The sequence below is a fragment of the Maniola hyperantus genome, chromosome 12, assembly GCF_902806685.2.
Source record: "Maniola hyperantus chromosome 12, iAphHyp1.2, whole genome shotgun sequence".
NCBI lineage: Eukaryota > Metazoa > Arthropoda > Insecta > Lepidoptera > Nymphalidae > Maniola > Maniola hyperantus.
This window is the reverse complement of record NC_048547.1, coordinates 14,059,319-15,087,531: the sequence shown is the minus strand read 5'-3', so window position 1 is coordinate 15,087,531 and position 1,028,213 is coordinate 14,059,319. Positions and strand designations below refer to the sequence as shown.

The following is a 1,028,213-nucleotide window of genomic DNA, read 5'->3' as shown; positions in this document are numbered from 1 at the left end:
GTTAAAGCGCTAGAGAATTTTGTATTTTTGAACCATAGTGTTCCAGAGACTGTGATTGTGGACAATGGGTCCCAATTTACAGGATCTGAATTCCGTAATCTCATTAAGCGTTATAATATTCCGAAATTACACTACACACCACTGTACACTCCGCAAGTTAACCTTGTTGAGAGGTACAATAAGGTTGTTATGACTGCTGTAGCCGCTTTTGTGAAAGATAACCACAGGTCCTGGGACGAAAACCTGTACAAGGTCCAGTTCGCCATAAACAGTGCGGTTAATGAATCCACTGGATTCTCCCCGTTCTTCCTTGTCCACGCTAGAGAACCGGTCTTAAATGGTTCCTTCTATAAGGACACGGATAAGGAGTACGAGGCCGGAATTCCAAGGGAGGAATACGCAGGAAAGTTTGGAACTTTGGAGGACATATTTGGTCAGGTTAGGAGAAATTTGTTTCAGGCTCATGCAGAGTATGCAACGCATTACAACTTAAGGCGTAGGTCTGCAAGCTATTCTGTTGGGGACATAGTGTGGAAAAAGACCTATCCACAAAGCGACGCTACAAATTTTTTCGCAGCTAAGCTGGCACCTAAGTATGAAAAGTGCAGGGTTGTCAAGGTTTTGTCACCTTTGGTTTATGAACTAGTTAGAGTAGCTGACAACCACCCAATAGGCACTTGGCATATTAAGGATATTAAGAAGTAGTTATTTGCCATTACTTAGTTTGGTCTAAACTGTTTGAATATTTAAGTTATCAATATTCAATTAGGAATTTGTATGAGTGTAGTGATGTTCTGAGTTAACAGTTACATTACCATGGTTCAGTTGAGGAGGAATGTAGTGGATGTATGTAGGGATGAATATGTGATGATTGGAATGCTTGTGGTAGACCAACCGGTTGAGAAAGTAAAAATGCAAATATCGTACTTTGGGGATAACGAAAAGGGGGGGGTTTTGTGTTTTGTTTTCGTTTTCCTTCTAGATAATGGATCATTTCTGTTATTTTTCCGATTCTGTTCCGAGATCTATTTTCTAGGAGAGTTATTCGTTTTTTTTTTTCTCATATTCCGATTTTGATTCGGTTTTATTTTTCCGAATGGGATAGAGAACGGTTGCCATATCAGATGGACCCGTTCACAACCAGTTTTTCCGTATTTGTTGAGTAACAAATATTAAGATGGTAGTTTAAAAGAGTGAACCACCGTAGGCCTAGACGCATTCTGTCAGTCAGCTGAAGAATGATGCCAAGATGGTTTCCACTCAAGTGTCTTAGACACCATGAAGTTTTTTTGTATATATTCTTTTTAGAAGTTAGGGTTGTGTAGTTAAGTATAATGTATAAAACCTTACACTGTTTTCAGTATATTTATTTTGTTAGACAATTTTCCTTGTTAGTAGTAGATGTGCGTTCACGCGTAACTTCTGTGTTTTTTTTGTTTGTTTGTTTCAGGCAAATTGTTAGTAGTTGTTGGATGACGCTGAGGGCAGCGTGGTTCAACCTGTTGAACCTTTTCGTAGGAGGGGAAGTATTGTGACGTTGTAAATTTTGAACTACTAATTAGCGTTTCGCTTTTAATTAAAATCTATTTTGTTCAAAGTATGTTGGTGCCACCTAGCATCAAGGTGCAGAACTACGCGTGGGTCGATGTTCAGAGTTCATTCGAGCCACAATAGATGGCGTTTGCTTCGTTGTCAATTGTCGTAAAAATAAAACAAAATAATTAAATAAAACCATAATATCATTTGTTTATTGTTAAGTCATTAACAAAACGGTTCTTATAATATATCCTTAGGTTCCGCAAATATTCAAAAATGAATTGGCTTCATGATCAAACTAAATGAGAGCGACCACACTCGGGTTGCGTCTGGCAACACCGATTGGTGAGATTTTAGAATTTTCCTGGAGTCAACATGTGAAGACGAATTTTTTTCGTTCCAGGAAAATCTCATTCTTTTCGCCCATGGCTTCGCCTGGGAAAATACAATAGTCATAAATTTTAGTCATCCTAACGTATTTTCAATGTTTCATCAGTTATGGTGAGTGAAAAATCAAGTAAAGTAAATTAAAATTATTTTTTTTCCTCTAATCTTTGTAAGGTGGTAGATTATTCCGTATCCGGGTATATTTCTATTCCGCCCAATTTATCACCCTTACAACAAATACCTATTAAAAATATATGAATGAAAATTGAAATTAAATCCCATATTACAAATGCGAAAGTGTGCTTGTTTGTTGGTTTGTCCTTTAATCACGTCACAACGGAGCAACGGAACGACGTGATTTTTTGCATGGATATAGTTAAAGACCTGGAGAGTGACATAGGCTAATTTTAATCCCGAAAAATCAAAGAGTTCCCACAGGATTTAAAAAACCTAAATTCCCGCCTACGAAGTAAATAAGAAAAGACAGTTTCGGCGGGATGCGGACGAAGTCGCGGGCAACAGCTAGTTAATTATAAAAGCAAGCGTGAATAGTCAAGTGCTCATCATGACGTCATAACGCACTACCTTCTCCTCGTAGGTCTACTTTGGAACTTCTCACAATCTTAGTGGGAGTCCAAGTTAAAATTTCGAGTTTTAAGACCAATTGTGCGTTGATATGTCAGTCAGTCAGCTTATCATTTTATACCACTTATACATACCTACTATAGATGATTGTAGTCAAGCGCAAACCTGTCTTGCATAAATAATGTATTTTAAAAAACAAATTATTTTATGTCCATAGATAAGATGAAGATGATATAAAGAATTTCCTAAAACTTGATCTGAGACAAGCTGCAACCCTTCTCAACAATAATCACAAAAAGTAAAAGAAAATCTCGTTTTCGTGATTCACCCGACCAGGAAAAGTACCAGAACTCGAAGTAAGGGTAGCCACAAAACAATGCGAAGAATACGGACGTACTCGTTGAATACAACGAGAACAAATAAGTAGAACACAAAAGGCGGCCTTACCGCTTAGCGGCGATTTCTGCCAAGGTTTTAGAATTAGGAATCGTAGAAATCAAACACACAAAAGGGTTGCCAATTTAATAAAGAAAATCGAGAACTTTTGTAAGCAATTTATTTTATTTTATTTGCAAAAGGCCGCATTTTACTGGAACATTTGGGTATTTTACACGACAATGTGTTTGAATTGTTGGAGGTCGCGGCGGGCGGCGGGCGGCGGGCGGCGGGCGGCGCGGCCGGGCGGGGCACGTCGCGGAACTCGCGATGAGATGTAAATTGGGGAAGATGCTGGCTCTGAGATATTTAGATGAGTAACACAAAGTTTGTGTCAAAGTCGCGTCCTCGGGGCTTAATATTCAGGAGCTACAAGTTTACAAAGTTAGGTAAAGAAGTAAAGATAATTGTTATGGTTTTGTGTTTTATCTATACAGTCTTTTTCCTTTGGACCATTTCACTGGGCGATTTTACATTCTGATTATGATAATATAACTAGTAACCAGTACTATCTTAATTATTTTAACAACTTTACAGGATCAAGCGCAAAAAATAGTTACCTTCAGCTAAATAGTGATTGTATACTTACGCCTGCCAGTGTTGGTGAAGACATGAAGTGTCGCTGGTGGACAAGATGTGGACAAGTCATATGTAAGGACGTGTTTTTCTGTCCCAAGCTAGATAACTGTGGTGAACTGTGACCCTGCGGTGAATGTACAATACGTCTTCATCCTGAAAAAAAGGTACCCACTAAAGAAAAGGGAAATAGAAAAAAATGTAAAAACAAAACGAAAACGGCTTTATTGCTAAATTCTATATCTCGTATAAAAAGATAAGACGGCTTAGATAAATGTTACGGGGGATGGCGGCGGGAGAGGGGTGAGGGGGGGATCAACTTGGGAAAATTTTGGGGACATGCAGTCCTTGCTCCAGTGAGCAAGTGTGTCAAGGACGATCTGCGGGCTCTGCGTCTGCATTGTGTGCCGTGAGTCGGCGGTTTGTTCGCGACGTGATATCATTGTGTGTCGATGTTGGATGCTGCCAAATCTCGCGGCAGTAGGTAGCTAGTCTAGCTAGCGAGCTATATGTGGCTGTCTGTTACGATGTGTGGATGTTGACCAAGATGTTGCAGATCTGAATGTTGGCTTTTGGCGAGCAGACCTGAGCTACGAGTGTTATAATGTTGCCATGTTACTTACTGCCGCGTACTGCACAATGTATACATTACATACCCAACTATGTATATCCTATACTAATATACTAATATAGAGCCTCGTTAAAGGTGCGGACTGAAGTTCTAAAGGCCGGCGGTTCAAACCCCACCCGTTGCACCATTGTTGTACCTACTCTTAGCACAAGCTTCACGATTGGAGATTGGAGAGGAAAGGAGAGAGGAAAAATCGTTTTCTCCAGGACCTCGCATTTATAGAAGACGTAGGACCTTCTTTTACATTACATTTTACATTTGTATTTAGGTACAGTAAGCCGTTGTTTCAACTAGATGATGCCCGCAACTTCGTCCGCGTGGATTTAGGTTCTTAAAAATCCCGCGAGAACACTTTCATTTTCCGGGATAATAAGTAGTTTATAATATCCGTCTTCCTCCGTACCAAGTAGATGACGCCCGCAAGCTCGTCCATGTCCATGTTTTATAAAATCCCGGGGGAACTCCTTGATTTTCCGGGATCAAAAGTGGCCTACGTCCTTCCCCGTAATAATTTTACATTTCATTTTGTAACGATGGAGCTGGCAAATATGGCAAAAACCCTTTAAAAATATCAGATGAAAAATCTAAGTACCTACTTAAAAATTTTGAAATAAAGGCGAGCGTCTCACTACTGTACCTACTCGCAGATCAACATACCCACTAATCTACAACGTATACGCAAGACAGCAGTATAACCCAAGTCAAGCAATTAGCACGAAGCGGAAGATCAGATAGCATCTCGATTTCCTAATGGAATTCCTTATCTCAGCAATGGGACGGCAAATCGTATTACGTATATTGACGTGCAATAAGAGTCGATGTTATGCTGAGTTCACTTATAGGTCGTATGATTAAATCCGGTAAGCTTCGAGTTTTCTAACAAAGTTAAACCGGGCCCGTTGCACCACAGAATGTTATCGTTATATGTAGTTAAATTTTCCCACCAAAAACAAAAGGGTGTGTGTGTTATAAATTCAGCAAACCACCACATTCCTACGATAAAAGTTGCACAATATAAAACACAAACACGTAAGTATTGCGATAGGCCGCCAGCAACGGCCGGGGTGCGGGGGGTGCGAGGAGGTGCGGGGGGTGCGGGGGGTAATTGCTCGGATACGAGTCGATGCAAGCAATCAGCGCCAGCGATCTGTTCTACTGTTATTGCATTACTGATTACACTGTTAGCACTAGTACAATTAGCAGATGGAAATATTGTAACTATAGTAGGTAAGCGACAGGTCGAGATGACAAACGGGGAGGGAACGCCCCGCACATCCGCACAACCCCCACGCTAACCTGGTGCGAACGAGCGCGGGTGACGTGCGGGGTTGCGGGGCATCCCCCAGCCTCATACCAAGGTTGCCATCTCAACCTGTCGCGTACTATACACGATCTGATGTATCGTTAACTACATTGTCTCCACAAAATTGAACACTCTTTGCCTCTTTTTGCATTTTTTTTAAATCGATGGCACATTAAATTGTGTGGATATCTGGCGGATGAAATAAATTTACCGTTATGGTGAGGAACTTTTGTCATCGAAAAACAAGCAAAGTAGGTTGTACACAAGCACAACTCAGTACCTATTATTTATAACCTTTGTGCGTAAATTGAAAGGTCAATGGTGCTCAAAGTTAACTTTAACAGTAATGTAAATTTAAATGCCTGTTGTGCAACTGGCTCTAAAACGGTAACGAATTGACTTACGAGGTGTATAGTATGATAATTTAACACTCAATGGTCAAGATAGGGGCTTCTTTAGGGGACCATTTAAACGACATAATATATTGTGTCATATTCAACCTTTATGCAATGAATTAAGGTTGAAGGTACATGACATATTATGTAGTTCGAATGATCCTCTGAAGAAGGTCCTATTTTGACTATGAATTCCAGAGAAAATTAACCCATACCTATCGATTCCTACACGACATCGTATCCGAATGCTAAATTGCTTGACGGTACGTCTTGGCGTAAGATAGTAACTAGCCACGGCCGAAGCCTCCCACCAGACCTGACCAGGCAACATTCGAAAGATGGGTCACGTAAAAAAATATTTGTAAGTTATTCTTGTGCTTCTAATGTAGGTTTTAGTTTGAAGTTTTTTATATGAAATATATAAATACTATCTGTCCCGGCTTACTCACGTGTGTAGTCGACGTTAGCCCGACTAGTTTCGAACCCATCCGGGGTCCTTTTTCAAGGGAGCGCGGACGGACTCCCTTGAAAAAAGGACCCCGGATGGATTCGAAACTAGTCGGGCTAATGTCGACTACACACGTGAGTAAGCCGGGACAGATAGTATTTATAATGGAAATCACTCACGGTAGTTTAAACGCTAAAATGAAATATATAAATAAATAGAATTTATCGAGATTAATTATTTTTAATATACCTAATATTATAGAGGTCATCAAAACTTTCACAAATAAACAGCAGTAAAGGCTTAGTGAGAAGTAAGGGCAAGGAAATACACGAGTTAGTAGTTGAGTAGCACAAATGAAGCGCACGTAGGTACGGTCGGCACAGGGCGGTATCCGCGTGTTTCAGCGAGCGTATCTTGTGCAGAGGTAATCACTCTTGCGTCCATTGCTCGGGGTCACGCCACCACTTCTGGGGAAAACGAAACGTTCATACTCAAACTAAACTAATTAAACAATAACAAACGCAGAAAGCTAACAAGTTGATCCAAACTTTGCGCAATCAATAATGACTGGTGACATAATATTATTATTTAGTTAATTTTTGGAAATTACTCGCCTGTCTCAAACTGTCGCGTACCTATATGTAGCTACTCTTGTACGGTTTGTGATTGTCAGTTGTTGGATTTGTAGTTGTACGACGATGTAGTGGTGATAATTAATTACGTAAACTTAAAACTAAAGCTACGAGGAGATATTAGGTATACTACGTAATAATTCAATGGTTTTCCTAAACATTCGTCGTTCGGTACCCGTAGTAACTGATTTTAATTTCGCAATGTTTCCGCTTGGAGCGCTGGCTGTAGAAGTGTAGACAAACTTGAGCTTTAAAACAAGGCACTTAAGATCCAGTTTACTGTAACGCGGAAGTATTTCGACTCTCGAATTTGGTTTGGTTTGGTGAGACGTAAAATCTTGTACTACGGGTTCGGATTGTTTTTCACCGATATTTAGCGGCAAGTGGCGCACGCTAGCTACTCACGTAGTTCCGCAATGTGTCACGTAGCGCCACAAAGCGCGCCGTGACGCCATAACGCAGCTACGAGCGACCTGTAAGCGTTGCGCCGCACGTTGTTGGCAGCCGCACAAAACGACACGCAATATTGTACCGCCATAAAATAACATAGCGATACTATACGCAGTATTGCGGAAAACGACACTGCTTTTCTGAAAGTTTATAGCGATACTTGTTCACCCGCCCCGGCTTCGCTCGGGTGGAATTTTTGAAAATCCTCAGTATTTACGTTACGTTATAAAGAAAACATCACTTGAGTTGAAGTTTCTAGACAAAGGGATTTGAACTGTACGCTAATATCTCAGCGATTGCGCTAGATATGCAATGTTGATCCGAGGCGATGGCTCCAAATGGATGGGTGACCGACTTTTGAAGTCCTTTGGCCCTTTCGTTGTCCCGTGCCTCGGAGAGCAGCAGAAAAGTGATGCGCCTACCACCAAGAAGTGTATATTTTCCGTATCCGTGAATAAAGCTGGTAGAAACTGCATATATATTGTGAACTGATATAGTTTCTTTCTTTAGTTAGAGTAGGTACTTTTATCTTCAACTACTTCTCCATTCAAGAGTTCCCTTGAAGACGAAAAGCGCTAATTTTATCATCAAAACTAAAAAGACAAGTACATAACATTGTATTGGTTGATACTTAGGTGTAAAAAAGTAAGTACTTTAGTAAAAAGGTGAATCAACAAATTGCTTCATTAGAGCATCGTTCAAAGCCTGTTTAGCACAAACATAAGGGGTCAGCCTCAGCGCTACAAAATATCTCAAGAACAACCAAATTGATACGAAATAAATGACATTTGAGAGACGTTTAAAAGCTCGAGTGTTTCAGCACTGAAGCGCTGAGCAGAGGACGGCGCACAATGAGCAGTAACGACCCGAAGCGCTGAGCAGAGGACGGCGCACAATGAGCAGTAACGACCCGAAGCGCTGAGCAGAGGACGGCGCACAATGAGCAGTAACGACCCGAAGCGCTGAGCAGAGGACGGCGCACAATGAGCAGTAACGACCCGAAGCGCTGAGCAGAGGACGGCGCACAATGAGCAGTAACGACCCGAAGCGCTGAGCAGAGGACGGCGCACAATGAGCAGTAACGACCCGAAGCGCTGAGCAGAGGACGGCGCACAATGAGCAGTAACGACCCGAAGCGCTGAGCAGAGGACGGCGCACAATGAGCAGTAACGACCCGAAGCGCTGAGCAGAGGACGGCGCACAATGAGCAGTAACGACCCGAAGCGCTGAGCAGAGGACGGCGCACAATGAGCAGTAACGACCCGAAGCGCTGAGCAGAGGACGGCGCACAATGAGCAGTAACGACCCGAAGCGCTGAGCAGAGGACGGCGCACAATGAGCAGTAACGACCCGAAGCGCTGAGCAGAGGACGGCGCACAATGAGCAGTAACGACCCGAAGCGCTGAGCAGAGGACGGCGCACAATGAGCAGTAACGACCCGAAGCGCTGAGCAGAGGACGGCGCACAATGAGCAGTAACGACCCGAAGCGCTGAGCAGAGGACGGCGCACAATGAGCAGTAACGACCCGAAGCGCTGAGCAGAGGACGGCGCACAATGAGCAGTAACGACCCGAAGCGCTGAGCAGAGGACGGCGCACAATGAGCAGTAACGACCCGAAGCGCTGAGCAGAGGACGGCGCACAATGAGCAGTAACGACCCGAAGCGCTGAGCAGAGGACGGCGCACAATGAGCAGTAACGACCCGAAGCGCTGAGCAGAGGACGGCGCACAATGAGCAGTAACGACCCGAAGCGCTGAGCAGAGGACGGCGCACAATGAGCAGTAACGACCCGAAGCGCTGAGCAGAGGACGGCGCACAATGAGCAGTAACGACCCGAAGCGCTGAGCAGAGGACGGCGCACAATGAGCAGTAACGACCCGAAGCGCTGAGCAGAGGACGGCGCACAATGAGCAGTAACGACCCGAAGCGCTGAGCAGAGGACGGCGCACAATGAGCAGTAACGACCCGAAGCGCTGAGCAGAGGACGGCGCACAATGAGCAGTAACGACCCGAAGCGCTGAGCAGAGGACGGCGCACAATGAGCAGTAACGACCCGAAGCGCTGAGCAGAGGACGGCGCACAATGAGCAGTAACGACCCGAAGCGCTGAGCAGAGGACGGCGCACAATGAGCAGTAACGACCCGAAGCGCTGAGCAGAGGACGGCGCACAATGAGCAGTAACGACCCGAAGCGCTGAGCAGAGGACGGCGCACAATGAGCAGTAACGACCCGAAGCGCTGAGCAGAGGACGGCGCACAATGAGCAGTAACGACCCGAAGCGCTGAGCAGAGGACGGCGCACAATGAGCAGTAACGACCCGAAGCGCTGAGCAGAGGACGGCGCACAATGAGCAGTAACGACCCGAAGCGCTGAGCAGAGGACGGCGCACAATGAGCAGTAACGACCCGAAGCGCTGAGCAGAGGACGGCGCACAATGAGCAGTAACGACCCGAAGCGCTGAGCAGAGGACGGCGCACAATGAGCAGTAACGACCCGAAGCGCTGAGCAGAGGACGGCGCACAATGAGCAGTAACGACCCGAAGCGCTGAGCAGAGGACGGCGCACAATGAGCAGTAACGACCCGAAGCGCTGAGCAGAGGACGGCGCACAATGAGCAGTAACGACCCGAAGCGCTGAGCAGAGGACGGCGCACAATGAGCAGTAACGACCCGAAGCGCTGAGCAGAGGACGGCGCACAATGAGCAGTAACGACCCGAAGCGCTGAGCAGAGGACGGCGCACAATGAGCAGTAACGACCCGAAGCGCTGAGCAGAGGACGGCGCACAATGAGCAGTAACGACCCGAAGCGCTGAGCAGAGGACGGCGCACAATGAGCAGTAACGACCCGAAGCGCTGAGCAGAGGACGGCGCACAATGAGCAGTAACGACCCGAAGCGCTGAGCAGAGGACGGCGCACAATGAGCAGTAACGACCCGAAGCGCTGAGCAGAGGACGGCGCACAATGAGCAGTAACGACCCGAAGCGCTGAGCAGAGGACGGCGCACAATGAGCAGTAACGACCCGAAGCGCTGAGCAGAGGACGGCGCACAATGAGCAGTAACGACCCGAAGCGCTGAGCAGAGGACGGCGCACAATGAGCAGTAACGACCCGAAGCGCTGAGCAGAGGACGGCGCACAATGAGCAGTAACGACCCGAAGCGCTGAGCAGAGGACGGCGCACAATGAGCAGTAACGACCCGAAGCGCTGAGCAGAGGACGGCGCACAATGAGCAGTAACGACCCGAAGCGCTGAGCAGAGGACGGCGCACAATGAGCAGTAACGACCCGAAGCGCTGAGCAGAGGACGGCGCACAATGAGCAGTAACGACCCGAAGCGCTGAGCAGAGGACGGCGCACAATGAGCAGTAACGACCCGAAGCGCTGAGCAGAGGACGGCGCACAATGAGCAGTAACGACCCGAAGCGCTGAGCAGAGGACGGCGCACAATGAGCAGTAACGACCCGAAGCGCTGAGCAGAGGACGGCGCACAATGAGCAGTAACGACCCGAAGCGCTGAGCAGAGGACGGCGCACAATGAGCAGTAACGACCCGAAGCGCTGAGCAGAGGACGGCGCACAATGAGCAGTAACGACCCGAAGCGCTGAGCAGAGGACGGCGCACAATGAGCAGTAACGACCCGAAGCGCTGAGCAGAGGACGGCGCACAATGAGCAGTAACGACCCGAAGCGCTGAGCAGAGGACGGCGCACAATGAGCAGTAACGACCCGAAGCGCTGAGCAGAGGACGGCGCACAATGAGCAGTAACGACCCGAAGCGCTGAGCAGAGGACGGCGCACAATGAGCAGTAACGACCCGAAGCGCTGAGCAGAGGACGGCGCACAATGAGCAGTAACGACCCGAAGCGCTGAGCAGAGGACGGCGCACAATGAGCAGTAACGACCCGAAGCGCTGAGCAGAGGACGGCGCACAATGAGCAGTAACGACCCGAAGCGCTGAGCAGAGGACGGCGCACAATGAGCAGTAACGACCCGAAGCGCTGAGCAGAGGACGGCGCACAATGAGCAGTAACGAGCCGAAGCGCTCCAGCGCTGCTTTTAGCTACATTATTTATTTAGGCCGTTTTGTGAGCTGCGGCCGCTCACGGGAATACGACTTCGCTTGAGGAGACGCTTACATTAAGCACAACTGCAACGTATTTCTCAAAGTAGGTACGTACTGTTGTACATAAAACATGCTACTTACTATGAACTTTTGAGAAAAACTAAAACAAAATTTCAAATAAACTTTTATAATTTTGGAATCGCCAGAGATCTGTTATCCGATAAGGCTTTTTTGCTGGTTATTTTAAGTACTTACAATCCCCGAAGTCCTCGCCGACTTGGGTGGCCTGCTAGGAGTTTGGAGTGAGTGATCCGACGGAAAGCTGCACCAGCAGTCTTCGTACAGCGGACAGCTATGACCTACGTCTAAGTCCTGAAAAAAAATCCAGCAAAAAAAGACGAACGTGAGATGCATGTTTCTTTCAGAAGTGGATTCTTCCACGGCCTAGAGCTAGTACAAAGCACTTAGAGTTTCCTATTCTAAGAGTGAGGCCGTCTCATTAGGATGCTGCCTCGTCTCGCGTCGCGATATGGCGCGACTTCTAAACTAATTTTATATCCAACCGGAGCTAGGAGTGATAATTTGAAGTTTCCCCTCTAACTGAAAGTACCTCATTAATTTTAGTATTAAGTTAGTTTGTTTTCTGCTTGTTTGTGAATTAGTGAACTTCTTTATTGTGATTTGAAACTCGAAACGAACAAGATCAATTAGTTAAAAACTAAGACCCGACTACGATCGTCTTAATAAACGCTGAAAATTATTATAGTTAAATTGGGTTTCTGTCGCTTGGTATATTTTAATAGTATTCTATATGTATATTTATGAACTTAGTTTTTTTTTCTTTCATTTGATATCCCACTCGATACAATCAGTACCCTTATTATAAATGCGAAAGTGTCTTTGTTTGTTGGTTTTATTGGTTTGTCCTTCAATCACGTGGCAACAGAGCAACGAATCGACGTGTTTTTTTTTCATGGGTATAAGACCTGACCTGTTTCATAGTTTAAGACCTGAAGAGTGACATAGGCTACTTTTTACCCCGGAAAATCAAAGAGTTCCTACAGGATTTTTAAAAACCTAAATCCACGCGCACGAAGTCGCGGGCATCAGCTAGTAAATAATGAGGGATTTACGTACAGTTAACTTGGAAAGGTACTACTAAGATACGAGCGACTGGAATCTGAACACCTACCCACATAGTTGGGCCACCCCGTCACTTCACGCGTTCCAATAATGTGCAAACTTCCCCTCGACGCGTCGATCGGCGTCGTTTGACCCCGTGCCCCCAGTGCCCCCCGTGCCCCCAGTGCCCCCAGTGCCCCACATCACCTGCTGATAAAGACTGACACTCCTGACACGCCCTGTACCCCGACACGCCGGTAAATTATCTTAGTATTGAACAAGATCCCAGGGCCGCCAGACCCTACTTATTTTCTGAGAAGCAAAATGTGTGAGATAGAGTGTGTACGATTGACGTAGCTATCTGCTAGCTTGTGCCGACGCGACGGCCAATTTATAGATATCAGCTGCTAATGGTACCTACCTAGGTGAAACCGTTATTCATTTTTCTGAAAGCTCAATATTTTTTACAGAATATTGTTAATAATTATTATTAATACTCAATACTACCAGATACTTCCCGTTGGTATCTATATGTACAATTCGCAATAAAATATCGTACTTATCTTATAATCTGGTCGCGGTTGAGACTGCGTGACTAAATACGTGAGTAAAGCCGGTTTGTCATACATGTATATATTCCACCATTGACTAATAATATATTACTTCGTAAGGACAGGGCCAGTGAACAAGCAAAATGGCACCGACTCGTTGGTCCTAAAATGTTTTTTTTTTTTTTTTTTTTTTTTTTTTTAATAGATATAGCGAGCAAGCGAGCAGGCGGGTCACCTGATGTTAAGTGATTACCGCCGCCCATGAACATTTGCAGCACCAGAGGAGCCGCCGATGCGTTGCCGGCCTTTTTAGGAATTTGTTGGTCCGCCCCTTGAATAACCCCATGTTATAATCTAGTGGGAACACCGCCGATGGGAGTTGGTTCCACAGTTTGCACGTGCGTGGAAAGAAGGATCTGGCGCAGCGGACGGTCGAAGTGCACCAGACACCCAGATGGTGAGGGTGAAATTCCTTACGGTGGCGCGCGGTGCGGTTGTAGAAAAAAGAGGGTGGAATGAGGTCAAAAAGCTCTTCAGAGCACTCCCCATTATACAGGCGATAGAACACGCATAGAGAGCTAACGTCTCTGCGGTGCTCCAGGCTTTCCAACGAGGCGGTTAGTTTGGGATCGTCCACAAGTCGAACAGCCCGCCTTTGGATCCGATCAAATGGAAGGAGTTGGTACTGGGGTGCTCCAGCCCAAAGGTGGGAGCAGTACTCCATGTGAGGGCGGACTTGCGCCTTATAGAGTAGGAGCCTATGCTCGGGCGCGAAGTACCGCTTTGCTCTGTTGAGCACCCCAAGCTTTTTGGAGGCTAATTTGGCCTTGCTTTCCAAATGATCGCGGAATTGAACCTCGCTCGAAATGTGGACTCCAAGGATCCCAATGCTGTTGGAAGGTGTGAGGGGAGTGCTCTGAAAGAGAAGAGGCAGTGTAAAAGGGGACTTCTTGGCGGAAAACGCGCAAACCTGTGTTTTAGTTGGGTTAAATTGCACTAGGTTTTGTGCGCCCCATTCTGACACTTTACCTAGGCAGGTTTCTATGTCAGACACAAGTTTGGCTCTACACTCCTCCAGCACTGCGCGAGAAAGCTGTGTATGTCCTTTGTACAGGGCATCACCCGTACTGTCATCCGCATAGCAATGGATGTTGTTGTGATGCAACATGTCATTGATATGCAGGATGAACAGTGTGGGCGATAGCACCGAGCCCTGAGGGACGCCAGCATTGATGGGTTTGAGTTCCGAGCAAAAACCGTCGACAGCGACCTTGATGCTGCGACCGTCAAGGAAACTGGCGACCCAATTACACAGCTTCACTGGTAGTCCGTAAGATGGTAGTTTCGATAGAAGTGCCTCATGCCAAACTCTATCAAAGGCTTTTGCAATATCAAGACTGACCGCCAGAGCCTCTCCCTTGCTGTCAATGGCTTCCGCCCAGCGGTGCGTGAGATAAATAAGAAGATCACCAGCTGATCGGCCGGTATTTATCACCAATGCAACCTCAGTGATGTCAGGATTTCAAACGGGTCGTTCATTAGTATCTAAGAGGTGGCGCTGATTTATTTGGTTCCAAAACCGTAAAAATTTTGTTCGCTTGGGCATATCTTGCCATTTTGTTTTTCAGAAAACAAGTAACGTCTGGCGCCACTGGGATCTTGGAGCGCTACGTTTTGTCGCGGCACGTACGTGTGACTGACAACCTTTATTCAATTATTGTTCATGGGAAAGTACGTGCTTTGTAATAAGTAATAGCACGTGAAGACAAACATGTTCCACCTTCTCTACGTGATCTAATCACAAATAAGGAGATCCCTTGAAGAACTAGATCGACTTTGATGCCAGTTTGTATTTAGATAATAAGTATTTCACTTTCCAAGCCTATCTGAATAGGAGTGCCTTTCCACCAGAGATGTGCTCAGCTATGCTGCGAACGTGGGAAATCTACGCTACGATAATATGTGACCGTTTCCACCAATACTAAGCTATGTAGCTGTGCGATGAAGATGCACTATGAAGATGCGCCGCCGCAAAGTAGCTGCGCGAGAAAGATGCGCAGCTCGAGCTATGCGATATCGATAGTAGGGAAGCGGCGAGGGTATTATGTTCTGTGGCGACTGGCGAGGGCTACACCACTTGCGACGGCCTACAGCAGGCATCCATAGCACGCATTCTTTCATATAAATTAATTGAATCCGTTTCCACCAGTGCTAAGCTATGTGCACCAATGAATATGATTGGTAGATATAAACGCATCCATAGCAACATAGCATAGCACATCTCTGGTGGAAAAGCACCCTAAGTGTCATCCCTGAGTTGACGCGGGAACAACTCTCGTTCAAGTACTTACTATAATTTATTCAGGTAGGTACTTTCTTATATTAATACCGAAATAAATGGTTTGGGAACAAAATTTGTAACTTACGTTTCTAAATGTACAACGAACACTGGGTCGTTGGAAACATTCGCCAATTTGCGTTTGATTTCACGAAAACCCCTCAAAGACTCCCGACCTTGGGAAATAACAATGTGGCGACAAAAACCTGCTTTGATACTAATATCAAAGAGAGAATACATACAAGAGACCAAGTATCCAGATAAGTACTACGACGACCACAACAATAACAATGAGTTGGAATAATGTGGTACCTACTTCACTTTTTTTTACCATGTTTTGACCACTGGGAAAGGCCCAGAGTTGTTTACGTCTCAATGGAATTGAAAAGAACATTCGACAGGGGTGGAGAAACCGTATATAAGCGATGCTGCAGCGCGACCCGGGAAGTTCAGTGCGATTCAGTTCTAAGTGCGATCGAAGTGAGTGATAAGTGAAAGCGATTGAAAGCGAGTGAAAGTGTTCTTGTGTTCAGTGCAAGTGTTAATTAGTGCTAATTACTTCTAGCGTTAGTGTTTGTGGACTTTTAGTGTACAGAGTGTGAACAAACGTTCTTGTTTCGGAAACTGGCATTTCAATCCGAACCTCTACCACGTAACAATTATGTTGTGTAAGGTGTACGCTGGCTAACTGCCCCGTCAGCGAAACGTGCTCTACAAGAGGAAACTGCACGCATTCGCGTCTGCGTCGCTTATATATCTAGCTTATTTTACCATGGAATTGACACGCGCAGAGATCGCGTCAGGTATCTAGCTTATTTTACCATGGAATTGACACGCGCAGAGATCGCGTCAGGTATCTAGCTTATTTTACCATGGAATTGACACGCGCAGAGATCGCGTCAGGTATCTAGCTTATTTTACCATGGAATTGACACGCGCAGAGATCGCGTCAGGTATCTAGCTTATTTTACCATGGAATTGACACGCGCAGAGATCGCGTCAGGTATCTAGCTTATTTTACCATGGAATTGACACGCGCAGAGATCGCGTCAGGTATCTAGCTTATTTTACCATGGAATTGACACGCGCAGAGATCGCGTCAGGTATCTAGCTTATTTTACCATGGAATTGACACGCGCAGAGATCGCGTCAGGTATCTAGCTTATTTTACCATGGAATTGACACGCGCAGAGATCGCGTCAGGTATCTAGCTTATTTTACCATGGAATTGACACGCGCAGAGATCGCGTCAGGTATCTAGCTTATTTTACCATGGAATTGACACGCGCAGAGATCGCGTCAGGTATCTTATTTTCAAGCCAACCGTTATTCAAGTAGGTATCAGAACAAAATCATTAACTAATTAATTATTTTATTGGTCGTTAATCCACTCCCAATTGTTCACAATGCAAAACAATACGAGACGAGAGCTACTCTAGAAACATCCAGAACGAATAGAATAACTTGAGTGTTCGATTCTATAATAACATCCGACCTATCAGTTTGTGAAGTAAAATGAATACTTGAATAATGGCGGCACGAATATATTAATCTACGATCTACAGGTCCCCTGGGCCCTGGGGGGCCCCTCGTCGGAAATAATGACTCCATCGGACTGTCGACAGTTGTTGACGAATCGTGTTTAAATTAATGGCGTAAGAGCCAGCGCGTGCCATACCTTCCTTCTTTTATAAAAGCTGAAAGTTTCTCTGCGTATTGTCACCAACACTGGCAGGAAAGTTTGTTTGAATGTTTGTTTGGATCATGGTAGCTTTGGGAGATAACAGGTAAAAAATGTGTAAAAAACCATATTATAGTCAAAGTATAAAGGCTCATTTTTGTACTTTTTCTTCAGAATAGTATTAGAAATCAGGTTATGCATTGCCAGACACTGTGTCGTGGGAACCCGCGCCAGACACCCTTAAACGTTAATGATTTTGATTGACCATTTGACCAAGTTATTGATTTCTAATACTATTCTGAAGAAAATATTATACAAAAATTATACTTTATAGGTACTTTGACGTAAGATTTTTTTACACCTTTATTACCTATTATCTCCCAAAGCCACCATGATCCAAACAAACATCCAAACAAACGTTCCTCCCAGTATTGGAGACAATACCTACGCAGCTCAGAGAAACTTAGAGCTTTTATAAAATAAGGAAGGTCTGGCACGCGCTGGCTCTCTCTATAAGATTCATCGGCGTTCATTATTGTAGTCGTATGCTTTCCATGGGTAGTTAATTTGCTACCTTGTTATTTTTAATGATATTTGCAATTATAATATAATTTTGGTTGTACTTACTTACTGCTGTTAGAGTTGTTGTTATGTTGGCTAGATATCATTTTACTAATTATTATCTTTTATCATTTTTAGGGTGCCAGCAGCCTCCGCTGACCGCTGCCCGTCCGTCTGTCCGTCTGTACGTCTGTTTGTCTGTCAGCGGGCCGAACTCCCTCAGGGATAAAATCTGAAACGTGGAAATTTGCAGAAGAACAAAAGCGACTGATGATAATATTATTATATAGTTCAAAGAATTAACAAGCTGAGGGGTCATGCCTGTCGCACAACTGAAGGCCGATGGGGCACACGTGTTCTGGAGTGGAGGCCACGTAATGGATGACCTCCAGCCCGCTGGACCGATGACCTGTAGAAGGTGGCAGACAGCAGGTGGACGAGGAAGGCAGAGGACCGTGCTTGAAATGAAATGAAATGAAATGAAATGAAAATGAAATGAAATGAAAATCTTTTTTATTCGTATAAACTTTTACAAGTACTTACGAATTGTCGGATGCATCTACGACTGGTTCGGAATGCCTTTCCTGCCGAGAAGAACCAGCAAGAAACTCGGCGGTTGCTCTTTTCAAATATTTGATATAGGTACAAGATTATGCCATGTATAAAATAGTATTTGCAGTCTTGTGCGTTGCTGGAACGAGCTGCAGGTCAAATCCACGCTCTTTTATCATTTAGATAATCTTCAATTGTGTAATATGCTTTTTTCAGGAGCATATTTTTAATAGATTTTTTAAACTTGTGCAAAGGTAAGTCCAAAATAGTTTGCGGGATTTTATTATAAAAGGACGACTTGACGAGGACTATGCCTAACCGACACAGCTCAGCGGGTGGCGAAGCTGAAGTGGCCATGGGAAGGGCATATATTAGTTCAAAGGTGTTGAAATGGCGACCTCGCACCAGAAAGCGAAGCCTTGGAAGACCCCCACTAGGTGGACGGATGACATCAGGCGAGTCGCAGGGAGCCGCTGGATGGCGGCGGCGCAAGACCGTGGCGTGTGGAAGTCCCTACAAGAGACCTATGTCCAGCAGTGGACGTCTATCAGTTGTTGATGATGATGATGATAACAACAAACATAACGTATCTGTTCATGCACGTACAGACGTAGCATAACTTCGAGCTATCAAATAGGTATTGATCAGAGACTATTATTGACTCTGCGATGAATAAAATAGTAGGAGCTTCTACATTTCCTTCAATTTAAGAATAGCAATTAGCAAAGTTTGATCACAACCTACTAGTTACAAGTTACAAGTGATACCCTAGTGCGGAGTGCGGAGTGCGGAGTGCGGAGTGCGGAGTGCGGAGTGCGGAGTGCGGAGTGTGGAGTGCGGAGTGTGGAGTGCGGACCGCAGGGTCAAGATAAAGATATTAGGATGCTGGGAAGTGGGAGCTTGGGGCCGCTCGTCGTTCAGGCCGCTCGTCCCTCCTAAGGCACGTTTATACAGAAGGGGTGAAAGTGAACATATATGTGACGCGATTTTAGCTTCTTTTGACGAAGTATGGTGCTATATGTACCTACTCCTTACTCCATAGTCCATACAAGAGTTACTCGAAAACGTAGTCTATGTAGAATCTTCAAATCCAATTCTTGTAGAAATGCGTAAACAACGCACTACACCATGAATGATCTTACCACAACCTGATATAAACCATCACTTTGCATTGTAGAGTCTGCTCCCTACTCAGCTCCTGAGGATGCTCTGGTGTCAGAGTGACCTTTAGATTTGTGTGATGGTAGTGCGTATTGCTTTTCCTACATATTTAGTAGAGAGAGGGCGGGTGGTGGATATTGCATGTGTTGTACCATAAAGTTTGTCTGTTTTTGCGGATTACAGAGAATGAAGCTTGTTGTTCCTTGCACATCCTGGTCTTTCGCACATAACTAAAACTACACACTAAACATAACTAAAAATTACATCTTTAATTACATCATACCTGGATAAAGGTGAAAAGTGTGTAGGTGTCTTCCTTGACCTTCAAAAAGCATTTGACACAGTATCAATACCTATTCTAATATCTTGCTTAGAAAAAATCGGAATACGTGGTATGCCACTACAATGGTTTACTAGCTATCTCTCAAATAGAGTGCAACGGGTACGTGTAGGAGAGCACCTAAGTGAACACTCAGTCTGTGACTTTGGCGTCCCTCAGGGCAGCACACTAGGTCCGTTACTCTTCTTAATCTACATTAACGAACTCTGCTTGAGTAGTATACCGAATGCAGATTTAATTATGTATGCAGACGATACTGTATTATTGTTCCATGATATCTCCTGGGACAGTGTACAAGTAGCGACTACTAAAGGACTATGTACAATAAGTCTTTGGCTGGAAAATCACTTATTAACACTAAATACACAAAAAAGTTCTTACATGTGTTTCAGCAACAGCAGACCCGGCGCTGTGGGCACAACATTTAGTATACAAATACACAATACATCCTGTAGCAGTCATAATAACAGCCTTATGACGAAATCATGTGCATGTCCAAATCTCGCAAGAGTTACAACCATAAAATATCTGGGAGTTATAATAGACGACCAACTCTCGTGGAAGCCTCATCTTATGGCAACAGCGCTTAGGGTAAGGAAATTGATTATAATTTTCAAAAACTTGAGACCCATACTGGACAAAAAGCGGCTGATACAAATTTACAAAACTCTTTGTGAATGCGTATTAACCTACTGCATTACATCATGGGGCGGAGCGCCTAAATCGAATTTCCTTCTAGTAGAACGCGCACAACGGGCAATACTTAAAGTGGCGTTAAAACTTCCTTATAGATACCCAACTCATTTACTATATCAAGAAGCTGAGGTTCTTAGTGTTAGAAAATTGTTTATATACAAAAGCATTTTAAGATATCACAACGAGACTGTTCCATTGCTACCAGCAAACACTAAAAGAGTTACTAGATACCCAACACCAGCAGTAAAAACTGCGCTGGCTCAACGCCACTTTGCCTTCTTAGCACCTTTATTATATAAAGCGATTGATAGGAAAACCACAATTAATAATATTAACAACTACTCGGCAAAAACAAAAATAATTTCCTACCTCAAGAACCTTAGTTATGTGAGTATTGAAGAACTTTTAAGCGCACACCACATTTCTACGTAAAAATAATACACACACTTACTTACACACACACCAACACACACACACACACACACACACACACACACACACACACACACACACACCCACACACCCACAAAATCATACACCCACACACATATGCATACACGCCATGTGAATTTTTATTTTATTCTATTTTATTTTACTTATTTATCTTATTTTATTGTTTAATTTAGATTTTATTATTAAGTAATAGTTAGATACTCAATAATTGTATTGTAAATTAAAAAAAGCTTATGTAACAGGGAAGGCACTGGCTCCCATGACACAGTTTATACTTCTTTGGGAGCCAGTGGTCAAAGTCTTATGTGTCAAACCTTTTTTGCAAATAAAGATATATGTTATGTTATGTTATGTTACATATCGCCTGCTTCTATCCAATACGAAAACATGAAACCATCACACGTGTGTGTGTGTATAATATTTGTTACTCTTTCACACAAAAGTATTCGGATTTGGCTGAAATTTGGAGATAGCTTACTATACCTTATACCCTGACTTGACATATAGGGTAGCTTACTATACCTTATACCCTGACTTGACATATAGGGTAGCTTACTATACATTATACCCTGACTTGACATATAGGGTAGCTTACTATACCTTATACCCTGACTTGACATATAGGGTAGCTTACTATACATTATACCCTGACTTGACATATAGGGTAGCTTACTATACATTATACCCTGACTTGACATATAGGGTACTTTTATCCCGAAAAATCAAAAAATCATGCGGAATTAAAAACCCTATTGCCACGCAGACGAAATCGTTGATATTTTCTAGTGTTACAATACAAGTGAAAGTTTAGACTTTTCTTGCAAACGACGGTTCTGTGTCACTACTCCCTTAGCCTTAGTAGTAGGCAGCAGTAGAGTAGGGACGGCCGCGATCGAGTGCACGACCGAGTTCATCTGTTTCACTGGAAAACTTAGTAACTACGAGTTGAGGGGCTTTGCCAAACTAAACCTTATTAATATTATTATGGATTTTCGGAAATAGCTGGAACCGGTAAGCGGCGCCAGTCGGTACGCCTCTCGTACTGAGAATTACATCCAGCCTCCAGGCCATCTCCAGTTTAGTACTAAGTACTATACTGACTCAAAATAAATTTACCTTCCTAGGTATGAGTAGTTTAATTTTTCATTTTCATAACTTGCCAATGCTTGTCAACGCAAAACGCTATTCATAATTTTTCATTTTCATAACTTGCCAATGCTTGCCAACGCAAAACGCTATTCATAATTTTTCATTTTCATAACTTGCCAATGCTTGCCAACGCAAAACGCTATTCATAATTTTACATTTTCATAACTTGCCAATGCTTGCCAACGCAAAACGCTATTCATAATTTTCAAAACAAAATAAAAAAACTAAACTAAAAAAAAATTATTGCACAAAACGAAATGAAAGTAGGTACCTACGCTATCAACTATAATCTCTAAAACATTTTATCCTTTCGACGGTAGTTATTAGAACGAGAGTTAACTCGGCGCGCCATTGTGCCCTGCGTGCCACGCGTGCCCCGCGTGCCCCGCGTGCCCCGCGTGCCCCGCATGCCCCGCGCACCCGCGTGGTGACGGCGCGGGTGCCCCACTATGGAAAAGCCCATTAAAATAATTAGAATAGAACTGGCGGCGCGGGGAAGTCTATTCTGTCGCTCGACGCTCTGTGGGCTGGTGTCAAAGGAAATTTAGGTTATTTCTATTCAAATAAGCGCTCTATGGAAATGAGATGGATGCCGTACTCAGAATCGTTTAATCGTTACTTAAGTTTAGTTATAACGAGACAGAGAGACGATCTCTCACATAAATCTGTCACGTTTTAACTCAATCTTAAATAACGATTAGCGACTCTGAGTACGGCGGTTAAACTACGAGTAACTCAAAATCTTACATAACTTTTGTAATGCGTATCACTAGTAACTTATAAATGCGTGTGTTTGTTTGTCCTCCAGTTAAAATTAAATCCATACTAAATATAATATTGCCTGCTGTGATAGCCTAGTGGTTAGAACGTCCGCCTTCGAGTCGGAGGGCGGGGGTTTGATCCCGGGCCCGCACCTCTAACTTTTCGGAGTTATGTGCGTTTTAAGAAATTAAATATCACTCGCTTTTACGGTGAAGGAAAACATCGTGAGGAAACCTGCAGGCTGCATGCCTGAGAGTTCCCCATATTGTTCTCAAAGGTGTTTGAAGTCTACCAATCCGCACTTGGCCAGCGTGGTAGACTATGACCAAAACCCTTCTCAATCTGAGAGGAGACCCGTGCTCTGTAGTGAGCCGGCGACGGGTTGATCATGATTATGAATAAATATAAAATTCATGCTTCCATACCAATTTTATAAGTCCCTTAGGGATAGAAATTTCCAATAATCCTTTTTTAAGGTCAATATATTATACTTCATTGAGAAAGGTCCCAAAATTTCATCTGAGTAAAGCCGGGATAATTTAGCTGCTGAGTTACAGAAACAAAGCGATCCTAAGCCATCCTTCGTTATACGTCCCGCAAATTGCTAGTGCGCCTTCGTATATTTTTTGTTTTTATATTTAAACCTCCTGTATTTACTAAAATTCAACCCCAACTGGGTAAAAAGAGGGTTTGCAATTTTTGAAATCCACACGGACGAAGTCGTGAGCATAAGCTAGTCTAAATATATAAAAAGAAAAGCTGACTGACTGACTGACTGACTGATGTCTCAATGCACTGCAATCGGGCCAAGAAAAGGTACCTAATGCAGATAGCTATTATAACTTAGACGTCCGCTAAGAAAGGATTTTTTTGGGCTTTGAAATACGTGTTGTAAGTCGCGGACATAAGCTAGTGAAGATATAACGTTTTGTAGTGGCACGTCGATGAACATTTAGCCTCGTGTGCGTGTCCTCGAGTCGCGAGCCAGCTTCATGCGACCGTTGACTCCTCGCTCCTCTCCGCATTCATATTCAAATGTCAATACGTCCTACCTATGGTAAATACGAGTCGGACTCGCACTCGAAGGGTTCCGTGCTGTCGTACAAGAAATAACACTTTTTAATTTGTTTTGTGATGTAACCACAGATTCACGATTTTCGAATTTTTCTCTTTATTTGAGACTAGCTTACGCCCGCAATCCCGTGGGAACTCTTTGTTTTTCCGGGATGAAAAATACGCCTATATCACTCTACTCTACTACGGTCTTGGACTATACCCATGCAAAAAATCACGTCAATCCGTTGCTTTGTTGCGACGTGATTGAAGGACAAACCAACAAGCAAACACACTTTCGCATTTATAATAAGGGCCAAATTTCATAATTCTAGGTCAACGGGGAGGGGAGTACCTATCCTATAGATTTTGATTCCTTTGACGAGTCTTGGTGGACAGACAGACATGGATCGGAGTGATCCTATAAGGATTCTATTTTTCTCTGGAAATACGGAACCCTAATAAAGCAAACTACCTAACGTGTGATCATTAAGATTGTGAATAAAATAAACTAGATTTTAATGTTGATGAGTAGAAAAGCGAACTTTGTATACGAATCTCTTGATGAATTCTAAACGTAGTAGGTACCTATAGGTAGGTACCTAACTACCTATAGCGGTTACCTTTTTACATTTCAAAAGAAATAGAAAAGGCTAGCGCTACTTTTGACTGACATCTTTATTTAGTCAAAAGGTTTGTCTGAATGAACGCTAGCCATCAAGACCCCATAAAAGAAATCTTGTTATTTGTAGGGACATGATGTTCTCTAAAACTTGAAATACACGCTAAGATAATTATAAGACGTTGGAAAATAATAATAGGTATATGGAAGACAATGTCCTCAAAAAGTTAGGAGAGCAATTCCTTTGTAACTTTGCTGACAGATGTTTGCTGGCTGATAGTTCAAAGGACTGTAGTTCATGCGCACAAAGTCCGAAATGTTAAATATTGACCTTTAGAAAGAGATCGTCGTCTGTTGTTGACACTGACAAATCGTCACATAGTTATGAGTGACAGAGACAACGCTCTACAAAGCCGAAATCTCATTCTAAAAGTCCATGGAGAATATTTTTTGCAGGCTACTGTGGATGACTTCAAGTTACTATAGGTATTACTTACCTACACAATACGAAACTTGTAATTCTCTGTTAATATTATAATTTAATTAGCTTAAAAACGTGTGATTACTAATTAACTATTAAGTAGGTACGTGTGGAAGTTGGCCAACGTCAACAGTTCACTTCGGTCACACATTATATATGTTCAATGTCAAAACTTGTTTTATATTGTGTCCTAGCCGGTATCTTAACGAATGCTACATCTTAGAAAACTAGTTTATGCACGTGTCATATTATTAGGATAATTTTTTATATCTATATTTATGCTAAAATTGACCCAATCATAAACTTGGAGTCTGAAATAATTATTTATAGTAATATTTTAAACGGAATCGTTATCCCGCGACATGATCCAACGTCAAATGTTCTTAGTTTACATACAGTACAATAGTGTAAATCTATTATTGTTTAATTTGATGTCTAGGAATATTACAATATGAAAAATAATATTATATAAATTATCAATACATGTTACTAATTATTCCTTAGATGAATGATTATTCATTGTAAATTAAATACTGTCAGTATACTAAGAGTGACATTATACTAGGCTATTATTGTAAATTATTAATATGTAGACCATCATCAGTTGTCACTAATTTGATTATTGTAAATTGGGTGTGTCAACATACCTTTTGTCAACAAACCTAAAATAAATAATGATTAATATTAAGATCACGTGATAGTCGACGTCCGGCTTGTTTGCGATGGCAATGTTTATAAAAAGAGCCTACCTCGACAGACGGGGCTCAGTCTCGTATGGTATTTCAACCTGTAAAGTCCAGCGCAGAACAGGCTAGGACGGCGGCTATACAAAGTTAAGTATTCTTATATTTTATTGTAATGTAATCACATGCCTTTTGAAGTTTTCTTGTTATAACCATGTACCAAATATATTTTAGACATTATGTCTTGAATGTTGTAATACTTCTAAAAAGATGTGTGTTGTGGAGTTTCTTTGCCCATTTCTTCTCCACAACTAAACACCTTTGTGAAACGGGTTGTATTGGTGGTGGTGTAAATCAAATGAATATAAATAGACCTATGCTGAAAATACAACAAAATACAGATAGGTCTATAAATATCAAAGTACTAAAGATCTTTCAATAAACCATTAATTATTATTCGACTTGGTTGGTTTTACTTCTGTATTTATGACCTACCCTCTTTTGCTATTTATTTTATGAGATAAAAGTAAACACTAGGTTGTTAGCTTCTAATTATTCTAGAAGCCTGTTTAGATGATTAGCATTCTTACATTGCAATAATACAGCAGGTGCTTTGCTTGATTTTTAATTACTTGGCCTTACTTGACAAAATTTACAACTACCTACATTTCAAATAATTGATCGATGATAACTTTTATTAGTCTTCTCTAGATTCTATTAATCATCTCTGTAACAGCCCACTGTTTAACGTCATTAAAAATCTCACACACGCGGTTTCAACCACACAAGTAGATATATAGGTTTCGGCTGCGTGAACTGGCGTTCTAGAAGACTGATTCCGAAAGTTCAATCAGTGTGTTCTTTTGTACTCGTACAACTCTGACTATGTAATTTAAACAGTGCAAGTTAAATCTTATTGGTTGATGGGTTTTTATATAAAGCATCAAACGAACAATACAATATTATGGTAGTAGAAACTTTATTTTAGCGTTTAAACTACCGTGAGTGATTTCCATTATAAATACTATCTGTCCCGGCTTACTCACGTGTGTAGTCGACGTTAGCCCGACTAGTTTCGAACCCATCCGGGGTCCTTTTTCAAGGGAGTCCGCCCGCGCACGCGCCGCGGTTTTGACCGCGGATTTGGTCAAAACCGCGGCGCGTGCGCGGACGGACTCCCTTGAAAAAGGACCCCGGATGGGTTCGAAACTAGTCGGGCTAACGTCGACTACACACGTGAGTAAGCCGGGACAGACAGTATTTATAATAGAAACTTTATCTTTATAATAACTACCTTAATTTGAATACTTAGGGCAATATCTCACTAGGACACCACGGCGGCGCCACCGCGCGCCGGTCGCGCCAGAGTAGTGTATCGAGCTACCAGCATCGATGTTTACATTAACGGTGTGCACGCGAATGAAAATAATATCTTCACGCAAAAGCAGTGTGCGGCCGGGTGTCCCTGTGGATCCGATGTGAATGAGATGGCTAGTAGCTCTATACATTGGTTGCGCTACCAGTGGGTGATCCTAGCCGCGGCCAGCAAATTGAAAGAAAGAAAGAAAACTAGTTTATTCATCTTGTGCATAACATAATATTAACAAACTCAAAATGAATGATTAGTAGGTAGTAGTTAGTGGTAAAGTACTTAATAATTACCTACTTACAATGAGTTCTTGCACCCACTTGGTACAGGACGAAATTGGTTGCACAACCAAGCGGATACCAGACGAAGTACCCTGTATAGAGTTGTACGTAGGTATACATTTTATTGGTAGCGTGACCTGGTTGCGCCGCCACTGGTGTCCTAGTGAGACAGGGCACTAACTGTGGCACCTCGTACAAAGGTCATCGTGCCAGGATGATATAAAGATATATATAGATATACTATCAATGGCAGTGTCATAGTATTCCGTACGCTAGAGCCGACGCGATGCTGCTGGAGGCTTTACTCGCTGTTCTTGTGGTTCTGGTGATTGTGATGGTGAAGATAAGGCCGAAGAAGTTGGTAGAGTTGCACGAACAGTTGAAGGTGAACTTCCCCTACATACCAGTGGTTGGACACGCTTACAAGTTTATTGGAACCCATGAAGGCAAGGAACCGACTTGTTAACCTCCAAATTATTTTCATTTTGAAAAACCGTCCACATATCAAAATGATTTTTGTGGTTTAACGACATATTGTATACTAGATGATGCCCGCGACTTCGTCCGAGTGGATTTAGCTTTTTAAAAATCCTGTGGGAACTCTTCAATTTTCGGGGATTAAATGTAGCCTATTTCCTTCCCCGGGATAAAAGCTATCTCTGTACCAAATTTTGTCAAAATCGGTTGAACGATTGAGCCGTGAAAAGCTAGCAGACAGACAGACAGACAGACACACTTTCGCATTTATAATATTAAGTATGGATATTGTATAAAACGGGTACATACCACGATTTTCTCATGAAATGTTTTGAATAAGGATGAAGTCTCATTGGAAACCAAAGAAATTTAAAATGAATAAGATAAGTAGGAGCCTTTCTGTAAACAAACACGGTTAACGACCTTCTTTTAAGTACTTTTACAAAGAAGAGAGATAAGATCGCCGCTATTTATCTATTACGAACTTTACTAGGCCGTCATCAACCGGTAGACGTCCACTACTGGACATAGGTCTCTTGTCTACTTCCACACTACACCCAGCGGCTTCCAGCAACTCGTTTGTTTTTTTTTTAACCGACTTCAAAAAAAGGAGGAGGTTCTCAATTCATCGGAATCTTTTTTTTTTTTTTTTTTTTTTATCTATGTTCCCCGATTACTCGAAAACGCCTGGACCGATTTTGAAAATTCTTTTTTTGTTTGAAAGGGTATACTTCAAAGTTGGTCCCATTTTGATTTGGTGAAGATCTGATGAACATCTTCGAAGATAGATACTGGAACTCCTCAACGGATAAGAGTAAATTGCTCGCGATCAGTGTAATATGTAGCTTAGTAAACAATAGATTTTTAACCAGTCATAGCATAATTCCATGGGGCCACTAAAAATTGTGAAATAAAAAATTTTTACAAAAAAAATAAAAACCGACTTCGTTACACAAACACTAAAAATTGAAAAATAATTTAATTTATTACCGAATATATTATGTATACAAGAGTTAATATAGTTCCATAATAATATTTTTTGGGGTCGGTGCCAATGAGGTGCCATTGTGGAGTCCCATAAAAATATGAAGTCTAGACGATTCGCGCTGCTAAAGCTAATTGGCACCGGCACCAAAAAGTATTATTATGGAACTATATTAACTCTTGTATATATAATATATTCGGTAATAAATTAAATTATTTTTCAATTTTTAGTGTTTGTGTAACGAAGTCGGTTTTTATTTTTTTTGTAAAATTTTTTTTCATTGGGTAGGAGGAAATCCTCATGGATACCAATTGGCATGCCCGACTTCACTGAGGCTTTCTCAGCGACCTACGGACTAAAACCTCCTCCCTTCGCTGGCCGTCCTTCCCCGGTACTGCAATACGCAAATCTTCAGAAAAAGGGCTGTCCAGTCAGGCCTCGTTTGCCCTTTGCCTGGACCATTCGTCGTTCACACGCTTCCTCATTATTTCCTGGAGCATTTTTGCACCCTTATTCCACCCCTCTTCATCGTTTAGCATCTGTGGCACCAAACTGTCCTTGGTGAGAGGTTCTCCGTTTCCACGTGCTTCGTTCTTTATTTCTGCGAACATGCTACACTCAAAAATTGCGTGGTGCGATGTGTCCTCCTCACCGCAGTAGGGACAGTTGTCGCTGGGTGCCTTGCCAGTTGCCGATGGCATGCAGGTAAGTGTTGAATACTCCGTGCCCGCTCAGTGCCTGTGTGATTAATTTATCGTCTGTCGAACTGTGCTTTCAGGGCCACAGCGTCTATTGGCTATTCGTACCTACCATGTGTAATGTGTCTCGCCTGTTGGCAGTTCAGACGTAATGTAAATAACAATAAACAAGTGCAACATGTGATGCTCGCAGATCGCATGCTGCTGTTCGACGAGCTGGGCCGTCAAGCACACAGCAGCCAGCACGGCATGGTGAGCTTCTGGTTCGCCCACTACTTGTGTGTCTGTGAGTATGTTACCAGTGCAACATGTGAAGCTCGCAGATCGCATGCTGCTGTTCGACGAGCTGGGCCGTCAAGCACACAGCAGCCAGCACGGCATGGTGAGCTTCTGGTTCGCGCACTACTTGTGTATCTGTGAGTATGTTACCAGTGCAACATGTGAAGCTCGCAGATCGCATGCTGCTGTTCGACGAGCTGGGCCAGCCATATCGGAGCCCGTGTCTGCGGCTGCGGTGCTGAGGACGTGCTTCGACAAGTGGCCCATCACATTTTGACTGTTGACTTTTACCTTGCCAGCTATATCGGAGCCCGTGTCTGCGGCTGCGGTGCTGAAGACGTGCTTCGACAAGTGGCCCATCACATTTTGACTGTTGACTTTTACCTTGCCAGCTATATCGGAGCCCGTGTCTGCGGCTGCGGTGCTGAAGACGTGCTTCGACAAGTGGCCCATCACATTTTGACTGTTGACTTTTACCTTGCCAGCTATATCGGAGCCCGTGTCTGCGGCTGCGGTGCTGAGGACGTGCTTCGACAAGTGGCCCATCACATTTTGACTGTTGACTTTTACCTTGCCAGCTATATCGGAGCCCGTGTCTGCGGCTGCGGTGCTGAGGACGTGCTTCGACAAGTGGCCCATCACATTTTGACTGTTGACTTTTACCTTGCCAGCTATATCGGAGCCCGTGTCTGCGGCTGCGGTGCTGAAGACGTGCTTCGACAAGTGGCCCATCACATTTTGACTGTTGACTTTTACCTTGCCAGCTATATCGGAGCCCGTGTCTGCGGCTGCGGTGCTGAGGACGTGCTTCGACAAGTGGCCCATCACATTTTTCATGCGTCACCTTGTTGGAAATGGATCAGTTTTCGGAGAAGGTAAGCTTAAAACAATAAGCTTGTGAGATCAGTAACTGCTGACTCGTCTCAGTAGAATTGCTTTCCGAACGGAATAAGAGCCCATCACTGGCAGCAAACGAACCGTGGCCTAGCGGTTAGGGCGTCGCGTTGGGCGCGATCCTGGAAGACACAAGTTTGAATCCTGCCAGTTCTGCAATTTTTGGTATGTATTTAAAAGTTATTTTTAATAAGAGTCATTGTCAGAAACAGTTGAATGCTTTTTACGTCAGCCAGTACCTACTGGTGCAGAGTCGATTAGCAATACAGGGTGTAACCAGAACGCTAGCAAAAACTTAGCGTTATTGTTAAACTACCTAAACACAATCCAATACCGATAACCATGGCCTCATTTTGTAGTTTTAGTGATTTAGTATTTTTCAACCCCGCAATGTATAGCGTGCAAAACTAAAAAAAAAAAGATTTTTTTAGATTTTGTCGCGTTTAGTATCAACCTGTCTTCGTTTTTGCTAGTGTTCTGGTTACACCCTGTATAAAATGTACCAGACTAAACTTTTGACAGATTTTGGTCAATCATAGTTGAAGATTTGAACCTCACAGTGCAACAATTTTCTAATTGTACTGATATAATATGACTGTATCACTGGTTTGTATTTTCAGAGAGAATATGGCGAGTTCGACGAAAAATTCTTAATCAATTATTCAGTTCTAAATATTACGATAATTACGTCCAAGTGTTCGAACGAAACAACAAAATAATGATGGAAGAGCTGGCCAGTGTCGTGGGGAAAGGAGAATTTTCCATGTGGAAATATTTCAGTTCCTATTCTATGGATTCTGCTTTTGGTATGAACAATTTAATGAAAATTGTTGGTTTTTAATTAAAAGTTAGTTAGTTGGTTTATTTGTTTGTTCCCCAAAACCACTGAAGGACTTAGTACCTACCTAGTAAGTTTAATGATTATAAGCTTATTTCGGGGTTTGACGACATATTTTAATGTAAGGGGTCATGAGGTCACCAAACTACAGGGCGTGTTGTATCGAGTTGAAAACGCCTGATGTCTGGCCAACCATAGTTTATTATGACTAAATACATTGTAATTATAAAGTATGAAAGTCATATAAAAAAAGGTACTTATCAAAATAATGTTGTGTCTAGAATCTAGATAGAGCTTTGCCTTTTGGACTTCTTTACCTATATTCTTAGTTGAAATTGACGGCAGTGACTCAAGAATAAAATTCAGTTATGAGATCATTGTTTGTTATAATTACTTAAAGTTGATGATGTATTTTAGATATGGGTTTTGGAGAAAATCTGAACGCGCAGAGGCACCCGAGCCACCCGTTCGCCGTGGCGTTTCAAGACTATTTCAAAGAGTGTGCAGTGCGGATATGTCAGCCCTGGCTGTTCAGCAGCGCCGTGTACGAGCTGCTGCCGGCGGGCGCGCGCCAGGAGCGCCGCAAGCGACTCATGTGGGATTTCATCGAGAGCGTAAATATCGATTCGATTTGGATTTTTATAACTATTTCCCCCCAAAAACAGCTTGACAAGTGAAAAGTTAAACAGAAAAGTAAATTAAATTAGGTAGGTATAATAAAAGTAAAGTAAAATTAAGTTAACGTAAGTGAAGACCACTGTAGAGGACTGGAGGTAGCAAGTTCAAATCGTCCTGTTGTGTTAGTTACCTTATTGGAAGACACTTTGTTCTTGTGTTCTTTAAATTGCACTAGCACTATGCTTTCACTTTGTTCGTGTGATCTTTGATTTGCACTAGCACTACACTTTCACTATAACTACACTAGCTCAAAAGGCTTAGTCCTCTTAAGTCTACGTATTAGGTCTGTGTTGTCGAGGAGCTGGATAGCCTCGACGTTAACATGTTCATGGAGCCTACGTTCGTGGGATTTAGCGTGTTTGCTAATAGCTGTGTCCACGAAGCCCATTTGGAGATCGCGATGAATGTCTACATTCCTGACGTACCAGGGTGCATTGACGATACCCCTAAGCACTTTATTTTGGAATCGCTGAATTATTAGTAAATTGGTCTTTCTGGTACAGCCCCACAACTGGATACCATAAGTCCACACTGGCATTAGGACTTGTTTGTATAATAGTATCTTATTTTTAGTTGACAGTGATGAGTTTCTGCCTATGAGCCAGTACAATTTTTTGTACCGTAACTCTAGCTCTTCTTTTTTCTTCTTGACATGTGCTTTCCAGCGTAGCTTACTGTCAAGAGTCATTCCAAGATATTTTGCCGTGTTAGCATAGGGTATCTTTTGTTGGTCAATATAAATGGGATAATATTTTGGTATTTTATTAGTAAAATCAATATGGGCAGACTTGGAATCGTTAAGTCTTATTCTCCATTTTTTCGTCCATTTATGTAGTTCATTTAGAGCTATTTGAACTTTTCCCGATGCCTCCTGGTGAGTATTACCCACTGCTATGATAGCAGTATCATCGGCAAAAGTAGCGATGGTATTGTGATCGGGTTGTGGAAGATCACACGTGTACAGGAGATAAAGGACAGGTCCCAGAACGCTTCCTTGAGGTACTCCAGCTTTGATCACCTTGAGTTTGGAGTAAGCTTCCTCTTGCCTCACTCGAAATACTCTATCAGATATATATGATTCTAATATGTTTGCAAATGGTTGAGGAAGTAATACTTTAAGTTTCTGAACAAGACCTTCATGCCAGACTTTATCAAAGGCTTGTGCTACATCAAGAAATACGGTTGAACAGACTTTCTTTTCTTCTAGTGTTCTTTCAATTATATTTGTTATTCTGTGTACTTGATCGATTGTCGAGTGCTTTTCCCTGAATCCAAACTGATGGTCAGGAATCAGATTTTTCTCATCTAATATAGGTTTCAATCTGCTGAGCAGTAGCTTCTCAAAAAGTTTTGAGATAATTGGTAGCAGAGAAATTGGTCTGTATGATGTAACCTCATTTGGTGGTTTGCCTGGTTTGGCAATCATAATTACTTCTGCAACTTTCCACAAATCAGGGACGTGCTTAATTCTAAATGCTGCATTAATCAGCGTCGTTAATTTTACGATTCCTTTTTTTGGAAGGTTTCGCAGGATTTCTGTAGTAATAAGATCATATCCTGGAGTTTTTTTTAAGTTCAGTTTATTAATCATACTGAGTATTTCCTTAGGCGTTACTAGTTTAATGGGAGAGTTTTCTTGATTTGTTTCCATCGTAGAAAAATCAATGTGCTCTCCTTCGTTTGGATGAAATATTTTTTCGAGATGTTCTGCAAATCTTTTAGCTTTTTGCTCACTATTTCTTGCCCACATTCCATTTTCTTCTTTAATTGGAGGAATATGCATACATGGTCTTTTTAAATTCCTAGTTGCTTTCCAAAGTGAATAGTCGGTACTCCTTTCACTCGTGAGGCTTTGGAGATAACTGTAGGTTGACGAATCATTAAAGTTTTTGATTTGTTTCTTTAGTGCCTTAGTCAAGTAATTCAGCAACCTTTTATCAAGTGGAGATCTCGAATGATGCCACTTTTTTCTTTGCCTTCTCTTTTCAATGATGAGTTCAAGGATATTTTTGGGATAAGCAACCACTCCTTGGGGCTTTTTCCTAAGCTTTGGTGTATTAGTCCAAGCAGCCAGCTGAATATCTAATACAAATTTTCTTACTTCTTCGTTCAGTTGTTCCGAGTTTTTAAGCGGCACATTTAAGTTAATATTGTTAGTCAAATCCATTTTGAAGCTGTCCCAGTCTGTATTTTTGTTTACAAGACCAGGATAGGTTTCTTTATATATGATTGTGTCACTTAGCGTTAAGAGAATAGGAGAATGATCTGAATTCATGTCGAACATTTCATCAATGTCTAGATATTTTGTTGATATGTTTTTATAAATAAAAAAGTCAATTAGGTCTGGTATTTTCATCGTATCTGTAGGCCAGTAGGTAGGCTTACCTGTACTTATTACATCGCATTTTAAATCTTTAATGGCACTTAAGAGTTCTCTACCTTTTGTAGTAGTCAATCTGGAGCCCCAAAAGGTATTTTTCGCGTTAAAGTCACCTCCAATAATAAATCTATGTCCAATTTTCTCGAGGAAGTTCACATAATATTCTTTTGAAATTGAATGCCTTGGGGGACTATATATAGCTACTACCGAAAATTCGTATTTTGTAGTTTTGACCTTCACAGCTACTGCCTGAATTTCCTGTTCCTCATATTGGAATTCTTGATAATGGTACAAATTTTCTTTAATTAAGATGGCACTGCCGCCTCTCGCTGTATTATTTGGGTGTATGGCATGGTACACTTTATAACTGTTAAATTTAATAAACGATTGCTTAGTAAAATGTGTCTCAGATATTAGACAAATATCAATCTTTAGTGTATCAAGGACTACTTGTAGCTCTTGTTGATGTTGTAGTAGTCCGTTTGAGTTCCATGCAAATATTTTAAGCTTATTATTCATTTTTTCGGCTTATTGGTAGCCTTATTAGCGCCACTTTCAAGTTTTTGCAATCTTTCGTCAAACGAGGACATGTATTTGAGAATTTCATCTAGTTTGCTCTCCATATTTCCCTGGGGCAGTTTTGTGCTTGGCAAATTTCTAGAGACTTTTTGAGCATAAGTTTGATGTTCACTTTTGTTCGTGTCTTCATTAGTTTTAATTATATGGGAATTAGTAGATTTCTCAGGTTTCGATGAACGCTGAGGATAAGATGAGGATGATTTTGATGATTTTTTAAGATTCTTATTTTTTAGGATCTGCATTTCTTTGGCAACCATGCAACCCCGATAGTTAGCAGGGTGCGCTTCACCGCAGTGTAAGCATTTGGGTTTTTCTTCTGCTGGCTTAGTGCAGTCTCGAGTCAGAAGTTTTCCTGTACATTTTACACACCTGGCCTCTCTGGCACAGTATTTCTGCGTGTGACCATATGCTTGGCATTTTTTACACTGAGGTACCAGTTTTGATGTTTTGATAGGGTGAATTTCAACTTTACACCCTAGAATGTGTTTAATGTCATAAATTTTATTTATATCTTCTACATTATTAAATGTTAGAGTAAACATATTAAGCGGCTCTTTATTCTGCCATCTTAGTTTGTTCACTGCATTTTCTATTTTATAACCCTTGCTTTGAAGGTCTTCAATTATTCTTTTGGGCTGGCATGAGGCAGGCAATTTTTTAGCCATAACACGAATAGGTCTTTCTTGTTTATTCTCATAGGAATGCCACAGAAATTGATTTTGAGTTAAGATTTTCGTCAAGGATCGGTAGGTGTCCTCATTGGTAACGTTTATTTTGACATTCTTTGCGTTCATCATTTTTAATGTAAAATCTGATGAGGCTTCGGGAAGATTTCCTGACAGTAAGTCAAAAAATGTTTGATAGTTTTCCACACCGGACACCATTATAGGCGGGGGTAGTGGTACTTTCTTAGTTTTCTTTTTTTCATTTTTACGCGTTTCTGTGTTTGACGTTTCGAATTCTCTACTCTGTGACAGAATGGGTGACGTGCTTAGTTTCCTTTTTTTCCTACTCTTCACTCTTATCCATTCTGTTTCTTGCGCAAGTTCCTCTTCGTCCGTATGATGTTGTGTTAGTGCTTATGGAAAATCTATGTGGTACACCTAACATAAAATACCTACGTCAGCTATATTCTTACATTTCATTAAATACTGTACACTTATCAAGTATACGATAGCAATGCACCAATACCTATCACCATGTTTAATTATTAAGTTTGGTAGGTACCATAGGTAGGCATAATATTAGCTCTCTAGTAGAGAGCTAATTTTATGCATTTCTATATGATTTATGTCTATAAATAAATAATGATTTTTAGATGATTATTAAAAAGAAAATGGAGTCCAAAGAACAACTTGGAAAGAATGTGGGTCACGAAAATAGTAAGTCTCATTACTTTATTTTTCACAAGTCTTTTACATTGTTTGCAATATTTTTGAAAAACAAGACGAACACCATCACTAAACGGACCACTAATGTGTGGACCAACCACTAACCATCGGAAGATAATAATTATAACAACCACATGTTGATTCGATGAACTTCATGCTAAGCTAAGCTAAGCTAAGAGCGGATGCTCCAAGAAAAGAAAAGCTTTTTTGTGCAAACGTACTTATGAACAATTAATTATGAATGTCCGGCATATTGTGCATATTGTGCATATTGTGCTTGGCAGTGTCACGTGCCACCTTGACCTGGTATAGTATTGTATTGATCAGGCACTTTCCCGCAAGTGCCAAGAACAAATGTACAAAGTATGACCTCAGGTGAATAATGCCCGAACGCATAGGTAGCGAACAGATAGACAAACAAACAATTTTTATTTATAAGATTTAATTAACCTTTCAGCAAATGAAGCAAATACCAATGATGATCAATTCAAATCATTTTTGGATCTGTTGATTGAGTTTTCTGGTGGAGAAGACGGCTACACCGACACCGAGCTGCGCGAAGAGATCCTCATGGCCATCCTGGGCGCCACGGACACCACGGCCACCGCCGCCTGCTTCACTACGGTGCTGCTGGCTAACCATGCCCCAGTACAAGACAGAGTTTATAATGAGTTAGTACTGCTACTCATCATCCCATTGCCGGTCCACTACTGAGCACTGGTCACCTCATAGAACGAAAATAGTTGAGGCCATAGTTCACCACGCTCGTCAAGTGTAGGTTGGATGACTATTCACACACTTATGAGAACAAAATAGAGAATTTTCAGGCACGCAGGTTTCCTCTCGACTTCACCGTTTAAACAGACAGACACATTAAGTTTTTAACAGATTCACAGTCCAGTCATAAAAGATATTCCCTGGTGTCGATGGCGTGTTTTTAATTAAACTTTTAACGACTGACAGTTAAAATCTATCAATAACGTGTATCTGTCTGATTTCAGAGTTCAGGATGTTTTGGGAAATGCAGATAGATCAATAACAATAGAAGACGTGCCGAAGCTCAAGTACTTGGATGCCGTAGTGAAGGAGTCCCTGCGCCTGTACCCGCCCGTGCCGGTGGTGTTGAGGAGGTGCACCAAGCATGTGGAGCTACGTGAGTGCCTCCAGCGGTTGTGGTTGTAGCTCTGTTAGTGAATGTTGTATAGTAGTGAAGGAGTCCCTGCGCCTGTACCCGCCCGTGCCGGTGGTGTTGAGGAGGTGCACCAAGCATGTGGAGCTACGTGAGTGCCTCCAGCGGTTGTGGTTGTAGCTCTGTTAGTGAATGTTGTATAGTAGTGAAGGAGTCCCTGCGCCTGTACCCGCCCGTGCCGGTGGTGTTGAGGAGGTGCACCAAGCATGTGGAGCTACGTGAGTGCCTCCAGCGGTTGTGGTTGTAGCTCTGTTAGTGAATGTTGTATAGTAGTGAAGGAGTCCCTGCGCCTGTACCCGCCCGTGCCGGTGGTGTTGAGGAGGTGCACCAAGCATGTGGAGCTACGTGAGTGCCTCCAGCGGTTGTGGTTGTAGCTCTGTTAGTGAATGTTGTATAGTAGTGAAGGAGTCCCTGCGCCTGTACCCGCCCGTGCCGGTGGTGTTGAGGAGGTGCACCAAGCATGTGGAGCTACGTGAGTGCCTCCAGCGGTTGTGGTTGTAGCTCTGTTAGTGAATGTTGTATAGTAGTGAAGGAGTCCCTGCGCCTGTACCCGCCCGTGCCGGTGGTGTTGAGGAGGTGCACCAAGCATGTGGAGCTACGTGAGTGCCTCCAGCGGTTGTGGTTGTAGCTCTGTTAGTGAATGTTGTATAGTAGTGAAGGAGTCCCTGCGCCTGTACCCGCCCGTGCCGGTGGTGTTGAGGAGGTGCACCAAGCATGTGGAGCTACGTGAGTGCCTCCAGCGGTTGTGGTTGTAGCTCTGTTAGTGAATGTTGTATAGTAGTGAAGGAGTCCCTGCGCCTGTACCCGCCCGTGCCGGTGGTGTTGAGGAGGTGCACCAAGCATGTGGAGCTACTGTTATAAATTAATAATTTTAACATGACGTGTTAATTCGCTGCTTCAGCATTTCAATTTATATAAAGCGAACAATCCGCGAGGCGGCGAAGCAGTCCACATTTCCATATTGAATAGTTAACACTGAAACTACTGTATTCGCGTGAAGTAAAAGTTCCGTGTGTGTGAATTTCCAAATTAAATTCGTTGGACATTTCTTGTGGTTTTTTTTTTCAAAAGACTGTCGAAGCGGACCTCCTAACAATTGGTGTCAGAAGTGGGATGCTGAGAAGGTTCACGCAAGAGGACCCTTAGCATCCAAAGAATCCTGAGGTCATCGCAGTCGTGATCGACGATAAGCCTCGCCCCCAGGGTTGAGCCCGCATCACAACCACTAAGCACCGGTTCTACTCAAGATCGACGATAAGTCTCAGCCTGCCAGACTGAGCCCGCATCTCACACGAAGAACGCGAATATCCTGGACTCACTCAAAAACATCAGTGAAATAAATTTTAAGCCTTCAAAATTACGAAATACAATTTCTTCAATATCTTCAGAAACCTACTCGATATCGTCGCCGCGTGAAATACGAGACGCATTCCGTACAGTTCAAAGCCTTCACGTGTCGCAAACGCATCGACCTAATTTAACTTTCAGTGCAGTGACATCAAAGTGAAAACCTTTTTGTGAAAAATAAATCGTGATGTTTGCCGTTATCCTGTAAGTAGTTTATATTAATTTTGTATAAAAAGCGTAAATTGTCTAAATTGTATATTTTCGTACTGTATTTTAAATTTAAATCCTTTTTTTTTTCTCTCCATATCTCAGTTTCAGTAATCAAAAATGAGTTTAAAGTCAGAAAGTTCGGACGCAAAAGTGACTCTCTCTATACTCACTAAATTCGTAAGGTCTTATGATGGGAATCGGGAAACTCTTGCCGCGTTCCTAACTAACTGCGATAACGCAATTAGTTTAGCTGCTCCCGACCAGCAAAATATCTTATGTAAATATATAATCTCCCAACTTGAGGGCAAAGCTCAATTAGCCTGCAGCCTTAAAAATTTCAATAATTGGGATGAATTAAAATCATATTTAAAAAGCACGTTTGGCGAGAAAAAACACTCGTCCCATCTGCTACTTGATCTCCAAAACTGTAAACAGGGCCAGTCCGAAAGTGTGACACAATATTCTATCAGACTCGAAGCATGCCTAACTCGACTTCAAGCTGATATTCAAAATTCATGCACTGATCGTAATCTCCTTCTAGGCAAAATCACAGCTATGGAAGAACTCGCCTTAAGCTTATTCCAATTAGGTCTTAACCCTAATATTTCTAATATTGTCCGCTGCAGAAACCCTTCGACACTTAATGAAGCAATTTCTCTAGCAGTCGAAGAAGAAAAAATTTTCAAACTTGTAAAAATTACTCAACCAAAACATCCAACTAAATTTTGTTCCTTATGTAAGAAGACCAATCATAGTTTCTCAGAGTGCTTTAAGAAAAAGCACGATTTCACACAGAGATCATCTTTCCATATTCCTCCCGCTAACCCTCAATATTCTGCAGAAACAAGTCAAAGTTCATCAAAGGACTCAAATTTCGTCAAAACCTGTGCCTATTGTAAACACAAAGGACATCTTATCTCAGAATGTCGTAAGCGCCAATATAATAATAATCAGCGTCGGATGAACTCTCACCCTCCGTCGGGTCCCTCTCATAGTAACAGTGCTAATGTTAACATGTATGAATACTCTGAATCCTTAAATGAAGTGACGAATAGTTACGTCCCTGAATCAAAAAACTTAAACTGATTTCGGATGCGTGCCTGCCGAAATCAACAATCCAAAATGGCACTCGAACTACTAAATCCTTTTATACTAATTCCCCCAAATCGTTTACATCTCGGCAATCGCTACATGACTGTCCGAGTCACACTGAATCTTATACCAAATCTTTTATATCCCGGCAATCACCAAAAGACTGCCAAAATATCGCTGAATCATATCCTAAATCCTCACTGATTCCTACAAAATCGAATACAAAGCATTCCAAAGAAGATTGCTCAAATAATACTATATCTCATTCTAATTCTTATACTAGCTCTTATACTACAAAATCCTTTAAATCTCAGTTTCCTTCAAAGGATCAACTGAGTCTTACAAATCTAAAGTCATTCAAATGACCCCCAAAGCAACGCAAGCAAAAGCTCATTGCCTCTTAAAGACGTCCCGATCTTCGAAACAAGCACCCTGAAAAAGTTGGTGTCCTTACCTCATGCATTTTTACAAATAGAATGTAATAAAAAACCTCTCTGTTTCTTAGTTGACACAGGCGCAAGTGTCAGCATTATTAAGCGCTCGTGTTTACCAGCAGAGCCCCAATTGTCTCAAGAAATTATAAAACTCAAAGGCATAAACGATAAGGATTCCTATAGCGAAACTTTAGGAACAGTTGTGCTTAACCTTATTATAAACGACCACACCATTTCTTTTAAATTCCACGTCATAACTGACGCTCTGAATCTGGAATCAGACGGTATCTTAGGTACCGATTTTCTACATTTTTTCCATACTAATATCGATTATAATACTAAATCCCTTACTATCTCAAATTACACTTTACCAATTCATTATTCGAGCCCTAGATATATAATACCGGCTCGCTCCGAAGCTATTGTTGAATGCACTGTCTCAAATGACAAGTTCGAGTTACGTCATTTAAAAGACGCACTCATATTAGATCACTCTATATCCGAAGGTGTATATATAGCAAACTGTATAGTGAGTTTGAAGCCTAATTATAAAGTCAATGTCTCTGTTTTAAATACCACTGAATCTCAAATAGAAATCCAAGACTTCAAGGTTCATTTAACTCCTATAGACTTCTCTGAACTACGCCAAGTGTCTCAATCCCCCGAAATTGTCAACCACGTTTCTAATTCTTCATCAAATCGACTCGATCGTGTTCTAAGTCTTATAAGACACTCACATCTTAACGATGAGGAGAGAAAAGTTCTCTTAGAGTGCTGTTCTGAATACTCTGATATATTTTATCTCGAAGGAGACACTCTAACTCATACTAACGCTATTCAACACTCTATTGACACGGGTAATAGCTCTCCTATTAATGTAAAATCTTACCGTTTTCCCGAATGTCATAAAAACGAAGTCGATTCCCAAATCCAGAAAATGCTACAACAGAAAATTATTAAACCGTCTATCTCTCCATGGAATGCTCCCGTTTGGGTGGTTCCCAAAAAAATGGACGCATCCGGGAAAAAGAAATGGCGAATAGTTATCGACTACCGCCGCCTCAATGACGTCACTGTATCCGAAGTATATCCTATTCCCTTGATCACAGATATCCTAGATCAACTAGGTCATTCCAAATATTTTAGCACACTGGACTTAGTCTCCGGTTTCCATCAAATTCCGCTGAATCCTTCAGATGCACCTAAAACTGGTTTTACTGTAGTCAACACAAATGGTTCAGCAGGCCACTACGAATTCACTAGGATGCCGTTTGGACTTAAGAACGCTCCCAGTACTTTTCAACGTCTTATGAACACAATGTTATCAGGTCTTCAAGGTTTACATTGCTATGTCTATTTAGATGACTGTATCATCTATAGTGCAGATCTCAAATCACATTGTGAAAAACTGAAAATGGTATTCAACCGTTTCAGAGATTATAATCTCAAATTACAACCGGATAAATGTGAATTCCTTAGAAAGGAAGTCACCTATCTAGGTCACATTATAACGGATAAAGGTGTCTCTCCAAACCCAGAAAAAATTAAATCAGTCTGTGATTTCCCAATTCCTAAAAATCCTAAAGAAGTAAATCATTCCTCGGTCTCGTTGGTTATTACCGCCGATTTATTGACAATTTCTCCAAGATCACAAAACCTCTAACATCTTTACTCAAGAAGGATGTCACTTTTCATTGGTCTATAGAACAGGACCAAGCTTTTAACCTCCTAAAGGAAAAGTTAACCTCAGCTCCTCTTCTCCAATACCCTGATTTTTCTCAACCATTTATCGTTACCACAGACGCCAGCAACTACGCCGTTGGCGCAGTGCTATCTCAAGGCCCTATCGGCAAGGACAAACCAATAGCCTATGCTTCTAGAACCTTAAACAAACAAGAAGGAAATTACTCGACCACAGAAAAGGAGTTAGTTTCTATTTTATTCGCCGTTAAAACTTTCCGACCATATCTCTACGGCACTAAATTCAAAATCGTAACAGATCATCGGCCCTTAGTATGGCTCTTCAACGTCAAAGATCCTGGTTCCAAACTCGTCCGTTGGCGCCTCAAACTTGAGGAATACGATTACGAGATTATTTACAAACCTGGAAAATTAAATTCAAATGCAGACGCTCTGTCTCGCATCCCAATTCATGCTATAAATACAGATAATCTTACTAAGCTTTCCTACGAGGCATATTTTAAGAAACAACTTACAAACTCTTTACCAGATTCTAACACAAAAATTGAAGAACACTCACAAGCTTTACATCTTTCCAAATGCAAAATTATTGCATGCCCCGTTTCTCTAGATTTCGACAACTCAATGCCACATTGTGAGGAATTATTATCTCAGATAACCGACACCGCTTCATTGTTAGAAGCCGAACGTGAACAATGTTCGGTAAGGTCAGTTACAAAAAATAATAAAACATATTATTTTCTTTTACCAAGGTTCATCATTACGATGAGACAACTTTTCGCTCCATTTACGACACTTTGATGATGCTTCGTGATGAACTTATATCACATCACCCTAGCATTGATGAAATAGCTATCTCCGATTTCTCTGAACCTTTTACTAAATTATCCTATACCAAAATTTATAATATGATTTCCTACGTATTTCATAACACTAATATCAAAATACATATTTATAAAAATCAAATAATATTTCCAACTCCAGCTGAAGTTCCTACAATTCTCAAAGAGAATCACGACACTCCCATAGCAGGACATCCTGGTGTGAATAGGATGTATAGTCGAATTAAAGCCTCATACTACTGGAAAGGAATGAGAACTGACATAGAACGCTATGTGAAGTCTTGCAAACTATGCCAAGTTAACAAACCTTTACGAGCCTGCATTAAAGCTCCTATGGTTATTACATCCACGAGCACAAAGCCTTTTGAACGATTAGCTCTGGACATAGTTGGTGTCTTACCTGAAGCAGGTTTCCAAAAGTTCAAGTTCATACTGACTCTGCAAGATGATCTTACCAAATTCCTATGTGTCTATCCTATGATTTCTTCAACAAGTGAAGAAGTAGCCCGTAATCTGGTCCACTTTATGTCCTTATTCGCTATTCCTAAAATGATCCTTACTGATCAAGCCATGACTTTTACATCAGAACTGTTTAAACAAGTTACCGATATTTTCAAAATCAAACCCTTACTTTCTAGCCCTTACCATCCCCAAACTAACGGTGCGCTGGAACGCAGCCACGCTACTCTTAAAGAATACCTAAAATCCTTTGTAAACGAAAATCAAAATGATTGGCATTGCTACCTAGCAACAGCTGTTCTCGCGTATAATACAACTCCTCATACTACTACTCAATTTAGTCCGTTTGAACTTCTGTTTGGACAGAAACCAACCCTTCCTAATTCTCTCTACGACACAGATAATAATGTTACATACCACGAGTATGTCCGTGCGCTTCAGTATAGAATGAAAGTAAGCCGCGAAAAAGCTTTAGAGTATATTAGATCAAGTAAAGAATCTTCAAAACAAATCTATGATTCAAGTTCTAATCCTAACATAGAATATAAAGTTGGTGACATGGTATATTTAAAATACCATCACAGACTTCGTAAAGCCATATCTCCAATATGGAAAGGCCCTTACAAAATCGTTAAAATAAATGGAAAACATAATGTTACTTTATTAATAAATAGAAAACATGTTAAGTATCATACTAATTTAATTAAGCTCGCTGTAACTTAAGCTTATCATTCGTTTCAGATTTTTCTCCTACGTCTCGTCTGAGCCAATGATTACACCCATAACGCATAGTCCTGGAATATATTTCGACCCCATTACTAAAATTTATTTCTACAATGATTATTGGAGAGTAATCACGCATCTCAACACCGTCTCATTGGAACCACAGCTTGACAAAGTTGACCGGTTGATTGTTAAAACCTCTCTAGTTTGTGCTAAGTTGCAACCAGAAGAGTACTCTAGCTGCAAAGATGTTTTTAGTCCAATTGAAGTACTTCTAGAATCCAATTATCTCAAGGCTCAATCTCTATCTCATATTATCTCAAGCGAAAATCCTGCTAGATTCAAAAGATCTTTAGAATTTGGTGGTGAAATCCTTAAGTTTTTCTTTGGCACTTTAGATGCTGAAGATGCCCGAAAATATGATGCTGCAATTAGCTCTTGTCAGAGATCTGAATCTGAGATATTTCATTTAATGAAAGATAATATTCATATAGTTAAGTCGTGTATTAATACTTTTAATTCTACTATTTCTAGGTTAAATCAAAATGAGATAAAGTTAAACTCTCAGCTTAATAAATTAAACGATATATTGTCTTATGTTACTAGTGATAATGAAAAATTAATGTATTTAACTAGATTTAATAGCTTAGTTAATATAATCGAAAGCTCTTTACTAGCTATCTCAAATTTTCTCGATACTGTAATAAACTCAATTTTGTTTTCAAAAGTTAATGTTCTACATCCTTCTGTTCTAAGTCCTGTAAAACTGTATGATGAACTGTCTAAACATAGAAACTCAATCAATAAAGGTTTAGATTTTCCTGTAGCACTAAGTATCGAAAATATACATACTATTATAGATATATCTAAGTTAGTCTCCTATTTCTATAACAATAAGATAGTATTTGTAATACAGATCCCTCTTGTCTCTCCCGTTAAGTATAACGTCTATAAAACAATCCCGCTCCCGACTCCTCACTACGAAGGACAATCCAAAAGTTTTGCCTTAATCAAACCTACTAAACCCTATTTAGCTATAACTGACGATAGATTAAATTACGTATTATTAGATACTTTAAGAGATTGTACTATTTTAAATAGTGAAAATTCCATCTGTAAATTAGAGTCAATTTATTCTGTAAATTCGAATCCTTCATGCGAGACAAAACTTTTAACTGAAGTAACTCTATCTTTACCAAGGGAATGTGAACCCAAAATCTTATATGGTCTTATTGACATATGGCATAAATTAAAAAATAATCAATGGATATTTGTACAGTCAAAAACAAGCAAACTAACTATCAATTGTAATGATAACTTTAAGGATTATTCTATATCTGGCACTGGAATATTAAAACTGAACAAAGGTTGCATTGGTTACTTTAAAACGATTCAATTTATACCGTCTACCATTTCAAATTTAACTATTGATAATAATAACTTTAATATTAATTTTGATATAACTAATGATAACTGCTGCAACCAAGAGATTGTTAACAAAACGATTCCTCTTCTATCACCTATTAACCTAAGTAATATTAATTTAGATTCCTTAAAAAATTCGATAAACCAATTCAACGATCTTGAGTTGCAAATCAACAGGATCCAAGAGGAATCTCATTTTATAAAATATAGCTCGTATTATTCTGCTTTTACTTATATAATTATTTCGTTAATTTTTCTATTTTTATGTTATAAGATTATCAGATGTTTTAAACAACGTAATTGTAACAAATTCTGCATTCAATTTTTTTTCCAATGTGATCGCAAAAAGATTTCGCATAAAGAAAACAAAGCCCAAAGTTCTATTGAAATGTCACAGATAACAGATGATGAAGATAACGCATCTGTAGACCTTCGAAATCTTAGTGCATCAGTGCAAAGAAATCTTTCAAATAATTAAATTATGTAGAATATTTTACCATTTCTCTCCTTTTCCTTTTCTTTTTTTTACTACGCTTTATTTTAAATTAAAGCTTCGTCTAAAGGGGGGAAATGTTATAAATTAATAATTTTAACATGACGTGTTAATTCGCTGCTTCAGCATTTCAATTTATATAAAGCGAACAATCCGCGAGGCGGCGAAGCAGTCCACATTTCCATATTGAATAGTTAACACTGAAACTACTGTATTCGCGTGAAGTAAAAGTTCCGTGTGTGTGAATTTCCAAATTAAATTCTTTGGACATTTCTTGTGGTTTTTTTTTTCAAAAGACTGTCGAAGCGGACCTCCTAACACTACGTGAGTGCCTCCAGCGGTTGTGGTTGTAGCTCTGTTAGTGAATGTTGTATAGTAGTGAAGGAGTCCCTGCGCCTGTACCCGCCCGTGCCGGTGGTGTTGAGGAGGTGCACCAAGCATGTGGAGCTACGTGAGTGCCTCCAGCGGTTGTGGTTGTAGCTCTGTTAGTGAATGTTGTATAGTAGTGAAGGAGTCCCTGCGCCTGTACCCGCCCGTGCCGGTGGTGTTGAGGAGGTGCACCAAGCATGTGGAGCTACGTGAGTGCCTCCAGCGGTTGTGGTTGTAGCTCTGTTAGTGAATGTTGTATAGTAGTGAAGGAGTCCCTGCGCCTGTACCCGCCCGTGCCGGTGGTGTTGAGGAGGTGCACCAAGCATGTGGAGCTACGTGAGTGCCTCCAGCGGTTGTGGTTGTAGCTCTGTTAGTGAATGTTGTATAGTAGTGAAGGAGTCCCTGCGCCTGTACCCGCCCGTGCCGGTGGTGTTGAGGAGGTGCACCAAGCATGTGGAGCTACGTGAGTGCCTCCAGCGGTTGTGGTTGTAGCTCTGTTAGTGAATGTTGTATAGTAGTGAAGGAGTCCCTGCGCCTGTACCCGCCCGTGCCGGTGGTGTTGAGGAGGTGCACCAAGCATGTGGAGCTACGTGAGTGCCTCCAGCGGTTGTGGTTGTAGCTCTGTTAGTGAATGTTGTATAGTAGTGAAGGAGTCCCTGCGCCTGTACCCGCCCGTGCCGGTGGTGTTGAGGAGGTGCACCAAGCATGTGGAGCTACGTGAGTGCCTCCAGCGGTTGTGGTTGTAGCTCTGTTAGTGAATGTTGTATAGTAGTGAAGGAGTCCCTGCGCCTGTACCCGCCCGTGCCGGTGGTGTTGAGGAGGTGCACCAAGCATGTGGAGCTACGTGAGTGCCTCCAGCGGTTGTGGTTGTAGCTCTGTTAGTGAATGTTGTATAGTAGTGAAGGAGTCCCTGCGCCTGTACCCGCCCGTGCCGGTGGTGTTGAGGAGGTGCACCAAGCATGTGGAGCTACGTGAGTGCCTCCAGCGGTTGTGGTTGTAGCTCTGTTAGTGAATGTTGTATAGTAGTGAAGGAGTCCCTGCGCCTGTACCCGCCCGTGCCGGTGGTGTTGAGGAGGTGCACCAAGCATGTGGAGCTACGTGAGTGCCTCCAGCGGTTGTGGTTGTAGCTCTGTACCCGTAGTACAAGATTTTACGTCTCACCAAACCAAACCAAATTCGAGAGCCGAAATACTTCCGCGTTACAGTAAACTGGATCTTAAATGCCTTGTTTTAAAGCTCAAGTTTGTCTACACTTCTACAGCCAGCGCTCCAAGCGGAAACATTGCGAAATTAAAATCAGTGGCATTGAATATTTGACTTCAATTCAAGGCTGTTTAGGTCCATTTTACTGTAATGCGGAAGTATTTCGACTCTCGAATTTGGTTTGGTTTGGTGAGACGTAAACTCTTGTAGTACGGGTACTGTTAGTGAATGTTGTCTGGCAAGTATAATTAATTACAGAATGACCGCTGTTTGAAATGGAGTGAATGAAAAAATATCATATTGGCCAGCGATTGCAAATTACTAGTATGAAAATGCATGAAAATAATATATGAAACTACGAATATAAAATAAAATACTCGTGTACATAAAGTAATATTCTTTGGCCACAGCTTCAGGGATAATCCTGCCCGAAGGCTGTGAGGTGATGCTGAACATCTGGGGCGTGCACCGCAACCCTGGCTGCTGGGGCGCGGACGCGGACGAGTTCAGGCCGGAGCGCTTCCTCAGCGCCACGCCGGACCAGCTCGCGGCCTTCATGCCGTTCGGCCACGGACCACGGAGCTGCACCGGTAACATTTATAAAGAAGTATATTTAACCAACTTCCAAAACCGAAGAGGTTCTCGATTATGATGATGACCATTCGTAGATATTACTAGCTGAGCCGCCCCGTTTTCGCTCTAGTGGAATTTTTGAAAATCGGTGAGGGAGGGGTATGTCCAAAATTCCTGCCACGTGCTTCTTCGTCTTTGACCGAAAGACCAATTTCGTTTTCTCTTTCTTTTCTTTCTTTTTTCAATTTTTATCTTTATTTAAATCCATCTCATTCTCAGAGGAGACCCGTGCCTAGTGCTGGCTGCATTGGGTTGATCATTATGAAGATGACATAAATATGGGTCTGGCCCCCCATGCATATTGATTTATAAATCCTATGATAGCTCCTTGAAATAGCAAAACGTTCACACCCACAGGTATGAGACTGTCCCTGGCTTCGTTGAAGCTGTCCCTGGCGGAGCTGACGCGTCGCCACCGCGTCTCGCCTGCCACCAGCTACGCCTGCAGCCAGCACGAGCCGCCACGAGTCACCTTCGAGCTGATGTTGAAACATGTACACGACTTTAAAGTGCGGGTGGAAAGTAGATTATAAAACCCACTCAAAATGTTTTATTTATCATCATCATGATGATCAACCCCGCCGGCCCACTAATGAACACAGGTTTCCTTTCGAAATGAGAAAAATTTGGGCCATTGTTCGCCATCGCTGGTCCAGATTTATCATACTTTTGATAACATTAAGAAGAACTCTCAGGCATGCACTCATGATGGTTTCCTTTACCGTTGAAGTAATATTGATTTGTTTAAATGCGCATAACTTCAAAAAGTTGGAGGTACGTACCGGGATCGAACCTCCGACCTTCTGTGATGTTCGGACCACGGCTTAGGATGACGTTGGGATGGGTGGATCGGTTGGACTACTGCTTAGTCGGTACCCCCCATGAGTGAGGCCACAGACTTCTCTAATCTGTGAGCGAAGCCATGACGTGAGTCCACGTCCGGGTGACGTTAGAAATCGGGGACTTCGTCTTCGCCGGCGAGGACGCTTTGTGTAGCCCTACGAGATAGGGAGCATTGTCGGCCATGATTTGATCGTCGGGATCGTTAAGGACGTGCTTAGGGCGTCTTTTATCGGGAGGTTACCTTGCATTAGATTAGTCGTCTGATGTGCATACTAGGGCTAAGCCGTAAGTAGCTACCTGACGCGGCCTCACGGAGAGTTCTTATACCGCGCTAACTTTCCACTCGGCCTCATCTCAAAACTCTTATTTGAATTCTTCTAGTTCGGACGAACTGCGAGCACTCTAATGATTTCCTTTCAACCTATACTAACTAACTACCTCAAACTACTTGCAACTTTTGACAGCTTTAATTCTCTACCAATTTTTTGCGAAATTAGTTTTCCAAACAAATTCATGCAAATCGAATGAGTTTTCATCGACGTTATTAGTTAAGGAGGTGGGGTCTAGTGGTTAGCAACTTTAATTGCGGATGAACACCGCGGTCCTGGGTTCATTTCCAAACCCAAAAGTAGATTTTCCTGTTAATAAATTCTCAATAGGTTCTAGCCACCGGAGTTAGGTGGTTGGCGGTATCTCACACCCGTACCTCGGAGAGTATGTAAAGTGGTCCTGAGCTCTTTCCGGTCGTGTCGGATTTCCGTTCCATCCTGAAAGGCGCAGTGTGGGAACACCACCACTAGCCACTAGGTAGACAGACATTCAGTCGGGAGGACATAATATTATTAGGAGACTCTGCGACTTTATCCGCGTGGACTACACAAATTTTAAACCACTATTTTACCCTGTGTAGTCTGATTCGTTCAGTACTTTGAGCTGTGCGTTGATAGATCAGTCAGTCAGTCAGTCAGCTTCACCTTTTAACTTAATATAAAGTTGAAGAATGGTCATCAGTTCAAATTCCGCCCTTTCGCTCGTACATTTACACGTTGCAGCAGAAGAAAGTAGTCGGAATTCCACTACAATCATTCCCAGCCCAACAAAGGCGACGACAGTGCCTGTAGACAACAGGGACGACACCACAAAGCTCATTAGCTATCTCATTTCCTGTCAGCACCAGTAAGCGGCCGGCCACTCTCCGCCGCCGCTAAAACAATGCGTTCTTGTGTCCCCATTGGCCTAAATAACAATGTGAATGCTGAAAGTAAAAGGAAATGGGACAGGCCGAAACAAAGCGCGGGAGAATGACGTGGTTATGATAAAGTATTGTTTGAAATACACGAGCTGATCTCAGACATCGAGATGTTAACAAAGAGGCGTAAAACGAAAACAAAATATAAACCAAAAACTACAACAGTAAGCACTTTGGTAAGTACCCAGTTCTGATATTCTGTACGTGTACAGATTACTTTTATAATTTTCATGATAGTGGTTTTATCTACTCACACTTCAAGGTTTCAAAATAATTTTGAAAACAATATTATTAAAAATTGCAGAACTGGCAGAATTTGACCTAATGTCTTGGAGGACCCCCTGACCTCCGACCAAATTATTCTTCGAGCCCTAGAGCTCACCCTCAGGCGGAGCTTCGTGCTGTCACCCAGCACTACCCATATTATAATGCGAAAGTGTATTTGTTTGTTGTTTGTTGGTTTGTCCTTCAATCAAGTCGCAACGAATCGACGTGATTTTTGCATGGGTTTAAAGACCTGGAGAGTGACTGAGATGCTATCTATCCCAGAAAAATCAAGCAGTTCCCACGGGATATTTGAAAATCTAAATCCACACGGACGAAATCACGGGCATCGGCTAGTAAGGTATCTACTCAATTTCCAAATTTGCAAAAATTCAAAAATTGCAAATCCATTCAAAATTCCAAATTTCCTTTTCACTATCGCTCCCACCGGGAATCAAACTCAGGATCTGCCACTTAAGTATGCAAGACCACAAAGCTCGTGTAAGAGCGTGGATCGTGATTAAGTGTATAGCGAATGGAGTTACACTACAAACAACCATTCAACAGCAGTCGGCCAACGCGTCGGGAACTGTGTAGTGTGCTGCAGTGATTAGCACTGGCCCGAATATTTGAAGTGCCTATAGTACAACGTGATGAGGTCTTGCAAGTTTTGCTACTAAAGCCTACTTTATAATATGTTATATAGTGTTGTGCCTACACTTCGGGCGCGATCCCAGGAGACGCGGGTTCGATCCCTGCCGGTCCCCAATCTTTGATATGTATTTAAAATTAAAGACTACGCCATTATTATGATCGTTTAAACTACTAATGAGCTCGTCTCTGTGTGCTTGAAAATCGTAAAAATATTTAATGGATTTTATTTAAATTGTTACCAATTTGATGTAGATTTAATATATTATTTTCAATTCAAAATCCACAAATGACAATATCCATTAAAATATCGAAATATAACTAGAGAAATATAAATTCTTTATTTGCATAAAGTATTACAAAAGATGATAATTGATGTTATTATAAATGATGATGAATTATTACTGAATCAAAATAAATATTCAAAATAATAGAGATCAGACGCAGGACCGGGCTTTCCGTGCTCTCCGAGGCACGGAGGCGGCACACCGCCGACTTCCTAACTCCGGCCTAGTTCTGACAATTTCTTAACAGAATTTAGGTACCTACCTATTTTAGCCCGACGCGGGAATGTAACCCGGGGCCTCGTCACCCGCAGTCGACTATGCTAACCGCTAGATCAACGAGGCAACGAGTTCATAATATTATTACGTCGGTATGGAAACCCTTTAACAATATTGGTCTTTATCAAAATATTATGCCATAATGCAAATATTTCAAATAAGGTAACGAAACATTGAACGGAATTATTTGGCGCCGCGCGCGCTGCTGCAAGGCCGACTCGACTGGTTCATTGCTAACAACCAATTCACTATTTTATTTCGACACAAACAGTAACACATACACACACTGTTGTAATTTTAGTATTGTATTACATTTATTCTAATTCTATTCTGTTAAAATAGCTTTCATTATAATTTTAAGTAATCTCTTGTGGCCTTCTGTTAAAACTAGATTTAAATTTCAAAAACAATTATGTAATTACGCTGTTGATTACTTTCAAATAAACAAAATTAAATTAAATTAAATAAGTATTAAGTGAGCATAGGTTACATTCAATCATACATCACTGCATTCAATAGTTCATTAAAGATATACAATCATTTACTCATAGGTGCCAACAAACGGAGATTATGGAAATGAGGACGCTATTGAACATGACGAAATAATTATTACAAAAGTAATGGACTAAGAGCCAGCCCGTGCCAGACCTTCGTTATTTTATAAAAACTAAAAGTTTCTGTGTGTATTGTCCCCAACACAGGGAGGATCGACCAGCGACTATAAAATTTGGATCATGATGGCTATGTGAGATAGGGAGAGAGGTCTAAAAAATCTTACGTCAAATTATAAAGTCAAATTTTTTTATATTTTCTTCGCAATAGTATTAGAAATCACGTCATGCATTGCCAGATACAGTATGGCGGCAACCCGCAGCCAGACACATTTTATGAAACTTTGAGGGCGACTCTGTAATACGGTTGTGTATTTTAAAAGAAAAATTGTAGACAGAACAAAATAAGCTTTCTTGATGCTGTGGAATTGTATGAAGAACATGAAACGCATGACACCTTCGCTCTTGGCAGTAGGGGAAGGCACAAGAGTTAACGAGACGCTTGAACGAGACATATGAATCCCAACAAGAAAAACCGCAATGAAATGCAAAATCAATATAATCCTTTCGGTGCAGTCAATCAAAACATGATCAAAACTCAGCGTCTGTTTTCCAACTGCACTTTGAACTGGTGCACGTGCTTCAGCATGATGTCGAAGGTGACTCGCAGCGGCTTCTGCTGGCTGTACTCGTAGCTGCTGGCAGGCGTGACGCGATAGCGACGCGTCAACTCCACCAGAGAATACTTGATTGATGTTAAAGCCAAGTGTAAGCCTAAAAATAAAGCAAAAGTAGAGGTGATGATATACAGCGTACAGTAACACAGACACGTAAGTTTTGTTAAGCCTAATCAAATTATATGTAGTATTTTCATCTTAGCAAAACACCTGATAAGATTGCTGGTGATGGTATAAATCGTTTGTTACCGGTGCAGCTCCGTGGTCCGTGGCCGAACGGCATGAAGGCCGCGAGCTGGTCTGGCGTGGCGCTGAGGAAGCGCTCCGGCTTGAATTCATCCGCATCCGCGCCCCAGCAGCCAGGGTTGCGGTGGACGCCCCAGATGTTCAGGAGGAAGTAGCAGCCCTCGTTGAGGACAAGGCCAGAAGCTGTCATTTGTAGTAGATACATATTAGACTTATCTATTGGCTCAACTCAAAAGTAAGATTTACTTTGGATACAGTACACACCAAATTTAACACCATAAAACTAACAGATCAATTAACGATCATACGCAAAAATTATAGAGAAGGTGTTTCTAAAAATAGAAACACAAATATTGGCGAAGCGGTACAGTTGTAGGTGAGATAAGGTCTCGAGCGTTCGTCTAGATGTTCACGTGCCTTCAATAATATGTACGATGTTATTCAGCTCATTCGACAAATTCGAAAGTGTGGATTTACTTGATGATTTTATTCGCAGATTTTACTATTGTTTAGTTGCTTATTTCATTTGGTTGCCTGGAAAAGATTTCTGTGAGGCAACAAGGTCGTCACATTTTACCTTCTACATTATTAACAATTGTTTTTTTTTTTGTTCTGTGGTTTATAACAAAACTAGCTTATGCTCGCGACTTCGTCCGCGTGAACTACACAAATTTCAAACCCCTATTTAACCCCCTTAGGGGTTGAATTTTCAAAAATCCTTTCTTAGCGGATGCCTACGTCATAATAGCTATCTGCATGCCAAATTTCAGCCCGATCCGTCCAGTAGTTTGAGCTGTACGTTGATAGATCAGTCAGTCACTCATTCAGTCAGTCAGTCAGTCAGCCAGTCAGTCACCTTTTCCTTTTATATATTTAGATGGTAATTCAAAATTCATCCTAAGTACTATTGGCTTACTAGCGTTGCACTCACGTAGCTCTAAGTCCTTGTCGCACCTCCTGATGGTGACGGGCGCGGGGGGGTACAGGCGCATGGTCTCCTTCACCACGGCGTCCAAGTACTTCAGCTTCGCTAAATTGTCCAGCGATCTCTCTGAATCACCCAAAACTTCCTTGATCCTGAAATGAAACATGTTTTTCAATATTAAGACTACTTGACCCACTTTGGCCTCGCTTGGGACAAATTTTTAAAAATACTTCTTCAGGACGGACATTTACTAAATTGTTTACTATGACGTTGTCTTGTGACGTGAAAGAGAAAACCTATGAAAAATTGCAAGTTCCTAGATTCAGTTGTTTAAAATGTACGATATTTTGGCTGAGTTTATTGTTCTTGTTGAAATTGTGAAGTTGTAGTTAAAGGCATTGGAAAACAATGTTAGTTGGCTTAAAAAAGACGGTGAATGATTTGACAACTTTTAGTGTTACGCTATAAAACTAAACACCATGATGAAGATGGCACCTATTGACAATTCCAAACTAAAATGTTTCCTTTTTTTTATTTCATTGGTAAGAAAAGGTAGGGAATTCACTAAAATTTAGTTCGTATCCAAATCAGCTTCTTGTACTAACTCTTGAAAAACCTTGTCTTGTACTTCGGGGTGGTTGGCCAGCAGCACGGTAGCGAGGCACAGAGCAGTGGCAGTGCTGTCAGTGGCCGCCAGGATCAGGACCAGCGTCTCCTCCCGGAGCTCAGTGTCTGTGTACCCAGCCTCCCCACCAGAGAACTCAATCAAGAGATCCAAGAAAGATTTAAATTGACCACCCTGGGTATCTTCTGAAAGATTATCTCAATTAATTTCAATCGTTTTACTAAAATCAATGCAAAGATTGAAACTGTTGATATTTACTGGTATCGTGTCCAATTGTGTTCTCGAGTGGTTCTTTGGATAGCATCTTTTTCTTTTTAATCAGCTAAAAATCATTTTAGATTATTATTAACGGCCAAGAATTTGATGAATCAATCTTTCTAACTTCAAGCTATTACAATCGTTTACTAAGCCAGCCATAAAAGGCACAGTTTTATTAAATGAATAGATTTTAAAGTAATCGGAAAAGATTGAGATTCTATGCTTGTCTGACATATCTGCAATCTGCAGACTGTATATTATATGTCAGAAGACACATGGATGTAGGAAAAGGTAAAAAATAATAATTCTTAGACAATCATAATAATCAGTCAAGTCATCAACGTGATACTTACGTCCTCGACACAATCCCAGATAACTTTCTTGTTGCGGTTCTGTTTGGCGCCCACGGGCAGCAGCTCGTACAGCACGTTACAGTAAAGCCAGGGCTGGCACACCCGCGCCGCACCGTTTTTGAAGTAATCTTGGAAGGCTACGGCGAACGGATGATTTGGATTCTTCTGAACTTTCAAGTTTTCACCAAAAGTCATTTCTAAAATAATTCATACATTTTCTTAATGCTACATAAAACCCAATAATAAGTAATATAATATTGTTTCTGAAATTCATACCAAAAGCAGACTCCAAAGTGTAGGCACTAAAATATTCCCACGTCGAAAAGTCACCTTTGTCTACAACAGCTGTCAGCTTCTCCATCAATGTTTTGTTGTTTCGTTCAAAGATTTTGACAAAATAATCGCAATATTTGGAATTGAATACTGGAATAAGAATTTTTCGCCGAAGACGCCATATTTCTTCTGTAAAAATATAACAAGTGGATATTATTTTATTTACGTGACTTCACTAAGTACTTAATCTTTGATTTTGACGCCATGTTACCAAGATCCTACGAATTTGATTTAAAGCTGATACGAGTGTTGTATGAAACTGCATATAACTGGGTACTAAAACAATACTGTGATTCTATTCAACATACAAGTTTGTGTTTTAATAACGCTCGTTGCGCAACAGTTCATAAACTGAACTATTAATAATGTTTTCAATCTAATGTTTCTCAACCGTTGTGATTTGAAACTCGATGAAACAAAAAACCAACACCAAAAACAGACAAACGCATACATCTATGGATTTAGCTTCGTAGTGGTTCCTATTATTTCATGCTTTAGTTGACATTGAAAACTTGGAGCACCGTTTTGCAATATACTTAATGAATAAAAATATGTAAGTAGAATAAATTTGAAATTTGGTAACAATACGGCATCTGAAATGGAATTATAACGTTATTGCTGTGAAAGTGCCAGAAGTGAAAGTGCCAGAAGTGAAAGTGCCAGAAGTGAAAGTGCCAGAAGACTTCGATACACCTAAATAAACAGGTATATCTTACACAATACACATCAAAGTACTTATTTTTACTCAAGGCCATGATAGCTCCGAATACCTATCTTGTTCCTAACTTTTTAGTTTATTTTATTTATACCTAGTTAAGTTACAATTTTTATTTGTTTCTATTTTTCCGTAGACGGATTACAGTTTTTATTAAGTAACTTTTTCTTTTCAATACAAATTCCAGCAAACCTTCCCCGAACACGGATCCGTTGCCGATAAGGTGCCGCATCGGCACTGTGATCGGCCACTTGTCGGAGAAGTTCTTCAGCACTACACTTGCGGTCACAGGATCTGATATTGCTGGAATAAATTGAAATTAAATAAAAATACGACAATATGTATTTCATCATGTTTCCACTAATATTAAACATGTTTCCAGATTGATTTCCACGCAATTTTAATACTTTGTCATTTATCACGATAAAAATAGTTTTGAAATGCCTCGGTATGAAAAAAGCTCATTTTTTTCATAGCAACTTTACGTGCTAAGAGCCAGCGCGTGCCAGACCTTCGTTATTTTATAAACGCTGAAAGTATCTCTGCGTATTGTCCCCAACACAGGGAAGAACGACTATGAAGTTTCGATCATGGTCACAAACATATTCACGCCCTTATTGAAGGGTGTCTGGCTTGGCAGGGGGCTACCACGATGATGTGTCCGGCAATGCATGACGTGATTTCTAATGCTATTCTTCTAAGGTCTTACTCTACAGGTAAGCAAGATACCTATCAAGTAGATATCACGTAATTGAACTCTTACCAATTTACTAATTGGCATGGTTATACTTTATACTCACAAATGCACAAGTAATTCTCTATCCAGAAGCTCGCCATGCCATGCTTGTTTGTGTACGCTTGCCGAGCAAGCTCGTCGAACATCATCATGCGACCTACAAACATTCGTTTTTAGCGGAACCATCTATTGCTTCGCTCGAGTGGATTGTTTTAAGTCCACTCTTTATTGGGGATTTGCGTTATGGAGAAAATAAACATGCAAAATGTCGAGTTTCCAGATCCAGTGGTTTAAGCTGTTCGTCCATAATATTGTCACAGTAAGTGTAAAGTCAGTTAATTGAATATAATTTATATTATACTAGGTGATGCCCGCGACTTCGTCCGCGTGAGTTTCAATCTTTAAAAATCCTGTGGGAACTGTTTGATTTTCCGGGATAAAAAGTAGCCTGTCCTTCCCCGGGATGGAAGCTATATCTCTGTACCAAATGTCGTCAAAATCGGTTAAACGGATGATGGAAAGCTAGAAGACAGACGGACGGACAGACAGATAGACAGACTGACACACATTCGCATTTATAATATTAGTAGGTATGGAAGTATGGATTGTGTAGACTTATTTCATCCCCAATTTTTACAAATCTCCTTTGTTTCAAGAACCATTGATTTCGATCTCTTTTCATCTAATTTGTATCTGGGGTTTGTTTCCGTGAATTTAAAAATGTTACAAAATATTTTAATAAACACACTTTAAAAAACTTTACCTTCATTATTTCCGATAAACTTATAAGCATGTCCTATGACTGGTATGTAGGGAAAGTCCACTTTTATCTGTCTGTGTAAATCCAACAACTTCTTCGACCTGGTTTTGGCCAGCACGACCACCAGCAGCACCAACAACACAAGTAAACACGCCAGCAACATTGTGTCCGAGCGGCACTTAAAAACGTAATAGTGAATATCTTACCTTTGCCTAAATCATTCTTCGTTATAAAAATTGTGATGACCTTCGTTCTTCAGTAAATATTCGAATGGTTTTACCCAAATTAGCGATACATTATGTTTACGCACCCCAGCGTCGCACGCTGTTAAGAAAACATGCAAAAAAGGTTAACGTAGGTATCTGTTATGAGCCATTTTCTTATTAGGAGATTCGAAGCTAGTCCTTTATCATGAACTTTTTATAGACATTTTTAGAGCTAGGTAGGTACTTACAACTCTGTAGTTGATGTACCGCCTCGAAGCTAGAAATCTGGGTATCTTTTTGGTTACGCAGCATTGCCCCTACATCAATGCATACTATTTAGCGCCCTAAGGGCGTTCCACAAGCACCAGATAAACTTTATCTAGCAGATAAGACACTTTGACAGAATCCCAATACAAAAACTGTCATAACGTCATATTTATTCGTTAGATAAAGTTAATCTGGAGGTGGAAAAACAGGCCCTAAATGTCTTTGTTTATCGTCATCAACCCATCGCTGGCTCACTACTGAGCATGGGTCTCCTTTCAGAATAGTTTTCGCCACAGTCTAGCACGCTGGCCAATTGCGGATTGATAGAGGGTGTCTTAAAAATCTACTTCTAAAATATCTACTTACTAGTTACGTACTACTAAATGGGAATATTTTATACGATACAAACCTCCTAATGATCTTTCAATGGTGGATAATGGCAAAAACCGCATTGAAATGTACCTATAGGAGTGTAGAAGTTTTTAGCGTAGGTATACGGTATACACAGACAAACGCAAATTGCAACTTTGTTTTATTCTACGAGTAGGTATCTAGGAAAGATTTAAAGTAAGTAACAAACATATTTTTAACACGTCATACCGGTTTGATACTAAATACAGGTTTTAAAATTATTGTTGCAATATTAGTTGACCCCCCCCCCCACGCCGCGGCTTGGCACGAGCCTTCGCTCCGGCTTTACTCAGCTGCGCGATTGCGGTAGGGCGATTGTCTAAAACCTGCATCAATCATTATTACAATCATCTCTGATTGGTTGACGCTCGCTCACTATTGGCTACAATGCGTTGTTGCAACGAGCATCGCACAAATTCAGCCAATCAGAAGCATTGAGATTGTAATAATGATTGATGCAGGTTTTAGACAATCGCCCTACAGGAGGCCTCTACATCACTTATGACGTGTTACACGTCATTAATCAGAACTTTCTTTGTGTTATTTTCAATGAATCCATCCGTAACAAAGCCGACTCACCTACTAGACCGTGTAGTGTAGAGCAGGCCTAGGACAGGACACTGCAGTCGGTGACGCAATGAATGCCTGTCACCACTCAATAGCCACAAGCGCCGGGCGAGGAGTCGACGACGACGACCTAATTGCTTACTTTACTGGAGTGCACAACGGAAATAATTGCTTCATTTCCAGTTCATATCATAGAGGTTCAGACTTCAGATTGACAAGATTATTAACAAAATCAAAATTATTAAAATAGTATTTATTTGTTTATAATTAGGTTACCCACATTAAATAGAAGGTTAAAGGACTAGGAGTTGGCAAGAAACTTGATATGAATCACGACTACTAAAAACCAAAATCCGTAAACTATTTTTGGCGCAATCAATTAACTCAGCGTCTGTTCTCCAACTGCACTTTAAACTGGTGCACGTGTTTGAGCATGATGTCGAAGGTGACTCGCAGCGGCTTCTGCTGGCTGTACTCGTAGCTGGTGGCAGGCGTGACGCAATAGCGACGCATTAGTTCCGCCAGAGACAACTTGATCGAAGTTAAAGCTAATTGTAAACCTGCAAAAAAAATATATTTAAAAAACTGATTTCCAAAACCACTACAAAGTAAAAAATAACTTTTGTTTCTACACGTGTATGTATTTCGAAGTCGGCCGAGCTTCACGCTTTGATTTCTAGCTTATTTTATGCTTTGTAGTGGTTTTGGAAGTCGGTTTTTTAATATATTTTTTATTTTAAACTTTTTAGTGTAAGTAGTAATTGCTTGGTACCTAAAATATCAATTCACCAACAAAACTTTCCAAATCCCCACGGCTTAGGAGTTCAGTATCCAAAGTTCAACGGTGTAGTCAATGCTTTGCACCAAAAATAATATTGTATCATCCGCAGTTCGTGAATCGCTATAGTTTAGAGGTGCTGTACTCTACATCATCAGGGTTGAGGAATTGGGACTTGGAGTTTAAACACAAAGTCGTTGCTTGTTACCTACAACATTAATTCACTATGAACACTTCCTCAATCTTGATAACTCAGGCGGGCGGTACCCCTGCAGCATCAGGATTGAGGAGTTGGATCCAGAATTTCTTATGGGACCACCACGTGTAACTAACCTGAGGTCCTACCTAAGAAAGCCCTACCCTACCTTCCTTATCGAACTACTTAAATATGTTCCAAACAGGCTACACCGATGTAGGTACTTACCTACACCAATTTCTCCATAGTTTCTAGACTGAATTGTAAAAACTAGAGGAGGTTTGCGAAAGGAATTGGATCCAAAAAAAAAATTGTATGGATCCTTAATCCTTATGCTGCCTACCTAAGCTGTGGAGATTCAGAAACGACGTCATGAGTGAACTCCAACTCAACAATGATGGTGCTGGGTACTGCATCTAAAGACGTGGGAGTTTAGGAACTGTTGATGTTTGAACTCCAAGTCCCAACGATTTCATGATTGAACTCCAAGTCCCAACCTTCAACCCTGATGATACAAAGTACCTACTTGTAGTCTTTAGCCACATAGCCGTGGGGATTTAGGAGCTGTTGATGGTTCATTGATATTGTGGGCAAGCATAGACTTCATGATTTAACTCCTAGTTACAATCCCTCAATTGTAATACTGCTTGAATCAAACAAATCATAGTATTTCCAATGACCAGAATCTTAGTAAAAACACCTAACGCGATGGGAATGGTGGGATAAATCTATTCTTACCGGTGCAGCTCCGTGGTCCGTGGCCGAACGGCATGAAGGCCGCGAGCTGGTCCGGCGTGGCGCTGAGGAAGCGCTCCGGCCTGAACTCGTCCGCGTCCGCGCCCCAGCAGCCAGGGTTGCGGTGCACGCCCCAGATGTTCAGGAGGAAGTAGCAGCCCTCATTGAGGACAAGGCCAGAAGCTAAAGTAAGTATAACCATGGCTCATAATTGAGGAGGTTCCTGCGGTAGTGGAGCTGCGCGAAGGGTGACAGTTGTCACAAGTTGACGAATCACCGAGCTGCGTCACGTCATCACACCCTCCCGCACCGCTCCACTACCGCTGGAACCTTCTCAGTTATGCGTTATGTGTTATGTCTGTAGTAAAAATGAACTGCGTCGTAAAGATTACTTTGGGAACAGTAGGTAAATACTTATTCTTACACCATGCCACTAACACGACATACACAGAGTCCGTGTTTCTAAGGAACGTGTGACCTAGTCGAGGAACATGTATGGCTTAGTTGTGACAACGCATTGCAATCGATTGGATTGTATTATAATTATGCGAGAATAATTATTAATAGAAAGGAGTCACAACCCTCAGCAATGAAAATACGATGCGCAAAGAGTGCTTCTATAAATGTTAGTAGAAATATTGGCATTTCTACTTTGTTCTCTTTCCTTCCTAAGTTTACTAATCATGTTTTTGGACTGTGGCTTATGACAAAATTATAATTCAAAATACATCCTACGGTTACAATTATTACAGATTTGGTGGAGTTGCACTCACGTAGCTCTAAGTCCTTGTCGCACCTCCTGATGGTGACGGGCGCGGGGGGGTACAGGCGCATGGTCTCCTTCACCACGGCGTCCAAGTACTTCAGCTTCGCTAAATTGTGCAATGATCTCTCTGAATCACCTAAAACTTCTTTAATCCTGAAATGAAACATGTTTTTCAAATATCTAAGACCTCCTGGCGTACTCAATGAATTTTTTTCTTAAAATTATTATTCGATAAAAAGAGAACCTACACAATAAATCTAAGGTTTCTGTCTAAGTAGTTGGTTCCAATTGAAATATTAGACGGTTCTAATGGTTTAAGATGCATTTTGATATTGAAATGATTGGTCAGTCAATTGTGATGATCAAAATTTTAATAACTTTTGATCATCACACTGCCGTATTTGGCTGATATAAGCAATATGTATTTTATGGTTCTCTTATTAAAGTTACGTATTTTACCAAAGGCACTATTTATGATGGTTAAGCAGTTTATGATAATCATAGAAGCTAGTCCTTGTTCCTGCGTCGCTGCCTCAACTTCGAGGATCGCGGTTCCCCTTTGATACGACTCTTACAATGATATCTTCATTTTCTCTCTATTTCCTACTGCGTGGATTGCAACGTAGATAGATGTGTCGGCCGCTTCTCTTGTTTACTTTGGTGTGAGCAACGCCTCGGGCTGAGCCCGCGGGGTCTCTTTACTTCGATCTTACCAGTTACTACGAGTTTTTCAAAATTGCTGGCGTTCTTTTTGCGACAGCACCAAAATGCTCGAGGGTCCTTCGTAGATAGATGTTAGATAGCTTCATTTTATTTTTAGTTTGTTTAGTATTGAGTGGTTCTACGTTCGGTCCCCGATGTTTGAAAAGCTAGTCAAAAAATAAAATAAAAATGTTTTAACTCACTGCCGATTGTTCAAATACTAACTCTTGATGAACTCTATCTTGCACTTCAGGATGGTTCGCCAGCATCACGGAGGCGAGGCACAGGGTAGTGGCGCTAGTGTCGGTGCCCGCTAGGATCAGCACTAACGTCTCCTCCCGGAGCTCGGTGTCCGTGTAGCCGCCAGAGAATTCAATCAAAAGATCCAGGAAAGATTTAAATTGTCCACTACGGGAATTTCCTGAAACATGCATTGAATTAATTTCATTTGATAAACATGAATTGAATTAATTTCGTTAGATAAACATGAATTCAATTAATTTCATTAGATAAACATGAATTCACTTAATTTCATTATATGAACATGAATTCAATTGATTTAATTAGATAATTGAAACAAATGCAAACTTCACCTGGTGGTACTTACTAGTATCGTGTTCCATTGTATTTTCGATTTGTTCTTTTGATAATGTCTTTTTCTTTTGGATGAGCTACAAAAAACATTGTAAATTATTATTATAAACTGGCAGTATTATGAACCAGCCCTCTAGTACTCAAACTATTGATTACTACTTAGCTGATGCTCGTCATTTCGCAGCTCTTTAAAAATCCCGTGGAAACTCTTTATTTTGCGGAATAGAAAGAAGCGTATGTCACTCTCCCAGTCTTCAGCTATATAAATGCAGACGCTGCCCCATTGCGCTGCGTTGCAACGTCATCGAAGGTCAAACCAATAAACAATCACACTTTCGCATTTATAATATGGGAAGTGATTATATAGCGTTCATGGCAAATTGTTGTTAATGTCTGAACTCAAGGTACTTTTGTTAAGTGGCTTTTGTCCAAAAAAAGTAGTAAAGTTCCGCAAATTGCTATTGACCATGTCTCATTAACAACGAAATGACGCTATTTTGACGTCAGCCGAAATAAAAGTATACCTACCATCAGCTTGAAACCTTAGTCCAGTGCTGACGTCACTAAAATGGCGGCCACGAGCATTAGCAATTTGCGGGACTTATACAAAATATGTACCAATTATTGTATCTTTTTTTATGGTAGAGTTATTATATCGCGCAGGGTTATCGAAAAGGATTTAGATTATAGCTTAATAGCTGCAGTTACCTTTCGAAACTAGGAATGCAGACTGCTTTACAGATATCTCACTCAATAGTCATAAACATGATACTTACGTTCTCTAGACAGTCCCAAATGAGTTTCTTGTTGCGGTTCTGTTTGGCGCCCACGGGCAGCATGTCATACAGCACGTTGCTGAACAGCCAGGGCTGGCACACTCGCGCCGCGCAGTTCTTGAAGTAATCTTGAAATGCTAAGGCGAACGGATGACTTGGATTCTTCTGGACGTTCAAGTTTTCACCAAAAGTCATATCTAAAATCATTCATAATCATTATCAACCCATCGCCGGATCACTACTGAGAACGCGCATCAATCACTATTACAATCTCAATTGTTGTGATTGGCTGAATTTGTGCGATTATTGTTACGTTCTAGCCAATAGTGACTTAGTGAGTGAGCATCAAAGTAAGTACAATCAGGTGATTGTGATCGCGACATCGTAGCTGTCCTTCTTCCGCAATCGAGCGGCAGGGTTTCCTCTCAGAATGACAAGAGTTTTAGCATATACCATTATCCACCACGCTCGCGCTGTTATGACGCTGGCCAAGTGCGAATTGACAGACTTCATATATCATCGAGAAAATTAAGGAGAACTCTCAGTCATGTAGGTTTCCTCCTATTAAACCAAATGATATTTTAAATGCTTAAAACATAAATAAGTTCTCCGAAAAGTTGGAGATGTGTGTCAGGGATCGAAACCCTTACCTCCCAAAAGGCTGTCAAAAAACATGTAGTTAAGCAAAAGAGTTTTATTTGAGATGAATAGCTCAAATTATACTCTTTTTATGTCAGATAGAACCCAATAATATTTTATTTATGAAATCCATACCAAAAGCTGAGTCCAGTGTGTAGGCTCTGAAAAAGTCCCACATAGAGAAGTCTCCCTTGTCCACAACTGCACTCAGGTTATCCATCATTATTTTATTGTTTCGTTCAAAGATTTTGACAAATTTGTCGCAATATTTAGAATTAAAAACTGGAACAAGAATTTTTCGCCGGAGGCGCCATATTTCTTCTATAAAAAATAAGAGAGAGAGAGTGTGTGTTTGTTAGTTATGAATATTTACTTATTTAAAAATTATAAGATATAACATACCTATATTAAATAGACGCATAATGCCCATACAATGCAATGATGTGCCATCTACTATTAGTTGATAATATAGTTCCCGGCATTTAAATAGTCGCGTCTAACCTACGATGCAAGTGCGAGCTCGCGCAGGTATTGTTGCACGCGCTCGTGTATTGTGTACGAATGTACCACTCACACTAATGCAGATGATGAACGCAGGGCGATTGCTGGCGTGTTCCGCTCGATCGTATCGCACGCCTCACTGACGCTTAAAAATGCTACTACGACGCGTCTTGCGGTTAACTTCAAGAACGACTATTTAATTGGCGCGGATTATAATATGGAAAGAAATAAAAAATTTAGTAATCAAACTTTATTTCGGTCTCCAATGGACCGAATTTTAGATCAAAATTGAGGTAATTGTTTACATTTTTTACTAATCTACTTACTAATTAGTGTTTTACGAGATGCGCAAACAAGTAAATAAATGGACAATTTACTAATAGTGTTGGAAGACCCCCCACTAGGACGGACGACAATGAGTCACAGGGAGCCGCTAGATGGCGGGGCGTCGCAAGACCGTGGCGTGTGGAACTGGAAGTCTTTACAAGAGACCTATGTCCAGCAGTGGACGTCTATGGGTTGATGATGTTTAGGATCATCATCATCATCATCGCTGGACATAGGTCTCTTGTAAGGACTTCCACGCCACGGTCTTACGCTGCCGCCATCCAGCGGCTCCCTACGACTTGTCTGATGTCGTCCTTCCACCTAGTGCCGGGTCTTCCAACGCTGCGCCTTGATGGTGAGGATGATGATGGCAAAATAAAATGTAAATGAACCTTCCGCAAAGACGGATCCGTTGCCGAGCAGGTGGCGCATGGTGAGCGTGACGGGCCACTTGTCGTGGAAACTCTTCAGCACCACACTTGCAGTCGCAGGATCTGACACGGCTGAAATGTCCAAATATCCATTACAAAACTTGTGATATAGCAAGTCTCTACATAGTACGCGACATGTCGAGTTGGCAATCGAGGTGGGGACTATCGCTAACCCGATGCGGGACAGTGCGGGTGACGTGCGGGTATGCTGCGCGTCTCAAACTCCGGTTGCCATCTCGCCCTGTCGCGTACTATACCCCTGGGTCGGACAGGTTGTGCCGAGCTGCAAGCAAGCTGCAAGACATACAGTAGTTACGTTTTATGAAAGGCAAAAGGGAAGGGGGAGGGGGGGGGCTGTGCGGCTGCGCGGGGCGAATCTACAGCACCCGGCAGAAAATATTGTACATCGAACTTTAGAAAGAGATAGCGGTGTCGTAGAGGCCGTAGAGCTTTGTCTCTGTCGCTGAGACCGACAAAACGTCACATAGGTATGAGTGACAGAGACAACGCGCGCTCTACGAAGCCGAAACCTCTTTCTAAAGGGCGATGTACAATATTTGTTGCCTGCTACTGACTACTGATTGGAAATGCCTTCCCGCCGGCAATGACATTCTAAGCCGGCAACAATAACAAATAAACTCAGCGATTGCTTTATTAAAACTCAATTCAACTTCCTACAATATATTTTTTTTACTTAGTATCTATAGTATATTTATAGTACATACCTACCATGTACCTACATACTAAGTAATTACATTTCCGCGTATTGTTTGTTGTAGGTTGACGTATTGTTTGTTGTAGGTTGACGTATTGTTTGTTGTAGTTTGACGTATTGTTTGTTGTAGGTTGACGTATTGTTTGTTGTAGGTTGACGTATTGTTTGTTGTAGGTTGACGTATCGTTTGTTGTAGGTTGATGTATTGTTTGTTGTAGGTTGACGTATTGTTTGTTGTAGGTTGACGTATTGTTTGTTGTAGGTTGACGTATCGTTTGTTGTAGGTTGACGTATTGTTTGTTGTAGGTTGACGTATTGTTTGTTGTAGGTTGACGTATTGTTTGTTGTAGGTTGACGTATTGTTTGTTGTAGGTTGACGTATTGTTTGTTGTAGGTTGACGTATTGTTTGTTGTAGGTTGACGTATCGTTTGTTGTAGGTTGACGTATTGTTTGTTGTAGGTTGACGTATTGTTTGTTGTAGGTTGACGTATTGTTTGTTGTAGGTTGACGTATTGTTTGTTGTAGGTTGACGTATTGTTTGTTGTAGGTTGACGTATTGTTTGTTGTAGGTTGACGTATCGTTTGTTGTAGGTTGACGTATTGTTTGTTGTAGGTTGACGTATTGTTTGTTGTAGGTTGACGTATTGTTTGTTGTAGTTTGACGTATTGTTTGTTGTAGGTTGACGTATCGTTTGTTGTAGGTTGACGTATCGTTTGTTGTAGGTTGACGTATTGTTTGTTGTAGTTTGACGTATTGTTTGTTGTAGCTTGACGCTGCACTGAACAATAACATCAATATTATTGTAATAATTTAGCTATCATTTTTTTATCATGAATACTTACAAACACACAGGTAGTGCGCCAACCAAAAGCTCGCCATGCCGTGCTTGTTGGTGCACGCTTGCCGAGCTAGCTCATCGAACATCAGCATACGATCTGCAAACATTCACATTTACTGACCCAACGAGGCAAGGTTCCCAGGTGTGTTCGGGTGGATCTGCAATGGTACGTCTGTCTGTCCGTCCAACCATTTCTCAGAGCCTTGAATTAATATTACTGTTATTTTTTTTAATATTACAATAAAACTTAAAGCTAGCCTTATCTAATTACTACATAAATCATGACCGCGTGGAAGGTGCCAAGAATACTGGCTGCATTTCCGCGCTGGACAGCCAGGCTGATCCGTTGCGCAAAAATGAGCCAGCCCTTCTGTTAATATATTTTATTATTATTAATTAAAACATATATGTTTCAAACTCGCAAAAACCAGGTAATTAATGTAAATCGATCGTCCAATGCCGAAAATTTCACAAAAAAAAATTTTTACATAAAAAAACCGACTTCGATACACAAACACTAAAAATTGAAAAATAATTTAATTTATTACCGAATATATTATGTATACAAGAGTTAATATAGTTCCATAATAATACTTTTTGGTGCCGGTGCAAAGCTTTAGCTGCGCGAATCGTCTAGACTTCATATTTTTTTGAGACTCCACAATGGCACTTCATTGGCACCGACCCCAAAAAATATTAATATGGAACTATATTAACTCTTTTCCGTTTTATCCGTTGAGGAGTTCCATTATCTATCTTCGAAGATGTTCATCAGATCTTCACCAAATTTAAATGAGACCACCTTTGAAGTATAACCCTTTCAAACAAAAAAAGAATTTTCAAAATCGGTCCAGGCGTCTTTGAGTAATCGGGGAACATACATAAAACATTTACAAAAAAAAGATTCCGACGAATTCAGAACCTCCTCCTTTTTTTGAAGTCGGTTAAAAATTAAAAAAAAACCTCTATATGGACCTCTACTGGGCACGCGCGGCCCCAACGGAAGCTACAATTTGTATTGGTTTTAGCGACCTACATACAAAATATTATAATGTTGAATCTGGTAGATACAATCTCCTAGGAGGATAGGACATATTTTACATTTTCGCTCGAGGCAAACCACTAATAGTTTAAGTACTTAAGTTATCTCATATCCACTGTTACGTTCATAAATACGTAGTAGATATAGTACATTACTGCAGCGGCCAGCCAAAGAGGCATTGATGGACGTGTAGGACGTAGGGACGGACATGTGGGCCGCTAAACCACGACAGATACCTATATATTTTCAAACAACTTTTCCCTTCCGCTGCTCGCAAGTCGCATGTATTTGGCCAGTACAGCAATTTCGATTTATCGCGAAGAATGTTGGCAAAATAATGCTCACATTTCCAAGCATGTTTGAGAAAATTATCTTTTCTATTTTAAGAAAACTAGTAGGTCTCGGTCCCCTTCTCCATTTCCCCATCGATCCGCAGACACCGAGCGGGTTTAATACGTTGTCGTTAACCCAAGTTACTTCCACGAAACGTCTTTTCTTCTTCATCCTTATTAATCGCTATCCATCTTTATAGTACGGGAGCCCAAAAAACTAAATAGGGATTTACTCGAGCGCGACCTATTGGGTTGTGAAGATTAGGTGCTAAAAAGTTATGTGATGTATGGCCTTTCACTGGTGGAAAGAGCGTGTACTTTTCAAAAATGTAAACAAATAGTCAGACTTAACTTCAGATATTAATAGTGTATGTGCCCCACGTGTTTCTGTTATCAGAAAAATATTTATCTGCCGGTCTGCATGGGCAGGTCTACGAAGGGGTAGAAGGGCGCCTTCCATCTTAGGCTGCATCATCACTTGCCAAGTTCTAATTGCAGTCAAGCGCGAGTCTATACATAAAAAAATATAGAATCAAAAATATTCATCGAGCGCGTCAGATCTTGAGGGCATGTTAAGTGAACCCTCAAGTAGCTCCTGTTCAAAAGACTGACGAAAGAAGCTCCAGCATAGACTTATTTTATGGCAATGTGAATAGTGTGCGCCAAAGTTTAATAAACTTATTTGCTAGCCGTATAACGTAATAATTATATCTAGTTTTAGTCTGTCACTGGGGCCGATTCTCTTGTACACAATCTCTAAACTAAACCAAATTTACAGGTCTAAATCTAGTGCTATCCTTTTCCGCAAGCAACATCATGTAAGGGATAGCAATATATTTAGAGGTGTCATTTTAGTTAAGTTTAGAGATTGTGTACAAGAGAATCGGCCCCATTGTGTTCATTTTTCTTTTTTAATTTAGTATTTAATTGTAAAAACCTTTTATTAGCTTGTAGTTACTTAAGTTTAAGATTATAATTTATTAAATTGATTCCTAATAAAATAAAAATAAAATAAAAATAAAATAAAAATAAAATAAAAATAAAATAAAAATAAAATAAAAATAAAATAAAAATAAAATAAAAATAAAATAAAAATAAAATAAAAATAAAATAAAAATCAAGTGTCGTCTGACTCCACAAGCCGTGAGATTATAGTCAAAGGCGAACAAGTATAAAGGTGGGTTTCATATCAGGCTTATTTAAAAATCGGTCAAGTGCGAGTCGGGCCTACACACGAAGGGTTCCGTACCATCATCAAGAAATAACACTTTTTTTTTATAATTTTCATGGCGGTCATTTTGAAATTTTTATAAAAAAAATTATAGTGGCAATACACATTCTGTCTATGTAGCGGTAGGTACCTACTACACTAAACTCCTTTCTTACTAACTTTCTTTCAACTGAACAGCTCTATCAGCTGATTAATTATTAGTTCATGACCACAATTAAATTTTTTATGTGTGACGTAACCACAAATTCACGGTTTTCTGATTTTTTCCCTAATGTCAGCTATAAGATCTACCTACCTGCCAAATTTTATTATTCTAGGTCAACGGGAAGTACCCTGTAGGTTTCTTGACAGACCGACAGACAGACAGACAGACAACAAAGTGATCCTATAAGGGTTCTGTTTTTCCTTTTGAGGTACAGAACCCTAAAAAGCTATAGAAATTAGAATATAACTTTAAGTGCCTACCTTCATTGCTTCCGATGAATTTATAAGCATGTCCTATGACTGGTATGTAGGGAAAGTCCACTTTTATCTGTCTGTGTAAATCCAACAACTTCTTCGACCTGGTTTTGGCCAGCACAGTCACCAGCAGCACCAGCAGCACAAGTAAACACGCCAGCAACATTGTGTCCGCGCTGCACTTGAGAGCGTTATACGAGAAACATAATATAATCTTTGTTTATTCAATATGATATTTTTATTACTTTAATGGCCTTCGTATGTAAATACAAAATGCGTTTACCTAAATTAATATGACTATGATCCGTGCCCTGGCTTCGCACGGGGCGAATTTTCTTAAGAATTGTAAAAATATTTAAATAAGTTACTAGCTTATGCCCGCGACTTCGTCCGCGTGGACTACTCAAATTTCGAACCCCTATGTTACCGCCTTAGGGGTTGAATTTTCAAAAATCCTTTCTTAGTGGATGTCTACGTCTGCATGCCAAATTTCAGCCTGATCCATCCGTTTGAGCTGTGCGTTGATAGATCAGTCAGTCAGTCAGTCACCCTTTCGTCTATTATATTACTTAATATTATAAAGAGGTAATGTCGTTAAGTTTGTTTGTAGGGGGCAATCTCTAGAACTACTGAACCGATTTTGAAATTCTTTCACCAATAGAAAGCTACATTATTCCTGAGTGGCATAGGCTATATTTTAAGACGCGGGCGAAGCCGCGGGGATCAGTTAGTTTTATATATTTAGATTTAGATGTACCTACCAATCGTTCAGAGTTTGTTGCTGGCTCTTCTCAGTAGGAAGAACATTCCAAACCAGTGGAGGTTTAACTTAGTAAACATTCGAAACACTTTTAAAATTAGGTTTGAATGAAAAAATAACCGGCCAAGTGCGAGTCAGGCTCGCGCAATGTGGGTTCCGTACTACGGTTGTATTTTTTCGACATTTTGCAGGATAATTCAAAACTATGATATATAAAAATAAAAATAAATCTATTTTAGAATGCACAGGTGAAAACCTTTCATATGATACCCCATTTGATATAGTTATCTTACTTAGAAAATTGAAAATACTAATTATTAGTTCATGACCACAATTTAATTTTTTTTGTGTGATGTAACCACAAATTCACGGTTTTCAGATTTTTCCCCAAATGTCAGCTATAAGATCTACCTATCTGCCAAATTTCATGATTCTAGGTCAACGGGAAGTATCCTGTAGGTTTCTTGACAGACAGACAACAAAGTGATCCTATAAGGGTTCCGTTTTTCCTTTTCAGGTACGGAACCCTAAAAAAAACACTTCTCATGCTCGTAACGTTCTTTTTTATGCCGAGCGAGCGTATAAGCGGAGTAAAACTGCTTTTTATGCTCTTGGGCATAAAAATGTTGTATGGTTTTATAGTACCTGAGCCTAGCCTCCTATGCGCCTATGTTCTCCTGGTACTCCATGTAAGCTAGTGCAGTTGGTGTCACGTCAAAAGGTGCTGCCCTTGAACTTGCGCAGTAGATGATTTTATCGATTTATAGTCATTCCATAGCCTCTCTCGCAGTCTCGCGGCAAAATAATCTACTATCTATATTTTCTATTTAGCCAGCAAGCCTTTTATCATTTACGACTAGGTCCCTACTTTATTATGAAATATCAAAATATACAAACATTGTTCCTGAAATTTAAATGAATAGAAGTGTAGTCAGAAAGTTTTAAGCGTATACACAGACAAACATGGATAAAGACTTTGTTTTATTCTATTTCGATTTTCACCTAATCATGCCTCATAAATTTAGAACATTAAGATTCAAATTGCAACAGGTACATATGACGTCACGGTGGTTTTTCTATTATTATTAACTAAAACTGCAGAAGTAAATCGTAGTAGTGTTCACGGCCCAGCAACTCTACATCAAAATATTCCATAGCGATTATATACCTACGGGTCTCTAGCTCGTTGACGGAAACACAAACCTGTAGCGAATATTGCAATGTAAGCGTGTTGGTCTGGCGCCTGGCCGAGTGCGAGTTGACGACCGAGACCTGGCGAGGACTTTTTCTGGACAGCTGTTGTAATACCTACTGTCCAGAAATGAAATTTTATACTAAGTACTTTTCTGGACACTTATAATACTGTCCGGGATGTACTTTCGAACCAATCTACAGGACATGAAATGTGCACATTTTCATATAATTTTTTAAACGAATTATTTGTCAGGGGGGCTCCCCTCATGAAAAAAACCGGCCAAGTGCGAGTCAGGCTCGCACAATGAGGGTTCCGTACTACAGTCGTATTTTTTCGACATTTGGCACGATAATTCAAAAATCTGTTTTAGAATGCACATGTAAAGCCCTTTAATATGATACCCCACTTGATATAGTTATCTTACTTCGAATATTGAAAATACTAATTATTAGGTCATGACCACAATTTAATTTTTTTTGTGTGATCTAACCCTAAATTCACGGTTTTCAGATTTTTCCTCTATAGCCAGCTATAAGACCCACCTTCCTGCCAAATTTCATGATTCTAGGTCAACGGGAAGTACCCTGTAGGTTTCTTGACAGACAGACGGACAGACAGACAGACAGACAACAAAGTGATCCTATAAGGGTTCCGTTTTTCCTTTTGAGGTACGGAACCCTAAAAATGGGTTCATCAAAGTTGACAGTTTTAGACCATTCTTGTGACGGGGTCTATATAAAAACTAAACTACTGTTGAGAACGGTACTTATAGTGTGTACCATATTCCTACTTACGTATTTAAACAACAAATACTGATAACAATTCATTAAGTAGTTTGTGAGTGTGACCAAAAACATAATTATGTACGGAACCCTACAACGTACAAGTTTATACGTTTGTATGGAGCCAGTGACGGAGCGACTCGTGTGACGTGTCTATCATATATAGTTGTGGTCATTGCAAATACTGGTTTGTATGTAGGTATTTGTTGATCGCAAATAATAATGATTTTGTTCTCGGTAAACCAGTTCCTGTGATCTAAAGTAGAGTAGGTATTTTAAGTGTATAGTTGGCATATCTAATAAAATAAAATAAAATAAAATAAAAATAGTTTAACGAAGCGAACACTTTGACCTTGAAATTTGAAATAGGTACATCTAATGATAATTTACCTAGTTACCTACATACTATATTAGTTGCAATATCCGATCAACTAAAACAATAGTAATTTAAAATAAACATAATTTATTTATTGTATTCACAGATTAGAGAACTGCGCCAAATAGATCGTCAAAATTACAACCTTTTGTCAATATTGCCGTATCGTACGGAAAGTACGGACGTCGTAATTCTGTCGTCGCTGAGGCAAGTTTATTCCCGCTATCAGTGTTCAGTGAGTACTGGATAGCCCGGCAGCCCGGCAGCCCGGCAGCCCGGCAGCCCGGCAGGTCGGCAGCCCGGCAGGTCGGCGGGTCGGCAGACAGGCGTGAAATGGTATCGCAGTGATAAATGATCCTGCCGCAGACAAATGTAACCGTTTGCCGATTAGGCCCTGAACTCACTGAAATAGCAGCGGTCGGCCGCGTCTATAGCTAGCTGCTAGAGTGTCGGCGAAGATGCGCCGTCACTGCCGCGCCGGCGGCCGCCCGCCACGTCGTCGCCGTTGTGCCCGGTTCAGTTCAGTTTACAATCTACGTTATAGATTCCTGACCTGAAGAAGTAGAAGAAGAAATAAAGGGCACTGAAGATTTTGGCCTACCGTCATTCATCAGTACAACAGTCAAGCCGAGTCTAGCCACCAGCTAATAAATTTGGTAGCTTATATTTCGGAATCGTGACACTTTGGAAGGTTTTGTCTCATGCATTAGTTTGTGACGCCAGCTATTGATTAATACAGATTTTATGCGTGGCCGCTATTTTAGAAAAAAATATAAATGGGGGACTACCAGGTAGGCCATGCTCTATAGAAAATATTCAAACCCCTTTAGCAGAAAGAGAAAACAAAAAAGAGCGCTGCTTTGACCGAAGGCAAGACCGCTGGTGGCGCCACTGCAGCGACCGTGGTGACCGCACTACTCTTTCCAGTTTACAGTCATTCAAGCGACACTTTGTATTTTATTAATGGAGATAAAGTTTAAAACACACTTTGAAACTAAACTGAAACCGCTCGCCGCTATCATTTCAGTGAGTTAGGAACCTAACGTCTGTTCGGTTATCCACCTTTTGTGCCGTTGCCAATTTTCAATCATTCGGAACAGAGCGCGATTTCACTATGTTTCTCCGATTCCATAGTTTCAGAGCACGTTCGAAGTCTCATCCATGTATTACATACCGTCAGAGCACGTTCGAAGTCTCATCCATGTATTACATACCGTCAGAGCACGTTCGAAGTCTCATCCATGTATTACATACCGTCAGAGCACGTTCGAAGTCTCATCCATGTATTACATACCGTCAGAGCACGTTCGAAGTCTCATCCATGTATTACACGACGTAGGTATAGTATTCTTATGTTTACTTCTCTCTTCCTTTTATAATTAACTAGCGTATGCTCGCGACTTCGTCCGCGTGGACTACACAAATTTCAAACCCCTATTTCACCCCATTAGGGGTTGAATTATCCAAAATCCTTTCTTAGCGGACGCCTACGTCATAATAGCTATCTGCATGCCAAATTTCAGCTCGATCCGTCCAGTAGTTTGAGCTGTGCGTTGATAGATCAGTCAGTCAGTCAGTCAGTCAGTCAGTCATTCAGTCACCTTTTCCTTTTATATATTTAGACTAGCTTATTACAATTTTCGTAGGGATCTCTAATTTTTTTGAAATAAAATATAGTCAAGTATAATATAGCTTTCTACTGGTGAAAGAATTTTCAACATCGGTTCAGCTGTTCCAGAGATTACCCCTACAAACAAACTTACAAACTTTACCTCTCCGTAATATTAGTATAGATTAGGTACCTAGGTACATTTACCTACCAACTTCCGCTGTTAAAGAATCGTACGCTTAAATGTTTTTAAGAAAACACGCGGACGAAGCCGCGGGCGTCAGCTAGTTTTTTAATATTTTGCATATTAATTATTAATATTAATTATGTCAGTGAAGCTAAAAGCCGCAATCAAATTCAAAAGCTACTCGTATTTAAAGAACGCAGACAAAAGCGGAATGCGAATTTGTTTTACGAATTTACGTTATGGTAGGGGAGCCCAACAGAGGATTTTGGGATTTACTCGAGCGCGTCAGATTAAGACAAGGTAAGTTAATTAGATGCAGAAAAGTGTGCATTTCATTGATCTGACAATTTGAGCGTGACCTAAGGAAATGGGAGAGTCCCCACGACGCTCGAGTAAATCCCTATTTAGCATCTTGGGCTCCCCACTATTACCTACCTACGTAATGTTTGAGATGTTTCATTTCAATGTTATGAAATAACTCCGACATGTACCGCAATATTTACTTTCAAACAAACTACCAAGTATTCGTCCGAAAAGAAGAAAGTCAGCAATATCTTAGCTTATACTTGCTGTTGTAACTTGACTCGCAGATTGCGCTCGCTACAGAAAAAGGTTCTCGAATGTTTTTCTTTGACCCGTAAAACAAAAGCTAAGGGCAGCCAAATAAATGATATTTGTTTCGTGATGTTCAGGGATTATGAGGGTTTACCAATAACTTGAAATATTTTTCGTTGCGTTTTTAATTAGGTTTTTAATTTAGTAAAATATACATCGCTTAGATTAATATGTCACATAAGTAAACAAGTGTTTGATTTTAAAAAAAACGGCCAAGTGCGAGTCAGGCTCGCGCAATGAGGGTTCCGTACTACAGTCGTATTTTTTAGACATTTTGCACGATAATTCAAAAACTGTGATTCATAAAAATAAATAAAAATCTGTTTTAGAATGTACAGGTAAAGACCTTTCATATGATACCCCACTTGATATAGTCACTCACTTTGAAAGTTGAAAATACTAATTATTAGTTCATGACCACAATTTAATTTTTTTTTGTGTGATCTAACCCTAAATTCACGGTTTTCAGATTTTTCCCCAAATGTCAGCTATAAGATTTACCTACCTGCCAAATTTCATGATTCTAGGTCAACGGGAAGTACCCTGTAGGTTTCTTGACAGACAGACAGACAGACAGACAGACAGACAGACAGACAGACAGACAGACAGACAGACAGACTGACAGACAACAAAGTGATCCTATAAGGGTTCCGTTTTTCCTTTTAAGGTACGGAACCCTAAAAACTGTAGAAAGAGAATATTTTATTAAAATTAGTTCCACCATTTTCACGTTAACGCAAATGCGATTTCACGGTAGAGAACCGTAGGTAGTAGCAAAGATAATATATACAAGTAAGATCGCTAACGTCATACATTCATTTAAAGCTTGCGTAAAACTCCTTTAAGTCGCCGGTACCTTGTAGGTCAACTCCTTATAGTGTGATGGCATTATTGTGCAAGCTAAAATGTGAGTTATCGAATTTATTTAGTGCCATCTATCGAACAGCTGATGAAACTCAATTTTATTTAGAGCCAACTCAAATTTTACTCAAATAATAAACGAAATCCAAAATCACAGGCAATCATAAAAGGGTCCGGTATCAAGCGTAGGTCAGCAGTTTGGCATCATCAAAAATCCAGGAGCAAGCACAAGTAATCGGGTTAGCAGAATTTCGGAGTTCATATAGCAGAAACAATTCACAAACGAAATAGGGAAAAGAAATAAAAGCACTCAGAAAATTGTAATACACCGTCAAATTCAACCGTCACCAATCCAAAGGAAAAATAATAATTTTATTTTCAAATAACAAGTCATTTTGTTACGCCATCTACTGGAATTTTGTAATACTACTTCAGCTATCCAAAGCAAAATGCTATGGATATCGTAAAGTTCAATGAGTCAATAATTAAAATTAAGAATTAGCTTTTTCCGATGGTGATGTTGTGAAAATTTTGTATTTTGTTACTAAATATAAATAAATTTGATGAACCAGACAAGTAAAATATGATATTTCGTCAAATCCATAAAAAATATATTTCATACGAACCAAGTGACGCCATCTAGTAATAGTCTTGAACTAGTTACAATTTTAAATACAGAGTGAGCGATCTGTACTTGTTTAATATATTATCTTTGGTAGTAGGTAGAGGTAGGTAGTAGGTACTCGTCGACGCAAAGTTCCGTTATAACGAGCTCAATGCCTCCTTTCTGCCGACGCTCCTTATATTGAATCACTCTGCACCGGCTTCGGGGAAAATACCCTTCATTTTAATTCTAAATTTTCATCAATCAAACTTGAGTTCGCAGAAAAATACGTCAATTATGACGAAATTATTTTTGGTTTTCTCTTTTGAATCAGGAATAGGCCCAGAATCCAGATCGATAAATGTATTCATGTCTCTGGGGGTGGGTGTGACTTTCATTTGACCTACTCTACTTTTCGCTGCTACTTAGCATTTCTCTATTAAAAGTCAGGAAAAGTTATCAAATTAAAATATTATCTAGGTAGAACTCTTGACGTGAGACGTCGCGTTGGCAGGAACAAAATATTAAAATCTTATTTCTAATACTCACAGACAAACCACAAAATATTAGACATCCATATACTAATATTATTAATGCGAAAGTGGGTCTGTTTGTCTGTCTGCTAGTTTTTACGACCCATTCGTTAAATAGATTTTACCTACAGAGATATTTTGCATCTCGGGAACTAAGATAGGCTACTATTTAACCCGGAAAATCCATTATTGCCATGGGATTTAAAACCCCTACAAATTCACTTGGAAGACGTTGCAGGCACCATTTATTTACAGATATATCCTCCATCTATAGACAGACACAGGCTTTTTAAAGACCTATAGTTACCTACGCGGACGAAGTTGCGGGTATCGTCTAGTTTGACAATAAAAACTTGTTATAAACATATTGCGTAGTAGAAATGCTCGTGGAAGATCGTAGGTATAGTGCGACGTCAGCGCCCAACTTTCAATTAAGTGCGTTATCTCAGTGATGTCCGATGGATGGAAATAAATTGATATCCGATAGATACATCGCGGGCAGCTGACTGGAGGGGTGGGGAGGGGAGGGGAGGGGAGAGGGGGGAGGCAGGCAGGGAGATAGTGGCAGAAAATACACCGTGTTTGATAAATCATTATAGAACTTGGCTTGACGCACTGGCCGTGTGTCTTGATAAAAGAATCCAACCTCAAGAGTTTATGCATATACAAAGCTCTGCTTGAAAATAAAAACATAAAATGTTAGCGGGGGACAGGGGAGAATGCTTTGTTGTGATTGGTGGACTCAAAAGTCACGTAATCAAGACAATGTGCGGAATGAGGGTATCGAACGGGCGTGGGCTGACTTTGATTCTAAGTCTGATGAACTATAGGATGTCCCTGTCCGGCTAGTAGGCGTCTATAGGTGGTGCTCTGTACTTGATACATATAAGTGTCACATGACAAAATAATGTGAGATATGTAAGTAGGCGTGTGGAAGTCCCTACAAGAGGCCTGTGTCCAGCAGTGGACGTCTGTAGGTTGATGATGATGATGTAGGTACCAAATAATTAGTGCCGTAGATTCTTTCGTTGTCTCTGCTACTTGACAAACGCTCAATGAGCTCAAAGATTTTTTGCAGGGTTGGGGGTGGTTCAACGCTGCGCTTTTCGGTGCGAGGTCACTGTTCTAGTATTTTGAGACTCCAACGTCAGTTTTTTGAATTAAGTATATGCCCTGCCCATTGCCATTTCAGCTTTGCAATCCTTTGAGCTATGTCAGTCACTCTGGGTCTCCTACGGATCCCTTCAATTCTGATTTGATCACGTAGAGAAACTTCAAGCATTACTCTCTCCATCGCCCGCTGAGTGACTCTGAGCTTTCTTATGAGGCCCATAGTTAGCGACCATGTCTCGGATCTATAATGCCATAACACTTGCAGTACGCGGCCGAAAGTAATGTACATCATTGTAATGTAATTAGAATGACATTTCGGCTTTGTAAAGCGTTGTCTCTGTCACTCATACCTATGTGACGTTTTGTCGGTCTCAACGTCAGAGACAGTGCTCTACAAATTTGCTATCTCCTTACAAAGGTCGATATGCATTACTTTCGGCCGCGTACTGCAGGTCAAATCCTTCACGTCAACACTCACCATCATAAGCGATCGGCTCACCCTCACTGGTTTCATTTGAATTCTCTGCTTGTACGAGTACCTTTAGATTTAAGTCTGCCTCTACAACTGTCAGGCTTGCAAAGGTGAATTTCCACCAACTCCTTTTCTAGGAGGGTGTCGGGTGAGGTGAGGAGGGTCGGGGGGGGGGGGGGATCGGTAGGTGAACGCCGCTCATGAATAATAAAGAACAATATTTTAGAAAGTGCCTCGCAAACTGTTTATGATGAACTTATCGGGCGATAAAACGCCCGTAAAATCCTCCATGAATTCATAAATTGCCCTTGCCTATGAGAAAATTGATAATATAAAATTGATAAAGGCCTACATCAACATAAAACGTTTCTAGCACAAACCGCTAAGTTGTTTGGCCTTGGCGAACGTATACTATCTCAAAAGCAAGGATGTCTAATTGTATAATGTACAATTACTTATACTTCTTCGAGGCAAGCGTGTTCTAAAGGCTAGCGTGGTGGACTAAGGCCAAATTATTCTTTTCGTTTACTTACTGCACTTCCTACTTTCGTCTTATTCCTAACCACTTAGTAAAATTATATCGTTTTCTTTTACTCTCCGTTTGACGAAACCTCTTTATATCGCAACTAGATGACTCCCGCGACTTCGTCCGCGTGGATTTAGGTTATATAAAATTTCCGTGGGAACTGTTTGATTTTCCTGTGAAAAGTTGCCTATATCCGGGAGGCAAGCTACCTCTGTACCAAATTTCATTCAAATCGGTTAAACGGATGGGCCTTTAAGAATCCCGTGGGAACTCTTTAATTTTTCGGGATAAAAAATAGCCTAAGTATGTCCTTCCCCGGGATGCAAGCTATCCTTGTACCAAATTTCGTCAAAATCGGTTGAACGGATGGGCCGTGAAAGGCTAGCAGACAGACAGACAGACACACTTTTGCATTTATAATATTAAAATGGATGGTACGGAACCCTTCATGCGCAAGTCCGACTCGCGCTTGGTCGGTTTTTAGCACATATGCGGCACCCTTCTGGTAATTTGCAATATGTTATCAAACCTTCGTATCACATACAAAGTAATGGACGCAATGATCGCTGAACACGTTCCTTATGTACGTCGTCGCATCTGCCTCGTGGCCTCACTACACACATACACAGACACACACGTCATACTGATACACATCATCTAAACAGTCATGAGTCATGTGCCACTACTGAGTATACGCTCTCTCTGAGCAAGCTCCTCTCAGATTGACAAGAATTTAGCAGACTTCACACACCTTTGAGAACATTATGGAGAACTCTCAGGCATGCAGGTTTCCTCACGATGTTTTCCTTCACCGTTAAGGCGGAACTATCACTTGCCAGCAATTTCAGCCAAACATAAGGCTATAATTTTTATTAAATCTCGATCTGAAATAACGAACTCTATAGTGTGCGACAGCTCAAGATGGCAATCGGGGTATGAGCGACTGTGCGGGTGTGCGGGCCGTCTCTACCCCGATTGCCATCTCGACCTGTCGCGTACTATATAATATGTACTCCTGCAACTAATTTTTGCTGACGTGATATTGTGTCATACAAAATATGTTCACAGCTCTAATGCACACGACTTCGCTCGAAGCAGCCGTTCCATACATTTAACTCAATGACCTGAAACTGTTTACCTCTCATCAGCCAATTAACCCCTAATAAGGCTAAATGTGATGGAAATCTTTGGAACATTACCTGCGTCGTTACCCGTCGTGCCAGTGTGTCGTAACGACCTCGTCACGACACGCACGCACACACACACACACGCAACACGCAAAGCCTATATCATGTTTGAGCTCAATTACACACAATGGAGCAATTTGCGTCGATATATTGTGGAGATTGTATCGAGATTATATCCACTGATAAAATGGAGTCTAAGAAATATTTAACAAAACCAAATACAAAATAAGTACATACTTATATAAATAGTCATAATTCTTAATTTTAAATCATTTTCATTCCGTGAAATTATTAGTTTTAGTCACAGGCGAATTTTCATGGAAAGTGATTCTTTTCAATTTTCGTACTTACAATAATTGTGTGTTACTAACTAGGAATTATGATCTCAAGATCAATAGCGAAAATATTTCGGATTTTTCACACTTATGTTTGTCAGTTTGAAAATTCGCTTTACATGAAACGTAGCAAACGATTGTTTGCTATTAATAAAATTGAAGTACCTACATGTTTTTCCATTTCTTACACGCAGGAATGCGAGTGTTCTCACTCGCGCGCTCCTTAGCAAATTCTTAACACTAAATCTAAACAAAAAGCGGGATTAAATGTAATTTTTCAACTTTGTGAAAATATTGCTTCGTAAATATTAACAAGCTACAATAGGTGTCAATGAGTAAGTCAGTGATGTGAGTCATGAATTTTCAAGTTAAGCTACGAGGGTTCCGAACGCGCCCTATGGTCTGAAAAGAAGCCCACAACAAACTCGTCTTCTTCGCAACAAACTCCAAACAAACTGGGTACTCTTTTTATCATCACCATCACACCAGACCCTCAGCGATGAAAAATACAACAAATGTTGGCCGCAAACACGTACAAGTGATGTTGACCACAAACACAGGTACAAGTGATGTTGGCCACAAACACAGGTACAAGTGATGTTGGCCATAAACACAGGTACAAGTGATGTTGGCCACAAACACAGGTACGAGTGATGTTGACTACAAACACTGATACAAGTGATGTTGGCTGCAAACACAGGTACAAGTGATGTTGGCCACAAACACAGGTACAAGTGATGTTGGCCACAAACACAGGTACAACTGATGTTGGCTTCAAACACGCAGGTGCAAGTGATGTTGGCTGCAAACACAGGTACAAGTGATGTTGGCCACAAACACAGGTACAAGTGATGTTGGCCACAAACACAGGTACAACTGATGTTGGCTTCAAACACGCAGGTGCAAGTGATGTTGGCTGCAAACACAGATAGGTACAAGTGACTCGCAAAGTGTAACAACAAGTGCGCTCGGGTCATTTTTATTTTAGTTCATCCATCGAGCACTTTAGTTTTGATCACGCATGAAAGCCGTATTTACTGCAAGTTGAAAACGAGCACTTTTCTATCAAATATATTCACAGCTCTTGATCCCGTTTCCCAATATAAACGTGAACTGTGAAAAACGTGGAAACGAGACGATTGCGCCCCAAACAAACTATACCTACACTGAACTTAAAATTGCATAAAAATGTAATTTCTGTATGAGCTTTATAACGTTTATACGTTTATAGCGTTTAACGTTCGAGCTGTTTAACGTTCGAGCTGTTTAACGTTCGAGCTGTTTAACGTTCGAGCTGTTTAGTTGGTGAATAATTGGAACCCTGTTAAGATTATTATGAGTGAGTTCGTTGTGAGTTTCTTCCTAGACTAGAACGACACCGGAGCATCCTCAGGAGATGTACACCTTACAGTCCACAATCCGTCCGGAGTGTGTTTTGGGACTTGTGTGTGCTGCATGGTGGTGGTGCGTATTGCTTGCTTGGTGGCTGGCTTTTCCTGCATGTTTAGCAGTGGGAGAGCAGGTGGTGCATATCGCATGCTGCATGTTGCACCATACAGATTTGACCTGTTTCAGCGGATTATAGCAAATTAAGCTTTTGGTTCATTCTATAAATGGTACAATAAAATTTCCAGCAAAACGTTCTCCATTAAAAGTAAGGGGGAAAAAGTAAGTATACTCGCTTTTACTTAGTTATGAAAAGTTTAATCGCATAGACAAAGTTCCCCACTAACGATAAGGATCAGGGCACAACTTTGAGCAAGTTTTGAGCAAGGAAAATTACGAGAGATCGCGTCAGCTGCCCGTGAGGCTGTGGAGGGTGCATTAAGAAGTTCCAACCCTGCAATTATAACTTGTGGGCTCTAACCAGAGTTACTTGCCATCAGCGATCTCTGTAGGCATCTATGACGATATCCAATCTACGCACGAAATGTTTTTGCTCAACTTTTTTTTTAAATAAAAATAGCGAGCAAACGAGCTGGCGGGTCACCTGATGTTAAGTGGTTACCACCATCTATGAGCATTTGCAGCACCAGAGGCACTGCCAATGCGTTGCCGGCACCGAGGAGTGTAAATATAGGTACCTATAGTCTCTGGTTGCCGGTTTTTCAGGAATTTGGGGGACGTTTCTGATATATTTTATTTGAAAATCCGCTCAGCTCCGCTCCGCCCCACTTACATAGTTTCCACTGATGCAGAGTGGAGCACTGTGGTTGGCCAATTCACGGTCCGCTCCGCTCGACCCCACCCAGCCCCACGTCAGAAGAAACGCACCCTAAGGCCCTTAGTTCTATTGGCTATACCCCTAGAATGTTAACTTGATTTAAGCGACCCGCATCGACCCAAGATTAAACTTTAATCTCAATACATCGATAGGACGAAAGTAAATTGGCTATCCGCTGGGTACGGGCAGATATATCAAAGGAATGGTGGGATGAAGAGACGCAGGGGATAGATGAAGGGGGGAGGGGAGAGGGATGGGGGGCCAGGTTGGAAGCGGACGTTCATGAATAATAAACAATAATATTTTAGGGACGGCCTCGGGACGGTTTAAGGTGATCTTATCGGCCGATAAAACGAAATCCCTCCGAGGATTTGCAAATACTTGTTATGTACCATGATTGTTATGGGAACCATGAAGAGATTTAGGGTGTATCCCGAAGGAACAGGCGATTTCAGGACATGCCAGGTATATCAAGGATCACTTGAAAAGAGCAACCGCCGAGTTTCTTGCTGGTTCTTCTCGGTAGGAACGGCATTCCGAACCAGTGGTAAATTAAACTAGTTGACGATTCAAAAGCACTTGTAAAAGTTTACTTGAATAAAAATATATTCTATTCTACCTATTTCTATTCTATTAATTATACTCTTTTTGCATTGCTACCTGCCACATTTCATTATTCTAGGTCAACGGAAAGTACCTTGATAGACACGAGTCACGACAGACATACAAACGAAGTGATTTTGTAAGGGATCCTTTTTTTTCTGGAGATACGGAACTATAAAATCACTCGTCATGGCCCCTTTGCACCCCCTGCACCCCTCTGCACTCCCTTGCACCCCTCTGCATCAAACTCTCTGTCACGCATTGTAAAAAGAAATAAAGGCAAGATAAATTCGAGCTTTTGTCCAAACTGAATGAAACGGACGGCTTTTGAATGAATTTCTCAAAATTCGATTTTTTGTGACTCTCTTCAAAATACGAGTATTTTTTACTGCATAGCGAATTCTATCATTGTCTTCAAATGGACTAAGAGCCCGCAAGGGCCAGGCCTTCGTTATTTTATAAAAGCTAAAAGATTCTCTGTGTATTGTCTCCAACATAGAGAAGAACGATCAGCGACTATGAAGTTTGGATCATGGTGGCTTAGGGAGGTAACAGGTAACAAAGGTGTAAAAAATCTTACGTGAAAGTATAAACTGTAATTTTTTTTCTTCGGAATATTATTAGAAATCACGTGACACGTCATGCATCGCCGGACACTTAGAGTCGTGGCAACCCCCTGAGAAACACCCTTGAACTTTGAAACTTTGAGCCACTTTTGTCCCACACGCCTTAGAAAGATTCCTCAGAAAGTATTTTAATTAAAAGCGGTATAATTCCCATCATACATGAATGTCAGCGAATACCTGACGAAGAATGGGACACGCGTGCGAGCGGAATGTCCTCTGCTCGTAAATGAACTTCGCTTAGGGCACCGATCCACTGGAGCGGAGCTGTCCTGGGTCGAGCCATAAGTAGTTCATGGTTGGTTCTTTCTGTCGAAAAATTCGAATGAGTTTGTTTGAGGTTTTTGAGATTGTATGAGGAGTGCAAGCAGGGCGGGGGATGGCGGATAATATAGCGTCATAATAGCTATAACTTTAGCGTATAGATCAGTCAGTCAGTCAGTCACCTTTTCCTTTTATAAAATATATTATATTATGCACTAGTCTCTACTCATATTATTTCAAAATGAATTTGGAATCGGACTATCTTGCCAAAGGAGCTCTGGTAGGCTATTTAGCCATCTTGCCACCATAGACATTCCTTCACTCACTGAGCCGGCAGGGATTAGTCGGGGCGAAGGCGCGAGCATTAGCTAGTCTTTTTAACCGACTTCAAAAAAAGGAGGAGGTTCTCAATTCGTCGGAATCTTTTTTTTTATTTTATTTTTTTATTTTTTATGTATGTTCACCGATTACTCGAAGACGCCTGGACCGATTTTGAAAATTCTTTTTTTGTTTGAAAGGGTATACTTCAAAGTTGGTCCCATTTAAATTTGGTGAAGATCTGATGAACATCTTCGAAGATAGATACTGGAACTCCTCAACAGATAAGAGTAAATTGCTCGCGATCAGTGTAATAGCTTAGTAAACAGTAGATTTTTAACCAGTCATAGCATAATTTCATGGGGCCACTAAAAATTGTGAAATAAAAAATTTTTACAAAAAAAATAAAAACCGACTTCGTTACATAAACACTAAAAATTGAAAAATAATTTAATTTATTACCGAATATATTATGTATACAAGAGTTAATATAGTTCCATAATAATATTTTTTGGGGTCGGTGCCAATGAGGTGCCATTGTGGAGTCTCATAAAAATATGAAGTCTAGACGATTCGCGCAGCTAAAGCTAATTGGCACCGGCACCAAAAAGTATTATTATGGAACTATATTAACTCTTGTATACATAATATATTCGGTAATAAATTAAATTATTTTTCAATTTTTAGTGTTTGTGTATCGAAGTCGGTTTTTATTTTTTTTGTAAAAAAATTTAATCAGTATAAATGCGAAAGTGTGATTGTTTGTTGGTTTATTGGTTTGTTGGTTTGTCCTTCAATCACGTCGCAACGGTGCAACGGATTGACGTGATTTTTTGCATGGGTATAGATAAAGACCTGGAGAGTGACATAGGCTACTTTTTATCCCGGAAGATCAAAGAGTTCCCACGGGATTTCTAAAAACCTAATTCCACGCGGATGAAGTCGCGGGCATCAGCTATTATACTTAATAATTTAATTGATCTGCTGAACACATCTCCACTACACTCCATGTCAGTGGACAGGTGCCCTTAGGTTGGTACTTCGGCGTGGAATGCCGGGCTTAATAAAGTGGGTATTACGGGCCATAGGTCGGTACTATCGGCCAAATGAGCCCGCACGGCCGATAACATCGGAGCGTGAGGCGAGGGCGAGGCGTGCCGCGTGTTACACGAGTACACTAATAACGTGATGTACCTACCGCTTTATGGACGTTATCGACTTTCTGCTAGTTTCTAACCACATGGTTTGCTCCTTTCATAAACGTTAACTTTCATACAAGAAAACCGAGTCAAGACGTGAAACAGAGTGAACTAGAGTGAGGGAACTCTCGGTTTAATCCTGAATCGACAGTACTACGTCAAATATTAGGGTGCGTTTCTACTGACGCGGAGCTGGGCAGAGTGTTGCGGAGCGGACAGTGAATTAGCCAATCACAGTGCTCGAAATCTCCACTCAGCATCAGTGAAAAATGTTGATTGGCCAATTCAGGGTCCGCTCCGCTCCACTTTGCCCAGCTTCGCGTCAGTGGAAACGCAGCTTTAGGCTATGGTGACGTCAAGAAAAATCAGGCTACATTAAGGCTAACTAGCATCAAATGTGCTAACATTGAGGAAGTAACGTGCGGAAACTTGCATGCCTGAGAGTTCTCCATAATGTTCTCAAAGGTGTGTGAAGTCTACCAATCCGCACATGGCCAGCGTGGTAGACTATGGCTAAAACCCTTCTCACTCTGAGAGGAGACCCGTGCTCTGTAGTGAGCCGGCAATCATGATGATAATTAATTATATCACTACTACATCATTGCATTCCTATCTGAAATCTGAATAATTTTGATTTGATTTGACTCACAGATTCAGCGGATACCATGACGGACGGAAGAGCCACACAGGTGATAGTGATTTATTTCCCAAAAGCCGACAAAGGGAACCGCCCGCCGCCGCAACAACGCGAGCGGATACAAATTGTCCCACACCCATCCCGCACAGCTCACTCTCACCCTCACCTCTGAACCCGTTCTATCCGACGAAGATATATTAGTACAGGAAACGTGTTAGTTAGGTGTGTTAGCAACTTTATGTTGCAGAGCACTTGTGTCTGCGATTTCCAGAACAGAATTGTCGCTAAACGATCGAAACACTATACCTTATTGTATACTAGCGACTCCGTACGGATAGCTTATTACAATTTTCATACGAATCTCTATTTTTTAAAATAAAATATAGCCTATGTAACCCAGGAATAATGCAGCTTTCTACTGGTGAAAGAATTTTCAAAACCGGTCAGTAAGTAGTTCTACTCCACAAACAAATTTACAAACTTTACCACTTAAAAATATTAGTATAGATACAATACATGGCCTAATTTCTTTTAATTAAAATTCTAGTTAGTATACATAGAACCACAATATTGAATTTATGTGTGGGTTTATTACCCGACTGCGGCGAAGCACAAAGGAGGGTTATGCGTTTGTTTTAATTAATTATCCGCCATTAGTTATCCGCCCGTAATTGCTAATAAATAATTCTCGATGCCAGATATAATTTAAAAGATACCCATAATCATAGTGTTAGGCTCCTATTATGTTTTATTTTTTATCGCAGAGAGTTTTTGGAGTCGCCAACCAAATATATTTGGAACCCGTAGTAAATTTTTCACGCACCCGAATTACAATAATTTACTGGCTGCCGCTTTAAATACGATCCTAAAAACATGAGAAATGCAGATATTATATAGGTAGGTACCCTTCGAGACAACCTGACGACCTCCCTGGCGCTGTGGCAAGCACTGTTGTCTTATTAGTGGGAGGTCCTGGGTTTGGAATTTTATAATCTCTAAATTTCTGGTCTAGTCTGGTGGGAAACTTCGGCCATGACTAGTTACCACACTGCCGGCAAAACCAAGCGATTTGGCGTTCCGGTACGATATAGAAACCAAAGGGGTGTGAGTTTAATAAAAACTGCCATACTCCTTCCAGGTTAGCCCGCTTCCATCTTACACTGCATCACAGGTGCTTATATCTTATCACAGGTGAGATTGCAGTCAAGGGCTAACTTGTATCTGAATAAAATAAAATAAAACCTTTTGCAGAGCGACATGCCGATAGCGTTACGATAAAATAAAAAAAAAAAAAAAAAAAAAAAAAAAAAAAAAAAAAAAAAAATACAATTTTATTTTCCGGTTGGTATGAACCTTGGGAACCTCGTCACGACGGAGTTGTCGGAGCGTCGTCTGCACACAACACGTGCTCCGATCAGAGTTGTCACGTACGACTATACGTGACAACGTCACAGTTTTTGGAGTACCATGTTATCCAATTTCTCAGTTGCTTTTTTTAACACAAAAAAACTTTTCAATGTATAATTTAGACTAGATGATGCCCGTGACTTCGTCCGTGTGGATGAAGGTTTTATAAAAATTCCATTTACCCGTCCAAGTAAAAAGCTTCGGTAATTATTTGGCAACTAGCTTATGCTCTCGACTTCTTCTGCGTGGACAACGCAAATTTCAAAACCCTGTTTTACCCCCTAGTGATTGAATTTTCAAATACCTAGATATCTGCATGCCAAATTTCATCCCGATCCGTCCAGTAGTTTGAGCTGTGCCGTGTGCGTTGATAGATCAATTATTAAAAAAGAATTCCGTGGCGCCACCCGACTCGGGGTTCCTACTGAAAACCAGCGTTGTATGTTTTTGTACCTACACGTGCAAGACATATAGCATTTATGCTGAGTCGGGGCCTTTTTTTCGGATTGTGCCACACATGACATAGTGTATACCGTTGCTTCTTCTAATTGAGGTCTTTTGACTTTACTGCTCATTGCTCAAGTGTTAGAGGCGCCGGGATGACCTAACTAGGTCTAACTGGTAATGTATGGCACAGCTTCAAAAAATAAACGTTTTTCTTTCTTTTCTTCTTCTTTTCTATCAGTCAGTCAGTCAGTCAGTCAGTCACCTTTTCCTTTTATATATTTAGAGTATAAATAAAGAGTGCATTACAAACTTACCAAAAATTATTACATTCAATATTTTGAAAACATGCAGTATTTTAGCCAAAGGTGTATGTGAAAAATTCCTAAGAAAAACGAAAGCAACCCATTAAAACCATGTTCACAATATAATCTGTCACAAACGGAAGGCGGCGTCGGGCACGGGCCGGGGCAGGGCCCCCATTTTGCAAACATTTTGCAATTTGGATTCCGAAACGTGCTTCAATTATGTTTTGTTTGTAATCGCCGCTTCCGCACCAAACGTCACCAGGAATAGAGATGGACCATTTCACAGATAGCATGTGAAAAATCCTGTGAAAAAGCTTTTCATATTATGTAACACTAATTGCTATTTTATTTAAAAAGTAGCCTGTGAATATTCACGAAGCAAAATCTATCAAAGTACATTAACAAAAGGAAAAGCTGACTGCCTCGCTGACTGATCTATCAACATTCAACATTCAACGCACAAACTTAGTTCGATTGAATGTAGCAAGCAATCATACGCTTTACGAAAAGCGAATTTTCGCACTTACAATCATAAGTGTGAAAATTCACTTTTCGTGAAAACCAACCTGCGAAATGTCAGTGCTATTGATCTTGGGCATACTTCCTAGTTAAATTAATTTAGCAAAAGATCGTAAGTGCGAAAATTGAAAAATCACTTTCCCTGAAAAATCGCCTGTGAAATCGCTGTGAAGAAAAATAATAATTTCACCGAAGGGAAATAAATTGAAATCAGCCATCACTGATCAAGAACATCGCAAATTGAAACTGAATGATTCGCTACACTCATTGTTTCACTCGGATTGAGTTTGCCTTTGTTTCATTTCCGAATAAACTCATCATTGAGTATTAAAATAACAAATACTTGAGTAAAACATCATTTCCGCGCTGGACAGCCAGGCTGATCCGTTGCGCAAAAAATGATCCAGCCCTTCTGTCACCAGATGAGGCTATTAATCGCGGTGAAATGTCTCTTAAAAAATTTTTTGCACTAAGACTCCATGGCCCAGATATAGATAGATTAAGACTATAGATTCATACCTAGCAGATATTTTGGATATTATGTACTAACGATACCATTCAGTATTTTCATTTTTTCCAAAATGGACTGATCATAGTATAGGTCTGCAGATATATACTTACCTAGCTTTCTAACGCAAGATAAGATTTTATTATCTTAAGTATTTTGCAAAATAATAAAAATACAGTTATCGAAAAGTAACTGAAAATGTATACCTAAGTAGGTACTTTACGAAGCATTTTGAAAATCATTTCTTAGATGTGAAAAATTTCCGCAATATCTACAAGGTAGTTTACTTCACAAATGAACCTCTGGAAGTATTCATCATCATCATCATCATCATGATCAACCCAGCACTGGTCTCTTCTCAGAAAAATAGTTTAGGCCACAGTCTGCCACACTGACCCAGTAATACTTCACACAACTTTGAGAACATTATGGAGAGCTCTCAGGCATGCAAGACTCCGAAAAATTAGAGGTGTCATCTCCCGAATAGAAGGCAGACATCTAGGTCATTAGGCGGCTATCACCGCTCTGAATAGATTCAATCAATCAATCAATCAGCCTGGTTGCGTCCACTGCTGGACATAGGCCTTCCCAAGAGCGCGCTACCACACACGATCCTCTGCCTTCCTCATTCATCCACTTCCCGTCACCTTCTTAGGTCGTCAGTCCAACGCACTGGAGGTCGTCCCACGCTGCGTTTGCTGGTACGCAATCTCCACTCCTGCACGTCTGCCCAGCGGCCTTCGGTTCTGCGGTAAACGCGCCCTTTGCCACTTTGGCACTTTGGCTTAATAGATTATTTGAGTCTAAAACTGGCATTTCAGCTGGTTGAATTGGTTGGCTGGTTGGTTGGTTGGTATTTGAATTCCAGGAAGCAACAATACATATTAAAAGTCATAGAAGTAGATTAAAAATAACTCTTTTCCAATAAACGACGCTACGTGTAAAGTCCGCGACAGATCGAGATGGCAATCGGGGTACGAGGTGGGGGGACGCCCCGCACAAGCGCACGTCACCCGCGCGCGCCCGCATTGTGTTCGCGCAGGGGCTGTGCGGGTATGCAGGGCGTTCCCGCCGCGATTGCCACCTCGACCTGCCGCGTACCTACTATAGGTGTGCAGACTGAGCCAGTCTATATCTATGCTAAAAGCTAGTATGTTCGTGAAGGCTGTTCGCTAAATGTAGGTTTCCCGGCGAGTGGGTCAGGGTCGTCGGGGCGCGTCACAATGTCCGGAGACGTCTGCCTCTACATAGCGTGTCACTTATTAACTCCGAGTGCTGTCCGTGACAAGGCTTGGAGTTTAAGAGTTTAGCTTTTAACTACAACAAGGTTAGTCTTATTTTGTTGATGACACTACACCTCAAGTCTTATTTTTAACCCCTGACGACGACGTTTTAAGTTTATCGTATATATCTATGTATGTGTGTGTTTTTGCTATTATAGTAAAGTGGTGGCTACTAAGTTATTGCCGCAACCGAAGTCTCTTGCCAGACCAGACCAAAACCAATTCAAAAATTATTCCCTGTGTGACAAAAAAGTAAGACCACATTGCACTTATCTTTGACCTTGTCTTCGCTCACGTCACTTCGCTCAGACCTCAGCCGTATACCATTGCCGCACATAAATCATATACGGACAGGGCGGTGTTCCGGTAGTAGAGTTTGCTTGTATGGAGAGGGCGTGTCACTGTACTCACCACGGCATTAGGAAAGTTGCGGTTTTTGTAAAAGAACAGAATAATGAATGTGTTTGGCGACGCACTCGGCCGTTGCGGGTAGTTCGCGAAGTTCTCCATTACCTCCGCCCTCCGGGAAGAGGGCAGCTTCACTTTGCGCCCGTTCGTCCTAAATCAACCGAACGCGACGTTGCGTCACAGGGAGAAATACCATAGGTACTAGCCGAAAAAACTACATATTTTTTATTCAGATACAAGTTAGCCCTTGTCTGCAATCTCACCTGGTGGTAAGTGATGATGTGGTCTAAGATGGGAGCGGGCTAACTTGGAAGGGGTATGGCAGTTTTTATTAAACCCATGCCCCTTTGGTTTCTACACGGCATCTTACTGGAATGTAAATCATTTAGCGGCACGGCTTTGCCGGTAGGGTGGTAACTAGCCACGGCCGAAGCCTCCCATCCCGCGATAAAAAGTAGCCTATGTCACTACAGGTCTTTGATCCATGCAAAAACTTTTTGCACAAACACACTTTGGCATTTATAATATTATGGGTAGTGATTTGGCCTGCTCATCTTGCAGCATCTGCCTAAAAATGCTGCAAGACTAATCTTGCATCTAAATCAACGTTGTCATTATAAAAGTAACAACCATTTTGGTTAATAATAATAATCGTTTATTATTCAAAAAAGTATAAGTATTCAGTACAATTACAAATTACAAGTCAAGGTGATAAGTGACTAGGTGTACCTACTATATATACCTACTTGCTTACTTGTACATTAAATAAACTTTTACCGGCGGATTCGATTGTTTGAATCTCTGAATCATAAAATCTGGTGGATAACACTAGATTATAACATGGGGTTATTCAAGGGGCGGACCAACAAATTCCTAAAAGGCCGGCAACGCATCGGCGGTTCCTCTGGTGCTGCAAATGTTCAACGGCGGTAATCACTTAACATCAGGTGACCCGCCTGCTTGTTTGCTCGCCATATCTAATAAAAAAAATAAAAAAAAACTCCTCGGTGACCTACATAACAATTTATTCTGTCGGCAGAATTAATATTTTGTGTTTTCCCAATTCTTAGAATTTTCCCCTTTTACCCCAAGTAATTTCAACATAGTTCGCGAGCCACGTCGTGTTCGATACACGATTATTTACTTACGACATTTTGATTGGCAGCCGTGTAGGGGGAAAACCGGCGTAGCAGCAAAAAGTAGCCTCCTGTCGGTAGCGGGGCTAGAGCGGCGTAGCCAGCCCGCACGTAGCGATCGACGGCTCCCTGACACCCGCTACTGAAACACCCTAACATTTTCACTATCTTTCTCATTCTTCTTCACATATACGATACATTGCTGCTTCTATTTTACAGTGCGTTTGCTCTGTGTCACCAGTCATGTCAAAAGTGCAGCCGTACTAAATCGCACTTTTGACACAAGGAATATGGCGAGTCCTTTCTCAAAATGTATGCATTATACAGTACGTTTTCAGAAGAGCTGCCAATCCGTTATCGCCACGGGATTTGCGAAACGATCATTCCAATGACATAAGCTGTGATATAACAATTATTAAGGGCTAAATTTTCAATCGCCACATAAACTCTAACTGACGAATAGGTTTGACGTATTGACAGATTTTCTATACAAAAACTGTCAAAACCTCAAATTTATCTCTCAGATAAAAATTATTTGATGATTGAAAAATCAGCCCTTATGTCATACAATAGGTACATAAGTCGTCTGTATCTCAATCTTTATCTCTAAAAAAGTTTACTGATATGAGCTATTCATATGAAAATCTTAGTTAATTGTAACATGCAATGTACAGCAAAGTGGCACGTTTCTCATGTAGCCAGTAGAGGATGTGGGGCGGGCAGTTATTTGTCTAGCACGTCCGGAAGACGCGGGATAACTCTGGAATGGACGTCGATCTGATCACGCCATTATTTACACACATTTTCTGGAAAAAAGATGTTCAGCATCATCATCATCATCGACCCATAGATATGTCCACAACTAGACATAGGTCTCTTGTAGGGACTTCCACGCGCCACGGTCTTGCGCCGCCTGAATGCAGCGGCTCTCTGCGTCTCGTTTGAAGTCATCTATCAGACTAGGTGGATAGACCACTCTAACTTTTCAGAGTTAGCTATGTGCGTTTTAAGTAATTAAATATCACTTGCTTTAACGGTAAAGGAAAACATCGTGAGGAAACCTGCATGCCTGAGAGTTCTCCATAATGTTCTCAAAGGTGTGTGAAGTCTACCAATCCGCACGTGGCCAGCGTGGTAGACTATAGCCAAAGCTCTTCTCACTCTGAGAGGGGGCTCTGTAGACTAAACCGGCGATGGGTTGATCATGACGATGATGATCTACTTAGTGGGAGGTCTTCCAACGCTGCACTTTCCAGTGTGGGGTCACCATTCTAGCAGTGGCGTGCACTGGAGCTCAAGCCAGGGTATGCATTTTGGTATGACCTTATTTTACGGCAGGTTATAATGAAAAATAAGCATTGATTTATTACAATGAGGGTAAGCAGTGCGTGTATGCCTCTATGAGCTGCACGCCACTGCATTCTAGCAGCTTGGGACTCCAACATCTACTCATAGTGTACCTTTAGCTGTGGTGCTGGTCGTGTGTGTTGCTTTCTTTTACAGCTTTTTTAGTACCTATTGGTTGGGTGGGAGGTTGTGCGGGTGATGTGCGGGTGATGTGCGGGTGATGTGCGGGTGATGTGCGGGTGATGTGCGGGTGTGCAGGGCGTCCCCCCACCCCATACCCAGATTGCCATTTCAACTTGTTCCGGACAATACAACTGAGTTCTAGGTATAACTAGCTCTCTTCCGAACTCGGAAATCTTTAACTTCTTTCAAATATAAAAGACAGCAACGGAATTGGGTGTCCTAAATAAAATTAGGTCACTACGGACTGCCGCGGACTGGGTACTGGGTACTGGGTACTGGGTAGTGGGTAGCGGGTAGCGGGTAGTAGGTAGGTAGTACGTGATGATTCGCTCGCGGACAGCTCGCTTTATTCGTGCGCCAAAAAACTTTGCTATTTCTTTTTCGTTTAAAAGGGTTTTGTTCTAATTTAGTTTTCTAAAGCTAAGTAGGTACCTGCTATACTCGCTCGTAGGGTATAAGGGTTCCGTTTCACCTCTTGAGGTACGCATTACGCAACCCTAAACAACGTGTTAAAGAATGCCGACGTCTTTAACCACTAGTCTACCACCGCTTTTTTAGGGTTCAAAGGGTGTAACGAGACCCTAGGTGCTATAACAAAGCCTCCGCTGTCCACACAGCGTGTGTGATATTCAACAAACACTTCATACTAAGCCGATATGGAGATTTAAATAAAATGAAGTGTTATTTCTTGTACGAAACCCTTCGTGTGCGTCTAACTCGCACTTGACCGGTTTTATTTAGATTGCAAACCCGTATTTCGCCTGACTGTAATTTGTGTACCTACAATAATTAACACTACGAAGTAAGAAAAGCGAAGCGTTCAAAATGAAATGATTCAACAGAGTAAGTAGCTAAGTAAGTTAGTGCCCGATTCACTTACTCTAGCACAATATTATTTCGGTCATAATGCCGCCGTACAATTTTCCTCTTCACGAGGCGCGAGCACGATCTTATTTACAATAATATGTATTCTTGGCAACAAAATGAGTATCTACTATAACTTATCTACGATTATCATACTATAATAGTATATAATGATTGTCTGTCTGTGTACTTATACATGCGAAAGTGTTTCTGTCAAATAAAAATAAAAAATTCTAATTGGGCATCATTGTACACTTTTTGATTGTCAGATTTTGGGATTTGTAAGATATAAATAATGTAATGATGATAATTACTTAGGTAGGTACGTAAACTTAAAACTAAAGCTACGAACTGTCTGTCAGTCTTTTCACAGCTCAAACTGTGAACCCATCGCCAGCTTACTCCTGGGTGCGGGTCTCCTCTCACAAAGGGAGGGGTTTGACAGCTGGCCAAGTGAGGATTGACAGACTTCATATACCTACCTTTGAGAACATATTATGGAGAACTCTCCGGCATGCAGGTTTCCTCACGATTTGTTTTCCTTCACCGTTAAAGCAAGTGATATTGAATTGCATAAATGCACATAACTCCGAAAAGTTAGAGGTGCGTATCCGGGATCGAACCCTCGACCTCCCCAACAGGAGGTTCACGTCTTAATCAGTAGGCTATCATCGAGACGTATAATTTGACACAACCAGCCAATAGTGAGAGAGTGTCAGCGCTGGCTGACACTCTCTCACTATTGGCTGAAATGCCCTGCTGCAGCAAGAATACTATAAATTCAGCGAATCACGATAATTTAAATTGTAGCAATAGGTATGATAATCAACAACTATGCTACGGGGGTTGATCTTGAAGAACATAATATAGCAAGAAGTATCAACTCTTTAGACTGCGACTAAACAAAATTAAACTAAAATAAAATAAACCTTAATTCTCGTGGATAAAGCTCTGCAAAAATACAATAATCTGCTTTCTGAATCAATGGTAAAATCTTAACTTAGCCACGAGGTAATTTACTTGAAATAAATATAATTGCGTCTGCTTTGATTAAGTAAGTTAATAAGTTAAGAGTTTCCCTCTAGAGAGTCTGTAACAATAAATTCGCTAATAAACGTAACGAATTCATTCATGAGACATAATCACATCACAAAGTACTGATTGGCGCTTATGGCCAACTTTACGGCGACGAACAACGCGAAGACGAGTCGTGATTTGAATCATAAACGTTTAGACTGCTCACACATTAGCGCAAATGCCACTCGCACAAAGCGCTTCAGCCTACTGATTCGTTGAGTAACTCAATGTCTAACACTGAACAATAGCTACCAAGCTCATTTAACATTTATTTTAATGCATTGAATATTTTCTACAAAAAATAATTATTTTAGTATCACTCAATGTAGCTGCAATGTAGAACCAACCAATGTCGAATGTGTTCAATGTTAGACACTGAGTTAGCGAACTACCCTGCATTTCTTAGCGCTCCCGTCGCTGCTAACAACTCATCCCTATGAGCCTTCTTTTTTAGCTTCCTTTGAATCGCTCGCGAAGAATCGAAACTATGAATTCTAGTGTAAATCTAATGCATTTTTATTTTTTACGTCATATCAGTGCTTAGAATTCAATTTCAATGGCTCGAGCATTTTTGAAAATTCTCCACTTCATTAATATACGAGCTGCACTGTATACCTCTTTATACATATTAGTGTGATAGCGTAGACATATGCGATTTGAATGAAGTGTAACAGAGACGCTTGAATTGTATTGGTCCTTCAAATAATTTCAGCAGCAGCTTCAGTAGCATTCAGCATAGATTGACATTGAAGCAATTATTTATTCGGCTTTTTTGCAATTGACCAGCGGCAGTAACAATGCGAATAGTTGCGAGTGCTGACATATTGTGCGTGCGGTGTGTTCTGGAGTGGAAGTGTGCGATCATCTTTACTATCCACTTCCGAAATTTGGATCGTTCGTAAAACCTCCATTCCTAACTCATAATTTGATTTCAATACAATATTTCCATTTGAATAGAGCTAATCAAATGATGCGATGTTTTCGGAATTTGTAAAGACCTTTTGAGGCTTTGGTATGGGCTCAAGTATTTTTCTCGACTACTTTGCTTATTTTATATAGTCTGGTATAATGTTGACATAATTATTATCATCGCATGATCACCCACTTGCGGCGTACACTGACATTATCTAAATATATAAAAGGAAAAGGTGACTGACTGACTGCCTGACTGACTGATCTATCAACGCATAGCTCAAACTACTGGACGGATCGGGCTGAAATTTGGCTCCTTAGGGGGAAATAGGGGTTTGAAATTTGTGTAGTCCACGTGGACGAAGTCGCGAGCTTAAGCTAGTTGTGTAAATAATCCTTTCGCGTCACAATCTGTGGCAATGTTTTTTAGAGTTTGATATGCTTAGGGTGCCATGGAACCCTATTACTAAGCCTCCGTTCTTCGTCCGTCTGCCTATCAGCGAGATCTATCGCATCAACCGTAATAGGTAGTGGTCAACCCTCCACCTCCCATGGCCCCACCAACCTCTCGGTTATATGGGCCGAATCGCGGGAGGGCGCCCGTTCGGTACTTGCTCTTGGCATTTTCCCGGGGCGTCTTCTTGACTCCCTACAAATTATTTTTGTCTCTTCCTTGTCCCTTATGCTCACTCTCCCCCCTTGGGGGCTAGACGTCACTAACACAGCTGTGATCGTAATAGGTAGAGAGTAGAAATCACAGAATCTGTATTTCTATTGCCACTTAAAAAAACAAATATTAAAAACCAAGATAGTGAATTTTAAAATGGCCGCCATGCAAATTTTAAAAAAAATTAGGCGCGGGGGCTGTGCCGGGTGTGCCGTGTGTGCCGGGTGTGTGATATCTTGTACGAGATGGTACGAAACCTTCGTGTGCAAGTCTGATTCGCACTTGACCGTTTTTTCAACGTATAGGCCAACTGACTAACAAAAGTTATTTTACTAAAATAGATCACTGGTATTATTGGAGCATCAATTTATACCTTCCCATGAGCTACGCTAGCTACATTTGTCTGCATTAAGATTACATTAAACTCCAAACACACATAGCTGTAGGTACATGGAGAGCTGCGGATGCTGTACGGCGCTGCGCGTACGACTTGGCGCCCTGCCCGTGACCCACTTCTAATCTTGCAAGTACCTAAGCACCTACACACATGCCGACTTCAACCCTAAGTTAAGTCGGCACCCAACTTTGACGTCCTAGCGATTTGTGCTAGTGACGTCTAGACTCTAGGCCCCAAGGTGTTGTTTCGGATTGATTATGCTGCGTAGGCCCTACTGGCCGCTACAGCGTCACGGGGGGGTTGCCTCGTCTTCGCTGTAAAAAGGTTGACTTGTGTAGCCCTACGAGATAGGGAGCATTGTCGGTCAGGATTTGGTTGTCGGAATCGTTAAGGACGTGCTTAGGGCGCCTTTTATCGGGGGGAGAGGGATTTGTAGGGAGTCAAGAAGGCGCCCCGGGAAAATGCCAAGAGCAAGTACCGAATGGGCGCCCTCCCGCGATCCGGCCCATATAACCGAGAGGTTGGTGGAGCCGTGGGACGTGGAGGGTTGTCCCAAGTCCTAGCGATTCAGGGTTTCGGTACGATGCCGCGTACAAGTTAGCCCGCTCCTATCTTACACCGCATCGTCATATCGCAGTCAAGGGTTAACTTGTAATGGAATAAAATAAAAACGTGTTAAAAGTGCACCTAACAGCCAAAGCTTTCTCCTAATGGTACCACCATTGTATATTGAGGTATGCATCCGACTATTCGTAAGCACTTGTAAAAGTTTATACGAATAAAAAAGATTTTCATTTCATTTCAATAAAAATTTTAAGGAAAATAAAAAATAAATAAATAAAATAGGTATCTTTATTTAACAAAAACAAGTTATTTTGGCGTCGGTTACTAGTGGTCTCCTGTTAAACCTGTCACGTGGAGACCATATATGAGTTCTTGTGGGTTTTAGTGGGCGGTGTGGGTTTGTGGGAAATCTGACTGACTGACTGATCTATCAACGCACAGCTCGAACTACTGGACGGATTGGGCTGAAATTCGGCACGTAGACAGCTATTATGACATATGCTAAAAACAAAATCTACGATATAAAAAGAAAAAGAAAAATACTTATTACATGAATTTCACGCGTACAGAATTTCACGTCTACTGCAAGTTTCTCGTATAGGTAATTATTATTTGACTTTTCAACAAACACCACAGTTTGGTGTCAAGTTGGCCCGACTCAGCTCCTAGAGGCGACACCGAACTTGTCGGCACGTGTATAGGAGCGTGTCGGAGTGCTGCATGCCGCCTGATCGTTACCGAATCGCCAGCACCTTGACACGAACCGCATCACGTCCTTCCTTTTATTTGTTACAAATTGTCGACAGAACAGTCTACAATAAAGCTTATTTCATGGCGTCACACTACGAGTCGATAGCCTTCTTTCGATCTTGTCCCCCCTTCACCATCTCATCACCGAACCGCAAGACGTCGGGCGAGTTGCCATCCTTATGTCGTCGACATCCCATCTACACGCACGAAACGTTTTGCGTCATCATTCCTCACACGCATGGCTTAGGTTTGGAATACTCTTCCACGATATGTGTTCCTAACAATTACAACCCGGGTAATTATCTTTAAAACAAGAGTGAATAGGCAAAATTATAGGTAAACGCGTCCCATTTTTAGGCCGCGTCATCACTTTCCATCAAGTGGGATTGTGGTCAAGCGTTTGCCTATAATAAATTTAAAAAAAAAGTTTGTAGGAAGTTTTTCATTCCTCATGTTTTTCATACTTACCTCATACTTTTCTAAAGATGACCTCTTCGATGTTTTTCGAAAGTAGAACTCGAAGATTAATGTCGCTCTCTCCATCGCCTGTTAAGTAACTCTCAACTGAACTGAAAAAAAACGAACTAAAAATTGTAGGTAAACTAGTAGTACGCGACAGGTCGAAAAGGCAATCGGGCCCCGCACAGCCCCCGCGCTAACCCGGTGCGGGCGAGCGCGGGTGACGTGCGGGTGTGCGGGGTGTCCCCCCGCCTTATACCCCGATTGCCATCTCAACCTGTCGCGGACTAGGCCGCGGCCGTATAATTATCAAAGTAGATACGAAGAATCAGTGAGGCTCACAATGAATCAAGCGGTTAGGGGTATCATAATGGGGATGAAGCTGGTTTGAATATGCATATCAGCGGCGGGGGATGGGGGCGGGCACGGGGGCGGGGGCGAGGGGGCGCTATAACTCTCCGCTGAGCCCTTCCGACTACACTCAATTACGGGGTGATGCCTTGCCGCTGTGGTCACACTGACAGCGGGGAAAACTAGGAAAAAGGGAATGCAAAAATGCTATTGTTGTGGTCAAATAAAACTCGTGATAACGATTTGATCAGAAGGTAAGAATTGGAATGGAATGTTTTTATTGGAAATAGCTTAGCCTAATATATACAAAGGTGGATCTTAAGATTACCTACGCTAACGAGTACTTATTGCTATTACTTATATCTAAACCAATGCAGGCGTCGCCGTGTGTAATGGATATGCGCGCATGCGCATTGCGTCATTACATTATTTCTTGGGCCGCCCCCGCCGCGCGGCGCCGCAGCTCACGCGCCGGCTTCAGTCACTCCTAGCCGCTGTGGCGTGCGGACGTCGTCGCGTGCTCAGAGCAGCCGAACACGTCACCGACGATCATGTGGAGCGATTTCGTTTGCAGCAGCTTGTGCTTCTGGAGTCTTCGTGCTAGCGTGCTTTGGATGTCATATTGTAACCATCAACAGTGTTCGTGATCATCACTGTGCATGTAACCATCAACGCTTCTAGTCATCACTATTATCTCCGAAATACGCTAGCCAGCTCGTCCGGTTGCAGGTAAGAAATCGTTGCTTATTTTCATAAAGTGTTCATGCCTTCCATGTTGTTTCATTTCTTCCACCGCTCTTGTCCATTAAATAAAGTATTTTCCTTATCCATGTGTTGTTTGTTGATTTTCTTGTTCCCCGGTAAACCCGAGGTAAAATTGCGGGTAAGGTAAGGTTGTTGGTGATATTCGACGGCAGCGGGATATTGCAGGAACGGCGAGCGTAGGTATTCCGTAAGTATGTAATGTAATATGGTAGGTACTCCCATAGTACCCCCTTTCAAGCGAAGCGTACTGCTCGTTTCACGACTCGACCGCTTCGTGTGACGTAGGGGCTAGGTGCAGGCGCTGGCGCTGGTACCGGCGAGCTTGTTTCCATTGCAGACTCAGGTTGCAAACTCGTCGATACTGATGTTTTCTTTTCCGCACTTGCAGTGCTTGCGCCTGTGTCTTCCTCGTTGAGCATGTAAGCGGGCTTGAGTCTGTCCAATGATACCACGGTTGTTCGAAGTGGTAGCTGGATCTGGTAGTACTTGTCGTGGCGCTTCAAAACTTGATAGGGTCCGTCGTATGGCGGTGTTAATGGCGGTCGTACGGTGTCGTTTCGTACGAAAACGTGCGTGCACGTAGCTAGGTCTTTGTAGATGAATGTTGATCGGGTCGCTGGCGAGCGTTCTGTCGGTGTTAGCGATGCCATTGTTTCTGTGAGACGTCGCACGTAGTCTGCGTCTTCGATTTTCGACTGTGTAGGTACGAGGAAATCGGATGGTACTCGTAGCGTTGCACCGTACGTCATCAGAGCCGGACTGAGATTGTTGTCCTCTCGTAATGCCGTACGTAGGCCAAGTAGTACTGTCGGCAGTTCTTCCGTCCAAGTTGCACTGGCACCGCGCGCCATGAGAGCCGCCTTCATTGTGCGATGCCATCGCTCGATCCGTCCATTGGCCTGTGGGTGGTAGGCCGTAGTCCGGATCTTTGTGACTCCCAATCTCTTCATCAGTGCGGTGAACAGTGCAGATTCGAAATTTCTCGCCTGGTCTGTGGTAATCCTTAACGGTACGCCGTGTCTTGCGATCCAATTGTCGTAGAGGGCTTTTGCGACGGTTTCGGCAGTGATCTCTTGCACTGGTACTGCTTCTGGCCACTTGGTGCATCGGTCGATGATCGTCACACAGTATCTGCAGTCGTTTGATAGTCGAAGTGGACCGACGATGTCGATGTGGATGTGCTCGAAACGCTGAGAAGGTGGGAACGCTGCCAAAGGAGTGACTACATGTCGATGGATCTTGCTGCGCTGACAGTCGATGCATGCTTTGGCCCATGTTGCTACTTCTTGGTTCATTGTTGGCCAGAAGAACTTCGATGCCATCTGCTTCCGTGTTGTTCGGACACCAGGGTGACATAGACCGTGTTGCGCTTTGAATGCGGCGTAACGGTATGTCTTAGGCAGGTACGGACGAGGAGATGCAGTTGAGAGCTCGCACGTGATTGGTCGATCGAGCCCTGGCAGTGTTACTTCACCGAACTTCAGATGGGGTTGTTTTCTCAGGTCTGCCAGTTCTTCGTCGCTTGCTTGATCTGCCGCCAACTGCCCGTAGTCCAAGACGTTTGGACACTGGATGTCTTCGATACGAGATAAGGCGTCGGCGACTGGGTTCTCTTCGCCCTTGATGTATTTAATGCGCGTGCAGAATTGGCTTATGAAGTGAAGTTGCCGTTCCCGCCGAGGTGTGTCGCTGCTGCTCGGCGATCGATTGAGTGCGAAAGGGAGAGGCTTATGGTCGGTGAATAAGGTAACTTCGCAACCCTCTATCAACCGTCGGAAGTGCTTCACGGCTGCGTACATCGCTAGTAGCTCGCGATCATAAACGGAGTAGCGGCGCTGCGTAGGGCTCATTGTCTTCGAAAAGAATGCCATCGGTTTCCAGACATTTTTAACCTTCTGTTGCAGCACTGCGCCTACGCTGTGGTCTGATGCGTCCGTCATGATAGCGAGTTCGCAGCCGGGCACTGGGTAGCTTAGTGTTGTCGCTTCTGTTATGCTTTGGCGGCATTTCACAAAAGCTTCATCAGCCGCCGGTGTCCAGTCTATTGGTGTTTTGTCGTTCCTCTTCTTGTTGTGAAGGTACTTATTGAGTTCGTGTTGCTGCTCCGCCTGATGGGGCAGGCAGTCGCGATAAAAGTTGAGCATGCCCAGGAACCGACGTAGCTCGACGATGGTCTTCGGTTTTGGATAAGTCGATATAGCTTCCGTGCGTTCCTTTGTAGGTTTGATGCCACCAGCGGAGACTTCGTAGCCCAAGAAGTTGATTGTTTCGACTCCAAACTGGCATTTCTCGACGTTAAGTGTTACGCCATATTTGTCAAGGCGTTCTAATACTTGATGAAGTAGCTTTTGATGCTGATCTTCATCTTCGGAGTATAGGAGAATGTCGTCGACGAAACAGAAGCAGTTTTCTATGCCACGGAGGACTTGATGCATGAACCGTTGGAATGTTTGACTTGCGTTGCGTAGGCCGAACGTCATGCAGGTGAACTCGTACAGGCCAAAAGGAGTGATGATAGCCGTTTTCTGTGCGTCTTCTTGACTAGCCATTGGTATCCAGTAGTATGCCATTTTGAGGTCGAGTTTTGAAAATATCCTCTTCTCATGCAGTGAGTACGTGAAGTCTTGAATGCGTGGGATTGGGTAACGATCTGGCTGAGTTACTGCATTCAAGCGTCTGTAGTCGCCGCACACGCGTAGTCCGCCGTCTTTCTTCTTGACTACGTGCAAAGGACTCGCCCATGGGCTCTTCGAAGGTCTGCATATGCCCAACTCCACCATGCGTTCAAATTCAGCTTTTGCAGCGTTGTATTTGTCGGGCGGCAGAGGGCGGGCGCGAGCAAAAAGTGGAGGCCCCGTCGTCTCAATGTGGTGAACTACGTCGTGCTTGGCTGGCTGCTTCAGTGACATTGGGCGTAGGACGTCTGGATATTGCTTCAAGATCTCGTGGTAGTCTTGGTCTGTGCTCACGATGCGGATGGATTCGGTGGATGTTGAAACTTCGATTGCGTCGACAGCGAGCTTCGTTACGTCATCGATCAACTTTTTCTTATGCAGGTCCACGAGAAGTTTGAAATGTCGAAGAAAGTCTGCGCCCAGGATGGATGTCTTCACGTCAGCGATGATAAATGTCCACGTGAAGGTTCGTCGTAATCCCAGGTTGAGCGTGATGGTCTTTTCGCCGTAGGTACATATCGGTGTATTATTTGCAGCGTAAAGCTTGTATGTACTTGTTGTATTTCTCTTCATCTTTGGTGTCGCAGCCCACACCGATATGTCTGCGCCAGTGTCCACGAGGAAACGTTCATTTAAGTCGCGATCGTGAACGCAGAGGCGATTGCTTGAGCTGGGGACACCGACGTCCGCCACCGTCGGTGTCGAAGTTAGTTTTCCGAAGGCTTGGTTCTCCGCGAGCAGGGTGATTGGCAGGATCTTGCGTGGTCTCCAAATCTGACGTGGTACCAGCATTCCGTAGTTGCATCGCCAGGCTTCCTTTGATGTTGGCGTGATGATGCTGACCGTGATCGAGAGTGGTGGCGTGCGTGACGGAAACGTTGACAACTTTGCTCGTCTTTTCGTAATTCTGCCACTTCCAGCGAGAGTTTCTCAATTATTGCCAGGATTTTTGAGTTTTCTGACTCGTAGCTAAATGTTGCCGCTACGGTGCCGGTGGAAGTGCTCCCAACGTATTCCATTTTCAGATTTTCCAGCGTCGGGGTAACCAAAATGTTGTGGTCAAATAAAACTCGTGATAACGATTTGATCAGAAGGTAAGAATTGGAATGGAATGTTTTTATTGGTTTTTTTGTGTTGTTTCGGATTGACTATGCTGCGTAGGCCCTATTGGCCGCTACAGCGTCACCGGGGGGGTTGGCGAGCGCGAAGCTCCGCCTGGGGGTGAGCCCTAGGGCTCGAAGAAATAATTCGAGAGGTCGGGGGGCAACGTCCTCCTAAGGGCGCCTCCTGTGAGGCTCGGACCACGGCTTAGGATGACGTTGGGATGGGTGGAGTTGTCGGTTTTGTTGGTTAGTACGTACGCCCCCGAGGCCGTGGCGTGAGCCCACGTCCGGGTGACGTTAGAAATCGGGGACCTCGTCTTCGCCGGCGAAGACGCTGTGATGAGGTTGAATTGTGTAGCCCTACGAGATAGGGTGCATTGTCGGTCATGATTTGATCGTCGGGGTCGTTAAGGACGTGCTTAGGGCGTCTTTTATCTGGGGGGTCGTTTCGGTCAGGGGTGTAAGTCGCTGCCTCAACTATTAGGGGGTTGGGGTGTCTAATGGCTTTCTCAAAATAATTTTTGGAAAGCTGTTTAAAGTAATGAGCTATTGTCGGGAGTTGGAGGTCTCTGTGGAGGTCCACGTTGCGCATGTACCACGGGGAGCCAGTGGCCGTACGCATAAACTTATTCTGTAGGACTTGGAGAGGTTTGAGAGAGGAGGGCGGCAGGTGTGCAAATGCAACACAGGCATAAGACATTATTGGGCGGATGCACGTTTTGTATAGCGTGACTTTATGTCGAAGTGACATTTTGCTCTTTGCGCAAATCATGGGGTAAAGACGGGAGAGCACATACGCTGCGTTCTTGCGGACTCTACGAATGTGCGCGGCGAAGCTCATCTTGTCATCAAAGGTTACACCCAAGTACTTGGTATTAGTTTGCCAGGGAATGGGGCGGTCGTAAAGAGTTATTTCAGTCTGTCGAAGTTTGTATTGTGATTTCCTTTTGGACTTTTGAAAGAGCACTGCTGCGCTTTTCTCCGGGTTAACCTCTATCCTCCAAAGGCGGAACCAGTGGCCTAGGCTACTGACTGCCTTTTGGAGTCGAGCTTTAACGTTCCGGTAGTTTAAGTCGGAGCTGTATAGAGCGGTGTCATCCGCGAACTGGGCTATATGAACATGAGGGGATCTGGGAATGTCGCTGGTGTACAGCGCGTACAAAAGTGGCGAGAGCAGGGAGCCCTGAGGGACTCCTGCTCGAAGAGGTCTTGGGGAGGATAGGGTTCCATCCAGACGGTAGCGGAAAGTTCGATTGGTGAGAAATTCTCGTAGTAAACGTACGAGTCTTTCGGGCACGCCTAGATGGTAAAGCTTGTAGATCAAGCCGGCGTGCCACACCTTGTCGAAGGCTTTGGCTACATCGAAGAAGAGGGCTCCCGTTGGGATACCTCTCGTTTTGAATCGGTTGAAACCGAGAAGGATGTGCTCCGTGAGGCGGTGCACTTGATGAACACATGAGTGTCTGGTTCGAAAGCCAAATTGCTCGTCGTTGAGGAGGTTTTTCTCCTCTACGACGGACCTAAGTCGATTAAGGATGACTTTCTCATACACCTTGCCAAGGGTGTTGAGCAAGCTAATGGGGCGGTAGCTAGTAGGGAGGTTCCTAGGTTTCCCTGGCTTGGGGATGCCTATAACGGTAGCTTCTTTCCACCTGTCGGGGAAGGAGCATCCCGCCATGAGGGTGTTGAAAATGACAACCAGGAGGTTGATTAATACATCGGGGAGTAACTTTAGTGTTTTGTTATTAATAGAGTCGGGGCCTGGGGCTTTTTTGGCGTGAAATTCTTTGATAATTTGACGAACTTCGCCGCTATTCGTCGGGAGGATTGGATCGCCACCTGGGGCGGAAGAGAAGATAGATGCTAGTTTGTTTTCGACTAGTTCTATGTGGGACTTGTCTACAGAGATGGTGCTCGGGGAGCATTGGGCTTCTAAGCTATCAGCCAAGCATTCGGCCTTATCGACATCTTCAAAGGCGGGTGGTTGATTGGGACGTAAAAGCGGAGGAGTGGCCGAGACAGGGTCGGCTTTGAGAGCTCTCGCCAGGCTGTAGTAGGCTACATGCGATGGCTTGAGCTCACTCAGCTTCCTGTCCCATTGTTCGTCGCGGAGTTCGGCAAGGCGAGCCTTTACCTCCCTCTGGGCTCGCCAGAGTTCTCTCCGGTTGTCGGCGTTAGGACATGCGTCATGGGCTCTACGTTTAGCGTTTTTGATGGTGATGAGCTCTCTGGCGTCGTCCGGCAACTGTCGACGGGTGAAACCGTTCGGCATCTGTCGGGAGCAGGCGCTTAGAGCATCGCGGATATGATTAGTAAGGTGCAGTGAGGCTGCATGCGCTTCATCTAGACTACCTATAATGTCAGGAATTTGAGAGATGTGCACAGAGTCTATAGACTTAAGATGCTCTGAGAGCTTCTTGAAGTCAATGACTGTTTTGGTCGGGGGGGCCGCGGTGGGCGGGGGTCCTAGCCGCATTAGGACGGGACGGTGGTCTGAACCTAGCTCGGACAGCACCTCCAAAGGACTCACCTGAAGGGCGATGTTCTTTAGAAGAGCTATATCGAGTATGTCCGGTCTGTCTGTTGAATTGTCGGTCATTGGGTAACGAGTCGGTGTGTCAGGTGCTATAACTATGAAGTTAAGATCGGGGCGGTGCGTCAGTCTTTCGAGTTGGCGTCCTCGTGTGTTCGGGGAGCGGCAATTCCAACTTTGATGTTTGGCGTTAAGGTCTCCGGCCACGATAACGGAGTCTCCTAATGAGAGAAGTGCGCGGATGTCACTTTCTAACAGATCTTTCGAGGGAGAGAGATAGACGGATGCTAGTATGACCGACGGATGGCCAGTCATACTCACCTGACATATGGAGGCTTCCATATTGGTTAGTTGTGGAGGATCGAGAGGAGTGCAGTGAAGAGCCCTTCTGTAGTATATGGCAGTGCCACCCTTAGCAGTGGCCCTGTCGTTTCTGACTATATTAAAATTAGCAATTCTGGGATTACTTCTACTAGGTTTCAAGAAGGTCTCTTGCACTAGGAGAATGTCGGTTTGATGTGCACATACAAATTCGCGGACTTCGTCCATTTGGTCGATAAGGCCGTTCGCGTTGTAGAACGCGACTACTAAGGAGTGGGGTTTTAATCTACCTTTGGTCGTACTATCCATTATGGGTTGCTTTAAGGTTATTAATGGAGATGAGCAGACCCAAGTGTTGGGTAATAGCTAATTTGGGATCCTTCCTGAAGGTCCGAGCGAAAACTTCCATCTCCACTATATCAATAGAGGCGAGGACAGTTTCGATTAAGTGGAGATTATCCGCAGCGTTAGTCGCCGCGGATGAATGGAGAGAAGGCTCTGCTTGGGGCTGGGGCGTAGGCGCGGAAGCCTTTACCGGGGCTGATTGGGCGGGCTTGGCCGGGGCTGGTTGGGCGGGCTTTGGCGCAGGAGGGTTAGCCCTGGGAAGGGGTTTTTCCCATGCGTTGGTGGCCGGAGCCGGCGCAGGGACAAATTTCTGGGCGGGTTGGGGAGCTGCAGCAGGTTTGCGGCCGGCCGGTTTGACCCTTCGCTTTTGCTCCTTGGGGGCTTTAGGGCATCCGCGATAATTCGCGGTGTGCCCTTGAGACCTGCAAAGAACACAGCTCGGGGGTTCCTCGGTAGGTTGCTTCCTGGGGCAGTCGGAGGTGCCGTGGTCCCCTAGGCACTTAACGCACCTGGGGTGGGCGAAACAATTCCTTGCGGAATGGCCGTACATCTGGCAGCGATGGCACTGGCCCATCCTGCCGCGGTTACGGGGGGGCTCTATTTTAAGACCCGTGAGGCGACACACCGATGTGATGTTATGGATTTTCTTACCCGCGGGGGTAAGTTCGAGGGTTACGAGCACCATCTCGTAGGGGGCTTTGGTTCTAGGATGGTACATCCTGTGAACCTCTAGTACTGGCAGCTCCTGGGAAAGGAGGTCTGTCTTTATGTGGTCGGTGTTCAGCTCCTTCGGAAGGCCGCGAATGACTACGCGTAAAACGCGTTCGTCGGGAAGAGCGTAGGTGTGGAACCCTACATTCTCTTGACGGAGAGTCTTGGTGAGAAGGCGATGGTCGCCTGAAGTTGGGCATTGAACTTTGATGCCCACTGCGGTCGAGCGGGCACTCGTGAAGGAGATACCCTGCTGGTCTAAAAGTGGCAGGATACGCTGCCAGCTCAGTTTCTCTCTAATGAAGAGAGGAGGGACTTTTTCCCTTGGCGGTTCCTCCATGGGGGAGTCTTCAGACTCCTCCTCGGAGGTCGCTTGGGAGGTCGTGGGTTGGTTACCGGGCCCTGAAGGGGCTGCAACGCCCACCTTTTTAGGTGGGTTTGCGTGCGACTTTGAGGCCTTCAGCTTTCGCTTCTGGGCCTTCGTCTGCACCGTCATGAATTCCTCTGTTTCAGAGGAGGCTGGGGACGTTTCGGAGTGAGGCTCCTTGGTCGGGATCGGTTTTTGGGCTGAAGGCCCGGCTGGGGTTTTGGAGTGAGGCTCCTTAGTGTCGGTCGGTGTCACGGTCGGGGTGTCGTCCTCCATGGCCGTGGCCGAGGGAGGAGATGCCGGGGGACGGTCGTAGCGCGTAGGCGTCCGACTCGCATGTACCTTAAATTTCTTAAGGTAGTTGGGGTCTCGGGTCGCGAGGTCGGCGATGAGAGCACTCATGTCGACGTCTTTGTAAAATGTCTGGGGGAACTCCGGGCCCTGATGGGGCCCAGGAGCGGGTTGGTCGGGGTGGTTGGGGCCCATAGTGGACCCGGTGGCGCTAAAGGTCCTCCCTGCCAAGGCAGGGAGGTGGGTACCTACGGTGTGGCCCTAATGTGAGTCCCCGCCCTTGGGTGACGGGGGTGTGAACCTATGCTGCGCTTAGACTAGTGTACTCACGGAACCTGGACCCTAGAACTACACTACACTATACACAACGCAGGAACAATCGAAGCACTGGCAATCCAGGGCACTTGCACTGACACAGGGCGAACTCGCGCGAGAGTCAGAGCGGTACCGAGAGGTAGAGCGCATGAGCGAACGTCCGCACGGGGCGGAAGCCGAGCACGGAATGTCCTGTTTTTATTGGAAATAGCTTAGCCTAATATATACAAAGGTGGATCTTAAGATTACCTACGCTAACGAGTACTTATTGCTATTACTTATATCTAAACCAATGCAGGCGTCGCCGTGTGTAATGGATATGCGCGCATGCGCATTGCGTCATTACATTATTTCTTGGGCCGCCCCCGCCGCGCGGCGCCGCAGCTCACGCGCCGGCTTCAGTCACTCCTAGCCGCTGTGGCGTGCGGACGTCGTCGCGTGCTCAGAGCAGCCGAACACGTCACCGACGATCATGTGGAGCGATTTCGTTTGCAGCAGCTTGTGCTTCTGGAGTCTTCGTGCTAGCGTGCTTTGGATGTCATATTGTAACCATCAACAGTGTTCGTGATCATCACTGTGCATGTAACCATCAACGCTTCTAGTCATCACTATTATCTCCGAAATACGCTAGCCAGCTCGTCCGGTTGCAGGTAAGAAATCGTTGCTTATTTTCATAAAGTGTTCATGCCTTCCATGTTGTTTCATTTCTTCCACCGCTCTTGTCCATTAAATAAAGTATTTTCCTTATCCATGTGTTGTTTGTTGATTTTCTTGTTCCCCGGTAAACCCGAGGTAAAATTTCGGGTAAGGTAAGGTTGTTGGTGATATTCGACGGCAGCGGGATATTGCAGGAACGGCGAGCGTAGGTATTCCGTAAGTATGTAATGTAATATGGTAGGTACTCCCATACTATCAAAATCATCAACAACAACCGATAGACGTCCACTGCTGGACGTAAGTCTCTTGTAGGGACTTTCACACACCACGGTCTTGTGCCGCCTGAATTCAGCGGCTCCTTGCAACTCACTTGATGTCGTCCGTCCATCTAGTGGGGGTCTTCCAACGCTGCGCTTTTCGGTGCGCATTCCGAAGCAGTGGTAAATTAAAACTACCTGACTATTCATAAGTACTTGTAAAAAGTTTACATGAATAAAAAAAACATTCTATTCTATTCTATTCAAAGTTTTCGAAGTACATGTACCCTGCTCGCAACCCGCTGAGCTATGTCAGTTACTCTGGCTCTCCTACCGATATCCTCATTGCAAAAGCGGGTGACAGCGCCATGGATGGACGAGGGATCGACTGGCGTAAAAGAGATTTTCCCGCGACCACTATGGCCACTCGTCTCAGATGAGGAACAATCAGAAGCTGCGCCGCTTTGTGAGGCGCCCTTCGCCGCGCCCTTCGCCTCCACCTCGAGGCCGCAGCAAAGCCGCAAAGCCCTGACGCGATCAGTCACGTTGCTGCAGCACGTCACAAGCAAAGCTCTTCCATCTTATCATTTATTACCGCGACATGCTGCAATTAACTTCCCCAAAGTCATTATGTTACTAAAATTTTCCATAATCATAATACCCAATCAACCAATCTATAGTCCGTACAAAATGACTCCTCACGACGTGCCTCTATGGGTCAACTGTCATGTCAAAAGTACTTTTGACAGTCACAAATAGTTAAAATGGCGCGTGAAAAGTTAAATTTTACGCGTTGAACTAGGAAAGCATAAATAATGCCAAAATCACAGTATCATTCGTCTATCCTGTTACTCATAAACTAATTTATGCTGACTAGATGTGATACAATCCAGCTAGGTAGGCCCAATATCGAGACAGAGGTTAGCCACTGAATCCAACTCAGCTGGGTAGCTTCGAGATGTTTTCTCGTCCAAAATACCTCAGTGCTTGAAAACCAAAGATGACATACTGATCCGAGACTATAATATGGTCGCTAACTATGGGCTTCTTAGGAAAGCTCAGTCACTCAGCAGCGGGTGGTGGAGAGGGCTACGCAACGGGTTGCGTAGCTGAAGAGGCAATGGGCATGGCACGTTGTTTGAAAAACCGGTAGACATTGAGGTTCTAAAGTGCTCGCACCGGAAAGGGCAGCGTTGGTCCCGTCAACAGGTAAATAGACGACATCAAACGAGTCGCAGAGAGCCGCTGACTCCAGGCGGTGGCGTAAGACCGTGGCGCGTGGAAATCCCTATAATAAGAGACCTATGTCCAGCCGTGAACGTCTATCAGTTGATTATGAAGACGATTTGATTGATTTACAAGCGTTTACGAAAGTAAAACAGCTGCAAGAGAAAAGTCAACACAAAACTCAATATAGGTAGGTACTTAGGTGTACCATCCATAACAACACAAAACTCAATATACTTAGGTGTACCATCCATAACAACACAAAACTCAATATACTTAGGTGTACCATCCATAACAACACAAAACTCAATATACTTAGGTGTACCATCCAAAACAACACAAAACTCAATATACTTAGGTGTACCATCCATAACAACACAAAACTCAATATACTTAGGTGTACCATCCATAACAACACAAAACTCAATATACTTAGGTGTACATAACAACACAAAACTCAATATACTTAGGTGTACCATCCATAACAACACAAAATTAGCCAGCCACTAAGTAGCCTAATGGTATAGCCTATATCAAATTTCTGATGGGAGGGCCTGTCCTCCCAGGAGGGCTTTACCACCCTACTAAGAGTCATATTATCGGATAAGTTGTTTAGGTTCCAGCAAGTGCAAGCCCGTATAGAGGCTGATAGCGGCCCCGCGAATATCCCTACTACAGTGCGCCGCAGAAAATAATGAACATCGACATTTGGAACGAGATACTTACCTGATTTGTAGAGCATTGTTTCTGTCGTTGAGACCGACAAAACGTCATATAGGTATGAGTGACAGAGACAACGTGCTCTACAAAGCCGAAACGTCATTCTAAAGGCCGATGTAATACAGATGTATTCTGTGGTAAAAAAGTTCTATACTAGCTAATGTTCGCGTGGGTTTCGGTTTTTTAAATCCCGTGGGAACTTAAGAGCCTCGACAGCTCAACGGTTAAATGAGCTTACTGAAATCGCCGGTTCAAACCCCACTTGTTGCACTATTGTCATTTGTCGTATCTACTAATAGCACAAGCTTTACGCTTAGTTGGAGGGGAAAGGGGAATATTAGTCAGCATAATAAACTTGGCTAATATTCTTTTTCTTTAGCTCTTTGATTTTCCGGGATATAAAAGATTAGGTACATAAAATATAAAACAAAACCTATGTCTATTTCTAGATCTTTAATTATATCCATTGAAAAAATCACGTCGATCCGTTGCTCCTTAAAAACAATCAAAATTCAAAATATTCCAAATCCTAAGCCTATACCTAGTAATAAACTAAAGCTGGTAAAGCAAAACAAGCTTGGATGAGGTTTTTAATTAAGACAATCAGCTAATGAGCCTCTAGAGAAAATGCATTGGTTTATCTGCTATTCATGTTACTAATTAATTAAAATACGTGATTGCATATTGTGTTGTTGTACCTAGAGGTAGACTAGGTGTATTGTTAGCAACAAAGTGCTCACACTGTGGCTCAAACTCAAATCATTTATTATTAACTAGCTGATCCCCGCGGCTTCGTCCGCGTGGAATTAGGTTTTTTTAAATCCCGTGGGAACTCTTTGATTTACCGGGATAAGCAGCCTATGTCCTTCCCCGGGATGCAAGCTTATCTGTGCCAAATTTCGTTAAAATCGGTTGAATGGATGAGCCGTGAAAGGCTAGCAGACAGACAGACAGACACACTTTCGCATTTATAGTATAAGTATGGATATCCGATGTATCCATTATCTCGACTGTGTGTATAACCATACCATTGATGTTGGAATCCTACTAACGTAAAGTCTCACGCTGAACGCACAATACAGCAATTAGCAGCAAAATGGAAACAATGATTGGAGCTTTGTTTGGAATTAAAATTACTGATCGTGAAATTTTGGATTGCTCCCTTTTAGATAGAACCTTCATTTATTTCGAGACTAGCGAAGCGAACTATTCTAAAAGCTAACAAAGCTGCGTTCATATAGGTACGCAGCTTTGTTAGCTTTTGGATTGTGTAATAATGTTATGTGCCTAAAGTCCTATCTCAATTGGCAATGTACAATTATTTCGTGAAGTTAACTAACAAATAAACGGACCCTGCATGCCTGAGAACTGTCAAGCATGTAGGTTTCCTCACGATATTTTCCTTCACCGTTAAAAAGTGATATTTTATTGTTTAAATTTAAAACTTTGAAAAGCTAGACGTGCCCAGGATCGAACCTCCGACTGAAAGGCAAATATCTTAATTCTTAACCATCAGCCTATTAAATTACCGTTCTAAAATTGGCGAATAAACAGTGATAAAAGAACAACTTCCAGAATATAATATGTAGATCTCGATTTATGAAAAGATGTTCCTATTTTCCTACGCGGGACATGTTTACGCTTTAAATAAGCCCGTTTTATTTTCCTTCCGCCCTGTATATATCTACAGTTATATAGGCACTTATTATATTTCAGCCAAATCCTCACAGTTGCTCTAATGGTACATGATTCGTGCGCGGAAAGATAATATCCCAAAATTTTACCATTCATATGAGGCTCTCCCGGGCTTAGGCCTTAAGGCGCGTTATTTATAACGTTTGTCGAGTACGAACGTGACGCCCCCGACGTGACAAGTAAACGAGGCTCGATCCAAATTCTATGGAACAAAAAATCTTATCCAGATTAATCTATACTTATATTTAAACCACATATATATGTATATTGATATATCACCGCACAGCTCAAACTACTGGACGGATCGGGCTGAAATTCGGTATGCAGATAGCTATTATGACGTATACATCGGTAACGGCACTTGACTCAATATCCGCACCAGCTAGTGAGACGGCAGCCTGAGTCAATATCCTGTGGGAGGCGGTAAGACGCCGCAGTCGGATATTGCCGCCCGTCGGGTAACCGCAACTCGTATCTACGCTCTCTACCTATAATACGTTTCACGTAAAGCATGCACTCTATAATTTTATTGCATTGGCGACCAAGCGCTGGTCAAGCCTAAACTTCAAAGTTTTATATCATCAGACATCAGCGCAAGATCGCCTGCCAGTCGGTGTTTACAGAGTAGAGTATTATTAAGGCTATTTGATCTAGTTACCCCCTTTCGTCATTTCACTATCGGACCGCGTGGCATCGTATAGCCTGAAACTTGATCCACATTGGTCGGGAGGCTCGAAGCTGTAATTCGTTTACGGCTGAATCCATTTCTATGATTCGACATAAAAGGGCGTTTTGATTGATCGAACGACGGCATCATGTCGTGGGTGCAGGTGAAAGGGGAAATATAAAGGGCCGGATTATCCCTTTTTTGTACCTTCTGTACCTTCGCTCGTTAAAACAGTTTGTTCAGTGACGTTTTATTCTTAGGGTTCCGTGGCCGAAGAGGATCTTATTACTAAGACTTCGCTGTCCGTCCGTCCGTCTGTCTGTCAGCGGCCTGTATCTCGTGAACCAGGGACAACCCTCCACCTCCCATGGCCCCACCAACCTCTCGGTTATATGAGCCGAATCGCGGGAGGGCGCCCGTTCGGTACTCGCTCTCGGCGTTTTGCCGGGGCGCCTTCTTGACTCCCTAGTCTACAAATAATTTAATGTCTGCTCCTTGTCCCTTATAATCACTTGGGGGGCTAGACGTCACTATAGTAGAGCTGAGATCCCCGCTGCTGTGTGATGTATATCTCGTGAACTGTAATAGGTAGAGGGTTGAAATTTTCGAAAAATTCAAAATGGCCGCCATTCAAATTATTATACTATTCAAATTTACAAATAAAATTACATGTTACAATAATTGTTGACTCCAGTTTAAGCCGCGTAGGTTGAATGGTTGTTTCTTGTATAACGCAATGGTGCGGATTACGGAACCCTTCGTGTGCAAGTCCGACTCGCACTTGACTAATTTTTTTATATCTTCTATGTACTTTCGCTCGTTGAAACAGTTTGTTCAGTTGTGTAAGTTTGCGCGTTAAGCTTATTGGCCTGCGAAGGGATACACTCGAGTCTCGAACCTTCCATTATGGATGTTAAGTTTTTGTTTATTTGGTAAAGCATGACTCTTACATACTTATATGCTTATCCAGTTAAAGATACCCCAAAATTGGTATATTCTGTCTTTTCTTTTCATTTTAATCGTAATACTTACCTAGTCAAATGTTATTAACTAGGTAGGTACCTACGTATAATTTCTCATAACCTTATACTTGTTTTAACAGTGAAGGAAAACATCGTGATCACACCTGCATGCAGCCTGAAAATCTTTCCATAAGTGTCAATACGCATCTAATCAGCATGATGGACTACGACCTAAGCCCTTCTTATTCTGTGACGAAACCCGTGTTCAGTAGTGGACCAGTGATGTGTTAATGATGATGGCATTTTGTTTGGAAAATGCCATAAAACCTAGTTAGGTTTCCTACAGTTTGTATGTTTACAAACGAATACAAACATTGCATTCATTGAACTGTAGGATTCTAGAACATAAAAAGTGTTTGAGTTTAGTGCGCAATAAAGTGGAAGTTAATGGAGAAGTAAATTCAGGTTAAGCGCCCCTCGCGGACAAGTTGCACAACTACAGTTGTTACTTGTTGTGATGGTGAACAGCTAACAGTCGGCTAGTGTGTTGGGGGACCTAATAACACCAAATTAGAGAAACAAGCCGCAAACTGACTGCAAAGTCTATCGTCATGCGACGCCTTAATAAATGAAAATTTGTACAATAAGAGATTAATCGTGTCTTCTTCTTCTTCTTCTTCTTCTTCATCGTAATACTCCTGGTAGAGTGGTCGTGGTCATCACGAAGTGAAGACGTCTTTGGAAGTAGATGTGCCCCGACAAAGCTCAACGGGTTGCGAAGAAGTGGCAATGGGCAGGGCACATAGTTCGAAAAACCGATAGAAGTTGAGGTCCCAAGGTGCTAGAATGGAAACCTCGCACCGGCACGCGTGGCATTGAAGCACCTAGAGTACGCGCCAGAAAGTAATGTGCATCGGCCTTTAGAATGACATTTCGGCTTTGTAAAGCGTTGTTTCTGTCACTCATAGGTACCTATAATATTATAACGTTGTGTCGGTCTCAACGACAGAGACAATGCTCTTCAAATCTGCTATCTCCTTCTAAAGATCGATGTACGGCATCGACAGTACGACAGACGACATCAAGCGAGATGTAGGTAGCCGTAGTAAGTCCCTACAAGAGACCTATGTCCAGCAGTGGACATCAATCGGGTGATAATGATGTGATGCGCCTCACGAGCATTCTCCACTTCTCCCTGCCAGCCGATAGCCTGGTACTTACAGTCGTGCAAGGGACCACAGTAGACTTAATTTGGTCGGTCCATCACATGGGCGACCTTGTAGTGAACGAATTCTCAAAAATTACGTGTCAAAAATGTGTCAGGTCAGGTGGTTCCGTTGCGCAATCATCCCCCAGATTACTGGCGGGGAATTGTTCGGCGTCCACACGCGGCAATCACGAGGGGCTTGTCGAAAGAGTAATAAAACGCATTAATTCCCAGCGAGCGGCTCGGGCGGCCCGCGTGTAATATTTACGTAATTTGACGCGGATGTGGAGTGCCGAAAAGCCGTTTATTGCTTCATCCTTTGTTTTATTGTGCAAATACAAATGTCATTTACTTGAAGCAGGCCTTCCTACGTAACGTTTATTTTAATCTGTGGTTTCGTTATTATATCATGACCAACCCATCGCCAGCTCGTTGCGGGTCCTCTCAGATGAGAAGGGGTTGGCCACAATCCACAAGTGCCGATTGGCAGACTTTGGACACCTTTGAGAACATTGTGGAGAACTCTCAAGCATGCAGGTTTCCTCACGATATTTACCTTCACCATTGTGAATATTGCAGTTATGGAATGACATAAGGTACCTACTTTTTGTCCCAGAAAGTCAAAGAGTTTGCACGGGATTTCTAAAAACCTTAATCCACGCGGACCAATTCCCTGGCATCAGATATAGTTATCAATAAAAGTACCTAGATAAACTTTCAAAGCAATTCAACAACTATAAAATATAAGCTAAGAATTCAAGCGTTACTGAAATGGTTTCATTCCAGCAATAGGTAGGTACTTGAATTTTAAAAGTTATGTACGTGTCCATAACTGCGCGGAGCAGGATAGCAACGTCCAGGATATAAAATATATAGTAAAATATCTGCTTCTTCTACCGACGAGCCAAACAAAAATAGATTCAATAACATTTCTATAACGCTCGATGCAATAGAGAATTTCATATCCGCCGTCCGTAGCCGCCTTTGTGTCGCTCTCCACGTCCCGATACTAAATCCTGGCTTTTGAATCACCACGCCAATCGCCAATCTATCCGCCAATATAACTATACCTAAGTATAAAACTGCGAATTTTGCGCTAGTCTGTAGTAGAATCAGCAATACTCTACCTAGTTTCAGAAAGTTGTGTCTGTCTGTCTGTCTGCTAGCTTTTCACGGCTCATCCGTATAACCGATTTTGATGAAATTTGGGACTGAGATAGCTGGCATGGGCTACTTTTTATGCTGAAAAATGAAATACTTGTCACGGGATTTTTGAAAACTTATCTACTTGGGCAAAGCCGCGGGCATCATCTACTAGTTAATATTATAATGTCATCATCATCCGCTGTCCACAACAGTCCACTGCTGCATTAGTGCAGGCCTCTTCTAACGATAGGGTTTGCCCGTAACCACCACGCTGGGCAGACGGGGTGGTGATCGCAGTGGATGGTAGGAGTGGCTCAGAGAATGCTGCTGCCCGTTCTCGTCATATATAATACTGGCCTCGTGCGACACCTGTGGGAAGAGGAGAGAGAGGTATACTTAGTATTTTCTCATGAAATCGCTTCTATCATAAATTGCATTGTATAAAACGGGTACATACTACATACTACGATTAATTAGGCGATTTTTAACTGCCCCGTTTTATACAATATGTCGTTAAACCACGAAATAAGCTTAATCGCTTCTATCATATGGCCAGCAGGCGGGTTATGAACGGCTGAATGCAGCTGGTACGTGCCGACTGCCGGCACGCGCGTCGCCGACACGGGCACACGGGCGCGGGGCGGCACGGAGCGGCCATACTTTGCGCGGCTCGATTTATCCCCGCGCCGCGCGCCGCAGCATCCCGGCAGAGATTACTTTAGACGCTGCACTGTAATGCGCTATCTTTAGCTTTTTATTTTCTCGCCACATAATACCTATACTGCAACGGAATAATAATTTGGAATTTGTTAGCTAATTTTTAGGGTTCCGTACCTCAAAAGGAAAAAATAACCCTTATAGGATCACTTCGTTGTCTGTCTGTCTGTCTGTCCGTCTGTCGTATCTGTCAAGAAAACCTATAGGGTACCTACTTCTCGTCGACCTAGAATTATGAAACTTGCCAGACTTAGGTCTTAGTACAAGTAAAGAAAAAATCTGAAAACCGTGAATTGCCACAATTCACGGTTTTCAGATTTTTTCTTTACTCATAAAAAATTCAAGGTAAGATAACCATACCAAGTGGGCTATCATATGAAAGGGCTTTATCTGGCCATTCCAAAACAGATTTTTATTTATTTTTGTGCACAATAGTTTTCAAATTAATAAACAAACACACTTTCACATTTATAATAACAACTAGCTGATGACCGCGACTTCGTCCGCGTGGAATTAGGTTTTTTAAAAATCCCGTGGGAACTCTTTAATTTTCCGGGATAAAAAGTAGCCTATGTCACTCTGCAGGTCTTTATCTATACCCATGCAAAAAAATCACGTCAATTCGTTGCACCGTTGCGACGTGATTGAAGGACAAACCAACAAACCAACAAACAAACACACTTTCGCATTTATAATAAGGGTTGAGGTACTGATTTATATGGGTACTGATAAAAACCAATCGTTTTCTGGATGGAAAGTAATTAGGTAGTATTTTTCCGAAAGTTTAGGTTTGTGACTGTGAACTCTGTGGGACTTGAATTGTTTGATACTTTAAGTTAATATTAAAGCGAAATCTCAAAGACAATAGAGAACAATTACGGCGGTCCCCCGCCACGACGACGACGACGACGACGACGACGACGGCGAGCGACGGCGACGCTAAACGTATAATATAAAACCCTTTTAAATAAGTTTAACTTTGCGCTGGGAACTGTTGGCTAAATTTGTGCTTTTCGGTCGTTTCTTTTCATTAATTCAACTTCTTACCTCAGCTTCCTTAAAATGTTTCACAATTTCGATGTTCTGAAGTTTTATTAAAACTTTTAATGTACCTACCTACCAGGTTTAATGTACCTACCTACCAGGTTTAATGTACCTACCTACCAGGTTTAATGTACCTCCCTACCAGGTTTAATGTACCTACCTACCAGGTTTAATGTACCTACCTACCAGGTTTAATGTACCTACCTACCAGGTTTAATGTACCTCCCTACCAGGTTTAATGTACCTACCTACCAGGTTTAATGTACCTACCTACCAGGTTTAATGTACCTACCTACCAGGTTTAATGTACCTACCTACCAGGTTTAATGTACCTCCCTACCAGGTTTAATGTACCTACCTACCAGGTTTAATGTACCTCCCTACCAGGTTTAATGTACCTACCTACCAGGTTTAATGTACCTACCTACCAGGTTTAATGTACCTACCTACCAGGTTTAATGTACCTACCTACCAGGTTTAATGTACCTACCTACCAGGTTTAATGTACCTACCTACCAGGTTTAATGTACCTCCCTACCAGGTTTAATGTACCTACCTACCAGGTTTAATGTACCTACCTACCAGGTTTAATGTACCTACCTACCAGGTTTAATGTACCTACCTACCAGGTTTAATGTAGGTACCTACCAGGTTTATTAATTATGAAAGTTTTATAATTTAGTCTCTATATTTTGGGGACGTTGGGGAGGATGTGTGTCGTGGTGTGTGTTGGTGGTTAGTATTGCTTGCTTTTCCTGCTGCAGTAGTGGGAGGGCGGGCAGTGCACATCGTTGTACCATACAGATTTGTCTGTTTTGGTGGATTACAACAAATTTCGCTTGAAGTTCCAAGACTGCGGCGTGTGGAAGTCAGTAGAAGAGACCTAAATGTCCAATAATACCTAGATATTAATATTCTATCGGTAGAGCGCCTTCTCGGTGTCATTTTCCCGCGCCACCGTGACGCGCTGCCATCGTGTATTCAGTTTGTTTCAGCCTTAAACAATTTGCTTAATGGCAAAACGATTAAGACACTTTATTTACCTACGAGTTCCGACCCCGTGCCCCGTGGGCGTGGCCCCGCACAGCGCACACCGCACACCGCACAGCGCTTTGCACTCGTTGCATTGTGCTGGCGCGGCTTTAAACAGTAAATGCAAACAAACTTCCCTCTATCGGACAACTTTTTAGCACAAAACAAAAGTGGAACGTTTTACACAGACTATGCAAAAACTACGTTCCATTTTCACCAAATTTTTGTACAGCTCTTGCTGCCTTCTTTTTTAATAAAAAATGTAGATCGGAATAAAATTGAAAGGGTTTGTGTTGTAACGTTTCACGTTGTATTGAATTGTAGTTGAAGGTAAATGATTGTTTTTCTGTGAGATAGGCTTGCTCTTGACGATAAATATAATCCTAAAAATGCCTAAAAACCCGGTCAAGTGCTAGTCGGACTCACTCACGAAGGGTTCTGTACCATTGTACACGATATAACACTACTCTACTCTACTTACTTTTTAAGTTTTTAAAATGCATGGCAGCCATTTAAAAAAAATTGTGATACACACTGTGAAAATATTCAGCCTATTACGGGTCGTAAGTCGTAAGATACAGCCCGCTGTCAGATACTTACAATAGGAAAACAATCTGAAACATTATAGCTCATGGATCTGTTTATTATACCTATGGATTACCTACTGGCTACTGGATCAGATACTTTAACTTAAAGCTTTCATGCGAAGCGTGCAGTTTTTACAGAGATTAGCGCTAGAGATGAGTCTGTGTGATGCTGGGGCGGGCGGGCGGCGCCGCGCCGGCAATCGATACGCGCTCCGAGTGGCGCCCTAACGCGATTTGTCACCATACTCACTACACACCTACATTCTGAAGTATACAGTACACTCAACAAAAGTATGATGTGATTATAGTTACCTATCTACATTCTACACGATTTTACCACACGAGTAGATACTCATGTGATTTTACCACACGAGTAGATACACATGTGATTTTACCACACGAGTAGATACTCATGTGATTTTACCACACGAGTAGATACTCATGTGATTTTACCACACGAGTAGATACTCATGTGATTTTACCACACGAGTAGATACTCATGTGATTATACCACACGAGTAGATACTCATGTGATTTTTAACCGACTTCAAAAAAAGGAGGAGGTTCTCAATTCGTCGGAATCTTTTTTTTTTTTTTTTTTTTTTTTTTTTTTTTTTTTATGTATGTTCCCCGATAACACGAAAACGCCTAGACCGATTTTGAAAATTATTTTTTTGTTTGAAAGGGTATACTTCAAAGTTGGTCCCATTTCAATTTGGTGAAGATCTGATGAACATCTTCGAAGATAGATACTGGAACTCTTCAACGGATAAGAGTAAATTGCTCGCGATCAGTGTAATAGCTTAGTAAACAGTAGACTTTTAACCAGTCATAGCATAATTATTCCATGGGGCCACTAAAAATTGTGAAATAAAAATTTTTTACAAAAAAAATAAAAACCGACTTCGTTACACAAACACTAAAAATTGAAAAATAATTTAATTTATTACCGAATATATTATGTATACAAGAGTTAATATAGTTCCATAATAATATTTTTTGGGGTCGGTGCCAATGAGGTGCCATTGTGGAGTCCCATAAAAATATGAAGTCTAGACGATTCGCGCAGCTAAAGCTAATTGGCACCGGCACCAAAAAGTATTATTATGGAACTATATTAACTCTTGTATACATAATATATTCGGTAATAAATTAAATTATTTTTCAATATTTAGTGTTTGTGTAACGAAGTCGGTTTTTATTTTTTTTGTAAAAATTTTTTACCACACGAGTAGATACTCATGTGATTTTACCACACGAGTAGATTACACATGTGATTTTACCAACAAAACCGAGCTCTCAAAAATACGTGTGCAGTCCACGTGGCGGTACAAGTGCAATCTTCACAAAATATTAAGTTTTGTCTCAAATGTCATGTCAAAAATAACTATTTTAGTCTTGGATGAATAATTTTAGTCGTTATTTTAAAGATGAACCGTACTTTTGGCATGCCAGTTGTCCCGCATAGAGTTAAAATGGCGCGTGCAAAGGCATTTTTTAGATAGCGAGCAAATGAGCAGGCGGGTCACCTGATGTTAAGTGATTACCGCCCGCCCATGAACATTTGCAGCACCAGAGGAACCGCCGACGCGTTGCCGGCTTTTTAGGAATTTGTTGGTCCGCCCCTTGAATAACCCCATGTTGTAATCTAGTGGGAACACCGCCGATGGGAGTAGGTTTCACAGTTTGCATGTGCGTGGAAAGAAGGATCTGGCACAGTGGACGGTCGAAGTGCACCAGACACCCAGTGGTGAGGGTGAAATTCCTTACGCGGTGGCGCGCGGTGCGGTTGTAAAAAAATGAGGGTGGAATGAGGTCAAAAAGCTCTTCAGAGCACTCCCCATTATAAAGGCGATAGAACACGCATAGAGAGCTAACGTCTCTGCGGTGCTCCAGGCTTTCCAACGAGCCGGTTAGTTTGGGATCGTCCACAAGTCGAACAGCCCACCTTTGGATCCGATCAAATGGAAGGAGTTGGTACTGGGGTGCTCCAGCTCAAAGGTGAGAGCAGTACTGCATGTGTGGACGGACTTGCGCCTTATAGAGTAGAAGCCTGTGCTCGGGCGCGAAGTACCTCTATTATGACTCTTAGCAGCTCTAAGTAGCTCGATCCTAGCAATGGCTACCTACTTAGAGTTTGGAAATTGAATATCTAAGGTCCCCAGCATCTAAAAGCGAGCAATAAAATCTCATAAGCAATCTAGCTTCGCGCAAAGAATGCTTTAGATATCAAAAATGTGTCTCGTATCCTGAAATACGAAGTCTGGAAAGCAATTTGGAGAAAGGTATGCACTTCGCAACCGCAAGCGGGCTGGGAATTGCAACGCAAATACTTAGTGCTTGCATATTCTGACTTATCTAATAATACCTACTGAATCGTACGTACCATTTTTTGGGTACAGGAGAGGTACAGAAGTACCTCAAAAGAAAAAAAGGAACCCTTATAGGATCACTTTGTTGTCTGTCCGTCTCTCTGTGTGTCTATCGTGTCTGTCAAGAAAACCTATAGAGTACTTGCCGTTTGACCTAGAATGTCCATAACATAGATTTGGTCTAACTAATATTTAGCTAGAAAGAGAAATGTTCGACATATATTATATTAAAGTACCTAAACGAACTTGAGTTCGGTTGATTCCTTTTCATGGATCCATTAACCGTGTATTTCCCCAAGTGAGCTGCGTAATTAATCTGGCGGGATTGTTTATTCAAGTGATTTCTTCAGGGAATATCTACCTATCTGCGCCGCTACCACCCGCTACCACCCGCTACCACCCGCTACCACCCGCTACCAGCAGCAGTCGGCTCCTCTCTCGCTACAATCATAAATTTCAATTTAGAAAGTTAATTTTCCCTGTTGCTCCGTTTGTTTGTGAATATTTTTCATTTAATTTAATAATATTTTTACTTAGGTACTGAACGTAATGTTTCTGTTTGCCTGAGCGCTGCGCTGCTGGAAAGATAAAACCTGTCAAGTGCGAATCGCACTCGCCCACGAAGGGTTCCGTACCATCGTACTTTTTAATTTACATGGTAGGTAGCTATTTTGAAATTTTTATTATTTGTTGTTACAGCGGCAATAGAAATAGGTACTCACACTTTGTGAAAATTTCAACTTTTTACGTACATATTGGTTCATGAGATACATCCCACTGACAGACAGACAGGCGGACGGACGGACAGCGGAGGCTTATAGTAATATAATAGGTAATCCCATTGGCACCCGTCGGGTACGGAACCCTGAAAACAAAGGTATGTAGTAAGGTAAAAGGTTTTAATTTATTAAAACAGATTTTTCAGATAATTTAGCGAAGTTCATGAGATTTAATATTTCTAAACTTTTAACAAGAATTCTTGTTTTCAACTTTAAGAAGGAAATTCTTCGAATAGATTTACATTCAACGCGATATTTTTTGGTGGTTTTACTATATTAATATAAAACTATAAAAAGTACATACCTAGTAACGGGCATAATAATATGATTGACTATGATTTCTATGATTATATCTATAATGTCTATGATTTCGTCGAATCTGCTGCGCGATTGCGGGAGAATGACAGCTACAATGTCACGATCGCAATCATCTCCGATTGGTTAACGTTCGCTCATTATTGGCTACAATGCATTGTTGCAACAAGAATCGCAAAAATTCAGCCAATCAGAACAATTGAGATTGTAATAATGATTGATGCAGGTTTTAGACAATCGCCCTGCTGATCAAAGGCTATTAGACTTTATATATTTTGAAAAGATATACAAACCGATTAAGAACCGAAGATCTGAACATCTATCTTCTCAAGATGAAGGATGGAACTACTCAACGGATAACAGCGAATCACTCACTTTCAATGCTTCGGCTTGGTAGGTATACAGCCACACAATTTCAACTCTCTACCTATTGACAGACGGACAGATATACAGACAGACGGACGGACAGCGGAGGCTTAGTAATAGGGTTCCATTGGCATGCTTCAATGAGGGACCCTAAAAAGTTATGCTACTTATTTTAAACGTACCTACCAATACATAGGACCACAGTTTTACGAAATCGTAAAAAAATGCGTAGGACCTAGGACCAACTCTACATCTCTTAGCGACTTAAAAAGACGATCATGACCATGACATGAATCCAAAACATCCAAACGTATAAAAATATAAGGATCAGATACTTGGTCGTGGGCGGGCGGCGGGCGGCGATCGAGCCTCAGGACTGATGAATCCATTTAATCCACAAGATATACCTAAATAGATTACTTTGTGTTGGACCGCGCTCTCCTTTGATCTCAGTGGGTTATGATGAAACAATATATTATGTAATATGGAAAATCTTTTCGCATTGAAATCCCACGCAAATCCTTTTTCGAATTATCATGAGACTGGTTTTATCTGATTGAATAATATAAAATGCCTTGCTATGCCTTCCTGCCTTGTGTACGTCTACCTTAAAAAAATAACAATTTATTGAAAATATTTTACAAATTGATTTACGAAACGAACGATTGATGTAATATTGAAAAAATATTGATTTTAGGCTTATTTAGTGGTATACCGACATTATGATATGAAACAAGAAAGCGGGTAGTTCGATATGTAGATACTGCCCTCTGCTCGAACTTGATCTCTTGCAGCACTGCAGAGTCCCGTCGTGTGTTGACCACGACTGTACAACTGCGTCTAAATATCGTTAATAATTCAAAATAATCTTACTAATCATGGTAGCATACCTACGTGTCGGAAATATCTGCGAACCTGGCTTAGTGACGTTGCAACGCGCTTGCGTTGGCAGTTGGCACCGGGACTGGATAAGTGAAAACGGGCGAGCTGCGGGGAAGCACATTCCAGCGAGGTGCGCAGATATTTCCGACGGGTTGTATGTACCTACAGTAGCTGGCAGACAACCTCCATGGCGCAGTGGTAAGCACTGTGCTCTTATTAGTGGGAGGTCCCGGGTTCGGTTCCTGGCAGGGGTTAGGAATTTTATAATTTCTAAAGTTCTGGTCTGGTTTCGTGGGAGGCTTCGGTTGTGGCTAGTTGCCACCCTAGCGGCAAAACCGTGCCAAGCGATTCAGCGTTCTGGTACGATGCCGTGTAGAAACCAAAGGGGGTATGGGTTTGATAAAAACTGCCATACCCCTTCCAGATTAGCTTGTTTCCATTTTAGACTGCATCATCATGATCATCAGTTCATCGCTTACCACCAGCTTCAGTCATACGATATCAATCAAATTACAGTCCGTACAAAATGACTTCTCACGCGCCGTTTTAACTCTATGGGTTAACTAAACTATAATGTAATGTCAAAAGTACGGTTCACCTATAAAATAAGGACAAAAATCGTACTTTTGACCTGAAATACTATGACGTGTGACTATGTGTATTGCGACGCGTGAGGAGTTAAATTTTAGGCGCATTTACGCGTTTTATATCTAGAGAGAAATGACAAATTAAAAGTGTCTTTAGGCTTGTTGCCATAAGTACAGCTCGCCGTCATGTACATAGTGCGTATGAGGCCTTAGTAGAGTAGCTTAGCTATCCCTGTAAACGCTCACCATAATGTCACCTCAATGTCACCAATGTTATTGGTCTGTGAATGTCACATTATGACATTGACAAGTGAAAGTGTCATTTGTCAAACGTGAGACTTCAAACCGCAACGCCAAACGTCAACACAAAGTTAATTTTAATCACAGACCAATAACATATAGGATACAGACCACCAACTCCATAGACGATGTTTGTTTCAGTAGTAAGGGGAAGTGGGAGGCAAGGAATTTATATAACAAATTGTCATTGTTGTAGTGATCGTCTGTCTCACATTTTATTGGTTTTTACTATGAGAATCCACAGGACCATCTCTTTCTAACTTTATATAATATATAGCAATTATATGCCCGGATTGTCGTAAATTAGGGATGGCGTGACAGCAGGAAAACCGTAACTTTTTAGTGATGTCCTTTTTACAGATTTTAACGGTTTTGCTATTAATTACCGATTTTCAGTATTTATCGGTAATCCTACTAATAATTTATTAAGAAATTTAGTTTTTCAAAAAAAAATCAATCAAATTTATCAAAATATAAAAACTTTATTTAGAATAGACAATAACCATGTTCCAGTTGTAGTTGACGATAAGTGTTCATCTGTATTCTTAAGCTGTGGGCCACATCTCTGCTGAAGACTTGCGCAGCAAGTTTCACCTGTAATGCATGGTTATTTTTTTATAGATAATTATGTTAATAAACTAAATTTGATAATGCAATTTAGATTTAAAGTAGACATTGGGTTTAAAATATAATTAAAGAATTTAAATGAGTAGTTTGGAAATTCATTAAGATTCAAATTTTTGTTCAAAAAATTATCTTTTATGCTCATAATTATACTATCCTAAACCTAATTATCCTAATCCTAATGTTAATATTATAAACTAGCCGATGCCCGCGACTTCGTACGCGTGGATTTAGGTTTTTAAGAATCCTGTGGAAACTTCAATTTTCTGGGATAAAAAGTAGCCTATGTCCTTCCCCGGGATGCAAGCTATCTCTGTACCAAATTTCGTCAAATCGGTTGAACGGTTGAGCCGTGAAAAGCTAGCAGACAGACAGACAGACACACTTTCACATTTATAATATTAGTATGGATGTGAAAGTGTGGATGTTTGGATGTTTGTTACTCAATCACACAAAAACAGCTGAACGGATTTGGATGAAATTTGGAATGGAGATAGATTATACCCTGAATTAACATATAGGCTGCTTTTTATCCCGGAAAATCAAAGAGTTCCCGCGGGATTTTGAAAAATGAAAATCCACGCAGTCGCTGGCATCACCTAGTATGCTCATAATTATCTTCGACACTATTGGGTGCCGACCCTGGTTATTGGTACTTCTTGTTTTTATGGTGTCTATGTGATCACGTGATGAGATTTTTGTAAGCTGAAACTTAAAATTGACCACACCGGACCACAGGGTCTACAACCCATAGTTTCAGAGACAGTGCTTTCAAAAACGTGATAACATAGACACCACGAAAACAAGAAGTTTTAGTACCAATAACTAAGGTCTGCGCACCATAGTTTTATTGGATTTTTTCCATGGCAAGGACATTATCACAAAGCTATTGTTACAAAACAAATGTTCAGTTACTTGCCTTCAACTTGTCATATCAATTTGGTTTCACATGCTTGTCTGTTAATTTGGTAGACCATCCAACACCTGCCACACCATCAACAGCAAACAGCTTCATGATGTAGTCCCACTGAGCACGCTGACTCCCGATGAGCAAGTCCTTCTTCTGAAAATTATTGTGGAAACATTTGAGTAAATGTGGGACATCATATATATGATATATTTATGACTCAGTGGTTGAGAGTAATGAGTAATAGAAGTTGTTGGCTCTAAAATAGAGTGCTGAATTAAATCTGGTGACTTCTGTTTGTCAGGAATCGGGATATTTGGCAAGGGATTTACTAAATCTATAGGACTTGAAATAACAGAAGCTTGCTCATTCCTACTTTGTTTGTCTGTTTGTGAAGTCGATGGGATATCGACTATGTTAACATCGAGGGGTTTACCAGTCTGTAAAGGGGATATCTCTAGAAATTTGTCAATTTTAAAATGTACTATACCAGGGTTTTTAGAAGACTGTGTAATATGCAAATTCAGCGTGGGAATTGAATCTTTTGTCAATCTATTATTTACGATATACCGAGGTAAGAAATGGGATTCGCAAATCCTGACATTTTTTAATTGCCTAAGGGAGTACTTACGCAAATATGTACAGTTAATCAACCATGCTGTCCATCTAGCTGTGTCGGTAAAAGGTACGGCGTGTAAATGTAGGGTGCTTTTACACTTAGGTACACTACACTGCCTCATATCAGATAAAAAGGATACTAGGAATTTAGAAACACTAACAATTATTACTAAGCCTAAATTAGGCAGGCAAGGTTAAAGAGCACATCCACTATATTATCTCTCAATTAAAACAAAAACATAAAAAACTGAAAATAGAAATATAAAACGAATATCCTGTTATAACTGCAGCACACTTCAAGGTTTAAACTCTCGCAATGGATTAAGGAGAAAAATTGAGTTTTTTAGGTTAGGTTATAAAATCTCTCAAAACCGACATGTTTTTATTTCGAAATTCTATGTAATGAAAGCTGATGAAAGCCGATTGGATCTAATCACCGACCAATAAGATTTGAGCAAAAAAAATATCATAGGTGTGCTGTATGTACATGTGCCTTTAATACTGTGTGAGTGGAGCGAGATAGTCCTGTGGATTTCGAAAGAGGAATAGAAAGTGCGAAAGAAATGGACTGATGCATCTTTTATGGCCCTCAGTTGACAGGGCGATTTTAATTTTTTGTAAATTTTTGATAATGCCTTCTTTGAATCTTAGATATTTTAGAGTTAGTTATAGTTTTTAAGCAAATTAAATAATAAAAGAAACACTACTGCTTTAAATAAGTTTACAAGTGAAGTGTTAAAAAATAAAATATGGCAGGCGACCACGACAGAAGTAAACATCGTTCCCCAGAGAGGCACCGAAGCAAAGACACAGAACGGCACAGAAGTCGCGACCGAGACAAGCGGGACCGCAGTCGAGATCGTCACAGGACCAGCAAGGACCGGGAATCCAGCAGAGACAAGGACAAACACAGGGATCACAATAGCAGAGAGAGGGACAGAAGCAGGGATAGAAGGAATCGCAGTGATAGGGATAGGTCGGAGAGGCCACAAAATCGTGATCGAGGCAGGAGCTCCTATAAAGAATATAATGGAGGAGGGTTGGGAGGCGGTATGTACACTTTGGTCATTCTTGTCAGTTATTTTTTATTATTTTTCAATTAATTATAATCACTAATCTATCAACAGACAGTCCTAATAAAGGGGCTAACTTATATCTTGGAAACCAGACACTTTGGAAGATTTTGTCTCATAAAATACTTGTTTGTATTGATGTCAGCTATTGATTGATATAATGTTTGGCCACTATTTTGGAAAAAAGAAATATAGTGGACTACTAGGCAGGCTGAAATCTTTAATGCCCTTTATTTTGGAATACCTTTCTCTACAACTTTGTCCATTACTGCTTTGAAGTTAATAACAATTTTTTTTCCAATATATCTATCTGCCATCAGCTTTCTAGCCATAATTAGATTTTGGATAAGTGTGGGTTTAAAATTTATGAGTTTAGACATTCCAGTAAATATCCTCCCCTTTTGTGTTGTATATTATTGAGTATGTTCATCTCTCGTCTAATTCTAGTATATGCCATCTTTGAAGCGTTTAGTGTTGGGGCTTACAAGCAATTTCTGTGCCAATGCATTAGGATGTTTTTCCAGTCTAAGCTTGTACTTTGTGGAATACTTGTTCACTTCCTCTTTGATTGCTGGTATTTCAAGGTATCTGTGGATTTCATCATGTATGCATTTCCAATTGCCAGGTCTGGGTGGAGGTGGTGGCGGCGGAGGAGCGGGGGGCGGCCGCTACAAGGCTCAGGAGGAGGAGTTCCTGGACGCGCGGCGCGAGGAGCGCGAGCGCATCGGGGAGGTGGGGGTGGCCTCCGTGTGGGGCAAGTCGCCCGTCAGACCTGAGTCAGTACTCATTTGTTTTCACTCATATTTCAACTTTACTATTATATCAATGGCCAGCGTGCATTGCAATGACTCATGTTTCACCTTTTTGTATGTTGATGGTACTATGTCGTAAAGAGCTGTCATACTCATAGCAGAGTGGTTAAGATGTCCACGCTGTCCAAATCCTATTCTGGAGTTCAGAGATTTGATCCAGATTCCAGAGCACACACCTCTAAATTTTGGGAATTATGATATATCACTTTTATGGTGAAGAAAAACATTGCGAGGAAAGCTGCATGCCTGAGAGTTCTCATTAATATTTTCAAAGGGGTCTTGCACTTGCACTTGGCCAGCGTGGTGGACTATGGCATAAATACTTCTTTTATATTTTAATGATTCTTTCACCATTAGAAAACTACTTTATCCAAAAACATCATAGGCATGCCATATGCATAACACAATGTTGTGTTGTATCAAATTGTATCTGAGTAAATTCTTAATTTTTGTTTTAAGCCAATATTTTTGGCACCATTCCACCCCGGCATGATTTGTATAGTAATTAGATGAAACTAGCTTTAAGTTTTATTGTAATATTTTCAATTTTAAAAAATAATTCCTAAAACTTGTTTTTCAATGTCATTCATGAATTTTTCAGATCTGATGAAGAAGAACCACCGAACAAATCAGAAGTGAGCAAAGAGAAGAAAAAGAGCAAAAAGTCCAAAGACAAAGAAGATACTAAGGTAAAACTAAGAAAGTTAAAGAAAAAGCTCAAAAAAATCAAGAAAGCGCGGAAAAAGGCCAAGAAAAAGTCTAGGAGTTCCGGCAGTGACAGTAGTTCCAGTAGTGAAGAGGAGATCTGGGTGGAAAAAGGAAGTAAGTATTGATCTATTCATTAACTTAAGGAATTACCTCATCTCATATTACCAAACAAACTGGTCAATACAATTTGTACTTGCACATGATTCTATGTCAATGGGAAGCGCACTATAGGTTTTGATTCCCTTTCAGGATCTTAACAGGCATGATAGATTAGCAGATTATGAAGTAGTAATAAGGGTTTTTGTTCTCTGGAGATAATTATGGAGCCCTAAAAACATGTAATTACTAAATGCTAAACTTAAAATAACTAGCTGATAATGTGGCTAATTCCTTTGTACACAATCTCTAAACTAAACTAAAATATCACGTCTAAATCTATTGCTATCCCTTTCATAATGTTGCTTGCGGAAAAGGAAAGCACTAGATTTAGACCTGTTAATTTAGTTTAGTTTAGAGATTGTGTACTAGAGAATCGGCCCCAATGTTCGTGTGGATTTAGATTTTTAAAATCTCTTGATTTTCCGGGGTAAAAAGTAGCCCATGCAAAAATATCTCGGCGATCCGTTGCGAATTGATTGAAGGACAAATCAACAAGAAACACACAGTTTTGCATGTATATATGGGCAGTGGTATACATTACAATTTACACATTTACAGAGGAACATGAAGTTCTAGAAGCATCGAGAAGAGCGTCCAGAGAGTCGGAGCTGGGCGGCGAGGCGCCCGGGCCCGCGCCGCGCTCGGCCGGCGCGCTGGCGCCGCGCGACTTCGGCCGCGCCTTGCTGCCGGGCGAGGGCGCCGCCATGGCCGCCTTCGTGGCGGAGGGCAAGCGCATCCCACGCAGAGGCGAGATCGGCCTCACGTCCGACGAGATCGCGTCCTACGAGTCCGTGGGATATGTAATGAGCGGCAGCAGGTGTGTATAGACCACCTAGACCTAGAGTAGAGACCAGGGCATACAATTCTAGCGACGACCTCCCTACGAAACTGAACGCAAACTAATAACATTCAATTTGTAATGTACACACATGGTTTTGTATTGAAATAGTTACCATAGCAACAACTATTACAAAGTTACTTGTTGGAAATTAGTGTGATTTCAATATACCTACTTTCTTATCGGTATTAAAAAATAACCTTTATCGGGGATGTGTTAGTAATTAGTATCTGTAGCTGTATATGGATGAAATATTGCTCGTAAGACGTGCGCGTTCGATTACCTATAATTTTTTATACTGCTATTAATTTGACAATCTTTTATTTGATAATTAAGTTTTCACTTATGTCGGCAAGTGCAATTCGCAAGTTAGGAAATGAATGAGTATACTTCGTTCGGCAGACATCGTCGCATGGAGGCGGTGCGGATACGCAAGGAGAACCAGATCTACTCGGCGGACGAGAAGCGCGCGCTCGCCGCCTTCAGCAAAGAGGAGCGTGCCAAGCGCGAGAACGCCATCCTCGCGCAGTTCCGCGACGTGCTCAGCGCGCGCGCGCACCGCCGGGAGGACTAGCACTGACCCGGTGCAGTCCACCGCTGGTCGAACGTCTCTTGCAAAGTCAAAGGTTTCTAGCGAGGTCAAAGGACGCGAGCTTATCTCGTGTTGGACCAGACCTTCGTTATTTTATTAAAGCTCAAAGTTTATCTGCGTGGTGTCCCCAACACGGAGAAAAGATCAGTGACTATGAAGTTTGGATCATGGTGGCTTTGGGAGATAACAGGTAATAAAGGTGTGTGGCGGTTGCCACAATAGAAACTAGATGGCGCTGTTCAATCGATGACGTAGTCCCGAACAAATGTACCGCCGATAGCAATCGCACTAACGGAGTTTTCTGCAATCTGGACTATATATAGAAGTTTCAAGACATAACCGTCGGCCCAGCTGGCGCTACCGAGCACAACCAACCGCTCGGTGGGAGATCTCCCCTTTGGTACGGTCGAGCCTGCACACCGCTATAGTCTTATAGTCTTATATTTTCTTTGGAATTGTTCAATATGCAGAGAAACTTTCAGCTTTTATAAAATAATGAAGTCCAGCACGCGCTGGCTCTCTCTATACGTCGTGTGTAAATAAATTATGTAAAATAAAAAATAAGAACTTTAAAAAAATACTTTTATTACAACTTCATTAACAAAATTATTGTTCGCATCTAAAAGTAACAGTTGCACTTATTAAAATTTTGCTAGTATCTTATTATTTTTTTAATTTAGTTTTTCTATGTACAAATGTATAAAAAGTTTAAAATAAAATAAAATTAACATTATTACGATGTAAAACTAAAATCACAGGATCCATGTCGTGAATTCAACTTAATAATTAGAAATACACAATATGCGCAAAGTTATATATTAATTGCATTAATATAAGATACCTACACGTTACATATAGACTTATCCTATATATCCTCTCATAAAATTATACTAAATCGCATGAAACTTTTTCACTCAGTTTCTGAACTGCCCATGAAACATATTATAATCATAATTGATAAACATGAATATTATTACATTCATGTATAGTAGGACTAGGAATATTTGAATGGGGCACGTAAACAAGGGACTATTTGCGGAGGACAAAAATGGGTCACTTAGGGCGATGCAACGCAAGTCGCAACGGCGAATATTTAAATGGCATATAATGCGTAACATTTAAATATTATATGGAAAACGACGACCGCACTATAAACTGCACAGTTGAAAAGTGTCTTAATTTGATCCTAAAGTGATATGAATTAACAAAAAAATATCGATCAATAAGTGCAATAAAAATGCTTTTAAATTTGACATGTTACAATGCATTTAATTTCGCCGCAAAAACTTTGTTGTCATGACGTCACACGGATTGATAAGCAACGGTCTTTCCTTAGTGAAATACACGAATCTATACTAAAACCGGATAGCGGACCTTTCACAAAAACGTGCCCGAACGAGAAGTCTGGAAGCGGACGGTGTCCTACTCGCACAGTTGCTAAATAGGGTAACCATATTTGCATAAAATAGGTTGCAGAGATTATCTTGAGCTATAGCTCAAGATAATCTCTGCAACCTCAGTATCCTCAATAGCTCTGCCAACTGCTGGACAAGAGTCGTTACATGTTCAAAGTATGCATTCATACTATGAAAGTCTTAATAAAGCTACATGTCTTCCAAATCCTTTATCTTCAAACACTGCGCTTAATTCATCCCAGGGTTGCTTAGCTGTGTTTGCATTTCGAATATATTGCACACATATGTGCTTCACAGCTAAACTAAAATATGAGCAGGAGCACGTAAATCTCTAGATGGGCCAAATATGGGCTCTGTACCTTCAATACATGACCATAAGTCATCTATGATCAAGATGTGGCGCTTGTTGAATTTCCAGATATTTGTAGTTACTAATACCTTCCAATTTCTCGAACGGTAGGTACATTGTGATGCCGATTAATTAACGCTCCAAAAGCCAATGTCCAATCTTCACGACGTACTTACACGTGGCAGATCGCTGACGCAAAACAAACTTTGCGAGATCCGCCGCGTCGCACACCCTCGTAGTCGTGACCAGTAATTGACGTATACCTTTCCAATTCCAGCGTGGTCAAGCCCCACAAGTTTTAGCCTTGGAAAAACAGTGATAGAAATCTGCTGCTGACTGTAGCATTTTTGCCCTTTATATTTCTTAAATTTACATTTTTTTGGATGTAAATTGTTCTGTAAAACCCAAAATCATGGTTATTCTAGCGTGCGAGTGGGACACCGTTGTACAGATTTGTGGCTCTCGCTCGGCACGTTTTCTCCAGTTGATTATGTCATAGGAAAATTTATCACAATGGTATAGTCTGTTTTTCTTTCGGTGATATCCTTAAGTACTAAATCCAGTTTTAGTATAGATTCGTGGTGAAATACATTACAATTTCAATCCATGTGACGTCACAGTCGGAATGAACATGGCGGTTACGGTATCATGCGTTTTGGATATCTGTAGAACAGATTGAATAATATTATAAAATTAATTATTAACATTTTCCGATTGCTTATTCCTTATACTATCTGTTTATATATTTTTAGACTTTTTTCTCGCTTGGTGTAAAAATACCGTATCGACAACAATATAGTCTCTACAAAGTCCGAGCTATCATTTTCCATCACAGAGTGATCTGATCACTGGTCGTGCCCGCCCTCGTAGTGCGCGAGGCGGGCACGACACGCACGCAGCTCCGCGCCCAGCGACGCGACGGCCGCGCGCGCCTCCAGCAGCTGCGCGCGCAGCGAGCCCCCCTGTGTCTCCTGCGGCCCCGGCGGCTCCTGCTCCTCGTCCATCGTGATGTCTATGGTGGTCGAGTCGCCTACGTCATGTATAATTTCGTTTACCACGTATGTTGGTGTGCTTGTCTGAAATAATCAAATGAACTACATCCAGTTGATATCTCTCCTCGGTCTCGTTTAATATAATTATAACAAAGTAAAAAACATTCGTTTTAGCTCAGTCAATTTAGACTCCAAGGTTACAATAATTCACACTTGGCTGAAAATTGGTAGGTTGTTCAAAACACTATTATAAATGAAATGTGTGTGAGGATGTGAAGTCCTCATCAATCCGACACCTGGAAAAAATATTTCTTATTGAAATGTGGAATGACCTCACCTGTGCAGCGACAGCGGGTGCTGCAGCCCTGGTGTTGGCCAGCAGGCGCTGCAGGTGCGCCTTGTCCAGCACTATCTTTAGCGCGGGCCGCGGCTTGCCGGGGACCTGTGCCAATGCCTTGTTGGCGGCCGGCACTCGCATTACTTTCAATTGCTGGAAATCACACGTAGCACTCAAAAGTTTGAGGGGGGGGGGGGGGGAGGTCTTACTGTTCCCATTACTCATTGCAATGGTAATACTGAGACGACGTTTTTCCAATCAGTCTCATTATACCCATTGCTAAAGAAACGACGAATGGAAATAGTGAGACTCATGTCCTCCTTCTCGGTATTCCCATTTCAGTATCAGTTTTACCGTCATGGGAAAGCTCAGCGGACATAGTGAGACCCACCCGTTTGAGGAGATTTGAGCGTCATAATAATGAACCGGATAGCTTAGCCGTCTAACTTCTACATGCCAGTGACAGCAAGAGGACATATTGGCCAGCATATCGACTGTGAACTGACAACATGCCCTGAGAACTCAAACTTTTGATGATTTCACTTTTATGAAGTTATAAAGCTTGAAACAAAACATGTCACTAACGAGGCTTCACCTACACTGATAGGCGTATTTAGGTACAATCGCTAATGTAGCTCAAGGTACCTAACAAGTTTTTCAAAGTCCGTCATTTCTCAAGTTATATCTATGAAAGACAAACATCTCGATTTGACATCGGTACATTGAAAATAATGGCATAGAGATACTGTCGATCACTGGCAAGATCGGAGAGACCCTGCGGGCCACACCCTCCAGCAATGCCTTCCGTACGGTCTCCAACGGGGAACAATGGCGCAACATCATGAAGAATTGATATCTCGAGGGAACCACGACCTTTAAAATGAAGGGATCGGTCCCTCTAGAAAAATCTATGAAAACTGGTATTTGGTCTTTCGGGCAAAATGAAGTACACGTTACAATTTTTTGAGATTCTACCCCCTCTTACCGATTTTCAAAAATCCCACTCAAGCAAAGTTACTGTACGTATTTTTATAAAGTTACACATAAAAGTATATTACCTGTAGATCATTCGGATGAATAACCCTTTTCAATGGCTGATTCTTGTTCAAGGTCACCAGTTTGACTCCCTTCCCGAACTTGGCAGGCTTCACCCTCGCCCCCTTGCCGAAGCCCTGCACCAGGCTCGCCTCCGCCACCCCCACACTATCCGCACTGTTGGCACTAGTGTTGGCACTTGCACTAAGGTTAGTGTTCACTTGGAGGATGTTGGCGCTGGTCACTGTGCGCGTGTTGGTATTGTTGGTTAGGATGTGGGGATCGTTCGTGACGGCGCTACTCTCTTTTAGCATTAGTTTGCCGGCGTCTGGAAAGTGACAGCGGCACTTATCAGCTCAATAGGAGATTAAGCAATTTTTCAGATTTTACTAATTTCAGTAACTTTGCAAGGAAAACATTCAGTGATAGTAAAAAAATTGTACCTAACCTAAGCATAAAACCTCCTAATTGTATTTAGGCACTGACTATTTGGATAGCTGAAGAGAACTTGGTTAGAAAATCATCCTCGTCTAGTCTAGTCCTTTGCTTTTGAGGAATATGTCGAAGAACACAAAATATATAGTCCGCGACAGGACGAGATTGCAATCGGGGTATGAGGCGGTGGGGAGGACCACCCGCACTGGTTTAGTGCGGGAACTGTTAGGGTGTGCGGGGCGTTCTCTCCTCGATTGCCATTTAAACCTGTCGCGTACCTACTATGGGTTAGGTTTAAAGACGTTTATATTCTCATAAAGACAAAGTCACTTACATGAGAACTTAATTCTAAGAATAAAGTTTACAAATATTCACCATTTAGGTACTCATTCAATAATGCATTTTTCGAAGTGATTCGCATTACTCATAATGTGAGCAGCTCATTCAGTTTTAAATGCATTGAATGAGTGTACATTTTTTATGTATGCAGGTATTTGGTTATAAAGTTTAGCTCCTTCATAGGTAAGGGTTTTTCTGCCATAATTTGTTCTAGTTTTGGGTAGGATAAGGTAACTGGCTCGACGAGTTTTAGTTTTAATTTTTGTAAATGTGATATTTGTGTAGATTGTTTTATTTATAGTTTTCCTGACAAAAATACATGTGTTGTATATATATAACTGATGAATGTTCATAATTTTGGTGTCGATGTAAAGTTTTTTAGTATGTTACTATAGATAGTTCAATCTACGAAGACGCGCCCCATTTTTTGTCCAAGTGTCGTATACGTCATAATAGCTATCTGCATGCCAAGATCCGTCCAACAGTTTAAGCTGTGCGTAGATCAATCAGTCATTCAGTCAGCATATCCTTGATTACGCCCCGCGACCCGCGGTTTCCACGCACGAATCACGATATACAGTGGCGGGCGTGCTCGTCGACTGAACTATCTATACTTACCCGACAGCACTACAGTACGTCCACTCCGCAACGCGGTGAGGGCGGTGGAGCCTCGGTCCGCTGGCAGCAAGGTGATGCCGTGCGCGCGGAGCAGTGCTGCGCCGACGTTTGTGGCGCTCGTCGACTGAACTATCTATACTTACCCGACAGCACTACAGTACGTCCACTCCGCAACGCGGTGAGGGCGGTGGAGCCTCGGTCCGCTGGCAGCAAGGTGATGCCGTGCGCGCGGAGCAGTGCTGCGCCGACGTTTGTGGCGCTCGTCGACTGAACTATCTATACTTACCCGACAGCACTACAGTACGTCCACTCCGCAACGCGGTGAGGGCGGTGGAGCCTCGGTCCGCTGGCAGCAAGGTGATGCCGTGCGCGCGGAGCAGTGCTGCGCCGACGTTTGTGGCGCTCGTCGACTGAACTATCTATACTTACCCGACAGCACTACAGTACGTCCACTCCGCAACGCGGTGAGGGCGGTGGAGCCTCGGTCCGCTGGCAGCAAGGTGATGCCGTGCGCGCGGAGCAGTGCTGCGCCGACGTTTGTGGCGCTCGTCGACTGAACTATCTATACTTACCCGACAGCACTACAGTACGTCCACTCCGCAACGCGGTGAGGGCGGTGGAGCCTCGGTCCGCTGGCAGCAAGGTGATGCCGTGCGCGCGGAGCAGTGCTGCGCCGACGTTTGTGGCGCTCGTCGACTGAACTATCTATACTTACCCGACAGCACTACAGTACGTCCACTCCGCAACGCGGTGAGGGCGGTGGAGCCTCGGTCCGCTGGCAGCAAGGTGATGCCGTGCGCGCGGAGCAGTGCTGCGCCGACGTTTGTGGCGCTCGTCGACTGAACTATCTATACTTACCCGACAGCACTACAGTACGTCCACTCCGCAACGCGGTGAGGGCGGTGGAGCCTCGGTCCGCTGGCAGCAAGGTGATGCCGTGCGCGCGGAGCAGTGCTGCGCCGACGTTTGTGGCGCTCGTCGACTGAACTATCTATACTTACCCGACAGCACTACAGTACGTCCACTCCGCAACGCGGTGAGGGCGGTGGAGCCTCGGTCCGCTGGCAGCAAGGTGATGCCGTGCGCGCGGAGCAGTGCTGCGCCGACGTTTGTGGCGCTCGTCGACTGAACTATCTATACTTACCCGACAGCACTACAGTACGTCCACTCCGCAACGCGGTGAGGGCGGTGGAGCCTCGGTCCGCTGGCAGCAAGGTGATGCCGTGCGCGCGGAGCAGTGCTGCGCCGACGTTTGTGGCGCTCGTCGACTGAACTATCTATACTTACCCGACAGCACTACAGTACGTCCACTCCGCAACGCGGTGAGGGCGGTGGAGCCTCGGTCCGCTGGCAGCAAGGTGATGCCGTGCGCGCGGAGCAGTGCTGCGCCGACGTTTGTGGCGCTCGTCGACTGAACTATCTATACTTACCCGACAGCACTACAGTACGTCCACTCCGCAACGCGGTGAGGGCGGTGGAGCCTCGGTCCGCTGGCAGCAAGGTGATGCCGTGCGCGCGGAGCAGTGCTGCGCCGACGTTTGTGGCGCCCGTCGACTGAACTATCTATACTTACCCGACAGCACTACAGTACGTCCACTCCGCAACGCGGTGAGGGCGGTGGAGCCTCGGTCCGCTGGCAGCAAGGTGATGCCGTGCGCGCGGAGCAGTGCTGCGCCGACGTTTGTGGCGCTCGTCGACTGAACTATCTATACTTACCCGACAGCACTACAGTACGTCCACTCCGCAACGCGGTGAGGGCGGTGGAGCCTCGGTCCGCTGGCAGCAAGGTGATGCCGTGCGCGCGGAGCAGTGCTGCGCCGACGTTTGTGGCGCTCGTCGACTGAACTATCTATACTTACCCGACAGCACTACAGTACGTCCACTCCGCAACGCGGTGAGGGCGGTGGAGCCTCGGTCCGCTGGCAGCAAGGTGATGCCGTGCGCGCGGAGCAGTGCTGCGCCGACGTTTGTGGCGCTCGTCGACTGAACTATCTATACTTACCCGACAGCACTACAGTACGTCCACTCCGCAACGCGGTGAGGGCGGTGGAGCCTCGGTCCGCTGGCAGCAAGGTGATGCCGTGCGCGCGGAGCAGTGCTGCGCCGACGTTTGTCGCGCCTGTCCCACTCGCACCCGCGGGAGTCCCACCCGTGGCCGTCCCGCTCGCTCCCGTCGCCACCCCGCCGACACTCGCAGCACGCCCTACGTTCGCACTCGCCGGGATTGGCTGTTTATTTAACCACACATTAGCATAGCTTTCTTTGACTTTGCTCAGACTTCAGCCATGGTTAAAAGAAGACAGATTTGTCTTTCAAATAAATGTCTCATTTTAGCACGCTCTATTTATAGACATATTATGACTATGAGATCTATAGATCTCAGTCGAAGTGCGGAAAATAAACCCAGGTCAAAAAAAAAGAAGAGTTTATATTTTCAAAATCTCAAGATCTTTGATTGATGAGACAACTAGAAACAAATTAAGTAAAGTAAAAAAATCACAATAATTCTAACAACTTACCTGTGTTTTCGACTCTATTATAATCTTTTTCTCTGCCTGAACCTTTACTTTAGTTTGTGGTTTGCTATCAATTCCTGAAAATATCAGCTCATGTTATTTTATTATTACCTATGTATAACAATTTACATTATAGTAAAAAAATATTATGTAATTAAATTTTAAGTATTAAGTAGGAACTCACTTCTAAATAAATGTTGAGGTTTCGGCCGCTCTTCAAATACTTGTTCTGAAATGAAAAAATATTCATGAATTACCGTAATTAAATACCTACTATGTAGTAGGTATAAACTTAAAACATTTTGATTTTTTATATAATAATAATAATTATCTATAAGAACTGTGGTCCTTTATCACTAACTATGCCGCTGGAATACCCTAAAATGCTTCAACGGTTGAAGTGAATCAGCGGAAAATTAAACGTCTATATAGAGACGAATCCAGGTGCAAAAGAAAAAAGATGATACTGATAAAATGAAAAGAAAAAGCTAACTTACCCGGCACGGTATTGGACTCTTCCTCATCAAGCAAGGCCACTAGGTCGGGTCTATTCGCACGCAGGGCGAGACATCTTGGAGTCTTGCGGAACTTGCAGCGCAAGCGCGGGTTGGCGCCATGTTTCAGCAGACACCGCGCCACCTCCAGCTGCCCCCTCGCCGCCGCCCAGTGCAGCGGAGTCATCAGCAGCATGTCGCGGCAGTCCACGGCGGCCTCGTACTGCAGCAAGAGATCCACCACCTCCACGTGGCCCGCGGTCGCGGCTAGGTGCAGCGGTGTGCGCTCCACCTTCGTTCGCGAGTCGCGACTCACGCCCGCTCGGAGCAACACGGCACATGTTTCCACGTGGTTGTTGGCTGCTGCGAGGTGTAGGGGTGACGTGCCTAGCTGTGAAGTATAATCATCATGATCAACCCATCACCGGCTCACTACAGAGCACGGGTCTCCTATCAGGGTAAAAGGGTTTTGGCCATGAAACTTGATCTACAGCCCAAGCTCAGCAAACTTCGACTCTCACGCCGATCCTCGCCCAATGCATCGCCCCCCACCCGGGCACTATTCACTCACCCAGTCTGTGGTGAAGGGTGACCCCTTGGCCATCAGCTCGAGCACCGTGTTGGTGTCCCCCGCGCGCGCCGCCAGCAGCAGCTTGCGTCCCAGCTCCACCCCGCCGCTCGTCGCCGCCGACCCCCGCCCACTGCTCGACACTGATGCATCGCCCCCCACGGCCACGGGAACTAGGGTCTCCGACTAGGATAACAAAAGACGCGACATGGAACTTCAAGTCTTGTCGGGCAATACACATCAATAACACAGCACAGCGTCTATGGACTTCGCCAGTGAAAATGACAGGTCTAAATGATTTCCAAAGTTTGTTCCCGTTTGAATTTCTCAAAATCCTTTAAGAGTGGGGGTCTACAATACAGATTCTAGTATATGCAACATTTTAAATCCACCAGTTGTACTGTGGTGCATGCTGCACGTTGCATCGTACAGATTTGCCTGTTTCAGCAGATTATAGCAAAGCTTTTGGCTCCTTGTATGTGCTATATCTGGCAGTTGGTTACAATACTGTTTTATAAATGTAGTTACTGATATATAAATAAATGAATTAGGAAATGTGCTTTCATATCTAAATATATAAAAGGAAAAGATGACTGCACAATCAATATATCAATGCACAGCTTAATCTACTGGACGAATTGGACTGAAATTAGGCATGCAGATAGCTATTATAACGTAGGCATTCGCTAAGAAATGAATTTTGAAAATTCAACCCCTAAGGGGGTGAAATACGGGTTTAAAATTTGTGTAGTCCACGCGGACGAAGTCGCGGGCATAAGCTAGTTACAAATATGTACTTACTGAGATAATTTGTGGGGAGGATGATAAGCGTACAACTACATCTTCACTGCAGAGATCTGTGCTCATGTTGAATCACCTACAATTATAATTGCTAGGTATCATTTACTTAATACTACTCTATACAGACAGATTCTCCTTAAGTATACATCATTGACAGTTGGGGATACTTATCACTATACTACCGAGCAGTGATAGCCTAGTTGTTAAGACATTGGCCTTCTATTTGGAAGATTGGGGGTTCGATCCTAGGCACACACATCTGTCTGAGTTATGTGTGTTTTAAGCAAATAATTAATATCACTTGCTTCAATGGTGAAGGAAAACATTATGAGGAAACCTACATGCCTGAGAGCTCACCATAATATTCTCAAAGGTGTGAGAAGTCTGCCAATTCGCACTTGGCCAGCATGATAAACTATGGCCTAATAATTCTGAGAAAAGAGTGTGTGCTCAATAGTGAGCCGGCGATGGGTTCGTCATGGTGATGATGATATATCATTGCATGATGAAAATTAGAAACAAAACTTAATACTTATTTGACATTTTCTAAATAAAACACTTTCTCTTTAGAAAATGGCATATTGGTATGGTAGCAGTTAAAAGTTACTAGGTCTTATACCTAAGAGTATTTAACAGAGATTTATATGACAACTGAAAGAATCATCATCTCTGTTAAGCAATCTGCACAAAGGTAAGATAAATCTTTCCTTTTTTAAGTTTTGCTACATTCGAATATCTATTCATGTTTATTTTTTTAGCGATTAGTTAGGTATAGAGCGCATATGTAGGTACAAAGATAGGACTAGGTACCTACCTACCTCATGATAATATCATGTTTATCATGGCCTTCCATAATTCTTGACATAGTGGATTCCCCTGTAATATTTCAACTTTCATTTCGCGCTTCGTAATTTACTTGTCAACTTTTCTATGAACTGTAGAAACAGGATAAGGATGTTGAAATCAAAGTGCTTTTCCAATGCACTTTCGATGACCGACCACACACTTCCTTTTCCTGTCCCGACGGAAGTTCTTCTATTTACGAAATTATTGTTTAATTCTACGATAATAGACCAACAGAACTCTTACCTTATTCAAATTTACTACGTAATTTAGCTAGTGAAATGGTGCATTACTATTTTAGTTAATGATGTAGATTGTGGACGTCAACAAATCTTCATAAGTTTACGATTTATGAGTGATCTATAGAAGCTATAGTATACCGCGAAAATAAAAGTCAAATTAATTGTTTCGCAAATATTGTGAAAACTTTCTTCTAGAAAGAAATTTACAAAGCCTTTTATTGGATTATTATATTATTCTATGGCTTGAAAAATGAGAAAATACTTTTATTGTTATTTTAATTTTTATAGGTTATAGGTATTTCTCTGAATGTTGGTCGACCTGTTAAAAAGGTATAGACATAGACAATATAAGTCATTACCCACTTAAGTAGTCTTTACACGAAGCGAGTAGACAGGTCATTATGGATTTAATATATGTTGACAGTAATAGTTCTAAAACCGAGCAACCGCCTCCGTGTTTTTTCAGCTAAGGCGCGAGTCGCGACAATGGCAAAGTATGCAAACACAGGTTTGTAATCACTACGTGTGTGCAAAGTCTCAACCTCTTGGTCTGGTGTATTTCTGTAGCTGGCAATCAGTAGAATAGTAGAATTAGAGTCCAGAGCCGTAATGTCCAGTCATAAAGAAACTAAAATGTGACGTCATTATGAAATATGCGCGTGTTTGTGCGCGAGCATATGACGTCATTACCGGATAAAATTCAATGAAATTCTGGTCGGTGATGAAATTCACCTTTTGATCTCGACTAGGTACCTATTTATTTAGAAACAAAACTTAAAAATGAAATTATCAATGCCAAGATACACGTTCTGTTTGATCAGCCAATTAACATTTATGTTTTGTGATCTTATTTTTAATTGCGTTAGTTTGTTCCCTAGAAGTCGCGATGGTTTATTAGTTTTATTTATGTGAGTAAAAAAAAATATTTTTGTTTATTTTATAGCAAATAGCAAGCAAACAGTGTTTAAATATAAAATTCCCTGTGATAAAATGGATTTAATTAGATTTCAGGATTTGTTCCTGATTCTATCTATCACAACAATGTTGATGACATTTTTTTCAACATATTTGTTTCAAGTAAGTTACTACCTTACTTATAATATAATTTTTAGTTTATTAAATACTAGGTACTTACTTATTTAATTTTCAGAACTTAATCAATTTAAACTTAGCAAGCTAACTTTAACGCAAGGTTAAAGTTAGCTTGCTAAGTTTAAATTGATGTTCCGGCTTTTATTCAAAGAAACTTTTATAAGCTTGTGCATTAATAAAGCGGTATTGCTGTATTTGCCTGCATTTTATACTCTTGGATATTCTGAGCTCGCAGTAATAGAGAAGAGGGTATAAAAAGTAACTTAAACTTAATTGTCAAGGCAGGTCTAGTAGAGGTGCTAATCCGCAAGTTCCGTGCTGCGGGTGCTGTGGTTATAGCGTACGTGCTGGCCAGTGTGGTGCTGCATGCCGCGTGGCTGCTGGAGAAGTGGGCCGACCCTGAGTCTGTGTCCACTCCTATGCTCATCGTGCTGTTCACTCTGCAGCGATGCTGTGAGTATATCGTCACTTCTCAGTGTCACTCGGTATGATGTAAGGATTCTAACGATACCCTATCCATTCAAGCCTGTTTAGGCTTTAGGTAGTCGAAAGTCCACGGACACGTACGAAGCGATTTGCCTCCTTGCTTCTAATTCGAACTGCTAGGATATGGAATGCCCTTCCAGCATCAGTTTTCAAGTAGAGATTGATTAGGCACCTTCTAGGCAAGCGCGCTCCATTTAAGGTTGCATCATCACTTGCCAGCAGATCTGATTGTAGACAAGCGCTAGTCTATAAGTTAAAAAAAATGTTTGTCATGTTCCCCAGTGTCGCCGTGGTACTACTTCTTCTACAAGCGCGCCGCGCTGCGCGTCAGCGACCCGCGCTTCTACGAGGACATCGACTGGATCAACCAGCAGCTCGCGGCGCATTAATGCTCCACTGCTTCGACAACTCCTACTCTACTGGATGGATGGATATTTTAGGTTGACTTATGATATTCTTTAGTTTTCCTTAGCTGACTTAAAAGATAAACAAATCGCAGAAACCCTCGAAGAAACACGTAAGCGACGCTATTTGCCCGGCGCTTCAGACCTTCTCGAGTTAGGGTTTTCACTCGTATAGCTACTTGTTTAGCTTTTAAAAGGAAAAGTACGGTCGGCCTCAGAATTCGAGTAGCAATTCCGCAAAACTATTGCATGAAAAAGCATTTATGACCTTTTTCCATAAACACGCCACACAGACATTGTACGCACGACCGTGCCGTGCAGTGCAAGTGAAATTGATATTAAGGTGCTAAACGAGTTTTGGCCTTTTGACTGTATACATACATATTATTTTTATGACGCCAACTAATTTGTATAGTAACTAACTACTTGGATTTTTTTCTTACCAGTGCAGTGTAATCATAAAAAGGAAAACAAAACTTTCTTAAATTCAAAACTGTCAAGCCAAAAAGCAAATAAAAGGTTTGAGTTGACAGTTTTAAAAAAAATAGGTTTGTTTTTCCTTTTCTCATTACATCGGTAAGAAAAAGATGCAAATATTTGAGAATTTAGCCATCAGAATCAACTTGAAGATCGAAACTAAGGACAAAAGTCCCTCGTGCTTTACTGCACCATGTGCAGTACATGTGTTTGTGTTCTATCGTGTACTTGTGATGCTGTTCTTAGCGACCCATTTTTGTCCTCCGCGGACAAGTCCCTCGTCTGCTGAGGCCGTTAAGGGAACCTAGGGCAATTAAAGTATTATATTTGTTGCATTCCGGTTATGGCAAATACTAAGTTATAAAGTATTTTAAAATATTTAAGGTGTCCTGAAATATTAAATGATGCATTTACCATACCAAAGTAAAATACTATGTGAATCTCTAGTCTGTTTAATTTAGTATTAAGTAGGTATAATATTTTTTCTGTTTCGTTTGAAATACAAAATGGAAAGAATCTAAATAAAACAATTATTATAGTAAACATTTTTATTAATTTATTTAAAAACACAAAATTTTATAATTATTGTACATAATTTAATTTATTTAAACAGCACAGTACAGTAACAGTAGAAGAAAGTGTAGTAGTAGTTAGAAATAAACTGCTTATTATTTTTATTGAATTTATTATTAATTTAATTAACCAAACAGGTAAAGCCTTGGCGGGACGTACAGCAAGATGGATGGTGAATAAGACGCTTTAAGTTGCTTTTTCACTGCTATCAAAACTACAAAGTACAGTACGCCGCAGAAAGTAATGCATTGACCCCGCGCCACCTATTTACACAACGTTCGATGACCGCGAGCGTTGACATACATTGCGAACTTTTTTTTTTTCAATAGATATAGCGAGCAAACGAGCAGGCGGGTCACCTGATGTTAAGTGATTACCGCCGCCCATGAACATTTGCAGCACCAGAGGAGCCGCCGATGCGTTGCCGGCCTTTTAGGAATTTGTTGGTTTAAAAAATAAAGGTAAGTGATCAGTACTATCGCCTGTCTTCGTTTTTGCTAGCGTTTTAATTACACCCTATATAAATCTCTCTCCGCCGACGGCATCAGAACTTGGTGCGGCACAGCGGGCAGTTCGACTTGCCACTGTGCAGGAACCATTTTTTCTGAAACAAAAACCTTTTTTAATAATTTTATTGTTACGGGGTACGTGGCATCGAGGCCGAGCCTCCTTGTCCGCGCGTGTCCTGTGTCTTGGGTTACCAGTGCGGTGATTCGCCAACTCAGCGTTCAACGATGAATTATAGCCACCAAACTCATTTGACATTGCTACGGCTTCCAGATGCAGAGTTGTGAATTAGTTGCTTTAGACGAATCCCGGTGTAGTGTCTGTACTTCATATCTATACGTTGTCTCACGTACACGATGATGGTAGGGTAGTGTTGTTTCGGCAGACTGCGCTCATGCTGCGTGTAGTAGTGAGCCAGTGAAACACCGATACCTATAACTAGTTTACCTCATCGCTTGATAGCGATCACTACACCTGGGTTAGCAGGTAGTACATACCAGGCAGGCGGAGTGGAACTTGTTGCGGCACTGGTAGCACAAGACGTTGGGGAAGCGGCCCGACGAGGGGTGCATGCGGCAGTAGCACACGTAGCACTGCGCCGCGCTTTGCATGCGCGAGTTGATGGCGCGGATCCACATCTTCAGCGCGTTTAGTAGTGTCCCGTTCTGCAACAATGGACACAATAATTATACACAGCATAAACAACAGATGAACAAGAGAGAAAGGGGAATGTTAGTCACGATTACCGTGGCTAATATACTTTTAAAGAAAATACCTGGTAGGTGAGATACATCACTATCCAGCTGGTGTCCGGTGTGGGCGAGTTGGGCGGACTGCTGACGCTGGGCGGCACCAGCGGGTGCTCGGGCGCGAAGCGGATGGTGAGCTCCAACTCGTGATCCTCGAGCTCGAGCCAGCACTGCACTTCGCCGCGAGACCATTGGATCGATATCTGGAAACAATCAAATTGTGGATAGAATTAGACAAGAAAGACCTATCTTTGCAACTTAGGTCCTGAGAACATAGATAGTACATAAGAACTTGATTGAGGGAGCTAGCCGTAGAACTAGCAACCGACGCGTCAAAAACGACTCGGAGCTTTGTAGTGCTGCTGTGCTCCTTCAGAACACCATGATGTGGTATTTTATATCGTTCACTTGCGTCAGGAACAAGATGAAACACTTCGCGCATATGACCGGCAGCGGTGAAATCCGTGAAGACATCGCTCGCGTCATCGGGGAGCGTGTACGCTTTTTCGAAGCACTTGCTACAGTTTTACAAACGTAGAAGCTGTTAAAGTCGCGGCCGTTATACCCGCTAAGTGGCGGTCTCACCCGCGCGTCGGGCAGCTCGTGGGCGCGGTCCTTGAGCTGCACAAGCTGGCGCTGCAGCAGCACTGGCGCCACGGCGGCCGGCACGAGGCGGCGCAGCGCAGCGGCGACGCGCGACGGCGCGGCGCCGCTCCAACTGCGCGCGCCCGCCGCGCCCGGCCCGCCCAGCGTCTCCGTCAGCACGTGGCACGCCAGCGCACTCACCGTGTCACCCGAGCAGCGCTCTGCGGATCATATTATCAACGATAGATATATTGTGTATAAAGACAGTCACATTTACTTATTTTCGAAGTATACCGCGCCGCATAAACAAACAAGCCATAATCCGCTAAAATAGACAATAAAAAAATCAAAAAGATAACATAACCTCCCAAATGTCTAGTACTTTTTTTAAACGTTACAACGCACGTAGAGGTGATGCTTTTAAAACTTATACTGATAATGCTACTACCTTAGCTGGTGGTACGAAGGAATCAAAGATTTTAGATTTTTTAATTAAAATTCAACATTAAGGCCAGTAACTACGGCATATTTAATTATAAGTATCAATTGAATATTTTGTAACAGTTACCCCGAGTCACCAGTAGTACCGGTGACTCCGGGTAACTGTTACAAAATATTGAATTGATTTCACTCACCGTACACGTCGAGGGTGGGCAGATCCCGGAACTGCTGCAGCAGCGCAGCGCTGAGCGCGGGGCCCCGCACGAACGCGAACGCGGCCACGGCGCTCGGCAGCAGGCGCAGCGTGCACGACATCAGCCCTTCCGCGTACATGCGGTCTCTGCGACACGACACCGGGGCTGGCATTACCACGCAATATGCGATATCGTGCTTACAGAATAGAAAAAGACCACAATGATTTGGAACCCACACAGGAAAATGGTTCCAAACAATACTTGCTATGCTTCACTCAAAATTAAATACGGGGTTTTTGTGAAACATTTTTTAAACACTGGAAATCTCAATTAAAAAAAAAATGCAATTTGCAGATAATGGATAAATTAGAACGTGTACAATATAGCCCGTGGCACGATGTTTTTACAAAATGACAAATTACTTGTTTGGTTTGTTTTGTCTGTCAACTTTTAAATTGATGATACTGAGATTCGAAAGTTTCTAATAGGCCAATTGTAATAAATAAAATGATGGCTTCATTTTTAGCAGTTCTGTACCTAAACTCTGTCGTATAGACATGATGCAGGTCGCCGCGCGCGAAGCTGCACAGGCGCAGGAACGCGGCGGCGAGCAGCATGTACCCGAGCGACACGCAGTGGCTGTCCGAGAACGGCACCATCTCGCACGTGCCCTCACATAACCTGCAAACACGATTTTTTATTTATACTAGCGCTTGGCTGCAACGGGTTGCGAAGCTGAAGTGGCAATGCGCAGGGCACATAATTCGAAAAACCGATGGACGTTGGGGTCACCAGTACATTGGTTACTGAGTTAATGTTCGACCAAAGTCTTGACGCAATGCGTGTTGCAAGAGATGACATGGATCCGAGACATGGTCGCTAACTACAGCCCTCATAAGAAAGCCCGAATCACTCGGCGAGTGATGGAGAGAGCTACGCTTAAAATTTATCTGCGTAATTAAATCAGAAATGAGGAGATACGTAGGTGAAAATGCCGAGTGAAACGGGTCTGACGCGTGCGAGGCCGCGTGGGTCGCGTTTAACTTTTTTAAAATTTACAGATTAGCACTTGGCTGCAATCAGACCTGCTGGCAAGTGATTATGCAGCCTAAGATGGAGCGCCCTTGCCTAGAAGTGGTCTATTCACTCTTGACTTGAAGGTGCCCATATTAAAAGTGAAGAGGAAAACTGATGATGGATGCGGACTCACTTGACGTTGGACAACGCAGCTTCGGTGTAGTCCTGCAAGTGGTTCATGGCCTCGTGGAACAGAGCGAAGCACATGGCAGGGCGCGGCGAGCCTTCGTTCTCCTCGGCGTTCCACTCGCTCAGCTTTTGTGCTGTGGATTGGAGTTTCGAATCGAATCATCATCAACCCATCGCCGAATCACTACAGAGCACGGGTCTCGTCTCAGAGTGAGAAGGCCACGCTGGCTAAGTGCGGATTGGTAGACTTCACATACCTTTGAGAACATTATTAAGAACTCTCAGGCATGCAGGATTGCTCACGATGTTTTCCTGCTTAAAAACGCACATAGCTCCGAAAAAAAATTTTTTTTTGGAGGTACGTGCCCGTGATCGAAACCTCGACCTCCGTCCGAGGCGGACGTCGCAACCACTAGGCTATCAACCGATTATGTTTTATTGCAGGATAAGCCCTTAACGATAATCACGCCCTAAAGAAAGCAATGATGAGGCCAAAGCTTGACAACAAATTCACGTTTTCGGATTTTTTCCTTCACGTGTGCTGTAAGACAATGCTACCTGCCTAATTTCAAAATTTTAGGTCAACGGGAAGTACCCTAAAAAATTTTTCGGTCTTGACAGACAGACAGCGAAGTGATTCTATAAGCGTTCCTTTTTCCCCGTTCCCTTACCATCCTCAAAGACCAACGGCTTGACCATGATCTGCAGCGTGTGGAAGGCCAGGTACTTGTACGCGTGGTGGTTCATGGCCAGCAGCGCGCGGGTGGCGGCTTCGGCCAAGCCCTCCATGGTCAGCTGCACGGCTGGAGTGTTGGGGATGGCGTCCCAGTCCATGTAGTTGGTGGCGGTGATGAGGCACCCGATGGTGGTCACGCTGCTTGCGGTTACTGGGCTGTCCGTTGAACCTAGATCATTTTATTTATCTAATTTATCAACCCAGAGCTGGCTCACTACTATGTGTCTCCTTTCAGAGTGAGAAGAGTTCACCAGTTCACGCATTATGGAGAACTCTCAGGCATGCAGGTGTCCTCACGACGTTTTACTTCCCCGTTAAAGAAAGTGGGAAAACAGACATTATAGTAGGGAAAATATTGACACTTTTGATAAAACATGTGTGGTAGATCTGCGGACATCCAAACTATTTTTGTTTTGCAGAATAGAGTCATTCGAGCAATGGGCTACTTGACTCATATCTAATTTCGTCCAATAAATCATTATTTATTATAGTATTTTGCTTAAGACAACGAAATATATCAATAACAATTATTAAAAACGCAGGATGGATATATAAATCCAATTTTAAAAAATACAGTTTTTATTTTTATTTGAAACGCAGAAAACGCTGTCAGCCATGATGTGACGTCATTAAATATGTAAACAAAGAAATGTCATCCCTATGTCACGCGGGGACTAACGTAGTATCCATATTTATAAAATTTAGAGTCCTGACTAACTTATATATCAACGCACAGCCTAAACATCTAAACAGCTGGTCCTAGATACATGAAATTTGGTGGGTGTGTTCTTTGTAGGTAAAGAGAAGGTATCCACTAGGAAAGGATTTTTTGAAATTCCACCCCTGAGTGGGTTAAATGGAGGTTTGAAATTTATGAAGTCCACGCGGGCGAAGTCACGAGCATAAGCTAGTTTTTATATATTTCTAAAAACTCATAGTAAACGTAAAAAAATATCGTTTTCTCTTTATAAATTGAATAAGTTATTACAACAAAGTGATCTTTGCAAAAATAAATTTGGGTTGAAGTCGTTAGTCATATAGGATCCCTTTAAGCAAGTCTTCGCGTGTTACGTATATTTATTTCACTGGGCACTCTAATCCACAACTTTCCTGTGGTCTTTATCGATGCGTTTTTTACATTCTCGGATGATACAATAACGAAAATTACTATATTTTTCATGTACACTAGTATAGAAGTCATGTTTATTAAACTTTGGGAGGTTATGCTGTTGTTTACAAATGCATGACGTCAGAGCACAGATAATCTATCGGCCAAACATGGCCGACAGTGTTTTCACCTGTCTAAGAAAAATATATTTTTAAATGAAAGTTTTACGGTTTTTAGGGCGCAAAAAATATAGTGTTAATTTTTTTGATATAATAGCACAAATATTAACCATTTAAGACCAACTTTAAAAAAGTGTCAAGTAGCCTATTTACACACCTGAATCACGCGACACCGTTCGTGAAAAATCTTTTTAAGACTGAGTGGTGTCATTAATTGTTATGTAATAGTACTTACGCAGCACGGTTAGGAGGATCGTAAACAAGTGTTTGTTGATGTCGGGAGCGAAGATGTCGTCCCACTCCGACAGCAGCGTCTTGATGTGATCGGGCGGCGGCGTCAGCGCGCAGCGCAGCTCGCGCACGAACGCGCACACGCGCGACAGCAGACGCGTCACGGCACGCAGCAGGGCGCACACCTGCACACATATTTTTTCAACTGGCTTTACGGCTCTGGGTTCTAGTCCTTTTGAGCCTAGCTGCACACAGATACGGGTTGACCACAGACTCTAATTATTGGTCCGCCCCGAACTAGCAGATCTATTTCAAATGATCGCATCATGCATCAGTGTGAGCGGCGTCTATCCACAAAAAACCGGCCAAGTGCGGCTCCGCGCCATCGTATAAGAATCTAGATGTTGTTACGGATACAGCTATCCTTACCTATCTATATAAAACCCAGGCATCGCCGGGGGAGCTAACATGTCGTCTAGCAGTCCAGCTACGTGTAGAAATTTGCCATCTCATCACGTTCCGGCACATGGAATCATCAAGGTCTGCAGCCACCTCTGTACGTGATCTCTGGTGCTAACCGACCACAGAACGGTAGAGGGGAAATCGATATAAAATCGATAGAGTTAGTTTTAAGGCAGCATTAATCTAGCATAAGTAGTATTTGTAATTTAGATAAGATATAGTTAAGTAAAGGCCTTCGTGTCCCAACGTCGACACGAATGTCCTAATTAAATCATTTTCGTAACCAAAAAGGACTTCTACCTTCAACCCCCGCTCCAGGTAGCCGCCCTTACGTAACTATGTGGTAAACTAATTGTTTGGTCGGAACGAGAAGCTTTTATTTGTTTTGTGATGGAATCGACGTATGACGTCATAGCAGCACGTATACCCAAATAAAATGGTGGCTATACATTTTTACGACGAAATTTGAAAGACAAAATTTAAATGCATTTTATTGCACTTATCGATCGAATAAAACTTTTGTGAAATTCTGGTAGTTTATTTATACCTTAGGATCAAATTAAGACACAAAAAAGGGTGAGATACCCCATTGCTACTCACACCAGTAGTCCCCCAGCGGCGCACGGTGCGGCTCACGGAGTCCAGCAGCGAGCTCAGACTGATGTTGACGAAGTCCCAGTGGCTGGCGAGCATGGTGCGCGCCTCCGCCGCCACCATGGCGCTCAGGTACTCCACGATAGCCACGTTACTCATTATCTGTATCCACGGCACGTCGCGCAACTCCCTGACACACGACAATAGTACGCTGCGGTCAACATGTAATATACGCACACTCATATACACGCAGTGGCGCAGTGGCATATGACCTGCCAGTAAACAGTTTCCTACCTAACTAGTGCCTACCCTGGCTTCAAGCCCTGTGCACGCCACTGTATACACGCACACGCTGATGTTGTTGGAAGAGCGAAGCCATCTGATAAAAGGCTAGTAAAGTAATAAGGAAAAAAAAAACTGAAAAACAAACATTGCAGAGACATCAATGTATATTAAAGAAGAATTGTCGCAAAGAACACTACAGAAAAGGAAAGATCTTCAAGAGGAATTAAGAACTAGAAGAGAACAAGGCGAAAAAGTAATACTCAGATACGACAAAATTATAACATTGAATAAGTAGTACAAACTATACTAAATAGAATACAAAACATTAATTAAACCTTAAAAGATAAATGTTTTACCCTCGAATTCTAATTTAGTCGATCTATCAAAGACTATTTTAAAAAACACATTTTATTGCAGGACAGGGACCCATATAAAACATGGTTACGTAGTATTAAACAAATCAAAAACGGTAAATCATCGGGTCTTGATAATAATTTGAGTATACTCAGTAATTTGAGTGAGCAAGTGATATCTGCAGAAAATATTCTGTACTCTAAGCTACGCACCCTATTCAATACGAGTATTATTAGCTGATATTCACGTCTACCTGCTGACCTAATTCAGACAGACTCAGCTATTTTTAGGCTTAAACATACAGTGCAATACATGCGTTTATGCATGCTTTCTAGACCTGAGCTGCGCGTTTGATTTAGTGAACTATGATGTCCTCTGGAGCATACTGGAAGCGGTTCAGCCCAAAATATGAGATATAGGAAGTCTGCTAAGGTACTGGTATGGTATGAAAGTCAAATTAATCTTATAAGATGGGGCGACGCGACCTATAGTGGGTATATGCTAGATTGCGGGGTTCGCCAAGGTGGGCTTACCTCTCCGGACTTTTTCAACGTTTACATCAATGACCTGATACGCAAGCACAGGGGCAGAAGGCGCGACTGCCGTCTGGGAAGTGTATGTGTCAACAATCTTAGCTATGCAGGCGATGTGGTGCTTTTGAACGCCTCGATTAGTGGACTAAGAAACGTACTTTTAATCTGCGGTTGTAATATCAATTAGGATAAGGTAGCTAGTAATGTAATAATTACCTCTCAAACAGCATCAAGGAGTGTCGCTTGCGCGGGCAATAGTAGCCGTTAATGACGGGGTCGGGGCTGCACGCGTCGCGTATGGTGACGGTGTCGGCCAGCAGCTGCACTATCACGCTCGGCTCGTACATGTGCGTGCTGAGCAGGCTGCGCATCATTATCTTGAACCGCGTCTTATAGTCGCGGCTCGCGTCAGGCGAGTATTTCGCTTCCGCCTACAAATGACAAAATAATCCAGGGTAAACGTGATTGGAAACACCTATCACAAAAAAATTTGAAGATCGAGAGTGTAATGGAACACTATAAGTTTTAATACCAACATAACCAAAAGTAGGTAAAACTAACCTCCAAATTAAGGTAGTAAGCATTATTGCTAACAAGCTCCTGTAGAGATGGGCAACCCAACAATTCTGTCCACTGCACTTTGTCCACGTATGGGGATGTTTCTGCAAAGAATTTATGTGCGTCCTCGTGCTCTGATGTGGGTTCACATTTACTCTTTTCAGATGCAGATTTACACTGTTCTGGTTTAGATTTAAGTTTCCTTTGTTCCAATGTAGATTCAGATATACTTGGTTCTGATTTAGATTCAGTTTTAGTTTGTTCTGGTTTGGATTCACTTTTACACTTTACTGATATAGATTCACTCTGATTTGTTTTGGATTCAGTTTTACTCTGTTCTGGTACAGTTTTAGATAACTGTTCCTTTTTAGATTCAGCTTTACTCTGTTCTGATTTTGGATCAAATTTACTCTGTTTTGGTGTGGGTTCGGTTTTACTTTGTTCTGATATAGATTCAAATTTACTCTGCTCTGGTGTGGATTCACTTTTACTCTGTACTGGTTTTAAATCAGATTTGCTCTGTGGTAGTTCTGAATTTATATTTTCTTTTAATATAGATGGACACAGTTCCGATTTAGATTGGGAAATATTCTCTTCTAATGAAGGTAATTTGATATTTTTCTCCTCTGCGATCTTGTGCTCTGTTACAGTTTTAGAATCGTTCTGCCCTGATTTCAACGTAGATTTATCTTCGTTTGCAATATCATGTTGAATTGTTACTTTGTTGTTAGTATCCTTTTGCAGTAATTTGGTTCCAGAATCCTGTTTTGAATTTTCTTCAGAATCTCTCTGTTTAATTTTGGATTCTAAAACATTATCTTCTGCTGGTGTTATCAGCAAGTCGTTTTGATTGAATTTTGTTTTAGAATCATCTTCTACCTTTTCAGAGATTTTCACATCATCATTATGAACGTCATTTTCTTGCTCTAATCGAGGGTATTCTAGTGATTTATTTGGACTTTCTGGTGTTTTATTTTCTTGGTCGTTAATTTTTGCAGTAACTTCATTGAATTTAACTTCAAATAATTTTCTCGCAAACGGCCAATAGAAATGGCCCCGTTGGGCAAATGATTCGGTAAGGAAGGAATATATTGCATCGTTTGTTTCAATAGTAAAGTCAGTTAAAATATCTTCAAGTAGACATTCCATTTGCTTTTTAGTTTGACATATTATTTCATAGTGTGGCCACTGGAAGGAAAAGTATGAAAAATACATTTATATAATATGTATAATGTATAAATGAATTAACTGATTGGCTGACATCATATCAACATACAGCTCAAACCGCCGCTGGCTCTAGAACCTAGAGGTTACACATACAAGCTTTCATTTCTGAAAATCCTTTCTACAATTTTTTTTAAATTTATAGACAAGCGCTTGGCTGTAATCAGACCTACTTGCAAGTGTAGCCTAAGATGGAGCGCGCTTGTCTATTCAGTATTCACTTTTGACTTGAAGGTACCCATATTAACAGTGACTGAACCTACATGCAAAATATCAAGTTTTTAGTCTCAGCGATTTGAGCTTTATAATATAGAAGTTAATTAATTAAAAAATACTTACAAATGCATAATACTCGAAAAGTGTGTAGATTACAGCATAATCATACATAAACCGACTAAACACTCCCTTGAAGTGAGAGTCACTTAACAACAAGTTACACCACGAATTACACTTCACTTCAATGTCAAGGTTTTGTGTAATCTTACGCAAGAAATAACCGCGAAACAGACTTCTATGTACTGATATCATAAGGTCCTCTTTTGATAACTCCTCGGGCTCTTTGTCAGACTCTAAACCAATTTTCTTGCAAAGTTCATCATTTCTTTGGAAAGCTGGAACAATATGTCCGTGTATGCAATCGCATCTCAGTGCGTAGAACTCTAATGGTGTTTTTGGTTGTTTAGTTTCTATATGCGTGAACAGTTTGTCAGTGAGAGAGACCAGTTCGGTAACACTCGGTTTGTTATCTTCAGTGGTACCGAAGAGGTGTGTGCAAGAAGATGCGGCGTCTTCTATGCGGTTTACGTCCAATTTTTTTATGCTGAAAAGGTATAAAAATCGTTAAAATTATTTAGTGCTGCAAATGTTCATGGGTGACGGTAATCGCTTAGGCTGAGATCTATAGAGCGCACTTTGACTTTGCTTAGGCTTAAGACAGAGTTAAAACGAGACAGAGCTATATCTATCATACAGAGCTATATATATATATATATATATATATATATATATATATATAAATCTGTCATATAAATCTGTCTCGTTTTAACTCAATCTTAAGACTGAGCAATGTCAAAGTGCGCTCTATAGATCTCAGCCTTACAGTACGCGGCAGAAAATAATGTACAACGGTAATGTATAATGTAATGTACATTAAGGAACAAATTTAATATCCGATCAGAAATTTTTACTAGCTTTTAAACTTTGTCTCTAATCATCACCAAGCAATAGACGTACACCTGGACATAGGTCTCTTGAGTCTTGTAGGGACATCCACAGACCACGATCTCGTGCCGCCGCCATCCAGCAGCTCCCTGAGTCGTTTAATGTAGTCTGTCCACCCAATAAGGGGGTCTTTCAACGCTGCATTTGCTAACGTAAAGTTAAGGTTTAATTTTTAATAGTATAACTTTACTTGGGGCCATACGATTTTTTAAACCAAACACCTGTTTGTGGCTGTTTAGACACTTCGGCAATAAAATGACGTGGTATAAGACCCGCAAATTGCTATTGCGCTGGAACCATGTCTCATTAACATCGAAATGACGACATTTGACGTAACTTCATTCTAGTGCTGACGTCACGAGCAACTTGTAACTCACTTGTGGAATATGTGGTCACATAGGTCCCGCAGAGCGTGCGTCAACAGCTGGTCCCGCCGCGCCTCGGGCAAAGCGGGCAGCGCGTCGCGCCACGCCTCCCACACTAGCGCGCCGGCTGTTGTTGCATTGTTCTTGTTGTCGTGCTGCAACCGACACTTGTATAGTAGTTTTACCTCATTTACGAAAAAATAATCAGTACCCTTATTATAAATGCGAAAGTGTTTATTTGTTGGTTTTTTGGTTTGTCCTTCAATCACGGCGCAACGGTGCAACGGATTGACGTGATTTTTTGCATGGGTATAGATAAAGACCTGGAGAGTGACATAGGCTACTTTTTATCCCGGAAAATCAAACAGTTCCCACGGGATTTTTGAAAAACCTAAAATCCACGCGGACGAAGTCGCGGGCATCATTTAGTTTTATATATTTAGGAGATGTACTACAAAGCTAGTTCGGAAAGAAAATTGTACAGCGAAAAGTCGACATGAAACTCACAGGCAGCCGCAGGTGGTACCGGAAGAGCTGCCTCAGCAGCGGCTCGCAGTGTGCGTGCGCGGCGCCGCGCGCCAGCACGCACACCACCTCCGCCGCGAGCTGCGCGCGCCGCAACCACGCCTGCGCGTCGCGCGCTGCACTCAACACTTGGACCACTTTACCCACTGATGACTCGCTCACTATCACTTCTGTGAACACATGCAATACTAGATTGTACAAGGGCATAAAACAAGCCATTTTATCCGAGACGTTTATCTACCCGAGCCGAAGACGAAGCAGATATTTAACTCAAGGGTAAAATGGGTTTTGTGACCCAACCTTCTTTTGCTCTCCTGGTACTTCCATCCATCTCCTTCCCTCAGGCAGCCGATTGTGCGGGTGCGACAGGGACAGCTGAAACATACTCACCCCCTGTATCATCCGGAGCGAGACACATGAGCAACAAGCTCGTCGCTTTATTATCCTCCTCTCGCTTGCACAGCGCTAACACACTCGCGTCCACCACGGAGCCCCGCATCCATCTCCTTCCCGCGGGCAGCCGACTGTGCGGGTGCGACAGGGACAGCTGAAACATACTCACCCCCTGTATCATCCGGAGCGAGACACATGAGCAACAAGCTCGTCGCTTTATTATCCTCCTCTCGCTTGCACAGCGCTAACACACTCGCGTCCACCACGGAGCCCCGCATCCATCTCCTTCCCGCGGGCAGCCGACTGTGCGGGTGCGACAGGGTCAGCTGTATACACCACTCCACTACCGGCGGCGGGAACTGAGAAGTTGCACAATTTAACACGATTTTAACAATTACACATTTATAATATTAGTATGGATGGATAGAAGTGGGGATTCAAATCTTACCTGTTGGAAAGAGCTGAACATGCTGTCCTGTTCCTCTTCAGACAAATATTTGACCACCAAGAACACCATTTCCACGAGCGCCTTGCATCTCATGGTGTCCCCCGCCAACCATGGCCTCAACACCTTGTCGTAAAACCCATACACCGTATCAGCACCGAAGTGCTTCGCTAGCGCCATAAACAGCTCTCTATTGTCAAATTCCATCAACAAATTGGTCAAAACTGGACAAACCGATTGGGAAACTTGCTTTTTATACGCAAAATCAAAATAACTACAACAAGTTTTCTGAACTAGATCATTCAAGTTGTGCTTAAATCTTTCCTTTAGTTGTTCATCACAAGTTAAATCTAATTTTTCACATGTATCATCAATTCGACTTAAATCAATTTTTTGGTCCTCGAATTGTATGCTCATTTTCTTTTTCTGCTCATTCAAAAATGACGTTCGCAATGTTTTTAATAGTAGTATATGAGATTCAATCGCTTGTACGATATCCTCTTGTTCGATGGAAAGTTTGTCGATTTGTGTGAGGACAGTGGAACCAATGTTTTGCCAAAAGTTCCTCGTCAGTTGGTCGTACTTTTCGTTCTCTTGCTGGGACTGGTTGAGCCAATATTTGATCAAGCTGGCCATGTTTGTCATGGAATGTCTTATCAGATTGATCCGCGCTTGGCTTTCTTTGATATTGAGAACCCTTTCCAGCCAAGTTCGATGGACGTAGGTGATAACTTCAATAACGAAGTCGTGGTTTTGTGTGGACAAGTGGCGCATGCATTCGGCCAAGTTGGATATCCAAGTCTGTCTTTCGCTTTTGGAGTTTAATAAGTTTTTGTTGCTTAACCTGTGAACAATGCAAATCTAAATTACTTACTTGAAATCACTACCTCTATTATAAATGCAAAAGTGTGTTTGTTTGTTGGTTTATTGGTTTGTTGGTTTGTACTTCAATCACGTCGCAACGGAGCAACGGATCTACGTAATTTTTTGCATGGGTCTAGTCAAAGGCCTAGAGAGTGAGAGAGTTCCCACTGTACAGTGTGGCCCAACCTTAGACCACGGGATTTTCAAAAACCTAAATCCACGCGGACGAAGTCGCGGGCATCATCTAGTAAGTCATAAAGTTCCTAAGTACGTACGCGTTTTGTGGCCTAAGAGGGACGCGTTTGCCTAAAAGGTGCCCATTCACTCTTGTCTTAAAGATATCTAACTAACTTACCCAGTGAACATGGCGTCGAAGAATTTAATATAGAACTGTTTGGTGAGCAGGTCAGCCGGCAAGCTCGCGAGCAGCGGCACGAGCATGCTCGACAGCAAGCGCGCCGAGCCCCAGGCGCCTAGCAACACAATAACAGTTTCCTAAGAAATTCGTATTCGAAGTTTGTCGGCCTGAAATATACAAGTAGGCATAGAAGAGTTCAAGAACAAAAACCGATTACTCCTGTAAAAAATACCACGACGGACGGACTGTTCATATAATAATAACATACATAACATATTTTCGAAGGTTCTTTAGTTGATACTGAATTCGATACATCTTTTTAAATTTCATTTTCTAACTAATGTATATTTGCTTATTATACCCACCATTTAATTTTTTTTAGTTGTGAGATAGGCTTGCTCTTGTCAACAAATCAGTACCCTTATTATAAACGCGAAAGTGTGTTTGTTTGTTGGTTTGTCCTTCAATCACGTCGCAACGGTGCAACGGATTGACGTGATTTTTTGCATGGGTATAGATAAAGACTTGGAGAGTGACATAGGCTATACTTTTTATCCCGGAAATACAAAGTTCCCACGGGGTTTTTTAAAACCTAAATCCACGCGTACGAAGTCGCGGGCATCAGCTAGTATAGAATACTTGCACAAGATTGACCTAGTCAACCTTGTGCAAGTATCTAAATTATAAATCTAAGATAATAAGTAAATGATAAAAAAGCTTGGATTTGACTCGCTCCAGCAATGCACAGGGCTGCAATGGCTTGTATAGTATGGTATAATAACATTGTAAATTAAAAAAATAAAAAGAGCAACCGCCGAGTTTCTTGCTGGTTCTTCTCGGTAGGAACGGCATTCCGAACCAGTGGTAAATTAAAACTACCTGACGATTCATAAGCACTTGTAAAAAGTTTACTTGAATAAAACATATTCTATTCTATTCTTATTCTAAGAAATGTAAACTGTACTTACCATTTTCTATCATGTCTAGGAGCCGAGTTACAAGCAGGTCTTTCTTCTCTAACCACAAATGCCATTCCTAGAAATAGAAAACTTCACTTAGTTTGTCTTCTAAACTAGTTTTTGTGCGAAATTTGGTCCATTTTGAAATAACCAAAAAACCCAAGATCGCGTGAACGAACTAAATTATTATAGTTAACTATGAGAATACTTGCAAAATTTAACGCCCCACGTTTTCCGTTTTAAATATTACAAGTATTCTCATAGCTGACTACAGTTTATTTCATACCTTTTAGCCCGTTTTAAAAATGAGGTATTTCAATATATTTTTTTCTAATGCTTTTCTTTCAGGTAGGACTTACTTCGACATGTCTCATGAGCAGTAAGAGCGCTGCCCAGCGCTGCGCGGCGACCCCGGCGTTTCTCTCCGGCTCGGCGACGAGTGCTTTAGCTGCTTTGTTGCCAACTTGCAGCGGAATTCGCGCTCCGAACCGCTCTATGATCCCACCGACTGCGCCATACCATGCCGCTCTATGATACACAAGTGTTCAGGTAGGACTTACTTCGACATGTCTCATGAGCAGTAAGAGCGCTGCCCAGCGCTGCGCGGCGACCCCGGCGTTCCTCTCCGGCTCGGCGACGAGCGCTTTAGCCGCTTTGTTGCCAACTTGCAGCGGAATTCGCGCTCCGAACCGCTCTATGATCCCACCGACTGCGCCATACCATGCCGCTCTATGATACACAAGTGTTCAGGTAGGACTTACTTCGACATGTCTCATGAGCAGTAAGAGCGCTGCCCAGCGCTGCGCGGCGACCCCGGCGTTCCTCTCCGGCTCGGCGACGAGTGCTTTAGCTGCTTTGTTGCCAACTTGCAGCGGAATTCGCGCTCCGAACCGCTCTATGATCCCACCGACTGCGCCATACCATGCCGCTCTATGATACACAAGTGTTCAGGTAGGACTTACTTCGACATGTCTCATGAGCAGTAAGAGCGCTGCCCAGCGCTGCGCGGCGACCCCGGCGTTCCTCTCCGGCTCGGCGACGAGCGCTTTAGCCGCTTTGTTGCCAACTTGCAGCGGAATTCGCGCTCCGAACCGCTCTATGATCCCACCGACTGCGCCATACCATGCCGCTCTATGATACACAAGTGTTCAGGTAGGACTTACTTCGACATGTCTCATGAGCAGTAAGAGCGCTGCCCAGCGCTGCGCGGCGACCCCGGCGTTCCTCTCCGGCTCGGCGACGAGTGCTTTAGCTGCTTTGTTGCCAACTTGCAGCGGAATTCGCGCTCCGAACCGCTCTATGATCCCACCGACTGCGCCATACCATGCCGCTCTATGATACACAAGTGTTCAGGTAGGACTTACTTCGACATGTCTCATGAGCAGTAAGAGCGCTGCCCAGCGCTGCGCGGCGACCCCGGCGTTCCTCTCCGGCTCGGCGACGAGTGCTTTAGCTGCTTTGTTGCCAACTTGCAGCGGAATTCGCGCTCCGAACCGCTCTATGATCCCACCGACTGCGCCATACCATGCCGCTCTATGATACACAAGTGTTCAGGTAGGACTTACTTCGACATGTCTCATGAGCAGTAAGAGCGCTGCCCAGCGCTGCGCGGCGACCCCGGCGTTCCTCTCCGGCTCGGCGACGAGTGCTTTAGCTGCTTTGTTGCCAACTTGCAGCGGAATTCGCGCTCCGAACCGCTCTATGATCCCACCGACTGCGCCATACCATGCCGCTCTATGATACACAAGTGTTCAGGTAGGACTTACTTCGACATGTCTCATGAGCAGTAAGAGCGCTGCCCAGCGCTGCGCGGCGACCCCGGCGTTCCTCTCCGGCTCGGCGACGAGTGCTTTAGCTGCTTTGTTGCCAACTTGCAGCGGAATTCGCGCTCCGAACCGCTCTATGATCCCACCGACTGCGCCATACCATGCCGCCCTATGATACACAAGTGTTCAGGTAGGACTTACTTCGACATGTCTCATGAGCAGTAAGAGCGCTGCCCAGCGCTGCGCGGCGACCCCGGCGTTTCTCTCCGGCTCGGCGACGAGTGCTTTAGCTGCTTTGTTGCCAACTTGCAGCGGAATTCGCGCTCCGAACCGCTCTATGATCCCACCGACTGCGCCATACCATGCCGCTCTATGATACACAAGTGTTCAGGTAGGACTTACTTCGACATGTCTCATGAGCAGTAAGAGCGCTGCCCAGCGCTGCGCGGCGACCCCGGCGTTCCTCTCCGGCTCGGCGACGAGTGCTTTAGCTGCTTTGTTGCCAACTTGCAGCGGAATTCGCGCTCCGAACCGCTCTATGATCCCACCGACTGCGCCATACCATGCCGCTCTATGATACACAAGTGTTCAGGTAGGACTTACTTCGACATGTCTCATGAGCAGTAAGAGCGCTGCCCAGCGCTGCGCGGCGACCCCGGCGTTTCTCTCCGGCTCGGCGACGAGTGCTTTAGCTGCTTTGTTGCCAACTTGCAGCGGAATTCGCGCTCCGAACCGCTCTATGATCCCACCGACTGCGCCATACCATGCCGCTCTATGATAGACAAGTGTTCGGGTAAGATCTTTGAAAATGATTTCTGAGCAGCTATCCTGATCTTTAAGGTATTGAAGATAGGTGGAAGGTGCTCGAGTAAATATCATTCGAAACGTCATCCAATTGGCAATGCGCAGAACAAAAATACGAAATTGCGAAAAAAGATGGCCGCCATACAGATTTCGTCAGTGTCCATCTTGGAGGGTATACAGGATGAAAGAGTGCAAAATACTAGTATACTGATTACTTATACAATTAAAGTATTAAAAAATTACTCTCAACCATCCATATAACTTTAACACCAAATTCTTCGAAAAATGCGTGTTCCCAGTGATAACATATAGATACGAGACATGTCGCCAACTATGGGCTTCATAAGAAAGCTCAGCATCACTCAGCGGGCGATGAAGATCGCTATGCTTGGAGTTTCTCTACGTGATTAAATTAGAAATGAGGATGTTTGTAGAAGATCCAAAGTAACCTACGCTCAACGGGTTGCGAAGCTGAAGTGGCAATGGGCAGGGCACATAGTTCCAAGAAATTAGCATAGCCCATTTAAATGTCTGTCATGTATTGACAAATTACAATGTGCCCTTACTTTCCTCTGAGTTTTATTTTGTCGAGATGTTTTTTCCCTGGGGATTTTACCCTAGAATTTCCTATTTCCACAAAACTCACCGAATAGGCTGCAACTGGTGTCTCATGAGCCCCCAGAAGTAGTTGTGCTGCAGTAAAGGCGACATGAAGGTGTCCCACAGCCAGTCGTCGTGCGCAGCGGGCAGCTTGGTGATGATCAGTTGCAGCGCGTACAGACTGCTCGCCAGCACGCGCGACACTTGCGACTGCCTCTCTTCCGCGTCTTCTATCCTACAATGGCAAAAACAAGTCTGTTCTACAATGCCTAAAACAAGTCAGTTCTTCTATAATGGCAAAAATAAGTCTGTTCTGTAATGGCAAAAATAAGTCTGTTCTATAATGGCAAAAATAAGTCAGTTCTATAATGGCAAAAATTAGTCTGTTCTGTAATAGCAAAAATAAGTCTGTTCTATAATGGATACACACCTTTTCCCCACCATGGCATCAGCATTGCCCGTGAGGTTTTCGTTTAGCAGCGTCATGACTTCCGCCTTGCAAAATGACAGAGCCTCAGCTAACTTTCCTTCGGGGAAGGTGTTCTGTTCACAAAATAGACATTAATAAGCCAGGGCCCAAAAAAAGGATGTAATGTTTTCTGTAATGTGTGTGTATGAATTTGAGTTTCTTTGTTCCACCATACAATAGTGCTCCCCACTGCACCAGAGAGGTCGTCAAAAGATAGTATCGTATAGCCTCTTACGTATATCAATGAGAAGCTACTTGTTTACCCTTTAAGCAAACTAAACAATGCTAAGTCTAGAGGTGCAGGTGGTGTAGTTAGTTTGGCCTGACCTGCAAGTGTGCTTGCGCGACGGAGCACGCGGGCGCGTGCTCGTCGTTGAGCGCCAGCAGCCACGCGGGCAGCAGGCGGCGCAGCTGCGGCGCCACGCGGCGCCCGCACGCGCCCACCATGGCGCCGTGGCATACCTGTACGAAACAATATTTTCACTTCTCATGCTTCGTAAAGTTCTTCTTTATATTATACTAGATGATGCCCGCGAGTTCGTCCGCGTGGATTTAGATTTTTAAAAATCCTGTGGGAACTCTCCAATTTTCCGGGATAAAAAGTAGCCTATGTTCTTCCCCAGGATGCAAGCTATCTCTGAACCAAATTTCGTCAAAATCGGTTGAACGGTTGAGCCGTGAAAAGTTAGCAGACAGACAGACAGACACACTTTCGCATTTATAATATTATTAGTATGGATATTATACTACTTTATATTAGATATTATACTAATAAAGAAAAATAAAGAAAAGAAAGGAAAAAAAGAAACAGCAGGCGCCAGTGGGAACCAGTGGGTAGCCCTGTGGGAACTCTTTGATTTTCTGAGATAAAAAGTAGCCTATGTCACGATCCTGCTCTTTAATACTATACCCATGCAAAAAATCACATCGATCTGTTGCTCTGTTGCGACATGATTGAAAGACAACCCAACACACTTTGGCATTTATAATATCAAAACATAATATCCCAGTGTACCTGCGTGGCCTCGCGCACCCTGCGGTCCGAGTCAATGGTGAGGCTCTGGTAGTGGTGTGACCAGCTAGGCAGCGCTGCCTCTGCATCTGTCATGTTGCCCGTCTTGACCAGCTCTGTCAGTTCTTGTAGTGCCTGAAAACATCAGTCACTATCACCATCTCATCAACCCGTTGTTACCTACTTAATTTAGAATGGAATAGAAATATTTTTATTCAAATTCACTTGTACAAGTACTTTTGAATTTGACAAATAAACCTACCATTAGTGCAGAATGCCTTTGCTACTGAGAAGAACCAGCAAGAAACTCAGCGGTTGCTCTTATTAAGATTCATTTAACCATAATTGCACTTTATTGAGTTTTAACAAGAGTATTTTATTTAAACACTAGCTAGTGCCCGTGATTTATCCAAGAAGATTTAGATTTTTGAAAATCCTTTGGGAACTTATTTTTGGGATAAGAAGTAGAACTATGTCACTCTCCAAGTCTTCAACTATAGCCATGCAAAAAGTCACTTTGATCCATTGCTTCATTGTGATGTGATTGAAGGACAAACCAACAAACAAACACACTTTCGCATTTATTTATTCGTGATTTTTGCAGAATGAATATTCTATACTATTATTAAGTATTCTGTGTTAGAAACCTTAGTTTTTGTAACAGGATCCTTCTTGGTAAACTTCTTGAAACACACAGAATACTCTGCGGGGAGTCCTTGCTCTACACTGATGGCGGCGAGAGAAGGGAACAGGACTGGAGCCCCACTGCCCGCTGCAAAATATTGTTCTGCTTTCGCTGCATGGTTTAGCAGTTCAGCACTACGACCACTGCTTGATGGCTGGAAATATTCAATAAGGTAAGATAAAGACATCTCGTGGTTAGCTAAAAAGCTAGGTACCTATAGGCAGCATAGATAGGAAAGTGTTTCGTATTGTGAAAAAATATTTTCATAATGTTATTGGCCATAATATAAACTGGAATTTGAAAAGTTTCCTATCGGTACTTACACGGACATTATTCTTCGTTCTTTGACTTGTTTTCGTCTTCCCGCCCATTTGATACACGTATGGGTTCAATAGAAATATTTAAAATACAAGATAGTCATCGGTTCTGTGCAATAATTTGCTATTTTTTGCAAAATTACTCTACTTGGCGAAATTTCCAATCACAACAATCGGTGACAGGAGGACAGTGACTGGTGGTGATATGTCACAATGTGACAGTGTGACATTATATTGACAAATGACAACGTCAACTTGACATGAACACAGACGAATAGTACGGTTCTTAAATCTTAATATAAGATCCTATTAATCTATGATGAAATCTAACTCCACTCTCGTCGCTTATCTTCAAATTCGGATCGATTAAAATATTAATACGATTATGTAGTGAACTCCTAATTTTATGGAATATAGGGAATATAGTTGGTGGCGCGCGTTGCATACATACGTACAAAGTGGCATTGCGACGCACGCCGGGCATTGGTTACTCACAGTGATCGTCAAATGAAACAGTTTGTTTAGCACACCCGCAGTGCTGCCTTTGTGGCGAATTAAATATAGGTTTTGGTAGGAATAAAGATCATTATTATTATTTACTTACTCATCATCAAACACGGTTCAGCACTCGCCCGCACAGGGTTAGCGTAGGGCACAGAATACATTTACTTGGCGTAGGGTCTGTGGTAGGTTTAGGTAGGGTAGGGTACGTAGAGGTTTTAGCGGGTGTGCGGGGCGTTTCCTCCTCGATTGCCATCTCGTTAACGTCTTGTTGCGGACTATACATAGATAGGTGAAGCCGCGGAATCAGAATAAACTTAGTGTTTTTGAATCGTCAAAAGAATTCACCACTTGTTTTGAATGCTATGATTGCCGCCTGCCCCTTTGCGAAGGATCTCCGGGCGATGGATATGTGGAATCTATCGCTCAATGAGAAACTAGTCCTCGAGTCGGGAGTTCCTGGTATGCCTGTATGTAGTGCAGGGGCACTTTATTCATCTCGGGATAGAGTCTGCCTAGGCAGGTAACTCGAGGAGTCCAATCTCGCCACTAGGTGATACGTGGAACATCGTAGGGTTTTAGTTGGTCCAAAATAACCTTGCAGTGTCTTCCCGGGCATGGCGGTATCCATGATGGATTTCCCCACGTAAGAAAGACTGATATTATCAGAATTTCAAAGATGGAAAATAGAATAAAAGAACTTCCTTTGCATTGAAATGTCAATATATATATTTTTAATATTCATAAATTCAATATACATTATAATATCAAGTAAAATGAATTACTATAATTTATATAGGCAATATTTTAACACATGTTAATCTATGGTTAAGTTTAACAATCTAGAGTTACCTTAATTTTAACAAGTGGTTAGCGACAGAGCTGTCGGCTCACATTTACAACAAATATTATAATGGCAATAGGAATTCACTTTGGCCTAACATTAATCTTAGTATCTTGCGAACGCTTGTTAATATTTTTGTCACCAAAAAGTTAACGGCGCCGTGTGGCTCGCCTTTTCCTCCTTCCTAATGTACAATCAACATTAATATGAAACTTCAGTTTTTTTATAGTTTTGTAAATGATTACATAATGCTGACTATAATTAAATCACTTATGATCCTAACAGTGGCTAATATTATAAGTGACAAAATAAGAGGCACTCTGTTTACACTTGTCACTGGGCAAATATTGAAGTTAGTCATACTCAAATCATCGGGGTGATTCGATCCACCGAGCTCATTTGACATATTTTGTTTTTAAACCATTGACGGTTTTCTACGAAAAAATCTTTTTATTTCCTTTAGTAAAGCAGCAATGTCAAATGGGTTTGATGGCTATCATTTACCCTCTAACAAATAAACCTGGAATAGCGGTGGAATAGTTATACTCTATTTTGTCTTTCTCTGTCATCAGTAATTTGACATTTGAAGGCAAAAGACAAAACAGAGTATAACTATTCCACCGCTATTCCAGGTTTATTTGTTAGAGGGTTAGTGTTTATCTCTGATTCAGCTAATTTCGGCATTATTCATATCATAGGAATTTTATTATGTAAAACTGGCGTCTTGTGTTCATATTATTATAATGATGACAAAATTGTTGCATTATGGTTTCTAAAAACATTTAACAGGTAATTAATAAAATACCATGGGCCACCGGTTCAAGGGGGCCTGAACAGGGGCCAGTCCAGTCAATATAACATTTTTACATTACTCTTTACGCCACCTACATTTCAAAGAGGTTTTTAGTAAACGCAATATTTTTCAATGAAGGAATCCATGTACCTAATAATAAATTATTTTAATTTAGACTAGGTATTTCTATCCAAGCAGCGTAGCAGAATCACTTGCAACGTTTACAAGCTTTCGCAAGTTACAAAGATTACACTACTAAAACTAGATCTTATAAAATAAAATACTTTCCTTGCAATATTATATTGCACAAGAAATTAACTAAACAATGCCACAGTACATGATGCCCAATTAAAAATTTACATTACATAGTAAGTATACTTATATAAAATTTATTCGAAGCATTAAAATTATTTTTGGCACAAAACTTATCAGCTAGTGATGGGAGGATTATATATTACAGTTTTCCACATCGCATTGTTATCATAATTAATCTTTGGTTTATCTAGCCCACCAGTGATCATTTGGAAATCACTTACACCGCCCGTTCAAGGATCATCTCTAAACCAGCGAGGCAAATGTATAAATTTAACTGCTTAAATTTTGTAAGTCTTATAGTCTGTTATAATAATATGTTACGAAGTCTTATTTAACCCATAACGTATAATGAGAGGTATTACTAGTTTATTAAACTTATATACTTGCCTCGCTTGTAAAGCCAATCACAGGTGAACAGGTTCTTAAAACTAAAATTATACATAATAAAATATGAAATATATCAAACAGGTTCAAATAATCCGACTACAATATTAAAACAACGGTTTTTTGATTATTATATATAATTATTTACATAATATTTTTTTCGCATTTAAACGCAATTTCAAATTGTTAGCAGAATACTGATTTGACTTGAGATCAGTACTTAGCGAGAACAGTGGGATTTAAAAAATTGTGTAGGTACCAAAGATACACTGTTCAACTTAAAATTTTGTATCTACCAATTTGAAATATTGGATTTAGGTAAATCTTTGTCTGTAAAGGTTTTGGTGAAGTTGAAATAATCTCGCATAAGAAATTGATCTCTTTGTCTTACTACCAACAACATAATTTTGATATCGATTTACAACTAGAATTTAAATTATGCGCAAATTTTAAATTTTGTGTTTACGGAAATCTTATTGTGCTAAAAAGTCCACATAATAATAATATACTGCTTGCAATAGTTTTATGTAATTCGTTGATTAGAAACCTTTAGAAATTAATTTTACCTACTTACAATTACAAAATATAGATAAATCATTAGGTATCTCTTAAAAATATTTTAGTTAGGAACTTTCTGTTCTAACATACTGAATAATAATTATTGGTGCGTGAAATAAATAGTGAAAATAAATTAAATGTTTTTGTTTGTGTAAAATCAAATTAAATGCACTACGTATGGAGAATAGGTGCTTCCACTAATAATAAAAAATATTATTTATATGACCATTTACCCTAGAATAGAAAGTTCAAATGGAGGCACCTTCTTAGTTTTTAACTGACTGTATCAATTTAAGTACATCGAATAAATGTTTCTCGAAAAATGGTATTTTTACTTATAAGCGGCGTACCAATAAAACACCTGTTATCTGTATTTAAATATTCATTCAATAATCTATTATTATGGGCAAAATTTTAAGAAAAAATTGCAGATGATTTGCGACATACATTTAACCAGAATGTAATAAACGTGATATTATGGTTATCTCATTAAAATTTATGGTAACGTAAATAAAATAAAACTCTAAAAAAATAAACGTACACAAGGCCCCCTGGTAGTCGGGGCCTCAGGTATTTCGTAATTTCTGCCTTCTTATCGTTACGCCACTGCATTATCTTTTGTATGACGAATAGGTAATTATTATTAAATTCGCAATAATTCGATTAATTAGAAATCGTATAACACAAAACTTCAGTAACAGTTACACTTTAGGGATATTTATATAAGTAAATACAGATTTTATATATAATTATTATGTACCATTGTTTCATAATAATAAACAGATGTTCATTCCTTATTTTATTGTCTCGTATTCATTGTTTCAATTGGCACTACATTTTGTCCTCTATAAGTAAGTTCTTTCACATTCATGACAAGCGTTGGCCAATGTCTGCACGCGCATGATTGTTGAAAGAAACTGACTGCCTTGGTCTTGATCAAGGCAGTCAGTTCGCTCGTCGACCACCGAATGTCTATACATTAGCCAATGTTCGCCATGAGTGTGGCAGAACCATATTATTATTATGCTAAGCGCACATTACATTTATAAACGAACCAACATTCCGCTAAAAATGCATTCCTCAATACTGCAGGTCTATTCCTTAGGATTTTTTCATATCTCAGTGTATAATGGAAGTGCTATAATTTCGGTGTTCCATATTACGAAACGTGAACTAATTTCTTATTGGCTATCTTTGATACCTCTCGTTGTACTACGAAGTAGCACTTAGAAATTCTTTGCTCGCGCTTAATTTAACTCCTCACGCGCCATTTTACTTTATGTGTCAAATTTCATGTCAAAAGTACGATTTTAGTCCTTAAGGCGAACCGTACTTTTGACATGACAGTTGACCCTATAGAGTTAAAATGGCGCGCAAAGAGTCATTTTGTACGGACTATACCTACATGGATATAACCAAGGTGAAGATATCTCTCATCATTATTAAATTAATAATATTATCTAGTATTAACTATCTTATCTACAATTTGTAGATAATATCAATAGGGTTTCAGGATGTTTTGATTTTAGTACCGAAAAAAAAAGGAAGGTACCGAATTAAGGATGCATTCCTTGCGGCGCTTTTGGCACATGCTGTAATGTGCGAACAGCGATTGTATCTAATTACATAATATTCGAATAAAATTAAAGCGCATATTTACAAATAAATCCTCAATGTATTTACATTTTACAATAAGTATTATTTACATTCCCTTACGAACTAATCTTTGGATTAATTAATTATTTATTTATTAATCGAGAGAGTTTTTTAAACACAGCAGAGATCCCATAGGAGTATTATGGAATGCTTTAAACTTATACAATTATAAACTATCTAAATAGTAAATACTTATGTGCTAAAATACGAGAAGCTTAGATATTTATAATTTATAGTATTTAAGAGAATAATGGTAACCACACAGCTATCTATCAGATCCGTACGTGTCATTTTTTCAGCATAAAAAGTGCGGCGTACGACACGTACGGTGTGACAAATGTGCGATTGGAATAAGGAGGTCGCCCACAGTGACTTTTGCAGCGATTCAGTAGCGATATAATAGTCGCGATACTGCTCCTGGTCGTAGGTATACCTTCGCCCGCGTAATGGTACTGTATGCATCGCTACCATCGCGACACAGCATCGACACAGACGCGATGCAGCATCGATACAGTTGCGCTGCCGCCGACGACGCGGCACTCCCCGCTCTTCTTTACCCGATGTCACCAGAAACAGTCACGCATTGGTAGCGATTAAAGAGTACAATAAATACCTACCATAGAGCAGAAACAAAGAGGAGTTGGCCTAAGCAACTGTGCACTGTGATTTTCAACTAGGTCCTGACGTCATCACTGTGGGCGGGGCCTTAGTTAGTATGCTGTCTGCGTTCGTCAGGTTCACATATATTGAGACTCGTATTATCGGTGTGTTTTCGCGTTTTTAAGAACAAAAGGATGAAGTGTTGTGTTTTATCGTGTCAAAGTTATTCAGACAGACGTTCTAATGCTATGAATGGTATCACATTTCATTTGTAAGTAATTTTATACGTAATTATTAAAATAGTTCTAGATTATTGACATCTAGTGTGAGATAGCTGAACTATGTAGTGATATCAATATATCGATGTTAGGTCGCTAAGCGAGTAGTTTTGCTACTAACCCGCAGATGGAAAATTGAGAAGTGGGCGGCGTTCCACAACCCCTCACCCCGCAAAATGTCACTCAATATTTCATAGGGAAATCTTAATACAACATCTCCTCTTTGTTTCTGCTCTATGATACCTACAGTAGCGATGCAGAAGTGATGCTGAATCGACCCTATGCGATTGTATCATTACTGAATCGCTACTATCGCGCGTTGCAAATATGCGACTTACGGCCAAAGTAGCGATACAGATGAGTGCCTAGTACACTCCATAGTATTAACAAAACGCGCACTGAATCGTTGCAAAAAGTTGCTGAGGGCACCCTAAACGAAAGATGACGTTATTGGTAGGTGAAAATTTGGTTCTATATTTGTAAAATACTGACGCTAATACGAAAATAATGTGACCGAAGCTTTATCGGTTCAAAGGAAAAGCAATTTCCATGTTGGAAGCATGAAATTAGATGTCTACGAAAGTAGACGCGAGCTCGCCGGACCTTTGTACATGTTTGTACGTATATAGTTTACTTTATATCTATATATTACACGAAGATCGAGTTATACGGATAGTGTTCTTATCTACTTATATTGTCATTGGTAGACCTGCAACGCCCTTAGCAAAAAACTTTGATGCACAGTAAAACAGAAAAAACGGCCAAGTGCGCACCGAGGGTTTCGGGCTACCTACCGAGAGGACTGTACTATAGTCGTATTTTTTTGATATTTTGCACGATAAATCAAAAACTAATATGCATACAATATTATGCATAAAAATAAATAAAAATCTGTTTTAGATTGTAGGTACCTACAGGTAAAAGCACTTTCATACGATACCCCATTTGGTTGGTATATTAATCTCATTATTCTAGGTCAACGGGAAGTACCTACCCTACAAGTTTCTTGACAGACAGACAGACAACAAAGTAATCCTATAAGGGATCCTTTTTTCCTTTTGACCTCAAAAACTAAAAATGCTAATTAACTCTTTGGCTTCGTGCTACGTAGGTACTACTAAAAGCAGCCACGGGTAGAGACATTGCCTGGACCTACATTTGAGTTCAAGTGAAGACGCTGACTCAACCTGAGGCTAGCCTCAAGTCTTACCTACATTTTGTTTTTATTGTGATGATCACAAGTTAGGTGCTAGGGCGGCAGATCATTATATCCTACGTATTATTTGCACTTTGTTTAGCAAATGCTCATACCGTGTTCGATTCGAAAACATTAATAAATTCATAAACATATAACCATAACATAATGACAAGATCTCTCTTTAGGCTGGCCGCAAACTGGCAACTTTCGCGTGAGCAACTTAAAAAGCTTTGCACAACAGCCCCCCAATTGTGTAAGAATAACCATTTCATGGCTATCGCAAACGTCAAGAAATTCTGCCCTTTGATTGGTTGATTCGCTGTTTACATTTTTTCACAGCCAATCAAAGGGCAGAATTCTTGACGATTGCGATAGCCATGAAATGGTTATTCTTACACAATTGGGGGGCAGGTCAGTATGGTTAGTATAAGATTTTACATCTCACTAACGTTGATAGTATTCGAACTTCGAAGCACCTTAACGTTAAAATGAACATTAACTGTTAATCTTGCTTAAAGTTCAAACCTACAGCTAGCGCTCCAAGCGGAAACTTTCCGAAATTAAAATCGATGGTATTTAATTTTTAACTTTAAATTAAGGAGCTTTCGGTTCATTTCACTGATGTTATTATGTTTTAGCGCTGGAATTTCACCAATGTTGATCAGAAGATCAGAAGTAAAATCTCATACTAACCCTACAGTGTATAAGTTTTTTTTTCACATTTCGGCCAAGTTACTTATGGTGAATTTTGTGACAGTGACAAACTTTGGTAACGGCTGATTTTAGGAGAAATACGGAACCCTAAAAAGAAACAATACGATTAGGTTCACTGGGATGTTAATCAACGGGATGGTTGTTTGTGTAGCTATAAACCAAGAGCGAAGGTTTTTACTGTTTCAATCAGTAAGCAGGATTATCGCTCAAGCGAAAACCGTCGATGTGCGAACAACCTTATGTACGAAATATAATATAGGTATATAGTATCATTTACATACCTAACTAATAAGTGTAAAAATGATAAAATAACATTTTGAGTATTATATTACAGGTACTGGCCTTGGCGATACAGTACAAAATAAAATTTATTATACTTAATTAATAATTATTATTAAATAAAATAAAATATTCGATTTTGGCATATTAAATGGCACATTCGTTTCTTTGGTAAACACATTTGGCATTATGTAGTTCATTAGATTATTAATTAAAATTTCAACCGATATTGTACCAATTACAAAAATCAATTAGGTACAAAATAACCCTACCTAATTTTTAAGTTTTTTTTAAATATAGGTATTAAAAAATTCAGCAACTTAAAACTTCGGAAGATTTTAGGAAAAAAAATTTTAGACTTACGTATCTATTAGTTATTACTAAGTAACAGGCTCATACTAGAAGCAGATGCCAGCGGCTTTCCTTTAGTTTCCTGAATGGGTCTGTACTCTGTACTACCTTTAAGATAGTAAGTAATAAAATTACTTTCAAAGTGAATTCAGTTTCATTAATTAAATTATGGTGTGATATAAAATAAAATTTTTAGTTCTCTGCACTTTTAAAATATCATTTTCATCGTGTTGATACGCGTGAGCACTTTCTGAACAAGACAGTGTAAATGTATAACTTTTATGATTTGTATAGTCATTAGATAACTTAAGGTTTTATTGTAATATTAAAAAAAACTTTTTGTATACCTTGTAAACAACATGGGCACGCGAGTTGACAATGTCGAACATGAAATTCCAAATAGATTTGCTAGAACGGTATTAATGGTTAAGTTAGTCTCTATAGGGCTTGCAGATGGCGAACCTGTGGTTCATGTGCTGGCTGTAGGAGCCGGAGTGCGAGAACTTCTTGAGGCACTTGCAGCACTGGTAGGGCTTCTCGCCGGTGTGCAGGCGCTTGTGTTCTGTGAGGTGATGCTTGTGCTTGAAGGCTTTGTCGCATTCTGCGCATTTGTAGGGCCGCTGACCTGGAACATAAAAAAATTGGTCAATTTTAACACATACTTTATGAAAAATACCTATCAAAATTCTACATAGATTGAGTATAATTTTCAACGAATAATTAATCAATTAACAATTAGTGTATATTCAACATTTTTCTTTTTAAGTAAAAAAATAAGTCCAGGCCAATTTACCAGTGAAAAATATCTGGAGTAAAACTTTAATGACAACAGAATTATTATAAGCATTATTTAAGTATTTGTCTTGAATATAATTTTCAGGCTGACAAGTTTTTGGATGAGCTAAAACAAAAGATATAATGTTGTGACTTAACTAACCTGAGTGTTCGTATTTATGTCTTGCGAGGGAGCTCTGCTTGACGAAGGTCTTGTCGCACTGGTCACACACGAACTGTCCTTCTCCCTCTTTATATTCGCTTGAGCTTTTTAGTTTACTTTTTTTAAGTACTGGTCCATCGTCATCGAAATCGTTTTGTAAATGTAGATCATCGCCCCAATTCGGCCGATCGTAAGACGGACTGGATTCATGCCTTTTCTCTGACGACATGTGCATGTTGAGAATCGGTGATCGTCCGTTCGTCATGTCGTTGTACTGCAGTAACTTGTCCATGGGCATCACAGGGTTGAGAGGCATCTTTTGAGTCATTGGCCTTTTTTGTCCACTTATAATTTCGCCAGGTGAGGGCGACAACCGAAAGTCGATATATGAAGAGGAAGAACAATTGGAATGTGGGTACGTGTTTAAATAGTGTGAGCGGTGTGGTGTGGTACTTCGTGAAGATTTCTGACTTAAATTAACGGCTTCTTCGGAATCGGAATGTGTTACTGAAATGCTGCAAGTCGGCGAAGGTGACGGACTCGACGTAACGGACGCGCTCGACTTCTTTGTAGACAAATCCAAGGGCTGGTCGGACATTGCGACCACTTGCGACATTCTCCGTACTCTGGCCCTATTATTTTGGAACCATACTTGTACAACCCTGTTGTCTAGGCCTATTTGTTGTGCTATCTTTTTAAACTCTTCCCGATTTGGACGAGGATTTATAGCGTAGTGCTCTTTCAACACTGTTTGTTGTTCTTCACTCAACGCCGTGCGTACTCTGATTTTTCTATCGCTGTCGTGTAAAGATGCCTTATCTTCGTGATCCTCTTTTCCATAGTCTTCATCTTCACTCGCACTCACTCCACTCTGTATGGACGCCCGCATTTCAGCTTCTAGTCTGCTGAGTGCTACTGTTTCAGCCACTTGAGCCGCTAGCCCTTCGTGCTTTCTAAACATATTTCCGCATAGTTTTTCATGCTCGTAAAGATCACTTTTGCCATTGAATGTTAGATTACACTTTAAACAACGGTGGGGATCCACAGGCTCTTCTTTTACTGTTAAATGATGAGCGGGAGGAGACTCTACTGTCGGGAAAACTTTCCCCGATACTGGAGACAAGCTTTCCATGTTGGCTCTAAAAAAGTGTTTCGTTACCGACGCATTAACAGATTTTAAAATTGTATTAAAGCCTGACTCGTCGCCTTCAGAAACATTGTTACTAGTTGGAACAGTCTCAAAATCACGAGACCGTAACACTTGTTCGTTGTCTCGATCTTCATGTTCCTTTTTAATGGAAATGCTATCGTCGTCCTCGATATCCATCACTAATTCAGCGCTGCCCTCGGATCTTTTATCGTCTTCTTCGATTACTTCTTCAATTAAATCTTCTGGATTAGGGCCGAGTGGACTCAATAGTTTCGGACTCGGGTTCTCCATCTTTCTTTGCTGGTACTGTTGTGAGGCTATCTGTTCAAACAGTTGACTCAAAGAAGCTGGAAAAGAGTAAGGGGCGATACCACTGGCTGGACTCATGGGCATACCGGGCGGCATGTAGAAAGGGTTCATTCCCGGTTGTCCTAAGGGTGCACGGTGATAGTTATTTTCTTGAGGGGACATCGATGCGAAAAATGCAGCTGCTGCTTCGTTGTATTTAGGTAGTATGGGTAAAAACGATGCGTTGTTGGGCGCTATGTTGTTGTTCATCTGCGACGCGACCAAAGCATTCGTTCGTTTTCGGGAGTTGTTTCGGTCCGGATTCAGAGCGGGGTTATTCGGCTTTATCCTTCCCATCTTGAGGTTCATAACGAGACACTTCTTGGAGGTCATGTGCGAGGAATACGAGCCGGAATGGGAGAATTTCTTTCCACAGTTCGCGCATTCGAAGGGTTTCTCGCCGCTGTGTATTCGCAAATGCTCTTTGAGGTGATGTTTGAACTTGAACGCTTTTTCACAGTCGTTGCACTTGTACTTTCGTATTGATGCGCAGTCGATGTGACTTATCATATGCCGCTGCAGGCGGTACACGTTGTCGAAGCTCTTCGGACATATTTTACAAGACTGTTGACAAAGAAAAACACATGATTATAGTAACTTTAAAATCTGCGAAAAATCAATCTTAAAGGTAGCTAGCTGTAATGTTTATATTAGAGCCCTTTTCTAACCACAAAATTTTGTTCAGCAAAAATGTTGTACTAACAATGTTTTACGAACTGTGGATGGAAGATGTTTACGCGATGCAATGTCACAATAAACTATCAGCTGATACATTTTTTGTGGTTTACATTGGGGCCTCTTAGTTTGAAATAGTCAGTGAGATAAGCCCTATTCTTGTGTAGCTTGTAGGTGTTGTTTAGCTCAGTATTACCACAGCATAAAGAGATACTTCATACATTAATCTAGACAGAGCCCGGTCGGGTTACAGGGGAGATTATAGCGACTGGTGAAGGACGACAAAACAAACTTTAACTATTTTTCTTAGTAGTGGATCAGTCGTTCGGGTAAGGTATGCTTCGATCGTCAAGCTACACCGCCTCACTAATTAATCTAAATAAATCTAAACGAATTAAAGCTTAGATTTGTAGTTGCAGTTTAGTTATCATTTGAATATCAACTACCTACTTAATTAAACTTGATATAGGTAATTTTGCAGACACGTTCTAGAAACTAATAGGTATCTGTCTTGGATAAACCCCAGAACTACACTAGACTAAGACTAAGTAAACTAGACTTCGGTAAGAATAACTACAGTACGCGGCAGAAAATAATGTACATCGGCCTTTAGAATGACATTTCGGCTTTGTAGAGCGTTGTCTCTGTCACTCATACCTATATGACGTTGTGACGGCCTCAACGTCAGAGACAATGCTCTACAAATTCATTATCTCTTAAAGGTTGATGTACATTAAGTATTTTCTACCGCGTACACGGGTTTAAAGATTTGTATGTAAATTCTTGAGAGCGTGTACCTTTGAAACAGAATATTTTAACGAGGAAACCAGTGGCACATATCCTACATTGTATTTACAAAATCTTATTAAGTTCAATCGGTTAGTATTCAAATGAGAATGAAAGTACGTTTGTATGGAGAACGCTGAGGCTGTCTGGCTTCCGCTATATGTTTACGCTGTGGTAGTACTCGGGACGGGTACATATAGAATGGGCACTGACATATTTGACGTTATCCACCTGAGTGCTGGGCGCGTGCAGGGTCTCGTGGCGCTCCAGCTGCTCGCGCGAGGGGTAGGCGCCGCGGCAGTGCCGGCAGGGGAAGGGGCCGCCCGGGCCCAGCGGCGAGCCCGAGCGCTCCGCCTCCTCCTCCGGCGGCTTGCCCTCCGCGCCCGCGCCCGCTAGCGGCCGGACTGCAACAACACACTGCCTTTACACTCCACTAATGTTGCCGCTCACTACACCTAATGAGGAACCAACTAAACCAGGTAAATCTGTATTATAGCGTAGGTACCTACAGCATGATTGCAGCCTACCAATATTGAGCCATGATTATAGAGCTTGAAAATCGGACTATATTTCAACCTGCATGCCTGAAAGTTCTCAAAGGTATGTGAAGTCTGATAATTCGCACTTGGTCAGTGCAGAGTGGTGAACTATAGCCCTTCTCATTTCAAGAGACCTGTGCTCCATTTGAGTGAGCCGGTGGTGACGCGATGGATTGGTCATTGATGAAATGATTATGAGACTACGACGTGAAAAATCCACAGCAATTAAATCAGTAGGTAAGTATAAAACGTGGATTTTATATTATAAATCCACTGTAATGAACAATTTTATTAAAGCACATGTAATCCCTTTATTCAGGTGCGATAAAGTCAATAAAACGTTAAAAATGAGATGAAGGACTCCCGAGCAGCGCCCGCTGGCGGCGAGCGGCGGCCAATTAGCAGTGCTTACACGTTATAGGCACAGAACAAGTTGTCGAGCAACACTTCACTTGAGATTTTATGTTTCAAGACTTTTCTTTCACCTTCATCATCATCATCATCATCATCAACTTATCACCACTACTACAGAGCACAGGTTTCTCCTCAAATGAGAAGTTTAAGCGTTTCCTTCACCGTTAAAGCAAGTGATAGATAATACTTATGATTGGTACTGACTCTCAGCACAACTAAATTTAAGAGCATTCGCATCCTCTTCTTACTAATATTATATGGAAAGGACAGCCATAGTTTGACAGTTTTAAGTTTAATTTAGAGCCGTCAAAACCTCGGGACTTTAGCTGCCAGTCTCGAGCGTTTCGTTTAGATTGGTAGCGTGCACTAAAATTTTGAGTCTTTAAATGTAAAATTCATGTTCCGTCCTTTTTTAGCAATATTAAAAAGAAAAGGATGCAGATACTCCAAATTTAGTTTAGCGAAAAACAACAGAATCAGCGCCAATTGTGTATTTTATTTTAATTATTTAATACGCACATAACTTCGAAAAGTTAAAGGTGCGTGTTCTGGATCAAACCCCGCTTCTTCGGAATAGGATGTCACCTTCTTTACGTTGCCCATTGCATTGTAACGTGATTGAAGGATGACATAAAAGCAGTTGTAACATTTTTTTTAAAAAAGAGCAACTGCTGAGTGCTGAGATTCTTGTCAGCTCTTCTCAGTAGAATCTGCTTTCCAAACCGGTTAAGTGGCACGCGCTGTCCCACATGATACCTAAATACTTAAATTTATTTCATTTCAATACACCAATAAACACACTTTCGCATAATATAATATATGGGTAGGTACCTAGTGATATAATAAAGCTCAAGGTATACTTATTATATAACCTATGTATTTCTCATGTTTTAAAAATCAATATCGACTTTTTATCCAGTGACAAAATGTCGCCGATGTGAGAACACGCGTTACACGATAAGCGCTTATGAAAACAAAACACGACAACAATTCAATTTGGAGTCGGTTATTTTGGTAATGGCCGCTTTCCCGCGTAATATCGTTTTTAAACCGGCCGCTAGCGGCGCGCGTCGTAAATCAAATATAATAAAGAGCAAAACAACGCCGCGTACGAGTATTAATTAGTGCGTGTGTAGTCGTATCCAATGATCAATCTTTCAAACCCGCAATGTAAGTATAGTGCGCAAAACTCGGGTTAATGTCCCGCCTACGACGCAGCAATGACACCGAGTGGCCTACTTACGCAACTTTCGTTGACCTCTAGCGTCAGTGAGATGTTTTATTTGCATAAGTATCATGAACTTTTACAAAATATAGGATTTTATTTTAATATTTTTCGCGTTGTTTTTGCTTTCGTTCTGTATACGATGCGATATATTATATTAGACAGTGGCGTGCACGTCATACAGGCACAAACGCACGGCTTACCCTAGTTGTAATAACTCATAGCCCAGCAGCCACCGATTGTTTTTTTTTTTTCGCTGTGAAAATGTTCGATAGAGGAAGCTATTGTACTGCGCAGGTATAAAACATGTCGATTTGGTGGGTGTCGAAATTGTCTAACAGTAAGTTTTTCAGGCAGGTCCTGCCTACCTCTACCTTAACTAGTAGGTACCTACCTACCAAAATATTCATTGCTGTCCGCTAGCTATACATTTTTATTTAGAATTACATTTTTATTAAATTCATTTACAAATCTACTTTAAATGATTAAACTATTTTGATAGCTATAATAAGGTGATGCAAGTGTGCTTGTGCTACTCGATAATAGATGGCGCTAGTGGTATGAAACGGCGATGTTTCGTTTATGATTTAAACGATACAAATGTTACACAGGTACCTACGTAAATAGTAAACAGATAATTTTTTTTTTTTAAACAACACTGGTTACTTAGTTCGATAAATTAGTGTTGAATCAAATTGTTAATACTTACCTAGTTCCTAGAGCCATGGCGTGATGACGATTTTTATCACTCATCGTTATAAAAATGAAACTGTACCTATTTATTTACCTACTAGTAAACTGTACAACATGGTTTAGACAAAAGTAAACCTACCTATGTTTTATCACAATGTGTATCAATAAATTAATCTGTGCGCACGAGCATTCAATAAAACAATTTACACACACATACAAACTGTCACGAATCGTGTTAAAAATTAACAAACACCTACACGCAGAGAATAAGTATGAGTGTAAGCACACTAACAAATCAAACAATCGTCGTTGGCGGTGATTGGCCACACCTGTACGGTTGAGGTATGGGGGAGGAGGAGTTAGTCATAAAAATATTAAGACTCCATGATGTTTTGTAGACTCCGTTTTACAATGGTACAGTAAGTTACTACAATTTTGGTTCTAATAATGATGATGATGATGCAATGATTTGAGCTTCTAAAGATTTGTAATTGGACGGATTAGGTCCAATGAAACTATTATAAGAACCTACGCCTCATGACGTGTTGATATCTTTATATTTCAATTATTATTTAATTAGAATTATTATCGATTTACAAAAAATATTCTTTTTTTTTAATTTTTTTTTAAAGAAAGTTCTAGGATTAAGAATCATGTTTGTCTAGTTAGCTGTAGTAGGTAGATACCTATAGACACTTACTTTTATAGTCTAATAAATTTTAATCAAATTGAAGTGTAATCTTGATTAAATTTTAATGGATATTGGATACTAATTGACTCACACAAACACGCACATAAACAATAAGTATGATCAAGTTTCCTACACTTAGAACAACGAGCGATGATTGGTTGACAGGCACCTACCTACACTGAGGTGCGGGGGAGGGTTAGCAACAAAAACCTTGTGGTCGACTTTGTGATGGCGGTTGTAGTTTACACGCATGAGAGTCAAATTGTTTGTCCATTTCTGTGCTACAATCCATTGGTACCTATAGATATACCTGGATGATTCCGTGACTCCACCCTGTTTTAAATTAAAATAATAAATAAATAAATAAACTTTTATTTCAGGCATAATTGAGTACACCCATAATGTGTGTTAGAATCCTGTTGGAATTTCTGAAAATCGTTTCATAAGGCGGGCCTAGGTTATCAAAATTTAGAAACATGCAAAATTTTCAAGTTTCTAAATTCAATGGTTAAGGCCGTTGTCTATCAGTTGATACCTATCTACTGTTAGGTAGGTGTATTGATTATACTAGCTCATATCTTAACTGTGGTTTATGTACCTACGTACTTACCTACATACCTACCTACTTATTTGTATTTTTATTAGTGACAGGTTATGATATAAGTAGATGGGCTAGATAAAACCTACATGCCTACCTTTGGCTCGATTTCGCTATGGGCAGATAACACTCAAATTCCAAATTAGCAAATGATTCATAGACTAAAATTATCTTGTACCTACTCCTACTCAGTTGATGGTAGTGATTTAGGAAAACTGACACTGTAAAATATCTGAAATAGGTAGGTCTACCTAAGATGAGTCAACAACCATAGATAGATACCAATAACTATCAGAGTGAAGGGAATGCCAAATGATTCACCATTATTCCATGTTGAGATATCTAGACTATCTCATTAATAAAAACAACTATAAGGAGGTAAGATTTAAGAACTGATTTTATAGAAGTCTAAACAAATTTCTTTTGAAAATAATCAATAAACAATTTATATTGTCTTAAGTTCTGTTTAATTCACACTTTACACGACAGACCCCGTGTTTAATCATGCACGTAGAAAGTGTAGAGCCTATGTTGATCAGTAGTTAAAAGTGTTTATCAAGTGATTTAGGAGTTAGTCGATTTTAATGAGCCTTGTTGTGTACAAACAAGTGATTAGCAAAGTGGCGCCGATCGCTCCTAACGAGTAATACCTACCTATCAACCTATGATTCGTCTTTTACCTTAACTCACCGACTTGGCAAAACTTTGGTACCTACTTCCTCAAAACAGTTATTATGTATGACTATATTGCAGACGCTTCGATAGTTCAGGACTCTACTACCGGGTTTAAAAGCAAAGTAACCAGTAGGTCACTATATCTTAGAATAACTGGCAGGTAAATCAGCAGCTGCGATTTTCAAATGAAATGAAATGAATAAAAGAAAACCTGATACATCAACGATACCTTGGGAGTAGCTGAATGCAAAACCATTTGCTTCTATTAGATACCTATCTACCTAAGTATATTGTCAATAAGACATTCATCATTTGTTGGTTGGACAAATACATGTTTCAACTAATCTATCTACTATGGCTAATCAAAAATTTGAACCAATCACTACTTTACAATAAGTACCCATACATATTATTTTGAATATAAGTTCCAAACGTCAACTAGGAATGACATAAATATAAATATTTATCCACATACCTACCTATACCTAAGCAGTTTCCAATAAAGTACCTATCAATAATTAACTCGAAAACTCCAACAACTGGCAGTTTCCTTATTGGTAGGTACAAGTTCAGGATATCATTTCTACCAACCTAGATGTTATCATAATTAGAACATGAATTAAAGTTAACTCATTAACTATCGCTCTACCTACAAATGTCAACTCTATTAATGTAGAGTTAGCAAATAGGTATTACGAAAAATAAACAACATTACCTAGTCCTGATTTATTTAGTGAAGCTTAATCTTAAACTAATAAAGCACCTAATAGATAGGTAGCTATCATAAACAAATTAATTAGAAGATTCTTTGTAACTAAGATCACGTGGTTCAATTCCATTAATTTCTTAATCATCATCAGTTTGTTGAAAGAGGTTATTGTTTTCATTTATTTTGTATTTTTTTCAAGGGTTGGATACATTTAGCTATAGATATTGGTGTCTATGTATATTTCATAATCATCAATATCAGCCCACAACGGGACAAAGACAAAAGCTCATCAAGGTGAAATAGTTTTAACCTTTGGAGTTTATATTCATCACACTAATCCAGTGCAGCTTGGCTGGTGGCATTTCAGTCGTTTAGTTCAAATTAATCTGTTAACTTCCTATATTATCTACTTTTTAATAAAGAAAAATATTTAGGTAGGTAAGTACCTATGAACTGTTTTATAGTCAGCATAATCAGGATAAATTCAATGTACATACTAGAAAAAAATTGAACAAAAAGTAGTATCTGATCAGATCTAATTGAGATCTTTTATAAACAAAGCCCAGTTTGAAAGTTATAAGAAGGTTGTTGAAGTTATTGAATAAGTATGTACTAAGAAAAGTTAAGTAGGTACTTAACAACTAAATGGTTGAAGTAGATGTTTTCAATAATAATAAGCATCTAGCAATTTATAAGACATTCCAAAAACTTTGGTATTGCCGTCTTTCATTAAATAAATAGGTATACGAATAATGATGGGTAAAACAACCCCAAGTTTTACTAATTTATTCATACGCTTTCCGCAAACTTTTCATAGACACCACGCTTCACGCACAAACGGCCGAGTGCAACAAACGGCCCTATTACATTATTATCCACTCCAGACAGGCGGCGTTCAAAGAAGAATAAAGTAAAAATAAAGTGAAAAGGAAAAATAAAAGTAAGTAAAAGCAAATGAATTAAAACAACATAATCATTTACGATTTAAGACGTTGAGGGGAGCCTCGACAAACGAAACTTTCTTTCAAGTCTGTGTATACCTGTTCCCGATTCTCAAGTGGATGAATTATATCCCGAGGGATCGAGGGGGACCAACACCAAGGTTATTTCTAATGAAGACGTGCGTACGGTTTTATTTTTAATGCGCCAGAGGTGTTCGTTTTCACCTGTTTCATGATTCTAGTCTTCTTGTTACGGGTAAACTTTATCTACAATATTAATTTTTTTTTATTGTTTACATACACTTTATGGGCGAAAATTTCTTATGGTGTTATTTATACTTCGTGTAGGTACTTTTCACAAATATCAACATAATCAACATTGCACTTAAGGTGAAAAAATACCAATTCTGATACTTTCTAACAAATGTAGAGCAATCACGAAATTCAATATTTTGCTTGCAAAATCAATTTTGGGATTCTATTTTAGAGGCAAAGTATTTTTAAAAGAGAGCACGAATGGAAAACATAAAATTGTTTAGGAGGTACCTACACAATTTTACTAATTACAATAATATCACTTGGTGCTCTATACAAAATTCAATGTTTTGAGTGTAAAAACGTTTTCAAGAAAGCAATTAGATTTTTAACGCTTGTAGCGCACGAAATGGAACGTAAACTATTAGAAAGGAAGACAATAAATAATGATAAAAGTAATTAAGTACTTAAATATTATAAGATAAAATAATATGCAAATGAAAACAAAAGTAAAAGAAAGCTTACTTAAGGCTGCCAGCCGCCTGGCAGAGGTGGTGGACGTGGGGACCTGCTTACTCCTCATGTTGGCGAGCCAGTCGGCCGCCAAGCATTCGTACCAGCCGCCCACTCCCATAGGCTGGCTATGCACTTTCATTGAGCCACAACTTCACTCACTGCCCTATGGCGACTCGACGGTTAACCGTGTTTACAACACACTAACTCGACTTGTACGTTTCTACGTCGGATTCACTTTGGCAGAGTATTCGTGCTGGGGCAGAGGATTGTGATGCCCAACGCACTTGTATGTTTTCTGAACTTGAACTTTTCTACTTTGTTACCACTATGCATGAGGATTTGCACAGTAAGTATCCGATGGTTGAATATTGTAAAATCCGACGCACTTAAACTTTTATACGTTGCAACCACTCTGATAGCAACGGTAGCGCGAAATTCATTTATTTTTTAGTAGTGAATTTTGGACGCACTTTATTTTATATTTTGTTTTTGCAACCACTCCGATACGGTCGTAGTTACAGTCCTATTAACACGGACGGTAATTATTTATTAAACGAGTGTACCGCGACGCACTAACTAAACTTGAACTTTTTTCCGTTGGACGTTTCGAGCACTGCGAGGACGTGATACTTGTTTCTACTGTCCCAACTCACATCGGCAGGCGCCCCAAACGTTGGCCAGGCTCCACAGGCGGTACGAGTAGCTGTCACCATAGCAGCCGAACATCTCATCGGTTCTCGCGACCATGGCCCGCGCTCGCACGTGTGTCTCGCGGCGCGGCGCGCGGCGGAATGAAGCCGGCCCGCCTCTCGCCCCGCCCTGCCCGCACCCCACCCCGCGCCGCACCACCTCCCCCACCTATACTTAATTAGTGAACCCGCTGAGCGGAGCCGGCCCGTGTCCCGTGTACACCGAGCTATCTTGCCCGCGATGCCACTGCCCGCTCAACTCAAACTCGCAACTCAAAAGCTTTAAATTATTACCTTTAGGTCAATTTTGTCAAGAGAAGCATTCAGGCACAAGTCTGCTCTAGACCATTCTCTCCCTTAAGGTTTTTTTGTTTCACTGATGTCTTAGCTGATGAGTATCTGCATGAATAAACTGAAAGCGGGTCCTTAATCGGTTCCTATTATGTGGTCTACCTAGTCTTCGGTCCATCAATTGGCAAGGCATGGTAGTAGCCTTAACTAGTACCTAACTAGCAGCAGTGATCTCTCACTAGCCTCAGACTTAACCCGAGTCCATGTGCAGAAGTTTATATCTCGACTCATTTAAAGATCGAACCCAAAATGCTGAGACCACGCACCACTGCACCAAAGGGGTCAGCAAAAAAAACTAGGTTCGGAAAAGTTCACACATGAGGGTAAAGAAGTTTCTAGTTTTGCCACTATGACTAGGTAGGTACCTAGGTGCAAAGTAAATCTGTTTATTTATACACACTCTACGCTCCACCTTCCCATTCATCTACCTGTCTCTATTTAACTCGATAAGCTTTTTGATAAGCCGTCTCTATTTAATTCTATAAACTAAAGTTGCCACAGTGCCCTTGACAAATAGTAATTTTAACTGCTTTTATTTTCAATGGAGTTTACTGTTTTACAATTATTTATATCTACCTACTTGCCAATCCTCTGCTACAAACCTATTGATTATAAATTATAATTTCTTAAATAATTTATTATTCTATATTAAGATACCTAAAATAATATTTTATTTACAAATATCTTAATTAAAACTAAGTTTCCAAACGTGTTTTTAAAATAAAATTAAGACTCTACATTTTATGCGCGTTTCGGCTTCTTGTCACTAGATGGCGCTAGGCGTAGCTCAAAGCAAGTTGAGTTCTAACTTCTACCTATGAATCCGCGACAGGTCGAACTGGCAATCGGGGAGGGAACGCCCCGCGAACCCGCACAGCCCCCGCGCTAACCCGGTGCGGACGAGCACGGGTGACGTGTGGGTGTCCGGTCCATCCTTTTCGATTGCCATCTCGACCTGTCGTGTACATTATTTTATTTGAGTAAGTAGGTAATACAATTTTTTTCCAGTAAAATAATATTCAGCTAATTTCTATATTAAAAATTTGACTCGAAATTAATTAATGATAGGTATTGGGAAAACACAAAAACAATTAGGTACCTATCCGCAAACGAAATTAATCGCGGGTATGATATACCTATCAGTGTTACTAAATACAAACTAAGTAAATAATAAGTAGGTACCTTACCTAACTACCTAAATATTGACGACCCCTATAGCGCAGTGGTCAGCGCTGTGGTCTTATAAACGGGAGGTCCCGGCACCCCGGGTTCTATCTCTGGCAGGGGCGATTTAGGAATGTATAATTTCTTGACTATCTCTGGTCTGGTCTGGTTCAGCCGTGGCTAGTTGCCACCCTACCGGCAAAGCCGGCCAGTCATTTAGCGTTCTGGTACGATGCCGGGTAGAAACCGATCAGGGGAATGGGGTTCATGAAACTGCCGTACGTACCTGTTCTTCTACCTTCAAGGTGTTTGACAACTAGTCAAGTCAGTATCTCTTTATCAAACGTGAAAACAGGTGCGAGCTTCTATAAAATATTTACTGGCATGTGACTTTACATTGACACTGATTTGACGTGCTTTTTTAGTTTAATCGGTAATTTAAAATGGTTATTACACTTAACACTAACAAAGGACTTGGATTATTACGTATTTTAGAAGACCCCTCTATTTAATAATAATAATTGAGAAATAATTTAAGTAGGTACCTACTTATTTAGACATAGGCAAATAGTAAATACCGTCACGAAGTCGCGGGTAACAACTAGTGCTGAGACAATATACTTACCTATTATATGGGTATATTGTAAAAAGTTGTCAATGTGATGTATTAATTGTAATGGCCAAGAACAAAGCCCACCAAGAATTGGTAAGGTTACGCTACCGGCATCATTATATTGACAACTTATTGATTTCAATTTTAATCCCTATCACAATGTATTTAGAGTTTAAATTCCTTTATGAGGTTTGCCTGTAATTTATCCGTTGTATAACCTTTATAGTCAAAGACAATAGCACCTTGTTCGCACGTGGAGCACGTGGAGCACGTGGAGCACACGTGTGGACGATCCTTTTGAAATGGATTTTAACACTTAAAGCGATGTAACGACGCTTTAAAGCTATTCAGTTTCTTTGAAGAGACAATAAGATTTCACTTTACCTAGACGGGTGTTCATAGTCAGTGTAAGGAGAGATTTATTGTACAGTGTGATTTATGGTGACCAAGAATTTTTCTAAAAAAATTAAATGATTGCAAAAAATTAAAAACAGGCAATAAGTAAGTACATATACTTACCTAACTATTAATTTCAAACTACGTAATTTTTTTAATAATTAATTAAATTGTAAAAAAAATAATCTAATATTTTGTGTGCTATGAAGTATTTCTATCTATCTATGTACAATGCCTAGTAAGATGGTTAAGAGATTTTGCGGGGCGGCCCCCGCCTCGTACCCCGATTGCCGTCTTCACTTGTCGCGGACTACACGTAGGTATGTATTTTCCAAAATTAACGTCTGAAATTAAAAATCTAAAACCATATTTTGAAGCATTTTTTTTTTAAATTCATTATGGCAAACGCTTGACCACAATCACACCTGATAGAAAGTGATGATGTGGGATGTGGCCTAAGATGGGACGCGTTTACCTAGAAGATGCCTATTCACTCTTGTTTTAAACATACCCGGGTTGTAATTGGTAGGAAACACATATCGTGGAAGAGTATTCCAAACCTTAGCAATACGTATGAGGAATGATGACGCAAAACGTTTCGTGCGTGTAGATGGGATGTCGACGACATAAGGATGGAAACTCGCCCGACGTCTTGCGGTTCGGGCGGTGGTAAAATCTAAGCTCAAAATATTAACTTTGCATTTTATGGTTTACTTAAATAAATACTTAAGTAAATGGTGTTAAATAGGAGCTTCTAGTATGTATGTCTGCTAGGATGTCTGCAAGCAAAGTCGCAGACCTACCTTAGTTAACAATGAACAAGACGACTATTTTTCTAAAACGCCATAAGCTTTGTTTTAAAGTCGAATGCGTTGTTTGAAAGTCACACCTCAGCAATTGTGTGGGTAATTTATATTTTTACGGCTTTGTTAGAGAGTGTATTGTTTCCACGAGTAGCTTGTATAGGCACTAAACACTAAACACTAGCGCGACAGTGACATCTGGAGCATCTGTTGCAGAGAGAGAGTAGAGTAGAGGTACCTTACAAGAACCGTAGCATTGCATACTATTCGACTGGTAGATTGAGATATTGAGGGCAAAAAAAGATGAGCAGTTTATTTAAACTCAAACTCAAATTATTTATTCAGAATTGGTAAAATTTTTGATTGTCATAAATTTTTATTTGTACGATGATATTATGATATAGTGGTGATAATTAATACGCACTTAAAACTAAAGCTACGAGGGTTCCAAACGCGCCCAGGTCTGAGAAGAGCCCACAACAAACTTCAAGCAACAAGACTTTTTTAAACAGGACCATACACACAGACCACCCGTGACCATACATGAATGACACGTGCAGAATCACTATTTACTACCCATATTATAAATGCGAAAGTACGTTTATTTGTTGGTTGGTCCTTCAATCACGTCGCAACGAAGCAACGAATTTTTTGCATGGGTGTAGTTAAAGACCTGGAGAGTGACATAGGCTTTTGATGCATTTGTAAGCGCTTTGGCCTTATTAGGCCGGTTTCGATTTCTGGCAGAGGCAATTTGGGAATGTGTATAGGTTTCTTGATTATCCCTAGTCTGGTCTGGCTTCGGCCGTGACTAGTTACCACCCTACCGGCAACAACTTACCACCAGATCAGGTGAGATTGCAGTCAACTTGTATCTGAATAGGTAATAAAAAAAGGCTATTTTTATCAAAGAAGAATATCAAAGAGTTAGACGATATATACATTTTTTGCCTCGTACTTTACGCTTTTCTTCCTATATATGGCAGAGTTTTCGTATTAATTAATTATTTAACAATGCGTTAGGAGTTCACGTAAGCTCATTTTATCGAAATTATTCATACGTTAGTGTCCAGCCCACACCTACACTAGGTGGAGCGGATACACCTACACACAGCGATCGTAGCTATAGCACGAGTCGACAACGACAATGTTTTTTTTTTTTTTTTTTTAAAAGAATATTAGCCATGTTAAATGACTAATATCCCCCTTTCCTCTCCAACTAAGCGTCAAGCTTGTGCTAGGAGTAGGTACGACAATAGTGCAACGGGCGGGGTTTGAACCGTCGACCTTTCGGTTTTCAGTCCACTCCTCTACCCGTTGAGCTATTGAGGCTTTCAAATGTTGATCGATTTCGAATTTTTGGATGACCTTCTTGACGCATTGGTGAGCGTTATGGTCTAGATATATTTTCCGGATGGATCATCATGATCAACTCATTGCCAGCTTACTAACCACGGGTTTCCTCTTAGAATGAAACGGGGTTAAGCCATAGTCTGCCATGCTGGCCCAGTGCAAATTGGCAGACACCTTCGAGAACATTGTGGAGAATTCTCAGACATGAGGTTTCCTTACGTTTTCCTTTAAAATATCACTTGCTTTAAGTAAGTGATATTTTGTGTGTGAAGTGAAGTGTGTGCCTGGGATTGGACCCCCGACCTCCTGAATAGAAGGCGGACGTCCTAACCACTAGCTATCATCGTTTCCAGGTGAGTCGTTTTAGCAATTTCTGATTTGTTAAATGTTCGCAGCACTGAGGCAGAGATCTTTAGAGCGCACTTATATTTAGCTCAGACTTAAGACACTGTTCAAACTACCGCCGCTGTACCGCTGCTGGCATGAATCTGTCTCGTGTTAACACAAACTTAAGTCTAAGCAAAGTCAAAGCGCGCTCTATATAGATTTCAGCCTTAATATGGTCCATTTAACGTTGATGTGTTGCGATCCTCGAAGTCTATGAACGTTGTCGAGAAGCACAAACTCGTGCTAGGGGTAGGTAGAGTATCACTCTGTAATCTCTGCGCACGCGTCCGTTCACCGCGATAACACGCACACTAGTACACACACGGTAATTATGTCACACACACACACGGGTAGAGATAAGCTTGTCCATACAAAGGACAATCGTGGGTTGCACCTGTGGGCAGGTGGAAGGGGCTTATGTAACACATATAGTCTTGACTCCATGTTAAATATCTACCTACAGTGCGACAAGGCTCTTTTGGCGCGTGGCGATATTCGCAACTAAAGTTGCCGTCAAGTGTCTCCTTTGTTCTTGTTTTAGCCTTTTTTCTCCAACAGCGCCCCCCTGTCAATGTCATTCGAGTGCCAAAAGAGCCTTGTCGCACTGTACTGATGATTAGCTCCGAACTGGGTATAATCTATACTTAGAGCACACTAATTTAAATTTGCTCAGACGTCAAAATGAGATAGATTTATGAAAAATATCTCTCCATAGGTAAATGAAAAAACCAGCCAAGTGCGAGTCAGACTCGCGCACTGAGAATTCCGTAAGTACTACAGTCGTATTTTTTAGACATTTACATGATACATTTATATTAAGAAACCCAATAATATGAGTTCATGAATCACATTAAAACTATTTGCCTACCTACATATAATATGCTAGACTATGATTCAGTGGTGCCTGTAAAAACTCGACAGTCGTTTCACAGTTATTGGAACCGATTCTATTTTCATACTCATTATAATATCTGGTAGGTACCTACTTACCTAATGGAGGTAAATAGAGTTAGTTACTCATGATTTGTTTTGAAAACTCACTCGTTACGAATGTTTGAACTTTGAAATATTTCTATTTCGTTTTGCTGGCCGTATCTACCTACTTATTATTTATAACACGTTTCAATATTGTGTCTTTTTAAAAAGAACAATTCACATCAGTTATACCCTTATTAGGTATAAATGCGAAAGTGTGTTTGTTTGTTGGTTCGTTAGTTTGTCCTTCAATCATGTCGCAACGGTGCAACGGATCGACGTGATTTTTGCATGGGTACCTGGAGAGTGACATAGACTTTTTACCCCAGAAAATCAAAAAGTTCCAACGGGATTTAAAAAACTAATTCCACGCGGACGAAGTCGCGGGCATCAGCTAGTAACTAGCTGCTAGTCTACACTTCTACACTAATATTATAAAGAGGAAAACTTTGTTTGTTTGTTTGTTTGTTTGTACTGAATAGGCTCAAAAACTACTGGACCGATTTTAAAAATTCTTATTACTTATTAATAAGTAAGAAAAGTTACTTATTTTGCGTACGCTGCCTAAACTATAAAAGATAGAACCATAAAATGTTCTAATTAATTGTAGATCTTATAAATATCTACAAAAAAGTCCGCGACACACTATACCCATCTATGTCGAGTGAGGCACAGCAACCATTTTTTTATTTAAAAATCTTGAATTTTTTTTGGACTACATTTAAACGCGTTTATTTTACTCATGCTATTAATCCTTATCAAAATAAATGATTTCATCACTAAGAACAGTTTATGGAGATAATATTTGGTCTTTGAATGATTAAAATTGGACGTTTGGTTTTGAAGTTATGGCGAAATTAAAATATTACGATTTCTGCTGCACGGCCCGTTGTCTACACTAATATTATAAAGAGGAAAACTTTGTTTGTTTGTTTGTTTGTTTGTTTGTTTGTACTGAATAGGCTCAAAAACTACTGGACCGATTTTAAAAATTCTTTCACCATTCGAAAGCTACATTATCCACGAGTAACATAGGCTATATTTTATTTTGGAAAAAAATAGGGTTCCGTAAGATATTTGGGTTTTCGGACACAAGGTGTAAAAAATCAACCAGAAAAGTTACTTATTTTGCGTACGCTGCCTAAACTATAAAAGATAGAACCATAAAATGTTCTAATTAATTGTAGATCTTATAAATATCTACAAAAAAGTCCGCGACACACTATACCCATCTATGTCGAGTGAGGCACAGCAACCATTTTTTTATTTAAAAATCTTGAATTTTTTTGGACTACATTTAAACGCGTTTATTTTACTCATGCTATTAATCCTTATCAAAATAAATGATTTCATCACTAAGAACAGTTTATGGAGATAATATTTGGTCTTTGAATGATTAAAATTGGACGTTTGGTTTTGAAGTTATGGCGAAATTAAAATATTACGATTTCTGCTGCACGGCCCGTTGTATTATATTATATAAAGAGGTAATGTCGTTAAGTTTGTTTGTAGGGGGTAATCTTTAGAACTACTGAACCGATTTTAAAAATTCTTTCACCAGTAGAAAGCTACATTATTCCTGAGTGACATAGGCTATACGGGATCTTTAAAAACCTAATCTACGCGGGCGAAGCCGCGGGGATCAGCTAGTATTATATAAAGAGGTAATGTCGTTAAGTTTGTTTGTAGGGGGTAATCTTTAGAACTACTGAACCGATTTTAAAAATTCTTTGACCAGTAGAAAGCTACATTATTCCTGAGTGACATAGGCTATACGGGATCTTTAAAAACCTAAATCTACGCGGGCGAAGCCGCGGGGATCAGCTATTTATTATATAGACATAAGAGCAAAATTGTTTCTCGTGTAGAATCTGCTTTCTGATTCGGTGGTAGTCTTGACGTACCATAGGTAAGGAATGAGGAAACCTCCATAATGTTCTCAAAGGTGTGTGAAGTCTGCCAATGTGCACGTGGCCAGCGCAGCGTGGTAGACTATGGCCAAAAAACCCTTCTCACTCTGAGAGTCGACCCGTGCTCTGTAGTGAGCCCGCGATGGGTTGATCATGATGATGATGATTCATTGTTTATGGTTCCGTACCCAAAGGGTAAAAACGGAGCTCTACTACACTCTGCTGTGTCTGTCTGTCTATCCGTCTGTCTATCTGTCTGTCTGTCCGCGTGTCACAGGTCTCTATCTCGAAGACGAAATGAGTTACAAGGTTGAAATTTTTGTAAATTAAATTCTTGTATGGATGAAGTTGTGATAGCCTAGTGGTTAGGACGTCCGCCTTTTAATTGGAGGTCGGGGGTTCGATCCCGGGCACGCACCTCTAAAACGGTGAAGGAAAACATCGTGAGGAAACCTGGAAAGGTGTGTGAAGTCTGCCAATCCGCACTTGGCCAGCGTGGTAGACTATGGCCAAAACCCTTCTCACTCTGATAGAAGACCCGTGCTCTGTACAGAGCCGGTGATGGATTGATTATGATGGATGTTTTATTCATCTTCTTAGAAAACATAATAATTTAACTTTGGTTTTTCTACTGTAAGTACCTACCTATTCAGTTTCCCAACGACCGGCCAGTGCGTAGTGCGTTGACAAAACTACAATTTCCAAATCAGTTCGTTACAGTTTTATATTTATTATTTTTCTTCTATATTCTTGTGCTAAATGTTAATTTCTTATCACGACATATAAAATACGATACGTATTGTATTTAAATATGATATAATTAAGCACTGTTAACACTACATGACTACAAACACTGTGATTAGAAGCTGCCACTCGACTACCAAATTAAAATCCTAGTTTATTGCGTCAAAGCTCGTTTACGGAGTACGGCCTACGGGGTACGGGGTACGGGGTACGGGGAAACAAGGAGGATATCACTAACCATATATTATTATAAATGCAAAAGTGTGTTTGATTGTTGGTTTATTGGTTTGTCCTTCAATCACGTCACAACGGAGCAACGGATCAACGTGATTTTTTGCATGGGTATATACATATATATATATATATAGTTAAAGATCTGGAGAGTGAGTTTTTATCTCGAAAAGTCAAAGAGTTCCCACGGGAATTTAAAAACTTAAATCCATAAGTTTCTATGTAGGTACGAAAGTAAACCTAGTTTCTTAACTGCTCACTATCTTTTTGTAACTATATTTAAATTAAGTAAACAAATAAAATGTATATCTAATAACAGTAATATGCCATCATCTCAATAAGCGCAGCAAGTAATAGTCGCAATAAGTAAACACAATCGTCGGTCTGTTTACCTGTTCCCGCCAGATGTGCGCGTTATTGCTTCGCCGTGCCGTGAGAAGCGCTCCATTACCCGCTTCTGTGCCGACGATGCTTCGCAGAAGCGGCACGTAGTTAATTATTATGATTATACCTACCTATTCGATTATAAATAAAGTTTGTTTGTTTTACTATGGTTTTACTGATGTCAGATATTTTTAACTTAAAAAATAATGAGGATTACTTAAAGTAGGTACCTACCTATAATGATTTCGATGGTAAGTTATCTACTGCTTTCTTTTGTTTCATCTTTTTATTATGAGTGCTATTATGCTATTATGCTAATGCTATAAAACACAAATCACAATGTTATATAGAATGGAATAATATAAGTAATCAGATGAAGGTATTATTACAACACAATAGCCACATGTTATATTTACAACCATTCAATAATGACATTCTTGCAGGCGATATCTGAACCGATGTATCGACAATCGATATCCACGATCAATGCCATACAAACCATCACCCGCATGCGTATTATCGACCTACAGCATACGTATTACATCTATTATTTGTACCTATTATAAGCCTCTACATTGTTGTTGTATTGTTGTTGTTGTTGGTGAATATTGTGATTGCAACGGTTTTTACAAAATAATGACGCTGCGGGAACTTTGTGAAAGAAATTGTGTTTTTGAATTGACGAAAAATTACAATCATTTAGTTTTATGTTCTAGAATAAGTTTCGTATTTTTGTTTTTTGTATTTTCATTTGCAATAAAAAATAATTATTTTTATATTAAATGAACAATAAAAAAAAAAACATTTAGTTTGAAAATAAGATCACAGTAAAAGTATTTAAATTTTTTAAGACAATTTAAACAAAGCATTAGATATATTATCTATACCTAGCTGCCGTCCTATAACTAGCAAAAAATATTTTTTTTAAGTAAGATATCGCAAATAACGAGGGAATTTTCAAAAACGAATACGTATTTCTAAAAAATAATAATGTGTGTGTTTTTTGGCGATAAACTCAAAAAATATTTTTGCAGTTAACGACCTCTTTAGTTAAAAGCCGGCACATAGGTAAACATCTACCTAAACAGGTACCAAAACAATGCAATACTTACCCAATTATTACCAGATCTAATTACCTATAATAATGTACCTACTTAATTAATATTTTATCTTTAAGGAAAAAGATTGGCTACACAAATAATATAGTTCAAATACATTTTGGTTCAAAAATAGGTAACATCTTATAAAAATGAGGATAGATTCGATAACCTTTGGCACACCGACGTTAATGTTTATCTCGCAAACATGTGGTCCAAAGTTCGATTCCCTCTTGAGGTAATTAAGATAACACACTTTTAAATGTAGGTAGATATGTTACAAATATGGCTCTCTATAGGTAACTTGAAGCTTATTAAAGAGCGAATGAGGTTTTAGTTTTGATAAATAGAGGAAACGTGTTACTACTTAATGGCTAAATCCACGCGGACGAAGTCGTGGTCGCGAGCATCGTGTACCTCATCGTCATCATGATCAACCCATCGCCGGCTCACTACAGAGCACAGGTCTCCTCTCAGAGTGAGAAGGGTTTGGCCATAGTCTACCACGCTGGTCATGTGCGGATTGATAGACTTCACACACCTTTGAGAACATCATGGAGAACTCTCAGGCATGCAGGTTTCCTCGTGATGTTTTCCTTCACCGTTAAAGCAAGAGATATTTAATTAAGTAATTAAAACGCACATAGCCCCGAAAAGTTAGAGGTGCGTGCCCGGGATCGAAACCCCGACCTCCGATTAGAAGGCGGACGTCCTAACCACTAGGCTATCACAGCTTTGTACTTAAATTATTATAATATTAGCTTATGCCCGCGACTTCGTCCGCGTGGACTACGCAAATTTCGAACCCCTATTTTACCTACCCCCTTAGGGGTTGAATTTTCAAAAATCCTTTCCTAGCGGATGTCTACGTTATACTTAATAGCTATCTGCATGCCTTTCAGCCCGATCCCTCCAGTAGTTTGAGCTGTGCGTTGATAGATCAGTCAGTCAGTCCTTTCGTTTTATATATTTAGATTATGCACTTTCAATTCTTTGCACTGAAATCCTTACTTTAGCATGTACAGATAAAGTAGAAGGCATCTAAAGTTATAGTCCGTACAAAATGAGTTCTCACGCGCCATGCCTAGTGTAAAAGAACGGTTCCACTTAAAAATAAAGATTAAAATCATACTAACTTTTGACATGACAGTTGACACAAGGTTAAAATGGCGCGTGAAAACTCATTTTGTACGCGTTATACCTACCTAAATAAATACTTACTCACGGAAAGTGTATAAAAATGTGAAAAAAGTTTTTTTTTTATGCCTATATACAAACAAATTATCGCTGTTAGGGAAAAAACGAGTGTCAGTCAAGCTTATCGCGTGGCGTGGCGTGGCGTGGCGTGGCGTGGCGTGGCGTGGCGTAGGAAACGAATATCCATTCCAAATTATCTCTTTCGGTGAGTTTCGTGGAGCGATAACAAGTGGGTACATTCTGTAATCAGCTAAGGGTCAGAGCACACCGGCATCGGCAGTGAGACGCGACGAGGCTAGCACAACTGTAGCTATAGGTAATTAATATGAAACGTATTTTTCCCCATTTTTCTCTTTCTTAGCTTATTTACAAGACGCTTCTTGGTAGGTACTTAGACAACTACTAGGTACAACTAAACCGAAAGAAACTTAGGACTGTTGTAGGCACGCTAACAAGACACGATTCGTTAAACAAAGACTTCTATTCTAGGTATCACCGACAGCCCTCTAGCAGAGCATGCATCGAGATTGACGAAACAGGAACACGTTCCTAAGACAAGGCAAACAAATCGATTCACGAAAGCAACGCTCTATTCACGTTCTCCCGCGAACTAACGTTATTCAAATACAGAATCAAAAAGGTTTTGAGCATCATTGATTAGCGCTTTGTGAGTTTATTCGAGAAGTTTTCTGTGAGTTATTTACTTTTTAAGTGGTAAACAAAAAATGACAATCAACTAACAAGTAATTTTACTTTTGCCTCTTACTTACCCCTAGCGCAGCCATGCTGTAGTGTGTGTCAACCCTTATAGTTTAGAGCAGTGTAGAGTTTAGACCCGTGGGTTATCGGCATCGACCTGCGTTGCAACCCTTTACAAAAACTTGTACTTAATATTATTACAGATGACGCTGGGAGGATTTTTTGTTTGGAGGTAAAAACTTTGTGACAAGGGTCACAAAGAAAAAATACCTATATAAGTTTAGTATGGCCGTTTTCACTTACGACAAACAAGGCACTCACTAGGTACCTAACGCCTAAGTTAAGGAGATTCCTTAGGACTCATTTTCTTCACCAAACGATTTACACTCGGCAACTCCTAAGCACTCTGTGCACATCCTTGTTGCGTAGAGTCCGCTCCAGCCCCAACGGCCTCCTGAAGGTATTTTCTGACAGGATCGACTGCCAGTACTTACTTGAATCACTGTTGTATGATTCACGTGCTGGCAAATCGATCCTGTCATAATTATAGTCATAGATATTATAGTTATAGATAGTTTACTAACAAATAGGTTTAAGTTTACGTTAGTACTATTATATTATTCTGTGGTTTCGTGTAATTAACACCAATATGATCCTTGTTGGTCGAAATAAAAACATTTTATTTTTTATTTTATTTATTTAAGCTGTGAATCGTTTAAAATTATTTAAAAGTACAACTTATTAAGAGTTAACTATTCATTATGGTTTTTATCGGATGCCTACGTCATAATAACTATCTGCATGCCAAATTTCAGCCCGATCCGTCCAGTAGTTTGAGCTGTGCGTTGATAGATCAGTCAGTTACCTTTTCCCTCTATGGGTATATTTAGACTGTCCATGCTAATCATGACTAATATTTTTGAATTTTAAGTTGGTTTCCACTAGAAACACAGATCAGAAACATAACGAAAATAACAATATTTTTATAACAGCAATTAATAATAAAAAAATGCCAATGAAAGTAAGTAGGAAAATGCATATCAAAAAGTGAGACCCCTCCAAGTGAAGTTGGGAGGTAGTTTCGCGCCGCGTCATCTCCGCCATAAAGCAGCCATAATTAATTAACAAATAATAACAATAGTGGGGTGTTTTTACGAGCTCTAAACAATGGCGGAACTTGCGAGTATACCTAATGTTATAAATTAACGCATATAAATTACTTATTTGCTGTCCTCGCAATATTTTTGCAGTGTATTTTGCAATTTAAACTACCTCGTTGGATTACCGTGTCGTTGGTGTTAGACTCTGTGGTTAGCATTTTTGAGTGCGGCCGATGAGGTCCTGGGTTCTATTTGCGGGTAGAGTAAAAAAATTAAAGTGGGTTTTTTGTCCAGAAATTCTCAGTTAGGAAGTGGGCGGGAAGAAATAAAATGAAATGAAATGAAATGAGATGACATTGAGTTAGGATGTAGGCGGTTGTACAGCTGTTGTACAACCCACCTGTTTCGGAGAATATGCCAGTTTTGCACCTGATCTCTCTCCAGTCGTGACACCGTCTACTTTGTCGAGAGAGAGAGAGAGTGAGAAGGGCCCTGGCAGTCAGGTGTAATATGCTGGCCCGCAGGTTCACCCGATGTAGTAAAGAGGCAAAAATAACGCTCTTCAAGGCTTACTGCCAAAACTTCTACTCGGGTAGCCTGTGGGTCAACTATTCGAAAAAGGCCATAGACACCTTAAGGGTGCAGTATAACAATGGGTTCAGGATGTTGTTGGGCTTGCCGCGGTTCTGTTCAGCGTCAGGAATGTTCGCAGATGAACGGACTGATGACTTCTTTGCAGTAATGCGGAAGAAGTCATCATCACTGCTGACAAGGCTGCGCTCAAGTACGAACTGCATCCTGAACCTGTTTGCGAGCAAAATGGACTCACCAATGCTTGAACATTTTGTTCAAGTGTTGGTGAGGCCACATTTGTAAATGTAAATAATAAAATAAAAACAAAAAACTGTCTTTTTCCCACAACTGTATTATTAGTTACTAACATTAGTTTTTAAGTAAGTCTGTCTACTAACAAATTGAGCCATAGATGCTTTTAATAAAATGATTTTATTTATTTATTTATTATTATTATTTGGCCGCACACGCAACCAAAAAGCCTGACTGTGTCCGGATTTATCCGGACGCCTGGCAACGCTGTCTATACATCTAAGTATCTAGGTATGGGAAATTAAGAACATTACAAGTGTAGGTAATCTGTACCACATGCAACCAAACCTCACAGTATCAATGACAATCGTATTAAAAGGCCATTGTGCTTTGTTTTTTTGCTATCCGTACAAACAAGGGATTTACGGCGTCCCTAGCATTATCTCTGGCACAAGTCGAATTGTTAAAGCGTCTACAGATGTGCGAACAAGTTGGCTGATATAAGTCCCGCAAATTGCTAGTGAGCGTGGCCGCCATTTTAGTGACGTCAGCACTAGACTGAAGTTTCGACCTGATGGTATCAAAGAAATTTTAAGTACTACTTCTTAAATAAGAATTTTTACTTTCTATATCGATGGATGGTATTTTTACTTAAATATACATCAAATGACGTCAAAATGATGTCATTTCGATGTTAATGAGACATGGTTCCAGCGCAATAGCAATTTGCAGGACTTATAGCATTGATAGGCACGGTTCTAGTAGAAAGTACAATGCTTGCAGCTTGCATCCCAGAAATAGACATGGTTACTTTTTGTCACTGAAAATCAAACAGTTCCCACGGGATTTAAAAAGCTTAAAATCACGTGGATGAAGTCGTGGGTATCATTTGATTTTCCGCGATAAACGGATGGGCTGTGAAAAGTTAGCAGACAGATAGACACACCTTCGAATTTATAACATTAACAGGTAAAAGCTTTCATCCAGATGATGGACAAAGGCTACTTTTTATATAGGAAATTCAAAGGTAGGTATCTCACGAGATTTTTACAAGACCTACTTAAATCTACCTTCTGAAGTTGTAGGCATCATCTTACTATACTCAGTCTATAAACATTTTGTAGGAAAGTAATGGTGAGCTGATGCCACGTTCCTGACAGTAGGTTTACTAGGTATACTAGGTTAGACTGAGGAGGACTAGCTTAGTTAGCCAATCTACAGTCGTGGTAAACTTCATCTGCAGATCTTACCGGTAGGAAGTTGGCATGTCTAAACAGGGTTTAAGAGCAATTCCTTTGACACTTGCAGCATAAAGCGTTCCTGTGGAAACGCAGACCATCTGGCACCAGGTTACAAAACGCTAGGATAAAGGAAATTAAGCTTTATGTTTGTAACAATAAAGGCTGGTTAATACGCATTGATGTGATGGTGTTGGGAGGTATGGAACAATTAGCGCCTGAGAAGGTTGGTCGGATGGTCAGCACATGATGCAGCGGACGGAGGTGCGACATCCTCCAACAATGGGCCACAAATCTGTTTTTCTGCCAGTACGTGGCTTTGTGCCATTGTTTTTAATACCTTGGGTTGGTAATTTATTACTTGTCAAATCGTTTTTATTATTAGAACACTAAACTTTTTTATTCATTTATTCAGATTTCTGATACAAGTTAGCCCTTGACAGCAATCTCACCTGGTGGTAAGTGATAATACCTACAGTCTAGGAAGCAGGCTAACCTGGAAGGGATATGGCGGTTTTTGAGTTTGAATTTGTTGGTCTGCCCCTTGAATAACCCCATGTTGAAATTCCATAGTAGAAAGTAATGTTATATCGGCCTTTAAAATGACATTTCGGCTTTATAGAGCGTTGTCTCTGTCACTCATACCTATATGACGTTTTGTCGGTCTCAACGACAGAGGCAATGCTTTACAAATCCGCTATTTCCTTCTAAAGGTCGATGTACATTATTTTCTGCCGCGTAGGTACTGTATCTAGATACAAATATATAGTTAATTTCTGCTACATTTATGAGTAAGTCTTATCAGGAAAATATTGTTAGTTATTTCAAAATAATACCTAATTAAGTGTCCAACAGGTAGGTATTGTAGGTAAGTAGGCACCTAACAGGATGCGGTCTGGCTGCGGTCGGCAGTTATATTTAATTGTTGCCTCCATCGCAGAGGTAGGTACAGTGATAAGAGATAACAGTGTGTGCACCTGAACCACAGAATATAATATATATAATATACTAAACGTCCTGAACCACTGACTCTGTGGTTACGGCCGCCATTGTTCTTTTATTGCGTTATATTTATCATTTACTAGGAAAATATTATGTTGTTATTGGTTTGTGAATACTTAGACTTGTTATTCTTTCGATAGCTACGAGTATCTACCTACCTAGGTGAAGAAATGAAGAGTAAAACACTTCAAGTTTATCCTTCCACTTTAGTTTCATCAATTCATTAAAAAATGGCCAAGTGTGAGTCGGACTCGCACACGAAGGGATCCGTACCACCGTACAAGAAATAAACCTTTTTTTAAATTTTCATGGCGGCCTTTTTGAAGTTTTTGTTATAACGGCAATATTATGGTATTTGCCTAGTCAAAAATAAATTATTTCTTCGAATTCGTCCGCGTAGATTTAGGTTTTGAAAAATCCTGTAGGAGCTCTTTGATTTTCCGAGATAAAAAGCTAAGATATCCTTCCCCGGAATGCAAACTATCGCTGTACCAAATTTCGACAAAATCGGTTGAACGGATCGATCGTGAAAGGCTAGCAGACCGACAGACTCAATATTAGTATTGATAGGTAGCATATTATCCTCAATATGACACAATGCATAACAAAATATCCCCAAAGGGCAATAAATTAAAAGCAGTCCGTCAGCGCAGGTAGGTAATTACCGTTAACAAAGAGCTATCAATCAGCCGCGACGTGTTCCCAGAAGTCTGCGTGTTGCGTCGTCGCTCCTTCACCTCCGCCCCGAGATAACGCACACACGCACCCATTGACGTCACCCACCCTGTACATACCGGTCCCACTTAACACCCACACACGCAACATACTTTTTGTTACGTCGCTACTCGCCATTGGGTCCATTTGACCCACATATGAAATTAAGTTTTTTTTTTTGGTTTGACCACAATCACACCTGATGGAAAGTGATGATGCGGCCTAAGATGGGAGAAGAAGATAGAAGATGCCTATTCACTCTAAGTAAGTATCTCTTTCATGACAAAAATTTCAGCCCCTCTTTTATCGTAGGTATCTGCTAGATTTTGGTTTTAAAAATCCCGTAGGAACTCTTAGTTTAAATATACCCTATGCTCATTTCCGGGATTATTGAAGGGCCGTGATTGAATTTTTTTTAAGACCCTCGAGTGGGTTATCAAAATAAAGGACTTCAAATGGCGAGTAAGAAAAAATGTTCAATCTAGGTATACCGTATATAGATTGTATATTATGTTTTCTATGATCATAGACCGATCATAGAAATAACTACACAGGTGGTTACACTAAAAACCAGAAAATAAAATAACTGGTAGGTACCTAACTGAAAAGCAAAAAATAAGCTTTGAATTCTATGAAATAGAAATTGTTCAGGTCATAAACAAAAAATGTATGGCAGGCGGGGGGATTAGGTATTTAGCTAACTACCTACATTAGGACTGAGCTAATAGAATGCAAAGCTTGTTGTTTGTTTTTCAGTTATTAGTTACTATTTCTTTGCAGTCGGGTTTTTAGTTTTTTTATAAACCTCAGTGCTGCCCCCTGCACATCTTTTAGCATTATCTGTAAGTACCTACGAGTACCATGTCTTCACACCAGACCAGACAAATAAAATGAGAAAAATAACATTATCATATTCATTTCCTTTCTCTATCCGTCATTGAACTTTATAAAAAGCACTGAAATTGAATTGTACTACTTAGATAAATGGGTAATGGGTTATATGTACCCAGCAACTAGTATCGAAGTGTTGACACCTTATCACTGGGAGATAAGGTCTAATTTCGCGTGACGCAGCGCAGATAAAGCTTAGCACCTACATGACACAGCCTCGGCCCGTCGGCCTCATTCTACTGAGCCGAGGTTTTTCAATAAACTACGCATTTTATTATGAAAAAGGCAATAACCTTAAACGTCTTAAAAATACATATTTATTATCATTATTTATTGTAACGTTTGTCAAATTCTGTAAGTACATAGATTAATTATTTATTTGCGCAGTACCGTAATACCTAGGTACTTAGGTAATAAGTTGCAGCTAAGGGCCACCTAGGAAATAGGGCCACCTAGCAAATCTCCGGAGACACTCAGCGGGCGATGGAGAGAGTTTCTTTACGAGATCAAATCAGAAATGAGGAGATCCGTAGGAGAACCAGAGAAACCGAGTGGAAGTGGATCGCAATGGGTAGGGCACATAGATAGCTCGAAAAACCGATAGACGTTAGGGGGTTCCAAGTTGCTAAAATGTCAACCTCGCATCGCACCGGAAAGCACAGCGATGGAAGACCCCCCACTACTTACCTAGTAGAGGGCCGGACGACATCAAACGAGACGCAGGGAGCCGCTGGGTTCAGGCGGCGCAAGATTGCGGCGTGTGGAAGTTCTTGCAAGAGACCTATGACCAGCACTGGACATCTATCGGTTGACTAAGTAACTTTTGACAAAAAATTTCAAACCCCCATTTTACCTACCCCCTTAGGGCGTTTGTGTACTCAATACCTACTCATCCGTATTCCGTTTTTATGTATACCTAAGCAAAAAAACATATCGCCGTATTTTTGCTAACATAAAAACACGAATAAATACGAACCGAGTACGGATAAGAGCACAAATGCCCTTATAGGGATTGAATTTTCAAAAATCCTTACTTAGCGGATGTCTACGTCATAACAGCTAGACCTATCTGCATGCCAAATTTCAGCCCGAAACGTCCTGTAGTTTGAGCTGTGCGTTGATAGATCAGTCAGTCAGTCAGTCTGTCAGTTACTCAGTCAGCTATTTGAATTATCAGCGTCATGCTTGATGCGAGGGGAAAGGGGTATAAAAGGAACAGGTATGTATGCGGACAAAGTCATGACCATTTAGTAGTTAACGGAAACATCAATCGACAGTTGACGTTGGCTGTTATCGTAGTTTTGCGGCGACCAGCAGCTTATCACCTTCCCTTATTATCTCCCACCTTAATACTTACAATAATAGCCTGTACTTATACTTACAATAATATTGTAAACTGATCACTTGAAAAGAGCAACCGCCGAGTTTCTTGCTGGTTCTTCTCGGTTGGAACGGCATTCCGAACCAGTGGTAAAATTAAACTAGTTAACGATGCAAAAGCACTTGTAATAAGTCTACTTGAACAAAATATATTCTATTCTATATTCCTGTTTTTAAATACGTAGGTTTGATAACCTAGTGGTAAAGACGTCTGTTTCCTGTTCAGGAGGTCGGGGGTACGAACCTGGGCACGCACCTCTAACTTTCTGAGTTTTAAAAGTAATTAAATATCACTTCATGCTTGAGAGTATTCTCCATAATGTGAAGTCTGCCAATCCGCATTTGGCCAGCGTGGTAGACTATGGCCAAAAACTTTCTCACTCTGAGTAAAGACCCGTGTAGTGAGCCGGCGATGGGTTGATCATGATGATGATGATGATAGCTTTGATAGCCTAGTGGTTAAGACGTCCGTCTCCTATTCGGAAGGTTGGGGGTTCGATCCCGGGCACGCACCTCTAACTTTCAGAGTTATGTGCGATTTAAAAGGAATTCAATACCAAACCAGAAATTATAAAATTCTAAACCCCTGTTAGGAAGCGAACCCGGGACCTCCCACTAACAAGACCACAGCGCTTACCACTGCGCCAGGGAGGTAGTTACTTACAATGCCATCGTAAATAATATAACGCCGTATCTTTCCATACATAAACGGAACGGTTAAAACATACACGAGAGATATCTGGCAGTGTGCGTCACTCATGTTATCTGTAAGGTAAAAATGACCATACATAGTTCACTATCACCGCACACGAGCATGCGTTATCTATAGGCGTAGATACACACACACACACACACATGGAGGCGATCATTCATAGCAGCCATTTCTGTATTCCTATATCAATGAAACAGAAGTGGTAGATTCACTTGATTCCAAACCACTTGCAGTAGGACGCGACAGAAAGTAATGTACATCGACCTTAAGAAGGAGATAGCAGATTTGTAGAGCATTGTCTCTTTCTTTGAGACCGACAAAACGTCATATATAGCTATGAGTGACAGAGACAACGCTCTACAAAGCCGAAATGTCATTCTGAAGGCATTACTTTCTGCTGCGTACTGTAATAAAAGTGTGCCTACCCAAGACTACCTACCTACCTAAGATATTTTGAATCTTTCAGATTTTTAGGGTTCCGTACCTCAAAAGGAAAAACGGAACCCTTATAGGATCACTTTGATGTCTGTCTGTCTGTCAAGAAACCTACAGGGTAGTTCCCGTTGACCAAGAATCATGAAATTTGGCAAGTAGGTAGATCTTATAGCTGATATTTGGGGAAAAATCTGAAAACCGTGAATTTGTGGTTATATCACACAAAAAAAAATTAAATTGTGGTCATGAACTAATAATTAGTATTTTCAATTTTCAAAGTAAGATAACTATATCAAGTGGGGTATCATATGAAAGGTGCATTCTAAAACAGATTTTTATTTATTTTTATGTAGCATAGTTTTTGAATTATCGTGCAAAATGTCGAAAAAATACGAATGCTGTGTAGAAACCAAAGGGGCATGAGTTTATTAAAAACTGCCATACCCCTTCCAGGTTAGCCCGCTATCATCTTAGACTGCATCATCACTTACCACCAGGTGAGATTGCAGTCAAGGGCTAACTTGTATCTGAATAAAAAAAAAATGTAGTAGGTACCTACGGAACGGAACCCTCATTGCGCAAGCCTGACTCGCACTTGGCCGGTTTTTTCAATTCTTAACCTACGTACCTACTGCAACACCAGTAACATTTGTATGGAAAGAGTCAGGGAGCGCGCTGAGGAAAAAGGTCTGTCAGTCACTTACTTACTCCATGCAATTATCTCTGACTGGCTAACATCTTTTTACCCTCCAACTAAGCGTAAAGCTTCATTGACATTCTGCAACTCTTACTCACGCTGCACTCAGCGCGCAATGGAGAGAGCTTTCTCCAAGCTATCAAATTAGACCGTGAGCGTGACGAGAGGTTGGAGACCTGAAGTGGCAATGGACAGGGCACATAGATCTTAATAGACGTTGCGGTCTCAAGGTACCAAAAGGGGGACCTTACACTAGAAAGCGCAGTATTGGGAGACTCCCCACTAGGTGGACAGACGACATCAAACGAGTCGCAGGCTTCCGCTGGCTGGCAGCGGCACATGACCGTACAAGCACCTATGTACAGCGGTGGACGTCTATCGGTTGATGATGATGATGATAAGGGTTTATTGTTTTTCTACGGAACCCTAAAAATCATCCCTCCACGGCGGTTTAGGAAGAATCGCTCAGTGTGTACCTACACGTAGCCAGGGTGTCGGCTGTCAGCCAATTCCTCCAATCTGTATAACGTCTGGTGATTCGCGTTCCACTTATTATCGTACGGTGGGCATTTGCATAAGAATAACAGGGAGGATTATTGATGTCGCTCCCCTCCGCGCCGCTCCGCTCCGCGCCGCACCGCTCCGCGCGCCGCCTCATCCGTCAGGCCACGGTAGCAGCGGAAGCGGGTACAGAGGATCCAAACATTGTAGAGAACATACTGCCATAACTCTTCCAGGTTAGCTCACGGCCTCGATTGCGGTAGAATGACAGCTACAATGTCACGATCGCAATCACTTCTGATTGGCTGACACTCGCTCGCTATTGGCTACAATGCATTGTTGCAACAAGAATCGCACAAATTCAGCCAATCACAACAATTGAGATTCTAATAATGATTGATGCAGGTTTTACGAAATCGACCTGTTCCATCTTAAACTGCATTATCATTGATCACTTACCGCCGTGTGAGAACTTGTATCTTGATTCTTGATGCATGCAACATAAAAATAAAGTGTATATACGTTGATGTGTCCGAAGTCACTTTCGTTTTATTTAAACAATTAAATATCACGTGATATAAAGGTGAAGGAAAACATCGAGAGAAAACCTGCATGCCTGAGAGCTCTCTATAATGTTCTCAAAGCGCGGTGACCTATAAGGCCTTCTAATTTTGAGAGGAGGAGGAGGATTTGGTGTGATTGTACACAAGCGCAAGCCTATACATGCAAGTATAAGGGCGCCCTCAAATTTGCCGCAAAGGGTCGCGCGAAGGCAGCGCAGCTGCAGCGCTACGGCCGCACTGCTTTATAAATGCATATAAATAGAAACGCGTGTCTGCAGCGATACACCCGCGCTACAGCTGCGCTTCAGTTCATCGATCGAAATTATTTATGGATTTACAAAGCAGCTGCTTCCTCTTTTCGAGCCTTCGCCCACGGCGACTTTTTGTAGCGATACAGTAGCGATGCTGTCGCGCGTCCGCATCGATACAGTCGCGATGCAGTAGCACGTTGCAAATGCGACTAACACGCGTTAGTAGTGATGCTGGCGTGCGTTTAGTAAACGCGCGACAGCATCGCTACAAAAAGTCGCCGTGGGCGAGGGCTCTTCACATTGTATAGAAGCAGGCGTTACTTTGCGGAAGTCCATACAACATTGCAATTGTGCAATGTAAGGTCTACATCTCCTGAGGACGCTCCTGTGTCGGGGCGAAACGTGCGTCGAGTGTGTTTTGGGATTTGTGTGGTGCTGCGTGGTGGTGGTGCGTATTGCTTGCCTAGTGGCTGCTTTTTCCTGCATGGTTAGCAGTGGGAGGGCGGACGGTGCATTTCGCATGCTGCATGTTGCATCATACAGATTCGACCTGTTTCAGCGGATTATAGCAAATTAAGCTTTTGGTTCATTGTATATCCTCTTTTCACTTCTCGCTTCCGCCTGTAGCTTGCGTCCATTGTAATGCTTAATTTTGTTCTCTTTTCATGTTTGCTCTGTATACATTTCCTCTAAAATGGAATGGAATAATTTGACGGGCCGACGTGCGCCGATGCCTCACTTTTATGCCGAGTTCCTTCATCGATATTGTATGCAAATAGGTTTCTACTTATAAATTATGGATTATTCTTGCTATCCGCTTCGCAAGAGGCGGCCTCGCTGAATGACAATGAGTGGATTGTTTAGTTTAAGTAGTTGCGATGTTATTAAAGTGCCCTATAAATACACAAGGAAAAACTTTTTCTGATTACATTAGAAGACGTTTCTATGATCTACATAGTAGGGTAGAGGCTATGCTCTGAATACTGAAAAGCAGCTAAAAAGATTACAATAAAAACCTCTAAAAACAAACACTAAAAACTTAATTATTAAATAAGCAATTGGACTTGTTTTTAGCATTTCTTGTTAACAAATATCAACATATCTTCAGCCACAATATTTGAGAAGTTGTACCTATGTATAGACTATGGACCACACGGAAATGATTTTGAGAAATTCCAACAAGATCTTTAAAACAATCTAAATTCAAATCATTGATTTTAAAGTAGTTACTCCTGTTAAGAGTTAGTAAGCTTTTTAAATGCCTGTAGTTGATAAAACTACGAGGGTTCCAAACACGTCGTTGTCTGAGAAGAAGCGTACAACAAAGTATGAATCACTTAAAGCTATTAGAAATAGTTTATTAATTTGAACTAAACCAAGTTACAGCAAATGTTATTAAAGCTTTCTTAGCTATGACAAGGGTCAAGCGAAGTTATTTAAGTGTAAAGTTTGTTACATGTTGAAGCACCTTCCACCCGGTCGAAACAATTAACAGCCTTCGCCATATGGTGCTACGGTTTAAGTGCTACGACCTTGCAAGCTACGTCCGTAGCGGGTACTACGATATTTGGATGGTAACTTTAACGCATTTTATTATTTCTTTATAATGCCCGTGATGAACTTGTGTGGATTTCGGTTTTATAAAATCTCGTGTAACAAAAAATCAGCTTGTATTCTCCATACCTGGGATTCGACCAATTTCTTCCAAATTAGATAGCTCCATACTCCATAATTACCTACTAGCTTATACTTGCGACTTCGTCCGCGTGGACTACTCAAATTTCAAACCCCTATTTCACCCCCTTAAGGGTTGAATTTTCAAAAATCCTTCCTTAGTGGATGCCTGCATCATAATAGCTATCTGCATGCCAAATTTCAGCCAGATCGGTCCAGTAGTTTGAGCTGTGCATTGATAGATCAGTCAGTCAGTCACCTTTTCCTTTAATATAGATATACCTATAACAAGTAGTTAAATCAACATTCACCTTTAAAGTGAACCCGAATATCGTCCGGTAAATAAACAAATCAATGTTCGGTGACCCCGATCGGGAACTGACCGCCCAAATTAACCTTAAATAAACGTCGGCCAGCCGTACATTCCCACGATTAAAATTCCGAATTCCCTTTTTGCGGGGATTCCGGACTCACCGGCGTTCCCGGACTTTACGGCCTTTACGGTGTTCACGGGTTCCGGAGCTCACAATGGTTGAATCTAAATCACGGTGCAATGTCGGAGTTACTTAATTCAATCATGATAACTGCGGCCCGCAACAAATAAATTGACCAATGCTCGCCCTCTAGACTCTAGAGGGGACAGGGCTGAACGGTTCTTGTTGTACCTACTCTAAGTTTCTGCTTTGCACCGACCTATATTGAATGGGAAGCTGGAAGAAATCTCTGTTTAGAGATAAGCATTTCCGATGTAACTTAATTTAATATTACTTTGTAACTACAATTTTTGGTACATGAATAATAAAAATAAATAAATAAATAAATATATAATTAAAAACAGTAACCTTATTAGGTGGAAGTACAGACCTTGTATGGACTGAGAAAATCTAGGAAATAGTTTTTGTATCGATTTGAATTTGGTAGCACTAGAAAAACTACATGCGCAAATGACAGAGAAAAGGAAGTAAGTAAATGACGACGGATTTTGTCTTCCCCTCCCACCAACCACTGCTAAACATGCAGGAAAAACCGGCCACCAACCAAGCAATACGCACCACCACCACGCAGGACCACACAGATCCCAAAACACACTCGACGCACGTTTGGCCCCAACACGGGAGCATCCTCAGGAGATGTAGACCTATAATAATTCACAATTGCAAAGTGAAAGTTAGTGAGTGCAAAGCAATGTTTAGTAGTGGGAGGGCGGGCGGTGCATGTCGCATGCTGCATGTTGCACTATACAGATTTGATCGGTTTCAGCGGATTATAGCAAATTAAGCTTTTAGTTCATGTATATCATGGATTTCCGCAAAGTATCGCCTGCTTCTATACAACATTTTCTTCTATAGTTGGAAGGGGCAACCCTAAGTCAAAAGAAAGGGCCGTTAGTACCTGGTGGAGGGCGACCTTGCAGCGGCAGATAACAATTGAGGCGCTCGCCGCCGCAAATTCAATATCCCGAGGTGTCGCCGCCTGCCGCCGGACTCCCTTACTGCCTCCCCTACTAAAGGCCTTTGTACATTACGTTCGAACTGAGGATGTTGGTAACTGTACTTAGAGATAATAAGTAGAAAAATAGAAAAATTACACCAAAAGAAGCCGCATATAAGCAGTAGATCGATTTCGTAAAACCTGCATCAATCATTATTACTATTTATTACTTTCTTCCGCTTCTTCCTCTCATCATGTCAAATGGAGGCCTTTACCCGCAATGGGGCTCATGGTCCATAAATTAATACAAAAATTAGCGTTCACTTCTTCTTCTTCTTCTTCTTTCTTCTTTGGGGCTAAACAGGTCCTTACTATCCCTGAATCACTGCGACCGTCTCCGATCTATTGTGTTTGCCTCCACTTCACACTTCCTTATCAAAACCTGTGGCCGCGAGATACAGCAGCACCTTCTTGACTGGAATTGAAGTAACATCCTCCGGATAAATGATGTGTCTCCCTAGGAGGACGCTACGTTTGTGCATCAGAGCAGGGCAGAAGCAGATAATGTGCATCGGAGTCTCGGGAGACTCGTGGCACAGCCTGCAGATGTCCGAGCCCTGGAGCTTAAGGTTATACATGTGCCTTTTCAGGCCACAGTGACCCGTTAAAGCTCGCACCAGGATGCACATGTTACTTCTGTTAAGCGACAGCACCTCAGATGCTACCTTCTTGCTGAAGGATTTAACCAGCGTTCACTTACTAACCATACTAATCTAGGAAAATAAGTAAAATTATTGTACTAACTAACAAAACTAATCTACTATGTAACTAACTAACGAGAATAAATGGCTTTTTTATTTATTTATTTATTTTACTTTCTTCCGCGTACTGTAACTGCTTTTGTAAAAAAAAGGACAGCAAAAGAAGAACTTTAAAATCCTGGATTAGTTGGAGTTTGGATGGACAAGAAAAGTAAAATATAAGTAGGTAAGTAAGGAATTAGTAAACTGTTGTAGGTACAGTTTGGGTAACAATTAGCATTTTTTTTTTAAAATAATATTAGCCATTTTTTTAAATGACTAATATTCCCCTTTTCTCTCCAACTAGCTTATGCTCGCCACTTCGTCGGCGTGGACTACAAAATTTCAAAACCCTATTTCACCCCCTTAGGAGTTGAATTTTCAAAAATTCTTTCTTAGCGGATGCCTACGTCATAATAGCTATCTGCATGCCAAATTTCAGCCCGATCCGTCCAGTAGTTTGAGCTGTGCGTAGATAGATCAGTCAGTCAGTCAGTCAGTCAGTCATTCAGTCAGTCAGTCAGTCACCTTTTCCTATATAGATTAAGCGTCAAGCTTGTGCTAGGAGTAGGTACGACAATAGTGCAACGATAGATATAGATTCTAGCAATTAGTTGCGAATGTACAGTGGCCTTTACCCTTCGCACCTTGTGTTTAGTGTCCAGTGCCCCTCGGGTTCGCTGTAGGGGATATAACCACTTACCGCGCAAGTCTAGCGGCGCTACAATTTGGCCACCTCGCCAGTGTCCGAAGTATAATTGAATCGCTCCGAAGGACAAGCTCGCCGTTGCAGCCATTACCGTTCTCAGGTGATGTTCCAATGTGTTTTAATGGAGCCTCAATAGCTTGTAAGCGCACTTATAATAATTAATTATCTCTGACAGACGTCACGTGATGTGTTGCATCACCATCTTGAATCGATTGGTATAAAAGCGAGTATTTGATGATTCTTAAGGCAGTCTGTGTTCACCCACAGACTCATTCGACTATTAAATGCTTTTGTGTTTAGGTCGCATTTCTGATTGAGTGGTTTCAATAGCAATTGTGCCCTAATCAAGTTAATATTGCAGTAAGGTTATTATGAAAGGCAAAACTCTCGATAAGCCGCTGTGTTTCGTGGTTAATATTTAACTTCACTTCTGGTATGTTTATAAGCTCAACCGGTAAAGGTGTGGACTGAAAACCGAAAGGTCGACGGTTCAAACCCCGCCCGTTGCACTATTGTCGTACCTACTCCTAGCACAAGCCTGACGCTTAGTTGGAGAGGAAAGGGGAATATTAGTCATTTTAACATGACTAATATTCTTTAAAAAAAATGGAGCTGTTATGTTTACCGGGATTGCTTGGTTACTGTTTTACTAGCGACCCACCCCGGCTTCGCACTTTCTATTGGTGAAAGAATTTTCTAAATCACTTCAGCAGTTCCAGAGATTACTTACTACAAACAAACTTACAAACTTTACCTCTTTATAATATTAGTGTAGATAGCGTGTGCATTAAATCTACAACCATATTAATATTATGTAGAGTTCACCAGAGCAGAGTCCTGGGGCATGTGATTTGAAAATGTGTTTCAATAGCCTAACCACGAATACAAAAAACTTTCTCTGTGGGCGCCACTAGTATATTATTGTCTATGGTCAATAGTATATGGTCATATATAAATTAGTTCCACGGGTTTTCCGCAATGTGGCGAGGTGTTTTATTTTTCTGGTCAGGCATATCACTTGCTTTGCCGGTGAAGAGACGGTCCGCCACGCTTGCATTACGAACGAGCACGAAGAAACCAACATTTGTTTGTAATCTTTTGTTTTTTGTTGAAAATAAAGTAGGCGGACGTTTTAACTACCAGGCTACCATGAATCATAAACAGTAAATACGTATCGAACACTAATATCAAAGAGAATGCGAGAGCAGTTTTTGTGATAGAATAGTTTCCGGAGCACGTCCTCGTATACTCGTACCTACACACGCTTTATCAGCGGCCGACGAGCCAATACGAGCAGGAAGATGGGCTGATAGTGCGATAGGCCGACGGAATATTAATAATGTCCTTTTGAACGAATATATCGGTTGCTATGGACAATCTTAATCGAGACTAGCCAATTAACATAAACATGAGATATTATACCACAGACTATAATGTACTGCAAAATAAATGTCAAATGAGTAGTATACACTCACACACACATACACACACTCACACTCACATACAATACACATTGATACACATATTATGTACACACACACACTCATACACACACACACATTCACGTATTTTTAAGTTTCATATTCATATCATATCACTAAATTTAGTTTTGTATAAGTGTTTATTTGTTAATGATGGAGGAGGGAGAGCGGGGACCCTGAGATACAGGTTTTGCAAACTTACTTCAGGGTCCCTGGCACAATTTTAAAAAGACCTTTTAAAACAAATAAATCATTTCATTTCAAAAAAAAAAAAATGAGCTCGGTGGTTATCATTCAATGTGGATCACCGAGTTAGCGAATCACCCCCTGAAGGTATTCTATGTCTGTCCGTATACAGGAGCAGACTACGAGACCAATCCAATTGCAGCGGGGAGTTCGACAGGGAGACGTTATCTCCCCGAAGCTCTTTACCGCAGCTTTGGAGGACGTCTTTAAGCTTCTGGATTGGAACATTAACATCAACGGCGAGTACATCACTCACCTTCGATCTGCCGATGACAAAGTCGTTATTGCAGAGACCCTGGAGGCCTCAATACAATGCTCAGTGACCTTAGCAGAGCTTCTCAGCAGGTGGACCTAAAAATGAATATGAGTAAGACGAAAATCATGTCTAATGCTTATGTCCGGCCCCACCCAGTAATCGTTGAGAGCTCTGCACTCGAAATTGTAGATGAGTATATAAACCTAGGACACACAATCCAGTTGGGTAGGTCCAATTTCAAGAAAGAGGTCGGAGGAATCCATCTCGTTTGGGCAGCGTTCAGGAAGCTTCGAGATGTCTTCTTGTCCAAAATCAACGTGATCAAATCAGAAATGAGGAGATCCGTAGGAGAACTATAGTAACCGACATAGCTTAATGGATTGCGGACGAGACGACAGATGAGAGGTCACCATTCTCCCTTTGGACCACAACGTCTATCGGTTTTACGAACTATGTGCGCTGCCCACTGCCACTTCAGCTTCGCAAAACTTGTTGATAGAAAAACAATTTTTTTGGCCCAATCCGGTTCTCAAATCTATGACCTCAAATTCTCAGTTAGATAAGCTAGCCACTATACACAACGAGGTCAATCGGGAGAGGTCGCCGGCATATTAAAAGGCGATTAACCCACCGGCCGGCCGCTTCACTGATTTATGCGAACTATTAAAATCTAGGAAGGCACAGAATTAATTGGGCTACTTCAGTGTTGGCTGCTTTATTAATTGGGAGCGAGTCGCCTGTTGTTTATGGACATTTCCCTTTCCTTTCCCTTATCTTGACCCGGCCGGTCCAATTTGTCCACTCACGTTCGGTCCAATTTCAATGGCTATTAAGGACCCTACCTCCGATCGGAGTAGGTACCTACTGAATGCAGGGTCCATAATCAATACACTTTCACGGTTTTCATTCTAATAAGGCACCCTTGATGGAAGGTTTTTGATGACCACGTCTCTGTCTGTAGCAATAAAGAGTTTAGAGCAAGAGCTTGCGAGAGCCACACATTCGTTGTTTTATAAAAGCTGAAAGTTTCTCTGCGCATTATCCACGGGATTTATAAAAACCTAAATATTTATAAAAACCATACCTACCCCTTTTAAATTAGCCCACTTTCATCTTAGATTGCATCATCACTTACCACCAGGTGAAATTGCAGTCAAGGGCTAACTTGTATAAAAAAAATGAACTCGCGGGTGTCATCTAGTCAAACATAATCAAGCTGAATTGGGTAGCATGTAAAATAATCTAAATATATAAAAGGAAAAGGTGACTAACTGACTGATCTATCAACGCACAGCTCAAACCGCTGGACGGATCGGGCTGAAATTTGGCACGCAGATAGCTATTATGACGTAGGCATGCGCTAAGAAAGGATTTTTGAAAATTGAACCACTAAGAGGGTGAAATAGGGATTTGAAATTTGTGTAGTCCACGCGGATGAAGCCACGAGCATAAGCTAGTCCTACTAATATTATGTGAAAGTGTGGATGTTTGTTACTCAATCACGCAAAAACGGCAGAACGGATTTGAATTAAATTTGGAATGGAGATAGATTATACCCTGGATTAACACATAGGCTACTTTTTATCCCGGAAAATCAAAGAGTTCCCGCGGGATTTTAAAAAATGTAAATCCACGCGGATGAAGTCGCGGGCATCAGCTAGTGTTAAATAACACAGTACAAAAGACTACGGCCAGTACTCATCCATATTCAAAGGAAAAAATCTCCGGCTTGACCTGCATGTGCTCGCGGGGCGCGGTGCCAGGGCCGTGGGAGGTCGGGGAGTTGGGGGGTCTCAGGGGGTTGGGGGGTCTCAGGTGCGTGTGACCGCATCTCATCTGCCGCCGACAGTGTGATGTACTGGGGTGAACACATGCAAATTATCTTTCTATCTGAGTTCTTTGCACAAGATTGAAATCGTTTAGCGAAATAAAATCCCGAACAGTCAAAAGAACTGTTGTGCAACATTTGTTAAAATCCTTCTGTAACTTTACAGTTGAAAATTGTAGATAGGTATATCGATATTTCCTTCTAGTAGGTGCATCCTTTTACTAGCTTATGTTCGCGACTTCGTCCGCGTGGAATACACGAATGTCTAATCATCCCCTTACCCCCTTAGGGGTTGAATTTTTCAAAATTCTTCCTTAGCGGATGCCTACTTAGCATGCCTTTCAGCCCGATCCGTTTAGTAGTTTGAGCTATGCGTTGATAGATCAGTCAGTCAGTCACCTTTTCCTTTTATACATTTCAGTTCGAGGCGGGACTCGAACCCGGGACCTCACGTCCCCTAGCCACTAGTCCAACGAGGCAGTCAGTAATTAAATAAAAAGATGACAAATGTGGTGCAAACCGGGACAGCATCAGGTCGTATCTCCACACCGCGCCGCGTGTCACCCGCGCTAATTGTTGTTCACAATTTGTTGGCGACTCCGCTCCGCTCCGCTCCCCGCTACGTGATGTTTTATCACGGTGACTTGGAACACATTAGCGACTTTTTGTTTTGAAGTATGCTTTGATTGTTCAGAACGACACGATAGTAGCAGATACCTAAAGACATACCTACCTACTATTTGATAAAAATCTATAAATCGTGTAAGGTCAATGATCTTTGTCAGCCATAGAACAGACTACGGCTATTTGAGCTGCAAATGGCAAACACTATTCTCAGTTTTTATCTAATGCTTTGGTCTAAAAGTGTGGTGTAAAATTTTCACTTTCATTAAGTCTATAAAATAAATATAAATAAATAAAAAATAAATATCTATAACTCAGTCATAGTTCACGACAGTTATGAAACTTGTAACAAAACCTCGATGCTTCACTTAAGTTGGCAGGCGTCAAAATAATAATATGTAGGCTATAAAACGACTATACGTATAGTCCGCGACAGGTTGAGATGGAAACCGGGGTATGAGGCGGGGGGACGCCCCGCACACTCGCATGTCGCCCGCACTCGCCTGAACTGGGTTAACGCGGAGGGTGTGCGGGGCATTCCCTCCACGATTGCGCTCTCGACCTGTCGCGTACTATTTATGTGACATGGGCCGTCATGGTAAGTGACAAAGAGTTTTAAATCCCTACACATATTATAAATGCGAAAGTGTGTTGTATGGTATAGTTAAAGATCTGAAGAGTGACATAAGCTACTTTTTATCCCGGAAAATTGAAGAGTTTCCACGAGATTTTAAAACCTAAATCCATGCATATTTCGTCGAAAACGCGATGTTTAGTCGTGCGACACGTCGCAAGTGCGTGTCAACTAATTTGATCCCACCGCAGCTAGGTGCGATATTTTATCAGCGCCGCATTTAAATGTAAATGCGCAAAGTTCCGGCGGAGTTGTCGGCCACCTACCTACAACCTACAACCTACGTCCTACGCACATAATTTCCGTCTGTCCGAGTTGTAAATTTCCCGGACAAGCTCTCCGCTTACCGCTTACATCATAATTTGAATTTTAATCCTGAATTTTAATCGCGTCCCTCATTAGAATAACAATATAGTAATATTAAGTACACGATAAGTTCGCGCATAATCGAGACCTCGCCTAATAAGAACGGAATATAAGTACTTTAACGGTGAAGGAAAACATTGTTAGGAAACCCGCATGCCTGAGAGTTCTCCATAATGTTCTCAAAGGCTTGTGAAGTCTGTAAATCAGCATTTGGCCAGCGCGATGGACTATGGCAAACCCTTCTGGCAAAAGCACTGGTACTATTATCTATTGGCTATAGCCTAAATAATTGAATGGCTACTAGAGATGATGCCCACAGCTTCGCCCCGCTCCGTCCCGCGTGGGGCAAACTAAAACTTTTTTTATTTTTTATCAACGTTACTTGTAAGAATATTCCCAGAAAACACTTTGTTTTTACTGCAAATACCACAAAAATTGTCATTTCCCACCAATGTGAGGTATCAGTGTCAGTAATACCCTTACCTTGCGATAACGACGACCGCTCCCCGGGGGCCCGGGGGCCCGGGGGCCCGGGGGCCGGGACGAACCCGGGCAGATCAACCTTGCCCATAAAACCCAAGCCGTCTATTTAGATCATCTCAGCCGCCGCTTTATGTCACTCGACGACGCAAGGAAGGTAAGGACAAGAGAAAGATAACTTTTATTGGTACCTAGGTATTGCTTAAACGTAAGAAATTAAATAGGAAAACAATTGCTACTGTTTAGGTTAAATTTCCAACGCACTATTTACATAGAACAATAGTTATTATTTAGTTACTAGCTCAGCCCGCGACTTCGTCCGCGTGGATTTACGTTTTTCAAAATCCCGCGGGAACTCTTTTATTTTCCGGGATAAAAAGTAGCCTCCAAATCCGTCTAGTAGTTTTTGCGTGAAGGATTAACAAACACACACACACACACACACACACACACGCACACACACACACACATACAAACTTTCGCCTTTATAATATTAGTGTGATGTGAAGTGTGATACAACTGATACAAGACTGCAAAGTAGTTATTTGGCGCGAGTGTTTTTTAAAATAGCCATGTTAAATGACTAATATTCCCCTTTCCCCTCCAACTAAGCGTATAGCTTGTGCTAGGAGTAGGTACGACAATAGTGCAACGGGCGGGATTTGAACCGTGACCTTTCGGAATTCAGTTCGCTCCTCAACCGTTGAGCTATTGAGGCTAAAATTTGAATTCCGAGCAAGCAAAGGTTTCTAAGGTCAGCCTATTTGTGTTCACTGCTGGACTTATCACTTAGGTCTTTCCGATATAGGGCGTCTTGACAACAGTTCCTCGCCTTCCTCATCCTGTTATCTCTTTAGAGTTTCTTGCTGGTTCTTCTCGGTAGGAAAGGCATTCCGAACCAGTGGTAGATGCATCCGACTATTCGTAAGTACTTGTAAAAGTTTATTCGAATAAAAAAGATTTTTTTTTTTTTTTAGGCCGTCAGTACAGCCAGCTGGAGGTCGTCTTACGCTGCGCCAAAGTCCCTACTTCTGACTACTACTCAGAACACTAGATTTATTAAAACCACACGTAGGTATAGCCCGCGATAGATCCGCACCGGGTCAGCGCGGAGGCTGTGCGGGTGTGCGGGTGTGCGGGGCGGTCCCTCCCCGATGGCCATTTCAACCTGTCGCGTACAATAGTTATATATACCACATATGTAGTCTTCCAAAAAGGACGAGCATCCAATTGGGTGCGTTTTATAACGATGTAAAAATGTAAGAGTAATTTTGAATTAAATGGGAACACCGAGGAGTAAACCAATAATCTCTGAATGGGAATGAGTTAGTGTGGGAAGACCCACTCTATAGGTGGACAAACAACATCAGACGAGTCGCAGGGAGTCGCTCGCGGCGACTCGTCTGATGTTCAAGCGGCGCAACACCGTGGCGTGTGGAAGTCCCTACTTACAAGACACCTATATCTAGCAGTGAACGACTATCGGTTGATAATAATGAGGATGATGAATTTTGAATTAGGTACTTTGCAATCAGTTAGTGAAGCTATTGCGCTCTAGGTGTAGGTAAAGCTAAAGGTCAACAGCAGCGATTCCGCGAACGTTGGGTTTTCCTCGCTCCACGGCGCAGAGGTCAGAGGTCATCATCAACATGTTTACGCGGCACCTACCTACGCAACTTTGGAGCGAGATATTTACTTGCGCACTTCTCTACGTGTTGTTTTCATTGATGTAAATTGTAGATAAATTGCGTGTTAGATGAAAACAAAATCGTCCGATGTTAAGTACCTAAGTAAAGGTAATGGACATTTTCTCATTGACCGGCGTAAATAATCTGTAAAGGATGCGTTCCACTGAAGCCTAGCGAAGCGGAGATGTAAACAATATATTTTTTAACTATAATAGGCATGCGCTTGAGTGCAATCACATCAAGTGATAATGCAGCCCAAGATGTCTATTCACTCTTTTTTTGAAGGTACCAATATTGTAGCTCGCGGACCAATCAGGTTATGTTAGATGACTTGATAAAATTATTACGTCATCTGACCATAAACAATCTGACTGGCCGAAAACTCACGTTTCTGTTGTCTTGCAGTCAGTGGAAATGCAAACTTATGGGTTTTCTACTCAAGGGTTTTTTTAAAACCTAAATCCACGTAAAGTCGCGGGCATCAGCTAGTTTTGTAAACTTAACTTAGTTAAGTTAATTAGTATTTTAATGTACATAAGTATATAACGGGTACTTACCACGATTTTTTTGTTGTTTGACCCGTGCAATTGGGTTGAAATATCGACAAATAAAACAAAATATAAATCGTGGCATGTATACCCGTTATATACATCAAAATATGTCGTTAAACCACGAAATAAGCTTAAAATCATTAGATTAATTATGTTAGTTAGATATATTAATCTCTCCGATACACGTCAAGTCTTAGTACTTATACCTATTGGCTATTGCACTGATTGCACCTAGTGGTAGGGAGAGGTTTGCACGCGCACACGTTATCTCACAGGTCCAGTTGCCCCAGTTAAAGGTTCCTCAATAAAACCGCACGTTTCTGACGCAATGACTCCGTGTATCTAATCTATAATGTAATAAACATACTTCCTACTACTTACCTATATTATGATAATTAATAACAGCTAATTGGCAGGCTCCAGTTAATTTTTTAAGTGACAATTGCGTTAATTCTGTATGGTCACATTTTTTCTTTACACCGATTTCTCTGTGGTTTCTAGACTGATTTTCGCGTCAGTTTCTAGTTTCTTGTTATGCCAGACTTCAACACAAGTCGAGATGGCAATCGGAGTATGAGGTGGGAGACGCCCCGTACGCCCGCACGTCACCCGCGCTCGCCCGCACCGGGTTGGCGCGGGGGCTGTGTGGCTGTACGGGGCGTCCCTACCCCGCTTGCCATCTTTACCTGTCGCATACTGTACCTACTCGCACACTTTGTAGTGGCTTTGGAAGTCGGTACAAGCATCATATCGTAAGCTACAAGACAAACATTCTGATTAGATAATTGTATAGGAAATATTAGCTTGTGAAGGTGAAGGTACCTAACCTCCGAAAAGTTAACCCCCGACCTCAAGAATAGGAGGCGGACGTCTGAACCACTCGGCTATTACGGTTATCCACTCACGTGTAAATCTAACTTTTTCGAAAAACTTGTTAACCTCTGAACTTGCCGTACAAAGTCTTAAAAGTGTTGAACCGACGGTCGACACGCTCATAAAGCTCTCCGTAAAAAGTGATTCCACTTTAGTGGCAGTTAGATACCGAGGTTATTTCTCCGTCACAATCTGCAAAAGCCGGTGACAGCGAAATTTCGAATTTCTCGATAGCCGCTGGCGAACATAAAAGCGAAATAGTGTACGATACGGTCGCAGGATTTTGAAACGACGCAAGCAAAATGGTAGGATAGCCAAAGTCAAATTATTTATTCAAAGTAAATACCATTGTACACTGTTTGATCACTACCCATAATATAATAAATGCGAAAGTGTGTTTGTTTATTGGTTTGTTGGTTTGTCCTTTGATCACGTCGCAACGGAGCAACGGATCGACGTGATTTTTGTACAAGTAGGTAGAGTTAAATACCTGGAAAGTGACAGAGGCTACTTTCTATCCCGGAAAATCTAAGAGTTTATAATTTTTTTTTATCCAATTAAACTATTGCACAAGTACTTTTGAATCATCTCATGCACTACCACTGGTTTGGAATACCTATCGAGAAGAAACAGCAAGAAACTCAGCGGTTGCTCTTTTCTAAGATTTGATATTAAATACTATGCCATGTAGGTGTAAAAGCAACTGCAATCCCGCGCATTGCTGGAGCATACTGCAGGTTGACCCACGCTCTTTTATCATTTAAATATTTTTCGATTGTGTAATATGCTTTTTTCAGGAGCATACTTTACCTTGACAATTGACATCTGACATGGCCTCCTGGCCTACGTCGGCAGCTGAACTCGCCGCGAGGTGCGTCCCAACACAAAAACTCAATGTTATCGCCGATTCATACGACAATCTTATTAGCACCGTCTCGCACCGCCCCCACATATACCTAGCACTGATATAGCTCATAATATCATATGGGATGCGATCAAGAGCATTGCCATTTTAAAATTCATTCTCTTTTATATGATTTTTATACTGCCCAAAAAAAGGAATGTAATACTTTCAGGGTTCATGTATGTGAGTTTCTCTATGCCGCCATAACTGTGTTCATGTATGTGAGTTTCTCTATGCCGCCATAACTGGGTTCATGTATGTGAGTTTCTCTATGCCGCCATAACTGGATTCATGTATGTGAGTTTCTCTATGCCGCCATAACTGGGTTCATGTATGTGAGTTTCTCTATGCCGCCATAACTGGGTTCATGTATGTGAGTTTCTCTATGCCGCCATAACTGGATTCATGTATGTGAGTTTCTCTATGCCGCCATAACTGGGTTCATGTATGTGAGTTTCTCTATGCCGCCATAACTGGATTCATGTATGTGAGTTTCTCTATGCCGCCATAACTGGGTTCATGTATGTGAGTTTCTCTATGCCGCCATAACTGGATTCATGTATGTGAGTTTCTCTATGCCGCCATAACTGGGTTCATGTATGTGAGTTTCTCTATGCCGCCATAACTGGATTCATGTATGTGAGTTTCTCTATGCCGCCATAACTGGGTTCATGTGAGTTTCTCTATGCCGCCATAACTGTGTTCATGTATGTGAGTTTCTCTATGCCGCCATAACTGGGTTCATGTATGTGAGTTTCTCTATGCCGCCATAACTGGGTTCATGTGAGTTTCTTCTATGCCGCCATTACTGTGTTCATGTATGTGAGTTTCTCTATGCCGCCATAACTGGGTTCATGTATGTGAGTTTCTCTATGCCGCCATAACTGGGTTCTGTATGTGAGTTTTTTTATTAAGTCATAACTTCTAAATGCCTGGACAGATTTGGATGAATGGGTATTGTTAGAAACCTTACCTTATTCCGAGTGACACTGGCTATAAATTATTTGAAAAATGAAAACAAATTGAATATGGCGGCTGAATGGTGCAATCTTCAAATGTGAAAATTTTTACTTCTTACTTCGTCTTTTGGCAGAGTAGTTGTGTTTTATAATTTTTTAATTACGATTTTTATTTTATTTTTAGAGTTCCGTATGTCAAAATGAAAAAAGGAACCCTTATAGGACCACTTTAATGTCTGTATGTCTGTCATGACTGTCAAGAAAACCTATAGGGTACTTCCCGTTGACCTAGAATCATGAAATTGGGCAAGCACAAGTAAAGGAATAAATACGAAAACCGTCAATTTGTGGTTACTTGACAGAAAAATAATAAAAATGTATTCATCAACAAATGTTAGTAATATGTAGTATAATTTCATTTTTCAAACTTAGATAACTATACCAAGCGGGGCATCTTATGGGGGCTTTACATGTAAATTCTAAAACAGATTTTTATTTATTTTTATGCATTGTAATAGTTCTTGATTTATCATGCAAAATGTGGAAAAAATACGACTGTATCACGGAATCCTCGGTGCGCGAGTCTAACTCGCACTTCGCCGGTTTTTAACATATTGAGATACCAATTTAGGTATCCTACGGTAAAAAAGTGCAGAAATTTCATTCACTCTGCCTATAATATGTAATCGGTAACGGTTAAACGTCATTTAAAACTTTCAAACGAAGAAATAAAACTCCTTCGTGGGACTTGGGAGAGACATGGGTACAAAAGGCCGCGATCAAGTCGGTACTTCGTACCAAAGTTGTCCCACGGATCGGATTGAACGAAGACTTGTGCTAATCTAATTACGCGGCCGGGCCTTTGTATCGCGTGTTTTTTTAGACATATTTTTTTAATATTCTTTCTCTTAGCGTTTCCGCGCTCAAAGGCGGACTCGAGTTATGAAATTGTTCGAGCGTTAATTGTAGACGTCCAGTGGCGAATATTAAAGGGGCTCGTGTGCGCTGAGCTTTATATAACAAGCGTCGATATAGGTAAATAAAGATATATAGTTTCTTAAAGCGGGATTTACATGGGGCCAATGACCTTTATGTAGTACCACTGAATACCTAATCTAGTACCGTTGGTTTGGTAATACTTCATAAGACCGCCGCCAAATTTTTTTTCAAAACTGAAGTTTCTAAAAACGTAGGAGTAACATCAAATTAAAACTTTTGAGAAAAATCACTTTTTCAAAATTCGCACGTTTTTTGGCGATTTAAACTACTTTTCTTCGACTTAGCCTATCTACTTACGTTTTCCTATACTTATTAGGTATCTCGCTCACCTTGCACGGTCTTGGACATTCACGGTTCATGGCCTAATATCAGGGGCGTGCAGGTCATAGAGGCATAAATGCACTGCTTACCCCAGTTGTAATCGCTCAATGCATTTTTTTCATTATGACCTGCCAATAAACAGGTTCCTAGCTAACTAATGCCTACCCTGGCTTCAAACCTGTGCACGCCACTGCCTAATATGTATGAGTTTCTATACTGAATATATGTACCTATAGGGTATCGTTAGAACTTAGCATCCCTAGAGATCATCCCGAGTGACACTAGCCATATTTTTTTTGAAAATAAAATCAATAAGTATTGCGGCTGGCTGTATGGGTCCATAATTATTCAAATGTAACTTTTTAGTTTGTATTTGGCAGGATAGTCGTGTTTTTAATTTTTTAATAAAACTTGTTTCATAAAACAATTTACTAAAACTATTCTACCTAAAATAATATCGCTGTAACTTGAAATGGGAATGTCATTTTTAATCGGTTTTTCGCAGCCTTGTAAACGGATCTACCTTAAATATCTATGGATTACTATATCAACGATAACTAGTTAACCTCAGTACATGGGGACAAGTTTCAACATGGCGGGGAAAAATAATATTTAATTTGCAAAGTTGGGAGTATCTTCCCTTTGAATGTGATTACGCTCTCGCAGCTCGCTGTATATTTTGTAACTCAATTGCAGACTGGAAAAAGCTTGCCTGCATCTCTCATTGAATTTTTTATATCCTATACTAGATGCGCGAGTTTAGAGGTCTTAACTTTGCCATATGACTTTTTGCAATGCGTTTTCAAATTTATTTTTCTACTAGCTTATGCTCGCGACTTCGTCCGCGTGGACTACAAGCAACGTCAAAGTGCGCTCTGTAGATGGAGTTAAAACGAGACAATTTATTTTTTCGGGTTGTGCCACATATGACATAGTTTATTCCGGCGCTTCTTCTGCTTGAGGTCTTTTGACTTTACTGCTCAGGTATTAGAGGCGCCGGCGCCGGGATGACCTAACTATAGATCTAATTGGTAATGTGTGGCACAGCTTTAAAAATAAACGTTTTTCTTTCTTTCTTTTCTTTATTTCTTTATTTATGTGAGAGATATAGCTCTGTCTCATTTTAACTCTAGTCAGAGTGCGCTCCATAGATCTCACCCTTAGTGTCGTGCATAGAGTTCAACGAAGGGTTCCGACTTCCGTACCATCGTACAAGAAATAACACTTTTTTAGGTAGGTATATTATTCTCTACATAGTAGGTATAGGTTACTTCGGTCATATTGCTAGGAAAAACGCGAGTAGCATAGAGAAACTGCTGATCACTGGCAAGATCGGAGGATAGAGACCCCGTGGTCCAAGCGCGAGACGGCGTTGGTCCGAAGATACCTACTAGAGGCGGTCCAAACACCCTTCTGCGATGCCTTCCGTACGGCCTCCAACAGGGAACAACGGCGCAACATCGTGAACAAGGTGATATCTCGAGGGAGCCACGATCCTTCACGGGAAGAAGGTATACGATGGAGAACAGCAGGCAGATCCGCATGCCTGAGAGCCAGCTCGATGTTTTCCTTCACCGTTAAATCAAGTGACATTGAATTCTGGTATTAAATAGCCAGTTTTCTTTAATTTTTCCCGTTTCCCCGTCACCTGGCCGGCCTCCGGCCGCTAACGACATTGTCCGCCTCATTGCCCGCCGATAAAAAACAAAGCGCCCCTAATGAGCTCCCCGATTACCAATCACTAGAAAAAACCGGCCAAGTGCGAATCAGACTCGTGCACTGAGGGTTCCGTACTTACTACAATCGTAATCTTTCGACATTTTGCACGGTAATACAAAAACTATGATGTATAAAAATAAATAAAAATCTGTTTTAGAATGTACAGGTAAAGCCCTTTCATATGATACGCCACTTGATATATAGATAGTTTTGTTACTTCGAAAATTGAAAATACTGATTTTTAGTTCATGACTACAATTTAATTTTATTTGTGTGATGTAACCACAAATTCACAGTTTTCAGATTTTTCCCCAAATATCTGCTATAAGACCTACATATCTGCCAAATATCATGATTCTAGGTCAACGGGAAGTACCCTGTTGACATTCCTGACAGTCTTGACAGTCCGACAGACAGACAGACATATACTATAACAAAGTGATCCTATAAGGGTTCCGTTTTTCCTTTTGAGGTACGGAACCCTAAAAACTAAGCCTCGTGCCCCCTTGACGTCATACCGCCTCCCCTGTCTCTCAGCACTAACGCCTACGTAGCTAACCTCCTACTTCTATTTTATAAAACAAAGCTAAGTCACTATACATCACTACCTACATATAAATGCGAAAGTGTGTTTGTTTGTTGGTTTTTTCTTCAATGACACCGCAACGGAACAACGGATCGACTTGATTTTTGTGTGGGTCTCCTTAGATAATGGAGACTATCACGCTGGCTAAGTGTAGATTGACAAATTTCACACACATTTGAGAAAATTATGGAGAACTCTCAGTTTTCTCGCTATGTTTTATTTTGCTCACTATGTTTTCTTTTTCTCGCTATGTTTACTTTTTCTCGCTATGTTTTCTTCTTCTCGCTATGTTTTCTTTTGCCCGCTATGTTTTCTTTTTCTCGCTGTTTTCTTTTTCTCGCTATGTTTTCTTTTTCTCGCTATGTTTTCTTTTTCTCGCTATGTTTTCTTCTTCTCGCTATGTTTTCTTTTGCTCACTATGTTTTCCTTTTTCTCGCTATGTTTACTTTTTCTCGCTATGTTTTCTTCTTCTCGCTATGTTTTCTTTTGCCCGCTATGTTTTCTTTTTCTCGCTGTTTTCTTTTGCTCGCTATGTTTTCTTTTTCTTGCTGTTTTCTTTTTCTCGCTATGTTTTCTTTTTCTCGCTATGTTTTCTTTTGCTCACTATGTTTTCTTTTTCTCGCTATGTTTCCTTTTACAGTTAAAGTAACTGATATTCAATTGCTTAAAACGCACATAGCTCTAAGAAGTTAGAGGTGCGTGCCCGGGATCGAACCTTTACCTCCCGAATAGGAGGCGGATGTCTTAACTACTAGGCTATCGCGCTTTATAATACTACGAGAATAATAGGATAATAACATCTACCCTACATCAAAGTTAAACACTATTAAGACAATTATTCACAAAGACTAAAGCACGGTTCAGACAGACCATGCACCGTGTATACCTACAGAATAATTGAAGTAGGTAAATGCAAACGCGGTGAAGCCGGTCGTACAATGGCGGCGGCAAATGTTTGAGAACTCGGACAAACAGAATAATTCAGCGCTCAGTGGAACCTCCTCAAAGCGGATCTGAAGAATGCCGCACTACGAGATTTTTCCGCGACCCGCCGTAGGGCCCAATTCACAAGCTACCTGCGGGTAAAAAGCTCTTTATAGCCTACGACGATACAAAATTGTTTTAGTCAAGGGCAAGCCCACACTGGAAATTTTCACCGCGCGATTTTTTCCGCAAAATTCTGTGACACGCAATCACAATAATTGGTTACGCTCGTCCACTATTGGCTACAATGAATTGTCGTAACAAGAATCGCACAAATTCAATCAATCAGAACAATTGAGATTGTAATAATGATTGATGCAGGTTTTGCGAAATAGACAGGTAAAGGATTAAGGGAGACGATGCTCAGAGCCATTCGCTCGTGACTTGGAGAACAGCTGATTTATATTTAAGACGGCGCAGCGGCAATTACCCGCCGAACTGGAATCATTGCCCTCCACTAATTAATTCCTCCCTCTTTTAATGTTCAAAAATCGCGGCCTCTAATTAGGTTTTAATTCGTTTTATTGGGCCCAGCAATGAAATAATGGCGCCGGGTACCTCCCGAGCGCCGACCCGTGGGCGCAGACCTGTTTTATAGCTGCAAACTCCCAAACCTTTCGGATATTTCAAGTTATTTCAAGTCGTAGGCTCTACGGCGCCGGACTGCGCCTAATGTGCCAAGTTGGAGGGCCGAATCGTTCCCTTCTAAACACTGCTTAGTTTATTGTGCCCTGGTATTGCTTCTAAATTACTTTTAGAAGTAATGCCAAACAATTTATGATTGCAACAACCAAAACTTCGTTCGCACTTTCGCAACACGCCATTCGCTTAGAATGACGTGGACGCAATGAGTTTGCTCTAAAGCTGCTGTGCCCATGCCCTGCCCGGGCACTGGTCCGCCCCTGCAAAAAGTCACGTCAACGCGTTGCTCTTATGCGCCGTGATTGAAGAACAAACGTGTAAAACAACACATAAACTCATTTTCGCATTAATTTGGGTAGTGATGGTAAAGTTTTATTGATTTAAATACCTATATAACTTAAACTAGCTTTTGCTCACGACTTCTTCCGCGTCGACTACACTAATTTCAAGCCCCATTTTCCCCCCCTTAGAGGTTGAATTTTCAAAAATCCTTTCTTAGCGTATGCCTATTGCCTACATCACAATAGCTATCTAGCCAAATTTCAGTCCGATCCGTCCAGTAGTTTGAGCTGTGCATTGATAGATCTGTCAGTCAGTCAGTCAGCCACCTTTTCCTTTTATATATTTATATATTTAGATAGGACGAAAAAGTAAAAGAAGAAAAGTGTAAAGTTCAGAAGCTTAACTTTCAGGTGGAATACTGGCAGCCGTCGCCCATCCATTAATAACTGAAATAAAATCCACTTTCCCGCCATTATCGCCCTTTCCATAAACACCTTCATTTTCATTAAGGGCCGGTCATTTGGCGCTAAACAAATTAACTGGAAACTTCCGTTTGTATAAAGAACCTTACCCATTGGAAAATAAACTCAAGGAGAAAACTTGAGCTCAATAAAATTAAAAAGTGAATTGATTTTTAGGAAAAAACAAACTCTTATAGGATCACTTCGTTGTCTGTCTGTCTGTCAAGCAAGATACGTCAAGGGAATCAATCCTATAAAGGTGCTTCCCGTTGACCTTAAATCATTAAAGGCGTGTTGCAATGCCTCATAGCACAAGTAAAGGGTAAATCCGAAATCCTTGAATTTGTGGTTAAACTACAAAAAAATAATTATAAAGTGTTACTTCTTGTACAATGGCACACGAAATCCTTCATGTACGAGTCCGACAAACCAAAAAAAACATTATTGCACTGTTGTGCTAGGAATAAAACCGACTGATTTATAAATATAGAACACTAGCTGATGTCCACGACTTCGTACTCGTGGATATGTAAAAATCCCGTGGGAACTCTTTGATTTTCCGGGATAAAAAGTAGCCTTTACAGGTCTTAATCTATACCCATGCATAAAATCACGTCGATCCACTGCTCCGTTACGACATGATTAAAGAACAAACCAACTAACACTTATAATATAAGTAGTAAAAAGTCGACTAAATAGTGAGGGTAGCCGGAATCTTCTATATATTTCTAATAGAAATCACTCACGTTAGTTTAAATGCTAAAACTGACTTATTTACGGTTTACCTCACCAAATTACCTGTGCATACAGTGTACCCGGACCGTAAATGACTTCAAAAGCTATAGGTACATGTTATTCGGAGCCCACTTCACTAAGCTTTTTTTTCGCAGTTATATTCATTTTAATTTGCAGTGAACAAGGTTCCTTACAGTACAAAAGTTTGACAGGGAATGAAATGTCGCGATTTTTGCTAATTACGATCGGTCCTCCGAGTCCCGAGGGAGAGGGTTATCGGCAACTGTGATTAAAAACTGACTGACTAATTATTTTTACACTTTTATTGTTTTCATTGAGTTTTGGAGTTTGAGTTTCAATTTTTATTGATATGGAATTGTAATTAAATGTACAATGATTTCTTTAAAATGTATGCGATCTCACCTCGTGGTAAGTGATGACGCAGTCAAAGATGGAGCGTGCTAACCTATGCGTGCTTATGAGGCCTTACGGGCCTTGTCACAATGTGTGTGTGTTTGTTACTTTTTCACGCAAAAACTACTAGACGGATTTGGCTGAAATTTGGAATAGAAGTATAGATTAACACATAGGCTACTTTTATCCCGGAAAACCAAAGTGTTCCCACGGGGTTTTTTGAGTACCACGCGAACAGAGTCGCGGGCATTAGCTAGTTTATCTTATATATCTTATATATATATATATATATATATATATATATAAAACTGACTGACTGACTGACTGACTGACTGACTGATCTATCAACGCACAGCTCAAACTACTGGACGGATCGGGCTGAAATTCGGCATGCAGATAGCTATTATGACGTAGGCATCCGCTAAGAAAGGATTTTTGAAAATTCAACTCTTAAGGGGGTGAAATAGGGGTTTGAAATTTTGTAGTCCACGCGGACGAAGTCGCGAGCATAAGCTAGTTATAATTAAAACAGATGAAGGCCGATCTGAACAGGCAACTGTAATGTAGGCTTACTTCGTAAGACTGTCACGTAGTTCCCAGCGGCCGGCGCCATACATCATCGTCAGCCAATCATCAACCCTTTCGTGCCAGTCATTTCTCCCTGTCTCCGCGTAATGCAGCAATCAAACCTCGCCACTCGCGTCTAATTAGTTTTGATATTTAAATTAGAACCGCAGTCCACGCCGCTGGCGATTCAGTAACTTGTGCTTTACACCTTACGACATTATATTGGAACTAGCTTATGTGGATGGAAATTTCAAACCCCTATATAGGGTTGAATTTTCGAAAATCCTTTCTTAGCGGATGCCTACATCATAATAGCTATCTGCATGCCAAATTTCAGCCCGATCCGTCCAGTAGTTTGAGCTGTGCGTTGATAGATCGACTGATCTGTGTCTGAGTCAGTCAGTTACATTTTCCTTTTATATATATAGACTAGCTGATCCGCCCCAGCTTCCATCGAGTAGGATTTTGTTAATCCGTGAGCGTGTGGAATTTCTAAAAAATATTTAATTGAGTTTCTAATACAAAATTTGGTTATGGGTTTTACACTAAATATCGTTTTACCTTTGTTTTTGTACCTAATTCATTTCGTCTACAAGGTACACAGACAGACAGCAGCAGAGTGACGTCAATAGTCGAGACTCCGTTACACAGTCTGCTATTGCCCTGCTCTAATGACTGCCACATAATTGTTTTCATTTGTAGCATACCACATTGTCGCATGTTGTTCCTCTGGCCTTGATAGAGCTCTGACAAATTGACAGGCAAATTATTTTTCTCCTTCGTCAATCGTAAGTCGTAACGATATCTCGTAGCATGTAAAAGCCCTCGTCCAGTCAAACTTGCCGGAAAGATTGATTCCTCTTTCTCAGCCGACTGCCCCCCCCCCCCCCCCCCCCCCCCCTTTATCAAGATAAGTCCGTTAATTGCCCTTACAGGCAGGTTGCTCTTCCCGATTATTGATCCCCAAGTTTTTGTATGTCTTCCGGGGGACCCCTGTTTAATGCTTTTTGTTTCTTTGGAATTCCGTGTAACAACCCTTTTGTACTTTGGGAGAGTTTTGGAAGAAGGTGGAATTGGTTTATCTGTTGAAAGATCCCTAGTGAGGTAGAGAATTTAATTGGCGGGAAAATTTTGTCTTTTTCAACCGTCAATTTTAGACTTGCCTACACAAGTTTGAAAAATGCTCCTAAAAAGCTTTCTGCAATCGAAGATGATAAATATGTAAATGATAAAAAAGCATGGATTCGACTCGCTCCGGAAATGCGCGGGGCTGCAATTGCTTGTACAGTATGTATATTGTAATCTATATATATGAAAGGAAAAAGTGACTGACTGACTGACTGACTGACTGATCTAACAACGCACAGCTCAAACTACTGGACGGATCGGGCTGAAATTTGGCATGCAGAGAGCTATTATGACGTAAGCATCCGCTAAGAAAGGATTTTTGAAAATTCAGCCCCTAAGGGGGTGAAACAGAGGTTTAAAAATTTGTGTAGTCCACGCGGACGAAGTCGCGAGCATAAGTTAGTATTAAATAACAATAACTAGCTGATGTCAGCATCTTTGTCCGCGTGAATCTTCAAAAATTCCGTTGGAATTTCTTGTGTTTTGAAATTAGTTTACAGAATATAAAATTAATCTTGAAAAACCTTTGCACCTAATTGAACTAACTCGATTAAAAATATTCGAAATTAGTCAAAGAAATGGCGGTGAAGGTTCGAAGTGGAGTGATTGGAGGGATTTTATAATCGTAAATTGAATAATGTTGAACAATAAGCGCGTCCGTTTGTACGGCATTAGCATTCGGTGAAGGGTTGAAAGAATTAGCGAGGGATGAAGAAGTTTGTGGAAGATTTGCTTTTCTAACGCGATGCCTATTTGTTGATGCAACTGTAGAACTGGCATGTTTTTGTACAATAAGTAGAATATAGTAAGTTTGTATTCAGTAAACTTTTACAAGTGCTTTTGATTCGCCAAAATAATGTTACTAACACTAAATGGATTCATTGTTTTGTATTTTTAGTTCCGTCGTGAAAACGGGTTCAAATATCGACAAATAAAACATCAAAATATTAATCGTGATATGAACCGTCGAAACCACGAAATAAGCTTAAAATCATTGGATCCATTGTTATCCGATAAAATAAAAAGATTATTAAGTATAATCAACTCAAGCTGTTGATATTAGTAGAGTTTATCAAATCGATTATTTAACCGCAACTAATCCGGGTTCTTCTAAAACTGAGATCCTGGTATTGTGTGAAAATTGGAAAACTTTTCTCGTTTCCACCCAATTATATCGCGGGCCGGAAATCTTTCGCAAATATTTATTATAATACTTCTGCGTGACTGAAGCTTTGTCGCCATTGCGCACGTTTCCACTATGACCTACGACACGACAACCGTATTAAGTAACGTCAAAAAAGTTTGACAACAACGATTAAACATCAGTTGCTTTAAAGATGAAGGGAAACATCGTAAGAAAACCTGCATGCCTTTCTTCACAATGTTCTGAACAGTGTGTGAAGTTTGCCAAGCCGCACTTGCCCAGTGTGGTGGACCTTGCCATTCTGAGACCATTCCGAAAATCCTGCATCAATCATTATTACAATCGAAATTGTTCTGATTGGCTGAATTTGTGGTATTCTTGTTGAAACAATACATTGTAGCTAATAATGAGCGAGTGCCAACCAATCAGAGGTGATTGCGATCGTGACATTGCTGTCATTCGACTGCGATCGAGCCGCCCGTGCTCTATACTAAGCTGGCAATTGGTTATCAGGGTGAAGCCAACAACGCGATGATAAATATATATAAGTAATATTTTAAATTTGCTTCAACGCAAGTCTAAAATCTAAATATATAAAAACGAAATACCACTCACTCACTCACTCACTGACTGACTGATTGACTGACTAAATGAGAAACCAAAAATTTTACGCGGACGAAGTCGCGGGCAACTGCTAGTGTATTATAAAATAGAATATAATTTTCTTCTGAATTTCAATTTTGGTTTGAAGTTGAATGAAAATAACTGACATTTAAGTGCCGCGTCGTGTAGGGACAGTGGAGAAACACCCACCCAGCTACAAACGATCACAATGAAAATGCAGCGTCCCTGTCGCTCGCGCGGCGCGCGGCAAATGCATTCCCGCGACGGAAACGGATTTGTAAAAGTGCGGCGCGTCGTTTGTTTTTAATTAATTAATTTTATTATTTCCCACAGCGATAGATATAAATGTTCCACTAGATGCGGCGCTTAATAGTTACAACATGTTCCAACGAACATAGTATAGTGTGTAGAAGGTATACTTAGGAAGCTCTACCCATAGTCTGTTCTAACTTATCTAATTCTTCTATTCTGTCTTAGAAATGGTCTGCGGAAGTGGATTACGAATGAAAGGAGGTGTTACTATGAAGCGTTCCATCTCAACATTATTATCAACCGATGGACGTCCGCTCCTTCACATAGGTCTCTTCACTCTCTTGTAGGGACTTCCACACGCCATTTTTTTTTTTTTCCTTATTGTTGAGTGCCAATTAGCTACTCAATTATATTACGATCTAGCCTAATGTATGACTAATAAGTAATTTTATTTTAACCTAAACTTATAAATTATCTTATATACTAAGAAATTGTCCACTGACGCATCTTAGTCTTTCTTGATTTGAGATATGACACTTTGTTTACGTGTTCTTTAAACCACCACACGCCATTGACTTACGCTGCCATGAATCCAGCAGCTCTCTGACGTCTGCGTTTGATGTCGTCAGTCCACCTAGGGTTACTCCAGTTCTCCTACGGATCTCCACATTTCTGATTTGATCACGTAGAGTAACTCCAAACATAGCTCTCTCCATCGCCCGCCGACTGAATCTGAGCTTTCTTATGGCACGCATAGTTAACGACCATGTCTCGGATCCATCACTGGCAACACGAACTGTCCGAAGGCGTTGGTGTTCAAGCACTGAGGAACTTCACATTCGTCCCATCTAGTGGAGTATTTATATATCGCTGGTTCCCAGCTCTGCGCGTCTTGCCTTTATCGGAACTCGTCGGGCAATTAGTGTTTTATTATGATATAATTTTTGGAAGGGTTGAGTTGAGGTGATCGCCAGATGGTCGGCTTCGGGCTGATTTATAATTAAATGTAAAATTTCGAGGTGCCGGGGTAATTTAGAGTAGGTAGAGTTCCAAACTTTGATTCAAATACTTTACATTTTATTTTAACGTCTTGATGAAGTTTCTAGTTCTAACTACTTTTTTTAGTTTTAATTTAGATTAAGATAGTTACTCCAACTCAAATTTTAAAGTATTTTTTGTGAAAAGTAGGTAAAGGTCCGCGCCCGAGATCTAAGTCCTGACACCATAAATAGGTAGGTAGGTACATAGACTACCACCGCTCTTTACCCGACTGTTTATGAATGTAATGGTGTGTAAATATCCATAAATTATAATACATATTACATTTATGAGAATTATTTATAAAAAAATGATGTAAGAAAATCAATTCATTAAAAATTAAATGGCAAAAAAAATAAAACGTACCTACCTACCTATTATTAAAAGCTACAATAGGTTAATCTAATCATAGGATTGTAAAGGTGTTTAGCCTGTAAGTACAAACAAATATTGAATACTTACTGTTGTTAGCAATAAGTTATCTTAAAAAACTGTAAAACATAACTTTGTTGTAATTATTATAAAAATAAATGACATTTAAAAATCAAATCATCAATCAATCATAGTTTAGTACTTATTGCGTCAAAAAATATTTCTTTCTTATTATTTAAAATTCAGATGTTCATTGTTATTGATTTACTTACCTATCTACTATGAAACAGGCACGAGTAGGTAAGTAGACACATCTCCTTTATTTTAATAATTCTAAAACTACACACCTAATAGGTGGGTGTTAGTTGTAGCTATCTACTTAGGTAGGTACAAATCTAAGTAATTCTTGCACATGGATGAAAAATAGGAAACACGAGGCGTGCACAGTACACGGCAGAAAATAATGTACATCGGCCTTTAGAATGGCATTTCGGCTTTGTAGAGCGTAGGTAGTCTCTGTCACTCATACGTCTTATAGGTAGGTATGACGTTTTGTCGGTCTCAACGACAGAGACAATGCTCTACAAATCCGCTAAGATCTCCTCGATGTAGGTACATAATTTTCAGTCGCGTAGTGTAGATAGGTCGCAAGTCGCAGCTCCATGTTGTGAACGCATTAAGGTAATTAGCTGGTAATGTAATTAGTCGCCTTGTTTATACAACTTTGTGCGCCTCCACTCCGCCTCATTATGTTGAGTGGAAGACTATCCCACCTTTTATAAAGTATTTTTCCGTATGTTTGTAATTTGTTTTAGGTAGGGTATAATCCACGGTCAATTACCTTCTGATACCTAAGTACATTAATGAATTAATACACGGCAAACTAATTATATGTACCTATATATCTACATTAACATAGCTATACCTAAGGTACTTAGTTTAATAAACTAATACCTAAGTACCTATTTTTACCTCAAAAGGAATCCCATATAAGTAGGATCACTTCGTTTGTATACATTCTATAACAGAATTTTATTTATTTTTATCCATAATAGCATTTGATTTATCGTGCAAGACGTCGAAAAATATATGACTGTACGGAACCCTCGGTGCATAGGTCTGACTCGCACTAGGACGATTTTTATTTATTTAGGTAGATATTTAATATTCAATGCACTACACTACACATGAGTATACTTACTTATATTTAGATATGTCTCGCCAAACTGCACTGACTGGGCATTTCTCTTTAGTAGGTAGGTACTTAGGTACAAAGATGCTTGCATCCTGGAAATGGGAAACCTACTTTTTATTTCGGAAAATCAAAAGGTTCCCACAGGATTTCAAAACATAAATCCACGCGGATTAAGTTTACCGTAAGTAGCGAAGGTACACCTAAGTACAGCACGCGACATGTGGAAATGGCATTCGGGGAGGGACCGTCCCGCACTCCTCACATACCCGCACGTCACCGGCTCTCGCTCGCACCAGGTCAGCGCGGGTGTGCGGGGCGTTACCTGCCCGATTGCCAGCTCGACCTTTGGCGAACACGTGTGACCGCGGTAAAGGTGAGCGGTAGGTGTGCGTGCAGGTGCGCGAGGCAGCGCCGCCCACCTGGCGCGGCGCACGGGGCGGCGCACCTGCGCAGGTGAGGCGGCACCTGGCCGCACGCCACGCCCACCCCACCTTCGCTACCTACTGCCACGGGCGGCGGGACAGGTGAGCTATGTCGAGATAAGACGCTATGTCTATATATTTATATTTTATATTTATTTTTATTTAGACAAAACGAAAAGTGAATAATTTACACCACACTTTTAGACCAAAGCACTAGATAAAAAACCGAGACTGGTGTTGGCAGTTTGCAGCCCAAATAGACCGTAGTCTGTGCTAGGGCTGACAAAGTTCATCGACCTCATTCATACATTTAGAGCCTCAATAGCTCAACCGGTATAGGAGTGGACTGAAAACCGAAAGGTCGACGGTTCAAACCCCGCCCGTTGCACTATTGTCGTACCTACTCCTAGCACAAGCTTGACGCTTAATTGGAGAGGAAAGGGGAATATTAGTCATTTAAAAAATGGCTAATATTCTTTATAAAAAAAAAAAAAAAACTACTTTATTTTATTATATTATATACTATACTATATTTATACTATACTATATATATATTCATACATTACTAAAACTATATTTTATTTGGTGCAACAGTGTTAATGCATACGGAGTTTAGATACCTATATAATTTAAATAGATAGGATAAGTTGTAATAAGTTAAAGCATTCGTTTCAACAGATCTTGTCATGTACATGTCATGTCTATGTACCTTACATTACATATCCCGTTTCCTATCAGCGTCTCAACTTATCACCGGCCCACTACTGAGCACGAGTGCTAGTGCTAGATGAGCGGGTGGTGTACGGAACTATTAAACTGGGTCAACACAATGATCTCTGTGTAAGTAGGTAACCAGGTCACTCGTCTCGCAGTCACCTACGTCACGGAGAGGCTGTAGAGGCACTCGGGCTGTGAGCGCGGCCATCGCCTCTTGAACACGGAGCCACTAGGTAATCGGCCACTCCATCAACCATCGCCGGTTCTTTTATATTTTGTGGTTTGTGCAGCTTTGACGTGGAAACTTCTAAAATTCACACTAAGACTAAACTGACACTCTATGATCTAAGTAGGATATTAACCTACAAAAAAACCGGCCAAATACGAGCCAGCCTCGCGCACCGAGGGTTCCGTAATACAATCGTATTTTATCGACATTTTGCTCGATACATCAAAAACTATTATGGCTAAAAATAAATCTGTTTTAGAATGCACAGGTAAGTAGGTAAAGCCCTTTCATAATAATATAATACCCCACTTGATATTAGGTAGGTAGGTAGTTATCTTACTTCGAAAAATTTAAAATAGGTAGATACTAATTATTAGTTCATGACAACAAATTTTTTTTGTGATGTAACCACAAATTTATGGTTTTCAGATTTTTCCCCTTATGTCTGCTATAAGACCTACGCTATTCTAGGTCAACGGGAAGTACTTACCCTGTAGGTTTCTTGACAGACAGACAAACAGCAAAGTGATCCTATAAGGGTTGCGTTTTTCCTTTTGAGTTACTAAAAGTACGTAGGTAGGTACTTACTTAGGTACCTATTGGTCACCATCAACATCATCAACCCATCGCCAGCCCCCTATTGAGCACGGGTATCTTTTCAGAATGGGAAGTTTATGGTTAAGCTATCCACCATGACGCTGGCCAAAGTACGGATTAGCAGAATTCACACACACTTGTCCACAGAATCGAACCCGGGACCTCCCACTAATAAGACCACAGCGCTTACCACTGCGCCAGCGAGTTAAGGAGTAGATACTCGTATTTGGTAAACAAAATCCCTTACCTATGGGAAAAATTATTGCCTTCCTCAAGTGTCAACACTGCAGGGCGTGTGGGGGGTCTGGGGGGTCTGGGGGGTCTGGGGGGTCGCGGGTATTTTTTGCGCACTTAACCCTCGCGACACGGAATAGGAGGTGCCGTCTTACAAGCGCTGAAGGGTTGACCTCTTTGAAATGACCTCGTATAGATGGGCTAGTACACATTCAACTTTAAATTTTTTGTCACAATAAATTAACTAGGTATCATAGTGATGTGTCACTTACAATCTTAAACCACATCAATAAATATATTTAGTGATGTGGTTTAAGATTGTAAGTGACACATAAGTGTAATTGACATAATGTTATGCTTTCTTAAAGCTTGAATTAATTCAAACTCTGTACTTACTTAAATATATGCTTTTTAACCGACTTCAAAAAAGCAGGAGGTTCTCAATTCGTCGGAATCTTTTATTTCTTGTAAAAAAACGTTCCTTTTAATGTCGCAAAATCGGTAAATTTCAGTCATATTCCTGATCCTCCTTGTCGCTTATGCTCACTCTTGGTGACTAGACGTAACTAGCACAGCTGAGATCACCGCTGCTGCTCCTCCATGGTGATGACCTGGCACCTATACGCTCTGAGCTGCTTCGCCTCTTATGCTAGGGAAAGTTCTAATGAAGGACCGTCTGATATCACATTTGTAGGTCGAGTGTGTCATGAACCGGTCCCGTGCCCGTATGTTTTGTGGCGCTACTTTCCCCGGTGTCCCGCGGTTTATTCAATGAGGCGGTTTTTGCTCAGCGCCGTGGACCGTGGACCGAACTCTGCTTTACATAATTTCCCGAACCGCTCCTAGTTTCGGCCTTTATGCTCGCCCCTTCAGACTTCGGAAATTCAGGGTTTACGGTCGCCGTAATGCGCATCAGCACAACACAATCGGGTAAAAATGGTACCTAATTTATTTTTCTTCTGAGATTTTCTTCTTTTTTTGTCATAGTTTTAAATCTAGGTTTTATAGCAGAATAGCGAAGTAAGATAATCTTGTGTGAAAAATCGTGGACACTAATTTTTTATCCTTTCTTATTTTTAGCGTTCCATACCTCAAAAGGAAAAAAGGAACCCTTATAGGATCACTTCGTTGTCTGTCTGTCTGTCAAGAAACCTACAGGGTACTTCCCGTTGACCTAGAATCATGCAATTTGATAAGGGGAAAAATCTGAAAACCGTGAATTTATGGTTACATCACACAAAAAAAATTAATTGTGGTCATGAATGAACTAAGATAACTACTTATATCAAGTGGGGTATCATATGAAAGGGCTTCACCTGTGCATTCTAAAACAGATTTTTCTTTATTTTTATGCACCATAGTTTTTGAATTATCGTGCAAAATGTCTTACATGTCCAAATACCTATAAATGCCGATTCTAGGTCAGCGGTAAGTAAGTACCCTATTGGGTTTCTTGACAGACACGGCGGACAGACAAATAAACAGATAACGAAGTGATCCTATAAAGATTCCTTTTTCCTTTTGAGGTACGGAACCCTAAAAAATGTTCTTATAAACGGTGATAGAGGTACCTACTGCATGTAAAGTGTAAGTATACTTTAGTATAGAGTAAACAAGGTAGGTGAGAGCGAACAGCCAAACACGGTTTGTTTATTGTGCGCAAATAGGTGCCGTGTAGCGGAGCGGAGTGGAGTGTCGCCGCGAGTGGAGTGTAATTGAAATTTTAATGGAAACAGGTGTTCCGCAGACGGGCGGTGTCTGGGCGACGACGGAATAAGTACAAATACTATTAGCATAGAGTTTTTACTCGAGATAGTATCAAGGTACCTAGGTACTTGTTTACTCGAGGTAGTATCAGGGTACCTAGGTACTTGTTTACTCGAGGTAGTATCAGGGTACCTAGGTACTTGTTTACTCGAGGTAGTATCAGGGTACCTAGGTACTTGTTTACTCGAGGTAGTATCAGGGTACCTAGGTACTTGTTTTACTTACAAAAGTAGCTTTTATGCCTCGATGATTTGTAAAAAAAATTGGTAGACTGGGGTTTGCCGATAGAAGTGAAAACTGAAAACTATGAAATAACTGTTTCCTTTTGTATTTTTACATAAATTGTAGTTCTTATCAAAAATTATATAAATACCTAAAGTAAATTACTCGGGTTGACATATTTGAATGTACCTAGGTAGTAGGTACCTACTTATCTGAATCCTTGAGTCCCTGTAACTTTGGAACTAAATATTTGACCCAAATCTGGCAAACCACAGACACATTAGGTATATGTAATACGTAAGTATGTGTTTCTAGAACGTACCTATAAAGCACTACGAATGAACTTATCACAAATTCATCGACTTAAAAAAAAGAAGTTGGAAAAAAGTGAAGTTGGTTTAAAATAAAACATTCGCAAGTATTATATCTACCTACTTGCTTTTCAAACTTAGATAACATTAAAAAAAAACCGGCCAAGTGCGAGTCAGGCTTGCGCAGTGAGGGTTCCGTACTACGATCGTTTTTTTTCGACATTTTGCAGGATAATTCAAAAACTATGATACATAAAAATAAATAAAAATCTGTTTTAGAATGTACAATTGAAGAGCTTTTATATGATACCCCACTTTATATAGTTATCTTACTTCAAAATATGAAAATACTAATTATTATTTCATGACCACGATTTAATTTTTTTTAACCACAAATTCACGGTTTTCAGATTTTTTCCCCTAATACCAGCTATAAGACCCACCTACCTACCAAATTTCATGATTCTAGGTCAACGGGAAGTAGGTACCCTGTAGGTTTCTTGACAGACAGACGGACGGAGTCAGACATACAGACAGACAACAAAGTGATCCTATAAGGGTTCCGTTTTTCCTTTTGAGGTACGGAACCCTAAAAATGAAGAGAAACAAAAATCCCATTAGATTTACAAGTTTACAACACTGTTGTGTTGTAAACTTGTAAATCTAATGAGCTTTTTGTTTTTCCCTTGATTTCGTTGTATTTATGTATGGAAGCGGTTTCCCATATTATCAAAGTTTTTGTTTTTGTGCTTTTACACCCTGTTTACACGCGACTCCCGAGCTCCCTGGTGGATTGTTATTTTTAATGGAAGACGACATGAATTCCGCCGGTTTCCCCTCCTCACACCTCTAAATATATTTTTAATGAAATAATAATTGTAATAGAAATAGAGGTAATTTTTAATTTAAATAGGTACCTGCACTTTTACAGTTGCTTTTGGTGGACGTATTGGAGATACAACAACAAGTTCAATAAGTTTTAAACGTAACGTTTAAAACGTAAACTTATTGAAAAATCCTATAGGGAATGACTTGGTCAACTTTGGTAGTTCCAATAAGTTTAAGTAATATTTTTTTTTTATTTATTTTTTTATTTAGAAAACAAACAGCTAAACATACTTATTACACAGTTTTAACCTTAATCTAGAAATTTCATTAAGCCAGTGAAGTTTTCACAAAAAAAAATTATAAATATCTACTAGTTCCAACTTATCCCGATCGGGTAGATATAATTATATTTAACTTTGGCCCGCATACAATAGTTATAGGCAGGTAAGGTTTGCACTTTGCAGCTGCAGTCAGGAAACGAGTCAGGCACATTTCCTGATTTCAGATGCAAACTGCCCGTAGGTACTTATAAAAGAATATGTCTACATGTTGATATTTATTGTTATATCTTTCGCATGATCTGCGGAGAAATTTGTTTCTACAATAATTTCGATTTGCGTGTGAAACATAGAATGTGTACTGCTGCCGACAACTTCTCTGTAAAGGTTTAGGTACCTACACTATATTTATTTTTATTTTTATATTGTGAAATGGTATTTTAAAATATAATACCCAGCTGAGTTTAGGTATATACATTTATACATAGGTACATGCCAAATCACAAGTTTCTGGCGCTGCGTATCTTCACCGCCACCAAATTTCAATGAATAAGTGAATAAAATCATAGATATACCTAATTTAGTGATGTCACTGGAGCCATTCACTACGACTCAAATAAATAATTTATTGACTTCATTAGAATCTATTTTGCGCAGTTATTAATAGGCAGGTACCTACATAAGTTACAAAGCAAGATGTCAGGGTGTTTTCGCTGATGTTAGATTAGAGGAACACGAACGCTATCGAAGGGTCAACCACGTGTAATTGCGATTATCGCTATCGCTATAAAATGCCGTATCATTCTCGATTCATTCATAATAATTAATTACAATACGTAGTATTACCACAGTTTTACGATCTGTAGGTACAATAATAATAATAATTATTATTATTAAGCCTTTAATTTTTTATTTCCTTATCTTTAAATACAATATACTTTCTTTTTTTTTTTCTTTTTTTTTTTTTTAATACAATAAAACTAAAAAATAAATATAAAAAAAAAAAAAAAAAAAAAAAAAAACTTAAAGCTAGCCTTATCTAATTACTATATAAATCATGACCGCGTGGAATGGTGCCAAGAATACTGGCTGCATTTCCGCGCTGGACAGCCAGGCTGATCCGCTGATATACTTTCTTACATCTATCTAGTTATTTATTCTACATTTTGTTTTTACCTTTACTTTATGTTAGTTTTGTTAGTACATACCTATACTATTTTTTGTTTTGTTTTTATGTGTGAGGTGTTGTGTGTTACATTATGTTACCTTTAGTTAGTAAAAATAAAATTACTTATAACTAGAATTGGTACTTTATAAAATTGTTCTAGTAAAATTGTTTGTTAATAAAATTGTTAGTTTACAAAAGCTTTAAACTAGTTATATTTATATCTATTACTATTACATATCTAATTATTTATTTGAGTAAGTTTCACTGTTAGTCCAGATAAGGATCCCATATTTGGGTATAAGGCCTCCCCCCGGTTCCGTCTATATAATTTATGTATTTTCATTAATGCAGTCTTGAAAATCCATAATAATTATAATATAATGTAGGTAAATTCCTTTAATTTTTCCTCCTTGTTTACATAAATATCATAGCCTCTTAGGTAAGTATATGCCTTATTGTTCGATTATGTGTGTAAATAAATTCTGTTTTAACCGGGGGGGTTATGGTCATACTCCTCCACGGTGACCGGCCGTCTTGGAGCCGGCCGTATTGGAGCCGGCCGTATTGGTCCAATAATAATTACCAATTAGAAATTAGGTGTTTAAACAATCCCGCGAGAATACTTTGATTTTCCGGAACAAAAGTGTCCAATCCGTTCCTGAGATGTACAAGCTAACTTCATAGTTCATACCACTGTCAATTAACGCTGTCACGGTTTTGAAGATCTGAGCAAACAGTTATCTATTTCGAAATCTAGTATTAGTAATTGCTATAATATGGTATGAATAGAATAGAATAGGTCCTACCTAGTTTTAAGTTAAGGTAAGTTCGCGTAAAAATTATTATCATCACTATAATATCATCTTGCAAATCCAACAACCGACCATCAAAAAGTGTAATTTATTACCTATCTACTAGCTAATGCCCGCGACTCGGTCCGCGTGGAACCTACGTTTTTAAAAAATCCCGCTTAAAAGTATCCTATGTCACTCTTCAGTACCCGTAGTACAAGATTTTACGTAAACTGGATCTTAAATGCCTTGTTTTAAAGCTCAAGTTTGTCTACACTTCTACAGCCAGCGCTCCAAGCGGAAACATTGCGAAATTAAAATCAGTGGCATTGAATATTTGACTTCAATTCAAGGCTGTTTAGGTCCATTTTACTGTAACGCGGAAGTATTTCGACTCTCGAATTTGGTTTGGTTTGGTGAGACGTAAAATCTTGTACTACGGGTACAGGTCTTTATCTAAGTATATACCCATGCAAAAAATCACGTCAATCCGTTGAACCGTTGCGACGTGATTGAATGACAAACCAATAAACAAACACACTTTCGCATTTATAATAAGGGTACTGATTTTGAATCAATTATTTGACTTTGACTAAGTTTCAATATAAAGACGGTTAAAAACCTAACTCTATCCAATCCCATAAAGAGCCCATAAATAACTCACAGAATAGTTAGGTAAGTGTTATTATTTCCTGTCACCTATTATTCCTATTTGTTTCGTCTCCGTCACAGAATGATTCCATCTCCACAAGCCGGTGTTGTCGGCAGCGAGTTCCAATCAAACAGCCATCAGGCGTAACGCGAGGCGTCTTATTGTGAGCAAAAATGGCCGGCAGGCAAACGACCTGGATTCAAGTGCAAATGGAGTAATTTCGACGATCCGACCGAGACGAACGGAGGAACATGGACGGAGCTGTTCTATAAATGAAAGTGAAGCCGATTGTGTCACAGCGTTGATTCTAGATAGAGACAAAGAAACGAAAAGAAATGAAAATCTTAGCGTCAAGTTTGCGATTAAACTATCGTTTTTTAATCACTACCCATATAATAAATACGAAAGTGTGTTTGTTTGTTTTGTTGGTTTATTCTTCAATCACGTCGCAACAGAGTAACGTTTTTTGCAAGGATACCTGGAGAGTGACATACGGTACTTTTTATCCCGGAAAATCCAAGAGTTCCCATGGGATTTTGAAAAACCTAAATCAACGCAGACGAAATCGCCCAGTGGGTAGGACGTCAGCCATGCAGACGCACATACCTCAAACTTTTCAGAATTAGGTATAATTATTAAATAATTTTAAATACATATCAAAAATTGGTTACGCAATTTTTGATATGTATTTAAAATTATTTAGTAATTTCCTTGAAGTGTAGGTAAACACTAAAAAAATTATAAAAATTTAGGTATAATTATGCTTTTTAAACAATTAAGTAGGTATATCTTACTTTTATTTTAGCGATAAGGCCGCCTGGGCCTTCTTTGTATATTTCTATTGTTTTGGTGTACAATAAAGGATATTTTACTTTACTTTACTTTTATTGGTGAAGGAAAACATCGTGAGAAAACTTGCAAGTCTGAAAGTTCTCCATAATGTTCTCAGAGGCGTATGAAGTCTGCCAATGCTAGTGGGGTGCCAAGCCCTTCTCATTCGGTTCAGTAGTGAGTGGGCGATGGGTTGATGATGATAATGATGATACATCACATAGGTCAATTTATGGCGCTTAAAACTTTACCACCTGTTCAAAATACAGATCAGTACTGAGTAAACCTAGCAAGGCATTCATCAGTTGCGCTTTTTAAGGAAAAATGTGTGTCTACCTATTTTATTTAGTCTGTGTGGTCTGCTCGCGTGGGGAGGCTGGGCTGGGGAGGTAAGGCGCTGAAGACGAACAAACATAAATTTGATTAGGGCAGGTTCCGTAGCAATCAACAAAGCGAGCGATATTTTGTTTGCACGTGGCTTGATTGAAGCCCAAGTGACGGGAAGATGTTTTGTTTGGCGGTACCTACCTCTACCTCTACCTCTACCTACCGCTACCTCTCTAGCTACGAGTCGAGGTATGGTGTGTATCGCGAGACGCTTAATTAAGCTGGGAATGGGTTTCGCTTCGTGGTTTCGCATTTTGAGATATGTATTATTATAATAGAGAAGCAGGTTTGTGGTTTAGGAATTAGGTGCTTCGTCTTATGAGAGTAATATACGAGAGAATGGAATTTAACTTTGTTTAGAATTAAAGTAACTTGTGGATATGTAAACATAAATTAGTTGATTGATAGTTATTTATGGTTTTATTGTAGGTACACTAGATTCTGCTCGCGAGTTCGTCCGCGTGGACTACAAAAATTTCAAACCCCTATTTCACCCCCTTGGGGGTGGAAGTTTCAAAAATCCTTTCTTAGCGGATGTCTACGTCATAATAGCTCTCTGCATGCCAAACTTCAGCCCGATCCGTCCAGTAGTTTGAGCTGTGCGTTGATAGATCAGTCAGTGCAGATAGCTAAAATCTGCTAAGAAGTATTTTAGAAAATTCAACCCCTAAGGGGGTAAAATAGAGATTTGAAATTTGTGTACTCCACGCAGACGAATTCGCAAGTAAAGCCAATATACCTACCTATTTCATAAAATAAACATCCGATCTCGTGTACTAATAAAAACACCCCGACTCGCCCGTGTCGGCACATCGCGTCGGCAGGTACGATATGATTTTATTACGCTTCAGCAAATATTTGCCACCCACCCCTCCTCACCCCACCCCACCCTCGCTCATTCACTGATCAATCTACCCCGAGTGCACATCGGTACCGTGAAAACTTATATTAACATATTCATTTTGCTGATATTCTCTTTATTATACAATATCGCAGAAGCTCACCAACATCGACTTCGCCATCATGTTAATTTGGAGGCTGTGAAGCTTCTAGATAACATGGATATCAAAAGGAGGCTCAAAAGAACCAAGCTGTTCGAATTAGTGTTAAAAAGTACTTCAGTGCAGCGTTTGTGTAATAGTGCTTGTGCTACTTTATTTTTCTAGGTCACAAGAACATAGTGAACTGTAAACTGTACTTACGTGTTAGAATAAACTAAGGACAGTTATTGGACTGTAAATTAGATTTAAAAATTAATCATAAGTAGAAGTTTAAGCTAGAATAATATTACTTATTAGCCCATAGGCTAGATGGTAGTAGTAATAAAGCTGCCATTTTATAATGGTGCTTTATGGTAGGAAAAAAAAAATAAAAAAAAATATATATACAATATACTAACTGATGCCCGCGACTTCGTCCGCGTGGATTTAGGTTTTAAAAATCCCGCGGTAACTCTTTCCTTTTCCGGGATAAAAAGTAGCCTATGTCACTCTCCAGGTCTTAAACTATACCCATGCACAAAATCACCCAACATCCGTTGCTCCGTTGCGACGTTATTGAAGAACAAACCAACCAACAAAAAACACACTTTTGCATTTGGCATTTATAATATTATGGGTAGTGATTAACTAGTAATGAATCCAGGGAGCATCTACAATTTAAATTCTAGTCTAGCACCGGACCGTGAGTTCTGAGCTAGCCGCCTCCACGCTGTATATGCTGTATATGCTGATACGGCGCTCGCAATCAAAGTTGCCTCATTCATATGTATTAGCGGACGCCAATTTAAACTATTCCACTACAACTAGTTACACAGCCACTGGTGAGTGGTCACTCGGTGGGTTAAATACATACAGCAAATAAACCTTAGAGCAAAGCAGCAGACGTGTAGGTACCTACCTTATTTAGAAAATATCATCATTATCATGATTAACCTATCGCCGGATCACTACAGAGCACGGGTCTCCTCTCAGAATGAGAAGGGTTTTGGCCATAGTCTACCACGCTGGCCATGTGCGGATTGGTAGACTTCACACACCTTTGAGAACATTATCGGGAACTCTCAGGCATCTACATTTCCTCACGATGTTTTCCTTTACCGTTAAAACATACTTAAAACGCACATAGCTCCGAAAAGGTAGAGGTGCGTGCCCGGGATCGAACCCCCGACCTAACCACTAGGCTATGACAGCTTAGTGGTTAGCTTAGCTGAGAAAATATAGTGATCGATATTTTGCGGGCCTTTGAACTTCCAAGAAAGGTTTTTGGGGTCCATAGTAAAACTCGAGGAACTGTAATAGTATCGTCCAGTCTGTCTGCCCATCTGTCTATCTGTATGTCATGCTCATTTTATAAGAGCTGTAAGGTTGTAATTTAGGAGAGTTTTTGTCAGGGTACCTACGTTCTGAACATGAAAAGTGAGAATCGTAACAAAAAAAATAGTTTCTTAGTAAACACCAAAAAAACGTAGAAAATTTCCAAAATTATAATGTTCATAAAAATAATGCTTTTAGTTTTTAGTTTGGTCCTATGCACCAACTTATTTAGAAACATCAGTTTTTTTAATTCTCACGTTTTTTTTGGAAACGTGGGAAAGTGGAGACTTAAGTTAACGGCTTTTCAGATATAGAGCGACAGCACGTGCCATTCAACTGGCCCTAAGTAATCAGTCTAAGCAGTAATTGTTTATCAAGAGTGGCGGTAAACTTAGTGCGGCTTGGTGCGGCGAAGTTGTTCCATTTATTGTTGCCTTTGTGTGGTCAGCTCGCGTCGAGCGCTTCTTGGAGCTGTCCCAAACTTGTGGAAAGCCAATTAGTCAAATTGACGGAGGTCCTGCCCAAATAACCTTTGATTTGAGGTGCTCCGCTATAACCTTGCATAGATTTGGATTAGCAGGTGCTGCGTTGATTTATTCAATGTTCACAGAATTTGGTTAATTGTTATTTATTTTAATCTAGTGCGTGTTGCCAGTGACGACATATGAATCCGAGACATGGTCGCGAACTATGGGCCTCATAAGAAAGCTCAGAGTCACTCAGCGGGCGATGGAGAGGGCTAGGTGCGGAGTTTTGCTACGTGATCAAATCAGAAATGAGAGTAGAACTAGAGTAACCGACATAGCTCAACGGGTTGCGAAGCTGAAGTGGCAATGGGCAAGCGACCATGTCTCGATTCCATATTATGTCACCACCAACAACACGCAATGTTCTAAAATTGGTCCTCAAACTTTGAGAAATTTTGGACGAAAAGACTTCTCGAAATCGAAAAACACAGGTACGAGAAAGTACGTTGATACTTGATCAAAGATAAGATGTTTTCAACTTTACAATTTCGTTTATTGAAGACAACGGGAAACAAATACCAAGCACGAATTGAAATGAAAACAATCCGAAAGAGCGCGACCGTAACACAGAGTAAGGCTATAACATTACGTATACAGAGGTTCGACGAAGTTGTCTAGAACGGAGCAATCGTACAGTAAGTGCGGGGCAAAGAAGCGACCCGAACTGGCCTACGTAGTTAGGGCCCTATGTAGGTACAAGGATCGTCGTTCTCGCCATTTACCACGAGATCAAAGGCCTGAGGTTCGACGAAGCCGTCTAGACAGGGCAAACGTGCGGTAAGTGCGGGACTAAGGAGCGCCCCAAACTACGTAGTTAGGGCCTTATGTTGAAAGATTTTAGTAGTCGTTATTCACCACGAGAATAAAGGTGTCAGACTGAGGTTCGACAAAGCTGTCTAGAATCTAGATAAAACAATCATGCTTTAAGTGTGGGAGATTGAAGCGACCCAAACTGGTGTACGTAGTTAGGGCACTATGTTGAAAGGTTGGCACCCTCCTTTAGTCTTAAGTTTACGCTGTTAATTATCACCATTACATCATTATCTTACATATTCAACAATTGACAACCAAAAAGTGTACCATACCCAATTTTTTTTTGCCTACCATAGAGCACCATTATATAATGGCAGCTTTATCGCTACTACCATCAAGCCTATGGGCTGGTAATTAATGTGATTCTAGCTTAAACTTCTACGTATGGCTAATTTCTAAATTTAATTTACAGCCCAACAACTGTCCTTAGTTTATTCTAATACGTACGTACAGCTCACTATGTTCTTGTGACATAGAAAGAATAAAGTAGCACAAGCACTATTACACAAATGCTGCACTTATGCACTTTATAACACTAATTTTTGGTTCTTTTGAGCCTGCTTTTGATGTCCATGTTATCTAGAAGCTTCACAGCCTCCAAATTAACATGATGGCGAAGTCGATGTTGGTGAGCTTCAGGTGGCCAATTTGAATAAAATTATTTGACTTTTGCTTTGGTCCTAGTGGTCATCACGAGATCGGCGTCGGACTACTGTCTCTCTTTACGCCGTGACCTGTGTGTGGGCGGACAGTGGCGCGAGACTGGCCGCGGGATTTATGGCCCCACGCTAGTTTATCGCCAGCTCGCACGATTAATGGCCCCTTACACACTTGCCGCTGTTTCCTTCTCACCTTTGCTGTGACGCCCGCTGCAACATTGTACCTAATTGTTATCTTTGATACAGCAAACAATATGAATAGCTTTTTCCCCTCGGTTTCGCTTGCGTGAAGTTCTGTTTGTTAACACAACCTAAACGAAATTTTATTTAAGACAATAATTTAATAGTGGTAACACCACGGTGTTACCCTAAAAAGCTGTGATAGCCTAGTGGTTAGGACGTCCGCCTTCTAATTGGAGGTCGAGGGTTCGACCCCGGGCACGCACCTCTAACTTTTCGGAGTTATTGTGCGTTTTGATTAATTAAATATCGCTTTCTTTAAAGGTGAAACAAAACATCGTGAGGAAACCTGCATGCCTGAGAGTTCTCCATAATGTTCTCAAAGGTGTTTGAAGTCCACCAATCCGCACATGGCCAGCGTGGTAGCTTATGGCCAAAACCGTTCTCACTCTGAGAGGAGATCCGACGTGCTCTGTAGTGAGTCGGCGATGGGTTGATCATGATGATGATGATATAAAAGGACTGACTGACTGCTCTATCAACGCACAGCTTAAGCCACTGGCTGGATAGGGCTGAAATTCAGCATGCTGATAGCTATTATGATGTTGACATCCGCTAAGAAAGAGTTTTTGAAAATTCAATCACGGCTGCGGGGGTAAAACAGTGGTTTGAAAATTGTTTAGTCCACGCGGACGAAGTCGTGGGAATAAGCTACTGTAAATATAGCTTCCAAAAAACCCATTTCCTTTTGTTTATTACAAAAAAAATATCACAAATATGAAATAAAAAAGAAAAATTTGATCATATTTGGGGTTTAGGATAAGAACGCAATATGGGGTTAAGCCAGAGTTATGTTGGGGAAAAATAACCAAAAGACATCGCCTAAACCACTGCTAATTTTCTGTAAGTACTTATATATGCATGAAAATATCTGTTATTTATTACCTAGATAAACATAACTCGGGATTTACTAAACCATTTTTCATGTTACATAGTATTATGAGAAACCCCTTGCTAACGAAACCATAGCAATTGTCTTAATAAGAAAACATGGATGTCTTATCGTCATATCTTTTTATTGTGGCCGCCTATTAACATATACGTTGTCATAAGTAAGAAAAAATGAAATTCGCAAAGGACGAAAGGTAGAGTTGGCAAAAAATGTTAAATAATTCTAAGAACCATCACACCTTAAAAATAATAAAACCATTCATGAATATCTTATATCTTCTTTTATTGTATGACTAGCTTATGCTTGCTTTCACCCCCTTAGGGGTGGAATTTTCAAAAATACTTTCTTAGCATATGCCTACGTAATAATAGCTATCTGCATGCCAAATTTAAGCCCGATCCGTCCAGTAGTTTGAGCTGTGCGCTGATACTTGATAGATCAGTCAGCCAGTCAGTCAGTCATCTTTTTCTTTTATATATTTAGATAAAGTTACACTGACGACAGTGCTTAATAAAACCTACGATGAGGCCTACTTTGCCTTGCCTAGAAGATGCCTTGTCACATTTGCCTTATCACTTTTTTGAAACTATCACAAACGTTGAGCAAAAAAGTCCAGTTTCAGGAATATCATATCAGGATTTAAGCTAGAAAATTATCAAGGCAGCTTATACAAATGAAAAACAACTGTTTAAAGAAATACAGGGTGTAACCAGAACGCTGGCAAAAACAAAGACAGGTGATAGTACTGATATGACACCACAAAAAAAAAAGAAAAAATATATCCTATATTTTGTAAAAGTCTCAGATATATTGCAAAAAAATCATGTGACTGATGCTAGAGGTCAACGAACGTTACGTAAGTAGGCCACTCTGAGTCAATGTCGCGTCGTAGGTAGGGCATTGACTCCAGTTTTGCACGCTATACATTGTGGGTTTGAAAAAATACTAAATTACTAAATGAGGCAAATGGTTATTAGTATTGGATTGTGTTTAGATAGTTAGTATAACAATAACGCTAAGTTCTTGCTAGAGTTCTGGTTACACCCTGTATAACCCAGTGTTTATAAAATGATCAGTAAAATGAACAAAAAGTAAAATTCCTTTAATCACCACCAATATTGGAAACGTGAGAGGACAAAAAAATAACTCGTCTTCGGGCTGGGAGTTTTCAAAAGGCAATTTGTTTTTTAAAATACCTATTAAAAAATGTTCAGCAGGTTTTTTGCTAGCGCTACTCAGTGAAAGGTCGAATGCCGCGATACCTATTGGGTTAAAGGCAGATAGGGTCCATCGCATTTGCATACAGAGCAGTCGCCGCGGCCAAATCATATTACCTATTGCTTCTGAACTCTTCTAATAAATTACTTACAAGATTCTTACTCTGGACTTAGAGATAGCCTTTTAAGGCTTTGAGAGTATAATATTGAATTTATAAAAAAGTAAAAAAAAAATATTTTTAGAATTCTCTAGGTAGTATTCGTTTTTTTCTATTCATTTTTGGCGGAAGCAGTCTTGGCATTGCTAGATCTCTCAGATTTTGAGGATGGTTTCTTCTTGATGTCCTTAACATTAGGAGATAGCATTAAGGAAGATAAGCTTTTAGGTCTGCTGAGATCTTGAGGATTTAAAGAAGCTAATTTGAAGAAAACGTAAATATTATATTAATCGTAGGTTTTTGTCCTTTCCCTTTTAAGTATATTATGTCACGCATAAAATTCTCTTGCAATTCTGTAAGATGGCTTTTCTGTATTGCTAATGTCTGATAAGCGTAGTGAGATATGTTGTGGCCGTATGGTAATAATTAAATGCGGCAACGGTGGAAGATGTTTATTGAGAGCCGGCTTATGATCTACTCTTGCTTATGGACTAACAATACTAATAAAGAAATCTTACATACTATTGTTTTAAACTTATTGCTTAACGACCTAACCTACATAATTTTGCATCACCTCTCTTTCAATCCGATGTGCAGGCAACCTACTTTGATATATTGAGGAGTTGCATTTTTATGTTACTTAAACTGACAATTCGTACATATTACAACTCCCCTGAAAATGTATGCGGTTACCCCTCCCCTTAAAAGAAAAAAAATGTTAGACGCTACATCGAATCAGAAGAAAAGATGATGACAATCACAAAAATAAAATCTAATGCTAAATAAAATTAAAATTATGTAAGGAAACATTTTTTTTTAGTTACTTCCTGTGCTTAAAGTGCAATTTATCTTATCTCTTACTTCGTATGGGCATACTTTTAACCTTACTTATATAAATATAAAAATCGTAATCTATTAAGTGCACAGTCAAGGATTTAACTTTTACAAAAGTTTCGAAAAATCTCATCATAATAAAATAGTCTCAAAATAGCATCATAGGTAGATATGTATAAGTTGAGGTATCGATTTCACAAATCGACTTCAAAAGATTCTTTGACCTATCAAATCGTCGTCATCATAAGTATACAGCTGTCGTATAGCATCGTCGTAAGACGGTAAATATAAGGTTTCTATTCTATAACCCATAATAATACCTATTATTAAGTAAACATCTCAGGTATTCATATTTCCTGGACAGTCAAAATAAATCTCTCCTAGTCTTCATCTTCCTTTCAAGTTACTTCTTCACATAATACAAATAAATAAACAAATCAACAAACGCGGCGCGTACTCTCCTAATCAATATTTAACCTAACATGCTTGCGAGCATTTTTCATAACACTTATAATCTTCATCAAACTTATTTCTTTCAATAAGTATTTCAATAACATTCAACTTTTCATAAAAATTCTAGGTCTTTCACTAACACCAGCGCGGTAGATAATGATCAAGAGTCTAGACAAATATATAGTTGAATGAGGAGGTACTAAATATGCGCAAAACATCGCGTCCAAATAAATAAATAATAATCATCTTCCTACGTCAGTGTGTCTCAATCCCAAAATAAATATTGTATATTTTATACCTATAGCACTTCTACAGCCGAAGGGTGATCAAGCCTTTGGTTTGCAGAGTCCTAATTTGTCAAAGCCGGGTATAGTCTTACATCGTCAAAACTTGCACGAAACTAGACGAAAAACGTCTGTAGGGGAAAAAATTCTCCTTATTTCATATTCATTTCCTTGTATTTGCAAATTGCATCTCGAGCAAAACCATTGTCTCGTATAACAATACAAAATGTTCGGGTACGCGTGTGTCGTTGACCACGCGATGACACCGTTATAATTCTCTGAATTATTATATTTCGATTTTAACACCGAATATTTACGAAAGAAGTAAGTACCTACTTATTCATTTATTAATTATCTATTATTATTTTAAACTATCCTACACACTATATAAAATCTTACAAATGAAGCACGAAGGGTACTTATGAGTAGATAGTGGAGCAAGTATTATTTATTATTTAAAAAAATTACCAATATTCTCCTATCCTATACGTACAAAATTAAATTATCTACCCAAAAAAAAAATACAATAGCTACACATTCTACCTATTTGCCCATTACGAGAGATAAATTGCACTTACTTTAACTATTAGCGACACATTTTATTAATCAATTTCGTGACCGCCGTGTAGTCGCCGTCGTCGTCAGGGGTGATTTCGCTCATCAGGTCCGGAGGTCTGGAGTCTGCGTCTCTTCTTTCTTCTTGGTGGGCCGGGAAAACCCTGGACTCCTCGAACTGGGCCGGGAATACCCTGGACACCTCCTAGTTGTGGCCGGGATAACCCTGGACGCACGATGATGCTGGGCCGATCAATGAAGCTTGAGATGTCTTCTGTTCATAAGCGATTCATTTTTTTTGGCTTATTTCTTGATGTTAGTGTTTCTTGATTTTTAATATAGGACGTGGAATTATTTTCTTCTTTTTGTTCTAATTGAGTCTTGAATCTTGATAATATTCTTTTGAAAATTGTGTAGTCTTCATCTTGATCGGTGCCCAGCCGGTGCACGCACTTAGATTAGGCATGCACCGACTGGCAAGGGTCGCCATGAGATATGTTGTGGCCGTATGGTAATAATTAAATGCGGCAACGGTGGAAGATGTTTATTGAGAGCCGGCTTATGATCTACTCTTGCTTATGGACTAACAATACTAATAAAGAAATCTTACATACTATTGTTTTAAACTTATTGCTTAACTACTTAACCCACATAATTTTGCATCACCTCTCTTTCAATCCGATGTGCAGGCAACCTACTTTGATATATTGAGGAGTTGCATTTTTATGTTACTTAAACTGACAATTCGTACATATTACAGTAGAAAGTAATTCGATGGAGCGCCAATAAATGGTCCCGATGAGACGCAATCAGGTGCTCTCATTGTGATACGATGCAAGCATGAGTAACGCGACAGACGCCCTCACGTATTGGGGTAACTGCGCCTCTTACACGCCAGGCTATGAGATACGCGATATAATAATCCATGAGAAACTGACTGGTTGATAATATATCAACGTACAGTTTAGACCGCTATAACGTAGATCTAAGAAAAGGTTTTGAGTTTCAACAGGATCTTCAAAAAAATGCTGTCGCATAACTTGGTTTTGAATTCCAAAATATTTTGCTGCAACTGCTCGAGCAAACCTCTACGATCGCAGCACCTATCTGAAGTCTCAGTAGCCACAACCAGTGTTCGAACCTTTTTCCTTATTTTCAAATTGAAATTTTTACCCTTTGACTGCTCAGGTTTATATATTATTTGTACGTCTAAATTCACAGTCGCGATTTGAAAATATTTAAACATTAGGTAAGCGGACGTCGCCGGTCTTTTATTCGCGGGGTCCGGACACCTCTAACTTTTCGGAGTTATGTGTGTTTTAAGCAATCAAATATCACTTGTTTTAATGGTGAAGGAAAACATCGTGAGGATATCCACATGCCTGAGAGTTCTCTATAATCGTCACAAAGGCGTGTGAAGCCTGCCAATCTACACTTGGCCAGCGTGACCTTCCGGGCCAGAAATGTGTTGTGATATTGATGATGATCAAAACTTTCATGTTAACCTGTAAAATAGTCCTATGATAAAAATAATGAATCAATGAGACGATAAGACGTCCATGATAATTAAGCCGTCGGATCTATTATCACGTTGCGATAAGAACAATGGATCTCCCAGGATCGCCGTCCGTGACAACAAGACTATCAATCTCGTCGCCTGCAGTGAAATAAATATTCCACTAGATGGGGCGCTTCATAGTAACAGCATGTTCCAACGAACATCAACGTCCGAATTGCTGCCAGTCGTCTTCACATGGTTAGCTTTAATACCCATGTAGATAATAATTTAGAGTTCTAACTTATCTTTGACCGTAGAAACGGACTGCGTCTTTTATGCGGATTGCGATTGACGTTGGGACATGTTACCTACTATGAAGCGCCTCATCTAGTGGAACATTTTAAATCGCTGCCCGCCTGCTTCTCCCCGCTGGTCTCGTGGCCCCACATATTCCTCGCATCACGCGCGCTATTCCGTCAGCAATACTGTGTAAAGCAATTTGTATGTAAATCAATTGTTGTTAATACTATTTATGCCGATGGTTATTGAGCATTACTATTTACTTTCATTGGCGAAAAAGTGTATACAAATACCACCTTTATTTCGACAGTTCTAGAAGCGTTTTTGGTATTCATGCTACAAAGGTTACTTAAGGCAGGTCGACAAAAACATAAGGTTAGTAGTTGTACGTGCAATGTTAGAGAATTCTTAATAAGAGTGCCCTACATGAGACGAGTAGAGAGAGGATTATGGGGTATAAATTTTATTATATTATAAATAGGGGATTTATGGAGTGGGTTTATTGGCGACTGGCGAGTGATGGCGGATGGGCGATGAAATGTGTATATTACCTTTTAGATGGCATTAACTAATTTGATAGGTTGAGTGGAATTGAACTCTGTGTAGGTTCCTTCTCGTCTGCAATTAGGTAGGTACATAGAAAAAATCAATTTGAATATATTTTATATACTACATATACGAATTTTTATTCCTTTTTTTATTGCAAGACGGGTTTGCGCTCATTAATCTAAAAGTTTTCGTATAAGTATTATACCTAAGTGCAAAACTTTTATTTGTTAGTTTGTTGGTACCTACTTTGATTGTTTGGTTAGTCCTTCAAACACGCCGCAACGGTGCAAACGGATCGAGGTTATTTTTTGCGTGCTAGTTAAAGACATGCCGCCCAATTGTGTAAGAAAAACGTATTCATCGTTATCGTAATCGTCAACAAATTCTGCCCTTTGATTGGCTGTGAAAAAATATAAACAGTGAATCAACCAATCAAAGGGCCGAATTTTTTGACGATTACGATAACGATGAATACGTTTTTCTTACACCGAGTTCCCACAAGGTTATTACAAACTAAATCCACGCGGACGATGTCGCACACATCAGCTAAGTATTACCTACATAATATAATTAGCAGATATCCTTCATTTCAAAGCGCTATCACAAGCGTCAGCGTATTCTGGTTGGGTTGAAGTAGAGCTGACATGGTCATTCTTTTCCTGTACGTCGTCACAAAGTGATGGGCAGTGAACGTGACCGGTGGTGGGCGGTGGTGGGCGGTGGTGGGCGGCTTGAGGCCAGGGCTGCCAGTGGCTCAGCAAATACGTAAATAGCACAACAAATCACCGAGATCCGATCAGCCCTATAAGTTATTTATGTGAGCTGACTTGGCGGCACTTGATGTAAGAAAGGTTGGTAAGTTGACGCCTTGGATGTGGTATAAAAGAGTTGGTGGACGCAAAAGTAAATCCATTTGTCAGTATACCACAACAGAGTGAAGGTATGTTTCTATGCTATGTAATGGGATTACTAGCTCCCATATTATGATGATCGCAATGGGCACTTAGATTGAGAAAATTTAAGATTGGACACTACTAATACCCATTTGAAGCAAATACCTATTTATCGCTGTCCTACTTCGATTAGAGCGAGAGGTCAGACCCCAACTTCTGGTGTCCAACCGGTCGCTCTCTCTCGGCTATATTAATGAACTTTAATTATAGGTATCACCTCACTACCTATAATTATTATAAATGCGAAAGTGTTTGTTGGTTTGGCCTTCAATCACGTCGCAACGGATCAACGTGATTTTCTGCATGGGTATAGTTTAAGACCTAAACTATATTTCAAAATAAATAAAGACCTGGAGAGTGCCACAGGCTAATTTGAAAATCAAAGAGTTCCCACAGGATTTTTAGGAAACCTAAGTCCACGCGGACGAAGCATTCTGGAATTATTTCTGTAAGTAAGTATCATTTAAATCCAAAACCTTAAACTGTACGTAGGTACCTACGAGTAGTTATTTCTAAGTCCCCGCTATAAGCAATTACCGCATCCTTGTATTTGATCGCTCGTTGTGCATGTTACGCCTTGTATTTGCGCTGTCTTAGCGCGGTATCGCGACACATCTGATACAGCCTTAATTAGCCCCATGTGTATCACACACAGACAGACAGACCCACTGCTATCTACAAAAGGGTATATTTGATGACTAGTTATATATAGTGATTTGGCTCGAACTTAGACCCTGTGACAAAGCTAAAACCACAGAAGATATTATATATGTAGTACTAACGTACTATAACCGACAATTGTTTTTCGTTATTTCAGACTTTATAAGGTTCTGATATCTCCATTATATTCTCAAAATTGTGTGAAGTCTGCCAATCCCCTCTTGACCAACGTGGCGGACTATGTCCTAAAGTTCAGGCCATAGTCCGCCAGGTTGGCCAAGAGGGGATTGGCAGGCCCTAAACCCTTGCTCATACTGAGAGGAGACCCGTGCTCTATAGTGGGCTGACGAAGGGTTGATAATGATCATGTAGGGCGATTGTCTAAAACCTGCATCAATCATTATTACAATCTCAATTGTTCTGATTGGCTGAATTTGTGCGATTCTTGTTGCAACAATGCATTGTGGCCAATAGTGAGCGAGCATTAACCAATCAGAGATTATTGCGATCGTGACATTGTAGCTGTCAAACAACCGCGGTAGGGCCAATGATGTAGAAGGCTTTGACAGGCGGTGATAGCCTAGTGGTTGAGACATTGGTCTCTCAATCAGGGAGCAGCTACTCGGTTCGATTCTGGGCACGCACTTATAACTTTTCGGAGTTATCAGCGTTTTAAGCAATTAATTATCACTTGCTTTAACGGTGAAGGAAAACATCGTGAGGAAACCAGCATGCCTGAGAATTCTCCATAATGTTCTCAAAAGTGTGCGAAGTCTACCAATCCGCACATGGCCAGCGTGGTAGACTGGTCAAAACCCTTCTCACTGTGAGAGGAGACCCGCCGTGCTCTGTAGTGAGCTGGTGATGGGCTGATCATGATGATGATCTCTAAGGATGAATATCTATAAGGATATCACCTATGCCTTCACGTTAATCCATGGAAAATAAACATAATATTCTATACCTCACCTATTTTACAAAGTCTCGATCACCGCCGCAAGGTCGCCGGCTTATCAGTGTTTTATAGGATATATTTCGGAGAGTGTGCTCAGGAACTTTTCGATCTTGTCCCCCCTTCACCATTTTACCACCGAACCGCAAGACGTCGGGCGAGTTTCCATCCTTATGTCGTCGACATCCCATCTACACGCACGAAACGTTTTGCGTCATCATTCCTCATACGCATGGCTAAGGTTTGGAATACTCTTCCGCGATATGTGTTTCCTACCAATCACAACCCGGGTATGTTTAAAACAAGAGTGAATAGGCATCTTCTAGGTAAACGCGTCCCATCTTAGGCCACATCATCACTTCCCATCAGGTGTGATTGTGGTCAAGCGTACACCTATAATGAATTTAAAAAAAAAAACCTAAAAGGAATTAAAAATGAGTTTGCACTTATATACTTATTTATCAGGGAGTCATTTCAATATTATATTCCTAAGTGTATAATATCAGTTAATTGGCAAGTAGTTTATTGTTGTAAATCAAGTCGCGACAACACATTGGCGCAGCTCGCTGTCCACGACGTCGGTTAATTTATGTATCTCCCGTATAGACAGAGAGCCAGCGCGTGCCAGATCTTCGTTATTTTATAAAAGCTGAAAGTTTCTCTGGGCATTGTCCCCAATACAGGGAGGTACGATCGGAGACTATGAAGTTTGGATCATGGTGGCTTTGGGAGATAACAGGTAACAAATGTAAAGTTTGAAAGTTTAAGGGTATCTGGCATGGGGTTGTGACGACGCACGTTGTCTAGCAATGCGACAAGATTTGTAATACTATTCCGAAAAAACTATACAAATTAGACTTAATACTTTAACGTTAGATTTTTTTACATGTTTAATACCTGTTATCAGGGGCGTGCAGGTCATAGAGGCATAAATGCACTGCTTACCCCAGTTGTAATAGCTCAATGCATATTTTTCATTTAAACCTGCCAATAAACAGGTGTAATATGTACGAATTGTCAGTTTAAGTAACATAAAAATGCAACTCCTCAATATATCAAAGTAGGTTGCCTGCACATCGGATTGAAAGAGAGGTGATGCAAAATTATGTAGGTTAGGTCGTTAAGCAATAAGTTTAAAACAATAGTATGTAAGATTTCTTTATTAGTATTGTTAGTCCATAAGAGAGAGTAGATCATAAGTCGGCTCTCAATAAACATCTTTCACCGTTGCCGCATTTAATTATTACCATACGGCCACAACATATCTCACAGGTTCCTAGCTAACTAGTGCCTACCCTGGCTTCAAACCTGTGCACGCCACTGCCTGTTATCCCCCAAAACCACTATGATCCAAACTTCATAGTCACTGATCGTCCCTCCCTGGGTTGGGGACAATATGTAAAGAAACTTTCAGCTTTTACAAAATAACGAAGGACTGGCACGCGCTGGCTCTTAGTCCAGTATAACGTATTGCGAACGTTTTTCCATTATTCTATTCCAATATTGTATTCTATTTCGTAATGAAGTGGTTCCCAAAATATGTATCATCATCATGATCAACCCATCGCTAGCACACTACTGAGCACGGGTTTCCTCTCAGAATGAGTAGAGTTTTGGCCATAATCTACCACGCTGGCCAATTGCGGAGTGGCAGACCGCGTACATCTTTGAGAACATTACGGTGAGGGTGAACTTAGGCATGAAGATTTTCTCACGATGTTTTCCATATTACAAGTAATCTGTATCATACCTACCCATGGTTTGAGAATCACTGGCATATTGTAGGTAGGATCTGTTGAATTACATTTACCTATCTCAGTAAGTCTAACAGATACATGACAAAGGAACTATGTGTATAGATTTATAATAACGATGTATGGGATTCAGCTCGATAGGAATATTTTTGAAGATTTGATTCATGTGCATCATTACATGAAGGCATCCATAGCTGTAAGCAAAAATACCTATTATTTAGAGAATTTAAACAAGCCCATCGAATCCACAATCACACCTGATGTAAAGTGATAATGTGGCCTAAGATGGGACGCGTTTACCTAGAAATAGTCGTGTGCTTAAAAATTATCCGTTGATATTTAGAAGGTTTCAATCGCATCAACAAAGAAATTAAAAATAAATTATGTAAGTAATAAAATCTACCAAAATCGATACTTACTTGCCAATAAAATAATTGATCATTCCAAAAGTCTTAGTCCACTCTCCTACACTCACTCCATTTCTGAGTTTCAAAGTATGAGCTTTTAGAAATTGTATTGGAATAAAACACATTGCAATAGAATTTGTTGATTATAAATAAAAATGTGTCCACAATAGTGGTTCTGTACACGACCGAATATATCGGAACAGTCGTCTGTAGGCTTAGTATAAGATTTTACATCTCACCAACGTTGATAGAATTCGAGCATCAAAACACTTGAGCGTCAAACTAAATAGATTTTAAAGAGCTCATGTTTGTCCATACATCTACAGCCTGCTTTCCGAGTGGAAACTTTGCGAAATTAAATTCAGTGGTACTGTATGTTGAGCTTTGAATCGAGGAGACCATTTTACTATTGCACAGATAGTCCATTTCGCTCCAGCAGAGGTACATACTTGTGAAATGTTATTTCTTCTATTTTACGTTCGCTTTGGCTATTTTATATTTATTTATTGTAGCCTAGTATACTGCAACCCACCATGGCACAATAACATCAAAAAATAAAGCTTTATTTAATTTTCAAAACAAATTAATTATTTCTTTAAAATACTTGAGTCAATATAAACTTACTTGACGTTGTTTGTCACAATCTCACGTACAAAATACATTTTGACAAATAAAAAAAGTGGCCAATGTGATAAAGATGAAAAATCATCACTAATCACACATTCTAATAAGAGCTTGAATGCATCCTTTGTGCACTTATCCGTATTCGGTTCGTATCCGTGATTCTTAGAAGTTGCCGTTATACAAATACGTACCTACTCATTCGATTCGTATTTTTACGGAATCTGTGATTTCACGCATGAGTGCATAAGCGGCCTTAGATTCACAATTGGGCTATTTGTACAGGTATTTGTTCTGAGACGTATAATTTGTCTTTCGACGCTCGAACTCTATCAATGCTCGGTGAGAAATCAAATCTCATACTAAGACCACTGCAAGCCATGCGGTCTCAACGCCTGAAAACTCCGAGCCAGTGCTATCTACAGAACGTTTGGAAACAATTAAACGAATATATTATTTAACAAGTCTCCAGTGTTTGTTACTACACAGTTTCGTTCGGAAATATCGGAAATATCGGAGTAGCTCTGGTATGAAACTTGTGTTTACATGTATTCCGAATGTTACTGGGACCGATTCTGCTGGAATAAAGCTATAACTTAACTAAATAGACGATAGTAGATTTTAGTTTCTGATAAAGTCAAAGAGAAAAAATGGTGATGGTGACGTCCCCCCCCCCCCCCCCGCCTCATACCCTGATTGCCATTTCAACATGTCGCGGACTAGAATTCGCTGACAGGGTGCTAGGGCGGGCGTTAGGGCGGCGGCGGCGCAGGGCGGGCGGTTTACGAGCGCGAGTAAAACGCGCAAACTGTTCGTTTATGCGCCGCCGATTGAAACCGACGCTATAAACGTCGCCTTTATAGATGGACGCCTTTTTCTTCAACCGCTTTAATGACATTTAACTTTAAATAACTTTACAAAGTAAATTTTTTTTAACAGTACGCGGCTGAAAATAATGTACATCGGCCTTTCGAATGACATTTCGGCTTCGCAGAGCGTTCTCTCTGTCATTCATTGTCATTGAAAAAAAGTCACATAGGTATGAGTATACCTATGTGACATTTTTTCAATGCTCTACAAATCCGCTATCTCCTATCTAAAGGTCAATGTACATTATTTTCAGCCACGTACTGTAATTTTTTTTATTAACTACTTATAATTTGACTGTACGTACCTTACTCGATGCTTAACTAATATGCCTATCTCATATTAGTTAAGCATCGAGTAAGGTATGTAAATTAATAAGCGTTTTATTGGTAGGTAGGTAAAACGCGTTTATTACTACTACTTTGTAAAGTAGTAAACTAAAGCACACTAAAGTAGTAAACTAAAGCACACTAAAGTAGTAAACTTTAGAAACTTAGTGCATACGACAATAATACAATGGGTGGAGTTTGAACCGCCGACTTTTCGGATTTCAGTCCGCTCCTTTCACCGTTGAGCTATTGAGGCTATTGTATTTATTATCTAACGAATCTACCCCAAGTATTTGAATCAGTAGATATACCTACATATTCGTAGATTGCACAGCAAAGTCTTGGCACAAAGTGGCTCAGGATTCCTCTAATAAGAAATTATCCGCTCAAACAGCGTATCCCTCGTCCTTGCGACAGATATTTGCATTTCATTTGCCCGGGGCTATCCTCCGCCATCTTTATATCCTTCAGGTAATAACGTCTTTGATGGACACAACTTACAAACTTAACAGTCTCTTCAGTTAAACGAAAATGGGCTTTAGTTCCTTGTGATAGCGATGTGTGGAAGTGCACGAGTGGTTGGTCAGTTGAACAAGGGGTTGAGATAAAAGTAAACGGATTATTGCTCGTGTATCGTCTCGAGCTGTCCGCTCGTTTAGAGCGAATGCTTGAACGTATGTACACATATATATGTATATATACAGTGTATGTACTCAGGCATATATTGTATTCAGTCTTTGTGTACTTTACGAAGGTATTGAGAGGTAATTTTAGGATAATTTAAGATTGGTAATCATCCAAACCGTTTCAATCTGTGAGGACACCCGTGCTCTGTAGTGAGGCAGCGATGGGTTGATCATGATGATGATTTTGATGAATCATCTAATTACATTTTTCCAAAAAGACTAGCTGATGCCCGCGATTTCATTTGCGTGACTTCGTCTACACAAATTTCAAACCCCTAAGTATAACTGCAGGGTATAAAGCTTTCGAAATTGAAAAGCTGACTGACTGACTGACTGATCAATACACCGCTCAATACTAGACGGATCGGGCTGAAATTTAGCATGCAGATAGCTAGTAGACATCCGTTAAAAACGGATTTTTTAAAATTCAACCCTTCAGGGGTTAAAATAGGGGCTTGAAATTTGTATAATCTACGCATAGAAAGTCGCAGGCATAAACTAGTAATTAATAAGAATATAACTAGGTATGGGAATAGGGACTTCTGTCTGTGGGCCTACGTGGGAGGTGATTAATAGTCCATTAATTAGAAATTAGGAGCAAATCGAACGGTCATCGGCATACGACACCGTTCGGTGAGGTAAAATGTTAGCACACGGATCTAGTATTTTGCTAGATAAGAAAAAAATCCAGGCATAGTGGTAACTGGTGAACATTATGGTCTTATAAAAGTAGGAGATATCTAGTTTGGATTCCCGATAGGGGGTGGGGCACTTTAATAAATTAGCTCTGGTCTCAAAAAATTCAAATTCAAAATTCATAATAAATTACACTTTTTGATGGTCGGTTGTTGTATTTGTAAGAAGATGATATAGGAGTGGTGATAATTTTTACGCGAACTTAAAATCTGGTTTCGTGAAATGTTTCGGCCGCGGCTAGTTACTTACCACCTATCTGGGAACCCGTGATTTAGCGTTCCGGTATGATGCATGTAGATAACAATGATTATGGCCTGGCTATGGGTTTAATAAAATTTACTTCAGTACCCGTAGTACAAGATTTTACGTCTCACCAAACGAAACCAAATTCGAGAGTCGAAATACTTCCGCGTTACAGTAAAATGGACCTAAACAGCCTTGAATTGAAGTCAAATATTCAATGCCACTGATTTTAATTTCGCAATGTTTCCGCTTGGAGCGCTGGCTGTAGAAGTGTAGACAAACTTGAGCTTTAAAACAAGGCATTTAAGATCCAGTTTACTGTAACGCGGTTTCGACTCTCGAATTTGGTTTGGTTTGGTGAGACGTAAAATCTTGTACTACGGGTACAGTTTAGGCTGCATATTTATACTTGTTAAACGATATCGCGGTCAAGGAACCACTTATGAAAAAATATTTTGTCTACCAGCTCTGGAAAGTGGCAGCTGGGAGGGGACCTGATTGTTAAGAGTGGTACAAAGAAGAGATCTCTTCCAGCAGCATTAGGTACATTTGTGTAGAGCATCATCGGTGTACAGGCTGCAGTCAGCGTGACAAAGATCGGCCGACAACAATTCACGTCAATTTGTAAGCTGACAAGGTGCATTCGCGCGCCGAGCACGCGGCACTGCGCCGTCTGTGGAGACGCTATGGGATTGTTAAATTTTGTTGGTTTGGACAGCTTTTGTTGCAAGCGAAGTGAGTGTAGAGTCGCCTTTACAGTAGGAGAGAAAAGGCTGCTATGAACAGTTTTCATTGCAATATTGATGTGTGACAAATATTACTTTAAAGACCTCTGAATTGAAATTAGTTTACTAAATAAATAACATAATTTGAATGTAATAACTAATAATATTAAACTGGCTAGGAAGCGGCGATAGCCTATGTCACTCTTCAGGTTCTTAACTATAATGCAAAAAATTACGTCAATCCGCTGCTCCGTTTCTACGTGATTGAAGGACAAACTAACAAACCAACAAACAAACACACATTCGCATGTATAATATATTTAAAAGTTTGTACAAAAATTCGCCTCGACAGTTTCCCAGTTTGCAGTCAAACAGTCAGGTCGAACGTCATAGTTTTGCGAACACGGCCGGGTTGGGGCTCTCGGTGGGGCTCGGTTAGGATGCTTGACTTCACTCGGTGGAACCTGAACTGATGTTTATTCCACGCTTCACTATCTATGCATACTATATAATGCATAATAGTTTTTGATTTATCGTGCAAAATGTCTAAAAACACGACTGTATTACTTAACCCTCGGTGCGCGAGTCGACACGCACTTGGTCGGTTTTTTTAATGATGACTTGCTTAGAATCGATACCTATACGTATTCGGTAGGTATTCGATTGTTCCGTTGCTAATGAATCTATCGATGAAAATAGTAATAGCAATAAGCTCTCGTTACCCGCTAAGTAGAGGCGGAAAGGCCGAACGTGCCTCGATCTCGGACTGCCAGCTAATCACGGGGTTTGCTCCGATGCCAGATCATATTGGTGTAATCGCCAGATATCGCTAATTGCCTTCCGCGAACCACACCTAAACCGTGATCTCATTAATTATTATTATTATTGTTTTATGTTGTAGGTAGCTAAAGCTGGAGCTGTGATAGCCCAGTGGTTAGGACGTCCGCCTTCTAATCGGAGGTCGGGGGTTCGATCCCGGGCATGCACCTCTTAATTTTCGATCACTTGCTGTAACAGTTAACGAAACCTGCACGCCTGAGAGTTCTCCATAGAATAGAATAGAATAGAATAGAATAGAATGTTTTTTTATTCATGTAAACTTTTTAAAAGTGCTTATGAATAGTCAGGTAGTTTTAATTTACCACTGGTTCGGAATGCCGTTCCTACCGAGAAGAACCAGCAAGAAACTCGGCGGTTGCTCTTTTTAATTTTTCAATTTACAATATTATTATACCGTACTATACAAGCCATTGCAGCCCCGTGCATTGCTGGAGCGAGTCAAATCCAAGCTTTTTTATCGTTTACATAGTCTGCGACTGTATAATATGCTTTTTTTAGGAGCATACTTTTAACACATTTTTTAAACTTGTGTAAAGGCAAGTCTAAAATTGGTTGTGGAATTTTATTATAAAATATTACACTCATTCCCACAAATGACTTTCGCACCTTCCAGAGGCGGAGCGCAGGAGTAGCCAGCTTATTTCTGTTTCTAGTTTGCCTATCATGGAGATCACTGATTTTTTTGTAACTGTGAATGTGTTAATTTTTTTGTAACACATAATGTTCTCAAAGGCGTGTGAAGTCTACCAATCCGCCCATGGGCAGCGTGGTAGACTATGGCCAAATCCTTCTCACTCTGAGAGGAGAGGATAATTGCTTAGAACACGCACTTAGCTCCGAAAAGTTAGAGGTGCCCGGGATCGAACCCCATCACAGGTTTTTTCTTTGTACTACCCCCAAATTATTCCGTGGTTACTTTTAGAAATGTAATCGTAAAATGATTTGATACATTGATATTACAGTTGTAATTTTTCCATTTTAATTAAGGATTCGGTGGAATTGGGCGAAATGGCGGCAGATCAAATTTCAATTTAAACTTTTCACATTAACTCTCTGCACGGAGCTTTAAAAATACGCCCCGGAGGGTAATCGGGCAATATTCTAATGACACTTTAGCTGCAAAAGTAAACCGCGGATTACCTCTAAGGGCTCGGTCGAAATTGTAGCGTTCTGTCCAATCAAATAACATTTAGCCATCCATTAATAGTATATACCAGGGACCCTGAGATACAGGTTTTGCAAACTTACTTCAGGGTCCCTGGCACAATTTTAAAAAGACCTTTTAAAACAAATAAATCATTTCATTTTATTTCATTTCATTTCATTCGTCCATGGTCAAATAATAGCTCCGTAAAACGTATTATCTAATTCGTAAATTAGCATTTTCGATATATCATATTAATACTAAACTAGCAGCTTGCCGCGTCTTCGTCCGCATTCAATGCGACTGTACAATCTAAAATCTTTGTCAAAATAACTGCTATCTGCATGTCAAACAACCCGATCCGTCTAGTAGTTTGAGCTGTGTACTGATTAGTCAGTCAGTTAGCTTTTCCTTTTATAGATAACACCCTGCAGAAAAGGATAGCACAGATAAATTGAGACCTGTTAATCTAGTTCACAGATTAATAAATGTTACAGAATTAGCCACATTATTAGAAATGAACCTATCCGCTATATATTACGAACACAAGGTCTAAAGTCTAAACCAAACTAAAATGACTGTAGAAAAGGCTAGCACTAGATTTAGACCTGTTAATTCAACTGTTAATCTAGTTTAGAGATGCGTTAGTGTCATTGTTAGGGATTAATATACCCGCTATTCATTCGAGTGTACCTTTACTGAAGGTTACACTGATGATCACGATTACAAGCGTTGATTGTGGCTGTAATTACGCGGGGGGGAGGGGGCGGCGGGGAGGGGGGGGGAGGGGGCGGCGGGGAGGGGGCGGGGAGGGGGGCGCGGGGGAAATTATGTTTTTACGAGCCCGAGTGCTTTAGACGTTTATTGTCACTCGTTTTATATCGCGATTGTTATGAATTGACACGACAATGAGGGTACCTTTTACTGGATTACATTTTTTCCGTTCACCAAAATGTACGCGGAATTACATTAGATATCTAAATATATAAAAAGAAAAGGTGACTGACTGACTGACTGACTGACTGATCTATCAACGCACATCCCAAACTACTGGGCGGATCGGGCTGAAATTTGGCATGCAGATAGCTATCATGACGTAGGCATCCGCTAAGAAAGGATTATTGAAAATTCAACCCCTAAGGGGGTGAAATAGGGGTTTGAAATTTATGTAGTCTACGCGGACGAAGTCGCGAGCATAAGCTAGTTATGTATAATTTTATGGGACGTACCGTAACTTTTGAGTTTTAATTTAAAGGTTAAAATAGTGTAGTTTAAAGATATATCTTAATATTAACGCACAGCTCAAACCATTAGACGGATCGAGCTGGGCATACAGATAGCTATTATGACGTAGGCATACACTAAGAAAGGAATTTTAAAAATTCAACCCCTAACGGCAGTTACGCACTCATCCGATCCAATTCCGTGAAAGTACGTTCCTTTTTGTTTCGTATGGGAGCTTGAAATAAAAAGTCGTAGATAATCTCTGGTATTCTTACGGATGACGTAAGTGTAGTGCGTTATCGCCGTAAGGAGGTAAAATAGGGGGTTGAAATTTATGTAGTTCACACGGACATAAGTTAATTCTTTCATAAATAAGGCATTCCGAACCAGTGGCATCCGACTATTCGTAAGTACTTGTAAAAGTTTATTCGAATAAAAAATATTTTTATTTTATTTAATAATTTTGGGTATTTTAAGCTCTGGATACACGCAGCGACTTTTACCGAACGCGACTTGATAGCGATTTAAGCTTTATACTGTCCACACAACAGCGATTTATCGCTTCGCCATCGCGTCTTTGTTTCGCGGTAGGACACACCTGTGTGTATTTTTGGTGTTGCCGGAGCTCTGTATTCTGTAAGTAGTGTCCAAATGTACAAGAAGATAATATTGCCGTTAGTAGGAAGACATTAGTTACGAGTCTCCAGAGGCTCGCCGTGTGATCGCTTGTACGAGGCGTGGCCACTGGCGCATCGCCTCTGATTGTGTGCACGATGGGCGACACGAGTTCATCTATTCTATACCATCTGAAAATTATCAAATCAAATCAAATCATTTACTCGAAATAGGTAATAAAATACACTTTTTGATTGTCGGTTGTTGGATTTGTAAGATATAGTGGTGATAATTTTTACGCGAACTTAAAACTAAAGCTACGAGGGTTCCAAACGCGCCCAGGTCTATCGGATACCAACTTGTCAGCCGTGAGACTTGAGTAACTTCAGAGCGGTGATAGCCTAGTGGTTAACACGTCCGCCTCCTATAGGTACGGGAGGTTGAGGGTTCGATCCCGGGCACGCACCTTTAACTTTTAAGAGTTATGTGCGTTTTAATTAATTTAAATATCACTTGATTTAACGGTGAAGCAAAACATTTTAAGGAAACCTGCATGCCTGAGAATTCTCCATAATGTTCTCAAAGGTGTGTGAAGTCTACCAATCCGCACATGGCCAGCGTGGTAGACTATGGCCAAACCCCTTCGGCGATGGATTGATCGTGATGATGATGATAGAATATAGATAGTAAGTCAACAGAGCATCACTTGGTCCGCCGGCCGTATCCGTCAGCGATGGTCAGGTGACCGCGCGGCGCCGCCATGTCGCTCAGGGGTGCGTCGGCTGACTGCGGGGGGAGCGGGGGGGATGAGGGGAGATTAATTACTGTTTGATCCCACAACAACGGGCCCCCAGTACCTACCTGTGACATTGTTGAGAGCTGATTTACTGCAGAATGAAATTAGTATTAGGTACTCTATATAGGCCCCGATTCTCTAGTCTCTCTCTAAACTAAATTTAGAGTATCTGCATCCTTTTCTTTTTACTAATGCTAAAAAAGGAACGGAGCATGACTTTCACATTTAAAGACTAAATTTTAGTGCACAATACAAATTTAAACAGTAGGCTCGCGAGTGCGTGCTAAAATCACGGGTTTTACCATCTAAAAATTAAATTTAGAAATGTCAAACTGCTTCTGTACTTTTCATATTACAATAGTAAGAAGAGGGTGCGAATAGGGTGCGAATACTCTAAAATTAGTGTTAGATGTAAAATTTGAAGCCTCTTACTAATGTTACCCGTACTCATTGTTATAGCACTGTGCCTATGGCTCAATGCCTTCTACTTTTCAAGTGTGATCTCTGGACGCTTACGTTGGCATATACAAGTTGTTAAGTTGTAATAATTATTTAAATTAATTAAAAGTTATTAGTGCACAATTCTATTTTATTTACACATAAAATCATTAGGTTAAGGGCCCGGAAAGCCCTGGATAGTAGAATCAAAGTGAACATTGTCGGGAACATAACCTCGCGTCAACGTGTGCCACGCCCCCACAACTTTTATTATAAGTTTTCACAAAAATGTCTTCGGCTAATCCACTCACATTGGTTGATACAATTGATAACGTACACATTCAAGAAGCGAAGACAGCCAAAGAGGTCTGGGATAAATTATCACGTGCCATTGACGACTCCGGGCTGACACGCCGAGTAGGTCTGCTGCGTGACTTGTGCACTACGACACTTGACCGATGCCAAAACGTAAAGGAATACGTAAGCAAGATCATCACGACAGCTCATAAGCTAAGAAATATAGGCTTAAAAGTGGATAATGAGTGGTTGGGAACATCGCTACTCTCCGGTCTGCCTGAATACTATAAGCCTATGATGATAGCAAATGAGAGCTCAGGTATGCAAATATCGGCAGACTCCGTAAAGTCTAAACATTTGTAAGATGTCAGAGGTGCTTAGAGGTTAGCAATGACAAAATTTTAGTCTTAGATGTCTTTTATGTGCCGAAATTTCGTACAAATTTACTATCAGTAAGTCAAATCACAATGGTGGCCAAGTAACATTTTATAATTTGCTATTTTATTATTTCCGAGTGTTATTTTGAATAACTAAAATAAGAGAGTGGCAACGGCCAGCTTAATCAACAACATGCACCGGCTGAATACCCCTAAGGGCTATGCATGCATGTCTGACGTTGACAAGCAAGATACTTACCTGTGGCACCATTTAATGACTCATGTGGCCAAGTAACATTTTGTAATTTGCTATTTTATTATTTCTGTGTGTTATTTTGAATAACTAAAATAAGAAAGTGGCAACTGCCAGCTTAATCAACAACATGCACCGGCTGAATACCCCTAAGGGCTATGCATGCATGTCTGAAGTTGACGAGCAAGATTGAAGACCTGTGGCACCATTTAATGACTCATGTGGCCAAGTAACATTTTGTAATTTGCTATTTTATTATTTCTGTGTGTTATTTTGAATAACTAAAATAAGAAAGTGGCAACTGCCAGCTTAATCAACAACATGCACCGGCTGAATACCCCTAAGGGCTATGCATGCATGTCTGACGTTGACAAGCAAGATACTTACCTGTGGCACCAACGGATGGGTCATTTGAACTTAAATAGTCTGAAAAAAAAAAAAAAAAAAAAAAAATGAAAGAAAAATCTTACCTGTTATGAGTTCAGGAGAAATATGCTTAGAGGTTAGCAATGACAAAGGCGAAGGAAACAAAATTTTATTTAAAGATGTCTTGTATGTGCCGGAACCTGCTACAAATTTACTATCAGTAAGTCAAATAATTATGGTGGCCAAGTAATATTTAATAATAAGGACTGTGTTATTTTGAATAGCCAAAATAAGAGAGTGGCAACAGCCAGCTTAATCAACAACATGCACCGGCTGAATACCCCTAAGGGCTATGCATGCATGTCTGAAGTTGACGAGCAAGATACTTACCTGTGGCACCATTTAATGAGTCATTTGAACTTAAATAGTCTGGAAAAGATGAAAGAAAATACAGTAGGTGTTTGCTTATCAGAAAAGAAAGTTAGTTTTGCATGTGCAACATGCAAGGAAGGAAAGCAAACATGACTATCATACACTCAGATGTCTGTGGTCCTATGGAAACCAAATCACTGGGTGGTAGTAGATATTTCTTAACATTTTTGGATGTAATCTAAGAAGATTTTTGTCAATTTAAATGAAATAAAACACAAGTTGTAGAAAAAGTAAAGGAATTCAGAAATCAAGTAGAAAACCAGTTAAATCATCGGATCAAAATACTGAAAACGTTTGGATGTAAAGCTATGGTTCACTTACCTAAAGAAAAACGAAAGAAAATACAGTAGGTGTTTGCTTATCAGAAAAGAAAGTTAGTTTTGCATGTGCAACATGCAAGGAAGGAAAGCAAACATGACTATCATACACTCAGATGTCTGTGGTCTTATGAAAACCAAATCACTGGGTGGTAGTAGATATTTCTTAACATTTTTGAATGTAATCTAAGAAGATTTTTGTCAATTTATACAAAACAAAACACAAGTTGTAGAAAAAGTAAAGGAATTCAGAAATCAAGTAGAAAACCATATGTAAGTCACATGAAAACGTTTGATATTGAAGCCATGGTTCACTTACCTAAAGAAAAACTAAAGAAATGGGATTCTAAAGCTCAGAAGATGATTTTCATTGGATATTGTGATAATACCAAAGGTTACAGGTTTATTGTACCCAACTCCAAGACCGTGATTAAAAGTAGAGATGCTACTTTCCTAGAATCTACTGTCAAAATAAATTATGTGCCCGTGGAGTTGAATGCAACAGAAACTTACCAGAAGAGTGATTCTTGTGATAGTGAAGAGGATCCCTCGGACAGCTCGCAGGACACAGTTACTGAAAATAAATCGGAAAGCGAGTACTTACCTGATGAAAGTAGTGAGTCTAGTATAGAGTCTCCGCTGGTTTCACACATTACATTGAGACCTAGAAATAAAATAAGTACCAGGAAACCAGAGAATACTTACCTGTGCTACAGTGAAGATGTTTTATTCTGTACAGCTCCTGAAACATAATAGTGATGCATTGAGTTCAAGCGATGCAGATAAATGGAGAAAATCTATCAGTGAAGAACTTGAGGCTCATGAGAAGAACGAAACCTGGACATTGGTAGAAAAACCATCAGACACCAAGGTAATTGGATGTAAATGGGTCTTCTGAATCAAAGACGAGCCAACGGGTCCACGCTTCAAGTCACGACTTTGTGCCAAAGGTTATGCACAAACTGAAGGTATAGATTACAAGGAAACTTTTGCTCCGACAGTCAGGTATGACTCAATCCGTTTATTATTGTCTTTAGCTGTTGAATATAATCTAGAAATTATTCAATTGGATGTTAAAACTGCTTTTCTCTATGGAGAATTAGAAGAGAATATATTTATGTCTCCACCAGTAGGTCTAACCTGCAAAAGTAACATGTGGGCTTGTCAATAGCAAAGCCGACCAATGTGTTTATATGGGCAATGTAAATGGAACAAAATGCTATTTATGTTTATATGTGGATGACGGCCTATTGTTTTCTACGAATAAGTCTGTATTAAATCAGCTTATCAGTGACTTGCAAACAATTTTTGAAATAAAAACAAGCTCAGTTAGTAATTTTGTCGGAATGCAAATAGAGAAATGCAAGAAATACTGGGTTACTGAGATGCAGACTATGCCAATGATGTTGACACCAGATGCTCAATCACGGGCTATGTATTCATAAAGAACGGAGCAGCAGTAACTTGGTCCAGCCAACGTCAGCAAACTGTAGCTCTATCGACAACAGAGGCTGAATTCATGGCAGCCTGTGCAGCTACCAAAGAAGCCATTTGAACAGTTATTAAGTGATATTGGTGAATATAAACAACAGACATTGTGCCTAAATTTAGATAATCAGAGTGCTGTAAGTGTTATAAGAAATGCTAATCTTCATAAAAGATGCAAACACATCGATATTAAGTATCATTTTGTAAAAGAAAAGTAATATGATAAAGTAATTGAATTAAAGTATGTTTGCAGTAGTAATCAGTAGGTACGCTGATATTTTTACTAAAACTTTGAGTAGAGACAAGTTTTGATTGTTAAGAGAAAAGATTGGCTTGGTAACACTTAATACTTAAAATTTTAAATGTGTCATTCTGTTGTTTAATTTTTGTTACAGTTTATTTTGTTGTTTAAGGCTTAAATTTAGTGGGAGTGTTAGATGTAAAATTTGAAGCCTCTTACTAATGTTACCCGTACTCATTGTTATAGCACTGTGCCTATGGCTCAATGCCTTCTACTTTTCAAGTGTGATCTCTGGACGCTTACGTTGGCATATACAAGTTGTTAAGTTGTAATAATTATTTAAAGTAATTAAAAGTTATTAGTGCACAATTCTATTTTATTTACACATAAAATCATTAATTAGGTTGTGCTTAGAATCGGTGCCTATAAGCTCTAGGTTATAGACCCATCCAGTCGTGATTGGTTCGCAAACAAGCGATTTCTTTTTTGGATATGTGGAAACTCTCAGGCATGCAGGTTTCCTCACTATGTTTTCCTTCACCGTTAAAGCAAGTGATATTTTAATTGCTTAAATCGTACAAAAAAGTTAGAGGTGCAATTCCTGACCTCCCGAATATGAGGCGTTTGTCAAGTTACCACCAGGCTATATCGATACCAATTATTATCTCTTTATGTTACATAGGTACTGAATTTCCATGAATATTGATTTCCCTCACCGCTTTCCACACGCAACCCTTGCCTCGGGGGCAAAAAGGCAAGTGGGTGTTCGTGTATTAATTACTGGCCTGTAATAGGCTAAGTAATGACCCTTGTACGTTTGACAGCCAACACCGACAGGTGCTGATGCCCTGGTGCTATAACCCACTGGAAGTGGACCATTATCTGAGCTTGAGACTATACACACAAAAAAAAAACGCGAAAAAAATATAAAAAAACCGGCCAGGCTCGCGCAATGAGGGTTCCGTACTACTCTCCGTCTTCCGTACTACTACAGTCGCATTTTTTCGACATTTTGCACGATAATTCAAAAACTATGATGCATAAAAATAAATAAAAATCTGTTTTAGAATTTACAGGTGAAGACCTTTCATATGATACCCCACACTAGTCACTCACTTCGAAAGTTGAAAATACTAATTATTAGTTCATGACCACAATTAATTTTTTTTGTGTGATCTTACCCTAAATTCACGGTTTTCAGATTTTTCCCCAAATGTCAGCTATAAGATCTACCTACCTGCCAAATTTCATGATTCTAGGTCAACGGGAAGTACCCTGTAGGTTTCTTGACAGACAGACGGACAGACAGACAGACAGACAGAGAACAAAGTGATCCTATAAGGGTTCCGTTTTTCCTTTTGAGGTACGAAACTCTAAAAAACATCCCCTATTTTGTAAAAGTTCACGATATATTGCAAATAAAACATCTGACTGATGCTAGAGGTCAACGAACGTTATGTAATTAATTCACTCAGAGTCGATGCCGCGTCGTAGGTGGGGCAGTGACCCCAGTTTTGCACGCTATACATTGCGGGTTTGAAAAATACTAAATCATTAAAATTAGAAAATGAGACAAATGGTTATTGGTATTGGATTGTGTTTAGATAGTGTAACAATGGCACCGTTTCCTTTGTCGTTCTCTAAACTAAATTTAGAGTATCTGCATCTTTTTCTTTTTAACAATGCTAAAAAAGGAACGGAACATGACTTTCACATTTAAAGATTCTAAATTTTAGTGCACAATACAATTTTAAACAGTAGGTTCGCGACTGCGCGCTAAAATCATGGGTTTTACCATCTAAAAATTAAATTTAGAACTGTCAAACTGCGTCTGTCCTTTTGATATTACATTAGTAAGAAGAGCATGCGAATACTCTAAAATTAGGTTGTACTCAGAATTAGTGCCAATAACGTTAAGTTTTTGCTAGCGTTCTGGTTACACCCTGTATAACAACTTTAGCAAGGTCCAGAGCCAGAATGCTTGGTCCAAACCCTAAAGTTTCAGTAAGAGTTTTCAGCGGGGTGATTTTCTGACCAGTGTCTTACTACTGAAAGATAGCCACTGAGCTTATTTGAAGTTGATTGGTTCTCCATTACTGCTTGATTGAGTTATAGTTATTAAAATAATTTTTCGCAATGGATTAAAAATAAATGTCAAAATATGAGCTCAATGGCTATCATTCAGTGTCAAACACTGTTTTAAGTTTACGTAATTAATGCAGCTGTGATATTCTAGTGGTTAGGATGTCCGCCTTCTAATCGGAGGTCGGGGGTTCGATCCCGGGCACGTACCTCTAACTTTTCAGAGTTATGTGCGTTTTAATTAATATCACTTGCTTTAACGGTGAAGGAAAACATCGTAAGGAAACCTGCATGCCTGAGAGTTCTCCATAATGTTCTCAAAGGTCTCAAAGGTGAAGTCTACCCGTCCGCACATGGCCAGCGACTATGACCAAAACCTTTCTCATTCTGAGAGGAGACCCGTGCTCTGTAGTGAGCCGGCGATGGGTTGATCATGATGATGATGATGATTGTATCCTACAATATGAAAAAGAGTACAATTGTATACCTACTTTGAATAAATATTACTATTATAAATAGTCTCTATTTTGGCAACCGTGGCCGGAATTCGGCCAGGAGAAAGTTAATAGGTAAAATATAAATGGTAGAACCAATAGAGCACATCCAGCAATCGCAGTGAGGTGTCGGCCATTAGCGAGATATGAAAGAACAGGTCAGCGCCGGCCCTAATCGACGCCGCCATCCATCACTTACGAGAATAGGTGAGTCGGTAGCGTCAGCACGAAACGTCACCACAGTACTGGCAACCATTCTTTTACAACCATTCTTAACCTGTTAATTTAAGTTTAATATGACATTCTTACTGATAATCGAAACTATTTTATATTAACATTGTTATATCTTGAGTCCGTGATTGATGAATGAGCTGAGATCAAACACACAAAAGTTCATTGCAAATCTTTAATCATGCTACATGCAAGTTGAGCGCCAGGAGGGTTTTCGTTGGAGGTGGTGAATCAGGTGCCCTTCCACACCAAGGAAGCTAGCCTCAGACAATCTCAGGGTTGTTCTTACAATTTTATTAGGTCCCGTAGTAGAAGGGCGTGGCGTTAGGCTATTAACAAATAAGAAAAACTATAATTGTAGTATGCCACGTACAAATCACAGTACCTACACAACCCGCGGTGCCGTGAAGACATAATATCTACTATAAGCCTAGCACTCACCCCTTCTGCTTGCACACGATACAATTTCCAAAATCACTGTACTAAAAATCTAGTAAGTAGATATTTACATCATTCATGCATTCTGAAAATCACCTATGCAGGTAGCTGGTCCCTGCATTACACCACTACAACCGTTCACACACAAGGTCGATTCGAAAATGTTCTTATTTCCGATAATACGTCACACTAATTCGCTAACTTAAAAAAATAAATAAAAATGTATTATCACACTAATGCCCGGGTGGGATTCGAACCTGTGAGCTCCAACCTACACTGCGGCAAGAAAGCGGCTATACTCCCGCTGCGCTGCGACCAGTTACTGTAAGACTAATAAAATCTTTAAGGCTTACTGCAATCTCATATCAACATACTTGTACCTACTTAATATTACTAAATTATTAACAAAGAAGAAACTAATTGACATTATAACAAACTTAATTAATTAGTGCGATCAATAAATAAAAATAATTTCGATTCAAAATGAATGCCCTATATAATTACGTGATAAAATCTATTATAAAATAATGTAACACGTAGTTTGCATGTAATTGTATAATAATTATATATTTAGCATGTATGTATTGTTAATGTACCTAACTTTGCAATTCCCTAACGGGGCTTCATGTAACCATGAAAGCAAATGAATAAATAAATCAAATCAAATACACAGGTTGACTATCTGGATTACCTAGGCATTTTATTCAGCAGGTAATGATGAGAAGATAAGAGAAGGAGAGGATAAGATTATTTTGCTTCACAATCACAATCACAATAATTCACAATCGAAGATTATGTAAATGATATAAGAGCGTGGATTTCACCCGACGACGCTTGTTCCAGCAATGCGCCGACTGCAATCACTTTTATGGCTTATATCAAATCTTTGTAAAGAGTAACCGCCAAATAATATCTGTCCCGGCTTTACTCACGTGTTTAGTCGACGTCAAGTCAAAACCGCGGCACGTGCGCGAACGGACTCCCGTGAAAAAGGACCCCGTATGGGTTCGAAACTAGTCGGGCTAACGTCGACTAAACACGTGAGTAAAGCCGGGACAGATAGTATTTAGAATGGAAATCACTCACGGTAGTTTAAACGCTAAAGTAACCGCCAAGTTTCTGACTTGTTCTTCTCGGTAAGAAAGGCATTCGTGTTTTTCGACATTTTGCACACGATATTTTTCTTTTCAGAAACGACGGCGGACGGACAGTCTGACAGACAGACAACAAAGTGATCCTATATGAGTTACTTTTTCCTTTTGAGGTACGGAACCCTAAAAAAATTAAGTATGACACAAAGAAATGAAATATGGATTTTCTCTCAGTTTTGTTTAATAAAAAGAGTTTTTTTGCTGTCGGTGGTGTCCCGTGATCGCAATATCCACATCGCACGTGGCGCGATGTAATGACGCCGCCGCGTTGCTGCCGGCTCATCCATCGCTTGTACGAACATTTGTTCTTGTGTACCGTACCTACCGACTACCACGAGTACAATATACACAACAAACCTAAAAACAGGAGAAAAGAAAATGAAAATCAACAAGAAAAGCACCTAAAAGTGTTCAATAAAATTGTAAAGTCACACTGAAATACGAAATGAGCTTAGTGCTCCTTGTTGAAATATTATAGGCAACCTAGCTTATGCTCGCGACTTCGTCCGGACTACATAATATTCAGACCCCTATTTTACTCCCTTAGGGGTTGAGTTTTCAAAAATCTTTTCTAAACGGATGTCTACGTTTTAATAGCTATCAGCATGCCAAATTTCAGCCATATCCGTCCGGTAGTTGAGTTGTGCGTTGATAGATCAGTCAATTTCAATTTCAATTTCAATTCAATTTCAATTTCAATTTTTATTTATTGCATTTCCATAACTCATTACATCATACTAAGTATGTACAAAGTATTATGGATACCCAGTTTGGGTGTCACAATTTGGTCCTTAGACCTTATAGTAGGGAGACCGATATTATTATTTATTTTTATGTTCGTCGTTTAGGAAATCATTTACGGCATAGTAGCCCTTTTCTAATAAAAAGTTTTTTAATATTATGTTGAATTTATTTTCATTGTTTATGTTACGAATTTTGTCTGGTAAATTATTATATATCTGTATAGACATTACGTCAGTCAGTCAGCTTTTCCTTTTATATATTTTTTAAACTCATTATTGCTTGACTACGATCACACGTCATGGAAAGTCATGATGTGGCTTAAGATGGAACGCGTTTGCCTAGAAGGTGCCTATTTAAAGATGCCTTGTTTTAAAGATACCCGGACTATAATTATTATTGGCAGGAAACACTGATCTCGGAAGAGTGTTCCAGACGCTAGCCATGCGTATAAGGAACGATGACGCAAAGCGTTTCGTACGCGTAGACGGAATGGAATGGAACGGATCTAGATTTACTATTCTGTGGATTCGGTATTCTTCCCTTGAGATTCTCAATAGGTAAGTAATCCGTTCATTCGATCCTCGCATCCCCGTACGAGCACAATTGCAATACGCCACATCCAATAAGGTTAGCAACAGCGAGGCGCATCTGCGAGGTCTGATTGCGTGCCATAAGGTGACGCGCTCCGCTTCCTCATCTGCCTTTAATCCATTAGCCACCTCGTTCCATATTTAATTCCAGCCCCCCTTCCCCCGACCCCCCGCGATTGTCCGCTCCATCCGCGCACATGTCGCTGCCCCACGAACGAATAAAGTTTGATAAATTGCATCGCCAACATGTGAACTACCCTCTTAGCTTAAACGGTGCGTACTCCATGGCTGATTTCTCGCGGTTAAACCAATTTGAATCTACTTTCTGTTGCATTATAGCATCTTTTTCATTAATTCTTGGAGATAGTTGTTATTGATGCTCAATTTAAAAATGTCATTAGAACCATTATGGCATTTATATTCTATGGCTTTTGCATTAGAGGTAACTTTTGTGTGAGCTGGAGTAAAAAGATAATTGTAAGGTTAGACAGGCGAAATGGCAAATGCACTTTAGTGAATGCCCGTGCAGAAACTGATTCGGAGGGACGCTGAGGTAAGATAATGCAGATGTTTGGGAGGGCCGCGGAGGTGGCCACCCTTCATACGCCGTAATATTGATGACGCTGGCAATTCTGTTTAGCGTTTTCAATTAATATAAATGCCTACGGTGCTCGAAACCCCACACGAAATACGCGTAAGATCCCATTAATATCATGGTGTTTAAAAAAAAGTTACTATATCTATACATAGGTAAGTATAACATAGGTGTAATGATTTACCTACCTAGTATTTTATATCAAAAACTAAGTCTACCCCCAGAATCGGAAAGGAGATTCTACTAAGATGAACTGACAAAAACCAGTTTAGCCAATGTTAAAAATGTAGCTGAAATCTTGTGTCCTCCTGTGGGAACACAAGGCCGATAATTTCCACGTAACTTTATCTTTAACTAGCGACTCGCCCCGGGTGTACACGGATAGCTTATTACAATTTTCGTAGGGATCTCTAATTAAAAAAAATTGCCGATGTCACTCAGGAATATTGCAACATTAGGTGAAAGAATTTTTGAAATCAGTATAGTAGTTCCTGAAGTTACTTCCTACAAACAAACTAATAAAATCTCTTTATAATATTAGTATAAGTTAAGTAATTAATTATGTTTGTATAGGTATATTATGTTTGTCTGTTTTTAGTGTCGCTTTTTCGTTTCATGCAGTTCAAATTACAAGAGTAGTTACTAAAGTTATCTATTACCTAAAGAAGTTTTCAATTCAAAAGTTTTCATATTTTAAAAACACTAAATTTACACAATCTACCTTTTAATAAATTGCAGGAATTTTGAACGCGATAAAAGCAAAACCTCAACAGAGTTGTACCATCAAATTATCATTTCCGATGTTATATAAACCTACCTACAATATAACAAAGAGCACTCTTGTTTTTACATCCCGAAGATTAAATTATGCGAGCCGCAATCCAATTTCGTTCATAAAAACTCGAATTGGGAACTTCGCTCACTCGTTTACAGTTCGGGAATGAATAAAAACGATCCATCAATTCCGAATCGCACGGGCACGGGCGAAAACTTTCACCGGCGAAGCGAAATCGATATGAAATTAGCTAATGGAAACTTGATAGCCGACAAAAAAGCGAATCCCCGCAAGCCCCGTGAGCGCATTCGCGACAATAAATCTGTGCATTGTGTCCCCGGCGACAGATGGGGCATCACCCAGTCCCACCCTACACAGGTAACTCTATACTCTTTGAGTGTACCTATTGGCGAAAACGCTCTGAACATGCTGCTACAGTAGGGCAAAGTTGTTATTGGTAATCAACTAAGACTGGCCGCACATAATACTTAATTTAAAAAAGTGGTGATAGCCTAGGACGGAGGTCTTCTTTTCAGGAGGTTAGTCAGGTTCCGGGCACGCACGATAAATAAGATAGATATCTTTTCGGAGTAATATGCGCTTTAATCAGTTAAATACCTATTTGGACCCGTATTTCCGACCACTGGTGAAAATATAACTGTGCCTAACTGTTCCAATTCGATCGCGCGCCAACTAGAAGGCGCTTAGGTTGCACCCAGGCGCTAATAGCTAGAGCAAACCTGACAGAAATATTCTGACCGGTTGGACCAAAAACTCAATTAACTATAATCAGCTGAAACAGAATCTGTATAGTACAACATGCAGCATGCGATATGCACCGCCCGCCCTTCCACTGCTAAACATGCCGGAAAAAGCCAGCCACCAAGCAAGCAATACTCACCTCCACCACGCAGCACTACACAAATCCCAAAACACACTCTACTCTATGACTGATCTATCAACGCACAGCTCAAACTACTAGGCAGATTGGTCTGAAATTTGGCATGCATTTAGCTATTATGACGTAGAAATCCGCTAAGAAGTAATTTTTGAAAATTCCATTACTAAGGGGGTAAAATAGGGGTCTGAAAATTTATGTAGTCCACGAGGACGAAGTAATAAGCTAGTTCTGGTAATGTGCGGCCGGCCTAATAGTGCAGTGAAAGTTAAAGCGATGCAGCGATGTTTTATCGTCAGGTAAGGGGTCTGTAACTGCATTAGCCCCGTACAATAGAATATTCAATTATGCTAATCCGCGTCGGTGGCATGTGGCCGATTGTGCGCACGCGTCGCCCGCCATGTTGAGTCGCTGGTGCGTTCCCCGTGTTGTGGGATTATCTCGCTCGTTTGAATCCCAACGGTTGGATTGTGGGTGACAGTCCCTTTACTATTCAAATGTATTTTACAGGAAAAAAATCATTAATTCATTTGTTATTTTAAAACTGTTTTCGATGTTGGTGGTATAGGGAACTTCTAATAAAATGTCGAGCCTTCGACATTACTGGCAGGTCTCAAAATATTTTTACATTTGACGCAGGTAGCCCTAAAGTAGCCCTATTTTTCTTCGATTTTACTATCTATCTATTTTGTCAAAAAATTTGTATGTCAGGGTTTCCTGACTGGATATGTTGGCTTAACTCTGTATTGTATGCACCTTGTCTTCCCATAAGGCAATAAGAAGAGACAAATAAACTATTTCATTTTATCAAACCGAGAGTTCACTCAATCTAGTTTACTCAGTTGGTGCTCATTCAACTTACAGAGTTCTTTTCCCAGCCAATTCGCATTTGGCCAGTGTGCTTTGCTATGGCAAAATCATTGATTTTTGAAAATTCTACGCCTAAGGGCGTGAAATAGGGGTTTGAAATTTGTGTAGTCCACTCGGCCGAAGTCGCGAGCATAAGCTAGTTTAAAAGTATGATTGCGAAAAATGAAGTTCAATGGAATAAGATTTGCAAGTTGCAAGCATTTACAAACTCTTTTCAACTCAAAATAAAGCGCGAAGAGTATTAGCATGTGCACAAAATACTCGTAATAAAGCAGTCTTGCGCACGCAGCGACATCTGTGCTGAGAGAGTGCACATGTCCGCAGAGCAGTCGGTAAATCATCCGCCGAGGATATCTAACCACTACGTGCGCGTTAAGCTGGTGCCACACTGGTGGTCTTCTCAGTAGAAACTGCTTTTCTAACGGTATTAGAGTGCGCGGTATTAGAGTTCCAGATACCAATACCGATTCACTGCCATACCAATTTATGCATTCAATTTTACCCGTAGATTTTACGTCTCACCAAACGAAACCAAATTCGAGAGTCGAAACACTTCCGCGTTACAGTAAAATGGACCTAAACAGCCTTGAATTGAAGTCAAATATTCAATGCCACTGATTTTGATTTCGCAATGTTTCCGCTTGGAGCGCTGGCTGTAGAAGTGTAGACAAACTTGAGCTTTAAAACAAGGCATTTAAGATCCAGTTTACTGTAACGCGGAAGTATTTCGACTCTCGAATTTGGTTTGGTTTAGTGAGACGTAAAATCTTGTACTACGGTTACTGATCGAGGGCTTCTGAAAAGTAACGCCTGCTTCTATCTTCTTAAAAACTTGTATATTCAGATTTCAGAGGTAGTTTTTTGAGTAGATAAAAGGCTCGTTGTGCCTGCAGCTTTATAGTTATCACTCGGGCAGGATTTCACTGCGATTTGATTGCACGAAGTCATATTGATAACTCAATATCGCCGCCGCGCGTCGGCCGCGACATCGCACTTTGCGATATGAGCCACTCTGTCTTCTCTTACTGGACACTTGTACAGCATTCAATCGAACAATTCTTGGAATATTCCTGAAATTTCTAATTCGCTATGGTTTTCAAATTGTAACATACTTGTGAAGTTGTAATCTAAGGATACTTCGCACCAGACGGTTAGATACGTGTCAAAGCTGTTAAAAATAATTTTGTGGTTTATTATGACTTTATGTTTGTGTTGTTTGTAGGTGCTGAACTTGTGTCCTTGATTATTTATAGACCGCGAGCGTTAGACCATGCTTGGACTGGCAAATTATCAGTCATCATCATCATCATCTATCGGTTTTACGAACTATGTGCCCTGCTCATTGCCACTTCAGCTTCGCAACCCGTTGAGCTATGTCGGTTACTTTAGTTCTCCTACGGATCTCCTCATTTCTGATTTGATCACGCAGAGAAACTCCAAGCATAGCTTTCTTCATCGCCCGCTGAGTGACTCTGAGTTTTCTTATGAGGCTCATAGTTAGCGACCATGAAAAAAAAAACTTTTTTATTCGAATTAACTTTTACGACGAATAGTCGGTGCATCTACCACTGGTTCGGAATGCCTTTCCTACCGAGAAGAACCAGCAAGAAACTCGGCGGTTGCTCTTTTCAAATGTCATGTCTCGGATCCATATGTCATCACTGGCAACACGCACTATTCGAAGACTTTGGTCTTCAAGCACTGAAGAATTTTGGACAAGAAGACATCTCAAAGCTTCCTGAACGCTGCCCAACCATGTATAATAACATGTTATTTAAAAAGTCCGGTTAATCTAGTGAAAGTGGAACAGATAATTGTCCGGCGAGTGTCCGGCCGGCGGACGCGGGCAGCACGCCTGTGATATACATCACGCGCCCTGACTGATCGCTCTCCTTAGCCGGGTATCGTCCTAAGACATGAGACAATCGCGGATAAAGGTAAAGTCTAGTGAAAGTGGAACAGATAATTGTCCGGCGAGTGTCCAGCTGAGATTGTAACTTTTTATAATTTGAAAAAAAAATGATGAAAAAAGTGATTCTGCTGAATTTCTTGCCGGCTCTTCTCATTAAAATCTGTATTACAAACCGGTGATAGAGTCACAGACGTAGCATAAGAGACACTATAGTTGTCCTTCATTAAATAAATTATTTTGATTTTGATTATAAGCCGCTATAAGTTTACCCTTTGCGTCGCCCCACATTAGGCCGAGGGGCTACCGGAAAAAGGCCCTCTTTACCTTCTACTAAAACTAGTAAATAGTCGGATTAACTGAACGCATAAATCACGAGTCTCCCTGAACTTGCGCAGATAACGATCGCCCGATATTGAACCTGGTTCACTCACTCGCTAACTCACTTTGTACTTCGTATCTATGTTGATTGACGATCCAATAGATTTACTATAGTTTCTAAGTTTGTTATAGTATTATCCTCGACAGGTCGAGATGGCAATCAGTAGGGTGGTTGTCTAAAACCTGCATCAATCATTATTACAATCTCAATTGTTCTTATTGGCTGAATCTGTGCGATTCTTGTTGCAACAATGCATTGTAGCCAATAGTGAGCGATCGTTAACCAATCGGAGATGATTGCGATCGTGACATTGTAGCTGTCATTCTTCCGCAATCGCGCAGCGGGTTATGAGGCGGGGGGACGCCCCGCACACCCGCACGCAACCCGCGCTCGCCCACACCAGGTTAGCGCGGGGGCTGTGCGGGTGTGCGGGGCGTTCCCTCCCCGATTGCCATTTCGACCTGTCGCGTACGATGGATTACCTATTGCAATAGGTCTTGTTGATGTTTAGTTTTTCTTCTCTCTTCTATTCTTCCTCAACTATGAATTGTATTTCTAAATTAAAGCTTTAAGCTAAGTTTGTTTAGTAAGTTAAATAAGTTTGAATTTTAAAATCTGCTTTCTGAACTGGTAGGTAGTAAAGACTTGACGTACGTCGGTGAAAGCAGTGATAGCCTAGTTACTAAGTTTCTACTAGGCCCTAGTAGATAAGACGTCGGTCACCTATTCGGACGGTCGGGGGTTCGATCCCGGCCACGCACCTCTAACTTTTTGGAATTATGTGCATTTTAAGCAATTAAATATTACTTGTTTTAAAGGTGAAGGAAAACATCGTGAGGAAATCTGCATGCTTGAGAGTTCTCCATAATGTTCTCAAAGGTGTGTGAAGTCTGCCAATCCGCACTTGGCAAGCGTGGTGGATTATGGCCCAAACACTTCTCATTCAGAGAGGAGACCTGTGCACTGAGCACATCATGATGCCGATCATGATGATGTGGATGAAACTATTATTTTATGATAAAACGATCCCACCGCTGCCACCATGTCATGAAACGAGGCTGGTTGACCCACAACTAAATTTATTTTCTGAATACCTTCTTATTTTAATTACACTACATAGTTTTCGAGTCTGAATTCGAAAGAATCGACTTTTTCGACTCTAGAATTCCCAAGTAAAATAAAGTCCAAAGGTAAGAATAAAAGTCGTCGTCCAAATGAAGAGATCGTTACGTGCCGCTGCAGCAGACTTGCATACGAATGGGCACATAACAGCAAATCGCTCTGCTGAGAGTTCGGCACGAGAAGCACTTACGTAGGCAACTGTTCACATGGCTCGGGTATTTATATTAGGACTAACTTATGCTCGCGACTTCGTCCGCGTGGACTACACAAATTTAAACCCCTATTTCACCCCCTTAGGGGTTGAATTTTCAAAAATCTTTTCTTAGTGGAAGCCTACGTCATAATAGCTAACTGCATGCCAAAATTACAGCCCGATCCGTCCAGTAGTTTGAGCTGTGCGTTGATAGATCATTCAGTCACTCAGTCAGTCAGTCAGCCAATCAGTCAGTCAGTCAGCTTTTCCTTTTATATATTTCGATTAGAGGGAGAAAAATGAAACAAGTCTTCTTCAGATACAATTAATTGTATTTCATAATAATTGCCGTTTGTTAATTGACATCACAAAATGCATTTCATTTATCGTTTCGAGAGTGCAATAACACAAAGAATCAGAAAGTTTATTCATTGACTGGCTTTTAGTAAAGAAACGAAGGAATTGTAAAATCTCGACTAAAAATTGGGAGTAATTTTTTAAATTACACGGAACCGAGGAGGCCAATCATTTCCAAGCTGGCTTACGTTGGAGCTCCCCCAAGTCGCAATTAAGGCCAGATCACTTTCCATCTAAGAAGGTGATTCTTATTATTTTTGCCGGCGCTTGGGTACTCGGGAGGAGGTCGTTAATTGGGCGGTATTTTATTAAGGGCAATTTGTTGCAAATACCTGGAGATTGGTGCTCAGATTGCTTCACTGGAGCGATTTGTTTGCTTTCTTTTTAAATAAGGGTTTCTTGTGTCGGTGTTTTTCTTTCCTTTGATTGTTTGTAAGCGCTTGAATTATCTTCATAAGAATGTAAGTATTATTTCATAATAAACGTCTGTGTACTTTTAGGTCCACTGCAGCCATGACCTAAGTGTTTAGGTATACCTAAGATGTCGCAATATTTCATGCGTGGTGTTCGAGCACAAAAGAAAAGTAGCCCAGGGACGCACTTTAAGCTTTTAAGTGGCGGGGCTTTTAAGTGAATAACAGTGGAATGCATGCACTGAAACGCTGCGTGCTATAATGAATAGCACGAATGGGATAGGCAGAAACAATATATGCACGAAGTAATGCTTACGCAGTTCCGTGCTCACCTTGGTAGGCATGGGGAGGTTATTTTAGTCCGTGCGAGTCGGACACACTCTGCCAGCAGGCAGAAGTCCGTAGGGATTTTTTCCTCCCCCGAAGAAAAAAAAAAGGCAGAAACAATATAGCGTCTCAAGACAACCATGTTTCAGATTAAATACAAAGGTCTTACCTAAAAGGCAGAGTGAAGGAGGAGAGGCGGTTTTTAGTCATCAATGTTTTGAGTCGGGCATGCCCGAAACACCGAGGTATCCATGAGAGGTTTCCTCCCAACGGAAAAAATTATTCTATTCAGTGGTTTTAAACAATTAAATATCACTTGCTTTTACGGTGAAGGAAACATGCTGCTTGAAGGTTGTTCATAAAGCTCTCAAAAGTATGTAAAGTCTGCAAACCCGCACTTGGCCATCGTGGTGGATTATGACCAAACTCTTCTCATTCTGAAAGGAAACCCGTGCTCGTTAGTCAGGCAGCGATGATGCTGCTTTGGCTAGATTTTGTCAGATTAACGGGATTTAAATGATTTTAATTCCAGGCACTCTGAGGCGATTTCTATTTCTAGATTACGTTTGTCAATAAAGGTAATTGTCCATATTAGCGTTTTGTGCCAGTTCAGTTTAGTTGTTATTAGTTTTTTGAGCGATGGGCTTGGGTCAGAGTGGGCTGAGTCACCAGGTTCCCACGTCCGAGGCAATTGCTCGAATTGAGCGGTATGCGTCGCGTTAACCCCGCTCCTTGGTTAATTGTCTCCTACCTAAGGACAGAGGCGACTGTGGAGTTGCATTCAGTTGTTAAATATCAAGTTTTGAGCGAGAGGTTGGATCAGAGTTCCGGTTTCCACATCAGAGTGCACGGTATTTGACAACTAGTCAAATCAGTAGGGCGATTGTCGAAAACCTGCATCAATCATTATTACAATCTCAATTGTTCTGATTGGCTGAATTTGTGCCATTCTTGTTGCAACAATGCATTGTAGCCAATAGTGAGCGAGCATTAACCAATCAGAGATGATTGCGATCGTGACATTGTAGCTGTCAAACAACCGCGGTAGGGCCACAGGAACTTTTCATCAAACGTCAAACGCGCACTTAGTATACGATATTCTATGAAACGTGACGTTACATCATGATGACGTACTTTTTAGTTTAATCGATAATTTTAAATGGTTACTACACTTAAAACTAACAAAGGACGTGGATTTTACGTATTTTGGAATTACTATTTAACATCTATAATCACTGAGAAATAATTTATTTTTGATGTAGTCAAATACAAAATGGCTCGAATTGACACCGGTACCCATGTTGTGTTAACCCCACTTCTTCATTAACTGACAAATCGCTCCAATGAAGCAATCTGAATACCTCCAGACATACCTGAACTGTTCAGGAGGTCGGAGATGCGAATCCCGGGCACCCACCTCTAGTTTTTAGGAGTTATGTGCGTTTTAAGTAATTAAATATCACTTGTTTTAACCGTGAAGGAAAACATCGTGAAGAAACCTGCATGAATTAGAGTTCTTTTTTTTTTTTTTTTTTTTTTTAGTTCTCCATAATGTTCTCAAAGATGTGTGCAGTCAGCCAAACTGCACTTGGGCAGTGTGGTAGACTATTATCAAACCTTTTGTATTCTGAGAGGGGACCCATGGTCGGTAGTGAGACGGTGTTGGGTTGATGACAATGATGATAAATTGTCAGGTTTAATTTTAAGCGAACTACTATCGATATAAATGACAAGATATGGTCAAGCGAACAAAAAATTTCACGGTTTAGGAACCAAATAAATCAGCGCCACCTCTAAGATACTAATGAATGACCCGTTTGAAATCCAGACATCACTGAGGTTGCAATGAGTCGGTGCCATATTGTTTGTTCAATAACCCTGTCCATACGAAGTAATATGTAAGTCAATGCGAACTACTTATTTTTGTGGCGACTCCACGGTTTTGCAGTGCCGCTGATAGCTCAGCGTCCGTCATGCAGCGCTTCATACACGCATGACTCACGTCGCTTCACAACACACGTTTATACACGCTTTATCATTAACAGCCACTTTGGCTTTAATGTTCAATATCAATTGTATGTCCACTTATTAATCGGTGCACATGTTTAGATACTGAGGTAGAAATAAAGGCAAAGAAACAGCAACACCCTCTTTGAAAAGCAAATCGGCACAAAGCTTTCTACAACAGTATTCTACAGGGTATGTTTTGGAGAGTGTGCCCAAAAATTTTTTTGATCTGATTCGATATTTTCCATACAGCGGCGGTGACGTTAATAATAATCAATTATGTTAAAATTATAAAAAAATTAAAAAAATTCCTGCCCCATAACAACCATTATACAAAAAATCTCATCACTTTATGAGTAAAGTCCAAGATCCTATTCGTACTTGGTCAGCATACTAGCCTAAGCCCTTGTCATTCTGATAGGATACCTACCCGTGCTCAGTAGTGCACTGGCGATGGGTTGAGAAATAAAAATTGAGATGGTGAATAGAATAGAATAGAATGTATTTTATTCTAGTAGACTTATTACAATGTGCTTTTGAATCGTTAACTAGTTTAATTTTCCACTGGTTCGGAATGCTGTTCCTACCGAGAAGAACCAGCAAGAAACTCGACGGTTGCTCTTTTCAAAAGATCAATTTACAATATGATTATACCATACTGTACAAGCAATTGCAGCCCCGTGCATTGTTGGAGCGAGTCAAATCCAAGCTTTCTTATCATTTACATAGGTAGTCTTCCACTCAGTGGCGTGCACAGGAGTTCAAGCCAGGGAATGCATTTAGGTATGAACTTATTTTACGGCAGGTTATAATGAAAAAGTAAGCATTGATTTCTTACAATGAGGGTAAGCAGTGCGTTTATGGCTCTATGAGCTGCACGCCACTGCAGTTCCACTGTATAATATACTGATGATGATGAATATTCGTGAAATGGTAGCTAGTATAGACTATTATGGACATATGTTGTACATAATATTACGCTTTATCGCAGAGACATAGAGTAATAATATGATATTAGATACAGAGGTTCGACGAAGCCGTCTAGACAGAGCAATCGTGCAGTAATGCGGGGCGAAGCGAGCGACCCGAACTGGCATACGTAATTAGGATCCTACATTGAAGGAGTCGTCATGGTCGTCATTTAGCACGAAATCAAAGGCGTCAGACTACTGTGTGGCTCTATATACTGCGGCAGAGGTGCGCGTGCGCCGGTCGTTGGCTTCTCGCTGTGAACTCAATTAATTGGAGTGGCTGAGAGCTTTCAGTGGGTGTCGCCGCTACAAGTTGCCTCACTCCATATAATTTACGACTGGAGTTGCGCCACGTCGCTACCTTGCCTTAACTGAATGCTTTACCATTCACATCCACTTAAATAGCATTAAAATATGAGTAATATTATTCGGTAATAATAGGCTACTTGACAATTTTTTTAAGTTGGTCTTAAATGGTTAATATTTGTCCTATTATATCAAAAAAATTAACACTATATTTTTTTGCGCCCTAAAAACCGTAAAACTTTAATTTAAAAAAATATTTTTCTTAGACAGGTGAAAACACAACCACAGGGTTATACTGTTGTTTACAAATGCATGACGTCAGAGCACAGATAATCTATCGGCCAAACATGGCCGACAGTGTTTTCAACTGTCTAAGAAAAATATTTTTTTAAATTAAAGTTTTACGGTTTTTAGGGCGCAAAAAAATATAGTGTTAATTTTTTTGATATAATAGGACAAATATTAACCATTTAAGACCAACTTAAAAAAATTGTCAAGTAGCCTATTCTTCAGCCCGCGACTTCTTCCGCGTGACATTTGTTTACTTAAACAATTTTTGAAGTGGAAACTTCTTTAGACGCGTTGGGTAATTTTTGTAATGGGTAAAAACTAAACACTAGTCTATGGTAGGACGTTTATCTCGTACCGGGAGATCCCGGAGACGCACCTGTAATTTTTTTTGTTACAAAGCAATTAAATTTGTATAATTCAACGGTGAAGAAAAATCTTGAGGAAACCTGCATGCCCATAATATTTTCAAAGTTCAGCTAGTCAATTGATAAATTCTAAACTGCCAATCCGCACTTGGCGAGCATGGTGAACTATGGACTAAGCCTTTCTCATTCTAAGAGACCTGTCCTCCGTAGTGAGCCATCGATAGGTAAATTTTTAGGTTCTATTTTACTAATTTACAGGTAAGTACAAGACTAACAGTCCTTGGAATAGCCATGATCGAGTTCCCAGATGTGTTATCACTTGACACGCAAGTAGGAGACATTAACACCTAGTGGCGAGTGGTAACCGCGGGCTAATGAACCGATGTGAATCACGGCGCACATGTAACCTCGATACACCGCGAGATATTCAACGACCAAAGAATATCGTAAACACCAGATGTGACACTCGAGTTATGAAGTGTAAAATGCCTAATTTTCTTATTTCTTCTTTTATGTCCTATATCACTTTAAATTTAAAAACTGTAAACACTTTTCATTTTATTTATCCATTTACTCGCCAACTTTATGTATTCTATGCCACTGACGTTTAGGTAATATTTAAAAGGCGGTCACTGAAAATCAGCGTTGGGGCAACTGGTACCTCAGATATTTGCTCTAGAGGTTTGTGTCTGAGGGGCCCGACGTCTCAACACAAGCTGAGTGGCCTACCTGTTCGAGGTGTTGCACTGCTGTACAGGACGATATTGCCTACACCATGTACCACCTATATACCTCGAATAAACATTATTCTATTCTATTCTATTCTATTCTAATGGTTAATGATAGTACTATCAGTTGTTTCATTTTGTCGTGTGCGCTTTGTTTGGTTAAAAAAAATTAACAGTATCCCTTTGAGGTCCAAAAACGTTATTTTAAAACGATACTTTTTTAATTTATTTATTGACAATAAATTAATACTTTTGGTCCCGGAAAATCATAGAGTTCCCATGGGATTTTTAAAAATCTTGATCCACACCGAAGAAGTCGCAGATGTCTTCTATGTGGTACACAGAACAAGTGAAAAAAGTCTAAATGGTCTAAACTGTCAAAAGATGCAATTAAAAACATTGACATTGTAAAACACAGGTTAGTCTTTGACTGCGATTTCACCCGGCGGTAAATGAAAATACCTTGGAAGGGATATTACGCGGCATCGTAATGGAACGCTAAATCACTTTGCAGCATGGCTTTGCGGTAGGTCATGAGTAACTAGCCACTGCCAGAGCTTCCCACCAGTATACAGACCGGAGAAGATTTAGAAATTATCCGCTGCCAGGAATCAAGCCTGGGACCTTCTAGGATTAACTTGTATCAGAATATAAAAAAGCGACAGATCAAGTTTTACATTTAACAACATTATTTTACCTCATACCGACCTGTGTTATTTTAAAACTTGTCGTATGAGGTAACTTAATCCGGTATTTGACAACATACAATTGATGCATATAACATACAACATACATACAACATACAATGACAATTATAGTCAAATCAGTGTCTTTTTATCAAACGTTAAAACGCGCGATTAGTATGCAAAATTCTATGAAATACCGGTATGTGACGTCACAATCATGTTTTGACGTGTTTTTTTAGTTTAATCGATAATTTAAATTGGTTATTACACATAAAACTAACAGTGGACGTGGATTTTACGTATTTTGGCAGACCCTCTATTTATTGAGCAATAATTTATTTTTGACATAGTCAAATACTGTATTAAGTCGTGTCGCTTCTGTTAACTAGCTAATCTTCACGATTGAACGTGGAGTAGGTATGGCGGCGTGAGAAACGCTCACATCTGCTGGTCCACAGAGGCTGTTGTGCTCTTATTGGCGACGAGCACATACTTTTTAATTATCCTGGCTCCAGTTGATGACAGGGAAGTGATGCAACTGGGCCGCACTAATGATGTGACTTTGTTGCTCTACCGAAGGTTTTTTTTTCACGGCCTTGGATGCCAGTCCTTTAAGGCCCCGAAGGATTAAACAACTTGCAAAGTACAGATAACATTGAATTAAGTTTTTTTTAAATTACATGCAACAGAGACATGCTATCTAGCACGTCTCTGGGCGGCAACCAAGACATGCTATCTAGCACGTCTCTGGCCGGCAACAGAGACATGCTATCTAGCACGTCTCTGGGCGGCAACAGAGACATGCTATCTAGCACGTCTCTGGGCGGCAACAGAGACATGCTATCTAGCACGTCTCTGGGCGGCAACAGAGACATGCTATCTAGCACGTCTCTGGGCGGCAACAGAGACATGCTATCTAGCCCGTCTCTGGGCGGCAACAGAGACATGCTATCTAGCACGTCTCTGGGCGGCAACAGAGACATGCTATCTAGCACGTCTCTGGGCGGCAACCAAGACATGCTATCTAGCACGTCTCTGGGCGGCAACCGAGACATGCTATCTAGCACGTCTCTGGGCGGCAACAGCATGTAGACGGATATAAGAAAAAAAAACCTGCATAGGCATACTAATGTTGATAGTTTCTTAATCATTATGATCAATCTATCTATTAAGCAGAGATCTCCTCGCAGAGCGAGAAAGTCCAGTCGCATGCGGATTAGCACATTTTGAAACACTTTTGAGAATATTATGGAGAACTCTCCGGCACGCAGGTTTGTAGGTACGACGATAGTGCAACGGGTGGGGTTTAAACCGGCGACTTTTCAAATTTCAGCGCTCCCTTAACCGTTGAGCTATCGAGGCTCTAAAAAAGGCTTATTAAATCATCCTATGATTGGTAGGCACAACAACAAATTAGGAGGTTTGACAAAGTGCGATGACAAACACATACCTACCTACCGTGATGGCGTCGCGGCGGCGCCACCAGTCCATGAGACAGCAGGAGCAACACAGAACCTCTTTGTGTCGACCACGAGTGATGTCACGCGACAAAAATAGCTAGTTTAGGTAACGACTGCGGCTAGAGGTGACAAAGATGCCTCTGTTTAGTTTATATCATTGTCTGTTCGTACTTTGTGGTTTTGAAACCTATTTTTATGCGATTTGTAATGTTATTGTTCATATAGTAATCCTAACCACTTCAAAACCTATAGCACGTGACAGATTGAGATGGCAATCGGGATGTCCACTCCAAAGAATTTCTAAGTACTACTTCGATGGTCCACTCGCCTCATACCTCAATTGCCATCTCAACTTGTCGCGCACTATACTTTAGTAAATTTTAGTAGTTTCATCATCATCATCATCATCATCATCATCGTGATCAACCTATCACTAAGTCTAAGAGCTAAGTCCGTAAAGAGGACACACTAAAACACTCGCATCGATCCGTGATAAAAAGAGAAAAACATCTGGTTAAATAAATGTAGCAAACATTTTCGCATTTACAATAAGAGCGAAAATTCTCTTTTCCTGAAAAACCGCCTGTGATATATCAGCACTATTGATCTTGATGATAATTTCTAACGATTGTAATTGCGATAATTGAAAAATCACTTTCAATGGAAAATCACCTGTGAAATAAATAATTTCACCAAATGAAAAGTAGCAATAAGTTCCATTTTTTTTTTTAAAGAATATTAGCCATATTAAATGACTAATATTCCCCTTTCCTCTCCAATTAAGCGTCAGACTTGTAATAGTGCAACGGGCGGGATTTGAACCGTTGACTTTTCGGTTTTCAGTCCACTCCTATACCGGTTGAGCTATTGAGGCTCGTCTTTACCTTTAACCTTAACCAAAATATTGAATAGGTACAATTGCTGGCAATCAAACTAATAGCACGTTTTCCTTGACCTGACTAACGTTACCTATATCTGGCCGTTGTTGCTCGTTACAGACAGACATTAAATTATTATTACACATGTCACTTGCACCCACTGGTCTCGTTAGTGGTGAGTGGGCGACGGATACGCCCTCTGCCTTACCTTGTGTAGTGCTCATAAATCTGCTAGGTAAGTGATTGGGCATGATGCAGAGGTCACTATAAAGAGACGACCTCCCTGGCGTAGTGGTAAGCGCTGTGGTCTTATTAGTGGGAGGTCCCGGGTTCGATTCCTGGCAGGGGTTTGGAATTTTATAATTTCTAAATGGCGGGAGGCTTTGGCCGTAGCAAATTAAAAATCAAACCAAAAACAATTTAGAATTTAATTATAAATTTTCAAATTGGCCTTTGCCGGGAATCGAACCCGATAAGTCTATACATTAGTTAGTGGTGAATGATGTCGGCCTTCTTTTTGAAAGGTCGGGGGTTCGATTCTGGGCACGCACCTTTAACTTGTTTATTGATGGAGAAGGAAAATATTGTGAGGAAACCTGCGTGCCCGAGAGTTCTCCGTAATGTTCTCAAAGGTGTGCGAAGTCTGGCCAGCGTGGTGGACTGTGGACAGAGGAGGTCCGTGCTCAGTAGTGCGCCGGCTATATAGATTGATCACGATAATGATGTTGATTCTGTTAGTATATACCTAGTACCTTCAGTTTGTGTACAATGAATTAAGCACCAATATTATCTTCCAATGCCTTAAGATACAAGCAAGTTGAAAATTAATCAAATTGAAATACATAAGGTTAAGTCGGTCGTTATTTCCTCGGAGCGAGTAACTCCGCAGGTTAAGTTAGCGTTACGGGCGAAGTTGGCAAGTTAGAATTTAATTAATCCCGAATAGTTGCCGGAGCCGCGGCCGACCGACCGACCATGCGGCTACCTTGCAGTAGGGTACACCATCCTATTGCCGGCCATCAAAAAAATCAAATAAATTGAAAAAAAATTACCTCTTGACTCGAATTTTCTTAATCACTCCTTTTCTTCTTCTTCTTGGGCGATTTCTTAGTTAAAATGACTATACTTGTATGTAAAAGAAACAGCTGACTGACTGACTGATCTATCAATGCACAGCTCAAACCACTGGACGGATCGGGCTGAAATTTGGCATGCAGATAGCTATTTTGTCGTGGACGTCCATTTAGAAAGGATTTTTGAAAATTCAGCCCCTAAGAGGGTAAAATAGGGATTTGAACTTTGTGTTGTCCACGCGTATAAAACGAGAAATTAAAATGTAAATATAATGAACAAAATGGTAATACTTACATAAAATATGAAAGAATAAAATATTTGTTTTCCAATTGCTATGACTTTGCATTGTGTGTATTAATCTAGCTTAACCGGCTTCGCTCATGCAGAATTTCTAAATATTCCATCTTAGTGAGCCAACGTTATAAACAAAACCTAAAGCTAAGTAAATCTGTTTTTTTCTTTAGTTTCTAGGTTTTTTGTTTATAATAATTTTAATGTATCTATTATTTTATTTTATATCACTGAAAAAGCCCACAAAATAGGTTGTAACTATAAAGTGTCTAAATATTAAAACTGTAGATCAGGTTCTCCGTAGCAACCCCTAAAGCTTAATTCACACTACCAGATATACTTAAGTCATATTATAGTCCGGTCAATATTGGTGTTCCCAATACTCGTGTCAATTTTAACTCTAAAATTTTAAACAAGATGACATAGAATCTGTAAAATGTATTCAATATTATGTCACTCTACCATTTTCTCCCTTAATAAATTTATGACTTTCGATTCCTTCTAATACATTTTAGTTTTAGTGATTTTTTTTGGTAAATTCTAATGTAAACAATCATTTCGCTTACATTCAATTTAATTTAAAGCGAGCAATTAATGTACAAGTACGGGTATAGGAAGTGTTACCCTGCACACTGCTCGTCTTGCAAGACGTAATTGATTACTGAGAAAAGCTCAAAGTTTGATTGGTCGCCTGAATCGAGCTCAATCCGCTCCTTCCACTCACAAGACCTTTGCTTAACTTGCCAGTTGCCAGTTGCCAGTTGCCAGTTGCCAAACTACATGACGGACTTTGAAACATTTCAATTACGCCTAGAGAGGATTCAATGAAGGTAGAAAATTACACAGATCTTTATGTATCTAATGATTGGTTTTTGGAGTATACTTATTTAGGTGTGCACACTAGCACAGGTGTTATGCACATAGGCGCACATAGGCTTCCTCGGGCATTGTAGATTGTTAGGATTAGTTTTAATTTAGTGCTAGTAATTAGTACAAACATAGGTTTAGTAATTGTTTTTGTACTAACATACAAATTATGGGTATATGCCTGAAATGAAAGTTTATTTATTTACTTATTTATTTATTTATGCTTTTTTGTACATTTCTCTAAATTATTCTCATGTTATTCTCTTTAACAATAAATTCTAGCCCCATAAACTACCGCTATACCAAAAAGCACGTCGTTTTATTGTTACTGTCCAAAACCCTATTGCTTGAATGAAATGAAATAATTTATTTGTATGAATATGGGAAGACAAGCGCACATAACTCCGAAAAGTTAGAGGTAAGTGTCCGGGATCGAACCCCCGACCTCCCGACTTAGCGTTATAGGCTATCACATTTATAAGTAGCATGAATACCTACCTCTTCTAACTTGATTGGGCACACATGAACTCTCAAAGTCAATAAGTGTATTCCTAACTAAATTGAATAAGTTAAAGGTACCCCCATCTCTAAACATAGAATTCTAAACTGATATCCAAGGATGCTCTGATCGGATTAGCATGGAGCCTCGTACGAAAATAGATCGGCAAGTTGTAGGCAAGTTGTAGGCAAGTTGTAGGCAAGTTGTCGGCGAGTTGTCGGCAAGTTTGGAACTGAGAAGTGGCTGCGGTGGCCAACTATTCGTGTGTTTGGCCACTGTCGATGTGAGCAGTCATGCTAAACATTTATTAGTATCCAATACTAGATCTAAGTTTACGTCTTGAAGACATTATAAGAATTTACACTAATACTTTGAAGTTTTTGTGTCATGAAGTTTTAACATGCGCCCCACGAGAAAATTTTGTCTACGCATTTACTCGTCTTATCTCTATTAATGAACACGAGAAAATACGTAGATAAAATTTTCCCGTGGGGCGCATGTTAGGCCCTCTGGGCGCGTTTAAAACCCTTGTATGCTTTAGTTTTGAGTTTACGTAAATAATTATCACCATTAAGTATATACATCTTACAAATTCAACAAAATATGACCTTCAAAAATCTCGCTTCTTTAATGTTTGCTGCAGTAAGATCGAGTCGCCAGGGGAGGTAGGGGAGGCAGGGGAGGTAAGGGTCAAGTACTCAAGTGTACCTATTTAAGACACCGGGGTTTAAACACCTCGTTCATTTCACCTACGATATAGTAATCTTGCCTTTAATGTTTGCAGCGATATGTCCGAGCCGATCAGCTAGAGGAGGCAGGGGAGGGTCAAGTGTGCCTAAGACGCCCGCGGGGTTTTAAACACCTCGTACATTTCTCCCGGTGCCCCTTCGGATTGCCGACTTCACTTCCTGTGTGATTATACGGAATGTTCGGATTTTAAACTACGATTAAGTCATAATTAATAATGAAACCACGATGGGGCTGGCATATAGGTAGATCATCTGTAAAAGCCCCTTACAAAATATGTCAGATAATAAAAAATAAACATTATTTTTGTCTTCAGGCAAAACTCTAAGCCTTATAAGGAATTATTATTAAGGGGATAAAAATACTACTTTTCTATTTCTATTCCAATCTCGTGGAAAAATTTGCTCATACGGGATAAAAGTAGCCTGTCACAAATCGAGTTGATTCGTAAGAGGCGTGATTGAAGGACAACAAACAAACACACTTTACTACATAACTAGATTATGCCCGCGACTTATACGTTTAGAAAATTCGGCGGGAATAGATTTTTACGGGATAAAAAGTAGCCTATGTGTTAATCCAAGGAATAGTAATCTATCTCCTTTCCTCAGCCAAATCCACTAGTTTTTGCGTGAAAGAGTAACAAACACACAAACACACACACACACACACACACACACAGTGTGATAGTAGGTAGTGATTTAATTCAATTATTATTTTTAGAAGCACTCTGTATAATCATGGCCCCATCGCACACGGCGCTAGTCGTTACAAACTGTAAGCAAATACACCCTCCTCCCCCTCCTCCTCCCCCCGTGGTCAAGGTCCGAACTATTCCTTAATAGGCCATAACTCGGTGTTACCGCTTACGTGCCGAATTAGCGTCAACTAACTTACTTGTTACTCTATGGCGACTCTCGATAGCGACTTGGAAGTTGGAACAATATTTTTTGAAGAGAACGTTGGTTTTTAACCGACTTCAAAAAAAGGAGGAGGTTCTCAATTAGTCGGAATCTTTTTTTTTATTTTTTATTTTTTTTATTTTTTATGTATGTTCCCCGATTACTCAAAAACGCCTAGACCGATTTTGAAAATTCTTTATTTGTTTGAAAGGGTATACTTCAAAGTTGGTCCCATTTCAATTTGGTGAAGATCTGATGAACATCTTCGAAGATAGATACTGGAACTCCTCAACGGATAAGAGTAAATTGCTCGCGATCAGTGTAATAGCTTAGTAAACAGTAGATTTTTAACCAGTCATAGCATAATTCCATGGGGCCACTAAAATTGTGAAATAAAAAATTTTTACAAAAAAAATAAAAACCGACTTCGTTACATAAACAGTAAAAATTGAAAAATAATTTAATTTATTACCGAATATATTATGTATACAAGAGTTAATATAGTTCCATAATAATATTTTTTGGGGTCGGTGCCAATGAGGTGCCATTGTGGAGTCCCATAAAAATATGAAGTCTAGACGATTCGCGCAGCTAAAGCTAATTGGCACCGGCACCAAAAAGTATTATTATGGAACTATATTAACTCTTGTATACATAATAATATATTCGGTAATAAATTAAATTATTTTTCAATTTTTAGTGTTTATGTAACGAAGTCGGTTTTTATTTTTTTTGTAAAAATTTTTACTAAGACTAGATGTCTGTCTACTGTCTGTGGCAGACGTGTTCTGGAGTGGAGACCGCGTGCCAGCAAGCGCAGTGTGGGACCTCCGACCCGCTGGGCTGACGACCTTAAGAAGGTAGCGGGAAGTGGGTGTATGAGGAAGGGGGAGGACCGTGTGTGGTGCGCTCTTGGAAGGCCTTTGTCCAGCTGTGGACTTCAACAGGCTGATTGATTGATCGATACTAGATAATGCCCACGACTTTGTCCGAGTGGATTTAGGTTTTATAAAATCCCGTGGGAACTCTTCGATTTCCCGGCACAAAAGTAGCTTAGGTTCTTCCTCGGGATGCAAGCTATCTCTGTACCAAACTTCTTGAAAATCGATTAAACATATGGGTCGAGATAAGCTAGCATTATTTATTCAGCGATTTGATTTGACCTAGATTAGGCTGTAGCTTAATTAGGTTATATCTACCTATTTATTAAAAAATCCTTCAATTATGTTCATGGAATGTTCATGGTTTATTTTCTGCTAAAAAACTTTGTTTACAAAATATCTTCAAATCAACATGACGAAGTACGAATGAGGATATAAAGGAGAATATTATCTTCCCAGCCTTCTCCAAGGGTCCTCACAACCCTCCGTTATCGACCTTCGCAGTTTGTCAAAGCGCCGGAAGTGGGCTGCGAGACCGTGCGTGACGTCACTTCCGCCACAGTCGGCTCACACGCGACACGTATTGTCCGTTTCCGGTACTGCCTGAAAAGACAAATACAATGTTAAGTGGAGAACACCTTTGAAGTTATTCTCCAAACACTTTTCTTTGATTTTGTGGTCAAAAATTTTTGACCACAAAACATATTTTGACGCCTGCTAGTGACGTCGCTTTGTCGAGGACGCTTGCGGCTTGACAGCACAGCACGGCTTTGCCAATTAGATGACAGAAACAAAACATATTTTGATTATTAACATTCAAACATACTCGTAACATTGCACAAAGGCCATTTGCCAGCTCCGTTGCTTTTAATCCTAAATTAAGGCAGTGGTCCGACCGCCTAAGATGAACGAGAAACGAGTAAAACTAGAAACTTAAACGAGTTGGCGATCAGCGGGAAGCGAGTCTGTAGTTTTGATAGTTTTGTCGCCGGGCTATAAGCGAGTGTGCAAGTGCGACGAGCGATTGCTCGCGCTATTCGCCCGCGGTCGCTCAGTCCTGTGCAAACCTTAACTTTACTCTATGGCAAACCTGCGCGCGCGTTACACGTGTTACAAGCGAGCGAGCATCGCTGTGCGAGTTTATATTTAAAAGCTAGTCGCTCAGCGACAAAACTAGTAAAGTGAGTCGTCGCCGGCAGTGTGAACAGTCAGAGAGCAACTTTTGATACATGCATCTCTTTCGTTTACACGGAATGTACATTTATTGTGCGTTTCTTGAGAGAGAAAATCGCCGACAGTTAGTCGTTTCCTCGCCGGCAGTCGGACCACTGGCTAATGTTTGTGAATTTGACTTACAAATGCACTCCACACGAGCAGCCGCTGGCGACTGCCTAATTGCTGTCACCCAAAACTGCTCCGTCTTAGACAATTTCCTCACAACTCATGTTCAACGTCATTAGTGACCTGGAACAGACAATTTTGAACTTTAACACGTTGTGATACGTGTCGACTGGTGTGTTTGGTGTTGGGAGTGTTGTAATTAGTCGGGAGAGCAGGTCAAAGGGGCGGAAGCTGACCGCGCGGCCGGGCCCACTTCCTCGCATGTCGCAGCGCTGTCGCGTGCCGGAAGGACCTCGCAAGAGGTTTAGGGTTAATTCTATACGTTCAGTGTTTACTGCCTTTAGGGCCGGTTGTTTCAACAAATTTTGACGGACACGTAACCTTTAAATATGGCGCTAACGAACGTAAGAAAAGAAAAAGCGTTGATTCAGCATCTATTAGCGCTAACGTTCGTTAAAAAGTTACGTTTACGCTAACCGGTGCTGGCGCCATTGGTGATCGTCAAATCAGTTCGTAACTTCACACACTTACAAACGGAATATTTTATTTACAAATTATAATGGAATCAATTGAATTCAATGCTTTTAATGGTAGTTTTTTTGAGGATGAAAGAGAATTTTTAAAAAAGAAAAAGTGTTTGAAATGCGAAGTAGCAATATCAATAACTATATAATTTAATATAAAATGAAATAAAAAAGGATACGGAAAAGTAAGTTAATTTTAAGGGTAAGTTTCGTTACCAGAATAACAATGACGAACAGTTTTTTGTACAATGAAGCAACGCTCTTAAATTAACAGATGTTAAAATTCGTCTACGTCTGTTAAATTTTAACGAACGTATCTTACGAAGACCAATGGTTTGAAACAACCGGCCCTTAATGCTTTAGTTTATTTATTCACTAGCGCTAGCCGCGAGTTCGTCCGCGCGAAATTAGGTTTTTAAAAATCCCGTGGGAACTATGATTTTCCGGGATAAAAAGTAGCCTATGTCACTCTCCAGGTCTTCATACCCGTGCAAAAAATCACGTCAATTCGTTGCACCGTTGCGACGTGATTGAAGGACAAAACGAACAAACTAATAAACCAACAAACAACACACTTTCGCATTTATAATAAGGGTATCTAGTTACCTACTGACTCACTAACTGTCGCCCGCGACTTCGTCCGAGTGAATTCACACACCTTTGAGTACACTATGGAGAACTCTCAAGCATGTCGGTTTCCTCGTGATGGTTTCCTTCACCGTCAAAGCAAGTGATATAAACTATGATAAAGCAAGTGATATTTAAGTTATTAATAAGGTAAAACCACCTCTATCTAACAGCTAACTCCGAAAAGTTAGAGGTGCGTGCCCGGGATCAAACCCCTGACCTCTCTACTAGGAGGCGGACGTCCTAACCACTAAGCACACTAAGTATGGCGTTACGGTCTTATAAATGGGGGGTCGCAGATTCGTTTCCCGGCAAGGCTAATTTGGGAATTTATGATTTCTAAATTGTCTTTGGTCTGGTCTGGCGGGATGCTTCTGCCGTGGCTAGTTGCCACCCTACCGGCAAAACCGTGCCGGAAAAATCATCAGTATCACTTATCACCAGGTGAGATCGCAGTCAAGGGCTAACATTTGGAATAAAAAAAATAGTAAGCTCTCAATGCAAGTGAGACCAAGTCTTGCGGAACACGAGTCGCTCTCAATTAAACCGATTTGGTCTCGTCTCGTCCCGTCTCGTCTCGTCTAACTCTCGGGACGACCTCTCGACGGATACTTGACGACTCTTCATTCGTGCAACTTTTTGTTTGACACAAAATTGTAAAATCATAACATCTGGGGCCAATAAAATGGCGCTCCAATAATAATTAAATATCAGGTTCAAACTCATGATTGCTCAGGGGAAGACCTTTCATATGATACCCCACTTGATATAGTTATCTTACTTCGAAAATTGAAAATACTAATTATTAGTTCATGACCACAATTTTTTTTTTGTGTAATATAACCACAAATTCACGGTCTTCAGATTTTTCTCCGAATATCTGCTATAAGGCCTACCTACTTGCCAAATTTCATGATTCTAGGTCAACGGAAAGTACCCTGTAGGTTTCTTGACAGACCGACAGACAGACAACAAAGTGATCCTATAAGGGTTCCGTTTTTCCTTTTGAGGTACGGAACCCTACAAACGAATTAAATCAATCTACATAATTAAACTGATAAGTAAAATAATAATAATAATATACTAAATATAGTATCACGTGTGACCAAATACCTATAGGTCTCCCACTCAGCCTCATGCTGCAGCAAGCTGCAGCGTTGGTTTTCAGGAAGCCTTAACAAGTGAAGTCACGGACGAAGTATTTACCTGCTACAGCCTATTTGGTGATATTCTCTGAAATACGATTTGTCGTCGACAGCGGCAACTTAGCGGCGGAGTTAGACGCGGTCAAGCCAATTAGTCGGCTAATTGAAGAAGCGCTTTGATGTCTTGCGCTTTGCCCGGCGATGCGTGCGCCGTGCGCCCTGCCCGAGCGCACCGTCGCACCGTCGCACCGTGCCACCTGGTGCCGACCATGAGTATGTCTTCATTTCATTACTAATTATTATTCTAAATTTAAAGGCTGGCTATATTCTCAGCAATTTCTAGCCGCAATCAGAGTCGGCAGCTATCCATCAGTACCCTTACTATAAATGCGAAAGTTTGTTTGTTTGTTGGTTGTTGGTTTATCATTCAATCACGTCGCAACAGTGTATATGACAATATACCTGCGACATATATAAAAAAAACGTAGAAAGTGACATAGGCTACTTTTAATCCCGGAAAATCAAAGAGTTCGAACGGGATTTTTAAAAAACCTAATTCCACGCGGACGAAGTCGCGGGCATCAGCCAGTAATGTTATAAAATTGGGCTTAGCTGCAATCAAATCTGCTGGCTAGTAATGATGCAGCCTAAGGTGGAACGCGCTATTCTAGAAGATGCCTATTCACTTTTGAGTGTTGATTTGAAGCTACTTTTAGTAAAGTGGATTAGAGAAGAGCATTATTATAATATCCTAACGATTCAATTTCAAATTTGAAATTAGTAAGTAAACTATGTATTTTGGCCCGAAAGCCAAATAGTAAAATGGTATCGACATCTTTGTCAATTTCTGAAGTCTACAATTGGACAGCTAGTAAATCGCCATCTTTCAAGATTTTTTTGCAGTGCTTGCAGAGCAAGACTGTTGACGATGTTTTGATGCAACAAAATAGCTGGCAAGTTTCATTAGTCGGCTAATTGAAGAGTGCTTTGATGTTCCTGAGCTTTGCCCGGCGAAGCGTGCGCCCTTCGCCCATCCACCTGGCCCCTTAGGTACAAAGAGTACTTTTTGACGACCTCCCTGGCGCAGTGGTAAGCACTGTGGTCTTATTAATGGGAGGTCCCGGGTTTGGTTCCTAGCAGGGGTTTGGAATTTTATAATTTCTAAATTTCTGGTTTGGTCTGTTGACCTACCAAGAGCATGTCGCATGCTGCATGTTGCACCATACAGGTTTGATCGGTTTAAGCGGATTATAGCAAACTAGCTTATTCCCGCGACTTCGTCCGCGTACTCTACATAAATTTCAAACCCCTATTTTACCCCCTGAATTTAAAAAAATATTTCTTAGCGGATGTCTGCGTCATAATAACTACCTGCATGCCAAATTTCAGCCCGATCAGTCCAGTTTGAGCTGTGCGGTGATAGATCAGTCAGTCAGTCAGCTTTTCCACAGAGAAGAATGGGAAAGCTTGGAAAGACCAATAGAACCTGTTCTTTTCTAAAAAAAAAACAGCCAAGTGCGAGTCAGGCTCGCACACTGAGGGTTCCGTACTACACTCGTATTTTTTCGACATTTTTCACGATAATTCAAAAACTATGATGCATAAAAATAAAAAAAAAATCTGTTTTAGAATGCACAGGTAAAGCCCTTTCATATGATACCCCATTTGATAAAGTTATCTTACTTCGAATATTGAAAATACTAATTATTAGTTCATGACCCCAATTTTTTTTGTGTGATCTAACCCTAAATTCACGGTTTTCAGATTTTTCCCCTAAAGCCAGCTATAAGACCCACCTACCTGCCAAATTTCATGATTCTAGGTCAACGGGAAGTACCCTGTAGGTTTCTTGACAGACAGACAGACAGAAAACAAAGTGATCCTATAAGGGTTCCGTTTTTCCTTTTGAGGTACGGAACCCTAATAAAATAAAACAACATCATAAAATAAATCATTATACAACATAAACAGCAGTAAAGCATTGTCTATTAACCTGGGGTCACACCAAGCGAGAGGTACGTCATGAATTATGCATTGCTCCTTGTGGAGACTACGCTTTGTTGCAACTGAATAATTCCCGCACTTTTTGACTTGACAACTTTTCACTTGCCTCTCTTAACTTTGACACTTGATATTGTTTCTTGAGAATAAATTACAACACGATTGAGAGACTTTGCGAGTAAAATAAAAAAAATGCATTTGCAGGAGTATGTTGATGCAATATTATTGTTCTACTAGCTTATACACGCGACTTCGTCACGTGTATTCCACACTAACACAAATTACAAATCCCTATTTTACCGCCTAGGGGTTGTACTTTCAAAAATCCTTTCTCAGCAGATGTCTACGTCATAATAGCTCTCTGCATGCCAAATTTCAGCCCGATCCGTCCAGTAGTTTGAGCTGTGCGTTGATAGATCAGTCAGTCAGTCACTTCGTTCGCGTCAGTAATTTATATCTTATTTGTATAGCACTCTAGATATAGTAGCTATATTAGGGAAAGAATCATTACACAACATCAAAACTTACAAACTTTTTAGACTTTAATATAAGGTATATTCGGGAATATTTTTTTTACTTTTTTAATATTACAATAAAACTTAAAGCTAGCCTTATCTAATTACTATATAAATCATGACCGCGTGGGATGGTGCCAAGAATACTGGCTGCATTTCCGCGCTGGACAGCCAGGCTGATCCGTTGCGCAAAAAATGAGCCAGCCCTTCTGTCATCAGATGAGGCTATTAATCGCGGTGAAATGTCTCGTAAAAAAATTTTTGCACTAAGACTCCATGGCCCCAGGGTCTCCACGGCAAACGGCACAAAAATGTAACTCTCTATAAGAGAGGCATACTTGCGCCGCTTGCCGTTTTCAGCTGTTTCTGCTGCGGCTCCCGGTCTTGATGCTTATTATTCTATTATTATTATAGTCGGGAATATTATTTTAATATTTGCATATAATATTGTATATCTATATCTTTGAAAAGAGCAACCGCCAATTTTCTTGCTGGTTCTTCTCGGTAGGAATGGCATTCCGAACCAGTGGTAGATGCAGCTGACGATTCAAAAATACTTGTAAAAGTTTAATTGAATAAAAAATATTTTTATTTATTTATTTAAATAGAGCCCGGGACTTCTTAGTAGTGAGGCAACACTCAACAGGCTCAAGTTACGTCAAAGATATCGTCGTGGTTAAATCGGTTACCAAAGTTGTAAGCAACAATCAAGTGGCTGTTAAGAAATTAAGTATTAATCACCCCCCCCCATCCCCCGCCCAAACACAAGATAGAGAACCGTGTCGAAGTGACCACGGCATACGATATACAGGGTGTTTTGCTTTATATAGGGCAGTAAAAAGCTGCTTACTTCATATTTTTAGGGTTCCGTACCCCAAAAAGGAAAAACGGAACCCTTATAGGATCACTTTGTTGTCTGTCTGTCAAGATACCTACAGGGTACTTCCCGTTGACCTAGAATCATGAAATTTGGCAGGAAGGTAGATTTCATAGCAGAAATGAGGGGATAAATATAAAAACCGTGAATTTGTGGTTCCATTACAAGAAAAAAATGAAATAAATAATAAATAAAATGTTTTTATTTCGACCAACAAGGATCATATTGGTGTTAATAATTACACGAAACTTAAACCTAATTGTTAGTAATTAGAGTTTGTTAGTAATTAAAATGTGTTCATGAATTGTGTTATTGCTATTTTCAACTTTTAAAGTAAGATTACTGTACCTAGTACAGTAATCTTACTTTAAAAGTTTCGGAGTTACAGTAAGATTACTGTAACTCCGAAAAGTTAGGGTGCGTGCCCGGGATCGAACCCCCGACCCTCGATTAGAAGGCGGACGTCCCAACCACAACGCTACCACAGCTTACTAGGTGTTGTATTACTATGTTTTTCTATTACTGTGCGATTTATTTCTATTACTATGTATTTAAAAAAAATTCTAAACCACGTCGAGATCAAAAGTTCGAACAGCAGAAATATTGGTCAAATTGAAATATAAACATCCTGTATAGTTCTGAAAATGCTTCTCTTACCCTTTCCCCCGTGCCCGGGCAAGGGACGCGAGTTCCAAAACTCCAGATTAATCTTGTCCCGGATTTTAGCCCAAGACAAATATGGCAGCCGGGGCAAATGGGTGGAAATTATTGAATTAGAGGGATATGCCTATTGCGTACCTCGACGTTTGTCTTGCCGATTAGGTTTGCGCTTCGGATGTCCGGCAAGTACCCACCTAAGTGGTTGTTAGTTGTTACCTACTCGCTGCTGAGCCGAGATAGCCTAGTGGGAGACGTTCGCCTCATATTTGGGAGATCGGGAGTTTTTTTTTAAGGAATATTAGCCATGTTAAATGACTAATATTCTCCTTTCCTCTCCAACTAAGCGTCAAGCTTGTGCTAGGAGTAGGTATGACAATAGTGCAACGGGCGGGGTTTGAAACCTTTCGGTTTTCAGTCCACTCCTTTACCAGTTGAGCTATTGAGTCTCATAAAGTACGATAAAGGACGATAAGGGTTCGACCCCGAGCCTCTAATTTTTAAGGATCCGTACCTCAAAAGGAAAAAGGAACCCTTGCAGGATCCTTTTATTGTTTGTCTTTCTGTCATGTCTGTCAAGAAACCTATAAGGTACTTCCCGTTGACCTAGAATCATGACATTACGGCATAAAACCATGAATATGTGCTTACATCACAAAAAAATTTAAAATTGTTATTTTTTAGGGTACGGAAACCTTCGCGTGGGAGTCCGACTAGCTCTTGACCAGCTTTTCACGAGCTTTAACGGTGAAGGGAAACATCTAGTGCGGAAAAACGGAGTTCTCCATAATGTTCTCAAAGGTGTGAGTCTTGGTCAGCGTTGCGGACTATGGTCTAAACGCTTCTCATTCTGACAGGAGACCTGTACTCAGTAGTGGGCCGATGTTGGGTTAATCATGATCATGATGATTTAAATGGCAATTAGTTAGTAAGTAGTACTATTTTAGTGTTTAAACTACCGTGAGTGATTTCCATTATAAATACTATCTGTCCCGGCTTACTCACGTGTGTAGTCGACGTTAGCCCGACTAGTTTCGAAACTAGTCGGGCTAACGTCGACTACACACGTGAGTAAGCCGGGACAGATAGTATTTATAAGTAGTACTATTATATTCTGTGGTAGACATAGGTGGGTTTGGGGTAGGAATATTTGCGTAGAAGTTCTCAAACGAGCTAGTCAGTCGCGCACGTCCGAAGACGGCCGCCACTTGCCAAGTGGGCCAAGTTGGCGCAAACAACTAACACTGTAACAACTGTGGCTGTGATGCTGAGGACCCTCCCGATGCTAAGTCGGTTACCTACCTACTTACTTGAATGATTTCAAACTTGAAACCAAAATAAGATACCTACTCTCATCGATATAATTTTTATATCTTCCTAAAATAAGTAGATATACGTTTGTTTATCCCACGGGTCGATGAAACATCATTCTTTAGCAAAATAGGACTTAACTATTGCGCTAGATAAGAGTGGCCTAACGGAAAGCCGAAGATAGTTTTTTCAAACTCAAACTCAAATTATTTATTCAGAATTGGTAAAATTTTACGCTTCCTGATTGTCAAAAATTTTCATTTGTAAGATGATAAGATATAGTGGTGATAATTAATACGTACTTAAAACTAAAGCTACGAGGGTTCCAAAGGCGTCCAGTAGGGCGATTGTCTAAAACCTGCATCAATCATTATTACAATCTCAATTGCTCTGATTGGCTGAATTTGTGCGATTCTTGTTGCAACAATGCATTGTGGCCAATAGTGAGCGATCATTAACCAATCAGAGATGATTGCGATCGTGACATTGTAGCTGTCAAACAACCGCGGTAGAGCCACCTGTCTGAGGTTTTGAATTTTACAAACCGATACTAAATATTTTAGTAGCTGCACAGCATTGTCATGACCAACCCTACCTAGTACCGAGCACAGGTCTCCTCTCCAAATTAGAAGGGTATATAAACAAGCGAAAATCCTGAAATAATTATTCGTAAGCATTAAATTAAACACAGAATGCTTACTGTACCCGTAGTACAAGATTTTACGTCTCACCAAACCAAACCAAATTCGAGAGTCGAAATACTTCCGCGTTACAGTAAAATGGACCTAAACAGCCTTGAATTGAAGTGAAATATTCAATGCCACTGAATTTAATTTCGCAATGTTTCCGCGTGGAGCGCTGGCTGTAGAAGTGTAGACAAACTTGAGCTTTAAAACAAGGCGTTTAAGATCCAGTTTACTGTAACGCGGAAGTATTTCGACTCTCGAATTTGGTTTGGTTTGGTGAGACGTAAAATCTTGTACTACGGGTACAGCATTCGGCACGGGATCGTAGTAATTTGGCTGAAAGTTTGTAAGACGGCGGCGACAGGTCCGGCCTGACCCTGCGCCTTGTATTGCCCAGTGAGCGCTGTAATTTATGCGTCGCCTTAACACGTGGTCACGTCACTGTACACAGTGAGAGACCACCTTAACTTCGAATAGTTTTCGACAACGCTCTACAAAGCCGAAATGTCAATCTAAAGGCCGATGTACATTACTTTCGGCAGCGTGCTGTAGCTAATCTTGTTTCGAGCTTATGGACGTTTCGGAATAGTTTAGTTGTTAGTTTAAAACATGTACTATACATATATCTCACCCGGCTATACTCACGTGTTTAGTCGACGTTAGCCCGACTAGTTTCGAACCCATCCGGGGTCAAAGGGAGTCAGTTCAAAATCACACGATTGTTTTTTTATATTGAAAATATTAAAACTTAAAGCTAGCCTTGTCTAATTACTATAAAAATCATGGCCGCGTGGAATGGTGCCAAGAATGCTGGCTGCATTTCCGCAGCCAGGCTGATCCGATGCGCAAAAAATGAGCCAGCCCTTCTGTCACCAGATGAGGCTATTAATCGCGGTGAAAGTTTAAAAGCTAAAATACTTAGGTACGTTTGAACAGTGGCCCAACTATGTACACACACTACAACAATACAAGACGAGAAGTCACAAGTTTCGGTGGAATTGTCCGTCTTGGATTAAATTAACATTAGGTGAAAGTGTCCCGGGGGCCCGAGGGCCCGGGGGGCTAGGGGGCCACACGGGGGGCCATTGTGCCGACAGCCGGCCGCGGTCAGCGGAGGCCGAATTAAAATTACAACATGCAAATTGACCCAACGTCTTAGTTTATGTTAGTTGGACCTTACAACCTTAAACTCTCGCTTTCCCTGTATTGTTTATGTGACCTCTTTGAACCAAGAGGAGTAGGTACTTTTAGGGCTAAGATGTAGGAGCCCCTAGTTTCGATTCCTCTCAGGAAGAGTTTATTCCTAATTCTTTTCCATATCCATGAAAAGCCGTGACAGCCTAATGGTTACGACGGACGATCCGCCTTACCTCTATTTTTTTAGTTATATGCGTTTTAAGAAATTAAATATCACTCGCTTTAACGGTGAAAGAAAACATCGTGAAGAAACCTGCATGCCTGAGAATTCTCCATAATGTTCTCAAAGGTGTGTGAAGTCTGCCAATCCGCACTTGGCCAGCATGGTGGACTATGGCCAAACCCTTGTTATACTGAGAACCGTGCTCTGTAGTGACTAGTGAGCCGGCTATGGGTTGATCAAGATGATGTTAATGATCAGTATCCATCCTCCAAACTAATATTGTAAATGTGAGTCTGCGTCTGTCTGTTTGCTAGCTTGTTCAGACTTTGCTTTGTAGACTTTTGTCCCGGAAAATCCAATAGTTCCCACGGGATTGTTAATAAACCTACGTGAACCAAGTCGCAAGCATCATCTTTTTGGTATAGAGATAGCTTGCATCCCCGGAAAAGACAAGCCTGTGGGAACTTTTTGATTTTCCGGAAAAATGAAAATATATTAGCATAATAATGTCACTCTCCAGGTAACTGTTACTCATGCAAAGATTACGTCGATCCGTTGCTGCGTTGTGACGTCATTGAAGGATAGGTAAACCAACAAACACATAGGTACACTTTCGCATTTATAAATTTATAATATGGGGATAGTGATATACCTACTTAGTCCGTTTCTTTTAAAACATGTGAAGCTGAAACAATGTATAAAGAGATTAAAAAAAAAAAAAAAGCATAATATTGTCTTGATATTATGAGAAATAGTCAAAAAACCGTGAAGCTACAACATAACGTAAGCGAATTCAAAAAAGAGGCGACACACGAAATATGTTTATAAGAAACAACGTGCTTTGATTTATAACGAGCGGCGGAATAAAACACGGGTGGAGTCGGGAGCCGCAAGTTATAGGAGAGAGGGTGGGGGCCTCGATAGCTCAACGGTTAAAGGAGCGGACTGAAAACCGAAAGGTCGCCGGTTCAAATCCCACCCGTTGCACTATTGTCGTATACCTACTCCTAGCACATGCTTTACGCTTAATTGGAGGGGAAAGGGGAATATTAGTCAGCAATTAACTTGGCTAATATTAATTTTGAAAAAAGAAAAAAAACTAGCAATGTACCTATACAAAAGAGAATTTCTAAAAAAATGTCTAGTGTGAATTGTAAAGGAATAGTTTGGTGCAAAAAAAATCCAATTGGAGCACAATATGAAAAGCTTTTCAAAAGTTTCCCTATAAAGATCAATAATTTAATAAGGTAATTTTTAGGGTTCCGTACCTCAAAAGGAAAAAAGGAACACTTTGTTGTCTGTTTGTCTGTCTGTCTGTCTGTCAAGAAACCTACAGGGTGCTTTCCGTCGATCTAGAATCATGAAATTTGGCAGGTAGGTAGGTCTTATAGCAGAAATTAGAGGAAACATCTGAAAACCGTAAATTTGTGGTTACATCACACAAAAAAAATTAAAATGTGTTCATGAAAAAATAATTAGTATTTTCACCTTTCAAAGTAAGATAACTATGTATATCATGTGGGGGGTATCAAATCAAAGGACTTCACCTGTGCATTCTAAAACAGATTTTTATTTATTTTTATGCAAAATAGTTTTTGATTTATCGTGCAAAATGTCTAAAAAATACGACTATATTACGGAACCCTCGGTGCGCGAGTCTGACTCGCACTTGGCAGTTTTTTTTAATTCCTTAGAAATGGGGGGGTCCGTAGAAGGAAAGAAGCCGAAGCTCAACAAGTTGCAAAGCTGAAGCTCAGAATATAAATAAAAGTACAGAATATAAATAAGAGAAGTTACAATAGAACGCTTTTCTTCAGTCTCTTGGACCACACTGAGAATATTTGGAGTCACAAAACTGTAAGATTTATCCCCTAGCCCGGCTTCAAACTCATTAGGCGAGCAAACCCGCGGGATCACACATAGTCTCCTTGGTTTTTACGAGCTTTATCAGACGCTGTATCAGAGTGGCTTGAACTTTTCCCAAATTTGCGGCTAATGTCTTAGGTATAAGTCCCGCGAATTGCTAATGCGCGTGGCCGCCATTTTAGTGACGTCAGCACTAGACTGAAGTTTCGAGCTAATGGTAAGAATATTTTTATTTCGGCTGACGTCAAAATGACGTCATTTCGATGTTAATGAGATATGGTTCCAGGGCAATAGCAATTTGCGGGACTTATTACCTAGGTACTTTATCAAGTCAGAATAGGTAATGCATTGTGCCGTACCTTTTTTAGGGTTCCGGGCACCCTATTACTAAGACTCCGCTGTCCGTCCGTCCGTCTGTCAGTGTGTAGGTATCTCGTGAACCGGTGGAGAGTTGAAGTTTCACAAAATGTGTAATTTCTATTGCCGCTGTAACAACAAATAATACAAAATTCAAAATGGCCGCCAAGAAAAAAAACAAACGAATGTACGATGTACACCACGAATGTACACGATGGTACGAAACCCCTCGTGTCCGATTCGTATCTGACCGATTTTTTTAATTGCAGAATAGGTTTGCGCTTGACGACAATCATGTCTTAATGAAGGAAGAAATGATGAAAAATTAATTAGAGCGCCCTGGTCTAAAAGATTCAATTTACGCTTGCCTTTGAAGTACATACTTAAGTTATAATATATGGCAGGAAACACTGACATCCGAAAGGCATTCTAAACCTTGGCGGTTCTTATCAGAAACGATAAGCAGAAATGTTTCTGATGCTTACCTGACGTTACTTAATTACCGTGATTATGTGCTATCTGCACAAGCATTTTAGGTATATTCGCATAAGTGAAGCTACAGACGAAAACTAGTCTTACATTAAACGCAACAATAATTATTGTAACACTAATAAAACGACGTTAAAATCTAAATTATAGCGCAACGTTGTCCGAGGAGTGGAGGAGCTATAACAGTATTTTAAAATGGAGTCACTTTACTTGACAAAAGATTGGACAATAAAGTAAACTATTACAACAATCGCCAACAAATCCTTGCAGAGCGGGCGGCTGGCCAACCACGGACATTTAGCTTTATTATAGACCGGCTATATGAATCATTTTCATTTACGAGTATTATTAAGGTCTGTACGCACCTGAGCTGCGCTTCGCGTCGCTGCACGGCGCTGCACGTCACGGCACAGAGCGTCAAAATATTATTTTTATCGTTATGAATGGCGCATATCGCACTAGAGCGGCGCTGCACAGCGGGTCACCGCGCGTTGCTGCTAGAGAGAATATTTTTACACATACAGCAGCGCGTCGTGTCGCTTCGCGCACGCGTACGTCGATCTGATGAGATACACGCGCATTGTGTTAAGTATTTAATATACCGGCATGAAAGACCTCAAAATAAATAACGTAGTTTTAATTTATGGCACATGACGAGTTCCTTATGCTCTTATCTAAGAAGTATATCCTCGAAAGTCCCAACCCCTAGAATGTCGGCTTCCCCCCTTCCCCTGTTTGCTGTCACTCATCTTGCGACGTTGTTGCTTGTACGCGAACGGGTATAGAAATGACGCGCAAGTGACGCGAGCTGCAGCTTACTACAGTTGTAGTTCGATAGGTACCGACGAGCGGCCTGAAGTGACGCGCCCTGCAGCGACGCGAAGCGCAGCCCAGGTGCGTACAGACCTTAATGGTTTCATGCTTCTGCAGTCCTAGCATGGGAAGGAGACAAAATTTTTACCCCCCAATTATATCCACTGACAAGGGATAAAATTTACTGGTCCACTTCTTAAAGCATGGTATGGGTATCATTGTTGACACTGGTTGATTGTCTATTCTTGAATTTGTAAGATAAGGGTTTAGTGGTGATAATAATTTACTTAATTACGTAAACTTAAAACTAAAAGCTACGGGTGCCATAAGTTCCTAGACTTTGTCCTATCTGACAGTCACAAGGTCCGCACATCTCTGGCGGGTCGCCAACCACTCCGTTTCGATCGGACGTGTTAACTACGCACGGACCCATTAAAACCTTCGAGGCAATAAACTCCTTGCAGTTATTATTTCCACTGCGCCTTTTTATGAAGAACCCACGACCACTAGTATGCTAATAACCACCGTTACTTCTTATTCTGCAACGGGTATTGTTTGTTGCTCGAATTAGGAACCTTCGCAGACCTCAGACGAAACTATCGGTGATTATAAAATGTCTGTTGTCTACAGAAGCTCCTTTAACCTAGGAATCTAAATAATAGTATAATTATATAAAAGGAAAAGGTGACTGACTGACTGACTGATCTATCAACGCACAGCTCAAACTACTAGACGGATAGGGCTGAAATTCGGCATGCAGATAGCTCTTATGACATAGGCATCCGCTAAGAAAGGATTTTTGAAAATTCAACCCCTAAGGGGGTGAAATATTGGTTTGTAATTTGTGTAGTCCATGCGGCGAAGTCGCGAGCATAATTTTTTTTTAATTCTTTATTTCTACCAAATAATAGTGGCTGGATGAGGAAGGCTGAGGACCGGGTGTGGTGGCGCTCTTTAGGGAAGGCCTATGTCCAACAGTAACAGGTAAAATGTAGGTCGGTAATTAAAAAAATGTTACTGAATACTAGTACTAGTATAAGCTAGTCTCTTTCTAGAGTTCGATGTGCAATATTTCCTGTCGCGTACTGTAATTATGGCGTCAAGACAAAAAGTTGTGCGACAAACAGTTTCTAGTTCAAAGTTTTTGCAACGTAGTAAGTATTGTATGTACTAGCTGAAATTAAAACGCGAAACCGAATCGTGTCGGAGCAGACAATTGTGATGCAAATTGGCGCGACTTGCCACCTCCAGCCAAAAAAGGGCGCGCGAAAAATCGACGCTCTTAACGTAGGAATTTATAATATACTTTTTATTTTGGGGTGACAGACTAAATGGAAAAGGTAGACAGAATGCTCCCAAAAATTAATACAATTGTAAGGCAACGTGTAGGCATTGTACACGACAGCGGTGCGCGGGGGTGCCGCCAAGCATTTCCCCGTGACCGCCGCAGGCGCGTCCCGGCCCTGCGTTTGCCCCTCAGTACTCCCATGTTCGACAACGTGCACGCACGCAAGACAGCGAGCTCGTTACGAGCCCTGCCGCGTTAACATTATTTACCTCGTGCCTATGTAATTCAAATGATTGTTATTTGCAATATACTTTTATTTTATGTGAGCCAAGCATTTTATTAGCTCATAGTGGCGCCTAAACGTGGAGCACGAGGAAAGAACATTCAATCGGGAGTACATACATACCTACCTTTGTGTGGTTTCGTGGAATCGCGTTCGTTCGATTTTTTCCGTCGCGCTACTTGTGGCCAACGTCAACGGACATTTTGTTACGATCCATGAACACTGCCGTGCTAAAGTGAGGTCAACTCAATAGACGTTTTACGTAACGAACGGGGATACCTATCGCGTCGAGTTAATTAAATCGCGTACGAGAGGTCCGTCGCGCTTCTGGGAAGCCAACGGCCATTTTGGGTGATTGTGAAGCGACACATCGCTACCTAACCCTACTACGACGCGATGACGACGCGCAGCAAGACCCGGACGGAGTCGAAAAACGAAGGGATGGCCAGCCCGGATGACCGGGAGCAAGAAGTAGAAGATCTCATCGGAAGCGCGACCCGGGAGTCGCCTTCTGCACTGATGATAACGGAGAGCCAGCTCGCCGCACTCATCCGAGGGATCTCGGGTGGAAATATCAGCACGCCGCCCGCGCCGCCGCCATGCGGGACGTTCGCGAAGTGTTCGGCTCGCTTCGCGGGGAGTTTGCCGCGCGATCCCGACGTGCTAGAAGCTTTCATCGATGCAGTCGAGGTGTATAAGGACTGCACTAACGTCTCCGATGAACACGCTCTGCGAGGCCTACCCATGCTTCTCACTGGTGAGGCAGCTGTCTGGTGGCAAGGCGTGAAGGCAACAACGACCACGTGGGCCGCCGCGATAGAGTGTCTACGAGGCATGTTCGGCGCACCACGAGCTCCATACAAGATCTTCCGTGACGTTTTCGCCGCCGAGCAACAGGACAGCGAGCGTGCCGACGTGTTCGTCGCGCGCACTCGTGCGGCGCTTTCGAAACTTCCGTACAACCTCGAGGACCACATCCAAGTAGACATGTGTTATGGACTTTTACATAAACGCGTGCGTAAACGGTTGAAGCGTGAGGAATGCGTAAGTACTGAGGGGTTGTTACGTAGGGCTAGGGAAGTCGAAGAAAACATAGAAGAATTAGTAAACGTAAGTAGTAAACCTGTTTCAAAGAACTCTTCTCATAATAATAATATGGAAAGTTTGCCTAGTACGAGTCACGCTGACAAGGTAACTATTAAACCACGGCAAAGTCGCCCCAAGTGCAGCTTTTGTCATATTTTTGGGCATGTAGTGTCAGAATGCCGTAGGTTAAAAGACAAAGAGAAAGAAAAATCTGAATCAAGCTCTAAGAGCGACAATAGTAGTGCGTTGCGGTGTTATGGATGTGGCCAGCTAGGGGTAGTGAGATCTCGGTGCACTACCTGCAGGGCTGCCAGTAACAATAATAAAGCAGGCGATAAACAAGTGGATTTTCACAGCTTTTCAGAAGTCAACGAACCTACTTCTGCACCGGCTCGCCCCGTGGTGCGGGTGAGCGCCGCGGGCCGAGCAGGCGTCGCCATGCTGGATACCGGAGCGACGCACTGCATCGCCAGCCCGGGACTGCATCACATCCTGCTGGATGCAGGGGTGCAGTTCTACGAGTCGCAACGATCAGTGAGACTCGCTGATGGGACTCGCCGGGTGAGTAGAATTTTCACCGGTGACACAGAACTCGAATTGGGAGGCCGCGATTTGCCCATTACCTTTATGGTACTACCTGATGCTGCCGATGCTAGAACTTTACTCGGCCTTGACTTTATTACTCAGGCAGGCATAATAGTTGATGCGCCTCAACAAGTCTGGTACTTTAGTGACTCTCCGAGTACCAAGTATGATTTTGTTACATACCACTTACCATCTAAAAACGATGACCACTCACCATCGCAAAATGATGAACTTCTCGCTTTAAATAATGATCAGTCTGTCTACCTTAGAGATGAAGAGGGTACTAAGCTTACTAGTGACCAGAGGTCCCAGCTGGATCAGCTGCTGTCCAAGTATGCCGACGTGTTCGCAGCTGATGGCCCGCCTACCGAGTACGCTATGCACTGCATTAAGGTGAAGAAGGGTCAACAACCTATTGCGTCACCACCCTATAGAATGTCTGCAGGTAAGAAGGAGATATTAGAAAAGGAGCTGCAAAAGTTACTCGAGCAGGACATAATAGAAGAATGCGAATCACCATGGGCTGCAAACGTTGTTTTAGTAGGAAAGAAAGATGGAGGAGTGCGCTTATGCGTAGACTATAGGAAGCTTAATTCAGTCACCGAACCCGACCGGTATCCACTTCCTCGGATGGAAGATATCCTTCACGAGGCAAAGGCGAGCAACTACATGTCAACTCTTGACCTTCGCTCGGGATACTTTCAGGCTTTAGTGCAGCCTGAAGATCGGGATAAGACTGCGTTTGTCACGCCGTTAGGGACTTATAGGTTCAAACGAATGCCGATGGGTCTGAGGAACTCGGGCGCTACCTTTCAAAGGTTGATGGACCGTTTTAAATCCAACCTACAGGATATCAATATATGGGCTTACCTTGATGATTTGTGCTTACTTTCAGACTCATACGAGAAGCACCTGGAAGACCTGGAGGCTGTTTTTCAACGCCTGCGGATGTTCAAGCTGCGCGTCCATCGAGGGAAAAGCTGTTTCGCTAGAGACTCCATAAGATTTTTGGGGCATGTGATAGTGCCAGGCGGCTTGTCCACGGACTGCCAGAAAGTGACCGCCATCGCAGCCATGACCCCACCACTAAATCTTAAGCATCTCAAGAGCTTCATTCAAGCCGCAAGTTGGTTCCGGCGTTTCATCCCTAACTTTGCTGCTACAGCCAAACCGCTGACGGATCTGCTGAAGAAGGCCAGCACCTGGCGATGGGAGCAACCCCAGCAAGATGCATTCGAACAGTTAAAGGTAAAACTTACATCTGCACCTATATTACGACAAGCTGATGGCACAAAACCCTACTCGCTGTACACTGATAGTAGTGGCTACGCCCTCGGGGCTGCTTTGATGCAAGGGGAGGGGCCTGACGAACGTCCAATCGAATACGCCAGCCGCCTACTCAATAGCGCCGAGAAAAACTACACGACGACGGAGAGAGAAGCGCTCGCGGTTGTATGGGCGGTGCAGAAATTTAGAGGATATATAGAAGGATCGACAGTACGTGTGATGACCGACCACCAACCGCTGAAATGGCTCATGAGCTTGAAATCGCCGAGTGGTCGTCTAGCACGCTGGGCGCTGTCGCTACAAGAGTATAATCTTGAGATAAATTATACACCAGGTAAAAAGAACGTTATCGCCGATGCACTATCGCGTCCATCGTGCGCTAACGATGATGCGTGCGATTTCTGTTATACTATCGTGGATATGCCCACGCGAAACCCGGCAGATATCAGAGAGAACCAGATGAAAGATCTTGAAGTCAAGAAAGTTATAGACGACATGGAATCGAACGATCCCTTTAAAGCGCGAATGTGGTCCGATAAAGGCTACGTCATGTCAGACGGCATTCTGTACAGGTGCTCAGCCGACGACGAGGACGTCGAGCAGCCCTGCCTCGTGGTGCCGCAGCACGAGCGCGCGCGCGCCCTCGCCGACCTGCACGACGCACCGACCGCTGGTCACTTTGGTGTCGAGCGCACCTTGGAACGTCTGAGAGCCAGATACTACTGGCCAGGCATGAGAGCCCAGGTAGCTGACTACATCAAGCGATGCGTTCCCTGTCAGAGATATAAAGTGGATACCCGGAAACCAGCTGGCCTAGTACAGACGCCAGCTACGGCGAGAAGGTTCGAAGTCATATCTATCGACTTGTTTGGTCCTCTCCCTGAGACCCAAGAAGGGAATCGCTGGATCTTTATAGTAGAAGATGTATGTAGTCGGTGGGTCGAGCTGTTCGCACTTAAAGCTGCTACGAGCGCAGAGTGTGCTAAAATTCTCATCAACGAAATTTACTTTAGGTACGGGACGAGCCGCCGGGTGATTTCCGATAACGGAGTCCAATTCATCAGTGACGTGATGCAGCAGGCGTGCCACGCCATGGGAGTCACCCAGGCACTCACCCCACTCTATCACCCGCAAAGTAACCCAATTGAGAGGAAGAATCGAGACCTCAAGCCACAGCTCGCTATATTAGTCGGCCGAGATCACACCTCGTGGGATACTCACCTCGCCGCTATCCGCTTTGCGATGAACTCAGCTGTGACTGCCAGTACCGGATTCTCACCTGCTTATCTCACCTTCGGGCGGGAACTCCGAGCTCCTAGCGATGCCACCACCGACGTCCGCGCCATTTTAGAAGAAGACAATTTCGTCCCTAGCTTTACGCCTTACCTGAAAAAGATGGCTAATGTACTAGCCCAAGCCAGAGATGTGCATGAACGCGCGCAAGCGGAATCAAAGAAGTACGCAGATGATGGGCGACGGCCGGCGCCTTTGTATAAGGAGGGTGATTTGGTCCTGCTGAAGACCCACGGCTCCAACGACGCTGCCAGAGGGCAAACGCCGAAACTACTGCCGCGTCGCGACGGCCCGTACCGCGTGCGCCAGGTGTGCGGTCCTGCTACTTTCCAGCTGGAGAAAATCAGCGATCAGGAGGTTATTGGTAAGTACCACTCGTCTGATCTTACTCCCTTCGTTGGTCACATCCAAGCGCCGCTTCAGGAAAAGCGTAAACGGGGCCGACCCCGTAAGTTAGGTGCTAGTCCTATTGGTACCACGCTACCACCAGGACTATAGGGGGGAGATGTAAGGCAACGTGTAGGCATTGTACACGACAGCGGTGCGCGGGGGTGCCGCCAAGCATTTCCCCGTGACCGCCGCAGGCGCGTCCCGGCCCTGCGTTTGCCCCTCAGTACTCCCATGTTCGACAACGTGCACGCACGCAAGACAGCGAGCTCGTTACGAGCCCTGCCGCGTTAACATTATTTACCTCGTGCCTATGTAATTCAAATGATTGTTATTTGCAATATACTTTTATTTTATGTGAGCCAAGCATTTTATTAGCTCATACAATACAATACAATTTTTTATTTGCATAATGTATGTAGGAAGATGTTAAATCTAAGAAACAGTCCATCAGATTAGCCATGTCCGCGTACAAAATAATAGACAGAGGGAGCTCTCGGTTTGACTATAAATCGACGTCTTTCAAATATTAGGTATTTGAGCACTAGGGGTGACGTGAAAACTCTTTGAAACAAAATTCGATAAATAATAATTATTATTATCTCTATTTAAAAGTACTTTGACCAAATACCTATATTACTATAGCAAAAAATAATTGCCTTTCCTTTTCTTAGGGAAGGTCCACGTTTATTTTTGGTTCAGTGAATTCAGCTTCTTTTGTGAAAAATCATCTTTAATTGTATATTTGACTAAATCAAAAATAAATTATTTCTCAGTGATTATTAAATAGAGGGTCTTCCAAAATACGTAAAATCCACGTCCTTTGTTGTTTTTAAGTGTAATAACCATTTTAAATTATCGATTAAACTAAAAAAGCACGTCAAATGATTGTGACGTCACACACCGGTATTTCATAGAATCTCGCATACTAAGCGCGCGTTTTGACGTTTGATAAAAGTTACTGATTTGACTAGCTGTCAAATACCGTATTACCGGGTCAGATTTATACCGTTTCAAAATGTTATTTTTCCTTCTACTGACTACTCGTATATTGAAATTGGCTTCCTCGTGGCACTCTGTGCTGCCTATTTCTTCCGTGAGTCTTTGTTCGGAGTTGGAGTTAAGTGTTGTGTTGGCTATAAAGGGCAACGCAAATGACGCAATATCGGGCGGCGACGGCGCTGAGAAATGACGTTATTATTTATGTTAATTCCGTGCGCTAAATGACGTCTTACGTGCTCACGACACCTTGCACCCCGCCCCTGCAGGGCTACCGGGTGCTTAACGTTTTTATGGCTTACATTCCTTTTTTAGAAGCTCTACGGGGTGCTGTTAGTGTTAGTGATTCTGGAGTTTGTGATGGCTTAGGAAATCACAAATGTAAGAGTTATCAAAATTATATTATGTGACTACAAAGTTTTTCACGGAAGCGGTGATAGCCTAGTGACGTCGCTTTCCTACCTGGAGGTCGGGGGTTCGATCCCGGGCATGCAACTCTTACTTGCATATTATCCCCAACACAGGGAGGAACGACATCAGCGATTTTAGTCTACTCGACGTAAAATATTTTTGAATTTGAATAGAAGAAAATCTAGGAGAGTTTCAGTATAGGTTTACTTAATTATATTATTTAGTAGAACTTTTCATGATATTTTTCATCATCTACCTACTATTTTCCAAAAAAATGTAAAAAAAATTTTTTTTAGATTTTTTTTAAATTCTACCTTAAAAAAATTGTAAAGGTTAAAAACATAGATTTATCTATGCAGGCTCAGTAACTTTCTGCATTCCGATATGTAATCGAGTATTTACTAATGTGCGATATTTTTTGCTTGTGTCATTGGCAGATCATGATACATATCTATCATATTCATAACAGATCAGTGACAGCGTCTGCCAACCCTACCGCAGGCCGCGAATCTTTTTCCCAAGTCAGCGCGGTAATTGTGCTACTTTACATAATGTCTATTTTAGTGCTGCGAGCATTTTTCAAAATACCGCCCTAATGAGTCGTGAAGGGCGCTGATGTTCCCATGATATACAATTACCAAGATATTTTACTTTAATTAAACAATTTAAAATACATATCAAACATTGCAGACCGGCTGGATTTGAACCTACATCTTCTGGGTTCGCGCCTGACGCCTTGACCGCTAGGCCACGGTTCGCTTACTGTCAGTGTCAGCGATTGTTAGTACAGTCGCTTCAGTAACTGGAGCCACTATTACAGTCGCTTCACTACTCGGGCGTCGGGCGCGAGCCCAGACGACGCACGACGGACTACACAAATTTCAAACCCCTGTTTCACCCCCTTAGGGGTTATATTTTCAAAAATCATTTCTTATCTTATTTTCGTAGCGATCTTTTTTGAAAATGAAATAATATAATCTATGTTACTCAAGAATAATGTAGCTTTCTACTGGTGAAAGAATTTTTAAAATCGGTTCAGTAGTTCCAGAGAATGCCCCTACAAACAAACTGACAAAATTTACCTCTATAATATTAGTAGGAATACTTACATAGATGTAATTTTCTGAGCTGGATCTTTGATTTCTTTATATCAATGTAATGCCGCTAATGTAGAAGGTAGCTCGACTCATTTGCCGCTCGCACGGTGAAAGATTTATGGCGGCGTTAAGTGAACTCGATCGCCATTTCACTTTCACTTTCACTCCTCTGTAACAGCGGAGCAGCACTTCAGATCGGCGATTTAAATAGCGGCGTGGGTCACGAATGAGTGAAATGTTTTCAATAAAAGCTTTTAAGATTTTTTGAAATTTATACTTACATATAATGTGATTTTCTAAGTTGGAACTGTAAAACGTATCCAATCTGAGAAAAGCCTCGCCAGAAAACTGGTGGGTAGGTAGTAGGTACGTCTCTACCAAGGACTAACTATAACTAAATATTATATTATAAGATTTTGATGATCTACCTGTGTAGACAAGAGGCTACACAGGTAGATGAGGGACAAACGGGATGGCAATTGGCATCTCCATACAATTTTGGCCGATTTATGCAAAGTTAATGTTAACCTTGAATAGACTGTCAGTTAGTCAGCTTTTCCTTTTATATATTTAGAGGAAAACGTAACTGATTCATGTACTTACGTAGAGCTCAAAATACTGAACCGCTAAGAAATGATTTTTTGGAAATTCAACCCCTATGGGGGTAAATTTTGACAATGTCAAACTCAAATGATTTATTCAGAGTAGGTAACATGCCACGCTTACTGATAGTCCAAAATTGTTAATTTGTAAGATAATATTGTGGTGATAATTAATTACGTACCTAAAACTAAAGCTACGAGCATCAACTAGTTTTAGATATTTAAACCAAACTGAAATCTTCTAAATAATATATAAAAGGAAAAGGTGACTGACTGGCTGACTGACTGATCCATCAACGCACAACTCAAACTACTGAACGGATCGGGCTGAAATTTGGCATGCAAATGGCTATTATGACGTAGGCATTCGCTAAGAACTTATTTTTAAAAATTCATCCCCTAAGGGGGTGAAATAGAGGTTTGAAAGTGTAATCCACGTAGTGAAGAAAAGTCGAGAGCATAAGCTAGTCTTTACTAAAATTGAACTGCAGTTATAGGTACCTACCTACCTACGAGTACCTACTCGGGTAGAAAAATAAACACGAATGGCAAAATATAAAAGTTGCTTTATTTATTCACTGCAAAATCCCAAAGCTGTTTACGCGAGTGTATCAGTGTAAAATAATATCTTCCCCGTCCAAGTTTATGGTGTTCCCACCTTACAACAATAACCCGTCGCTTGTGAAGACAGGTGGCCGCAGCGGGCGGAACCGGCTGTTTATAACAGTTTTATGGCCATCCGAACATCATTGGCGTAAACACAGAACACACCTTGTGCGGTGCTGTGTAGAGCAACGGTGCTACGTTTATTAATACCCATTGAAATAAAATGCTCAAGAAATGAAATTTAAGTGCTTCAAATGCGGCCCGAAAAATAACACCCAAAAAGCTTATTTTAAATTACTCAAATTTTTAGAATTATTGCTTAAGTGTTAGGTTTTATTTCAGAATAAATATTTTTGTTGTAACTTATTTGAAAAATTCGAATATTACAGTCGATGACAAGAAGTCTTAAATATAAATATTTAGCAATCGTTATTAAATTTTATGTTCAAGTGTTAAGGTTTATAATAAACTGAAGTTGATGATAAAACTTTTTTCTACATTTCGTAATAAGAAACATATCTAGATATGTTAGATGTGTATATGTGGCCACTTGAGCAATGTCAATTTGTTAGTGAGGCCTCGTATATACCTAGTATTATAAGTCAATGTGTTAGTACCTACAGGTTTTTTTTAAAAACTAAATGGGCTTGTGCTTGACTGCTATCACACCAAAGTAGGTGATGATGCAGGCTGCAGCCTAAGATGGAGTGCGAGAGCTCAGAGGGGCACGCACCTCTAACTCTTTTCGGAGTTATGTGCGTTTTAAGTAATTAAATATCACTTGCTCTAACCGTGAAGGGAACCTGCATGCCTGAGAGTTCTCCATAATGCTTTCAAAGGTGTGTGAAGTCAGCGTGGTACCGTTCTCACTCTGATAAGCGTTATCTGTAGGGGTTGATCATGATGATGATGATGATGATGAAATAAAATTACAAAGACACTAGTGACGTCAGTACCTATATGCAACGGATTGACGTGATTTTTGCATGGGTATAGATAAAGACCTGGAGAGTGACAGGCTATTTTTTATCCCGGAAAATCAAAGAGTTCCCACGGGGTTTAAAAAAAAACTAATTCCATGCGGATGAAGTCGCAGGCATCAGCTAGTTCTGTATATATATAGAATAGGAGCCTCAATAGCTCAACCGGTATAGGAGTGGACTGAAAACCGAAAGGTCGACGGTTCAAATCCCGCCCGTTGATCTATTGTCGTACCTACTCCTAGCACAAGCCTGACGCTTAATTGGAGAGGAAAGGGGAATATTAGTCATTTTGGCTAATATTCTTTAAAAAAAAAAAAATGAAGCTCTAATCGCCCACGACACAAGTATATAGTAATCCAACCCTGCGCTACGTGGGGTCTTATGTACCGAGTTCGTAAATAACATTAAACGAAGTCTGGTCATACAGCAGTTGATCTCATTTAAAGTTTGAACTCTGAAGGATAAAACAAGGTGTCTTTACGAGACCCAGGATTTGCGTGAAGAAGCTATAAATCCGCCAGAACAGTAGGCGTTTTAGTACGAGTTCAGACGTATCGAGACTCGTATCGATTTCGAGTATCGAGACACCACAATTTCAAAGTTAGATGAATCGAAGTTGTTTTGTTTCAAGGCGTTTGTCCATACATCCACGTATTTTTTACTCGATGGCAAGTTAGCTTTTGACTGCGATCGCACCGGGTGGTATTGTAATGCAGACTAAGATGTAGGCTAGCTTGGATGGAATGTTACAGCTTTATTAAACCCATATCTGCCCCTTATCGGTTTCCACGTGGCATCGTACTGAAACATTTTCACCTTTAAGCAACTCAATGACGACGAATAGAGTGGGGAGCGCTGTGGTTTTATAAACAAAAGATCATGGGTTCGATTTTCAGTAAGGTCAATCTAAAACTCATAACTTCCAAATATTTCTAGCTACCATCTTACTGATAAAACATCCTGCCAAGAGATTTAGCGTTCCCGTAAAGTAACTTCCATTTAGATTGCATCGTCACTTACCATCGTGTGAGATCGCAGTCAAAGGATAACTAATAACTTTGTCATCAAATAAAAAAAATAAGAAGTTGGTTTAAATTGTATATTTGCAGAACCAAATACTGAATGCATGACTTTAAATCAAAGCATTTTCACTTCTAATTTTACTCTGACCTTAGTGTAGTGATACTCGAAATCTGTCCACGATGTCGAGTTGTGAAAACTCGTACTAGGGGTAGAGAGCGCGGGCGAAGTTGGTAAATGGGGCATTTACAAATTCGCCTCATACTCGTCCGGCGGCAAACTGATATTTATGGGACAGACGCACTTCTTCCACGCGTCAACTTTCCAGCTTTAAGCTAAGATATTACTCTATAGTCCAGCAGCCGCCAAGGGATTTTTTTCTGACTAATAACAGGCTGTATTTTCGTGAGTAGATTTCGTTTCACAAGTCGCCCAAGTTTTGCTCTGTGAAAATTGGGTATTTTCCTACTTTTGAATTTGATAAATATTATTACTTTATTATAAACTAGGATAAAAATAATGACGTACGCTGAAAAACATATTAAAATCCAACTAAGATTTACAAAGTTATAGGCAATTTAATTTTGGAGTGGGAGGGTCTTCTATCCCTTTCTCGCAAAACAAAAATTTGTATGAAACCACACGAAGCTATTACATTAGTAAGGTGTGACGTCAAAAGATCGATTTAATTAGTTTTTTCAGTTTACGTCATTATTTTTATCCTAGTTTATAAAAAAATTGGAGTCAAACTGCGCAGGTGCTTAACTTGTCGAAATTGTCTGAATAACAGTATTTTTTTGAACATTGAGATAAACTCGGAAAAACAATTGTCCTACAACATACAATTATATGACTGGAGGGTCCTCCACTCCAAATATGTCCAGATAACGAGGTCATAAAAATTATGATTTTTTGTATGCAGCTTAGTAAATATTCGTACAATGAAATGGCCACATAGTCCTACTTTACTACTTACTCGTTACCAAAGATATTATAAAACTTCAGATAGGCAAAGCTCATACAACAATGATACATAACACACGACAAATTCATACGCTTGTATATTTTGTGACACACATGTGCATTGTGCATACCAGCAGAGGCAGACTATAATACAATACATACTTGGCCAAGAGGCGCAAATATGAAAACCTCGATGGGAGCTTCGTATTCGTGCCTTTTGGTGTGGAGACCTTGGGGCCGTGGGGCCCGGGGGCTCGAGCTCTTTTTGAAGAAATTGCGAAAAGAGTTATCGAGTCAACCGGGGACCCGAGAGCTGGTAGCTACCTTGGTCAAAGAATTAGTTTGGCCATCCAAAGGGGTAATGCTGCCAGCATCTTGGGTACAATGCCTCGCTGCGGTGGTCTCGACGAGGTTTTAGATTTAATTTAATTTATTTTAGTTTTAATTTAATGTTTTTTTTTTTTTAGATTTAAGTTTATTAATAGTTTAATTACTTCTTTGATAAAAATAAATAAAATACGTGTTTAAAAAAAAAAAAAACATACTTACATTTTTAGAACTCACTTGCCATATTTACTCTATGCGTCAACAACTGTCATGAAGGTACCGATAAACTTAACGTAAACCGATACTTGCGTAGCAGTGAAGAAAATAATGGCTTAAAAAAACACAACTTAGGTACTGGAAAAGACATTTTTAACGCTCCAAGACGTGGCCGTGAGTTATCTCCTCTCGCCCCCCTTCCCCTCCACAGCGACACTGCTCTGCCATTATCTGGTGACCGCACAAGTCCCGCCAGTGTTTTATAGACACCACTAGTAGATACATCTACTCGTGTACCTACTTTAGAGTGGTCGCATAAGTACTTTAAGGCAAAAAATATGGCCCACTTCCTGCCTTTAAGTTTTCCAGTGGTTAAAGTGCAGCTTCTTTTTTTTTTTAGGGTTCCGTACCTCAAAAGGAAAAACGGAACTCTTATAGGCTGACTTTGTTGTCTGTCAAGAAACCTGCAGGGTAATAATTAGTATTTTCAATTTCCGAAGTGAGATAACTATATCAAGTGGGGTATCATATGAAAGGGCTTCACTTGTAAATTCTAAAACAGATTTTTATTTATTTTTAGGTATAATAGTTTTTGATTTATCATGCAAAGTGTCGATAAAATATGATTGTAATACGGAACCCTCAGTGTGCGAGTCTGACTCGCACTTGGCCGGTTTTTTTAGTTATTTAAACAAAAAAAAGAAAAGAAAGAGCCTCAAGAAAACACCCTGAGAAAACCTGCATGCCTGAGAGTTCTTCACAATGTTCTCAAAGGTGTGTAAAGTCTACCAATCCGCACATGGGCAGCGTGGTAGACTATGACCAAAACCCTTCTCAATCTGAGAAGAGACCCGTGCTCTGTAGTGAGCTGGCGGTGTGTTCATAATGATGATCCTTGTATCCATACTTGTATATTAATATTATAAATGCGAAAGTGTGTCTGTCTGTGTGTCCTCAGACGCACTCAGCCACTTGTCAAGGCACAGTGCGGCAAAGTTTATTAGAGACGACTTGACGTAAGTTTCAATGTAGACATGAGTTCAGTTCGATTTAAGTTTAAGTAAGGACAGAGCTGTGTCCGCCGCCGGCCATCTTTAAACTTGGCTTGGACACAAAATAGATCTTGGGATTTGTATTTTGTACTTAAATGTAGGTAGGTAGCAATTCCAAGAGGAATGAGAGACGCCGAGTTTGAAATGTGATAATTGATATACAGGGTATACGGAACCCTTTATGTGCGGGTTCGACTCGCACTTAGCCGATTTTTTGAGAATCTCAGTCTTTGATTTTCCGAGATATGAAGTAGTCTATGCTACTCTCCCAGGTCTTCAACTACGAGTATGTCCATGCGAAAAAAACCGGCCGGAAATTACAGTCGTATTTTTTCGACATTTCGCACGATAATTCAAAAACTATGATGCATAAAAATAAATAAAAATCTGTTTTAGAATGTACAAGTGAAGACCTTTCATTGATACCCCACTTGATACCTATAGTTATCTTTATTTGAAAATTGAAAATACTAATTATTAGTTCATTTTTTTTTAATTTTTTTATTTATTAGATTAACTTACGGCTACTTACACTAATACATTAAAAAAAACTTAATTCTGAAATATAACTTACTAAGACCACACTTTCATGACCACATTTTTTTTTTTTGTGCAATGTAACCACAAATTCACGGTTTTCAGATTTTTCCCCTAATGTCAGCTACAAGACCTACCTACCTGCCAAATTTCATGATTCTAGGTCAACGGGAAGTACCAGACAGACAGACAACAAAGTGATCCTATGAGGGTTCCGTTTTTCCTTTTGAGCGTATTCCTATTGACATAAGAATATTGAAATGCTATGACGTTGCAGTTTTGGGAGGAAGTAGGTATATCGTAGTGACTGGTGCATTTCACCCCCTAATATTGCGATTATTTGTACAGGATATAACCAAAACGCTAGCAATAACATAGACAGGTGATAGTACTGATGATTACTGATATGATACCACAAAAAACGCGATAAAAAAAATTAAAAATAAAATCCTAGATTTTGTAAAAGTTCACAATACTTATAAATTGATGAATAAATCACAAGTGTAGGTAGCTATCTATACACAGTATTATGTCCCATTTTCGCCCTGTCAAAGTTTGCCCGGCTCGTACGGCCCAACTTGGACAATAACCGTGCGAAAATAGCAGACCTGCCGTGGAATTGCCATTTTACGAAAGAAAATAATAAGGATTTCTAATTTAAACATCATAAAGCTCGGGAACAAATCACCAGAGCATTATCACAAGTATACGTAGCTACCTATTATACACAGCACCATGTCCCATTTTCGCCCTGTTTAACACTTGCAAAGTTCGCCCGGCCCGTAACGGCCCAACTTGGACAATAACCGGGCGAGATTAGCCGACCTGGCGCGGGATTGCCAGTTGACTATCGGGATCGATTTTACGAAAAAAGTTTCACACAGTTGACGAACTCCTCGGTGCAGTAGTGAGTGATGTGGTCTTATAAGTGGAAGGTCCAAGGTTCGATCCCAGCAGGAACAATTTGACAAACATCGTAAAGCTCGTGAACAAATCACAAGTTTATGTAGCCACCATACACAATATCATGTCCCATTTTCGCCCTGTCAAAGTTTGTCCGGCCGGTAACGGCCCAACTTGGACAATAACCGGGCGCGAGATAAGCCGACCTGGTGCGAGATTGCCGGTTGACTATCTATCGGGATCGTTCCATTTTACGAAAGAAATTAATAAGAATTTCTAATTTAAATATTGTACAGCTCGCAAACCAACCACCAGAGCATTATTACAAGTGTACTTAACTACCTATACACAATATCATGTCCCATTTTCACCCTGTTTAACACTTGCAAAGTTCGCCCGGCCAGTAACGGCCCAACTTGGACAATAACCGGGCGAGATTAGCCGACCTGGCGCGGGATTGCCAGTTGACTATCGGGATCGATTTTACGAAAAAAGTTTCACACAGTTGACGAACTCCTCGGTGCAGTAGTGAGTGATGTGGTCTTATAAGTGGAAGGTCCAAGGTTCAATCCCAGCAGGAACAATTTGACAAACATCGTAAAGCTCGTGAACAAATCACAAGTTTATGTAGCCACCATACACAATATCATGTCCCATTTTCGCCCTGTCAAAGTTTGTCCGGCCGGTAACGGCCCAACTTGGACAATAACCGGGCGCGAGATAAGCCGACCTGGTGCGAGATTGCCGGTTGACTATCTATCGGGATCGTTCCATTTTACGAAAGAAATTAATAAGAATTTCTAATTTAAATATTGTACAGCTCGCAAACCAACCACCAGAGCATTATTACAAGTGTACTTAACTACCTATACACAATATCATGTTCCATTTTCACCCTGTTTAACACTTGCAAAGTTCGCCCGGCCCGTAACGGCCCAACTTGGACAATAACCGGGCGAGATTAGCCGACCTGGCGCGAGATTGCCGGTTGACTATCGGGATCAATTTTACGAAAAAGTTTCACACAGTTGACGACCTCCTCGGTGCAGTAGTTAGCGAGATGGTTCTATAAATGGGAGGTACCAGGTTAGATTTCTGGCAGGGACTATTTGGGAATTTATCATTTCTAAATTGTCTTTGGTCCGTTCTGGTGGGAGGCTATGGCCGTGGCTAGTCACCAGCCTACCGGGAATACTGTACCGCCAAGTGATTTAGTGTAACGAGTAGTGAGTTTAGATTTGTATTCAGTGGGCCAAAAATATCCGGATAAAAGAAAAAAAAGTATTTTCATCAGAAGTGTAACTACACCGTTTTGTTCACCAGTTCCCTAATTTTCATCACGATCCCGATTGTTATACTATAGAGAAGGGACGTGATTTTTTGTGGATATTATAGTTAAAGACCTGGAGACTGACAAAGGCTAATTTTTATCCTGGAAAACTAAGAGTTCCCAGGGAATTTTTGAAAACCTAAATCCACGCGGTTGAAGTCGCTACTCGCTAGTGTGATAATAATTTTCATCTCGATCCCGATTGTTATGACAATTGAGAAGGTAGGATGGATGAGGGGAGACCGGGCAAGGTGAGGCAAACAATGCGACAACATTGAATATTAAGACGAAGCCGGTAATGATGCTCGGCAAATAGTTTGTTGATTGCCGCGGGAAATGTGGAATTGATATACGTGTGTTAGATATGGTAGTTTGGAATCTTCATTATAAACTTTAGGTATATGGAATACACACGTATGAGATATGGAGTAAATTATACAAGATCGGATATTACTGCTTATGTTATAAAAGCAAAAGTGTGTTTGTTTGTCGGTGTGTTGTTATTGAATGTTCAATCGCGCTGCGACAGAGCAAACGGTTCGACGTCATTATTTGCGCGCATTTTTAGTATTCAGGACTTGGAGATTGACAAAGACCACTTTTTCCTTTACTTTACTGCTAACTCCACGCGTTCGAAATCGTGGCGATCATCATAACTCTAAAAAGTTAGATGTGCGTGCCTGGGATCGAACACCCGACCTCTCGAATAGGATGCGGATGCTTTAATCACTAGGCTATCATGAATAGAATTTTCACACTCCTAAAGTTGCCATTTTAATGTTAAAATAGGTATTTATGTAGAGGCTCGGAACTTTAAAATTAATTTTTTTTTCAATGTTTTATATTTTATTTTATTTTTATTTAGGTACTTATTATCAAAAAACCTAGATAATGGCACCACAAACGGATATAATACTTAGTTTTGAGCGTACAATATCAAATAATTTAGTAACTGCCCTCCTACGTTTGTATGAAGAAGCACCGAGCTGCGCCCTCTCAAGTAACATTTTTAACGAACATTTCTTCACAATAAAGTAGGAATCGCCTTCATCAATCTAATTAAAGAGATTAGCCACCGCCCCCGCGCCTCCTCGGCTCGTATTTTTTCCCACTGTTTGTTTCTTGTTTGCGGTGAAGAATTATTCATCCCTAATCCTTTGCTTACTCGACGGATTAACACAACAAGGGAGGTGTTTTCTCCAACATTTTTCAAGAAGCGATATCGGCTACAATACGTCGGAACACCAAGTGGCAGCAAAACTCAGGACAAATCCTATAAACTAAGAAGTCTAACTAGTTATCAATATTTTTAATCTAAACTATTGAAAATCACAATTTTCAGTAAAATAACAAATGTTTTTTTTTTGTAAATTTAGCTATACAATTTCATTTTAAGCATTTATACGAATATAGACAGCTGTATTTTATTCTATATATAGGACGATTCATAAAAGAGGTTTTGGATTTTAGACGATCTGTATATTTGTCTATTGATCTAAAGATGTGTAAAATGATGTGTACATTCTAAAAACTCAGTTCATAAAAATGTCCTGATTTACTCATTGACTTATCAACGCCCAGCATAATCTCTTGGACAAACCTTTACAATGTAGACGACAATTAATAAGGCTGGATTTTCCGAAATTCTCACGAGATAGGGAATAAAGAGGATTTATATTTTCCCAGAGCGGAGCCGCGAGCGTCTAGGGCTAGTATTATTAAAGAAATTAGCACATTCTGCAGCCCAATTACATGCAACATCGCTGTCTGGCGATTTTTGCAACGCTTTGACGAAGCAAAAGTTGCGAGACTGCCACACTGTTTGTGTTGGGCTTCAGGAAAGTCCCACAAAGTTTAAAAGTATGCGTCCCCTACCCACGATGCCGTGGCAATATTTCAAGCGTTTGCAATAAAAGAAGAAGCAATTAGTAATGTTTTGTTTTTTGAGGCGATGCGATCGCGTCGCGACAATTTTTCATTGTTAATCTTGTCTCGCTAATTGTTTATAACTTTTCTTGACGATTGTCATCGCTATCGCAAGTTTTACGGCTACTGGAACGGGGGGGAGGATAAAAAACCGGTCAAGTGCGAGTCGGACTCGCATAAGAAGGGTTCCGTACCATCGTACAAGATATGCCTAGCAATTTTATGTGGAAAACTGCAAGTTAATAACGGACTGCACAATCTTCCGCTACCTACTACGGACTACCTACGTGTAATTTAGTAAATTAATTTTATCGTGGAAACATTTCAAATTTTTTTCAAATTAATTTATCACTACTATGTACCTAACTATAATTTTGGTAGGTACATGAAAAATAAAAATAAAATAAAATAAATGAAATATTGACAGACACGACGGACATACGGACGGACAGACAGACGAGCAGATAGACAGAAAAGTGATCTTTTAAGTGTTCCTTTTTCCTTTTGAGGTACGGAACCCTAAAAATGTTGATTCTTTTCATTGTTTGCGAGAGCCCTTCGCGAACAAAACATGAACATTTATTTTTGGGCTCACTGAAAAGCTTAATTCGTCAATGTCTTAGTTTTTAAGTGCTCCTGTACATTAATTTGGGCCCACAATATAGGTTTCCGGTGAATGGGTATAACCTAAATCACTACCCCAGTGTTTGTTTGTTGGTTTATTGGTTTGTCCTTCAATCACGTCGCAAGGGTGCAACGGATTTGTATGGGTATAGATAAAGACTCGGAGAGTGCCGTAGGCTACTTTTTATCTCGGAAAATCAAAGAGTTCCCACGGGATTTTTAAAAACCTAATTCCAAGCGGGCGAAGTCGCGGGCATCAGCTAAGTAGTAAGTAAATAAATTAGCCTACACTGTCCCACGTCTGGGCAAAGGCCTCCCTCCGATCTTTCAACCATTCCCTATTCCGTGCCTCTTCAGGCCACGGAACCGTCGGTAGATACACCTACAGATAATACCCAAGGAAGAAAAACCGGTCAAGTGCGAGTCAGGCTCGCGCAATGAGGGTTCCGTACTACAGTCGTATTTTTTCGACATTTTGCACGATAATTCAAAAACTATGATGCATAAAAATAAATAAAAATCTGTTTTAGAATGTACAAGTGAAGACCTTTCATATTATACCCCACTTGATATAGTCACTCACTTCGAAAGTTGAAAATACTGATTATTAGTTCATGACCAAAAAAAAAATAAAAACAATAAAAAAAAAGACCACAATTTAATTTTTTTTGGTGTGACCTAACCCTAAATTCACGGTTTTCAGATTTTTCCCAAATGTCAGCTATAAGACCCTACCTGCCAAATTTCATGATTCTAGGTCAACGGGAAGTACCCTGTAGGTTTCTTGACAGACAGACGGACAGACAGACAGACAGACAACAAAGTGATCCTATAAGGGTTCCGTTTTTCCTTTTGAGGAACGGAACTCTAAAAAAACCTAGCAGTATTATATACTACTTATATATTATAAACTAGAGTTACGAGTATAACCATCTATCAAATAGTGAATAGCGGCCAAAAGAAATTGTAAATATGTAGTGCAAACAATATGCAAACAATATTTCCCTTCGCCATCAATCAGTTTAATGGGAACACATATTAGATACTTCGATTTTGATAGACGTGGTTAAAACATGGAGGCTCTCGTCGCGTCGATTGAGCATAATGCCACGAAAGAGCCTCAATAGCTCAACCGGTAAAGGAGTGGACTGAAAACCGAAAGGTCGACGGTTCAAACCCCGCCCGTTGCACTATTGTCGTACCTACTCCTAGCACAAGCCTGACGCTTAATTGGAGAGGAAAGGGAATATTAGTCATTTAACATGGCTAATATTCTTTAAAAAAAAAAAAAATTAAACCGATGAAACCTTTATTCTATTTAAAAGCCTATAAAAAAGACCTATGTTCTATCTATTAGTAATTGTCTAACGCCTAGGTAGGTTATTGAAGGGTACATAAAACAAATATCTGCGTATATCATACCTATCATCACCATCATCATTATCAACCCATCACTGGCTAGCTTTAGAGCACAGAGCACCTGTCTAAGAATGAGAAGGATTTGGCCATAGTCCACCACGCTGGCCAAGTGCAGATCGACACCTTTGAGAACATTATGGAGAATTCTAAGACATGTAGAGTTCCTCACAATGTTTTTCTTCACCGTTAAAACAAGTGTATTTTTATTCGAATACAAAAGAGATTGCCCATTTTCTTAGGAGCTTTGGGCCCCCCCTAATATAATTGTTATGTCACCATGGTTTTCATTTTATTTTGTAGACAAATAATTAACTCTTTATATTCTGCAAACGATTTCTATTTATTCACCCTGGTTATAAAGAAATCTTTTTTTTTATATTGCTGATATTGAGGTTATATTTCATTAATACTTCTTCAAAATAAACGGATGTCTACGATTCTAACTGTAATTGTGGATATTTTCAATAATAGAGTGAAAAAAGTCTTAATAAAACATAATCGTAAAAAAATAACACATTTAAAAAAAAAAAATTAAGTTTTGACACGACGACGCCACAAAAGAGGGCCCGTTCATGGGCGATCTCCTTTGTCCTTGACTGCGATCTCATCTGGTGGTAGGTGACGATGCAGTCTATGATGAAAGTGGGCTAACTTCGAAGGGCTATGGCCAACTAGGAGTGGGTGAATAGTCTATGGCTATGGCAGTCGTACAACCGGTACCTCTTCAGTTTCTACATGGCGTGAGGCGTCGTACCCGAACAATTGAATCTGGATTTGAGAGGTCCGGGATCGAACACCTAACCTCACAGAGTAGCAAGCAGACGTCTTGACCACTAGGCTATCACCGCTTTTCATACGTATAAACTTTTCCAAATCTGTTTTCCTGCTACCACCACAGTGACATTATTCATATGATATATTTTATTGTGTCGGTCGTGGGGTAAACACCGTGTTTTGTTGTGTCCCTTATGATTGTTTATGTAACGACTGTTGTTCTGTTCAGGTGGACTCCTCACTTATGCTAAGTGACTTCGATGCGATGGCTTTTGTTATTTGTTTCAGATATTTTGTTGGGAACTGTGTAATAAAGATATTGTACAGGGGTCACCATTCGGGCCGCTTTTATTTTTGCTTCATATAAACTGTATATTATGTCATAATATAAACTTTTTTGTAAAAAGAAAAGTATACAGTACTTTATAATATCATTTGTTGTGATACTTTATTTCTTTCATCATCATCTTGATCAACTCATCTGAATTCCACGCGGATGAAGTCGCGGGAAATAACTAGTCTATATATTATATAAAAGGAAAAGCTAACTGATTGACTGAGTGGCTGACTGATCTATCAACGCACAGTTCAAACTACTAGATGGATCGGTCTGAAAGGCATGCATATAGTCATTATGACGTAGACATCCGCTAAGAAAGGATTTTTTAAAAATGCTACCTAGTGTAGTCCACGCGTATGAAGTCGCGGGTATAAGCTAGTTATTATATAAAATAGCAGTGTTTTAAAATTTTATATGCCCATCCTTTTTATCGCCCAACATTCTTTTCAAAACGTTGATCGAAAGTAAATTCCGAAATATTTTGTTTAATAAAGCCCGGTATCCAATTTTAGAATAGCTCGTAGCAACATTGTTGGGATGTGTACCTGAGGCGATGAACCGACCGATAGCCCGGGCTAAGTGACTTGATCCCGGGATCTTCGATAGCGTATGCACAACGTCCGATACACAGTGGGGCGTGGAGCGAAAGATTTCAGACAAAATTTACAACAAACACTTTAAACCTGAAACTCAAAATTGTTTATTTCAAAAACAACTACATGATTCATTAATATTTGTGTTGTACATGTTTGTTGTCGACTTAAAATAAAAGATATGTAGGTACATGGATAAGACTTTGGACATGCACTTTGGTATGTTTTAGTCAAAATAGCTGTCATGGACAATGACTTCTATTATAATTCATTGGTCATGGATACAACTTATTTTACAGATATAATGATAATACAGATTCGTAGGTTATTAGAGTATACTAGCAATTGGCTATATTATTATAATATTATCATTGAGTGTTTTAAAAAACAAATACGGTGAGCGCACCAGTGCATACATAATCCCTCGCCTAATAAATACTTTAGGTAACAAGTTTAGAAATGAACTAACTAGATTTAATTTAAAATATAAGCTAAAATCCTATTATATTAACAAATTGTAATGATCCCCATTTTTGTATGAAATGTAATGTAATGAGGGTTTCTATAAACAATTTATATTGTTTATAGAAACACTATTATTATTATTATGTATTAAGAAGTAGACGGAATGACACACTTTTTAAACCTTCGTGGTTTTTTGCTGTGTCTAAATTGGATTTGTTAAACATTCTTTATGTTGGTAATAAAAAAATAAAAAAAAATCTTGTAATGATATACGGTATCTCTGTAATAATATTACATATCTACAGTTGTTTATAATTTTTGTTAGAGTTGCCCTAAATTCGTTAAATATTTAACTGAGTAAAAACTTTTCAGTTTGTGATTAATAATAAATTAATGAGATAATTTTTTACTTGTTTAAACAAGTAAAAAATTATCTCATTAATTTATTATGACTAGACATGTTATTATTATATAACTTTCTCATAATTGTTTTCGCATTAGTTTTGTTCAGAATTCCTCCAAAGAATAAGTTACTGTTTGTACCCTTATTAGACTCGTAATTTTACATCTTATTATTTTTGTCCCGAAATCCGTCAAAGGGCCCCAGTGTGCACGGCTCGCGTACATCCTCGTGGCGCCCGAGGCCGGGTACCTAATTTGTATTGATTAAAAATATTTAGCATAGTTGCACCGGAATGCGCGCTCCGCCTTATGCATTATTGCTACGATGTGATTTTCTTAGAAAATGTTCTCCGGCGAGTTTATTTTTAGGTTCAGCGGATCACTTTATTGGTATTAAGGTATGTGGAGCTTATCTCAGTAATGTGGAAGAATATCTTAAATGTATAAAAGGAAAAAGTGACTGACTGACTGACTGATCTATCAACGCACAGCTCAAACTACTGGACGGATCGGGCTGTTTGCTATGAAGATAGCTATTATGACGTAGGCATCCGCTAAGAAAGGATTTTTGAAAATTCAATCCCTAAGGGGGTGAAATAGGGGGTTGAAATTTGTGTAGTCCACGCGGACATAGCGAGCATAAGCTAGTTGTTTCTAAAAAAGGGAAATAATCGCATAGTAACAATAAAAATAATATGAACACGTGCAAAGTAAGCGATACTTAGACCAACTGCAACGTAAGCGATAGACCAGCTGCAACGTAAGCGATAGACCAACTGCAACGTAAGCGATAGACCAGCTGCAACGTAAGCGATAGACCAACTGCAACGTAAGCGATAGACCAACTGCAACGTAAGCGATAGACCAACTGCAACGTAAGCGATAGACCAACTGCAACGTAAGCGATAGACCAACTGCAACGTAAGCGATAGACCAACTGCAACGTAAGCGATAGACCAACTGCAACGTAAGCGATAGACCAACTGCAACGTAAGCGATAGACAAACTGCAACGTAAGCGATAGACCAACTGCAACGTAAGCGATAGACCAACTGCAACGTAAGCGATAGACCAACTGCAACGTAAGCGATAGACCAACTGCAACGTAAGCGATAGACCAACTGCAACGTAAGCGATAGACCAACTGCAACGTAAGCGATAGACCAACTGCAACGTAAGCGATAGACCAACTGCAACGTAAGCGATAGACAAACTGCAACGTAAGCGATAGACCAACTGCAACGTAAGCGATAGACCAACTGCAACGTAAGCGATAGACCAACTGCAACGTAAGCGATAGACCAACTGCAACGTAAGCGATAGACCAACTGCAACGTAAGCGATAGACCAACTGCAACGTAAGCGATAGACCAACTGCAACGTAAGCGATAGACCAACTGCAACGGACGTAACTTGGAATAATTCAAAACATTTATTTCATGTAAACCAACTTTAGCTCTTATGACTAGTAAAGACTTTACAGATTTTTAATTATTTTTATGCATTGAATTACCGTGCAAAATGTCGAAAAAATACGACTGTAGTACGGAACCCTCGTTGCGCGAACCTGACTCGCACTTGGCCGGTTTTTTTTTAAAGAATATTAACCATGTTAAATGACTTATATTCCCCTTTCCTCTTTAACTAAGCGTCAGGCTTGTGCTAGGAGTAGGTACGACAATAGTGCAACGGGCGGGGTATGAATCCGTCGACCTTTCGGTTTTCAGTCCACTCCTTTGCCCGTTGAGCTCTGTTGAGGCTCGATGCGCATCACGAAAAACCACCAAAAAAATAAATAACACACAACCGGATATAATTCTGTAGCAATCGACATTTAGTCGTAAAAGCTTGTGCGGATTGCATTTAATTTGTGCGCTAAAATATCCAGCGTTTGTTGAAATGACCCCATAAATACACGGGACGTCCCGACAAAGAGATGTCACAGTACGACGCGCGACGCCGCCAACACATAAATTTGCGTATACGAACAGCGGATAACTTTCACGGCTGAAAATATCAAATGTAAAATCCATTGATATACCTACAAACCAGAGATAGCCGACGAGACGCTTAAGGCGAAATGGGAACGCAAAGGTGAATGTATGGAAAAGTCTGGGCCGCGCGCCCGAGCGCAAATTTGTTGCACGCTTTTTGTAAATATTTATATTTAAACCTAGCTTATGTTCGCGACTTCGTCCGCGTGGACTACACAAATTTCAAACCTCTATTTCACCCCCTTAGAGGTTGAATTTTCAAAAATCCTTTCTTAGCGGATGCCTACGTCATAATAGCTATCTGCATACCAAATTTCAGCCCGATCCGTCCAGTAGTTTGAGTTGTGCGTTGATAGATCAGTCAGCGATTTTTTGTATCGAGCCAAATTGTGCCAATTGTATGCGGGTCGTATCCCCACCTCATACCCCGATTGCCATCTCCACCTGTCGTGTACTAATTATATGTGTCTTTTTCCGAATCAATTAGAATCGAATTTGCCAAGTTAACGATTCAATTTCATGTTATAAATGTAGGTACATACTTATCATTTTTTGAAATGAAAAGTTGGGCGCCATACCTATTGCCTATAGTATTTTATTATGTTACTAGTGCTCAGAGTGCCGAGAGATGTAAAAACTATCAAGGGGGGAAGTACATGTCTATGGGGATTTGTATCTTCGTTTTTATATCAATGTGCAAAATGTAAATTTAACTACCTAATACGGGCTTAAGCTACAAAAGTGCGATTTAAAGCGTTGTTTATTTGAAATTTGAGTGGTGTTTTTATGTTCGTGTCGTAGAGAAATAAAAACGTCTGCCTGCGCCGAGCGAGCTTTATGAATGGCCTATGAGCTGATATGAGGATTATGAAAAAAGGGTTAACGCAGATGCGACACTTTGTTTCTATAAGCCGACGGAAATATCTGAGCACTTCGCTGGAATGCGCTTTTAGCCAATCCAGTGCCGGGGCCAACGCGAGCGCGTTGCATGACGTCACTAAGCCAGGTTCTTAGATATTTCCGCCGGGTTATACGTACCTGAAGTATTTTTTAAAATAACTACCCATTAGGTATCACCGCTCGTTCCTCTGATTATTATTTTTGTTAAAGATTTTAGGAGATGGTTTATTTTGCAGCATACCTTTTTATATTTTTTGTCGGGGTTTTTTGCAAGAATTTTATTTTTCACAGATCCTTCTCCGTTCATACACGGAACTTAATAAATAAATAAGTTTTATCTTTATTGACACAACATAACAGAAGAGTCAATAAAACAATAATTATACTTAAGATAAGTACAACCTGTCAACAAAATGCCCCTACACATATTTTCATTTTTTAATAATTTTAAAATAATCTGACTGAATGTAAACATGTTTTACATGGGTTCCTGACCTGCAATAAAATGATCTTATTTTTATTTATTTATTTTTATTTTTATATACACCGTCCACGCTTGGTTCTAACACGTCAGAAGGCCCATGACGTGCAAGGGTCAAATATCTACACTCTACAGTCTGTAGTAGGTGTGGTCAATGGGACATTTTCTCAGCTTTGTGCCGCAATGTGAACTATAACAGACTCAACAGACTACATTTTCAGGAGGGGACCAACTCTTATTAGGTAGGTAATTACCACACCTGCATCGCTTTGGTCTAAGTTTTAACTTGTCTATAACTGGTATATAATTTCTAAATTACGTATTATTTTCGAAAAAAAATGCTCTGCCTTAACGATACATAAAACGATACTTAATTCATAAAAATAAAAGGCTGAAAAATATTTTTTCAAATTTTCTTAAAAAGCTTTAAAATGAAAATGAAAATGCAAATGAAAATCTTTTTTATTCGTATAAACTTTTACAAGTACTTACGAATAGTCGGATGCATCTACCTTTACCTTTACCTTTAAGTAGATAGGTATTTTCATTTCACATCGATAGTCTCGTCTGTTTAATTTCCCTATTCTATGGCAAGTGTCTCTTAGGTGGTGCTGCATCGCAGGCCGTTTGCTTGATATAATGCACGTCGCAGCCGTTATTGCTCCAACCTACTTATAATTGTTACTGCCTCCGCCACCCCCACTTGACCCTCACCCCCGCTCTCGTCATCACTAAATTGGACCTGAAAGGGGTGTTTATAGTATCAAGCGACGGGCCAAGTTACGCCGGTGGCTTTATGGCCAAGGGTAAGCTTTCAAGAGGAGCCAGTTAGGTCGGCACGGGCAATTTAGTTTTCTTTCATAGCGACTGTTAGTACGACCTTTATTGCATTTACCATGGCACTGTGGACGCGCCATACATCATTGTAATGACCCGGTGTTGGATGTAGACGCTATAATATCCGATGCTATCTCTTGTTTTAATAATTACTTGGAACGGAAGCCTAGGCGCGCTGAAGTTCGCCATTTTTATAGGCAACTGTCAAGAAATAACGGCGCAGTTGTGAATAGGAAGGAAACTATTGTCTTGCTTGCATTTTTGGGGTATTCTTTAATGGAGTCACCGACGCGCGACTGCAGTATGCTTATTTGCGTCTCTATTGTCTGTCTTACTAAATATAAAGTACTTATTTGACGCACTTCTTTACAGATTCTTTTCACTGATAGATTTGGCTTCAGATTTAATAAACGGCGAAGCAAAATATAGTTTGCATATTGTTTCCACTACATATTTGCAATGTACTTATATCGCCATGACTCAATATTTAGAGCCTTGATTTGTACACGACCGCCCCCAAAAAGGAGTGTAATGTTTTTAGGGTCACTTATGTTTATAGTATTTGTGTTTCTTTACTACACCATATTTTCTAAATGATGATCAGATTTCGATGTATGTGGTACTTTATCGTAGAATCCCTACATCATCCCGAGTGACACTGGCTGCAAATTATATGAAAAAATCAATTTAGTGTCTGTATGGGGCCATTTCCAATTTTTTTTTACTTTTTAGTCGTATTTTTTTAATTATGACTTCTTTATTATCTGTCTGATTGTACCAAGTGCTATCTATGAATTAAAAAAATGGCGGAATTAGGTAATTTATAAGTTTTCTCTAAATTTAAACAACGATTATTATAAAAGGCGGAAACAATAAGCAGCCGCGCCTTCAGCGCAAGTCGCGGCGATTAATTTGATTGCTCCGGCTAATTCTATCAAAGACTCCCGACTTTAATGGCACAGCAAAATAAGACCCTTAAAAACTAATGTTCAGCCTTAAGTCCACCGCAAATACCTCGAGGAGAGAGAGAGACGAGGAGTTCGTGGCACATTTTAGAAAGACATTTATTTTTTATTTTCATGTAGATCGATGTGTGGTCCACACCTATGCTATATCCAAATTAACCGAAAAACATTCGCATTTCATTAAAAAAAATTATGAAAGCCAGCAGAGAGACATATATAATATTAGTATGGACTTTGGACTAGGAATTATTATTAAAATATATTAGGTATATCTTTAGTGAGTTACATTACTTTCACCTACTTCTGGTTTGCAAATCAATCATATTTTCCTGTCTCTTTCAATTCAGATAAGCATAAAGTTTGTATGAGGTAGATGTGACTGTGAATAGTTCAAGAGATGGGATTTGAACCTGTGACATTTCGGATTTTATTCCACCTCTAGCATGAGCTTTTAAGGATATAATATGTAACCTTAAAATTCGTTATACTGTTCTTCTTTAAAATTTCCCACCAGCTCTCGGAACAGTCTTTGTGACTCGCGACGTTACCGCCACGCCGTTGTCTCAAACCTGGCTATACTCAATTTTCCTACTCTTACACGCTAAACAACCAAAAATGAACCTAAAGTGACTAAAAATAAAGATGATTTTCAAACAACAGAAGGTATTAAGAAAGACGAAGTAAGACGGCGAACAGATTAAAAAGTTGGTATTCGGTCGCGCGTTGCCGTTGTAAGTGGAAAATGAGTAAAATAAGGCAATACATTTTAATTAGGAGGAAGGGATCTGCCCTTTATTCCTTACGCGATAACTCGCCGGTCCTCTATTAATTGAATTTCATGTTTAATTAACTCAGATTCAGAACCGCCGCTCAGATAAGCCGAGTTGATCTCGATTGTTGTGTCTTGATTAAACTTAAATTCGAGAGTTTTTGACTGGGGACATCTTTCAGGATCTGCGGTGTTTATTCTTTGGCCCGTTCGGTTTGATTGGGACGAGCTATCTGTTTTCTTTGCCCTAATTCAACTCCACACTTTGTTACGAGTTTCTTGCTGGTTCTTCTCGGGGGGACAAACATTCCGAACCAGTAGGTATAAGGTTCACTTGTTCACAATTTAATTTTAAGGTTTAATTTTTAAGGTTCACAATTATTCGAAAGCACTTTTTTATAGGTGTACCTATTTGAATTAAAAAATTTCTATTGTTATTAGCGATAACTCGGTGCGTGACAGCGCGGGTGGCCTCCTACCCTGATCGTCATCCCGACCCTTCACGTCGCAAACGAAACAAACGACGTGATTTTTTCGCATGGATCATATACTTAGTTGAAGACCTGGAAAGTGACGTAATTTATTCCGAAAAAACAAAATATGGTTTAGTTTATACAAAGTTTTATTGATCAATGCAGAGATAACGCAACGGGCGCGGTGCGTTTTTTATTAATCAATATACCTAAATTTATGGCGCAAACTGAAAACCAGCGCCGAGCATTGTGAGCAGTGCTCGGCTATGCTGAGTTTGCGACCTTTTGTTTATTGTTAGTTTTTAGTTTAGATAGTATATTAGATATAACATTGTAGGTACATACTAGTTACTAGCAATAATGTAAACAATAAAGCATATTTATTTATTTATTTATTTATTTTTATTTAAAAGTTTTCACCTTTAAACCTCTGAACCGGAAAATCCGGGCATCAGCCAGTTTTCAATATTTTCCCAAAGGTTTTAATTTTTAAAGTCTATAGAGTTTTACCACCATAACCTTCGTCTCATAATAATTAACGAGCCACTTATGCAGAAACAAGTGAAGTACTGTTGTTGGCTGGGAAAGAACATCGTAAGTACCACCCGCTGGCTGCGTCGTGCAGGGAACTGCGGACGCCCCGCTGAGGCGTTTCTTTGCACAACACTACTTTATGACAAAAAAAATTATATGCATGCTGCTTGCTAGTATAGTAGTAGCTGCAATAATATTACCTACTTTTAATTTTCTTTAAAGCCCTGATAGCCTAGTTGTTAAGACGTCGACCCTATTCGAGAGGTTATATAGGAATAAACACCATACAGCGACACCTAGAAAAGTCTAGATCAGCTAAAAAAGCAAATAAAGAGCTAGATAGACAAAAGAATTGGATTATATCACTTCAGCGTGGCTCTACCAAATTCAAATCCCGAACGGAAATCATAAATATAGCTACAGACTTTTATACAAAACTATATAGCAAAACAAACTCATTAAATCAAACAAATATTTATAAAACATGCAAAGATACCTCCCCAATTCAAGAGTTCACGGAACCTGAAATCCTGGAACAAATTATGAAGCTCAAGTCTGAAAAAAGCCCGGGGCCAGATGGAATCACAAACGAATGCATCAAATTTGCAAGGACTTTACTACTGTCACCTATAGAGGTTTACTCTCCTCCAACTTTTCGGAGCTATGTGTTTTACTTTTAAGTAATTAAATATCACTTTCTTGCGGTAAAGGAAAACATCATGAGGAAACCTGCATGCATGAGAGTTCTCCATAATGTTTTCAAAGGTGTGTGAAGTCTACCAATCCGCACTTGGACAGCGTGGTAGACTATGGCCATACCCTTCTCTTAGAGAGGAGACCCGTGTTCTGTAGTGAGCCGGCAATGGATTGATCATGATGATGATGACACCCTATTTGACACTTTGACACTATCATCACGTAAGATGTCGATCATCCCCCCTCCACAATATTATGACATTAAGGATCATAGCGCGTTATCAGGGGGTAGTCAGATCTTGCCTAATTGCGGTCCCTAAGATATCAAGATCATATCTTTTTGATGCATGGATGCTGGACAATACACCACTAATATGTTATTGCATCGTTTAGATATCTTAACGATTCTATTGCAGTTCGTTTAGTATTATAGTGGGGCCGATTCTCTAGTACACAATCTCTAAACTAAACTAAATTAACAGGTCTAAGTCTAGTGCTTTCTTTTTCCGCAAGCAACATTATGAAAGGGATAGCAATAGATTTAGACGTGATAATTTAGTATAGTTTAGAGATTGTGTACAAAGGAATTAGCCACATTATCTACCTAATAAGTAGTTACCTATGGCTGGTTATTTCACGAAACTTCGTCGTGTTATTTTTAGGGTTAGGATACACTGAAAAAAAGAATCAACCAAACTAGTTTTGTTGCTTAAATTTTAAACAAACTTTAGTCGTTAATAAATAAACTTTGACTATTTATTACATAACTAGTTTAGTGTGTGTTCTCAAAGGCAGTTGGGTTAATGTAGTAGGTTAATAAGTTACAAAACGTTTGGTTACTAGTAACTGAAACAACGTAAACCAATTAGATTTTCTATAGCAACAAAACCGATGTCTAATACATAACATAACTATTTGCTTATTATTTATTTAATATTTGATCATATTTTACAAAACGTGTACATTTAGTGAATTACCAAACTTTTGTAGACATTAAAAAGCTTAATAAATTTGATAATAACATGTTACTTTATTTATTATCTACAAAGGTTTTACAGGTGATACCCTATTTATTTTACTGATAACAACCGTACTAAATGCTGTATTAATATAGTCAAACTTTAATTACAAATAATCTAACAATTTCAAAAATAACAATCAAACTTTCTTTGATATTTTAGCCTGTACGTTGTCCTGTTTCAATTTTATTCAGTGATCAGTGAGTGTGTATTTGGAGTCAGCAAAAGGAGTGCCTCGTAATTAGTGTTTACACTATTGTTTCTACGGTGCGGTACGGTTTCTACAACAGGTGCCTAATGGTTTTCGTAAAAAAGTTGTACCGTACAGCGCCTGGCCGAATATTTAAGAACATGAGCGACTTCGCGGAGGCGGCAGTGTCTGACGAAGGCACAAAGCTGGCTGAGCCTGACAATATCAATCTTCTATGATATTATCATAGAAAATTATTTAAAGTCGTGGGGCCTCGAGATGTACATTCCGAAATTTAAAGGTATGTACGCTGGTAGTAAGTATATTCAAAGTAGGTAATAGGTAGTTGTATGGTGGTTGCATCATAATTATGTTTACAATTATATTCTAGAACATGGCATTGACTTTGAAACATTGTTAATGTTGGCCGAGGACAACAAAGGAACTGGTACCTATGATTGGACACAGCGAAACTGATAAAACAACTATCCACAGTTAAAAATATGCTAACAGATGCTTTTCCGTCAGACCAGCAAAGTGATGTAAGTACAATCTTCTTAGCATGTGCGAGTGTAGATTTAGCTCTCTGGTGTAGTCGTCCTTCTCTAAATAAATTAATTCTTTGTTTAATTTTTTCAGTGTCCTGTCCTGAGGATGAAAATATAGAAAAAGCAACTACAACAAAACCATACTTCAGATGATTTGGAGCTCAGGAAACAGAACAGATACAGAATGTGTATGTATAAATAAGTTTTGCAGGTAGGTAGGTACTTTAGTAAGGTTGAATTTTTATTTGTTTAGTGCCAATTTAATGAATAATGCATAATATTATATAATTGCTGTCAAATTACAAGTGAAGATACCTTCCTACTTAAAAAAGCTTGTGTAATTTCATTTATGATGATTAAAAATATTTTTGTTAATGATAGAGTTATTTTTGAATGTATACAAATGACATCATAATATTATTAAATTTTTGTAGACTTGTTTTTATGACTGTAACTCAAATAACTGATTAATAATTAAGGTAAAATGCTATTTCGAAGCTATGTTATAAATAATACTGAAGCGGGTCAAACCATCCTCCAGGATAAAAAATAGATATTTCATACAAGAAGCCACTGCTCATTGGAAAACGTATGAAACAGCCCTTTTTAATTCTGGAAAATCGTCTCATAGTAAAAGCTATGTTTATGTTTCATCTGTAAGTTTTATAGGCTTGTATTTTTAATTTTGATATTGAGATATATATTAAGTATACTCGTACCTACCTATGTATTTGAGACGAAAAATAAATAAGTATAAAGTAATGTATAATTTTATTTCAAATCAGTAACTTTAGCCAATATTAATTAACCAAACTGTTTAGTTATAACTTATTACTAATAAGTAACAAACCTAGTAGAGTAATGGTACGGTTCATGAAATCTAGCTTGTAATAGTATCTTTATTCTTACTTTTTTGTAACAGATGTAGTTTGTTGCTGAAATGTAAATGTACCGATGGGTTTGTTGGTTTTTGAACAAACAGACACAATATTGGTATAGGTTTACATTTTAGCTTGCAAATTATATCTACTGCAAAAAAATAAGTATGTAAATACTATAAGCTAGATTTCATTAACCATAATACCATTACTCAACTAGGTTTCTTATTTATAACTGAACAGTTCCCTACCATTACTCAACTAATTTAGTTACATATTACTAAACAGTTTGGTAACTACTAACACACCAAGATATCTTAATAACAATCACACTGTTCACATATCAGTAACAATAAAAAATAGTAATCCGTTGACAAATTGTTTTGTAACCAAATGCACACCATTAGGCTACCAGTAGGTAAACAGTTTGTTAAATTGATACAAAACATTTAACATATTAACAACATATCGACTTGTTAATAACAAACGCACAGTAAAGGTACCAGTAGGGCGCAGGTTGCTTAAAAGATACAAAATCGAAAAGTACTTAACAAGAAGATGGAGTGTTATACGTTCATAAACTGGTTGCTTAAAAACAGTAAAACAGTTCAATTAACTTCAACAAAATAACTTTAGCAACTAGTACCTCAACTCAAATAGCAAAAGTCAGTTTTGTAGCTAGTAAAACATAGTTTGCAAGTCACTTTTTTTGTGTAAACAGTAACCAAAGTTTTTGTAACTGTTTACAAAACATTTCTTTCAGTGTAAGGAAGTGTGAATTATGGTTTAAATGATCTTTTTCAGCGTTCCGTACCTCGAAAGGAAAAAATGAACCATTAATATAGGATAGGTGGTCTCACTGGTCCGACCAGCTAAAGGAGTCCAGCAGGTGTGGATTTCATCACATTGTAAAAATGGCCACCGACAGAAGCCGATGGAAACAGATAAGCCATTCGAGGGCAGTTTGCCAGGACCACGATCTTCAGCAATGAAGGAACGACCGAAGAGAGAATATAGGATCACTTTGATGTATGTTTGTCCGTCTGTCAAGAAAACCTATAGGGTACATCCCGTTGACCTAATATTTTGGTATAAGGTGAATAGATCTTATAGGCTAGCGCGCTTTAATAGATAATTTCTACAAAATTCGCTTCCTATGGACCAGCGCTATCAATGAAGCACTGAACTTAAAGCAAAATTAAGCATAATATTCTTAAAAGCCGAATGTTTTCTTCTAGACATGTTCAACGCTTCACCTATTTGTAAAGCCATAAAGTTTCGTACAAAGTATCGCTGATCACATTTTTTCGTCAAGAAATCTGAGTCGTGTCTCCTTTGACATTATTATTGCGGACGGATAGCGCCTGATTTATTTAAAAACGAATTAAATTTTTACTGTTCGTTTAACTGCTTCCTCCGGGATAGCTCGTAAACCTCGGTGAAGTTGTTTAGAACAAAATGGCCGCCTGACATTTAGTGGCACTGCTATCACTAATTATCTTATAGTTTAGGAGTTATGTAAATAAACAAACCGTTAAATTGTACCTAAGATTGGGAACAGATACTTCTTTGTTGTTGAGTAAATATCCGGCATATTAAATTATTGAGTGTTTCAGTTTAGGGTTCCGTACTTAAAAAAGCCTTTTGACTTCTCCACTTTCTCATAATATTTCTATGAGAGCTTTCTGTGAATACGGTATTTTATACCAAGCGAGAAAAAAATCTAAAAATGTATAAACAATTGATTGATTCATTGTATTAGCAATAAGCACAATGAACCAATCTTGAAGAGGCATGTCATGATATCGTTCATCAAAATAAGCTACTTTTTATCCCGGAAAACAAGGGATGCGGGATTTTTAAAAACCTTAATTCTCGGTCCAAACTAATACATAAACTCTAGTGTATAAGTTAGGAAATATAACAAGAGTATTGATTGCCCAAAAAAGGCAGTTAAAAATTGCCTAATTAATCGTGACATGTAGGTACCTACCCGTTTTATAGAATACAACTTGGACGATCTAGGTTAGATCGTCCAAGGAATACAAGAATATGTTCTTAAACCACGAAATAAACTTAAAATCTTAGTTTGTAACGATGGGGCTGGCATATAGATTATCTGTAAAAGCCCCTTACAAAATGTCAGATAAAAAAAACTTAAAATCATTAATTTATAACAAGAGTAGGATAACAATATTAATTGATAAGGATAAACATATAAATGTATACCCAAATTAATGTTATAGCGTTAAAAGGGCCGGCGAGCATCTCGTGCCGTCCTCAAGAAATGTGGTTCGCCCAATTCGTGTTGTCGCAATGTGCGATTTGATCACGAGTGATTTATACACGAGCGATCTGTTGCGATACTTGTTGTGTTACCAATCGGGGAACGTGCACATCTGTGGAGTTGCTGTTCACTCTGAAACATTGATATTTTCCCAAAAAGTAATCTATGAGAAAGATTAAAATAATGATCGAGGCTAAGTAATATATTATAAATTCGGAACTTTTTCTGAGTATCTAAATCCACAAGGACTTAGTCGCGGAAATCATCTATTTAGTACAGTGATAGCTTGCATCGCGGACTCAGATATAGACTACTTTTTACCCCAGAAAATCGAAGAGTTCCTCTATGAACGGGATTTTTAACAAATCTAAATCCACGCAGACCAAGTTGCGGATATGAGCTTGCAAGATTATTAAGATAACCATATAAAATAAATAAATAAATAAGCCTTTATTATTCTAAGGGTTCACAATTTACAATTTGTTAATTTAAACAATTACATATTATTAAACTAGTAAGTATATAAATAGCAAGTAAATAACTTAACCATATAAATGTATACCTAAATGAATAAATGCTTTAAAAAGGCCGGCGAGCATCTCGTGCCGTCCTCAAGAAATGTGGTTCGCCCAATTCGTGTTGTCGCAATGTCCGATTTGATCACGAGTGATTTATACACGAGCGATCTGTTGCGGTACTTGTTGTGTTACCAATCGGGGAACGTGCACATCTGTGGAGTTGCTGTTCACTCTGAAACCTTATCTCTCTATCTCCATCTCTTATGTGGTTGACAATTGACATCCAATCGACTCGCATGAAATGTTTTTAAGTTTCCGGCTTCCGTGTTTCCTGCCAAGTATAACCTAACTAAGTATGTATGTATCTTCATAACAAGAGTGAATAGGTCTCTTCTAGGCAAGAGCGCTCAAACCTGTACCTCATTATTGCTTTTTATTAAGCACGATTGTCGTCAAGCGAAAGCAAAAGGTTGTTTAATCGAGTTGGTTCTTAGCTAGACCGTATGTTTGATAAAAATCTGTCCAATCGATTGAAGATTAGCAGCAGTTTTCCCATCTGGTTTAGATATTTTAGTCATCTAATGGATATTTATATTGATTGCACTTGTATTTTGGACTTGACCTCGACGACCATTGGTACTGATTCTGAGCACACCTAAATTTTACAGTATTCGCGTACTCTTCTTACTAATGTAATATGAAAAGGACAGACACAGTTTGACAGTTTTAAATTTAATTCTTAGATGTTAAAACCCGAGATTTTAGTGCACAGTCGCGAGCCTACTGTTTAAATTTGTAGCGTGCACTAGAATTTAGTCTTTAAATGTAAAATTCACGTTACGTCCTTTTTTAGCAATATTAAAAAGAAAAAGATGCAAATACTTTAGAGAGAGACTAGAGAATCGGCGCCAATCTACTTACCTACTAGTAATCTTAACCTGTCGGGGTGATATTATTTTTTTATTTAAGTACACTGGTCGATTGTCAATAAACCGTAAATAGTAAATACCAAAAAAAAATTATTTGACAAACAATGTCCTCTCCACGTCTCTAAACACTTTGTCCACTAAGAAGTGTCCTCTTGGGACAATAGTGGCCCGCGGCGAGGGCGACCACACTTTATCGGCCACCCGATCCGATAGGGTGACCACGCGGGATCATCTTACTGAATTATAAACCCACAGGGAACTAATTTTGATTGGGGTCAATGAAAAGCCTAGTATAAAATTCTCAACTCATTTATTCTAGCAATCTATACTAATATTATAAATGCGAAAGTGTGTCTGTCTGTCTGCCTGTCTGTCTGTCAGTCTGTCTGCTAGTCTTTCACGGCTCATCCGTTCAACCAATTTTGACGAAATTTGGTACGGCGACAGCTTGCATCCCGGCCCCGGGGAAGGACATAGGCTACTTTTTATCCCGGAAAATCAAAGAGTTCCCACGGGATTTTTAAAAACCTAAATCCACGCGGATGAAGTCGCGGGCATCATCTAGTACATTATAAAAAGACAAATCGTAATTAAAAAAATTCAAAACACGACTTTACAAATTTATTACTTCTTTTTCTCTTTATTGTAAATCTTTCTGGTACAAATAAAAAAATTTAAAAAAAAACGAACAGTTAGAGGCGCGTGCCCGACATATAATGTAGATAACGGGTACTACCACGAAACCACGAAATAAGCTTAAAATCATTAGTGCATGCCCGCGATCGAACCCCCGACCTCCGATAAGGAGGCGGACGTCTTAACCACTAGGCTATCACAGCATCCCGATCGGCAAATCACAATTCATGCGGGGTGTATATCACCCCGTCTCTAATTAACCGTTAACGGTTAGTTTTATGGCAGTTTTGGGTTATCGCGGTTTAGGTTCAAATTGACCACCCATATGTCCGAAGTTTAGAGTTGCGTAAGAATTTATTGGTTAGGTCCACTCCCAATTATTTTGGATTTAAATGGACTTCGTGTTATGTTACTCGGCAGTGGGGAATTTATCTTAGTGTAGTAGTTAGTTGGGACTTAGTTGTAGCTACAGGATATTTGAGTTAACTGGATAATAAGTAATAACTTAGAAATGTATATGCCTCTCCTATCGAGAGTTCTCGGGGTCATAGAGTCTAGGCTGAGATCTATAGAGCGAACTTTGACTTTGCTCAGACTTCAGATTGAGTTAAAACGAGACAGATTTATGTGAGAGATATAGCTCTATCTCGTTTTAAGTCAGAGTGCGCTCTATAGATCTCACCCTAAGTGCTAAAAAAATTACGAGACATTTCACCGCGGATAATAATGGCTTCATCTGATGATAGACGGGCTGGATCATTTTTGCGCAAAGGATCAGCCTGGCTGTCCAACGCGAAAATGCAGCCATTACTCTTGGCACCATTCCTCACGGGCATGATATATACAGTAACTAGCGACCTTCCCCGGCTTCGAACAGGTAGCTTATTTTTTTTTAATTGAAATGTTATAGCCTATGTTACTCAGCAATAGTAGCTTTCTACTGATAAAAGAATTTTTAAAATCGGTTCAGTAGTTCCAGAAAATACTTCCTACATACAAACTTATAAACTTTACCTCTTTATAATATTAGTATAGATAAGACAAGGCTAGCTTTAAGTTTTATTCTAGCAAAAACTTTAAATATAACTTCAAAGTGATAATAGAGAAAAAAAATTTGATGATTCCTTTATTATTTTTTTTTTTTTTTTTTATTGATCACGTAAATTTCAATAATACATTTTAAAATAAACAGTTCGCCATCCTCTAGAAACTGTTAAAGTTTATGTGAGGATGGCGAGTTCGCGTTATACAAATTTAATAAAATCTAGGTAAAAAACTGTTATAAAAATTAAAAGCTGTAAATTAGTGCATATTTGTACATATAAAATATCGTTACATGAAACACTTCCTAGACCTAGACTAGGCATCCAAAGAGGCACCTAGATCCAGGAAGTGCCTCTTACAATTTCTTATAAAAATCGCTCTTTTACTGTAGGTATTTTGCAGAGTTAAAGGTAAGTTATTCATTATATTTGCTAAGATGTTCTAGTTCCATACTTATTATTATTCTTAGGTAATTTAAACTTCTTGTAGTTTAATTTAAAAATGTTTTTGTTCAAGCAAGGTAGAGAACAATTCTATTTGAATAAGTACCAATAAAACCCGGGCACTTTTGACTCCAACCATGTTCCTGGTTTGGACGTCACATTTATATCAAAATTATACAACATTTTTGTATTGCCGACTTAGCATTGTTTCGTATGGAACAGTACTTAGTATGAGATTTTGCATCTTACGCAACGTAGATAGAATTCGAGCGTCGAAATACAATAGCGTCAGAGTAAAATGCATCTAACGAAACCTTCTACTTAAAATTATTAACAAATGATTTAGAAGTTTTAAAACAAATGCATTTCTTTTTGAGTTTCACCGAAGTTTGGTAAAACTTCAGTAGGTACAGTACGCAGCAGAAAGTAATGTACATCGGCCTTTAGAATGACATTTCGGCTTTGTAGAGCGTGTTGTATCTGTCACTCATACCAATATGACGTTTTGTCGGTCTCAACGACAGAAACGATGCTCTACGAATCCGCTATCTCCTTCTAAAGGTCGATGTAAGTACATTATTTTCTGCCTCGAAAACTTTCCGCTTAAAGTTTAAGTTCATCAACACGTCTATTACTAGACGAACTTAAACTTTAAAACGGGGGCGGTTAAGGTCTTACTGAAATGTTGCGACACTCGAATTCTATCAACGCTCGCGAGAAAGGTAAAATCTTATGCTAAGGTTTACAGTACACCATTCGTCCGATATTACTAGCCATTGAAGCGGGGACGGCGGGAAATCATGCAAATAGGCGTATTTACAGAGCGAAGCCGTTGCCGTTAAAAAAAGCTTCATAATAATAGAAAAGACCGGACAAGTGCGAGTCTGACTGGCGCGCATAGTTCCGCATGTTCTTGGGCCGTGTGTCTTTAAAATACATCTCTGAATCAAGATGTTTTTTTTTTGTTTGAAGGAGGAAAATCCTCAAATTACAATTCTGAAAAATCACAAAAAATATGGAAAAACTAGCTGATGCCCGCGACTTCGTCCGCGTGGAATTTGTTTTTTAAACATCCCGTGGGAACTCTTTGATTTTCCGGGATAAAAAGTAGCCTATGTCACTCTCCAGGTCTTTATCTATACCCATGCCGTTGCGACGTGATTGAAGCATAAACCAACAAACCAACAAACAAACACACTTTCGCATTTATAATAAGGGTATTGAAATAAGGATACTGATGTAGTTATGAGCCGAGTCGGCTTTTATTGGTATTTGAGTTTTCTGGTACTCATCACAGTCAAGTCGTAATTCACACAGTGAAAATGAATGTAGCGTTACCGTTTTTCAATTTGTAAAACGGAACCCTAAAAGAGTAAGAAGCGTTTGCCCTTTCAGCGTAGGTATTTTCCTCTTAATTTAATCAAATCATGGAGTCCCGTGCTTTTTTCTGAGTCATTTATTTTTAATTTTGGACTGAGGGCGGCCGCCGCGCCGGTGTGAGCGGAATCAAAACCGTTTGCTCGAGTATTACTCGAGTATTATTTTGAAATTAGTGAACGTGACAGGCTTTTGTTTTTTAAATTGTATTTATTAATCTTTACATAATAATATAAAAATATTTGTTCTGACTGACTGGCTGAACTATCGACGCATAGCCAAACTGATGAGGTTGAAAACTTGTTCAGGTGACGTCTATAAGTCACCTACTTACCTACTAAGAAAGGATTTTTGGAGATTCCACCTCCAAGGGTTTTGGCATTTAGTTAAGTCTTATAGCACAAGTAAATGAATAAATCTGAAATCCGTGGTTGTGGTTACATCAATAATGTGAAATAAGCAACAAAATTAAAATGTGTTAATGACCAAATAATAAATATTTTCAATGTTCAAAGTAAGATAGCTAAATACCAAGTGGGGTATCATATTATGAAAGAGATTTACCTGTAAATTCTAAAACAGATTTTTATTTATTTTTATAATAGTTTTTGATCTATCGTGCAAAATGTCAAAAAAATATCCGAGTACGGAACTCTAGGTGCACGATTCTGACTCGCACTTGGCTGGTTTTTAATGTTTAGCTGGCAATCCTTCGACTTGGTAATCGGACACTTAGCATAGCTTAACAAGACTTTGTTTTGTTTTTCTACCATTTAAAAAGATAGGTAGGATGATTTCAGTTCTTTCAATATTTTTAATATATTTTTATTGGGTCCGATTAAAATTTTCAAAGTACAGTGATCTTCCTGTTACCTATGGTTTTATTATAAGTAAGTATAGATAAGTATGGAATAGGCGTTTTTCCTCCTATTTTCGTGTCTCCTATCCCATTTCCCCGGCAAAGAAAGCGAGTGTGCAAAAATAAACAAATATCGGAGGGTAGGTGTAGCGCCCCCCGTAGCGGCGGAAGCTGACGGACGGACGGACAACACGATGGTTATCAATACGGCTTAGCGCGACAGGATTACAGCGTAGTTGCTGGCTCACAAAAAACGCCGTGACGCAGCATATTGATAATGTTGTTTTCCCGCTGTAGTCTCCATTTCCACTACAAGGTGATGCTGATATCCAATGGTTAAGTGCACATTTGAGTATCGTCTTAGCATCAAGTTCGATCCCGGGCGAAAACTCACTTTTTTGAAATTATTATCATTTATATTTATTACTAGCTTTTGCTCGCGACTTCATCCGCGTGGATTAAACAAATTTCAAACCCCTATTTCACCCCCTTAGGGATTGAATTTTCAAAAATCCTTTCTTATCGGATGCCTACGTCATAATAGCTATCTGCATGCCAAATTTCAGTCCGATTCGCCCAGTAGTTTGAGCTGTGCGTTGATAGATCAGTCATTCAGTCAGTCAGTCACCTTTTCCTTTTATATATTTTGATATTTAATGCGTTTTAATCTTGACGCAAATACCATACTAATAGATGGCACGAGGTAGAACTTACAATACGCCGATTAGAGAAAATTATGACACTATTTCCCATAGATTAATTATTGGGCTCGTTACGCTCCGAGTCATATCTACCTAAGCGCATCTTGAGATGATAATTATTGACACTACGAAATTGTTTTTGAAATTCATTTTTACCATTAGGTATTAATTACCATACGATTACCATCATGAATGTACATACGCAAAGAAATAAATAAATGAATGAATAAAGATATCAATACTTTGTTACACCTTTTCCTAAATTTCACGCTGGTAGATCACTGAGTTGAGCTATCTTGGTTACTTGGATAGGTACTCTGAAGTCTTATGGATCTTTATTATTTAGAAATATCTATTTGGAGCGTGGCTCTCTTCATCGCCCACTGAGTGACTCTAAAGTCTGAACTTATGAGGTCAATACCATCCCTAGTTGTGTACAGAATAGGTAGTTTAGAGAAACTACCCATTCTGCAATACTCTGGTTTCCCTGTATAGCAATATATCAGTTAGATTAATACCCAGAAACTATTACAGCTAGCTAAACAGCCCGCGGGACCATTGCTCGAGTCCAAACTTATTATAATCAATGCGTTACCCGTTTCAGGTGAAGTAGAAACAAGGTAATATATCAAAGTTTGCAACTTAACCGAGTGCGAGGTGCGAGGGTATGAGTTATGCTAACCGCATACCCGCTCCGCGTGTGGCACTAGCTATAAGCGAATAGCGTTTCTGTTCCCTTAATTCCAAAAGGAAGATTGCGGGAAAACTGCATCAATCATTGTGAAAATCAAAAGTTTTCTGCACATACTACTACGTCATTATTAAGTTACTAGTTGTTTTTCTCTTTCTAAAATGCATGGATACTACTAGAATACCTGCATTCTTGCTCGTACACTATATATTGCTTTAGCTCAGTTGGTTGATTTCGTAAAACATTATTCAACGTCAAACTTTATTACAATCTCAATTGTTCTGATTGGCTTAATTTATGGTATTCCTGTTGCAACAACACATTATAGCCAATAGTGAGCATAGCATCAACCAATCAGAGGTGATTGCAATCGTTACATTGTAGCTGTCATCCTACCGCAAACGAGCAGCTGATATTATAGTATGCACTACGAAACGTCCGTTTATTCCACACAGTATGACAAAGCGGAACCTGTCTAAACTTATAAATATAACAATGACAATGAATAAACTCGTAAGTAATAATATTATGATAATGGATGGATGCTGCCCTCAACATGGTAATTGCGTTTTAGCCGACTTAAAAAGGAGGAGGTTCTCAATGTTGGTTAACTAGTGTAAACTAAGCCTAACATGTTTTTGGCTGTAAAAGGCTTGTAGCCAGAGCCGAAAAACGGTGTTTGAAATGTGTTTTGGCAATCTGTTGTCCTCTCTCTCTCTAGCGATCTCTTATCTCGCTCTCTTAACTACACTAGCCGCTCTCCGTTGTACTCACTAAAATGTTCCTTACAAATTAAATCTCTTTCGATCAATATATTCCCTTTTTATTTCTGTATAACCCTTCAGGTTATGGGCCCAGTGACGCGAGTGCTGCTGAAAATTAACTTTATTTGTGGCGGCGCACGGCTGCGCATACGACGAAAAAATGGCATCATCTATGCACATTTCCATAGAAAAATTAAAAGGAATAGAAAACTACAATTCCTGGAAATTCCACATGAGGATGTTGCTTATCCATGAGGAATTATGGGATTGCATCGAAAGAGACGATGGGGAAAAGGACATGAAAAGACAACTCAAGGCGTTGGCACGGATTTCGTTATCAGTACAGCCGGCAGCAATTCCACATATTCGAAATGCAACAACGGCGTACGAGGCGTGGCGTAATCTTCAAAAGGCCTATGAAGATAAAGGTTTGTGTCGTAGATTAGGATTATTACGCACACTATTTGCTGTAAAATTAAACGAGAGCCAAAGCATGGAGGCGCACGTCAACAAAATTACCGAGATCTCTCAACAATTAACGGAGATCGGATCGGGGCTTGAAGACGACTTCGTAGCTGTCATCATGCTGAGTGGACTTTCAACAGACTATGATCCTCTCATAATGGCATTAGAAAACTCAAACGTCAAACTTTGCAGTGACATAGTCAAAGGTAAATTGCTTTAAGAAAACCTGCGTAGGGATGAAAATAGTGGTGGGTCAGCTGCTGCATTAGTTACTAAGAAGGTATTTAAATGTTTCCGTTGTAAAAAGCCGAACCATTTTTCCCGGGATTGTCCATTAAATAAGAAGAAAACAGAGACAGGCAAGCGTAAGGAAGCGGAAAAGAGCACAGATAAGTCTCTTGTCACAGCACTCTCCGTGAAACTTCAAAGTGATGTTTGGTGCGTAGATAGTGGATGCACTAATCATATGTGCAATAATCAATCAGTGATGTCAGATTATGTGTCTAAGAGTCCAATCGAAGTGTGTGTTGCGAATGGTGAAAAAGTGTTTGCGTCGGGGTATGGCAATGTCAAAGTACAGATGCAAAATTGTATTAAGCAAATAGAAAATGTATTCTTTGTACCTAAATTGTCAACTAACCTATTATCTGTTAGCGCAATGACCAAGAAAGGATTTGAGGTACATTTTAATGAAAAAATCTGCAAAATTGTTCATAAAAATAACGTAGTTGCAACTGCAACACAAACTAATGGTATTTATGTACTCGATACCTTAATTAAGAAAAATGTATGTAATGTTGCATCAGATAACGCTGTTATGTCACCTCTAGGGGTAGATAGGGAGAATTTTGTAGACTGTTCACAGATAAAGGACCCATTTAACGCTGACAACGTGGCACTAAGTGGAACTGGAACTGATGGTTTGGATAGCCAACTTTCAGCGTCCAGCGTCTCACAAGAGACCTGGCACAAGCGTCTCGGACACTTAAATTCTCGCAGCATGAATTTAATGAAAAAAGGTATGGTAATTGGCATTAATTATAATGATAGCAATTATAAAACTTGTGTTGCATGTATAGAAGGCAAGCAAACAAGGACACCCTTTCCGTCAAAATCGTATAGCAGGGCAAAGGAGGTCCTAGGGCTCATACACACTGACTTGTGTGGACCCTTGCAGAAGTCCTTCGGTGGAGCCAAGTACTTTATGGTGCTGATTGATGACTTTTCAAGAAAAACTTTTGTTTATTTCCTACAATATAAAAATGAAGCTTTTCAGTATTTCAAAGATTTCAAAGCTCTTGTAGAAAATCAGACTGGCGCTAAGATTAAAGTTTTAAGAAGTGACGGAGGAGGTGAATATGTGAATAATGAATTTCAGAGGTTCCTGAAAGCTAGTGGAATACAGCATCAAACTACTGTACCCTATTCTCCACAGCAGAACGGTGTGGCCGAGCGAGCAAACCGAACCATAATGGAGAAGGCTCGGTGTATGCTCTTAGATGCTGGCTTGGACCAGAGATATTGGGCGGAGGCTGTCAATACGGCAGTATACCTAAAGAACAGAAGTCCAACCAAGGCCGTGATGGGAGCGACTCCTGAAGAAAAGTGGAGCAACAAGAAAGTAAATGTAAGTCATCTACGTGTTTTTGGCTGTCAAGCTTTTAATCATATAGTAAACTGTAAAAAGCTTGATAAGAGATGCAAGAAGCTAATTTTTGTAGGATACTGTGAAAATAGTAAAGGATATAGGCTAATTGATCCTGCGAACCCTACAAAAATTATAAAAGCAAGAAATGTGAGGTTCATAGAGGAAAATTTTCAAAATGACTTGTCAAATGATGAAAATTTTGAACAACAAAATTTTGTTATTTATCCTCAGAATTATGTCAATTCCAATTTGTCAGAATCATCTAATGAAAATGAGGAGAGTAGGAAGCCTGATGACAGGTCGGAGGTATCCAAGGGGGTTTATTCCCAAAACAGTCATCGTAGACAAACTGTGTTTTCATTGGCAGATTCTGATCAAAGTCTCTCTGAAACATTCATGGAAACAGATGACCCGTCCGATCCAACATATGTTCCAGGAAGCCCAACGCTCGAGATGGCAGAGTCTGACAGCTATGATTCAGATATGCCCGAGCTCGCCAACTTGAGCTGCGCGAGACAGGGCGTCGACAGCGACGAGCCTGCCACCGTGCACGAGGCGCTGAGTGGCGATGAAGCTGAGCAATGGAAGAAGGCTATGGCAGATGAGTATCAATCTTTTTGTAAAAACAAATGTTGGACACTGGTCGAGAAACCAAAGAACCAGAAAGCAGTTCAATGCATGTGGGTCTTTAAGAAGAAAAAGGGACTGAATGGAGAGGTTCTGCGTTACAAGGCTCGTCTGGTGGCAAAAGGTTACACACAGAAGTATGGAATCGACTATCACGAAACGTTTTCGCCTGTGGTAAGATATTCTACCATAATGATGCTTTTAGCACTTGCAGCTGAGTATAATATGGATATAGACCATATGGACGTGACCACAGCTTTCTTGAATGGCGACTTACAAGAAAATGTGTTCATGGAACAACCAGAGAATTTTAAAATAAAAGGTAAAGAAAATATGGTATATAAATTAAATAAAGCAATATACGGACTTAAGCAAGCCGCTAAGTCGTGGTATGAGAAGATAAACAATGTTCTAACACAAAAATTGAACTTCAAGAAACTAAGTTCTGAACCTTGTGTTTATGTCAAGAGTATCAGAGGTAATTTGATAATAATAACATTGTATGTTGATGATATTTTGATCTTTTCATCCTGTTCTAAGGAAGACAAAGACAGTTTAAAACAAGAACTCATGGAAGAATTTGAAATGAAAGATTTTGGTCCCGTTAATCACATACTAGGTATGCATATTTGTAAACAAGATGGAACAATAACTATCGATCAGAGTTCTTACATAAAGAATATTTTAGAAAAATTCAAAATGGAAAACTGTAAACCTGTCAAGACACCAATGGAAACTGGATTAAAGCTTGACAAAATTGAGGGAGAGTCAGGTAAATATGACTATAGAAATTTAATTGGTTGCTTGATGTATGTTGCAGTATGCACGCGCCCTGATATAGCGCATGTGGTCAGCGTGCTGAGCCAGTTCAACAACTGTCACGGTGAGGTACACTGGAAGGCAGCCAAGCGTGTCTTACGCTATTTGAAAGGTACGCTTGACTATTGCCTAATTTTCAAAAAGAGTGGTTTAAAGGTCACTTCTTTTGTGGATGCAGACTGGGCAGGTAATACGATTGATAGAAGATCTTATACAGATATACGACAAGTTGTGAACGAAGGTATCTTAAGTATAAAGTATTGTCCCACTGATGATATGATAGCAGACATATTAACTAAAGGTCTTTGTATATCTAAATTTACTAAATTTGTTAGTAGTCTTAGTTTGATGGAATGTAATTAGGTTTAGTTTAAGGGAGAGTGTTGGTTAACTAGTGTAAACTAAGCCTAACATGTTTTTGGCTGTAAAAGGCTTGTAGCCAGAGCCGAAAAACGGTGTTTGAAATGTGTTTTGGCAATCTGTTGTCCTCTCTCTCTCTAGCGATCTCTTATCTCGCTCTCTTAACTACACTAGCCGCTCTCCGTTGTACTCACTAAAATTAAATCTCTTTCGATCAATATATTCCCTTTTTATTTCTGTATAACCCTTCACTCAATTCGTCGGAATCTTTTTATTATTAGTGTTAAGACAAGACAAGCTGCTCGATTGCGGTGGAATGACAGCTACAATATCACGATCGCAATCACCTCTGATTGGTTGACGCTCGCTCACTATTGGCTACAATGCATTATTGCAACAAGAATCGCACAAATTCAGCCAATCAGAACAATTGAGATTGTAATAATGATTGAAGCAAATTTTACGAAATCAACCAACTGAGCTAAAGCACTATATAGTGTACGAGCAAGAATGCAAGTATTCTAGTAGTATCAATGCATCTTAGAAAGAGAAAAACAACTAGTAACTGATAGTAGTGTAGTAAGATAGTAGTATCAATGCATTTTAGAAAGAGAAAAACAACTAGTAACTTAATCAAAAGCATATTACACAATTGAAGATTATCTAAATGATAAAAGAGCGTGGATTTGACCTGCAGCTCGTTCCAGCAACGCACAAGACTGCAAATACTATTTTATACATGGCATAATCTTGTACCTATATCAAATATTTGAAAAGAGCAACCGCCGAGTTTCTTGCTGGTTCTTCTCGGTAGGAAAGGCATTCCCGAACCAGTGGTAGATGCATCCGACTGTTCATAAGTGCTTGTAAAAGTTTATACGAATAAAAAAGATTTTTTTTAAATTATTTATTTCTTTAATAATAACTAGGTGCGAAAACTGGAAAATCATTTACCGTGAAAATCCACCTGTGAAAATCAGCGCTATTGGTCTTGATCATAATTCCAAGTTAAGCGATTGTAATACCTATTGTGTGAAAATTGAAAAATCACTTTCACTATGAAGAGAAAATGAACATTTTAAATGTCTTGAGGTATCGATCACCCACCATTCCAGTATCTTGGAAAGCGGCCTAAATAATTAACACTGGGAGGTTTCTAGAGACTACCCAAGAATCTAACCCTTGCACACGTTGGGGGACTCGTCATAAGCCTTGTTTTTTGAATAAAAAGTCAGTTAGTTTACTAAGTAAGTATTAGTTACTATGCCAGACCACCGACCGAGAAAAATACTCAGTTTCAGACAATTTTTCGCCTATCCATAGATATTAGTATGTCAATTTAACGCCGAGGGGTCAATCGCACAGATAAATTATGAAACCCGGACCGGTCCGGGACGTCGAGCGGAATTTTTCAGGGGATGCCTGAAAAACAGCGCTGAGGTAGTGTACCCACATACACTACTACAGCATTACGCTGAGGCAATTCCCTTTTTTGGGACAGCTATGCGCCACAGACACGCATTCGGGTTTATGTCAGACATTTATTTTATTTTATTTTAGATTAATTTTACTGTAATTGCATGCAATTCGGCTGGGAAACTCGCCGCCTCTATACACGTACAGTCGTACACTTTCTATAGGAGCTAAGTAAGTGCGGTGGTTTTCTCGGTTGAAATGCATGGAAAGCCGTACGTATTAGTTAAGTATTTGTGACCTTTTTGTCTTCATGCTTTGTTTTTTGTTGTTTTTTTGTTTTGTTTATGTACGTTTGTCTGGTGTTGTTCTGTTTTGTACTGTGCGCTATGGTCCCAAATAAAAGGTTATTTATTTATTTTTATTTAAATGTAGCAATGATGCTCATCTCCTTAAATACTAGTATGCAAAGTCGCTTGTGCCTGTAACTTGTAGGTTTGAGTGAGCAGAACGCATTTATCGCGGCGCGGAGCTGTCGCGCGTAATTGAGTTAGCACAAGAAACGGCTACGGCTCGCCGGAGACTTCAAGTTTTGTTACTTGTTACTTGCCGTTAAAAACAACTAGTAACTGATACTAGTGTAGTAAGATAGTAGTATCAATGCATTTTAGAAAGAGAAAAACAACTAGTAACTGATAGTAGTGTAGTAAGATAGTAGTATCAATGCATTTTAGAAAGAGAAAAACAACTAGTAACTTAATCAATAACTAGGTGCGAAAACTGGAAAATCATTTACCGTGAAAATCCGCCTGTGAAAATCAGCGCTATTGATCTTGATCATAATTCCTAGCTAAGCGATTGTAATACCTATTGTGCGAAAATTGAAAAATGACTTTCACTATGAAGAGAAAATGAACATTTTAAATGTAGCAATGATGCTCATCTCCCTAAATACTAGTATGCAAAGTCGCTTGTGCCTGTGACTTGTAGGTTTGAGTGAGCAGAACGCATTTATCGCGGGGCGGAGCTGTCGCGCGTAATTGAGTTAGCGCAAGAAACGGCTACGGCTCGCCGGAGACTTCAAGTTTTGTTACTTGTTACTTGCCGTTAGTGTAGCACCACCAGTGGCGTGCAGGTCATAGAGGCATAAATGCACTGCTTACCCCAGTTGTAATAGCTCAATGCAAATTTTACATTATTATTATTATTTACTAGCTTATGCTCGCGACTTCGTTCGCGTGGACTACACAAATTTCAAACCCTTATTTCACCCCCTTAGGGTTTGAATTTTCAAAAATCCCTTCTTAGCGGATGCCTACGTCATAATAGCTATCTGCATGCCAAATTTCAGCCCGATCCGTCCAGTAGTTTGAGCTGTGCGTTGATAGATCAGTCAGTCAGTCAGTCACCTTTTCCTTTTATATATTTAGATTATTATTATTTATTTATTATTTAATTAGAACGGCCATATAGCCAATTACACTAATTAAAATATGAGTACAAACTAACATAAACATACTTACAAAAATTAACAACTTAAAATTATAAATTAATTAATTATGACCTGCCAGTAAAGGTTCCTACCTAACTAATGCCTACCCTGGCTTCAAACCCTGTGCACGCCACTGAGCACCACTATTATTTACCGACGCCACACCTTGCATTCAAATTGCGTACTCTACAATGATACATATTTCGGGGAAACTCTCGGACTATTTACAGCTTAACTTAGGCTGCCCGTCCAATGGTGCGGACAAGAGAGGAGCGGAGTGGAGCTGTGCAAATATTAACCAATAGAATTGCATAAAACTCCTGCTCCGCTTCAGTGGGTAAGGATTTGCGGATAAGTTTAAAAAAACCGGCCAAGTGCGAGTCAGGCTCGCGCATCGAGGGTTCCGTACTATAGTCGTATTTTTTCGACATTTTGCACGATAATTCAAAAATTACGATGCATAAAAATAAATAAAAATCTGTTTTAGAATGCACAAGTGAAGCCCTTTCATATGATACCCCACTTGATACAGTTATCTTACTTCGAAAATTGAAAATCCTAATTATTAGTTTATGACCACTTCTCTAGTCCGTGTTATGACCATTATTTAATTTTTTTTGTGTGAGATAACCACAAATTCGCAGTTTTCAGATTTTTCCCATAATGCCAGCTATAAGACCTACCTACCTGCCAAATTTCATAATTCTAGGTCAACGGGAAGTACCCTGTAGGTTTCTTGACAGACAGACAGACAGACAACAAAGTGATCCTATAAGGGTTCCGTTTTTCCTTTTGAGGTACGGAACCCTAAAAATCACACATTTTAGCGTGGAGTGAGGAAGAAATGCCCCGCACACCCACGTCTCACACAGCCCCCGCACTAACCCGGTGCGGACGAGTGCGAGTGACGTGCGGGTGTGCGGGTTGTGCCCCGTCTCATAGGTACCCCGTTTGCCATCTCAACCTGTCGCGTAATATACATACCTACTTAATTTTTATTTTTTATAAAAAAAAAAGAATATTAGCCATGTTAAATGACTAATATTCCCCTTTCCTCTCCAACTAAGCGTCAGGCTTGTGCTAGGAGGCGGTACGACAATAGTGCAACGGGCGGGGTTTGAACCGTCGACCTTTCGGTTTTCAGTCCACTCCTTTACCCGTTGAGCTATTGAGGCTCTAAATTCGATGTCAAAAGTAGCGCTACCTTTTGCACAATCAACAAAACAGAAGTAACAAATAACAAGATTGAACGAGTTACTCGAAAGATAAATAAGAATAAGATCCACAGTAAGTAGCATCAAGATTGTAGTAAGTAGGTAAGTACAAAACAAACAGCATACAGAAATGCAAAGAAACACAAAGCCGACCGCAGCGCGATCTCCACGAAGATAATGATGTTTTGAATGGCCCTCAACTCATTACGTGCCGATATCTTTCCCCAGGAAACCTTCCTTGCAGAACCGTACAACCCTCTCATCGTAACCACCACGACAAATCCCAAACGAATCTCAACCCTATCAAAAATAGTACAAGATTCATATTTCGTTGGCACAATATCACAATGACGTTAAACACTTAATGAGCATACTCCAGTTCCTCTACTTACCAAACGTCTTACTCAACCATCTCAATAAAGAACTAAGGAATTTCCACTCGGTGTATATAAAGTCTGATTTCGCGTGCATGCTTTGTATTGTCAGGAAGGTAATAGTACATCGTGCTGTAGGGATTGTACAAGCGTAATTAGTCATTAGCGACAGTGTAGTGGGCAGGAAGAGGCGCCGATTGATAGGACGTGAGAGCTTCGAGCTGATTGGTTTATGTTTCTGATAATGCCTTTAATGGCTTCTTCAATTAGACTCAGGTGTTTATGTGGAGTTTCATACTAATATTATAAATGCTAATGTGTGTCTGTCTGTCTGCCTGCAACTTTCACAGCCCATTCGTCCAACCGATTTTGACGAAATTTGGTACAAAGATAGCTTGTATCCTGAGGAAGGACATAGGTTACTTTTTAACTTCCAAAAAGGAGGTGGTTCTCAATTCGGCCCGTTTTTTTGGATTTTTTTTAATGTATGTACATCGATTTTTCCAGGTTTTTAGACCGATTTGCAATTTTTTTAATCAACAGAAGATGTTTCGGTGGTGGTCCCATAAAAAGTTTCTGGATCCAACTCTTTAATCCTGATGCTGCAGGGTTACTGCCCATCTAAGCTATCAAAATCAAAGAGTTCCCACGGGATTTTTAATAACCTAAATCCACGCGGATGACGTTGCCTAGTGATAGTGGTTAAGACGTCTCAGCCTCCTAGTCGGGTGTCCGGGGTTCGATCCCGGGCATTATTCTTGGCATCATTCCACGTGAGCATGATTTTTAAAGTTATTAGATAAGGCTAGCTTTAAGTTTATTGTCATATTTTCAAAAAAAAAGTCATATAATAAAGATCGGCCAATCAGCTAATCCAGCTATAAAATGGTAACAAGTCATAACTTAGGCCGAAAAGATCATAAATTAGCCGGATCAAGTGATTAACGACAAGATTATGTCCGAAGTTGTCTTTACATCCGCAGTTACGAGTGACGCGATTATGTAGTTTATTTCATTGTTTTTCGCAAGAGTTTAGGATCTGATGTTATGGATTCCTTTGCTATTATATGGCTTACCTATTAACGTAGTTACTGACAATAGTTACCTTGACTTTATGATAGCTATAAAATACTTTAATTACTTTGGAAAAATGTAGTCATACCTAATGTTCTACAAAACATACCTAATATTATTTATCGGATCACCATCCCTGAAAACAAAGGCAAGACAAGAGTGAATAGGCATCTTCTAGGTAAGCGCGCTCCATCTTAGACTGCATCATCACTTGCCACCCAGGTCTGATTGCAGCCAAGCGCTAGTCTATAGATTTAAAAAAAAGTTTGGGTGTGGTGGAATTTTTGAAAAACCCTTGGGGGTTAAATTTTCAAAAACCGTTTTTGGCGGATGTCACGTCATAATAGATATCTGTCAGTCAGTCACCATTCCTTTTAATATATTTAGAAATCTCTAAACCCACGCGGATAAAGTTGTAGTCAAAAACTTTTTAATACAAGAGTTTTGATGCTACATAAAATTTAATTTTAAGTCAGCTATTACCTATTGGTAATTGCGAAACAAGCTTGGTGTTGTCCAAACAAACTGCTAATAATTTTCAAAGGCCAAAAATCCGTCGCACTAATAGCTAATAGACACTTATCAATCAATAGCGCCACGTATCGGATATGATTGTGCCAAAACCAAGAGTCGTAAAGACGTTTAATGCCCGTGCGATAATACGCTCAGTCGTAAACCGAGCCGATGGCTCTTGTAACTACTTCTGAGTTGCGAGCTCAAGGTGTTTGCTTATTGTCCACTATCGATGCGAATCAGCCTGATTGGTCATATAAAGGTTATAGCGACGACTGTTTTGTGACTGTTAGAGTTATATGCCAAAAGCTGAATTGTTTGATCCCACTTCTGATCTTAAGGTGTTTGCTTATTGCTTACTACCCACTATCGATGCGAATCAGCCTGATTGGTCATATAACGACGACTGTTTTGTGACTGTTAGAGTTATAGGGCAAAAGTTGAATTGTTTGATCCCACTTCTGATCTCAAGGTGTTTGCTCACGTCCATGCGAATCAGCCTGATTGGTCATATAAAGGTTATAGCAACGACTGTTTTGTGACTAAACAGTTATAGGGCAAAAGTTGAATTGTTTGATCCCACTTCTGATCTCAAGGTGTTTGCTTATTGCTTACTACCCACTATCGATGCGAATCAGCCTGATTGGTCATATAACGACGACTGTTTTGTGACTGTTAGAGTTATAGGGCAAAAGCCGAATTGTTTGATTCTACTTCTGATGAGGTGTTTGCTGACTGCCAAAAATCTATGAGGATCAGTTTGATTGGTTCCATTAGGGATATTATCAACTAGCTTATGCTCGGACTTCGTCCGCGTACTAGACAAATTTCAAACCCCTATTACACCCCCTTAGGGATTGAATTTTCAAAAATAATTTCGTAGCGGATGCCTACCTAATAATTAATAGCTATCTGCATGCCAAATTTTAGCCCGATCCGTCCAATAGTTTGAGCTGTGCGTAGATCAGTCAGTCAGTTACCTTTTCCTTTTATAATTATATTTAGATAATAATTTAATTTTCTAATTATTCACATTGACAATGTTGTTGCTTCAATACAAGTATGAGAACCTTCCAAGTCTCAGGGATATCAAGAGGTATTGATTCTGATATTATAATCGAGTTAGCGTGCTCGGCGGAGTTAGTATTGAGTACAGTTTAATGGATAGTGACGGGACACCGGTGTTGTCTGCTTGTGGGCTAGAGTGCCTAGTTTGTTACACGACCTAACTTCGGCTGAGTGTTATATGGACCTTGTTTTGGTTGCTTAGGTTGCTACCTAACATTATAATAGGTATATTATCATCATAATCAACAACCCATCGCTGGCTCACTACTGAGCACGGGTCTCCTCTCAGAGGGTTAAGCTATAGTGTGGCCATAGTCCACCAAGCTGGCCAATTTGGATTGGCAAACTTCACACATCTTTGAGAACATTATGGAGAACATTACCTATACTTATATATTTTTTATTTATATTAAAAAAATAACTGGCCTGCCAAAAACGAACTACAAAGTATAAAAACAACAGATTTTTTTTTCATATTTTAAAATTGCACCATACAAATAACGATTCAGCCGCCAATGCATCTAATAAAAAAAAAAGTTTTAGTCGGTAGGTACTGGCTATAATTTTTTTAAAGAAAAATTCATTTGAGATGATGTAAAGATTCTGATACCTTATACATCCAAATCTGTTCAGGCATTTAGAAGCTATGGTGGAATAACCACACTAGCATACATAAATTCCGAAAATATTTCACTCCCTTTTGGACAGTCGTGCAAAACTAAAAAGCACTCATCTAAGATTTACTTAGTACCTAATTACCGCATCAAAGTGCCCAGACCTCCATAATGACGTCACCAAACCCCTACTTAAGGCCGTTCCACACTAACCCCAGGCAATTTCAAGTTTTATTCACAATCGTTACCATCTTAATATTCAATTAGCCGTAATTGCCGAGATGAGGAGTGATAGACGGATTAACGGCCCTACACATAATTCATTACGGAAATGGACTAGGTTATGGGCGACAGTAACTTTTTTACAATGATGTGGAAGTGCCTTAAGGAGGAGTATTATAAATTGGTCGTTTTATGCGAAATGTGGTTTTGAGTGATTAGACAGTGTTTTATGCGTTAACTAGTTGATGCCCGCGACTTCGCTCGCGTGGATTTAAGTTTTTTAAAATCCCGTGAGATCTCGTTGATTTTCCGGAATAAAAAGTAGTCTATGTCACTCTCCAGTTAGGCTAACATGCGCACCACGAGAAAATTTTGTCTACGCATTTACTCGTCTTATTTGTATGAAGAAACACGAGATAATGCGTAGACAAAATTTTCTTGCGGGGCGCATGTTAGGCCTGCAGGTCTTTGACTATACACATGAAAATCAAAATCAAAAAATCACGTCAATCGGTCGCTCCGTTGTGACGTGATTGAAGGACAAACCAACAAACCAATAAACCAACAAACAAACACACTTTCGCATTTATAATAAGGGTACTGATTAAATCATCATCATCATCATCATGATCAACCCATCGCCGGTTCACTACAGAGCACGCGTCTCCTCTCAGAGTGATAAGGGTTTCTCATAGTCTACCACGCTGGCCAAGTGCGGATTGGCAGACTTCACACACCTTTGAGAACGGTGTTTCAGTCGGTGTTTCATCGACCTCCATGCAGGCCCTACACAGAGGACTGTGGGTGACACCTATAACGAAAAGGTGAAAAAAAACCACCGCCTTCCAAAGTTTACCTCTGTCCAGGCGGAGTAGTTTGTTAGTTTGTCGTTTGTCTATGTTAGTCGTAAACAAGAGTTCGCAATAAAGAAATTTGAATTGAATTGAATTGAAACATGTTCAATACAATGCTCAATGACCTTAGCAGAGCTTCTCAGCAGCGGGCGATGGAGAGAGCTATGCTTGGAGACTTGGAGTTTCTCTACGTGATCAATACGTGATCTACGTGATACGTGTAATGAGGAGATCCGTAGGAGAACTAGAGTAACCGACATAGCTCAACGGGTTGCGAAGCTGAAGTGGCAATGGGCAGGGCACATAGTTCGTACAACCGATAGACGTTGGGGTCCCAAGGTGCTGGAATGGCGACCACGCACCGGAAGACGCAGCGTTGGAAGACCCCCACTAGGCGGACGGACGACATCAGACGAGTCGCATGGAGCCGCTGGATTTAGCGGCGCAAGACCGTATCGTGCGGAAGTCCCTACAGCTTACAAGAGACCTATGTCCAGCAGTGGACGACTATTGGTTGATGATGATGATCATGAAACATGTTCAAGGGTGCAATTGGAATGAGACACGTAAGTATGTATACAAAGTGCGGCAATAGCATTTATAGCAATACAGGAAGAAATGCAAAATGATAATTGTCGATAAAAATGCACGGAATCGCGACATCGTAGCAGAGAACGAGTCGTTAATATGTGAACTGTGCTTTTCATGTTTCTGGGACAGAACAGAAATTATTGCTGATGTTTTGCATCAAAAATTTGCACCTAACTCTTTATTTTGTAGTTTTGTTTAGTTTTAGAAAGCTAATTTCTGTCGGCAGCAAAATGTCTATAGTGCCAAACCAGTCCTATCATAATCATCATCATCAACCGAAAGACGTCCACAGCTGGACATAGGTATCTTGTAGGGACTTCCTCACGCCACGGTCTTGCGCCGCCTGAATCCAGCGGCTCCGTGTGACTCGTGTGATGTCGTCCGTCCACCTAGTGGGGGGGTCTTCCAACGCTGCGTCTTCCGGTGCGAGGTCGTCATTCCAGCACCTTGAGATCCCAACGTCTATCGATTTTAGAACTATGTGCCCTGCCCATTGCCACTTCAGCTTAGCAATCCGTTGAGCTATGTCGGTTACTCTAGTTCTCCTACGGATCTCCTAATTTCTAATTGGATGTCCTGACCTATACTATTCAAATACTATAAGAAAAAAAAACAACTACTTACTAAAATTTATGAAAGAATGCAATTTTAATGTAATTCTCGATGGCTTGCCCCATTCATCTTGATAGAAAAACTTTCTGTATGGCCTATTTCCGTGTCTCTTAGTATATAATATTATGCGTAACGTAAATCTAAATAATTAATTTATCTATACTTTAGATGATGTCGAGAACCACTTTTAAGTTTTAAGCTAGTAAGCTTTTTGTAATTCACAAAGATGAAAAGAAAAATTTACTGAACAATACGCGAAAGATAGTTTTTTTTTTGTATTTGACCCAAAAATTACTAAAAATAAAAATATAAAAGTAGAGCACTTATCTGTATAAGAGATCTCTATCAGTCACCCTTGGCAGTGGGAGAAATTGTAAAAGAAATAGAATAGTAAAACAAAAAGAGAAGATGGGGCTTATGTAAATGCCTCAATAATTTCTTATATTTTGTGCACTTATTTTTAATGGTTTTTGAGTGATTTGACTTTTGAAGGAATACAGAAAGAAGAAAAGGCTGGCAGTCCATTTTTCAACCTATATCTTATCCTTCTTTCAACTTTTGTCATTGTTGAAAATATTTACAGATCTTATGTCTAGGAGTGTCCTGATTTTCCTAGTTTGTTGGTCACCCTAGTCGTAAATAATACGACTAGTATCTCAGTCGTTCGGCGTGTAATGTGCGCAGTGCGGGGCACTAAAGCGCCTACTCGCTATTCATGCTACTATTAAATATTATTCATATTCGGTACCGAATGTTTATGGTGCGAATTTTTCCTCGCAAATTATCCTCGGATAATAAAATGAGTTGAATTGTAGTTGAGAATACAGATTAACAGTTTCTCCACTTTATAATGAAATGAATAAAATACTTAGGTACTTCATGTTGGCTAACTCCTAACATCTATATATATAAAAGGAAAAGGTGACTGACTGACTGACTGAATGACTGACTGACTGACTGACTGACTGACTGACTGACTGATCTATCAACGCACAGCTCAAACTACTGGACGGATCGGGCTGAAATTTGGCATGCAGATAGCTATTATGACGTAGGCATCCGCTAAGAAAGGATTTTTGAAAATTCAACTCCTAAGGGGGCGAAATAGGGTTTTGAAATTTTGTAGTCCACGCGGACGAAGTCGCGAGCATAAGCTAGTCTAAATATATAAAAGGAAAAGGTGACTGACTGACTGACTAACTGACTGATCTATCAACGCACAGCTCAAACTACTGGATAGATCGGGCTAAAATTTGGCATGCAGATACCTATTATGACGTAGGCATCCGCTAAGAAAGGATTTTTAAAAATTCAACCCCTAAGAGGGTGAAATACGGGTTTATTTTTATTTATTTTATTTTATTTTATTTTATTTTATTTTATTTTATTTTATTTTATTTTATTTTATTTTATTTTATTTTATTTTATTTTATTTTATTTTATTTTATTTTATTTTATTTTATTTTATTTTATTTTATTTTATTTTATTTTATTTTATTTTATTTTATTTTATTTTATTTTATTTTATTTTATTTTATTTTATTTTATTTTATTTTATTTTATTTTATTTTATTTTATTAGATATGCCAACGATAAATTGTAACAACATTCACAAATATAAAAAACATGTCACAAACAATTCCAGTCCTACTACAATCATCAATTATAGGCATATACTGCATTACGTAAGTCTCCGATTGTGTTAACAATAAGCTACCTACATTACAAACTTTTAACATTAACCACTAATTAATAAATATAATCTACAGCTAAATTAATAGATACAGTTGCTTAATTAATAAAATTAGTTGCTCATTACATAAAAATTAATTAAATTAGATAAGAGTCAGATAAGGATAACAATTTAAGGATTAAAGATTACGACAATGTCAGCTCATTCATGGAGTACAATTTTTTCTTAAATTTAATTAGAGAATCGTGGAAGATATCAATGTCAGTGTATGTTAAGTTATTGTAAGAGTTCATTAATCGATTTGAAGGGGCAAATTTTCCTAGATTACTTTTGGAAAAATGGGGCAAAAAAGTTTTATTTACAGGAAGTCTAGGAGGTCGTCGTGGGACATGGATGTTTATCAGGTTCAATAGGTCAGGGGAATCCAGAGTGTTGTGGACAATTTTGTTTTGTTTGGGTTTGAAATTTGTGTAGTCCACGCGGACGAAGTCGCGAGCATAAGCTAGTTTGCAATATATCGTAAACTTTTACAAAGAGAGGCTTCGGACATGGCTAGTTAACACCCTATCATAACTTCATAGAAGGTGAGAGCGCAGTCAAGGGCTAACTGTATCAAAATAAAAAAATATCAATCAGGTGAAGTCGTCGCCAAGCGCAATAAAAAAGCAAATAGCCGTGACGATCTGACAAATTTATAAGGAAATTCTCACAGCAGTTGAATAAAAATGCAATCTACGGAAGGTACTGATCCACGGAACGAGCGCGGCTAAATCACGGATCAGTATATTTATTTACTCACACGCCAGAATTTACATATCAGGACCAATTCAATTCCCGCGCGCACCGTTTTCTCAGGGATTAAGGCTATAACCCCCTCACCCCCTGGTACCCCCTCCTGGAGACCATTCCCCCATAATCCCCATAAATCCACTTTATATTCATCCACCTTAAAGGCCTCAATAAAAGTACCTAACTAGTGTGTACAATTTTTTTACACGACTGCCCAAAAAAAGGGAGTGTAGTTTTGAAGGTCCATATACATGTAACTATTTGAGTTTATTTATTCCATCATAACTTCTAAATCCCGGTGCGCGATTGCGGTAGAATGACAGCTACAATGTCACGATTGCAATCACCTCTGATTGGTTGTCGCTCGCTCACTATTGGCTACAATGCATTGTTGTGTAAGGGTGGCAAATTGTGCGGAATAGAAATATACCCGGATACGGAATAATCTACCACCTTACAAAGATTAGAGGAAAAAAAAATAATTTTAATTTACTTTACTTGATCTATCTACCTAGTAAAGAATAGAAGCTAGCCGTCGACTCCCTTGTAATGTATATGAGGTGTTATAAATGAAATTTGCTAGATGTTAGGCAAAATTGTTTTTAATGTAACTTTTACCGGGGTCGCTTAATACATAGTGATGGCTAATAATGCTTAGTTATTCTAGCTTAATGCCAAGACTTAATTTAGATACATTAGAATGCCTTAGGTAGATAGTACATAAAATCTATGTTTTAAATTTAAGATGCCATTGGCATGGAATAGACAATGACACAGTAAAATTCATAAAATTGTTTCAAAATAAAAGCTCAGAAGTAAAGACAGGGTTCTTACTGTACACATACACTAAGAAGGTTCACTAAACTGTTGCAGGATACAAACATTTGCTTACTTGTAGGTGCGAAGACTGCAAGGTAGCTGGACGGCATCGGCCAAGATCCAAAACTCAATTTATTTGATTCTTCACAACCGAAATGTTTCATTACAAAGATTTTCACCAAGTCTTATCCATAGCAATTAAGTTGTCAACGTGAATGTGCAAAAGAAATAAATACGAAAACCGAAAACGCAAACGGAAAACTAAAACGGAAAACTGAAGCTAAACGTAAAACGTAAACGTAAAAAACGTAATCCCTGTAACAAAGAAAAACAAGATTATAATTTGTGCTGTGTGAAAATTTCGACACGTGGAATTTTCCCGATCAAACACAACTCACCTATTGAACTCCTGGCCACCAATGGTTTTCAGAAGTCCACCCACAACCCATTATCCTCATTTATTTGGGAAGATAAAATAACTGGAACTGGAATGAAATCATAAAATTAGGATTTTCTCTAACCAAACCGCCATTTTGTCGAATCCACATTCCTTGATTTTTCACTCACCATAATTGATGAAACATTGAAATACGTTAGGATGACTAAATTTTATACTATTGTATTTTCCCAGGCGAAGCCATGGGCGAAAAGAAGTGAGATTTTCCTGGAACGAAAAAAATTCGTCTTCACATGTTGACTCCAGGAAAATTCTAAATCTCACCTATCGGTGTTGCCAGACGCAACCCGAGTGTTGCCGCTCTCAGTTAGTTTGATCATGAAGCCAATTCATTTTTGAATATTTGCGGAACCTAAGGATATATTATAAGAACCGTTTTGTTAATGACTTAACAATAAACAAATGATATTATGGTTTTATTTAATTATTTTGTTTTATTTTTACGACAATTGACAACGAAGCAAACGCCATCTATTGTGGCTCGAATGAACTCTGAACAATCGACCCACGCGTAGTTCTGCACCTTGATGCTAGGTGGCACCAACATACTTTGAACAAAATAGATTTTAATTAAAAGCGAAACGCTAATTAGTAGTTCAAAATTTACAACGTCACAATACTTCCCCTCCTACGAAAAGGTTCAACAGGTTGAACCACGCTGCCCTCAGCGTCATCCAACAACTACTAACAATTTGCCTGAAACAAACAAACAAAAAAAAACACAGAAGTTACGCGTGAACGCACATCTACTACTAACAAGGAAAATTGTCTAACAAATAAATATACTGAAAACAGTGTAAGGTTTTATACATTATACTTAACTACACAACCCTAACTTCTAAAAAGAATATATACAAAAAAACTTCATGGTGTCTAAGACACTTGAGTGGAAACATCTTGGCATCATTCTTCAGCTGACTGATAGAATGCGTCTAGGCCTACGGTGGTTCACTCTTTTAAACTACCATCTTAATATTTGTTACTCAACAAATACGGAAAAACTGGTTGTGAACGGGTCCATCTGATATGGCAACCGTTCTCTATCCCATTCGGAAAAATAAAACCGAATCAAAATCGGAATATGAGAAAAAAAAACGAAATAACTCTCCTAGAAAATAGATCTCGGAACAGAATCGGAAAAATAACAGAAATGATCCATTATCTAGAAGGAAAACGAAAACAAAACACAAAACCCCCCCTTTTCGTTATCCCCAAAGTACGATATTTGCATTTTTACTTTCTCTACCGGTTGGTCTACCACAAGCATTCCAATCATCACATATTCATCCCTACATACATCCACTACATTCATCCTCAACTGAACCATGGTAATGTAACTGTTAACTCAGAACATCACTACACTCATACAAATTCCTAATTGAATATTGATAACTTAAATATTCAAACAGTTTAGACCAAACTAAGTAATGGCAAATATCTACTTCTTAATATCCTTAATATGCCAAGTGCCTATTGGGTGGTTGTCAGCTACTCTAACTAGTTCGTAAACCAAAGGTGACAAAACCTTGACAACCCTGCACTTTTCATACTTAGGTGCCAGCTTAGCTGCGAAAAAATTTGTAGCGTCGCTTTGTGGATAGGTCTTTTTCCACACTATATCCCCAACAGAATAGCTTGCAGACCTACGCCTTAAGTTGTAATGCGTTGCATACTCTGCATGAGCCTGAAACAAATTTCTCCTAACCTGACCAAATATGTCCTCCAAAGATCCAAACTTTCCTGCGTATTCCTCCCTTGGAATTCCGGCCTCGTACTCCTTATCCGTGTCCTTATAGAAGGAACCATTTAAGACCGGTTCTCTAGCGTGGACAAGGAAGAACGGGGAGAATCCAGTGGATTCATTAACCGCACTGTTTATGGCGAACTGGACCTTGTACAGGTTTTCGTCCCAGGACCTGTGGTTATCTTTCACAAAAGCGGCTACAGCAGTCATAACAACCTTATTGTACCTCTCAACAAGGTTAACTTGCGGAGTGTACAGTGGTGTGTAGTGTAATTTCGGAATATTATAACGCTTAATGAGATTACGGAATTCAGATCCTGTAAATTGGGACCCATTGTCCACAATCACAGTCTCTGGAACACTATGGTTCAAAAATACAAAATTCTCTAGCGCTTTAACAACAGCGGCACCTGTGGCACGCCGTAACGGAAACAACATTGTATATTTCGAAAAACAACACGTCACCACAAAAAGAAATGTAAATCCTGATTTAGACCTAGGCAAGGGTCCGACTAAATCAGCCGAAATGACCTGAAAAGGTCTCTCGCAGACTTTAGGCTTCCCAAGCAGACCTGGAGTGGCTGATGTCGTGTGTTTATACGCAGAGCAAGTATCACAATTCTTAACGTACTCAACCACGTCCTTATACATACCACGCCAAAAATATCTGAGGGATAATCTGCGATGAGTTTTGAACACACCAAAATGACCTGCAGTTGCATCTGCATGGTTTTGTTGCATAATTCTAAGGATGTCGTTCTTGTGGACTACCTCTTTCCAGTCGAACTCACTGAGAAGCTGGTATTTACATTTACTGTAACGATATAGTTTATCGTTCAAAATACAAAAATTCGGAAAATTTGCTGGATTGATTTTACAGCCATTAAATGTTTTGTCATACCAGTCATCTACCAAAACTTGTTGACTTGAGTTATCATTACGATCACCAACTACATCTACGTGTATGAGTCTCGACAAGGTATCCGGAACTACATTATCACAACCCTTCCTATGTTCGATAACAAAATTATACTGTGATAATCTACAACCCCATCTGGCGAGTCGTCCTGAGGGATTTTCTAAATTTAAGAACCACTTTAGGGATGCATGGTCTGTGATAATTGTGACTGGCTTGGAACCAAAATAAGCCTGAAATTTCTCCACTGCAAAAATCACAGCTAGAGCCTCGCGTTCCGTCGCGCTGTAATTCCTTTCGTTTTTATTTAGGCTCCTACTGACATACGCAATGGGATGATCGCAACCATCGGTTTCTTGCGTTAGCATACCGCCAACACCATATGCAGAAGCATCACAATGTATTTTGAATGGTTTTTCAAAATTCGGTACCGCAAGAACAGGTGCGGTTACCAACGCATTCTTCAATGTATTAAATGCTACCTCTGCCTGTTCGCTCCACTCAAATTTAGGTGCGTTCTTTCCTTTACTCGTTAGTCTATTGAGTGGTGCAGCGATGGTTGAAAAATTCCTAATAAAGCGCCTGTACCAAGAACAAGTGCCTAGGAAAATCTTTACCTCCTGTGCAGTTTTTGGGGTCGGAAAGTTCAAAACTGCGGCAACTTTTCCAGGATCTGTGCGTAAACCAAATTCATCCACTATATACCCTAAATATTTCAAAGAGTTTCTAAAAAAATTACATTTATCAAAATTTATGGATAGTTGAGCCATTTTTAGTTTATCCAGAACTCTGTTTAATAAAATTAAATGGGTTTCAAACTCAGCAGAACAAATAACAATATCATCTATATAACAAAATACTATTCCATTTTCAATATCACTACAAAAATTTTGATTAAATAACTGGTCCATTAACCTCTGCTGTCGTGCTGGTGCACCGCATAGGCCAAACGGCATGACTTTAAATTTGAATAACCCTCTACTAGGAACTGTAAAACTGGTTTTTTCCTGAGAGTCGTGAGCTAACGGAATTTGCCAGAAACTTGAACTTAAATCAATCGATGATAAAAACCTTGCCTCTTTCAAGCTATCTAGAATTTGTGGAATGTACGGTATTGAGTATGAATCCCCCTTTGTCACTGAATTTAATTTCCTGCAATCTAGGCAAAATCTCCAGTCTCCATTTGCCTTTTTCACTAAAATTGCTGGGTTATTCCAAGGGCTTTCACTCGGAGTAACTACGTCCATTTCCAGCATCCTATCTAACTCTTTACTTAAAGCTTCCTTCTTTTCGGGAGAAAGTGGATATTGTTTTATTTTTATTGGCAAGGCATCACCGGTGTCAATAACATGTTCAATTAATTTTGTTCTACCCAATCCAATTTTCGTTGAAGAAATATCTAAAAATTTATTTACTACAGACTGGGCTAATTCTTTCTGTTGAGATGATAAGTTTTCAAAAGAAGTGATGGTATGAATTTGTTCATTATCAATCGCACAAATATTGTAAAATTGAGAAGGTGCCTTAATTAATTCTGTAGAGTGGGGTTTCTCAGGCGATGAAGAAAAGAGGAGGAGCTTGACAAGAAAACGTATATATTTTCACTATTACAGTTTGTGACAGTAGATACACTTAAACCTAGCGTAAAATTCTGTCCCAGCAGATGTGGATGCAGAATTTATAGGTACTACTGAAACTGGCGTTGAACTCTGTCCCAGCAGGTGTGGATGCAGAGTTCGTTGCTCGTTTGAGTACCGGGCGAAGGGTGATTTATCAAACATAAGCTGGCCGATATATTCCCGGCCCCGCGGTATGGAGTAGCGCGAAGTAACATCCTACTAGCGCCATCTAGTTTTCAGGTCGAGAACTAAAATGGGTGTTATAGTCTCCCCCTCTGTCTGCGAAGTCGTCCCGACGAGAGAGACAGGAAATTAGGAAACTGGTCTCGGTTCTACTTCGGCTTTGGAGGTCTTCCTCGAGGGCGTCGGGTATTCACCGTTGTTGGTTGCATGGGTTGCTTTCGAGGACGGCCCCTCTTGCGGATTACTTGAGTGGGTTGTGGTATATCGTTCTCTTCCAACCTCTTAAATTTCCTTATTGCCGAAGCATGGTATACTCCTACTGGAATGTTGGTGTCTGTTGTGACAAGCTCAAACGATGCTGGTCCTTTGCGTCGTTTGATTAGATAGGGACCATCTCGTCTAGGCGCAAATTTCGAAGTGTACCGGTGACTTGCTTTGCTAAGTGTATGAGAATCTACTAACACCAAGTCTCCGGGTTCGTAGTTCGGACAAGGTTGTCTTTTCTTGTCCGTGTATTCCTTTCTTTTTTCTTCCTTCATTTCTTGCACCTCTCTAGCCCGTTTCAACGTACTAGCCATCAACATTAGTTTAGGCGTTATCTCGTTGACAAAGTCTTCACTGCGAATTATGTTCCGCAAGTCGTGTTCGACGTCATCAGGGGTGCGCAACTCTCTTCCGAAAGTTAGATATGCTGGGGTGAATCCAGTAGAGCTACACTTGGCCGTGTTCATGGCAAACCGGACACTGGGCAATTTATCCGACCAGGTAGCGTGGTTATCATCTACTAGAATTGCCAGTTGGGTCTTCAGATCGCGGTTGCGTCTCTCTACAGGGTTGCTCTCGGGGTGATACACTGGAATGTAGCTGTGCTTGATACCCAAACAATATGTCAACTGCTGCAGTACGCTGCTTACAAATTGGGACCCGTTATCGCTGAGGAAACGGCGTGGGGTTCCGTATCTCAAAATCACTTCATCAAGCAGAATTCGGGCGCATTCTTCTGCAGTGGCTTGGGTTAAGGGAAACAGCTCAATCCACCGTGTAGCAACATCTTCCACGATAAATACCCAAACGTAATTTTTATCTGTTCGAGGCAGGGGTCCGAACAAGTCAAAAGAGATGATCTCAAATCTCTGGTTACTGGGAGTAGTCTGTAATAAACCAGCAGGCTTTTGGTTTGATGGTTTATATTTCTGACAATCCAGGCAATTTTCTATGTATACTTCTATCTGTTTTCTCATACCCTGCCAGTAGTATCGGCGCGAAATTCGATCCAGCGTTTTGTCTACGCCATAATGACCAGCCATGGCTTCGTCATGATATACAGAGATCACTTTGCGTTGTTCATGCTTAGGTACTACTAACTGAGGTTTCTCGGTGTTTTCAGCATAATAGCGGTATAGTATCCCTTTGTCCATAACATAACCTTTCTGACTCCAGTATCTCACTTTTTCTTCTTCTTTTCCTTCTAAGCATTGAACTATCTTAAACAAGTCTTCATCTTTGACCTGCTCTTCTCTTATTTCCTTTTTACTCTTTCTCGGCATATCAATGACAACTGTGCAGATTCCGCAATCTTTTTCTGTGTCGGGTTCACAACTTGGGCGTGATAAGGCATCGGCCACAACATTGGTTCGGCCTGGTATATATTTAATCGTAATATCATACGGTTGCAACTGGAGTGCCCATCGCGCCAACCGGCCAGTTGGTGACTTCAATGTCATAAGCCACTTTAGGGCCTGATGGTCACATAGGACAGTAATCTTGGTTCCCTCTATGTAACTTCTAAATTTGTTAACGGCCCAAACCACTGCTAACGCCTCTCGCTCGGTCGTGGAATAATTCCTTTCAGGCTTAGTTAGCAGACGGCTAGCGAACTCAACTGGGTGTTCATTCTCACCCTCCCCCTGCACGAGAACAGCTCCGATGGCGAAGTTGCTGGCGTCCGTCTTGATGATAAACGGTCTCGTCTCATCCGCTTGGGCGAGCACAGGGGTGGTGGTAAGGAGCTTTTTTAACTCTTCAAATGCAACAGATTGTTCCTTAGCCCATTTCCACTCTGCACCTTTCTTAGTTGGCCGCGTGAGGGGCTCAGCGACTTCAGCGAAATTGGGCATAAACCTTCTATACCAGGAACACATTTGTATGAAGGACATCAAGTGTTTCAGATTTCGAGGTTGCGGCATGTCTACTATAGCGCTAACTTTATCACTATCAACCTCCAAGCCATTCGGCACAATGTAATGTCCTAGGTACTTAACACGTGAGCAGCAGAATTTGCTCTTATCTTTGTTGACGGTGAGATTGTATTCTCTGAGTCGATTGAATACGTCTTGCAGATCTGTTAAATGCTGCTCGAATGTGGACGACATTATTATCACGTCATCCAAGTAAACAAGGATTTTTATGTGACTGAGGGATACCCGAAATCTGTCCATCATTCGTTGGAAGGTAGCCGGAGCATTCCGTAATCCAAAGGGCATTCTCTTGAACTTGTACATTCCAAACGGTGTCACAAATGCTGTTTTGCTTTGATCTTCCTTTTTAACTTGGATCTGCCAGTAACCAGCGCGTAGGTCAATAACACTCATGCAGGGTAACGGTTTTGCGTGATGTAGCAAATCGTCAATCCTCGGAAGTGGGTACGCATCTGGTGTAGTGATAGAATTGAGCTGGCGATAATCGATGCAAACTCTCTGCTCACCATTCTTCTTAGGGACCATAATGACAGGAGCCGACCAGGGAGACGAACAGGGCTCAATAATATCTTCTTGCAGCATTTTTTCGATTTCCTTTCTCAGAATGGCACTTTTCATCGGTGACATTCTATATGGAGGGACTGAGAGTGGATCATGGTTTCCAGTATCGATGCTGTGCTCGGTCACGGTTGCTGGCTTCCCATTGGGTTTGAACACGTCTTCGTTCTTGGCAAGAAAACTTTCTAGACGTTCTATATTTATGGAGAATATCTCGGTTTCGGGTTCGGGTTCGTCGTCATAGTCTCTCAAGCTTTCCACAGCATCTTCATACAGAGCATCTAGTACGGGAGAATAACCATCAAAAAGTTCAGAGTGTTTCCTCTTCAGAGGGCTGAGTGTCAGAGGGATGAGCGGACCGTAAGGTTGGTCCGACAGTGTACTTGTCTGACTGCCTTCAGGGAGCGAAGGCGAAGTTACTAGGTCCATTCGGACAGAAGACACCGTGACATTAGGGTAGTTCAGAAAACTCTCTTTGTAGAGTTCGAAGATGTTGTCTGGCTCTTCCAAAAACCACCATGTGAACTGGGGTAAATCAAGCACTATGTGCGCGTCTTGGATAAAGCCTACTCCCAATAGTGTTCGATTTTCACGTGACTCGGGGAGCACGAGAAAGGTTGTCAGTACAGTGCGTCCATTAACTTTCACGGGCACTTTTGTAATCATGACATTTTGCTTCTTAGGTATACCATCAGCCAGGGTCACTCCAACATCCACAGCAGTAAAGTGGTAACCTTTACTTTTAAGACAGCAGTATAATTCGTACGAGGCGATGCTGCTTTTGGCGCACGTATCAATAAAGGCTATACCTTTTGTTCCATCAACTTCAATGGGTATGACGGGCCTATCTCTGGCATCTGTGGTAGTACCTATAGCGCAAAATCCGATGTCCGTGCTTTTTGTAGCCATTGGTGATTTCCCTTTGTGGCAGGTGGTACAATTGCTTCGAACAACACCTGGAGTGCCACAACCGTAGCAGCTAAATTTGGGCGCTGAAGGCGATGGCGCTTGCGTGGTCGCCGCTTCGGTCGAGGACCCACTCGACTTCGCACGATTCGTTTCAGTTGCATTGAGTTTATCCTTTCTTTGCTTAATGCGACAATTTTCTATATCGTGCCCACTATACTTGCAGTATTTGCACCGCTTTTTCCCGCGTTGGGGTTGTCTACCTGCCCCTTCACTTGGTGCCTCTTCGGTAGGTGCGTTCTCGTCTTTCTTTTGTTCAGAGAGAAGTCGTTCGGTCGCGCGAGCCTCTTTGAGCAGATCGTCGAAATTATTGACGCCGGAACGAGGGACCTTGTCTCGAATCTTCAGTGACAGAAGCCCGTAGATCATGTCGAGCTGTTGGGTCTCTGGATGGCTTGGTTCCGGGAGCTGGCTGAAGAGCAACCGCTTGTGGCGTACGAAATCCTCCGTGCTTTCATCGGGACCTTGATTTTTTTGGCACAACTCGGTATAAATAAGGTAGGCTTCATTTTTGGGTGCAAAATTATCCCGTAGGCGTTTTTCAAATTCCTCCCAACTTTGTACTGTTGCCTTGGCTCCCTGCCACCAGACACCTGCATCCTCTTTTAGTAGCAGAGGGATTTGGTCCAAGGCTGCCTGATCATTGATGTTTTCGGCACGTTTGAAAATATTAATAGCGGACAGGAAGGCTTCTACGACTTCTGAACCTTTATTGCCATTGTATGAGTACTTGCAGGTAGTGAAGCTGCCTTGCGTCGGTTTTGGCTGTGACGTTGCGGTACTAATCTTAGCAAGCAATCGTTCGAATTGTTCGTTACTAAGTTGGACTGACATCTTCGGATTGTTTTTACTTTTTGTAGTAGTTAGTCTTCCGTATTTAGTAACAATATAACCAGGATTCTGTTTCCGCGTTGCCTTTTGCCTGTGTTCCGCTTCGTCGCAGACTTCCTCGTCGTTCTTCATAAGTTGCCTGCAGTCGCGTCGGACCGGCCACCAGTTGGAGCGCCAAATTTGTAGAGTGGGGTTTCTCAGGCGATGAAGAAAAGAGGAGGAGCTTGACAAGAAAACGTATATATTTTCACTATTACAGTTTGTGACAGTAGATACACTTAAACCTAGCGTAAAATTCTGTCCCAGCAGATGTGGATGCAGAATTTATAGGTACTACTGAAACTGGCGTTGAACTCTGTCCCAGCAGGTGTGGATGCAGAGTTCGTTGCTCGTTTGAGTACCGGGCGAAGGGTGATTTATCAAACATAAGCTGGCCGATATATTCCCGGCCCCGCGGTATGGAGTAGCGCGAAGTAACATCCTACTAGCGCCATCTAGTTTTCAGGTCGAGAACTAAAATGGGTGTTATAATTCTAAATTATCAAAAATTCCAGGGGCTAACTGAAATGTTTTCCAAAAGTCACAGCCAAAAATAACATCCGCTATTATAGAGGGTACTACAAAAAATTTTATTATGTGAGTTACGGAATTATAAGTAATCGGAATAAACATATAACCCATGCAATCAAGTTTGTCTCCATTTGCCACTGAAAATGTGGTATCAATACTGCTATGCAATTTATAACCGAATCTCAAAAAAACCTTGTGCGCCTGGTTACCCAAAATTGACGCGCAAGCACCGGAATCTAGTAAACCTGTAATCTCAAAACCGTCAACAAAAACCTTTAAATGTGGCCTAAAGTCTCGTTTATCCACTGAATACAGAACTGTGTCAGGTAAAAGGGATGTTTTGTTGTTAATGACCAAGTTCTTTACTTGTGTCTCTGCACAGTTCTTACTAATTAGTTTTTTTGAATTTTTGTCCGGAGCGGGTTTACTAGTCGCCTTTTTACTACAACTTGGACATGTCTTTACTGTAAAGTTCTGACGTCCACACGAAAAACATCTAATAAATTTCGGAACTGTCCTGCAAAATTTAAAGGAATGGTTACCCTTGCCGCACTTGTAACATAGTTGTTTATTTGTTTTCGTAAAATCAGTGCCTTTACTTGTATCAACCTTAGGTGCAGGTGTGACTGAAAGTGTGTTTATCTGTTTTGTCACTTGTTTGTAAGCAAACTCTGAACTTAAAGTTGCCTTACTGTTAGTAGGCTCAGAAAATAAGGCGGAACGCTGCCTCGCAGCCTCTAGTTTGCGACACTTTTCCTTCAACATTGCGACGGACTTAATGTCAACAAGAGCTAATTGTTCTGAGTAAAAAGGGCGAATATTATGTAATAAAATTTGTAACTTTTGTTCTTCGGAAAGTGGTGTTGACAACCTTGAAAACATGCCAAACATTACAGCGAAATAGATAGACACAGGTTCTTCAGAGCCTTGTGTTCTTGCTCGAATTTCACCTAGCAACCTGTAGTCATAATCTACTGCATCAAATTCCTCTAAAAATAAAGTTTTCAATTCTGACCAAGACGAAACTTGACATTTGTTGCCTCTGTACCATAACAATGCTCGGCCTGTAAAAAGATGAAATGCAGAAACAAATAATTTTCCATCTGAAACGCCATAAGATCTTTTATATTCCTCAACGCGTTCGATGAAACTGCGCGGATCACCCTGTCCGTTGAAATTTAACTTCCACTTGGCCACATTTTTATCACCAGTGCAGTCAACGGCGGTACTCTCGGAATCCAGTGATTCGTCGTGAGACGACTCATTGTCAGCATCTAATCTGGAAATCAAACTCTGCAACTTTGTATGTAATTCACTCTTCCTACTTATTAAGCTGAGTTCGGAACACTGTATTCTCAAAATTCTAAAGTACAAATGTGAAGCTAAAGCTTTAGACCTACAGAGGGCATGTCTATCTTTAGTGTCAGAACACTTTTTTAATAAATCTTCTAAGTCTTGAAGTTTTTTAGTAATAACCCCTAACTCACTTTCAGAAGAGAAATCTGTCTCTAAAATTGATTCAGAAGGAATTTCCTGAATTAATTGTTTTAACTGTTTCTTTAAACCTAGCACTGTAGGTGCTGGAGTTTCGGAACGAATGGATACCTCATAACACAATTCGTCCTTCAAAAGTGAATGAAACTGGGCAAAAGTCTGTTCCATTGTGTTAAGTCAAAACACATTTAACAAAATATCGAGCTTGTGTAACTGTCTATGTTTAGCCTTATACCAATTGGTTAAACACAAACACAAAAGAAGTTATTTAAACTATTAAATATACACAAGCAAAATACACAACAAAAACAATATTCTTAAGTCTATCCTAACTATTTTATCAATTATGTTCCTATTCCAAAATATTGTTAATAATACAAGCACATATTATTACTATAGTAAACAAAATATAACAAAATAAAACTTCCCAAAATTGAATAAATGATTGTAAGGTGCAGTATCACCTTTATGAGTACACAGTGTGTTACAACCTTTACAATTACAAAAGTAAACAGGCAACAAAGTTGCAATGAACTCTGACTAGCATATTATCTTTCAAAAAAACAAAGAGATTGTGCAATGGTTTGATGGCTGTTACTTTACACTTTTAACACATAACCTAAAATACAACAAAATCTGTTTCTAAATGTCACTTTAAACTACCAGCATTCAATTAAACTTAACATGTTTTGTGTGTGAAGTAGCTTTTATCATAACCTTAACACAGCTCTAAACAAAATTTCAACAAAATAATGAAGTATCAAGTCACTGAAAAAAAATTGTTCATAACTTCCTACTTGAACTTAATGTAATCTCTGAATATAGTTTATATATTTAGTTTCACAAGTTGTAACTCTTAGTATTTATAAATGTATGTGTGTAACTAGTTAACAGGACATAGCGTTTCAAAACTTTAATTATACTAAGTTACCGGAATTTTCAAACATAAGATGTACTTACTATTGAAAGCAATACCCAACAACAACTCAGTTAAGCAATGTTTATTACTAAACTGAAGGCAAACATTCACTTATACACCTCCAAGGTAAGTCAAATAACATAATTGAACGGCATAAGCACCATTTATAATGTGTTAATTAAATAAGAAACAACCACTGTTGGACTATACTCAGAAAATTACTTAAACTATCAAACAAAATTTCTAACTATTAGTTATTATTTAGTTAGTTAACCATAAAAAAAAAACAGCTTAGAGCTCTTTGCAATGTGTCACCACTTAGAAAATTGTACAATCAGCGGAGTACATTTCATAAAATTCACAAAATTTCTCAAAATATACTGAAATAACTATATAAAAAAACGTTCGGGCGCCATTTTGTAAGGGTGGTAAATTGTGCGGAATAGAAATATACCCGGATACGGAATAATCTACCACCTTACAAAGATTAGAGGAAAAAAAAAAAAATTTTAATTTACTTTACTTGATCTATCTACCTAGTAAAGAATAGAAGCTAGCCGTCGACTCCCTTGTAATGTATATGAGGTGTTATAAATGAAATTTGCTAGATGTTAGGCAAAATTGTTTTTAATGTAACTTTTACCGGGGTCGCTTAATACATAGTGATGGCTAATAATGCTTAGTTATTCTAGCTTAATGCCAAGACTTAATTTAGATACATTAGAATGCCTTAGGTAGATAGTACATAAAATCTATGTTTTAAATTTAAGATGCCATTGGCATGGAATAGACAATGACACAGTAAAATTCATAAAATTGTTTCAAAATAAAAGCTCAGAAGTAAAGACAGGGTTCTTACTGTACACATACACTAAGAAGGTTCACTAAACTGTTGCAGGATACAAACATTTGCTTACTTGTAGGTGCGAAGACTGCAAGGTAGCTGGACGGCATCGGCCAAGATCCAAAACTCAATTTATTTGATTCTTCACAACCGAAATGTTTCATTACAAAGATTTTCACCAAGTCTTATCCATAGCAATTAAGTTGTCAACGTGAATGTGCAAAAGAAATAAATACGAAAACCGAAAACGCAAACGGAAAACTAAAACGGAAAACTGAAGCTAAACGTAAAACGTAAACGTAAAAAACGTAATCCCTGTAACAAAGAAAAACAAGATTATAATTTGTGCTGTGTGAAAATTTCGACACGTGGAATTTTCCCGATCAAACACAACTCACCTATTGAACTCCTGGCCACCAATGGTTTTCAGAAGTCCACCCACAACCCATTATCCTCATTTATTTGGGAAGATAAAATAACTGGAACTGGAATGAAATCATAAAATTAGGATTTTCTCTAACCAAACCGCCATTTTGTCGAATCCACATTCCTTGATTTTTCACTCACCATAATTGATGAAACATTGAAATACGTTAGGATGACTAAATTTTATACTATTGTATTTTCCCAGGCGAAGCCATGGGCGAAAAGAAGTGAGATTTTCCTGGAACGAAAAAAATTCGTCTTCACATGTTGACTCCAGGAAAATTCTAAATCTCACCTATCGGTGTTGCCAGACGCAACCCGAGTGTTGCCGCTCTCAGTTAGTTTGATCATGAAGCCAATTCATTTTTGAATATTTGCGGAACCTAAGGATATATTATAAGAACCGTTTTGTTAATGACTTAACAATAAACAAATGATATTATGGTTTTATTTAATTATTTTGTTTTATTTTTACGACAATTGACAACGAAGCAAACGCCATCTATTGTGGCTCGAATGAACTCTGAACAATCGACCCACGCGTAGTTCTGCACCTTGATGCTAGGTGGCACCAACATACTTTGAACAAAATAGATTTTAATTAAAAGCGAAACGCTAATTAGTAGTTCAAAATTTACAACGTCACAGTTGCAACAAGAATAGCACAAATTCAGTGAATCACAACAATTGAGATTGTAATACCTAATGATTGATGCAGTTTTCCCGCAATCAAGCAGCTGCAACGGATTTAAATGTATGGGATATCGTTCTAGAATTCGTACATCACCCCGAGTGACACTTGTAGAGTTTAGATTTATATTCAGTGGGCCAAACAGAAAAGAAAAAAAGTATTTTGATCAGAAGTGTACATTTTGTGGCAGATGGTAGTGTAGAAGGAGATTGCAGATTTGTAGAGCACTGTCTCTGTCGTTGAGACCGACAAAACTTCATATAGGTATGAGTGACAGAGACAACGCTCTACAAAGCCGAAATGTCATTCTAAAGGACGATGTACATGTTTTAAAAAACTTAAAATTATAAATTAATTGTTTTTTAGCTTTCAGTACATCATCTCCAACATTATTATGTTTCTTTACAATAAATTTTACTTAAAACATTAAAAAAAACTTTAACTTATTTTATACTAGGTACATAATTTCAAGGTTTGGTTAAAGTTTTGTAGCTCGGGAACACCATGTGTTTGGGAGAAGAGAAAGATATCAAAAAAAATAAGTTCCAAAAGGCCAAATGTCGTTGCTAGACAACTCACTTCAGTTTTGGTACCAACTCTATTGTCCTTTGTACTTTTTGATAAAATATTAATTTGAATAACCAAGCATATATCTAAGGCATTTATAAGTTTTCTAGCAATCAGGTTGCGAGTCGTGTATTTACATAAATAATAAAAAAACGTCGTAACTTGGTGAGGGGAGCCGGCCGGTTGTTATCGTGTCTTTCGACTATTAACTTATGAAAATAAGCTACAATAACACTATGTTTATTTTGCGTTATGCCTCTGCTTGCTGGGAAATGTGCGACGGACGAAGGATTGAGACTGCGGCTCCCAAAGTTCCGGCTGACCAGATATTATCAACTTATAGAGACACCCGGCCGCGGCCGGTGGATTTAGGTTTTTAAATCCCGCAGGAACTCTTTGATTTTCTGGGATAAAAAGTAGCCTATGCCTTTAACAATATACATGCATAAATCATGCCGATCCGTTGTAGCGTGTTTGAACCAATAAACCATCAAACAAACAAACTATTATAACAAAAGAATATACTGATGAAAAAAATGTCATAAAAATGAATATAATATGGCACTTCTTTTATTTAAAACAATAGTAGAATCTATGACAGACTCAGTTACCTATTTGTTTTTTGAGTAGACATGTTTTTCATGCAATCATATTCATTATTTTTTTGCAAATTATTTGCATAATATTATAGAATAAGTAATATATAAAAACATGTGATTCCTTCGCTCTCTGTTGGAAGGGTAAGTAAGTAGTTATTACGAATCAGTTAATTCACTTGGCCTTTAAAAACTCTTTGTTAAAGTTTTTTGAATTAAAACTTGTCTATTCGATTTCTATATTTTCTATTTCTCTGTGTAAGTATAAGTAATTTATTATTGTACTAGCTGATGTCCGCGACTTATTCCGCGTGGATTTACATTTTTCAAAATCCCGCGCAAAATCTTTGATTTTCAGGGATGAAAAGTAGCCTATGTGTTAATCCAGGGTATAATCTATCTTCATTCCAAATTTCATCCAAATCCGTTCAGCCGTTTTTGCGTGATTGAGTAACAAACATCCAAACATCCACACTTTCACATTTATAATATTAGTAGGATTTAGCTATCAACTACAGTAGGTAATTTATGTTAGGAAGAACTTAAAATTTTGGTACTCTATACTTTGAGAAGCACAGGTCAGTTTTTCAAATAAGAAATATGACAGGCGACGAGCTGGGCAGGGCGGCAGCGGCTAAGGGTCAGAGCACACCGGCGGCGCCGCGCCTCGGACATCGCATGACGCGTGTTGTCACTATAAACAAGATGAAAACCGTTCCTCAAAGATAACACGCCATTACACGGGAAAGCGTTCAGTTTTGCTTATTTAGATTTTATTTTAGATATATTTTTACGGGTCTCCTTTGAAATTGAGGTTAGGTAACTTGACGATGCCAACAAATCTGATTTGTTATTTATAGTGGGGTAATAAAATTGTTCGGGTACGTCTTCTAATGAACGAAACGACTGACTGACAGATCTGTCAACGCACAGCTCAAACCACTGTACGGATGTAACTGAAATTTGGCAAGCAGTTAGCTGTTATGATGAAGCCATCCGCTAAGAAAGGATTTTTGAAAATTTAACCCCTGAGTGGTTTAAAGGGGTATAATAGGGGTTTAAAATTTGTGCAGCCCACGCGGACGAAGTCGCGAGCCTAAGCTAGTGCCAAATAAATTGTAAATAACAACAAAGTATACCTATATCACAGCTATTGTAGGTAGGTATATAAGTACCTACATGGTAGGTACAAAATAAGAGGATTGATCCACGATGGTTCAAAACACAAAGCGATGTCGCTCTATCTACTAATCGTGAATAAGCATGTCTTTTGTATAAGTTAACTAGCGACCCGCCCCAGCTTCGCATGGGTGCAATGTAGATAGGCGCACGCCTCGGAAACGCTCAAATGAGAGGATTTTTTCCGACCTGATTCACATTAGTTCAATTTCCTAAGGGATCTCTAACTTTTTGAGAATTAAACTATACCTATAAACCTTCCTCTTGAATCACTCTATCTATTGGTGAAAAATCCGTTGCGTAGTTTAAAAGATCTACGCGTTCATACATACAGACAGCGGGAAGCGACTTTATTTTATACTATGTAGAGATATCTATGATACCCGAATACATTAAAAAATCTTGAAGACAGACAGTCAACATTGTTGCATGATGAAAGTTCAATAAACAAGCCACCGTCACCCCGCACAATAAATATGAATGTCTCAACTCTCAGCGGGTATGAATTACATGCAATCGAACCGACTTGCACCCCAAAGCCTGACAAATAAACATTACATTTCCAAGGAAGCACTCAAAAATGCCCCGACAAGAGCCCCGTGAAACGAGACCCACCTCATAAAACACGTGAAACAATATCAAGAACGCACCATGCCACTACAATCTTACCTATTCACCCACAACCCCCTTATTGTTATTTGCCGCAGAGTCCAATTTTTCAGGAATTACTACAGGATTATCGTGGTAAGTATTCGGCTTTTCCTGAGCCATAAAAGTATATTGTGCGTTTGTAAACGTAGGCGGCTGTTTGTCACCATTTGCATATAGATTCTAGCGATGGCAATTATTGCTACTTTTCATCATTTTCATTTTTTTCACAGTGAATTCAACGGCGAGTTTCGTACTTAAAATTGTGTTTTTTTTTTTCAATATTCGTACTTAAAATAGTTAGCTACTTTAAATTTAACTAGGAATTATGATCACGATCCATAGCGCTGATATATTTTCACAGATGTTATTTTTTTACAGAAAGTGAATTTTTGCAATTATAATAATATGATCGTAATTGTGAAAATTAGCTTTTCTTGTAAGAATTGTTTACTACACGTTTTTTACGGGAATAATTAAATAATTTTCAGACTTTGTGATTTCAAATTTCTCTAGACAAGCATGCTCCATCATAAATACTGCATCATCAGTTGCCAGCAGGTCTGATTGCAGCCAAGCGCTAGTCAATAATTTAAAAAAAAACTTCGTGATTTTCACAGGCTACTTTAAGTAAAGTAGCAAATCATATGAAATGAATCATATGAAAATCCTTTATGTGTGATTTTTCACATGCTATCAGTGAAATTGTCCATCTCTATTCCAAGTGGAGGTTAGGCGAAGATTTGGAACCCACACTGATAATAAGGGTCTATAGCTTTCGATTCAGTGCACGCAGGTGATTTCGAGAAAAACATGTCTATTCCGAATGTTTTGTTGTTGAAACTTCCAATAATAAACTGATAATTTGTAAGTGGTAGTATTTATCCTAAGCGGTGATGGTAAAACATCAGAGTCCTAGTCGGCGGGTTCAGGGTTCGATTCCGGGCACGCAATTCTAACTTTTCGGCGTTATGTGCATTTTTAACAACATCCGGTTATTCAAGGGGCGGACCAACAAATTCCTAAAAGGCCGGCAACGCATCGGCAGTTCCTCTGGTGCTGCAAATGTTCATGGGCGGCGGTAATCACTTAACATCAGGTGACCCGCCTGCTCGTTTGCTCGCTATCTCTATAAAAAAAAATAAGTGACTCACTTATTTTTTTTTTCACTTATTTTTTTTTTATAGAGATAGCGAGCAAACGAGCAGGTGGGTCACCTGATGTTAAGTGATTACCGCCGCCCATGAACATTTGCAGCACCAGAGGAACCGGCAATGCGTTGCCGGCCTTTCAGTAATTTGTCGGTGCGCCCCTTGAGTAGTCCCATGTTGTAATCTAGTGGGAACACCGCCGACCACTATCAACGCACATTTCAAACTATTGGACGCATCGAGTTGACATTTGACATGCAGATAGCTATTATGGCGTAGACATCCGCTAAGAAAGGATTTTTGAACATTCAACCCCTAATGGGGTGAATGAAGTAGGGATTTAAATGTGGTCCACGCGGACGAAGTGGCGGGTTAAAGCTAGTCTAATATTTGTTGGCAGAGCAGACACGGGCCGTCCCGTGCTCGTAACCATTATCTCTGTAAAGGACATCATAATCCTGATTTGCGTTCGCTTCAGTAAAAAACATTTGATTAATCCATTGATATACAAAATCCAAGATATACCTACTTACATGGAGTAGAATAACAAAAATGTGGTTAGCTCTAAATTTCATCAGAATTTGTTATACGTTAAATAGAACGGTTGTGATAAGGTACCTAGCAGACAGACAGAGAGAAAGAAATACAGGCAGATAGACAGACGTAGGTACTTTTGCATTTATAACAATAGGGAATAGTGACCTAGTGATTTAGAGGGCTTCGCGTGGCAAAAATATTCAGCGAAATTCATTCTGTCAGCGCTGTATCTTGTGAACTGAATTTTTTTTAAGGGGGAGAACTGAAATTTTCACACAATGTGTATTTCTATTGCCGCTATAACAACAAATACCTACTAAAAATTTCAAAATTGCTGTCATGAATATTTAAAAAAAAATCAAAGTGTTATTTCTTGTATTATTTCTTGTGTTACTTCGTGTTATTCTGGTACGGAATCCTTCCTATGCGAGTCCGACTCGCATTTGACCGATTTTTGTTTTATACAAAAAATCGGTCAAGTGCGAGTCGAACTGCAGCACTGTTGATTCGTTGGATGAATGAGATGAGAATGAATATTTTTTAACTCCGTATCCTTGATTTGTTATGACAATGTTTTAGGCTTACCATTGGGCTTGATTAGCATACACTATAGAAGTAGGTACATATACAAGCTGTATATTTATCGGCTATTTCTATAATTTTGTGATCCCCGTTACGGCGGCGGATCGCTGAAGGCGGGACGTGCGTCGCGTACAGCCAGCCTTTTTAGCTGTACCAAGGACTTTTGCTGCACAGGGACGTAATATGAGAAAAAATTTTACAAAAAAAATAAAAACCGACTTCGTTACACAAACACTAAAAATTGAAAAATAATTTAATTTATTACCGAATATATTATGTATACAAGAGTTAATATAGTTCCATAATAATACTTTTTGGTGCCGGTGCCAATTAGCTTTAGCTGCGCGAATCGTCTAGACTTCATATTTTTATGGGACTCCACAATGGCACCTCATTGGCACCGACCCCAAAAAATATTATTATGGAACTATATTAACTCTTGTATACATAATATATTCGGTAATAAATTAAATTATTTTTCAATTTTTAGTGTTTGTGTAACGAAGTCGGTTTTTATTTTTTTTGTAAAAATTTTTTATTTCACAATTTTTAGTGGCCCCATGGAATTATGCTATGACTGGTTAAAAATCTACTGTTTACTAAGCTATTACACTGATCGCGAGCAATTTACTCTTATCCGTTGAGGAGTTCCAGTATCTATCTTCGAAGATGTTCATCAGATCTTCACAAAATTGAAATGGGACCAACTTTGAAGTATACCCTTTCAAACAAAAAAAGAATTTTCAAAATCGGTCCAGGCGTTTTCGAGTAATCGGGGAACATACATAAAAAATAAAAAAATAAAAAAAAAATAAAAAAAAGATTCCGACGAATTGAGAACCTCCTCCTTTTTTTGAAGTCGGTTAAAAAGAATGATACGCCTAAAAAATACTACCATTAAAACAACTGTTTCCATTAAATAATTTTGGCACTTTTACATAGTACCTACTAGCTTATGCTCACAACTTCGTACGCAGTACGCGTGGACTACACAAATAAACCCGTATTTCACCCCCTTAGGGGTTGAATTTTAAAAAAATATTTTCTTAGCGAATGCCTTTGTCATAATAGCTATATGCATGCCAAATTTCAGCCCGATCCATCCAGTAGTTTAAGCTGTGCGATGATAGATCAGTCAGTCAGTCACCTTTTCCTTTTATATATTATATTTAGATTAGATAAAAATATTGTTCTCATGTTAAAAGCCCTGGCCACTGATGTCGTTTTGTTCGTGTTCTATCATCTATACCTACTATTCTATATCATTGGGTATATCATTCCCGTATCAGTACCCTTATCAGTACCCTTATTATAAATGCGAAAGTGTGTTTGTTTGTTGGTTTATTGGTTTGTTGGTTTGTCCTTCAATCACGTCGCAACGGAGCAACGGATTGACATGATTTTTCGTATGGGTATAGTCAAAGACCTGGAGAGTGACATAGATTACTTTTTATCCCGGAAAATCAAAGAGTTCCCACGGGATTTTTAAAAACCTAAATCCACGCGAACGAAGTCGCGGGCATCAGCTAGTTTTTTCCATAAACATGCCTATCTCTAAGTACGTCCCTGTATCCAGCACCTCTCCTTTTCATTTCATCCCATTCATTCCTCGGGATAAACTCTAATGAATATCTCTGAAACCTCTCGCGTGATACAATAGTTTTTTCCCTCCCTCCTTACTCCCGCCGATTACTGGGAGTGTTCTGTGTTGTAAATAAAGATACTGCGAGAGGGCTGATTAACATTTCTCAAGCTACATTTATGCTAAATTGCCTCTTTGAGTTGTTTGATGAATCCAAATGTTTTCATTTTGTTTAGGCTCTATTGATTGATCAGCTAGTGTGATAGCCTAGTGGTTAAGACTTCCGCCTTCTTTTCGGGAGGTCGGGGGTTCGATCCCGGGCACGCACTGCCTACTAACTTTTCGGAGTTAAGTGCGTTTTTAAAACAATTAAAATTTAAATATCACTTGCTTTAACGTTGAAGGAAAACATCGTGAGGAAACCTGCATGTCTAAGAGTTCTCCATGTTCTTAAAGGTGTGTGAAGTCTGCCAATCCACATTGGGCCACTGTGGCAGACTATGGCCTAAACCCTTCTTACTTTGAGAGGAGACCCTTGCTCATAGTGGGCTGGTAATGGTTGATGATGATGATCAGAGAAAGAGCTGCGTGCCCGGCATAGAACCCCCGACCTCCGATTAGGTTCGTCCGCCTGGACGTCTTTACCACTAGGCTATCACAGTTTAGTAGTCCTTTCTCTGACGTCGATCGCGTAATACGTTGGTAGGTATCTCTTATTTTGGTTCGACCATCTAAATTCTAAACCACTTACAGTACCCGACCAAAAGTGATGAACATCGGCCTATAGAATGATATTTCGTCTATGTAGAGTGTTATCTCTGTGGTTATCTCTATCACTCACATCCATATGACGCTTTGCCGGTCTCAACGACCGAGACAGTGGTCTGCAAATCTGCTGTCTCCTTCTAAAGATCGAAGTTCATCACTTTTGGCTGCGTACTGTAACTGTCATCGCAAACCTATCAGTAGAGTTGAATAGCAAAAGGATTTAGCCTCAATTAGCCCGTCTGCCAGCAATGGGATAATTGTACGTCTGAGATTAGCCGCACCGACACTGATGCAACGGTACAAGAATGTGACTGACTGACTAAACAAACTCATCAACAAATCATACTTGACCGTTTTTAATTGAAGCTTTAATTCGTAAAAAAAAAAACACGAACGCCCTGCCAAAAATGAACTATATAGTTGGGTCATTATGAACGTGCGAACTGAGTCATAAGTCATTACGATCATAGGGTAGTGAGAATGCCGCAGAAGTCGTTATCGATAAAGGGATGCCATTCGGACGCAGGTAGCTGATTTTGTATTGTTACCTGTTATCGACTATCGACAAATCGATCGGCTATCGTCATCGTCATCAACAGATAGACTGCTGGACATAGATTTTTTGTAGGGACTGCAACGCGTCACGATCTTGCTACGCCGAATTTCGCGGGTTCCTGCGACTCGATTGATGTCATCTGTCCACCAAATGGGCGGGGGGAAGGGGTGGGGGCAGGGAGAGGGGGGGTCTGCCACTTAATGGGTCACTGTGGACAGATACCTATCTAGTGGAAGCTACTGAATTTAGGCGGTACAAGTCATGTGAAAATTGGACGTTAATTGGTTGGCACTTGGCAATGCTGACAACATTGGCGTTGACTTATTTCAATAGAAATGAGCAAATTCGCAAGAAATTGGCAAGAAAAATTATAACTAATTCGATACATTACCTTCTGGCCATGACAGTCTAAAAACTAATTCGCACCCCGAACAAGCAGTCATGTCCAATATTCATACCCACGGATGCACCTCGTGCCATACCTAAACGTACTGAGGCACAAAAGTTATCGAGCGTGGAGCTGCACCGACAGATCTCAGTTCGCGACTCACTGACTCACGACCCACGACTCACAGCCGACCTCTGTCTAATCATCGATACAGACCACGGCAAATGTAGACAGGAACACCAGCTTTTTAAAATATAAAGCCTCAATAGCTCAACCGGTATAGGAGTGGACTGAAAACCGAAAGGTCGACGGTTCAAATCCCGCCCGTTGCACTATTGTGTTTTTTTTTGTTTTGTTTATATACGTTTGTCTGGTGTTGTTCTGTTTTGTACTGTGCGCTATGGTCCCAAATAAAAGGTTATTTATTTATTTATTTATTTATTTACCTACTCCTAGCACAAGCCTGACGCTTAATTGGAGAGGAAAGGGGAATATTAGTCTTTAAAAAAAAAAAAAAAACTTAACCGTGAAATCAATCAAGTATAAATCATAGTAAGAAAATTGATTTAGGGAACTGTCAAAGTCCAGAATAATATTAGAGGAATTGTGGACACAGACCTTTGGGAACATCATGGAGAATTATCAGACATGCAAGTATATATAGTACGCGACAGGTCGAGATGGCAACCGATGTGAGGACCCCGGGCACACACCCGCACTGCCCCCACGGTAATTTGGTGCGTCACGTCACGCCTACTATATTATCTTCACGATCGATGTTTTACTTCACCGCTAAAGAAAGTGATAATCCTATTTAGTTGCTTAAAACGAAAAGCAAAGCAAGAGGTGCTTTTATCCCGGAAAGCCTCATCATGCAGACGAAGCAACACGTACCATCTAGTACCTACCTACTACAAAATAAAATTGGTTAGATATGAAAAATTAGAATTAACATATTTTTTATGTCGTCAATTCTAAATATTTCATAGGTGTAGTGCGAAACAGTGTCACCAACAGGCGAGTTTCGGAGTGGAAAGTGCAAACTGGGCGGATGTCGAGCGGATGTCGAGCGACTGTTTCGGACACTGCGACATCGCTGCGGGCAGTTACTGAGTTCTCTACTCGTAGACACAGTGTGCAAACTGACACTTTATACAGTGTCGTTAGACACAGCTGAAAGTGTTAAAGCGTATATAAAGGCAATTTGCAATTACTTCATCGTCACTTGCTTTATTGATGAAGGAAAACATTGTGAGGAAACCTGCACGTTTGAGAGGACTTCATAATGTTCTCAAAACTGTGTTTAGGCTGCTAATCCTCACTAGACCAGCGGACTGCGGCCTAAACCTTTCTCATGCTGGGAAGAGACATACGAAGAAACGTACGAAATCCTTCTCGTTCTTCTTCTCGACTTCAATTCAAGGCGCTTTAGGTTCATTTTACTTTGACGTTATTGTGTTTTGACTCCCTAATTCTAGCAACGTTTGGTGAGACGTAAAATCTTATACTAAGCGTACGTAACACTTCCTGAACAGCGCGACATACTCGTGCTAGTAAAGCTTTCGTCGCGTTCATAACAGCTGTCAGTCGCACCAATACGGGTCATCTATAATTTACTACTTTCTGTATTATTTTCATTTGAAAACCTAACTAGTTGTTAACGACCGAAATCAATGTATCGTAATCTGTCCAGAAACGTTTTTATTTGTCAAAAAAGACCATATACCTAATGCATAAATTTTAAGTTCTCACGTGCCATTTTAAATTTGTGTGTCAACTGATCAACTGTCATGTCCAAAGTACGATTTTTGTCCTTAATAAGTATATTATAGGTGAACTTTTGACATGACTAATTAAATAACACATTTTTAAAAATAATATTTAGGCGTACCTAATAATTAGGTATACATTTTATTTACAGAAAAAAATAGTAAGTAACTAATTATGATAAACAACGTACCTACTTAACTATAATACTAATGATAACTATTTCGGTGATAGCCCTAAAAAAAAATATTTTTAGACGTTCTAAGAACATAGCTTAAGGAGTAGGTACCAGATTCAAAAGTCATCACAAATCATAGCACTTATGAACCTGTCGTCGCGGATGTTGCGCGTATCACTCGCACTATTAGTTGCGCGCGCGCACTTTCGGCGGACATCTTTGTTTTTCACCTGGGAGCGATCCAAATTAAACTACACTTAACATTTATACTGACCGTGCAAATTGATATGAGTGACATGTTTATGACATTGTCTCTACTATCTACTAGTAGTTTATGCTCGTGACAATTCGTCGGGAGGACTACACAAATTTCAAACCCCTATTTCACCCCCTTAGGGGTTGAATTTTCAATAATCCTTTCTTAGCGGATGCCTACACCATAATAGCTATCTGCATACCAAATTTCAGCCCGATCCGTCCAGTAGTTTGAGCTGTGCGTTGATAGATCAGTCAGTCAGTCACCTTTCCTTTTATATATTTAGACTAGCTTATGCTTGCGACTTCGTCCGCGTGGACTACACAAACTTCAAACCCCTATTTCACCCCGTTAGGGGTTGAATTTTCAAAAATCCTTTCTTAGCGGATGCCTACGTCATCTGTCTGCATGCCAAATTTCAGCCCGATCCGTCCAGTAGTTTGAGCTGTGCGTTGATAGATCAGTCAGTCAGTCAGTCAGTCACCTTTCCTTTTATATATTTAGATTACTACTATTAGCTGTGATAGCCTAGTGGTTAGGACGTCCGCCTTCTAATCGGAGATCGGGGGTTCAATCCCGGGCACGCACCTTTAACTTTTCGGAGCTATGTGCGTTTTAATTAATTAAATATCACTTGCTTTAACGATGAAGGAAAACTTCGCGAGGAAACCTGCATACCTAAGAGTTCTCCATAATGTTCTGAAAGGTCCGTGAAGTCTGCCAATCCGCACATAGCCAGCGTGGTAGACTATGGCCAAACCGTTCTCACTCTGAGAGGAGACCCGCGCTTTGTAGAGAGCCGGTAACAGGGATCGAACCCCCCAACCTCCGATTAGGAGGCGGGCTTCCTAACCACTAGGCTATCACAGCTTGATGCACAGATAAATAACAACCTTAAAGTATGAGGCTTGTAGTACGAGTAAGTTTCGTCAATGTTCACACTCTGCCGAATTTCCCCGCATTTTCCCCGACATCCCCGTCGACGTGACTGACTGACTGCGTGACTCCGCAGTTCGCACAATAAACACGTCTCCGGCATCGTTAATCAACGACACTACACCTTGGCGGCCCGGTCGCACCATCCTAGTTCAATTCAATGACTTACCGACAGTCACTATACCCTATCCGTGGAATGAACTTAGAAGGCTCTTTACGTAATCCGATACAAAAACAGAGAGAGCGCTATAACTAACTTGTTTCATTCCGAGGATAGGGTATAGTACGGTTTTTAGGGTTCCGTACCTCACAAAAAAAGGAACCCTTATAGGATCATCTGTCTGTCTGTCTATCAATTTACAAACATAATAATTCATTTCTAAAATTGTACCTATATATACCTACCACAATATTTGTATACCGCTACTACTAATGTGTTGAACTACTATTATATATTCTGTGGTTGAACTTGTATAATAATTATCATCTTTTGTAACACACATTATGCAAATAAAGAAATTCTATTTCTATTTATCCGTCGTGTCTGTTAAGAAAACCTATAGGGTACTTCCCTTTGACCTAGAATCATGAAATTTGGCCGGTGGTGATTTTGATCATAATGATAATGACGTTTAAAAGAACTATCTTTAAAAGATAGTGGGAAGTAGGTTAATGAGGAAAACAGAGGACCGTGTTAGGTGGCGTGCTAGTCAGCAGTAGAAACATACATACTACATGCATACTAGTTAGGAAAATACTCTTAGAGTGCGTACATACACAAATCACTTTTAAGACAAAATCTCATAGACATGGTACACGAAACAAACATAAACTACAATTACCTAAAGCTAGAACTAATTGTGGGGTGAAAACTATACAGTTTGAGGGAGTGCTACTATAATATAATGACTTGCCGAACGACATATTTCACGAAAAATCTTATCCAAAATTTAAAGAACAATTAAAAAAATATTGTCAAACACTATAGTTTTAAAATATATATAAGTTTTATTATTGTATAAATTCACCGTATCTTAAATGATGTTTTCTTCTATATTCATATTTAAAATTGTTCTCATGTAAGTGAACTTTTGTTCTTTTTTGAGAAAATAAAGTCTTTAAACCTAAACTAACACGCTAATGATTGATTGGTTAACTTAACTCTTGGTTAATCCTTGATTAGTGGCACGGTTCGGCCAGCCTGTCCAAAACAATGCCTCACCTTGACACAACACAAGGTAGGAGAGAGCTCGCCCCTGGGGGGGTTGAGGGGAGGGGATAATTAATTACCGAAGAGTGGCAGGTGCACAATGACTGCCGCTGACAGTGACGCGGCGGCTTTTTATCTTATGTATGAAACTACGCACTTTATATACCGATACCTACTCGATAGATAATATTGTTTACAAGAAACATTGTTTAGAAGTTAGGCCGCGATTACACTTGTAAGTTTTACTCGGGTAAGTTTTCAACTTAAGTAAGTTGAGAATATAGGTACGATAGTGTTTACATTTTTAACGTCGTAAGTTAATTACGTAAGCACCTACGTTAGAAAAACTTACAGGTGTAATCAGTTGGATACTTAATTGACGACCTCCCTGGCGCAGTGGTAAGCACTGTAATCTTATTAGTGGGAGGTCCCGGGTTTGATTCCTGGCAGGGGATTGGAATTTTTTAATTTGTAAATTTCTGGTCTGGTCTGGTGGGAGGCTTCTGCCGTGGCTAGTTACCACCCTACCGGTAAAGCCGTGCCGCCAAGCAATTTAGCGTTACGGTACCATGCCGTGTAGAAAATAAAAGGGGTATGGGTTTAATAAAAACTGCCATACCCCTTCCAAGTTAGCCCGGTTCCCATCTTAGACTGCATCTAAGTCTAATCTAAGGGGGTAAAGGCACTATAGGTCATGGGTCCGCCACCGTCATAATATCATGGTCACATCTAATCTATTGTAGTTAGCCATAACTTTTCAATTTTCGTTTTCTACTTTTCATAACCATATATAAAACAGAATTGATTTATTTTCATCACATTTTGAACAATGAATTAATTCGGCACTCCAATAACGCTAAATCTGAACAGTCTTTTATATCCGTATTCAAATATGAATCCTAAAACCAATGCTACAGAGTACACAATTAAAATTATTCGCTTGATGTGCAGTAATTTGTGAATAAACAATCTGATATGAACTTTAAGTGTTTACTTTTAAATTTGTATATTGAAAATTATTAAGTGAATCGCCATTGACAAGCAATGATCATTTCGAATGGAAGATAATTCGACTGGTCACCTGGATTATACTGCAATGTAAAATAGACTGTAAAGTATTAATTCAGAGTATAAATTTGAATGTAGGCATTAAATTGAGTAGTGATTAAAAGCTTTGATTTGTAATAATTGGATTTTGAGTTTTAATGTGTTGAATTATGGTTGGTTTTGGTGTGTGAGTGTGTTGGTTTTGATAATGAGTCGGTTTTCACAGGTGCAACGGTGCGGATGGCGGGACAGGCAGATTTTGCATCCAATATGGCGGACTTTCCGTTTCCGATAGCGATTACGCGGTGACTTATGCGGTGTGGGTGTTGACAGATAGCACGGTATACATCGACTGTCGTGTATTGTATGTAATAACAATTAGCTATGTAGTAGCTATATAAATAGAATAATTTACGTCATCTAAATTATATATTACCTATATATATATTTATATATTTATTTATTCAAAAATGTTGTACAAGACAAAGACTCCTTAAAACTAGTACACATAAAAAAGGTAGAAACAATAAAAATATGAGAACCTGAAGGGGTGCTTTGGCGTCCGTGCTAGGTAAACCTGTGTTACGGGCGCCGCAGCCATCCCTTGGATCCATCGATTAATTAATTATTATTTATTATAATTGATTAATTAATTATTATTTATTATAATTAATTAAATACATTGTTACAAGTTCAACTTATCTCATTGATTACAAAAGTTCTCTAATGTTTTGATGTACCTTCCTAGGTAACAATGAGGTAAAACGTCTATAATCGTGTATCCTTTATCTTCATTAGTTGTAAAATCACTGAAAGTTTAAAAATAAGGAAATAAGCATAGAACATAAATTTTGTTTCAACTAAGTAAAGTATGAAAAGTGTGAGTACTTACCTAGCTACTAGAAAAATTAGATTCTGTATACCTACTTATTTATATTTTTTCAGTTAATAAAAGGCTTATTTATTTATTTATTTATTTTATGTAGTCAGTAGACAGTAGATACCTACTAGTGCCTAGTACTTATTTACCTACGTATACCCTACTTGTAAGTTGTGACGAAAATCTCGTTGATCTAGTTACCACTTATGGTTAGAATGTTCGACTGCAGATGACGAGGTCTTCAGGGTTCGATTCCCGAGTCACGCTGTCAGCCCAATAAATAGTATTTTCCTTCCCATCGCACTATGAAAGTGAGGGGCTTACGCACACACTTGTGCACTATAATATTGTCTCTTGCCCAGCGTGGTGGACTATGGCCAAACCCTTCTCATTCTGAGTGTACACCTGTACTGAGTAGTAGTGGGCCGTAGTTTAATTTAAACTTAATTTATCTACCCATCGCCGGCCCACTACTACCTACCTACCTACCTACTCACCACAGGTGTACACTCAGAATGAGAAGGGTTTGCCGTTTGGACATAGTCCACCACGCTGGGCAAGTGCGGAATTGGCAGACTTCACACACCTTTGAGAACATTATGGAGAAATCTCAGGCATGCAGGTTTCCTCACGATGTTTTCCTTCACCGTTAAAGCAAGTGATACCTATCTGTTATTTGCCTTAAACGCACATAACTCTAAAAGGTTAGAGGTGCGTGCCCGGGATCGAACCCCGAACCGCCCGACTTGAAGCGAAGACGCGTAATGTGGGTGCGGCCGGCGTCGGCCCGAGGTTGTGCAATTAAACCGTCTCACTTGCGAACTATGCGGATGAGCGCCGACCTTAACATTTGGGGCCCTTAGGTAGGCATAATATTTGTCATAGCGAGGAAACGAACAAGTGATTTCCTCATTCAAAGTTAGAGTCAAATAGTATCTACCCATTACAATAATACCCAATCTGAATACCTAAGGATTGGGTATTTTTGTATACACTTTCTGATGATCAATTTTTGAACTTGTAATAGGTAGGTACAATTGATGTAGTGGTGATAATAATTAATTAGGTACTCATACCCGCATAGCTTTACATTATCACCTACGTAAACTCGTATAGTGACTATAAAATAGTTTTCAGTGATTCATTCAGTTCCTATTCTAATCGCTGCACTAGTGGCCACAACGGGAGGCCTTCTCAAGATATTAAGTTTGTCAAGGTATTCGGCCGCGTCCCGACCCCCCAAGGGGCGCATGTAATGTTGCGAAGAGATATTTAGTTCGCAACTCCTAGGTATGTTAACTTTTGCAGTCTTTGACTAATGGCCGCTCCAGGGGGATCCTACACTACATTAAGGTTTAGGAAGATAGATTAAATGTTTATCCCACATACCTACCTCTATCTCCTCTAGTTTAAGTTTTTTTTATTCAGATACAAGTTAGCCCTTGACCGCGATCTCACCTGGTGGTAAGTGATGATGCAGTCTAAGATGGAAATGTGCTAACCTGGAAGGGGTATGACAGTTTTTCATTAAACCGACACCTATGACTCCTTTGGTTTCTATACGGCATCAAAAGTCAAAATTCATCATCATCATCATTGTCATCAACCCATTAAAATAAAATAAAATAAAATAAAAAATTAAATAAAATAAAAAATTAAATAAAATAAAAAATTAAATAAAATAAAATAAAAAATTACTAAGCACGGGTCCCTTCGTAGAAAGAGAAGGGTTAAGGTCAAAGTCTACCACGCTGGCAAGTGCAGATTGGCAGACATCACACACCTTCGGTTGACGTGCGGGTGTGCGGAGCGTCTCCCCGCCTCACACCCCAATTGCCTGTCGCGTACTATATGTGTGCCCAGATTTGAATCCCGGACCTTCCGAACAAGAGGCCGACGACTTAACCACTAAGCTATCACGGCTTTTGTAGCATATTCAGCCACGCAATATTCCCAATTGTCTTCAATCACAGAGATTCGCTTTTTCTGCCAAGTGCGACATAACTCGCTGCCAACTACAGTATTACAAGTTTAAACTTGTTCGTGTCAAGGATGCTGGGCTATTGAGAGAGATTAACTACGGGTAGATTGGTTTTGTTCACGAAATTGTGTTATTTGAACTGAGAAGAAAAACCAGCCAAGTGCGAGTCAGGCTCGCGCACTATAGTCGTATTTTTTCGACATTTTTGCACGATCATTCAAAAAGTATGATGCATAAAAATAAATAAAATCTGTTTTAGAATGTACAGGTGAAGACCTTTCATATGATACCCCACTTGATATAGTTATCTTACTTTGATAATTGAAAATACTAATTATTAGTTCATGACCACATTTTAATTTTTTTTGTGTGATGTGACCACAAATTCACGGTTTTTGGATTTTTGCCCTTACACCTGCTATAAGACCTACCTACGTGCCATATTTCATGATTCTAGGTCAACGGGAAGTACCCTGTAGGTTTCTTGACAGACAGACGGACAGACAGACAGACAAAAAAGTGATCCTATTAGAGTTCCGTTTTCACTTAAAGTGGCTATCACTTAAAATTGGCTAGGTAGGCCTGTAGGTACTGTTCTAATATCGCACTCTGTATTTTCATCTCGCTAATGATTTGATCCAACTCGGTTAAGCTTCGAGATGTCTTCTTGTCCAAAATTCCTCAGTGCTTGAAGACCAAAGTCTTCGAACAGTGCGTGTTGCCAGTGATGACATATGGATCCGAGACATTGAAATGAATGAAATGATTGAAATGAAATGATTTATTTGTTTTAAAAGGTCTTTTTAAAATCGTGCCAGGGACCCTGAAGCAAAACCTGTATCTCAGGGTCCCCGCTCTCCCTCCTCCATCATTAACAAATAAACACTTATATAAAACTAAATTTAGTGATATGATATGAATGACAAGACATGGTCGCTAACTATGGGCCTCATAAGAAAGCTCAGAGTCACTCAGCGGGCGATGGAGAGAGCTATGTGCGGAGTTTCTCTACGTAATCAAATCAGAAATGAGGAGATCCGTAGGAGAACTAGAGTAACCGACATAGCTCAACGGGTTGCGAAGCTGAAGTGGCAATGGGCAGGGCACATAGTTCGTACAACCGATAGACGTTGGGGTCCCAAGGTGCTAGAATGGCAACCTCGCACCGGAAGACGCAGCGTTGGAAGACCCCCCCACTAGGTGGACGGACGACATCAGACGAGTCGCAGGGAGCCGCTGGATGGCGGTGGCGTGTGGAAGTCCCTAAAAGAGACCTATATCCAGCAGTGGACGTCTATTGGTTGATGATGATTATGAATGATTTGAGCTATATATTCAGTGATCTTAGTTCTCCTGCGGATTTCGTCATTCCGGATCTATCCTTCAGGGAAACGCCTAACGTAGTTCACTCCACAACCCTCTGTTCCTCCAGTACCACTCTGAATTCAGCTGAAACCCTTTGCCACTTACAATAGCATTGTTTCATAGTAGAGCCACGTACATTGCCTCGTATAGAGCCTCGCACCTGCCTAGTGTTCAAATATTAAACCGTGCCTCCGGCCTAACGTATGGCCTATACGTGCACTATTTACATATTCTATCATTTTTAGGGTTCCGTAGCCGAATGGCAAAAAACAGAGCCCTTATAGATTCGTCATGTCTGTCTGTCTGTATGTATGTCACAGCCACTTTTTTCCGAAACTATAAGAGCTATATACTGTTGAAACTTGGTAAGTAGATGTATTCTGTGAACCGCATTAAGATTTTTACACAAAAATAGAAAAAAACAATAAATTTTGGGGTTCTTTGGGGTTCAATAAGTATGGGTACTTAGAACTGAAACTCAAAATATTTTTTTCATCAAACCCATAAGTGTAGGGTATCTATATGGATAGGTCTTTAAAAAAAATATATTGAGGTTTCTTATATAATTCTTTGCTAAACTAAATAGTTTGCGCGAGAGACTGTGTGTCCCCCCCCCCCCTGTAACTTCTAAAATAACAGAATGATAAAACTAAAAAAATATATGACTGTATGTACCATGCAAACTTCCACCGAAAATTGGTTTGACCGAGATCTAGTACCTAAGTAGTTTTTGATTTATCGTGCAAAATGTCGATAAAATACGATTGTACTACGGAACCCTCAGTGCGCGAGTCTGATTCGCACTTGGCCGGTTTTTGTGCTTACGAAGGAAAATGTAAGTAATTTCTCCTTTACAAACGTGTACATTTACCCATTGCCCATTACATTATATTAGGATATCAGGTTGAATTTAGAGCATAGAGCTATCATAGAATATTATAGCTAGGCAAACTATAAATAGGTAGGTGAAGAATAATAGTGATCACTAATCAAGCTTCGAGATGCGATATAATATTAACCGGCGGCTTTGTCCGCGCTCAGTTCATTGAGCCGCCTCCTCGGGGACCTAGGCGTAGGCATGAACCGTGTAGGTGTTGATGGAAGGCCTTATTCTGTGACTTATCTAAATACTAGTTCATACCCGCCTCTTCGTCTGCGTGGATTTAGGTTTTTAAAATCCCGTGAGAACTCTTTGATTTTCTGGGATAAAAAGTAGCCTATATGTCATGCACTCTCCAGGTATTCAACTATACCCATGCTAAAAATCACGTCGATCCGTTGCGACGTGATTGAAGGAAAAACCATCAAACCAACAAACCAATAAACCATCAAATAAACGCACTTTCGCACTTATAATAGGGGTAGATTTTTTAAATAAATATCAAGTTCCAATTTTCCATAAATTTGAAAAAAGTATTTTTAAATCCGTGCTCCAATGTAGCTCTCAAAACTAATTTGTGCTTCTTTTCATAAGAGAAAAATTATCTACTTGTGAAGTTTTGCAAACTAGCTTATGCCCGTGACTTTGTCTGCGTGGACAACACTAATTTCAAATTCCTATTTACCCCTTTAGGAGTTGAATTTTCAAAAATCGTTTCTCATATCATAATAGCTGTCGGCATGCCAAATTTCAGCCCGATCCGTCCAGTAGTTGGAGCTGTGCGTTGAGAGATCAGTCAGTCAGTCAGCTTGTCGTTTTATATATTTAGATTACGAAGCACTATTAGGTATTGATAAGTAGACGGACTGACACACTTCATCTAAACCTTCGTGATTTTTTTGGTGTGTCTTAAGAGGACTTGTTAAACATTCTCTATGTTGATAATCTCTATATATAAAAATGAATCGCTGAATGTGTTGCTGATCGCAATCTCGAGAACAGCTTAACCGATTTCGCCAATTCTTTTTTCATAATATTCCTTGAAGCACGGGGATGGTTCTTACGAAGAGAAAAATTTAAAAAAAAAATCCTGAAAAAAAAAAAATCGACTGTTAGGCGGTACGAAGTTCACCGGCAGCTAGTTTAAAAAATATTGTGCTAACCAGAATAAGGCTGCGATATAAATCTTGCAAGGGCGGAACCCTTTCGCTGCACATTCAATTAACTGACACGAAGCAGCACTGATGGGAAAAATCACATCGTAATACTAAATAATATAACGTATTATTATTGTTGGGATAAACCATGCTGCGTAGCTTATGATTTTATTGGATTATCAAGGAATCGATGTTTATTAAATCACATTGCAAGACGCACTGTTCTAAATACCTACTCAGTATCATCAGATAGGTACAGTGTTTTCTTTTATTGTAAGACTAGCTGATGCCTGCGGCTTCGCCTGCGTGCATTTAAAAACCCGTGGGAACTCGTTGATTCCCACCTTCCCACATCTCCCTCCCTTCTCCCCCCACCTCCCCCCTCACCTACTCCATCTCCCCCACCTATACCTGCATCATCAGGGTTGAAGAGATCCTTCTTTCCACGCACATGCTAACTGTGGAACCAACTCCCATCGGCGGTGTTCCCACTAGATTATAACATGGGGTTATTCAAGGGGCGGACCAACAAATTCCTAAAAGGCCGGCAACGCATCGGCGGCTTCTCTGGTGCTGCAAATGTTCATGGTCGGCGGTAATCACTTAACATCAGGTGACCCGCCTGCTCGTTTGCTCGCTATATCTATTAAAAAAAAAAAAAAAAAAAAGAGTTGGGATTCGGAGTCTAATTATGAAGTCGTTGAACCTACAATATTAATTCACTATGAGTAGTTCTAGAATCTAGAATCTGCATAACTTAGGCGGGCAGTAACCCTGCAGCATCAGGATTTAAAACAAAAATCATTTTTTTTGTCTAGTAGGTACATCATCTAGTAGTATTATAAATAAACAGATAGGTCAAAGGTTGAAGAATTGATTACTCTTAAACACACACTACCCAACATCCGATTAGGTATGCCGGTACTGGGTATGCAGCATCCACCTGAGGGCGAAGTATGGAGTGTTTACCTCCAGACAATAGATTCAAACTGTTATGAGCCCTCCTTAATGTATATTAAAGCCAGACAACTCTACACAGACCTTCATTATAACTTTAAACTCTATGTTAAGAGAATAGAGTTGAAATTGATGTGCATTGTCCGTTGCCACAGCTTAAGTTTGAATATTGACACAAGTAAATGTACCTATTATTAGTATCTCGATATTAATTTCTCAGTTAGTTAAGCGCAAGGGTTCGGTAGGTATTCTTTGTTTAATAGATTTTCATACCTAAGCAACTATGCTTAGGTATGAAAATCTATGGCATTCAAATTCAGACCCTAGCAGTATCATATTCACAGGCTTAATTATAAAAATCTTTACTTGAAAGTGTCCAGTTTAAGAAATTAGTCAAAATAATGAGTTTGACGTGAGCTACTCACAAATTAGTCATTATTTTGACAAATTTCTTAAACTGGACACTTTCAATTCAATATAAACCTGTGAAGATTAGGTATATTGCTATAGGGGCGTTTGAATGCCAAAAGCCTACTTTGTCGCTAGTTTACAAATTGTGAGAAACCAAATTAAATTTGAATTTTGCGGGCAGACCGTGTCTTGGGCGTTAATGCACAGAAAACATTAGATTTCAATAATGGAAATTACCACGAGCTCATAACATATTCACAAAACGGTTCTTTAAATCCAAAGCACACTTTAACAACACAAAATCCCGTTGAACCCGTTAAGAGCTCACGTACGCCGTAATCACCTATACAACGACGTGTGCAAACAATTTGGAGGATGGCAACTTATTAAAACATCCGTTCGACATGACGTTAATTACTTAAACCCAACCCGGCAGTGTTTGCGGGCGGAAGAGACCCGGCGATTAATAAATTCGGCCCGTGTTTGAGTTTCGGTTAGGTAAATGAAAACGGGTCATCGCTTATTGCTATGGAGTATGGATTATGGTTTTTGATCGTTGTTGGGCTGGTTGTAAATTTGGGTAAATTGTTTTTGTTGAACAAAAGGTAGGTAGGTACCTAATCTAAAATTTTGATAATCCTACAAATACCTACCTACTAAATATCTACAAAAGTATGTTTCTTGGTTTGTGCTTTAATCTGGCCGCAATCTATTGTGGCATGGTGTCAATGGATCGTGATTTTTTGATGGATATACGTAGTGAAAAATCTGGAAAAGCGGGAAGGCTTCATTTTATTTTCAAGAAAAAAATTGTGATTGTGAAATGTCTTCAACAGCTAATCTATCTATATATAAAAGGAAAAGGTGACTGACTGACTGACTGACTGACTGACTGATCTATCAACGCACAGCTCAAACTACTGGACGGATCGGGCTGAAATTTGGCATGCAGATAGCTATTATGACGTAGGCACTAATCCGCTAAGAAAGGATTTTTGAAAATTCAACTCCTAAGGGGGTGAAATAGGGTTTTGAAATTTTGTAGTCCACGCGGACGAAGTCGCGAGCATAAGCTAGTATTTTCTATTAAAACCTATAATAATACTTATGTAGATCCTAACTACAGCTGTTCATGCATGTAGAATCAAATATTTCGTGTTACTAGGTATGAACTATCAAAAAAACTACCGGAAGAGATTTGCAAACAACCGACAGAAAAATATCTCATTTTTTAAATCTATTACCATTCAAATTCCCCATTACAACATGGGGTTATTCAAGGGGCGGACCAACAAATTCCTAAAAGGCCGGCAACGCATCGGCGGTTCCTCTGGTGCTGCAAATGTTCATGGGCGGCGGTAATCACTTAACATCAGGTGACCCGCCTGCTCGTTTGCTCGCTATCTCTATTAAAAAAATGTCGAGCCCACATGAGAAGAGAAGCACACAAACACTACGGTAGGGTACATGTAAGTAGCACTACATCAGGTTAACAAAGCACCTGGGGTACTTTTTGTTGGCACGGGTATAAAGTTACCGGTATGGGCATTATTATCGATGTAAGCATCATACGGGTTGACAATACCAGCTGCTTGGCTTTGTGCGGTATCGTCCTTCGATTATATTCAACGATAAAAGGTACGAAAACTTATATTGATTTTTAACCGACTTCAAAGTTCAAAAATAGGAGGAGGTTCTCAATTCGACTGTATGTTTTTTTTTCATTGACTTATTACTTCGTATGGACAGGGTTATTAAACAAACAAAATGGCACCGACTCTTTTTTTTTTTTTTTTTTAAAAGAACATTAGCCTTGTTAAATGACTAATATTCCCCTTTCCTCTCCAACTAAGTGTCAGGCTTGTGCTAGGAGTAGGTACGACAATAGTGCAACGGGCGGGGTTTGAACCGTCGACCTTTCGGTTTTCAGTCCACTCCTTTACCGGTTGAGCTATTGAGGATCTAAATTTTTGAGGCTCTTTGGTGCGTAAATGTTAATTATGCACCAATGCAACCTCAGTCACGTCTGGATTTCAAACGGGTCGTTCATTAGTATCTAAGAGGTGGCGCTGGTTTATTTGGTTTTAAACCGTGAAAATTTTTGTTCGCTTGACCATTATCTTGTCATTTATATCGATGGTATTTTCTATGTTTGTTACGTGATTATTCCGTCAATTTTTATGATTGATGATATTCGATTTTGATGATTCTTTTCTATTGGTAGGTCATACTTCAGAGGTGGTTCCATATAAATTTGGTGAAGATATGACGAATACCTTCGAAGATAGAGAATGGAACCCCTCAACGGATAATAGTAAATTGCTTGCGATCAGTGTGTAGTAATTAATAGGGTTTTAACCAGGCATACATACATATGGGGGCCACTAGAAATCGTGAAATAAAAAAACTTTCCAAAATCAAATAAAAACCAACTTCAATAACCAAAAACAATAAAAATTAAATAAAAAATCTTTAACTAATTTTGTTTAGCCAGTTTTCTTATTAGCTTATCGCTACCTTTTAAAATTATACAAAAATATCATACCTACTGAACATGAGAGTTGAATAAGCGTAAAAAAGCGAATAGTAAACTCGTTACGAATCGATATCATTCGTTGAAAAGAATCACCGAATCAACGCAACGGATGACGTCGCGAGTAGTCACTAGTCACTAGTCAGTAGGGTGACAACAATGCACTCTTTGACCGAAATACGACCGTTGCATAATAGTGCTAACAATAACTGACAAGAGCGAGTTCGACCGACTTGTATAGAGTTCCGTACTATATGAATCATTTAGCAAATCTATATATAAAAGGAATTTGTGACTGACTGACTGAAAAATCTATCAACGCACAGCTATAACTACTGGACGGATCGGGCTAAAATTTGGCATGCAGATAGCTATTATGACGTAGACATCCACTAAGAAAGGATTTTTGAAAATTCAACCCCTAAGGGGGTGAAATAGGGGTTTCAAATTTGTGTAGTCCACGCGGATGAAGTCGCGAGTATAAGATAGTACATACTAAACATGGATCAATGTAAAGACATTAGTTGCAGTAGAGAGTAATGATAACAAAAAATACAGAGCTAAGCTCTCTAAAAGATTTCTCATACATACTTAATATAGTCTTCTCCTGCGTTTTTTATAACCATGTAGTGTTACCATAGGATGTTCCAAGTAAAGGACATCATTCGGATTTCGGATCCTTTTGCTTAATTGTACGGAACCCTAACAAAAATTCGCCCTCACCTTGCGATCCCCTCTCGTCCACCTACAATGATTTTTAGCCCGTGCGACATATTCCCGTGATTTATAACACTCGCAAACAATGGCGACCGGTTACGCTTATGAAACCCGCGCACTGAGGGTGTTGTGAAAAGCTTTTTGTTTCCGATGTACGCACATACGCCTTGTAATTATTGCTTTTACACATGGCAACTTTTGAAAAAAACTATATTTTTTTAACCAAATTAGTTTCATAGTATTGTTAGTAAAGTTAAAAGTTGATGTGTCCTAAAATCAAAACTTTGTTCTCAATAATGTCAAATATGTAAATGTTAACTCTACACCCACTCTACGATGTTGTTTTGTTCAATGAAGTAGGTATTTCCACGCGAACAAAAAAATTTTAGGTTGTGAATTCTGATGATTTGGTGTGTTGATTGTAAGTACGTCTTGTATCAAAAAATGCGGCTTGCGGGTTATAAAATAGACTTGCATTTATACTTCACTCCAATTTTTATCAAAAATACTTTTGTTACTATACTATATACTATTCCTAAACAACACTAAATAAATTATGTTGTTTTTACAAAAGTCAATTTACCTATCGTTTTTATAACAATTTCAGCAGGGTATCATGGTAGGCTACCCCACTGCTTGTCTTCTTCCGAAAGTTTAGGTTATTTAACCAAGGCCACATAAAACGCATCTATCACCATTGAACATAGATGTAGTTGAATACCTCCAAAAATAACAGCACTTGAAATATTTAGCGTTTAAACTACCGTGAGTGATTTCCATTATAAATACTATCTGTCCCGGCTTACTCACGTGTGTAGTCGACGTTAGCCCGACTAGTTTCGAACCCATACGGGGTCAAAACCGCGGCGCGGGCGCGGACGGACTCCCTTGAAAAAGGACCCCGTATGGGTTCGAAACTAGTCGGGCTAACGTCGACTACACACGTGAGTAAGCCGGGACAGATAGTATTTATACTTGAAATATTCTTAATAAGTAGGCTATATTGTCACAAAGCCATAGATTATTATTATTATTATTTATTATTTATTATTATACCATAATGTGCACTGTCCTTACAGGGTAGTCCTAATGCGACAGTGCACTCTAATCTATCTTATACCTATTTACAATTATACTTAAAATTAAAAAATAAATTATTTACAACGATAATAAAATTATTAATCTACTAGGTACTTAACGGCTATCTTATGAATAACTAATAATCCACATTGCTATCCTTGTGAGCTCAGTCAGAGAGCAACAAAAAATATCTATTCTTTCGGCTATTAAGTTAAGGGATAAAGTCACACGACATAATAAACACATCTAAAAAAGGGAATCCAAAATTCATTCCCATCATTACTCTCGCGACATTGACTGCTCAGCACGCATCGACAATAAAAACACGTCGGGACCTCCTGCCAGGATGTTTATTTTGCACCGCGTACACCCCTTGCCGAGTATTATCTTCAATCCTGGCTTTTTTTTAATATATAGATCTGACTGGTAACCTGATGGTAAGAGAAAATACAGCCTTCGAAAGACAGATCTTGCTTTAGAGATTTATACTCTTTTTGAAGGCACCAGAGTTATAACTAGTTGGAAAAGACAGAATTCCGAAGCGCAAAAAAAATAAAAATAGAATACCAGAATACCTATCTTTATTTTCAAAAAAGTTTATATACACCGATGGTTATAACAGTGTCGTTTGCTAGTGGTTTTCACACTAGCTAGGTAACCTGTATCGTGGGGACCATGCATGACTTTCTAGTATGTTTTACAGAGGACTAAAGTCGCTACGAGAGAGCTGTGTCCAGCAGTGGAGTACATTGGTTGACGACGATGTAAACGACTGAGAAAAATAACATAAAATAACGCAAAAGGGTACTACGTTTGTTTAGATGCACCCCTTGCCAAGGTACTGTAATTGCGCTCATTCGTTGCGTAAGCGTCAGCGGTGCGCAGGCGCGATAAGCCGGCCGGTGTATAGGTGCGTCATTAAAGCGGAGTTTTTGATGCGCACGCGACTCAGCCCGCATTATCTTTTTATCGTTGCACCCCAAGCAGACGGATTAATGTGCAATGCAGGGGCTCGCAACATTCAAAAGATTTTTTTAGATTTCAGATATCTCTAATTTTTTTTATTATTCTGGTTTATGGCTTGGTTTGGTATAGTATGGTTTTGTAGTGCCGAAGCGGCACATTAGCCAGGTTTTTTAATTAAAAGATTAAAGACTACTGCGAAAATTTAAATAGAAAAATTGACTGTTCGCAGTAGTAGAGCAAAATTATTTTCAAATCACAAAATTATTTTGTGATTTGAAAATATTTCAATTAGGTATGTATAATATTTCTGTCATTATTTTCGATTGGCACTGCGATGCTGCGTCAACCAATACCGGTAGATGGCGACATCTGAGTGCTCATACATCGTCGGGAGAATCTCTTTATTAGAGGGAGATAGTCGCTCCCAAAAGGAAGCGACTCTGTGACGTATAAATCGCGGAGAAGTGGATGCGAACATGGTCGACGCACTACAAAATCGCGGTAGTTTCATCAGGATGCGGTAGGCTTCATTGCACTGCACTACTACTACTTATATTGAATGGCTAAAATATTCAGGAAAATAAACACAAAATCAAACCAACGGCTCGCCACTCCTGCCTAGGTGCGCACAATGGAGTACGCGCGTGTCACCCGTGTGTCACAGAACAAATATTGCATTACCTCTCCCCCGTGCACCCCGCACCCCCCCGCTCCCCGCGCCACGCGGCGGCTATTGTCCGCGGCCCCGTGCGAGCGCGGTCACCCTACTCCCCGTGCAGTAATCCTAGGGTAATGAGTGCATAGATTTTTTTACAATAATAATAATAATAATTATTATAATTCTAAACAGTGATTTTGGTTGTTATTTGTACCTGAAAATATTACAATAATAATTCTCTTCATAAGAATAATAATTTTGAATCGAATTAAGAATCTGCTCTTTTTAGGGTTTCGTAATAAAACAAGGCGCCCCTATAGTTTTGACCAATCAATCTCTCCATCTATCTGTTAATATCTATTATGTCACAGCCATTTTATGCGAACTGTTGACCATCATTTGATCATCATCAATCCATCGCCAGCCCACTACTGTGCACGGGTCTTCTCTCAGAATGACAAGGGCTTAGGCCACAGTCCACCATAACGGCGAAGTGCGAATTGGCAGACTTCACATACCTTTGAGAACTTCTCCATAGAAGTCTCAGGTATGTTGGTTTTCTCACAAAGTTTCTCTTCACCGTTAAAACAAGTGGTATTTAATTGCTTAAAACGCACATGTTCTCTCAAAAGTTAGTAGTTTAGTCCGGGATCAAACCTCGGACCTTAGGATTAGTAGGCCGACGTCTTAAACACTATGGCCATCAGACTCTATTCGACTTCCACTAAATAAAGTATCTGCACAAAAGACTTAACCCGACCCCGAAACACAATCTATCTTTTACTTAATACCCATATCTTGCACGCCCATATCTCAAGCGTCAGAAGCAAGCCCACCATACACTCATTTATCGTTAAAAAGGTATTCGGAGGTGGCCCCTTCGTGGGGGACCTTTTTGTCCGTCCGTCTCAATTGCTGAAGGTAATTTTAATAGTCCAAATTAATAATTTCCTCGTACCCGCATGCCGGCCCATTCGCCGATTGTCGTCCCTTAGCCCTTTGTGTTTAATTTGGGACTTATTTTACACTTATACTGGTACAATTTTTAATACCACTAATTGAACGGATGACGCGTCATTTTTACTTGTAACTGGTGTTTGCAGTGTGGTGTTATCGAAAATTGTGATCTTGTTTGTAAGTAGGTAGAAGTGAAAATAAGTAGGTAGGTACGTATTCCGATTTTCTGAATATGACTCAGGAACAAACTATAGGTTATCACAGGATCCCTTTATGTTTTGCCCATCTTTCCAGAAGGGAGAAATACTATAAAAAAGCAGTATCCTTATTATCAGAACCCTTATTATAAATGCGAAAGTGTGTTTGTTTGTTGATTTATTGGTTTGTTGGTTTGTCCTTCAATCACGTCGCAACGGTGCAACGGATTGACGTGATTTTTTGCATGGGTATAGATAAAGACCTGGAGAGTGGCATAGGCTACTTTCTATGCCGGAAAATCAAGGAGTTCAAACGGGATTTTTAAAAAACCTGATTCCACGCGGACGAAGTCGCGAGCATCAGCTAGTTTTAGAATATAACAGAAGACGGCAAGATAGCCCGATGCGATGATCTGATCAAATTCACGCTGCTCTCGACACCAAGGGATTCTGTACCTACTTTTCGTATCACAGAAAAGCTAGGGCAGAATAAGGTATACCTAGATCTGCTACAGACGCTGTTTCAAGTCACTAATAGCTTGGGCCTGTGATCTTGGTTCTCCTAATCCTCCTACAGAAAAGAGACTAACATATCTCCCTCTTCAAATCATGTCCTGTTTATCATTAAAAAAAATCCGATGTACAGTACGCGACAGGTCGAGATAGCAATCGGGGAGGGAACGGTAACCCAGTGCGAGCGAGGCAAGCGCGGGTGAAGTGTGCGGGGCGTCCCCCCGCTTCTACCCCGATTGCCATCTCGACCTGTCGCGGACTATAAAAGCTCTAGGCACAGCATTGTCATAAAAACTATAGAGCCGCAACAAAGCGAATCACACCTAACCACAAAAGCTAAGGGTAAGTGAGAGATGCGGGTCCGAACTATTAGAGTGCCCTCCGCAGAGAGGCCTGTATTTAATTTTACACGTTTTAAGTTACGCGGTGTGTCACTTTGTCCTTTGTGCATGTTATAGTACCCCCTTATCTACCGTTTTGTGGAAGGTCTTTTAGATGTGTTAAATAATTAATATATTTTATATTCTTATTATATGGTTTAGTTTATTTAGCTATTGGTATTTAGGTTTATTTTACACCACCTTCCATTGTCCATTTGTTCGTTTTTTCCCTAGCGTTAAGGTTGTCTGGAAGAGATCGCTATTTAGCGATAAGACCGCCTTTTTGTACCTACTTATTAAGATTTCTTTTTGTAACCTGTCATTTGTGTTTCTGTGGTGCAATAAAGTATATACATACATAGGTACATAATTTGTTAGTAGGTACCTACTGCTTGCTTTGGCTTTGGTTGTCATTTTTCAATTCCAATTATATAATAACTTAGCACCTAGGATTTGAATAATGTAGGTAAGGTGTAATTTTTTTGTATGATTCTGTTGGTGGTTCAATAAAAATAAAATAAAAAATACAACTTTATTATTGTTGTCATCGTCGTCATCACTTTTGATAACCGTCTAATAAGGTCTTTTGGATGTGTGTATATATCGATTGTTTGAACTATATTCACTTCACTAGGTACCCATTGCCAGTTCATAAGTCGCAACCCGTTGAACTACGTTAGTTAATTTGGGTTTTCTACAGATCTACTCGTTTTCGTGTTTCTCTCTTATCGAATCTCTCTAAATCGCCCGCTGACTGACTCTGAGCTTTCTTATGAGGGTCATCTCACTATGCCACTATCTGAATTCTAAATGATTACAAGTGATTAACATTGGCCTTTATAATGACATTTCATATTTGTAGAGCGTTGTCTCTATCACTCATACTCACATGACGCTTTGTCGGTCTCAACGATCGAGACAGTGCTCTACAAATCTGCTGTCTCCTTCTAGAGATCGATGTTCATCACTTTTGGCCGCATACCTACTGTCTCTTGCAGTTTGGCAATCCATTGGCAATTTAATAAATAAAGGATGTCCTGTTATCTGCAGAATAACACAATAAAACTCCTAAATAAGCCGTATCTACCTGTCTGCCTCTACCTACCTCCTAAACTGACTCTCACTCAACGGGCATGTGGGCCGCGTGGCACAGAGAAGCTATGGAGTACAATGTTTATATAAAACAATATTATTTTACACTAGCTGATGCCCGCGAGTTCGTCCGCGTGGATTTAGGTTTTTAAAAATCCCGTAGGAACTCTTTGATTTTCCGGGATAAAAAGTAGCCTAAGGGCCGGTTGTTTCAAACCATTGGTCTTCGTAAGATACGTTCGTTAAAATTTAACAGACGTAGACGAATTTTAACATCTGTTAATTTAAGAGCGTTGCTTCATTGTACAAAAAACTGTTCGTCATTGTTATTCTGGTTACGAAACTAACCCTAAAAATTAACTTACTTTTCCGTATCCTTTTTTATTTCATTTTATATTAAATTATATAGTTATTGATATTGCTACTTCGCATTTTAAACACTTTTTCTTTTTTTTAAATTCTCTTTCATCTTCAAAAAAACTACCATTAAAAGCATTGAATTCAATTGATTCCATTATAATTTGTAAATAAAATATTCCGTTTTTAAGAAGTATGAAGTTACGAACTGATTTGACGATCACCAATGGCGCCAGCACTGGTTAACGTAAACGTAACTTTTTAACGAACGTTAGCGCTAATAGATGCTGAATCAACGCTTTTTCTTTACTTACGTTCGTTAGCGCCATATTTAAAGGTTACGTGTCCGTCAAAGTTTGTTGAAACAACCGGCCCGTCACTGTCCGTCTTTATCTATATACCCATGCAAAAGATCACATCGATCCGTTGCTCCGTTGCGACGTGATTGAAGGACAAACCAACAAACAAACACACTTTCGCATTTATAATATGGGTACTGATTAATATATTCCTTTTTTGGGCAACCCACCACCTCCCATGGCCCCACCAACCTCTAGGTTATATGCGCCGAATCGCGAGAAGGCGCCCGTTCGGTAGGTACTTTGGCGTTTTCCCGGGGCGCCTTTTTGACTCCCTACAAATTATTTTATAATATCTCCTCCTTGTCCCTTATGCACACTCTCCCCCCTTGGGGGCTAGACGTCACTAGCGCAGCTGAGGTCCTGCTGCTGCTCCTCCGTGGTACCGGCCTCCTTTTTTGGGCAGTCATGAAGTCAAGTCAGGCTTATTTACAGGTGGTATATAGCTAACATCGACTGCACTCCACTCGCAGTTCTCCTCGTGATGCCAATTAACTAAATTGAGTGAGTCACACTTGGCCACCTGGAGGCCGATCACCTTAACTGCTCCTCAATTGAAACCTATTACACTCAGAATATTGGACTTGGGTTCCGTAACCAAATCGATAAACCCACTAGGGAATATCTATCACCGTCATACTTATTCATAATAGGAGCGATTATAGTCTAGTGGTAGTAACTATTAAGATGTTGGCCTTCGGGAGGTGTAAGGTTCAATCCCGGAGGAAACGCGCCGCTCAACCTGTCGCATACTATACCTACCTCTAACAAATTAATGAATTAATGAATGACAGTTACAATGTCATGATCGCAATCACCTCTGATTGGTTGACGCTCGCTAGCTATTGGCTACAATGCATAAGTAAGTAGAAGTAAGATTTTACTTCTACTTCTTGAACTCCAAACAATATTTTAGTTATTTTAATTTTAATTTTAATTTAATTTAATTTCTTTATATAGTAGGTATTTTATTATAATGTATAATGTATAACTTGCTGGATTTATATCTGAAAATAAAAATTTATTTATTTATTATTTATTTATATTGTTGCAACAAGCATACCTAGTACCTACTATAAATTCAGCCAATTATAACAATTGCGATTGTAGCAATGATTGTCGCAGGTTTTTCGTAACCGACCTGCAGAGCTAGCGAATTGATAGTTCAGTCAAGTCTTTTTAATAAGTATTCTACTATATCTAATCTTATCTTCTAAATCTATATATATAAAAGGAGAAGGTGACTGACTGACTGACTGACTGACTGACTGACTGACTGACTGACTGACTGACTGATCTATCAACGCACAGCTCAAACTACTGGACGGATCGGGCTGAAATTTGGCATGCAGATAGCTATTATGACGTAGGCATCCGCTAAGAAAGGATTTTTGAAAATTCAACTCCTAAGGGGGTTAAATAGGGGTTTGAAATTTTGTAGTCCACGCGGACGAAGTCGCGAGCATAAGCTAGTCTAAATATATAAAAGGAAAAGGTGACTGACTGACTGACTGATCTATCAACGCACAGCTCAAACTACTGGACGGATCGGGCTGAAATTTGGCATGCAGATAGCTATTATGACGTAGACATCCGCTAAGAAAGGATTTTTGGAAATTCAACCCCTAGGGGGGTAAAATAGGGGTTTGAAATTTGTGTAGTCCACGTCGCGAGCATACACTAATTTCTATTAAGATTTTTATCAAGCGTTGAAGTAGATAAGTATAGTTCTTGCATTTCACGAAGGCCACTAATACCGACTTATGCTTGTGTTTAAGTCGTATCGGTAAACGTAAGGTACACTAAATGTGTGCGTTTGACAGCGCTTGCTCGCGACTGATTGGTCCGACATGCACGCACACTTACGCAATGACCATGTAAACGACGTTACTACAAGTAAAGTTCAGTAGCCTTCGTGAATTGCAAGAACTGTAATAAGTACGGAAACCAAAACAAAGTCGCGGAAGGCAACTAGCGTGTGTAGATAGGAAGTTGAGAGTGATGACATTGCGTGCGCCATCATTGGCGTCAATTGACGAGGCGAGACGATGCGGGCTTCGTGGAACACGGCCGTAACAATTAACCTGCCCTACACGCTGCAGGCTGCAGGCGTGCACCACATGAGCAAACGGACAGATTATGTTTCATGGTAAGTATTGAATGATGACATATGGATCCGAGACATGGTCGCTAACTATGGGCCTCATAAGAAAGCTCAGAGTCACTCAGCGGGCGATGGAGAGAGCTATGTGCGGAGTTTCTCTACGTGATCAATGAGGAAATAAGGAGATCCGTAGGAGTACTAGAGTAACCGACATAGCTCAACGGGTTTCGAAGCTGAAATGGCAATGGGCAGGGCACATACTTAGTTCGTACAGCCAATACACGTTGGGGACCCAAGGTGCTGGAATGGCGACCTCGCACCGGAAGACGCAGCGTTGGAAGACCCCCCACTAGGTGGATGGATGACATCAGACAAGTCAGTCAGATTCAGGAGACGCAAAACCGTGGCGTGTGGTAGTCCTTACAAGAGACAGTCCAGCAGTGGATTTTCCGGGATAAAAAGTTGCGTAGGTAAGTTAACTCTGTACCAAATTTCAACGAAATCGGTTGAACGGATGGGCCGTGAAAAGCTAGCAGGCTGACAGACAGACACACTTTCGCATTTGTAATATTAGTATGGATTCTGTGGTCCAGCCAAGTTAGTTAAAAAGGGGAATGGAAACAACATAGCCAAATAATGTAATTACAATTCAATTCTGCTAGGTGTACCATCACATCGGTCCAGTCTCGTATTAATCAGTAGGGTAACAAGATTGCCGGCACATAATCGGATGGTCTCAGCGGGGCGCGGACACTTTATTAGATTGTCGCCCTAACCTGCCAGTGAGGCGTGGATGAAAAATAAATGACTCATACACGGTCTCATAGTAAAGCTGTGATAGGTAACTTAGTGGTTTAAACATAGGCCTTCTAGCCGGCTGGGTTCGGAGTTCGATCCGAGCACGCACCTCCAACTTGTAACACAGTTTTTCACAACTTAAAATTTCAACATACCTTTTCCGAGTAAAGTAAGTAAGTAAGTAAAATATGCTTTATTGTACACCAAAACAAAAACAATAGACATATTATAACAAATACAGCATGTACAATAGGCGGCCTTATCGCTAAAATAGCGATCTCTTCCAGGCAACCTTAGGGTAGAGGATATAAAAATTAAAGAAAGCGGAAGGGGTGTACTAATTAAATAAAGTAAATACACATAATATACGTATGTATATATATATATATACATACGTATGTATATATATAATGAAAATACAACAGTAAATAATAGAGGAATAGACGACAGATAAGTGGAATAAAAAGTAAAAATAAATAAACACATCAAATGGAGGATAAATAAAATAGCTTCAATTTTTTTTAAAAAATTGATAGTGATTGAGACTGTTTGATATCCAAGGGGAGAGAATTCCATAGCAGTATAGCGGTAACAGTAAATGATTATGTGGTTTTAAGCAATTGCTTAATAATTTAATACCGTCAGGAAACCTGCATGCCTGTTTGTTGTCCATAACATTCTTACGTGACGTCAATCCGCAGAACGCACTTTGCCAGCGTGGTGGACTATGACCTAAACCCTTCTCATTCTAAGCAAAGACATGTGGTCAGTAGGTAGTGTACCGGCGATAGGTTGAGATAATGTTGACGATAATGCCTGATCGATGATCATAAATATATGCTGAAAATATTTGAAGGTGGAACTTATCAACGAGCAACAGTAATTTACCTAAGCAAGTAAATATTTAGTTAAAAAAACTAAAAAACCAAAAAAAACAAGGAAAAAAAGGACATTTGGAAATTGCGCCATGGTACAACCGCCATATTGAGTTTGTTTTTCAAATGTATAGGTATCTGTGTGACTCGGGATGATGTAAGGATTCTAAAGATCAGGCATTTAGAAGTTATGGTGGAATAAAGAAAATTTAATCGGGGAGGGAATGCCCCGCACACCCGCACAGCCAGTGGCGTGCACAGAGTTTGAAGCCAGGGTAAGCATTAGTAAGATACACCTTATAGAGACCTGCTGAATGGCAGGTCATAAAGAAAAATGAGCACTGGTCATTTCAACTAGGGTAAGCAGGACTTATATGCCTCTATGAATTGCACGCCACTGCGCACAGCCCTCGCACTAACCCGGTACGGAGGAGCGCGAGTGACGTGCGGGTGTGCGGGGCGTCCCTCCGCCTCATACCCGACTGCCATCTCAACCTGTCGCGGATTATACCTAGTACCCTGAAAACTGCACTACTTTTTTTGGTCGGTCGTGTTATTAGGTATAATATCCCTCTTTTGCGTAGGAGGTTAAAATGAGAGAACTTTATGAGAGTGGCTGTGGTTGAACAAATTGTGTGCGGCGGTCGCACACAAACTCTATTTACCTACACCTAAACTACTGATTTGAATATCACTAGTGATGTGCCATTTCCATATACGATAAAAAGAAAAAAAAAATCCCTCCTTAAGTGCAGTGATGATGATGCTTAGAGAATCACCCCGCTGGAAGGTTGATCATCAGTGTCATAATGATCAACCCATCGCCAGTCCACTACTGAGCACGGGTCTAAGAAATAAGAATGAGAAAGGTGCGGATTACAAATACAAATTTCTTTATTGTGAATCTGGGTAAATGTTGGAGATGTTAAAAAACAAAAAGGTACAGCCAAATTTGCCTATTAGCATGCAATAATATGTTATGATATACCTATAACGTGTATAATATAGTTTTGATAAAATTAGTCACATTAAATACTTAGTCACAAAACAAAATTGTATTACAAACGTCAATAATAAGCATGGCAGACTTCATCACCTTTAAGGACATTATGGAGAGTCTCAGGCATGTTTCTACACGATGTGCTTCTTCGTCGCGCTTAAAAAGCACATAATACCTATATCTACGAAAAGTTAGAGATGCGTGTCTGAAATCTAATCCCTGACCTCCCGAAAAGAAGGCGAACGTATTAACCACTAAGATAGCTGATGGACATAGGTCCCTTGTAGGAAACGGCACGGTCTTGCGCCGCCGCCATCTAGCGCCTTCCTGCGGCTCGGTTGAATGTCGTCCGTCCACCTAGTGGAAAGGCATTCTAGCTCTGCGCTTTCAGCTTCTTATGACCCCAAAGGCCCAAAGTCTAACGGTTTTTCGAAATATGTGCCATCCCCATTGCAGCTTCTCTCTCAATTCCTAGGAAGAAGCTAGGCTAGAGGAAACTAGGGTATCACTGCTTTGCAATCTACAGATTAGCTATCGACGAATGTCACATCACTAAAATGTAAAGGAGTGTCGGTGGCAGTCGGAGTTTGCATAAAATCCTCGTTTGTCACGCACTAATGCGTTCGCGGCAGATCAACCCCCCCCCCCCCCCCCCCCCCTACAATGTTATGATGAAATTACGTCACTTGCACCTCTGCATTATAAGTGTACATACTATGTAGTACAGTAATTTGGTACAGAGATAGCTTGGATCGCGGGGAAGGACATAGGCTGCTTTTTATCCCGGAGAATCAAAGAGTCCCCATGGGATTTTTAATCACCTAAATCCACGTGCGGGCATCATCTAGTTTATAATATCAGTAGTAATTCAATAAGGTAGGTAAGCAGCTAATTTATTTATGTATTTTCATGTGCACTGTATTTTTGAGCCTCAATAGCTCTACGGTTGAGGAGCGGACTGAATTTCGAAAGGTCGGCGGTTCATACTCCACCCGTTGCACTATTGTCGTACCTACTCCTAGCACAAGCTTTACGCTTAGTTGGAGAGGAAAGGGGAATATTAGTCCTGATTAGCATGGCTAATATTCTTATTAAAAAAATATATATATTGAAAATAATATAGTTCGTTTTTAACCGACTTCAAAAAAGGAGGAGGTTCTCAATTCGACTGTATGTTTTTTTATAATCTTTTTTCGTTAGGTAGGACATACTATAGGTAAGTACCTACTTTATTTTTTATTTGACATAATATGCCTAGCCTATACTTAAGTAGGTGCTCCAACTTTTATGTCCAAATAATTTAATTATTACTTCTTCGCCCCCTAATCTCGCTCAGCCGTGGACACTGGACAGGCAGACAGAAAGACAAATCGAACTTTATTGACCAAATAAAAGTGCATATAAATTTTATGAAGTATAAAGTATAAACGGGTCATTTCTGCAGTTTATGGCGAAACTCGTGGGGGACTATGTCACCTACTAATAATATACCATGAAGTATTGAGAGTTTACACTATCGAATATGGTAAAGTACATTGCTTCGCTGCAACGGGCTGCGAAGCTGAAGTAGTAAAGGGCAGGGTAAAGTATCTAGCAAGAAATATTGTACATCGACCTTTAGGGTGCTTGTGCACTCATCCGTATTCGGTTCGTATTCGTATACGGCGCTCCGTTTTTTTGCCTTCACAAAAAACACAAATCGGATGAGTGCACAGCCGCCCTTAGAATGAGATTTCGGCTTTGTAGAGCGTTGGCTCTGTCACTCATGCCTATGTGACGTTTTATCGGTCGCAACGACAGAGACGGCGCTCTACGAAACCGCTATTTCTTTCTACAGGTCGATGTACAATATTTCCTGACGGGCACTGTACATGATAGTTCGAAAAACCGTTGGGGCCCCAAAGTGTTAGAATGGCAGGCGGCACCATGGTTCAGGCGGCCCATGCAGCAAGACCGTAGCGTGGGAAGTGTCTCTACAAGAGACCTATGTCCTAAATCCTAATAATATGACCTACCTACTGTTCACGTTATGGTGGAAGGTGGAATAAAGAAACTCTCATACATACCATATATGAACCCTGAAACATTCACTCCTTTTTTTGTACAGTCGTGTAAATTACTCCTTATTTAAGTTAGACATAATAATCATCTAGAGTAAAAACGTCAATGTACACGAAACACGATCTAAAAGTCGTAACTCGTAACAAAGTTTACAAAGAGCCCGCCAAGGTGTTATGGTGTCTATAAATTCTAGTTAAATTGGAGACATATCTTTTAATGTGCATTTATAGGAGTGTTTATGTGGAGGTCCTCACAGCCTCAACACTGTTTTAATGGATTGCTGAGATGAATCTGTGCGAGACTGCTAGTGTTAATGGATACATTAGATCTAACGCTTAAACTTTCAATCTCTTAGTTGTTATAGGTGTAATCGGTTTTAATATCATTGGTAGTTTTACTAAGTCTTAGAACTCCTTTCCGTAATTCATAGGTATACCTACTTATTACTATACTTATTCGAAAGTGTGTTTGTTTGTTGGTAGGTTGGTTTATTGATTTGTCTTTCAATACAAATTTTATTTTGACCAACTGGCAACATTTCAAACATATTATTAATAGAACCCCATCTAATGTTACGTAGCTAAAAGTTATCAATAACTTCATGTACAAACAGCCTCGCTATATCTAAGAGGAAAATTAAATTAATTTCCTCGAGTATACCTCTCTATTCACCTTTGAGTCTCGGATAAAGGATGTAATACATTTAGCTGAACATTGAGATCCAGTAGTGAGGAGAAAAATACACCAATTTCATCGATAAACACAATATTTCGATTTATTGCAGAAAAGTAAGAAAAAAGTTTAATAAGTAGAAAGATACTAGATTATGTCAGCGACTTCGTGATTTAAGTTTTTTAAAAATCCCGTGGGAACCTAATAAAAAGTATCCTATGTCAGTCTCCAGGTCCCAAGATATCTCTGTACCAAATAAATGACGCTCCCAACATCATCCACGTGGATTTAGGTTTTTTAAGAATTCCGTGGGAAATCTTTGATTTTCCGCGACAATAACAGCTAGTCTATGTCCATCACCGGGATAAAAACTATCCCTATACCAAATTTCTTCAAAATCAGTTAAATTAACTGCAACAAGCTAGCCAGAGAGACAGACAAACAAGAAGACAGACAGACACACTTTCGCATAATAGTATGGATTATTTACCTATGTCTAAAACATTTGTAGCACTTCTTCGATGTTACAGTTTATTAGAATTTATCATTACAATTTATCATCTGGTTATCAGATGATAGCAAAAATAGCAATATATGCAGCCCAAGGAAAATCATCATCGATAAAAAACACAAGTCAAATTAGATTCGCATCCCTATAAGGGAGGAATTAACGATTTGCAAGCGATAGATTCGTCTTGATTTGACTCGCGTTTATGGTAATTTAATATTTTGGACCCCTTGATGCTCGTGGGGTGCACCGAGGGGGGTTATTGCACCCCTATTGTACACCTTCGCATTTCACATTCGAAATCTCGTAGTCCACAGTTGGGTATTGTGAGTAAAAATCTACCATTGTTACGACTGCCCAAAAAAGTAGTTTAATGTTTTTAGGGTTCCTGTATGTGTGTATGTGAGTTTTCATTCCACCATAACTTCTAAATGCCTGAACGGATTTAGATGTATGTAGACATCATCCCGAGTGATATACTGATTATATTTTTTTTGAAAAAATAATCAAAATGGCATCTATGCCACCCCTTTTTTCTTTTTTACTTCTTAGTTCATTTTTTGGCAGGCCTATATCTAGTCTATTAGGTACTTGTAACCTTTTGTAACAAATCAATGCCTTTATATTTTTTATAAAGCCGTTAAAAATATGATATACTTAGTAGCCGACGCCTGCGACTTTGGTCGCGTGGATATAGGTTTTTTTTAAATCCCGTGGGAACTCTTTGATTTTCCGGAATAAAAAGTAATTAATACATTTATTACTCCAGAGTTAATCTATTTTCACTCAAAATTTCTGCCAAATCGGTCTAGTAGTTTTTGCGTGAAAGAGTAACAAATATAATACACACAAACATACAAACTTTCGCCTTGATAATAATATTAGTGTGCTATGTGATTCTAAAATAATTTAATTACACCTAACAACACTTTATGAGGCGTTCAAATCGAATCGAATGAAAATAGAAATTTATGTTTTGAATTTAATAATCGCAATAAAAGTCGCGTAACTTAGTTATAGCGTAACATAGAGCAAGTCTTGGGGCGCAGGTTTCAAGGGGTTACTTCGAAGGACTATTTTTATCTCATTGTATAGAGCCTCATAAGACAGCTCAGAATCACTCGGAGGGCGATGGAGAGATTTTATGCCTGGAGTTTCTCTACATCTTTGAAGGACCAATCAACAAACCAATAAACCAACAAACAAACACACCTTCGCATTTATAATGAGGAGGTTTCCAGGCTGAATACTACAACCACTAAACATGAAATATAATACCTATATGATCTATGCTTTAATGTTTAGGTCGTGTCAATCAATGACATAGATTAGCGTGCACTGCAATTTTCCTTACATTTCTTCCCCACGAAATCTGTGAACTGACATTTGAAAATGTAAAGTATTGATGATAATAGATACAGGTATTATTTTTCATCTTTAGTGGTGGTAGTTTTCAGCGCCATCTATGAAAATTTTCTCGAACGTTGCCTGGAAACCTCCTCATTATAGGGATAGTGATAAATAAAAATGAATCGCTGAAATGTATGAACGCGCATAACTTCCGAACGACTGCGCCAAATTGGTTAGGTCATTTTTGTTGTGTTTATTTGTCAAGAGAAAGTTTGTATGAAACAAAAAATTTCGCAGTTCCCGCGTGACTTGGACGAAGTCATGGGAATCAGCTAGGTTACTATAAAACTATCTTGATAAGTAGTGCAAACTTTTTTGCAGACTATCATAAAATGTTTAAATTAGTTACCCCTTTTCTTGGACAGTATGGCACGCGACCGTTATGCGACGTAACCCTTTTAATGAAGGGGTTTTTTAAATCCAATTCGACAAAAAACCATCACAAAATAGAGCTAATGGCCATTACAATAAGAAATGTGAGTAAAGGTACGTAAGGTAGGGGAAACTAGTGTCACAGTATAGCAATCTTACAGATAGTAGAAATAATTGAGTTGATTTTTTGAAAAGCGCATTTGCCAAGTTTCTTGCTGGTTCTTCTAGGTATTAAGGGGGCATTCCAAACCAACGGTAGATTTTACTTGAGGATTTGAAAACACTTTGTAAAAGTTTAAAGATAAAACTTTTCTATATAACTATTAAAATATTATGAAAAAGCAAGTGTAGATGTGGAACTGCCTCAGTCAGAAAAGCTCACGATTGTAGTTGCCAATTGAGTGTATAAACGCGTTTTTGCTTGAAAACACATACCTAGTGCGCTTGCAAACACTATCAGAATAGCTGTTATTGGAGAATATTATACTTAAACCTACACGCGAACACCTATAAAATCCTTTGATTTTTTATCGTTTTGTATTTTATGTCTTTTTTCTTGTACCTTTATTTGTATTTAAATTTTTTATTAATTATCTAGTTAGTGTAAGTAGCACTGCCGTTCTAATAAGATATAAAAAATAAAAAAATAATAATAATAGCGGATCATTTTATAAAAGTTCCACTTCACTGAAAAGTAAAATGATTTTCTGCGATAGATTTTTTCGCTCCAAAACTTATTTTTGCAGGTTTGATGACAATCATGCCTGATAGAAAGCAAGGATGAGGTCTAGGCTTGGCTGGCACTTAACTAGAAGATCGCTATTCAATCTTCTTATAAAAAAAACTTGGTCATACTGATGTTTTTTTTAAAATTCTTAGATCCCAAAGTAGCAGTTATAGATAGAGGGCAATGAAGTGTAATGAAGGGTAATGAAATGTTGCTGAACTGTATAATACTTAAACTGTGCTAATGTGGACCGGAGGTTTAACTGTTCTTATTAAGTTTTTTGTACAATGTATATTGAAAGAAAATTCCACTGCATTTTGAACCTTATACGTATAGTTATACGTGATGAGTAAAGGTGTATAGGGGTGGTAGAGGGACAGTATGTGAGGTTGACTGATAAAATATTTTAGGTAAAGGGTTGCAGTGACTTTTGCTTATGAGTTGTAGATGATTAATGTATTTCGGTACGTTCAAAGTTTATAGAGATTATTTTGGGTGGGATTCAACTAGGGCACTGCATAGTGGCTAAAAGGCACTATCTACCCCGTCACTCGAAATAATTGTTAATCTAAACAACTAGTAAAGTTTGTTAACCGACTTCAAAAAAAGGAGGAGGTTCTCAATTCGTCGGAATCTTTTTTTTTTTTTTTTTTTTTTTATTTTTTATTTTTTATGTATGTTCCCCGATTACTCAAAGACGCCTGGACCGATTTTGAAAATTCTTTTTTTGTTTGAAAGGGTATAGTTCAAAGTTGGTCCCATTTAAATTTGGTGAAGATCTGATGAACATCTTCGAAGATAGATACTGGAACTCCTCAACGGATAAGAGTAAATTGGTCGCGATCAGTGTAATAGCTTAGTAAACAGTAGATTTTTAACCAGTCATAGCATAATTCCATGGGGCCACTAAAAATTGTGAAATAAAAATTTTTACAAAAAAAATAAAAACCGACTTCGATACACAAACACTAAAAATTGAAAAATAATTTAATTTATTACCGAATATATTATGTATACAAGAGTTAATATAGTTCCATAATAATATTTTTGGGGTCGGTGCCAATGAGGTGCCATTGTGGAGTCTCATAAAAATATGAAGTCTAGACGATTCGCGCAGCTAAAGCTAATTGGCACCGGCACTAAAAATATTATTATGGAACTATATTAACTCTTGTATACATAATATATTCGGTAATAAATTAAATTATTTTTCAATTTTTAGTGTTTGTGTATCGAAGTCGGTTTTTATTTTTTTTGTAAAAAAATTTTTTATTAAAAAGGTGCATGATTTTTTTATCTTTTTGACAAAAAGTGTACCTAATACGTCTTTCAAAAGAAATTTTCGGATTGTAAAAATAATATTACTTACTTATCTATTAATTCGATAACGGATTAACAAATTTTTATTGAGAAAAATAATCTAAACTTACAGAAAAACGGACAGAATGTAGTATTTTAGTTATTCTATCATACGCAAGGTTGGACAATAAAATCTTTCTATTTCTATTTCACAACTCAAATACTCCGCCCTGTATTTTGTTAATAAGTACTTATGTATTATTTTAACTCATTTTAGAAATAAAAAAGTGTAATTTTAACATAACCTAGATATTATCTTATGCGTACTATGTTATTTCAAAATCACATCCACATCAATAATTTGGTAAAATCATAATCATTTACAATAACATCCATACTTCATACTCCATAGCTAGTGGGGGACACTAACAAAGGCAAGGTGCACACCGGCGCACGAGCCGCGCGATCCGCCATTGTCCTCGCCCCGCTGCGACGCGCGTTAAATATTATTATCGCTAGATTTATTGCACGGAAAATTGCACTTATTGTCGTTACTCGACATATATCGCCGTGTCGTAAATAATTTTTATATTAATTACCTAAGTTCGTTAAGGTAGGGATTGTAACGGTTTTCGTGGTTTTTTTTCGACTGTCATGTAAATTTTAGTAATTGATGATTATGATTGACGATTCAATTCACTATAGAATGGCTTCACCATTTCGCGTGCGTCAAGTCTTCAAATAATATCTAAATAAATAAAAGGCAAAGGTGACTGACTGACTGATTGATCTATCAACGCACAGCTCAAACTACTGGACGGATCGTGCTGAAATTTGCCATTATAATATAATAGCTATTATGAGGTAGGCATGCGCTAAGAAAGAAACGCTAGGTTTGAAATTTGTGTAGTCCATGCGGACGAAGTCGCGAGCATAAGCTAGTTAACAATTAAAAGCTTAAAGAAACTAAGTTCTTGAATTCCTAAATTAATATTAGAATTGGACGTTGGTAACTATAAGAATATGTGTGCGTTTCTAATAACATTGAGATAATAAGTACCTATCACATTTTGCCAATTTAATATTGATTTTACTTTTAATTTTTCATTTAGTTTGAAAATCATAAGATAATTTTAAACACAAGTTGTATAGTAATTATAGTATAGAACTAGGTTAAAATAATATTATTTTGCACACTAAATATTCGAATTAGTTCAATTTATAATAAGGCACAGTCAAAATAATATCTTAGTCATTTCTAAAAATATTACTTAGGTATTGCGAAAAAATTTGCAAAAACAAAAACATTTACTTATTTTAGTAAACTCTGTAGTTTAACAAAACAAAGTTAATCAGGGTAAGTATTTGCTGTTTGACAGAATTGATTTAGTGTTATAAAAAAAGTTTGGTCTACCTAATCCTCTATACGTAGTACGTACCCACGCGATCGATGGTAAAGCAGGGGTTACACTGTCGCGAATTGTCCGTGCGTGTGAACTCGCGCACACGCCATTGTCGAGGGTGTTAGCTAATGTATTGTGCAGGGACACCGTTCAGAATTAACTCTGTTTTTTGATTTGCGGATTAAAAAAGACTGTTGTTTTTTTCGCGATAGACTGACAGAAGGTGGGTTTAATGAAAGTAGCGGTGCGAGTGAATTGTTTTCTCTCTGAGGGACCAAATCTGTAACGAGGAAATCCGTGGTAGAACCAGAGTAATCCGTAACGAGAAAATCCGTGGTAGAACCAGAGTAATCCGTAACGAGGAAATCCGTGGTAGAACGAGAGTAATCCGTAACGAGGAAATCCGTGGTAGAACCAGAGTAATCGACATAGCTCCAAGCTCGTCTTTTTTAGCTTACCCCTTTAATTTTAATATAGGTACCTTAAAGTCTAGAGTGAATAGGCAACTTCTAGACAAGCGCGCTTCATGTTAAGTGCCTCGTAAACGGTCAAACATGTTTGTCACTTTAGGCTGCATCATCACTTGCCTGATTCCGTACCGTTAGGAAAGCCGTACGTACCTATTAATTAAGTATTTGTAATCTTTTTTTTGTCTTCATGCTTTGTTTTTTGTTGTGTTTTTTTATTTGTTTTGTTTATGTACGTTTGTCTGGTGTTGTTGTGTTTTGTACTGTGCGCTATGGTCCCAAATAAAAAGGTTATTTATTTATTTACTTATTTTATTATTCTCTGATTGCAGTCAAAAACTTATCTATAAGTTTTAAAAAAGTGGCTATGGGCAGGCCATATTTGTCGCAGAAACGATGGTCGCTTGGTCAAACGTGTTCTGGAATGGAGACCGCGTACCTGAAAGTGTGGGACCACATCCAACACGCTGGACTGACGACCTTAAGAGGGTTACGGGAAATAAGTGGCTGAAGAAGGCGGAGGACTGTATTTTTAGGGTTCTGTACCTCAAAAGGAAAAACGGAACCCTTATAGGATCACTTTGTTGTCTGTCTGTCTGTCAGTTAAGAAACCTACAGGGTACCTATTTCCCGTTAACCTAGAACCATGAAATTTGGCAGGTAGGTAGATCTTATAGCTGACATTTGGGGAAATATCTGAAAACCGTGAATTTGTGGTTACATCACACAAAAAAAATTTAATTGTGGTCATGAACTAAAATTAGCATTTTCATTTTTCTAAGTAAGATAACTATATCAAGTGGGGTATCATATGAAAGGTCTTCACCTGTGCATTCTAAAACAGATTTTTATTTATTAGTTTTTGAATTATCCTGCAAAATGTCGAAAAAATACGACTGTAGTACGGAACCCTCATTGCGCGAGCCTGACTCGCACTTGGCCCGTTTTTTTTTAATAGAGATAGCGAGCAAACGAGCAGGCGGGTCACGTGATTTATCGCCGCCCATGAACATTTGCAGCACCAGAGGAACCACCCATGTATGTGGTGAAGGGCTCTCGGGAATGCCTATGTCTTTCAGAGCAAACAGGCTGATTGTTAGAACTTTTGACAACCTCTCTGGTCCATTGGTAAGCGCTGTGGTTTATAAGTGGGAAGTCGCAGGTTCATTTCCCGGTCCCGGCAATTGGTGAATTCATATTTATTAAATTACCTCTGGTTTGAGAGGCTCCGGCCGTGGCTAGTTACCATTACCACCCTTAACCAGCCAAGCGAATTAGCGTTCCGGTACGATGCTGTGTAAAAACCAATCAGGGGTAAGTATGGGTTTGATGTAAATGCCATCCCCTTTCAAGTTAGCTCGCTTTCATCTTAGACTCTTCACACATCATCACTTATCATCAGGTGAGATCGCAGTCAACTTGTATCAAAATAAAAAAACCGGCCAAGTGCGAGTCAGGCTCGCGCAATGAGGGTTCCGTACTACAGTCGTATTTTTTCGACATTTTGCACGATAATTAAAAAACTATGATGCATAAAAATAAATAAAAATCTATTGAGAATGTACAGGTGAAGACCTTTCATATGATACCCCACTTGATATAGTCACTCACTTCGAAAGTTGAAAATACTAATTAATAGTTCATGACCACAATTTTAATTGTGGTCATGAACTATTAGTGGTAAATTAAAACTACCTGACTATTCATAAACACTTTTAAAAAGTTTACATGAATAAAAAAACATTCTATTCTATTCTATTCTATAATTTTTTTTGTGTGATCTAACCCTAAATTCACGGTTTTCAGATTTTTCCCCAAATGTCAGCTATAAGATCTACCTACCTGCCAAATTTCATGATTCTAGGTCAACGGGAAGTACCCTGTAGGTTTCTTGACAGACAGACGGACAGACAGACAGACAGACAGACAGACAGACAACAAAGTGATCCTATAAGGGTTCCGTTTTTCCTTTTGAGGTACGGAACCCTAAAAATGAAAATAAACTTTTTGTACCAATAAACTAAATTCATTTACCTACAATCAAAACGATGGAGATTTAAATAAGAATGAATACACGGTCAGACAAAGCGACGCGAGGGTTGGCAGTGTGCGCTAGGGTGCGCGCACATCGGCGGGGGTTGTGCGGCGCGCGAGCGGCCAGCGTGGGGAGCTAATCGCCTTTTCATCTGCGCACAATCGCCGAATTATGCACGCTTTTATTAATAATGCGATGTTGCTTTCTCACATGGCTGCCGATTGTTCCGAGTCAGTAACTTACCTTGCCTATTGTTTACAATTAAATCCATTTCTAATGTTGTATTAATTAAACTTCTATGGGAATTCTTCATCTAGGTGATTCGCTAACTCAGTGTTCAACGATGAATGATAGCCACCAGTGGCGTGCACAGGTTTGAAGCCAGGGTAGGCACTAGTTAGCTAGGAACCTGTTTATTGGCAGGTCAAAATGAAAAATATGCATTGAGCTATTACAACTGGGGTAAGCAGTGCATTTATGCCTCTATGATCTGCACGCCCCTGATAGCCACTAAGATCATTCACGCAGATTTCGAACGACAAAAAAGCCTTTCTGAGCTAGTGAGATGAAAAAAATATTTATTTAGAACCTTTGCTGAAGAATTTGTTAAGATATCCCAAAATTAAACTCACTCTACCTATCTGTTACCTACTCCTTCATGGCAATCATTTGTCTGGTGGCTTCGGCCGTGGCTAGTTACCACCCTACCGCCAAAGCCGTGCCGCCAAGCGATTCACCGTTCCGGTAAGGGTTTGGGTTTAATAAAAACTGCCTTCCAGGTTAACCCGCTTTCATCTTAGACTGCATCATCACTTACCACCAGGTGAGATTGCAGTCAAGGGCTAACTTGTATCTGAATTAATAAATAAATAATAACAAACTTCTAGGACATAAAGTTGCCTATGCACATTCCTGGAATGCAAACTACCTTTCTACCCATCACAAATGTTTACAAATGGGCCGTGAAAAGCTAGCAGACAGACAGATATACACTCTTTCGCATTTAGGTATCAGTACCCTTATTATTAATGCGAAAGAGTGTTTCTTTGTTGGATTATTGGTTTGTTGGTTTGTCCTTCAATCACGCCGCAACGGAACAACAACGGATCGACGTGATATTTTGCATGGGTATAGTTTAAGACCTGGAGAGTGACATAGGCTAATTTTTATACCGGAAAATCAGAGTTCCTACGGGATTTAAAAAACCAAATTCCATGCGGACGAAGTCGCGGGCATCGGCTAGTATCTGAATACAAATCAGCTATTACTACAAGGGAATCAATACATCAGGTCTGTCAAGCAGCGCCAGTATTGGACGCTCAGCAGATGCGTTATCGTGCAGGGATCTGTGAATCAACCTTATCTGTACATCGACACGTGGACTGTGCGCTGCGATGGACGGTAGGTATTTCGATATATTATTGAGTAGAATTGTAATCTCATAATCTAAATCTTTATTAAAATACTAGCTTATGCCCGCGACTTCGTACGCGCGGATTTAGGTTTTTAAAAAATCCCGTGGGAACTCTTTGATTTTCCGAGACTAATTATTATAACATTCTAAACCCCTGCCAGGAATCGAACCCAGGACCTCTCACGAATAAGACCACAGTGTTTACCATTGCGCCAGGGATCCACGTGGATATCCACAATTATATCCACGTGGATGAAGTCGCGAGCATCATTTGTTGGGAACAGAGAAAGCTTGGATAAATAAAATAAATAAATAAATAGCCATTTATTTCCAAAATACATAATTACAATTGTTATCTAAGTAGGTACCTTATTAGATTATTTGTTATCTGTCTAGTTTGTAAGATCTATATAAATTTCTTATGTCTTTGTAATTATTTATTAAAACTAAATTAAGTTATTTCATTGTTATTATTATAATTACTTTCCATTAATAGTATTAGTTATCAAAAAATTTAAAAGATGTAACATATTATTTAAAACAAAGGATGCACCTATTATTTGGTTAGGTTAGGTTTGGTTTGGTTGTATTAGTTTATATTTTGGGTACCCATCTTTGGGTGTAGGCCTCCTCCATATTGCTCCAGAAAGCTTGGATAGGCTACATTTTATCTCGGAAAATCAAAGAGTTCCCACGGGATTCTTAAATAAACTAAATCCGAAGTCGCAGGCATCATCTAGTAATCCGAAGTCGCAGGCATCATCTAGTAATCCGAAGTCGCAGGCATCATCTAGTAATACCCACCATAAGTGACACAAGTTGCCTTACATTAAATTACACTAATTCATCTATTCTAGTATGAATGAAACTAGATTTCGTAAACTCTCAGTTTTATCAATATCTAAATATATAAAAGGAAAAGGTGACTGACTGGCTGATCTATCAACGCACAGCTCAAACTACTGGACGTATCGGGCTGAAATTTGGCATGCAGATAGCTATTATGACGTAGGCATACGCTAAGAAAGGATTTTTGAAAATTCAAACCCCAAGGGTGTGAAATAGGGGTTAGAAATTTGTGTAGTCCACGCGTACAAAGTTGCGAGCATAAGCTAGTGTCGTATAAGTTTATGGCCTTAAAAGAAGCGGGAAATTTGTCACCCAAGGAAATGAGTGTTTTACAAGAGCGGCCACATACATACCTTCAATGTACTTGTAACTAACATATTTCTCATTACCAAAAGTACTCACTCGACAAATCTCTGAAGTGAACCCTACAGCACACGCGTCCCTTTCGACATGCACGTGTGTCGCAAATTAAAAACCTTTGGCGAGCAGTCCGCGGGGCCATTAATTGCCAGATATCGGTGCGGGACCCCCGACCCCCGACCCCCGACCCCCGACCTCGGCCGTGAGAAAGGCACCATTACCACTCATTGTTGAACCTAATCTTGTTCACGTTACTAATGGGACGCAAATCGCGTACCTAGCCATACAATTAAGTATGTGAAAGTGTGTCTGTCAGTCTGTCTGCTAGCTTTTCACGGCTCTTCCGTTTAACTGATTGTACGAAGATAAGTAAGCATTCCGGGGAAAAATCTTGGAAATTTCTAACTACCTATAGAAAATACTAATTATTTGTTCACATTTTAATTTTTTTCATGATGTTACCACAAATTAGTGGTTTTCAGATTGCTAAAAAACCTACCAAATTTCATGATTCTAGGTCAACGGGAAGTAACCTCAAGTTTTCTTGACAGATAGACAATGAAGCGATCCTATAATGGTTCCGTTTTTCCTTTTCAAGTACGGCACCCTAAAAATGTTTGATCATAAAATTACCGTTTGTCTCTTCAAGCGATTTAGTTAGGTACGATCGCAGCACAAACATGTAAAAGTTTGAAAAAATATTCCCAAACTATTAAAAATAATCGATGAAGGGATTTTTCAAAATCCAGTTGTAGTTTCGCGAGTTTAGAATGTACGAAAGCTGTTCGAACATAAAAAAGAAAACGACAAAAAATATACCGATAGAAAAACTCAACCAGTGGCGAAATTTATAAAAACGCGAACAAGGCAACTACGTCAAAGCGGCTCGGCCAAAAAAACTAATCGATTGTTAAAAAATTCGCCAACAAACTGGCCAGTTGACTCGCAGCTTTTTCCGCCAATAGAGCCGCTTCCGGTGGCCGGACGCGGGCCGGCCGGCGCGGCTCCGGACAGGGTCCGGACGCGGCCCGCAACAGGAGCGCTTACCTTAGTTTTTTATTTGTCCACTCTGATTTATGGTTGTTTTGAATTTGTTCGGACTGTGAGCCAAAATGCTTTCGGCACTTGCAGGAAATCTAGCGATGCCTTTTTAGGGTTCCGTGTAAACAAGAGACTGTTCTAGTTTCGCCATCTCCGTCTGCATGTCCTTTCACCCCTCCGCAGAGATTTAGTACTAAAAAGCTGTAATTTCGCAAGGGTTTCTAATGGGTAGATATTCTTCGCGGAAAAAGCATTAAAATAATTGGGTATTTGATTAAGTATATCAAAAATAAAATATTTCTAAGTAATTATTAAATAGAGGGTCTTCTGAAATACGATATCAATTAATCTAACAAAAACCGACCAAGTGCGAGTCAGGCTCGCGCAACGAGGGTTCCGTACTGCAATCGTATTTTTTCGACATTTTGTACGATAATTCAAAAACTATGATGCATAAAAATAAATAAAAATCCTTTTTAGAATGCACAGGCTTTCATATTATGATACCCCACTTGATATAGTTATCTTACTTCGAAAATTGAAAATACTAAATTTTAGTTCATGATAACAATTTAATTTTTTTTGTGTGATGTAACCACAAATTCACGGTTTTCAGATTTTTACCCGAATGTCTGCTATAAGACCTACCTGCCTGTCAAATTTCATGATTCTAGGTCAACGGGTAGTACCTACCCACCCTGTAGGTTTCTTGACAGACCGACAGACAGACAACAAAGTGATCCCATAAGGGTTCCGTTTTTCCTTTCGAGGTACGGAACCTTAAAAATGATTAAAAAGTATTATTTCTAGTACGGAACCCTTCGTGTGCGAGTCCCACACGCACTTGGCCGGTTTTTTGCGTTGGAATCAGTCCGGTTCGGGAAATGGGTGGAGTTCCAGTTTGGAAATACGCACCGATACAGACATTTCTACTTTATCTAACAGCGCCTGCAAAACTGTGTTTTCAGAGGAAACTTGGATCTGAATAGAATTTCGGAAGCCTCCTACAGGGTGTTACCAGAACGCTAGCAAAAACTTAACGTTATTGTTATACTACTTAAAAACACAATCCAATACCGATAACCATATCCCTCATTTTGTAGCTTAGTATTTTACAATCCCGCGATGTATTTTTTTTATAGAGGTAGCAAGCAAACGAGCAGGCGGGTCACCTGATGTTAAGTGATTAACATTTGCAGCACCAGAGGAACCGCCGATACGTTGCTGGCCTTTTAGGAATTTGTTGGTCCGCCCCTTGAATAACCCCATGTATAGCGTGCAAAAGCGCGGCATTGACTTCGAGTGGCCTACTTACGCAACGTTCGTTGGCCAACCAGATGTTTTCTTTGCTTTATATCGTAAACTTTTACAAAACTATAGGAATTTTTTATATTTTTTGGCGGTTTCTTTTTTGTGGTATCATATCAGTACTTAATCATCAGTAGGTACTGTGTACTACCTATTACCTATCTTCATTTTTGCCAGCGTTCTGGTTACACCCTGTATTTGCCCTTACTTGCATCCAGATTGCGTCACTCGAACCAAAATAAGGTAAAAAACTGGAAACAAAAATGGGGTTACAAAATTTTATGGTCGTAAAAATGGGACCTAGAAGAGTTGAAATTACAGTGAAATGTAGTCGGACTCTATTCTAACATTCTGTTAGTTTAGAGTGCAATTGTTTTATCCCTAAACTTAGCAGAACTGCACGAATCTTCTATTTGGGTACATACGTTTATTTGATCTAAGTTTTCAGGTCTTATTTATTGGGTAGGTACCTTATGATATTTCATCCTCTCAGAATGAGAAGGGCTTAGGCCATGGTCCGCCACGCTGGCCTAGTGCGAATTGTTAAACGATTTGTGTGGTGTGGTGTGTATTGTTTGTTTCTCCTGCTGTTTTAGTAGTAGGAGGGCGGGCGGTAGATGCATATCGCATGATACACGTTGTACCATACATATTTGTCTGTTTTAATCTATAGGTACTATCTACCTATAAAGTGTTTACAAAACTATGGGAAGAATTTAAAAAAGAGACGTTCTGTACTAAAATTTAATCTCAAATCTTCAACCTAAGCGAGTCAAAGTATACTTTGCTACGACACCATTGCTACCTATAACAGACGGCAAAGAAAATAAATATATACCAGATACTATGAGATACCAAATACCAACCTCTTTGATACTCGTACAAAAGCTGCAGTTTAAAAGAGAAAACAAAATATTTTTCATTAGAAGCACCGAACAATGACAATTGGATCGCAGTACCTAACGGATTACTGCGACTTATTGCGCCTTCGCAATCCTACTCAGAGAAATACGTGTCTGGGACCACACTTGAGACGTGTCGCACGACAAAAAGTTTTCACATCATGTGTTAAAAACATTTAAAAAGATTATTAAACATAATTAGCATCATCATAATCAATCAATCACCGGCCTACTACTGAGGATGGGTTTTATCTCAGAATTAGGCATAGACCTTAGTCCACCATGCTGGCCAAGTGAAAATATCTTGCAAAAAGCTGCAGTTTAAAAGAGAAAAGAAAATATTTTTCATTAGAAGACAATAACTTCCCAGTTTCCACAGCTTGGGTTACAAACATTTAAAAAGATCATTAAACATACCTACCTATGCTACCCAAAAAAGGTGATAGCCTAGTGGTTAAGACATTGCCCTCCCAGTTGAGGAGACAGGGGTCGATCCCGGGCACGTACCTCTAACTTTCCAGAGCTATGTGCGTTTTAAGCAATTCAATATCACTTGCTTTAAAGATGAAGGAAAATATCGTAGTCATTAAATTACCGGCATGCCTGCGAGTTCTCCATAATGTTCTCAAAGATTTGTGAAGTCTGCTAATCTGCACTTGGCCAGCGTGATAGACTATGGCCAAGCCCTTCGCATTCTGAGAGGAGACCCGTGCTCTGTAGTGGACTGTTGGTGGATTGACTACTTGCCTAGTGCGAACTAGCAATCTTTACACACCTTTGAGAACATTGAATTCTCTGGCATGCCGGTCCACACACATATTTTAATGCTTAAAACGCACATAATTCCGAAAAGTTAGAGAATGCGTGCCTGGGATCGAACCACCGACCTGCCAAATATGAGACCGACATCTTAACCACTAGGCTATCACCACTTAACATTAAAGTGCACAGACAAAAAGTTTTGAAACAAAAAGTCCTTCGTACGGTCCACCATTTATTGCGCCTCAGCAATCCAACTCCGGCTCAAAAGAATAATATGTCTTTATAACGGAATCCCGTGGCTTTCCCTGCCTTACTTTCTTACACATTTTTCAGTAAAATGCGAGAGCTTCTTCAGCTTTATTCCACTCCACACAATCTATTTTAAACTCTATTCTACCAAACAAAAGGTTGAATTCAAAATGTGTCCCAATTTCAGAATAGATTGCATTGTCTTCTCACGTAAATCAAGCTGATATAAGATGGTGTATCAACGCCACTTGAAAATAGACTCTGTCCTAGTAAAATTAGGATAGAAAATCAGTTCTTTGAAGTGCTACTTGTTACGTTAGAAATTGTATTTGATAGTCTCACGTGGTAAAAGGTCACTTTGCCTGTGATGGACGAATTAAAATATGAAGAGGAAAACTTAAGACAACATTATGTCGTTTCTTCAAAAAATTAATCAATTATAAAACCTTCATCTTCACCACCTTCGGGGTGATTTGCTAAGTGATCAACAGTAAAAGATAGCCATCAAAATCATTTTGACATTGCACATTGGTTGGTTCTACATTGCTGCTTCACTGAGTGATATTAAAATATTTTTTCATAGAAAACCTTCAATGGAGTAAAACTCAGCATATTCGATCTCCGATATAACTTCCGATTAATCGGAATCTAAATCGGAACCGAAGATGCAAAATCAATCAGAACTTCTGACCTTTCAGAATCGAAATCGAACTTTCGTAACATCTCTAATAAAAACAATAACTCAAAGTGCTAGAGAACACCATTATTCGTGTTTTCCTCTACAGGTGAAATTGAAAGCAAAGCTACTAACAATAAAAACAAAACAAGAAAAACAAAGCAATATTAAAAGCCTACAATAAACAAGAATACTCCGCACCAATAAAGACGAAATTTTATTTGGGTGCAAAAGAAACACCTTAATTCGATAAACATAATCTTTCATTTGCCGAATTGTTTACGATCCCTGCCTTTCTTATTCCCACCTCTCTGTCTAACGTTTAGGTTTTAGATATGTGTATCTCTGTTTCGCATAGGTGCGTCCAGAAGTCGGGTCGTTCGGTCCATGTTGATCGCGTCGTGACCCTTGGTAACGATGATTGGTTCGCATCAGTAAATTGGAGGTGGCGGCGACATACGAATTCACTTAGCGCACCGTTATGGAATCCTCTCGTATGTTTATGCTCTCCTGGTAACCTTGATCATTAATAAAGATAAACAATACCAGTTTTCTTTTTCAAAAATAACTAAATTTTCAGCCCTGATGTACATTAGTTTCTTACCCTACTTATGCGATGGGTATTTTAAGATACATTTAAAATCTCTTACACTTTAACGTTGCTTCTAGTTACTAGTAGGTACGGTACAATTTCAATTTATGCAAATTTTCCACATTTTTGCAAACAAATGATTTGTATTTGAAAATTCTTACCGAAAATACTTTAAATAGGTACGTAAATGCAGTTTAAAAAATTTAATCGAATTTCCTAAATGAATATTCATTTAAAAATCCTGGTTATGCTTTGTGTATTATATCCCTACATTAAGTAGGTTATACATATAATAGGTTTGATAGTCGTGGTGAGTCAATCTGCAAAACACAGGCTGCAAAACTACTTTGTAAGTTACATACAAAATATACAATTCATATAAATAGGTCATTCTGTACTTAATGATATGAATTTATATGAAGTTACAAATCAGCTAATCTGTCCTAAAACGATATCATTAGGGAACTAGTAAATATTGTTTTTGTAGGCATCAACAAAAGTTGATGAATATTTATCGAGACCATACACGTTCCTAATAGCGCGTTGCGTAGACTTACAATAATTTATACACATTTTGTATGGCGTCCGCGTCATTACCTTCCTATAGATTTGTTTGCGATGATATTTCACTTTGAATAGCTCCGAGAAAGAGGTTGGAAGGTTTATGTGCTTCTTTATTGTTTGTAATACATCATTTGCCTCCGATCGCGATATTATTCACATTAACCTCAAACTTATGTAACCAAAACATAATAACGTACCAACTTCATATTATCCACATCCATGATAAAACCTATCTAATCTATCTATATCTAAGTATACTAATAAATAAAATAGAAGTGTCTGTCTGCAATTTCGAAATAACTGCTCATATGGTTACCTATTTGAACTACCATAACTGAATCACACGTTTAAAAAAATCTGATCTCTATCTGCCTGTTTGTTTGAACGGGCTAGTCTTCAGAACAGCTAAACCTATTTTGATGGGATTTTTAAAAATCCAAATCCACGCGCATTAAGTCGAGGGCATCAGCTCGTAATTTATAAAAGAAGGCTCTTAGGCAACTTTTTATTAATAAATTAAATTCCTCTCAAAATGAGAGAGCCTTAATCTACCACGCCGCGCCGCTCAATTATATTTTACACGCCTTTGAGAACATTACGGTGAACTTAGGCTTGCAGATTTTCCTTCACCGTTAAAGCAAGTAATAGGTATTTAACTCTGAAAATTGGGAAGTGCGTACCCAAAATCGAACCCCCGACTAAGAGGCTGACGCTTTAACCACTAGGCTGTCACCGCTTTAAGATATTATACAAAAATAAAAAGAATTATACTAAGACTAGCTTATGCTCGCGACTTCGTCCGCGTGGACTACAAAATTTCAAACCCCTATTTAACCCCCTTAGGACTTGAATTTTCAAAAATCCTTTCTTAGCGGATGCCTACGTCATAATAGCTATCTGCATGCCAAATTTCAGCCCGATCCGTCCAGTAGTTTGAGCTGTGCGTTGATAGATCAGTCAGTCAGTCAGTCATTCAGTCAGTCAGTCAGTCAGTCAGTCACCTTTTTCCTTTTATATATATAGAGATTTATTTCATTGGCAAATTCACCAATAATGAAGCCAAAAGCTAAGCCAGCCATTTATCTCGTAAGGCTGTGCCTACAGCGAAGCGTTCAGCGCAACAATAAGATATGTGTGGCCACTCGCCAACCACATCCATCAATATTGTAGAGGCCACCGTGGTCATTACCGTCCAACTATGAGAATCACGGATTTCATTATTTGCCAGATGGTAACTATTTGGCGAGGTATTTGGCACACATTGGTCGCAAATCGTTGATTTATGTGCATTTCGTATATTCTTATTCTATATGCTTTTTTCTATTTGTAAAGATTTTTATATAAATCAGGTACTGACGCATTTTTATCTAATTCAAAAGGAATTCTTTTAGAAATTTAAAAAATGTTGAACCAAGTTTTGAACTAAATAGAATTCTACTCAAAATTGCACATCTCAATTACCACTTTCCACTTTACCAAAAAGTTAAATGTCAACGCTTCGAAATTTTTATTTAATCGCATCAGTATTTTTTTAATCGATTACCTACTGCAATCTCACCTGGTGGTAAGTGAGCATACAGTCTAAGCTGGAAGCGGACTAAATTGGAAAGGGTATGGAAGTTTTATTAAGCCCATGCCTCTTATCCAGGAAGTAGGAAGTACCGTTACTTATCGGTTTCTACATCGCTTGACAAAACGGCTTTGTCGATTGCATGGTAACTAGCCATGGCCGAAGCCACCCACCAGACCAGACCAGAGGTAATTTAGAAGTTGAAAATTCTCAAACTGTCCCTGTCAGTAATCGAACCCGAGACCTCCCACTTATAAGACCACAGCACTTACCACTGAGCCAGGAAGGTTGAATAAAATAACACATTTCTTTTAGAGAGATCAATAATTAATAATCACCCAGCCTAAACCATTAGTTTTAACAATAATCTTCAAAGTTAAATATCATCAGACTAATTGCAACAAAATAACAATTATTCTAGACATCAATGATCCCCGCGGAGAATCTTCATAGCAAGCGTTTCGAGCGATTAACTCAATTCATTCGCATCTCGCTGAGTGCGTCGGATGCTAGAGACACGCGCACACCACCTTCCGCTACGGCGGACGAGCGATGAATGAAACTAATTGTGCCACGTGACCAGGAGCGTGCGATGCGCTTTGCTGACACTACCCTCAATTTTTCATACCATCTACACCCACTACACACGCTCAATTTTAAGCCCTATTCCTTTCTATTTATAATTGATTTTGCGTTGTGTTCAAGTGGTACTTAGGGTGTTATATAGTGTGAAGGGTAGAGGAAACTGTGACAAATGAACGTGAGTTCGAACTTTGAAGTACGTTCGAATGATTTTGAATTGAATCTCGAATCGCTCCGGAACGAGATTAAAATTTAGCATCTCTCTATAAAGGTTAGTTGATGTAAGGCAATTGGTAGCCATTATTCTACATTACGCGGTATTGAAACTTATCAAGAGACTTGAATAATTGGTTCGCTATTCACATTCAATTTATTCAATAGTTTTATATAACTCAAAAACTTATCAATACCTATGTCTGATTTTTCCTTTTTTTTATAAGATTAGTTAAACTTACTGTAGTTTACCTTCGTATAGGTACTTTGGTGTATTCACCAACATTATTACCTTTATCAATGTACAATGGCCAAACCCTTCTCATTCTCTAAGATAGAATAACGATATGTATTTTTTATAGATTGTATTCTTTACGTGGCAACGTAATCTATAAAAAATTTGGCTTGAAGATTAGAAGTTAGGCATACCTTCTCAATCTTCAAGCTCAGGTTAATAGGTAAAGCACTAAAGACCTATTTTATAAGCTTTGTTTATGTAGTACGTAGATTTTTTCTTTTCATACAAATAACTCATGTCCTGAACCAGTAAATATTTTACCTTGAGCGAACGTGATGAGTTTCACCGGTACAATTTCACCATCAAAGGAAACTAGACTCAGTGATAAGAGATGTAGAGTTTAGTTTCCTCCAACCACTGGAGATATATTAAAAACATCGGCCACCAAAATGAACTACGGAAGATGTATGAGCGCGAGGATTAAAAATATTTGTACGGGCCATTATACAGGGTGTAATGAAAGGCCGCGCTTCTTTATTAACCATACAGGGTGTCCGTTAATTGAACCCGGGGATTTCTATGCCCTTTCTACGCCCTTTCAGTGTTTGACGGAGGTCCGAACGTCCACATTGAGTACAAGATTTTAGGTTTTCGTACTTAGATATGAAATAGGGCATGTCCCCGGCTTGCGAAGAATGGAATATGCAAAGTGAAAGATTATCAGTTATCTCCATATTATTTTGATGTGTTTGGGTTAAATTAAAATAGAGGCCTAAGTTTTAATCTATTTGTGATCTAGCAAAGAAACAATCTTTATTCAGTAGTCAGTACTTTGCGTTAATATATATTTCTAACACTGTTTTGATTTGGTATCTACTATTTTTTGGCTATGCAAGAGGTAGGTAGGTGCCTACATCAGAAAATCCAAAAGCTGTAAAAGCCATACTTAGAGTCGCTTAATCGTTACTTAAGTTTAGTTAAAACGAGACAGAGATCTCTCACATAAATCTATCTCGTTTTAAATCAATATTAAGTAACGATTAGCGACTCTGAGTGCGGCTGTTAGTCTTTTTTTGCTAGCAAGCAAGCAAATTAAAAAGCATGGTCTTTTTAAGGTTAGATTTATTTATGGTATCCAAAATACAGTAAAGTAGGTACATAAAATTATTTTTCTTTTAAAAGAATATTAGCCAAGTTAATTGCTGACTGATATTCCCCTATTACAATAGTGCAACGGGTGGGATTTGAATTGGTGACCTTTCGTTTTTCAGTCCACTCCTTTAACCGTTGAGCTATCGAGGCTTTAATTAATAATTTTTTTTTTAATTTTAACTAATAATTAGTAATCAATTCACTAATGGCTTAGCTAAGTATCTCACCAGACATTTAATATTATTAATCCGATTTATAATATCTAAATATATAAAAGGAAAAAGTGACTGACTGAATGACTGACTGACTCACTGACTGACTGACTGATCTATCAACGCACAGGTCAAACTACTGGATGGATCGGGCTGAAATTTCGCATGCAGATAGCTATTATGACGTAGGGATCCGCTTAGAAAGAATTTTTGAAAATTCAACCCCTAAGGGGGTGAAATAGGGGTTTGAGATTTTGTGTAGTCCACGCGGACGAAGTCGCGGAAATAAGCTAGTTATCATTATAAAACAAAATTTTAATAAAGGCGTAATTTATGCGAAAACTTACATTTTCATGTGCCTATAATAGGTAAAACATCTACTTACCTATAAAGTAGATACACATTAGACATTCAGGCAACACAAAAAAACCTTCGCGAAACCTAATTAACAAGGTACAAATAAAACGTTGCAAAAATACATTTTTACAAAACCAAACTCGCGCATTGACTAACTACAGGGAGTACATGGCACACACATCTGTGTACCTTATGAAAGACATGTAACTACCCATGTCCTCTGTGAGGGACATAATAGGTATTATCTAGGCAGTGTGTATGCAGGTTGTCCTCATTCGCAGTGCACCCTCTGCGGCGGTGTCGTGCGCGGGCATTCATTACTGGCGCGTAATGAGCCGCGCCCGTTCCGACCTGCCATAGATCAAGATATTCAAACAGACTGTCCTATGAAAAGTACCTACAAATCAAACAAAAACTTCAGAGAATAGATTCATCTAATCTTTGCATAATTATTAGATACATTCACGGTGGACTTAACCTCTATGTACCTACTTAGTTTAATTTTTTTTTTATATAAGACATTTCGAACAAAAATATTTACTGGTTACAACTCAGCTGACTATTTGATTTTCCAGCATAAAAAAGTAGCCAAATAATAGTAGCCAATTCTTTTGTAAATAATCTCAAAATGACAGGTCTAAATATATTGCTATCCCTTTCATAATGCTCCCTGCAGAAAAGGATAGAACTAGATTTAGACTTGTCAATTCATTTTAGTTTAAAGATTGTGTAGTACAGAATTAGCCATTATATTACTATCCAGGTCTTTAGCTATACACATGCAAAAAAAAATTATTGTACGCTCGGCTAAGATGCAATTTTGTATATAAGTATACCTACTTTTTATAACATAACCTGTAAGTTCCATTTACGAAAATTTTCCAAAAAATCACGTCGTCGATGCGTTGCTCCGCTGCAAAGTGATTGAAAGACACACTAACAAACCAACAAATAAATAGATACCTACACATTGATAATATTATAGGGTAGTGTTATCAATCATGTTGGCTCTGGTTATCTTATAATCTTTGGCTTCATCAAGTACATGAGCACCTTTTAAGGCTTTTAAAAGGCTCTCAGGGCGCTAATCACGAGCCCGCGGCGCCCTGGCGAGATTATCTCACACTGCCTCCTATGTACATTGTACTGGCTGCCACATAACGAGCTATTTATACAGCTTTCATATAGCTTTTATACAACCAGCGCACTTTGTTCACGATCTTTTCTTTGCAATATTAATTTTACGTTATACGGTTTTAGTTTTTTTTTTTTTAGAAAAAGTACCTACACCTATTTTGTAGAACTGAATGTGATAGTGAATTGACTTTATTGAAGAGTGCACTTCTACATTTATGATTGTTTAAGCCACTCGTTTCGTTTTGTTGTAGGAAAAACTAAATAACTAGGACAAACGGGCGACGAAACATTGGTTTTTGTTGATTTTTTTAATCCTAAAATTGACCCATAAATTAATATTGTGCATTAATATAGCCTGTAAATTAAAAAAAAAAACCTTTTACACCCTAAATCGGCTCTGTCGTGTTTACAATTTGTCGTATTTGTGTCAGTTCATCCTTTTACAATAGGTATGTATATCAATCAAAGCCAGCTATTTCAATACTCCTTCATTATTCCCCACTAGTTTTCAGCACACGTCGCGTAATCCACGTGCCGCAAAAAAGATATTACTCTCCAGTACGCTTAGTATAAGATTTTACGACTCACCAAACGTTGCTAGAATTCGAGAGTCCAAACACAATACCGTCAAAGTAAAATGGACCTAAAGCTGTGATAGCCTAGTGGTTTGGACGTCCGCCTTCTAATCGAAGGTCGGGGGTTCAATCCCGGGCACACACCTCTAACTTTTCGGAATTATGTGCGTATTAATTAATTAAATATCACTTGCTTTAACGGTGAAGGAAAACATCGTGAGGAAACCTACATGCCTGAGAGTTCTCCATAATGTTCTCAAAGGTGTGTGAAGTCTACCAATCCGCACATGGCCAGCGTGGTAGACTATGGCCAAAACCCTTCTCACTCTGAGAGGAGTCCCGTGCTCTGTAGTGAGCCGGCGATGGGTTGATCATAATAATAAAATGGACCTAAAGAGCCTTGAATTGTAGTCGAAAATTTAATGCCACTGATTTTAATTTCGCAACGTTTCCGCTTGGAGCGCTGGCTGTAGATGTGTAGACAAACTTGAGTTTTAAAGCAAGGTAGTTAAGATCCAGTTTACTATAATGCGGAAGGTTTTCGATCCTCGAATACTATCAACGTTGGTGAGACATAAAATCTCGTACTAAGCGTATAGAATTGAATATTACGGGATGGTCGCAAAAACGCGGCCATATTGCTTGGTGGAATGTAATAAAGCCTAGGTAATTCGGAGCCGCTCGTTTTTTATGTCCGTTGCTCAACCGCTACCTTCCAAATGAAGCAGGAGATGTACGGGCTATGGTGTCAAGGGTGAAAATGCCCGTAAGAGAACAAGGTTTTGATGGCAGATCTCCGAAGTAGGTAAAACGAAAATAACAAATCTTATTTTTTAATCCATAGTACCTCCACACTTAATATTATAAATGCGAAAGTGTGTCTGTCTGTCAGTCTGTCTGTGTGCTAGTTTTTCACGGTCCACCCATTCAACCGATTTTGACGGAATTCGGTACAGAGGTAGCTTTTTTTTTTTTTTTTTTTTTAATAGATATAGCGAGCAAGCGAGCAGGCGGGTCACCTGATGTTAAGTGATCTTGCATCCCGGGGTATTTAACCCAAAATTTGTTCGATTATGATGGCGGGCAAAGTGATCCGCACTTTCAGCTAACATTGCCCACATCGATTTCCATCCAAATATAACCCAAAATTATCCAAAATTTTGAAACCTACTTCAAGATAGCCTTAAATTATATTCATGGTATTATTCACGTATTTTAAGTTATATTTGGATGAAAAATTGATGAAAAATCGATGTGGGCAATGTTGGCTAAAGTCCGGATTACTTTGCCCGCCATCATAATCGATCAAATTTTGGTTTAGATGTAAATTTATCAAAAAAAAAAATTACAAAGCGAAATTGCTTATAAATTGCTTTTTGGGCAAAGTATCATTGAGTGGCAAAGTTGGCTAGTTTGACGGTAATTATACCGTTTAGGACGTCTTCTTTAGGAAAGTGGAATGAGCCCTTACGAAAGAAGAGAACAAATTTTGTGTTCAGCAGTTCACAATCACTTAGATTTTTTACAACATTTTTAGCTGAAAGTGAATTTAAATTAAAAACATTTACCTTCGCGCAATTTATTTTGACTCATGTGGCATGTCCAACAAATTAGCTATGTGGCCGCATAAATAATTTCCAGATTCAAAAAATGATATGTCCACATTAGTGCCTACACGATGTCCGATCAAAGAGCCGGAAGCTGTATCTCATGCCTAATGACGTATCCGCGTACAAAAAGCGGACAAGTGCGAGTTGAACTCGCGTGGAGAGGGTTCCGTACGATGAACCAAAAAATTATATGTCCACATTAGTGCCTACACGATGTCCGATCAAAGAGCCGGAAGCTGTATCTCATGCCTAATGACGTATCCGCGTACAAATACCGGACAAGTGCGAGTTGAACCCATATTCCTAATTTTTTTTAAAGAATATTAGCCATATTAAATGACTTATATTCCCCTTTCCTCTCCAATTAAGCGTGAAGCTTGTGCTAGGAGTAGGTACGACAATAGTGCAACGGGCGGGGTTTGAACCGTCGACTTTTCGGTTTTCAGTCCACACCTATACCGGTTAAGCTATTGAGGCTCTTAAATTTATTTATAATCTAAATATATAAAACAAATAGGCGACTGACTGACTGACTGATCTATCAATGCACGGCTCAAACTACTGGACCGAGCGGGCTGTTTGTTATACAGATAATATTGATTGAGTTTGATATTATGATGTAGATATCCGCTAAGAAAGGATTTTTGAAAATACAACCACCAAGGGGGTAAAATAGGGGGTTGAAAATTGTGTAGTCCACGCGGACGATGTCGCGGGCTTCAGCTATAAGTAGTCGACGCATTTTAAACTGAGTCGTCGAGTTGTCTGTCTGTTTCGCTCGCACTTACACGTCGTAGGTGCCAGCGAGCGAAACAGACAGATGACTCGACGACTCAGTTTAAAATGCGTCGACTACAGTATTACAATATAATATGTTCATATTATTTGGGTCACAAGGTTATTATTATTTGGGTAATTTGGGTTATTCTTAAGTGTACGTACCTTTCAACTTTAATCGGTCCAGTAGATTCAGAGCCAAATTGGCTGTGATACACGAGTGATCCTATAAATATTTCTTCATTCGGATGTACGGACCCCTAAAAACTGTCATAGAGAATCACATGACGGAAACAGCTGATTGTAAATTTTGTTCAACTTAACCTTGCGACCAATATGATTTCTCTATTCATTAAAATCAACCTGGATTTTGTGTTTGTAGTGTCAAATAAAAGAGTGGGAATAACATTTTTTGTTAAATTATTGCTCTACTAGGGATCGCCCGAGGCTCCGCTTCTGTGGAAAATTCTAAAAATCTGGCCGTCTTCCTTGTCCACAATATAAAGAGAACATCTGTGCAAAGTTTTAGCTTTCTAGGTCTAAGAGTTTGGGCTGGGTGTTGATGAGTTAGTCTGAGTTACTGAAGTTTCGTCAATTGCCTTTAAGGGCTAACTACAGTACGCGGCAGAAAGTAGGTAATGTACATCGACCTTTACAAGGAGAAAGCAGGTTTGTAGAGCGTTGTCAAAACGTCATATAGGTATAAGCGACAGAGACAAAAACAAGGTTTGACTGTCCATATTGCTAAAATCTGTAATCTACTTCTTACTAAGTACGTCCACTCTACTAGCCGTCATAGACAAAATAGACAGCCAGACTCAAGATGCGCTCAGTCTCTGTTCAGTCCAGCGCTAATTATCAGCTCGCGGTGTATAATAAAGCCATGATTACGCCATTTTTCCGCCAGAACTGCCCGCTAATGTGTCTGGCATTAACATGAGTTGTATGGCGTCATTGTTAGCGGAAACGCTTTTAAAGTGGTTTTGCTGCTTACTTTTCTTATGACACGAGTCTTATTTTTTGGTTCCGTCCACGTTGGTAACCAATGTTTCGTAACCAGCTACGGAATAAGATTTATACTTGTACGGAAGCGATGTGCAAGCTCAACCGTACCAAAGGGAGATCTCCCACCGAGCGGTTGATTGTGCTCGGTAGCGCCAGCTGGGCCGACCGACGGTTGAGTCTTGAAACTTCTATATTATACCTAGTCCAGATTGCAGAAAACTTCGTGAATGCGAGTTTGTACTGTCGGCGGTACATTTGTTCGGGACTACCTACTTACGTCATGAAATGTTATCGATTGAATAGCGCCATCTAGTTTCTACTGTGGTAACCGCCACATACTTCGTCTTTTCGTAACTGGTTATTAATCAAGAATATTTTATCCGGAATCGTAACGTATTAGTAACATTCTTATATTATGTTACAAACCCGGATAAAATATTCTTGATAAATAACCAGTTACGAAAAGACCAAGTATGAATCTTATTTCGTAGCTGGTTACGAAACATTGGTGGCCAACGTGGCCGGAACCTTTTTTCCGGGTATGAGAAAATCCTCATGTAAAACTTTACTGAGGTTCATCTTCTGAAGGTCTGAACTGCATCCTAAGGTGATGTAGACACAATATATCTTTCTACTATTGAAAATTCAAAGTCCTGACTGACTGACTGACTTATACCTATATCAACGCACAGCCTAAACTGCTGGTCCTAGAAATATAAAATTTGGAGGGTGTGTTCTTTGTAAAGAGTGGGTATCCACTAAGAAAGGATTTTTTGAAATTCCACCCCTAAGTGGGTTAAATGGGGGTTTGAAATTTATGTAGTCCACGCGGACGAAGCCGCAAGCATAAGCTAGTCCTTCTACACTTGCAAAGTTTTATCGCACCAAAACTGTATCCACTACTACCAATTATTTCAGTTTATAAAATATACCTAAATAAACAGCTGTCAATGGAGCTCCATCCTTACATCCTTATGATAATTGTTGAGTCAGATTCTCTTGTTTCTCATCTCTGTGCAAACAACAACGATGTCTCAACTCTCATTTCTCAACACAAAAATATAATATTTTTGTAACTCAACATAGCTTTTTATTTTAAGCTCTTAATCTCTATTTTAGTCTCGTCTAGAAAATTTGAAAATCTATTTAGTTTAGTTATAAGTAGATTCCTATTTCTTTTTAATGCACGCGACCATTGATGTAGGATAGTAGGTATAGATGTCAGCACACGAACAACTAAAACACTAATTATGTCTAAAAATTTGACTAATTTGAAATAAGGACTAGAAGGTACCAATGGCACATACCAATTCTAAGCACAACAAAAATTTTGAGAATACAAATCCTCTTCTTACTAATGTAATATGAAAAGGACAGATACAGTTTGATAGTTTTAAATTTAATTTAGAGCTGTCAAACCTCGTGACTTTAGTGCACTCAAAAGATCTTTGATTAATGTAAAATTCATGTTCCGCCTTTTTTTAAGCAATATTAAAAAGAAAAAGATGCAGTTAAGCTAAATTAAGTTTAGGAAAGACAACAGAATTAGCAGTTTTTATTTTTCGGGCTGCATTTGAAGCACTTATTTTAAATCTTGTAGATACTCAAATCGCTGGACGTGACATAATAATATCGTGGAAGGGTTGCCAAAATCAAAGTAAATCCACTCCTCTGTACAGGTAGAGTTACTCGGGTCACCCCTGTTTGCTCAGCTAAAATGTTTGCTCACGTGAGCCTGAGCGCTGAGCACTCTTACACCCTGACCCGCAAATGAAGTTTTTAAGTATCAAACAAAATCAAAAATAAATTGTTAAAAGTGGTGTTAGCCTAGTGGTTAAGATCTCAGCCTTCATGTCAGGGAATACGGGGTTCGATCCCAGGCATGCACCTCTAACTTTTCGGTGCTATGTGCGTTTTAAACAACTAAGTACGTACCTACCTATTACTTGCTTTAAGGGTCTCTCTTATAATATTACTAGCGTATGCTCGCGACTTCGTCTGTGTAGTCTATACAAATTTCGAAACCCTATTTTACCCCCTAAAGGGGTTCATAAATCAGTCAGTCACCTTTTCCTCGACCTAAATATATAAAAAAGCAAAAGGTGACTGAGTGACTGACTGACTGATCTATCAACGCACAGCTCAAACTACTGGACGGATCGGGCTGAAATTTGGCATGCAGATAGCTATTATGACGTACCTATAGGCATCCGCTAAGAAAAGATTTTTGAAAATTCAACCCCTAAGGGGGTGAAATAGGGGTTTGAAATTTGTGTAGTCCACGCGGACGAACTCACAAGCATAAGCTAATCTCTATAGGTATATGAAAATGAATCGCTGAATGTGTTGCTGATCGCAAATCTCGAGAACAGCTGAACTGATTTCGCTAATTATTTTTTTATAATATTCCTTAAAGTACGAGGATGATTCTTACGGAGACAAAAATTTAATTCGACCTCCCCCTCAATTTTCTAAACTCCACCCGAGCGAAGCCGGGGCGGGTCAGCTAGTTTTGAATAAATGGATTTGACTTTGACTCGCCATACCAAAATTGCTCCACAGATCTATATCACTAAACCGTAAAATTAAAAATCCCCCAACTAAGCAGGTGTGTGACTCGTCCCTGTGTGAGGTCACCCCCGTCACCCAGGGGACCCCTGTTCTGTTTGTCGACATAAAATGTTTGCACCAACTCGCCACTCTGATCTGTAAACCGATTTCCAAGTTTCGGTCATAATATATTTTAAAAATAATATTTAGTATTTGTATCTAGCGTATTTTTTAAGAATCACTTTTTTTTATTTCTTTTTATTCAGATACAAGTTAGCCCTTGACTGCAATCTCACCTGATGGTAAGTGACGATGCAGTCTAAGGTGGGAGCGGGCTAACCTGGAAGGAGTATGGCAGTTTTTATTAAACCCATACACCTATGGTTTCTACACGGCATCGTACGAACGCTAAATCGCTTGGCGGCACGGCTTTGCCGGTAGGGTGGTAACTAGCTACGGCCGAGGCCTCCCACCAGACCAGACCAGAAATTTAGAAATTACGAAATTCCAAATCCCTGCCAGGAATCGAACCCGGGACCTCCCTCTAATAAGACCACAGCGCTTACCACTGCGCCAGGGAGGTTGTCAGTTTTGTGAAAATCTTCTTCCTGATGTTAAGTTACTAAACCTAAACCCAATGGGTATATTTATTTACCTGATGGTATAGGTTGGTAAGTAGGTAAATATCGCCAATTTAGTAGGTAATATTCCAGCCTAGAAAATAAACATAATATGGAACGCATGGAACGTTGTTATAAAGAAAATTCAGCAATTGTCAACACCTATTTATTCGCTCCATCCAATTTTACGAAAATCGTTTAAATTCTGTAATTTTCCGAATCAGCAATATATTAGTAAGTTTGTCCGCACACAGGTGCAGGTGCAGTTTGTAACTGGACACCTCGCCAGTCGCTTCCCAGACATTACAGTGTTTTGTTTGCTCCCCGGTTAATGTGACTTACCTAAGTTATAAGCATTCTGCGTTTTCTGGTTTGATTTCATGAATGTACGGTATATCTATTTTCTACCGGAGAAGAAAGAAAAACTTTCTGACACTTAGTGTCCTGCGTGAGCGACGAATACTACGCGACGCAACGCGACACGACGGTAATACCATACAACCATATAGGTAATGCGTACCTATATGGTTGTATGGTATGACATGGTACCGCAAGCACGGTATGCCGTTGAGTTGATCGCGTTCGTCGCGTTCGCAGCGTCGCGTCGCGTAGGACACCAAGATAAAGAAATAAAAAATTTCTATCACCAGAATATAATAATAGTACTAACGGCATCACTATTAGGTATAGCGCATAACGAGTAGGCTCCTGCTGTAGTGGAACTCTGTTGGTCAGAAAGTGTTTTAATGGATTTGCCGATGGAAATTTGATATTGTAGTTTCATATCATGAAAAAGAAAAATTGAAAAAAAAAAATATGGCGGTTTTATGGCGTCATTTTCAAATGTGAAATCTTGAAATCTTACATTTTAGTTCATTTTTGGCAGGACAGTCGTGTTTTTTTATTTTCATTTCAGTCTTAGTTTTTGGATTACTTGCTAAGCTTGTAACTTGTACCCCACGCCACTGTCCACCGCGCAACACGTCTGTAGCTTTGGAGAGGCTCGCCAAACACGCCAGACAAACAGACAAACAGACAAACAGGGGAGCAGTCGTTAAACGTGTCCACTGTCCACATGGAATCCGTCCCCTAGTTACTTTGTCTATGACATTCTAGTACTCGCGGTTTTGCCCCTGGATTTAAAATCTAAAAATTCAAAAGCTGGAAGTTTTAAAAATTCTATCTCCACTATTATAGTAGGTACGGAACCCTCGGTGCGCGAGTCTGACTCGCACTTGGCTGGTTTTTTACGCACTATACCTACTGTAATATGTACGAATTGTCAGTTTAAACGAAGCATGTTTATATTAGCTGTAACATAAAAATGCAACTCCTCAATATGTCGAAGTAGGTTGCCTGCACATCGGATTGAAAGAGAGGTGATGCAAAATTATGTGGGTTAGGTAGTTAAGCAATACGATTTAAGACAAAAGTATGAAATAAATATAAATAAATAAATAACCTTTTATTTGGGACCATAGCGCACAGTACAAAACAGAACAACACCAGACAAACGTACATAAACAAAACAAAAAAAAAAAACAACAAAAAACAAAGCATGAAGACAAAAAGGTCACAAATACTTAACTAATACGTACGGCTTTCCATGCATTTCAACCGAGAAAACCACCGCACTTACTTGTATGAAAGATTTCTTTATTGGTATTGTTAGCGCATAAGTTTTGTAGATCATGAGCCGGCTCTGAGTAGACATCTTTCACGGTTGCCGCATTTTATTATTACCTACGGTCTCAACATACTTCACTACCTACTCCATACACCACTTTGAAAGTTTAATACTAGCTTATTGAACATTTCACATCAGAATTGAGAGCACAAAGCTTTTGTCGCGTTACATAACGGTTAGTTAAGCATAGAGCAGCACAGAATAGCGTAGAATAGAACTAAAATTTCTGAGAATGGGCCTCCTCTCCTCCTCTCAGAATGAGAAAGGCTTAGGTCATAGTCCACCACGCTAGCCAAGTGAGACGCAGCTTTTGAGACGCACATCTTGAGAGCATAATATGGAGAACTCTCAGGTATGTAGGTTTCCTTACAATAGGTATTTTCCTTCACGGTTAAAGCAAGTAATATTTTATTCGCTTAAAAAGGCACATGATTAGCTCTGAAAAGTAAGAAATGCGATCAAACCCCGGTGCCTTCAATAGTAAACCTAGGCTATCACCGTATCTGAAAGTTTAATATTCTGCTTAACATCTCACATCGCAAGTGAGAGCACAACGCTTTTGTCGCGTTACATACACGGTTAGTTAAGCATAGAACAGCACAGAATAGCGTAGAATAGAAGTAATATTACAGACGGGCTGCGTGCAGTGAAGGTGGCTCAAATTGAGCGGTATTCACAGCTGCAAACTGAGTTACACTTGCCGCCACGCTTTTTGTTTGGGTAGCGCCCGTGATTAAGCGGTAGCGGGAGCGATTTATAACTTCTTCTAGATAAAGCCCACATTTTGCCTGATAAAGTTTCAGTTTTTAAAAATCCCGTGGGAACTCTTTGATTTTCTGGGATAAAAAGTAGCCTCCATGCAAGCTATCTCTATGCCAAAGAGATAAATAATGCTCACGACTTAATCGGCAGATATATTTTTAAAGTCCCATAGTTGACAATAAATATCAGGAATAGGTAGAAGTGTAACATAATACTTATTTGTTTTACTAGCTAATGCCCGCGATTTTGTCCGCATGGATTTAGGCTCTTATTAAAATCCCGCGGGAATCCTTTGATTTTACGGGTGATAAAGTAGCTAATAATAACTATACGGTGAATCATAGAAAAATTTTCATCATCGTATTCATCATTATCTTAACCCATCGCCGGCCACTAGTACGCGGGTCCTTTGAGATGGGGGTGATCTGTGTTTGAGAATGAGTTAAGGGCTTAGCTTTAGGCTATAGTCCACTATGTTAGCCAAGTATGGATTGGCAGACTTCACGCATGTTTAACATGTTTACCTAGCAGTGAGAGGGCGGGCGGTGCATGCCGCATGCTGCATGTTGCGCCATAGGTACCTATTTTATATGTTTCAGCGGATTATAGCAAATTCAGCTTTGTTTCATTGTATATCATGGATTTCCGCAAAGTAACGCCTGATTCTATGCAATAGACTGCACACACCTTTGAGAACATTACGGGGAACTCCCGGGCATGCAGGTTTCCTCACGCTATGAGGAAAGTAATAATTTTAATAAGAATCTAGTCGCGTCGCTTACTAACGTACCCGCACCCTAGCAGTCGTTTTACGAGTCCGCAGAAGTAACCGTCGGGCACAGAGTTGCAACTAGGTGAAACTCGGATTGTTATTAAATTGCCACTTTTATTGCGCACCACTCCACTCCACTCCACTCCACCCCACTCCTCTTTTACAACTAGAAATTCTAGTGTATTTACCTTTACCTATGTGGTAGCTTTATTCAAGGTCTAATAATATCATCAGGTTTATTCTTATTCCTAGTTGCTACGAAGTGGTCAAATCGGGAAGTGGTCGTAACGGACCCAAACATTTTAAACGACTTAAAAAAGGAAGAGGTTCCCAATTCGTCGGAATCTTTTTATGTAAGTACTAACTGATGCCCGCGACGCGTGGATTTAGGTTTCTAAAAATCCCGTGGGAACTCTTTGATTTCCCAGGATAAAAAGTAGCCTATATCACTCTCCAGGTCTTTAACTATACCCAGTGGCGTGCATAGTGTTTGAAGCGAGGGTAGGCATTAGTTAGGTAGAAACCTGTTTACTGGCAGGTCATAATGAAAAATATGCATTGAGCTATTACAACTGGGGTAAGCAGTGCATTTATGCCTCTATGACCTGCACGCCACTGACTATACCCATGCAAAATTTGCGTCGATCCGTTGCTCCGTTGCGACGTGATTGAAGGATAAACCAACAAACCAATAAACCAACAAACCGACAAACAAAAACACTTTCACATCTCTTAAAAAAAAAAATACTTAATAAGTATGGGTAGATACTGAAACATATAGAGCTTAGTTGGAGAGGAAAGGGGATCATCACACACCATTTGGTGTGATTGCAGTCTAGCGCATGCCTGCCTATTTAGTTAAAAAAACAATAATTCTATTCTAAGCTAAGTTAAGAAAATATGAATCTTCTGGGTAAACGCGTCCCAACTTAGGCATCGTTATCACTTTCCATCAGGTGTGATTGTGGTCAAGCGTTTGCCTATAAATGAATAAAAGAGTTGCAATATTAAAGTAATAAAAAGATGATTATCTAAATATATAAAAGGAAAAGGTGACTGACTGACTGAATGACTGACTGATCTATCAACGCTCAGCTTAAACTACTGGACGGATTGGGGTGAAATTTGGCACACAGATAGCTATTATGACGTAGGCATCCGCTAAGAAAGGATATTTGAAAACTCAACCCCTAAGGGGGTGAAATAGGAGTTTCAAATTTGTGTAGTCCACGCGGACGAAGTCGCGAGCATAAGCTAGTTTTAATATAAAAGTCTATAAACAAGTTTATACATTTTAATTAACGAAAGAACGAAATATCTCATCACAGGAAACAAAGGCGGCGAAGAAGCCATTCCAAATAGGTAATACCCTAGGTACCTAATTACGGGACCACTAAAACGTAGACTACCTAAAGTCCTAGGTAATGAGGCGCGCTCAAAGGAGGGGGGAAAGGGGGAGGCATAGGCCGTGAGCTAGTGGGAAATTTTAAGGGAGTAAGTACTTTAACTAAATGATGCCCGCGACTTCGTCGAACCTTTTGATTTTCCGGAATAAAAAGTAGCCTATGTCCTTCCCCAGAATTCCAGCTATCTCTGTACCACATTTCGTCAAAATCGGATGAACGGATGAGCCTCCTTGCCAACAAAGTGATCCCATAAAGGTTCCGTTTTTCCTTTTGAGGTACGTAACCCTAAAAAGGATGAATCATCACTTGCCAGCAGGTTTGATTGCAGCCAAGCGCTAGTCTATGAATTAAAAAAACCCCTCTTAAAACTTCCCACGAGCTCCTGTACCATTAGAGGAGGGATGGGGGGTTGAAGCCACTCTAATTATGAAAGAAGATTGAGTGGGAGCATAATGCTGAGAGGTGGATAAATTGGTGTTTTTCATTTTTTCTGTTTAGTTTTTATAATTGAGTTTGTTTGCTATTGTTGGAACGGATTTATTTTTTACTATGTTTTGCCCTCGGCTTTGGCTATGAAATTCGGATCAAAGGTAAGTACCTATCTCAAGTACTTAGGTGATTTTGTGCAAACTTAGAGTAGTATTTACAGTTTATTATAGGTATTTTCATTTCACAGGAAGACGCAGCGTTGGAAGACCCCCCACTAGGTGGACGGACGACATCAGACGAGTCGCTGGGAGCCGCTTGATCCAGGCGGCGCAAGACCTTGGCGTGTGCAAGTCCCTACAAGAGACCTATGTCCAGCAGTGGACGTCTATTGGTTGATGATGATGATGATGATGATGATGATATTTTCATAAGCTTTGAACGAAGTCAGAAGTTGACATCTAGCTTGGTAAGGAATTGCTCTAATAGGTAGATGGTTTTAGAAAATGTGAGACAGTAATTATTAAAAAGAGTTTTATTCAGGCTTCTTCTCAGATAAGATCGCGTTTGGAATCCTTTCTTTCTTTCTTTATTTATTTACATTCATGTCTTATATCATAACATATATAATATTACAATATTACAACATGAAGCCCCGTCAGGGCATTGCAAAATATAACATTTGTACATTATACCTATGTAAATCATAATATTACGTCATTCTGAACTTCGATACATAGTTATTTTAAGTTACAATTTCAGTTCAAGATTGGAAAGTATAGCATACAATCCTCGTATTTTTAGTTTTAAGTTAACGTGAATAATAATTACTGGTTGGTGGAAGAATTAATAACAATACCAACGGATAATTGAGCAAAACTTTTACTATAGAAAAACAGTTTTCGACCCATTTGACAGGTGTGTCATTTTTCCCCAGATATCCCTTAATTTTCTTCAAACTACCTACTAGACTTATGACATTAATATAAAAGGTAGGTATAGCACAGTAGAGCAGTTAGAGGGGGGTATTCAAGCATCCTTATCCCCCCACCCCTGGACTATGTTCTTGCCTACCCGAGATAAAAAAATGAGAAGGTTCTTATAAAATTATTCAAAAGACTCAATTTAACAAGACTTCTTAACTGACTAGTTAACTAGTAAGTATTAAAATATCCCTACTTACTCAATTTTATACTTATTTAAAAAAAATAGTAGGTAGGTAGGTACCTATACACTAATTTATTATGTGTATTTTTTGGTAAAAGCTTTGCTTACTGCTATGAGTTAATTCGAATACGAATTTTTGTAATATTTTCTAATTGATGACCATAGACTATATTATAGGCCTGGGTATAGGTCCATCCATCCATCCATTGCTGAGTTTCTTGCTGGTAATTCTTGGTAGGAAATACATTCTGAACCAGTAGGTAGTAGATTTACCTAGTAGCATTTCACATTTCAAATACCCACTTGTAAAAGTTAAATTGAAAAAAAAAATTTTTGTTGTGACGTACCTACCTCTAGACGTGTCAGGATTGTACAGAAATAGACAAAACATGTTACCTTGTCTTCATAAAATCAGAACAACGTTCATAAAAAAAAGTGGATAAGAAAAATCCATCCAACATCATACCTCATCCCACTGACCTCTATACAAGGGCGGCGGCACCTTTCCTAAATTTAGAACACCTCAAGAAAACATCAATCGCACCCACACATGCGCACTCTCCCCTGCCTCCCCACACTTTATCAAGGTAACTAATAACTAGTAAGACCACACTACCGGCACCGCGTCGATCGTCATCACAGGTGGAGATGCGACTGAAAAGGTTTTTGTGGCTTTTGGAATCCCACCTGTGTATACCTGGGTACACCTCCGCCAATCCCCGCGCACCTACCTGCGCAGCTCGATAACCGGGCGTGGTCTGGTACAAGGCCGGTGGAAATTCACCTGTGCGCACCTGGGTTAAGGTGCAGGGTGCCGGTTGGTTGGCAAGCGGCACGGGTGTCCAATCGTTTGCCACCTGCCAGGTGGGCACCTCAGGTATTGGTGGAAAGTAGGTCAGGTGTACATTAGGTGCCGCGTGGGTGTTACGTCATACTACTTTATATACGGTTTAAACGCTTGTGTTATGTATGTTATAGGCATCTAATGTTTTTTGGCTTATCAACACAGAGAGATAGGTAGGCAGGTGATAGGTGTTATTTACCTGACCTGACTTTGATATAAAAAAAAAAAAAATATGTAAGGAAACTTGGAAATGAATGCACCTACTTTTTATGAGGCATCAACCTGACACTCATTACTGAGAAGGTACGGATCTCTTCTCGGAATATGGGAAGGGTTTGGCCATAGTCTACCACGCTGGTCCAATGCCAGAGTTTTGCGTGATCTTTTTAGAGAACATTATGAAGAACTAATATTACTTCTACTTGTAACTTTAATGGCAAACACAGTAGGTACCTACCTATTAGTTTCTAAAACATGTCTACAGAATGTCACTGACTTTCATCATCATCATTAACCGATAAATTAATAAGCTGGACAAAGGTCTCTTGTAGGGACTTCCACACGCCAGTCTTGCGCCTGAATCCAGCGGCTCCCTGCGACTCGTCTGATGTCGTCCGTCCACTTAGTGGGGGTCTTCCAACGCTGCGTCATCCGTTGCGAGGTCGCCATTCCAGCACCTTGGGACCCCAACGTCTATCGGTTTTATGAACTACCTACCTACTAGTTGATGCCTGCGACTTCGTCCGAGTGGATTTACATTTTTCAAAATCTCGCGGGAACTCTTTGATTTTCCGGGATGAAAAGTGGCCTATGTGTTAATCCAGGGTTTAATCTATCTCCATTCGAAATTTCATCCAAATCTGTTCAGCCGTTTCTGAGTGATTGAGTAACAAACATCCGATTATCCACATTTTCACGTTTATAATATACTTACCTACATATTAGTAGGATTAGGATTAGGATGTAGGGCGCCCATACTTTGGTTGCTTAGTATTCGAAAATGAGAATAAAACTGAGCTGAGTTTGTTGTGGGCTCTTCTGAGACCTGGGCGCGTTTGGAACCCTCGTAGCTTTAGTTTTAAGTTTGCGTAATAATTATCACCACTAAGTATATCTTACAAATCTAACACCATACCAGACCATCAATAAGAGTAATTTATTACCTATTTTGAATAAATCATTTGACTTTGACTTTGACTTTGAAACTGCGTTTGTATTGGGCGAGAGATTGAGAGGCCGCTGTTAATAATCACTAGGTAGGTAGGTAGGTACCTACTTAGTTTCTAGATGAATAAAGGGAACTACAAAAGCTTTCTCAAAATAAAAGTACAAATTCTCATTAGGAAGAATACCATTCTATTTGAAACAAAAGGCTCTTCCCACATAAATTCCCAGCTTAAACTCAAGCTACGTCTGTGGCACAGGTCTACCTCCAGCGCACCTAAGGCCTTATATAAGAGGGGGGATTACAGGGGTGGGGGGCTGGGTCGTGGCAGGGGGAGGGGGATGGTGGTCCGTGGGTTGTAAATGAACGTTTGACGTAACGATATTATGTATTCTCATACGAGAGGGTTTAACACTAAGAGGTAACAATCATTTTCATTTATTATATAAGTAGCTAGGACGGAAAACATCGTGAGGACTGCATGCCTGTGAGCTCTCCATCTAATGTTCTCAAAGGTGTGTGAATTCTGCCAATTCACACTTGGCCAGCGTGATAGACTATGGCCAAGCCCTTCGCATTCTGTGAGCCGGTGATGGGTTGATCATGATGATCATACCTAGGCACATAGGTAGTTGATAGCCTACGTTAGTAGATATTATAATTCAATGCTACCTCTATTATTTAATGCAAAAGTGTGTTCGTGTGTTGGTTTGTTAGTTTGTCCTTCAATCACTTTAAACAGTAACGGATTGACGTGATTTTTTGCATAAGTATAGTTAAAGGGAGTGACATATAGGCTACTGTTTATCCCGGAAAATCACAGAGTTCCCGCGGGATTTTTAAAAACCTAAATCCACACGGACGAAGTTCCGGGCATCAGGTAGTCTATATATATAAAAGGAAAAGGTGACTGACTGACTGACTGACTGAATGACTGACTGACTGACTGACTGATCTATCAACGCACAGCTCAAACTACTGGACGGATCGGGCTGAAATTTGGCATGCAGATAGCTATTATGACGTAGGCATCCGCTAAGAAAGGATTTTTGAAAATTCAACTCCTAAGGGGGTGAAATAGGGTTTTGAAATTTTGTAGTCCACGCGGACGAAGTCGCGAGCATAAGCTTGTTTAAATAAAAAACGTTTCTATTTCTAATACTTCGTTTAGCTTAGTGTAAGAATCTTGTCAGTTAGTTTATGAAAATGTGTTAATAAACATTACCTCTGGGAGCGCGCGTTATCTAGTGCTGCGATTTCTCGGATTGTTGGAGTCGAGCCAGATCACTTCGCGAACTGGGAATAGGTACGTACTTACCTCAGTTTTTGGTACTGTTTACCTAGATATGTACCTACCTATATAAGTATATAATACCTATGAGTAGCAGTGGCGTGCACAGTGTTTGAAGCCAGGGTAAGCATTAGTTAGGTAGGAACCTATTTACTGGCAGGTCATAATGAAAAATATGCATTGAGCCATTACAACTGGGGTAAGCAGTGCATTTATGCCTCTATGACCTGCACGCCACTGATGAGTAGGTATCCACTATCTACTACTAGTTTCTACCCCGAATATTTGTAGCTTTAAGTTTCATGACCCACATTTAAATTTAAAAGAAGTACCTATTAGGCAATTTTTCCTTGCTATTTTTAGCACAATGGTGATACAAGTAGGTAAATGTTCATGTTTATTGTATATGTAGATATAATATTATTATAAATCATGGGTTAACCTAACTAAAGGCACTAAAGGTCATTGCATACAGTAGGTAGGTATGTAACGTGTGCCGGACGGACGGGACGAAAGGTTTTCTTGAACTTCTTTTGTGCCAATAGAGTTTACATTAAACTTTCTAACCAAGAAAATGTTTTTTTGAAACATTTCACATTAAAAATTCAATTTTTTTTATTAAAATAAATTCAGCGCACGGGTGCGATAGTTTAAAGGTAAACTAACTGTAGAAAGGAAGGCAGAAGTTTTAACGAGCGCGCCGGGCGCAAACTTTTGAACTTTGCAGAGCGCCACCACGCTCTATCCGTGTTTAAAGTTCGGCGTTTACTTTTATACAATTATAGGTAGGTAATTTACCTATACCATTTAGATCTCTAGATACTTTTATATCTATACGAATACAGGTAACGACAGACTGGACGTACGTACGCAACGTATCGCAACGCATGCTGTGCAACGTTTCGTAAGTCAGACTGCCACACGAATACAAACTCAAAGAACCAAAATTTCAACTCTCTAGGTATAGTGCATTTAATATAAGCTGGCGTGTTTCCACTTGAGCCCGTCATTAGTAATAACAATATGGATTAAGTCGTGGCGGATGAATTCTTTGTAAACACTTTCGCGTTTCAAACGGTTTTGATACTATCCCTATGTTATCTTCTTTTTAATAATATAAGCAAATAAAATACCACTCAGTTGTTTTTTACAATTCGAAGAGTTCAGTTAAGTAAGTAGTTAGGTCAGTGGAAATTCGTCTTTCGATGTGTTTCGTCCTTGGGTGAAATCACCTTCCACAGTGCCATGTGAAAATAATAAAGACGATAATCTATATATTCAACAAACATCTACATCGCGATGCACAAATAATTCTCTTGAACGTTTTTTATTAATTAGGTACCTACTTACCTACCGGTATAAAATCACGGAGTGAAGCATAAAAATCTGCAGGCGGCAGCTTATTAACCGCAAAACAAGCAGCGAGCTATGTGCAATTTTCCGGCTCCGCTCGCGCAGATTGCGTCGCGCCCGCTGGGAATACGGTGACATTTTATACTTTATACAAGTTCACGGGACCGAGGTAATCCACCTCAAGGATGAGGTGGTTTTATCTAGCCTCAATAGCTCAGCGGTTAATGATGCAGACTGAAATCCGAAAAGTCGTACTTACTCCCAGAACCCTCTCCCTGCTTAGTTGGGAGGGGAAAGAGGAATATAAACCTTTTACATTCCATTGCCATTAACATGGCAAATATTCTTAAATCTAAGACTGGATTAGGTAATTTTTGTAATATTTTGACGGATAGGTAGGTAGGTATGTAAAAATTCAGTAAGTAAGTACCTACCACTACCAGTCTATAAATTGTGAATTTTAATCCAAGAACCGTTTAAACTGTTACAAATCTTTTTCCAAATTTGAGATGGCAGAGATCGGGGAAACTAACCCTTCGGCGGCATAGGTAGGTACGACATCGGTACGACATCGGTAACAAATCGCGAAAACTTCCCGACTCATAAACGAGAAGTTTTCCAATCTCACGCCGTCCCACAACGTCATATAATTCTCTAGCTAGAGTGGCCATATCGTTTCGTATCCAGATCTTACAGACTTTATTTCAATAAGGAAGACGCACAAAATGATTGAAAACAGACAAATATTCAAATAGGTAGGTAAGTGGGTACATTTTTGTTTCTTTTTTTTGAATATCAGCCAAGTTTATCATGCTGACTACAATTGAAATAACATTCAATTTCTAAGTCATATGAATGAAAAGATGGACCGTTTTTGATACTCACAAGGAAATCGAAACCTAGGTAAGTATAGGATACTTCCCGTTGACCTAAAATTGGACAATTTTTTTCTGGACTACTACGGAATACCTACATGGTCAATTAATTATATACCTATCTACAGGATGTAACCAGAACGCTGGAAAAACTAAAGACATATGATAGTACCTAATACTGATGATTACTGATATGGACGCTAGAGGTCAACGAACTTTGCGTAAGTAGGCACCTCGGAGTCAATGCCGTGTCGTAGGTATTGACCCGAATTTTGCACGTTATACATTACGGGTTTGAAAAATACGAGTGTTTGACAGTTATTACTTCAGTCTCGTTCCGACTCGAGACTCGACTACTATTAAGTACTTTTATGTTTAGGTCGCTATTTTGATTATGTGGTTGCAATAGCAATTGTGCCCTAATCAAGTTAATATTGCAGTTAGCTTATTATAAAGATTAAAACTCTCGATAAGCCTCTACGCGTTGTGATCTATATTCACGTGCAAGCTTTATATGAGGGACATTTTATTAACTTATAAAATTAGTTAAATTTAACATGCTTTTCTGACTTTAGCTTTTAATTTCTTAATTATTACGAAAAGGAATAGTACCTATCATAGCAGACAGAAGAACTTTTCCATTAGGTAAAATAAATGCAGATAGCTGTAAAGACCATGTCCATTAAAATCTTGCAAAATGGTAGCACTAGTCTAACTATTTTATTGCAGGCTGCAATCTTACACCGAAAATAAAATGACTGTAACAATGTCAGTCGGAAATTTCTAAGCTGTAAAAACATCGTTCGGAATATTGAAAAGGTGATTTAGGTGTCGTAAATAAAACTAACTTACTTACCTATACCAAATATCACATTTTATGCCGATATTTCGGGCTTATTATTTTTATTTTATCATCAATACCCTTATTATAAATGCGAAAGTGTGTTTGTTTGTTGGTTTGTCCTTCAATCACATCGCAACGGAGCAACGGATCGACGTGATCTTTGCATGGATATAGAAGACCTGGAGAGTGACATAGGCTACTTTTTAGGGTTCCGTACCTCAAAAGGCCTACCTACCTATACATAGTTAAAGACCTGGAGAGTGACATAGGCTCCTTTTTATCCCGGAAAAATAATGAGTTCCCACGGGATTTTTAAAAACCTAAATCCACACGTACGGAGTCGTGGGCATCAGCTAGTTATACTTACATAATTATTTATTAATACAGACCCTTGTGTGATTTCTAGTCATTGTCATGTGTCAGCTAGTCATTTTATGAAATAGATATAAGAGTGTGATATAACGTGTAGGTACTTACATCACATAATATGTATTTTTTTTATAAAAAGAATATTAGCCATGATAAATGACTAATATTCCTTTCCTCTCCAACTAAGCGTCAAGCTTGTGCCAGAAGTAGGTAGGACAATAGTGCAACGGGCGGGGTTTGAACCGTCGACCTTTCGGTTTTCAGTCCACTTCTTTACCCGTTGAGCTATTGAGTCAGAATGGTAGGTAGGTACATGTGATACATAAAGCATGTCTAGTTTGAACTTACATTGACCTGGTTTCGTGGTAAGTGGGTGAGTGAGGCTTCGACGGCGCGCTAACGTGCCGTGACGTCATCAAAGCGGGTAATTGTCGTCACGGTGACGAGCGTGGCGTCCTGCGGGACCAGGTCACACGGCATAATATAGTACATGGTATAAGTAGTTATAAATAATTATTATAATTATACTCATCCTTTTATTAATCGTTTGCTCTTCGTAGAGTCGGTAGAGCCAGATAACATTGCCTGCACGTCATCATCATCATCATGATCAACTCATCGCCAGCCCACTACTTGGCACAGGTTTCCTCTTAGAATGGAACTGTTTAGTCCAGGCCACGGTACACCACCCTGGACGAATGCGGATTGGCAGACTTCACACAACTTTGAGAAACATTACCTACATACCTACGAGAAATCTCAGGCATTCAATTCAAGTTTCCTTACGATATTTTTTTTATCGTTAAAGCAAGTCACATCGTAGGATAGCTACTTAATTATTGCTTAAAAGGCACATAACTCCGAGAAGGTAAAAATCGAACATTGGACCCCTCAACTAGGAACCGACGTCTTAACCACTATAGTGACTAGGCTATATATGACTGCTGTGATCTTTAATAACATCGAAATCGTTATTGCTCATCCCTGCCCATAATTTCATTAGGCACCTATTCGGTAGTTGGCCACTTTCCCTCGTGTCCGCGGCCGCACGTTTTTGTGCCCGAAACTCGTTTCGCGCCCGCCCGCCCGCCCGCCCGCGCCGCCCGCGCCGGCCGGTCGGCAGCGCGGGTGCGTGAATTCATTTCAACTTGCCCAAAAACTCGCGACACCTTTTTTATTCCCCAACTGAATATGAAATCCGGTGAAGTTGGCAAAAAGGCGCGCTCGGTAATCAGGCAACACTGTTTTCACCACAGTTTAGCTATCATACAGTCACCTTTTTTATTCCTAAACTAGATTATGCTCGCGACTTCATCCGCGTGGACTACACAAATTTCGGACCCCTATTCACCCTCTTAGCTATCTGTATGCCAAATTTCAGCCCGATCCGTCCAGTAGTTTGAGCTGTGCGCTGATAGATCAGTCAGTCAGTCAGTCAGTCACCTTTTATATATTTATACTAATATAAAATCCGGCACGCTCGGTATTCAGGCAACACTATTTTCACCACAGTTTAGCTATGGTACAGTTCCGTAATATGAGTGTATCCTTTGTTTGAATGAATGAATGAATTTATTTATTTCATGTATAGCACAGCTTGTGCAATTTTTCAAGTCTAATGTGTCAAGACTCAAGAGTCTACCACCGGTTCGTACCGATAGAATCGGTTCTGTAGCAGAGACTGTTCTGAAGAGTTGTTTATACCTAGGAAGTCGCGAGCATTATCTAGTCATATTCTTAAAAAACTACTTCCATCTACATCTCCTCAATACTACAACATAATATCACCGTAACTATGACAAAAACCCTTCTCTCACAGAGAGGAGACCCGTGCTCTGTAGTGAGCCGGCGATCATGATTCATGATGATGATATAGTTAAGCAAATTCCTAAAAAACTAGTCACGCATCGGCAGTTGCTCTGGCTATTGATATTGGCTAAGGTTTCTATCGCATACCATCATTTAGTTAAAAAAAATAAAGGCATTTCAAGACAAAATTGAACTGTACCCGTAGTACAAGATTTTACGTCTCACCAAACCAAACCAAATTCGAGAGTCGAAATACTTCCGCGTTAGAGTAAACTGGATCTTAAATTCCCTGTTTTAAAGCTCAAGTTTGTCTACACTTCTACAGCCAGCGCTCCAAGCGGAAACATTGCGAAATTAAAATCAGTGGCATTGAATATTTGACTTCAATTCAAGGCTGTTTAGGTCCATTTTACTGTAACGCGGAAGTATTTCTACTCTCGAATTTGGTTTGGTTTGGTGAGACGTAAAATCTTGTACTATGGGTACTGCAAAATGTGTTTAAAGTTTAAACACATTTAAACATTGTTACTACTGTAGTTAACCATGATGTGTAATTTGGTTTTCAACTGTACTTTAGCGAAACTGCGTTTTCCACTGAAACGTATGCTTTATGAACCCCCATTTAAAATGAGAAAGAGAATAAAAATGTACGGGAAGTTCGGGAGCAAACAAACTGTCTAATAAAAGTTTCTGATTTGCGGCCAACTTGGGAAAATTTAGCTAATAAAGAAAGGTGACCCAGTATAAAAATATGTTTTCCTTGACCAAAAATTGCATCCGTTTTATTTTACATCAATATCTAATTGTAAAAACCGGCCAAGTGCGAGTCAGGCTCGCGCACGTAGTTCCGTAGTACAGTCGTATTTTTTTAACATTTTGCACGATAATTCATAAATTATGATGCATTAAAAAAAATAAAAAACCTGTTTTAGAACGCACAGATAAAGCCCTTTCATATGATACCCCACTAGATATAAGTAGTTATCTTACTTCGGAAATTGAAAATACTAAAATTATTATTTCATGACGAATTTAATTTTTTTGTGTGATGTAACCCTAAATTCACAGTTTTCAGATTTTCCCCTAATGTCTGCTATACGACCTACCTACCTGCCAAACTTTATGATTCTAAGTCAACGGGAAGTACCCTGTAGGTTTCTTGACAGACCGACAGACAGACAACAAAGTGTTCCTATAAGGGTTCCGTTTTTCCTTTTGAGGTACGGAACCCTAAACCCTAAAAATGTTAAACCCTAAAAATGTTATAAAAGCATAGTTCTAATAGTAATAGTAGTAAAGAGCAACCGCCGAGTTTCTTGCTGGTTCTTCTCGGTAGGAACGGCATTCCGAACCAGTGGTAAATTAAACCTGACTATTCATAAGCACTTTTAAAAAGTTTACATGAATAAAAAAACATTCTATTCTATTCTATTCTATTCTAATAAGTACCTATACCTACTAATTTTTTTTTAAGTTCCGTTTCCCAATAATTTTCGAAATTACAAATCATAAGTAATAAGTAGTTAAGTACCTACATTAATTGAGCATCCATTGAGCAAAATGATCCATTTTATAAGTAGGTATAATAATTAATTATTAATGTGAAAGTCTTTCTATTATTTTTTCACGGCTGAACCACTAAACTGAGCTTGATGAAATTTGACAAATAAATAGCTTACATCCTGAACACGGGACGTAGGATTTTTCTGAAAACCAATGAGATTTTTTCCATGGGATTTTTCGAAATTTTTAACTTTCCCGATAAAGTATAGTGGCCGATATTCTTTAGTTAATTTTTAACCTCTTTATAAGCCGTTATTATAATAACCATGTACCTAGTAATCAGAGCAGAAGCCATTATACCTATTGTGTGAACAATGTATGCGGGTGTGGAATAAACACCTCGGCCACACGGCCGCATATGCAGCGATGACGTCACCCGACAACCTGTCGCCCGGCCGTGTAATTAAACCCGTCCCCGACTAGTGATGTGACGCTGCTACTATATCGATAGTCGATAACAATGTACTACATAGCAGAGTAGAAGACGTGAACAATGTATGCGGGTGTGGAACAAACACCTCGGCCACACGGCCGCATATGCAGCGATGACGTCACCCGACAACCTGTCGCCCGGCCGTGTAATTAAACCCGTCCCCGACTAGTGATGTGACGCTGCTACTATATCGATAGTCGATAACAATGTACTACATAGCAGAGTAGAAGACGTGAACAATGTATGCGGGTGTGGAACAAACACCTCGGCCACACGGCCGCATATGCAGCGATGACGTCACCCGACAACCTGTCGCCCGGCCGTGTAATTAAACCCGTCCCCGACTAGTGATGTGACGCTGCTACTATATCGATAGTCGATAACAATGTACTACATAGCAGAGTAGAAGACGTGAACAATGTATGCGGGTGTGGAACAAACACCTCGGCCACACGGCCGCATATGCAGCGATGACGTCACCCGACAACCTGTCGCCCGGCCGTGTAATTAAACCCGTCCCCGACTAGTGATGTGACGCTGCTACTATATCGATAGTCGATAACAATGTACTACATAGCAGAGTAGAAGACGTGAACAATGTATGCGGGTGTGGAACAAACACCTCGGCCACACGGCCGCATATGCAGCGATGACGTCACCCGACAACCTGTCGCCCGGCCGTGTAATTAAACCCGTCCCCGACTAGTGATGTGACGCTGCTACTATATCGATAGTCGATAACAATGTACTACATAGCAGAGTAGAAGACGTGAACAATGTATGCGGGTGTTGAACAAACACCTCGGCCACACGGCCGCATATGCAGCGATGACGTCACCCGACAACCTGTCGCCCGGCCGTGTAATTAAACCCGTCCCCGACTAGTGATGCGACGCTGCCACTACATCGATAGTCGCTAGTCGATAACAATGTATTACGTGTATTGGTTACATGATTATACGTTATTATGATTATTGTATTCAGACTTAGTCAAATTGCCTCGTTAAAAATTTATTTATTTGATGTAGGAAAACAAGTCTCTCTTATGCTAGGTACTTCTGTGACTCTGCCACCGGATCGAAATGCAGATTACATTATGCGGCAGAAAATAATGTAAGTACATCGACCTTTAGGAGATTTTTTTTTCAGAGATAGCGGATTTGTAGAGCATTGTCTCTGTCGTTGAGAAAGACAAAACATCATATACGTATGAGTGACAGAGAACGCTCTACAATAGCCAAAATGTCATGCTAAAGGCCGATGTACGTTATTTTCTATCGCGTACTGCAGTTTGTTTGACGTGTTATGTGTTCAAAATATTTAAATTTGTTTAACAGGAAATCTAAAAATTCTTTCAGAATCATATTAGTTACAAAAACAAATTCTCAGCGTCCCAAATGATCGATATCGACAACTCAACAGGGCAGCACTAGAGGCGACCCCCGCGGCACCTCGTGTTATTAAGGCGCGTTTTTTGTACGCCACACGTGCTCGCCATACCTCGCCCGTCGCGTCAAGCTCCGTGTGTGTTTGTTTATACGTGAGGACTACTCAGTACTCACCATTGATACTTGCATAGGTATTAATCGTCGGAGATGTATAATCCTTTTCCAAAGACCAACCAAAAGGAACCAATAGCCATTAGGGTTGCAAGGTGCGTGAATGGTGACTCGCACGGGAAAGCGCATCACTGGTGCATTCACTATGTGAATGGTGGAGTCTGAATCCAGCGACTCCTTGCGACTCGTCTGATGTCTACCGTCCCCTTAGCCTAAACAATATAAATATAATAAGAAATATACCTAACTCGCTCAACCAATGGAACAACATAATTGCAATAAACTCGAAATTGACTTTTATGTCATACTAAGTATCTGAAGTGGATGTTCTATCCGAGAAAAAAATAGTATAATTATTGTTCGGTCTACTCGTTTTCGCTAGAGGGAGTGAATGTCTTTAGTGAATTGGCACTTTTTACGTCAATTTAAAGAACTACACTGACGTATTTGTATTATTACGTATTATTTATTTATAATAAATAAATAATAATAATAATAATAATGAGACTGTATTTGACAGTTGCGCGGATGTCCTATGGGTAGCCCCGTCAAGTGAGAACATGTCGGGACCTAAGCTGACGCAGTTGTCAGTTATGACAAGAAAATTTAGCTTTCTTGGTGCAACAATTGACGGAATTCATGTGGTATTTTTGTCATAATTGCTATATTTTAGTTGATTGAATTAAAAAATATGGCATAAGTGTTTGCCAGGTTTATAAAATCAGTGTTTTAATAATCATTTTTCAAAATTATATACAATATTAAGTGGATTTATTGTTTGCAATAAAATAAAGCATGCAAATAATATAAAATGAAATAATAAGAATTGGTTAACTATTAATATTTTGGACATCAAACTTTCAAATTGCTCTCCTGAACAATTGCAAAAATGTAATTATGCCTTTGTTATTTTGTATGAGCGAACTGTAAATACTTATTCCATTATATTACATCAAGGTTCTCAATGTACACGGAAACCGTATCAAACAAGGTACTCGTTGAGTTGATTGGCGGAAACCTTACAATGTTGCGTTCAACTGAGAGACATTGTGTTGTGAAGACATTTTAATTACCCTTTTTATTCCACTACTCACTATTCCGTACTTTGTATTTTATTGTCGGTTAAATGTTTACGTGATACCTACGAACTGCAAGCGGCACAACCACAGAACTATCGATTATAGAAATGGTATTTGTTGTCTTGAGTTATTCCGTTCTAATACCATTGACTAATACCACTGGTAGGTATTTGTTTTAACTCATAATATCTATTTTTTATTCCGAACGGATACAATACCTACTCTTTTAATAATTAAATTTAATGTGCGAAAGAATACCTAAAGTATTTTTGAACGGTCAAATTAATGAATCTAACTCGAAATAGATCTGAAAAAATTAAGAATTAGTAGGCAATTAATAGGTAAACTCCTACATTAAACCCGTGATCTCCCAATTAAAAGACCAAAGCACTCTATTGCGCCTGAGAGGTGAAACATTGATATAAAAAAATAAAGTAAAATAGGTGTACCACTATCAATGTAGAGGAAGTCAGGGGCGACAGGTCAATATTTATCTAAACGTTATTTTTATCGTTTATGATAGTGGCACCGATTCTGTTGTCTTTCTCTAAACTAAATTTAGAATATCTGCATCTTCTTCTTTTTAATATTGCTAAAAAAGGACGGAAGACAGAACATGAATTTTACATTTAAAGAATCTAAATTTTAGTGCACGCTACAAATTTAAACAATCGCGACTGGCAGCTAAAGTCACGAGGTTTGACAGTTCTGTTCTAAATTACCTAAATTTAAAGCTGTCGAACTGTGTTTGTCCTTTTCATATATTCTAAGAAGAGAATACGAATATTTTAAACTTTAGTCGTACCCAGTGGCGTGCATAGGATTCAAAGCTAGGGTAAGCATTAGTTAGCTAACTACCTATTAAATGACATGTCACCGTGCAAAATGAGCACTAAGACATTTCAACTAGGTAAGCAGTGCTTTTATGCCTCTATGACCTGCACGCCACTGGTTGTACCTCAGAATACATAATATTGTTCAATTCAATTCAATTCAAATTTCTTTAATGCGAATATGGGTAAACAGTGCAGATATTACAAAACAAAAAGGTACAGCCAAATTCTGCCTATAAGCAGGCAATATGTTATGATATACATAATATAATATAACGTGTACATAGTTGTGTGTTGTGCTCAGAATCAGTACCTACCACTAAGTAGCTCATAAGTAATGATAGCAGAGGAATCTCGAAATATCATAATTATTACCATACCTCATTAATTTACCGGAGAGATAGGATAGGTTAGGTAGATATGTTTTTTTATTACTTCTTACGTCTTATCAGCTAATAATTTATATTTTATACACACGTAAAAGATAAAAATAGGAAAGTACACAAATCATTTGTAAATGTTCTTGAGATAATTTTTATGTGATCTTACCTATTTACCTATTGAAGCTATAATGGCATCAGTACACATTGACCTAATGCGTTCGGCGAGTACCGGACGTCTGGCCAGTGTGTCAGTGATCCTTTGATGCTTAGATAAATATATTATGAAAATCTACTAGAAACTGCGTGGAGGCACGCGACAGGTCGCCGTGGCAATTCGGGTTAGGACGCCCCGCACAGCCACACAGCCCTTGCGCTGACCTGATACGGGATAGCGCGGGTGACGTGCGGGTGTGCGGAGCGTCCCCCGCCTCATACCCCCCATTCAGTGGCGTGCAGGTCATAGAGGCATAAATGCACTGCTTACCCCAGTTGAATAGCTCAATGCATATTTTTCATAATGACCTGCCAGTAAACAGGCTCTTACTTAACTAGTGCCTACCCTGGCTTCAAACCCTGTGCACGCCACTGCCCCCATTGCCATTTCGACCTATCGTGAACTATAGGTCAGGCACACGTTTGCCGAATGCCAAGTGGACGGCCAAGCCTGTTGCCAATTATCACTAATTGGCATTTTTCTTTTTCAGGCATAAATACCTAATATTATAGTATCTAATTCCAACAGGATCTAATTTCAATGCGTTCACGTGTTTCAATAAAAAATATCACAAACACACGACAATAAAAAATATCACAAACACACGACGATTATATTGACAGAAAATAAACGAAAATGTTGCTTAGTCCACTAGAAATAGAATTCAAAACACTGTGCAGTTGTGACTTTTGTAAAAACAGTGAAACAATATCCATTCATAAATGCACATGGCCCACACCTCCGCAGGTAACTGCGGTACTTCTAAAGACATTCATACAAACTAGCACATTCAGTTATATCAACTCTTAACACATGGTGATAAAGTCTAAATTGTTTAAACCAGCTGTTTAAATCAAATGGTAAATTTTTAGAAACTAAGTTATAATGCTGTTTTAGAATGTCTTAAGACGATTGAAATAAAGATGAGTTTTGTTTGAACGGAGGTTTGTGATTTGTGGTTGGTAATAAAGTTGCACAAATAATACAAAAAGTAAGGTCTTGTCCTGCCCATGTGTGGTTCGAGGAATCGGTTACCTCTCAAAAAGGTATAATTTTAATATGCATTCAAGCATGCCTGAGAATTCTCCACAATGTTCTCAAAGATCTGTGAAGTCTGCCAATCTGCACTTGGCCAGCGCGGTAGACCATGGCCAAAACCCTTCTCACTCCGAGAGGAGACCCGTGCTGTGTAGTGAGCCGGTCATGGGTTGATCATGATGATGATGATGATGATGATGATGATGACGAAAGTAGTTTCATAAGTCAATTCTTACTTACAGCTGTTGGTTTCTTTTTAACCGACTTCAAAAAAAGGAGGAGGTTCTCAATTCGTCGGAATCTTTTTTTTTATTAATTTCTGGACAAACCTACTACAAAACTCCTAGATAAAATAATTCTTAAAAACTGCAGATTCTCGTGGAAATCTAGAAGAAAAAACTGGAATAGTGTGATAAAAACAATAAGGTAAGTACGGTATGATGTTAAAAGGTATTTTTAAATTTTAAATACTCTAAATGTGCCCTAATTTTTCTAAACTAAGTAACTAGGTAAATAGGTAGAGTATCTACTATCTACCTTTTAAAAAAAATGTGTAAATACAGAAAAATGGGGAAGGAGCGCAGTCAACCCCTACCTCATACACCGATTGCCATCTCAACCTATCGCGGAGTATACCTACTTAATAATTATTTTTTACAAGGAATGTGCAAGTTTAATTTAGAATAGTTAATCTTCAATGGCCTCATTATCTTACTTTTTTCTCATTACATTTTCGCGTCTCAAACACCGCATGAATCTCTGTCCAATTCGAATGAAATACTGGGACTAAAACTGTGTCATAAATTACTATAAAAATAGGTACCTAGGCCCGTCGGTGGCGTGTCTAGAAACATTTTATTTGCGTCTAGACTAGACAAATGGACTTACCTACACCCGAAATAATCTAAACACTAAATTATAAACGCTATACAGTTCTGTACTTGTTTGATTGATAAAAGCACAATAAAAGCTTTCATAATATTAATTTTGTCAGTTTTCAAAACAATGCAATACTTAATGCACATGTTTTAGTGGATAGTTAATTATTTAAAAATGCAGTAGGTATTTGAGTATTTCTATTTTATTAATATTTCCTAATAGGTAGGTACTAGGTACTCACTTTAGACATAAAACTTTGCACAAAGTTTTAGGTGAAGACTTGAATTTTTTTTAAAAGAGACATTCGAGCCGGCTATCGTTATAATAATAATATTATGTAGTAATTATATTTTAAATCATTAAAAAAATATTATACAATACAATATAATGACAAATCACAAATCACAAAACTATTAAAAACATAGGGTACCTTTTAGGTCATTTTGTACAGAAGATACGGATAAGCTTTACTGTAGAGCTTTGGAATACGTGTAGCGCCATCTAGTAGCAAGTAGAATTACTAACCCACTATTGGAGGCTGGAAACGAATAGGTTTTAGTAGGCTTCAGAGCACAGTCCAGTCCAGGATTAAGTCAAACTCAACTAACTGACCTGTTTAGAAATTTTTCAGCTTCCATCAGTAATATCATCATATAAATGCCTAACTATTATCTGACCATGGGTTTGTTTTAAAGAAGTTAGGTTGGGTGCTAGGCGCTACAATGGCAACCTCGCATCGGACAGTCCAACACTTCTGAACGTATCTAATAATCCTATGTTCAGCTTTGGACTTCTATTAGTTTTTTTTTTTATATGTTAGATGTTAGATGTTTTCTCTTTCTACCTAACACGCAGCGATGCAAATGTTCTCGCTCGCACGCTCTTTAGCTCGGATCGATGACCTTGCGCGCGCGCGATATTTAAACGATAAAGCGGGAATAATTGTAAGTAATATTTTTCCAAGTTTATGATATTTGCTTCGTGATTTTTCACAGGCTACCTAAGTAAGGTAGCAAGTGTTTGATATGAAAAGGCTTTTCACGTGATTTTTCACATGCTACGTGTGAAATGGTCCATCTCTAGTAGGTAAGTAGGGCGCGTCGGTATCTGCGTAATTCTGCGAACATCTGACCGACGCGACAGACTGTGCCGATTGCACGTATCTGCTGACGTGTGAGGCCACCTTTGTACCATTTAGTGTATCATTACATTGCGTACTGTACCCGTAGTACAAGATTTTACGTCTCACCAAACCAAACCAAATTCGAGAGTCGAAATACTTCCGCGTTACAGTAAAATGGACCTAAACAGCCTTGAATTGAAGTCAAATATTCAATGCCACTGATTTTAATTTCGCAATGTTTCCGCTTGGAGCGCTGGCTGTAGAAGTGTAGACAAACTTGAGTTTTAAAACAAGGCATTTAAGATCCAGTTTACTGTAACGCGGAAGAATTTCGACTCTCGAATTTGGTTTGGTTTGGTGAGACGTAAAATCTTGTACTACGGGTACTGACGGTAATGCCCGATAATATGATCGGTAGTAGTACAAAACAATATTATTTACTATCTAGTATTAGAATGAAAACCACTTTGATATACTTTAGTAGGCTTTTATTCACTGTTCACATAGTAATTATTATTTATATCAACATAAGGGCAAACACCTCTCACTCCGCGCCATTTTTTGAGTGACGTTTCCCATAGATTCGCTACTCCGCAGAGCAACGCCATAGATAATACAATCACCTAGTTTTTATCCGTCTAACACTACTTAGCAGTAGACAAAATATCGCATCTAAATTCCAAACAGATTTGAATGTAAGGGGTTTTGTTAGAATCGTTACATCGTAGCGAGTGATACCTACCTACTGGCTAAATTTTTTTTTAAATTAAAATGGTGGACATTTTCAAATATGATTTTTTTATTAGCAAATTTTTAGTTAATTACCTATTTTTAACTAAATGATGCTCGCGGCTTCATCCGCCTGGTTTTAGGTTTTTAAAAATCCCGTGGGAACTTTTCGATTATCCGGGATAACCAAATTTCGTCCAGACAGACAGACACACTTTCGCTTTTATAATATTAGTATGGATTATGACATAATAAGTAGGTATAGCTGGTAGGCAGTGGCGTGCACAGGGTTTGAAGCCAGGGTAGGCATTAGTTAGGTAGGAACCTGTTTAATGGCAGGTCATAATGAAAAATATGCAATGAGCTATTACAACTGGGGTAAGCAGTGCATTTATGCCTCTATGACCTGCACGCCACTGCTGGTAGGTACAGAGATCTTGGAGCGCCAATTGGAGGACCAATATGCGCTGAGAATGGCCACCAAGGGGGTTTTCGGGTCTGTAGGGCATCCTTAAAAAGATCCCCCCTTCCTCCTCCCCGTTATCAAAAAAAAAGTATGCGTGTAATACGTAACCTGACCCGTGGGTGGATGGGAAGCCGACGTCCGGCGCGCACAAGGCGCCTCTGTCTCTATTAGCATTTAGCAGGCAATGAGGCGATGAGGCGAACGCCGCCATTTTTTCACAACTCCGCCTTTGAGGTGAGATGTGAGAGGTTATATTTTCACTTCCGTTGGGATTTTCGCGCGTTCAAAATATTATACTTACAGATTTATTTTTATTTTTATTAAAATAAATAAATAAATAAAAGTTTATTCAGCTCACAAAACAAGAAAAGACAAAAAAAAACAAAACATACAAACCAAATGTTACAAATTAAAAAATTAAAACTAGGTAAAACTTAAAACTACGAGCTTGACAGCACTTGTATTCACATACAAGTTAGCCCTTGACTGCAATCTCACCTGGTGGTAAGTGATGATGCAGTCTAAGATGATAGCGGGCTAACCTAGAAGGGGTATGGCAGTTTTTAGTAAACCCATACCTACCCCTTTGGTTTCTACACGGCATCGTACCGGAACGCTAAATCGCTTGGCGGCACGGCTTTGCCGGTAGGGTGGTAACTAGCCACGGCCGAAGCCTCCCACCAGACAGAAATCACAGGATGTAAAGAGAACGCTAGCAAAAACTTAGCATTATTGTTATACCTACTTACTACCTGAACACAATCCAATACCAATAACCATTTGCCTCATTTTGAAGTTTTAGTGATTTAGTATTTTTCAAATCCGCAATGCAAAACTCGGGCCAATGCTCCGCCTACGAGCGACACAGCATTGACTCCGAGTGGGCTTCTTCGATCTCATGAGAAAGAGATGTAAAAGAAGAGTTTGCGTGATATAAAAACAAGTGCTGCATGGGCTCCTGTAGGAACTATATCGTTTTCCAGGACTTGGCAAAACATGTTGAACGGATAGGCCGTGAAAAGCTAGCGGACAGGCAGACACACTTTCGCATATTTATCCAAATATATAAAACGATAAGATGACTGACTGATTGACTGACTGATCTATCAACACACAGCTCAAACTACTGGACGGATTGGGCTGAAGTTTGACATGTACAGATAGCTGTTATATGACGTGTACATCCGCTAAGAAAGGATTTTTTAAAATTCAGTCCCTGAAGGGGTAAAACAGGGGGTTGAAATTTGTTTAGGTACCTAGTCCATGCGAATGAAGTAGCAGGCATAAACTAGTAGGTATTAATAATATATTGGTATGGATTATACCAGGTATCGAACTTGGAACCTTGTAAGTACAGTTGCGTTGGTACAGGTAGGTTTTTTTTTTTTTTTTTGATATTTCAAAGCTATCTGCAATAAGTCATTGGATGGACTTTTATCAGATTTTTATGAGTGCATTCAAGGTTGAGAGAAGGCCACTCCATCAAGAAACTCTTCTCATAATGCTTTCGCTGGCTTTAATGTGTACATGACAGTTCTTCTACTGACTCTTTTCAGCCTACTAACTCTGCTGCATGTGGTAAGTGACACTGCCAGACTATTTGCATGGACTTCAAGCCTGGCCTTGTGTTTCTTTGCATTAATATTTATTTCTTCTTTAATTGTGGGCATTGCAAGATATTCGTGTATTTATGTTGTTTTGGTAAACCACGGCGCATTGAGTATTGTGCGAAAGACTGAATTTTGATATCGCTGTAGTATTTCTATGTTAGAGTTGCTGGTACAGGTAGGTAGGTACAGTAATAATATTCGCTCGAAGTATCGGTATCAGGAAACGCGCGTCCGGCCGCGGAGTATGAAAGGCCCTTTATTACTCTGAAGTCTTACCTAACACTAGCACTGTTGTGGAAATGGTGTCAGGTTTAAAGTAAATCGTACATGAAAAATCTCTATATATAAAAACTAGCTGACCCGCCCCGGCTTCGCTCGGGTGGAATTTAGAAAATAAAGGTGGGGGTTGAATTTCCAAAAATCCTGGAACACGTATTTCTTCATTTGTAACCGAAAACCCAAATACCAATTTTCATGCAAATAATTTGAAAAATGACGTACTTTCGTACAAACTTTCATCCCCTATTTAACCCACTTAGGGGTAGAATTTCGAAAAATCCTTTCTTAGTGGATACTTACCTACTCTTTATAAAGAACACACCCTCAAAATTTTATGTCTCTAAGACCAGCGGTTTAGGCTGTGCGTTGATATATATGTCAGTCAGTCAGTCAGGACTTTGAATTTTATATATTTGTCGGAGAACAGGAGGATGGCTGATATTATTATTCATCTTTAGCCGACATCAGAAGGTAGTAATTAATAAGTAGGTACTTTAATCCATGTTCTTTACAAATAGTTCTCAGTAACGTATCGCACATGGAAACCATCAACGTAACACAACCAGATCACCCTAACCTAACCCTACCTATGGTCGCCTCCAACCACCCCTCACAGCGACCCCTCACCTCACTCTAAACTAGCTAACCTAAGCTAAACACTACATCGTGTGATTAGGGCGCAATTGCTATTGCAACCTCTCAATCAAGTCACGACCTACTCCGTTATCTAATCATCTCAAGGTAATCAATCACAACTTCATGAACGCTCTTAAAAGGATCATTGCATCGACTCTCTTACGATCTAAACCAGATCTTATAATTGACTTCTCATTACTAATTCAGAATATCGCAATAGCTCTACCTTCTCCACTCTGTGCACATCTGCATACAGAACACCATAGCATCGTGCGCCACACGCGCCACGACTACTATCCACCCAAATAAGCGATCACAACAGAAACCAGGTAGAATGTAAGCTATTCGATCTCATGGGCAACTCATTGTCTAATCCATTTCAACATTACACGAGAGTCATCAATGATTCTTTACCAACCGGGTTATACGATTCTAAAGCGGGTACCTACTATCAAAGTTAACTTCAAGTTACTATCACACTAAACTATCACTTCAAACTAATCATTATCTCAACTGCCGGTATATCTCCAATTACACTCTAAATCACTAGCGTCTGCAGAAATAACCTTAACGGATGTCCTTATCTAATCTATCCACTGAGCCAAACGTTAACTCACGAATTACTCTAATATTCACCAATAATTAGTATTCCATATTCGTCAAACAACTACGCGAACATTATTAATAGTGCTTTGCAGACAAAGTCACCGGATGGCACTAGATGTTACGATTTAACACAATGTACATTAGCATCGAACAATTACTGTTCTAACTATATCACAATCACCGAATTAAATATCACGATTAAGAAACTACCTACCTATCTCAAAGAATAATAATTAGCTAAGCTATAATCTGATACTTAATTAATTTAACGCGAGAGAAAATTGTGAACGACAATAAAATTCGTGCGTGTCAAAGTCCAACTCTGACAACTAAAATAAAGATGGCTACCTTCCGTAGAGTAAAGCTCATACGTTTCTTTTCACGGTGTCTACAGACAGTAAGAACTCTTTCAATATCGACCCTCCAATATATTATATAGAAGATGAATCGCTGAATGTGTTGCTGATCGCAAATCTCGAGAACAGCTGAACCGATTTCGCTAATTATTTTTTCATAATATTCCTTGAAGTACGGGGATGGTACTTACGGAGAGAAAAATTTAAAAAATCCTGAAAAAGAATCGACTGTTAGGCGGTACGAAGTTCGCCGAGGCTTTATTGGATACTAGCTGTATCCAATAAATATTTTAAAAAACGAAAGTGTGTCTGTCTATCTGTCTGTCTGCTAGTTTTTCACGGCCCAACAGTTTAACCGGTTTTGAAGTTTGAACCGATTACGATTTTAACAATTCTTCTTTTTACAAAGGTTATACCTACTATCATGTTGGTACCATGTAAGTTTGGTGTAGAATTGATGAAAAGTTTCGGAAATAGAGGATGGAACTCCTCAATGGGTAACAGCAAATTGTTAGCGATCAGTATAAAAGTTTGCTACATGTAGCATAGAATCCATTTTTATTTCTTCCCTATTACTTAGTTATAGGTTTGATTTCGGAAAATAAATTGGTACTACCCGTGCGCGATAAGTTGAGACTCGCCTGGAATGCAACCCTCCGCCCGCTTCCCCTGTAACTTCCCCTCAAGCTCCCATGTTGTACTGTAGACAACGCCATTTTTTTAACATCTTGGTCTCGTACTTGCTTACGTCACGCGCTCCGATTTTTGTCTACAGTACAACCACGCGTCTGTGGCGTCACCGCCCCCCCAGGTCTCAACTTATTGCGCACGAGTAGTACGCACCTAAATTTCTTAGTGCAATTCAATACGGGTTTCATTAGTATTCAGAACATTTCAAGAGCCAGCGAGATCCCAGGGGATTTTTAAAATCCACGCGTACGAAGTCGCAGGCATCAGATATTACCTAATATTATTTTCTAGTTCACAGATAGGAAGCATAAATATTTTAGCAGCATATTTCCCAAAAATATAACACTTAAAGCCGAAATAAATCAATAGGTTTTATCGGCCGTGTGTACAGAGGAGTCAACATTGTTAATCAACTTAATTGCTTCCATCAACTACCAGCTTGGCGGCAGATCAAGAATTCCTGAAAAACTCGCAATTTATCTGTGTTCCCACCTTGCGCACGGACATCACCTACGCCTTCACCTGTTGGCTATAAATACCTAGAAAATTTTACTAAGTAATATTTTAACTAAGTAAGTAATATTTTTACTAAGTAAGTAATATTTTAACTAAGTAAGTAATATTTTTACTAAGTTAGTAATATTTTAACTAAGTAAGTAATATTTTTACTAAGTAAGTAATGGTATCAGTACCTACCCTTATTATAAATGCGAAAGTGTGCTTGTTTGTTGGTTTGTCCTCCAATCACATCGCATCGGTGAAACGGATTAACGTGAGTTTTGCGTGGATATAGACCTGGGAGAGTATAGGCTACTTTTTATCCCAGAAAACCAAAGAGTTCCTACGGGATTTTTAAAAAACCTAATTCCACGTAAACGAAATCGTCGGCATCAGGTAGTACTTACATAAATTTTCTTGATGCGTATAGCAAACATTAATTGCGCATAAATAAAGCGTTTATTCCGCACATAATATATTTTCATTTTATTTTCTAATAACATTGAGACATAAATATACTACTTTAAAATTAAAACGTCGTCGCTCTTCATGAAAATCTATGTTATTTATTGATTTTCTAATTTTATAATATTTAAAATCGTTCGTCGTCGTCGTCGCCATAGATAAGATGCTTAATATGTCGTCGTTTTGACGAAGTCGAAAGAAGACGAAATCGTTTTAAATTCGGCAGAAAACTATTGTTTTGATTCTATAATTTTTTTTAGTTCAGATATAAGTTAGCCCTTGACTGCAATCTCACCTAGTGGTAAGTGATGATGCAGTCTAAGATAGAATTGGGCTAACCTGGAAGGGGTATGGCAGTTTTTAATAAACCCATGCCCCTTGTGGTTTTTACGCTAGCTCGCTGGCGGCACGGCTTTGCCGGTAGGGTGGTAACTAGCCACGGCCGAAGCCTCCCACCAGACCAGATCAGAAATGCAGAAATTATAACATTCCAAACCCCTGCCGGGAATCGAACCCGGGACTTCCCATTAATAAGACCATAGTGCTTACCACTGCGTCAGGGAGGTCGTCAAAATTCGTCAAAAAATAATTTTAATTCTGTGGATAATTATTTTTACAACCAGTGCGAGACTTGGACGTGTTGCTAGTTGATTATTATACCTAATATCATTTTCTAAGTTAGCCCTTAAATGCAATCTCACCTGGTGGTAAGTGATGATGCAGTGATAAGCGGGCTAACCTTTTTTTTTTTCGTTCGGGGAGGAGGAAAATCCTCATGAATGCCTACGCGGCCTAACCTGAAAAGCAGTTTTTGGCAGTCTACACAAACATAATATTTTGTGGAAAATTTAAGAGAGCTTTCACATTTGAATTTAGAATGTCTACCGGTTTATATCCATTTTGCTTTCAGTCCATAACTTCATAGTCCCATGATAAAGGGGTGAAATTAGTATAACGAATCGTCCTATCACAGTTTATAAATGTTAGCCAATCCATAAGCTGTTCACGGGAACTCGACTTCTGAGAACATAAAGAATTCTGTATGGATAACTTTATAATGACCATCATAAGGTGGGTTCAATAAATTAGTACCTAGCCTCTGAAAGGAAATGGCCTAACTCTCAATTTAGAAAAAAAAAATTGAATAAAAAAATTAGTGCAAGCCAGAGTGATCATCAAGATTGACAGTGCGCTGTGTCAGTACTCTGTGCTAACAGTTAGAAAAATAATAATATTTTCTAAATTAATTCATGTCATCATCAAGTCAAAGTCAAAGTCAAATGATTTATTCAAAATAGGTAATAAATTACTCTTATTGATTGTCTGGTATAGTGTTAGATTTGTAAGATAATATAGTGGTGATAATTATAACGCAAACTTAAAACTAAAGCTACGAGGGTTCCAAACGCGCCCAGGTCTGAGAAGAGCCCACAACAAACTCAGCCGGGTATTCTTTTTATTATCACCACTTTACAAATTTATTGAAACTTATTAGAACTATCACAAAGTCGTTAAGCAACTCATTCCCAAGCTTGCTTATCATTTAAATAATCCTTTACATTGTAATAGGATTTTTCAATTAGTTTACGTTTTATGAAAACTTTGAACTTGTTGAGAGACATCTCCAATATGTCTTCTGGAAGCTTATTATAGAAACGTATGGAATTACGAGCAAATGAATTGCTAACTTTACTGAGCCTAGAGGCGGGAATTACAAGTTTATTTTTATTTCTAGTATTTATATTATGACAGTCACTTTTTTTTTAAAATTTATTTATGTTTTTATGTACGTACAGTAAATTTTCAAAAATATATTGATTATGCACTGTCATAATTTTAACTTCCCTAAATTTAGTTCTCAGCGACTCTCGTGGCCCCATACTGTATATGGCTCGAACAGCCCTTTTCTGCAGCACAAAAATAGAATTAATATCAGCAGCATTACCCCATAATAATATACCATATGACATAATGCTGTGAAAGTAACTAAAATATACTAGTCTCGCAGTTTCTATGTCTGTCAACTGGCGAATCTTTTTTACCGCATATGCGGCAGAACTAAGTCTGTTCGATAAGTTATTTATATGAGAGCCCCATTGAAGTTTTGCATCTAACGTTATTCCAAGAAAAATAGCGGTATCCACTAAATCTAATTCCTCATTATTAAGTTGCACAGTGGTTTTCACCTGCTTAACATTTGGTAAAGTGAATTTAATATACTTTGTCTTTTTCCCGTTGAGAAGCAGGTTATTAGCTTCGAACCACTGTACTAACTTGGTGAGAGAATTGTTTACTTCATCAAAAGTTGTTAAGTATCGATTGATTTTAAATAAAAGTGATGTATCATCAGCAAACAAGACTATCCCGTAATTGTCCTTAGCGAGGTAAGGAAGGTCATTGATGTAAATAAGGAACAGAAAAGGTCCTAAGATGGAACCTTGTGGCACCCCCATTTTTACAACGGATCCGGGAGATCGCTTTCCATTCACGTCTACCCTTTGTATTCTATCATTTAGGTAAGAACTCATCAATTCCAATGCTGCACCCCTAATTCCATAATGGTGCAATTTCGCGACCAATGTTTCATGATCAACGCAGTCGAAAGCCTTGGATAAATCACATAAAACGCCAAGCGCATCACGTGATTCCTCCCAGGCTTCAAATATATTTAGTATTAACTCAACACCAGCATCGGTTGTTGAGCGACCCCGTGTAAAACCAAACTGTTTGGTGTGAAATAAATCATTAATGTTGAAAAAATTAAGCAGTTGAGTTAAAATTATTTTTTCAAAGATTTTACTAAAAGTGGGTAGTACAGATATCGGTCTGAAGTTAGTGGGGTCACTAGTACTACCTGATTTAAATAATGGAATTATTTTACTATGTTTCATTAAGTCTGGAAACTCACCACAGTCAACACAATTATTGAATATTAATGCTAACTCGGGTGCAACAATATCAATTAATGATTTCACAACGTTAACGGAAATGCCCCACAGATCATTTGTTTTCTTATTATTAATTAATTTAAAAGCTTTGATAACGTCAGAGCAACTAACGTGACTGAATTCAAACATTTTATTACATTCAGGCACGTTATCCTCCAATAGTGAGAGAGCGGCGGCTGCTGAAGAGTTCAATGATTTTGTAGTAGAAACAGGAATATCTGTAAAGAAGGTCTCGAAAACGGTTGCAACCTCGGGGTCTGACGTAATCAACTTGTCATGATATTTTAGTTCAAAATTACAAGTTTTATGTGTCACTCTTCCTGTTTCTTCGTTAACTATTTTCCAGGTAGTTTTTACTACATTGGAGCTGTTTTTAATTTTTGCCTGGATATATTTTGACTTGGCTGCAATGCAATCTCTCTTAAACTTTTTGGAAAACAGTTGAACGTACTGCTTGAATTCGTCACCAGTATCATATTGTCGCTCCGCATACAATTCATATAGTTTTTGTCTACTTTTATGTAGTTCTACTGTTGCCCATTCACTAAAAACTTTTGCATTAGTAGTCAAGACCGATTTACTGGTGAATATTGAGTTAAATATAGTATTGAATATATTAAAAAATGTATTATACATTTCATCAGGACTAAACCCATTTGACAAAAATGGAAGGTGTTTTATAAGGCTTAGTCTCATATTCTCAATTCGGTCAGACGTTACTGGTACAAAGGTTATTCTACGTTTAGAATTTTTTTTCTTCAAATTTTCAAACTGGATCAACTGTCCACAATGATCCGAATCCAATTTGCTAATTATGGTTTTAGTAATTGGATTTATATTTGTAAAAATATTGTCTATACATGTGGCGCTAGTTACAGTTATTCTTGTAGGCTCCATAAACATGTTGGATAGGTTGTAGGATTTGAAAAGATTTAATAATTTGCCATTTAAAGGGCTACTTTCCAAAATATTTACATTAAAGTCTCCGCACACAATCAGCTTTTTATTTGATTTTGAGATTTTGAATAAGACTTCATCCATTACCTTTTCAAAAAGATCAAAGTTAGACAAGGGTGGTCTATATACAGACACAACAATGAATTGCTCAAGTTCAACTGAGGATAGTTCTATTGTTCGCTCAACAGACAGGCTCTCTATGTCATTTCGATTCTTGAATTTTAATTGTTTGCTAAGCAAAATTAACGAGCCGCCATGAATCGCATTGGTTCTGGTGAACGAACTACCAACCTGGTGATTACCAAAATTGAATGTATACTCATGATTTTTTAACCAATGCTCAGTTATACATAAAATATCAATATTGAAATTATTCAAAAAAAGTTCTATTTCCAGATCTTTCCCTCTGATACATTGAATGTTTTGGTGCACCAGATTGATAACATTAGATTTTTTGCAACAACTTGCAATTTCTAATTCTTTGCCGGTGAAGCTCTGTATACTTTGATGTACATTTTTCATGTGACAGGGCTCCTCCGTTGTCTTACTGTCTAGTTTAAACAAGCAATAGGGTTCCTAATAGTACTTACACTATTGCTCGAGTCAATAATAGAAAAATTAGTACTAGAAGTACTCGAGTCAATATTATAAATATTTGTACTAGAAGTACTTGAGTCAATATTATAAATATTTGTACTAGAAGTACAGTTTGTATAAGAGTCAAAAGAGTTTGTTACAACACTTGTAACTGAATCATTTAAATTATGTGCTAATAGTGAGGCAATATGCATCTTACATCTCTTCGGCAGATACATACTGTCTCCGGTCAATTTAAACTTATTAGTCAATTTAATACTATTAATGTCAAAATAAAAAATAGCTTCACTATAATGTTTAGTGAGATTATACATTTTCAAATTTAAAGTATGTATTTTATCATTTTGTTGTTTGTTTAATGTACCAGAATAAGGAAAAGCACACAAAACAAATTTACATTTTGTTTTCTCATGTAGGAGCAATAATTTTTGAATGCATTTTACAATCTGTTGTTTTTTGACTTGTAAACTGTCCCCAAACAATAATATAACATTTGTATTACTATCCAATGATTTTTCATTTAAGTTATTAATTAAATAGTTAAAACTAGCTCCAGGAGAACATCTATTAATCACTGAATGCTTTAAACAACAGCTCATTATGGAGCCCAGACCTCTACCTAAGCTGTCAGAAATAATTATAGTTTGTTTTATTGGCTTAGCTGAGGGATTAATATTGACAGATGAATCATCATCATCTTTATCATCACCGGCTTACTACAGAGCACGGGTCACCTCTCAGGGTGAGAAGGGGGTTTGGCCATAGTAGGTAAACCACGCTGGCCAAGTGCTTATTGGAAGACTTCACACAATATCTTTAAGTACATTACGGAGAACTCTCAGGCATGCAAGTTTCTTCACGATGTTTTCCTTCACCGTTAAAGCAAGTGATATTTTAATTAAATACTTAAAATGCACATAATTCCGAAAAGTTTGAGGTGCGTGCCCGGGATGGAACCCCCTACCTCCGATATGGAGGCGAACGTACTAACCAATAGGTTATCGCAGCTTATGAGATTCATGTCAAGCCTGGTGAATAGTTTCTTACTACGTAATTTTTTCTGCGGCAGTAAAGCCATATTGCAAAAAATTTACCTTTTAGAACGATTCACATCGCAATAAGATGAGATTTCTGTTAATTTTGAATTCTAACATTGTTTTTCACAGTTTTAAACAATTACTTTTGTTAATTTTTATTCTGTTCTAATCAAAGTTATTTCTAAAACATAAATTGTATGAAAAAAAACAAAAAAAAAAACAATATTGGATTAGGCCACTTTACTCCTGCTTACACCAAATGATCTTTGTTAGAAGAAATAATTTTGTATGACAAGAAATGAACAATCGGCGCGGCAAAATGACAAATATTTATTGCGAAGTAAATCATAAAGTATTTATGATTTATTTATACTTTCAGAATCAGTTCAGAATACTTTCTGAAAGTGATGAGTTACGATGAAAATTTTAATGGCTTCTTTTATCATCAGAAAATAAAAAAATAAGTCAAAGTTTATTTATGTACGACAACTATATTCACGTAGGTAGGTAGGTAGGTGGGACGGACGAGGGAACTCCTTGATTTTCCAGGATAGAAAGTAACCAATGTCACTTTCCAGGTATTTAACTACTTATGTATAATATCTATCTATGCAAAAAATAATGCCGATCAGTGTTGCTCCGTAGCGGCATGATTGAAGAACAAACCAATGAACCTGGACGCGTTTGGAACCCTCGTAGCTTTAGTTTTAAGTTTGCGTTATAATTATCATCACTATATCTTACAAATCTAACACCATACCAGACCATCAATAAGCGTAATTTATTACCTATTTTGAATAAATCATTTGACTTTGACTTTGACTTTGAACCAGCTAAAATGGTTAGTCAATTTCCGGGATGTAAGCCATGTACAATTTTTTTTCATATACTTAATTTGGATAACAGGTGGGCTTTTAAGAACCCCGTGGGAACTCAATGATTTGAAAAAATAGCCTATGGCCGTTTCCGGGATGTCAACTAACTCTGTAGTCTATACCTAATGTCACCAAAATCAGTTAAGGCTGTTGGGCCGTAAAAGGTAGCTGACAGACAGACAGACACTTTCGCATTTGCAAGATTAGTATGCATAATTACTTAGATATAGATTCAAAATTCAAAATTCAAATAAGTAATTTATTCACAATAGGTAACAAATTACTCTTTTTAACCGACTTCAAAAAAAGGAGGAGGTTCTCAATTCGTCGGAATCTTTTTTTTTTTTTTTTTTTTTTTTTTATGTATGTTCCCCGATTACTCGAAGACGCCTGGACCGATTTTGAAAATTCTTTTTTTGTTTGAAAGGGTATAGTTCAAAGTTGGTCCCATTTAAATTTGGTGAAGATCTGATGAACATCTTCGAAGATAGATACTGGAACTCCTCAACGGATAAGAGTAAATTGGTCGCGATCAGTGTAATAGCTTAGTAAACAGTAGATTTTTAACCAGTCATAGCATAATTCCATGGGGCCACTAAAAATTGTGAAATAAAATTTTTTTACAAAAAAAATAAAAACCGACTTCGATACACAAACACTAAAAATTGAAAAATAATTTAATTTATTACCGAATATATTATGTATACAAGAGTTAATATAGTTCCATAATAATATTTTTGGGGTCGGTGCCAATGAGGTGCCATTGTGGAGTCTCATAAAAATATGAAGTCTAGACGATTCGCGCAGCTAAAGCTAATTGGCACCGGCACTAAAAATATTATTATGGAACTATATTAACTCTTGTATACATAATATATTCGGTAATAAATTAAATTATTTTTCAATTTTTAGTGTTTGTGTATCGAAGTCGGTTTTTATTTTTTTTGTAAAAATTTTTGAGGGTGGTTGTTGGATTTGTACGATCTAGGTGATAATAAAAGCTACGAGGGTTCCAAACGTGCCCAGGTCTGAGAAGAGCCCACAACAAACTCAGCCTCTGATTATTTTTGGTAGTATATTTTTTATATATTTTCCATAGCAATAGTAGGTATCTATTAACAAGATTGCCTAAACACCGTGTGATTTATGTGATTAGAACGTTTTTTCACACATCGCGCTGCCGACCAATATCTGTGAGTATCTCTGATAAATATCTGCGCTAATAAATGCTAAGAAATCATAAATCTTGTTAGCAGGCGTGATAACCTATCTGCGCCACGGGGCAAAAATATCAGCTAACCTACTCCATACAAATAAAACAAACACACGCAGATAATGCAATAAAAAATATTTTCATCCTCCCTACACATAGAAATTAAAATGGTTAGCAAACTTGTGGCAAACTTAAGGCGAGTCACCGAGGCGGGCAGCGCGACTTTAAAGTAAACCGCTTGGCAACGTTCAAATTCTGTGTTTCAAACGTAAAATTTGAATTTAATAAATTATAGATGTTGAAAACCAAAATTTAGCAGGTTCTCTGTAGTACTTAAAGACAAAAGTTTCCATATAAAAATTATTTGCCAAGTCAGAAATTTTAGTATTAAATAATTCGTTTTAGACTTTTATTTCGGCTTATTTCAAGATTTTATTTGATCGAGTGAAGTACTTCCTATTGTGTATCAAAGTAGCACATTCTTTAGACAATGTCTTTAGGTATATTATATATTTTTAGCAAGGCCATTATTTAATAGTAAATACCTAAAACATTTGATCTAGCAAACCAGTTTTTTCCGCTTGTCCTCGGTGACTCGCCTTAAGAGCTAGCGCGCACCGAGTGCGGCGAGTTACGGTGCGTTTTAAAATCTGTAAATATATGAATTTAAATGTATGAAAATCCGGTGCGAAATTAATTCCGCTTCCATATTGTTCTATAGTTTACAGATTTTGCGGGGAAAAAACGTACGTAAATTTACCGTAGCTTTTGCGCGCTAGCTCTAAAACTAAAAACGGACGCGGATTTTACGAATTTTGGACGACACTGACATAGTCATATAGCACGTGTCATATAGTCAAATAACTATATGACACGCACTGCTCACGCGCCATTTTAACTCTAGGGGTCAATTGTCATTTCAAAAGTACAGAAACATGAAATTACTTAGTAGACATGAAATTTGGCATAAAACGTTAAAATGGCGCCTGAGGAGTTAAATTTTACTTGTATACTGATCATATTTGGTCTATGGCAAGGGCGAGAAGCGAGTAAAAATACAGTTGAAGCCTCGAGGCAAATAGATTCGCGGTGATGAAATATGGCGCTACCGAATATGGTGAGCCGGAATCGTTTAGTTAATAACAATGGGTACTGGTGGAGGGCTTATTTATGGTGGTACCCCATATTTCATGCTCTTCGTCCCAATGCAAGAGTACGCCACTTCTTCATCCTGTCGCTTTATTAACATATTGGGACTTTGATTTATACTATCTCATGGTAAGTTTTTGGCTATACAATACATATTATTATACAGGATGTAACCAGAACGCTAGGAACTGACTGATCTATCAACGCACAGCTTAAACTACTGGACGGATCAGGCTGAAATTTGGCTTGCAGATAGCTATTATGACGTAGGCATCCGCTAAGAAAGGATTTTTGAAAATTCAACCCCTAAGGGGGTGAAATAGGGGTTTGAAATTTGTGTATTCCACGCGGACGAAGTCGCGAGCTTAAGTCTAGATAATAAAAGGTGTATAAATCAAAACTTATAAAATGGAATATGGATATGGTTTATATATATTGGAATGGTTAAATATGGGTGGATTGATTGTTTTTCTAACAGGAGTAGTTATTAAAAGTCCCGCGCGACGTGTTGGCGCGGCGCCAGCGCGCGTCCGCATCATGGGTGCATTAATCACATCGCGGGGATCACTCAAACATCGCTTCCACTCACAAACAGACGGACTGATAACTTACACGATGCTGTAAACATATGGATTTTTCGTGGATTTTTCTTGTTGCCACGTAACACGTTGGACGTGTAGGGTAATGGAGCTACAGAGATTTTCAGCAAGGTAAGTAGTTTTCACACGACTTGGGCAGTTGCGTAAAAAGGAATGTAATGTTTACCTACAGGGTGTGAATGTATTTGAGTTTGTTTTTCCACCATAACTTCTGAATACCTGAATTAGATGTATAGGGTATCAATATAATCCTAACATCACCCCAACTGGTATCTATACCTATCGGATATAATTTTTTTGAGGTAATTTTAGAGCTTCTAGATTAGGTTTTTCACTCGTATCATGATTTCATTGTATAATGTGCCTCTTACGCATTTCAGCGAGAAGCGAGGTTTACCTTTTATCAGTTAAGGAAAAATAGATTATAGACTATTACTTATATAGATTTAGGTAGTTAAATTAAAATTTAATCGACTAGATACTGAAAGTTATCTTATGTCGAATATAATTTGTAAGTAGGTATATTTTTCTGCTTATCAGCTACTCTGTGGCATAGGTAAACACAGGGTGTGTTCGCACTGCGGCGGCGTCAACGTCAATGCATTAGCCCGTCATCGCCGTGTCCGTGCGTCGAGCGCCTCTGATCTCGCGAACGTTTATTTACTCGTTACTTATGTACTGCGCTTTGAGGTAGCGAGTGATGCCCAATATACCTACGTGTAAACTATCGGAGCCATCAAAATCATAATTCCAAATCCATGTCATGTTTAGGTACCTATAGTACGCGACAGGTCGAGATGGCAATCGGGGAGAAAACGACGCGCACACGTGGTACATTTTTGAATAACTCTTATAATAGTCTCTAGGAGCTTATTAGTCTATACTATACCCAAGCATAGCTCTAGGAAATAAGTCAAAAAAATGAGGAGATCCGTAGGGGAACCAGAGTAACCGACATAGCTCAACGGGTTGCGACGCTGAAGTGGCAATGGGCAGGGAACATAGTTCCTACAACCGATAGACGTTGAGGTGTAAAAATGGCGATCTCGCCGTCATCCTAAGTCTTCGTCCGAGCCTCATAGGAGGCGCCGTTAGGAGGACGTGCCCCCGACCTCTCAAATTATTTCTTCGAGCTCTAGGGCTCACCCCAGGCGAAGCCTAGCGCTCGCCACCCCACCCGGTGATGCTGTAGCGGCCAGTAGGCTCAATCCGAAAAAATAACTGGAAAGAGCAGCGTTGGCAGACCATCTACTAGATGGACAGACGACATGAAAGGAGTCGCAGACAGAGAGCTGCTGAGTGCTGGATGAAGGATGCAAGACCATGGCGTGTGGAAGTCTCTACAAAGACACAAGGCTCTGTGAACTCAAAGGACCGTTTGATTTGAACGTTTGTCAAATAGCAGAGACAACGAAAAATCTATGGCACTAACTATTTTTTACATATAAAATTCAAAATCCTGACTGACTTATATATCAACGCACAGCCTAAACCAGCTGGTCCTAGAGACATGAAATTTTGAGGGTGCGAACACACCCTCAAAATTTCATGTCTCCAAGAAAGGATTTTTCGAAATTCCCCCCCTAAGTGGGTTAAATAGGGGATGAAAGTGTGTATGAAAGTCCACCATTTTTCAAGTTGTATGCATGAAAATTGGTATCTACTTATTTGGGTTGCCGGTCACAAATGAAGAAACACGTGTTCCAGGATTTTTTGAAATTGAACCCCCACCTCGATTTTCTAAATTCCACCGGAGCAAAGCTGGGCAGGTCAGCTAGTTATAAATAAAAAAATCGACTTTGTATTAAAAATAGACAAAGAGCTGCTGGAACGAAATACCTCGTAGTGAAAGCCAGAATTTCTATAAAAAAGCTCCACTGTAACACATCCCACCTCCAGTGGTGACGGAGACTAATGTAGCTTTTTAGACGACACGCTCGCTCACACCTGTTGTCGGTAGTCCAGATACTCCAAGAGTCTATGCTCAGATTTTATATGCAATGAATCCATACTAATATTATAAATTCGAAAGTGTGTCTGTCTGTCTGCTAGCTTTTCACGGCTCAACCGTTCAACCGATTTTGACGAAATTTGGTACAGAGATAGTTTGCATCCCGGGGAAGGACATAAGCTACTTTTTATCCCGCAAAATTGAAGAGTTCCCACAGGATATTTAAAAAGCGAAATCCACGCGGACGAAGTCGCGGGCATCATCTAGTTACAAATAAAGTCAAATCAAAATCTTTGAAGTATGCTCTTGCTCATTGCAAGAATCATAATAACCACGAGTAAGTAAGTGGTGTCCGCCACTTTGTCAGCAGCGTTGTTATTAGGAGGTAATCACTACCCATATTATCACTGCCTTGTAGGTCGGTTGGTTTGTCCTTCAATCACGTTGCAGCGGAGCAACGGATTTGCTTGTTTGCATTTTTTTGCATCCCGGAAAATCAAAGAGTTTCCACGGGATTTTGAAGAGCCTAAATCCACGCGTATGAAGTCGCGGGAATCAGCTAGTTGGCTATAATTTTTTTTTATTATTACTAATATTTTTTTTTTAATTACAACTTATTTTTAAAAGTTCAAAATTCATTTTAAAAGTAAAATGTTCATGAATTCAATTCGCAGCTGGTCTTACCACCGTCTCTCGGTGCAAGGAACCTGTTCATTTTTCACCAACACTCGAGGATTACCGTTGACATTTATGTGCAACAATATTATTTTGAACCGCGTTGAATTCTTTATGATAAGTTTATTATAGTGGTGGAAATTAGAGCCCTAACACACTGGAACGCCATGGCTACCTCGTAGCTCAATGAGGTTGCCCAATAAGTAGCACAATAACACAAGAGTACCTAGCAGAGTGAACTAGAGTGAGGGAACTCTCGGTTTGATCCTGAATCGACGACATAATATTATGTCAAATATGGCCAATGTGGTGACGCGAAATCAACCGAAAATAGGCCTATATTAGAATAGAATAGAATAATGTTTATTCGAGGTATATAGGTGGTACATGGTGTAGGCAATATCGTCCTGTACAGCAGTGCAACACCTCGAACAGGTAGGCCACTCAGCTTGTGTTGAGACGTCGGGCCCCTCAGACACACACCTCTATAGCAAATATCTGAGGTACCAGACGCACCAACGCTGATTTTCAGTGACCGCCTTTTATACTACCCAAACGTCAGTGGCATAGAATATGTAAAGTTGGCGAGTTTACAGCTACCTGCGTCAAATGTACTAACATTTTGACGTTTGTTAGAACTTCCATAACTGTCGTGAACTGTGACAGTAGCGAGCACAACATGCGGGTGTCCGTCCTGGCTATCAGTTGGCCACTGAGTGAGGAGGCGTAACTTATTTGTACAAAATACATTACATACAGTCTCTGCAGAGGCCGGCCGGTCGTAGCTATGCTTTCAAATTGTTGACGTCGCCAGACCATAGCTAGGTGAGTTAACTTTTATATTATACTAGCTTATGCTCGCGACTTCGTCCGCGTGGACTACAAAATTTCAAATCCCTATTTCACCCCCTTAGGAGTTGAATTTTCAAAAATCCTTTCTTAGCGGATGCCTACGTCATAATAGCTATCTGCATGCCAAATTTCAGCCCGATCCGTCCAGTAGTTTGAGCTGTGCGTTGATAGATCAGTCAGTCAGTCAGTCACCTTTTCCTTTTATATATATAGAAGAATACTTATACTTATATCAATATACGAATTGTTTGGATACGTAGCCGGCGAGGTCGCCATGGCGTCCCAGTGTGATAGCGATCTTAGAGAATTCTTTATGATAAGTTTATTATATTGGTGGAAATTAGAGTAGGTATTCTTTATGATTAGTTTATTATACTTGCGGAAATTAGGGAATTGTTTATGATAAGTTTATTACGTCTTGCTGAAATTAAGGCATTATAAGTGGTTTTGTGAACATGGAAAATCATGTCAGTTGAATTAGAAGTAAACTAAAATTCTTTGAAGTTTCTAAAATAGCTATTTCATACAAGTTTCAATATCGTTGATGTTTCTCAATTTATGTAATACTTATTGAAATTTATTACGCAAATTAAGGCAGAGTTGAGTTTTTTAAAATAATTTTGGCATGACAAATTATTAAAATGAAATGAAATAAGTATATATTTATTTTATGTAGGATGACTTTTGTTAATATATTAGGTATGTCACTGGTTGGGAAAGCATATTCTACTGGAAATAATTTATCATTCGTTCATCAAAATCGGCCCAGTAGTTAGGCGCTATGGTGGAACATATACAAATACAAACATACCTACATACATTATAGACTGCAAAAATCATAACCCTTCCTTTTGGCATTGCCATAGTCTGGCAAAAAAGACACTTAACTAGCTTACATGTGTTAACGAATCGGGCATAGATAATAATCATCATCACCATCATCATCATGATCAACCCATCGCTGGCTCACTACAGAGCACGGTCTCCTTTCAGTATGAAAAGTGTTTGGCTATAGTCCACCACGCTGGCCAAGTGCGGATTGGCAGACTTCACACACCTTATAGAACATTATGGAGAACTCTCAGGCATGCAGGATTCTCACGATGTTTTCCATCACTGTTAAAGCGAGTGATATTTAATTTCATAAAACGCACCATAACTCCAAAAAGTTAGAGGTGCGTGCCCGGGATCGAACCCCTGACCATCCAAATAGGAGGCGGATGTCCACTAGTCTATCACAGCTCTATATATCTAATACTATAATAGCTCGTGACATTTGTTATTAGCGATGAGAGGAGATAATGAAATAAGGCCGAGATTCACGCGCAATTAATCACGCCGCGTCAAACGACGACGCCCGCTAATGAGTTGGAGACGTCAAAACACTCATGTGTGTAGCAAGCTTTAGTATCGCGTGAACGAGAAAAAGCTTGGGCTTAAGCTTAGTGATTAAGTTCTAACTTGAGTGAAAACTATCACCATTATTGAATAATTGTGATAGTTTTATGTTAAACTAGCTTACAAATTTCAAACCCCCTATTTTACCTCTTTAGAGGTAAATTTTTAAGAAGTCCTTTCTTAGAGGATGTCTACGTTATACGATATAAGATAGCTAATCTGCATGCCCAGCCCGATCTGTCCAGTAGATTCAGCGTGTGCTGATAGATCAGTCAGTCAGCCAGTCACCTTTTCATTTTATATATTTAGAAGAAGAAAACTAACCGTAACCTCGAACCTTCGTTCGAAAATAAATTGTTATATTAGGTTTATTTACTTATATCTATCTATAAATATATAAAAAAGTCCTGAATCACTGACTGAATGTATCATACTCCCAGCTCAAACCGTAGGACCAAACCAGCATCCTGCATGCCTGAGAGTTCTCCATAATTTTCTCAAAGGTGTGTGAAGTCTGCCAATCAAATCAAATTCAAATCTTCTCCCTAATTTATTTTAATACAACTTTGATTCATCTTTATTACATATATGGAGTACACAGTACGTTTAGAAGAGTCCAGAAAAATCCGGTCAAACTATATTTACTAATGTTCTTTTCAAGGAAGACATTAACCAATTACAGTAGAATTACAATCCCTCCTACTTCTTCCTTCAAAGTGCACTCTTGGGTGGCCATGGCCCGCCATAACGTTACGACCATCAAATTCTGCGAACCCAAATAAATACTAAAAGGTCCAGGTGTTCCCAACACATATACACACAGACATAAACGTGTTTGCATCTCATGTTCATTTAACGGCTAGCATTCTAACAGTTTTAATTTAACCGCTAACAAACGATTTTCAGCTGTATACCAACTGATTGACGATTGATTTTTCGATGATAGTATTAAAAGGTGACGTGTAGGGTTGCCACCCATACTTTAAACTCAAACTCACTTTATTTATTCAGAATAGGTAATATGTTACGCTTACTGATGGTCAAAATTGTTAATTTGTATGATTATAATTAATACGTACTTAAAACTAAAGCTACGAGGGTTCCAAACGCGCCCAGATCTGAGAAGAGCCTACAACAAACTCAGCATTTACAACAAAATATTGTGTTTTATTCCGGAACAACTTACTTTATGAGAGAAATAAAGCACCTACGCTAAAATACTTAATTTACTTATTTAGACGTGAATATCTATTTTATAGATTAGGTACTAAAAAAGGGTTAAGTGATTTTTGCGTGTAATGGAACGGATTAGATTGACAAAATATGATAATGAGTACATTTTTACCTACCAATCTCCTATGTGGCTCCTTCAGGCTACTTGACACTGGCAAAGTGCATTATGCTCTCCGTTTTTTTTGTACAAATTTTTTTATTTCGCAACTTTTAGTGGTCCGATGTATTAAAATATGCTAGGTCTGGTTAAAAACCTACCTACTGTTTACTGAGTTATAACATAGATCGCGAGCAATTTATTCTTATCCGTTGAGTTGAGTTCCATTATCTTATAATCTATCTTCGAAGATGTTCTTCCGATCTTCGCCAAATTTATATGGGACCACTTTGGAAGCATACCCTTTAAAAGAAAAAAAGAATTTTCCAAATCGGTTCAGGCGTCTTCGAATAATAATAAAAAAACAAAGATTCCGACGAATCTGTAAAAAAATGTTCCTGCAAAATAAAGAATATTGAATCTTGAATCTTGAATTAAGAACCTCCTCCTTTTTTAAAATCAGTCAAAATTTGCTTTAAAAAAGGTGGCAGCCCTAGTGCCGTGGAAAGGGTGGCGCCACGTGTGCGCCGCCTGCGAATCGGAATGAAACAAATAAGAGATATTTTTTAATAAGAAAACGCAATAAAAAGGCCGAGGTGAACGCACGTGATGACGTATGGACTCTCGATTGATACGGATGTGAGAAGCTAATGCGGTGAGAAAGTATCCAGTAATGTGAACACTTGGTAAGTTTATTAGTATACATTTTATTTTATTGATGACTAGTTTATGCCCGCGACTTTGTCTGCGTGGACTACACAAATTTCGAAGCCCTATTTTACCCCCTTAGGGGTTGAATTTTCAAAAACCCTTTCTGAGCGGATGTCAATAATTATCTGCATGCCCAGCCCGATCCGTCCAGTAGTTTGAGCTGTGGGTTGATAGATCAGTCAGTCAGTCAGTCAGTCACCTTTTCCTTTTGTATATTTAGATACATAGAAGATAATAATCATCAATCAATATATATATTATATTATATACTTAAAATAAAACTGTAACAGGTCAAATTCTGTACATTGAAGATATTTTGAAAATTTTTTTTCGAGGGCACTCTATAATCGATACTGAACCCAAAACTGTAATTTTTTTCATATATATATTATATTATATACTTAAAATAAAACTGTAACAGGTCAAATTCTGTACATTGAAGATATTTTGCAAATTTTTTTTCGAGGGCACTCTATAATCGATACTGAACCCAATACTTAAAATAAAACTGTAACAGGTCAAATTCTGTACATTGAAGATATTTTGAAAATTTTTTTTCGAGGGCACTCTATAATCGATACTGAACCCAAAACTGTAATTTTTTTCATTTTTGTCTGTCTGTCTATCTGTCTGTCTGTCTGTCTGTCTGTCTGTCTGTCTGTATCACGGCCGCGCATCACGCTGAAACTAATGAATGGATTCCAATGAAACTTGGTACGATTTGAGGTCATACTATGAGGAAGAATATAGGATACTTTTTATCCCGAAATTCAGCATGGTTCCCGTAGGAGAGGGGACGAAAGTTAAAATGTATACTGAGTTGTAATTCATTAACGCGTAGTCCAATTTCATTCATTCTTTTTTTGTTAGAAAGGGGATATTTTAAAGATTGTTCCGTAAATATTTCAAGGTCATCGGTTTTTAACCGACTGTCAAAAAGGAGGTGGTTCTTTTTTCTACATCGATTTTTTCGAGGTTTCTGGCCCGATGTGCAAATTTTTTTTTAAATCAACAAAAAAAGTTTACGTCGTGGTCACATAAAAAATTCTGGATTCAACTCCTTAATCCTGATGCTGCAGGGTTACTGCCCGCCTGGGTTATCAAGATTCAGGAAGTGTTCATAGTGAATTCATATTGTAGGTACCAAGCAACGACTTTATTCTCAGACTTCAAGTCTCAACTCCTCAACCCTGATGATGTAGGGTACAGCACTCCTAAACTATAATGTTTCAGGAACTGCGGATGATGCAAAATTATTTTAGGTACCAAGCATAGGCTACATCACTGAACTTCGGATCCTAACTCCTCAATCCTGATGCTGCAAAGTACTGAAGTCCTAAATCGTGGGGATTTTAGAATTTCTGATAGTGAATTGATATTTTAAAAAAAATTAAAAAAATTGAATCGACTGTTAGGCGAAACGAAGTTCGCAGGGTCAGCTAGTATTTTAGTAAAAATAAAATATTAAACTTTGGTTAAGGAACTAAAAAAAAATATCGTAAAACAATAAAATTGTACAAAGCAACATTATCAACGGTAACAAAATAAAATTAGTCCCACCGTGGGAGATATGAAAACGGACACGCAATCAAAAAGTTTTCATTGGCCTTATTACTACCATTATAGAGTCCAAAATTACAAACACATTTTTGCTCTGTACTTTGTGGTATATTTTAGGGTTAGCACAATATTTTAGTAACTATATTATATTTTAATTGATTTTAGATTTTTTTTTCAAATTCAGAATCCTGTTAAGTACCTACTTATTTTTAGAGCTGGAATGACGTGATGTAATAGTATTTTATAGAAAAAAACGATTGATAGAGATTCTACACGACCATTAACGTCGTAAAAATTATACTAATAATAATTTTTTTCTGGCGCTGGTACAAAAAGATTTTATTTGTTTTATGAATTTGTTGTGTTTTATTACATAGTATTACTTCAAATCGAATATAATTTACGAACTCTAATTATAATCCATTTTCTAATAAACCATTCACACTCTAACTTAGTCCTCATCGTTGCTTTCCATCAATAGAATAGAATAGAATAGATTATTATTCAAATAAACTATTGCAAGTAATTTTAAATCGTCAAAAGAATTTAACACTGGTTCAGAATGCCATATACCTTTCGAAAAGATGATTCAGATATCAGGCATTATTGTCTTCAAGCACAAGCGTATCTTGCAAATAACATATAAAAACAATGCTTAACTTTTATTCTGTGTGAAGTGTAACTAAACTTTAAATTTTTTGAAAATGAGTCGGCCAAATATTTCCTTTCAAGTGGTGGGTAAAAAAATGTTGCTATAAATCACCTAGATAAAAGAGAAAGGCCTCAAAAAATGTAATTTTACTTGAAGTCCACTTTCAGCGGAAGTGACGTTTAACTGAAAAAAAATTCCCTTCAAAAATTAACAAGAAGATACTGTACAGATTTTTTTGTTTTATTATCAATATTGAAATCGTCAGCCCTGAGCACATTTCCTTCTGCGACGTCGAGGTTTTGTTTTTAAAGTGCTCTGGAATGACAGACGTGTGAACGCCAAGGCGGTCCTTTCACAGGGCAGTGTGAAAGGGCCTTTTAATTCGGTGATTAGTTTTAAGTTAAGGGGGCCAAAGTAGTACCACTGAGTGGCATTCTGATATTAACTGAGACATCTTTTCATCGTCGCGTCGATTAAAGGGGGCTATATTTAGATAAAATATAGGGGATAGTTTAATTGATGATATCAATAGACTGAAACATGATAAGGTGAAGCATATTTGATATTTTACACCCTTATATGTAATCTGTAGAAACTTAATATCAGCGGGCACGGGAGAGCCCCCGCCAAGACGAGCCAAACTAAAGAACGGGCAATACATTACTTTTCTCGAAGCGTTTCGTTGTATTTTCGAGCAGTCATAGCTTCGGTCTGGATGACGCTAGAAAGCTGAAATTTTCAGGATAATGTGTCTTTAGCAAACTTATTATACATACCAAGTATCAATGATCTTGCTTTTATGATTTCAGATTTACTCATTGATACCTGAAATACGCCGATTTCGTGACTCAATGATGATCATCATAATTCAAAATCCGTAGTCAAAAATGTTAGGGTACTTTCAGAAGTCCTAGAAGAATTAAATTTGGTATGTAAGCTAGGAATTGCATATAAACAACAGGAACACTAAGAAATCGGAAATTATCCCCCTCCACCCCTTCATATGGGGGAAGCATACACATAGGTCTCTATCAATGACCATAATCATACGAAATATCCAAAGTTTTTCAAGAAAGTTTTACCAACATAATATTATCTCCCTTCTGAAAACTTTTTCAGAAGGAAGATAATAGGTAAACCTTCATATTTAATTTCATGAGGTTTCTACAAAATCTAATAAGAAGTAAGTACCTACCAAAAAATAAGACTCGGATTTCTTGGCCAATAAAAGAGACTAATAAAAGTTTAAAACACCATAACCAGAAAAACAATTTCATTAAAGCCATCTCAAAGAGTTTAAGCCGCCAGAATGTCCTTTAAAAACGTCCTTATGGCATCATATTGTTCAAAAACGTCTCCATACGGGGCCCGGGGCCCTAAACGTATGCAAATTTTATTTTTAAAAAATGCAAGTGCTCGGCCACATGTCGCCGCTCGCCGCCGGTCGTTTTATTGCCTCTATTGGGTTGTCCACTTTGGCCCACCTTCCTCCTTCGGCGTTTTATTTGATTGCGTATTTACTTCGATATTGCATATCTCGTTTGCTTTTATATGTTTGGTATTTTAGATCTAAGGGATTAGGAATATTATTATCTACTATCTAATTAAGATTGAATTAATTTTAAATTATCGATTAAACTAAAAATGTACGTCATTATGATGTGACGTCACATTACAGTATATCATAGAATATCGCGTAAGTAGGTACTAAGTGCGCGTTTTAACGTTTGATAAAAAGTTACTTATTTATTTTTTAGTTTTATTATTTATATAATGTTTTACCTAAGCTTAAGACTAACAAATTTTAAATACATATCAAAAAGTCGCTTCAGTAGGTACTGAGTGAACATACATAATATCACAAATGCCACTGGCAGCAAGCGAGCCGTCGCTTCTAGGTCAGAGCGTTGGGCGTGATCCCAGGAGACCCAGGTTCTATTTCTGCCGTGCCGTAATTTTTAATATGTATTTAAATTATTAATGCTACTAATCCTATAGATATTTTGCACACTCGCACAGCCCCCGCGCTAGCCTGGTGCGGGATAAGGCGCGTGACGTGCGGGTGAGCGGGGTGTCCCCCTGCCTCATACCCCGATCCATCTCGACCTATCGCGTTTTAGCATTTTTGCTGCCTAAGATAGGAGTATACACTCCTATCTTAGGCACCCTCCGGTCAAGCTCTCGTTATCAAAGCGCATATCTTGCAGATGATGTTTACGAGCGGCCACGTGGCGCTTTATTAAGACGCCAAGGTGTCCAAGATTAGGGATCCCTCGTAAAAGGGACGCCCGCTGCACGAGATGTCTTCAGGTTGCGATCAAAAAGAGTTTTTTATTACCGTATGATATCACAAGAACTTAATTTATTTTGCAATTTTTATATCTATTTTCAGGGTTCCGTACCTCAAAAGGAAAAAGGAACCCTTATAGTATCACTCTGTTGTCTGTCTGTCCGTACGTCCGTCTGTCCATCGTGTCTGTCAAGAAAACCTATAAGGTATTTGCCGTTGACCTAGAATCATGAAATTTGGTAGGTCTGTGGGTAGGTCTTATAGCACCAGGAAAGGAATAAATCCGAAAACCATGAATTTGTGGTTACGTCACAGAAAAAAAAATTAAAATGTGTTCATGAACAAATATTATTTAGATAACTACATCAAGTGGGGTCGCAATAATTGTTGTGATTGGCTGAATTCATGATATTCTTGTTGTAACATTGCATTACCTATAAAAACCTATATATACCTGTATACCTTTCATGATTTAACGTCAACGAGAAGTACCCTACAGGTTTTCTTGGCAGACACGACAGACAGACAACAAAGTGAATCTATAAGGGTTCCTTTTTCCTTTTGAGGTACGGAACCCAAAAAATGAAAATTCTAAACTAAAACTGACTTTTTCAAGCAATCTTTATGACTGTTACTCACAATCGGATATTATTTGTTGGCTTAGGACACCTTTTTGTAAGAAATTTTCCAGAGGTTTTTTAAAGTACCGTCGTCGGGCGGCAGAGGGCGGGTCGGGGCATAATAAATGCGGCGCGGTGAGCCGAAACATATAAAATATATAAAGTTTGACCGCCGGCGGACGCTCGCGACGCCACCTACCTAGTTTATGGGCTTACATTCGCCTGTTTATGGCTCCCATTATATTTCAAATGTTTATTTTTTAATTTGTCATGCTGTTTGCTTTATTTTGAAGAAGATTCTGATTGTAGAATGAAATATACGCATGATTTGAACTACATTCGAGAATTTGCTAAAAATCACGCTTAGGTAAACTTTATCTTACCTTAAAAAATATTATACCTACTTCAGCATGTTTTTTTTTAAGACTGACTTTTTGACACAGCTGCTAAAGCTGACACTTAGGAAGGAACCTCCAGTTTGAGGCTGTAATTTGTGTCAATCAACTTCGATCCTAATTGACGCGTTCAATATGCTCAATTTTTTATCAGTTTCTGAGGAGCAGAAGCATAATTGTGCGTTCGTTGCCTAGTTAAGGTATATTATGTCCATACTAGCTTATGTTTGCGACTTCGTCTGCGTGGAATACACAAATTTCTAATCCCTATTTTACCCCCTTAGGGGTTGAATTTTCAAAAACCTTTTCTTAGCGGACGCCTACGTCATAAAAGCTATCTGCATGCCAAATTTCAGCCCGATCCGTCCAGTAGTTTGAGCTGTGCGTTGATAGATCAGTCAGTCAGTCAGTCAGTCAGTCAGTCAGTCAGTCAGTCAGTCACCTTTTCCTTTTATATATTTAGATTATACATACCTACTCGCTTTCTCCGTGTAGAAAGAATAATAATTGGATGGAGTTTAATATTTTAAGAAATATTTAATAAGAGTTCAATGTTTTCTCAATTTTACAACAATTATATAGAGTTCATTTTAATGCAAGTTAGCTTAGTATTGACATTATAAAAGATAAACCGAAGGTGTCATTGACTTACCTGGGAAGATTTGAAAACACTTGACGAATTAATATGCATTATGCATCGTGTAGCTGTTGTTTTTCAAAAGATTTTCTTTAGGAGACCTAAGTGAGGTTTTTCGGAAACAAAATGGCGATGCAAAAAGTCTCCGTGGGCGACCTCCCTAAACCTAAAATGTGTAAGTTTTATGAACAGCCGCGGCATGTAAGCCCTGCGCATCTGTAGCAATATTATATCAAGCAGAAGTGTCCACGTACCGACGTGTTTGTATGAAAAATATTCCAATATCCCCCCCCCCCCCCGCCCGCCCCCCCCCCCCCCCCCCGCGGTGATCGTTCCAACATGCTCGGGACACTTCGCAAATTATATGCTTGTCCTGGATATACCTTCTTGAGAAATACCTATCGGTACCGGTGAACGTCTCTATGATGATATAAATTATTATGATAATAAATAAATAAATAAATAAATAAAATAAAAATCTTTTTTATTCGTATAAACTTTTACAAGTACTTACGAATAGCCGGATGCATCTACCACTGGTTCGGAATGCCTTTCCTACCGAGAAGAACCAGCAAGAAACTCGGCGGTTGCATGTGTGTTTGACTTTCTACAGAGTTGGCCTGCATAATCCCTTACACACTGACAATACAAACAGATATCATCTGATATACGATAATGGCGGCTCACGGGTAAGGTGACGTCCGAGCGGAACCGGAAGGGGGGGGAGGGGGCGCCCTCGTGTCTTAATTTCCGGTCGCCAGATCTCGCGATATGCCTACTTTTATCCCGGGCTTAATGCGATAGCTGCAAGCCAAATGGATCTGCTATTTTATGATCGCGTAATATATTATCGGTACTTCCCTACGTTTTTTTTGTGGTATCATATCAGTAATCATCAGTACTATCACCTATCTTCGTTTTTGTGGTATCATATCAGTAATCATCAGTACTATCACCTATCTTCGTTTTTGTGGTATCATATCAGTAATCATCAGTACTATCACCTATCTTCGTTTTTGTGGTATCATATCAGTAATCATCAGTACCATCACCTATCTTCGTTTTTGTGGTATCATATCAGTAATCATCAGTACCATCACCTATCTTCGTTTTTGTGGTATCATATCAGTAATCATCAGTACTATCACCTATTTTCGTTTTTGTGGTATCATATCAGTAATCATCAGTACCATCACCTATCTTCGTTTTTGGTAGCGTTCTGGTTACACCCTGTATAATCAAAAACTCTGGCAAAATGTGTCTGTCTGTTACTCAACCGTTAAGCCTATAATTACCAATACTTATAAGTTATTGCTGTAGAATTTCAGTCCAGAGATAGCTTGCAACCCGGAGATGGACATAGTCTACTTTTATCCTGGAAAATTAAAGATTATTACATGGATTTAAAAATGCTAAATCCACAAAAGGAAAAGGTGACTGACTGACTGATCTATCAACGCACAGCTCAAAGCACTGGACGAATCGGGCTGAAATTTAGCATGCAGTTATTAGTAAAGATTGGAAATTCAACCCCTTAAGGGACTAAAAAAGGGGTTTGAAATGTATGTAGTCCACGCGGACGAAGTCGTGGGCATAAAATAGTTATTAATATAACTATACACTAATCAACAATTATTAATATAGGTAGACTAGCTTGCGCTCGCGACTTCGTCCGCGTGGACTACACAAATTTCAAACCCTTATTTCATCCCCTTAGGAGTTGAATTTTCAAAAATCCTTTCTTATCGGATGCCTAAGTGATAATAGCTACCTGCATGCCAAATTTGAGCCCGATCCGTCCAGTAGTTTGAGCTGTGCGTAGATAGATCAGAGTCAGTCAGGCAGTCAGTCAGTGACCTTTACCTATTATATATTTAGATAAGAAAAAGTACACAACTTACGCACATAGCGCGCGATAACCTATAATACACCTTTTATCTACACCACTGAGGTCACAGACCTTAGACCTGTCGACGGATATGGCCAATTGTGGGCAATAAAGGTGCGTTTACCTCGCGACCCGCCTTGAACTTCGAGGGGACGTTGACTGCAGCTCATTGGTGCGTTCATGGGATTATGGCCCTTGTGATCCAATTTACGACTCAACCTGTCTGCAGTACTAATCAAGCTATGAGAATGTGCTGAGTATAATCTGCCACATACAGTACGCGCCAGAAAGTAATGTACGTCAACCTAGCAGATTTGTAAAGCACCGTCTCTGTCGTTGAGACCGACAAAACGTCATATAGGTATGAGTGACAGAAACAACGCTCTACAAAGCTGAAATGTCATTCTAATGGTCGATGTACATTACTTTCTGTCGCGTATTGTATCTTATCGTAATTTAGGGTTCCGTACCTCAAAAGGAAAAACGGAACCCTTATAGAACCACTTCGTTGTTTGTCTGTCTGTCAAGAAACCTAGAGGGTAGGTATTTCCCAGAGGGTAGCAAATCGGTTAAACTTTTGGGCCGGGAAAAGCTAGCAGACAGACAGTACCCGTAGTACAAGATTTTACGTCTCACCAAACCAAACCAAATTCGAGAGTCGAAATACTTCCGCGTTACAGTAAAATGGACCTAAACAGCCTTGAATTGAAGTCAAATATTCAATGCCACTGATTTTAATTTCGCAATGTTTCCGCTTGGAGCGCTGGCTGTAGAAGTGTAGACAAACTTGAGCTTTAAAACAAGGCATTTAAGATCCAGTTTACTGTAACGCGGAAGTATTTCGACTCTCGAATTTGGTTTGGTTTGGTGAGACGTAAAATCTTGTACTACGGGTACAGACACAGACACAGATATACAAACAGACACACTTTCATCATCACCATCATCATCATCAACCGATAGGCGTCCACTGCTGGACTTAGGTCTCTTGTAGGGACTTCCACACAGTGGCGTGCATAGGGTTTAAAGCCAGGGTAAGCAGTAGTTAGGTAAGCAAGTCAAAGAATAATGAGCATTGAGTAATTTCAACCGAGTTAACTATTTCTTGGGTAAGCAGCGCTTTTATGCCTCTATGAGTTGCACGCCACTGCTTCCACACGAGTCACACTTTCGCATTTATAATATTAGTATGGATTATGATTACAGGTAGATAGGTACCTACCTACCTATTATAGAGATAGTTACATTTTTTACAATAGATTAAACAAGAAGGAGGCATGACTTTGCGGAAGTCCAGGAGATGACCTTAGACCTTACAATGCAATTGTGCATTGGAACTTGTAAGGTCTACATCTGAGCACGCTCCGGTGTCGGGGCGAAACGTGCGTCGAGTGTGTTTTGGGATTTGTGTGGTGCTGCGTGGTGGTGGTGCGTATTGCTTGCCGAGTGGCTGATTTTCCTGCATGGTTAGCAGTGGGAGGGCGGGCGTTGCATTTCGCATGCTGCATGTTGCATCATACAGATTCGATCTGTTTCAGGGGATTATAGCAAATTAAGCTTTTGGTTCATTGTTTAAGCCTTAATGAGGAGATCCGTAGGAGAACTAGAGTAACTGACATAGCTCAACGGGTTGCGAAGCTGAAGTGGCAATGGGCAGGGCACATAGTTCGTACAACCGATAGACGTTGGGGTCCCAAGGTGCTGGAATGGCGACCTCGCACCGGAAGACGCAGCGTTGGACGGACGACATCAGACGAGTCGCAGAGAGCCGCTGGATTCTGTCAGCGCAAGACCGTGGCGTGTGGAAGTCCCTACAAGAGACCTATGTCCAGCGGTGGACGTCTATTGGTTGATGATGATTGATGATGCTGATAAGCCTTAACTGCCCTTAATCAGAACTCCCAGTGGTACCACTTGAGCGCGCATCTGTACCAATCAAGAAGACAGGTCCACCTTTTATTGTCGCTTTCATATCCCGGTGTCCGGTTGCCATCCGCGACGCAATTGCTCTTTACTACCTAAACGACCTAACAACCATCATTCACCATCAATAAGGAACTTTAATCCCATATACTCAAGGTCCATTTTTACTTGCTAAAGTATAAACTCTAAGATCCTAACTGCTATCTTCTATAAGCAATAAGAAACTGTAAATCCTTGTAATTAAGGTGTATTTTAGGTTGTTGAAGAGAAAGACGCAGCGATACACCAGTAATTACTATGTGGTTCTATCAATTTAGACAACAGAGGTATTTTATGATGTTAAATGGATCTTGAATGCTCACGTGAACTTTTATAATAGGTGTGAGTGCTGAGTAGGTATGATTATTATCATCAATATTAAAAATTACCCGGCTGAGTTTGTTGTGGGGTCTTCTCAGACCTGGGCGCGTTTGGAACCCTCGTAGCTTTAGCTAAAAGTTTACGATATATTGCAAATAAAACATCTGACTGACGCTAGAGGTAAACGAACGTTGCGTAAGTAGGCCACTCGGAGTCGATGCCGCGTCGTAGGCGGGGCATTGAACCGAGTTTTGCGAGTTTTGTATTGCTGGTTTGAAAAAGTTTTTGCTAACGTTCTGGTTACACCCTGTATAACCAGAGGTTATAAAAAATGTTGCTTACAAAAACCTGCAAAAAATAAAAGCCTTGTTCCGCAACAAATAAAAATATATCTTCAATACTTGACCACTATCAGTTGAAAAAAGTTTGTCTAGCGACCACCTAGTACTAACATAAAACTGTCTAGATTTTCACGCTTTACATTGCCGGTTCTATAACACCAATTCGTTAAAAATGAGTATTTAAAATCAGCAATGTATTTCAAACGAAATATAGTGATCGTTTGTACGATTTGGGGAGTTGAGGGTGAAATGGCAATGGAGCGGTAATAGGCAAAGTTAGTTTTGAGTTGGTTTTTCATACTACCCCCTAATGGTCGCAGGTTTGATGTACGACTAGAGTGACCACATTACTGTAGTGAACATGAATTTATACCTGTTTTTTAGGGTTCCGTACCTCAAAAGGAAAAACGGAACCCTTATAGGATCACTTTGTCGTCTGTCTGTCTGTCTGTCTGTCTGTCTGTCTGTCTGTCTGTCTGTCTGTCTGTCTGTCCGTCTGTCTGTCAAGAAACCTACAGGGTACTTCCCGTTGACCTAGAATCATGAAATTTGGCAGGTAGGTAGATCTTATAGCTGACATTTGGGGAAAAATCTGAAAACCGTGAATTTAGGGTTAGATCACACAAAAAAAATTAAATTGTGGTCATGAAATAATAATTATTATTTTCAACTTTCGAAGTGAGTGACTATATCAAGTGGGGTATCATATGAAAGGTCGTCACCTGTACATTCTAAAACAGATTTTTATTTATTTTTATGCATCATAGTTTTTGAATTATCGTGCAAAATGTCGAAAAAATACGACTGTAGTACGTAACCCTCATTGCGCGAGCCTAACTCGCACTTGGCCGGTTTTTTATTGTGCTGTCCAGTAACAGCAATCATATTTCTTGTCTTTGTGATGCAAATACACCAAATCATAATATTCTTTGGATTTACTAGGTAAGTAGCAATTACTGCTTATATTACCTAAGTTGCCTGAGCCGGGGATATATATGAAGAAAGTTCGAGTTTCTCTACGTGATCAAGTCAGAAATGAGGTAATCCGTAGGAGAACCAGAGTAACCGACATATTTCAACGGGTTGCACATAGTTTGAAAAGCCTATAGACGTTGGGGTCCCAAGGTGCTAGAATGGTGACCTCGCACCGGGAAGCGCAGCGTTGGCAGACCCCCGACTAAGTGGACAGACGACTTCAAACGAGTTGCAGGGAGCCGCTGGATGACGGCGGCGCAAGACCGTGGCGTGTCTTTTAGACACCTATGTCCAGCAGTAGACGTCTACCATCAAAAACGTAAAATGTAAAAAAATTGCCAAGTTCAATATTAGGTACCAAGAAATTGAGAGATTATAAGCTTCGCCGTTAAAAGCACTGATATCTAAATGGGTGCCAAGTTATACTGAAGGTCTTTTATATCCTTCCTACAAGAATGTAGGGGGTCGAAAGTAGCTGGAAAACACACTGTCAGTGCGTCGCCGTGAACTTGGCAGACACACTCCCGTGTGTCTTGATCGGTTGACGACTAGTTTGTGTTATATTCTGTCCACCTGTGGGCCGGGTCTACCACCTTTGCGCTTTTCGGTAGAACTCCTGGCTCTACAAAAGCTATAAAGATAAGCTCCTTATATAATAATTCACATAACTTAGTACGTAAGCTATACGTAGCATATAACATAATATTTTATTTATCCAAATAAAATGTAACACAACAAAAATTTCTTAAAGCTAGTGCACAAAAAAGTAGATACAAAATGTTAAAAACCTGAAGGAGTGCTTTGGCGTCCGTACCTACTAGGTAAAACCTGTGTAACACAATACCAACAAACCATCAAACCATCAAGCACAATACCTCTGCTCGATTGCGCGCAATTGTCGACAATCATCGTCAATTTACCCGCGCTCGCTCCCACTTTCACTTCTCACCGGTACTGGCGAGCCGATAAGTGTATCACCAACCAGTCTACTCAATATATAGTATAGTAACACAATACCAACAAACCATCAAGCACAATACCTCTGCAGACTATATACTAGTGGTTCATATATACTATAATACTAGTGGTTCGCCCCAAACTAAGACCACGCGATATCGCGGAGGCCCTCACAGCAAATCCTAAAACCTCAATAGCTCAACCGGTAAAGGAGTGGACTGAAAACCGAAAGGTCGACGGTTCAAACCCCGCCCATTGCACTATTGTCGTACCTACTCCTAGCACAAGCTTGACGCTTAATTGGAGAGGAAAGGGGAATATTAGTCATTTAACATGGCTAATATTCTTTAAAAAAAAAAAAAAAAAAGATAATTCTACATAGTTCCATAGCAATCGGATGAATGGTATAGGAACGCGTAAGGGATAAACAAACAAAGATATCATTTTTATGTACCCTACCTACATAGATAGATATGTTTTTAGGTCCAATATTTTTTTTAAAATAAAACAAATAAACTTTACCTACACTGGCGCCAGTTGAGCTAACTCCTGAATTCATAATAATATTATTATTGATTTAAAGATGGCTTCTCACGGTGCCTCAAATCTCAAACCAAACTTTTTGTCTGTACAAAATGTCTTATTACTTTTGCATGCCTTGTTAGGTATATAAAGTAAAATATTTATATCTGAGACCTATGTTTTTCATCTCAAATTTTGTATGCCTTCGATATCGTCCGCGTGGACTTCTCAAGTTTTAAACCCCTATTTTACCCCCTTAGGGCGTATGTGCACTCATCCGTATTCAGTTCGTATCCGTGATTCTTCGAAGTGGTCGTCATACAAATACGTACATTCGATTCGTATTTTTTTGACGGATCCGTAATATCACGGGTGAGTGCACAAACGCCCTTAGGGGTTGAATTTTCTAAAATCCTTTCTTAGTGAGATGTCTGCGTCATAATAACTATTTGAAGAAGGTGGTGGGGAGCGGATGGATGAGGAAGGCGTAGGACCGTGTTTGGTGAAGCGCTCTTGGAAAGGCCTAAGTCCAGCAGTGGCCGCAAACAGGCTGATGGATTGGATTGGGGGAAAAAATAACCTGTTTTTTTCTGTCATAATCAATTTGGTAACGATTGCTGTCATACGCATCACACAAGATGGCCGCCGTTCCTGTAATCCCGTGGGGTTATCAACTGTAGGCTCAATACGAGATTTCATGTCACATCAACGTTGATAGTATTCGCGTGTCGAAACACTTCCGCGGTATAGTAAACTGGATCTTAGTGGCCTTGTTTTAAAGCTCAAGTTTGTCTACACATCTACAGCCAGTGCTCCAAACGGAAACGTTGCGAAATTAAAATCAGTGGCATTGAATTTTTGACTTCAATTCAAGGCTCATTAGGTTCATTTTACTTTGACGTTATTGTGTATCGACTCTCGAATTCTAGCAACGTTGGTGAGACGTAAAATCTTATACTAAGCGAACAGTACTATGAACGTGCTGGTGTGGGTGCAGATTCAAGATACGCTCATTTTATACCACGTCGTGAGAACGCAGCCTAGTAATTTATACAAATACCATTATAATGATGCGTTCGCGAAAGAAACGAACACGTGTGTTAAATAAAAATATGTTGAGCAAATAAATACGCGCCTCCGTCGAACTTTGTTTATTATCTGTACCGAATTATGTTTGGTAAGGTGAGCTAACATGTTTGCTCATTACATAAAATGGTTCCGTACCTAATTCAAGTTCAGTTAAATTTCTTGGTATCATTTTGTTTTGAATTGGATTTATCTAAATATATAGAAGGAAAAGGTGACTGACTGACTGATCTATCAACGCAAAGCTCAAACTACTGGACGGATCGGGCTGAAATTTGGCATGCAGATAGCTATTATGACGTAGGCGTCTGCTAAGAAAGGATTTTCGAAAAGTCAACCCTTAGGGGGGTGAAATAGGGGTTTGAAATTTGTGTAGTCCACGCGGACGAAGTCGCCATCATAAGCTATTCATACATATAATACAAAACGTCAGACCCAAAAAACGGCAAAATATGAACACATCAACACAAAGAAAATTAAAATCACTCCTCACTGACACCACATTATTATATCTACATTGCACACATGCGAAGCCGGGGCGGGTCGCTAGTATAAATACAAAACACAAAAATGTTTCTAGCTACCTATATTCGTCAAAGACTTTGAAACCATCCAACCGATGTGCCCCAAACCGGTTTCATTAGAAAGGCAATAATGCGAAGATGTTTTAAGTATTTAGGATAGTAGCACATGCTAGGTATCCGCTAGTTAAAATGTACAAGACAATTAAATACATCACCTTTTGTAAGTCACTCATGACTATCAAACATTTAATTCGCCTCGCATGATATCAGCAATGGCCAATGAGCATTCATCTTGCATCTCTTTGATACCCTGGTACGTGCATTAAAGCATTACAACAACTTACGACTCTAATAATTTTTGTCCCTAAAACTATTCGCTTTCATCGTCACGAGTGACGGATGTGTGGATCGTAGACCTAATTCTAGCTGCTACTTTGTAACTAGATTTTATTACAATACTACTTTATTGTATGCAGTAAATTGAGAGTGAATTCATCAGTGAAGAACACGACTTGCCAGGTGCAATATTCTGAGAAACTAGTCTTAATATCAGTGTAGACTTGAGACGATCTTGTAGCATAGATTCGTCATGATCAAATGGAGAAACCATAATATTATTCATATTATATAAGTGGTTCCTGATAAAAAGCCTATGTCCTTCGCCGGAATGCACCAAACCACTCTTTATACCAAAGTTCGACAAAATCGGTTAAACAGATAGGCCATAAAAAGCTAGCACACAGACAGACATACACACTTTAGCATTTATAATATTAGTAGAAAAGAAATAAAGCGATAACCAGGTACCATTTGAAATTTTATTATCCAAATACAGTCAAAATATTCCATTAATAAAACGCATTCCGCGAGGAGCTAGGATATCGTTAGCTAGATCCTTATCACATACAATCCAAAATGTGCTATCAAATTCACTTTTAGATTGGCAAAACCTCTTTTTTTTTGCATATAGACATTTCTATGTTAATAAGTCAGAAATCGGGTCGCTATGTACAAAATTAAAAAAAAATAGTTTGGCTGATCGCGTTTTTCCAATCCCTGACTGCTCATTTCGAACACAAAATTACAATTTGAAGAAAATTGTGGAAAACAAGGTTATGGATGGGGATCTTAAAAACGCCGCCCGCATTTTTTTTTTCTAGTGATACACTGGCTCCATTCAATGATATAACGCTGGAAGCCTTACGTGACAAGCATCCCTTACCAAATACCGATTCTGTGCTGCCAGATCCACCTTCTAACACTTCTTATTTACAGATAAAGGATGAAGAAACTTACGCTGCAATAATGTCGTTTTCTAGTGGCTCTGCTGGTGGCATGGACGGCATAACGCCACAACATCTTAAGGATCTTGTGGGAGTTACTGCTGGGGACGCCGGCAAGGCGCTACTGAGCGACATTACCAGACTATGTAATTTCATGTTATCTGGCGAGGTAAATTCATCCTTTCTACCATTCCTTTATGGCGCGAGGCTTTGTGCTTTCAATAAAAAAGATGGTGGCATCCGTCCCATCGCTGTTGGCTGTACTTTTCGCCGTTTGGCGTCAAAATTAGCGTGTAGTCACATAGTCTCTACCCTAAAGGATAAATTCCAACCTATTCAAGTTGGGTTCGGCAGTAAAGGAGGTTGTGAAGCAGCAGTTCATTCGGCTCGTACTTTCTTAACGAATGGCGAGGTTGAGGTACTGCTGAAAGTAGATGTAAAGAATGCTTTTAATTCTTTGGACAGGGCAACTTTGCTGACAGAAGTCTCAACGCAACTTCCTGAAATTTACCCATATGTTTGGCAATGTTACAGCTCTGCTTCTAAATTATTCTTTGGAGATAGCGATATTAAGTCTTCTGTAGGCGTTCAGCAGGGGGATCCTTTAGGTCCGGCCCTGTTCAGCTTAGGGATCCATAACCATATCTCAAATTTAACATCTAAATTTAACATATGGTATCTTGATGATGGAAGCATTGGGGGCAACGTGGATGACGTTCTAAAAGATCTTAATCATATTAAGCAACAGTTTGGGAAAATTGGTTTAGAACTTAATTTTTCGAAATGCGAATTGTTTTTTACAGAAAAACTGTCGCAAGAAAGAATTCTATTGGCCTCTGAATTATTCAATGAAATTTCACCTAATATTAAAATACTTGATAAACGTTCACTTTGCCTTCTCGGTGCTCCTCTTTATAATGAATCCATACAACCACTCTTGGATCAAAAAGTCAGAACATTTTCGGCTAATACCGACAAATTGGGCACTCTAAATTCTCACATTGCATTTTCGATCCTAAAATATTGCCTTTTTGTACCTAAATTAATTTACATTCTCCGCGCGAGCCCAATTTGGAAATTTCATGGACTACTCGATAACATGGATGCCACCCTTAAAAGTACACTAGAACAAATTCTAAATTTAACTTTTGATGAGCACTCCTGGAACCAAGCAACTTTACCGGTCAAGTACGGTGGCATCGGCGTGAGGAAAATTTCCAGTGTAGCTCTTCCGGCTTTTCTGTCCTCTGTGCATAGTATAAAAGAGCTTAGCTCTCAAATTCTCAAATCCAATTCATCATTGACGTATGCCACAGAGGCCCTAGAGAGTTGGAAGGTCAGATGTCCCAATGTCGACATCCCGAAGGAACGTACTACACAAAAACTTTGGGATTTGCCATTGGTTCAACTGACACATACAAATTTGGTTCAAAATCTTACAAGTGACAGAGATCGTGCCAGGCTTCTAGCATTATCCGAAAAGGAATCTGGGTATTGGCTGCATGCCTTGCCATCAAAAAATCTCGGCACACTTTTAGATAACGAAAGTTTTCGTGTGGCTCTAGGTCTCAGATTGGGAACACCACTGTGCCATCAGCACAGATGTCCGTGTGGAAAAGAGGTTGATAAATTTGGAATCCACGGACTCTCTTGCCAAAGGAGCTCCGGTAGGCTGTTTAGGCATGGCTCTCTTAACGATACAATTAAAAGAGCTCTTGCCACCATAAATATTCCTGCGCTCATTGAGCCGGCAGGGATTAGTCGGGATGATGGCAAGAGACCTGATGGATTGACGCTGGTTCCCTGGGAACGGGGACGGGCGCTAATGTGGGACGCAACTTGCGTTGACACATTGGCCCCGTGTCATATCAGGAAGACAGCATCAAGACCGGGAGCCGCAGCAGAAACAGCTGAAAACGGCAAGCGGCGCAAGTATGCCTCTCTTATAGAGAGTTACATTTTTGTGCTGTTTGCCGTGGAGACCCTGGGGCCATGGAGTCTTAGTGCTAAAATTTTTTTACGAGACATTTCACCGCGATTAATAGCCTCAACTGGTGACAGAAGGGCTGGCTCATTTTTTGCGCAGCGGATCAGCCTGGCTGTCCAGCGCGGAAATGCAGCCAGTATTCTTGGCACCATTCCACGCGGTCATGATTTATATAGTAATTAGATAAGGCTAGCTTTAAGTTTTATTGTATTAAAAAAACGAATAAAAAAAAAAAAAAAAAAAAAATATTAGTATTGTAACACACTGAGGATGAAATTCAACGTTCAACAGGAGGGACAAATTACGAAACGAACTCATTCTCCAGTTTCCTCGTCGGGACGCCTTCGGAAACTGAGGGGGAGACTGTACCACAAGCGATAACCAGATGGCGCTAGCCAAGGTGTGGATCGCGCTAACTCCCTCGAACTCGCCAAGTTGCCACTAGATGGCGTTGGCTGTGGGTTGGCCAAAAGCGCATCGCGCTGCGGAGATCGTCCGGCCGTAGTATAAGACCCAGCCACAGCCATCAGTTGTCAATCCGAAATCCGACTTAATCCGACTCAATCCAAGAGTTCGCCAGTCTTCGGATTCACCAACGCACAACGTACGAGTACGCTGTGTCGTGCTTCCGACTGCGCTTCCACTGCGTGGGACGTTTGTTCGGGACATGGCTATCGGCTACTCGTACAGTGCAGCGCAGTCGCGCTTCCGGCATTCGCTTCCACCGCGTGGGACGTGTGCACGGGACACGACTTTCGCACAGTACAATCGCGCTTCCGACCTCTCGCTTTCGCTTCCACTGCGTGCGACGACGCTGGGACACGACTCTAACTCTTAACGCGAAAATAAACGTGGTGCTGTTACGACGTTGTTTCTCCTGTGCCGTCCGGACCCCGTTAACCAACGTGGAGCAGTCTAGTTATCCAACGTGGGGCAAGATCCAGCATATCCCAGCTGGGATCTCTTACAGTATGGATATATTACTGAAATGGAAATCAAACAGAATTCTTTATCATTACCTAGCTTATGCAATAACTACTTTTTTTTAAAACTAGCTTATGACCGTGGCTTCGTCCGCGTTGACTACACAAATTTGAAATCTCAATTTTACCACCTTAGGGTTGAATTTTCAAAATCCTTTCTTAACGGATGCCTACGTCATAGTAGCTATGTGCATGTCAAAATTCAGCCCGATTCATCCAGTAGTGCGATTTGCGTTGATAGATCAGTCAGTCAGTCACCTTTCTCTTTTATATATTTAGGAGAAGAAAGAAGATAAGAGATAAAGAATATTTCATACATTATTGCAATCTGAAACCACATCGAACTGTAAGATAATACTGCAATGCATCTGCATTTTTATTGAAGTCTTATGAAAATCGTATGTCTGTGGTGTTCTATAAAAGCTGTTGTAAAGTACGGCGTGTCACGGGTAAGCCTTGTTTAGAGCGACAGGTGACTTTGTGCTAATAATATATTATAATAATATATTGATGCAAGTAATGCAGGAAGATCGCTGCAGACAAACTTGATGTATTTGTAGATACTACTTATTCGCAGAATTAAATGCAGGATCAAGTTTTTTTTCTATATTTTTAGGGTTCCGTACCTCAAAAGGAAAAACGGAACCCTTATAGGATCACTTTGTTGTCTGTCTGTCTGTCTGTCTGTCTGTCCGTCTGTCTGTCAAGAAACCTACAGGGTACTTCCCGTTGACCTAGAATCATGAAATTTGGCAGGTAGGTAGATCTTATAGCTGACATTTGGGGAAAAATCAAAACCGGGAGTTTAGGGTTAGATCACACAAAAATAAATAAATAGTAATCATGAATTATGAACATGAATTAGTATTTTCAACTTTCGAAGTGAGTAACTATATCAAGTGGGGTATCATATGAAAGGTCTTCACCTGTACATTCTAAAACAAATTTTTATTTATTTTTATGCATCATAGTTTTTGAATTATCGTGCAAAATGTCGAAAAAATACGACTGTAGTACGGAACCCTCATTGCGCGAGCCTGACTCGCACTTGGCCGGTTTTTAGTATAATTATGTAGCTATACCTACGAGTATCGCTACTCGTTTTATATATTTAGACTAGCTTATGCTCGCGACTTCGTCCGCGTGGACTACACAAATTTCAAACCCCTATTTCACCCCCTTAGGGGTTGAATTTTCCAAAATCCTTTCTTAGCGGACGCCTACGTCATAATAGCTATCTGCATGCCAAATTTCAGCCCAATCCGTCCAGTAGTTTGAGCTGTGCGTTGATAGATCAGTCAGTCAGTCAGTCAGTCACCTTTTCCTTTTATATATTTAGATTATCATATACCTACCTAGTAATATGTATGTTCTATACAATGCACAGAAGATCTCGGGGGATTCGAAAGATAATATTACGACAAAGTCACCAATATCTGACCTCACCTCAGCAAGCGGGCGCGAAATCAAAATAAAAGTCAGGGCAACAATAACACGGAATCCTCGCTCAATGGGAGTCATCCCCGAATCAGATGTAGGAGCAGCACCGCGAGGGCGGGCGGGCGGGCGGGCGGGCGGGGGTGACGCCGATTGTCAGAATAACAATGGGCGGCGGGAGCAGACAATGCGCCCTGGCCGAAACAACCGGACTCTTTGTTGCCCAAATATGGACAAAGATTATGTCCCAACAGAACGGTAGGATCTATTGTTTCTTGTTCTTTTCGTTAGAACTTCACAATCTTTACAGCAAACGACGCTGTCTCAAATTGCATAATTCTACCACAGATATCTACTCGTGTGATTCTACTGTCCGTTGTCCCGCACGATGCTGCAAATGTGTGTCGATGCTGCCCGTGACAGCTCAAACTTCAGCTCTCGCAGCACCGCAATCTCTAGACCACGCCTCATGCAACTTGGTCAAAATATTGATAGTATAAATTATTGTATTAATCGTGGTACCTACGTGTCGTACAGTACCTAGGTACGCAGCAGAAAATAATGTACCTTTAAAAAGTAGTAGCGGTTTTGTAGAGCACTGTCTCTGTCGTTGAGACCGACTAAAGGTCACATAGGTATCAGTGACAGAGACAACGCTCTACAAAGCCGAAACAACATTCTACGCGTACTGTATCCGTTATTTATATATGTTTTGTCGTAAAACCACGAAATAAGCAAAATAAGCGTAGAATGCGAGCCTCAATAGCTCAACCGGTAAAGGAGTGAACTGAAAACCAAAAGGTCGACGTTTCAAACCCCGCCCGTTGCACTATTGTCGTACCCTACTCCTAGCACAAGCCTGACGCTTAGTTGGAGAGGATAGGGGAATATTAGTCATTTAACATGGCTAATATTATTAAAAAAAAAAAAATGTTATTTTGTGGTGATGATTTTGTCGCATCTGGACAGTTTGTTACTCTTTGCCAATGAGCCTCGGATGAAAGGTGCTACAGCGCGAATGAAACATACCTTCCTCGGACAATAGCAGGCTTTAATACGCCGATTTATCCCTAAACATTGTAGGCGTACATTGTTCATTGCAAAACCACTTCTATTGTTAAGTAAATACGGCTCAGAGTATGTCAGCAAGTGATCCTTGGTTGAGTGACTACCTAGACGGATTAGATACTTGGAGGTGCTAAATTTTGAATCTGTTTAGTTGAAATAGTTTAATCGACCCTTATTGTGTAGGCATGTCTAAGTATTGTAGGAAATGACTACAACTAAGTACTTCAAAATAAACCCAAGATCACAGAGCGTGTATCTACCCTACCTACCTACTCATTTTAAATAAATAAATAAATAAAATAAAAATCTTTTTTATTCAAATAAAGTTTTACAAGTACTTTCGAATAGTCGGATGCATCTACCACTGGTTTGGAATGCATTAAATACAAAGGTACCTACAAAAATATTTACTACTTAATATAGAGTATTTTAAAAGGAAAATATTAATAAAGCTAATATACATATTATCAAAAATAGGTAATAAATTGTACATAATAATAAATTTTACTATAACTGCTAGGTTTGTAAATAAAATTTTTATAATTAAGTACCTATTCTAAACATTTTTTTTGCCGACGGTATATCTTTATTTCGGCTGACGTAACGCTGATGTTAATGAGACATGGTTCGAGCGCAATAGCAATTTTCGGGACTTATAGGCTATGTCACTCTCCAGGTTTTCAACTAGGTAATATACCCACTTACCTATGCAATATCACGTCGATCTGTTGCTCCGTTGTGACGTGATTGAAGGACAAACCAATAAACCAACAGCATTCTCAGCATGTCCAGTAGTGGACTGAAATGAATTTAATGACTTTTTTTAATATTTAATTTAATTTTATTTATTTATTTTGTAGAGACAAACAGTTACAATTAGATAAATAGTTAGTATAAGTATGTATAAAACACTTAAGCCTAAGCAGTCTCCAATGAGAAATTAATACTTATAATAAAATAAAAAAAGATTCCGACGAATTGAGAACCTCCTCCTTTTTTTGAAGTCGGTTAATTATGTCCACAACACACGGGCATAGCACGCGTATGAAAACTAAACTTTCCCAAAAAAATTGTTTAAATTGAAATCTTACACGTGTATCCATCCAAATGCATTAGTAACAAATAAACATTGATATTTTCGTTTACCTCAACAAACCCCCGCTGATATATTTCTTCATTTTACGCGACTTTTCTAAATGTTTCTTTGATATAAGAGTCGCCTATTGCTTCACACGTTGGCGTCATACAGAACTCCGAATTCATTGCTACGTCTGATGGATGATGCTATTCGTTACACGCGATTTGTTTAATTCCTTTATATAATATATTTCTTAACTCATTCTAAATTAGTGATCCGTACTTCTAAATATATAATATCTATCAACGCACAGCTCAAATTATTGGACGGATCGGTCTGAAATTTGGCACGCAGATAGCTATTATGACGTAAGCATCCGCTAAGAAAGGATTTTTGAAAATGTAACCCCTAAGGGGGTGAAATAGCGATTTGAAATTTGTGAAGTCCATGCGGACAAAGTCGCGAGCATAAACTAGTAACAAGATAAAACAGTAAACTTAGGAATTACCAGAACGCAAGCGTGTCCTGTAAAGATTCAAAAGTCACAAGTTAAATCATTTATTCAAATATACTATTCTACACTTTCTAATTGTCAACTGCTCAATTGCAATACAATGATGATGTAGTTAATGTAGGTGATAAAAATTAAGTAAACTTAAAACTAAAGCTACGAAGGTTCCAAACGCGCCCAGGTCTGAGAAGAGCCCACAGCAAATTCCTGCATTCACCAAATGTGAGTATACCTATCGATTGAGACTACGACAGCGATGCATTTATCTTGGCATCTGTCTATCTGTCTGTCACTAATGCTTTGTTCAGAAACTGTACAACTACAAAGCTATTAATTAAATACTAGCTTATGCTCGCGACTTCGTCCGCGTGGACTACAAAATTTCAAAACCCTATTTCACCCCCTTAGGAGTTGAATTTGCAAAAATCCTTTCTTAGCGGATGCCTACGTCATAATAGCTATCTGCATGCCAAATTTCAGCCCGATCCGTCCAGTAGTTTGAGCTGTGCGTTGATAGATCAGTCAGTCAGTCAGTCAGTCATTCAGTCAGTCAGTCAGTCAATCACCTTTTCCTTTTATATATTAATTAATTAGCGCTACATTATATTACATTAGTATTGACATGCAGGTATGATGTCCATGACAGGTCGAGATGGCAATCGGAGTATGAGGCGTGGGGGCGCCTCGCACACCCGCACGTCACCCGCGCTGTCCCGCACCGGGTTAGGTAAAAATAAACTTTTAATTTTCTGATTTCCGTTCTCGGTAAAAGTTTTCATTATGTGGCGTAGGGAAAATATTAGCTACGGAACACTGATTTATGACAGAACGACTCTGTTGTAAATATATTTTTTTACAGTGTTGTTGCCAATTTGTGGGAAAACAAGGCAGGTGTGTGGTGACATTACAAAGTGCTGGTGGCGTTTTATATCAAAACACTATTTAAAAATAATTTAATTAGCACATACTTAGGTGTTTTATATTTGAAAATGCAGTAGGCGCCAAAATATTTCATGTGACACTTTTATAAATGCAAGTTAACCTGATATATTATTTGGTGTCTTTTATATATTTTTATTAAAAATGGAAAATAAGCTTTCCTAAACGATTTCACATAAAGTAATAGTAGATTATTCAACATGGGGGTAATGTATTTACGTCACCGGCGCCTAGATAAACCCTAGAGTAACTCCCAAGCGTAGCGAGGGTGTTGCATCTAAAATCTTGAGTGAAGCGCGGGGTTTAGGGGCGCCCAAGACTAACACAGTATTACCCCCAAGTTCAAAAGTCTACTTTTCACACCTTGCGAGATGATAAAATCAAAATCGTAGTATGCTTAAATAGGTGCCTACCTATCTGTCTTTAGAGCAGTTTCTGAGAGCAAACAGTTTATTGCACTTTGAGCATTAATAGTTTCCGGAGTCAAATTGCTGCTGCCATCATTGTCACCCTTCCCCTTCACCGCTGCATGTCCTGAAGTAAATTTTCCGAGATAAAAATAATTAGCCTATGTCCATCCCCAAGAGATAACTCTGTACCAAACATCAAAATAGATTAAACGGATGGGCCGTGAAAAGCTAAGCAGACAGAGAGACACACTTTCACATTCATAATATTACAATAGGTATAGAATGGATTTACCCTTTTTGCCACCTATTTAGCTAAACCTAACACATTACCTGCTAATGCATCATGTCAGTATGGCCGTTACGCCAAATTGGTGCCGCGCATGGCGTATAAATCACGTGATGGCAGCTATGGAGAATCGAGTCAGTTGCGCGGCAATTATTAAACACAAGACTTGCTTGTCCTTTTGGCCCTTTTGGTGTAACTACAAACGGCGCAACATGAACCATTTATCAGTACTACACGCCCACTACAGTCTAAAACAATGCAATTACCTAGTTTGGCGCTTTCCCACATCGCATGTCCTAAAGTAAATTTTCCGGGATAAAAGTAGCCTATGTTCGTCCCCCAGATGTACCGAACATCAAGTGAAAAGCTAGCAGGCAGACAGACACACTTTCACATTTATAATATTACAATATGTAATGGATTTACTCTTTTTGCCACCTGTTTAGCTAAACCTAATGTCACCTGCTAATGTATCTTGTCAGTATGGCCGTTACGCCAAATCGGTGCCGCCCGTGGCGTATAAATCATCTGGTGGCAGCTATGGAGAATCGAGCCAGTTGAGCGGCAAATATTAAACACAAGACTTGCTTGTCCTTTTGGCCCTTTTGCTGTAAGTACAAACGGCGCAACAAGAACCATTTATCATTACAGTCCTCTACTGCTTGACACACCGTGTTTTATTAATTGACTAGATTATGCTCGTGACTTCGTCCGCGTGGACTACACAAATTTCAAACCCCTATTTCACCCCCTTAGGGGTAGAATTTTCAAAATTCCTTTCTTAGCGGATGCCTATTGCCTACGTCATAATAGCTATCTGCATGCCAAACAGCCCGATCCGTTCAGTAGTTTGAGCTGTGCGTTGATAGACCAGTCAATCTTCTATATATTCTTCTTCTTCTCAATCGTTCACTCTTGACAGAGTGGTCGTGGCTATGAATTTTTCACTGCTGCTCGTGCGATCTCCCTTCAGCGACTTCTATTGGTGGCATTATGTGCACACACGGAGACAGGTGTGCTTGTTGCAGAGCGGATTAAGCTTCTATATATATAAAAGGAAAAGGTGACTGACTGACTGACTGACTGATCTATCAAGGCACAGCTCAAACTACTGGACGGATCACGCTGAAATTCGGCATGCAGATAGCTATTATAACGTAGGCGTCCGCTAAGAAAGGATTTTTCAAAATTCAACCCCTAAAGGAGTAAAATAAGGGTTTGAAATTTGTGTAGACCACGCGGACGAAGTCGTGGGCATAAGCTAGTATTTAGATAATCCTTTACATTGTAATAGGATTTTTCAAAAAGTTTACGTTTTATGAAAATTTTGAATTTGTTGAGAGACATCTGCAATATTTCTTCTGGAAGCTAAGCACCAGTCAGACAAAGTCGCGGCAAGCTTGAAGCTCGAAGCAAATAAACAAGAAATTGAGTGCGACCTCACGGGACATTAATTTCTCCAAATCACAACTCCATAACTCTATAGCCATTAAAGCTATAGACACACTCATAAATACGGCCGCTGCTAGCCGTCGATTTGTCAGCTGTCAACCTGTTGTTTAATTGCGCCCCCCTCCCTCCCCCCGGTCCCCCCACTCGCCCCGAGCACCTTGATTAAACGTCCGGGACTATATTCGTACTAGAGAGAGCCAGCGCGTGCCAGACCTTCGTTATTATCTAAAAGCTGAAAGTTTCTATGCGTATTGTCCCTAACACAGGGAGAAACGATCAGCGACTGTGGAGTTTGGATCGTTTTTTTTTTATTTTTTTATTATTCATTATAGGTGTACGCTTGACCACAATCACACCTGATGGGAAGTGATGATGTGGCCTAAGATGGGATGCGTTTACCTAGAAGATGCCTATTCACTCATGTTTTAAAGATACCCGGGTTGTAATTGGTAGGAAACACATATCGCGGAAGAGTATTCCAAACCTTAGCCATACGTATGGGGAATGATGACGCAAAACGTTTCGTGCGTGTAGATGGGACGTCGACGACATAAGGATGGAAACTCGCGGTTCGGTGGTAAAATGGTGAAGGTGGGACAAGATCGAAAAGTTCCTGAGCACACTCTCCGTGGTGGCTTTGGGAGCTATAACAGCCTACAAAGGTGTAAAAAATCTTGCGTCAAAGTCTATTTTTTTATATTTTCTTCGGAATAGTATTAGAAATCACGTCATGCATTGCCAGACACTCAGTGTCGTGGCAACCCCCTTTCTTTTTTTCTTTCTTTCTGGGCTGGTTTCCGCACTTAAACGTTTCCGTCTGTTGGGCGTGCATCGCCCCTCCCCGCCGAAGTCTTCACTCCAGCCATCATAGCAACCCCCTGCCAGACATGCCTACTATTCCGAAGAAAATATAAAAAAAACATAGACTTCATACTTTGACGAAGGATTTTTAAGTATTTATTACTAGCTGATGCCCGTAACTTCCTACGCGTTGATTTAGGTTTTTAAAAATCCCATGGGCACTCTTTTTCCGGGGTAAAAAGTAGCCTATGTCACTCTCCACTCCAGGACTTTAACTATACCCATGCAAAAAATCACGTCGATCCGTTGCTCCGTTGCGACGTGATTGAAGGACAAACCAAAAAACAAACACACTTTCGCATTTATAATATGGGTATTGATGTAACTTGTTACAAAGGCACTATTCAAACTTCATAGTCGCTGATTGTTCCTCCCTGTGGTGTGATTAGGGTCAAGACGCAGAGAAACTTTCAGATTTTATAAAATAACGAAGGTATGGCACTCGCTGGCTCTTAGTCCATACCGGGGATTTAGTTATTTTGTTTGGACTGCGATTTGGTTCTAAAATTATTTATTTTGCTGCACCGTCTGTACGCTAACTTATTTTTAACCCCACGCGTACCAACTACCAATGTTTACAATTGAGTAGTTTATGCCAGTACTAGCTTATGCCCGCGACTTCGTCCGCGTGGACTACACTAATTTCAAACCCATTTTTTACTCCCTTAGGGGTTGAATTTTCAAAACCCTTTCTTAGCAAATGTATACAGTATCATAGCTATCTGCATGCCAAATTTCAGTAATTTGAGCCATCCGTCCAGTAATTTGAGCTGTGCGTTGATAGATCAGTCAGTCAATAATTAGTTAGTCATTCAGTAAGCTTTTCCTTTTACATATTTAGATTACCTACTAGCTGATAGTACTCAACTAAAAAGTAAAAAAAACCACATTTGAATTTTTACAAAAAAAAAATTGTAGCCAGGTGTCACTTGGGACGACTTAAGTTATCCATAAATCCAAATCTGATCGGGCATTTAGAAATTAAGGTGGAATAAAGAAACTTACATACGGTACACCCTGAAAACATTAGGGATAGTCCTTTTTCTGCGCAGTCGTAAGAAAAGCAAAGAATTTATGTAATTAAACAAAGATTAAAAGAAAAGAAGAAAAAAAATGGTTAGGAAAGACCTTATGTTGAAGAAGAAGAAGAAGAAGAAGAAAACTTTTTTATTTGATCACTAAGTACATGGCAATGTTGTAGCAGAACTAAACCGTGGGGTGTGATAACAGGGTGTGATAAGTCTTTGTAACAGACATGTATATTGTAGACATTCATCAGCTGAGTTGAGGATGCTTGATTTTGACTTCAGAGAAACTGGAAAAATTATATTTTTTTAAATAAAATTCCATATCTGCACCATTTACATTGAAAACCATTTGTTACACAAAAACGAGCATCCCAATGTAAAATGTACAAAGAATTTGTAACATCCGAAAATAGTATTTGTAAAAATATGAGACGCGATGAGCCGAATAGCGCCGGCCGATTTGTCACATTGACACACGGCTTCCTTGTTGCTGTATACCCAGCGACCGAGCCCCTATACTACCCGCAGCTAATTTGAACCGATTTCCAAGTAAAAGCCTCTATACTGCCCTTACGAAGCCCTTGCCCCGGCTGTTTCCGGGCGCGCCTGCATAGGATGACGTTGTGCGAGAGCCCGGCGTGCGAGTGCGGCTTTGGCGACGAGGATAGGCACCATGTGCTGTGGGAGTGTCCCCTTTATGAGGACTTGCGAGTGACGATGTTGGATGGGATCGTACGCGGGGAAGCGGGGCCGGTCTTCTACACGGACCTCGTCTCATCGGCGGGGAACTACAACCGGCTACGGGAATTCGCGCACCATTGGCATAAGAGGCGAAGCAGCTCGGAGCGTGCAGGTGCCAGGCCGGCACCACGGAGGAGCAGCAGCGGAGATCACAGCTGTGTTAGTGACGTCTAGCCCCCAAGGGGGGAGAGTGAGCATAAGGGACAAGGAAAAGACAAAATAATTTGTAGGGAGTGAAGAAGGCGCCCCGGGAAAATGCCAAGAGCAAGTACCGAACGGGCGCCCTCCCGCGATTCGGCCCATATAACCGAGAGGTTGGTGGGGCCATGGGAGGTGGAGGGTTGCCCTTACGAAGAATCTATGTACAATGTACATCCACGGGTCCTGGACAAAGGTCTTAAGTACCAGCTGATATATCATTAATTACACACAGGTCAGTCAGACGAATTCGGATAAATCGGTCAGTGTGTCAATGTAAAACATTGTTACAGACACACTGGCTGATTTGTCACATTTACCGATTTATAGACGACGATGATGGAGGACGGATATTTTGAGCTGGTTTATCAATTTACTTTATTTTATTACTTTTATTATTTGTGTAATCATTTGATTGCCCTGGCTTATTCGCAGCATGTCGGTAAACTCGCGTCGCTACTAAATTTGGATAAATCGGTCCGTATGTCGATTGACACACTGGTCGATTTAAGACATCGATCGATTTATAATCAGGATGACGAATATTTTTCCCGCAAAGAGCCGGTTTTATATTTTATTACACTTTATCCTTTGTACAATCCTTTGACTGCTCTGTGAGTAACACAGCATGTCGGCGAACTCGCGTCGCCGAGGGTACAGCCCACTATGACACACTGACCGTTCCGATCTGATTTACAGTCGGCGGCTGGTACCTCCATATTTCAATACTTTTGATTATTCCCATGTACAATAAACGCTACCGTAACTTCAGCAGTTATACAATATTGCAATATAGTTTACAATTGACAAGGATATTTATATTTTTAAGGATATTTCATGAAAATGAAGCACACAAAAGTCCTTCTGCTAGGTACTGTACTAGGGACTAACTAAAAGTTGATAAATGCTTTTCAGATAGGCATGAGCGCATAGTAAGACAGTATGCCTAGTGCCTACCTAAGACTTAGGGTTTGCCGTTCCGTCCCTCGCACTGTGCAACACTGCGTCTTCCGGTGCGAGGTCGCCATTCCAGCACCCAGTGGCGTGCAGGTTATAGAGGCATAAATGCACTGCTTACCCCAGTTGTAATAGCTCAATGCATATTTTTCATTATGACCTGCCAGTAAACAGGTTCCTACCTAACTAATGCCTACCCTGGCTTCAAACCCTGTGCACGCCACTGCCAGCACCTTGGTTGGGACCCCAACATCTATCGGTTTTACGAACTACATAATATGTGTCCTGCACATTGCCACTTCAGCTTCGCAACCCGTTGAGCTATGTCGGTTACTCTAGTTCTCCTACCGATCTGATTTGATCACGTAGAGAAACTCCAAGCATAGCTCTCTCCATCTCCCGATGAGTGACTCTGAGCTAGTTCACTCTGCCCATAGCCCAATATTTGACATATCGTCGAATCAGCTGCGCGATTGCGGGATAATGACAGCTACAATGTCACGATCGCAATCACCTCTGATTGGTTAACGCTCGCTCACTATTGGCTGCAATGCATTATTGCAACAAGAATCGCACAAATGCAGCCAATCAGAACAATTTAGATTGTTATAATGATTGATGCAGGTTTTACGAAATCGATCTACAGGATCAAACCGAGAGCTCCCTCACTAATTCTAGCATTGTTCTGAATAGTTTCAGCATTTGCATCACTGATCGTTCCCAAAACTTCACCCCGTATTGTATATTTACGCTAGAAACGTGCCCAATAGCTCAGGTTCATTTCCCGCTTCATAACTTTCAGTTAAAGAGGTACTTTGCTTGATGCGGATTTGTGCTCTAGATTTTTTAGCCTCACCGATAGCATAAACTCATTTAAACTTCATTTATTGTATTTTAAACTGTATTGTCTGCAATTTAAAGTCTATATTCTGTTGATTGGGTTAAGTACAGTTTGTTTATTAGGCTTCAGTGTTGAGTGGTGAAAGAGATGTATTTATGATAATGAGTAGGTACTTCCAAAATCGCTGGTAATCCAAATTAGTGTTATTTATACATAAGTGGGCAGTATAGGATAGTGTTGCAATTTTTCATAAGTATTTTTAAAATTCTTGGTGCTTTTAATAAATCATTTTTAGGGTTCCGTACCTACCCGAAGGTTGCGAACGAACACTCTTATTACTAAGACTCCGCTGTCCGTCCGACGTCTGTCTGTTAGCGGGCTGGTTGTATCTCGTGAACCATCATAGATAGAGAGTTGAAATTTTCTCCAAATCTGTATTTGCATTGCTGCTATAACAGCAAATAGTGACATTGTTATAGCGGCAATGAAAATCCCATATTTACTTGATTGATTTAAATGACACAAATAGCATTTACCTTAATAATAAATACACGAATTTTCATTTTGAAATTTGTTTCATTTAGTAATACAAATTTTAAAAAGGTGACTGAAAATTTAAATAAATGTTTTTTTTTTGTTAAAATTTGGAAGCTATACTAATAATTGACAATTCTGTTAAATAAAGACGTGTTAAAAAAATAAAGAAGAAGTTAATTTTTACACGATAGTACCTACGGAACACTTCGTGTACGAGTTTGACTTGACCGATTTTCATGAGTAGGTAAGTACTAAGTAAGTATATATTTAAAATTCTTGGTGGTTTTAGTAAATCAATTTCGTTATAAGACTGTGGAGTAAACAGTTGGAGATTTAAGAGTTTTATCATGGGTGGTGTTTATTTTTGTTTCGCGATGGATCTCCTCTCCTCCGCCTCATATAAAGAGATTAACTAGTTCGATCTTTGTTTTTTTTTTTATTTTTTTGTTTTTATTTGTACGGGGCGTCCCTCCGCCTCATACCCCGATTGCTATCTCGACCTGTCGCGTAGTAGGTATACCTATCGGAACAAAAATAACTTTGATGAGTCAACTCATTAATTCCATACTTTATTACAATAATTTTAGCCTTCAGCGTTCAACCTGGCCGGTTTTGACGACGATTTGACGATTATTTACTACCTGGGTGGGCGCCAAGCAAAAATTACTGTAAATTAGAACTAAATCTTTGACTTCTTTGTCATAAGCTAACTTATATACCTACCAACCGAAACTCTTCCATGGCGACCTAGCCAAATAAAACCAATCACAGTTTTTTTAGGGTTCCGTACCTCAAAAGAAAAAACGGAACCCTTATAGGATCACTTTGTTGTCTGTCTGTCTGTCGGTCTGTCAAGAAACCTACAGGGTACTTCCCGTTCACCTAGAATCATGAAATTTGGCAGGTAGGTAGATCTTATACTGCAGACATTAGGGGAAAAATCTGAAAACCGTGAATTTGTGGTCACATCACACAAAAAAAAATTAAATTGCGGTCACGAACTAAAAATTAGTATTTTCAATTTTCGAAGTAAGATAACTATATCAAGTGGGGTAGGTATCATATGAAAGGTCTTCACCCACAGACTTACTATAGCTTTGCATTCTAAAACTAGTACTTACTAGGTAGACTAAGTATAAGACTACAGAGGAATGTGCAGTGCTCAGACAAGCCGCCAAGCGCTTACGAGCACGAAGAAACCAATATTGTGTTTTTTCTGTTTGTGTGGAAAAAAAAAAAAAAAATAAAAAAAAAAAAAAAAAAAAACAATTTTTATTTATCGTGCAAAAAATATATGAATTATGAAATATCGAAAAAATACGACTGTAGTACGGAACTCTCGTTGCGCGAGCCTGACTCGCACTTGGCCGGTTTTGTCCTTGTAGAGACAGGGACTAAGGGCCAATTTCCTCAACGTAAAATAAGTCTTACCGTGGTCTCCCGAGCGTAAACTTAATATTATTTTGGCAGGTGTTTAATACAAAAACTGTCACTACGCCCAATTTATTCCTCGGTTAAACGTCACTCGACGTTGGTGAAATCGGCACTAAACGTTTTAGGTCTTGTTTTAGGTCTTTTTGTGTTTATATAAATGTTGGTAGACGCTTCCCCGTGTCCCGCAGGAATGTCATTGTCTCCCATTATTTATAGATCGCACATGACACGCACGTTTATAATACGCGCTATTTTTGATTATGATTTATTTCGGTGTCTCGTCTTTTAGCTAAGCGCCTCCTGCCACGAATTAATAGTCGCTTTAGGATTAATTGCAGATGTTTTTAATAGTCTAATTGCTAGTAAGTGTGAATATAAACAAACAAATTAGAGTTGTGTAAACTTTATTAACCTAATTTACCTATGAATAGAAAATTAACTTTTTTAAAGCTTTTTATTACATAATTTTACTTGTTTGTGTAAATTGTCGTTCTATCGAATATGGTAACAGATTTTCCGGTTTCTGCTAATAGTTCGATTGAGGTGTTTTGCAGACAGGTGTGATTATGGTATCAATTAGTTACCTACCACTAGATGATTAATAGGTTCATTGCTTCGGTTCATTGGTTTTCTAGATTTTTACTTTTTTTTAATATTGTTTTTAGGGTTCCGTACCTAAAAAGGTTGTCTGTCTGTCTGTCAAGAAACCTACAGGGTAGGTACTTCCGTTGACCTAGAATCATGAAACTTGGCAGATACGTGGGTCTTATAGCTGGCATTAGGGGAAAATCTGAAAACCGTGAGTTTGTAGTTACATCACACAAAATGACAAAAAAATTAAATTGTGGTCATGAACTAAAAATTAGTATTTTCAATTTCGAAGTAAGATACTTAACTATATCAAGTGGGGTATCATATGAAAGGCCTTCACCTGTGCATTCTCAAGCAGATTTTTATTTATTTTTATTTATCATAGTTTTTGAATTATGGAAAATATCGAAAAATTACGACTGTAGTACGGAACCCTCGTTGCTCGAGCCTGACTCGTACTTGGCCGGTTTTTTTACAGTGAATGCGTAAAATAAAGATGTTATTCATTAAACCACTGATGCTATAAACATTTCCCCCGGCACCGCATGCTATTATCATACAAATGCCTCACTTGGGCACAGCACCCCCAAATAAAAACCCAATCGGTACGCAGTTAAACGTACGCTCCTTACTCGCCATGCGGTGTAGAGTAGATTTGAACAGAGGAAATTCACTACCTGTGTTACGATTAGTGATGTGCCGAATCAATAAAAATGTATCCGTATCCGGATACGGATCCGGATACGGATCATTGGCGTCAAGATCCGCGGATACGGTTACGGATCATTGGCGTCAAAATACGCGGATACGGATACGGATCATTGGCGTCAAGATCCGCGGATACGGTTACGGATCATTGGCGTCAAAATACGCGGATACGGATACGGATCATTGGCGTCAAGATCCGCGGATACGGTTACGGATCATTGGCGTCAAAATACGCGGATACGGATACGGATCATTGGCGTCAAGATCCGCGGATACGGTTACGGATCATTGGCGTCAAAATACGCGTATACGGATACGGATCATTGGCGTCAAGATCCGCGGATACGGTTACGGATCATTGGCGTCAAAATACGCGGATACGGATACGGATCATTGGCGTCAAGATCCGCGGATACGGTTACGGATCATTGGCGTCAAAATACGCGGATACGGATACGGATCATTGGCGTCAAGATCCGCGGATACGGTTACGGATCATTGGCGTCAAAATACGCGGATACGGATACGGATCATTGGCGTCAAGATCCGCGGATACGGTTACGGATCATTGGCGTCAAAATACGCGGATACGGATACGGATCATTGGCGTCAAGATCCGCGGATACGGTTACGGATCATTGGCGTCAAAATACGCGGATACGGATACGGATCATAGGCGTCAAGATCCGCGGATACGGATACGGATTATTGGTGTCAAGATCCGCGGATACGGATACGGATCATTGGCGTCAAGATCCGCGGATACGGATACGGATACGGATGATTGCCGACCAGATCCGCGGATACGGATAAGTACGGATCATTAGCGTCAAGATTCGCAGATACGGATACGGATCTTAACTTTCTTACTCAACTTACTTTGGGTCTTCCAACGCTGCGCTTTCCGGTGCGAGCTCGATGTTACTATACATTATTTACAAAAAATATAGACTGTCAAAATTATAACCCTCTTTTCTTAGTCGGGCAAATAGTGACACCTCTGTTGTTAAATTACTACTAGGTATGTTGTGCATTTTGTTAACAAAAGTGCAAGATGCAACACTGAAGATAAGAACTTTAAAATGGAAATGGGCAGGCCATATGGTAAGGGGAAAAGATAAATGGAGTAAACTGGTTACACTGTGGCAACCAAGAATAGGGAAGCGCAAGAAAGGAAGACAAAGGACCAGATGGGAGGACGAAATAGTTAAAGTGGCAGGCATAACTTGGACAAGAAAGGCAAGGGATAGAGAATTATGGAAAGGGTTAGAGGAGGCCTTTGCCAGAGGGCCAACAGACCTGGTTGGTACCAGGTGCAAACAGTTGATGTCGTTTCGGGATCTGATATTGTTAAATTATAAATACATCAGTGCTTTTTAGTAGTACCTAATGAAATTAAATAAGTGTAAGTTAATAATGATTGTAAATTGTACCTAATAATATTGTAAATGTGTCTGAAATAAAGGCTTAATATATAATAATTATGTTGTGCATATGTAACTATGTGCCTCTGTTTCAAAATTACTCTGTGGCAGTATTTTAAGATAAGGGCTGATCTACCGCCGCTGTGGGAGCAACTTGATTGACACGTGTTTACCTTGTTTTACCGGTTTTGATTGGATCACAATTTTCTTATAGGAGAAAAAAATTACTGAGATTTTGGCAATGATAAATCGATTTTGATTGAGTAGGTACTTTGTCTACTGCGTACCTAGCGTATTCTTTGGTGTTTTTTATCGGAAAACTGTAAAGGGAGGTTGAATATGACTCTTCCATTAATAGTCCAGTCATTATAGTAAGTTCACCTCGGAATTCGAGATACCCAGCTGTAAGTCTGTAAATACTTGTATATTGACACCCTAAAAGTTGTCTCAAATATGGTAGGGTGTACGCAAGGTCACAAAAATCGGTTTTTTGCGCTTTTTTTTTGTAAATATCTCATTTCCTATAGGTTTTTGCTATTTGTATTTATTATCAATATTGTAGAATACAAAATTTTCTACATATTTTGTTCAAAATTTTTTTTTGTACGGTCAACCGTTTTCGAGATAGGGGGCGAAGAGCGCGTGGTCACATTTTACCACTTTAGAAGTGTCTCTCGCGCAAACTAGGTATTTATTTTAGAAAAAAATTATACTTACTAGAAACTTCAATATAATTTTTGAATACCTATCCGTAGATATACGGATATCCATAGATATATATATATATATATTGTGACGACCTCCCTGGCGCAGTGGTGAGCGCTGTGGTTTTAATAGTGGGAGGTCCCGGGTTCGATCGTCCTGGCAGGGGTTTGGAATTTTATAATTTCTAAATTTCTGGTCTGGTCTGGTGGGAGGCTTCGGTCGTGGCTAGTTACCACCCTACCGGCAAAGCCGTGCCGCCAAGCGATTTAGCGTTCCGGTACGATGCCGTGTAGAAACCAAAGGGGTATGGGTTTAATAAAAACTGCCATACCCCTTCCAGGTTAGCCCGCTATCATCTTAGACTGCATCATCACTTACCACCAGGTGAGATTGCAGTCAAGGGCTAATATCTGAATAAAAAAAAATATATATATAAATATATAAAGACAAATATGGGTTTGATGGGAAAAAAAATTGAGATTCAGTTTTAAGTATGGGGAACCCCAAAATTTATTGTTTTTTTCCTATTTTTGTGTAAAAATCTTAATGCGGTTTACAGAATACATCTACTTACCAAGTTTCAACAGTATAGCTCTTATAGTTTCGGAAGAGTTAGAATTTTTATTAACTATTATATTATTATATTTTATCGTTTTTTTCATAACCTATCCACTATAAGAGCTATACTGGTAAATAGTCGCGTCTGCCCTACGATGCGAGTGCGAGCTCGCACAGGTATTGTTCTACGCGCTCATGTACTGTGTACAGATGTAGCACTCACACTAACGCAGCCCCCGGCGATCGGGCTGGTGTGCACTGACGCCTAAAAATGCTATTGCGATGCGTCTTGCGGTTAAGTTCAAGAACGGACTGGGTACCTATACAAGGAATATACATACTACTTTCTAACGAGGCGGGGCTCGATCCCGGTCCTCGTGTTAAATCTCTATCTCTTCAGAATTATTATCGTAAGGAAAAACATAAATTTAAACTACCATATACTATAGTCAGTTTAAAGGAGATCGCCCGTGAACGGGCCCTCTTTTGTGGCGCGTCGTGTCAAAACTTAATTTTTTTTTTAAATGTGTTATTTTTTTACGATTATGTTTTATAACGACTTTTTTTCACTCTACTATTGAAAATATCCACAATTACAGTTAGAATCGTAAACATGCATTTATTTTGAAGAAGTATTAATTAAATATAACCTCAATATCAGCAATATAAAAAATAAGATTTCTTTATAACCTGGGTGAATAAATAGAAATCGTTTGCAGAATATAAAGAGTTAATTATTTGTCTACAAAATAAAATTAAAACCATGGTGACATAACAATTATATTAGGGGGGGCCCAAAGCTCCTAAGAAAATGGGCAATCTCTTTTATCTGTTTTGCCTCCCTCCTCCTCCTCCTACTATTGGTAAGTATATTATAATATTTTAAGAGGTAGGCAGGTAAAGGAGCCATTAGGAAGAGTAGCTGGGAGTGGTTTGTATGTAGGTACTATTGGTATTAAGAGCGACGGATGCGCGTGAGCAGCCATAAAACCAGTTCAAAGCATCGTATACTTACCGCTTTACGACGGTATTAAAGCATTTGACGCGACACGACACTGGCCTGTCAGCTAAAGAGCTTGTTGAAAACATTGTATCATCGTAAATCATGAAAAATTGATAGAATTATATGAAATTATTCCTAACTCCTAATGACGACCTCCGTGGCGCTGTGGAGAGTGCTGTGGTCTTATCAGTGGGAGTTCCAGGGTTCGATTACCGATTTCATAATTTCTAAACTTCCGATCTGGTCTAGTGGGAGGTTTCGGCCATGGCTAGTTACCTCCCTACCGGCAAAGCCGTGTCGCCGAGCGATTTAGCGTTATAGTATGATCACCTTTTTTTCTACAAGGGGTATGGTTTTAGTAAAACTGCCATACCTACCTAGTACCTACCCCTTCCAGGTTAGTCTGCTTCTATCTTAGACTGCATAATCACTTACCACCACATGAGATTGCAGTCAAGGGCTAACTTGTATCTGAATTTAAAACTGGTATCTAAATTTTAAAAAGTTATCCTTAAAGCGTTTGTGCACAAACGCTCTAAGCTGCGTCCTAACAGACGAAGCTCCGCGCTTGCCACTCCACCCGGTGACGCTGTAGCGGCCTGTAGGGCCTTCGCAGCATACCTACTCAATCCGAAGAAAAAAACGTGCGCCGCAATAAACCAGTTCAAAGCGCCGTATACCGCTTTACGACGGTATAAAGCAGTTGATGCGACACGACACTGGCCTGTCAGCTAAAGTGTTTGTTGAAAACATTGTATGATCGTAAATCATGAAAAAAATTGGTAAGAGATATGAAATTGTTACGCAATCATCACCATGATCAGCGCATCAAATGAGCACGGGTCTCCTCTCAGAGTGAAAAGGGTTTAGGCCATAGTCTGCCACCCTGGCCCAGTGCAGATTGCCAGACTTGTGAATGAATTTTTGAATTTTGAATAAACCTGCTTGCGAGAGTTCTCCATAAGGTTTTCAAAGGTGTGTGAAGTCTGCCAGCCCGCACTTGGCCAGCGTACTCTAGCGTTATAATTATGGCCTAAACTGATCTCGTTCTAGCGATGGGTAGGTATAGCAGTAGCGTGCAGGTCATAGAGGCATAAATGCACTGCTTACCCCAGTTGTGAGCTATTTATCATTATGACCATATTTTTCATTATGACCTGCCAGTAAACAGTTAAAACAATTAAAACTACCTGACTATTCATAAGCACTTGTAAAAAGTTTACATGAATAAAAAAACATTCTATTCTATTCTATTCTGCAGGTTCCTACTTAACTAATGCCTACCCTGGCTTCAAACCCTGTGCACGCCACTGGTCATAGGAATGTATGGGATGTATGGGATGAGATAATTTAGGCTAATAAGTTAACTATTTTGATGGACTCCATTTTAAAAGTAGGTACTTAAATAGGTACCTTCTTACTTAAAATAAAAAGTAACGCATTCAGTGGAATCTTTGCCGTATTATAGAAATCTATAGGTATCTATATTTATTTATCTATCTTAATATTAAATTATTTAATTAATTAATCTATCTTAATTTATTTATCTTAATATTTATTATTTCTCATTGCATTTCCAGCCAATATCCTTAGGTACTATCTAGGTAACCTAGCTAGGTACATTGCAGACGTAGGATTATTAGATTTAGTGCACCGGGTATATCGGGCGAGATTTAATGATTCCGCGAACCGCACCGGATCTGAATATATTGAATTTACACTGTAAATGTAATAAACTAGTCTTCTTTATGTATTTAAGCGATTTTGTATCTTATCATGTAGTATGTAGAAGTTGAAATTGAGTGAACGGTTATTATATAAGTAGATAGTTTTAACTGCGCTGCGCGGAATGACTCAATATGATTTCTCTACCTTAGTGATGAGTTCTTAAGGTGACGCAGTACCTACGCTCGACCAAAATTGGCAGCGCACGTGGGTAACCTGTTTGCTTTTCACTTGACATTGTATGTGAAAGGTGAGAGGCACGATGATTTTCACCGAAATCAAGCGCGCGAAAAGGGTTTAGGAAAAGTATATTTTAGAAAAAACTACTGAATTTATGTTTGCAAAGTAAAGTTATTTCAACTAATGAATAAATAAACTATGTCTGATGTTAAATTGTTTTAGAATTCCCATACCCCTAATCTTATTTATTTACGCCCAAAGTTTAGAATATAGCCTTACATTTTTGCCTTAGCGTCGTTGTCAGCACGACTGATAAAAAGTGGTGACCGATCAATTGACAAAAAACAAATGACAAAGTTTCATTCCCCAAACAAATTCTGACAAAATTATGAATCATTTTATGATCGTTATAAAACTTATGTTTCTACAAATAATTCACTTGATAAAAAAAATTACCAAACAAATTGTTATTTCATAAAATATCATTTGACAAACAATTGATTTAAGAAATCGTGTTAATTAGTAAAACAACATATCGCGCTTTTTTTTTTGATAAAATGAATTGTTTGATAAAATGAACTGTTTGATAAATACTTTAAGAAGAGCGAGCGAAGCGAGCTCGGGACTTGGGGCACTCCGACTCGGAACGGTTAGGTTCGTGGGTTATTTCTTTTTTTACCACCCAGAAAAAAGGAGCCCCATGATAGTATTGCTGCGTAATGCGTTGCATAGGGGTTTGCATATTATGTATGCAAAACAGACTTTTTGTGTGTTTTTTGTTAATTAGTTATTTTATCAAATAATAAATTTATCATCCATTATTTTGTAAAATCACGAATTTGAAAAACAAATTATTTGGTGAAATAATAAATTTTTAAATGATATTTTAACATTCAGCAAATTTGCAAAGTAAAACATTTGTGAATAGAATATTTGTCAAATAATCTTTTGTAAAATGATATGTTTGCGGTATACGACGTTTGTGATTTGATTAGTTTTTCAAAAGTTTTTGGTGAACTGATAATAATTTGTCATACGTTTTTATGGTTCACTAATGATTGACAAATCATTAGTGAACCATAAAAAGTATCACATAGGGTCTAAGCCACATTTTTCTCAACAAAAGCCTTATTCCAAAGCCACCTATCACCTCAGCCGCGACGCCTCCAGGTGCGCCACGCCTCGCCATCGATCCGACAGGTGTGCGCCTCCCCATTGGTCAGGCGCTGAGGTGGCACAGGTGAGAGAGCCTTGCACCAATCAGAGCGCTGGAAAATGTTGTACAAAGGTATCCTATACACTTATACGATGCAGTAGGTATGTAGAATACAGGTGTGTAGGAGGAGTGAAGAGACGATGCATTTATACCAGTACTAGCTTATGCTCGCGACTTCGTCCGCGTGGACTACAAAATTTCAAACCCCTATTTAACCCCCTTAGGACTTGAATTTTCAAAAATCCTTTCTTAGCGGATGCCTACGTCATAATAGCTATCTGCATGCCAAATTTCAGCCCGATCCGTCCAGTAGTTTGAGCTGTGCGTTGATAGATCAGTCAGTCAGTCAGTCAGTCAGTCAGTCACCTTCTCCTTTTATATATATAGATTATAAAAATTAGCTGATGCCCGCGACTTCATTCGCGTTTTTTAAGGTCCCGTACCTCAAAAGAAAAATGTAACCCTTATAGGATCACTTTGTTGTCTCTTTGTCTGTCTGACAGAGGTAAACTTAGGAAGGTGGTGGGACTCATAACAGGGCATAGCCCACTAAACAAACACCTTTTCGTTATAGGTATCACCGACAGTCCTTTGCGTCTTAAAAGTTTTCTTTCTTTCTTTCTTTCTTTGTGCAGGGCCTGCATGGAGGTCGATGAAACACCGACGCACGTGGTCCTAGAGTGCACGGGCGTAGCAGAAACACGCGAACGCCATTTGGGTTCCCCAACCTCACTCCATGAAGCCCTCGGCAACCTGGGTGGTCTACTCGGCTTCTGGAGCGAGCTTGGATGGCTGGGAGGGCCAATACACGCACAACAGACGGAAACGTTAAAGTGCGGAAACCAGCCCAGAGCGAAGAAGAAGAAGAGAAGGATCACTTCATTGTATGTCTGTCTGTTTGTCGTGTTTGCCAAGAAACTTAGGTATAGGGTAGGTACTTCCCGTTGACCTAGAATCATGAAATTTGGTAGGTAGGTTTTATAGCAGACGTAAGGTGGAAAATCCGAAACCCAATGAATTTGTGGTTAGGTACATCACAAAAAAATAAAAAATCTACTTAATTAGTATTTTCAAGTTTCACAGTAAGATTCCTAATATACCAAATGGGGTATTATATGAAAGGGCTTTATCTGTATATTCTAAAACAGATTTTTGATTGATTGATTTTTACTTATAAAATGTCGAAAAAATACGACTGTAGTACGAAACTTTCAGTGCGCGAGTCTGACTCGCACTTGGCCGGTTTTTTTAGGTGAATTAGGCAGGTAACTTATAAAAATGTGGTGGTGACACCGCCGCCAGTGTGTACAGGCCTTAAAGTGTAATGATCACGTCACACGATATCCGCTAAACGCGCGCCTACACGACACGGGCCTCAGGCAGATGACATTAGGAATCTGATGTTAAGGTGAGGCTTAAATATTGTAAAATTATACCTACTTCTTTCCTATACCTACTAGGAAATTCCTTTCTACTAATATTAAGATGCGAAAAGGTGTTATATTTGTTGGTTTGTCCTTCAATCACACCACCCGATCGGCGTTATTAATTTTTCCATGGATACCTATACTTTGTTAAAGACCTGGAGACTGGAGAGTGGAGAGTGATAGGGCTACTTTTTGAAATCAAAGAGTTCCCACGGAATTTGTAAAAACCTAAACTGACGTGGACGAAGTCAATGGTAGCTATTATCCACTTATACAGGGTGTAACCAGAACGCTAGCAAAAACTTAGCGTTATTGTTATACTACTTAAACACAGTGTAATGGATACCAATAGTAATCATTTGCCTAATTTTGTACTTTTAGTGATTTAGTATTTTTCAAATACGCAATGTAGGTACCTATAGCGCGCAAAACTCGGGTCAATTCCAGCCTACGACGCGGCATTCTCTCTCCGAGTGGCCTACTTACGCAACGCTAGTTGACCTCTAGCGTCAGTTAGATGATTATTATTTGCATCATATCATAAACTTTAACAAAGTTATAGGATTATTCATATATTTTTTCGCGTTTTTTTTGTGGTATCATATCAGTTGCTATCAGTACTATCACCCGTCTTCGTTTTTGCCAGCGTTCTGGTTACATCCTGTATAAAGTTGGTATGTTTTTAATTCATTACCTACTAGCAGATCCGTCCCGGTTTCACTTACCTATCGATTTAGGTACCTTTGCTGCGGCTCAATTTGACAGTAAAGCTATGCCTTCTCATTCCGTCATTAATTAATGAGAAAGCATAGCTCAGGGCTCAGATTGCGTGATTTTAGTAAAACCTGTCAATGAAAAAAAAATTGACTGTGACTAGGACTTGTTATATTTTTTATTTCGCAGCCGTTGCTGAGTCCTCGCCTTAACGTATCAAACTACCTCCGCCCCAAGGGCGTTATATTTTTTCCCCGATCCCGATCCGCCGGTAAATTGCTATCCGATAGCGGGCAGGTCGGGCATAGCGGGCATAGCGGGCAGGTCGGGAAGGGCAATTAGAAGCCGCCTGCTTCATAAATCTGGAGCTTTTATATTTTTTAAGCCATAATTTCGCGTAAGGACCTGTAAAAGCGATAACACGAAATGTGTATTATCTAAGGGTGGAATTAGACTCTTCATTAAAGGTTTCAAATTCGATGCTACATAATTTTTTTTAAATAATAATGGCAAGCAAACCAGCAGGCGGGTCACCTGATGTTAAGTGATTACCCACATTTGCAGTAGGTACCAGAAGAACCATCAATGCGTTGCCGGCCTTTCAGGAATTTGTTAGTCCGCCCCTTGAATAACCCCATGTTGTAATCTAATATTGAATTAATTTGAAATAACCATTGAATCAATGAAATCGTTGAAATAAAATACTAAGACATAGAACACAAAGATAATGAGGCATCTTTTAAATATAGAAAGTTTCCCTGCGTATTGTCCCCAAGGGAAGATCAGCCACTATGGAGTTAGGATCATGGTGGTTTTGGGAGATAACAGGTAATAAAGGTGTAAACAATCTTACGGCAAAGTATAAAGTATAATTTTTTATATTTTCTTCGGACTGTATGGAAGAAGTATGGATGTTAACTATGACGTTCCAATCCAATCCAATAGAATAGAATAGAATAGAATGTTTTTTTATTCATGTAAACTTTTTACAAGTACTTATGAACAGTCAGGTAGTTTTAATTTCCTGATCCATCAGCCTGTTTGCGTCCACAGCTGGACATAGGCCTTTCCAAGAGCGCGCCACCAAACACTCCGCCTTCCTCATCCATTCGCTCCCCACCACCTTTTTCAGGTCATCGGTCCAGCGGGCTGGAGGTTGTCCACTCCAGAACAGGTCTGCCCCATCGGCCGTCGGTTCTGCGACAGACATGACCTGCCCATTGCCACTTCAGCTTGCTAACCCTTTGAGCTATGTCGGTCGCTTTGACGTTACCTGTTCAAAATGTCGATCAGACCTGTCCATTTTTCACTCCCACAGAGTAAGGGAGATGTCCACCGTCCACGTGCCAAGTCTAAAAGCGAGCAGAAATGCAGTTAGCGACGTCAAGGTGTGCCGGGATGTCGCGCGTTTCGGGTGACAGCTGTTTGTTCTGGCAGTCGTGGCGCCTGCGCGCTAGGGCTGTTAGTAGTGCTCTTATAGCTGCTATCGATGTTTTTTAATTTACCTAGCGATTCTAAGGCTGAGATCTATAGAACGCACTTTGACTTAGCTCAGCCTTAAGTTTCAGTTAAAATGAGACAGATTTACGCCAGCGATATAGCGCTGTCTCGTTTTAACAGTGTCTTAAGTCTGGGCAAAGTCAAAGTGCGCTAAAACTAAAAATTAAACAGTTTATATTTGTACCACCACAAGAAGGATTACAATAAAAGTATAAAAACACAGACAGAACGAAAATACAAAAGGCGCCCTTATCGCTAATTAGCGATCTCTACCAAGCAACCTTAAGAATAGGAAAATATGAGGAAAAATAGACTGCAAGGATATTAGGCAATATGTAGACTGATTGACTGGAAGATAAGCATAATTTCTTGTTTAACTGAAAAACAAAATTATCGATATCCACACACATTTTCACTATTTGGCACACACTAGTCGCACGCAGGTAAGACGTCCACACGTCGTTTGCGCGCCGGATTTCCGCCGTGTGCTAAAATACCGTGTAATATGCTTTAGATAACACGTGTAAAACGAAATGTTGGCAGCCCGTCCACCTCTCACCTGATTTTGGGTTTTTATCTTGATTGTGTTAATGAGAAAATGGTTTTCAAGATTTTTTGGCAAGCGCCGCTGTTCCGTGATTTTTGAATGACGTTTGAGATAATACGTTTGAGCATAAATAATGGTAGTTGGCAAGTGTTTGTTGATTTTTTATCAGCGCTTTATTGATATAAGGCGATGGTAAAGACTTCGGCTTCGTACTTAGGAATTTTGGAGTTCGATTTCGGGCTCTAACTTTACGAAGTTATGGGGTACGCACCTCTAACTTTACGAAGTTATGGGATACGCACCTCTAACTTTACGAAGTTATGGGGTACGCACCTCTAACTTTACGAAGTTATGGGGTACGCACCTCTAACTTTACGAAGTTATGGGGTACGCACCTCTAACTTTACGAAGTTATGGGGTACGCACCTCTAACTTTACGAAGTTATGGGGTACGCACCTCTAACTTTACGAAGTTATGGGGTACGCACCTCTAAATTTACGAAGTTATGGGGTACGCACCTCTAACTTTACGAAGTTATGGGGTAGGCACCTCTAACTTTACGGAGTTATGGGGTACGCACCTCGAACTTTACGAAGTTATGGGGTACGCACCTTTAACTTTACGAAGTTATGGGGTACGCACCTCTAACTTTACGAAGTTATGGGGTATGCACCTCTAACTTTACGGAGTTATGGGGTACGCACCTCTAACTTTACGAAGTTATGGGGTACGCACCTCTAACTTTACGAAGTTATGGGGTACGCACCTCTAACTTTACGGAGTTATGGGGTACGCACCTCTAACTTTACGAAGTTATGGGGAACGCACCTCTAACGTTACGAAGTTATGGGGTACGCACCTCTAACTTTACGAAGTTATGGGGTACGCACCTCTAACTTTACGGAGTTATGGGGTACGCACCTCTAACTTTACGAAGTTATGGGGTACGCACCTCTAACTTTACGAAGTTATGGGGAACGCACCTCTAACTTTACGAAGTTATGGGGTACGCACCTCTAACTTTACGAAGTTATGGAGTACGCACCTCTAACTTTACGAAGTTATATGTATGTGCGTTTTAAACAACTAAATAGTACTTGCTTTAACAGTAAAGGAAAATATTGTGAGGAAACCTGCATGCCTGAGAAATATAGACAACCATAATGTTCTTAAAGGTGTGTGAAAGCTGCCAAACGGCACCTACTTGGCCAGCATGGTGGATATGGTCTATAGATACAACTTAAGTGCTAAGCCTACTTATTACGATTGATACCTACACATTCATTTGGTGGGAGCCTTCGGCCGTGGCTAGTTACCAGTACCAGTAGGTAAAGTCGTGCCGCTGATAGGCGTTCCAGTACGATGCCACGTAGAAACCGATTAGGGGTAGAAATGGGTTTATTAATAAAAACTGCCATACTCCTTCCAGCCTGCTTCCGTCTGAGGCGGCGTCATCACTTACCGCCAGGTGAGACCGTGATTCGCAATCAAGAGTTAAACTGTCATCAAATAAAAAACATAAGTGCCACACGACCTCCCTGGCGCAGTGGTAAGCGCTGTAGTCTTATTAGTGGGAGGCCCTGGGTTCGATTCCCGGGAGGAGTTTGGAATTTTATAATTTCTGGTCTGGTCAGGTGGGAGGCTTTGCCCGTGGCTAGTTACCACCCTACCGGCAAAGCCGTGCTGCCAAGCGATTTAGCGTTCCGGTACGATGCCGTGTAAAAACCAAAGGGGTAAGGGTTTAATAAAGACTGCCATACTCCTTCCAGGTTGATTATCTTAGATTGCATCATCACTTACCACCAGTTGAAATTGCAGTCAAGGGCTAGTATGTATCTGAAAAAAAAGAAGAGTAAAATCTTGGGCTAAAGCTTGTCTTAAAATGTCTAGTTCTATAAAAAGCTATTGTTCTAGAGACAATGATTTTTTCACATTTTTAAAATGGCATAACATACTTTTCGCGTCAACGAGAAATTCTAACCGCGACAAAAAATACATTCAAAAGAATTAGGTACCTATTTGCCAACAGGAAGATGAAATAATCTGGATGAACAGAAAGATACCTAAAAACTTAATCTAAATATTATATAAACGGAAAGCTATAGGTCGATTCGTGAAATCTGCATCAATCATTATTACAATCTCAATTGTTGTGATTGGCTGAATTTGTGCGATTCTTGTTGCAACAATGCATTTTAGCCAATAGTGAGCGAGCATCAACCAATCAGAGGTGATTGCGATTGTGACATTGTAGCATTCTACTGCAATCGGGCAGCTGACTGAATGATTGACTGACTGACTGACTGATCTCTCAACGCACAGCTCAAACTAGGTACTGGGCGGATCGGGATGTTTGGCATCCAGATAGCTATATTATGACTTTGGCACCCGGGGACTACTAGACTATGACTCGGAGACTACCCTTGGCAGTGGGAGAGGTAGGTACAACAAAAACAAAAGGTGATTTGAAGTGATGATGATGATTGTTTTCAAAAGCTCCTACGCAAATAGGAAGCACTTCGAGTTTAAAAAAAAAAAAAAAAAGATTATTCCTCTCCAACTAAGCGTCAAGCTTTTGCTAGGAGTAGGTACGACAATAGTGCAACGGGCGGGGTTTGAACCGCCGACCTTTCGGTTTTCAGTCCACTCCTTTACCCGTTGAGCTATTGAGGCTCATAAGTCTCATTAATAGATCTTTATTTCTAGTTAATTAGAACGCCTAACGCTCTAGCAGCTAACATTGTTATCGACAGTTAATGGATATTGCCGATTGTCAGAATACATTACACTTCGTTTAATTGTATCCCAATTTTAGTGACCATTAAGAAGATATGCACGTATCCAGAGCGCTAGGCGTGTCTAAGTAGCAGCGCACACCAAAGACTTTATGTAACGACAGAAATTACATTATCTATACAAATAAATAAAATGAAAGTCTCTGTTTGGTCCGGCTAATTTCCGAATATAGGTCAATCAATCAGCCTGTTTGCGTCCACTGCTGGACATAGGCCTTCCCAAGAGCACGCCACCACACACGATCCTCCGCCTTCCTCTTCCACCCACTTCCCGCTATCTTCTTAAGGTCGTCAGTCCAGCGGGTTGGAGGTCGTCGAATATAGGTACTAATTAAGAATTTCAAGATTACTGAAATTCCACGTGGACAAAGATGCGGGAAAAATATATTTTCTGTGTTTTTCTTTTTAAGAGTAAATTCTCTCAACAGCTAGCTAAGTAGTACCTAAAGATAACAGCCAGATCAGATATGGCCAAAGTCGCCCGATTTTGATACTTAGGCACAAAGATAGCTTACATTCTAAAAATGATTTATTAACTACTTGATAGGTAAATAAAAAGAACCGATATTAGGTACAAAGTCAAAGTCAAAGTCAAATGATTCATTCAAAATAGGTAATAAAATAATCTTTTCGATTGTCATTTGTTCAATTGTAAGATATACTTAGTGGTGATAATTATTACGCAAACTTAAAACTAAAGCTACGAGGGTTCCAAACGCGCCCAGGTCTGAGAAGACCCCACAACAAACTCAGCTGAGTAATCTTTTTACTATCACCACTTTACAAAATCATAAATTAAACATATTAGAACTATCACAAAGCCGTTAAGCAACTCATACCCAAGCTTGCTTATTATTTACTAAGCAAGCTAATTATTTAATATTTAAGCTAATTAAATCACTTGATTCCTTAGTAGGATAATTATTATGTCAGGCCCTAGTTGTTAGCATATTGTATATATATTACATAATTTACTTAGTATTCATTTAATTATATCTAATATTCATTTTGTATTTTATAGCTTAGGTATATTTTTCATGTTTAGGTTAGGTTATTTTAATGTACGACTTGTTTTATTTAATGCTCGTTGTGACTGTCCGTAATTAGAGTTACACGTGACCTGTAAAACTCGATAACATTTTGTGTAATTTTGAGTGTGTAATTCTGTGGGCGGTTCTTGGACAAATAAAAAAATAATAATTAAATAATCATTTACATTGTAATAAGATTTACCTACCGAAAGCTTTAAATTAAAGGTACGTAAATTCCCTCAATAGTAGCTGGTGTGTGCATCCTCTAGCGTCTAGGTGTGTACCAAAAGGTGCCAAAGCGTGTGCCAAATCGCCGCGCCGTTAGTAAACAGACGTAGGTACATAAATACAGCGCATACGTGCACCGCCGGTCAGTGGCGTGCACAGGGTTTGAACCTAGGGTAAGCATTAGTTAGCTAACTACCTATTTAATGACAGGTCATCATGAAAAATGAGCACATAGCCATTTCAACTAGGTAAGCAGTGCTTTTATGCCTCTATGACCTGCACGCCACTGCCACCGGTGATCCCATTAGTTAGAAAGAGTCTAATAGCTACATTTGAATAGTTACATTTGAATAGTTACGGTCGTTGCGAGGTGAAATAGATAGGTATTTTTAACCGAATTCCAAAAAAGAGGTGGTTCTCAATTCGGCCCGTTTTTTTTCAATTGTAGAGACACCTTCGTGCGTCCTGATACAATGTCACGATTGGTAGAGATGTACATATTTTACTAGCTTATGCTCGCGACTTCGTTCGCGTGGACTACACAAATTTCAAACCCCTATTTCACCCCCTTAGGGGTCGAATTTACAAAAATCGTTTCTTAGCGGATGCCTACGCCATATTAGCCATCTGCATGCCAAATTTCAGCCCGATCCGTCCAGTAGTTTGAGCTGTGCGTTGATAGATCAGTCAGTCAGTCAGTCACCTTTTCCTTTTATATATTGAGATTTTATGCTCTACTCCTACTGATAATTGCTTGACTGCAAAGCTGATACCAGCAATTTCTGCATATACCCGCAACTTTATCCGCGTGGACTACACAAATTTCAAACCACTATTTTACCCCTTAGGATTTGAATTTTCAAATATCCTTTCTTAGCGAACTACTACGTCATCAATAGCCCTCAATAGCTCAACGGGTACAGGAGTGGACTGAAAACCGAAAGGTCGACGCGCGACGGTGCAAACCCCGCCCGTTGCACTATTGTCGTACCGACTCCTTTTTTTCCGTGGGGAAATCCTCATGGATGCCACCGCACCCGGGGAGGTATGGAGGTTAGGTCGGACTCTTACCGACTGAAACCCCACGATGTTCCACGCATCGCCTGGTGGCTGGGCTACGGGGCCAAACACGTTCGCGCAACCCAGCCAGCGGCGCCTGCTGAGGACCCACCTCAGGGGACCAATGACGTCCCTATACACAGCACAAGCTTTACGCTTAGTTGGAGAGGAAAGGGGAATATTAGTCATTTAACATGGCTAATATTCTTTTTTTTTTAAAGTACCCCAAGTGATCCATATTTCATAGTCGCTGATCGTTCTTCCCTATGTTGGGAACAATAGGTACGTAGAGAAACTTTCAGCTTTTATAAAACAAGGATGGTCCAGCCCTCACGGGCTCTCTCTCTATAAGTCAAAGCCAAGAAGCACTCTTTCCAAAACGTCGTAATGGCATTCCTTGCATTTTATTAGAAATAAAGAGTAACAGATAAATTACGGCGAGACGGACAAACAGCTGCCCGCGTCGTGTCCGTGGTATACGACCGACAGATTACCTGAGAAATATTACTTATAGGTTAGGAACTAGTGGCCGTTTCAGTTGAAGTGTTTATACAGTCCAATTTTTATTTAAATGACAATGAGTCGGGTAAACAGCTGCCATCTTGTCCGTATTCTGTAATTTCGATCTACACGATCGATGTTGAATCATGAATAATATTCCTCTTTCCCCTTCAACTAAGCGTAAAGCTTGTGCTAGAAGTAGGTACAAGAATAGAATAGAGTAATTAATCCTAATGTAACGGGTGTAAAATAGTGCAACGGGTGGGGCTTGAACCGCCGACCTTACGAATTTCAGTCCGCTCCTTTAACCGTTGTGCTATTGAGATTTTTTTGAGTTAGGAAGTATTTCTGTCTGCACAAAAATTTACCAAAGTAGGTACCTATTAATATTGGAATCGTTAATTTCTGTGAACATATTATTAGGGCAAAAAAACACGCTATCCAGTCAATGATGTCCCATTCACGAGTTAACGTTAATGTCGCCAGCCAAAACGTCCGTCAAGAACTTTCACTTCAAAACTCTGGACCGATCGCTGACTTACATCGGTCGGCTCCTAGACTATAACGTCGAGTCTCGAGAAAAGTGTCGAGAAAAATGTAAAAAAGCCGGCATCGTGCCAAAAATGTCCCTCGAGCACATCAAGGTGTTTATAAAGTCCGTTCACGCGTGACGCGAGTACCCGGTGTGCGTCAAAACGGTTATGTTCAATTTGCTCCACTTCTATGTCACAATGAGAGTAGGTATAATAATTATATAGTTTCTCGAATTCTATGATTTCCATTAACACGTCATATTTTCTAAGCGGGTACGCCGTTGCCAATTAGGTAGGTGTAGTACCACCAAATCATTTTCATCATTATCATTATCATGATCAAGCCATCGCTGGCCCACTACTGAGCACGAGTTACCTCTCAAATTGAGAAGAGCTTAGGCCATAGTCTGCCACGCTGGCCCAGTCTGGATTGGCAGATTTCACACACCTATGAGAACATTATGAATTCTTATATCTACAGGTTTCACCGTTTGCAATAAATTAAAAGTAAAAGTCCAACGCTTTTTGACATTTCGATTGCAACACATTATAGAATGATTATAAAGATAAGGTATCATCACCATCATCATAATCAATCCATCGCCACTACCGAGCACGAATACCTATTCTCTCAGAATGAAAAGAGTTTTTCCATAGTCTACCACGCTGGCAAAGAGCGGATTGGCAGACTTCACACACCTTTGAGAACATTACAGAGAACTCTCTGGCACGGAGGTTTAAAATTCACATAACTCCGTTTGCATTGCCCGGGATTGAACCCTTAACCTCCCAAATAGGAGGTTGGCCACAACATCTTAGCCACTAGGGTTTTTTTTAAAGAATATTAGCCATGCTAAATCAGGACTAATATTCCCCTTTCCCCTCCAACTAAGCGCAAAGCTTAACGCTTGTGCTAGGAGTAGGCAATACGGTACGACAATAGTGCAATGGGTGGGGTTTGAACCGCCGACTTTTCGGAATTCAGTCCGTTCCCCAACCGTTGAGCTATTGAGGCTCTAAAATATAATAGTAGGATAGTATACTAACCACAATATCAAGTAGGTATACATTTCTAGTACCCATAATAACAAGTGTAAATTGCACAAACCTACACCTTTTTTATAACAGCAAAATTAAAATTTTTCCTTTTCCTCCGCGCTAATAGCTTTGTATCTCGCCTGACACCAAAGTCACGCCAACAAAGGTGACAAATCCCACATCCCGCAAGAATGAAAGCGCCGTGATTAAAACCCGGCGAAAAAAGGTGAGCGCGGAAACAATGGCCGCCGCGGGCGCGCGACGCTCAATCTGTTACCGCCGTGTCACTGCTGTCAGCCGCGACAGTGACACTGACAGGTGACAACACCTGCAATGAATAATTATAAAAGTAAAGTCCACAGACCAGTGGTAAAGTCCAACGACTTTCTCTTTTGTTGAACATTTTTTTCGGGAAACTTAACAGTCATGGCATTATATAGTAATGCATTCTAAAAGTAGTCTATGACTGTCAAAAAAAACGTCAAATTCACAGTTAGATAAATTTGTTAAACGATTTATCTTTCAACTAGACTAAGGAACAAAGTTTTCCAATTGTTCCTTAGTCTAGTTGAAAGATAAATCGTTTAACAAATGTATCTAACTGTGAATTTGACGTTTTGACAGTTTTTTTTATTAGACACTTAGGGCCGGTTGTTTCAAACCATTGGTCTTCGTAAGATACGTTCGTTAAAATTTAACAGACGTAGACGAACTTTAACATCTGTTAATTTACGTGCGTTGCTTCATTGTACAAAAAACTGTTCGTCATTGTTATTTTGGTTGCGAAACTAACCCTATAAATTAACTTATTTCTCCGTATCCTTTTTTATTTCATTTAATATTAAATTATATAGTTGTTAATATTGCTACTTCGCATTTTAAACACTTTTTCTTTCTTACACATCATCTTGAAAAAAACTACCATTAATAGCATTGAATTAAATTGATTCCATTATAATTTGTAAATAAAACGTTCTGTATGTAGGAAGTATGAAGTTACGAACTGATTTGACGATCACCAATGGCGCCAGCACTGGTTAACGTAAACGTAACTTTTTAACGAACGTTAGCGCTAATAGATGCTGAATCAACGCTTTTTCTATACTTACGTTCGTTAGCGCCATATTTAAAGGTTACGTGTCCGTCAGTTGAAACAACCGGCCCTTAGTCTATAGTCCGTGACAGGTTGAGAGGGCGATCGGGGTATGAGGCGGGAGGATGCCCCGCACACCAGCACGTCACCCGCACTGGGTTAGCGCGGGGACTGTGTGGGTGTGCGGGGCGTTCCCTCCCCAATTGCTATTTCAACCTGTCGCGTACTATATCTGGCAAAAATCAAAATACCTACGTCAGATAATGTAGGTACAACTTGGTCGTTGAAAAACACCCTAGCTCCTACATTTTTCATGATAAACCTAGTATTTTTCACTCTCTGTCGATCATAAATCAGTCGATTGGTTGCTCCATTGCGGCGTGATTGTAGGACAAACCAACAAAATACACACTTTACGGCCTCGCGAAATTTTACCTATGACCTGATTTTCCCTCTTTCTATTTCCCAAGAATCAAAATGAAACAATCAAAGACATTAAAATATTGTGGTAGACAGAAGTTTACTTTATATTGTTGTAGGTTAATGAAGCTATAGTATAGTGGCCTTTGATGTGAAGATGAAGAGTCGCAGGCGATCACTGAAATGATATCTATTGCTCAATTACAAAAGAATCTACTACTACAAAAGAATCTTTGAAGAACACCTCAAATTAACGTTCCAGTTTCGATCTACTCTTGTATGAAACTATTTCGTCCTATTTATTTTGTTAATATTTGTTTTTTCAAAGCTTCCGAAGAGAATAGAAATATTTTTTATTCTAATAAGCCTTTAGAAGTACTTCATTCACCACTGCATTGGTTCGGAATGCCTTTCCTACTGAGAAGAACCAGCAAGAAACTCGGCGGTCCTATCCTGTAGGAACATGTTGATTTTCCAATCATTTTCCATGATTAAATCTCTGTTTCAAATTTCATCAAGATAGGTCCCACTGTTGCGCCATACAGAGAAAGCTTGCATCCCGGAGACATACTGTATATAATATGCTTTTTATCCCTGAAAATCAAAGAGTTTTCTGATATTATATAAAACAAAAAAAAGGTACATTCAAAAACTAGTATAATTTTAAAAAATCCTTTTGTCTGGGATTTTGGGAGAGGGGGGGGGGGGGATCGCTACGGCCATGCTGTCCACCTATTGAGGCGTCTCCCAAAGTTGAGCTCGAGGATGCCATTCCAACACCTCGTGACTCCAACGGGCAACTTCTACCAGTTTTTCGAACTATGTGCCCTGCCCATTGCCACTCGTTAAGCTATGTCGTTTACTCTGGTTTTGCTACACTCTTTTTTTTAATTCAGACAAGTTAGCCTTTGACTGCAATCTCACCTGATGGTAAGTAACGATGCAGTCTAAGGTGGGAGTGGGCTAACCTGGAAGGTAGGTTTTTTTTTTTTTTTTTTAATTTATTTATTCATAATAATTTTACAAAGTTTCCTACATATCTATCACGACAAACTGGTGGGCCAGTTTGTTGGCGAGGTGGCGCTCTTAATACTAAGTACATAACTTACTACTATATTTCCTTAACGCTATACATACACCTATATCTATTCTTATAATAAAAACTGTACTACATACTAATTTAAACCTACCTACTTCACTAAAAGATAAACTAACACAATTGAGTATACTAACAACTTACTAATAAATAACCAAAGAAAACACAAAAACACAAATAAATAATTAAGAAGCATGATAGTCAGTTAGAGAGTCCCTAAGTAAGTGTTTCTTTAACCTCTTCTTAAGGACTCCCTCACTGAGCCTATCGATATCCTCCCCAGCCCAACCGATTGCATTAAATATTTTAGGAACTAAATATGCGCTTATTCTTCTACCGTAGTAGTTATACATTTTTGGCTCTACAAATCTCACCTTCCTATTTTTCCTAACATTATCCCTCATTTTAACTTTTTTTTTTAAATTTGTTGAGAAAAAATTATTTTTGACTATTAAGTATTCTACTTTCCTGTTAACAGGTAAAATTTTCAAGTCTATGTACATGTAGGTATATGGCAGTTTTTATTAAATCCATTACCTATAGGTACACCTTTGGTTTCTACACGGTATCGTACCGGAACGCTAAATCGCTTGGCGGCACGGCTTTGCCGGTAGGGTAACTAGCCACGGCCGAGGCCTCCCGCCAGACCAGACCAGAAATTTAGAAATTATAAAATTCCAAATTCCTGCCAGGAATCGAACCCGGGACCTCCCACTAAGACCACAGCGCTTACCACTGCGCCAGGGAGGTTGTCGATACATTGTACCAAGGAGACATCAAGGTTGATGTGGGATGTACCTACGAGTAGGTATGTGTACATATCGGAGAGGACATGTGGCCATCGTGTCACGATATCCGGTCTCATCAAACGAGCGATCGTCCACAAAATTGTTTACGACTCTTTGATCTCTATGGGCCGTAAACTTTAATTGACTAGAGTACTTACCTTGGTTCGGGAGGGGCATTTGATATGATTGTAGAATCTGGCGTTTGCTAGAATACAGGAAAATAATAACTATGATCAAAATTACTCATAGGTATTTACTACACTAGCTTATGCGACTTCGTCCGCGTGGACTGCACAAATTTCAAACCCCTATTTCAACCCTTTTAGGGTTGAATTTTCAAAATTCCTTTCTTAGCGGATGCCTTCGTCATAATAGCTATCTGCATGTCGAATTTCAGCCCGATCCGTCCAGTACTTTAAGCTGTGCGTTGATAGATCAGTTAGTCAGTCAGTCACCTTTTCCTTTTATATATTTAGAAGAAGATTGCGCAACGCAAAAGAGTGGTTAATTATATTGTGTTCATCCAGTCTGTATACGTTTATTTGTTCCTTCATGGCGCTTAGTTTAAAAGACCTTAATAGCTGCAAGCAATCTGTACCCGTAGTACAAGATTTTACGTCTCACCAAACCAAACCAAATTCGAGAGTCGAAATACTTCCGCGTTACAGTAAACTGGATCTTAATTGCCTTGTTTTAAAGCTCAAGTTTGTCGACACTTCTACAGCCAGCGCTCCAAGCGGAAACATTGCGAAATTAAAATCAGTGGCATTGAATATTTGACTTCAATTCAAGGCTGTTTAGGTCCATTTTACTGTAACGCGGAAGTATTTCAACTCTCGAATTTGGTTTCGTTTGGTGAGACGTAAAATCTTGTACTACGGGTACTGAGCTCGGTTACCGATAACATCATCGGTGTGCGGAGTGCGGACGGCAGGACCGGAAATACGCGCGCGAGGCTCCAGGCGACCGGAAATGCCGCCTGACCCAATCTCCGGAGCGTATATTTTACAGACGTCCTAAGATGTTTGGTCGTGGTACCCAGATGATAAGGGAAATGGTACAATGGATTCTAATCTACCTTTTACACCGATGCCAGGTTAAGCCATTCTTATCATCATTATCAACCGATAGACGTCCATGGCCTAGTGGTTAAGACGTCGACCTTCTGTTCGGGAGGTCGAGGGTTCTATCCCGGGCACGCACCTTTTTTTTTATTTTTTTTATTCAGATACAAGTTAGCCCTTGACTGCAATCTCACCTGGTGGTAAGTGATGATGCGGGATGATGCTAAGATGATAGCGGGCTAACCTGGAAGGGGTATGGCAGTTTTTATTAAACCCGTACCCCTTTGGTTTCTACACGGCATCGTACCGGAACGCTAAATCGCTTGGCGGCACGGCTTTGCCGGTAGGGTGGTAACTAGCCACGGCCGAAGCCTCCCACCAGACCAGACCAGAAATTTAGAAATTATAAAATTCCAAACCCCTGCCAGGAATCGAACCCGGGACCTCCCACTATTAAGACCACAGCGCTCACCACTGCGCCAGGGAGGTCGTCGAAACCTCTAACTGATAATGTCTTCTGCTGGACAAAGGCCATCTAAGACTTAATAAGAGTTAGAAATATTTCCGTCCTTGTTTACAACTAGGTAGAGGAGCTCGGTAGCTATTGATATACAGATTAGGACTACAGTCTGTTCACTAACTTAGTGTCGCTACTCGCTACACCCGCAGGCGCATTTATTAGGTATATTATTATTTTTCACTGTGTTCGGTAAATAAATGTTTTCTATTCTAAGAATAAAATAGAATACCTACTATATTATTGTTATGTTTATTGTAATAAATAAAAATAAATAATAAACACTAGTTGGGTGGCGACACTAAGTTAGTGAACAAACTTTACAGATCTAATCTCCTTTAAATTCAAATTCAAATTCAAATTTCTTTATTGCGAATATGGGTAAACAGTGCAGATATTACAAAACAAAAAGGTACAACCAAATTCTGCCTATTAGCATGCAATATGTTATGACTTATGATATACCGAACAACGTGTACATAGTTTTGATAAGTCAAATTAAATACTTAGTCACAAAAAATACAAATTTAAATGATAATGTTACAAATGTCAAAAATTAAAATAAAACTAAAATTTCTCTACAAGGTAATCATTAATCGAGTAATATGTCTTTTCTAACAATAGTTTTTTTTCTAACAATAGTTTAACACTAAAGTCAGGATTTTGAGCTAGTGTATCTCAATTTATTTACTTAAATTAAATGATATCTAACATAATAATACAGGGTGTAACCAGAACGCTAGCAAAAACTTAGCGTTATTGTTATACTACCTAAACACAATCCAATACCAATAACCATTTGCCTCATTTTGTAGTTTTAGTATTTTTCAAACCCGCAATGTATAGCGTGTAAAACTTGGGTCAATACCCCTCGACGCGGCATTGACTCCGAGTGGCATACTCGTTCGTTCGTTGACCTCTAGCGTCAGTCAGATATTTTATTGGCAATATATCGTAAAATTTTACAAAATATAGGATTTATTAAATATTTTTCGCGTTTTTTTTTTGTGATATCAGTGATCATCAGTACTATCACATGTCTTCGTTTTTGCTAGCGTTCAGCTGCGTGATTGCGGTAGAATGACAGCTACAATGTCACGATCGCCATCACCTCTGATTAGTTGACGCTCGCTCACTAGGTATTGGCTACAATTCATTGTTGCAACAAGAATACCATAAATTCAGCTAATCACAACAATTGCGATTGTATAATGATTGATGCAGGTTTTACGGAATCGACCTTCTGGTTTCACCCTGTATAATATGTCTAATTAGAGTCACATTCGCCGTACGTTGGGACATTAATAGGCAGTTATTTTAAATAATACATCCATAGATTCGGTTTTATCGCGCGTTTGTTGTGCCACCTCTTATATGATTAGCTACAAACTACAAATGTAGCTAACGACCTGTGTAAGTTATGGAAATAGCACAAAATTGTAATAATTTGAGAATAACTACCTGCTAGAGATTGGACATTAGGTACTTACGTGGAGATTTAGCTTGTTTATGTAGATTAAGGTGGTTTGATACAGCCAGCCGCGAAAATTCAATTTTTAGGTAGTTTTTCGAAATAAGTAGATTATACATCGAAGGCTCGAAGGAAGGTAATGAGTTTTGCGGGCATAAAATTTATGCATCTACAGGTTTTTTCATAAAAACTTTGGTCAAAAATATTTATTTACTTCATATCTGTTCCTGAAAGATAATTTTCTGAATTTTCCCAGACTTGCACAAATATGAAGTAGGTATATGAGTATTTTTTTATGTTTTTATGGAAAACATAATGCATAAATATTATGGCCGTAAAACTCATTACCATAAGCCTTCGATGTATGATTAGTCTAGGTACTATTTTCGAAAAACTACCCAAAATTTGATTTTTTGCGGCTGGCTGTATCAAACCACCTTATGTTAGAAATGGTAGAGTTATAAACTTCTAAAAGATCCAGTCTGTAGGTTAGGGGTTCCCCTGGGGGGGGGGGGGGGGGGGGGGGGCGCACTTCTAATTTTTCAGAATTGTAATATGCTTTTGAAGCAATTAATTTAATTGAAATACTTTTCACGGCCCAACAGTTTAACCGATTTTGATGAAATTTGGTAGGTACAGAGTTATCTTACATCCCGGGCACGAATATAGGCTACTTTATCCCGGAAAATCAAAGAGTTTTCACGGGATTTTTAATCATCACATAAAACCCTAAATCAACGCGGACGAAGTCGCAGGCATCATCTAGGACTAAAATAAATAATAATAAAACAACTTTTCGCCCCCTTCTGGAAAACGTCTGAGCCGCAGCACTCAATTCCACCTTTAAGTAGGCAAGGTAGACTAACTCGACGAGTAAATAAAAACCTAATTTAAATGCCATTAAAACTAGATGCGGCTGAAGATTTAAGACATTCGGAGACCTCATTATTTTTGTTTGGGGCTTCGGGGACGGGGGTGAGACTCTAAACCTGCGTTTTATGGTGGCGTCCCTGAAAATATGCTAATTAGGTACTTTGGTGGTAAAGGTATTTCTGTTTAGGGATTTATGTAAGTACCTATGAGGAAAATTGAGGATTAAATTACAATAAAATAACGAAAGATAGCAATAAAATATAGGATTGGACAGTCAACAAAAAACCCAATTAATTTCATTGTAAAAAACTACTTTTTATCTCGATCCATTTTTATCCCAGAAAAGCAAAAAAAATCGGGGTTTTACGGGAAAAGAGATAATATTATAATAATAATAAGTCAATTAGGCACGTAAAATCTATATATATAAAAGGAAAAGGTGACTGACTGACTGACTGACTGAATGACTGACTGACTGATCTATCAACGCACAGCTCAAACTACTGGACGGATCGGGCTGAAATTTGGCATGCAGATAGCTATTATGACGTAGGCATCCGCTAAGAAAGGATTTTTGAAAATTCAACTCCTAAGGGGGTGAAATAGGGGTTTGAAATTTGTGTAGTCCACGCGGACGAAGTCGCGAGCATAAGCTAGTTAATTAATAAAGCAGTGAACGCAGAACGCAGAACTCTAGACCGTCAGCTGTGACAGCGAAACCTAAGAACACGGAAAGAGTTTCGTGTACGTTCACTCATATCATATGCCGGATATCTATTTTAGTAAAGCTAACCCAGGTATAAATCGGTGTAATAAAGTAGAAAATAAACGGTGTTTTGCTTACAGCGAATTAGCATTATCTCTAACCATCAGCGTAAAACGTATAAAATATCGTATCTACCCTTCGTCCCGCACGTTCAGTCTATTTAAAGATTCGGATTAGAGTTTTAGGCCAAATAGGTAGATACGACTTTCGTTGGTATGTTGCGAGTTGTGACAACCCTAATTTTTTTTTTCTTTTTTTTTTTTTTAAAGAATATTAGCCATGTTAAATGTATAATATTCCTCTTTCCTCTCCAACTAAGCGTCAGGCTTGTGCTAGGAGAAGGTAGGACAATAGTGCAACGGGCGGGGTTTGAACCGTCGACCTTTCGGTTTTCAGTCCACTCCTTTACCGGTTGAGCTATCGAGGCTTAATAAATAGCAGTGCCGTCTTTGTGGCTGTAATCAGACCTGCGGGATGATTCGCTAACTCAGTGTCTAACGCTGAATGATAGCCACCGAGCTTATTTGACATTGGTTGGTTCTACATGGCTGTTTCATTGAGCGGTATTAAAATAATTTTTACGTAGAAAACCTTCAATGGATTAAAAAAATGTCAAATGAGCTCGGTGGCTATCATTTAGTGTTAGACACTGAGTTAGCGAATCTATAGACTGGGGGATTGCATAAATATTAAAAAAAAAAACAGGAAACTGCGTAAAGCTCGCTCACATTTAGCGACTGACCATAATATATGTCAGTGTGTAAAGTCGCGCTTCGATGATAGGTTTAAGTCAGTTTTGTGACGGTTGCCAACCCTATACAAATGTTGCGTAGGCATAAAATATCGAGGTTAAACTTTTATGTATTCTTTGCCGCTGCGGCGTTACGACTGTTACGAGCGGAAGTGTTGCGTTTCAAAGGGCATTCTTGTTACCTGTGCGTTGTGCGCTAAATATAACGCACGACGGATACCGGCGTGATTAGCTACGCCTTGCCTGTCCGCCTTTGATCTGAGAGGCGTTGTCGGTTCTTTACGCCAAACTTTGAGGTTGAAACAAACAGAACGAAGAACTGCAATGTATCCCCTATCTCGCGAAAAGTGAAACGAACGAACCCAGCATTTTTTTTTAAATATTCAGAGACAAGTTAGCCCTTGACTGCAATCTCACCTGGTGGTAAGTGACGATGCAGTCTATGATGGAAGCGGGCTAACCTGAAGGGTGATTCTCTAACTCGGTGTCTAACACTGAACGATAGCCACCGATCTCATTTTTTAATCCGTTGAAGGTTTTCTACGAAAAAATATTTTGCTATCACCCAGTAAAGTAGCAATGTAGAACCAACCAACCTCGGTGCCTATTATTCTGTGTTAGACAGAAGTTAGCGGATCTCCTAGCTAGACGGGGTATGGCAGTTTTTAATAAACCCATGCCCCTTTGGTTTCTACACGGCCGTACCGGAACGCTAAATCGCTTGGCGGAAAGGCTTTGCCGATAGGGTGGTAACAACCGCGGCCGAAGCCTCCCACCAGACCAGACCAGAAATATATAAATTATAAAATTCCAAATCCCTGCCAGAAATCGAACCCGGGATCTTCCACTTATAAGACGACAGCTCTTACCACTTACCAGGGAGGTCGTCAAAATACAACCGGTAGTAGGTATAAATGTAACAAGACAATTTAATGTTAACAATTCAGGTCAAGAACGCAACATCCGTTAGACATCGTTCCTGTAATATATTACCTAGTAATTATTAAAGGCACTAACAAAATAGTGTCCAATAACAAATACGCTCCCACCAATATCAATCTTTCTAATGGAGAAATTTTCGTTTTGATATACATTGCTGATTTTTCTCACAATCTACTTCTACCTTTTGCTTTATAATAAGTAATGGTTTGGCAACAAAAGAAAATGATAGAAATATTGGAGTTCGTCGTAGGTAAGGTTTGCATTAGTATTAATTTTCGCGCGTCTGTCCGTCATCGAGAACACGATGGTCATTTCCGTTCGCTTTAGTTACCTACACTAAAATGTCAGATATTAGCTAATTTTCTGCGCAACACATTTTCGAGAACAATCATACTTAGTGAAAGCAATTACTATCATCATCATTATCAATAGTCCACCACTGGACATAGATCTCTTGTAGGGACTTCGATACACCACGGTCTTGCGCCGCTGTGCCTCGTTTAATGTCGTCTGTCCACCAAGCGCAGCGTTTACAGACTTTGATGTGATGGGAGGCTTCGACCAATGGCTAGTTACCACCCTACCGGCAACGCCGTGCTGCCAAGCGATAGAGCGTGCTGGCATGATGCTACCTTACCCCTTCCAAGTTAGCCCTCTTCCATCTTAGACTGCATCATCACTTACCACGAGGTGACATCGCAGTCAAGGGCTAACTTGTGTTGGAATAAAAAAAAGACTTCCCACTATATGAAGATCATAATATGAGCCGTGGAGAGCCGCTAGATTCATGCGGCGCGGCGCAAGAGCGTAGTTTATGCAAGTCCTCACCCACAAGACCTATGTCTAGTCGTGGACATCTATCGGTTGACAATGATGATGATGATGATGATGATCGTTAAAAATTATAACAAGGCATAATATTATAATTAACTAGATGATGCCCGCGTGGATCAAGGTTTTCGAAAATCCTGTGGGAACTCCGGGATAAAAAGTGGCCCATGTTCTTCCCCGGAATGCAAGCTATCTCTGTACCAAATTTCGTCAAAATCGGTTGAACGGATGGGCTGTGAAAAGCTAGCAGACAGACAGACAGACACACTTTCGTATTTATAATATTAAGTATGTAAATATGGATTATTATGATAAACAATGGCCAACAATGTTGTCAGCACCAACCAAATTGGTGCATCTGTAAATACTTACCACAAACATGCCTCAGCCAAAACACTGTGAGCCCGAACATATAGTCATTTCCTTAAATACACAGGTTGGGAATTCCTCTCTCCCCTCCAGGCCCGACAGGACCCACTAAATCTGTCACTATAACTAACACAAAGAATCCGATAAGCCCCGCTTCACATTGCTCCAGTAAGATTTCATTCCCGCGAATCAATCCAGTGATATCAGTACCTAATAATATTACGTTCCTTAGATTATTGTACATAATAATATGATTATGGTACACAGAATTTTAATTCCAGTACCTATATTTTTCGTACATTAATTTATTTTCCGTATAGCCCTCTAGGGGGACTACCTTAAATCTTTAAGTTAGATCATTTTACTTAAAGGAAACATTCCCTTATTAAAAAAAAAGAAACAAACTGCATTCAAAGATTTTCTAAAATTTGCTTGTCTCACCCAGGAATCGAGCCAGCTAAAAATTTAAAAAAATTACATTCGCTATCCAAGCAGGATAAAATATCCTTATCAAATAGATAATACCCACGACTTCATCTACGGGGATTTAGATTTTTTAAGATGCCTGTTAGAACTCGTTCATTTGCCGGGATAAAAAGCAACATGTCCGTCAATATAATAAGCTATTTCTTCTGTATACTTATTGTCAAAATCGGTTAGTTGGAACTTGTATTATATGCCATGTAACAGGCGCCACTAATCGAGTCAAGCGCTGATATGAACTTACTGGAAATAGAAATAGAAATAGAAAAAGTTTTTTATTTGCCAGAATGTGGTACAATTTGGTCTTAAATCTATTTTGAGCCCTTGACATTCAACCAATAACTTGGTGTGCAACTTATTATAGTAACTACATTATCATAGAATAATAAAGTGTGAAAATTAACAATCAATAATCTACTTAACTTATTTATATTTAAATGTATCTATCTAGAAAGTACCTAATGTTAACAATATGATTTTATTCAAATATAAAAAACCCATGTCAATGTCAATAATAATTATTAAAAAAAAAAAAGAAGTATACATGTTCTTCAGTTAAAAATATGGAGTAATGGAGTAATATAAACAGTGCATAAGACTAACTGACCCATATAAAAAGACAAAGAGATATCACACCTAACACGGCAACTGATTTAAAATACACCATGATTCAGAAAGGAATTGTAGCAATTTAATTTGAACTTTAGCACCTGATGTTAAAGTACAAAATGTGTTTGCTGGTTTTTATCTGGAAGTTTAAGGTGAATGCTAAATTCTTTAGCATATGATAGATATTGGGTTCTCAAGGTGCTGGAATGGAGACCTCGCACCGGAAGACTCAGCGTTGGAAGACCAACGTCTATCGGTTGATGATGATGATGAAAGTATCTAGAGCTGTAGAAAATTGGAGGCACTAGACTGGATACTAGAGTAGGTACCTACTTATAGTGAAATGAAACAATATTGTTTTCAGAGCAAACAAAAAATTAAGTAGGTAGGTATGCTATGTACTATATCAGGGTGTGACTTAAACGCTAGCCAAAACTTAGCGTTATTGTGGCTAATTCCATTGTACACAATCTCTAAACTAAACTAAATTGGAACGTCTTAATCTATTGCTATCCCTTTCATAATGTTGCTTGCGGAAAAGGATAGCACAAGATTTAGACCTGGTAATTTAGTTTATTTTAGAGATTGTGTACAAGAGAATTGGCCCCAATGTTATACTACCTAAACCACCTAAACACAATCCAATGCCAATAACCATTTGCTTCATTTTTTAGTTTTAATGATTTAGTATTTTTCAAACCCGCAATATATAGTGTGCAAAACTCGGGTCAATGCCCCACCTACGAGGCGGCATTGACTCCGAGTGGTCTATTTCACAACGTTTGTTGACCCCTAGCGTCAGTCAGATCGTTTTATCACTACCCATATTATAAATGCGAAAGTGTGTTTGTTTGTTGGTTTGTCCTTCAATCACGTCGCAACGGAGCAACGGATCGATGAGATTTTTTGCATGAGTATAGTTTGAGACCTGAAAAGTGACATAGGCAACTTCGTACGCGTGGATTTAGGTTTTTTAACAGCTCATGAGAAACGGGAAACATTTACTGGGATAAAACGTAGCCTATGTCCGTTTGTAAGCTATATCTGAACCAAAATTCTTTAAAATCGGACAGACACACTTTCACATTTTATAATATTAGTTTGGATTTAATTATGCTAAACTGTGCGAGGATTCCCCTTAAATATCAATAATCCACATAAGTACAACCAAAGTTCACAAAATTTTGCATTTAGATTTCAAACTTGTGTGTCAACAGATAAGATCGAATTTCAATTGAATTTTTACACCAGGTGGATTACAACTAAAGGGTGGACTGTATTCGGAACACGTGTCACATTCTGTACCTGCCACATCTGAAATAATCACAAAGCAATGCGCACGCGCACAAAGAAATAACTTTACGTATCAAAATGCTTTTAACTGACTCACTGAAGAGGGATTTAGTTATTTATTTTTGCTTCCTTAGACAGTATGTTACGCCCAGTAATTTTTAGATTTATTTTCAGAACCGCGACTTCGTCCGCGTGGACTACACTTTCAAACCCCTATTTAACCCCCTTAGGGGATGAGTTTTCAAAAATACTTTCTTAGCGGATGCCTACGTTATAATAGCTATCTGCATGCCAAATTTCAACCCGATCCGTTCAGTAGGGTGAGCTGTGCGTTGATAGATCAGTCAGTCAGTCACCTTTTCCTTTTATATATTTAAAAATTAAAAAAAAATCATCTAGTAGACTATCATCACATAAACGCAGACTAACGACTTTAGTTTGCTAAACTTACTTAAACCTATTCAAAGTAGGTACAGAAAACATTTCTCAATACAGCACTTGGACAGATAGCGCGAACTTTTACGACTTTACCTCTAAAATAAAATAGGTCGAGCAATAAAATCTCGAACGTTAATTGTTCACTCAGTAAACTACCGAATATTTAACACACGTTCATTAGCGTCCCAAAAACACGATAATTTATTTTCTGTAATTACCTATATTCCTACGTAACATTTAGGGACATTAGTAGACATTTAGGGGGAGAACACACTCGGGACTTCTTGTTTTCAAACTTTTTGTCTTGAGGCAATGACACTACAGAGAATGACTATATTTCAGGCATAAAATTATTAAGTAAGTACTAAAGTAGACTTGAGGAAAATAGAGATCATGACACGACGAGGGTAATAATTGCTTTGTCGACTTCTTGTACTATCAATACAATGAAAGTTTTATACCACAATACGCGTGCAGTATCGTTTTTGGTATCTCGATTTCGCATCTTGATGGGTAAGCCTAGGCACTGCAGTGCTTTAACTATGTTTGCTGAATAGTGCGAGCCTGATTTTTATGTTGATATTAGAACACGCGAGGCTTAGTTCTGGCTTAGGCTTAAGGAGAGGCTATTATTAAAAATTGTGTGTGATGTGACGGGTGTGACGAGATATCTAGCCAAACCTTCGTATTATATTGATAATCTGACGACGATCATGCTTTATAAAAAGTAATGTGGTCTAGATTGGAAAGCGCTTGCTTAGAAAATGCCCATTCCACTCTTGCCTTGAAGGTATTTAGGTGATACATTGCAGAAAACACGGATGCTGGAAGGGCATTTCAGTTCGTTATGATATACAAAGTAAATTCGCTAAAGGGTTTTCAATTCTAACGAAAATGAAACCATGTATACTTTTAAAACACCAATTTCAGTCATTAGTAAGGACTATGTATTTGCGGCGCTTGCGTTTGAGACTCTGGGCCCATGGTCATCGGACACGAAAGCTTTTATAAACGTCGTGTCCCAAAAGCTGATCCACGCGTCTGGTGACCCAAGAGCTGGTGCTTATTTCGCTCAACGGTTGAGCCTTGCCGTTCAGCGAGGTAATAGCGCCAGTGTTTTGGGCACAATGCCCATAAATGATTGGACGGCGTATATTTTTTGTAAATATAAATTTTTTAGTGATAAGTTTTTCTGTATGTATATACTATATATAGTTTTTTTTTTTGTTGTTTTAATGTATGTTTGCAAAATAAAGTTTTTTGAGCAAATTTTATGAGCTATCTTAAAACATCTAAGTGTTCTGGTCAACATAAGTGATTCTTCCACTAATTTAAAAAGGAGATTTACCCTGAAGAAACTTAATGGTCCTATTCATATTGGGAAGTCACAATTTTGTCGAGCGACATGTCGCAAGTTCACTCCCAGACTAACCACCTGCACATCTAATTCGCATACATTCCAGACAGAATAATTTACGACTACCGTCAGTTATAAAGTCGTACGACGCACAAGAGTCCCTTTGATATGAATCAAGCGGCGCATCTACATTGTTACATGTAACATGGTGCTCTCGCGCAATGAATGATAAGCTATAAACTTTTTACGACGCAGTCAGAATGAAAATACATAAAGTGTTGTAAGTTTGACATTGCGATTCATGAGTCCATTTATTTACGAGATCGGTTTGTCTGTTGGTCGTTTCTCTAATTTGTTAATATCATAACGGTGAAGGAAAACACCGCGAGGAAACCTGCATGAGAGTTCCCCATACCTAATGTTCTCAAAGGTGTGACCATGGCCAAAACCCTTCTCATTTGAGAAATGCAAATCGTGCATCAAGAAAATTATTCTGTAAACATAATGTTTAAATATTTCCCTGTTTTAGTAGGTATCAATTTGTTAAGGGCATACAATAAAATTTTAAATATTTTTTAAATACATATCTAAAGTTGCGGAACCGGCAGGATCATAAAAATATAAATATACCTAATCTTTCTATAATATATAAATGAATCACTAAATGTGTTGTTCATCGCAAATCTCGAGAACCGCTGAACCGATTTCGCTAATTCTTTTTTATAATATTCCTTGAAGTACGAGGATGGTTATTACAGAGAATAAAATTTAAAAAATGTGAGTCGACTGTTAGGCGGAACGAAGTTCGCCAGGGTAGCTAGTTGTAAAAAAAAATTAGTTAGAAGGTACCTATTAATTTATTTACACATTCATTTAGGAACCTTGTTCACTCATCGCCATCGTTTTACTCAATACATCCTTTGTACCAGGATCGTAACTCTCTGAATCGATACTTTCATGCGCTGGCGCCATCTATTTATAGCTATTAAAAAGCTGTTAAACGACAATTTTATTAGACCACACAATGCTTTTTGAAAATGTTTATTAAACTTTTTTAGGGTTCTGTACCTCAAAAGGGAAAAAATGAATCCTTATAAGATCATTTTGTTGTCTGTCTGTCAAGAAAACCTATAGGGTACTTCCCATTGACCTAGAATCATGGAAGGCAGCTTGGTAAGTCTTATAGCACAAGTAAAGGATACAATCCGAAAACCGTGGATTTGATGGTTACATTAGGTACCTACACAAAAATAATTAAAATAAGTTCATGGACAAATAATCAGTATTTTCAATTTTCAAACTAGATACGTATGCAGTTACGTAAGTTAGTACATAGAAGTATGAAGTTGGCATGTTAGTCTATTCTCATCATAATCCAAGATCTCTAGAAAGATGCTAAAATATTTATCCTGATTTTTCACATTTTGTCGTTAAAAAAGTTTAACAAGAAAATAATTTATCGTACAAAACGTACCATTCAAAATTTAGATTTATCTGACCTGGCGAATAAAACATAATAAATTTTAGTTTACATTAAAAACGACCTACATCGCTGTTAAAATAAGAAAACTGAGCGAATTAGGTCAATCTTTTCCCGATACTAGATTTTCAATAATTTGTTCAGGAAAGTTTTATACAGACAATACAAGTCAATGATATTAGGTATAATCTTTGTAGCTTGCCTACATCCATCCATACTCCATACTCTCATAACCATCCTACCTGCTATAACATAGACAAACGGCAAACTAACAAACTACTCCGCCTGGACAGAGGTAAACTCAGGAAGGTGGTGGAACTCATAACAGTGCATAGCCCACTAAACAAACACCTTTTCGTTATAGGTGTCACCGACAGTCCTCTGTGCAGGGCCTGCGTGGAGGTCGATGAATGGTGCTAAAGCACTAATGAGTCGGTGCTATTTTGTTTGTTTAATGGCCCTGTCCATACGAAGTAACATATAAGTCAATGCCAACATACGTCTACCCACACATTTAAATGGATGGAGCGTGAAAAGCTAGCAGACAAACACACACTTTCGTATTCATAATATTAGTATGTATATGGATTCATCATCATCATGATCAACCCATCACCGGCTCACTACAGAGCACGGGTCTCCTCTCAGAGTGAGAAGGGTTTTGGCCATAGTCTACCACGCCGCGCTGGCCAAGTGCGGATTGGCAGACTTCACACACCTTTGAGAACATTATGGAGAACTCTCAAGAATGCAGGTTTCCTCACGATGTTTTCCTTCACCGTTAAAGCAAGTGATATTTTAATTACTTAAAAACGCACATAACTCCGAAAAGTTAGAGGTGCGTGCCCGCGATCGGACCCCCGACCTCCGATTGGAAGGTGGAAGTCCTAACCACTAGGCTATCACAGCTGTATATGGATTAGAATGAATTCAAAAAAAAACGTTTAATAAATAGAAGTATGCATAATAATAATATTTAAAAAGATAAGTTTATCGGAGGCCAGGGCACTGTCATCTCGGCCTTTTTCTCAATAAGCGAGGCCAGTATCGAGTATTTTCCAATAAGGCCCGTGTACAAATGTTGCAGCCAAAACGAAACTTCCGTTTGGACTTGAGGAAACTAGAAAATAATATTTTAACTAATAAGCAAACGTGAAAAATTGGTAAGTACGTATTTTATAAATACTTTATTGAAGTATTTATGTAAAAGCAAAGTAAATTTAATACTGCAACTGTGCGTCATATTTTGTATCAAAATGCGTGCAAGAAAGAAAGAAAATGCATTTATTTGTTGTTGGTGTCAGGGATAAAAGCAAGGCATGCAAATGATGCGATGCAATCGCAAGCGTCAGCCAGTTTAAAATAATTTGCAAAATATTAGCCCGATAGGCAGTGGAGGGTTTACTAGTGCTCAAAACTTTGGATGAGCTCTTGGAGTATACTATGAGGTTAATTTATCACCTAGTTACTTAGTTTGCAAAGTGTCAGTTTTAGTCAGTTTTCCTGCAGCGGAAACGACGGCAGCGCGTTGTTTAGCGTTATTAAAATATCTCGCTGTGATATCCGGAGCTTCGGAATTATCCCCAGTTTGTTCATAAAAACATTCCGCCGTTAACTCTGATAGATTGCCGTTTGGACCAGATTTATTGTAGTTTTACTTAAACATCTCTGCTACAAAACAAAATCATTAATTATGAATTTCATTTCATTTCGTGACCATGTTTTAGTTTAGCTGAGGTTTTTACGTGAGAAATTCATCTAAATAATATATAGAATAGAATAGAATAGAATAGAATAGAATAGAATGTTTTTTTATTCATGTAAACTTTTTAAAAGTGCTTATGAATAGTCAGGTAGTTTTAATTTACCACTGGTTCGGAATGCCGTTCCTACCGAGAAGAACCAGCAAGAAACTCGGCGGTTGCTCTTTTTAATTTTTCAATTTACAATGTTATTATACCGTACTATACAAGCCATTGCAGCCCCGTGCATTGCTGGGTAAAAAGAAAAGGTGACTGACTGACTGATCGATCAACGCACAGCTCAAACTACTGAACGGATCGGGCTGAAATTTGGCATGCAGATAGCTATTATGACGTAGGCATCCGCTACGAAAGGATTTTTGAAAATTACACACCTAAGGGGGTAAAATAGGGGTTTGAAATTTGTGTATTCCACGCGTATGAAGTTGCGAGGGTAAGCTAGTACCTACTTGACATAATTTTCTTAACTGCTTTAACTAAAAATTAAACTTATGTGTAAAGTTTCCGCTATAAAATATGTTGCCAGAAATAGTAGTGACTCTAGAAATAAGTCTCTATTAGCTACGTATGATAAACCTAGGTATTCCTGGAGAGCTGAAGCCGACCATGGCCCATAGAGCACTATTTTCTACTATAAACATTAGACCGCAAGCCGGCGTGAAGTTTCGGAGATGAGTCGATATCAAAGTGTTAGTTAAACGGAGCGTATCATACAACAATCATAAACAACATTACCTGTGAATTATAGGCTGTAGCGAGCTGTGCCGTTTTACGTTTGTGTATGGAGACCAAGCTTGAGGCGGTTATTTAGGATAGTCCCTTTGTTTTATTGCCAGATCCAACAAGACAACAGACCAACAAGTTCCTGAAAGGCCGGCAATGCATTGGTGGTTCCTCTGGTACTGCAAATGTTTATGGGCGTCGATAATCACTTAACATCAGGTGAACCGCCTGCTTGATTGCTCGCCATTTTTTTTTTAAATAAAAAGATCCCTGCCATCAGTGGCGTGCAGCTCATAGATGCATAAACGAACTGCTTACCCTCATTGTAATAAGTCAATGCTTATTTTTCATTTTAACCTGCCGTAAAATAAGTTCATACCTAAATGCATACCCTGGCTTGAAACACGCACGCCACTGCCTGCCATGTACATAAATATCTTCTAGGCAAGAGTAAGTAGGCGTTATTCTAGGCAAGAGCGTTCCAACCTAGACCTTATCAATCATCATTGCTGTCTATTAAACATACCTAATTGATTATGTAGTACAAGTTTTTGCAATGTTTTTTTAGTCCACCCGTCGCTTCGTCGTCATCGCTGGCATCGCTCCAAGCCCTGCTATTTGCTTATAATTCGTTAACGTATTAAGTAATCGCCTCTGTAATTGCCATAACCCACTTGCGCGTCAAGTTGTGGGCGTTTTTATGACTGATATTTAATTATTCTAGCTCACCTGTTCGCATGGACACCCGCCGCTTCGTCTTCATCCCTAGCATCGCGCCAAGTCCCGCTATTTACTTATAATTCCTAATCAATATTCTAGCACACGTGCAATTGTCTATTTCTCTCATAAACGTTCTAATAGTCACCGTAAATGCCATAACCCACTTGCGTGGCAAGTTGTGCGCGTTTTTATTTCTGGTATTCAATTGGGTATTTGACTACAATTTTTTTATTACTTTATTATAAACTAGGATAAAAATAATGACGTAAACTGAAAAAAACTAATTAAATCGATCAAATACCTAACAAAAAAGTTTATAAGCATTTAAATATTTCTGATCATAGACAGAGATAGCAATATAGAATTTTGACGTCACACCTTACTAATGCCATAGTAGCTTCGTGCGGTTTCATACAAATTTTCGTTTTGCGAGAAACGGATATAGGACCCTCCCACTCCAAAATTAAAATGCCTGTAACTTTGTAAATCTTTGTTGGATTTTAATATTTTTTCAGCGTACGTCATTATTTTTATCCTAGTTTATAATAAAGTACTTAATAATATTTATCAAATTCAAAAGTAGGAAAATACCCAATGATTCCGGCTCACCTGTCGGCATGGTCACCCGCCGCTTCGTCGTCATCCCTGGCATCGCGCCAAGCCCCGCTATTTGCTTATAATTCCGAATCAATATGCTAGCACACGTGCATCTGAACATTTCTCTCATAAACGTTCTAATAGTCACCGTAAATGCCATAACCCACTTGCGCGGCAAGTTGTGCGCGTTTTTATTTCTGGCATTCAATTATTCCGGCTCACCTGTCGGCATGGTCACCCGCCGCTTCGTCGTCATCCCTGGCATCGCGCCAAGCCCCGCTATTTGCTTATAATTCCGAATCAATATGCTAGCACACGTGCATCTGAACATTTCTCTCATAAACGTTCTAATAGTCACCGTAAATGCCATAACCCACTTGCGCGGCAAGTTGTGCGCGTTTTTATTTCTGGCATTCAATTATTCCGGCTCACCTGTCGGCATGGTCACCCGCCGCTTCGTCGTCATCCCTGGCATCGCGCCAAGCCCCGCTATTTGCTTATAATTCCGAATCAATATGCTAGCACACGTGCATCTGAACATTTCTCTCATAAACGTTCTAATAGTCACCGTAAATGCCATAACCCACTTGCGCGGCAAGTTGTGCGCGTTTTTATTTCTGGCATTCAATTATTCCGGCTCACCTGTCGGCATGGTCACCCGCCGCTTCGTCGTCATCCCTGGCGTCGCGCCAAGCCCCGCTATTTGCTTATAATTCGGAATCAATATGCTAGCACACGTGCATCTGACTATTTCCCTCATAAACGTTGTAATCGCCGCTGTAATTCACGCACTATTGCAATTTAGGCGGCGCGCACACCCGCGCGCTTAGCATATACGTTATTGCTTATTAAAATTATGTATCTATTGCTCGGTTATGGTTTGGGTTTGTAATTAGTTGGAAACGTGGTTACAAATGCTAAATTGACAGTACGAGATTCGATTGCGATGAAATTCAAGTTCAAAATAATATTTTCGAGTCTATAGGTAATCAACTAGATACGTCGGCGATACTTTCTATTAGGATAGGAGGGTCAGGGATTTTATCCCGGATACTTTTCGGATATATGTGATAAATTAAATCAGTACCCTTATTATAAATGCGAAAGTGTGTTTATTTGTTGGTTTGTCCTTCAATCACGTCGCAACGGTGTAACGGATTCACGTGATTTCTTGCATAGGTATAGATAAAGACCTGGAGAGGGACATAGGCTTTTTATCCCGGAAAATCAAAGACTTCCCACGGGACTTTTAAAAAACCTAATTCCACGCAGACGAAGTCGCGGGCATCGGCTAGTAGGAACATATGTTTTCCGTAGTAGGTAGTAAGTTTTATCAAAACGCTCTCAATCAAAAACATTCGAAATTCAATTCGAAAACATAATTCGTTTCGAGTTCGTTTGTAATTAATTTGTTGGTGCCACAAAATGGTTAACGCCCGCTGAGTTTTTGTCTTTGTCATTTATATGGAAATAAGTAACAGAAAGAGTATACCAACTTCTATCCGCGGATAGAGTATATAGAAGTTTTCACTTCAAAAACATATTCTTAGGTACAAAAAAGTTTAAATAGAACAGCAAAACTGAACTAAAGTCTAAATCTAAAACCATAAATAGGTTGAGTGCTCGCGACAGACGGGATGGCTCGCTGCAGATATCGCAGGTTGACAGACGGACAGACTGAGATCTCGTTTAGATGTCGCGGGCGAATTGGAAATGTTATTATACGTAGTAGATCTTAGATCTTTTAAAACGTTTTCGTACTTAGTTATTTTGTGTGAGATTTTAATGGTTTATAAACTAGGTCCGTCATTGATGTAGCACAAATCAGAGCTCGTCATAAGTAAAGTACGATTTTACGTTTTGCTAGTTGAGCTATATTTTTTTTTGATAAATAATGCAAAACAAATTAAATTACCATTAATTTTTTTTGTTAATTACTTAACAATAAACCTTATATTATGATATTACCAAAAAACTGCTTCCATGTCCACTTCTTATATATTTTTTTTCAAATTACTTTTTGGTACAAATAAATAAACATAAAATACATGTAAGTTTATCTACAATAGCTACTTTTTTTTTAAAATAATAGTAGCCATAATATTAAATGACTAATATTCCCCTTTCCTCTCCAACTAAGCGTCAGGCTTGTGCTAGGAGTAGGTACGACAATAGTGCAACGGGCGGGGTTTGAACCGTCAACCTTTCGGTTTTCAGTCCACTCCTATACCGGTTGAGCTATTGAGGCTCTACTATACTATATTTGAGCTGACGAATTTTTGGCATTTTTGGTGGTATTTTAAGAATCACTCAAAATTGGGTAAGTGATGTTTTATTACACCCAGATTCTACGAAAGTCTTTTTGGAGTTTAAGAATGTTATATTCCTATAATCATCCCGCCTGCTCGTTTGCTCGCTATCTCTATTAAAAAAATATAAAAAAATATGTGTTGACCTTAATCTTCAAGAATAAATCAGGCTAATATATTGTTGGTATTCAGGTAGATAAAAATATTAAATGAATTCCGCCCAGTAAGCTTATGCACTTTGTTTACAATTTATATTAATAACCGTACGTTTAAATCTGTGAAAACTTTTTTAGCCATCAATATCGCCCACGTTGAGAGTCCCTAATCTTTTGGCAAACTCTCAATAGTAACACCTAGCAGTTTTATACGCTACGATATATTGAAAAATTGATACATCTATATATATAAAAGGAAAAGGTGACTGACTGACTGACTGACTGATCTATCAACGCACAGCCCAAACTACTGGACGGATCGGGCTGAAATTTGGCATGCAGATAGCTATTATGACGTAGGCATCCGCTAAGAAAGGATTTTTGAAAATTCAATCCCTAAGGGGTTGAAATTGGGGTTTGAAATTTGTGTAGTCCACGCGGACGAAGTCGCGGGCATAAGCTAGTCCATTATAAAACTCAGAGTCACTCAGCGGGCGATGAAGAGAGCCAATGCTCGGAGTTTCTCTACGCGATCAAATCAGAAATGAGGAGATCCGTAGGAGAACGAGAGTAACCGACATAACTCAACGGGTTGCGAAGCTGAAGTGGCAATGGGCAGGGCACATAGTTCGTACAACCGATAGACGTTGGGGTCCCAAGGTGCTGGAATGGCGACCTCGCACCGGAAGACACAGTGTTTGAGGACCCCCACCACTAGGTGAAAATCAAACGAGTCGCAGAGATCCGCTAGATTCAGGCGGCGGCGCAAGACCGTGGCGTATGGAAGTCCCTACCAGAGACCTATATCTTATATGGACGTCTATTGGTTGATGATTATGATGATCTAATAGATGGCTATTAACTTCTGCATCTCTCTCTGCAGCAATAAGAATATGATACAGATCCAAGAAAGTAGTAGGAGTTTTCTTAGATCGTGGTAGGAATATTCTGGTAGACTCCCAGAGCCTTCCACTCTTTTGGGGTCTGCTTCAATGGACCTCTTTCAGGTGTTGGTTGGTCGACCAAGTTTCCTGCAACCGGCAGGCTGCCATTGAAACACTTGAGTAGTATTTCCTTCCTCTCTTCACAAAATATGCCCGATCCATCGCTAATGACTGTTATGCGTAGAACATAATCGTATCGTAACCGTCAGAGTGAAATAAGAAATCGTATCGTTCTACCTGTTTATCGTAAACGTCACATACTATCGTAAAAAGTTTTTTACCAATCGGGATTGTTATATTTAGGGTTCCGTACTTCGAAAGGAAAAACGGGACCCTTAAAGGATCACTTTGTTGTCTGTCTGTCTATCTGTCGGTTTGTCAAGAAACCTATAGGGTAGGTACTTCCCGTTGACCTAGAATCATGAAATTTGGCAGGTAGGTAGGTCTTATAGCAGACATTCGGGGCAAAATCTGAAAACCGTGAATTTGTGGTTACATCACACAAAAAAAATGAAATAGTCGTCATGAAAATATAATAATTAGTATTTTCAATTTTGGAAGCTTACTTCATATCACTATCAAGTGGGGTATCGTATGAAAGGTCTTCACCTGTGCATTGTAAAACAGATTTTTATTTATTTTTATACATCATACTTTTTTGAATTATCGTACAAAATGATGAAAAACTACGACTGTACGGAATCCTTGTTGCGCGAGCCTGACTCGCACATGGCCGGTTTTTTATAAATATAGTTGAAGCTTATATCGGAACAAGATCCACGTGTTTTGATCGTGGATAATCTATTTACTTTTCGTTTAGGATTTTATCTTTAACACTATCTATATCTATACTAATTTTATAAAGTGGTGTTGTTTGTAAGTTTGTTTGTAGGAAGTAATCTCTGGAACTACTGAACCGATATTGAAAATTCTTACACCAATAGAAAGCTACATTATTATTATTTTCTGATAAATGCGAAAGTGTGTCTGTCTGTCTGTCTTTGATGAAGTTTGGTACAGAGTTAGCTTACATCCCGGGGAAGGACACAGGCTACTTCTTATCCCGGAAAATTAAAGAATTCCTGCGGGATTTTTCAAAAACCGAAATCCACGCGGACGAAGTCGCAGGCATCGTCTAGTAGGCTGTATTTTATTTTAAAATAATTAGAGATCCCTATGAAACTAGTAATAAGCTACTCGGGCGAAGCCGGGGCGGGTCGCTAGTAAAATATAAATATGTTGCCGACATTTTATACGTGCTACTTCTAACATACTTTGGCTTAATAGAATAATAAAGCTTAGAGCTTAGTTGTATGTGCGTTGAAACCACTGAATTTTTAGGGTTCCGTACTCAAATGGTAAAACGAGACACTATTACTAAGACTCCTGTCCGTCTGTCACCAGGCTGTATCTCATGAACCGTGATAGTTGGACAGTTGAAATTTTCACAGATGATGTATTTCAGTTGCCGCTTTAAGAACAAATAAAATAGATTTTTAATAGGGCTCCCATACAACAAACGTGTTTTTTTTTGGTCATTTTTTAGATAATTTTTTTTTGGTCCCTTTGTGCGTGACTCTGACTCACACTTGGCCGGTTTTCATGTATTTAAAACTAGATGATGCCTACGAATCCATCCACGTGAATTTAGGTCTTTATAAAACCCGCGAGACCTCATTGATTTTCGGGAATAAAAGTAGTTTAAGTTCTTCTTCGGGGTGCAAGCTAACTCTGTACCTACCAAATTTCGTCAAAATTGGCTAAACGGATGCGCCGTACAAATAATAAAGATAGACGGACGGACAAATACACATTTTCATCACTGCAAAAACAGACGTTCTGATTTTATAAATAGGTTAATACTTCAACATTTTTGTGTTTTAAATAGAATACCTATTAGCCAGTGGCGTGCACAGGATTTGAAGCCAGGGTAGGCATTAGTTAGGTAGGAACCTGTTTACTGGCAGGTCATAATGAAAAATATGCATTGAGCTTACAACTGGGGTAAGCAGTGCATTTATGCCTCTATGACCTGCACGCCACTGCTATTAGCAAAGGTACATTAATGGATTTTCACTGAAGTCTAAACAACCTGACATTATAATGTCGCGTAAATCAGGCTTGAATGTAATGCCGATAGCTCTTACACTATTCGTTTGACATATTTCGTTTTTATTATGATAACTAGATGATGCCCGCGACTTCGTCTGCGTGGATTTAGCTTTTTGAAAATCCCGTGGGAACTCTTTAATTTTCCGGGATAAAAAGTAGCCTATGTCCTTCCCCGGGATACAAACTATCTCTGTACCAAATTTCGTCAATGTCGGTTGAACGGTTGAGCCGTGAAAAGCTAGCAGACAGACAGACAGACAGACACACTTTCGCATTTATAATATTAGTATGGATTATTAATACCTGATGCCCGCGACATCAGGATCCTGCGTAAATTTAGGTTTCTGAAAACCACGTGGGAGCTCTTCGATTTTCCAAAATACTTAACAAGTAGCCCATGTCACTCTCCATTGTCCGTGACTTCACTCGTTTAGGCTCCCGCTGAAAACCAGCGCTGCAGATTCCTGCAGCATGATGCTGAGTGCGGGACCTATTTGGTCACACGTCACACTGTATTTAGCATATTATTATTTTTACTTAATACATACAGTTTAATTATGTAGATGGTTTAAGTAGTTTTAAGGTTTATTGTATTTGTAGTGTGTGTAGTGATCAAATAAAGGTTTTCTTTCTTTCTTTCTTTCTTTCTCCAGGTCTTTATCTATATCCATGCAAAAAATCACGTAGTGATTCCCCTCCAGCAGCTCGATTTCTGTAGAATGACAGCTACAATGTCACTTTCGATCACGATTATTAAAGTTGTAACCTAAGATAGTAACCAAATTTCTAAGTAATTAGTTAATAAAAAACCGGTCAAGTGCGAGTCAGGCTCGCGCAATGAGGGTTCCGCACTACAGTCGTATTTTTTCGACATTTTGCACGATAATTCAAAAACTATGATGCATAAAAATAAATAAAAATCTGTTTTAGAATGTACAGGTGAAGACCTTTCATATGATACCCCATTTGATATAGTCACTCACTGAAAATACTAATTATTAGTTCATGACCACAATTTTTTTTTTGTGTGATCTAACCCTAAATCATCATCTTAAGTCACAATAGCTATGGTTTTCAGATTTTTCCCCAAATGTCAGCTATAAGATCTACCTACCTGCCAAATTTCATGATTCTAAATCTAGGTCAACGGGAAGTACCCTGTAGGTTTCTTGACAGACAGACAGACAGACTGACAACAAAGTGATCCTATAAGGGTATCGTTTTTCCTTTTGAGGTACGGAATCCTAAAAACCAACTTCGTGTAGGTAAATACCTATTTAGAACACACACAAAAACAACATCCACGTAGGTGTAATGAAGAGAGATAAAAAACCGATAATAGTCGCCAGGAATCCCAAAGCGAGATTTACTGCACCGACAATGATACGCACAGTCCTAGATATACCAGTCTTGGGCCAAAAAGTGCCCGAAAAAAATGAAAATAGCTTTAAATAAAATATCCTTTTATTCGTGACCATAGCACAGTACATAGTCTATATATATATAAAAGGAAAAGGTGACTGACTGACTGACTGATCTATCAACGCACAGCTCAAACTACTGGACGGATCGGGCTGAAATTTGGCATGCAGACAGCTATTATGACGTAGGCATCCGCTAAGAAAGGATTTTTAAAAATTCAAACCCTAACGGGGTGAAATAGGGGTTTGAAGTTTGTGTAGTCCACGCGGACGAAGTCGCGAGCATAAGCTAGTTGGTAGTATAAAAACCAGAAACACACAGAAAAAAGATCACAAACGCTTAGTCTTAAAATACGGGTTTTCATACATTTTAACCGAGAAAATCACCGCCATTACGTATCTGCACAGACCATCACCTATAGACGCCTAATAGCCAGACACCCCCGATCGCCCAACCCCTGAAAAATGCGCTCGAAGTCCTGGATCTTTACTTAATCCCACTCCACTAGGTGGACAGACGCCATCAAAATAGCCGCAGGGAGCCGCTTAATTCAGGTGGCGCAAGAACGTGGCGTGTGGAAGTCCCTATTAGAAACCTATATCCAGCCCACCCATCGCATTATTATCGCAAGAGAACTCCTGCCATTATGTGATTAATGGAAAGGAGTCACGACCCTCGGCAATAGGTTAACGTTTATTTGTTGACTTGTCATTTAATCACGTCGCAACCGAGTATATCGGATCGATTTTGTGGTTTTTTGCATATCAAAGTCAAAGTCAAAGTCAAATGATTTATTCAAATTAGGTAATAAATTACTTTTTTTGATAGTCAGATGTTGGATTTGTAAGATAATGGTGATTATTATTACGCAAACTTAAAACTAAAGCTACGAGGGTTTCAAATGCGCCCAGGTCTGAGAAGAGCCCACAACAAACTCAGCCGGGTATAAAATCAGCCGGGGCATGGATATTATTATCTCGGGTACCTTTGATTTACTATATCAACGGGTAACGATAAAACCGTAACACCTCCCGCCACCTGTTCGTACTCGTAAACCTAGTTTACGTAATTATTGTTGGCGGGATTACCTGATTTTAATTAAACAAGCATTAGAGCTAAAAGAAAATAAAAGTTTATACGATTGCAGTTGTATTGGGCCGTCTTGTAAGGAAACACATTTGGGAACCATAGAGTTACCAGATGTGACTCTATGGTATGAGAAACAACAGAATTTCTATTTTTCTATCGCATTTCTGATGGGCCTCTACAAGAAATTATTCTTTACTCGTTATTTGCACTCATGTCTTACATCATAAAATATAATCTATATATATAAAAGGAAAAGGTGACTGACTGACTGACTGACTGACTGACTGATCTATCAACGCACAGCTCAAACTACTAGACGGATCGGGCTGAAATTTGGCATGCAGATAGCTATTGTGACGTAGACATCCGCTAAGAAAGGACCTTTGAAAATTCAACCCCTAAGGGGGTAAAATAGGGGTTTGAAATCTGTGTAGTCCACGCGGACGAAGTAGCGAGCATAAGCTAGTAAGAAATATAAAATCCATATCCATACTAATATTATAAATGCGAAAGTGTGTCTGTCTGTCTGCTAGCTTTTCACGGCCCAACCGTTCAACCGATTTTGATGAAATTTGGTACAGAGTTAGCTTATATCCCGGGGAAGGACATACGCTACTTTTTATCCCGGAAAATTAAAGAATTCCTACCGGATTTCAAAAACCTAAATCCACGCGTACGAAGTCGCGGGCATCAGCTAGTTCAAAATATTCAGATGTGGAACACGCTTTTACCTCCCTATACTCTGCAAACATGCATTTTTAATGGTCATCAAAGGGAACGGTGAAGGAAAACGGAAGTCAGTCAGGTGCCCAGTGCAAAGTAAACAACAGTGGGAAAGGTAAATGAAATCGCACCACCGAATGTAAACATGACCGATTAAAGCGTGGCTGTTCTACAATGGTGCCAGTTTTCGTTTTTTTTCATTCAGATACTAGTTAGCCATTGAATGCAATCTCACCTGGTGGTAAGTAATGATGCAGTCTTAGATGGAAGCAGACTAACCTGAAAGGGGTTATGGCAGTTTACTCCTTTGGTTTCTACACGGCATCGTACCGGGACACTTAATCGTTTGGCAGCACGGCTTTTCCGGCAGGGTGGATATCAGACGAGTCGCAGGGAGCCGCGGATTCAGGCGGTGCAAGACCGTGGCGTGTGGTAGTCCCTACAAGAGACTTATGTCCAGCGGTGGACGTCTATCGGTTGAGGATGATGATGATGATGACTGAAAGTGTAAGTTTTTAGTTTGTTTATTCAATGGAAATTGCGGCCAATGTATCGGCGCCGCGTATATCCGGTGGAATTAAAAACTGCTGTCAGCCGCGTGACGTGACAGCTGTTTACACGGCGCTACCGGTGTGCTGTTGCGTCATCTACCACGCTGACCGAATTACCGACTTAAAGAAATACTGAGGCTACTTTCTTACAATGACGGAGCGGCTGCCCTCAGAAGCCGTCACCCGTCACCGAGTTTCTTGCTGGTTCTTCTCGGTAGGAAGGACATTTCAAAACTCTCAAAAATTTAATAAACGCCTCTCATTCTTTCACGTAAACTAATCTCTTTCTTTCCCTATCTCTCTCTTGCCACCACCTTAAACATATTTTTTGGGTCATGTGACCTAGTGAGCATGATTCTACTAAGAGCCGACATTCTTAAGGATTTCAATTATGGCACATGTCTCATAAATAAAAACGTTAATTATATTAATCTCTCTCTCTCTTGCCACCACCTTAAACATATTTTTTGAGTCATGTGACGAAGTGAGCATGATTCTACTAAGAGCCGGCATTTACGGTACCAATGTCTCATACAAAATATAATGGAAATTGCGGTCACTGTATCAGCGCCACGGCGCCGCGTATATCCGGTGGAATTAAAAACTGCTGTCAGCCGCGTGACGTGACAGCTGTTTACACGGCGCACGGCGCTACCGGTGTGCTGTTGCGTCATCTACCACGCTGACCGAATTACCTACTTTAAGAAGTTCTTCTCGGTGGGAAGGGCATTCCGAACCAATGTTAGATTCACTGGACTATTCAAAAGCACATGACGTACGGCAGAAAATAATGTGCCTACATAGACCTTTAGAAAGAGATAACGGATTTGTACAGCATTGCCTCTGTCGTTAAGAACCGACAAAACGTCATATAGGTATGAGTGACAGAGACAACGCTCTACAAAGCCGAAATGTACATTATTTTCTGCCACGTACTGTATTTTACTTTATCATTATCATCATAATAAACCCATCGCCGGCTCACTACTGAGGATTGGTTTCCTTTCAGAATGATAAGGGCTTACGCCATAGTCCGCCACACTGACCCGTACCCGTAGTACAAGATTTTACGTCTCACCAAACCAAACCAAATTCGAGAGTCGAAATACTTCCGCGTTACAGTAAACTGGATCTTAAAAGCCTTGTTTTAAAGCTCAAGTTTGTCTACAGTTCTACAGCCAGCGCTCCAAGCGGAAACATTGCGAAATTAAAATCAGTGGCATTGAATATTTGACTTTAATTCAAGGCTGTTTAGGTCCATTTTACTGTAACGCGGAAATATTTCGACTCTCGAATTTGGTTTCGTTTGGTGAGACGTAAAATCTTGTACTACGGGTACCGGTGCAGATTGGCTGCCTTCACACACCTTTGAGAACATTATGGACAATGTATAGCGTGCAAAAGTTGGGTCAATGCCCCGCCTACGACGCGGGATTGACTCCGAGTGGCCTCCTATATATCCTCGAAGGTAAGTGTAATGTTTGACATAAATGTCGCGTAGGTTAAGCCAAAGCAAAGGCTAGCTGTAGGTACTTAAAATCACCTTAGATAGGTAAGTTTTTGTTCTCATTATTCTCAAAAACACATAACCTCCCCGCGGCGACTCCTGGGGACACTCCGGACCCCAGTCGTGATCGCCCGTGGTCAGATAATGGATACCTTTGTTTACACCCATTCTAACCCCGCACTTAAGAGATTGATTTCGCATTTTCTAAAAAAACGAAATCAATTCAAAGAGTTGAATGGTACGTACTTAGGTTATTTATTTTTTGAAATGAATGCAAATCCAAATAAAAAACCGGTCAAGTGCGAGTGGGAGCTCTCTTTTGTACCTAATTATAAACATCATATTTTGAGTGTTGGTTTGGGTGGGAACTGTTTGATTTTCTGGGATAAAAAGTAGCTTATGTCACTCTCCAGGTCTTTAACTATAAAAAATCACATCGATTCGTTGCTCCGTAACGACGTGACTGAAGGACAAACCAACAGACAACCACACTTCAAGATTTATCTCTATAATATAAAAATGAATCACTAAATGTGTTGCTCATCGCAATCTCGAGAACCGCTGAACCGATTTCGCTCACTCTTTTTTTATAATATTCCTTGAAGTACGAGGATGGTTTTTACGGAGAGAAAAATTTAATTCAACCTCCTCCTCAATTTTCTAAACTCCACCCGAGCGAAGCCGGGGCGTGTCAGCTAGTAATAAATAAATTGTACTGATTTATTAATGAAAATCAGTTCATATGACTTTTTTTAGAGTCCTGTGCGGTAGCTTCATACAATACCTACATAAAATTGAAACAACATTCAAAAGCAAATAGGTACGGTTCGAGGAAAGTTGCCAGCTATAATAAATATTGAATATGGTAACTCTAAACAAAAATATGTACTAAGGTCCATGTTCGTTTCACACAGAATTTCCGATCTTATTGCATTGCAATAGGGTTGGAATTTAAAGTGAATGTGGACATACGGTCAGCTAGGTCATTTCGTGTCACGATTGTATTTCTATTTTGATAGGTTTTATATTTTCTGACCGCAGGAATCATAAAATGGAGGTTGGCTCGCTTCTCTGTGAAGAATTTTATATGTAGGTAGATAAACCAGATTCTCTAAGTTAAAGTAACTTATTTCAAAAAAAACGGCCAAGTGCGAGTCAGGGACGCGCACCGAGGGTTCCGTATTTACTACAGTCGCATTTTTTCTACATTTTACACGATAAATCAAAAACTATTATACCTAAAAAAAAAATTACAAAAAAAAAGCCGACTCCAATACACAAACACTAAAAATTAAAAAATAATTTAATTATTACCGAATATATTATGTATAAGTACAAGAGTTAATATACTTAGTTCCATAATAATACTTTTTGGTGCCGGTGCCAATTTATTAGCTTTAGCTGCGCGAATCGTCTAGACTTCATATTTTTATGAGACTCTAAATGGCACCTCATTGATTTGTAGCAGATTACCAGCTGTCGTTGAGACCGTCAAAACGTCATATACCTAGGTATGAGTGACAGAGACAACGCTCTACAAAGCCGAAATGTCATTCTAAAGGCCGATGTACATTACTTTCGGCCGCGTTCTGTAAGTACACACACTGTGTAACACAAGAGCGTGACCGGCAAAATTTATAAAAAAATTGAAGTCTAGCAATTGAAAAAAATAAAAAATGTAGTTGATTATAATTGTACTTGGTTGCTTTATTATTAACTAGCTGATGCCCGCGACTTCGTACGCGTGGATTTAGGGCTTTAAAAATCCCGTGGGAACTCTTAAATTTTCCGGGATAAAAAGTAGCCTATGTCCTTCCCCGGGTTGCAAGCTACCTCTGTACCAAATTTCGTCAAAATCGTTTGAACGGTTAAGCCGTGAAAAGCTAGCAGACAGACAGACAGACAGACACACTTTCGCATTTATAATATTAGTATGGATAAGGTGTCCAGTCTCCTCCCTAACCCGTAATGGCCATGGCAACTCAATAGCTCAACCGGTAAAGGAGTGGACTGAAAACCGAAAGGTCGACGGTTCAAACCCCGCCCGTTGCACTATTGTCGTACCTACTCCTAGCACAAGCCTGACGCTTAATTGGAGGGGAAAGGGGAATATTTGTCATTAAACTTTGCTAAAATTCTTTAAAAAAAAAAAAAAACTTCTAGGCATACTTTCGACTAATTTTTCAGCGTAGGTACCTAGTCTCGGGATAATGATCTCCATATGGCTTTTAAAGGAACCATTAAATTAAGTTTACAAAATAGGGACGTTTATTAATCGTCTAGACATGGCAATTAGGGTTGTAAAGTGTTTCATAAACACAATTTAACCGACTTCAGAGATCAAAGGCCCCGAAGTATCAATCGTCAAGCGTGAGCGGCTTTCCTCACCTCGGCGCGGGCGGCGCCGGCACAGACCAAACAAAGTGGTCATCACCTAAAATAAAGCACTTAAACCGCAATCTATCATGTAGGTACGCTTTTCGCGGGATTAGGGTTCCGTTCGGTATTCAGTTTTTTTTTAAATCCCATGGGAACTCTTTGCTTTTCCGGGATAAAAAGAGGTTTATGTCAATTTCCGGGATGCTAAGCTACCTCTGTACTAAAGGAGATGGACAAAATTTGCTCCAGGCTGAACTATGCCTATCAATGCCACGACTGCAAAACTATGCGACTTTTTTTCTTAAAATAGAATAGGTTTTTTACTATTAAATGGCACATATATTATCATCTCTGTACATTGTGGGGCACGCCTCCATACAATTTTTGTCCATCTCCTTTCATTTAAATCGGTTAAGCGGACGGGCTCTAAGAATCCCGTGGGAAATTTCATCAAAATCGGTTAAACTGTTGGGCCGTGAAAAACTAGTAGACAGACTGACAGGCAGACAGACAGACACTTTTCTACTTACTATTTAACCGAATTCTAAAAAGGATGTGGTTCTCAATTCGGCCCGTTTTTATATATACGGGACTCCGTACAAATCGAACGCCTCGCGGCTGGACAAATATTTTTATTTCGATATATAGTACCGTTCTAAACTAACAACGTTATGAAAAAATGCAAACAAATAGTGGGCGTCGGATTAGCTTGGCTTGTGGTTCGAAATATAGGAGTTTTGATCGACTTGCTGACTTTTGGCCTTTCCTAAGGATTAGGTCATACTGACAAAATTTTTAGGCGACTGTATAAACCTGTGTTATAAAATTATTATACGGCGACTGGCGTCCAAAATTCTTGGAGGGATTTAACAAATCGCCAAAAAAAAATCAATTTTCATATAAATAACTTGAAAAATTAATGACTTTCATACAAATTTTCATCCCCTATTTAACCACCCTGGGAGTAGAATTTTCAAAAATCGTGAAACATGTATTTTCTTTTAAAATTACGGACTTTCATACAAACTTCCAACCCCCATATAACCCACTTGAGGGTGTAATTTCAAAAAATCCTTTCTTAGTGGATATCTACCTACTCTTTTTCAGCGCACGTCATTATTTTTATCCTAGTTTATAATAAAGTAATAATATTTATCAAATTTAAAAGTAGGAAAATACCTAATTATGGGTTGATACACCTGAAATAAAAGTTTATTTATTTATTTAGGGGGTGCGACAATATTGTGGCTTTACGATATCGGTCAGTATAAACGTGGCCTTATGTACAAGTGAAAAGTAATGTGAATTGGCATGGCTGCTCCAGTTTTCATGGCAGATGTCACAATATCGTTCACGATAATATATTAATCGTGATCTTGGTACGATGCTGGATTGTGTTCGTGATTTCATAAGACTATTTTAGTTTCGTATTTTTGTAGATGATATTATTTTCGGTAGTCTTCAATGTCGCTTGATAGCAAGGTTCAGCTGATCGCCTATATACCAGTGTATCTACGAGTCACAGATATGTCCAGATATGCAACTAGCGTGGCGCCCTCAGTCCCTCTCGCTCAAGCAGATTTTCTTACTTGTGAAATGTCATTCCTTCTACACTTCACGTTGTTTGTCAAATACTCACGTACAAATACATTTTGACAAACAAAAAAAAGTGGCCACGGTGATAAGGACAAAGCATAATCATTTTGTCACGTTCTAACAAGAGCTTAAATGCATTTAGCTATCTCGCTCTAACAGGGCTACTTCTAACAGTCCTTATTCTGAGCTATGAGTACATACGCCGCGTTTCTTTGACGTTTTCGACGTAGAGATATAGTCCGTACAAAATGAGTTCTCACTCGCCATGTAGTATTTTTTTTAATACTAATATCACTACCCCTATTATAAATGCGAAAATGTGTTTGTTTGTTGGTTTGTTGGTTTGTCCTTCAATCACACTTTTATACCGGAAAATCAAGGAGTTCCCACGGGATTTTTAAAACCTAAATCCACGCGTACGAAGTCGCGGGCATCAGCTATTTAATTATAAAGAACTCGAATCCAGGACTTTTGTTTTTAAGGAACACATCTGTATTATGCCAGAGGTCATTAAATAGAAGCAGCTATATTTTAAAGGAAGGAACTTAAAAGTTAAAGCTCCTTTAATGAACATTGTACACGGCGCCGTGTGACGGTAATCTTTACAAATTGCTCTCACTTTTGAGCCCTGTTAGTTCGAGTAACGCGAATGGTACAGCTCTTGGATTGTCTTGTACATTGTAAATACCTAGCTAGTGCTGAATTAGAAATATGTATTATTTCCTAAAGTTAAAAAAAACTATTTATTGGTGAAAGATTACAAAAAATTCAACTACATTACTTAAAGAAGTCTAGGTAGGTACCTATTGTTTTAAATCCGCGAACAGAGTTTCTTTCCCGTTCGTATGTCTACCACGCTGCGCGCTGGCGTAGTAGAGGTACGGATTAGCAGACAGTAACTAACACCTTTGAAAACATTATGGCGAACTCTCAGGCATGCAAGTTTCAGGACGATATTTTTCATCACCGTTGAAACAAAGTGACATGTGCGCGTCAGTAGTCAGTACCTACCTACCTATAAGTGCGCGTCAGTACCTACCTATAAGTGCGCGTCAGTACCTACCTACCTATAAGTGCGCGTCAGTACCTACCTATAAGTGCGCGACAGGTCGAACTCTCCGCACGCCCCCGCGCTTATCCGGTGCGCGCGAGCTCGAGTGACGTGCGGGTGTGCGGGGCGTCCCCTTGACTCATACCCCATTTGCCATCACAACTTGTCGCGGACTATACCTACTTAATTGTTTAAAAATGCAAATAACTCGGAAAAGTCATAGAATCCCCGTTTCACCATTCAAAATCACCATCTGTGGTCAACTAAAAGCTCACCCGTTTGCATCTAAAGTTTAACTAAACAAAAAAAGTTAAACTAAAAACTAACTATAAAGAACCAAATGCCCGCGATTTTGTTCCTGTGGATTTAGGTTTTTAAAATCCCCTGAGAACTTTATGATTTTGGGGGATAAAAAGTAGCCTATATCACTCTCCCAGGTCTTTAACAATTCGCATGCAAACAATCACGTCGATCTGTTACGAAATTATGGAAGGAATCCACAAACAATTTTCGCTTTGATAACATCGGTACCTTGTGATTTTTTCAAATTAATTCGTGCATCCCACATGCTTTTTTCTACACATTAACTTACTTACCTTCCTTTTAATCTTAGTTATGTGTTCTCGCGAGCTGTATATATTTTATACCTCATCAAATACCGCCGTTTTCATTTAACAAGACCATCGTTAAATATATAAAGCTCTCAGGTGACATCCTAATTTACTATTTGTAGATAAAAACACAATTTAAATTTTACACAACAAAAAATCTGTCGTAACTTCTATTTCAACTAAGATAAGATGCAATTTCCTGTAAACTTTATTTTAATAAAGGCAACAAGTTTGTGGTAATCAATTTTGTGGTGTCGTAATTTTTAATAGAAAAAAATTTAAAAAAAAAACATTTACGGTCTCCATAATGATAAAATTTTGTTTAGAATTTTACGTGACGATGTTCCGAAAATATTTTGAATATAATTACGTTTTTTGAGCTTTGAAGTTCTGATTTCTGAATGGCCGGTTGAGTTGAGGTGATCGTTAAACCTGGAATTAAGAGAATTGTTTCGATGTTTTCAGTGTCATAAAAAATAAATAGATCAGGGTTGCGACTACAGAAATATCTTACCTATGTTTTTTAACAAAATGCTTAGAAGTTTTATTTTTCGATTTTCAAACAAGGTGAATTTTAATCGATGGTTGACAAGTTTGTAATTAACAGCTACATTTTAATTGGACTGTTATATAATTGAGATAAAAAAGCAGTAATAATCTATTCGTTAATATTGTCTACCTTCTATTCGGGGACCCAGGAGTTCGATCCTATCTCATGAACTGTATAAATAAAAATAAATAAAATAAAAATATTATGTTGATTCAATTAAACTTTTACAAGTAAATAGTACAAGTACCTACCTACGTTTGAATCGTCATATGCATCTACCACTGGTTCGGAAAGCCTTTCCTACCGAGAAGAATCAGCAAGAAACTCGGCGATTGCTCTTTTAATAGGTTGTGTAATATGTACCTATGTGTAGTAGGTATGTAGGTAAGGTAAATGTGTAATAGGTTGTAGTAGCTGTAATGTTCACACAGTGTGTATTTCTATTTCTATTGCCGCTATAACAACAAATAATAAAAAAATCAAAATGGCCGCCATGTAAATAAAAAAAAAAAGTTCATAGTGATATATCTTGTAGAATAATACGGAATAATAATGTCGAGTCTGACTCCTATGAAGGTACTTGACCGGTTTTATAATCAAACATAGTATTTAAAATCATCTTCACGTAAGTAGCACCTACAATTTTAAATCAATCACGGCCACTAGACGATAAATCACCCGCAAATCCGGCAAAGTCCCCAAAAATCCCGACACGAAACGTTTATAAAGATCCGAGTCTCAGTAAAATATTCATTAATTGATTCCGCCCCACGGATACCTACTCATTATAGAGAGAAAGCCAGCGCGTGCCAGACCTTCTTTATTTTATAAAAGCTGAAAGTTTCTCTGCGTATTGTACCCAACACAGGGAGGAACGATCAGCGACTATAACGTTTGGATCATAGTGGCTTTGGGAGATAACAATAATTTGGGTAATAAAGGTGTTAAAATCTTACGTCAAAGTATAAACCCTTTTTTTATATAAGTAAATAGCTGATGCCCGCGACTTCGTCCGCGTGGAATTAGGTTTTTTAAAAATCCCGTGTGAACTCTTTGATTTTCCGGGATAAAAAGTAGCCTATGTCACTCTCCAGGTCTTTATCATACCCATGCAAAACATCGCGTCAATCCGTTGCACCGTTGCGACGTGATTGAAGGACCAACCAACAAACCAACAAACAAACACACTTTCGCATTTTATAATAAGGGTAGGTACTGATCACGTCATGCATTGCCAGATACTTATGTGTCGTGGCAAACCCCTACCAGACATTCTTAAAGTTTAATATGGTTATCTCCCAAAGCCACCATGGTCCAAACGTGTTGGGGATATTACGCAATTAAACTTTTAGCTTTTATAAAATAACAGAGGTCTGGCACGCGCTGGCTCTTAGTGCATTACTTGAGGGTTGATTAAGACTGAGGGCAAACCTGTTCGCGAACACATTTATAATTGAGGACCCAATTTTGATGTCGTTATCGTTACGTTGGCTTAATTACATTTAGATTTTAGAGCCTACGCAGACGAGGGACTCCTGCCGTGCCAATACACTGTATCTTCAGATACAGTGTTTTGTGTTTACAGCGATAAATGAGCTCCTCCTCGCTATAGAAATATCTACACAGTAGGTATCTCGTAAAACACAAAGGTCAGTTTTGACAAAAACTGCTTACAAAAATACATTCTTTTGTCAAAACACAATTCTTGTTTTGTCGCCCGCTATCCATACGTGCAGTATTATCTCATTTAGCATTTGCTGCGAAAGATAAAAAACTAGGTACTAAACTATGTACTGACAAAAAATACTTGTAAAATTTAGTACTGGCAAAAATCCTTCATCGTTTACTTACGGATCGGGCTAAAAATTGGCATACAGATAGCTATTAATATGACGTAGACATCCATTACGAAAGGATTTTTGAAAATGCAACACCTAAGGGGGTAAAATAGGGGTTTGAAATGCATGTAGTCCACGCGGACAAGTCGCGGGAATACCTAAGCTTGTTTGTATTGTAGAATATATAAAGTTTAAAAAAATCATATTCATTTTATTCTAAATTAGGTGAAGTTCTGAATAATTCTAACCACTAAAATATTGGGATAAAACTTGTTATATCTAGTTATAAAGACAATCTTGGCTTCTCCGCTAATGGGTTAATGTCATTCTCTACATTGCTCCGGCTAAAGAATCCATGGAGTGTGTTAGAGCTTTAAAAGTTTAATATTTTTCTTTTTTATAAATAATTAGTCGTTTGCTAAACAATGGGATTTCTCATCAGTCATCATCCACTATTTAACCCTCTTGAGTCGATTCACATTGGCAGCGAATCGAAGCAAAATTCAAAAATTTCACGTAGGTATATACCTAGCTCTATCTAAAGACTGAATCAAAAATATTTTTTATATTGATAGGTACTATAAAAAAATTTACATTTCACTTTAATTTGATGCCAATATGTACCTAAACTCTTTGTGGGATGAATTTTTGAAAATCCTTTGTGTACAAAAACTTCTGTGCTAAATTCACCTGTTTAAGCTGTGCGTTGTCTGTCAGTCAGTTGGAAGAATTTTAATAGGTCTCAATCACAAAATGGAAAAATAAATGTTGTTTTGCTCCATCGTTAAAGCAAGTGATAATTTATTTATTTTTGTCTGAGCCTGAAAATAATTTTGCAAGAAAATTATTTCTAAAAGCAAAATATTATACAGTGAATGGCGACTCCATGCCTTTGTCCCTTACCTACGGATATTAATTAGAGGTAAACAAGTTCCCTTTGTAAGATTTTCACTTCCTCCCCCCCTCCCCCCTCTCCGCCCACTCGACGACGTCATACGAAAGACAACAATGGGAAAGTATTACTTTGTTAGCATAACAAAACAAACATACACAAATGTAGTTGTGGCTGAAATAACAGTTTCAAAACGGGTTTCTGACGACACGTCATAATTACCTCGAGAGTAAAGCGACCTATAACTCCTGTAAATTGCTAATGCGCGTGGCCGCCATTTTAGTGACGTCAGTACTCTAGACTGAAGTTTCGAACTGATGGTATATTTTTACTTAAATAAAATAAGAAAAAATCCAAGAGTTCCCGTGGGGTTTTCAAAAACCTAAATCCACGCAGACGAAGTCGCGGGCATTCTCTAGTAGGTACTTGTACAAAAAGAAAAATCGTCACTCTCTGACTCATCAACGCCTACAAACCTCTGGACGTAGAAAGCTATTTTTTTAAGACGATCCTTTGAAGCTGATATGGAAAAAGACCGGATTTTTTTAAATTCCCATCGCAGTGAAGCCGCGGGCAGTTGCTAGTATTCAAGATAGGTCATTATTTTAGCGATAGATTTATGGGAAAACAAATAACAGTAGGCGCGGCAGAAAGTAAAAGGCCTTTAAAATGACATTTCGGCTTTGTAGAGCGTTGATTCTGTCACTCAGACCTATATTACGTTTTGTCGGTTTCAACGACAGAGACAATGCTCTACAAATCTGCTATCTCCTTCTAAAGGTCGTTACTTTGCTTACTACGGTGCATTACTTTCTGCCGCGTAAGTACTGTAAGTTGGTTGACATAGCTGGACCAAATGTATAATTATAATATGTCTACACCTGTTTGTATATCTGTATCAGCAAATAAATAAAATTGAATTGAATTGACATAGAGTAATCAATGAATAGGCCTCTATTCACTGTCACGCGAGCAGTTGCTAATATTCAAGATGAGTCATTATTTCAGCGATAGATTTATGGAAATACAAATTAAGTTAGTTGTCACAGAGTAATCAATGAATAGAGGCAGTCACGGCAATTAGCGACAGTCTCACCTCGCTGGGTATCATTAAGATGGATCCGAGTGTAGATTGGTTTATGTGAAGGTAATAAGGCAGATGGCGCCACTGTGAAGATTTAATTGACTCTGTCTAATGCAGTGTACCTTTAGTTGGTACAGATAATTACCCATGTTATCTTATCTAAATATACATATAATTGACTGACTGACTGATCTATCAACGCACAGCTCAAACTACTGGACGGATCGGGCTGAAATTTGGCATGCAGATAGCTATTATGACAAGACATCCGCCAAGAAAGGATTTTTGAAAATGCAACCCCTAAGGGGGTGAAATAGGGGTTTGAAATTTGTGTAGTCCACGCGGACGAAGTCGCGAGCATAAGCTAGTAAAATGTAAAATCTGTTATTATGTAAAATTATATTGTAGTATATATCGCTGTTGATTGCAAAAAACGAATAAAATAAAAATAAAAAAAAAAGTATAGAGCGCAATTTTATACCTACAAAAATACCTGACCCACGGAAATGTCTCATAAAGGAAATCTGCATCGGTGAGTTGTCGTAACTGTCGTAAACTGAAACAGACTTGATGGACGCCAGCCAAACCGCGTCGGCACGTTCATTCAGTAGTGCGACGCGTGGGCGGCGACCGCAGCGCGCGGCGGCGAGTAGCGGCAACTTTGTGGTTCGTTTCGAAACCTTTCGAAGAATGGGGAAACACGCGATTTCGTTTCGCCCGCGTGGATTTTAGGTTTTTAACACAGGACTCTCTGTTAATTCTCTGTCTCTCTCTGTCTCTCTGTTTTTTAAGTGTATCCTGTATTCTTACTCTCTGTAAATCTATTAACAATAAAGTTATTTTAAATTAAAAATTAAATTAAACTAAACGCTCCATACCAGCGTAGTTTCATTCTCATTTGAATAAGCAACCAAAGTCAATGACATTTCGTAGCCACGTTTTAGAAACTAATAACTATAACTTATTATCTGTGTCTGTCGTTTGCCAAATTTCTGTGAAAATGTCTAGTTGTAAAGTTACACGGATTTAAAGATTTGTATGTACTTAAATCTTTGAGCCCCTGTAACTAAATATTTAATTTTACCTTTAGCCAAATATTTTAACGGAAATTTGGAAAATCACAGATAAGTACCTACTACCTACCTACCTATTAGTTCTTAGAACGTATCTACAAAATTTTAATGAGTTTGATTGGTTAATATTCAAATGAAAGCCGGACTAGGTTTATTTGGAGCGGACTATTATTAAACCCCATACAGGGTGTAACCAGAATGCTAGCAAAAACGAAGACAGGTGATAGTGGGTACTGATGATTACGGACTGATGATACGCGTAAAAAAATTTCCTATATTTTGAAATAGAACATCTGACTGACGCTAGAGGTCAACGTACATTACGAAAGTAGGCCGATCGGAGTCAATGCCGCGTCGTAGGTGGGGCACTGACCCAAGTTTTGCACGCTATACATTGCGGGTTTGAAAAATACTAAATCATTAAAACTATAAAATGAGACAAATAGCTATTAGTATTGGATTGTGTTTAGGTAGTACAACAATAACGCTAAGTTTTTGCCAGCGTTCTGGTTACACCCTGTATATAACCTCAAATTTCAATCCATAAAGTTAGATAGGTAGGTAGAGTTTGTAAAACTATTTGAATAATAATGACGTAACTTACCAGTAAAATATTTCACACACGTGTAGGTACGTATGTAAGTACGTGTACCTTTGAGTATACGTATCTATAGTAAACAATTAAAGGGGTCGGATTGTAAAATAAGGCATTGGTTCATAAGCCACCTACTAATACACCTTGGGATATTCCAAAAACTGAATAGCCCCCTCTAGTCCGGGGCGGGGGGACGGGGGCGCAGGGGCACCGGGGGAACTACCCCAAACTATTCCACTTGAAGCTTTAATTTCAGCCTTACCTTAGCTTATTTATTTATCGGGTTTGCAAATAAATGCCATTGAATTGAAACGTTGATACGAAATCCCGAAGATACACAGTTGCTTAAAAGTGCAAAAAAAAAACAAAAATGTTAATGTACAGAAGATATGCAATGCCCAGTTGCTTAGAAAGCGCATAATAATAGGTATTGACGGCCGGAAAAATAATGTGGGAAGTGGGAAATCTGTGTTTTTCCGGGTTACAAAAGTAGTTTAAGTATGTCCCTATTCAGGATGTGTTTTCTTTGCACCAGTCAAAACCAGTTACAGGTTGGCTCGTGGAAGATAACCGACAGAAATTCGCACATTAAAATATGGATAGTAGGCGTTGCCCTTGAGGACATGCGGATAAGAATAATGAGATCTAGGTTGGAGCACATTTACCTAAAATATATTATGCCTATTATCTCTTTAAAAAAAAAAACCGTGGTAGCCTAGTGGTTAGGACGTCCGCCTTCTAATCGGAGGTCAGGGGTTCGATCCCGGGCACGCACCTCTAATTTTTCGGAGTTATGTGCGTTTTAATTAATTAAATATCACTTGCTTTAACGGTGAAGGAAAACATCGTGAGGAAACCTGCATGCCTGAGAGTTCTCCATAATATTCTCAAAGGTGTGTGAAGTCTACCAATCCGCACAGGGTCAGCGTGGTAGACTATGGCCAACACCCTTCTCTCTGAGAGGAGACTCGTGCTCTGTAGTGAGCCGGCGATGGGTTGATCATGATTATCTCTTGCCTTGAAGGTATACATATAAGTAGGTACCTAAGTACCTACTCAAAACTCAAACTCAAATCATTTATTCAAATCGGGTACACTTTTTGACTGGAATTACTTTGGTTTTTTTAAGACGATGATAATTAATTACGGAAACTTAAATGTATAAAGCTACAAGGGTTCCAAATGCATCCTGGTCTGAGAAGAAGCCCACAACAAACTCAGCCGGGTACTATTTTCCATTTTGAGTAGGAAAGGACAGGTTGACTGACCAACCAATCAGAGATCAATTATATTGCTTATAAAAACTATTTTATCGGTATTTTGTACACTGCAGGGCAGTTTATCTTTTGTTTAGTATATCAATGCATTGAATTAATAGGGGCGCTGCGGGCGAAACGGTCGTTCGGACATTATGAGAATCTTTTTTTTTTTTTTTTATTACCAACTGGGGGATTAGAGAGCAATAAAGGTGCGCGGATAAAGGTCGCGTGGCAATTGTTGTTTTTAAGGGTTCCGTGCCACAAAAGGTAACGGAACACCCTGTATGTATTGTGATGATGAAAGAAAATGTGATGAGTATAAAGAACTGATACCGAATATTATCTTTATTTAAATAACCAAGTGGTTGAGATGTCAGCCTTCGTTCTATTCGGGAGGTCTGAGGTTCAATCCCAGGTACGCACTTCTCGTTTTTTCAATGAACTATTACCTACTTGCTTTAACGGTGATAACCTTCCACCTCCCATGGCCCCACCAACCTCTCGGTTATATGGGCCGAATCGTGGGAGGGCGCCCGTTCGATACTTGCTCTTGGCGTTTTCCCGGGGCGCCTTCCTGACTCCCTACAAATTATTTTGTCTCCTCCTTGTCCCTTATGGCCTCCCCCCTTAGGGGCTAGACATCACTAGCACAGCTGAGATCCCCGCTGCTGCTCCTCCGTGATGCCGGCCTGGCACCTGTACTCTCCGAGCTGCTTCGCCTCTTATGCTAATGGTGCGCGAATTCCCGTAGCCGGTTGTAGTTCCCCGCCGATGAGACGAGGTCCGAGTAGAAGATCGGACCCGCTTCCCCGCTTTAACGGTGAAAAAAAACATGCCTGTCTAAAATTTCTCCATAAAGTTCTCAAAGGTGTGTGAAGTTTGCCAATCCGCACTTGGCCATCCAGCGTGGTGAACTATGGCCAAACCATCCTCATTTTGAGAGGAGACCTGTTCTCAGTAGTGAGCCAGCGATGATGAGCCGGGCTGATGATGATGATGATAACTCTAGAGACAAGACTTGGCTACTGTAAAACACATAAGTCAAACGTGCGTCGCCTATCGAGTATTCTTGGAGGGCCCACGAAGGTGTTTAATGATGGAGGTGACTCCAATTAAACCAGCCCATTGTTGATCGAGTTGGCTTGTTCGTCATAGGGATGTGCGTATCCTTATATCGATATTATTTATCAAAACTATGTACACGTCGTTAGGTATATAATAACATATTGCAATGCTAAGGCAGAATTTGGCTGTACCTTTTTGTTTTTGTAACATCTCCACTGTTTACCCATATTCGCAATAAAGAATTTTGAATTGAATTGAATTGAATTGTTAGTTCACTTCCCATCTTCCGTACCTACTCGCCCGTTCTTTGACTCCCTGGAAAACTAGCAATTGTGCATGTGCTCCCAACACAGGCATAACAAAAGCTGAGCGGAGTTCTTTTTATAACCATTTTTTGAAACTCTCTGTACCTATTTGTAAACTTAAACAAATTAATGCGTTTTATTTCTTCTTCTACGTCAATCAAAACTTTAGTGTATTTGCTTAATAAATAAGTGGAAATCATTTCCTACATTATTTTGAAAGTCTTTGCATCAAGACACCCCAATCATCAAATTATATGTATTATTATAGTAGAGCGTTGTCTCTGTCACTCATACCTACCTGTGTGAATCGTCAGGTCGTCAATCATTGCCAATTTTATGGTATTCTTGCTACAACACTACATTTAAGCCAATAGTAATAGAGTGTCTGCCAATCAGACGTTATCGTATGACATTGTAGCTGTCAAACTATGGTGATAGCCCGCCTGCAGGGCGATTTCGTAAAACCTTCATCAATCATTATCACAATCTCAATTGTTGTGATTGGCTGAAGTCGTGCCATTCTTGTTGCAACAATGCATTGTAGCCAATAGGGAGCGAGCGTCAACCAGTAGGGCGATTGTCTAAAACCTGCATCAATCATTATTACAATCTCAATTGTTCTGATTGGCTGAATTTGTGCGATTCTTGTCGCAACAATGCATTGTGGCCAATAGTGAGCGAGCATTAACCAATCAGAGATGATTGCGATCGTGACATTGTAGCTGTCAAACAACCGCGGTAGGGCCACAGTTAGAGGTGATTGCGATCGTGACATTGTAGCTGTCATTCTACCGCAATCACGCAGCAGATCTCTATCCAATATAAGTAGCAAAATAATCGATACAACTTTTATCGACATAGTTCACATCCTTACAAAAAGTGCATTATATTGGATAGTCACGCAACATAGGTGATGTATAGGTACTCGCAGCGCACGTATTTGTTACTTTGACAAGTGCCGTGAGCAGTGGCGTGCATAGGGTTTAAAGCCAGGGTAAGCAGTAGTTAGGTAAGCCAGTCAAAGAATAATGAGCATTGAGCAATTTCAACCGAGTTAACTATTTCTTGGGTAAGCAGCGCTTTTATGCCTCCATGAGTTGCACGCCACTGGCCGTGAGGTGTAAAGCTATTTCTGACTCCCGACTGCGGCTGCATGCATTGTTCCTCGGTTCGAACTAATTATAAGTTGATTGGTAGCCGGAGTTGTTTTAGTTCGGAAATACCTGAGGAATGCAGCTGGAACATTTTGTTACGAGAAGTTTGAGCAAAATAATATAGAGTTACTGGAAGTTGTGCAATTTTCTGCAAATGTACCCATGTCCCCTACATAGGGACATTTGCAGAAAATTGCAAGAAGAGAAGAAAAGGACCCGAATATCGGATAGTTGCCTAATTTCGGATATATCAATATCTCATAAACCAAAGTACCGTCACCTATCTAGCAGACCGGTTACTATTAATACGCAACTAGATGAAAGTACTGCAGCGCGTTCTTTGAGCAATCTGTCAAAATGGCGACGATATTGCGATACGATCAAATTTGTATCGAGAAATGTTGCGGATATTGTGGTTTTTAAAGTCATTAAAAAAATTAAGTGCTTATGATATCACATCTTCAATGTCCTTTATTCGTTGCTACATTACTTACCAAAATATCAATTTTTGTAGAAAACTAAAGCCAAACATTTTAGATATTTGCATTTGCATGAATTCCCAATATCGGATACATTGTGTTCCTCAATATGGGATATCCGATTTTAGCAATCACGTTTTGCAGAGTAGGTTAAAATTCCCGGCAGGGGTTTGGAATTTTATAATTTCTAAATTTCTGGTCAAGTCTGCTGGGAGGCTTCGGCCGTGGCTTACCACCCTACCGGCAAAGCCGTGCCGCCAAGCGATTTTGCGTTCCGGTACGATGCCGTGTAGAGACCAAAGGGGTGTGGGTTAAATAAAAACTGCCATAACCCATCCACGTTAGCCCACTTCCATCTTAGACTGCATTATCACTTACCACCAGGTGAGATTGCAGTCAAGGGCTAGCTTGTGTCTATGAATAAAAAAATGAAAAAAAATGCCTGAGTTCTTCATAATGTTCTCAAAGGTGTGTGAAGTCTGCCAATCCGCACTTTGCCAGCGTAGTGGACTATGGTTTAAATCCTTCTTATTCTCAGTAGTGAGCCGGTGCTGGGTTGAGTATGATGATGATGATGAGCTATTTAGATTGACACACCGCAATTTGCCCTTCGCATAGCGACTGCTTTGCTCAATTAACCCCGATATTAAATACTTTATTTCATTTTATTTATCCATTTACTAAAGTATATAACTCGCCAACTTTATATATTCACTGAAATCAGCGTTGGGGCGTCTGGTACCTCTGATATTTGCTATAGAGGTTTGTGTGTGAGGGGCCGACGACACGTCTCAACACAAGCTGAGTGGCCTACCTGTTCGAGGTGTTGCACTGCTGTACATGACAATATTATTGCCTACACCATGTACCACCTATATGATACCTCGAATAAACATTATTCTATTCTATATTATAGCAACGCATGGAGTCACAATCCTGTTAGGGTCAGGTAGGGTAGGTATACAGGATTACACGCTGCAACGGTCTCCCAGGGTAAAGTCGATTACGACATAATACCCTACAAAGGGGATAACAGCGTAGCGATGCGTATTGAACGAGATGCGAAGGTATGCTTGCAACAAAATATGATATCACATCTATACTAATGTTATAACCTATATGCGAAAGTGTGTCTGTCTCCTAGCTTTCCACAGCTCATTCGTTTAACGAAATTTGGTCAGGAATAACTTGCAACCCAAGGACGGACATAGGCTACTTTTTGTTCCGGGAAATCGAAGCGTATGTCCCACTGGATTTTTAAACGCCCATCTGTTTACAGTTTAACCAATTTTGATGAAATTCGGTGGGTACGTAATTAAATATAGCTTGCATCTCGGAAAAGAACATGGGCTACGGTTTATCCCGGATCTGTAGAAGTAGATCTTAATTTTAATGTATACAATTTTTAATGCGATGCCAGAGATGAAATCATCATCATCATCATCATCATCAACCGATATAGACGTCTGCTGGAAATAGGTCTCTTGTAGGGACTTACACACGCCACGGTCTGATGTCGTCCGTCCACCTAGTGGGGGCACCTAGGTATGAGAGAGCTATGCTTGGAGTTTCTCTACGCGATCAAATCAGAAATGAGGAGATCCGTAGGAGAACCAGAGTAACCGACATAGCTCAACGGGTTGCGAAGCTGAAGTGACAATGGGCAGGGCACAGTTCGTAAAACCGATAGACGTTGGGGTCCCAAGGTGCTAGAATGGCGACCTCGCACCGGAAGACGCAGCGTTGGAAGACCCCCCACTAGGTGGACGGAGGACATCAGACGAGTCGCAGGGAGCCATTGGATGGCGGCGGCGCAAGACTGTGGCGTGTGGAAGTCCCTACAAGATACCTAAGTCCAGCAGTGGACGTCTATCGGTTGATAACGATGATGATGAATCAACGAACATAGAACCAATGTCTTAATACTTAACAATAAAAATGAGGCTATCTGACATCTGTCTGCGGAGGACCGCACATCGCAAGAAAAGACGCCAGCAATATTAAAAACTCATGGTCACTGGGACGATGTCCAGCAGTGGACGTCTTTCGATTGACTAAAGTAAACTAATATTCTTACAATACAGTCGACTGGCACGGTCAAGTCGTAAAGAAGCTCATGAATGCATTTTTCATCTCGACTGCCGCCGAGGCCGCGTTATGACGCGTGTCGCCGGCTAGTTTGTCTGCGCTGACCGTTTCCTGCTCATCCCTTGGGACAGAGGATCTGTGGAGTAGATCTTACACTTAATATTTTAAATGTATTAATTTTTATCTACTTACATAATAAGTCGCACGGTCTGACTTTAAATGCTAGTAAGTCACAGGCTGCTATCATTGGTAACCCCAGGCAAACTTGTAAGATCGACTTCAATACCACTGGTTCAATAGTGCTGAATAATTCGACCATACCGTTCAGTGCGACTGTCAAGAACCTCGGCTTGTTTATTGACTCCTCATTCTCCTGGATCCCGCAAACTAATTATGTAAGCAGACGCCTCTTCGCTGCTGTCGGCTCTCTTAAAAGATGGAAGAATCTCCTCCCAATCAAAACAAAAATATCTTTGGCTGAAACTCTGCTCTTACCCATATTGGACTATGCCGACAGCAACTACACAGATCTGAACGAGGAGCTACTAAACAAGTTGGAGCGGTTGCAAAACCTTTGCATTCGATTTATTTATGGACTAAGGAAATTTGACCACATCACCGAATACCGTACGCGTCTTAAGTGGTTGACAATTAGACGGCGTCGGGATTTCCACGCACTCACCTTACTCTTCTCTATCCTCTATGCTCCCCACACTCCTTCGTACCTTAAAGATCGCTTCATTTTTCTTGGTGCTGCCGATCGCGACAGGAAGTTGCGCTCATCCACAGATAACAAACTCCAAACCCCACGTAACTGCACAAAATTCTACGGGAAATCTTTTACAGTATATGTTGTACAACTGTGGAATGCTCTGCCCAAAAATATCCGGGATTCGAAATCCTTGCCCATATTCAAAAATCGTCTTAAAGAACTATACTTATCGATGCCATAATAGTTAATTTATTCGATCATAGGTATAATATGTATGTCTATTATAATAATAATATATGTAGGTATGTAGTTATATATATATATATATATATTTTATTATGGATTTTGTATATATATTAATATTTATAATAGTTATGTATATGTATGATAGTTATGTATGTATTACTGAAATAGTTAATTATATTATATAATATTATACTACTTCATTTTTTTTTTTCTGTATTGCGTGTAAGTACTATCCAACACATCTAGTTTCTCCTTTCACCAAAGGTTGCCTGGAAGAGATTGCTGTGAGCAATAAGGCCGCCTTTGCATACAATAATTTTGTTAGTTTAAGTTTCTGTAATAGTTATGTAATTTTTTTTGTGTGCAATAAAGTATTTCTATCTATCTATCTATAATAAGTATACCTACCTACTAATTTTTTTTAAATGAAAATGTGACAATAAAACTTGAAGCTAGCCTTACTTAATTACTATACAAATCATTATATAGATAGATACTATTTATTTAAATGAGGTAAAGTTAGTAAGTTTATTTGTAGGGGGTAATCTCTTGAACTACTGAACCGATTTTGGAAATTCTTTCTCCAGTAGGAAGTTATATTTTTCTTGAGTAAAATAGACTATATTTTATTTAAAAAAATAGAGATCCCTACGAAAAGTGTAATGAGCTACTCTTGCGAAGCCGGGGAGGGTCGCTAGTTTTTGATATTTTAATTATATTTTTTGAGTATTTATTTTAGTCTACGTTTGAAAAAAACGGCCAAATGCGAGTCAGACTTTTTAAATAGTAGAAAACTAGTAGAAAGACAGTCACTTTCGCAATTATATTAGGAGTAAATAGGTACGGATTTATTGGAAAAATCCAATTAGATTTGTTCAAATTTTCCATAAATTCTAATCAACAACAAGAAAAAACAAAGGAACGCATGACAGAACTCCTTATTTTTTGAAATCGGGTTAAAACATTAAAGACTCTTCACAAAACGCATAATATTCAGTCAGCATAATTTACTTTTGTAGTGAACCTCAAACATGGATCCGCGGGGGATATTCCTGTACCCGTAGTATAAGATTTTACGTCTCACCAAACGTTGCTAGAATTCGAGAGTCGAAACACAATAACATCAAAGTAAAATGGACCTAAAGAGCCTTGAATTAAAGTCAAATATTCAATGCCACTGATTTTAATTTCCACTTGGAGCGCTGGCTGTAGAAGTGTAGACAAACTTGAGCTTTAAAACAAGGCATTTAAGATCCAGTTTACTGTAACGCGGAAGTATTTCGACACTCGAATTTGGTTTGGTTTGGTGAGACGTAAAATCTTGTACTACGGGTACAGAATGTTATTATGTAAGGACACCGCCGCGTACACCTAGCCTTTCACGGTGCCCGCTTTCCCAACTGTAGGGTTGGCACTAAGGAACTTATCAAAATGTTTTCAAACTTCCTGAAAAAAATCGGCCAAGTGCGAGTCAGGCTCGTGCAATGAGGGTTCCGTACTACAGTCGTATTTTTTCGACATTTTGCCAGATAATTAAAAAACTATGATGCATAAAAATAAATAAAAATCTGTTTTAGAATGTACAGGTGAAGACCTTTCATATGATACCCCACTTGATATAGTCACTCCTACTATAGACGTAGTACACACACACAGTAGTATAGACGCTGAGCGTAATTATTCGCAGCTCGATAAAGAAGCTTTAGCCATCATTTTTGGAGTTACCAGGCACCATAGGTATCTTTACGGTCGGCATTTCACTTTACGTAGTGATCATAGGGCTTTGAGTTATATTTTCGGTAAAAATAAAGGTATTCCGCAAACGGCAGCAGGCCGTTTACAGAGATATGCAGTTCGCTTAGCTGCTTATAATTTTGATATCGAGTTTATTTCTTCGTCAAGGAACTGTTTCGCAGACGCGCTATCTCGTCTGCCGTTAGTTGAAAATTCTTTCAGTCGAAATATCATACAGAAGGACAATGGTATTAATAGTTATTTATTTTTTATAGAAGACAAACTACCCATAACATGTCACGAAATCAGAAAAGAAACGGCTAAAGATACTACTCTTAATAAAATAGTAAGTTATGTTAAATTTGGTTGGCCAGAACAAGTAGAACTGGATCGTTATAAACCATATCACATTAGGCGAGATAGTATATTTTTAGAACAGGGATGTTTAGTTTGGGGTTACCGAGTAATCATACCCGCCAGCTTGCATTCTGCCGTGTTGGATGAATTACATTCAGGACATATAGGTGTCGTTAAGATGAAACAGCTGGCACGAAACTATCTTTGGTGGAGCGGCCTGGACGCTGATATTGAGCGTGTCTGCCGCGAGTGCGCGGCGTGCAGCGCGCAGCGCGCGCAGCCGCCGCTCGCGCCGCTACACACATGGGAGTGGTCAACGGAACCTTGGTCGCGATTAAACGTTGATTTTTTAGGCCCTTTTCGCAATAGATACTATCTAGTTATTGTAGATGCTCATTCCAAATGGTTGGAAGTTGAATCAGTAACGAACACCTCGGCGGCGAGTGTTATAGCTTGCTTACGTAAAATATTTGCCCGCTTTGGGCTTTGCAAGGTCATCGTAAGTGACAACGGATCTTCATTTTCATCGTCGGAATACGCATCGTATTTAAATAAAAATGGAATTAAGAGAATTTTAGTAGCCCCATATCATCCGTCTAGTAACGGTGCCGCAGAAAATGCTGTCAAATCCGTAAAGTTGGTTTTAAAGAAAGCCACAATTGAAAACGAGGATTTAGACAAAGCTTTATGTAGATTTTTATTTACATACAGAAACACAGAGCACTGCACCACTCAAAAAGAGCCTTCTGTGGCACTTTTGGGTCACAGGTTACGCGGTAGGTTAGATTTATTACGGCCGAATACTCGAGATGTCATTCGCGATAAACAGCTCTGTCAAGAAGAACGTCGTGGCGGCTCCTTGCGCGAAATGCAACCTGGTGACAGTGTTCTCGTACGAAACTATAATGATAATTTGATTAAATGGAAAGAGGGTGAGGTGATGAGTAGAACAGGACCCGTTTCTTACGTTGTTAAAACTAACGATGATAATCGTACTTGTAGAAGACACATCGATCAGTTACTTGACAAAGGCGTCAGAAAATCTAGGTACTCATTAATAGGCTTGGATAGTGAGAATCCAGCGGAAAACGCAGCTAGCAAGGAGGTCAGGAGGAGCACCGAGAACTCTGATATCAACTCGGATATTGCGGTGACGCCTATTAAAGTGGCAGAGAATAGTACTAAAAAGACACCTTCACCTTCCCACGGTATTACCGATAATGATCCCAAAATTAAACCTTTTCGCATGGAATTAAGACCGCGTATTAAAAAGGTTTTGAAGTTCTAGTCATTATCAATTTATATTTAAGAAAGGTTATGTAATTATGTTATATTAGCATGGACGCATACTTTAATGCTTTAATGTTTTTATGTTATACCTGTTTTAGATTTGATACCAATTGCATGATTTCTTTTGTTATTATTACTCTTAATTTAACTTAATATAGTTAGTTTAAAGAGAGGAGCAGTGTAATGTAGGTAGATTGAAAAAGCATTGTCACTCGCCCCGATCACTACGCGAATAAACCAGTATGCGATAGTCCGTGTTTTACTCAATACATTACAACTTCGAAAGTTGAAAATACTAATTATTAGTTCATGACCACAATTTAATTTTTTTTGTGTGATCTAACCCTAAATTCACGGTTTTCAGATTTTTCCCCAAATGTCAGCTATAAGATCTACCTACCTGCCAAATTTCATGATTCTAGGTCAACGGGAAGTACCCTGTAGGTTTCTTGACAGACAGACAGACAACAAAGTGATCCTATAAGGGTTCCGTTTTTCCTTTTGAGGTACGGAACCCTAAAAGTTAATTCATTACATATCAAAAACTAGCTCATGCTCACGACTTCATCCGCGTGGATTACACAAATTTAAACCCCTATTTTAGCCCCTTAGGGCTTGAATTTTCAAAAATCCTTTCTTAGCGGATGTCCACATCATAATAGCTATCTCTAGTGGAAAACACACCTAGCCACCTAGCCTATTACGGGGCCGCTTTCCCAACTGTGGGGTTGGCACTAAAGATATTCATTAAAATTTTAAAATTTACTATAACTAGGTACAATAATTATAGAATGAATAAGCTGTACGTGATGATGATGATCATGATTATGAACACTCTTATTTTATACTAAACCAGCGACCCAGCCCGGCTCTGCACGGGTAGCTTATTACAATTTTCGTAGGGATCTCTAACTTTTTGAAAAATAAAATATAGCATAATTATGTCACTCCGGAATAATGTAGCTTTCTAATGGTGAAGAAATTTGGAATATCGGTTCAGGAGTTCCAGAGATTACTTCCTACAAACAAACTTACAAACTTTACCTCTTTATAATATTAGTATAGGTAAATAAAAAATCATATTCGTATATCTCGCAATAATATCTCGCAAGACGACTGTGGACGCCTATCAATCGCGGTTCTTACCATAGATTACGGACGCGTCCCATAGTTTGTTTCACGCTTTAAACTTGTGTTTTGTTTATTTATTTATTTTAAATACTTGTAATACCTAGCTTTAAATTATTAACTAATCATATCTTATGTTTGGGAAGGCACTCGCCCCTAAGACACGGGATTTCCTAGTTTAGGGGTCAGGATTCCAGAGAGTTGATTACTGTACTGAGTTGTTCAAATAAATAAATATTATATTATATTATATTATATTATATTATATTATATTATATTATATTATATTATATTATATTATATTATATTATATTATATTATATTATATTATATTATATTATATTATATTATATTATATTATATTATATTATATTATACTAGCTTATCCTCGCGACTTCGTCCGCGTGGACTACACAAATTTCAAACCCCTATTTCACCCCCTTAGGAATTGAATTTTCAAAAATCCTTTCTTAGCGGACGCCTACGTCATAATAGCTATCTGCATGCCAAATTTCAGCCCGATCCGTCCAGTAGTTTGAGCTGTGCGTTGATAGATCAGTCAGTCAGTCAGTCAGTCAGTCAGTCAGTCAGTCAGTCAGTCAGTCACCTTTTCCTTTTATATATTTAGATTATATTATATTATATTATATTATATTATATTATATTATATTGGTTGTGTCAACCCTATCCGCACGGAAGTTGTTGTGCGGAATCTTTATATTCACCTTGTCGCGGCAGATTTATTCACTTCTTTACATCGCGCGCACTGACCGTGCCCCCCGGCCGACCCTTCTGGACACTACCTTACGAGTTACTACCCTGATGCTTTGCACGCACTGTCTTTAAAAACGCTGCTGTCACACGCAAACGTTTTTCTTCTTATCCTGGGTTTCTTTTCCTCACTTAGATGTAGTTTTCCGTTCTAGAAACCGTTAGTGCGACTTCCTACCGGATCACTGCAGCCAACCGTACCCGTAGTACAAGATTTTACGTCTCACCAAACCAAACCAAATTCGAGAGTCGAAATACTTCCGCGTTACAGTAAACTGGATCTTAACTGCCTTGTTTTACAGCTCAAGTTTGTCTACACTTCTACAGCCAGCGCTCCAAGCGGAAACATTGCGAAATTAAAATCAGTGGCATTCAATATTTATTTTGACTTTAATTCAAGGCTGTTTAGGTCCATTTTACTGTAACGCGGAAGTATTTCGAATCTCGAATTTGGTTTGGTTTGGTGAGACGTAAAATCTTGTACTACGGGTACCGTGCTCCTTCCAGAAACCAAGCAGTCGACGATCGACCCAGATCGACGAGGACTTCAGGAAGACTTAAGACAGAGTTAAAACGAAACAGAGGTATATCTCTCACATAAATCTGTCTCGTTTTAAATCTATCTTAAGTCTGGGCAAAGTCAAAGTGTGATCTATAGATCACAGCTTTAGTGTAGTCCTCTCATTGGGCAGATATACAGCTGCATTACGCAGTATCATGGTGCGATATGTACATTGTAAGTGTTCCTTATTATTAAATAAAATAAAATTAAAGCGAAATAAAAGGAAACCTGAAATAAATAAATAAAATGGTGCCGTAAATCCGCCATATTAAACTTTTTCCAAAAATATAAAGCCAGTGTCATTTGGGTGGTGTAAGGATTCAGACGATGCAAAAAAATTCATACATGCAAATCACTCACATCCTGAAAACTTTACGTTCTTTTTCAGGGTGGTCGTGTAAAAAACGCGGCGTGAATCTCGGACAGTGCGTACACAAGTCCCGTGTCTTGTATGATATGTGTTGCGGAAAATTCTGTTTTTCAGCCGGGGCCGGGCGCTGACAAATGTTGCTAGTTTACTGCCAATGTTGCAAGGCTGCGCCATTGTCCTTTCTGCCCAGGATTTATATCCGACTTAAGATTTCAAAAGATATTTGAATTTTTCGCATGAAATTTTCTTTACTATAGATAGTATTGGACATCGATAAGCTGTGAAGCCTAGTATAAGCTGTGATAGCCTAGTTGTTAGGACGTCCGCCTTCTAATCGGTGGTCGGGGGTTCGATCCCGGGCACGCACCTCTAACTTTTCGGAGTTATGTGCGTTTTAACTAATTAAATATCACTTGCTTTAACGGTGAAGGAAAACATCGCGAGGAAACCTGCATTAGGCGGATTTGCCCTAAGGCCCAGTAGGCCCGGGCCTAGGGCGGCTATATATTAGAGGCGGCCAATCATGACAAAAATCACTTTTTTTTAGTAACAAAAAAAATTGCGCCTGCTGCGCTCGAGCTCCTATTTGTCATTGGATTGTATTTTACTGACAAATCAAAAGGTAAATTTTTAATCCCCCCCCCCCTCTCAACTCATGGCTACGACCATGATTAATGGGTGTTGAGAAAGGGGCGGCTGGTACTTACGAAATCCTGGGGCCTAGGGCGGCCAAGACTGAAAATCCGCTACTGCCTGCATACCTGAGAGTTCTTCATGTTCTCAAAGGTGTGTGAAGTCTACCAATCCGCATATGGCCAGCGTCGTAGACTATGGCCAAAACCCTTCTCACTCTGAGAGGAGACCCGTGCTTTGTAGTGAGCCGGTGATGGGTTGATCATGATGATGATTGGACATCAAGAAGAGAGGAATTTTAGATTGCAGCGTACTTTGTTACCCTATTGTTAAGGAATTTAGTATTAGCATCATCATCATTATGATCAACCCATCGCTGGCTCACTACTGAGCACGGATCTCCTCTCAGAATGAAAACAGTTTGGGTATAGTCAACCACGATAGCCAAGTGTGGATTGGCAGACTGCACACACCTCTGAGAGCATTATAGAGAACTCTGAGGCATGCAGGTTTCTTCACGATGTTTTCCTTCACCTTTAAACCAAGTTATATAATATATAGGGTCTTGGACTGTAGTAATAAAATGAAGGGATTTTTTGTATAGAGGTAGTTTATGGGACGCTAGAATTCATTATTTTAAAGAGAATAATTTAAAAAATCATGACTTTTATTCATTTTTCAAATAATTAATTATTAACGTCATTTTAGATTTTTAATTATTTAATTAAAGGTTAAAAAAAATGTCTTTTACGGATTGCGACGTCATTATTCATCTTCCGTACAGATCCGTGACGTTCATGTTAAAAATAAATAAAAATAATTATCTTTTATTTAATTTTTTTCTTTGATAATGAATTCTAGCCACATAAACTGCCGCTATATAAAAATCACTTCATTTTATTACTACACTTCAAGACCCTATTGCTTAAAACGCACATAACTTCAAAAGGTTAAAAGTGCGTACCTAAGATCGAACCCTCGACCTCCTGAATAGGAAGCGGATTTCTTAACACTAGGTTATCACGGGTCTTTCTGAAAATGAAAATCTTTTTTTTTTATTCGTATAAACTTTTACAAGTGCTTACGAATAGTCGGATGCATCTACCACTGGTTCGGAATGCCTTTCCTGCCGAGAAGAACCAGCAAGAAACTCGGCGGTTGCTCTTTTCAAATATTTGATATAGGTACAAAATTATGCCATGTATAAAATAGTATTTGCAGTCTTGTGCGTTGCTGGAACGAGCTGCAGGTCAAATCCACGCTCTTTTATCATTTAGATAATCTTCAATTGTGTAATATGCTTTTTTCAGGAGCATATTTTTAATAGATTTTTTAAACTTGTGCAAAGGTAAGTCCAAAATAGTTTGCGGGATTTTATTATAAAAGGTAATACCAATACCCACAAATGACTTTTGGACTTTCCTGAGGCGGAAGGCAGGAGCTGCAAGTTTGTTTCTGTTTCTAGTTAGCCTGTTGTGTAGATCACCAATTTTCTTGTAACTAAGAATATTTTGTCTTACAAAAATTATGTTATTATAAATATATTGAGAGGCTACAGTAAGGATATCTATTTCCTTAAATTTCTCTCGAAGGGAATCGCGTGGTCTTAAGTTATAAATTGCGCGTATTGCCCTTTTTTGTAATACAAAAATTCTCCCAATATCTGCCGCTTTACCCCATATTAAGATTCCATAAGACATAATACTATGGAAGTAAGCAAAATATACTATCTTTGCGGTTTCCACGTCAGTTAACTGCCGAATCTTTCTAACAGCGTAAGCGGCAGAGCTTTCTAGCACCATCGCACAATATAAACTATTCATCCAAGCGTTTCTTAGTATGTTGTGACATATCGCACCTATCAGATGAAAGAGATGCTGTGTGGTCCATTCCATGATCTACACGCATATATCGCTAGTTGAATCGAGTTTGACAATTGATTAAGCATGTTAAGAATTTGTTGGACCAGTGGAAACCATACTTTTTATTTTAATGGGACATAACATTCAATTTTAATGCGGTAGGTCGATATGATATAAGAAATATCTGGACGATGGGAATTTTTACAGAACCATGCAGAAACGTGGCGAGCTGCCAAACATTATTATCTTTTGTAGGTACTGTTAAATCTAAATATATAAAAGGAAAAGGTGACTGACTGACTGACTGACTGACTGACTGACTGATCTATCAACGCACAGCTCAAACTACTGGACGGATCGGGCTGAAATTTGGCATGCAGATACTTAGCTATTATGACGTAGGCATCCGCTAAGAAAGATTTTTGAAAATTCAATCCCTAAAATAGGAGTTTGAAATGTATGTAGTCTAGTTGAAGATACAACTCAAAATGAAACCATTTGATACATTTTCATATAAATTCTAGCATTTTTTTAAATAGAGATATCGAGCAAACGAGCAGGCGGGTCACCTGATGTTAAGTGATTACCGCCGCCCATGAACATTTGCAGCACCAGAGGAACTGCCGATGCGTTGCCGGCCTTTCAGGAATTTGTTGGTCCGCCCCTTGAATAACCCCATGTTGTAATCTAGTGGGAACACCGCAGAAGGGAGTTGATTCCACAGTTTGCATGTGCGTGAAAAGAAGGATCTGGCACAACGGACGGTCGAAGTGCACCAGACACCCAGATGTTGGTCGCATATTTCAAGTATCGATATTCAACACTAATTAATCGTCACCAGAGAGACCCTAGAGCCGAGAAGCATAAACTCTGTTCACACCAAATCAGGGTTCGCTGCAGCATCAAGGAAGCTATGGATTAGCCTTTAGCAAGCTTCATTTCGGTCTACCTATTGGTTTTTTCTAACTATGTGCTCTGCCCATTGCCACTTCGTAACTCGTTTAGCTATGTCGTTTACTCTGGTTCTCCAACGGACTCCTCATTCCTAGTTTGATCATAACAAATAATTTAATCAAACTCCAAGCATAGCTTCTTATTGTTTAGATACCTATAGTATTCTTTAGATTTCATCACCCTAACCACCATTTGTCACGTATGAAAATTTCATTAGGTACCTACCTATGCGACATCAAAAAATCATTTTATTTCAATCAGCACCCTTTCTACCTTTGTACCTCTCGGCTTACAAATGAAAAGCCATCCACTGGACGTAGGTACTAGTGATGTAACGAATATTCGCATATTTTTGCATGTTCGCATTCGCATTCCGCAAATTATTGCCAATGTTATGCGAATATATAAAAAAAATATTTTGATGTAGGTTTTGATGGTTAACAAAACAAAATCCATGATTTTCTTATGTTTTTTAATGTAATAAAGGCCCCGATTCTCTAGTCTCTCTCTAAACTAAATTTAGAGTATCTGCATCCTTTTCTTTTTACTAATGCTAAAAAAGGAACGGAACACGACTTTCACATTTAAAGACTCTAAATTTTAGTGCACAATACAAATTTAAACAGTAGGTTCGCGAGTGCGTGCTAAAATCACGGGTTTTACCATCTAAAAATTAAATTTAGAAATGTCAAACTGCTTCTGTCATTTTCATATTACAATAGTAAGAAAAGGGTGCGAATACTCTAAAATTAGATTGTGCTTAGAATCGGTGCCATTAAGTAACTTAGCCTCGTAATCACATCATCAGTCTTCTCTTTATCATTTGGGAACGGGACTGCCACCAAGGTCACCAAGCCATAGACAAATGGCGCCAAATTTAAATAAAAACTAAATATTCGCATTCGCAGTCGCGAATGTTGGCAGCAGAATTCGCATGTCCAAAATATGTTACGTCACTAGTAACTGTACGTTCTTTTTATTCACTTTATTCACTTCCATCCGTCTCCCCACCGCAATCACACACTTATTCAAACATTTCGACGTCTAATTTGTTTTTTATAAACAAGGGCGCACATGTCTCCTATAATACCACACCGTCAAAGGATATGTTTATTAAAAGAACTCGATGCAGGTGCAGAGAAATGAGTATTCATTTCTGCTTCAAGTATTTTTAATAAGTCATGGAGGATGCAGCATGCAGTTACTTTTCCTTCTTTATTACTGTAATTATTAGATTTTCCCCGCAACTTCGTTGGTGTAGAGTTTGGTTAGGTTAGGTTTATTTTCGAAAATGCTGTAAAACTCAGTGTTTTCCAGGTTTATTGTATCGTATGGGTGAAGGTTGAGGCATGATAAATGATAATAATATTATAAAATAAAACATAATAATGAGCTTCAACGAATATTATTTCGAAATATTATAATAATCTAAATATATAAAATGAAAAGGGGACTAACTGTAAATGTTTACGATATATTGCAAATAAAACATCTGACTGCGCAAGAGGTCAATGAATGTTGCGTAAGTAGGCCACTCGGAGTTAATGCCGCGTCGTAGGCGGGGCATTGACCCGAGTTTTGCACGCTATACATTGCGGGTTTGAAAAATATTACATCATTAGATTGTGTTTAGGTAGTATAACAATAACGCTAAGTTTTTACTAGCGTTCTGGTTACACCCTGTATACAGTCTTAATTTTACTTCGCTCATTTCCATACGAGAGTACCTACCTAAGTAGATATTAATTACCAACTGGAGAGTCCACGTTATCAGAAGACGGCAACCGACGCGACGTTCAAGTAAGTGCATTTAAATTTAAATCTAGTTCCCCACCTTGGCACTAAGTTCCGAAGTAATTTACTGCGTAATATTAAGCATCACCTACCAGGGTACCAGGGGAGCAGAACACGCCAGGGGTGGAGTTTTGTGTGTTTTACTAATTGCCGAAAGATGGTAATCAGGTACCGGAGACATACCTTAAACTCTACCTTTCTCATTTTAACCTGCTTTAAAATGCATCTTCCATTCCGTTTTAAAGGTCCCGAAGATATAACTCAAACGCCGAAGCAAAAACCATGACAAGGAATTAATTAGAGCTGAAGGTAAATAATGAAGATTGTCGCTCGTTCTAATGAGTTTTCAGTCTCCTGTTGGTAATTTAATTACGTTACAGGTTATTAAGAAGTTGGGATGTACTTTAATGGGTGATACGATGAATGATGGTTATTGTTTTAATTAATGATTGATTATAAGTCCCGCAAATATATTATTATGATGACTATATGATGTTCCTTCATTCAAGACTGTCTTGAGTTTAAACGGACTTAATTAGGTACTATAGAATAGAATAGAAAAAGCTGTGATAGCCTAGTCGGTAGGACGTCCGCCTTCTGATCGGAGGTCGGGGGTTCGATCCCGGGCACGCACCTCTAACTTTTCCGAGCTATGTGCGTTTTTAATAATTAAATATCACTTGCTTTAACGGTGAAGGAAAACATCGTAAGGAAACCTGTATGCCTGAGAGTTCTCCATAATGTTCTCAAAGGTGTGTGAAGTCTACCAATCCGCAAATGGCCAGCGTGGTAGACTATGGCCAAAACCCTTCCCACTATAGAATAGAATAGAATAGAATATATTTTTATTCATGTAAACTTTTTAAAAGTGCTTATGAATGGTCAGGTAGTTTTAATTTACCACTGGTTCGGAGAGAGATGAGAGGAGACCCATGCTCTGTAGTGAGCCGGTGATGATAGAATAGAATGGAATAGATTTTTTCACCTTGTCTATCTAAATATATAAAATTATAAGGTGACTGACTGATCTATCTACTGGACGGATCAGGCTGAAATTTGGCATGCAGATAGCTATTGTGACGTAGGCGTCCTCTAAGAAAGGATTTTTGAAAATTCAACTCCTAAGGGGGTGAAATAGGGGTTTGAAATTTGTGTAGTCCACGCGGACGAAGTCGCGAGCATAAGCTAGTTTATTATAATAGCGGTATCGATTAGCACACCTCGCCACTTGAAGCCTCTCGTGGAGAATTGGGGGAAGTGCAGCGTGAAATACATACTACTAGTGCTACGATCTACGAAGCAAAGAACTGTTGGATATGGTAGCTCGAGCAATTTTGTCCTTTGTCCGACTTTGCGACTTTGTCCTTTGTAGGGTTCCGTACCTCAAAAGGAAAAACGGAACCCTTATAGGATCACTTTGTTGTCTGTCTTTCTCAGTGGCGTGCACAGGAGTTCAAGACAGGGTATGCATTTAGGTATGAACTTATTTTATGGCAGGTTATAATGAAAAATAAGCATTGATTTCTCACAATGAGGGTAAGCAGTGCGTTTATGCTTCTATGAGCTGCACGCCACTGGTCTGTCTGTCTGTCGGTCTGTCAAGAAACCTACAGGGTACTTCCCGTTGACCTAGAATCATGAAATTTGGCAGGTAGGTAGATCTTATAGCTGACATTTGAGGAAAATCTGAAAACCGTGAATTTGTGGTCACATCACACAAAAAAATTAAATTGTGGTCATGAACTAATAAATTAGTATTTTCAATTATCAAAGTAAGATAACTAATTATCAAGTGGGGTATCATATGAAAGGGCTTCATCTGTGGATTCTAAAACAGATTTTTATTTATTTTTATGAATCATAGTTTCTGATTTATCGTGCAAAATGTTGAAAATATACGACTGTACTACGGAACCCTTGGTGCGCGAGCCTAACTCGCATTTGGCCGGTTTTTTTTTTTCATAAAACATTATTGCTGAGCTGGACCCTTTTTTCCGGTTGTGCTACACATGAAACAGTTTATTCCAGCGCTTCTGCTGCTCGAGGCATTCTGGCTTTAATCTCAAGTGGAGGAAGTCCCAGGGTACCCTTAGCCATAAAGTGATATGTGGTCACAACTTACAAAATATAATTTTTTTCTTTATTTCTCTATACCGAGAGAGAATTCAGAGTCAAGAGTGGATACGCATATACAAGGTTTTGCATGAAAACAAAATTGTAAAATATTGGCGGGGGACAGGGGAGAATGCTCATGTAGTCAAGACAATATGCGGAATGAGGGTACCGAACGGGCGTGGGCCGACTTTTATGCTAATCAACTGCCTAAGCTTGGCGACCGCGGTTGTACGGCTATTAGTCGTGTATAGTTGGTGGTCCGTGTCTATACCACATCCATAGCTCTCTCGAACATCATCTAACTCTCAGTTTTACCTTTTTATCTACAACAATGGCACTCGATATGATTGCCCGCGGCCGCGCGGGGCGGGCGGCGGGGCGGGCGGCGGGGCGGGCGGCGGGGCGGGGAGGGTAAATCGTTTAGATGCTGCCCGCGGCCTGTTTGACCGACAGATGTGCGCTCATTGAGCTAGTTTTTTGTTTGGAAATTGAAAATTATTTGGGCACTTGAACTTTTTATTAACTTGCATAGGTGGGGTGGTTAGATTTTAGAGTTAGGTATGCGTTACGTATGATAATAACGTTTCATTTATTAAAACACCAGCAGTTGCCCGCGACTTCGTCCGCGTAAAATTTCTGGTTTCTCATGAGACCAGTACCCGTAGTACAAGATTTTACGTCTCACCAAACCAAACCAAATTCGAGAGTCGAAATACTTCCGCGTTACAGTAAAATGGACCTAAACAGCCTTAAATTGAAGTCAAATATTCAATGCCACTGATTTTAATTTCGCAATGTTTCCGCTTGGAGCGCTGGCTGTAGAAGTGTAGACAAACTTGAGCTTTAAAACAAGGCGATTAAGATCCAGTTTACTGTAACGCGGAAGTATTTCGACTCTCGAATTTGGTTTGGTTTGGTGAGACGTAAAATCTTGTACTACGGGTACAGAACAACACTTTCGAATTTATAACATGGGTAATCAATACCCATATTATAAATGCGAATGTGTGTTTGTATATTGGTTTGTTGGTTTATCCTTTAATCACGTCGCAACGGAGCAACCGATTGACGTGATTTTTTGCATGGGTATAGTTAAAGACCTGGAGAATGACATAGGCTACTTTTTAACCGACTTCAAAAAAAGGAGGAGGTTCTACATTCGTCGGAATCTTTTTTTTTTTATCCGGGAAAATTAAAAGACTCTCACGGGTTTTTAACAAACCTAATTCAACGCGGACGAAGGCGCGGGCTGCAGCTGGTGATAAATAAATAAAAGATATTATATGAGATATAGAGATAAAGACAATATATGAGATAAAGAGCTCCGTTTGCCGTGGAGACCCTGGGGCCATGGAGTCTTAGTGCTAAAAATGTTTTTACGAGACATTTCACCGCGATTAATAGCCTCATCTGGTGACAGAAGGGCTGGCTCATTTTTTGCGCAACGGATCAGCCTGGCTGTCCAGCGCGGAAATGCAGCCAGTATTCTTGGCACCATTCCACGCGGTCATGATTTATATAGTAATTAGATAAGGCTAGCTTTAAGTTTTATTGTAATATTAAAAAAAAAAAAATTAATATGAAAAGTAAAAAAAAAAAAAAAAAAAAAAGATAAAGAGATCTGTAAAGGTATACCCAGTGGCGTGCAACTCATAGAGGCATAAAAGCGCTGCTTACCCAAGAAATAGTTAACTCAATTGAAATTGCTCAATGGTCATTATCCTTTGGCTTGCTTACCTAACTAATGCTTACCCTTGCTTTTATGGCTATGCACGCCACTGGGTATACCTACCTATTTTCCGCCAATAACGTGTAATTTGCCAAGTTATAAGCACCAGCGCCGTATTACCGATCTCATCAATCAACGTGGACTTTGATGGAGGTGTAATCCAGTTTGGTGAGTGTCCGCTCCGACACCTACTAATTCGATATCAGGTGTATACGAACAGACATTTTTAGACAACTTCAAGATGGATTGCGTTTAAACGTTGATGAAGGAAATGCATTGCGACTCCCCGTTTTACAGTTCTATAAGTTCTTAAGTATGGGTTGCCTGGAAGAGATCACTTTAGTGATAAGGTCGCCCTTTGTTTTTTAAGTGTATCCTGTATTCTTACTCTCTGTAAATCTATTAACAATAAAGTTATTTTAAATTAAATTAAATGCATTATCGATATACATTTTATCAGTGTGTTATTTTTAACGGAAAATTTTAAAAGCCTAAGGCCGCTTGTGCACTCATCTGTGAAATCACGGATTCCGTAAAAATACGAATCCAATCGAATTTGTATGACGGCTACTTCGAAGAATCACGGATACGAACCGAATACGGATGAGTGCACAAAGGCCCTAATGCGTCTCACTGATTTTGACGGAGACAAAGATAAAAAATTAAAATTAAATTAAAAATTAAAATATTTTGTATTCAATTAAAGTTTTACAAGTATTTTTGAATCATCAACTGCATCTACCACTGGTTCGGAATGCCTTTCCTACCGAGAAGAACCAGCAAGAAACTCGGCGGTTACCTACTCTTTTCAAAGATTTGATATACAGTATTATGCCATGTATAAGAAAAGTATTTGCAGTCCTGCGCGTTGCTGGAACGAGCTGCAGGTCAAATCCACTCTCTTTTATCATTTAGGTAATCTTCAATTGTATAATATGCTTTTAAGCCAAAGTCAAAGTCAAAGTCAAATGATTTATTCAAAATAGGTAATAAATTACTCTTTTTGATGGTCAGATGTTGGATTTCTAAGATAAAGTGGTGATAATTATTACGCAAATTAAAAACTAAAGTTACGAGAGTTCCAACCGCGCCCAGGTCTGAGAAGAGCCCACGCTTTATATAGCTTAGGTACATCCCAGGGACGGGTATAGGTTGCTTTTTATCCCGGAGAAACTAAATGCTCCCACAGGATTTTAAAAGTCTATAATCAAAGCGTGCGAAGCTGCGAAGTTTATAATTTTATAGTATGGATTTACGACGCACGTAAATGGTAGCTGTTTATAATAACGTGTTACCAAAATACCTAGTTCCCCGTACCACATAGCTCGCCATTGTCCCCCTCGCAGGCAATTAATCGCGTCCACTTATCTGCCGCTCTAATTAGCGGCTGGAATTCATTTCGCAGGCATGTGCGATTTGTCTTCCTACCTACAACTACTTAAGCGATGTATTTGCTTTTGTTACTTCTGTTTCACTTTGCTTTGTTGTTTATTAATAAGACTTACCCTAACTGTTTTAAGGGTTCCGTACCTCAAAAGGAAAAAAAGGAACCTTCATAGGATCACTTCGTTGTGTGTCTGTCTGTCAAGTCAAGAAACCTACAGGGTACTTCCCGTTGACCTAGAATCATGAAATTTGGCAGGTAGGTTTTCCCCTTATGTCTTATAGCAGCCATAAGGGGAAAAATCTGAAAACCCTAAATTTGTGGTTATATCACAGAAAAAAATTAAAATGTGCTCATAACAAATATTTAGTATTTTCAACTTTTTAAGTAAGATTACTATACCAAGTGGGGTATCATATGAAAGGGCTTTACCTGTGCATTGTATCTATCGTTGAGACCGACAAAACGTCATAGAGGTATTAGTGACAGAGACAACGCTCTACAAAGCCGAAATGTCAGGCCGATGTACATTATTTTCTGCCGCGTACTGTAGCTAATGACTATAAAGTCTAGTTTTGTATAGCATCACTGGACCAACATCCATCTTAGTGTCCCAGTGTGGTAGATTACGCGTTTCTTCGGCGTGTGGATACATCACCGCAACGCGTTCCTGCGCTCATTAGCGCCCACTTGCGCCTGATTAATGAGCCTCTAATTACCGCATGCCGCACGCATGCCGCACGCATGCACTGCAAGTACCCTGAGTTGTGGCCACTGGGCGAACCTGTGACGTTAGTTACTTGCATGTATGTACTGAGATAATGGATACTGACTAATTACTTTAGCGGTGATAGTATAGTGGTTAAGACTTTGGTCTCCTATTTGAAAGATACGGGGTTCGATTCCGGCCACGTACCTCTATCTAACTTTTCGGAATTTTATTTTTAGGGTTCCGTATCTCAAAAGGAAAAACGGAACCCTTATAGGATCACTTTGTTGTCTGTCTGTCTGTCTGTGTGTCTGTCTGTCTGTCTGTCTGTCTGTATGTCTGTTGGTCTGTCAAGAAACCTACAGGGTACTTCCCGTTGACCTAGAATCATGAAATTTGGCAGGTAGGTAGATCTTATTACTGACATTTGGGGAAAATACCTTGGTATGACACTTGATGTGAAGTTGCGCTGGAAAGCTCATGTCAAGAAAAAAAGGAAAGAACTTGATATAAAGTATAAACAGATGTATTGGCTACTTGGTAGATATTCCTCGCTGTCAATACACAACAAGATTCTTTTGTACAGACAAGTCCTGATGCCCATTTGGACTTATGGCATACAGCTGTGGGGCTGTACCAAAAAAAGTAACATCCAAATCATCCAACGGTTCCAAAACAAAGTACTCAGGAATATTGTAAATGCACCCTGGTACATCAGAAATGATGATATTCATAGGGACCTTCAAATTGAATACGTCCATAAAGTTATCACCAAATCTGCCAAAGCCCACGACTATAGGCTTCACCACCACGTTAACGTTGAAGCAATCCAGCTGCTTGACGTAACGGAGTCAGTGAGAAGACTAAAAAGGACCAAACCTTTTGAGTTAGTGTATAGTGATTAGTGATAGTGTACATAGTGTAAGTGCTGAAAGAACACGTGAACAAAGTGTCATATCTCAAATCAAGAAAGACTAAGATGCGTCAGTGGACAATTTCTTAGTATATAAGATAATTTATAAGTTTAGGTTAAAATAAAATTACTTATTAGTCATACATTAGGCTAGATCGTAATATAATTGAGTAGCTAATTGGCACTCAACAATAAGGAAAAAAAAAAAAAAAAAATTTGGGGAAAATCTGAAAACCGTGAAATTGTGGTTACATCACACAAATACACAATAAATTGTGGTCATGAACTAATAATTAGTATTTTCAATTTTCTAAGTAAGATAGGTAACTATGTCAAGTGGGGTATCATATGAAAGGTCACCTGTGCATTCTAAAACAGTTTTTTTATGCATCATAGTTTTTGAATTATCCTGCAAAATGTCGAAAAAATACGTCTGTAGTACGGAACCCTCATTGCGCGAGCCTGACTTGCACTTGGCCGGTTTTTTTTGGCCACGCTGGCCTAGTACGACAGACATGACCAGCCCATTGCCACTTCACCTTGCTAATCCTTTGAGCTATGTCGGTCGCTTTTGTTCTTCTGCGAATGGAGCAGTCAGCAGACGTGTTCTGGAGTGGAGACCGTTTACCGGTAAGCGCAGTGTGGGACGACCTCCAGCCCGCTGGACCGATGACCTGAAGAAGGTGGTGGGGAGCGGATGGATGAGGAAGGCAGAAGACCGTGTTTGGTAGCATGTCCAGCTGTGGACGCAAACAGTCTGATGGATTGGATGGGATTGGCCAAGTGCGGATTGGCAGAGTTCGTACACCTTTGAGAACACTATGGAGAACTCTCAGGCATGCAGGTTTCCTCACGATGTTTTCCTTCACCGTTAAAGCAAGTAATATTTGATTACATAACGCACATAACTCAAAAAAATCGTGCGTGGGCATCGAACCGCCGACCTCCAATTAGTAACAGCTAATGGTATGGTATTAGTTCGTATATTTCTATCATCGTCAAGTGCCTGCAAAACCAAAAACCGTCAATCCAGAACTCATTAGGTACCACAGTCGGCACTGAATAGGCTAAGCAACCACCGTGACGCGTACGGTCTAGACTCTGCCAAAATACCTATTTGCGTCGCGATTACTACAATAATAACATTAAAATGCTAATACAACGACCGCTAGCAGACTCTTGGGGTATTAGACAATTACACGCGCACAACTTAACTTGCACTTGCAAAAACCATTCCCGATTTTTTCTAGTCCAATTCAACTCTATGAAGATGTAAATAGAGTCGGTAATAAACGTGACTGTCAAAAATGAAACCGGGGAAGTGAATAGAAAAGATTGTGATGTGTTTATAAAAACGAAACGTTAGCATCATAGATATTTGAACTTTTTAATAGGTGGGTTAGACAGGACAAAACGAAAAAAGTTTAAATTTAGTTAAATGTAAGAACTTCGATTTCAATTTTTACTGTACTACACAATACTGTAAAACTACTTTAGTAACTACGTTTCCACCAAAAACGGTTGAAAATGAAAAAAAGAATTTTTATGTATCATCATTTAATAGCTAAGCTTAGCACTGATAAGAAAGAGTACAATCATTCAAACAGATCATTTATTTTTTAGAACATGGTAAGTAAAATGATAGGTGGGATAATTTAACATCAGCTAAACTAACTATGACTCAGCTACTGCATTAAAAAAAAAGCTCTTATCATTTTACGGTGGGTTCATCTCCTAAGTAACTTAATTATTAATTGTTTAGTTTAGTTAGTTAAGTTCTTTTTATTTGTCTAGATATTTTGCAAATGCTGTGTACACATTTTATAGATACATTTATCAGCCTGTGTTTGTCTATTAGTGTCGTAGTTTGTGTTAAATTAATGTATTGTGTGTGTTCCTAATAAAAAAAATAAAAAAAAACTAACTAAGAAACTAACTAAAGCTACGAGGGTTCCAAATGCGCCGGTCTGAGACGAAGATTACAACAAACTCAGCCGGATTGAGTCTTTTTACAATTACTTTATATATAGGTAGGTACTTGTAATAATTGGTATGGTGGATCAAAATTTTTTCAAACATTACACTGGAGACGCTGCACGTTTTTATTTTCAAAAAATGAGGAGGTTTCTAAAGATGCGTAGGTACATTTTTGTCAGGTTAAAATTACAGTCGTATTGCCTAATTTGCTGTAGCCTGAAGATTAAATGAAAAGACTTTACTACTGCAAGAGATCTTAATTTTCTATATGAAAATATATGACAATCTAACCATTAGCCTCTCTACCATTTTTATGAATCTCTACTTTCCCCAAAAACGGTTTTTGTTTACGATAAAATCGCAATACACACCCTGTAGGTATGATTTATACATTATTTATTGTGGGGGGTCCCCTATCGTGTATAGGTATCGATGCAATACGCTGAAGGGATCGAAGTAGGATGCTGAGATTCATCCAATTGCAGTTATTGATCGATAAAACGACATTATTACTTTCTAACGACCGATTTATAAATAGTATATTAGAAAAATTCGCCCAAGTGCGAGTCAGACTCGCGCACCAAGGGTCCCGTATTAAAGTAGTATTTTTTTTAGACATTTTGCACGATAAATCAAAAAATATTATGCATAAAAATAAATAAAAATCTGCTTAGAATGTACAAGTAAAAGACCCTGGGGTCATGGAGTCTTAGTGCTAAAAATTTTTTACGAGCCATTTCACCGCGATTAATAGCCTCAACTGGTGACAGAAGGGCTGGCTCATTTTTTGCGCAACGGATCAGCCTGGCTGTCCAGCGCGGAAATGCAGCCAGTATTCTTGGCACCATTCCACGCGGTCATGATTTATATAGTAATTAGATTAGGCTAGCTTTAAGTTTTATTGTATTAAAAAAAAAAAAGCGTTTTTTTTGTCATGTAACAACAAATTCACGCTTTTCGGATTTATTCGTTTACTTGTGCTGTAAGATCTACCTTCCTACCAAATTTCATGATTCTAGATCAACAGGAAGTACCCAGAAGTAGACAGATAGACAGACAGACAACAAAGTGATCCTATAAGGGTTCCTTTTTCCTTTTGAGGTACGGAACCCTAAAAATTAGAAGGCTTACAAATATAGGTCTTTCACTATTTTTAATCAAAATAAGTCAGAAATTGTTTTCACAAAAATACCAAAGACACTCACATGTGGCACGCGAAAGAATCCAAATAATAAATTGGAATGTAATTACGAATTCGTTAATTGCGTCGACGAAATCGGCGTCACATTTTCACGGTCACGGCAGCCACATCAAAGAGTTAGGGGGCGAGCACCCTCCCTTGGACAGTCCCCTGTTTAATGTTTATACCCGTTCTAAGGATTACGGTGCGAAAAATATTCGGAATCTACTAATTTCGTAATAAAAACTTGTGATATCTTTTCAACTTCGTCCGCGTGATTTTTTTTATTATTGAACTAGCTGATGCCCGCGACTTCGTCCGTGTGGAATTAGGTTTTTTAAAAATCCCGTGGGAACTCTTTGATTTTCCGGGATAAAAAGTAGCCTATGTCACTCTCCAGGTCTTTATCTGTACCCATGCAAAAAATCACGTCAAGCCATTGAACCGTTGCGACGTGATTGAAGGACAAACCAACAAACAAACACACTTTCGCATTTATAATAAGGGTACCTACTGATTGGATATAATATCTTCAACCTGTCGTTCTCAATAGACTATGAAAGTGTGACGTCACAAGCAGTGGCGTGCAGGTCATAGAGGCATAAATGCACTGCTTACCCCAGTTGAATAGCTCAATGCATATTTTTCATAATGACCTGCCAGTAAACAGGCTCCTACTTAACTAGTGCCTACCCTGGCTTCAAACCCTGTGCACGCCACTGGTCACAAGTCTATTAGGGTTGTGGGCATGCCCACTGTGCCCACAACGGTGGATACGCGCTTGCCCAACGTATATATAATATCGATAGACGTTGGATTCAACATAAATGAACGTATAAAAATCAGACACTGCACTGATATCAGTCGCATGTATAGCAGAAGGGCCGGTGCATACCTCACAGGATCGCGATTCGACACCTGAGCACACTGCACCCCTGCGAGGGAGAGATGACTCTATGTGGAGACAGATCCATTTTTTGTTTTAAAGTCCTATATCCCACCAGTGCGTGAAGTTAGATCGCCGGGCGTTCACCAGCATTGCGCATGGTTTTGAGCTTTAGGTATCATCATCATCATGATCATCACCATCACCGGCTCACTACAGAGCACGGGTCTCCTCTCAGAGTGAGAAGGGTTTTGGCCATAGTCTACCACGCTGGCCATGTGCGTCATTGGTAGACTTCAAACACTTTTGAGAACATTATGGAGAACTCTTAGGCATGCAGGTTTCCTCACGACGTTTTCCTTCACCGTTGAAGTAAGTGATGTTTAATTAATTAAAACGCACATAGCTCCGAAAAGTTAGAGGTGCGTGCCCGGGATCGAACCGCCGACCTACGATTAGAAGGCGGACGTCCTAACCACTAGGCTATCACAGCTTTAGGTATGCCATGTATGTATTAAAAAAACTGGTCAAGAACGAGTCGGACTAGCAGACGAAAGGTTCCGCGCCATCGTAACAAAAATAATTTTTTTTTGTGATGTAAGCACAAATTCACGGTTTACGGATTTTTCCTCTTACTTGTGCTATAAGACTTACCTACCTGGGAATTTCATGATTCTAACTTCTAGGTGAACGGGAAGTACCTAATAGGTTTCTTGACAGACACGACAGACAGCCAATAAAGTGAGCCTAAATAATATCGCGCATTGCTAGAACGAGCTGGGAGTCAAATTCATGCTTTTGTCGTAGGAGAGAATTAACAGAATCCATCTCCATAGTAATCTATCTCATTTTAAACAGATTCGATCACTGTAACATTAGGGGGTAGGCAGAAAAAATCGTCCCAGGAACAATTACACGGCATCTGTCGAGCCCGCGCGCTCCCGTGTACAATTTATGCTGATTGGATTCCTCTACCTACGAGATGTGACGAGGAAATGGACATGTGCTGAATTCTGAGTAGGTGACTCATTGGGTACCTCTTACCAAATTATTTTTTCTATGTATAATAAAAATAAACGGCCAAGTGCAAGTCAGACACGCGCATCGAGGGTTCTGTACTAGAGTCCTATTCGTTCGACATTTCGAATCGATCGAAAAGGAGATAATTGTCACAAAACTGTATTTGGGTGACATAAATCTTCTTCTATATGGATGAGCTGACTGACTGGCAACGCACAGTTCAAACTCTGGACGGATCGGGCTGAAATTTGGCATGCAGATAGGAGCTATTATGACGTAAACATCTGATAAGAAAGGATTTTTGAAAATTAAACCACTAAAGGGGGAAATAGAGGTTTGAAATGTGTGTAATCCACGTTTCAGCACGTTCCAGTCGCGGGCATAAGCTACTATGAATTTATTATAAAAGCGTTCTACTATGAATTTATTATAATAACGGGTTATGTAGTCGGTCGGTATATACCTACCTAATAAGCTTCCAGAAGACATATTATTGGAGATGTCTCGCAACTAGTTCAATGTTTTCATAAAACTTAAAACTTAATGAAAAATCCTATTACAATGTAAAGGATTATTTAACTGATAAGAAAGCTTGGGAAGCTTTGTGTCAGTTCTAATGAGTTTAAGTGATCTGTAAAGTGGTGATAATAAAAAGAATACCCGGCTGAGTTTGTTGTGGGCTCTTCTCTGACCTGGGCGCGTTTGGAACGCTCGTAGCTTTAGTTTTTAAGTTCGCGTAAAAATTATCACCACTATATCATATTATTACAAATGCAACAACCGACTTTCAAAGAGTGTAATTTAATACCTATTTTGAATTTTTAAACCATTTGATTTGATTTGATTTGACTCTTATTAGGAGTATCCGGGGTAAACAGATAACTTACCGACTCATTACCATCCGTGCGTTGACCAAACAAACACAACGAGAGTCATTAAGCCCAGCCCTCCTGGCTGGCGGCACAACAATAGGTAATTTAGTGGTTATTGCAATATCTAGTTTTATTGGCGCCTGGCCGCGCGCCAGCCCCGCCAGGTGCACTCATAATGCGCTTACGTTCGATATCATAACGATGTTCGACATGCCTCCATGCCAATAAGTATCACATCAGTAACAAGTGATAAGGAAAGGAAAATTACCTATTGAATCCATACTTATTATTACAAAAAACTAAAGTGTGTCTACCTGTCGTGTCTCTTAAATATAAAGACAGTTTTTGACAATTATCTCTTTTCTCTCTTTTCCGACTTAATTTACGATGAAAATAGTGTAAATTTACCAAAATCTAGATTTTCTCTCATGAAGTCTCTATGTCTTCGGTTTAGTCCCGTGAGAATACAAAAGTTTCAATAATACTTAACAGATAACTTACCGACTCATTACCATCCGTGCGTTGACCAAACAAACACAAATAAAGGACTTAGTCGCGGGCAACAGCTTGTTTTGTATATTTGTAGTAAGTTTTAAAGGCTTTATGTTACCTAAGATAGGTAATCTAGGTACCTATACTGATTATTTATATGTCGGTATCTGTTACGGGCCAGCATTCACTGTAGCCCACCATTGTCCCACCCCACGCGTGGGGCGCGCAGTAATTATCGCGGCTCACCACACAAAGGCTCGCCAGAATTAAGCAAATAGGATTTTGTGATTGTATTTCAAGCTAACGCTATAGAGACTTAGTTTTAGATGATCGATCAAGGTAAGTTCGTATTCGAATTCCCAATGTTTAATCTAGCCCGATAATACATGAATTATTAGTCTCGGTGTGCATGAGGATATTCCTCTGCTGTATAAAAAAAAAAGATGATCGACACAGGTTGAATTTTTAGTACATATTATGTAGGTAGGTAGGTAGTATTCATAAAAATCATGATTTTTTTAAATTATTCTCTTTAATAATGAATTCTAGCCCTATAAACTACCGCTATACAAAAAATCACATCATTTTATTACTACATCCCAAGACCCTATTATATGACGAGATGCCAGCCATGCTCCAATAGTGGAGAAGAATGAGAAGAAGAATCTAATTTATTTTAAGAGCACAGAAACGCGAATATCTCATCAATGAAAAATTGGGTATTAAACTGACCTAACCATATTTTACAAGGTTTATGTACCCAGCCGGAAGCTCATATAATATGTTATCAAGTCATTAATTACTCAGGTAATAAATGTTGTACCAATTTAGGACCACAATCTAGGTTAACCTAATTAACTCGCGAATATGATTCTCATTTTATTATACCACTAAAACTGCACGTTGCAGTGTCATGCGGGTTTTGATTTACGTATTAAAGTTTATTACTCTTGTTTACTAATTTATTGCGTGTAATTTAGGTATTTACGTTATGTAACTAATAGGTACGTACCTAAATAGGCGGTATTATTGTAGTAGGTACATAATATAATCGTGGCCACAATCCTGGAAAATTAACTACGATTTATTGTCCAAACTCTACATGCCACGTGCAGATTTTAAAAACATATGACGTAGACAATCTATACTTAATATTATACATGAGAAAGTGTGTTTGTTGTAAATGAGAAAGGACAAACTCCTTCCTTCACCTTAATTTTAGCATAGAGATAGTTGAAAGGACGGTGGGTACTAAGTATTTACCCCGGGAAATCAAAGAGTTCTCACGGGATATTTGAAAACCTAAATCCACGCGGACGAAGACGCGGGCATCATCTAGTACATTACGTACATTAGTAATTACATTACATTAATATCTTTTAAAATTTCAAATCTCAAAGGTAAAGAAATATCCACAAAGACAATAATTTTCATCAGCTTAGTTTAAAGCAAAAAGTGGCCGCCCTCAAACGCGTCAGTAAACTAAGTTACAAAATTATAATTTCATGCCGCCCTAAGTACTCCAATGTAATTACACGCTACCCGTCTTATCTCGGAAGGACTTTTCCTTTTAACGCACCTAACTTTACGTTTATCAGGTGAAACTTTGTTCGAGCAAATTGAAAATTTTACGAGGCGAACCTCTGGAGCGAATTAATTGTGTTATCAAATATTAATGCGGTATCTTTGCCCTGCTTTAATTGCCGTGGAGTTTTGCGAATTTGTTACTTACCGCACTTCTGCGGTCGGTCATGATCTGTTGAGAATTATTGAATAAATAAAATATGGACTGTGAACTGGCAACTGGTACTATTCTCTCAATTTCAACAACTTTACAGGATGAAGAAAAAACCTACATCATATCTCTCAACGGCTATACTCACATTTAGTCGACGTTAGCCCGACTAGTTTCGAACCCATCCGGGGTCCTTTGTCAAGGGAGTCAGTTTGCGCACGCGTCGCGGTTAAGACTGACGATAGTTGTAGATGTAGTTGAGTTCTTTATTGATCTATTTTTAAGACATAATCAATATCATCTAATGTTCCAATTGAAAAGTAACAAAACAATACTAGAAATCTATATATTATATTTAAAAGGCAAAGCTGGCTGAATGACTGATCTATCAACGCACAGCTCAAACTACTGGAAGGATCGGGGCTGCAATTTGGCATGCGGTAGAATACAGATAGCTATTATGACATAGGTATCCGCTAAGAAAGGAATTTTAAAAATTTAACCCCTAAGGCGTTTGAAAATTGTGTAGTCCACGAGGACGAAGTCACGGCAATGAATTAGTATTTCCTATAGGTGTTGTGATATTATTAGCTTTGCTAATACATTGGAATACATTTTTAGTAAAAGCAAAAAGCCAGGTGCGTCGCGCGCCTCGGCCGCAATACGGCGAACACGATCCGATACCTCGGAAACAGAATTAATGGCGAATACAGAAATAAGTCGCGTTATTTTAAAATCTACCTTCCCATTACGGTGGGGTTTGCGAACGTTAACGTATGGAACCGCGGTTTAGCGACCACATTACAGTCGGGAAATTGCTGTAGGTGTTGTGATATTATTGGCTTTGCGAATGCATTAACAGTAAAATCAAAAAGCCAGGTGCGTCGCGCGCCTCGGCCGGAATACGGCGAACACGATCCGATACTTCGGAAATGGAATTAATGGCGAATACAGAAACAAGTCGCGTTAGTTTAAAATCTAACTTCCAATTACGTTGGGGTTTGCGAACGTTAACTTACGGCACCGCGGTTTAACGAGCATATTAGATAAAGTCGGGAAATTTCTGTAGGTCTTCTTCTTCTTCTTCCTTACCTTATCCCACGTTACGCGGGGTCGGTACAACATGTATTTTCTTCTACTCACTTCTGTCATCCGTCAACGTATTATCCACCCCTTTTACACGCATATTATCCTCTTTCACGCAATCCATCCAGCTTTTCTTTGGTCGACCTCTCCTTTTTTCCTTCCACATGCATATTTAACATTCTTCAAGTGACATGGCTTTCTTCGGATGGACAGTCGGCTGTATTGTGATATTATTAGCTTGCGCATATATTGTCAGTAAAATCAAAAAGCCAGGTGCGCCGCGCAACTCGGCTGGAATACGGGGTACAAGATTTGATACCTCGGAAACAAAATTAATGGCGAATACAGAAACAAGTCGTTATTTTTAAATAGCGGTTAACTACAAAAGTACTTTCATAGTTTCATTAATTTAATGTGGGAATTTTCAAAAGTGGAGGAATAAAAAAGTTTGCTACATCGGACTAAACTAAAAACGTAGCATTTTTTTTTTAAATATCAGTTTTCGAAAATTCCAACGTTTTTCGGCGATAACTCAATAGAAATAGGATCGCAGATCTTTAAACTGTATGATAGTTGAGCTGTGTTATTATGGTAGAATTTGCGTCAGTAAAAACACGGTACAGTCAGGAATACAAATAAAGACGTTAAATTTAGCGGCGTGCGGTCGAAGCACCTGGCGCTGCGTCTAGCGGGCGCGTGGCGGTTCTGTACGCGACTGTACCGAGTGTTGTATAGAGTTGTTTTTACCTCCTTTATACATATGCAATTTTTTTATTTTTTTACTAGGTACATAATGCTCGCAACTTCATCCGCGTGAATTTAGGTTTTTTTAAAATCCCATGGGAACTCTTTGATTTTCGAGGATAAAATAGTCTATGTCCTTCCCGGGATAAAAACTAACTCTGTACCAGATTTCATCAAAATCGGTTAAATCGTTAAAAGCTAGCAAGCAGACAGACAGATGCTTCGTATATATAATATTAGTATGGATGTGAGTAACAACTGGCTACTGGAAATCAAAGAATTTCCACAGGAGTTTTGAAAAACCTAAATCCACGCGGACGAAGTCGCGAGCATCATTTAAGTACAATAATCGACAAGACTTTGTAAATGTCAAAAAGTAGGAATTGTGTAGTATTTCGAGAAGGTAATATCAGCTCAAGGGGATCCATCGGTTGTTGCAGTACCTAAATACCGTCTGGTATTTATTCCGGTACTTTTACCGGGAACCTGCGCTCCGCTAAGTTCCTCCAAAGCGCCGCCGCCGGACGCACTTCAGCTGACTTCAGGCAAATCGAAGTTATTACGAGTTACGGCTAGCGATGGGCATGATTGCTAATCTGAATACCTATATAAAAGGAAAAGGTGACTGACTGACTGACTGACTGACTGATCTATCAACGCACAACTCAAACTACTACTCGGATCGGGCTGAAATTTGGCATGCAGATACTATTATGACGTAGGCATCCGCTAAGAAAGGATTTTTAAAACATCAACCCCCAAGATCCAATCCAATACTTCCATACTAATCCATACTTCCATACTAATATTATAAATGCGAAAGTGTGTCTGTCTATCTGTCTGTCTGTTGGTCTGCTAGCTTTTCACAGCCCATCTGTTTAACCGATTTTGATGAACTTTGGTATAGAGATAGCTTGCATCCCGGAGAAGGACATATACAAGGAATACTTTTTATCCCGGAAAATCAAAGAGTTTCCGCGGGATTTTGAAAAATGAAAATCCACCTGGACGAACCACATCGGCGGGCATCAGCTAGTTTTAAATAAATTTTGTTTGGTAAAATTATTGTTCTTCTTAGCAGTGATTTCACAGGCGATTTTTCACGGAGAGTGATTTTTCCCAAGCCAGACCCAGGAATCGAACCCGGGACCTCGTCATCCGTAGTCGAACATGCTTACCAATAGATCTAGCTCAGATAATCCGTACTATATATTTTACTTGCTTTCTTAAATGTGGAAGTGTGTCTGTCTGTCTGTTACGTTTTCAGGGTCCATCCATTTGAGATGTGTACCCGAGCTCGAAATCCATCATCATCATCATCATCCGATAGACGTCCACAGCTGGACATAGGTATCTTATAGAGACTTCCACACGCCACGTTCTTGCGCCGCCTGAATCCAGCGGCTCCTTGCAACTCGCCTGATATCGTCCGTCCGCCTAGTGGGGGTCTTCCGAAATTGAAACCCAGATCCCCGAAATAGAAAATCATCGTCTTAACCATTAGACTTACACCACTTTTCACTTTTTCGAATTTTCTCGTCTGTACGCGATAATCGCAAGTTCGCGCAAATTTTACTCGTACGAACGCGCGATCAAATTTACTGTTCATGAATAGAGCTGAACGATTTCTAATCTAACCTAGAATCGAACCTTTACCCCACTGTGCATGAAAATATATCTACAAAATGCAACTGAAACTTTGCACGTGTTCAAAAGACCACTTAATTCGACGATTTGACCAAAACACCGTCATATTTCCATCGCACATAGTATGTTTCTTAACACTTATTCCTGTAAATACTTATCACAAATATCAGCGATTTGGCATTATTTATTATTTATATAGCGTTTACTTAACATTAGGTACATGACATGGCCGTAGTCAGCTGCATAACATTATTATAAAATTATCATCAATCAATCAATACTTATAATAAAACTGTAACAGGTCAAATTCTGTACATTGAAGATATTTTGAATTTTTTTTTTCGAGGGCACTCTATAATCGATACTGAACCCAAAACTGTAATTTTTTTCATTTTTGTCTGTCTGTCTGTCTGTCTGTATCACGGCCGCGCATCACGCTGAAACTACTGAATGGATTCCAATGAAACTTGGTACGATTTGAGGTCATACTATGAGGAAGAATATAGGATACTTTTTATCCCGAAATTCAGCATGGTTCCCGTAGGAGAGGGGATGAAAGTTAAAATGTATACTGAGTTGTAATTCATTAACGCGTAGTCCGATTTCATTCATTCTTTTTTTGTTAGAAAGGGGATATTTTAAAAATTGTTCCGTAAATGATGATGTAGGGTACAGCACTCCTAAACTATAATGTTTCAGGAACTGCGGATGATGCAAAATTATTTTAGGTACCAAGCATAGGCTACATCATTGAACTTCGGATCCTAACTCCTCAATCCTGATGCTGCAAAGTACTGAAGTCCTAAATCGTGGGGATTTTAGAATTTCTGATAGTGAATTGATATTTAAAAAAAAATTAAAAAATTTGAATCGACTGTTAGGCGGAACGAAGTTCGCAGGGTCAGCTAGTGTTAAATATAAACAAAAATAAACACACACCCGATATGGAGTGTGTTTATTTTTGTTCACCGTTTATAGTCGTAACTTTTGTTTAAGAAAAACTTTTACGTGGTTTCATTGTTACATTGATACTGTTTTATAATCATAATGTATCTTCGGTACCTTGCCTAAAGGGATTCCTTTTAATAATAATATATTTTAGTAATAATATTATATTTTTTAAGGTTTTAGTTTTAGTTTAATTGTTTTAGTCAATTTTTGAGATATTACTGAATATGTTTATTTTTATGTAAACAATGCTTTGAAAATGCAGCACAAAACATAATTAATTCATTATGCATAAAATAAAATAAAATTTCGACGAGAAATAAACTCGCTCAGCGATATTCGCCTAGTCTCACACGGCATCATGGCGGCTGCGGTCGCGGCCACAGATTCATAGAAACTAGTGGTGTCGCTTGCAGTTTGCGGTCTGCAGCCCATCTCAGACTTGTACCTTTAAAAAAAATCAAAAAAAATAAAAACCGACTTCGATACACAAACACTAAAAATATTATTATGGAACTAAATTAACTCTTGTATACATAATATATTCGGTAATAAATTAAATTATTTTTCAATTTTTAGTGTTTGTGTATCGAAGTCGGTTTTTATTTTTTTTGTAAAAAAAATTAATTTCACAATTTTTAGTGGCCCCATGGAATTATGCTATGACTGGTTAAAAATCTACTGTTTACTACAATTTAAATTTACTGTTAAGCTATTACACTGATCGCGAGCAATTTACTCTTATCCGTTGAGGAATTCCAGTATCTATCTTCGAAGATGTTCATCAGATCTTCACCAAATTTAAATGGGACCAACTTTGAAGTATACCCTTTCAAACAAAAAAAGAATTTTCAAAATCGGTCTAGGCGTCTTCGAGTATTTGGGGAACACACATAAAAAAAAAAAAAAAGATTCCGACGAATTGAGAACCTCCTCCTTTTTTTGAAGTCGGTTAATGAAAATCCAAGCGCAACAAAGTGCTCTCCATCAAACGTCAATCACCTGCGAACAAGCACTAATTAATCGAGCCGACGACAATAAACCTATCACACTTATATTCGAAACGCAATTACTTAGACAGGCGTCATTCACACCTCATTTAAATGCGACAGAATGCGATTATACCCAACGAGGATCTCTAAACATGCGAATATGGGCGACTAGAAATGAAAATTAAAGTGGTTCTTTCCTCTAGAGGGAGACGCTATATGTATCATACCCTCTTGCCAAACAACTGGGCCAGTTGGTCTGAAAAATATAACGTGGAAGTTACGCCACGAGCCAGATCGCTTGATAGACAGACTCTATACGCAATAATCCCCCTTGCAAAGAACCAGCTTGAGTCCATATTAAGATGTTTTTGAAATCTGCACACATGTTATTTTTATATATTTCGACAAAATGCGATTTTACTGCAGCGTCGGAAAGTATTTTCTACCTCAAATAAATATCCAGACCTTCCTGTAGTCTAACGAAATATTGCCTTGTAGAAAAATAACAGTCAAATTTTATTATTGATCTAAATGAATATAAGAAATAGTAGTTTGACAAAGTTAATCAAATGATCAAATTCTGTAGCAAGTAACGGGATTTTTTACCAAAGTATCATACCAAGCTGGTTTAAAGACGGTGTCAAGTTAGTTGTCTAAATTACACTTAAAAGATAATAAGGATGACATCATCGTGTTCTGCGCTTCATTGGTGGATTAATGCAACATGTTCATTTTATGTTAAGACGCCCGCCTTCTAATCGGAGGTCGGGGGTTCGATCCCGGGCACGCACCTCTAACTTTTCGGAATTATGTGTTGCGTTTTAAGTAATTAAATATCACTTGATTTAACGGTGAAGGAAAACATCGTGAGGAAACCTGCATGCCTGAGATTTTTTCACAATGTTCTCAAAGGTGTGTGAAGTCTACCAATCCACACTTGTCCAGCGTGGTAGACTATGGCCAAACCCTTCTCACTCTGAGAGGAGACCTGTGCTCTGCAATGAGCTGGCGATGGGTTGATCATGATGATCATGATGTTTATTTTTCAGTGCTGTATCATGATGAGCTAAATTAAAATTTCGCTGGTAAGCTATGTCTACTTGTAAGCATGTCACTGAATGGCCGGGATGGTAACACGACAGGAACGCGGCGGGAACGCGGCGGGAACGCCAGTGGAACGCGCCGGGAACGCCGCCGGAACGTGGCCGGTGCATGCGTGAACGACAGCGATGCGCCAACGATTTATCGACACGCATTACCTACGAAAAGGTGAGCCCTGAATTAGACTCGTTATTCATTGAATAGCTGCTCCAGCTATCGCTACCTATTAATTAATCTTATACAAGCTTATGGTTGCGACTTCGTCCACGTGGACTACACAAATTTCAAACCCCTATTTCGCCCCCTTAGGGGTTGAATTTTCAAAAATCCTTTCTTAGCGGATGTCTACGTCATAATAGCTATCTGCATGCCAAATTTCAGCCCGATCCGTCCTGCAGTTTGATCTGTGCGTTGATAAATCAGTCAGTCAGTGAGTCAGTCAGTCAGTCACATTTTCCTTTTATATATTTAGATAAATAGGTTAATCAACGGTTCCGTTCAGAAACTTTACAGTAGGTAGGTACCTATAGTACAAGTTGCACGTCAAAATATATAAATTATAAAATCAACGATAACATAATGTTAGAACGACTTACAGACAAACAAAGTGTTTTATTTCCACCGTATATCATAAGTGACGAGATACATTCTGACAAAACAATTTATTTTCCCAACACTTGAATGTTATAACGTTTTTAAACAAAGGTGTACCAACGCTCAAGGAAAAAAAACCATCATACTCGTAAAGTGAGACCACACGAGGGATTTTATATCTTACGACATTTTGCTGTCACATTTTTTTAAGAACTAGCTTATGCTCGCGACATCGTCCGCGTGGACTGAACAAATTTCATACCCCTATTTTACCCCCTTAGGGGTTGAATTTTCAAAAATCCTTTCTTAGCGGATGCCTACGTCATAATAGCTATCTGCATGCAAAATTTCAGCCCGATCCGTCCAGTAGTTTGAGCTGTACGTTGATAGATCAGTCAGTCAGTCAGTCAGTCAGTCAGTCAGTCAGTCAGTCAGTCAGTCACCTTTTCCTTTTATATATTATTAAGAATTAAGAATAAGAATATTAGCCATGTTAAATGACTAATATTCCCCTTTCCTCTCCAACTAAGCGTCAAGCTTGTGCTCGGACTGTACTACAATAGCGGAACGGGCGGGGTTTAAACCGCCGACCTTTCGGTTTTCAGTCCACTCCTTTACGTACATTAATTCCTCATTCATTCCTCCTTCATTATAAAAAAAATCCTTTATTTCGATCATCAAGATCATAATAATTGTTAGTAATAAGACACACCTTACAAAACTAATGTTAGTGATCTTATGACTATTTACCTAATCCTAATACTATATCGGTTAGTAAAACTGTAAACTAACAATTTTACTAACCGACACTGCACATAACATTATAGGTATATATCTAAAATGTAAACCTCACAAACACATACCTACACATACAAATGTCAAAACACATAATATACTAAAGACATATTAACAAAACTAACATAAAGATAAAAATTGTAAAATAAGACTAATAAACTAGTTTTTTTTTTTTTTAGATTTAAGTTTATTAATAGTTTATTTAATAAATATGTAGGTAGGTATGTAGAATTACTTTAGGCCAAACAGATTTCATTAACATTTAAGTGACTATATAAACTAAATAGTTGTAAGAAAACTTATTGTAATTTTAAAGCTAAGGAAATAAATAAAGGCTTAATAATAATAATAATTACTAAAATACTATATCTAAGACTATGACATAATGGTGCGCTTAATTTGACCATTTTGAAGCAATTATTGCTCGGCAACACGTATGGATCGATCTGGAGCAATCTGGAGCAATTATTTCGCTAAACATTGCTGAAGTTTTCAGGTATTGCCGGGTATTGCAGTAAATTGCTCCATGTGGTCGTGACGTCATAATTTACTAAATTTGCTGGAATTGCGGGTTTCTGGTTGGGGCACCCTGATTATATATTCAGTGGAATTCTGAAAAAGAAAGATAAACTGACTGACTTATCAACGTGCAGCTAAAATTAAAAACTTGAGATTTTATAATTTTCAGAAACATCCCTTTAAAAAATATTTTACAGTCGTATAAATTTTAAATCCTAATAAAATCAACGGTTATTTAAAATCAGTTTTTGCGACGATAATGCAGAACAAGACAGTTTTACTCAAGAAAAAAAAAAAACTAAAGGTATGTCTCCAGTCTGATCTTACGACACTAGTGAAATAATAAAATGTAATCGCTCCAATTCCCCGCAAGTAAAATAAATAGATTTAGAACAAAAACAAACATAAGGCCATAACGTCCGGGCTCGGCTCTACAGTCTACTGTAAATTACCTGTTGGTTTTACTGAAATGTTTGATGCGTTTACGCTTGATCGACAGGTAGAGAGCGATCGAGACGTATTGATACTTCATAATCCTACTAATATTATAAATGGGAAAGTGTGGATGTTTGGATGTTTGTTACTCAACCACGCAAAAACGGCTGAACGGATTTGGATGAAATTTGGAATGAAGAAAGATTATACCCTGGATTAACACATAGGCTACTTTTTATCCCGGAAAATCAAAGAGTTCCCGCGACATTTTGAAAATTTAAATCCACGCGGATGAAGTCGCGGGCATCAGCTAGTACTTAATAATTTTAAATACATATCAAAAATTGCGGACCGGCAGGAATCAAACCTATGTCTCCTAGGACCGCGCCCGATCCTCTGAACACTAAGCTATGGCTCGCTTGCTGCCAGTCATCTGCCAGTGACGAAATTTGTGATACATATTATGTATGTTCACTCAGTACTGAAGCGACTGTTATGCCATCTAGTAGCGACACTTTTGCAGCTATCGAAACTACTTTCAAAGGCTCGTATTACAATGCAGCTCTTTGAACGAGAAATGACGTGTTTGCTTTAATTAATAAGTATATCTAAAACACTATAAAAAAACCCGGCCAAGTGCGAGTCAGGCTCGCGCAATGAGGGTTCCGTACTACAGTCGTATTTTTTCGACATTTTGCACGATAATTCAAAAACTATGATGCATAAAAATAAATAAAAATCTGTTTTAGAATGTACAGGTGAAGACCTTTCATATGATACCCCACTTGATATAGTCACTCACTTCCAAAGTTGAAAATACTAACTATTAGTTCATGACCACAATTTAATTTTTTTTGTGTGATCTAACCCTAAATTAACGGTTTTCAATTTTTCCCCAAATGTCAGCTATAAGATCTACCTACCTGCCAAATTTCATGATTCTAGGTCAACGGGAAGTACCCTGTAGGTTTCTTGACAGACAGACGGACAGACAGACAGACAGACAGACAACAAAGAGTATAAGGGTTCCGTTTTTCCTTTTGAGGTACGGAACCCTAATTATAAAAGGTTAATACTAGGTATTTTTATACGCGCTATTTCTAAAACCATTTACAGCATAAACCGTTAAAAACGAGACAGATTTAGTATGTGAGAGATATAGCATCTGTCTCGTTTTAACTAAACTTAAGTAACGATTAAACGACACTGAGTGCGGCTGTTTGACAATTAAAAAAGTTTTGGTTTCTTGTGATAATCAAAATGTTTCAAGATCACGTAGCCATAGTACTCGTGTAAACACAGGCCATGTGTTTCGTGTCGGGCTACGATCGGCGCGTATCGGCGATCGCCATTACCTGCCTAGGTATTTTTATACGCGCTATTTCTAAACCATTTAACGCTTAAACTGTTTTTATTACTTCATTGCTCGTGGTTAGGTTTTGAGTTTTATTAGATTCTCTTTACGTGTTTTAGGATTGATTAGTTCGATAGGTTTTAGAATGGGGCGATTAGAGTTTTATATTGTTTTATAAATTTCTTGGGGCTGTTGAAATCAGTTGCTCCATTGCGGCGTGATTGAAGGACAAACCAACAAACAAACACAATTTTTATAATACTAGCTTATGCTCGCGACTTCGTCCGCGTGGACTATACAAATTTCAAACTCCTATTTCACCCCCTTAGGGGTTAAATTTTCAAAACTCCTTTCTTAGCGGATGCCTACGTCATAATAGACATCGATACATAATAGCTATCTGCATGCCAAATTTCAGCCTGATCCATCCAGTAGTTTGAGCTGTGCCCTACAAATTCTGCCCTTTAATTGGCTGTGAAAAAATGTGAAACAGCGAATCAACCAATCAAAGGGCCAAATTTCTTGACGATTTCGATAACGATGAATACGTTTTACTTACACAATCGGGGGGCAGTCAGTCAGTCAGTCACCTTTTCCCTTTATATATTTAGATGAGTAGTGATTTTGGTACCTACTAATTATTTTTATTAACTTTATTAGAGAACTAGCTGCCCCGGCGAACTTCGTACCGCCGAACAGTCGATTCTTTTTCAGGCAATTTTTTTAATTTTTTCTAACTGTAAGAACATTCCTCGTAGGTACTTCAAGGAATATTATGAAAAAAGAATTAGCGAAATCGGTTCAGCTGTTCTCGAGATTTGCGATCAGCAACACATTCAGCGGTTCATTTTTATGTACCTATAGAGATTATTAGAGAAATGTTTCATTGCCAGAACACAAATCACAACGTTCGTAGGAGTATTTCTAATCTAAATGATGATAAGGTGTCTATCAAAGTTAATGAAGGAGACTTCCACCTGGCTCAAAGGAGAAAACGAGCTTATGTCTAATGTGTTACCGTTAAGTGCGCAGTTAAAACCCCTAAAGAACTGAGATTGACTCTTGGTTAGAGTTGGGCTGTATATTATTTATCGATAATTATTCCTTGTTTCTTTAAAAATATTTATTTTTGTAGTCGATGAAGGCTCGATTTTTCAATCTATATAAATAAAAGGAAAAGCTGACTGACTGAATGATCTATTAACGCACAACAGATGGAAACGTTTAAGTGCGGAAACCAGCCCAGAGTGAAGAAGAAGAAGAACGCACAGCTGAAACTGCTGGACGGATCGGGCTGAAATTTGGCATGCAAATAGTTATTATGACGTAGGCATCCTTTAAGAAATGATTTTTTGAAAATTCAACCCTAAGGGGGTAAAATAGTTGTTTGAAAGTTGTGTAGTCCACGCGGATGAAGTTGCGAGTATAAGCTAGTACCTATTATAAAAAAGTTGTTTGTTGGTTTGTCTTTCAATCAGGCCACAGCGGAGCAAAGGATTGACCTGATTTTTTTACATGGATAATTATAGTTGAAGACTTAAAGAGTGACGTAATATAGAAAATCCTAGAAAATCAAAGATACCTTACGAAATTTTAGACCAGAGTTCGATCCCGGGCCTCTAGTTTCACGTTGCGCGTTTTAAGCAATTATAATATTATCATTTACTTTAACGTTGTAGGAAAACGTCGTGAGCAAAATTAGGTACATACCTTAGAATTCTCCATAATGCTCTCAAAAGTGCGTAAAGTCTGCCAATCCGCACTTGGTTGATCATGTGATAAACTGAAAACCAAATAAGTACCTACATTTTTAGATAAGATAAGATAAGATAAGATTTATTTATTTGCTTTCATGTACATTTTATCGATAATCATGACAGGTCACATCACTAAAAACGCATGAGGGTTGTCACAAAATGAAATTATACAACGATCCACCTACACGCTTGCAATAACACACTGTTAATTTTCTTCAAACGCTCATTATCTTTGCGTACAACGAATTTAAACTCTATTTAATGTGGTATAGAGTTCAAAATCGTGTTGTCGGGTTTTCTTTGAAGCCAACCTGTTTCACGACTCGGTTAACTCCTTTTATCTCAAGGTGACAAGCCGCGGTTTATTATTTCTGCTGAGATATGTTTGTAATTTCCCCTAAGGGCTGTGTGGAGAAAGAACAAAGTGCGTGTCTTACATTATTTTCCAAACAAAGGCGGTAAACGGATTTTTGGTCTGATTTTCGTGCGCCGCTGTGCAAATAATAATATTAGGGTATTTTAGACCAAGTTTCAATTTTGTCCATTAAACTATATATAATTTCACCGGTGTCCATCTCGGAGGGGGAAAGATGGAAGAGAGGCTTACTAGCAGAAGCATGATCAGGATCTGAAGGTCTACCCGATGCATAGAAAAAAAAATGGCGGAATTTATTTTTCCATAGAAAATGTATGGTGAATATTGAAGAGGCTTTGATACGGTTCTTTGGAGAACTCTCAATGAAAAATATGGTAAGACAATGATTGAGGGTTTGGGAGATAGTTGAGGAGCCCAGTAAGGTATTGTAGAAAAATGGGGGCTACTCAAACAAAAGATACTCATAACCTCATCCAATTGGCAGAGAGCTGGAAAAAAATACAAAATTGCAGATTCAAGTTGGCGGTAGTATATTTATATTTATATCGGGGCAATATAAATTTGTATTTCTATTGCCCCGCGCACCCGCACGTCACCCGCACGTCACCCGCGCTCACCCGCACCTTTTTATACATGGCATAATATTGTACCTATATCAAATATTTGAAAAGAGTAACCGCCGAGTTTCTTGCTGGTTCTTCTCGGTAGGAAAGGCATTCCGAACCAGTGGTACATGCATCCGACGATTCAAAAGTACTTGTGAAACTGCAATGTGATGCAGTACGGTGCGCTGTGGTGCGGTGCGGTGCGTTGAACTGCGGTGCGGTGCGCTGTGGTGCGATGCGGTGCGCTGTGGTGCGGTGCGGTGCGTTGAACTGCGGTGCGGTGCGCGTCTGAGTTGGCCTGCCCGGATGGGTCCCACAGGGTACTTGTAGCTTCATACCAAAAATGCGAAGTGCGTCTGGCCTGCTATAAGTAAAACCATTAGGTTTATATCCACACTAATATTATACATTCGAAAGTCTGTCTGTCTGCCTGCTAGCTTTTCAAGGCCCAACTGTTCAGCCGATTTTGATGAAATTTGGTACAGAGTTAGCTTATATCCCGGGGAAGGACATAGGCTACTTTTTATCCCGGAAAATTAAAGAGTTCCCATGGGATTTGAAAACCTAAATCCACACGGACGAAGTCGTGGGCATCATCTAGTATTATCTATACCACATACATACACAATAGATTAATTCCAGTTTCGACGTGAACCAGATTAAAATATCGATCGTAGTAATCTGAACCTGTTGAATTAATTGTCGATTAGTCTTCATTAGTGCAGCTTAGTCCGGCTCCTCACTAATAGGTACTAATAGTGACGTGCCAGCTTAACGCGTCAACCATGGACCTGGAGCAGCTAGATGCCGCAAGCTGTTCCTCCAGGTAGGTCCATTTATGGCCAAGGGTCTATCATCAATGTTACTGATTCTGAGCACAACTAAATTTTAGAGCATTCGAATCCTCTTCTTGCTAATATAATATGAAAAGGACAGACATAGTTTGACAGTTTTAAAAACCTCGTGACTTTAGCTGCCAGTCGCGAGCGTATCGTTTAAATTTGTAGCGTGCACTAAAATTTAGTCTTTAAATGTAAAATTCATGTTCCGTCCTTTTTTAGCAATATTAAAAAGAAGAGGATGCAGATACTCCAACTTTCTAACCAATTTTCTAAATTTATTATCTAGATCTAGTATATTATGTAGTACCTAGTAATTGTTTATTCAAAGGAGGAGTCATTTTTTCCTCTGGTGTAACGGGGTATTGGATTTCAACAGGCAGACAGAAAACGAAATGATCCTATAAGGTTCCGATTCTCGATTTTTAGGTTATCATACTATTTGATGCATATTTTGACGACCTCCCAGGCGCAGTGGTGAGCGCTGTGGTCTTAATAGTGGGAGGTCCCGGGTTCGATTCCTGGCAGGGGTTTGGAATTTTATAATTTCTAACTTTCTGGTCTGGTCTGGTGGGAGGCTTCGGCCGTGGCTAGTTACCACCCTACCGGCAAAGCCGTGCCGCCAAGCGATTTAGCGTTCCGGTACGATGCCGTGTAGAAACCAAAGGGGTATGGGTTTAATAAAAACTGCCATACCCCTTCCAGGTTAGCCCGCTATCATCTTAGACTGCATCATCACTTACCACCAGGTGAGATTGCAGTCAAGGGCTAACTTGTATCTGCATTAAAAAAAAAAAATATGCGGCATCTAGTTATTCCAAGTCCATGGCGTCAACGGTACGGGTACAAATGAGGGACAACAGATATCCTGAGCGCTGAAACAGGTGCTAATGTAGTGGGAAACGGTAAAATATCGCGCACTTTGTGCATTGTGGCACAGATTAGTGAATAGTTATTAAGTAAATCGTGTCGGGTCTTGGAATAATTATTATTTTCCCGGTAACTAAGTATATTGTTATACCTTTTTTTTTTTTTTATTCATATTAATTTTACAGAGTTTCCTACATATCTATCTCGCCAAACTGGTGGGCCAGTTTGTTGGCGAGGTGGCGCTCTTAATACTATGAAATACAGTACAGAATAAGTACTCTTAATACTTAAAGAAAAAAGAACCCTTATATTTTTCAACTTTCAAAGTAAGTTTACTATACCAAATGGGGTATCCTATGAAAGGGCTTTAATCGTACATGCTGAAAATGTTTTTTAATTATTTTTATGCATAGTTTTAGATTTATCGTGCATAATGTCGAAAATATTAAGGAAAAATATACGGAACCCTCGGTGCTCGAGTCGGACTCGCGCTTTTTGTCGAAGTCGATTAAAAAGCAAAAGGTTTCAACAACAAATAACTAGCGAGCATCGTATCTGCAATGCGTATTGCGTGTAGGCCCGTTATTATGTTACGGACGAAATGTTATGTACGAAATGGCTGCGTTGCGTACAATGCGTGGAGGTAAGTCCCGCAAATTGCTATTGCGCTGGGACCATGTTTCATTAACATCGAAATGACGTCATTTTGACGTCAGCCGAAATAAAAATATACGGATATTCTAAATAATATCTGTCCCGGCTTTACTCATGTGTTTAGTCGACGTTAGCCCGACTAGCCGCTAGCCGCGCGCACGGGCTCTACGGGCAGCGGCACGCGCGGCCCGCAGTCAAAAACGCGGCGACTCCCTTGAAAAAGGACCCCGGATGGGTTCGAAACTAGTCGGGCTAACGTCGACTAAACACATGAGTACAGCCGGGACAGATATTATTTAGAATCGAAATCACTCACGGCAGTTTAAACGCTAAAATATACAGACAAATATACTTGACAGACAGACATACAGACAACAAAGTGATCCTATAAGGGTTCCGTTTTTCCTTTTGAAGTACGGAGCCCTAAAAAGACCCGTGCTCAGTACTGGGCATGATAAAAAAAATTGTACCCCCTGAACTTGAGCTGAGCTGAGTCAAAAAGATCAAGAAAATAAAAAAAAAAATTGTTTCACCCCCTCGAGTATGAGGTTTCTTAAAGACAGTTTTTTAAAAAGGACTATTCTTTAAGAAAATAGATGGCCTGAGTTTTTAGCAAATAAAATGAAATGCACTTGGGTTTTTTTTTCATCTTTTATCATAAAGCCGTGTGTACACTGGCGTGTTAGTCAACTAGGCGGCACATTAGCAACGCGGGCGATCTAATGAACTTCCTAGTGTTAGGTGCGAACGCTAAATATAATAATTGCTCACGAACGTGTGTTCCACTCAATATCTACTGGTTGAGCTAGTGTGGAAGTGGCTTCGTAACTTAACAATACTAACAACGGGTGGGTGAAGAATAACATTAAAAAAAAGTTAATTAATAAAGAAAAGGAACGTGATAAAATTGATGATGTTTCACACCTTGTGAACACTTTTAACTAATGTGGCTCAACCAAGTCCTAAGCAATAAAATTACGTTCATTTTTGACATTATATTTTTTTCGTATTACTTACCAGTTTTGATACAGAAAATGGCGATGAAAAATGCTAAATGTTTTCACCATTTTTCCCTACAAAATACTATTGATATATTATAATAAAAATCTCGGGATATCAAAGAGCTCCCACCCAATTTTTACAAACATAAATCCTATCTAATATAATATTATCATTAATCTTTACTTATTACAATAGTAAATAAATGCAGTATCCATATCTAAATATATAAAACGAAAAGGTGACTGACTGACTGAAATACTGATCTACCTATCAACGCACAGTTCAAACTACTGGATGGATCGGGCTGAAATTTGGCATGCAGATAGCTATTATCACGTAGACATTCGCTAAGGAAGGATTTTTGGAAATTCAACTCCTAAGGGGTAAAATAGGGGTTCGAAATTTGAGTAGTCCACGCGGACGAAGTCGCGGGCATAAGCTAGTACTTAATTTATAAACCCAGTTGAAATTTTAAAAACAAGTGTCACTGTTGTATAGAAGCAGGCGTTATTTTGCGGAAGTCCATATACAACAATGATATACAATGAACCAAAAGCTTAATTTGCTATAATCCGCTGAAACAGGTCGAATCTGCATGGTGCAACATGCAGCATGCGAAATGCACCACCCGCCCTCCCACTGCTAAACATGTAGGAAGAAGCAGCCACCTGGCAAGCAATACGCACCACCACCACGCAGCACCACACACATCCCAAACACACTCGACGCACGTTTCGCCCCGACACCTGAGCATTCTCAGGAGATGTAGACCTTACAATGCACAATTGCAAATTGCTTGTTAAACTCAAACACAAAAATCCGATTTAAGATAAAATGTATGACTTTCTTTGGAAAGGCATGAACATGCCCTAGAAAGTTCCTCATTAAATAAAAGATTCAAAGAAGTCTGTTTCCATACAAACTTGGCAACATATTAAATTTAATCGTACAAACCGGGAGTCAGGTTGCGATTTCGGCGCCAACTGTTCCGTGGGTATTTACTACTTACTACCTAGTAGCAGTGGCGTGCATAGGGTTTAAAGCCAGGGTAAGCATTAGTTAGGTAAGCAAGCCAAAGGATAATAATGACCATTGAGCAATTTTAACTGAGTTAACTGTTTCTTGGGTAAGCAGCGCTTTTATGCCTCTATGAGTTGCACGCCACTGCCTAGTAGGTAGGTACCTCCTCGCAGTTGTAATGAGGAAGATGGCGGTGTCTGCAATGTTCGCATTTCCGGCTGTTACCTCACTAGAATGGCTTCACTACGGACGTGTTTATTTTGTAGAGCTGGAATTAGCTGGTGTTTCAATTTCACTTCTAAAATATTATTGAAGTGAAAACGTCTTTAGCCGCGTTGAGCGATTTTTTGGCTGTTTTTGATAGCAAGGTTCATCGAGTGTCGCGACACCAGTGACGCTAATAGGGTCCTGAGGGCCTAACATGCGCCCCGCGAGAAAATTTTGTCTACGCATTATCTCGTGTTTCTTCATACAAATAAGACGAGTAAATGCGTAGACAAAATTTTCTCGTGGTGCGCATGTTAGTCTAACTGGACTGTAGTCCTGTAGTATGGTAGAAGTAAAACCGGCCAAGTGCGAGTCAGACTCGCGCACAGAGGGTTCCGTACTAAAATCGTATTTTATTGTCATTTTTCACGGTAACTCAAAAACTATTGTGCCTAAAAATAAATAAAAATCTGTTTTAGAATGTACAAGTAAAGCCCTTTCATAATATGATACCCCACTTAGTACAGTAATCTTACTTTGAAAGTTGAAAATAGCAATGTTTGTTCATGACCACAATTTGATTTTTTTATGTGTGATGTAACCACAAATTCACGGTTTTCAGATTTTTCCCCGAATGTCTGCTATAAGACCTACATACCTGCCAAATATCATGATTTTAGGTCCACGGGAAGTACCCTGTAGGTTTCTTGACAAACCGACAGACAGACAGACAGACAACAAAGTGATCCTATAAGGGTTACGTTTTTTCTTTTGAGGTACGGAACCCTAAAAATGAAGTGATTTTTTGTATAGCGGTAGTTTATGGTATTATATAATAATGAAACGAATATACATAAGTTACTTATTATTATATCTACATCCTGAAAACTTTAGTTACGTACATTCCATTTACATTTCCACACACACTACTTACGACATTCACACATCTACATACTCCCACGCACCCACACACTTTTTCATTTCATTTTTCATTTCATTTCATTTCACATCTTGTATTTACTATTTATTTAGAGCCTCAATAGCTCAACCGGTAAAGGAGTGGACTGAAAACCGAAAGGTCGACGGTTCAAACCCCGCCCGTTGCACTATTGTCGTACCTGCTCCTAGCACAAGCCTGACGCTTAGTTGGAGAGGAAAGGGGAATATTAGTCATTTAACATGGCTAATATTCTTTAAAAAAAAATTAACTTTATATAACTGTTTATATACTAGTTACTTACTGGGATGGTCCCAATTTCTACGCACTATGTGAAATTGTATTACCGAAATAAATACATACTTATTATTGTTTTTATGGCAGTCGTGCAGAATAGAATACAATAGAATATATTTTTAACCGACTTCGAAAAAGGAGGAGGTTCTCAATTCGTCGGAATCTAAAGTAAAAAGAAGTATCTTCCCACTTAATAGATCGGTACTTATTCTTCGGGAAGCGATATTTTCTCAAAAACCTGCTCTCCCAAACAATCTTTAGCGGCGCCATAAATTGCGGTACGCTATAAAATATGCATATAAATTATCAAAGTAGGTATGGTATAGTAGGTACATGAAATATAATGCATTCGTGCAGCGTGATGTATATTCACGGTGCAACATTAGTTTTACCGAGAGATTACTTGCTATGGAATTTTACCATGCTTTGGATAAAATATAGCAGTGGACTAGAGCACTGTTTAGGATATTAATTTAGGTTTTTATTTTTATTAGGGTTCCGTACCTCAAAAGGAAAACGGAACCCTAATAGGATCGATCACTTTGATGTCTGTCTATCTGTCAAGAAACCTATAGGGTAGTTTCCGTTGACCTAGAATCATGAAATTTTTCAGGAAGGTAGGCCTTATAGCAGACATGAGGGGAAAAATCTGAAAACCGTGAATTTGTGGTTACACCACAAGAAAAAAATTAAAATGTGTTCATGAACAAATATTGCTATTAAACTTTCAAAGTAAGATTACTATACCAAGTGAGATGTCATATGAAAGGGCTTTACTTGTACATTCTAAAACAGATTTTTGTTTATTTTTAGGCATAATAGTTTTTGATTTATCGTGGAAAATGCCGATAAAATACGATTGTAGTACGGAACCCTCATTGCGCGTGACTGACTCGCATTTCACCGGTTTTTTCAGGAGCATTCTTACCGGATTGTTATAGTATATCTGTCACACGGCAGTAAATGAGGCGCCCACAACACGTCGACCTTGTCATTTCTATTATGATGTCCGAAACAGCTAGGCTCTGAGATGAAAGAGTCTTGAGAGAAAAAATTTACGTGACCAATTTACGTCGCGTAAAGATTCGGGGCAGAATAATAAAACGGTCAAAATTATTTTAATTGCTATGATTGTACTTTGATTTTTTTATTTCTTGCCACACGTTAGAATTATTAGTTAATGTGTATTTTATTCTACACTAGCTGATGATGTCATTTGAACTCTGATTTTCCGGGATAAAAAGGAGGCTGTGTTACTTTCCGACCTTTCCACTATCTCTATGCCTATGTGACAAAACGTAACATAGGTATGAGTGACAGAGACAACGCTGTACTAAGCCGAAAAGTAATTCCAAATTCCGATGTAAGTACATTACTTTATGCTGCGTACTGTATACTCCACGGGTACACCCTGTGGGCGTTTGTGCACTTATCCGGTTTTCTTCGAAAACCTACCTTCTCATTCAATCCATATTTTTACGGAATGCGTGATTTCACGGATGAGTGCACAAACGCCCTATCTCTACATAGGTAGTAGATAGTTATGAAATAAAGTCGCTACCCGCTGTCTGTATTGAACGCTTAGATCTTTTAAACTGCGCAACAGATTTTAATGCGATTTTCACCAATAGATAGAGTGATTCAAGAGGAAGGTTTATCGGTATAGTTTAATATTGTTTTGAATATGACGATAATTTTATCGACATGGTCGCTAATTATGGGCCTCATAAGAAAGCTTAGAGTCACTCAGCGGGCGATGGAGAGAGCTGTGCTTGGAGTTTCTCTACGTGATCAAATCAGAAATGAGGAGATCCGTAGGAGAAATAGAGTAACCGACATAGCTCAACGGGTTGCGAAGCTGAAGTGGCAATGGGCAGGGCACATAGTTCGTACAACCGATAGACATTGGGGTCCCAAGGTGCTGGAATGTCGACCTCGCACCGGAAGACGCAGTGTTGGAGGACCGCCCCACTAGGTGGACGGACGACATCAGACGAGTCGCAGAGAGCCGCTGGATCCAGGCGGCGCAAGACCGTGGCGTGTGGAAGTCCCTGCAAGAGATCTGTGTCCAGCAGTGGACGTCTATTGGTTGATGATGATGATGATGATGATGATAATTTTATTGTTCAAAACGTCCCGTGCGAAGCTGGAGCGTGTCACCAGTATTTTTATAATCTGTCGCTAATACCTGCGCTAGGTTTAATGACCCCACATTTTATGACCATCGAGCCAGGCACGGCAGGTCATAAATATCGCGACAACGATGCTGGTCCAGTTTGCACTTAATCTTTCAGAATGTTCCCGAGATAAATATAAAAAGATTCTATTTAGTTTTCAGCAGGTAAGCGTTTACGTGTGTGTCTGATGAAATTAAAATGGCGTTGCTGTCTCTACATATGTTTTTTGAAATAATGATTTTATTTTTGGCAAGTAAAATTGTGATGTATTTTGAAGATTCCTTTTTTCAGAAAATCAGAGAAGTTCTTCCGACGTTTTTTTTTTTATTTATTTTTTATTCAGATACAAGTTAGCCCTTGACTGCAATCTCACCTGGTGGTAAGTGATGATGCAAAACCTATGTTTTTTTTTTTTTTTTTTTTGTTGTTGTGCCTTATCATGCGATCAGTCGATGGACTATGAGCAGATTGGTTGGAGGACTGGTTGGCGTGATTGGAGACAACTTCCCCAGCGGGAAAACTCCATGGGTCTCAGCTAATTATCCAGTATATGCTTTCTCTTTAGTCGACGAATCGCCTGCGGCATTGTCAACTGCACTGCCAGACGATTTGGATGGTTAGTAAGTCTTGTTTTGTAGTTGCAACTATAGCTTCTAATCTCTTCCTTTACTGTGTTGATATTTAAGTGCTCATGGAGTTCCGATATCTGCAAGAACCATGGCGCGTTGGATAGTTGTTTCAAAATGTAATTTTGAGCTCTTTGTACAATTTGAATATTGGAGTCACATGCTGATCCCCAGAGCTCAATGCCGTATGACCATATCGGCTTTATTATTGTCTTGTATATCAGGAGCTTGTTGTCTAGGGAAAGCCTGGAGTTCCTTGAGAGCATCCAGTACAGTCCTCTATATCGGTGATAGATCTCATCCCTCTTGGCTTGAACATGTTTTTTCCAGGTGAGCCTTCTGTCTAGGTGCATGCCCAAGTATCTAACACTGTCACATTGCGGAAGCTGATTGTTCCGCAGTGAGACTGGAGGACAGTTTCCTCGACGAAGAGTAAATGTTATATGGACTGACTTTGTACCGCTAGCTTTTATTCTCCATTTCGACAGCCATTTGTCAATCTCGTTTAGACCACGTTGTAGAATAGCCGAAGCTTCGTCAGGATTTTCACTGCGAGCAAGTACAGCGGTATCATCTGCGAATGTAGCCACAGTAACATCGTCAATTCGAGGTAGGTCACTCGTATAGATGGTGTAAAGTACAGGACCTAGCACTGAGCCCTGTGGCACACCAGCTGTAATTGGGTGAAACGAAGAGGTGTATTCGGCTTCCTTGACTTGAAATATCCTATCAGTCAGGTAAGATTTCAATAATCCGAAGAATGTATGAGGTAGTAGCGATTTAATTTTGAACAATAGTCCTGTATGCCACACTTTATCAAATGCTTGCTGCACGTCAAGGAATGCAGAAGAGCAGTATTCTTTATGTTCAAGTGCATCTCTAATTGTTCTGCATACCCTGTGTACCTGTTCGACAGTTCCATGATGCTGCCGGAAGCCAAATTGATGGTCTGGAATGATACATCTTGAGCAGAGTTCCTTCATAAGTCTCTGCAACACAACTTTTTCACAAATTTTTGATGTCACAGGTAGTAAACTGATTGGCCTGTATGAGGTTACTTCATGGACAGGTTTACCAGGCTTTGCTATCATTATAATTTGTGAGACCTTCCATAGTGCTGGGAAGTAGCCAACACGAATGATGCCATTAAACAAAATGGTGAGGAACACAATACCTTTTTTGGGTAATTCTGATAGGACTTTTTTATCAATTAGATCAAAGCCAGGCGCTTTCTTGCTATCCATACGTTTTATTATGTTGATAACCTCACTTGGGTATGTTGGCGTAATGGGCATATCCAATTGAAAAGGCTGACCGAGGACGTCTTCTATTTCTGTTTCATCAGTGTCAGGATCAGTTTCATTTGGCGTGAATATTTGGGCCAGGTGGTTTCCAAAGGCATCAGCTTTCTGTTGCTGACTTCTAGCCCATATGTTGCCCTCCAATCTGAGTGGTGGCTTAGGGTCTGCAGGCTGATTTAGGTTTTTGCAAGCACGATAAAGGGAGTAATTAGTAGCACTTGTTGCTGTCAACGATTCCAGATATGATTTTGTTAAAGTATCCTTTGATTTAGCTATGGTGTCTTTAAGGTCCTTAATTGCTTTGTTAAGTACTGTTTTGTCTTCTGGATGTCTACTATTGTGCCATACTCTGCGTAGTCTTCTTTTTTCCAAGATTTGAAATTTAATTTCCGATGGAACTGCATTGTGTCTTGGTGAAGAATTGGAGATTTCTGGTGTACACTTCCAACAAGCTGACTGAATTGTGGTCATAAACTTAGTAGTAGCAATATCAATGTCTTCCTCCGATTTGAGCGCTATTTCTAATTGAAGCTCATCATTAACTATACTACGAAACGCTTCCCAGTCCGTTCTTTTGTTGTAAAGTTGTAGCCTTTTCATGTTGGTTATTGCTTGGGCACTCATGGTCAGTATCACTGGGATATGATTAGAGGAACCATCTAAGGTTGAACTAATTGTGAAGAAGAGTCGAGACAGTCCCTTAGATATGAAGAAGTCTAGAACATCAGGCAGTCTATTTGGGTCTGTAGGCCAGTGTGTGGGTTCTGGTGTTGCAATAGTAATAAGGACGTTTTTATCCACACTCTTCTTTAGTTCTCTTCCTCGAGTGGTTACTAGCCTGGAGCCCCAATGGAGGTGCTTGGCATTCCAGTCACCACCAACAACAAAGCGATTTCCAAGGCTACCAAAGAACTTTGAAAATTGCTCTTCAGATATTCTATGCTTTGGTGGACAGTAAACAGCTGAGATATTAAAATCGCCATTTCTGTCTGAGATAGATACTGAAGTTGCTTGGATTTCTTCAGTACTGTATTGTGGTAGTTCGTAGTGCTCTATTGTTGTTTTTATGATGACTGCTGTTCCTCCATGTGCAGTTCCATCTGGATGATTTGTGTTGTAGATATTATATCCTTTTATCTTTATCAGACTGCTACTAACAAAGTGTGTTTCTGATATAAGAAGAATATCAAGTTTGTGCATATGAAGTAGTATTTCTACTTCATCTTTGTTAGGAGATAGTCCATTTATGTTCCAGGTACCTATTTTAAGACCTATTTTGTTGTCTTCGAAATTAACGTTGTTATGAGTTGTAGTAAAGTACTCATTTGTTGTAGGAGAAAATCAATTTTTTCAGATTGCTTGATAAACATGTGTTCTAATATTTTATATGAATTTGATTGTGTATCCGACTCTTGTGGCTTTGAGTTGGTAGCTTCAGCATATGTTTTCTTTTCTTTTGTGTTTCGATTGGGTGGTGGTCTGCTATTGACAGAATTCAAGTTAATTGGATTAGATTTTATATTGTTACTGTCTTTGTATGTTTGGTCTTGCCTTTGTTGTGTAGGATATTGTTTTTTGGTTTTCCTATTGAGGATTTCCTTGTACACCTCACACCCTTTGTAGTTAGCTGGATGAGGACCCAGGCATAGAGCACACATGGCTGGTGTATTTCGATCAGTCTTTGTGCAAGTTGAGGTTTTGTGAGCTCCTGCGCATTTGACACAGCGGTAGGGTTTCATGCAGTAGTTTTTTGTATGTCCATACTGTTGGCATCTTTGACACTGCACCACTGTTTTTCGTTTCCTTGGATCTTCTATGATTACTGTCTGGTGGTATATGACCTTTAAATCTTTAACTTTCTTATTATTGGGGCCAGGTAGAAGATTTGCGAAGAAAGTGGTGGTAGGTTTCTTTTCAGGGCCAAACTTTGCATTTATTATTTCTCCTGTCACTGTATTTCCTGTTTCCTCAATAGCTTCCTTAATAGCATGAAGAGGGGTTGTATAGTGTAAGTTTCTTATTACTATTCTGTAATTTCTATTATCTTTCCTATTAAATGTGTGTCCAATCAAACTATTTTCTCGAATTACAGATATTAACATCTTGTATGTATCAGCATCATGGGTCAAAATTTTTAATTGATTTCTGTTGATAACTTTGTAATTAAACTGAGATTTATCTGCAACTGATTCCAGGAGTTGAGTTAGTTTATTCAGATCTTCAATACCATACAGGATAATAGGTGGTGGTTTGCTGGGCTTCTTTGTCTTTGGTTCATTTGACTGTTCTTCAGATAAATCAACAACTAATCCACTAAAGCTGTTGCTTGTTTCAATTTTATCTGGCGAGGGTGAGCTTTCCATTTTTTTTCTTTTTGGGTTTCTAATCAGGGGTACTCTTTGCCAGTCAGGAGGCGGTGCAGATGTATCTTTATGAGGTTCTGCATCAGTACAGTGGATCTGTTGGGGAGCTTTGGTAGATGACTCCTCACTACTAGAGCAGGGTAGACTGCTCATAGACATGCTCCTTGTTCTCGATATAAACAAGCTAGGATGGAAGGCTTGCTGAACTAGTCTTTTTCCAGTAACATTTACAGGCACCGGAGCCTGGTTACTCACTCCAGTGGTGTCTTCGGTAGCAGATTTCACACTCTCAGGCCCGGCAAAACCTATGTAAAACTGAAATAAATTTTACAATAATTATTTATCATTACGGTATTGAATCATCGATGTCTTGAATGTACTAGATTTAAATTATGGGGATCTCAGCTGTGTTAGTGACGTCTAGCCCTCAAGGGGGGAGAGTGACCATAAGGGACAAGGAAGAGACAAAATAATTTGTAGGGAATCAAAAAGGCGCCCGGGCCCCGGGAAAACGTCAAGACCAAGCAAGTACCGAACGGGCGCCCTCCCGCGATTCGGCCCATATAACCGAAAGGTTGGTGGTCGTGTTGGTGGGGCCATGGGAAGTGGAGGGTTGTCCCAGTACGGCCCCATCAGCATCTTGAATATATTATTTTGGTACATTGTACACGTATGCTGAAAACGAATACACCTAATAGAATGATACTATGAGAGAAACAAAATCTATAAATACAGAGATAGAAATGTAAGAATTCAAAAGAAAAAGAAAATAAGACAGATATATTTATATACTATGTAAGTAAGCGAGTCGAATGAAAGCAATACAATGTCCTTACCTAGAAGTCGGCGTAAAAAACTAAAAGTGGGGCTTAAGCGACCCCCTCGGGCGACGAGGTGGGTACATGCGAAACCACTCAGTGGCGCCATTAGACCTCCTATAAAACATTTTATAAAACGGTGACAAGCTTACTTTGATCGCTCTAGGTGATAACTGGTAAAGTGTAAAGTATCTCGATACCTACTTTTTTTTTTTACTTCTTATTGCTCTTGGTAGTTTAATAAATCAATTTTTAATTTAGTCGATCACCTAATCCTTCGGCAACCCTTCTTTATGGGTTTTCCTTTATCTTTTTCCAAAAACATTCGAATTTTAATTCGAAAATTTATAGGTTCGCTTGTGATTGGTTGGTGCCTCAAAATGGTTAACACCCCCTGAGTTTTTTTGCATTTGTCATTTGTAGCGAACTGTAGCTTAGCGGTCAGAGGATCGGGCGCGATCCCAGGACAAGTGGGTTCGAATCCTGCCGGTCCGCAATGTACTTAAAAACGTAAACGTATTTAAAATTATTTAGAAATTTCTTTGGAGCGAAGGTAAAACACTATAAAAAAACCGGCCAAATGCGAGTCAGGCTCGCGCAATGAGGGTTCCATACTACAGTCTTATTTTTTCGACATTTTGCACGATAATTCAAAAACTATGATGCATAAAAATAAATAAAAATCTGTTTTAGAATGTACAAGTGAAGACCTTTCATATGATACCCCACTTGATATAGTCACTCATTTCGACAGTTGAAAATACTAATTATTAGTTCATGACCACAATTTAATTTTTTTTTGTGTGATCTAACCCTAAATTCACGGTTTTCAGATTTTTCCCCAAATGCCAGCTATAAGATCTACCTACCTGCCAAATTTCATGATTCTAGGTCAACGGGAAGTACCCTGTAGGTTTCTTGACAGACAGACGGACAGAAAGACAGACAGACAGACAGACAAACAGACAGACAGACAGACAACAAAGTGATCCTATAAGGGTTCCGTTTTTCCTTTTGAGGTACGGAACCCTAATGATAAAATATAATTTTGTATTAGGTATGTCAAGAATAAAAAATATACGTCATTTCCGCCTATTTATATTAGCTACCTGTAAAAGACGAATCTCCGTGACACGGGAGTCAAATTATCATAATTCATAACGTTTTTTATGTATTACCACAGTGTAATAAATATACAGTAGGCTAGAAAAAATGGTCACTATAATCTACTCTAGTGACCATTTTTAAAACCCCATTAGAATTCTTTGGTCTTCTGGTGCGATTAGCCTATGTCCGCCCCGGGAGCTGTCTCTGTAGGTACCTACCTTAAACTCGGTTAAACTGATGGGCTGTGAAAAACTAGCAGACAGATAGATAGACAAACAGGCAGGCACACTTTTCTTATTTCATTACAAGCTCACCTGGTGGCAATTATGATGCAGCTTAAGCTAGAAGCGGGCTACTTACTTACTTGGAGGTGGCTTACATCAACATCATATAGGTATGAGTGACAGAGACAACGATCTTCAAAGCCGTAATGTCATTCTAAAGGCCAATGTACATTACTTTCTGCCGCGTCTGTACCAACTGTATGATGGCTAAGCTACGGCACGCCCACGCACCTCTATCAGTCATTTGCTAATGAATGAGGAAATAATGAATTTCACAGTATTATTTACGGATACGTTTGATTATGTTTATATCTCGCTTCCGAATGTAATAAAATTTACGGTACATATTTTTCACCGTGATTTAGTGTTGGATAAATTTGGTTCACCTTGTGCGCATTTTTGTATTATTTTTTCAGGTTTCTTGGTATTTGTGGTATCGACATCAATTTTATTACGTGGGCTTACCAGCTTCAGACCCACCGTACCAACAGGGCGTACCTCTGGTGGTACGCGGTATATAGTCCGTCTCCGTGCCAATTAAATAGTCGTTCTTGAAGTTAATGTCAAGACGCATCGCAATAGCATTTTTAGGCGCGAGGGAGCGGAGCACAGCACAGTCCACACGCCGTGCCGCACTCCGCGTTCACCATTTGCATTAATGTGAGTGCTACATCTGTACACAGTACGCGACTAAATACCGTGAAGTACCTACCGTCAGTAAAGCCGGATTATTTTATAATTACGTGGAAATATTCAAAGAACTAAGAAATGTTTCTTAAAAAAATGCTGCGTAGGATCAGATTAAAAACTAAGTAAACACCTTGGCCATAAGTAATTTTTTTTTTTTGGAAATTAGTTTTTGAAAATTCCCTCGTTTTTTGACGATAACTCAAAAAATATTTATGGTCTCACCTAGCAGCTTTTTAGTTAAAGAAGGCAGAAGAACCAAACTACATCTGTAGAGTAGGTAAGTCAGGGAGAGTTCCCAGTTAAAATAAATTGGATGGCCACAGAAATACCTATTACGCAAAATAATATTATCAGCACAACCATTTTGCACGACGTAGGTAGTTATTATAAAATTTGTTACAATTTTGGCGGCAAATTGTCACCTATCTCATAAATGAGATCGCGTTAACACTATCCACGTTGATACGAATACATGTGTTACCAATTTGTTTGCGAAGCGATTTAACAAGCTGGCTACGGACATAGAGTATCTACATCAGTATAATATTGCCTATAAGGTTGCCTGGTAGAGATCGCTAATTAGCGATAAGGCCGACTTTTGTATCTTCCTTCTGTCTGTGTTTTTTATTCTTTAATGTAATCCTTCTTGTGGTTGTGCAAATAAAGTGTATTTATTATTATTATTATTATTATTATATCAAGATAAAATTAATAAACGCACGTTTTACGACTGCACATAAAAGGAGTGTGATGTATTTATGTATGTGATTTTCCTGACTAACTGTGCTTGAATAGATCTGGGTGTAGGGGTCCTTACATCCTTTACACTTTAGAGCTTTAGAGCTTTACAGCTTTAGAGTCCTTACACAATTCCAAGCTATATATTTTTCTCAATATTTTTTTAAATTTCAATATGGCAAAGCAGGGCATGACGTAGGGAGTTAATGAAAAATTTGTTACAAATTTGGTTGCAAATTGTCACCTATCTCATAGATAAGACGTGACGTAACGTGATCTCATAATTTTTTTATCGTAAAGTACTGACAACAGTAGTACCTTTAGTATAGGCACCGTAGTGATTTGAAACTCGATAAACCAAAAAAAAACAAATATGTCAGTACATCATCAATTAGCTTGCGAGTCTATGAGACAGAATACATTATACAACAGAGTTTTCCATTATTTCATATCGCTTCGTATGAGTCTTGACTAGGAATTTTGACTATGTAGGGGTGCAGAGCTGCAGACCTTTACGATGCCGCGCGGACAACCATTGCTTTGTCAATACTGCACTCTCTCAACTGACGCACTGTTCCCGCTACACTGTGGCACGGAGCCGATCAGACAGATTGTCAGTGGGCGCGTTTCCATTCCCCGCTAATTACTGAGCTCATTGCGGGCAAACACACCGCTTTGTCAATACTGCACTCTCTCAACTGACGCACTGTTCCCGCTACACTGTGGCACGGAGCCGATCAGACAGATTGTCAGTGGGCGCGTTTCCATTCCCCGCTAATTACTGAGCTCATTGCGGGCAAACACACCGCTTTGTCAATACTGCACTCTCTCAACTGACGCACTGTTCCCGCTACACTGTGGCACGGAGCCGATCAGACAGATTGTCAGTGGGCGCGTTTCCATTCCCCGCTAATTACTGAGCTCATTGCGGGCAAACACACCGCTTTGTCAATACTGCACTCTCTCAACTAACGCACTGTTCCCGCTACACTGTGGCACGGAGCCGATCAGACAGATGGTCAGTGGGCGCGTTTCCATTCCCCGCTAATTACTGAGCTCATTGCGGGCAAACACACCGCTTTGTCAATACTGCACTCTCTCAACTGACGCACTGTTCCCGCTACACTGTGGCACGGAGCCGATCAGACAGATTGTCAGTGGGCGCGTTTCCATTCCCCGCTAATTACTGAGCTCATTGCGGGCAAACACACCGCTTTGTCAATACTGCACTCTCTCAACTGACGCACTGTTCCCGCTACACTGTGGCACGGAGCCGATCAGACAGATTGTCAGTGGGCGCGTTTCCATTCCCCGCTAATTACTGAGCTCATTGCGGGCAAACACACCGCTTTGTCAATACTGCACTCGGTTAATTGATACGGAACTTTACAACAACCGATTTCCGATATAATCGATTCGGCGAAATCGAATGATTAGCACGCGCCTACCGACCGGAAAGACTAGTGGAGAGGTGTGATCATACCGTATTAACTTTTTCATAGATCTATAAATTAGATATCATTATCATCATCATTATTAACCAATTTCCACTGCTGGGCATAGGTCTCTAGTAGAGACAGGTAGTACACGTCACGGTCTTGCGCTGCTGCCATCCAGCGGCTCCCTACGAGTCCTGCGACTCGTCTGATGTTATAATTATCCTAGTGTGAGTCTGCCCTCGATGATAGCTTTTCTTTTTATATATTTTTAATATGCCACATTTGGGCACAAAATAGGGTCTTGGACTGTAGTAATAAAATGATGTGATTTTTTGTATAGTGGTTGTTTACGGGACTAGAGTTCATGATTAAAGAGAATAATTTAATATAAAATCATGATTTTTATTTATTTTTAACATCATTTTATTATTAACGTCACGCTGTACGGAAAGCGAATAATGACGTCACAATGCGTAGACGACTAATATTTTTAAGTTTTTAACATCCATACTAATATCATAAATGAAAGTGTGTCTGTCTGCTAGCTTTTCACGGCCCAAACGTTCAACCGATTTTTAAGTTAGCTTATATCCCGGGGAAGGACATAGGCTACTTTTCATCCCGGAAAATTGATAAGTTCCCACAGGATTTTCAAAAACCTAAATCCACGCGTACGAAGTCGCGGGCATCAGCTAGTAAGAAATAATTATCAGCAGAAATAACTCTATTTTTATAATTGAAAAATTGAAAATAAAATTGTCAAAAAATCACAACATTTTATGACTACAGTCCACAGTCCAATACCCCATTGGTTAGAACAACTGTAATAAGATACATCTAAATATATAAAAGGAAAAGGTGACTGACTGACTGACTGACTGACTGACTGACTGATCTATCAACGCACAGCTCAAACTACTGGACGGATCGGGCTGAAATTTGGCAAGCAGATAGCCTTTATGACGTAGGCATCCGCTAAGAAAGGATTTTTGAAAATTCAACCCCTAAGGGGGTGAAATAGGGATTTGAAATTTGTTTAGTCCACGCGGACGAAGTCGCGAGCATAAGCTAGTTCTAAATAAATCTTTGTTGTGTATTTTTTATTACAATAAAAGTATTGTAGTTATTCCTTATTCCTTCCATTCTTCAATAATTAAACATACAGAAACTGAGAAACGAGAATATCTCTCAAAGGGCCGCTCTGAAAATTCAATGAAATGTGTACGCAATCCATTTGGAGAGGCGAAAAAGTGACCACAAAGCGACTGCTGGATATTGGCGTGCAGCCTTTGCTCATTTTAATAGCCTGCTTTTTTCCTTCATCCGTGCTCTGATTTAATCGAACGGCCGCAAATATCCGCATCGAGATCATCCGCGAGTCCGCACGGTCGAGTGCGTCCGCACAAATAAACGCTTGATTTGATCACTCGCTTTGGACCGCGGCGCGGCGATCGGAAAAATGCAAAACTGCGCCCGAATTGTCGATCGAGGTTAATGAAATTATACCTAGTTAATTGTAAATCTGTTTATTTCACCAAAAACACACTCAGGCAAAACTTAAGGCTTTACAATAACAGATTTATCTAATAATGATGCAGATAATGTACTTAATAAAAGCTAAAAAATAATTAGCTGAGTCCGTCACATGCATTGGCTTCGAAATATGATACGAGAGTCAATATTTTTAGGTAGATACCAGTACCATCTACATAATTATGTTTACTAGTCATCACATAGAGCCTTGGACGATCTAACCTATGGACTTGTAACGCGCCTAATATTACGAATAAAAATTTCTGTCACTTTTGGTGCGGGACGAGGAAACACTACATAGACAACTTGACACACTCACTCAACAAAGTTTTGTGTCATTATTAACACACACATATCTAAATCTTCAACACTACTACATTTTACGCACACTAATAAGTTATATACATCAACATACAAAGACATTACTAGTGTAAGACAGTCAAATTGATTTGCGATGCTACCGTATCGATATTTTAAAATATATCGATAGTTTTTCAGAAACAAAAGTAGAAGTAAGAATTTATTACTCGTATTTAATTACTTAAAACCAGTGTTTGGTCAGCGTAGCGTATTCTTGCATACATTCACCTCACTTAATAGGTAATTATCCCAAAAACTAATAATGCAACGTAAAAATAAGAAAAATATTTATTTAAAAAATATGCACATACTTTTTTACTTATTTTATATCATTTTTAATCTTTTGTATTTTTTTATATAACGAAATTTTCATTTAAAATTTCGATAGTGAAAATGTGCTTATTAATGACTTATATTATTATATAATACAAAATAAACCTGACCGCGCAAAAACCTACCAAACATAATTAGTAGGTATATCAATCAATAAAATGTTTTTTTCTTTCCAATCAATCATTTATTTATTGCACATTGGGTTTACATGGTAATTCCAATATGGTGTACTCTTTGTCCAAAAAAATTAAATGTAAGTTATTAAATATTACACGTATTGCCCTTACAAATTAGCAATGCAAAAATTTTCTCAATACCTGCCGCTTTTACCCCACAGCAAAATTCCATAAGACAGATATGATACTATGAAAATAAATTAGTAAACACACACGGTGGCCTCTTCTATTTTTAACACGTCATTATTTACCATTAGGTTAATGTTATGTATATTCTTGGCGATTCTCTCTGTAAAAATATCGAAATCTGTAAAAATAAAACGATTATGATAAATTATTACCTAATCCTCATCCTTGAGAAAGGTACACCTTTTAGCTACAAATTACCCAGTTCAGAGACACCCTACCCCGTTTCTCGCCTATCACTAAAATTGCGTTGCTTTAATATTTTTTTAAATGTATTAAGTACGTGAAATCACAGAAATCGACCAGTTTTATTACAAGTATAGGTAGCGAAAAAATTGTGGTAATTAATAATAACTATTCTTTACTTGACTTGAAGACGGTAATTTAGTCGTTAATAATAAAGAAAATGTTTTCATCGATATCGATAATCGAACCGCAATCACTATCACATGATTCTTAAAAATCGAACCTTATGTCCTATGCAATTAAATCTAATACTGAAAAATTTGGTAAAAATAACACAATAGTCTCGTGGGGAGTGCGGTATACTATAGACGGAGAGCCAGGGCCCAAAATACTGTTTGAATTTACTAAGGCTAATTTTTTTATAGTTCATTAGAATGGTTGCGTACACAAACATACTGCGGTCAGTCAAGTGAACCTGAGAACAGTGACTCAGGTGCGCTATCAAAGGTGTCGTACCTGCGAGGTAATAAAATGAATTTACTAAGGCTGAAAATTGTTATATAACTTGTATATTGCATATAAATAAAAGTTGTAATGGTTAGTCAGCAGAATATGGGGACAGAGCTGGTCAGTATGCGCAAAAAATTAGCCTTAGTAAATTCAAACAGTTTTTTGGGCGCTGGCTCTCCGTCTTTAGTATACCGCACTTCCCACGAGACTAGTGTTATTTTTACTACTACGTAATTTCATGCTGTTCACGCGTATTCAAATTTTAACCTAATTTGTATATAACGAGGGTTGCAATTGTTTAGAAAAAACAAAATATAGTCTCGTGAGAAGTGTGACTCGTTTCTACCGAATTATTACGTACTCAATTACTGAATCGGTAAAGTTCTCGATTGTTATTTTATTATAATAATTTATGTAATTTAATTTATAGAAAGCGTTTATTACACCAAAAATACTTACTTATGAAATGAAATTCCATCTTTTTGTAAATTTGATGTGTTTGATTTGTTCTTGCACTCACTAACGGCACAAACAGGCATTTTTCACCCAGCGTGTAAGACGTCGTCACACATCGAAAACGATTCTGACAATGCCAAAATCGATTCCGCAAGCAGTGTTTATAAACGCAGTGGATTAAAAATCCATTACTATTGACAGAGGGGAATAATCATGCGAGGCGCGTCCTTAGGTTAGATCGTCCAAGCATAGAGCACAGTACCCGTAGTACAAGATTTTACGTCTCACCAAACCAAACCAAATTCGAGAGTCGAAATACTTCCGCGTTACAGTAAAATGGACCTAAACAGCCTTGAATTGAAGTCAAATATTCAATGCCACTGATTTTAATTTCGCAATGTTTCCGCTTGGAGCGCTGGCTGTAGAAGTGTAGACAAACTTGAGCTTTAAAACAAGGCATTTAAGATCCAGTTTACTGTAACGCGGAAGTATTTCGACTCTCGAATTTGGTTTGGTTTGGTGAGACGTAAAATCTTGTACTACGGGTACTGATCAAAAATAAATTCGTGGAGCGAATCGATCGGTGCTACGCCCCACGATTTTATTTCAGTTTGGTTACTAATCTAAGGCCTAGATTGATGAGGAAAGTAGTATAATAATAATTTTAAATAATTAATTTTAATAAAGTAATAAGTTTTAGCTTTAGGTACATTAATTTGATAAAATTTATTGTGTTTCTTTACAATAAAATCGTTTAAATTTAAAAAAAAACTTATTTTACTTTTATTTTATTTTAATGTCATAGTCGAGCAGTTCCTCCGGTTCGCCAGGACTCCCTCGTCGGTAGTTGGTGCTAGGGTAGCCCAACCGCTGGCCCAACCCCTGGCCTAACCCCTGGCCCAATGCCTGGCAGTAGCACTGGCTGTTGTAACACAGCGGCCTCAGGAAGTTCGAGCATGTTCGGCCGCAGGATGTTAAACAGTCTAAATTGCTGGCACAACCCAAGCGGTCTTTTTTACCTGAAAATTTAATTAGATTTTATTTTTATTTTTTAGGGTTCCCTACCTAAGGATACCAACAGAACCCTATTAATATGACCATCCATCCGTCTGTCTGCCAGCAATATCTCGTGAACCTTTTTTTTAATTTATAGACTAGCGCTTGGCTGCAATCAGACCTGGTGGTTAGTGATGATGTTATCTTAGATGGAGCGCGCTTGCCTAAAAGATGCCTATTCACTCTCGACTTGACCGTTATAGCTGTAGAGAGTTGAAATTTTCACAGATATACTTCTATAGCCGCTATAACAACTATACAATTTCAAAATGGCTATAAGTCCCGCAAATGGCTATTGCGCTGGAACCATGTCACATTAACATCGAAATTACGTCATTTTGACGTCAGCCGAAATAAAAATGTACCATCAGCTGTGCTAGTTGCTCGAAATTTCAGTCTAGTGCTGACGTCACTAAAATGGCGACCACGCGCATTAGCAATTTGCGGGACTTATACCATGAAAATGAAAAAAAATAAAAAATTGCCTAATGTCTATGGAGATTGGCCCCCGAAAATCCAGTTGGAAGGACATTATCATTATTATACCTGAGTGTAAGTTTTTTTATTATAGTATAATAGTTTATGAAACGGTTGCAAGAGTTATGAGTTCAATAATAGAGTCGCAGGCGAGTTTTTTAATAGTATCACACGAGTGTTTTAATACCTAATTATGTAAAGTTTCATACACTAGATAATCTAAACTCAAATTACCTTAGAATCCAAACCATAAAATCTTGGTAACATATTTTGCCCAAACTATGCTTTCTTGATAAAATAATATATTGCAGGAAAAAATATTGAAGTAAAATTATTTACTTTATTTAGGATCTATTAGTTAATTAAAATAGTTAATTAATTATATTATAATCAGTAAGTTAAATAAAACGTTTCCTTACCTCGACCGTCTACCAGAAAAGGCAAAACCGCCACCACCATGAATATCAAAATCTTAGCTAACTTCATTGCCTTTACTTAACTTTCCAAAATTAACTAATAAACTAACTCTATTGTGTCAATTAATCTTATTTAAATATCCTCTTATTATCACGCTTATCAAGTAATCGACCATATTAAATCGCAAGTAATTAATGGCTTGAAATTAGCAATTATACCAGGCGTTACCTACTCACAGTAGCGTGCAGGTCATAGAGGCATAAATGCACTGCTTACCCCAGTTGTAAGCTCAATGCATATTTTTCATTATGACCTGCCAGTAAACAGGTTCCTACCTAACTAATGCCTACCCTGGCTTCAAATCCTATGCACGCCACTGCCTACTCATATGGCTAGATGTTTGGGGTTCTGTACCTCGAAAGGAAAACGGGAAGCCTTATAGAATCACTTCGTTGTCTGTCTGTCTGACTGACGTGTCTGTGAAGAGCCGTATCTAAAAGGAATCAAATTCTATAGGGTATTTTCCGTTGACCTGGACTTTTTTACCTAGATTTAAGTTAGCCCTTGACTGCAATCTCACGTGGTGGTAAGTGATTTACACTCTAAGATGGAAGCTGGCTAACCTGGAAGGGGTATGGCATTTTTATAACACCCATACCCCTCTGATTTCTACACAGCATCTTACCGGAATGCTAAATCGCTTGGCGGCACGGTTTTGCCTGTAGGGTGGTGGCTAGTCACGGCCGAAGCCTCCCACCAGACCAGAACAGAAATTTAGAAATTATAAAATTCCAAACCTCTGCCAGGAATCGAACCCTGAATGCACAGTTATATAAATAAAAAAGGTTTTATGTGATGAACATTTTTATCAAAATTTTACTTTTCATAAATTGCCACTTTCAAAAAGTAGCCACAGTGGTAGGTATGAAATTTTAGATCTCGCGAACATTGACAGAATTTGAGCGTCGAAAAGCATTAAATACAAAGTAAAATGAGCCTTAAAATCAGTATTTTAAAGTTAAAAATTCTGCAAAACGTTTTAACGGTGGTCGCTCCGTCACACGCTCCATACAAACGTAATAATCTTGTTTCAATAATAAAACTAGATGTAGTTTTATAACCACGTTCAAGAAACCAATAAGTTAAACGGGCTTAAAGATTTGTATGTAAATTCTTTTAACTTTGGGTAACTAGCACTGTCCACCCCCTTATTATTATTATTATTTATTATTTTATTATTTATTATTATTAAATATATAATTATGTATCCACCCCCTCACTTCGTCCAACCATTTGCGTCTTTGACAACCTGGAGCCCTTTTGCCTTCGATTTTTCCTTCCAAAACTAATCTTGGGAATGAAAATAAGTAATTGGAAGAGGGGGCTTTAGATAGAAAAGATTTTCGTATGAAATATGAAACGGCACGTGATGATCACGATGTAAATTCTGGAGAAAGTGTTCTTTGAAACTAAATATTTTAACGGAAATCTGGAAAATTACAGATATAGAACGTATCTGCAAAATTTCGTTGAGTTTTTTCAAAATTACGTTTATTTTAATGTAATAACGGGTAACATACCGCGATTAATTTTTGTTTTTATTTGTCGTTATTTCAACCCAATCGCACGGGCCGTGGTCACGACGGGACTGCGGTGCTGCGAGAGATGACGTTCGAGCTGTCAAGGGCAATAGCGAACTACCCTCTTTCTTGTTCTTCTCGCTGGAACTTCATGAGTTGTCCCGTGGTATGTACCCGTTATATACATTAAAATATGTCGTTAAACCACGAAATAAGCTTAAAATTATTGAAATACGGTATTTGACTATGTCAAAAATAAATTATTTCTCAGTGATTATTAAATTGAGGGTCTTTCAAAATACGTAAATTCCACATCCTTTGTTAGTTTTATGTGTGACAACCATTTTAAATTATCGATTAAACTAAAAAAAGCACGTCAAATGATTGTGACGTTACATACCGGCATTTCATAGAATTTTGCATACAAAGCGCGCGTTTTGACGTTTGATAAAAAGTTACTGAGTTGACTAGTTGTCAAATACCGGATTACGTTTGTTTGGAGCGCTCTACGAATAAACTCCTCTTAAAAACGGCATTAATTGAGTGCTAGATAGCCGCTGAGAGGTTCACGAGGCCGTCCATCCCCCACGGGCCTGCAGTAGCAGAGGTTCTCGAAGCAGAGTGCTGTGGCAGTATTCATTTGGCACTTTTGGCAATAAGGAACACATTGTTCGGAGATGTCACAGTGGACACTCGATAATTGCAGTGGAACCGCTGAAAATAAAAAATTGTTGTATTATAGTAAAACTTTAAAACTACCTACTAGCATAATTATTATACTAATTATTATAAAATATATAATATATATAATAATAATATATATAATAAATATATAATTATACTAAACATGTACCAAAGCGTCAGGCTTGTGCTAGGAGTAGGTACGACAATAGTGCAACGGGCGGGGTTTGAACCGTTGACACTTTGGTTCTCAGTTCACTCCTTCACCGGTTGAGCTATTGAGGCTCATTATATTATTATTTACCACCAACGTTGATAGTATTCGAGTGTCGAAACACTTCCGCGTTATAGTAAACTGGATCTTAACTGCCTTGATATATAGATAACTAGCTGATCCCCGCGGCTTCGCCCGCGTAGATTTAGGTTTTTAAAGATCCCGTATAGCCTATGTCACTCAGGAATAATGTAGCTTTCTACTGGTGAAAGAATTTTTAAAATCGGTTCAGTAGTTCTAAAGATTACCCCCTACAAACAAACTTAACGACATTACCTCTTTATATAATATAATACAACGGGCCGTGCAGCAGAAATCGTAATATTTTAATTTCGCCATAACTTCAAAACCAAACGTCCAATTTTAATCATTCAAAGACCAAATATTATCTCCATAAACTGTTCTTAGTGATGAAATCATTTATTTTGATAAAGATTAATAGCATGAGTAAAATAAACGCGTTTAAATGTAGTCCAAAAAAATTCAAGATTTTTAAATAAAAAAATGGTTGCTGTGCCTCACTCGACATAGATGGGTATAGTGTGTCGCGGACTTTTTTGTAGATATTTATAAGATCTACAATTAATTAGAACATTTTATGGTTCTATCTTTTATAGTTTAGGCAGCGTACGCAAAATAAGTAACTTTTCTGGTTGATTTTTTACACCTTGTGTCCGAAAAACCCAAATATCTTACGGAACCCTATTTTTTTCCAAAATAAAATATAGCCTATGTTACTCGTGGATAATGTAGCTTTCGAATGGTGAAAGAATTTTTAAAATCGGTCCAGTAGTTTTTGAGCCTATTCAGTACAAACAAACAAACAAACAAACAAACAAACAAACAAACAAACAAACAAACAAAGTTTTCCTCTTTATAATATTAGTGTAGAAGTGTAGATATAGGAAAATAAAGCAAAAAAAACCTTACCCTTACGCACAGCTGAGGCGGATAATGCGACCACCGCTAAGACCACCATCAAGCAAGTAAGAAACTTCATGGTTACTACAAGTTACTAACCAGTTTGCTACTCCACACAAAAATCCCTCGTTTATATGCGATTCTTCCGAATTAAACTTAATTGCACAGTGAGCGTTACTAATTCTTGACAAATCCCCATTATGAAACTAATGTTGAAAAGTTGTCAAGAGAAAATTAAATAGGAGAGAGGTGTGAAATCTTTAATTAAACGCTTGCAATATAAATACAAATAACCTTGATCCTTCAAGGACAATAAGGATAAGATTCGCTCCAGCAATGTGCGGAATTCATTAAATTGGGTATTTTACTGCTTTTGAATTTGATAAATATTATTACATTATTATTAACTAGGATGAAAAAAATGACGTACGCTGAAAAAAATATTAAAACCCAACAAAGATTTACAAAGTTACTACCCGTGCGCAATAAGTTGAGACCTGAGGGCGGTGACGCCACAGACGCGTGGTTGTAGTAGGCAAAAAATATTACAACAAGTTTCCACCCGCGACTCGATTTTTTTTAATGTAGTGAGTGTTGTACTCGGAACAACGCCGCCTTATATTTATTATACTTGAGCTATTACAAGCTTGCGAACTGAGTCATAATTATTTTTATTTAAGTCCAACACTTTTAACACGAGATTTCTCTCTCCAATATGTAAAGTTTTACTTTATTAAATTAAATTAATTAAACGTAACACACAAAATAACAAGCAGTAACTCTAATAACTATTAACGAAAAGATTATAAAATCGGAGCGCGTCGTCGTTGCGTGACGTAAGCAAGTAGGAGTTAAAAAAATGGCGTTGTCTACAGTACAACACGGGAGCTTGAGGGGAAGTTACAGGGGAAGCGGGCGGAGGGTTGCATTCCAGGCGAATCTCAACTTATCGCGCACGGGTAGTACAGGTAGACGTACTCGTAACGATGAATAACACGACAATTACCATTGTTTAGTACCTAGTCAATATTTGTATTAACCGATCAACAACATATTTTGTATTAAACGTTTTTTATGTGAAAACAAGAAAATAACTAATGAGAAATACAATGATGCCACGAATTGTCAAGGCCATCAGTTTACATAATATTATTATGTTAAAAGAAGTAGGTAATCACGTTCAGTAATAATTCAGAACTTATACGGCTGTAACAGACTTACATACGGACAAGTGCTAATTCACTCAAGTAGACACGGAGATCTCGCTTCGCTCGATCAAAAAATTTAAATTTAATTTATTTACTTTGTTTTATTTAAAAAAAATCGGCCAAGTGAGAGTCTGGCTCGCGCAACGTGGGTTCCGTACTATAGTCGTATTTTTTCGACATTTTGCACGATAATTCAAAAACTATGATGCACAAAAACAAAATAAAAATCTGTTTTATAATGCACAGGTGAAGCCCTTTCATATGATACCCCACTTGATATAGTTATCTTACTTCGAAAATTGAAAATACTAATTATTAGTTCATGACCACAATTTAATTTTTTTTGTGTGATGCAACCACAAATTCACAGTTTTCAAATTTTCACCCTAATGCCAGCTAAAAGACCCACCTACCTGCCAAATTTCATGATTCTAGGTCAACGGGAAGTATACCCTGTAGGTTTCTTGACAGACAGACAGACAACAAAGTGATCCTATAAGGGTCCCGTTTTTCCTATTGAGGAACGCAACTTTAAAAATTAAATTAAATTAATTTGTTTTCCTGAGTTTTGCTTATATTATAATTTTATATTTGTACTGTAAATATTACAACCAAATATATTTTATTTTTTACCCGAACAAAAAAAAACTTCACAGCATTTATACACGACTTTCTAGTAGCATGGCTACCTCAATCAATCAAGTGGGTGTCATGTTGTTTTAAAAACCTATTAAGTAGTCAATTAGTTACAGGGCAAATAAAACGTTTATATACTTAGGTACCAATGCGCTTACTGATTCGTGAACCTCTGTCGACACAGCAACATGAAGGTAGCAGGACTTTTGTTGGTGATCGCTTTGCTGGCTAACTTCTTTGTTGATATACAAGGGCTGGGTAAGGTTTATTTTTTGCCCGCGAATTCGTCCGCGTATAATTAGGTTTTTAAAAATCCTGTGGAAACTCTTTGATTTTCCGAGATAAAAAGTAGCCTATGTGTTAATCCAGGGTATAATCTAACTCCATTCCAAATTTCATCCAAATCCGTTCAGCCGTTTTTGCGTGATTGAGTAACAAACATGCAAACATCCAAACATCCACACTTTCACATAATATTAGTAGGAAGTAGGATTTTACCCTGCTTTATTAGCTTAGCTTGAAGACCAAAGTCTTCGAACAGTGCGTGTTGCCAGTGATGACATATTATGGATCCGAGACATGGTCGGGCCATATCTATGGGCCTCATAATATACTAAACCTCAGAGTCAGATAATGTTCTGCTGCGCGATTGCAGGAGAATGACAGTCGCAATCACCTCTGATTGGTTGACGCTCGCTCACTATTGGCTACAATGCATTGTTGCGACAAGAATTGCACAAATTCAGCCAATCACATCAATCGAGATTGTAATAATGATTGATGCAGGTTCCCGCAATCGAGGTGCTGATAAATAAATAAATAAATAAAAATAAAAAAGCCTTTATTCTAATACGTTACAAATAATAAAATAAAAAATTTAAACAATCTTACATTTCGTTTCCCTTAGTCCATTAGCAATCAAATTAGCAATCCAATAATAATAATAATAATTCATATTTTAAGTATAATTTTATTCTTTTTTCCCTTCATAAAGTTGTCATTAAATCACAAATACAGATACAATGATTACTATTATTAAAATTAATATTAACAAATTACTACAATTCTAAATCATGTCAATAATAATAGAGGTCAATTATGTGTATATTTGAAAGTAACAATTTTTATGTCAGTCAACGATAAATAAAATAAAATCTAAATATATAAAAGGAAAAGGTGACTGACTGACTGACTGACTGACTGACTGACTGACTGACTGACTGACTGACTGATCTATCAACGCACAGCTCAAACTACTGGACGGATCGGGCTGAAATTTGGCATGCAGATAGCTATTATGACGTAGGCATCCGCTAAGAAAGGATTTTTGAAAATTCAACCCTAAGGGGGGGAAATAAGGGTTTGAAATTTGTGTAGTCCACGCGGACGAAGTCGCGAGCATAAGCTAGTAAAATTATAAAATTTAACCTCGGATAATTTTCAATTTACGTATTAGTCGCCGCTACGGCGTAGGCCTCCCCCAAATCTTTCCAGCGCTTTCTGTCCCTAGCTTGCCGCATCCAGTCAGGTCCACATACATCTGAGAAAATGTCTCGCCATCTCTTTTTTTGGCGGCCTCTTTTTCTCTTTGAGGTCCTGATATTATGTGGTAAATAAACTTTGATATTTTTTCAGATTGCCACTTTGATAGCGAATGCGATTCGTTGTGCTCATACTCTTGCGCTACCCCTGGAAGATGCATCCAACAGATTTGTTACTGCGAGGCTCCCTCCTCCTTAGGGTCTGACTGCAAACATCACAGTCTGCTTAGACCTGTACCAGTACCAATGAGGATTTAGATACGTTGCAAAACGTTCATAATGAAACTGTGAAATAAAAGTGGGATTTCAAAATAAAACGTGTTTGATTTTTAAATTAATTTACTTTTAAACAAGAGTGAATAGGCATCTTCTAGGTAAACGCGTCCCATCTTAGGCCACATCATCACTTTCCATCACGTGTGATTATGGTCAAGCGTTTGCCTATGATGAATTTTAAAAAAAACTTACTCGCTGATGTCAGCGACTTGCATTTCGATTTTTAAAAATTTTGTGGGGAACTCTTTGGATTTCCTATATAAAAAGTAGCATACGTCACTCTCCCATGCAAAAAAATATCGTCGATCGGTTGCTTTGCTGCGACGTGATTGAAGGAGAAACCGACAAACAAACACACCTTCGTATTTATAATATGGGTAGTGAGGGTAGTGATCCATAGATCAAATCAATCAGTAAGCCGCAGTTACGTATGTGGCCGCCAGAAGGATTTTTGAAGAAAACGAAGAATGACTTTTACTAAATTTATTCTTAAATCCTTACAGTTTAACCTAACCTAATGTCTGCACATTATAATAATTGTGATGAAATGAAACACTAATATATTGAAAAATAGAATTAAGTATAACTATGTTTAAGATAAAGTGTGTTTTGTTATATTTATTGGGAAATAAAGGCTATTATTATAATGTCTGCACTCTGCAACAAGGTTAGATGCAGAGTTTCACATTGTGACGACCTATATCTAATCTAATCTAACCTAACTAAGAGAGAGGTGTGATGACAGAATGCCCCTCTTCACAACTCTCACTTGGTTTAAATACCTAAGTTTGTATCTCGAAAAAAAACCGGCCAAGTGCGAGTCAGGCTCGCGCAATGAGGGTTCCGTACTACAGTCGTATTTTTTAGACATTTTGCACGATAATTCAAAAACTATGATGCATAAAAATAAATAAAAATCTGTTTTAGAATGTACAGGTGAAGAACTTTCATATGATACCCCACTTGATATAGTCACTCACTTCGTAAGTTGAAAATACTAAATATTAGTATACCACAATTTAATTTTTTTTGTGTGATCTAACCCTAAATTCACGGTTTTCAGATTTTTGCCCCAAATGTCAGCTATAATATCTACCTACCTGCCAAATTTCATGATTCTAGGTCAACGGGAAGTACCCTGTAGGTTTCTTGACAGACAGACAGACAGACAGACAGACAGACAGACAGACAGACAGACAGACAGACAGACAGACAGACAGACAGACAGACAGACAGACAGACAGACAACAAAATGGTCCTATAAGGGTTCCGTTTTTCCTTTTGAGGTACGGAACCCTAAAAATGAAACAGTTCCCACGGGATTTGTTAAAACCTAAATCCACACGGATGAAGTTGCGGGCATCCTCTAGTTTCAAATCTAAATATATAAAAGGAAAAGGTGACTGACTGACTGATCTATCAACGCACAGCTGAAACTACTTGACGGATCGGGCTGAAATTTGGCATGCAGAATGCAGATAGCAATTATGACGTAGGCATCCGCTAAGAAAGGATTTTTGAAATTTCTACCCCTAAGGGGGTGAAATAGGGGTTTGAAATTTGTGTAGGCCACGCAGACGAAGTCGCGAGCATAAGCTAGTAATGTACTAATCACCTTCCTACGTTTGTATGGAGAAAGCACCGAACTGCGCCCTCTTAAACTTTGGTAACGTTTGATGTAGCGCGTGACAGGAAGAGGGGATCATCGCCAACAAAGATTTAGCTGAGAGACAAAACACGCGAGCCAAGAGAGGCTCCGGAATACCTCAACATACATGGTGTTTGCATTTCAACAAACAATAAAAATATAATAAAGAAAACAAAGAAAGAAAACGCATAAAAACAAATCATACAAATGGAAAATTTTCATCTATGACACCAAAGCGTACCTATCTAAATCTAAATATATAAAAGGAAAAGCTGACTAACTAACTGACTGACTGATCGCTCAACGCACAGCTCTTACTACTAGACGGATTGGGCTGAAATTTGGCATGCAGATAGCTATATTATGACCTTGACTTCTCTAAGAAAGGATTTTTGAAATTTCAACCCCTGAGGGTATAAAGTAGGGGTTTGAAATTTGTGTAGTCCACGCGGATGAAGTTGCGGGAATATTCTTCTTCTTCTTCTTCGTCGTAACACTCTTTTCAGAGTGGTTGTGGTCATCACGAAGTGACGTTTTTGGGGGCAGATGTTATACGCCTCACGAGCATTCGCCACTTCTCCCTGCTGGCCGATAGTCTGGTACATTCGTGCATGGGACCATCGCGTAGGTGACCTTCCTCGCCCTCTGGTATCCTCCACCTTGCCCTGCGCTACAAGGCGCTCAAGTCACTCTCACGCCGAGAGACATGACCGAAGAACTTTAGTATTCGACTCTGCTATATAGGGAATAAGCTAGTTAATAATAAAACGAAACCTTTGAAACCCCCTGTATACAAACCCTCACCTCTTCATTGTGTCAGAGTCTCGCACAGAGCCGCTTCAACCGCATAACTTTTTAACGAGCATCCTTTACATTATCTGTATTGAAATGCCGCTAAATATACCTAGCCTGCATTGTAAGGTTTAACATTATTATAACACAGACATTTACAATGAAACTTCTTTAAAATCATTAAAAAGTTTCAAATTAAGATCGTATTTTATACTTAAACTAGCTTATGCTCGCGACTTCGGCCGCGTGGACTACACAAATTACAAACCCTTATTTCACCCCCTTAGGGGTTGAATTTTCAAAAATCCTTTCTTAGTGGAAGTCTGCGTCATAATAGCGACCTGCAAGCCGAATTTCAACCCGATCTATCCAGTAAGTTGAGCTGTGCTGTTGATAGATCAGTCAGTCAGAGTTTTTTTATACATAATCTAGACAAATAAGGTCAGATTTTTTGAAATTTTCGCATAAAGCTAGTCTCAAATATGAAGCAACTGGGCGATGCGCCGCGATTTCGTTCGCGTGAGTTTCGATTTTTAAAATTCCCGTTTGATTTTGCGGGATAAAAAGTAGCCTATGTCCTTCCCTGTGATGCAAGCTATCCTTGTACCAAATTTCGTCAAAATCGGTCAAACAGATGGGCCACGAAAAGCTAGCAGACAGACAGACGCACTTTCGCATTAATTTAGTATAGATTTCTCAAAAATCCTGATCGTCAATAAATAATAGAGACGACTGAATCCCCTGAATTCTGAATTTAAGAAATCCCTCATACAAATAGTACCTCCGGTCGAAAAATAAACCAAGCCATAAATACGCCACTCACATGATCATAAAGTAAGGGCACCTTTTCCATTCGTCATTCCTTTATCAGCAAAAAAGGGCACCTTCGAAAAATGAGTACCACCCGCCCTCCGGCCTCTAAGACAACTATTTATCGGGAAAGAACCGAATAAATCATGTTATTTTTTATCTGGCAATCTCTAAGGTAGGGTAAATAACTCGGAGGTGTATCTTTTATGAAGGTTTTATGGCTTTCTGTTGTTATTAATGGTGTTGGGTGTTGATGGGATGTGGAGGCTGGTAGGCGATTGCGGTTTTTTTGAAATTGTGATGTTTATGACGCTCCCGGCTCGACACATCATAATTACGAGTCCTCGGCCAATTTTCGGCCAATTTCCATAGAGATTAGCCAACTGCCTGGAGGTATTACAATGCACAAGTGAGTGCGCAAACACATGTGCACTCTTTATTCCCTCACTCTCATAGCTCGATGGGATGGAAATCCGACACGACCGGTAAGAGATCACGCGCAGGGCCGACGAATTTACGTGCTCCATACGTTATAACAGTCATATTTGTTTGGTTTTTTTTACATTTTTCATTTTCATTTTTTTCAGTTGAGCGGAAATAGATGATGCGCGCGACTTCACACGCGTGGATTTAGGTTTTAAAAAATCCCGTGGGAACTCAATGATTTTCCGGGATAAAAGTAGCCCGGGATGCAAGCTATCTCTTTGCCAAATTTCATTAAAATCGGTTGAACGGATGGGCCGTGAAAAGCAAGCAGACAGCCACTTTCGCAATTATAATATTAGTATGGATTTAATGCTCATCGAAAACCTAACAGAATTTCAAAATCCCACGAAATCTACGTTTCCACGTATCCCCGCTCAGCCCCTCATTAGCAGTCGAGGCGCGCAGATAACACAAAGGGCCCCCAACACACACACACAACTCACTGAAGCCACTTGATGCCCGCAATTAAAATCTTACCATATACACTTCATAAACGCCACCTTGCTAGGGGAGATGTCCTTTTATATCGATAGATTTTTAAACAGCTGAAAATCATGCTATAATGCAATAGTATACTAAGTAATACACTAAAGTAACCTATCTCTGTATCAAATAGACATATAGGTATATAATGACGCTAGCGACTTTATGTACCTTTGATTTTTCAAGATTCAAGTTTCTTTATTTGCAGAAACATTTTGACACAGATGTTTAATTACGTATTGTCTAGTAGAAATATTTCGGGACAAAAAGTAGCCCATGTCCTTCCCGTACCTTACCTTACCTTATTTGTCCAAAACTGTAAAACAGATGGGAAGTGGAAATCTAGCAGACAGACAGACACACTTTCGCAATATTATTATAACTAGCTTATACTCGCAACTTCGTCCGCGTGGACTACACAAATTTCATACCCCTATTTCACCCCCTTAGGTGTTGAATTTTCAAAAATCCTTTCTTAGCGGATGCCTACGTCACAATAGCTATCTGCATGCCAAATTTCAGCAGTTGATAGATCAGTCAGTCAGTCACTTTTTCCTTTTTTGTATTTGGATATCAGTTTGGATTTACTAAAGCTTTACGTAGGTAGGTAATCTGTAGTTTATCGATAAACGTTAAATATTCCGGCAATCACTAACCCAAGAATCGTTAAGAGAGAGGTAGGACGTCTTTGAATTAAATTACACCTCGCTTACTCCAAACAATAATCTTTAACATTTGCCTCACCCTGTCCCATACTGTCGAATCCCACTGGTAGTGGTGTGGCCACAGTGACAGCGTGGAGGCAGACTTAATAAATAAACTTGCACCGTTTAAATAAAACAGATATAAGTATAAGTCCCGCACATTGCTATTGCGCTGGAACCATGTCTTATTAACATCGAAATGACGTCATTTGACGTATATTTAAGTAAAAATATACCATCAGCTCGAAACTTCAGTCTAGTGCTGACGTCACAAAAATGGCGGCCACGCGCATTAGCGATTTGCGGAACTTATACGTACCTATGGAATTCATCTGTTTTATTGTCTCACTGCTGAAATATGGCATTGAGTGGAGAACTTTCTCTTATTGGAAAAAAGCTTCAAGGTCCGTGCTGCTCTTCTGCGTCATTACCCATATTATTACAAATGCGAAAGTGTGTTTCTTTTTGGGTATATATTTTAATGACTCCGCAACGGAACCACGCGTTGTTCCGTTGCAGAGTGATTGAACTCCGTTGAACCAAATGAAATTCGTTGCAACGGATTAATAATATGAGTTTTGCATGGGTTAGCTATAGTTAAAGACTAGCTATTTTTGTCCCGGAAAATCAAAGAGTTCCCACGGGATTTTAACACCTTAATACACGTGGACGAAGTCGTGGGCGAAGACTTAAAATTATAAAATAACTAGCTCATGCTCGCAACTTCGTCCGCGTGGACTGCACAAATTTTAAACTCCTATTTCACCCCCTTAGGGGTTGAATTTTCAAAAATCCTTTCTTAGAGGATGCCTATGTTATAATAGCTATCTGCATGCCAAATTTCAGCCCGATCCATCCAGTAGTTTGAGCTGTGCGTTGATAGATCAGTCAGTCAGTCAGTCAATCAGTCACCTTTTCCTTTTATATATTTAGATGTACCTAAAACTGCAATATTATCATGGTGTATGAAAGCTTTTTATTTCAAAAAGCTAAGCTTATGGTCCCGCTATAACTACCACCGTTAACTCTCCTCATTTATGGTTGCGTAGAAGACGTCTTGGCGACTACAGATAAGTCTAACGACTGGTGTTTTGTACCAAAGGTATGTTGCTCGAAGATAAGATGAAGTTCATATAAACCGAGTAGTTATGTCGACTCTCATGACGATATTTAACTAGTCTAAAACGTTTATGATGGTTGCAAATGAAACTAGCATGAACGTTGCTAAAGTTGTTTTGTGTTTTGCCTTAGATACACTTTCGCGCAGAAAAAGTCATCATGAAGGAAAACTTTTATCATTCACATTATCTTTTGGTTGCCAAACACTTAAAATAATCCGTGGCCCTACCGCAATTGTTTGACAGCTACAATGTTACGATCGCAATCATCTCTGATTGGTTAATGCTCGCTCACTATTGGCCACAATGCATTGTTGCAACAAGAATCGCACAAATTCAGCCAATCAGAACAATTGAGATTGTAATAATGATTGAGGCAGGTTTTAGACAATCGCCTTACTGGATATCGGATTCGACTGAGATGTCTGGTTCGAAATGCCTTGAGAAGAATCTGCGAGATAAAACTCTGCGGTTGCTCTTACATTATCTTTTGGTTGCCAAACACTTTAAATAATCCGGATATTGGATGCGACTGAGACGTCTGGTTCGAAATGCCTTGAGAAGAACCAGCAAGATAAAACTCTGAGGTTGCTCTTACATTACTTTTTGGTTGCCAAACACTTAAAATAACAATGAACCAAAAGCTTAATTTTGCTTGCTTAAGCAAATCAAACTACAATGCACAATTGCAATTGCTATTGTGCATTGTAAGGTCTACATCTCTTGAGGATGCTCCGGTGTCGGAGCGAAACGTGCTTCGAGTGTGTTTTGGGATTTGTGTGGTGCTGCGTGGTGGTGGTGCGTATTGCTTGCCTGGTAGCTGCTTTTTCCTGCATGGTTAGCAGTGGGAGGGCGGGCGGTGCATTTCGCATGCTGCATGTTGCATCATACAGATTCGACCTGTCTCAGCGGCAAATTAAGCTTTTGGTTCATTGTAGGTATATCATGGACTTCCGCAAAATAACGCCTGCTTCTATACAACACTTAAAATAACATTTGACCTAATTTGTTTACCATCGCTATACGGGGTAATTTACAACCCATTTGACAAAGGACCAACCTGGTCTAACCCGTGCGTAACCGAACGCTAAATTGGCCAAACAATCCGAAAGGGCCCCAACATCTTAATTATTAGCAAGGTGCTTACGGGTTGGATTTACGACGTGTTAATATGGCCCGATGTGCGTCGCTCGCAATTAACTTAACCCTTAAATTTACCTGAGGGTCCTTGGGACCCGGGCAGAGTTTCAATTGGTTAAACCATAATGCCCTGAGTGTAAATGTTGTTATTAATACTGGCAATTAATGGCGAATTTCTGACACTGTACATAAACTCGTCGGGCGAGTTTCCATCCTTATGTCGTCGACTTTCCATCTACACGCACGAAACGTTTTGCGTCATCATTCCTCATACGTATGGCTAAGGTTTGGAATACTCTTCCGCGATATGTGTTTCCTACCAATTACAACCCGGGTATCTTTAAAACAAGAGTGAATAGGCATCTTCTAGGTAAACGCGTCCCATCTTAGGCCACATCATCACTTCCCATCAGGTGTGATTGTGGTCAAGCGTATACCTATAATGAATAAAAAATAAAAAACCCTTTAAATTATCTATAACTACATGATACTCGCGACTTCGTGCGCGTGGATTTAGGATAAAAGGTAGCTTATGTCACTTTACAGGTCTTTAACTACATCCATGCATAAAACCACGTCGATTTGTAGCTCCGTTACGGTCTAATTGAAGAACAAACCAACAAACAAACACACATTCGCATTTAATAATATGGGTAGTGATGAAATAAGGACTTAATTTTCGTAGGTGCCTGCCTAGCTATCATAATTCGAACCTGTTACCATTGGTAAAGATCTATCAGCATTCGTACTTACTAGTCCACAGGTTTCACGTAAGTATTGAAATAAAATTAATAATAAGTATTATGCGTGATTTCCATAAATTACTGAAATTTTCACAATTTTTCCAATTGGTACAATAAAACGCGTTTCGATAAAATCTGTCAGAAACATATAAAACAAAGTTTTGCTTCACATAATATATTTTTTTTCCACCTGCTTTCTCATTAAGGTGTATTACATTTTTCATTCATCTAAACATTTAAAAAAAAGAAAAGGTGACTGACTGACTGACTGACTGATCTATCAACGCACAGCTCAAACTACTGAACGGATCGGGCTGAAATTTGGCATGCAGATAGCTATTATGACGTCGGCATCCGCTAAGAAAGGACTTTTGAAAATGCAACCCCTAAGGGGGTGAAATAGGGGTTTGAAATTTGTGTAGTCCACGCGGACAAAGTCGCGAGCATAAGCTAGTCTAAATATATAAAAGGAAAATGTGACTGACTGACTAACTGATCTATCAACGCACAGCTCAAACTACTGGACGGATCGGGCTGAAATTTGGCATGCAGATAGCTATTATGACGTAGACATCCACTAAGAAAGGATTTTTGAAAATTCAGCCCCTAAGGGGGTGAAATAGGGGTTCGAAATTTGTGTACTCCACGCGGACGAAGTCGCGAGCATAAGCTAGTTTTATCATAAGATATTTATGTGTCGGTTGTAACATTTCTAAATCATCAGATTCGTAATAACAACGATTATGGTTATTGTTGTTGAAGAATAATTATTGAGTTCTAACACGAATGTATATTTTGTGAAATTATCACTAATGTTTTGTTTTGTTTTGAATTAAATGCTTTTATTGTGTGGTGGACTGTTATTTGGGGTCTACGTCCATTTTAAGGTAATTTTATTTATGTGTTTATACTAAATTTACGCTTTTTAAAATTTTCTGACTTCCAAGTTGTCTCTCCTAAAAATGTTAAAAATAGCTATGATCAATATTTTTATAAACGTGATCCTTTTAATTTTTTTTAGGGTTCCGTACCTCAAAAAGAAAAAAAGGAACCCTTATAGGATCACTTCATTGTATGTCTGTCTGTCTGTATGTGGAGTCTGTCAAGAAACCTAGGTATACTTCCCGTTGACCGAGAACAAATTGAAAAAATTGAACAATAATTGCAGAATGTTAACCGAACAGCAGACCCAAGCTAGAGATTTTAATAGAGGACATAAACACCTCTTTGAGAATAACAAAAAGAAATCATCACAATATGTCCTCATAGAAAAGTTCAAGAAGTACATAGTCCTGTTCCTGGAGACGTCTTCTATACATGGCTTGAATCATTTCGTCAATGTTGGCAGACATCCTTGTGAAATGTGAGTACCTCATCATCATCATCATCATCATCATCAGCCTGTGGACGTCCACTGTTGGACATAGGCCTTCCCTAAAGAGCGCCACCACACCCGGTCCTCAGCCTTCCTCATCCAGCCACTTCCCGCCAGCCTCTTTATATCGTCGGTCCATCGTGCTGGAGGGCGTCCCACACTACGCTTGCTTAAACGCGGTCTCCACTCAAGGCCTTTCCGGCTCCAACGGCCATCGCCTCTACGACAGGCATGACCTGCCCACTGCCACTTCAGCTTGCTAATAGTTTGGGCTATGTCAGTGACCTTGGTTCTCCTGCGGATCTCCTCATTTATGAGTACCTACCTAAGTTTTATTTCCAAAACAATCAGAAATTATTATTTCAGTGGTGATAGTCTAGTGGTTAAGACGGCCTCCTCTTCGTGGGGACCGTGGTTCAATCCCGAGCATGCAACTCTGACAAAACTGAGAGTTTGATCATCTAAATATTTAAAAGGAAAAGTTGACTGACTGACCTATCAACGCACAACTCTAACTGCTGAAATTTGGCATGCAGATAGCTATTATTTATTAGACATCCGCTAAGAGTTTTTGACAATTCAACCCCTAAGAATTGGGTGAATAGGGGTTTGAAATTTGTGTAGTCCACGCGTACAAAGTCGCGAGCATAAGCTAGTTTGGAGATATATAAGTATGGAATTCCATGCCCGTTCCAGTTTCCTCTGGCTCACAATGGTGGCGCTATCCCTGTACGGCACTATATACATCTCGTGGACGACGTGGGCGCGCTACCAGTCCTCGCCCACCGTCATCTCCATGGACCGTGACATGTTCGCGTGGAACACCACGTTCCCCTGCGTCACCATCTGCCCTGATGAGAAGATCGATCCTGTAAAATTGGAGCATTACTTGAGGTTTTTTTTTTTTAAATATAATATGTAGGTATATTTCGCTGGCAATCCTCCGTCATGGTTATCGGAGACTTTGTATAGCTTAACACGGCATTTTTTTTACCTTATTCTTTTAAGATTGTCATGACAGGTTTTTATTTTGTTCTGTGATTATGATGAGAGACATCATCATATAAACCTACCTACTAATATTAAAAATGCGAAAGTTTATATCTAAGCATCTGTCACCTTTTCACAGCCTATCTTCTTACCCAAAAATTGGTACTATTCAGAGATAGTTCCGACGGGATTTTTAAAAACTTAAATCCACGCGGACGAAGTTGCAGTTTTATTGCGAAATAAATATTTTGAAATATTAACTTTTACAGACTAATATTGAACATTAAGACAGCTCCAGTGACGATTTTTCATGTCAAAAACTTATACAATAATCAGATTTTACAATAATGATAGTTATTATAAACCATCGATGTTTATAAACCTGTTTTGTTTGTCAGAATGGCCGTGACAAATTTTGTACACCGCCTGATAACTTACACTGCAATCGAAGTTCATTCAAATTTTTCATATCGACAGTTCCTCCAAGGAAGTAGACAAAGAGAAACTCAAAACATTCATCACGGCATTGGCGAACGCTACTTTCGACAACTTCGACACAGTCCTAGAGTACGACGGCATAGAACCGCAACATTATCTGGAAACGCTGCTGAGTTTGACGCCTGCCTTCAACCCCACTCTTACGATCGGAGCGGCGGGGGTGGATCTGCAGATCGTTCCCACTGTCACTGAGATGGGACTGTGTTATACCGTCAATTCAAAGGTCGCGGTGTATAATTCCCCTGAGTAAGTTTTTTCCAGAATATAAAAAAAAAAATAAAAAAAAAAAATAAAGCCTTTATTTCCAATCGATAATTCAAAAGTTACATTATTTATTTTTTATTTTTATTTTTTTATAGTTCATTAGGTACAAGCATTTTTATTTGTACAATTCATGACAAAATATGACTATAGTAAACACAATAAATTATTTATTATATATTAAATAATAATAATATATTATATATTAAATAATAATAATAATATTATAGACTGATTAATATTGTAATACCTGCTTTATCTTTAACTATTGTGTTTCCAGAATATAAGGCATGTTATATTAAAGAATTCCCTTGATCGTTGAGCTATGAAAGAAGTTATAATTTAATTGTATTGAGCTACATTGCAGCACGCTCCATAACAATATTTCGACAGTCGACTCTGTCTTTTTAACCGACTTCAAAAAAAGGAGGAGTTTCTCAATTCGTCGGAATCTTTTTTTAACTAATATTTTCTTTAAAATATTTCATGCCTATAATAACAGCTATTCAAACAACGGGTACAAAATATTTTGATTTGATTTGATTTGAAAATAATATTAATAATAGTAAATTTTTCAGATACAGAAAAGCCAACCAATGGGACATCATTGAAACTAAAAATTCATCGTTTTTCGTTCATCCTCTTGATGGAGAAGTTTTTGCCCAAGTTTTGAACATAACCTCGTATAATGTAAGTTTTGAACATAATCTCATAATAATGTAAGTTTTCTTTTGATTTCGAATTAGTTTGCAGTTAAAAATAAATATTTTAGTCATGGAAAATGAAGCAATATTTAACAGATCTAATATTAACTTACTTCAGAAGTCATCCCAAAAAATAACAAAAAAAATAAATAGAAGTAGGCTTATTAATTAAATAATTAATATAAGTACTTTAATTTTTACTGTTTCATGGTTCATAAAACAGCCTACTTACTAACATAGTCATTAACAATTAATTTTATTACTAACAAAATGGATGTAATATCTAAAATAAAGATGATTGTTATATTATTATTTAATTTTTACGCTTACTTTTTTACGTTTCTTGCTGATTCTTCTCGGTTGGTAAGGCATTCTAAATCAGTGCAGTGGTAGATTCACTTGGAGATTCGAAAGGATTTTGCAATAATCTGGGTTAAAAAAATCTTTTTCATTTTCTATTCTATTCTATTCTTAACCGACTTACAAAAAGGGGTTGGTTCTCAATTTGGCTAGGCTTTTTTTAATTCTACTTATTTATTGTTCCACATTACTTAGAAAAATATTTTTGCTAAAATAAGCTGTGATAGCCTAGTGGTTTGGACGTCCGCCTTCCAATCGGAGGTCGGGGGTTCGATTCCCGGCAGGCACCTCTAACTTATCGGAGTTATGTGCGTTTTTAATTAATTAAATATCACTTGCTTTAACGGTGAAGGAGAACATCGTGAGGAAACCTGCATGCCTGAGAGTTCCCATAATGTTCTCAAAGGTGTGTGAAGTCTACCAATCCGCACATGGCCAGCGTGTGTAGACTATGGCTAAACCCTTTTCACTCTGAGAGGAGACCCGTGCTCTGTAGTGAGCCGACGATGGGTTGATCATGATGATGTAGGTATATTATACCCCGTTCATTAGCATCATTCAACGCGCTTTTGGACAATAATGCTCAATGGGACCCATTTAATGATGGGTCTATAATACTGGTTCGGGAGTTACTGAAGTACGCTGAGAGAATTGCATGAATATGTCATTCAATGTTCTCAGCGTACATATTCAAAATTCTTTGATCTTTTATCGTTTTGTATTTTATGTCTTTTTTCTTGTACCTTTATTTGTATTTAAATTTATTATTAATCATCTAGTTAGTGTAGGTGGCACTGCCGTTCTAATTAGATATAAAATAAATAAAATAAATATAAAAATAAATATTGTTCTACCATGTATGTCTCTTCCATCAGGCTTACGTCCACGGCCCACTCGAGGTCCCTGACATCTCGGCGAAGTGTCACCACTCGGCATCGTTCTTCTACATGAAGATAACCATCACTGCCACTACTGTTTATACTTCTCCAGAAGCCGCTAAGTAGTATCTAAATATATAAAAGGAAAAGGTGACTGACTGACTGACTGACTGATCTATCAACGCACAGCTCAAACTACTGGACGGATCTGGCTGAAATTTGGCATGCAGATAGCTGTTATGACGTAGGCGTCCGCTAAGAAAGGATTTTTGAAAATTCAACCCCTAAGGGGGTGAAATAGGGGTTTGAAATTTGTGTAGTCCACGCGGACGAAGTCGCGGGCATAAGCTAGTCTAATTTAAATTTCTTTTGGTTTTTTATTAAAAACTAGATGATGCCCGCGACTTTGTCGGCGTGGATTTAGGTTTTTTAAAAATCCCGTGGGAACTCTTTGATTTTCCGGGATAAAAAGTAGCCTGCGTCCTTCCCCGGGATCTAAGCTACCTCTGTAAGAAATTTCATCAAAATCGGTTAAGCTGTTGGGCCGTGAAAAGCTAGCAGACAGACAGACATTTAGAGCCTCAATAGCTCAACCGGTAAAGGAGTGGACTGAAAACCAAAAGGTCGACGGTTCAAACCCCGCCCGTTGCACTATTGTCGTACCTACTCCTAGCACAAGCCTGACGCTTAATTGGAGAGGAAAGGAGAATACTAGTCATTTAACATGGCTAGTAAAAATTCTTTAAACAAAACAAAAAAGACACAATCAGACTTTCGCATTTATAATATTAGTATGGATCTATGAAAAAGTGGTCCTTACAAGAGACCTAAGTATGTCTAGCAGTGTACATCTATCGATTGATGATGATGATGTATTGTTAAAATCGATCACATTTCCGACCGTCTATCTGTCAGCGTCACTGTCAGTATCTCATGCGCCGCAGATAACAGACCCGCACTTGACCGGTTTTTAAATCTAATTATCAGATTGAGCGTGGGCCAACGCCGCTGCCGTTTCAAGCACGAGAACAACCTGCAGCACAACTCTGTGTACACATACACCATGTGCCGCATGGAGTGCAGGCTCCAGCTCTGCCTCCACTACTGCCAGTGCGTCCCGTACTTCTACAGGAGGATTGGTCAGTTACGTTCAACAACCTGCAGCACAACTCTGTGTACACATACACCATGTGCCGCATGGAGTGCAGGCTCCAGCTCTGCCTCCACTACTGCCAGTGCGTCCCGTACTTCTACAGGAGGATTGGTCAGTTACGTTCAACAACCTGCAGCACAACTCTGTGTACACATACACCATGTGCCGCATGGAGTGCAGGCTCCAGCTCTGCCTCCACTACTGCCAGTGCGTCCCGTACTTCTACAGGAGGATTGGTCAGTTACGTTCAACAACCTGCAGCACAACTCTGTGTACACATACACCATGTGCTGCATGGAGTGCAGGCTCCAGCTCTGCCTCCACTACTGCCAGTGCGTCCCGTACTTCTACAGGAGGATTGGTCAGTTACGTTCAACAACCTGCAGCACAACTCTGTGTACACATACACCATGTGCCGCATGGAGTGCAGGCTCCAGCTCTGCCTCCACTACTGCCAGTGCGTCCCGTACTTCTACAGGAGGATTGGTCAGTTACGTTCAACAACCTGCAGCACAACTCTGTGTACACATACACCATGTGCCGCATGGAGTGCAGGCTCCAGCTCTGCCTCCACTACTGCCAGTGCGTCCCGTACTTCTACAGGAGGATTGGTCAGTTACGTTCAACAACCTGCAGCACAACTCTGTGTACACATACACCATGTGCTGCATGGAGTGCAGGCTCCAGCTCTGCCTCCACTACTGCCAGTGCGTCCCGTACTTCTACAGGAGGATTGGTCAGTTACGTTCAACAACCTGCAGCACAACTCTGTGTACACATACACCATGTGCCGCATGGAGTGCAGGCTCCAGCTCTGCCTCCACTACTGCCAGTGCGTCCCGTACTTCTACAGGAGGATTGGTCAGTACTCAGTTACGTTCAACTGAAAAGAGACCCGTGATCAGTCACGCCAGCGATAAGTTGAAAATAATGATGATGATGTTGATGACAATCCCACTATGAAAGGATTTTTAGAAATTACTTCCACACACGTCGACTAGCGGGAACATAATAATCTTTATTCTTTATATATAAAGAATAAAGATTTTTTGGGGTCGGTGCCAATGAGGTGCCATTGTGGAGTCCCATAAAAATATGAAGTCCAGACGATTCGTGCAGCTAAAGCTAATTGGCACCGGCACCAAAAAGTATTATTATGGAACTATATTAACTCTTGTATACATAATATATTCGGTAATAAATTAAATTATTTTTCAATTTTTAGTGTTTGTGTAACGAAGTCGGTTTTTATTTTTTTTGTAAATTTTTTTTATAATATTCCTTGAAGTACGAGGATGGTTCTTACGGACTGAATTTTTTTAAAAAATAATTGACTGTTAGGCGGTACGAAGTTCGCCGGGGCAGCTAGTAGGTACTATAATATTATGATGTAATATTTGGTTTAGAATTAATAACAATTTAACTGATAATTAACATTGCTATTTTTAAATTCTAGGAGATGAAAAGATTTGCGACGTCAAAGGATTGCATTGCTTAGTTGAACATAAAGGTAATAAAAAGAGGGAACATGTAAATTGTAATTGCACAGTTATAGATGATTTTTCTTTTAATAGAGATAGCGAGCAAACGAGCAGGTGGGTCACCTGATGTTAAGTGATTACGGCCGCCCATGAACATTTGCACTTTGCAGCATCAGAGGCCTGCCGATGCGTTGCCGGCCTTTCAGGAATTTGTTGGTCCGCAACTTGAATAACCCCATGTTGGAATCTAGTGATTTTATATATTATTATAGTGCACAATTGTTGTGCGCAAACACAGGTGCACTCTCTATCCCTTCAGTCTCAAAGCCCGATGGGACGGAAATCCGATACTACCGGAGAGAGATGAGAGATCAGACGCAAGACAGTCTCTCGGAGGCACGGGGATAAATGCATGGGATTGTCAACTTCCTAACTTCGGGCAAATATTGAAAATTTCTTAACATAAAACCCTAATGCCTAATTCTATATGATTGGTATGACCCAAAATGGAAGCCAGGACCCAAAACATTCACTACTGTCTTCTAGTACTGAATGTTTTGGGCGACAAACGAGGCTACTTATAAAATAAAATCGGCTCTAAAGCGAATAGGGGCGGCCCTGATCTTTCATTCGATTTTTTCAAAAAGTTTTTGGTTTTCAGATGTCCTTATAGATTTGAAACACAAGGGAGGCAAGAAAGTAGACTGTGAATGTTATCCGATATGTGATGACGTCAAATACACAATACAATCATTTGTGAGTATATACTAACACAATCCATCATCATGATCAACCCATCGCCGCGCCGGCTCACTACAGAGCACGGGTCTCCTCTCAGAGTGAGAAGGGTTTGGCCATAGTCTAACATGCTGGCCTTGTGCGGATTGGTAGACTTCACATACCTTTGAGAACATTATGGAGAACTCTCAGGCATGCAGGTTTCCTCACGATGATTTCCTTCACCGTTAAAGCAAGTGATATTTATTTAGGTACTTAAAACGCACATAACTACGAAAAGTTAGATGTGCGCGCCCGGGATCGAGCCCCCGACCTCCGATTAGAAGGCGGACTTCCTTACCACTAGGCTATCACAGCTTATTACTTATATACAATATTAAATATAATAAATAAGACTCACCACTGCGTCAGGGAGGTCGTCAACCCCAAGATGGCCTTTCCCACAAATTAAAAGTCGCTCAGAGCTTTATGGAGCGAGCCATGTTGGATAACTCTCTCAGGAATATGATGGAACGAAGAAATTCGCTGTCACAAAAGCAATCTACATAGCTTAAAGCATTAGCAAGCTGAAGTGTCAGAGGTCAGGTCGTGTCGCAGAACTGACGGCCGGTGGGGCAGACGTGTTTTGGAGTGGAGACCACGCAATGGCAAGCGCAGTGTAGGAAGACTGATGACCTGAAGAAGGTAGCGGGAAGCGGGTAAGGAAGACGGAGGAACGTGTTTGGTGGTGTGCTCTTAAAAAGGCCTATGTGCAGTAGTAGACGCATACAGGCTGATCGATTAGCTTGTATTTGAATTCTAGTAGCATTAGGAAATTAGTTTTAGTCCATACTTCCATACTAATATTGTAAATTCGAAAGTGTGTCTGTGCGTTGATATATAAGTCAGTCAGTCAGTTAGTCACCTTTTCCTTTTATATATTATTGATTTCAAATTTTCAGGCCTTGGAGCAGTGGGTTTTGGGCACAAACTTTCAATGGGGCATCGTCACGTACCCTAGAATGAGATACAGGCGAGACATCATCTTCGGATTTACTGATGTCTTAGGTAAGTAAGTTTATAGAACTCTAACTTTGAGCGAGACATGGACAGCGATATGTTCCGCTAGATGGGACGCTTCATATACAGGGTGTAACTAGCTAGAACGTCACGTAAGTGAGCCATTCGGAGTCAATGCCGCGTTGTAGGCGGGGCATTGACTCCAGTTTTGCTCGCTATACATTGCGGCCTTAAAAAACACAAATCACTAGAACTACAAAATGAGACCCTGGGGCCATGGAGTCTTAGTGCTAAAAAATTTTTACGAGACATTTCACCGCGATTAATAGCCTCAACTGGTGACAGAAGGGCTGGCTCATTTTTTGCGCAACGGATCAGCCTGGCTGTCCAGCGCGGAAATGCAGCCAGTATTCTTGGCACCATTCCACGCGGTCATGATTTATATAGTAATTAGATAAGGCTAGCTTTAAGTTTTATTGTATAAAAAAAAAAAAAAAAAAATGAGACAAATTAGGTACTATAGATGAAGCTGTTAGTACTGTAAAACAGCTAGTACAGTACGCAGCCGAAAATAATGTACGTTTGCCTTTAGAATGTCTATTCGGCTTTGTAGAGCGTTGACTCCGTCACTCATACCTATATGACGTTTTGTCGGACTCAACGAGAGACACAGTGCTCTACAAACCCTCTATCTCCTTCTAAAGGTCGATGTACATCATTTTCTGCCACGTACTGTAAGTATATTGTGACGGGCAACTACAGAACCCTACACGTGCTATACTGATTCTTTGCTCTGTTGTATTTTCAGTGGCAGTGGGTGGAATGGCGGGCCTGTTCCTTGGGTGCAGTGTACTCAGCTTCATGGAGATCGTGTACTTCATGACGTTGCGATTAATTTGCTACACGAAGAGCACTGTAGAGAAATAGAGGCACATAACTTTTAGTTAATAATAAATAAAGTCAATGTAGGTAAATTGAGCTATGAGATTTAAAATTAGGGACTTAAAAATTAAAATATATTTTAATATTTTTATTGTTTTATTTAGATAATAAATCTCCTTACAGCCAACACTAACCAACGCTAGCTTATGCTTGCGACTTCGTCCGCGTGAACTACACAAATTTCAAACTCCTATTTCACCCCCTTAGGCGTTGAATTTTCAAAAATCCTTTCTTAGTGGATGTCTACGTCATAATAGCTATCTGCATGCCTAATTTCGTCTTGTGGATTGAGCTGTGCGTTGATAGATCAGTCATTAAGTCAGTCAGTCAGGGGTGAAATAGGAGTTTGAAATTTGTGAAGTCCACGCGGACGAAGTCGCGGGCATTAGCTAGTAATGCAAAAACTGACTAATTGACTGATCTATCAACGCGCAGCTCAATACAATCAACACATAAATTCAATCCCTGTAGGGGTAGAATGGGGCTAAAACTAGTGTAGTAAACGTACTTTGAATAGGAAAGTAGAGTAAAAGTAGTAACTTTGTGGAAAAGCACCCGTGATTTCAGCCCTCCATTGAATAATTAATATTGTAAGCCATTGTTATGATAATGAAACGCTAAGCTTTGATAACATCAGTCAAGTGCTGTTATGGCATTATTGACCTAGTTTGACAAAGTTGGTTGAAAAATGTAACAAAGAAATATAGCCACTACCACGTTGAAATAAATACTTCTTTTGCGTGCAATATTTAGTGCATGTGCAATCACTCACAGTAGTGCATCATGATTTATGCAATCAGATTTGTTGCATACGTAATTGTAACAGTATTTTTTATAATAGACCCACCGCACGGTATTTTAACTATCAAGCTGTTGTGATAATAATATGAAATCAGTTTTATTAGTGACGATCAGTCTTTTGGGGTAGGTAGGTAGGTACCACATTTTTTTCATAAGCATTTTTACTATTTTTAATAATACCATTCAATAAAGCAAAAAATATATAAAAATGAGTACAATGGTAAAGCTGTGATAGCCTAATGGTTAAATTATGCTGACACGGTGTATGGACCTCGTCTCCTTAGTAGGACTAAAAAGATTATTCAGCGTGTTCAAAACGCCTGTGCTAGGTTTTGCTTCAATATTCCACCACGCTCACATGTCACTCCTTACATTAACGAAGTAAATCTCTTGAAGATGGAAGCACGTAGAAAGCTACATCTTGCCACGCTACTTTTTGGGGTACTTAAACACGGAATTCCAGAATACCTGCGTAAGAAACTAATGTGGTTTGGTGATAAGTCAGCACGCGTTACACGAAATTCCCACCTCTTTCTATCTACACCAAGGCATAGAACAGCGGCATTTAGGGGAAGCTTTAAATTTGCAGCTACTAAGTGCTGGAACGATCTACCACCGCCGTTAAAATCGTCAATATCTCTTGGAACTTTTAAAACTAAATTAAAAACTTATCTTCTTATACAACAAAAAATTACAAGTTAAAATTAATTACTTAATCATTTCATACTATTCGGATCAGCACCTATCGTTTCAGCACTTATGTCACATATTATATTGCACTTATTGTTTTTACAATCATCATTTATAATAATTCCGTTATACCTCTTCTCATATTTATTTTATTTATTTTTTTATTTTTTTATGTACGGTCTTAGTTTTCTTATATTGTTTGTCTTTTTTTTTTTTTTAGTCACTTGTTCAAACCTTAGTTTAGTTGTTTGCGTATTTTATTTTTATAATATACTGTACTAGGTAAATCGTCCGTGACTTCACTTGTTAAGGCTCCCACTGAAAACCAGCGCTGCAGCTTGCTGCAGCATGATGCTGAGTGGGAGACCTATATTTGGTCACACGTACTTGTATATATATAGGTATTATTTTTTATTATTATATTTTTTTGTTATTAGTTTAATTATGTAGATTAACTTAATTAGCTTTTAAGGTTTATTGTAGTAGGTATTGTGATCAAATAAAAGTTTTCTTTCTTCTTCTTTCTTTCTTTCTAATGATTAGGACGTCCGCCTTCCAATCGCAGGAAAGGGGGTTCGATCCCGGACACGCAACTCTCAACTTTTCGGAGTTATGTGCGTTTTAAGTATTAAATATCACTTGCTTTAACGGTGAATGACATATTTGCTTTTTACTATATTTTTAAAATTTTTTATAGTGCTTTACCTACACTTCAAGGAAATTTCGGACGCGATTCCAGGAGACGCGGGTTTGATTCCTGCCGGTCTGCAATTTTTGATGTGTATTAAAAATTTCCTTGAAGTTTAGGTAAAACACAATAAAAATTATAAAAAATTTCGTTATATTTGACTATAATTTTTTATATGAGTTACCTGTTTGCTTATAAATTTTTCAGAATAGAATGTTCCCCCAAAGGAAATTCCAATCGCTAATAATCCGAGAAGATCAGCGTAGATTCAAACGACGTCACTATGTCCAGGGTAGAAGGAAATCCCTACCTTACTCTTTCAGAGAAAAGGTCAAGAAGTACTTGGTGCTGTTCCTGGAAACTTCTTCGATACATGGCTTGAACCATCTGGTCGCTGTTGGGAGACGTCCTTGTGAAATGTCAGTTAAGTTGTTTAGCAGTCGATACACAAGGCATTCTGTGAAGTCATTAAAAAGTAGAATACGAACATATTTTTCATTATTTTGTATTGTAAAAATAACAAAATGGGGACCGTCAAAGTTGTGGGTTTTATACCATTTTTGTGACGGAGTCTATCTCAAAAACTATTTAACTAGTCATGAATATAAAATTTGGGTATATTATGTATCTACCATTATAGTTACTGTATTAAACAACAAATACTTAAAACAACAATTTCGTAAAGTAGTTTATAATCTGTGACCAAAACAAATGATCATTTTTTTGGGTTTTTCTTTCATGGTTGCTTGCTCGAAAATGAAATATTACATACACCCAAAATAATTATGTTGTTCGTGATTATGTACGGAACCCTAAAAAAGCGAGGCCCGACTCGCACCTAGCCGGCTTTTGGGAAATCGTGTAAAAAATAGAAAAATAGAACTGATAGCAGCATGCGCTTGTGATAGATTTTTAGGGTTCCGTACCTCAAAAGGAAAAACGGAACCCTTATAAGCTCACTTTGTTGTCTGTCTGTCTGTCCGTCTGTCCGTCTGTCTGTCAAGAAACCTACAGGGTACTTCCCGTTGACCTAGAATCATGAAATTTGGCAGGAAGGTGGGTCTTATAGCTGGCATTAGGGGAAAAATCTGAAAACCGTGAATTTTTGGTTACATCACACAAAAAAAAAATTGTGGTCATAAACTGATAATTAGTATTTTCAATTTTCGAACTATATCAAGTGGGGTATCATATGAAAGATCTTTACCTGTGCATTCTAACACTGATTTTTTTTATGTATTATAGTTTTTGAATTATCGTGCAAAATGTCGAAAAAATACCACTGTAGTACGGAACCCTCAGTGCGCGAGCCTGACTCGCACTTGGTCGGTTTTTTTTATTGTTTCCAGCTTCCTCTGGTTCACAATGGTGGTTCTGTCAGTGTTCGGCACGGTGTACCTCTCGTGGAGCACCTGGGCGCGCTACCAGTCCTCGCCGACCGTGGTCTCCATGGAACGGGACATGTACTCCTGGAACACAACATTTCCTTGCGTGACCCTCTGTCCTGAAGAGAAGATCGACCCCACAAAGTTGGATACTTATCTGGAGTGAGTTCAACATATTTTATTATTAGGTATACTAGCTGAACCGGCGAACTTCGTACCGCCTAAGAGCGTGTCCACACGGCGCGTTGCGTTGCGTTGCGTCGTCGCAACGCAAATATTTTGACGCATAGCCGGCCACACGGGCGCTGCAGCGTTACTATGACGCAGTCAACGTTCCGTCGGCGCAGCGGCGACGCACAGTTGCGGCAAGTATTTTGAAAAAAATTCGCAGTCAGTCTATAGCAAATCATGGATCGGAAAAGACGTCTAGCATTGCTCCTATTACTACGTCACCGCCGAAATCGACGCAAGATCACAAGACGGTACTGGATCAGTCCTTTCATTTCATTAAGAAATCGTGATGGACAGTTTTTTTTTTTAGAATATCGGGAGTTGCTATTAGACGAAAAGAAGTTTTATAATTTTTTTAGAATGAGTGTATCCAGCTTCGAATGTTTATTGAAGTCCTTAGAACCACACATACGAAAAAACTATACTAATATGAGGAATCCAGTGGAACCAGTAGAAATGCTGGGAATCACTTTAAGGTAACTATATAAATATATTTAAGTAATAAAAATATAACAGTTTTTTTGGTTTGTTTAATTAGTAATCAACTCACAAATAATCAGCAATTGTCATAATTTTAAATTTAGACATTATTTAAGAGAGTAATCAACTCACAAATAATCAGCAATTGTCATAATTTTAAATTTAGACATTATTTAAGAGAGATATCATCCAGTAATTACAAATTAGAAAAATCGTATTCAGTTTCTTCACTTGCTTGAGATGTTTCTGGAGATGTAATTGAATTATTAAAATCAGAAATGTATGTACTTTGAAAATTTGCTGTTTGATACCCATATGGTGGTTGGTGAGACGTTGATGGGCCACTCACATATGATGATGTTTGTCCATACCGCATTTCATCTATAATTTGTATAACTTTACTTTGGAAACGGAGAGTTTCTCGGTCGGAAAATTCTTGAATAGATGGCAATATAGCTCTGAAAAAGGACATATGGCGATTTTCCGGCTCCTTGAGAAGTTTTAGTCCTTCTCTTTCAAACTCATCCATTTGCATTGCCCTTTTGCGCGCGACTGGAACATAGCGCGGAGTGTTGTCTGTGGTAATGTCATCATTTGTAGACGTAGATTCATTGTTGATTTCTCTAGGCGAGTCTAAGCTAGATTCGGTGGCATTTTGTTCCACTTTTCTCAAAAAAAGGAGTTGATTGTATAAATGATACTTCTTCAGTTTCGTAGCGCCCGAGCCCGATTTTGATGCTTCTTTTAATTTTTTTGAATATCTGAAGTAATTATCTTTTACACTTCTCCATTTTTTTATTAAATCATTACCTGCAAAACCAATAGTAAACATGATTTAATAATTTATACATAGTGAATTTCTCGATAAAATTTAATGACATATTCAGATATCGTTAACAAACACTATGTGACCGACTCTGGAATCGTGAAAATATAACAGCTGTTACATACAAAAAGCAATACCTACTGAATCAAAATGTATGCAACAGCTGCTATTTTTTTCGCGATTCCAGAATTAATTGGTTACATAGAGAAAGTTATTTGCTATCGATGTCTGAATATGTCAGTATTTTTTTTCGGGTATCTATCTATCTCATAAATGCATATTATAATAATTATTTTCTTTTCAGATACCTAGGAAGTGGAAATTCAATAACTGATTTACATTTCAAATTCAAACGGGGAAAATCTACTATTGCATATATAATACAAAGAGTTTGTCGTGCTATATGGACCAATCTTCTTCGAGACAACATCCCTGAACTGACAACTGAAAGTTTCCAAACAATAGCGAGGGGTTTTGATGTAAAGGCAAATTTTCCTCAATGTGTTGGTGCCATCGACGGCAAACATATCCGCGTGTGTAATCCTGCAAATAGTGGCTCACTTTTTTTTAATTATAAAGCCTTTTTTTCGATTGTGTTGCTAGCTATTGTGGATTCAAATTACAAATTCGTATTTGTCGACATCGGTGCATACGGAAAAGAATGCGATTCAACCATATTACAAAATTCTAAACTGTACGAGCTAATGATTAACAACAACTTACCACTACCTCAACCCCAGCCACTCTCTGGTAGCAATATACCAACCCCGTATGTATTTGTGGGTGACGAAGCTTTTGGACTGAGCAAACATATTATGCGTCCATATGGCGGTCAAAATCTCGACTTACAACAAAAGGTTTTCAATTACCGTCTAAGCAGAGCCAGAAGATATGTCGAATGCGCTTTTGGGATTATGGCTAACAAATGGCGCATTTTTCACAGACCGATAGACGTGTCCTATGACTTCGCTACTGACATTATAAAAGCATGTTGTGTATTACACAATTTTGTCGCTGATCGAGATGGTTTTAGACAAAGAGATAAATTTGCTATAAGTGTTGATGAATTTCTCCCAATACAACCCGTACATGAAGAACAGACAGCACCGAATGTCATAAGACAGCAATATGCGACCTATTTTATGACTAGAGGAACTCTGCCTTGGCAGCTAAATAAGGTATAATTGTATTATGAGGGTTTTCAAGATTTTCTTGCACCGCCAATTCCGCGATCAGTAAAAAAATAATATTTTATACCTACTCAGCGTAGTCTAGGTTAGTTTTGAGCTAAGTAATAAAATAGTACTCACGCTAATCTAAATTCCCTAAGTTTTAAAATTTTAGAGTGTCGAGATATTAATTTTGTACTGATCGCGGAATTGGCGGTGCAAGAAAATCTTGAAAGCCCTCTTAAATAAAAAAAACATAAATATCTGTACTGTGAACTCACCAACTTTATTTTTTCGTTCAGCTGTGAAATTCTCGTAATCAGGAAATAAAACTTTTGATATGTCTTCCCAGGCTTTTGTTTTTAAATTTTTATTTTTAAAATCTACGTTTGACTTGTCCCATATAATTTCCCTTTCCTGTATCAATGTAATCAAGTAATCTATGTCAATTTCTTCAATGGTATTCATTTTACCCTGCAAATAAAACTAATTACCCTGCAAATAAAACTAAATACAAAAACGTAAACGTAAAACGAAATGAGCTTCCGTGTATCCTCTCTGTCAACGCACAAGCAACTGAGCGCTGACGCTCCGACGTCGCACGAGTACACCCCCTCCCGCTTCGTCTCGGGGGCTGCTGTCCGTCATGTGTGCGTTGCGACGACGCAGCGCGCCGTGTGAACACCTTGGTTATTTGTATGTAAAACAACGCAGTGGTAGCGCTGCGTCGACGCAACGCTGACGCAACGCGCCGTGTGGACTGGCTCTAACAGTCGATTCTTTATTTTTTCTTATACTTTAAATTTAGTTCTCTGTAAGAACCATCATCGTACTTCAAGGAATATTATAAAAAAAGAATTAGCGAAAGCGGTTCAGCTGTTCTCGAGATTTGCGATCAGCAACACATTCAGCGATTCATTTTTATATATTATAGAGATCTATATGTCATATGGATCCAAGACATGGTCGCTAACTATGGGCCTCATAAGAAAGCTCAGAGTCATTTCACAGTCGTGAGTCAGACCGCCATGAAAATTAAAAAAAAAAGTTAAATGTTCTTTCTTGTACGATGGTCCGGAATCCTTCGTATGCGAGTCTAACACGCACGTGTCCAATTTTTCTTTTAACTATTCACAGATCTATAAACGAAGATGACAAAGAAAATTTCAAAAAATTCGTCAAAGCACTATCGAATACTACTTTCGAAAATTTTAACCTGATACCCGAATACGAAGGCATAGATCCTGACGATTACTTGGAACTGCTTCTGAATCTATCATCTTTATTCAAGCCAACTCTGGTGACCAGCACTTCTGGATTTGACCTGCAAATTCTTCCTACAATTACTGAGATGGGACTGTGCTATACCATTAATTCTAAAGTTGCTATATATAATACCCCTGAGTAAGTATTTATACAAAGTAAAAAAAAATCTAACGCTGTTATAGATCATACTAATTTCCATATACCCATCAAAAATATTTACATTTGACAAACCTTATTTTGAAATCCAAAAAGTCAAAAAAATTGAATTGAATTGCTTGAATCCAGGAGATTATAAATCTATAGTAGTCTAATGGTTAGGATGTCCGCCTTCCAATCGGAGTTCGGGGGTTCGCTCCCGGGCACGCACCTCTAACTTTTCGGAGTTATGTGCGTTTTTAAGTAATCAAAATATCACTTGCTTTAACGGTGAAGGAAAACATCGTGAGGAAACCGGCATGCCTGAGACTTCTTCATAATTTTATCAAAGGTGTGTGAAGTCTGCCAATCCGCACTTGGCCAGCGTGGTAGACCAAAACCCTTCTCACTCTGAGAGGAGACCCGTGCTCTGTAGTGAGCCGGCGATGGGTTGATCATGATAATGATGACTTTGAATTCTACCCTTCAGAACAAGTAAAGGTTATAAGCTACTTTTCTTCAGTTTTTCCATTTAAGATTATAGTCATCAGGTTTCAGTCGTTATGAATATTAGGGACTGAAGTTTTGTTTAAGTATATTGTGTAGCAAAAAATACCTGTTCAGTTTTATTCTATTTAGAAATTGTGTTTTGTCTATTCTTCTAGATATAGGAAGGAAAATAGATGGGACGTTGTGAAATCCAACACTTCATTTAATGTCCATCCCCTAGACGGAGAAGTTTTCTCTCAAGTCAATATAACGCATTCGTATTTTGTAAGTTTTTGCTATTAAAATATTTCTTTTATAAATCATCAAACTTTGTTTTTTTAGATCTTTCTTTGCTGAGGCTGCTTTAGCAGACAAAATCTGTATAATTATCAAATGTCATATTTTTTTCTAAATGATTGCCTGATTTAACGAATCACATTGCTTGCTTTCTTAGTATTTATTAATTAATTAGTATTATGAAAATGTCCGTATCAAAACCATAAGTTACTAAAAATATTATCCTCATTATTTTTCTAATATATTTACCCTTCCTTTAGGCTTATATCCATGGTCCATTCGATGCTCCAGATGTCACTGCACAGCATTATCATTCACCAGAGTTTTTGTATATGACACTTTATGTCCATACTATAGCTGTGTACACTTCACCAGAAGCCGCAAGGTATGGAGTATTACAAGGCACTCAATTAGTAACCCTGTTTTTCCTCATGTATATTAATGATTTATACAAATATTGTAGCTTTATTCATGAAGATTGACTCTTTTGCATAATAAAAGATCTGCTAGTGAATCCTAGTAACTTAAAAATAATAATTACGTATGAATAGAGAATATATTTTAAAGGTTGATTTTAATATTCTTGACCCTTTTTAGATTAAGCTTAGCCCAACGTGGCTGCCGTTTGTATTACGAGAATAATTTGAAGCACAACCCTGTGTACTCATACAATTTTTGTCGTACCGAGTGCAGAATACAACTTTCGCTCAAATATTGCCAGTGTATTCCTTACTTCTACAGGAAGATCGGTCAGTGAAATAAATTTTTCACTTTTCTCTATCTAATGAGTTAAATAAGTAATCATAGATACACACATGCTTTTATGTTACTATTTTACTATTGCAGAAGATAATGAAAAAATATGCAATGTCAAAGGACTACATTGTTTACATAAGCATAAAGGTAACAAAAAGATAAGTTGGAAATAGTACCTGCGTAAGTTACAAATTAGCAAGTTACAACATAGGGCGACATTTTTTTTTAATAGATATAGCGAGCAAACGAGCAGGCGGGTCACCTGATGTTAAGTGATTACCGCCGCCCATGAACATTTGCAGTACCAGAGGAGCCGCCAATGCGTTGCCGGCCTTTTAGGAATTTGTACATTACTAGTCTTGACATATCATAAGTGGCACATGTTGTCTAATCCACGCCTCGTCTCGCCGGTGTGAAACCATCTTTACATTATTTTGTTTACAGATATAATTTTAGGACTGAGAGAGCAAGACGGGAAGAAAGTTAACTGTTCATGTCTTCCCCTTTGTAATGATGTAAACTACATTATTAGTAAGTATGTGAGTATTTTGGATTTTTCAACGTCTTCTAGTCAAAAAATATTCCAATACTATAAGCCTAATTTTCAATTCGGTGGAAGTTTCACAATTGTCTTTTTGAACTTGCTTGCTGATGATGATGATGATGAGTTGTTGATCTATCCCAGTTTCTTCTGGAACTTCTGAAAATCCTTTCTTAATGGGAGGTTGAGTGGGGAGGATGAAATTTTAAGTTCGTAGAGCCAGTTGTCTGAGTCGTCAGTCAGTCACTTTCTTTCTTTTATTTATTTGTGTATTGGTTCAGATTATTTGCTAACATTTTCCTCGTTACCTGTCTCATCATCCTTAACTTTTTCCGTTAAGCTTGGTTTATTTATTAAATTGTTCATGTTTATTTTAATATTTTCTCTATGCTCAAGGTATTAGGTGTCAACTATCAAACTACTAACTGCTTTTTTAGCTATTTTACTTTATTTTACTTAGAACTACTCATTAAAGACTTCGAAAGGTCTTAAGGCTTTGTACTGCTTTAACTAAGTATGTAATCTAATCTAATCTAAATCAGCCTGCACTGTCCCATGTCTGGCCAAAGGCCTCTCTTCGATCCCTCCACCATTCCCTATTCCGTGCCACAGTTCTTCAGGCCACGTAACCGTAAACTTATCTAATTCACCACTCCATTGTGACCTCGATCTACCACGCTGGCGTTAAAGATTCGGAGGAGACCAACCCACCAGCTCCCATGGCCCCATCAACCTTGCGGTTATATGGATCAAAGCGCGGGAGGGCATCCGTTCGGTATTTGCTCGGAGGCTCTTTAGCCTCTTCGGGGAGACCAGAAAGAAACAGATTTTGCCCATAAATCATCAGTCATACGGCACATACGACCTGCAGCGGCTGCAATGCCATCGTCGGCTACTCGCGTTTTGGAACGTACCTATAGCAGAATTTCTTACGCGATCTGCTAGTTTTATTCTAAGTGTGCTGCGTTCCATGGCTCTTTGGCAAACCTTTAGCTTGGACTTTTGAGAGTTCGTCAGGAACCAAGTCTAGCATCATATGTGAGAGTTGGCAGAGTACATATTATGTTCATGAGCTTTTATTTGAGATGTTATGAAAAGCCTTTCAAGAGTTCTTTTAATGACATTTTCGATGCGCCATTGTGATTTAATAAAATGTTAATTTCAGTCGCTACAGGAATGGCCGATAGGTACTACTACACTGCAATGGGGAATGGTTACATATCCCAGGATGAGACTTAAACGTGATGTAATCTTTGGTTTTACCGATGTCTTGGGTAAGTTTGTTTTTATTGTGAATTTGGCATGCATGTTTACACGGGCATTGCGTAAGTGTGCGTGCATGTCGGACCAACCAGTCGCGCTCGCGAACAAGTGCTGTAAAACGCACACATTTAGAGTACCTTACTTATACCGATACGACTTGAACACAAGCATGAGCCACTCGCCCTCATGAAATGCAAAAACTATAGAGCATAATATCATAAACTTTTTTTTAATAATATACTTTTTTTTTAAAGAATATTTGAAATGTTAAATGACTAATATTCCCCTTTCCTCGACAACTAAGCATCAAGCTTGTGCTAGGAGTAGGTACGACAATAGTGCAACGGGCGGGGTTTGAACCGTCGACCTTTCGGTTTTCAGTCCACTCCTTTACCCGTTGAGCTATTGAGGCTCTAAACTATGATGATGCCCACGACGTCGTCCGGTGGATTTAGGTTTTTCACAAAATCGCGTGTTCATATTATTTTTGGTTTTTCAGTGGCAGTTGGTGGAATGGCGGGGCTGTTTCTTGGCTGCAGCGTCCTGAGCTTCGCGGAAATCATATATTTTCTCACTTTGCGGCTCATCTGTTATACAAAAACCAATATCAAAAAATAGGTGCATAGAAATTTCACCTAATCCAAAAAAATTATAATTATTTTTCATACAAATACTTACAAGGGGTGCTACATAATGCCCGTAATATCCCGGCAAGCTAAAGTTAGGACCGATTTGTACAAAAAAATAATAAGCAACAATACAAGAATAAACACTTTTTTAATTTTAAAATTTTTGTTACTATAGCGGCACTAGAATTACAAACTCTGTGAAAATTTCAACTCTCTACCTATTTATTCATTAATGAATGTTCATGAGATGCCCGCTGACAGGCACACAGACAGACGGTCGGTCAGCGTGATCCGACAAGGGTTACTTTTTTCTCTGGACATACGGAACCCTAAAAAACTGTTAAAATATAAAACTACGATGACTTTGCGCTTATTATACACAGCTCTTTGAAATCACTTTTAAATATCTTCGAAAACAAAAAAGAAACAATTATTTCAAAAGACTTGTGACAGCAAATCCACAAACCGAATATAATTTAAAAATTACCAATTCACTTTACTCATACATTTTTACCAAACAACGCCTTATTTGTAAAGGAATAAGAGTCAATACGTCAGCAAAGTAATTGTTGTGAAATGAATTAGAAAAATTGACTCCTGTCATCCGTGTGACGGAAAATTTTCAGCTTTCTTTAAACAAGCTCAAACATGTTTAAATATGTCATAGCTTAAAGATAAATTGACTTTAGTCGGTTGATACTTTATCTAAATATATAAAAGGAAAAGGTGACTGACTGACTTACTGACTGATCTATCAACGCACAGCTCAAACTACTGGACGGATCGGGCTGATATTTGGCATGCAGATAGATAGCTATTATGACGTAGGCATCCGCTTAGAAAGGATTTTTGAAAATTCAACACTTAAGGGGGTGAAATAGGGGTATGAAATTTGTGTAGTCCACGCGGATGAAGTTGCGAGCATAAGCTAGTACTTAAATAAAGAATTACTTCACCCCAAGTTATTCTAAGAGAAAGTTAGTTACCTACTTACCAACCAAAATCTTGTTTTTAAGTATTGAAAATCTGAAAAAACTAAACAATCCGAAACCTTACCTAGCGAAAGTAAGCCGCTTCCGATGTCTAATAATTTCCAAAGTGTCATGTCGCCCGGAAAATAAATGAAGTGGAGAAAATAAATTTCATTTAAAAATCACGGCGTACCATTATTTTCCCGAGCTTCCCCTAATTAATTTCTTGTCACCGTCTGGATCGGCCGTTGTGGCGATGACAGCGGTGGAAAGGGACAGCTTTATGGAGAGTTAGAGGAGAGAGAAAGAGACGGGTGCGGAAAGGTGAGTGCGCTTCATTACCATCTTTCAGTAGTTAACGGAAGCAAGATACGAAGTTCGCTCCGCTCGAGTTCTGCTCGCCTGGTACTTCTAATTAATTACCGTGGATAATAAATAATACAAATTAAGAGGGAAATTAAGTAAAAATTACATTAAGGAAAGCAAATAATAATTATAACGCAAATAGCTATTGCGCTGGAACAGTGTCTCATTAACATCGAAATGACGTCATTTTGACGTTAGCCGAAATAAAAATAGTATACCATCAGCTCGAAACTTCAGTCTAATGCTGACCTCACTAAAATGGCGGCCACGCGCATTAGCAATTTGCGGGACTTATACGAGTTAACCGTCGCGGGTAAAAACTTTACTTTTGGTAAGGAGAACGCAAACACACAAAATTCTGACAAAGTGTACTAATGGAGTTACATATTATGTTAATGTATCATATCGATACCTCTGGGCTCAAAGGTCGTAAAGGACAAAACGCTACTTTTCAGGAGAAGCAAAAAACGAAAAAAATAAAATTCTTTTTTCTCTAGCATCTTCGTTTCTTTAGCTATTTAAATGAAATCTAGGAAGAAAGTGCTTAGAATTTATAGTGTTTTCTAAGGCAGTGTTCAAAAATTTCCCTAGTGCTGTATTTACTGAAATAGATTTCCTTTACGACCATAAATTTGAAAATAAATGTCCTTTACACCCTACAAATTATCATTCTATGATATCACCTAAGGGCGTAAATTTACTTTACTGCACAAAACTGAACAAAATAAGGAAATAACCGACATGTGTAATAATTTTTAGGTTCTTAAGGGTCACCCGCTAAGGTATTCTGTAAGGATAAAATAATAATTACAGTTAAGTATTAAACGAATTATGTAATTTTGTATGTAATTATGCATAAATTATTATATTTTCTCTAAAAATAATAATGAAATAACATATTGTTCAAATAAAACGTATTTTTTCTAACCAAACCGAGATCATTTATTTGGAATTGAACACGAAGCCTTACAATAAATTTTATAAATTAATATTTTGGTAACTAACTATTTTTTTATCCACTCTCTTCTTTAATGTTATAATTAGTTTCACTTCTTTCTTAAATCAACTTTATAAACATAAGATGGTTTATTTATTCATCTTCCTTCTCACTTTCTTCATCATCCTCTTTATCTGTTTCGTTCAAGGTTTCAAGTAGCTCATAATCGCATGGAAGTTCCCTGTATTCGTTATTAAATCTTTTACGTGTTGTTCCATTTTCACACTAACTTATCAGGTAAATATAAAGTATTTAACTAATGATTTTAAGCTTATTTCGTCATTTAACGACATATTTTAATGTATTTAATGGGTACGGGTACGGGAAAGACAGATGTCCTACCTACCTTTTGTAAAAGGAGTAACTGATAAAATAGGTACATTGTTGAAAAAACAATACAACATTAAGATCGTGTTTACTCCCTTACAAAAGATTGTCCATTTGATGCTATCAACGAAGGATCGTCTTCCATACCAATGTCCGGGTGTATATAAGATCGACTGCAGCTGTGGGAGCTTCTATATTGGTCAAACAAAGAGACCCATAGCAACTCGGGTATTAGAACATTTCAAAGCGGTGCGAAACAACGATCCTCAGAAGTCTGCGATCGCGGAGCATATTCTACAGCCAGGCACAAAACATTGGATTGAACTCCACAATTCTCGAGTTCTCTCCATAGACCTCCACTATATACCTAGACTAGTGCGCGAAGCAAACACCAGAATTTCCATCGTGAGGATGGTTTTAAACTAGCAAGTAGGTATGTGGAATCCAGTGGTAGAATTATGCAAATCAAGACAGCATCGAACGACATCGAAAGTTAATAGTGACGCTGTGAGTGCATTTTGCCGGACAGCTCGTGAAGTTCCAGCGAAAAGAACAAGAAAGAGGGTAGTTCGCTACTGCCCTTGAAAACTCGAACTTAATCTCTCGCAGAACCGCAGTCCCGTTGTAACCACGACCCGTGCAATGGGGTTGAAATGTCGACAAATAAAAACAAAAATTAATTGTGGTATGTACCCGTTATATACATTAAAGTATACAGTATTTATATAATCTTTCTTATTACAATTTACTTACTTTAATTCTAAGATCAATAAAGTACTTGCTTGTACTAGGTATCTTAACCTAATTAGAAAAAAGTCATTTATATTAAATAAAAAATGCCCAAAAGTAATTTTACTTCTTTTTTCTATGTTCATCTTACAGGAATTCTGAGACCAATCATGTAAATTCCTATAAATATCCTTATTTACTGCTAAAATATTTCTACTATTTACTTCTGTGAGATGGGTAAATTTGTTTGGTGTACTAGTACTATCAAAGATATAATTTTGTCAGAAATTAAAAGTTTGAAATCACTAGAAAACTCAAATAAACCCTCCAAAATTATATGTGCTATCGAAGCAGGCGTTACTTTGCGGAAGTCCATGATATACAATGAACCAAAAGCTTAATGTAGACCTTACAATCCAATGTAAGGTCTTAAAATTGATGATAAAATTGATGCTGAGCCAGCACCTATATTAGATAACAGTGAAAGATGTTAATATGTTGGCCAATCTGAAGTATTTGTAATAAACGCTTTTTGTAGTCGAGCGAGTAGTGTACATTTAAAGATACATAATATGTAAAAATGACATCATAAAACCATTGGAATTGTTTTATAATATTGACATTTATCGATATAAAATATTGTTCATATAATTTTGTATGGTTATTTCAAAAATTTGACAAGAATAGTATTAAAAATCAATATTTTTACTTCGCGCAGACACCAACATGCGGTTTATCATTTCAGGTTCTGCTGAAAATGTGATGTTTCAAATAACGCATTTATATTTTTTTGTAATTTAGTAGTGTATGAACTAATACAATATTAAAAAAATAAAATTAAAAAAGGTTTCGTGTAGTGTCAGGATTTTTTTTTTTCAAAGTGTGTTATGCATTACAATGCACACTGCCAAGAATAGGGTTAATCAAGTTAGGTAGTATATTCTAGGACTTATGGGACTATTCGTCATCTACTTTTGTTTATTTACGCCCTTAAGGGCGCAAATGAAAGCGCATTATTAAAATGAAACTAGGTAGTAAAGGACGCTTTCATTTTTTTATTTTAAATTGTAAGGGTGTACAAGACAATTTGTAAACATGATGTCCTTTACGTCCAAAATTTTGAGGTGTCATATTAACCATCTAAGGTGGTATAAGACAATTGATAATTTATTTGTATGTTACGCCCAAAGGTTTTTTTAATACTTTGCTTTACTACCAAAAGGAGTAGACTCTGGTAACCAAGTGTTACTTACACCCATATTTTCACGGTAAACTTTGTTTAACGTGCCAAATTATGTGGGTCGTAAAGGCATTTTTTTTACGAATTTCGTGAAACGGAATATACAGATCGATAGAGAATTAAAAACTGAGTAAAGCAGTGTCAAAAAGTCATTTTCGGCCAAATGTCCTTTACGACCTTTGAGCCCAGAGGTATCGATATTATTTAACGCAATAGAATTAAAGTATAGATCAAAACTTATCATAATAACTATTAAGAAATGCATTTTATGCAGTTATTAATTATTATTAATATCAGTTACGGTGATGGTAAACATTGTGAGGAAACCTACATGGTTTAATGGTTTATTCAAATTATTATTAAAATGGTTTATTAAATTACACTTTTTGAAAGTCAGTTGTTGCATTTGTAAGATGATATTATAGTGGTGATAATTTTTACGCGAACATAAAAACTAAAGCTACGAGGGTTCCTAACACGCCCAGGTCTGAGAAGAGCCCACAACAAACTCAGTCTCATTATTGCTTTTCTGAGCATTATTGTCGTCAAGCACAAGCCTATGACGCAATAATAAAAAAATCCGCAATTAGCCTGAACCCTTTTCATTCTGAGAGGAGACCCGTTCTCAGTAGTGGACCGGTGACGGGTTAAGCTGATGAGTATGATTAATGTAGCATCACAAATATTACTGCTTGACTTTTGCAAGTAAAGAGCACGCGAAGTAAAATCGAGTTTCGCTAAGGCTGTGTACACACGAGGTAGAAGATAATTAAACAAGCTTAATTTTCTTGTACGAGTTATATTCGAAATGTTCGCGGGAATATTTACAGAAAGTAACGGGTAAATATTGCGAGCAGAAACGCAGAGGTGGAAATCTTGGAGGATATGATAACATGGAGAAGGCTTTTCATCAAACAGTATTTAAAAAGATAACAATTTTAATGCCATGATGAATACAGCCTACTTAATATAAAAGTGAAAATTCAATTGCAATAAAATAAAATATAGACAATTTTTTTTATTAAATCAAACTTTTACAAGTACTTTTGAATCGTCAAATGTATTTACCACTGTTTCGAAATGCCTTTCCTACCGAGAAGAACCAGGAAGGAACTTGGCAGTTGCTCTTTTCAAAAATTTCATAATATACAATTTTATGCCATACTTATATAAAAAAATAATTGCAGTCCCGCGCATTGCTGGCATGAGGTGTAGGTCAAAGCCACGCTCTTTTATCATTTACATTATTTTCGATTGTGTAATACGTTTTTTTCAGGAGCATACCTTTAATAGATTTTTTAAACTTGTGTAAAGACAAATAGATTGCGAAATTTTGTGATAAAATGTTATACCCATTCCCACAAATGACTTTTGGACCTTTCTGAATATAAATACCAGAGATAAACTGGAAGATAAGCACCTATATATTATAAAAAAAGATTATGGCAATAATTTATATTAAGAAACGAGCAGGATACATAGTTGGGAAAACTTAATTAACTCAACAAGACAAAAGCAGATATAAAACAAATCCTTCTCCACACGTACTTAGCATCGACACCGCCACTTAATTTGAATACCCAGCACTGAGTGTTTAATAAAACATTCAGTTTGATTTACATCCTTACAAATCTGTACCTTTTGCGCTCCAGTGTAAACACGCCCTTACAATGTTACTTTTAATTTTGCATTTCAAATAAGGGGGAAGTAATTAAGATTTGAAGTTTAGTTCTGTTTGAGGTTCAATATAACGCGAAGGTTTTAAGTTCTTCCATCCGTCCGTCCGTCTTTCTGTCAGCGGGCTGTATCTCGTGAATCGTTATATAATAGAGTTGAATTTTTTACAGATTTCTATTGCTACAATAAAAACAAAAAATATAATTAAAACTAGCTTATGCTCGCGACTTCGTCCGCGTGGACTACACAAATTTCAAATCCCTACTTCTCACCCCCTTAGGGAATGAATTTTCAGAGCAGTCGTTTCTTCACGACAAAATGTCACGTGCTGCGGTCGCGTATAAAGTCTATCTTAACACAGATGACAGTGTGCGTGTAAAATCATACAAACACGGATATTGTCACATTAATATCGATCTCAGAAAAAAACGGTTATCTGCGTTGACCTTAAACCATTCTTGATTCGTATGGTTAGTGTAAACAAGCTATAAGTGAATACAGACGTCTCTTATTAAAACTAACAATTCGGATAATATTTTTCATTATTACACGTAAGTTTCATTATTATCATCATCCATCGCCGGCTTGTTACTGAGAACGGGTCTCCTCTAAGAATGAAAAGAGTTCGACCATAGTCCGCCATCTTGGCTAAGTACAGATTGGCAGCAGCGTTGCCAGACGTCCCTATTTTGGTGGGACGTCCCGATTTTTAAATCAAAATTAAATGCCCCGCGCGGGACAGGCTCAGTCCCGCTTTTCGGGGATAACTTGAACGCGTGTGTGCAGCGTGCTATCTGTAAACATTTGTGTCCTGTGAAGTTTTTATTCAGAAGACGATTAAGACTCGGCTATTTAATAATAGGGTAAATCTGATTTAATATATTATATTTTTATTAAAATACATTTTCTATGATATGACTATTTTTCGCTATCTATTGTCATGTAAACGTCATTTGAGTTCAAATAAAAAGATAAATATTTAAAAACTTCTGATTAGGTAGGTATACCTATGCGTTTTTTTAACATGTCCCGCTTTCGACGAAAGAATCCCGCTTTTTTTACACAAAAAGTTCCAAAATGCCAACATGGACTGGCCACTTAAATTTGTCAAAAGTCAAATGATTTATTCAAAATAGGTAATTAATATTTGTATATAATATAATATAATAATATAATAATAATTGTGATATTTTTTTTACAAATAAATAAAAACCGGCATGTAAAAGGTATTGAAGTCGGATTTTTTTTTGTAATGTTTCAGGACTTAAAGAAACTATTGAGATGTCGATACTACCCTACTTTCTACTATTTGTGGTAACCGTGCAAGGTCTACCACTTCAAAATACCGAAGATATACCAGAAATCAATATTTATCGATTACACACCTTCGATCCCGCTGGCTTCTCTATCACGTGGCATCCAGTCAAAACGAAAAATTACAGCAACCCTATTATTGGAATAAAAGTAAGATTATATTGATATACGTGACTAGCATAAAATAAAATAAAATAAAATAATTAAAGCCCGCAATTCACACTAGGTAGGGCTTTACCTGTGCATTCTAAAACAGATTTTTATTTATTTTATTGCAGAATAGATTTTGATTTGTCGTGCAAAATGTCGAAAAAAAGACCCGAGTACGGAACCCTCGGTGCTCAAGTGTGACTCGCACTTGGCCGGTTTTATTTATTAAGACTGGCTGATTTGTACAGAATATGCACATATTTTCAGGTCAAGGTGTGGAAGACGCCGTGTGTCATGTCCACCGTTTACAGTGTAAACGATGGGATCTTAACGAGCACTTCAAAATATGATCCGCAGGTAAACTATCTACCTACCTATTAAAAAAAAATTGTATACACGCGGACAAAGTCGCGGGCATTATCTAGTAGGCTATAATAGGTAAGTGAATAAAAATTTTGTATACCTCAATCAATCAATCAATCAGCCTGTTTGCGTCCACTGCTGGACATAGGCCTTCCCAAGAGCACGCCACCACACACGATCCTCCGCCTTCCTCTTCCACCCACTTCCTGCTATCTTCTTAAGGTCGTCAGCAGTGGCGTGCAGCTCATAGAGGCATAAACGCACTGCTTACCCTCATTGTAATAAGTCAATGCTTATTTTTCATTTTAACCTGCCGTAAAATAAGTTCATACCTAAATGCATACCCTGGCTTGAACTCCTGTGCACGCCACTGGTCGTCAGTCCAGTTGTATATGTACACGTGGACAAAGCCACGGGCATTATCTAGCAGGCTATAAAATATAACGTAGGGGAAGTCGCGGGAAAAAGCTACTTCACCTATAGTCCGCGACAGATTGCGATGACAATCGGGATATACCTAAGGCGGGAACCCGCACAGCCCTCGCGTTAACTCGGTACGGGCGAGCGCGGGTGACCTGTGGGTGTGCGAGGCATCCCCTCCCCGATTGCCATCTCGATCTGTCGCGTAGGTACTATACATATTATATAATTACGATAATAACGGGTATAATGTGCGCTACTAACCTTGAAGATAAGATAATAATTAAGTTACCGAAAAGACCTTCAAAGTTTTAAAACAAAATAACGTATCTTCAAAAAAGATCTATTTACCTACTTAATTCACAAGACTGAGAAGTAGATAGGTATAATGCGTAAAAATTACTTCTCACGCGCCATTTTAGCTAAAGGCCTAAAATAGCGCTGGGTTACAGTAAGGTGTACTAGTACAGCCAATGAACAAGCAGATGGGCCGTAAAAAACTAGCAGACAGACAGATAGACACACTTTTGCATTAATAATAGATGATAGATGATGCTCGCGACTTTGTCCGCGTGGATTTAGGTTTATTAAAATCCCGTGGGAACTCTTTCATTTTCTCGGATAAAAAGTAGCCTATGTCACTCTCTAAGTCTTTATCTATACACATGAAAAAAATCACGTCAATCCGTTGCACTGTTGCGACGTGATTGAAGGACAAACAAACAAACCAATAAACCAACAAACAAACACATTCGCATTTATAATAAGGGTAGGTACTGATTGATTAACTGTCCACTTTTCAGACATACAACATGGGCAGCGTACCTAACCTCCTACCAGAGTATGTGGTCATAGTGAGACCTGAGGAGGTCACAGCTACCATCCCTCACATCGACCGTGAGACCTGGTACCACATCCGCGCGCTGGCCTTCACCGCCACGGCCGAGGGGAAGTACTCCAACCCCATGGACTTCAAACTCAACTCGAATGATGAGGCAGACAAGAAGAACACGTGCGAAAAACTCATCTCCGAAACGGCTGCCAGATCTGTATTTTCTGATTTTTAATTTAACTAACCTTAAAAAAGGAGATTAGTAAAACAATGAAACCATAGTTTCAAACAGTCCGTTACGTCTGTCTGTATGACACGGCTGTTTTAAAATAGGGAAGACGACTGTAATACGCGACAGGTCAAGATGGCGATCGGGGTGGGGGCGCCCCGCATACCAGCACAGTTCCCGGACTAACCCGCTGCGGGATAGCACGGGTGACGTGCGGGTGTGCGGGGCGTCCCCCCCGCCTCATATCCCAATTGCCCCGACCTATACCTACTATTGATGTAACGAATATTCGCATTCGCATTCGCGGATATTCGCATATTTTTGCATATTCGCATTCCGCGAAATTACTGCGAATGTTTTGCAAATATTAAAAAATAAAATTCTTAATGTAATAGTTGATTAATAAAACAAAATCCATTAATTTCTTATGTTTTTTAATGTAATAAAAAGTAAGTTAAGGTGGTTTGATACATCCAACCGCGAAAATTCAACTTTTAGTTAGTTTTTCGAAAATAGTAGACTAATTATACATCGAAGGCTTGTGGTAATGAGTTTTGTGGGCATAACATTTATGCATCTACATGTTTTTCCATAAAACTTTGGTCAAAAATACTCATTTACTTACTTCATATTTATGCAAATCTGGGAAAATTCAGAAAATTATCTTTCAGGAACAGGAAGAAATCTCTATTTAGAGATAAGCATTTCCAATGTAACTTAATTTATTACTTCTATGTGACTACAATGGTACATGAAAAATAAAAATAAATAAATAAAATACTTGACATAATATCGTCGATTCAGGATCAAACCGAGAGTTCCCTCACTCTAGTTCACTCTGCTCACAAGAAAAGCAATAAGTCGCCAGCAAATCGCACGGTGAGGTAACACCTCCTAATAAAAATTCCTGCAAATCAATATGTTCTCTTTTACGCTTTTTATATTGTATTCTATTTTGTTGTTCGCCTCCGTCGTGTTAAAGGAACAATTCCGGGATAGAGAGTTCCAACTCTACTTGATACTTTAACATTATAATATACAACAAGTAATTGTAACCGTTGGCAAATGCTTCTATCACATCACACTAATATTATAAAGGCGAAAGTTTGTATGTGTATGTGTGTGTGTGTGTTTATGTTTGTTACTCCTTCACGCAAAGACTACTGGACGGATTTGGCTAAAACTTGGAATGGAGATAGATTATACCCTGGAATAACACATAGGCTACTTTTTATCCCGGAAAATAAAATAGTTCCCGCGGGATTTTGAAAAACGTAAATCCACGCGGACGAAGTCACGGGCATCAGCTAGTCTACTATAAGCTAGACAGGTCATTCCGAACAAAAAAAATTGCAGGCTTTTTAGACAATTTTACAAAAAGAAAACTCAAAACTGCTCGTATGACACACTTAATTAATTTATATAGAAAAGTTTTTTTTAAAAGAATATTAGCCTTGTTAATTATGACTAGTGTTCCCCTTTCCCCTCCAACTAAGCGAAAAGCTTGTGCTAGGAGTAGGTACGACAATAGTGCAACGAGTGGGGTTTGAACCGGCAACCTTTTGGAATTCAGTCCGCACCTTAACCGTTAGTTATCTATTATTATATTAATGTATGTATGTGTTTTGTACACATAGTTTTGCGAAGTTGATTTTTTTAGCTGGTACTTAGGATTACAGAAAAAAAATAGGTTTAAGATGATTAAAATAAATAATTAAGCTTTATAAGTGTTATTTCATTGTGTTTTTCATTTATCCGTTCCTTTTTTACCCCAAGTATCAAAATTACACAAGCGCAGTTTAAAAGCAACAGTAAATAGAATACACGTTGGATCCCGTGTTCCATCTTTGCGATTTGCATTTCGTTTTAGTGACACGTTACACTGGCGACTTGTCGCTCGACAAAAAGTTACAAGCGATTTAGCGTTCCGGTACGATGCCGTGTAGAAACCAAAGGGGCTTTCCAGGTTAGCCCGCTTCCATCCTAGACTGTATCGTTACCACCAGGTGAGATTGCACTTGTATCTGAAATCTGAATAAAAAAATTAAAAATTGCTATAACGCACTTTTTATTATCATCATTCATCACCATCATTATCAACCGATAGACGTCTACTGCTGGGCATAGGTCGTAGTGATGACAAAAGCTTAGACCCAGCAGCTCGATTGCGGTAGAATGACAGCTTACAGCTACAATGTCACGATCGCAATCACCTCTAATTGGTTGACGCTCACTCACTATTTGTACGATTCTTGTTGCAACAATACGTTGTAACAACAAGAATCGCACAAATTCAGCCAATCAGAACAATTGAGATTGTAATAATGGTTTTTTTTAAAGAAACATTACAATGTTAAGCCATGTTAAATGAGTAATATTCCCCTTTCCTCTCCAACTAAGCATCAGGCTTGTGCTAGGAGTAGGTACGACAATAGTGCAACGGGCGGGGTTTAAACCATCGACCTTTCGGTTTTCAGTCCACTCCGTTACCCGTTGAGCTGATGCAGGTTTTACGAAATGGACCTGCAGAAAGTCGCTAGTGTGTGTTTACAGTTACCGTGTGCAGGGTACGACGTGGCAAATGTATGTTTGTGTGTGTCGATTGACATAAAAGAGCTAAATGGTAGGGTCTGGACCGTTTGAACGCTTAGCGCCCGTATTTATTGGCACGTACTAGGATACGCAAAAATTCCAATAAAAAGTCCCCGGGAGGAGGAATGCCGATTGAAAAGAATAATGTTTAATTTGCAATGAGAGGAACGACTGATTTACGAGTCCTGTAGGTAGAAGCGATGGGCACGATTTCTGATTTCATTTGGTAAAATTATTATATTTTTCACAGTGATTTCACAGGTGATTTTTCACGGAAAGTGATTTTTTAGCATTTCGTAACTGAAAGGTGCCAACCCTATTACTAAGGTTCCGCTATCTGTCCGTCTGTCCGTCCGTCTGTCAGTGGACTGTGTCTCATGAACCGTAATAAGTAGTGAGTTGACACAGAGTGTGTATTTTTATTGCCGCTATAACAACAATTAATAATGAAAGCCAAATGGCTGCCATGCAAATTAAAAACTTTTTACTTTTGTATATTTTGTACCATGTCTGTCATGATCCGTCCAGTAGTTTGAGCTGTGCGTTGATAGATCAGTCAGTCAGGCAGTCAGTCAGTCACCTTTTGTATATTTAGATAGATAAAATGGAGGTAATAGTTTTCAAACTTTGTGAGATTTTGCTTCATGAATATTCACATTCTACTTTAAGCAAGATAGAAATTGTTAGGTACATAAATTATGAAAAGGCTTTTCACAATGACTTTTCACATGCTACCTGTGAAATGGTCCATGTCTACGAGTAGGTAGGTAGGTATGTGAGGATTAGAATGCGGATTTGTTCTCGGATGGACAGATTTTGGGTGTTTAACTCGTAATTCGTATTTTTGGCCTCTTGGTTTAAATCATTTGGGTTTGCGATAGAATCCGCTGTTTGAATTTTATTGAAAAGCTAATTTTACAACTTTCAGTAAGATTTTAATTAAATAATCCGGCCAATGAAATGGGAGACAATCTTTCAATTTTGAATTTATTTGCAAAGTAGCTTATGCTCGCGACTTCTTCCGCGTGGACTACACAAATTTCAAACTCCTATTTCACCCCCTTAATGGTTGAATTTTAAAAAATCCTTTCTTAGCGGATGCCTACGTCATAATAGCTATCTGCATTTCAGCCCGATCCGTTCAGTAGTTCAGTAGTTTTAGCTGTGTGTTGATAGATCAGTCAGTCAGTCAGTCACCTTTTCCTTTTATATAATATATTATATAGAAGACGATAGACGAACGATGCCAGCGACTTCGTCGGCGTGTATATAGGTTGTTAAAAAACCCGTGGGAACTCTTTGAGTTTGCAGGATAAAAGTAACCCATATCTGTCTTTGGCATGTTAGATAGCTGTGTAGTACCAAATTTAGTCAAAATCGGTTAAGCCTATGAAAAGGTTAGAAAGAGATAGATAGACAATATTTTCGGCTTAATAAAATCTCTTCTACTTATTGAACCTATCACCTGCACCGGCTCACTACAAAACACGGAATTCCTCTCAGAATGAGAAGGGTTTTGGTCATAGTCTACTACACTGGCCAAGTGCGGATTGGCAGACTTCACACAACTTTAAAACATCATGGAGAGCTCTCATTCATGATATTTAATTGCTCAAAACCGGATCGAACCGTCGACCCTGTGAATAGGAGATCGTAGTCTTAAGCACTAGGCTATCACCGCTTCCTATTAATTTAGTAGCATGTACATTAAATCAAAATTAGAATTTCAAAAGTAATAACATAACAAAGATTTTTTATCACTATAAATTTTAATCCTATCCCGTCATATTTACTCGCGGAAAGGGGGACAAAAAGTAAACTATGTCAGAATGTAGTGGACGCGGGATGGGGGATTACGGGGCTAAGCGGATAGTTGTGACACATGTCACCTGGGTGTTATGTTAGCCATGGACATGGACATGGGATTATCCCTTTGACTCAACAAATAATGCTCTTGTTTCGCAAACTATACCTACTTCTTAATATATCATTGATCTTGGTAGGTTTTGTTTTTGGACGAATTCGTGGGGAAGAACTTTAAGAAGATGGCTGGCCAAGTGCGAATTGGCAGACTTCACACACCTTTGACAACATTGTGGAGAACTCTCAGGTGTGCAGGTTTCCTCACGATGTTTTCCTTCACCGTTAAGTATATTTAATTGCTCAAAATCGGATCGAACCGTCGACCCTGTGAATAGGAGATCGTAGTCTTAAGCACTAGGCTATCACCGCTTCCTATTAATTTAGTAGCGTGTACATTAAATCAAAATGAGAATTTCAAAAGTAATAACATAACAAAGATTTTTTATCACTATAAATTTTAATCCTATCCCGTCATATTTACTCGCGGAAAGGGGGACAAAAAGTAAACTATGTCAGAATGTAGTGGACGCAGGATGGGGGATTACGGGGCTAAGCGGATAGTTTTGACACATGCCACCTGGGGGTTATGTTAGCCGGACATGGGATTGTCCCTTTGACTCAACAAATAATGCTCTTGTATTGCAAACTATACCTACTAGTGATGTAACGAATGTCAAATATCTGCTGCCAACATTCGCGAATGCCAATGCGAATGCGAATATTCAGCCCCCCAATTGTGTAAGAATAACCATTTCATGGCTATCGCAATCGTCAAGAATTCTGCCCTTTGATTGGCTGTGAAAAAATGTAAACAGCGAATCAACCAATCAAATGGCAGAATTTCTTGACGATTGCGATAGCCATGAAATGGTTATTCTTACACAATTGGGGGGCAGTTTTTGTTTAAATTTGGCGCCATTTGTCTATGACTTGGTGACATGGCGGCGGAGTCCCGTTACCAAACGATAAAGAGAAGACTGATTACGAGGTTAAGTTACTTTTTATTACATTAAAAAACATAAGAAATTAATGGTTTTTTTTTTACTAACCAACTATTACATCAAAAAAATATTTTTATATTCGCAAAACATTCGCTGTAATTTCGTGGAATGAGAATGTGCAAAATATGCTAATATTCGCGAATGCGAATATTCGTTACATCACTAATGCCTACAGTACGTGGCAGCAAGTAATGTACATAGACCTTTAGAAGGAGATAGCAAATTTGTAGAGCGTTTTCTCTGTCGTTGAGACCGATAAAACGTTATATAGATATGAGTGACAGAGACAACGCTCTACAAAGCCGAAATGTCATTCTTAAAGGCCGATGTACATTACTTTCTGCCGCCTACTGTACTTCTTAATATGTCATTGATCTAGGTAGGTTTTGTTTTTTGAACGAAGTCGTTGGCATCATCCAGCAGGATCAAGCAGCAGAGAGAGTGATATGCTAACTTCTTTCCACGGATAGAGTATGTAAAGGTATCTTAAAGCCTGTAGACAAGGGAAATTATCTGATTATCTGCCGCAGATGGCAGTAAAAAGTAAGTGAAGTCTGAGAGCTCACCTCAGCGAAATGCAATTAGATTCGTCTCGGGAGACTGACGCGACCCGCATTTATAGTGCAAGAACTGTGTACGTATTGATCGTAATATTCAAACCGTTACCATGTTTTTTCTGCGTACAGAATGAGAAACTTACTGACTGAACTTGACGAATTTTAAGGGTGGTAAACGGTACCCCACCGAGGTACGAAGGTATGAGGTATGGAACCCTATAAAATACCTCAATAATTATTATGGGTTACCTGGGAAGAGATCACTGATAAGGTCGCCCTTTGTTCTAGCATATTATCCTGTATTATTTATTCTTTGTGATAGTCTAGCTGGAGGGTTGAAGAATTATGAACCAGCTATATTATTATAAAGATGTACGGTTTTTACATTTTATACTTTACAATTGCTATGCTATTTGAAGACCTGAAGAAGGTGGTGGGGAGCGGTTGGATGAGGAAGGCGGAGGACCGTGTTTGGTGGCGCGCTCTTGGAAAGGCCTATGTCCAGCAGTGGACGCAAACAGGCTGATGGATGGATGGATGAATTGCTATGCTATTTACAATAACTGGCTCGCGAGCCCTATAATTTCTATATATAAAAATGAATCGATAAATGTGTTGCTGATCGCAAATCTCGAGAACAGCTGAACTGATTTCGCTAATTCTTTTTTTATAATATTCCTTGAAGTACGAGGATGGTTCTTACGGAGAGATAAGTAAGTAAATATTAAAAAAAAAAAAAAAAAACGACTGTTAGGCGGTACGAAGTTCGCCGGGTCAGCTAGTATTATATACAATGATAGAAGATGTTCACGTGAAGATTGTTCGGTAGGGAATGTGGATTCTTGATTCGTGCAAGATCAGGAGGATTCTCCACAGCGTTCCAAATTTGAATGTTGTTGAGTGGCAGCTGCGAAGTTCAGCTAAGTGACGGCAGAGGTTGCACCTCTACAATAGTGTTAAGCAGTAAAGATGTTTTAAATTAAATTTAAATCAAATCAGACCGCAAGCTCTCAGACTAGTCAGCCCCGCGTCTGATTTACATATAAATTGTAGCGGCTCACGTGGCATCTCTTTACTTTTAACTGTTGTAACCGCGTCTGTTCCCCGGGGCCGACGGTGTCGTGCTCGAATTTAGACAACAACGGACTGCGTGCTAGTATTCAAATTGAATCATTTTATGTCCTGAATATTGTGCAAAAAAAGTTTTTTTCACGTGCAATGTGCGAAAAGGTAGATAAGGAAGTCTACCTTTATTATTATTTTGATGTTAAGATTAGCCGTAGCTAGTTACCTGCAGTCTTAACTATTTCTTTTGGAAAACCCGTGCCTAGAAGCGATAACAAAATAATCACATCCCAGGTTAGCGTCAGTCGCGCTCGCCCGCACCGTGTTACGCAAGATTGCCATCTTGACCTGTCGCGTAATATAGTAAGCAAGATCAGCGTGATTTATTGCATGGTGGGATATCTACTCGTGTGGTTATAGTTAAAGACCGTGATATTGACATATAGTATTAGGTTACTTTTTATCCCGGAAAATTAAAGTGTTTCCACGAGGTTTTTAAAAACCTACCTAACTCCTCGCGGACGAAGTCGCCAGAATCAGCTAGTTCGAAGATATGTCTGTCAATTACTTGTTAATCGATTTTGACGATTTTTTTTCACGACGCCCGCGACACGGAAAAAATTGTCCTGACTTAGTGAGACTATGAACATGTTAGGGTGAGAAATACCAATTCAAATAATAGGTACCTACCTACCAGTGGCGTGCAGGTCATCTATCTTCTATCTATATATATAAAAGGGAAAGGTGACTGACTGACTGACTGACTGACTGACTGACTGATCTATCAACGCACAGCTCAAACTACTGGACGGATCGGGCTGAAATTTGGCATGCAGATAGCTATTATGACGTAGGCATCCGCTAAGAAAGGATTTTTGAAAATTCAACTCCTAAGGGGGTGAAATAGGGTTTTGAAATTTTGTAGTCCACGCGGACGAAGTCGCGAGCATAAGCTAGTAGAGGCATAAATGCACTGCTTACCCTAGTTGTAATAGCTCAATGCATATTTTTCATTATGACCTGCCAGTAAACACGGTTTCTACCTAACTAATGCTTACCCTGGCTTAAAACCCTGTGCACGCCACTGCTACCTACCTAGTAGGTATCAAAGTCACCTAGCGCCGTATCCATTACGGTCGTTGACAAAAATGATCCGGGTATCCATCAAGACTCCATTCAATAACATGTCACAAAGAGCACTTCTCCCAGAAATATATCCGGGGGCTAGTGGACGATGTAATTCAATTTGCCAAATTACATTTTCCTCCGAGTTACCTGCGTCTTCGCCCCTTCGCGTCTCATGTGTTTATAGGATATGAGTTATACTGGCCAAGGTTTGTGCCAACTTTGGCGCCAATAACAATGTATTTTTATAAATAAATAAATAAATAAATAAATAAAACGTTTATTTTTCAATCATCTAGATTACACACATACATTGAATTGTTCTTGAACAAATTTGCGTGCTTGTTGACATATACAATATTAAAAATGGTACAAGATCAAGAACTGGCTATCCTAGCTAGATTTTTAGAATATTATAGTTATAAAAACTACCATACACCTTCCAGGTTATCCCGCTTCAATATTAAACTGCATCAACACTTACCACTAGGTGAGATTGCAGTCAAAGGCTAAATAATCACTACCCCTATAATAAATGTGAAAGTGTGTTTGTTTGTTGGTGTGTCCTTGTGGCGGTTGCCACAGATGAAACTAGATGGCGCTGTTCAATCGATAACATTTCATGACGTAGTCCCGAACAAATGTACCGCCGACAGTACTCGCACTATCGGAGTTTTCTGCAATCTGGACTCTGGAATCTGGATAGAAGTTTCAAGATACAACCGTCGGCCCAGCTGGCGCTACCGAGCACGACCAACTGCTCGATGGGAGATCTCCCTTTGGTACGGTCGAGCCTGCACACCGCTCCCGTACATCCTTTAATGACGTCACAACAGAGCAACGGGTTGACGTGATTTTTGGCAAGGGTATATCGATATAAGCGAATCTTTGTCATAATAATAACTTTATTTACTCTCATAATAATCTATGATGACAAACATTGGTGGTGTATCACCAACATTGGCCCAAGACAGAGGGGCAATATTAGATTATAGCAAGTGGGGTCAGGCGGCGACAAAGTGGACAATGGCTGGAAAATATCATTTTTTGACTCTCTTTCACAAACAACACACATACCTAGTAGGTATGTTGTATTATTACTTTTTTTAGGGTTCCGTACCTCAATAGGAAAACAGGAACTCTTATAGGATCACATCGTTGCATGTCTGTCAAGTAATCTATAGAGTACTTCCCGTTGACCTTAAATCATGAAATTTGGCAGACAGGTTTATAGTACACGTAAAGGGAAATATCCGAAAACCGTGAATTGTAGTTACATTTTAAAAAATGTGTTCATGAAAAAATAATTAGTATTGTCAACTTTCGAAGTAGGGTATCATAATATTAATATGAAAGGACTATTTTTAGGGTTCCGTACCTCAAAAGGAAAAACGGAACACTTATAGGATCACTTTGATGTCTGTCTGTCTGTCTGTCTGTCATTATTTATAAACTAGCTGCCCTGGCGAACAGTCGATTCGAATTTTTTAAATTTTTCTCTCCGTAAGAACCATCCTCGTACTTCAAGGAATATTATAAAAAAAGGACTAGGGAAATCGGTTCAGCTGTTCTCGAGATATGCGATGAGCAACACATTTAGTGATTCATTTTTATATTATAGATATTATGTTATGATGATAGTTTTTGATTTATCGTGCAGAATGTCGAAAAATACGACTGTAGTACGGAAATCTCGGTGCGCGAGTCTGACTCGCACTTGGCCGGTTTTTTGTAAGCTTAGATAGAGTAGATATAGCTTTCGCCATTAGTACATAATAATTCAATGGCTTTCGCTTAAAAAATACGACGATATGAGTTTAGGCACCCAGTCATGTGTACCTACTCTAAATCGTGCAGTCAGGCAATAAGCAAAGGTCGTGCGGCTAATGTACGTCCCCTACCTCTAAAAGGCTGTCGTTAAGGCGACGCAGAGCGATTTGTAGGCTCAATTGACTGTCAATGAACGGATGTACCTTCCGAATGGGGTGGTTTAAGGTAATGCCCTACGGTATTTTTGTTTCGGTGAGCGAACAGCGACAATAAAATACCTTTTAGGGTTAAGAGCTTGATTTTTTTTATTTTGGTGATGACAAGATAACATTTGACTCGAAGCATTTGACTGATCAATTTATTCTGGCACTTTCTCTGTTTGAGGCATTGCGGCTTTCATAATCAAGTGGAGGAATCGCCGGTAGGTATAAAGTGATGTTTGGCACAACTTAAAAAATAGACGTTTTTTTTCTTCAATCTCATTTCTTTCTTTCAAACTTGGTGACGGTAGCACATAGGTAAGTATACGAAATTTGCTAGAAATACCTTGCATCCTAGAGAGAAGGGTATATCATACTTATTGCTCTAGAAAACAAGGAATGTCCATGAATCCATGTGTGTATTGCATGAACACCTATAGAAAAGCTGGATAGTGAAAATTCTATTTTTATCCTAGAAAAAAACCGTCGAAAATTTTAAGTAAGTGTCATTCTTTCAACGTATATCTTGAAAGAATGACATAAAACTCATCGTAACCGGCTCTCCAAGTAATAAACAATACCCGGGCACCATAAAGAGCATCGGCTTGTTCCCGGGGGTGCACCGCGGGCCGCAGTCGGTGAGCGCTCCACTTAATAATATTTTTCACCTTGTTTCGTTTTCCAATTTTCCGCAAGTCACTCTCCGGGGTAACGGGCCGTGTTTTGATTTAGAAATGCGCCAGTGACCAGGGCTGTTTACTGGGCGACGACACGGTTACGATTTATTTATTTACTTACTAGCTGATTCCCGCAACTTCGTACGCGTGGATTTAGGTTTTTAAAAAATCCCGTGGGAACTCTTTGATTTCCCGGGATAAAAAGCAGCCTATGTCACTCTCCAGGTCTTTAACTATACCCATGCAAAAATTCACGTCGATCCGTTGCTCCGTTGCGACGTGATTGAAGGACAAACCAATAAACCAGCAAACCAACAAACCAATAAACCAACAAACAAACACACTTTCACATTTATAATCAGTATTTAATTTAATATTTAATTTAATTCAATTTATTGAAATAGAAATAGAAATGGAGATGGAAATGGAAATAGGAAGGTTTTTCATTCAAATAGACTTTAACAAAATGCTTTCGAATCGTCATATGAATATAGATACTATTGGTTCGGATTTTCAGAATGCTCGCACTACCGAAAAAAAACCGGCCAAGTGCGAGTCAGACTCGCGCACACAGGGTTCCGTACTACAGTCGTATTTTTTCGAAATTTTACACGATCAATCATAAACTTTTATGCATAAAAATAAATAAAAATCTGTTTGAGAATGTACAAGTAACGCCGTTTCATATGATACCCCACTTGGTATAAGTATTCTTACTTTGAAAGTTGAAAATATAAATATTTGTTCATGAACTCGTTTAATTTTTTTCTTGTGATTTACCTAACCACAAATTCACAGTTTTAGGATTTTTTTCCTTTACTTGTACTATAAGACATATCAAATTCATGATTCTAGGTCAACGGGATGTAGGTTTTATTGACAGACAGACAAATAGGTACTCTATTCAATACTCTAGACAAACTTTTTGGCCTGAACCTTTCATAAACAAATTAGGATTATCCAGACCTTTAAAGCAGTTAGAGAATAGAAAAATATAATCAATTTAGTCGTAGGGTGTAAAAGTCACCAAGTTATATCTTTCAGGTTGTAGCGAAGGCACTTGTTCAACATTTTATGTTGAAGAAATAAAAACGTTGACTTAATTTGTAACGAAAAGTTACAGAATTATGTAAACCTTATCGATAAGCAGTGGATACGCTAGAGATATACCAATTTTACAAACTATCCTACCAATCACTGTAAACGTTACGGTAATTATAGGCAGTGGCGTGCAGGTCATAGAGGCATAAATGCACTGCTTACCCCAGTTGCAATAGCTCAATGCAAATTTTAGAAAGACGAAGAAGAAAGAAAGAAAGAAAGAAAACTAGTTTATTCATCTTATGCCTAAGGTAGGTACAAACAAACTTAAAATTAATGGTTATGTAGAGGTGCAACCTCTACCGTATTGTACATAACATATCAATTGTAAAATAAACATCATTATATGTAGCTGGTTCTTCATTACATCAACCCTTCAGCTACAGTTAGTAGGTAGTAGTTAGTAGATAATAAGAAGTATTTAATAATTAATTTAATCTAAAATTAGTTCTTGCACCCACTTGGCACAAGATGAAATGGCCCCAGCTCAGCATTAATGCTGCAGGTTTTAAGAATAAAACCTGAGCGCTGGTATTCTGCCGGGACCAAAAAAGAGTGACGTGCACGAGCTTAACAGTCTTCACCAACATCTGTGATTGACAGGATGAGTTCGATTGAACGGAGCTAAAATAAAAAATAGTCATTGTGTGTATGAGTATGGCGTGTATGAGTATTTGTATGAGTATGGCGTGTAATTAAAAATCTTAAAAACTTGCCGTTTTATATAAAGGTAGGTAATAGAAAGGCAAAGAAATAAATACAAATAAAAGCATAATTAACATGTATGATATGTATTTTTTTTTTTTTTTTTTTTTTTTTTTTTTTTTTTTTTTTTAATAGATATAGCGAGCAAGCGAGCAGGCGGGTCACCTGATGTTAAGTGATTACCGCCGCCCATGAACATTTGCAGCACCAGAGGAGCCGCCGATGCGTTGCCGGCCTTTTAGGAATTTGTTGGTCCGCCCCTTGAATAACCCCATGTTATAATCTAGTGGGAACACCGCCGATGGGAGTTGGTTCCACAGTTTGCACGTGCGTGGAAAGAAGGATCTGGCGCAGCGGACGGTCGAAGTGCACCAGACACCCAGATGGTGAGGGTGAAATTCCTTACGGTGGCGCGCGGTGCGGTTGTAGAAAAAAGAGGGTGGAATGAGGTCAAAAAGCTCTTCAGAGCACTCCCCATTATACAGGCGATAGAACACGCATAGAGAGCTAACGTCTCTGCGGTGCTCCAGGCTTTCCAACGAGGCGGTTAGTTTGGGATCGTCCACAAGTCGAACAGCCCGCCTTTGGATCCGATCAAATGGAAGGAGTTGGTACTGGGGTGCTCCAGCCCAAAGGTGGGAGCAGTACTCCATGTGAGGGCGGACTTGCGCCTTATAGAGTAGGAGCCTATGCTCGGGCGCGAAGTACCGCTTTGCTCTGTTGAGCACCCCAAGCTTTTTGGAGGCTAATTTGGCCTTGCTTTCCAAATGATCGCGGAATTGAACCTCGCTCGAAATGTGGACTCCAAGGATCCCAATGCTGTTGGAAGGTGTGAGGGGAGTGCTCTGAAAGAGAAGAGGCAGTGTAAAAGGGGACTTCTTGGCGGAAAACGCGCAAACCTGTGTTTTAGTTGGGTTAAATTGCACTAGGTTTTGTGCGCCCCATTCTGACACTTTACCTAGGCAGGTTTCTATGTCAGACACAAGTTTGGCTCTACACTCCTCCAGCACTGCGCGAGAAAGCTGTGTATGTCCTTTGTACAGGGCATCACCCGTACTGTCATCCGCATAGCAATGGATGTTGTTGTGATGCAACATGTCATTGATATGCAGGATGAACAGTGTGGGCGATAGCACCGAGCCCTGAGGGACGCCAGCATTGATGGGTTTGAGTTCCGAGCAAAAACCGTCGACAGCGACCTTGATGCTGCGACCGTCAAGGAAACTGGCGACCCAATTACACAGCTTCACTGGTAGTCCGTAAGATGGTAGTTTCGATAGAAGTGCCTCATGCCAAACTCTATCAAAGGCTTTTGCAATATCAAGACTGACCGCCAGAGCCTCTCCCTTGCTGTCAATGGCTTCCGCCCAGCGGTGCGTGAGATAAATAAGAAGATCACCAGCTGATCGGCCGTGGCGAAAACCGTATTGACGATCACTGATCAGCTGGTGCTCCTCAAGATATCTGGTATGTATGGTATTGACATGAGTTATCTGCCGAGATAGGTACGGGCGAAGTGTTACTTAAAATTATGTGTGTAGGTACCTTATGACCTGCCTGTTTACATTATGACCTGCCTGTAAACAGGTTCCTACCTAACTAATGCCTGCCTTGGCTTCAAACCCTGTGCACGCCACTGGTAATAGGTATTGATGATGGAGGTGCCCACGTTACAGGATTACCTACCTATGGTGGGTACCATCGGACAAGACAACATCACAAGTGGTTTTTTGGTAAATAAAATATTATATTCTTTTTTTCATTTCAATGCGAAAGTCAAAATGGAACAACAAATCAACATAAATTTCTGTAAGAATAAAGTTAAAGACCTGTTAGGCTAACATGCGCACCACGAGAAAATTTTGTCTACGCATTTACTCGTCTTATTTGTATGAAGAAACACGAGATAATGCGTAGACAAAATTTTCTCGCGGGGCGCATGTTAGGGGAGAGTAATATAAGCAGTCACAACCGCGGCACGTGCGCGAACTGACTCCCTTGAAAAAGGACCCCGGATGGGTTCGAAACTAGTCGGGCTAACGTCGACTACACACGTGAGTACAGCCGGGACAGATATTATTTATAATATAAGCTTCTTTTTATCCCGCAAAGTTAAAGAGTTTCTACGAGATTTTAAAATTACGAAATATTACGTGGACGAATATGTTGCCCACCGTCATATTATCTAAATATATAAAAGGAAAAGGTGACTGACTGACTGACTGACTGACTGATTGATCTATCAACGCACAGCTCAAACTACTGGACGGATCGGGCTGAAATTTGGCATGCAGATAGCTATTATGACGTAGGCGTCCGCTAAGAAAGGATTTTGGAAAATTCAACCCCTAAGGGGGTGAAATAGGGGTTTGAAATTTGTGTAGTCCACGCGGACGAAGTCGCGAGCATAAGCTAGTTTTACAATAAAATACTTAGCTCATATATTATGTGAAAACACCGATATAGCCAGTTATATCATCATCATCATCATGATCAACCCATCACCGGCTCACTACAGAGCTCGGGTCTCCTCTCAGAGTGAGAAGGGTTTTGGCCATAGTCTACCACGCTGGCCGTGTGCGGATTGGTAGACTTCACACACCTTTTATTTTTATTTTTATTTATTAGGAACACACACAATACATTAATTTAACACAAACTACGACACTTATAAACAAACACAGGCTGATAAATGTATCTATAAAATGTGTAGGTACACAGCATTTGCAAAATATCTAGACAAATAAAAAGAACTTAACTAACTACTTAACTAAACAAATAACTAAGTTACTTAGGAGATGAACCCACCGTAAAATGATAAGAGCTTTTTTTTGAATGCAGTAGCTGAGTCATGAAATACTTATGTCGGTGCCAGGTATCTTTTTTGACCTTTGAGAACATTATGGAGAACTCTCAGGCATGCAGGTTTCCTCACGGATGTTTTCCTTAACCGTTAAAGCAAGTGATATTTAATTAATTAAAACGCACATAATTCCGAAAGGTTTATATACCTACTTTATATTAAATACAAGCAAAACTACATAGGGTGGTTTTCTTTCATCGTTCACAGCAGCGCAGGTTTCACGGCCGATCTACGCCCGCCTCACCTCTTTATGGCCGCTCTTTGATAGCTCCAATTACCGACCGACTCACTACAATATTAACATGGACTTCACATAAATAAAGAAGAAAGAAAATCACTAAAAAGTTTTGACAGATACATTGACTTATATATTACTTCGTAAGGACAGGGCCATTGAACAAGCAAAGTGACACCGACTCATTGGTCCTAAAATGTTTATTTAGCACCAATGCAACCTCAGCGACGTCTGGATTTCAAACGGGTCGTTCATTCTAAGAGGTGGCGCTGATTTATTTGGTTCCAAAACCGTGAAAAATTTTGTTCGCTTGACCATATCTTGTCATGTATATCGATGGAAAGATATAATTAAGTTTTGAAAAAGAAAGAAGAGACATTATCAAAACAAGTAGCGCTACGTGAAACTGAAGTTTTACATGCATTTTATACACGACTAGACTGCCCACATATCAAATAGCGTTTGTGCACTCATTCGTATTCGGTTCGTATCCGTAATTCTTCGAAGTGGCCGTCATACAACTACGTACATTAGATTCGTATTTTTCACGGATCCGTAAAATCACGGATGAGTTGAGTGTATAAACGCCATAAGAATGTTTTCAGGGGTCATGTAGATAGGTATGTGTGTGAATTTCTTTATTCAACCATATTTTCTAAATGCCTGAACAGATTTTGATGTATGGGGTACCGTCAGAATCCTTCATGGAGTGACACATACACACAGAGTGGTTTTAAAGTTACATGGGCTCGAAGATTGATTGGCTTTTGGATCTTTGAGCCCGTGTAACTTTAAAACTAAACATTATGGCGTAAATCTGTCAAACCACAGACATCCATACTAATATTATTAATGCGAAAGTGTGTCGGTCCGTCCGTCTGTCTGTCTGTCTGCTAGCTTTTCACAGCCCATCCGTTTAACCGATTACTTTTGATCCCGGAAAATTAAAGAGTTCCCACGGGATTTTTAAAAACTTAAATCCACGCGGACAAAGTCGCCGGCATCATCTAGTTGATAATATTTCTACAAGATCTTAATAAACTTTCATTGAATTTGATCGGTTAGATAATATTCAAAAGAGAACCCTTGACCACCGCAGCGAGGCAATATTTAATTGCCTCGCTGCGGTGGTCGCGATGAGGTTTTAGATGTAATTTAATTTATTTTAGTTTTAATTTAATGTTGTTTTTTAGATTTAAGTTTATTAATAGTTTATTTAAATAATATAAATATGTTGCTTTACTAAATTTTCCAATTAATATTTATCAGTTTTTTTTTGTGTTGTAAAGAGAACCAAACTGAGTTTGTATAGAGAGCACTGAGGAGCGCGCTAGGGAAACTCTACGCCTTCTCCACGTCACATCCACTTTGTTCTTACGTCAATGCTCAATATATTTCAGAGGTTGGTCAGTCCCTTAGACTTGGCTACCTACGACCGACTTCGCGTAGAACGTTTTACGCGTATACCTAGGTAGTTCATACATTATTCTTCCTTACTTTATGCCCTTCTAAGTGCTACGAGATTGGAAGAAAAATGAAGTATGAAAAGGTAGAGGTAAGTTGATTAGAAAGACTTATGGTAGATTCTGTAAATTTTTCTTACCTAGGTACATAATTTATTGTTTATAGCCAAATCTGAGCCAAATCTATTTAAATTGATTAATCTAAATATATAAAAGGAAAAGGTGACTGACTGATCTATCAACGCACAGCTCAAACTACTAAATGGATCGAGCTGAAGTTTGGCATGCAGATAGCTATTATGACGTAAGCATCCGCTAAGAAAGAATTTTTGAAAATTCAACCCCTAAGGGGGTGAAACGGGGGTTTGAAATTTGTGTAGTCCACGCGGACAAAGTCGCAGGCAAATTCTAGTCTAAATATATAAAAGGAATAGGTGACTGACTGAAGACTGACTGATCCATCAGCGCACAGCTCAAACTACTTGACGGATCGGGCTGAAATTCGGCATGCAATTAGCTATTATGACGAACGCAACCGCTAAGAAAGGATTATTGAAAATTCAACCCCTAAGGGGGTGAAATAGAGGGTGAAATTTGTGTAGTCCAAGCGGACGAAGACGCGAGCATAAGCTAGTAACCGTATAAAGTGTCCGTGTAGGTATAATAGGTAGCAGTGGCGTGCAGTTCATAGAGGCATTAAATCATTGCTTACACTACTTATAATGCATTAATGCTTGTTTTCCTTTAGGTCTTGCTTGTAAATAGGTTCCTAATTAACAACTGCTTACTCTGGCTATAAGCCCTATGCACGCCACTGATAGGTAGGTAGGTATTTGTGGATAGAAGCTCAATCAATGGCCCCCTGTGATGGATGGTACTAATTCGGAAGACAATTTAGTTTTTCTAATCACTTGGGCTTCAGCCTTAGCGAGGTAAACACGGATAAATTATTGTGAATCACAATTCTGGTATATATTATTCTGGTATGGATCTAGCATACCTTAGTGAAATACAAAGAAAAAACCGGCCAAGTGCGAGTCAGGCTCGCGCAATGAGGGTTCCGTACTACAGTCGTATTTTTTCGACACTTTGCACGATAATTCAAAAACTATGATGCATTAAAATAAATAAAAATCTGTTTTAGAATGTACAGGTGAAGACCTTTCATATGATACCCCACTTGATATTGTCACTCACTTCGAAAGTTGAAAATACTAATTATTAGTTCATGACCACAATTTAATTTTTTTTGTGTGATCTAACCCTAAATTCACGGTTTTCAGATTTTTCCCCAAATGTCAGCTATAAGATCTACCTACCTGCCAAATTTTATGATTCTAGGTCAACGGGAAGTACCCTGTAGGTTTCTTGACAGACAGATAGACAGACAGACAGACAGACAACAAAGTGATCCAATAAGGGTTCCGTTTTTCCTTTTGAGGTACGGAACCCTAAAAACCTCAAAATGTAACATATTATTTTCCAAAAAAATATGAAAATTAGTTGTGTGGCTGCCTACTACTGTTTTACACAGCCTAAACCACTAAGCAGTGGTTTAGGCTGTGCGTTGATATTTAAGTCAGTCAGTCAGTCAGGACTTTGAATTTTATATACCTATTTATACAGATACCGGAGGGCTGGCAGTTACCTCGGTCAGTTTTTAGTCATTAGTCTGGCCATTCAACGAGGTAACGGCACCCTGCCTCGTTGCGGTGGTTTAGATGATATTTTCGATTTGTAATTTTTATGTTCTAGAATAAGTTTGGTATTTTTGTTTTTTGTATTTTCATTTGCATTAAAATAAATACATACTTTTAAAGAGTACTTTTATTTATACAGATTCGTATTTATTAAATGAGGTAAGTTTGTGAAAGAATTTGTTTGCCGATTGGCCTGAGATGTGTAACGGATCCCCGCGTGTTTACCGGCGCGGCGTTTAGGCTAAAGCGGCGGACACCCGACACGGGCTTTTAGCGGAACCACACAACAAACAGGACAGGTGCTTGCCAGTATCGCTTCGGAAAACCTTTTTGAGACAATCTCTGTTGTGTTTTCCGAGTCGAACTCGATATTTGTTTTCCCATTTCAAAATATCTGTTACAAGCATTTGCCCGCGAGTTCGTCCGCGTGGACTAAACAAATTTCAAACCCCTATTTTACCCTCTTAGGGGTTGAATTTTCCAAAATCCTTTCTTGGCGGATGCCTACGTCATAATAGCTATTTGCATACCAAATTTCAGCCCGATCCGTCCAGTAATTTGAGCTGTGCGTTGATAGATCAGTCAGTCAGTCAGTAACCTTTTCCTTTTATATATTTAGATCCAATGTCATGACTGACTGACTGGCTTATATATCAAAGCACAGCCTACACCGCTGGTCCTAGAGACATGAAATTTGGAAGGTGTGCTCTATGTAAAGAGTTGGTATTCACTAAGAAAGGATTTTTCGAAATTCTACCCCTAAGTTGGTTAAATAGGGGTTTGTAATTTATGTAGTCCACGTGGACGAAGACGCTAGTATAAGCTAGTTCAATATAATAATAGGTAGGTATATTTGTTTCCCTGTCTGCTAGTTTTACACGATTACCCGAAATTAGTCATTCTGTTTGTAATTTGTCGATAAGTTGCTACAAAATGCTAGCAACATTGCTATTAATGTTGCTAAGTAACTTATCGAAAGATCACAGTACCCGTAGTATAAGATTTTACGTCTCACCAAACGTTGCTAGAATTCGAAAATCGAAACACAATAACATCAAAGTAAAATGGACCTAAAGTGCCTTGTATTGAAGTCAAAAATTCAATGCCACTGATTTTAATTTCGTAACGTTTCCGCTTGGAGCGCTGGCTGTAGATGTGTAGACAAACTTGAGCTTTAAAACAAGGCACTTAAGATCCAGTTTACTATAACGCAGAAGTGTTTCGACTCTCGAATTCTAGCAACGTTTAGTGTGAAGTAAAATCTTATACTACGGGTACTGATAGATTGATGTACAACCGGTACCTTGGAATTTCGATTACGTATCCACGAATGCAGACATTCTTAGAGTAAAATTCTTAAAATCTTTCAATATTCGTTTCCAGCAGCAAATAGGTAATTGAGCAATCTTTACACCTTTCAACAATACCTATAATACATAGGTATCCTAAAACGCTCCCCACATAACGGAGTTGTTCAAGTGCCGTAACACGAGGGCAATTTTTCCCGCCATTTCTTTCAATCTCGCCGCCATTCCGCCATTTCCCGCGCTAAGTAAAGGTAACATTCGGGAAGCACGTACTGTAATGGGTGCAAGGTAATCTATGACCACTTAAACCTAAAAGTGAGTCTTTGAAGCCAGCCTCGAAATAGGATATTCTAACCATTTTTAGGGTTCCGTACCCGGTCCCGTTTACTAAGCCTTCGATGTCCATCCATCTGTCTGTTTATCTGTCTGTCTGTCAGCGGGCTGTATGTCATGAACCGTAATAGGTAGAGAGTTGAAATTTTCACATGTGTATTTCTGTTGCCGCCACAACAAATAATAATAAAAACCAAGATGGCGAACTTCAAAATGGCCGCCATGCAAATAAACAATACCTATAGATACTTATCCTAAAACGCTACACCCACATAACGGAGTTGTCTATGTAGAATGTTTCAATTATAAGGGTAACAAAAACAAACCTTAGCGATTTCTATAAATAGAAGCTCGCAATATAGAGTTTTCATTGTATTATTTTGTATATAAGGTTTTTTGTAAACGTTTAAACTGATTTTTATATGTAAAAATATCTGTCAACTCTAATAATTATTTCACATTTTTCGCTTCGCAATCTTTTGAGATAAAGGGAAAGATTAATGGGGGAACGAATAACTAGTTTAATGAGGGAGCGCTATTTTTCATGTTTACCCAAAAAATAATAATTTCAATTCTTTTATTAAGTAGCATTTTAATCGTAAATCAACCATTTGATTATCAACCCAATATATTTTGAATCTCTAGGTACTGATTCTATTTAAAAAATAATGACTTTTTATAAAACTGCTTAAAAAAATAAAGAGGCCTATAAAAATTAAAACCAGTGTCATATTATTTAAAAGTTGTTCCCTGCAGGTGACGCTCTAATAACCAAACAAGTATACATTTGCAGTGGTTCACGCGAGTCTGAACCTTATTTAGGTAATAATAAAGGAATAATAAAAGTGGGGGTAAATAGTGCCCCCTACTTCTGGCAGAAATATCTGACGGTTGGTGACGTTTAATCTTGCGTGGCGCGGCCGCGTAGGTATCACTCGACGGCCGATTTTAGTGATGGGCTTTGTCGATAAAATTGTGCTAATTAGCTTTTTTTTAAAGAACATAATATCATCAATAGAAAATCATCATCCACACCGACATCCGATATGAGAGTTTACCATATAATGGCTCAACCGCTGAACCGATCTCAACAAAGTTTGGCACGTCTTGTACCCTGGGGACAACAATAAGATAATAGTACATTATGGTACAAGTGTGTAATGTTGGTGATTACCGCTGAGGTGCCATCTTAATATAGCCGTCCTCGGCCTTTCAAAACATTTCTCAAAACAATAAATTGTGACATGACACTGATATAATGACATTAGTGGCTAAGTTAAGAGACGTCAAAATTGGGGCCACCTACTTTTTTGGTTATGATAATGGGTTTGCATAATATTACATGACTAGCACTAGTATAGTAAACATTGTGTAAAAAATATTATTTTAGCATACTTTAGTACCTACTGTTATAGATTATAGAGTACGCCTACATGATATAGAGTACAATACTCTATTTTAGAGTACGGTTGGCAACCCTACCTGAAAGCGACATCCTTGATCAGTTATTATTTTTAATCTCTATATATAAAAATGTATCGCTGAAATGTGTTGCTGATCGCAAATCTCGAGAACCACTGAACCGATTTCGCTAATTTTTTTAATAATATTCCTTGAAGTACGAGGATAGTTCTTACGGAGAGAAAAATTTAAAGTATTGAACAAAAATTAAGGTATCGACTGTTAGGTGGTACGAAGTTCGCCGGGGCAGCTTCCATAAAATTAAATTATATCGATAAGCTCTCTATAATATCGATATCTAACTTTTAATATTAATACACACCACTATCCACGCGTCTGCAGAAATTCAATTAACATTACCTCCAGTCGCATGCACCTTTATTTCCGTTCGGAGTCACTTAGTTCGCCCCCGTCCCCCAGACCCCCCAGACCCCCTGCCGTAAGGGGGTTAAGACGCCAGTAATGAGGTCCGGTGATCGTTTAGTTTGTACGTAATGGCTTACGTGAGTTTGAGACAGTTCTGGGGTGTGGGGTTTAAGATACTTTTCGGCTTTGGGTTTATTTTTATTGCACGGTTTGTTTCAAGTGCATATTATGACTGTAACAATTTGATACCAGTTTCAGGTTTTTCAGGGTTCCGTACCAAAATATTTCCGTACGAAAATGTACCGAAATAAAAAAGCGGTGATTCAGGAGGTCGGCGGTTCGATCCCGGGCACGCACCTCTAACTTTTCGGAGTTATGTGCGTTTTAAGAAATTAAATATCAGAGGAAACCTGCATGCCTGAGAGTTCTCCATAATGTTCTCAAAGGTGTGTGAAGTCTGTCAATCCGCACTTGGCCAGCGTGGTAGACTATGGCCAAAACCCTTTTCATACTGAGAGGAGACCCGTGCTCTGTTATAGTGAGCCGGCTATGGGTTGATCATGATGATGATGTACCAAGATAATAAGAAAGCAATCCGTATAGTGCCTATAGTCCCTAAGGTCAAGTATTTCCGTCTGTTCATTCCATTTGTCACGCCTGCTTATTTCAGTTGGTAACTTCTAGTGCTATCAGCTTGGGTTTTATTAAATTATATTTTATTTATTTATTTATTTTTATTATTCATGTACCAAAAATTGTAGTTACAAAGTAATAATAAATTAAGTTACATCGGAAATGCTTATCTCTAAACAGAGATTTCTTCCAGCTTCCCATTCAAGGTTGTGAGTAAGGCGTATCAAGACGTGGAATAGGTCTACGGTACTAGAATCTAATAAACTACATAAATATCTTATAATAAATATCCAAATCAACTTATATATAATAATACTTATCATAAATAATTATATACATAATATATGAAAAATACATATAATATATAAAATACTCTATATTAATGATAGGTAATACTGCTTCACTCTGTATTTGAATGAGTGTACTGAGTGGCAGTTCTCTCTGACATTTTCAGGAAGTGAGTTCCAAAGTTGGGTAGCTAGTACGGTGAAAGATTTGTTATAGAAGACTGTGTTACAACGGGGAGTGACGAGAGGATTATACTTAATGCTTGCTCAACCCTGTGTCATAGAAAATAATTCAATAATACAGGTTGTAACCAGAACGCTAGCAAAAACGAAAACATGTGATAGTACTGATGATTACTGATATGATACCATCATAAAGAACGCGAAAATATATATAAAAAATGCTACATTTTGTAAAAGTTCACGATATATTGCAAATAAAACATCTGACTGACGCTAGAGGTCAACGAGCGTTGGGTAACTAGGCCACTCGGTGTCAATGCCGCGTCGTAGGCGGGGCATTGACCCGAGTTTTGCACGCTATACATTGCGAGTTTGAAAAATACTTAATCACTAAAACTACAAAATGAGGCAAATGGTTATTGGTATTGGATTGTGTTTAGGTAGTATGACAAAATAAAGGATATTTTTATATTTTTTGCGTTTTTTTTTTTTGTAGTATCATATCAGTAATCATCAGTAGGTACTATCACCTGTCTTCGTTTTTGCTAGCCTTCTGGTTACACCCTAATATCGCTAGGGCTATTTCCACCCTTCCACGGATAGCACCCCACCTCGTATCAGCTATCTGCAATCATCTGGACCCATCAGTCTCCGTCACGCAACTTTAGACGCACCTATTTTGTTTTTACTGCTTATACCTTTTCTTTTGCTTCAGTGGCGAAGGTCGATAAACAATTTATCTATGTTTTCTTTGTGTCTGAAAAATCTTTACTTTTGTGTAAGTCCCGCAAATTGCTATTGAGCGGGAACCATGTCTCATTAACATCGAAATGACGTCAGCCGAAGTAAAAACATACCATCAGCTCGAAACTTCAATCTAGTGCTGACGTCACTAAAATGGCGGCCACGCGCATTAGCAATTTGCGGGACTTATACACAGTTTATTCAAAGTCAATTAGTTTACTGTGGTATAAGTTGCAATTATTTTTTTACTCATACCGAATATTCAAGTCTTGTTATTTAAAAAAAACCGGCCAATTGCGAGTCAGACACACCGAGGGTTCCGTACCTACTAGGGTAATTTTTTTTTTCCATTTTGCACGATAAATCATAAACAAATAAATAAAAAAAATGCATAAAAATAAATTAAACCCTGTTTTAGAATGTACAGGTAAAACCCTGTCATATATTACGTCACTTGGTATAGTTATCTTACTTTGAAATTTGAAAAAACTAATTATTTGTTCATAAACACATTTTTATTTTTTTATGATGTAACCACAAATTTAGGGGTCTCGGATTTATTCCTATCTAGTACCTACCAAATTTCATGCTCTAGGTCAACGGGAAGACCCTATAGGTTTTCTTGACAGACAAACAACAAAGTGATCGTATAAGGGTTTCTTTTTTTCTTTTAAGGTACTGAACCCTAAAATCAATAGTACCTACCAGCGATTCGATGACAACTATTATAATATTTTGTAAACTTCACTTTAAAAAAATGCCGGTTTGAGAAAATACCCGAGAGAAAATCTCTACCTCATCAAAATCATACAGCGGAAGAGAAGGTACTAAAGGTTACATTCTGTCGGAGCGGACCCTTCCCCAAACATAATATTTGTGCAAAGGTGGGTCCGAGTTATAAAACTATTCTGAAGACACCATTCATCTCGCGGGACAAGACCCGAGCTTCGTGTATTTCTGATTTCACGCAGATGCTCTCTAGTGCCGTGAAAGGTCACCGATTATTTCATTTTATCGATATTTTTAGTCACATGCACATACTAGTTAGTACCGTAGATATTTTTAATAGGACCAAAATAATCTAAATTATAGATGAATATAAATACTATCTGTCCCGGCTTACTCACGTGTGTAGTCGACGTTAGCCCGACTAGTTTCGAACCCATACGGGGTCCTTTTTCAAGGGAGTCCGTCCGCGCCCGCGCCGCGGTTTTGACTGCGGGACGCACGTGCCGCTGCCCGTAGAGCCCGTTGTGAGGGTGGCTGGGGTGGGGGGGGAGACAGCTGCCGATCGTCTCCCGACAGCGGCACGTGCGTCCCGCAGTCAAAACCGCGGCGCGGGCGCGGACGGACTCCCTTGAAAAAGGACCCCGTATGGGTTCGAAACTAGTCGGGCTAACGTCGACTACACACGTGAGTAAGCCGGGACAGATAGTATTTATAATGGAAATCACTCACGGTAGTTTAAACGCTAATATAGATGAATATGTTTATAAATTACTTATCGAATAACATACGTAACTAGCTTATGCTCGTGACTTCATTTCGCGTCGACTACATAAATTTCGAACCCCCATTTAACCCACTTAGGGATGAAATTTCGAAAAATCCTTTCTTAGTGGATACCTACTCTTTATAAAGAACACACCCTCCAAATTTCATTTATCGGGAACCAGCGGCTTAGGCTGTGCGTTGATATTATATAAGTCAGTCGGTCAGGAATTTGAATTTTTAATATAAACAGATTTTCGACATGAGTGCTAACAAAGAGGGCATAAAGTCGTAACGTACCAACAATACTAAAAGCATACCGATACAGCAAGAAACATTCTGCTTTAGGAAAATTTACTGTTTTCCATTAAAACAATTAAGTCATTTAGTTTTGTTATTCCCTACTTTTTGTTTAGTGCACCAGGAAAAATTTAAATAGACTTTTTCCAAATTTTAGCGTACCGACGCGACGAGGTGAAAACAAAAGTTGCCAAAAATTAGTTACTCGTTATACAATAACGGTCTTTTAATATACCTTCTTTAGTTTTCCGTAGCTTACTTAAAAGATCAACCTTACTACTTACCTTTTAAGTCAGTAAGGGAAAAAAATATTAATAGTCCGTTTTACCATTTTTATCGATATCACAAGCACATCACTAGTGTAAAGAAACTGACAAATGGGCTGCAGTCAGTGGGCCCGGAGTAGCTCCAGTGTCTCTAAACACACAATTTCACTCTCATCTCCAAAACTAATGCTCCGGACCGACCGCCATTTATTCACGTTTCCAAAATCAAATTTTGCTGTTTTACCTATTGGAAACTTTCAATAGGTAGAACAGCTAAAGTGGATGGATATAAAATCCATCAACATCCGTCTAGAATTTTCACAGAGGAAAACTTCGGCGTCTCGTCAAGCCGAACCTACTTACGAAGATTCAGCCTGTTATTAATCACTAAAAAACAGGCGGCGGCTGCTGGACCAAAACTGCTAAACGCTATCTATACTTTTTAGAAGTTGGTTAAAAACTACCTATTTCTAATAGCATCATCATCATCATTTGTCTGGTGGGAGGCCTCGGCCGTGGCTAGTTATCACCCTACCGGCAAAGCCGTGCCGCCAAGCGATTTAGCGTTCCGGTACGATGCCGTGTAGAAACCTAAGGGGCATGGACTACCCCTTCCAGGTTAGCCCGCTACCATCTGAGACTGCATCATCACTTACCACCAGGTGAAATAGCAGTCAACGGCTAAACTTGTATCTGAAAAAAAAACATCAAAAAAGAATCAGTAAATTAATGTAAAATTAACGTTTATTAAATATGGCGGCAAAAAACTCCATAATGGAACACCTTAATCTTCCAGAATCTCGTTGTAGAGTGATGAGATTCTGCGATATTAATTAGTGTAATTTGAGACCTTTCACACGGAAAGCGGTTTAGCTACTTTTATACTTTTATTTTAATTTCAAAGTAGGCTCTACAAGCTTATAATATTTTGAAGTAAAGTATTTTGGTAAGTAGAGTGTTCATCATCTTTTTGATTTTCCCTGTCTAGGAAGAAAAGTATTTTCCGCTAAAAATTTTAAAATTTAAAACTTTGAGAACGTAACTCGTTTTCAAGGTTATTGTTAACACAACCGGAGACTTACGTAATGCTGTATATGCCTATAATTGATGAATATTTGTGAATGTTGTTACAATTTATCGTTGGCATATCTAATTAAAAAAAAAAGGTTCCGCACCTGAAAGGTGCCAACAAGACCCTTTTACTAAGCCTCCGCTGTTCTTCTATTACATCTGTCCCTCCGTCCGTTCGTCTGCCTATCAGCGGGCTTTATCTCGAAAACCGTATTAGGTCCAGTGCTGAAATTTTCAACGAACATCTATTTCTATTACCACTAGGTATAACAGCATAGAATAAAAGTATTTTTCAAACCCGCGATGTATAGCGTGTAAAACTCTGGTCAATGCCCCACCTACGACCTACTTACGTAACGTTCGTTAAACTCGAGCGTCAGTTAGATGTTTTATAATTGTAATATATCGTAAATTTTTGTAAAATATAGATTATTTATAATTTTTATCGCATTTTATTTTGTGGTATCATATCAGTAATCAGCAGTACTACCTGTCTTCGTTTTTGCCAGCTTTCTGGTTGTTACACCTTGTATAACCTAAATTAATTTTTTTTTTTAATTTAACGCTGCGTGCACATGGTTCCGTGTGAAACCTACAATTGGGCAGTTTTCTCTGACGGCGGCAGATTTCCGCGCAGTCGGACTCTTAATTAATTGGCTTGCATTCGTTTGCATGAATTAGCCAGGTATTGTAGCGCTCAGGCAATTTTTAACCAACCCCCCCCCCCCCCCCCCCCCCCCCCCCCCCGGCAATCTCCGAAAGGGCTGAAAGGTAAGCGGATAATGGAAACATTACTTCAGGGGTATTTCGTAATTATGTTATAAGATAAAATTTTCATAGATAGTACGCGACAGGTCAAGATGATGATGATGATGACAGGTGAAGAGATGGCAATCGGGGTGGGGACGATCCGCACACCCGCACAGCCCTGCGCTAACCTGGTGCGGGATAGCGCAGGTGACGTGCAGTGTGCGGGGCCTCCCCCGCCTCATACCCCGATCGCCATTTCGACGTTTCGCGTACTATACCTACCTACAGAAGTTTTAAATAGAGCTTCTGGTTCAGGAAATTCGGCTTGAAAAGCACGAAAAAAATCACAAAATTACGAAAAGTTTGACGTGGTAAATCACGAATAGTATCGCCATGTCCATCGACATTCATCTATTTAGAGACTGTTTGTTTTAAACGGTAGTTTTTTCACAAAACTGTCTTTAGAAACCTTATAAAATAAGATACTTACATTGAAGTTCACTCGAAAGGGCAAATCAGTTTTTTTGGAGCCAAACACCAAACTCGATAATCAATCTGTTATCGACTTGACAATCGCAATCGACTGATATGCGCTTAACAATCGCAATCGACTGATATATGCGCTATCATAACTAGACCACCCGTCGCTTATTATACTTTAACTTATTTTTACCCTCGTATATCCATTAACCACCTCCGTATAAGCCCGTTTGCGGTGTGAGTCTAAAATCGAGTTTGATCCAGTTCTTACCGGTTGAACCGGAATAATCCGCTTCACCTGATCCGGTGCGAGCCGGCGCCGGTCCCGACCGCCCGACTTGCGGTGCCGCTGTGTGCTTACGGATAAAGTTTGTGAACTCTTTTGTTTGGGATTTATTCAACGTGTTGAAAAATGCTCCAAGGAAAGTTCTGCCGGTAGTGTTGCCTACTACTATACTCAATCCACGGTAATAAGTTAGACGCTCTCTCTATTACGTAATCCCATACAAAAATGACAGAGACCAAAATATCAGTGGACGTTAATTATTTTGAAAGAAATCTTTGAAACCTATTAGAAACATGTTTTCAAAAAACATTCGAAATTCATTTCAAAAATGTTTTCAAAAATATTCGAAATTCAATTCGAAAACATAGTTTCGTTTGTGATTAGTTTTTGCCTCAAAATGGTTAACGCCCACTGAGATTTTTGTCTCTGTCATTTGTATGGAATTACGTAACAGAGAGAGCCCTATACTAATTTCTTTCCGTGGATAGAGTATAAGATAATACGCTGCCTGATCTAGGAAGTATCTGAGAAGTCACCGCTTTATTAACCCAAGAAAACTTCTACCATTATCTATGTCATAATGGAAAGGAGTCACAACGCTCAGCAATAAGGAATACGACACAGATAGTGCTAAAGTATTTATAGAAAAATCTAGATCGTAAAAGATTTCAAATTTAAACGTAACTCTACTGTCTCTACCCATTCCCGAACTTCGTATAAGCGGGCTTGCGTCGTGAGTCTAAAATCGTGTTTGATCCAGTTTGGAGCGGCTGAACCGGAATAATCCACTCCACCTGATCCGGTGCGATCCGGATACGCCCGGTCGCTGCGACCTGTGCTGTGCCGATGTTTGCAATATGGACCAAGTTTAAGCTAAATTACGTTAGGGTTGGGGTATTTTGTTTAGTTTAACTGAGGTAAATAGCTGTTTATGTTCGTTTTTAACCCCAGACGCAGACCGAGGGATGTTATATGTATATAAGTTTATCGTGTGTATCTGTGTGTGTCTATCATCATAGCGCTGCAACTGATGGACCGATTTATATGCAACTAGCTGATGCCCGAGACTTTTATATATTTAGACTAGCTTATGCTCGCGACTTCGTCCGCGTGGACTACAAAATTTCAAAACCCTATTTCACCCCCTTAGGAGTTGAATTTTCAAAAATCCTTTCTTAGCGGATGCCTACGTCATAATAGCTATCTGCATGCCAAATTTCAGCCCGATCCGTCCAGTAGTTTGAGCTGTGCGTTGATAGATCAGTCAGTCAGTCAGTCAGTCATTCAGTCAGTCAGTCAGTCAGTCACCTTTTCCTTTTATATATTTAGAAGATATAGAAGATTTGCATAGCTTAACGCTTAACTACAATAATTTCATTCTGATGATGAATTTGTAACGTTTAAAAAGGCAGGAATGTTATCTGGCTATGCCGGCATACAATTTATAAGTAAGTATATTATCTATTTCTAGAATAATATTATGGTACCTGAACACTGCACTTTCTGTAGATACAGTTTGTTGTACACTACCCAGTACCCCTAGCTGAAGAGTCCAAAATAATGTGTGTGATTTTCATAGTGCAGAAAATTTGAAATACCTACTTAGTATAAAGTATGATAAATAAGACAAAGGCGCCCGGTTCAGGTGCTTATCCGGCGCCGATAGGAACTCGGAAAGTTTTGCAACTTGTGACAGTTTTCCCGCGGCTGACAAATGACAACAAGTCTCTAAATAAAACGGTAAGTCGGGGAGGCGAGTCTATCTTTAATAGGTACGTATTTACAATATTCGAAGCTAGCAACCTCCTGTAAATGGCCTGGAAATTGGAAAAAATATAAATCATCTTTTATTCCCTATACCGTGGGAATTTTGGATAATGCGGCCTTCTTACTTGTGTACTATCCATACTAAGTAATGTTATAAATGCGGAAGGGTACATGGATAACTTGCATCCTTTGTCACTCCAGCTTCGCAGGTCGAAGCGGTTGGTTACTCTGGTTCTCCTACGGATCTCCTCATTTCGAAGACGAGAAGTCGAAGGTATCATCTATTTGGTACAGAGCTCAAAATACAAATTCCAAGATAGCTTGATTCTCGGAGTCGGTAAGAGGCTACTTTTCATCCCGAAAAATCAAGGAGTTCCCAGGCGGTTTTTACAAAAACCTAAATCCACACAGAAGATGTTGTGGGCATCATTTACTCTACATTATACCTCAGTGCATAAATTCAGCTTTCTAATATAAAGGGCGTAGACTGGGCGTTGATAAATCAGTCAATGAGTTTAGGACTCTTCTTTTTAGATGTTGATCGATAGACTACCTATCTTTTTAAGATTATCTCGTTTCTTCTGGAAATGTTACTAAAATATTCGAAGATTCTCCTAAGACAGGTAGTTAATCTAAGAAGCTAATACGAATCAGAACTTTTAGAAGTATTTTCAGCAGCAGGACCTCCCGACCACAATTTATACATGCAAAACTTTGTAAGTGAAAATTGGACAGGAAATTCTTTGCAAAGTGTCATCAAATGTACTGGTCCGAAATCCCAGTGCCACCAGACGTTACTCATTTTCTGAGAAACAAAATAATGCATGGGATAGAATAGTGTCCGGTGCACTTTTTTTTTAAAGAATATTAGTCTAGTTTATTATGCTGACTAATATTCCCTTTTCCTATCCAATTAAGCGTAAAGCTTGTGTTAGGAGTAGGTACGACGATAGTGCAACGGGTGGGGTGGGACGTGAATTTTTGCATGGGTATTGTTAAAGACCTGGAGAATGACATAGGCTACTTTTTATCTCGGATAATCAAAGAGTTCCCACGGGAATTAAAAAAAACTTAAATCTACGCGAAAGAAGTAGGCATCAGTTAGTAAAAAAAAACATTTGTTTCTCAGAATATAAGTAAGGTCTGGCAGTCCTGGAATTTTGCTCTATACGAAGGTAATGATGGCGGGTGACTTCACAAATTGAAATTATTTTTTCATTAAAACTGCGAACGCGCGAAGTTCAGGTGGAGTTTGTTAAGCACCCAATTCACCGCGCAGTTTTAGTTAAATGATTCTTTCGCAAAGTTGCCCGCATACCTAAGTTTCTTTGGAAATTTTGTGAATTGAAAAAGTGGAGACGTTTTAATGATAGGTAGGTACACAGCTTGCAGTGTGTTTTTTTTTTTGCTAAAGTAAATAAGAAATTTTAGGATTTTCAAAGATGATATCTCTATCTATTTTAATGTTACCCTATGTATCGACTGCTTGTTTCCATAAAAGAAATTGTAGTAAGTGATTCAAAAAGCTTTCAAAACCCCGACTGCTGCTTGCATTTTTTTTATATTAGAAAATGGCATATTGAATTTTTTTCAAAAAATTATAGACACTCGGGATAGTGTCAGGATTCTAACGATATTACATACGTATACCTACATCTAAATCTGTTCACGCGTTTAGAACTTATGGTAGAGTAATAGCCTCAATAGGTCAACGGTTAAGGAGCGGACTGAATTCTGAAAGGTCGACGGTTCAAACCCCACCCTTGCACTATTGTCGTACCTACTCATAGCACAAGCTTTACGCTTAGTTGGAGAGGAAAAGGGAATATTGGTCATAATTATTAACATGCTTAGTATTCTATTAAAAAAAAAGAATAAAGGAACTCACATAGAATGCATTACACTCCTTTTTTTGGACAGTCGTGTAAAAATGATATTTAAATAACATTTTGTTGACACGACACATTTCAGACACTGATTAAATTAATTGTATGTTAATGACCAATTAACGTAACTGGTTTGACCTACCTAAGTACTTATTCATAAAAGAGATTCGCTAAGCGTCTAAAATCCAATGCATCAAATAAAAAAATAAAAAAATATTATCTGGTTGCTGGACTACATTAAAATAAAAGTAAACAGATTGCTTCATGTATGTTTAATAGGAATTATTTAAGAATCCTCACAATATTGTATTTTTTCTTACACAAACTCTGCTGATAAAGCGATCCGAACCATCAAAACCAACAAAGGCATACACCTTAAAAACCACTTAATAAAATTCCCTCGCAAAATTAATTCTGCCCAAATCCGTCTCTCTGTGACAAAGAAAAATTGTAACGAATGAAGTGCCCTGTAGCAACCTGCTTGAAAAGCCCTTCAAACCTTTAAGCTCCTTGTGCTGCAATTTGAACTCTATTCAATAAGCAATAGTGATCAAAATACAGTAACTGTATTTCTTAGGTATAAAGTGGTTTAAGTGAAAAGAGAATTACAAGTTAAAATTTTATAAACTATATAATATCTGCGACTTTATCTGTGTATTTAGGTTTCCCGTAAAAACTCTTTCTTTCGCGAGAAAAAGCAAAATATATGTCATCTGCAGTTTTTAATCATATACCTATCCATTTGAAACATCAGGTCGGTCCGTTGCTCCGTTGCAGTGTGATTGAACGACAAACCAACAACTAAACTCACTTTCACATTTTTTTTATAATATTAGCAGTGAAATAATATTCAGGCCCACCTGTATAAACAATAATTTTTAAATTCTAAATTTACTTAGGAAACGTTTTAAATTACCGAGAGAATCTGCCTTTGGACTTCCCAACATACATATTTTGCTCGTTCTTACTAAATAACAAATCTAGGATAAAGTTCATGTCACATTTGTTTAATCGCAAAGCTATACTGGTTGGTAACTTTTGGTGTAAGTATCAGCCGTGCAACGTTCGCCTTTAATCAAAATTACAACAGCAGCGCGATTGCCGTAAACTGACATGTCGCATTGCAATAGAAATATCCTTAAGGATCGTGATCGGTACGGTTGAGTAGCACAGACGATCGATACACTATATCGCAATCGGTCGCGATCGAGATTGCAATGCACTATGCAGGTAGCCCAAGGTAACTCGAAGACTTCAAAATCATTTGATTTAAGGCGAACGTTGATTGACACCTACGCCAAAAGTTGTGGGTAAAAACGCTTAATGATATCGCATGTACCACACGCGTGCACGAAAAAGGTAAGTCAGGCATTGGAGTGTCATTAATACATCGGATGAGTAATGGCGGCTGGTTTCCCTGTAAACGGTATAATGCGGTTGTTAACTCGCCTGAATGGCCTGATTCATTACTGACGACGGGTTTCCAATCGCGATATTACTCGCGACGATTTTTCATTCACATTTCTCGTGTGAGCGATGGGTTGGCGATTTTATCGCATTGCAAATGTTATTTATTATGACGTGATGTTAAAGGCTTTATTAGCGTTTAAGTGCCGTTTCAATTATTTATCTAAGACCAGCCACACGGAGAGCTTAAAGCAGTCAGGACTGCTTCAAGCTGCGATTGCGTATTGAACTACAGACTTCTACGTACGTACATACACGAACCGCTTAAGCAGTTGCAACTGCTTCGGGCGGTTGGGTGGTCAAGCAGTCGCCAGGCATACACTGACTGCTCGAGCTGTCAACCGCTCTCGCGCAGTTACCTCCGCCCGCGCTCCTCATTCCACGTCGCGCACGTTGACTCCGACTGCAAGAGCAGTCCGTGTATGTTGATCACTGGCTAACCGCTCGAGCAGTCCGTGTAAGGCCGGCCTAAGTTAAAATGTTTATATAGAATTATTATAACTATACTGTCTTCTGATGGGAAGTTTTGGCATTAGCAAGTCTGGTTTTATCCGACAAAAATGTCTCAAAACTTCTTTTATTGTTAAAATAAACTCGGCAAACTGAGAAGCAAACGAAGAAGGGTGTAATTAAGCAACAGCACCTAGTATTTACAGAGCTGTGAAACTTTAGAAAATTAGAAAATTTTCCGTTTTAAAATTCCGTCCGCGACTCGGCCGTGTTCAAATACGGCGCGCGTAAATAAAATTAATTGAGTATTCTCTCTGTACCTGGCGGGGAGACGATCTTGTTTACTATTGTCTGTAAGTTGGTACAAGGTAATACAGTTTTCTGAATAAAGACAAACCGAATTCAAAGGAACAGGTAATCAGAAATCTGACTGATTTTTCTAGATTTTTTTATTTATTTTATTCAGATACAAGTTAGTCCTTGACTAATTCTGTTAGCCAAATTAGTTTTTGCTATTTCGTTAATTCCATACATACATATATCACACCTACATGCAAAAGTAAAGTCTGTCTGCATCTCTGCAATTTTTTTTTAATTGAACGAACACCTTTCTTTCTCTCAAAACTTTTAACTAGATGATGCCCACAACTTCGTCCGCGTGGATTTAAATTTTTAAAAATCCCGTGGGAAATTTTTGATTTTTCGGGATAAAAAGAAAGCCTATGTCCTTCCCGGGATGCAAGCTATCGCTAAACCGGCTATAGCGCTAAACCGGTTGAACGGATGGGACGTGAAGTGAAAGGCTAGCAGACAGACGGACAGACAGACAGACAGACATACTTTCGCATTTATAATATTAGTATGGATTTTAATGTCAAAACAAACAAAGCTTAATTTGAGGTGTTATCAAGAAAGATACCATACCTCTGGTCTGTCAGTGTGCGATGTGCCTAAGAAACAATTTCTAAATCTTCTCATGTCGCCCTAGCCATTGGAAGCGACATCTGTCTGCGTCGCTCAGCTCATTGATACATTACCGGGACGATGTGATCCCGTGATCCCGGATCACCTGCGGGATTTGCTACCTGCCCCGTCCCGGGATACTGCGGAGCTTGTCTTATGATTCCGCAAAATTTATGATATATTTTTTTTATTTTTTTAAAAGAATATTAGCCATTTTTTTAAATGACTAATATTCCCCTTTCCTCTCCAATTAAGCGTCAGGCTTGTGCTAGGAGTAGGTACGACAATAGTGCAACGGGCGGGGTTTGAACCGTTGACCTTTCGGTTTTCAGTCCACTCCTATACCCGTTGAGCTATTGAGGCTCTATTATTTATTATATTACTAGCTTATGCTCGCGACTTCGTCCGCGTGAACTACACAAATTTCAAACCCCTATTTCACCCCCCTAGGGGTTGAATTTTCAAAAATCCTTTCTTAGCGGATGCCTAAGTCATGATTGCTATCTGCATGCCAAATTTCAGCCCGATCCGTCCAGTAGTTTGCGCTGTGCGTTGATAGATCAGTGAGTCAGTCAGTCAGTCAGTCACCTTTTCCTTTCATATATTTGGACTATTTCTCATAAAACTTGGAGAAACTTGAGTTTTGACAGACTTCACACACCTTTGAGAATATTATGGGGAACTCTCAAGTCTCAGGCATGCAGGTTTCCTCACGATTGAATAACTCCGAAAACTTAGAGGCGGGGCTGGAACTTGATTGTTTATTCTCTCCTAATGGTAAATCTCACCTGATGTTAAGTGATTACCGCCCGCCATGAACATTTGCAGCACCAGAGGAACCACCGATGCGTTGCCGGTCTTTTAGGAATTTGTTGGTCCGCCCCTTGAATAACCCCATGTTGTAATCTAGTGGGAACACCGCCGATGGGAGTTGGTTCCACAGTTTGCATGTGCGTGGAAAGAAGGATCTGGCACAGCGGACGGTCGAAGTGCACCAGACACCCAGGTGGTGAGGGTGAAATTCATACTAACATCCATACTTTCGTACTAATTATGATAATTGCCAGTGTGTCTGCCTGTCAGCTGCGTTTTCACGGTCCATTCGTTCAACCGATTTTGACGAAATTTATTACAAAGATAGCTTGCATTCCGGAAACGGACCTAAGCTAATTTTTATCAAAGAAAATCATTAAGTTCCCACGGGGCATTTAATAAACCTACTCGTAAATCCACGCGGACGAAGTCGCGAGATTATCTATAATCTAGTCCTACAAAAAAGGGATGATGAAAGGTCTACTTTTTGTAGCCTAAAACTAGACACTTAGGTACAAGTACGTTAAAAATCATCCGTATTAAAAAGCTAATGGTGATAAACAGGCAATGAAGAGTGGGCTCTTGGTTATCGATGGCCGCTATAAATGCGACTTGGAGCATTCAATTAACGGCTAAGCGGCGCTGATAGACGGCTGACGGACCGGCCCGGCCGTCGCCCGGCCGCCGTTCGGATCCGGCTGGGTAGAGATTAAGGATTTATCTTTGGAGGGATTGTGCTAGAAACTCAAAAATACCACTACCAATGGTCTGTATCTAAATATATAAAACGAAAATGTGACTGACTGACTGACTGATATATCAACATCATCATCATCATCATCAGCCTGTGGACGTCCACTGTTGGACATAGGCCTTCCCTAAAGAGCACCACCACACCCGGTCCTCAGCCTTCCTCTTCCAGCCACTTCCCGCCAGCCTCTTTATATCGTCGGTCCATCGTGCTGGAGGGCGTCCCACACTACGCTTGCTTAAACGCGGTCTCCACTCAAGGACTTTCCGGCTCCAACGGCCATCGCCTCTACGACAGCCATGACCTGAACCCTTTTTTTAGAAAAATTACCTATCTTTTTTTGTGGTATCATATCAGTAATCATCCGTACCTTCATGTTTGCAAGCGTTCTAGTTACACCCTATGTAAACTTTCAGATGTAAACTTTCAGATGTAAACTTTCAGATGTAAACTTTCAGATGAGGTGGTATAAAACCGCCTCTTGCATCACCAGCTAAATCATTTTTTACCATTTCGATGATAAAATGAGCAGTCGATTTAGAAAATCGGTACTTTGATTTGAACTCTGCTTCCTGAAGTTCTTCCGTGGGATTTTTACGTGTTTTGTAAATTTTAATATTCCTTGGAATTCGGTTTTCAATTTCAATAATTTCGTCCATCATCATCAAGTCATCAACAAAATAATCTCTATCCATCTTGCGTTATTTGTTTTACGAAAATTACGAAATAAAAACAGCAAACACAATTTTCAAACAATACGGTTGGCTAATGGCGGATATTATTGTCAAAATCATATCAAAATACACTAGTCTATGCTTTAGTCAGTCCTTAAACCATATGGCGCCATGGATTAAGTTTTAGTCCGAGAGTAGGTTCGAATTATTTTACTTCCTCCTTACTCTGTGTTTATTAATATTGAATTTAGCTAGTACAGACTTACAACTTGGAATAAAGTTAGTCGCTCTAGTCTATGTTTATTAATAAGAGTGTGTATGTATTACAATGTAGGTAATTTTCCGGCGGGAAAGTCGACGCCTGTTATTGTAATAACCCCTTTTCATGGCGTGTAATGAAGTGCAGCACTGCTCTGAATGATTGCTGCGAATCGAGACATCCATTCACCTGTCCGACCTGTGCTCAGCGTTTTGTACTGACGCGGAACTATATAGAGAGGCAACAACATTAACTGCCGTACTCAGAGTCGCTTAATCGTTACTTAAGATTCAGTTAAATGAGACAGAGCTATATCTCTCACATAAATCTGTCTTGTACCTCACTCTGTCTGTAACTCAATCTTAAGTAACGATTAGCGACTCTGAGTGCGGCGGTAAGAAACAATAGAAATACACACTCTGTGAAAATTTCAACTCTCTACCTATTATGATTCACGAGATATAACCCGCTGACAGACAGAAAGACGACGGACAGGGCGTTCATCCAACGGAGGCTTTTTAATAAAGTCCCGTTGGCACCCTTTGGGTACTGAACCCTATAAATAATAAAGTAATCAACTTTTACAAAATAACGAATAAATATTTCGGAATAAAATAATATTGTAATAAACATAAGATCCCTCTTTTTTTAAGGATTCCAAAAATTAACGTTTTAAGAACTGGATGAAAATAACAAAAACCTCCTTTGCGATCCAGAAAAAAATCGAAAAATACTTTAGTAAATAATAACAACTCTAACAGCCGTACTCAGAGTCGCTAATCGTTACTTACGATTGAGTTAAAACGAGACAGATTTATGTAAGAGATATAGCTCTGTCTCGTTTTAACTAAACTTAAGTAACGATTAAGCGACTCTCCTAATGACTTAAACCTAGTTAATTCAGGGTTTTGTTGAAAATAACTCCCTTACAAGGAGGTAAGAACATCTCAGCACAGATACAGCCATAGACTCAAACAAAAGCATTTATCGCGATCCGGGCAAGAGCGATTGAAAAACGAGAAGGAAGCGTCCGAAGGTTTTTAAAAAGAAAAATGGCCGCGAATAGCTTTTAAAGGTGGTGAGAGACAAATGGTGGTGCCGACTGACTGGCGGATCCGGTGAGCGATCGTTGCGCCAATAATGGCTTTTTTGGACCCTACGAGGCTCCGGGTAGACGGATATCGTATTGGAATGTTTCGTTTGAATAAATACTGAGGATTTACGCTCGTTGAGCCGAGATTGGTTTAAGAGACCTTTTTTTTTAAATTTCAAGTTGACTGCGATCTAACCTGGCGGTATGTCATGATGCAGTCTAATTTGGGTATGTTGAGAATCCCGTGGAAACTCTTCGAGTTTCCGGGTCAAAAAGCCTAGCCCTGGGATGCAAGCTATCTCTGAACCTACCAAATTTCGTCAAAATTGGTTAAATAGATGGGCCGTGAAAAGAACAAAAAAGTACTTATGTGTCGCTTCTTTATGTACCTAGTGACTAGCTTCTGCTCGCAACTTCGTCCGCGTGGACTACACAAATTTCAAACCCCTATTTCACCCCCTTAGGGGTTGAGTTTTCAAAAATCCTTTCTTACCGGATGCCTACGTCATAATAACTATCTGCATGCCAAATTTCAGCCCGATCTATCCAGTAGTTTGAGCTGGGCGTTCATAGATCAGTCAGTCAGTCACCTTTTCCTTTTACATATTTATTAGATTAGATAAGTAGTTAGGTATTATTTTGTGCTTATTACACGAAATTCGAAATAATATATTGAAAATCACTGAGCGGGTTTGCTGGTTTTTAAATTGATTTTTCTAAAGCAACCTCTGGTGTTGCAAGGTATACTTAGGTACTTATTCGAAAACTCATTAAGTGAGCTTTCCCACTTGACGTAGAAAGTGTTAGTAGTTTTTTAATTGAAAAAATGTCTGTCAGTGTAACGAGTTAAAACTTGCACTTTACCGGTTTTTTTTAATGGTTTTATTAAGATACAAGTTAGCCATTGTCTGCAATCTTACCTGGTGGTAAGTGATGACGCAGTCTTAGTTGGAAGCGGGCTAATAAAAAGGAGGCCATAATAATCCCGGCAATGCTTAAACCGTACTGAATAAAAAACTAGAAAGAAATTAATACCCTATTACCCTTGTTCGGTGTTCGATCGAAACTAAAACTAATAAACAACCGGTCAAGTGCGAGTGGAATTCGCACACGAAAGGTTCTGTAGGGTTTAAGATTATGTGCTTTTTATTTCTTTTTAATTCACCTGGCGTCTATTTTGAAATCTTTATGGCGGCAATAGAATTATTACATATTATTACATATTAAATTACATATAAAATACAGATAAAAACAAGTAATAATTAAGTAGACCTAGGTCTAGAAGACGTATGAATGGGCAACCCCTGCACTAGTAAACACTGTATTACAGTGGGTTGCCTTCTCCATTTCTAAAAACTTGAATAAAAATGTTATTACAATTTGGTGCGCTAAGGTCGGACATGTTATACCGGTGTCTATTACAAGTGATAGTTAGTCAAGAATACTTCCATACTAGTATTATAAATGCGAAAGTGTGTCTGTCTGTCTGTCTGTCTGTCTGTCTATCTGTCTGTCTGTCTGCTAGCTTTTCACGGCTCAACCGTTCAATCGATTTTGACGAAATTTAGTACAGAGATAGCTTGCATCCCGGGGAAGGACATTGGCTACTTTTTATCCCGGAAAATTAAAGAGTTCCCACGGGATTTTCAAAACCTAAATCCACGCGTACGAATTCGTGGGCATCATCTAGTAAATAATAATACACAATCTGTGAAAATTTCAACGCTCTGCCTATTACGAACGGTTCACGAGATACAGCCCGCTGACAGATAGACGGCCGGACAGATAGACGGACGGACGGACGCGACGGACTGAACCCTAATAAAAAAGGTGGGCCATAATAAACCCGACAATGCTTAAACACGGGTCAAACCATACTGAATATTTAAAAGAAAACCTAGAAAGAAATTAATACCCTATTACCCTTGTTCGGCGTTCGATCGGGAACAATTACCCCTCCTCGTTGCGGAAAGTAATAAAAGGGGATTAGGGATTCAATAACTCCATCTGATAAAACTTTGCGAGCACCTGAACCGAATTTACGGCCAACCCTTTGAAGGTAGTTTGATAATTTTCAGGACCATTGACTGCCATTGTTCGCTGAGTGTTCTTTAATTGAGTTTTAAGTTTAACGTTAGTTTGGCTGACCCGCCTCGGTTTTGCTTAGTTGAAATTTTTGGAAATCCTTTAGTAGTGGGGGGCCTACGTTATAGAGAAAATCTATATAGCTAACTATACAAAATGTCAAGTTTATATTTTTATATAGACATTGCGGATTGGGCTATACTTACGTTGATATCAGTTAGTCAGTTTTCTATTTGCGCCGGCTTCAATCGAAAGGAATTTAAAAAATTGGATTTAGGGGTGGAATCAAAATATATAAAAGGAAAAACTGACTGACTGACTGACTGACTGATCTATCAACACAGCTCAAACTACTGGACTCGATCGGTCTGAAATTTGGCATGCAGCTAGCTATTACATGACGTAGACATCTGCTAAGAAAGGATTTTTCAAAATTCAACAACTTAGGGGATAAAATGGGGGTTTAAAATTTGTGTAGTCCTCATGGACGAAGTCGCGGGCATGAGCTAGTTTCCAATAATCCTAAATTACGTGTATTTATAACTGAAAAGACAAATACCAATTTTCATGGAAATAACTTGAAAAATGACAGACTTTTAAACTGAGCTGCACATTGTGTGCTTTAGTACCTAAATACAGATTTTACGCTTAAAAAAACTCTTACCAAAAAGAATCCGTACCAATATTATAAATGCGAAAGTGTGTTTGTTTGTTGGTTAACTGGTTTTTTTTAATTTTTTTAACCGACTTCAAAAAAAGGAGGAGGTTCTCAATTCGTCGGAATCTTTTTTTTTATTTACACTTTATTGCACACGACACAAAGTAAACATTGAAAAACACAATACAGGATCTTAATCTAATAGCTGTAGCATGCAAAGGCGGCCTTATCGCTAAAGCGATCTCTTCCACGCAACCTTTGACGAAAGGAATCACGAAAGCACGGGTTGGTGCGGCAGCCGAAAATGGCCCTAGTTATTATTATATTATTATAAATTAGACTACATACACAGTACATTCTAATAATAAACAAATATATATACCTATATACATAATATCTCTATAATATACTACATAATTCTGTTTACATAGATAACTGGTTTGTTGGTTTGTCGTTCAATCACGTCGCAACGGAGCAACGCGCAACGGCTCGACGTGATTTTTTGCATGGGTATAGTTAAAGACCTGGAGAGTGAATGAGTTCGCACGGGATTTTTAAAAACCCATTAAATACCCAAATCCACGCGTTCGAAGTCGCGAGCATCAGCTAGTGTAGATTATAATATTTCTCAATTCAAAGAATGCTTTAACAATAAACTGGCTAGCAAGTAAAATACACGCGTTTAGTCTGGGCACGGACACCTGAGTTACTGTGTCGCTGCTCGCTCGCTTATATCCCCCAGGGGACGGAATAAACATGGGGGATACTTTTATACTATACTCCGGGGAGTATTCTGGAGTGTGAAAACTAAAATTTATTTTTGTATCTATCAACTAGCTGATACCAGAGACTTCGTCCGCGTGGATTTAATTTAAAAAACTCGTGAGAACTTTTTAATTTTTTTTTAATAAAAAGTAGCCTATTTAACTATACCCATGCAAACAATCACGTTGATTCGTTGCTCCGTTGCGGCGTGATTGAAGGACAAACCAACCAACCAACAAACAAATAAACCAACAAACAAATACACTTTCGAATTTATAATATGGGTAGTGGTTATTTCAGTGTATGAATTTGTTACTGATTCTCTCGAATTATTTTAGTTTTAGACTTAACTAAGTAGTTCGATTTTAGTTTATTTTTTAATAATGGGGCTGATATACAGGTCACCTATAAAAGCCCCTTAAAACATCAGAATTAAAAATAAATACTTCAATCTATCAATTTATTCTTGTTTTATATTTACCGTTGCATATAATTATTATTGTAGAGAGAGAGCTTATAGCGCGTGCCAGACCTTCGTTATTTTATAAAAGCTGAAATACAATGAACCAAAAGCTAAAAAGAGGAATTCATAATAATCCGCAGCCGTTAAATTCCACGTAAAAATTAGCATCGACGAAAAACAACGCCCAGTCAGCAGTCTGCGCACCGGTCACCAAAAAGCGCAAATCTGACGGCCGTAATTTCGCAAATACACACGAAATAAAAAGACCAATAAAAGGACCAACAATTTTTTCCCCTGCACGTGAGTCGAATTCCATCATTTTTTCTTATTCCCCCGATTGATTGGACGCGGTCATTTTTTTCGTTTCATTCGTTTACCCCCGGCCAAACAATGCGGGCAGGTGAGCTAGAGAATAGAGAATAGAATAATGTTTATTCGAGGTATATAGGTGGTACATGGTGTAGGCAATATCGTCCTGTACAGCAGTGCAACACCTCGAACAGGTAGGCCACTCAGCTTGTGTTGAGACGTCGGGCCCCTCAGACACAAACCTCTAGAGCAAATATCTGAGGTACCAGATGCCCCAACGCTGATTTTCAGTGACCGCCTTTTAAATATTACCTAAACGTCAGTGGCATAGAATATATAAAGTTGGCGAGTAAATGGATAAATAAAATAAAATAAAGTGTTTACAGTTTTTAAATTTAAAGTGATATAAAAGAAGAAATAAGAAATAATACATTGAAATAGATGTTGTAAATTGTAAGAATAGGAAAATTGTACGATAGTTTTTTTTTTTTTTGTAAGTAGGTATAATAAAGAAAAAATAAAATAAAATAAAATAGCTCGCAAGGAGTGGATGAGAAAGTAAATAGTATAGTATAGTATATATAGTATAGTATAGTAAAGTAATAAGTAAACGTTTTTCCGATGCTTTGGGGAAATATTGAACTTTTTGAATCACTACCAATCACTCCCCATATTATAATAATAATAATAATAATAAAAAATATATTTATTTAAGAAAAAATACTTACAGGTTACACAAATTCAGGTATAATCATAAACTCGAAGCTTGAGTTTTTCCGTATACCGAAGCCGTTAACATTAGGTATCTAAACGTCACACATATCTTATTAAAAGCTAAATAACAATACTTATAAACTAACAACATTGAACCAAATGTACGATATTTTAAAACTTATATTTAGTAGGTAAAAACGCAATTATTAAAATTATAAATGAATGTAGGCATTTATTAAAATTATAAATGAATAATTGTGTGTTTATTTGTTGGTTTGTCCTTCAAACACGTTGCAACAGACCAACCGATTGACGTGATCGTTAGCATGGATATAGTTAAAGATATAGCTAGAGTCTAGAGAGTAGCATAGGCTACTTTTTATCCCGGAAAATTACAGAGCTCCCACGGGATTTTTAAAAGCCTAAATCCATGCAAACGAAGTCGCAAGTATCAGCTATTGAATGAATAAATGAATTACTGGACAAATATAATATACCTACACATTTAGATTTTAACGCGCTTTTCTTAGTTTTTAGGGTTCCTTACCTCAAAAGGAAAAACGGAACCCTTATAGGATCACTTTGGTGTCTGTCTGTCTGTCAAGAAACCTACAGGGTACTTCCCGTTGACCTTGAATCATGAAATTTGGCAGATAGGTAGATCTTATAGCTGACATTCGGGGAAAAATCTGAAAACCGTGAATTTAGGCTTACATCACACAAAAAAAATTAAATTGTGGTCATGAACTAATAATTAGTATTTTCAATTTTCTAAGTAAGATAACTATATCAAATGGGGTATCATATGAAAGGTCTTCCCCTGCGCATTCTAAAACAGATTTTTATTTATTTTTATGTATCAGTTTTTGAATTATCCTGCAAAATGTCGAAAAAATACGACTGTAGTACGGAACCCTCATTGCGCGAGCCTGACTCGCTCTTGGCCGGTTTTTCATACAGAAACATTATTTAAGGAATTGTACTGTAGGATTTTCTGTATAAACGAATAAAATAAAATAAATAAAAATAAAAATCTTTTTTATTCGTATAAACTTTTACAAGTACTTACGAATAGTCGGATGCATCTACCACTGGTTCGGAATGCCTTTCCTACCGAGAAGAACCAGCAAGAAACTCAGCGGTTGCTCTTTTCAAATATTTGATATAGGTACAAGATTATGCCATGTATAAAATAGTATTTGCAGTCTTGTGCATTGCCGGAACGAGCTGCAGGTCAAATCCACGCTCTTTTATCATTTAGATAATCTTCAATTGGTTAATATGCTTTTTTCAGGAGCATATTTTTAATAGATTTTATGAAGAAATAATCAAGAATGGATTGTATGATATAAATTTTACGATAGTTTATATTTCTATTTATTATTTCTGTACTCGACTGCAATGCTAAAAACTACCACCTACGGTTCCGTATGGGAACTTAAGGCAGCCACCGCTTTGTATTCGTTTACTTTCGAAGTTTACGATTAGAATAGAATAGAATAGAATAGAATAGAATAGAATAGAATAATGTTTATTCGAGGTATATAGGTGGTACATGGTGTAGGCAATATCGTCCTGTACAGCAGTGCAACACCTCGAACAGGTAGGCCACTCAGCTTGTGTTGAGACGTCGGGCCCCTCAGACACAAACCTCTAGAGCAAATATCTGAGGTACCAGATGCCCCAACGCTGGTTTTCAGTGACCGCCTTTTAAATATTACCTAAACGTCGTATTACGTACACGGTCGTTTGAGAGGATCATTCGGTGGGAATCCTGGGAAACCGGTATTTATTTTTCTGCATAATTTATTCTCATGCATATTTTCTCACTTTTTCATCAATGTGAATCACCGGTTTCCTTGTGTAGACTATTATTATTGCTAAAGTTTTTGCCAAAGTTGAACAAAAATAAGTATTTTCCGCATTGACTTCATCCAATCTACTGCAATTCAGTAGAACCACGCTCGAACAAACTTGAAATAGAAAGAGGTAATGAAAACTAAAAACTTTGATGTATCTTGCGGAGTGTGGAAGTTGGAAACGGTTTCAATTTCAGCTGACCCAAGGTGGCCGCTCAGTGGTTCCGTGAAGTATGAACTTCACAAGTTTTAGATAACAAACCAATCTGGGCAAATAGGTAAACTACCAACTTTTACACTTGTTCTTATATTTATTCCTCCTTTTCTATTTATTTATTTCATTCTTTATTGCACACAATACAAAGTAATCAGTCATATTAATAAAAACATACAAAAAACCGGTCAAGTGCGAGTCAGACTCGATCACGAATGGTTCCGTACCATTATCTATAATAATGGCAAAAAAAACATCATCTCTGATGTATGGGAGTCCCCTTTAAATATTTGTTTTATTTTAATTTAATTATTTCTTTTTAAAGTAAATATAATATAACTCACGTAAAAATCACGTTTTTTGTATAGGAACCCCATTTAATATTTATTTTATTGTGTTTTTTAGTATTTGTTGTTATAGCAGCAACAGAAATACCCACATCATCTGTGAAAATTTCAACTGTCTAACTATTTATTTTTATTTTTCATGTACCAAAATTGTAGTTACAAAGAAATAATAAATTAAGTTACATTGGAAATGCTATCACGGTTCTTGAGATACAGCCTGGTGACAGATGGACAGACGGACAGACAGATGGACGGACAGGGGTCCCGTTTTACCCTATAAAAAACATTCATAACTCTCAGGCATGCAGGTTTTCTTCATGATGTTTTCCTTCACCGATAGAGCAAGTGATATTTAATTAAGTTAGAGTAAGTATACCTAGGTAGTTCCATAGAATCTAGACGTGATAAATCTAGGTAAGTGCCGCAAGAATGGATCTCAAAGGATAAAATTTTAATTAGAACTATCTCAGTCCAGTTATTACCTCCCCTCGGGTTAAACTTGGAAAAGTGCAAAGTTACCTTTCATTTGATATTCTGCTTGAAACATTACTCGAGTAAGAACTTAAGAGTATTTTTATGCAAGTACTAGCTGATGCCCGCGACTTCGTCCGCGTGGAATTAGGTTTTTAAAAATCCCGTGGGAACTCTTTGATTTTCCGGGATAAAAAGTAGCCTATGTCATTCTCCAGGGTCATTGTCTATACCCATGCAAAAAATCACGTCAATCCGTTGCACTGTTGCGACGTGATTGAAGGACAAACCAACAAACGAACAAACCAACGAACACACTTTCGCATTTATAAAATAAGGGTAGGTACTGATTATAATAAGGGTACTGATAATAAAGAGTACTGATGTACTTCCTTACAAGTTTTACTCGCGGCTACGTACCTTTTGGCCTTAGTGTTATCTACTAGTAAAGCTTTTCCTACATACATTTTTTTATAATAATTGATGAATTGAAGCTGTGATAGCGTAGTGTTTAGGACGTCCGCCTTCTAGTCGGAGGTCGGGGGTTCGATCCCGGGCACTCACCTCTAACTTTTCGGAGTTATGTGCGTTTTAAGCAATTAAAATATCGCTTGCTTTAACGGCTTGAGAGTTCTCCATAATGTTCTCAAAGGTGTGTGAAGTCTACCAATCCGCATATGGCCAGCGCGGTAGACTATGGCCTAAACCCTTCTCACTCTGAGAGGAGACCCGTGCTCAGTAGTGGGCCGGGTTGGCCCACTACTGAGCACGGGTTGATCATGATGACTATTACGTGAAAAACGTTCAAAAAAATACGTCACCCCTGTTTTAGCGCAGGCGGGTAAAACGTCCAGTATGAACACACAATAAATAGCCGACATGGGTGAAATAGTGCGTAACAGTGATTTCACCTGCGTCGGACGGCGGCGGGACATGTTGCGGAAACACTAAACAAATCACCGGGCGTTAGGCCTCAGACGCACTGGGCGCGACAACGCTGCTGAGGTATAGTACAGGTTTGTATGAAAATGAAAATGAAAAAATGAAAATCCTTTTTATTCGTATAAACTTTTACAAGTGCTTACGAATAGTCGGATGCATCTACCACTGTATGAATGTTAGTATGAATGTTTTGTATGAAAGGTTAACTAACAGGTGTTGAAAACTAACTACCTGACTAAGGTTTAAAGCGCTGCCGGACAAATCGTGTTTCTTATGCGTTTCTCGGAGAAGTTTTCTGTGATTTGTAGTGTTGTATAGCGTTTTTTTTTTTTTGTTAAAGTGCACGTTTATATGAAAGTTTGTCTTCTCCTTAGGACTTTAACTTTAATGCTCAAGTGTTAGAGGCGCTGGGATAACCCGTATATAGGTAATGGTTGGCAAAGATTCAAAAATAAACGTTTTCTATTGGTTTATATTATAAACTAGCTTATGCTCGCGACTTCGTCCGCGTGGACTACACAAATTTCAAACCCCTATTTCACCCCTTTAGGGGATGAATTTTCAAAAATCCTTTCTTAGCTGGTGCCTGCGTCATAATAGCAATCTACATGCCAAATTTCAGCCTGATCCGTCCAGTAGTTTGAGCTGTACGTTGATAGATCAGTCAGTTACTTAGTCATTCAGTCAGTCACCTTTTCCTTTTATATCAGTACCCTAATTATAAATGCGAAAGTGTGCTTTGTTGGTTTGTCCTTCAATCACGTCGCAACGGTACAACGGATTGACGTGATTTTTGCATGGGATAAAGACCTGGAGAGTGACATAGGCTACTTATTATCCCGGAAAATCAAAGAGTTCCCGCGGAGTTTTGAAAAATGTAAATCCACACGGATGAAGTCGCAGGCATCAGCTAGTATTTAGATAAACTAAGGAAAAAGAAACTATAATTATACTTATATTTAAAAAATATTCCTACCATCTTTGCGTTGCGGAATAAAAACGAAGTTCTTCAGTGTAGCCGATGCCTTAGGATAAAAAGTCCCGTCACGTCGCACTCGCCGAAGGTGAGGGTCCAATAAAAATGTATAGAGGGATTTGTTGGAGGAATAAACTCCATATTCGGACCAGCACCAGCACCAGCAGCGCGACGCCGCCAATTAATGAATTATTACGCCGCGGGAATCGCAATCAGCCCATAGTATAAAAATTACGATTGTGTTCGCGCGTGACGGATTTTGTAAAAGATGAAAGGCTGACTATCTTTTTCTGATCTATATATTCTTACTTATCCATACTAACATTATAAATGCGAAAGTGTCTGTCTGTCCGTCTGTCTGTCTCTCTGCTAGCTTTTCACGGCCCATCCGTTTAACCGATTTTGATGAAATTTGGTATAGAGATTAGAGATAGCTTGCATCCCGGGGAAGGACATACGAGTAGGCTACTTTTGATCCCGTAAAATTAAAGTTTCCACGGGATTTTTAAAAACCTAAATCCACGCGGGCGAAGTCGAAGGCATCATCTAGTGCTTAATATATTCTTACTTACTTATAAGAAAGCTCAGCCACTCAGCGAGAGATGGAGAGAGCTATGCTTGGAGTTTCTCTACGTGATCAAATCAGAAATGAGGAGATCCGTAGGAGAACATGGGGTTATTCAAGGGGCGGACCAATAAATTCCTAAAAGGCCGGCAACGCATTGGCGGGTCCTCTGGTACTGCAAATGTTCATGGGCGGCGGTAATCACTTAACATCAGGTGATGCCTGCTCGTTTGCTGAAGCGAAGCTGAAGTGGCAATGTGCAGGGCACATAGTTCGTAAAACAGTCGAAGTCCCTACAAGAGACCTATGTCCAGCAGTGGACATCTATGTGTTGATGATGATGATGATATATTTCTTAGGTTTCGAACTCATATGGGGTCCTTTTTCACATGGACTCAGCTCGCTACGCCTCGCGGTTTTGTTCATATAAAATGTAGCCTGTCACCCGGACCGTAGTAACGAATCGATTCTCATTCATCAAAATCGGCTCAGGAGTTTAGGTGCTATGGCGGAACATACATAAATACAATCATACCTACATAGACTGCTAAAATAATGACTCTTCCTTTTGGCTTCGCCGTAGTCGCGTAAAAATAGAAATACATTTAATGAAGCACGCATTACAAATGTTGTCGGGCATTAGCCGACAGTGGGCACGTCGGATCAGCGCGTTGTGTTCATTAGGTCGGCTGAGCGGCGGGCAGGTGAGCCGACGTCCAATTTACGGGATTTCAGTATAAGCCCATCACGGCTTATGCTAAATTAGCTTTCATGCACTCTGAGGTTTGCCCCCTCATAAAAACATACCTTTGCATACATGTTTTTGTCTGTACCTTTTTAAAAAAACCGGCCAAGTGCGAGTCAGGCTCGCGCAACGAGGGTTCCGTAATTCAGTCGTATTTTTTCGACATTTCGCATGATAACTCAAAAACTGATGATGCATAAAAATTAATAAAAAAACAGTTTTAGAATTCACACGACCTTTCATATGATATGATTTCTATACGACATTCATGTGGATCAAATTGTGAGCAAGGCATCAAAAATGTTGGGATTCTTAATCCGATCGTCTAAAGATTTCACTAAGCTCAAAACCATTAAAGTTCTTTATTGTGCCTTGGTTAGGAGCAATCTTGAATATGCATCTCAAATTTGGAACCCCCAGTATGAAGTATATATTCAACGTATTGAGAGAATCCAGAAAAAATTCACTCGGTTCCTCAAATACAAATTTAAACTCAAATCTAATACAAGCTATGAAGGCATTTGTGCCCAGCTGCACCTATTACCACTGACCACTCGGAGAAATATAAGTGATATTTCCTATCTAATCAATATTGCAAATAACTCAGTTGACTGTGCGCCGCTTCTTGAGAAGTTACACTTTAAAGTCCCTAGCAATACTCATCCTCGCTTCTTTTCAATGTTTCACACACCGCATACGCATACCACTTTTCGTAGAAACTCGTTTATGCTTAGATCTGCCTCATCGTTTAATAAAATTTGTAAAAATGACAAAAATTTGGACCTATTCTGCATCACTGGTACCACTATTCGGAAAGCTCTGGCCAATGAATTCTTTAACGCTCATACTTCAGTTAAATAATTCGTTGGCCAGATCTCGTTTCTCGTTTTTTTATTTTTTTTATTTTATTACTTTTCCCTGAATTTTTCTCTCCCCCAGTCGAGTTTTTTTGTTATTCTTACGTTTATTCTATCTGTGAAAACTTGTCATTAGCTTTAATCTTCTTCTGTTTTTACCTATTCATTTTTTCATATTAGCTGTAAGTTTTCCTGTTAAGTAAAATAAAATAAAATAAAATGATACCCCACTTGATATAGTTATCTTACTTCGAAAATTGAAAATACTAATAATTATTGGTTTATGACCACAACTTAATTCAAATAAATTCACGGTTTTCAGATTTTTCCCCTAATGCCAGCTATAAGACCCACCTTCCTGCCAAATTTCATGATTCTAGGTCAACGGGAAGTACCCTGTAGGTTTCTTGACAGACAGATGGACGGACAGACAGACAGACAACAAAGTGATCCTATAAGGGTTCCGTTTTTCCATTTGAGGTACGGAACCAAAGAATATTAGCCAAGTTAATTGCTGATTAATATTCCCCTTTCCCCTCCAATTAAGCGTAAAGCTTGCGCTAGGAGTAGGTACGACAATAGTGCAACGGGTGGGAATTGAAACGGCGACCTTTCGGATTTCAGTTCGCTCCTTTAACCGTTGAGCTATCGATGCTCTGAATTTAATTAAATACAAACTAGCTGATGACCACGACTTTGCCCGTGATCATCATCATCATCATCATCATCATGATCAACCCATCACCGGCTCACTACAGAGCACGGGTCTCCTCTCAGAGTGAGAAGGGTTTTGGCCACAGACTACCACACTGGCCATGTGCGGATTGGTAGACTTCACACACCTTTGAGAACTTTATTTAGAACTCTCAGGCATGCAGGTTTCCTCACGATGTTTTCCTTCACCGTTAGTGACAATTAATTACTTAAAACACACGCATAACTCCGAAAAGTTAGAGGTGCGTGCCCGGGATCGAACCCCCGACCTCCGATTAGAAGGCGGACGTCCTAACCACTAGGCTATCACAGCTTATGCTAGGCTATCACAGCTTATCGCCCATGAGGATTTAGGTTTTGAAAATCCCAAGGAAAATCTTTGATTTTTCGGGATAAAATGTAGCCTATGTCACTGGTCTTGTAGTATAGCAATGCCAAAAATTCTTTCTTAGTGGAAACCTACTCCTTACAAAGAACACACCCTCCAAATTTCATGTCTCTAAGACCAGCGGCTTATGCTGTGCATCAATGCGCATAAGTCAGTCAGTCAGTCAGGACTTTGAATTTTATATATACAATTACTAGCTTATTATAAAATATAAAATTCTCGCGACTTCATCCGCGTGGACTACAAAAATTTCAAACCCCTATTTCACCCCCTAAGGGATTGAATTTTCTTACATGCTTTATTAGCGGATGCCTACGTCATAATAGCTTTCTGCATGCCAAATTTCAGCCCGATCGGTCCAGTAGTTTCAGCTGTGCGTTGATAGATCAGTCAGTTAGTCTTTTTGTATATTTAGACAAATTACGTGAACAATATTTTCAAATATTTCAAAAATTCCGACGGTAGCCACAACAAAGAATGATTTCAATTTTAAAAATACTATAAATCCGATTATCAATCATTCTTGCCTACAAAACCATGCAAATATCGCCTCTCTACCTTTTACATAAAGTTAATTTTCGTTTGTATTGTGGATTTATTTGGGAGCTGCATTGGAATCAGCAGAATCCGCGGATCGAAGGTGTATCAATCAATGTCTGGGCATCTATCCTCGATCCCTCACTCATCTGTAATCCCACCTTTGAAGCGAGGTGTACGTGCGATTATCTTTGGATGTGAGAGTGATAATAATTTACCTACTTATTTGAAAAGCAATGCCATGCAATGCGATGATGTAATGTGGTGTTTATTAATTTACTAGCTGATGCCCGCGACTTCGTACGCGTGGATTTAGGTTTTTAATAATCCCGTGGGAACTCATTGATTTCTCGGGATAAAAAGTAGCCTATGTCACTCTCCAGGTCTTTAACTATAACCATGCAAAAAATCACGCCGATCCGTTGCTCCGTTACGCCGTGATTGAAGGACAAACCAACAAACCAACAAACAAACATACTTTTGCATTTAACAACAATAGGCGGCCTTCGCTAAAATAGCGATCTCTTCCAGGCAACCTTAGGGTTAAAGAAAGCGGAAGGGGTGTACTAATTAAATAAAGTAAATACAAATAATATACGTATGTACCTATATATATATATATATATAAATAAAAATACAACAGTAAATAAGAGAGGAATAGAGGACAGATAAGTGTAATAAAACAATTTCTCAACTTCATAGTGGTTAAGACTTAGTTAAGACTAAGTTAAATAACAACTAGCTATGATTGACTTCAGTCACACACACACACACACCCACACACACACACACACGCACACACACACACACACACACACACACACGCACACACACACACAATATTGTTACTAAAATAGCCTAATTTAAATTTAAATTTGTACTCCATATTAATCGATGGATCCAAGGGATGGCTGCGGCGCCCGTAACACAGGTTTACCTAGCACGGACGCCAAAGCACTCCTTAAGGTTCTTATATTTTTATTGTTTCTACCTTTTTTATGTGTACTTGTTTTAAGGAGTCTTTGTCTTGTACAACATTTTTGAATAAATAAATATATTATATTATTATTATAATAAAAAATAAAAATAAATAAATAAACACATCAAATGGAGGATAAATAAAATAACTTCAATTTCGTAAGGTTCGTTCGTAAGACTGAATAAAGTGGCACTTGGTTGTCTTAATACGTAACAAGGTGGTACGCTGCTGGGTGATGACGATGAGCGAGTGATCTGAAATGAATCTTTTAATATCGCGAGCGAGCCGTGCTCAAATATTGGTAGCACACGTAACAAAAGGTCCGACGCTTTATTGAAATCCAGTGTTCGAGCTCCGATCATACCCGTACCTACCTAATAACGAACGCTGACCCATGTGGAGATGGACTGTTCCAAAGAAAAAGAAGATCGCCCGTGAACGGGCCCTCTTTTGTGGCGTCGTGTCAAGACTTAAAATATTTTTTACGTTTATATATTTTATTGCGACTTTAATTTCACTCTATTATTGAAAATATCCACAATTACAGTTAGAATCGTAAACGTCAATTTATTTTGAAGAAGAATTAATTAAAAATAACCTCAATATCAGCAGCATAAAAAAAAGATTTCTTTATAACCAGGGTGAATAAATGGAAATCGTTCGCAGAATATAAAATTATTTGTCTACAAAATAAAATTAAAACCATGGTGACATAACAATTATACTAGGGGGGCCCAAAGCTCCTAAGAAAATGGGCAATCTCCTTTACAAACCAACAAAAGTAATCTTAAATATTACCCTTATTATAAATACGAAAGTGTGTTTGTTCGTTGGTTTGTTGGTTTGTCCTTCAATCACGTCGCAACGGTGCAACGGATTGACGTGATTTTTTGCGTGGGTTTAGAATTTAGATAAAGACCTGTAGAGTGACATAGGCTATTTTTTATTCCGGAAAATCAATGAGTTCCCACGGGATTTCTAGTAAATTATTATCTAAATTCACTTTAGGCAAACACCACACACCTGTACTGACACTAAATTAATTTAATTTTTAGAGTTTTATTTTTCAGAACAATCAGTTTTCCCCTTCAATTTATAATACCTATAAGTTAAGTGTGAATAGGCATCTTCTAGGCAAGCGCCTTAGGCTGCATCATCTCTTGCCACCAGGTCTGATTGCAGCCAAGCCCAAAAAAAGAAGGGACAATAATTAATTAGAAAAAATAGTCCTCTTCCACACTGGGTATGGCATAGACTTGCCGTTAGAAAAAATATATGAGAAGTATCAGGAAATGAAACAAAGGTAGGTGCAGATTGCGATTGTCAGAGGCCGTGGCACAATCGGCGTGCAGATTGCAGGCGAGAGAAAAACGACGCCTAATAAGCCGCCTTATTGACACGGCTTCGACTGGGAGCAAAAATTGTGGGGTACGTGTCATACCTACATCCCTGTACACACAAAACTCAATCTATATCTATAAAATTCTGACTGACTGACTGACTAACTTATATATCAACAGCCTAAACCACTGATCCTAGAGACATGTTTGAAGTGTGTATTCTTTGTAAAAAGTAGGTATCCAGTAAGAAAGGATTATTCAAGTAAGTAGTAAATGGGAGATGGTTTGTATGAAAGTCTATCATTTTTAAAGTGAAAATGATGAAAATTGGTATTCAGGCTTTCACGATTTTTGATAATTCTACTGCCAAGAGGGTTAAATAAGTGATGAAAGTTTGTATGAAAGCCCGTCATTTTACAAAGTTATTCCCATAAAAATTGATATTTGGGTTTTTGGTTACAAAAGAATAAAATACGTGGGTGGGTGCCTATTTCAGGATTTCTGAAAATTCTACCCTACGTCGATTTTATAAATTTCACCCGAGTGAAGCCAGTACCCGTAGTACAAGATTTTACGTCTCACCAAACCAAACTAAATTCGAGAGTCGAAATACTTCCGCGTTACAGTAAAATTGCCTTGAATTGAAGTCAAATATTCAATGCCACTGATTTTAATTTCACAATGTTTCCGCTTGGAGCGCTGGCTGTAGAAGTGTAGACAAACTTGAGCTTTAAAACAAGGCATTTAAGATCCAGTTTACTGTAACGCGGAAGTATTTCGACTCTCGAATTTGGTTTCGTTTGGTGAGACGTAAAATCTTGTACTACGGGTACAGAGCGGGTCAGCTAGTTCTATACCGTACGTCACACCAGACCTGAATAAAAAAATCTCGTCTTTATTTTGTTGGTCATCATAAGACCCTAGACTGTTGTTTAACTACAAGGTATGTAGAAGTCCCTAACAAGGAAAAACCAATTCAATTTATTCAAAACATCCTAAGAAAAGTTTTAAACAGATGTCCCGTCCCCTGCAATATTAAATACGTGTACAGCCGGGAGACAATGCATAGGTAATGCGCGAAACTTCGCAATATAAAATCATGAAAACTCCGCAAGTTGGCCGATCGAATAAAGTATTCATTAAAAGTGAAAAAGTTCGCCGGGTCAGGTGGAATCTTGGAGGGTACGGCGTTTTATTTTCAGAAATTCATCATAAATTAAAAATGCGGATCTAACTTTTATATTACGGAGGATCGTATTGCTAGAGTTATCTTTTTTTTTTAAATAGAGATAGCGAGCAAACGAGCAGGCGGGTCACCTGATGTTGAGTGATTACCACCGCCCATGAACATTTGCAGCACCAGAGGAACCGCGCCGATGCGTTGCCGGCCTTTTAGGAATTTGTTGGTCCGCCCCTTGAATAACCCCATGTTGTAATCTAAAGGGAACACCGCCGAAGGGAAAAATTTCCTGTAAAACAATACTTAATAATAATAATTAATGATGAGATTGACAGAGTCATGAATAAGTAGCTAATTATGATTACATAGACTATAATTGATTATTCAGCCAATAGCATACGTCTCGTAAATGGCCAAGATCATCGCGCGGATTTCCCGACATGGTTTGAAAACCCAGAATCCAGAGCCGTGAAACTGTATCGTAACGGAAAAAAATTTATAAGATTATTTTATAAAATGCGAATTTACCATCTGCTTCATAAATAAACCCTGTTTATTTACCATTAACGTCATGACACTATAATATAACGTCATGATTTCATAATAACCGGTCATGAAATCTGAATGGCAATGTAATATTCAGCGGCTGACGTGCAGGTGGCGTGAAGCGCCATTGCGGCCGGCTTCTTTATGCATGAGAGCTCTTGTGATTCCCGACGCACGTCGCCGATATGTGAGCACAAAGATTAGCTTAGCTACATTCCACAGAGAGGACAGTCTCATAGTAACCGGTCGTGAAATCTGAATGGCAAGAGGCTAACGCGAAGTTCGCGGGTGAAACAACAACGCAAGATGACTACCTACATTGTTATGAATTACTAGATTTATAGCAATTCATTTGCTTTAACAGTAAAGGAAAACATCGTGAGGAAACCTGCATGGCTGAGAGTTCTCCATAATGTTCTCAAAGCTGTGTGAAGTCTGCCAATCCATACTGGATCAGCGTGGCAGACATTGACCTAAAGCCTTCTCATTCTGAGAGGAGATCCCTGCTCAGTAATGGGCCGGTGCCGATGCTAATTAGATCTGTATAAAATTCAAAGTCCTGACTGACTTATATATCAACGCACAGCCTAAATCGCTGGTCCTAGAGACATGAAATTTTGAGGGTGTATTTTTTGTAAAGAACAGGTCCACTAAGAAAGGATTTTTTGAAACTCCACCCCTAAAGGGGGTAAATAGGGGATGAAAGTTAGTATGAAAGTCTGTCATTTTTAAAGTTACAGCGATGAAAATTGGTATTTAGGCTTTTGGTTAAGAATAAAAATACGGGTTTCACGATTTTGGAAAATTCTACTCCCAAGGGGGTTAAATAAAGTGCAATTAAAGATAGGATAGGGTGCCCAATAATTAAGCACTGGGTGGCTGTGGCCACCGGGCGCCTAGAGCTGCCACGTTAGGCCATTTTATTTAATCACTAAGCACTAACATTACTAACACAACTATAAGGAAATATTGTTACTAACACACTAACTCTAGTAAATATACTATAGTGGTAAATTTAAATTTAAATATGGACTAAGACTGGTCTGAAATAAAAGATTATTTATTTATTATTTATTTAAATAGGGGATGAAAGTTAGGTTGGTTAGGTCAGCTAGTGATTACCACAAACCAAAATCCAGAAAAAAAACTCTGATGAATTATTTGTAACTTGAAATGAAGGCTTCTACAAAAATAAAAAATATATTTCATAGTCTTTGCCCACCGTGGCCAGTCAGTACGGTGTACCTCGGAGCATTTACATTTATATTGGCTCGAGACGTCCGCTGCCCTCAAACTGAAACGAACAAACCCCACTAAGAAACGGAATCGATTCAATTAGATTATACCTTTTCTTTTTCGATTGTTTCTCCTTTCTTTGCCATGTGCGATGTCGACAGACTATACTTAGGTATTATCTAATCCCGCACCTATGCGTTCACAGATGGACAATTATGCCTTCTTCTTGAGAGCCTAGGCATCAGCTAAGAATGGATTTTAAAAATATGGTGCAGAGGGTGAAATGGTACAAAAATTGTATGAACTTTTTGGCATTATTTCTTGGGAATATCTGTAAATAGTATCACGGAAAATACGAGACAACAGTTTGATAGATTCACATGTCGATATTTACGTGACATCATTACAAAATTAATTGCCGAGTTTCTTGCTGGTTCCTCTCGGTAGGAAAGTCATTCCGAACCAGTGGTATATGCATCCGACTATTCGTGAGTACTTGTAAAAGTTTATTCGTATAAAAAAGATTTTTACTTTATTTATTTTTTATTATGTCCAACGTGTGTATCTGAATAAAGCGATTTGCCTCCTCATTTATAATCCGAACCGCTAAGATTTGGAACTCCCTTCCAGCATCATGTGGGCAACACAGAAAACCTGGCATCTGTCACCCGTCAGTGGAGGTGTGACAGCGCGCGGGAGTAAAAAGAGGGACGATATAAAAGTAATTAAGGGAGATATAAGTACTAGGTGATTAATTAAGCTAGATATAAACTAAGTGGATGTGACAAGTGTACCTGAATATAAGACTGTGGACATTGGAACTGCGTTTGATTCATATTAGGGTCATCCCAAGACTAATAAACCCGGATTGGAGGTTAAGTTGTTTATATCAGAAGATTGGATGTGATTCATGCCCAAAAATGCGGGTCTATCCTGGAAGATGTTAAAAGTGCCTGTACAAGACGCATAGCAACATATTTATTAGGTACTTATATCGGAAATTATATGAAGAAACCTACCTGAACGAATAACAAAGTGAATATGAAATACTTACAAACTGCAATGGTGCTACACTATTACTTTGGGAGTACTTGAGTAGACCTGTGTCGAGTTGGAGGACTTGTCTCCAACGCAACTACTCAAGAGATTGGTTGGAGGAAAGCACCTTATACTGTCTGGAACAAGCAGAAGTACGTAGGTCGATGGGTCCAATGCATCCATAGGTTGTATTGAAAGCGGTGAATCTGTGTACTTACCTTCTTACAGTGGATGTTCATTAAAGCATGGGTGAATATTAAGAGTGCCTAATGTAAGATTACTGCATCAAAATACCTAAGTAGGTATTTGATAAGTCACAATATTACCAATTGATACTTTTAGAACAGAGTAAGTGAAGGCTATAATTATTAATAGTAAGTAGATATCAGCATTATGACTTATTTGAGAGTTCAAAGTAAGGGATTATAGTTTTATTCTGACCGCTTTAATGGATTATTATGTAGGAACATACCTAGCCCAAGATTTGATCTATGAAGTTATAAGTAGTATTAGTATTAATTTCAAGACTGGATGCAACGCACCGTAGTACTAACACCTTGTATTTTAAAATCGAAATAAGGTAATAAGTGATATCAAATACTTTAAACCAAATAGGCACCTACCTATATTAAAGTAGAATCAAGAAAACAATTAGATTATTATGTAGGTAAGTACTTGATACATGAGCTAATGTAGAAATAAAAAAGTAGAGTTTATTTGCTAGAATGTGGTACAATTTGGTCGTAAATCTGTTTTGATCTAACACATTCAACCAATAACTGAGTGTGCAAATTATTACCTATAGTACATTATCATAGCATAATAAAATGTGAAAATTTAGAATGAATAATATCTACTTAACTCATTTATATATAACTTTATCTATCTAGGAAGTAATGTTGACAATATAATTTTATTCAAGTCTTAATTTAAATCATTCAACAATCATTTTAAAAAAGAAATATGTACATGTGCTTTAGTTAAAAATAAAAAATAATAATCTTACAATAACAACGGTCATATCTACATCAATGGGTCAATCAATGGTTTTAGTGCAAAATTTGGGTTATATACAGGGGTCTGATATAATCAAGTAGGTATGTACTTGATACTGGTGTCACTTAAATGCAATATTTTCGAGATTATTCAACTGTTACCATTTTTTTCATGTTCGACAACTTTTCTGATGATGTCCACGACCCTGTGACCCCGACTTGACGATGAGGTCGACGAATGTGAGATGAACAAGTGGTTTTGGCCGGCATCTGTGGTGGAGAAGTGCACATAACCTTCAAGTTGTGATTAGAAGCAGTCATGTACCTGCATGGATCGGATAAGAACACAGTAACTCTTTGTGTGAGGCCTGTTATAATGATACAAAAGAAAAAAAAGCCATCCCTGCCTGCCTCATTATGATGGAGGGTGTAACCTCAAGGTATTGTTATGTAATACAGTAATAAGAAGGTAAGAAACATCTGAATACTACTATGGTTAATTGAAGCAAATCTAGTTTACCTAGTAACTAAAATAAAGTCTTAAAACTTTGAATTGAATAGTCTCAATATGAGTAGTTACTCTTGTTTAATTAAATAATTACATACTTAACTATACACATAGTAATATTTTAGTACAATTTAAGGATAGAATGCCTGAAATATGTGTCAGGTGCATGTGTTTTCATAACCTACCATTTAATGTAAGATTTTTGGATTTGGGTCTATGGTAGGCATGGTATGGTTGTGAGAATGATAGACAGTGATAGGGAGACTAATAGAGTCGATTGCTAGATGCACCCATTTAATACCTATCTACCGACTGAATAGTCTGTATTATGTACTGACAGACATAGATCAACCCGCAGGCCCTGCATAATCAAATATGATTTGAGTTCTCTACTAAGCTACTACTAGACACAAAGAAAAGATTTTGGAAAATTCTACCTGGGGTGGATCAGCTAATAAATAATTAATTGGTCCACTAGATAAAGTAGGTAACATTGAACCTATTTTGAATCTGTAGGTTTACTTATTCGACCAAATTAGAGTTATTAGATTACTTTGAATACCTAGTAGGTATAGGGTATGAAATATCAGGTTTGAATTAATCTAACTATGTACATACCAGAAACAGAAAGACATACAACACTCATGCTCACGAAAGTAGCCATGTGGATGTTGGAATTTTATTTGATTCTTATACCAATAAAATTTATATTAAGTGCTAGTATGTACTTTTGTTCCGCTTGCTCACCCTTGTGAAAATTATAAATTACATTGGCTGCAACTACCATTTAAGGAGAGGTGAGGTTATGAAAGGAAAATGAATTGAATCATTATTATATTAACCTAAAGTGAATTTAACTGATCAGATCAGATGAAAATAAATAAATGGAATTGAATTAAAATATTTATTTATCAGCATAACAGTGGTTCTTTCAAATGTTCTTAGAGTTTTATAATTAAAAAGGTAAAATTATATGGGCTATCACATTCATATAAAGTCACTAGTGGCTGACATCCTCTTATACTAATAGATGACATGCATTCGTGATTTTTAGAATTCGGAAAATAACAATAATAATAAAATAAAAATACGTTTCCACTTCTCATGCTCGTAAGGTTCTATTTTACGCTGGCTATAAGAGGACTAAAGTGCGTTTCATGCTGTTATGCACAAGGTATTTATAGGTAAACAACAGTCTCTCTGAATGACATATGGATGAGAAAGAATGTATGTAATTTCTATGGTGCCAGTGAACTTTTGCACTTGTATTGAGGTTGCGACCTATACCTACAAACTCATTACAGCACCCTCATTTAATCCCTACTCTTTTCGATCAATCTATAGATATGTACTTATAGTAATATTATTGTTACATTTCCTCGCAATCGAAGTGAAAAGCAGTGTTTATAACTCTGCTCAAGTGGCTTGTTTGGTGCCCTTGTTGTACAATCTGCTATCATAAATCAAAGCCTTTAGGTACTTACTACCTCGGAAAAACACGCACTGAACAACAGGTTAACTACCAAGTACATCATATTTACTGTTGTTATTATTGGATTGGCTTACCAACTTAATAGATGATACTATCTGCTGTAATAATAGAAATTCGAAAGAAATACTAAGTTACGAAGTTCAATTTTTATGTACGAGTAAAGGAAACTTTGAAACATGTGTCTCTAATAACAAAAGAGAGTTACGAAGGTGTTATTAAATGAAGTGGCAATGACTGTGGCAATCAGTGGCGTGCAATTCATAGAGGCATAAAAGTACTGCTTACCCTAGTTGAAATGACCAGTGCCCATTTTTCTTTATGACCTGCCATTCAGTAGGTCTATATAAGGTGTATCTAAGGCCTATCTTACTAATGCTTACCCTGGCTTCGAACTCTGTGCACGCCACTGGTGGCAATGTTATGTATTACAGGGTCTGGACTGTTGTATTTCTTTATATAGCCTACTAACACATAATTTTATCATATCGTTGTTTATCGGGTATAAATAATACACGAATAATTCGATCTCTGACTTAGGTTTAGATCTGAAATAAGAAATGAAATTGTCAGTATACAGAGAAGTGTAAATCTTAACCTTGCAAGCCCCATCGGATAAATAGTGGAGAAACGGATTCCCTACTTTTACTGCCCAAATTTTGACTAGCTATTTGACTTTGGAAAAAGGAGCTTATGAGATGCATATTTTTACTAAATAAATAAATTATTAATATAATTATTATAAACAAAAGACGGATTGCTCTCTTGTGTGTGTGCCCTTAAATTATATTAAAATTTCAAACGAGTTGCACAATTATTATCACTTGCAGACATTACACGTAGGGCGATTGTCTAAAACCTGCATCAATCATTATTGTTCTGATTGGCTGAATTTGTGCGATTCTTGTTGCAACAATGCATTGTGGCCAATAGTGAGCGAGCATTAACCAATCAGAGATGATTGCGATCGTGACATTGTAGCTGTCAAACAACCGCGGTAGAGCCCACGGTGAACTAAAGATGTTTAGTACTGTAGATACTCCACAAATCGTTGAGAATATCGATTTGAGTATTGAGTTCAGTAGTCTCGATAACTAGTCTTTCAAATCATTAATCAAATTACTAAAAGCCATAAAGCAAATTAAGAAGAAGATTAATCAAATGAGGTATTAAGGGAGCAAACACTTAGCGGGTTTGCCATAACCGTTGACACTATAATATTCATTCTATTGACTGTACACAAATAATCGCTTCTGGTGGCTAAAAAAAAAAATGGTGTTTAATATTGTTATGATATAACGTGTCATTGTTATAAATGTGATTATTATTTTTAGACTCTAAACAAACTGACAACCAGTGAATGAGAGAAAAGGATACCGACTTATGTATGGACTGAGTCCTGGTGTGATAAGCGGTGATCCCTGAGAATATTAGAAATGAATACCGACTTATGTATGGACTTACTCCTGGTGCGATAAGCGGTGATTCCTGAGAATATCTGAAAAGAATACCGACTTATGTATGGACTTATTCCTAGTGTGATAAGCGGTGATTCTTGAGAGTATTTTATGATAACCTAAGGAGCAAATAAGAGAGAAGAATACCGACTTATGTATGGACTTATTCCTGGTGTGATAAGCGGTGATTCTTGAGAGTATTTTATGATAACCTAACAAGCAAATAAGGGAAACGAATACCGACTTATGTATGGACTTATTCCTGGTGCGATAAGCGGTGATTCCTGAGAATAGTTGAAAAGAATACCGACTTATGTATGGATTCATTCCTGGTGTGATAAGCGGTGATTCTTGAGAGTATTTTATGATAACCTAACGAGCAAATAAGAGAGAAGAATACCGACTTATGTATGGATTTATTCCTGGTGTGATAAGCGGTGATTCTTGAGAGTATTTTATGATAACCTAACAAGCAAATCAGGGAAACGAATACCGACTTATGTATGAACTTATTCCTGGTGCGATAAGCGGTGATTCCTGAGAATAGTTGAAAAGAATACCGACTTATGTATGGATTTATTCCTGGTGTGATAAGCGGTTATTCCTGAGAATATTTTATGATGAACCAACCGGCAAATGAGAGAAAAGAATACCGACTTATGTATGGACTTATTCCTGGTGTGATAAGCGGTAATTGCTGAGAATAGTTTATGTAATATACCTTGTCCCAATTGTGTCAAAGGTTGTCTATTTTATATGTTCCAAATGAGACATATTGTTATTGGAAAATTTAATTCATGTCCCAATTGTGACATACAGCAAGTGGAAATTTTAGATTTTGTAGCAATCGTGCCAAAGGAGGGCAGCATTGACTATAATATAAACCTAAGAATAAGGAATCAAGAATGACAAATGGAAGGTGGCAATACTAACGTAAACAATGGATCGTATTCCGGTGACAAAAGCTGGTCCTAGTAAGAACCAACAAACGAATTGGAAAACGGCTGACGAAGCGTCTGAAAAATGACGAACAATAATAGTCTGGTAAAACCTGATTCGATAATCCCGATGCGAGTGGACGGTGATCTTCAGTATGAACTTCAGCAACTGATCGGGTCGCGATGGTGACAAGAGGGAGTCCAGTTAAGTTGATGGAAAACAAGCAGACAAACTCGGTCGGCAAGTGGAAAGGGTGTATCCTTTTTATTAATAATAATAGATTTATCTACAGAATAGGGGTACAGAAGTAGATATCATGGTTGGAAATCACTTTACCTGTTCTAGCAGATACTAATGTTCAAGGGTTACTTAAATTCAAATTAAAGTTCTTATAATGGACGTATTCAGTAATAATATATTAATTATGTCTTGCTGAATTCGGTACGTAGTAGAAGTTGTATAGACCCTTTAAAGTAGATCTAAAATGACATGCTGATTGTAAATGCTAAATATCGGTTCATGTTAATGTACATCTTCGCAGTCACTCATTGTATTACGTTGATGTTTGGTGGAAACAGCACAGTACAGAGCAAATTCTTAAATACTATTTCAAGTAACATATATTCCAATAGACTATATAAGCAGTTCGCGCACGAAGGCTTGCTTACTTCACTCGCTAGGTATTAATGTATGGATCGTTGATATGTTACCAAAGCGTATAAGTACACCAATGTATCACGAAATAATTTCCTACATCTTTGTCATTCATTTGTCACACACTGACACGAGACAAGCAACGGTGACCGATGCAGCAATTCACGGCTCAGCATGACGCTGGGTTGGTGCAGCGTTGGGTGCTGTCTGTCCTCAATCACCGTGTTCAAGTTAACCATATTATCATAAGAGGACGAGGGTCTCTGGCATCGTTCGTCCTTACGCGCTCAAGAATGTACAAGAATGGAAGTTTCCAGAAATCAGATTTTATTGTATGTTACATCAATTAAGTCTATAGTGCCATCAAGGACTCGTTGCTTGCGAGACAATAAAATGGGGCAACAAAACGCCGTCTGTTGCGCTCTCTATCGCACTTACGGGGCTTATGGTAGACACAGTTATGCATGCATCTACCCCTAGTGCAAGGATGATATGGGGCATCACGGGTAACGAGTTTATAATAATACAATAATACCTTGGCTAACATAATTGTGACTTATTTTGTTATATTAATAATAGTATTTGTTGTACTACAATCGAGATAGAGTCAGAGGCAGTCGTCTCAGTTATTTGAAAATATAGGATTACATTGTGCACATTGTAGATCTCATAGTGATCTGTACTGTGTATCATTATCAATTAGTGGATTCATGTTTCTTTAAATTTCTGAAATAATATTACAATCGCGGTTCTTAGCCATAGCTTACGGACGCGTCCCATGGTTTGTTTCACGCTTTAACCTTGTGTTTTGTTGATTTATTTATTTTATATAGTTGTAATACCTAGCTGTAAATTATTAACTATTCAAATTATGTTTGGGAAGGCACTGGCCCCTAAGACACGGGATTTCCTAGTTTAGGGGTCAGGATTCCAGAGAGTTGATTACTGTACTGAGTTGTTTAAATAAATAAATATATTATATTATTATTAAATAAATAAATATATTATATTATATTATTATAATATGATTATTGGGGTCTCCTTAGAATACATTGTGGTTTGTTTCGATCTTAGTACTTCTCTGCCTTTCTGGTCTGCAAAATTATTTTACAATCATTATTCATATAAAGATTCAATTAAAGATTGGCATATGGTTTTCTTATTATTTGTTTTACGTTACATACTTATATTGTAATATTATTATTTTTTTCAACGGTGTCAATCAGTAGGTACCACTTGAGAATAATTAAATGTCAATTCACGATAGTCAAATTGGTAATTCATGAAACACTACAAAGACATTATAATCAAGGTCAACTCATATCAAATATTTATCAATTGTATGAGAACATTAGATTATAAGATATTCTTTTAATTTATTTTTAAGTTTAAAGAAATTATGATGTCTACAGAAGTAGTTAGGTTCATTGGTATATTGTAGAACTTTGTGATTAATTTTGTATAAAGTGTTAGTAATGGTCAATGGGATCCAACAACACTTACCATATCTCTTAAAATGTTTATACTAGTGAAAATATTGTATTTGTGTTGCATTAGAGCATTATGTAGGATTAGAATTCATGTCATTACAGTGGTAAGAAGGAAAGGGCAAACAAACTTACTTTAATTGAAAACTGACAGTGACATGGTTTAAAATCATAGAGTACTTAGCACTCAGAATTCAAGTTGGTGATAATTCACCATCCTTCTTTTCTTTCCTCGTTGTTGTTTTGTTTAAGTTTGATTATATTTTATTCGCTTTAAATGCAATTTACCAAAGATGTTTTATAATTCTCATAATTAGTATTGCCACATTTGCCATGCAAATATTTATTCACGTATTACTAAATACAAATACAAACTTGAAGAATATGTAGTTCATAATAATATTTAAAAATTAAATTATTGATTTCACTATAATTTCCTTGTATTAAGTATTAACATAAATTGTGTTGATTTCAATATTTGATTATACTATTGTGAATTGGTTGTATACGTATATCACTAACAATAACTAGATTATAGAATTTTCTTAATATCAAGCTTAAATCAGAATGACTTATAGTATTTACTATTTACTTATCTCAGTGTGATTTGTTGTGTATTTATAAGAATTAGACTTACAGATGTTGATTGCAATGTACATAATGATTATTGATACCAGTATTTTGTAGGTCTCATTGGCACTTGTTTTGTGCACTTGTTAAATCTAACAATGTTAGCTTTGATCTGTTAGAGGAATTATTATACTAATCATATTAATTATAATATTAAGGTATTCTATGTTGCTCCTATTGAGTTATGGGTATGAGGGCATTACCCTCGGTTGGAAGGCCGAGTGGTCAGATATGGGGACATATCTGGAGCAGGATGGACGACTGTGGGCAACACAGAAAACCTGGCATCTGTCACCCGTCAGTGGAGGTGTGACAGCGCGCGGGAGTAAAAAGAGGGACGATATAAAAGTAATTAAGGGAGATATAAGTACTAGGTGATTAATTAAGCTAGATATAAACTAAGTGGATGTGACAAGTGTACCTGAATATAAGACTGTGGACATTGGAACTGCGTTTGATTCATATTAGGGTCATCCCAAGACTAATAAACCCGGATTGGAGGTTAAGTTGTTTATAATCAGTTTTCGCCTCCAATTAAAATATGGGTACCTTCAAGTCGAGAGTGAATAGGCATCTTCTAGGCAAGCGCGCTCCATCTTAGGCTGCATCATCACTTGCCACCAGGTCTGATTGCAGCCAAGCGATAGTCTATAAATTAAAAAAAAAACCGAGTGTCTGGGGATCTATAAGCTGTGACTATAATATAATTACTGGAAAGGGATTACGATCCTCACAAATGAGATATTCCTACGACGGGGTGATAGACCTATTTTCTTCTTTAAATTGTTTATATTATCGACCTCATCCGCATATAATTCTCTAGGGTTCTCTAAGACATGAACTAGGTAATTCACAAGAGTAGTTACAGTAGGTAGTAAGAGTAACACAGTGTAGCAATCAAGCAGTTAATATCCCCAGGTTAACGAGAAGTGTAAACGTGTAGCGATCCGCAGCGAGCAGTGCAAGTGGGCCCGAGGGACCGCTTGTACTGAGCTTGTTCCAGTTACGAGGAAAGGTAACGCTTTGTACTTGTGACCCTTTTGTTGTTTCGTTTAGTGGAACAACTTGCTATGGGGCTAGCGGACTTTACGAGTACGCGGCAGAAAGTAATGTACATCGGCCTTGAATGACATTTCGACTTTGTAGAGCGTTGCCTCTGTCACTCATACACTTTTGTCGGTCTCAACAACAGAGAGAATGCTCTACAAATTCGCTATCTCCTTTTCAAGAGCGCGTTGCACGAATTAATAATTACCGTAAATTGAGTAAAAAAGTTAGATTAAAGAACTGTGTAACCGCGTATGAGATAGCGATAGCACGACGTAACGATGTACACGACATTTAAAAAAAAAAAAAAATTAGCCATGTTAAATGTCTAATATTACCCTTTCCTCTCCAACTAAGCGTCAGGCTTGTGCTAGGAGTAGGTACCACAATAGTGCAACGGGCGGGGTTTAAGCCGTTGAACTTTCGGTTTTCAGTCCACTCCTTTACCGGTTGAGCTATTGAGGCTTAACATTATTTAAACGTTTTTATATGAAAACAAGTAAATAACTAATGAGAAATACAATGACGCCACGAATTCTCAAAGTTTGTTTTGCATTAAGTTGCATTATTTGTATGTATTCTTGAAAAAAATCGGTTACACGATAAGGGACAAAAATAGGTTAGCTGCGTCTCTGTTTATCACATTAGTTACTTTATCTGTGCTCTCTTTTTAGTGTGAATGAGAAAGCAAACGTTCCTTTATCTAGCTTTATTACTGACGACGACTGACGACCTCCCTGGCGCAGTCGTGAGCGCTGTGGTCTTATTAGTGGGAGGTCCCGGGTTCGATTCCTGGCAGGGGTTTGGAATTTTATAATTTCTAAATTTCTGGTCTGGTCTGGTGGGAGGCTTCGGCCGTGGCTAGTTACCACCCTACCGGCAAAGACGTGCCGCCAAGCAATTTAGCGTTCCGGTACGATGCCGTGTAGAAACCAAAGGGGTACGGGTTTAATAAAAACTGCCTTCCAGGTTAGCCCGCTATCGTCTTAGACTGCATCATCACTTACCATCAGGTGAGATTGCAGTCAAGGACTAACTTGTATCTGAATTAAAAAAAAAAAAATTACTCTATCTACGTTAATTACTATGACCACATGCTCACTCTTGTGGTATTACTTACATACGTTATTATTTTGCAAACTAATCGATCATTTTAAACAAATTAATTTGGCTGCGCTCAACGCGCTGCTGAAGGAGTCCTCTCGCTGTGACATATTTGCTGACAAATGGGCTGACCTAATGGGTCAGATTTTGCACTTTTGTGAAAATTTATAATTTTGCTTTTTAAAATTTATAATTTTAACAATTTTTGTATGTATGTTTATGTTAGTTTTTACTCGTAGTTTAATTAGTGTAATTGGCTTTATGGCCGTTCTAATTAAATAATAAATAAATAAATAATAATAATAATAACTACACTCAAGTAAAGTTTGCATCAAAATGCAGTATTTTAATTAATTCCTGTATAAGCAAAACATTTAAAACACCTCTCGGATTTGGGGAATAATGCGCGAATAATGCGCGAATTTCCGCGCGAAACTCACAAAACAATAGCCTGGGCGCGAAACAGGAAAGTGCACGTACATATTTATGCGCCCGACTCCGCTCGCCGGAAATTATTGTTACCGTTGCATTTACATTTCGCGCGCACCCGGAATTTATTGCCGCTGTTTAATTTCACTTGTTTATGAATTTCACTCGTACGCGCGCGACCGCAGCTCCTACATTTGCAAAATTGAAATCACTAAAGTGTGTTTATTAAATATATTATTATAGAAATACTTGTTCCGTACTTCGTCCGCGTGGATTTAGGTTTTTGAAAATTCCGTGGGAACTCCTAAATTTTCCGGGATAAAAGGTAGCCTATGGCACTCTCCTTGTTTGTGTTGGCGGAGGTTAAAAACGATTTGCAGCCAGCAAAAATTTTCGTTCGGAATAGTGATCCATCTTGTGTGTATTACCACAGAATTGTTGACGACCTCCCTGGCGCAGTGGTGAGCGCTGTGGTCTTAATAGTGGGAGGTCCCGGGTTCGATTCCTGGCAGGGGTTTGGAATTTTATAATTTCTAAATTTCTGGTCTGGTCTGGTGGGAGGCTTCGGCCGTGGCTAGTTACCACCCTACCGGCAAAGCCGTGTTGCCAAGTGATTTAGCGTTCCGGTATGATGCCGTGTAGAAATTAAAGGGGTATGGGTTTAACAAAAACTGCCATACCCCTTCCAGGTTAGCCCGCTATCATTTTAGACTGCATCATCATTTACCACCAGGTGAGATTGCAGTCAAGGGCTAACTTGTATCTGAATAAAAAAAAAAAAAAAAAAAAAAGAATATAAATAATAGTACTAACGTATTACCTAGTAGGTACTTTAGATCTCTTTAGTTTGCATATAAGATAAAGAAATCGCAGAAACCTTCTCGATTTTCCCGGTGCTTTAAGCCTTCTTGAGTTAGGTTTTTCGCTGTTATCATGGTTTCATTGTCAGTTTATGGTAACAAATTAAATTAGATCGTATGGGCCGCGTACATAGTGCGCCTCTCACGCATTTCAGCAAAAAGTTACTTGTTTACCTTTTAAATAAAATGAGGAAAACTAAACTATAGGTACAGACTTGGACGATCTAACCTATGGACTTGTAACGCGCCTAATATTACGAATAAAAATTTCTGTCACTTTTGGTGCGGGACGAGGAAACACTACATAGACAACTTGACACACTCACTTAACAAAGTTTTGTGTCATTATTAACACACACATATCTAAATCTTCAACACTACTACATTTTACGCACACTAATAAGTTATATACATCAACATACAAAGACATTACGAGTGTAAGACAGTCAAATTGATTTGCGATGCTACCGTATCGATATTTTAAAATATATCGATAGTTTTTCAGAAACAAAAGTAGAAGTAAGAATTTATTACTCGTATTTAATTACTTAAAACCAGTGTTTGGTCAGCGTAGCGTATTCTTGCATACATTCACCTCACTTAATAGGTAATTATCCCAAAAACTAATAATGCAACGTAAAAATAAGAAAAATATATATTTAAAAAATATGCACATACTTTTTTACTTATTTTATATCATTTTTAATCTTTTGTATTTTTTTATATAACGAAATTTTCATTTAAAATTTCGATAGTGAAAATGTGCTTATTAATGACCTTGGACGTTCTAATCTAGGTTAGATCGTCCAAGTTAATGACTTATATTATTATATAATACAAAATAAACCTGACCGCGCAAAAGCCTACCAAACATAATTAGTAGGTATATCAATCAATAAAATGTTTTTTTCTTTCCAATCAATCATTTATTTATTGCGCATTGGGTTTACATGGTAATTCCAATATGGTGTACTCTTTGTCCAAAAAAATTAAATGTAAGTTATTAAATATTACACGTATTGCCCTTACAAATTAGCAATGCAAAAATTTTCTCAATAAGCGGCAGGCGCTTTTACCCCACAGCAAAATTCCATAAGACAGATATGATACTATGAAAATAAATTAGTAAACACACACGGTGGCCTCTTCTATTTTTAACACGTCATTATTTACCATTAGGTTAATGTTATGTATATTCTTGGCGATTCTCTCTGTAAAAATATCGAAATCTGTAAAAATAAAACGATTATGATAAATTATTACCTAATCCTCATCCTTGAGAAAGGTACACCTTTTAGCTACATATTACCCAGTTCAGAGACACCCTACCCCGTTTCGCGCCTATCACTAAAATTGCGTTGCTTTAATATTTTTTTTAATGTATTAAGTACGTGAAATCACAGAAATCGACTAGTTTTATTACAAGTATAGGTAGCGAAAAAATTGTGGTAATTAATAATAACTATTCTTTACTTGACTTGAAGACGGTAATTTAGTCGTTAATAATAAAGAAAATGTTTTCATCGATATCGATAATCTAACCGCAATCACTATCACATGATTCTTAAAAATCGAACCTTATGTCCTATGCAATTAAATCTAATACTGAAAAATTTTGTAAAAATAACACTATAGTCTCGTGGGGAGTGCGGTATACTATAGACGGAGAGCCAGGACCCAAAATACTGTTTGAATTTACTAAGGCTAATTTTTATATAGTTCATTAGAATGGTTGCGTACACAAACATACTGCGGTCAGTCAAGTGAACCTGAGAACAGTGACTCAGGTGCGCTATCAAAGGTGTCGTACCTGCGAGGTAATAAAATGAATTTACTAAGGCTGAAAATTGTTATATAACTTGTATATTGCATATAAATAAAAGTTGTAATGGTTAGTCAGCAGAATATGGGGACAGAGCTGGTCAGTATGCGCAAAAAATTAGCCTTAGTAAATTCAAACAGTTTTTTGAGCGCTGGCTCTCCGTCTATAGTATACCGCACTTCCCACGAGACTAGTGTTATTTTTACTACTACGTAATTTCATGCTGTTCACGCGTATTCAAATTTTAACCTAATTTGTATATATCGAGGGTTGCAATTGTTTAGAAAAAACAAAATATAGTCTCGTGAGGAGTGTGACTCGTTTCTACCGAATTATTACGTACTCAATTACTGAATCGGTAAAGTTCTCGATTGTTATTTTATTATAATAATTTATGTAATTTAATTTATAGAAAGCGTTTATTACACCAAAAATACTTACTTATGAAATGAAATTCCATCTTTTTGTAAATTTGATGTGTTTGATTTGTTCTTGCACTCACTAACGGCACAAACAGGCATTTTTCACCCAGCGTGTAAGACGTCGTCACACATCGAAAACGATTCTGACAATGACAAAATCGATTCCGCAAACAGTGTTTATAAACGCAGTGGATTAAAAATCCATTACTATTGACAGAGGGGAATAATCATGCGAGGCGCGTCCTTAGGTTAGATCGTCCAAGGGTACAGACTACAGAGGGCGTTGCTGAGAAGTGGTCAATCCGATTCTCTAGTCTCTCTCTAAACTAAATTTAGAGTATCTGCATCCTTTTCTTTTTACTAATGCTAAAAAAGGAACGGAACATGACTTTCACATTTAAAGACTCTAAATTTTAGTGCACAATACAAATTTAAACAGTAGGTTCGCGAGTGCGTGCTAAAATCTAATCTAAAAATTAAATTTAGAAATGTCAAACTGCTTCTGTCCTTTTCATAATACAATAGTAAGAAGAGGGCGCGAATACTCTAAAATTAGGTTGTGCTTAGAATCGGTGCCAATACCGATAGTTCTCCCTTTAGCGTGCCACAGTCGATTTTGTACGTGAGAATTGTACCGGTAATCGGGTTATTTCCCGGTCACCGCTAAATCATTTGTAAGCTTTTATACCTGACGGGGATTTATACCTTTTTAGGGTTCCGTAGCCTGACAGAGAACCCATATAGGCACTTAAGTAATATCCATGTGTAGCGCTTAAATTAACACAAGAACTATTCTAATAAACATGAGTGTACTGTACCCGTAGTACAAGATTTTACGTCTCACCAAACGAAACCAAATTCGAGAGTCGAAATATTTCCGCGTTACAGTAAAATGGACCTAAACAGCCTTGAATTGAAGTCAAATATTCAATGCCACTGATTTTAAATTCGCAATGTTTCGGCTTGGAGCGCTGGCTGTAGAAGTGTAGACAAACTTGAGCTTTAAAACAAGGCTTTTAAGATCCAGTTTACTGTAACGCGGAAGTATTTCGACTCTCGAATTTGGTTTGGTTTGGTGAGACGTAAAATCTTGTACTACGGGTACAGTTCTTGCAAAACGATGCAAAATTAGTTAGGTATGAAATGATTAACCAAAAAAGCAGATTTTTTTAAATTCTACTATAGGTACAATTCCAACTCCAACTTTTCGGAGTTATGTGCGTTTTAAGTAATTAAATATCACTTGTTTTAACGGTGAAGGAAAACATCGTGAGGAAACCTGCATGCTTGACAGTTCTCCATAATGTTATCAAAGGTGTGTGAAGTCTACCAATCCGCACATGGCCAGCGTGGTAGACTATGGCCAAAACCTTTCTCACTCTGAGAGGAGACCCGTGCTCTGTAGTGAGCCGGCAATGGGTTGATCATTATGATGATGATAGGTAGAATTAAAAAACCGATTCTCCGATTATTCAAGAACCGATTATCGATATACCGATGTTTACAATAATAAAATGACATAGGCTATTTTTAGTCCAGAAAATTAGAGTTACCACGTTATTTCATGACTTTTATACCCTCGCAGACAAAGTAGCGGGCATGAGCTAGTAGACGATAAATATTTCATTAAATAAAATCATTAAAAATGGTAAAAAGTTGTAAAAAGTGTCTTGCATCGGCCGGGAATCGAACCCGGGCCGCCCGCGTGGCAGGCGAGCATTCTACCACTGAACCACCGATGCTTATACTTGTAATACAAAATTACCTTTTACTAGATAAACTATAACACAAGTACATAGGAATATGTACTCAAAAGCGTTGCTAGGGAAGATGAGTATTGCGTGAAAGTGGAATTTCGTGACGTCCACTTGCGTACGCGCATCTATCGATATGAGCGGTCAGTGACCTGAAGCAATCTGATGAGTTATGCAGCAATATTTTGCTGTTAACAGCACGTTTCAACTTTCAATAATAATTTGTTTTAAAGTGCCTAACTAATACTAATATTAACCTAATACATATTATATACCAGCTGATGCCGGCGACTTCGTATGCTTTAGGTTTTTAAAAATCCCGTGGGAACTCTTAATTTCCCGGGATATGTACCCTATGTCATTCTCCAGGTCTTTAACTATACCCATGCAAAAAATCACGTCGTTCCGTTACTCCGTTGCGACGTGATTGATGGACATACCAACAAACCAACAAACAAACACACTTTCGCATTTATAATAAGGGTACTGATACCTATATTATTATGTCTATCTGTTTGTTATCTTTTCAGGGCCCATCCGCTTAACCGATTTTGACGAAATTTGGTTTAAATAGGTATACTTAGAAATCAAAATCGAAATAAAATTAGAATTGAAATAGGAAGACGTTTTTATTCAAATAAATTTTTACAAGCGCTTTCGAATCGTCAGTGAATATCTACCATATTGGTTTGGAATGCCCGCACTAGGTACCGAACCAGCAAGAAATTCGGCGGTTGCTCTCAGGGTGCATTCCAGAGACAGACATGGGCTACTCTTCATTCCGGAAAATAACAGAGTTCCCATAGATTTTTACTTCCCGTTGACCTAGAATCATGAAATTTGGCAGGTCTTATAGCAGACATTATATTAGAGGAAAAATCTGAAAACCGTAAATTTGTGGTTACATCACACGAAAAAAATTAAATTGTGGTCATGAACTAATAACTTGTATTTTCAATTATCAAAGTAAGATAACTATATCAAGTGGGGGTATATTCTGAAAGGGTACTTCACCTGTGCATTCTAAAACAGATTTTTTTTATTTTATGTGTGATAGTTTTTGATTTATCGTGCAAAATGACGAAAAACTACGACTGTACCACGGAACCCTCGGTGTGCGAGCCTGATTCGCACTTGGCTGGTTTTCAAAAACCTAAATTCACATAGTCCAAGTCCTTGTCAATCTGGTCATAGACATAGCCTAGGTAGGTAGCAACCTACTTTTTAACCCGGAAAATCAAAGAGTGTTCACAGGGTTTTAAAAACCTAAATCCATGCGGATGAAGTCCCGGGATTCATCTAGTTAGGTGTAAAAAGCTTTGTCCACGTCGAAGAATGTCAGTCATAGATACCCCGTGTACACACCGATGGTTATTTTCACATTTCCCATCGATAGCGGCCGTCAGTGTGTCAATGTTCTAACGTCCAATCATTTTTCATACCATAGAAACCTTAACCTACCTTCGTCGTTAAAGATTTTGGATACGGCAAGTAGGTAATAAAATATATTATTAATATTCCAATTCGATCCCGGGATCCCGGCCATATTTCAGTTCCGAAAATATTTGAATTAATGTTCACAAATCCCGGGATTTTCGGAATTGACCAAGATCGTTAAAATATGTTTAAAAAAAATATTTCGTGATTTTCTAAAATAATTAAGAAAAAATAATTTTCAAATTCCATTAGAGAATCAGAAATGAAAAATTAACTATTGCAATCTTTGTAACAACTGTAATGCCCGCGATTTAGTGTGCGTGGATTTAATCTATTGATTTTTAATAAAATCTATAAAAAATCTGATAATAATATTTTTTGTAAAAGTTTACTTACTTTATTTTTTGTATAATTTCATAAATTGAGGACCCTAAATTACTTTGTCAATTTTAAGAAACAACTAAAATCGCAGACTTCAAAAAAAATGTTGAGACCCCCGGATCCCGGAATTATCTGTTTACATCCCTGAATCCCGGGATTGGAAATAAGAGCCGGGATCGAATACTTTAGTCGTGGCGCGTCATCCGTCGTGTTACTTCGGCAACGACCCGCGAAAGTCTTCCTATACGTCTACCACATCCAAAAATTCCCACATTCGTCACTCGCAGATAAAACTTGCCGCGTCACGTCACGTCACGTGACGCGACGTCGCGTGACAGGTGACGTGTTTACACCGGTCTCCGTAGTTCGAGCCGTGCTAATGGTGGCGTCTGAAAAATGACTGCCTTATGAATTTTTATTAGGCTTGTTGTCTTGGCGGTTATCAAAGCGTGACAACGTCGTGACGAAGAAAAATGATCTTTGAACTTCTTTTAATAGAAAATGGGGGATTTTTTATTAAAAAAAAAAAAAAGAATATTAGCCATGTTACTTGACAAATATTCCCGTTTCCCCTCCAACTAAGCGAAAAGCTTGTGCTAGGAGTGGATACAACAATAGTGCAACGTTTGGGATTTGAACCGGTGACCTTTCGGAATTCAGTCCGCTCCTTGACCGTTGAGCTATTGGTCAAGAATACTATGGAAAACTCTCAGGCATACTTTCTTCTCGATATTTTCGTTTACTGTCAAAGCAAGTGATAAATATTTAATTACTTAAAATGCATATTATAACTCCGAAAGTATAGGTGCGTGTCCGGGATCGAACCCCAGACCCACCGAATAGAAGCGGAAGTCTTAATCACTGCCGCTATACCTACTGCACCTATTTTGACGAACTCCCTGGCGCAGTGGTAAGTGGTCTTGTTAGTTGGAGGTCCCGGGCTCGATTCCTGGCAGGGGTTTGGAGTTTAATAATTTCTAAATTTCTGGTCTGGTCTGGTGGGAGGCATCGGCCGTGGCTAGTTACCATCCTACCGGCAAAGCCGTGCCGCCAAGCGATTTAGCGTTCCGGCACATTCCGGTACGATGCCGTGTAGAAGCAATTTTGCCATATCCCTTCCAGGTTAGCCCGCTTCCATCTTAGACTGCATCATCACTTGCCACTAGGTGAGATTGCAGTCAAGGGCTAATTTGTATCTGAATCAATATATTATATTATATTATATACTTATAATAAAACTGTAACAGGTCAAATTCTGTACATTGAAGATATTTTGAAAATTTTTTTTCGAGGGCACTCTATAATCGATACTGAACCCAAAACTGTAATTTTTTTCATTTTTGTCTGTCTGTCTGTCTGTCTGTCTGTATCACGGCCGCGCATCACGCTGAAACTACTGAATGGATTCCAATGAAACTTGGTACGATTTGAGGTCATACTATGAGGAAGAATATAGGATACTTTTTATCCCGAAATTCAGCATGGTTCCCGTAGGAGAGGGAATGAAAGTTAAAATGTATACTGAGTTGTAATTCATTAACGCGTAGTCCGATTTCATTCATTCTTTTTTTGTTAGAAAGGGGATATTTTAAAAATTGTTCCGTAAATATTTCGAGGTAATCGGTTTTTAACCGACTGTCAAAAAGGAGGTGGTTCTTTTTTCTACATCGATTTTTTTGAGGTTTCTGGACCGATTTGCAAATATTTTTTTTAAATCAACAAAAAAGTTTTCGTGGTGGTCACATAAAAAATTCTGGATTCAACTCCTTAATCCTGATGCTGCAGGGTTACTGCCCGCCTGAGTTATCAAGATTCAGGAAGTGTTCATAGTGAATTCATATTGTAGGTACCAAGCAACGACTTTATTCTCAGACTTCAAATCTCAACTCCTCAACCCTGATGATGTAGGGTACAGCACTCCTAAACTATAATGTTTCAGGAACTGCGGATGATGCAAAATTATTTTAGGTACCAAGCATAGGCTACATCATTGAACTTCGGATCGTAACTCCTCAATCCTGATGCTGCAAAGTACTGAAGTCCTAAATCGTGGGGATTTTAAAAAAAATTAAAAAATTTGAATCGACTGTTAGGCGAAACGAAGTTCGCAGGGTCAGCTAGTAAATAAATAAACCTTACCATCATCATCGATAGACGTCCATTGCAGACATAGGTTTCTTGGAGCGACTTCCACACGCCTCGGTCTTGCACCGCCTGAATCTAGCGGCTCCTTGCGATTCATTTGATGTCACCAAATACCTATATAGTATGCAACAGGTCGAGATGCCAATCGGGGTGGGCACCCCCCGCACACCCACACAGTACCCGTGCTAAGTCAGTGCGGGATAGCGCAGATGACGGGCGGGTGTGTGGAGGCTCCCCTAGCAACTCACTTGCTATAGGTACGTTCTAAAAAATTTAACTCTTTTACGATATCACGTCGATATCGATATGAAGCAATATTTATCGATGTCGACAAATCGGCGGAACTGCGCGCGAAAAGGTGAAAACAGCTGGAAAATGGGCTGAAAGGGATTGAAATTTATTGCAGCTGCCTTTATATACGTGCGAGTGATTAATCCTCAAGCGCTGAATGCCGCTGAAAGCGCTGCAATAGCGCTGCCGGGGTTATTTATTGACATACAAATTAGTATTTTTATGTGTTTTTTATATTCGGTAGTAGGTGCAGTTCTTGCAATTCACGAAGGCGAGTGGACTTTACTTGTGGTCACGTCGGATACACGGCAAATTGCGTAAGTGCACGCACACATGTCCGACCAATCAGTCGCGAGCAAGCGCTCGCAAACGCACACATTCAGTGTACCTACGTTACTTATACCGATACGACTTTAACACAAGCATGAGCCACTCGCCTTCGTGAATTGCAAGAACTGTAGCTTAAGGTACGCTTACACGGGCAATTGAAATTTCTCAATTCCAGGCAATTTAGTCAATTATGACGTCACGACCACATATTATGTATACACAACAATACCTGAAAATTTTAGCAATCTCTGAAAGAGTCGGCTTTTGAAAGAGCGCTTTGAATCAGTTACTGTGAAAGTTATTTTGTGTGGCTGTTATTACCAGTGAGCCTTCTTGTATCGTTCCAATTTGTATAAATAAATGTGATTTTACCTATCTGTGAAAACTGTTGGTTAGGAACATTGATTGGAAGGTTGTAATAGTTAGATATTGGTTGGTCTGGGATCGGTATGGGGATGGAGGAGCCGATCTAGGTAGGTGAGGTTAGGTTTGCCTGACCCAGTGCCTTTTCTATTATATTAATAGTTCTCCTAGTTGTTGATACATATGGAGTTCTTGTGATATTCATAACACTAGTGAGTATAAGTGACTAGATAGTCACAAATTGTTAGGCGATATACATTCTGTTGTCAATTGAAATGATTCCCAAACAAAAGGTAGATAAATTCGAAATAACAGGTCTGTCGGAAACGACAAATCGTCGAAGCGGCGGGGGCAGAGGTGAAAACAGCTGGAAAATGGGCTGAAAGCGCTTGAGGATTTATCGCAGCGGCCTGTATGCGTCCGAGTGATTGATCCGTTACGCTGAACGCCGATGAAGTGAGCGCTTTGCGGCGCTGCAGGGGTTGATTTATTACTACGGGGATTAATATTTGAATGTTTGTTCTTTATTTGATCCACTGAGTTTTCAGATACCCGTTTCTGTACTGGACGAGAATGTTGCCCTCTACCGTATAGCGATTGGTGCTGTGACCTCGAAATTCCGTATCTCCAGAGAAAAAAAGGAACCCTTATAGGTACTTATAAGGGTCACTTCTTTGTCTGTCTGTCTGTCGTGTCTGTCAACACTCGTCAAGGGAATCAAAACCTATAGAGTAGGTACTTTCCGTTAATCTAGTATCATGTGTGGCAGGTAGCAATGTCTTATAGCACAAGTAAAGGGAAAAATGACGTATAGAACAAGTAAAGGGAAAAATGTCTTATAGAACAAGTAAAGGGAAAAATCCGAAAACGGTGGTTAGGATCACAAATTGAAAACTATTATTTCTTGTACGATGGTACGGAACGCTTTTTGTGAGAGTCCGATTCATACTTGGCTGATTTTTTAGTAAAAGGATTGCTGATTTAGAAATTATAAAATCCAAGTTGCCTCCGCTTGGAATCGAATCCGTGACAGTCCCATTTATGGATTTCGGTTTTTTTTTAAATCCCATAGGAACTCTTTGATTTTCCGAGATAAAAAGTCTATGTCCTTCCCCGGGATGCAAGCTATCCCTGTACCAAGTTTCGTCAAAATCAGTTCAACGGATCGGCCGTGAAAGGCTAGCAGACAGACAGACAAACACACTTTATTTTTATTCAAAATAGGCAATAAATTACTCTTTTTGATGGTCAGATGTTGGATTTGTAAGATATAGTAGTGGTGATAATTATTACGCAAACTTAAAACTAAAGCTACGAGGGTTCCAAACGCGCCCAGGTGCATTAGTATGGATAACACTCACCACCGCTCCAAAAGTTAATTTTCAAAAGTTATCTAAGAAATAACAAATGTTAAAACCCATCCGTACGATGAGCATTCAGATAAAAGTAGTTTAATCACAAGTTTGGAACAAATCTAAGTGAAACTCGTTCCCAAGTTGCACCTCAGGTTAAGTCGCGGGTGCGTGCCAGGAAAACTTTACTTGCCAACAAATAAGTGATCTGGCTGTTTGTTCACACACAGAACTTGTAAAATGAAGGAAAGCTTCGGTAGGTAAAATCTTTATTAAATTCCCAGATAAAACTTGCCGCGTCACGTCACGTCACGTGACGCAACGTCGCGTGACAGGTGACGTGTTTACACCGGTCTTGTCTTAGAATAAATACCTGTAGAAGTAGCCCTAATGTGACTTACTTTTAGTTAACTTTTTAAACCGGGAAATTGAAGAGTTCCTACGGGATTTAAAAAAAAAATCTGAATCCGTCGAAATCCGTACGAGGTCGCAGGCATCAGCTAGTATACCTATAGGTATATTATAAATATAGATTATTTGACTTTATTGATAAAACACCTGCCACAAATTTTAAAAATCTTTCAATAGCTAAACTGAAAATGGCGACAGTGCTGACAAATTGAGTTTATCAATAGCTCGAGACTTTGCTAAGTTCATTTTTCCAGGAAATAAGTAAGTATAATATTATGTATGTTGTACCATTTTATATAATACTAGCTTATGCTCGCGACTTCGTTCGCGTGGACTACAAAATTTCAAAACCCTATTTCACCCCTTAGGAGTTGAATTTTCAAAAATCCTTTCTTAGCGGATGCCTACGTCCTAATAGCTATCTGCATGCCAAATTTCAGCCCGATCCGTCCAGTAGTTTGAGCTGTGTGTTGATAGATCAGTCAGTCAGTCAGTCAGTCATTCAGTCAGTCAGTCAGTCACCTTTTCCTTTTATATATATAGATGTACTAGCTGATTTCCGTTTCCGTATCCGGGGATTTAGGTTTTTAAAAATCCCGTGGAAACTTTTGTTTTTCCAGGACAAAAAGAAGCCTATGTCACGTTCCAGGTCTTTAACTATACCCATGCAAAAAATCACGTCGATTCCTTGCTCCGTTGTGATGTGATTGAAGGACAAACCAATAAACCAACAAACAAACACACTTTCGCATTTATAATATGGGTAGGTACGTATATGGAAACGTATACGCATTGTGACGTCATTAATTGCTTTCCGTTGCAGCGTGACGTTAAAAATCTCGATTTTTTAAATCATTCTCTTTAATAATAAATTTTAGCCCCATAAACTAATCATTTTATCACTACAGTCCAAGACCCTATTGCCGCTCTGTGGGACCACACCGCTCGCTACTGCACCAGGACTAGTGTAAAACTTAAAAGGACTAACAAAACAAACCAACCCATACCAAATCATAACATCCAATCACCGTCCGAGCCCCATACTTCTTACGTCGTTACACGCCATTGATTCCTATAGGATTTTACGAGCTACCTTCATGGCGACAATTTATTACTATCAGCTTCACGCCTGACTAGCCCCGCCCGCCACCTGACAGCCAGGTATGATTTAGGGCATCTAGACCCAGACGCAGACACTAAATTAAAACTTAGCTCAAAAGATAGTCGCAAATTGAGAAAGAGATTTACTTTTAGACTTTTATCTACGGACTTTCTTTAGTTTGATATTAAACTTTAGCTTTTGTAATAAATATAAGGTGGATGCTATTTTCAAAGCGTTCAGTGAGACTAAATTATTAGGCACTTGCTGGTGTACGCGTGGATTTAGGTTTCTAAAAATCCCGTGGGAACTCTTTCATTTCCCGGGATAAAAAGTACCCTATGTCACTCTCCAGGTCTTTAACTCTATGGCTATGCAAATCACGGCGATCTGTTGCTCCGTTGTGACGTGATTGAAGAACAAACCAACAAACAAACACACTTTCGCATTTATAATATGGGTACCTACTGATTATTAAAACCTCTGGCTGGATATAAAATTTTGCAGCTTTTCTTATGTTTTTTTAAATCTAAATATATAAAATGAAAAGGTGACTGACTGACTGACTGATCTATCAACGCACAGCTCAAACTACTGGACGGATCGGGCTGAAATATGGCATGCAGATAGCTATTAAGACGTAGGCATCCGCTAAGAAAGGATTTTTGGAAATTCAACCCCTAAGGGGGTGAAATAGGGATTTGAAATTTGTGTAGTCCACGCGGACGAAGTCGCGAGCTTAAGCTAGTTTAAGTATATACAAGTTAGCCCTTGATTGCAATCTCACCTGGTGGTAAGTGATGATGCAGTCTAAGATGGAAGCGGGCTAACCTGGAAAGGTTATGGCAGTTTTTAAAAAATCCATGCCCCTTTGGTTTCTACACGGCATCGTACTGGAACTCTAAATCGCTCGGCGGTACGGCTTTGCCGGTAGGGTGGTAACTAGTCACGGCCGAAGCCTTCCACCAGACCAGACCAGAAATTTAGAAATTATGAAATTCCAAACCCCTGCCAGGAATCGAACCCGGGCCCTCCCATTATAAGACTACCGTGCTTACTACTGCGCCAGGGAGTCTTCAACTCGAGTTTCATCAGAACATTGGGTGTTTTTTAAAATCCGTAGGTATCGGAAAAAGTAGTAACTTGCACCTCAGCCCTTATCCCCACATATCATCGGGATAGCTCCATCGCTCTAACGAGATGAAAATTTGTCTAGACCGCAGACGGAACCTGGGGAACGTCATATTTCAGGCTTCAAATCTGATGCTCTCTTGGATGCTTTCTACTAGATCAAGATTCGGCGGTGAGGTGATTTGATTGAATTGGTATACCTTACTCAACGTCAGATGAACGTAGTGATGCCAATTTAGACTAAAATTTTAAAATTGCAGTTTTACGCCAAAGTAATAACATGTGACCATTGACTTATATATTACTTGGTATGGAAAGGGCCATTAAACAAGCAATATTGCACCGACTCATTGGTGCTAAATTATTATTTAGCACCAATGCGACCTCAGTGACGTCTGGATTTCAAACGAGTCATTCATTAGTACTTATCTAAGAATTGGCGCTGATTTATTTGGTTCCAAAACCGTGAGAAATTTTGTTCGCTTGATAATAATGATCTTGTCATTTCTATCGATGCTTGTGACAATGCGACAAATGGAAACCTCAATTTTGTGGCCTTAAAGAGCATGCGGACGTTTATTTTACGCCAAGACAACTTCTTGAGAGCCTAGGCATCAGCTAAGAATGGATTTTAAAAATATGGTGCAGAGGGTGAAATGGTACAAAAATTGTATGAACTTTTTGGCATTATTTCTTGGGAATATCTGTAAATAGTATCACGGAAAATACGAGACAACAGTTTGATAGATTCACATGTCGATATTTACGTGACATCATTACAAAATTAATTGCCGAGTTTCTTGCTGGTTCTTCTCGGCAGGAAAGGCATTCCGAACCAGTGGTAGATGCATCCGACTATTCGTAAGCACTTGTAAAAGTTTATACGAATAAAAAAGATTTTCATTTTCATTTTCATTTTCATTGTATTACTACCTATTCCATTTAGGAAATTGTATGGACTTGCATGCACTTAATTCCTATGTTATATGTTACAGAACTCAGCGGGAAAATTGTATAGGAAAATTTTGCAATGCGGACTTTAAAATGTTGAAACTAGATGAAATCAAAAAGGTTTGCTTACACTGTTTAACGTGAAAATTCAAGAGCCAAGTGAAGCCAATAAAAGCGTTTACAAAGAGCATTTGTAAAGCTCATAAAATCTTGTGCACAGCCAGCAAAATACAAAACGGTACCCAAAAATAAACTTCCGACCACCTATAACTCACAGGCCACCGCGTTACGGGTCATCACTTTATTCCAAAAACCCACGTGAGACCAAATCCCGACCACTTTAATTTTACACTCCATTCAAACAATACCAAACCTTATCACCTTGGAATATGATTTACAACAACCGCTTTATTACTGAGTATTGTATACACAGTTGAAAAGGATGTAAGTTAGGGGAAAATAGACTTTATTTTAATGTAACCAAAGGGTGGAAAGACTGAAAATGCTTTACAGGGATGTCACATCATACATCAGATGGTCTCATTTGCATTGAGCAGGAACATTTGTGTCCAGTGTCACCTTCGTCTGCGTATATAAAGTAGTTAACTGCTGGAAAATGGACTGAAACTCGACTTTCAAATCATGACTTTCTTTAAAGTCTTTTTGCATGAAAAGATTCACTTATTTGCGAAAGCATCTGCTTCTAGAATTAGGTACTTACCTAATAACGGATGTTGTGAGTTTATCCACATGAAACAAATGTTTTCTGACTAAGGTTCTCCCATAATAATATAATCGCCTGTCTATCTACATAAATATAAAAGGGGAAACTGACTAACTGGCTTACCTACTGTAATATTTTGCACGTAGATTCGCGAGGACTTTGGGATATTTCGAAACTAAATCCACGCGGACAAAGTCGCGAGCATCATACAAAATACGCAGAGCCACTATTTTGAATCGACTTCAAAAAAGGAGGAGGTTCTCAATTCGTCGAAATCTTTTTTTTTTTGGTGTACAAACATGGCTAAGTATTGAAGTCGGTTTTTTTTTTTTTTTTTTTTTTTTTTAAATAATTTGCAGACGTGCATTGTATCATGAATGTGATTGATTAACGGTACAGTTTTAGTCATTGATGTCTGATGAACTTCTAACTAAAACCATAGATTTATGTGGTTTTAGTAAACGTAAAATGTTTGCTTTCCAAAACAATAAAGCAGGTACATTAGAATGCAGGCGACAACCTGTAAAGTGTAAGAACTGCGGGGCGCTCGTCTGGACTACTAAGGAGGCACTAATCTAAACTAAGGGGAGAATCTCCCCACTTAACGACCCGAGGAAGTTACCTTTGAGAAGGTATGAAAATTGCATTTCTGAGAAACAACTAGAATAACAATTATAATTTTTTATAGTGTTTTACCTACACTTCAAGGCTAAATAATTTTAAATACACATCAAAAATTGCAGACCGCTTGGAGCGCTCTGTTGATGTGTAGACAAACTTAAGCTTTAAAATAAGGCAGTTATGATCCAGTTCACTATAACGCGAATGTGTTTCGACACTCCAATACTGTCAACGTTGGTGAGACACAAAATCTCGTACTAAACTAAGCGTACAGGGCTAGCTTGCCCTCAAATGATAAAAAGTTTAGAAACAAAAGTCACTAGCAGAGCCACGTAACCTCTACGCCTCTACGCGAACTAATGAGTGTGGCAAAGAGTTGGCGGTAGTTGGCGATAGTTGCCGAACGTGGCAGGTGTTAATGGAAAAACTTTTATTGGCGGTTATCTCCTTCCTGGGGAGCGCGTCCTCCCTCGTAGCTATTTGCGTAGCCCGTAGACCGTAGAGGCTCTACGCTGCTACGTATTCAAAAATAGGTTGATTTTTCCATTTTGGTAATTTAGCTTATTAAAGTTTCTTTTATAGAAAAAGTGCTTTATCAATTCAAGAATTTATTTTTTATTTTTTAGGGTTTCAATGTTGTTTTCTAAAATTAACTAATAAGTAATTATTCTTGCTTGAATAATAAAAGTAATATTGTATTGTAAATATTTCACAATGAAAAGGGGTAAAAGGGGTAAAATAGGGGGTCGGTGTACTCCACGCGGACCAAGTCGTGGGCATAAGATCATCATGATCAACCTATCGCCGGCTCACTACAGAGCAATGGTCTCATCTCAGATTGAGAGTTGGCCATAGTCTACCACGCTGGCCATGTGCGGATTGGCAGGTTTCACACAAATTTTTAGAACATTATGGAGAACTCTCAGGCATGCAGGTTTCCTCACGATGTTTCCTTCACCGTTAAAGCAAGTGATATTTAATTACTTAAAACGCACATAACTCCGAAAAGTCTGAAAAGTTAGAGGTGCATGCCCGGGATCGAACCGCCGATCTCCGATTAGAAGGCGGGCGTCCTAACCACTAGGCTATCCTAACCACTAGGCTATATACATTATATTTATAATAAACTCTTATAATGAATGAAATGCTAAAAAAAAAAAAGACATAGCGGCTCATTCTCGTCCAACAGAGCAAGGCAAAAAAAAAAAAAAGCCATGTCAACTATCAAAAGTCTCCGACCATCATGTCGGAGGAAAGAATAGAGGACACACAAAAAAAAAAAAAAAAAAAAACCACTAGGCTATCACAATTTTTTAGGACTAGGGCATATGGTGTGCAAATCATTTTGTTTTGTTACTAGAATTACACGGTATTGAATTTAGGTAACCCGTCACATTGTCACGCGGGCGCGGCCACGTCGCGACGTGTCACGCGCCGCCCGCGACAGGTAACGTCGTCGTGACAATTTTTAACGTGGCAACATTTAACGTGGCAACATTTAAATTAAATTCCTGTCCGACGCACCGCTACACCGCCACGCGTAATTTAGGCAATTTCAGATAAAACGCTTATCTGTTACTTACGCCAGTTTTGTGGTGCTCTGCCGTGGTATCCTATTAAAATACAGTCTGTGGCCAGTAGATTTATGCTACTCTTTTAAAAGTGTTTTTTTTTTGTTTGATGTATTATAGGAATATTGTATAAAATATCGACGTAAAACGTTTATTTTTTGCAATTTAATTAATATTTATTAATTGAAATTATTATTAAATAAAGTTTGCCTTAAAGTCAAGTCTCTGCAATTTTATAGTTTTTTTACATAATTCATTTTGCATGAAGATGCCTCAAAATATGGCTCAAAAAGTCAAAACAAAGATGTCTTAAGAGCCATATAACTTTCTAAACAAATGTAATTTGACTGTGTTATTTATTATTTTAGGGCATAGATCATGGACAGATGAATGGATTTAATTTAGAACAAAAAATAATCTACCTAATATCTTTATATGGAGAAGCGCGTAAGAAGTGGGAACTTAATATAGCAGCAAGCATATTCCTTGAACATGAATACAAAAGACAAGTAACAAACGCAAGTGGCGAGCTGTCATTATGCAGGTGTTAGGAAGTGGCGCACGTCCCGCTGTGCCGATAATTAGATGGGGCTCATTAGACCCCTCGCTAACAGGGTTAGCCCTCCACCTCGCGCTGCCATACAAACCACCTCGGAATATAAAGAACCGATAAATAGGAACCTCTTTCCATTTCGCAGATACTACGCATAATTTACTTCGTATAATTTACGTATTTCAGTACCTGCTAAAGTATTATTTTGTTGGAGACAGGTATTTTTAATTAATCCGATATCAAATTGAGCTATCTACAAGGTGATATTGATCTATGAAATACTAGTTTTCATATTTTAAGCATCTGTATCTGTGTATCCACTAAGAAAGGATTTTTCGAAATTCTATCCCTAAGTGGGTTAAATGGGGGATGGAAGTTTGTATGAAAGTCCGTCATTTTTGAAGTTGGTACATCAATGAAAATTTGTATCTAAGCTTTCGATTAAAAATAAAAAAAATACGTATTTCACGTTTTTTGATAATTCTACTACCAAGGGGGTTAAAATATGGGGGATGAAAGTTTGTATGAAAGTTTTTCAAGTTATTTGCATGAAAATTGGTATTTGGTTTTCCGTCACAAATGAAGAAATATACGTGTTACAGAATTTTTGGAAATTCAACCCCCACCTCGATTTCCTAAATTTCCACCCGAGCGAAGCCGGGGCGGGTCAGCTAGTTAATGCTGACTTCACTAGACACTTTACGTATATTATGTCCAAAAATTCAAAGCTATTTTAGGTAGCCATATTTCTTTCAAGTAGCTTACCTTACAAATAACCCTCTAAATAGCAATGTGGTGGAAAGAAACCGGCAGCGACGGCGGGGTCGCGGCGACCCGTCATCAGTTGGGGTCGTAAATCAGCGCACCTGACCGAGGGCACTTGTCTAAACGCATAAATCTTGGGGTCACTAAGCACCCCGTGTTGTACCGGTATAACAAGTATCGATACAAAATATAACGATTATTTTTAGGTACTACCCTACTTTATAAAATTAGAAATGATTTGTAGGAGAAGCAGAGTAACCGGCATAGCTCAATGGTTTGCGAACCTGAAATAGCAATAGGGATGGCACATAGTTCAAAAACTCGATAGACTTTGGGGTCTCAGCGTGCTAGAATGGTGACCTCGCACCGGAAAGCGTAGCGTTGGAAGACCTCCCACTAGGTGGACAAACAACATCAAACGAGTAGAATAGAATAGAATAGAATGTTTTTTTATTCATGTAAACTTTTTAAAAGTGCTTATGAATAGTCAGGTAGTTTTAATTTACCACTGGTTCGGAATGCCGTTCCTACCGAGAAGAACCAGCAAGAAACTCGGAGTTGCAGGGAGCCGCTGAATTCAGGCGGTGCATGACCGTGGCGTGTGGAAGTTCCTACGTCATGTTAAATGAGAAACCCGAGATTCACATAGAAGAATAATAAAAGTTAGATGACGGGGAAGACCTTGACAAAGCTGGATGTCAGTAATATTGTACTATCTTAAAACAGCCATAACTGACCCATTGCCGACCCAAAACAGAATAACTTGGAGAAATATGGTTAGGAGAGCTGACCCCAACTAAAATTTGAAAAGTCTAGGTATATACAGGGTGTAACCAAAACGCTGGCAAAAACGAAGACAGTTGATAGTACTGATGATTACTGACAATGTTACCACGAAAAAACGCGACAAAACTATTAAAAATCCTATCATTTTGTTAAAGTTTACGATAAATTGCAAATATAACATCTAACTGACGCTAGATATCAACGAACGTTGGGAAAGGACACTCAGAGTCAATGCCGCGTCGTAGGCGAGGCATTGGCCCGAGTTTAGCACGCTATACATTGCGGGTTTGAAAAATACTAAATCACTAAAAGTACAAAATGAGGCAAATGGTTATTGGTATTTGATTGTGTTTAGGTAGTATAACAATAACGCTAAGTTTTTGCTAGCGTTCTGGTTACAGCTGGAATATCGACAGTTTAGTGACACATCACTGAATGATAGTTGGAACTCGTAAATATTGAAGTATTGACTCCGCGGCGAGGGTTGGGTGCCGCCCGGTTAGGCCGCCTGTTTGTTAATGATAGTGGGGTCGCACGGACCGGGGGTCATTGAGAGCGTCTTTGATTTGGCGCACTTAACGGTTAAATACATGTTACACAGTTGCTACATTTTAGGAGTCACTTTTATTCTCTCTTTTAATTCTTTGACTCTTTTGATTACCTTGCAATTAAATGAAACTCTTCTGCAATCAATTAAAAAAGGGAAATTAACTAGCTTATGCTCGCGACTTCGTCCGCGTGGACTACACAAGTTTCGAACACCTATTTCATTCCTTAGGGGTCGAATTTTCAAAAATCCTTTCTTAGCGGATGCCTACATCATAATAGCATGCCAAATTTCAGCCCGATCCGTCCAGTAGTTTGAGCTGTGCGTTGTAGATCAGTCAGTCAGTCAGTCACATTTTCCTTTTATATATTTTAATATTAAATTAAAAATGAACTAAATCGAACCAAGTGGTCCAAGACATAGCTCCATAAAGTTTTTAAAAGCGCGATAAAGTGTGAAAACGCAATTTATTAATTTGCAAAAACGCGACAAGCGTCACCTGTCACGCGACGCGACGCGACGGCAAGGCGAGGCGACGGCGACGTGATGAATTGCGCAAAATAAAAATTACGACGTAACTGGATAGAGGGGGGAGGGGGGGGGGGAACATGCTTAATGTTAATCGAGTTGACGCGCTAACCGCGTAAAAGAGGTATTCTTTGACAGTGGATAATAAATTCTCCGTATTATTCTACGTGTTACTTTTCCGTAAAATACTCTTTTGCAGTTTGGAAATATTTGTACAATCCGTACAAAATGACTTCCTACCCGTCATTTTAACTCTATGGGTCAACTGTCATCTCAAAATACGGTTTTCCTTTAAAATAAGCACTAAAATCGTACTTTTGACATGAAATTTGACACAAAAAGTTAAAATAGCGCATGAGAAGTCATTTTTTTCGCATTATTATATCATGGTAGTCTAGAAGTGAAAGAAAACCACGCTATTTTTATTGTAAGTCCCGCAAATCGCTAATACGCGTGGCCGCCATTTTAGTGACGTCAGCACAGATGGACTAAAGTTTCGAGCTGATGGTATATTTTTACTTAAATATACTTACGTCAAATGACGTCAAAATGACGTCGTTTCGATGCAATTTACGGGACTTATAAGCTGGTATCACTGTGTGGTATCATTATTTTTAAGTTTGACATTTCTATCTGTCATTTTGGTCTCTGGGATTAAAAAATAGACTATACAACAATATACAATTTTATTATGTTTTAATCAAATTAAGCCTAGCTTTACCATAAATCTTTGTTTCGTCGTAAATAAAGGCAGTTTGTTCACGTCACATACACATCACTTGTTAGTTTTTGTTTGCATCGCACTTTTGTTTAAATTAATGTATTTTTTCTACGTGTAACTCTAACGAACTCAAAGTAATTGGCTTTCTGTTTTTCTTTTTACTTTACTTTACTTGTTTTTCAAAAACAGTTTTATGCTAGGTTTTGAGTTTGTTATTATATTCATATTGTTACATTTTGTTTTTATTTTTCGAACCTGTGATAGAGTCTTGATCTTAAATATATATAAAACAAAAAGTTGACTGAATGACTGACTGATCTATCAACGCCCAGCTCAAATTACTGGACGGATCGGGCTGAAAGGCATGCAGATAGCTATTATGACCTAGACGTCCGCTAAGAAAAGATTTATGAAAATTTAACCCCTAAGGGAGTAAAATAAGGGTTTGAAATTTGTGTAATCCACGCGGACGAAGTCGCGGGCATCAGCTAGTGTTAAAATATTTTTTCTCTGTGAATTTGTTTAGATCCAAATTAGATAACCAAGGAAACACTCCAAATCGTACGAATCTCTACGCAAAAGCAAGTGCACAATAAAATTCTTCCAACAAAATAATTTGCATTTCAGTGTATCGTTTCAGTTTGTATGTACGCAGGTTAGTTGGCACGGCTCCCGCAGATAGGTGAGCGAGGGGAACGGTTGCGATGTCTTGGACAAACAGACAAACACCCCCAAATTTATGCCCTAGGATTATTGTCTCGTGAAATTTGTCAGGAAAAGAATGTTTGCAGTTTGGCAAATGGAAATCTTGTTTTTTAACCGTGAAATAGTATTTTGTTTAAGTACCTATCCTTAAATTCATTATCATCATCATTGCATTAGATACCCCGTACCGGAATGGCGACCTCGCACCGAAAGACGCAGTGTTGGAAGACCTCCCACTAGGTGGACGGACAACATCAGGACGGCCAGGGAGCCGCTGGATTCAGACGGTGCAAGACCGTGGCATGTGCAAGTCCCTACAAGAGACCTATGTCCAGCAGTGGACGTCTATCGATTGATGATGATGATGATGATTTCTATTTAAGCTGGCGTTAAGGTATAAATGAAATTCGCAATCTCTAGGTATATCTACAATTCTACAGCTCCGCCATATCTTATGGCGTGAAAGCTGCTGACTGTCTCACACGTGTGAACGAGTCTATCTTTGGCGCGCTGCCGGTGTTGGATTACTTAGATTTACACGTATTTCGAGACTAGTGCGCTATTCACTAGATAACGAATTGTATTGCAATATTTAAAAGTACAAATCTTTATGGGTACTTATTTCTATTAAAGCTGGCGTTAAGTTATAACTGAGATTCATCTCTCTCTAATATCTAGGTTAATCTCTTGGATTACTTCGATATACACGTATTTCGAGAATAGTGCGCTATTCACTAGATAACGAATTGTATTGCAATATTTAAAAGTACAAATCTTTATGGGTACTTATTTCTATTTAAGCTGGCGTTAAGTTATAACTGAGATTCATCTCTCTCTAATCTCTAGGTTAATCTCTTGGATTACTTCGATATACACGTATTTCGAGAATAGTGCGCTATTCACTAGATAACGAATTGTTTCAAAATACTTTCATTAAGAAGCAAACAAACGTTCATGCCATTTTATTCACTTATTAGTTTAGGTTTCATTATTTGTTAGCGGTAAGAAAAAATTTGCCGCTTATCCTTGAGTGGAGACCGCGTTTAAGCAAGCATACGACCCACGAAAATGACACCCATATAGATTTGTTCAAAAATGAAAAGCACGTCAGCCATTTTGAGTTTTTTTTTAAGAAATATCAAAATAAGTATCTTAAATTAGATGGCATTAAAAATATTTCGATTGACAATAGCACAACACTCAACTCTACATTAGCAAGTGGCAATAAAGAGGCCTCCATAAGAATCCATAAGAATCCACAACAAAAGGCTCAAGATCGTTCCGCTGCGGTGCCGCCAGTCGCGATATTAACCTTTATGATCTAATTTGGCAAGTGCTGGCCGTTTGGCAGCGGCCAGCAGCGCCATACTACAGGTACGGGATAATGGCCCTGTGCTAAACACCAATGTCCAACTCACTTGCCAAATTCTTGTCGTTTCTTCTTTAAAATACTTTAGTAACTTATATTTTATTTATTTATTTATTTTATTTATTTATTTATTTTATTTATTTTTTGCAATCAACAGCGATATATACAATATAATTTTACATAATAACAGACTGAAAATAAGGCCAAATAGGATTACAATTTTTTACAGATTACTTAAATAGATATTAAATATAAATTTATAACAGTACGTTTGATAATTTAAACAAGCTTTACAATAATATAATAATATGAAAATATAAAAGTCAATTAACTAGTAAAAATACCTAGTAGGTGATTCACAACATATATATTATGTGTGTGTGTATGTGTGAGTGTATGTGTGTCTGTGTGTGTGTGGGTGTGTGTTTGTGTGTGGGAGAGAGAGTATGCGTGAGTGCGTGCTTGTGGGTTACGATATTATGCAGATTTATGTACTATTATATGAATCAGTTCCTTAAAAATAAAAATAATACGTCAGCCATCTTGGATTTTAAAATGGATGTCATTTTCATAATCTGCTAGCCGATTGTAGAAGAACTGCATCAATCATTATTACAATGTCAAAGGGCTGTAGTAATAGAATGACGTGATTTTTTGTATAGCGGCAGTTTATGGGGCTAGAATAGAGAATAATTTAAAAAATCATGATTTTATTTATTTTTAAATTAATTAATTATTAACGTAACGCTGTACCAAAAGCGATTAATGATGTCACAAGGCGTAAACGACAAATATTTTTAAAACTCTTTGTTAAGAGAGTGTAAAGAAAATTACTCTATTTTTAGTTCTTCGACTACATCCTTTCTTGAATTTAGTATTGTTTCTACTATATTGTAGAGTACCTACACCGGAAAAAGCAAAGAGATACGTAAAGTAGAACGATATGTTAATAAAAAGAAAAGTATGCAGTGACAGGTTACTTTGGCAGAGTTCCTATATGCGAGATAGGTGGAGGCTGTTACTAAACATAGGGCGAGCTTCCACCAAAAATACTATGAGATACACAGCGATAGATCACAAGGATTTAAAAAAACCGACCAAGTGCGAGTCACACTCGCGCACCGAGGATTTAGTACTACAGTCGTATTTTTTCGACAGTTTGCTAGCCTTTCCCGGCCCATCCGTTTAACCGATTTTGACGAAATTTGGTACAGAGATAGCTTGCATCCCGGAGAAGGACATAGGCTACTTTTTATCCCGGAAAATCAAAGAGCTCCCATGGGATTTTAAAAAACCCACGCGGACTAAGTCGCGGGCATCATCTAGTAATTATATAATACTTTTATATCTTCAATATTAAATCTTCCCCTAAAGATTTAATAATTTTTCACACTTAGAATGTTTTCTGATTACAATAAGTACATGCACAAGTATTAATTAACAAGTAAGATTTAATCTGAATATATACCTAAAAGGAAAAGGTGACTGACTGACTGACTGACTGACTGACTGACTGACTGATCTATCAAGGCACAGCTTGAACTACTAGATAGATTATTACGACGTAGGCATCCGCTAAGCAGAGATTTTTGAAACCTAAGGGAGTAAAATAGGGGGTTGAAATTTATGTAGTCCATGCGGACGAAGTCGCGAGCATAAGCTTGTTTTACTATAACGGACAATTTTATTCTTAGGTGGAAAACCGCCCTAAAATTTGGGTTACAGGGCAGCGGCAAAGTGCAGTCATACATTGAAACCAAAGCATTGTTATAAGTATACCTTCTTTCTAATGGAAAATCATATTTTACATTAAAAAGAAAGAAAGTATAAATCTTTACGTGTAATGGAGAAACAACTATTTAGCCTAGGTTTTAAATCACAAAAATAGGTGCTAATGCGAAAAATTTTGCTTTCCTATTATATTTTGGCAGTTTCTCCTGTGACCAATTTCATAATATTATGGTTGCAACGATGACGTAACGAGGCGGCCGACGGGACGGGCCGCGCGTCATCGCTGCGAGAAACTTCGAGAAGCTTCACTGCCCCGCTACCCGCGCCGCGCGTACGCCCCGCGCGTGCCTAGCACACCACCGTCACCGCGCCGGCTTGCCTGCCTGCAGCCGGCTATAAATAGCTGAGCCCGTCCACGGACGGGCAGTCCACTCGTGACTGTCTGGGGCGCTCGGCCTGATCTTAATCGTGGGTCGATACCAGACAGTTCTCGTGGGCACTGGGGGTGCTAGTCATACCTCGGCTTCAGAAGCCAGGCTTGCGTAGCATCACCGTCCGCCACTTCCCCCTCGTCCCCTCGTAGGCGCCTTCCGCGCACTCCCCGCGTACCGCGTAAGCAGCCGACGGCGGCTGACAGCTCGCGCATCAAACCTGGCAGTGTTGCCCGCTGCCAGGGGAAAATCTCCCCGGCTCCCTCAGAGCCGGTGCGGTAGCAGATAAGGATAGAATATGTACGTTAGTTGTTAAGGGAATAAAACATAGTTATTGTCCGTGTTACCAATGTTTAATTTCTAATCTCCCCACAAAGTAGGGAAAACCTCGAATATAGGTTCGAACCCTATTTTAATGTAGGTAGTGAAGACGCGCTGAGGCCCAGGCGCCTTCCACTACGTTACATTTGGCGCCCAACCAAAAAACCCATCCGTTTGGGGTTTCGCGACGCGGAAAGCTAGATCGCGCCACGTCCGTAACCCGCATAAAATAAATAGGCACGCACTGAACGTACGCAGTGGTGTCACCGGTATAGGGCGAACCATCTAGAAAGCATAGCACGCTTAAATACCGTAGATTTTTCGTGGCACTACTTAGAAACGGATATAAACCCTCCAAGTGGTCCACTCGCGACTATCTGGGGAGCTCGGCCTGATCGTAATCGAGGGTCGACACCAGGTGGTACCTGTGGACGCTGGAAAAAACCCTGTCAACAAAGTCAGCTAGTGACCACTCAGGAAGCTCGGCCTGATCGTAATCGGGGTGCCGATACTGAGTGGGAACTCGCAGACACTGGAGACACTAGCCGCCCCGAAGGGGACGACTAGCTTCACCGGTTGTTCAGGGTTGGTCATAAGGGTATATATCTGGCCGGGAGTATTAAAAATAAAGTAACCACGCGAATAGGAAATTGAAACCCGCGCACAGGATACCTATTCTTAAAGAAAAAGGATAGACATCCCGTCGAGATAAACAAAAGCGCTCGGAAATTCAGAGGGGAAGAATTAGGGACCGAGAGCACCCCAAAGGCAAACCGTTAGCAGCGCGTAGGCGCTAATAAATAAAAATAAATAATACAGTCCGCGAATTGGAAACATAGAAGAAACGTAGACAGTAGAATAAACTCTAAAATAGTAGAAATAAGTTAAACAGATAGCTAGGAAGAAGATTTTTTTCTAACAAGATATAGTACTTAGTAAGCCGAGTAAGAAAATACCCGCTACCCGCGCCGCGCGTACGCCCCGCGCGTGCCTAGCACACCACCGTCACCGCGCCGGCTTGCCTGCCTGCAGCCGGCTATAAATAGCTGAGCCCGTCCACGGACGGGCAGTCCACTCGTGACTGTTTGGGGCGCTCGGCCTGATCTTAATCGTGGGTCGATACCAGACAGTTCTCGTGGGCACTGGGGGTGCTAGTCATACCTCGGCTTCAGAAGCCAGGCTTGCGTAGCATCACCGTCCGCCACTTCCCCCTCGTCCCCTCGTAGGCGCCTTCCGCGCACTCCCCGCGTACCGCGTAAGCAGCCGACGGCGGCTGACAGCTCGCGCATCAAACCTGGCAGTGTTGCCCGCTGCCAGGGGAAAATCTCCCCGGCTCCCTCAGAGCCGGTGCGGTAGCAGATAAGGATAGAATATGTACGTTAGTTGTTAAGGGAATAAAACATAGTTATTGTCCGTGTTACCAATGTTTAATTTCTAATCTCCCCACAAAGTAGGGAAAACCTCGAATATAGGTTCGAACCCTATTTTAATGTAGGTAGTGAAGACGCGCTGAGGCCCAGGCGCCTTCCACTACGTTACATGGTGATAAGTTATTGTACCTACCTAACGAGAAGTAACTTATACAGGGTGTAACCAGAACGCTAGCAAAAACGAAAATTGTGATAGTGCTGATGATTACTGATATGATACTATAAAAAGACGCGAAAAAAATTCCTATATTTTGTTAGAGTTCACGATATATTTCAAATAAAACAACTGACTGACATATGAGGTAAACAATCGTTGCGTAGGTAGGCCATTCGGAGTCAATGCCACGTCGTAGGTGGGGCATTGACTCATTGATTGAGTTTTAAACACTATAGGTACATTGCGGGTTTGAAAAATACTAAATTACTAAAACTACAAAATGAGGCAAATGGTTATTGGTATTAGATAGTATAACAATAACGCCAAGTTTTTGCTAGCGTTCTGGTAACATTCTGTGTTCCGTACTTTTGTTGTATTTATAATCATAGCACAAACCAGTGTCTTTAGGCAACACTACAGCTGTCAGTCGAAGTTGACACATACCGCGAACGCTCCGCGAGAACGCGTGACACGCAAAAACCAAGCCTCTAACGGCTATCGCCGACAAAATCGGATTATAGACGCGAAATTCATCAAACTTGGACCAGAGCATCAACCCTGAATCCTTACCAGCGCATCTTGGGGGCCCCCATCATCGGAGCGCGTTCCCGGATCCGGTAAGTGACTGCATTTCACAAACCTTGATCGTCCACTAGCTTTTATTCTTAACAGCCTGTATAGCAACGTATAAATACAAAAAGTAAATAAGTACAAAAATCTTGGACCAGCGCACTCTGGCACATGAGTAGGTCATGGTCTGAGAAGAAGCCTTGGTCTAAGATTTTTGGTCCTGAACTATCTGAATTTTTTATCACCAAAAGATCCAACTTTTATATAGATTAATATTTCGATAAAAATAAATTGAATAAATTGAATCGCCAAGGTTTTTATAATAGGTAAGTAAATCTATAATATAAAAATGAATCACTAAATGTGTTGGTCATCGCAAATCTCGAGAACAGCTGAACCGCTTTCGCTAATTCTTTTTTTATAATATTCCTTGAAGTACGAGGATGGTTCTTACGGAGATAAAAATTTGAATCGACTGTTAGGTGGAACGAAGTTTGATCGTAATTACTTATTATGATACAAAATAATAAAAATACAGAAATAAGCTACCAATAATCTCTAAAGTAGATAGGTAGATTCATTTAGTAATGTTGCACTAAAATTTTAAATCTTTATATTGGTAAGTAGTACTAAAATATACTTAACTAGGTATAGACTGAAAACTAATCCAACTTCTGATCAAACATATTTCATGTGTATAATTCACTCGAATGGAATCAACGAAAAGACCGAAATGCAAATAAAACTACACTAGAATTGTCCATTTCTAAAAAAACTAATCCGAAAATTTTCAAACACAAGTTGTTTTCGAACAAGTAATAGTAGTGTCCTTAGTATGAGATTTTACAAGTCGCCAACGTTGATAGAATTCACTTCAGCTTCGCAACCCGTTAAGCTATGTCGGTTACTCTGGTTCTTTTACGGACCTGCTCACTTCTGATTTGATCACGTAGAGAAACTCCAATCATAGCTCTCTCCATCACTTATTGAGCGACTCTGAGCTTTATTATGAGGCCCATAGTTAGCGACCATGTCTCATACTAAGCATACAGTAGGCTTATATCGTTGATAGTATTTGAGCATCGAAATACTTCATCGTTGAAGAAAAATGCACCTTAACTTCCTCGGTTTAAACCTCAAGTTCGTCCACACATTTACAGCCAGCGCTCAAAGTGGAAATGTTGCGAAATTAAGAATTTAAGTCCATTTTACTTTGATGGTATTATCAGAGGCGTCTTTACCTATGGTGCAGGGTGTGCGGTGCACACGGGCGCCGGGTCTAAGGGGGCGCCGAGCGCCCTCTAATGCGACACCTCCAAAGATGCGTCGATGCCGGTGCTCTCAAAGACCCTGCGCTCGTGTTATGGCCGACGCCGTCATCATTTAAAATTGCACCATTTGCATCCGAATTTCCGTTTGAAAATATATGTTAGTATTCCATTTGACCCTGCTCCTACTCTAGACTAGAGGGCGCCAGGGTACTGGTTGCACACGGGCGCCACAAGGGCTAGAGACGCCTCTGGGTATTATACTCGACTCTCGAATTCTATCAACGTTGGAGAGATGTAAAATCTCATACTAAGTATCCAGGACAATAAAAGTTGAAATAAATAGCAGTAGAAGTATCTGCATTGCGTGGATTCACTTAAAGTTTACGAGTGAACGCACCTAACGTATTGCGCGACTTGGCAGAGAGGAGTTATGCCGATTTGTTTAGCGACGGACTACGTAACTCTGGTACCTATTCTTGGACACAAAAAGCTTATAGGGCACCCGAGAGAAGCAAAGCTTTTCGTTCTAATTTTTTAGGGTTCCGGACCTCAAAAGGAAAACGGAACCCTTATAGGATCACTTTGTTGTTTGTCTGTCTGTCTGTCTGTCTGCCTGTCGGTCTGTCTAGACCTACAGGGTACTTCCCGTTGAGCTAGAATTATGAAATTTGGCAGGTACATAGGTAGGGCTTGTAGCAGACATGAACTAAAAAATTGTATTTTCAATTTTCGAAGTAAGATAACTATATCAAGTGGGGTATCATATGAAAGGTCTTCACCTTTGTATTCTAAAATAGATTTTTATTTCTTTTTATCCATCATAGTTTTTGAATTAACGTGCAAAATGACGAAAAAATACGATTAAGTACGGAACCCTCGTTGCGCGAGCCTGACTCGCACTTGCCCTGTTTTTTTAACTACATTATAAGCTTTCTCTTGGCCCTAATCATACTAAATAGTAGTTAGTAGGTATGTGATGACGTAGTCTAAGGTAGAGCGCCTGTCAATTTAAACCCCCATTCCAAACGTTAACGTTCCTTTTGAGTTACGGAACCCTTAAAAGGAAAAAATACAATATTAAAGAGCACCTCCCTCTTTCGTATAAATAAGTAGTGTACCTATATAACTTTACAGTTCTGTTGTGAAAATTCGAAATGAAAACAAAATCATGTAAAAATGTCCATTCCTTCTCCCTTCAGGGAATCCTATCTGAAATTTCCTTTGAGAAAAACAATTTATTCACATTGGCTATATCGTAAACCTAACAAAATAAAGGTAAACAAGAGGCCGGTTAACGTATAAACGTAATTTGGGAAGAAAAAACACTGCCCATTACTGTCCTTATCTTGGCTAAGTCAATTTTCCCCACTCTACCCTAAACCTTACCTTACAATGCTAACTTTCAACAAAATCACGCAGTTTTCAACCTTATGCAGGTATTAATAAGGATGTATCGGTGTATATTTGTAAGTTGGTTGCGATTACAATGTTCAACCTGGGTATGTGGAAGAACGTTGACAAGGTGGACGCTGATCGTATAATCCCCATAAAATAAGGTAGCGGAAAAAAAATGTGGTACACCGAGAGCAACTTATTATTTAAACCCATATTGAAAGCTGTCGTTTTTTAAATTCAGATACAGGTTTGCCCTTGACTGCAATCTCACCTGGTGATAAGTGATGATGCAGTCTAAGATGGAAGCGGGCTAACCTGGAAGGAGTTGGATTTTTTTATTAAACCCATGCCCCTTTTTTGGTTTCTACACGGCATCGTACCGGAACCCTAAATCGCTTGGCGGCACGGTTTTGCCGGTAGGGTGGTAACTAGCCACGACCGAAACCTCCCACCAGACCAGACCAGAGAAATTATAAAATTCCTAACCTCTGCGAGGAATCGAACCCGGGACCTCCCACTAATAAGACTATAGTGCTTACCACTGCGCCAGAAAGGTCTGACTTGATCAAATAACCTTTGGAGAAAGAAGAAAACATAATCGGCGTGGGATGATAGATTAAGAAATCTTAATAGATTTCTGTCTCTTATGAGATCGAAGGAGGTCGGAAGCCAACAGCGTCTCTCGCCGCCATACGTTATATCTCTGTTTGGTGACTAAGTCTGGTTTCATTCTCATATTACAACTAGTGATGTTCCAAATATCCGTATCCGTATCCGCGGATATCCGCAGGAAAAAAAGATCCGTATCCGTATCCGCGGATCTACATTTTTAATGAAAATGAAATGAAAAATGAAAATGAAAATCTTTTTTATTCGTATAAACTTTTACAAGTGCTTACGAATAGTCGGATGCATCTACCACTGGTTCGGAATGCCTTTCCTGCCGAGAAGAACCAGCAAGAAACTCGGCGGTTGCTCTTTTCAAATATTTGATATAGGTATAATGATCCGGTACATCACTAATTATAACCGCTATATGGCGGCACTGCTTTTCTAGAAAACCATAATTGTAGCGCTCTCAGTGCGTCCACATTCTGGGTAAAATAATCCGATGTGGGACGCGCGGTATCTGCGCGTTCCGAGCGAGCGCTTTACGAGGTCCGCCGTAATGGCCAATCGCACCTTCGCTGATCGTTTTTCTATACCGACCGACGACCATACTTTTCTTTTTATTCTACCTACGCGACTTACGCTTGACCATAATCACTTTTTCCTGTCATTTATCTGCAATCAGTCGGGGGACTATAATCATCAACCGACAGACGTGCACAGCTGGACATAGGTCTCTTTTTGGGACTTCCATACGCCACGGTCTTGCGCCGCCTGAATCCAGCGGCTCCCTGCGATGCGTCTGATGTCGTCCGTCAGCTCGTTTTAATCATTTTACCCTTGGGGCAGCTAGAAGTCATCATCCCAACTCATTAACTCTTTCGCCTCAATAGCTCAACGGGTAAAGGAGTGGACTGAAAACCGAAAGGTCGACGGTTCAAACCCCGCCCGTTGCACTGTTGTCATACCTACTCCTAGCACAAGCTTGACGCTTAGTTGGAGAGGAAAGGGGAATATTAGTCATTTGACATGGCTAGGTAATATTCTTTAAAAAAAAAACTGTTACCCCATGCCCCTCCCGCACCGCTTCACTACCGCAGAAGACTCTTAAGTTATACGCTGTACCTATATCTACCTAGAATTTAAATCAATCAATCAATCAACCTGTTTGCGTCCACTGTTGGACATTGGCCTTCCCAAGAGCACGCCACCACACACGATCCTCCGCCTTCCTCATCCACCCACTTCCCGCTATCTTCTTAAGGTCGTCAGTCCAGCGGGTTGGAGGTCGTCCCACACTGCGCTTGCTGATACGCGGTCTCCACTCCAGAACACGTCTGCCCCAGCGGCCATCGGTTCTGCGGCAGACGTGGCCTGCCCACTGCCACTTCAGCTGGCTTATTCGTTGAGCTATGTCGGTCACTTTGGTTCTCCTACGGATTTCCTCGTTGCGGATTTTGTCCCTCAGAGAGATACCCAACATAGCTCGCTCCATAGCACGCTGAGCGACTTTGAACTTGTAGACAACTGTCAGTGGCCACGTTTCAGCGCCGTTTCAGCATTTAAATCACACACTCAAAATTCAAGGGTAACTTTTGGGTACTACTTTCCATTTTAACGTGAGTAGGTGATTGTATTCCCGCCAGCATTGCTCTCAGGTGCGCGTAAATCACTCGTCTAGACCAGTTTTATGTGTTTTATGGCTCTGCTGATGCACGCACTATAATATAAGCACTTTATTGTATTGGATTTCTCTCTAAAACCATGGACCCTTAATGGGGGAGAAGGTACGAGTATATGTAACGTTCACTTTATGAGACCATGCGATCAAAAAAGATTATCATCATAACAGTGATTTTTCCAACTAATCAATTGCGCGTTTAGTATGAAAGCTTGTATGAAATATTTGACGTCATGAACATTTGACGTTCTTTTTAATAGATAATTTAAAATTGTTACTTTCGAACATCTTTCGAAGATCCTCTAATTACGTGACTGCCCAAAAAAGGACTGTAATGTTCTCAGGGTTTGTTTGTGAGTTTCTTTATTCCACCATAGCTTTTAAATGCCTGAATAGATTTTGATGATATATGTGATATCGCTAGAAACCCTACATCATCCATTTCATTGCCTTGCCTTATTGAAGTTTTTCAAAAAAAAATAGCCAGTATCACTCGGGATGATGTTAAAGATTCTAACGATAACCCATACATCCAAACATAGGCATTCATGGTGGTATAAAGTAGCTCAGCTCACATACATACATAAATCCTGAAAACATTACACTCCTTTGGGTAGTCGTGTAAACATTGGCATCAATAATTGTTATAATAGTAAAATGTTTTTGTTGTATCATCGTCAACCGATAGACGTCTACTGCTTGGCATAGGTCTCTTATAGAGACTTCCACACGCTACGGTCTTGCGTCGCCTGAATCTAGCGGCTCCCTGCGACTAGCCTGATGTCGTCCGTCCACCTAGTGGGTAGTTTTGTCATATAGTAGCGATAATGACTTTTTTGTCAGTATTTGTAAAAAATTTTGGGTTTCTGGAATTCCGTGGGAATTGTTTGGTTTTCCGGGATAAAAAGTAGCCTATGTCACTCTCCAGGTCTTAGACTATACCCAATACCCATGCACAAAATCACGTAAGTCCGTTGCTCTGTTGCGACGTGATTGAAGGACAAACCAACAAACCAACAAACAAACACACTTTCACATCTATAACAGGGGTAATGATTGCACGAGAGCTATGAGTGCTCGTAGACGTATAGCTTGATGAATTTTTCCTCCTCGCCGGTATGAGATTGGGTTGAAGGAAGTCAAGATGTCTGATCTCATTTTATAGTTATTTATTCGCCAGATCGAAACTAATCAAGTTTTATTAATGTGGTCCATTTTATTGCACGTGTTTCGATAAATTCCGACATTTTATTGTAATTTTTTTGTAATCTTTTTATGTTTTAAATTAAATTATACACTAATAAACACATAATCACTATAATAATGATTGATACAATCAACGATATCGTGGATACGATACTTTAAATCTATAATTTATTTAAATCAATCTAAATATTTTATATATTTAGAACTTAAAGAGTGACTGACTGACTGACTGACTGACTGATCTATCAACGCACAGCTCAAACTACAGGACGGATCGGGCTGAAATTTGGTATGCAGATAGCTATTGACGTAGGCATCCGCTAAGAAAGGATTTTTGAAAATTCAACCCTTAAGGGAGTGAAATAGGGGTTTGAAATTTCTGTAATCCACGCGGACGAAGTCGCGAGCATAAGCTAGTGTTATAATAAAATCAAAAGCTAAAATAGTTTCATGAATCTCATACAAAACAAAAACTTCATAATATCGCAAACCTTTTCCCGAGCCTGTTACGGATACAGCTATCCTTACCTATCTATATAGAACCCAGGCATAGCCGGGGGAGCTAACATGTCGTCTAGCAGCCCAGCTACGTGTGAAAATATGCCATCTCATCACGTTCCGGCACATAGAGTCATCAAGGTCTGCAGCCAGCTCTGTACGTGATCTCTGGTGCTAACCGACCACAGAACGGTAGAGGGGAAATCGATATAAAATCGATAGAGTTAGTTTTAAGGTATCATTAATCTAGCATAAGTAGTATTTGTAATTTAGATAAGATATAGTTAAGTAAAGGCCTTCGTGTCTCAACATCGACACGAATGTCCTAATAAAATCATTTTCACAACCAAAAAGGACTTCTGCCTTCAACCCCCGCTCCAGGTAGCCGCCCTTACGTAACTGGCGCAGTCGGTAGGATAGTCCTGGATGTTCAAGGTCGTCGTGGTGCATCCCCTAAAATCAGGTCAACGCCGTCAACTTCCTTGTCGGGACTACAGAACCTACGAGGAGCAGCTGTCATAGGAGCTGCCGCTGAAGACTTCGAGTCATACTGGAAATCGATGGATCGAAGCTCGCCAGCGACTTTGGTTTTGTAAGTACATGAAATCCTTTTTATTGGTTGTTATATTAACTTTTGCGCAGGGTACTATAATTTTATAACTAATACGATTTTTTATTACGATTTTCACCCGCGTAGTAGATACTTTCATTTTATTGAGTTTTGGTAATTTAATTATTTGATACCTTTAGGTAGGTTAGGACAGTTTAGAATATTTAAAGAATGACGGAACTTAGCCAAGTAGATTTGTTAGATAGAATAAATAAGTCACTTAAGTTTTTACCGAATTTTGATGGAAATTCTTATACTTTAACGAGATTTATTAATTTAGCCGACCAATTAGTGCGCTCATTTTTAAATCCAGGTCAAGAGTATGAGCTTTCAAACCTTTCCTTGATTAGCGGAATTCTTAATAAAATTACCGGATCTGCAGCAAGAACTATATCAGCCTACGGAATTTCCGATGATTGGAATAAAATTAAAGATACATTAGTTAACAGTTTTTCCGATTACCGAGATGAAATAACCTTACTAACAGACTTATCATATTTAATTCAAGGTCCAGATACAGTACAAATATTTTACGAAAAAGTTCAAAATTTACTCTGCACACTTATTACGTATGTAGAGCTACACGAAACTGTCAAAACTACTGTCGAAGTAAAAATAACACTCTATCAAAAGTTAGCCCTTAAAACGTTCTTAAAAGGTTTAAGAGAACCTTTAGGGTCAAGAGTAAGGTGTATGAGACCCCCCACGCTGCAAACTGCTCTTGAATTTGCCAAAGAAGAATTAAATATAATACATCTACAGAACAGAACTAAATTTTTTCAAAATTATCATAAGCATACTCGTAGACCTCATTATTTTTATTCACAGCGAAATTATTATAGTGGTACGAATTTCCCTTCTAGATCACGAAAATACTCAATGTCCCAAAAACACATTCCTTCAGAACCTCAATACCCTTCAAGCACTTATATCCCATGCCAACCTCACCCTGATTCAAAAATTTGCCCACAGGTGGACTTAAATCTACACAGTACACTGGAAACTCCGGAACGTAAAATTCCTGTATATAATAATATATCGGACCAATATTCTAATTCCCAACAATACGTGCCGACCCGGTGTGAAAATGAAATTGACACCGTTGCTGACGATAGGCAGAATTACGATTTCATAATATCACGTTTGCCCATAGAACAGTTAAATGCAGAGGAGACAATGAATTTAATTAACCTTTGTAAAGAATTTCCAGATGTATTTCTTTCTAATATAGGTAATTTAACTGTCGATTTCCGACAACTTAATAAATTAGATAAAAAGAATCCGAGTGATTTTACCAACTTTCTGGATAAAATCGGGAGGTCTTTGTACTTTACGACTTTAGACATACAAAATTCATATACAATTTCCGAAGATCTTATGGACAGTGTCCTTCAAGGCCTACAAAATTGTACAACCCTTTTTGACAAAATTGTAATTTTTTCAACATCCTTGCAGGAACACATACTCAATTTGCGAGATTCGTTCGAACGATTTAGAAACTTCAATTTAAAAATCCAGTTAGATAAATCTGAATTTTTCAAACGCGAAACGCCATTCTGTCACATGTATTCTCCAGATGGTATAAAACCAAACCCACATTATGTTTTACATATTTTAAATTACCCATTACCTAAAAATCGCCAGCAGATTAAGGAATTTTTAGGCATCCTTGGCTTTTACAGAAGATTCATACCCGACTTCGCAAGTGTGACCAAGCCTTTAACATCGTGCTTGAAGAAAGGAGCGAAATTAAATTTTGATTCAGAATTCGTTAATTGTTTCAGACAGTGTCAAATTCTTGTTAAAAATATGCCTATCCTAGCATATACAGATTTTGGAAAAGAATTAAATTTAACTACATACGCATCAGAAACCACTTTAAGTGCAACGCTTACGCAAGGCCCTCTTGGCGCCGATATGCCTATTGCATACTCTTCCAGAACTTTGAATGATAGTGAAACTAAATATCCTACGAATAAAAAAGAACTTCTTGCAATAGTCTGGGCCACAAAATACTTTAGGCCGTATCTTTTTGGTAAAAAGTTTAATTTGATTTCTAATTTTCAAAATTTACTCAAGTTCAAAGAATTAGGTCCACGTATTACGCGATGGAATTTAAAGTTAAGTGAATACGATTATACAATTATTAATAAAAAGGTTTCAGAAACGAACGCGGATACCCCGTTAAATAAATCCAGGTCCGTTAATCATTTGGAAAAATCAAAATTACAGGCAAAGTCACAGGAAAAGCCGAGTTTAAGTCAAATTAACACTAAGCATACGAAGGTACAGAATCCTATTTCCAAAATTCCTAACCAAACCTCGAATTCCCAACACCATACTATACATTTATATACACGAAAGAAAATTCGCGGTCCCTTTACAAAATCACGTTTTAAAAGACAGGTAATAAAGTAAATTAATTAGATAGGTATGTGCAATTCTTTCCAGACATTAAATTACAAAGATATAGAATTTGTCTTTTCACACGATCAACTTTCAGCCAACCGATAGGACTACTATATTCCTATGTTTTACCAAGAACTATAACACTATATCTTTAAAATAATTAGTTTTTGCAATTAGATAATTATTTCAACACATATATACATTCTTTACTATAGACCTTTTACATTTTAGAATTTATTATTTCTTCTAAATTATAGCAAAACTAGGTGTACCACTAACTGGAAAAAGGTTAAGAAAGCTCTTACTTGTGTCACATTGTGACTATAGAATAATGAGCAAATTTAGCATAAAGTAGGTATACCTAATGCTCACTTCCTGTAAATTTTCGTGCCTTGAACCGAAAATATGCAAGAAATCTTGAGCAGAACCTACATCATTCCCAGATCAAAAGTAAGTAGAAATGGTTAGATCATTGATAACTCAATGTACTTACCTACGCCTTATTCAAAAATATAATATAATTTTAAAAAGTTCTTTCTAAAAGTAAGTAGGTATATAATAAGTCATAGTTACCTATCTAGTTATAACGAGTAGACAGTTAGCTTATCATTTAACAAAATTCATGCAGTTGTAGTCCTTAGGTTTCTTTTTACATTACATTTAGTTCAGATTTTTTTATCAATTTAGCTCGAATTAATTAGTACATTCTGTCAATTATACCACTTTGCTTTTAATATACCTATCGTAGTAGTTATAGTACCATATGCACATTTTTATCTCAACCAATTCTAAGGTTTTCATTTACATTGAGGCTGAATGCCCGAAGGTCAGTTCTTCAAAACTACGTGAGCAGAAAATATCACTCACTGAGGAACCAATTTATCCGGAGAACACATCAACTACTGTCACAGGAGATAGATGAAACGTGATAATCCACGCCTATCTCTCTGTCTAAGGAGGCTCAGAGAAAGCAGCTCAACCATTATCCATGAATTAAGAACTACTTCAATACTACCAGTATGCCGCAATATTCGGCTTCACTTTCAACGGTACGACTCGACTAGCCCATTACAGATGCTTCATCTTCACGAACGAAGTCCAGCAGCAGCCCTCCAGACTGAGGGTGGAAACCTCCGAGGACGTTCCGGCGACATTTCCGTTAAAATTACTACAATGGTCGCCGCACTGAGGGTGGAGGTGTTACGGATACAGCTATCCTTACCTATCTATATAGAACCCAGGCATAGCCGGGGGAGCTAACATGTCGTCTAGCAGCCCAGCTACGTGTGAAAATATGCCATCTCATCACGTTCCGGCACATAGAGTCATCAAGGTCTGCAGCCAGCTCTGTACGTGATCTCTGGTGCTAACCGACCACAGAACGGTAGAGGGGAAATCGATATAAAATCGATAGAGTTAGTTTTAAGGTATCATTAATCTAGCATAAGTAGTATTTGTAATTTAGATAAGATATAGTTAAGTAAAGGCCTTCGTGTCTCAACATCGACACGAATGTCCTAATAAAATCATTTTCACAACCAAAAAGGACTTCTGCCTTCAACCCCCGCTCCAGGTAGCCGCCCTTACGTAACTAGCCCATACTCAAATTCAGGACACACGGCACGCATAAACATGGCGGACGTCACAAGGTGTGCTTTATAAAAAATAAAGTGCGATTTATTAAAGGGAACGCTTCCGTACGCTGGACACGTACGGAACCGGCCAGATTTGAGCTCCCGCGAAGGTATGCTCCCAAATAAAGTTTCACCCTTTTTATATTGAAATAGTATGGAAACTAGCTAATACTTTTGTTTTCATTTTTAACTGATATAATAGTTTTTTTCATGAATTTTAAAAAGTCTTTTTAAATTCCGTATGCTATACCTATTGAAATATTGTATGTAGTATATGGTACATATTGAAATATTTTTATTAAGTTGTTAAAATTTTAATGGAAACCCGTACAGTTTATTTTTTATGAATAAAATAATTCTTTGTTGGCCTTTTTTTAATAAGAAAAATTTACAAGTTCTCTGCTGTGTTTTAATAAGTGTAGCTTGAGCTGTACGTTGACCTTTCATTCAGTCATTCTAGGATTAAAATTACAACGCCATGATACCAATGTACTCTGTGCAAGCAAGTATAAGTACCGCAAATTGCTAACGCGCGTGGCCACCATTTTAGTGACGTCAGCACTAGACTGAAGTTTCGCGCTGATGGTGTATTTTTACTTAAATATACGTCAAATAACGTCAAAATGTCGTCATTTCGATGTTGATGAGACATGGTTCCAGCGCAATAGCAATTTGCGGGACTTATATTACATTAGATGATGCCCGCGACTTTGTCCGCGTGGGATTAGGTTTTTAAGAATCCCGTGGGAACTCTTTAATTTTCCAGGATAAAAAAATACAAGCTATTTCTGTACCAAATTTCGTCAAAATCGGTTGAACGGATGGCCCGTGAAAAGCTAGCAGACAGACAGACACACCTTTCGAATTTATAATATTAGTATGGATTAGATTATCCAAAGAAAATGAAATTGATTCCACCAAATCCAATTGAACACTATCTGTCAACAGCATTATCTTTACGTCATAGCGCGCGAGGGGTCGATCGGATCCGCGTACCTGATGCGCCGTCACGTGCCGCACTTTGAATGGCAAATCACGAGAAGGTAGACCTTTGGGGCCTTTGAGACCGGGTATGAAAATAAAATGATTGCGAAGGGTCCGCGGGTACTGTATTAAAATATTCCCAAAGGTTGCGGATATCTGCCGAGCACCTGATGTTAGAGAATAGTTTGTCGGGTTTTATTTTGATTTTATGTGTGATAAATGATCTGTTATTGCTTTTATGGGGTTTACACGGTTCGCCGTATTATGTTGTTGGTTTATTGCTTTGTTGGTTTGTCCTTCAATCATGTCGCAATGGAGTAACGGATTGACGTGATTTTTGAAGATAGTTGACCTGGTGAGTGACATAGGCTACTTTTTATCCCGGAAAATCAAATAGTTTCCACGGGATTTTTAAAAACCTAAATCAACGCGTACGAAGCGCGGGCATCAGCTAGTTTACAATAATTTTAAAATATATAAAGTGGTTTCGGTACATAGTTTTAAATATTTGAAATGAATTAACTCTTATACAAAAACGTACAATAATTATTATGAAAATTGTAAAAACTTCAAGGTTTTCTTTTCATAATTTGAGCACCACGTGAGCTTCGTTACACTATCCATAATACACTAATTAAGCCTCACTTAATGTACTTGATTGAAGTCTGGGGAAGTGCTGCCAAGACAAGATTAGCTCATCTACAAACTGCTCAAAATAAAATAATAAAAATTCTTTTCACGTATCCCTTTCGAACACATACTAAAAAACTTTACATCGACACCAAAATTATGAACATTCATCAGTTATATATATACAACACATGTATTTTTGTTAGGAAAACCATAAATAAAACAATCCACACAAATATCACATTTACAAAAATTAAAACTAAAACTCGTCGAGCCAGTTACCTTATCCTACCCAAAACTAGAACAAATGATGGCAGAAAAACCTTACCTATGAAGGAGCTAAACTTTATAACCAAATACCTGCACACATAAAAAATGTACACTCATTCAATGCATTTAAAACTGAATGAGCTGCTCACATTATGAGTAATGCGAATCACTTCGACAAATGCATTGAATGAGTACCTAAATGGCGAATATTTGTAAACTTTATTTTTAGAATTAAGTTCTCATGTAAGTGACTTTGTCTTTATGAGAATAAACGTCTTTAAACCTAAACCTAAACCTAATTTTACCAAGCAAATTCCGAGCAAGTGGGAGAAAACAATGTAAGAGTAGAGTTGTATGGAACAATACATTCGGGTGCAGGTAAAGTGAAGGGTTACTTGGTGGAATAAATGGATCCGCGCATTCGTTAGCATGAATTAAGCGATATCTGCATCGGCTTAATGAAGATATCGCTCTTGGCTTCCGCGCATTTACAGCGTGTTCTTCAAAATATTCCAATTTCATAAAACACTCTTAATCTATATCTAAAACTATAAATTTGTCTTGTAGGAGGCTTCGGCCGTGGCTATAAATAAATAAATAAATAAATAATCTTTTATTTCAGACCAGAAGAGTCCATATTTAAATTTAAATTTATAACTATATATTTACTAAAGTTAGTGTGTTAGTAATTAAATAAAATGGCCTATCGTGGCAGCTCTAAACGCCCCGTGGCCACAGCCACCCAGTACTTAGTTATTGGGCAGCCTATCCTATCTTTAATTGCACCCAAAATGCTGTTGTGACTGCTACGAAGGCGCTGTAGGAGTGAGACCATCTTTTTACGGATGATGGCATGAAAGCCATCAGTCCTGACCTCCGTGAACATCCCACTAGCACTACAGTCCCTCGGCAGCCCCTATAGTTATAGTTACCACTCTACCGGCAAAACGGTGCCGCCAAGTGAATTAGCATTCCGGTACGATTACGTGTAGAAAGTAGAAACAAATGGGGCATGGGTTTAGTAAAAAAAACTGCAATACATTCTGAGGTGAGACGGCGATGAGTTGATCTGTGATCATGATGAATCATTTCAAAGTTATTTTTATTCAGATACAAGTTAGCCCTTGACTGCAATCTCACCTGGTGGTAAGTGATGATGCAATCGAAGATGGATACGGGTTAACCTGGAAGGGGTATGGCAATTATTATTAAACCCATGCCCCTCTGGTTTCTACACGGCATCGTACCGAACTATATAACTATATCGAGGTAACTAGCCACGGCTGAAGCCAGATAATTTTGACCGGTTTTTTTATGTTGTCGGCTTCTGAAAGATGAATCATCCTGTAGATTGGCATACCTTCAACAAGGTGCGCTCCCGGAGGAGCTGAATAGATTACTGCGAATAATTCCAAAATTAACATTTTTAATCTCGGAGATGTTGCAAATAAATTATACGTACCCCGCTAACTGCGGGGCGCAGACAGGCGATAAAATGTGTGTTTAGCTAAACAAAGGGTTAATCATCCATCTATTTTGTCCTTTTTAGGGTTCCCTACAAGAGACCTATGTCCAGCAGTGGACGTCTATCGGTTGATGATGATAATGAACCACAAATTCACGGTTTTTGGATTTTTCCCCGTGTACGTGTGTCATAAGACCTACAGCAGCTACGGTCAACGGGAAGTACCCTATAGGTTTTTGACAGAACCGACAGACAACAAAGTGATCGGGTTCCGTTTTTCCTTTTGAAGTACGGAATCCTAAAAAGTACCTATTCAAAGTCAAAGTCAAATGATTTATTCAAAATAGGTAATAAATTACTCGTATTGATGGTCTGGTATGGTGTTAGATTTGTAAGATATAGTGGTGATAATTATTACGCAAACTTAAAACTAAAGCTACGAGGGTTCCAAACGCGCCCAGGTCTGAGAAGAGCCCACAACAAACTCAGCCGGGTATTCTTTTTATTATCACCACTTTACAAAATTATTGAAACTTATTAGAACTATCACAAAGTCGTTAAGCAACTCATTCCCAAGCTTGCTTATCATTTAAATAATCCATTACATTGTAATAGGATTTTTCAATTAGTTTACGTTTTATGAAAACTTTGAACTTGTTGAGAGACATCTCCAATATGTCTTCTGGAAGCTTATTATAGAAACGTATGGAATTACGAGCAAATGAATTGCTAACTTTACTGAGCCTAGAGGCGGGCATTACAAGTAATTTATTTTTATTTCTTATATTTATATTATGACAGTCACTTTTTTTTTTAAATTTATTTATGTTTTTATGTACGTACAGTAAATTTTCAAAAATATATTGATTATGCACTGTCATAATTTTAACTTCCCTAAATTTAGTTCTCAGCGACTCTCGTGGCCCCATACTGTATATGGCTCGAACAGCCCTTTTCTGATATGATATTATTTGATGATACTGCTGTCAACAATGAAAAAACCTAGATGTCCAAGTCGTATGCAGCACAATTAAACACACAGCGCGCGCGACCGACCGCTACACGCGCAGCCATTATCGTATTTCAACCGGTCATTTGTCCACTGAATCACTCACCTGACCTAGCGTGATGTATCACCCCCTTTATTGCCCCGCAGGGCTACTGAACATTTACACTTTCATCTATAAAGTCTGCCAATCGGTCTGTTTGTTTGCTACCTTTTCACGACTCATCCCAGAGACGGACATAGATCATTTTTAACTCTGAAAAATAAGTGATTTTCACTGGATTAAAAAAAAATTATTTCAATAAATAATCGCGGATACTACTGCCACACGAGTAGATATATAGACCAGAGGGGAAGCTTCATACTAGCGGCTGGCTGTAGGTTCACTCACTCATAGCGCAGCTCACGCACACCACGACGTGTCACGGACGCTCCATTTGCCCCGTTTGCCATCGAACTGGGCGCAAACGGAGCGTCCGTGACACGTCGTGGTGTGCGTGAGCTAGTGAGAAGCTTCCCCTCTGGTCTATAATATCTACTCGTGTGCTACTGCCATCATCTAGTAGAAAGGCTAGTAAAATAAAATGAAATAGAATAGAATATATTTTTATTTAAGTAAACTTTTACAAGTACTGCTTTTGAATCGTCTATTAGTTTAATTTACCACTGGTTCGGAATGCCGTTCCTACCAAGAAGAACCAGCAAGAAACACGGCGGTTGCTCTTGCTAGTGAAAAAGAAGACGACCGTACCATGCAGAGATTCACCTTAGTTTGGACTAGAACTTCATCATCATCAACAGTGCCTTATTGTAACTGCTTTTGTACACACTTTTTTTTTAGAGAGTGACTAGTTTTTATAATTCATGGCTTGCATTACTTATTATTGTCATAATCTGTTATTGTATGTCTAATAAATAAAATAAAATAAAAGTACTAAGTAAATCTGGAAAAGGCAATGGTTTGTCACCCCTGACCTAACGTTTAGTTGGCTATTCACTATAGTCACTTTGGTCACGGCATGTTGATTACTAAATAAATTTTCTATGAGAATTTTCGTTAGCCATTTGAAAGTGCCTATTTTATAGTTTATTTAATTTATCGTTTAATTTCATGGTTTTCACTGTGCCAGAAATTAAACGCTTTATAATCATGGTTTTTTTGGAAGACAAATTGAAATAAATTATTAATTACAAGATCTTATACAAAACACAAAACAAAAAATACTAATAATAGTAGGTTATTAATAGGCTTTGAAACTATCCAACCGATGTGCCCCAAACCAGTTTCATTAGAAAGGTAATAATGCAAGTAACAATTGACCAAATGCGAGTCAGACTCCCGCACTGAGGGGTCCGTACGGACCCCTCACACTACACTACACTACACAGTATACGCTACAGTCGTATTTTTTCGACATTATGCACGATAAATTAAAAACTTTGTGGATAAAAATAAGTAAAAATCAATTTTAGAATATACAGGTAAAGCCGTTTAATATGACATATACCCCACTAGTATAGTAATCTTACTTTGAAAGTTGAAAATACTAATTATTTTTTCATAAACACATATGAATATTTTTATTGTGATATGACCTCACAGTTTTCGATATAAGTGCTCATGTATGCTATAAGACCCACCTACCTGCCAAATTTCGTAATTCTAGGACAACGGGAAGTACCTACCCAATAGGTCTTTGACAGACACGACGACGGACGGATGGACAGACAGACAACAAAGTGATCCTACATGGGTTCCTTTTTTCCTTTTGAGGCACGGAACTCTAAAAATTTAAGAAAAAGACAAGTAATTCTTGCATTCATTTTATTTTATTTTTCAAATCCTGTATTGAAAAATTCTCAAGCTATACATAATAGCATTTAATTATTCCAAAGTATCTATCGTGTGCTATCAATGAAATTCCGAGTTGGGAAAAACTTGGGCGAGGGAAAGCGTGCTAACGGCCGAAGTGCTGTGAAATAGCGCGAAAAGCACTAAAACTCATACTAAAACTGCTATCAAGGTGGACGGCGTTTTGTTACAGGCAAGTAGGGATGGGACGGGTATTTATCGATAAAAGGTATTTCTATTGACACAGGCTTTCGCTTGACGACAATCATCATCTTCATCTTTTACATTTATAAAAGGAAAATGTGATTGACTGACTGACTGATCTATCAACGCACAGCTCAAAGTACTGGACGGATCGGGCTGAAATTTGGCATGCAGATAGCTATTATGACGTAGGCATCCGCTAAGAAAGGATTTTTGAAAATTCAACCCCTAAGGGGATGAAATAGGGTTTTGAAATTTGTGTAGTTCACACGGACGAAGTCGCGAGCATAAGCTAGTCTAAATATATAAATGGAAACGCTGACTGACTGATTTATCAATGCATAGATCAAACTACTGGATGGACTGAAATTGGCTGAAATTTAGCATGTAGATAGCTTCGTCCGCAAGGACTACACAAATTTCAAACCCAAATTTTTTCCCCCTTAGGGATTGCATTTTTAAAAATCCTTTCTTAGCGGATGTCAACGTCAAAGCTATATGCATGCCGAATTTCAACCCGATCCGTTTAGTGGTTGTTTGAGCTATGCTTTAATAGATCTGTTAGTCAATCAGTCACCCAGTAAGTCAGTTAATCAGTCAGTCAGTCAACTTTTTCTTTTATAATATATATATATATATATATAGTATAAATATATATCTATATTTTGTTACAGGTATCGATTCCGCACATCACTACAGCGGCAAGGAAGCGGGAGAAAGTGAATTCCTTTCACCTGATAGGACGGTTATTAGCCAATTCGATACCCATTCCTATCCTAATAGAGGGATAATAAAAGGGGCCTCTCTCTATTTTTTCGTTTATTCGCCGAAAAGGTAAAAATAAAATTTTCTTATTCAATTTGTTAGAGGTTCATTCCGCAATTTTTCGTACCGTTTTTACCAAGAGACCTTTGTGACGTGTAGTAAGTGAACTAACGAAGTTTTCGTTGTGTTATATTGGGTTTTGTTTGATGAAAATGGATTACCTATGAAATAATTTACCCAAAAATAGCAAAACTGTCATTAAAACTTAAGGTGAAAATATGGGTTTAACTTAGTGCTTATGTGAAAATGTGAGAAAATATTGCAATAAAGCTAGCCTTATCTTATTACTGTGCCCACGTGGAATGGTGCCAAAGACGAAGTCACGGGCATCATGTAGTCTATGCTAATATTATAAAGAGGTAAAGTTTCTAAGTTTGTTTTTAGGAAGTAATCTCTGGAACTACTAAACCGATTTTGACAATTCTTTCACCAATAGAAAGCAACATTATTCCTGTACCCGTAGTATAAGATTTTACGTCTCACCAAACGTTGTTAGAATTCGAGAGTCGAAGCGCTTCCGCGTTATAGTAAAATTGATCTTAAATGCCTCGTTTTAAAGATCAAGTTTGTCTACACATCTACAGCCAGCGCTCCAAGCGAAAACGTTGCGAAATTAAAATCAGTGGCATTGAATTTTTGACTTCAATTCAAGGCTCTTTAGGTCCATTTTACTTTAATGTTATTTTGTTTCGATTCTCGAATTCTAGCAACGTTTGGTGAGACGTAAAATCTTATACTACGGGTACTGATGTTAACCTATGTTAAGGTTATATTTTATTTTCAAAAAATTAGAGATGCGTGCGAAAATTGTAATAAACTACCCGTGCGAAGCCGGGGCGGGTCGCTAGTAGATAATATATAAAATATGTACTTAGTTTGTCTAAAAAAAGATGTCGGAACATAAAAATAGTTACAACCGATGATATCATTTACCATCCAGTCCCATCCCTTTTTACCCCTTACTTAGCAAAAGAGCAGACACGTGTGTTACAAGATGAAAACACGTAAATTACGTTTTGATACGCGCTGAAAAAAGCCGGCAGGTTCGGTTCGGCCGTCGCGTCGTGTAAACCAAATACATTTTGCGAGGGCGCGTCGCAGATGTGGATGATAGTGCGCGTTAATATTACAGGTGCACTTGATCTATGGCCCCGACGTGGTTCAGTAGGGGACACGTCTTAAGCTATGAGCGGGAAATCCCTACGAAAAACCTTCAAGTTGATTGGTCAGGTTGGTAGACAGGTTCGGAGCGGCCGTCGTGTAAACCAAATACATTTTGCGAGGGCGCGTCGCAGATGTGGATGATAGTGCGCGTTAATATTACAGGTGCACTTGATCTATGGCCCCGACGTGGTTCAGTAGGGGACACGTCTTAAGCTATGAGCGGGAAATCCCTACGAAATACCTTCAAGTTGATTGGTCAGGTTGGTAGACAGGTTCGGAGCGGCCGTCGTGTAAACCAAATACATTTTGCGAGGGCGCGTCGCAGATGTGGATGATAGTGCGCGTTAATATTACAGGTGCACTTGATCTATGGCCCCGACGTGGTTCAGTAGGGGACACGTCTTAAGCTATGAGCGGGAAATCCCTACGAAATACCTTCAAGTTGATTGGTCAGGTTGGTAGACAGGTTCGGAGCGGCCGTCGTGTAAACCAAATACATTTTGCGAGGACGCGTCGCAGATGTGGATGATAGTGCGCGTTAATATTACAGGTGCACTTGATCTATGGCCCCGACGTGGTTCAGTAGGGGACACGTCTTAAGCTATGAGCGGGAAATCCCTACGAAAAACCTTCAAGTTGATTGGTCAGGTTGGTAGACAGGTTCGGAGCGGCCGTCGTGTAAACCAAATACATTTTGCGAGGGCGCGTCGCAGATGTGGATGACAGGTGCACTTGATCTATGGCCCCGACGTGGTTCAGTAGGGGACACGTCATAAGCGATTATCATAAAACGTAAACTAATTGAAAAATCCTATTACAATGTAAAGGATTATTTAAATGATAAGCAAGCTTGGGAATGAGTTGCTTAACGGCTTTGTGATAATTCTAATAAGTTTCAATAATTTTGTAAAGTGGTGATAATAAAAAGAATACCCGGCTGAGTTTGTTGTGGGCTCTTCTCAGACCTGGGTGCGTTTGGAACCCTCGTAGCTTTAGTTTTAAGTTTGCGTAATAATTATCACCACTAGGTATATCTTACAAATCTAACACCATACCAGACCATCAATAAGAGTAATTTATTACCTATTTTGAATAAATCATTTGACTTTGACTTTGACTTTGACATTAGTGGGAAATTCCTACGAAATAGCCTTCAAACCTTCAAATTTATTGATAAACTAGCTGATGCCCGCGACTTCGTAGGCGTGGATTTAGGTTTTTAAAATCCCGTGGGAACTCTTTGATTTCTCGGGATAAAAAGCAGCCTATGCCACTCTCCAGGTCTTTAACTTGCAAAAAATCACGTCGATCCGTTGCTCTGTTGGGACGTAGCGTCGTAGCTTTAGTTTTAAGTTTGCGTAATAATTATCACCACGATATTATCTTAGAAATCCAACATCTGACCATTAAAAAGAGTTATTTATTACCTATTTTGAATGAATCATTTGACTTTGACTTTGACTTTGACGTGATTGAAGGGCAAACCAACAAACCAACAAATCAACAAACCAATAAACCAACAAACAAACACACTTTCACATTTATAGTATGGGTAGTGATTCAATACGACCTTCAATTAAAAAAAGTCAAATAGATGTATTAGGAGCTAATTGATTTTCATCATCCAATCACCGGCACGGGTCTCCTCTCAAATTGAGAATCTGTATGTACACCTGTATTAGCAAATAAATAAAATTTAATTGAATTGAACCCTCCTGTGTACCTATACAGGTCTTCTCACGATGTTTTCATGTGATATTTAATTGATGAAAATGTCCATAGCTCGGAAAAGTTAATGGTGCCTGCCCCGAGTCTTACGCTATGAATAACGAAAAGTCATGTAACTTTTTTTTAACTGCAAAAATATTCTGAATAAGCACATTTTTTTAAAAGTTAACCAAAAACTAGTGCAGATTTTGATATTTATTATTTACTCAGTGATGCCTAGTGATATTCTTTGGTTTACCGAGACAACTAGTAGCCTATATCCAATATCCATTCCTGGGATACAAGATAACCATGTAACCAATTCGGTTTAACCGGTGGACCGGGAAAAGCTCGCACACAGACATACATACACACTTTCGCGTTTAAAATAAGAACGGATTTTTATCGCGTTCACCCATACCTTGCACCATACGTGGTGTATAGTAGAGGCGTTACGAAGAACAGCCGAAATATTTGTTAAAACAACTCGTCTCGCGCGTGTACTGTGTGTGTGTGTGTGTGTGTGTGTGTGTGTGTGTGTGTAGGTGCGGCACTTTATTGGCACCCGGGCTAACGTGATTTATCCATTTCAATAACTTTATACACTTTAACACGATTTTTGAGCTTTAGAGGGAAACAAGCAGGTTTATTTTAAACTAGCTGATCCCCGCGGCTTCGCCCGCGTAGATTTAGGTTTTTAAAGATCCCGTATAGCCTATGTCACTCAGGAATAATGTAGCTTTCTACTGGTGAAAGAATTTTTAAAATCGGTTCAGTAGTTCTAAAGATTACCCCCTACAAACAAACTTAACGACATTACCTCTTTATATAATACAACGGGCCGTGCAGCAGAAATCGTAATATTTTAATTTCGCCATAACTTCAAAACCAAACGTCCAATTTTAATCATTCAAAGACCAAATATTATCTCCATAAACTGTTCTTAGTGATGGAATCATTTATTTTGATAAGGATTAATAGCATGAGTAAAATAAACGCGTTTAAATGTAGTCCAAAAAAAAATTCAAGATTTTTAAATAAAAAAATGGTTGCTGTGCCTCACTCGACATAGATGGGTATAGTGTGTCGCGGACTTTTTTGTAAATATTTATAAGATCTACAATTAATTAGAACATTTTATGGTTCTATCTTTTATAGTTTAGGCAGCGTACGCAAAATAAGTAACTTTTCTGGTTGATTTTTTACACCTTGTGTCCGAAAAACCCACATATCTTACGGAACCCTATTTTTTTCCAAAATAAAATATAGCCTATGTTACTCGTGGATAATGTAGCTTTCGAATGGTGAAAGAATTTGTGACATATGTAAACCTCTTTTCTTAGTTTATAAAAAGAGAACAATGTCATTGTCATTAATTAACAAATAAATGATTCCTACATATTTTATAGTGGCGACTGGATGGAAAATTAAGTGAAGATGGTTTCTCCCAGGAAATTAGGGGAATTCGATGTCGTGAGTGGGAACTGGGCATCATACTGCGAGCGGATGGAAATGTATTTCATAGTGGGCGATGTGAAAGAGGCCTTAAGGGTACCTACTATGATATCGATGGTCGGGGACAGGGCGTACGAGCTGATGGTAAACCTCTGTAGCCCGGTTAGACCAGGTGATAAAACTTTTGCCGAGTTAGTGAAGATAGTGGGAGAACATTTACAACCAAAACCATCAATATTGGCTGAGCGTTTTCGATTTAGGCAGTATCGTCAGCAAGAATCAACTTCGGTCTCACAATATGTCGCAGAACTGAAGGAACTATCACGTTTTTGTGAGTTTGGAAATAATCTCAGCGAAAATTTGCGAGATCAGTTAGTGTGCGGCTTACAGAGTGAAGTCATTCGTCAAAGACTCTTTGCCGAAGAGACTTTAGATTTTAATCGCGCAGTCAGGTTGGCTACGACATTCGAAGCCGCGGAGAAAAACGCACTTGCAGTGGAAGTCGGAATAGGTATCAGCAGACCAAAATCGGAACCAGGGAAGACGGGAGAGACGCTACGAGAAGCAGCTGCGAGTGTCAGCGGAACTTTATCAAAATCATTACATCGTTTTCGAATTAGTGCATGCGATCGATGCGGGGATCAGCGGCATGGTAAAGATGACTGTCCTTATAAGTTTTTTGAGTGCAGCCGATGCCGACGGATCGGGCATTTGCGACGACGATGTCCTGATGACCCAGGAGCAGGATCTGCAGGGCAAAATGCTGCCAGGGGCTATAACCGATCGCGGCGCGGCGGTCGCAGCTACGGAATGCGTTGGGGAGCAGGAGCACAGCGTAGAAATCAGGGTGCGGGCATTGCATCGAGGGGCCCGAACACGGCGGGCACGAACCACTGGCGGGACGAAGACCCGGCTTGGATGGAGTCGGTCGGTTCGGATGACGTCAACGAAGAAGAAACTGTTTATCAGATGTCGCTAAGGGACTATAGGCCGGTTAGCATAATAGTATTACTAGACGAGAAGCCTTTGGTTATGGAAATTGATACTGGTTCTGCATTGTCATGTATAAGCAAGCAGACGTATATTGTAAGGTACAAATACCTACCGTTAAGATCGTGTCGGTTAACGTTAACTTTTTATGATGGCACAAAAATTAAACCTCTAGGGTATATCTCAATTAAAGTGAGGTATAAAGATCGCATGAAGGTATTAGATTTATATGTCATCGATAATGGGACGACGTCATTATTAGGGCGTCAATGGTTAGCGGAATTAAACATTGACGTGCCTAAGTGCAAAATTAATAATTTGCGAGTACAGGAGTTTGTTAAGAATAGATACGTGGAGGAAATATTTTCCAGGTTTAGTGAGTTAATCGACGGCGGGCTCGGGCGCTACACGGGCGGGCGCGCCACGCTGCACGTGCGGGAGGGCGCCGTGCCCGTGTTCTGTCGTGCGCGCCCCCTCGCCTATGCGCTTCGGGAGCGCGTGGACGCCGAGCTGGACGCGATGCTGCGCGCCGGTGTCATCGAACCGGTTGACACGTCGGACTGGGCCACCCCGCTTGTAATTGTGAACAAACCTAACGGTGCCATTAGGGTATGTGCCGATTATAAGGCTACGTTGAATCGTTTTTTATCGGTTGATAAATATCCAGTTCCTAAAATAGAAGATCTACTGGCCAATTTGAACGGTTGTCAGTATTTCAGTAAAATCGATCTTTCACAAGCGTATAACCAGATCGAGTTAGATAATAAGTCAAAAGAATTTACGGTGATAAATACTCACCGGGGTCTGTTCCGTTACAATAGATTAGTGTTTGGGTTAGCTTCAAGTCCGGGCATATTTCAAAGGATAATGATAAATTTGTTTAAAGATATTCCGAATGTGGTAACTTTCTTAGATGACATATTAATCGCAAACTCTTCACTTGATGAGCATAAGGATACATTAAAGAGAGTACTTACTAGGCTGAAGGATTGCGGTTTTAAAATTAAAAAAGAAAAATGTGCATTTTTCGAAAGTCAAATAACCTATTTAGGGTATGTAATAGAGGATAGAGGTATTCGAGTTGACCCAGATAAAGTCAAGCCTATTTTAAATTTAACGGAGCCAAAAGATATTTCCGAATTAAGATCATTTTTAGGGATGGTCAATTTTTACGGTCGTTTTGTCAGGAATTTAAGTAGTAATTTATCACCATTATATAATTTACTAAAGAAAAATCATAGTTGGTATTGGGGGATAGAAGAAAGGAATTCATTCAATAAGGTTAAAAGATTACTGGCGAGCTCTGCGGTTTTAGCGCATTACGATGTAAATAAGCCGGTTATATTGACATGTGATGCGAGTGCGCTTGGGATAGGCGCGGTGTTAGCGCAGCGAGGCGCAGACATCGGCGGGGGCGAGCGACCGGTCGCTTATGCCTCCCGATCGCTGTCGGCAGCGGAAATAAATTACAGTCAGATACAAAAGGAGGCTCTTGCAATTATTTTTGCCGTTAAAAAAGTTTCACCAATACTTGTATGGGCGCCGATTTATATTACGAACGGACCACAAGCCTTTAGTGAGCATTTTTGGGGCTGAGTCAGGTATTCCAAACATGACAGCTAGCAGGCTTCAGAGATGGGCGTTAATTTTGTCGGCATATGATTTTTCAATTGAATATGTAAGTACTGATAAAAATACAGCTGATTGTTTGTCAAGGATGATACAAGCTCATAGAGAAAATAGTGAATCTCAAATGAGCGAATGTCCCGAGCAAACGTATTTACATTTTGCTTCAGAAGCTTTATTACTTGATTATAAAGAATTAAAAAAATTTACTTGCCGAGATCCCATCATGGGACGAGTATTAAGTTACATTAGGGACGGTTGGCCCACGGAGGTAGAAATAAAAGAATTACGGCCATTTTTCAATCGTAGGAAGGAGTTATATAGCGAACTAGGATGTCTCATGTGGGGTCATAGGGTCATAATACCCGTTGAGTGCCGAGATAAAGTGTTGAAGGAACTTCATGACTCGCACATGGGGATAGTTAAAACTAAGGCATTAGCGAGGAGCTACGTATGGTTTCCGGGAATAGATGAAGCGTTGGAGGCGATGTGCCGCGCGTGCGAGGTTTGCGCCGCAGTGGCCGACGCGCCGCCGGCGCACGCACCGCACATGTGGCCGTGGCCGAGTCGCCCGTGGACAAGACTGCATATCGATTGCTTGGGACCTATAGCGGGGGTTACTTATATGGTGGTAGTCGATTCTAGTTCCAAATGGATTGAGGTGGTAAAGATGGGTTCCATCACAGCGAAAACTGTAATTAATAAATTAAGAGATATTTTTGCTAGATTTGGTCTTCCAAAGCAGTTAGTTAGTGATAATTTTGCTTCGTTTCAAAGCGTGGAGTTTGGAACTTTTCTAAGTCAGAACGGGATTGAACAAATTTTTTCAGCGCCGTATCATCCTTCGTCTAATGGTGCTGCGGAAAATGCGGTTAAGATTTGTAAAAGAGTAATAAAGAAAGCTCTTATACAGGGGGTAGACGTAGACACAGCGTTATGTCGTTTTCTATTATTATACCGGAATACCGAGCATAGCACGACAGGAGAAAGCCCAGCCAAACTGTTACAAGGCAGGTCATTACGCACGCGTTTGGATAAGCTAAAGCCGGAACGGGAGGATATAGTTCGATCTGCCCAGGCACGTCAAGAGTTTGCGGCGGGAGGAGTTGAGAGATCGTTCGAGGTCGGAAGTAGGGTGTGGTACCGAAACTACGGAACAGGCAATAAATGGTTAAACGGGGATGTCATAGGAAGAAGCGGGAGTACAAATTATAAGCTGCGTACTGGAGATGGAACTGAGATATTTAGACATGTCGATCAGATAAAAAAATGTTCGGAAATTAATTCAAATATCGGTAATTCAATTAACATTGAAACTGGTGATAGACCATCAGCAGCGGGACGGTCCAGGGGCGCGATGGTGGCAGTGGCGTTGAGCTCGGTACCCGAGGAAGGGCCGCAGGAGAGCGGCGGGGAGACGAGCTCCTGGTCGCCCGGTCGCGCGGCGCCTGAGCCCAGCACTAGCCAGCAGCCCGAGTTAGCAGTGGTGGACAGGGCGCCTCGCGAGTCTGTTCGTAAACGAGGGCCGCCAAGACGTTTTGGCATCGATGATTTATATAGTTAAGATAGTAAGGGAAGTTATTGTTTAAGAAGGGAGGTGTGACATATGTAAACCTCTTTTCTTAGTTTATAAAAAGAGAACAATGTCATTGTCATTAATTAACAAATAAATGATTCCTACATATTTTATAGAATTTTTAAAATCGGTCCAGTAGTTTTTGAGCCTATTCGGTACAAACAAACAAACAAACAAACAAACAAACAAACAAACAAACAAAGTTTTCCTCTTTATAATATTAGTGTAGACAAGATAACTTTAAGACTTGTAGGATCTCTCAATAACTAAGTCGCTTTATTTTAATGTAGATAGCGGGTACATACCACGATTAATTTGATGTTTTTCTTTACCCTTGGCACCCTGGCAGCAAATTAAAAAAAAATGCCATGTAAATTAGAAAAAATTAATAGTAGGTACCTACCTACTAATCTTGTATGATGGTACTGAACCCTTCATGTGCGAGTCCGACTCGCAGCGGTCTTAACCCATCTTAACCGGTTTATTACAATATTATAAACTGTATAAATTCAAAATCCTGACTGACTGACTGACTGACTGACATATTATTATCAACGCACAAACCGCTGGTCCTAGAGACATGTTTGGAGGGTGTGTTCTTTGTAAAGAGTCGCTATTCACTAAGAAAGGATTTTTCGTAATTTCACCCCTGAGTGGATTAAATGGTGGTTTGAAATTTATGTAGTCCACGCGAACGAAGTCGCGAGCATAAGCTAGTACTTGTAACATTAATATGATCATTGATATATAATAATAATAATAAAAACCTTTTATTCAGCCAAATTTACATTTGTAAATTATAATATATTATATATATAATAATAGGTAGAAACAGGTAGGGTGCCGTAGTCCCTGGGGAACCAAGGACTTTCAAAAAATGTTTTATTACCTATTTTGAATAAACCATTTGATTGGATTTTGATTTAAGTAATGGATTTATGAGTGAGGAACCCTAACAGTTAAATTCACAAACCACGCTAATATTTCTAAGCATCTTTTTCGCGTTATCTCAAGAATGAGTTTTTTTACGATACTTAGTCGAGTTTTTTGCTCAAACGGCTCAAACTTTCAATTTTCCTGTCATTAAACGATTCTTAACGGTTCGCGCGGAGCGGCCGGAAAAGTGGAAAACGAAAAAAAGTGAGAACAGGCTGGCACTCGGAATAATAAAAAATACGGTGAAAGTGATCGAGGGGCGAATCCTGTGATTCTAACGTGTAACACAGAAAACCTTATACTTATGCCTAACTAGCTGACTAGCTGATGCTCGCGACTTCATACGCCTGGATTTAGGTTTTTAAAAATCCCGTGGGAACTCTTTGATTTCCCGGGATAAAAGGTAGCCTATGTCACTCTCCAGGTCTTACTATACCGGTGCCAAAAATAACGTCTATCTAGTATATATAATAAGGCAACAGCGCTTACCACTGCGCCAGGGAGGTCGTCTCAAAATGTAAATAAAAAAACCGGCCAAGTGCGAGTCAGGCTCGCGCCACTAGGGTTCCGTACTACAGTCGTATTTTTTTGAACAATTTGCACGATAATTCAAACAATATGATGCATCAAAATAAATAAAAATCTGTTTAGAATGCACAGGTGAAGACCCTTCATATGATACCCCACTTGATATAGTTATCTTTCTTTGAAAATACTAATTATTAGTTCATGACCACAATTTAATTTTTTTTGTGTGATGCAACCACAAATTCACGGTTTTCAGATTTTTCCCCGAATGTCAGCTATAAGACCTACCTACGTGCCAAATTTCATGAGTCAAGGTCAACGGTAAGTACCCTGTAGGTTTCTTGACAGACCGACAGACAGACAGACAGACACACAGACAGACAACAAAGTGATTCTATAAGGGTTCCGTTTTTCCTTTTGAGGTACGGAACCCTAAAAACCACACTCTGGATTTGGAAACAATGACGTCATCAGTCCATTACACGTATTAAGTCAGTGAGTAAAGCAAAGCAAGGTATACACTGTAAAGAAAAACGCACGTAGTAACACTGCAGTAAAAGTATTAGTACAAAGCAATGCAAGGTATACACTGTGGAGAAAGACGTTACATTACTGCATTAGCACCTCGTATCAAAGCGTCTTTGAAGTCGCAGATGTAATCACACTCTTACATGCTTACCTTACACGCTGCGCTCTACTTGAAATATACTCTACTACTTGCTTTGATTGTTCATTGTACAAAAAATCCACTTGTATACGAATCTTCCAATTCATTATTTGTAACCTTAATTGAGTAGATAGCAAGAATCGTGAATAAATATAAACTGATAATACAAATTTTTAAGAAGTTAGGTCAGTAAATAATTTGAAATACATATCAAAAATTGCGGAACTTATCCCTGATAACGCGAAGCTTGAGCTAAAATCTATAGAGCGTACTTTAACTTTAACAGGAGACACAGGTTCGAATCGTGCCGGTTCCGCAGTTTTTGATATGTATTTAAACTTATTTAGAAATTTCCTCAAGGTGTAGGTTATGGCATGCAGATGGCTATTATGACGTAGGCATTCGCTAAGAAAGGATTTTTGAAAATTCAACCCCTAAGGGTGTGAAATAGGGGTTTTAAATTTGTGTAGTCCTCGCGGACGAAGTTGCGAGCATAAGCTAGTTCTAAATATGTATATAAATGGAAAAGGTGACTGACTGATTGACTGATTTATCAACGCACAGCTCAAACTACTGGACGGATCGGGCTGAAATTTGGCATGCATTCGCTAGGCATTCGCTAAGAAAGGATTTTTGAAAATTCAACCCCCTAAGGGTCTGAAATAGGGGTTTGAAATTTGTGTAGTCCACGCGGACGAAGTCGTTAGTAAAAGCTAGTTAAAAATAAATAAAAAGTGGAGCACACATCAGTTGTACACGCAGTCTATTACCACAACGCGTCCTTTTCCCTGTGTGGCGGCTCCTCCTTCGATTAACTTTGATCTAGGTGAGTGTACTAATGGATTGTTGCAGCTCGCGCAGCCTTTACCTGAACGGCTTTGTCTCTGTATCTCAGTCACAATCACGCCTTTGTGCTCCGTCTCAAAGCTAAGAAGGAAACGAGCTTAAAAGACTCTTTTTTCTTTGTTTTTTGTCTAGGAATTTTCAAATAATTTTGTAAGAAAATTATACGTGTGGTTAGTCTAAATATATAAAAAGAAAAGGTGACTGACTGATTAACTGTTCTATCAACGCACAGCTCAAACTACTGGAATGATCGGGCTAATATTTGGCATGCAGATAGCTATTATGACGTAGGCATCCGCTAAGAAAGGATTTTTGAAAATTCAACCTCTAAGGGGGTGAAATAGGGGTTTGAAATTTGTGTAGGCCACGCGGACTTTAAGGTGTTGAATTCAAATTCAAAAACCCTTTCGTAGCCAAATTTCAGCCCGATTCGTCCCGTAGTTTGAGCTGTGCGTTGATATATCAGTCTGTCAGTCACTTTTTTTTTTTAAAGAATATTAGCCATTGTAAATGACTAATATTCCCATTACCTCTCCAACTAAGCGTCAGGTTTGTGCTAGGAGTAGGTACGACAATAGTGCAACGGGCGGGGTTTGAACCGTCGACCTTTCGGTTTTCAGTCCACTACTTTACCCGTTGAGCTATTGATGCTCTATACATTTTCCTTTTACATTATTTAGATAATAAGTGTAGTTAGTTTTTGTTATGAATATAGATTATTCCGGCTATAATCACAATATGTTCAGTCGACGTAAGCCCTAGTTTCGATCTCATCCACCATCATTGATTTTTTTTAATGTCGGGGATTCGATCCCGAGCAGGCATCTCTAATTTTTCGGAGTTATGTGCCTTTTAATCAATTAAATATCACTTGCTTTAACGGTGAAGGAAAACATCGTGAGGAAACCTGCACGCCTGAGTGTTCTCCATAATGTTCTCAAAGGTCTGTAAAGTCTACCAATCCACACTTGGCTAGCGCACTACTGAACACAGGAGAAGTCCTGTGTTCAGTAGTGAGCCACCTGTGGTGCACTGTTAAATCATTTAACACAAATAAAACAAAGAAGTAGGTTTGTGGAATCAAAAAAACATACATTCACTAATCCTAACTAGGCAAATCCAACTAGACGGTCAAGGGTGGTTCATTTGGGGAGGTGGTCTCCTGAGGGCTGGTATCCCTTCTCGTTGGCCACGTAGTAGATGGTATAGATCCTGCCATCATCACCAGGGTAGGAGTACTGCCCTCGGACTTCAAGAACTTCGTTTTCTTGACCAACGTTCTTGAGGACGGCGTCTTCGGAGACTATTTTGCCGTCACTGGTTTGGAAACTGTTGACAAATATAATATTTTAAACTGTTGTATCTTTTAAAATATCATCATAATCAACCCAGCGCCGGCCTACTACTGAGCACGGCGGGGTGATGATGATGATGATGAACTTACGCGAACTTGTAGCCATTGACGCCGATGTTGTCTGACTCGTAGCTGAGGATCTCAGCGTTCCTGGAGTCAGTGCTGGGAGTCAAGGGGAGGGCGACGGCCGCTGCCACGAACAGGGTGAATGATGATGATGATGAACTTACGCGAACTTGTAGCCATTGACGCCGATGTTGTCTGACTCGTAGCTGAGGATCTCAGCGTTTCTGGAGTCAGTGCTGGGAGTCAAGGGGAGGGCGACGGCCGCTGCCACGAACAGGGTGAATGATGATGATGATGAACTTACGCGAACTTGTAGCCATTGACGCCGATGTTGTCTGACTCGTAGCTGAGGATCTCAGCGTTCCTGGAGTCAGTGCTGGGAGTCAAGGGGAGGGCGACGGCCGCTGCCACAAACAGGGTGAATGATGATGATGATGAACTTACGCGAACTTGTAGCCATTGACGCCGATGTTGTCTGACTCGTAGCTGAGGATCTCAGCGTTCCTGGAGTCAGTGCTGGGAGTCAAGGGGAGGGCGACGGCCGCTGCCACGAACAGGGTGAATGATGATGATGATGAACTTACGCGAACTTGTAGCCATTGACGCCGATGTTGTCTGACTCGTAGCTGAGGATCTCAGCGTTCCTGGAGTCAGTGCTGGGAGTCAAGGGGAGGGCGACGGCCGCTGCTACGAACAGGGTGAATGATGATGATGATGAACTTACGCGAACTTGTAGCCATTGACGCCGATGTTGTCTGACTCGTAGCTGAGGATCTCAGCGTTCCTGGAGTCAGTGCTGGGAGTCAAGGGGAGGGCGACGGCCGCTGCCACAAACAGGGTGAATGATGATGATGATGAACTTACGCGAACTTGTAGCCATTGACGCCGATGTTGTCTGACTCGTAGCTGAGGATCTCAGCGTTCCTGGAGTCAGTGCTGGGAGTCAAGGGGAGGGCGACGGCCGCTGCCACGAACAGGGTGAATGATGATGATGATGAACTTACGCGAACTTGTAGCCATTGACGCCGATGTTGTCTGACTCGTAGCTGAGGATCTCAGCGTTCCTGGAGTCAGTGCTGGGAGTCAAGGGGAGGGCGACGGCCGCTGCCACGAACAGGGTGAATGATGATGATGATGAACTTACGCGAACTTGTAGCCATTGACGCCGATGTTGGCTGACTCGTAGCTGAGGATCTCAGCGTTCCTGGAGTCAGTGCTGGGAGTCAAGGGGAGGGCGACGGCCGCTGCTACGAACAGGGTGAATGATGATGATGATGAACTTACGCGAACTTGTAGCCATTGACGCCGATGTTGTCTGACTCGTAGCTGAGGATCTCAGCGTTCCTGGAGTCAGTGCTGGGAGTCAAGGGGAGGGCAACGGCCGCTGCCACGAACAGGGTGAATGCGATGAACTGGAATAGAATAGATATAGAATACAATAATCATTATGGAACATAATGCATTCATACTGATCTACACTAATATTATAAAGAGGTCAGTTTCTAAGTTTGGATTACATTATTCCCGAGTGATATATGTTGAAGAAGATTTTAAATACATTGAAAATCAGGATACGGCTGTCCAACATAGTAATATGTATGTCCAACATAGTAATATGTATCTCTGCGGCGGATGTTCGACTACTTCGGTCACATTTTTTGACGACCTCCCTGGCGCAGTGATAAGCGCTGTGGTCTTATTAGTGGGAGGTCCCGGGTTCGATTCCTGGCAGGGATTTGGAATTTTATAATTTCTAAATTGTCTGGTCTGGTGGGAGGCCTCGGCCGTGACTAGTTACCACCCTACCGGCAAAGCGGTGCCGCTTAGCAATTTAGCGTTCCGGTACGATGCCGTGTAGAAACCAAAGGTGTACTTATGGGTTTATTAAAAACTGCCGTACTCCTTCCAGGTTAGTCCGCTCCCACCTTAGACTGCATCGTCACTTACCATCAGGTGAGATTGCAGTCAAGGGCTTACTTGTATCTGAATAAAAAAAAAATAAAAAAACATTGCTAGGAAAAACGCGAGTAGCATAGAGAAACTGCTGATCACTGGCATGATGGGAGGAAAGAGACCCCGCAGACGAAGCCCGAGACGTTGGTACGACCAGATTCCAGAAGCGGTCGACACACCCTTCTGCAATGCCTTCCGTACGGCCTCCAACAATGGTGCAACATCGCGAAGAAGGTCTCTCGAGGGAGCCACGATTCTCAAAATTGAGGGACCGACGCGAGAAGAAGAGATAGGCTATAAATTATATCAAGCGGACAAAGTTGCGGGTAAAAGCTTATTATAAATGCAAAAATGTGTCTGCTCGTTTCCTTTTCATAGTTAATTTTCTTGTATTTCTTTTTTTTTGTGTTTTTATAAATTGTATCATATCAGTTAGTTAGTGCATATATTTATTTAAGCATTGTTGTGTACAGTACGCGCGGCGAGAGTTTGGCTTTGACCGTTATTGCGCAGAAATCAGAAATTGGGTATCAACGGGCAATTAGTGGGGTGCGGGGCGGGTGTGTAGGCGCACGCGGTGCTCTGATTGGCGCTCCACTGCTCCAGTCGTTCCCTGCCTCTGTTTGTACAATCACGTTCACAAGTGAATTGCTATTTTCGTTAATTGTTTATTATATAAGAATCTGAATAGCACTGCTGCTAAGACTTTTTTTTAATGTTAACTTTTGTATTTCATAATTATTTTAAGTTTTCTTTTGTTTGTATGTACCAATTTTACATGTATCTTGGAATAAATAATTTTATTAAAAAACAATTATTTAGAATTTTCATCGCTGTCTCTGTAAACTTTAAAAGGAAATAAACATTTTATATAAGTAAAATAACTATCAATAGTTTTAATAAATGAAGAAGTTTATCTATTTCGTATTATTTTCTAGCATTATTACCACTGTACATGAATTTTGACCCACTCAAATATCCAACCTGGTACATAAAAAAGGAAAAGTATTGTGTGCGTGACAGTACCCATGCGCAGTAATCCCCTCCACCCGAAGGTCAAAGCCAAACTCTCGCCGCGCGATCTGTACACATATTAAGGGTTACCGCTTAGATCTTAATCTATTGTTTTTTTTTTTATTTGGTCCATTTATAGCTGAAACCTGTTTTGTGTGCCTTTATAATAAAACTAGCCTATGCTCGCGACTTCATCCGCGTGGACTACACAAATTTCAAACCCCTATTTCACCCCCTTACGGGTTGAATTTTCAAAAATCCTTTCTTAGCGGATGCCTACGTCATAATAGCTATCTGCATGGCAAATTTCAGCCCGATCTGTCCAGTAGTTTGAGCTGTGTGTTGATAGATCAGTCAGTCAATCAGTCAGTCAGTCAGTCAGTCACATTTTCCTTTTATATATTTAGATAAAATAAATAAATACATCAGTTAACAGATTTTGACTTGATATAGAGATAGCTTGCATTCCGGTGACGTACCTACATAGGCTATTTTTATCTCCGAAAATCGAAGAGTTCCCACGGGATTTTTAAAACAGACATAACGGCATCCGGGTAATAGACGTAGGCTACTTTATATCCAGGGAAAGCAATGAGTTCCCACGGAATTTTTTAAGAACCTATAGTACGCGACAGGTCGAGATGGCAATCGGGGAGGGAATGCCCCGCACACCCGTACAGCCCCCGCGCTAACCCGGGCATACCCCGAGGACGAAGTCGCGGGTATCAGCTAGTACCAGTGTTTCCATGTACACGGTAATTACCGTAGATGCACCGTAATTCAGTCCTAATCTACCGTCAAGGTAAACATGCCATTACCTTGACCGTGTCATCGTAATACAAAAATCACGTAAAAAATTCATAATAATCTCAGCAATCTATTTTCGTCCTTATTCAAGCAATTAGGAAGGAGTGAATTAATGTAAAATTAATGAGATTTACCAAAATATTAATATGAATAAACCCGTATATGAAAAAGATATTGCTATGCTAGGAGAGTCAGATTCAGAATAATATTAATAATTGATTAAAAAGCAAATTCGTGACTTTTTTCTTTTAAAAATGACACGGTAATTTACACGGTATTCTTTTAGCTAATCCACAGTAATTTAATCTAGAAACACCGTAATTTTAACCCTTCAACACGGTAATTCTCGATTTACATATGGAAACACTGGCTAGTACCTACTTCATATAATAATTTATTAGCATTGAATTAACAAATGGCCGTTAGAGCCGGAAAGTCCTTGAGTGGAGACCGCGTTTAAGCAAGCGTAGTGTGGGACGCCCTCCAGCACGATGGACCGACGATATATAAAGAGGCTGGCGGGAAGTGGCTGGATGAGGAAGGCTGAGGACCGGGTGTGGTGGCGCTCTTTAGGGAAGGCCTATGTCCAACAGTGGACGTCCACAGGCTGATGATGATGATGATGATGATGAATTAACAAAACCAATTGCTAAAACATGTTCAATAAATAATAATGGCCAATGATGCGCCGACGCTTGTGAAATTAGTTTTACAATCTCTCATACGTTGACATGACCACATCAGGATTGGCCAATGGCGTGTTAATAATAATCCTCCGAGATGGTTATCAAAGGTCATTTCAGAACAAATAGGTTGCGACGGCCCACGAGTTAGGCGTGGGTTATCACTAGATGTGGGCATGACTGCTACTTTTAAATCACTTTTGGTGAAATTATTTATTTTTTCACAGTGATTTCACAGGTGATTTTTCACGGAAAATGATTTTTTAACTTTTGAACTTACAATCGTTTGCTATAATTGTGTAACTAGAAATTATGATCAAGATCAATATCGCTGATATTTCACAGGTGGTTTTCACGGAAAGTAAATTTTCTCACATATTTTATTTAAAAAATTAAATGTAGCAAGCGGTTGCTCGCTGTATCAATAATTTAACTAGTTGTTTTCCCTTCGATTCCCAACGATGCGAGTGTTCTCGCTCTCACGCTCTTTAGCATCTTAATAATAATAATAATAATAATAATAATAAATATGCTTTATTGTTTACATTATTGCTAGTAACTAGTATGTAGGTACAATGTTATATCTAATATACTATCTAAACTAAAAACTAACAATAAACAAAAGGTCGCAAACTCAGCATAGCCGAGCACTGCTCACAATGCTCGGCGCTGGTTTTCAGTTTGCGCCATAAATTTATATTGATTAATAAAAACGCACCGCGCCCGTTGCGTTATCTCTGTATTGATCAATAAAACTTTGTATAAACTAAACCAAAACAGTGACATAAAAAGAACAAACTAAACCAAAACAGTAACATAAAAAAGAACAAAATCTAAAAAATAGCAGTAAAAAATAAATGTAAAATATAAGTATATAAAATATAAAAAATATAAAAAAATGTCCCTTCCCAGCTTAGCCTAAAGAATAAAGCTCTTAATCATTTAAAAATACCTATCAGTAATATACAGCAACATCATCTAGTGAACATATAATTATCTTTAAAAGAAAAAACAATATATATTTGTAATAATTTGCCTAGTTTTAATGGTACTAATTATTAACTGTAAATAAATTTAGCTGCCTCTATCTGGTCATTTAAGTAAAAATTCCTTAATTTATTTTTTATCGTCATTTCGCTTGTAGGACTATTCCATTCACGGAGAGGAGGTGGGAGATCATTCCAAACCTTTGCTGCAGCAAAACGAAAACAGCCCCTGAACCCTGCCTTTTTATGAGCAGGTACAGCAAGTTTTCTTTTCTGTTGCACTCGAGTCGTGCCTCTGTTCTTACGCCACTGTAGTCTTTCATATAAATACGGCGGTCGCTTATTAAATATTACTCTGTGAATCATCATTGCCAAGTGTAAGTTCCTACGTGATTTCATACTGAGGATTTTATGACTGTTGATTACAGGTGTAATATGGCTTCTTCTCGGAACGTCAAAACAGAATCTAGTGCACGCATTTTGTATGCGTTGCACAGCTTTTTCAGTTATCTTGAAGTAGATACGATACATTGAGGGACCTAGAATCATGAAATTTGGCAAGTAGGTGGGTTTTACAGCGGGCTTTAGGGAAAAAATTTGAAAACCGTGAATTTAGGGTTAGATCACACAAAAAAAATAAAATTGTGGTGATGAACTAATATTTAGTATTTTCAAAATTCAAAGTAAGATAACTATATCAAGTGAGGTATCATATGAAAGGGCTTTACCTGTGCATTCTAAAACAGGTTTTTATTGATTTTTATGCATCATAGTTTTTGAATTATCGTGCAAAATGTCGAAAAAATAAGACTGTATTACGGAACCCTCAGTGTGCGAGCCTAACTCGCACTTGGCTGGTTTTTTTTACTTTATGTAAAGTACCATGTTATTACACTTGACAATGAAAAGACTATTCTGGTGATTTTTAACACACTACCTGTGAAAGCGTCCATCTCTACAAACTACAATTATAAATGTGAAAATTCACTTTCCACGAAAAACCACCTGTTAATTATATCAGAGCATAATAGCTCTAATTTTGATCACAATTTTCAATGTTGCAAACACTAATAAGTACTTACGAAAATTTTAAAATCGCTTTCCATGAAAAATAGCCTGTGAAATCACTGTGTATTTCACCAAATGAAAATAATTTCAAAGTAGCCATGCCCATCTCTGACAGCAATGCATAATCTTCTTTCTATATATAAAAACTAGCTGCCCCGGCGCGAACTTCGTACCGCCTTACAGTCGATTATTTTTTAGGCAATTTTTTTAAATTTTTCTCTCCGTAAGAACCATCCTCGTACTTCAAGGAATATTATAAAAAAAGGTTCAGCTGTTCTTGAGATTTGCGATCAGCAACACATTCAGCGATTCATTTTTATATGAAGATGAATCGCTGAATGTGTTGCTGATCGCAAATCTCAAGAACAGCTGAACCGATTTCGCTAATTCTTTTTTTATAATATTCCTTGAAGTACGAGGATGGTTCTTACTGAGAGAAAAATTTAAAAAAATTGAATCGACTGTTAGGCGGTACGAAGTTCGCCGGGGCAGCTAGTAGATAATAATTATTTGCAGCAAGAATATTATAAATTCAGCCATTCACTACAATTGAGTTAATGGCAGTGAACAATAACGATGGGGTTAGCATATAGGTCACCTATAAAATCCTGTTAATCAGAATTAAAAACAAGTGCGAGTCAGGCTCGCGCAATGAGGGTTCCGTACTACAGTTGTATTTTTTCGTTATTTTGCACGATAATTCAAAAACTATGATGCATAAAAATAAATAAAAATCTGTTTTAGAATGTACAGGTGAAGACCTTTCATATGATACCCCATTTGATATAGTCACTCACTTCGAAAGTTGTAAATACTAGTTCATGACCACAATTTAATTTTTTTTGTGTGATCTTACCCTAAATTCACGGTTTTCAGATTTTTAACCAAATGTCAGCTATAAGATCTACCGACCTGCCAAATTTCATGATTCTAGATCAACGGGAAGTACCCTGTAGGTTTCTTGACAGACAGACAGATAACAAAGTGATCCTATAAGGGTTCCGTTTTTCCTTTTGAGGTACGGAACCCTAAAAACCGTGTTGGAGCTGATGATCAGTAGTGATGTAGCATGTAGCCCAGATGACTTGGACGATCTAGCCAGATGAGCACGCGGTGGCCTTGTGCTTGATACAGGTTTACTTAATTTCAATGTCGACGTCGGCCAAAACAGGCACAATATTTTAGTCTCTATGATCTCACATTGATACGATAAGAATATTAATCAGATGGGTAGGGATCTCAATTATAGTTTTATGAGACCCAATATACTATAGTTGTTTCCACATAATATTTTTTAGCCTTTTTTTTACAAAACCCTAACGGAGTCTTTTACGGCACTTTTATAAATAGGCAACGTACGTAAGCAATTTGCCTCCTTCTAATTCGAATATGAAACACCCTTCCGACATCAGTTTCCCCTCCAATTATAATATGGGTACCTTCAAGTCAAGGGTGAGGCATCTTCATAGGCAAGTGCGTTCCATCTCAAGCTGCATCATCACTTGTTAGTAAGTCTGATTGCAGCCAAGCGCTGAACTATAACTTTTTTTTTGAAAGTTAAGCTCAAGTCAAGATCAAAAAAAAAAGTAGAACAGAACAGTGTGTGCTGCCAGTGATCTTTCTGATGATGGAGCCAGAAGATGATCAGATAACAAACGTAGACCCATACAATTCACATGTCGGAGGTGATTTTTTTTAAATTTTGATTTGTTCCCAGTTCCCACTAATATTATAAAGGCGAAAGTGGCAATGGGCAGGGCACATAGTTCGTAAAACCGATAGACGGTGGGGTCCCAAGGTGCTGGAATGGCGACCTCGCACCGGGAGACGCAGTGTTGGAAGACCCCCTACTAGGTAGACGGACGACATCAGACGAGTCGCAGGAAGCTGCTGGATTCAGGCGGCGCAAGACTGTGGCGGGTGGAAGTCCCTACAAGAGACCTATGTCCAGCTGTGGACGTCTATCGGTTGACGATGATGATGACATCCACGTGGACGAAGTCGCGGGCGGGTATCATCTAGTCTTATTATAATAAGCAGAACCTGGGTAATAACTGGGAATATTCTAGAAGGAATAAGAAGATTGATAGTTTAAAGGGAATACTCACGGATTTCATTTTGTCGGTGGATATTTCGGCGAAGTGGCGACGACTGTGATTGGAATATAAATTTCGCACTTTTATATACAAACACGTCATCCTAGTTTGCATACGTTCGAATGTATGCCTCAGGTCTTTATGTGCATTGTTGTAAAAAGAAGAATAGAATAGAAAAGAAAAAGATTTTTATTCAAAACTAGCTGACACGCCCCGGCTTCGCTCGGGTGAAGCTTAGAAAATTGAGGGGGAAGTTGAATTAAATTTTCTCTCCGTAAGAACCATCCTCGTACTTCAAGGAATATTACAAAAAAAGAATTAGTGAAATCGGTTCAGCGGTTCTCGAGATTTGCGATCAGCAACACATTAAGTGATTCATTTTTATATTATAGAGAAGATAATTGGGTTTCAAAAAATGTTTAAGTAGTATTTTAAGATGAGTTTTTCGTTTAGTATTTACCTCGGAGAGCACGCTAAGCCATCCTGATTATCTAACTAGCTAGCTAGCTGATGCCCGCGACTTAGTCCGCGTGGAATTAGGTTTTTTAAAAATCCCGTGGGAACTGTTTGATTTTGCAGTCAGTGGCTAACTTATATATAATATCTCCCACCCGGCTATACTCACGTGTTTAGTCGACGTTAGCCCGACTAGTTTCAAACCCATCCCGTGTCCTTTTTCAAGGGAGTCAGTTCGCGCACGCGTCGCGGTTAAGACTTAATTTTATTTTAATTTAAGTTACAGTTAAGACTCCCCATTAATATATATCATGATACTATATTTAATGGAAATCATACGATAGTTTAAACGCTAAAATGGCTAATTGTTAATACCTATCTGAATAAAATAAAATAAAAAGTACTCGATTTGATCGCATAGAGAAGGGAAACGTCATGTCTCGTATTTAAATATTACTATGCAAAGGTGTTACAACGTCCGAGAGGTCATCGGAACTGCACGATTTACCATTTAGTGTCACCACATCAATCATCCTATGGTCTGTTCACTTAGACCTTAAATTAAGGTAAGATAGGTAAGGTAATTTAAAACTTAATAGGTACACCCATTAAGTTGTTAAGCAGTAGGTACATTCTGAAAAAGTTTTTTTAAGCATAATAGTTTTTAGTTTACCAACTCTGCAAAATGTCGAAAAAATACGACTGTAGTAGATACGGAACCCTCGGTGCGCAAGTCTGACTCGCACTTGGCCGGTTTTTGTTCTTATTGTCCTACCTACTAGGTATAATAATATTATAAATGTGAAAGTGTGGATGTTTGGATGTTAGCTGAACGGATTTGGATGATTTGGAATGGAGACAGATTATACCCTGGTTTAACACATTGGCTACTTTTTATCCAGGAAAATAAAAGACTTCCCACGGGATTTTTAAAAACCGAAATCCACGCGGATGAAGTCGCGGATATCATCTAGTACGAATATATTTTTTATTTTATTTTATTCGTTTATTTGCAATCAACATCGATACATATCTACAATATTATAATTTTCCATAATAACAGATTAAAAATAAGGCCAAATAGGATTACAATTTTGTTTTACAGATTACTTAAATAGTTATTAATTATAAATTTATACTAGTACGTTTAAAGAGACCAAATAATTTAAGCAAGCTTTACAATATAATAATATGACAATATAAAAGACAATTAACTAGTAAAAATACCTTTTTATTTATTTATTCAGATACAAGTTAGCCCTTGACTGCAATCTCACCTGGTGGTAAGTGATGATGCAGTCTAAGATGATAGCGGGCTAACCTGGAAGGGGTATGGCAGTTTTTATTAAACCCATACCCCTTTGGTTTCTACACGGCATCGTACCGGAACGCTAAATCGGTTGGCGGCACGGCTTTGCCGGTAGGGTGGTAACTAGCCACGGCCGAAGCCTCCCACTAGACCTAGTACCCTATAAATGATTAATTTGATTTATAAAATGATGATTTTTTAAATGAAAGATCTCCAGAGACGGCACACGTGGCAAATTTTGAAGTCGACACTGCAGAGGGCTACCGTGTCTAAGCGAACAGACTTTAACTGCACGTCAGATTCAAGCAGTAGGCGAAGTGAAGAGTACGATTATGTAACACCCGAACGCGCTCAAATTAGCGTGCCGACCTTGGCATTCACTTTCGTGGTGTCTTTAGGCTAGTTGACTAATACGTCCGATACGATCGGTTAACAATGATAATTTCATTTAAAAATCAAGAATATTATAAATTTATTTCATGTTGACCAGTTTGTGAATCCTATAAAAAAATCAGTCAATTGCAAGTCGGACCCTCACACGAAGGGGTCCCTCTCCATCGTACAAGAAATAACACTTTTTAATTTTTTTGTAATTTTTATGACGCCCATTTTGAAATTTTTAGTAACATTTGTTGTTATAGCGGCAATAGAAAAATACATTTTGTGTGAAATTTTTAACTCTTTACCTATTACGGTTCATGGGTTACAGCCCGCTGACAGACGAACGGACTCATAATATCACTTCCTTTTCAAACAAGTAATAAAATAATTAAAAAAAAACAGGACTGCCCTGCCAAAAAAAAGGAAATAAAAAGTTTAAAAAAAAATATTTATAAATGGCACCACACAGCTGACATATTGATTTTTTCTCAAAAAAATTATAGTCAGTGTCACTCGGGATTATGTAAGAATTCTAACGATACCCTGTAAATCCAAACCGGTTCAGGCATTTCGAAGTTATGGAGTTATGAGTTATTTCGAAGATATATTTTCACCACCATAATATTATTATCTTACAAATCTAACAACCAACCATCAAAAAGTGTAATTGATTACCTATTTAGAATAAATATATTTTTTTAAATAAATATACTCACATACACACATGTACCATCCCTGAAACCTTACACTTTTATCGGCAGTCGAGTAAAAATTATGGTCGTCACTGAAACAACAATCGTGTCGGATGCAGTGAATCAGAGGCATCAATCGAAGATGCGCTAGATAATGTAGGCTGCTTGCCTTACAAGACTTGATCCCCCGAAGATGTCTAACGACTTTAAAATAAATCAAATATATGGAGCAGAATTTCGTATAATATGTACATTAAAGATTATACCTATCATTGAGTAGCTGACGCCCGCGACTTCGCCTGCGTGGATTTAAGTTTCGAAAAATACTACGGAAACTTTTTGATTTTCTATGATTAAAATGTCACTAGCCTATGTCACTTGTCAATTAGTCATAAACTCTCTATATTGGTGCAAGAAATCACGTCGACCCGTTCACGTTGCTCCCTTGCGGGGTGATTGCAGGACAAACTAACAAACTGGGACACTTTCGCCTTCATAGTAATTTTATATCCACACTAGCTTATGCCCCCGTGGACCACACAAATTTCAAACCACTGTTTCACCCTTTTAGAGGTTGAATTTTCAAAAGTCATAATCGCTATCTGCATGCCAAATTTCAGCCCGATCCATCCAGTAGTTGAGCTGTGCGTTGATAAATCAGTCAGTCAGTCAGTTAGTCAGCTTTTTCTTTTCTATATAGAAGACAAGTTTAATACCTGACGCAATGGTGCTTATTCTTGCCTTGTTAACCAGCGATCGTAAAACCGGTGATAGCCTAGTGGTTAAGACGCCAGCCTCCTACTAGGGGGTCCAAGGTTCGATCCCGGACACGCATCTCTAACTTTCAAAGTTATGTAAGTAGGTTTTAAGCAATTAAACATCACTTGCTTTATCGGTGAAGGAAAACTTAAACATCGTGTGTGGAAACCTGCATGCCTGAGACTCGAGAGCTCTTTATAATATTCTCAAAGGTGTTTGTTTAGGTCCTATATGTAGTTGCTAGATAATAGCCTGAGACTAACTTGATGATGGAGTGTGGAATCACTCCATCATCAAATTAGGCTCCTATTTGGGATGGGATGTCCAAACGCGTGGGAAGTCTGCACATCAGTATGCGAATATGTGTTTGTTTCTTGGTTTGTTGGTTTGTCCTTCAATCACGTCGCAACGAAGCAACGGATCGACGTGATTTTCTGCATGGGTATAGTTAAAGACCTGGAGAGTGAAATAGGCTACTTTTTATCCCGGGAAATCTGAGATTTCCTACGGGATTTTTATAAACCTAGATCCACGCGCACGAATTCATAAATATGTATATTGGAAACCGTTAGATAACTGGTTTAGGTATTCGGGGTGAAATGAACAGTAACTTTGAATAGTACATACCTATTGTCCAAGCTATATAAACACGGCATTTATAATAATTTGCTATTAATAAGATTCTTTAGATAGATAAGAGATTTGCTATTAATAAGCTGTGATAGCCTAGTGGTTAGGACGTCCGCCTTCTAATCGGAGGTCGGGGGTTAGATCCCGGGCACGCACCTCTAACTTTTCAGAGCTATGTGCGTTTTAATTAATTAAATATCATTTGCTTTAACGGTGCAGGAAAACATCGTGAGGAAACCTGCATGCCTGAGAGTTCTCCATAATGTTCTCAAGGGTATGTGAAGTCTACCAATCCGCACATGGCCAGCGTGGTAGACTATGACCAAAAACCCTTCTCACTCTGAGAGGAGAACCGCGCTCTGTATTGAGCCGGTGATGGGTTGATCATGATGATGATGATGAATAAGATTCTACGACAAACAAAATCCAAATGTCAAAAAATTACTATTCCAAGGATTAACATTAAAATTGTAATGAGTTGGAAGATGAGTAGAGACTGGCTAAGGTCGCGGTGGAATTTACATACTATATGTCGGAGGTTAATATATTTAACCTAATATGTTGAAGAATTTGTATGTTTATGATCAGTATATTTAAAACATGAGGTAAATTGTAAAATGATATCATACTTTAATTTAAAAAATGCGGAATTGAATATATTTATAATAATATGCATATGAGCCTCAATAGCTCAACGGGTACAGGAGTGGACTGAAAACTGAAAGATCGACGGTTCAAACCCCGCCCGTTGCACTATTGTCGTACCTACTCCTAGCACAAGCTTTACGCTTAGTTGGAGAGGAAATGGGAATATTAGTGATTTAACATGACAACATGTTTTGACTTTAAAAAAAAGACAAAACACGGATTTTTTTTATTTTATTTTTTTACCGAACTCATTTTTTGTTATTGTTTGCCATAATGACTTGTAAAAAAAGTCATAAAACGGGAATTTTAAAGTTTGCTTTCTTTTCGTTATGAAACGAAATAATAATTTGAACAATACTTTTTGAAGTCATAATAATATTATTAAATTAGTTTTTTCACTATATTTGTTATTTTAAATTTACTAGTATTGTTCAAGACGTTTCATATAAAAAAAATAACCAATGCTATTTTTGTTCCATGCTGCATGCAACATGAAAAAAACTATTCAAAATTTTACAATAATGACATTATTGCATCATTTACACTATCAAAAATGGTATATAGATACAACTAGCTTATGCTCGCGACTTCGTCCGCGTGGACTACACAAATTTCAAACCCCTATTTCACTCCCTTAGGGGTTGAATTTTCAAAAATCCTTTCTTAGCGGATGCCCACGTCATAATAGCTATCCGCGTGCCAAATTTCAGCCCGATCCGTCCAGTAGTTTGAGCTGTGCGTTGATAGATCAGTCAGTCAGTCACTTTTTCTTTTTATATATTAAGATGGGGTTAATTATGTTGTACCTAATCTCTAAAATTATCTAAATTCAAAGATCTAAAAGGTATAATTTTCCACAGGGAGCCAAGGAAAAGGATAGTATTATATTTCATCATCACGATCGTCCCATTGCCGGTCCACTACTGAGCACGGATATCCTCACACACTGACATGGGTTGAGGCCATAGTCAGCCACGATGGCTACGTGTGGATTGGCCGACTTCACACACCTTTGAGAACACTATGAAGGACTCTCAGGCGTACAGGTTTCTTTGCGATGTTTTCCTTCACCGTTAAAGCTATGTAGTGAAATAATGTTTAAAAGTTCCCGCGGGAACTCTTTAATTTTCCGGGATAAAAAGTGGCCTTTATCACTCTCCAAGTCGAACTTTATCCGTGCAAAAAATCGCACCGATACTTTGCTCTGTTGCAGTGTGTTTGCAGGACAAACCAACAAACAAACAAACTTTCTGATTTATAATATAGGTACTTAGTGATATTGTGGAAGGCCGAATTAGCAAAAATGTGTAAGGAAAAGAAAAATCACATATTAAATTATTAAAACATAATAGTTTATTAACAAAATATACAAAAATCGGAATCGTATCACAGAAATGGATTTAACAGAGGAATAGTTAGGGATAGGTGAGGGGGGGGTGAGTATTTTTGGACTAGATGTTGGGGCTCATTACTTTAGCTTAGGCTTTGGGAATGTGGTCACCGTTGGGCTGGAAACCGTTCTTGTCGGCGAGGTAGGTGACGACGTAAACTACACCATCGGGCCCGGGGTAGGAGTACGCTCCTCGGACTGAGATACCCTCATCTTCAGTACCACGGTCTACGAGCTGTGCGGTTTCCTCTTGCTTGATTCCGTTGGAGGTCTCATAACTGTCAATAAAAGAATTTATTACAGCAGGTAAAATATTGCAGTCAGCATTATCATCATGATCAATCCATCGCTGGCCCACAAGTGGCCATGAGTCTCCTCTCAGATTGAATGAGAAGGGTTTTGGCCATAGTCTCCCACGATGCATTGGCCCAATGCGGATTGGCAGACTTTACACGGCATTCAGAACATTATGGAGAACTCTCAGGGATGCAGGTTTTCTCACGATGTGTTCCTTAACCGTTAAAGCAAGTGATATTTAGATAATTGCTTAAAATGCACACAGCTCATAACTTAAAATTAGAGATGCCCGGATCGAACCACCAACCTCCCAAAAAGTTTTAACCACTAGGTTAATAAATAATGCAATAATGCTATGAAAGTCGAAAAAGTAGGCCAATACCTGCCGAAATGAACTGATTAAAGATGACGCTTGCATAGGGTGGAAAAAAAATCTTTCTTAGTGGATATCCACATTACATAGAGAATCTATAAGCTTTCAATATTTTAGAATCTACTTAAGGATAAGATAATACTTTCGCCGTTCAGTTAACTAGAACTTTATGGCATAAAAAGGAGCATCTTCAAATTATTTGATTGGTTTATGCGTTACGAAATCCTTTGCTCGTGTTACTTAATACTTATATGTTAACATATTGCCGCATCGATACCCGGCAGCGCTGCTAACTTGTTTGATTTATTTCGAAATTATGGAAACTTTCCTCTTCACGACCTCTGTGATCAGTTTAGCTCCAGTTATTAAATAATCTTCATTAAAATGTGTCTTTTTCCATAAGAATTTTTAATCGCAGTTTTAGCGTAATTTAAATTTTTTGTCCAAAAATTGTTTTATATGTGAGTGAATGATATTCATCATCATTTCTTGAAGGGCTCTGCTCTCGCAGTGCTCTGTGAGAAACTTCGAATAAGTAATGAAAAGATCTGGTCCTATGAATACTGGCTGATCAGCGCGCAAATGCAGCTAAACTAAAACCTTTTCTCTATGGTAGAAATCCACTAAAACAATAATTTTCAAAAAAATTCACCTGAGCAAAGGGTGGGTTGGCTGGTCTTGTATTAAGAAAGTAGTTGTAACTTACGCGAAGTTGTATCCTTCAACACCAATGTTGTCGCTGTCGTACTTCACGATAACGGCATCACCATCGGGGTTGACGGGAGCTGCGGCGGCCGCGGCCACGAACAGAGCGAATACGATGAACTGTGGGACAAAACACTTATTATAACCCCTATTCAAATGATCAGGCACTTGACACCTCTCGCTGTGAAGATACACCACGGTAGCCAAGTGTGGATTAGCAGAGTATGAGAAACATGCACCTATGAGAACATTATGGGCAACTCTCAAAAGAGTGAAAGCTTCGCACAACAAATTCCTCAAATGAAAATGAAATCTGATTTAAAAAAAAAAAAAAAGAATAGTAGCCATGTTAAATGACTAATATTCCCCTTTCCTCTCTAACTAAACGTCAAGCTTGTGCTAGGAGTAGGTACGACAATAGTGCAACGGGCGGGGTTTGAACCGTCGACCTTACGGTTTTCAGTCCACTCCTTTACACGTTGAGCTATTGAGGCTCAGAGATTACCAAGAAGCCTTAGAGACTCTCAATAGCACTCTAATTGAGTTTTAAAAAAATCTGTGTTAAAAAATTTCTCAGCCGAAGACATATAAAAGTAAAAACTGTTAATTGTTAAACATGTCACCACCCGTCCTTCTTTCTGGTGCAAAATTTGAGTAAAAAAATATTTCGCAACCAAAATTAATATCATATAAAATTAATATTACTTTTTTCTTTCATCTGCTTCTCATCCGATTACGGCAAAGTCAAAAGGAAGGGTTATAAATTAAAGAAAGATAGAGAGAGAACTGTTGAAACAAATTAATGACCGAAAGACATTATTTAAAAAAGATTGTTAAAATTGATAGCTGTTTTTCAGCAATAAAAAAATTAAAACGGCTTAGTTTATCGGTACAGCAGGGTTGATATTTTTAGGAGAATAGGGCTACCTCTCTAGGTCTGAGAACTAAAGAGCGGTACTTTGCTTAGAGTTAAAACGAGAGTAAAATCTATCCCGTTTTAACCGTATATGAAGTCTGAGCAAAGTCAAAGTTCGGTATAGTCCTCAGCCTTCTGTACATTGTAAGAACTTTCCTTGTCTAAGGAATACAATAGCCAAAAAATATTGATGCTTGTGTAGATATGGCTTATAACATATAGGTATTGTTAGAGAGAAGTGATGTAAGTTCTTGCAATGCGAAGATGCCCGCAAGCAAATCCATGTGGTCCGTTGTTCCGTTGGCACAATTCTTATTATAAAAAAACACTTAAAAAATTCACAATGTGTCACAAACGTACCGATTTCATTTTGAAAGGTGTTGATGTTTGTTATTGCTAAGCAATGGAGAGAATGATGCCCCTCAGTGGAAGATGGCGCTATATATACTGGGGCAGCTCGCAGGCAAGGACGCGTTGTGACATTTGAACTTACAGCCATCTTCGGTCAGCGGTCTTTGTCAAAGGTTCTTCGCTATGTCCGGCTGTGGGTAATGTTCACCCGTTTCAAGGATAACTTATTATTTATTAATTTTATTCATTATTTAGGAATTTATATAATCTTGGCACATTAATGACTTTTATTGTTTTTTTTTTTGGGTGCTTCAAGGCACGAGAAGCGATGTAATAGGTAGGATACGTAAACTTATTACTTTTAGTTCATGCATGGTTTTGTGTTTCTCCCGATACTCGTTCACTAACTAAGTAAATATATTCGGGATAGAAGGTACGGAACTATTAAAAATTTTCAGCAGCTTGTACCTCTAACTTAAACCTACATCATCACCTTAACCTACCGCTATCATAATATATAATAGGCACAGGAGTAAACTTATAACTTTTAGTTTGTGTATGATTTTGAGTTTTTTACAATACTCGTATACCTTGATAGTTTCAGTAGGTAAGTACCTACCTAGATAATTTACACATTTTTGCGGTAGACGTTGGAGCGGTTAAAAAAAATTCAGCAACTTTTATCTCAAACTTAAACCTACATCTTCATCTTCATCATCATCTTAATCTATCGCTGACCCACTCATCATTATGTTCAACCCATTATTGACCCACTACTATACACGAGTCTTCTCTCAGAATGAGAAGGGTCTTAGGTCATAGTCAGCCACGCCGGCCCAGTGCGGATCGGCAGACTTCACGCACCTTTGAAAACATTATGTAGAACTCTCAGGCATACCTACTTCAAAAGTTCAGATCACGATGTCTTCTTTCATCGTTCAAGCAAGTTATATTTACTTAAAACACACACATAGCTCCGGAAAGATAGACCCTGACCTCCTGAATGGACCTCTGCCGACGTCTTAACCACTAGGCCAGCCGACTCTTGAAAACTTCCCGATTGGCGTTCGGGAAACTTTCAGATGTCTCGTTCAGTCTCGTTCAATATTCCTAGGCTTGAAGACCAAAATCTTCGAGCAGTGCATGTTCCCAGGGATGTCTTATAGATCTGAAACGTGGTCGCTATAACTATGGGCCTCATAAGAAAGCTCAGTCACTCAGCGGGCTACGGAGAGAGCTACGCTTGGAGTTTTACTTCGTGATCAAAACACAAATGAAGAGATCCCTGGAAACCAGGACAAACCGATAAAGCTCAGCGGGTTGCGAAACTGAAGTGGCAATGGCCAGGGCATATAGATTAGTTGGAAAAACCCATAGATGTTGGAAACCCAACATGCTAGAATAGCAACCTTGCACCGGAAAACTCAGCGTTGGAATACCCGCCAATAAGTGAAGAGACGATAGTTCCTCTGGTGCTGCAAATGTTCATGGGCGGCGGTAATCACTTAACATCAAGTAGCATCAAACCTGCTCGTTTGCTCGCTATCTCTATTTTAAAAAAAAGACGACATCAAACGAGTCGCAGGGACCTGCTGGATTCAGATGACGCAAGACCGTGGCGTGTGGAAGTCTCTAAAAAAAACCTATGTCCAGCTGTGGACATCTACTGGATGATGATGATGATTTACCTACTCGAACCTAAGAAAGAAAGAAAGAAAGAAGAACCTACAGTAATTTATGTTGATTTAGCTGATACGTGTAGGTCACGAGATGAAATGTTTGAGCACAAAGTGCAATGATTATGTGTTATGAATTATTAATACTCCTTTCACTTATACTATTGAACTCTATGCTTTGATGGTTTAGAAAATATAATCAACTAAGTAAATCTACTTATTATAATTTTATTTTATGATAGACTTGTCTTGACTGATCTAGCAACGCATAGCCTAAACGTTGGGTCCGAAAATTTGAAGTTTTTCCAATAGTCTCATAACTTAACCTACCTTTTATAACATAGGTAGGTAGTCACTAAGAACGGATTTTTTGAAAGTCTATCCTTTAAGAGTCCTTTATTTTCCAAGTCATATCCATGAAAATTGGTATTTCCACTTTCGATCTAAAACTAAGTAGTACTACGTATTTCAGGATTTTTTATTGAAAGATCTGAAGAAATTGAAATTTTGTTAGGTTTTCAAAAGTTCTATTCTAGCGAAGCCAGGCCGCGGTTGGCTTTGAAATTGCATATAATTCCAAAAAGTAGGTTTTCTTAAAATCCCGTGGGAACTCTTTGATTTTCCTGGATTAGAGTATTACTCTCCACGTCTTTATCTATACCCGTGCAAAAAACACGTCAATCCATTGCTCCATTACGACGTGATTGAAGGACAAATTAGTAAACAAACACTCTTTTACTTTTATAATATGGGTAGTGATCTATATATTATCTTACATATTATAAAAGGCGTGTCCTGTCTGACTGATCTATCCACACACATCATGCGCACAGCCTAAACCGCTGGGGTCAAAAACTTGTTGACAGTATAGATATCTACTTAGTTTATTTGACGATGTGGGCACTCACTAATTATTCTTTATTTAAAGGTATAAACCCAATACAATATTATATAAACTTAAAACTAAAATACAATAAAAATAAATAACTGAATGACAATAGGTAGTAGGTATATCACATGACCGTAAGTAGTTTATTTGCTCTGTTCATTATGGGGTTGTGTATAGACGGCGGGATTTCGACGTTGTCGGTATCGACGGTAAACTAAACCAGCGGGCCAGAAGTTAGTATCCAAAAACGTGTTTATTTTACTCGTCGGTATTGTTATTTTAAATGAATTGAATGATGTTTCGTTAAATTGTTTGAGCATCTCAACTTGGCTGCATTGTTCGCCCCTATCCTTAATATGGTCAATAATATCAGCTACAGAGACGGACTTCATTACTCTAGAAACGTAGATAGAACATTGTGATTCAGCTACGCGAATCTTGCCCGTTGTTTCCAACGTTCCTCGCAAATTATTATAATGCTTTCGTTTTTTATTTCGTACTAGTGTAAACTCGTCATCACTCGGTTTCAGCTTTGAACCGCTCTCAACATGCACGCCACTCTGACCCGGCGGCGTATTCTGCATACGGGCGACTTTCGCACGCCGTGATCGGCCCGACTTATGTACAATATCTCTGTACGTTGGCGTAAATACCGCCTCAGCTGGCATCGACGGACTCGGGCACACTATCTTTGTATTTGGTACATGCACAAGCGGTAGCGATTTTGGGTGTTCGGGTGTTGTAGGTTTATCTTCCTCGGTTCTTTTAGATATTTGTTGTTCAAATGAGTTGCGCAATTCGACGATTTCAGCACTCATCCTCGTCTGAAACTCGGACAGTTCCGTCTTCATGATAGTCATATCTTTTAAAAGTCGAGTTACATCGACATGGTCGAAAGAAACCGGTGGTAATCGGTTCAAGTCTTTAGCCACGAAAGTTGGTTGCACATCAGGGTCCACTTCCTTCAATAACTTAATAGTGTCTTTTATGTTGCGTTTCTTCTTATCATCTCCTTTTCTGTGTATTAATCGTACTTTATCACCACATGACTGATACAGAACACTCTTCCCAGTCTCAATTTCCGCATCCGTGAAGTTGGTAGCGCAGATTTGCACAATGCTCAACTCATCTAGCAAGTCTATTTTGTTTTGCACAAACGTTAGGTACTCATTGATAATAACTTGACCCGCCATATCTTATGAATTGGACCAGCGGCGTAAATGGCATTATGAACGTCCGTGCCGTACAACCCGTACCGAGTGACTAAGAAAGGATTTTTAGAAATTCCACCCTTACAGGCTCATAGAAGGCGAAAATTTGTATGAAAGTTCATCAAGTTTCTAGGTATATCCCTGAAAATTGTTAGTTATTTGGGTTATCAGTTATTATTAAAGAAATAATATGTTTCACGGTTTTAGGAAATTCTACCTCCTCACCGATTTTAAAAATTCCGCCTTTCCGATTTCGACGTTTACCTATTACAATGACAACTTGGGGACATGAAAAGAGCCTCCGGCCACAAGCGGCCACCACGATGGCCACCTTTAAGACCAAGCTATCGCAGTTGCGGCTGCCCGTGTCGTGTGTGACTCGAGAAGAAGAAGAATGACAGCTTGTTTCCCGGAGAACGACATAAGGCTAAGAAGTTGCGGGTAACATTTATTTGGTACAGATATAGCTCGTATCCCAGACACGATTCTTAAAAATCAGTTTCCACGGGATTTTGAAAAACCTAAATCTACGCGGACGAAGGTGCGGGAATCATCTTGTATTGTTGGCCGAAAGCTTGTCACAATGAGACAATATCAACGCATTGTTAAGTTACCTCATCAGAAGTTAAATGACAAATGGTACTTCTTTGCGTAGGATTCTCATAACTACGCTCGTAGCATTACACAATACTAAAAACCTTTTCGAAGTTTTGTTTTTAAAGAGAATTTACTTTATTAGACTAAGTACTAGATGACGGCCGTTTGTAAATCCCGAGGGAACTTTTTAATTTCACGATACAAAAATTAGTCTACGACCGTCTCCAGAAAGCAACTCTCTGTATCTATGTACCAAATTTCGTAAAAATATTCCGTATCAAAAATATTCCTAACCGTATAAATTGACTTAATAAAGGCAACTCTTAACCAAAAACTCAAAAACTAAATAGGGGAACTACATATTATTATTAAAAATCTAATTATAATTATGTGTGTCAATTATTATCTATTGCTACGAGATTTATTTTGAATTCATTTAATGAAACTAAAAATTAACTATAATAAAATTTATTGATGAAAAATGTAAATTCTGAAAATTAAAAAGCTATAAAATATTGTGATATAGTGACAAAAGTCAAATAAATTCAGTATCCTTTTAGGATATGAGGCTATAATGCGTTATGCCATCCCACACAGGCATTTGTGGATTAGGGTCATCGCTGATTTAGCCAGCACCGTGCTGATACCATTTTAGCACAACGCAGTTAGGAAAAAGGTGTGAAATTGTACCGGAGATTTCAAATCACGAAGTTTCGCCGTCCCATAACCGTGTTTTTTTTTTCTCATGGTAATACCTGTAAATACCTGTAGGTAAATACCTGTTCCTTCATATAATATTATGCCACATTAGTTCACTTTTGCACTTGAACCTCACGAACACGTTTTTAAGTTCATAGAAAAACTGTGTTCTATTCTGAAGCGATGCGCCGTGATTTGTTGATACAAACGAGTTTTACTGTCTCACAAACTTAGACGTTTCCGAAAGTTTCACTTTTATAAATTACTAGGTTATGCTCGCGACTTCATCCGCGTGAACTACACTAATTTCAAACCCCTATTTCACCCTCTTAGGGGTTGAATTTTCAAAAATCCTTTCTTAACGGATGCCTACATCATAATAGCTATCTGCATGTCAAATTTCAGTCCGATCCGTTCAGTAGTTTGAGCTGTGCATTGATAGATCAGTCAGTCAGTCACCTTTTCCTTTTATATATTTAAAGAAGAAAATGGACTTCAAAGTTCTGCTTACTGTACTTACTTTTTTTTCGCTAGGGATCTATGGATGATGTACAAAATAAGTACATCGTACTTAGGATGTGTAACTAATAAATGAAATTTCGTTCGCAACTTTTTAAGAATGGCACATTGTGCTGAACGGTGCTGAGTAAGTCAGTGATGACCATTATATTTAAAATAATGTTTTTCAGATATGGACCTTATTATTCATCAGCTATGGTTTACAATCCCTTGTACGAATTAAAATAAAATTATGCAGCAATTGTCCATGCAGATTAAAAACAATTCAAATATGCATTTCCATAGATTTCCAAACAAGTTCAATGTTGCTGAATAAATTATTTCATTTTAAACATGAATAAGTTTAGGTTTACATTAATCTGTCTGAGAGTACCTACTTCATAATGTTCTTAAAGGCGTGTGAAATCTGCCAATCCCCATTTGACCAGAGAAATGGACTATGGTCTAATCCCTTCAAATTTTTTCCACTTGTGTCTACTATAAGACCTACCTACCTGCCAAATTTCATGATTCAAAGTCAACGGGAAATACCCTGTTGGTTTCTTGACAGACCAACAGACAGACAGACAACAAAGTGGTCCTATAAGGGTTCCGTTTATCCTTTTGAGGTACGGAACCCTAAAAAAAGATAATTTATTATTTAGTTTTTAATAAATTAGCTCTGCTTGTACGGATTTCCGCATTCCACGGTCTTCCACGGTAATCTAGATAATAGTTATTTTAGTTTAGATTAGTTCAGTTCACTTTCTGCTGATTAAAATTGCCTCGATTGGAATTCGGCAGAATCATTTCCTAGTTTAGGTTATAGGTAGTTTAATATGGAACCGAATACCTGAAGTCGAATATCGATAAATCGTGACTCGTTATTCGATTAAACGCTTGTTTTAGCGCGCGTCAGAAGACGGTCTGGCGACTTGGCCTATACCTACTCACATTATGAAATAGCTTTTATCTATTACATAATAAAATTAGCATTTTATGTATAGGGCTCGTGCAGATGACTCTAAAATGCAGGTAGGTACACCTAATATTATTATTAATCATCATCATGATCAACCCATCACCGGCTCACTACAGAGCGCGGGTCTCCTCTCAGAGTGACGAGGGTTTTTGGCTATAGTCTACCACGCTGGCCATGTGCGGATTGGTAGACTTCACACACCTTTGAGAACATTATGGAGAACTCTCAGGCATGCAGGTTTCCTCGCGATGTTTTCCTTCACCGTTAAAGCAAATGATATTTATAATTAAAACGCATATTATTAATAAATAATGTTAATAATAATTGATACCTACACTCAACCGCGGCACGTGCGCGAACTGACTCCCTTGAAAAAGGACACGGGATGGGTTCGAAACTAGTCGGGCTAACGTCGACAGTACGTCCGTACAGCCGTCCGTAACGGTGAGTGCAGCCGTTGCCAGATATTATCTCTATCTTCTCTATATATAAAGATGAATCGCAAAATGTGTTGCTGATCGCAAATCTCGAGAACAGCTGAACAGATTTCGCTAATTATTTTTTCATAATATTCCTTGAAGTACGGGAATGGTTCTTACGGAGAGTAAAATGAAAAAAATCCTGAAAAAGAATCGACTGTTAGGCGGTACGAAGTTCGCCGAGGCAGCTAGTATACATATAATAGATACACTTTTTTTAATTGCATATCATATGTCAAAAGATGAAAGAAAATCACAGGTGGTTTATTAGGTACATCTGGTGCTGGATTACTCTATTGATAGTTTTTTTAAATTGCCCAAAACTCCGAAAAGTTAGGGGTGTGTACCCGGAATCGAACTCCCGACCTGTCATTTATAAGACTAGATGCCAAATTGGAATCAGATAAAAAAATTTAAAGTTGATGGTTTATAGGTAAGTGGGGTGACATTGAATAGGTCTTTTAAAATCACAGTTGGTTTCCGAAATTTTTTCCGAGTCTTCAAAGTTTGACAACATAGATGATGCAGTGCAAACTGCAGTCGGGTATTTTGTAGCTTATAAAATTAAGATGTATCTACTTGTTTCGTATATAAAAGCGCGAAAGTATGTAAAAATATGCGAAATATTATAAGAATGCTTATTAATAGAAGGTTAATACCGTGTAAACCTTCGCTAATTCACGCGGGTGACAAGATTGCGCAACACGAGTTTGTTTTGTTTTCGCCACAGAAATCAAAACAAGTATAGAAACGTTCAATGGGTTGCGAAGCTGAAGCGGCAATGGAACGGGGGCATAGTTCGAAGAACCGATAGATGTTAGGAATCGAACGTTCCTGGATGAAGATTCGGAGAAATGGCGAAATAGAACTAGATGGAAAGACGACGTGCGAGAGTTGCATGGAGCTTTTTTTTTAAAAAAAGGATATTAGTCATGCTAATCATGAATAATATTCCCGTTTCCCCTCCAACAAAGCGCTAAAGCTTGTGCTAGGAGTAGGTACGACTATAGTACAGCGGGTGGGGTTTAAACTGCCGACCTTTTTGATTTCAGTCCGCGCCTTAACCATTGAGCTATTGAGGCTCTGAATTCAAGCTTAAAATAACGTGGTGTCTGGGAGTCAAGAGATTTAGGTCTAATTATATACGACTATCGGTTGACGACGACTACGATACAGAAGGCGTGTTAAAACTTAAAAGAAGTGTGAGATTGTTGCGGCGCTGATATACAGTGATGAATGATGGGTATAATTGCGCGTTATTGTAAAAGTAGACTTATTTGCATAAGCATTAAAGCTTAATTTACATAAGTTTTGGATGCTACAGATAAGTTCTTTTGGATTATCGCATATTCGCATCTGCATCCACAAATGCGGAACATTCGCATTAATTCAGATATCCGCATCCGCAACCGCGGACGTGAACTTTTAATAATCTGCATCCGCATCCGCGGATGTCAAAATAAGCATGCACAACAACCGAGGACCTGACGCACTCGCGCTCTCATCATCGCCCAGCCGCACAGCCCAAACTCTTTGACCTCGAAAGCTGAATTTTTAAACCCTCCTATTAAAATAGATCTTAGATAAGTACCATTTCTATCAGCCCATTTATATAGTTCTGTGGCCTGCGCCCACGCAGCGGCAGTTGGTCTAAGATGGCGCAGTTTGTTCACGCCTGATTCATTTCTCGTGAGAGTGGAGAGTGAATCACATTTACATAATGGGCCTTACCGAAATTTGTTTGAACAATGTTCCAGGAATTTGAACTTAGGTACAGTATTGTTACAAAATCATTGACTTTTCCCTATCATAAGTATATCCATACCTCCTAATCTTCTGTATATATAAAATTGAAAGTGACTGACTGACTATTTGACTTATATATCAACGCACAGCCTAAACCGCTGATCCTAGAGACATGAAATTTTGAGGGTGTGTTCTTTGTAAAAAGTAGGTATCCAGCAAGAAAGGATTTTTCGAAATTCAACCTCTAAGTGGGTTAAATAGGGGATGAAAGTTTGTATGAAAGTCCGTCATTTTTCAAGTTGTTTGCATGAAAATTCGTGTTTGAGTTTTCGGTTACAAATGAAGAAATACGTGTTTCAGGATTTTTGGAAAATTTGCCCATAAGGGTGGTAAAATAGGGGATGAAAGTTTGTATGGGAAAGTTTTAATTATTGATATTATAATTGACTTGAAATTTGGAAAGTAGGTTTTTTCTTGAGGTTAGGTGTCAGCTTAGAAACGACTATGAGAAAATTCCCCCCCTAAAGGAGTGAAAAGTGAGTGATTTTTGGAAATTCAACCCCCATCTCGAGCGAAGCGAACGCACCCGAGCGAAGCCGGGGCGGGTCAGCTAGTATTACACATTTTGACAACCTCCCTGGCGCAGTGGTGGGCACTGTGGTCTTATATGTGTCAGGTCCCGGGTACCATTCCCGGCAGGGGCAATTTGGGAATTTATATTTTTTTTAATTGTCACTGGTCTGGTCCGTTGAGAGGCTTCGGCCGCGGCTGGTTACCACCGTACCGCCAAGCGATTTAGAGTTCCGGTACGATGCCATGAAGAAGCCGATCAAGGGTAGATAATTAATGAAACTGCCATACCCCTTCCAAGTTAGCCCGCTTCCATCAGACTGCACCATCACTTACTATCAGGTGAGAACGGAGTCAAGGGCGAATTTGTATCAGAATAAAAAAATCGAAAGTGTGTCGGTTTGTCTGTTTTTCTGTCAGTCTGCTAGCTTTCCACAGCCTATCCTTTTGGGTGATTTTCACCGTTCATATATCTCCGAAAAGTTAGCGGTGCGTGCTCGGGATCGAACCCTGACCTACCGAATAGAAGGCCTGTCGTACAATGCGACAAGATAACTGGCACAAACATGACTCGTAAAAATAATAAAAAAATGCAATTAGATTAGGCATGCCATAATATAACCAAATTTAATTTTTATTATCTGCACCGAATCAGCACAGTAGGTAATTGAAAGAATTTTAAAAATCTGCTAAATCGGTTTCACATTCATGTTCATAAAAATGGCTAGTTTTAAATTGTTTCGAAATTTTTTACAGACCATAACAAAAGATATACCTATGTTTGATGATCAACTGGAATCAGATTTGCGAATACTCACCAAGGTCCAGTTGCATGACAGATAGTTAAACTAACATTACGGTTAAGGCCCAAGACACGGGTCTGCCCGCGAAATTCAAATTTAATTTGGTTTTTCACAATTTGTAAACTAATGCGACAACGTAGACTTATGACATTCAAATTGAGCCCCTAGCAATATCATCTTCACAGACTTATATAAAAATCTTTACTTGAAAGTGTAAGTTTAAGAAATTAGTCAAAATAATGACTAATTTGTGAGTAGCTCACGTCAAACTCATTATTTTGACTAATTTCTTAAACTGGACACTTTGAAGTAAAGATTTCTATATAAGTCTGTGAAGATGATATTGCTAGGGGCTCAATTTGAATGTAATAAGCCTACTTTATCGTATTAGTTTACAAATTGCAAAAAACCAAATTAAATTTGAATTTCGCGGGCAACTTTCTTCTCTTCTTTGTCGTAACACTCTCGGCAGGGTGGTCGTGGTTATCACGATTTCACGTTTTTGGGGCAGATGCTATGCGCCACACAAATATTCGCTACTTCTCCCTGCTGGATGATAGTCTGGTGCACTTGTGTGGGCAGTTCCTTGCAGAAGTGCACCAGTTATGGTACTTATGAGTGCAGACTTAATTTGGTCATTCGAACGCACGGGATGGCCTTTCTCACCCTCTGGTGCCCCTTCACCTTGCCCTGCACTACAAGATGCTCGATGGAGTTCCTCTCACTTAAACTTTGCCTATGAATAAAAGTAAAATTAGCCTGCTTTCATCTTAGACTGCATCATCACTTACCACCAGGTGACATTGCAGTCAAGAGCTTACTTGTATCTGAATAAAAAAGTAAAAAATAGGCTGTGCAGGTCAGGATTTGTTAACTTAGTCCAAAATTGTACATTTAACCTTATCACGGAGTTATAAATACTATCATGTGAAACCCATTTTGCTTTTCATTGTTGGTCTAGGTGTAGGTAACGCTAACCGTTACTTTCATTTAACCGCCTGTCATGCATGTGGACTTCATGGTCAGTTGCATTGTATATCATCAGTTAAAGTACGGTATAGCTATGACGTTAACCTAATTAACCATTGAGATACAAATAGTGTCTTGTGTAACCCATGTTGGTTTTGTAGGTGTTCAAAACTTTATTAGTTAGTTTTATTTAACTTTTAAAACGGTTGGGTAACTGTGACATGTAAGTAATTTGACCTTCTGATGAACCCTTAGTAAACAATGCGTTGCAGTTGTCGATTTTCTGTTTCTATTGAGAACATTACAGACGGACATAGGCTATAACTTTGATCATAGAAAATTAAAGAGTTCCCACGGGATTAAAAACCTAAATCCACGCGAACGAAGTCGCAGGCATCATCTAGTTATTAATAAATTCTTTTTTGATAACAAATTCACGGTTTTCAAAAAAAATCCTATTACTTGTGCCTAAGACTTACCTACCTGCCAAATTTCATGATTCTAGGTAAACGGAAAGTACCCTATAGGTTTCTTGACAGACACGACAAACAATAAAGTGATCCTATAAGGGTTCCTTTTTCCTTTTAGGTATGGAACTATAAAAAACCAGCAAAGAATTATTGTTTTCGCGAGTCGGTGTGTAACAGTACCTACCTAATAGGATTTCTTCAAAACCCATCTTCAATAGAAACCATTTAAAATACCAACAAGAGACTTGCATAACCACGTAGTATATTGGGTATTGGGTATTGGTAGTTCACGCCTAAGAGGCACACTGTAATGTATTACTGCATATTACATTGCATATCAGACAGCCAACTTTGACCTCACCAAATTGTATCATAATAAGCCCAGGTAAATTAGGACTGGCGTACATTCAACTAGAGCGTCATCCATTCTAATATTATGAACACGATAGTGTCTGTCTGTTTGTCCGATTTTTCACGACCCATCCCCTAAACCGAATTAATATGAAAGAGCTTGCATCCCGGATAGTAATTTTTTTTCAAAGTTTCAACCCTGCAAACCGTAGATAGAATAATAGGTAGATTTAAGTACTGTGTAACCGCGTGTGAGATAGCGATAGCACGACGTAACGATGAATAACACGACAATTATTATTACCATTGTTTAGTAGTCAATATTAATATTTGTATTAAACGTTTTTTATGTGAAAACAAGTAAATAACTCACGAGAAATACAATTACGCCACGAATTCTCAAAGTTTGTTTTGCAACTTCTTGTATGTATTCTTGAAAAAAATCAGTTACACGATAAGGGACAAAAATAGGTTAGCTGCGTCTCTGTTTATCACATTAGTAACTTTATCTGTGCTCTCTTTTTAGTGCGAATGAGAAAGCAAACGTTCCTGCATCTACCTTTATTACTCTATCTACGCTGCAAACAGATCGTATACCTAAATGAACTCTCAACTCGAAAAAGTTTTTATTAACTCGAAGGACCATTTGAACGTTTATCAAGTAGTAGAAGTCAACGATTACAAACTGTTCGGAGTTATATGCGTTTTAAGCAATGAAATATCACTAGCTTGAAAGAAAACATCGCGAGGAAATCCTAGAGGAGATGGCTCCCATATAAATATTTATGCGTTCGGATCGCGCATATGAGTCGTGAAAGCCTGACATTTGTGTGCGCGGGCGCAAATGTCAGCGTGTCGACACCCACCACCGACAGGCCATAGATAATGCACACGTGGATTTACCTTCTATAATAAAAGTCCTGACTGACTGACTGACTTATATATATATATATATATATATACTAGACTAGCTTATGCTCGCGACTTCGTCCGCGTGGACTACAAAATTTCAAAACCTTATTTCACCCCCTTAGGAGTTGAATTTTCAAAAATCCTTTCTTAGCGGATGCCTACGTCATAATAGCTATCTGCATGCCAAATTTCAGCCCGATCCGTCCAGTAGTTTGAGCTGTGCGTTGATAGATCAGTCAGTCAGTCAGTCAGTCAGTCACCTTTTCCTTTTATATATATAGATGATGCCCGCGACTTCGTCCGCGTGGATTTAGGTTTTTAAAAATCCCGTAGGAACTCTTTGATTTTCCCGGATAAAAAGCCTATATCCTTCCCCGGGATGCAAGCTATCTCTGTAGCAAATTTCATCAAAATCGGTTGAACGGATGGGCCGTGAAAAGCTAGCAGACAGACAGACAGACAGAGAGACAGACAGAACCACTTTCGCATTTATAATATTAGAATGGATAGCAACGAACAGCCTACACCGCTGGTCCTAGAGACATGAAATTTTGAGGGTGTATTCTTTGTAAAGAGTAGGTATTCACCAAGAAAGGATTTTTCGAAATTCCACCCTTAAATGGGTTAAATGGGGGATGGAAGTTTGTATTAAACTCCGTCATTTTTCAAGTTATTTGCATGAATATTGGTTTTTGGGTTTTGGTCACAAATGACAAAATACGTGTTTCAGGATTTTTGGAAATTCAACCCCCACCTCGATTTGCTGAATTCCACCTGAGCGAAGCCGGGGCGGGTCTGCTAGTTTAAAAAACCAAGTGCGATTCGGACTCACAAACGGAGGGTTCCGTACAAGAAATTTCACACGATTGTATTTAACAAAAAATTATTGCTTCATACCAACCGCCGCTGTACAACACTGCAAATCAATGACAGACAGCGTTATCTTCTTGTGTTTTAGATTTACTTAACCTTGATACCTCCACGCGTTCCTGAGACTATTCTCTAGACAAGCAGATGAGATTTGACAGACGAAGGGAAGATGAAGGCACGACGAACTTTTCCCTTTGAGGTACAGAACCCTAAAAATATAAATCCATAGTTCCATAAATCCTATCCATACTTAGGTGCAGTGGCGTGCACAGGGTTTGAAGCCAGGGTAGGCATTAGTTAGGTGAGAACCTGTTTACTGGCAGGTCATAATGAAAAATATGCATTGAGTTATTACAGCTGGGGTAAGCAGTGCATTTATGCCTCTATGACCTGCACGCCACTGCTTAGGTGTCCTATCCATACACCCATACTTTAGAAGTTTAAAAAAAATCTATATCCATTCGAACGAAGTCACGCCCCGCGGGCATCATCTAGTAAATTTTTTTTTTTTTATAGGTATAGGTATGGGTAATAAAAAATTACGTGTCCACTAATACGTTACTAATTTATAGTAACATAATTATTATTTTTTAGAGTTCCGTACCTCAAAAGGAAAAACGGAACCCTTATAGGATCACTTTGTTGTCTGTCTGTCTGTCTGTCCGTCTGACTGTCAAGAAACCTACAGGGTACTTCCCGTTGACCTAGAATCATGAAATTTGGCAGGTAGGTACATCTTATAGCTGACATTTGGGGAAAAATCTAAAAACCGTGAATTTAGGGTTAGATCACACAAAAAAAAAAAAAATGTAGTTATGAACTAATAATTAGTATTTTCAACTTTTGAAGTGAGATAACTATATCAAGGGTATCATATGAAAGGTCTTCACTTGTACATTCTGAAACAGATTTTTATTTATTTTTATGCATCATAGTTTTTGAATTATCGTGCAAAATGTCGAAAAAATACGACTGTAGTACGGAACCCTCATTGCGCGAGCCTGACTCGCTCTTGGCCGGTTTTTCTACAATGCTTTGTAGGAAATTACGTAATTTTAAATGTCACGTGTTTATTGAATTGTATAAAAAAAATTATAACAGTTCATAGCATCACCCCGCCGCGTGAGAATAACTTGATTTTTATTAATATACCGGACAGGTTTTATTAATTAACGACTTCACCTGGTAGTGGTAATAGTGACTAGTAATTCTATTCCTATTGTTATATCATTCCATTCCAAAGTCCAGACGGATAGAACGACCGGACGTTACTAAAACAATTCCTTCTTTAATTACGGAACCCTAAAACGTATGCATAACTATAATCAACATTAAAAAAAAAAAAAAAAAAAAAAAAAAAAAAAATATAATCTATATTATAAACTAATGTAAATAATTGTTATTTTTAATCATAGTCAACACAAACGTCCACTGCTGCACATATTTATTTGACGAACTCCATGGCGCAGTGGTAAGCGCTGTGGTCTTGTTAGTGGAACGTCCCGGGTTTAATTCCCAGCAGTTTAGAATTTTATAATAGGCTACTTGACACTTTTTTTAAGTTGGTCTTAAATGGTTAATATTTGTCCTATTATATCAAAAAAATTAACACTATATTTTTTTGCGCCCTTAAAACCGTAAAACTTTAATTTAAAAATATTTTTTTCTTAGACAGGTAAAAACACTGTCGGCCATGTTTGGCCGATAGATTATCTGTGCTCTGACGTCATGCATTTGTAAACAACAGCATAACCTCCCAAAGTTTAATAAACATGACTTCTATACTAGTTTACATGAAAAATATAGTAATTATCGTTATTGTATCATCCAAGAATGTAAAAAACGCATCGATAAAGACCACAGGAAAGTTGTGAATTAGAGTGCCCAGTGAAATAAATATACGTAACACGCAAAGACTTGGGATAAAGGGACTAAAGGGATCCTATATGACTAACGACTTCAACCCAAATTTATTTTTGCAAAGATCACTTTGTTGTAAGTCTTACTTAATAACTTATTCAATTTATAAAGAGAAAACGATATTTTTTTACGTTTACTATGAGTTTTTAGAAATATAATTATAAAAACTAGCTTATGCTCGTGACTTCGCCCGCGTGGACTTCATAAATTTCAAACCTCCATTTAACCCACTCAGGGGTGGAATTTCAAAAAATCCTTTCCTAGTGGATACCTTCTCTTTACCTACAAAGAATACACCCACCAAATTTCATGTATCTAGGACCAGCTGTTTAGATGTTTAGGCTGTGCGTTGATATATAAGTTAGTCAGGACTCTAAATTTTATATATATGGATACTACGTTAGTCCCCGCGTGACATAGGGATGACATTTCTTTGTTTACATATTTAATGACGTCACATCATGGCTGACAGCGTTTTCTGCGTTTCAAATAAAAATAAAAATTGTATTTTTTTAAATTGGATTTATATATCCATCCTGCGTTTTTAATAATTGTTATTGATATATTTCGTTGTCTTAAGCAAAATACTATAATAAATAATCATTTATTGGACGAAATTAGATATGAGTCAAGTAGCCTATTTCTAAATTTCTGGTCTGGTCTGGTGAGAGGCTTCGGTCGTGGCTAGTTACCACCCTACCTTCAAAGCCGTGCCGCCAAGCAATTTAGCGTTGCGGTACGATGCCGTGTAGAAACTAAAAGGGTGTGGGAATAAAAACTGCCATAAATCTATCAGGTTAGCCATCCATCCATCCATCTTAGAATGCATCGTCACTTACCACCAGGTGAGATTGCAGTCAAGGGCTAACTTATACCTGAATAAAAAATTAAAAAAGTATAGGTCTCTTTTAGGGACTTCCCCACGGCACGATCTTGCATTTTTCCCCTAATGTCTTCTATAAGACCTACCTACTTGCCAAATTTCATGATTCTAGGTCAACGGGATGTACCCTGTAGGTTTCTTGACAGACCGACAGACAGACAGACAGACAACAAAGTGATCCTATAAGGGTTCCGTTTTTCCTTTTGAGGCACGGAACCCTAAAAAGTGCATAAACTAATCTTGACTCAGCCTTGGTGCTATTATAGTTCCTATGTATTTAGTTTCGGCTAATCTTTAATTAATAATTCGAAATATCAAAGCGAATGTTCAATCATTGATTAATAACTTAAAGATGATAAATAATGATAAAAAATTGCATTCAATTTAACCAATCTAAAGATTAACTTTATTATTTTTTGAACTTGACCTTTCTATAGCGATGAATTTTCTCGCTATCCTGGCAAAACATTAGACATGTTAATCATGATTAATATTCCCTATTCCCCCTCCAACTAGGCGTAAAGCTTGTGCTAGGAGTAGGTACGACAATAGTGCAACGGGTGGGGTTCGAACCGCCGCGCCGCCGAGATTTCGGAATTCATTTCAGGAATCTAAATATATAAAAGGAAAAGGTGACTGACTGACTGAATGACTGACTGACTGACTGATCTATCAACGCACAGCTCAAACTACTGGACAGATCGGGCTGAAATTTGGCATGCAGATAGCTATTAGGACGTAGGCATCCGCTAAGAAAGGATTTTTGAAAATTCAACCCCTAAGTGGGTGAAATAGGGGTTTGAAATTTATGTAGTCCACGCGGACGACGTCGCGAGCATAAGCTAGTAATACCATATAACAAACTGCCACAGGCCACGGCTGGACATAGGTCTTTTGGAGAGGCCCTAGTAAAGACACTTCGCTTACCGTTACGCGTTTTCCATCCATCCATAATCCATGCTGCGTTACCCCAAGCGGTCACTATAATCACTACCCATACGCGAAAGTGTGTTTGTTTGTTGGTTTGTCCTTCAATCACGTTGCAACGGAGGAACGGATCGATGTGATTTTTTGCATGGATATCTATCTATAGTTATAACGACCTGGAGAGTGACATCTTACGCTATATTTTTATCCCGGAAAACGACGAGTTTTTTTGAATCCTAAATCGACCTGAATGGGCATCAGCTAGTATACATATAAGTTTACACATCAATACTAAAAATAAACTTTACACAAATTATCAAAAAAAAATTGTTGGAAACTTGTTCACCTGATTATTTCCTGGTCATCATAAAAATATAATATATCATGGTTAATTTATTGATAGACATCTCTGCGATTATAAAATATTTGTTTGTGTGTACCTACCTACCTGAAGCTGTGGTAGCCTAGTGGTTAGGACGTCCGCCTTCCAATCGGCGGTCGGGGGTTCGATCCCGGGCACGCACCTCTAACTTTTCGGAGTTATGTGCGTTTTTAAGTAATTAAAATATCACTTGCTTTAACGGTGAAGGAAAACGTCGTGAGGAAACCTGCATGCCTGAGAGTTCTCCATAATGTTCTCAATGGTGTGTGAAGTCTGCCAATCTGCACTTGGCCGGCGTGGTAGACTATGGCCAAAACCCTTCTCACTCTGAGAGGAGAACTGTGCTCTGTAGTAAGCCGGTGATAGGTTGATCATGTGTGTACCTACCTACCTACTGTGTACATGACGCAGAAACTACTGAGCCGATTTTAACAAAATTGATCGTTTGAAAAAGTAATTATGATTTTACTTATTATAAAATTATGATTTGCTCCAACTTTGATAAAAATAGGTGCTCTAGAATCTGATTGAGCGAATTCCAGGGCTAGTTTTAAAATATGTCAGTTCAATCGTTAAAATTAATCTCTCTCATACAGTGATGTGGTTATCTCTATGCTCTCATACTTACATCTCAAGGTCATAACGTATAATCCTAAAGGTCTAAAGAAATAAATAATAAAGCAGTGTGTTTTCAGATCTTTTGACGAAGTAGACTGCATACGAATCGACTGAGATATCGACTCAGTGCCCTATATCACTAAGACACCAGTGGTAGCTCTATGGATGGTTCCTCGCCTGGTATACGCTTTGTTGTGGAACCATACGTACATATTATATTTTTTGGTAGCGCGACTTGGTTGCGCCACCACTGGTGTCCTAGTGAGATGCTGCCCTTAAGTTGAAACTATCTGATGTTAGTTAAAACTGAAAACAACTGGAACCAGCAGCGCACCGCTCCTCGAGGCACTGAAAGAACGAAAAGGTGAAATTCTGGCCTCCAAAGTCACCCACACAGTTTCTGACTTAGGCCATTGTTACTTACCCAGCGCAAGGCCACAAGTCCTTCTATCAAACATCCCAAATACCATGAGATCGCCGTATTGGACCATGTCAGTTTTTTTTTACAATCTGTCATAATTCATTAGACTCAGCTCACGTTTTTTTCCGGAAATGTTGCATTGCTATATACGCTTAATGATTCAAACAATATTTAAATACAAAGAACAATCAAAAAAGCAATTTAACTAACTGACCCGCTCCTGCTTCGTTCGTATCTTAAAATCCATTCTTTTAGTCTACAAAAAAATCCTGAAAAACATATTCCATCCTTTTTAATCGAAAGCCCAAATAAAAACCTATTTTCATTGATATAATGAATATAAGTATCTACATAATTTAAAAAAATTACTTCAATACAAATTTTCATCCACAATTTATTTTCTTTGGGGGTAGAATTTTCAAAAAATAGAAAACACGTGTTTCTTAATTTTTAAACGAAAGTACAAATATCTACACATTTAACTTGAACAATAACGAACTTTCATCCTGTATTTGACTCTCTTAGAGGTGGTAGGTAGTTCCAAAAAAATCTTTCAAAAGATAAAGAATAGGTCTTCAGGCAAAGTCGCGAGAAAAATCTAGTAAAATAAAATAGGTAATCCTAATTAGTTTTGCAATCGATTCAACGAAACACGTCATCCAAAAAAATATCCTAAAATATACAAAATATGTTACAATCAATGAGCGATCAAATGGGCCGCTCCTTTTCATGTAGATTACAGATTATTCAGATGTGTTTTACAATAAGGCAGGCTATTCACGACACGATGACGCTCTGCGACATAATAGTCGCACATAATTTTTCATAAAGACAACATAAACGGGAAATAAAAAGGATGTTCAAGATGTTATTGTGTTTACGATAAAGGGGGATCAAAAAAAGGGGTTTTCGATAATATAGAGATTTCTGTTATTTTTGGACATAACAAGTATATAAAAAATTGCATAATATATTCACGAGTCTATGTTACATCTACATTGACTCAAGAGATCTTAACATTATTAAAACATGGCAGCGTATACTAAAGTATGCATCTACAACAATTATTTATTACGACTATTATGTTCAGAATCTACTATTAGCAGTGCTGAACTGAACTATTCTATTTCTGACTAGCAACTTAATAACCTTGAACAGATAGCTATGATTGTCGTTTTGTCAACCAAAAACAGCACAAATGTCGCAAGGAATTTTCTAATTACGAAATCTTCTAATATCTAATGTTATAATCGCGACAAAAATGTCGCGTCGTGCATAGGGTGCCTCGCTAAAATGTCGCGCCGTGACATATTGTACTTGACTCGCGACGCGCTCACCTTGACACGCCGCGAATGTCGCGAAGCTTGCATAATTACGGATAAAAATAATAAAATGTATCTGTGCTGTCATTTTTAGGGTTGCCACCTGCGTGTTTCTGTTTCTAATAAAAAACCAGTGGCAAATTATTTTGACGATTCAAAAGCACTTAACTTAAATAAAAGTTTACTTGAATAAAAAATATTCTATTCTAATGTTTTACCTTTTAAAAAGTTGCCTGGTAAATAAAAACTCTCAAAATAGATATACTTTTACTTTCTTTTCCAGTGTTGAGGATCGTGACCAAAGGGATCGTTGAAGGAAAGCGGTTGACTCTTTACTATGATCAAATTTTTCAAATTGGTCAATAAACTAGCGTTTATCGCAAAATATACAAAAACACTTAACATCAGGTGACCTGCCTGCTCGTTTGCTTGCCATTATATAAAAAAAGCACTAAAAATACTTTAGGTTAATAACTTTTTAAACAAATTGTTAGTTATCAAACTAACCAGTAAGTAATCATAAAAACGAGCACTTTAAGAAAACCTAGTCGAAATAAATATACTTATCTGAAATCCTCATATTTCGTACTAGCTTGTTCCCGCGACTTTGTCCGTGTGGACTAAAATTTCAAACCCCTTTTTTACCCCCTTAGGGGTTGAATTTTCAAAAATTCTTTCTTAGCGGATGCCTACGGCATAATAGGCATGCCAAATTCCAGCCCGATCCGTCCAGTAGTTTGAGCTGTGCGTTGATAGATCAGTCAGTCAGTCAGTCAGTCATCTTTTCCTTTTATATATTTAGATACAAAATAGTTATTTTAAATTAAGTAAATAGTGACAACCTTAAATGACGGTGACTTGGCGAGAACGAGGAACCATTCAATGCACACGTGATTAGCGCGTTTCCATTGTAAAAGGCATCATAGCATTTCGGTATATAAGTCCCGCAAATTGCTATTGCGCTGGAACCATGTCTCATTAACATCGAAATAACGTCATTTTGACGTCAGCCGAAATAAAAATATACCATCAGCTCGCAACTTCAGTCTAGTTCTGACGTCACAAAATGGCGGCCACGCGCATTAGCAATTTTCAGGACTTATACGAGTCGGTAGGTAGGTATGTCTAGCAGTGACCATTTAATTGGCTGACGACGGTTGGCATGATCGAATGGGGATGATGCGTCGGTCAAAAATAAATTATTTCTTAGTAATTATTAGAGAGTCTACTGAAATTCGTAAAACCCACATTCGCTGCGAGTTTTAAGTTTCCTAACCATTTTAAATTATCCATTTAACCAAACACGTACGTCACACGTGTATGTCGTCACATCTGTGTATTTCATATACAAGCTCCCATACTAAGCGAGCGTTTTGACATTTGATAAAAAGTCGCTGATTTGACTAGTCATCATCCATCAAACTCATGGACTTAGGCGGCACTTACCATCAGCATCATCATTATCAACAAATAAACGTCGACCGCTGGATACAATAAGTCTCTTTTAAAGACTTCCCCCTTTGCCCCTTTTGATGTCATCTGCCCACCTAGTGGGGGAGGGGTCTTCCAACTGCGCTTGCTGGTGCGAGTTGGGACCCCAACGTCTATCAATTTTCCGAACTATGGTGAATGAAACTATGAATGGCACTATAAATCTATACTAATATTATAAAGAGGTAAAGTTGGTAGGCTTGTTTGTTGGGGGTAATCTCTGGAGCTACTGAACTGATTTTGAAAATTCTTTCACCAATAGAAAGCTACATTATTCCTAAGTTGCATAGGCTATATTTTATTTTCAAAAAAAATGTTGAAATAAATAAATAATATCGTGCGATAGTGGAAACAAGTAAGTCTGATTGACGTGGCGAACGGAGACACACATCGTGTGTGAACTAGCCGAGAATCAGTCGACGACCCACATTGGCTCTAAACGGTAAGGTATCACTGAGCGTTATTGGTAAAATTACTTTATTTGTTTTATTTTATATAGACTAGCGCTTGTTTGCAATCAGACTTGGGTGGCAAGTGATGATGCAGCCCAAGATGGAGCGCGCTTGCCTAGAAGATGCCTATTCACTCTTGTTGTGAAGGTACCCGTATAATAATTGGAGGGGAAAACTGATGCTGGAAGTAATAGATTGCCGAGGAGATTCTTGAATATTAAGGTAGGATTCTCTCTTCAGAAAGAATAACGATGAATTTTTCATAGTTTTATTAATCACTGTTACCACTTTGGATGTTGGTATAGGAATAAATCGGTGTGTCGTAAGACTAAACTATTACTGAAATGTACTGTGTGAATGTAGTAAACCTTCGTTCCCGTACCTACATTCACACTAATTCATTCCTATATTCACAAAATACAGATAAAATCACACTGTGAAGTCAATATTTAGAACCTACCTACAACTGTATACATTATTTTATAATAGTTACCTGCATTTATATATGATATTTAACAGAAGGTAGTTCCAAATCTCAGCGGTTCGAATTAGAAATTTATATTTATGTTCCATTAATTATACAAGCCTATAATAATTGGGTATTTTCCTACTTTTGAATTTGATAAATATTATTTATTACTTTATTAAAATCTAGCATAAAAATAATGACGTACGCTGAAAAAAATATTAACATCCAACTAAGATTTACAAAGTTACAGACATTTTAATTTTGGAGTGGGAGGGTCTTCTACTCCTTTCTCGCAAAACGAAAATTTGTATGAAACTGCACGAAGCTACTATGGCATTAGTAAGGTGTGACGTCAAAATGCTATATCGATATCTCTGTCTAATCAGAAATATTATGTATAACTTTTTTGTTATTTGATCGATTTCATTAGTTTTTTTCAGTTTGCGTCATTATTTTTATCTTAGTTTATAATATAGTAATAAAAAAATTGGAGTCAAATACCCAATTAAATATACAAATCGAAAATATCATCTAAAGATATATCTACTCGTTTTTACGTTTTTATTATTGGTATCGATAAGTCATTATGCTATCATAGATACATACTTATATTCAAGTTTTTTCTATACGCAAAGCCAAGCACTCTTCTAATAGAATAGCACTCGAAAGTGACATCCATTTGGGTATTATTCAACACATCTTATTTGTGTAATCAGTAATCATAAAATAATTTTCAAATAAAAGATGCAAAACAAATAGTTTTTAATATCTGCCCAAACTTCTAAGCTGCACTAAAGTCTACTCTATTTCTTGAACAATAGAGTTTTAATTGCTTTAGAGGCGGTGTTACAAAATGCTCACACAAATCGGTCATTAGCTGATCGGCTCGTTATACAGGGTGATATTTTTGGAGGGATCAGTGCGAACCAAAATTAAACGATTAGTTTTTTTTTAAATTTATTTATAGACTAGCGCTTGGCTTCAATCAGACCTGGTGGCAAGAGATGGAGCGCGCGGGCCTAGAAGATGCCTATTCACTCTCAACTTGAAGGTCTACCTATCCATATTATAATTGGAGGGGAAAATTGATAGAAGAGAGTGATAGAAGAATTGGGTTTAAGCGATGACAGTATTTATAAATTTATTATTATACAAAAATACGTTTTTATACGTGCCTAAAGTTTACAGAGCACTCAGTAGGAATTTTTAGAACTATTCAAAATTTTAAATCCATTTATTAACTTCATATTATTTCAATTAACTGAAAATCTATTTTTAATTTTGTATGTAGTATTATGTTTAAGACAAATATCATATATGCTTGCTACCAGCTTAGCATTGTACAGCTTGACCTATGTACTGTTATGTATTAACACCTGTTTGTATACCTATATCAGCAAATAAATAAAATTGAATTGAATTGAATTGATAGGAAGGGCATTCCGAACCAGTGATAAATTATTTGACAGTTCAAAAGCATTTGTAAAAGTGAGTGAGCCTCAATAGCTCAACCGGTAAAGGAGTGGACTGAAAACCGAAAGGTCGACGGTTCAAACCCCGCCCGTTGCACTATTGTCGTACCTACTCCTAGCACAAGCCTGACGCTTAGTTGGAGAGGAAAGGGGAATATTAGTCATTTAACAGGGCTAATATTCTTTAAAAAGAAAAAAAAAATTCATCATGGGTTCATGAAGAAACATTGCTATTTTCAACTTTCAAAGTAAGATTAATATACTAAGTGGGGTATCATAATATTATGAAAGGGCTTTACTTGTGGATTCTAAAACAGTTTTTTTTGGCCGGTTTTTTAAGTGGTGTTTTAATTTTATAATATTATTTGTGAATTTTTCAAATTACTGGCCCCTTCCAAAATGTCACTCAATAGAGTATAGGGTCAACGCAACATTTCTGTGGTGTGTGTAATAGATCAGAACCGGTTGTATGTAGGAAGATGCGCTAAATGTCAGCTAATGGGTACTTATTCATACTTCAAACTACGATTAACACACCAAATTAACATTTTGCACTTTTCTACTTCTTGTACATGCACTTGATTGAGATTTAACGACCTCGCTGACACAGGGGCGGGAGGTTCTAGTTGTAGGTTCGAAGGTTCGATTCTCAGCGAGTCAATTCTAAAATTCATCATCATCATGATCAACCTCAATATCTAAATAATATAATAAAATATATGAGCGGAATTAAATATGAAATGTCGACGGTTCGAACCCCATCCTATTGTCGCAACTCGTACCTACTCCTAGCACAAGCTTTACGCTTAGTTGGAGGGGAAAAGGGGAATGTTACTCATGCTTAAAATGGCTAATATTCTTTTTTTTAAATCCATCGCCGGACCACTACTGTGATAGCCTAGTGGTTAGGACGTCAACCTCCTAATCGGAGGTCGGGGGTTCGATCCCAGGCACGCACCTCTAACTTTTCGGAGTTATGTGCGTTTTAAGGAATTAAACATCACTTTCTGAAACCAGTAAAACATCTTAAGGGGACTCAGTTCGGTGCTTTCTTCATACAAACGTAGGAGGGAAAATACAACAATATTCGATATTGTACGCACAAAACTAAGAATTATATCGATTTATCTCGTCATTATCTAGGTTTATTGATATATAAAACATTGAAAAAAATATTGATTAAAAAGTTACGAGGCTCAAAAGATTCCTATTTTAACACTAAATTAATGACAACTTTGGGCGTAAATAAATAAGATTAGGGATATGAAAATTCTAAAACAATTTATCATTAGACGTAGTTTATTTATTCATTAGTTGAAATAACTTTACTTTGCAAACATAAATTCAGCAGTTTTTTCTCAAAAATACTTTTCCTAAACCCTTATCGCGCGCTTGATTTCGGTGAAAATCATCGTGCCTCTCAACTTTCTCATACAATGTCAAGTGAAAAGCAAACATGTTACCCACGTGCGCTGCCAATTTCGGTCGAGCGTCCTGCGTCACCTTAAGGAAACCTGTATGCCTGAGAGTTCATCAAAGGTGTGGGAACTCTACCAATCCATACTTGGCCAGAGTGGTATCCTATGGTCAAAACCCTTCTCACTCTGAGAGAAGACCCGCGCTCTGTAGTGAGCCGGCGATGGGTTGATCATGATGATCATCATAAAACAAAAAATTATAAATTCCTAAAACCAATCAAATTGAATAAAACATTCTGGCATTTAGGTATAATAAATTAGAAGCAGCAAGCTTGCCCTATGCGAGGCGAGTGAACCTGTGACCTTATCGAACCGGACGCAAGACCATACATTTTACTACCTGTGGCGGGTCCCAGGCAACCTAGAGAATGGCTATGGTTTAACTATGGGTATAACTCGTAGACATATGAGTCAACTTATGAATTAATTAATTTCGACGACCTCCCTGGCGCAGTGGTAAGCGCTGAGGTCTTATTAGTGAGAGGTCCCGGGTTCGATTCCCGGTGGGAGTTTGGAATTTTATAATTTCTAAATCTCTGATCTTGTCTGGTGGGAGGCTTCGGCCGTGGCTAGTTACCGTCCTACCAAAGCCGTGCTACCAAGCGATTTAGCGTTCCGGTACGATGCCGCGTAGAAACCAAAGGGGTATGGGTTTAATAAAAACTGCCACACCCCTTCCAGGTTAGCACGCTTCCATCTTAGACTGCATCATCACTTACCACCAGATAAGATTACAGTCAAGGGCTAACTGGTATCTGAATTAAAAAATATAAAAAAATGATGATGCCCGTGACTTCGTGGATTTATGTTTTTAAAAATTCCGAGGAAACTCTTTGATTATATTTTTTTACTAATTACCTAGTTGATACCCTCATTTGACAAATGTATCTAGCCTTCTCTAGAGTTCAAGCTACATCTGTACCTTTCGTCAAAATTGGGTAAACGTATGGGTTGTGAAAAGCTAGCAGCCAGACAGACAGACACACTTTTATATTTAATTGTAGATAACGGGTAAAGGTACATACTATGATTAATTTGATGTTTTATTGGTCGCCTGGTGTTCGTAAAATATGTCGTTTTTAACCACGAAATAAGACACTTTCGCATCAATAATATTAGTAAAGTAGCTGCCCTGGCCCCTGGCCCCTGGCCCCTGGCCCCTGGCCCCTGGCCCCTGGCCCCTGGCCCCTGGCGAACTGAATTCGTTACGCCTAACAGTCGATTCTAAATTTTTAAATTTTTCTCTCCGTAAGGACCACCATCCTCGTACTTCAAGGAATATTATAAAAAAAGAATTAGCGAAATCGGTTCAGCAGTTCTCGAGATTTGCGATGAGCAACACATTTAGTGATTCATTTTTATATTAGGTATATAAATAACTAGCTTATGCTCGCGACTTCGTCCGCGTGGACTACAAAATTTCAAACCCCTATTTAACCCCCTTAGGAGTTGAATTTTCAAAAATCCTTTCTTAGCGGATGCCTACGTCATAATAGCTATCTGCATGCCAAATTTCAGCCCGATCCATCCAGTAGTTTGAGCTGTGCGTTGATAGATCAGTCAGTCAGTCAGTCACCTTCTCCTTTTATATATATAGAAGATGTAGGCGATCGGCTAGTTCAACTTTTGACATCTTCTAAAGTCGGCTGTTGCCAGGTAAAAAATAAAAATCGGTTTTAGACAAAAAGCGGTTGTCTGCGTTTTTATCTAAGGTCTGGATAATTTAATAACAGACTTGCGTATGTTTATAGTTGTTTGTGATTGTGAAGATGCTCCCATGCAATTAGATAGGCAATAAATTGATCATAACGGAATCGTGCATCTTCAGATTTAAGGTCAAAGATTCAAATCACTAGTCCTGCAAAGGGCAAGTCAGTTTAACTTTGTTTTTGCAGCCGGAGATGTGCCATAGACCCAATTTATATATTTTGACTAGCTTCTGTCCGTGGCTTCGGCCGCGTGGCCTACAGGAGACAAATGGCATTTTTTTATTCGGAAACAAACATTATAACATCAGTACGCGCACACACTCAAACTTCCATCCCCCATTTAACCCACTTAGGGGTGGAATTTCGACAAATCCTTTCTTAGTGGATACCTACTCTTTACAAAGAATAGACCCTCCAAATTGCATGTCTTTAGGACCAGCGGCTTAGGCTGTACGTTGATATATGTATATGTCAGTCGTCAGTCAGTCAGGACTTTGCATTTTATATATATAGATATACCCTTATTTCACCCCCTTAGAGGTTGAATTTTCAAAAAATCCTTTCTTAGCGGAAGCCTACGTTATAATAGCTATCTGCATGCCAAATTTCAGCCCGATCCGTCCAGTTGTTTGAGCTGTGCGTTGATAGATCAGTCAGTCAGTCACCTTTTCCTTTTATACATTTAGGTTATCTGAATAAGGTAAGTTTAACATAGAATACTAGTGACCCCTTTGAGGGGAAAGAGACTACAAATTAGGTTAGAACAATATAAGATAGATCTTTATTGACAAGAATATAATTTAAGTCCTTTTTAGGGTTCCGTACGTACCATGTTTATGTCATAACTAGGTGATGCCCATGTGATGACTTCATCCGCGTGGATTTAGGTTTAGGACCCGTGGAAAATTTTGGATTTTCCGGGATAATAAGTAGCCTATGTCCTTCCCCGGGATGCAAGATCTCTGTACCAAATTTTGGCAAAATCGGTTGAACGGATGGGCAGTGAAAAGCTAGTATACAGGCAGACAGACAGACAACAAAGTGATTCTATAAGGGTTCCGTATTTCCTTACCTAAAAAAAAGTATTTTCCTGAATGCTATGGCTACCTATGTGTAACATGGATCCGTGTTAACAGCATCATTAGAACGAAGCGACACATCGCACATGCACGGCGACAAAAGTCAGATACTCCTTTGTGGTAGTCACGCGCAGCGAACATCAAACACGTCACTTGTAGGGCGACCAGGATTTGCTGAAACTGGATGAAAAACAAGTCATTTATTTACTTTTTTTTTTAACAAGCTCGTCACGTTCGAATTGGTGTGATTCAGGGCTGTATGGTTTATGACCTTTGCTTATAGGTAAGTTTAAGTATTTTATTGTTTCCTCGCAGTTAGGAGGAAAGCACTTTTCCAGAATGGCATGCCTACCTGTTACGCACGCGACCAGGATTTGCACAAAAAGTATGAGAATCCGTAACAAGTCGTACTTAATTTAAAAAATTAAAAAACACATCCGTCCTGCGAATCAACGAACTTAAAGTAACATTTTACACATTTGAAAATAGTGGTTTACAACCCGTGCTCAATAGTGGGCGTGCAATGGGTTGATCATGATGTTGTACAAAATACCAGCGGCTCGATTGCGGTAAACTGACAGCTGCAATGTCACGATCGCAATCATCTCTCATTGGTTGATGCTCGCTTACAATGTATTGTTGCAACAAGAATACCATAAATTCAGCCAATCACAACGATTGCGATTATAATAATGATTGATGCAGTTTTCCCGCAATCGAGCAGCAGGGCTAAAGAATTATTTTAGCATGACGAAATAATCTGAAAAGAATTCTGACTACAATTGAACCGTGTGGTGACCCTCGTTGCCTTTGATCAGTGCCACTAGCGAACGTAACTACGCTAATGTGGGCCTTGTTACAACTACCCAGTGGCGTGCAGGTTATAGAGGCATAAATGCACTGCTTACCCCAGTTGTAATCGCTCAAAGCATATTTTTCATTATGAGCTGCCAGTAAACAGCCTACCTAACTAATGCCTACCATGGCTTCAAACACTGTGCACGCCACTGCAACTACCTAGGTGGGTACCTCAGATACTCAAATGTAGCGTACATAGTGTAGAATCTATTTTTCCTTCACTGAGTTAAAAGGTAAACAAGGACTTCTCTCAATCAATCAACTATCATGAAAACATCGTGAAGGAACTCAGAGTTCCGTAATATTCTCAAAGGTGTGTGAAGAAATCTGCGTTCGGTCAGCGTGGTAGACTTTGGCTAATCTTTCTTCTGAGAGGAGAAGCGTAGTAGTAGCTGGCGATGGGTTGATGATGATAGTAAACGTAGGCGTCCTAACCGCTAGCATATTAAGCTACCTTCCTACCTATATAGGAAGGTAGCTTATGGCGGCGCGGGGATCGAAGCCGTGTCCCTTTTGGTACCGGCTTCGCGATAATGCGACGGGGGCTTGTGGACTGTAGTTTTGATTGCGTAAAGGACTTGAGAATTAGAGAAAAAGGAAATCGGCGTACCTTTATATTACCCTTGTTCTTGATATTACAGCTGCGGCATCATTATTTAGATTTGGGCACACGCGTATTTCACTGTAACTTTGGTCTATTGTAGCGGTTTGGACAAAAATGCGGATTTTTCGATAATAATTAAACTAGCGGTGCACACACTATGTCAACTTGATGTCTCCGATCGCCATCTTCGATCTTCCATCTTGCGGGTTGCGCGGGGCGCGGGCGATCTTCTTCCATATGCAATAATCCTGTATTTAAGACGCGTAGCGCCATCTCGCGGTAGATTGCAAAGTTGCCGATATAGGTAAAGGATTATAAAAAGGTGAATAGGAAAGGATTTTTGGAAATTTGATTATGGCACAACCAGCTTATTATTCTGAACTCACATAAGTCCAGTTTTTACATACATTTAGCATACAGACAGACAAATGGGTCGCAGTTAACTTTATCGCCGGCGACGATCCCGCAGGTGATTCCGGCGACCCCACGCTAATTTGTTGCGGAACCTCGTTACGTTTCGGACACAGTAGACGTTATATTTAGATAACACTAGCTGCCGGCGAACTTCGTTCCGCCCAGTGGCGTGCAGGTCATAGAGGCATAAATGCACTGCTTACCCCAGTTGTAGTAGCTCATGGCAAATTTTACATTATGACCTGCCAGTTAACAGGTTCCTACCTAACTGCCTACCCTGGCTTCAAACCCTGTGCACGCCACTGGTTCCGCCTAACAGTCGATTCAAATTTTTAAAATTTTTCTCTCCGTAAGAACCATCCTCGTACTTCAAGGAATATTATTAAAAAAAACCGGCCAAGTGGGAGTCAGGCTCGCGCAATGAGGGTGCCGTACTACAGTCGTATTTTTTCGACATTTTGCACGATAATTCAAAAACTATGATGCATAAAAATAAATAAAAATCTGTTTTAGAATTTACAGGTGAAGACCTTTCATATGATACCCCACTTGATATAGTCGCTCACTTCGAAAGTTGAAAATACTAATTATTAGTTCATGACCACAATTTAATTTGTTTTGTGTGATCTAACCCTAAATTCACGGATTTCAGATTTTTCCCCAAATGTCAGCTATAAGATCTACCTACCTGCCAAATTTCATGATTCTAGGTCAACGGGAAGTACCCTGTAAGTTTCTTGACAGACAGACGGACAGACAGACAGACAGACAGACAACAAAGTGATCCTATAAGGGTTCCGTTTTTTCTTTTGCGGTACGGAACCCTAAAAATAGCGAAATCGGTTCAGCGGTTCTTGAGCTTCTTCTTCTTCTAGAATTAGAAAGGGTGCGGGCAGTGCGCACTCACTCAACACACTGAATGCCCGCGAATTCATGGATGCGTGGATTTAGGCTTTCAAAAATCCGGCGGGAAAGTTTGAAGAAAAACTTTGATTTTCAGCGATGAAAAGCAGGATGTGTCTAAGTAACTCTTTTAGGATTTTAAATCCCCCTGCTATGCCAACTAAAATTTCACATCATTCTATCTTGTGAGATAGCACTGTCAAATTGACGCCCCCGAACTGGTTGCGCATCGCCATAGGACCTACTTATATTATTACTAGCTTATGCTCGCAACTTCGTCCGCGTGGGCTACACAAATTTCAAACCCCTATTTCACCCCCTTAGGGGTTGAATTTTCAAAAATCCTTTCTTAGCGGATGCCTACGTCATAATAGCTATCTGAATGCCAAATTTCAGCCCGATACGTCCAGTAGTTTGAGCTGTACGTTGATAGATGAGTCAGTCAGTCAGTGAGTCAGTCAGTCAGTCAGTCAGTCAGTCAGTCAGTCACCTTTTCCTTTTATATATTTAGATTTATGTAGTACCTACCACACACTGATAGTATACTAGCTGACGCCTGCGACTTCGTCCGCGTGGATTTAGGTTTTTAACAATCCTGCGGGAATTCTTTAGTTTTCCGTGATAAAAAGTAGCGTATGTCACTCTCTAGGTCTTTGACTATACCCATGCAAAAAATCACGTCAATCCCTTGCTCCGTTGCGACGTGATTGAAGGACAAATCAACAAACCAATAAACCAACAAACGAACACACTTTCGCATTTATGATTGGGAACTGATTGTTGTACTTAAGACCATTCAGGCCCTCCCGTGGGTTAATTACCCCCTCGGAGTTAGCCGAAGTTCGAAACTCGCCAACTTTTCCAATCTACGCCACCTTTGATATCCTACTTCTATTCTATTCAATTTATTGGCTATCAAAATCCCTGATCTGCGACCATAATGGAGACTGGGAGATGATTTTTGTTGTGGTAAATGTGGAAATTAAGTACCTACTTTATTTTATAATTTTTATAGTGTTTTACCTACACTTCAAGGTTTCTAAATAATTTTAAATGTCATATCAAAAATTGCGAACCGGCAGGAATCGAACCCGCGTCTCGTGGGATCGCGCCCGACACTCTGACCACTAAGCTACAGCCCGCTTACTGCCAGTGACGGTGATATTATGTATGTTCACTCAGTACTGAAGCGACTGTTTATGCCATCTAGTAGCGACATCTTTTTGCAGTTATCCTCCTGGGTTCGATTCCTGCCGGTTCGCAATTTTTGATATCTGCCCCAGGCGAACTTCGTACCGCCTAACAGTACTTTTCAGGATTCTAATTTTTTAAATTTTTCTCTCCGTAAGAACCATCTCCGTACTTTAAAGAATATTATAAAAAAAGAATTAGCGAAATCGGTTCGGCTGTTCTCGAGATTTGCGATCAGCAACACATTCAGCGATTCATCATCATTTTTGAGAAGATTATTTAGGTAAGTAGGTACTTAATTAAAAAATCGGTTGCAAAATTGCAATCTAATAAACGAAAGTGAAGCTAAATAAAACTGTTTAAAAATGATACGAAGCTTTTTGGAAACAGCTAATAAACGAGCGAGGTAGCCGACTAACTGCCAGTCGACAGCGGAGCGGAGTGGAGTGGAGGCATAGCGGAGGCGGTAAGCGTTTTATTTTTCCTCGTTAATTATTTCAGCTAACAAGGTGTTGTCTCGCACTTTATTTATTGCTTTCTGAGCGTTAAGCTTTTTCTTGGCTCTTTGATACATTGCAATGTATTTTTAGCCGAAGTCAAAATGAGGTTCTAAAAATATTTTATTTCGAGTTTCGAAATTCCATCTTTTTAGGGTTCCGTACCTCAAAAGGAAAAACGGAACCCTTATAGGATCACTTTAAAACCGTGAATTTGTGTTTACATCACACAAAAAAATTAAATTGTGGTCATAAACTAATAATTAGTATTTTCCATTTTCGAAGTAAGATAACTATCAAGTGGGGTATCATATGAAAGGTACCTGTACATTCTAAAACAGATTTTTATTTATTTTTATGCATCATAGTTTTTGAATTATCGTGCAAAATGTCAAAAAAATACGACTGTATTACGGAACCCTCGTTGCGCGAGCCTGACTTGCACTTGGCCGGTTTTTCTATCTCTTTGTTAAGATAATTATTATCTTTATTTTTCGTAAATGTTTATTTTTCTTTATCTTTTTTCAATAACTAGCAGATCTGCCCCGGCTTTTCTCGGCTGGAATTTCTGAAAATAATTCCTTTGTCACCTAAGTCCTTAGTAGCATTTTTAACAAGCGCGAGCATTATAAAGAAAACCTATTGCTAAATCACAGTTTCTTTAACTTTGCGAATTTTTCGAAAAAGCAAATTAAGCTGCATATTGGTAAATCTGATATTTTGTAACAAATTACAATGCATGGCTAGTTTTAAAAAATACATCACTCGCACCTAAATATGTAATTTCTGAGAAAAATTGACATAACAGAGCCTGTTTTTCGTTTTAAGGCAAGGAATCTTAAAAATAGGGATCTAAAGGCCTATAATAATTATTTTATTGAGGAAAACCTATCCACGGTGGTTGTTTTTCCCCCATAAAGTGGTAAGTTTTACGAGGCAACGTCGTTGAGGCCTTCCGTCATCCGTGACACTTATGTCGTGATCATAGCACGGGAGCCCGAGAGCCCGGGGGCCAGGTGGGGGACCAGATTTATTAAACCGCATTGAAAGTTTACGGGGCTTTTATAAGCTGTGGTCGGAAATTTTCTAAATAATTGAACGTTTTATGAGTTTTAAGACTTTCAAGACATATAAAAATATGTAAGTGGACGTATTCTGTAAGTACCTACATTAAAATGTATTTTGACAATTTTAATAGGGGGAAACATTATTATCGATATAGACCCCAAAACATTTTTTTTTGTCTGTCTGTCTGCCTGTGCCCGCATCACCCGAAAACTATTGAACGGATTTTGATGAAATTTGGTGCAGTGGTAGCTAGCTGATAGTCCGAGTTAACATAATAGGGTAGTTTTTATCCCGAAAAATATTAAAGGTTCTTCAGGATACCTACTAATTTTTTTATCGATTTTACTCCATAACTCTGTCAAAATTGAACCGATTTTAACAATCCATTTTTCTAAACCTACAAAGGTTAGGTACCCTCTAAGTTTGGTACAGAATTAATGAACAGTTTCGGGAATTGGAACTCCTCAACGGGTAACAGCGAATCGATCGCGACCAGTATAATAGTTTGATAAAAAGTAGATTCTTAACCACATAATACATAGCACCTTAGTAACAGGTTTGATTCCGGAAAAAAATTGGTATGCACCTAGGTAAATTTCTTAGTGCAATTCAAAACAGGTTTCATTAGTATTCAGAACATTTCAAGAGGAATCAAAACCAGGTTCTGGATTTGTAAAGACCTAAACCCACGCGTACGAAGTCGCGGGCATTAGCTAGTTTTCAATAAAGTCAAAACAAGTAGATTTGACGTCGTCGTAGCGACTAGCGGTGAGGGTCCGGAGTCCGGAGGTGAGGTGGTGTTTACAAAAACACGGTGACTGGCTGATCGGGCCCTCCCGCGTCTTTATCGGCCCGCGTAGGCTTGTTGTCTGAGCGGACCGCAACATACCACCGTGACCAATTTTTTTTTAATTTAACTTCTACAATTTTTTTTTAATTTATAGACTAGCGCTTGGCTGCTATCAGACCTGGTGGCAAGTGATGATGTAGCCTTAATTACCGGCCAAATTAGGTCTACTGTGGGCGGTCCCTTGCACGAGTGTACCAGGCACACCAGGCTGTCGGCCAGGAGAGAGATGTGGCGAATGTCCGTGAGGCACATAACACGTGTTCTCAAAGACGTTGCTTCGTGATGACCACGACCACTCTGCCAAGAGTGTTATGATAAAGAAGAAGAAATTGAGTTGATGGTTCGCTATTGCGTGTGAGGGTCCCCATAAATAAGTAGTGAGTAAGCAAGGTAATGGGCCGGCGCCGCTGTAACAGCGCCTGTAAATGTAAACAGGTACCTACACCGCCTGTAAATGTAAACAGGTACTTACACCGCCTGCCAGCTCTATATTTACAAACTCAAATCATTTTCATACCATCTAGGCTGTACAATTTCTCTCGTTCGTGGCTGTACAATTGAGGCCTTGATAAAGTCAATTGCGTAGCTTATTGTATTAAATCATAATAACATCATGATCATGTCGGCACGGGTTTCCTTTGGCCATAGTCTACTACGCTGGCCAATTGCGGATTGGTAGACTTCACACACCCTTGAGAACATTATATAGAACTGTTAGGTATGCAGGTTTCCTCACGATGTTTTCCTTCACCGTTAAAGCAAGTGATATTTAATTATTTAAAACACACAACTCCGAAAAGCTAGAGGTTAAGACGTCCGCCTTCTAATCGGTCGGGGGTTCGATCCCGGGTTCGCACCTTTAACTTTTCGGAGTTATGTGCATTTTAAGCAATTAAATATCACTCACTTTAACGGTGAAGGAAAACATCGTGACAAAACCTGCATACCTGAGAGTTCTCCATAATGTTCTCAAAGGTGTGCGAAGTCGGTACATCCACACTGAGCCAGCATAACTGACTGTGGTTTAAATTCCTCCTTCATCCAGGTTGCATCCTGAGAGGAAACATGTGCTCATTAGTGGGCCGGCGGCGATGGGTTAGTCATGAATGAGTTACCTATCCGTTTAATGACCGCCGCTAGCGTTGCTTATCCCCGACGATCGCCCTTGTGCCGGTGTATCAAATATGGTAGTTGGCAAAATTCCACCTTTTTACCGAATTATGTTTACAATTTACGACGCCCTGAAATACGAGGAGGTTAAAAATCTTGCGCTATCTGTGGCGCGCCGCCAAACTACCTGCGCGGTAACTTGCATCGTTATTTAAACTGTCAACTATAAATAAGTTTATCTTTTTAACGGACTTAAAAAGAGGTTTTTAATTCATTATCATCATTATCAACCGATAGATGTCCACTGCTGGACATTGACTGGACAAATTCAAAATTGAGTTCTAAAAAAATAAAAATAAAAACCAGAAAATATTGTAAACCAACTTGTTTACTGTAATTATAAGCAATTATATTATGTACTAAGTACTTATACCTAAAAGCATGTTACACATTTAGAATTGTAATGAAATAATGTTGTAAATTTGTACCTTTTTCAGTAATAAAAGGCTTACTTACTTAGACGTCCACTGCTGGACATAGATCTCATGTAGGGACTTCCACACGCCACGGACTTGCGCCGCGCCGGTGAGCGATTCACAAAAAGCAAATGACAAAGTTTCATTCCATAAACAAAGTATGGCAAAATTAGGATTTATTTAATCATCTTTATAAAACTTCTGATTCTACAAATAATACACTTGACAAAACAACCAGACAAATAATCGTTTTCATAAAAATATTTCATTTGACAAACAATTGAGTTTTTAATCGTGTAAAACAACATAAATACTTACCATTCTTTTTTTAATATAATACCCTCTCCCCATAAATTCAGTTTATGATATTATAGAAAAAAACAGGCACAGAGAACGTAGGACGCAAGAGCGAGCGAAGCGAGCTCGGGACTCGGGGCACTTCGACTCGGATGGGTTTTACAGACTTCGCCATCCCCTATGTGGTTATTTCTTTTTCGGGATGGGGTCTTACAGACCCAGCCATTCCCTTCGTAGTTGTATTTTCTTTGTAAAACTTCCAGGGGCTCCTTCGCCAAGGTCGCTTGCCTGTTGGGTAGGTTAGACCCTCCTGTGAATTAATACCTATTTATATTAAACAACACAAATCTCATATTTAGATGAAAATTCAAATAAGATCCAACAGAAATTCCACAACAGGACATGATAATGTAAGCTAGGCATCCCTGTACGAATGTCTGTATAATTCGGCGGCAAATCACGCAACGCCTGGAGTCGCGCCAACCTTCCCCTACGCTACCTGTTTCAGTGCCCCTATCCGATTCATAGTATTTTTTTCTTTTCAGATAGCATTTAAATGTAGTCTTGTTACTATTAATGCATACTTTTATAGCGTTTCGAAAAATATTAGTTAATTTATGTAAATAAACATACCTAACTCTCTACCCTACCCTAAGGTTGCCTGGAAGAGATCGCTATTCTAGCGATAAGGCCGCCTATAATAATTATTGTACATGCAAACATCTTTGTTATATTTCTATTGTTTTGGTTTTGGTGTACAATAAAGAATATTTTAGTTTACTTACTAAGTAATATTAGAGTATTAAACATCATCTTAACCCATCGTGTATACATCATGAGAAAACCTGGCTGGTCACCTGATGTTAAGTGATTACGGCCGCATGTGAACATTTGCAGCACCATAGGAACTGCCGATGCGTTACCGGCCTTTCAGGAATTTGTTGGTAACTCCTTGAATAACCCCTAATCTAATAAGAACACCGTCCATGGGAGTTGGTTCCACAGTTTGCATGTGCGTGGAAAGAAGGATCTGAAACAACGGACGGACGGGACGGTCAAAGTGCACCAGACACCCCAGGTGGTGAGGGTGAAATTGCTTACGGTGGCGCGCGGTGCGGTTGTAGAAAAAGGATGATGATGATAAACCCGGTTATTGAATAAGCCCGTGGCTAAATAGTGCAGGTGAATAAATAACGCAGCGGTCGTGCCCACACTAACTCACTGACTGCGTGCGTGCGACGTGACACGCTTCCAACTGATTTATGTGTCCACTGGCGAATCCAACACCACTAGCTTTTGCGCGGAGTTTTCATTGCTTACTTATTTAGTGAAAACTGAGTGAAAAATGACGGCAAATTAAAAAAAAATAGGTCCAGTGTGTCTTTAGTTTAATCCTATTATAATATTATTAATGTAAAAGTGTGGATGTTTGGATGTTTGTTACTCAATCACGCAAAAACGGCTGAACGGATTTGGATGAAATTTGGAATGGAGATAGATTATACCCTGCATTAACACATAGGCTACTTATCCCGGAAAATCAAAGAGTTCCCGCGGGATTTTGAAAAATGTAAATCGACGTGGACAAAGTCGTGGGCATCAGCTAGTTTTGAATAAACAAACAAACGTTCAATATTTATGAACACCATCATCATCAGCATCATATACTAGCTAGTAGCTTATGCTCGCGACTTCATCCGCGTGGAGTACACAAATTTCAAACCGCTATTTTACCCCCTTGGAGGTTGAATTTTCAAAAATTCTTTCTTAACGGATGTCTACGTCATAATAGCTATCTGCAAATTTCAGCTCGATCCGTCCAGTAGTTTGAGCTGTGCGTTGATAGATCAGTCAGTCAGTCACCTTTTCGTTTTATATATTTAGATTAAAACACACATAACTCCGAAAAGTTAGAGGTACCTACGTGCCCGGAATCGAACCCCCGACCTCCGATTAGAAGTCGGACGTCCTAACCACTAGGCTATCACAGAAAAGCTTATTATCATTTAAAAATGAAAAGATTTTTCCTAAAAGATCGAATAGGTATTAAACTATTGAAAACGTTTTCCTTTCACACAATAGTGCGGCGTTTACCGAGCCATTCCACCTGGTCACATCGGGAAATAACTCAAACGCCGCATCTCACTAGATCTATTGTTGGGGGAAAAATGTGGTGCTCGCCCATCGGTCCATTGTGCACAGGTATTCAGCGAATTAACTCGGTCTAGACGCTGAACTCTGCCCCTGACTTTTGGCCTGAAAAACTTGTAACTTTGCTCTACATTAAAATTTTACCTCCTCTCAATATAATACCTCTTTTCTATTATTATTTTTGTCTACTATTAATTACTATTTACTTGATGCTAGCTGATGCCCGCGACTTCGTCCGCGTGGAATTAGATTTTAAAAATCCCGTGGGAACTCTTTGATTTTCCGGGATAAAAAGTAGCCTACGCGTATGTCACTCTCCAGGTCTTTATCTATAACCTATGCAAAAAATCACGTCAATCCGTTGCACCGTTGCGACGGGATTGAAGGACAAACCAAAAAACCAAGAAATCAACAAATCAATAAATCAACAAAAAAAGCACACTTTCGCATTTATAATGATTATGCCCTTGACTTCGTCTGCGTGGATTTAGGTTTTAAAAAATCCCGTTAATTTTTTGATTTTCCAGGACAAAAAGTAGCCTATCCGCATAGCTCGTCGCCGAGATGCAAGATAATACGAGTATGTCTGTACCAAATTTCGTAAAAACATTTAAATGGATGATTCTAAAAATCCCGTAGGAAAATCAATATTAGATATATAATAATAATCAATCGTGGTGGATTTAGGGATGCAAATCCTTACAGCATCACGGTTAAGAAATTGGGTCCTCGAGTTTAACGATAAGGTCTTTACTTTGTAGGTATCTCCAATATCAATTTATAACCGACAGTTTCTTCAAGTTGGGGGCTACAGCTAGTATAGTAGACTAAAGATTCAACTAATCGACAAACGTGGAAAAAAGTCGACTACCGATGTAAGTTGAAGGTTGAAAGTTAGTCGGTAAATCCCGTTGATCTATTGTTGGGGGAAAATGTGATATTGCGTCCATTTGGACTGTTGTACAGGTAGTAAGTCGGTCTAGACAACGAACCGGCGACCTCTGAGCCCCTGCTCTTGTCTGATTAAACTTGTGACCTTTTTACTGACCTTTGACATTGACCTTTTTATTGTTTGTTTTGTTTCGTTCACGATTTCGTTTTAGTAGGTACCAATTTATTTTTTGCCGGGATGTAGAACTAGTTGTTGGAGTAAAACTGCAAAGATTTGTTAAAGCGATGTTTAGATGAAAATCTTATTTCAGGCTGTAAAGACTGTATTTCAAAATAGCTCTTGCCCCCGACTTTGCCACGTGATATTTATAGATACTAATTTTAGAAATGCGAAAGTGTGTCTGTCTGTCTGTCTGCTAGCTTTCACGGCCCAGCAGTTTAACTGATTTTGATGAAATTTGGTACAGAGTTAGCTTACATCCCGGGGAAGGGCATAGGCTACTTCTTATCCCGGAAAATTAGAGTTCCCCCGGGAATTTTAAAAATCTAAATCCACGCGGACGAAGTCGCGGGAATTATCTAGTACCTACTTAATAAACTATTATTATTTTTAATCTAAAATCTAAACTTATTTATTTCATGTAAGACACTCTCTTGGGTGTCTGGCAGGGGGTGCCACGATATTAAGTATTTGGCAATGCATGACGTGATTTCTAATACTATTCCGAAGAAATTTAGACTTTATACTTTGATTTAAAAAATTATACGTTTTTTTTACCTGTTCTCTGCCAAAGCCACCGTGATCCAAATTTCATAGTAGCTGATCGTTCCTCCCTGTTTTAGGGACAATGCGCAGAGAAACTTTCAGTTTTTACTAACTAGCTTATGCTCGTGACTTCATCCGCGTGGCCCACACAAATTTCAAACCCCTATTTTACCCAAAAGGGGTTGAATTTTCATAAATCCGCTTAGAAAGCCTTAGCGGATGTCTACGTCATAATAGCTATCTGCATGCCAAAGGAGATCGCCCGTGAACGGGCCCTCTTTTGTGGCGTCGTGTCAAAACTTAAATTATTTTTTTTTTAAATGTGTTATTTTTTTACGATTATGTTTTATAACGACTTTTTTTCACTCTATTATTGAAAATATCCACAATTACAGTTAGAATCGTAAACATGCATTTATTTTGAAGAAGTATTAATTAAATATAACCTCAATATCAGCAATATAAAAAATAAGATTTCTTTATAACCAGGGTGAATAAATAGAAATCGTTTGCAGAATATAAAGAGTTAATTATTTGTCTATAAAATAAAATTAAAACCATGGTGACACAACAATTATATTAGGGGGGGCCCAAAGCTCCTAAGAAAATGGGCAATCTCTTTTCAGCCCGATCCATCCAGTAGTTTGTGCTGTGCGTTGATAGATCAGTCAGTCAGTCACCTTTTCCTTCTATATATTTGGATAACGAAGGAGTGGCCCTCACAGACTCTAAGTCTATTTTTGTTATAGCATTAAATAAAACCAAAAAACCCGGGTACTATGTAGATATCTAAATTCCATGGTTTAGTCGTAATAGAATTCAACAATGGTCGGTTAGGTGCAACTTGAACGCCTCGTGGTGGCGAGCAAAGGTCCCGGGATCACGTGGCTGGAATGGAAGGTGGATTTAATTGCCCGGCTCATTATAATGGCGTCTTAACTTAGCCTCCACGTCTGCTGTCGTCTTCGGGCGGTTTACCACTGCTGCCGACATAAAGAAACATAATTTTTTTATGTTCTTCATTTATTCATTGCAATTAAATAGGTAAGATCGTAACATAATATTATCGTATAGGTATATCCTCTTGACGTCAGAGCAGTTGTCTAGTGAATATTTACTAGAACCAAAAAATCCTTTCCAAAAAATCTTTTTTTTTCTTGAATCCGAATTGCCAAGAAATGCAAGACAAGCATCTTTACTTTTGAATTGGACTTAAAATGAAATAAATTAAGTACACGATCACTTATCAGAGCTACGTAATGGCGGTGGTTTTCTCGGTTCAAATGCGTGGAAAGCCGTAGGTACGTATTAGTTAGTAAGTATTTGTGATCTTTTTGTCTTTATGTTTTTTTTGTTGTTTTTTTTTTCTGTACGTTTGTTTGATGTTGTTGTGTTTTTTATATCTAACTATAAACTGTGCGCTATGGTCCTAAATAAATGATAATTTACATAAATTGTTTTATTTTTCGGATTTCCAGTTAAGTACTTTCATGTGTTCTAGAATGTAAAACATTTTAATTAAAATTAGATTCGGTAAGTAAGCTTTTTCAGAATTAGGTATTGTAATCCCGATGGTCGCATTCCTGTTCCGAAGGCGGGCGGCAGGGGCGGGCGGGGAGGGCGGGGGGGGGGGGGGGTGATAGGAAGGTTGCGAACAGATAAATTATCATTAGTGTACACGGCCAAGGCGGATGCAATTCCTGGATGTGAGATATACCAAATTATTAATTGGATGTGGTATATTTTCACGACTGCCCAAAAAAGTAGTAGGTATAATATTTCATGGGTTCATGTAGTTTCTTTACCCCACCATTACTTACTTCTTAATGTCTGAACAGTGAACAGATTTCGATGTATAAGTATGGATTATCATAAAGCTTATTTCATTTCCATCACCATGTCTTAGAACATCACATCGCTGCACTGGTCGGAAAGCGTCGCGTGTATGTTTACGCCCCAAGACTTACCTAGATTATAGATAACTAGAGGATGCCCGCGACTTCGTACGCTTGGATTTAGGTTTTAAAAAATCCCGTGGAAACTCTTTGGTTTTCCGGGATAAAAAGTAGCCTATGTCCTTCCACGGTATGCAAGCTGTACCTAATTTTGTCAAATACGGATGACCCGTGAAAGGATAGCTGAAAGACAGACAGACACACTTTCGCATTTATAATATTAAGTATGGAAGTATGGATGATAAAGCAATTGTGGTAAATAAAGAAATGGTATTTATTTCGAATGTCGCATCCAAAATAACTCGCAGTGTCGTGGCTGCAGGCGCGTGCCGCATAGACTGCACTTACATGAAACAGAACAAATTGAAAAGTCAACCGACGGTAAACGACGCGCGACGTTGATTTGTCGACCGCTCTAGGAACTACTCCGGGAACACTCCGGGAACTACTCGACAACGCGCTCCTACGCGTTTTGTGCACTAATAAAACATAGTGGAAAAGAATTGGACTACAATATTAGTTCACCTTTTACTTTTTTTGGTAATTAAACAAAACGATTTGAAGCGGTAAGAGCCTGGTGGTGGGTAAAGACTTCGGCCTCCAAGTTAGGGGATCCGGGCCCAGGGTTCGATCCCAGGTATGCACCTCTAACTTTTCGGTGTTATGTGCAATTAATTAATATTTCTCGCTACGATGAAAGAAAACGTAGTGAGGAAACTTACATACCAGAGTGTTCTCCGTGATGTTCTCAAAGGTGTGGGAAGTCTGCCAATCCAGACTGGGCCAGGTGTGGCTGACTATGGTCTAAACCCTTCTCATTCGGAGAGGAGATCCGTGCTCTGTAGGGAGCCAGCGATAATAATCTTTTACACTATTTTTAAGTGCTTTTAAATAAAAATGCTAATAGGTAAGTTACAAAATATAAGTGGGTAAGTAAGTATACTTCTTTATTCAAGAAATTCCTGAAAGCCCAAACCCAATTTGTACAAAGGTATAACTTCTATTCACAATACCTCTATCTCTTGGTTACACAAAGCTCTGCAAAATGGTTCGCCATCGATAACTTAATAACAAGCGGAGGTGAATGGCAGTTTGATAATGTCGTAAAAGATCGGCAGCCATCTTGAGATCGCGTAAACCTCTCAGGAGTCCTCAATAATCCGGACAATAAAGAAAAATTCCAACCCTCTTTATGAAGAGGTAAGTCCTCGACAAATTGTGTCCAATAAAAGACGTGGAGACGCCATGAGTTCTATAATTTTTGTTGTTTTTATTTTTAATCCGAGTTATATTATGAACAGTACGTAGCCGAAAGTGATGTATATCGACCTTTAGAAGGAGATAGCAGATTTGTAGAGCACTGCCTCTGACGTTGAGGCCGATAAAACGTCATATATGTATTAATGACAGAGATAACGCTCTGCAAAGCCGAAATGTCATTCTAAAGGCTGATATACCATTACATTCATACATGAGCACTAACTTGTAGGCTGATTCGCTAACTCAGTGTCTAACACTGTATGATTGCCACCGAGTTCATTTGACATTTATTTCTAACTAGCTGATGTCAGCGGATTCTTCCGCGTGTATTTAGGTTTTTAAAAACCCGTGGGAACTCTTTGATTTTCCGGGATAAAAAGAAGTCTATTTCACTCTGCAGGTGGTTAACCTATGCAAAAAATCACGTCGATCCGTTGCGGAAGGAAAAACTAACTAACTAACTAACCAACAAACAAACACAACGAAAAATCATTTAATGAGCGACTCTACGGTGGTCTATGTCTCAGTGGCAGCGGAGACTGTAAGAGAGAGCGTCGTGCAGGTAAAAGTCGCTGTAAGTGGATTGCTCGCTGCTTTACATGCAAATATTTTGTGCAAACGCCCCACTCGGTTATTGCACGGAACATTATTTATGGGACTTATTCGTAATGGAAACATTCAGAGATTTATACCGAGAGTTTGAGTTTGATTGAGATCTTCCGTGAAATCTGCTTTTATTTGTTAAGCTTATTTTGTACACACGTGTTTATTTTATAAAATAAATTGCTTTGGATTTTTTTTAAAGAAAGATGATAAAATCGTTTTTCACATTATGAATTACTTACAATCTCACACTCGCGACTTCGCGTGGACTACACAAATTCAAACCCCTATTTCACCCCTTTGAATTTTCAAAAATCCTTTCTTAACGGATGCCTACTTCATAATATCTATCTGCATGCCAAATTTCAGCCCGATCCGTCCAGTAGTTTGAGCTTTGCGTTGATAGATCAGTCAGTCAGTCACCTTTTCCTTTTGTATAATTAGATAATAATATAAGAACTGTCAGGCATGCAGGTTCGATGAAAACCATGTGATGAAAACCGTTAAAATAAGTGATATTTAAAAGCTTAGCGCACATACATCCAAAAAGTTAGAGATGCATGCCCGGCATCGAACCCCAGACTATAATAAAAAAAGGAAATTCCTATTAGCTATTTACCTAAGTAGATCAATATTTCCGATACATTTTACTTATCCTTTAGTTATGCTAACTCCCTTCAAAGCAATCTAAGTATAGTTTATTGTGTGGTTTATTGAATAGCTGATCACCAAAGGTGCTCGTCCTACAAAGAGCACATAATAAGCAATAATCTTGACGGATGGAGTCGCGGCGCCACGCGCGGTCGTCTGTCACGCGCCGGGAGATGGATCGACATACAGATCCGTGGAGACTGAAGATGGGCCGTCATACAATAATAATATGATGACGAGGTATACTTACTACCGGAAAAGGTGATAGATTCCGTCATCTTATTAAAATAGTACATACTCTCTCACGTATTCTCTCTCTCTCCCACACACAAACACACACCCAACCACGCACACACAGCCACACATACACTAACACATACACACACACACATGCATATGTTGTGAATCACCTACTAGGTATTTTTACTAGTTTAGACTTTTATATTTTCATATTATTATATTGTAAAGCTTGCTGAAATTATTTGATCGCTTCAAACGTACTGTTATAAATTTATAATTAATGAAGTATACCCTTTCAAACAAAAAAAGAATTTTCAAAATCGGTCCAGGCGTCTTCGAGTAATCGGGGAACATACATAAAAAAAAAAAAAAAAAGATTCCGACGAATTGAGAACCTCCTCCTTTTTTTGAAGTCGGTTAATAACTATTTAAGTAATCTGTAAAACAAAATTGTAATCCTATTTGGCCTTATTTTCAAGTCTGTTATTATGTAAAATTATATTGTATGTATCGCTGTTGATTGCAAATAAACGAATAAAATAAAATAGCATACAAGAGTGTTTCTCCAGAACTGCGTTCTTCGTGTGATTCATCTGGCATAATTGACGCTTTTGACTAAGAAGTGCAACACCATATGAAATTAGGGGTAAAAACACAAAGGAACCGCGACAGGTTGAGATGGCAATCAGTTAGCGCGGGGGCTGTGCGGGTGTGTGGGGCGTTCCCACTCCGATTGCCATCTCGACCTGTAGCGGTTTCTTTGTGTTTTTACTTGACAGTTTCTAAACTTGTAATGGGAAAAATCTCTAAGTGCGAGTATTTTAAAAATACTTAACTCTATTGATACAATTCCGTAGAGGCTGAGAGGGTTTCAGACGATCTCTTAAGCGATACCTGCCCTCAACGCCTCTCGGTGTAATGAGATTAGTTAGAGCCGGCCGTATCCTCTGATCCAGGTATTTAGCCGTCTGCCGTGAGTGGCCAGGGGGGTGAACTGAGACGCATTGTGAGTTAAGTAACGAGTTAAATCTCCACTGAACATTGAAATAAATGAGCATACATCATGCATTGGTAAGTCATAAAATAATAATCAATTATATTACTATTAGGTAGGTACCTACTCTTTAATATTCAGGGATAAAAAGATAAACAGCCAGACACACTTTCGCATTTGTAATATTACCGACAATACTAGTATCATGATCAACCCATCGCCGGCTCACTACAGAGCACGGGTCTCCTCTCAGAGTGAGAAGGGTTTGGCCATAGTCTACCACGCTGGCCAAGTGCGGATTGGTAGACTTCACACACCTTTGAGAACATTATAGAGAACTCTCAGGCATGCAGGTTTCCTCACGATGTTTTCCTTCGCCGTTAAAGCAAGTGATATTTAACTACTTAAAACACACATAACTCCGAAAAGTTAGAGGTGCGTGCCCGGGATCGAACCCCCGACCTCCGATTAGAAGGCGGACGTCCTAACCACTAGGCTATCACAGCACAATACTAGTATGGATAATGCAAAATTAATAAATGAGTGTTTTAATTCAGAAAATCTCTAAGCTAATCTAATGCCCGTGATTTCGTTCGAGTGGTATTACGTTTTTAAAAATCCCGTGGGTCCTTTTTGATTTTCCGGGATGAATGTCAAAATCAGTTAAGAGCACGGGCCGTGAAACTTTTTGTCACTGCAATAATGAAGGAAAAACAAGCAACCAGCAAGCAACACCCACTCTCACTGTTTCCCACGGATAACCTAAAATAGAGTCTACGCGTGTAAATTTTCACTCCGACAGGAAAAATTACTCATTTAAAAATTTCATCGCTCTTCAAAACCAATCTCTTTATTTCAGATCAGTGAAATAAATTTCCACTTTTTCATTGATTTTAGGTAATGAGCCTCGATAGCTCAACGGTTATAGGAGCGGATAGAAAACCGAAAGGTCGCCGGTTCAAATCCCACCCGTTGCACTATTGTCGTACCTACTCCTAGCACAAGCTTTACGCTTAATTGGAGAGGAAGAGGAATATTAGTCAGATATTTAGCTTATAAATGTAGTGTTTATTTTATAAAATAAACTGCTTTGGATTTTTTTAAAGAAAGATGATAAAATCGTTTTACAGAATATTATGAATAACTAGCTTATACTCGCGACTTCGTCCGAGTGGACTACACAAATTTCAAACCCCTATTTGAATTTTCAAAAATCCTTTCTTAACGGATGCCTACTTACTTCATAATATCTATCTGCATGCCTAATTTCAGCCCGATCCGTCCAGTAGTTTGAGCTGTGCGTTGATAGATCAGTCAGTCAGTCACCTTTTCCTTTTGTATAATTAGATTTTTTATTCAGATAGAAGTTAGCCCTTGACTGCAATCGCACCTGGTGGTAAGTGACGATGCAGTCTAAAATGGAAGCGAGCTAACCTGGAAGGGGTATGGAGTTTTTAACAAATCCATGCACCTTTGGATTCTACACGGCATCGTACCGGAACGCTAAATCGCTTGGCGGCACGGCTTTGCCGGTAGGGTCGTAACTAGCCACGGCTGAAGCCTCCCACCAGACCGGACCAGAAATTGAGAAATTATAAAATTCCAAATCCCTGCCAGTAATCGAACCCGGGACCTCCCACTAATAAGACCACAGCGCTTACCACTGCGCCAGGGAGGTCGTCTTTGTGATTATAAAGCTGTTTGCAACTAAGAATGGAGGAACATTAAGGACGCAGTACACTCGGATAACTCAAAAGCGGGCTTAGCTGGTAGCCGCCAAACGATGCGGAGACTTTATTGGCCCCTACTTAGTGGCTCACTTCGAGGTGAGGGCGGTTGTCCAATGGCTCCGAAAATAATTTCTATACAATGGACCAAAAGCTTCATCATCATCATCATGGTCATCATCGCCGGCTCACTACAGAGCACGGGTCTCTTCTCAGAGTGAGAAGGGTTTTGGCCATAGTCTATACCACGCTGGCCATGTGCGGATTGGTAGACTTCACACACTTTTGAGAACATTATGGAGAACTCTCAGGCATGCAGGTTTCCTCACGATGTTTTCCTTCACCGTTAAAGCAAGTGACATTTAATTACTTAAAACGCACATAGCTCCGAAAAGTTAGAGGTGCGTGCCGGGATCAAACCCCCGACCTCCGATTAGAAGGCGGACGTCCTAACCACTAGGCTATCACAGCTTAATTTGCTATAATCTGAAACAGGTCGAATCTGTATGGTGCAACATGCAGCATGCGAAATGCACCGCCCGCCCTCCCACTGCTAAACATGCAGGAAAAATCAGGCACCGGGCATGTTATACGCACCACCACCACGCAGCACCACACAAATCCCAAAACACACTCGACGCACGTTTCGCCCCGACTTCCGCAAAGTAGCACCAGCTTCCATACAACATATATTCATATTAAAAGTGAATTTAAGTAAAGAGAAGTTTACCAGTGGCAAAAAAAAGACTCAATTCATACTTATCAATGGAAGACGTTATGAGCAATTTTTCGCATATTTTTTTCTGACAAGGGAAGTTATCTATAATTAATTTCTGCAAAAAGTAGAATGGTTAAAATATTTTTAGGGCAACGAATAATTATTTTTTAAGTACGTATATAGAGGCGGCGATCGTCCCAGCTGAATTGCATGGAACTACAGTAAAAATTAATCTAAAAAATAAATGTCTGACCTAAACCCGAATGTGGCGCAAAACTGTCCCAAAAAAGGGAATTGCCTCAGCGTAAAGTGTATGTGGGTACACTACCTCAGCGCTGTTTTTCAGGCAACCCCTGAAAAAATCCACTATTTGAAACTAGCTGTTGCCCGCGCCTTTATCCGCGTGGAATTAGGTTTTCGAAAATCGCCGCCCGCCTTCCAAACAGGAATGCGACCATCTAGAGAACAATACTAGAATCTAGATTCTAGAGCATACAACAATAAAATAAAACTAGGTTTTTGAAACCCCTGCACACAATGGACTACGGTTGTACATTCTCCTTATAAAAGCTACTACAGGACGCGGCAGACAATAATGTACATCGACCTTTAGAACGAGATTTCGGCTTTGTAGAGCATTGTCTCTGTCACTCATACCTATGTAACGTTTTGTCGGTCTCAACGACAGAGACGATGCTCCACAAATCCGCTATCTCTTTCTAAAGCTCGATGATTATAGTGGAATAAAGAAAAAATCTTTATTACTTGTTACTTGTATTTTATACAGTTGAAACATATTTAAATTTATTCCTTGAGGAGATTTTAAAAGTTGTAACAACTTTTCTCTACTCTTCAATCGTCCTATTCAATTCTAATGCAGACGTTTCCATCGTAATGTTTTTCAACAACTTTTTCGCCCAGTACAAAGTTCGATCAAGGTAAAACATTAATCTTAAGTTGTTCCCGAAACTCCCGGCGTTCTATCATTAGTGATCCAAGAGCTAGTGGGAAATTAGACCTACTTATTACGTAAACCAGAATCCACACAATAATAGTAATTAGTATTAATATAGCTGGATCTTCTCGGTAGGAACGGCGGAACCAGTGGTAAATTAAACTACCTGACGATTCAAAAGCACTTGTAAAAGTTTCATCCAATCCAATCCATCAGCCTGTTTGCGTCCACTGCTGGAAATAGGCCTTTCCAAGAGCACGCCACCAAACACGGTCCTCAGCCTTCCTCATGCACCCGCTCCCCACCACCTTCTTCAGGTCATCGGTCCAGCGGGCTGGAGGTCATCCCACACTGCGCTTACCGGTACGCTGTCTCCACTCCAGAACAGGTCTGCCCCATCGGCCGTCGGTTCTGCGACAGACATGACCTGCCCATTGCCACTTCAGCATGCTAATCCTTTGAGCTATGTCGGTCACTTTTGTTCTTCTGCGAATTTCCTCGTTCCGGATTTTATCCCTGAGAGTGATACCCAACATAGCTCGCTCCATTATAGCACGCTGAGCGACTATTAGTTTGTGGACGAGGCCAACTGTCAGTGTCCACGTTTCCGCTCCATACGTCATCACAGGTAGGACACACTCATTGAAGACCTTAATCTTAAGGCTTTGTAAAAGTTTACTTGAATAAAAATATATATTATTCTATTCTATTCTATATAGGTACCTACTAATCTCAAATATGAAAAGAATTGGCAGGTTGTTCTACTAAGTGCCGATTTCACCAACGTCAAGTGACGTGTATTTGTTATGTATAATACTAAGATAGCTGTTAGGTACTAGTTTAATAAATATTTAATGTTTGTAATAATATTGTTTAGTAGGTGTAAGATAGTTTGGAGTACACTGTCGCATTAGGACTCCATATAAGGACGGTGTACATTATCTGTCTTTTCTAAAAAAAAAAGTAAAATAAATGATAAACGGTACAATTGAACCAGCCAAGAAGCGAAATCGAGACCTCGCTATTGAAAGGTCACTAAGCATGTACCAGAAGTTATTTAAAACTTCCCACGTGCTCTGCGCCTATAGGGAGGTTCGCTATTCAGGTACCCGTGTTTTTTATCTGGAAAACTTGGAAAAACTCGAAAGTAATCGACAGAAAGAATTAATGTGGCGTCACTAACTCGGCCGTCGCCTCTGACTTTTAAAAATCTCTCTTTCTTAATTTTTACATCATTGCAAGGTGTTATATTTTTAGTGACGCGCAAGTTTTTGTTATCGATATTGATAACTTCAGTTTTTGAATGAAACATCGTTTTTGTAAAATTGATGGAATAAAATCTAAATATATAAAAGGAAAAGGTGACTGACAGACTGACTGACTCACCGACTGATCTATCATTGGACGGATCGGGCTGAAACTTGGCATGCAGATAACTATCATGACGTAGGCATCCGCCAAGCAATGGTTTTTGAAAATTCAACCCCGGGGTGAAATAGGAGTTTGAAATTTGTGTAGTCCACGCGAGCATAAGCTAGTTTGTTTATATTTTTGTCATAAAACAGTTGACAAATTAGCGATGCTTTAGTTTAACTCTTTCTTTAAGTCTATAGTTTAATTCGGTGGTGTCAATAAATGTTATGTGGGTGGTATATTATGTGCTCATGAAACCAATCATGGTTAGTATTTAGCTTCTCTTTCTTATAAAATGGCTTTCAGGTTACAAAGTTCTGACTGACTGACTGACTTATGTATCAATGCACAGCCTAAACCACTTAGGTGTGAAGTAGGTATCCACTAAAAAAGGATTTTTCGAAATTTCACCACTAAGTGGGTTAAATCGTTTATATCTTTTGTATATACATACAGTAACTAAGGATTCTTGTATTCATTTTATATTATTATTCTGGTACCGTAAGACCTATTCCACTTTCTAATACGCCTTACTCACAATCTTGAATGGGAAACTGGAAGAAATCTCTATTTAGATATAAGCATTTAGAATATAACTTAATTTATTCAATCAATCAATCAGCCTGTTTGCGTTCACTGCTGGACATAGGCCTTCCCAAGAGCACGCCACCACACACGATCCTCCGCCTTCCTCATTAACCCACTTCTTAATTTATTACTACTATGTAACTACAATTTTGGTACATGAAAAATAAAAATAAATAAAATAAATGGGTGTTTGAAATTTATGTGCGAGAGGAGTTAGGTTCAGCTAGTTATCGATATAAAGCTGTCCCATCACTACCCGCGTCTACGTAGTGAAACCTATTAATAATTCTCGGGTGGGAAAGTTTAAAAGTGTTTCCCTCCACCTTGTCGGCGGTACTCGATGCTCATTAATTACCGCACCCCGCACTGAACCTGATGATATTGTTACTTTTAGGGTTCCGTCTCTCCAGAGAAAAGGGAATCCTTATAGGATCACTTTGTTGTCTATCTGTCTGTCCGTCCGTCTGTTTGTTTGTCCTGTCAAGACCCGTTAAAACCTATAAGATACTTTCCGTTTACCTAGTATACTGTAGCAATGTCTTATAGCACTAGTAAAGGGGGAAATCTGAAAACCATGAATTTGTAGTTATTACTTATGTAACCAGGGGAAGGATGTAAGGACGCAGGGAGCCGCTGGATGGCGGCGGCGCAAGACCGTGGCGTGTGGAAGTCCTACAAGAGACCTACGTTCAGCAGTGGACGTCTATCGGTTGATGATGATAATGATAATGATGTAACCTTAAATTCCTATTAAAAAAATTAGGGTCAGATTACTAATTATACATTTTGGGGGGCACTTATAGAATTCTCGGAAAAATCGGGAAAAATCTTCGAGACTCGCTTCCCGTGATGAACTAACTATTTACATACCTACCTAATAAGTTTCTACGGAGCCCTCAGTGCGTGAGTCCAACTCGCGCTTGACCGGTGTTTTTGGTAGGCACAGATGAATAGATGATGATTACGTAGTTTCAAAGTATAAAGCTCTCAATGTAAACTGGATTAGTCAGTTACAATACAGGTAAGGACGCACCGGTGTCGGAGTGAAGCGTAGATACGTTGAGTGTGTTCTAGAAGAAATGTGTGGTGTTGTGTATTGCTTGCTTTTCCTGCTTCTTTAGTAGTGGGAGGGCGGGTGGTAAATATCGCTTGCTATAGGTACGTTGTACGCTAAGATTTGTCTATTTTAAATTATAGCGAATTAAGCTTGTGGTTCCGTCTATTGCAAGGAACTGTATGAAGCCTTCAATGCCGACCTCTGCAGAGTCATCTTCGGTAAAAAAAACTCGTCCTATGGGGCCGAATTCTACTGCTAACTTTGAAAAAAAAACCTTTTAATAAAAAAAAATATTAATGATTAGTTTTTTGTAAAAATAGTCTAAAATCTCTTGTCGGTTCAAAAAATATAATTTACAAATCAGGTAAGTTTGTAGGTACGTCGTTTCCTTAATTTTCTCATTTACTTAATGTCACAAGCATTTCCTTGGGGTGAAAATTAAATATAAAAAACCAATAACGCACTTTCAACTGGAGAATTACAAATGAAACTCTATGCGTATAGAAATAAGAGTATGGTGAGAGGAACAGTTAGGTTGGTAAAGAGGCAGGGTGGTCGTGGATATGACAGGCTGGAAGGTGCTTCGCTCAAGGTGTAAATGGATGCTTGGAATTGTAAGGACCTCCTTTGTGCGTATTGTTTTGTTTGGCAGAGCTGAAAATGTTTAACTTTTAAAATGGTAACCTTTTATTGTGAAGTATAGTCCAGTATAATAACATCTTCAGAATAATGTTGGGACTGCCTCGGTACTGTAGCGCGTCCGGTATGTTTGCGGATAACTGTGTAGACGGCTTCTTCGCAATCATACGGAAAAGGATCGCCTCAATCAAAAGTAGGTTGGAGAGAAGTCCTAACATTATCCTGAAGGTGATAGCAGACAGACAGGACAGCGCTCTCAAGGCGCACTGGATGTCTGCATTAGTTAATAAGTATATTAATTATATTAACTAACATAGAATAAGTTTCTTACTAACATACATTATATTATAATATAGTTACTAACATAGATTAAGATGGTTACTAACATAATATTGTGGGCCTTTGATGTCTGTGAAATAAAGATTATTTATTTATTTATTTATTATAGTACGTGACAGGTTAGATGGCAATTGGGGTATGAGGCGGGGTGACGCCCCGCACACCCGCACGTCACCCGCGCTATCCCGCACTGGGTGAGCGCGGGGGCTGTGCGGGTAGGCGTCCTCACCCCGGTTGCCTTCTCACCTAAACCTATCGGTATCGCGTACTGTAAGTAGTTATACTTACATCATTATCAACCGATAGACGTCCACTGCTAGACATAGGTCTCTTGTAGGGACTTCCACATGCTACGGTCTTGCGCCGTCTGAATCCAGCGGCTCCCTGCGACTCGTCTGATGTCGTCCGTCCACCTAGTGGGGGGTCTTCCAACACTGCGTCTTCCGATGCAAGGTCGCCATTCCAGCACCTTGGGGCCCCAACGTCTATCAGTTGTACGAACTTGTGCCCTGCCCATTGCCATTTCAGCTTTGCCCGTTGAGCTATGTCGGTTACTCTAGTTCTCCTACGGATCTCCTCATTTCTGATTTGATCACCTAGAGAAACTCCGCACATAGCTCTCTCCATCGCCCGCTGAGTGACTCTGAGCTTTCTTATGAGGCCCATAGTTAGTGACCATGTCTCGGATACATATGTCATCACTGGCAACACGCACTGTTCGAAGACTTTGGTCTTCACTCTTCAAGTACTGAGGAATGTTGGACATACTTACTTACCTATTTAAGTTTTTTTATTTACAAAGGTTGTACAAGTTATAGCACTTGAAGCGAGCACGTAAGCTCAACAAGTTTATTGCACCCCCCGGTAACACATATCAGTGACATAGCGGCACACAGAGGGTAGACGGCTGAAAAATGGCCGCGCGAATTGACGACTCAGCGGAAAAGTTTAAGTAATTTTTCCCCTCACACCTCTCTACGATGAAGCTTTTTTATTAACAGGTAGAGTGATGGAGCTTACAACTTTGTTATTTACGGCCATTGTTTGCGAATTGACGACATTATAGAGGATCACTACTCTTACGGCGGTTACGCACTCATCCGATCCGAGTCCGTGAAAATACGTTCCTTTTTGTTTTGTACTGGAGTTTTTATGGCATAGGTAAGTCAAAGATTCAAAGATTATGTCGTAAATAATCGCTGGTATTCTCACGAATGACTGATAGAACTCGGATGACGAAAGTGCAGTGCGTAATCGCTCTTACTGTGTTTGTTGGTTTATCCTTCCATTACGTCGCAACGAAACAACGACGGATGGACGTGATTTTTTGCCCTAAGTATAAGTAGTTAAAGACCTGGAAAGTGACATAAGCTACTTTTTATACCGGAAAATCAATGAGTTCCCATGGAATTTTTAAAAACCAAATCGACGCGGACGAAGTTATAGACATCAGCTAGTTATAATGTATTTTCCACTGAGTATACTAATCTATATAATATTCTATCTAGGTATATGGCTGGCACATTAAAATATTACTTGACAATTTGAAAACTTGGAAACTCGAGAAGGGGCTAAACTACATTAGGTGCGTTTTTTCACGTCCGTCAAAACAGGAAGTCGCCCAAAGCGCTTCCGGCCGATAACAACATCCTGAACGAAGTTTGCCGAAGTTCGGCGAACTTCCGCCAAGTTCGGCGAAGTTTCGCGAAGCAGGTGCTCGTTTCGGATAAAAATTTCCACCTTTTGTTGGGAATCTTTTTATGAGAGTAAGTTTTAAGACGGATCTGTTTTATGGGGAATTATTGTCGCTCCTCGGATAATACGGTGAGATGGGGAAACTTTCCCGCCCCGCTGTGCTCTCAACTTAACTTACATAACACTTCGGATCAAATAACTACATAGAGAATGTACAGCACTTTATATTATAAGCACTTAATTCTGTGTATTTATTTGATTAAGTATTTCAGATAAAATAAAATAAAGGCAAGATTTATTTTGAATTCATTTAGACAATACATATTAAAAATATAATATATAAAAGGAAAAGTTGACTGACTGACTGACTGACTGATCTAACAACGCACAGCTCAAACTACTGGACGGATTGGGCTGAAATTTGGCATGCAGATAGCTATTATGACGTAGGCATCCATTAAGAAAGCATTTTTGAAAATTCAACCCCTAAGGGGGTGAAATAGGGGTTTGAAAATTGTGTAGTCCACGCGGACGAAGTCGCGAGCATAAGCTAGTTATAGAAATAGAAATAGAAATAGAAATAGTTTTTTATTTGCCAGAATGTGGTACAATTTGGTCTTAAATCTATTTTGAGCCCTTGACATTCAACCAATAATTTGGTGTGCAACTTATTATAGTAACTACATTATCATAGAATAATAAAGTGTGAAAATTAACAATCAATAATCTACTTAACTTATTTATATTTAAATGTATCTATCTAGAAAGTACCTAATGTTAACAATATGATTTTATTCAAATATAAAAAAACCCCTGTCAAGTCAATAATAATTATTAAAAAAAAAAGAAGTATACATGTTCTTCAATTAAAAAAATAGAAATAACAATCTTAGAATAACACCACAATAGTTAAGGTCATATCCATATCAATGAGTCAGTCATATCAATCATAAATTATTAAATATAAACATTTTATCCGCCTCTTTAAAATTAAAAAAAAAGTCACTTATAAGGTTTTAGATACTCCTTAATTGAATAGTAGCACTTCTCTAATAACCATTTATTTAAGAATGATTTAAGTGAAGGCAGTGACATTACTTTAACATGGGGAGGAAGCTGGTTAAATATGGTTATTGCCATGCAATATGAATTATTTTGAAATAAGCATAATTTTATGTGAGGCAGTATCAATCTGTCTTTTTGTCTTGTTCGTTTTCCAAGTACATCTCCATGTCTGGTGAAAAGATCAGGGTTCTTTTTTACAAAAATGCACTTTTCCTTTATATAAATACAAGGCAAAGGGAGTATGTTAAGGGACTTAAACAACTTAGTCTAAAAGTTTATGAAAATCAATCTACTCTCCCCAATACTCATTAACTAGATAACATTAATCTATCACTACGGTGATCACGGCCTAATCTGACGTCTGTGCATTAAACAACAATTTAGACTCCAGGTATTATAATAAATCTTCCGAATCGCCCCGGGACACTCGACCAATACCAACATTCATCCCTTTAATACACCCAAAACGAACGAATTTAAACCTTATTACTTCACACATAAGTGCGGGGGTAGTTGTAAAATTAATTGCAAATGTAACAGTCGGGTTAGGGCCGGTACACACGATAGCGGGAGATATTAATCCGTCAGATCGTGATTAGATTCGGTGGCACGGAGTAATATATTCTCTAAGGTGTCAGGAATAGTCACGTGCCAAACTTCATCGATAATTTACGAGTAGGTACCTACTTATCCCACAACAGTACAATAAGAGAGTATAGTTTACAAGTGCTGAGAAAAAATGTTCCTGTAACTCTAGCTTTTATTAAAAACCAGCCAAGTCAAGCCAAGAGTCAGGCTCGCGCAATGAGGGTTCCGTACTGCAGTCTTATTTTTTCGACATTTTGCACGATAACTCAAAAACTATGATGCATAAAAATAAATAAAAATCTGTTTTAGAATGCACAGGTGAAGACCTTTCATAATAATTATGATACCCCACTTTATATAGTTATCTTACTAAGAAAATTGAAAATACTAATTATTAGTTTATGGCCACAATTTAATTTTTTTGGTGTCATGTAACCACAAATTTACGGTTTTCAGATTTTTCCCCTAATACCAGCTATAAGACTCACCTACCTGCCAAATTTCATGATTCTAGGTCAACGGGAAGTACCCTGTAGGTTTCTTGACTGACAGACAGACAGACAACAAAGTGATCCTATAAGGGTTCCGTTTTTCCTTTTGAGGTACGGAACCCTAAAAACTTAAATCTTTGTGTCCGATGATAGGTTTTAGACTAAGATAACTACTTAGTTAGCACCATAAATCTGGTGAAAGTCCTACTGGCGATCTACCTTTAAAATAACATAATATGGCTGGCACGATGGCAAGTAGGTGAATTATAACGAATAAGTTAGGCAAGAAACGCGTACCTACCTATAATACTAATGCTGAAATCTATATAGCGTGCTTAGACTTGCTCAGACTTAAGACACTGTTAAAACGAGACAGCGTTACATAAATCTGTCTCTTTTTAACTAAGACTTAAGTCTGAGTAAAGTCAAAGTACACTCTATAGATTTTAGCCTTACACTAAATAGATACTTAAACAGCCATCCATTCTTTAAGTAAAATTCAGGGATTTTATTCCCTGAAAGACATTATAACGAAGGATTATGGTTTAGACACTTGGGCAACATTCCCAATCATTTCGGACATATTGCCTCAAGAGTCCATGAAGATTTTCTGTCCCAAAGGAAAAAAGGTTCGTATAACAGGTACTAGGTACTTAATTACATTTTAATTTTAAAATATTCATACCCACCGTTAAAACACGTTCAGGTTAGACCTAAGTTCGTGCAAACGTGTAAACCAATTTTTTATTGAAACAATTTTATTTTAATCGACATCGATACTCAGGTGAATCGACACAGCACATCCCTATTCCCCGCTCGCTAGGATACTCGCAGTTCGTGCCGCGGCAAGCGTCCGGCGTCTTAACGACACCTTCAGATATCAATAACTTGTACCGCTCGCGCTGCAACGTGCCGCTTGTTTACACACCGATACTGTACCACGCGTATATTATACGTAAAAATGTATAATGGAACTTCTAAGTTGTGGTAAGTTACCTAACACATATTTCGTAAAATCATCATCATGATTAACTTGCCGTACCCAAGAGTCGCTAATCGTTACATAAGATTGAGTTAAAACGAGACAGATTTATGTGAGAGACATAGCTCTGTCTCGTTTTAACTAAACTTAAGTAACGATTAAGCGACTCGCCGGCTCACTATTGAGCATAGGTCTCCTCTTAGATTGAGAAGAGGTTAGGCTGCAGTCCACAATGCTGATCAAGTGTGAATTACAGTTTTACACACTGCCGAGAACATTATTGAGAATGGAGAGGTCTCAGGCGCATAGGTTTCCTCACGCTATTTTCACCTTCAGTGTTAAAGTTATAATAACTCCGAAAAGTTAGAGGTCGACCCAGGATCGAACCACCGACCTCCGATTAGAAGCCGGACGTCCTATCCAATAGGCTACCACATTAAATTAAGTAATCATCGTGAATGATTAAGAGCAACAATCATAGCATTTAAGCTCCTGAAAGCCTTTTGAGTCGTCCGTGTAATCCGCTCAGAGTTCAGACCGGCAAGCAGGTAGCTCCATCAAGCTGCACGCGTAGGAGTAGGCCAAGTGCTTCCATACAATACAAAGAGTTCATGCGGAGAAATGGCATTGCACACAATACATTATTCCAACCTGTGCAATGCAGTTACAAACTTTTAAAATACATTATTCCAAACTGTGCCATGCGTTTAGGTACAAATTTTAATAATATCATTGACAAACATTTTGACCCAAACGTTATTTAAAACTCGAAGGCGACAACGAGTCAAAACAAAATAAATTTCAAAACTAAACTCGACTACTTACTCCTTTTACTAACCGCTGAAATAAAGTAAAATTGTTTTTATGACACTTGGTAACTACCTACATTTCAACAATATTGTACAAAGTATATTTTATGAACTCTGAACACACTCATGTGTTCTGAACTTTGTCCTGTTTCGTTAGATATCCACTCGATACGATAGCAAAAATAATTTTTAAAAACCCCAACCATTTCGTATACGTAACATCCGCCGTTCGCCAATCTGGTGTACTTACCACCTATTTTATAACGTGTATTTGCAATAAATAAATTTTGATTATGGCATATTAATTTTGTTTCCCAGGTATGAACTTAGGATACTGTTATCCCAAGAAAGAGATTTCTGAAAACCGGAATCCACGCGGTAGTCGCGAACATCATCTTGACCCAATGGTCCAGTATTATGTCAGATGACTTTTTTATGGCAGGTAGGTACTCGGGTAAGTAGGTAGGCACGCGACGTATTTAAATTCGCAACTAATTTCCAGTGCTTAGCAGTTTAAGCGGATTCCGAAGTTGATAATGACGACAAAGTTGGTCGCGCGCGCGCCCGGTGAACTGCGGTGGGTTTTTTGGAAAACTTTACGGGAATTGCGCGATACAATCTGCCAGGCTTTAAACCTCAGACAGCGACTAAACTAAATTGACAGGGACTAAAAATCGAAACAAACTTCTCCGCAAAGAGAACAAAACGTATAAGTCCCGCAAATTGCTATTGCGCTGGAACCATGTCTCATTAACATCGAAATGACGTCATTTTGACGTCAGCCGAAATAAAAATATACCATTAGCTCGAAACTTCTATAGTCACTAGTGCTGACGTCACTAAAATGGCGGTCACGCGCATTAGCAATGCGGTCAAAGGCCAACATATAAGCTACTTTTGGACATAGAAACGGACAAACATGCATACCTACAATACAGGTTTAATTTAATTTTTAATTTTAATTTAATTTTTAATTCAAGATCAAGCACATATGCCTCCTTTAGGCTTCTTACAAATGCAACAACCGACGATCAAAAAGTGTAATTTATTACCTATTTTGAATAAACCATTTGAATTTTGAATATTTTTGAATAAATGTTCCTCTTTTCTCTCCGCGTCAAGAAGCGCCAAGCTTGTGCTAGGATGTACTATGTATAGTGCAACGGGTGGAGTTTGAACCGGCGAACTTTCGGATTTCAGTCCACTCCTTTGACTGTTGAGCTATACACTAATAGTAAACATAGAGCCTCAATAGCTCAACCGGTAAAGGAGTGGACTGAAAACCGAAAGGTCGATGGTTCAAACCCCGCCCGTTGCACTATTGTCGTACCTACTCCTAGCACAAGCCTGACGCTTAGTTGGAGAGGAAAGGGGAATTAGTCATTTAACATGGCTACTATTATTTTTAAAAAAACGAATTGTTGTGGTAACATGAGGCTTCTGCCCTGCACTCCGTAGACTAGTCCCCTGAGTGTGGTGCGAGGTTGCGGTAAAAAGAGATTGCCGTGGTTAGCACCTGCGATGACCCCCGCGAGACTTGTCGCTGTAAATGTTACTGGCAACTTTATTTTTAGTGTTAAGGTGACGCAGGACGCTCGACCGAAATTGGCAGCGCACGTGGGTAACATGTTTGCTTTTCACTTGACATTGTATGAGAAAGTTGAGAGGCACGATGATTTTCACCGAAATCAAGCGCGCGATAAGGGTTTAGGAAAAGTATTTTTGAGAAAAAACTGCTGAATTTATGTTTGCAAAGTAAAGTTATTTCAACTAATGAATAAATAAACTACGTCTAATGATAAATTGTTTTAGAATTTTCATATCCCTAATCTTATTTATTTACGCCCAAAGTTGTCATTAATTTAGTGTTAAAATAGGAATCTTTTGAGCCTCGTAACTTTTTAATCAATATTTTTTTCAATGTTTTATATATCAATAAACCTAGATAATGACGAGATAAATCGATATAATTCTTAGTTTTGTGCGTACAATATCGAATATTGTTGTATTTTCCCTCCTACGTTTGTATGAAGAAAGCACCGAACTGAGTCCCCTTAACTTGTTGAGATACACTTGGAGTAAACTAAGGTCGGAAAAGTTTTCTAACAATCTTTTCGTGTCTAATTTTATCACATAATATAGAGAATCTCCAAGCGTAGCTCTCTCCACCGCCTGCTGAGTGATTTTGAACTTTGACGACCTCTATGGCGCAGTGGTAAGCATTGTAGTCTTATGAGTGGGAGGTCCCGGGTTCGATTCCTGGCTAGGATTTGGAATTTTATAATTTCTAAATTTCTGGTCTAGTTACCACCCTACTGGCAATGCCGTGCCGCCAAGCGATTTGGCGTTCCGGTACGATGCCGTGTAGAAACCAAAGGGGTATGGGTTTATTAAAAACTGCCATACCCCTTCCAGGTTAGCTCGCTTCCATCTTAGACTGCATCGTACACTTACCACCAGGTGAGGTTGCAGTCAATCGCTAACTTGTATCGGACGGACGGACTCGGATCGGATGAGTGCGTAATCGCTCTACCTAACAATTCACTTTCCGTGAAAAAGAACCTGTGAAATAGGTTCCTATAGGTATATCAATGCTATTGATCTGGATCATAATGATTCCTCGTTAAAATAATGTAACAAACGATTACAGCCACTTTCAGATTTTCCCCTTATGTCTGCTATCAGACCTACCTAGCTGCCAAATTTCATGATTCTAAGTCAACGGGAAGTACCCTGTAGGTTTCTTGACAGACCGACAGACAACAAAGTGATCCTATAAGGGTTCCGTTTTTCCTTTTGACGTACGGAACCTTAAAAATCGCCTATGAAATCACGGTCAAGAAAAATAACAATTGCACCAAATGAAAATTATTTAAGAGTACACGTCACGCAAATTGCTAATACGCGTGGCCGCCATTTTAGTGACGTAGTTAAATATAGGTACGTCAAATGACGTCATTTCGATGTTAATGAGACATGGTTCCAGCGTAATAGCAATTTGCGGGACTTATAGCAATAATGCTCATATGTCGTATACATTAGCATGTCTCCTCGTCAAGATCGTTCGCCACTCGAGGCAAGCACGTCGTCGTATCGTCGCGTCGGGGCAGTTTAGACACAATCGCGCGCTAAGCACCTGCCACACTTAACCCGTTTGCAAAGCGCTGACTGCTACAGGCTCTTTTACGTGGGAAAGTGATGCCTAGGGATGTGACAGAGTACATATCGATATTATTACACTTTTGATTTTTTTGTCGAAAATCTAATTATAAAAGGAAAAGCTAACTGACTGATCTATCAACGGATCGAGCTGAAATTACGACGTAGACATTCGTTAAAGTAACGATTTTTGAAAGTGTTACCACTAAGGGCGTAAAATATAGGGGTTTGAAATTTATGTAGTCCACGCGGACGAAGTCGCCTGTCTCGGTAAACTAAATTGTTACAATAAAACTTTAAGCTAGGCTGTAAGTAAAAATCATGCCTGCGTGGAACAAATGTGAATGAATAAATGGATTGCAATTGTGCATTGTAAGGTGTACACCAGCTCCTGAGGATGCTCTGGTGTCGGGGCAAAACGTGCGTCGAGTGTGTTTGGGATTTGTGTGGTGCTGCGTGGTGGTGGTGCGTGTTGCTTGCCTGGTGGCTGCTTCTTCCGGCATGTTTAGCAGTGGGAGGGCGGGCGGTGCATTTCGCATGCTGCATGTTTCACCACAGAGATTCAACCTGTTTCAGCGGATTATAGCAAAATAAGCTTTTGATTCATTGAATAAATGGAAAAAATGCTGAAACACGTACATTATACGTTTAATTCGTGAGGAAATCTGCACGTCTGAGAGTTGTCCATAATCTTCTCAAAGGTGTGTGAAGTCTGCCAATCCGCACTTGGTCAGCGTGGCGATCTATGGTCTAAACCCTTCTGTCACTCTGAGAGGAGATCCGTGTTTAGGTAGTGGACTGGCGATGGATTGGTCATGACTCATGATTAACTAAGCCCTGTCCACCCCCTTATATCGCTCAAATATTTGCATCTATGGAGATCTGAAACTCTTTGATTTTAATTCTAGCTTCTAAACGAATCTTGGGAATGAAAAATGGATAATTAGGGTCCAAAGAAAGCGAGCTTCCTCCGCGTGATGGCGGCCATGAGTTCTCTATCTTTGTGGACCAATTCCAGTACTTTCATGTTCGGTGTAAAGCTGTTCCAGGTTATCTTAAGCAATTTTCCTGGAGATCCACATTTATAAAAGCTAGTAAGTAGGTGGTTAGTAGTTTCTTTTTGAGAAGTCGATATTTTCACTTGTAAAATTAAGTTGTTGGGCATTGATGATCGATATCGACATGAGCCGTCTCTAGTCGGCACGGAGTATCGACTATCGAGTGCAAGTGGTCGTTGTGCCGGATGCATGGCCATCGAGCACGCGCGCGCCCTCTACCTCCAGTCAGCGTTACTGGGGCACTGGGACTGGGCTATTCCTGGATCGGCTTTTTGTCCTTGTCATATTTTCTGTTGACGTAGAGTAGTTTTTTCGAGACATACGATTATTACTTCAGGGACGTGTTGCCTAGTTGTGACTTGTGACGATTCGTATTTACTCAATCGATTCCGATTGGTAAGCAACGATCACCCAAGTCGGTAACTGGCTTGGGTGACCGACCTTGGAAGTCCATATTTAGGCATTTCGTTTCTTCCCAGTCCCATTTGCATTGTTATCATTAAAATTTTTAAATAAAAAAAATAATAAAAGTTCTTAAAACCTACCTAATAGGTACATTTTCTTTATCCCATTACACGTTAGTCCTTAACTGCATAGGTATATATGTACTTATATGCCTGTTTTTATTAAACCCATATTAGGTATTGGTTTCTACACGGCATCGTACCGAAGGCGCGGAGCGCTAAATCGCTTAGCGGCACGGCTTTGTCGATAGGGTGGTCACTAGCCACGACAGAAGCCTCCCACCAGACGAGACCAGAGACAATTATTTAGAAACTATAAATTCGGAGAACCCGGGACATCCCACTTATAAGACCACAGTAGAGCGCTCACAACTGCGCTGAGATCGTTACAATTGCAGAAGGATCCTAGGTGATTCTCTAACTGAGTGTCTAACACTTAATGATAGCCACCGAGGTTGGTTGGTTCTACATTGCTGCTTCACTGGGTAATATCAAAAAAAATTTCGTAGAAAATCTTCAACGGATTAAAAATGCGCTCGGTGGCTATCATTCAGTGTTAGAAACTGAGTTAGCGAATCACCCTGGAAACCCATCGCATTAAAACTCCTACCATTAAGTGAATAACGGATAGGGGTCACCACTGTCAGCAATGAGGAATACGAGGCAGAGAGAGAACCTAGATGTCTAGTTCCAACGAACCTATAGCAATATAAAGGACCTAACAAGCGACAAGTCATTTGTAAACAAATAATTTTGTAGACAGAGACACCTTAATTTACCTACATTAGCAATCAACCTCAAAGCGTCGAGTTCCATTGAGAATGAATCTCAAATGATAGGTATCAATATTGTCCTGTAATCAGCCGCCATCACCCACCGGATTACAGGGCGAGCTTAGACCATCACAGTCCCGTGCACCTACTCTAAACCTTGGTCGAATAGAAATGTCCACATTTTATCTAACGCTAGTATAATATACTAGCTGATGCCCGCGACTCCGTCCGCATGGAATTAGGTTTTTTAAAATCCCGTGAGAACTCTGATTTTCCGGGATAAAAAGTGCCTATGTCACTCTCCAGTTAGGCTAACATGCGCACCACGAGAAAATTTTGTCTACGCATTTACTCGTCTTATTTGTATGAAGAAACACGAGATAATGCGTAGACAAAATTTTCTCGCGGGGCGCATGTTAGCCTAACTGGAAATTCTGCCATTTGATTGGTTGATTCGCTGTTTACATTTTTTCACAGCCAATCAAAGGGCCGAATTCTTGACGATTGCGATAGCCATGAAATGGTTATTCTTACACAATTGGGGGGCAGGTCTTTAATCTAAAACCCATGCAAAAATCATGTTAAACCGTCGTTGCTCCGTTGCGAAGTGATTAAAGGACAAACGACCAAACAAACATTTGTATGTTTATAATAAGGGTACTGATTACTTACCACTTCTGACAAATTGTCCCACTACGAAAACTATTCCTTACTAAACACTCGCGTCTCGTTGCTCGCGTTTTTATCTCCTCAATTTGTTTCTTGTTAATCGTCGGCTGTCCGACAAGTAATCAGCTAGGTCATAGTCCACCACGCTGACCAAATGCGGAGGCAGACTTCACACATCTTCGAGGAGGTATGGAGAACTTTCAATATAGGTTTCCTCACGATGTTTTCCTTCACCGTTAAAGCAAGTGATATTACTCATACTTCCGAAAAGTTAGAGTTGTCTGGAACTCCAGACCTCCCGGGTAGGAGGCTACGTCCTAACCACTAGGTTATCACGCTTGTGCCTTGATTAGACGCCTGAAAAAGTGAAAACTAATGGAAGTTTCTAAGCAAGCGAGGTTTAAGGGCGTTAAGTCTATAATTATAGTTCATTTCTCTTCTGTAACGTGGGCCGTGAAGTGTTTGCTTTGAGAAATTAATATTAGGTATCTAATAATATGTAATTAAGTTGCAATATACGCCTGAGGGAGTCCACCTTCGTTATAAACATCGATGTATTTATGACTAGCTGATGTCCGCGTGGATTTAGGTTTTTAAAAATCCTGTGGAAACTCTTAAATTTACCGGGATAAAAAGTAGCCTATGTCCTTCCCCGGGTTGCAAGCTACCTCTGTACCAAATTTCGTTAAAATCGGTTGAACGGTTGAGCCGTGAAAAGCTAGCAGACAGACAGACAGACAGACAGACAGACAGACAGACAGACACACTTTCGCATTTATAATATTAGTATGGATAAATAAATAAACGTAATAATATGACCCCAATCGGAAATAGAACTTGAGACGTTTGAGATACCTACTCGTAGCACTCGCACTGAGGACATTACTTCCTCCCATAATAAATGCGAAAGTGTTTTTGTTTATTGGTTTGTCCTTTAATCACGTCGCAACTGTCCAACGGATCGACGTGATTTTTTGTATGGGTATAGATAAAGACATGGAGAGTAACATAGGCTTTTTTTTATCCCAGAAAATCAAAGAGTTCCCACGGGATTTTTGAAAACCTAATTCCACGCGGACGATGTCGCGAACATCAGCTAGTATGCAAATAAATTCAAAGTAACTATAATCTGTTATTTTAAAAATTTAGTTTTAATTTTTTCTTATTATAAAGGATACTTGTGGATAAAATAAAACGATAAAAATTATTTTGGAAAATTTATTTCGTGATCTTCAGTAGTAATAAAATAAAACTCTACTTCTCAACACGCTACGTGAATGTGCCGTCGCGTTAAGGCACGGAACCTAGCATTACCGACGCGCCGCCGCCCGATCTAATATACCCATTTATTTTGAACCCTATTACATACGAGATAAGATTCAATTTACAGTAGCCGGCAGGCAATATTGTACATCGACCTTTAGAAAGAGTTCGGCGTTGTGAAGCATTATCTCTGTCACTCATACCTATGCAACATTTTTCCGGTCTCAACGACAGTGACAACGGTCTACAAAATCGCTATCTCTTTCTAAAGGTCGATGCAGAATATTACCTAGAATGTAGGGTATATTTTATTTAGCAGTGCGAATTGGGTCCTGTGACACTTTAATAACAACCCTAGTAAGAGCGCTTGTGCACTAGGCCAATAAGAACCAGAAAAAAGTAATTTACGCCTTTATTATAGTCAAACCGGCGCATATATATTTTTTTAAAGAATATTAGTCATTATTTCCCCTCCAACTAAGCGTCAGGCTTGTGCTAGGAGTAGGTACGACAATAGTGCAACGGGTGGGGTTTGAACCGGCGACATTTCGGATTTCAGTCCGCTCTTTTAACCGTTGAGCTACTGAGGCTCTACACCAAACGCATTCGCACACCGTATTGAAACGGTTGACACTGTTTGCCTCTGACACCTATGACGTAAAGGCATTTCAAGAGCGACTAACCTCAAAAACTTTTTATTATTAAATAGCGAGCAAACGAACAGACGGGTCACCTGATGTTAAGTGATTACAGCCGCCCATGAAGGCATGAACATTTGCAGCACCAGAGGAACCGCCGATGCGTTGCCGGCCTTTTAGGAATTTGTTGGTCCGCCCCTTGAATAACCCCATGTAAGTATGTAGTCAGTATGAAATTTAAAAAAAAACCTGTCCTAAACTATGTAACCACGTTGTCACAGGACCCAAGATATCCTCAACTTTCAAAGAACGTTTCTACTTAACTACAATATGTCATTACAATGTCATTTTCATAAACACAATACAAACTAAACCTAAATAGTTAAGCTTGAAACACACACAACACGCGACGGAACGTATCCGGCGCGCCTCTAAGACGTTGTAATATTTTATTAATCAATGCAAATTATGGCGCAAACTGAAAACCAGCGCTGAGAATTGTGAGCAGTGCTTGCGTTTGCGACCTATTGTTTATTGTTAGTTTTTAGTTTAGATATATTCGATAAAATATTGTACGTACTACTAGCAGTAATGAAAACAATAAAGCATATTTTTTTTATAAAGAATAATAACCATGTTAAATGACTAATATTCCCTTTCCTCTCGAACTAAGCGTCAGGCTTGTGCTAGGAGTAGGTACGACAATAGTGCAACGGGCGGGGTTTGAACCGTCAACCTTTCGGTTTTCAGTCCACTCCTTTACCAGTTGAGCTATTGAGGCTCTATACAATTTATTATTATATAAGAAATTGTATGAAAATTGTAGGTTTGAAAGCCCTCATATTGAGGTGATATCTATACAGCAAACTTAACTTTACTCAAGCCTAAGGAAACCGAATTTTAGCAATTTAACATCATGCGAATTTGGAGAACGATACATTTATCAGAGTACAGACTACAGAGAAAGAGATGATAATATGGCAAGATGGCCGCAACGGGAGCAAACATCAAATTATATCGTTTTAAAAATAACTTATGTAAAAAAAAAAAAAACTTCATGATGTTTTTGGAAATTACAACTATCCACATTACAAAAAATGCAGGAAAATTAATTATTCTTTTCGATTAAAACTGTGCAACATAGCTGTGGATGTCCGCCTTCCAAACGGAGGTCGGGGGTTCGATCCCGGGCACGCACCTCTAATTTTTCGGAGTTATGTGCGTTTTTAAGTAATTAAAATATCACTTGCTTTAACGGTAAAGGAAAACATCGTGAGGAAACCTGCATGCCTGAGAGTTCTCCATAATGTTCTCAAAGGTGTGTGAAGTCTGCCAATCCGCAGTTGGCCAGCGTGGTAGACTATGGGCAAAACCCTTCTCACTCTGAGAGGAGACTCGTGCTTTGTAGTGAGCCGGCGATGGGTTGATCATGATGATTAAAACTAAAAATCTTTTACATCGGTTTTCGAATTGTTTCTATCGAAGCAATTTGTATCCAATCGTGCGACTGATTTGAATTATTAAAGATCCAAAAGCTTATAATATTCAAATATCAAAGCTATTGTATTTATACTTACTTAATAGTTATCAAATTATGGACTAGCAGAAATACCTAACAAAACTTTCAATATTAGACTTTATAGAGACATAAATCTATTTTAGTTTAACGCTGTCACAGTCAAAGTTCGCTTTATAGATCTTAGCCTGAGAAGGCTCGTCGAAGAACAAAACACGTGTACGCGCGCTTTTAGTATGTCAGTGCAGTTCCTCACGCGTTGTATTTGTTTCAAGCTTTAATATGAACACAAATTATACAAATTCGTTAAGTAATGAAAACAAAAAAGTTTTGGACACTCACATTTTTGGACGGAGAAATAAAAAAAGCTCAAAAATCACTTGATAATAATAAAAGTACCTACATATTATTTGTATACAAATAATGATACAAAATAAAGAGATTCGGAAAAGGTACATACCAAATTAAATGCCTTAAAACTATAATAGTATCTTAAAACTAATTTGTATGGTTCATTACATTACAATATTATTTTACTGGATTTTTAAAGAAATTCAAATCGATATATTTATCTGGTTTTTTTTCTAATTGGTTAAAGGTGCGTTTACATTGAAGATTCTTGACGTATGGCGTAATTATAATTATATTATCCCTCAATAAATAATTGGATATTTCTACTTCAATAGAAACGCGCCCGATATACCTATAAAAGGATTATTTGATTTTACAAAAAAATACTAATTTTTTTCTGCCAACTATACTTAAGTATAAAATTATTGAAATTTTTACGAAATAAATTTCGTAAACTCAGTGGCTTATATAAATAAATCTATTGTTGTTATATAAATGTATAAAATTCTAAGTACACATCACTATACATATATTTTGTACGAAAGAAAAGAAAAATACTCGTGCTAATTTGGTTTAAAAAAATCCAATAAATTTAGTCTTGGTTTTTTGTGAAACCAAACAAGTACTTTTAAAATAAATGTCATAAACAAAGGCAATAGAGCCCACTCAGCAATATTTCGGGAAAATATTATCTAGGCATAAAATAAAATTTATATCGTCATTAAATAAAGGAATTTTGGGGTGATTTTTACGCGTATATTTACCTCATTGTGATTTTTTTATATCTAATACTCTTAATTAGTGTAGAAAAAATATGTATTTTGTACATATTTTTGTTAAACAACCAATCTTGTGAATGTGCTTTTTTCGTGCGTTATTTTTTTTTAAATCTTATACCTATAATTGTCACTTTGGACGAAAAATGCAGATCGCACAAATATGAACGCTATGCTTGAACCTTAAGGTCGCAAATAGCATGATGAAATTGTTTTTTTTTTATATTAATGTTTCACGAGATTCATAGACTAAGAGATAGGTTATAAAAGTAGCCAAATGGCACCTTATGGGAGAGAACATTAGAGCGATTATCGTTTGAAAATATTTTTAATGCCATATTATAAGGCGTTACTTTGCGTAAGTTCAAAGAAATAACCAACTATTTTTGCTATAATCCGCGCTAAATAGAACCTAAGTCATAGTCAATAGTAAGTTAAGGTAAGGTTACCAATAAAGGTGTTAAAATAAGTAAATAAATATATTAACAAATTGCTAATGCGCGTGGCCGCTATTTTAGTGACGTCAGCACTAGACTGAAGTTTCGAGCTGATGGTATATTTTTAGTTCGGCTGACGTCAAAATGACGTCATTTCGATTTTAATGAGACATGGTTCCAGCGCAATAGCAATTTGCGGGACTTACATTTCTTAGCGCTTATAAGGTATTTAGTATTGTTTTTTTTTTTCTAAATGAAATTGAGAATATCATTTCAATACAAATATTAGCGCCCGTATATGCGAGAAAGGCACGCGTATATTATTACGATCAATATTGTCTAATGCTGATTGTGGAATATACAGCTTCTTCCTGTATATTCTGGAATATACACTGATTGTGTTATATTATTATACAGGAAAGAGTAGAGGTAGTTTACTGATAAACTGGGTTACTTGTTTGTTCTTATTATTTACTTATCGCCGTTGCGTCTATCGAAATCGAAAAAAAAAATTAAAATAATATTACAAAATTTTATCGATTTTTTAAAGAATTAAGAATAAGCCTCCGCTGTCCGTCTGTCCGTCTGTCTGTCAGCGAGCTGCATTTCGTCAACCGTGATAGGTAGAGAATTGAAATTTTCACAGAAGCAAACAACAAATGATAAAAAATATTAAAATGGCCGCCATGAAAGTTAAAAACATTTAAAAGTGTTATATCTGTACGATGGTACGGGACCCTTAGTGAGCGAGTCCGACTCGCACTTGGCCAATTTTTTTCTGTTAGAGGCTTCAAATCAAAAACCGAATCCCGGTAGACGCAAGGGTGATACAACGTAAAGGCAAACAGGTGGAGTGTGTGGTGCGCTCGAGTGGGTGGGTGGTGGAGTGGGTGTCGCGTGGCGGCTAGATGAAGAACTCGCGGCGCTTGGTGACGCGCGGGCCGGTGGCCGCGGCCAGGGCTGCCGCGTCGGGGTCCGCCGCGCCGTCCGCACCGCGCTCCTCCTGAGGGCGAACGATACATTTAAGCGGTCTTTTTTTCGAATTGAGTATTTTTTATTTTATTTTTTATTTTTTATTTGACTAACCAACAACATTTACACATACACAAGTATTTACATACAAAAGGATTTATAACTAAAGGACACATAGCATAAACGTTAACAACTGGCTAGTACAAAAGATTTAGGTACAATGATGTTATGACTTTAAAAGGCAGTAAAGTAAAGCAAAATGTAATAAGGAATTAGCACGTTAAATCGGTTAAGTCTCATTACAAACTGATTAATTAGCTCCCTTTCGTAGGGAGATAATGACGTTACGACGAAAGCAGGTTGTCGTAGAATTAAAAATATTTAGCTGTCGATCTTTCTGATGAAGCGTATTAAATTGATGACAGATGCGATTGAGGAAAGAGTGCGTCGCAAAAACAGTGCGGCAGGGCTTAGTTGGAAATACGTTGTAAGTGCGAGTTGCTCGTTTTAGGATTTTACAAATTTGGGATGTATAAAGTATGAGTAGATTTTTTTTATTCGTTATAGGCGCACGCTTGACCACGATCACACCTGATGGGAAGTGATGATGTGGCCTAAGATGGGACACGCGTTTGCCTAGAAGGTGCCTATTCACTCTTGTTTTAAAGATACCCGGATTATAATTGACAGGAAACACTGATCTAGGAAGAGTATTCCAGTGTATGAGTATGAGTAAAAAAATCATTACTTACGAAGATGACTAACCCCCGTATTCACAATCATTACTATGAGGTCTCACAGTGCGCTTGAACGCACAGTGTGTGGTTCCACCAATCAGATTATTTTGTCACGTCAATTTTTGATAATCTGATTGGTGGAATCCACACTATGCGTTCGAGCACATACGGGAATACGGGTGTACTTACTAATTTTATTATTTTAATATAAAAAATAAAAAACAAAAAGTTAAAAAAATAAAAAATAACGGATATCAATAAATCTCTAAGATCATTAAAGCCGATTTTAGTTAATTATATATGTAATAAAAAAAAACCACTCAACTCAGTGTTTTTATACTGAAGTTTTTACCTGTGTGAGATATTCTCCCTTGTGGCGCGACAAGGCCCGCACCAGCACGATCGCCACGACAATCAGCAGCAGGAAGATGAACGCCAGAACCGCTGCGACAACCACAAACGTATCATATAAATAACAAGTTTGGTATTATATTCCGTCATCTATTATATTCAGATCTTGAATCCCCTTGGTTTAATAATAATAATAAATAGCCTTTATTTCCCAATAAATATAACAAAACACACTTTATCTTAAACATAGTTATACTTAATTCTATTTTTAAATATATTGGCTTAAATTAGTTAATTAAATCACCTTTTCACATTTCAACATGTAATAATATGTTGTGAGGATAGAAAATATAACTCTTACAATGATAAACCTTATAAAAATATTAGTATTAAGTAGAAAAGTACTAGGTATTTCATTTAGTTATAATTGCTATGCTTTATAATTTCAGTTCATTGACTTCTGTTACTCTAATTAGGTACATACTGGCAAAAATAATCCTACACAAGTATTTTGTTAATTAAGTTCAAAATCGTGATAGTAATTAAAACATTTGCTACTTGCCACTTCTTTCTTTTCAAATACAATAAATTTTACATTTAACTAACAGTAAAAAAAAGTTTTAATGGATTGAAATTCTGACTAAAAATTAGTTTTTAATTATTACAAACTTATTACATTGTTGTCAAGTTACAATCATAATTTTACCATCATAATATTTTACTATGTACCATTTTCGCACTTCCCCTTGGTTTAGGAGTGCAGTATCCCGCAACATCAGGATTGAGGAGTTGGAATCCAAAGTTCCTGAATATCCATGGTTTAGGAGTGCTTTGAATCTTGAAGTTCTACTATTTAAGTACTTGGAACCAAATCAATAGTTCCTGAATCCCCATAATTTAGACAAACAGTATAGTCTCGTCAATGCTGTGGAAGTTCAGGTCACCTCGTCTCGTCTCGTCAGGGGGGGGGCGTCTCCACGAGCCCTGGGGGAGAGGTGAGTGACCGGCAGAGTGTGACAGTAAAGGTCTACTCACTGCCGAGTATGGCCTCGTCGGTGCTGTGGAAGTCCAGGTCGTCTCCCAGGTCGGCAGGGGGAGGGGGGCGCGTCTCCACAGGCTCCGGGGGGTGAGTGACCGGCTCCACCCCACAGAAGTCTTCGTGAAGTTGACCTGGGGAAAAATAGACGGTTTTAATATGACTTGGTTTATAAGTCCCACAAATTGCTAATGCGCGTGGCCGAGAAGTTTCGAGCTGATAGTTAGTATATTTCAACTTAAATATACGTCAAATGACGTCAAAATGTCGTCATTTAGACATGGTTCCAGCGCAATAACAATTTTCGGGAGTTATACTTAGATTTCGAAATTTAATCTTAATTTTTAGTTGCATGTCGATGTGTCAGTCAGTATATAACTTGTTTACCTCCAATAGACCTGACGTTGGGCGGGGGATCCTGCTGGAACAGAAGCTTCAAAGGGTAGATATCATCAAACTCCACTCTGCTGACGCAGCCGACGAAGCCCTCGTACATGGTCTCGTTGCGTCCTATGTACATGTACTGGATGTTGTTGAACTGCGCATCCGCTGACTCGCGGATGTTGAAGTGGTACTCTTGGGTTTCGTAATTGTCCACCTGTGGAACAATTTTATTAATCATTAGCTAGACTACACAAATTTCAAACCCCTATTTCACCCCCTTAGGAGTTGAATTTTCAAAAATCCTTTCTTAGCGGATGCCTAAGTCATAATAGCTATCTGCATGCTAAATTTCAGCCCGGTCCATCCAGTAGTTTGAGCTGTGCGTTGATAGATCATTCAGTTAGTCAGTCACTCAGTCAGTCAGTCAGTCAGTCAGTCAGCTTTTCCTTTTATATATTTATAAGACTAGCTTATCCGCGCGACTTTGTCGCATGAACTTTAGCGGACGTCTACGGCATAAAAACTATCAGCCAAATTTCAGCCCGATCCGTCCAGTCATTTGAGCTGTTCGTTGATAGATCAGTTAGTTAGGCAGTCAGTCAATAAGTCAGCATATATTTAGACTAGCTTATTCTCGCGACTTCATCCGCGTAGACTACACAAATTTCAAATCCCTATTTCACCCCCTTAGGGGTTGAATTTTCAAAAATCTATCTGCATGCCAAATTTCAGCCTGATCCGTCCAGTAGTTTGAGCTGTGCGTTGATAGATCAGTCAGCCGGTCAGTCGGTCAGTCACCTTTTCTTTTTATGGAGGTCCAGCAGTGGACGCAAACGGGCTGATTGAGTAATAGTTGATTGATACCTGTAGAACCATAGTAGCGCCGCTGTCCTTCCTGGACAAGCGCACATCGTGGTACTGTCCCAGGCCGAAGTGCTTGCCTTGGAAGATGATCTCCTGCCGCTCGAAGCCGAAGTCGAACACCACTCGGAGATGTCCTGTGGGAAAAGATGGACATGTTCTGATTTATTATATACAAACTAGATGATGGCCGCGACTTCGCGTGGAATTAGGTTTTTGAAAATCCCGTGGGAACTCTTTAAATTTCCGGGATAAAAAGTAGCCTATGTCCTTCCCCGGGATGCAAGCTATCTCTGTACTTTAAATTTCGTCAAAATCGGTTGAACGGTTGAGCCGTGAAAATCTAGCAGACAGACAGACAGACAGACAGACACACTGTCGCATTTATAATATTAGTATGGATAATGTATATCGGCATTTAGAATGACATTTCCGCTTTGTAGAGCATTGTCTCTGTCACTCGTACCTATATGACGTTTTGTCGGTCTCAACGATAGAGACAATCCGCTATTTCCTTCTAAAGATCGATGTACATTATTTTCTGCCGCGTATCTAGATGATTTATACCCGGCTGAGTTTGTTGTGGGCTCTTCTCAGACCTGGGCGCGTTTGGAACCCTCGTAGCTTTAGTTTTAAGTTTGCGTTATAATTATCACCACTATATCTTACAAATCTAACGCCATACAAGACCATCAATAAGCGTAATTTATTACCTATTTTGAATAAATCATTAAATCATTTGATATCCTCGACTTCGTCCGCGTGGATTTATTTAGGTTTTTAAAAATCCCGTGGGAACTTTTGCTTTACCGGGACCAAAAGTAGCTTATATCCTTTCCCAGGATACAAGCTATGTGTATACCAAATAGATGACCATGCTCGTCCTTCGTACCACAAAGGATCGCCAAGGTCTGCACTCGAACGTAGTCGAATTCCACGGAGACGTAAGGCAAGCGATTTGTTGTCTTGTTTGATATCGAACGCCTTCCCAACTTCAGTTTCCTCCCCCCTCCCTCCTCCTCTAATATGGGTACCTTCTAGTCATAAGGGAATAGGCATCTTCTAGGCAAGCGCGCACCCTTTTAGGCTGCACCATCACTTTGCTAACAGGTCTGATTGCAGCCAAGCGTTAGTCTATAAGTCACAGTCGCTCAGCGCGCTATGCAGCAGAGGAAATTTGCAGAATAAAGGTGACAGGCATAACTCAAAGGATTAGCGAGCTGAAGTGGCAATGGGCAGGTCATGTCTGTCGCAGAACCGACGGCCGATGGGGCAGACGTGTTCTGGACTGGAGACCGCGTACCGCTAAGCGCAGTGTGGAACGACCCCCAGCCCGCTGGACCGATGACCTGAAGAAGGTGGTGGGGAGCGGATGGATGAGGAAGGCGGAGGACCGTGTTTGGTGGCACGCTCTTGATAAGGCCTATGTCCAGCACTGGACGGAAACAGGCTGATGGATTGGATTGGATTGGTTAGTCTATAAAAAAAATGTACATTTACATTCACTCACCAGAATTAGACACCATTAGGGTGAGGTATTCCGAAGAGATGTTGGAGTAGAAGCCCAGCAGGAAGCCCTTGGGGTTGGTGGTGGTGAAGCCCACTCGGATCTTCTCGTTGATGGTGGAGCGCCAGGATCCGAGGAAGTCGTACTTCACCATCGAATTCGGCCGCAAGTTCACACCGATCTCTGGAGAAACATGCCAAGTATTTCTAAACAATGTGGCTAATTCCGTTGTACACTATCTCTAAACTAAACTAAAATGGTACGTCTAAATCTATTGCTATGCCTTTCATAATGTTGCTTGCGGAAAAGGATAGCACAAGATTTAGATCTGTTAATTTAGTTTAGGTTAGAAATTGTGTACAAGAGAATCGGCCCCATTACGTCCCAATATTACAGGGTATAACGAGAACGCTAGCAAAAACTTAGCGTTATTATTATACTATCTAAACACAATCCAATGCCAATAAACATTTGCCTCATTTTGTAGTTTTAGTGATTTAGTATTTTTCAAACCCGCAATGCACAGCGTACAAAACTGGGGTCAACAACCCGCTTACGACGCGGCATTAATTCAGAGTGGCCTACTTAAAGTTCGTTGACCTCTAGCGTCAGTCAGATATATTTGAAAATATATCGGGAAATTTTAAAAAATGTAGGATGTTTTTTTATATTTTTTCGCGTTTTTTTTTGTGGTATCATATCAGTAATCATCAGTACTAATCACCTGTCTTCATTTTTGCTAGCCTTCTGGTTACATCCTGTATGTTTCACGAAGGATTGGGCGCAGATAACACTATTGAATACCAGTCAAGTGGGATCCTGAGTTGAATGGATATTTTCGCGATATTAAAAAGATTTCTGCGCAGGTACATGTGGTAGCACTGTAACAGGGCCTGAAGCACTCACCGTCAGCACAGATGGGCCCCTTGAAGGCGGTCCAGCGACAGTCGCACCCGTACGAGTCGTACCCCTCCAGGCACGTGCCGTTGTTGAGGCACGGCGACGACTCGCACTTGCCCGTGCAGCCCTCTGATACGCCGTACACTCCTGTACGATACGAAAACGTATTAAAAGCAAAAAATAAACAAATATTTATCAACTAGATAATTGTCCGCGAATGAATGTAAATGTCCATATAAATTTAGTTATCGCAATAAAAAGCTGTTCTTCTCCGGCCCCCATTTCAAAAATCTGCTACGAAAAACTTATAGAAGTTAGGGCGCCAAGGTGCTGGAATGGCGACCTCGCATCGAAAGGCGCAGCGTTGGAAGACCCCCCAGTAAGTGGTCAGACGACATCAAACGAGTCACATCGTGCCATAAGATGGCACCGGTCCGTGGCGTGTGAAAGTCCCTACAAGAGACCTACGTCCAGCAGTGGACGTCTATCGGTTGATAATGATGATGTACAAGACCCACCTCGCCTGGCGTGGTAGCGCAGGTCGACGGGCACGCCGTTCAGCAGCATGGCCCGCATGCAGCCCACGAAGCCGTCCTTCCTCTCCAGCGTGGCGCCCAGCATCAGCGCGGTCGTGAGGAGATGTACAAGACCCACCTCGCCTGGCGTGGTAGCGCAGGTCGACGGGCACGCCGTTGAGCAGCATGGCCCGCATGCAGCCCACGAAGCCGTCCTTCCTCTCCAGCGTAGCGCCCAGCATCAGCGCGGTCGTGAGGAGATGTACAAGACCCACCTCGCCTGGCGTGGTAGCGCAGATCGACGGGCACGCCGTTGAGCAGCATGGCCCGCATGCAGCCCACGAAGCCGTCCTTCCTCTCCAGCGTGGCGCCCAGCATCAGCGCGGTCGTGAGGAGATGTACAAGACCCACCTCGCCTGGCGTGGTAGCGCAGGTCGACGGGCACGCCGTTGAGCAGCATGGCCCGCATGCAGCCCACGAAGCCGTCCTTCCTCTCCAGCGTGGCGCCCAGCATCAGCGCGGTCGTGAGGAGATGTACAAGACCCACCTCGCCTGGCGTGGTAGCGCAGGTCGACGGGCACGCCGTTGAGCAGCATGGCCCGCATGCAGCCCACGAAGCCGTCCTTCCTCTCCAGCGTGGCGCCCAGCATCAGCGCGGTCGTGAGGAGATGTACAAGACCCACCTCGCCTGGCGTGGTAGCGCAGGTCGACGGGCACGCCGTTGAGCAGCATGGCCCGCATGCAGCCCACGAAGCCGACCTTCCTCTCCAGCGTGGCGCCCAGCATCAGCGCGGTCGTGAGGAGATGTACAAGACCCACCTCGCCTGGTGTGGTAGCGCAGGTCGACGGGCACGCCGTTGAGCAGCATGGCCCGCATGCAGCCCACGAAGCCGACCTTCCTCTCCAGCGTGGCGCCCAGCATCAGCGCGGTCGTGAGGAGATGTACAAGACCCACCTCGCCTGGTGTGGTAGCGCAGGTCGACGGGCACGCCGTTGAGCAGCATGGCCCGCATGCAGCCCACGAAGCCGTCCTTCCTCTCCAGCGTGGCGCCCAGCATCAGCGCGGTCGTGAGGAGATGTACAAGACCCACCTCGCCTGGCGTGGTAGCGCAGGTCGACGGGCACGCCGTTGAGCAGCATGGCCCGCATGCAGCCCACGAAGCCGTCCTTCCTCTCCAGCGTGGCGCCCAGCATCAGCGCGGTCGTGAGGAGATGTACAAGACCCACCTCGCCTGGCGTGGTAGCGCAGGTTGACGGGCACGCCGTTGAGCAGCATGGCCCGCATGCAGCCCACGAAGCCGTCCTTCCTCTCCAGCGTGGCGCCCAGCATCAGCGCGGTCGTGAGGAGATATTGTACAAGACCCACCTCGCCTGGCGTGGTAGCGCAGATCGACGGGCACGCCGTTGAGCAGCATGGCCCGCATGCAGCCCACGAAGCCATCCTTCCTCTCCAGCGTGGCGCCCAGCATCAGCACGGTCGTGAGGAGATGTACAAGACCCACCTCGCCTGGCGTGGTAGCGCAGGTCGACGGGCACGCCGTTGAGCAGCATGGCCCGCATGCAGCCCACGAAGTCGTCCTTCCTCTCCAGCGTGGCGCCCAGCATCAGCGCGGTCGTGAGGAGATATTGTACAAGACCCACCTCGCCTGGCGTGGTAGCGCAGATCGACGGGCACGCCGTTGAGCAGCATGGCCCGCATGCAGCCCACGAAGCCGTCCTTCCTCTCCAGCGTGGCGCCCAGCATCAGCGCGGTCGTGAGGAGATGTACAAGACCCACCTCGCCTGGCGTGGTAGCGCAGGTCGACGGGCACGCCGTTGAGCAGCATGGCCCGCATGCAGCCCACGAAGCCGTCCTTCCTCTCCAGCGTGGCGCCCAGCATCAGCGCGGTCGTGAGGAGATGTACAAGACCCACCTCGCCTGGCGTGGTAGCGCAGGTCGACGGGCACGCCGTTGAGCAGCATGGCGCGCATGCAGCCCACGAAGCCGTCCTTCCTCTCCAGCGTGGCACCCAGCATCAGCGCGGTCGTGAGGAGATGTACAAGACCCACCTCGCCTGGCGTGGTAGCGCAGATCGACGGGCACGCCGTTGAGCAGCATGGCCCGCATGCAGCCCACGAAGCCGTCCTTCCTCTCCAGCGTGGCGCCCAGCATCAGCGCGGTCGTGAGGTGCAAAGCCCGCACCGGGTCCTTAGCTGTGCGGATCTCGTTCTTTAACGCCCCGTCTACTACTACTCGTGCTTCTTTCCTATTCAAAAAAGTTACAATGTCAAATCGTTTTACAATGAACCAAAAGCCTAATTTGCTATAATCCGCGGAAACGGGTCGAATCTGTATGGTGCAAAATGCAGCATGCGAAATGCCGCCCGCCCTCCCACTGCTAAACATGCAGGAAGAAGCAGCCACCAGGCAAGCAATACGCACCACCACACGCAGCACCACACAAATCCCAAACACACTCGACACACGTTTCGCCCCGACACCGGAGCATCCTCAGGACACGTATACCTTACAACTGTTTCCGCTGATTATAGCAAATTAGGCTTTTGGTTCATTGTATAATATCATGGACTTTAGCAAATTGAAGCCTGCTTCTATGTATACATCATTTTACAGTGTCAGGCCGATGACTTTTGTCAGCCCTAGCACAGACTACGGTCTAATTGGGCCGCAAATTGCGTACACCAGTCTCAGCAGTTTTTATCTAGTGTAATTGGTCTAAAAGTGTTGTGTAAAACGTTCACTTTTTCTAAATAAAATAAAAATAATAAATAAAAATATTTTAAACTGACCTACTTTCACAAATACTTTTCAAACAGACAGACTTGGACAGAGTGGGCTCTCTGACTCGAGTCAGTGCGCGCAGAAAAGGGGATCCACACTGCCAATTTAACTCGACAGGTGGCGCTTAAGCGAACCGGCCATAGAGGTAGTATCATCTGTGGAACCGGCTACACTGAGCTGTCAAACGCCATGAATAAAATAAAAATACTGTCATATAAACATAAGAAACCTCCTATTCTAAGTATAGTGCGAAAAGGCTCTCTTGGCACTTCAATGACATTGACAGGAGGGCGCTGTTGGAGAACCAAACAAGAACAAAGGGGACGCTTGACGGCAACGTTAGTTCCGATTATCAGCACGCGCCAAGATAGCCTTATCGCACTGTAATAAACTATGAAGATGACAGCTTGCATTGGCCGGACCTCTAGGGCGCCCTCTGAGATCAGTTTTGCCTGTGAATCCCCATTGGAGCTGGTCTCTGTCAATGGTAGACAGCTTTATGTAGTGTTGCGGACCCTGAGGATGGGGAAGATACCTGTTTCTCTCAATGGAGACAGAATGCCACTTGTTGCCAGCGAGTCTGGTGCTGGTTTCTGATACTCCAAGAGGAGTGTCTCCCACTTGGAACTGGAACTGGACCTGGTCTCCGCCGATGATGGACAGCTTTATGTAGTGTTGCGGACCCTGAGGATGGGGAAGTTACCTGTTCCTCTCAATGGAGACGGAATGCCACTTGTTGTCAGCAAGTCTGTTGCTGGTTTCCACTGATACTCCAAGAGGAGTGTCTCCCACTTGGAACTGGAACTGGAGCTGGTCTCCACCGATGATGGACAGCTTTATGTAGTCTTGCGGACCCTGAAGATGAGGAATTGCGAATTTTTATGGTGTGCAATCCTGAAGACTCCTCTACAGAAAATACTGTTCTATAATAAATACAAAATACAAATACAAAAAAATGTCAGAAGGACGAAACAGCCTTTATTTTTAAGATTTAATAGATTTAGGGTCTTTAAAATTCTGGAGGAACTGTTTTAAAAACCCAGTCCTACCCTATTGACACAAAGCAAAATGTATTATGGCGAGTGCGTTCTTTACCAGGCTCAAAAAGGCTAGAACCCAGAGCCGTAAAACCACTAAAAAAAAATGCGTTCTTTACCTTAGAGTGCAGCAACACAGCATTCTCCTTGGTGGTCTTGAACTCAAAGTAGATGTCTCCGCTGTGGCTCAGGTCGAAGGTCGGCAGGGTTATCACGGCGTCCGATATGCGGAAGGTCACCGCGTTGCTGAATAGATCTGCCAATACAAATATTAGCGTTAGAAAGATTGTGCACCGAATTATGACGAACTAGATGATGCCCGCGCCTTCGTACGCGTGGATTTACGTTTTTTTAAATCCCGTGGGAACTCTTTAATTTTCCGGGATAAAAAGTAGCCTATGTCCTTCCCCCGGATATAAGCTAACTCTGTACCAAATTTCATCAAAATCGGTAGAACGGTTGGGCCGTGAAAAGCTAGCAGACAGAGACAAAAAGACAGACAGACTTTCGCATTTATAATATTACTAGCTGATGCCCGCGACTTCGTACGCGTGGATTTAGGTTTTTAAAAATCCCGTGGGAACTCTTAAATTTTCCGGGATAAAAAGTAGCCTATGTCCTTCCCCGGGTTGCAAGCTACCTCTGTACCAGATTTCGTCAAAATCGGTTGAACGGTTAAGCCGTGAAAAGCTAGCAGACAGACAGACAGACAGACACATTTATAATATTAGTATGGATTGGTTAGAATAAAAAATATTGAAGGCTATATTACCGTCTCCCTCGCACAGCAGCGGTCCCAGAGAATACCGTCCCTGTTTCTCATCAAGATGGCTGCCCGTATCTCCGAAACGCAGCTGCTTGACCGGCAAGAACTCTTTCTCCGTCAAATCACCGCCGTCGATTTGGAACTCTGTTCAAGTAAGACTGGTTGTACATGCGCAAGAAGTGAAACTTCTTCGGGTTGAGATACTTCTTAAATATATAGGGCCTTCCAAAAAAATTATGTCCGTCATCTAGGCTTTAAAAATAGATATGATTAATAATAATTTGTCTATCATCACCACCCAATCGTGTCACACTATGACTCGTTGGTAAGTGGGAACTTATCGATTATTTCCCCTTCAAGTTACACTGTTACTAGTTGCAACTTTGTAATCAATTAGAATTCCCAACGAGTCACACTTTACTGTGGGTGTGACACGATGGGAAAACATCGAAAGATTCCCAACGAGTCACACTGTTACACGTTTGTGTATGACTCATTGGGAACCTATCTATCGCGTTTGCGTGAATTCGTCGATGAGCTATTGTGGCTAATTCCGTTGTACACAATCTCTAAACTAAACTAAAATAACACGTTTAAATCTATTGCTATCCCTTTCATAATGTTGCTTGCGGAAAAGGATGGCTCTAGATTTAGATCTGTTAATTTAGTTTAGTTTAGAGATTGTGTACAAGAGAATCGGCGTGAACTTTTTTGGGGTGTGAGACCGTGGCGTGTGAAAGTTTCTGCAAGAGACTAATGTACACCAGTGGACACCCAATAGGTTGACGATGACATTAATGAGGATTAGAATAGTTACCATCGGTGGACAGTGGGCTGTACTCCGCGTCGCAGTTGCACCACTTGGTGGGGTCGACGCAGGAGCCCAGCACGCCGCACTGACACATGCGGCTGCCCGGTGTGGCGCCCGCCCAGTAGTCCATCCGCTGCCCGCTGCGGGACACCCACCACGCAAACGGGTGGAAATTCGTTTCGTCACCTGAGACACGAAAAAAGGCAGTTCTAAAAATAGCAGCGCTGCGTTTAACCTCCCAATAAAACATCATTCGCTTACATAACGCATAACTGAGTAGGTTCCTGCGGTAGTGGAGCGGTGCGGGAGAGTGTGATGATGCGACGCCGGAGCTCAGTGATTCGTCAACTTGTGCCAACTGTCACTACTCCATTGCCAGAGCACGCAATATTTCAGTGTGTGGAGTTCGAGCACAAAAGAAAAGAAGCCCAGGGAGAAGGCGAATCAATAACGCCTACAAATCTGGTCCCTCGTATGCTCTCAAGCGAATCACAGTGGAATGCATGCACTGAAATGTTGCGTGCTATTATTAAAAGAAGAATCACGGATGAATGGGATAGGCAGAAAAAAGATAAAGCCTAAACTCTAAAGACAGCCATCTTTCAGATGCAATGCAAAGGTTTTACATGAAAGATAGAGCGGAGGGGGGGAGGAGGTTTTTAGTCCGTAGGCCATTGTGGAGTCAGGCATGCCGGAGGCATCCATGAGGATTTTCCTCCTCCCCAAACGAAAAAAAAAAAAAGCACTACTCCATTACCGCAGGAGCCTTCTGAGTTATATATAGGTATAGCACCTATAACTGATTTTTTTAAATATTGGTAACAGTTCAGAATAAAGCCGATTTTAAACATCAAACAGAACAGTGGAAACTCGCCAGACGTCTTTTCTGAAGCTGCCCGGTTCTTGCAAACTCTACTGCCGAGGGATCTAGCAATCGATAGCTTATTTTAGTATGGGACTAGCCTAACAATTTCTTACTGGGCGAGTTGAGCAGTCGGGAATGTCTGCACAGATACTCCAGGCGCTGACTGCAGGTGTGACTCCTGTTCAGCAGGGCCTCCAGCTGCGCGCGCGACGCGTCGTATGTGATGTCTTGTCTGAAGCTGCCCGGCTCCTGGTAGCCGTCCACTTGCGAGCTCTGCACTGCCGAGTGCTGGATGGAGGTCAATATGCGGCCGTCCGCTGAGGGAAACAAAATAAAGAGATATTAAAAAATTTGTCAAGTGAGAGTCAGCCCGAACTGCGAAAGGATTACGTGTAAGTAATTATTTTGTTACTTAAATGATCTCCAACTGCAAATGTAAGTTTGTAGTCGCCAAAAAAAATTATGCGATATAATTACATAATTGACAAGTTTGTTTTTTCCTCGCTTCTTGGTAAATTTGATGAGGTCTATGGGAAGTTCCCTATAATTATATTCCCATGTCCGTCCAGCAGTTGGCGTCTATAAGTTCAAATTCAAATTCAAATTTCTTTATTGCGAATCTGGGTAAACAGTGGAGATGTTACAAAACAAAAAGGTACAGCCAAATTCTGCCTATTAGCATGCAATATGATATTCCTAACAAACGTGTACATAGTTTTGATAAAATTTGCCAAATTTAATACTTAGTCACAAAAGAATAAAAAAACAAGATAGTACTTAATACAAAATATGTCAAAAGGTAACCTAAATACACACTAAAGGAAAAAATGTCATCTTAGATATTCGTCAACACTATAAAAAATGTTTTTAATTAAATATTCGAATAACTTCTTTTTAAGGCTTTCTATTTTATTTATATTTACAAGTTCTCTTATTTCCAAAGGTAGTTTGTTAACAATTTTAATTGATGGTGGATGACTTACAGTAGAACTGGCAGGTGGCTGGGAAGGGGGGCAAAGGCCCGGAGCCGTCGACGTCCAGCATGAGGTGCGTGGAGGATTGTTGAGCGACGCCCCCCGCCCCTCCGGCGCCGCCCGCCTGTTGGTAGGCCGCACACGATACTGGGTGCAGCGCTGCACAAAGTCAAAATTAAAATCAAAATATACTGCCTATTCAAAATAATTTTAAACTAGCTTATGCTCGCGACTTCGTCCGCGTGGACTACAAAATTTCAAACCCCTATTTAACCCCCTTAGGAGTTGAATTTTCAAAAATCCTTTCTTAGCGGATGCCTACGTCATAATAACTATCTGCATGCCAAATTTCAGCCCGATCCGTCCAGTAGTTTGAGCTGTGCGTTGATAGATCAGTCAGTCAGTCAGTCAGTCAGTCAGTCACCTTCTCCTTTTATATATATAGATACATATAAAAAACTAGATGATGCCCGCGACTTCGTCCGCGAGGAATTAGGTTTTTAAAAATCCCGTGGGAACTCTTTGATTTTCCGAGATAAAAAGTAGCCTATGTGTTAATCCAGGGTATAATCTATCTTTGTTCCAAATTTCATCCAAATCCGTTCAGCCTTTTTTACGTGATTGAGTTACAAACATCCAAACATCTAAGCATCCACACTTTCATATTTATAATATTAGTAGGATGTGTTCAAAAGGGCTAGACCCCAGAGCCGTCAAGCTATTTAAAAAATCTTACACGTGTGGCACACGGCCCCCGCGTAGCCCGTGGTGGAACAGTCGCAGGTGAACTCCTCCGCAGTCTGCGTGCACACTCCGTTGTGTTCGCACGGGTTAGGATTACACCTGAAACAAGGAGGAGTCAAAGTCAAAACTTCGACTTCGTACGTGTGGATTTAGGTTTATAGAAATCCTGTGGGAACTCTTAAATTTTCCGGGATAAAAAGTAGCCTATGTCCTTCCCCGGGTTGCAAGCTACCTCTGTACCAAATTTCGTCAAAATCGATTGAGTGGTTGAGCCGTTTAAAGCTAGCAGACAGACAGACACACTTTAGCATTTATAATATTAGTATGGATCACTGGGAGATTTCGTTAAGGGTCACTGGTAGAGATGGCTTGTAGACATAAGTGCTTGCCTGTCCCCTTCTATCTTTTTTCGTTTACTTTTGTTAACTTTTGGTACAAATAAATAAAAAAGCAGCTTATTTTACTTGACTTCTTCATATTGACTAACCCAGAAATGGATCTATTCGGCTATCGGATTTAGCAGACATTTTTTTATTTAAATCAAAATCAAATTTTATTCAGGCACCTCTACTAAATTTAGAGTATCTGCATCCCCTTCTTCTTAATATTGCTTAAAAAGGACGGAACATGAATTTTACATTTAGAGACTCTAAATTTTAGTACACGCTACAAATTTAAACGAAACGCTCGAAATCAAACTTCAAACTTTCAAACTATGTCTATCCTTTTCATACTATATTAGTAAGAAGAGGATGTGAATGCTCTAAAATTGAGTTGTGCTCAGAATCAGTAGCAATGTTTTATTACTATTAATAATTATTACTGCCGTATCTGTCATAATAGAAATAGAATTTATTTTTTCAATTAAACTTTTACTTTTTAAGTACTTTTGAATCGTCAAATGCATCTACCACTGGTTCAGAATGCCTTTCCTACCGAGAACCAGCCAGAAACTCGGCGGTTACTCTTTTCAAAGATTTGATATACATTATTTTGCTGTGGACAAAAGTAATTGCAGGAGCATATAATAATAATACATTACTATGTATATTAGTAGGTGAGGTATCATGTTACCTGTCAATCATGTGGCAAGCATCGAACACGACTTCATTGGGGCAGCAGTACTCCTCCTTCTTCCAGTCGGTTGGCAGCCGATAGTTGCCGTCCACTGCAATCTTGCGCATGCACCCAATAAACCCGCGGGGAGGGGCTTTGCCACCTGTCGAGAAATGGTGTATTTTTGTTGACTTTTAAGTTTTTATTCTAGGTCTATACCTAACTATGCCTACGCATAACTGAGTAGGCTCCTGCGGTAATGGACTAGTGCGGGAGGGTGACAGTAGTCACAAGTTGACGAATCACCGAGCTGCGTCACTATTGGAACGTGATGTGTAACCTCTTCTTATTATGCTAAATCATTTACTGTTACCGCTATACTGCTATGGAATTCTCTCCCCTTGGATATCAAACAGTCTCAATCACTATCTATTTTTAAAACAAAATTGAAGCTATTTTATTTATCCTCCATTTGATGTGTTTATTTATTTTTACTTTTATTCCACTTATCTGTCGTCTATTCCTCTCTTATTTACTGTTGTATTTTCATTTATATATATATATATATACATACGTATATTATGTGTATTTACTTTATTTAATCAGTACACCCCTTCCGCTTTCTTTAATTTTTATAATATCCTCTACCCTAAGGTTGCCTGGAAGAGATCGCTATTTTAGCGATAAGGCCGCCTATTGTACATGCTGTATTTGTTATATGTCTATTGTTTTTGTTTTGGTGTACAATAAAGCATATTTTACTTTTACTTTACTTTACTCATTACATCTAAAGTTAAGTAAGAAAAAATTGTGTTCCATATTTGTAAGTCTCGGTCAGTCACGATTTGTTGTTATCGTTGTAAAAACGGAGCGCAACCGGAGCTACTACCGAAGACAGGACACAAAGGCGCCTTCGTGTACCATCATAGACACGAACGGACGTGTACCTACATTATCTTTAATTTTAATATATACCATTTAATGTAAAACCAGTAATAAAAACCATTTGCACAACCAAAAAGGTGTTCTGACTTCTCAACCAGCTCTGGGCAGCCGCCCTAATGTAACTTTCTGATAAACTAGCTTATGCTCGCGACTTCGTCCGCGTGGACTGCAGAATTTCAAATCCCTATTTCACCCCCTTAGGAGTTGAATTTTCAAAAATCCTTTCTTAGCGGATGCCTACGTCATATTAGCTATCTGCATGCCAAATTTCAGCCCGATCCGTCCAGTAGTTTGAGCTGTGCGTTGATAGATCAGTCAGTCAGTCAGTCACCTTTTCCTTTTATATATATAGATAAAAGATAATAAATTATATTTATTATTGAATGAGTTTGTTGGGTGATTCACCTCCTAATTATCATTAGTCACGTCATCACACCCCTCCCGCACCGCTCCACTACCGCAGGAACCTTCTCAGTTATGCGTTGTGCGTTTATTTTCACTTGTTTCTATTTGTCTTTCGTTCGAAATTACTACAATGCTGCCACTTTTATAAGCTACGCCGATGTACCTGCGCAGAAATCTAATTTTTAGCTAGCGCGAAAATATTTCAGCCAATTATAGCGCGCGTCCGTCCGCTATCGGTTGTTGCCAACGCGCCATTTATGAGTGAGATAGAAATATTTATTTGTGTTAGAAGAAACCAAAATGATATTTCTGCCCGGGATCGAACCTTCGACCTCCGATTAGAAGGCGGACGTCTTAACCACTAGGCTATCACAGCTTATTCAAACATACGTCAAGAGTAAACTATGACAGTTTAAAACGCACAATGGCCCCGATTCTTTAGTCTCTCTCTAAACTAAATTTAGAGTATCTGCATCCTTTTCTTTTTACTAATGCTAAAAAAGGAACGGAACATGACTTTCACATTTAAAGACTCTAAATTTTAGTGCACAATACAAATTTAAACAGTAGGTTCGCAACTGCGTGCTAAAATTACGGGTTTTACCATCTAAAAATTAAATTTAAAACTGTCAAACTGTGTCTGTCCTTTTCATATTACATTAGTAAGAAGAGCATGCGAACACTCCAAAATTAGGTTGTGCTCAGAATCAGTGCCATTATAGCTGCAAAATGGTGATGAAACTTACCAGCAATATAAAAAGTGCTTCCAGTGAAGAACCTCAGTTTCTTCGTAGTTTTGACAGGTCGGTAGTTCAGCGAGAGTACAAGGCTGTCCGGGGCCATGGTCAGTAGCAGGGAATGCCATCGCCCGTCGTTGAACTCCTCCGCGTAGTTGTCTAGCTTCGCTTTGGATGAGCCTTCGTTGTACAGCTCCACCTTTACTTTGCCTTCCTCTAGGAAAACCTGGTGTAGACGAGTTCAATCAAAATCGTGCCGTGGTGAAACGAGATGCTGGGTTCAATTAATTTTGCACGCCATGCTTGGCAGGATATGTGACTGATTACCTAATTTTTAAGACCCCATGTAAATAATATACATGTACCTACCATATCTTAGCAAAATAAATGATTAAATGATTAAAATGCTTTTCTTTTGGGAGCGTTATGAGAAGGATGGCAATACTTTAACGACTAAACTAAAATGATAGGTCTATATTTAGTGCTGTCCTTTTCCGCAGCAAGCAATAAAAAAGGGATAGCAATAAATTTAGAAAGAAAGAAGAAGCATAAATGAAAACATACAGCTTTACAGTACGCGGCAGAAAATAATGTACGTCAACATTTAGAAGGAGATAACGGCTTTGTAGAGTATTGTCTCCGTCGTTGAGACCGACAAAACAGCATATAGGTAAGACTGACAGAGACAACGCTTTACAAAGCCGAAATCTTCTAAATATATAAAAGGAAAACGGTGACGGACTGACTGACTGATCTATCAACGCACAGCTCAAACTACTGGACGGATTGGGCTGAAATTTGGCATGCATATAGCTATTATGACGTAGGCACCCGCTAAGAAAGGATTTTTTAAAAATTCAACCCCTAAGGGGGTGAAATAGGGGTTTGGAATTTGTGTAGTCCCGAGCATAAGCTAGTGTCATTCTAAAGGCCGATGTACATTATTTTCTGCCGCGTACTGTACATGGTATATGTTAGCACTCACCTTAACATATCCTTCGCTCTTGAACTTATGGTATATGAGCAATCCATGGAGCTCATACGTTCGGAACTCCAGGGAAATGTTGAGGGTAGTCCCTCCGGAGTACCCGCGCAGTTTGGCGTATGATCCCTCCTTTAAGAACGTCACTGGCACTATTGGTGGCTCCTGAAACAGTTTACTACATTAGTTAAATAAATTTAAAAAAAAAAGTTGCAATGCCAAACATCCGAAAACGGCCACCAAACAAAACAGATGTTTGGAAACCGCCATCGTTTATTGAGGTGTGTTAATGTATTAATTAGTGGCATAGATGAAAATAAACTGATACCCTTATTACAAATGCATAAGTGTTTGTTTGTTAGTTTGCCCTTCAATCACGTCGCAACGGTGCAACAGATTGACGTGATTTTTTTAAATGACAAAGGCTACATTTTATCCCGGAAAATCAAAGAGAGATTTTTAAATAACCTAATTCCACGCGGACGAGGTCGCGGGCATCAGCTAGTAATATATAAAAGGGAAAGCTGACTGACTGACTGATTAATCTATCAACGCACATCTCAAACTACTGGATGGAAAGGATTTTGAACATTCAATCCTTAAAGGGGGGTTTTTTTTTTAATTTATTTATTCTTATTAATTTTACAGAGGTCTTACATTTCTAACTCGCCAAACTGGTGGGCCAGTTTGTTGGCGAGGTGGCGCTCTTAATACTATGTACATAACTTACTACTATATTTTCATTTACGCTATCCTTACACCTTTATCTATATATACTTATAATAAAACTGTGCTAAATATTAATTTACTCCTCCCTACTTTACTAAGATAAACAAACACAAAATAACAGATGAAACAGGTGAAACAGTGGTTTGAAATTTGTGTAGCCCACGCGGACGAAGTCGCTGGCATAAGCTAGTTTTTATATATAAAAAGATCTTTACTCACAGGACAAGCATACAGGGTGTTGACTTTCTGGAACTTGAAGGCCTCTCCACTGTCATAGCCCTGTTTGAGCTCCTCAATAACCTTTGTGTTGTTAAGGTACATGTTCTCCACACACCCTGTGAAGTTCTGCGTCACTACTAAGCCCTCTTGAGAATGGGGCACACCCCCTATGTATATCTAAAAAGGAAGAAGGGAAATAAGTCATTTTGTCTTTTTGAATCTTAGCAAAGCCTCAATAGCTCAACCGGTAAAGTGGACTGAAAACCGAAAGGTCGACGGTTCAAACCCCGCCCGTTGCACTATTGTCGTACCTACTCCTAGCACAAGCCTGACGCTTAGTTGGAGATTAAATGGGAATATTAGTGATTTAACATGGCTAATATTCTATAAAAAAAAACAGGCATTGACTCTGTATTTCATAATTAGCTGGGTACTTGAAAAGAGAGTTCCCGGAGCCTCTTAACATGCGCTGAGGATGCCCACCGAGGGGGTTTGGGTGGATAGAAATCACACATAATGTTGTGTATTTTTGGATTTTAGCAAGGCGTTTGATTCATTCTCTTATAATTTTCTGCTAGAAAAGTATTATATTAATTATATATATAAAGTATAGTATTAGCCATTATAATATTATGTAAAGCATACGTTTTGTGTTACGTTAATTAAAATTCCAAGATAAAAATCGAACACTGAAGAACTAATGGGGTCCCACAAGGGAGTACTCCGGCCCTTTTTTTTAGCTGTTTTATATTTTTGAATTTTACCACTAATAAATATTTAAATATTTTGAAGCTTTTTACCAGATTAGATTTATAATTACAATTACACTTGTAAGACTGACCAGACGGCTTGTAAGATGATGTGCTAAAAATTGCTGTGGCGGAGTAGAGAACGATCTACACAAGTCAAAGTAAAAAATTAGAACAAAATTACACGGAATAGAAACGAATGGCTTCTTTTGATGCCAGTTACTTATAAGATAAACTTTTGGTTATACATACCGCTCTATTTAGATTAAGCCTAGAGAATTCTCCCTTGATCCTCCCGCGTACCACCACGCGATCCACTGTTAGCATGATGTCGCGTCGGTTTCTCGACAGCATCACATCGTGCCAGATGTTATCGTCCAGCAAACTGCCGACGGATAGTGACGTGGATGTGCCCGAGCCTGGCAATAAATATCGCTTATTCAAAAACTAACATTGTACAGACATATATACTTACCCCCACTGTAATATCGTTGAATTAATGAAAGCTACTGGTAAATGCACGCACAACAGACGGAAACGTTTAAGTGCGGAAACCAACCCAGAGCGAAGAAGAAAAAGAAGAAGAAGCTACTGGTTTTCGGAAATTGCTGCTAACTGACCACATTTAGCGTAACATTTATATTGCTGTCTGGGAGCTTATTATAAAAATGTACACAATTGACTGTAGGAGACCCGGAGATCCGTAGGAGAACTAGAGTAACCGACTTAGCTCAACGAGTTGCGAAGCTGAAGTGGCAATGGGCAGGGCACATAGTTCGTACAACCGATAGACGTTGGGGTCCCAAGGTGCTGGAATGGCGACCTCGCACCGGAAGACGCAGCATTGGAATACCCCCCCACTAGGTGGACGGACAACATCAGACGAGTCGCAGGGAGCCGCTGGATTCAGGCGCAAGACGTGTGGAAGTCCCTATATAAGAGACCTATGTCCAGCAGTGGACGTCTAGTGATTGATGATGATGATGATGATGATGATGATGATGATGATGATGATGATGATGATGACACAATTGACAATGAAATTAAGAGTTGAAAGGGCACTTACCCAGATCAATATTAAGTACAAGTCGGTTATCCCTCAGCTGCAGCGCGATATAATCGCCCTGCGTGCCGCGCGAGTACATGAGCGCGCCGGAAGCCACGCTCGTCTTGAAGCGGAACTTTACCGCTTCGCGCGTCGCCGAGATGGGGTCCCGCAGGAGGTCCACTTTCACTAGAGATGTTCCGTTGAAGTATAATGTGTCCGCCACTGCACCAAACAAAACGCTCCGTAAATACACTACTACACTTTTATAAGTTACACCGATGTACTTGCGCAGAAATCTTATTTTTGGATAGCGCGAAAATATGTCGGCCAATCATATTCGCGCGGCCGCGCGTCTCTATTGGTTGTTGACTACGCGCGAATTATGAGCGAGATAGCACTAGTCTCTGTTGTTCTTGTGTTTAAAATCTTAGCGTCAAGCAATAAGATCTGTATTTCATTGGTGAACATTCGGATTAGTCGGCCTTAGGTTACGCTTTTCTGACGATTCAAAGGTACTTGTAAAAGTTTCATTGAATAAAAAATATTTTTATTTTATTTATTTATTTTCTGTGCAATCGAATTTTGCCGATGCGACTTATAAAAATAGTATCACTATAATAAATAATTATTAGGTTAAATATTTAGCGCCCTAAAATGCATCGCTCAGATAAAGTCTTACGTTAAAAACATAGCATGAAGAATTCCAATTCTGAAAAAGTAATTGTAACAGAAAGACTGACAAGCAGTGGCGTGCAGGTCATAGAGGCATAAATGCACTGCTTACCCCAGTTGTAATAGCTCAATGCAAATTTTACATTATGACCTGCCAGTAAACAGGTTCCTACCTAACTAATGCCTACCCTGGCTTCAAACTCTGTGCACGCCGCTGCTGACAAGCTTATATAATAATACACACATATACATGGTACTATTTTTTTCAGCAGTAAAATATCTATAGATGCATACCATAATCACACCCGTAGACCTCGACCCTCATGGAGATCTTGTCCCGCCAGCGCATGGGGTTGATGCGGATGTACTGCGCTATGATCGGCACCTCGAACTCGTTTGTGACCACCGTGTTACCGTCATGGTTACCTTCGAACATCTGAAAAAGTTTCCAAAAAATATTACCAAAAATTCAATGGATAATTTTCTAGCAGGTCCCCGATATCATAGAACTTTGATTTTGTTGTGGGCTCTTCTCAGACCAGGCGCGATTGGAACCCTCGTAGCTTTAGTTTTAAGTTTGCGTAATAATTATCACCACTATATCTTACAAATCCGACAACTGACAATCAAAAAGAGTAATTTATTACCTATTTTGAATAAATTATTTGAATTTTGAATTTTTATAAAACTTTTTTCTACATTTCGTAATAAGAAACATATTATGCGAATATGTGTGCAAATGTTTTCAATTGAGCGATGATATTTTGTTCGTGACCTGCCATCATAGTAATTATAGATTGCCTGATAGCTTGAGGTTGGGGTGCTCAGTTTTCTTTCTGAACCACATTCGATCTAATTTTATACGTTACTCATGAACTAGATAATGATTTGTTCCAGCAAGGAAACATTAAAGGGAAACGCACATTCTTGGCCAAAATTAATCCATTAATGTTATGAATACTAAAAAAAACTTATTTAATGACTGAAATATTGCTCGTAACGGTTTGTGCGTAACTTTCCGGCGTAATTAAGACACTCAACTAATTCCGCTCGTAATGACAATCTTGGCAATGTAGGTATTGCAAAATTCTTACTGAGAAAACAAACAAAAAGGTTTATAAAAGTTACTCTGAGTTCTATCTCTGAAATAGTGCTTGTTTCTTGATCTGTGATCTCAGTCGTAATGCCTATAATTAATTTCATTCGGAATTTGAGAAACGGCAGAATCTTCGCACTTTATCGGTAACATTATATTACCTACGATAATATTGTCCATTGACAAAAGTCCTCGCAATTATAATTTCACTATTGAAATCAGCTAAACTACATCACCTGTGTATACCCATCGGTCTTGGTCATCGCCCTCCAACTCTCCCCATCATCGGAATACTGTATCATATACTCGGTGACGTACTCCTCGGTGGCAAAGCGCCCCCGGGTGGCGATACCGTGCAGCTCCTTGCGCGACTGTAGGTTGATGGTGAGGTGCTGGTAGTAGGAGGACTCCTTCGCCGTCCACACCGACGTGCCTTCACCAATGTTAGTGCTACTTAGTTAGGTTAGTTGATACTACTGCATGAACTGGTAAGACCAGAGATAAATCTAGCGGAAAAACGGTGCAGAAAATTCCGCGCGCAAAGGAAAATGCCTGCTCGACAAATCTAAGCGGAAAGTTTACTTTGATTCTGTGACGTTAGCATAGGCACCGGCACGAATCTCGAGGCATGAATGCAAATAGGTTTTTTTTTAATACAAATAACGAGCAAACGAGTACTCGTGTCACCTGATGTTGAGTGATTACAGCCGCCCATGAACATTTGCAGCACAAGAGGAACCGCCAATGGTACTCGACCTTTCACATGTTGTAATCTCCGAAACCGCCGAAAGGAGTTACTTTAAGTTAATACGGCGCTCTCCTAACATTTGCCTATGACACTGGCGCTGAATTCCGCAGGCATTTTTCTCTAGATTTGTCTCTGATCTTGAATGCACGGGTCCAATTACATTGATCGCGCCAAAGAAGTTGAGTCTTGCGGTTAGCTTCTGTTTTAATTGTTAGATATTAACTTTAGAATCTTAGCGGAAGGAAAGTTATGAAATCGAACATTACCAATCAAATGATTTTCCACATTATTTTAGGATATGGGATTTTTGTCTCATAGTTTAGTTACTTACTACATAGAATATTTTTCAAATTATTCCATGCTTAAAATTCCAGTATAGTATTACTGAAGTCCTAATTTTCCTGCTAAGAGACAAAAGTTAAATAGAAATATAGAAAATTGTTAGATAAGTTTATTAGAATAATTTAAATAAGATATTGAAGAAATGAAAAATGTTAAAACAAAGTTTCGAGTAGGTACTAGTGCAAAATAATATCAAGCATTTCTAATTACAACATGCTATTACTATTCTACTTGATAAATTCATTATATTACCTCATTTTGTTAACATAGGTACAGTACGCGACAGATCGAGATCGCAATCGGGGTATGAGGCGGGGGGACGCCCCAAAACCCACACGGCACCCGCGCTATCTCGCACCCAGTTTGCCCAGATTGCCACCTCAACTTGTCGCATACTATATATGCTTTGTTAAATTAATCCTTCCAAGACACATTGTGTTAAATTGTTAATCCTACCAACACCCAGTGTGTTAAATTATTAATCCTACCAAGACCCACTGTGTTATATTGTTAATCCTACCAAGACCCACTGTGTTAAATTGTTAATCCTACCAAGACCCACTGTGTTAAATTGTTAATCCTACCAAGACCTACTGTGTTAAATTTGTAATCCTACCAAGACCGACTGTGTTAAATTGTTAATCATATCAAGACCCACTGTGTTAGATTGTTGACATTTTGATAATTACCTTAACTTCACCCCCCGCAGCTTTGTAGCGTACATAGTCAAGACCGTTGGAACCGTAACTGATGTGGTACTCTTGCACAAACTCCTGAGAGTGTGCTCTGCCTTGAGTCGCTACCCGGGTTATGTTCTTCACGGTTCCCAAGTCGATCACTAGTTGCTGATCAAAATCATTCTCAGATGCTGTCCACGCGTTCAAACCTTGTCCAAAATTTTTTTCCCTTTATGTTACTGGCTAGTACATTTTTTGTTAGTAGATTTTTGGGTGTTAGTTTCAATGAAAAAAATATTAAGTTTTTTCTTTATTTCTACCCCAATTATAACACTTTCTAACTGCTATTCAATACTTAGTTGTGTGAATTATAAACTTATTTAGAAATAATAACAACAATAGAAATATTACCCCATTCCCTATTATTATTATACAATTTTACTGAATATATATAATTAAATTACTAAAACATTACTTTTAATCTAAATTAGGATTCTTAATACTATATTATTTATTTTACTATCCATACTGTTTATAAATTTTCTTTACATTCATTATAAAATTTTCTTAGTATTTTATTTTTCTATGCATGATGCTTAAATTCTACTAATTGTTACATCAATAATAATCCAACAGGTGAGGTTTAGGACTACAGATATATAACATTTAGATTTAATTGTCTATTGAGGTTTCAATACTTTCTTGATAAAACTATTAGCAAACATAGCATCTAACTTTGCTAAAGGTTTAGCCTCCTTTACTAAATCATCATAGCTCAAAAACTCATAATTTATAGAATTCTTTTGCTCTTTATCATCCTCAAATGAAACTGCCACAGCATGTTTATCATCCAATAACGTCTCTTCAAAATGCCAATCTTCTTTCAAACAATCCTTAACATACAATTTCGTATCTGTAGTGATTTCTCCAATTTTTAATTCAGATTTAACATCAAAACTTATTTCATTCAATGCTACAGTGATACCCAAACCAATATTTTTAACATAACTCTCCTTTAGACACCACATTCGGTAGAAACACGCAATCTGTTCTGATTCGTTAGGGTATGCATAAATGGTTTTCCATTCGTGATCAGAAAACTGTCTTTTCATAATGCGAAAGAATTCCCGTATGTTTTTGTTAGCTGGTGGTTCTATCTTCATGAGATCAATGCCAATGTTTCTGTTACTCCCTCCTAATACAACATAGTCTCCTTGATGTGAAATATTAAAGTTTACTGGTACATCACCTATACCTGATAGGTATGGCTTTCCACGATCATCTCTGCCAAAACAAATGTTTTGGTATTCCAATAACGTAGTTGTATGGACAAACTTTCTTAACATGAGCCGTCCGATTAAAGATGACTTAGCATCATCTTGGAATACAAATCTTGATATTCTTTCCTTCTCTTCCAACTGTATATAGCTTGAAGCAGCCAATATTTGATCAAAAGTTGCTGTCCAAGTGCTAGTATTGAATGCCCATCTTACATTTACTTTATCCATGATCTTTGAGCAAATTGACAGTTTCAAATTTGTAGTTTGGTTTCTCCAAGTTAATATGTTCCTCAAAGTATTTCTTTTAATTGGTTTTTTAACCTGCAGAGGAATTATTCCTGTTACAGGTTCCCTTAATCAAGCCCATAAGCCCTATCGTAAACACTATACAAACAATAGGTATATATTTCAAAACAAAACCATGCACATATAAAATCAAATCAAAAATAAAGTTTTGCTCATAATAGGTGCTCCTACCAAGCTACAAAATATCACACTTTAAAGAAACTCAATATAACAGCATAAAAAAACACTTAAAGGAATAAAAAAACTGCAAATAAAATATTGGTTTTAATGATTCAATAACCCAATACATTTGCAAAATGCAAATTATCAGTTGTTATTCATAATTGTTTTTGTTACAGGAAAACATTTTGATATTAATTAACCTACTTAATTAAAATTAATCAATTAAACATTACCTACGTTTGAAATTCAATCAGATTATTGATTGTAATTATTTTGAGTAATATCATTTAAAATAAAATATATGCAGAGTCAATCGTAGGATAGAAACCCGATTTAAGTTACACTATTAATCTAAAATCTGCAAGTATTTTGGGTTACAGTGATTGTAAAACAAGTCGTCTATTCTGAACATGATGTGCATGATTGCACAGTATACGAAAACAGACTTCAGCCGGGCTTGTATCCGTGGCTTTACCTGCACAGACCACCACGTTGCAACTTCAGACTGGACTATTTGTTTTGTGTTCACTGTTAGTAACATCTTTTTTAAGTTCAATGTTTCTCAGCTTACCATACAGCTTAGCATTCTCCGGTCCTCTGTCCCTTAAACTGGAAGTTGCGGTGAGTTTAGCACCTTCTACCAGTGGCTCGTTGCATTCATAACTATCGTAATATCTTGATAAATCTGAGTGAAAACAAGTACGAAAATTATAACCTTACTTTATTTTATTCTTCAAATATTTGACTATTCAAGCTTTGAATAAAAGCAACAGCTTAATTGAATTACTAAAACACATTAAAACACGCTTTCCTGGCCCTATTTTACAGTAAAACAGGACTGTTTACAAAATGTTTTCATAATGTATTCAAAACTTCGACTTACCTGCTTTAGTATTTGTTACGCTGAAGCAAATTAATGGAAGGTAATAAAATATCGAAAGGCTCATCATAATTTCATATTGTTTTTGATCGAATTGTGTGAAATAAAATACAATCTCAGTTATAAAATTAAATAAAACTGTTTGATCATTACGTCCGTTGTCACAAATCTTTAGCCGGACAACACCCAAGTGTGTTTTCGTTGATAAATTATTATTAGAGAGTATGTAAAATTACGCAGCACACCATTGGTCAAAATCAATTATAACTATTTTCCACTGCACCAAGAACCAATCAAAATTAAAATTTTAAAGTTTTTAGAACAAAGCTTGTAATTGAAAACATGTGTTCGTTCGTAGGTCTATCAAATGTCAAAAACAGTAAAATGTGTTCGTGGCCTTAGATTTTATGGCTACATTACACGCTGACAAGTTATTTTGCACAAAATATGGCGGACAACGTTAGTATTTATTATCTGGCAACACTAGATATTTTCTGTCAACATGTACATGCAATGGAGAATTTTCGAGCTTTTATGAAAATATTTACCGTGATAAATGTAATAAATAAATCAAAGTAAAGAGTAAAAGTTCAATATCGTTACATGAAGAGTGTTAGCGTTTTTAACTAAAGTGTATGTAATAACATTATGTTAGCCCTTATCTGTATGTGCACCGCCGCAACTTTCCCGTTACCTGCATCGAATCAATATTTTATTTCTGCCACGTTAATTCGACTGATACTCAATTATTTTGTATGTAAAAAGTCTTAATTATCCCCAAAGCCAGCATTTTGAAGCAATACTATTGTAAGTCCTATAATGAGTCATAATGCAAATGATCTCAGTCTCAGGCGCTACTGACCATTTGTGATGAGGTACATGTCTGATTCGTGAATAAAATCAATATTCTATACCGGCGCAATTACAGCTATTGAGCAACAAGTGTAGATTATGTTTCCAATACAGTTCTTCTGAGCCCACAAATATTTGGTTTGGTTGATTTTAATAAGAAATTTCTCATTCAAAACGCCATAAAAAGTATTCTTGCCATTTAGAGATGTGTTTTTTTTAAAGTGAACATCTTAAAAATTTACTTAAACAATAAAACTAAAATTAGAGATAACATTTAACATTTTAGTTCCTTAACTCGACTCTCTTTTGTGGCTGAAGAATTAACATATAAACACTATATTGGCTTCATCTGTTAATACTTTGGAAGCATGAAAGAAAATCTATCAACCTTCCTTTTACCTAGTCTCAATGTAGATTACTTTGGAAGCATGAAAGAAAATATATCAACTTTCCGTTTACCTAGTCTCAATGTAGATTACTTTGGAAGCATGAAAGAAAATCTATCAACTTTCCTTTTACCTAGTTTCAATGTTGATTACTTTGGAAGCATGAAAGAAAATGTATCAACTTTCTTTTTACTCAGTTATCAATGTAACTACTTTGGAAACATGAAAGAGAATCTAACAACTTTCTTTTGGCCCAGTACTCAATGTAATATTATTTGCAAACTTTTGCAACTCTCATGATGGCACAATTAAATATTATTATGAAACTGGTACAATGATGGAGGTAGGAGGGACTCCTCAGTGACTTACATTAGAGTAGAATACAAATATTTTTTATACAAATAAACTTTTACAAGTACTTTTGAATCGTCAAATGCATTTACCACTGGTTCCGAATGCCTTTCCTATTCCTATTAATATGCATTTCCAGCAAGAAGATGGTTGCTCATTTGAAAGATTTGAATATTGTATATCAATAGAGTAGAGACTCAATAGAGTTATTATTTGAGAGTTAGCCTTCTGATGAGTTCTGTGCAGACATATTGTGATTATATTTGGAAATTATTATGGTAAAGAAAATATTTCTATATTTCTCACATTCCACTCATAAAAACGAATTCATCTTTGCTTAACTCTTCATTTTGTATGGTTTATGTAAACAATGAGTAAACTTAAGTATCAATTTGTGTTGTAGAAGTGATAATGTCAAGCATGTCGGACCGCAAGGCAGAGCTGGAGCGCAAGAAAGCTAAACTACAAGCTCTGCGGGAAGAGAAGGACAGACGCAGGCGAGAGAAAGAGCAGAAAGATGCTGACGAAGCCCTGGTGAGCATACTGACACGAACACTAACTGGATTTTGACTTGTAGTAGTCTTGAAATACATGAAACAATTCACTTCCTGTCTTTCTTTTGTTATAGTGATGGTTTTTAAGTTTTGTACCGAACGGGTTCCAACAGGACCTTAGCTGCCTGTTTGTCAGCAGGCTGTATCTTGTGAACCGTAATAGGTAGAGAGTTGAAACTTTCACAGAATGTATATTTCTATTGCTGCTATAACAACAATTATACTAAAAATTACAAAAAAAAAAAAAAAAGTTTTTTTTCTTGTATGATAGTACGGAATCGGTTGGGGGTTCGATCCTGGGTATAAACCTCTGAATTTTTCAGAGTTTTGTGTGTTTTAAGTAATTAAATAGCACTTGCTTTAACGGTGAAGGAAAGCATTGTGAGGAATGCCTGAGAGTTCTCATAATGTTCTCAAACGTGTGTGAAGTCTGCCAATTTGCACTTGGCCAGCGGCCAAACCCCATCTCATTCTGAGAGGAGACCTGTGCTCTGTAATGAGCCGGCGCGGCGATGGGTTTATCATGATGATGATGGTGATGATGATGAATTTGTCTAGCAACGCGCATCCACCGCATCGAGCCTGGATAGTCGCCGCGACTTGGACGAGATGCTGTCGTCGCTCGGAGTGGCGCCCGTCAAAGACGTCCTCTCGTCACTGTCGTCCATGACGTCACTCACGCCGCCGCAGACCGCCTCTCCTGATGCCAGTCTACCGCACACTGACAAGTCCAGCTTGCCTCCGCATGGGTAAAATGGTTTCCTTGTAAACATTCCTCAGACTATATTTATATAGTCTACTAGCTGATGCCCGCGACTTCATCCGCGTGGAATTAGGTTCTTGTAAATCCCGTGGGAACTCTTTGATTTTCCGGGATAAAAAGTAGCATATGTCACTCTCCAGGTCTTTATCTATACCCATGCAAAAATCACGTCAATCCGTTTTACCGTTGCGACGTGATTGAAGGACAAACCAACAAACAAACACTTTCGCATTTGTAATAACTGTATTGATAGATCCCACAAAAATTCCATCTATGATCTAAGCAAAGCTGGGGTTGCTCAGTTTGTACAAAATAGAGTTCATATATTTTACTCCACAAATAATATTCCAGAGGTCCAAAGAAACCACTGCAGCTGCAAGTGGTCTCAGTACAATCCACCGACATTCCACCCAAGGAGAACGTCACATATGCTAAACAAACTCAAACCACTACCTCCGGCGTCACAGAGTTGCGCGATGGTAAGTTATCATTCTATTCTCTCTTTTCTTTTACTTTCTTTTGCTTTAACTACCCCATTATTTAGTTTATCTTAAAGAATTGAGGTGGTAGTAACATTAAATTTTTATTAAAGAAAAGAAGTAATAGTAAAAACGCTACTATAATCAACTTAGATAGTAATATTAAAATTTCATTAAAAAAAGAATTAATAGAAGTGAATGTATGAATTTAACTTTGATGTTTTATTTCAATTTAATAATTATATTGATTTTGATAATTATCATCCTATATCTCAATAAAAAAGGGGAAGTAAATTTGAAGTGAGTAATTAAAATTTTGAAACTTTACTGTTGTTCTAATGGCCAAAAGAATTTATGTATAGTTGATTTTAGATATTCAAAACTTTTTTTTAGAATCAATTAATAGTTCCATTAAATAAAGTTGGACTATAGCCCAAATGATCTCAATAAAGGGCAATATTATCAATATTTTAAATACTTACAAAAATATTGCCCTTTATATATAGTTTTGATTGAACTTAATTTTATTTTGAATTTGGACGTTTGTTGTAAATAATGATTTAATATTGGTTTAAATTCTGCATTGCATTAATGTTTTAGATTTTTTTACAATTATATAATAACATGCAATACAGAATGGATTTTTTTGTGTTTTCTATGGAATGTTATGCCCTTGAAAGTCAAATTGTATTTTGACTTCAAGTCAGCATGCAAATTCTCAAATGACTAAAGCCTTTTTTGGTTTATTTATTTATTTAGAATTTTCACTCTGGATGTTTTTTTGTTATTTAGCTTATTATTTCATATAATTTGAGAATTTGTCCCCCCCAAAAGATACAATTAATATATTAATAATGAACTTAACTGTGATGTCTCTGGGTGATGGTTTTAACATGGTCATTTGCAAATATTTATAGAATTTTAAAAATTCATGAAAAATAACAGAGCAAATAAATTTTTATTTTTTTAGTATAGACATTTGGTATATGATTGCAAACCTCTTAAGATTCAGGTAGTCAGTCAGAGTTCTGTCACCAAAGACAATAATTAAATATCACTTGTTCTATCAGTGAAGGAAAACATCGTGGGGAAACCTGCATGCCTGAGAGTTCTCCATAATGTTCTCAAAGGTGTGTGAAGTCTGCCAATCTGCACTTGGTCAGCATGGTAGACTATGGAAAAAACCCTTCTCACTCTGAGAGGAGACCCGTGCTAGTCTGTAGTGAGCCAGCGATGGGTTGATCATGATGAAAGGAAACAACTAGTGTCGAAAGGATTGCAATCATTTACCAATAGGGTCTTGGACTGTAGTAATAAAATGACGTGATTTTTTGTTTAGCGGCAGTTTATGGGGCTAGAGTTCATTATTAAACAGAATATTTAAAAAAAAATCGTGATTTTTATTCATTTTTAAAATAATTAATTATAAACGTCACGCTGTACCACGTCACTAGGCGTAAATGACAAATAATTTTCTACTAGCTGATGCCCGCGGCTTCGTACGCGTGGTTTTAGGTTTTTAAAAATCCTGTGGGAACTCTTTAATTTTCCGGGATAAAATGTAGCCGTCCTTCCCCGGGTTGCAAGCTACCTCTGTACCAAATTTCGTCCAAATCGGTTAAACGGTTAAGCCGTGAAAAGCTAGCAGACAGACAAACAGACAGACACACTTTCGCATTTATAATATTAGTATGGATTTATTAACATAAAAAATATTTTTATAATTCAAAAAATTAAAAAATAATATCATGTTTTTTAAATTATTCTCTTTAATAATGCATTCTAGTCCCATAAACTACCGCTATACAAAAAATCCCATCATTATATTACTGCAGTCCAAGACCCTATTGTATGTTATGTTCATTTGTTCCTTTCTCAGTTAGAAATATATTTTCTTCCACTTTGATTTCACCCCCTCCATGTAAAACATAGTATTTGCAAATGGTACCACCTCTGTGTTAACCAACGACATCTGTAGTTACAGAAAGCAGTATTTACTTTTCGTTTGATGATATGACGTTTTTTTTTTGTTCGGGCCTAGCCAGTAGTCTGAATTTATGTTTATATATTTAATCATTTAAAAACAGTTAGCTTAGAACCCATGACATGGCTTTTTACTGAGTAGGTACGTTAACTAGTAAAAAATGTATCTTGAGTGTTAAATTACAGAATTGGGTATTGGACTCCAATTTTTTTATTACTTTATTATAAACTAGAATAAAAATAATAACGTAAACTGAAAAAACTAATTAAATCGATCAAATAAAAAAACGTTATAAGCATTTAAATATTTCTGATTAGACAGAGATAGCGATACAGCAGTTTGACGTCACACCTACTAATGCCATAGTAGCTTCGTGCGGTTTCATACAAATTTTCGTTTTGCGAGAAAGGGATAGAAGACCCTCCAACTCCAAAATTAAAATGCCTGTAACTTACTGTAAATCTTTGTTGGATTTTAATATTTTTTTCAGTGTACGTCATTATTTTTATCCTAGTTTATAATAAAGTAATAATATTTATCAAATTCAAAAGTAGGCAAATACCCAATTCTATATATTGAATACATATATATTCTACACATCTGTGATCTATATTAGGTCAACTTGAACGGTTGAGCCGTGAAAAGCTAGCAGACAGACAGACAGACACATTTTCACATTTATAATATTAGTATGGATTGTGGACAGCAAAATTAGCCATATCAGCCCGCATTTTCGTCGTAACTCGTAATCTTGCTAAAACAGCGTAAATTGGCTATTATTAGAATGTCAGCCAAGCGCAGCATTTTTTTAGCCGTGCCTCATATCACTTCAATAGTCAGACTATCTATGTATATTTTTTTAAATTTGATAAAACCCACCTCCTTTTTGAAAGTCAGTTAAAAAAACGACTGGATGTTATGGGAGTAGCGTCCCCTCGGTTTCATGATTTTGGTGCCTTCAACTACAATCAGAAAAGGTATGAAGAAAATTTGAGAGCTCATAGTAATAATGTGATATATAAATTTGGACTACAGATTTTCACGCAACGTTTTGTTTTTCTTTGCTTAACGTGCTGGCCAAAAGTATGTGTTTTTTTTACTATTTTCCAATTACATCCTAATCTGAAATTGCTGTCACGATTTGGTTGAACAACTTAAAAAATTCTACTTTATCATATTAAAGGTTCTGTATCTCCAAAAAAGGAACCATTGCTCTGCTTATGTTATATGCAGGTATATATCTATATGTTTGTGTAATAAAGAGTTCCTACTATCTCACTCATTCCCACAAACGACCTTCGACCTTCTTGAGGCGGTATATCAGCTATAGTCCGATTTTCCCCTTACGGTACCTTATAATAAAATAAGTGTCGAAAATAGTAATACTTTATTTCAATTTCTCAAATTCTCTATTTTTTTTAGTTTTGCCTTCACACATGCGTCCGAGCCTGGTCTGTTTTTTCTCCCTCATTAATTGTTTCGACATTCATATTTAAAGTAGTGCTCTATTAAAACAAACTTACGCGTTTATAAATTTAATCCTTAGACTTCATAGCCTGTTTATTTGAATTTGTTATCTTTTTTGTGGAAACTCGTCAGAATTCCACGGAATTAAAAATCAGACTATACTTATGCCATTTTGTGACAGCAATTTAAATATAAAGTATTCTCTATTCGTTTGTAAATTGTAAATAATGATTTTGATGAGACTGACAGCAAAAGTAAATACTGTAATGAGTTAGGCTGCAATGTTTGTGTTTGTGCTACCATAAACAAGGCTGCTCTTCCAATGCATCACCGCTTGCAGGATACATGGAGGACTGGTGGCGGCCGCGAAAAGGTAACCCACACTTATTAACACTCCTCTACACTTCCCGGTTATACTAAGTATATGCGTCACGAAAGTTGAAAAGCGGACGGTTATTAGTGTTATTACCCTATTCAAGTGCCAGTGTTGCGTAGATATAGTTAAGGCCAGGAAGCTACGAATGTAACCGTCACTTACCTTTATGCGAGGACTGCTCGATATCCTTTGGGGTACCCCGTGCAGGACTCCATAGCGGCGTTTTAAGTACTGGTGGCGATGATGAAATAACTGTCGCTAATTGTTACTTAAGATTGAGTTAAAACGAGACAGATTTATGAGAGAGATATAGCGCTGTCACGTTTTAACTAAACTTAAGTAACGATTAAGCGACTCGGAGTATGGCTGTATAACTTTTAAATTAATCACTGCTCAGTTTCAACTTTCGTGACGAAAACTGTATTTTCTATTTGACAAAATTATTATTGGTCTATGAAACAACTGCTATTTGAAATAAATCGCTTATTGATTCGATTTTATTATACAAGCGTAATTTATAAAATACGGAACTTAGAGTGTTGATGTCAAATAGAAAATAGTATAATGAACCGTAAAAACAAAATTACACATGAGACCGTCAAATTAAACTTTAATACCCTTTATAGCTAAAACATGTGCAGTTCTTGCAACATTATGATTTATGATATTAGTAAGTGAAAGTAGGCTTCAAACCGCGTATGTAAGCATTTGAATAAGATTATGATAAAATTGAAAACATAAAAATAGTTTAATTTGACGGTAATTAACAATGAAACATGTATTTTCTATGTGTTTGTCACAGATCAGTGAACGTTAATTTTAATTATTAAATAATTTATTTCATGTTTTTATTAATAAATTACGAGTGCATGCCAATTGTATGTTATCCATTCATTAAATGTATTTATGATTAGGAGGTGGATTGCCCAATAAATTCAATCTTGATAAATACATAAAATATAATTTATTTTATTAACAGAAAGACATTTCTTTTTCCAACGATAACGACAACTCACAAGTGACAGAGTTACAAATATAGAACGCTATTTTATTCTTTCTTTACTTTAGATGTAATGAGTTTACATACAAGTATATCACGTTCTAATACGCGCCCTTAAACCATTACATCGCAAACAACATAGTGTGCCCGTAACTTATTACAGTGTAATATAAACACGCCCTTACATCGCGCCCTTAACCTATTACATTGTAATATAAACACGCCTTTACAATTTTCTATCAATCAATAAGATTAAATAAAACTCTCGAAAATATTTGATTATAAAAATAAAATAACTATAAACTAGTTCTACGGCAAACACACAATATTCCTATTAGGTATATTATGCCCTATGCCCCCTTAATCAAATATCTTCTTCAGACATAATTCTGATAAAAATGTTTCATTTTAGGACCATGTAAACTTTTTGTTAAAATATCTGCAATGGCATGACATATACAATTATTTACATCTGGTTGCTTACGTGATCTAAGGTTATAACGTGGTTCAACCCTTTCCACAACGTTTTTGGTCTCGTCTTGAATATCAAACATTTCTTCATTGTTTTCAGTATCATTGTTATTATCAACTGTCTTAACAATGGTATCAACTTTATCGTCTTTATTATCATCCTCTTTAGGATTCTCTCTTGGCACAGACTCTTTTTGTCCCTCGTCCAGATATATAGGAACAACTGTGTCCTTTGTTACTATATTATCGTTATCACCAGGAAAAGTATTCTCTAAAAATTTAACATCTCTATATACATGAACGGTTCTCGTCTTTGGATCCATCAACCGATAACCTTTAGTGTTATTAGGATATCCAACAAAAATCGTAGGTACTGTTTTACTGTCCAATTTTTGTCTCTTTTGTTTCGGTATCAATCCGTAAGCTAAACAACCGAACACCTTAAGATGACTTAGATCAACTTTCTTTCCTGTCCATAACTCTTCCGGAACACCATCTGTTACAGCCTTAGTAGGACTTCTATTTTTTAAATATGCAACAGTATTTACAGCTTCCGCCCAATACTTCTTATTTAAATTAGCTTCGCATAATAATGCTCTTGCCTTTTCTATAATCGACCTATTTGCCCTCTCAGCAACACCATTTTGCTCAGGTGTGTATGGGGCCGTCGTCTGGTGCTTAATACCTTCAGACTTTAAAAATTTATCAAATAATCGATTACAGTACTCAGATCCATTGTCAGTCCTCAAACATTTAATTGATTTGTTCATCTCTTTCTCTACTTCCGCCTTATATTCGCGAAATTTCTCAAAAGTTTGACTTTTATTCTGCAGAAAATATACATGTGTTTTCCGAGTAAAGTCATCGATAAACAGTAACATGTATCTCGAACCACCGAACGACGGCTCTTCCATCGGACCGCAAATATCGCTATGCACTATTTCCAAGATATCCCGTGCTCTAGTACCTTTGTTCTTAAAAGGACTCTTACACGTCTTACCTTCAATGCATGGGATACATGGTTCGATCAAATAGTTTTGTTTAAATTCAATTCCATTCACTAGGTTTTTTAACTTATCCATATATTTTTTACTCAAATGTGCTAACCTTCTATGCCAAAGATTCGATAAATTTTGACTTGACAATGTCACGTTCAATGACAAGTTTTGATTTTCTTTTAATTCGAAAATTCCACCAACATCCTGACATTTGACAATTTGTTTATCCTCTTTCGTTATGATACAACCTTTTTTGTTAAAATTCACAACATAATCTTTTTCAGCTAGCTTGCTCACAGAGATTAAATTCATGGACAATTCGGGAACATGCAAAACATTATCCAATGCAAGTTCTGTATTTGCATTAATCTTAACATTAGCACTCCCTTTACCTTGGATTGATAATTCTTCCCCATTTGCCACTCTTATTTTCTTATCCGCCTGCTTTTGATAATTGGATAAATTATTTAAATCGTGGGTCATATGGTTTGAACATCCACTGTCAATGTACCAACTCTTCGTCTTTAATGGCTTCTTGTCTACTGTAGTCATGCAAATCGACGCAAAATTATTTACAGTTCTAATTTGCTTCTTTTCATTGCATTCTGATGCTTTATGGCCTGGTTCATGACACTTAAAACATTTAAAAACTTTCGACTTATTTACCTTCGAACATCTATTCGATTTCGATTTTTGGGAAATCGTGCCCGATTTGTTTGCCATCAAAACATTCGACGATGTATTTCCACTTGACTCATCTCGTTGTCTATTCGCCTCTTGTATCAATTTAGTTTTAATTTGCTCAAGAGTCAGTTCTTGTCCACTGTTGTCTACAGCCATTATAAGGGGATTATATACTTCACTCAACCCGCTCAGCATAATAGACACTATCCAGTCATCATCAATTGGAGCATCGATATCATACAACTGATTAGACAAAAACATAATTTCCGAGATGTACTTCTCCATAGACTCGAAGTTCTCAAGTTTACATTGCCAGAGTTTCCGTTGTAACGTAATACGTCTTCCCCATCCCTTGTCTTCATAAGCTTTACATAGGCAATCCCAGACCTCTTTTGCAGTCCTTGCTCTATAAACATGCGTGAAGCAATCGGGTTCAAGTAAAAGACAAAGTGTTGCTCTTACTTTTGTGTCCACTTCTATCAGGTTTTCTTTCGTTTGTGTACTCGTTTGACCTTCATTCGCTACGACCCACCACCAGCCTTTCAATTCAAGATAGTTCTTTACCTTAAATTTCCAATAGGCAAAGTTTTCTGAGCCTCGCAACTTTTCTATGTGGCCGCACAAACCTGAATTAGACTCATGTCTTTCTACCATGATTGAATTTTCAGAGCTTCTAGTTTTAGATGTGAAGGCCCATAACCTATTTATGATTAGGAGGTGGATCGCCCAATAAATTCAATCTTGATAAATACATAAAATATAATTTATTTTATTAACAGAAAGACATTTCTTTTTCCAACGATAACGACAACTCACAAGTGACAGAGTTACAAATATAGAACGCTATTTTATTCTTTCTTTACTTTAGATGTAATGAGTTTACATACAAGTATATCACGTTCTAATAAAATGGGGGAAATTGTATCCATTACCTCGACGCACACAGTGGTCTAAACTCCAACTCATATTTTGAGTGGTGCCGCATGTATTTCTGACACAAATGCATGTTCAGGAGTTTGTCCGGAAAAATAGATTGTGCGTCAAGATAAGCGAGAACATATTTTAGAAAGAGACCGCATATTTTTCTCTTTTCCCAAACTCTATCAAAAATACGCAAGATTCTGAGTTTGGTTAGGTCTTCTTATGCTACGAAGCTGTGGTAGACTAGTCGTTAGGACGTCCGCCTTCCAATCGGAGGTCGGGGGTTCGATCCCGGGCACGCACCTCTAACTTAGAGTTATGTGCGTTTTTAAGTAATTAAAATATCACTTGCTTTAACGGTGAAGGAAAACATCGTGGGGAAACCTGCATGCCTGAGAGTTCTCCATAATGTTCTCAAAGGTGTGTGAAGTCTGCCAATCCGCACTTGGCCAGCGTGGTAGACTATGACCAAAACCCTTCTCACTCTGAGAGGAGACCTGTGCTCTGTAGGAGCCGGTGATGGGTTGATCATGATGATGCTACGTCTGGGATTCTACCACCGGTCTGGAGACCAGATTCTACTGAGAAAAGCCGGCAAGAAACTCGGCAGTTACTTAATTCAAATCATATAAAGTTACAATATTAGCAATATAACAACTTAAGTCACACTATCTTGTCGGCAACTGAAAGCTTAACCGATTGCTCCACGCAACTGTCATCAAGTACAACATTCTATCTTGAATATAGTTGTAATCTATCTTCTGTCTTAATTTGTGATTAAAATACTCAAAATTCAACCGTACAACAGCTCTCACCGAACAATCTCCTTCGTGCCTTCTCCATAAACGTGACACTGGCGAGACAATCTGTGCCCAGTTGGCACACCTAAAAGCCAATAATTGGAAATTGAATTGAATTTAATGCGTAGAGAAGTCCTTTTGGGACAATTACATTTCATGAAAATTCTAAAAAGGTTACATCTATCTCACTCCTCTTTTTCTTAGCAAAATATGCAATAATATAAAACTGAGAAATCCTACAAATATATTTACCCAACATCCCAAAAGTATATCTTACCAGCAAGGCTACCCAAATAGTCTTAAGTGTTAAGCCTCATTAATCTGCTTTTCTGGACAAGCTCCTCTAACAGTATTAACTACACGAACACTGTGAATACCATTTTCATTGTTTTGGAATTCGAAACATCCATCAATAGTTAAGGTAATTTATATTATTCTATTGATCCTGCGATTACAATGGAAACTTTATTCACTTACAATATTTTTACAAAACAATAGTTGACTACTTAATCATGGTACTGTAAAATATAAAAAATTGAGCTATTTAATTGGGCATATTGAAAGACGTATGCACATTAATGTAACAAAGACAAAAATAATCACATTGGAATATATTTACTTTTGTCCTAGGACTAAACTTTAACAATACAGAACAGAGGGCTACGCTTGGAAAATATTTATTCTCTCTATTTTCCTAATAATATGCCGTACATATAGGTACAGTCAAATATTGTTATGTGGAACAATATCAAATTCGACTTATCTTCTACATGCTAATTATGTAAACAGATCAAAAAACCACTTTTTATGATTAGTACAAGGCAGAAGCGAATAAAGTTCCAATAAGCACATTAAATTCTTGAAAATAATAACTACAGTAAATCTTTTATTATAATGACTGTTTGTTTATATTTGAACTGACGGATTATTTCATTTTTGTCCCGATATAGCACACGCCACTGACTACTACGGTAAGTCATTATTCCTCCTGATTGCTTCTTGTGTCTTTCTAACATTACATCTCTGTGACTTCGGTGATTAACTTGGTGTCGGGTGTACTAGGTTGTCTTACATAGTTATGTAAATATAGACGTATATCCTTTCTGTCACGCTTCTAGAAGTTTCCTACTAACATTTTTATAGGTGCGGTTTCAACCAGATTACTGGATAACCAAACTATTATATTATATGTAATTCATTTCAATTTTATTATAATTATTATCTAGAAATCTGGTACATTCTCTACGTATAAGGGTCGTAAGCGCATCGCCGTATGATGTGGTTGTATATTCCATTACCAAAAATTTAATTAAAAAAATTGGCCTTCCAGAGTTCTCCACGTGGCAACATCAGCCACTATTAAGGCCTCAAATATTATTATCACAAAATATAAAGATGTTATTCATTATAATATGTGTATAATCTGTTATGGTGGTGGTATGGGGGATCGCCATATCATCTCACGCCCACTTACCCTTTCGAGTCAACTAACAAACACTGCACAGGTCTTGATACAAATTGACCCATTTAATTTCAACTCTAGGACTGATTGTTGCACTTTTTTCCAAACTGGATTTAGTTCAGCAATCAAAAACAATTGGTGTATTTACAACAGCAAAATTTTTGATATATTTTTTTCCAAAGCTTGGTCTCATTTCATCTACCATTATAAAAATATTTGAAGGACAAAATCCAGGAACTTATTGATAAATTAGTTTGAATTCTTTTATGTAGTAGTTTTTTACAATTTACAGTCTTACAGTTAAATCAAATGGAGTCGTGTTCACGGGTCATGCTGTAAATTATAAAATACTTGCGCTAATAATTAATTATATGTGTAAAGTTTTTGTTTTTTATTATTATTTATATTAATAATGGTCGAAAGATACTGACATTGTTTTGTTTTCCTCCCTTTTTCAAGACGAGTACAATCTAAACCCGGGTTTAGAGTGGGAGGACGAGTTTACAGGTAGGTTTCAATTCCGAACCATAAAAACAATCATTGAACTAAAACTTGCCCTTGGTAGAGCCTGTGCCGCTGTCACTTAGCATGTTTGTTCCTTACTCTATCTGTTTCTCCATATTTTTAACGCTATTTATTGAATATAGTCGCTAACAAAAACATTTAACATAGCACATCGTAAATATCAGATCATACATGTAAACTCATGCAACTCTCTATTTCTCAAGGGTTCGCGGCAGTTATTCCATTGTTTCCTAAAGTAAAGAATACCCAATAACTTTATTGCCGATAAGGGTCGCCAGTTAGTCTCTGAAATATCTGTAATTATTGCTGATATATTACTAATTGCGTCGGCTATGATATAAAATCATTATTAAAATACATAAAATGGAATAACTACGTCTATTCACTTTATCATTCTTGAATTTTATACTCCTTCTGTATGCGTTTACACTGTGATAATATTTTTTTTGATGTTATAATCTGTAGTGTTTTTAATATGTCGGCCTTAAAGGTTTTCTAAACGTATTTAAACTACTTTGCATGTGACAGAAAATTATTTTGTGTATGCATGACGAGCAGTCATCATATATTTTACTATTTAAACTATTTTATTTTTGCGTATAATTACATATATTTACACTAAGTATATCTCTCTAGTGGAGAGCTCGGGAAGTTTTGAGTTTTTTTTTTGCATAACTTTAATTTATTTTAGAGCTTTCTGTCACTCAAAATGCTTTTTTTAAGATTATATTCATTGTGTGTGTCTTACAGTTGCACATGATTCAGTTTTCGTTTTTGGTTTAAAAAAACTGTGTTATGGTCAACAAAGTTTTCGAAATAGTAACACTTATCATGTACGAAGATTTTTGTCTCAAACATAATATTTTGAGTTATGACGTTATAGATACAGAATGTTGGAAGAAAAAATTCTACGAAGATTCGATTTTTTTATTTTCCTACCCAAAAATATTGTAAAAAAAACGCCTAAATAATGGTATAAAATTTTCAAAATAAAATCTCATTGCTACGGAAGACAATAACATTATTTGTCAGTGAAGTCCAAAAAATGGCAAAGACAAACTCGTACCTTCACGAAGAAACATAAGAACTATCAAAAATCAATCACCAAATCTAAACTCCACAGAGTAATTTTTTATTTGTTTAAATAAATTTAAATTCTATAAAAAACATGCCACACATGTATTACTGAACTAAACTATTATTTACTACTAATAAATAAAATATCTATCTTACAACATTTGTCATAGATTTATTTTAGAAAAGGAAAAACCGATTTAACATACCTATACGTCAAACAAAAAGTGCAGTGTGTATGAGGGTAGTTTCATCAAAGTCGCATATTTTTTATTCTATTTCTATTTCTCCAACAACCTAAGTCTTTTTTGTTTCAAAATTAGATCTGCCAACAATCGAATCATTTTACTGTAATTCAGCATACTGTATCTATAGTTGTACATTCAAATCATACTATTTGTTACGAAGTAGAATATAGGAGTGTTATTTTCGTTTGTCAAAGCTTCATAAAGCATTAATAACTTAACGATCACAGACAAGACTAGACTATATCACGCTTACGTTGTGCTAACACAATCAAAACTGATAATTATAATATCTAATCAATCATAAAATCAAGCCATAGTTATCAACAAAAACAATTATAAATTATTAGCAATCTATTAAGTATTTAAAAAATCTGGATCACGAATATCAACATATTTTTTTGGACCCAGTTCTTGAAAAACTGCTTTTTTGCTATCACTCATTAATTATTATTTTTAACTGAAGATCTAAACCTTCCAATAATATTTTAATGTCTGATATTATAGTCACATTAATAATAAATGCCCTGCAACAGCCTCCTTTATCTATGGCTAGATTTATTTAAACTACTATGGAAATCTAATTAACTTACATAAAACTGTACAACGTGAGTTTCATCTATTGCTAGGAAGCAAACGAAAACATGCAAGATGGTTTTCTTTAACATTTTAAAAAGTCCTTTTTTATTTTATTAATGGAGAGGCTGTCCAACAAAACAGTGTGAATTCGCCGAAATTATTGTGGAATCAACTCCCATTGGCGGTGTTTCCACTAGATTACAACATGCTGTTTTTCAAGGGGCGGACCAACAAATTCCTGAAAGGCCGGCAACGCATCGGCAGTTCCTCTGGTCCTGCAAATGTTCATGGGCGGCGGTAATCACTTAACATCAGGTGACCTGCGATCGTTTGCTCGCTATCTCTATTAAAGAAATTTTTTTTGGAGCAGCACCATATAATTGAATGAAAGCTGTTGAAACTTTATCGCGACATTGTACCGTGATCGAAATCACGCACTTCGGACTCAATATCGACACAGTCTTAGACTATTTTGCTTTAAAAATAAGTTCAAATTTGCATTCAATGATAGAAATCACGAATTCTGGACCAAGTTTAACACAGTCGCGCACCGTTTCGCTCAAAAATGAGTTCAGATTTGTATTTAATGATCGAAATCACGAACTTTGGACCAAGTTTAGCACAGTCTTAGGCCGTTTCGCTCAAAAATGAGTTCAGTAAATTGTATTCAGTGATCTTATGAGGTATATATGTAGGTAGGATCTTGTGATCAACAAGCGTAATCACACGGTTTCGTTTGCCAGCTTCGCAATGTATAATATCTCTATTTCTTAAGATAAAATCAATTTCAGTAGCTTTTATCGTAACATTTTCTTAGTCTATCATCTTGCACGTTTTAGTATCATTCTCTTAAATGTTTAGACCACCAACAGTAACCTTTTTTCGCTGGTAGTTGAAACAATTACTTAATGCAATTGTACACACGTTTCCTTTCACACACAAATCACGTAATAACACATTATATGATTTCATGGAGTTTTCATTTTTCTATAAAACTTAGCGTTCTACAAATGTGCACTAAGTTAAACACAATTTATAAGTTTATTCAATTTAAGTAGCTTCTCTTAAATTCTTTAGATATTCTTTAACTTCATGGAATCAAGAAAAAGAGTACGACCGACTTTAAAAATTAAAAAGCTCTTTACCAAGAGACTTTTCATATTCAACAGTTTCCCAAAATACAGTTAATTTTTCAATAAAGTTTTCTAAATTATCAACTGACTGACTGTGTAAGCGATCTCCTCAAGTTATATCCATTTAAAATGATTTGTCAACAAAAATCTATCGTCTAATAGGTATGTTTATTACTTAGGCTGAGATCTATAGAGCGAACTTTGACTTTGCTTAGACTTAAGATTCAGTTAAAACGTTCGTCTCGTCTCGTTTTAACTTTGTCTTAAGTCTAAGCTAAGTCAAAGTGCGCTTTATAGATCTCCTCATCCTTAGTGTCAATTCAACGCGATATTGGTACCAATTCTGTTAAACTTAACTAAATCGACAGATCTAAAAAATGATGTTCTCTTTAACAAAGAACATAATGAAAAGGATAGCACTATATTGTAATCCTGTCAATAGAGATTGTATACAACAGAATTGCTACTTACCAATAGCACGAAAAAATTACACAAAAAAAAAATTCAGCTGAATCTTCCTCTATTACATTGATATCAATTTCCATAACTTTGAAATAACAAAAATTCATAATGATCGCGTCGAAAAATTAAAGGAGAATTTGCACCTACAAAAGTATGTCCATTGTCGGGTAATAAAGTCTGTCGTGGTCCCCTCGCACACTGGCCGGCGCACAAGGGCCATTCTTATTCACCGTCCAGTGCTTACATTCGACGGGGACGGCGCTCGGCAAGGCGAGGACGAAGAGGCGGCCTTCCACGGTAAACTACCCCCGGGCATCCTGCCGCACGGCCTGCCGACTGTCAAGGAGGTGCAGCCGGCGGTCACAGCAGCGCCGCAAGAGAAGAAGGAAGAAGAGAAGGAAAAGAAGAGTGAGTTACTTCCATTATTCCTCTCAACCTTGAATTACTTTAGATTCGAAAGAAAGATATTTGCGTTGATTTTCATAATAATTTACATAATTATTTTTTAAAGAATATTAGCCAAGTTTATCATGCTGACTAATATTCCCCTTTTCCCTTCAATTAAGCGTAAAGCTTGTGCTAGGAGTAGGTACGACAATAGTGTAACGGGTGGGGTTTGAACCGGTGACCTTTCGGTTTTCAGTCCGCTCCTTTAACCGTTGAGCTATCGAGGCTATTATAATTACTTCCAGTACTTAATTTAAAGTGAAATTTCTTTCGTGTGTCATAATTTTCTTTTATTAAAAAAAAAAGTCCTTAAGCATTTTCAATTTAAAATAGAAACTGTTTTAGCACTAAATTCTTGAATTTCCAAATAGCTGTTATGATCGTAATCAATAACCCGAAAAAATCATCTAAAAAGATCTTGAATTCAAAAATTGATGCCTTCGTAATCAGTACCCCGAAAACGCCTGGAAATAACATCCATAAGGATTTTTTTTGAAAGACGTCTGCCATCTTGAATTTTCGGTAGGGCCTTTAGGGATTTCCCACATATTTAGTCAACAAGGCTCCTCCATATACAGTCCGCGAGCTGAGCAACGACGAGAAGCAGACGATAATGCTGTCGGCGGAGTTCCAGAAGTTCATGAGCCGCGCCGGCCGCGTCATCGAGCGCGCGCTGGCCGAGGACGTCGACATCTACACGGACTACACCGGCGGCGGCGACAACGAGAATGCTCAGTTAGTACCTCGACACGATTAAAACAATAATACATTATTCAACATAATGCAATGTCTTACGCTACTGGCGCCGCGCCGGGATAAATCCCAAGCGTAACGAGGGATTTTAGAGCCCTCGCCCACGGCGACTTTTTGTAGCGATACAGTAGCGATGCTGTCGCGCGTCCGCATCGATACAGTCGCGAAGCGGTCGCTAGCTGTGTGCCCTCGCCCACGGTCTCAGATTCAGTCGCGATGCAAACGCGATATTGTCGCGCTTCTGTGAAGCAAACGAGAAAAAATGTTGCACTGATGCTCGGTTCTCTATTCACGCGCCACCCTCCCTCCGTTCTTCCCCCGATGTCATCCGACAAAGTCGCGTGTTTGCATCGATACAGTCGCGATGCAGTAGCACGTGGCAAATGCGACTAACACGCGTTAGTAGTGATGCTGGCGTGCGTTTAGTAAACGCGCGACAGCATCGCTACAAAAAGTCGCCGTGGGCGAGGGCTCTTAGAGTATCTTCCGAGCGTAGCGAAGGGTGTTGCATCTGAATCCTGAGTGAAGCGCGGGGTTTAGGGGAGCCCAAGATAATTAGAGCTGTCCCCCCACGTTCAACACGGTACCTACCTTCTTTCCTTTAAAAAGTTTTCTTTCTTTCTCTTTCTTTCTTGACTAAACTGTCTTTAGACGTTTCTGGAAGCAAATCGTTCCGGAGTTAAAATTACTGCTGCCATCATAGTCCTCACATTTTAATTTCAAGTTAAATAAATAATTTCAATAACACCACAATACCTTTTGCAGATAAGTTTTGGAGGGAATTTTCAATAATCTTTAGTCTACTCTATTTTGTTTTGTATTACCGTGTTATTGGAGAGTGAAAGGGGACGCGTAATGGATTTCAGTACAACATTACAACCCCGCTAAGTCGTAGGAATTTTATGATGTAATTTACCTTCAGATAACAGTTCTATAATAAGGCATTGTCGAGCGAGTGGAGAGTATAGTAGTTTCAAGTGTCTTCGCATAGCACTAGCTCGAAGGAAATTCTCCTTATTGTTACAATCGTGCTTCATTACCTTGCCTACCTCCTGTAACCACACAGTTAACTGTTTGTTCCTCCGGGTTAACATCTCCTAATTGCCACTTTTTTAACCGCAGGGACGACAAATCAGATGCGCGTCTGTCCCTCGTACGCACGTTCTACGACGAACGTTGGTCGCGAGGCCGCTGCGTCACGTGCCTCGACTGGTCCTCGGCCCATCCGGAGCTGATGCTGGCCTCGTACCACAACAGCGACGACGCTCCTCACGACCCTGACGGAGTGTGCCTCGTGTGGAACACCAAGTTCAAGAAGTCCACGCCCGAGGACATCTTCCATTGCCAGTCGCCAGTCATGAGCGCTACTTTCGCCAGGTAACGATTACTTCTTACCAAATTTTTCCACAGGTGCTACGAATTCTTTCGCCAGGTAAATGGGGTTTTTATCAATTTTTTTCGGGAACTGAACTGTTCAAATTTTTTTACAGTAACCGGCAGGAAATATTTTCCTTCAACCTTTGAAAAGAGATTGCGGTTTCGTAGAGCGTTGTCTCTATCGTTGAGACCGACAAAACGTCACATGCAGTATTTTGTAAAAGTTTGCGATATATTGCAAATAAAACATCTGACTGACGCCAGAGGTCAAAGACCGTTACGTTAGTAGCTCACTCGGAGTCAATGCTGCATCGTAAGCGGTTCATTGACCCGAGTTTTGCACGCTATACATTGCGGGTTTGAAAAATACTAAATGACTAAATCTACAAAATGAGGCAAATAGTTATTGGTATTGGATTGTGTTTAGGTAGTATAACAATAACGCTAAGTTTTTGCTAACGTTCTGGTTACATCCTGTATTTATTTTTTCTTCATGGTAAATTTGCACGTTTCCATTGTCAGATTCCACCCGAACCTCATCCTGGGCGGGACGTACTCTGGGCAGATCGTGCTGTGGGACAACCGCGTGCAGAAGCGGACGCCCATACAGCGCACGCCGCTCTCTTCGCTCGCGCATACTGTGAGTTTGTTGTATAACCAGCCAGGGGTGGACTTAAGACCACTGCGCCAGGGAGGTCGTTAAAAGTACTGAGAGTATGTTGCCTTTTGTAAGTGTAAAATCTTTGTTTGACCCGACAGCACCCAGTATACTGCCTATCGGTAGTGGGCAGTCAGAACGCCCACAACCTGATCTCCGTGTCCACGGACGGGCGCATGTGCTCCTGGTCGCTGGACATGCTGTCGCAGCCGCAGGAGACGCTGGACCTGCACCACCGGCAGAACAAGGCCGTGGCCGTCACGTGCATGGCCTTCCCTCACGCTGATGTCAACAACTTCGTGCTGGGCAGCGAGGACGGCAACATCTACACTGGTGAGTAACTGGTGTTTGTAAGGTGTTAAATAAGTTTACTAACATCTGCAGTCAAAGGCACCTCTCCACTCCACTCGTTTAGCACCTTTATGATCAAATTCACTTGCACTGCACAGCACGGTTGTGCGCACAATATATGTGTGGCGTGTTTATAGAAAAAGGTCACAAGTGCGACTAGTTTTTGTTGCATAGTTTGGCGGAATTGTTACTCGAATTCTGAGGCCGACCGTACACGACTGCCCTGGCAAAAAACTTTCGAAAGTATTTCGCATTTAAAAATAGTGCCATATTGAATTTTTTTCCCAAAATTAAGTCTCACTTGTCACTCACTCATCTAAATCTGTTCAGGCATTTGGAAGTTATGGTGGAATAAAAAATCTCACATAGGTACACATACATGAATCCTGAAAACATTACACCCCTTTTTTGGGCAGCAAAACGACGTTTCTACGTAAGTGGAGCGGAGATGTGTTCAATAAACTAATCGGGTAATGGGGATATTCCACAGGCAAAACTGATCTGAGAGGGCGCCACAAGAGCTCCGACCAATGCAAGCTGTCATCTTTATTGTTTTTTACTTAGACTAATGAGGTTTCATATGTTTATATGACAATTTTTTTTTAATTATAGCGTTTAACAGCCCTTTTTTATTTTTTTACGGCCCTGGATATCAGGTCTTTTAACAGACCAGTATAACCGGTTCTATAGATGATACTACCTCTATGGCCGGTTCGCTTATACGCCACCTGTCGGGATAAATTGGCAGTGTGGATCCACATTGAAAAGGGCTCTGTTTTCACCAGGGTGTCGGCACGGACAGAGAGCGGGCGTGTCGGAAAGCGTAGAGGCGCACGCCGGGCCGGTCACCGCGGTGGCATGTCACGCCGCGCCCGCCGCTCTAGACCTGTCGCATCTCTATCTCTCCGCCTCCGTCGACTGGAGCGTCAAGCTGTGGAGTCTCAAGGTCAGATTGTTGAATTAAAATGGACTTAAGCTGCCTTGTTTTAAGATTCAAGTTCGTCCACATAATATATTGGTACATTTTTAAGGAAAATTTTGCTAAGAAAAATTGGTAGCATTGAAATTACGTCTTCAGAATAAATTACTTTTACGTTTTACGAACTATGTGCCCTGCCCATTGCCACTTCAGCTTCGCAACCCTTTGAGCTATGTCGGGCGGGGCATATTTCGTAAAACCGATAGACATTGGGGTCCCAAGGTGCTGGAATGGCGACCTCGCACCGGAAGACGCAGCGTTGGAAGACCCCCACTAGGTGGACGGACGACATCAGACGAGCCACAGGGAGCTGCTGGATTCAGGCAGCGCAAGACCGTGGCGTGTGGAAGTCCCTACAATAGACCTATGTCGAACAGTGGACGTTTATCGGTTGATGGTGATGATAATGACTCTTACTGTATATTTTATTTTGTTTTTAACTACGACATGGAAATCCTTATTTTATTTTATCTGATTGAGTAATGTTTAAATTTATGATTTTGTAAATGTAATGAACTAGAATAATTTTAATGTAATTGTAATATTCTTTAACCATTTGCACACCAGGATCTGGTAGAATGTGTCAGGCAACTCAACTGATGTAACACCTACATGTACCCACATTCCAGCGAATAAACGTTTATTTATTATTTATATTTATATTACGTTCGTGTGTTTCGTTATCCAAAATAATGTTGTAAATGATCCTCAGGAAAATAAGGCGCTTTACTCGTTCGAGGACAGCGGCGACTATGTAGCGGACGTGCGCTGGTCGCCCGCTCACCCGGCGCTGTTCGCCGCCGTGGACGCGGCCGGGAGACTCGACCTGTGGAACCTCAACAGAGACACTGAGGTACGACAAAACAAACATTTTATAAGTCCCGCAAATCGCTATTGCGCTGGAACCATGTCTCATTAAGAACAAAAAGTAATACCTGTGACCTGTGACATCTGAAATGAGTTTTTTAACCATTTCAGTTAGTCGTAAGGTATGTGTATGTTTTATAATGTTAATTTTATTTTATTGTAATTTGTAAATGTGTATATGGGTTGTTTTATGCCTGAAAATAAAAAAAACTATTATTATTATTATCTCGATATATCTACTCTCACGCCCGTGTACAAGATAAATATATATAACAGCCAAAAGAAATATAATATACTTACATACATAAAAATAAATAAACCTACATAAACATTACATACATACATATTTGTACCGGGAGGAGGATTATTATTATTATTATTATTATTATTAACATCGAAATGACGTCAGCCGAAATAAAAATATACCATCAGCTCGAAACTTCAGTCTAGTGCTGACAACACTAAAATGGCGACCAGGCGCATTAGCAATTTGAGGGACTTATAAAGAAAATGATTCTTGATTTTTAACCGGCTTCCAAAAAGGAGGTAGTTCTCAAGTCTGCCCGTTTTTTTTTTTAGGATAGAAAATATGGTGTTTAGAGTGAAAGGTAAATCTGTATTCAGAGCTGATGATGTAAATAAGAGACCAAAGCAATGGAAAATGAAAAAACAAAAATATCAGGAAAGGATTTTAAACATTCAGTTTTCTTCAGGTGCCGATCGCGTCGGTGATGTCTGAAACAGGAGTGGCCTTCAACCGCGTGTCGTGGAGTCCCAGCGGTGGGCACGTCACAGCGGGCGACGACGCGGGAAAGATCTGGGTCTACGAACTGGCTGAGGTACGTTCCCTCCTTCCATTTGTAGGAAGTTAGGTCTTCTTCCACATCCACAGAATACGAACTCCTTCTTCGACTTAGCGCTTTTCCACCTATAGTACGGGACAGATCGAGATAGCAATCGGGGAGCGAACGTCCCGCACACCTACACAGCGAGCGAGCGCGGATGACGTGCGGGTATGCAGGGCGTGTCCCCCCCCCCCCCCCCCCCCCCCCCCCCCGCCTCATACCCCGATTGCGATCTCGACCTGTCGCGTAACCTAAAAACCCTGATCTAAACCATGACCCTAAAAACATTACAGTACATGGCAGAAAGGAATCTACATCGACCTTGTAGAGCGTTGTCTCTATCGTTGAGACCGACAAAACGTCATATAGGTATGAGTGACAGAGACAGCGCTCTACAAAGCCGAAATGTCATTCTAAAGGCTGATGTACAATACTTTCTGCCGCGTACTGTACACTATTTTTTGGGAAGTCGTATAATTATTTAATTAGTGTACCTAAGTGTGAACTAAGCCATCGATAGTCTCTTAATTATAAAATTATTATAATATGTACTTAGATTGTAATTTATACAGGTCCCTCCACTTGACCTATAATAATTAGCTGAGAATTAAATTACCTAAACAAAAAAAAAACAGCCAATGACAAATCTCGTCATTTTCCAGAATGTGGCTCAACCTCGTCACGACGAGTGGAGTAAGCTGGTGTACACGCTGCAAGAGCTGCGCAACAACCAGGCTGACGAGGAGACGGACCGCCTCAGCCTGGCCACCTCGCTCACCAGCCTCAGCTCACTGGCCAGCAACCCACTGAGGTAAAGCTATTCATCATCATCAACCCATAGCCGGCTCACTACAGAGCATGGCGGGGTGATTACGTATCTCGCGATCATTGCTGTCAAATGTACACAGCGTATAGCGGCTACAGAGAGACAGCAATAGCCACAAAGCAAAATAAGAAGAGAGACAGCAAATGAACTTTTTCATTGTTACTGCTGTCGCGTTGCTGTCACTACTGCAACGTTTTACGTAATCGCCGCGCGGCCCGCGGGTATCCTCGCAGTATGAGAAGTTAGTTAATATCATTACTGCTGTGTACTGTACAGAAAAAGCTGTGATAGCCTAGTGGTTAGGATGTCCGCCTCTTAAGTGGAGGTCGGGGGTTTGATCCCGGGCACGCTCCTCTAACCTTTCGAGTGTGTTTTAAGAAATTAAATATCACTTGCTGTAGCAGTGAAGGGAAACATGCATGCCTGGGAGTTCTCAAAAGTGTGTTAAGTCTGCTAATTTGCACATGGCCAGCGTGGTAGACTATGGCCAAAACCCTTCTCACTCTGAGAGGAGACCCGTGCTAGTCTGTAGTGAGCCGGCGATGGGTTGATCATGATAATGATGATAATAAAATCCATCAATAATACAATTTGCAAAGAGAGATAACATCATCTCTTTTGTAAGAAGGTAAAATGTTTCGATTAACATTAGAATAGAATATATTTTTATTCAAGTGAACTTTTATAAGTAGGTACTTTTGAATCGTCAGTTAGTTTAATTTAGGCCTATAACTGGTTCGGAATGCCGTTCCGGATGGACCCAGCAAGAAACGTCGCGGTTGCTCTTTTTAAGTTTTCAATTTACACCCCCCCCCCCCCCCCGGATTCTCTAGTGTCTCTCTAAACTAAATTTAGAGTATCTGCATCCTTTTCTTTTTACTAATGCTACTAAAAAAGGAACGGAACATGACTTTCACATTTAAAGACTCTAAATTTTAGTGCACAATACAAATTTAAACAGTAGGTTCGCGAGTGCGTGCTAAAATCACGGGTTTTACCATCTAAAAATTAAATTTAGAAATGTCAAACTGCTTCCGTCCTTTTCATATTACAATAGTAAGAAGAGGGTGCGAATACTCTAAAATTAGGTTGTGCTTAGAATCGGTGCCATAGTTTATACACATTTGAATTTTTAATTATTATCAACATGTTTTTATATGGGTCCCAGACCTGAAATAAAATGTTTTTTTTTTTTTATACACATTTCCTATATACCATGTCATGTCATTGAATATTCTGTTTACTATTTTGTAGATAACTGCTACACTGGGACATCCGCTGTGGTTGGAAGTTGTAGAGACAAGGCTGCACTCCGACGTGACTGAATTATGGGGCGAGAGAAAAACATGTTTAAATCTATCTACAGTACGCAGCCGAAAGTTATGTACATCGACCTTTAGAAGGAAATCCCAAATTTGTAGAGCAATTTTACGTCGCTTCAAGGTCATTGGTATATTTTTGATAAGTTTCGCCTACAGCGGTACAGTACGCCGCAGAAAGTAATGTACATCGACTTATAGAAGAAAATAGCGGAGTTGTAGAGCATTGTCTCTGTCATTGAAACCGACAATACGTCATATAGGTAATGAGTGACAGAGACAACGTTCTACAAAGCCGAAAGGTCATTCTAAAGGCAGATGTACATTACTTTTGGCCTCATACTGTACATCTTTTAATGTATCTTGTAGGCTGGGTTATAGGAAGGTTTCTTAGTTTTCTTAGGTCAGCTTTGATAGTGGATGACAGCTAGATTGATTTTCTCTTCGTTTTTGGTTCACTTGCACAAACACCATTAAACTCAAATCCAACCCAATCCATCAGCCTATATGCGTCCACTTCTGGACATAGGCCTTTTCAAGACCGCGCCATATAAACACAGTTCTCCGCTTTCCTCAGAGACTGGAGCTTGTTCTACACTGTACTTACCATTAAACTGATTTAGTTGAATATTGAAATGCTGTTACTTTTTGACAAGAGCATAATCATCATCATCATCAACTCATGGCAGCTCATTATTGCAGTTGACAGCATTGAATAAAAAACGGTTTAACCCTGAGATCTATAGAGTGCACTTTGACTTTGCTCAGACTTATGATTAAGTTAAAACGAGACAGATTTATGTGAGAGATATAGCTCTGTCTCGTTTTAACTCTGTCTTAAGTCTAAGCTAAGAAAGAGTGCTCTCTATAGATCTCACCCTAAGTGTCCTTGTGCAAGTAGGCCTAAGATTTAAATAGTTAATAGTATTTTTATCTCACAAAGCGACGCGCGCTTTAATTGCGCGTCGCTTCGTAAGATAAAAATGCTACATCTAAAATAATACTATCTATTTACTTAAAACCTCCTGTTTACTACATATAAGTTACACACAATAAAATAAAATATAGCCTAAAACTGCACAAATGCATTTTCTCAATAATTCCATAGTTCAGGAGATGGATTCAAATTAACATAGGTTCCTTCCTTGAAAACTGTAAAAAATAAAAGCTAGACATTTATATTATGTATATCTGATTTTGATAAATGGTGTTATTTCTTAGAGCCTTAATAATAATAGGTTTTACTATCAAGATGTAATTATTGTTATTAATTAATATTTTACTCATATAAACTAAGTATTATCGTAAAATTGTATTTATTTAATTTAGAACATCCTGTGCATTGCATGGTCTTTGAAATGTGACCATGCATGGCATGCTAAATGTACCATACATGGTTATTTTTTGAATCTCAGTGCATATGCAATTAAGTATGAATTGTAACAGATGAAACATGAATAAATTCATTGCTTATTAATTTTTTTCTTTTATTTCTACATTGATTTAACCATAGGATGCAATTTGAGTTTAATACATACAAGCAGTCATTATGAGATACAGGAATTTGGCCTGAGGTACCATGGAGTCCATTTAAAGATTATAAAAAAAACTATAACAATCACATTGAAACCACTTTTTCTTTTAAAAAAATAATTGTTAGGGATTTTACTGTGAAGTTGATATAGCATTTTGTATATGTCTTACACAAGCATACAAAGTATTCATACTTTTTAAAATGCTTTGTCTATCTGGAGTTTTATAATATCTTTGCAACTCATTCAGGTGAGAATGGTACAGCAATCTTTCCTTTAGCCAAGTTAACTTCTTCCCAAAGAGTGCAACACAGGCTCTTTCTGTCCATAGTATCTGTATACAGCTTGCCATCTAGGTGATCTATTTCATGCTGAGCTATTCTAGCTGCCCACCCGTTGTACAGCTGTGATATTGACTCGCCTTCTTGATTATACCCTGTAAGGTAAGTGATTGTTAATTTTCACAGAATACTGCATACAGTGTGACAAGGCGCTCATGGCGCGTGGTCAAAACCGGAAGTAACGTTGCTGTCAAGTTTCCCCTTTGTTCTTGTTTGAATAGTCTAAGCCAAGAGCAAGTACCGAACAGGCGCCCTCCCGCGATTGAGGCCATATAACCGAGAGGTTGGTGGGGCCATGGGAGGTGGAGGGTTGCCCCCCTGCCAATGTCATTCAAGTGCCAAGAAAGCCTTGTTGCACTGTAATATGATTACTAGGTCAAAGAAGTGCCACAGACACAAGTATGTGGTCAAGAACAAAAATAAAAATTAGTGAGTAGGTGTTACCAATCCGCACATGGCCAGCGTGGTAGACTATGGCCAAAACCCTTCTCACTCTGAGAAGAGGCCCGTGCTCTGTAGTGAGCCGGCGATGGGTTGAACATGATGATGATGATGATGAGTAGGTGTTATTTTAACTTGAAAATATTGTCTGGATTCAATTCAATTCCCAATTATTGGCTTTTAGGTGTGCCAAGAAAATGTCTGAAAGATTTTCTTAGTTTTGGCAAATCCATACTAATAATATTATGAATGCGAAAGTGTGTCTGTCTGTCTGCTAGCCTTTCACTGCCCATCCGTTTAACCGATTTTAATGAAATTTGGTGCAGAGATAGCTTGCATCCCGGGAAAGGACATAAGCTACTTTTTATCCTGGAAAATCAAAGAGTTCCCATGGGATTTAAAAAACCTAAATCCATGCAGCTGCGGGTATCATCTAGTACTTAATAAAATGAGGGAGTTTTACCTGTAATTTGAACAGCATTGTATCGGGCGACCTCTGCATTGAAGAACTTGACACTTTCACAACCTTCTGGTTGAATAACTTTTTGATAATCCATCACTTTCAACTGAGGATTAACAAAAACCTGTAATATAAAAAATATTATTTTCCATTAAAAAGTAAAAGTATGAAAAAGCAGAATCTAATTACAAGTATTCACAGAAGCTAAGCACAGTTCTTCTTCAACCGTAATATTATAAAGACAAAAGTTTGTATATATGTATATGTATGTTTGTTACTCCTTCACGCAAAAACAGCAGGGCGATTGTCTAAAACCTGCATCAATCATTATTACAATCTCAATTGTTCTAATTGGCTGAATCTGTGCGATTCTTGTTGCAACAATGCATTGTGGCCAATAGTGAGCGAGCATTAACCAATCAGAGATGATTGCGATCGTGACATTGTAGCTGTCAAACAACCGCGGTAGGGCCACTGGATGGATTTGGCTGAAATCTGTAATAGAGACAGATGATATCCTGACTTACACATAGGCTACTTATCCTGGAAAATCAAAGAGTTCCCACAGGATTAAATTTCGAGGACGAAGTTGCGGGTATCATAGTCCTCATTATTATCATCACAATACAGCTTCGATATTCGAATGTTTTACATACTTGCTTATTCACAAAGTATTGCTAGGTACTTATAAATAATTAAAGTTTTTAATTCATTTACTCACTCACAGTATACGGCACAACACTTATGTTCCTCAGTTTAATAACTTCTGCTGACATTTCTGTTATTTGTTTTTCCGTAAGCCTCATAACAAATATTCTTAAATTAACTCCAACTTGCGGTGCCGCCATTCCTACACTGCCGTATCTATCCATTACGTAACTCAGCTTTTCAATCACACTTTTAATTTCTTTGGTTTTAATTTTCTCTAAAGATACCGGCTCGGAAACTTTACGTAATGTTGGGTCTCCAATTTGAACAACATGTTTGTAAGGCGGAGGCGATAGTCCGTGGCTTGGAGCCAGTCTTGCGTACCAGTTAAATGTTTTTCTAATTACACCCATTATAAATTATATTTCATTCTTCACCGATAATCATTTGATTAATTATTAATATTTTGATTTTTGTATAAACAAATTACACAGCAGTCAGCACCTTTGTTTCTGCTCTATGGTCAGCACACAACACACACGGCTATATTACAAAGTACTCTGTGGCTATATCACAGACCAATAACATATAGGATATATTATGGCTATATTTTGTAATTGTATGTATTACCAAAGAGAATATAATCACCACAGAGTACATTACTGATAATCACTACCGTAAAACGGGGTGAATAGGAACCGGGGTGTGAATAGGGACAAAACTGGGAATGAGATTTGAACGTAAAAATAATACCCAAAACAGCTTAGAATTTTAGTAGCATTGTTTTTCCCTATAGTAGAATATTTGATCTTTTATTTGGCATCACTGAACCAGAGACAAATTGATATTAAAATAACGAAAGCGTCATTGCAAAAACGTTGTTCAAAACACGCTAAGCCGTAGGTCTCAAAACTTTGTTTACTTTGACGCAGTACGAGAATAAAACAGTAGAAAAACTATTAGAAATCATTAAACATTTATCTAAGAGGCGTCACAAAAGCAGATTTGTCTAAATGTTACATATTTTTCTGTAAAAAAGAAAAAATTGGAAACCAAGTGTTTTTGGCTTTGCCATGGGGATTATAGGTACGGGAAAGGGGTGGATAGGAACGCTATACTTACTGAATTGGAACGAATCAAGGTTAAATAGGAACAGTAAGGTTTATATACGGACAGGGCTGTCACTTTAAATATTTAATTAAATTGTTCAAAAAAATTCTTCCTTCTTGTGTAGTCGACTAGTAAAATTTAGTTAAATGGCATTTTACTGTTTAATATTGATAAATAAATAAATAAATAAAAATATTTTTTATTCAATTAAACTTTTACAAGTATAGGTAACTACACTACCTACTTGTAACAGTTTAATTAAATAAAAAATATTTTTATTTATTTATTTTTGAATCGTCAAACCACTGATTCGGAATGCCAGCAACCAGCAAGAAACTCGGCGGATGCTTTTTTTTAAAGATTTGATACCTACTATGCCATGTATAATAACATTTGGTATGAAGATAACTATTAAGACATAGGCATCCGCTAAGAAAGGATTTTTGAAAACTCAACCCCTAAGGGGTTGAAATAGGGGTTTGAAATTTGTGTCGGACGAAGTCGCGAGCATAAGCTAGTTTTGTAATATTAGAGGATAGAGCTAACTTGTGTTTGACAACCCTAACCTTTTTTCCCTATTCACCCCTTTGCCATTCCGTTACACCCCGGATCAAGTATAAATAGGGACAGCATATATTTTGATTAAAATATACCAGTAATTTATCATTATTTTATATTTTTTGGATGTTTCCTTAGAATTCTTACAACCGGAGATGCTTACAAACAGTTAAAGCATCATAATTTGTACCAAAACATCCGTAAATTTCAATGCGAAGTTAGATTTCGTACCTATTCACCCCGTTTTACGGTACGTGTTACAAAGTACCTGTGCAAAGCACTCTGTGGATAGGGATAGGAGGGAATACTTTTGTTTTTCTGCGCAAAAATCTAAAAAACAAATGAGAGAATCTAATTAAGAAGGAGAACTAAACACTTGTTTGCACTGCCGAAGCCGATATAAATTAAATAGAACGACTGACGAACAAAATTACCTACTTATACTTGTTTATATTATTTTAGAAAAGTGTTATGTTAGCAGGTTAAAGTTTTATTTAATCAATCAATCATTTGAATAAATCATATTTGAGGAATAATAATATTCAAATTGCATCGATAACATTGTTCAAAGTTCAAGTTCATGGTGAGTATTAACTGCTTTACGATTGCTTTAAAAGTATTTGAAAGTAATTATACTAATAATCGAAGAACATAGTACAAATAATATATAAGTGGTAACTACTAACTATAGTTAGCCACGCGTATAATAGTTTTAATTAAATAATTGATAGATACAAAGTATCGTTATCTATGACGTAAAACTAAATTATCATCGTAATGTAAACAACTGACTGTCTATAAGGTTACTATGGCGTACAGTATGATATTATTCAATTTCAGATGCTTAAATTAAGGTTACTCCCGCAAGTAACCTCTGTACTAAGACGCACAATGTCCACCCAGGAACCAGATGTGATATTTGAAACGCTCAATAACGCTGGCATCGTTACATTGAACAGGCCTAAAGCTTTAAACTCGCTGAATACCTCAATGGTAACAAAATTACTTCCTCAGCTCCAGGAGATGGAGAGTAGTAAAAGGCTAGTCATTGTGAAGGGGGCGGGAGATAAGGCCTTCTGCGCCGGGGGGGATGTTAAGGCTGCTATAGATAAAGTGGAAGGCAGTATTTTCTTCCATACAGAGTATAATGTTAACTATCTCATAGGTAATACTTCATACTATCATTTGCATGCAAAATTTTGAATTTGTGTCTGTCCTATACCCTCAATCTGTACTAAACCTCAATAGTATAGCGTACTTATTAAATTACCCACAACTAAGATTAAGAAAGAACTAAAATTCAGTAAAAATAGTTCACTTCTTGCAAAGGTACGGCAAAAAGTAATGTACATCAGCCTTTAGAATGACATAAAAGTAGTTCACGACTACACAAATTTCAAACCCCTATTTCATGCCCTTAGGGGTTGAATTTTCAAAAATCCTTCCTTACCGGATGCCTACGTCATAATATAGCTATCTGCATGCCAAATTTCAGCCTGACCCATCCAGTAGTTTGAGCTGTGGGTTGATAGATCAGTCAGTCAGTCACCTTTTCCTTTTATATATTTAGATACATCAATTCACAGGTAAGAAGGACTAATTATAACTTTCTTGTTATGTTTAGGTAAATACAAAATCCCATACATAGCATTTTTAAATGGGATAACAATGGGAGGAGGCTTGGGTCTGTCAGTGCATGGAAGGTACCGCGTTGCAACGGAAAAGACCATGATAGCCATGCCGGAAACTAAGATTGGGTTGTTCCCAGACGTCGGTGGATCTTACTTCTTGCCGAGGTTGCAGGTTAACTTAGGACTTTATTTGGGATTAACAGGTACCTAAAACGTTTATATATACGCACAACAGACGGAAACGTTTAAGTGCGGAAACCAGCCCAGAGCGAAGAAGAACGTTTATATATATTTATTAGCTGATTTTCTGGCATAAAAAGTATCCTATGTCCTTCCCTGGGATGCAAGATTTCTGTACCAAATTTTATCAAAATCGGTGGAACAGATGGGCTGTGAAAGGCTAGCAGACAGACGGACAGACAGACACACTTTCGCATTAATAATATTAGTATGGAAGTATGGATTTTATTGATAAGGTCGCCCTTTGTTTTTAAGCATATCCTGTATTTTTCATTCTTTGTCATAGTATTAAGCAATAAAGATATTTCAAATTAAATTTAATTAAGAATTAGACCACTCAATCAACCCTTGAACTACACTGTTCATTATGTACTTTTTTATATATTTAATTTAATTTATTTTAGTTTTAATTTAATGTTGTTGTTTTTTTAGATTTGAGTTTATTTAATAGAATAATTGTCTATCCCTTTTTGAATGTACCAATAAAGAAATAAATCTTATTTTAGGTGATAGATTAAAAGGAAAGGACGTAGTTAAAGCTGGCATAGCAACTCATTTCGTATCAAGCAAGAGGTTGTATGAATTAGAGAAACTGCTGTCAAGGTGCACCAATGACGTAGAGGTTGATAATCTATTGAACAAATTCAACGAGCCGCCCGAGGAGTTCTCCCTGGCGCCAAACATCAAACATATAAACTACTGCTTTGCTGCTTCCACTGTTGAAGAGATCATTGAGAGGCTGGAGAAAGTGCAGAATGACTGGTCGGTCAAAACTCTAGAGGTAATTTATCTGTAGTCTAAATATATAAAAGGAAAAGGTGACTGACTGATCTATCAAAATGACATGATTTTTGAAAAATCAACCCCTAAGGGGGTGAAATAGGGGTTTGAAATTTCTGTAGTCCACGCGGACGAAGTCGCGAGCATAAGCTAGTTTTAGTATACGCCAAAACCGAAACACGTGTCGAAAATTTTTTACATAAAGAATATATGTACTAAATTTCACAAATATTTAATGAAGATATAAGCTTGTTGTGTCGTGTCATTGTCCTCAAAAAATATGGTCACCCCAAGCAAGCGACTGTGGGTGAGAGGGACGGCTGGCGTCGATCGTGCGCGCTCCCGCTCGCGCGGCTCGAATCAGCTGGTGCATGCGGTCATTCAACTAACTCACTTCAAACTTATAAATTTTAAAGTATATTTTGGTCAAAATATAACCCTTAGTAAAAATGATTGCATTCGATTCTGTTACTGATTCTGAACAAACTACTTTCAGGTTTTGCGTATACTAAAACTAACATTGTATAATTGAGAGTTCTTGAGAGTAACCCAGATCTTTTTCGGGCGAAATTCATACGTCACTTCCTCCGAAAATGTCCGTAATAAAAGATGGCTGCCAAACAGCAGCTGTATTAAGTAAAATACAGCTGTTCTGTTTGGCAGCCATCCTTTATCGAGGTATTAACCGACACCAAGTAAAGATTAAAAGCTCAATTTTTCTTACATCGTGATATTGTGGCTAATTCTCATGTACACAATCTCTAAACTAAACTAAAATGATCTGTCATTTTAGTTTAGTTTAGAGATCCCTAATCTATTGCTATCCCTTAAATAATGTTGCTTGTGGAAAAGGATAGCACTAGATTCAGACCGAGATTGTGTACAAGAGAATCGGCCCCAATTTAATTTTTTTTTAATATTTTTTAAAAATTACAGACACTCCATCAGATGTGCCCTGGTTCACTGAAGATTACAATGCGAGCGTTACAGCGCGGGGCTCAGCTGGATCTGCCACAGTGCCTCCGGATGGAGTACCGCCTCGCTTGTCGAGCCATTGAGAACCACGACTTTCCCGAAGGTGAGTCCTGACTCCCGACTGAAGCTCCCCTGTCTAAGCAAATTCAGAGTGCATTCTATAGATCTCACCCTAAGACTCTAGAGTCTGTCTGTGACGAACTTACATTATTTTACGTGTAGGTCCTACTGGTTGCCGATCCGAGTGTTTGCGGCAGCGTGTGATGGTTAATATGGGGAACAGGCGAGGTGCTTATATTGCCCCGGGTGCCCATAATGCCCCGCGTTCCCCTACTTCGTGAACCGTAATAGGTAGAGTTAAAATTTTCACAGAAAGTGTATTTCTGTTGCCGCTATAACAACAAATAATAACAAAATAGGCACCATGAAAACTAACCGCCGTACTCAGAGTCGCTAATCATTACTTAAGATTGAGTTAAAACGAGACAGATTTATGTAAGAGACATATCTCTGTCTCGTTTCAACTAAAGTTAAGTAACGATTAAGCGACTCTGAGTACGGCAGAAAGTGTTAGTTCTTGTACGATGGTACGTACGGAACCCTTCCAGTAGACCCTAGGAATCCGACTCGGTCTTGACCGTTTTTTTTTGTTTTGCAGGCGTCCGAGCTTTACTCATAGACAAGGACAACAAACCTCAATGGAATCCCAAGACTTTAGCCGAAGTGGACGATGAATACGTAGAAAGTTACTTCAAAAGACTCCCGCAAGATAGAGAGCTCCAGTTCTTCGATGCTAAGCTTTGAGTGAACCTGTGCACTAGTATAAAAGTCTGTGTCTTACAGCCGCACTCAGAGTCGCTTAATCGTTACTTAAGTTTAGTTAAAACGAGACAGAGCTATATCTCTCACATACATCTGTCTCGTTTTAACTCAATTTTAAGTAACGATTAGCGACTCTGAGTGCGGCTGTAAGTAAGATTTACTGGAAGTTTTGTTTAAAATGATAAAGCAATTTTATGGTGGACTGTCATATTATGACTTTCAGTCATACAAAATTAATCATGTAACCAGTTTAAGATGTGGCTATATAAATTGTTATATTATATTATGAAATGAAGACTTACTGCCGCACTCAGAGTCGCTTAATCGTTCCTTAAGTTTAGTTAAAACGAGACAGAGCTATATCTCTCACATACATCTGTCTCGTTTTAACTCAATCTTAAGTAACGATTAGCGACTCTGAGTGCGGCTATTAAAGCATTTATAAAGTGAAAATGTTAAGACAGTGGTATTGAAAAACTGCTTAAATGTATCATAGTAAAGAGTAAGTATGTATATTATTTTTAAATCTTTATTTACTTTCACAATATACTTACGGTTGAAATTGGTGTACTGAAACCAAACACGTAGGACGGAATGGAGACTAAGGGATGATCAATGCTAGACCGTGCCAGGCCCGAGCCGTGCCGCGTCCGAGGCACCAGATTGGGAATTTGTATGAGGTCACATCAGTTCGTACCGTGTCTGAGTCATTCAAGCCTCGTTGGTATTACGTTTCTTCGCATTCGTCCGCGCGTCGAACATGCCTCAGACGTGGCACGTGTTGGCATAAATCATCCCTTAATCTGCGGCGCAGGTGGGAGCGGGTGCGTCCTGCGGGGCGAGCAGCGGGCGCGGTGCCATAATCCATGCCGCTCGGCACCCGCTTTCGAATTAAAACGAAAAAAAAAGATGGCCGCCATACAAATTTCGTCGGTGTCCATCTCGAAGAGTATAAAAGTTGTAAGAGTGGTTTCTTAGCAAAAGATGATCAGGATCTAGAAGGTCTGCTCGATGAATAGAAAACAAATTCAAGATGGCGGAATTTATTTTTCCATACAAAATATATGGACGACCAAACTATTAAAAAAATCTTATTTAAGACAAGGTCAGCGTTTTGTACAACCAACGCTGCATGCTCGCAGACCACTTGAGTGGTCCGCGCACCCACGCGCCCTACTAGTGTAAATATATAGTTACTGGCCGCCTCGCAGGACACCCGCTCCCACTTGGCATGCAGATGAGGCTCAGATACATCTGTAGAGCGTACTTTGAGTTAGCTCAGTAGGGCGATTGTCTAAAACCCTGCATCAATCATTATTACAATCTCAATTGTTCTGATTGGCTGAATTTGTGCGATTCTTGTTGCAACAATGCATTGTGGCCAATAGTGAGCGAGCATTAACCAATCAGAGATGATTGCGATCGTGACATTGTAGCTGTCAAACAACCGCGGTAGGGCTACAGACTATTGACAACCTCCCTGTGACATTAGTGAGTGCTGTGGTCTTAAGTGGGAGGTCCTGAGTTCGACTCCTGACACGGGCAATTTGGGAATTTTTAATTCTGAGCAAATCAGAGCACGCTCTACAGGTATCAGCCTATAGAATGAAACAAACTATTTGAAACAGGGTATGTGAGGCATTTACTTAAAAATAATTACTTATTAAAAAAAATCGAAATATACTCGAAATATTTTTATAAGTCCCTTCGCATTATTGCAAGCCATATTTTAGTCATCTGCAAAGGTCGGTGCTGACGTGAAAGCTCCCGTATTATTAGGGTTCCGTACTTCAAAAAGAAAAAAGGAACTCTTATAGGATAACTTTGTTGTCTGTCGTGGCTGTCAAGAAACCCTATAGGGTACTTCCCGTTGACCTAGAATCATGAAATTTGGCAGGTAGGTAGGTCTTATAGCAAAAGTAAAGGAAAAAACTGAAAATCGTGAATTTGTGGTTACATTACAAAAAAAATTAAAATGTGTTCACGAAAAAAATAATTTAGTAAATTACGTATAGATGGCGCAGTCCGTCATTAACTTGCAGTATTCTGCATAAAAGTGTTGATGGTTCGGAACCTTTCGTGTGCGAGTCCGACTTGCACTGGACCGGCTTTTTTGTCATTGCGCCCGATTCTGCTGACTTGTCATGTATTTTCAGCATTTCATTTCCTTTTTAGGTTGTTTTTTTTTATTTTGATAGCCCTTGACTGCGATCTCACCTGATGGTAAGTAATGATGCAGTCTAAAATGGAAGCGGGCTAACCTGGAAGGAGTACCTATGGGAGTTTCATTAAACCCTTATCATTAATAGGTTTTAAAGTGTTATTCTTTGTATGGCAGTACGGAACTCCGTGTGTGAGTCCGATTCGCTCTTGACCGGTTTTTCCTATCCGGACGTTTTTGGCCCGCTGAATACAAAATCTGAAGTCTGAACTCATTTCCAAAAAAAAGGGGTAAAACTGTAAACTGTGCTAAAAAATTTAGCGATTTCGATTAAAACGGTACAATTACAGTAAAGTGCCAACAGCTTTTATTCAGTTTTTTGCTCCTGTAAAATTTTATTTTTTGCAATTACACCGTTTTGTTCACCAGCTCCTCAAATATAGATATACAATAAAACAATTTTATATTATAAGTTATAACGTGTATTAATTATCATATATTGCGATTGAAGAAATATTACATTAGAATATAATAGATTGTTATTCAAGTCAACTTTGACAAGCCCCTTTGAATCGTCAGAATAATTTACCACTGGTTCGGAATGCCGTTCCTACCGAGAAGAACCAGCAAGAAACTCGGCGGTTGCTCTTTTACTTCTTAGTGACTACTATTGTGATTTCCATTATAAATATAGCTAATCCCGGCTTTACTCACGTCAGTCGACACGATGACACGAGTAGCACGCAGTCGCGCGCTGAGCCCCCGTGTAAAAGGGCCCGGATGGGTTCGTAACTAGTCGGGCCACGTGAGTACAGCCGGGATTAGCTATTACATTTACTGTTAATAATAAATTACTAATTTAAAAATGTATAATTATTATTAATTATTACACCAGTCATTTTTAGACTGTTGCATATTTTGATATTTTATTGCATGCGTGCTTACAAAATGTATTCCCAGTACTATTTTCTTAATAATTTATAATTATATTAATACAACAGATAGAGTGCGAACACAGACATAAAGAAAAAGGTAGACAGAGACTGGCGACCAAACTGTTCTTTTTCGTCGCGCTTATAACGTCCTAAAACTCGTTTACGTTTAAAGTACATTATTTACTATTAATTTTTATATAACAAAATTTTCATTTTTCAGTTATGTGCGTTTAGTATGGTTTTCCGTACTATAAGATTAGTACGGATAACACAGCCTATGTTTATGGTTGGTTGGTCACTCAAAATGGTTAACGCCTACAGAATTTGATAGACAATGTTGATAGATTTCGAACGTTGAAACCCTATAAAATTGACAAACGTGATAGTTTTTAAGTAGTTTATTCAGTAGGACTACCTATTTTAATTTTACAATGACGTGTCTGCTTGAGGCGCTGCTTGGCAGTAGATGTATGAGCGACAAAATCGAAATCTGTCAACAATGTTGAGATGTATGAATTTGTACTAAAGATGATACCAGAGAAATCCTTATAATAATTGCCTTATTATTAGGATTTCTGTGGGTGATACCCATTACCCGGTCCCGATATTTCTTCATACCTAATACGAGCTTTTGTTTTTTAAAACGAAATTCACTGTAGAGCCGGTACTAAGCCTACTATTTCGATTCTTGGCGTTCCTAATCCCGTCTATATTTTCCTTAAGTCTGTGACTAAAAGTTAAGTGTAAAAATAAAATCATTTAAAACGCGTAAAATTTAACTCCTCACGCGCCATTTTTACCTTTAGTGTACGTTGTTTAGGTACGATTTTCAACCTTTAAAATAGGGGCATTTTAAAGGTAACCTACTTTTGAGTTTTGACATGACATATCATCCATAGAGTTAAAATGGCGCGTGAGGAGTCATTTTGTACGGACTATATTATATTCAAATTTTTACTGTTTTTGTACCTTTATTTGTAATGAAACTTTACTACTTTTATAACAAATAAGTGCCTAAGTGGAATAAAATTATGTTATGTGGTCAAAAGACTGTTCACTGACTTAAATCAATAAAGAACCTAACTAAACATTGTTTTTCATTTAACCTACTTTTAGTACCTAACTTAGTACTTAGGTTAGCACCTACTTAGTAATATGGTGCCGATTCTGATGTTCACACTTTCTATGCAAGTATACTAAAGAATAAAAGCGCTAGCTTTACTAAGTGCAAAATAATCTATTTCAAGTAAAATTGTGTATAATTTCACATTAATTATTCAACTAACATTCATGTTATTAGGTAGGGAGGTACCCCTTTCATATAATAATTCCAATCACATTTAAGTCTGAATATTAAATACGATAATTAGCGGTAATTGCGATCTACTTGTTAATTGTACCTGTCACTAATAAGTAGGTACAGTACGCGGCAGAAAGTAATGTACATCGGCCTTTTAGAATGACATTTTGGCCTTGAAGAGCGTTGTCTCGGACTGACCAAGGAGTAGGTAACACGGGCTAGGTACTTTTTAGAGTCCCGTACCTCAAAAGGAAAAACGGAACCCTTATAGGATCACTTTGTTGTCTGTCGGTCTGTCAAGAAACCTACAGGGTACTTCCCGATGACCTAGAATCATGAAATTTGGCAGGTAGGTAGGGCTTATATCAGACATTAGGGGAAAAATATGAAAACCGTGAATTTGTGGTCACAACACAAGAAAAAAATTAAAATGAGTTTCAAACAAATATTGCTATTTTCGACATTCAAAGTAAGATTGCTATATCAAGTGGGGTATCATAATATGAACGGGCTTTACCTGTAGGTACATTCTAAAACAGATTTTATTTATTTTTATACATAATAGTTTTTGATTTATCGTACAAAATGTCGATAAAATACGATTGTAGTACGGAACCCTCAGTGGGCGAGTCTGACATGCACTTGGCCGGTTTTTAACCTACTTTCAAAAATGAAGGAGTTGTGTTTTTCCACCTACATAATATGTACTTACACCGAAATCTCCGAGATTTCTAAACCGATTTGCGTAATTTTTCGATAGAGAAACTTTGCGACATTGTCCCATAAAAATTTTGGATTCCAACTCCTCAATCTACAAGGCAAAGTCTACAATTACCTAATTAAGGAATTTTGTTGTGAAAGATTATACTCATTTCCTCAAACGACTTTTTTGAGACGAAGTAGGAGACGCAACGTTGTTACAGTATCTAGTTTACCTAATTATTTGATTTAGTTAGTTAATACATAAGTGAAAATGCTGAGTAAGATGCTTTCACCATCTGAAACAATGAAAATAATTAATGTAAAGTACTTCTTACTAGCCTGTGGCCTAGGTGGGAGCGGGGACGTCCCGGGGCGTCCATCGTGTAGATATATTTTTACAAGAAATTGTAAGGAAGACACGCGCGGACGTGTCCTAATCGAGAGCGGGTGCCGAGCGGCATAGAATGTATGGCATCGCGTCCGCCTGGCTGCCCCGCAGGACGTAGGTACGCGCCTACTATTTAATCGTTTTCTTCAATTTATGCCTACTGCACCGACTTTTTTTTTTTAAATTCAGATAGGTACAATTTAGTTAGCCCTTTACTGCAATCTCACCTGATGGTAAGTGATGATGCAGTCTAAGATGATAGCGGGCTAACCTTGAAGGGGTATGGCAGTTTTTATTAAACCCATACCCCTTAACCTTACCGACTTAATTTAAAATTGGCGCGGTTTGAAAATCTAGTGAAGTTCGAGTCGAACTCGGACATGGATGGCTTCCAACCATCGTAGGTATAAAAAATAACACCTTTTTTTTTGTAATGTAACCACAAATTCAGGGTTTTTGGATTTTTCCATTTACTTTTTCTAGACATTGCTACACCACCAGACACCTTTTCCTTTTATGTATTTAGACTAGCTGATGCCCGGGACTTCGTACGCGTGGATTTAGGTTTTTAAAAATCCCATGGGACCTCTTTGATTTCCCACGATACAAAGTAGCCTATATCACTCTCCAGGTCTAACTATACCCTTGCAAAACACGTCGATCCCTTGCTTCGTTGCGATGTGATTGAAGGACAAACCAACAACAACTTCAACCACACTTTCGCATTTATGATATGGGTACGATTGTGATTGGTTGGTGAACACAAAATAGTTAACACCCACTGAGATTTTGGCCTCTTCTCATCATTTGTATGGGATTGCGTAACAGAGAGAGCGCTATTAGTAACTTCATATTAGTATATTATCTATGAGTAACTTCTTTCCGCGGATAGGGAGAAGAGGTGGTAGGTATTTAATTAGGTAGTTGAATGTAGGTAGATGCAGAAACCTCACCGAAACGTACGCCTGGTACGAGATCTCCAAAATTCCGAAGCTTCGTAATACGACCGGTCTCTGCAAAATTATTATACTTAGTTTAACAAATATTTTTTGACTAATTTTGTTTACAGACGAAAAGATTGATTACTTATATTAAACAATCGATAAATTTTCAAAGGTTCGTGCCGAGAAATCGTTGACGCGTTGCATTCGCGCACAACACAATGTACAAAGAGTAAGTACCTATGCCTAATCACTACGCTAGGAGTTATTTTCTGTGGTAATCTTTGTCTATCAGTTGTTTCCATGAGTAGGTACTAGGTTTTGTTATCAAGATGTTTAGGTTTTTCTTATCAAGTAACTAGGCACTTGTTGATGTCGCAAATGGAATATGTGTTTCATACTCATATTATTAGTAAGTAGGTATTATATTTTATCCTATCTAACTCTTTAATATTAATGTGGTCAGAAAAATAATAAGTAAACAATTTTTGATTAATAATTTGGTTCCCAGAACCGACTCGGAATTTTTTTGTACACACGAACAAAAATTTACTTTTACGTTAGTAAAACTTAAAATCGGTTCTATGATAATCAAGATGGCTTTGATGGATTCTTACTATACCTACCTATTTATTTATAGGTAGGTACTATATTTAGTTACATTATAATTTATTATTAACTATTATAAAATCTGTGAAGTGAACCTACGTAGTTACCTATTTAAAATTTTTCGTGAACATATTGTACCTAATTAGTTAAATACTTAATACGAAATTATGTGTAGTCAGAAAAAATCAGCTTTTTATTACAGAACCGACTTGGAAATTTTTTGTACGTGCAGTCTGTAATTTTTTTTATGCTAAATATTTTGCTTTTGATTTAATCTACAAAGTATTAGGGTAAAACACCCAGTAGTCAGCCTTTTAGTGAGTGATTAAATTTTGTTTATTAGTATTTTAAATATTAAACACTATGCATAAAAACAACCACTTGTTTGTGAAAGATTATTTATTAAATTAACTAAAAAAATTAACAAAATATTATACTATTGTTAGACTTATAGAAAAAATTAACAATAATCATATTATGGCACTTTTTCCCAGTGCTCAGCCTCATTTTTCCACAAGTCAGCCATGGCTTACCCTAAAGTCAGCCTCTCACTTACTTTGCATATTTGGCATAGAAATTTCTTATTATATGTATTTTCATACATATCCCCAGCGAATTCAGTGCATTTTAAATGGTATGGTACTATTTAAAATGCACTTATCACTGGGCACTTATCACTTATCGCAGGGCAATTATCACATCCTATATTTTTCAGGTCGTTGATTTCGGTATCGCTAGTCAATTCCTCTTCAAAATTATAACATCTTATTCTGTTTAAAGTACATAATATCTTATTTTACTTCCTCTTTTTACTTTTGTTAGAACTCAACTGCTTTTCCGCTTTCCTTTTTTGTAATTCTTCTTTCTTTTTTGTCTCTCTTTTTTTTCATTACGATTTTTATTTAATATTTCGTTCCCTTTCAGTTCTTTCATTTCTTCTTTTTGTCTTTCAAATTGTCTCCACTCTTTAGAAGAAATAGCTCCTATTCATGACATGATGGAACTCTAAAACAAGTGATTTTCAGTCTAAAATAACTGTACATAAATTAAACTCTACTTCAAAAGGCTTTAAGGTGCTATTTAGAGCAACAGGACTGACGGTTGGTTACTGGATTCATAAAGCCATTGGTCGGCCACTAACATGCAATTACATTTGTACGCGGCTGACTACTGGTAAAATACACTTTTCGTCTTAGAAAAGTTAAGCTCAAAGTATTGAGCAAAATTGGAACTATTCGCTTCGTTAATATCAGCTAAATCTAAGATATTCCCCTAAAAACTAGTAGTCAGCCGCTTATGGCTGAGCACTGGATCTACAGTTAAAATTCGAAACCCAGTAGTCGGCCACCTTAATTACAACATATTAAACAAATAAAATGCATGTAATAGTTGATTTTATCGCAAAATAAACATTTTATTGTAACACAATAAAATTATCCACCGCAAATAACAACATATAGACACAAAAACTTACCAAAAACTTTACGGGTTTCCTGAAGACAAAAAACAGTAACAATAGCGCGTCTAGTCATGTCTGTGACGGCGGTGCAAATGAACGAGCGTAGCTCGTCTCATTGATATGATATTGGTTTGTATGTCTGCGTATTAGCCAATAGAGAGACAAGGATTCGTTCAAACGTTATTTTAATGGTGTACACAAATTTTAACACTATTTATAGGGAAATAATGTCTGTTAAGGCTGACTACTGGTGCACGGCTGACTAGCGGGTGTTTTACCCTAACTACTTTCTTATCTACTTATCTATAGTTAGGTAAGTTTGAAGGTACTTATAATAATCCTAAATTTAAATCTCTAATTTGATATTAACAAATTACTTATACCATAAATTACTTCGTTGCTCTGCTTTGAACTCTGCAATGAATTGCTCAACTTATGTACATTTCAACCTACTTACCTGAGCTTGACCCATAGCGATGACCAATAACTTTCGGACTCTTTGAGAGCTCTTGCCTCGACAATTCTGCCAGCCCGAACTATACATGGCAGTGGGAACAAGGGCTGCCTGAAATGGAAATTGTGGTCTAAGTACTAGGTGATGCTCGCGACTTTGTCGGCGTGAATTAAGGTTTTCAAAATCAAGTGAAAACTCTTTGATTTTCCGGGATAATAAGTAGCCTATTGCTATTATTTTTAACTAGGTAGGTATGTATTTCCATGCAAAAAATCACGTTGATCCGTTGCTGCCACAGATGGCGTGATTGAAGAACAAACAAACACACTTTCGCATTTATAATATGGGAAATGGTAATCTGCTGCAACGTCAGAAAAAAGGACTTTGGACGACAGTGAAAGAGGATGTAACGCTGTCGTCCATGGGTGTTCTTTCAAACAGTGCAACGCGAAGAAAAAGGTTGACTGACGAGCCAATAGCGCGACAACCAGACCCGCCGTTGCACTTTACTTTTTACTTTTTAGCACTGCACTGCTCAGGTTTATTAAGGAGTTGTTTTTACCTAATGCTAAACTGTTTTACTCGTAGTTTGACGTGAAAGGGGAATATTTACCATACGCCATACCATAATAAGTACCTGCTAACAATGCTTTAATTAAAAAAAGTGTATCTACCCACTATAATTTTTTTTTCTAGTAATATACTTACTTTATAAAAGTTAAGTAGGTATGTTGCGTAAACTTATTCAAACGGTTCACGTTTTAAAGACGTTGTTAGACTAAACAGCCCACTTACTTCCACTGTGACATCTCCAGCGTTCCACATTAAGACGCCAGTGCTGAACAGTAGGCACGTTGATGTCAAAACTATCGTAAAAGCCATTCCTAACGTACGGTTGGTACTCTGAAACAAAATTTAAGTTGATGAGAAAAAACCGGCCAAGTGCGAGTCAGGCTCGCGCAATGAGGGTTCCGTACTACAGTCGTATTTTTTCAACATTTTGCATAATGATTCAAAAACTATGATGCATAAAAATAAATAAAAATCTGTTTTAGAATGTACAGGTGAACCCCTTTCATATGATACCCCACTTGATAAGTTGATATAGTCACTCACTTCGAAAGTTGAAAATACTAATTATTAGTTCATGACCACAATTTTTTTTTTGTGTGATCTAACCCTAAATTCACGGTTTTCAGATTTTTCCCCAAATGTCAGCTATAAGATCTACCTACCTGCCAAATTTCATGATTTTAGGTCAACGGGAAGTACCCTGTAGGTTTCTTGACAGACAGACAGACAGACAACAAAGTGATCCTATAAGGGTTCCGTTTTTCCTTTTGAGGTACGGAACCCTAAAAACCGATTAGAGAAAAAAAATTGTTTTAATATCGTTCGTTGATTTTATTTATTGGTAACTTACCATCATTTGTAACATTTGTATTGTCATTACAAACACATTTATGGTTATTTGTGCGCTGTATACGAAGCTGCAGACCACTTGCACTTGTCTGGTGCACCTATGCGTAGAAATATTATCGCAATTAGGTAAATGTGCATAAATGTTTATGTACAGCAGGGCTATTCCGTATATCAGTGACAAGCTAATTTAATTATAAGTTTCTAATAATTAAATGTTAAATTTTCTATTCGCTAACCTCAGTTTTTAACCAAGATGACGTCTGGTAAGCATAATATTCTGATTTGCCATTTTAACTGATAGTAAAAAAAGTTAATTGAACAACTGGTTCATCCAATATAACAACGGCCCATGTGAAAAATCGACATATTATTATAAGGAAATCAAGTACCTACGTCATATTTTCGCAAAGTAAGGTAGGTAATTATTCATAGCTAAATTGATTGTATACCTACTTTAATAACTTCAATATATTACATAGGAAGCCATTGGTATACTTACCACAATGTGTCAATATGTAATTGAATCCCAACTTTGAGAGCCTCCTCGTATTTTTGTTCGGCATTCTCTTGATCAGTTTCACTAATGCTCTGCTTAGCGAATATATTATTGAGACTGTAGAAATAGCTTTGTAGATTCTTAAATTGGTAGGCCAGACATCCTGTAGTTATTATTATGAGTATCAAGACGGCTGCGACACGGGTCATGCATACCCACCACATGAAATAGCCAATAACTCTACCAATACTTGCTGAAATGCACTTGTCGGTGACGTCGGGCCACGCAGTTACTACTGTCACAAAAGTACCACCTGCAAAAATGTTAAAAACCGGCCAAGTGCGAGTCAGGCTCGCACACTGAGGGTTCCGTACTACAGTCGTATTTTTTCGACATTTTGCACGATAATTTAAAAACTATGATGCATAAAAATAAATAAAAATCTGTTTTAGAATGTACAGGTGAGGACCTTTCATATGATACCCCAATTGATATAGTCACTCACTTCGAAAGTTGAAAATACTAATTATTAGTTCATGACCACAATTTAATTTTGTGTGATCTGACCCTAAATTCACGGTTTTCAGATTTTTCCCCTAAAGCCAGCTATAAGACCTACCTGCCAAATTTAATGATTCTAGGTCAACGTACGTACGTACAAAGTACCCTGTAGGTTTCTTGACAGACAGACAGACACGGAACCCTAAAAAACATAAATCAAAATAATGTTTTGTTAAATAACAATCAAAATTATGTTTTGTTCAATTAATATTATGTTTTGTTAAATAATATTATGTTTTTTGTTTAAATAAACGGTCTGGTACTGATTTGAAATTTGAATATCAGACCGTTTAGGTACATATTTATTACATACCACGTAAAACTTGCACCAATGCCTCCAAGCCGTAAGAAACCAATGCATTCATGAGATTTAAGAGAAATGCCACTGAATATATAGTAGACTTCTTGATCATTTGCCGTTCAACTTCGGGGTCATTGTAAACATTCTTCATTTTGATGCATAATTTATAAAGCAGACTCTTAACCTTTTCTTTGTGATATCCAATAACAAAACGATAGCTTGCGAATATGGGATGAGAAAAAGCAAGAATCTTCATGTCACCTGCTTGTTTTACCGATAGGTTATTTTGTGTGAAAAATGACCCCACTTCCATAGCGACGAATATAAAAATACAAACTGTTAGAATTTTCTGTATATATTCGAAAATTATCTTTTTATAACCACTCTCTCGCCATTTAAGTAAATCAGGCAATGCACCAATAAGCCAAAATGTATTTACTTTGTAAACGTACAACGAAGTCTTATTTAGATTGTGTTTACTATTGTAATTAGAATTTTCGATAGACGTCGACATTCTTACAATTCAGCTACCTAACTATTAAGTAAGTAAGTATTTTTCAAAGTTAAAATTATTCTGGTTTGTGTTGCTTTTCATTTACCTACGTAGTAACCGCGAACTGCAACACCGTTAAAGTTTGCTGAACTTGTTTAAACTGCCATATTCACAAGAGTGAAGTAGAGAGCTTCGCAACATTTACCTATAGCACTGCAGGAAGAAAATGGGTCTATACGCTATAACGTACTGAATAAAACTCATGTAAGTAGTATCAAGCATTTTAATTATTAATCTGTCCTTTACATTGTCTATTAATTGTAACTATAGTAGTATAAAAAGATAATAATATAGGTACCTAGTTAAATGGGTAGGCTGCAATTAAAAGAACTTAAGTTTAACACTGTTTCAAAGGGTCCGTACCCGAAGTGTGCCAAGCAACGGGACCAGCCTCTGCTATTCGTCCATCCGTCTGTTCATCCATCCGTCCAGCCGTCCGTCTGTCTGTCTGTCAGCTGCCTGTATCTCGGGAACCGTAATAGGTAGAGCGTGAGATTTTCACAGACTGTATTTTGTATTTCTATTTTGTCGCTATATCACCAAATAATAAAGATTTGTAAATGGACGCCATAAAAAAAATGCGATTCTTTGTAGGTACGATGGTACGGAACCCTTCATATAAGAGTCCGACTCACACTCGACCGATTTTCTGACCTAATATGGTGCTGATTCTCATCACACTGGCTAATACTAAGGGATAAAAGTGCTAGCTTTAGAAAGTGCAAAATAATCTTTTTCATGTTAAATTGTGTAATTTATATTTGAGCGTAAACTATTGGTTCGCTCCGAGGTCTGACCTAAAACCTCGCGGTATCCCATAATTCCCGATAGTTTTATAATGTAAACAGCGCCATCTATTAATATTATGTGAAGCTATGTTAAAAATTCTGATAGGTACCTACTCATTAAAATGAAAGAATTTCGTTTCTTTATATCTAATTTTAGTATTTGTTGTTCAAGTACAGTATACATATGTAGGACTACCTACCTATAACTGAAATTATACACAAGTTTCAGTTTCTAATATTATGCATCTACCCTAAAATGGTTCCGTACCTCAAAAGTAAAAAACTGGCCAAGTGCGTGGCGGGCCACGCGCAGTGTAGGGTTCCGTAGTCACAATCCTCGAAAAACAGATATAATTCCTTAACCTGTTGAAAAAAATTGATTATACATACTATTGCTGTGAATTTGTTCACGTTCCTATATACTACCATTTGGCTGATAGAGGGGGGGGGGGGGGGCCGGGGGGGGACACTCGACTCTAATAAATCTAAATAATTAACACTTTAAAACATCATATTTTACAAACAGATCTAGAAATAGAAAAATGATGTTCCCACACCCACAGTATTTTCAAAAGACCTATTCAACGATACCCCACACCCCACACTATGGGGTAGACGAGAAAAAAAAATCATCCCCACTTTACATGTTAGGGAGCTACCCTAAAAAAATATTTATCAAAATTTTATTTCACCACTTTGTCGGCGTGATTAATATTTATATCCATGCCAAATTACAGATTTCTATAGCACTAATATAGTCTCTGAGATTAAGCGACGACTTTCGGACGGACGGACAGACAGACGGACGGACATGGCGAAACTATAAGGGTTCCTTGTTTACTACGGAACCCTAAAAAGGAGCCATTATAGGATCACTTCTTTGTCTGTCTGTCTATTATAAGAAACCTATAAGGTACTTCGCGTTGAGCTAGAAATATGAAAATTGGCAGGTAGGTAGGTCTAATAGCACACATAAGGGGAAAAATCCGAAAACCGTAAATTTGTGGTTACGTCACAAAAAAAACGTGTTCATGAACAAATAATTAGTATTTGCAACTTTTGAAGTAACATTCATATACCAAGTATGGTATTATAATATGAAAGGGCTTTACCTGTACATTCTAAAACAAATTTTATTTATTTTATGCATAATAGTTTTTGATTTATGGTACATAATGTCAAAAAAATACAATTGTAGTATGGAACCAGCGGTGCGCGAGTCTGACTCGCACTTAGCTGGTTTTTGACATATTATTATAGCGTCGAATTATTCTCAATACGTTCAAGGGGTGCGGTGCACCCGGGCGCAGAGTCCTAGGGGGCGCAAGCTGACCGCCCATAAATTTACCTACCTACCTAGATTTGATTTCGGGCGGTGCCGAAAAGGAAACAAATATATGCCTCCCAAGGGCAATATCGTGAAAAATTTCGCGCTCGCTTCGCTCGCACTTTATCGTTTTATGAGTACCTAGATTTGATTTCGGCTGGTGCCGAAAAGGAAACAAATATATGCCTCCCATGCGTAATGTCGTGAAAAATTTCGCGCTCGCTTCGCTCGCGCTTTATCAGTTTATGAGTGCCTAGATTTGATTTTCGGAGGTGCCGAAAAGGACACAAATATGCACCTCCCTTGAGTTATATTTCAAAAAAAAATTGCGCTTGCTTTGTTCGCGCTTTCAAAGGCTTTGAGTACCTAGATTTTACTTATTTATAATATAATAGTAAATAATTTCGCGCTCGCTTTGCTTGCGCTTATAGGTATTGTGTGCGACAGGTCGAGATGGCAATCGGGGTGGGGACGCCGCTCATACCCGCATAAACCCCGCGCCAGCCCGGTACGGGATAGCGCTTCACTCACTTACCACCAGATGAAATTGCAGTCAAGGGCTAACTTGTATTACAACGAAGTAGTACTTAGAAATTCTTTGATCAGAACCATATAGTAGATACCTAATCAATGAGAACTCTATCAGAAACCACCACAGCACAATACACTTATTAGCTTACTCTTTGGTTGTGGTTGGGTTGGTGGGTTGACAGTTGACCTTGCAATATCAATGTTGACAGTGGTTTACAGAGACACTTGACAACATCTTGACACTTGACAGTGACACTGACAATGTTAATTTTTATGTTGTTTTATTCTTTGAAATCTTGGTGGCTTGAAATGGTTTAGTTTAGTAAATAATAACAAATAAAAAAAAACTAAAATTTCATATAATTAATACGAAAAGGAGTGAATAATCCTAAATTAAAATTACCTACTGATTTGAAGTGAAAATAATAAATAAAATTTTTATAGAGAGTTGAGGTTATAATATCACTTTTAGTCGAGGTCGTTTCGTAAATCGTAAATATGCGGACTTATATGCGTAAGAATGTGAAAGAGTGCATGGAGCCTATTGAGGGTGTACTCGGGTTGTGCAGACTGTGCCTGGAAGAACCTAAGGAGAGTGTTCCCATATTTGCCAACAAGAATGATATCTGCACTGTGCTCGCCACTAGGATCCTGATGTGTGTTGGCTATGAGGTAGGTATGGATATGGAATAGCTTTTTAAATTAAAACTCCTTTTTTTACATAAAAATTGTGAGCAAACGAGCAGCGGGCCACCTTGTGTTAAGTGATTACTACCGCCCATGAATGTTTGCAGCACCAGAGGAACCGCCAATGTGTTGCCGGTCTTTCAAGAATTTGTTGGTCCACCCATTGAATAACCCCATGTTTTAATCTAGTGGGAACATCTTAATTGGGCAGTATATGATATCCACCTATTTAATAATAAACCAAAAGAATTTCCATTCCATGCAGGTTTCCTCACAACGTCTTCCTTCACTGTTGAAGCAAGTGACATTTGATTGCTTAAAACACACATAACTCTGAAGTTACAGGTGCCTGGGATAAGACCCCTGACCAACTGAATGGAAAGCAGTCATCTCAGCCTATCACTGTACACTGTGTAATATTAGTATCTAAGTTTTATAATTATCATTTGCAGATCACACGAGAAGATTGTCTACCGAACGCAATATGCACTGAGTGCCACAATAAATTGAACAAATATTATGAGTTCAGAAAAAAATGTGATAGCACATACCATAAACTAAAAAATCACTTACTTGCTGTACGGGCAAAAACAGCTAAAAAGCTTAGTATTAAACAAGAAGAGCAAAAGGCAACATTGTGCAGTGTGTCAATCAGTCAGTCAGGCTGTCCTATCAGTCAATCTGTTTGTCCAGTCAGACAGTCAGTCTCTCCAATCGACCAGACAGTCTGTCCAATTATCCAGTCAGTATGTTCAATTGGCCAGTCATTTTCTTCAATTAGTCAGTCAGTCTGTCCTATCAGTCAATCTGTCTGTCCAGTTAGCCACTCAATCTCTCCAATCAACCAGTCAGTTTCTCCAATTAGTCAGTCAGTCTGTCCAGTTAGTCAGTCAGTCTGTCCAGTTAGTCAGTCAGTCTGTCAAGTTAGTCAGTCAGTCTGTCCAATTAGTCAGGCAGTCTGTCCAATTAGCAACTCAGTCACTCAGTCAGTATGTGCAGTCAGGCAGTCAGTTGATCAATCAGACAGTACAATTGCTCAGTTACACAGTGCAGATGATCAGTCAGACTGTACAGTCAGTCAGTCGGACACATCTTTAGTCAGTCATTTAGTGACCATGTCAAGAGATCAGCTCATGCTGGCATTCGAAAAGCCATTAGAAATTGTACAAACTGAGCTGCAACAGAACGGATTGGATAGTACAGTCAATATATGGATGGATGAAGCTGGCAATAATAAGAGTGTAGAGGTTGGCATTGCTTTCAGTAATTTACCTATTTAGTTTTAACATTAAAGGTCCAAACGCACTTAGAGCGGGGACGCACGATGCGTTGCAACGGCGCGGCGGTGCGGCGCTGGAGCCGTGTCGCTGCGTCGTCACATAGAAATATCTGTGGTATATATATATATCAGTTTCAGTACCTATATTATAAATGCGAAAGTGTGTTTGTTTGTTGGTTTGTTTTGTCCTTCAATCACGTCGCAATGGAGCAACGGATCAACACTTTTTTGCATGGATATAGTTAAAGACCTGGAGAGTGACATAGGCTACTTTTTATCCCGAAAAGTCAATCAGTTCCCACGGGATTTAAAAAAAATCTAATTCCACGTGGACGAAGTCGCGAGCATCAGCTAGTATTGATATACTTTTAGGGTTCCGTACCTCAAAAAGAAAAACGGAACCCTTATAGGATCACTTTGTTGTCTGTCTGTCTGTCGGTCTGTCTGTCTGTCAAGAAACCTACAGGGTACTTCCCATTGACCTAGAATCATGAAATTTGGCAGGAAGGTAGGTCTTATAGCTGACAGGAGGGGACAAATCTAAAAATCGTGAAAATGTGAACAAATATTGCTATTTTCAACTTTTAAAGTAAGATTACTATAACAAGTGGGGTATCATATAAAAGGGCTTTACTTGTTCATTTTAAAACAGATTTTTATTTATTTTTAGGCATAATAGTTTTTGATTTATCGTGTAAAATGTTGATAAAATACGAATGTAGTACGGAACACTCAGTAAAAACTAGCCAAGTGCGTGTCTGACTCGCACTTGGCTAGTTTTTAAATAGGAAGTTTATTTTACAGGACATTCCTCAAGAACCTAGTCAAACTAATCCAATAGAAGTGTGTCCGGACGTCGCAGAGTTCCTCCGTACCATACTGGTAGAGATGGGCATTCTGAAGAGACAGCAAAACGAGCTGCATATGACAGAAGAGTATAGAACGATACAGATAGAGACAGGCGATTGCGAACAGATCACTTTGGAGTTCGTTCAAATTGAAGAGGTAATAGGGAATATGCATGTAATCAGTACCCATATTATAAATGTGAAAGTGGGTTTGTTTGTTGGTTTATTGGTTTGTCCTTCAATCACGTCGCAATAGAGCAACGAATCAACGTGATTTTTTGCATGGGTATAGTTAAAGACCTGGAGAATGACATAGGCTACTTATCTTACTTTATCCCGGGAAATCAAACAGTTTCCACGGGATTTTGAAAAATCTAAATCCACGCGTACAGTCGCGGGAATCGGCTAGTTTTTTTATAATTTTAATTCACTTTTTACATTGTTCTTCTTCGCTCTGGGCTGGTTTCCGCACTTAAACGTTTTCGTCTGTTGTGCGTTTTTTACATTGTTATAACATAGAAAAAATATAAATATTGTTTGAAATGCTCAAATTATTTTTTTAATTATATTTAAAACATTGCTAAAATTTGATCTGTTCAAACGCCGCCGTCTGTCTGTCGTGTCTGTCAAGAAAACCTATAGGGTACTTTCCGTTGACCTAGAATCGTGAGGCAGGTAGGTCTTATAGCACAAGTAAAGGGAAAAATATCGAAAACCTTGAATTTGTGGTTACATCACAAAAAAAATTAAAACATGGTCATGTACTAATAATTAGTATTTTAATTTTCAAATTAAGATAACTATAATACATTGAGGTTCATACGAAAGACTTTACCTGTGCATTCTAAAACAAATATTTATGCATAACTAGCTGACCCGGCGAACTTCGTACCGCCTAACAGTCGATTCTTTAATTGTTTATTTTTTTTATACTTACAATTTTTTAAATTTTTCTCTCCGTAAGAACCATCCTCATACTTCAAGGAATATTATAAAAAAGAATTAGCGAAATCGGTTCAGCTGTTATCGAGATTTGCGATCAGTAACACATTTAGCGATTCATTTTTATATATAGAGATAGTTTTTGATTTGTTGTGCGAAATAACGAAAAGAAAAAACTGTTCCTCTCCTCTAATCTCCGAAGTTTACCAATCAAAAAATCTGAAATAATTATGGTCAATAGGAGTTTATGTATAGTTTACAGAAAAAACTAACACTCTAACTATCATAGTTTTTTGTTACGTTAGCAAAAGTGATACTTACCGTTTTACTTCTTATTTAGTACGGAACCCTCGTTGCGCAAGTCCGACTTGCACATGGTCGGTTTTTTTTAATGTATTTTGTTTCAGGAACAACCAACTCCAACAACAATAATAAATAGAAAAACGAAAGTGAAAGAAAAAGCAATAAATGAAGTCACAAAACAACAAAAGAATGAGTAAGTTTTTGAGTTTGTACGGCTGTGCTGTTCAAAACATAGCAATGATCTCGCGATACGTGCTTGCTAGCCCGTCATCGAATTGCCCACCTCGCTCAGTCTTCCGTCTATCTCGCTTGCACTTGTGCGCATGCATGTCGCGCTGTCGCAGTCGCACAGCACACCGCGCAGCTCAATGTTTGTAGAAGAAACAGCACCAGAAAGCTAGTTTAGCTGTTAGTTCACCCTTATGCCTTATGTCTTTAATCATGCCCGTCGCTAGATTCTACCGTATATGATTAGGGTGTTGTGTGTTCAGGCGTCCGCGGTGCACCGAGTGCGAGCGAGAGTTCTCGACGCGCACCGTGCTAAAGCGCCACCTCCGCACGCACACCGGCGAGCGGCCCTTCCGCTGCGCCAGCTGCGGGCTCAGCTTCACGCAGCGAGAGGTGCTGACGAGGCACACCCTGGTACACCAACGTGAGTTCTTTACGCACACCGTGCTAAAGTGGCACCTCTGCACGCACACCGGCGAGAGGTGCTGACGAGGCACGCACTGAGTCACTGACGCGATCTTGAAATTCTCATCCCAAAATCGCCCAAGCACCTGAAGTAGTTTTCACTTTAATAGAACAGAAATATTTTTTACTAGACTTCGTCTGCGTGGATTTACGTTTTTCAAAATCCCGCGGGAACGCTTTGATTTTCCGGGATAAAAAGTAGCCTATGTGTTATTAGTCCAGGGTATAATCTATCTCCATTCCAAATTTCAGCCAAAGCCGTCCAGTAGTTTATGCGTGATTGAGTAACAGACATCGAAACATCCACACTTTCACATCTCTTCAATATATTATATAAAAGGAAAAGGTGACTGACTGACTGACAGACTGATCTATCAACGCACAGCCCAAACTACTGGACGGATCGGGCTGAAATTTGGCATGCAGATAGCTATTATGACGCAGGCATCCGCTAAGAAAGGATTTTTGAAAATTCAATCCCTAAGGGGGTGAAATAGGGGTTTGAAATTTGTGTAGTCCACGCGGACGAAGTCGCGGGCATAAGCTAGTTTATAATATTAGTAGGAATTAGGATTTACATTAACTTTTACAAATACTTTTGAATCCTAATCGTCAAATGGATATTCCACTGGTTCGGAATGCCTTTCCTACGGAGAAGAATCAGCAATGACACTAGGCCTCCCCCCCGCAGCGGTGCGGCCGTTCGCGTGCACGCGCTGCCCCAAGAGCTTCACGCAGCGCGGCGCGCTGGCGGCGCACGCGCGGCGCCACGCGCCCGCCGACCGCGCGCCCGTGCACGAGTGCGCGCTCTGCCCCAAGCGCTTCCTGCACGCCTCCGGTGAGGAACACGTTACTTATCTATTCAACATCATGATAAGCTTCGGATACTAATGGTGTACACAAAGCTGTGATAGCCTAGCCGTTAGGACGTTTGCCTTCTAATTGGAGGTCGGGGGTTCGATCCCGGGCACGCACCTCTAACTTTTCGGAGTTATGTGCGTTTTAAGTAATTGAATATCAGTTGCTTTGACGGAGAAGGAAAACGTCGTGAGGAAACCTGCATACCTGAGAGTTCTCCATAATGTTCTCAAAGGTGTGTGAAGTCTACCAATCCGCACATGGCCAGCGTGGTAGACTATGGCCAAAACCCTTCTCACTCTGAGAGGAGACCCGTGCTCTGTAGTGAGCCGGTGATGGGTTGATCATGATGATGACTAATGAGTAGGTGTTGTTGTTTGGCTTGGCCAGGGCTGTGTCGCCACATGAAGACGCACCAGGGGTGCGTGTGGCAGTGCGGCGTGTGCGGCAAGCGCTTCAGCGACGACAGTGCGCTGCGCCGCCACCGCCGCCTCAAGCACGAGCCGCACCAGCCGCCGCAAGAGATATAACTATATGGAGCTGGCGAACAAAACTGTGTACATTACATTCAAATACTTAGAGTTTCCCGTTGAGTCACACTCCCGTCAGTCACACTGTGACACAACGGGAAAAATCCTCTTTAGTTCTAGTGTGACACAAGAGGAATTTTATTCGCCGATGTCATATTCGTGTGCGTGTGAGCGTGAAAATATTATCCTTGTGTGCCACACTGTGACAAAACGCCACTTTATTTCCAAACGTCGCGTCAAGCTAAAATATGAAATCGCATCAAACACGTAAATGTTTGACTCAAGCATCAAGTAAACTTCGTAAACGGTCAAATGCTTCAATCGAGCAAAAATCTACGTGCTTGAGTCTCGGAAGCCTTTAAAACCGAAACCGAATTTCGTGATTGCGATCGAAACGGTATAATTATTACAGTAAAGTTTTAACAGTTTTTGCTTCTCCTGTAAAATTTTATTTCGTGCAATAACACAGTTTCGTTAGCTATAGTCGACGCATTTTAAACTGAGTCGTCGAGTTATCTGTCTGTTTCGCTCACACTTACCTACGACCTGTAAGTGCGAGCGAAACAGACGGATAACTCGACGACTCAGTTTAAAATGCGTCGACTATAGCTCCACATAATATTATTTCCTAATTAATATGATTATGATTTTAAAACATCATTCAGAGAAATATGTACAACTTAATACTTATTTAATTTTTTAAGGCAGATTTTTTAATTGCTTAGATTTTTTAAATAAATTAATTTAATTTGACCGTCTTTTGACAAAATTGGAAAATCGGCACTTAAAATTATAATTGTTTAAAGTACCCATATTGGGTCTATAGGTATATTTTTAATCATATTAATTTTATTTATTCGTTGGTTTTTAAGCGTAAAACGAAGTTGTTAAAATTGTATACCTACTATTACTTAGCAATTATTTTACCCCTTCCAAGTTAGCCCACTTGTATCTTAGACTGCATCATCACTTACCATCAGGTGAGATTGCAGTCATGGTCTAACTTGTATCAGAAAAAAGAGGTATGGGATAAATCTTTTCTCAGATTGCTTCTAAAATAAACGAAACTTATTAGATTACTTAGAGAGGCGAGGTGCAGCGCAGAGCATTTTTACTGCCAAACCATTATCGACCTTATCTAGGTTGAAATAATATCGAAAATCAATTGACACAAGAGTAATGGGGAAAGTGCAACCAGTAAACTGTGTCAATTGATTTTCGATATTATTTCAAGGTCAGCAAAGTAGATAATGCCTTGGTAGTAAAAAATTCTCTGCGCTGCGCCTCAGAGCATTGAGTTTGAATTAACAATACACAAGCTCGGAAGTATTTTTGTAAAAAGTAACTAAAGTACCTATTATGAAATTTTTCATTTCACAATATTTTACCACAGATATAGAGGATTAAAATTGTCACAAATAAAACTCAATTGGTCTTTACTTAAAACGTTTTATTGAAAAAAAAATATTTTTCATCCTAGATTGAAAGGCAACGTGGTATTGTATATTTTATATTTATGTTGATGATACATTCAATAACGCTGAACTGTACGGATCAGGTTCTAAACGTCGACACGGATTTGATATGATATACCTTTTTATATGAAAAAAGAAAAAAGTCCCGCAAATTACTAATGCGTGTGGCCGCCATTTTAGTGACTCACCACTAGACTGAAGTTTCGAGCTGATGGTATATTTTTATTTCGGCTGACGTCAAAATGACGTCATTTCGATGTTAATGAGACATGGTTCCAGCGCAATAGCAATTGGCGTGACATAACACGGTGTAAGAAAAACCATACAGTGACCTAACGCATAGGTATGTGCGCGAAAGATTCGGCATGACTAGAGACTGGCCGTAGCACAGATGAGTTGTTAGTTGTTACCATGTTTGTCCCAACGACTAAACAGTGGTATTATGCAGTTGGGATCGTTCCGCATTTCGTATGGAACAAACGGGACTTAACCCCAGACTGTATACAATCTCTAAACTAAATGGACAGGTAATCTAGTGCTATCCTTTTCAGCACGAAGCATTATTAAAGTGATAGCAATATATTTAGACCTGTCAATTTGTGCAGAGATTGTGTACAATAGAATCGGCCACAATATGTGATATTTCGAGAATGTTCCGTGTCGCCGATAGAGCTCCCCATAGGTTGAGATGGAAAGAGCGCACTCGCTCAGACTTAACATACGGTTAAAAGAAGACGCTATATCGCTTGCATAAATCTGTCTCGTTTTAACTGAAACTTAAGTGTGAGCAAAGTCAAAGTACGCTCTCTAGATCTTAGCTTTACAGTCAGTGAGGGATATGCGACGGATGGCACTTATTGTTAACACGTACAAAACAAACCATTTGAAAATATAGTTATTTTTCCACAAGATTTATTCTCCAAAAAAAAAAACCAAGTACACGCCACCGCATTTTTTTCACTTACATGGAATGCCTTTAATACACTTAAAAATAACATTATACACATCCTTTATGCATACAATGTGGCTAATTCCATTTTACACAATCTCTAAACTAAACCAAAATGGAACGTCTATTGCTATCCCTTTCATAATGTTGCTTGCGGAAAAGGATAGCACAAGATTTAGACC

General features: G+C 39.3%; 19 protein-coding genes, 9 long non-coding RNA genes and 1 other non-coding gene across 58 annotated transcripts; 13 read left to right on the top strand and 16 right to left on the bottom strand.

Annotated features, from left to right (window-relative positions):
- Positions 1-3,500: 3,500 nt before the first annotated feature.
- Positions 3,501-12,711, bottom strand: LOC138403068 (uncharacterized). The gene is made up of 3 exons (XR_011237358.1): positions 12,634-12,711; positions 11,697-11,813; positions 3,501-3,675 (listed from the first exon to the last, which is right to left on the bottom strand). It is a non-coding gene; the product is annotated as an uncharacterized lncRNA (long non-coding RNA).
- Positions 12,712-27,555: 14,844 nt separating this feature from the next.
- LOC117987253 (cytochrome P450 4C1-like) lies at positions 27,556-49,148 on the top strand. Its single transcript, XM_034974212.2, has 10 exons — positions 27,556-27,742; positions 29,650-29,742; positions 30,500-30,610; positions 31,250-31,435; positions 31,885-32,081; positions 36,423-36,486; positions 36,953-37,166; positions 37,497-37,648; positions 48,393-48,572; positions 48,973-49,148. Exons 1-10 carry the CDS (start codon positions 27,583-27,585, stop codon positions 49,146-49,148), a joined length of 1,533 nt encoding a protein of 510 aa, XP_034830103.2. The 5' UTR covers positions 27,556-27,582.
- A 4,186-nt stretch (positions 49,149-53,334) lies between these two features.
- LOC117987252 (cytochrome P450 4C1-like) lies at positions 53,335-58,527 on the bottom strand. Its single transcript, XM_069502077.1, has 10 exons — positions 58,368-58,527; positions 57,669-57,761; positions 57,061-57,171; positions 56,097-56,282; positions 55,821-56,017; positions 55,468-55,531; positions 55,190-55,391; positions 54,591-54,736; positions 53,663-53,842; positions 53,335-53,510 (listed from the first exon to the last, which is right to left on the bottom strand). The coding sequence occupies exons 1-10, from the start codon at positions 58,525-58,527 to the stop codon at positions 53,335-53,337; spliced, it is 1,515 nt and encodes a 504-aa protein (XP_069358178.1).
- Positions 58,528-60,075: 1,548 nt separating this feature from the next.
- LOC117987251 (cytochrome P450 4d2-like) lies at positions 60,076-122,322 on the bottom strand. Of its 4 annotated transcripts, XM_069502398.1 has the most exons (11): positions 122,259-122,322; positions 101,145-101,245; positions 67,820-67,912; positions 66,222-66,332; positions 65,137-65,322; positions 64,363-64,559; positions 63,600-63,663; positions 63,218-63,413; positions 62,298-62,443; positions 61,528-61,707; positions 60,076-60,375 (listed from the first exon to the last, which is right to left on the bottom strand). In XM_069502398.1, the coding sequence occupies exons 3-11, from the start codon at positions 67,905-67,907 to the stop codon at positions 60,200-60,202; spliced, it is 1,344 nt and encodes a 447-aa protein (XP_069358499.1). In that variant the 5' UTR covers positions 67,908-67,912; positions 101,145-101,245; positions 122,259-122,322; the 3' UTR covers positions 60,076-60,199. The 4 variants fall into 4 exon arrangements, with proteins under 4 accessions (XP_069358499.1, XP_069358500.1, XP_034830100.1 ...); XM_069502399.1 differs by lacking the exons at positions 101,145-101,245; positions 122,259-122,322 and adding an exon at positions 81,042-81,060; XM_034974209.2 differs by lacking the exons at positions 101,145-101,245; positions 122,259-122,322 and adding an exon at positions 70,886-71,077.
- A 6,137-nt stretch (positions 122,323-128,459) lies between these two features.
- On the top strand, positions 128,460-602,539 carry LOC117987067 (NKAP family protein CG6066). Of its 2 annotated transcripts, none has more exons than XM_034974021.2 (7): positions 128,460-128,501; positions 131,181-131,630; positions 132,279-132,429; positions 133,067-133,287; positions 133,891-134,149; positions 134,573-134,961; positions 602,514-602,539. In XM_034974021.2, exons 2-6 carry the CDS (start codon positions 131,330-131,332, stop codon positions 134,742-134,744), a joined length of 1,104 nt encoding a protein of 367 aa, XP_034829912.1. In that variant the 5' UTR covers positions 128,460-128,501; positions 131,181-131,329; the 3' UTR covers positions 134,745-134,961; positions 602,514-602,539. The 2 variants fall into 2 exon arrangements, with proteins under 2 accessions (XP_034829912.1, XP_069358501.1); XM_069502400.1 differs by lacking the exon at positions 602,514-602,539 and adding an exon at positions 135,174-135,387 and having other exon boundaries at positions 134,573-134,963.
- On the bottom strand, positions 128,894-130,949 carry LOC138403062 (uncharacterized). Its single transcript, XR_011237353.1, has 2 exons — positions 129,975-130,949; positions 128,894-129,025 (listed from the first exon to the last, which is right to left on the bottom strand). It is a non-coding gene; the product is annotated as an uncharacterized lncRNA (long non-coding RNA).
- Atac3 (Ada2a-containing complex component 3) lies at positions 136,976-146,483 on the bottom strand. Its single transcript, XM_034974207.2, has 10 exons — positions 145,751-146,483; positions 144,662-144,737; positions 143,864-144,046; positions 143,296-143,683; positions 142,983-143,027; positions 142,802-142,875; positions 142,285-142,510; positions 138,914-139,218; positions 137,856-138,008; positions 136,976-137,602 (listed from the first exon to the last, which is right to left on the bottom strand). The coding sequence occupies exons 2-10, from the start codon at positions 144,725-144,727 to the stop codon at positions 137,372-137,374; spliced, it is 1,671 nt and encodes a 556-aa protein (XP_034830098.2). The 5' UTR covers positions 144,728-144,737; positions 145,751-146,483; the 3' UTR covers positions 136,976-137,371.
- LOC117987066 (transmembrane protein 138) lies at positions 146,115-149,064 on the top strand. 2 transcript variants are annotated; one of them, XR_011237417.1, is made up of 5 exons: positions 146,115-146,654; positions 146,751-146,823; positions 147,120-147,291; positions 147,607-147,764; positions 148,916-149,064. XR_011237417.1 is itself a non-coding variant. In XM_034974020.2 (4 exons), the coding sequence occupies exons 1-4, from the start codon at positions 146,527-146,529 to the stop codon at positions 147,711-147,713; spliced, it is 480 nt and encodes a 159-aa protein (XP_034829911.1). In that variant the 5' UTR covers positions 146,119-146,526; the 3' UTR covers positions 147,714-148,882. The 2 variants fall into 2 exon arrangements, 1 of the variants encoding a protein (XP_034829911.1); XM_034974020.2 differs by lacking the exon at positions 148,916-149,064 and having other exon boundaries at positions 146,119-146,654; positions 147,607-148,882.
- On the bottom strand, positions 148,888-169,692 carry Ltn1 (E3 ubiquitin-protein ligase listerin). Its single transcript, XM_069502401.1, has 27 exons — positions 169,514-169,692; positions 169,153-169,344; positions 168,509-168,640; positions 167,821-167,955; positions 167,455-167,567; positions 167,071-167,259; positions 166,224-166,392; positions 163,864-163,930; positions 162,893-163,010; positions 161,677-162,517; positions 161,398-161,587; positions 160,818-161,005; positions 160,323-160,465; positions 159,064-159,544; positions 157,504-158,688; positions 157,159-157,373; positions 155,777-155,960; positions 154,719-154,899; positions 153,132-153,365; positions 152,465-152,594; positions 151,792-151,935; positions 151,255-151,400; positions 150,620-150,840; positions 150,061-150,237; positions 149,783-149,950; positions 149,229-149,382; positions 148,888-149,094 (listed from the first exon to the last, which is right to left on the bottom strand). The coding sequence occupies exons 1-26, from the start codon at positions 169,559-169,561 to the stop codon at positions 149,323-149,325; spliced, it is 6,051 nt and encodes a 2,016-aa protein (XP_069358502.1). The 5' UTR covers positions 169,562-169,692; the 3' UTR covers positions 148,888-149,094; positions 149,229-149,322.
- Positions 170,714-189,908, bottom strand: zfh1 (Zn finger homeodomain 1). 3 transcript variants are annotated; one of them, XM_069502253.1, is made up of 6 exons: positions 189,784-189,908; positions 182,088-182,278; positions 178,916-180,977; positions 177,033-178,603; positions 175,680-176,862; positions 170,714-175,171 (listed from the first exon to the last, which is right to left on the bottom strand). In XM_069502253.1, the coding sequence occupies exons 1-4, from the start codon at positions 189,875-189,877 to the stop codon at positions 178,410-178,412; spliced, it is 2,541 nt and encodes an 846-aa protein (XP_069358354.1). In that variant the 5' UTR covers positions 189,878-189,908; the 3' UTR covers positions 170,714-175,171; positions 175,680-176,862; positions 177,033-178,409. The 3 variants fall into 3 exon arrangements, with proteins under 3 accessions (XP_069358354.1, XP_034829908.1, XP_034829909.1); XM_034974017.2 differs by lacking the exon at positions 189,784-189,908 and adding an exon at positions 189,140-189,699; XM_034974018.2 differs by lacking the exon at positions 189,784-189,908 and adding an exon at positions 189,140-189,699 and having other exon boundaries at positions 182,106-182,278.
- LOC138403138 (uncharacterized) lies at positions 278,426-279,290 on the top strand. Its single transcript, XM_069502382.1, has 2 exons — positions 278,426-278,735; positions 279,157-279,290. The coding sequence occupies exons 1-2, from the start codon at positions 278,426-278,428 to the stop codon at positions 279,288-279,290; spliced, it is 444 nt and encodes a 147-aa protein (XP_069358483.1).
- Positions 282,817-283,309, bottom strand: LOC138403067 (uncharacterized). Its single transcript, XR_011237357.1, has 2 exons — positions 283,097-283,309; positions 282,817-282,984 (listed from the first exon to the last, which is right to left on the bottom strand). It is a non-coding gene; the product is annotated as an uncharacterized lncRNA (long non-coding RNA).
- LOC138403073 (uncharacterized) lies at positions 353,064-354,942 on the top strand. The gene is made up of 3 exons (XR_011237360.1): positions 353,064-353,898; positions 353,989-354,139; positions 354,237-354,942. It is a non-coding gene; the product is annotated as an uncharacterized lncRNA (long non-coding RNA).
- A 70,122-nt stretch (positions 602,540-672,661) lies between the features above and the next one.
- On the bottom strand, positions 672,662-680,464 carry LOC117986870 (uncharacterized). Its single transcript, XR_011237418.1, has 4 exons — positions 680,307-680,464; positions 676,844-679,135; positions 675,147-675,910; positions 672,662-672,891 (listed from the first exon to the last, which is right to left on the bottom strand). It is a non-coding gene; the product is annotated as an uncharacterized lncRNA (long non-coding RNA).
- Positions 680,465-680,592: 128 nt separating this feature from the next.
- LOC138403141 (uncharacterized) lies at positions 680,593-683,999 on the top strand. Its single transcript, XR_011237419.1, has 3 exons — positions 680,593-680,656; positions 682,284-682,399; positions 683,777-683,999. It is a non-coding gene; the product is annotated as an uncharacterized lncRNA (long non-coding RNA).
- A 9,052-nt stretch (positions 684,000-693,051) lies between these two features.
- LOC117987245 (sodium channel protein Nach-like) lies at positions 693,052-702,246 on the top strand. The gene is made up of 10 exons (XM_034974204.1): positions 693,052-693,245; positions 693,954-694,151; positions 694,725-694,991; positions 695,585-695,696; positions 696,946-697,070; positions 697,936-698,087; positions 699,558-699,611; positions 700,244-700,338; positions 701,262-701,367; positions 702,128-702,246. The coding sequence occupies exons 1-10, from the start codon at positions 693,052-693,054 to the stop codon at positions 702,244-702,246; spliced, it is 1,422 nt and encodes a 473-aa protein (XP_034830095.1).
- Positions 702,247-703,270: 1,024 nt separating this feature from the next.
- On the top strand, positions 703,271-713,896 carry LOC117987244 (sodium channel protein Nach-like). Its single transcript, XM_069502380.1, has 11 exons — positions 703,271-703,282; positions 704,648-704,859; positions 705,790-705,987; positions 709,669-709,935; positions 710,598-710,706; positions 710,979-711,103; positions 711,316-711,467; positions 711,568-711,621; positions 711,919-712,013; positions 713,181-713,289; positions 713,778-713,896. Exons 1-11 carry the CDS (start codon positions 703,271-703,273, stop codon positions 713,894-713,896), a joined length of 1,452 nt encoding a protein of 483 aa, XP_069358481.1.
- LOC117986973 (uncharacterized) lies at positions 706,391-708,884 on the top strand. Its single transcript, XR_011237420.1, has 2 exons — positions 706,391-706,532; positions 707,667-708,884. It is a non-coding gene; the product is annotated as an uncharacterized lncRNA (long non-coding RNA).
- Positions 713,897-720,711: 6,815 nt separating the features above from the next.
- On the top strand, positions 720,712-723,706 carry LOC117986822 (uncharacterized). Its single transcript, XM_034973742.2, has 4 exons — positions 720,712-720,765; positions 721,476-721,678; positions 721,946-722,035; positions 723,265-723,706. The coding sequence occupies exons 2-4, from the start codon at positions 721,496-721,498 to the stop codon at positions 723,526-723,528; spliced, it is 537 nt and encodes a 178-aa protein (XP_034829633.1). The 5' UTR covers positions 720,712-720,765; positions 721,476-721,495; the 3' UTR covers positions 723,529-723,706.
- A 74,256-nt stretch (positions 723,707-797,962) lies between these two features.
- On the bottom strand, positions 797,963-798,033 carry TRNAG-GCC (transfer RNA glycine (anticodon GCC)). The gene has a single exon. It is a non-coding gene; the product is annotated as a tRNA-Gly (tRNA).
- A 65,190-nt stretch (positions 798,034-863,223) lies between these two features.
- Positions 863,224-918,244, bottom strand: LOC138403142 (uncharacterized). The gene is made up of 2 exons (XR_011237421.1): positions 918,142-918,244; positions 863,224-863,454 (listed from the first exon to the last, which is right to left on the bottom strand). It is a non-coding gene; the product is annotated as an uncharacterized lncRNA (long non-coding RNA).
- LOC117986864 (flexible cuticle protein 12-like) lies at positions 867,743-870,504 on the bottom strand. The gene is made up of 3 exons (XM_034973786.1): positions 870,454-870,504; positions 869,179-869,297; positions 867,743-868,080 (listed from the first exon to the last, which is right to left on the bottom strand). The coding sequence occupies exons 1-3, from the start codon at positions 870,460-870,462 to the stop codon at positions 867,891-867,893; spliced, it is 318 nt and encodes a 105-aa protein (XP_034829677.1). The 5' UTR covers positions 870,463-870,504; the 3' UTR covers positions 867,743-867,890.
- Positions 918,245-936,960: 18,716 nt separating the features above from the next.
- Nrx-IV (neurexin-4) lies at positions 936,961-969,208 on the bottom strand. Of its 2 annotated transcripts, none has more exons than XM_034974106.2 (25): positions 969,017-969,208; positions 968,705-968,818; positions 966,398-966,594; positions 963,817-963,958; positions 962,869-963,072; positions 962,055-962,221; positions 961,054-961,230; positions 960,109-960,270; positions 959,133-959,349; positions 957,055-957,199; positions 955,973-956,079; positions 955,246-955,395; positions 954,376-954,579; positions 953,404-953,583; positions 952,593-952,730; positions 951,940-952,076; positions 951,487-951,638; positions 950,051-950,247; positions 947,493-947,633; positions 946,590-946,769; positions 945,083-945,216; positions 944,222-944,432; positions 943,834-943,968; positions 942,800-942,891; positions 936,961-941,741 (listed from the first exon to the last, which is right to left on the bottom strand). In XM_034974106.2, the coding sequence occupies exons 1-25, from the start codon at positions 969,081-969,083 to the stop codon at positions 941,643-941,645; spliced, it is 3,849 nt and encodes a 1,282-aa protein (XP_034829997.1). In that variant the 5' UTR covers positions 969,084-969,208; the 3' UTR covers positions 936,961-941,642. The 2 variants fall into 2 exon arrangements, with proteins under 2 accessions (XP_034829997.1, XP_034829998.1); XM_034974107.2 differs by lacking the exon at positions 966,398-966,594 and adding an exon at positions 964,855-965,051.
- A 300-nt stretch (positions 969,209-969,508) lies between these two features.
- Positions 969,509-996,478, top strand: LOC117987137 (cytoplasmic dynein 1 intermediate chain-like). Of its 18 annotated transcripts, none has more exons than XM_034974098.2 (17): positions 969,509-969,646; positions 971,006-971,136; positions 971,715-971,905; positions 972,271-972,398; positions 976,190-976,222; positions 982,050-982,070; positions 983,021-983,068; positions 986,850-986,987; positions 987,605-987,761; positions 988,902-989,156; positions 989,679-989,796; positions 989,916-990,147; positions 990,951-991,111; positions 991,857-991,997; positions 992,725-992,850; positions 993,519-993,667; positions 994,937-996,478. In XM_034974098.2, the coding sequence occupies exons 2-17, from the start codon at positions 971,014-971,016 to the stop codon at positions 994,938-994,940; spliced, it is 2,025 nt and encodes a 674-aa protein (XP_034829989.1). In that variant the 5' UTR covers positions 969,509-969,646; positions 971,006-971,013; the 3' UTR covers positions 994,941-996,478. The 18 variants fall into 18 exon arrangements, with proteins under 18 accessions (XP_034829989.1, XP_034829985.1, XP_034829986.1 ...); XM_034974094.2 differs by having other exon boundaries at positions 986,817-986,987; XM_034974095.2 differs by having other exon boundaries at positions 976,160-976,222.
- Positions 996,479-996,651: 173 nt separating this feature from the next.
- LOC117987142 (peptide deformylase, mitochondrial-like) lies at positions 996,652-998,926 on the bottom strand. The gene is made up of 3 exons (XM_034974105.2): positions 998,501-998,926; positions 997,779-997,899; positions 996,652-996,969 (listed from the first exon to the last, which is right to left on the bottom strand). The coding sequence occupies exons 1-3, from the start codon at positions 998,834-998,836 to the stop codon at positions 996,776-996,778; spliced, it is 651 nt and encodes a 216-aa protein (XP_034829996.1). The 5' UTR covers positions 998,837-998,926; the 3' UTR covers positions 996,652-996,775.
- Positions 998,927-1,000,362: 1,436 nt separating this feature from the next.
- Positions 1,000,363-1,005,855, top strand: LOC117987139 (3-hydroxyisobutyryl-CoA hydrolase, mitochondrial-like). 3 transcript variants are annotated; one of them, XM_069502022.1, is made up of 7 exons: positions 1,000,363-1,000,587; positions 1,000,619-1,000,674; positions 1,000,932-1,001,256; positions 1,001,716-1,001,925; positions 1,002,469-1,002,743; positions 1,003,679-1,003,820; positions 1,004,376-1,005,855. In XM_069502022.1, exons 2-7 carry the CDS (start codon positions 1,000,672-1,000,674, stop codon positions 1,004,519-1,004,521), a joined length of 1,101 nt encoding a protein of 366 aa, XP_069358123.1. In that variant the 5' UTR covers positions 1,000,363-1,000,587; positions 1,000,619-1,000,671; the 3' UTR covers positions 1,004,522-1,005,855. The 3 variants fall into 3 exon arrangements, with proteins under 3 accessions (XP_069358123.1, XP_069358122.1, XP_034829994.1); XM_069502021.1 differs by having other exon boundaries at positions 1,000,363-1,000,674; positions 1,004,376-1,004,551; positions 1,004,688-1,005,855; XM_034974103.2 differs by having other exon boundaries at positions 1,000,363-1,000,674.
- A 4,023-nt stretch (positions 1,005,856-1,009,878) lies between these two features.
- On the bottom strand, positions 1,009,879-1,019,590 carry LOC117987141 (odorant receptor 4-like). 3 transcript variants are annotated; one of them, XM_069502059.1, is made up of 7 exons: positions 1,019,472-1,019,590; positions 1,015,410-1,015,822; positions 1,014,912-1,015,008; positions 1,014,284-1,014,391; positions 1,013,492-1,013,599; positions 1,010,979-1,011,038; positions 1,009,879-1,009,933 (listed from the first exon to the last, which is right to left on the bottom strand). In XM_069502059.1, exons 2-7 carry the CDS (start codon positions 1,015,628-1,015,630, stop codon positions 1,009,892-1,009,894), a joined length of 636 nt encoding a protein of 211 aa, XP_069358160.1. In that variant the 5' UTR covers positions 1,015,631-1,015,822; positions 1,019,472-1,019,590; the 3' UTR covers positions 1,009,879-1,009,891. The 3 variants fall into 3 exon arrangements, with proteins under 3 accessions (XP_069358160.1, XP_069358158.1, XP_069358159.1); XM_069502057.1 differs by lacking the exon at positions 1,019,472-1,019,590 and adding an exon at positions 1,016,281-1,017,050 and having other exon boundaries at positions 1,015,410-1,015,719; XM_069502058.1 differs by lacking the exons at positions 1,010,979-1,011,038; positions 1,019,472-1,019,590 and adding an exon at positions 1,016,281-1,017,050 and having other exon boundaries at positions 1,009,884-1,009,933; positions 1,015,410-1,015,719.
- On the bottom strand, positions 1,011,957-1,013,310 carry LOC138403065 (uncharacterized). The gene is made up of 2 exons (XR_011237356.1): positions 1,013,050-1,013,310; positions 1,011,957-1,012,580 (listed from the first exon to the last, which is right to left on the bottom strand). It is a non-coding gene; the product is annotated as an uncharacterized lncRNA (long non-coding RNA).
- A 158-nt stretch (positions 1,019,591-1,019,748) lies between the features above and the next one.
- Positions 1,019,749-1,027,607, top strand: LOC117987243 (uncharacterized). The gene is made up of 7 exons (XM_034974201.2): positions 1,019,749-1,020,139; positions 1,020,607-1,021,401; positions 1,022,238-1,022,438; positions 1,023,631-1,023,719; positions 1,024,018-1,024,178; positions 1,024,911-1,025,057; positions 1,025,468-1,027,607. Exons 1-7 carry the CDS (start codon positions 1,019,966-1,019,968, stop codon positions 1,025,605-1,025,607), a joined length of 1,707 nt encoding a protein of 568 aa, XP_034830092.2. The 5' UTR covers positions 1,019,749-1,019,965; the 3' UTR covers positions 1,025,608-1,027,607.
- Positions 1,027,608-1,028,213: the final 606 nt, after the last annotated feature.

Excerpts from the sequence above, each read along its gene's own strand:
- LOC117987253 (XM_034974212.2), top strand. The coding sequence starts at position 27,583 with ATGCTGCTGGAGGCTTTACTCGCTGTTCTTGTGGTTCTGGTGATTGTG. Across the intron at positions 27,743-29,649 it reads GTTTATTGGAACCCATGAAG|ATCGCATGCTGCTGTTCGAC; the intron begins GCAAGGAACCGA and ends TGATGCTCGCAG. Across the intron at positions 37,167-37,496 it reads CAAGACAGAGTTTATAATGA|AGTTCAGGATGTTTTGGGAA; the intron begins GTTAGTACTGCT and ends GTCTGATTTCAG.
- LOC117987252 (XM_069502077.1), bottom strand. The coding sequence starts at position 58,527 with ATGTTGCTGGCGTGTTTACTTGTGTTGTTGGTGCTGCTGGTGGTCGTG. Across the intron at positions 56,283-57,060 it reads CGGATCCGTGTTCGGGGAAG|AAGAAATATGGCGTCTTCGG; the intron begins GTTTGCTGGAAT and ends ATATTTTTACAG. Across the intron at positions 53,511-53,662 it reads CGGACCACGGAGCTGCACCG|GCTTACACTTGGCTTTAACA; the intron begins GTAACAAACGAT and ends CTTTATTTTTAG.
- LOC117987251 (XM_034974209.2), bottom strand. The coding sequence starts at position 71,045 with ATGTTGCTGGCGTGTTTACTTGTGCTGCTGGTGCTGCTGGTGACTGTG. Across the intron at positions 63,664-64,362 it reads TTTGGGACTGTCTAGAGAAC|CTCATCCAAAAGAAAAAGAC; the intron begins GTAAGTATCATG and ends TGTTTTTTGTAG. Across the intron at positions 62,444-63,217 it reads CAAGATAGAGTTCATCAAGA|GATTAAAGAAGTTTTAGGTG; the intron begins GTTAGTATTTGA and ends GTTTCATTTCAG.
- LOC117987067 (XM_034974021.2), top strand. The coding sequence starts at position 131,330 with ATGGCAGGCGACCACGACAGAAGTAAACATCGTTCCCCAGAGAGGCAC. Across the intron at positions 131,631-132,278 it reads TGGAGGAGGGTTGGGAGGCG|GTCTGGGTGGAGGTGGTGGC; the intron begins GTATGTACACTT and ends TCCAATTGCCAG. Across the intron at positions 132,430-133,066 it reads AAGTCGCCCGTCAGACCTGA|ATCTGATGAAGAAGAACCAC; the intron begins GTCAGTACTCAT and ends TGAATTTTTCAG.
- Atac3 (XM_034974207.2), bottom strand. The coding sequence starts at position 144,727 with ATGAGCACAGATCTCTGCAGTGAAGATGTAGTTGTACGCTTATCATCC. Across the intron at positions 143,028-143,295 it reads AGAGTCCAATACCGTGCCGG|AACAAGTATTTGAAGAGCGG; the intron begins GTAAGTTAGCTT and ends TTTTCATTTCAG. Across the intron at positions 137,603-137,855 it reads CACCCGCTGTCGCTGCACAG|ACAAGCACACCAACATACGT; the intron begins GTGAGGTCATTC and ends TGATTATTTCAG.
- LOC117987066 (XM_034974020.2), top strand. The coding sequence starts at position 146,527 with ATGAAATTATCAATGCCAAGATACACGTTCTGTTTGATCAGCCAATTA. Across the intron at positions 146,655-146,750 it reads GGTTTATTAGTTTTATTTAT|ATTTCAGGATTTGTTCCTGA; the intron begins GTGAGTAAAAAA and ends GGATTTAATTAG. Across the intron at positions 147,292-147,606 it reads GTTCACTCTGCAGCGATGCT|TGTCGCCGTGGTACTACTTC; the intron begins GTGAGTATATCG and ends CATGTTCCCCAG.
- Ltn1 (XM_069502401.1), bottom strand. The coding sequence starts at position 169,561 with ATGGGCGGGAAGACGAAAACAAGTCAAAGAACGAAGAATAATGTCCGT. Across the intron at positions 167,956-168,508 it reads GGGTGCGCGAGGCCACGCAG|GTATGCCACGGCGCCATGGT; the intron begins GTACACTGGGAT and ends TGTTTCGTACAG. Across the intron at positions 167,260-167,454 it reads GATGCCATGGTGGGGAAAAG|GATAGAAGACGCGGAAGAGA; the intron begins GTGTGTATCCAT and ends TTGCCATTGTAG.
- zfh1 (XM_034974017.2), bottom strand. The coding sequence starts at position 189,269 with ATGAAAGTGCATAGCCAGCCTATGGGAGTGGGCGGCTGGTACGAATGC. Across the intron at positions 180,978-182,087 it reads AGGTGGATAACGTCAAATAT|TCTTGTAAAATATGTCCGAA; the intron begins GTCAGTGCCCAT and ends CTTTGTCAACAG. Across the intron at positions 178,604-178,915 it reads ACATAAATACGAACACTCAG|GTCAGCGGCCCTACAAATGC; the intron begins GTTAGTTAAGTC and ends TTTATGTTCCAG.
- LOC138403138 (XM_069502382.1), top strand. The coding sequence starts at position 278,426 with ATGGTTCACTTACCTAAAGAAAAACTAAAGAAATGGGATTCTAAAGCT. Across the intron at positions 278,736-279,156 it reads GTACTTACCTGATGAAAGTA|CTGTTGAATATAATCTAGAA; the intron begins GTGAGTCTAGTA and ends TATTGTCTTTAG.
- LOC117987245 (XM_034974204.1), top strand. The coding sequence starts at position 693,052 with ATGTTAACCGAACAGCAGACCCAAGCTAGAGATTTTAATAGAGGACAT. Across the intron at positions 693,246-693,953 it reads GGCAGACATCCTTGTGAAAT|TTTCCTCTGGCTCACAATGG; the intron begins GTGAGTACCTCA and ends TGCCCGTTCCAG. Across the intron at positions 694,992-695,584 it reads GCGGTGTATAATTCCCCTGA|ATACAGAAAAGCCAACCAAT; the intron begins GTAAGTTTTTTC and ends TAAATTTTTCAG.
- LOC117987244 (XM_069502380.1), top strand. Across the intron at positions 704,860-705,789 it reads GGGAGACGTCCTTGTGAAAT|CTTCCTCTGGTTCACAATGG; the intron begins GTCAGTTAAGTT and ends TATTGTTTCCAG. Across the intron at positions 709,936-710,597 it reads GCTATATATAATACCCCTGA|ATATAGGAAGGAAAATAGAT; the intron begins GTAAGTATTTAT and ends CTATTCTTCTAG.
- LOC117986822 (XM_034973742.2), top strand. The coding sequence starts at position 721,496 with ATGTCGATACTACCCTACTTTCTACTATTTGTGGTAACCGTGCAAGGT. Across the intron at positions 721,679-721,945 it reads ACCCTATTATTGGAATAAAA|GTCAAGGTGTGGAAGACGCC; the intron begins GTAAGATTATAT and ends ACATATTTTCAG. Across the intron at positions 722,036-723,264 it reads CTTCAAAATATGATCCGCAG|ACATACAACATGGGCAGCGT; the intron begins GTAAACTATCTA and ends TCCACTTTTCAG.
- LOC117986864 (XM_034973786.1), bottom strand. Across the intron at positions 868,081-869,178 it reads GTTGAAGGATACAACTTCGC|TTATGAGACCTCCAACGGAA; the intron begins GTAAGTTACAAC and ends TTTTATTGACAG.
- Nrx-IV (XM_034974106.2), bottom strand. The coding sequence starts at position 969,083 with ATGATGAGCCTTTCGATATTTTATTACCTTCCATTAATTTGCTTCAGC. Across the intron at positions 957,200-959,132 it reads AAGCACTTTTTATATTGCTG|GTGGCAAAGCCCCTCCCCGC; the intron begins GTAAGTTTCATC and ends ATTTCTCGACAG. Across the intron at positions 945,217-946,589 it reads CCTAATGGTGTCTAATTCTG|GACATCTCCGAGTGGTGTTC; the intron begins GTGAGTGAATGT and ends CTTTTCCCACAG.
- LOC117987137 (XM_069502389.1), top strand. The coding sequence starts at position 971,014 with ATGTCAAGCATGTCGGACCGCAAGGCAGAGCTGGAGCGCAAGAAAGCT. Across the intron at positions 971,137-971,714 it reads AAGATGCTGACGAAGCCCTG|CAACGCGCATCCACCGCATC; the intron begins GTGAGCATACTG and ends GAATTTGTCTAG. Across the intron at positions 992,851-993,518 it reads GGGTCTACGAACTGGCTGAG|AATGTGGCTCAACCTCGTCA; the intron begins GTACGTTCCCTC and ends GTCATTTTCCAG.
- LOC117987142 (XM_034974105.2), bottom strand. The coding sequence starts at position 998,836 with ATGGGTGTAATTAGAAAAACATTTAACTGGTACGCAAGACTGGCTCCA. Across the intron at positions 997,900-998,500 it reads TAAGTGTTGTGCCGTATACT|GTTTTTGTTAATCCTCAGTT; the intron begins GTGAGTGAGTAA and ends TTTATATTACAG. Across the intron at positions 996,970-997,778 it reads CAATGCTGTTCAAATTACAG|GGTATAATCAAGAAGGCGAG; the intron begins GTAAAACTCCCT and ends CTTACCTTACAG.
- LOC117987139 (XM_069502022.1), top strand. Across the intron at positions 1,001,257-1,001,715 it reads TAATGTTAACTATCTCATAG|GTAAATACAAAATCCCATAC; the intron begins GTAATACTTCAT and ends TGTTATGTTTAG. Across the intron at positions 1,003,821-1,004,375 it reads GAACCACGACTTTCCCGAAG|GCGTCCGAGCTTTACTCATA; the intron begins GTGAGTCCTGAC and ends TTTGTTTTGCAG.
- LOC117987141 (XM_069502057.1), bottom strand. The coding sequence starts at position 1,016,782 with ATGTCGACGTCTATCGAAAATTCTAATTACAATAGTAAACACAATCTA. Across the intron at positions 1,014,392-1,014,911 it reads TACAAATGTTACAAATGATG|AGTACCAACCGTACGTTAGG; the intron begins GTAAGTTACCAA and ends ATTTTGTTTCAG. Across the intron at positions 1,013,600-1,014,283 it reads CTGGAGATGTCACAGTGGAA|GCAGCCCTTGTTCCCACTGC; the intron begins GTAAGTGGGCTG and ends TTTCCATTTCAG.
- LOC117987243 (XM_034974201.2), top strand. The coding sequence starts at position 1,019,966 with ATGCGGACTTATATGCGTAAGAATGTGAAAGAGTGCATGGAGCCTATT. Across the intron at positions 1,021,402-1,022,237 it reads GCAATAATAAGAGTGTAGAG|GACATTCCTCAAGAACCTAG; the intron begins GTTGGCATTGCT and ends TTTATTTTACAG. Across the intron at positions 1,025,058-1,025,467 it reads GCGCTTCCTGCACGCCTCCG|GGCTGTGTCGCCACATGAAG; the intron begins GTGAGGAACACG and ends TGGCTTGGCCAG.